The 968,798-nt window shown below is 40.7% G+C and overlaps 36 protein-coding genes and 1 long non-coding RNA gene across 80 annotated transcripts; 20 read left to right on the plus strand and 17 right to left on the minus strand.

Annotated features, from left to right (window-relative positions):
* Nucleotides 1-369: 369 nt before the first annotated feature.
* Nucleotides 370-40,795, minus strand: LOC135942014 (EEIG family member 2). 5 transcript variants are annotated; one of them, XM_065487889.1, is made up of 10 exons: nucleotides 40,653-40,795; nucleotides 39,763-40,162; nucleotides 5,489-5,609; nucleotides 5,002-5,192; nucleotides 4,821-4,948; nucleotides 4,192-4,438; nucleotides 3,572-3,847; nucleotides 3,132-3,254; nucleotides 2,476-2,702; nucleotides 370-2,408 (listed from the first exon to the last, which is right to left on the minus strand). In XM_065487889.1, the coding sequence occupies exons 2-10, from the start codon at nucleotides 39,921-39,923 to the stop codon at nucleotides 2,293-2,295; spliced, it is 1,590 nt and encodes a 529-aa protein (XP_065343961.1). In that variant the 5' UTR covers nucleotides 39,924-40,162; nucleotides 40,653-40,795; the 3' UTR covers nucleotides 370-2,292. The 5 variants fall into 5 exon arrangements, with proteins under 5 accessions (XP_065343961.1, XP_065343960.1, XP_065343963.1 ...); XM_065487888.1 differs by having other exon boundaries at nucleotides 40,649-40,795; XM_065487891.1 differs by lacking the exon at nucleotides 3,572-3,847 and having other exon boundaries at nucleotides 40,649-40,795.
* A 1,089-nt stretch (nucleotides 40,796-41,884) lies between these two features.
* On the minus strand, nucleotides 41,885-43,910 carry LOC135944573 (transmembrane protein 185A). Its single transcript, XM_065491613.1, has 6 exons — nucleotides 43,690-43,910; nucleotides 43,384-43,560; nucleotides 43,099-43,306; nucleotides 42,783-43,043; nucleotides 42,599-42,722; nucleotides 41,885-42,545 (listed from the first exon to the last, which is right to left on the minus strand). The coding sequence occupies exons 1-6, from the start codon at nucleotides 43,725-43,727 to the stop codon at nucleotides 42,352-42,354; spliced, it is 1,002 nt and encodes a 333-aa protein (XP_065347685.1). The 5' UTR covers nucleotides 43,728-43,910; the 3' UTR covers nucleotides 41,885-42,351.
* A 1,134-nt stretch (nucleotides 43,911-45,044) lies between these two features.
* On the plus strand, nucleotides 45,045-48,023 carry LOC135944571 (protein-associating with the carboxyl-terminal domain of ezrin). Of its 2 annotated transcripts, none has more exons than XM_065491611.1 (11): nucleotides 45,045-45,302; nucleotides 45,387-45,568; nucleotides 45,642-45,827; nucleotides 45,886-46,144; nucleotides 46,199-46,385; nucleotides 46,436-46,590; nucleotides 46,647-46,735; nucleotides 46,792-47,031; nucleotides 47,082-47,166; nucleotides 47,222-47,511; nucleotides 47,569-48,023. In XM_065491611.1, the coding sequence occupies exons 2-11, from the start codon at nucleotides 45,401-45,403 to the stop codon at nucleotides 47,782-47,784; spliced, it is 1,875 nt and encodes a 624-aa protein (XP_065347683.1). In that variant the 5' UTR covers nucleotides 45,045-45,302; nucleotides 45,387-45,400; the 3' UTR covers nucleotides 47,785-48,023. The 2 variants fall into 2 exon arrangements, with proteins under 2 accessions (XP_065347683.1, XP_065347682.1); XM_065491610.1 differs by having other exon boundaries at nucleotides 45,046-45,302; nucleotides 47,213-47,511.
* Nucleotides 48,024-48,133: 110 nt separating this feature from the next.
* LOC135944576 (histone H2A.V) lies at nucleotides 48,134-50,092 on the plus strand. The gene is made up of 2 exons (XM_065491615.1): nucleotides 48,134-48,556; nucleotides 49,285-50,092. The coding sequence occupies exons 1-2, from the start codon at nucleotides 48,232-48,234 to the stop codon at nucleotides 49,344-49,346; spliced, it is 387 nt and encodes a 128-aa protein (XP_065347687.1). The 5' UTR covers nucleotides 48,134-48,231; the 3' UTR covers nucleotides 49,347-50,092.
* A 36-nt stretch (nucleotides 50,093-50,128) lies between these two features.
* Nucleotides 50,129-53,005, minus strand: ND-51 (NADH dehydrogenase (ubiquinone) 51 kDa subunit). The gene is made up of 8 exons (XM_065491612.1): nucleotides 52,869-53,005; nucleotides 52,557-52,621; nucleotides 52,307-52,451; nucleotides 51,933-52,225; nucleotides 51,614-51,844; nucleotides 51,322-51,554; nucleotides 50,553-50,761; nucleotides 50,129-50,491 (listed from the first exon to the last, which is right to left on the minus strand). Exons 1-8 carry the CDS (start codon nucleotides 52,915-52,917, stop codon nucleotides 50,307-50,309), a joined length of 1,410 nt encoding a protein of 469 aa, XP_065347684.1. The 5' UTR covers nucleotides 52,918-53,005; the 3' UTR covers nucleotides 50,129-50,306.
* A 31-nt stretch (nucleotides 53,006-53,036) lies between these two features.
* Nucleotides 53,037-55,419, plus strand: LOC135944575 (mannose-P-dolichol utilization defect 1 protein homolog). The gene is made up of 5 exons (XM_065491614.1): nucleotides 53,037-53,277; nucleotides 53,405-53,470; nucleotides 53,608-53,740; nucleotides 53,801-54,041; nucleotides 54,868-55,419. Exons 1-5 carry the CDS (start codon nucleotides 53,190-53,192, stop codon nucleotides 55,111-55,113), a joined length of 774 nt encoding a protein of 257 aa, XP_065347686.1. The 5' UTR covers nucleotides 53,037-53,189; the 3' UTR covers nucleotides 55,114-55,419.
* Nucleotides 55,420-76,783: 21,364 nt separating this feature from the next.
* LOC135943588 (uncharacterized) lies at nucleotides 76,784-77,666 on the minus strand. The gene is made up of 4 exons (XM_065490217.1): nucleotides 77,623-77,666; nucleotides 77,390-77,566; nucleotides 77,048-77,335; nucleotides 76,784-76,988 (listed from the first exon to the last, which is right to left on the minus strand). Exons 1-4 carry the CDS (start codon nucleotides 77,662-77,664, stop codon nucleotides 76,833-76,835), a joined length of 663 nt encoding a protein of 220 aa, XP_065346289.1. The 5' UTR covers nucleotides 77,665-77,666; the 3' UTR covers nucleotides 76,784-76,832.
* A 302-nt stretch (nucleotides 77,667-77,968) lies between these two features.
* Nucleotides 77,969-268,092, minus strand: LOC135942103 (uncharacterized). 4 transcript variants are annotated; one of them, XR_010575049.1, is made up of 6 exons: nucleotides 267,837-268,092; nucleotides 236,030-236,096; nucleotides 117,075-117,141; nucleotides 92,983-93,229; nucleotides 81,768-81,959; nucleotides 77,969-78,293 (listed from the first exon to the last, which is right to left on the minus strand). It is a non-coding gene; the product is annotated as an uncharacterized LOC135942103 (long non-coding RNA). The 4 variants fall into 4 exon arrangements; XR_010575046.1 differs by lacking the exon at nucleotides 81,768-81,959 and having other exon boundaries at nucleotides 77,972-78,293; nucleotides 267,837-268,091; XR_010575048.1 differs by lacking the exon at nucleotides 77,969-78,293 and having other exon boundaries at nucleotides 78,301-81,959; nucleotides 267,837-268,091.
* LOC135942102 (transcription factor Sox-3-A-like) lies at nucleotides 106,365-111,087 on the minus strand. Its single transcript, XM_065488048.1, has 2 exons — nucleotides 109,347-111,087; nucleotides 106,365-108,295 (listed from the first exon to the last, which is right to left on the minus strand). The coding sequence occupies exons 1-2, from the start codon at nucleotides 110,554-110,556 to the stop codon at nucleotides 108,285-108,287; spliced, it is 1,221 nt and encodes a 406-aa protein (XP_065344120.1). The 5' UTR covers nucleotides 110,557-111,087; the 3' UTR covers nucleotides 106,365-108,284.
* LOC135942518 (CD63 antigen-like) lies at nucleotides 238,673-240,327 on the plus strand. Its single transcript, XM_065488660.1, has 5 exons — nucleotides 238,673-238,965; nucleotides 239,371-239,451; nucleotides 239,504-239,611; nucleotides 239,673-240,080; nucleotides 240,136-240,327. The coding sequence occupies exons 1-5, from the start codon at nucleotides 238,879-238,881 to the stop codon at nucleotides 240,205-240,207; spliced, it is 756 nt and encodes a 251-aa protein (XP_065344732.1). The 5' UTR covers nucleotides 238,673-238,878; the 3' UTR covers nucleotides 240,208-240,327.
* LOC135944325 (tetraspanin-6-like) lies at nucleotides 240,898-241,967 on the plus strand. The gene is made up of 5 exons (XM_065491176.1): nucleotides 240,898-240,985; nucleotides 241,057-241,140; nucleotides 241,195-241,302; nucleotides 241,374-241,778; nucleotides 241,843-241,967. Exons 1-5 carry the CDS (start codon nucleotides 240,920-240,922, stop codon nucleotides 241,933-241,935), a joined length of 756 nt encoding a protein of 251 aa, XP_065347248.1. The 5' UTR covers nucleotides 240,898-240,919; the 3' UTR covers nucleotides 241,936-241,967.
* A 3,722-nt stretch (nucleotides 268,093-271,814) lies between the features above and the next one.
* LOC135942722 (poly [ADP-ribose] polymerase tankyrase-like) lies at nucleotides 271,815-273,858 on the minus strand. Of its 2 annotated transcripts, none has more exons than XM_065489001.1 (6): nucleotides 273,720-273,858; nucleotides 273,509-273,649; nucleotides 272,852-273,030; nucleotides 272,374-272,569; nucleotides 272,051-272,316; nucleotides 271,815-271,999 (listed from the first exon to the last, which is right to left on the minus strand). In XM_065489001.1, the coding sequence occupies exons 3-6, from the start codon at nucleotides 272,987-272,989 to the stop codon at nucleotides 271,958-271,960; spliced, it is 642 nt and encodes a 213-aa protein (XP_065345073.1). In that variant the 5' UTR covers nucleotides 272,990-273,030; nucleotides 273,509-273,649; nucleotides 273,720-273,858; the 3' UTR covers nucleotides 271,815-271,957. The 2 variants fall into 2 exon arrangements, with proteins under 2 accessions (XP_065345073.1, XP_065345072.1); XM_065489000.1 differs by having other exon boundaries at nucleotides 272,852-273,011; nucleotides 273,720-273,856.
* A 2,348-nt stretch (nucleotides 273,859-276,206) lies between these two features.
* LOC135942098 (tetratricopeptide repeat protein 14 homolog) lies at nucleotides 276,207-283,305 on the minus strand. 3 transcript variants are annotated; one of them, XM_065488042.1, is made up of 19 exons: nucleotides 283,168-283,305; nucleotides 282,070-282,259; nucleotides 281,423-281,550; nucleotides 281,161-281,360; nucleotides 280,997-281,104; nucleotides 280,719-280,825; nucleotides 280,543-280,605; nucleotides 280,243-280,386; nucleotides 280,001-280,192; nucleotides 279,822-279,944; nucleotides 279,202-279,386; nucleotides 279,082-279,151; nucleotides 278,702-278,946; nucleotides 278,445-278,640; nucleotides 278,177-278,395; nucleotides 278,046-278,123; nucleotides 277,799-277,981; nucleotides 276,993-277,538; nucleotides 276,207-276,641 (listed from the first exon to the last, which is right to left on the minus strand). In XM_065488042.1, the coding sequence occupies exons 2-19, from the start codon at nucleotides 282,213-282,215 to the stop codon at nucleotides 276,434-276,436; spliced, it is 3,141 nt and encodes a 1,046-aa protein (XP_065344114.1). In that variant the 5' UTR covers nucleotides 282,216-282,259; nucleotides 283,168-283,305; the 3' UTR covers nucleotides 276,207-276,433. The 3 variants fall into 3 exon arrangements, with proteins under 3 accessions (XP_065344114.1, XP_065344115.1, XP_065344116.1); XM_065488043.1 differs by lacking the exon at nucleotides 283,168-283,305 and adding an exon at nucleotides 281,660-281,958 and having other exon boundaries at nucleotides 282,070-282,209; XM_065488044.1 differs by lacking the exons at nucleotides 280,543-280,605; nucleotides 280,719-280,825; nucleotides 280,997-281,104; nucleotides 281,161-281,360; nucleotides 281,423-281,550 and having other exon boundaries at nucleotides 283,168-283,304.
* Nucleotides 283,306-284,022: 717 nt separating this feature from the next.
* LOC135943610 (adhesion G protein-coupled receptor L1-like) lies at nucleotides 284,023-289,837 on the minus strand. Of its 4 annotated transcripts, none has more exons than XM_065490240.1 (22): nucleotides 289,634-289,837; nucleotides 289,490-289,585; nucleotides 289,129-289,302; nucleotides 288,991-289,080; nucleotides 288,525-288,851; nucleotides 288,271-288,470; nucleotides 288,067-288,177; nucleotides 287,858-288,007; nucleotides 287,635-287,791; nucleotides 287,401-287,578; nucleotides 287,105-287,341; nucleotides 286,921-287,041; nucleotides 286,773-286,867; nucleotides 286,598-286,709; nucleotides 286,284-286,516; nucleotides 286,160-286,223; nucleotides 285,353-285,438; nucleotides 285,175-285,298; nucleotides 285,004-285,111; nucleotides 284,617-284,851; nucleotides 284,435-284,558; nucleotides 284,023-284,387 (listed from the first exon to the last, which is right to left on the minus strand). In XM_065490240.1, the coding sequence occupies exons 1-22, from the start codon at nucleotides 289,680-289,682 to the stop codon at nucleotides 284,303-284,305; spliced, it is 3,156 nt and encodes a 1,051-aa protein (XP_065346312.1). In that variant the 5' UTR covers nucleotides 289,683-289,837; the 3' UTR covers nucleotides 284,023-284,302. The 4 variants fall into 4 exon arrangements, with proteins under 4 accessions (XP_065346312.1, XP_065346311.1, XP_065346310.1 ...); XM_065490239.1 differs by having other exon boundaries at nucleotides 284,435-284,555; nucleotides 288,525-288,881; XM_065490238.1 differs by having other exon boundaries at nucleotides 288,525-288,881.
* A 2,467-nt stretch (nucleotides 289,838-292,304) lies between these two features.
* Nucleotides 292,305-301,092, plus strand: LOC135941693 (transmembrane protein 164). 2 transcript variants are annotated; one of them, XM_065487351.1, is made up of 8 exons: nucleotides 292,305-292,901; nucleotides 298,446-298,539; nucleotides 299,012-299,266; nucleotides 299,474-299,590; nucleotides 299,656-299,734; nucleotides 299,901-300,001; nucleotides 300,066-300,218; nucleotides 300,277-301,092. In XM_065487351.1, the coding sequence occupies exons 2-8, from the start codon at nucleotides 298,447-298,449 to the stop codon at nucleotides 300,397-300,399; spliced, it is 921 nt and encodes a 306-aa protein (XP_065343423.1). In that variant the 5' UTR covers nucleotides 292,305-292,901; nucleotide 298,446; the 3' UTR covers nucleotides 300,400-301,092. The 2 variants fall into 2 exon arrangements, with proteins under 2 accessions (XP_065343423.1, XP_065343422.1); XM_065487350.1 differs by lacking the exon at nucleotides 292,305-292,901 and adding an exon at nucleotides 295,917-296,188.
* A 747-nt stretch (nucleotides 301,093-301,839) lies between these two features.
* On the minus strand, nucleotides 301,840-319,554 carry ACC (acetyl-CoA carboxylase). Of its 11 annotated transcripts, none has more exons than XM_065487328.1 (30): nucleotides 319,354-319,554; nucleotides 316,431-316,532; nucleotides 316,031-316,214; nucleotides 311,189-311,303; nucleotides 310,992-311,121; nucleotides 310,817-310,935; nucleotides 310,582-310,762; nucleotides 310,324-310,526; nucleotides 309,890-310,270; nucleotides 309,667-309,829; nucleotides 309,452-309,614; nucleotides 309,144-309,398; nucleotides 308,922-309,088; nucleotides 308,303-308,865; nucleotides 307,840-308,149; nucleotides 306,867-307,705; nucleotides 306,348-306,689; nucleotides 306,059-306,295; nucleotides 305,800-306,003; nucleotides 305,539-305,740; nucleotides 305,385-305,485; nucleotides 305,065-305,334; nucleotides 304,894-305,014; nucleotides 304,579-304,787; nucleotides 304,379-304,522; nucleotides 304,203-304,323; nucleotides 303,958-304,151; nucleotides 302,880-303,617; nucleotides 302,446-302,592; nucleotides 301,840-302,386 (listed from the first exon to the last, which is right to left on the minus strand). In XM_065487328.1, the coding sequence occupies exons 2-30, from the start codon at nucleotides 316,525-316,527 to the stop codon at nucleotides 302,219-302,221; spliced, it is 7,068 nt and encodes a 2,355-aa protein (XP_065343400.1). In that variant the 5' UTR covers nucleotides 316,528-316,532; nucleotides 319,354-319,554; the 3' UTR covers nucleotides 301,840-302,218. The 11 variants fall into 11 exon arrangements, with proteins under 11 accessions (XP_065343400.1, XP_065343396.1, XP_065343398.1 ...); XM_065487324.1 differs by lacking the exon at nucleotides 319,354-319,554 and adding an exon at nucleotides 317,254-317,505 and having other exon boundaries at nucleotides 316,431-316,625; XM_065487326.1 differs by lacking the exon at nucleotides 319,354-319,554 and adding an exon at nucleotides 317,254-317,504.
* Nucleotides 319,555-319,935: 381 nt separating this feature from the next.
* LOC135941688 (phospholipase DDHD1-like) lies at nucleotides 319,936-333,354 on the plus strand. The gene is made up of 17 exons (XM_065487343.1): nucleotides 319,936-320,060; nucleotides 325,914-326,301; nucleotides 326,549-326,825; nucleotides 326,896-327,054; nucleotides 327,112-327,240; nucleotides 327,306-327,456; nucleotides 327,519-327,625; nucleotides 330,211-330,317; nucleotides 330,380-330,466; nucleotides 330,523-330,612; nucleotides 330,673-330,732; nucleotides 330,790-330,947; nucleotides 330,999-331,225; nucleotides 331,293-331,373; nucleotides 331,493-331,537; nucleotides 331,758-331,935; nucleotides 332,017-333,354. Exons 2-17 carry the CDS (start codon nucleotides 326,089-326,091, stop codon nucleotides 332,051-332,053), a joined length of 2,106 nt encoding a protein of 701 aa, XP_065343415.1. The 5' UTR covers nucleotides 319,936-320,060; nucleotides 325,914-326,088; the 3' UTR covers nucleotides 332,054-333,354.
* Nucleotides 321,124-323,429, minus strand: LOC135941691 (uncharacterized). Its single transcript, XM_065487348.1, has 7 exons — nucleotides 323,282-323,429; nucleotides 322,582-322,734; nucleotides 322,398-322,525; nucleotides 322,050-322,263; nucleotides 321,802-321,986; nucleotides 321,336-321,749; nucleotides 321,124-321,280 (listed from the first exon to the last, which is right to left on the minus strand). The coding sequence occupies exons 2-7, from the start codon at nucleotides 322,678-322,680 to the stop codon at nucleotides 321,145-321,147; spliced, it is 1,176 nt and encodes a 391-aa protein (XP_065343420.1). The 5' UTR covers nucleotides 322,681-322,734; nucleotides 323,282-323,429; the 3' UTR covers nucleotides 321,124-321,144.
* Nucleotides 333,355-333,388: 34 nt separating the features above from the next.
* Asator (asator) lies at nucleotides 333,389-358,144 on the minus strand. Of its 6 annotated transcripts, none has more exons than XM_065487337.1 (19): nucleotides 357,986-358,144; nucleotides 341,469-341,803; nucleotides 341,196-341,410; nucleotides 340,971-341,141; nucleotides 340,693-340,911; nucleotides 340,483-340,634; nucleotides 340,262-340,370; nucleotides 339,952-340,204; nucleotides 339,711-339,899; nucleotides 338,963-339,184; nucleotides 338,595-338,707; nucleotides 338,342-338,536; nucleotides 337,558-337,745; nucleotides 337,350-337,503; nucleotides 337,085-337,292; nucleotides 336,432-336,801; nucleotides 335,996-336,298; nucleotides 335,179-335,373; nucleotides 333,389-334,901 (listed from the first exon to the last, which is right to left on the minus strand). In XM_065487337.1, the coding sequence occupies exons 1-19, from the start codon at nucleotides 357,991-357,993 to the stop codon at nucleotides 334,829-334,831; spliced, it is 3,672 nt and encodes a 1,223-aa protein (XP_065343409.1). In that variant the 5' UTR covers nucleotides 357,994-358,144; the 3' UTR covers nucleotides 333,389-334,828. The 6 variants fall into 6 exon arrangements, with proteins under 6 accessions (XP_065343409.1, XP_065343410.1, XP_065343408.1 ...); XM_065487338.1 differs by having other exon boundaries at nucleotides 336,116-336,298; nucleotides 338,963-339,229; XM_065487336.1 differs by having other exon boundaries at nucleotides 338,963-339,229.
* A 2,806-nt stretch (nucleotides 358,145-360,950) lies between these two features.
* LOC135944000 (oviduct-specific glycoprotein-like) lies at nucleotides 360,951-365,717 on the plus strand. 3 transcript variants are annotated; one of them, XM_065490673.1, is made up of 11 exons: nucleotides 362,719-362,819; nucleotides 363,362-363,425; nucleotides 363,487-363,588; nucleotides 363,643-363,721; nucleotides 363,784-363,914; nucleotides 364,323-364,558; nucleotides 364,611-364,758; nucleotides 364,820-364,944; nucleotides 364,995-365,186; nucleotides 365,250-365,387; nucleotides 365,452-365,717. In XM_065490673.1, the coding sequence occupies exons 3-11, from the start codon at nucleotides 363,510-363,512 to the stop codon at nucleotides 365,629-365,631; spliced, it is 1,308 nt and encodes a 435-aa protein (XP_065346745.1). In that variant the 5' UTR covers nucleotides 362,719-362,819; nucleotides 363,362-363,425; nucleotides 363,487-363,509; the 3' UTR covers nucleotides 365,632-365,717. The 3 variants fall into 3 exon arrangements, with proteins under 3 accessions (XP_065346743.1, XP_065346745.1, XP_065346742.1); XM_065490670.1 differs by lacking the exon at nucleotides 362,719-362,819 and adding an exon at nucleotides 362,874-363,294; XM_065490671.1 differs by lacking the exons at nucleotides 363,362-363,425; nucleotides 363,487-363,588 and having other exon boundaries at nucleotides 360,951-362,819.
* A 1,181-nt stretch (nucleotides 365,718-366,898) lies between these two features.
* On the plus strand, nucleotides 366,899-372,724 carry rad50 (DNA repair protein rad50). Its single transcript, XM_065488658.1, has 25 exons — nucleotides 366,899-367,135; nucleotides 367,191-367,445; nucleotides 367,533-367,648; nucleotides 367,708-367,820; nucleotides 367,880-368,092; nucleotides 368,144-368,298; nucleotides 368,406-368,574; nucleotides 368,627-368,783; nucleotides 368,835-369,074; nucleotides 369,134-369,259; nucleotides 369,312-369,405; nucleotides 369,465-369,585; nucleotides 369,650-369,738; nucleotides 369,866-370,003; nucleotides 370,059-370,210; nucleotides 370,361-370,566; nucleotides 370,731-370,900; nucleotides 370,956-371,363; nucleotides 371,420-371,593; nucleotides 371,653-371,778; nucleotides 371,835-372,021; nucleotides 372,073-372,164; nucleotides 372,226-372,359; nucleotides 372,421-372,549; nucleotides 372,611-372,724. Exons 1-25 carry the CDS (start codon nucleotides 367,007-367,009, stop codon nucleotides 372,675-372,677), a joined length of 3,960 nt encoding a protein of 1,319 aa, XP_065344730.1. The 5' UTR covers nucleotides 366,899-367,006; the 3' UTR covers nucleotides 372,678-372,724.
* Nucleotides 372,725-372,751: 27 nt separating this feature from the next.
* On the minus strand, nucleotides 372,752-375,727 carry LOC135942516 (zinc finger protein 33A-like). Its single transcript, XM_065488659.1, has 3 exons — nucleotides 375,649-375,727; nucleotides 375,350-375,469; nucleotides 372,752-374,892 (listed from the first exon to the last, which is right to left on the minus strand). Exons 1-3 carry the CDS (start codon nucleotides 375,664-375,666, stop codon nucleotides 372,775-372,777), a joined length of 2,256 nt encoding a protein of 751 aa, XP_065344731.1. The 5' UTR covers nucleotides 375,667-375,727; the 3' UTR covers nucleotides 372,752-372,774.
* A 947-nt stretch (nucleotides 375,728-376,674) lies between these two features.
* Pkn (serine/threonine-protein kinase N) lies at nucleotides 376,675-408,115 on the plus strand. Of its 3 annotated transcripts, XM_065491179.1 has the most exons (17): nucleotides 376,675-377,043; nucleotides 377,861-378,224; nucleotides 389,181-389,287; nucleotides 390,037-390,235; nucleotides 390,296-390,453; nucleotides 394,782-395,275; nucleotides 395,666-395,831; nucleotides 395,975-396,173; nucleotides 396,576-396,838; nucleotides 404,355-404,537; nucleotides 405,032-405,175; nucleotides 405,227-405,406; nucleotides 405,465-405,616; nucleotides 405,808-406,027; nucleotides 406,081-406,188; nucleotides 406,250-406,390; nucleotides 406,663-408,115. In XM_065491179.1, the coding sequence occupies exons 1-17, from the start codon at nucleotides 377,020-377,022 to the stop codon at nucleotides 406,804-406,806; spliced, it is 3,246 nt and encodes a 1,081-aa protein (XP_065347251.1). In that variant the 5' UTR covers nucleotides 376,675-377,019; the 3' UTR covers nucleotides 406,807-408,115. The 3 variants fall into 3 exon arrangements, with proteins under 3 accessions (XP_065347251.1, XP_065347252.1, XP_065347253.1); XM_065491180.1 differs by lacking the exon at nucleotides 404,355-404,537 and having other exon boundaries at nucleotides 376,676-377,043; XM_065491181.1 differs by lacking the exons at nucleotides 376,675-377,043; nucleotides 377,861-378,224 and adding an exon at nucleotides 381,064-381,106.
* LOC135944331 (uncharacterized) lies at nucleotides 390,460-394,469 on the plus strand. Its single transcript, XM_065491182.1, has 2 exons — nucleotides 390,460-392,810; nucleotides 393,064-394,469. Exons 1-2 carry the CDS (start codon nucleotides 392,127-392,129, stop codon nucleotides 394,276-394,278), a joined length of 1,899 nt encoding a protein of 632 aa, XP_065347254.1. The 5' UTR covers nucleotides 390,460-392,126; the 3' UTR covers nucleotides 394,279-394,469.
* Nucleotides 408,116-408,396: 281 nt separating the features above from the next.
* LOC135944061 (uncharacterized) lies at nucleotides 408,397-410,698 on the plus strand. Of its 2 annotated transcripts, none has more exons than XM_065490755.1 (7): nucleotides 408,397-408,554; nucleotides 408,788-408,890; nucleotides 408,952-409,059; nucleotides 409,114-409,172; nucleotides 409,238-409,340; nucleotides 409,398-409,516; nucleotides 409,885-410,698. In XM_065490755.1, the coding sequence occupies exons 1-7, from the start codon at nucleotides 408,452-408,454 to the stop codon at nucleotides 410,187-410,189; spliced, it is 900 nt and encodes a 299-aa protein (XP_065346827.1). In that variant the 5' UTR covers nucleotides 408,397-408,451; the 3' UTR covers nucleotides 410,190-410,698. The 2 variants fall into 2 exon arrangements, with proteins under 2 accessions (XP_065346827.1, XP_065346828.1); XM_065490756.1 differs by having other exon boundaries at nucleotides 409,401-409,516.
* An 824-nt stretch (nucleotides 410,699-411,522) lies between these two features.
* On the plus strand, nucleotides 411,523-413,972 carry Ref1 (RNA and export factor binding protein 1). The gene is made up of 5 exons (XM_065488894.1): nucleotides 411,523-411,858; nucleotides 412,206-412,352; nucleotides 412,765-412,912; nucleotides 413,146-413,298; nucleotides 413,518-413,972. The coding sequence occupies exons 1-5, from the start codon at nucleotides 411,628-411,630 to the stop codon at nucleotides 413,649-413,651; spliced, it is 813 nt and encodes a 270-aa protein (XP_065344966.1). The 5' UTR covers nucleotides 411,523-411,627; the 3' UTR covers nucleotides 413,652-413,972.
* A 641-nt stretch (nucleotides 413,973-414,613) lies between these two features.
* LOC135942647 (ubiquitin-conjugating enzyme E2 S) lies at nucleotides 414,614-416,225 on the minus strand. Its single transcript, XM_065488895.1, has 5 exons — nucleotides 416,010-416,225; nucleotides 415,739-415,886; nucleotides 415,484-415,674; nucleotides 415,303-415,431; nucleotides 414,614-415,249 (listed from the first exon to the last, which is right to left on the minus strand). The coding sequence occupies exons 1-5, from the start codon at nucleotides 416,025-416,027 to the stop codon at nucleotides 415,115-415,117; spliced, it is 621 nt and encodes a 206-aa protein (XP_065344967.1). The 5' UTR covers nucleotides 416,028-416,225; the 3' UTR covers nucleotides 414,614-415,114.
* Nucleotides 416,226-417,449: 1,224 nt separating this feature from the next.
* LOC135943309 (deformed epidermal autoregulatory factor 1 homolog) lies at nucleotides 417,450-420,958 on the plus strand. The gene is made up of 4 exons (XM_065489777.1): nucleotides 417,450-417,939; nucleotides 418,268-418,651; nucleotides 418,716-419,097; nucleotides 419,934-420,958. Exons 1-4 carry the CDS (start codon nucleotides 417,683-417,685, stop codon nucleotides 420,375-420,377), a joined length of 1,467 nt encoding a protein of 488 aa, XP_065345849.1. The 5' UTR covers nucleotides 417,450-417,682; the 3' UTR covers nucleotides 420,378-420,958.
* A 504-nt stretch (nucleotides 420,959-421,462) lies between these two features.
* LOC135941692 (beta-1,3-galactosyltransferase 5) lies at nucleotides 421,463-423,213 on the plus strand. The gene is made up of 5 exons (XM_065487349.1): nucleotides 421,463-421,652; nucleotides 421,840-422,146; nucleotides 422,203-422,331; nucleotides 422,382-422,656; nucleotides 422,739-423,213. The coding sequence occupies exons 2-5, from the start codon at nucleotides 421,847-421,849 to the stop codon at nucleotides 423,103-423,105; spliced, it is 1,071 nt and encodes a 356-aa protein (XP_065343421.1). The 5' UTR covers nucleotides 421,463-421,652; nucleotides 421,840-421,846; the 3' UTR covers nucleotides 423,106-423,213.
* On the minus strand, nucleotides 423,147-426,048 carry LOC135941689 (acid phosphatase type 7). Of its 2 annotated transcripts, none has more exons than XM_065487345.1 (9): nucleotides 425,736-426,048; nucleotides 425,412-425,488; nucleotides 425,130-425,301; nucleotides 424,878-425,072; nucleotides 424,613-424,821; nucleotides 424,459-424,556; nucleotides 423,894-424,380; nucleotides 423,484-423,621; nucleotides 423,147-423,423 (listed from the first exon to the last, which is right to left on the minus strand). In XM_065487345.1, the coding sequence occupies exons 3-9, from the start codon at nucleotides 425,221-425,223 to the stop codon at nucleotides 423,361-423,363; spliced, it is 1,284 nt and encodes a 427-aa protein (XP_065343417.1). In that variant the 5' UTR covers nucleotides 425,224-425,301; nucleotides 425,412-425,488; nucleotides 425,736-426,048; the 3' UTR covers nucleotides 423,147-423,360. The 2 variants fall into 2 exon arrangements, with proteins under 2 accessions (XP_065343417.1, XP_065343416.1); XM_065487344.1 differs by having other exon boundaries at nucleotides 425,381-425,488.
* Nucleotides 426,049-427,454: 1,406 nt separating this feature from the next.
* On the minus strand, nucleotides 427,455-472,651 carry igl (igloo). Its single transcript, XM_065488230.1, has 4 exons — nucleotides 472,432-472,651; nucleotides 449,908-450,150; nucleotides 429,163-429,278; nucleotides 427,455-428,632 (listed from the first exon to the last, which is right to left on the minus strand). Exons 1-4 carry the CDS (start codon nucleotides 472,634-472,636, stop codon nucleotides 428,483-428,485), a joined length of 714 nt encoding a protein of 237 aa, XP_065344302.1. The 5' UTR covers nucleotides 472,637-472,651; the 3' UTR covers nucleotides 427,455-428,482.
* A 1,824-nt stretch (nucleotides 472,652-474,475) lies between these two features.
* On the plus strand, nucleotides 474,476-479,523 carry Snx6 (sorting nexin 6). 2 transcript variants are annotated; one of them, XM_065489294.1, is made up of 12 exons: nucleotides 474,476-474,659; nucleotides 474,782-474,886; nucleotides 475,282-475,392; nucleotides 475,447-475,568; nucleotides 475,628-475,751; nucleotides 476,470-476,674; nucleotides 476,734-476,849; nucleotides 476,901-477,083; nucleotides 477,151-477,168; nucleotides 477,402-477,465; nucleotides 477,526-477,611; nucleotides 478,607-479,523. In XM_065489294.1, exons 1-12 carry the CDS (start codon nucleotides 474,606-474,608, stop codon nucleotides 478,661-478,663), a joined length of 1,245 nt encoding a protein of 414 aa, XP_065345366.1. In that variant the 5' UTR covers nucleotides 474,476-474,605; the 3' UTR covers nucleotides 478,664-479,523. The 2 variants fall into 2 exon arrangements, with proteins under 2 accessions (XP_065345366.1, XP_065345367.1); XM_065489295.1 differs by lacking the exon at nucleotides 477,151-477,168.
* Nucleotides 479,524-482,654: 3,131 nt separating this feature from the next.
* Nucleotides 482,655-558,472, plus strand: LOC135944814 (opioid-binding protein/cell adhesion molecule homolog). 5 transcript variants are annotated; one of them, XM_065492046.1, is made up of 12 exons: nucleotides 482,655-482,845; nucleotides 552,434-552,604; nucleotides 553,116-553,316; nucleotides 553,373-553,494; nucleotides 554,016-554,169; nucleotides 554,591-554,866; nucleotides 554,927-555,048; nucleotides 555,106-555,271; nucleotides 555,514-555,582; nucleotides 555,755-555,863; nucleotides 556,056-556,094; nucleotides 556,161-558,472. In XM_065492046.1, exons 1-10 carry the CDS (start codon nucleotides 482,785-482,787, stop codon nucleotides 555,850-555,852), a joined length of 1,440 nt encoding a protein of 479 aa, XP_065348118.1. In that variant the 5' UTR covers nucleotides 482,655-482,784; the 3' UTR covers nucleotides 555,853-555,863; nucleotides 556,056-556,094; nucleotides 556,161-558,472. The 5 variants fall into 5 exon arrangements, with proteins under 5 accessions (XP_065348118.1, XP_065348120.1, XP_065348119.1 ...); XM_065492048.1 differs by having other exon boundaries at nucleotides 554,019-554,169; XM_065492047.1 differs by lacking the exon at nucleotides 556,056-556,094.
* Nucleotides 558,473-559,755: 1,283 nt separating this feature from the next.
* LOC135944137 (O-acyltransferase like protein-like) lies at nucleotides 559,756-564,671 on the plus strand. The gene is made up of 11 exons (XM_065490907.1): nucleotides 559,756-559,940; nucleotides 560,200-560,465; nucleotides 561,088-561,296; nucleotides 562,121-562,191; nucleotides 562,247-562,452; nucleotides 562,537-562,697; nucleotides 562,759-562,927; nucleotides 563,015-563,199; nucleotides 563,259-563,584; nucleotides 564,268-564,410; nucleotides 564,504-564,671. Exons 1-11 carry the CDS (start codon nucleotides 559,790-559,792, stop codon nucleotides 564,615-564,617), a joined length of 2,001 nt encoding a protein of 666 aa, XP_065346979.1. The 5' UTR covers nucleotides 559,756-559,789; the 3' UTR covers nucleotides 564,618-564,671.
* A 39,755-nt stretch (nucleotides 564,672-604,426) lies between these two features.
* Nucleotides 604,427-724,946, plus strand: LOC135942433 (lachesin-like). 3 transcript variants are annotated; one of them, XM_065488550.1, is made up of 10 exons: nucleotides 604,427-604,728; nucleotides 673,084-673,218; nucleotides 698,886-699,086; nucleotides 708,853-708,974; nucleotides 709,848-709,998; nucleotides 717,212-717,309; nucleotides 719,917-720,091; nucleotides 721,842-722,198; nucleotides 723,410-723,576; nucleotides 723,908-724,946. In XM_065488550.1, exons 1-9 carry the CDS (start codon nucleotides 604,659-604,661, stop codon nucleotides 723,562-723,564), a joined length of 1,464 nt encoding a protein of 487 aa, XP_065344622.1. In that variant the 5' UTR covers nucleotides 604,427-604,658; the 3' UTR covers nucleotides 723,565-723,576; nucleotides 723,908-724,946. The 3 variants fall into 3 exon arrangements, with proteins under 3 accessions (XP_065344622.1, XP_065344624.1, XP_065344623.1); XM_065488551.1 differs by lacking the exon at nucleotides 604,427-604,728 and adding an exon at nucleotides 632,696-632,886; XM_065488552.1 differs by lacking the exon at nucleotides 721,842-722,198.
* An 8,813-nt stretch (nucleotides 724,947-733,759) lies between these two features.
* Nucleotides 733,760-735,464, plus strand: LOC135943466 (galactose mutarotase-like). The gene is made up of 8 exons (XM_065490002.1): nucleotides 733,760-733,908; nucleotides 733,968-734,170; nucleotides 734,226-734,383; nucleotides 734,434-734,643; nucleotides 734,705-734,789; nucleotides 734,842-734,992; nucleotides 735,052-735,232; nucleotides 735,297-735,464. The coding sequence occupies exons 1-8, from the start codon at nucleotides 733,778-733,780 to the stop codon at nucleotides 735,375-735,377; spliced, it is 1,200 nt and encodes a 399-aa protein (XP_065346074.1). The 5' UTR covers nucleotides 733,760-733,777; the 3' UTR covers nucleotides 735,378-735,464.
* A 33,035-nt stretch (nucleotides 735,465-768,499) lies between these two features.
* Nucleotides 768,500-884,170, minus strand: LOC135942504 (lachesin-like). Its single transcript, XM_065488637.1, has 10 exons — nucleotides 883,959-884,170; nucleotides 821,492-821,617; nucleotides 794,957-795,157; nucleotides 785,662-785,783; nucleotides 783,827-783,977; nucleotides 777,988-778,085; nucleotides 773,835-774,009; nucleotides 772,178-772,537; nucleotides 771,530-771,720; nucleotides 768,500-769,907 (listed from the first exon to the last, which is right to left on the minus strand). The coding sequence occupies exons 1-9, from the start codon at nucleotides 884,014-884,016 to the stop codon at nucleotides 771,551-771,553; spliced, it is 1,461 nt and encodes a 486-aa protein (XP_065344709.1). The 5' UTR covers nucleotides 884,017-884,170; the 3' UTR covers nucleotides 768,500-769,907; nucleotides 771,530-771,550.
* Between the last annotated feature and the right edge of the window lie 84,628 nt (nucleotides 884,171-968,798).

Genomic DNA, 968,798 nt, shown 5'->3' on the forward strand with positions numbered 1-968,798 from the left:
TTATGTAACTTGTATCTATCTTGCTATAACAGGTTACGGAATTTCTTTATGTTTTGTAGGAATTTAAAAAATCAGAAAAAATTATATATTTATCTTTGCTAACTTTTTAACTTGCTTCATTTAGCTATGTAATATTAAATTAAATTTATCGAGAATAATTCCAATTGGATAAATATTATCAACATAATATAGCGCGGTCAATGGCTGAAATTAATAATGGCCAAGCAAGGCTTTCTACCAGCTACTCATTGTTAGTGATAATATAATGCAAATTTGGATCACTATATGTATTTGAAGATATTCTTGCCTGCTTCTCATAAAATTTTGAATTAAATTCAGAGAGGGTTTTGACTAAAAATAAAATGCATATTTTGCATTTTCAATTATTTTATTGCATTCTGCTTGGCTGTTTAACCATGATGATTCGCACATTATTGTAAGGCTTTGCATTTTTTCGATTTTGGCAATAATTGTTCCATTTTAGTATTCTACAACAATTACCAAAAATAATATTTTTATATCGTCAATTTTCATTCACATTGACATTACTCTTCTCCAGCATTTTCAATGAAAGGCATTTTTTCAATTTGACCTCATCAGCAATTGAACACTGCTCTCTTTCCTGCGGTAAACTTATGATTTAAAGAGTTCGTAATTTCATGATCCACGTTAAGTCCAAATACAAAGTCTAAATTAAATTTGCTAACCCAACAAATACTTTCAGTTTATAATCACTTTAATGCCAGCATTTCTTATACAATTTGCTACATATTATCCACATTGCAAAAATGCACTATTTATCTGCTTATAAATATTACAGACGCTATAAGTTACTGTACAGCTATACAAAACAAAAATAAAATCAATTATTCACATATACATTGCATAGTGAATGGTACAGAGAAATACATCAGATTGATAGCAACTTAAGAAGTGATTTAGCGCAATGCGTGCACAAGTTTCCCAGGGCACGACATAAAAAACATCATTCTAAAATTTCAATTTGGGACCATCTTGCGTTTTTAACAGCAGTTATTATAATTTACACAATTATCACACAGGTAAAAATCAAGGAAAACACCTTTTTTATGTCAGAACAGCTAGTACTTTCTGAGTTCAAAAGTGAACATTCTGAGTAGAGATGACAAAACGGAAGACAACAAATGGTACAAATAGTATAATATGCAAGTTGTATATTTAAATTCACAATACATAAACCGCAGTGATTCAAATATTCAAACCCCTCTGTTGCATTGAAACACGAGACATGATTACAAAGAGCCAGTTATAGTGATATTATTCCTCTCTTGAAAATTTATTCAAAACATCTACACGAAACGCGAAATCCATTTACGATTTGAGATTAATACATACGAATCTATCCAAGGCCAAGAATGCTGGTTGGGTTCAAGTCTCCTTTTAGTGTCAACTCTTTTCAATTCTTGTTGAGATTTTCCAGAATGGGCAAAGATATATTATTAGTCGCGAAAATTCCTCCAAAGCTTGAAAATGAACAAATGATAAAATTTGTGCTTTCATTTATTCCAAAAGATTTCAGAAACCGAATTTCATGATCTAGAAAACATGTTCACGAGTTGAACCTGAACTCTGATGTAGTCATTCTCATTTTAAATATTAGCTTTGACTCATGATCTGTTCAATTTTAAGAGTTATTATTGTAATTTCTTTGAACTACTTGTTGCCATTTTCGTTTCAACTGGTTGATTGATTATCATTGGATGTCCGACAGAGGGACCAACAGACTTCTGACAAACCCTAGCGAGTTTGCAAACATTTCACTTTGAAAATGTCACTACAGCCCAACATTGTGAATGAAACACAACCATCACTGAGATAGTTGGTTTATTGTTCGTGGTGGCATTCCTTAATCCGCTAACTACAAATATGAGTTGAATTGGCTTCTCAGGTTTGGAAAGGAATTTCCAATACATTTTCAAAAAGCTCTTCAAAATGAAATAGCAACAGCTCCTAATTAGTTTAAAAACAAAAACTCTCGGGACTGATCAGCAACAAGAAGTGCTCTCGAGAGTTCAAGTTTTTTTCTCTGCCTTTGGTACAGTGGATGAACTGGGGGGGGGGGGGGGGGATTAAACTTTAACTGTGATAATACCGTCTAGTAAAAGCACATATCAGCCACTTTCGGGTCTGAATTCACAATTACTAGTGGTTGTTCAAGGGTAATCCTTGACATTGAAACGCGAGTCGGTGATGGCTTCTGATGAGCATTCTGGGTGGCGAGTCTCTTTGGAACAGGTGTGAGAATCACTGTAACTAGCTCTTGTCCATCACAACTTGCTGGAAGGCTCCAGACGACGCTTGCCGTTTGACATCATGGCTGCCAAAAGCTGTTGTGCCGTCTTTGGCGATAAAAAGTTGAAGACCAGAAGCTGAAAGAGAATAAGCGTTTAAAATATAATTATGTATGGCTTCATGCACCAAAATTTCTACACATACTTTCAGCGCTTTCGTCCTGCTCCAGGTTGGTAGTTTGTAAAAGTTCGGCGATGAGCTCATTTGGATTTACCCTGGTGACCTCCACCCTTGACTCCTTGCCAGTGGTGATGACTGAGCTTTGGCTGCTCTCCTCGGGCAGCCCCTTCTTTCTCCTCTCTCCTGCGAGCTTGGCACGCTCCAACGAACCGCCGCCACTCTCACTAAGTCCTGATCCAGAGCTTGGATTCCTGCAAAAGCGTCAAACTTGTAAAAACGCAGTTTGAAAACTGAAAGCAACATTCATGCTCTCGAAAATAATTAATGCGGGGCATGCTGTACTTGGTTTGAAAATAAGCAAACAAAATTATTCAGTTGGAGACAAAATGAGGTTCAGTCTATCTCCATAAATAAAATAATGTCAGAATATGCATGCATTCCTCTAAGTATGAGAATGTTGCTTGCTCAAAATCTAATCTGTAAAAAAGAGTTCAATACAATATTGTCAATCAAAACACAAACACGCAACCCTAAAGTGATCATTAGGCTAGCAGCTGAACAGATTACAACAACAACACGTGTGAATGAGGCATGGTGCAACTGGACAAACACGATAGGCAATCCACTAATGAATTGATCAATTAATCAATGGCCACATTTAGGGTAACGAATGAACTAACGGTGTGCTCCGTCTTCTTTGCAGCAGCTCTGTAGGCGAGTCGCAGTCTTCAACCAGGTCATCGTCAGAGCATTTTGCAGCTCGCAGAGCGCCCTCGTGGTGCTTTCTGTGTTGGGCTAGCAAACTGCGAGCGGGTAAAAAGGGAAACGTATGATTTTACTTGCATGTGCAAAACCAACAGTATTCAATGTTATGCTGCAGCAGCGGTGGGTTTATCAAACCCAGGGATTCAATACGAGGGAAACAAAACAATGGGAGCTTGTTACGCTCACAATAGTTGTTTAATATACTACTGCGAATTGGTTAACAATTTATAAATGTACCGACACGAAAAAAACGATGCAATATCAACACTGAAAGCAACCAAATCCCACAAATCAAGGCGAGCAACAACGTTGGAATATAAGCAGCAGCGCGGTCGCAAATCCAGGGCGCTCTTACTTCTTAATGGCATGCAGGGGACAGTGGCACTCAGCAGGCCCGTTGTTGTTAATCCTGGTGCAGTGTGTGGACAGCGAGTAGTAGCGGGTACGCGACTCCAGGTTCTTGTTGGCCCTGGGCGCGATCAGCGAAGTCACCGCCCTCGGCTCAATGCACATCAAGGGTGGGGGCAGGGGCGACCCGTAGTTGGGAGACGCCGGCCACGGCTCTTCATGCAACGGGACAAGGGACAGTTGGATAGATTTGGGTGAGTGGGGAGTGGAAATGCGGCGACTCCTACGAACACAGCATGCGCGTCAGCCAAGGGCTTGCTTTCTTGGTATAATTTGTTCATAATCGCATGTCTTAAACAACTATCAGAATCCAGCAATTTTACGCAGATTCATAAAACAAAACGCGTTTGGCCATTTACAGACATAGTTGTGTGTAGTGTCTGGCTAAACAAAAATTTTAAAAAGACACCTAGTGGATGCTCTAGTGAGTGCAGATTAAAATAAAATAATGCAAACATGCCTCTTGGAAAACCTGTCCTACTAATTACAAGAAGTCCGATATCGAAGAAAACGTGGAAAAACATTCAAATAAAAGTTTATGACAAGACAAAACCAAGTGTCTCTCACCGTGTGTGTCCAGAGTCGCCCGAGCTGCTCTGCCGGCTGTGTTGGGACTGACTTAGTGAACTGTAGCCGGACGCTTTGGACATTTGACTGGTGTTACTGTTGTTGCGGGAGTGGCCTGGCTCATGCGCCAGGCTGTCCACCGTGATGTGATTTGTTGGTATCGCTGGGGCATCAAAGTCTGGGGGCGGCATTGGGGGCGGCATCAGGTCGGCTGCCAACGATGGGTGCTCCATGGCAGGAACCAATTCTGTGAGAGATATAGATTTAACAAATCCATTATAACTAAATACATAGAGTAAAAACAATGTTGATTCACTTCGCCTGAAAATTCTTATCAAGCTGTTGGATGGTAATCCCATTAAGCTGAGTATTGAATTACATCTCGTTTAGCGCAAATTTAAGGGATTACACGCCAATGTGCCAGGACCAGTGGCTTTATTAGCCCTTGAACATTATAACAGGATTAAAGAGAAAGCTGCAAGGCCCACTGGTAGCTTACTCAAAAACAAAGCCTATCACTCTCAACTGGGTTTGCTCAAATTAGCAAGTGCTTTAAATTAGATGAATTAACGAGTGTGAATAACATTGGAGTTTCCCTTTAAATTGGTCGCAATTAGGGAAATGCTCACCAGAGCCAAACAGGGGAGGTCTTTTCTTGGGTAAGCTGCCGAAACCAGAACTGCCACTCGCAATGGATCCACCACTGAGATCAGCGTTCTCCTCCTGATTATTTGTAGCAATCACAGGAGGTGTCGGACTGCAAAAAAAGTTGTGGTCACAGTCGCAAAGAGAAACCACAAGTAAACTTACACTTTGAACAGGATATCACCAGCCAGCATGTCCATCCTGATTGTAACCTTCAGCATTGAGTTGTCCTGGCGGTGTTTCGTGTCGTAACCTTCAAGAAGGTAGCGACGTGTCATTTCGCCAGCGCCAGCAAACTCGGCCAGGTTTAGGTCTATGAAGCCTAACTTTTGGAATGTACGGCCACCTTTAACCTCCTGAAAAATTAGAAAATAGCTAAGTTAGCAATCCACCAAGCAAAAATGATTTTAAAGTCGTTTTCGGAATCCATTAGAATGAAGAATATAATAAAAATTGTTAGTCGCCAAATTCAGAAAAAAATTATAAATAGTATTTTAGCTTACATGGGCAGGTTTTACGCTTTATGCGGAGCACTCGACGCAAAAATAAATACATGCGTGAAGTACTAATGTGAGCATCAAATTCAATTGAGATTAATTTTATCACCATTGTAGATGAATAAATGAGTGCTCATTTAAGTTAAATATATTACCTTGCGGACAGATATCCTCAATAGACAGGGGTCGAGTATGCCTGTCGAGATGTTGGCCGACATTTTGCAAACGAATCTGAAATTGGCTCCCCATCGGACAGCGTGTTCCGTCACCTCCTCTCTGAAACAGCAAACCACGAAAGTTTATTTAGGGAACTATCAAAAGAGATTCATAAATCATGCATAAAAATCTGGCGAAGTTAAACGTATGTGCCAATAAAATCAGTCATTCGAAGCGAAGAGTCAATTAAGTAACATGGTCAGTTTTTTGTTACAAGATTTCACGCTCGACCAACTACTCATAAATATATGTTATATGTCATAAAATACATTGCTTAATCCCATAGTTACACGGGTAATAAGACAAGTGCCTCTCGAGCGAGTTTACTTTTTCGCAGTTACATATTCATACTACTAGGTCCACCTTCGCGCCGAATTCACTTTCACATGTGACGCTCACAAGAAGCTGCGAGAAAATAAATAGAAAGTCACCACGCTTTTTTGCATTACAATTCAATTGCAGCTGGATCGTCTTTTGCCGCTTAAAAAGAACCTTGGCCTCGGCACGTCGACCAACATCTCTATATACGAAATCCAATATCTAGATTGCAATTTAAAATCCCGACGTTTGGACGGTCGTTAATAACATTTTTCTGCGGTCAATGCAGCACTCTCTAACTCTGGGCGCACGATTTCGATGCAGCGTGTGCAAGGCCTGTCCAATTAATTGATATTACGTGGCCCGACAGAAATAAGTTCTGACTTCACGGATCTTCTTTCCCTTTACAATGACGATGCTTGCTCACGCTGCTGCAGTGGAAGCAAAGTGCGAACTCAAAAAGTGTTTTAATTTTCACAAATAGCGCCGGATATTGAGGTTAGCGCAAAGGGGAAGGACTAAACCCCTTCGTGTGCGGGCTGCTTTTATGTTGTGAACAAAAGCAAATAATTCCCACTGCTTGACAAGCACGTTTGTGAAGTCGCAAACGACGCAAGCCATATGTAATAACAATATCCTAAATGCGAATTTGCACATTACGTATTTGCGAGGTGGGAAAAGCCAATACCACTTAGGCATCTTATAAGTGACGAGTAAAATGGCTTTTTGTAGAGCACTTAAGACTTTCCATGGATTGCACTATTATTTCCTCCTCGCCGTAAGTCTATGTTTGTCACGACAACCCAAGTGTCAAAACTGAAGCACAGCTTCGCGTGCTGCGTTCGAAAATAACCGCGAACAGGAAGAAGCCGTCTCGTCGTTTTGTGTTCCGAATTCAAAAATAGACCAAGTCGGTTTGACAGGTTACACGCGCGGCTCGCGTCCTCACTTGAGTGTTAATCAAAGTTCACACAGGAGAGATTTGCGCGTCATAGTCAGTCTTCCTGCTCAACAGAATGGGCCTCTTCAGGGAAATATTTTAGGCAGGCGTCAAGGAAGCGTCACCCAGCTTTGTAATTACGTTGGTGGGCGAATGGAGAACTAAAAATAATCTCCGCGCATAAGCATGGATGACTGCTCTGCTCATTCCGCTTTATTTTTCTCTGGAGAGGAAAAATGAGGAAATGAAAGTGGACGGCGTGTGCAGTGCCAGGCTCTTCTTACCTCACAAACGCCACTCGAATCAGAAAGCGAATAAGCTCGATATCTTTTGTGCAGCTTTTGGTGAGCATCGGGTTATCCGGTAGTGATGTGCAAATTGAAATGGCAACGTCGCAGAGGGAGGGGCTTAGGCCAGCTGGGCATTGGATGTTAGATGAGGAGTTGCCACGCTCGGTACTTTACTTTAGACACGGGATCAACCGCACGGCTAGTACGAAGGTGGACCTGACAGATTCAGGCGCTCAGGATGTTTCAGGTCGTCAACATTAAGTTATTGTATTATGATAAATAAAGGAATAAAATTCAAATTGAATAAGAAACATTATTTTGCTATTTGAAACTAACAAAATATAGTACTGAATTGAAATAAATTGTTACGCCGTCAGGTACTCGGGGCACAAGGTTAAATAAAACATTTCTTTTTAAAACAAGTTCATCCGCAGGAAATGCCAAACAAATAAATTCACGCTGTTTAGTCACTAAGTAAAATTCCATTCTGACACTGGAATCTATTTAATTTGCCAATTTCCGGTACTCAGGGTCACAGTTTGAATACACGGAAAAAAGGTTGCACGATTTTTGAGTCGCGATTGTGCCATAAAATAATTAATTGGACCAACTGAAGAAAGAAAATCGATTTCCGATGCGGGAATTTAAATAATTCGCTTTTTCAGGTACTCAGGGTCGCAATTAAAAATCACGGGAACCAGTTTACACGACTTTCTCGACGGGAACGTGTCGCAGATAATTAATTGGACCAACTGAAGAAAGAAAATCGATTTCCGACGCGGGAATTTAAATAATTCGCTTTTTCAGGTACTCAGGGTCGCAATTAAAAATCACGGGAACCAGTTTACACGACTTTCTCGACGGGAACGTGTCGCAGATAATTAATTGGACCAACTGAAGAAAGCAAATCGATTTCCGACGCGGGAATTTAAATAATTCGCTTTTTCAGGTACTCAGGGTTGCAATTAAAAATCACGGGAACCAGTTTACACGGCTTTCTCGACGGGAACGTGTCGCAGATAATTAATTGGACCAACTGAAGAAAGAAAATCGATTTCCGATGCGGGAATTTAAATAATTCGCTTTTTCAGGTACTCAGGGTCGCAATTAAAAATCACGGGAACCAGTTTACACGACTTTCTCGACGGGAACGTGTCGCAGATAATTAATTGGACCAACTGAAGAAAGAAAATCGATTTCCGACGCGGGAATTTAAATAATTCGCTTTTTCAGGTACTCAGGGTCGCAATTAAAAATCACGGGAACCAGTTTACACGACTTTCTCGACGGGAACGTGTCGCAGATAATTAATTGGACCAACTGAAGAAAGAAAATCGGTTTCCGACGCGGGAATTTAAATAATTCGCTTTTTCAGGTACTCAGGGTCGCAATTAAAAATCACGGGAACCAGTTTACACGACTTTCTCGACGGGAACGTGTCGCAGATAATTAATTGGACCAACTGAAGAAAGAAAATCGATTTCCGACGCGGGAATTTAAATAATTCGCTTTTTCAGGTACTCAGGGTCGCAATTAAAAATCAAGGGAACCAGTTTACACGACTTTCTCGACGGGAACGTGTCGCAGATAATTAATTGGACCAACTGAAGAAAGAAAATCGATTTCCGACGCGGGAATTTAAATAATTCGCTTTTTCAGGTACTCAGGGTCGCAATTAAAAATCACGGGAACCAGTTTACACGACTTTCTCGACGGGAACGTGTCGCAGATAATTAATTGGACCAACTGAAGAAAGAAAATCGATTTCCGACGCGGGAATTTAAATAATTCGCGTTTTCAGGTACTCAGGGTCGCAATTAAAAATCACGGGAACCAGTTTACACGACTTTCTCGACGGGAACGTGTCGCAGATAATTAATTGGACCAACTGAAGAAAGAAAATCGATTTCCGATGCGGGAATTTAAATAATTCGCGTTTTCAGGTACTCAGGGTCGCAATTAAAAATCACGGGAACCAGTTTACACGACTTTCTCGACGGGAACGTGTCGCAGATAATTAATTGGACCAACTGAAGAAAGAAAATCGATTTCCGACGCGGGAATTTAAATAATTCGCTTTTTCAGGTACTCAGGGTCGCAATTAAAAATCAAGGGAACCAGTTTACACGACTTTCTCGACGGGAACGTGTCGCAGATAATTAATTGGACCAACTGAAGAAAGAAAATCGATTTCCGACGCGGGAATTTAAATAATTCGCTTTTTCAGGTACTCAGGGTCGCAATTAAAAATCACGGGAACCAGTTTACACGACTTTCTCGACGGGAACGTGTCGCAGATAATTAATTGGACCAACTGAAGAAAGAAAATCGATTTCCGACGCGGGAATTTAAATAATTCGCTTTTTCAGGTACTCAGGGTCGCAATTAAAAATCACGGGAACCAGTTTACACGACTTTCTCGACGGGAACGTGTCGCAGATAATTAATTGGACCAACTGAAGAAAGAAAATCGGTTTCCGACGCGGGAATTTAAATAATTCGCTTTTTCAGGTACTCAGGGTCGCAATTAAAAATCACGGGAACCAGTTTACACGACTTTCTCGACGGGAACGTGTCGCAGATAATTAATTGGACCAACTGAAGAAAGAAAATCGATTTCCGATGCGGGAATTTAAATAATTCGCGTTTTCAGGTACTCAGGGTCGCAATTAAAAATCACGGGAACCAGTTTACACGACTTTCTCGACGGGAACGTGTCGCAGATAATTAATTGGACCAACTGAAGAAAGAAAATCGATTTCCGACGCGGGAATTTAAATAATTCGCGTTTTCAGGTACTCAGGGTCGCAATTAAAAATCACGGGAACCAGTTTACACGACTTTCTCGACGGGAACGTGTCGCAGATAATTAATTGGACCAACTGAAGAAAGAAAATCGATTTCCGATGCGGGAATTTAAATAATTCGCGTTTTCAGGTACTCAGGGTCGCAATTAAAAATCACGGGAACCAGTTTGGGGTGTCACGGTCTAGTCTGTGATGGATAAAATAAAGTTTGGGCACTAAAGTTACTTTAAGTTAAACAGTGCTCGCTTGTCGTTGGAGGAAAAATAAAGAGAGTCCAATTTTATTTTCGTCAGTTGGTCCAATTAATTATCTGCGACACGTTCCCGTCGAGAAAGTCGTGTAAACTGGTTCCCGTGATTTTTAATTGCGACCCTGAGTACCTGAAAAAGCGAATTATTTAAATTCCCGCATCGGAAATCGATTTTCTTTCTTCAGTTGGTCCAATTAATTATCTGCGACACGTTCCCGTCGAGAAAGTCGTGTAAACTGGTTCCCGTGATTTTTAATTGCGACCCTGAGTACCTGAAAAAGCGAATTATTTAAATTCCCGCATCGGAAATCGATTTTCTTTCTTCAGTTGGTCCAATTAATTATCTGCGACACGTTCCCGTCGAGAAAGCCGTGTAAACTGGTTCCCGTGATTTTTAATTGCGTCCCTGAGTACCTGAAAAAGCGAATTATCAAATATCTGGCGTTCCAATTAAAACACTTTGGTGTGGGGGGACGAAAAGATTGCAACACTGGGCTCAAGATTATTTGCGGCCACTCGGGCCACTCAGGCACAATGTAATCCGCTTGGCGGTGTTATTGGGGCCTGGGACCCAGTGAGCTCATAGCTCACGGGAAGTGCTGTGCAGATGTTCTAAACAAATATGTTTATATTTCAAACTGAGAAAGATTATTATGAACCTTACATGTGTTTTATTCATCCCATGTTGATTGAAAATTGCGATTCAATTTCAGCTGTGGTCCAGGTCAACCACTTTCCCCTTGCAGTGATAATGCAGAGAAATTTGGCTTCTATCTCAAGTGCTTGCAGGGCCCTCTGCACTGTGGGAAAAAAATTTCACCCACATTGAACACGTGGTTTGCTAACTCGCGGCTGACCGTTCATCAGGTATGTTCATTTATTTTCGTTTTATTGTAATACGTGTAGCCATAAAATTTTTGTTCTTCGTGTTGGGTAAGTTTAAAATTAGAAAACATTTTTGAAAGGCATAATCATAATCAACAATATGCACCATAAACTAAAAGTTATAACTCTCGACATTATCAAATTAAAGCAGATAAAGTATGGGAACAACAATTATTTAATTTAATTTAGCATCAGACAGAAAATATTTTTGAACACATAGAAGTTAAGAAATCCGTGTTAACCAGTTTCGTTCAATTTTTATTAAAACCCTGAGATTCCTGAAATCGTTAAAAAAATCAAATTAATTAGATTGCAGCATCCCAAATCGATTTCATATTGAACGTTTGCAAAGAAAATAGTTTTGAACACATAGAAGTTAAGAAATCCGTGTTAACCGGTTTCGTTCAATTTTTATTAAAACCCTGAAATAACCTGAAATCGTTAAATAAATCAAATTAATTAGATTGCAGCATCCAAAATCGATTTCATATGGATGGTTTGCAAAGAAAATAGTTTTGAACACATAGAAGTTAAGAAATCCGTGTTAACCGGTTTCGTTCAATTTTTATTAAAACCCTGAGATTCCTGAAATCGTTAAAAAAATCAAATTAATTAGATTGCAGCATCCAAAATCGATTTCATATTGATGGTTTGCAAAGAAAATAGTTTTGAACACATAGAAGTTAAGAAATCCGTGTTAACCGGTTTCGTTCAATTTTTATTAAAACCCTGAGATTCCTGAAATCGTTAAAAAAATCAAATTAATTAGATTGCAGCATCCAAAATCGATTTCATATTGATGGTTTGCAAAGAAAATAGTTTTGAACACATAGAAGTTAAGAAATCCGTGTTAACCAGTTTCGTTCAATTTTTATTAAAACCCTGAGATTCCTGAAATCGTTAAAAAAATCAAATTAATTAGATTGCAGCACCCAAAATCGATTTCATATTGATGGTTTGCAAAGAAAATAGTTTTGAACACATAGAAGTTAAGAAATCCGTGTTAACCAGTTTCGTTCAATTTTTATTAAAACCCTGAGATTCCTGAAATCGTTAAAAAAATCAAATTAATTAGATTGCAGCATCCAAAATCGATTTCATATTGATGGTTTGCAAAGAAAATAGTTTTGAACACATAGAAGTTAAGAAATCCGTGTTAACCGGTTTCGTTCAATTTTTATTAAAACCCTGAGATTCCTGAAATCGTTAAAAAAATCAAATTAATTAGATTGCAGCATCCAAAATCGATTTCATATTGATGGTTTGCAAAGAAAATAGTTTTGAACACATAGAAGTTAAGAAATCCGTGTTAACCAGTTTCGTTCAATTTTTATTAAAACCCTGAGATTCCTGAAATCGTTAAAAAAATCAAATTAATTAGATTGCAGCATCCAAAATCGATTTCATATTGATGGTTTGCAAAGAAAATAGTTTTGAACACATAGAAGTTAAGAAATCCGTGTTAACCAGTTTCGTTCAATTTTTATTAAAACCCTGAGATTCCTGAAATCGTTAAAAAAATCAAATTAATTAGATTGCAGCATCCCAAATCGATTTCATATTGAACGTTTGCAAAGAAAATAGTTTTGAACACATAGAAGTTAAGAAATCCGTGTTAACCGGTTTCGTTCAATTTTTATTAAAACCCTGAAATAACCTGAAATCGTTAAATAAATCAAATTAATTAGATTGCAGCATCCAAAATCGATTTCATATGGATGGTTTGCAAAGAAAATAGTTTTGAACACATAGAAGTTAAGAAATCCGTGTTAACCGGTTTCGTTCAATTTTTATTAAAACCCTGAGATTCCTGAAATCGTTAAAAAAATCAAATTAATTAGATTGCAGCATCCCAAATCGATTTCATATTGAACGTTTGCAAAGAAAATAGTTTTGAACACATAGAAGTTAAGAAATCCGTGTTAACCGGTTTCGTTCAATTTTTATTAAAACCCTGAGATTCCTGAAATCGTTAAAAAAATCAAATTAATTAGATTGCAGCATCCCAAATCGATTTCATATTGAACGTTTGCAAAGAAAATAGTTTTGAACACATAGAAGTTAAGAAATCCGTGTTAACCGGTTTCGTTCAATTTTTATTAAAACCCTGAGATTCCTGAAATCGTTAAAAAATTAGAATGCAGCATCGGAGAGATATTTTTTTGTCAGTTGGTCCAATTAATTATTTAATGGCACAATCGCGACTCATAAGTCGTGCAACCTTTTTTCCGTGTATTCAAACTGTGACCCTGAGTACCGGAAATTGGCAAATTAAATAGATTCCAGTGTCAGAATGGAATTTTACTTAGTGACTAAACAGCGTGAATTTATTTGTTTGGCATTTCCTGCGGATGAACTTGTTTTAAAAAGAAATGTTTTATTTAACCTTGTGCCCCGAGTACCTGACGGCGTAACAATTTATTTCAATTCAGTACTATATTTTGTTAGTTTTAAATAGCAAAATAATGTTTCTTATTCAATTTGAATTTTATTCCTTTATTTATCATCATACAATAACTTAATGTTGACGACCTGAAACATCCTGAGCGCCTGAATCTGTCAGGTCCACCTTCGTACTAGCCGTGCGGTTGATCCCGTGTCTAAAGTAAAGTACCGAGCGTGGCAACTCCTCATCTAACATCCATTGCCCAGCTGGCCTAAGCCCCTCCCTCTGCGACGTTGCCATTTCAATTTGCACATCACTACCGGATAACCCGAAGCTCACCCAGCTTTTTGTAGCTTTCATGTGTAACTTAATCTTGGATAATCATAAAGCGGGGAGATGCTGGTTTTAAATCAGTGGGTGTCTGCGAAAAGAGAAATGACTCACTAGTAATGATATGCGAATCGAGCCCCTTTGAACATTTTTGAGATGTTGAATAAAGAAAAATAACTAAAAAATGGTTTGCCGTCAATTCACAAAAATTAACTGCAAATATGTAATTCAACATTGAAATTTTCAAGAGCTCCTTGTGTTCAATGACAAACAAGACATGTGTTTTCATTCCATATCCAGAAAAGAAAAGCACTTTCTCGTTGTCAAGCTGTTTTTCATAAATTTAGAAAATCCAAAGCCTTACTAAGCAGATGATTTGAGTCGAGAGTGAAATGCTTCTGTAAATAAACAGAACTAACCACGAACAACTATTCACAGTGGCTACAGTCGATCAAAATAAAGACACGCCCATCCAAACTTCGACCCACAGGTGCCCTCGGGAGGGAGTTTGGACTTCCGCGGGCTTTTAATAATTCACCCCTGGCACGATGCACGCGAGCTGATACAGTGTGCAGCTTTTAACCCCGCGCGCCTGGCTCCGGTCATTTTTCACTGGCACGCACGCCCTTTTGAAAATCAGCTTCCTTTGTACGGGCGCTGTAAATTGAAAATAATGACTGGTGCAGTGCTAACGGGAGAGAGAAAATTGCGCGCAGCAGATTCGCATTTGTGCTTGTTTGGTTCCCATCCAAAAGGTTAATTATTCCATTAAATCGAGTACAGGGCTGGATTGGCATCTTTTATTTACCCTGCAGCAAAAATTGTTGCTGAGGCCGAAAAAGTTGAATTGCATTGTGTTTGAACATGCTTCGGGCTAAATTGGATTTAAAATATTCAAAAGCTACAATGATTCAATGAACACAAGTTTTTGAATTTACGACTTTGAATATTTAAACTTGCACTTCATTCCTGTGACTTTTCGCAAGGGTCATTAAAGGGATTTTCTGCGCACTTTTCCATCCCCTGCAGTGATAAAACTTGCTAATAAATTGTTCTACACGTGCAAGTTTTGCAAAGCACACTTGCCGCAAAACTGATGATGATAAAAGTACGCGCCACATTTTATTAATGGGACAACCGAAAAAAGTGGACACCTTTGCAAAGCACAGATCGAGGACATTTTCACCGCTCTCGACCACCTAATTCATCCTTTTTGCTGCAAACCTTTTCCTTTGTCAGCCAGCATTCACTCCTTTTGGCAACGGTAGCTGCCGCCGGAATTCCTTTTCGAGCGCTTGAAAGAAGACGTAATTCGTTCCGCACACAATGGGATTAAATAGGAGAATTGCAAGGAAAACTAGATATTCCTCAACAGCAACGCCCGTTTTTTTAGCAGGTGGATTTCAACCACCGCCCAAAGGGTGGGCGTTCTTGTGGGTTTTCTCCCTGGGAAAATAACAGGGCGAGCGAACGATCCCACGCGAAAATCAATGAATAGAAGGCGAGTTTCTTTTTATCATTACTACTTAACAGATAATTTTAGGGCAGGACCGCATAATTGAAGTCAGACAAACAAAGGCAACATTCTTTGCAGAATTAAGACATGCAAACTTGCTAAATTTTTTAAAGATAAGCTGGATGCATACTTTGGTGTTTTTTCGGACTTGATGATCAAACACAAAAAACAAGTTATCTACGTTCTTCAGCATAACGGTTTACGATATTCTTGGAGTTGTCCTTCATTTGCGTAAATATTCGGTACAACTTCTGTCTTATCTCCTGCGTCATCCAAACGTTTGAGTTTGTTATAATTAACATTATATTGAATCCATTCTCACCGAGCTTCCACAAACGAAATCGATTTTTAGTGCACGTTGATCTAAAAAGCTTTAGGAATTTTTCTTATTCAAGAAGCGACCCTAAATTGATTAGCCAAAGATTAAGCTGCTACGTAGTTTAAACGTAAGATCTGACGTGTTAGCCGCAAGTGTTGTCATAAACAAGCCACTCTGAGTGAGGCATACATGTGAAAATTGTCTGTGAATATGCGAGTGCAATTTGCCCACCACTCATAGCGTGCACCGAAAAGGTCAAAGGCGAAGGTGGTGATGACGCCATGGAAGTCGACCGCCGATTCACCAACTGCTTGCTCAGACGGCTCAGACCAATGTGCCCTTTTCACACTTGAGCGCGACAAATGTTTCATTTCACACAGCCAGTTTGCCCACATCTTGTAATCGAATTGGAAAGTAAATCTCGGCCAAAGCAATCCTAATTTTGTTTGTCTCCCATAAATTGTTTGCTGTACAACCTTTAGCCAATAATCATGCTGCTTTCTTTATATTATATACGCTCGCAATTATCCTACGTGAATAATTTTTATTTGCATGTTTACTAACTGCATTTCCTTGAGCGTGGGATTCGATCTCGAACTCTGCAAAAAGTAAGGGAAGTCCTGCGAGTGTGTTCACCCACGATCGCCAACAACCTTCAGTAATTACTCGAGTATGGCGCAGAGGTCGATGCGAGGAATCTCGCCTTGCAGGTATATAAAAACGCTGCTCTCGCATGTGTGTGCTTTCATACTTCTTTCCAAGCAGACTGGATTGAACAAAACCACCAAAGCCTGCACATTATAGTTAGCCACTTCTTTCGTGCAAGTTATTGAATATGGTGAGCGAATTTAAAACGCCAACCTCAGTCCCAGGAAGCAAAATCCACATCGGTGAACTAACCTTGCGGACAAGTTGCTAAGGAATAGGTCGGCAGTTTCAATTTTGTTAGCTTTAGTATATAATATAAAAGAGCATAGGGTTTTATCGAATTTGCTGTTAGCAGCAAATTCACGATAAAGGAAGGTTGCGGGATCTAAATCGATCAAGTTCAATCATTCCTTTGGCTTCTATACGTCCTCTTGTACTAAAACTTTTGTCCAAGAAGTAGTTTTCCTTGCGCTAAGGCAATAACACATGAAGTCTACGAATTAAAAGTTAACAGCCTAAATGACTGACGTATTTTTTCCTTAGAGAATGATTTTAATTTGTATTTCTGCAGAACACGATCTAAAAATGGTTCGCTTCATCGCAAACTGCGTGGTTAACTTAAATTCCTTCTGTTTGCACACCATTATTTGTTCTAGCGCCGTGAAGGTTGAATGGTTCTCGTTTTCTCTTTTTTATTTATTGCAAATGAAGCAACGGCAACGTAATTACAGTGTTGGATAATGCCATCCGATCACGAAATTCTTTTTGTTTTGCTTACATACCAAGTGGACTGGACTGGACTTGTCCATTAAGGCTTTTCTTTTGAGGCTGAAAGATTTTTTCGCTACATTGCTGAGCCAAAGCATTCGTGTACAATGGAAAAAGTTCAAAAGAAGACGGAGGATTCGCCAAAGTCACGAATACGTAATGAAGGACTCTCAAAAGTCAATACCAGACGGAGAGACCTTGGAGCATATTTTCAGGAAGGAAGCTAGCGGCAAAAGCTGTTACCGATTTCAATCCAAAAGCTGAGCAATTTAATAACTTCAAATGCAATTTTTGCAACACGATCGACTAACCAGGACAGGACACTTTTTGCGACAGACAACCTCGCTCCGGTGAAGAGGTGAAGAAAGAAGACCGCTTGACCGTGCGACGCGTTATAATGAGTGTCTGCCTATATTAGCACCAGGGCCGACCCATCGTGACACAATTTTTCCAATTCTAAAAACGTCACTGGACGTGATCGCGCGGCAACGTAACACCTATCCCGCATTCATCCAGCAGCTAGCCAAATCACCCAGCGAGCAGACGGCTGGGCACTTTTCCAGCTCATTTCGCCAAGTCGACGGTTGGGTGTTAAATCAGCTGACATTCTTTCATGGAGAGGAATTTTGATTTGAATTGAAAGCCATGTTTGAGCAGGAAGTTTAGTTGTTTTCCATGTTATTTAAAATCGATTAAAAATTTAACTTTTTTAAGCGGTTTAAGCGACAGTTTTGTGCTGCATAAACTGGCATAATATAAACACGCACTGATTTGGCAGAGTTAAGAAACAATTCACTACACTGCATGTTTGTTTTGAATTATAATGTTTGTTGACAAATAAAATTAATAGTTCAACATACACTACATAAAGAGAAAATCTATAGTTTGAATTTTGCAATAATCTCGGCGACTAAAATGCAACATTGATTTTACATCAAGTGAAACCGCTCCCACACCGATCAGTGTAGCACGTTGCACACGTTTGGACCGTGGTACACGTCGAGTTGGATCAATAAAGTGGCCGTCACCCCTTTATGCAGTTGCCGGGCTGACAAATCCAGCTCGCGTATCATCCCTCCCACGCAAACAAGGCATTGGTGATAGATTCAAACAGGATCGTCTTCCTTTTCTCATATATAGCTGATGTTTATCTCTGGTGCGCATTTTTGCACTGCCTGCTGGCGATTGGTGTCTGCTGAATGGGATTGAAGCCGGCAAGTTATTTCTGTTTGACACGAGAGAAGCCAACGCCTTTCACCGACGTTTGATTTCATTCTATTACAATCATGCGATGGATATTAGATGACTCGTTTTTCAGGTCCGAATTTACCTACAAGTTACCTACAAACCTAATGTTTTAAAAATTTTGTTTGAATAAACGTTGTAATAAAATGGTCTTATTTTTTCCTTAAAACTTTCACAGTTAAAAATAAATTCTCGCGGGTTCGATTTCAGTAAAATTAATATTTTTCATTACTAGATCGAATCCGCAGGAATGTTGATGTTGCAATGGAAGTAGGTGGAGGTGGATCCCAATTGGCCAGGCACACAAGAGCTTATCTCGTCACCAGGTTGCTGGACGGACCGAGTTATTCTTTTGTTTAAAAGCGCAATAGCGTCAGCTCTCTTGCAAAAATTATTCTGCGCTGGGAAACAAACAGTGATGTTGTCGCAGCTCACAAATTGTCGGGAAAAGCCGTGAATGTGTGTATGTACCGCAAGAGCTTCCGTTTTCCAGTTTTGTGCGTAGTATACAGCTGATGTTTTTTCTCATCAATGCGCACTTTATCCTTGTCCCATGAAAAAAGCGTGCGGTTGTCCATTTTAAAGCCCTCTAGAAGGATATCCTTACCTTTCATTCACACCGTTTGCAGCAAAGGTTGCGAAAGTGTATTTCTCTTAAAAATTTCAAAGAAAAAAAGTTACGTTTAACTCAATTCTCTCTCTCTCTCTCTCTCTCTCTCTCTCTCTCTCTCTCTCTCTCTCTCTCTCTCTCTCTCTCTCTCTCTCTCTCTCTCTCTCTCTCTCTCTCTCTCTCTCTCTCTCTCTCTCTCTCATAGATATTTTTCAGTGCAGCCATTAAAATACAAATTTCCGAGCAATAGTGAAATTTAAGTAATGGTTTCTTTGGTATTATTTATAGAAATCTCATTTATGAGTGGTTGAATTTTTTCATTAAATGCTTGTGGGAGCTATACCAACCAAAATATTTGCTACACCAAACTCACGCCCTCAAGCTAACGCGTTGTCCAATTAAGTTGGCCTGACGGCCACCAGAAACGATTTTCGCGTATTCGCCATGTTCATCGTATGCGACTTTTTGTTTTGGCTTCGTTGCCAAAACAAGTGGCTCTTCGCATTATTTGATTACAGAACAAGTAGCAGCCGATTTGTGACCAGTCTGCTTCTGACGTCACGCCAAATCAGCCGACAATAATATGCGGACTCACGTGCAAGCCTGTGTGCACGTTCTATCAGCCCCCAAGCAGGGGGTGACCGCGAACGCGAACACTCATCGCCGCAAGAATTAATATTGACCCACCGGACGCTCGCGGGGCTTCACTCACCCTTTTGTTTTGCACGAGTAATTGTCCCAATTGTTCTAGCACACACTGTGCCCAGGAGAGAAATTAGAGTTACTGCGGCCGGAACTGTTGCTGCTGTAAAAACAAACAAGCAACACATAATCCACAGCTTTGCTTTCTACGTGCGTGGTGGTTAGTTAACAGTCGTTTGGATAATTTTCTTCTCTGAAATAAATAAAGTAGAACGATGTGTATCTTACAATAACTCATGCACGCCTTATTTTTTGGATTTGATAACAGTCCAGAACTTGGTATGATGAAAAAAGGAAAAATCAACCATTTGATATTTTCGGATCCTTAGATATTAATATATCGCGTGTCTTTTGCTGCGTCTGCAACTTATGACAACAGTATAGCCGCCACGCATTGGAGTAAATTCACTAGTTAATATTATCTAATACGTATTTTATTAATTATTAAATAACAGATATTGCGAAATCGATATGACTGACTTCTATTTTGTGGCAACAAACGCCCTTGAAGAATGATGAAATGCAGCAGGCGCGCTTGAATGTTTTGTTTGGCAAACTTGGCTTGCTCGAGAAAGTCCAACAACTGAATTGTTTACTATCAACCCAGATTCGCCGAACACCAACAATAAATATTTTAAATATCAGCCTCCACCACGCATAAGGTGCTAGTGTACAGTGCGTCACGTTTCAAAATTGCAAGACAAAGATAATAAAATTAAGAGTTTGGCTACCAATATCATAGCAGACATCAATCAATCTGGTGTAACACAAGTCTGACAGGAAATCAAGCTCATTAATTCTGGTGGGCTCCAAAATTAGTGGTGCAGGCGGCGAGCGCTGAAATCAGCAGCGACAGACACTGGAGGCCCAACCGACATCACCGTGATCTTTTATTCATGTATGCACGGGCAGCATTACGTCGTTCTATGGCAGATGAAAGCAAGCGGGGGACGAAAAAGCACCAAGCGAGAGCTCTCTTGGAAAACCACAATCTGTGTCTGTCTGGAAGCAAAAAACTCTTCAAACGAAATGAAATCACCTGAACACACGCCGGATTTAAAGTGAATGAGTTACCGTGGTAGTGTTCATCCTTTGCCATAGATAAATCCAATATTATCTAGAGGGAGGTTGATTTGCATTTTGAATTTTTAAAATATTTTATTACAACTTTTAAAGAAATCCACTACGTTTAGAAGCTCAATGGTATTACCAAGCTAAGACAATATTATTTTTGTTCAATTATATCGCAACAATTGTCTTGGAATTTAAGTCACGGGAACCAAAAACATAACTGACTATTATTTCTATACAATTCTGAAAATATATCAGGCCGATATAATGAAAGTAATGGACAATTTGACAACTGGACATGGAGAAAGAGGGAAATTCACTGTGCAGAAATTTAGCCTCCTTTCAAATCTCCACTCTATTGTTCTTTCAACTCGATAACTACAATTACATAAAAATCACCACGAAATTCGTAATTTGCTTCACTTTCACTGCATTCAATTTCGCCGTCCAGTGAATGCACTTTTACAGTCACTTTTGTTTTGTAAGCGGTTTCGGCGGTGAAGACGTGCATAGCGACGAAATAGTGATAGTGCGATGCACGGTGCTAAATTTGGTATTCAGCACCACGCGCGATCTAGAGCAATTGAATAAGTATGAGGCCCAGCGAGGAAATGACCAGCGTGAAGATCGCTAGATTACGCACGCAGAGAGCCGTTGCTGGAATAAAGAAAGCCACTCTGCGGCACGACAGCCGAGCGGCATATCATACTATATTTCTAGTCGTTACGTTATCTCGCGCGTCCAGCTTGTGCAAGCTAGTAGAGTTTTTAGCAATATAGATCCTCAAATTGGACTGCCATGTATTTTATAAAAATTATCTTAACGAAAAAAATTTAACGCACACGTAAAATTTTTTGTGAGAACATTTTAACCGGAAAAAACCTGTCTTTGAATATTAATTCTCCTTCTGCAAAGAAACTTCCGTAAGGATTTCAAACATCTAGCACCTAATTAAATAAGCTGATTTAGCAAATAAGTAAAATGACTCCTCTCTAGCGTAGGTTTCTTCAATTTTATAGTTAGAAACTAGAAAGAGGGGATCGTCTCGTCTGCCTCCCGCATGAATGGGCCCAATTACGTGAAATTCATTTCAAATAGCTCCCAGCGTTGTTCCCAAGAATCACTCTCAGCACTGTGCCTATTCTTTCATTTTGCGTCGCTATGGCGTAGCAAAAAGTGGCTCTACTCTACATCTACGCGCAGGGATTCTCTTTCTCATGACGACGTGCCCGTCGTCAAGAGGACAGCGGCAAACACAATCGCAGGAGCGAGGCGCGATAGAATGCTTCCCGGGCATAAATCTCGACCATCCATGCGAACCTCTCGTTCTGCAACATGTGCGAGAACAAAAACTCAGCTCCGACGTTTGTGAAACACCCGTCCACACGATGCTTGGCTTGCGTAATGAATTTATCTCCGCGTGTTCGCGGGTATCAACTCAAGCAGGCGAATTCCTTGCCATCAGCTTCCCATGTTCGGTAGATTGGTGAACAATCGGACTCAAGAGTCCTTGAAATCAATATCTCGAGTGGCGTAAGGATATTTTTAACTTTGTGTTGGCTTTGAGTGAGTATCGGCAAAATTTAGACATGTTTTGGGCGCAATTTTTGAATTTATATTTATACGCACTTAACTTCGCGATCTATGGAAAAGTGATAAGGTGTTGATTTTATGACAGTTAAAAATTAATTATAATTATGAAGCTGTGTCTTGCTAGATATTTCCGGAATTAATTTAGCTATCTCTACATTATTAAGTATTGCTGCAATTTCTGACTAGAAACGGCTCAATTACGACTGCTGCATGCTGTTTGCGCAGATTTGTGTCATAACCATTTGGCGCAGATGCTACCGGCAGTGTGCCTCTACAGTAAAGTTCCCTTTGCTGCAGCAACTCAGCGACCGGCGTCTTCCGTGGCTATTGTAGCACAGGTGCAGCGAGTGCATGCACCGTGAAGTGCCGGCTAGAAGAAATTAAATCTATAGGAAGTATAATACAATCAACAGTATACATTTATCTATATAGAGCTATCGCACTGAATTCACGAGCAACATTTTGCATGAAAGTAAATTAACATTAAGCAGGGTGTACAGTACACTAGTACAGTACAGTAAAAATAAACTAAAATAATTTTTATATGGTGTTACGAAACTCTAACATCCCGGATTTATGGGATGTGATTTCTTGCCGTTCATGTGACCATTAAAATGATGCGCCTCAGACTTCCTCCCGTTTACAAAGAAACGAAATAATCTGACACCATTGTTTAACTTTCAAGGACTGATATTTTTTAAATAGCTGAGTAGATTCCTTTCGGCGAATTTTTGATGCTCTCTGCCAAGAGTATTATCATAGACTATTTTCTAACTCTTGAATACGATCCAAACTACAAAGCAAGGTTAACAAATTTGCGATGCTGACGAGAGAGCTGGGCTCTTGATATCTGATTTTGGCTACGAAACTGGACCAACGGCGATGAAAAATTAATTCAGATCAACAATGATCCTCCAAACTGTTTCGCACCAGATGGCAAAAGTGCGAATCTGGCATAAATAGGATCAAAGAGTTCCTGGAACAAATTTGAGCGTGACCATGAGAAACTTCATGCCCGTTTAGCTCGTTACGATGAGTCGAGCACGCGAAAAATGCTTGAGAGCTTGATGTTAAATTATAAGGGCTACTGTCGCAGCAAAAAAACGCAGAGTGTAACGCATATTTGTCCGTGTGGAGTGAAAATTGCAGCCATTTCCTGAGGCCATTACATCCTAGCGAACGGAAAGAACATAATAAGTTCCGCAATGTTTGCTCGCCAGTCTGTGTTCTCCATTTTCTAGAAGAGAACGCTTTTCCGCCCCAACAAGTACCATGTCGCACAATAAGTCTAACAAGGTGGCCTGTGGATCTAATAATGCCGCCTTGCTTTCTTTCAGAAGCCCCACACGCAGCCATCGAAGCGAAAGCACGCACAAATGAGTCCATCCAGCACATCCAATCATCAGGCGTTTTTTCTCTACGCGTTTTTCCACGCCCGCCGCATACCCAAAGAGAAGAAATCCACGCGTTGGGAAAATTAACAAAGAGCTGCCTTTGCCTCGTGCTTTTGTTCCGCGCAGCCTGAGAAATTTCCAGCAAGCTATGGTTTTCTGCAGTTTGCTTTATAGACATTAAAGGAAACCGCCGAAGCCGCATTTCACGCGAAGCAGGACTAACAAGAATTTAATTAAAAGCGTTCCTACGCATTTCACGGAGCTATAAATCGGCAAAAATATTTATCGCTGCCAGCCACCATCTCCACAAAAATTACGCACCAAAGTAGACCTTGAGTGATGACACTATTTTACAATTTTTCCTGAGTAGTTTATAATCGTCTCATTTCCATAGTGTGAAATTTTGGGATTCACACTTTTTTAAACAACTTAAAATGCTTTTAATGATATTCTTCAGTTATTTTTCAAATTCACAAACGAAAATTCCAAGTAAACAATAAATTGATAGAGGAAGGAAAATTACTTTAACTTTGCAACTTAACTCTAGCGAAATAGCTGGAGGAAACAAGCGCAACCTCACATAATTTTCTTTTAGTGCTCTCGGATGGAATTTATATCCAGCACAGAAGCAGGTTCAATTTTATGCTCGGCGCTTTTCCAGCAAGCCTGGAGCAATTTATTCAGCCAACACGATGCTCTTCCAGCTGGCAGAGCGATGAGGGTTGTTATCACTTTGGTCATCATCAGCTTTATAGGTAAAAAGTGGAAAAATTTTGCCGAATTCCATAGCACTACCGTACTAATTGCTCCGGTCCTTATTTATCCCAAATAAGTTTAAGAAAGGCCGAAATTTGAAACAGAGATTATTAGGTTGTTTCCATAGGGACCAATGGAGGTTGTTACAAGCTCATTTCATTAAGAACTAACACAATATAGGTTTCCAGCGCGAAGTGAATTTGATAATATTTTATTATTTATAACTTCAATCTCTGCTCATAATAGAAGCTGCTCTCTAGAGCAAATAATTTCATCACATAATACGCATAATACATAAAAAGCAACATCCTCGTTTCCATTGAAAGCTATGTCACTTCCTTTGAGTTCGAAACGTCAATTACATGATGTTTAAAACCGTCACGAAGGCGTTGGTTAATAATTTTAATCTGTGATGGAGGGGAATTGTTAATTAGGAAATGATAAGGAAGCAGCTTTCACGAGCTTGAAGTAGACCGGCGTGAGATTAGAGCAGCCGCAGTTCACTAGCAATTTTGTCCCACGCAGAAATAATGTTGTTACTTCGCGATGGCCTAATCCCCAACAGCACTATCAAAGCCTCCTTGCTCGGCGGCTTCATTGTATGTTATTTGCAGTGGGATTTGCATTTAGGCAATTTGATAAGGCGGACAATCCGCAGATAAGACAAGGACGCTTGGCACAACAAATAAAGCGAAAAGCTAAATTGATGGTCTACAAATAAGTGTCTCTTATCACAGTCATTTCAACAACACATTTTTTATTATGTTGACATCTCGCGGGGGCTAACTAACCCAAATTTGTGGTTAGTGGGTCACTTTAACAGTTCAAATTTTTCGCTGTATCATGGATTCCATGTAAGATTTGGTGTTGTTTCTTGTGAGTTTGAAGAGCGTATTTTTTAATTTACAGGAAAATTGTTAGACTAGGGAACCATACATGAATATTATATAATAACTATGTAATAAAAAATATTAAGAGACTGAACTTTGGAGTACTTAAACGTTGATAAGAGCAATGCATCACAACTATGTTTCGCATTGAGAAAGGGATCTGAATCTGAAGTCAAAGCAATGCCGAAATTCTACGTAAAAAGAGCACACCCATACCAAGTGAATGTAATCGGTGCTAATTGAGCTTTGCTCCTCCCTGCCTACGTCAGATATCTGCAAACTGGCGCTTGCCCTGCGTTGCAATCAGACTAATGATTTTGTATCGAGCTGCCAGCTGTGTGACGTGAGTGCTCAAATTTTGCCCTTTGCTGCAGTAATAAAGTCGATTACGTTGCCTATACTCCTCTGTTTATCGCTTGCTGTCTACGCCGCTGATAACGGTCATGTTCGTTTAGTCACTTGAATTTCCCAGTAAATGTTGTCAAGCATTATTAATTTTCTATTTTAGTAACCGGCGCCGGAAAGTTTACGAAGCAGGTTGCTGCACAAGTTGCTGATAAAGTAAAAAATCTTTGAAAGCCTTCATATTTTAGCGCAATAGGTGTGAGTCAAAGGGAAGGTCCTGTCCGTCTTCACTGACAACGACACAATACATGAACCATGAAAAATACATTTTACTTAAATTATAAGATAAAGTAAAATATCAATCAAGATATAATGTAGAGCAAGGGAAAATGAATAATTTTATGTATGGAACGTGTCTGTCAAAACATAAATAATAAGAATCGACCTCCCGATTTGATCATGATAGATGCGGTCAGCTTGATTGGCCTGCTAAAGTTGCACAAGCGAAACCACGCTATATCCAAGGTGCAAAAGCCAAATGGGCTGTTTTGTTGCCGCTTGGGGTTTGATTTATAACCGCCACTTAGGTGCCTCGTTATGTAATGGTCTCTGCTGAACTCGTCAACAAGCTTATTAGAGCTCGCGCGTGAAGCACTCTGCCAAAGAAGCAGAAGTAGAGGAGCATGTTTGAGAACCGTGTGTGTGATCAATATGGAAATTTGATCAGCGAATGGCTGCTGGCAGGGCAGATTTGCTCGCTGGTGCTGCTCGATTTTTCGCTTGCGTCGCAAGCTTATCATAATTTAATGCAGACAGCAGCCGTTGACGAGAAATTGAATAAACATGAAATCAGCTTTTATTGGAAAAGCAACAGAGTGGATGCATTTGAATAAACGCTGCACTGATTTCAAAAGCAGTGGGATTGAGCCCATCGGTTGCAACCAGCACGCTCGTCAAACGTTGAGAAGATTAGCCTCGCTTCATTTGTCGCATCATTCCCTCTCTTTAATTGAATTAACAAGCTGCATGCAAATACTCAAGAGTCGTTTTAATCAGTTAAATTTGTGTCTGCTTTAGGAGGATTTAATTTTAATTAATAAGGGATTTGCAATATACGCAATAAACGCACTAGCACAACACGTCATCACTAACTTTGTGAGTTGCAGAATACAAATTGATGTACATATGCTGCACATTCTGGCACAGTTGCCAGTCGCTCTAAGAACCAGCCCCCAGCGGAGGCCAACAACCAGGAAAGTCCTCGAAACTGCTTCTTTCCTCGTGAGAATGTCTTTCTAGTGTGTTCCAACTACACTATAAGCAATATAATATCCAACAGGGAGCCCATGCGACCACCATGGCAACAGCTAGAAAATTTAATTATCTGCTCGTTCTCTTTTCTCTCGTCTGCTATATCCAGTGGCAATAGCGAGAGTGACGCAACACGGCGCTATTGATGCAACATACCCACATTTGTGCCTCTGTTTATTTTACCCGACCACTAAGATAATATTTACCGCCAAAGAATGCAATTGGGTCTCGTTCAGAACGTATCTGTGACGAAAGCGGGCGAAATTTACTGTAGGAAGCAGTTGACGGTGGGTCGATGAGAGTTGCTTCCGGCCTCGGCCGGCTTGTGTGCTGCTGCACAGCGTACCACACGATGAATGTTTAAATTTCGCATAAAGTTCAACCTTTCGCAGTTTGGTACCGCCGGCTTTTCGTGAAAGCAATTCATTATTCGCTCGGTTGAATGGAAGACGCTCTGAAGGGAATAGATGAAAATTTAATCACAGGCGCGTGGTTGTAGCGGCAGTCTTGCTCTTGCAATCACCGATTTTTGCTTAGTGAGAAAGGAAAGGAGTGAATTTGAAATAAAGACTGTTCAGAGAGCTCGACACAGCTACTAGGTGTATTTGAGGTGTGTGAAAAGAAAGGGGTTAAACGTTGAATCGGCAACAAAAGCTGTTGAACACTTACTCAACCATGAAACACACTGTTAATAATTCCAGCTCAGTAGCCACTCATGCGTAATTATTATTCTGACATAGTCGTGTGACCATTATGTCGGCGAGGGTTGTGAAGGGCAATGCGAGGATTGCCGTGAGAACGGGATGTGCACTAAAAAAACAGCTGATTCCGTGCACTTGCAGATGCTTGTTGAAATTGTAATTAGAGAAGCAATAGAAATTTATGAGAGATGGCGTAAGCCTGCGAAATCCGCGAATTTGCAACCTGCAAAAATGTAGCAACTTTTCACTGAATTTTAATTTTCACTTGTAAGTAAAATCAATTTTTAAAAGTACAAACTTTGTTTTGTGATGAGAAAAGGTAGCACTTTGCAGCGCGATCTTGTGTGCGAAATGGTATCATTTATTTGTGAAATGGGAAGCCAAGCCAGAAGCCACACGCAGGAAATGAAAGGTGAAACAGCAGCTGTGTGTTTCCAACGTTCATCCCTTCACTCATTACTGTAGATGAACCAAAATGTGGCTGATAAAGCCAAAAGTTGTTCAAGAAATGGTTTTTGAGAAACAATAACAACTACAATTTTTGTATTATTTTAACTGAAGGTCACCTTATTCTGGTCAAAAATTAGTGCATTATTAGCTTTGAGGATAAATGCTACACAAACGGATGTGTTCTACGACAATCTTTCAATCAGCAGCAGTTATATGCATAGTAATTAAGGGCTACGAAATCGAGAATAGTGGGCCAGCTACCAATTAAAAAGGAGACGCATTCTTCTTTCTGTTGTGACTTCTAAATGAATCTGTTGTTGCGCAGAATTAAAATCGTACAACGGCTTAGTGTGCGTCTATCCTGAGTGTCCGACAATTGGTGACGTCATTGGTGCGTGGAGTGAAAATTTTCAACGGTAGTTGCTTACAATAGACGCAACAGATTTTCTTGATCCAACGGTCGTTCAAAGAGGAAGTTAGATTATCGTTTTAATGAGATCCTCGTGAATTTCTGCCCATGATAGTTCGGGGAGGGCAGTTTAATTCGTAAAATGCATTTTCACAGTGCAAAATTTAGTGAATGGAGGATGGCCTGTCTGGGAGCATCAGACGAGATCCACCGAAGGGTAAGGGTCTGTCTTTGAAGTCAATACTCTGGCCTTGTTTTCCTTGCCTCTGTGAAATTCGGTCCGCTTTTTTTATAGCGTGTCTGAAAAAACAGACTTGAAGCTTCAATCAATGTGTTATCAGCAAGCTCAGCGCTCTCCGTGGAGCTAAAGGAAGTGTGCACTCTGGGAAACAGAAATTCATATACGTAAGGTTGAAAACTGCCTCAATATGTCTCGATAAGTAAAATATTACTATACCACCAACGCTATTTGAATTTGCTAGGCAAACAGAGGTCAATTTGGAATTAATGTTTGCACAGCTGTGTGCTGAGCGTGGAAAAGATAACAATTTCAGCGATAAAACATCTTCCCGCTAAGGGAAAAGCTGACAGCAAAGTTCAAGAGGGCTCGAGTGGAGTTAGCACACGTCTATTGAGCACACCGCGTGCATCTCAATGTCCCTGTCGCAGGGGGCCGGGCCAGCAGGCTGCTCTGCAGCATCTAGAGCAGCTATAGACACGTGGCCGCAAAGACAATCGGCAATAATAAACGATAATGAAAGTAAATATTGAATAACCGATTTGGCACTGAATGAGCAATGAGGGAGATAATTTAGCATGGTTGCTATTCGGTATGCCGTCACATCAATAAACGTATCTTTTATGTCATCTGCCAACAGCTAGGTGGGTGCTGCTGGGTGTGAGGTCGTACATTGGGCCAAGGTCTTTCAACGTTATTCATTTTAAATATTCAAGAAGGTAGAGTGGAAAAACGGTCTTTTGCTGGTGGCGCTCAATTGGGGACACATGTACCGATGCACCATATTGATTTTTAAATAGTCGAGTAAACTTGGCATTGGGAACCATATATATTTATATGAAAATTCAAGAAATGGTTCACATTGTTTCCATTACGCTTGTTTACAGACTACTCAAAAGATTGAAGTTTAAATATTAAATAATATCAATAAATAAATATTCCGATTCCGATAAAACATCCGTATTTGCTTTCAATTCTGAATGCATACCTACGTGGCATGATGAAAATAAGCGAATTGCGATACTGTTGGATGCTATTGAAAGACGATTCTCGTCACCTATGGGGGTGTAGAATTTCGCCGAAGAAGAGCCGAAATGGAATGGCTATGTAAGCGAAATGCTGCTTCAATTTGCCCATATAGATGGAGAATTACAGAACGACGAGCGAGTACATTTTGGTTTCCACGCACGTATGCACCACTCAACGCAATTTCGGTGGGCAAAAAATCCACTTATTGGCTGTCACTCGAGCGCTCATTTGTTTTTCAAATGCATTGCATACAAAGAAAGAGCAGTAGTTCCTTTCTCTCGTTAGCGATCAGCAAACCAAGGCACAACAATTTTGCGAAATGGCCAGTAGTCTCTCTAATCAATAGCTAATTTTGATCTGGGCCTGTTGTCGAATGTCGCCAATGTTGAGTATAAAGAGACCCTTTAGACTAAACCGGTGTCTGCCAGCGACGATTTATTCGCATGCGTTTGTGTGTCGTCCTTGATGGGCTGATGCGTGCCAGAAAGCACTAAATTAATTTAGCCGGCTGGCATCTCGTGCGACAACCCAGAATTAGCCAGGCATGAACACCAGCCCATTTTTACATTGCAAAGCTCGCGTAAATCAACTGGAACGACCTTGCTTACATCACCGAGCGAGTTCACCTGCGCGCTGATTAAATGCACCAGACACGATATTAATTAATTACCGCTGAGCTGTCGGTCAGTCGATGCGAAATCAGCTCTGCCACGAAAGGAATCCGCAATTAGGTCGTGCGATTGCTGCGCTTACAATTCGACTAGAATAATTTGCAGTTGCAGTTGTTTCAATTGTGAGACCATGTGTGATGCTGCTTATGCTTGTTCCATTAATTTATTTGGTTTATTCGCACATCGTTAAAAAGCTAACTGTCATCGCAGATTGTAGGCGATGATCATGAGGATTATTATTATTGAACAATAAATAAGGATTGAACAATAAAATTGATATCCCACTCAAAAAATATCCTTGGGGAAACTCAGATCTTGCATGGCCTTGAAATTTGAATGACGTACTTTCACCTTCAAGATAAAATTGAAATATAATTGAGTTGGAATTTTAGTGATATAAACACATTGGAATTGGACTCTTCGCGTACAAGTATGTACTCTCCGTCCAAACTAATTTCACGTACTGATCATGTTGACAAAAGTTGAAGCCAAAGTCAGAAACCGCAAATTCAACTAGCTTGGAATTTTATGTTGGACAAAAATGGATAATTTATGCATCGCAACCTAAAGCAAGACGCTCGACTCGAGACCGGCATATTCCAGTAACCTTCCTAATCACAAATTCAAATGTCACGACCAGCATGGTGCATCGCTTGGGGCAACATTGGCGTCAAGATTTTCAGCATAAATTAAAAAAGAGCACGATCTAATCTAAAATGAGCACACACATGCATTTCACACGCAGGACCGCAAATTTTATTAATATATTTGCACTGTGCGCTGACGTGCACGTAATTGCAAAATATTTAATTAGCGAAAAAGCCCACAGCAATCTATGAGAGTCACCAAGCCCAACATGGCCGCCGCCACGAATTAATGTTTGGCTACTTGCTGGAATTAATTTATTTTGAAATGTGGCGAAACGCGCGCGTCAACGATTAACGACGTGAGATTGAGCACGGACCGCGAACACTCATTTACCCAACTGGAACTCGCTATTTGCCGAGCGCTCGCGCTCACGACGCTAATGGCAACCCTTTGGATTTCTAGGAATAAATAAATTGTGCAGAGCGAACTTGGCGTTGTAATTAAGTGGGCTAATGAAGTGCTTGTTGTGGACGGATATTGATCTCGGTGCAGAGCGTCTTTTGCGTCGATACGGTGCTCAAGGAATCGGAGGGCTTTTATGTGTTAAGCGTTAAGTGTGAGCTTCACTAAGAATCGCAGGATATCAACTATCGCATATTTCCACAAAGAGCTTCTTTCACACATATATTAATGACTGCTCAAATTTTTAGTGGTCACAATTTTTACCTCAATTTTTGATTCCTCTCCTATTTGTGCAAAAGAAATGTTACTATAGGTTAGCAGCCAAAGATTATAGTCAAAAGTATAATTACAAGACTTTCTTTAACACAAAAAGTAGAATAAAACACTATTTCCTGCCATTTTTAAGTTCCGTGAAGCCTCTATGAATTCTTCCTTAACTTGTAATCAGCCTCTTCATCTTTTTGTTGAATGGCAACAACACAGGAGTTTATACAGCGAACAATAAAAGTAAGTTCCTCACGAGTGACGATAGTGAAAATTAGTGTGCTGCTGCAGTTCTGTATTTGAGCAGTGGCAGAGCAAACAGACGCGTATGTTTGGTGACAGATTCCGGCTCTTCGTCTGATGTCAAAAGCGGCCTTGGCTCTAGGAAAGGTGGCGAGCATGAAATTTTTTCAGAGCAGCCGCGCTCGTTTCAGAAGCGTTTCGTAATTAACTGACGACGAGGACACGCCCAAAACGAGGCTCAAAGGCGAATTCGCCTTTTGTACGCACCAAGCGGCTCTTTTCTCTTAGCTGTCAAAAAGGGAAATGCGAGACGTTGCTTGCACGTGGCTTGTCTAAATGAACTTCGCGACAAGATGAAACCCGAATCTTTTATTTGTCGTTCAATGCGGACGGCAAATTAAACGTCGGCACCGTTCCTATCTCCAAGGAACACTTCTTGTAATGTAATTAATGAAAATGAAACCTTTGATGTGAGGAGCGAACCAAATAATTGAATCAGATTATTAATAAAATAATAATTTTCATTTTATTATTTATGAGTTATGACCAACGTTTGTCACACCGTATTGTTTCAACGGTTTTGAAAGATATCACTTATATAACAATAAGCTTTTAATCACTGGGAAATTGTTTGGGTTCATAGATTGAATAGAGCAGAAATTATTTCTTAGATATACCAAGTAGCTCATTTCTGTGAAAACAGTCTGTTCGATGTGTACTGCAGAAAGTACTTGGTTAAATCGTTCGATTTTTGCAGTATATTATTTGTAAGGCAACTGTATACTGCTACAGAAATTAAATTTTCCCACATTAATGTTCACAAAAGAATACCAGGTTCATTAAAGCTCTTCTTAATCCGATAAAAATCGTCGACCAAATCTAACGGTAGCTGAACGTTTTTTCCCTCATTGCCAATTCGTTTGTGCTCTGCATAATAGTGTTTTACACTCACTCATTGTCAGCGGGAGGTTAAGCAAACAGAGGAAACTGGAGCAACACATTTCGAACAAAGACGGAACTCTTCCTGCGTACATATTTTTCTTATCAGCTGTTTGTGGGTGCCGGTGTTGTTGCTTGTGGTATTATTAGCCAAGAAAGCAAGCCATTCAAGAAAAGTGTCTTTAAGGCTCGTGAGTCTCTCTAATGCGTGTTGCGAATCGATCTCTTTGTGTTGGAAATTTTCGTGAACACGCACGCATAACGAGCTTGGGAAAAAGGTCAAACTTTCTTCGCGAATTTTAATGTGTCTCCAAATTGGCTTCCTGTGCCATAGTGAGTTGGTTCTTAGATTGTGCCGTTACTTTTCTGATCGAGATGACCTTGCCAAGCGCCGAAAATCTGAATCCCTCCGGCAATCGTGCGTTTCCCTGGTGAGAAAATTCACAAACAAATTCAGGGATGTCCTCGCATGCATTATTTGTACGGCTAGAGAGCCACTTTATTCAATCCAGAAAAGGAACAATAAGCTAATATATATTGTGTTGTGCCTGCGATAACTTTTCGCACTCAAGCATTGTTTTCCTTTCAATCATCATGTTTGTATTCAGTAATCATATCCGCGTGCATCATCAATGCCTGTTTCAAGTTTTTAAAAACCCTAACGTATTTTAAATGCTTCAATAGGTTTCTTCTTTTTGTAGAACGTTAGAACATCCAAATTCTACTGGATCTCCAAAATTCCTCTTTCTAATTAGATAGAAATTTTTACTAAAATGGGTATTGAGGGAAAGCACAAATGACTTGTTGTTTTCATTTTTATCGCCGCACTGCGCAAGCACCCTGAAATTGCACCGACAGTTGTTGTTTTAACTTTCAATTTTACTGCTGCTATCTACTTGAACAATTTAACGCGCTTTTCGATCTTATTAAGGCCGTCCCAAGCATTAAACAAACTCGTTAAAACCAATTTTCTGGGTTATGTAAATCGAGAGTGTATCACTGCTAACAGCCTTGCTTGGATTGCGCAATTTATAATCGGTGCAGTAGTTGCGCACAGCATCATGTATTAAACTGGTTTGCAAATATTACGCCTGCTACATCACCATGATGCTTGCTGAAGTGAAAGTTACTTTTTTCGCCGAGCTAAAACCCAGACCTAAATCGAGTAGCGTGCGCTCCACTTGTTGTAACAGGGGCGACAGGGCAGCCGACTGATATTCAAAAAACTGTTCAATGAATAGCAGAAAACGCGTCTCGCACCACTTCAGATGCGGAGCGTGAAGCTCTATTTTTACACTACTGACCATTCAAGTTGCTAGAAAATAATGTTGAAAAATTGGGCAGTCGACTTGAATCACTCGCCAACTAAGATCTTTATTAACTGTCCCGTGCTGATTTAACTTAACAAGTTAGCAATAAAGCATTCTAACATAATATTTATTATTTTTATCCAAGTGAGGTAGAATTAAATTTGCCTTGATTCTTAAAATTTTCTTAAATTATTAGAAGGCATATTTTATGTGTAAATTGCATAGTATTGATAGGCACTGTGCAAAAAATAGCAACATATCGCCAAAAACGGTGTTACTGTAATTTCAATGGACGCTTCACAAACCGAGCCATATATAGAGGAAAGCCAGCAGCCGCGGTGGTCCAATAATCTCTCATTGTCAGCGCATGCATATTGTGATATCTCGCTAGGTGACTTGAGGTCCTTGACAAGTTAACTTAAAATTTTGGATCATTATATCTTACACGTAACGCTCAAATACAGCATATTTTCATAATTTTAAGTGCATTATAGTTACAAGTGCTCAAAGATTCAAATTATTTGCCAAGGCTGTCTAACAGCAATTATTTCCTGTGTGTTTAGTCCAATTCAGGATTTAACTCCGTTAGACTGCGTCCTCTTCATCACCAATAGAAGAAAAAAGAGACCGTCTTTAACTTCATTGCCCACCCCGGCTGTTCAAGTTTGATGTGGGCCAAAAAATTGACACTACTGCGGACAACAATTCTATATATTATGTGATCATCATGTTCAGCATGAGTTTTTAGGAAAGTGCTTAAAACGAGTAACGAATACGACTTTTAAAAAAGTTCCAGCCGGCAGTTTCACAATAAAATTTTAAGACTAGTATATTAGGTGAAGAGTGCATGGAAAAAACGGGCAACGCTAAAATATTAATGTTTGTGCTCTGCGCAGGCAAAAGGCGGCTTGGTTACTGCACCATACATTACTTAGTCGCGAATTTAAGCGAGCGGCGTGCCATTACGCACAGCTGTGCAAACACGATACATACTCTGCTTTGTGTGTGCAGCAAGCACGCAACACCAGTTTTTCGCAATACGACTGAGATAATTATGTACTTTAAAATTGAAAAGAAACAACGAAAATATGAGTACCGTGATTGTGTTTAAACGGTTTAAACTGCTACACAGTGCAAATTGTACTAGTCTCATATGAACATATGTATTTCATTACTGAGAACATAAAGGAAGCAACTTTCAAACATTTTGTGTAGCTTCATGGCACTAAACTGACCTCTTGAGTTTCAACTTTCAATCATCAAATTCCCCTAAGCAAATTGGCGCATCCAGAACAAAGTTAACCACACTACACCATGTCTACTTCACACTTAAGTGAATGCCCACTTGTTTAGATAATTACAGTAATTGCTGTACGTTCCTAATATAGCAGTCTCGGAATAATTTCTCCCGCTATCGGTCACCGGCCCGATGATTTCTAGTGCAGGTAATTGACGTTTCCCATTTAATAATTGCATTATGCATCGGTGGCTAATTTCACTTAAGGTCGTCATTCTAACAGCATGCGATCAAAGCAAATCAATGACTGGATAGTGTCAGTCTTCATTAATATTCGCAAGACCAGCTTCCTGCTTCCTCTGCTCGATTGGTTCTATACATTTGAACGTCACTTTTCACCCTGCGAATGGAAAGGGAATAAAATTGTAATATCCTCATATCCTCATTGTCATCCATGAACTTTCGAGTGCTGCAAACAGACACACTCTATTTGAGTGTGAAGCAGTGTGTGCACACTGGCACGTGCATGCTTTTAGCTGCATGGTCAGCTGTCGCTGTTTCGTCTATTATTCACTCAACGGTAAAACACTAGATGACTAGATTTACGAAAAAATGCAACAAACGACCTTAGCTTATTAATATAGAATTGAATATTCGCTTCAAGGATGAAATCTTTCGCACTCATTCCATGCACTAATTTTATAATGTATAAATTTCATATAACCAACAAACTGTAATTTTTGTGTTAAAAGATTTGCAGAAAACAAAGCCATCTTCGTAAATTTAAAAAGCTTCAAAACAAAATTTCATCCAGATTTTATGAAAACATCGCCAAAAGTAAGAATTAAATCATACTAGCCCATAGCATTTTTCCCTTCGAGTGGGCAGCTTTGGGAGTTAGACCGTTTTCCAATCCAAGTGGAGCAGTTGCATGCAGCGGTATGTGTGCCTACACAAAACGACCATTATGTGCGCAGCGTTCCAAATTTAAAAGTCAAGTTACTTCAGCCAGCAGCAGGCAAATGTGTTTTAAAACTCCACTCGCAATGCGATAATGACCCTCTCGGTCGTGTTTAGACGCGTACGCTGTAATGTGTTGTATTTTTATCATTGCTTCTACTGGAGCACCAACACCGAGGACGTGCTTACTCAAAATAGCGGTAGTGGCCGAATTTTTCGTTAATCTCACAGTCGAGTGCATCCTTTGCGATGACCATCCTGCTTATAATCCTCGTAGCTGTTTAAACGGAATATTTAATTGCCTCTTTGTTAATTTTCCACGCTTTGCAGTCCATGATTATCTAATTTAAACTCCATAGAGACCACGGTAGAGACGCTAGTGGTGTAGAAATTTGTTCCCCAGTTATTGCATGAAGTGCTAATTAACAGTAGCATGAAGTGCATCACTATCAAAATCAAGGATATATAAACTATCTCTTTTTTAATTAACCCAGTTTTTTAAGCACAAGGGGTATAAGCTGTCGCGATTATGGTTGTTCGCGTCTAATCTATTGCCATTTTGGAATCAAATGTCAAATATAATACAAACGATGAAATTTTACCATTGCAGATGCCAGCAGCCGCGCCGCGCTAGCCGTTAAATTTTAGATCATGTTGTCACCCGCCAGCGGTCGTGACTTTAGCTAACGTGTGATGCCGGCTGGCTAGGATAAAAAATTGAAATTTAAAAATCGAAAGAATGACATTTTTGGACCTCTGTTATGAAAAATTTCTCTTTATTTGAGTAAGCTGTAATAGGGTGGCACAAACAACGCCTTGAAATCGATTAGAGGCGCGGGAATAAGCAGAGCGTGCGTCCAACCACCCACCCGGCAGGTCGACCCCAGTTGCGAGACGCCTCTTAACCCTCCAGCGTGTGCTCAAAGTAATGGATTTCAGACAGACACAGCCAGCGCAGCACCCACATCAAAGCGATCGGGAAGGCATAAATTCGAGAGCCGTGCGATAAGCGGCCGCAAACGGCTTTTGCAATGATATACATTTGCAGACCTTTTGTATAGCTGAGACAATGTGTTGGCTGAACACACGCACGAGGCTGCAAAACCGTTACTCATGGACCAAACACAGAGCGGAGGCCGACGGAAAAGTGGACCAAGCGCTCTGCCAGATAAATAAATGGAGAAGCGTTTGTTTACTCGTACGAATTCCGAAAATCAAATCAAACCAATAGCGATTTGAATGCGTGGAATTTTCCTTGCAAATGCGAATGAGGACTCGATTGTATAATTAATTATTTCTGCTTATCTGCTGTGAGCCTTATGGCACGGCTTTAGTTTTCCTCGCGGTGCTCAGGCAAAATAAATAACATATTATAACAGCTTGGAGACAAAGCAAGGACGGCCGTTCTTTTCAGCCCACGAGGCTGGCGACATTGAGAAAAACGGGGCAATAATTATCAGAGGCGATCGGTGAGGATGTGATACCAACGGCAAAGTGTTTATTTTGTTCTTCTTATGCGGTTATTTGCAACGCGTAAACAATGTCCAGTATGAACAACGCAGCTGAGAAGCGCGTACGTGCGTCATATATGCACGCCAATCACTGATTAATGAATACGAAAATCAATTGCCAATATTTTGAAAGGTTGCGAATATTTCCAGCGTAGGTTTAAAATGTGTAAAATGTGTAAAATGTGCACTTCTTCCGGTTTAAAAGATAAACTAAAAAATTATTTCATCGTCATGAAAATGCTTTGCATCGCATATCGATCAAGAAAAATAGTAATGAAACTTTGAAAAAACTTCACCTGGCTGCGCATCTTGCCATTATTATTATTTTGCTGATAGCAACTGCACAAGAAAAGGGCAGCAGCTCAGGCTCATTAACTCGATGGAGGAAAAACACGCTACTGTGAATGGCCTTTTATGCGCTTTTCGCCTTTTTAATCCACCTTCATGAATACTGCTGCGATTATATGGAGTCTGCGTCGCATATTTAAGGTCAACCTCTCTCTCTCTGCGAGGGGCGACAAATTAATTGCGAGCTGAGGACAAATTAAACTGACATTTCGAACGGCAATGCTGACCGGCTGCCATTCACTGACCCGACATAGAGTCGGTACACTATTACCACGGTTCTTTATCAGGGTACAAAAATAATTAAGGTAATGGAAATTTAAATTTTGCATGGCTGACCTGAGCGGCCTAGTTAAACCAACAAAAAATATTTTCGGATTGTGGGAAACCTACGCGGGTCGTTCGACACAACTTTCAGAATAACGCTCAGTTTCACTTTGATTGCCAACGACGTTGCACTCGTACAAAATGGTATACATTTGAAGCAAAAATCACACCTTACGACGCACGTGAAGAGTGAATTGCACTCCAGGGGTCACCATTTTAAAAATCAGTGAAAGCTTCGCGCAAATTTCCCACAGAAACTTTAAATGTGAGAACGCCATAGCTTTTGATAAAAAATGGATCTAAGTTTGCAATTAATTATTGCGGCTGCAGCTGTATGGCAACAGGAAAAACAATTTTCTCTGCTATGTATAAAAACCGCTTGTGGAACTTATTATGACTCTTGAGCACTGTTGGGCAGTTATGAGTTTCATTGTTATTCTAGCTGTCGACATTTCTCTGACGTATTTAAATTATTAAATATCACTAAATAAGCCCAGCATTAAATTTATTAATCGATAATATCAGCTTTTGTTTCCTCAAATGTATATTTCGGTCTACTCAATCAATATAAAATGTGGTAGCAAGCTCCTGCAAAATCAACAAATCTGAACAGCATGACTCTTCAACGGTGAAGATGATTTTATTTTACTCATCGCCTCTTCTCGCGTCGGTGGTTTATTACAACGGCTAAACAAACGCCCGAAGGAAGTGAAACTGCGGAGAAGAAATAAAAAGGAAAAGCAGGTGGCGAAAGGCTGCAACCAATGCCCACCATTTCAATGCAAATGTCAACAGGAGAAATTCGGAATAGTTAATGGCAGCAGTACATACAACTTTGCAATGTGCGAATTCTAATTGCAAGCCACAAGAGAGCGAAGTCTGTTTGCGCACTTAAAAGCTTTCTTTGGCAGATGTTATACGAGGCAAGCGCGATTCAATTTCATTAGGCCCACTTCTACCATTCATCCACTAACGTACCATAAATTTAGCTCATCCAAGTAAAAGGAAAAGTTTGATTTCACGTAAGACTACCCGAATATTTTTAACTTATTAGCAATCTATTTTACTTTGGTATCATATTTGCTAAACCTTTTTAACGCGAATGAAAAGATATTTTATAAACTATGTATTTCGTTTATTAGTTTTTAGACTCACCGGCTTGAAGTTTCCCGGAAGCTGCCGCCGTCCAGGAGCCGCACTTTAGCGAAGAGGACTGCGTTGACGAATGGCACAGCAGTCAATTCGTCTAGTCTTAGTGACACTTGGAACTTGTATTTCTTTTTCTTCATCATAAATGTCATCATTGCAATGTTCATGGGCAAATCGTCCAAAATTCGCACTCGTTTAAACAGTTCAAAGTACTTGCTGTACTAATATAAAATTATATCACATTCCTTTCTCAAAACAATCATGACGGCTGGATTACAAATTGGTGGCGCGAGTCTTTCAACAATCAATGTTGAGTGAAAAATCTTCGAAAATTTTCGTAATTCGCGTAGAGGTCGCCTTCTCTATTCCTGAGTCCATGATGTGTCTCGCAATATCATCTTCAACCCTGAAAAATTAAAATAATAAAATTTTAGAAAAATTGCAGCACCATCAAAGGAAGTTTTAAATATGATATTTATCATACAAAATATAACAAATAATTAGAGACAAAAGCAAATTAATCGCCTCGACCATTGTAAACACTGTGGTTTCTTATTTTTGCTGTGGGAAGCGAAGAAAAACGAAAAAATAAATTGGCAGAATCCCATCGCTTCCTGTCAAACACCAACGTACGCATTAATCAAAAAGTGAGTGATCCTGATCCTTGTGGCAAATTTCACCATTAAATTATCCAGTAAACGGGATATTTCATGAGCTCAACAACGCTAGTAATGTGAGTCACAAAAAAATTGCGACTGACGAGAACAAAACAAACAATTGGGGGCGTCAAAAGGGAGCAAAAAGTTTCAACTATGATAAGGTGGCGAGAATAAAAAACAAACCCTCAGGCTAAACGAACATTCGTGAATATCTATAACGCAAATTTTCACACCTACGGAGCTGTTGTGGACGGTTCACTTCAGTTTCCAAGTCATTTAAGCTTCACCACCACTGCACGAACCGAACAAAACTGAGGAAAACGATTGACTGAGGTAGTTGCACTGCTCCCTGCACATTCTTTGACGACTGTCCGACACGATCCGAATGAGGTGTGTCACGTCTGCCAACCAAAATCAATTTTTTCTCCTTTATTATCTCACTATGTATAAATTTAAAATTTCTAAATAAAGTGTAATTAGTTGTTTCAATCTTAAAATTATGCTTTTATTTCTATGTTTTGAACTGGTTCCCAACAATAGGGCTTAAATTTAATAACCAAAAGTTCAAAAAATCTCCTGGGTTGGCACTTAGACATGGAAACATTATTATTCCTGTAAGCTTTACAGTTCGCCGTTAGCTAGAGCCATCTGTTGCGGTAAACTTGTACTATGCAATTTCGTAACTAAGGACGACGGGGACGACGTCCTTATTCGTAAAGTCAGGCTGGTCTTCACTTTTGAGAACACCAAAAGTGTAAAGTTTAGAGTATATGAAGTTTTAGGAGGGAGAGAAAAGGTATTAGGGCCCACATCATTTAACAAAAAATATCCAGGAAAATTATTTTTAGTAGTTAACATGCATAATTTTAACTAAATCAAATTATAAATAATATCATAACGCGAAAGAATATTTTCAATATAAAAAATATTATGAATAATTGAATCTATTTCTTTCTTTCTTTCTTAATATCTTGGGATTTTACTTAATTTTTAATAAGCTTCTACTTTATTCAGGATTACGGAGAACTTTCAGGCAAGAGTTGGTAAAAAATTAATAAGAGTCCAATTTTTCTTCAATGCAGATTTATTTGAAGTGGGAGGAAATGAAAAGTAATTATTACAAATGAACAATTATCAATTAAACACCCATGAACAGCACAGTTCAATTGGTTTTATAAAGCTAAAAAGCATGATTTAATAAATTTTAAATTGGGAGAAATTTGAGTTTACAAAGCTAATAAGTTCATTATGTAAGTTGTACAAAATATATAAAGCAAACCAATTTTAGTCGCTCGTGTGCTTCCAGCAAAATATTTTTAGCATTATATTGTCAGCTCTGTTTGAGCTACCCTGAAGCAGAGTCGGCAAAGATAATTATCATAATAAATTCGCACTTGTGCAATACACACCCATGAGATTTAACAAGTAACCCATAGAATGCAATGAACAAATCTTAATTTTACACAACATTGAACGTTTTAATTGTTTTATTTTACAATGATCAGAATATCGATAATAAAATGTTGTGCCGGCGATTGATTCAGAAAATATAAATTTCTCCTACCCTTAATATCTGTAAAAATACTGTCCACTGGTAGAGTCGCAACACAAGTAATGCTTGTACGCACATATTTGACAAATATTTGCTCAAAGGAATTATTTACACAGCAATAGTTTGAAATATTATTTGTCAATTGCGTCTAAATGACTGAAACCTCAGTAGATACTTTTAGAGTGACCAAATTATCTGTTATAGTTCACTATAAAATAACGTTAAATCATTACAAGCTTAACAGTAATATAAAGCACTTTTTGATGAAACAGTGGCCTCTTCCAGGAAAGGCAAATAAATAATTTTCAGCAGTCTTTTCTCATTTTCAATTTCTGTAGTTAAGTTATTGATACGGAGTGTCCGGTTTACCTCAAAAATCTAAGATCAATCTGGAGTTTCAATTGAAATCACAGGCATCACGGGCTTTAATTCAGATCTTCTGGAGAGGCCTAACCTGTCTGAAGGTCCCTCCTTAATAGGCGACGATCTTGAACTGTACGCGATGTTGCCATATTCTTGGAGCACCGGGCACACACCAAGCAAAAATTGGCAGAAGTCTTTTCTAATTCCAAACCACCCTGTTAACTCAAATAGTGTTAAATTAAATTTGGATGACATGAGATAAACCTACATTTGTTAGCCCCTTTAGCACCAAATGACATCAACATGAGGGTAGAAAATGAGACAAACAAAGGTGACGCCACCGTCACATAGGGTGCATCTATTTCACCGTCTAACTTATTGGCTAAAACCACCTGTAATGGACCACAATTAAACTTGCAAATACACATCATATATTATATTGAAATGTTAACCTGGAAGACAAGCAGTGGAATGACCAAACAGGTGTACCCTAATGCCGAGTGGAAGGCTGCTTTTCGCTGTGCATGGCTTGCTTCTGGTGCACGGAGAAGGATAGCAGCAAAAATCAAGGCATACAAGACACCAACAAGGGCAATGCACAACAACACCCACTGGGGAACAAAAACAACTTCCCACCTCCACTGGACCAGGTTGTCTAATCTAAGTGCTATGAATACAAATTGAAGAATGTTCACAGCGCAGAACAATTCCAGCTGAAGAAAATACCTTTTAGAAAGAGCAGGTCAGAATTAAATCAATTTGTGTTACCTCAAAAGCCCTGTCGTGCTTTACCGCCCACACGCAAACGGCGATTGACGCAATTGAAATAAACAGCAGAGGAATAAAAACTAGAATCCAAAGGTGTCTCCCTGATTCGAGCTTGTCACAAGCTAGCAGCTCAAACATTAGCAGAATCAGGTGAAGAGCCAAACTTATCAGCATCGCTTTGTAATGGACATAAGCTTCACCCTCCATTCTGTGACAACAAAATTAAGTGGGTTAAATGCGCGACATTACAAATAATGCATAGATGAATAAATTGATTTCTCATACCTGTAATGTGGGTGTCTCCACCAAACATAGCTTCCCACAAGGGCACCGCTAATGGCCATGAATTTCCAAAACCATATCGGGCTGAAGACAGTCCAGTAGCTCCATGTGATTGTGTTGTCCAGGCGAAGGGATAGAAATATTGAAAACAGGAGCAGGCAGCCATGTACGATGAATTTGCTGCGACACAGACATGGATTTATTTTTGACTGATGAAAGTGACAAATGCGATTATCTTTGAATGGCTTATATTTGACACACGTCCACGCGTTTGCATTGACAACAAACTTTTGTTTGTGCGGTGCTCACCTAGGATTGAAATCTTGAAAAATACCCTGCAAATTCATAATTGCTACACGTTTTCAACGCGTCCTAAATAAAACCATTGAACGGATACACTGAAGCAAGAAGGTTTTCCCGAATCAACATGATTTGTAAAAATTATAGCTTGAAATGTTTGTGCCGTTTGTGCGAGACTTCAAAATCTCACAGATGTTTATCACCTGCATGCGCCATCTTGAAATATTTAAATGTCTTGCGGGAGATATACATTAGGCCAATGAGGATAGACCATTACATCAGCCAGCCAATGAGTGTTGAGGGTAGTTGATGTTAAGGTATTACACTCAACTTGGGGTTTTTTAATTTTGCCAACGCAGTCAATGGGCGCCAGGAGGAAGATTTAAAAAATCGACAGAACTTAAACAGTCCTAGTTTTTTTCCAGCGCTATATTCCTGTTAAATAATTATTATTAATTATAATTTCACAATCAGTGTAATAATAGAGCTAACTTTTGAAATACATTATTAATTTACTGTATGAACGATTGAACATAATATTCATATTTTTATGCTTTTTATGGCTGTATAAAATTTCATAATTTTGTCTAAAATAAACAATTTTTTATATTTAAGCCTCTGTCTTAATTGGCAATATTTTGGCATTGTGTATACTATTACGATCAATATTTCTAATTTATTAGCTATTATATGCAATTGAGAAAATTTTGTGTTTAAAATAATGACTTGTGTGAACGCTGACGTGAAAAACTTCTTTATATGATTTTTATAATTACTATTAAGTTGCAAAAAATCAGTGATGTAAGATGTAAGGCATTATGCTAAATACAAAAAAGAAACATGTGCATAATTTTATATTTTCGATATTTTCCATTGTGTTCACGTTCACGTTATTTGTACCTATTCCATTCACGTTATTTAATGAAAACATTTGTCTCTCTTAGTCAAATTTGTTGATCAAATAAACCATACTACATTACATAAATTTATTCTCATTTTTGTGCACAATTTTAATACAGAAGGAAAATTCTGGGAGATTTAGTTTGAAAATACGAAAAATACCTCTGATTTAATTTGAAAAATGAAATTCTACCTTATTGTTAGCAGAAGAGCTAAAAATAAAAATTTGTAGCAACGTACCCAAAATACATTTAATTGTTGTGTACGTAGACGTGGGGAACATAATTTTTCTATTATGATTCACCTTCATAATAAATGGTTCGCGCCAACTCACGTCAACTCTATCTCACTTTGTTTTTTATTTAAATCGCTCAACCTGATTGGCTACCGCTTCGTTGAGGAACCAATCACAGAGAGTCTTTTGCAGAATTACTCGATGACATGAATTGGACGATAGTGATATCAACACAACATTGAGCAGTCAAGAACACCACCTCAAAATTACGAAAACGAGTAGCGATTAAGTCATAAACTAAACACGTTATTGTAAATTTTTCATCAGCGGTTTACGTTCTATCGTTTTCATCAGTTATGCATTTTCTCACTTTCTAGAGGGCTTGCAATATTTGCCCTGAAAAGTGCATTTGAACCACAATATTCGCTGTATGTACAATAGTCAAAAGGCAAAATGAAAATCAACTAGTCCCACGTAAATAGTAAAGGTTCGTTAGACGTTAAATGCAGCTAGATGATTGGAGAGCTATCTATAATGAGAACCAGTGAAACCGATATTTCTATTTTTTCAGGTCAATTGCATGAAATGGGAAACGAAAAGAGCAATTTGGGCAACATAGATATTAAACCTGACGTTATTGAGGTGGCAAACACATGGACCTTGAAGCAGGCATTTTGCACAGCAAATTCAACCCAATATTCTGTATTCTGCAGTCCGCTAGACACTTCCTCTTCTTTGGAACTGGCTGCAAAGGTAAATCATAATACCTAGCACTTCTGAAATGTGCTGCAAAATGCCATCCTCACGAGAATTCTGCTTATTGCAGAATCTGATTTTGTATCGCCATCCTGGGATCTTAAAATACGTGCAAACCTGGAGCCAAGGTGGATATTTTAACCTGGCAACTGAACAAGTGCTGCCGTTGTCACAAGAGCTGGGAGCTCAAACTAATCTGCAAGTTTGTCTTGGATTGAGAAGCATACTGAGGGCCTTAGTTTTCCTCCATGATACTGTAACAATTCATTTATGTTCATATCTTTCAAATTGTTTATAACACGCCCCTATATCAGGCAAAAGTATGCCACACAAACATTTGCTGTGGTAGTGTGTATGTTTCGCCGGACAACACATGGAAACTGGGAAATTTTGAATTCATCACCAAGTATGCTGATTTAACATCAATGAATTTGCAAAAAACCCGCAGTCGACGTTATGAATATGCCATTCCACCTGAAGAAACCAGAGAGACCAATGTTGAACCTCAATCCCTTGATTTGTTTGGATTTGGAGTGATGGTACAAGAAATTTTGAAGAAAAGGGACCTTACTAGTAATTAGCAGAAAAATAGAATAAATCATGGTACTAAAATTCGATTATTTCCAGGTGATCCTTCTGGGAAAGAATTTTATGATGTTGCCTGTGGAAAGCTTCAGAACAAACAAACTAAGGCAAGAGGAAATTTAGCTGATCTCTTGGAGCATCCATACTTTTCTCATCCTGTGGTTGAGATTTTGGAATTTTTATCCGCCATCACTCTAAAGACTACAAGCGAGAAGGAACAATTTTTTAGGTTTGAAGAGCCTGCAATTATTGGTTTATTTTTTAACTTTAATTTTACAGGGGCTTGTGGGCTCAACTAGCTACTCTCCCTGAGACAATGGTGGCCACACAGTTGGCAGACCTTTTGCTTTCACGCTTAGTTCTCCTGGAGCCATCTGCTCAAACATATTTAGTACCATGGTTGCTGGCGATAAAGGAAGAGCAACCTCTAACAGGTAACCTATGATTATCTAGCGCAGACTTAATTAAATTTATGATTTCTTTTTCAAAGGATCATTCCAAAGTGATGAGTGCATGCCCTTGTTTAGCCGGCCAATTTTCGAAAGATTTGTGTCTCTCAAACTGGTGAAGATCTTCCAGGTTTAACTTTTGTTTTGTAAAAAAGTTAAAAATCACAAAATGGAGCATTCTTGTAGGTTCACGATAGTCAAGTGCGTTCCGTGCTGCTGAAACACTTTTCATCATACTGCCATGGGTTCACAAAGGAGCAACTACAACACAATATTTTGCCAGAGTTGCTTGTTGGGATCAAAGATAATGATGATTTTCTGGTCGCGATCACATTGAGAGCGCTTGCCGACTTGGTCCCAATTTTGGGGGCTGCGACTGTGATTGGGGGCAAGAGAGGCAAGCTTTTCACCGATGGCCGTCCAAAGGTAAGATTTTATTATATTCTGGAAAAAAATAATCAACTCCGTCGGTTCAGGTTCGACCGACCAAGAAATTGATGCCAGTTTATTTGGTGACACCTGCTAAACCAAAGCTTGCACTTGTGAAACAAACTGAAGAAGGTAACCCTGTTATTAATTGAACTGTTCCAACATACATTAAATTTAGAAATTACAGAAGAAGCTGTTGAAACTGGAATTTCTGCTGCCCTGCCAGAGCGGTTGTCTCCTGATGGTGGCGAGGCGTGGTCAGACTGGGATGATCAGCAAGATGAAGATGAAGAGAACAAAGAAGAGTTGATTGGAAATGAAGAAAGCGAGTCAGAAAAATATCAATATTCGCCAGCTCTAAAGAAGCCTTTACAACTGGCTAGCAAGGTGTCACAAATGGTTCCCAAAAAAGTGGTGGATGATTTGGATTCGCTAGACATTAAAGTGGCGAAAATAAACGTCACTACCACAGTAAAGGTATTTTTATTATTATTTAAATTTATTTGCTTCATTGTAAGCGATTTTAATTTTTAGGAGCTGGATTTTTTCCAAGACATGGAGCCAGTAATAGCTCCCTCAAAAAATCCCTTACTTCCTGATGAGGAAGAAAATGCTGAAATATCAAAAACCGCACAGAATAAATTTTCAATGGCCCAGACGGAAGACGCGTTAGAAGGTGGATGGGGCGAAGACAATGATTTTTCAGACTGGGGCGATGAAGAAGGGGCTTTAAAACAAGAGACAAATTAAATTTCATATTATCTAATTCATTAATATTAAATATATTTTAGGATTTAGTTGATTTTTAGTAATTGGGTAGCATACTGAATTACTGGATCTATAGGACAGTACTGGGCACATCATGTTAATTAATGTATAATTTTCTCCCAATGTGATAATATTTTACTGGAATAATTTTGTCAAAATTTTTTATATGTCTGATAACTCCATTGCAATAATAAACTCATCTTCATAATGTTCAATCATGATTCACAATGGTCAGTCAATTTTGACGCCAACAGATGGCGTTTACCTTGTGAGAGCTTCTGTTTCCCGCTAAAAGGCAGCACACGCGTCGACTGAAACTCCCCCTTTTGTCGGTTATTCCGTTGGCGTCGGATCCGTTTACTAGCGAGCTGCAAGCACTTAAGTGTGGTTCCCATACCCCGACTATTTCGCGTAAAATCTTGAGTTAGGATGGCAGGAGGTAAAGCAGGAAAGGACTCCGGGAAAGCAAAGGCGAAGGCAGTGTCCCGTTCGGCTAGAGCGGGCCTCCAGTTCCCCGTGGGCCGTATCCACCGGCACCTGAAGAATCATACGACCAGTCACGGCCGTGTCGGCGCCACGGCCGCCGTCTACAGTGCGGCTATCCTGGAGTACCTGACCGCTGAAGTGCTCGAGTTGGCCGGTAACGCATCCAAGGACTTGAAGGTGAAGCGCATCACTCCTCGCCATCTGCAGCTTGCCATTCGTGGTGACGAAGAATTGGACACCCTGATCAAGGCGACCATTGCTGGCGGCGGTAAATATCGATTTCCGGCCTTGATTCGGCTTAATTTTGATTTTGACGCGTGCTTGGCATTCTTGAGAATTATTTGCCGTTTCGACCGGGTCGGCGACTTATTTACTTTCGGCTAAAATCTGCGGAGAAGATCAGGTTGACATGCGCGGCGTTGCCATTTACAACTCATTACTGTGGCATTTTTCTTACTGGACACACTCAAATTGCGCATCAACTGCTTATTTTAAAGTTCAATTCTGGTTAAAAATACGATATTTGAGTCGCAATTAACAATTTCACAGTGCAATGCGCGTATTTCATTAGTGGTCATAAGCAATACGAAGTGGCAACACCGCAATAACTTGGAAGATCAAACATATTTTGGCGCGAAGGCCCTCGTTTGTAATTGTTGTCCCTATTACGTCACAAAAGGGAATTGACTGCAGGTGTCCAGGTGCCCATTTGATCGAGACATTATTAGTGTTTGTCAATGCCTAATACACACCGCAGTAATAATAGTTGGTCAAGTCCTGTTTTAAAAGGCACGCACTCACTATAAGATTTTTTCGATTTTTTGTCACATGCCAGCACAGACGCATTGCTTACATACCGCGCTACCCCCTCCCTCTGCATTCAATTCTTGCCTGGTCAAACCCTGAGTTGACCGCGTTAAATGAATTTGAAAAATACTTTTAACGATATGAATAAATACCTTCTAACATTTTACAATTGCACCTTTTCTGTTTCAGGTGTGATTCCTCACATCCACAAGTCACTTATCGGCAAGAAGGGCACGCAAAAGCCAGCTTAATGAAGCACTTCAGGAGGTGTTTTTCATAATTGAGAAGTAATTTCAACTTACTGGAATGAAGAAGATCATCATGCATCAGTTAAGGTTAAGGAACTTCCGCAGAAGACAGACAACACCCCACCTGTGCCGTACAACAAAACTTAAATTAACAACTGTTCACAAGTGAATTTATAAAACGAGAAATCGAAGTTATCAACAACTCACAAATAAAATATAAATGTAATCCAGAACAAAGCAGTGGAGGTTAGCTATGTGACGGCATTTGAATTGGGTTAAAGCATCAGCAATTATTCTCTTATAGACCCCTCTCCGAGTTATTTTAACCAAAATTTATGACTTGTTCCGGATGACAGTTGTCTTCAGGAATCATGTTGTCTATGTAGGCAGTATGTCTATGCTACATCATGATCCTGGAAATACATACCGTTTTATCGAAAGATGAATGAGGGTTTGTTTGTTTGCGTGTGCAAATGTAATTCGGATAATAGATTTGTGTTCTTTCTTTATTAATTTCATCCTATTTGAGCAAAATTTAGGTAACTTTTCCTACTGAAAGTAGCTTTAATATGACAAAAAATTGACCATTTGTTGCTAAATTTTAGATTTTAAGCCCCATAATGACATTGTCGTCATTGATTAATCAGTACACATTCATCTTTAATTTCACGTTTGTACTGTTCATTTAGCATCGCAGTGTATCAGTTTGGTGTACATATTTCGCATAATAAAAATTCAATTATTCTAACTGAGACGAAATCTTATTAGAATAAAATCACAACTAATTTTCCAGTATTAAATAAAAATTTTTATTTTCCTTAACAGGGATCAACTCCTTTCTGATCTGAAATGCTCACAAGTTAATTCAGCAGGAATTTATAACAATCAAAGAGCCGGATTTAATGGTGAACGTGCTTTATATTTACATCTCTAAGCCTGAAAACCGCGTTTCCTAAGAGTGACCTAGTTGGCTGCCTTCTTCTCAGAAAACCTTTTCATTCTAGATTCCAACTCGGGTCTGAAGTGTCGGATCAATCCCTGAACAGGCCAAGCAGCACCATCACCCAGAGCGCAAATGGTGTGACCTTCAATTTGCTTGCTCAACTCCCACAGCATGTCAATTTCTTCAGGCTGAGCATCACCAGTAACTAGAAAAACAAGACGCCAAATAAGCTGTGCGGAGTTAACTTGATGAACAAATAAGCTCACTGAATCTGTGGATGACTTGGTTCATCCAGTTAACACCCTCTCTGCATGGAGTACACTGTCCGCACGATTCGTGCTTATAAAATTCAATGAGCCGAGCAATGGCTTTCACGATGTCGGTCTGTTTGTTCATCACGATGATGGCTGCTGTGCCCAAGCCAGTCTGGGCAGCCACAAGGCCGTCAAAGTCCATTAAGACCTCCTCACACACGCTAAGAGGAAATTCAATTTTTATTACAAAAATAATCAAGCGGATTTATTTAACAGAGGTTAGGATAAGGATAGTGGAGACCAGGATATGAAAATGGGCCAAAAATCCTGATACCCTGTGCTTAGTATTATTATTTTATTGAAGATTGTCAAGACTGTCATAATTTTGTTCAATTAACATGAACTAAACAAAAATTAATATAAATTTAACCCTCAAACTTCATGTTCTGGTCCTGCCCTTTTCTTCTAAATAGAAAAAGTTTAATACTGTTAGGCCTTCATTCTTCAATAGCAGAGCAATTTATAGTGTTCAGTGAATTTGTATGTGTCATCTACGGCTCAGTGCGGCGAGAGATTACATTGTAATTAATCGTTTTTGCAATACGTTTGCTATTACTATGCCCTTTCTTGCTGTATTTTCTATTTAATCCTTAATTTTATGTATTGACAATAGCAAGAATAAACAAGAATAAGCGCTTAAAACACTGTGGCAAACTTTAAATTTAATTTTCTAAAATATAAGGGTTAAATATATTCCCTGGGCAAAATCATAAAGACTTACTTCTTTGGAATGAGGGGAGTAGACGAACCACCCGGGATGATAGCCAACAAATTGTCCCATCCACCAGTTACACCACCAGCATGTATTTCAATCAAGTCTTTCAGAGGGATGGACATTTCCTCCTCAACAGTGCAAGGGGTGTTGACATGGCCAGAGATGTTAAACAGCTTAGTGCCAGAATTACGCTGGCGACCAAAGGATGCAAACCAGGTTCCACCTCGGCGACAAATAGTCTGTAATTAAAACTGATATACCCCATGTTCCGTTAAAGCATGATGCAAGAGTTGCTCACAGGAGACACGGCAACAGTTTCAACATTGGCAACAGTTGTTGGACAGCCGAAAACACCAACATCAGCGGGGAAGGGTGGTTTCAGCCTGGGCTTGCCCTGCTTGCCTTCGAGACTCTCAATAAGGGCGGTTTCTTCACCGCAAATATAGGCTCCTGCACCACGGTGCATGAACACATCAAAATCAAAGCCGGAGCCACAAGCGTTCTTTCCGATCAGTCCAGCTTGGTAAGCCTGCATAAAAACAGATTTTAAATGATTTCTTGACCGTCCAAACACATAGCTGCTTGACAAAAATTTGTCCACCATTTTTAATTCTCACCTCGCTGATTGCGACCTGCATGTTGGACGCCTCATTATAGAACTCGCCTCTGATGTAAATGTAGGCTGCCCTAGCGCCCATGGCTCGTCCAGCAACCAGACAGCCCTCGACCAGCTTGTGAGGGTCATGCCTCATGATCTCACGGTCCTTGCATGTTCCTGGTTCCCCTTCATCAGCGTTGACTACCAAATACTTTGGCCTGCCATCAGAGGGCTTATTCATGAAACTCCATTTCATGCCTGTAGGGAATCCAGCACCTCCGCGGCCACGTAGACCTGAGGTTTTCACCTCATCTGCAAAGAAATTAAATTATGAGAGTTTAGCTTGTATACAATCACTGTGAAGAAATATGAAATTAAATGAAAACCCCTTACTTAGAATCCACTCGGGGCCTTTCAGTAAAATTTCCTTTGTCTTATACCAATCTCCTCTCTTAGAAGCACCTTTGAGGCGCCAGTCATGACGGCCGTAGAGGTTGGTGAAGATCCTGTCCTGGTCTGCCAACGGTCCATATTTGCTCTAAAAAAATTATGCATAGTATTAACATTTTGGCAGGAGATATGTGTATTATATTCAATTTGAGGAGTGGAAACTAAACAAAAACAATTTATAATTATTTCAAACCTTGCCAGCTGGAGCGGTGGTGTTTGTTCGAATTTGAGGTGCATTGTACAGGGCAGACACTAGGCCTAGAATGTAATGAAAATTTTAAACCTCGATAATTTCATTTGAATATCTTGACGTTACATAACAGATTGACAATTTATTTACCATTGCGGTAACCTATTCAAGAAAGCGAAATAAGGGGAACGTGAAAATCGTTTAAACTGAACACACAAGCTTATCATTAAAATAACTGAAGGCTAAAATCTTTTAAATTATTTTCCGATGTAGTTTAATCGAAACGAAAACAGTGAAATATGGATAAATCCTCACCGAATTGGCCTTTAGGTAGAACGCCCCATCGAGTAAGAGCACCAGCCATTTTTGCTCTTCTTCTCGTCTACCTCGTCTACTTGCTTCTCGGCCAGCTGGGAATGAGTGATCGCTGATTGGTTGATGGGCACGCCTACCTTGCTTTGCGTGGCTGACATTGACTGCAGTATCTCGAGGTTCTAGTCGGCTTACATTTCGGGGTTGCTGTATGTATGATAAACCAAAAAACCAGTCGAAGTTGAGCTACACAGAGAAAGACTGATAGACTTTTTCTAAATTGTCCATCCGTCGTCTTACATACTCCTTCAAGTTACAGACGAAATGGCTGAGCAATTCAAGCAGTTGTGCCTTCTGCTGCTAACTCCTCAGTGCTACGATGAGTTCTTCGTCAATTTTAATTTCCTTGATGGTATGTCTTTCCCGTAAAGTGTGTCTGAGCATTGCTTTGCCACATTCTGCATCATTTAAATTTGTGCTTAATTTCCTCAATGTCTTATTTTTTGATGATTTGTTTTATAATCTCTTCGTTCTCACAGTTCCCTGTCTCAAAGCTGCCCTGAGCAAAGGCCTGGGAGTAGGAATTATTGCTGGCTCAATGTTAGGTAAATATATTATTGTTAACTTATCAATATGCAGATATATTAATAAAGCCATCTATGAAAATTTATCTTAAACTTTAACGCATATTATTCAAGTTGATTGTGATTTTAATGCTAAACTTTATTAAATTTGATTGCAGTAAAAGTTCCTCAAATCACAAAAATATTTGGAGCTAAGAGTGCCGAAGGTATTAGCATTGCAAGTGTATTTCTGGAGCTCTTTGCCATAACTGCCAATGTCGCCTACAGCTATACCAACAAGTTTCCTTTCAGGTTTGAATGAAACGATATAAATATTACCTTGAAATATTGCAAAATCATTTTATTCCACAGCGCCTGGGGTGAAGGTCTATTTTTGGCTTTACAAACGTCTGCAGTTGCCGCCATGGTTCTGCTGTACGGAAACCAAGCAAGGACTGGGAAGAAGAAAGAATCTGGTGGAAGTGCTGTCCGCGCTTGTTTGTTTCTTGTGGTCTACACGGTTCTCTTCCTTGTTTTGACCACTGGATTTACCCCACTTGATGTGCTATGGTCTTTACAAGCAGCCAACGTACCCATCATATTGGCTGGAAAGGTTGTTATATACACTCTTTAGGTCAAAAATTGTTTATTACAGAGCAAACAATCTTCATGTCAAAGTCCTATGCCTTCTAATCTTATCTGGCCTGTTACTCTGCATCCTCAGTTTATTGGCAACATTTCTTTTTTGTTCTTTTGCTGACTGAGTTTAAAAATCTAAAATATAACGTCATGTGTTATGAAGAACATAACAGATTTTAAAACGAAAATGTTGGTCAAAATATAGCTGCTCAAATCTTTTGGTTCTTAGAAAAGCTAAAATATATTTTTAATGAACTAAATCTCCATTTTATCACCATGTGCGTGGTGTAAAAAATCTAGGAGTGCATAATAATTATGAGAGACTATAATTTATCAACATCTAGCATAATAATTATATTTTTGTGTTACTGGGTTAATATTATCCTTCCAAATGATCCTAAATCCGATAGTTAAAATGTTAAGATTTTATCTTACAGAGAGGTACACGAATCAAATGATGTAATATCTTAAGAGTTTTAACTTGTTTTTCAAGTATTCTACTTAAAATACAACTTCCATTATATTTACAGACAGAAATACAATTTTTAAAAATACACATGCATTCAATAAGTATCAGTATAATTATTCTTGCCTTTTTCATACAGTAAATACAGTACATTCATTTGAAGTAAATCAATAGCGTGGAGGACTATCAAACTAAAACAGTGAAAATGATGAACTGCTACAAAATAAACTTGCAGAGTTTAGCCACTTCATTGCTTTGAAGTCATGCTCACAAAATACATTACATATTTATTATCCTTATAATCAGTATGTGTAATTGAAATCCTCTTTTTCAGCTCATTCAAGCATTTGCCAACTACAAGGCGGGCTCAACAGGCCAGCTCTCTGCAGTCACTGTTTTCATGCTCTTTGGGGGATCGCTTGCTCGAATCTTCACGTCGTATCAGGAGACTGGCGACATGACAATGATCATAACCTACTGTGGCTCTTCATTTGCCAATGCCATCATTGCAACCCAGCTGATTTACTACTGGCCAAGAGGTGCTGGAAAGAAAGAGAAGATGCGCAAGAAGAAAGAGTAAATAACACTGGAACAAGCTATTTTTCTTTTGAGCGTAAATTTGGTGGATTCTATTGAAATCTTATGGGTGTCTTGACTTCTGTGTTAGGAAAAATTTTAATCTTTGGTGAAATTCGAGTTAAAGTGTCGCTAGGTTTCATTTTTAACATGTTAGTCTTGTCACATTTCTGCAGCGTAGCTTGTATTTTGAAAATTTCTTGACGATGGTCATATTATTGTTGTTACTTGCCCATTCCATGAGATGTTACATGTGTCTAAATGATATCATTTAATTATTAAATAATGTTTTTGATATTGAAGTCCAAGATTCACAGTATTTTATTAAATTGCCTGCCAGAGATATGATATGTGGGTTGGCTAAAAAAAATCTTCCAAGTCAAAATAGCAGCTTTAAACTGAGAGGCTGTGCTCATTTGCATTGATTTATGGCTGCAGCCAAACCAGAGCATGCGGGGCTTGTGGAACTGTGCATGTTTTCTCTGCCAGTCGTAAGTGCAGTGCCAATAGAATGATTTATTTCCTGGAGGATTAAATTGTGTAATGCCTGCGCACAAACTGGCTCTTAACATATCAACCATTGCTGCAAAGTGTGTGTGTGCGAGAGAGCAGCGAGCGAGCAGGCGTGGTCTGATACACATTCAGTTTGGTATCAAGGCTGGAGGGTTGGCTTGGCTGCTGCAGAAGAAGGGAAATTAATTACACACGTTTTATATACACAGCGGCAGGACGGAGCAAGACTAGACGGAGTAGTGGCTCAAGCTCGAAGACGGGCGGGCCTGTATACTCGGCAGGAGCAACACCCAAATTTTTCCAGCAGACACGTTTATGAAAGGAGTTCTCACGCGCAGCATTATAATTTCGGTTGGCGAGGAAAGCAAAGTTTGCTGCAGTGCTGCCTGCCAAGCGTTTTTGGTCTTTCCTTTATTCCAGGCAAGGGGTGCGAAGAAAGTTTGTAATTATTAACTGGGGCCGCTGATTAATTATAGTCATTAATTAAATAGTTGTGCCAAGACAGCCGGCTGCAAGAGGAGGAGCGAAGAGGAAGAAAACTCCGCCACCAAGCCCGCAGGAAATATTTGCGCGTCGGGGATTTATAATGCCGGCCATAAATATTTTTAATTTCTTATTAAAATTTGTCCCTCTCCCCCGGCGGTCGTCTTGCTTCTGAGGGAAGAATAATTATTCGGCACAGCAGAGGGGCCGCTTTTAACTGCGGGTAATGAGTAATTTTCACTGCAAATTATTCAGCATCACAGAGAGAAACGCGGAAATGAAATGAGCGGTGCTGGTTGCGTCGGAAAAGCGAGAAAGAACAAGAGTGTGCAAAGCAGCTCGCAGCTCGCGCGTCTCTTTGTATATATATCCTCCTGTACAGGCATTCTCAACATCAAATGCAAGCAGGGGACGTGTGATGCTAATAATTTGCGGCCATCAAAGAAAGTAAAAAAGGAACGGCGTCGGGCTGATATATTTGGTCGTTCGTTCAAAGTAATTTTGCAGCAGTGAGCGCAGGGCCTTAAAGAGCGAGAGAGAGAGAGAGAGAGAGAGAGAGAGAGCGCATGTAATGTGCTGACGCCGAGTGAGAGAGTGAGATGGATGGGCATGTATTTTGTGCTGCCTTGCCTGCCGAAGGAGATGCACGGTGATTATTGACGGCAATATCCTCGCGGCCTGATATTGAGAGGGTGTATGTAGTATATAACACCATCCAAGAAGCGATCACCAGGATTCGGTTGCGCAGAGGCTGGATTTGCATCTAAGTAAGCGTCTTCGGGACGATTGAAATAACTCGTCTGCACAGTGCCTCAACGGCGAAAACTGAGAATAAAGTCCATCCTAGCAATAGTCCCACGATGACTAGCAAAAGATTACAACTAGGGGTGATCTACAAGATATTCCCATCAAGTATGGCTGTGCTCGTTGCGCTCATATTTTTCCTTTGTCTCAGTGTGAAAACGTAGGCAACACGCGCGTCGTTGATGTGTAGCAGGTTGCTGCTGCTCTAACATCATGGGTTAAGTAGAATTATTTATTCCGTTTTATGAGCTCAACCAGCAACTCAATGAAAATAACAATCCCTGGACAGTTAACGCAGTAGCAAAATTTCCAATAATACAATGTGTGGATCAAATGCAAACGATATAATTGAGATTCATTTGGAGCAATATATGAGCTGCTGATCGAAAGTTAAAATGGAAATAACGCAGAAACACCAAACTGAGCAGCACTGCTAAAATATTTATTACATTGCCAGCCTCCCATCATAAATTGTGTTGCAAAGTGATAAATCCGCTATGTGTTAAAAAGCACCCTCGCACGCATTTCCCAACTTTCTGCGTGCTTGGGCGGAGATTTCGGCAGAATCCGCTCTCATTATGGTAAGAGATTTTGTTTGGCGCTGAAAGAAATTGCAGTGGAAGCAATTGGGGGCTGAAAACATAAAAAGCGACAAAGAACTGTGGAGACATAAAGAAGATTAAAGAGAAGATAGAAAATGAGAGGAGGCTGGGACGGCGAGAGAGCGAGTGGGAGCAGAGAAGAGAGAGGTTTTCGGGATGCACACCCGCTCGCTCGCTCTCGCGAACACGAGCCAAGGAGGACTTTGCAATCCGTCCTTTCTTCCTCCTCATCATCATCACTACCCGAGCTTACGGATTTTCCAATCAACACTGCGGCAGGCAGAGAGATTCATTTTATGTGTCTCACTGCGCCTCTGCTCTCTGTCCCCCACTCAATCCGCGCAAGCTATTTTTTGGCTTTTTTATTTCCTGCACACACACACAGCATCTGTCCTAACAGAGAATATATCTCATTTGGAATTATAGTAGATTAGCAATACAAATAGACTCACACACTTTTTTAACAATCCCTTGGGATTTCTCTCTTCTTTGTTCTGCTTCGAAAAATTAAGCAATATAATAATCAACAATTAAATATGTCTACATATGAGGAAATAAAATGGGCTTTTTCTATGTCTTTCCGATATCTCACCTATCCTTTAACAAATATTTTCGTATTTGAATTTATTTGTCTGGATATGACAATGTTTGGGGGAAAATAGCCCTGCAGAACCTTAATAAATATCATTTTGAAGGTAAAAAGCGAAAGAAAAATCATCGAACATGTCGTAATAATTTGAGGTTAAGGTCATTTTTAAATTATGCAGTATGTAACAAATTGTTATCATTTAGTTTGCTGGGTTATTATGAAATTTCGTTATATCAGGCCATTGTAACTTGGCACATCACGTTGACAGCTATTTCAGTGCGTTAACCGCATCAGATTATATAAAATGTCATATGATATTGAGCAAACTAGTGATTTTGCAATACAGTTATTGGGACGAGAATTCTCAGAATTCGACTCTAGCATCCTAGTCGTGCGCGCAGCAGCAGCCTTTGTGCGTTTCTGCTGCAAGCAGCGCAGCGCACCTTAATTTTCACGTTGAAGGACGACGGCATTGAACAAAACAAAATATAATCAATTGGAATGTACGACAGCCAATTAGGAGTTTTATTTTCACGCATCTCTGCACACGATGGAGCGCGAAATAAAATTTTCCGCCAATCAATCGCAGCTGCTGCTGCTGCTTCGTATGCCTGGCGCATTCACTGCCTTCACTCGGCTGCCTATTATTTTATTAACCCTTTCTGCTGGCTGCTGGGCTCGCCATCCATCTTTTTTCGCCTCTTAACTCGTTCGTTCATCTGCACTTGAAGTGTGTCTAAGTTTTCAATTAATGGCACCATTCTGCTAATTGCCATCGCCATTAGCAGCGCCAAGAGCAGCTCCTTCTTCTCTCTCGTCGCTCGTGCACTCGTCGTCGCCATCGCCGTCCCCCAAACTTCTTCTCCAACTGCAAAATGCAAGCGACGACGGCACATTCTCTTTTGTCTTAAACGCGACTCATCTCTTAAAAGTTTCCAGCCCATTGCTCATTTTAGGTTCGGTGCGCGATTATTAGCGATGCAGGCGATAAAAAGAGCCGTGTGCCGTCAAAACTTTCCCTCTCTGCAGTTCCTTAATTCCAGCACGCGCACCATACAGCTTTCTTTTGACTTTCCTATTGAACTCAAACCTTATGCTGGAAAATATCACCGAATTGATGCTGAAATTCATTCAATACTTAGTATAAATACAAATGATGGTTGGCTGCTATTGTCTGGAGAGGGCCCTCGATTTTTTTTAAGCATGGCCAATTTTCAAACACAATATTTTCTGCATGAAATAAAAAAAATAACTTCCCATCCCTTCCTTTTATTAAAATTAGATATACAGCCACAGAAAAAATTAGAGTTCCTCAATTTAGATAACAGTAATTAAATTAATAATTAATAAAAAAAAACAATGCAGGACTGTCGTGACACTCTTTGTCCTGATACTGACCTGAGGGGTGCCATGACAAGGCACCCGTAACAAAAAGTCAAGAAACGATTAATCTTTAGAATAGGTAACTTTAGAAAGCGTGAGAAACGAACAATGTTAGATTTTAACGTAGTTTTCATGTTTTCTTTCAAGCTGAAACGCGGCGGGGGTACACATAAAAAATGTAGCATGTGAGAAATTAGGCTGCACCCAGCGGCTACCGACTAGTGGGGGTGGAAATGAACATTGTGCTGGTTTCTCAGGGTCAGTTTCCATTTTTTGTTATTTCTTTTTCTAAGTCATTCTTGAGGTAGGAATAATATTTCAATGCTATGGAGCTTTGGGGATTATGAGGTTGAAACAAAACCTTGCGGGATCCTGAACAATTCTTCTCTTTTATGAGACAGTCACTTGGCGACTAAGTCTTACAGAATACAATGACCTTTAAACATAATTCATAATCGACTTTAGAATTAACAGTTTAAGAGAATTGACTTGAAGAACAATTTAAAATTAGAAAAGAATTTAACCGAATGAAACGGGTCCTTATCAATTAAACGCTCGGAACTCTTAAGATGCGACTTGTTGGCTCGTTTGTCCGGCGAAAACTAATTTAAATTCAAAATCTCTCTCTGTTGCATTAACGAATTTCTAACAAATATCGTCTAACAATCATTAATAACAATACCCTAGACCAAAAGTGAAAAAGGAGAGGGAGCTCGGCTCCGCAACCACAACATTTAGTCCGGGGGTGTAAACTGGAAGTTTTAGAGACATTTACTAAACTCAAATTGCAAATCTAACTTTTCTGCTTGACTTTGCAGTTTTCTCGACTGTATCAGTTTGACAGCATTCAACCAAATCTGCTTTGTTCGACCGGAAATTTGTCTCAGTCTGATCGGTCTGATTTTCCACCACTTTGCTTTTAACTACTTACATTGAAGAGACAGACTCAGTGGCTAAAATAAAAGCAGGTTTCAAACGGTCTACACTGACATTTTTGTGCTGGCCTTTAATTTCTATCTTGAAAAACTTGGGTCCTCTTTCTACTATCGGGAAAGGACCAGTGCATGGAGGCTGCAACGATTTTCTGACCGCATCAGTACGCACAAAACAGTGTGAGGCACTAGCCACATCAGGATGAACAAATGTTTTGAGATGATTTGAATGGTGTGAAGCAGGATTCGGACGTAATTTCTCAATGATCGCGCGCAATTTAATTAACAACTCATGTTGCGGCATTTCATTTTCGGATTCGACGAAAAATTCACCCGGCAATTTCAATTGTTCGCCGTATAGCAACTCTGCTGTATTGCACCTCAAATCCACCTTTAACACAGTTCGCAAATCTAACAAAACTGTTGACAAGGCGGCTGTCCAATGCTCTTTGTGGCACATGAGCGCAGCTGTAGCGGTATAAGAGCGCGGTCCTGCTTTTTGCTGGGAGCCAATTATTGTCGGCGCGGTTTGAATTATTGTAATTTTGCATTATTGTTTAACAGCAGACAGATGATTTTTTTAAAATAAGAATTCAGTTTTCGTCCGTCAGCAACACGGTGCTGGCGTGAATAGTTTAATTGTGCAGAACCCGATTCAAAGGGGTGAGTCCAACCGTCATTTAAACAAAAGAATTTGTAACTTATTATTGTAAACCATATCAGTTCTGGTATTATTTGATTAAGTGTCCGATCGGATTTCCAACTGTAACTAATACACCAACAAAATTCGTCAAATCTGAATTTATCGGTCTTCATCATTTCAACCCTCTTTTATCCCCCAAATTGGTGACCCCGACGTGAGAATTGAGAAGGACCCGGTTCATTCGGGTAAATTCTTTTATAATTTTAAATTGTTCTTCAAGTCAATTTTCTAAAACTGTTTATTTTAAATTCGATTATGAATTATGTTTAAAGGTCATTGTATTCTGTTAGACTTAGTCGCCAAGTGACTGTCTCATAAAAGAGAAGAATTGTTCAAGATCCCGCAAGGTTTTGTTTCCACCTCATAATCCCCAAAGCTCCATAGCATTGAAATATTATTCCTACCTCAAGAATGACTTAGAAAAAGAAATAACAAAAAATGGAAATAAAGAAATCTGTCCACTGACCCTGAGAAACCAGCAAGGTTTTGTTTCCACCTCTTAATCCCCAAAGTGGTGACCCCGACGTGACCACTACAGAGCTATTAAAATTTCCTACAGATTTTTTCATAGAGCTGATTGATTTTAAAAAAGTGTGTGTTCAGGAGTCTTTTAAGGGTAATTGTCAATTTTACCGACTTTATTTCTCCATCCTGAATTTTACATATGTTGTTAGGGGTGTTTCATAGTGTGTAACCTGAAATTTTGAGCAAAAAATTCGGGGGCTTTTGTTGGGAAATCGTGATTTTCGAAAACGGAAAATTTCAGATAGTAAATCCGAAATATCAAGGTATCTTTGGTCCAGATTGGAATTTCGATGTAGTTTTTTCACCTCCACGCGTAACTTTTTCAGTAAAACAAATTTGCCATTGGTCAAAAATTTGTAGGTCAAAGGTCAAGGTCACAAATTCACATGCCAAATGTTTGGTTAAAAATATCGCAAAATACGCCCCCTCGGATTTTTTTCATGAAAACGTAAAAAATGTAGCCCTGAATTTGTAGAATCGAATGGTGAAGAGAAATCGATGGAGACTCTGATAGATCGCGAGATATTTTGAATTTAAGGATTCGTGTCGGGCGTCCGGCACGACGACAATATCATCCGGCGATTTTACTTTCGTAATTTACGTCGGAATTTGATATGTAACCCACATGTTATGCATATGATTACCTAGAAAAATAAACGAGCTTTCTAGTGGTGTGCTTAAATTTTGTTTTGGTTTCAAACTTTTCAAGTAATAGCGGCGCGCGAAAATAAAATATAAATATTTCAAATTTTGATATTTTTGTAAATCTCAAATCTCGGGTTCTAACCATCAGAATTGCAAAAACTACCCACCGTTGGACTCGTCGCGACCTTCCCTAACCAGCTGAAAGGTTTAGGGGCGTTTACCCTCCACCCCTAACTGTAAGACGCTACATTTTTTTGTTTTTTTCTAGGGGGTTGAAGTTTAGCAATTTAGGGGTGGAGGGTAAACACCCCTAAACCTTTCAGCTGGTTAGGGAAGGTCGAGACGAGTCCAACGGTGGGTAGTTTTTGCAATTCTGATGGTTAGAACCCGAGATTTGAGATTTACAAAAATATCAAAATTTGAAATATTTATATTTTATTTTCGCGCGCCGCTATTTCTTGAGAAGTTTGAAACCAAAACAAAATTTAAGCACACCACTAGAAAGCTCGTTTATTTTTCTAGGTAATCATATGCATAACATGTGGGTTACATATCAAATTCCGACGTAAATTACGAAAGTAAAATCGCCGGATGATATTGTCGTCGTGTCGGACGCCCGACACGAATCCTTAAATTCAAAATATCTCGCGATCTATTAGAGTCTCCATCGATTTCTCTTCACTATTCGATTCTACAAATTCAGGGCTACATTTTTTACGTTTTCATGAAAAAAATCCGAGGGGGCGTATTTTGCGATATTTTTAACCAAACATTTGGCATGCGAATTTGTGACCTTGACCTTTGACCTACAAATTTTTGACCAATGGCAAATTTGTTTTACTGAAAAAGTTACGTGTGGAGGTGAAAAAACTGCATCGAAATTCCAATCTGGACCGAAGATACCTTGATATTTCGGATTTACTATCTAAAATTTTCCGTTTTCGAAAATCGCGATTTCCCAACAAAAGCCCCCGAATTTTTTGCTCAAAATTTCAGGTTACACACTATGAAACACCCCTAACAACATATGTAAAATTCAGGATGGAGAAATAAAGTCGGTAAAATTGACAATTACCCTTAAAAGACTCCTGAACACACACAAAATCAAATTTTTTTCCTGCAAAAAGGATTCTTTCCATTCGATTCTAATGAAGAAGTAAATTCTTGAAGATATTTCATATACAATTTGCGTGACGCTCTCTGCTAAGGAGAAACCAAAGGGATTCATAGTCAGATAATGAGAAATATGGGCAGAAGGCCGTATGACCCCTCTCCGCGGAGAAATAACCCTTTTCTTAGTACCTTTTTCCTCGCTCAGTTTAATGTTGGCAGCGCACGACGGCAGCTGACTTAATTTGTGTGCGTGGACGGGCAGCATGCGTTAAATTATTTAAAACCATCAGCAGGAGGACGGAACACGTCTCACCTCGCACACCGCGCATATTTTAACTCGAATTATTAATGTTTCGTGATCATGAGCGGAGAAAATTATTTAAATTAAGAAGCTGCCGCTGCCTCGCTTCTGCTGTGACGGACTTTATTAGTCTCAGAATCAGAAAATGCGCACGCAGAAGCCCTCCCGTGGATTTGTTCCAACACGGTATCCAACGAAGGAATTTTAATTTTCTCAATTAACACCACATTTAAATATTTTTAATGGCGTTTGAGAGATAGCGTTAGTTTTCCAAGGAAATGAAAATTCGAATTGTGTACAATTTTCGGAGGAAAATGTACTTCATGCTGTAACACTGTTCGTTATTCAACGAGGGCATTCGCTTCGCTTGAAATTGAATAACCAGCCCGTTGGCTCGCATTGTTAAGGCATTATCAGGAGTGTCAAAGCAATGGGAGGTATTTGAGCAGTTCGGAGATCTAATACTGGCTACCCAATGTCAGAGATGGCAAAAAGTGGTTAGTTTAGTGACTCGAAATGCTCAAATTGCTCAACGGGCTGGGAGGCGCACCGGCGCCGACTCGCTACTTGCTGGTTTGCACCTTTCCAGCATGCGTGATTTGGCTTCACGGGACGAATGTCTAGCGTTTCAATGCAGTCCTCGGTGCGGAGGCAAGTGGCCCTTGAGTGGGCTGGGTCCCTGTGCGGCCTGGTGCTATCCGTTCGCGGTGTTATTGGGACCCGGGTTTCAGCATTCGTGCTAGTGCAGTGCGCGCCCTTCCCGGTCCGAGGACAGGGATAAAAAAAGCAAAAAAAAAAAAAAAAATCGTTAAGTAAATTACGTCGGACGCAGGAATTTCTGTTTTAATGGTGTCATTTGTTCCTTTTGTGTAGTGCGTGTGTTTTAGCGAGAGGGTGAGCGAATAAAATACACACTTGGCGAGAAAGAGAGACAACATTTGTCTGATTGAAAACAAACACGCAGTTGCGTGAGTGTGATTACAGACATTAGTGAGAGGGCGGAGATCCTTTTCCCAACAAATAAAGCAAATACCTGCAGCACACATACAACTCTGCCTGGCTACAGGGACTCTGTGCTCAGGGTAGCAAGCATAATGAATAGGTGTGTGGCTCATTAATGCTGTTCTTGCATCGCCTGTGGAAATCATAAAATGACCACCTGTTCGCCAGTTTTTGTGGTTTCCCATTAAAGCACACTCGAATTGAGAGGAAAGCATGAGGAAAGACAAGCCAACTGGCAAGATGAAGAATGACCGTCTTTAATTAATTTTACGAGCACGCGCCTCGCCTGCGGTAGCTAATTAGCAATTATTTTGACTGAATGCGCAGTATGTTATGAATGTTGAGAAGACTCATTGACAACTGGTATGTATTTCTTTCCAAACATTAGCTAATCCTAAGCAAAAATTAAGATGAAATTCCTTGCAAAATTAAGATTTGATTTATTGTCATTTAAAGCTTTTTTACATATCTCTGAAATTCAATTTTAATAACAAGTTTTTTACATTAGTCAAAAATAATTGCAGGTGTTTTTGGAATACATTAAAACGAGTTATGCAAATGTATCTAAAACCAACACATGTTTTTACCTAAAAGGCAAATTTCAAATCAAATATCTAATAAGTTCCTTTTTTACTTAATTATATTTTATTGAAACTTCACACGCGTGGTAATTTGATTCATATAATCTGCCCCATCACGTGCTTTTAGTAATTCGTTGGCGCAAATTCCACCGAGAAGGATCAAGATTGTGTGCGTATAAAACAATGACTCCACACAAAAATTAAAGATTGAGTAACATCCCTGGCGCGCGTATTAAATTCCTCGCGGCTCAAACCCGCGCGCACGCGGGCGGCCACTTTTGACTCAGCTCTCCTCTCGCGGCTCAGAAAACTAAAAGCCTAATCGAATTAAGCGATTTTAATGCCCGATTTTTCTGTCATCCCACATCGCGAAATTCATCAAGATAAAAGGTTTTGACAAACGCGATAAATCTGTCGCTGCGCGGCAATGAAACACTAAATTGCGATTAAAGCGGCATAAATTTCTTGGATCGCGCGCCGCGTTTAATATATTTTTGGTACGAAATAATAAATTGCGCACATATTTCACCTTCAACTATATTACGATACAATAAATAACGTTTAACTCACTATATGGTGGCAACACAACGAGCGTGTGCAAATTTGAAATGTTGGCCTATAAATAATAATGGAATTTATTGCCGCGCGGCGTACAAGGGACTTTTGCGCCGAGCCGACAGCACTGCGCGACGAAAAATGTTTTCCGTTTTATGCTACGGGGCCGGGACATGAAAAGTTTGCTTTTACGATTCGTGGAACTATTTGTGGAAGAATATCGTTAAAATAGATGATGAGATGCGCATGGTGCTTTGTTATGACACCAAAAGTGTGAAGTGAACACAGTCGCCTGTTCAGCCCGCACACAGCACGATTGATAACACAAAGGCATAACATTAAATTAGAAATTGTACAAAAATTAGGAGTAAATTCTTCTCCTTTGGCACATCAGAAGTTAAAAAATATTATTGTGATTCTCGTGCTTTTATTTAATTGAAGAAAATTGTTGGCATTCGAATTTACCATTTGATTTATTGAATATTTTAACTCTAAATTATCATTCTGTCTCTAGTAAAAATACTCCAAATTCCTAATATTTGTAATTAATATTTATTGATCAGCAAGCATGCAGGTGGGTCTGGACCGAGCAGGAAAACCTTCTATGGCGTTGTATCAGGTGAATCCATCAGCATCAGCAGGGAAGCTGCCTTCCAATCACGAGAAGGAGCGGTGTCTCTGATCATCACATGAAACCATTGCAGGTGTTTAAGGCCACGGCAACTCACGGTCGATCAGTTGCTTCTACAGGCCGGTATTAAAGAATTAAAGGTATTGACAAAGAAAGAAAAATGCACTCAGGTTTACTAGTTTATTTTAAGGAAAACTGAATGGCCCTTCTCTGCGTGGAAAACTAACACTAGTGAAAATTCTAGAGGAAAAATATTTACCGAATGGGAAGTTGAATCAGGCATAAAATACGATTCAAATAGTGCAGCAGTTAGCAGCCGTCAGAAAAACTACAAGGGAATTTTTCCTTCATAAATTTTCATGTTAGAAAAATAAAAATGTATCTTTCTTTAAAATACTTTTTCATAACAATGGATGGTATTTTTGAGCAGGTGCACTTTTTGAGGGAAGGAGGGCGAGTGGCGGGGTTGTCAATACTTCAAAACTCCTTCAATTTTAATCCGAAATGCGTAAAGCCGGATTTTCGCTGATTTCTCCGCAGTATACTAAGAGATTATTTTGAAGGTAAATACCGCTGACGAGGTCTGCGGGGCTGATACAGCTGCAGAACAGTAGGAGAACACGTCGTGTTATTCTTTTTTTTTTTTGGAATTTTCACTATTATATAGCTAACCATCCAGAGTTAATTTTCGACACCGAGCAGAGAGCCATTCTGATTTTCTTAAATCTAGAGGTGTTGTGCTCACACACCAGCGGAAAAACCTTGGGAGAAGGGGCGGATGAAATGGAATTCCTCAGGTCCGCGCAGAGTTACCTGCAGACTGCATGGCTTCACCTCCAGCTAACTAAGCTTGCCCGCGGTCGGTCACAAAAAACCTCAAGCGTCACCAGCGAGAGCGTGCAGCTATAATATTCCTAGCCCGCCACGGGTGGAAGAGAAAAATGTGATTTTAATTGCACAGCCCGAGCCGATTCATTGGAGGATTTTCTTTCTCTCGCATTGCATCATACTCGCCTTTACTAAATCAACAGGCGATGAATGAAATTCCTTTCTCGCTGCTTCCTGGCTGAGCAGCAGCAGCACAATAAAATGTGATGAGGGTTGAACCTTACAAATTTAAATGAGGGATGAAACGGTTATTCTTTATTATTTTATATTGCCTGAAGATCACACAGGGGGCTTTGTCCTTTGCCAACGCATTCTCAGTTATTCCGAGAAAATGAAATTATCTTGGAGGAAACAAAATATGAATTTAAATTTTAGGCAAAGCTTATCATTGAATGTTTAATTTGCTAAAAAGCAGAAAAAATAATACCGTTTCTTCGCATTGTCAGACACTCATGAAATAAACAGTTTATATAGCCCCAAAAATCTGGGGCAGTTAAGAGAATTAAAATATAGATAGAATAATTATTACTGGTTATCGGACAGGGGCACATATTACAAGCTGCATTATATGATCACAGTAGCCAAGCGTGCCATAAAAATGTATGTTAAGCTAATTAATAATTTTCGAGGAAAGCATATTTAAAAATTGGATGCATTCTTGTATTACAGTAGAATTACGCTCTTCAAAATTAATTGTAAGGTTTTACCAGCCAATGAAATTTATTTCTAAAAAACAAGAATTTTTCTCTTTTTAAATAAAGTATTTGAAATGTTGTGATTTGAAATTATTCGGAAAGGAGGTCAGACCAAAAATGTTTCTAGTCAACTCATACACCATTGGGCAATGGAGTATTTCCTTAGAGGTACGTTTAGCTAAATAATCTTTTTGCCTAGTTTTTCTTTCAAATAATATTGTGATGTAACTACATTGACATAGCTGAAACCATTAGTTTTAATATCTTTATAAGCGATCATCCTAAAAATTTTTAGTATTTTTACAGCTATAAATTCTTCTCCCTGGGGAGCACGAGGCAAAATCAAACACTGAAAAACTTATTATACTCATGATATGTGGAGTTAAGAATATCATATAAGCCAAACCGCAAAATTATAATCTAATTCTTGGTTCCAGGAAAATGCCGCCATGAAGATATTTTTTTTACAAAAATCCGTTCATAAATATTTTCGTCGCAAGAGGTTACGGTCGCTAAACAAGTTATGTTTATAGATTTATTACTGTAACCAATATAGACTTACGCCAGACCCTGATTTGCAGCACCCTCGCCTTTCTTGAGGCTGAACGGGTTGTAAAGTTTATTAGTTTTTTAGGAGAAAAAGGGTAAAGGAAACTTTTAGACTGTCAGAGGATGCACGCTTATTTTCATCGAAAATTGAGAGGATAATTTTTTTGGCATAAGATAAACACATGTTTTACACTATGAACGCTTTAAAATGAAAGTGCTTCCGCAGGAAACGTTGGGAAGGACCAATCAGTTTTGCTTGAAGCATCCAATCTTACTACATAGAGCCAAAATATTTCCAGCAACATATATCCGAATTAAGTACAAGAAAATTGAGTAAATAATAATACTCTACAATCAATATAATGACCATCAATATTTAGATTCAGCAATGTGTGATGTGTTCATTTTAAAAATAAGTAATTGGTCTGCGATGCGAGGTTTAATTTTAATACATCCAATTGGCTACACAAATAAGAACAAAATTTAAATCTGTTCCATTGTCCCTGCAGGAGCCGCGGCTTGATGTAATAAATTCTCTTTCCTTTCGTACATTAGACTGGGCTGAATAGAATTAATTTTCTGCGCTCATCAGGAGCCGAGTCAACGAAAATATTCGAAAGGCGTCCACCTAGAATTCCTTCAGGGAGGAGTAAAAAAGAATCCATTGTGTCTCTGCTCGAGCATAATTCTGACATTTGTTTTACCACCGGTTTTATTGCTTGGCACCATATGAAGCTTTGTTTTTCATCGCTGAGTGGACCAAAATTCATGCATTATAAAAAAAGAAATGAGATTTGATAGGCTTATCTCATTTTTGATTGACGCTCTCTTCACAACTTTCATCAACAAAACATATTATATACATAAACCTTATTTTACTGGGGTTTCCTCTCGTTCATTGAAGGCCTTTTTTGACTATTTTCTTTTTGAAAATAGTAAAAAAAAACTGTGATTTGAAATAATTTATTGGAACAAATAAAACATTTTGTCAAGCATTTGAAATTTTGTGACAAACATACAGTATATTTGTGGTGTTATATCTTATTTTTTTTTATTAGTTTACAGGAAACATTTTAAATATTTGCAAAATGTTAGAAAGACGTAAAAAATAGGTGATAAAATAAGCAATCCAAACTACTCAGGTATTCCCTGTTCATATTGTTACTGATGTTCAGAGGAAGCAATTTTGGATTAAAATATGCGAATAATGCGCTGTTTTTCTGCCACAAATGTTTTCCGTTACATATTTTTTACACATGAACCGTCCAAATTCAGGCCAATTAAGATTAGGAGGCATCACTCACCCAGTGTGTGACAGAGATCAGTCGCACATTAAGTCAAGAGAGATATGTACAAAGCGGAGATTTCACGCGTGAGTGACGTGCGGCAAATGCCTAAAAAGCCATCAGTGTGGTGAGTAAAAAATGAGCCTGCCGACCAAACGTATTTATTTTTCGAAGGAATATTTGGTGAGGTAGGCGAGAGAGCGAGAGAGAAAGAGAAATAAGGTTGGAGATTGAGAGAGACGGCGCGGCGTCTCATTAGCATTCCAACATCTCCATCTGTTGAGATGCTGGAAAAGAGCTGCAGCGTTTTTATCACCGTCTTGTAGCCTATTAAATTATTTAGGCAACACCTGAATGTGATTTTGTCGCTCAGATAAGGAACAAGCAGATATGCGTGCGGCTTATTCAATTAACGTCGGCTTACGCCGGTTACACCATTGTTTTATCTCAAATCTCTGCCGACCAACACAAAGGACAACCGCTTCACAAAAGTGTATCTATCTGTGCACTCTCGCACTCCAGCCTGCCAGCCAGCTCGCGCCCAATAAATATTATCCTGCGCACAGATGCTGAAAGTGGGAGGTAAGGAGATGCTGTATAATCCTCTCTCTTCTCTTATTGTGGCGTGACTTGCACGCTTCTCCGAACAGATGTAAGTCTCGGCCGAATAATTGCTTTGGTCATAAAGTGCTGTCGAGATAAGTCCCGTGTTACTGAACGTGGCGAGAAATTTATCGTTTAATGAGTAATTAATTGCTCTCAAAACGTTTTCAAATTCGACGCATTTGCCGAGCTGTTATGAATACGTTGCCAATCCTTTATATACATTATAACTTATAGGCTTAAGTTGTTATCCATATCAAGATATTCAGGAAAAATACCATGATTGTTTGATCGAATGGGTGAATTGTATATTAAATATTAAAAATTATAAATGTACCTAGGATCAAGATATTTAGAAGTGACTTTTAAAATAAATTAATGAAAGAAAAACATAAAACTACTGCTGTCTCATTAATTTTTAAAATTTATGTTAAAATAAAAAACCATGGAATTTAAAAATCTTAAAATGTTATTTTTATCAAAGAAAACAAATAAACTGTTAATTTGTGTTAAATTAACAGACACTATGATTATTGAGAACCGGCGTGGCCCAGATTTTCCTGATAGACATATATTTTTACAAGATTTGCTCGTCATGGCTTTCACTATATATCGTTTAATTATGAACCTAATAACGATTTGTAGAATTAATTTCTGTCACGAGACTTGTGAAAAATATATTCGAAAGTGTAAAGCAAAAAAACTGACGTTGAGAGATGCAGAAAAAATAGTTAAAAATTGATTAATTATAGATGTATTGTTTACGAATATTGCGTTTAATAAATAATTGATTGATTGACTGAAAATTAAAATCTGATGTATGACCTCTAGTTTCGATTCTGATACTTGTAGAGATAAAATTTTCATGACAGCAATGCGAATATTAAGCATTCTTTTACTGTGGACAAATTTCAGCGCATTGTCAGTGTGGCTAATATATTTAACTGCTTTTTTTCAGTCTCTTGGCTATTCTGTACGCATTCTTTTGAATTTTATTAATTTTTAATATTAAAATTTTGCTGTGAATTATGCAATCAAAATATACCAAAAAAAATTATTAACAAACCTCGAGATCATGCATATTTTTGTGAAGTTAAAACAATTCACAGGAGAAATAAAAAGCAGCTCATGTGAGTTTTAAATAACTAACAAGCAACGCCCTTTTCGATTTGCACCATCGGATCACTTCCGTTCATGCAATTAGACGCGGATAACGAAATAACACAGCCGAGTATGCACGTGCAAGGGCATCTCGAAAGCATTGGCAGCAGCCACTTGAAAGATCTCCACGCTCACAATTCATTGGAGAATCCACTTGAGGCCTCTCATCGTCTCATTTTGAAAATAAATAATACGCGCGCTCAGCCGACCAATTGGCGGTGCTCGCTGCTGGCGGAAATTAATTAGAAAAAAAGCCACCCTTAAGTAACGAAATTCTAATTAGCGCGTACTTTGTGTTGCGCCAGCTCAACTCGTCGATATTAATTAATGTGCTGGTGCAGTTTTTGCGGCTGCGGAAATGCGATAAAAATTCACATAATGAAATGGGGGCGAAACCTGCGCGCTGCACGGTAAAATAATAAATGGAGTTCTCATGCTCGCCGCGGAAAATAAAAAAAAATACCCTTCTTTTGAATGAAAATAATTGCAAAGAGAGCCGCGCGCAGCACATCATGGATTATTCCCTCAGGTTGTGCCGCCACTGGATTTTATTTTCCTGCATGCCTCTCCGCTGGCTAAATGACGACGGTTTTTCGTTTTTAATTAGAAAATTATTTCATCTGCGCTCATTCGGTAGTGCTGCATGTATGTGCGGCAAGAGAGAGTATATACATATATGATTGCCTACGGGGTTCCACATTTTGTCGGAAATTTAATTCTTGAAACTTAGACAGAATCACAGGAGCTTTATGAATTAAAAAAAAGCTTTGGAGATTTAATATGGACTTTGCCCATTGCTGAATGACCCCAGACTTAATTCATATTTAATTTACGAGGCCAAAATTTTCAATTTTTTTCCTTTTTTTAAGTGTTTTCCTGGTCCGATTCTAAAAATTGTTATTAGAATTAATAATAAGCTGATGAAATCCAATAGCTATGGAAAAACCTTTCCAAAATTCGACAAAAACTGGGGTACATTTATTTGAAATTACAGAATTTAATCCGCAATATTGGAAACATTCAAGAGGAAAACAATTCTTTCTATGCCTTTCAGATTTTATTGAAAACCGCCTCGCATTGCGGTTGAATTTATACAATTTCTTCTCGTTCGTTGTGGCGACCAGTGCACAGGAAAGTAGGTAGTCTTTCGCTCCACACTTCGCTCCCTCTGTGTGTCTATGCTGGCTTTGCTTTGAAAACGCTCGCACCGCTTGGCAATTCGCCGCGAAATGCAATAAAAATTACTTCATCCGTGATATTGCAATGAGTGAGTCTCTCTGCCGCTTTTTGCTATTTAACTTAATTCGCAAACACACCCGTCTGCTGCTTCTCTCGTTCGTTTAATTTTCGCATGAAATAAATTGAGCACTCACATCAGTGATGAGTTTATTATACACAGCAGTATAGCATAGCGGCAGCTGCAATTGCACACTGCGCGCGCAAAAATTACATTCAAAGGAGGACAGCATTTTATGATCAAGTAATTACACGTTTTACGCCCAAAGGTAGAATCGTTTGAGCTTAATTTCCATATTGCATAACCTGAGCAAACTGGAGTGGAGCCGGATTAATTAAAAAAGTGCAGCGCAGTGAGCAGCTGTGAAACATTTCGTCTCGTCGCTGCGCTGCTAATGCTGTTGCCGTGCATAATGTTGTTTTGTTAACTTGGAACTGCTGTGCGAGAGTAAACTGTCATGCAAGGATTGGTGTTCTGACGGAAAATGATCAATTCCAATCTCAAAACTTGTGCAACCATTAATAATTTTAAAAGTTTGGAGTTACTTTTTTAATTTAATAATTGAATTGTGTAGTTTTTTTATATCTGTTTCTTTATTCATGTACATTACATAAGTCAGATTAAATTAAGTTACATGAACAATGGCAAAAAAGTGACAAGCAGGAACTGCATAACCGACCGAAACAATAAATTGTAACGACGTTGTCACGTGCCGCAATTTTTATGTTTAAATTAGAAAATTTAATTAATTGCGTAACATTAGTTTTGTAGCCCCTTAGATCACAGAAAGATCTTGACAAATTTATTATCTAAACCCGGGTATAAATAGGAAATAGGTTTGATAGAATTGTGTTTAATCACTTAGTTGCGAAACTTGACAGCAGCCTGTTGTGCACAACATTGATGATACACACAAAGATGCCCAAATTTTCGACACTTTAGACCACTTATTTTGTCATCACCAAAACTACTTGCTTAATCGCAAGCACGGAACGATATTTCTGAAATGTGTACCCCTTGCGGAATGGCCGCTCAGGGGGGAAAGGAATTAAGGCAGCAGATCAGCTTCCAGAAGAATATGGTGCTTGTTGTTTGTTTGCTTTAAAGAGATAAAATAAAACAAGTTTTGACAGAACTATTCAAATTGAGAGGAAAATTTTCTGGAAGACAATCACAATCACCCATAGAAAGTTTTTTTTTAACAAAATATGTTCGAAAGAAAAAAAAACGCAAATTATTGATGTTATTATTAGTCTTGTTTACTCTTGCTCTAGTCATATACAATACATATAGTCAATTCTTTCAATACAAGTCATACAATACATTGTGATGTTTATGAAAAGTCACGTTCAATATTTTCAAAAGACATAAATTTTGACACTTTTAAAAGAGGGATGCAACAGCAGCATGGCCTCCTTCTCTTCTCACCCTAGCAGAATGTGTTTAGTTCTTTGGCATTGATTTAGAAGTGCTTGTTAAGTGGAGCATTAGTCAAATATTGACCAATCACCCATTTGTGGAGCGGCTGAATTCAAATATTGGCAGAGACACTTGAGACGCTTCCCGTAAAACTCACTCGCCTCCGCACACGCGTACGTACATATTATTACACGCGGATTGAGCAAACAAGCGCACTGCACAGCATCTGACACGCGAAACTTTAGAAACGCCGCCCAGAGCGTTTTACACTTTGTTGGCCGTGCAAACATTCGCCCCGGCAACGCTAGCCAGGGGACGCTCTTGCAGCTTTGTTTGCCAATTAAAATGTGCTTGAAGCTTTAATATATAGCAAACAAGATGCGTCAAAATATAAAAAAATATAATACATATGCAAAATTTGATACAAATGGATTAAAATTATTTTGTATCCTCTTCATAAAAACTTTTTCTGAGGGTATAGAACTTTGCTACTGTTTGAATGGAATGAGAGCATCCAGTGTATAATTAGTTAAGCAATTGTTTTGGATTTGCTGACAAAAGACGTGGCGAACATATGGTTGGTAATTATTTAAAAATATTAAGATTTTCAGCAGGAAAAATATTTCTGTAATATTTATTCGTAACTTTCTGGATTTTTCTTACCTTGCGATTAACTGAAATTAATTTTCCCGTTCATTAGTATGATAATTTCAGCACAATTATTTTAAAACATTTTTTATGCATATCGGTGCAGAAAATATTTTAAATGCATCTGACAATATACGGTGCACCATTCAGTCATTATCTTATACCTTTGTGACATTATTCAGAAGAGTGCCGCTCTGTATTCATTCACCAGCGGGGCAATGAATTTTTATTGGTGTCCACCGATAAGCGCCCCTCGGTGGCACCTTGCCGCTCTTGGTCAATTACATCATAGAGTGGATGCGCAGGTATATTGTGCAGTTTTCCCTCACAAAAGAGTCGTGCTGGCTGCTGCTGGTCGGCTCACTGTTGCAACAAACTCTTTTCTCCCATTTGCATCTATAACTACGGAAGTTCCGGCGCCGTAACGACCTTTGTGGCTCGAGATCAACTTCCGGTTTCCGGTCAACGCATGGTGATGTCCCTATCTGCAAAGTTCACGTACAAAAAACGGGGAGCTTATTTTAATATCGCGCACCCGCGCTGTGGCTTGAATGATGCACAGCAGGGTAGGCTTTGACTTCAATTTGGAATAATTTTCAAATGCTTTTCAATCGATGTGTAAGATGTGAAAGAATTAACTATAGAAATTGAAGCGGAAGTTCAAAAAAAGAAAAGCAGCCCATTTTATTGACAGGGCAACTCTGCCCCAAATCAGCACACATCCATAAAGTAATGAGACAATTATGTAGGAACAACATTTGGAAGGAAGTAGTGATCAATGGTAGCTTGAGATTATTGCTTCTTCAATTTTCTTCACGCACTTGAAATGAGGCAAGTGGCCCTTGAGTGGGCTGGGTCCCTGTGCGACCTGGTGCACCCATGTTATCCGTTCGCGGTGTTATTGGGACCCGGGTTTCAGCATACGTGCTAGTGCAGTGCGCGCCCTTCCCAGTCCTCGGACAGGGATAAAAAGAGCAAAAAAAATCTTCGTTCATACACAAATTTGGTGAAAGGCTATTCCACTGACGATAGCACTGCACTTGGAAGCACTGTTCAGGGGCACAGTAACATTTACACGCGGAGCCAGAAGCCTCTCAATCGATGAGCTCTGGACCTGCCTATCAAGTCAACATCGCGCATGGTGGTGACATAACATTTTAAATATTCAGGGCAATTATTATACAAAATCTTATTTGTTTGTGTTACTACATGCAATTTACGTCTGTCTGTAATCTTTAAGATACGACACTTTGATTTATTTAGTTTGGTAAATCGTTTTGTAACAAATACTTTCTACTTTGGCGATATTTTTTACTTGTCTGGTTTGAGAGATTATGTTTCGTCAAAATTTAGAATCTTTTCATTTGACGCTGCATGATGCCTTACATCAATACTGTGACAAATTGTTCCCAAGGTGAGCTGACAAATAAATGAAAAATCGAAAATCCCAGGGGATGACATTTTTTTAGGTTTACAAACCGAACTAACAATGACTATGGCAACTTCAAAAGAAATAAAAGAGTCACGGGTATGAAGCACCACAATACAGAAGCATTTTTCCTTCTTTTGATCCTAAAAATAAGCTCAATACTGACTGGTCATGAAAAAAATACAGTTAGCTCAAATTTATTCTAAAAAATGTTATCTTTTTTCTCAGAATGCTGGACTGACAGACTTATAAATCAATCTGTTTCCAAATTTTATTTTTTATTTTCCAAACATGTTTTTTATTTGGGTGTGGGGATGTATGGGGTAAAATTACCGTGCTATTCACCAATAAAAACCAATAATGAATCTAAATATTTCCGAAATGAAATTGAGATGCATAAATGTATTAGATTTTATTCAACAATAGGTCACTGATTCATCAAGAGCTCATACTTGGTCGAGTACGATTTTAATGGCTTCCAAAGACTTATTTCCTCGAACCGTAAAAATCTGGTTTTCATCAGCGATAACAAACCCTTCATTGGAGAGAAAATTTGTAATGCTCTCCCAATCGGCAAGGACGTTCGCAATTTCCACAGATGGCTAGAATGAATTTGATATTTTAAAATTTTAGCAATAACAATAAGCATTTAAGATTGAACCTGTCCAATGAGGATGGCATTCAAATTATTTTCCTGCTGCTCCTTGGAAATCAACCATTGAGAATGAGTCTCGTCGTAAGTGGTGGCCACAATATTAATTTGCGTGATCAAATTAGAGTTTTGCTCTCTCAAAGAAACCCAGTCAGTAGTATCTAATGAGGTAATGATGGCTGTGGAGGTCGGCGTCACATTCTGCAGTTCGACGTCGACAATCTGAGCACCTTTGGTTATGCTTTGGAAACTTGCATTGAAGTGCCCTTCGATGGCAGCTATTTCTTCAGTATTGATCTGTGCGGAAAGGAGGCAGTCAGTGTGGGAGAGATGAAATTATGAGCGATTTACGTTTAAAGCTTGCAGCTTCCGAATGATGCTGTCAACAAAGGATGGCAAAGTCGTGTCGAATCTGCTCAGAAAGTTGCCCAGCGCGCTCGAATATACCACTGACTGCTGGCGGAAATAAACCACTTCTTCCCGGGCAAGGAATGCGTCGAGAGCAAGATCTCTCGTAGTTGGATTGCCCTTAAGTGGATTTGAGTTTCGATAATTTGAAATTTGAGAAAAGAAAATAGAATTACCTGTGCAGAGAAGCACAAAGCGGCGAGAACTGCGTACATCATTAAAGCCATTTTCATTATGCAAGAATTAATTTCAAAGTCTATTTTTTGATTTAGTGTCTTATTTGGGATAAGATAATGTCTGATGATAACATCGGATCTACATTTCAAATTTAAGCCTTATCAATTTTGCCATGAATTTCATCATTTGATTGTATTTTTAATTATTTTTCCTTAAAAAGTAAGGTTGTATGTGGATTGAATAAAATATTAAACTTCTAGAGAGATTGAAATTATTTTTATTGACCCCTCAATTGCGCGTCAAACGTTAATCGATGCTGCTCACTGGAAAGTGGGAGGGCAGAAATTTGCAAATCATCTTTTTTTAAAGAAATATATTTATTTTGAAAGCTACAGAAGTCCAGCCAATTCCGGAGAATTAACGGCTGGTGCTTATTCTGCTACACAAGGCAGCATAATTTTAGTACATTAGTGTGCAAATTACATCAATAAATTATTTTTTAATGCAGTGTCGTCATTGAGAGTCCATTCGATTTTTAATAAGCCACTTTTTGATGTTTCGCTTCACAACACATTTGTCAGTTAAATTTTTAAGTTCACTTGGTAACATGTTCCAAAGCGGTTGCTTGGCTCAATCGCACGCGTGTGACACGTCCTAGATGTCTCCGTGTCTGAAAAATAAAATAGTTCACATGCAATCATCAGGGCATGGAAATTATAACATAAATCGCATTAAAACTAAATCCAACACTTTTGCGCTGCAATGCCAATTTGCATGTGCGTTCAATGCAACAAAATATTAATTATTAAAAATTATTCATTCACTTCCTTGCACAACGAGAGAGAAATGGAGGTTTAAGGGGAAATGAAAATTCACATCCTCTATACTGTGCTGTTTGTTTCATACGTACATTGCAACATTTTAGAACAATTTAAAAAGTGTGCTTGCCTGACAGGGATAAAATAAATTATCAGGAAAAGCCTATATCTCAAAAAACATTTTGTCCTTGTCATGTCACGGTAAAATTGCGCAACGCTCAACAAACACCCAAATTTTCGTTGTAGAATTGATCGTTGTCCTTTTCCTGCAACAAGGAAATTCGCGTTTGGTTGTTGAGAATTGCACAATTTTTCCGCTACCAATTATTATAGAGATACGGAACAATTTTTTATGTTGTTCTCTGCTCAAAAAGTTGTTATGCAAATATATCTATTTCGGCCTGATTATCATTAGCGAGTCAGATATTCATCTGATGGCATCACCACCTGGATGACACATTCAAGGGAAACTGAATCGATTTGCATACAAACGAAAGGCGCCCGCGTGTGCATAATTAACCGCACAGCGAGCGCGCACCTCTCGTTTCGAAAAGCTCAAATCTCGGCCTCGTATTCAGGCTCATAAGCCACCTTTTCTCGCGATTGGGCTCGTGTCGCTGAGTGCTCCATGCTCATTAAGGGGCTCCGAACAAGGCGTCTGACGGTGACCTTTGACTCGAGGCCCCTATTTTCCGGTCGAGACTGCCGGTGAGCGAAAGAACGCGTCGCAAAAGGAAAAGAAGCCAACCGAAATTTGCTCCTTTCGTGCCGCTAATGGTGAATAAATAATTCCGAAAGGCGCCTGCTAGCACGCAGCTTGTCTCGTAGCGAATTTAACGTTTCAATAATATTTATGCAATTAACTTAACGAAGACGAATGACCTCTTACACGCTAAATGAACTTGGCAAGGTGCTGAAATCTAATTTGCCCGCGGCTGCTGTACAGCGAATTTCGTGAGCTCCCTTTGAAGCGGAGGAAGGAACACAACACAACATTTATTCGCAAAAGCGACGGAATTATAATTTGCGTCACATTTGCTTAATTACTTTTGACGTGCGGAAATAAATCCACGAGAGAAGCAACCGTGTGAGAAAAAGAGAAAAAACTGTCGGCAGCAAGAGAAAAATACTGAGGCATGTTGCGAAGAGGGAGAAATAATTATATTTATTAAGAAGGGGACACATTCTCAAACGAGAGTCTCGGCCTGCTGCTGGGAATAATTCAGAATGAGAATATGTATAATTTCGTGAAAAACAGAAATTATTTAATTCATGCAAAACAGAACTCTTTCCTCTTCACGCGCGGCAAGCACTCTTGCCGGCTAACTAACAAACTCGTAGATTTACGAGCAACAAGCTTGTGTAGAACACAATAATGGCATTATACTATGGAGAAATATTAGTTTTTAAAACTAAATTGAATTTTTGATTCCTGGTTTTCGGTTCTGTAGTAAAACCAAAGTTTCTTCTTAGATTAACAACAAACATTTTATTGTAAATCGATGATACTCTAATCTTTGCTTTGATGAGACACAAACATGCGGCTCAATTTTAGAGATTTATATCATTTTATCATATTTCAAGTCATAATATTGAAGGCTGACTAGCTATTTCCTGGAGGATAACCAAGAAGTAAAGGTGTGTTTTCTTATTCTAGTGCCATTTTACGAAAATTCTCCACTGTCACAGATCTGAAGAACAGTATGTAACACTATAAGTTGAGATTTAGCATGAGCGTGCCAAAGTTTAAATTTCCATGAGTAGACCGTAGAGCAGCAATATTTTAACGCGTGAATCAGCTTAATTGCAGAACAATTTTTCATCAAGACACAAAGCAAAAGGCTGCGCACAAACAATTATTTGGTCAACTGGGTTCATTTTAAATTTCACATCCTGGCCACCCGCGCAGCTGAAGATCAAAAGAAGCTGCGGAATTGTCCGCGCGCAAAAAGCGAGCAAAAGCCTCATTAGCATGCACGAGTGTGTGCGTATGCGTTATGTGTGTGTTTGTTGGCGAAAACTGCAGCTCAAATAATAATAATAATAATGGTCGTCGCGCGGCGCGTACACAAAAAGGTGGCCGCGGGGGTTGGTTTTGAGTGCAGCTCAATTAGATTAGGAGACAAAGGCCCGGTAGCAGCTTTTATTTATCTCGCACCGCGTTATATATGCTGAATTTTCCTCCGGCAGCCTCTCTCTCTCTCTCTCTCTCTCTCTCTCTCTCTCTCTCTCTCTCTCCATATATATATTTATACACCCTTTATTGCTCGCCAGCGAATGTCATTACGTGCGAGCCGCGCGTAATTACACTCATGTACGCACTGCGTGACCATTATTATATTTCGTGATCACTATGCGTGTGTTGATTTCGTTTGCATTGTGTTGTTTTTCTTCGAGTCCCTGCAGGTAAAACACGACCTTGCCAATTCGCATTACTTTCGGGCAAGTGCCTTCAGTGGCAGCACCGCGGAAAAAGCTGCTCTGCTCAGAGCGTGTTTTCTCTGCCGACAAATAGACCTGCACAGCTCTGATGAGGTTGTGGACAATTCGCTTATATGCATGAGATGTAAAATTGTGAACATCAAAGGGAATGAAGATCGCTAATCTCACTATCCTACCCTGAATGTAGGTGTAAGCTCCCTTGTGGCCACTCGGGTACCATGTTATCCGCTCGGCGGTGTTATTGAGACCTGGGACACAGTGAGCTCATAGCCCACGGGAAATGCTGTGCAGAGATTAAAAAAATGTCTTGGAATTGTGAGCATACGAGGATGCAATAATTTTTCAGTTGATATTAAATGCTGCTTCCCCGGTTATTTTATAAAAATAATGAAATATAAAGAGCATGCTATACAACGCATTATATTTCAACTAAAAATAATTCTTTGACAATCTTTAAAGCGATAAAAAAATCAAATTTCGGTATACTGTATGGAATAAATTATGTAATTTAACTCATTAACAGTATGAGTGATCACTCTTCTAGAGCTTTCACTCTTTCTTGATCCGTTCATTAGTTAACTAAATTTTAAATCTGGCCCATTACGGCTTTGCCCTGCTCCCGAGTCATATCTTAAGAATATTTATTATTATATAATTTTTTTCTCAAAGGACTATAATAAGTAAATTTCAGCATGCAACTAGCAATAAAAAAATCATGGCTAGTATTCCATAAGCTAACAACATTCCAAAACAGACTGCGAAATTGCCCCGACCAAGTCAGTGACTAGAATCAGAGGCTGCTGGGAAAGCGATGCTTGGCTGGACGATGGCTTATCGATGAGATTCCTCACGATCACTGATCCCTCCATATAGAATGACTATACCTGCGTAGGTATTTTAGCATGAAGCGGCGTGGCGTATGAGAGGTGATCCAGATTGGATGCTACAGCACATGCATGGTAGTAGCTCTTTGCTATGTCCACCTCACTGATCACAGGCCAGCCCGACGATCCAAGGAAGGGCACGCTCTATCCATCGACGTGTTTTTCTTCGATCCTCCTCCGCACGCATTTGAGCTGTGGGTATTGATTTTCACAAACACAATAGCAAGAAGACGAAATATTCATTTTCACTTAAACAGCTAGGTAGTAGAGCCGCGTAAAAATTAATAATAATATAAAATTACATAAAATTGAGTTTTAGAGTCATTCAATTTAAGGTTGGCAGTAAGTGAGACTGATATAAATTTCGATCTAACAAAATTTAATTTCTATTTATTGTTATCAAAGTTAAATGGATCCTGCTACTTCCAAAGTACAGCTACCATTAATTCATGTGGTTCCGATTGTTGCAACGAGTGCATTCAATAAGTAATCGCAAACTTAAATTTTTATGTTGAGAATAAATGAAACTATGCTTCATAATCGTAGTTTACAAATTCGTCGTTTTAATTCTCGACATGTTTTGACGTCATCAAGTACGTCCTAATCATGAGTAATCATTTAAAACCAATACAATAATATCACATCTATTATTACAAATGCCGACACAAAAACTCTAAACACTTCTTAACAAATGTCACCAACCTATTCATGAGGCAATAATTGTCCAAAGACCAAATAATGTAAGAATTCCAAGTCCACCACTTTGTTAGATACACGCACTTCACACGTGGTAGGGAACCCTTTTGTTAAAAAATTCCTCCTTTCAACAACAACGAGGATGAAGCCTGGTTTCATTTATTTTCAACATGAAAACAACCTCGAGTGGTCGCCTATTTCAGAATATGATTTTTTTTTTGCTCTAAATATTGGATGGTAACTAAATAAAATCTCTACCAAAAATTTCCATTTTTTTCTAGTCAGAGATCATTATTTGAAAAATATCTTGCTTTGTTTTGGATAAATAAAAAGGCATTTTTTAAGTGACTAGGACTCTAAATAGGACCAGCCAACGGACTTTGCCAGCCATTAAATTAAAGAGAAAATGTATTTCACCTTGAAGGATATTTTCAAAAATCATCCAAACCTTTCCTTATTTAATGTGCTAGGAAAACAGCAGATGTTTAAAAAGCTTAAACCGAAAACACATCACCTAAACTATTATACTCGAATCTCAAACCAGCAAATAGCAAATCATCATTGGCAAACCCACTTGTTGACTACCATTCGGCATTGGATCAGTACAAGCAACAATTTGCCATGCTCCCAGCGTGCTTAAAGTTGTTCTGAAAGGGGGTGAAATCCCGTGTCTCCCGAAATAAAATATATCGAGCTGAACATATTACTTGTGCTCGGAAACGAATTTATTGCCGTGCATTATTTCGCGCCGCCTGCAGCATTGAGTGTACCGAACATACAGCGAGCAATATAAGAGCCGCCAGGAGAGCGTTACATGGTTTAAGTAAATGCGCGCGAGCTGCATGGCCCATTGCCTTTAGTCGCACGTCATTAACTCTTCTGGAGTAAGCGTGCGATCCGCTCCTCATCTTTCTTTCTCGCCTGTATAAAATACACACGCCAGCACAAAAGCGGACAAAAAGTCGCATGTGTGTGTATCATATTGTCAAGAGCTGGTAGCATTATTATGCCAGTAAATAATACTTTCCGCCATCGTTCATTATTTGCCAGAGAGGGAAGCGACCGGTTCGTTTTGCTGCCTTTTACATATCTGGGCAGCATCAAATTTGATTTTAACATTTTTAAACTTAAATCGAGATTGGTAGCAACTAGATTAATTAAAAAAACAGAATGCTGCTTGCTGGTTTGCACCTTTCCAGCATGCGTGATTTGGCTTCACGGGACGAACGTCTAGCGTTTCAATGCAGTCCTCGGTGCGGAGGCAAGTGGCCCTTGAGTGGGCTGGGTCCCTGTGCGGCCTGGTGCGCCCATGTTATCCGTTCGCGGTGTTATTGGGACCCGGGTTTCAGCATTCGTGCTAGTGCAGTGCGCGCCCTTCCCGGTCTTATAATTCAAAACCTTACAATTCAAAGGTTTTTCATGAATTAAACGAGAAACTGGGAAGCGCATTACTCAGTAAACATAAATTTTGTGGCATGCTTATGTGAAGAAAGGTCGTTGGTCTATGGTGGAAATGGGGTCTTTGGGTTTTTTGTGAGTCTATCTGCCTTTTTAGCAGGACTGAAAGCGATTTAGTGTGGGCAGACACTAACAACAGATGGTCACATAAAATATGTTTATAGCCATCACCCCTGCCGCAGCTACACACAACCTCAACCACAGCCCGACGAGACTTGAAGCAAAAAAGGGATTCAGCAATATTAATTCAAACAATAAAATAATAAATAATTTAAATAACAAAGATAATGAAAACTTTGATGGAAATAAATGAAACGCATCTTTAACCTGAAGAAACAAAGCAGGCGCTAGTGAAAATTTGAAAGTGCTGCTCACGATTTAAGAGAGCATTTTCGCGGCTGCTGAATTTATCGTGCGTGCAGTTATTGGGATATACCTGCACTTGTTTCCAACAGGATGTGGAGCTCGGGAGACTGCTCTGAATGCTGTTTTTCCGTTCAGGTGAGCACGTGTTCATTTTCCCATGCCAATTTTATTTTCCATGAAATAGATATCAGAGACATTAACTGAAATTTCCGAACTCTCGCCGCGATACAGCAAATGATGATTTATGTTAAATGCCAGCAAATAGGGACACTAGAATATTGGAAATATTGTACCTAACCAAATACTGTATTAATTATAATAACTATAAAATTATGCATAAATTTTCCATTACATCACTGAAGTTTAAAAATTTATAAAAATCTGATTAACTTAATTTACGTCTAACACAATTGCAGAAAAAAGTATATCTTTTCATTGAAGAATGTATATAGCTTGCAAGAGAGAAATAAATAATATTCTTATCTTTATCTGCAATCACAAATTCATGGTGGCGGCGAAATAGAAGCGTTTCTGTGTTAGAGTCACAATAATATGGAAGTGTGATTTTCGTTGCGAGGGTGTGGTAGCTGCGCATGTGGTTAGCACGTCGACGTCTTTTAGCACAACCGAGTGAGATTTCCTCATCATATTAATAAAATGAAATTACCGCGTGGTCGGTAGGACGTTCAGGTCTCTTCTCTCGCTGTTTCTCGTCGCCGAGCGCGTAATATTATTATACGGCCCCGCGCGCATTTCTTCATATTTTACAATCAACATCAAGATAAGTCGAGAAAAAGAAATCTCGCAGCAGCCGAGGATGTTGTAAATCTCTTCGAATTCGCCATACGTTCAGCTGCTGGAAGGCATTAATTATTCGCAAAGCCAAATTGTGTATGCGATTCGCACAAATTGAATTATACACTGTTTCGCTGCGGCACAGAAATTGGCCAAACCCACATGGGCGGAGGAGTCGATTCTGTATCCGGATTATTTGTGTGCCAATCAGCAAGACTGTTGAGGGAAATGTTAAATTTAACAAAAAGGGAATCGTGACACTGTGAAGCAATAGCAACTAAAACCCAAAGACACATATAAGTAGTGTCATTTCTATGTTAAAATATTTGGCTTGAATATTGCATTGAACTAAGTTTAGCCTATAACCAACATTTTTTTGAGGATCCCACGAGGATCTTTTTCTGGGAAACGTCTCGGTGCATTAGTCTAATGCATGTGGACTGACAGCCTAATAAATTTAAAAAACATTTACTTTGTTTTCAGGCATGCACCTAAAGCAAGCGACACGTCCCAATTGGTCACGCACAGCGTGAAGTCATCCCTTGGCTTTGTTTTGGACACCCTAAGCAGTGCACAGCCTTCTTTGTTCGTCCCATTACTTAATGGTGTTTGAAAAGCCCCTTATTTGACAGGTCATTTTTTCAATAGCAGTCGCAAAATTGTCTTACCTCCCAAGTTGTTATATTGAAAACCATGCGTGAAAAAAATTGACAACCAACTATTCTCATAAATTACAAAGTACTCTATTAAAATGCAGCGCCTGTCAGAGTATTAAACCTACACCTAATTAACCCCCTATATGGTTTCTCAATAAGCTGTACATTTCCAGGGTGTTTTCTCAATGTATGGGGCAAAATAGCCCTGCAGAAGTACTGTATAATAAAGATCAATTTGAAACTAAACTTTGCAGCTAAAAATTTAAAGGGCAGACGTGCTTATAAGAACTCGTCTTCGCAGTTCAGTTTTACAAAATGTTTAATAATTGTCGGTTTCCATTTCTATTTTATATCACTTAAATATAATTCTTCATCTACATGGTAGTAAATAAACATACGTATTGTATTCGCTAGTGCTATTTTCAATGCAATTACAATGAATTAGACGATAATTTATGAAAATCTAAATCCAGTGGAAGGCTAGGTACCGACGAAATAAATGATTTTCCATGAATGCGACATGTTTATGCGGCGCTTTACACGAACACCGTCGCCGACGCTCGTTTGAATAAATTCCACGGTTGCAGCGCGCTTAATGGGATAAATTACGCATTAATTACAAATTCGTCGTGACAGATATTGTTTTTATTGCCGACCGATAGAGAATTCATTTAATTTTATGTGCCCCTGGGTGCCCTTTTCGGAGCTGTAAGGAAACACCGCGCGTGAAACCTGATGTGCCACGGCACGCCGCCCTGGCTGCGGAGGACGCGAGAGATGTAATAAAATGCCAGTAGCACCTCGCACACGTTTTAGAGCGCGATAAAAAAGCCCTCTCGACGCGCTGTTGGTCGGTCGGCGGCCCAGTCGGCTGAGAATGTAACTTTTTCGTTCACAGATGCACACTAAGTGAGTGCAGCAGCGATGAGAATCATGCCAGCGAGTGACATCTCTCATGTAGAGATGTGCACGCGTGCATTTCAATGCGTATCTCCAGAAATTTTGTCAAGATTTATTTGTTGACTTTGCGTCCCTGTGAGAGTCATTCTCAACCATGTTCACTCACGAATTGACAACTGTCAAACAGTTGATGGAGGATTTGTGATTCTCCTTAGTTGGTTGCACCTGCACCTGCACCTGCTGCGCTCTTACCTAATCAAGTGTAAAACATTTTTGGGAGTAGTGGTCCTATTGTGCAAAATTGATAAATTTTCATTGCTGTCGAATGAATCAGCGACTTAAAATAAAAATTTCTCTGTAATGGATGTCATTTTGACAAAAAAATATATAACTGGCACTATGAAACATTATTGTTCTGTAAATAAGTTTATTTGTTAACCAATATGAAAGACGCTTTTGCAGCATTGCGTAATTTATAAATTGCTGCTGCTCCCAAGTTAATTCCAAAGAAAAGGAAAATAAAAATAAGACTCAGATTTCACCGTCATCAGCTTGAGAAAATAAAGTGGGCATGCAGTTTGTGTAGAAGTACACATGTTCCTCCCACGCGCTAATGGAGCTGATCTGTGAGACCTGCGAGTGTGAGCGCGGCGGAAAAGAGAAGCGAGAGAGCACCTTTGGCTCTGGCAATCCATTTGTCATAAGCCTCTCGCTTTTGCCGCTGCCTGGCCGGCCGGCTGGTCGCTCCACACAGGCTTGGGTTACGATTGATTTGTAGAACCACTATCTACAAAAACACCATTAATTTTGTTCTACCCTCCTAAAAATAAAAGAGCGCGCGGTTGAGAAATATTTTCCAACCATTAATGCTGCCGTACCGTGTCTACATATACATATGTATTATGCGAGTTTTGAACTAAAAAACTATATATATTACGTTACGGCAGAAGTATAAAAAATGCGAGTGTTTGTGTGAATATGTTTTGGAAGGACTAGCTGCTGCTCTGCCCATCCCCATGTCCCAACTAGTTTTGATATATAATACATAAAAATGCTGCTGCGCGTGTGTGTGTGAGTGCGAGAAGAGATATAAAATTTTAAAACCTCTCAGATTCCATGCATATGTAAAAAGCTCTTTTTAAAGACGCCGGCTGCTCCTTCTTCATCGTCTCTCCTCGCACGTTGTTTTTTTTATCGCCGTTTGTGCCACTTGCCAGGATAAAAAATGCGGTGGCCGGGAATCGAGGTATCATTGCTATTATTCATTGGGCGCTTCCGTTTTTGGTCCCTAATTTGATTCACACTTCTGTTTTTGTAGCCTGTGCGAAAATTAGCGAAAATATATGCGAAGACCACCAAAATAGAATACTGGAAGCTTTGTTTTAATTACGTTCAACACCGTATTTTCACATTTTCTCTTCAAGAGTAAACACTGATCATGTAGGAAACGGGTCATTTTAATACATTGTAAAAAAATTGTTAAAGAGTTAAAGTAAGATAGTCAATTTTTGTATGTATATTTTAACAATGTGTGGGTGGTCTTTGCTAACTAAGTTAAAGCTTAGACAACAATAAAAAAAACTGTACAGCTTGTCAAACCATCTGCTACAATGGCAGGTGTAATATGTAGAGCCCCCGGGATCAGTGGTCGTTCATTTCTTGAACACCCTGTATCTTATTCCGATTCTAACAAATAAAGTGTATAGCCCGTGGGATGTGTTCAGAAGTTGCGCTATTGTTAGGTGTCGCATAGAGTCACTTTGTTGTTGGTTTTCTGAAGCTTTGGGGGAAAAATCTTTTGAAAATTGATTGTCAATCAAAAGTGCTCGCCGAAAGAGCTGTCTGTTGGGCTGAGGTGTATATATGATGGAATTTCAAATAAAATACCTGTGTAAACAAACATTTAGAAAAATAACAAATTGAAGCAGCACTAGCTAGCCTGTTGGCTCGAATTGTTAAGGCATTTTTAGGAGATATTTGAGATGTTCGTGGTTAGTTATTAAGTGACTCGTAATGCTCAAATAGATCAACGGGCTGAGAGACCACCGGCGCCGACTCACCAGTCTTGCTGGTTTACGCACCTTTTCAGCGGCTTTAGGGACAAATTTCTGGCGTTCCAATTAAAGGACATTAGGACATCGGTGCGAGGCGGAAAAATGATGGCCACCTTGGCCTAAGATTTTCTTCGGCCAACCGGGTCCCATTTTCCATGTTATCCGCTCGCGGCGGTGTTATTGGGGACCCAGTGAGCTCATAGCCCACGGGATGTGCTGGGCAAAGGTTCTAAAAAAAGTAAAAAAAATTAATCAAACATTATTATAATTATATTGAAAATAATAAATTAAGTACTCCACGTCTATTTGTAAAAAAAGGTATTTTTTTGTACTTGAATTCAAAAATAAATCAGCATTTTCTCGCTTTTGATCTGCGATTTCCTGACTGCACAGGTGGACAATGGCCGGTTCACTTGACCACATGTTATTGCCACAACATTTGAGTAGCTCACGGTGGCGTTGTATAGCATTCTGATCCTTCTATACGTTAGAAGTTTAGAAAAAGCAAGAGACGTTCTCCTCGCTGCCATTTTGGTGCTCCACAAACTGGCCCAGTGCCAATTTCTTTGCAAAAAGTTTGGAAGTCCTTATAAAGTTGAAAATCCGGCGAGCTGAAGAAAGATTCTGGCGGCTCTCGCCACCAGCAGCACCGCCTGCCTCTACCCGCGGCACACAGAGCAAAGTGGCTTGTGCACCGCACACAGCAGCCATACCCGACCGAGCTCCTTACATCACGAGCCATGTAACACATACACACATACAGCAGGTACATACTCGAGTAAATACATGTGCCAGCGAGTATATGTGAGCTGTACCACGGACGTGTATATTTATGCCTGCAGATATGTGTTCTGCCCGAGAGAGCGAGCGGGCGGGCGGGCGAGCGAGCGAGCGAGCGAGCGCGGCGCAAAGTAAGCAAAGCAAACTAAACATTAACTGCAGAGCACTGTAGCTTGATGAATTTTTGAATTTTTGATTTTGTGTGTAATGGAGCAAGATACTTTTGAATGGGGGCGCCTGATTAATTATGAATTATTGCTCACTCTCGCGCGCGCTGCACGTGCATGTATAAACTGCTAAATATTGGATATGCCGCCGCTCTGCACACAGATTTGAATTTTCAGCGCTCGCACACATGCACACGCATTGACAGGATACGTTGGTTGGCTGGTTAGTTGAAAAACGCATACGAAATCTGACCCGCTAGTTGCCCGCGGCGAGAGATAAAAATCCGTGTCGGGAAATGAGGGTTGAAGTGCAAATTGCGTTGAAATTGAACGTTGCCTGCCGCTGTCAGTACGGTACATTAATTGTCTTTCAACTAGACACGGTCAAAAATTAGAAGTGTTTACAGTTTTCACAGATCATTTGCATTTATGACATTTCCCCAACGGAAAGGCAGGCCATCGAATTCATAAAAAAGCTCTCTGGCCTTTAAAAGTTTAGTTCATGTATCACTCGGGTGAATGAATGAGCCGGAGAATGAAATTTGATACGCGGCAAGTATCATTTTAACTCAATTAATCTGGGGATCAAAGGGATCATCACCCAAACGGAGGACACAAAGAAAAGGAACACATTAAGTCTCGATATGCTCGCAGGTTGGGGAAAATATGAATGAGTCACAATAAATAAAATATCAGAGTTTCCCAGAGGCCAATGCTACGATACGAGACTATTATCCACTCTCAAGCGGCTGAAATAATAAAAAAAGGAGAGGAGACTGCGCGGCGTGGTGATGATCCTAAAATATGATTTCCGTCACACACCTGCGCGCAGTTCCACATTACGAAGAGAGTTGGTGTGACGCGCTCGGTCGGTGCTGGGATGAAACGGAGAATCACCCCAGAGGGAAAAAAAATCAAGCGATTTGCAGGGTGTTTCTCCTGCGAGTCATTATTCAGAAATAAAAACGCACCGCGCACAGCTTGGGGGCGAGAAGAAAGGACCCGATTGAGCTTAGCGGTGGCCGAAAGGATGTGCGTTCACGAAATGTAAAGCCTTGTGTTTGTGTGTGTGCACACACCTCTTCTGTTTGTAATTAAACGGACGACGCGCCGCGGAGGAAAGGAGTGGAGCGCTTTCCTATGAAAATTTATTTTTTCCAACGCCTTATTAGATTTTTGTTCCAAAGCCGGTCCAAACGGCTCAAAATCCTCGCTCGCCGCCACCGCCGCAGCCGCGTCGTAGATAATCGTTAGAGTTTTGTTTTTGGTGACATAAATTTATCATTCCTCGCGGTGGCCGCCACTCCGGTGGCACAAGCGGGCGGCCGACGCAGCGACTGGCCCGGCCGGGCGGCACCAAAAACACAATCACGCGCGGCACTTCTCTCGCAGGGCGTATATGCTCCGTTAATCACCTTCTAGATGAGCACACGGCATTATTTATTGCTCTTTCTCGCGCGCGGGGGACATTAAAAATTGAAATATTTTTAAGCAGGTAAAATATTGTTATTGCGACGCCGGCCGGGTGTATCTTTTTACAGCTCCTCGTCACCATGCATGCTCCGCGAGAGAATATGACGCGACAGGGATTTTGGCTAAACGTTATTTTATGGAAATGGGTTGTTTGCTTCATTCGTAGCATCATCTAAATGCAAATTTGCTTGAAACTCTAAAAAAAGCACTTAAAATCTCTCAAATTATTTTTGTTCGTTAATTGGTCACTTCCATTATTTAATATTACACAGATTTGTGCCAAAAACCAAAACTTGTGTGGCAGCTGACTGAATTATAATTAGCCACACGTCATTTCAAAGTTTGTTTCTCTGCGCTGTGCGATGGTAAATATTCATAATATTGTATGCAAATTAGTTGAAGCAGACCCAAAGGTGAGCTAATTTGAATGACAAATGGTAGAGCTGGTTGAAGATGGACGCATGCTCAACCTTTTTCTGTCCCCAGAACGGCGATAAGCAAAGCGAGTTTTCGTTTCATTGAATAATTCACTCATAACTTGCGACGCAAAAACAAAGAGGAATCGAGAGCGATCACGCCGCTGTCCGTATGCGTTAAATTATTGTGAATAAGTTTGTATGTGTGTATAAATGCTCTAAAGTGACCTTCATGCGTGGAAAACGGCAAGGAGGAAGAGAGGGCACCTGTTTGTATATTTATGTGTGTTGGCCAAGAAAAATAAGATCTCAAGCCACTTTATTATTGTGAATAAGACGATTATATGCATACTACACGGCGTGATTACCGATATGCTCCAGCAATCACCGATTTTGCTAGTTGTGCGCGAACACCGTTTTAAAATGATCGAAAAGTCGATTTGGCCTGTTTAATTAAAATTATCATAATCCTGCGAAGGGCCGAGGCTCCAGATCGGCTGCTGCGAAATTGAAAACGGCCGATATCTGTGTCGCAAAATCTGCGCTGCATGGCGCTGATAATCTCGCTCGCTCAGCTGCTTGTCACGGCTTTTGGAGGCGCGTCTGCTGCTGCGGTGTGCAATACGAGAATGCGGCCAACCTGCCGAAAGGATCGCTCTTACCCTTTAATTTGACACCTGCTCATGGCCACTGAGCAGCGTGCACGTTTTACGGGTTTAAACGCTGGCTCTAACGCGTTTAATCGCTCCATTTAGTCCCTCTCGCTTGTGGCCAGGAAATGAGTCAAATTGTCTTACAGGCTTCTTTAAGCTTAAAGTTAACCTAATAAGAATTCTAAATCCAAATTAATCGTTTAGTTTTGACTATTTATGAGGTAAAAAAGTTGGATTGTTTGTATTTAAAACAGAGCAGAGTATTCAATTCAAAATAAAGCAAATGATCTCGTTAGGATTTTTCTGAAAAACATTAAATTTTTGTTTTCGTTAGGGTTTGGGCATTGATGTACATACCCCATTTAATATTGCCCTGCCATAATAAGGGCACATACCGATATGATGAAGTCTCAGTCTAACCTTTTAACATATGAATATGTATCTTTCAAAACTGAAGAACTTGTTTGAAATTGAATTAAATAATTCTCATAAGTTAAATGTTGTTGAAAAATAGAGACTCCGCAAATTGGTCAGACAATTGTTGTAAGATAAAATTCCCATTATTTGAGTTGTGAGGTCTATTAAATATTTGAACTGAAAAAATACATATTTTCTCTACTCGATGCAAAAGTTTATTTTAATAAAAAGAAATTAGAAAGAGGTAAAAAGCAATAAATCATATTGGATTCAGAACAGGTCATTTTATATTGACACACAACTCTCGAAAAAGAAACTGAAATGAAATTAAAGCACTGTAAAATTATATCTAGTCACTATATTATTAGCATCATTCGGTCTCACCTCCCTGCGGCATTCAAATTGGACGAGCGGCTATTGTGGTGCAATAATTGCGTGATTTACGTGCGCCGCCTGCGCCTGACGAGCCGAGTGCGGCGAGTTAGTGGAGCACCTGACTCTGGCCTCGGGAGCACCGCGGCGTGGTGCGCACAGGGCTGGACACTGCCAGCAGCGGAAAAAAGCGCGCGGATGTCCGGGCCGTAATGATTTGCTGCACTGCATCACACCCCACAGTTTCCACAGGCCGCACCTAAACACACAAACAGATTGGAAATCAGCGCTGGCACACATTAATTTATGCCACTCGACTTTTCAACACGCAGCCAATCACGGCAATTATTCTGATATTAATCATCACTTAAAGGGACATAAACCGTAGTTTTCATTGAAAAGATAAATGCAGCATTATAAGAGTAATTTAATTTATGATATTTGTAGCGTTTGGAAATGTTTAGGACCATATTTATTACTAGATAGAGATGGAGATACCCACATTTGTAATTTTATTTTAACGATCACGTATTTACAATAGAGGAGTTTTTTCCCTGACACGCTTGATTTGGTTTTCAAGTCGAATTTATTTGAATCGTATCTGCACAACTCCATCAGCAATATCAGTCACACTTTTAATTTTTTACTTCTTGAAACAAAAAATTTGCAAAATGGCATTCAAGCAGTCAAGATGCTCATCTGTCTTTAGCCATTGAGCCAAAATCAATAGGAGAATGCTGGGCAAAATTGATGGGGCACACAACGACCAAGTCATCGTGGCACTGGCACGATTGTGTCTGCGTCATTCTCATTGCCAATCACGCTGTTACGTGCGCACATAAAATCAGACGTAACTATATACTTTCCAATCATGTATAATCAATGACATAACAAACTGCTGCTTTATTAACGCGCGCACCACGATCATCATCATCATCAGCCAGCCGCGCAGTGGACCAGTTTCACGGCACAATATGTATGTCCCCACTATCCACGCAGAGTGCGTCCGCCGATAATTTGATATCGGTCAGAGCGATTCATTCATCATCATCGTCACTAATGACTCAGAAAATCGAGTGGACCGGCCGCACAGCGGACTGCTGACAAATTACACCGAAACGCACTCTTTCGCTCTGGAAAGAGGAAGTTCTATAGTGTGAGCTATAGTAAGCAGTGTGTTTCCATATTTTTTCTCACTGCCCAGCGAAAAGAGAAATTTCCGACATAATTGCACGCAGCACGGATGCAATCTGATATATATCATAGCAGTTTACAAATCGATGGTGATGCTTGAGAAGAATTTCACGCAGTTTTAGCAACACGCTCAATAAGCCGAGATCGATGAACTAACTTTTGTTGAAAGAGAGCAAACCTGAACAAGCACATTTTTAAAACATAAATTAAGTACCATTCCCTTAAAACTAGTAAAAATTCTCTCCTTTTCTATTATCCATAACGTACAACAAAATTTCTCAACAAAGCAACAGTCATGCTTCCATAAAGACGTTAAAATTCAACCAGCCCATTGGCTCGCATTATTGAGGAATTGACATGACTAATAGTGTCAAGGTGATGCGAAATATTTGAACATTCCGGGCATCTACTATATTGGTTGCCTAATGTCAGAGATGGTAAAAAGGTGATTGATTTATTTACTCAATTTCAACGGGCGGGGGCGCACCGGCACCCATCACCGGGTCGCCATTCCACCTTTCCAGTGGACTTGGGAGGAGAAAAGAGATAAACTCATCCTTGGGCCCAAGTTCCTCTGTAGCCCCCGCTTGGCAGTATAATTGGGACCCAGTGAGCTAACAGCCCCCCGAAAAGTGCTGACAACTAGCAATGATTCAAGACAAATTTAAATTATTATTATGCAATCGTTCTCGTCTCGATTCCATAAATTCTCTTGAGCCTCATTTTAACATTGACGGCAACATGTGTTGTTCGGCGGGCAGCAGCAAGTGTTATTCAATTCCGTTTTTTGGCTGCATTTCATTTCTCTCGTGCGGCCTACAATTAATTAAATACTGATTATTTCCCTTCACGCTCGACATGCATGACCATCGGCAGCTCGTTCCGCGTTTGCGTTGCTGCTGCTGTCTCCCTTTTTGCGTGCGTCTTTCTCGCTTTTAACAGGTGACACGCTCAAAACTCCGCACGGCAGCCTGCTTTGAGCTTTTTGCCGTTGCTGGCTCGGCCAAATGATATCGCTCGGAAAATTGGCCCTCTTGAGCCGCCGACAAAGGGGTAATGATAATCAACCTGTCACCTGAGAATCGCATGAGGCACCTTCTGCTCTACACCTCTCATTTTCTTCGATAATAAGACAGACACCCTATGTTTAGTAGCAAACATGTTCTTACGCTAAATAAAACCAAAAGCAATAATTTTTTAAATGAAATTTTGATCAACTCAATTTGATTTTCTTATTTTTGGTCAGGTTTATTCTAAAGGTTTAAACTTTATCAAAAAAATTACAAGAATAATTTATTTATTCAACAATCTTCTTCGCCGCCTTCAGGTTTTTCATTAGGTACTCTTCACGCGGAAGGTAAAGGTTAGAAATTACTGAAGTATCATTGATGAACGGGATGAAACCAACGGCGAAAATTGTTCATGCAGGCAAACAACTTTTTTGATCATCCCATTACCGGATCATTAAAATTGGAAGGTGCGAGCCAGGTCCGTCGTGTTTGTAACACCACTCGCACTCGAAATTGAATTTCACGTGCTGCTAGGGATTATGTAGTGGATTTTTGTTGTGTCATCCTCATTAGTTGTTATTTACCACGCGCGGCCTCTCGCCAGAAACACAAGTCCGTTCTCGCCTCGCAAGCCACATTTCATTTTTCATTAATTTTTTGTTTTATGCGCCGCTTGATTAATTACTTTTTGATCACTCCTATTCTTTTTCCAGCGCAACTTGCCTTCAAATTACATCTCGCCTTCTCAGAATGCTGCTAGTTTTGCTTTCCGTGATGCGTAGAGAGGCGAGAAAGAATCAACAAAAAATTGTATTGAAAATGCAGTCGGCACCTGCTGCGGTCAAAGAATAACTAATGGTGTATTTTGTTAAGATATGCGAGGAAGTTTAAATATCATTTCTGGTAGCCATAAACTACCTTTTTTATCCTTTTCATACAGAATTGCTCAATTTGCTCAACGGGCTGGGAGGCGCACCGGCGCCGACTCGCTACTTACTGGTTTGCACCTTTCCAGCATGCGTGATTTGGCTTCACGGGACGAACGTCTAGCGTTTCAATGCAGTCCTCGGTGCGGAGGCAAGTGGCCCTTGAGTGGGCTGGGTCCCTGTGCGGCCTGGTGCTATCCGTTCGCGGTGTTATTGGGACCCGGGTTTCAGCATTCGTGCTAGTGCAGTGCGCGCCCTTCCCGGTCCGAGGACAGGGATAAAAAATACAAAAAACAAAGAATTAAATCTTTTTGTATAAATATTAATTAATCATAATTTATTTTTAGCTGCTTATTATAAACGAAGAGTCTGAAACTATACGAAAAATTAAAAAAAACATTGACAATAAACTCATTCTTAATTTAATTTCAACTAAAATAATTTTTACATTTTGATTGAGCTCAAAATTGTCAATGAAGGGTTTAAAATAGGTTAAGATGCCACTAAACGTTTCCTCAACACAGAAAATATTATTTTAATGCTGGTTCATAAACAAACGTTAAAAGTGTAGGCATTTAAAAAATAATTTATTTCTAACTGAGATGAGATAAAACGTGAGTAGGTAAACATTTCCTAGAATCCTTGAAATTGCGATCAGGTGGTGGTTTGTTTTTGCTGCTGGTAGAGCACAGGAATGACGATGGGTGGATGCGTGTGCTGTGTGGATGAAATTTCATCCGCGACATACGAGTGGAAAGAGCTAGCTAGCTAGCTATAGCTGGGCAGGCAGGCAGGCAGCCGCAGTTTTGAAAATCGTCGACTCCTCTCGCTCTGATCATGGCTGGACTGCTGCTAGCCCGCCGACCATGAACGCATAAAGAGCTTCTGGTTTTTACTCGGCTACGTCCGCGGCATAAAACACAACGTCCGTTAATTTGCCCTTTTGCGTGCATGCCTCTGTTTTGTGTATGCGGGAAGCTCTCTCTGGTCGTGTGTTGCCCGCGGGCCGGCGAGCTGAAATTAAACCAGGCGAAATCTTTTTCTCCTTTTTTCCGTTCACTTTGCCCGACAAAACCACAGCAGCAGCGAGTGTGTGTATGCTATATATTAATAATGATAACATGGCCGCGGAGCATGGATGAAGCGACCATTCCTTAATTAATTTTTCTTTTTAGAGCTCATTCATTTTAAAGCTCGGTAATTTATTGCGCTCGGATTGTAAAGCCCCGCCAGACTGCGCGCTTTTCAAAGCGCTGAAGTGAGCAGGAGACATTCATTACGCCATGAATTGTGGCGGCTGCCGGCAAAGTTTTTTGTCTCCTTTTACAACTGATACTCTCTCTATGCATTTTAAGTTTATTATTACTTTTTTGAAATGAGTATAGTGTAACGAGGGATTGTTGATTTGGAGAATAAGAAAATATCATGATTTTTTCATTATTTTTTAATTTTATTAGAAAGGTGACAGTATGCCGTACCAGATGAATCTACTATCCTAGCGAGGGATACTGAGGGAGCCCATTGGGAGGTCAGTTAATCCCTCGCCTGCCGAGTAAGCAGTATTAAAGCGGAGGACCGGATATTGTAAAATGTGTAGTGTAAGTTATGAGAAAAAATTTCACGAGAAAAACAGCCCCTCCACGAAGAAAAATCTTAAAAGCATGCCAAAGCGCGGCTTTGTCCTTTTATTATTTCTCAAGGGGTGGTCCAAATATATCTCCCGTGTTAATTTCCTGTCAATATCGGCGGTCATGTAACATTTTCGTGGAAAGCAAAATTAATTTCGGAGAAACACATCTTAAACTTAAAATACCAAAAATAGTGGGGGAATAGGTTAAGTTCAAAACAACATGCTCGCTTGATCCCTTTTGTCGCCGCCAACAGTCTACCAGTGGGGGTTATTGGGAAATATTTGTGGAAGCACAGGGTTTAGCGCATGAGTTCAAAGAAACAGAATGTGCATTTAAATTGGTGTGAATTCTTAAATTCAAAACAAAAAGAACCTACAATTCCAACTTTTATTTGCAAGAAATTGATACATTAATTCTTGACGGGTGTGGCAAAAATTTGTGTAATATTTTAGAACGAAGGATTAATGCTAGGTGGAATTATTATTGTTTATTGAATGTCCCGACTACATAGTTATAAAAGGATTAAAAAGTGTGTTAAGAGATTGTTAACAAAACTGTCCGAATTAATTCAATTATTAACCAATATTCGTTTTTTTAATGATGCACGGGTTTAAAATTTGCAATAATGAGTTTTTAGAGATAAGAAGAGAACCACCCAAATCTCCTGTTAAACATTGCGTGCACAATATTTGAATTCCTCCTTCAAAATAGTTTTAAATTATGAAGACAGTAATGCTAAAGATGCTAAAGTATAAAATTTGCCCATTAACGGTCAATTTTGAATTATAACTCAATCTTTTGTTAGCCCTATTAATTTTTTTCGATACTGAACATTAAAACTACGCACTTATTTCATGCCGCAGTAGAGAGTCACCACGAATTAAATTTAGAGGACCATGAGAAAACGTACAACCAACGAATTTGACTGCACACATACGAACCCCTGCACGCTGGTCTCTCTGTGCAGCTCTTCAGGAAAAAACCAGAAGAGAGAGTTCACACAGCCCCTCGCACGGTTTGACCAGACCAGTGTGCAGCCAGGTCGAGCAATGCAGAGCCTCTTCATTTTTTGTCGAGGGCCAAAACTTGTCGGTGTGTATGAAAAACATGGCCTCTGCGCGTTCTCAAAATTATTTCCAGAGCCTTGAAGTGTAAAAACTCCTCTTGCTCTCTAAAAATTATGGTCAGCTCAAATATATGAAGCGGTGGTGTGACTATGCACTTGAAAACACCTCGCTCCTTTTTTTTATTCAACACCCTGCTGACACAAAATTTCCCTGCGATAGAAATCATCACACCGTGAAAAAATGTAATCGACTATCTCTTTTCAAAATATGTCAAATTTTTTATATCTCAAAAATTTTATCATTTTTTGAAACAGAACTGGGTGCGAGAAAATCAATATGAAAATGTTGAGCAGCAAGGCAAAGCGATTACTTGCAATTGACGCAGAGCAGCAAACCAATATCGAATCGAGCGGCAAGCAAGAAAATTATCGAGTGAGAACATGCACGGCTGGCGAGCAGGCTAATTTGCTAAAACACACGCTCAAGCCGACGGTCATCGATTTTCCCGGCGCGGGGCGAACGAACAGCTCTCTCTCTCTCTCTCTCTCTCTCGGTGGTGGTGGCAGCAGTCAAGCCCGTTTGCAGCTACTCTTTTTCATTATTCAAACGCCATAATACATGGTGAGTGCGAATTGCACAATTAATTGCACAATTTCCAGCCGAGCGACCGACGAACGGCTGGTCGCCGAGCGCTTAGGCACGACGCATTAAAACGCACTCCCCATGTGTATGTGTGTGTGTGTGTGTGTATACATGAGAGAAAGAGAGGAAGAGAGAAACAGCAGAAAAGTGGGTTGATGGGGAGGTAGCTCACGCGAATGTCGCATTAGCCGTGAAATCATCAACCCCAGTGGGTACCCCTGCCTACTGCGCGCTCGCCCACCTTACCTTGCCTGCTTTTATTTCACGATCATCTCTCTTCTGGCCGTGGAGCAGCTCTCTCTCTCTCTCACTCCGATATAAAATATTGATTGCGCCGCAACCGGCACAGCAGCCACCTCGGCAGATGCAGTTTGTAGGGGTTGTTGTTCTGTACTTGATTGCAGCGAGCGAAATAGCAGGGAAAACGTACACAACATTTTCTGCTGGAAAAGAAAATTTCGTGGAATCCAACAGCCAATTGCATTGAGTTACTTCGAGCTAGATTGCAATATATTTGATAGATTTTCCCGATTAAGTTTATTTCAAGGTAGCAAAAATGAAGTTAATTTTCTTGAAATGATAAAATTTAAGTAATCAAATCTTCAAACAACCATATTCCTAGATATTTTTTAAATTATCAAGATTGTTTACCATTTGTCAGCCCAGCTGGCGTGTCAAACACTAAATTTTCAATAGGATCATGCGTCGTACCGTGGTAAGCCTCAAAAGAATTTGTTAATTAAATTTTATAGTGATACGGTAAGAGAAGCGTGTTTTTTGAATGTTTATTTTGATGTAATATGTTAAACCATTACAATATATTAGCAGATTAAGAAGTGCTGTTTCCAACTTTATTTCCTCTGGCTGGATATTGTTCTGTTCGCAGCAGACTCTTCAGCCGCTGCCGCGTGTGCTTTATGAGTGCTCAGCCAGCGCACAAACTATTTTAACAGTCATAAACGTCATACAAGCAGCCACACAGGGCTTGGTGGAGCACACTATTTTTCGAATTAGCCTGCGAGTCGCGAGGGCAATAAAAATACTCACGAGACAGAAAGGCTGTATTTCATTTTTATTGTACCTAGTAAAGTCACCTATTTTTTTTATTTTAAATCAGTGTGAGACTATGAAATGTGCATCAGCGTCTTATTAATGCGCGCACAGCTTTATTGCTCTAATGTGCATAAATGGGTAGAAATTTAAATTGCCCCAGTCGAGCAGAGAGTGCAATGACCTATTTACACAGTAACATCAAGGCATCTGTTTCGGCAAGAGCCAATTCTGTTTCGATATTTTCCCACGCTTGTCCTCTTTTTCAATCACATGTTGAGGAATTTTCTTCCACTTCTCAAGGGATTTGTGGGTTGTAACCAACCTACCCCATGGAAACCCTTATGAAGTAAGGTTGGAATTTCAGTGTGAAGTGCTATAAAATATTTAGATGGTGACTGACGGTTAGTTATTAAATCAACGTTAATATTCCAATTTTACTCGCTGTGGAATTTGGTCTTGATAAATTAAAAAAAACCAGTTGTTAAAAGTTGGAAAAAAATCCAAGCTGGAAGTGGAAATTTTTTTGTACGGTCAGGAAGTCAGGAAGCGAAATTTAAAAATTGTGCGAGTAGATCAATTAGAGAATCAACTGGAGCACTGGTTTGTGCTAATCCCACAATCGATGAAATAACCACCATTCGCCCCGCAAATTGACACACACAAAGTGAATAACGGAAGAATGTTTTCTTCGTAGCTCACACCCCCAACGGATTGACTCTGTTTTTGTTCTCGACCTGAGCTTGGGATTAACCGACTGATTTATCGTGATTTTTCATGATTCTTTAAGGCTGGAAGGTACAAAGGCCAATTGTTTTTCTTCAGAACTTTAAATCATTTATCTCTTTCCAACTTTTGAGCAGCGGACTGCAATGGCATTGGAAAATTGTTATTGAAACGTCAAAAAGAATATAAGAAACCTTTTCGATTTTGCAAAGTGTCAAGTGTGTAGGGGGTTAGGGACGAGGCTGACGAGAGGATGCCAGCAACAATCAGACACGCTGCTTTGCGCTGATTCAAAACAGTCGTAAAATTCAGCCTGTCAGCATTTTTTCAGAAAAGGCAAGATATTTTTTTATTTTTTTATTTTTAACAAACTGCTTTTAACATGTATGCACATGTTTTATGGTGAGAATAAACAAACATAATAATAATAATATTTGAAAAATGCGACCAATCGAGGTTGTTTTCATGTTGAATATAATTGAAACCAGGCTTCATCCTCGTTGTCAAAAAATAGAAAAAGATGAACTAACCACCATTCGCTCGGCAAATTTACACACAGAAAGTGAACAACCGAAGAATGTTTTCTTAGTGGCGAACGTGGCTAACAACCTCGAGGATTGACTCTATTTTTGTTCCTGGGCTTGGGATTAACCGAACATTATTTATTATTTTAACTTATTTTTCTTTAGAACTTTAAATTATTTATCTATTTCCAACTTTTGAGCAGCGGGTGGCTTCGCGACTGCAGTGACATTGGAAAATTGTTATTGAAATGTCAAAAAGAATAAGAAACCTTTTCCATTTTGTAAAGTGTCAACATGTCGTATCTGAGGGTGGGATTAAACCATGACTATGCTCCTCTGCAGCTGTAATTCACTACTTGCAAGGTCTCCTGCGCGTCACAATGTGCTCCTTTCTCCGCTTGTCTACGTTTATTTACTCAAACGAAGCAGCAATAATAATTGCATCCATCAGCAGCAGTAGCAGCTCTGTTTATGCAAAATCAAATTTGAGCAGCAAACACCCCTAACATGATCGAGACGAGGGATAATTAAATTTCCTCACGCTGGGGGCGATCAAGATTGTAGTGCGTGCGGCGGCGGCGGCACACTTTTTCGATCGAGAGGGTGGGGCGTGAAAATTGGGTTTAGATCTCTTTGAATTAAATTAGTGGTCTGATCATATGTACACACACGCATATTGTTGTCGAGGGTGGGTGCGCCGAGGGGGTGGTCCGTGCCCGGCCATTGGATCTGTGCCGAAACTCTTTCGCTCTTTATTACTTAGCTAAACACAAGGGATCAGTGAGTGTGTGCTCGTCCCGATGCTAATGAATGAATGAAGAGTTGCGTGGCGCATTATTGCTATTAGAGCACGATTTGAACACCCTCGGAAACGGGTTCCCAATCCTTTTAACCATTGTACGGTGTCAAGTGGCGTGCAATTATCACCCATACTTTAATTATTTATGCGCCGCAGCTGCCCTAATTGATTTGGACAGCCGAATGCTGAGAATGCGTATTAGCATGCGCGGATATTATCAGCGATGTAAACATGTGTTTGACCCTCTCCTGAATTATACGCGCTGCGGCTTTTTGTCGAGCTGCGCTGCAGCTTTTTACTTTGCTCAATGCAGCGTGCGATTTGCCTTTGTCCCGTTTCTAAAGCAAGATGCGCTTTTTTGATAGATTTGTGATACTGCTCATTCAGCCAAGCCTATTCTCCTGGAATTAAATTGTCAACGATCTTGATAATTTCATTAGAAGCATGGTTATTATGAACTTTTATTCTCCACATGAATGAATACTCTCCACACACGAGGACCAATAAAAATTAATTGTTGCGTTTTTCAAACCAGTCCAATTTTGTATGATGCTAATAGAGTAGGAAATTTCGGTTCTTGTTTTTTAAAGAAGCTATTCCATCAAGGTTTTTTTAACATCCCATGTACTTCAACTAAAGAAATTACTCAATGGCTCTAAATACTCTGTGCGAATTTGATGAACAGGATGGGCATCTTAAATAGAACAAAAGAATAGAAAAATAATCTCGCACTTTCTTGTACTAGGCAGCCACTGTTTCGGCCTCTCAGGCTTTATAAACAGCACTTTGCACGTAAAACAAAATTAACACGGCTGTATTAGCTGCAGGAAGTTGTGTACGAGAGCGTGCGAGACTTTTTTATATTCAATTGTTCAATATTAGCTGCCCATCGTGGCCTAAAATCCGCACAGAGAAGAGCCATTGAGCAAATATTCTTGGCCTAAATTCAATTTTCTGTGCGTATAATTTGTCTAATATATATTTTAATTTTTGTACTATTTCCATAATTATATTGCTGTGTCTGTTTTCCATTAGTGGAGAAAAATGATCTGTTTCTAAAAAAATGAATGAAAATGTTGTACGAAGGATGCATTGCAAGCATTCAAATCCATGGATTATGAATGCAGATTGCACTTATGCATGTTGCCAATCCGCAAAATTTAACAGCCGGCGAGCATGCGTTTCTCTGTTCAATCTGCAGAGGTGAACAAAGCGCGGAGGAAGTGACGTGTCTCGAGTCAGTCAGTTGTCCTCGTCGGTGGCGACGGACAAAAAGAGGTCGCATGCGATCTGCATACGCGGGCACATTACTATGCAGCCAGCCAGCGAACGAGGCTGTTTGCGACCTATCTGGAGTCGAAGTCAACACCGCCGAGATTGCAGCTATTGAAAAAGATTTCGAGAGCGAGCGAGCATTGCGAGCAAACGCGCGCGCAGGGGGAGGGAGGTATCGGGAGTTCTGCACTCTCTTTCTTTTCATGAATAATTCATGACGGCGGTTGACAGGGGGTGACCAGGTGGCTGCACGGAGGTACAAAGGGGAGGATGTGGAGGCCTCAAGGGTGCTGCTGTGTCGTGCGATGCAGCAGACAAACGGGCTGCTGTTTTTCCGCGTTCAGATCAGAGCATGCTGCGTCCTTGGCGATGGGGATGCTGTTTATGGTATTGCGCCGTGTCAAATCAGCGCTACAGGGAATTTTTACTGACGCTGTCGCCTGAGAGCATAGAAAACAATTAACCAAGCGGCTGGACTCCACGCTAGCGTTGTTGACCAAGTTTCGGCTTGAGGGAGGAGGGGGAGGACGCGAGTTTTTCTGTGAAAAATATACTCTTCTCTCTTGGGTGTAGGGGGTTAGGGACAAGATGATGCCAGCAACAATCAGACACGCTGCTTTGCGCTGGTTCAAAACAAGTCGTAAAACTCAGTCTGTCAGCATTTTTTCAGAAGAGGCAAGAAATTGTTTTAAATAAACAAATACATTGGCAGTTAATATATTATGAGAATCAATCAGACGGATATTATAAAAAGGAGCAAAATGAAATATTTTAATCAAATAATATTACAATAGCCAACTTAGAATTTCATAACAAAAACTGCATCTGCTCTTATTCTGGAATAGATTAAGCGACGTTGTAGTATTTTATTCTGAAAAAGTTAAGCATGGCATGGTTTCATCAATCAAAATTTTCTTCAGTAACCGGGCACAAAATTTTCAATGCTCTTGACATTTTTTTGTAATATTACAGCAGCTGGCAGGGCACATCACTCCTACAAAAGGCGCCTCTGTCACTCTCGGTGTCGAAAAAGACAAATGTTGTATAATAACCGAGAAGATAAACACATTTTATTGCTGGTCCGAAAGCAGTTTACAGAAGAAGTTGGCATCTCTGTCCAACTCATCAAACACTCGAGTTCCTAACTCGCAGAGCAAATATTTGGGATTTCTCGCCTGGGCCAGGCGCAAGTAACCAGCAGCTGGAATATTACGACTGTTTGATGAAGTGCCTCTGGATTTTTCGAATGGGAAAAATGAAGGTGCCGTGATTTTGCTAGGCGCTGGAGAGCACGCCGTTGTTGCTGACGTCACTCTCGCGCGCCGCGCTTAATTGAGAAAGTTTCACCTTCGAAACAATCGTTCGGCGCTGAAATTCGAACCTCTCTCTAATGCGACGGCATTTGCGTCAATCATTCACACATGCGGTCTCTTTCGGCGGATAAATGGTTTCAAAAGGAGCTGCGTGTAATGGTTGCGGCTGGGTGCTGCTCCAGCACGATTTACCGGGGTCTGGGGGTCATGCAAACAAAATTAAATCGAAATGCTGAACCACGTGGAAGTGAGGAGTGTTTAATTTGCGAGTGGGAGAGTTCAAATTAATATTTTATAGGTGCGAGTGTCTCTTGAAAATTGAGTAAATAGGGAAAATGTTTTCAAGGGAGGAAACCTGACGTGAATACCGCAAGTAGTGCGCTTCTGACGCTGCTGAAGAAGAATTTATTATGAAATCTACGTAAAGGGACTAACAATACGAATTTAGTTGAGCTAGGTTCTGTGTTTTGAATCCATGAGAGAGGAAAATTTAATTGTGGAAGAATTTTTGACTTTCGCTTTAACAGCGGCAAACCACCTTCATGGCTTTACCAGTAATTTAATTGACAAAATGGAGGTTGGAATTACTGTGAAACGCAGATCCCACAACAATGATTATAGGGATTATTCCATTATTGAAAACAAACCACACATAATTAATCAGACAAATGCTTAAACGGTCCTTATATCCCTTACCCATTCCATAGAAGTAACTACAGTAAGTTGTTTCGATTTCAATTAAAATAAAATCGTGGCTACTTAAAATTATTTAAGCATTTTTAATTAAGCCATTATAAACGGTGCAATTCCTTCATGTCACTTCACTTTAAAGGAAACAGCTTGATACTAATTATTATTTTGCTAGTTTTTTTTTGTTTGCAGAAAATCTGATTTACAGTTGAAAAGCAAATGAGCAGAAATGCGATGCAGACAGAGCTGTTTTTTCTATCTGGCAGCAATCAAGATATTTTTCAAGTGAGATTCTCTAACGGTTAAGTCCCTAGTCAGCACTTTTTGTCCAACCAAACTCTGGGTGCCGCAAGAGAGCGAGAAAAACCATCATCACGGTCGGACGGCGCGCACGCAGAGGAAAAACTCCTTTTCTTCAATTGCCTCCTCTTCGACGTTCTTTCAAAGTAGACGAATAAATGTGCTGCATACGATCAAACTATTTTCAAAATCTATAGAATTCCTTACAAATTAATGTCCAATGAAAAGTGCAATAAAACAAGAAAAATAATTTACAATGATTATCTATATTTCGACGGTATTTTTTTCTATACAAAACACCATGCAAACGAAACATTTCACTGTATTAACGCATGTTCATTTCGTTTCTTGATGGTGAGAGTTAACATCGATTTTTGCCTTCTTCGTGTACTTACAGGGAAATCAGTATCATTCATATTCGTGTGTCACAACTGCACATTTTTGATCATCTGGCTGAGAACTGTTGCGAGTGCCGCGGTGGGTTGCCCTCGCAATTTTTTCAAAGAAATACCCTTACTATGTCCGTGTTGCAGCAATTTTTCAAAGAAATACCCTTACAATATCTGTGTTGCAGCAAACACGTTAAACGACTTTCAGATTCAGTAAAATCATTTGAATAATCACAATTATCTCGTGTGTTTGTAGTTGGGCGACTATTTTTTTTTTTAGAAAAATAATAGTTAAGATCACGTTGCAATACCAACAGACATTTACATCGCTTGGGAACATACATTATCAATCATCGCCCACTCGTTTACGCAAAATGCAATTATTCCCTACAGCATTAAATTAAGATGTTTGAATCCAATAAAAACAGACGGTCGCTCTAGCAATGCACACTGAACAACAAAATTTGCAATTAGATTGCCGCCCATCTTTTTTCAAACTTTCAGTAGGAACCCCAGTGGTATTTAAATCAGCAAGGAAGCATCAATTTGATATCTCCTTACGTCGTCAACTTAGCCTTAATCAAGTTATGGTAATGGCGCTAGTAATCGGACAGACGCCCGTGTTCGTACACACGTGCAATGCTAGACCAAATTCAATTCGAGAAAAAAACCACGACGCAGGGCTGCACGAACATAATTTTCTTGCATATCAATCGCACGTTTCTAGAAGAAATCAAATTTCCCAAACTGAACGATAGCTAACGCCACAATCATACTCTGTGTATGTACAATAATTAAAAACTAACTCCCTCTTTATAAATAATATTAATCTCCATAGTATTATGATGCTTTAATCGTGGTGACTAAAATTAGTATGGCCTTTTACTGAATTTGAACAATGCTTAAGAAAATTTCGCTCGAATCTTGTTTCCATTCTATCATAATGTATGGCCTCTGCAGTTGTTTATATCTCAGCATTTGACAATTAACGCGCAATATTTAAAAAAACTCTCTGCTTTCCTCTGACGTAGAATTGAAAGTTGTACTCTTATGTACACAGAAAGACAACAGAGACAGAAGTCAAATGAAGAAGATACGTATTAAGTTCCAATTTGAAGTATTTTAGTTTTTAATTAAACAATATAAAATAACCAGTCAAAAATGTTGATGATGGGCACTTACTTCAAAACGATAGCATTTGATCGGGGAGGGGCTAGGGTTAATAATTGAAAGCCGACTTTTCCTTGAGCCTTTTATGTGAATTAAAAGGATGTATATTATTTTTTTTTCATCGGGCAAAATGGTTGATTTTATTTCATGGGAATCGGTGCATATATTCTTTCTGTCTTTGAATTTTTATTTACAAATCGCATGTTTTCAACACCTCTCGAGATTAATAATCTGTGATATGCACGTTAATAAATTGTAGACTCGCGTGCGCAGATAAAAATCGCTCGCTGTCCCCTAATCCCCTATAATAATGTGTGAAAACGCGCGCGCTGGTTTTTGTCGTTCGCTTGCTCGTATACAATCGGTGAAAAACATGGCAAATAATATAGTGGATGTAGTTATCGCGTATAACTGAGAGTGAAGTACCGAGAGAGTCCGCGAGAAAAGAGTCACATCAAGCCGGTGGACGAGAGCTGTTACACAGGCGAGGCGGGCGCGCTGGTCCTCGGCTAATACTGATGCTGATAGTCTGCTATCGGTTGTTCCTCCGAGCAGAGATAACCATCATCATCGTCCTCATCTTCCTCGTGGCTCGCTGATTCGGTCCATCATCTTCCGCCTGCGCAACACGCAAAAATAGACAGGAAAATTAAATTAATGCCAACAATGAAGAGTTTGCGAAAATTTTATGAAATTAATGAGAAATGAAATGAATGAGGAATGAAAGGAATGATGAATGAAAGGATACTAAAATTACTATGTGATCGGGATGGTTATTGCTGCGTAGTGCAGATTTGGCGTGCATACATGCGTTTGAGAGGCTAATATGAGAGTGGATGAAAACAAACAAATGACTTGTTCGTTTTCACATCTTAAATTCCTACATGCGACGAGAAATGGGAATGTCGTGTACGCGAAATATATCACTTCGCGCACGGTCTACGTTTGCGTGTCTCCGAGTATGGCTTGCTACCATCAGCCCTTATCTTTAGTCGGAATTAAGTCATTAGCGAGGCGGGTGGAAAGCGCGGCGGCGGTATCGAGCCGATTGTTTCGGACTGCCAAATTACGCGCGCGGCTGTGATTGCGGCCGCAATCGGCCTGGATCGCGCGCGCTTTCTGGTAGACCGAAATGGAAAAACTGATCGTGCGCGCTTGAGACAAAAGGCTAATTATCTGGCATTCAAATCTCCAAATTAGGTCCGAGTTAGATTGAGTGACGAAATGAAACGAGCAGTCTAGATTCGGATCAAATTAAAATGATTTGCATTCGAGCATTGAGCGGGCGCTAATATCACGAGTCACGCACGATTTTTGTGTTGATCCTGCGCTTATCACAGTCTGCCATCGGTGATGACGAAAAAATGACGCGAAAGGGCGCTGACACAGAGGAAAAAGCGGCAAACGTTGCACTCGATTGCTCTTGCGAAAGCAAAAAATGCCAAGCGTCCAGTTAGCAAAATTCTGCCGTCGATGAGAGCAACAAGAACAAATTAATCCGCTTTCCTCGAGAAAGATTAATAAATAAGTGTATAAGTTGAAATCAAGACTTTACCAAAGATTTTAGGATACAGTTTTGAAGGGGTATATAATAAATAATTTATAAAACATACGATACTATAAAGAGGTGAGGGAATACTGCGCTTGTTGGTATGGCTGAGAAATCATACCAGGTTGAGATGGGTTGGGCGTCGAGGGTTGCTGCAGGTGGTCAACAGGAGAGTGCTGCTGCTGTTGCTGCTGTTGTTGCTGCTGTTGGTGCTGAAGGACAGCGTGAGTGTGCTGCGAGGCGGCGTACGGGTGCGGGTGCACCACCCGCTGCTGACCGTCCGGCAAGTACATTGAGATCATGCGGTTAATGTTTCCATCTGCAGACTGATGCTGCTGCTGCTGGCCGTAAATCAGGGCAGCCGACTGCGCCGAAGGGTTGCTCGGCTCGCGCTTGATAGTGACATTATTATTGGTACCAACGTTGTTGCCGGTGCCGGGGCTGTGCGGCTCCGACTTGATGCTGCTCCCGCTGTTGGGCGAGTGAGACATCTGAGGAGCACCGATGCTCAGCGGCTGCTGCATGTACAGCGGCGACCCGCCGCTGGACGAGTTGGACGACTGGTACATGTAGCCGGTGCCGCTGATGCCGTTCATGTACTGCTGATGGCGCGCAACTTGCATGTCGTAGGCCTGTTGGTGGTAAGAGCCGCTCATGTGGTTATGGTATTGGTAGCTGGCCGCCGAGTCGCAGTGCGACGACATCATGGCCGCCGCCGCCGAAACATAGCCATTCGGCATGTAGCCGTTGGGCATCTGCGCGTAAAGGTCGCGCTGCGCGTTGGCCGCCTGCTGCTGCGGCGTCTGCTGCGAGCTCTGCCGTTCGGACGACAGGACGGTGCTGCCGGGCGCGGCAGCGGCGCCTCCGCCGGAGCCTGCCATCGGGTACTTGTCCTTCTTCAACAGGGTCTTGGTCTTGCGGCGCGGCCGGTACTTGTAGTCCGGGTGGTCCTTCATGTGCACGGCACGCAACCGCTTGGCCTCGTCGATGAACGGCCGCTTGTCCGCCTCGCTGAGCAGCTTCCATTCGGCGCCCAGCCGCTTGCTGATCTCGGAATTGTGCATTTTCGGGTTCTCTTGCGCCATCTTCCTACGCTGTCCGCGCGACCACACCATGAACGCGTTCATCGGCCGCTTGACGCGGTCGGCGTTCTGCGCCGCCTTACTCGCGGCGCTGCCGCCGCCGGGCTGCTGGCCGCCCATGGACTGGCCGCCGCCGGTCATCGCGTGGTGGCCCATCTGCTGCAGGCCACCAAGAGCGAGGCTGGGGTAGTGCTGGTGCATGAGGTGCGGCTTCATCTCGGGGCTTGTCGCCTCCATCGAGGTCAGCATGTTGTCCGACGGAGAGGTTCCCACGCCCGGGCTACCTTCGTCCTCAGAGCTCCGACGGTGCGATGAGATAGTGTCCAATGTTGGATCACAGATGATAGGGTGCAGGTGATGTTGTGCACCGGGTGTGGTGTTCAGCGGGTTGGGCCGCCCTGACCCTTCCCACCCGTATGAACAAAACACTTTGGCGGTAAATGTACTACACTTGGCACAAACTAGTCTCGCACACTCAGCGCTCGCTGTCCGGAAGAAGCGAGCTCTCTCTCGCTGCCCCCGGAGGCTAAGAAGCAGAGTCCCGTCGCGTTGCTGCACACAGAGGGCTGCGAGCAAGGTGAGAGAGCAGAGAGCGTATCGAAGCACACAACCACTCGCTTGGCACTGCTAGCACTGACTACCGTTCCAGCTCTATCCGTGCTTCTGCTTCTGCTGCAGCAGCAGTCGGGCGTGCGGAGCTGAAATACATAGGCTCCACCTACCATTATGGCCGGAGAGCCAACCGCGGAGCCGCGGACGCGCGCCAGCGCACAACGTCTTTCTTCGTCTCTCTGCCCGCGATCGCGGACCATAGGGCGCTTGGTTTAGCTCCAGAGCTTGCAGAAAATAGCAAGCAGCCCATCGTTCAGTATTAGAGTTGAATTTTAAGCTATTTCTTTTTTCTTTCCATCTGAAAAATAGATCAAAATCTCTGCATATCATCAGCCTATGAAAAAATAAATAAAAATAGCATCTTGAACTTAAACAAAATTCAGGATCCTTGTCTAACTAAAAAAAAAAATCGATGGTAGTAATATTTTTATGAATAGTTCCCCAATCTAATTTTATCGATATGCTATCTTAAGGTAAAAATTTCGTTGACAAATGCATTTTGTCAATATCATTTTTCCTTTTTAAAATTAAATAAAGCTTCCTAGGTGCACAGCATAATAGCTGATATTTTCTGTAGCCACATAAATTTTGATTTGGGCAGGAAATTAGTTTAATGATTCACGCTGAAGCAGCTGCTTTAGATTTCAACTTATTAAAATTATGTTTTTTTTTCACTCTGGTGCTAAAAAAGCTCCAGCAGCGTCTTCTCAGTTAGTCGAGGGTCTGAGCCAGACAGAGGAAAATTCAAGAGCACCCACCCAACAGAGGATTTTGAGTGCAGGGAGAGCTAGTAAGTCTTTTTATGCATCAAGTTTTGCTCGCAAAAAAGCCACATCGACAATGTGATAATACTCTCTCTATGTAAACGGAGAGCTGGAGCAAAGAGAGCAAAAAGCACCAGTCACTGCTGGTGCAGCTATTTAGACTCACTACATTGTGTGAACTTTTACAAAAGGGTGCACACACAAAAAGGCGCAGCAGTGGCAGACTGTGACGTCACAATTATGACGTGGCGTGCTGGTATTTTGACATAAAAACCTTTAAAAAGCATACAACGAGCGAGCAAGAGAGAGAGAGAGAGAGGAGGAAGCAGCAGCATTATTCAAGTTCAGGGTCGAATGGCGCGCATAATAAAATGCATATAAAAGCGTGGGGACAATTGTGTATGAAAAGCTAGTGTTGTGCTCAAAGCGGAGAGTGTGTTATCAAAATCAGCTGATTTCATTATGCTTTCGAGTAACAATGCCGCGATGACAAATAATACTCTATACGCCATGCGGAGAGAGTGTGAGTGAGTAAATGATAAAAACACACACACACACACACAACCATTCACCAACAACAAGAATACTATTCTCCGCTCTGGTTTGGCGCCGCCGAACACAACAATCACGCGGGCCATTGTAGTGCTGCAGGCAAATGCTCTCTTCATCCCTTGTGTGAACCACAATACACACCACTCAAAGTTAAAAGCTGTGCATCAGATAAAAGTCATGCAGCGGAAGCTCTTGACGGGGACGCTCTTAATTTTGACCCAATTTGAACATTTCAAGGCTAATTGAAACTTAACCTTCAAATTGTTAGATTCTTGTGCCCCAAATTCAAACTTTAACAAAAAGAGAGGCAAAAGTAAAAATTTTGCTTGGTAAAACCCAATTGATGTTTCAGATCCCCAACAAAATATCAGTTTCCACGACGGTGTGAACCATAGCAGCGATAGAATTCCACCTGCGTGCATCTCGTCAGCGGACAGCTGAGCGTTGGCGTTTTATACGTCGTTTCATCACAATTTGCGCGTTCAAATTCCCACACTTTTGACGTCCGGCAGCTACAAACGCAACAACTGCAAGCGCGCGGTCCACGGCCGCCGAAAGCAGAGCACACAATGGTCAGGAATTCTCTTCACACTTTATTTTGCGCCAGAAATCGTGAGAGCTCTCAAGCATGATGGAGTAAAGAGTTGCGGCGCGAAGAAAACGCCTTATTCCCAAGCGAGACGCTCAGACCTGCAGAATCATGCAAATATTTCCGTGACACAACAAGCGGATTAAAATCCATTCCCAAGCACGGGCAGGAAATTTCGTACACGCGCTTCATTAATCGCTGTCGAAAAAGGAGGCACAATATTTATAATTCCTGAGAAAACTGCCCTCTGCAACTTTTATAATCGGACGACGTAAGCGTTTCGGATCGCAAAAGTTTTATATTCAAAGTGAAAGAGAGCGGCAGCTTCGTTCTCCTCTGTCCAATATGAAAATGTTGTGTGTATGATGATAAAATCTGTCGGGCCTGAATTCCAGTAGCTGAGAGAACATCATGTAGATTGCACGGCGAGGTAGTTAGTTAGTAGCCCTGCTGGGCGGAATATATATACGAAAAAGGGGCCCGGGAGGGACACTCGCGCGTTCATCTGCGCGGCTCTGCATCGCGGCGGCCGTAAAATACACGCACCTCAATATTCGTAGCCGACCCGTGTTGCTGCTGCTGTGTTTGTGCGCCATCCAACACATATGCAGATGTGTGTTTGTGTCGTGCGTGCTATAAATTTAGCGTAATTGCGATCATGACGGATGATGAACCGCGCAGATAATGTGGCCGCCGCTGCACGCGGAATGTGCCGTGTGCATGCAGCTGCAGATGATTTATTGCCAATACGAAGTTATGCATGCAGATGAGGCTCTATCGAAGTTAGGACCATTAATTATGTTGTAAAAATTAGGTACTAAAATCAGAGCGGGTTGAAACAACGGATTTTGTGATACACAATAAAGCGGAATCGTTTTAACTAAAACTGTTTGTAATTCTTTTTCAAAGAGAGGATCTTGGCTGAGAATGAGACAGTGATTTTTGAAAATGGGATAAGATTTCATTCAATCAAGTTAATAACGAAGAAATGATATGCTTTTTGTGTGAAATGTATATGTATACTATTCAAAATTTTCATATTTTTCGGTATTCTCATCACGCAGCCAGAAACTAACCGAGCAATTAATAGTACTCCTACAGTAATCACGTTAGCTTCAAAAATATTTTGCGGAGTCATTGGTCTAGCTTAATTTGTGATTGTATCGAACAGATTCAAATTTTACTCTAGTATAGAGACCCGTGTCTGAACACGCTCTCTTTTTTAAAGCCGACAGATTCCTCGGAAAACGTTGCGCGGCGGCGTACGCTTTTTCGGCTCCATTCGTTTTTGAGGCGGCCCAGCAGCAGCAGCACCAAGGATGCTGCTGAGAATCGAAACGATTTTGCATCCAAGGTCTGTGTGCAGTTTATCTCTCTTTCTCTGGAGCAGTGATTGGCATGAGAAATCTCCAGCACGAAATGGATCCCCGTTGGGGCCGCGAGAGCAAAGGAGCGAACGAGCGAGTGAGTCTCTGGCTGCATCTCAAAATGTGTCACGACGACGGCGACGAGCAGCAGACAGTATGGCATCATCTTCTTTATGGATGTCTTTTGTGTGTGGTGAGCGAGTGAGCGAGGAGCCCCTGCCCCGCGCGCAGTATTGAGTTCTCTTTTGTTCTCCGCCTGTGAGACAGCCAGCAGAGTTTGCTTGATGATGCTACGGGTCCCTTTTCATTTCGCATGATAAATTCGGCCCACTAATAAATAACACACTCTGGGGAAATCAATATCCAGCCCCCGCTAATTGATATTTTGGTCATAAAATAACTCAAAATATCTTGCTCAGAGTTAAGATCATATAGAGTAGTTAATAATATTTCAGACGGTAACTTGTCTAATATTGATGGGTAAAAATGGATTATCAATACCATGTTGAAACTTTAATGAATTTTCACATAGGTATTTAATGAGAAAGGTTTGAACTGTTGAACTCGTCGTAAAAGGAGCAAATTGTGCATGAGACATTCATGGAATCTCTACCTGACAGCTAATTGTGGTGTAATTAATTGTTTCACGACAAGTTCTAGATTTTTTTCTTCTTAAAAATGTGAGAGTCTCACTTCGACCATCAACATTCTTTGAATTTTTTTTTAATATCTTTTAAAAAGCGCAAAACATTATCACTCTCGATCACTTTGAACGCTGCCCTTCATTACTAAGAAAAAATGTGTGGTGTCATCTGTCTCCATTAGCTGGGGTCGAAACTCTTTGACGCTAATTTTTGTTCCTGTGGGCATACCATCAGCTGCGGTTGAGTTAAACATAAATCAAATGCCTGTAAAAAGTTGTTTGGCTTCCCTTTGAAGCAGTTTTACTGTCTTCATTTAATAAAGCCCGCTTTAAAAATATAACGTTTATGTGAAAATACGCACGTTTTCTGGTTGAGAATCTAAAAGAATCGGTCGACCATATTAAAAGATTTCCACCATAAGTCAGCATTCTGTCTCAACACATGCTTTTTTGGCTTTTTCAACACCATAAATTTGGAGGGAATTACTAATTCACTGCTCCAGAGCAGCCATAAAAATCTTCATAAAACAGAATAATTCTGCAGCGAGGCAGGAGCAACCGCAAATTTGGAGTGGAAGTGGAAACGGAGCTGACAAATAATTCGCACCCGAGGTCACCAATTAAATTCGCATCAGGGCTGGTAATTACCGCAATTCGAGATCGTGCGCAAGGAAAGCCATAAATTAGCCCCGGGGAGGAAGCATAAAATAATTCAGCGCCACGGCTGCGGCAGTGTTGCCGTTGCCAGCCCATATAGCACACAGCAATGCAGAAGGAGCGATCGCAAGCGCGCGGGGGATGCTCGCGCTGCTCGCTCCCGCGCGCTTGGCACTGCGCGAGTTTGCTTTCCCTTTTATTAGCAGAATTAGGAAGCTATATAAAGGCAATTTTCCTGAGCAGCAGCCAAAGTGGCCATAAATATTGATTTCTTATTTGGGTAATGATTCGCGTCATTACCGCCGCTTCTGCTCGCGCCAAGCAAACGCCGCCTACCATCTCCCGCTTCTTCAGCAGCGAGCGCGCCACCACCCAACAGACTTTCTCGCCGCGACTACATGGAAGGAGTTGAAAATGCTGAATTATACATTATGTATTTTGTGCTGATGGGGAGCTGAGCAAGAGTTTTTCGACTAGAAGCACATGCAGCGCTCATCATCGGCTCCACGCGAAAGACAGCAGCGCGCGACCGTGAAGCAGGCGTGGCGCCGAGAAAAGATTTAGACACAAACAATTGAGCACGAAATTTGCTCCGCGCTCGTCTATGTACATTCTACATATATATACACACCCTGCATATACTTGTACGCGGTGATCAAAAAGCAGAGGCAACCTTGCTCTCGCTCTGCAGCTTTTATCTAATAATTTTCTGGTCCATTGAAAATTTGCCCTCCGCGCGCGAGAGGTGAAATCTGAATCTGCTTCACACGCAGAAATTGTTACGTTGGGAACTCGTTATTGAATTCGTGCCTTCAATCTGTGAGAAAACATAGATATAGCATTTCGCTCAGAAACTTGTTGTTTTTAATAATTTCAACAAACAACCCCCAGTTATTGGCAAAAGCAGATTCCAAGATTTTTAACAATTTTTCAGATGTTTAAATGGTCCAGAATTGAATTACTGTCTTATAGCGCAAAAATAGAAACCTTTCAATTTCAATAACCAAAGCAAAAGCTGGTTGGAAAAAACCTTGAAGCTCGGACTTCTCGCGGGACCATCAGCCCCAATACAAACACACTCTTAGCAAAAACTTGACTGTGCATGCAGTTTCTTTTTGGTTGTGCGAGTGTTTTTATTGGCAAAACTTTCCTTGCAAGAATAAAAAGGCAGCAGCCAGCCTCTTCGGCTGTGAGTCAGCCAGCGAGCAGAGCAGAGAAGCAAATAATGCCACACTGCACTCAGTAGTCGCTCTGCTGCCGCCACTGCTTTTCAGGCGAACTCTCGGCACTCGCTCCAATCGATATGCACAACAATAGGCTGTGTCGCGGGCGGTGAGGGGATCGCTGTACATTCAGTACATACATACGCAAACTAAAGTAGTATAACTTCATTGTACCCATTCAGAGCCAGTATTTCACCCATCAAAGGTTTAAAGCTGAGAGTCCACGATCGCGAAAACTCGGCTTTCCGATTGTCCCTTCCCTTTCCGACCACCAAAGTTATCATTATCAGTCAACATATTATATTAAGAGTTTCTTTGCATTTAAATTAAAGTTTTTAAACGAGAGACTTTTGTACTTACCAAATAAGATGGTTATTATAAATTTATGGTGTTGAAGTAATCCAAATTTGTGCACATTTGCAGAGACCTGTAACAAATTTCAAAATATGAATATTTTTCATTTGATTAATTTTTGTTTGACCGGAATAAAATTTAAAATGAAAGTATTCAGGGGGAAAATTATCGAGCAAAGAGCAGAAGTTCTCCTCGTCCAGCTCATTCCAATTCCACCCTAAAAATCTATATGCGGTGTGGCTGCCATGTTTGTTACACACCACCTAACACGTATGCAACCTGCTTGACCCATTGTTTCGATGGTGGCGGCAGTGGTGTGCGCTCTTTTATCTGCGAGTGGAATCGCGCGTTCGACCTGCCGAAACAGTACAAAACGGGAAGCAGCACCTGCGACAGCATTCATTTATACATAGGTGTGTATTTTAAGCATCGTTCTCTGAACGTTAAGGTATCATTCATGCCAGAAATATTCTTTTGGTTTAAAATAAATTGAAAAAAACAGGCGGTATGGAAATTAATTAGGACAAGAGGCTCATCAAAGAAACTTTCACTCACCCCCCCGTCGGCGCAAAAACCACAAGAGGGTTTTTATTTTCCACCGCAAATCACACGAGAATCATCATCTATACCAACCACTGAGAATTTTAATTATTTGCCGTCGAGCAGCATATCGAAAAACAACCCTCACCCCCGCCCACTCATTTTACAACCCCTGGCGTCTTGCTCTTATTTAGCACAATTAACATATATCTGCTGTACCGAAAAGAGAGAAAGAATTTCCCCCGTTAAGCCCTCTTCCACACTAATATCACCAGCAAGCAGCCATGCATTTCATTTACCCCTATATATCCACCCTTTCGGTGAGCACGCGTGTCAACCGCAATGGCAAGCTGAGTGGGTGGAGAGAAACACATCGGTTGTCACCAGCAGACGGTGCAGCTGTTTCGGCAGACACAACTTCGCACTGAGCGAATGAATATGTGCACATTGGTGCGATATGTATACGTACACACGTAATCAGCTAGCCCACCCGAAAACCAGCTGTTTTATTTAATTGACGTGTCATTGATAAGTCAAAGTCATGTGCACACTCGGGAAAAAGCTTCCTCTTTCGCCGTCATTTGCTCGTGAACAAATCTTTCTATTGTCTTTCCTGCAAGTGACCCTGTCATAGAAGAGGCGTTGTTATGGTAACACATGCAGCAGCAATAATTATTGTCTATTATTTAACTTGCTTTTTCCCTCTAACTTTATGTAGGTTACATATAAATATGAATACATAGCATCCAGTTATCCTCTTTTAAATGTGTTCGAATGTAATTTAAATTCCAATGGAAGAAATACAAAAAATGCGAAAAATAAAAGTTTTTTTTATATTTATACTTCTTAATGGGATTGGAAATTTTATTGTAATCATTGATGGGACTACTATGATTTGTTTTTTAAATATCTATACTAAAAATAAAATTATATTAATGCAATTGATGCTAATAGGGCTATAATATACATTTTAAAAATTAATTAGTTTGTTGAAAGACCAAATTATTAAGGCATATTAACACAGATTATTATCTGAAAAACTAAAAAACAGCTTAAACATGATTTTTAAGGAATATCAAAAACATAATTTTTAATCCTATGGTGGCTGCCGAAAGGTGGCGCTCTCTCCTACCCTGGCTGCCTGAGTATATCCGTGTTAACCTGATAAGGAGTTATTCTAAACTCGACGATAAACGTGTGCGGTAGCAGAAAATATTGCTCCCTCGGCCGCACATTTTAGGAGTTCGTTAACCTTGAGCACATAGCTCCCTTTGTAAGTGATTATCTCTCTGAACAATATTACTATTTGTGGTTTGTGAATTTAGTTAGTTATAATGACGTGTATGTATTACAGTACGAACCCTATAATTGACGAATAATTGAACTACCCTGTTTGTATATTGCCAATCTCTGACAACTCCCTTTTAGGGGTAAGCTTATGTTATTATATATATATTGTGTTGTGTTATATTAATTGAGTTATTATTTTATTCTTGTCATTTTTATATATTATATTTTAATAATTGACAATGGCCTTTTGCCTTTTTAATGTGTTTAGTTTTAACATTCTTTTCTATGCATTTATGGAATTTATTATATTATTTCAGACTAAATTACGGCAAATACAATAAAGGCATTGCAACAATTTGTGGGGTTTGACTTATCTCGACCATTCCCCATAATCCCGATGCAGGTGCCACACTATTTCGACTGTCTTGCAGATACTCTCTTGTGACTTTCAGACACGAACCGATTTTACTTGTTCAAAGAGCAGAATTTCAGAAAGGCCTCTGCTTAGCGGGAGCTGGGTTCAAAATAAGCCTCAGTCTTCCGAGCAGGTGATTCCATTTTGTTTGAAACGCGAGCGAAACATTGGTGAGCGTGTGTGGTTGAGTGCGTGGCACTCTCTCGCGCGCCGTGTTTTTACAGCAAAGTCTGCTCTCTTTAGATGATTACCAAAGGAGAGCTTTTGTTTGAGCGCTTGCGTGATTCTCGCAGAGCCAATAAGCGAGACTCGCTTGTATCCGATGAGATGTGAACTCTGCTCAGCCGCTCTCGGCTCACCTTCCTCCATACTGCTCGCTCTGCTCCAGCGGAATAACTAAACAGCACCATTATACTCTTTGCTGGTATTGCACTTCGTTTTTTCCTTACTGAAAGCAAATGATTGATACTAATTTCAGTTTATATTCATGGAAATTATTGCGGAGAGTATGATTGAAAAGGTCCCGTAGTAACCTTTTATTCCTGCTTCCTCCTGTACTCCTAATTTTTACTTTTTCAACTCAAAATTTCGCTCAGATTTAGTTAGTGAAGAAATTATTATGAACTAATAGTTTGACACATAAGATTAGTTAATTTGTTGTTTCTCAATCAAGTAATGTTTTTAACTCTTTTTTGGGGTCAATAAAATATACACTTTAGACACATTGCTACTGTTTTAGATCGCAATTTAATGAATACTATCATAATATATCCTGTGGAAAATTAGGAAAGGATGGGACTACTCACTTGCCAATATAAAATTATTCATTGTTTGCGTTTAGCATTAAAAAATTAGACCTTCTGAAAAGGAAGCAAACAAAAAATGTTGCAGTTGGGAAATTTTTCTAGGCATGTGTTTGTCAGCCGCAATACATTTCTACCTCGCAGTTAAGAGCCTTTCCTTATCTTTGAACCATCCATGCATAATTCATGCGCGGAAAAGACGTCGGCGTTGCGCATTAAAATACCCGCTTGACCCAACATCTCGTATGCAGACCGAGTGCGGCACGTATGCATTAAGAAAAAGACCCAAAATCCGCTCGACTGGATGGACGTGGACCTAATGGTTTGTGAATGCATAAATATCGCGCGGTTTTACATAGAACGCGAGCAGCGCACAAGCATACGCATTATGTCATGAATAAGCCTGAATGCATCGCAGTGTGTGGTCAAGCCAAATGTATTTCATCATCAGCCGCTAAAGGGAAAAAGATAGCACTCGGTGCGGCCGTGCCCGCAGCTCTACTCGGCCGACTGGAATTTTTGGCAAACTCAGCAAGCTGCCCAAGCTTGATGGTAGACCGACGGAATGTTCTGCTAGTGAGAATAAGGAGGAGGAAACAGATTATTTATATCCGCATCTTCTCTCATACATAAAATAACTGGGCCAGCCATGGGTTATGTATGTGCCAAATGTTGTCGCCTGCACGCGAATAACACGTCGTGGCATTTCAGTATTTACTAAGAGAAGTTTCATACAAGCGTGAACTTCGTTCAGGTGAAAACTTTTTAAATAAATACTGCTGGTCAAAAATTAAAAAAAATGGAAAGTGGCGGAAACAATTGACCTCCGGCATTTCAAGCCCTAATGCAGCAGTTTTTCTCTATGCAGCCGGTTCAGCCAGCCTTAAATGTAGTGGACCTTGAATTCTAACCTAAACTGAAAATTCGGACGCAACCCTGAAACCACTGATCTGCTGCCCCCCACGAAGTGATCGGCGCTGAACTGCCTTAGGCGGCGGTGACTTCAGGCGGCGGTATCATCAGACGGCGGTGACTTCAGACTGCGCTGCCCTCAGGTGGTTATGACGACTTGCGGGGTAAGACGACTGTTGCGCCCTCTTTTATTTTTATTTAAGCGAGTGACTGTGTCCTTCAGCCACTACTCGTACCTATAATTAAGGTGCGGTTAGTGCCAAACCAATAAATATTAAGTCTCGTGTTTTGAGAAGTTTCACAGAGGCAATGATATTATAAGCAAAATTATATATAACTAAAAAAGCTCTGTTGGAAGCCTCGAGTCCAGCATATCGACCACCACTATCGCATACGGGTGCCAACAAATGTATTATCAATGACGGCGGAGATGTCGTAGAGATGATGAATTGCGTGCGATGGAGATTTTCTCACCCCATTTGGTCCGACGTGAAATGTCAACGCTGATATGATAAAATGCATGATGCGGCGAGAGGAGGATTTTCATACTGATGATGTTCCGAGTCGCCGACATCAGCAGCATTCGGCACACCGAAATTATTCATATGAGACTCTGGCTGTCGGACGGGCGAGCGAGCGAGCTACCCACCCCCGGCTCGCTTGTCTGGACGATATTTATGCGTCGGGGATGTGTTCGCGTTTCCAAAGTTTTATAGGCCAATGGTCAGTCAGTAAACAACTTTTTGCCTCAACGCTCAATCTTCAACTCTCTGCAGGCCTCCCTCAGAGACAAAAAGTGACGTGCAGGGGCAAGCAATCTATTTCGGCTTGTAAACAACCCCCATGGGGTGTTTGATCTTCGCGACAAAGGCTCAACCTATTTTGTACGCATACTTACCACCAGGGGGTAAAAATTTAGAAAGTTCAAGGGCATCTAAAATATAATATATATTTTTAAGCTGCAGAAACAGCTGGCAGTCACAATCTGTCCTTGAGAATTATTGCCAAGAAGAATTTATCTGCATTTTGAAGAGGTTTCTTTTAAACTTCATTCAATATCATTTTGAAACGTTGATAAAGCTTTAATTTCAAGTAGGATAATTGATTTTTAATATCGTCACATACACCAACGTGTCACTAAAATATGACCATTAAAGCTCTTATTTGTAATTCAGAATAATATATCTTGCGTATAATATATAGCACACTATTGAGCGTTTAAGATAAATTGAGGGATCCGCGATTGGCGTGTTCTAGCAGGTAGTAAGCAACACGTTCAAATTTCATATTAGTGATGACCTCTGCTTTCCGACACAATGGGACGCGTTGCCGGCTGCTATATAGTAGCATGGCTATGCGGTTAAATAAAACTATCATTGAAAAGACCTTGCAAGCGAGATAGTGACACCTGACCATGTAAAAATATCCATTCGTCGACGGCGAGGCGGCTGCCCGTTATAGTGCTTGAATAAATGGCGCCCGGTGCACTTTTCCATAGTATCTCTAGCTAGTGTGGCGGACACCCTTCTTGGCCAGCAACAATAATACACACACACACCTTATCTGAACGTGTACATGGCAAATATGCAGAGCGAGCATTATGCCGGGCTGAACACATTTACAATATAACACCTTGCGCGCACTTGCATTACAATATGTTCGGGTGAGCGGCGCAAAGTACATAGCAGGGGCAATATTGCATAATGGGCAGCACGATTGTTGTGTAGACACTGCCTCCGTTTTTTCTTTCCGATGGACTCTGTGACGCTTCTGACGCTTCTTGGATAAAATGAATATGGCGTGCAATAAAAGTAAACTGCCGTATATAGAAGTCACCACTTGGGTAGGAGTATTTTATCTAAGAGTATAAACTGCAAAATAAGTGTGTGAGAGCAGGGATGTAAATTTTAACGTCATTGCTATTGCAGCTGATACAGATATATGTATTTTTTTTGTGGAAATTTAGTATTGCGTCCAAGTTTCGAAACCATATGTTCTATTTCGGCTTATAAAAATATTTTCTTTAAAATCTCTGGATGGAAAATATTTCTGAGATGACTCAGCTGTGCAAACATTTATAATTTTCTATGCGTTCGTCCACGAATGCAGCCTAGAAAGAGTGCCGATAATCAGCTAAAAAAACGTGAAAACCCCAATTTAGACACGCATGGCATCATTTAGCTTTACAAAATAAATTTTTTACTTGATTTCAAGATAAATTTACTGAAAACATTCATTATCCGATGTCACTGCCACTACGCACGTCAAAATGTAAGTGCTTTTGTGCTCACATTTACTCTTTGGGCTACCTTTTGTCAGATTTAAAAAAACCCATTTATCAGAAACCTACGTGTCTTTATTCTTTTCAAAATTTTTTACAATTTATGTCATTTTACGTTTGAAAAGGTTGCGAAACTAGAAAGTATGGCATACATTAAGAGATTATAGAACATTTATATTTAAGCGAATGAAAGCTAGTATATTGCTATGAATTGTGAAATATTTCATCATCAATAATTTTGTTCGTGCAATGCATAAGCTGTAGTTGCCCTGTACCAAAACACAATATTAGAGCTGAAGTTATCACATTGAAAAAGTTAGCCCCTTATTTGACTGGATAAATGACGTCGTTACTTGAATTTATCTGAAGAGATATTAATTACTTAATTTGAATTTAATTTTAGCTGGAAATTACGCTGATTTACTTAACAATAAAAATATCAAACATAGACCAAAATTATTCTATGAAAATACTATAGTTTCTGTGGGACCAAATTTTTGATCGAATAAAAATGGTATAAAGCCATTTTTCATGTTGACCGCGTATCACAGTTTCAATGTCTCTTTTAGCAAGGTAATTAATATGGCGAATAATTAAATACCTGTAAAAATTAAAAGGTACTCTGGTGTTCTTGACTAATCGAGACAAGTACCGATTAATAATTTAAGAATTAATTAAAGCAGATTTAGCAGGATCTTGCATGCATAATAAAAAAACTGACGTGTAAGTTTCAGTTAACGTGTATTAATTGATTAAGAAAACCTCAATACTTGTACATATGATTTTACAAATGATATCAACTCAAATATTCACTCAAATCTTGATTCTTGTCAAGTCTTTTCACTTGTGTGTCTTTCAGTTCGTTACTTCACTTGCTTTTGTACTCACGGCTTGATGACCTGGTCATTTATGGACCTGAATGGCATTGCTTTGCTGATCACCTGTGCTGCTGGTGACCTCTTGTTCTCGGTGCAGTTTTCTTGTGGTTGCTTATTGTTGAAAACAATGATTCTCTGCTTCACTTGAATGTACCTTTCCTGTGTGGGGCAGGAAAAGTATAGTTCTGCCCATTTGGCTTGGCTCGGACACAGGGAAACCCACATAAAACCTGTATCGCAGAACTCACTCTCACCGCAGGTGCTGATAGGGCCTGATTGCTGAGTCTTTGGCCACAGAGAGAATTTATCATTGCACAAGTATAGAGTTAATTTATTATTGGTTTTCCTTCGATTTAATTACCTATTTTATTGCACTATTTATAGCGAAATTTATTTTATACTTGCTAATATAGCATAGGTATATTACACAGTTAATCTTGATTAAATACGATTATTCAACAACTACACAGTGCTAACTTAATGTTAGTTGTTGAAAAGTTTAGTCTTTAAAAAAACAATGCAATCAAAGCTTATATTGTTGAAATTTGTGTTTGCAGCGATAGTAGAGGGAAGCTGTGCTGTGGGCCCACAACACACGCAGGCACCCCGCGCGCTGCAGGATGACAGCGACAGAGTTGGTTCGTTCGTTCGCCATATATTTATGATGGTGCAGCAATTTGGCGTTGTAAATTATTGAGCGACATGCCGGTGGTGGTACATATACTCTGGCACACACAGCAGCAGCACGGGGGCAATATTATTATACATGTACCTGGCTGGTTGGATGTGTCGTCGTCGCCCAGAGGCTTTTTGCCTCCACCGCCGCCGCCACTGCTGATGATGATGCTGTCGCTGGCTGTGTGTTGGGGTGGGATATACACACTCGCATTTCGTATGTATGTACGCAACGTAGCCATCCATCCCCACGTTGGCAATGATAATACTTCCCAGCAGCCAGCCAACTCGGCATCATCATAGGTACACACACGGCGCCGCGCACCCAGCAGCAGCTCTGCTGTGTATTTCTGCTGCTTTTGTACATGAATGTGTACACCGCGTGTTGGCTTCTGTATGTTCTACGCCGGCACGGGGAACCTGCCTGTTGTATTTAATAATGCAGGCTAACCAAACATTTCACTCGCAACCCGCACTATTTCGCCTCCAACAACCCCTCTTCGTATACTGCGGTGCTGCCCGCGCTCAAATGTAATATGCATATTTCACTGTACGCGAGCTCCATTTCGAGGCGCAGAAAGAAATCATTCAGGAGGAGGATCTTGCGTACACACCACACGGTTTTTAGGTTAAACGTGTTTTGAAATCTATATAAAGGATAGCAACATCGTTCTTACTTAATTAAAAAGAAACAAAAAAAATCATGTGTGGCAATTTAATTCTACTGATTTTACAGTGGCTACGCGCCCACAAGCCAAAAAATCGGATATGGAAAGCTAGCAAGTCGGAAAACTGTAAAATAAAATTAATATCACACACTCTCGTACCGTACAGCGGCTGTGTCGGCCCCAGATTAAAATTCACAGCCCCAGTATTAGCTGCATAGAATTTTGAATCAGCGATCGTTGAAAACGAACGCTTAACATTCCTTTCACAGTGCACACGAAAAGAGAAACGAGCAGCGAAATTGACCAACCCGACGGCCCGCTACTCGAATCTCCCTGTGATAGAAATTCTTCGAATTCTTCTTACAATAACAAATCAACCATAACAAATAAGTCCATCCTTTCTTGTGTGAGTTTAATTTTTCAAAGAGTTAAAAATTTGCTCCAAACATAACGAAAATAATTCTACTAACCGCTGCCCTATCAAGAGGAATTTTATGGCAAAAGTGTCGTGAAATTTATTTCCTCCCAGCACATCGAAAAAAAGCTTTGAACTTAAGTAAAAGGAAAAAAAATCATTCTTATACCATCTCGAACCAACCCTCTCAATGCTTTGTGAATCCTCCTATATGTTAATGAAATTTTCACTTGAGGAATAAATTTTGAGTTTAAACTTGAAGGGAAACGGACTTTTGCTCATTGCCAAAAACACTGACCAATTTTATTTTTATGAAACCTGATGGAGATAAATAAATTTCGCCGAGTTACACTTTGACCTTAAAAGATATTGTAAAAAGTCTTTCGGGAGTCGTATTGATAATTTGGAACAATGCATTCACCCAAGAAATCAATTAAAAGAAATGGAAATAAAAAATGGCACAATCTCTGCGTGATATTCCGAAGAGAAGAATAATGTCCTATGTTCTTATAGAGGCATACCTGTTTGTCTACTCAATTAATTAGAGTTTTTTTATTTTAAATTCCCAGTTATATACAATTAGATATTTACTCTCGTCAAATTCAGAATATTTGATGATTTCAGTTGCAAGTAGCTTGGCCAAATTGCAGCATTTCCTACGTGTATCAAGTGTAGTTTTTTGCGGGTGTGGTGTAGCAGCGCAAATTATTATATCTCAAGTGAACTGCTTTGCGCCGGGACAAAGCAAAACATTTTCGCGCAGCTGCCTTTTCACTGGTAAAGGTAACTGTAACGCAACACCTCGCTCCGAAAATAAGCGGCTATGTACGTTATGTGTGTGTGCTGCTTCATTTTTCGTCTTTGCGGCTCGAAAGTAATTGCAGGTTCTCAAAAAGCATCCATATCGCATTCCTCTCGTGCTATGGTCGGCCGGTGTGAGTGAGAAATATTGCGCGAGCTAGCACAAATTTCGGCAGGGCGCATTGGGGCATGACGCTGCACAAAAAGACTCGTACGTGCATCAATCGATTGTCGTGGACCATTAGCGGGGCATGAAGCGTCATGAATCTTCTCTTCACGACACGTATAAATTATTTTGTGATGCTGCTTTTTCTCGTTTTAATTGCCGCTTCGGCAGCGGGCCTCATTAAGGCATCACGCCGCGCGCACCGGCGACAAAAGCGCACAAAAAATGACAGGATTCCTCTTCTCCATGCAGATAGCACCAGGCTACAGATGCAACAGCTCGGTTTTAATTAGTCAACAGTTGGAAAGGGCATCAGCGTAATTTAATTTCATACCACAATTACTGTTAACCCCGAAACTTCAATTTTCTCAAAACTCTAGCTTTGAGACTGTTGTAAGAATTTTTGATTACCCAAAGCACAAGACGCGAGAGACTTCATTCCAACTGATTTCCTTCAGGCCCGTTTCGGAACACTCACACATGTCACTACCAGCGCTCATAATCTCTGATTCGCTCCCGTTCAGCCGCTGCTTTTTGCCCGTTTATTGTTTTTCGCTCTCCGCGCCATTAGACAAAAGAATTGGAAAAATTCCCCGGGCACTTTTTACGTGTGCTTGGAGCGAGCAAACAGAGGTGAAAAGAGAACAACACGTCACGGCTCCTGTGTGTGGGAAACAAACAGAGGCTGTATAATGTTCGTCTGATAACAAGAGAGATATCTGGCTCACGGTGCACGAGTGATCAATGCGGATAATAAATCTGATACAGGCCATAGGGCAATCTCTTGTTTTCAGGATTATAAGCATTTATGAAAGGGACCGCTCGGAGGTTGATATTTGATATATTTCTTTTCCCTCTATTATTACATCTTGAAAGAAAAATAGAGGTGCACCACATTTTATTCAAGATAATTATTCACGCCTAAACCTATACAAAAAATTACATTTTCGTTTACAAATTTAAGATGATTCAAATGCAAGATTATCAAGAAATTTCCCAAAAACTAATGAAAATTAAAAGGAGAGGGAAAAAAGTAAATTGTCTTAATAAGGACTAGTTATTAAAGGACTGCATGAGAGTCCCTTTTATTTTTTTAGAGATTTAGATATCGCTTGAAGGGTAGCAAAAATTAATGGGAGCTATGCAGTTTTTTAACTTCTTCTGACCCATCCGAGTTAATGACATGTGTAAGCCTTTTCGGCATTTTCTGAATGCTCCCGGCTCTCCCACATTGCCAACCTCCGGGTTTCGACCAGAGATATCCGGGTTTGGGTATGAAAATTTAACACGGGGGCATAGGGACCTCTGGGTTTTCGGTCCAAAATTTGGCATGGCCTTGTGGGAAATCTCCGGGATTAAGCTTTGGTAGTCCGGCCACCTAACCACACTGCTTACCCTTGCCTGCTTCCTGTTCTTTGTTCCTTAAAATATTGTGTTCAACATTTTGGTGCACCTGTATCAATCTTCAATATTCTATATCACCTGTTCAGTTTCATTGAACTATTTTGGTAGTGTCCATATCCTGTTTACTGGATTATGTTTAATCCTTCCTGCACCTGGACTATTTGGAATGTGCACGCAGTGACCACTGTTTACCTTCCCGCGTTCTAGCCGCACAGGGGTAAATGTAATAATGGAACTGGCCGCGGTCGCTCCCAAAGTCTAGAAAATAACTCTGATTTTTCGGTGGGGATGCACATCAAATTTGATACCAATAAAGAGAGCATGAATTCAGCTTTCACGGAATGTGATTAAAATTTCAGTGCGAATGCATACTTTTTTCACAATCCCGAGTTAAAAGTATGTACATATCTACATAATGCCCATAATGCATAAAATGACAGGTGCTCAGTATGTATGTGAAATTCGCGGCAGAATTTTGTATTTTGCGGAGCACACAAACGATTTTGAGGAAACCAATGTAATATTCGGAAAGCCCTTACCTTTTTACGTTGGATCATAAGCATTCCGGATCCAAATGTGTCAAAAAGTCGAAAATTCGGCCGAAACAAGTACACAATACATATTTATTGTACACAATCAGAGTCAATGCGACTGTGGCTGCTGCCGCTAAATTTAATAGCACTCAAGTCGCGATCGAGAGGGGGGAGATGCAGAGCAGTGAGTGAATAACGAGAGATGAAGGACAGTCCACATTAAATGCTATTAAGTTGTACATTTTGATGCAATTTTGGCACTCATAGTAGAGAGAAATTTTACATTTGACACGCGTTTTTATTTCTAAAATCGTTAAATCGATTTAGCCGTTTGCGCACCATAAATGTTAGGGAAAATGGGGAAGCTTCTCTTGGAGCTTATGCAAAACCGTTGGAAAAGGATGTGCTTAAATACACGGAGACAAGACAATCGCGACGCAGCGAAATATTTCAGCGTGTAATAAATTCATTATTGCGTACTCCAGTAGCCACAAATCTCGATCGGCCTGAGAGGATGCTTTCCTTTCCTCGATTATCTTCGCGTCCCATCAGTAATGATCCAAATGGGACGCATAAACACTTTTTTCATTCGAGGAAGAGAGAGAGAAGAGAGAGAGAGAAGAGAGAGAGAGAGAGAGAGAGAGAGAGAGAGAGAGCTACCTGATATCTTATTTCTTTGTGCCAGAAATAAAAGCTCTCATCAGGTAAGCAAGCAAGGAAGAGTGGCCGCGGGAGAGAAGCTTGCTACTCCTCAGCCTCCTCCTCATCGTCGGTATGGAAAAAAGCTGGGCTGAGCGCACAACCTCTCATCGACATTATTTTCCCATCGCACAATTTGCTCGCAGCGAGCGAGCGAGAGAAGGATGGTTTTTACACTCGAGAGAGGCCTGCCTGGCGCATACTTTTTTCCTAACGAAAAATCCACCCTCAAGTGGTCAGCGAAAATAATCACTCTGCGCGCTTCTCATCTCACTCGGATTCCTCCTGATATTCTGAGTCTAGAAGGGCCACTTAAAACAAGGGCTGCTGCCGCCGCGGATCCGCGCCGACCGTTAATAATACGAAGGAAAAGTGCAGTCGAGCGGAAATAAGCTGCAGCAGTACCGCCCATTATGATTTGAGTTTTTACCGCGTCAAGACAAATAGTCGCCCAAGCAGATAAATTCAATTGTGTCGGCATGCTATCTAAACAAAACAAAAAAAAATACCTGGTTTCGGTGAGAAGCAAGCTGTTGTTGTTAGTTATTCTTAAAAAAAGTTTGCGGGTGTTTGGATTCAATTAAACACCCGCAAGTCTATTAAACACTTTGTAATATACCTATGCTATTTTAGCATGTATAAAATAACTTTTGCAATAAATAGTGCAATAAAATAGGTCATTAAATCGAGGGAAACTTGTGCAACTATAAATTATCATTGGGTGAGCAGGGATATAAAACACCAGCTTTGACGGCTAAAAGAAATTCATTTACCTTGAAAGGAAAACATGACAGTGAGAAACAGTCACTCTTTGTATGATGTACTGGTGTGTTTTTTCTAAGAAAATTAATAAATTATTGTTTACGACCCGGCTAAGCCAATTCGACATGCACATGTGTGGGCTTAGAAGAATAACAAAAATGTAGATTTTAAGAAAACATTTTGGTCCAGAGCGTCCAGAAGCAATTTTAGAGATTCATAAGACTTGAGCGGTTTATATTATATGTTAGGATATTATCTAAAACAAGTCACTTTCACACATAATACATTTGCTTAGCTCTCATTTTCCTTGGTAAATTAATGTTGCTTTTCTGATTTTTAATAGATTAAATTAAAAAAATGTGACGAATGTTCAATGTTATATAAAAGTCAAACCAAAAAGTCAGCAAAATATTAGCGTGTAAAACGATGTGTAGCGGTTCCCGCTTCTTGGCGTTAACTCAGTTTGTAACCTATTAATGTCACCATTCTTTATGATAAGCTTTTCTCATTTATCCTGTATAATACACCTTCACTGACCGCTCACCTACGCACGCTGTCTCCTTACTTGAAATCCGATTTAATTTCAAAACCAAGAGTTTCCACAATAAGTGGCATACACCGTTGGACAGATCTCGACGAGAGGAATCGGAATATGCCAAGTAAATATGTTCAAGCACTGTAAATTTTGGAGAAAATTGGCAAAATTTGAATTTTTACTGTAGGAAGGTCCGTTTTTTATTATTGCAAATTGTTGAACAAATTGTTAATCAATCAATTGTTTATATAGCATCCAACAATTTAACCTTTTTTTCGTTGCACCTCTCGGTGTCGTTCGGCCATTCAAGACACTTCGGCTTTTCAGATTTGATTGGCAGACGCATGCTCGCACACGACGCTTCTGAACCATCTTAACCCTCCCGTGTATTTACTTTTAATTTGTCTGCGCGTTGTATTATAATTCCTCTGCTCTGCTAAATCGGTAAAATAAACAGTCGAAGGCGACAGAAAAAGCGGCAACGGTTCACATTTTCTAAATAATAAGTTAGATCGCACAATGCTAACAGTAAAATATCCTGAGCAAAAGGGCTTGCGCTTGTGATTTGCGTAAGCGAGAAGCGGAAAGGATAGCCTGCTGGTTTTGAACAGGCAGAGGCTGCGAGAATAACATATATAGGCCGATGTTTTCAAGCAACTGTGAGAAACTCGAGTGCACATTAGATTTTTTTGTTGGCCTCAACTGCATAAGAAGCAGGAGAGAGAGTGAGAGAGAGAGAGAGAGAGAGAGAGAGAGAGAGAGAGAGAGAGAGAGAGAGAGAGAGAGCTGGTCCAGGTGTGCTAGCGAAGGGCAGCAGATCAAACTGACAGCCGCCCCCTTCATGTGATGTACCAGAAAAACAGCGCTCATGAAAGAACGCTCGTTCGTTCTCTCGCTTGACGGGCCTCTTTCGTTTACTGCCGCACTAATCTGCCTTGTGCGAGATTGCATTTTCCCCAACAAAATAAAAAGCAGACCGCCGTCGCCGTCCTCTCAGATCTTCGCTTTCCAACATTTATTTGTTCGAAACGAAACGCGAGCTCAGCCAAGAAATTTCGCGCTTCCTGCTCAGCGCAGCGGTGGTGCTGCCGTGCTGTTTTCTTGTAGATGCCGCCTAAGCTTAATCCCCTTGGGATCAATTTTTAATACGTTCACCCACGCTCCTGTGGCGATCAGCGAACTGTGTATGGTCTAAAATTGTAAAATGCCAAAAAATTTGCTATCCCTACATTGATACTTTCATGATTACATTAATTATTAAATTATCCCCAATGCCCCTCGGTTTTTCATATTTGCCACATTTTAAAACTGAAATACTTTGATGGCTACATTTCAAGGATAAAATTTTTATGTTGTCATTTACGATTCAAAACTAAATTTATTTTATTCCTGGAAGATTTCATTTTCTGAAAAGTATTACTTACAACATAATATACATTGTGGCGCCTTCTCGCCACTACTGTCCTAATAACTACTTTGCATTTAACCTGTATCGCCAGGTGGCAGTACAAAGGTGTGCGACAATCAGTGCACCCTTACTGCACCTTCTCCCCACTGCACCTTAAGCCTCGCACGACAGCAGTCGCAGCACAATATTCTCTCTCTGGCTAGGATGAGTTTTCGTGCGAGAATGTTCTAGAAACTTTGATCTCGAATTAATAAGACCCGCACTACGGGGTAAGCTGTAATAATTAGTTGTATTTCGAAAGTGATATTTTAATTGTTTATTGTATTTGTGATTTTTGATTATTTATGTAATTTCACAGTCTCGGTCCTGATCCTGATCTTGCTCTTGATCTTGATCTTAATTACTAAACCACGAGACATGAATAAAAGACGAATTACTACTATGAAGAATACGCATTTCTGTCACGGCTTCCACGTACCCCATAACATGTTAGATCTTTCATACTTCTGATCAAAAGGTCTGCGTTGGTTAATTTCTAAAACTATCATAATTTAATCCGCTATTATCACGATTTATTCAGCTATTTTTAATGGAAGGTTTTTTTTAAAAACCGGGTAATATTAGTGATTTAGTAAATCAGCACAAATTTCCAGTGTAAAAATATTGATAAAAAAATGAGGGATCATTATTTGCTCTGAGAATTCGTCAAACGTGCGATCAACGCCAAATACCTCGAAGAATCGGCGGGCAATGACAAATCGTTTCTTGATGACTCCACGCGCAACGAAATCGACCATATGTGTAAGAAATATTTCATTGATACTCGCCGAGGAATTAGAAAAATGCCAGATATTCGGGAGGATTCATTTATTACCGGGGCCGGGCGGCTCAGCATTCTTAATATTCGAGGACCCCTGGTGTTTTTGGCGTGGCGCTACGCAGTCTGAGAGCTTTCTTGCTTTCTGATATCATTCATCCATCCCTCGCACCTTTTATTCCTCCCTCGCCGGGCCCGAACCGAGTGACTGAGAGAGGCAGGCGGAAGAACCAACGTCCTTTGATCTCGCAGCATCCACTTCCATGCATCAAGCTGGACGCGTTGTTGACCACTCGCTCTTATTTTTTTCAGTCTTCGTGGAAGCGATGTAAATTAGTGCGTTGCAAGACGGATGAGTAGAAATATTTTTTAATTTTCCACGCTGCAGGGCTTGTCACATGAACCTAAATTCCAATAGAATCGCGAGCGCGGTGGCCTCACGCAGCCCATGACTCTCAGCGGGATGGCAAAATGTCATTCACAAATACCAGGATTTTATCCCAGGTGCATTGTCAAGTTTAGTGGGGGAGGTTTGAAAAATTCTCGTAAATTCAAGCGTAACTAATTCAAGCCCAGGTAAAAGAGATAGATGGACCTTTGCCCTGTCAAAAATGTTAAAATCTGCCAGAAATCTGACCGCGACGGCAATATATGAGCATGGGGGGAAATCCTGACGCTACGCATGTTTCTCACAGAGAGTACATTGACTTTGACCCTGAGGAAGCGAAGGCCAATTTAAGATTTTATTTCATCCATTCTTATCATCACATGAATGAGTTTTTGAAGCAGAGCGCGGCATGAATCGACCGGCAATAAAAATTCGTGTACCCTTGAATCAACTCAAAAATATATATATTCCTGCTCTCGCGAGACACGCTCGCGTTTGATAGTGATTACGGAATTTATATGGCACACAGGTGACTTTTTGTCACCGACTGAATGAAATAAGTGCGGTGCCGGTTCATTGTATATGCGCGAGGCAGTGTAAAGAATGCACCGCTGTGAATATCTCTCATCGCACTTCCTTTTGTCGATTTGATTTTCCACTGGTGGCGCGCCGCGCTTTGTGCCCCTGTGATTCAATTTTCCTTGCATTATATCGATGATGACAAAAGATTTTTCACTTGTTGTGCTGTTGAGTTGCTTTGCTGACTGAGTGTGTGAGTATCATTCCGATTCATTCATAACTTTCGCTCGCTTGATGATAATAATATTGCTGCTCGATTGTGTAGGCAGGAACTGTAAAAATATTGTGTTTGACTCTATGGCACAGTGGACGCGTGTGTACCATAATTTTATGGTGGTTTGAATGCGTTTTATGGTATTGTCTAAGGAGAGTAGAGACTAGGAGGCGACATTCGGTATCAAGCTGATACCCTACTATATGCACGCCAGCTTTATTTGCACGGTGTTAGTATGTTGCTAAGCAACGCGACTGATTCCTAGTAAACAATCAGTCTAACAATGGGTCGCAATATCGAAAATCGCAGGAAAGCCCCGAAATCTCGCGTTCGGGACGGATACAGACCTTCGGACAGTCGGATGGATCGCCAATAACAGCAAAAGTGTCAGCCGCGAGTCATGTTAGTAGGTGAGCTAAACAAGCTTCGTCTAGTGTGCACCAGGTGTGCAAACACAACAGACTAACCTGAAGACTTTTGCTCTTATTGGCGATCCATCGGACTGTCCGAAGGTCTGTATCCGTCCCGAACGCGAGATTTCGGGGCTTTCCTGCGATTTTCGATATTGCGACCCATTGTTAGACTGATTGTTTACTAGGAATCAGTCGCGTTGCTTAGCAACATACTAACACCGTGCAAATAAAGCTGGCGTGCATATAGTAGGGTATCAGCTTGATACCGAATGTCGCCTCCTAGTCTCTACTCTCCTTAGTATTGTCTGATATTTTATTGCTCTGGCGGGTTTGTATAACCATTGAGTCATCACTAACAAATAATGCAATAACTTGCCACTGTTTTGAATTTCACTGTCGGAATGAATGAAAAATAAACTTTGATGATGATGATGATGATAATAATAATGAGCATTTTGAAATATGAAATATAATTAATTTCATCTTGATGTTGAAAATTAATTTTATAATTGCTCTACTTTTGACAAACGCAACAATTAAAGCACAGAGGAATTATTGCATCCAGCAACTGTTTGTGAGTGCAGTTAATCAATTTCCTCGGCTACGGTGAAGCAGAATCATTTGCAGGTTACTGCAGTGCTGATATTTTGTTTTGCAGGTAAATTACTGTTTGCTGATGAGGTCTGAGGGATGAAAACAGTTAAATTTGTGAGAGCTGATTTTCTCTTCAATTTTTTAAATTTTCAGCAACCATCCATTACTCATTAACCTGTGAAACAAACCAAATGTTTAGATTTTAATCTTCTATAATTGTTTTCCCTTTCCCTCGGATGGATTTATCTCCACCAGATAATTGAATAGTGGAGATCACGACTGAATTTAATTTATATTTCATGCATCAGCATTGATGGAGCTCGATTTGTCAGCACAGCGCGGGCATTAGCAGGTGCAAATCGTTTCCTGACTCTGTCGCTTTCCCGTTAATGTTCCATGCTCATTTCGAGATGCAGTTATTCACCATAGGCCGCTGCGGTTCCTGGCCCAAACCACATCAGCAGCCGATGGAAGAAATAAGTTAATATCGCGTCGGCAGTGCAAGAGCGCTCGCTGAACGCGGCTCTCTCGAATTCGTCACACTCCACTTTTTCAGCCGAAAATTAAAACCCGAAGAAAGGTGTTATTGAACCTTCGGCGGCGTCACCAATTAAAATGCGGTGCGAAAAGCAATTTAGCATGCATCAGCGTCAACACACGCGGCGTGAATGCGTGCCGCGCGGCCGTTAATTACCGGTCCAGAATTCGCCAGCGTGCCTTCGCTTTGTGGAAAAAATGTGCAAAATAATTTCGATAATGCAATCCAATGAAGAATTTTAATCAAGCATTGTTATTTGCATCACAACATTCGAGAAGCTTATTAGGGTATCAGACTCGAATGGATCCGGCCACAGCACCGAGTTTGGTGATGCAGCAAAGATTAAAAAGGAGGCGAGGATCTTATTTTTATTGCCGGGCGAGTGAGAGAGAGAGAGAGAGACGTGTGGAGAGAGAAAGAGCAGATATATACATACATATGAATAAAGTGCAAGTCACCACAACACATGCCAAGCTGGAGGAATGCTGTGCGGCGGTATTTTATAATGACGTGTTATTGCTGCGGCCGCCTGGTGATGCTGATCGGGCCTCCTGCGAGAAGCTGCGTGCGTGCAGACCAAACACTCGCACCTTCTCTAAGGTGACTAGGAAAGTGTTAATTGTATTGTTCTAGAGGAAGGAGATGCAGATCTTCTATTTTACATTCAAACTCAAAATCATATATTGATCTCTACTCGAAAAAATTTTCCGAACTCAATAACAGGTTCGAATACAGATATTTCTCAATGCTCTCATGCAGAGATAATACCCATTGTTATAATTTTATTTTAAATCCAACTTAATTTTTATCACATTTTAAGTATTTTAATAATTGCCAATTCTGATTTAGTGAATGTTTTGGTTTCCCTTATACAAGTGAACTGGACGAATATTAATTGCCATTAATTTACTGTTGGTGCTGTCGATATTGAGTGTGCATTCCACGATGATTAAAAGCAGAACCAACCACCGACAAATCATGATCACACCGTGAGGAAGGTAATTAAAAAGGATGATGAGACTCCTTCCACTCGACTGCCAGAGCAAGGGCTCCTCGCCAGTCGATTTATTTCGTTTGTGAGCCAAAAACATCGGTGGCACCAGCCTCGTGGTCACTGGCTGGAACAAATTTGCTTCAAATCGACGCCAAAAAAGCAAGCTGTTGCGGCAAACCGATTGATTTGTCAGTTCATCTAAAGTCCTTCGCTTTTTTTGTCAAGCATCACCTAGCAGTCCGGAGAGACACGAGGAATTTGAAATATTTAGAATTGCAGCCAGAATTTTTTGTTTCAAATATATAGTAATCTCCCGTTTTTGTGTGAGTATCTTTGCGTGAGAACACAGCTGAAACGAGATGCTACTGAGAATCGTGTGTGCGGTGTGTTATTTTACTAGTGGGGCGCATTACTCCTCTCAGCTCACCTATTCAAAGAATGCTTTGTCACCCTTTCTGAGTGTCGAAAACGGTCACCATAAAGCGGCGTTACGTTTAGCTGTAACAGCATAATTAAAATAATAGTCGGGTCAAATATAGATAATATAGAATTAACTCGGAATTGTGTGCAACTTAACTCAAATTCCAACCATATTTTTCCTTTAATCATATCGAAAAATTTTCCAACACCTTTTTTCCCACCCGTATATTTTACAAGCATCAAAGCGTACACGCATAGTTTATGATCTGTCATTCAAAAATGGGAGGCTAAAAAGTCGTTCCCTTATACGTACTTATTATTATTATTGTTTTTCATAACACCCACAACAAACACCGAAGGCCCAATCAGCAATCACCGAACATCTCTCTGCTTGAAACACTTCTAATTAATAAGAAAATCAATCGGCACAAATGAAAACCACAACAATGACTGTGTAAGATTTTAACTCGAGAGATAATTCTCGTTTCTAATCTTCAGTAGACGTACAGCACAGGAAAAATGTAAAGCACGGCGCATCAGAATACACTGCGGGGAAAAAAGGTTTCAGCTAGAGAAAGGAAAAATAATAAATAATATATTCATGACGAGCAGAATGACGGAGGAGGATGTTTGCTACGCCGCGCAGCACCTCTGAGGTGAGAAAAGCAAAGTGTTCTTTTTTAAAAGAATCGAAATAGAGAGGCTCTAAATGAGTGGCAATTATTAACTTGAAAAAAGTAAAAATTTGATGGATGGAAAAAATAATTTCCGGTAATTACATGACAAGCTAATTTGAAAAAACTTTATGGGAAACAAATTTTTATATTTAAAATATCAAATTTTACACTGTGCTCAAAGACACTAAAATATTATTTGAGTCTGATTCAATTTTTTATTCTTTTTTAATTGAAATCTAAAAATATATTTATCTATTTCACATATTTAAAAGCAACCCTCCTCTATAAATTTTGCGTCTATTCCATATTTGCTTTAAATTAACAGTGTTATTTTTTGGTACATTTAATTTGTAACCAAATTTGAATTCCCTATCCATCTTCGGAGCTCTCTTCTAAATAGAAGTTTCTCCAAATTTGATCCAGCACATACAGAGGCAAACGCAATTGTACGCAGTGTCATCAGGCAAACAAAAAAGATTATTCCGAGGCACCTCCATGCGAGAGGTTGTGGCTGCGTGGTGCTCTCAGTCCATTTCTTATTATGTCGGTGTGTGTGTATGTGTGCGCCGTGCCGTGAGCAGTGTGTGTAATAAATGTGAATAGCGTCTCATTAACGTCGTATTCAAGCAGCAAGTCAGTTAGTTGCCAACCCTAAAACAGTCAGTCAAAGCCGTGGCGCTACCACGGAGAGAATTATCTATTATTATCTGGCTTATCTCGGGTCCATCGCCGTCATCAACAATCAACACCCGACACAGCGCACAATAAAACACACACGCACGCGCTGCATAACTACATATATTGGAGAACACGGCGCTGCATGGAAGCAAATTACATTAGTTGGTTATTTCCTCCGTCCACGATTAATGGACTTCAATCAAAATTGGTCACACCTTCCGCGTGAAGAGTTTGCATATTAAACAGTTTGTTGAGAGGGAAAATTGAAAAAAATAGAAACGGTCAGTCTTGTAGGTTGTATACTACTCTTGTTATAACGGCTCATGGTAAATATGAATATTTTGAAATAAGATTCCTCACACTTGCTTGTGTATGAAAGTCTCATGCTTGGAAGGCTGAGTGCGTTCAAATTATACAACATCTTTTTATCGCATCAGCGCAGCCGAAAATGCTCACATGAGTTGTCCCATTGATTTCGGAATATTACGAAACGCTACGATACACAGTAGGATGATCAAAAGGATTATCTTCTCGGCTCATAAACAACCGGCACCCCGTGTGGCACAACTCACCTGTGCAATATTGCGTGCGCTACACTGCACACTGCGATTATCATTATAAATAAAGCGATGTAAATATCAAACGGATGCATATCCACCTCGCAGCCTTCGCAGGCGCACGCTAGAAAAGCACAAAATCATGCGAGTTGGGCAACAGTGAAAGTGGAAATTTTCTCGTAGATGACCGTTTGTTTGATTAGAAACCTTTTGCCGTTCCCCTTTTGCCAGCGATTTGCGGCGTAATTAAAGCGTGCCGAGCGCCAGGTGATTGATTTAGGCAGCAGGTCTATTTTAATATCTTGACGGCGCGTGATGGACTATTTTTCTCCTTTGTTGATAAGTGTGGAGTCCACAAAGGTGTTGTTTTAACGCCATGTGTTCCTTAACATTGAAAATGGTTGTCTGTTTTCAAGGGGGGAAACCATCTCCAGTGTTTTAACGAGATAAGCTCCTCCCACGTCTCATCCCATTACGTAAGACGCTGCTCGCTCGCTGCAAGTAACACACACGATACACACAGAAGGTATACACACAGAAAGTATAACGTCAGAATTTCATTACAAAATATAGCCCATAAAATGGTTTGCCTGCATAGCTCACCTATGTGGTGCTACATAGAAACTTTTCATCGGCTACTATTTCTAATTTAATGAAATGAAATGTTTAATGCAAAAAAATTATCTTTAGTGTTGGTTGCTGGTGTGTGAAGTTTCATTTTAAATTACATGTGATATTAATTAATCAGAATGAAGGAAGAATCATTTTAAAATTTAACAAATTTTTCTTGCTTGATGGAAAAATCATTCTAAAGAAATAAAAATTATTTTACCAAATATCCCATTGATGATTGAAAATTTTATCGATTAAGGATCAAGATCCATTTTGAATATCTCTGACCAAAGATTGCAGTAATCTTTTAGAGTAAATTTCCTAGCTGAATAAAGAGAGTTTAAGATAAAAAATAATAATACGCGAATTTCAATTTACAATTTTCCGCGTAATTTTTCTCAGCCAGAGTGCAAATAAAATTGACGAATTGCTTCATCATTCATGAAGCAGGAAATTCTCATCAGCGAGAAAATTAAATTGTGCGCCAACGGCAAAGGCAGAGCAATTATAAATAATTTTTCCGCCCGAAATCGAGTTTTCGTCTGGCGTCCCCAAAGACTTTTGATTTGACGCCTCATCAGGCAGATTGTGCGATGGGGAAATTATTATCCGGCGGCGAAGGCGGCGGTGGATGCAGTTAGAAAATGCCCTCGCCAAGCATGCTTGCTCTCGCTCTCTCCGATGTGTCTAATTCCTTATCAAGGCACCCCTCCAATCAAGCGCACCATTCAAGTCAAATATCGGTCATTACCTCGCATTGTCACCCACCCAAGCTGACGACTGCCGACCGACCTCGCCGTTTCGCCCCCCACGCATCGCTGCATGCAAAGTGCAAATCCATGGATAATTTTTGCACAGCGTCTGGTGTTTAATAAATATGTTATGGTGGCTGCCGAAATTAATTCACAAATCACAAATACTAATATTGTACACTGGGATAATCACTTACAAAAAGTAAGCTATGTGCTTAAGGTTAACGAACTCCTTAATGTGCGGCCGAGGGAGCAATATTTGCTGCTACCGCACATGTTGATCTTCGAGTTTAGAATAACTACTTATCAGGTTAACACGGATATAATCAGGTAGCCAGGGTAGAAGAGAACGCCACCTTTCGGCAGCCACCATAATGTGAACAAATGCCAATATTTATTTTATGAAAGTTAATATACTTTCCGATAATCGTTTTCATACCAAAAAATTCCATATTGTTTCACTTGACCATTCCGACTTAATAAAAAGTATTAATAGAACCAAGTCCATCTGCATTATGAAAAAGATTTTTCTTTAATATTCTTGCTTTAATGACTCTCATTAATCATATCAAAATTATACTCATTTGAAATTGACTCGTATCGTAAAGTTGGTACTAACTTAAATAAAAGTTATCATCTTTATAAAAAATTTTAGAATAAATATTTAGGATTCACTACCAATTATGGAATGATTTGTCACCAAATATATAAGAATAAACGAGAACTCGGGTGTGTTCAAACGGACAATCGAGGTTCTTATGTTCTCTCATTACTGTAAAAACCTCTCTTTTCAAATGCTTTGATTTAATTTGTAATATTATATTTGTTTTTGGTGGGGAGGTTTGGGACAAAGTTACTCTGCTGCGGCCCCAACTTATAAACAAAGTTGAACCTAAAATAATTGTAAAAGACGTTTCTAAAAAATTGAATGAATTGTATTTTTAATTAATTTTAAACTTGTAATGTCAGCGGATTCAACAAGTAATAATCAATTCCTTTTTATTATGCACTGGCTGATCTTGCAAAAGCTTTGATTTGAGCAGAAACACTAGGGAGAATGATTTGATTTAACCTCTCGTCGACCCCGCGAGAAATTAACGCGTGACCTTCTCGTCCTAATAATAACAACAACGGCGGTCAGCCACGAGTGCTTTCCAGCGAGCACTCCTTCAAAATTATGGTGTGCTGGACATCTGCGGTCGAGGCAGACATCAGACACCATTGTCCAGCAATCATGACCCGGATCACGTCATTTCCTCTCAGTGATATATTTATCTGCTCTCCTCGGATAATGTGCATTTAATGCTTGTTCCTCTGGTTCTCTCTATCTCTCTCGTTGGCTAGCTAGCCATTATTAACTTAACTTACCAACAATGAGAGCAGAAAGCCGGCACAATTACTCTGGTTGTCGCGCGCAGTGCCGAATTGCCGCATGCAAGTTTGACACCTCGCTTTTTGTCCGCCAATTGTGCACTTGCGGACGTAATTAGACATTTGTGAGTGAAGTAATCCCTGCCGCCGAGACGTCACGTGGTATAATAGGCCGATGAATATCTGGACAGAAAATTAAGCACTGCGTCTGCTAATATTTCGAACGGAAACAAAAATTTATGATGACCATACGAGTATGAAAATATATGACTCTAGAGGAGTAGCAAAAGGAATTTCTAATTCACGGGATAAGATTTTTTATCGAGAAATGATCGCAGAGGCAGAGCGAGGAAAATAAATTTATCACGCGAGAGAGCAGCGCAGTGCGCGCGGCCTCTGCCAGTAATGTTGCTATCATTATTATATATTTTTATTATTTTTCATTCGGCTGTGATCATAGCCGGCCCTACAGCAGGACCAACACCAGGGCTAAGCTGGAATCTCAAGGTAAGGCGGCATAATTAATCTTGTCTCTGACACCTCTCTTGCTCTCTCTCTCTCTCTCTCTCTCTCTCTCTCTCTCTCTCTCTCTCTCGCGCGCGCGCGCGCTTGCTGCCTCCCTTGCCTCCCTTGTATCATGATGAAGCAGATAGCTGCCTGCTGCCCGATCTCATCAGCATTAAATCAAAAACCACACCGACAATCACGAAAACGCACGGAAATGTGTCACGAATTTTTTTTTAAATAATTACAATCACGTCCAAATTAAAATTCACTGCAGGTGATATACCAATTTTCCCAAATCTGATTCGATTTCGTGATTTAATTGACATTTCAAATAATCGCTTGAGTGCCTCGTGCCATTTTTCAAAAAAATCGCGACTAAGTGATTTTTCACCTTCAGACTGCTTTTGCGTGTGTGGTCTGCATTCTTTAGTTGTGATACTCCTGCCGAGAAAATTTGTAATTCTCAACGTAAACCAATTTATTTTGGTCGGCCCACTCATCACACCTTGACGATGCATATTTCAGAGCAACAAACCAGTCAGCCGACAACGAGAGAGTAATTATAACCCAATATACACGTAGTACGTACATATACACACACACACAAGATGATTTTTTCCGGGGGGCCGACTTAATTACTGGGGCAGTGATCGCTGCTTTTAATTAATTCTCAAAGCGAACGAGTGTGAGGCGGCGGCTGCGGGAGGAAGGGGGCGGACGAGGGAAATAATTATTTCAAACCTCTCGTCACCCGTCGTCGGCACCACCTCTCCGTCAGCAAATTTAAAACCACACGCGCGCGCTCTCAAAGCAGCAGCGAAATTATATATTGCGGGGGCAGATTTGATCTTCTGGCTTATGGATTCCGGCGAGAGCGAGAGCAGGGATGCTCAGGGTGTTTTAATTGCGACTCGCTTGTGATTGACACGCAGTGTAATAAGTGCGCGAGGATTGAGAGCTAGTTTGAATCTGCTGCAGTGCTGGGCAGTGTAAAAAAAAATTATACCCAATGGCAGTGTTGCAAAGGGTCATGTTATTTTTATTTGGAAATAAAAATTGATATAGTAACAACTGTCAAATACTGCACTTAAAAACAACGTCTCTAAATTTGATTAGTGAAATAAACATTTTGATCCTAATGTACCTAATAGTGGGTAGACGACGAACAGCGGATGAATAACGACCAGAAAATTCATCGTATTGAATAATTTCCTGCATTAACAAATTTTTAAAATACTTTATTATTAAATCAAAGCTGTATTATACACTAAAAGTTTACAACAGTTGAGGTAATTATATTATGGCTATCCGATCACTGCTCATTTTTGCTTTGGCAGCTTGAGACAGAGTAAAATTGTTCTTATCACAGTCTAGGAAATATTACAAGTTAATTGGTTTATCACAGATATTGCACTCAAAGTCCTCTCGCACAGGAGTGATAGGTCACTTTTTTACACATTAGACAGTGAAACTCTTGACAAGCGTGTTACGTGAATACGTGAATGTCTCCTCAAAAAAGGGCTCTCTTACAAATTTGGTTGTCCATTGCAGGGGTGGTGAAAAACTCTAGTTCAATTTCAGTAGCCTTAAAAAGGTGGTTATTAAAATTAATTATTTCAAAACGATTAGAGTCCAAGAATGATGTATATGGAAGTTTTTTAGCTACAAAGGACGAGATTTTGAAAAAGGATTATAATATATCCTCCACTGGGAAAAGTGGAAACATAATCTACGAATATCTTAAACATTTTTTCAATGACACATTATACATATTTATGAATTTGTTTTGGAGCACAGAAATTTTTTAAATATACTTTTACGAAACTTGTGCTTTTAAATCTGGTTAAATTATTTCTTTGCTTCGTCGCTATAGGATTGGCAGTGTGGAAACCACTTGCACAGCCCACAAATTTTGAAAAACGCTCCTTTTGCGAGTACATTTCCAAGCTGTGCAACATTTACTTCAAGAATCTAACCAGAATTTGAGGTATCTCCAGAGTAAAACTTTCCTACGCTGTTTTGCTTCTTGCAAAAAAGTCAATAATTAGTTTTAAATCAAAAAGTTCTTGCAGAATGTTAGTTCAATAAAAAGTAATTCAAATTGTGAGAAATTAAAAGCAGTGATTTTTTTCTCTCCAATTTTTCGGCTTTCCAATGATACAAAATGTCAATTTCTCAAGAATTTATTGAGATTTAAATTGAAACAATTAAAACCAACAAAATAAAATTTGCAGGAAGCGTTCAGCACATCTCTCACTGCCCCGACGGCGGCGGCGATATTGCATCGTAGCCCTGCAATGATAAAAGTAGGTGTGGGCTGTGCGGTAATCCGCTTACGCGACGAGAGCGATGCGCCACAGGGTGGTAATAATAAATATAGGAGAGCGCAGGGTGCTCTCTCTCTCTCTCTCTCTCTCTCTCTCTCTATCTATCTTTCTTTTATATACCAAATAGGGCGCGCACGTATACGCACCCCTTCACGTAATATCGCAGCAGTGGCAGCAGTGCAACAGATAATAAAATCAATTTAGGATTAAACCATATAAACAATATGCACAGTTGCATAGGGACGAAAAAAGCGCTCCCAACCATCGGGACACGTAATAGCTGCGCACGACACGTAATAGCTGCTGCTTGTAATGTAAATTACTTTTCTAAAGCTGCTGGTGTGTGTGGTCCACTGTGATAAATTTGAGCGTTAATTTGATTTTTCTCCTCGCATATAATATGTTTGGGTGGATGTTGACACTGTTATCAACCTGCGTGGGAAAAGGATTTGTTACAAACCAATGCTTGGTGATTGGTTGTGACTCTGCCTTTCTATAAATTGTGTTTTGTTTTTCATCCGGATTGGATTGCTGCTCGTTTAAAAAAAGTTATATTAATGGTCATAGAATGAAGAATGTTCAAATTATCCCGTTTCAGTATCAAAGTAAACGTCCCCGTTTTGGAACGATACAGATTCACAAAAAGTAAAAAAAAATGATTTATTGTTTGTTGTCCAAAACAGCTGGGTGAGGTCACTGGCTTGGAATTGACGTGATCGTTAATATCTTTTTACAATATTTCAAGGTTGTATCATAATTCCAATTCCAAGAGTTAGGTATTTGATTTTAAATTAATATCGATAAAATTCAAACTAAGATTGTTATAACAAAGATTTTGGGTGCTCAGAACAGGAAGCAGCCATCATCGCTTAAAATAAAAATTCTAGGTCGATTTTCGCAGCGGGCATGCATTTGTGTCGCTCAAGGAACGGTTCGCTTCCCAGAAACCATTAGCGAAGCGCGTAAGGCGTAAATTTGTGTGTTTGTGTCCTGTCCCAGCAGCCTCTCGCGGCGAAAATCACGACCTGCTGTCATCCAAGTCCTCTCTCCGACTCTCTCTTGGCTAAGCAACGGTGGCAGCGCCAGGAAATGGAAACTTCAAAGTACACTGCCAACTCCATTCGTGGAAAAATTTCCAAATTTGGCGGAGGCACCGTGGCTTGATTGGTTGCTATGACAACTGCAGGGTATCAAAATGAATTGTACGAGTCATGCCACATCATCGCCCGTCCATAAGCGGCTCGGCACGAGAGAGAGAGAGAGAGAGAGAGAGAGAGAGAGAGAGAGAGAGAGAGAGAGAGAGAGAGAGAGAGAGAGCCTGTATATTAAAGCAGGCGGCATCAAGAATTTGATGCAAGTAATTAATTAACACCGGCATATCACAGAATTTATATCGCGCGTCGTGTGCGTGTTACGGGAATATTAAATGAAATTCTTCACCGAAATTCTCATCAACGCTGCACATACACAAGTTCTCTGCTCGCTCGCACCTCTATCTACACTGCTGATGATGAGGCTTTGATGCTCCCTTAATAATAAAATATCTGAATCTCTGTTCGTCCGATGGGCTCTCTCTCTCACTCTCTACCGGTTTTACGCTGCATGGGTCTAGACGCGGAATGTAATTAAGTGTGAGGCGTGGGGTGATGGTCTTTGTGTCGTGTTTTGTTCGCATCGAAATCTCCTTTATCTAATATCTACTTTGTGTTTTTCACACCTTTTAATTTATACCAGGTAGCGCGGTGGCGATTTTATTAAACAGGAGCACGCAGCAGACGCATTCCAGGCATTTTATTGCGAGTTCGTGTCGCGTTTATAGTGCGTAAAATGAGTTTAGATCCATTGATAAGCATAAAAATCATACATTTTACAACCAATTTTAATCGTTTTTTAAATAATTAAATTTAATTTGTTCTTGTTTGAAAAAATATGACTTTAAAACAACTTATAAAATACTCTTTTTACTCGTAAAATAAATAATAATTTAATTTGAACGAGAAGTTGAACGTCATCTGATGTGATATATGCATTTTTGTGTCAGCTGGAAATGCGGAGTCAATGATCAGGACAGTATTCAATTTCATGCGAGTACTTGGAAAGGCGAAACAACAAACGTTGCGTCATTTGCTCACAGAAACGGGCCGAAAATTGCCGGCAATAAAAGCAAGCACTCCTGCGGCGTTGGCCATTTTTTAGCCGGAATAGCTTCCTGAATTTGCATAAACGAAATTTACACCCGGCTCGAAACAATAATTTATTTTTATCTTTATGTTGCTCGGCTCGTTTCTAGAATTACTTTTCAGAGATGGCAGCAGAAAAACTTATTTCCACGATTCATGGCCTCATATACATATCCTATTTCACACGCGAGAGAAAGATGCGGCGCGCGCGCGAGTTTGAAAATAGTTTGCATAAATTAAGATAAGGAAGGAGCAGAGGCGGGAGTGCGATAAATCTGCCCTGCGCCCAAAACCGGAGGGAGCGGGTGGAATAACAGCTCCTATGCTGCTTTATGGCACCGAGCTGCATTCTTTTGCGGTGCGCAGAGTAAATTGAATCGTCCGCCCGTCCGGTTTGGTTTTACGTCCGAGACGCAGATTAGAATGCACTCGGCTACATGCACCGCAGGGGCACTTTCGCGCAGGCTATTACCGTTGGAGCGGGTTTACGGCGCAGTTCGCGCTGCTGCACTTTAAAGTGGCTCCGTGCGGCCTGATAAGGATTCAATCACTGCGCTCGTTTTAGCCGCGATGTATCTTGATTTGCTTTTCAATATATTATATCACATGTGTGTGTGTGCGCGCGCGGCTGCCGTCTGGACCGTCTCCTTGTTGGTCATTTTCAATGCAAAACAGCCGCCATTCAAATGCACACTTTGAATGGATTGTGATGTCGTCTGCTCTGTTTCCGGCAGCAGCTCCATATGTATAATTCAGAATTTCCCTTCTGTCACGAATATTCCTGAGGGCAGTGTGTATTTTTTTCCATCAGTCCTGTTGATGATACCTCTTTCAGCCTGTGTTTAAATCCTTTACGCTTGAAACAAGTTGTAAGACACCAATATATTAAGTTGATCATGTGTGTTAAACAAAAAGGAGATGAATGTCCATTTCGGCTCTATTGTATAGAAAATACAAGCTTGCACGTTGATCATTCTTAAGCACAATGCATAGAGGTCTCTGATTGCTCCCACCTCTCTCACTCAGTCAATTGTTCTTCCTCTTAATAAATGGTTTCGTTACTATATGGTTTGCAAGCAAATTATTCACCAACTAATTAAATAGCCAAATGAGCTCACTTTCATTTCACAAACGGAAAATGAAAAATTCAGAAAAATCCGCATTGCAGGAAATTAAAAAAGTTCACCGTAAAGGCGAAGCAACTTAAAAAAATGGCAGAGCTGCTGCGCGCACGAAGATTCCATCGTTCTTCCTCCATCTCCTGCTCGCGGAGCAGCGCCAGTTTTTCCCATTAAAAAATGAGTGGCAATTTTTTCTCACCTCCTTAAAAGATAAAATCAGCCGCGCACGTTACGGAGAGAAATATGTATTTCGTGCGTTCAAATTACCCTCTCTTCTATCTATCCATCTCTCTCGCTTCCCATTGTTTCTCTCTCGCGGGCAGAAAATCGTCTCCCGCGTGACCTTAGCGGCGGCGAGGAAAATCTTCGCGCGTCGACAGGTTTTATATCATCAACCCTAATTTCTGATTCGCCACGGGATATTGTGTTTGATTACTTTTATATTGGCATGGCTCATAAAAAACAATATAATCATTAATCCTGGTGCACAGCAGCGCGGCCCGAGCACAAGCCATTAGCTTAATTTACCGTCCGCTCCCAAATCTCGAGCAAGACTTGCCGCTACTGCAAACACTCCATTTATCAGAGCTCAAGTACACTCTTCTGTAAGAAAAATGGCTTGTGTGGGATTAAATTTAAATTTTATTTTTAATTTAGATTTCATTTGTAAAATATTTTGCTATTTGTCAGCAAACACTGAACCGGAGAAATTTTTGATTTAATTTTGATATTCAAATCTCTGCTCAGCACATCCCGCGACACATAAATATAATAATGAGAAATCCACAAAAGTTTCTGGATGAATTAAATCTGCATGGCAATCGATAAATTGTAAGGATTGTTGACGTGTTATGTGCATGCAATGATGGATTCCACTTTAAAACCATTCAATTAATATAGAATAAACGTGTTTGTTCTTGCAAAGTCAGTACATAAATGTACAAATAATTAAGATAATATTGCAATGAAAAGGGCAAAAAATTTTAAGTGTATAAATTTTTTCATGAAAAATTTGAACAAATAGATCATATAACCCCATTCTAAATTAACTGACATTTTTGCGGCTCAGTGCGGCATGATATTACTCAGTGATGGATCGTTTTAGCATTTTTTCGCTAGTGCTTTTCGCCCTTTCTTGCTTTGTATAACCTTTTAATGTAATATATTTTATTGTATTTGACTCGAGCAAGAAAAAACAAGAGTATAATGTTTGACAGTGTATAAATTACAGTGTGCAGCCTATATGTTTAAAGCCTTTATAGTTTTATTTTGTGCCTTCCGGTGGTGTTGTAGAGCTCTTTTAAATAATTTAAAAAAGCCCTATCAGCTTGACGATGTGTTCAAATTTGTACTTTTTCTGCAATAAGAGCACGCAAAGGATTCAATATAAAAAAATTATATAATTTGACATCGAGGTCAACGCATACAGGATATTATCGAACAAGACCTCCAAGATTCCTATAGAACAAACGATGCATGCGTGAGCAAGGGCAGAATATTAGCCATTGTGACCGGGAATTTAATAACAACGCGGCGCCGTAAAATATGGCCACGAGCAGAGAGTCATTTGACAACAAGACAATAAATAATAAAACACACACACAGCGTAGCGCGGCGCAAAAGCGCTGCGGTGAAATTCGCATTTGTCGCTCAGCTTGCTCCACATTCACGGTTGCGCGCGTGAGTGAGTATAAAAAAATAATATCATCCCGTCCGCCTTGGGGGTGCACTCGTAAATGTGTTGTGTGTTTTTTACTTATTGCCGCACGGAATAATGAAATATCGCAGCCAACTTGGCTCGGCGGCGGTTGCGTGAAGAGAGCGGGTGTGTCGAGGGTTCAAGTGAGTGGTTCCTCTCGCGCGCGTCATGTTGCAAATGCGAAAAGAGTAAAGTGGCATTAGGGCAATGTAAGCGCGCTGTTATCCCCGCGTTCGAGCGCAGGGGGCCCGTTTTTGATATCTCTCCGCGAGCGAGCGAGCGAGTGAACGCGCGCAGGGGATAAAAAATACACATGCACTGCGCCCCCTAACCCAGCACAGCACCCCTTACATCTTGAAACCGGAAGTCGGTCTAATGCACGTCGTCAAGACGACTGCCGCTGCATCCTTTTTCGCTCGAATGAGAGGAGAGAGTGACACATCGCTAGTTTTATATCAAAAGTGAGCGTGACGTTTCCCCTGGTTGCGCGTTGCGCGCGGATTTTGCCGCTTGCGGGGAAAGCAGCGTGCACGTGTTAAAGGGATGGAAATTTCGTGTGTGTGTGTGTGTGTGTGTGTGTGTGTGTGTGTGTGTGCAGACAAATGGAAATTTATTATTATGCGTGGCGGGCGGGGTGGCTCTGTGAACTGCGTCGAGTTTTCTACAATATTGCCAAACTTGCCATATCATCGCCGCATGAAATTGCCTCCATCGCACGACTTTTGATTGATTGTTTCGGCCAGGGCAAACAATTTCAAAACTGTAAAATCCAAATTATCTCAAATGCTTAAAAATTAAGAAAGATTTTGAAAACTAAATTAGTTGTTCCAATGCTTGAAATTCCTCGTTTGATTTGAAGTTAATTTACAAATTTAGGGGAAAGTTTTTTAACTTCTTGAATCTCGGAAAACTATTTCTAATATAAAATAATTTCCCTATTTAGATATGTCGACTTCACAATTCACATGTGCCACTCAAAATCATTGGTTTTACATATTAATCTTTAGTTGTTATATTTTAACTTTTGTGGCAAAATAAAAATGTGTCAATGGAGCATAATTATACAATTTTTAAACTAAAACAAGTTCTCGCAATTGTTTCTTGAATTGCGAATTTTACAGAGTGTTTTAAATTGAATTTCTACTATTTGTTGATGGAATTAGCTAGTAATGCCTACCAATATTATAATTCACAATCAAGTTCTGCCGAGAAATAAGTCATTTTAAAACCACTCCCTGAATGAAATTATCAAATAATAATTTTTAAAATTTTTTCATTAAGCATCATCAAAAGGCAACGTTTGTCTGTGAATGACAGTGGAAGTGGGTCAAAATTTGATCCACAATTATATCCCGGACGTGAAAAGCAACGCATAATTATGGAAGGCCGAGTTGCAGCAAGCGCGTGTTAAAAGAGAGGCAAAAATCAGGCCGTGACTGCACGAGACTGCACCAGGGAGAGAGATAATGAAAAAATAGCTGGAAAATTCGCCATCACCGCGGGGGTGCAGCCAGCGGCGGTCGGTGCGGATGATAATTGAGGATAATAATATGCGTCCTCGGCTGCCGCACTTGATGATGACGAATCTTGCGGTGACATGTGATTTTCAACTTAGGCCGCGCGCGCGGCGGTGACTCAAGAACGCTCTCAAGGACCGCAAATGCATGCTCTCTCATCACTCTGCTCTGCTCTGCCCTCTCCGCATCCAAACGCAGCCTCCTCTCTCGCTCTGCTTCCAATCCCCATTTCCACCGCGCTCTGATGATATCGTCGCCCCCCATCATGCATAATATTCCACGTCTTTTTTAATCACCCTCCACGGCCGCTATTATTTTTGATTGCACAACTGATTACTGCTGCTTGTGATGAAAGAAAGGAAAATTATGCCCGCGCGCCGCGTCGACGGGAGGAGCAGCAGCCCTCGAAGAGCGGGGCAAGCGAGCCTCCAAAATTGCGGCCATGAGTGTCTGCATGAGACCGGGGGTAGTGCGAAACGAGCGGCAGTTCGCACTGGTTCGCACGATGGTCATGCATATGTGGTACCATATCGACTAAATTACTATGGAAGATGTCATTTCGAATCGTGCACTGCTTTCGCGCTCAGCAGAGCAGAGCAAGAATGAAATTAATTTTTAAATTAAAGGATGCAGTTAATTTGGTTTCCATCACTGCATTTTTTACATTACCTCCTAAAAATTCAATTTTGTGGTTATCCTGTTCCTTCTACCACCCATGAGGTATTTTGTGACGCCTTCGTGAGGCAAACAAGCATTATTTATTTTATAAAAATGAAAAAGAGAAGGAACGTGGCCATTGATTTAGTCCAAAAATACCCACTGCTGGCGATATTATTTGTGTAAGTAAACAGTAACAACTAAGTAATCTTATACTTTTCGAACTGACGAGACTAGATCTAAACCAAACAATTAAAAAAAGATCGCAATAACTTGAAGATCAGTTTTTCATTGCAACAATCCTTATCCACCAACTGCAAGCTATTCCGATGAAGGTATTTCACAAAGTGCTCATGATACGTAACAAGCCAACGAAAACCCTTTCTTAAAAAAATTGAAAAGAGATATTACACTGTAAAGTTAAGTGAACCCAGCATGAGGGACTTCATATTATCTGTGAACTACGATGAATTCCAAGCAAAAAATTTATTGCTTTTAAGGGTGGTTGATAAGACATATTTCTAAAAAATTTGACTGCCTCTTCCAAAAGATTATAAAACATTCCTAAAAAATTCCTAATCCCGTTCGAAAGTGGTTTTAGAGAATCCGAGCTTAAAACTTTATTATCATTCATTGCCACACTCCCCCAAAGTAGGTTTGATATTTTCCATATTTTTACATTCAAAGCAAAGCACCACAAGCATTTTATCAGACGACTTTTTCATGAGAAAATTAAATTTATTATCAGCTGTTTACACCTGTTTTAAATTAATAGCACCTGTCACGGTAAAAAATGGAGGAGAAAAGCGCGAAAGGATAAGAAAAATTGGTTCCACTTGCATGCTTGCTCGATGCCGCTGGCACACAAGAAATGCCGTAGGAAAACACAAAATTTTACATGACAATGGGCCGCGCGGATAGATTAATTATTTCGGGCGAAAAAGCAGATGTGGCGGAGGGCCGCGCTGAACAGAACATTCGTCTGATAATCACGAACGACGGCGGCGACGGCAGTGCAGTTAGCCTGTCAATGTTCCGCCTGAATAAAGAATCATTACGTCATCACTTCCGGAGCGGCAAAAACGCGGAAGCAGGTTCGGAAGCGCATAAAGAATGAGGCGAAAGGCCCGGCAGACGGCAAATAATTTGGCCCACTGAAAAGACCAAAGATTTAGCATCCAAGTGGATGGATAAACAAAAAGCAGCCGCGCGCATAAATACATCGGCCGAGCAACTCTCAAAAGAAGAGAGAAAGAGTTGGGCAGCCCCATTCGCCGGGGTGATGAGAAATAATGGTTATTGCAGTCAATGGCCCTGATAATAAATATACACACACGCCAACAGGCCTTTTAAAAATGCCATATATTTCTGCCTGCCTCGTGCAAAAAGAGACAAACGCATCCTCACACACACGCGCGCAACTCGACAGCGCTGCCGAGATGCTTTTGTGCCGGAAAGAGACCATTTGTTTTGTTGCTTTTTATGCGGCGCATGCACTCGACTTTGGACGCCGCTCGATTGATTTGTGCAGCGTGAATCGCGTTCTCGTGCTTATCGGCTGGGCGACTGGTACGACCTAGTCACACACAGATATCGCATTATATTTCATTTGAATATTTACCGATCGATATTCCTCTCAATCATATTCAACATTAAAGATAAAATTACTATCATGCAATAAAAACTCATTTTTTATCCTCTACTCAGCCCGTTGGCTCGCATTGTTAAGGCATTCTCAGGAGTGTCAAAGCAATGGGAGATATACATATTTGAGCTGTTCGGGGATCTAATGCTGCCTACACCCAATGTCGGAGATGGCAAAAATTAGAGTTAGTTTAGTGACCCGAAATAGTAGTTGAAATGCTCAAATAGCTCGAACTGGGAAGTGCTCCGGCGCCGACTCGCTACTTACTGGTTTGCGCACCTTTCCAGCGGCTTTAGGGACAAATGTCTGGCGTTTCAATTAATGACCTCGGTACGGGGAGGCGAAAAGATGGTCACATTGGGCCTAAGCTCCTTTGCGGCCACTCGGGCCACTCAAGCACTGTGTTATCCGCTCGGCGGTGTTATTGGGACCTGGGACCCAGTGAGCTCATAGCCCACGGGAAGTGCTGTGCAGAGGTTCTAAAAAATATCATTAAGCCAGAGTACGCGCCAAGGTTGGTGGTTGAAGTCTGTCCTTGAAAAGAGAAAATTCTAAATGGTATAGACCCTCGGAGAGATTTTTGGGAGATCATGGAAGATGCCAAGAAAAACATAAATTGTAAGCTTTGGCTCTAAGTAAACAATACACGACCTATATTCATGATTTATTGTTTAAAATGATTTTAACAGACCTTGTATTCCTGGTAAATGGAGTAAAGCAAAATCTCTTTGTTTGGCACAATTATTTACGGCTCACAAAAACTTGACACTTACTGAAGAAACTGTACTTTATTTATGGGTGTTAGCACACCCTACTGTGATTCAAATATAACATAGTATATATTTTCACATTTTGACATTGACAGATTCTTGTAACCTATTTCATCACCGTGATTTCACTAGTGTCAAATGCAGTCTCCATAGCCATTTAACGAATACAACGTTATACAATTATCTATTGATAGCACTTTTCAGAATATATCGGTATAGATGCCAATGAAGACAAATGCTCTGAGCCTGGCATAATATTCCAGCTGAAATTAAATTCAGTTTATTTTTCCGCATACCTTCAGAAATTTCCTGCCCTAATAAAATTATTAATTATTTGGCTTGAAAAAATGCCAATTTTATTATACACGTGTTTACTATACAGTTTTCATATTGTGTTTAGCTGCGCTTTTAGTAACACCAACGTAACACAAAATAATGAATTTATCCAATCAGCTATATGAAAATGCTACTATGAAAAGGGTGAGCAACTGCATTTAATTTGCAACAAAATTTTGGTCAAAACAGAGAATTACATTAATTCTGTATCAAAAAGCGATCAGCCTTTAGAGTAATTTTGGAAGTTTATGAAGTTTTCTGAAAATAAAAATCAGAAATTATTTAACTTTTGGGGGTTAGGAGGTGAAAATGAAAACCTTGCGGGATCTTCAACAAATCTTCTCTTTATGAGACAGTCACTTGGCGACTAAGTCTAACTGATTACAAGGACCTTTAAACAGAAATGATATTCGACTTTAGAATTAACAATTTAAGAGAATTGACTTGAAGAAGAATTTGAATTAGAAAAGAATTTACCCGATTGAGCCAGGTCCTTCACAATTAAACGCTCGGAACAATTAAAAATGCGACTTGTTAGCTTGAGTGTCCGGTGAAAACTAATTTAAATTCAAAATCTCTCTCTCTGTTGCATTAACAAATTTCTAACAATCATTAATAACAATACCCAAGATTAAAAATGCAAAAGGAGTGGGAGCTCGGCTCCGCAACCACTACAAACTGATAATTTCGCTGAATAATCAAATAAAAGCTGCATTTTACTGCGTTGCACAAGAGTTCCTACGACCGTCCTTCCTGGAGATGCAGCAGGGCGGCTCGCTCCATTTAACAACATACAATTGCATTCTTAGAACAAGTGCAAAAAACCTTATGCTGTCATATTTAGTTCAGAATATTTCACTTTTCATTTCAGCCTTTGTTATTAAAGTCGTTGCAAAATCGAGATTGTGGGTATCTCGCTAATCTTCCCAATTCGTCACACAAGTTTTCAAATGCAATCGAACTGCCAGTCATTGTTCATTCCGCGGCTCCAAACGAATTAGTTAAAAGGTGCTCGCGCATCTCCACGTCCATTTTCATATATCCTGCGATTGTTAATTAAAACGCCCAGGTGCTGCGTGGGCATGGTGGGATTCGATGCAATTAACCTGCAGGTGAAGGAGGGGGAGGAGGAGACAAAATTCCGCTCATTGCCCAAAAATGCAAAACTTTCCTCGTACTTGCACAGCGGGCAAAAAACAAGAGCACCGGAATATTAAAACGCTGGTTCGTCTGCGCGGGCATCGAGAGATTGCTTTTTAATCACAAAATTGGTTCTCGCAGCGGGGGAAATTTTCTCACCTTTCTTCCGTGGCTTCACGCAGTGAAGAAGTATAATTAATGGTTTGTTTATTAGCGCTCCAAATTACGCGAGGGGGCCGGCGAGCGAGAGCTGCGGCAGTACACACACATACACACGTGTGTGTGTGTGTGTGTGTGTGTAAGTATAAATTTTATTCCAGCAGGTAGGCAGGTCGGCGCGTTGGTTTGTGCTCGCACGGTTGGTTAGCCAGGCCGGCTTGCGTGCCGCGGAAAGTTTGTAGGGAGGTGTCAGAGCGGCCAAGACAAATGAAGCAGGCGCCAAAGGAAATATGCCTTCGATTTTCCACACACCCGAAATAGCCGCTTTTTATATTAGAGAAGCAGCGCGCACGATACACACACACGTGTGGGATTGATACACACACACACACACACACACACACACACACACACACACACACACACACACACACACACACACACACACACACATGTACATTAATATATGTATACGAGCGAGTGAGAGAGAGTGTTGGATGGGAAAACACCTGCAATAATAGCATGTCCTGATGCAATACGACCCCACCCTGTCCATTACGGCCGCGCCGCCGGTGCCAGAGATAATAAATTATTATCAAGCAGCATGACCACTGCTTTTTGCCAGGTTGATTCGTCGCACCGCTGGACAACCTGCTCTATTCGGCGCTGAATTTTGACCAAGTTCGCATATTGAAACACGCAATAAAGAAGTTTTCAGGCATAATGGAAATGTCACTTTGGTGTTTGTCATTATTTGTGTGTGTGTGTATATATATATGTATATAAGTATGAACGAAAATGAATATAAATTTAATAATGCTGTGCGAAGCTTTAGAATTTTTCTTGGATATAATTGTTAATTTACTATAACTTTAAAAAAGAACCAAAGATTTTGCTATCTCTGCTTAGCACGTCCTGTCCCTTTTTTAATAGGACAGCAGTTTGTACAAAGGTAATAGTGAATTTTTTATGTCATTAAAAGCAGAATTTCATTTACTTTGAAACGAGCTTTTCAGTTCAATGGTATTTTTAAGTTGGTGATATTTTGTTTGGGAAGGCCACAGAGGGACGATATTCCGTCATTCATATATAATCCTCTATTCGATTTTACTGAGAAATTCTGGGCAAAGCCGGGGACGTTTTCGACTATCATTGATTTTCTGCAGAGGTTATACTGCGGTTCATGAATTTTGTTTTGGAGGAGAGGTACTGCTGATGAGGCCTGCGGGGCCGAAGCAGTGCTGCTGTACAATGCGAGAATGTGTCATTTTTTATATTTCCTCAATCATATAATTTTCATGCATATAGCTAGCCTTAAAGCTAAAAAGAGGATTATAAATAAATTTTATCTCAACATCATTGGGATCAATTGAAAGCAAATCACATTAGCTTGCCTCTATCACTAAACAAAAAGGTTGACAATAATTTGATACCGAGGCGCGATTGCAAACCCAGACGCAAATCGACGCTTTGATGTTTCATATTATGCACGTTTCATATCAATGAGGTTCCAAATTGATTCGAGGAGGGACAGTGTTTGATTGCGTGGCGGGGATAATTAATAACTTTTGTGCCGCCCGACTGTCCTTGACTTTGATGTGATGCCTGTGTCCTGGCAGCTTGCTTTTCCTCCGCTGGTGAATGTGTGTGTGTGTGTGTGTGTGTGTGTGTGCATGCATAAAATAATTTTTTGTCGGTCGCGGCGGCTTCTAAATGTTCATTTGTAAAGTGTCACGCGGCCGGCGTTTTCCAGCAAGCAGCTCATCTATCTATCTCGCGCACTCGCGCAGCACAAACAACGTGCACCTACGATAATTTATATTCCTCACCGAAACAGCCACAATTGGCCACCGAAGTCAGTCAAGCGAGCGAGTCAGCGTTTCGCTGTTGGCAAGTGTCACTCAAAAATGTACATTTATATGCGTGTACCAATCGGACGTGGCACCTTTGTACACTGCTCTGTTGCCCTGGAGAAATTAATGGCGCATTTCACAGTCTGCTTTGTTCACTCTTTATTCAAAATAATACACCAGTTTGAACCGTCGGGAAATAAGGAACAAAGATCCGGATGAAAATAAATATTAGCTCCCGTGATTTACCTTGATTTATGGAGAAAACAGTTTAGATTCAATATTATGTTTAATGTGGATCAGCAGAGTAAATTAATTTAATGAGTCAAATCAAAACAAGAGTTTTCCCCAAACATGGCATATGCCCTGTTGTGTAGATTTTGATGAGAGGCATTAATATCTACTGTGAAAACTCAATCTAACCGTACAATTGTGAGAAAATTGGCTAAATATGACTCACTTGGGTAAAGAGGATTTGCTTGATTTTACCGAATTTTTGCTGCCAACAAATTTAAATCAGCAAAAGGAAAAATCAGACTTTCATCATTGCGAACAATTGTTTTAGCCAGAAAACTTTTTAAGGTCCGAAAAATGGCTGTTAATTTTTTCAATAGTAAACTTCCCAATCATTAATGAGAAAAACAAATCTATACAAAATGTTATTTTACTACTATTCATATAATTCATAACAATATTTAACACAAGAAGCCCAAAGAACTTTTTAAATTTTTCCGGTTCAAATAAATATACGGGATCTTAAATCATTGTGAAATTACTCTCTCACGTGCAGCTGAACACAATAAATTCGCGAATTTTATTTAAATGCTCGCCACACAGTTAATTGTCATGTTAAACGTCAGCTATTTATGTTGAAAAGCGTCGTTTGAAAGGCTTCCAAGCGCCGTTGTTGAGGACACTCGATGACCTACCACAAGTTATTTTTATTTACCAACGAGAACGTACAAAAAGAGCTGCACGCGGCGGCAGCCAGACAATGTTAATTTCCAAATGAAAAGACTCAACTTCTCATTGTTGTAAATAATAATATCGCGCAGCAGTGCGGCCGTGTTGAGGGTGATACACACACACACACACACACACACACACACACACACACACACACACACACACACACACACACACACACACACACACACACACACACACTCACCAGTCGCTAGCCCGGCAGCATTCACACACATTTATAGGCACAACGTAAAAAACGCTGCTGCTCTTTATCAAAGCATAATCACCTTCATTGTGCGCGCAACAATGGACCCGCCGCTGTCCCAATAAAACTACGCACGAGTCAAGCAACCGGCGGATCGCCACATTTGAGGAAACGCTGCCGAAAAAACACGAACCACCACCCAAATCTCCGAGCGGCTTAACGCAGATTTATGTCTCTTATTATCTCTCGAATGCGGTCCGCCGACAATCGTAAATATAATTTACCGCCCTGCTTTGCTGCTGCCGGCGCCCTGCGATTTATGGTGGTAATTATTACGAGCGGCTTCCGCGTTTTTTGGCCAAAAGTGGAGATTTCAACTAAAAAAGTGCTGGTGTGATTGCTATCTTTTGTTAATATGGGGTTTGAGCGCGCAGTGACATGGTGGTTGACTAATTGCCATTCAAATGCCTCCAATGATGCGGGAAGCGATTTTTCTTTGCTTGTTTTTGCCTGGTAAATAATATAAGCTTGCCGTTGTGATGCTATAGCTTTTCGCAATGAATATTGTGCTGATTTTTACAGGTAAAGCGAAAACATATTAAACAATATATATATAGCAGTTAAAATTGATACATTCAGTAGAGATTAAATCCATGTATCGATGTAGCGTTACATGCATATATTTATTTCTTGTGTAATTGGTTTTCTGGACTAATTTCCCGTTTTATTTTTCAGTCACAGTGCAGAATCTGTCAACTATACTATTGCAGGAAAATAAAGGAGCTCATAATAAGTGGGAGTAATTACTGTTCATAGCTCGTTAATAATTCGTCACCATGAATTTCAATGAAACGCGACGCACAGAGACAAAAACTTTCGCTGTGTCCTCCGTTTAATTCCTGCTGCATCCAACTCATAATTAATTGCACTTGAAAAGCAATAACCATATTTGCCGAGTGTTGATTGGGTGATTGAATTACCCGGCACGGCAAAGCCTGACGTGTGTGTGTTGAACAATGCGGTGGTAATCACGCATAAATGCAGGGGCACCATGGGATTTGAAACCAGACCCTTGCTCCCCGCGTGTGAGTGCGCGCCGTGGGCTGCTTCTCTCTCGAGAGACCTCGCCGAATAAAAGGTCACAATATCCTCTGCTCAATAATCATAACAGTCTGGACCTACGAGCGTGTTGATGCGCCCCATATGCCCAGCGCGCGAATCCCCGCCGACTATTTTGATATTTGAAACTCAATTAAGTCAATAAACGGCCGGGGTCCCACAGCAATTCTTTCTCTGCGCGCTCCCTCGCGTTGCGTGCGTGATTAATAAATGCCGCGCCGCATTTGCCACACCGATTGTTTCGTGATTTAATAATGAGTGAGGAATAAATTGAAGAGCTTTTGTCGTTCAAAATTAGTTTTTTAATTGTTAATAAGTAAAAAATTTATATGTAAAATGCGTAAAATATTTGCTTTTTGTTACGGCAGAGTTTTTTATTGTATTCTTCTTCTTTGCTAATAGCTCTTGCGTAAAATCAACGAATAAAAAATAATAATTAAATCCAGTATTTGAGGTCTCAAAGAAATAATTGAAGTGAATTAAAAAATGGCTAGCAGTGTTAGCACAAATTGCAAAATAAAATAAAATTTATGCACCCTCACAAGAAAGGTCAATTTTGAGCATAATATATTTCACTGCACACTTTTATTCCCCTTGCACTTTTGCGAGGCAAATCACCCAATATGTTTAGCGGCGGAAAGCAAAGCCAAGCAATTGGAGGAATTTGCATAATATCCTGGCTGGAAATCAGCGTGTGTTAAAAATTGGGGGCCATTATCCAAATTACATGGGCCGAAAAATAATCTGATCCCCTGATCCAGGCCGAGTGGAGCAGTGCTTTGCGGCAGATAATTTTCCTTCCTTTCTACTTTCCCTGCTCGTAAAACAGTGAGAGTGCGCGCGCGGAGAAAGAGCTAAATTATTAGATAGCGTCGCCACCGCCCTGTGAAATATACCGAGAATGAGAGAGAAAGAGTCGACGACGGCAATGCAGCAGATTGGGGAGACAAAAGGGCACTTTCGGCGCGCAGCAAGATTTAGTGCAGTCTCATCTCTCTCGCTCGCTCGCTCGCTTTTCTTGTTCTTTTTGCGCCACCAGAAGCCAAGTATTAGAGGCGAGCCGCTTCCTATATGACTCGGAAGTCCAAATTGCCCCGTTACTGTCTCTCGGCCCAGCAGTCGGCGGCGAAAGAGCGACCCCTTCCCCCGAAAAAACGCGATGCATCGCCTGATTTATTTGCCCTGCATGCGCGTATACAGAGAGACGCGCAGTTGGCAATGAACGAAAGAAATTTTATACCCGCGCGGGTGTCCTTCGTCCGGCACACATATGTCATGCGGCCCTTTTAGTGCTGTGTCCACGCTCGACACAGGAAATAATAAAAAAACATTCGCAGATTTCCTCTCCATCTCTTTGTTGACTGAATAGCGCGGCAAATGTAAAAAATGCGCATATATATGAGCGAACTATCCCTGCAGAGTGGTTTTAAAGTTGAGGCTGGTAAAGAAAGTGTTGTAGGAGATTTAAAAGTCGTTCAAATCGACTAAAACAATCGGTGGAATAAAAATAAAGCCTAAGAGGGGGCCCAAGCTCCTCTGCTGCAACTCGGACCCCATGTTCTTCGCTCGGAAATGCTATTGGGACCGGTGAGCTAATAGCCCACGGGAAGTGCTAAGCGGAGGTTCAAATAAAACGTCTATAATGGTATTTTTTTTATCGGTTTTTAGGTTTGAAATATAGTCTTCATTTTTTCCATTTATATAAAAATTAATTTTCAGCTCTTCATTCAAGGGTTAAAAAGTATTAAGATTATACTCGATCAGTTTTAATCCTTTTGAATGTTTTACAATTTTTATTTATAATTACTCGTCACTTGCCCTTAAAGAAATTCTTTCTTTATTATTTTATGCAAAATTATTTACAAACTCAAGCGAAATTGTCTTCAAGAAAGAGAAGCCTCTAACAATAATGAAGAAAACCAAAGATTTTCTCACAAAAGAGCGAGTTTAAGCCTCCAGTATGTGTGAATTACACTATAAACGTTGAATTAAAACAACGTCTGAATCGACTAACAATAAGAAACCATCTAAAATCTAATATTGTTCTCCTTAAAAACAGTCGAGTGCGGTACAGCCAAGGAAGCCGTCTAAATTTACATCCCTATAAATGAGGCTAGCTTTTGATCTGTAAACAAAAGTATCGATGAATAATATTAATTCAATAAAAGGTTAATGTTTACACGTTGAACGCATCTCAAGATTTTTCACGCCACTTTTTGCGCCATAAAATTGTGTTAGAAGATATATTAAATTCTAAATATATTAAAAATTTAACAATATTATAGAGCGTTAGTGAAATTTTCATTGGTATTTTGCAAAATTCTCCTCTAAATTCCACGGTTTTTTATACAAAAATATGGATTTGAATGTGAAGTCATGCATATGGGTAGATTAACACGGGAACGGTAAAAATAGATCACAAAAACACTAATTTCGGGACTGAAACGTTGACAGTTGCCTTTCTCGGAATTACCCTCGGCATCAAAAGACTGGGAAAATCATGTGCGTTATTCACCACCAGCGTTGCGAATACAAACAGGCAGGGAGCACAGGTTGCTTATTCAGCCCTTTGGCAAAATTCTGCGGCAAACGCGAACAAGGAAGACGAGAGGGCAGCAGCAAATGTTGCACTGAGAGAGAGAGAGAGAGAGAGAGAGAGAGAGAGAGAGAGAGAGAGAGAGAGAGAGAGAGCGCACAGCAGCAGCAGCGTAATTCCGCAGAGCAGCCCGAGGCGGTGTTTATTTGTACACATGCAGAGAGTTGAATAATGCGACTCGACGAACGTACAGCAGGTGGAATGATTATTGTACCCAGCACCACGGCAGATATACACGTACATGCACTGTCTACATACATTCAAGCACGAACACGCGGATCAAAACGTTACAAAACTGCCACCGGCTGCAAGGGGCATTTTGTGCTGCACACAAAGAGCTCTGAAATAAAATTAATTTTTAATGCACTGCCGCTATTGTGGCTCACCAGTGGTTTAATTTAATTCCCCGACTTGCAGCAAATTGTTTTGTTTGACATCAGCTAGCCGCGGCCCGCAGAGCGGATTTCATTAGAAACGGGAATTGTGAATTAGTGGCGCGCGATTCGGAACAAACCAGCGGGAAAATTAGTGTCTAGGCCCTAAAGGCTTGTTTCTGCAAGTTGAAAATTAAAAATTATGGAAATTATTCACCGTATTGTCCGTATAGTCACAACCATAATTTATTTTTATTTTTGAATATTTTTGCCATAATAATTAGTGCAGACAAAAATCCAATGAATTAATAATTACTCCTCACTTATAAATGCATATTATATTACTTTTGACACTCGAGTTTTGGAAGTCTGCTTTGAAACTGCTTTTGACACAGCGTCAGAGTTTATTTTCGTCCCTCCACAGCTGCTTTGGAAATTTCAATTTCGCAGTGACGTCACAGGCAGGGGCTAATCCAAGCCCTTCTTTAATAATTTCCAGCAGCAGTAGCTCTCAGCAGCCGCCAAGTTATGAAAAAGGAAAAGCAGCAGCAGCCGCCGCCGCGCGGATTTCTTCTCTCTCTGCAGCTATTTTGCTAATTTAGCTTCAGCGGCGGCGGCAGTGTGCTTCCAGCTCACGAAATACATGGGCCCCGAATACATACCCTTTATGTACATTTTGCACACGGTGTAGAGAGAGAGAGAGAGAGAGAGAGAGAGAGAGAGAGAGAGAGAGAGAGAGAGAGAGAGAGAGAGAGAGAGAGCAGGGATTTTTTTCGCCTGGTTCGGACCGCTGCCGGCGCGGTGTATATTCCACGTTTCCATTTGGTAAATTGAAGGAGAAAAATGCTATATGTAGCCTGCTGTGTGCCCGCGCTGCCGAGCTGGTTGCATAGCCGCACGGTGCAGGCATGAAAAGCATGCCGGAAAAATGCTGTAGGGAATTTGGATTTTTTCCACCATACAAATTTTATACTTGCATGGTGAGCTCGCTCGCTCGCCTGCCGCTCTCGAACACAAAAACGAGGCTGCTGCTTTTTTGAATTACAACGGTGAAAAATAAAATTCAAATCCCCATTAAATTGGTGCTGAGGGAGTAAAAATCGTACATGAATTTCCTGCCCGCTGCCAGCACGCCGCCCATTATTTACTTTTTGTTCATTAAAATAATTAATCATAAAAAGGCAGCGGCTCAACTGGCGACCGATGGAAAATGCAATTTTCACGCACATGTGTGTGGCTTCAAAGGCAGAATACAAAACGGGTGGCACAAAAGGTCGCACCGTGTGAACCGCTCATTATAAAAATGCACCTGCACTGATCAGAAATCAATCAAAAGTTGGCAGCTGGAGTAATTTTTTATTGAATGACAACTAGCAAATAAAACAAGTATCAGAGTTTCAAGCTAATATAAACTCTTAAGGCTTGTGATCGAGTTCAAATTCTATTTATTTATTATTTTTTCTTTCATCTGTTGCAAAAGGACTTGAAATATGAAAGATTGCAGTAGCTTCAATTTTAACTAAGAGTTAAAAGTTGAAGGATATTTTCCATGTAATTGATGATCTACAATAGTGATTGGTCAATAATCTTGCAATCAACTTTTTTTAAGAGTTACTTGATTTAGAAAATATCCTTTACAAGTTATGACTGTCTAGCAAGTTATAACCTGGATACTAAAGTGTCATTTGAAAGAAAGTTTTGAGGCCGGTAGAAAAAAATGCAAGATAGCAGACATTGCTATCGCAAGGGTTCTTCGTTAGAAATTGATTACAGACACTTTTAAAAGTACGTGAGTGGGCCTGGCCAGCACTGCAGTGGCATAATGGCAAACTCTGCAATAGATCGTGCGGCCATTCTCATTACCGGTGGCTGCTGCTGCAGCGTTGGCTGGCTCTCTTGCTCGGTGTTTCAAGTGCTCTGCCATCAGAGACGACGTTCATGTGCCATTCCAGTACCAGCAACCGACAGGCCGGCTCAAGTGCATGTTCCGAGGGGGAGTGCAATGCATGTGTCTGATTTCTGGCATTGTGATCTCTCTCTCTCTCTCTCTCTCTCTCTCTCTCTCTCTCTCATTCGCAACGGCGAACATGAGAGTATCGTTACACACGCGCGCTGAGCGGAGAGCAACTCCCTACGACGCAAGCTGAATGTGTGTTTGATTAGCCCGTGTTTAATTGCGTGGGAATGAAATAATAATCAGAACACGTCGATGGCGAGATTTACGAGCGGCGAGGCGAGGCGACGCGAAAGCCCTGATGGAAATCCAACAGGCGCTGAATAGAGCGCTGCAAAAAAGAAGTCAGACGAGAGAGGCGAAAATTCATTTCCCTTCCAAATTTACAGCTCTGCGAGAGTCAATTAAATATTTTTATTAGTCTCCTCCACCATCAGCTCCCTTTTTCTTTCCGTCTTTTTCTCTTTCATTTTCTCCTTTTTAATTCTCGATATTGATTGCCTTTTTCAGACCTTCGGCAGCGCGGCGGCCGCCTCACTGCACACTCTGTATATAATTAAAACTTTTTCAAAACTTTTTTCATCAACACAGCGTCTTGAAAGTCTCCCCCGGCCTTATCTTTTTTGTAAATCAGATTTCCTGCGCGCGCCGTGAATTTAATTTGACTTGTCCATTTAATTACGCTGAATGGCGACATGGCCAGCTAGCGCTCGCGGATAAAAGAAAAGAGAGAAAGAGCGCAAAGTTGCATGCACGCTCTACACAGCTGTGTTTGTGTGTGTGTGTGTGTGTGTGTGTGCATATAACAGTTGATTCGGCTGCTATTAGCTGATGAGCTGCTCTAGCACGGCGCGCATTACACGCCCGGCCGCCGCATTTTCAGCCGCACAACACATGCATGCACTCTCCGCTAATTGCCTCTTCAAATCCTAATAAGCGCGCGCCTGCCATGTGTAACAACTGAAACCGCCTGCTGACGCCGGCAGCGGCGGCCATTGTCGGGGTCGAACGCGACAGGAGACCTGCACAAGGGTTGCACAAATTTTCTTTCTGCTCGGGCCCAAGTGAAGGCTGAGGTATGCAACACGCGGAGCACCAAAGTCGTGCCGGCTGCTAAAAACTGGATTCAAAGGGGATTTTAAAACGACATTTTTTGCACCAATAGCAATTATTTTGTAAAGGATATCCATTAAATGAATTAAAAAATTAATAATGCTCCAATAAAAGAAATCACAAATGAGTAAAAAATAACAATGATGTTAATTTTACTATTCAATAACAGAATGAAGGACTATCATTTTTAGACTACGTTTAAAATATTCTTTCAACCTTCAATCTGATTATTTTTAAATTTAGTCTGCAATGATATCATTAGGATTCTGCATCTAAAAAAGAATGATAATGTCATTGAACTTGTGTAGCCTGTCGAGATTTGAACTAAATTTGGAAGTACACATTTTTTTCATTCGTGATTTTTAGTTATGTGCGAAGCTACAAAGAAACGAGTTGTTTTTAATTGATTGAACAATTCCGTTCCTTTTTGACTTTGGTGAAATTTGGTCTCGACTTTGGTGAAATTTGGTCTCTGATGAAACAAATTGACATCATCATTTTTTATAATATTTTTACTATCATGATTGCGTGGATAGTCAGATTTTAAAGCGATTCCTGTTTTAAATCCCAGGAACATACTTTTTTGGAGCTCCATAATCCTCCAATACCGTCGCTTTGAACTCAATTCACCTGGTGAATTGAGATGGGAAAAACAAATATGAAATTAAATAATTGGTGTTCAAAATTTTCAAAGATTGAAATCAATTGATTCGGGTTTCCCAATCATGTGGCATTGCATCACCTCTCATAATAATCATCGTTTGAGCTGAGTAAAATCACTCACGTCGGACTCTTCTCACACAGCAGTCGTCAGTCTTTTCGCCCCCATCACATCGGAGTAAGTCCTACACTCACCATCAGCATTTTAATCAAGAAGTTTTATCGCCCTTTTATTTGAAGAGAACATAAAAATGCTGCAGCCGAAGAATTATATGGTAGACGCGTGCGCTCGCGATTGAATGAATTTTTTAATGAAATTGAATATTAATTGAAGAGAGTCGCAGAGTTTTTCTTTCGTCGAGTGAATAGCACAGGAAACGGCGGCGACGCGTTCGCCCGCGCCCACCCGCTTCAGTTGGCCTTGATTTGAAAAGTTCGCAACGTGCGACTTTTGCCATCAGGTTAATTACAACTGCGCGTATAATGTGCGATCCGCGCGCGCCTGGCCGGCAGTGCAAACTTTTGATTGGATGTAGATTCCGCCATTGTGTGTCTGCGGAGGCAGAAAAATCGTTCAACGCCGAAAGTGCAACTGGCAGCGGAGAAAACTTTGCAAACTTACGTTGTTATAAAATGAATGAAACACGCTGGCACTCAAGGTTGAATATATAAATTGCGGAATAAAGTTAGAGATGGCAAGTTTACGGCTTGAACTGATAATTTTATTTTAATTAAATTTGAATTTGTTTTGTTTTAAAAGCATTAAAATATTCGAAAAAAATATTTTTTACTATAAAGTAGCAAAATTTGCAAGTGATTTTTCGAGACTTCGTTACTTATATTTATATTTAATTGTGCAAATATTAAATTTGATCGATTTCAACGACCAGCAATTAAAAAATCACTGTAGCTTTTATTAAAGATTATGGTGCACCGGCTAATTGAATTAAAATGAATTTGACTTGCAGGTAACGTGCATAATGTTAATATTGAAATGAAACCTGAGGAGCTGAAAGAGTATCAAGATAACATTTCCCTTTAAAATTCACTCCCGTATTAATTACAGGAAACCATCATTGAGGTATCAATCAAAATAAAAACAAGCTAACAAAGGTCCTCCTTGATTTTCCAATGCTATTGTTCGGTCATTTGGAATAAATAAACACATTTTTAGCACCGTAAACGCTGCACAATGCTTTCGCGACGGTCCTCGCCGCGATGTTAAAATGGAATTCCCACTTGAGGGCCGCGCGTGTCGAATGGGAAATCAAATAAGCAGTGACGAAATCACGGGCAATAAAAAATAAATTACCACCCCATTTAATTCTTGGCGCGCGTGAACGGGCTCAGGGGCGGGGGATGCGACGCTCGGCTCGATCGACGCCGACATTAGTCCCAGAAGTCAAACACACATATTCAGCTGGCGCAATAATATATTATTGCTCAGCAGCAGATTACACTGCAGCGGTGGCGGCGGCAGTACGGGGACGCAGTGACTTTTTACACAACACTTTTTGTCAAATTACGCCGGGGGTGTAACACTCCCTGCTCCGAGCGGCACGGCGAAAGGGGTGCGGGGCGCGGGAGACACCCCCGGCAGCGCGCGCTTTTTTCGCCGACGTGCGTATTGACGACAAGGACTTCGGACGTAGAGCTACACAGGAGGGTCCGCCACATGGCAAACTGAATTTGTGCCTCATTCAAAAGCGATAATCTAGTTTCCCTTTTTTCTATTTTCTGAAGTAAATAAATTCTCAACTATATGCTTGTTTGTTTATTGTAAGTTTTCTAATCCTAGTATCAGCCTATCTTTTTACTTATTTTGAGGATAAAAAATGAACCATTCTCCAACACATGCTCTTAAGTACTTCAAAGATTACATAATTCTTATCAATCTTTAAACGTTTCAAACCCCGTTATAAGCCTATGGATGTACAACTTTCAAAACGGTAAAATTCTTAACCCCAGTCTTTTACAGAGTTATTTTTAACAATAAATCCGGATCCTGAAAAATCTTGAGGGTTGCAGAGACTCGCCCTCCCAAATAGACAATAACAATGTATGGAAGAGGAATAAACGATTTATTATTATAAATTCAATTTCAATCGCATGGTTTGCCAGGTGTGGGGCCGACCAGTACGGTGCAGACGCTTTTTATTTTTGCAGCACGTGGCCGAAGCTCGACGTGATTGATAACATTGAGTGTTGGCTGCATGCATGCGAAAGCTTGGGGATGCAATTGCCGGGGCGGGGCTTCGGCAACCCTTCGTTGCGTAATGAAATAATGCTCGAGTGAGTCAACTGCGGTACACCAAAGCGAAAAAGGATTAAAATGCGCGCACCCCCGAACGCCCGGCCAGGCTTATCACGATCATTTCATTTGATATCATCGTGCAAGATGTGCTCGGGCTGTGAGAGTTGGTGGATTATGCGTGTCCTGTGCTTCTCGCTGCATAGCAGAATGCATCATAAATTATCTTAATTAAAATTGCTGTGTGACAAACGAGAATTCCGCTCTGGAAAACGCATCACTCACTGTCGAAGACAGTTTAGGTCGCGTCATTTTTTACTTCCAGACGGCAGTCATTTTATTACTATGAATTCTTTCCAGCTGTAATGATGCGCCTGCATCGTCTGTTACAAATAGGACAGCCGTGTTTAAACAATCACAGCGATAAATTTGCAATACAAAGATTAAATCTGTGAATCACATGTGCAATGGAGGAGGACTAGAAAGTGACCTGATATACTTAAGAGGAGAAAATTCCTGAAAAAAAGGATTTTCCTATGTTCTGGTACCAATGGGAACAACATTTTAACCCTACGTTAGCCATAGCCGCGATCACTTTGCCTATTTTTGCTGCAATCATTCACTCGATAAAGAGCCAAACGACGTCCTCAGCACAATGCGCCACCGTTTAGGTAAAAAAGTCACTTCTCACTTCTATATATTACTCCGATATTTCCTGGCAGTGTGCATTATTTCCCAACTTGAAACAAGGCCATGGATGTAAACTTTGAATGATATGAAAGTCATTTTAAACAACATGCTCCCGGATTGCCAACCCCTGGAGCGCATGCAATTTGCACGCTGTCGGGCCAGACCCCCTGGTCGCCGTCGGGCAATGGTTTGGAGAACAACCTGGTGCACGTCAGTCGGCGTCAGACAGACCAACCGACCGACCGACCGGTGTGCAGCAGTGTTACACAAACACACACGAGGAAGCGGCCGCCGGAGAAATTTATCGATCCGAAATGAGCGAGCTCACGTGACCCGTTACGAGCCAATCCGGTCGGCGGTGAAGTTTTTCGGCGCGGTGAGGGCGGGCGGGGGCGTCATTTTCCGCGGGGAGGAAAGGGCAGGCGGGCAGGTGAGGCTGCTGCTTTCCCGGCCGGTGTTGCCACGTCGCGTTACGTCATCATTATCACCGGCAGTACCACTCGAAACACAAACAAACACCAACAACATCCACCACCGGCAGCGAGAGAGAGAGAGAGAGAGAGAGAGAGAGAGAGAGAGAGAGAGAGAGAGAGAGAGAGAGAGAGAGAGAGAGAGATGTGGCACCCAACCCAAAGGGTTGGATGAAACTTTGTTTGATGGCGAACGACGTCTCTCTCTCTCTCTCTCTCTCTCTCGTGCGTTAGGCAGGCGGACGGTGACAAAGGAGGGAGCGAGACGACCAAAGTTTATCAACCCGCCTAGATGAGAAAGTTAATATTTGATGATGTGACGACTTCTCGCAAGTTCACGTCGTCGTCGTGCTCCAATATTTACACGCTCGCGAGGGAATTCACGAGCCTTTGCCTTCACGAGAATGCTCTGCAATTCAGTGAGCTCCATTTCCGTGTTGCATAGCTGGGTGCATAACTGATTTGCATCCAATTAGGGTAGTTAAAGTTATGCAGTCATCACCATAATTTTATCAGCAACAAAGGCTTCAAATTACAGAGAACATGCATATAATAAAGAAACTTTCTCAGATGCATCAACCAAGACTTTGCACTTGAGGTGTAGATGATCTAAAAAAGAAACGACTTGCCCTCGCTTTCATATAATTTTTGCAAAAATTGAAAAATGACCTAAACTTACTGCACACATCTTATCAGTTATTAGCTCACAGTAATCGGTTTTTCTTTAGATATTCCAAACTAGTTGCAACTGGAGAAAAAGACAAATTATTTTTTACTATCAGTGCGGCAATAAAGCCAAGTTAGTTTCATTTTGCTAAATATTTTCATAGTTTATAGGTTTTTAAGAAATATACATTTTTTAAGGTCTGAGATCGACATTTAACCACCTTGAAAAATCTCATCATTTACTTAGCACTGGCCTGCATCGACCTCAGTAAAAACGCGTTTGACTTTTGTGTCGTGAAAGAGTAATATGCCAACCGCACTGAAATAATGCTCTGCGGCACAGTTTCCTCCCTTTACAAGGCGTTTGTGGAAGCAATATTTTAATACGCGATATTTTTTGTGATGTCTTTACTTAATTTGTGCTATAGTCCGGGCTCTCTACAGCTTTGTGCTCCTCTGGACAGGGTTGTTTACCAGAAACTTTGGCCCTTCGCACATGCTTTAATTTAATTTTAATTATATTTGGTAAAATTTGACATCGTGAGAATTTTAGCATTATTTATTATAAAATAATTAAAGGAGAATTAAAAAAATTAGCTCAATTTATTTATTATTATTTGCTCTTATAGAGTACATAAATTTATGGTAGGTAGGAAATGTTTACTTGGATCTCCAGCAAAATATTCTTACCGAAAGCCTTTTCACCTTAAAGAATCGGTACTACAAACTACAAATTAAAATTTTTATATCAAGGTGACAGGTGCAGCAAGAAATACCACCAAAATTTTAAAACCCCAACTTTTGCAAATAATTTCGGTTTCTCAGTTTGAGAGATTTCTCTGTGATGGGGACGGATAAATCGAAGTGGCGCCCTTGCACGATCTGCGGCCACGGAGCTGCAACGCAAAAAGACACATCGATCTAATAACGCAAGCGTACGCTATGCGGTCTATGTGTGCTAATATATAGGATGGCGCGGGCGGGCGGGCTGCTTCAGAACATGAAAGGGCCGAAGGAAATTACTCGCAAGGCTATAAGGAGGATTAGAGTTGGGATTATTGTGACAGATTACCAAGAGAATCGGAGACACTGCACGTTTCCGTCCCGCGCGCATTTATATTCGGTGGGCTGCCTCCGAGTTCGCTTTCGCTCTTTTCTCGGCTATATATCGGGGGAACGCAGCTTGTAAATCTGCTGTTGCACATATCAGCTGAATTCTCAGGAATATGTGTGTGTGCGTTGTGCACTGCGGCGCAGCAGCCGGTGTAAGGGGTTTCTTTTTCTCTTCCTCCTCCGCGCTTTGCTTCCGCAGCAGGTCTTTTTTAGCGGAATCGCTGCTGCAAATCGATCATTGTGCTCTGCACATAGCTGCTGTTTGCGTTGCATTTTATTCGCGGCCATTATCCACGTACGCCGGCTACACAGTACGTGGGAGTAAATAAAATAAAACGGCATATAAAAAGTGGCATAGTGCAAAAGCAGCACGCTCCGACGGTCGGCCTGAAAGGAGACTTTAACACAATCAATCCGCCCTATTATGTTTTCTCTGTTGTGTATTTGCCGCGAATAAGCTGGTATGCATTTTTGCCTCTTTTTCTTTCCTCCGCCGAGAAAAGCGGCTGCACGAAAGAGCCGCTGATAATGAGCCCTTACCTTGAACAGTTAATTAGGCAAATCAAAACGTGCAGACGGTAGCGCCGATGAATGTCTTTCTCTAAAATATATGCTGCTCGCCGTCGAGTCTTTCCTTACCTGAAACAAACGAGAATCAGCAGTGGCAATTAGTTTTGTATCACATTTTACTCTCTTGATTGCTAGTCATGCACGAGTGGCGCAAATTATTTTTTCCCTGAATCGCTAATGATCGGTTTATTTCTGTAATCAATGGTGTTCATGGAATGCACGGTAGTGAAGCGTGAGCGCTAAAAAATTCGATTAAAAAATAGTGACACGCGTATCAAATTGGAGCTTGAAAATCCCACTCTAAATAATGCGGATGTTTTTATTTTAATAAATTGGGGTGAGCGATTGATAATTTTGAAGAGAAATTTACACACGTCTGACAATATTATTTCTTTACCCGTTATACAAAAAACTCCTAACCAGATTTTTGCTATGGAGATTCTTGAAAATCCATTTTTCATATCACATTTTCGCCCTCATATAAATTTATCGTATTTTTATTTGCAGAGCGCGACTCGTCCGTCTAGAAAAATTCCAGCGAAAGTCATAAAAAGTCCCTCGCGGCACATCTCATCGCCACTCTCGGGCATTATGCAATGGGCAAGGGTGCCGCTGACGCCGCCGCTCACATGCACGTAATAAAAAAACGAGCCAAAATCAATATAGCGAGCCGCGGAGAAGCGATGTGGAATGGTTACATTGCGCTTCTGATAGACAGGGCGTGAAATGTTGAAATATGGATGACGATGATGCGGCACACACACACAAACCGAGCGGCGGCGGAGCAGGGCCAACTTTACATACTGCTCATGCCCATGTACGTGTACATATACGCGCACATACACCCACCCATTCACCCCGGCGGTCGCGGGAGGAATATCGTCATGATTCACACGAGGCGTGCCTAATCGAATTACGTGCGTGCATAGCGATATGAATTTTAATCCGTCATATCATTATGCTCGGCGATATGTTGTACTCTCTCTTTCTCTCTGTCTCTCGCTCTATACGTGTGTCATGCCGCATTTTCCCGAGACAGAGCACATACTTTTGTCCTGTCGTAATTTCTCAGCGGCTTTGCTAGTGGCTGCTTTGCACGTGGCTGCACGCTTGTTTCATTGTGTCTTTTGAGGTCAACTCAAGTTATAAAATGTGTTCAATGCTCAAATTTCTCAAAGCTCCACGCTAACTTTATTTAACAAAAATTGCATTATTTGGTAAAACATTGGAAAAATGGCTTGTTTGTCCTGTAATTTTAAAACTGAATGATTGCTATTTTTTGCTTTTTATCCCTGTCCGAGGACCGGGAAGGGCGCGCACTGTACTAGCACGAATTCTGAAACCCTGGTCCCGATAACATCGCGAACGGATAACATGGGCGCACCAGGCCGCACAGGTACCCAGCCCACTCAAGGGCCACTTGCCTCCGCACCGAGGACTTTTTGAAATACTAGACATTCGTCCCGTGATGCCAAATCACGCATGCTGGAAATGTCATTCTTAATCGATCCAGACATCATTCTATAAATTTCCGCGCCGTCGGGTTAAATTGGAATATAGCTTTAATTTGACATAAAATATAAACTGCAACAACTATTTCTTCGGAAATGGTAGAATGGTTCAAACATAATTTTCATACGCAATTAATATAAATTCTTTGGAAAAAATTATCCAAACCATGAGTGGTAAAAATGCAGCCCTGAAATAGGATTGCAAAATATTATTTAATTTATTTTAAATTTTAAAAATTGCTGGCTATTACAAATTTACTGCTTTTTCTACTTCAGTGTACATATTAAATTATAATATTATCCACTCGATTCAACGAGTTTTTCCAAGGATATATGCTATGAAGAATAAGCAAATCAAAGAAAAGGGGTTTCAAAATATCTTTTTCGTCCAATATTATTACATTGATGATGGTCACTTGAAAAGCGGCGGACGCTGTGCCGTTGGAAGGGGCGACAATGACGCGGTGGTGTTTCAAAGGGCGGCAGTCGACACGTCAATCCCTTGGTTAAACTCAGCAGAACAGAAAGAGCCGTGCGCCTCCTTAATGGACTTGTGACACTCGATTCATTCGCCATTGTGTGTTTACTCGCGCGTTCGGCGGGGCGGACGAAACTTGGAGTGCGATTTTAAAATTCAATTTACACCCTCGCATGCCTCTGCCCCGTCTCAATAAATGCGGTGCACCCTCGCTTTTGCTGCTGGATGTTGTTCCTTTCTTATTCAATTTGGATGAACACGCCGACGTGCAGGAGAAGGAACGCGGAGAGATGTTGATTTTTGTGTTTGGTAAGCACGAGAGAAGTATATTTATCTCACCTTTTGGAAAAATACGGCTTTAAGATATATGTCAATTAATATTATTTGCTGTCAGGAATCAATTTTTGTAACCTTGCAAGTCCAGCCAACTCAAAAGAAATATCAGTTGCTCTGACTAACTATAATGCTATAGAATCAAACTTCTTTCCTAAGCTGCGTTTAAAAATTATGTTTAGTTTTTTAATTGTTTCACAAATGGTTAGCACAATTTCATAATTGATTTTCCCTTCACCTACAGTGTTTTTCAACCCCCAAAATTCTGATCTCACTCAGGATTCTGCCTCCATCACTATCAATTAGTTCTTGAGTCAAATAATTAAAGCAAGATGAATTTATCCTTGTACAAAATCAATTTCATCAGGACGCTGATGTGAAAGCTGAAGAGGCATGTTCAAATGGATGTTCAAATGGAATTTGGGTGTAAACATGGTGGTACACTTGGGGGCCAATAAGTAAATGGATGTGCACGCCGACATCAACAAACAAATATCATAACCCTTTCATCGCGCAGATGCAAATGCATTCAGGCGGCTGCATACGATCGCGCTGGCTTGATGAGAGTGTGTGTACACGCATGCAGACATTCGAGTTGGTTGGCTGGCTCATCCATGCGGGCCGGGTGATTGACGTGTAATGGAGATTACGTCTAAATGTGCGCACGGCGCGGACAAAGATGACACTCCCGGCAGCAGCATCACGCGAGGGTAGATAAGGGATTGCAACCCTCCCGAGGCAGCCCAGACTCGCTCGCCGACGATATGTTGTAATTGAATTTTATATTATCAACCGGAGCAAATCAAAACTTCATTTTCAGCCAGCCGCAAAAGAGAGCCAGCCAGCCAGCCATGCAGCGAGGGAGCAGCCAGAAACAAAATGACTTCGTTTGCAGCGATTCTTTTTTTCCCTGACAGCATTCCGACCGACGGTCGTTTTAATTTGCAGGAAATTTAATCGGCTTTGCAGAGATTCGAAAATGTCACTCGCTTTCAATCAGTCCACGGTGAAGCCCCTTGCGAGCGCGATTGTAGGCTACCCGCTCTGCAAGCGAAACAGGAGTCCTAATACAAGCTAAAGCAATCCTAATACGCTCCATCTTTACTAAACAATTTTGTATTATTTATTTTGACATTTATATTTTTAAAAATTAGTACATTAAAGCATTATTCGATAAAATTATAGTAATTAAGATTTATTAAAAATATATATTTTAAAAATATTTAATTTTATTGTTTATTGATTTTATAATATTAAGCATTTAAACCAATTTTTAAGATATTATGCCAAATTACTAATGCAAGTTTTATTTTATTATAAATAAAACGCACAAGACATTTTAAAGGACGTAATTTATTTTTTAAAATATATTTGATGATTATAATACGATTTTGACCACTTGAAGATTAAATGGCGTCAGAAAGACATGTTAAATGTTTATTGGTATCACTATTCTGACGATTAACCGTCTGAAAAGAAACATCGATTATAAAATCACCCTAACATATCTTTACCGTGCAAAAAAATTGGATTAGTTTCCATGAAAAAAATCGGTTTAAATTGAACATGTCTAGAGTCGAATGAATAATTGAATTCAAATTTCTCTTTAATTACTTCACCAATTGGAAAATATTTCATTATTTGAAAAATACGATAACTCGAGGTTGTTTTCATGTTAACTGGTCGAGGAATAAAAACGACGAATTTCTTTTTTGACAACGAGGATGAAACCTGGTTTTAATTATATTGAACAGGGAAGTTTTTGTTTCAAATAACCTCATAACTTATCGAGCTGAAACTATAAAAATCTCTACTTTCAAGTATAACAATATTGTTGACATTTTAGATTCAAAAATTTGGTTTATTACGGATAATTTTATTGATTGCCGATTAAACAAGGAGGTAAAGCAAGTACAAAATAAATTTGCTATTGCGTTTTGAACATAATTTTGTGAAATAAACCCGTTTTCAGAGAGACGACAAATTTTATTTTATTCAATTAATAATAAATTTTTTCCTTTGTATCCCTGTCCGAGAGGGCCGGATAGGAAGTTTGCGAAGTTTGAAAATTGCATAAAGCTATTTATTGGAGCGCTCATTACTCCTTCTTGGCACCTCTAGAAAATTTCCAAGACCTCAGACAGAAAACCCGGCTATTTTGCATCATCATATCTGTCTCATTAATCAATTTGGCAGCGCAGCGAAGTTCGTGCGTAATAAAAATTGGCCCAACAGCGAAGTGTACATATATATGTGTGTGGGTATATTCATATACATAAATATTGTAACGTGTTGTGTGTGCACATGTGACGAACCTAATAATAAAATATTACATTCAAACATCATGACGTGTCTGCTGCCGCACGACGATGAATAATAAATTTCCAGCAGCAGCGCCGAGGGAAATATATAAAAATCGCGGCGGACGAAATGATGAGCGAGCTAGTTAATCACAATCAAAAGTGCGAATAATGAAAGAGCAAGAGCAGGGGAGAATGATGGCCGCTCGCTCGCGCGTGGATTAGATAGCACGCACGAGGGAGGCCATATTTTTTATTTTCCAGCCGGCAAATTAAGCGTTCGCGGCTGTAAAACTCAAATTACCGGCGAGTCGTAATTCATACCGGCGCTGACGGCGGCCATGTTTTACAGTTGTTTGATAAAATCTATAGCAGCCGCGCGCTCGCTGCCGCCGGAGACTGGCTCGTTTTAATGCGTGCGTAAAAGCAGAAGCGGAGAAAGAGGAACGGTGCGATAATGACCAATATTGAATTTTCCGCGCTGCTGCCAATTCGGCGGCGCCTGCTGCTGCGGGGGAGCGAAATACCTTATTATCATTATTATTGCTGGCTGCCTCTCTGCGCGCGCCAGCGAATGAGGAACAGGTTGTGCCATTATGTTAAATGGCCCTGCACAAAATCGAATGAAAATCGAAACAAAGCTGGCATTGGCTGCACATTTTTATACAGCCAGAAGCACCCCTTCTGCTGCTTGCACTGCCGCCATGTAGTTCGTTCCAAATGCACCCCTGCTCATAACGATGCAGTAAAAAAATAAAGCTGAGCGCTATTTATAATCAAAATTAATTTTTTTTTGAGGTGGAATTAATTTCTATTGTCTAAACAAAAAATCAGCCAGCTCTTTCTATAAGCAGCTATCAGTTTGTTTTTGTGGACTCAAAAATAGTTTCGATTGCGCATTAATCTCAAAACGCTTGCGTGTTTGAGATTAATTTTGAGATCTGCTATTATATTTATAGTAAAAACTAAAAGTGAAATATAAACAATTTTCAAATTAAATAAAAAAACCGCGTGTGGCCTGAACAAAACGCTAATGTTTTTTTATATAATATCGCTTGATATTATCATGTTTGGTTAAAATTTATTTTATGGAATCGGTTACATAGTTAAAATATGTTATAAATAAAGTTATATGTAAAATAATTAATTTGTGTTTTGTAAATTTATTTTATAGCAAAATTTACCAATGCATATTATGTCATGATAGTAAATTACTCGTCTGTTTGAATAATTCAAGTGTCAATTCACCAGTTGCATAAACCCTAAGTGTTCAAAGCCGCCAACAGATGGCGCCACCGTAGACTTTCGCTTTTAAGGCACTTCCGCTGCGATTTCAGACTCAATCTAGCTACTGTGCACTCTTCAATTAATTTGCTAATTTTTGACGTGCTGAAAACCAAAATTGGTTCAGCCAATCGCCGTAGAATCGTGAAAAACTATTTTTTGAAATAAAAAAATCTTTTCCAACGCTTCTACGGCGAATGGCTGAACCGATTTTGGTTTTCAGCACGTCAAAAATTAGCAAATTAATTTAAAAAAAGCAAAATAGCTAGATTGAGTCTGAAATCGCAGCGAAAATGCCTTAAAACCGCTTAAAACAAATTTTTTTAAGAAAGTCTGTGGTACGCCATCTGTTGGCGGCTTCAAACACTAAGGGTTTATGCAACTGGTCAATTTCGTCAGAAGCCAATCAATCCTATACAATGTTCATATAGAATTTAAATTAAATTTAAAAAAGCAAATCATAAATTTAATCTTATCTCATTTTGTTTTGAGTACAAATAGTTCAATTGTAGGTAAAAGGCAACGAAGGTAGAAGCTGCACTCAAATTTTCAACTTGAAAATTAAAAAGTTCAATTTGTACTAAAACGAGAAAATTCAGAAACGCTTATTTTACCTCTGCTCAGCACTTCCCGTGGGCAATTAGCTCACCGGGTCCCCATAACACCGCCCAGCGGATATAACATGGGGCCGCTTGGGCCCAATGTGGTCATCTTTTCGTCTCTTCGCGCCGAGGTCTTTAATTGAAACGCCAGAAATTTGTCCCTCAAACCGCTGGAAAGGCGCGCAAACCAGAAACTGGCACCGGTGCACCTCTCAGCCCATTTAACTATTTGAACATTTCTAGTCTCTAAATAAACCACCTTTGCCATCTCCTGACATTGACATACTTGAGGTTTAAATTTAAATGCTGCACTTTGATATTTATATCGTTCAACATCATTACATAAAACAAATCTGACATAAACTGTTAACTTTAACACAAATAAAATAGCTAAATATGCAGATTAAATGGCGACATCATAATTGAGGTCTAAATAGATTTATAAACCCTAAAACCTAGCATTCAAGCTTTTCATTTCGAAATAAATGTGTGTGCACAGCACATGTGTGCTGAAATTCCATGTTTACCCTCCAACTCAGTATTTCGCAAGCCAATGTACTCATATATTTATCAGTTTTGCGTCATCGCGGTGGTGGCAGAGGGTATACACCCGTTTGTCGGAAAATATTCCGCGCTGGGAAAATAATAAGCGGCTGCTGGAAATGCAGATACGAGCCCGGCGAGCGGTGCGGCGCTGAATGGGCCACCTCCACACGCGCGGTGTGTTGCTTGTTGATTGGGAGTTGCTAGGTAACGGCTAGGTCTAATTGGCACTGCTTTTTGGTGTGCACCGCAAAGCCACCCCTCGGCGGTGGCGGCGGAGGCGAGCGAGCGAACGAACGCTCGCATATATATACACATGCACACTCACACAAATCCTCCCGGCATATAAGAGTGGCGATCAAATTTATAGCGAGTTGTTGTTGTTGTTGTTGTGCTGTTGTTGAAATCAGCGGCAGCCGCATAATAGTAATCAGCATCGACCACATTTCATCATGCGTGCGCGCTCTCTCCCGCTGCTAAATAATAATTTAACAAGTTGTGCGCCGCTGATCAAAAACTTCACTACCAGCAGTTTGCGAGTTTGTGGACCCCTAGAATGAGTAATTTTCCACTCTCGGTTTTATATACTCCACCCAATCCTATTGAAGGATTTTCTAGTCAATGTTTATATCAATTTTTTTAATCAGTGAAAATAAAAAATACATATACAAGCACTAATTTTAGTTTTAAAAATGGGAAATTACACATGAATATTTTGCTCTGCGCGCACGTTAACTGAAAGAACGGGCTGCTAAGAATTAATTTGAAGTGAAAAATGATATCGCAAGTTCCCTGCCAAGAAAGCCACTGTTTCAGAATCTCAGACCTCATCAGCAGTACTTATATTTTTTAACAAAGTTGCCTTTGCCGATTGTTTGTTTTAAATGGGCTGGAAAGGAAAATCTAACAAGCAGCCCAACAACCTGTTTCTTTGAATTTTGTGTGAGATTTAGCACCCTGATAAGTAAATGAAATAAAATGAGGATAGATAAAACCAGTCTTAGTTTGCCGTGCAAAATGAAAAAATATATTTATATAAAGATCCCATTCATGATTCGGGTCTCTTCCACCTGATTGATCCGTCAATTCTCAGAGTGACCCTAGGCGGCGAGAAATCCAGCAACAGAAGCCAATGATGAACACACTTGGATCCTTTTACGCACATTCCGGCTGCGTCCAGCGTGCCCAGCTGCGCTCTCAAGCAAACAATGGATATATACTCGCGGGCGCCGGTGCGGATTGAAAGGGCGCGCACATCAAAATGCACCCGAAAGCAAAGAGGAAAACGCATCGGCAGCAACATCGAGCATTTTGGAAAGTCTATCAGTCATCCTGTCAGTCAGGGGCTACAGAGGAGGCGGCAAACATGTCTAGATTTTTATCTGCCGCCTCATCATCTAAACGCGGCCTCCTTCATGTCAGCGGGGCCGTGGTAATCATTAAAAAGAAGGACTATACCTGACGCTGCATGCACGCTTAATGATGGTGAGACGGACGATGATGTGTGGAAATTTGCATCTCATCGCACCTTTGAAGGATTCGAGTGAGAGAGAGAGAGAGAGAGAGAGAGAGAGAGAGAGAGAGAGAGAGAGAAACGAACGGCTTCGACGGCGGCACCCACACCTCCTCACAAACACATGCACACACACCTCGGTGCGGTATTGTGCAGCCCGCCATTCATGTTCCGTGGCCGGGCTTCGTGATGAGGCTTCCTTAACAGTCATTAAGCACGTCCATCATTACGGATCGTGATCTTGATGGCCATTAATTATGTCAATGGAGCTGCACCGTGGAAAAAATGTGGGGTTTAAACGCCGCTTTTATCGGCACGGCCTAAAGACCAAAGAGTATTAATTTCTTACACTGTATTATCTAAAGTGCATGGAAGATGTTTCAGTAGAAAGTTCAATTTTAATTTGGCATTGATGGACACCTTAAAAGGCTCTCCAAGTCTGATTTAACGAGAGTAGATATGACCCCTGTATTTTAAGTTCTCATTTATCGGTGAAGGATTGCAAGCTATATTGGTTTTGATTTTTCATTCATCCAAGTCTTCTAATTTTCAAAAACCTTAAATTTGGAAGGAGACAAGTTAAACCTAGTATTTAAAAAACTAAAAGATCAAACTAATTTTAATGATTTGGTTTTCTGTTTGATTGCAAAGCTAAGAAAGAGACAGAGATGTTTTCTAAAAAAAATACATTAAATGTATTTCAGTAATTAATTAGAAAATCTAAAATATTATATTCTGCCTGAGAATTAATTATTTAGTTTGCAATTATGCAAGGCTAAACAAAGTTAAATTACAAAATAATACTAACGATTGTAACGTGAAAAATACTTTCATATAGAGTCAAATAAAATACTATACTTTATTCCAGATGTGATATTTTCCTAAAGCAAATAAAGCGCAATTGCCGATTTTTTATGATTTGATTTTTTAATTGTATCCGCTTGTCCCTCACAGGTCCAACAATTACTGCATGCAAACAATAATTTATCAAAATTATTTTCCATTAAAGTTACCCAGGCACAATGGATTGGCGAATAACACACAAGACAAGTGCCTATAAGCGCCATCACAAACACTATCATTATATTATGTTTTTACAGGTGGTACCTATGCCAGGTTACGTGGTGCGCGATCGTGTGCGGTAATTTTGGCCATTATGAAGATAAATAGATAAAAGCCTGCTGGCGCTGCGCGCATAATACAATGCATCACATAACAATAAAAACATACACACTCTCGCGCCTTGCAGATAAAAGCTAGTCATTCTTTTCATACGAGCCTGGCAACCCAGACAAGCAGGCTCATTTTTCCAGACAAGTGTGCTTATCAGGTGGCAACCAACTGGCTTGAGATTGCAGCAAATTTAGTCGGCTTTGCGTGGAAATTTGCGCTCGTGACATTTCAGACGTGGGCAACTTTGGAAGAAGTGTCGTTTGTCGGCGGCACTGAGGGAATTCCAGAGAAGTATTTATAAGGAGCGCTGTACACGCGGCGCTCGGCGCTCGCTGCACGAGGATTGTGCACCGTCATCCTGGGACCCATCATTAGACGGAAACTCCTCCTCGGTTTTGTGATTATCACCGCCCAGCCAGCTTAGCCGCGTGAAAAATAATTCGGCACATGTTTGAACCGCGGCGCCCTCAATTTTCGAATCGATTCACTTTGCGCAGCACCGTAATTGCCGGTGTTTGGAAATAATTTGTTTTCATATAAACATGCGTTACTCAGGTAACTTACAAAAAACCTAACTAGTGTCAGATGGATATATAGGAATGATATATGTGCTATTTTTTTAAAATCTGTTGTAATAAAAGCATTTTTACGATTAAATTTTGCGGTTAAGTGTATTTGCATTGCTCACCCATTTTTGCCATGAATATCTTTTCGAATTTTGCTTTAATTTATAGGTTTATATTGTAATTGTCCACTTGTTGTGTTAAATAAAGATATTATTAGTTTTGGCAAGAATATAGAGTGTTCGTATTTAAATTGTTATCTCTAAAAAATGTTTCAGCTGGTACTTAACTGAATTCAAGCATTGAAATTTAATTTTTGCTTTATTTTCAATCAGATAGTGAGGTTTTCACGGTATTACAAAGAGAGCAACGTTCGCACATTTTACAAACGTGATAATTTATCACGAGCTAGGAATCGAGGTGAGTGAATGTAAAGCTGCAAACGTATTTCAGGCCCGGAATTCCAGCAGATGTCAAATCGGCGCACGTGCAGAGTTGAGAAAGAGGGCACAACATCCTGCTGCCGCTTTTAGCCAGCAGGCCAAGATAAAAAGAGCTAAAGAGAGGGCAAGAGATAAATCAGCAACAAATTAATTTGTCCGCGTTCGCTGCGCTTCGGTCAAGATGAACAAGTGGTGATTAAGTAAATACCCAGGCGAGGGGCTGACTCGTTCGCTTTTTCTCCCGTTCCGGCTGGGCTGAGTGAGTTGAGAGAGAGAGAGAGAGAGAGAGAGAGAGAGAGAGAGAGAGAGAGAGAGCCCATCCCATCAGCAGCATTACTCTGCACCAAGCACACGGCGTGTTTGCTGGAAACGCAAATTACTATTATCAACTTATCCATCTGACACGGCTTATCTCGCGCCGTGCAGCGTTTCTTTTATTCTCCGACTCAGCCTCTCTCTCACTTATTCCTTTCTCGTCCTTAAACACACGAATTATCGCGCGTTGGCTCGCTCGCAGCATCTTGCGGCAGCTTTCCGCCTGCTGCTGTCATCTCGGCTGTTATTTTAATTATTTGAACACTGTAATTTGGCTGTGTACAAAAGATTTTATCGCACTCGATTACCAGCCATCACGCCGAGAGATGTGCCCGTGATGAGACGCCTTTTGCCTTTTCAATTACGCGGCCACGTTTTTTGCCTCTTGTTTTGGCCCCGCCTGCACCTGTATACTGCATACACCGAACCATTTGTTACTGCAGCACCAGTTTTATTCCTAAATTTTATTGTATTAAGTAAGGAATCACTGTCTGCAAAAAGCAGATGGGGACGCCGGAGAATAAATTGACTAACTGAATGCATGTCAAAATATTGTAAGAACCTTTGTTTGTGCTTGATAAAATATAGTCAATTAATGGGGTTGGTAAGCTGAGACGTATCTTATCTGTGCATCCCAATAACTTTAAGGTATAGAGAGTTAGCGCAAATCCCGCGTTCTTAATTTCTTTTTAAAGTAATTTGATCAACCCAAATTCTTCGAGCTATCTGGAAACGTTCTTAATTAACTTTAAAGACTCTTCTTGAAAACTTACAACATAACATCTCAACATATTGTACCCTTGAAGATTTTTCCACCAAAAATTGATGGGCTTCTAAGCGATTTTTCTACGGCTGAAAAGAATATAAAATCTTTATGGTCCTTAAATAATAAAAAAAAATCGTTTCAAGGTCCATGACTGTTGATAAAATCAGGCGTTGTTTAGTTTTCATTGACAATAGCTGATTAAGATGAATATCATAATTTATCTCATATGCGGTTGAAATGAAGGCAAAAATTATTTTTAAATTAATCAAAATCAATCAGATCTAAATCAGATATTTTATACATAGTACATAGTATAGAAGGTTATGCTTAAATAGTGAATGGGATATATTATGCTGTGGTAATTCGTTTATGAAATCACCTGAAATTTTCTCCAAAAATCGTAAATTTAAAGCCAAAATTACGTGACAAATTTTGACGCATCTACAACTTTCATAAATATTTTGATAAGATAAAATATTTCACAGTCTAGTAAATTTTCTGCGTGGTACAAATTTTGAGCAATTTTATGTTAGAAGTATGTTGTATTATAAATCGTTCTCTGTGTTAAAACGTCACGGAGAACTATTTTAGCTCTGCAAAGAAATTATATAAACTTCAACATAATCCTAATCTTTATCTTTTCAGATATATTGGACTTTTGAGCGCAACAAACATGGACTATTGTTATCGCAGGTCCATCCATCAAACCCAAGCGAAGGCTGCACACACAAAAACCTTTGCACGCATATTTTTCCTGCGGCAGCTAATTCCGTGCACCAAGGATTACGCACAGCCTCGGTTAGAGCAATGCCACCCACCGATCTGCTCAGTGAGCCCCCGAGGGTTCGTCAGTAAAAACGAAAACACGAATATACAAGTCCACAGTACGCACAGTTCTACCCCGAGCATAAAATTTTAATGTTACGCTCACAAGCGGTGAAAATTTTTATGTATTTGAACAGTACGTTGTATGCATTTTGTGCCGTGTGTAGTAAGACTTAAGCCAAGAGCCACGCAGCCTGCTGACATAACAGCTTTGTGCCGAGCAGGCAGGAAAACCCCCCGTTTAATAGTGGCCCCATCATTCAATATTATATCCCCCGAGCTAACCAAGCAAGCAATAAGCATCCTATAAAGAGATCCATCTCGCCCGAGCCTCGCCATTATTTATTCTTTTGTGCGGCCATCAAGGTAAAAAACCCGGCGTACTGCTCCACATTTTTATGTCTGAGCGCCGTGTTATTCGGGGTGCGCGCAGGTATGCAGCCAGCAGAGCATTTGCTCGGCGCGGCGCAGGAAATAAATAAATATCCGCAAGCGTTTGTGTGCTCTCGCAGGGGACGGGTTTCAGAGACGCGCGGCTCCAATGAAGATAATAATGAAAAGGCAGCCAATAAGAGATTTTCATAAAGCAGAGCCCGGTGGAGATGGCAATTGAAGTCGAACAGAGTTGAATGGACTGCTTTGGTGTGTCGCTTGTGCTATTGTTGGGCTAAATGCGGAAATAATTGACTTTATCTATGTATGCGCGCGTTTCGTCCCGCAATTTGAGGGGGCATGTCTCACTCACCGTTATTGTGAGTGTGTTCTTTGTGTGCATTTAATGATATGGCTCTGCCGATGAATGGGTCAACACGGCGGATAATAGAGTCATTTCACGCATAAAATGCAAATAAACGTCATGCCAAAAACAAACTAGTGTCAAACCATAGCTTTCGTGTAACTGCTCTGTATTTGAGCGTTTTCTACATCCTACTCATGTCGATGAAATTCTCCAAAATTTATATTACTCTAAGTTAGTAATTGAGTCAAAATTTAACTAAATGTATATCATTATATATCATTTCCTTCAAAGAAAATTCAAGACGCTAATGGAAGGTGTAAATAATAGAACAATCAAACCATTCTAATGATTATAAAAGCTTAATTTTTTGAAAAATATTTTCCCCAAAAATTTAGTTCTTCCTATTTAGGAAGGACAATCACCTTAAGAAATTAGCTAATCGTGTACTTTGGTCTCCTTATTGGGCTTGAAAACTGCACCCTCATACGAAGCAGTGCTCTAGATTTTATATGTTGAAGTATAGGTTGGAAGTAAAAAACTCTGCGAGAAAATATATTTCACTATAAATACTCCTTTAATTTTTTGTGTACAATTTATTCAATTTGTTAAATAATTTTGGTTGTTTTAAATGCCAATTTTCTAAATTAACCATAGACATTGGATATTAAAGACGAGAAACAAGAAGCAAGAAGACGAAATACCAAGATGATATCTTGATTAACGCCAAGAAAATTATAAACTAATGTGTCATATAATAAAATGTCCTATTTTAGCAATAAAATTTTTAAAACTATCCCTTAACGGCGAAAAATACTTTGCATTTCGCCAAAAATTTTAAAATCAGATAAAGACAATGACCCCAGTAGAATGCATTGCCAATTCTACATGTTTATCTAAGCTTAAAAGTAACTTAAAAATAATAAGAATAAAAAGTGCACTGCCCAGTTGAACCAGATAACCTTTATAAATATTTTAAGTTGCAACGGCTGCAACAGATTCTTTTAAATTAAAGTTTTTTTTAAATCTCTCTCTCCCATATTCTTGACTTTCTAAGTGATGATTATCGCTGCTATAATTTTTGTCATAAAATACTTTATTTGCGTTGCAAGATTTCGCCGGAAAACATTATTCATCAATGCCAAACGCATAAAACAACCTGAATAGCACGCTTCTCTTTCTCAAACAACTGATGTGAATACTCTCAAGCACAAAATCAGCTTGCTTGCATACAAGCAGACAAAATAATCCTTTCTTGACACAGAAGCGAATGTTTTTATGCTGCGGCCCAAGTGCGCGAAGCTGCTTATTCTTCAGCTCTGCGTCATTGTTTGTGCACGCAGCAATCAGGTTTTAATCAGCTGCGACTAATGCGGAATGCAAATACACGCATCTCGCGGTGGCAGTCAGGTGAATGGCCAGCGGAATGTAAGGTGAGCCAGCCACTGCACACAATGATGCAGGATGACTTTACTGAATAAACAAACACGGCACAATGATTCACTTGACTCGCGCGCGAGCACAAATGCATTGCACTATGCTGCTCACCAGTCAGAAAAGGCACAAAAATCCCATTCACGCGGCATTTTCATTCATCCGCCCGACAATGGGCTCTCGCGCGCGCACTCTCAGCCAGCGTGCATGCACACGGCATCGACGCCGATGTGCATAAAATTAAACGCCAGCCCGCACAATTGCATAATATTGCACGCTGCTGCTTTGCTGTTCCACCTCGGGGAGGCCAAATGCAAACACGCGGCATTTGTGCATTCTTTTTCTGCTCGAGATTCAGAGCATGCAGCAAAAGCAACCCCCTTGCGCTGAAGGGGAGGCGGCGTGGCAAAGGGAAGTAGTGCCTGCTGCATTGCATTCCAGGTATGTTAGCTCAAGTTTGTATTTAAAGCGGATTCGCATCGCAAACAGGAAAATGTTTCAAAAATGTTCACGCGATTTGTTTCTAATTTTCCTATCTATCTATGTCTAATTGCGATCCCTTTTGAGAAAAAATAACTAGATATGAAACTTTATGCCTCATGCAATTTAAACAAGTCGATTTATACGAGTCGTATTGTCTTTTAATTTTAAGATCTGTTGAGAGAAAACCAAATTATTCTTAAATCTTGAAGCTCAATGTTTCTGTAAACTGCGGGAATCTAATTAATTTTCTTGCATGAGAGTTCAATGAAGGTCAACGTGAAAATCGAGTTTGAATCGAGAACGTATCCGCTCTAGTTGATCAGAGAGGACGCGCGCACTACTCACACGCTGGCAGTTTTTATTTTTATTATTCAGCCGCTATTCAGCGCATTAGGCCAGCTGGAAGCCTTCACCTATATGAGGATGCTGATTTGAGGCGGCGACCCCCCTAATGCCCCCTCGCGCATTTCTCGATTCTTTTCATCGCGCTCACCCCATAATCACAGGCGGACCTAGGTTCCCCATTCCGGCGTGCACACACCAGTTTTTATTCTTCTATTCAAAGTAACACCTGGGCTCGTTCGCTCGCTCGTTCGCTTGCTCTCCTTGGAGAGATCGTCGTCCTCCTCGCTTTATGCATGTATGGGACGACGTACGTGTAATTTGGATTGGACGGAAAACCGGTGTGTCTGCTGCCGCTGCAGCCGTGCCCCCTAAAGCACATGGTGATATAATATAAATATATAAAGTGTATAAGTTGTCCCGCGGCCTCCCCCCGCCGCGCGCGGCAACCCTCTGGCAGCTTTATATTTCAGGAAAAACTCAAGGTGTTCGTGAATGGGCCAAAAATTTCTAATGCGCGTACCTTTTCTCGGCCGTATACGGCCATTATTCTGTATTGACAGGAGGCAACAGGAAATCGATGATGCCGCTCATTGACTGCTAAAAAATATGTCCACCCCAGCCCGGCAGCAAGAATTATGACGCGTCAAGTGATATTTACTGCGCGCCAGCTACCGAACGGCAAGGTAGGTAGGTAGTTTGCGAAGGTGCCATAATTTATGTTTCCCGATACTAATGACTTTTAGCACCGTGCGCGCAGTTAAAAAATAGCAGAAGCCCTAGATAAATTGCCCCTCGGCGCGTATCATGGCCACTCGGAGTGAAATATATCCGCGCGAGCTTTTAAAGCTGTGATTCAGATGCACGAGCAGATGGCGAAGAAAATGATTTATCTGCTTTCTCGTTTCGCCTTCCTTCGAAGCATTAGCAGCTCCCTTTTTCTTACTACGCTCGTCTCCCGCAGATTAATACTGGCAATTTTTAGCTGCTTATTGAATTTCCGGAACACGACGGGATTATCAGAGCATAATTTTCATTTTCCGACTCATTTGCTGTCAGATACCGAAGCTCCTTGCAAAAAATCAATAAACACACTTATAAATTTTCCACTCGACTACGCGTGCAGTATTTTTCTCGCAGCGTGGATTTTCCAATAAAGTGAGAGCGGGATCATCCAGCTGTATTATTTTCGCTTTTTCCTCTCTAATTCCATTCCTTGGGTGTTGATGGGAATTTAAATCAATTTTCTGGGACAGTGAGAAAATATAATACCAGAGCAAGGTAAAGGAGAAAAATTAATGTTGCGGGATTTTTGAGTAATCAATAATAAAACGTGTACCTCAAATACCAGTAGAACACATGCATTTTTAATGATTTGATAAAAAAATGGGTATTAATAAAAACTTACCGTCAATGTGCATTGAATTTTTTTTTAAAAATATACCTTTTAGATAAAATTTTATTACATTCCCGAAATAAATATTCAATATTTGAAAATGGAAGTGCGACTTTTACGAATCCTAAATTGTTCCTGAGCTCGTCATCACTTAAAACCTTACGGTGATACACCTGAGCACACTACTTGTAAGGTGAATAGAGACCACACAATGCCTAAGCTAATTTGAGCAGGAAAAATTGGCAAGGTGCTACTGTGTCAGTGCTGAAAGAAGCTCGGCACAAGGGCACACATAAATTGTTGTTGCTGAATTCACTTTCCAGCATTATTTCGCATTGAATGGCCGATAAAGCAGCAGCAGGAGCAGACACTTCTTCAGAATAAAGCGCACAATCCGGCGGCGGGGTGGCTCGCATAAAGAAAAAGCAGACGTTCAAAAAAAGAAGAAAATGCCCGCCATTTAGCCGCGCACATGCTCCGGCTTTTTTACGAGCAAATAGCAGCGCAGAGAGCGAGTACCACAGAGACTGTGAGTGAATACATTTTTATTGTACTTGGCGCGAGAGAGATAAATAGACGTATTACATTCATCGCTCTCGCTCGTCCATTCATTTTCAGTTTATGTACATCAGGGACCTTTCTTTCATTTCGTACACAGGGCGCGAGCGCGCTTGCTCTATTCACAAGAAGCCCCTGAAAGATGTGTGTCCCGTTCGTATGATGTGTGTGCATATAATGAGTTTGAGAGTGCAATAACACCTTGCTAAGTGAGTGTGTGTGTGTGTGTGTGTGTGAGAGAGAGAGAGAGAGACCGTATAAAAATGCTGTCCCGCCGCTCGCACAATAAGTTAAAAAAGGCCTTTCATTGCGCCATAGTGTCTCTCTTCTGCTTTTCTATTCTGTTCACTCCTATTTGTTCCGAATAAAAAGCGCGCGCCACGCGCCCATTGCTCTTTCAATGCATTTTGATTTGGAAACTATTTGTATAGGGCTGAAAGAAGACTCTCGCAGGTTCATTCGCATTAAAATAGGCTCTAATTGAATGCACTAGTTGTTGCTGCTTTTACTGCTTAATCCACCTGTTATATACAAAATTAGTTTTGGTGGCTATAAAACAAATTTAATTGCTCTCGAACTTTTACTTATACCTGTCAAAATATTTTTCTTTTGTCATTTGTCCATCTCACAATCTAGCAAATATAAATACTACTGAAAAATAGACGGAAGTATAAAAGAACACAATTTGTGTCTTTAATTAGAGTTTTCCAAGCATTGAAAGAGGAATCATACTCAAAACTCAGAAAGAGCATTATTGCAAATGCAGATATCGATACTTGAGAATTGAGTTGAACCGAAAATTGGATTTTCTGAGTGAATATTGTGGGATATAACAACTTTTTATGACCGGAGCTAACTAAATTATGAAGAACAAAAAAATGTCTGGAAAATATACTTAATAATTTGTATATTTCACGATGCAAGGAGTGTCTTCCTGACAAGTGAGTGTTCAAGCAGGAAAAATACGAGTGCATAATTATTTCAAATAGACAGACATACAGACAGACAGACAGGCAGATATCAAATTCCAGCTCTATTGATATGCAGCCATGCTTACAGCCCCTTGAGTGCAAAAAGTTGGCTCGCGGTTACGGTGCTGAATGAGCGTGGTTTGTGCATTGTTTATTCGCACACACCTATGCCTGTAGCCATTATTGGCCATTAGCGTCAGCTTCCATGCAGCGTCCCCCTCGATGCATCCGCACGCTCAAATTAATCCCGGCGCTCTCGATCAGATACAAAATCCGCCCATCGAATCCGTTTAACAGTAACGAGAGAAGAGAGTGCACGCGGGCGTGTGCACACCGCACCACATTAATGCTAATCAGCGGTATGAATGTCGGAAAGTATCTGCTCAGGAGATGGATGAAGAAGGGATTGCATCATTTGTTAAGTGGGAGAAGTTCCAAAACTTAAGTTTTTAATTAAATTTAGCTGCCTGGAAATTCGTTTGATTAGACATTCAAAAATCGGGAAATCTCCGCAGTCACTGAATTCAGAAGACCAACACAATTTTGAAACTGAATTCATAAGTCAGAATTTAAAAATGCTATCCTTCACATAAGGCCGAAAAAATTTTGAACCGAATTTGCACAAGGCCGAATATTTTTATACAGAAAAGTCATGACTTTTTCCTGCCAGAAATTTCGCAAGACTTGAGCATGAGCGTAAAAGACTCTGGGTGCATGGAAATATAATACAAAATTTTGTTATTTACTTTTTGTTTGAAATATAGCTCGAGAAATACGATTAGTTGGGAGTGCCACTCTAAAATATGGCATACTATTCCTATGAAAGAATTCAATGGCATCGTTGGTTCTCTGGGGGTCGTCCGTAAACACAAAAATTGTTAGAATATGTTCTTTGAGAATCCATTGTTTTTCGCGTTTTTCGGTAAATATTATTGCTATTTCTACCTTATGCCGGATTTTTCGGACTTTTGTATTCGATGTACCAAATTTGCCGGTCTTGTCAAATTTCACACTTTCGGCCTTTCGAGTCTCGGAACGCGAAAATCTTATTGCAAAACAAAATCTGATGACAAGCAGAAAAGGCTTTTCAGGCACCTCGCGACAATTTCGGTGTGCTTAAAATAATTTCTCTTAACCTTTTCACCTTCTCTAATTTAATTCTTATCGAGTACACTATTGATGAGAATAAAAATATTGATTCTAATATAAATAATCTACTTATTTTATTTAAAGGTTAAAATTTGTGTTTTGAGATTGGTGTTCATGTTTTTTTTTTAATATCCCTTGGTGACCGGATATAAAAAAACAACGCTTGATCATCTAACAGAAAATCATTGATCTTGGAAATGTGAAAGACTGTGGGGAAAAGTCAAACGACAACTTCCCAATGTGCATCCCTTAAGAAAGAATATTTATTTTGGACGGTCAGATATCCATACATTAGTGCTTTAAGCCGGAAACGCTCTTTGTTTATTTTTTAATCCCTGTTCCCGGGTCCCAATAACACCGCTGAGCGGATAACATGGAGCCCAGATGGCCACAGAGGAGCCCAATATGGCCATCTTTTCGCCTCCCCACACCGAGGAAATCTAAAAACTGACCGCCAGTAAATTTCAAAGAACCGAATTTGACGCGCACATCTGGTTGTTTGTATAAACAACAATTACATGTTTTAAATTATTTGGCTTCTGAAATGAAAGCATTTTAGTTTAAAAGGCCTTTGTGACACTGCCCTTTTTTCAGTTATAGTAAGAACTCTTTTTCGCAGGCGGCATACTAATGCCCGCAATAGTACACGAATGAAGTGAGTAAGAGTGCATGCATGCATGCGGTCGGCATGAGAGCCACTAATGCGGCCGTTAAGCATCATCATCCGCACACACATACAACCCCATACATGCAAGCGAGAGCACCTCGCAAATCCTCTTTCTCCGCACGGCAAAGGGATCTTTTCTCTCTCACTCTCCCTGCACAGCCGGCGAAATATTAAAAGCAGCCGGATAAATAACAGACGAGCTCTAATTATCGGGCGGTTGCACGCTGACTCGAATCTTCGTCACTTTTGATATGCCAACCGTGAAATGTGCGTGGATTGTGCTTGTGCGTTACTGCGAAAGATCAAAACTTTGTTACTCTCTATTGCGAAATTCGTGTTTTAGTTCTGTAAAATTCCTCATTTTGTTTATACTGTGACTCGTGATATTTTACGTCATGAATTTTAGAGAAATAAAATGGAAATAATCACTCCTTAGAGGTTGCTAATAAGTCGGGACGTTGGCAAGAAAATTGCGCGATTCGTTAAAATTTGATTCTCGTCAGAAGCGACTCCTTGTAATATTTTTCATCTCGGCGCAAAAGTTTCGAGAAGCGCGAGTGAGAGAAAGAGCGAGCGAGCACCTTGGCTGATGATGAGTGATGAGGATGATGAGTAGTGACTCTAATGAGGCACAATTTACCCCCTCGGCCGTCATCAGCCGCCGCTCCACCCACCCACCCACCCACCCCTGGCGCGTATTCAAAAACGCGAGCTCGCCCTCGAGGCTCTCATCCTCTCATTTTATAATTACTCTCGCAGTAACCACCGCAAACACAGGCATGAAATTATTCCATGGTCGATTTTTCTTAACGACCAGCCAAGAGAAGAGCGCACGAGAAGACGCTGCTTGCAACAAAATAGATGCTCATTATCGTGGCGCGCGCGTGAAAAGAAAGCCCAGCAGCCGTGTGTGCTGCGCTGTGCAATACCTTTGGCTGGATGGGAAATTTTCCTCATTTCACGGCTCATCATCTCATTCATTTAGAATTTTTTCCGCGTTTTGCCTCTTCTTTTAGAGCAGCCGGTTTTAATGATCGCGCGCGCGGTAGTCTTTTCTCGAAAATTAATGGAGGCGCATTTGCATTCAAACACCGTGCCTGCCTCTCTCTCATTCGCATTGCCTTCATTGCACTGACGCTGCCGCCACGTGAATCGAAACGGAGGAAAAATTGCGTTTCGCTGAAAAGGCCCACCAACCACCCACCAGCGCTCGTCGTCATCGCTGTCGCTCTCAGTTAGTTAGCGCAATAATTATTTTTAGCTGCAGGCAACGTGTATTTCATCCGCCCTGCAGGCCAAACATTTGAATCGTTGCCGGCGAACGCTTTTTCTCGGTGTGGTATCTATTGATTGAGCGCTTCCACCTCGTTCCCAGAGTAAGCATAGCGCAAACAGGTAAACGTGGTAGACGCGGGTATGCAACCCGCTTAGATCACTCATGCTGCAGGATGCCTACCTTCGAGTTACGCTTCTTGCAAAAGGGGTGGACTGCAAACGACTAGCTTGATCTCAATATCTAATTTTATCATTTTTACCCACTCAGTTTGATGATGCCGGAGATAAGCTTTTTAGCTGAAGAGAACTATGACTGGAATGGAAATGTAGGGATAGCCCAACATTCTCCCTCAATGACACTCCCAGCATATAAAATACGACCTCCGGAAATGGATCAAGCAGAAGCTTTGGTCTCCGTCATGCATCCTCTTTTATGATATCAAAATACCAAACCTGATGAAAGATAGAGTTGCGATTTTTTTATGGGGAAACAGTTTGAATGAGGCAGAAATAAAATCTTTTTCTGTATTTTAGCTAAGTAAATATTTCCAAACTAACTTAAGTTCAATTAGAACCAAAGACCAAAAATAACTAGCAAAAAAAAAATTAAATCTTTAAAGCACGTGCTTTGGGGCACACCGGCGCTATCATCTCCAACACATCACGCAACGAACATAATTCTGTATGTGAAAGATTCAATAAATCCGTATCAATGAAAATAACTTGTGTGGAGTTCGCACTGATTACTCCAGCATGACAATCATATTAGTTTATTTACAAGTCTGCTGGAAATTTGCAAGAGCCTGTTACAACACCATCGTTGGCACTCTGGTTCTCTCTCGTGCGCTCTCTCGCTGTGTGTTATGAAAGACTCTTAAGGAGGAAAAAACTCGTGTGACAATTTTTAATTACTTTAACGCTGTGCCGTTGCCGAGAGGGTTTTGCTGCTTGCCTGCTCGCCCGCTCGTCGAGAGCTGCGCCACCGCGAACCCAGCAGCCCCGCCTCGAAAATTAATTTTTCCACCTTAATTAACGCGAACGGCAACAGCGACGAAGCTGACTCGGAAGCAGCGTGGGTAGCGAAAACTTGGGCAAATGGGGGAAGGGGGTAGAAGGCTGTGTTAAATCTAAGTTTTTTTGCCTGGGATCAAGGCAAATCTGTGCGTGGGTGGGTAGATAAAATTTCCTTACTCCACTTCGAATCTAAAATTGAACAGAGGCTGGAGGTGGAGGCAGAGGAAGCAAATATAGAGAAAATATGAGTCGACGAAAGTCGAGAAGACAAATCTCTCAAGGCGCGTCGCAGGAGCTGCTCGCTCGAAATTGCATTTCTTCCGGGCAATTTCTCCCTCCTCCGTTGTTATTTCGCTAAACAAACCCCGAAGGCGGTTGCGGCGGCAGTCGTTGGCCATATATTACATTGTTTTGGTTTGATTCTGTTAAAGACGCGCGAGAGCGAGCGTGTGTGTTTAGTTCAGTCGAGCGTGCATACAAAACGCCTCCGTAATGGCGTATTATATAGAGAATGCTTTTGGCTGTGAGAAAATCCGCACTCGTTCTTCCCTGCCGAAGCCATTTATTTCGCCGACACGCTCCTTCCAGATCGCCAAATTCACAAGTTTGCCTCTACCACTGTGGTTTTTAAACGCGCGCATCACTCTCTGGAATGCAGCCAGCCCATTAGTTGAGCACTCCCAATCAGCGGGACTTGAAATTATTACTATTTTCTTTAAAAATATGCACTTCACACAAGTTCTTAAGCTTTTTATTATTTGCCCATTTAAGTATGAAACTTTAACATTTTTTAGATCGTCTTGGCTCAGCAATTTCATCCAAGCCAGTATTTCACTTTAGTGAGAAAGTGGACTAATTAAGATTAGGTTTTTTTTAACTAAAACTATGGTGTTCCAAAAGGAATAAAGGTATTCTCAAGTCAATAATTTATTTCTTATTTTGTGCACATAATATCTCGGCTCTGTGGGCAGTTTTAAATTCTCTTGTTTACCAATAAGGAAACAAATATCTAAATTAGTCTGGGTTGATTAGACGCCAACTATTCAATAAGCGGACCAATCTGCTCCCCTTGTCTACGCGTCGAGCTCGATTGCACTCTAGCGCGAAATTCAATCCACCTAGGGAAGAATTAAATAATTACGCGGCCGGGCATAGATCAGGGATCCATTAATTCCATGGGAATGCGAGAGACTTCTTTTTTTATTTCTGCGCTTCGCGAAAAGGGTTCCCAGTCGGTTTGACGTGCACACATACACTCACATTCACATCTAACCCGCTCGCTTTTGCTTTTTTAATCCTCGTTCGCTCTTTCCAATTTGGGGCCCTCCCTTCAATGAGTGCAAGGTAATTTGATATTCGGTGCTGTCTCGGGTATCACCGGCAGTGAAAGGAATTGAGCTACTGCGTTATTTGTATGTACAGAATTCCTCTCTCTTCCTCTTTCAGATTTACATAAAATCTGAATCTTCGGAATTCTCCAAATCTCTACTCCAAATCACATTGTGATTGTGTTGTAAGGCTCACTATGCAATTACATATGATATTTACAGCAATCAACTTTCATTCTTGCAGCAACACATTTTAACACAATTTATGCGATTTTTTACTAAATTCTTTTTCTTTTCATGTGGAATGGCATTAAATGTATTCTAAAAAAAATGAAGAATTGAAACGAAACTTGTCCTCGTGTGGCCTTAACCTGGTCAAAATGTATCAAATCAAATTTTATTTAGGAATGTAAAATTTTTAAAAAAATAGTAGTTGAAATTTAGAATGGTAAAAAGATTTTAAAGTTCTGCAAAAATCTTTGATGCCAATTTAGGACGTTAAAATCGTTTAACTCCTCGACTAATTTTAGTTTAGCACTAATATGAAGGGGTAGTTATGTTAGTGTCATTCACAGCATTCGCACACATATTGACGAAACCCACCTCGGCACGCATGCACATGACAGACAAGGGAATGAGTGTATGTTTCGTTGTGCTGCAACAGCTCTCTTTGTGCTTAGCAAAGTTTGGCTCAACAAGAGAGATCTATTTATGGGTTCGCCACAAGCAATTCTTGAGCAAATACAAATAGCTAATATGTGCCGCGCTTTTCAAATCGAATGAGAGGTTATTGGTTCTACAGTGCGTGCTTGAAACAGACTTTCAGAATAAATTAGTATGTGTTCCGGCAAACAAAATCGAAGATGTTGAGTAACTAAATATCTTACCAATTTATTTTCTTAACAAAAATCACAAAAATATAATTGGGGGAAAACGAGTTAAGTTCATGAAGAGTCAATTTCACTGTTCTGTTCATTGCCTTGGCCAAGGATCAAATTTTTCAAGAAGTATTGTTCAAATTTCTTGGATGCGTAGGGATTATGAGAAGGGAATTTTCCTTATCAAGGTGCAGCTATCTGACAAGAACGGATGAGGAATATCCTCCCGTGGAAGGTGCGAAAATTCAGCAGCATCAGCAGTCAGGGGGTTGGTTTGCTCGTCTGCGTCTATCAATCTTGTTGTTTGCCTAAAAGCTGCTTCTGCTGCTGCAGCCAGCTCAGCTCGCAGAGCTAATGATTGGACCTTCTTCCTTTTCTGGGGGCACAAAGGAGCGAGCGTGTGCAGCTCTCCGCTGTCAACATTCTGCTGGCCAGCACACCTGGCCCCTCGCAGTGATCTATGGCGCTGCAGCAGCCCCCCTAAAAAGGCCTACCCCCCCGCGAGCCCCCCTAAAAAGAAGAAGAAAACAGCTTCTTGCAGCAGCACGATAAGGTCTTTTTCTTGGCGCATGCTACTTTTTGTGTGCGTGCGTGTGTGCTATGTCGCTCCTATTATTTTAATCTATAAGCCCCAGCGGTGTGTGTGCACGAATTCAAAAGACGAGCGAGACTGGCAAAAAAAAAAACTACTGCGTAGTAATATGCATATGAAACGCAGTCGGATTTTGAGCGCATTCTTCTTCCTTTTGTGACCAGGAAGTGAAAGACACGGCGTGCGTGCCAGCGTGCGTGTGTAATTATTTGATGTATGAATAAAATGTTGATTTAAATTGTGTTTGCCAGCGAGAAAAAAGCAGCCGCTCTTTCTGGGATCAGGTTTAAAGGAACAGATGCGCCGAGGACGCACAATGCGAGCGAAAAATTTTCTTAAGGGATTTGTCTTGCTACTAGGGTGACCGGCCGGCTGCAGGCCATTGTCCCTCTAATGCCGCAAAATATTTGTCTTTCTCGATGACACCCCAGCGGGCAGCCACGAGTCAAAACCGCAGTCGACTTTGTATAAATTCGATTTCAATTTGAGTAAATTATAGAAATTGAAGTGTGTTCTTTGCTAGTTAAATTAAATCTTTAATTTCATGATTATTTCGAGTAGTGACGTAAAACTATATATGAATGAGGCTGAATTCCTTTGTAGCACTAATGTGTAAATTCATTAACGTAGTAATTCATTTCGCAGCATGTGCAAAACATTGCAAGATTATCTGCGGGCTGTACATTCAACATCACATAAAATAAATAGCTCGTACAGTGCACACCTGTTTCAGAAAGCAAGCATCAACGAAATTACGTTTCCTCTCTTTAATGCGTTTAACAGAATTACAATAATAATACCAAAGTGCGGTTTATCTGTGTGGAAGTAATCCTTTTGACGCGCGGTTGCGGCCGTGCACTAGAGTTGAGCCAGAAAAAATGAAAACTTTTTGCTTGCCGGCTCCTCGACTCTCTGCGATCTTCTATAATGATGCGCGCGATAATGATAATAAAATGCTGGTCATCGCCTCCGCCGTCGGTAAGAATCAAACGAGTCTAATTTCCCCGGCACGAAGGAAGAAAAATCCTTCACGCCCGTATAAAATTGTTAGTTAGCATTTGTGGCGATGTGATTTCGATTCAGCGCCGCGGGGTGCCACTGTGGCCCCGCGCTGACTGCTGCAAGTTCGCTCGCGTAAGAAACAACCGCGACAAACGAAACGGAGAAATAAAAGGCCTGGTAATGGATGACTAAGTTTTTTGATATGCATCACTGCGGAAAAGGCTGGAAATCCGAAATCTGCCTCTGCATCCGTTTTTTATTTCGTGCCCCGAAAATGTTTAGCTGGTGCTATAAGTTGCTTTCAATTTGTAGCTAAAACCAATCTGCTTAAATTCGGAGTTAAATTTGTTCCAAGTACTATTTAATGTCCTTTTTCTTCATTTACGTGTATGAGTCGTGCAAACTCGTCAAAAAGTACCCTGGGTACTTCGAAAAAACACGTGACGTTCACGGCTATGACACGCGGGGCAAGCCAGAGCTGTACATTCCGGTCTAGACATCGGTACTTTCAAAGCAAAATCCCCTTGCTTGTGTTGCGAGCGTGTACAATACCTTGCCAGGGTCACTACGCCAAGAGCCCCGAATCATAGAATTTACTAGACGCTTTGAAATATTTCCTTTGTAAACACAAATTTTACACGCGGGGCAAGCCAGAGCTGTACATTCCGGTACAGACATCGGCACTTTCAAAGCAAAATCCCCTTGCTTGTGTTACGAGCATGTACAATGCCTTGCCAGCGTCACTGCGTCAGCCCCCGAGTCCAAGAATTTACTAGACGCTTTGAAAGATTTCTTTTGTAAACACAAATTTTACTCTTCCCAAGAGTATTTCTCTTTTGTCAAAAACTTATGATGTTGTTGTCGGGTTTTACTTTTTCTATTATGTATTGTGTTTGTAATTTGCAATTAGATGGAATATGTTGTGAGAAGATCTTCACCTGAATGTATTACCATGCTAAAAGTCAAATAAATGAATTAAATTAAATTATGGCAAATTAGGCAATATTTTTATCTCGAAATTTTTTTTGCTCTTTTTATCCCTGTCCGAGGACCGGGAAGGACGCGCACTGCACTAGCACGAATGCTGAAACCCGCATCATCAGCATTTATATTTTGTTCCATTTCTTCAGGTCAGTGGATGAAGCATGAAATTTTTTAAGCTAACTTTGTTTTCATTTCATACCATTTCCTTTGTATGCATCGTCTGTTTTTGTTCTTCAATGGTATATAGAATAAAACAGGTGATGCAGAAATAATATTCTGTTTTCAGGCACGCAACGAGCTGTAATATTGTTAAATATGAAACTAATATTTTTGGATCATTAGACTTATGACAAATAGTCATAATTATGTCACATCAAAAGAATTTTCTATTTTCGAAACAAATTGGGTTAAAAGCTATTTAGCGTGCTTCACCTTTGTTTTGACAAGACATATTAACATTGCATTCTAGAAAAAAATTTAACTTATTTGGGCATCCCTATTAAACACTTGTTCCAGGTAAGTGTGCACCTGTTGTTTAGGGAAACAACAGTTCAACCAGGTGAGAAACCTGCCAAAAAATGCGCAGCGACGAATATTTCATTTCTCATTTGTCAAAAGTCCATTTCCTCATCAGTCCGTGCCCGCACAGGCCTGGAATCCCATCTAAAACAATAATTTATCATCACGAATATCTAATCAATTTTTCGAAATTAATCAAATTCCGTGGGTCTGGGAGGCGCACGGCGGCGCGGCAGCCAACTCGGCGGGGCCCTCTGCGCGTATAATTAAGGCGGCTAGATTCGGAGCATGCAAGATCAGCCGGCGTGTTGCTTTGATAGGCGGAACACACCACCGACCAAATCGCCGCTTCACACACAATCATTAAGGGCTTCTTTCTTAATTGTTCCCGCCGCATCATTCATTATTATTTGAGAGAGCGCGGCGTGAACAATCAATCCTGCTTCGCACTCCCAATCAGAAAAAACAGTCAGTCGGCTGCACTCTCGGATTCTTCTTGCGCCAGCAGCTAGTTCGAGTGCACATAACACACACTCCTTCCGAAGTGGAGGTAATCGAGCATGTGCTCAAGCCGAGATCGATTTCCTGATTCCAGCTCAGAATTGGGTTCCGAGCTCTATTCCCTGATTGGGAAAATTTTAATGACGAAAGGTTCATTTAAAGGAGAGAAAGGTCTGCCAGATATTTAAAGACGCAGAATACTTTTAATAATGTTACTGATTAAAATAAAGATCAAAATAGCGTTTCCACTTCAGGTATTTGTTTTCCAAATAACAGTTTGCATAAAAGGTTAAATGGTTTGACAAAAACTTCATCGATTCAGGAAAGAAATGGGTTGCTCATGCAAACTAGGGTTTTGTTGACCTCTATCCTTTTTTATAAGGTTTGATAATTTATGGATGAATAAAAATTGTGTTGGTAACCACGCCAACACATTCTCATTTTGTTTTAGATCTTAGTTTGCTTATAGCTATATCACAATTTGACACTGCTTTCCAAGCACATTCATATATTGACAAGGAAAATTTCAACAATTCATCAGATTCTACGCTGGGACAAAAATAGATCTCATGTGATTTGAGTTGCATATATCGTGATGTAAAATGTAAACCAAGTTTAGTGATTGAATGTTTTTTTAAAAATGATAATAAAATATGTAATTATTAAAAAAAATTAAATAAGGATAATTTTATATGAGAATAGACCTTGTATTTTGAAGAAACAAAAAACATTGAAGAGAAGTTTTAAGGCATTTTTACGTTTGAAACTTTTGAAAGCTATTCTATATTAGGATTTAAAATATTCTGTGGTTTTTTACTAATCCCATTAAAATTGAATATGTTAAATAGTTAAAATATTAAAATCTTTGTGATGGAACAAAAATTGGCTTCAAATTTCGACTGAGGAAATGCCCATTGGGATTTTACTCTTTAGGCGCTCCAAAACTCGCTATCACCGTCGCATAACAATACTGAACTTACTGACTGATTTTCTTATTCCCTCTGTTATATATATAAAAAAAATGTTTTGTATATTTATCTGTTGTGTTCTGAATGTGGGGAGGTGTGGAGCATAGTTGCTCTGCTGATTCGCAATAAAATCACTTTGAATCTAACAATACAAAATTGTGCGAATTCAATAATATCTCCTACTAACTATAAAATGTAGTTTTCCCTGTGAGAGCAAATTCTCCGCCACTTTAGTGATAATTTACAATTGCGTCAATCAAGCAGGTCTAAAAAAGGGAATAGAAAGGATCCATTCACCAAAACAATTTACTAGCCCCAGCTCGCCATCTGCGCGGGCAGGGCGAGAGCGTGTGTTGCCGGCGGCGTGTCAATATTTTGGCACATTCGCGGCGGAGGCGCTGCTGCGTTGAATTGATTGAGCGAATTATGAGCGGTCGGGTAGTAATAAAATAATAATTGGGAGCGAGAGCAATATTTTCGCAACATATGTGCGCCTTCGTATTAGGTGGTGTATTGTTAACTGCTGTGCTCTCGCCCCCCTCAGCCACCCTTGCAGCCGCCGCCGCCGCCGAGCGCGCACACACACGAAACGCGCACATGAACACGTACATATATATTGCCTCTGATAGCCTGTAATCGGATTATAGGAAGATAGCAAGCGAGCATGCGAGAGAACGACGAGAGAGAGAGAGAGAGAGAGAGAGAGAGAGAGAGAGAGAGAGAGAGCACATCAGCGTAAGGATTATTTCCATTATGCAATAAGGCCTCGCATAGCAGCCTGGAGCGGCACGGCGGAGCGCCAGAATTAATTGAATCTGGCATTAGTGCGCTATCACCTCACCGACAGCCACCTCGCCGAAAATCCAAGTCTTTCGCAAGACCACTTGAAATGAGAGAAAAGTTGCCAAATTTGCGCGCCTCTCCCCTCAAGCGATATTTGGTATGGTGTGGGGTGTCGAGGAGCCCGGAATAGAAAAGTAAAAGTGCTTAGCAAAGGTTCAAAAAAAAGGGTAATACGTAATACTGTAAATCAGAAGTTGCAGCTTGTACTAATCCTTGCCTATTCTTTTGAAACATCTCTTGGTGATTATAGGTAAGTGAATGTAGATATTTACAGAGTGTCAAAATTAACGGAAATTAATGACAAACTATACTATATCTTAAGAGTATTTCGAAGAGCTTATTGTTAGTTTAAAGAAATTGTTAATCAATTTCTTTTTAAACCTCAAGAACAGGTACGTTTTCTCTCAATTATAGTCAGTGTAGGGTTGATTAATAGGAATTAAATTTAGTTAACAATTCAAATTAATAAAAATTGTTGCCCTTTAACAATCTATGTATTTTAAGGTAATAATCAGTCATTATTAAGATATTACTATATTGACTCGCAGTGTGCGGAAAAGTATGGTTTTAAATTTCACATATTAATCTCTGTTTGAAAGGATCCGTGAGCTATATTACTTCTATCAATTAGACAATTTGAATCCACAATTCGTGACTATTTCACGGGAATCTCAATAGTGTGTAAGATCGACAGGGCAATCAATTGGAAACTCTTTCCAACTGTTAAATCGATTTTCGTGTTCGCTAAAGTTTCACGAGGAAAGACGTCAATTCGTCTGCTGTGGTCGGCGCCCCGCAGCTAATTCGGTTAAATACGCCTTGACAAGAGGCTCGACTCCTTTTTTCAATTGGTCGAGCAAAAAGAAGCAATTATCGGTGTGCGGCGTTGTGAATCATCATCAGTCAAAACGAGCAAAAGCGACGCGCGGCATCAAAACACGCCAGCGCAGTGAGTTTATCTGCGACGGCGGCGGCGGCTGCGAGCAGGGTGGTCTCCTCGCGGCGGCCGAATTAAGCTGCTTGAAAATGTGTACACTTCTTATTCAATTCATCCGCTCTTTTTCGCCATTCAAGAGCATCAGGCAGCGCTCACTCGGCGTTATTGACGGCGATCAGTTGCGGCCGCCGAGTAGAGCGGGGACACGCAAACTCGCACAAAAAGCCCCTCGCATCACACGAACCGTGATCATAATAATAAATAATAATGCACACTTGTCACTCACGCTAATAAATAATTCGCCGGATTCCGCGTAACAAATTGAATCGGCCATTGTGTCCGGCTAACTGAGCGGGAAAAGATTTGAATTACGCGCCGCATTCAACAATTGTTGGTGTCTGCAATCACAATGAGAGATAAGCAATCTGAATAATATCCAGTTCAATTGGCCCTTCTTATTCTCTTAGCGAGAGAGGTATGTCCGGTATTCGGTGGTTCAAATGATATAATATAGGAGATGATTCTTAAATTTTAAAAATGACGAGGCAAGAAAGTTTGCACGCGTGATCAATAAAAATTATCGATTCAACAATACAAAAATAAATGCATGGTTTACAACATCTGTGATACAGAGATTAAAACTAAGAGACCGTTCACTTCAAACAATTAATTTTGTATCGTTATAAGTTAATGCTATTTTTTTAAACAAAGGGCAATTATTTTGAAGGGAAAAGTCATGTCATCAAGTGAAAGAGACATTAATTAAATTCTTTGGCCTACATGGATATTAAGTAAAAAATCACGCACTAATGGTGGATTTCAAATTAAGCTTGAAAATACTTTTGCGGCCTTAACTTGCGCGAGAGCAGAATTTTCGCCTAACACAAAAACATTCTTATCTTGCGAAAAGGTATTGCAAACTCAAGTAGCGTTAGCGAAAACAATAGTTAACAAAAGAGAGAGATCGTGTGCTCAGCCAGTTCAATTATTAATTTGAACCCTCTCAGTACCGGTTAATTCATTATTAATCAAAGGCAAACATTCGCTTTGCGCGCGGCGAGCTGTTTATTTTCCTGCCCCATTTCATTTGCAAACAGCAGCAGATTTAAAAGCAGCAGCAATTGTTGTGCCAATTAATTTAGGTCGTGACGCACTCTCTCTCTCTCTCTCTCTCTCTCTCTCTCTCTCTCTCTCTCTCTCACTCACACACACACGTCGATGCGAGCAGAGCAAGCATTGTTCCCTCTCCAGACAGATGCGTCAAGATTGTGCTTGCTGCATGTATATATCTCATCAGGCTGATGATTGCTGCGTTTTATTTATTTGCCGATGCTGAAGCCGCTGCCGCCGGTCCCCCGCTCGGCTTGCTTTTGGTCCTCCACGCTCTGTGCTGTACCTAACGAATCACGCCCCTTTATTTATGCATGAATGCTGTGCAGGCCATATGGCCATGCTTCATCACGCACTCTCCAACCCAACACACATTGGCCTCTGATGATGAAAAGTCAATTCATTTTACCAGCGAATTTTGCCGCAGAGATGTCAAACAGCGCCGCGCTACAAAAATGAAAAAAAAAACTCGGGAGGGCTGCATGATGCTTCCGTCGGGACGGGGGAGGTGGCTTAATTTGTTCCCCCGATTTTGTATGAATTTTTTATGATTTGGATTTTCTCGGTTTACTGATTGACGTGCAAATAGATGCATGGAGTCAGTTGTAAAACGGCTTTGATATTTAGACAACGAGTAAACTAGATATTTCTGCGGAGTTTTATTCTCATTCATTGATAACTAACTCACAATGACTTTTCGTATATTCATGGAAAAGAGAGGAAATTTAGGTATATTTTTTAAAAAAAATCTTAAAATTGGTAATCAAATTTATTTAGCTCTTATTGCCAGTTTTTTGTACTGGACAGAGGATTATATTGAGGAAAAGAAAAACGGCATGCGATAAAATTTGTCTTCCTGAGGGAAACGTGAGCTAAAAAGGTTATCAGATGTGCCATCACGCAGCAGAAGCAGGGGCGATTTGTTGTGTGCGCTTGTCCTCACTCGCTCGCCGGTGCGGTTTCCGAGCACTTTGAATGAATCTGTTCCTGCACACGCGACACTTGATACCTGCATATCTTTTTCCACAAATGCATCCAGCCAGAGATGCATGCGATATTATGTGCACAGTAAAAAGTGCATCTGTCAATATTAGACGAGAGGGATCCGGTTTCATGTAGGACAAATATAAGGCCGACGCGGCGTGTTTCCTTGTTCCTCAGAAGAGTAGACAGATTGAGGGCTAAATTGTCGCTTCAAATATCTATGTATGCTGGGAAATGTATACACGTGTCCAAGTAGTGTCAACAAATTTAAGTTGACTATCTTTTTGTCAATATTTTTCATTCATATTTGCAAAGATTGCATGCAATTATGATTCATATCTAAAGGATTTAAATTTAATTTTTTCAATTGAATTTGGTAATAAATGCAATTGCGTCTGGTTTGTATAGCTCAGCCTGCGTATAAAAACGCACCAAACGAGTTATCTTTATTTATTTAACTGAATAGGCATTTTTATTAGTCCCTTAGAGGACAAAGCCAGAGAGGTATATAACATAATATGCAACGTCCAGAGGCCCAGTTGAGGGTCAATTAATACTCGTACATAATTCAAAAAGGCTACGAGGATGAATATTTACTATATAAAATAAAATGATTAAAAAGGTCAAATTTTAAATTTTTATTAATTTGTTCCTTCCGCCTGCATGGAGGCGAGGTCATAAATTATGCAAAAGAGATCCCAAATTAATTCGAACTCTATAGCGTTAATAACAACAGGTAATCATTTAATGCAGAATCGATATCGCCATTTTGGTTTACTTTTTAAAACCTAGATTATGAAACACAGCACAAAAGTTTAGGGTAAAATTAGTTAGCCATAGAAAGTGTTGTACCTTTCAAGTTTCCATAGATACAAATCAATATGTAAAGAAAATCGTATCTTCTGTAATGACAGAGAAATTATAACGTTGGCCGCCTGCGTTGACAGCGTTGTTATTACACAAAACATATTTCTGTAAATTCAGCTGGCAAATTCTCGGCACGCAAGGAACATTAAAAATCCATTACCCAAATTGGCGCCAGAGTAAAAATGCCATCAAAAGCGTCGACGAGGGACGCGCGAGCTGCTGAGAAAGCCATTTTGGCGTAATCGCCATCATTAGAATAATATAGTGCGGACAAATAAATAATGGAGCTTATTTGAAATGCACGTTTAAAATGTTTGTTTTGAGAAGTACACTCAGCGAGAGAGAGAGAGAGAGAAGAGCGAGAGGGGGATGTGCTCCACCCGCGCCTGGGACGCGTCAATTATACTCTCAACGCACAATAAATTGTTGTCTTTATATTTTTCAGACTCAGTGAAAAGAAACGGCAAGTTTTTTTCGGCTTTTTATGCAGATGTGCGAGCTCCTATATATAACATCTGTACGAAAGCGACACACTTGAGTGAATATTAACTAATTTTTTGACAATTTTACACACATTTCTCTGATCGAATTTAAGCTGTTCGAGGTTTCAATCTTAAATTAAGTTGATGCAAACGTTAAATTTTGAAATGTCTCGGAGGGTCCCAAGGAGACGGCAAGCAGAGTGGATGCATTTCGCTCGCTTGGTTTTCACCGTGGATGCATTGATGTATTGAACAGCGCGCGTGCTTAATAAGTCGTTTTCATCGGCTGGAATTCAAGGCTGACGTGAGCGCGGGTGCAGCAGTTCAGAAAATTAAAAAGGTGCAATCAAGCAAATTGAAATCGAGAAACGAATTTGGGAACCCCCGCGCTCGCTCACTCGTTCGCTTGCTCGCTCGTACGTTGCAGAGAGACTTCAAATGCGCACACACTCGCTTGAACACCCAATCAGTAAATTGCGAAAAGCTCTCTCGCTCATCGCGTTTTTCCAGCAGAAGCAGAAATAAAAAAGCAAGGGCTCGGCTGGCTGCTGGCTGGCGCTTTTTTGTTTTTCCACATTTATAAAATGAAAAAGTGCCTTTATTTTAATGCCTCGTTTTATTATTAAAAATAAAAAGCGGTGGCGGCGGCAGAGAGAGAAAGAGAGGGATGAATATTCACGGCAGCCGAACATTATTTTTATTTGCGCTGTTTTTAAGGTGTGCTCTGCCTGCCTCTCTGCTGCAGCAGACGCGTGCAGGTAAAATAAACCATGCAGCACAGCAGGGCAGACCGACCGAGTGAATGAGTCGCGCAAATAAACACACGTGAGAATGAGTGGAGTTGTAGAGAGTTTTTAATTCCCGTGAGAGCGAGAGGCGCTGTAGCCCTCTAATAATGTACACACACATACATGCACACATACACACACATCGCGAATAGGCACTATATACGTGCTGCACGGCGCGTTCACACAAAGAGAACGAGCCTATGGCCGGTTTTCGGCTGAGAAAAGACTCCAGTCGGAATCCCATATAATCTGATTCAAAGAGTGATATTCGGTACAAAAATTTAGCCTTTTTCTGTGAGACGCTTATCTTGGAGAGGGTATAGCAAAAAGCACTGGAATATAATCGATAAGTAGGTCCCAACTTGTCTGAATGGACCAATTAAGTATGAGTCAGAAAGTCCCTCTCATTCAATGCGTGCATCGGTTCGACAAAAGTCTTTCTCTTGATTCGCCCTCGACGACCAACGTCCATGAGTCGCGCGATTTTCCTTTTCTTTCTCTCAGACAACTGGTCCACAGAAATATTTTTCTGCTGCTGACATTCGATTTACAAAAAAGCAAGGGATGCAGTATACCCTTCCATGTCTCAGGTATTTATTGCAAAATTAGGCTCTAATAACAAATGCATCCTAGCTCTTAACGATAAAATGGCCCTAATTTGAAATCAGCAAAATTCCGGAAATCAAAGAATGAAATCACAAATTGATCACCTTTGCGCGGATCGATTAAAAGGATGAGCGACTTAGAGATATTTTGAAGTAAAAATGCTTTAATTCCATAAATAAAAAAATAAAATGATAATTATTATATATTAAAACAAATTAATGTCGTGCTACACAATGATCTCGTTTAATTTTCAAGTTAAAATGTCATTTTTCCACTACCTTTGCTTACAACAGTTAATTTTTCAGCTTTTAAAAAATCTATAACCTCACACACTCTATGACCCAACGAGTTAAATCCGGACCCGGACCATAAACGTGCAAAATTTACAGCCTCATCTGGGCTTGATCGTGAGTGTAGACGAGCCACCCTCGCAAATGGGCGGTGGTGAGGGTGGCAGGGCGGGCGGGCGGGCGAGTGGGTGGATGGATGGATGGGTGGTTGATGCCGGCATGAAAGATGACACACGCACGCATTAGATGTCAACTGGAGCGTGAGAGAAGAGTCAGCGGAGGAGAGATATCCGTGGATGGGTGGAATATGGGCCGAAAATGTGCGGGGGTCCAGCCGCTGTCACAACTTTAAGGGGATGATGCCCAAGCACCGCGCCATTGTGGTCGCGCGTCTCGAGAGATCATCTTCGCCCCCGCAGACATGTGACACAGGGCTCTCGCCAGCTAACTGCACCACCAGCTCTCCATTCTGACGTCAACGGAAGTCTTAATTAATAAACAATTGCATTTAAATTACGTGCTGTTCCAACGGCCTTTAGTAGAAAATCCTTATATTTTAAGAATCCATGAAAGAGCTATGGAAACCCCATTTAACAGTTTGATATCAGTTCACTGACTTGAAAAGTAAAACAAATAATTGCGAGCAGCCAAGAAAACTTGAACATGCTGTTAATTAAGCAATGCTAAAATTAATTTCATGATCAGAACTAATGATTTATGACGAAGGTCAAACCATTTTTGTTATGTTTTAATGCAGCTAAATTACGTAACTGAATAGAGCATGAAATTATCCAATTTTTTTAAATGATTTAATCAATCATTTTCATTTTACTTTACGGTTGCTGTTGAGCTTTTGTACTAAAAATCTATACCCCTGATCACCAAAAACGAAATCTTTTCGGCTCGACAAAAGTCATATTTTCTCTGGGAAATAAAATGCTTCTTTATTGAGGCAGAGCCGTACGCGTCAAGTTATATAAATTTCCCGGCTTCCGCGACTGCTATCAAAGGCACATAAAAATTTTGCACCTTTTCCTCGGAAATATCTCTTAAGTCGCATTTTACACACCTTTCAGAAACATATCGCTATTTAGGCGGCAGCAGCGCAGCCGGCGCTATCGCGAGTGACACAAAATATTTACAACCGTGTGTGCCAGATACACACACACACTCGTTTCGCTCGCATAGCTTTCTCAGTCTCCCCTCGTTGGCGCAACGCGGCACAGAATGAAAAATTCAACATTTTTCATCTGGGTAGTTTATTTTTGAGGATATATCTGCGCGCTGGTACCTTTTTGTAAGGGGAAATCTCGCATCTTTTCCGACACATAAAGCATCCAGCAACCACCACCGTCGCATTATGAATACGTAACTCGCGTGCGTGCCAGCAGGAGCAGCGCAAAAAGATGGAGACGCCGCGATAGAAGGAAATTCTCGCGATTTATGGCCCGTGTTGCTCGGCTCGGCCGCCACTGTGCGTTTTATTGTCGGATAAGCAGCCGAGATTAAGTATAAATCACCCAATAAAGTGCATTCCGAATGCCGCTCTGGAATTTAACGCCCGGCACTAAAAGCTGCTGCTACCGCTCTTGCCGACCGCTGTTAAATTATTAATAATATTCGGGGGTGAATTTTATGCCCGGCATGCAAATGCGGCGAGAAGTTAAGGCCAAGTAGACCACTGCCGCCGGCATAAATATGCATGTGCAAGCGTAACAAAATGAATTTTCCACCCCTCGAAAATTTACATTGCGTAAACCTTTCCTCTTGAAACCGCCCCGCAATCCAAGGCACTTTGAAACTTGGGAGCAAAAGAGTAATTCAGTTTTTTAAATTTTTAAAGGCTTAATTTGAAAGTAATTGGTTAATTCCATTTTTAGTGTCAAAGATGGAGCTCTTTATTCCAAAAATTTCAGTTATTCGTTGAAAACTTTTCACTTCCAAAATAAAATTGTTATTCAAAATCTTACCTCATGCCTAAATATCATTTTATTTTATGTATTTGTAAGGCTTTTTAATTTTCAATAATTTTTCACCACACAAAAAAAGATTGAAATTTGCACTTACCCAAGAAAATTCTAACAAAATACCAGGATGAAGCTTACCTGAAAGAGAAAAATTGAAATGTTTAAAATTATCTTATGTATTGTTTTCAACATTAATACTATTGAAATATTATTGTGCAGTTTCTAAATCAATATCGGTGGCTTCCCAGCACGCAAGTGGACAAATTGACATAGTTTACGTGGCCTGGGGGTACAAATACAAATCTAAGACAAATGAGGCAATTTCGGGAGGTTGAGCAAACATCGCGCCTCACGCACGCATACAAACCGCGGAAAACAGAGGAAGCGAACACGTGCACGTACGCGTTGCGCAAATAATTTACAAATATAGCACACACGGGCATATTCTGCGGGGCGACTTAAGTGAGAGAAGAAGAGCGAAATAAAAGGCGGTGCGCCGTTGGCAATATTTCTCTCCCGGATGATTGTGTTTTCCATGGTCAACAGCCAAGCTAGAGGAGGTCAACGCGCGCGCCCCGCAATATTAGAATGATATTTTTCGTCTCTGGCCGCGTTTTATTTTTAGCCATATATATATAATACGACCCAGAACCCACGAGTGTATGTGGAATAATAAAATAAAATATAGCAGCCAGCAGTAGGGAGGAAGAGAGCGAGTGTGTATGTGTGTGTATTCGGCTGCAGAGCCAGGGGGAAGCCTACCGCCAGAGCTACTGCTTTCGAGCCTATTGTTGTGAAAATCATTGCTTTTGAGTAGGGCTTGGGGGAGATTTCATTAAGACCAGCACCGAGTGAAATACACAGCAACCGAGTCGAGAGAGCGAGAGAGAGAGAGAGAGAGAGAGAGAGAGAGAGAGAGAGAGAGTCACTCTCGGAGAGAATGTATTACGATTTTTTCAAAATTCACAGCATGTTTCGGGATTGAGAGGTATGCTGCGGGAGAAGAATTCATTTCAAGGGAGTTTTTCTTCTAAAATTAAGAATAAGTGGCGGTACCCTTTCTGGGTGTACGTGTTGCTGGCAACCTTATTAGGGGGCTCGCGCTTGCTCTCCTTGACGCAAACCATCTGATGCACTGCTTCTCATTACCATCATTTAATTACGCACGCACTCTCACTTCTTGCACAACTAGGGTGCGAAACCGACTGTTCACAATCGAGTTAGTTGTTTTCCGTTGATTTTCACAATCCTCGCCTAGGCGGGTGACGTGATTACGCGATTAGCGCCAGCGAGTGGAGTGCTCGAGTTAATTTACTGCTGCTGAGCTCTGCCTATAGCCCTGAGTGAGAGCGCGTATCGATTTAGGGGATGGGCCGGCAGGTCGAAACCTGCAGCACGGTCGTGTTTTACAGGTTGCATATTTCAAAATATAAATTGACATATGGATTTTTATGATCACTGCTTTGTGATGAGAAAAAACAATTATGACTGGTTTAATTTTAGAGTCAGAATTCTGTAATTATTTATGGCTGAATTATTTTATGGTCTGAATTTTACGATCGAGATGAAAATTGTAAGGGGAATTTGCACGCATGAAAAGTAAGATTCTTTATTAATTTTGACACAACAGCGTAATCAATAACTTTACTTTTACTTCGTTTGCTCTAGATTCAAAGCAATTTTATTGCGGATCAGTATAGCAACTATGCTTCAAACATCCCATATGAGAACAAAATAACAAAAAATATCATTAGGTTAACGGAGGGAATAATCGATAATTTCAGAAAATTTCTGTGCTCAACCCCTTGCAAAAAATCAAAGAAAAATCTTTGCTTTTTAGGTCCATATTATACTTAATATTAAATAAATTAATTATTCACTTGTTGAGTGCAATATCATTTTTATTTTATTGTAAAGCTGAGTAGGCGGGAAATATTACAAAAATTAAGTTTTCCCTTGCACCAACTGATAAAGGAAATATTGTTGAAACACCACGATTTATTAATTCCCTACATTAGGGAAAACACGCTTGGCTGCGCTGCTCTGGGAAGGCCTCGCAAAAGTGTAAGTTGGAGGAAAAGCTTTCCATTGGCGGATGTGGAGCACCGGAGTGGATGGAATGAAAAGCGAGGCCTGGCACGCGCTGTCGCCCGCCTGAACCCCCTAATCAGGCAACACAATCATGCGGCTTAAAATCATTGGTAATTCGGCACATAAGATGGCACACGCGGCATTTATTTTCGTCACTGCGCTCGCACACGTAATTCACTTATTCCGCTTGTGTGATGTGTATGAGCGGAATAATTTGAAATTCGCGTCATGTTGGCGGCGGCGGCGAGAGAGTGCTGCTGCTGCCGGCGCACTTTGTTGCTCCCTACGTGTTCGCCATTTACGCCGAGCAAGGTGCTGCCGTTGCAGGGCGGCTCGCTCAGGGGGTGGCTCGCCCGCCTCCGCCCGCCCGCCTCCAGCCGCATTAGCATGCACGGCCAGCTTCCCAATTGCGAGACGCCTTCAAGAGAACCCGGCAGAGAGAACAGCAAGCCAATATTAAATAATGCACGCAGCCAGAAGCCTCTCTCGATAGACTTGAGTGAGTGCTCTCGAAATGCAGCCGCGGCTGATTTTTCTTTTGCTTTCCTACGGTTGCCTCTGGCTCTGATGGAATTTACACAGCTGCAGATGAAAAGGGGCTTGGCGACTGCGTTACCATCGAACGGAAGCATGGGTTTTACAAGTATTTGGATTTGATTTAAAAAAAGAGGGAAACTACTGGGGCTGAATGTTAGTGAAACGTGACGGAAGTTTTCAGGTTATTAGGGTGGTCCCGAGGTTCCAAAGAACCCTTTCTCACGTTATATTTTTTTTTAATTTTCCATTGGTTTTATGCTTGAAAAGCGGACATCGTCCAAAGGATTTTTCAATATGAAGAGAGTGAATGTGACAGTTTACAAATAAGGATCAGAATAACCTTATGCCACTATAAATTGTAAAAAATATTTCTTATTTCTTCATAAACTGCACATTTTTGCAGTTTTTTTCTGGCAATTTTTTAATAGATTTACTTGCATGCCCATATTTACCAGTAATACACCAAATTTTACGTCAAAATAGAACTTGAACTTTTTCCCAAAGATTAAAAAAATACCGGTCAAGGTGGCTATAGGCACTATTAAAGGATTGAATCAACCATTTGTGTTATTTTGAAAAATTATTTTTAATTCGATCTCATCATCGGTACCATGCACAAGGATAAGATGAAAATCAATTTTAATTCCACACTTTGAATATTATGCAGTCTGAATATTACTCTCTGATCCCGCTTTCGATCACCTTTAACCTGCACCAAGAGCGGCATTGTCAGAAATCAATACAGCGGAGATCGATTAATCGGCGCCGGCACTATGCACACACACGCACTTTTCTCATTCGTTTCAGGCCAGGCCCCGCTCGTGCCGGCGAAGGAAAGTTTAGAAGAGAGGCCAGAGGGGTGTCAAAGGTCAACGCTTCTGAATAAACTTTCGCCAGCTGCTCGAGACGCAATTAAATTCGACATTTATTATTTGCCGGCTGAATGAGCGCCGAAAACACAATGGACGCGCGGCGCGCATCCAACTCAGGCCAGACCAAGAGCACGTGCTTTGTTATTCAAAAAACACGAGACGGCCATCGACGCACACAGCCGATTATTGAGCTTCTTCACCTACATTTCTTCAAAGGAGATGCTCTTATTCGATTCTGCGCCAGCTTCCATTCGGAAACTTTCGAGAGGCAAAGTTTCTCCTCCTCGTTGTTTGCAAAACAACAGATTGATGACGTTTATGATTGGCAATTCCAAAGGCTTATTTCTATATTTGCTTTCTACCCGGCGCAGAAAAATCAATTTTGACTTGCAGCACATTGCAAAAAATATCTACTGATCTTTATTGTTTATTATTGTGGTAAATATAGGCATGCGAGTAAAAAAAATTAAAAACTGGTAAAAAAACTGCAAAAATAAGCAGTTTAGGAAAAAATAATAACTATTTTGTTACAACTAGTGGTAAGATGTTATTCTGATCCTTATTTGTAAACTGTCACATTCACTCTCTTCATATTTATATTTGATGAATTTGATTGGGTGAGATTTTTTTTAGAATTTTCGGTCCAGGAAACGGCAAAATAAATGAATATTCGATTCCGCTTTATTTTCCCTCTTTTTGGGTAACTCCCCAGATTGTATTCAGTCAGTTTGAGAGAGCGCTGATTCTTCTCCATCAGTGGTTCATCATTTCTTCCGCCTGCCGCGCGCCCTCGCTTGCAGACGTCACTTGCTCAAAGGAGCTGCGCCGCTGATATATAACATTATTTTGTATTGTGTCGCCGCCTCCTTTTCCACTAACTTATTGTAAGCTTTCTTCTCTTTGGAGAAGAAGAAACCGTGGGTAATTTTATTACTTCTTGCCTCCATTATTGCTATTTCAGCAACGTACGGCTTTAAACGCGATTTAATTAAGATTTGCAAATCTCAACATTGCAGAATATTTTCTTTTGGCCTGCATGGAAATTTGGTTTAAATAAGTATAGTTTCACTAGAAAACAATTAAAAGATTGGCTGCGAGTGAAAATCCACTTTTACTCAGTGAAACCCTTCTTAAAATTCTTAATCCATTCAAAGTTTTGGAATTAATAAATCAAGAAGTCATTTGATCATATCAATTCTTAGTCATTTTTAAATTACTTCAAAGGTAGTATTCAGAAAGTTATTCATCCAGATAATTTGTTCGATTCATATTCCAAAATTTTCTTTTTAATCGTCTTTATTGTACTTTGCATACCGTAGCCTGGTGCTACACCTAATTATAAAATTATATAATGTGTGGCACACGGAAGACAGAGAGCGCGAGTGGCAAAGCTTTGAGTTTGCTGATTAAAATGAGGTGCTCTGATTAATCCACCGAGGTGCATTAATAATGATGCAAACACTCCCGCTTTTAATTATTATTATTTATGTATACAAACAAGAGAGAGAAAGAGAGGGAGAGAGAGAGAGAGAGAGAGAGAGAGAGAGAGAGCCTGCCAATGCAAGGGCACTGACAAGCTCTCTCTCTCTCTCTCTCTCTCTCTCTCTCTCTCGCGTCGCAGTTTGTCTAAAAGCTTAATTAGTTAATTAGCTGGTGGCGCTTGTGCTTGCCTGCTTTACCTGCTCCTCTCGTGTCTAATTAGTACATTTCGAGTGAACGGCAGGCATTATATTTGCATCAGAGAGCGGAGCGTAATTTCAATTGACATCTCGCGAGTGTGTTTGTGCTCATGCTGCAAATACCTCCGCCGCCGCCGCCACCGCCGCCGCCGCGTACAGAGCTGAGCGAGAGACGCGAATTTCTCATGCGAAGCTGATGCGAGCTCTCTCTCTCTCTCTCTCTCTCTCTCTCTCGTCGCTAAGTAGAGAGTCTTGTTTATGCTGCGAACGCAGCTGCCTCTTTATTTTTGCACTTCACGAGCGAGTAAGGTGCTGCCAGCGGGCTTATTTGCTGCTCTCGTCGCGAATTATCGCGCTCCACCGGCACCAACCCTGCGTCGCAACTGAGAATTTGTGAATTTACTCGTGAAAATTCAGCGTCACGCACCCCGACAGCCACTCAGTTTCGTTGCCGCCGCCGTGAATGCCGTCTTGTTTCTGCTTTTCTGCGGCCAGAACCAGTTTTGGCCCGACAGTTTGCCAAGCGATTTAAGAGCGCCTTTTTCTATGGAAACTCTGCAGACGGGAGAGAATTGATTCACAATATTTACAGCGAGGGCTTAATGGCTCATTCAGTCTTTTACATCAAAGTTGATATTTGTAAATTATGTTTATAATTAAACTGAGCTGTGAAAACCTTACCCGAAAAATAAAATCAAGCTTTTTGCGGCTGATTTCCTCCGTCTCTCGATGTAAACGACAGATCCTCTCTCAAACTTCTGCTGGATTAATTGAAAACAAAGCCGGGTGTCCAAAAGTAGATTGATGTTGTGCTCAGAGACCCTTCTTGTAGTGGACTTGTAAAAGAGACAGAGATAAGGACCCACCGTGATGGTGTTGAAATGAGGGGAAGATGTACGACCTCTGCTCGATTATAAAGGAACCCAAATCCAGAAAATCATTGGCCGGTCGTGGCTCGAAAATAAATGAACTCGGGGTAACGTGGAATACTATGGTGATGATTTTTATATTCTGATGATTGTGATTGACTGTAAACGTAGTGCTTAATTCATGAATCACTGTTCTGTCATTTAGTTTTATAATTGATAGCTTTCTTAGTTGCAGAAGCACCAATATTAATTTTAAAACCTTTTCTTTCATAATTGAATGACGATTGTGTGCTAACGCATGATCAATTTGACAAACGTTCTCATAACTCCTGACGATATTTTCATAAATTTTCCCACCCCACTCGTGATGATAAAGAGTCATAAAACTCAAATGAAACCATTAATTATCGCGAGTGACGAGAGCAATATATATAGCTCCCCGCGTTCCCCGCTGATAAAACAACACACAATTGCAGTCGGGCAGCGTCATGAATGCAAGGCTGCATCCGCGGGCACGTATATAAATTATTTTGTAATTCCTTGCGCGCACAGAGAGCGAGACGAAATCTTTTTGCACGCTCGCTCATTGCGTTAATAAATCGCACTAGTCGGGAAGGAAGGGTGGATTAATTACGTCGGAATTAAGTGTGGAGAGAGGAGCTGCTACTGCTACTGCTGCTGCTGCAGGCTGGCGGCGGGGTCGTTAAATTACCAGGGGAGATGCTTATTTGATAAGGCCATGTAGCACATCAACAACACACACTCTCGCACAGCAGCTAGTTGCTAAATCGACTCGCTCTCTGCTGGGCAAATGACATTAAGGCACGCACTTTTAGCGAGAGAACTTGCTTGCCGGCGCGAACATTATGCTGCTCTTGCGAGGGACGTTGAACTTGCCTCTAACTGGATGTAATTAGACGAGAATACTTCAGCTCCTACAGGGGCAAAACAATGTGGCAAGAATTTGATTGTGTCGTGATAAATTGCGTGTACGTATTTACTGGAAAAGCTGAGCGAAACTGATGAACACATTTAGTGCCTTAGATTCCTCACAGGTTTCGCTTCAGGGAGAACTAAAAATGTACGGAAATATTGTTCAGCGATGACATTATGGACTCAACGTTACTTCAAAAGTCTGGCCCCTACTTTTGTGTAGATTTTTTCTTATACGTTTCGTACTCAGAAGATAGGTAAAATTTATAAGATGCATTGAAATAATAAATCTAGAAAAAGGATAACATCACGCCATAATCTATTCGTTGCATTAATTCAAAAGATTTTAGAGTCTCATTTTAATTTAATTAAATCAAAATTCCTGTTTTTTTCACGTGCTTATTCTTTAATGAAAATTTTGCAGCTTCATTGTCATGCATTTATGCCAAGTGTTGTTGTGCGGTTTTGTCACTCCGACGCCGCATGTAGTGGTGAGATGCAAAGTCGAGTGCATGTGCTGATACGCACTCGAGCTAATAAATCTGAATTAAAATATGCGCATCAAGCCCCTACCACTTCAATGCCATGTATTAACACAGTCTGACTCAATCTTAATCCAAAGTGATTTAAATCGAATTACAAGTAGAAGGGTTACAGCATATCCTATATATTTTAGCAATTATTTTTTAGAAGCTAAATTTCAAGCTCTAAAGGTATTCTATATAGTGGACTGGGATCTGCAGCCTGCTGTGCTTTCCTGGCGACAACAAAAACGGCACATGCTAGGTTTTTTCCCTGCAACTGGATTTCTCATTCAGAGTCAAATAAGAAATGGTAGGGAAAAAAGAGATTGATCTTTTTCTCATTTTGGTGTAGATTGACAGTGTCCATTTAGCTCTCGGTTGCATCCGCGGGTGAATTAGAGTGAGTGGCCATCACACTGGCGAGGGGAAAAAGTGCTTTGATTAATGAGACAAGTGCTCGCTGCCAGTCAAACGAGCGTATTGATTCATGCAAATACCGCATCGACCGGCCGAGCGCTGGCAAGTCGCGGAAAATCGCAAATTCGCAAACACAACTTGCAATCGCCATAGGTTTGTGTTTCCTGAGGAGCGAGCGTCATTACCTAGAGTACACTAGCTGCCGGCAACGTGGCCTCGTGCATTTATTTCCTACTCCATTGCACGGGCCTAATTGGATGGCAGGACAGGCACATGCGCTCTCTTTATTGCGAGAGAGAACCGTATGTGTGTAAGCCACTGCGTAATACACCTTCATATATGTATGTACTTCTGTGCCTATGTATGTGAGTGTGTGTCGAATGGAATGGAACGGCGGCAGGCACACGAGAGGCCACCCACGAAATTTATATACGTCCTCTCGGCTCTCTCTCTCTCTCTCTCTCTCTCTCTCTCTCTCTCTCTCTCTCTCTCTCTCGTGGAGCTATGTTGCAGCCGCAGTTTCAACTACTGCCAGCTTCTCAAAGTCAATCACCGGCAGCGCGTTCACTAACTCACATGCAGACGTTCGCCGCCGCTCAGCACGCTGGCAAATTAATTAAACGTCGGTTACGTGGCACCATGCAGGCGAAGCCACCAATCACAATAAGGAAACTCTCCATAAATGCTCCCAAAGATTATTTAGCGAACGTCGCAGAGCTCAATAAATATGTATAAAAAGTTACATGAATGCAATTCACATTTGTATCAAATCCAATGCAACTTGCGAGCCCATGTTATTCATCCACGGTACCGTGTTATTCCCGCCCTAGCTGCTTGCTATGAAAAATACCCCTTCAAGAACGTCCATATCGATTTTTCCCGTCTGAACTCACAATTCATTTATGACAATAATTTTAGCGTGTGTTGGAATATTTTTTAGCATAGGAAGTGAACGGCTCGACTATTTTTTTGATTTGCTGATATTTTGTAACGCTCAATGAAAACTTAAATATTGATTTGTCGATAAGTGTAAATAACGATGTACTAGAACTAACCCAGCTATCACAATTATTATTTCAAGAGGAGTCATTTCAAATTAAATTTAACAATTTTAATCATTATTTAAAATTCAATCAATTTCATTTTGATTTTCTGCTCTGAAGAAAATTCAAGATTAAGATAAAAATTTACTTCGACCCCAGAAAAAAACATAAATGTAATTACAAGCTCAACATTTCGTGAATAAATCACAACTTTTAATTTTGTTTTTGGCCTATATTTTTAAGGTAACTAATTTAACCGAAAAACATAATTTAAACAACTTTTGGTACTCATAAGTCCTAAATACGTTTCTCAAAAGGCTCCTATGTCATGCAATAAAATATGACTGCTCCACTTCCCATCAGCCAATGAGCACGCCATTTGCTTGACGAGCATTAAAATCAGTCGACCTAAATATCTTCTAAGACTCTGGGATCTCAGAGGCCATGCTGAGGAATAAAAAACGAAGTTCATCCTCGCGTTATTACCCTAATTTACGCCTCCACGCGGTTTTAAACGACCTGGAAGGAAATAAAACAGCGGGAGTGGGCTTTTCGCTCCCTCTTTCCGCGAGGACGGCACCGCGAGTGTCGCGTGCATAATTTTTACATCTGCGACAAGTTCAAATAAAAAAAGAAAAAGAGCGTAAAAAGCCACTTCTCCATCGCGCCTCACTGGCGGCGGGTGATAAAATTTGTATTTACTGTGCCAATTACGCGCGGCGCGCGAATAAAAAGCACGGCAATAATGATTGGGGATTGACGACGGATATTTCACGTCCAAGGCTTAAGGTCTTTATCGCGACTGGCTGCTGTTAATGCATTTACAACTGCAGATGCGTCGGGGGGAGTGTTCAATTCATCTTTTCTCTCTTCTGGCGCATTAACTGGAGCACTGGGTTAAATAAAAGACCATTCACGACGTAATGAGCGTGATAAAATGTTTGTCATAAGCACTTGCCGTACAAAAGATTTCTTTGTGATGTCGACCGCATTGCACTTTATGACACAAGAGGTGCGGTTAATACCTCGCGAGAACCTGATTTGAATGGTGCCTGCCTGTTCATTGGCCTTATTGGAGTTTCTATTAAACTGTCTTTATACCAAGCACAGAGCGCGGCGTTCGTCATTAAGGAACTAGTCAAATGTTTATTAGTCTTACTAACAGCACAGCTAAAATTGCTTTCCACAGTCCACACTTCTAAGACTTCTTTTTGTTATGTAAATATGTATTATGAAGCTGGCCAATCATTGTACTTCACTAATATATATTTTTTAATATAAATGAAGGAAGTTAACAAAGAAAAATAATTAAAATCCTAATAATTAACTTGAGATTCGTTAATTACGAACAAGCCGTTATAGGATTAGATTATGCGATTTTTAATTGTAAATTTAAAAATTGTAGACAAAAAGTTGCTTTAGGGCAGTTTTATAAAATTGAGATTCGAGAGTCAGATAGCTTTGATTGATTACTGAAAAGTTGATCAGTGGATCTAAATTTTTACGCAACACTGCTTAAAAAATAATACCAAACTAAACGAGTATTTTTTCTACCATTATTGTCTCTGATCACACTTGGCACCTAATAATGCTTTTGAAAGAGATTAAAAGCAGACGTTGGGGATGAGCATTTGGTAGTTTTCGTCAAGTGGTGGCGAGAGCACGAAGCAGGGACTCGAGTGCACCGCCGCGATTGGCTGCTGGACAAAACGCTATCAAGACGAGCGAGAGAGCAAACAAGAAGTTCTTCCGCAGCTGCAGCCATCTTACAGCAACCAAATTTTAGCTCTTGGGGCCCCTCTCGGACCCTCATTTATGCATCTGGTACCTCGATTATAATTACTCGCGGGACGAGGGGAGCAGCCGAGGTTGCTGTTGCTGCAGCAGCGGCAGTAAAAGTGGAAGAACTCGTATTAGTGACCATTCGACATGCTCTATCGCCCTTTCTTGTTAATTCACTTGCACCCGAAATTACATTCTCGACGGCTGTGGGAATTTTTTCTTCTTTTGTGTGTGTAAACACTTTGCTCGCCGCTACTGCACTCTGCTGGTGTTTGCGTTTAATTAGATTCATGTGACTCTCGGCCGCACGATGTGGGGCCACAAAGGGCGTGGAAATCGGCTATTTGGACGCACAAATCACGCTAGATTTACGACCTGCATGCCAGTGAGAAAATTCTCCGAATGTGCTGATACCAAGAGTGTCAAGAGGAGCAGCAATAAATTTTCAACTTGTTAATTATGAAAGGAGCGAGGCAGTAAAATTGCCAATTGTTGACTGCCGCGAGAGTATATATATTGAAACGAGCCAATTCTTTTGTATTTTCGGCGCTAAATTGATTAACGATGCCTCTCCGAAAGGATTTCGCCGGCAACAAAGCATAGAATCGCAGGCAAATATTTGGCAAAAACTGTAAAAGAACCGCAAACACACTAGGCATGACTAGAAAAATTGACAAAAGCGTTTTACGGCCCGGACAGGTCCCATTATTCTTTTGAATGGCCCCCAGCTTGCTTCTTTTGTGCGTCGCCCCGAACAAACATTTGCTGTGTGAAAAGTTACGAGCGAATTTCAAAATGATTTTGGATTTTCACCATCGACGACGGCCTGTGGTGTGCCATTCCAAGTGGAAAACCACGCGGCTGAATGCTTTTTCTGGATAAGTTATGCCTGTTTAAGCTGGGAATGGAGTCACGATGTCAATGCTTATTTATGTTAAACACGCATTCTCTCCGTCCACTCTGTGCACACGCATTATGCTCTTTCTCTCGTCATGTTTGTTTTGTAAAACAAAACTAGGAGGCAAGTTGCTCTAGTTGCATTAAAGAGTCAAAACGCGCCGTGCACACCGAATTCTTTTTCACTCTCGCTGTCTGCTGTGCTGTGAAACAGCTCTCGCGCTGGCTTATTTTACATACATCAGTGGGTTTGTTTGTTTGTTTGTAGTCTCTGCCTGGGCAGGCATTGTGTCGACAGAGAGCAGCCCATTCAGTCAGCCAGTCGGTCGGAATAGACAGAAAGCACGCCAGACGACAATCGCGCCCGCTGAAATGGCGAGGATAAAACCAGCTAAATGTCGGACAATCTTAATTGCATTAGTCACACCGCGCCGGCCAAAAAGCTGTTGCCACTGCAATCACAAAAAGTAGTCACTTTTGTCTGCCTGCTGACCATCTTTTTTGTGCTCCGCGGCCGTCACAAAATAAGAACAACATGCATGACCGCCACGGAGCCTTTATGCCTCATTCTCGCTGCAAGTGTGCACCGCTTTTTTTCCTCCACATTCCGCGGTCGTGCTTAATGATCGCGCGCGTGATTTTATTTTAATAATAATAGCATGTATGGGAAACTATTTCAATCGTGGGACTTTTCCTCAAAAAGGATCACCGAGACCGCACGTTTTTTTCCAGGCTTAATTGAATTCGTGAAGGTGTCAGGCAAAAAGTCCGGAGCATGTGAACTTTTTGTCCGATTTCCTCTACGATACACGACTATTTTGTTTAAAGCAACTCCTGAAAATGCAAATGCCAGTTTTTCCTGTATTCATGTTTTGTAAGGAAAGTACAAGCGTCCAACCCATGGCGGAAGTAAATCCGATCCCGCAGCTGCGTGTCCAAATTACTTTCTTCTCCCCCAGAGGCACGTTCGAAGATTTAAAATATTCATCTGGAGCTTATGAATTGCAAGCACAAGCAGGAAAGCGCACCCGCCAGCTCACAAACTATGCGTGCGATTGCCTCAGGCGCAAAACATTCCTCCTGATGGTCGAGTACGGTGGAAAAAAAATTGCGTACCCGTGCGGAGGGAAAGGAAGCAGGAAAATCTCGGGTGGACAGAAATTTCGGGCTAGAATGCAGCGTGAAAAGCAGCGCTGAACGGCGAGAGAGAGAGAGAGAGAGAGAGAGAGAGAGAGAGAGAGAGAGAGAGAGCAGCAGCAGTAATATTTTCAAAGTAGTAAATAAGGGAAGCCATTTTCGCAGCAGCGCGTTTTCACGTGGCTGCGCAACAGCAGCAGAGCAGCTAGGAGATCCTTCGCTGGTGCTCGTGTGCAGTTGCCAGGGCAACGGTAGCTACAGCGAGAGAGCACATCGATCATCTCGCACTCGGGCTCTCTCTCTCTCTCTCTCTCTCTCTCTCTCTCTCTCTCTCTCTCTCCATGTAACAAGGAGCAACGCTATGTAACGAAAAAATAAAGTATTGCCGCCGCCAACGCTGCTACAGCAGCGCTGGAAAGGAACCAACCAACCCCCGGCTTGCTTCTGACGTTTGAAACAAACACAGGCACAAAATGCGCCGGCAGCCGAGCCCCGTGTGATAAATTTCACCAAAATGGGGGACTTGCTGCGATCCGTGCTCAACAGATAGGAGACGGAAATGGATTATAAATGGCGACAATCCATTTTTGAGACGTTTGTGAGAGCAAACTTTCATCTCCAGACATTTGCTACAAAAAGAATCGATGATTATGGTGGAAATAGAAAAATGGAGACAGGAAAAGTTTTTGTTTTAGTGTTGTTTAACTGGTGTCAGCTGAAGAAGCAAACGAGTTTGCTTTAATTTTTTAAGTCTCACACCAAATTTTCATGAATAATGAAGAGTTGAGATTATTGTATATATAGTGAAAATGAGCACAAATAAAATAAGACTAAGACTCAACGTTGGAGCCCTAACATACTTCAAAAAATAATATTATATATTTGTATTTATCTTGCAATTAATAATAAAGTGAGTTTTCCGGTTAAAGTAATGGATGAATTAATTTTACATATATTTCACATTTGTTTAAAACACGCAATTAAAGGTACACAGAAAATCTATAAAATTTTGCTGGTTTACGCGTCAGCAAGTAAATGAGCAACTTGGCAAAGAAATCAATAAAGAGGAAAATTTGATGGCTACAAATTCTTTTTCCTTCCATCGCACATAGCTGGAATCATTTCGCGCACACCATCCACGGAAAGTCGAGATTTATTGCACCAAAGTTTTCTCTCTCTCTCCCTCTTTTGTTTGGCCGATTGCGCTAAAACAAAGGCCGCCTCGATTGGTGAATTCAAGTAGCCAATCAAACTAGAAACAAAAGCCAATAAAAATATTTGCTCTGGGCTGCGATTCGCCGTGTGCGCGGCGCGCGCGGTTGCAGGCGCTGTTGCCCTCTACCACGGCCTCCAAGTACCGCCCTTTGTTCTCTGAAAAACGAGCTGCGGCGGGCGCGGAGCACATGCTGCCGCTGGTCGGAGGCCGCTCGAAACTTGGCGTCGGCCCTCCGGTTGTGCTGCCACCAGCCAGCAGAGCCGCGAACTCGCAGCGCCTGCAATCATGATGGCGTATGCAACCCGCGACGCGCATGTGTGCGCCCGGTTGCTAGGTACGAAACTTGGATACCAGCAGGCGCTCCTGGCTGCGCTGGTGATTTGTTCACTTCATGCACAGATCAACAATTTCTAATAAAAATACGGGACAGCATACAAATTATTTTTTGGCTGGCCATTAAAAGAAAGCAATGAATATTCAACTTACATTCAAAACTCTGAAACTGATCTCGGGCAACAAGGGTTCGTTTATTGGTCAACGAATGAAGAAAAAATCTCTATATAAGCTATGTTTTCTACTGAACCGATATCGATTTTTCTCTGTCAAAACATCGATCGTTTTAAAAATTTGGTGTCTTAATTTTTAGCCTTCCATCAAAGTAGCAGATTATTCCAGTCACACGCTCCTAGGCGAAAAGCGAAAAATTTCTAGAGGATACATTGATCCGTTTGAAAAGACAGCGGCGGGCGCTGGCGCCGATTTGAAAAGCGGCGTCGGGCACAGCATTTTCCAAAGTGTCCCACAGCTCATTCGGAACTTATATTTGCAGTGAAAGCAGCATCAGCACAGCTATTCAAATAAACGGGGCGGCCATTGAAACGCGCGCCGTTGAATTGATAAAATGTTGCGCCGCGTGCGCCAGTGAATAGAGGAGCCGAGCTGCAGAGCGAAGGAGTCTATTGATAAATGACACATCCGAATATAAGCAACTGTAGGGTACCCGATTTTCGTGGTAGCAACTGGCATAATGTTTGAAAGAAGAAGAAAAATAGAACACTCCGGCTGCGAAGTTAAATTCTTGCACTGCAAATTAAACACTGCCTTAAAAAGACCTGACATAAGCTCAGCACTATTTATTGGTTAGTTCACAAAAACCGCCAAAAATTTAATTGATATTGTTCTTTGAGTTTGATGATCGTTAGCAAAATAAAAATTCTTAAATCTTTTTACTCAATACTTTCAAAGAAATCTAGAAAAGTTAATTTTAAAAGAGCAGTAACTATAGATTTATGGAGATTTTCATACAAATTGCAAGGGGAATTGATACTCAATTTAACTGTCAGTAAAATGATAGATAGCTTGAGAAGATGTTTCCATCTAACCAATATTGATGAATCCTGTATGGAAATAGAACGTCTTTCGTGAATTATAAATAACTGAAACTGTTTTAGGTCATTGATTAATTATTAAAAAAAGTTGTGGGCATTCAACTAATTTCGATTATTACACTAGCTGAAAACTTCTTTGGCAGAGCCTGGAAAATTTTATCAATTTAAATTTTTATCAAAAATTTGCCTGAAATTTAAGTTGGTTAAAGACCAAAATTAAATTTGTTAAAAATGGCGCAACCATTTTCAAGATGTACGTTCTCTTTTATACTCTAACAATACGTCTCTATTTTTTAATTAATTATGCTATCGTTAAACTCGCTGTGATAAAATGATGACATATTTATAAGAAAAGGTCTGCATCTGTAAACAAACACCAAAACGTAAAAAATCAAAAGAATAAATTTTTTGCAGGAAATTTTAGAACATTGATAATCAATTAAATAAACAGCCCAGCTATCATTTGACAGAATACATATAATAATGAAACGAAAAGTACAAAAAGTGGTTAAATATTGGTCGATTTTGCAAAACTAATTTCAGAAAGTTGTAGCTCTCTTTTTTAAATGAACATTCGAAGTTCCACTTGAAAAATAAACAAGTTGAGATTTCCAAATTATTATAGCGCACTTTCATTAAAATTTCCCATCCTGAATTCAAACATTTTTAGCAGCTTTGCTCTTCCTTTCTAAACAAATTAACTGCGTGACAATTTAAATGACATTGCGCTCTGAAATTGCTGACTAAAACCATCAAAGTGACGATCATCGGCTATAGTGCCAGCGGGGGTAAAAGAATAGGGAGTAGCTGGTGGTGGTGGGGTGGCGACGGTGGCGGTAGTGGTGCCGCTGGAGGTGGAATTGTACCAGTTGTAGGTGGAGAATGGGGTTTTAGCAATGCTTTTGTGTGTTTTGTGCGGCGATAGAGGAGTGAATGCGAGTGAGCGGCGGCACAGAAATATGCATAGAAAGTTAGATTTGATTCTGGACAAAAGCAGCGGCAGCGACAGAGGAGGAACAAGTGAGGCTCACAACAATACGCCGGGCACAATAATATCATCTAGCTGCTGCTGCCGCCGCCGTCGTCGTCGTTGCCGCCACCGCCGACGCCGCTCTTGTGGAGCGAAGCAATGCTCTTTATGCTATCTCACAAAAGAAAACTGCGCCGGCACACACACACATTATAAAACGCCACCAAATGTATTTATAGCGAAGGCGCGAGCGAGCGAGAGAGAGAGAGAGAGAGAGAGAGAGAGAGAGAGAGAGCGCTGACAACTGCCAGGCTTAACCGTCTCCAGCCCAGCTGGCTGGTATTCATTGTTTGACTCGCGCAAAAAACGCAGCGCCGCCTCAATCCTCGCTGCCGCGCAAATGGTGATTAAACTGCCTTCCCGCCTCGATCCCCCATTCTTCCTCTTTGCTTTGCCTTGTTCCCGGCGAAGGCGAGAGAAAGAGGTACCGAGCGCGACGGTCACGTTTTGACAGCCCCCGGCGAGCTGCCGAGCAACGTTTTCCGCTTTTTAATAACTGCTGCACAACACCCTGCTAATATTGCCATAATTAGAGCTCTAAACTTTGCTTTTCCAAACACTCAGCTCGATTGTTAATGAACTGGGCTGAAGACGTTTTCAGAAGGAACTACAAGCCACACCAGGATTTCAGGGTCGTTATTATTTGATTTAAATCTTTATGTTTCTGGGGGAAATTTCGATGATTTTAGTATTGCTTTTCTTTTTAAATTTAATCGCAGGTTAGCACAGGACTCGGAATGAGGGAATCAATCAATTTTATATTTTAGCATTTCATGTTTTCATTTTAAATCACATATCAAGCAATTTTTAACGTAACTACTTATTTTAAAAGCATTAGTATTTATGTTTATGTTCTTTAAGTAATCCAATTTGAAACAACTTTTCAACCTGCAAATAATATAGCAAAATCAAAGAAGCACTTGATGGGAGATGTAGTATTTCAAGAGCGGTTTCAACGATTAGTCTGGTTTTATTGCAATCGTTGAGGGATTGTGTTCATTGCAGAAATTACAAAAGATGCCACTGTCCACATTTTTCATCGCACAATTTGCACTCTTACAAGAATCACTCGCTTTGAGGCACCGATGATGTTAGTCACTAGATTTACAAATTTGGAACAAACCGTGAATTGCAAAACGGCTTCAAAGTGCGGTTTTTTCAACAATCATGTCTCATGACAGGCGTGTTTAGGGACTTATCAATCTATCTCATCATCTTGCTCCGCCTCATAGTTTGTGCAAAATATTTATGGTTTGCCGTTTCAGGTAGATTTGCAGCCGCCAATATAGTATTGCCCCCCCCCCCCTGGTCCCACGTGAGTTTCAACTTATCATTAATTACTTTACGTAATTCTCCCTTGCACTCGCCCTTCTGGCAGTGGCGGAGTCTCGAGGACACGGCTACCCTGACGGCCCATTTGGCAATAGGGGTTTGCTAGTGCCCGGCTTCTGGCGACGCTCAGCGACCAGTAGAAGCTAGATTAGCTCGTCTCGCCGTCTCTGCGGCTCTCTACAGAATGATCACCTCTCCACCTCAGGGCGCAAGGAGGTGGCGACTAAAATAAATTGTAGTGGGGGCAATACTATATTGGCCGCTGCAGATTGTTAAAGAAATTTTCTTACCTGATAGAGCTTGCCTATGCAATGCGCTCGTCAGCGAAGCTAAGCGTGTTGCATAGCCAAGCGCTCTGGCAGCATATTTATAGAAACGGTTCTGCGAACAGCCATTGCAAATTCATAAACGCTCAAACGGAATGTCCATTCATATGCAGCACGCTGACGTTAATCCAAGAAAAAGAGTCATTATTGAAATGGGTCCAGTGTGTGTGGCGTCTGCAGAGGCACGCATCTCCGTATTTTATTCCTCTGCATTTCCACATCATCCATATCGACATTATTTTTCTCCTCCTTTGTGCCCGGCAGCCGAAGAGAGAGAAATAAATGAAGGCGGCAGCGGCGTTTTTTGTACCATACAATATTTACATGTCAGCCCAGAGTATGGATATGTAATTTCGGAGTTGGTTTTGAAGAGAGTGGGCACACCTTTCAGTGAACAACAATAGACGCAAGGGTGGCCCCATTGTTGGGGTAACGCCGCCGTGTGTATCAATGCTGCCAAGATTGATTGACTTTTTGCACATACTCGCTCGCTCTCTTAACGCTGTGCCACCTCTTGCTCTTTTTTTCTCAGCTCCGCTGAACGCTTGCAAAATACAGCTGCCGACATAAATTTTCACTCGTAGAAATGGAAAACATGTAATTGAAGCAACATGACATTTCCTTTGTGTTATCATTCTTCAGAGCTGCAGTGCTTGAAAATAGATTATATTGCGGCTTCTTTTTTGTTTAGCAATTTTGGCTTGTATTTTCACATTTTCACTCATCTAATTGCTTTTACTGCATCAACTATCAGCAAGAATAAACAAAATTATCAGTTATCATAAAAATGTATTCTAAAATATTTATTACTGGCACAATCTGATCAACAGTAGATGGATGTTTCTTATTTGATTCAAAATTATCCTTCATGTCTTGAGAGAAATACGAAATAAAATTTTAAAGGCTTTACATATTATTTTATTTTGATGAACTTCTAGATGTTGAAACAAATTCATCGGAGTGCAAAAGCTGTTAATTTTTCTGAAAACACTTATACTCCATCGAATTTACCTACCTTGATCGGCTTTGAACCACAAACCACAATAGTTAATGATATAAGGTCATAACTGAAACTAAATTTCAATTTTAACCGTAAGGGAATTTACGGAATGAACGTAAGCCAAGAGTATAATTTTTTTAGATACATGCAGTTTCGTGAGTGATTTTTTACAGATTTTGGTTCAGCATTTTTTATTTTTTTTTGCACGGATAGTAGTGAATGATTGCTTAAATAGCGAATTATTTAAATAGATATATAAAGGATTTGATCTGATCAGTGTTATCATTATCGATTTTTTCATTGCTGGCCGTGCAATGAAACAGAAGAGATTCATAATTCAATTTCTTTTTTAAAAACTTATAAGCTATTAGTAAATCTAATAATCTTGGATTCAAAATATAATGATGATCAAATCCAGCTATCTCCGTCAAACTAAAATTGAGCCTAATTTAATTTTGACAGCAACTGTTCGGATTATACGTCTCTTGGCATATTCAGTCAGAGGAATAAAAGTAACTTTGAGTTTCACAATCAGCAGTAATTTGTTTTCAAATCCAGCCTCTCAGAAAGCCTCCGCTCTTGTTTTAACTATATTTCGGTGTTAACTTGGGTCAAGGGCATGGCGCGCAGCTGGAGCACCACTCACGCCGACGAGAGGGCAAATTGCAAAAAAGCCGTGGATGGATGGCGAGCCGGCGGGTGCATTCATTTGATTTGGAGAACACGGCACGGGGTGGGGGCCGGGCTGTTTTGCATAAGGGCACTCGCGCTGGAAGTCAGCGGCGGCGGTGGAGGCGGAGGTCTGCAAATGATGATGATGAGGATGAAAAGAAGCGGGATCGATTCCTGCAGTTGTGTGCACGCCACTGACCAAGAATAGTGGCTGCTGGACCACTTAGGCTTCCATTCAGGCCGCACTCGCTTTCTATTCAGCTAAACAGCTCGACCGTCACATAAGAGCACGAGGAATAGCAAAAGCAGCCCTCACAGTCAGTCAAATATCATCCGATGTCTGCTCTGCATGCTCCTCGGCCCGTCCGCGTGCATACAGCGCGCGCGGCCAAAGCTAATTAACTGGCCTCTTATTGCTGACGAGCATGGAAGGATCTCGTTCGCTCTCCCGCTCGCTCACTCGCGCCGCGCAACTTGATGATGCCGCCTCAGTAATTCTTATCAATTAAACCGCCGCCGCGTTCATTCCATTGCGGCATGCTGCCCTCTTCACATCTTTTCACGTTTCGAGCGCGTGCTCGGCTCGCTCTTCCCGAACATATTGCCTCCGATGCGGTCTGAGCTGCGCGTGTGTGTCAGTCTCTCAACCCCCCTGCCCTGAACCAAGACGCAAAAATGCCTGCCGCGTATTTACGAATTGCAAATATTTAGTTCGAGATCAAAGTTGAGCATCTAGACCAAATTCCGATCGAGATGGATTCCTACAGAATTATTGTTTTTCCATGTTGATTTCACTAGATACTATATAATATATAACGATATTGACCCTATTGATTTTTCTGTTAGGTTTATAATTGGTCATCAAATACAATAAGTAAAAACATTCATATTGCACTTCAATTCTAAAAAACTCGTGTGAAATTATTTTTGTTCGATCAGTACTATTATTTAAAATGACGTTATAGCACCAACTTAATAATGTTTTTATCGCTTGATATGAATTTTAATTTCAATGAAACATAGTGGTGGTGACACTAAATTTGTGAGATTATTAGAATTTGATGATTTTTCACCTCTAAATGTTAACCATTCCGTTGGCTCGCATTGTTAAGGCATTCTCAGGAGTGTCAAAGCAATGGGAGATATATTTGAGCAGTTCGGGGATCTAATACTGGCTACCCAATGTCAGAGATGGCAAAAAGTGGTTAGTTTAGTGACTCGAAATAGTCGAAATGCTCAAATAGCTCAACGAGCTGGGAGGCGCACCGTCGCCGACTCGCCACTTGCTGGTTTGCGCACCTTTCCAGCGGCTTTATGGACAAATGTCTGGCGTTTCAATTAAAGACCTCTGTGCGGGGAAGCGAAAAGATGGCCACATTGGGCCCAAACTCCTTTGCAGCCACTCGGGCCACTCAGGCACCATGTTATCCGCTCGGCGATGTTATTGGGACTTGGGACCCATTGAGCTCATAGCCCAAGAGAAGTGCTGTGCAGAGGTTAAAAATGTTTTTTATAACTTTTTTGTGCCTCCATAAATGGACAGGGTTTGCAATTTTGTCCGTCCGGTTTTTTCCACGGATGTTTTTACTGGAATAAAAGGAATTAATATAAATTTTTACACTTTTTTTAAGCAAATTTACAAAATTTTGCAGGTTTTGAAGTTCACGGAACGATTTTTTTAATAAAAAATCAGGCAAAGTAAAATGTTTTCATTTTTGAACATGGACATTTTTCATGAAACCCCTGAAATATTTATTTAAAAACGTTTTGTATCAATTAAAAGCGATGGCAGTTCTCAGATTAATCAATACATTATGAAACAATTTTATTAAATTAATTCTTCGGTTGGAAACACTACAAACAACAGTATGGAAATATTTTATGTTTCAAAAGCTATTTTACCACCTATAAATAAGAAGTTACAATTCACAGCATTGCAGTAAATTGTTCACCCTTTTCTTGCTAGTTCATTGATTCAGAAATAACAACAACCCCTCTATGAATTGCAATTTTTTACTTTTTTCGCCCATAGTGGAAAAAAAGTTAAGACTCACTTTGACATAAAATTATCTAAGATTAGCACCTCGCAACCTTCAAATTTAATGAATATTTCTTATCTAGAAATTTCATGATACAAGGTGCAGCATGATCTCACTGTTTGAAATATTACTCCAAATAAAAATGGATGGAATTTTGGGTGTGTATATTTTTTGGCGTTGTTTAAAGGGAGAGTGGTGATATTTCAAAAAATTTATCTCTCTTTTGTATTGTGCTCAGTTAGCATTTGATTACAGTCGATCATTTTGAACAGCTGGCGAATCCTCAATATAGCTATTTTATTGGTAAAGTGATGCTGATGAGCCCTGAGGGGCCTAAATAGAACGGGAACGTGTTACAATATTTAAATCTAACACTGATCTAAAGCATAGTTGTTGTTGACCAATAACATTGAGAGCACTTTTTGCTTCGCATTAGCAGCTGTGAGTAAAACGCCAGAACTTTTCAAACGCTGCGCCTCAATAAAAAAATGCAGAAAGGAGTTGACGATAAATGCACTAAAAGTCAACGAACTTGCCGAGCATCAGCCTTGTTATGGCGGTCACGAGCATAGGGAAGCCGAGCGTTAATTGTTTGCACATATACATATGCGCGGCGGGTGAGAAAGGGTAGTGTTGTGCTATGGCTTCTCACTCACTCACTCAGGCAGTCAGTCAACTCGGGTGCACCAATTAAAAGGGTCCGCGCGCGCCATGGCAGGCAGAATTTTCTTTTGTGCACTAATACTGTATTGTTATGCCCGCGGAGCATAAGCGAAAGGCAGGTGCCGCTGCTGCAAGCATAAACCAACGCGGCGTAGTTGGTTAGTTGGTCGTGCCGCTGGTGCCGATGTGTTGTGAAAATCAACACACAATTAACGAACGGCTCAGTCGGCAGGCAGTGGGGCGCCGCGGCGTCGGCTTAACGCGATCTTTGTTCCCGCTTGCTCCTTCCTCTTTCTAATGAGAACTTTGTTTTCATAAACACGCGAAATCACTTGCCTGTGAAAACAAGTGACGAATTTTGACGCCTTGCTGAATTCGCGCGTTTTTCCATTTCACGGATCAATTTTTCCGTTCCGGAAGCCCGACTGTTAGGTTGCTCCGGTTCTCGCGGGATCAGTTTTCAAGCAAACATAAAACTCATTACGGCCGAATCCATTAGGAATGATGGGCGTGAGAGGAAAAGAGCGAGTTTGCATCAGCAGTCTGATTTCTGGCGATAATAATGTTTGCCGAGAGCGCGCTGTGATCGTTATTTAAAGGTGGCTCGACTTCTTATTTCCTGGCACTGGCGAAGCTTTTCTCATTTCCGCACCACCCACGGCTTTATTTAATAAAGTATCCTTGCACTCTGCATCACAGCACTCGCGACGGCTCAGGTATTCCACCATAGGCGGCAGAGGGGCGTTTGGAATATCCATTTATCTAAAATAAACACTCAAATGATCTTCAGACAACAGTTTTCAACCTGCGGAAGCGAATTTTAAATGACTGCAATGGAATTCGAACTGCTCAGCTGTTGCACCAGTTCAAACTCTAAAATTTACTTCATTTTAACTCCAGCCGTCGGACTAAACTGTAGAAAAACTAACTAATGGTTGATTCACGGTATACTCACGATTCAAACTATAGGTGTGTCTATAGTCTTGGGCATAATGGTATCTGTTTTTAGCTATATTAGGTGGATCCTATCCTAGAACACAAGTATAAAAACTTTTCTAAGACTGCTTTCTTTAAGATCGTAAATTTTTACTGTACTTAATGCTCAATCTTCTTTTGTTTGCTGTTGATATTGTCAACTTCCCGCCACTACAAGTTGCATATATTATCAAATTTTGGGATAATTCTCGTAGTAGAAATAGGTGGCAGAGTAAAGGTGAAGCGCGTCTTTGTTGCACCTTCACCCCCACTGCATCTTCAAACTCGCACGACAGCAGTCGAAACGAAAATTTACTCTCCGGCTAGGATAGAGATTTTGTGCGAGAAATTTCTAGAAACTATTTATTATCAGACTCGCACTACATACAGGGTAAGAATTTATCTAATTGTTAATGTTTGAAATTGATATTTTCATGATAAAAATTATTTGTTGTATTGGTGATTTTAATTAGTTGTACTATTTCACAGTCATGAGTCTTGATCTTAATCTTACTACTAATGCCAACGGGTCCAAAGTAAAGACGATTTCTACCAAAAGACGCATTTTGTCACGTCTCCTCGATCCCACAATATCGAAAAGAATGTTCAACATATAAATACAATTTGTCACATTTGGAGCAATTTCGTTGGTTTGAGTTCAGGATCAACGTTAGCCATGACGAAAAAAGTCTTTTAGCTTCTAAGCAATTCAGGCAGATCTCTTTAATTTACCCAACTAATTATTATTATTTTTCATCCCAACACTGCGGCGTTTCAAAGAACCATTTAATCAGATTGTCCACTCATTGTCAGTTGACTCTAAACTCTATCGATACGTGCGATATTTGATTAATTTGGCACAAACACATACTTAGAAGATGATGGCAGCACTATTAATAATCTTATCTCCCGTCGCTCTAAGCCTAAATAATTATATATGAAAAAAACTTTTAAGCTTGCAAAAAATTTACCTTGATAAAGCTCAATATCAGTCAAACATTCTGCACTCGCAAGTACGTAAGATAGATATTAAAAAATAAATAAAAACACAGTCGAGGACGAGTGGTGGTCGTAGTGCGGATTGCCATAAAAATGCAGCAGCTGCGAAACAATGGGCGCGGACAAAGAGTTGTGGACGTATCGTTTTGGCGGCCGGTCGCCAGGCTGATCTGCCGCAATCGCTCGTGCGCCGTTCAGCAGAGCTGGTCTGATTTATGACTTATAACTTTCCTATCGGTTCCATATCTAAAAATGCGGCACAACCCGTCCGCCACCATAAATTTGTTATCACAAAAAGCTCGGCGCGGCATATGGCGGCGATTCTTTGTGTTTCATCGCGGGGAAATGTTATTTTTTCGCGTGTAATAACATTTTGCTCTCTCTCTCTCTCTCTCTCTCTCTCTCTCTCTCTCTCTCTCTCTCTCTCTCTCTCTCTCTCTCTCTCTCTCTCTCCCTTTCATACTCCCCCAGCCTGCAGGGTGGCTGCCTGCGAAAACAATTTTCTTTGTTCTCGCATCATGAATTACAAACGATTCGCGCCATCTGATGGCAGCAATTTTTTATTGATTAAAAATTATCCGGTGATTCCATTGATGATAACCGCCAAAGCATATTTTTCGCGAGGATCTGGTGCATGCGGTTCGATGGTAAAAAGCTGGCTAGTGTGTCTGACAGCGTCTTTTATTCCGCGGCCCCTGACGATTTGTCATTGTCTTATTTTCCAACCCATTGTTCCAAATTTTCGACCGGGTGGAATGAAAATCCATTTCGCCTACCTTTCTATCAGTGCCAGTCGAGGAAGAATGCTCTTCACAGCCATTTGAAGATCCGTTTGTTGAGCAGCTGAAATCATGAAAATATACAGTTATTATTAACAACTAAAGAAAAATAAACCGAATTGAATTGAAATAATATTTAGATTGCAAAAATGAATACAGGAATTAATTTGAGTTGCGAATTTTCTCGAAACTCATTGTCAGAGGGTATAAAGAAAATAGTCAGATGATTCTTTGAAGGATGAAGTCATTTTATTTATTTAATACTAAAGGAATGCAACAAACCTCGAGTGAAAATTTGTTCTCAGATAATTAAGATAATTTTGACACTAAAAAGGACTATGACACAATTTTTAACTCTTTATATATCACTCTTGTTTGTATTCTTTTAACTGATTGAGAGCTGACATGATAAGCAGCTAGTTAATCGCTTTTGGCACTGTTTATAAAGATAAGTTAGCCATTCCATTTGCACATTTCAGCTGAAAATGACGAGATATTAATGCCTGTTTCGCTTAATCTAAACGCTACGCGAAGGACAGGAAAATATAATAGTAATGACAATCGATAAATCTAAAACGACGGCCGCTTCCTATTTATTAGCAGTGCATCACGATTTAATTATCCGGCGGCGGTGCTATTTTAAATGAAGCACGATTTCCTCCGCAATCGCAGGGGTTCATGCAACGGTGACTCTCGTGAGGGTGATTATTGCTATATAGCCGAGTCACAGTCACGTTATAAATCCATATTAACGACCATACTAATGCGCGAAATCATCAAAATAATCACTTGCTCAACGAATTTTCTTCTTCCTGCGCCAACGTTTGTCACAAATGGCTGCAAAAGGGTAGAATTTCATCAGCACGAGAAGCTTCGCAGTCAGATTTTAACTGCCAATAATTAAGCTTTTGTTTCAACAATAGTGCAGATTAGGAAGCCATGAATCGTTCATTCAAATAACATTTCCAGCGTAGTTACAATCTTAAAAGCTCCAAGCACGATTTTCGCAATTTTGCAATGAACTTTAAATAAATTGTCATGAGGGTGTAATAATTATTTCTTAGCAAAATGACTACCTCACGATTGATTAAGCAAACAAAATTATACTCTGTTAAAAATGGTGAAAATTGAGCAGAAAAAACTATTTTTTAAGAGTTTATGTTTCTTGATATGAATTTCACGAAGTTGCTAAAAATGTTAAGTTTTGACCCAACTTTTAATCATGACTGGTGTTCATGACTGTGAAAATAATCTATGTTACGCTCTGGTAAACTGAAAATAAGAATTTCATTATATCCATAGAATATAATGTATGAGCAACATTGATGGGCTCAACTATAAACAGCTATGAACAAATCATTTATAGTACCAGGTAAAACATATCAGCCGTTAGCCAACTTTGCAGCTGTGGGTTTCAAGACCAAAATTAATTTGAATGAAAATTATTGTTTTGCTTCCTCTAAGTAAGGTCTGGTGCCCATCCCGTGGTGACTCTCAAGATCCAGTCTCCACAATCGGAATCTCTGTCGTGAGCATGCGGAGGTTTGAACTCTTCCTTTGGGATGCGGTGCTGAACCCTTTTAGTCACAGCACAAGCATTTTGCATCGCGGAGGAAAGGGCAGATTGAGGGCACGACACGGGTGCCGCTGGTGTTGCGCAGCCAAGCACCAGGCGGCGTCGCGAATTCGATATGATCGGGAATGAAAAGGCGTAATTCCATCAGGCAATGAATGCATCTGCGACAAAAGTGATGTATGGAGCGTTCTGAAAGAGCACAGGCAGCCTGCCTGTGTGTGGAGCAAAAGCAGTGTGCATGTGCTCGCGCGCGCTCGTCTCGCCATTGAAAGGAGGCGCAGAAGAAGAATAAGAAGACGATGAAGAAGAACTTTTAACAATAGCTTTGATTCCCATCTTCTCCCCTGCTTTTCATGCTTTTTTATGACGTCATCTATTTTTTCCTCTCTAAAGACACAACGAGACTACTTGTCAGAGATGCCTCCACAATAGAAACTGCACAATGCACGCTGTTTTCCCTCCCTTCCTTTCTGGCCCTGCCATTCTTTCAACCCGCTGGCTCTCCCTCCAGGACTACACATGCCGATTTGAATAGCAGTGCCCTGCACTTGCTGCCGCCGCCGCTGTGCTGTCACGCCGCCGAGTTGCAACCCTTTCCTCTCACGCCAATTTTGCAGCATTTGAGTTCACGTGCACCTAGCTGGTAGCTGCACCCAACGCAAGAGATAAACCAACTCGTGGGCAGTGACTTAACGCATGATCTTATCAATTCATAAGATATGGAACTGAAAATTACTAAGGTTTTAAATATAAACTCTTAATTCAATTCATAGAATCTTTCTACCATGGTAAACGAGTTCCTAGAATATACGTTCCTTGATTTTTTTTCGATTTCACTAAGCATTTAGAAATTTACATAAAAAAGTAATCGTCATTTAAGAAGCTTTATATTTTTAGGTGAAAGCTATTAAATCATTATTAGTTTATTTGTCAGATATGCTCTACGAATAACAATAGTGGACGTGACTCATGGACAAGCGATTCTTGTACTCACTCTTTTTCGAGATAGTGACTCGATATTATTTGACAGACCACCGCGCCGGTTAAGTCGATAATGGAAAGGTAGCCCAAATCGCTTATCTTTTATTACGCACATATAGCTGTGATTCACCCCGCTTAGCTATGGTCACCTCCTTGTCCCCTGATTTGCTCGCAGATAAGCGGCATTTACTTTTTGATTAGCAATATAAATGCGAGCATTCAGAATTAGGGGACGTGCATTTAGGTACGTGGTCTCACCTCGTCAAGTAATCGGCCAAGGATTTCAGAAATGGGTTGCTGCCTTTTTGACTGTATAGGAGGCGTTGTCCTCACCATTTTCCGATGGGCACTCTTTGTATTCAACGTTATTTTTCTGGTAAGAGTCCTATAACCTTAGTAAATTAACACTGCTTCAAAACCATAAACCACCAAAGCGCTGAAATAATTCAAAGATTTTGAGACACCATTTTAAAATCAATGTCCAAATGAGGTCTAAATCGTTAATTTATAATAGCCTTTTAAATTTGCTGGCTAAAATTCAACTAGGGGATATAACTTTGCAAATATATAAAAAAAATTCAAAATTGTGTCTAATTTTTCTATTTTTACACATTAATGAAAACTCCAACAGTAAAAAAACTTTTAGAACTAAGCATGAAACATGAAAAATGTAGCAATATTAATTTTAATTTCCTGGTAAGTTGCAATAAATATTGATTCCCATTGATGAGTGAATTGAGCAATGTTGCTAACTAAGAAGTTTTCATCCTCGCTTTTATAGGTCGGTGGGATCTCCTTGATTGTCACAGGCTCGCTATTATTGGTAAATATTGGCGAGGTTGATGACTTCATTTCGAATGATGTAAGTAAATTATACCATCTTTTCTACTCTGTCTTTAATGGAAAGCTCATAGGCGGAGATTGGAGCCATTATTCTGATTACAACGGGATCCATCTCTTTCTTGTTGGCCTTTTTAGGCTGCTGTGGTGCAATTAAAAAGTCGCCATGGATGATGAACACGGTAATATATTATGGTTATCATGAATTATAAATTATAACTAAATATTGTCCACAATTTTTAGTATGCCGGTCTGCTGTTTGTCCTTTTCGCCACTCAACTGGCTGGAGGCATAGTTGCCTTTGTTTATCAGGATTCTTTGGAGAACGGTTTCAAGGAAAGATTGGTTTACTACGGAAATAATTATGACACAGAGGAATTTGCGAAGAACGCCTGGGACAAGCTGCAGAGTGAACAGCAATGCTGCGGCGTGGGGAACTTTACGGATTGGCAGGAGTTGTTTGTCCCTCCTAGGGAAAACCCCCCAGTCTCTTGCACGTGTGATGAAGGCTCAGATGGCTGTGGTGCACAGATTCCAAGCAATGCAGACATTTTCTACTACACTGAGGGCTGCTACACAAAAATCCAACCGTTCCTTCGGGACATGGTCTTGTCAACAGCAGGAGTTGGCATTGGGACAGCACTCCTCCAGGTACAATAAACAACATGAGCTTTGACGAGTAAATCTACATACTTTCAATTTTCAGTTGGTGGCTGGACTATTCTCACTTTGTCTGGCGAATAGATTTAAAGAAAAGAGGAGGAAGGGATCACATTAGTCAATTATTATCACAACTTTCGACAACTTGAAGCCAATTTTGAAGATAATAAGTCCGGTAAACTAGTCAGCATTTATTGTTGTTATGGTTGAAACCGAATAAAAGATATTTGTGGTAATATATCTTGGTGATTTATTTCATAGACTGCTACTTACTAAGAAAAAAGAATATCATCCAACATTCTACAAATATTTCAAGTATTTTATATACTGATTGTCCTACGCTGGAGCTATATAATATAGAAGATATAAAAATAAAGAGCTCTCTAGAAAAAACATGATTATTTTTGGTGCAAAATTTGACGTAAAAATCCGTCAAAGGCAAGAAATAATTCTTTTAAAATAAATACACTTCACCAATATATCGATCATAAAAAGCGAGGATTTATATATACTATTCTATATACTGCTTGCAATGTTTTTTTTTTTATAAATTGCAAGCTCTGCTGTGTTTGCTTAGTTTCTAAAACAATTTATGGCAATGCAAACTAATTGAAATGTATTAAGATTGTTTTTGCCTTGGCGGGTAGGCACACAGATTTTTTTGAGAGCTCTTTAACCGTAAATTGAGACAAATTATCATTTAATGCATTGGTCAAGAAGGCTCAACACAAGTTATCTTGAAGATAAAAACTTATGACTCGAGAGGATTGGGCCCGATTCCTTACATTTCTCTGCAGTGTAGCTATACAGTTAGTACGTAGAAATTCAAAATGCGGAGTGAGCGAATCCTGAAAGCACAGAAATGGAATCTTGTTGTTATCCACGTCCTGCTCTTGGTAGGCTATAATTAATATATTTTGGTTCCTATAAGATATAATCCAATCTTTTTGTTCCAACTATAACCAAGCTTGGAGCGTGTGTCTTGATTGCGTTATGTTCCAAATATTTTGATTCGCTTAGATATATTGGCGCCTTTACAGAAACCGATAAAGTAAGTTTCCTCAAAATAGCTTGTTGTTGCATAAAATTTATTTTTTCAATGCAGATTCTCATTCTAATTATAACTTTGATCTGCACGAGTGGCCTACTAGCACTTTTATCGATACTGGGCTTTTATGCTGTAATTACATTAAAGATGGCATCTGTCAACTGGGTAATAGTATTTTATCTCAAATTTGTCAAAAGATCTCATGTCGCAATATGCTTTAACATGATTTTTTCCAGTATTCAGTTTCAATGGCTCTGGTCCTCATGTTTAACCTGACCAGCGGAATTTTGATTTTCACTTACCAAGACTCGATCACTTCTGAAGTGAGAGACAACATGGTCAGTCAAGCGAAGGTTTACACCGTAGCTGGGTTAAGTAACAATGAAGCAGCAGCTACTTTAGCTTGGGACAATACCCAACTGAGATTCAAATGCTGTGGAGTCAACAACTTTAAGGACTGGAGAGCATATAGACCGCAGCTCAGGGGCTCCCCAAACTCATGTTCTTGCAAAACGGAAGAAGAATATTGCAACCAGGAGTTAAATGTGTTCGACCAAGGGTGCTATAAAAGAATGGTGGAGGATGGAAACGTGTTTTTGTTTGCGATAGCAGGAGTCACTTTTGGAATTTCGTTTCTCCAGGTATAATCTCAAATATATTCGAAGTAAGCTTTTTGCCATAATAAATACGTGAAATTCATTTTAGTTGTGTGCCGTTAGATTGCTGGAAAAATACAAGCGTGATAAGGAGGATTTGGAACTGCGGGTGGAATTTTTCTCATCAGATTATTACACGTGAGAATCATTTCAATAAAATCATTGCCTATGAAATCAGAAATTTATTCATGTTACAACTTTATTTGAACGGCTCGTGCCAAAAAAGATATTCTCGATTAAATAAGATAGATGCGTACATACATATCATAATTATTTCCAGCAAACAAACAGATATGGCTTTCCAACTCTTGTCTGAGCTGCGAGCTGTCGAAGTGTGCACACAATTTCTAAAGAGTAAGCATTGTCGAGCTGCCGCCGGTGTATTGTGTGTGTGCTGCAAGTGCATGTACCGCCAAAACACATATTTATTATTATTATGCGAGTGTGTGATGGGGTAGCATAACGGGCAGGGGCAGCAGCACTAGTCTCTCTTTTCATTGTTGCTGGCGCTGGTGCCGCTGCAGCTCGACAAAAGCATTGTTCGTGCCAGTATTGTTCTTAATCAAATGAGAATACATCTTTCTCTTGTGCTGCTCCACGTACACCATAATACACACACTCTATACATGCAAACGGCAGCGGCGGCGGCGGCAGCAGCAGCGTAGCATATCTGGCTCTTTTCGTGCTCTCGCCCGGCACCAGCACTCCATCATTCTCGCCTATATCTTTTGAATGCGCTCGCATACATGCACACAAACACCCATTGAAGCCACTCGCTGGCTGCCTGTGTTGTCTAATCTGCTCGCGCTCAGTTTGTTTGGCCAGATTATGAATTCAGTTCGTGTTTGGAGCCTCACTAAAAGGCTACTCAAAAATTTTCAAACTGACTTTGCCTGAGAAACTTGGTAGAAACTTAAGTTTGTTATTTTTTGTACCGAGGAATCGATGGAGGAACATCGGTGGCGAGATAGCGTAGAATTTACATTATGCAGAGCGATCGTGTGCCTTCAGTGGCGAAAATGAGAATGAAAAAAGGCGTCACGGCTGGGTGCAGTCATCACTAGGTGGCTACGTACATAGGAGAGAGTAGAGTGAAAGATCTTTTGTTAGGTGAATAAAGGCCGCGGCGACGATGGTGGTGGCACTGTGTTGTAGAGAGAGGGTGAGGGAGGGAGAGGAGAGAGAGAGAGAGAGAGAGAGAGAGAGAGAGAGAGAGAGAGAGAGAGAGAGAGAGAGAGAGAGAGAGAGAGAGAGAGAGAGAGAGAGAGGTGATACAAATCTGTAGCTGCAAAGAATAAAGTATTGTCATATAGAAAGAGATAAAACACAATTGTTCACAGGCACCCTGCACCCCCGCAGCCACCCTCTTTCTCTCGCTACCTCTTTTCTCTTTCGCTAGCGCTCTCTTTTCACCGACCGCACGGAAAAAGCGGAGAAGAATGCACGGCGAGAGAAGAAGAAGAAACATCGTCATACGTATTGAATAGGTCACAATACAAAAGAGATGACGAAAACTTTTTATATCAAAATGCTGCTGCGTTGGCGGAGAGGAAGGGGCGCACGGGGTGGTTCGCCAGACGCGCAAGAAAATACACGCACCCGCGCCACCGCCGCCACAAATTACGTAAAGAAAAATCGACGGCTTTGATGTCCGAGCAACCGATTTTGCTTTCTTTTCTTCCCTTGTCGCATTTAATGCGATAGAATTGAATAAACCCGCCGCCCCAGACGCCCAACCCTGATTGAATGCGTCCGCTGTTTATTTCAAATATTCCATGGCAACTTAGTAATCAGCTTAAATTTGTTCCCTTCTACTCTAAATGTTGCATGGCATATTCTTCAACACTTTGTGTCTTTGAACATGTCCAACTGAATGAAACTACAGGATAACGTCATTTGAAGTTGTGCCGCACGGCGAGGGAGACAAGCGGGTTGCATAAGTTACAAAACACAGGGGCTCTGCACAAAGTAAATATAAGCAAAATATAAAAAACTGACCGACCTAAAATTAAATTAGAAATGAATTTTTTGGGAAAAATATTTAATACATATTATATCAAAGGAAATAACAATATACTACATGTATTTTTTTTTAAATTTCACCAAATAGCTCTTAAGAAATGAAACTAAAAGAATTCACTAAAAAGCTAAAGATAAAGGAAAAAATATTACATACGGTATTTTTAGCCAACCCACTTTCAGTTTGATCGCAAAGTACACCATTGACGAACACATAGAGTGAAAAAATAATCGCGAGAGGCGTCTTCCTGAAAGACCACTTGTAGGCAAGTACAACCGCCCTTATTCTCCAACACAACCGCCGCCGCCACCGCCGACCGGCAGCCAGGCATACACACACACACACACACACACACACCACTATCTTCCATTATTAAATCAACCACACCCCTTTCACGTCTGCAGCATCGTCGGAGGTGAGCTCAAGCAGTTTACAAAGCTCTCCAACACTGACACTGCTGCACCAGCACACAAGCCGACCAAAACAAGCCCTCCACGGCGATATAAATACATAATACTTTTGAAAAATAATTTCCCGCCAATCAATAAACAAAGAAAGTCTTTCGAGTGATTTTCTTCCTTAGAGACAGGATTATGTACACGCAAAACTCTTCATTAATTGAAATTCCGCTAAAATTGATCGTGATGCAAAATTTGAGTTTAAAAAATGAAATCTATCAACATGTAGATATGCATTAAACAAATTTTTAAAAGTTGTGTTGATTTTGCTAAAGATGGGTTGCTCAGAGTAAAATTTGGAGAAAAAAATCAAGTTTTTGATTGAAATTCCTTACAAGGTCCTATTTTATGATGATGTAGCGGTTCCCGCTTATTTAGTGTTGACTAAGTTTGTAATACCAATTGCAACTTTAACGCTAAATAGGCAGGAACCGCTACAATGAATTGAATTTACCTAACATTTTCCTTACAGCGAATAACCGTCATCGTTATTGCTCTCCTATAGTTTTGGCTTTTCATGGAAGAACAGACAAAATTTCAGAACATTTAGATTTTCTCTAACTTTACGTGAAATAGGGCGTTGGGCAGAAGCTGAAACTACAAAAGAAGATCAATAACGATGACGGTTGATCGCTTTGAGGAAAATTTACCCGGCAGTTTAATTCATTATGTGAAGAAAATTTGAGGATTGTTAAGTTCATATCATGGAATTATCAGTATTTTAATTAATATCAAGCCGTTAATATATCTGTCTCTGTTAGTTATGTTAGATATTAAAATGTTGAATTCCCGGAAAATTCGCACTCAAAAATGTCGCTGCAAAAACAAATTACTAACACTCTGCAATATTGCATAGCAACATCTACCTGCTATCCTTTTTTAATATTTAAATTAAACCATTTATTGAAAACTAACTGTTCTCAACATATTTTTGCAAGATTTTGAGTAAGAGACGAGCAAAAAAATAGATTTTACTCTTGTCAGCGCGCAAATGAGCCTCTCTTAAACAAAATTTTAAGGAGATATCTCGTTATCAGTACTCTAAAGTGATCATTTTTGCGATTACAACCTGAATTAAAATATTGCACACTCCACTATTGTGGACCCCATTTAAGCTTCATTATTGTGCTCCTCTGTGCTTTCAGCAGCGCATATCGAATCTTGGGCCAATAGGAAAGGAGGCTGGCTGGCGCACAGAGCAAAAAAGAGCAGATTCGGGCCAGAAGACAAAAGCCGCAAGAATGGAATCATAATGAGAACACAAAGGCAGCGCGAAATTTGCTTTCTCTTTTATGAAGCAATGAAACAGATCAATCAATCTGCCGAGCTGAATGTAAGCAAAGGCTGCGCTGCGCTCTGCATCGCCAGCCAGTCAGGCAGCCGGCACAGCAGAATGAGCGAGAGAGAAGAGAGAGAGACGATGATGATGATGATGGGCTTTGTGTTGTGACGGCCATTGTTAAACGGCCTTTGTTACTTATTTAGTCACTCATTAAAGGAGCGGTCAAAATAGACTTCCTCTCTTATTATGAATGCATTGAAAATTAATAACTTTACATCAGACAGCAGTAGATGCGATTTTATCTGACGGGCCGCGTGAAAAATCATTCTCCCGCCGTGTGCGCGTGCGAACCGTTTGCCCACAAGGGACCGTGTGGCTTTCCATTTGCAATTCAATATTTCAAACGGGTTAATCCTTGTTTTAAATCGCTCATTTGACTGTTGAAATTTTTAATTAAAAGATGAATAATGGTTTAGCAATCACATTCATAGCTAAAAGTAATGTATAAGTCAGTGTTGCGGTAGTCTACCCTCCTGTAGGAAAACTGATTGATTAAATGCCAGATAATTCCAATATATTAATAGCGAATAAAATAGCTCTGGCCAGTTCTGTTTAAAAAAAAATAAGTATAGCACCTGCTTGATGATTCGATGTCAGATGCCGTAGAGCAATTTTAAAGTAATGAATGGCACTTTCCCATTGAAAGTTAATTAGAAAAAGTCGGTAATACTCGAGCCGGCTGTTGGAAGCGTCGGTTCACTTTATTAAAGCCACACACACACACCGCAAAAGACAATGCTGCGGACGTCATCGTGTGTATGATTTTCGCATTTTGAGCAGAATAATGAGAGGCGCGCAGGGTGGCGAACAATAGGCCAAGATGCTTATGCTGTGAACTTTGTTAATAATCCCGCAGCAACGTCTTGTAACAATGAAAACTATAAAGAGGAGGCGAGGGAAGCTCACGTAGGAGAGAGAGCGAGCGCGTTCAGAGAGAGGACACGACCGTCGAGCAGCCAGAGAGCGGCTGTTGATATTAAACCCCCCTTTTCTTAATATCGCGCGCACGCTGATTTATTGTCTTGCCTTTGCGTGCTCAACCACTTAATTCCGAATCCTCTGCTTTTGCATCTCAAGACTGTATTATTCGCGCTTGCTCCATCCTGACCTATATTAATGCACTCTATCCGACAACTTACTACTTAATTAAATCAGCAAAATCTTCAATTAAGATGGGAGACTAGAACCGATCCACGAGGGTGAATAATAACTGAGATTAACTATTGAGAAGGAGAAATTAAATGCTATGAGATCGGAAAATATATGACTCATTAAAACGGCGGCAGAAATGCCTCTCTGCTCTTATTTGGAGCCATGAGAGGCACTAAATTTTAGTTTGTGTTACAGGCAAGTCAAAATCTGAATGGGTCTTTCTGGATTTAAAAGGCAAAAAAGAGGAGTTTATCGCGAGTGCGGTGGTGGACGAGAAGAAAGGCGAGAGTATAATCCCAGCCGCCGGCAATCATCGCACCATTATCTTTGGCAACAATTTCAACAATAATTCGTCGGAGGCGGTTGTGTTAACAATGGTCGGGAACAATGGTCTAGGGGGTGGGTATTGAGGGTGGTTGGATCGGGGTGGGCAGCAGCAGTGGCGCGCTCACACACATGCACGGACGGGGCGGCGGTGGCACCAGCGGAGCACCACTGAAGAGAGAGAGAGAGAGAGAGAGAGAGAGAGAGAGAGAGAGAGAGAGAGAGAGAGAGAGAGAGAGAGAGAGAGAGAGAGAGAGAGAATGGTGGAGGAGTGATGTTCATTAAAGCAAGGGAAAACAAAAGAGGAGGCGTATATTGTACTGGCTGGCTGGTAGATATGTATAGGAACAGCAGCAGCAGCTCTTCTCTCTCATTCTCTCTATATGGTAAAAAGGAAGCCTCTATTCTTTGCATTATAATATGAAGAATAGCCCGGCCGCCTGCACCCCTTTACTGCCTCGATTGTCTATATAGCTTTTAACATGGGTCCCTCCTGCCTCCTTTATTATTATGCTCTCAATAGGTACATTATTATTTCCATCTTTTATGATCAAGATGATAATGCACACATAATTCCCGCAGCTTGGATTTTGCACGTCGCCCAGGACGGCTTTTGCTCATCGAATTCGCCTGCTGGCGCCGTCGCTTTTTGTTCGCCAGGCAAAAAAGAAGTGTATTCGCCAGCGAGCAGCAGACACACGATTCTAGCCTGCAAAAAGCTTTGGGACAAACAACTTTTCATGCTTTAACTCAAGTTAAATAAAAACTTTCAAGCCCAAAATTTGAAATTACAATTGAACTAAAATAAAATAATTGTTAACATTTTGAGTACTTAAAATCGCAAGTCATTGCGTTGTAGTTTGGTAAATTTACAATATCGTAAAAGGCTGTTTATTCATTGACAGGAATAATTATTAGTATACTAGAGGCTTCTTGGAAAAGAGAGGCGCTGTGCGTTATCAGAATCTTGGATCAGAGAGATTTCCTTTTACGCTTAAAAGCGTTCCCCCTTACTGGAGGCTGCAAGCGTAGAAATCACTTGTCATGGTTGGAAGAAGGGCCCTCCAAAATTGATTTCCCTCTTTCTTCACTCAAAGGAAGTATTAGCGAAAAAAATATATTATGATCTTTTTGGAATTCAGAACAGTGACGATGGTTAAGTTATTCCTTTAAAGCAATCTGGTTAAAATGGGGGATTTCATTTACACAGAACATTTAAGCAATTCCAATTTTCTAGATAACTATATGCATTGGATCCTTTTTACTTTTTTGGGTCAGACCAAGATTTTCGCGGCAAAAAGCCCTCAAACCGACCTTAATTAAATCTGTTGCCATCACGAGTTTTCTCAAACGCATTTCACAGCCCGACTAAGACACAATAATGACATTTTCACGGCTGTCTATCTCAAGAAACGGAGGGTGTAATAACGCAAAAGCAGCGCAAATTGCCTGCGTGCGATCATGCAGGGTGGTTAAAATGCGCCTCTCCTTTTCGACGGAGGTGGCGACAGACTGGCAGAGAGGAGGAAGATGCTCTAAGGAGACGCACGCAAGCCAGTCTCAGCACTTACGCTCTAAGCGGGCGCTGTTTTCATTAATTCGCCGGCTGAGGGTGTGAACGCAAAAAGCTTCATTTCCGTTCATTTGCTTGCGAGCGGGAAACCCATAAATTTCGCACTCCGCACGCGTCTTACTTAACGGCGGCACGTGTTTCTCGTCTCAGCATTGTCCCATTTGCGATTTATAAAAGCGAACGTCTCACCAATGTGGGTAATATCAAAACATGTTGCGACAGTATTTGAATCGAAATTTTGATTAATTAGCACGACAAATACGAAACTTAATAAATCAGAGAGTCCATTTTTAGCCCGCATTCATTTATAGATTGAATGGTTAGGTGGTTTTTTCAAACGAAGAAAAGCTATACTTTATCAAAGCTTTAAAGTTTTCAAGTATACTACGAGATATTTGATGCTATAATTTTCATTTGAAATTACAAGCATAGCTTCTTTGTTGTATATAGTGAGCTGTATATTTTTTGTGTTTTTAAAACAAATGCGGTTTTTACTCCTGGTTGCAACTCTGGTTCATGGGCTTCTTGTCCCGTCTGAGGGCAGAGGATAACCAGCTATCCTTTATATTGAATTTCTACTGATAAAGTATTTACAAGATAAATGTGTGTGATTATTTCCCATGACGTTTTTAAGCTGTGCAAAAGTGTTTCCTTTTCAAGTGCTTACTTGAATAACTTTTGTATATAGGGTTATTTTAAAAGACGGAACTGCAGGACAATACCAACAATTTAAGAGTCTTGAATTATTTGATTTCTCGCAGTAGGTGATAAAAAATAACAACGCAGCTTTTTTGAACGAAAAGAGAACAATGCAATAAAAACGTGCACAGATGTTTGTTTATAGCATTATAGGAGTGGTGAATAAGGGCTGCATTTTGATCATTTTTTGCTGCATCATGGGCAACGGGCAACAGACAGTCTTTTGTGGAGCGTTTTGGCCTCTAACTCGATACTGCTGTCGCCGTGTGTGTGTGTGTGTGTGACGTAATTTCCAACACTCGCGTGTATGTTATTCTCTCTGGCCGGTCGTTCTTTCTGTTCTCTTTCTGCGCCGCGAACAATGCGCGTGACACACAAGGAAAAAAGGGCTGCAGCGCGGCAGAACAGGTTGTTACATAAGAATGTGTGTATGTGCGCTTTGTGTGGCGTGCAAGCGAGAGAAAGAGCATTGAAAGCGGCTGCTGGGAGGACCATGCTGGCCGGCTGCAAATAATGCTGCCTTTCATTGTAAAGGATGTATGAAATTTATTTCTAGTTCTAGTCGAAAGACAAAGAGCAGCCTCAGCGCAGCCCCACGTGAGAGAGAGCATTATTTTGTGCACCGCAAACCGAGTGAACTGACGCGAAACCGTATATTTGCACAGCGTGCAGGTGCAGGTGCACCGCACGGAGCACTGATGAGACCATAAAGTAAGAAAAGCTTGTATGCTCGCGATTAAGTGCCATGCTGTCAGCTATAACACAGGAAATAGGATCGATCGATTGCCCTTCATTTAAACAACGCTTTATAAACTTGGAATCCTTCTTTTGTGCATGAACAAAACAGAATCGTAGTAAAAAAAACACTTGGCTAAGTGATATTTCTACTTCTATATATTATATTATAGTCTATCAAGTTATGCCGAAACTGTTGGACGAACGAAAGTTGAATTTAAATCAGGGCTGCAGTTAATAATATGGTTTTCACACCACATTCATATTATCTTCTTAAAAAAGGATGAAGTATATTGTAGAATAACGTTTAAAAAAGTCCATGTGCTTTTTTAATGGTCTCCGCCCTATACTGGAATCTTTTTCAGAAAACCAGCCCATTGGCTTGCATATTATTAAAAGAGGCATTCTTAATAATGCCAATAAGACAATGGGAGATATTTGAGCGTTTCTTGGATCTTTGGTTGACCAATGCCAGAGATGGAAAAAGGTGGTATTAATTTAGTGACTCGAAATGCTCAGGTAGCTCGATGGGCTGGGAGGTGCACCGGCGCTAACTCGCCTCTAGCTGGTTTTCGCACCTTTCCAGCGGCTTTCGGGACAAATGTCTGGCGTTTCAATAAAATACCTCGGAGCGGGGAGGCGAAAAGATGACCACATTGGGCCCAAGCTCCTCTGTGTCAACTCAGGCCCGCTTGGTGATGTTAATGGGACCCGGTGAGCTCATAGCCCACGGGATGTGCTGACAATGAGCAGAGAGGTTCTAAAAAAAGGTTACCCGGCAAAAAGATATATATACTTCGTTGCATAAGATCTCATCAAGAAGAAATAAAAAATACTCCCGTTAAATAAATGGTCGATCGTTGCAAATTTTCGAGAAAAAGGGCATATCCTTTTTTATTATTGCACTCGTTGGAGTCAAAAAGTTGGAAAATCAACTTATCGGGTGCTTACTGCATTAAAAGCTTCGAAAATGATTTATTTCAATTTTGACGCTTCAACATTATTTTTCCAATCAAGAAAATAACTCATTGTGGAATTAGGACAGACAAAAGTTAATTACATTATTTAGCAAACCCGTGCATATTTATTACTCTTTAGCCATTAAAATCATCGTTGTACAGACTTCGCAAATAAAATCTAAAAGAAGCAGTATTAAGGTTAAGCTCAGATGCAACTATCGACTAACTTCGTGTACAACACTGAATATAAGGAAAAACGAGATAAGTTTATAGAGCGCTCACTAGAGTAGCAGAATTCAATATTAAACTCAGCGTGGATTGAAAATCGATGATTTTGAACAATTGGCGGTGAACTAAAGCGAAAGCAAAGGCCTTTCTTCTGCAAATTTCTTTGGCTAGCGGCACTGGCGCTCGAATATTGCCGAGAGAGTGTGTGTGTGTGTGTGTGTGTGAGAGAGAGAGAGAGAGAGAGAGAGAGAGAGAGAGAGAGAGAGAGAGAGAGAGAGAGAGAGAGAGAGAGAGAGAGAGAGAGAGAGAACGGGGGTGCGAGGAACATCAGAATGGCAGTCATTGTTGGTGTGTGTGAGCGCAGGAGGTTACAATTCCCCGGCCCTGGTGGTGCTACTGCTGAACACAATATAACAATGCCAGGCGCAGAATGGAAGAAAGAACATGGAATATTGTACAAACATCTACACATACAAAGAATGTAACAAAAAAGACAATGAATAAAAAAGTCAGCCATTTTGGAACGTACTCTCTCTCTCTCTCTCTCTCTCTCTCTCTCTCTCTCTCTCCCGCGCTGCCTGCTTTTTAAGTGTCATAGAAAATGATGCGCTTTTGTTAAATATAAAAAAGAACAAAAAATGTAAAGAAAGAGAAAAAAATTATGAAAAGATATGAATGCAAAGAGTTTTGTGGAGTGAGAAAAGAGGTTCAGATGATGATATGAAAGAGCGCGCAGCGTGTTTGTTGCTTGCTGGTCGCCGAGTGTTGTGTGTGTACGTGCACCAGCCGCGCGCGCACTTTTCTTCGTTCTTTTCTTCCTCTCTTTCGTCTCCGCCCGCCGCTTTTTATATTATTTTGTATATGAAAATGTATATTATAAAAAGAATTGTGTGTATGTATGAGAGAGAGAGAGAAAGAGAGAGAGCCACGTTTGTGTTTGTTGTTTGCATTGTGTGCGCGCGCCAGCAAAGAGGTATAGGCAGGTAGGTGGGTAGCGCGAACAAAAGGGAAGGACGCACGAGAATGAGCGAGAGATGATGGAATGACAGATAAAAAGACAAGTTGGAGTAATTTTTATGTAATTTATTTTTTGAAAACAAACGACGACGCGACGGCGACGCCGCGACGAACAAAACTGCTCTCTGCCGGTTCGTTTCCTCCTTTTGTGCGATGTGCGAGCCGTGCTGCTACACTGATTATTTTATTCTTCAGCAGGTGTTTCACACAATGACAGCCGCGTGCAGCTCGCTGCTGCCACACTGATTCTGTGTAAAAGGGCGCCAAATGGCAAACACACCGACTTAATTGTCTCGTTTCGCACTCTCTCTCTCTCTCTCTCTCTCTCTCTCTCTCTCTCTCTCTCTCTCTCTCTCTCTCTCTCTCTCTCTCTCTGATCGATTTTCCTTGTGATATTTCATTTGAAAGAGGTACACACGCAAAATTTGCTATTCGAATTGTGCGGGACCATATTGAAAACTGAAAATTAGTGTAATGGGTAAAAAGTTGGTATCTGCATTGAGAGACGTTTTGCTTTTTTACAGCTCGTATTTTCCATGAAGACATTTAAGTTTGGACAGTTAAATTATTAAATTTTAAACGAAGCTGAACAATTTATTTTCTGAAAAATAAATTAAGAGATCTACACAGATAATTGGAACTGTGGGAAAATCTTTTAGTAAAATAAAGTATTTTTTCCCATTAAGATGTTTTATTCGCGAGGGGATTTGTATATCAACATTACCGTAAATTTCATTGATGTATGCTTAGCCATTTTTACAGTTTCCTAATGATTTATATTTAAGTTGTTTAAAATTAAAAAGTATAAATGTGAGGAATGAGGATCACACCAACACTATAGCCAATATTGGAGCGACCAGTGCGGCATATGCGACGTCTCTAATAGTTTACAATGAATAAAACCACCCCTCTACCGCTGCTACATCAACTAATTATAGCAGCCCCAGACACATTTTACCTGCGCCGTTAAATTTGTGTGAGCAGCACCGTCTGTTTCGCTCTCATTGTATATGCTTGCTTTTTCACGCATATGGTGTCGCAGAGCTCTCAGATGGAGTGAAATTCGTGAATTTGTTTCGGTCAAATAAAAAGCAAATCGAAAATATTGCTGTCACTTTTTGTTGTAGAAGCACATTATGTGTGTGCAGATGAGCATTCCCTCTTAATGATATATTTCAGGGTGGAGTGAAAGCGTGATATTATAGCATAAAATCAACAGCATGTGTCTGCTGACGCGTTTTTTATCCGTCTAAACATAACTGCTAGATCATTTGGAGACCTCCCGCAGGCAGCTCGAGCATTTTGGTCCACACCTGGCTCAACAATTGGCGTATGCGTAAAGGATCGCACACTCAATCTATCCGCAGTCTGACACGCCATCCAAATGGGTGTCTACATTTCGAAAACATTTCAATCGTTTTAGCCAGTAATTTCATCAAAGAATTTCCATGTATTTTATTCAAACTTAATTATCACAATTTAGAACGAATTGCAGATATTGCTTTATTACTCTCTGAGAAAGACACTCACGTATAGACTCACCCGTTGAATGTGAAGATGACGAATATTCAAAAGATCCAAATGCTATTAATGTTTTTACCCATGAGGCAATTAATCACCTTAATTTTGATTAATTTGATATCATAGTACCGCATTTATTCCAACCTATCTATTAGAAAAATCTTGAACAAGCGACATCGCTAAATTTAATTGTTAAAGTAAACTGCAAACTTGTTTCCTTCGTTTCCTGCATAATATATTGCCAAAGATATTTTTTATTCGAAAGTTAAAAATACTCATCTGGATGACGGTGACTTTAAGGTCTGGTATTTTACAAATTAAATGAAGACGATGTATCGTTTTTGTTTTCTTAGCTTAGCAAATGTACACAATATTGCGAATATTGTGGCATTTGAATTTTGCGAGAGTTGTGTCGCAGGCAAGACATGTGGTGGCCGGCGAGGACGAAGATTTGCCGTCACTTTTGGATCTCTTTTCTGTAATCAGAAGGGAGTTTTCAACGACTGGTGAGTGGGAATCCTCTGCAGTATTCTCTGCCTGTGTGTTATTTTGTTTTGCAGGTATGCACAAATATGCTAAATAAGACTGATTGAATTTAATCCTGCAATAGAACCCACGATGAACAGTAAATATTTTGCTTGAACTTCAAATTATATATTACAAAAACTGAAATGTGGAATCAACTACCTCATGAATTAAAAGAACTCTGAGATAAAAATCAAGTGAAACAGTAAGTAAAGAAACGGCTTTTCTCGTAATATAGTTTAAATATATTTCTCGTGTTACAATACTCGTTTTGTGTGGACACAAAATAGTATTTTGTAGTACAATTTTTTGATCTGGCTGCGATTAGCAGCTGACCGGGCACCAGCTGATAATTTGTCTGCATTGCCTTTACTTGTTATGTTCGTAAATAAATATTTTCTTTGAAAAAATACTGCTAATGAGGCCAGACAGTACGAAACAGTTGCTCTATACGACGATGTACGAGAACGTGCGTTAGTAATTTTCTCTTTCAAAAGTTATTTCTACACCACCCACCCTCAGTAAAATCCTCACGAAATAGGAGCCATTTTTAAATGCATACATATTATAGTTTAACTAAATTCCCCATATGTTGTTTTTGTTTTTTTATTATTTATTTCATTAGACACCAACGGTGTACAACACAGAGTACATTATATAACGATATTATTTAACTGCAATTTCTTATATTTAGCAGCTTGAAATAAGGTAGTTTGAATTATTTATTAAAATTTAAATGATTTTTCCATTTTATTGCCCAGAATTACAGACTACCTAGCTATAAGATGTTTAAAATTAAACGAAAAGAAATGCCAAGTCATGAAATTCAGAGCCGGTGGTCACGGTCGCTATAGCAGAGTTGAACTGGGAAAAACAGAATAAAATTACCTTCTGCTCTTCAATTAATTATCTCGGAGTTACTTTCCAAACTGCAGGTGTATGTTTTACCAAACATATCGATAAGAGAGTTAAAGCCTCAATATTTGCAACAGGCAAAATTAAAAATTTGTCAAAAAGTTCTATTGTCACAGCCAAAAAATTATTTGATTTAGCTATTTCTCCTGTTGCCTAATATGGTATTGAAGCTGTCTGGAAATACTTGACTTTAAAAGACTTAAATAATCTTGAATGTGCAAAGTCAAGATTTTTTAAGAAAGCCTTATGTGTCGATAAGAGAATGAAATCAAGATTTGTATATGAGCTAGTTGAGACTGATTATTTTGTAAATGACATAAAGACAAAATTCTCCCTGTCAGACACACCTGTGTATATTAAATTCTTGGATAATATGATGCATAAAAAACAAAATATTCACCCTAATTTTTACAGTACCCCTGCTATGACAAACAAGAACTGGTGGCTACCCTATTGTAAAGATCGAAATGTTTTTACGAGATACTCTTTCAATGGTTATCATTTTCTGTTATGTAAAGACAAACGTTTTCATCTAGATGTTTCTGCTAATTGTGTTTGCCAATTCTGCGATGAAATCTGCTTAGACATGTATCATTTCCTCAATTGTAAAAATAATTCAACTACCTTATTTCAAGCTGTTTTTGTTTTTTAAAATTTAATTTAATGATAGGAACACCACACGGCACGCCTCATATCGAATTCAAAAGCACATGAGAACGATTTTTCCTTAGCACACTGGCCTATGCAGATTGCAGAAATTGCCGATTCGAGAGCAGCAATTTGGAGCATTTTATTCTGGTACTTGCGCAACGCACAAAAGGCGTGCGTGTGTGCGTTGGGCGGCGGAAGAAAAGGCGACCTGCTGCACTGATGGCTGGCATAAATCTCATTCTGCCGCTCGAGGAAAGCACCCTGCCAGCCGAATGAGAGTGTCTAAGTGCTCGTCGTCGTTGTTGAGAATGAATATGTATCATCTCTGCTGCACGCATTATCCGCGACGGGCAAGCTCCATGTGCCATCAACAACTTTTATATTATTCAAATGCCGCCCATTGTATTCACATCATATTTTGCCGCTGCTGCAGCGGCAGCAACAATAACACCGGCGTCGAGCGCTCTCTCCACAAAGCGTGCACCTTCTTACCGATTTTCCATAGAAATTGCTTCTTCAGAGTGCTGTGCAGGGAGAATTTATTTATTTTATGTGTGACATAAATTTGGAAAAATTGGTCAGTGGAGAATAAATGGATGTGGAAAATCAAAAACGTCCATAATAAATAAGAGTTGAATTAGTATTTCATCATTAATTTTACATCATAAGAAAATGGAAATAGCCAGATAAATATTATTTGCGGTAGTCGGGTTATGCATGCATTAAAAACGTATCTAATTTTTCATATTTAATTATAAATTGGATTATTTAATTGTTTTTTAGCCGAATTAGAATTTAATTGGATTAGCTAGTTTCTTGTTCGAAGGAAAATGGAAACCTCATTTAGAGCATGATTTCCATAGTCAATCAAACAAAATATTACAAAATATTTTTGCAGATTTCCGCAAAAAGAAAAATTTAGCTCACCTGTTCTACTCATTTTGTGGGTTTCTAATACACTAATTAATTTTTATCAATTTAGTTAAGTGATTCAAACAAAAATTAAAAATTCACTGTATTCTTACATGCCAATTAATGTGATTTTCGCGTTTTTCCATCACTAAAAAATACCGCAAATCGCTGCAAGCCCTCTCAGTGATTTTTTAATGTCTTGTAAGCCTGATTTTCTATAAGCTTTTTTGTCAGGATTAGACTAGCAGTGGTAAATTCAGACGGTATTAACGTGCTAAACCCAAGTAATATATAATTCCAAATCTTTTTGCTCTGATAATATAGAATTGTTGTTTAATCAGTTACCTCTTCACTAACACTAGCATTAAAGCATAAAGTCTTTTTTAAAATGAGAGAGAAAAATGAATTTTCGTTATTCAGCTCTTGCTAAATGGATCATAATGAATCCCAATCCTTATGTGAAGGGTTGCTGCACCGAGCAGAGGTATATTTGTTTGTTCTCTAATGGTGCATAGAAGCAAGTAGTGGCGTGACAAAGTTATTTTGCATGACCACAAAACCTGTGTGGACTGACAATGTTAAAAATTAACTCATTGAGCTTAATCCGATTTACATAGTTACTCTCCTTGGAAGTACATTATTAACACTGAATATAATTTTGAATTTATTTAAGTGAGAATAAACACGTCTATGACGTGTAGATTCCTATAACTATTTCATAAAAATATATATCCCTGAAAAATAAAATCAACTTGTTCCATTGAGAAGCTTTCCGCGGTTGCAAGGTGGAAACTGCAATAAATAGAATAGCGTGTTTTAAGGAACTCCATGCGGTGTAGGGTGCAAATGTACTGAGAGAAACCACTGAGCAAGTGTCAACTAACTGTTCGATGCCGGTAGCAGCAAATTTCCCTTTTCGCCGTCGCCTGATGCTCACCCACCTACACGCGCGTGGTGTGTCCCTTTTGAGATCGCGAACTTCCCCGTTGACGGGGTGAAAGAAGAGTAACTGGCTGAAGTAAGGAGCAAGTGTATTGATGAAAGGCAAAAATACACGAAAAGTGTACACGCGAGAGGATGGACGGAGCGAGCAGAGATGTGACGACGGCGGCGGCAGCGGCGCCGGCGCTGGGATATAAAAGTGAAGCGGACTTGCTTATATGTATACATGAAACTGACTGGCATCACGACAAAATTAACACTATTCAGGAGCAAAGCAGCCTACTATGGGATGGAGTTTTGTAAAGACGCGACCTCCAAGCTACCCCCAGTCACCCAGCCAGCATCATTGTTGCTTCAATCTGAGCTGCATTCACCACTCTTTCATTCAATCTTTACAATTCGTCTCCGCTTCTGCTGCTACTGCTGAAATATATTTTCCTCCTCCCGCTCCACGCCAAATATATATGAAAAAACTTAGATTCCCTCCTCCTTCTACTCCTCTCTCTTTTGCTCACTCTTATTCATACACACATACACAAGACGACAAAATTTCTGAAAGAGAACTTGCATGAAAAGAGAGTGATGGTGAAAAGGTTAAATTATGAAAAGATTTTTATTTCAATAGGCAAATTGACTGCTGTGTGTGCTCTTTTTTTAAATATTTCGCTGCCGCCTTCGTTCCTCACTTTGTTCTCGTTCACTACACGAAAAAGTGCAATTTGTGCTTGCATCGCAATTCCGATCCTATTGTGAACTCTCACGTTTTGCAACTTTTTGAATCACACGCAATCATGTTTTGAGTGATTAGTTTCTTCACACTTGCTAGCTACGTGCTGAATATTAAACTAAATGGTGGCATCAATCAGCATTAATTTTGATGTTTTAATTAAGTCAGACTTTCACTTCAATTGCATTGGTGTGGTAGAGAGTTATCCAATTTTTTTTATGGAATTTAGCAACATTTTTATCTCTAATAAATGTTATGGAATGATTTTAATTAATAAATAAAATTTTATAACGGCTACTCCCAGGGGCACACAACAAGGAATTTACAGTAGGAGAGCATGTGAAATGTTATTTTTCTTTTACAATTTTGTAGCCTTAATATTCTTTGTTGTCTGCCTATTGGGATAGTAACTATTGAAAAAACAATTTTAATCATTTTTGTTGTCGTTACGTCAATGCGCAATAATAAAATTAGGATCATCAGGACGGACAAAGAAAGAGTGAAATTTCAGATTTTGCCTCATCCCCGGAAAATTAAACGGGTAATGATTTTTCTCTTGATTTTGATTCTTCTCGTTGCAATAAACAATATAGATGAACGGCATTCTCTGAGGGGACCATTTTACAAATTATTAGATGGTATGTATTGAAGGTAAAAGCGATTTTACAAAATTTGTCTGTAAAACTTCGCGTGTCACAGAGATAAATTTTTATGTTTATTAAATAAGCAGACATGAAAATGCTCTTTAATTAAGCTGTGATTCGATCAGATTGAATAAATTTTAAAATCTGATTTTCTTATTTATTATAATAACTTCTGGTATAATATGTTGCGTTTTTTGTATAGTTGTTTTGATTGTCCCTATGTTTTTGCTGTAATGTGTATCTGAATGGAGAATTAATAAATTAGGTCGATATATTTTGACGCTTTGACAAGTTTGATGTTAGATAGAGACAATGATCCCAGCCAAATTATTTTCAGGGGGGGGGGGGGGCAAAAGGAAGAAAAGGAAACTTCCTTTAGGTTTCAGGATTGTTGGCTTATATCTGGTGTCTGGTTCCTTAAAAAAAATTCATAATCTCCAATCTCATTTTAGTATGTATTATTTGTTTCGTTATAATTTTTTGTTGCATGAGTCATCAATAGCACAATGTTATGCTATTGATGTCATATTGATGTTATAGCGTATTGTTGATTTGATTGTTGTATTTGGTCTGTATTATTTCATTGTTGCCGTGTAAGAATCGCAAATTGTCATTGTTGTTTTCTAACTGTTAACGCGAATATTCAAATTGTATCATTCTTCATTTGGCAGTTCATTGTAACGGACGTTTAGTAGTTCGCGGACCCAAGAATTTGGGGTAAGTGCCATTAGTGATAAAATATTATTGTAATTGTAATTGACTGAATGTATTACAGTCCTGTTGGTGATTAAACAAGTCTGTGTTAAAAGAAGAATTATTATTTGGTCAACTCTTCCCTGCGACCAAATTTGGTGACCCCGCATTGAACTTAGTGTGAAGAGGTTCCATCACGATCATGGCCCAAGCTGGATCCACGACTGCTCCGCAGCGTCGGTACAACGCCGATTTCTTATCCGTACCATTCACGCCGCTCTCGCTCGACATGTTCTTCGCTCTGCTGGAATCAGCGTTTGACATCGAAGGCATCACCGATGAGGCCGTGAAATATCACATTCTCGCCAGAGATGTTATGCTACACGAAATCGGAGACGCGGCGCGGGACCTCATCACCAGTAAGCCGACTGAAATGCCATATACGTCATTGAAGAATGTTCTGCTGCAGACTCTCAAGCCAAAAAGCTTCACAGCAAGCGTCGAGAAAATGCAAGCCTTGCAGATGGGGACTTTGCGTCCTTCTGAATTTTTGAACCGCCTGAGAAATTGTGCGAACGATGAATTGCGCACCAATCCAATCTTCATCGAAGAGCTCACGAAATGCTGGCGCAATGCTCTGCCCGCCGGATGGCACCCTGCCCTGATTCTCGCTTCGGATTTGACGAAGGCAGCAGAGGCAGCTGACGCCCTGTACGATGCTTATGGTGCTGCAATGCCTTCTCAAGCAGCAAGTGCACCTGCAACTGTATCTGTCGCTGCAGTGCAAAAGCCCAAATCTCTCGAAGCTCGAGTAGCCTTAATCGAGGAAAATATTGCCAAGCTTCTCAACCTCATGGAGAAGGACGAGCGAGGACGCCAACCCGACCGCGGTCGAAGCAGGTCTCTGAACGCACGACTCGTGCAGACCGACCTTTGTTTCTACCACGACAGGTTTGCTAAGAAAGCACGCCGCTGCGTCAACGGCTGCCGCCACTTCCAGCAATTCATGAAGAGCCGCGCTGAAAATGACAAGTTGGAAAACGAAAAGGGCGCCCAGCAGTAGAGGCGGTGCTGAGCCCCCAAAAGTCTACCAAACGTCTCTTCATATATGACCCGCAAACAGACCGCACGTTTCTCATAGACACCGGCGCAGAAGTGAGTGTCCTTCCTGCAAAGCTGCTTCCAAAGAGATCCAAGACAACTGACCTAGTGCTCACTGCAGCAAACAGCAATAGCATTGACACATACGGATTTATAACCCTCAACCTTACATTTGGTTTCCGGAGAAGATTCGAACACGTCTTTGTAGTTGCTGACGTCGACCGCCCAATTCTAGGAGCTGATTTTTTGGCCAAGCACAAGATGGCCGTGCACTTGGACGAGGGGACTCTCGTCGATAAGATAACCAACCTTTCGGTTGAAGGTATCGCCGAGCCCTCAAATTCGCCCTGCTCTGTCAAAATGGTCGATTCGTCGAACGAATACTACAGCACGTTGAAGGACTTCCCTGAACTTTTCAAACCTCCGGATCTCAACCAACCTGTCAGACACAAAGCCATTCATCGAATTCCCACCACAGAAGGCTCTCCACACCATGAAAAATTCCGTCGCCTCGCCCCAGACAAGCTAAAAATCGCCCGTCAGCTCTTCGAGGAAATGGAGCAGCGAGGAGAAGTTCGGCGAGGGGAGAGTGACTGGGCCTCCGCGCTGCATCTCGTCCTGAAAAAGGATGGGACCTACAGACCCTGTGGAGATTATCGCCAGCTAAACGCACGCACCATTCCCAATCGTTACCCGACTCGTCACATATACGACTGCTCTTCAGCCCTTCACGGATGCCAGGTATTTTCAAAAGTGGACCTGAAAAAAGCTTATCTTCAGATTCCCGTGGCTGAAGAAGACATACACAAGACAGCAGTAACGACGCCGTTTGGCCTGTTTGTATTTCCGAAGATGCCATTCGGGCTAAGGAACGCTGGCGCCACCTTCCAAAATTTGATCGACAGCATTTTAGGCCAACTGCCCTTTGTTTTCGTCTTCGTAGATGACCTACTCATCGCCTCAAGAACAAGGGAGGAGCATCACAGCCACCTGCGCGCCGTCATGGAAAAGCTCCAAGATAATGGCTTAACACTCAACGTCGAGAAATGCAGCTTTGGCGCCGAAGAATTGGAGTTTCTCGGCTACCAGGTAAGCAAGGATGGTCTTCGTCCGCTGCCTGATCGAGTAGCCGCGATTTCCGAGTTTCCCCTGCCCAAAACGACCGACCAACTGTCCCGATACCTTGGCCTGCTCAATTATTACCATAGGTTTATTCCACGAGTAGCCCACCTTCTATCTCCACTGCATGCGCTCTTAGCGGGCCCGAGGCTCCCCAAAAAGCGCCCACTAAATTGGACAGATGAGGCACAAGAAGCATTTGAGAAGACAAAAGAAGCCCTGGCAAAGGCGACAGTGCTTGCTCATCCACTCGATGGTGCACCGCTTGCTCTTGTGACCGACGCGTCGGACTTTGCGATCGGCGCCGTCGTCCAGCAGCTCGTCGATGACCAGTGGCAACCGCTCAGCTTTTACAGCAGGAAATTGACTCCGGCTGAAAAGAACTACTCAACCTATGACCGCGAACTGCTCGCTATCTACAGTGGAGTAAAGAAATTTCGATATCTCCTTGAGGGCCGGCAGTTTAAGGTGTACACCGACCAGGAACCATTGACGTCCGCATTCAAGGTGAGAAAAGAAGATCGAACTCCACGTCAAATTCGTCACCTGCAGTATATCGCCGAATTTACAACTGACATCCAGTACGTTCCCGGACAAGCAAATGTGGTGGCGGACGCGCTGTCTCGAATTGAAGCCGTCGAAATCCTGGAATTGACGTCTGAAAACGTGGCCAAGGCGCAGCTGGATGACGAAGACATAAAAAAATACCGCTCGCCTTCCAGCTGTCTGAATCTTAAACCGTTTCCCGTGTCCGGCAGCAAGTATCAGCTATGGTGCGACACGACAACCTCAGAAGCGCGCCCTTTCCTTCCAAAGCAATTTCGCCGCCCTGCCTTTGACACCATTCACAATCTGGCTCACCCTGGCGCAAAGTCAACGTCAAAAATGGTGTCTGCAAAATACGTTTGGCCATCGATGCGAAAAGATTGTTACACTTGGGCTCGAGCATGTCTCGAGTGTCAGCGCTCGAAGGTAACCAGACACACGCAAGCTCCTCTTAAGCACTTCAAGACGCCAACTGAACGATATTCTGTGATACACATCGACCTTATTGGTCCGCTTCCGATATCAGAAGAGTTTAGGTACTGCCTAACCATGGTGGACCGCTACACTCGATGGCCTGAAGTCGTTCCCCTGAAATCCATCACCGCCGAAGATGTCATCCGCGCCTTCAAAGACAACTGGATAGCCCGCTTCGGCACTCCAAAAGTTCTCGTGTGCGATCAAGGGAGACAATTTATTTCAAACCAGTTCAAGCAATTTGCAAGCAACGCAGGTATTCAAGTTAACCATACAAATGCGTACCACCCTCAGTGCAACGGAATGGTAGAAAGATTTCATCGCACTTTGAAATCAGCTCTGATGTGCCATAAGACACCCTGGTCGAAAGCTCTGTCAACCGTGCTACTTGGCCTACGCTCCGTCCTGAAAGATGACCTTGGTTGTTCCCCAGCCGAACTAGTTTACGGCGAACCACTTCGCCTTCCAGGACAATTTTTCGTGCCGCCGCCATCGCTCTCTCTTTCACCCCCAGATTTTCTGACGAGTCTTCAAGCGCATACAGCGGAAATGTGCCCAACACCAGCTGCGCATCATAGCGGCCGAGCATTTTTCGTGCACCCCGAGCTAGCCAAGTCCAGCCATTGTTTCATCCGAACCGACGCCGTAAGACCAGCATTGACGCCGCCGTACACAGGCCCCTTCAAAGTCATCAAGCGTGGCGAAAAAACTTTCGAGTTAGAAGTTAAGGGTAAGCCAAAATCCATTTCAATTGACCGGCTGAAACCCGCCTTCATCTTGGCGCCAGAGCCACCCATTCTCATCGCCCCACCTCCGAAATTGATTCAATTTGCACCAAGTCCACATATCATTCCTCCACCTGAGCAAGAACCTGACGAACAAGAAGATCACGCACCCGAACCACCTCCCCAACCTGCACTCAGCGTCGAGCCAGCCGAGCAACCAAGAAATACAACTCGATACGGCCGCCGAGTAAAACAACCTGTTAGATATGGATGTTCCTTTCAGGCCTCCAGCCTACGGAGGGGACTACTATAGCGTATTGTTGATTTGATTGTTGTATTTGGTCTGTATTATTTCATTGTTGCCGTGTAAGAATCGCAAATTGTCATTGTTGTTTTCTAACTGTTAACGCGAATATTCAAATTGTATCATTCTTCATTTGGCAGTTCATTGTAACGGACGTTTAGTAGTTCGCGGACCCAAGAATTTGGGGTAAGTGCCATTAGTGATAAAATATTATTGTAATTGTAATTGACTGAATGTATTACAGTCCTGTTGGTGATTAAACAAGTCTGTGTTAAAAGAAGAATTATTATTTGGTCAACTCTTCCCTGCGACCAAAATGTCATAGTTTTTGTTGTAATTCAGGTAAAATCTTTCCTAGTCTCAAGGTTGGGGTAGTACACGTTTTTTTAAATACATTTTAAATCAATTACTTCCAACGTAATTTACGATGTTTATGTTACATTGAACTTATTATTTTTACGTCTCTCTCATGTGGCTAAATGAGAAGATCGCAACGATTTTAACAGTGCTCCAGAACAATATGGCGTGCATAATCCAGGGCAGGAAGCATAAAAACGCGGCGTGAGTGGAGAGATAATGCTCATGTCCCCGCGCTAAATGACGTTTGCACTCTTGAGGGACACCGCAAATCTTTCGCGGGGTGGTTCGCGGGGTGGTCCGCGGCGGCATTGTCCTCTCGATCGAGGGTGGTTGCCGTTGCCGCGGAAGCGCAGAGGGCGGATGACTGCTCCAGCCGATCTGAATACACTCGCGGGCGAGCAGGGGGTGGAGAGGGTTGCATTGATGATCGCTCTCCGCCACGCCGTCACTCCGCGACGAAAGCATGCAGCTAGCGGTATCTCGCGTGTGCACTTAATCGCCGGAGATGCAGCCTTGATCGTGCGTGGTAAAAAGGGGTGCGTTTTCAATCATTATTATCATTACAACCAGAACGGCAGAAATTTATCGGGTTTTCATTTTCAAAAAGCAATAATTTAGTGAGATGAGAAATTTGCCAGTTCTTATTAAATTATGAATTAGAGCTACAAAAAAGTGATTGAAGTCCAAATTCTCTGAACTCACAAACACAATTTCCAGGCATATAATAATTCAAACTGCTGGGGCATTTAATTGCCAAAAATACATTTTCCAATCAGTTTTTTTTATTAAGGTTGGGTTAAAAATAATGAAATAATTTTCTGCAGAACGCAGAGTAAGTTTCTCATAGAGATGTGAAAATTATGTAAAAAATGTTGCGACTCGCCATGCAGCGAGAGATTAAATCCATACCTGGTAGCTTTTGCACCATTTTGCTATTGTTTTCCGAATTATCGCCTACTTGATATAGTTATTTCTTGGTTTCATAAAGGAAAAAATTTCACCAGTATGGATACAATTTAATTAATTAAAAGCTAGTCGTTGAAAATGGACTCCGTTATTATAGCCATCAACAATATAGTACTGTTTTTGTTAATGCCATCAGCCCCCCATTTCCATTTTGTCACATGCGTCCTTCCTGAAATCGGACACCAACTTTGGAGAATCGCATTGCAAAAAGGAGCTCGTTGCGTTGTTTGTGTCATTTTGCTGAACAAAAGCATTGTGCACTGCGTGGTATTAAAGTACAAACGCAGCAAGAGACTTTTGTTACACGGCGACGTGCGCTGTAACATTTCAAACAAAAAGATGCCACACATCACTGATTTTTATGAGTTGCGAGACATTTCGGCGCGGAGAGTTGGTTGGACTGGTACCAATATTAGTAAGTGTCAGCGGCGCGCGATATTGCTTTCATGCCTCTCGCTGTGTGGGCCTCATCGGCGGTGCCGTCTTTTGTCTCGTTGACGTTGCAATTCGACCATACACCAACCTACAAAGACTTAGAGGGAGTTGACTGAAACAGTTACTTTTCAATAAATAAACATGAATTGAAAATATAAGGCTGATTTGCTTTAAAAATTAATTTTAAGCTAAATTAATGCTTTTAAAAATCCTGAACTCTTTTGACTCACAAAATTATTTTGAGAAATGTTCTCACTGCAGAACTTTAAGATTTGGGGTAAAATGTCTTCACTAAGTGCTTGAAGTACATTTCAATTTCAAAATATTTCATTGTTGGCCTTAATGAAAATTTAGCGACTGTTCTGCACATGAAAACAGCACGAATGAAGTAGCAGTGAGGTTAAACGTTAAACCAATCGTTGAAATGAATGAAAATAATTTCATCATGTATACTAATCAAGCATCAAGCATGATTTTAGTGAAATTTCACTCTAATCCAGTTTTGCATCAACACTTGAGGAAATCGGGAAATTAATTGTAATGAAACTGTTGTAAAAGTTAAAGATATATTATTGAGTCGCAGTGGTTAATTTAGAAATAAAATATTAATTTTCTCCAAAGCTATTATTTATAATTCAGGATTTTTAAGCCCAGTTTTGTTATGATTGCTGTAGACTTTTTGTTATTTTGCTGATTGAATAAAAATCCACATAGCATGCATGGTGGGCCATAATATAGAAAAGAAAGGCGTGTGCAGCACACCAGTTTCGGCGGCGATTGATTGCGCCGATTAGCGACCGAAAATGAATTCTATCTAATGAGTGGTCACACCTCCTTTTGTGCGCTTCAGAGTCGCATATACGTCATTTAAATGCGGCTGTCGAGGACAAAAAGCATCTCGCCGTCGTCGGCTGCTGCTCTCCATTGAACGGTGCTGCCGGCTGCCTTTCAATTTGCATTTCAACAAAAACTAGTGCCGCTATTCAATTTGAGGACATAAAATACATCAAATTTTGAATTGAATGCTCTCCGCTTTGCCCGACAGAGAGTCCCTCTGCCCTCGGCTGGTTTTGAGTGTATCACCACCATGCTGTTGCCCTCATCCATGTGTGCATGTGTGTGCGTTCATTCAATGTGCAAGCTGCCTGGTTATATAGTCGGCTAAAATACTCGAGCAATTATTTGCGATTCAATGAGCAAAGGGGTACGGTCAAGTGGAATTTTGCACGATTACTTTTCTATATTAAGCTGCTCATTAATCACAAAATCTGATTGCTTAGGTTGAATATCAAGTAATGATTTATTTAAATCATTTTTCGTGAGAGCATCGTTTTTATTTTAAAACCTACTACACAATTTTGATTTTTCTGTTATGGTATAATTAGGTTTTTTTCGCTACAATAGTTTTAACCCCATAATGCATTGTTCTTTCCTGCGCGAAGCAGGGAATAAATTTTTAATTTTTAACACAGCATCACGACCTGCATGAGTTCATCTATGTATCAGTTGAATGAAATTTAAATTTTAAGAAATTATCCTGAATATTCATTAACATTCAAAATGAAAATTAATTACAATTTGATCTTTGGGGTCGGAAAGTCGCAAGTTGTGGGGCAATTTTTAACTGCCATAATACACTCCCGATGACATAATCTAATGAAACAATGTGATTTCAAAAGATCAGCAAAAAGGAAAATAGGGTTATGGAAAAGCTACAGTTCTCGCCGACTTTACCGTTTACACGCATCAAATCTGTCGTCCCTATACTATAATAACATTGAAAGGCGAAAACTGTAACTCGGCGAGAACTGTAACTTTATCATAGAGCAAAAACACTTTTCACGCAACTAACTAAAACATTGAAGGGGCTGCCAGAACATCCACAACATTAGAGAGAACAAAAACGATAAGACATTCAAGATTATATCGCATTTTTCAATTTAACGGGTGAGTGAAAAGTTTTGATTATCCCCTACCTCAGCATAAAGTATGAAAGGCACGTTGTGTCACCCCAAGAGAAGTACCGCAAACGTCAGTAATGAAAACACGAGTTGGCAGGATGGGCACAGGTGGTCAGGTAATCCTGGTTGTCAACGCGCACTGATCGGTTGGTCCACTGTGACAGCCCACCGCGCGGGGTGGCACATGGTGTGCCGGGGGCCGCATGGGCGCGAGGGGCACCTTGCGGCGCGTCCGGCGGATTCGCACTGAGCCATGATTTGCCAACAAAGGCCTCGAGAGCCTCCACCTCCACGGCAGGCGGTGCGCGCGCACGCCACTTTTGTATGAAATAATGTGCTCGTCATCGGCTCTCTCTCTCTCTCTCTCTCTCCTGCTCACTCCATAATATCTTTTATCTGTACCAACTCCCCCTCATCTCGTTCTAGTCAAAAGCCAAAATACAAAGCCTACATTCTTCGCATTGAAAACATAACAATAGACTCAACATTGCATAGAAAGCATCGCGCGCACAAAAAATCGTCCGTGCCGCCACCACTGCCGTCACAGTCGATATTGAATATTGCCCGAGTTATTAAAAAAGAAGGCTGAGGGAAAATGGGCATAGTAATAATTGCGTTTCATACTATATATGAAGTATATCCCAGCGATGAGTAAAAAAAGGCTTTTGGGGGAGCGAATGGTAAGTGGGGTAGTGGAGGCACTGATTGTGAGTTAGGCCGCAAGACCGTGTCTGCTCAACTACCTGCAGACTCGCGTGGCTCCACGCACAGGTGTGAAACTCGGAGACATGAACTCTCGAGCCGAAAGGTGAAACGTTGCAAAATGATTGATTAGTGATTACTATTTCAATCCTGCTCAATTCTTTTGATGCAATTTTAATTCATATTTATTAAATTACACTCGTATTGATATATTATGTACATAGTTCCGAGAACCGTGAATATTCAAATATTTAAATGAAAAACATTTATCAGTAGGATACTATGTTTACCCCAATGGACGACTGAGTTTAACATATCCAAGCCAACTATCAGTTAAAAATGAATTAAAAAAACATAACATTTTTCTTATTGATTAACAGGGGCGAAAATAGATTTTCTATTCAACACCGATTGTAAAAGAGGATCAAATTCGGCGGTTTATTGGATTTATTTTGATAAATTGGAGGTTTGAAATGGTCTGCTAGTAGATCAAGAGATATAAACAATATACAATTTTTCGTCGGTTTCTTTAACTGATTATTTTGAAAATAATTGAAAGAAAATTTTATGAGACATAAAATATGTACAACAGATAACAAAAATTACAAATCGAGATCAATGTTCACAGTTCGTTTTGCGTTGCCAGCTTGAGACAGGGTTAAAAAATTACCAATTTGAATTTTTTTCAATTAAATTAAAATTTCATGTTGTAAGAAGCAAGCAACTCTCGATTTTACTGTAGAAATTTGTGCTTGGACTTGTCCCGCGCACGAACTTCGATTTTTGCAAGGTCCTATAGCACAATTCCTGGAATAAATCGCGTTTTCTATTCTGCGTATGCACAAAAGACGCACGCAAAGAGAGCCGTTTGAATGTGTTCGCACAAAAGTCGATCTCGAAATGCCATTATCAAAACTGCTGCTGTGCGAATCGATAAATAGGCCTGAAGAAAGGCTGCAAAAGTCAATAATGCATGCAGCAACGGCACGAAAATAAAACTGAATTGAAAATTTTACAATAAGGGACTTCAATAAGTTGGGTGTATTATTATACGAGAGCCGAGCGCGGCGGCGCCGGCAATGGTGGTGCTGCTGCTGGTGTACACAGGCAAAAAAGCGGCTCCATTGACGGAGCCAGCGAGCGAGCGCTAGAGCTCACACACAAAAATGGAGAGTTTTCAAAAGATCTATTGTTGTGAGTTGATATAAAGGCTTTTCCGTATTGATCGTCGCAATGCCACGAAATAATAATGCAAGTATTTCTCAATTTAATTTGTAGCTCATTGTTTCCTTAACAATGGGAAATGTATAGGGGAATTGTGTGTTGCTGGCTGGTTGTGCGCGCTGCCGAGCTGAGGCTGGCTGCTGCGACGACGACGGGATGAATAGTAACGCGCCGCCGTGCGCAGCCAACTCGCTCACTGGCACCCAGCAGCCCTGCCATGCCAGCCACCGCCGCGCCGACAGATTTTAATCTTCGGTTTAGCGTTCGTTGTGTGCGTGAGTGCGAGTACCCATACATTGTCCCAGCGATACACGCACCATACGTGCGCCGCTTTTTGCTTTCCTGCCTGGTGTGACGCGAGCCAGGCACTATGCTTGCTCGCTCCCTCGCCAATTTTATCTCGCGATTGTTTTTGTTGCTGATGACTTCATCTGCTCCACTGGACGCATTCAAACTATCGACGCAGCAAAATTGACCATTGTGATAGGAGACTACTTGATTTGGTTGATATCAAATTCATCCTAGCAATTAGAGGGCATTATAATAAATTATACGATGAAACCAGTCTCGTCGCCGCGTTAGTAAATATGTATATTATTTTTATTGCTTCTGTTGCATACATATTGTACATCTTTTGCAAAATTAAGGGCTTATCTCAATTTTCCATTTCTTTCATTTGAGCTCATTTTAATCTCGATTAAATATTTTGCGATACGCAAAAAGCCACAGCACTTAATTCGCATTAAAAACTTTAAAAAAATTAAAAATGTAGTTTAATGTATGAAACCGCACAAAAAATGTGAATCTTTAGATGTAATTTTTTGTGAGCTTGGCAGATTTTCGTAGTGCAGGAGGCACTGCAATAATATTTTCTCGTTTGGTGTATTTTGATAAGACCAATCGATAATTGGATCATTTTGGACATTCTGAAAAAAAAACATTGTTAGCTTTTCTAAAATCTACCATATCAAAAGAAGCTAAAATCACACAAGAATCAATAAATTTTTACATTCAATAAAATTACAAAATTTACATGCAGAAATATTTTTCTGTATCTTCTATACCCCAGGAGTCATCTGAATTTTTCTCCATTGCAAAAAAAAAATGAATTTGAAATCTAAGGAACGTTTGAGAAGGTTCAAAATGGCACAACTGATCGACCCTAAACGAATTACCATGATGCAACGAGAATTATTGTACACAGCTTAAATATTCGATTTTGAACGCATTATATTTAGTTAAATCCTCTTCCTTTGGAAATCCATAGCTCATTTCACCATCTGAATATTTTTCCATGGTGACCTTTGCTTATATCATTGGAAAATTTTGTAGTAAGTCAAGAGGCCCATTTCAAATCAATCAATTAGGTTTCCCATCTTATGGTTTGCAGAACAAAAATGCATATATGCAAAATGTTTGCTAACCAGCCAGCTTTTTAATGGTAACGTGGTTGGTACTAATTAATTTACGCCGTGTACCCTCCTCGACTCATTGCAGTAGCCAGGATGGAAGAGAATCCATTCAATTACCGCCTATGGTATAACAATTGGCATTTCTTAAGGTTAGTTTGCACCGCCGCGCTCACAATCAGAGGGAAAATTGCCTGCGCTCAAATAAACGTGCGCGAGTGAACGCTGCCGCCGCTCGTTGTCAATAGAAAATCAATTAACGCTTTTTGAATGCATAAAATAATTTGCCAACACGAACAATACTCATTCAATAATGTTTTCTTATTGTACGCGCCAACGAATATTGAGTTTGAAAGACGCGTGTGCTCTCTCAAAGAAAACAGCAGCGCTTGGTATAACTCCAGCGTCGCAGCTATAAGAAAAGCTTCTCTCCTTCCTCGATATACATGGGTGAGTGAAAAGGGAGATGTTTGAGCACAAGTTTGTTTTCCTCTTATTCTTCTTTCCTGGCGTCTCTCTTACAGCGACGCAGCTTTAATTTAAACTTTACAATACAACCAATTTCACAATCAGCTTGACATTTTGCCAGTCTCTGTCCAATTCGGTCTTATTTGTGGAATGTTAATATATTGGCAAGCTAATAAATGAGCAGCAAAAATATTGAGATAGAAACCAAGATCCAAATTGGTTTATTTCACTAAAAAACTACACAATTCAGAATGAAAGAAAGAAACATTTAAGGGTTCCCAATTTCTTCAAGGGAGAAGTATCTATGCTTCATATAGATTCAACAAATGACGCTTAAACTGTGATTTTGTACTCGATCAAGAAGCTAGGGTAGGCCTACACAAATAAATTAGTACCTTTGGAATCACTAATTTACAGATAATTTACCTGAGAGTTGTTGTAGATAACGTACTCTGGGTTGACAAGGAAATGGGGTTTTGGCTTGGCCACAATGCTGTGGTATCCTTTAGGGGCCTCCATATTTCCATTCATAGGAGCTTGGGCCTCGTACATTTTTCCCACTGCCACCTTGCAGAGGAGCATCTTCCTGATGCACTGATCACAGTGTTCGTTGCGGTGATCCTTACACGCCGCTTTGTAGCCTTCAAATGTGTATTGGTTACACTTTGAGGAGAGATTGGCAAAGTAGATCCCTGCAATTATATCATAAGTATTGTGATGCGCGTTACATTTCCAAAAAACAATTTCACCTTTGCCAAACATTCCTTGTGGATTAGATTTCTCAATGTTGAACCCATGCTCCACAATGGTGTCAGCATCAGCACTGCAGGTTCCATGAAACAGGTGCATCTCAGGCACCTTCTCGCCTTTTGGGTAATCAAGGGCAATTTGTTGACGCCTTGACGTGTACTTCATCCACAGAGTTGAGTTTTTGACTTTGTAGATCTGGATTGAAACACACACCAGTGATTCAAAGAATATAGAACTGTAACTATGTAATATTAACTTTATAATGCATGATGTTATCAAATAGAAAATAATTTTCCAATATATATCAACACTTTGGTGTCTGTTCAGTTCAATTTTGGACGTCACCCAATTCGACAGACGCCTAAATGTGCTATTATAATCAGGACACATCTCTTCAAACAAGAGATGGGAAGATAAAAATTATTTTTTATGTGTATGTATTTACTTTTAAAAACCCGTTTGAAATGGACTATTAACCTTTTGAATTTTGTATGAAACTTTGACTCCGTAGTGAGCCACTCGAGACGTATCCATTTTCTTAGAAATCCACGACAATTCTTCTTTGGAGGCTTCTTGAAGCTCAAAGCCTTCCACCCAGTCAACCTTTCGAGCCATGCCAACAACAAATGGGATCAAGCTGTAATACAAGCAAATACCTGCAGTTTATTATTAAGATAACTTACACAATACATATGTATCATACATAAACCATCTTTTGGTTCAGAGAGCATAATATTTTATGTACAACATTAAAAAAAGAGGAGTGCACGAACAGAGTACATTATTAAATGCATTATGGTAGACTCACCATTTTCGCCCAACTCACACTTCTCGCTAGGATAGGGATTAACATTGAATCTTCCCATCAGAGCGAGAAGTGTGAGTGAGCGGAAAGTGTGAGCCCCCCATAATTATTTACATTATATATGTATGTACTATATATGGGGGACTCACACTTTCCGCTCACTCACACTTCTCGTTTTTTGATGGGAAGAATCAATGTAATGCCCTGTCCTAGCGAGAAGTGTGAGTGTTGGGCGAAAAGTGTGAGTCCCCCATAGATATTTTTTTAAATTTCAAATATATACATATAATGTACATGTGTACGATAATATAAATGTATCCGTAACTTACTGAGCGTTTTAAGTTCAAGTTTGTGTTGTGAAACGCCGTTAAGCGAAGTGTTGTGGTTGCTGTTTTGTGAGGAGTTGGATGAGATCAGATGAGATAAACCAGAACGAGACAGGAGACACAGTGACAGCGTCGATGACGATTCTGTAAATACGAATTCCAATTATGTACAAACATATCACAATATAACAACTACTAAAATAGTGGTCCGTGCCTTTTTAGTGCCGTTGCAGAGTGAGCGTGAACTTGTTATTGTTAGGGCTGACGTTGTAATAAATTTGTGGTAGAGTACCAAAAACAAAATTCCAACCAAATTCATATTTCCTCTCCCTGCTTACGATTTACGCTTGCCACGCACATCGCACCTATGCCTATAAAAGTACCTATACCTATCGCGAACGCAAACTCACAATATGCAGTAGCTTTATTTTAGCTTTTCGCTGGATATACTGGCAACCCTCTTGAAACTTGATTTTATTCCTCTGGTCACAGAAAATGGCAGAAAATAAATTAATTATATTTTAAGATTTTTCTCTCGGTCCAATATATCCACTCCTCGTCCTCGTCCTTATCCTTGCCGTCGCAGAAATAGTTTGTGCCAGAATTCAAATATAATACAGCATCTCATTTTCTACTCTAAATTGCACACAACATCGCTGAAATTTCTGACTGCGACGGACACCTTATTAAATATAAAATTGAAGAGTCCAAGAAAAAAACTCAAGCAGCTTCATTACAGACAAGGAAGCAAAAGAATAAAAGGAGCATTAATTTTTATTTTTTTGCGAATGACTTTCTTATTCGCTCCTTTCTGCTCCATATTTTATGATTCAAATTTCGGCAATTTCCTGCTAACTCCGTAAAAATGATAATCCATGTAGTTATGGCTTAATTGTTTTACAAAGCTGATCCCCTTCTAGGAGAAAAGCGAAAAAAGGTCTGTATAAAAATTCTCAAATATTTGCATCAGCAAAATTGCGCATTATTGCTGTGAATATTAAATTTTATAACATTTTCTAACTTCAATTTCCATCAACTCCTCTGTTTCTTTTCATAGTTGCACGAAATTATTTGGCATATGTATGGTAGCATGAGATTTTTACGATAAACAATATATGTATTTAATCATACCAATTTTCAACTCCTCACAACCTGAGGGTAAAATTGAAAAATCCAAGTTAGCTAGAATAATGCTAAATACATATTTTGTAATATTTCATTGTTTCTTTTGTAAATCTTTTAACTTATAGATTTAAGAGGTGCAGTGATCGATGAATGATCGGTTATATTGTTGGCAAATAATAAAATGCAATACATATATATGTATTATATATGTCATGTGTATGATATAATTTATTGTCATGTACATATTTGAGTAACATACTGTATATTATTTCCTATTATCCGATTCATATGTAAAAATGCTGACCTACAAAATCACAAGCGAAAATCACTCTGGATTATGTATTATTTATACGAAAATTCTGAAAATTCATAACATTGAAATGTATGGTCTTGGGTGTGCTCCCCAGGGTCGGCGGCCGAATGCGCAAGCAAGAGCATGGTGGTGGCGCGCCCTTAATAACAATGAAAGCTAGCATAATAATAGGGAAGCAGAAGAATAAGGAGCATTTCTGGATGACTTTTCTTCTTTCTGCTCCGCGAGGCTAGCCTCATTCAAACTCAAAGCCAATTATGTCCTCCATTGTTGGGATGCTTTTCATGCGACTCTATGGCGCTCTGCAGCGAGCGAGCGACAACCCGCGATACAAAGCAACGGCCCTCCGCCCTCTCCTTTCAGTACACAAATGAATCATGCGCCCGCCAACAATGCAATATTGCTTTTTGCGCAAAGAAAGACTCTCGCAAAGTGACGTCACGCGATTTCATGCATAAATTGGAAGTTCCTGAGAGTCATCATTGAGTCTTTTTTGTGAAACCAGAGTTTTCTTTGTTTCAGTGTTCAAATTTTCACAAGGGAAAATCCTTCGGGTATGTACTGCACTGCCCTCCAGATTTATATCACGATGCAAAACGCTCTCAGCACACGCAGCAGAAGCAGACGCAGACCCTACAGCTAAAGAAAATTCATTGACTCGTGAAGCTTCGAATGATGGTAATGATTACTAATATTGGCATTGGCCGCATCAGAATGGAATATAAAAAGCAGCCAGCGGAATGGAATGAAAGAGCATCTATCTTCGTGCGCGATTTCTTTCGATAAAGTGCCGATTTCTTATAGAACGCAGCATTTGCGGCGCTTCATTGACTCTTCATGGCGGGCAAGCACACTTTTAGGGGGTCCATAATGAGTGTCGCTATTTCTACCCTCATGGCTCCCGCCTTTCAACTCAAATTTCAAACACGACCACCCACTTCTGTTAAGGGAAGGAATAACAACCAATGCAGCAATATCAGGCCACCAACAGTTAGGTTCTCCAGGCACCTTACTAAGTTCAGGACGTATATAATTATATTATGGTTCATCATTTGCATTGCAGTTACTGAACGAGAAGTTGAAATTCGTATGATCCAGTCACATTCCTCTTCCCAGTATGTTAATATATCTCAAAATGTGATGTAGCTAAACTGCTCTAATCATAAGACGAAATTAAGAAACATAATATCTGGTTTTTTTGCACCGATGGGTGAGGAGCAGCAATTTTATTACTTAAAACGTACAACAGTAAAACAGTTGAAAACCTTTGTTGAATTATTTTATTCAGCAGCTTAGCCCCATATATTATGCACTTATCATAAATGTTGTGTCAGGAATCAGGGAAATTTTAAAGTGTCATAATTAAACATTCGGAAATTAAGACATCGCCAAAACTTGGTTTGCAAGAAAAGGAAAATGTGTTAATGGGATGGCTGAAGACGTAAATCATTATTACTAAGTGTTCAATTGTTAAGAAAACCAGTTGATATTTAATTGGTATCAGGAGGGGGACCAGGAGGCAGAGGAACGTCCATTTCACGATCCTCGCGGTCACTGTAGATGCCACCTTGTCCATTCCTACGGTTGTCAATCGGGTCCCTCTCTCTGCGAGGCGCTTTCTCGATGTCAGAGCCAGAAGAATGACGGCGCTCTCTTTCACGGTCATAGCTGCGCCTTTCATCACTCCTTGAACGGGATCTAAACAAAATTCAGGTGAATTATTCACAACCCAATTCTAAAGCTAAAGTAGGAAAATATCGGGAGTGCAATTAATTTTTCATACGACACTCAAATGAGACTATTGCAACTTGATAACCCATTGAACATTCAAAAACCATTAATCTTTGGTTGAAGTACTTGCAATAATTTTCATAAGTCAAATAATCTATCACTTCAATCAATGGTAAAAATTTATTTATCAAATTGATTTTAATTTGGAAAACTTAAGCACCATATTTTATTCAATTGCTTCTGCTTTTGGCACTCATAAGAGATATTTTTAACACATAATAAATTAGTCAAGTGATTTTAACAAAAAGGAAATCATACCTGCTGAAGCGCCTCCTTTGCTGGAAGAATCGTCCTCTTCCTCGGTTATTGAATGGTCGGAAAGGTCTCCTTGTAAACCTTCCCCTGAACGGTCTTCCACCTCTGAAGTTTTGTTGGAAGGTGGGTTTGTAGAAGGTTCCTCGACGGGGCACCCAGCGCCTCCTGTTGCGATCAAAGGACCTGGACCTTGAACGGCTGTAGGAGCGAGACCGCGATCTGCGGCCATAGGACCTTGACCTCGACCTGGAACCTGAACGGGAACCTGACCGTTTACGTCTGCGGGAGTCCCTGCTCGAAAAGCTGGCGGAGCGGCTGCGGGAACGAGAAGTCGGCCTTTTCTGGTACTTTGATCCCTCCTTTTCCGGGGTCGGGGGTGCTTCCTCAGGCAGAATGTTGGTCATCTCGACCTTCTCCTCCTTCTTGTTGATGCGGAAGCCAGTGAAGCGACCAGCTGGCGGACTAGCGGCTTGCTTGTTGTACTCCTCGCTGTGGGTGTTCTCGTACTCATAGCCATGGTCAAAGCCCTTGTAGCCCCACGTTTGCTTGCTGAAGAACAAATTATTGCGGTGTTAATGAAAACTTCATATGTAATGAGCGAGTGGAAATACCATTGATTGATAGGTGGAATTAACGAGAATTGCTTTCAAGGTAAATAATTATGAAATTATTATCCAACCTAATATGCTGGAATATAAACACATGACCTTGAACCATTTTTAATTCCAGAGTAATATAAGGTTCAGATTAGAAACCAGAAACCTATTCTGCATAACTCAAGTTTGAGAAAATTGAGATAAGATCATTACCTAGAACCTTCATCGTCATATGTCCATCTGGAAGGAGGCATCTCCACGTAGGGCTGTTTAGGGACTGCACCAGCACTGCTAGCAGAAGCATAGTGACCGTGACTTTGCTCAGCATCTGGACTGTAGAGCGTTGCTTGTTTCTGCTTAGTGGTGTAACCATATTCATCGTCTTTGGGATCAGGTCTGCAAAAGCATAATGATGTTCATCAAAGTCCACTCAGTGACCACTCAGTGTTTGTTTACTAACCTCATCCTTCCCTGTTCCTCCATCTTAGCATAGTAAGCGTTCAATTTACTGCCTAATTCACCTAACTCTGGGTTAGGACTTAACAAAAATGAAACATCAGAACACATCACACAATATAAATTGAAGGTTACCTCAGGTCCATTTTTTTGCCAACTTTCTTTGTCCTGTCGTCATCCTCAGAGCTGTCCGAATCCTCTTTCCTGGCTGCCCTCCCAACATCCATGTCAATGTCATCAAGATCCCCATGACCTTTTTTCTTTCCCTTTTTATCGTCCTTTTTCTTCTTGGTTTTCTCCTTCTGCTTCTTTTCTTTTTTCTTCTTTTTCTTTTCCTCCTTTTCTTTCGGTTTCCTACATTATGAGTTAAATACAAAAATTTCAATGTGCTCTCTAAAATTACTTTAGGTTATCGATGAACTTCTTGAGCTTCTCTTCACTCCCAGGTTCCATTTGATCAGCAAAAGAAGAAATCAAAAACCTCACAGGATCCAAGCTCTCACTCTTCTCAACCTCCTTCACTGGTGGCAATGTGCTAGCTTTGAGTTGGAATGGGAGGTCCTTGTCAGCTGTGTAAAGCGGAATCTGCTGAGGTGGAGCTAGACGTAATACAACAAAAAAATGCTTAAGCTGTAAATTTGTAGAGCGATTGAAACTTACGAACAGGAGCAGGAATTCCCTCTTTCTGTAGCTTCTTAGAAAAAGGGGAAAGTGATTTCTCATGCTTATCCTTAGAATGCTTCTTCTTCTTTTTCTTACTCGGTCTCTTGGTTGAAGAGTCAGAATCTGAACCTGATGACGACTTTGAACTTGAACTTGAGGAGCTTGAGCTAGATGAAGACTCAGAAGATGAAGAGGAAGATGATGAAGATGACCTGTGACGACGCTTCTTGCTTTTCTTCTTCCTAAAACACGATTATTATTGCGTTAGATAATAGCTCCATGGAATGCGCTTGCATTAGGATTACTTGACCAGTTTCCAAGACTTTAAATTTACTTGCAATGAAAAAATATTTCTTAATTATAAACCATCCACCTACTTCCTGTCCTTCTTCTTCTTGCGGCTAGAATGTCCTTTTTCCTTAGTGTCTCTTGGCTTTCCAGCAAACCCTAATTCAAAGAGGTAAGATACAAATTTTAACGCAAAAAGATAATCTCACCTGGCTTCAGAAGCCCTGAGGTGTCCATTGCAATCGGCTTGTCAACCACTATGTTCAAACCAGCATTCTTCAGCTTTTCCTCAAGGTAACGCAGTGATGCCTGCGCCTCCTTGTGATACGGCGAAATGGTAAGAGCTCGTTTGTAAACCTGCAGGGCTTGGTCAAACTTCTTCTCATCCTCAAGCCTGATAAGAATTGAAATTGATAATAATATACATGAAGCCTTTAAAAGCTGGGTTACGAATTTTCCCCACCCAATTTTAACCAACCTGGTATTTCCCATGCCAAAAACCCACTATTTTACCCACGGCTCCAAAATTTATAGTATAAAAATCGAAAAAAAAGGAAAAACCAAAAAATGGTGTTTATAGCTGTTTTTTAACACAACAAAATAATACTGCATTTATGCGCATTGCAAAATTGGCAAGCCCAGGGGTATGGGGGATGAGTTTTTGTTTCTTAGAAAATGCAGTGAATAGCAAATCTGAAAAACCCTTAAAATCCTAAAATTACCCCCAATAAAACCCAGGTGGGATGGGCAAATTGTAAAAAACCCAGGTTTTTCAGAACCCTTTATAAAGGTTTGATGAATTTGAAGTGTTACTTTCAATGAAACTTACTCTCGTCCACAGGCCACTAGAGTTTCGGCCAAATAACCTTGGGCATTCGGATGGTTAGGATCAACCTTTAAAGCCGTTTCAAAGTCTTCAATGGCCTTTGTGAATGCTGTGCCGTTTGCATACCTTTAATGCATATTTGATAAAGATTGAACAGATTATATGATTTAATAAGTACTTACAGTGCTCCTCGTGCGACCAATCCTTCAACATTATGTGGGTCTATGCTCAAAGCAGAATTCAAACATTGGAATGCTTCGGTGGTTTGGCCAGCTTTGAAATGCACAATTCCTTCATTCACCGACTGCATGGCCCACTTTGCATTCTGAGTCTTGCGCAGCTCTCCACCATATTCTTCCATCGGGAACCGATTTCTAAAAGAAAAAATAGGTTATCTAAAATTAAAAGGTCGACATGATTTTACTTGAGAGATTTCATCAGAGTTACAGGCGAATCTGGGTTCATTCCCAGTTTTTCCTCCAACAATTTTGTGTTATGAGGATTTTTGAAACCAGATGATGACTCTAAAATTTCGGAGTAGACTTCAGATTTCTTAGATGATCCCTTCCTATTAAATAGATTCAACAAAATAGAGAATTAATGCACTGCCAGTCTTGTTTGACCTGAAATTGAGCATTAGTAGTGGCAAAGGCATAAAGATGCAGCATTCAAAGAAACAACAAGATTAACGAATTTTCAATTGGAGTTGGCATATTTGTCTTACTCAATCATCTTGTCTGGGTTTTGATTCCAGTCCGATAGCCAAGACTTCATATTGGTGAGCGGCCTATCGCACAGACACACAAGGAGTTCAATAAATAAATAGCTTCGCTTGTTTTCAATTGCTTTGTTATAAATTAAGACATCGTGTATGAAATTTGCTCGTTTCTCTTCGCTTACTTGTAAGATTCTGGCAAATCATCGGTGAATATTAAACCTAAGGCTTGGCCAGGTTGAGAATCTTCATCAAGCATGGTGACAATTAATTTTTCAGAGTCTCGGCCAACCTATATACATAAGCACACATATTATGATGTTGAAATTGTTGACGTGTTGCAATATTTTGAGTAACGCTGACAGCGCTTTTATTTTGAAAAAATGTAGGAAAATACACAAAATAATTAAAAAAATAAAATAAAAATAACAGCTAGTAAACAGTGTAAAAAAACAACACTCACCTCCACGACCTTAACTCTGACGACATCCTGTTGCATGATTTGTCGGGGCTGGTTCTTTTTGTCATAGACCACGGGCCCCTGCGGCATCCCACTTGTTGGTAGGAATGCCTAAGTGCAACATGGATCAGAATTGCCAACAACGAACAAGTCAATGGCTAACTTACTTTGACATTGAGGTCAGCAACAAATCTTTGAGTGACTCCATCTGAGCAAAGAACCTTCAAACAAACCCCTACAAGATTCTTTGAAGTGACTATGCAAATAAGCAGCTCCTCAGGCTGGACGCATCGGAAAAAGTGGACTAGCCTTTGGGACTTGTCGAGTCGAAGGAAAAGCTCGTAGGGAGGCAGGCAGGCATAGTATTCTTGCAAAATCAGCGTTTTCAAATTAACATCCGAAAGATGCAGCTCCAAGGGAAAAATCTACCTCCATCCTGCTCGCCTTCCAATTTCAAAGCTGAGCGTTTACATTTGAGCAAATCCGAGTCGAATAGTTCGTCGGCCTTCTGAGCGATAAACTGGTGCAATTTAAGGCGTTTACTTCGATCCTGTAAACTGCGGGAGCAACATGTTCATCCCAAAGGTAAAAGCGGCGCAGGATGCATTTCGTTTTATCGGAAAAGCAGGGGCTGAGGGATTCCCAGGTACACAGCAGTTGTTTTACCTGAACTTTTTGATTTTTGGATGGCATTTTGGTCTCAATTGATCATTCACGTGATCATAATATTGTTTAGAGGGCTGTGCATTGTATATCTCGAGAAAAGAAGATGTGGCTGCAGCATTAAGTATTGCTTGGCTCGACAGCATACAAGATGTGCTGTTCTTCCAGACTGCTTAGCACTCCAGCTACTTTTGTTTAATTCCATTTTCTTATGGACCGTGCTTATTAGCTTTTTAATGGCTTCACAATAATACACTTTGATTGATTGGCAATCTAAATCATTCATTTCCATTTTAAAATTTCTGAAAAATGAAATATTGGGTTACAGCATTGGCAATTCATTAATCTTGTTGAGTCTTGAAGAAATGAGTGAAAAATGGCGCTTGACAGGAGCAAAGCGAGTTTGTTATTACCTAAGTTTTCGTCCAAGATAGACTGAGTAGTCAACTTCCTCAATGCCTAGCTTCTCTAGCTCTCCGGCGCTTCTTTCAGTTTCCCAGACTTTGGATAACTGCTGACCGTGGAAATTCAGTGAATTTTTCACGCACTCCTTATCCATAACCTTCCAACAATGCAGACCGTCAGCTACTCAGGGATGTCAGACTGCAATGACAAGGTGTTTATCAGGTTTGAAAATTGTTATCAAAGTTCCGGTGACGTGTAGGAAATTAATCAACAATAAACAGAGTGAGAAACGAAAATATTATGTTTTCGTTAAAACAACTTGGCTCAATGATGAAAGATGCGTCCGTTCATTACAATAAAGGGTGCGGATCAGTAATGCAGCTTTACCCCATTTAACTAACTCCATACATACATCCGGAGCAGAAAACAAATAATTAAATTTTGCTTAAAAGGCTACGAGGCTAGAATAAATACGATCTCTGTACTTTTGACTTGGATGAGAATAGTCAACAAATAAATAATAAATTGGTACACAAAGTCCAACGAAAATCTGACAAGCTTGTGATGGACTCATACTGCAATATTGGCTGTATGTCCACAAAGTTGTTGTGAAAAGCACGTATGATATGCAACGACGTGTCATAGCAACCAAAAGCTTTATCTAATATAGCACAATGATAATTTTTTGATGTTGAAAGCAGCTAAGCAATATTACAATAATATTGATTTTATTAATGCGGTCTTCCTCTCTAGGTTCATGGCCAATATTGAGACAGCAACATTCTTGAATATTTAAGTGTGCTCATATTAAAAAGCATTGCGTCCCTGTTTTAAGGAATTGCTAATTGCACCGAGTGTACGTTCTGCCAAGGTCAAAAGCGAGGCAAACGAGATAAAAAGTTAATATGACTGTGTTCACGACTAAAATGGCTTCGCTTTTGACCAAGCTTTTGAGTGGGCGATTTTCATTACCAAATTTTCGAAACGTAACATTCTGCAAAGCCAGATAATACTATGAATCGATCGGCAAACAACGTATCTACTGAGCTGAGAGCTGCCTGATCACCTAAGTTGCAATTAGGGAGGTAAAATCGAGGTTAATTTACCATCATAGAGTCGAAAAACGAACCACACGGAAACACGGAAGAAGCCGACAGAATTGATGATTTTGTTTCGAAGCGGCAACTCGAATCAACTTCGGCTTCATTCGGCAGCAGTCGTTGGAGATTATGGGCTTCTGCTTACATATTTGGCCGCTAGAGAGTGATCCTGTCGTCAAATTGATAGAATTTTTGTTAAAGCCGCGGCAAAATTATTAAAGGAATCTATAGGCCCTATAAGCCTTTCTTTGGAAGCATTGATATTATGCCTCTACAAGACTACAATGAAATCGTTAATCGTTTGTATTTTTGTTTGAGTAAGTTTCAAGTTTCGTAAGACTCGATTATTTATTCATGCTGCTTGCAGGTTTCATCCTGATTTTTTTGATTATTTTCAGCTTTATAGAGGCTTTTTTACAATTCTTAAATCTCATTAATGGGATTCATGGACAATACTATATTACCTATATTAAATTTTTTCTTGTTTACGTTCGCACTTAAATTTTTATTTCGCATATTTATTTATTTACTCCATATTCCGGTATAAAGTCAATTAACAGTTGCACAAACAGACACTCTAAAGTGATATAAGAATGAACTTCTATAATGACCATCGCTAAAATCTCAAAATTTTTGCGTTTGCGAGACAAGACACATCATCGGCTCAGCCAAAAATTTGTTTCGCTCCTACGACTATATTTATTTTAAGTAGAAAGTTCATTTGCTTGAAGTAAAAATGAAACAATAATCAATTGTTAGGTATATTCCGACTGCTTGACGAGTGATCATCACAAAAGACTCTAATTATATTTTTTATCGGAGGTTAAAGGTTCTTTTTCAAAATTATTTTATTGATCAATGGTCACTTAATATAATATTTTTATTTGCCCGTTAAGTTTTATGTGTCAAACAAAAATTTGTTTACATTAAATGTGTACTCAATAACGCAGAGAAAAATCTTCGACTAAGTGTAACAAATAAATTGTTCATATAACTTTGCTTATACATAGCAGAGATATTCCATAAGAAAAAGTTTAAAGAAAATATTATGCATTTTATTAGACAACTATAAGTAAAATAAAATGCTCTCTTGATGTTGCTACTGTAGACACGAAATATATATTACTCAGCGCTGGTTAATTCAATACTTTTGCTTATGGCCCTCCGTGCTCTCATACGCATCATCATAATCTTCCTCTGGAATTTCAGAGAGGGTGTCGGGCTCCCTACAAAAATAAATAGTTTTCACTCTTGATATTGTCACTTTTCGTACCTCAAATTATTCCATATGTGCTGTATTTCTCCCGAATTCCAGTTCTGCAGTGTTGATTGTTCTAATTCTTCCTCTCGGCTGATTTTCCTCTTTAACCATGGTTGGATATTTTCTTGGGTGCCTGCTGACTCAATGAATTGCTTCTCAGTTTGTTGTTATTTAGCTGTAAATGCCACAAATACCTGCCAATATTGTATGAAACGCGTTTATGTTCTGGCCTGCCTGCTGAATGTCAATGGTTGGAGCGTCACTGTCGTTTGTGTAGGAATGATTAGCGCTGGACCGACGCCGCGAAGTGGTGTTGCCCCAGTAAGACGTTGAGCCGGAGGATGTCAAATCAAGCTGCGAAGAAGTAGAAGAAGTTCCAAAAAACCAAGAGGATGGTTGGAACGAAGTTCCGGAGCTGCGACCTTTCCACTAGAACAAATTTTTTAGTAAGCGAAATTTGTCTACTGTTTTTAATATTCAGAGTGAAAAGCTTAAAATTCAAATAATTTTAAATTAAAAATCACGTGGACATTAACTGTGAAACACTAGATCATAAATTTAGTATAGTATATATTACTTACAGCAAGGTTGTAGAATCTTTTCATCATTGCTCTTTGCTTGGCACCTTTCTTCATGGCAGTTTTGACTTGCTCATTAAAAACAACCCTCGTCAAAAATATAAATACACCCTGTAGTCGAGAAAATAGTAAACTTTTCACTTCAATTACTTAAACGCTAAATAATAAGTCTACCTGAAGTCCATTCAAGGTGACGAACGCATAAGCAAAATTGTGGTCCAATTGAATATAGAAGAAACCAAATATCCAGGTCACGCCAAGCAGTGAAGACAATGAAAACCATCCCTTTATCCAGACTCTAGAATGAGGAGTATCGATACCATAACTATTCTTATATTTCTCAATAACTCACTTGACCCGCGACATGAAACTTTTTTTCTGCTGAGTGCCGGCCGTCACTGCCACTCGCATGGCTAGGACTAACACCACCAAGTTGATCTATATTGATTGTAAGGTGCAAATAATGCAAATATTAATGATTTTCGCATTCATTTTATAGATTAAATAATAAGGCTATTACAAAATATTAGTCTCTTTCCCAGAATGGTTTGGTTATGCCTTTCGTGTTTTACTGTTCTTTTACATTTTAACAAAGCTGTCTAAGGGACATTCATATTTAATATTGATAAATTAATATTTTGGAAACATTTTAACGTTTTAGATCGTTTAAATGATAAAAATAAAACTCTGAGCATGATATTAATTCCTATATAGTGGAAATTTAAATAACCAAGCCGTGGACTCGCATTGTTGAGCGTATATGCTTTACAAAAGCGCTCTCAATGTGAGGATCCGAGCGAAGTTTGGGGGTCGAGAGTGGGCTAAATTGCGCCTAAATTTGATTATCTTGCATTGCAATAACGATTCAGATTCGGGAGGATTTTGTGAGAAAAAAATTCCAACTCGCTGCAGTCGACAAGCATGCGTGAATTAATTTTACGGGGCGAATGTCTAGCGTTTGAACTTAAGACGCCAGTGTGGGGTGTTTTTTTTCTTGACTGGGCTTTTCCAGTGAGGCTCGTGCGCCCATGTTATTCGTTCGCGATGCTATTGGGACGCAGAGTTTTCGCGAGTTGTTTGCTGTCAGGGGGTCGCTCATCTCAAAAGAGGTGAACCAATAAAAAAAATCGCTTAATGAACAAGAAAAACGCTTTGTTACCAAGGTGAGGAACAGAACAGGTCCCATGAATGCCCAAATATAATTTGGTGAGGACAACCAGCACCTGAAAACACGAATTTGCAAATTTTATTGGAAAAATATGAGAATTTTGTATTGCGCTTACAATTCATCATTTGCGTATCCGTGGTCTTGGAGGCAAACGGTGACAGCGACAGTTATTCCCACAATGATAACAGGAATACCGTATCCTAGGCAAAGGTAGATTTTTGATAGGTCGCGGCCCGAGTCGAAAACACGCACCACCAGTCGGTACAGATGGTGCCCTTCGACGGCCATCCACACGAAGGCGGCCAGGAAAATATAATGAAGGGATACCGCAACTCCCACACACACTTCCTGAAATGGGTCATTTCATATGAAATTAAAAATCATTGTGATGATAGCTTGTAAAAGGTTGTCTGCTAAGTTTTAGATTACCTGTGACAGCCCAAAATATGAACGGTCAAGAACAGTCAATGCCATCAGATGCCCAACCAATAAACAGACGCACAAATGTTTCCCGATCGAGTTTCGCTCCCCTTGAATTCCCCTAAGTTAAAATATTTAAGCGTTATTTCATTGTATCCACTTTTAAAAAAGAATTATTTTGTACTTGAGGAAATGGAGTACGACCAAAGTCACAGTCAAGCTGATGACACTTAGCGAACTGAAGACGATGCTGATTATTTCCATTATTTTATCTTTAGCCTGAAATCACAGTCTCAAAATCACGAAAAATAGCTTAATCAAACTCTTCCTACAATATATTGATGAACGTCCATCAGCAAAGCAAATGATGACAAGTGATTACACTCGCAAATAGTGAACCAATGGCTCGAGTTCAATATCTGACATCCTCTAACATCCCATTCACCGCAGCACCTTGGATCAAAAAAATTAAACAGCTCACTTTTTATGCGACTCAAATTGATAAAATGGCCTTACCCAGATGAAGCATTCCAAAATGCACATCGTTCTGTGCCTCGAATCGCTGTCGGTTTTTCTCCTGGATACAGTTCGTGCCATATTGTTTCATATTGTGGCCCCTTAGCTTGTAGAGAGTGTTTGAAAGTGACTAGCACTGCGTCATCAGAGTGAAATTCGTGGATTGGTTTTCCATCTGGGCCGAGCAGTGTCATGCTGATCATTCCTGAATTGATCTTTTTCTTTTCATCTCCCATTCTGAAAGAATAAAAAATAACCTTTTCCCAGAGCCATAGCAAGGTTAAATTTGGACAAACCTGTTTATTCTTGCTGGAAATAACTTTTCTGCGAAAACCATTGGAATTAACTGCCCAACAACCTCTAAATGAATGTCACTGTCAGAAAACATCTTGGGCAGTTTCAGAATCCTGATCGATGAGCTCTTTTGAGATATTTCCTGAAGTGGAAATTTAACTATGTGTTCAGAATGTGACCCTAGTTAACAACTTGGTTATATATCTTCTAAGCTGAAATATATTTTATTTAGCAACCTGATCTGTGTTTCAAAAATCGGGATTCCATTTGAATGTGTCCTTTAATGCCAGTCATGTTGTAATTATCACCAATAGATTTCGCCTTTTCTGTGACAGAGAAGCCAAAAGTCTCAGTCAGCTTATTCATTTTCCATCCCAAATCGGTTATTTCGCTCTGGTTTGTTTTAAAATAAATTATTTGATTTAGATATCTGCGCTCAATCAGTGATACTATTCTAACCTGATTCAACTGTTCCCATGGCTTAGTTAGTATCAAAAGTTTGTCAATCACTCCCAATGCCATTTCAGACAAGAACTTTCGTTGGTTTAGCTTATTGACAGGTGGATCTTCGGCCTCCTCTTGTTCTTTAAGCAGCATTTCAAGTGAAGTCTATATGGTTTCAGTTATTTTAAAAAAGATGCTCCAATGCCAGCAATACTATTTTATACCATGGTAAAATTTAAAGATGTGTAAATTTCGTGCCCAAATAGTGACGAGTCCTTGATGTATTGATCCAAGTCCATTATCAACGTGAATGGTGTCACTTTTTCCTCTTCAATCTACCAAAATCGATCGCAAATATTGAAATACATATGCAACGCGCTCTGCAGATAAGCTGGGCGGGTTGCATACATAAAGATTATTAGGCGTACCAATGTGGTGAGGTTATTGATCCAGGTGTTGGTGCATTCAGCGTAATCTGGCCATGCAGTATTGAATTGTTTGTCGTCGCCGCAGGACCAAAAAGCCCTGCCCTTCGCATCCAGGGGGCATTTATCGTCGCAAGTAACTCCGCTGCAACAACTCCATATTTTTCCATATTGGTCGTTCTTAACGCAGTCCTCACATCCACCTAGAATCAACACCTAAATTTAGGATTGCAAATTACTCCCACATTGATCTGAACTTTCTGTCGTGGTCGTCTCTGTTGTCAAATCTGTTGTAGTAGCTTCATCGGTGGTGCTCGGCTCAGGGGATGTTGAATTTTCAGCTTCGATTGTTGTAGTTGTATTATCATCTTCTCTTCCAATGGTGGTTGTTCTCATAGTTGTTGTAGTAGAAGTGGTGGCAGTTGTTGTCGTTGTATCAAAAGGAGTGTTGGTGGTTGTGTCAGGGTCGGATTCTGTAGTGAAGGGTGTTGTCGTTGTAGGGTCGGATTTTGGAGTGGTGGTGGTTGTTGTCGTAGGGTCAGATTTTGGAGTGGTGAAGGTTGTTGTCGTCGTAGGGTCAGCTTCTGGAGTGGTGGTAGTTGTATCACATAATTCTTTAAACCACACACCCCAGCAGTTAGAAAATTAAATATTCTGGATTTACAGTGGTGCTGGTGCGGCGGTTCGGTGCAAATATTCACGTTCACAAATAGCTAAATTTACCTTCGTCATCTTCAGCGCTCGCCTCGCACAAGACAATTGCAATTTCGCTGGAATCCGTTTCTTTAAGCTCCCACGAAAACAGGAAATTTTCTGCGATCATTAATTTAAAATAAGTTTACTTAATTTTAAATTTTTTACCTTCATCGTAACTGGCGCACAAGACTCGATTATAGCTTTCTGGATTTATACTGTCTAACTGGATTAAATCGCTATCAAACTTAATATTTTCCCAGTCTCTCCATATAACATCAGTTGAAGATGCTTCAACAAAACCAGATGAAGCGATGTAAACACCGTCTATGTTCAGAATTGCTAAAAATTAAAATAAAATATGTTTTTAAAATATTTTCCTTGATATTTTTATGTTAAAATGCAAAATTTTCAATCATGGCATTTTAGCTAGCAAAAGTAACGCCTCATGGAGAAATAATCTATCAATAGCAAAATGTTCTTTGTTTTGATATATGCCAACCATCCTCATGTGTATAATGTGACTTACGTAAGGATTTAAGCAATTGATACAAATTCATAAGCTCTCCTCTTTCATCAATGGCGGCTGGCCTGCCATCAGGTTGACACAAGCTTTCAGGAAATCCTTAGACCTAAATTAGTCGAAATATATTTTGAAATTCGTTGCTCTTACCTTGTTCGTACGTGGTAATGAAGTAACATTTTCCCTCAAACCTGCACATATCACTTCTTGGGCAACCCGCAGTTATGCACAGACTGTAAGATTGATCGCACGGGCTTTTGGATTCACAAAAAACAGGAAGTAGAGACTGCGACGGTATTTGCACTGTACTTCCCCAAAAACTTGACTTAGAATCAGAACCTTTCCTGCTCGCTATCATGGTCTATAAATCTCAATTAAGTGAGGGAAATTTTTCAATGACAGAATACTATACCTGTGGTCGGGAGGGCGGTTGTAGATTCACGTATTGTGCAAGCTTGGGGCCTGCATTGTAGCATGTTGGCTCGATTACTTGAGAGCACCAGCAAGTGTACTCGTCTGCAGTGACGCTTACGGGGACTGGTTGTTGGTCGCAAGCTTTTATACACGCACGAAATGCATCTTTGGTAATATCTCCATTGCAAACCAGTTCTAAGCACTCGTCGCTCTGGTTGGTGCACAGGTCGTAAGGAGAAGATTTGCACCCTACAAAATATGTTACAAGAAATTAATAGAAGTCTTTATTTTATTCTCATTTCTTCGTGATTGTAAAAGTTTTAATCCTAAATTTCTGAGGGTGAGATGTGAGATGGAGAGGTAAACCTTCAGTGAAATATTTCGTTCTTGAAATTTTTGCTGGCACAAAACTCAGGCTTAAAAAATTATTAAGTGTTAACTAAACCAAGTAAAAGTAAAAATTATTCAAATAAAAATTGATATAAAGATTTTTATGTGTCAATCAGACGTATATTAAACTTGGGGCAGTAGGCACGAAAACCAAACTCTCCATAAACTGATGAAAGCGTTTAAGGGAAACATTTTACCTAATGGATATCCTTTGTCGTCCGAAAAGGGTCCACAATACGGCCAACTATCGCTTTTTGCACTTAATGACTGTATAAAATTAAGTATTAGGAACACTACTAAAGTTGTTTTCCTGATCATCCACATTTTCGTCTGAACATACTGAGGTACCAAGTGACAATGAAAACCGCAAACGCCAGCTTATCTAAATTGCACAATATTAAGCCTTCTGTTGTGTTTGGGAGGGTTTGGGGGATTAAAAGAGTGACACCGCTAAGTGCTCAATTATCAACGTTAAAAAGGCAGCATCGCAAAATAAATAGATGATAGAGAGCAAACAAGGCTTGATGACGGCGAGGCTTGACGTATATTCCATATATTGTCTGTAAATGAAAGTATATCTAATTCCGTATTTACTTTGCTTGATTAGCGTAATCACTTTGGCACTAAACGTTGATTTCAGGCATTCAAAAAGCGTAAGTCACAAGAGTGTGTGCTATTTTCATTTATAGATGGAGGGTATATGGTTATCAAAGATAAACAAATTTCATTATTTCATGCTCTAATTTTATTGTAATTTTAAGAGATCAAGATATATGGAATCATTAAACTCAAAGCCCACTTTACATTAATCAGATAAGGATATATTTGATTAAATTTAACTTGCATTAGAAGAGACCTCGATACTATATCACAATATGCTTATTAAAAACACACACATCATTTTTATCAAAAAGCATTCATACAAAATTTGCACCCTTGTGGAGGAAAATCAATTTGCAACATTAGCAAACAATTGGCTGAAACTCATAACTAGTATATTAAGTTTGACTAGCTGCATGATAAGTTGTATTATTAATTTAAATACCACCCCGCTCCCGCAACAAACTGCAGAAAATTTTAAAGCTATTATTTTTCTAATGTTTTCATCGGTTTAGCTCTACTGACCAGACCGACCCCCTGATTTGTGAGAAATTCGCGAAAACTATTGTCCTTATAACATGACGAACAAATAAACATCACTGCAAGTCAGGGGTGAGAAAATCTCACCCTGTCGCATGTCACTGCTGCGCGGTGCGAAAAACTCACCTTTAATACCCCAGGTATCGTGACATACGGCGGGGTGACATTTTCTCACCCCTAACTTGCAGTATACATAAGCTTACAAGCCTCAGTGGGTTCAGCCCAGTTCAGAAAAGTACCTAGTTTTTGCCTCCGCACCGTAGTATTTCGTTTATAAACTTTCCATGTTATATTGTTGTTTATTCTTCCTCTACAAGTCATACAATAAGCATATATAATAAAAATCACAATTCACGTCTCTCCCGTGAATATAATTCACGTATCATGCTGAGAAGGTGCAAGCCAGCAAGTAGGTATGGGTTGGACTACTTTTCACGATCCTCCCAAATCCGATTGGGCTCGTCATGACAATGAAAGTGAGTCCAACAAACGTACAGGCTCGCTTCAGCCTGTCGGCGACCCCCCAAACATCGCTCGAATTTTCGCATAGCAATTACAAGCCGTGAATGCGTTAAACAATACGGGCCAATTGGTTACATTTGTTACACTTCAATTTTGAACGTGACAACAGGAGTGCCGATCACGGTCAATAAAAACATTTAGAAGTAAATTAAAAAAAGGTTTTATCGAATCCGAAAGGTTCACTTCAAATCTTATAATTCTTGTCGTTTTCCTTTTTAAAAAAAGATAACTCATCTATATCGTCATATCTTCGATTTTTTATCGTATTTATCGATTTTTTATTTCCTTGGTACACGTCATCTACTAGTGAGTTCCAAACGCGGTGTCTATTTCTGTTTTTACTCCCGCAGCTTATCACTCGAGGCCAGATGGTCGAAGCGGCAACAGCTGCTTTCCCCGACCATTATCTCGGTCGACGCACCGACCGCCAGAACACTGATTAGCATGACTGACGAAAATTACCAATGCGCACAAGCAATTCGGACCGCGGCTCACTTCCTTCGGCGGTCAAGATCTCGTGCGTTCCGCAATGCACACAAACTCATGCCGGGTGGTGGCGATCGCGGGCAGCGTTTTGCGCTAGGTCAGCACCCATATAGTCTGATCTGGAAAGCCCCTCCGAGTGCGTGCACCGACCATCCCCTATCGACGAGCTCTGAAACCACCCGCAATACACCACGGCTGCCAACATGGCTGGCGAAAAACAGCCCTCTTGAGGTGCTCGCGAATCGATCATTCCAAGCAGGAGGAAATTTTTTGCCCGGCGTCGAGTCGTGAGTTTCGACCGCAACTTCCTCCCTGCAGTTTGTTGGTGCGCGATGCGTCGTCCGGGGGAGGCCGCTCAAATGCACGCCCGCCACCCCTTCCGCTGCGATGCCGAGGGGTTGGCCACGGTCGTGTGTCTGCAATAGTGTCGCATACCGAGGGCTGCCCACACGACAGCACCAGCCAGGTAAGTCGTCTCCGCGTCTGCTTTTGTAATTAGGCCCGAAATTTAGCGCACTTGCGAGTGCAGTTAACGCCGTTTTTCAGCAAGAACGTGCGTTGGGCGGTGCCCCTTCGGCTGCCGGCTGTCGTGCCACAAACTTGCTTGAATAAAAAGCACGCGTTCAAAAGATATTATTGATTTCTTCGAGTCACGAGCAGCATGACGATTTTAAAAGAGGGTTCGTATCGCAAAATTATCGATCTAGGCTGGAAACGAATTTTCTCTCGCGGTTTGCGAATCGTTTTCCGGCCCAAAGCGTGGTGTGTCCGAGGGGTCGCGCGAGCCTCGTCAGTATTACACCTCTGGCTGCTGCACGAACGAGGGTGCATACGGTTCTTGTCATGCGGAGCCGGCTCATAAATGATGTTGTGTGAGAACAATGGCCAGCCGAAACAGGCGTGCTTAATAAATGACACTCTAGAGCGAGCCGGCTTTCACAAAGGGCGCCAGTCACGTAAATGCCAGTGCCGGCACTTGCTAATTTCGTATTTTTTGTTGCGCGTTGGAATCAATGTTGCGTCACTACTGCTGTGCATACAAGGGGCGTGCGTGTGACGTCCGGCTCGCGGGGTGCGACCTACCATTCGCGCAACTCGTTAAAAATTGACCAAGCGATTGTCTGTCAGCGCCCGCTTGTTTGCCGTGCAAACCACTCTCCCGTGATTTGATGACACACAATTTGTTCCCAAGTGTGCAAAACCCGTGATGTTTATTTCTGCCTCTTTTCCCTCGTAAAATGCACTATAGATCTTTTTTAGGATCGCAGTGAAATTTTATCTTTCCTGCTCCGATGCGTGTGGCACATTTGTTAAAAGCAGCACTACTGGGACAACAAAACCGATAGACTTATCAATTGATCACAGCTTTAGAAAAGCTAATAAAGTATAAAATGATGTAAAAATATACTGGCTGGTTTTGTATAAACTTATTGAAATTTCGAATAAAAGAGTAATTTCCAACCGGTCAATTTTTTCAGGGAAAACTTCCAATTATTATCTAGTGGATTCATTCGCTCATTCAATATACTATATCGTGAATTTTGCTTATAGCTCTATTAAAATTGGTAAAGTTTTGGCGAATCATCCAAGCTGCTCTAAACTTGTAAGTTTGAAATAAGCATACCACGTAAAACGCGATGCGAGCTATTGTGTACCGCTGTGTACTTTGCACCGATTTCCACAACACAAGAGTCACGTGCCCCCGTGCTTAGCATATTAAAGGAAGCTGAACGAAGCAGACAATATGAGCTGCTCTCCAGTAGAAAATGGAAAAAGTGCACATTTTCCGCACATTAGATTGTTATGCAAAATTTGGCAAGGAAGAGCACCCGCGAGGGAGTGTTGTTTTTTAATTAAGACGACGAGGCAGGTATGCCCCATTGTTGGTTCGAGGATAACCGTGTGTCTCGCTCGCGAACATGCATATATGCAAATAGGTTCGTGCCAAGAGCGGGAACAAAAGTCTCTCTCCGGGCAGTAGCACATCTAAGGCCTCATTCAAATATTCCAGCTCAAAGGGCCCAAAGTTTTCTCAGAAGCCACGACGAGCGTGTGTGAGCCGTGAGCTTCGCATACTTTGGATATTGCACTACTTTTGAGAGCCCCTCTAGCTCGACGCTGCTTTGTTTCACCAGACAACGGTTTGCGTGGCCGATAGATAATCCTCAGCAGGATTTGATCGGACGATCAGTTCATCGTTCCTTTGAGGGGTAAAAGTAATAGTCTACTTGCGATGCAAAGCTTTCATTTCAAACGTCCCTTCTCTAACTTATAAAGTCTGCATGCAGAACAAAATCCGAAAAAGCTCACTATCAGTTGTTATATATCCGGTCAGGTCTTTTCGTTCCTCATGCTGGAATGCCAAAATTATTCATGCAGTTGGGGCGATGCAAAATTAAAACGGCGGGTCAGGCAAGAGCGAATTGTTCGCGGTATTCATGAATTTTATACGACCTTAGTTGCCTGCCGTTGGAACGGAACGCGCCAATGGTTTGACTTCCTTATTCCGCACCAGAGGTGCATTTCAGAGGCTGATTGCTCCCATGGCTTCGACCTTTTGGACCTCTGAGGGACCATGTTAAATTAAATCCCTTTTGCAATCAAATTTAAATTATTGCAGTGCGAAAAGGTTTTATTATATATATTTTTTTAAATTTCATTGCTTTTACGTTGTTATTTTTGCACACCTTTAAGTTAATAAAATGTTTTTTATGTACATTACAGTAAATATTCGTGTGTGACAAAGTGCTCGTGACAGCAAACGCGCTATGAAATTGATAAGATAATTTGCTATGACAACAGGTAAATTTTGCGCTTGAGTAACTTTGTTTTGTAACGTGGACGACGATGATGACACGCCGTTGTTTGTGTTTGATAGCGCAGAAAAATATTTACTTTCTCTACACTGATTTATAATTTCATTTCACTTAAATGATAATTTAATCAATCCATACGTTTTGAAGTTTCTGTTGTAATAACTTAATTAACCAAATACCAAATACTATGCATATGCTCTCAATCTTTGAATACAAGGAATGAGGATTATTTTATTTAAAAAAATTTAAGCTTGTGGCCTTTATTTTGCATGATTAAGGTAATTACAGGCAAGCTGAACATGACAAGCAGAAACTACGTGAACGCGCGAAACATAAAATGAATCGACTTTGTCATAACGTGCCCTATTACTACTATTATGACTTCGTTTCCAATGTTCCCCAACGGAATTGCAACATAATTATAATCGTCATGGCAGAGTTATTTTCCAGCGCAGCAATTTAAGTTATCAATTATCCATTTGCCAAGTGAAGCGCAATAGTTAGTATTCACGAGAGGGCTGAACAATGCCGCACCGCGACTACTTGCGGTGCTCGCGCGTGGTTTCAAAACATCTGAGCGAGTGCAATGAGCCCGTCAGCAGAAGTGTCGGGTGAAAACTGCATTTAATGAAATAATAACTCGCGACACAATGCAGCAGCTATAAAGCAGCGCGCGCGAGTTAGAAACGACGAAAACGAAGCTGCTTGCATGCGCTGAGCAAACAATCTCGCGCTCGGCGCTCATTAACTCATTTGCGACGCGCCTTTGCACCAGTGAGCACCGGTCGCTGAGCTGCTTTTTCGGTGGCATTTCATTATTTGGTTCCGCCTCATTTGCTGGCATGCTTGGCGAGGAATGATCGTTAGCGCCGCTTTGTGGAAGGCTCTTCTTCCTTGCTTGAGAAGGCACTCTCTCCCAAGCTAATAATAGCTCCAGGTTAGTTGACGTGTCTTTCAACTCCGGTCAAAGTTCACGAATTTGGTTAGAAATAGATTCCCAGCGTTCGTGCCGCCGTTTCTTGGTGCCACTTCTAGTTATTTTCATTAATTGTTTGCAAACTTTTAAAGAAGACAGGGATACAGTGTTAATGATTGTTCTCGTTGCACAATTTTTTAATGTTTCCTCCGTACCGTACAAAAGCAAGTAATGGGAAATTTCCACTTCTATCTTGGGAATTTTTCCAAATTTAAAATATTTCATGGCTGGATATATTTTTATATATAGTTTTTACAATTTTAAAGCATTGGAAAATGTTTGTTAACCAATGAAAAAGGATAGTTACAAAGCGTAAAACAGTTTTATGACTTTAAGGACTTGATTTAGTCCGAAAATTGTGAATATTTCTTGAAATTATTTAATATTTTAATTAAAAAAATATTTAAGCTTGATAAACTTAAGGAGGAAATTTATTGATGAGTAAACAATTTTTCAATCCAAACATAATTACAACGAGAGTGAAGTTCATTTGCATATTAACGCTGCATCAAGTGAGGGGTATTTTGAGTAGATAAGTTATCTTTAGAAATCTTGACAAGTTCTCTTTTCAAGGATTTTAAAAAAGCGAAAGTCATCGCCTGCCTTTATTAAGTTTACAACATTTTAAAAGGTTACTCTTTGCCCCTCACAACTCAAAATTAAATGACATGCTTACTAGTTTAGCTATTGATTTCGTGGAACAACCTCTCAGAAACTCGAGTCAAAACGAAAAAAAGAGTTAATAAAAATCTGCATTATATAAGTAAATCGTTTTTAGGACCAAGTTTTTTAAATTAACCACGTAATCATGTAAATCCACCAAGGATTGATACTGGAAAATCGATGTTGCGATTAAAATTGCGCAACTTTCAACAAACACCCAAATTTTCACAGTCGAATTGATTGTTGCAATTTTCTTGGAAATCGGAAATTTGCGTTTAGTTGTTGAAAGTCACGCAATTTTACCGGGACCAGGACAAACTCATCCCTTAGGACTCCGTTGAAGCCAAAATTTATCTAAGTAGCAGGGTAAATTTTTGAGAAAAAAGGCTGCAAAGTTAGCATGCTTCTCAAATAGCGAGGACTGTCTCCTATTTTATTTCACAGCAAATAATTTCCCCAAAAGGTTTCAGTCACTGTTGGACAGATCTCGATGAGAAGAATCGAAACCTGCCAAAAAAATATGGTCAAGTGCTGTAAATTTTGGAGAAAAATTGAACTTTTACTGTAGCAAGTTCCCTTTTTGACTATTGCAAATTGTTTATCGATCAACTGCTAAATGCATCCAACAATTCAAATAATTTTCAATTGTCGCCCTATATCAACCCACTTTAACTGGTCGAATGATATCCTTGCCTTTTAATCAGCCTGCTGTCGGTTTTATTACATTTTACCCGAAAGGTCAGCCCATGAGACCCATAACACTGTACTTCAGGGCACCATCTCTGCGACATGCAGTGTTGAAATCAAATAGATATTGATTCGAGCCTGCGGCATAGAGTCCGTTGATAATGGGAAAAAATGGTGTTTCTGGATAATTCATGAGGGCAGCGCGGCCGTCATCTCGTCATGTGATAATGCTGCGCCATCCCGCCCGCCGCCTCCAGCTCTCGGGACAGTGATAAATTGGCAATCAATATTGCCTACCAGTCCACTTATTGTGCGTGCGGTTATGCTTTTTTATTCGTGGCGAGCGTCTCTCATTTTGCATACTCTTCGATCCATTTCTTTTTTGGGCCGCGCACGTGTGACTAGACGCCCTTGTTTTGGCATCGTCTGGCTCTTGAGTTCTTGGGATATACGACTCTGAGATTTTATCTGGCGAAGGCATTGACTTTTGACAACATGGGTCAGACAACGTATATTTTTTTATGTATTAATTGATGCATTTTTGAACCGAGATTATTTTAACGAGTTCATTCAGAAAAGATTAATGACTCACTTCTTCAAGCGAGGACTCTGTGTTTTGTGTAGGTTTAGTCTTAAATCATACTGCAAGCAAAATTAAATTCCGCTGAGCAGTTAAGAGTCCAGAGAGTATAATTTATGCCATGGCACGGCACTGGCCAACGTATTAATTGCAAAGCTAGCAGAATGACGGTCGGCACCTCTAATTCGATTTCCACTTGTCTGCGGTCCTTTTGTCTTGCTTTGCAAACGTGCCATTCAAGCAAAGGGCCAGGCAAACCATTAAGCAGTGCTTTTCGTGTGTTGGCAGGATGTGGGAGTGGGCGTACGTCGGAATCAACGCTTCAGTCCCTGGGGATGGAGGGCCCGAGTGTGCAGCTTACCTCAGCAAAAGGGTCATTTGGGTGAGTGTGTATTGTTAACTTTTGCCAACGAATGCTATTGTTGAATCACTCGTCTGCAATGGAAGCAATTTAATTCAACCCAATGGGAACAAATGGTCGTCCTAAAAATCAATTTTATCGATTTTCACCAAAACTTTCAAATTTTATGGAGTTTTAGGAATGCTAATTTCGTGCTTATCGTGTTTTCATTGCTTTTTTGTCATGACTCCGTATGGCTCTTAATTTCAAATTTCAATTTCATTTTCCTATTCATGATTTAATCAAATCCAACAATGGCTCTGGTCTAGTTTGAAATTTGGGCTTGATTATGTTTCTTGTAACTAAAAAATTAAAAACCTTGTGGAGTTTAAAAGGTTTTAAAATTACAAAGTTAAGTGAGATTACAAAACCAAAATATTATTGCATGCAAAATTATTGATATTGTTTTGTCAAATCTCACTGTGTCATCACGTCTTTGCATTTTGACTATCAGATCGAGACAGTTTACACAAGTGTCATCGCGTCGCTGCTAATCGCGTGGGGTTGGCGACGGCTCACCTTCTACCAACCGCCCGACTACAAAGTGCCCACGCCGCACCGTCCAATCTACTCGCAACAGCAGCTGCAAACCAGAACCTACCTCTTGCTGCTCTACAGCTTCATTTGGGGCGTCGAGGTGGGCTTCAAGTTTGCCTCCCAAACTGTCTTGTACCTCCTAAATCCATGTCACATCGTCACACTGATTCAGGTTTGTAACGAATTTTAATTTTTGATTCTACAATTAAAATCTTTTTTGTTTAGAGGTAGCGAGCTAATTAAACTAATTAACTGTTTAAAGAGTTTAAATTTACGTCTAATTAATATTATTAATTCAAATCGACGTTTTAGCTCTAAATGATATGTTAACTTTAATATATATTGGTCAATAAGCAATCTAATTATGTGTGTTAATTAGTTGTACCTTTTGGCTGCACCTCCCAGTAAAACTGCGAGTGGTTGGTTCCGCCTGCATCTTAACTACCTAAACGGTGCAATCCTGGCTTTTGTTTTCCCAGTCACAGACTCGAGACAGGTAAAACCCATCAGCAGCCTTTTTTTATTAGCTGACGACGGTTATTACTTCATTTCGACTTGCAGCTACCTTTTGAGACTGTCACATACTGGTTACAACACTCAATGATGCTCATTGTACCTGCATATCTCATCAAAATCAAAGGTACAGGGCAAAGTTGATTATGATCTGAAAGTGCAAATTTCGATTGAATGAAATATAGAAACGCCCTTTTTTCTATCGATCTATGCAACCTGTTTGGCGTGCGTGTCGAGCAGGTTGCGGCCCTCAGCAAATTGCCGCTGATAACTGGTGACTTTTCCCATTGCAGGTGTTTACACAGTTGAGTCTGCTCGTGATTTTAGTTGGAACGCCTTGGCTTATGGATTCATCCTTCTGTACCACTTCCTTGTACTCAGTTTTGTAGGAAGGGTAATTTTTCAACAAAAAAAATATATATTTTTAAATATTTCCACCTAAAATTTAATAATTTCAGCCGTTTGAAGTTAACTTGAACCACATGCTGTGCCCTCTTCCTGCGGACCCGTTCAACGGCCAGTGGTACAGGTCGGCCGCGGTGATTCACGAAGCTCTCCTATGTCCACTGTGCAGCAAGATGATGTGCCTTTTCCAGGGCTTCATTAACAAGGTAAGATGGACAAATTCTTTACTTGGTGCGACATTCATTAAACTCAACCAAATGTCAGGGAGATTCCTACGAAATTGCCTGTGCCAAAGACGAGAATCAAACATCGGACAAGACTTCTCTCCACGGAGGGGCGAAGGAGGAAAACGGTTCAGCGATGACCGGCCACCCTCACGCGGAGTAATTTGCAAAAGCCCCTAGCTGTGGCTCATATATGATCTCACTCTGGCAGAGAAAACGCTCACATGAACGACTTGCCACAGCTATTCACTCGAGTAATTTAAATTTGACTGCTAAATCAGTAACTTTGTAGAAGGCCTTAAGCGAAGTCTGTAATGGATCTTGTTAAAGTTTTGATCAGAGAGAGTGGGTTTTAAGGATTGCAGAGGGTTAAAATATTGCGTGTATTTTAAAAGTTGTCATTGTTAGATGATTCTATAATCGGATTACGACAAATTGAAATGAATCGACACTCATCCACGGTTGTGACAGAGCAAATAGATAGAAGTGTGTGTTTCTGGACAGATGTGTCATTTCTAAGAGAACGGCTAATTATATGAAATGTTGTGAATTATATAGAAACATTTCTTGATTTGTATCAAATCAAGATCAAAAGAGCATTGTTTAGAAAAGAGTGTGTTGTTATCAATTTATACAATTTGTGGCCTCTTAAACAGACATTTATTGTGATAGGCTTGCGATTGTGCGGGGAGTGAAATTGGCTACAAATCCATTTGAAATGTTGAGCTACTTAAAGGTTTTGTGGTGACAATGATGTGAGTATGGTCTAACGGCTTGATTTTAATATAAATGAATGCTGTGTCCAAAATACTGTATAATAATTAAATAATAAACGTTTAGGGAAATATAAACTCAATATAGCCGAGAGAATTGCCAGAAAAATATTTAAACTTGATTTTTATCAGAAATGCAATAATTTACAAGCTATACCAAGCATGTGTGGGTGAACAAAATAAAAATTTAACTGTCAATACTACTTAGTAAAGCTCCTCTCGGAAAAAGAGCTTGGAAAAAATGTTTAGAAGACTAAGGAATCTGAGTTGAAAGAGTTTCATGCTAGCCTGAAAATTCCGTCAAGATCTGGTCAAGAATGTGTTATATTTTGCAGTTGCAGATCTCCTTGGAAGCATCTCATGTTTCTGGGGTGAGAATGTGACTAAGTTGAATAAGTTTGTGATACTCAAAGAAGATAATGGCTATCCTTATTCTTAAAGCTGGATTCAGCAGCATGTGTATTGTTTTTTTTAACTTAAAATGAGGAGACAATACAAGTGGTAGATAATTTTCATGATATTTACTCCCCTCTTCACATTTAACTGTGATTAAATATAAAACAAAACTAAAACCAAATTGCGCATGAGTGATTCCAGACAATTGTATTGTTATAGGAAGAATCAGTTGAATGGCGTGTCTTTTTTTGCAGTTTTAGCATTCTGAACACTTAGAGTAAGTTACTCTTGATAGTCTTTCAAATTTATGAATCATACCTTCAACATTCTACTTACAAAATGTAAACCAATAATAAAAAAGTTATACATTTTTTAAGTCTGCAATTTTTATGACCCCCACAGAAATATTGCTGTTTGAAATTGAAAGTCAGACATTCTAGAAAAAACTTGTATTTAACCAAGATGACATATATCCTTAACAATTGATTTAAGAGCTTAAAAGTCGTAAAAAGATAACTTGTGACCAACGAAAATCAACAAATGAAGATGTCACTGTGCTACAAAAGTTTTATTCGAATAGTGTATTTGGTCCTGTCAGTATAAAATAATCATATCACATAACAAACTGGCTGAGAATTCCGAATCCACAGAAAATATACCAATACACAAGTAAAAACAAATTAAACAAAGTGTGCACAATGTGCGAATGGTCTCTATTCATCCATTAATGACTTAAGTATCCCAAATATTTGAAAATTTAGATAATTTTGTATATAAACAACTAAAAACTCCATTCTACGAGACTCGTGCATGTCATTTGTCTTCAGACTCTATAGTCGGTGTTTGCAGGGTTGAGGGAGTTGTTCCCTGAGCCAGCTCAGGGTTTAGGTGAGCCAGGGTGCGGATCGCCTCCGCTATTTGATGAGGGCTCATTCGTTGTGCAATTTGAACCATTGCGTCAAGCGCAATTTCGGGGCACTCCTGCAATATAGTTGATTTTGTGAGCAAAATGGTTAAAATCGGTTATGGTTTATAATTACGTTCAAAGCCGCAGTGACTCTGCGCACAACGGCGTCCCTGTGGACGCAACGAATGTTTTCTTGGACAATGGATGTACTGCGGAACTGCTCGTCAAGCTGCTTCAAGAGCCATTGAACTATCTCCTCGTTGTTGTCCCAAAGGTGAACCTGAAATTAAAATATTAACAACATCAATTTTTAAGATTTCTGGCTAATGTGTCAGATATTTTTGATGCTACTTTCATAACTAGTGATTGTCTCCAACGCTTGAATTAAAATTTGTAATCATGATGAAAGAAGCAAAATATTAATATTTTTCCTCTCATCTACAAATTCAAGTGAGTGTTCAAAATAAAGTAATGTTGATGTAGAACTAAAGACAACGTAAAGTAACAAGTTTTCAAGAGCATAAGGTGCTCTGGGTAAGAAATAATTTTAAAAATATAGAAACTTACCTGAGTTTGACCTCTATCTTCGACGAACCACCTCCGTAGCATGGCTTCAGTCTGGCCAGGGCCGAGTTCAGGTTGCACCGTCTCGAGCTGAGTTTTGACTTGCTCCTCCAAGAGCAACCGCCGCATCCGCCAGTAGAGAATCTTCCTCGAAGATCTCCAAGGGACAATGTCTTGGATAACTCCCTTCTCCAGCATCCTCTCGGGCAAGTCATGCAGGTCGGCAAAGTGGACCGCCACTTGGTGGTACATGGGCAGCAAGAACTTTTCCCGCTCCGAAATCTTAGTTGCAACCGAAGGGTCGCTGGTGCTGTTCTGCTGCTCGATGAGCTTGATCAGGGTCGGGTCGAGCCTGCGCATCACCTTGATCAGGTCCTTCGCCCTGAACCTGATTTCCACAATGCCCTCAGGCTCGAGCACGCCTCCTCTGCTCTCGGGGTCGGCGTACATTTCCATGTGACGCGGGTTTATGGAGGGGTCGACGACGGCCCAGGCGCCACCTCGCAGCTCCCCGTTTGGTGGAATGTAGACAATGATGGGCTGCTTGTACTGGTGAAGGCCGTCCACGATGTAGGCGCCAAATTTGACTACCTGCTCGTACATGTCTTTCATGCCGCCAGAGAAGCCACGCCAATTGGCGAAAATAAACAGGGGCAAGTCCTCGCGGCCGAAGTCTTGAATGGCCTGCGCTGTTTTGTACGCCGAGTCAGGGAACCACACTTGACCAGCTTGCGAGATGGTCTATAAAAGTGTAAATAGTGCAATCATAACCAAATTTAATATGAATTAAGGTTAATCTGCACTTTTGAACGTATGTTTGCCTAACACATATTTCAATTTATTTCATATTTATCAAATTTTATGGCAACGTTTAGAATTAATTTGAAAATATGACTATCAGAAAATGAACAGTGAAATTTGAAAAATATCCATCCTGACACTGAATCTTATCAACAATATCAGAGTTATGTTAACTTGGGTTGTATTTCACTCAAGACTTTCATGCAATTTGCGTTATAGAAAATTTGATAGAAAATTTTATAACAAAAGAAATACTTATAAGAAATACTAAATCACACACCTTGGCTTCAGAATCTAAATTAGCAGGGTCAGCAGGCAAGTTGAGCTCTACCGTCCTAGTTTCCACAGCAATTACTCCTACTGGAATGCCTCCCAGCCTGGCCCTGCCACAAACAACAGTCTGAGCCCAAGGCTGCAAGATTTCCTGGAATGAGCCAGCGTCAAAGAATCCGCTCTCCCAGGCATTTGCGTTGGCTGCAATTTGATCAGTTAGAATAGATCCATCAATAGTTTCCTTGACTTTACTTGGACTAGGTCGGCCAGCCAACATCCATCTAGGATCATAGGGTGCCTTAGTGGGCATGTAAGTCACATCTCTCTCAATGGGGTCAACAGGGGTAATAATGGGCAAGGGACCACCTTTGCGCTGTGTTAAGAAGAAAATTGTAAGCTCTGTCTATTTTTTCAGCGAGGGTTCTCACGTTTGGAATGTATGAGAGCCACTGGAGGATGGTGTACACGCCTTCCAAGTCACCCTTGGCAGTAGTGTGAGACACACCATTATTGTACATGATTTGAACTCCACCCAGCTGGTTGTTAGATGCATAGACTTCCCTTCCAAGGAGCTGTAGAATGTTAAATAAGACAAATATTGCAAACAGACGGAATTTTTAATTGTTACTTTGTTAAGAGCAGCATAGCCAGTCAGGATGATGTGGGAGTTGTCCAGCTGGATGACTCGCTGTCCAAGACGAACAAGATAGGAGCCAATACCAATAGCTCTGCAGGTTACCATGGAAATGGTGACAATATCTTGGTACGCTTGAGACGTTTCTCCAGCAATCATGCCAGCGTAACGCAGGTTCTCAACGCCAAGACCATCTTCCTTACCTAAAAAGGAATATAATTTCACAATATCAAATAACCCCATGTTTACATTGAACTATACATGTCAACTAGTTTATGAAATTTACAATGTTAAGTTGAGTTAACTCACCAATGATGTCTGTAATTTTGTATCTGGCTTCACCTTCATCATCAATCAAAATAGCGTGCACAGAGTTCATTGCGGAAACTTTTTTGAAGTCCTCTGGGGTCAAGTACAGATACTTGAAGCCCTGTAAAATCAACCAGTAAGCAAAATAATTCAGGATGATTTAAATCTTACCTTGTCAGGTTCATCTGGATCCTCCCAAGCAACTTTGAACAATGGCTTCAACTCGTCAGCAAGTCCGATTCTGGCACCGCTGTTTGCCGACAGGTAGATTCTTGGTATTTTCAGCTTTCTGGAAAGTTCCGATGCTTTCAAAAAGACCAGATCTTCATCTGGTCCAAACGAGCCCACTCTGAATGTGATGTCGTTAGCAATGACAATTATGTCACGTCCTGTGGGATATTCTGGCGTGTACAGGGTGATCCTCCAAGCGACCATTCCAGCCTGAGTGACAGTGTTGTATTTTCAAGTATTTATGTGAATAATTGACATACATTGTTCTCTCCAGGGAGACGCTTTTGTTCTACAAGAACACCATCAGACTCCAGCACCAACTCGACGCAGTCAATGACTTGAGAAGGAATCTGCAAGTCCTCTGAGGTGGCAAAATTTTAGTAAAAATTGGATAAATAATTATATGTACTATACCTCCTGGTCTGCCCTCAATAAACTCCTTCCAGAGTTTTTCTGTGTTTTGCCTGAACATGTCAGGGTAATCGTAAACGTAAGTAGTTCCTGCAACTTGTGCCTGGAATCTCTTTTGTTGGAGGTAATCCTTGGTCACATATGGTGTGGAAATAGGCAGCCCATGCAGAACTCCTTGTCGAGAGCCATAAGACTCAAACTTGATCTGAAGTTAAACATCAGTTTAATTTTCCTTAACGAGGAAAACTTGAATGAGTTACTAACCACTCCAGATTTGGGATCAGTGACTTCTTTGTAGAGGTTAATATCAAGATAATAGCCAGAGTCATTGGCCAAGCAGAGTCTGATGTTTGTTAGTTTCGCCCCAGGCGAGGTCCTGATGGCCATTCTCAGTTCTGCCTGCAACACTCTCAGCTTCCAAAGGCGTGGACCATACCGAAGCACCATGTTTGTAACGCATTCTTCAATCTGCAAGTAAAAATAAATAAAGTAAAAGCTCAACATCTGTTAAAAGCAATGAAACCTTGGCTGGATCCATGATAACAGATGGTACAAAGTTGAGGAAAATGTGGTTGCAGTCAGTTCGTCTGCTGTCCGGATGCGAAAACGCAACTTCCAGCTCATCCATGGCTTCAAGGATAACTCGTTCGCCCTCATTTTGGAGGTACTCAAAGGAAGCTTCTTTGGTAATTAAATCAGAGTGCCTGATGATTGAGCGGATGAAGAAACGGAAGTCTGTCACCTCTTGACCTTCCGCGACCTTCAAAATATAGTTTTAATCACGACCCAAATTTGAAAAACGCATAATTTACCTTTGCTTTTCCCAGATAGAGGTGCATTTTCTGATTGGCCGTAGGTAAAGCTTCCAAATTATAATTCTTCATTCTATTCAACTCCAATTGGAATGCAAGAGCTGGCTCTAAGTGCCTGTAAATTCTGTCCTCCCTGTATCCATCGCGATGCCTGAAGGTGAAGAACTTTGGGAACTTTTGGCGGTCCAGCACCAAGAACGTGACTCTCCTGATGCTCCGCTCTGCCAGATCATCAGCGTGATTTGCGCAAAATGCGGCTAATTTTTTGGCCATGGTGTTGTCATCTATATCGTTTGACGATTGCTTGACGGCGACGTTCAAGATGTAAAATGGTTCAACCCTCTGAAAGTTCCATAAAACATTGCATTATAACCTTTAAATTTAAGGGTTGCATTATTTAATTTAAACTGAAATTTATATCTTTCCTCCTGCCATAAACAAAACTCATCAAGATCAACAATTTCAGTTATTTGTGATATCAGCTATTTGGCATGTCTGAATTAAATTATTTGATCCTACCTTATTGATCTGCTCAACAGCATGCTCTCCATGAGATGTGCTGATGTTGATTGAGGTCGAGAGGCGGCCTTCGCTGCCTTCCACAGCTTCCATGTCACCAGGCGAGACACAGCGACCATTGGCCATATCGTCCAACACATCAATTAATTCTTCTGAGTACTTCTCAAATTCCTCATAGGTGGTAAACGCTGCCATTACCCCCGTGCGCTGGCAATTTTCCAGATCATAGGTGGCATCAACAACTTCATCTGGTCCACCGTTTCGATTGTGAGGAATGCGGTTGGGGTGAGAGGTGGGCAGCAGGAATTGGAAGTGGATGCAACAAATTTCGCCAGAAAGTTCCAAATGTTCCAATCGTGTCAGGTCATACGAAATGTATGCCCTCCTCAGGTACACCTCAAGAGAAGCCATGCAAACAGCTTTGTTCGTGTGGTAGAAGAAGTCGTGCAGAATATCAAAGATTGACGTCTCAGAGAGAATCAGTTTCTGTAAATTTTCCGGATGGAACTCGTGGCCATACATGTCGATTGCTGAGAGGAAAATCGACTCCATCTGGTTATGTCGAAGTTCGTAGGCAGGCTGGTGAGCTGCGATCAGCACTTGTCTGGCCCTGAGAGCCACCCTAGAGTGCTCAGAGCGGTTAAGAGAGGTCAGTTCGCTGAGAGTGGAGGCGAGTTCATCGGTGAGACCAGGCTCGTTTGCCCACAAGTGGTCGATCAACATAGTCACAAGCACGTTTTTCTTCGCAACCTGTGTGTGCGAGAAAATTGTGCTTGTCACTGCTGCCATGTCATCCTTGTGCTTTTCTCTTATGGCAGACACACATTTGTCGTAATGACCTGGAATTGAACAAATCAATTATTTACCTTGCAGATGTAGTTTAGAATTTATATTTGACTGCCACTCATTTAATAATGTAAATTATATTCTTACAGCACAGAACACTGAATTTAGAGAAGAGCATACAACTTACCAAGCTGGAACTGGCTTTCAACTTCGTAATATTGTCGCAGAAGCTCGTGAACAGCAGTCTTCATGCGACCTCTAATGCCGTTTCTATAACGCTGCACTAGCTGCACAATGCCCTGAGTTGTGAGGAAGAACACGTCGCGGTCAGCTCTTTTCTGCAGAGTGGCTGCGTGGGAGTCAATTACGCCTGCAATTTGCTGACTTGGGAATTGAGCAAGAACAGAGGTGATGTTGCTTTGGTACTGAGACATCAATTTGCGGATTTTCTTTTCCACTGACGGTGGAATGCGACCAGAGATGGATGAAATCACTTCCTGAAATTTGGTAGTTGAAGATGATTCAAGTAAATTGGTACTTCCTCTTTCATAGAGTGTATTTCCATTTTTTTAAACTTAATTGTGTTTAAGAATGGCACATTTATACACAGTATATAAATTAACCAAATCTGGTGGTAAAAACTTCATTACCTGCAGTTCAAGTAGAGGGAGGTTGGGGTCCCTGAGAGAGCTCATGAACTTCTCAATGATTTCTTTGCATCGCTGCACATGGTAAGGGTCAGGCAAGCAATATCCGGCAAGAGTATTTTCCAGCTTTTGCCTGTAGCTGTTGTGGATATAGTTGAGCTTGTCATTGTACGCCACACCAATTTGCGCATCCATCAGAGGCCCCTCGTACTTTTGAGCCCTGGTCACCAGGCTGGGGTCATCAAGCTCAAGCCGGGCAATAAGTGCGCCTGCGTCCAGCACCGCGCCAGGTCGTTTCTGTTGGAAGATGTTTCCACTCTCTGGGGCGGCGACGTTCAGCATCATTTTCATCACTTCGATTGTTGCGTACTCCTGGCCACTTTGGACATGTCCTCCGTCCTCAATGAGCCAGTTGACCAGTTTGCCAGCGGATGGTGATCGCAGAAGTGAGGGATCGTTTTCTTTCTCAAACACACAGGTCTGGTTGCCAATGACAATGCGCCAGCGGTCCACCTCTTCCTTCATATATGTCAGGTAACTGGCTCCGTCGATAGATAACAGGAGAGCTACAATTTGTTTCATCATAGAAGGTTTCCGCGTTTTGAGTTAAGTTTTAACCAACCTCCATCAGCCATTCTGTGATAGTCAACTTCCTTGAATGAGCCATTCATGATGAGAAAATAAGATTCTGGACCAGACCGAGTGACCTGCACAATGTACTTGAATTCTTCATTAATTAGCTCAACAGTCATGCTGTTTTCAAGAGTATTGGATCCCTGGATTTGTCCTCTGAAAATTGATTATAATTACTTAAGTTGATGGTGGCCAAAATAATTGATTTTACTTTTCTAGAGACGTCTTGAAATTTTGGAAAGATGACTCGATATTTTTGTCTGCAATTTGCAGCGCTCCGCAAATAACACCAAGAAGAATGTCTGGCTTTTCAGCTTTCACTCGCTCAGAAATAAGCTTGTCCAGCCACTGGGTGTTGATCACATTGGATTGGAAACTCTCGGTTTCTAGAAGAGTTATCAAGTACTCAACAGTTGTGCGGAAATCGCCTCTGATAGACAGCTCCTTGAGGGCAATGACAAGGTTTCTACAAAGAGGAATGAAATATAAAAGAGATTCTCACAAGCAAAATAAACATACTCTCTAGCCTGTTCTCTGTCTTCTCCCCACGAGAAACAATGGCCAAATTGTGAGTCAGCAAATTCGTGCAAACCGCCAGCAGCTGCCACACTGAAGTACCCCCAAACATTCTTGGATGAGCGGAAATTTAACTCTTGAACTGTTCCAGAGCTGGGCTTGAAACCTGATTAAGAATCTCAATTGCCATTGCATCGAAATTATTTGGATATTTATACCTTCATCGGGATTTTCACTGGTGATGCGAGCAGCAATGACGTGTCCGACAGGTTGTGGCTTGTGCCTTGGGTTGTCAAAATCAATCTCAGTGTCTGTCCATGGAGGCTCGCTGTACAGCATCCTGATATCTTTGATGCGGTGCAAAGGCAGGCCCATAGCAACCTGAATAGCATTAGATGAGATTTAGAATTACTTTAAATTTTTAATTTTGTGGTTTTTTACCTGCAGCTGGGCAGCCGGCAAGTTAACGTCAGCTACCATTTCAGTGCAAGGATGTTCCACTTGGAGCCTCGGATTGAGCTCAAGGAAGAAAAAGTTTCCATCCGTATCATACAGGTACTCCACAGTGCCTGCACTCACGTAGCCGACCATTTTTGCCAAACGTACAGCTGCCTTCTCCATTTGTTCAAACACTTCTTCAATGGCAATTACACAAGGAGCCTCTTCAATGATTTTTTGGTGACGTCTCTGGATAGAGCAGTCACGGCCAAAAAGGGAAATGGCATTGCCATACTGATCAGCCAAAAGTTGCACCTCCAAATGGCGCGCACACTTTGCTAGCTTCATCACAAAAATTGGAGAGCCTGGCACCTCTTGTTGCACCTATACTTTTACCGTCAGATTCTCATAAAGACGTTATTTTATTTCAATTTTACCTGTCTGAATAGGTTTGGGAACTCATCAACACTTTCAGCTTTCCTGATACCCTTGCCACCGCCTCCCTCACTGGCTTTGATCATGACAGGAAATCCAATCTTCTGAGCTGCAGTCAATCCTTCCTCAGCAGTGGTAATGCAACCCTTTTTGTACAACTCAGTGGATATCTTGATTTTCTTTCCGCTGTATTGAGCAATGAGTTCTGAAAAACGAGCCTTAATTATGTAATTAACCTTGAATTAATGAATATCATTTACCTGAACCGGACCATGGCAGTGTTGGAATTTCCGCAGTTTGAGCTACAATACTTGAAGCGATTTTGTCTCCCAATGCCCACATAGCTTTCTCTGGGGGTCCAATAAATGCAATATTGTTCTTATGAAGCAATTCCGGCAGTTTTGGGTTTTCTGAAGCATGCCCCCAACCAGCCCAAACAGCCTAAAGGAAAAGTTTTATGAAACAATCTTGCAACTTGGGCCTTTACAAATGTACCTGAACTTGCGATCGCAGTGCAATGTCAATAATCAATTCTACATTGGCGTAATTATTGTTGTTAGTCCCTCCAGGTACAGCCACATAATGATCTGCCATCTTGATGTACTCAGCATTAGCTATTAAAGCATGAAATTAAATGAGTTTCAGAAAAAACGTAAATAGCAGATTATACCTTTCAAATCCTCTGGTGTTACCATGACGACAAACCTGATGGCCCTCTCGTGCCTGAACATCTCGTACGACCATCTTCGGATGGACCGCATGCACTTGACGGCGGCGATTCCATTGTTGGCAATCAGAACCTGTGGATAAGCACGTAGGCAGCCGGGTTAGCTAACTTATAATAAAAATCCCTTGCGTTTATCAAACCTTATTGATGACTCTTGTGCCTCCGAATTTCTTGACAAATTCCTCAGGAGTTGCCACAATGAAGTCCTTTTCCAGCATTTTCGCCTTGAGCACTGTCCCTTGGGACATGCTAGGCCTGAAACCAAAAACGTCCATATTGAAAGACAACTGTCAAACTGAATAATCTGTTTGGTGGGCTTGTTATCGCGCTGATGTAAATTGACCCAAAGAGAAGATAGTTTGCTAAAATAGTGCCAGTCATCAAGAGGATGCGTTTGGCGTAAGGCGCAGGATACTTGACGTGATCAGTGACCTTGCATCTTTTATGGACGGAACTATTTCATCAAAGTAAGGATGCATTTGCCTAGCTTGAACTTGAGGTTGATCAGCGCGCGCGATAAAAGACCTCAATCGAGTGTTTTGCAGCAATTATAATGAATGCAATTTTCCTTTCGACCTGCAATGACGACCACTCAACGCGCGTTTCACAAGAATTGATCGTATTTACAATAACAGCCGTTAATAGCAAGTTAGAAATCAAGATTTTTACACCATTTAACAAAGATCTAAATATTTCAGCCAAAAAATGTGCAAAAGCTTTGAATAATGAATAAATTAATGCTTTCAAAACTGCTGAGAGCCGCAGTCGTATTTTTAATTGCGAAACCAAGTTGCTGAGGCAGTTTTGCAAGATTGAGGAGCAGGTTGAGTTAGTTAGTCGAAATCTAGAGGCTGACTAAAATTCTCATTGGAACCATGCATCATAAATGCAACCACTAGCTTGGTTGCTTTTTTATCAGTGGTAGTAGTATATGATAAGGTTATTTTGCGTGGCTGAGTGGCGTTTAGATAGAGTGCCTGTCAGAGAGATTTTAGTTGCCATTTAAGCGTAGAGCGTAATTACTTAAATGTGAAAGCTGTTTATTTACTCCGTAAAAGTAGATTGCAAGACTGATAAAAAGGTTACAATCAAATTAAGATATGAGAAATTGAGAAAAAACAATGTCAAGTATGGACCAGCATTGGTATGGCATGATGTTTTCCTCAAAATTTCATTTGAAAGATTTGTGGTGACTACGCAGGCAGTAAATTTTAGAATCAATTTTTATCTCAAAAATAATGTTTTGAATTTGTCGAGATTTGTAATAACTTTAAATTTCTGTATTTTTTCAACTGTTAACTTTTGAATCATGCTTCCTTAGAAAAAAACCCGCTTTTATATTGAAAATTATTGCGCTGTAATTTAGTGAAATAAGTTATTCTTTGTGGTCACCAATAAATTCATCGTCTATGAATCTTACGGGCGATATTTCACCTGCCAAATGAAAATAATGATTGCGCGAAAGCGGAAGTGGGGCAATCAGCGATGAAAATGAACGAAACAGGTGCACACACATCTTGGAAGTGATTAAATAGCATTGACCTGTATCTGTGCGAGTGGCAGCGGCCGGTGTGCACCATGAAAGGTCCGGATTTATTTTACCGATTTTTGTCCGCGGCCGGTGAGGAGCACGTCAGGTTGCACACTGATTGTGAGTTTCTGGCATAATTAACCAGCAGCAGCCGATGCAGCAGCCTCATTAATTAATTGGCGACCAATCGCACGGACCGAACCAAATAATGCTAATAATAATTACGAATATATCACAACATGCACGCGGCCGCGGTCAACACAAACATTTGGTGGCTATTTTTACCTACGCTAAGTTCGCACTGGCATCAGCACCCCATCGCGACGGTAAACTGCACTTGCAGCTTGTCTTTGCGCGAGATTTTAAAAATATTAACGCACTTAATAAGGAATAAATTTGGGATATAAAACTCACCATAAAAACAAGCCACAATCGAAGGCAACCTATGATGACCTTGACCAAGAATACCACATCCGAAAAGCAAAACAAGCCAATTTTAGCTTGAAGCGAAAAAATCCTATGATAATTTTCAACCGGTTCAAATTGGACTTAACTAGTTCGTTCATTCTTAGTTTAAAATGACATTCTTGAAAAATAACTATATCTTTTCAACGTGTCTGCTATTTCTCCTGCCACGTATATTAGAAATTTAAGTGCGAGCTCTTCCAAGGCCTCAAAGAACAATAAATAAATTAAACATTAAAAGGTTTAAATGCCGATATCCTCAGAAAAACGTATTCACGTATTATATCATCTCGTTTTTATTTGATTCAAAATATAACATTTTTAAAGTGGGAAAAGAAGGCTTCCAAATTTCCGACAGTTTTGAATCGGAAAAGAGGCAACAAACAGTTAAAGTAGCGAACAAAAATTAGGAAACTAACTAACGCCAGTTCCTCATTTACGATCTGAGAAATCGCATGAATGTTACGAAGTAGTTTGACAAACAAAGATATTTCCAAATATATGACAAAAAACAAATTTTCCAAATATGTTATAAAATAGAAAAATAAAAAGACAGCACTTAGAGCTGCTAATGGAGCACCTTTTGTGTTTCTCGGGTTCCATGTTCAATCTTAGGCATCAAGCACGGTCATCAAACAACAGAGCACATGTTCATTGCTCCAGCTTCCATTCATGACTGACATTAAACGCAATGCAACTGCGCGAGATCCGCTGCCTCAGCTATAGCTATTGAATAATGAAACAACCACTACTTGTCGTCTTCTGGTTGCATACTAACCTCAGTCTAAAGGCTGAATAGTCGTGCATCTCGCGCCAACAAAATCGCTACGAGCGAGTCGAGCGACTCGCGCTGCACTGGCAGCAACAAACGCACTCGTCTATTGCAACGTCAAATAGTGAAAGTGCGTGAATGAGTTGAGTTCCTCAATCGACTGAGCGCTGACCCTCCAAAGGAATTCTCGTGAAACGGAGAATCACCTGATGTTTAAATTACCTGGTGAAACGCTCGAATGGAGGAGCTCCAGTAACTATGGGAGAGGCCATGCAAACATCACGCCACCCGTTCGCGCAGCTGAGATTGTGCGTACGGCATTCGCCTCACTGGGCACGCGACTCTTTTCGAAACTAATATCCAGTTTTAGCCGGGTTCTTCCTACCTCAATAAATGGCCGCACGAAATGCTTTCGGCATGCTAAATTTGCCTGTGACGTCCGCACCTAACTCGAAGGCGAACAATTGTGCTGAATGGATTTGGCAAAGTGTCTATAGTGGTTGAAAGGGCTTGATACTCAGCTGACATGCACACGTATATTGGAAATTGAAGCTTGATAACATAAATAAATAATGGCAAATGCCTCAGCTAAATCTGACTTGATCGTTCTCCTTGCAAGTTGCTGTTTTTGAGCCAAATTTTAGACAGTTTTAAAATATATGGGCTGTACGTTGTGCTGATTACTTCCTTAAATGCAATATAGATAAAAAATGCTATAGTAAAAATCTTTGAGACAGCTTTAAAAAAAATTTAGATTAATTTCAACAAATTATATTACAATTATATCACCACGGGAATTTGTATCCTTTAATTTCCAAAATCAACCCACAAAATAAGTATACACTATTTAAATCACTTGTTTCTAGATAGAAGGCATAAAAATTACTAATAAAATGAAGAAACAACAGATGCAAGCGCTTGATTGCATGGATTTTTTACTCTGGCATTAATAAAGTGTCGAGTTCATTCAAAATAAATTAATTTTGTACTATTAATATCAAATACACTTTTCCACACTGAGAAAAGTGTAGTGTAAAACGATATAATTCACGATTTTAACTGTCCATGCAGTAATGGTTACTGCTTGTCATTTTCTGCCTTTGTTAATGGTATCTTAAATGATGAAATTCTTTGACAATAATATTAATTTTGAATCATTATTAACAATAAATATCAATATAATATTGTGACATGCACAATAAGGAAACAGCAGAATACAAAAAATAACAAATAATCAGATAATTAATCTAGAATCTAGATATTTCAGGTATAAGAAAAAGTTGCTTAATTTTCTTCTTACAGCAGACGAAATTTGAAACATCGGGAAAAAAAACAGCTGTATGTAGTTCAGTTCAAGTAAAAAAATTTACTGACGCATTTATCTCAAATTGAGATAAACCACTTGGTCATGAGCAAAACATGCACTTCATTAATGATCACTGGACGCATTAAAAAAATTGGATCTCGGGTACAAGGCCGAGACAAAAATTACGTTTTCATCGCTTTTAAGATATGCAACACGTGACAGACAATCATTTTCTTACAATTTAGTCAGTTTCCACCCACACTGTAAAGCGTTCAAAAATTAATTGGATAGTTAGGTCAATCTCATTGGAATCTCATTGCATGGCTTCTAATCTTAACTACTTTTGGCGTCGCAATATTTGATGAATCATGGGCTATCATTGACAATGAGGTGGGAAGAAAAAGAAAAACAGTCAAAGTGGAAATAACATAATGGAAATGGAGATATCAGAGCTAATTTCATATGGTTTGACCTTGGGCCTACGATAATCGCTCCCCGGCCCATGTGCTTCGACCTTTTAAGAAGTGCAAATCGCGTGATCAGCATTCTATCTTGCACACTGCTAGCACCCTTTTATCATTTGCCGCTCGGCTGACCGATTCTCAAGATGCTCGGTTTATCTGATCAAATTTACGTCTTGAAAACAACTTTCTTAGTCGATTTGAAAAATGCGTATATTCGTCCCAGAGACGTAAGTTTGTCATACTAATATTGTCAAATGCAAAGAGGCGTATTCGGTCACTCTCCTGTGCGAGCTTTTCGCTTGACCGTCACTGTACGCATTGGCAGACAATGGCCCCAGCGATGGCTCATTATCTAATATTCAACAGCTAACACAATAGAAGGGTATCCGAGGGTCAAGAGGAAGCAGCGAGCGCATATTTCTGTGCACGCGTGTCGGGCTTTACCTGAGTCTCTTCCTGCGCTCATTGGTGCCGAAGGTGTTACCGTAGGTAACTGAGTCGACAAAAGAGTCCTGTCTCTGCAACTCGGCGAGCTCCTGCATGTCCTCTTCTTCATCCTTATTCTCGTCGCCGCCGACAAAGAAGTTGGGCCGAGCCTCGCTGCTTTCTTTCCCCTCCATCTCAACTCCTGGAACATTTCGCAGGAATAAGACCACGTTTGAAAATGAAGAGGAAATGAAGGAAAAGCAAAGAAAACCCCCCAATATGGCGCAAATTTTGTATCTTTTTAATAACATTTGATGCAGAAATATTGCGCAGAATTGCGAAGATAGGCCCAAAAATCATGTCAGCATAAAGAGACCGAAGCAGAGACACGACAGCGCGGAAGGATTGACGAACCGACCTTCTGGCTCAGAAGGTGTTGAGGGCTGCTGCAATTGAGGCTCTGTGGTTTCTAGTTGTTCCTCTTTCTGGCCGAAGATGCGAGAAAAGAATGACATGAGTCCTGCAATCAGTAACAGTATTACGAGGATCAGTGCCACAGGGTCCATCGGCTGATGTCGGCCGGACGAAGTGAGACAGACTGGGGTCGCAGCCGCTATAAAGAGACAGAGAAAACAAGAAATGCAAGGACTCGCACTATAGCGCAGCGCACAAAAGGGCAAGACGAGAGCGAGAGAGAGAGCCGCAATGACCCACGAATAAATTATTTTTGCAACGCAGAATGATGATGATGGTGCATAAAGTCGGCATAAAAAACTGCAGCAGAATGACGAATGTAAAATGTGGAGATTCAAATTTCAACTATTAATTTTGTTACCGCGTATTTAAAAATTTGTATAATGTTACAAGTTGTATTTGTTCTTTATTTAGCGATTACCACGTACAAGATTTATATAAGTAGTTCTAAACGGGTTAAGATAATTTCAGATACAGTACAAATGTTGAGTAGTTGTAATATTTAAAATTTTTAAAGTGAATAAAATCTTTAATCTATTTGTAATTAGACCTTTGCTTCCTCCTGAGTGAAATTACATTTTTTTCGAGTATTGATTCAAACATAAGTACCATGAAATACAGAACATGTGTATAAAGAATGATTTGTATATAACTAAAGATTTAATATTTCTGTATAAGTTTTTGGCAAGATTTTAACGCGATAAGTCCATCACTCTAAAAATGAAACCAATGAGTTTTGAAGCGTGAAATAATTTGTGGGTACCTACAGGGATCACCCCAGTGTCAGCTGCCCTCCTTGTGCACCGCACCAAAGATGAAACTCGAAAGAGTGCGGGATAGCACGCGATTGCAGATCCGCCAGATTCGGCCCCCCTCCTATCACCAAGATTATGCTTCTTCAGCTTCTTCTTCTACCAATTGCGATTGCACGTCATGAGACCAAAACAACACTGATGTGAGAGCCGACGAATGCAACGAGCAAAATCATACCCACCACTCATGATTACGCTGCGAAAATGACTGACACTCACCGTGTCATTCAAGTTAATAGCGTAGGCAAACGGACCTTTACGCTGGAGTAGCAAAACTGGCGCTTCCCTTTGCTATGCATTTCAACAGGCACGCAATACACAGCATCTTATGCAAGAAGTGCCAAGGCCGACGACTCTCGTGTGTTCATCTGGCAGCCAGGATTTATTAGAGTTAAGTGGAAATTGGAAATTCTAGCGGTTTCCCTCGTCATTGCAGTTGCAACAAGAAATAGTTGACGCGGACAATATTCCGACTACTCTGGCTATATATTAATGATACGTATGTTTTAAATGTTTGGGTTTTAGGTAAGGATTCAAATAGTAAAAATCAAAGGGTTTATATCCCAAGAATTCAATAAGGTACTGTATCTATGTGTGCGCGCAGTAAGTGCGGAGCGTGAAATAAATTTGTCTTGTGCCATTTGAGATTCATTCCTTTCCTCCCAGAGAAGCCACCACGCAACGCGCACATTTCATGAAGGTGTGGAAAAATTTCGCTTGTTGAACTGAATGACAAATCAAATCCAATCAAATTTCAATGCCACAATCAAAGAACCCTACATCATAATTTTCTGCGGTTTTGTAAGATATAAAAACTTTCTCAGGTCGAATTTCACCTTTATGTAGTTTGCTCTCTTCTACTCCAGATTCGTTATCTATTGGCTCACTGTATTAGAGACCATGCCGTTGCATTTAGAAAGTGCATCTCCATGACAGGAGGAATCAGTCAAACCTGTTAGGCTTTTAGCTTGCGCACCAAAGAACGATGAATAATATTGGCAGAATTTCATCGACTATTTCCCCTTCATAATTCTAGCCTGACCGGATCCAATAAGGTTAGGTCAAGAAATTCTAGGAAAAACATTAATAGTAATGGGGAAATCTTTAGGGATTGACGACGAAGGAAATCTGCAAGTTGAGGCTGACTGCTCCTTAGAAATCTCCACCTTATTGTGTGTGCAATAACGCGTGAAAAAAGTGTGCCAGTTGAATGACAAAAAATCAAGGTTGTTACGGCGAGGAAAATTACTTTTTTGTCCAATGCCCGCGCGTACAAACTGAACAGTCAGCATCACGTTGAGTACGCACGCCAGGATACATAGTCAAACTTTCAGAAGTAATGTTGTAGGTGCATTGAGATGATTTGCAATAATAATAAGCGTAAACCTGGCGCAAACAAAAGTGAATAATACTGGAATTTTTTAACGCAAATTAAATACGAATCAAAAGAAAAAAACGAGAAAGAGTAAAATATTATGACTTTTAAGTTTTGGAACAACGACCTAGTGGACGGCGCGTATAGAAATTATGTTGTATAACCCTTTCATCATTTAATTAATTTCTATCGCACGGATTATAACAATGATTATAATTGATTTTGATTTGAGCGCGGTAGTAGATCTGATACTCGTATGTTGCAAAATTAAAAGAAATGATGAAACTTAATAAATTGCAAAAGCATGGTAAAAGAAGCACAAAAAATACAAAATCACCATGAATAAACAAAATATGTACCTCTATCCAAATTGAGCACGTATACAAAACACACACACACACACACACACACACAATAAGCATGCTTTGAAATATTCATGTTGGTATTTTATTTGGCATACATACATACACACATGATAATTATTAAGTATTTGGCAAATTAAGATTCGTGACGAATTGACGTTTCGTATAATTTAACAATATGTATATATAGCGATCAAGGAGATTTTTAAATGAAACCTGACGAATTTTCACGATAACATAAACGCTTATACAATTTGAAAGCGAATACACATGTGTGAAGAAAGTGACAGCATAAATAGACAGGAACATTGCACTCACCTTACTGGGACTGCTCTCCAACCAGAAAAAAATGTTTGCACTCGTGAGTTGCACAGCAGACAGTTTTAGAGGGTAAAAATTGTGAAGTACGGATACAAGTGCATATCGCCTTAGCGAAGGGGCTCGACTAGTTCAATGTCATTAGTTAAATCAGTCGCGGTCAGTGCACAAAAAACGTCAACACGAGAAGAGCTAAAATAGAATTTTTCATATTTGGCCGCGCCACACCCCCATGCACCACTGCAATCATCAGTACTCCTCACCACTTGAATACTTCAAAGAAAATTCGATATAGCATTGAAAAGTCATTTATTATCCCCTAACTTGACATATTTGGCACTAAGATTGAATCTGACCAAGAAATCAAATTTTACGCCTTATTCTCAAGTTAAAATCAATTTATTTTTAGTGTTGAGTTGATGCCTTGCGTAATCAGGCGATATCAGGCCATCCTGAAGCTTGCAGTGCTGCCAACATAACTTTGTAACTTAATAGTACTTCGACACTTCGACAGCTGCTCTTACTACGTATTACTAGAGGTAATGGCAGTTTGTTTACGAATCTTGCCATTCATTCCTGCGCAATTAAAATTTTAAAGTAATGTAATTGTTTGATCAAAGATAGATTGACAATAGTTACATTCTTTTTCACTACTTTTTCCCACACATTCAAGCTAGAGGCCGTGCATGGTTGCGTTCAATTTTTCAGTACGTATCATATCTATATCTTTTTATATACATAAATTATTGCGGCTCAACAAAATCACAGACTCTGGATCACACTCGTGTTTAGTGTTTAGTCTTGGTAGCATGGTAGCGGAAAAATTGAGCAACTTTCAACAACCAACTGCGAATTCCCTTGTTGCTTGAAAAAGGGAACAATCAATTCTACAATGCAAATTTGGGTGTTTGTTGGGCGATGCGCAATTTTACCGCGACCAGGAATTTTGTGTGTTATGTACATTATTATGAATTAATATTGATTTTTTGAAGAAAATATTGACCAATTGAGTATGAAGTGATGCAAGATTTTATTGCAACTTCTATACGAGATATAATAGTAACCAACTTCAAATATATTGATAACATGAGCAAGAGAATGTGGTAATGATTATGTTAGACTTAATGCTGTGGTAGCGCCCCTTCCCAGTAACCCTTGACATAAAAGGGTTGGATTTTTATTTTGTTATTAAGTTGAATTATAATTATTGTTTAGTGATTTTTTGCAACACTCAAATTTGTTTTTCCTTGTGAGCTTGTGAGAAGTTCCTAACTAAAAGGCTCTTCCACAGCGATAAATTCTTACATAATCATGGACACTACCACTGATAAAATCTCGTTTCTATGAGATGTTTATGTGAAAAATAAATAAAAATTGCCTGCATTGTGTAGTAGTTTACAGGGATTCTTGCTTAAACTGTTTTGTAGTGGAGGCGTTTGAAAACGTTAAACTGATCCTCCTCGATGAGAACGAGTTTGAATTCTCCGTCGCCTTCCTCCTTCTTGTACAAATTCAGCTCAAAATCTTTGAAGTCCTTCTCAGTGCTGCAGAATCTACAGCCATTTCTGCGGAAGATCCTTCTGCCCTGCTTTTCGCCATAGATCACCTCCAGAGTTAAAGATGCCTTTTTAGGCACCACAATATTCTGTTTGATCGTGATCCACTCATTAAGCCTTAAACTTATTTTGCATAAATTAATATTTTTGAAACTCACACTATTTTAAAATAATACAAATTTTAGATTCATTTTTAAGTCATTTTCCTATTGATTAATCCAGGAATATTAATGTTTTACCTCTCGCGTGGCGTTATTGAAATCTCCTTGTTGAGCATTTCGCAGCCTCTGTGCTGAACTATGGCACGGACTTTCAAATTTTCCATCTTGTTCCCTATCTCAAACGAAACCTGATGAATCTTTACCTGCAATCTAAAATAATTGTTCAATTTAAATAATTAACACTCAGCGCTTATACAAATCTTACCCATTTTCTGGTTCATCAGATGATTTGCCCACAATGTCGACCATGCTCTCGTCCAAGGGACAGAAGATCTCAAAGTCCTTGATCTCAACGCACTCATTGGCGACAAAAGAAAAAACATTCTTGAATTGTGCATTGGTAAAACTTTTGTAATCTGCTCTCGCTATAACATCTTTGGCATCCTTGAAGGGCCCCAGCATTAGACACTTTGGCTCAGACTTCCTCGGCGTTGAATTTGGATTAAGGGTCCCTTCTGGGAAGATGGCTTGTTTAGACAGGAAGCGGACATATTGGTGTTGTTTGTGAATCAAGAACTTCTTCTCATCCATGTTCAGCCAGTGGGCGATTTCTTTCAGATCCTGCGTCTTTACTGTCAGCAGACGGAGTTCCTTAAGAATATTGTTGCGGAAAAACTCCCTGGTTACCGTGAAAAGACAGTTAAATCAATCTTTTGACAAACAAAACTTACTTAGCCTGCTCCGGTTGATTCTCATCATATCTTCCCTTTGCGTATTGGAAACACGCCTTGACCAAGGATATTTCAGAGTTAATGTTCATCTCATCAAAACCCAAGAATGTTTGCAGAGCTTTAACGTCAATGCTTAAAAAGTCTTGAGTACGTGCCAGAAGGGATTCTGTATTTTTTACCAACAACTGTAATTGTCACCTGGAGGTTGAAGCAGATATCTTTTGTGATTTAGTTTTCCTAATAAATACCTTTGTGCAAGCAGAGTGAAGATATTTATTGTCAAGGTGATTGCTAAAAATCTTCCAAACATTTTGCTCAAATTGAAAGTCCTGCTTAGTGACTAGCTTATTGGCAGTCTCCTCTGCAAGTTCCTGCAAACCAAACTTTTTAGCAGCGGCAGCTAGTTCAATGCAGTCACTCAGGTTTCCAACTTCGGTAGGAATCTCGCCAGTGTGACAGTACCTAGGGCAAATTAGTTTTATTGATAATTTTAAAGTTATTAAAAATAGCTTTTTTTAACGGAGTAGCTTGCTGAGTTCTATCTACTCATTTTTGATAAGACAAAAGTTATGCAAAAAATTCAACTAAAAACTTACTCCAAAATCATACGAAAAATTGTGATATTGGTGTCCTCAATTTTGATTTCCTCTTCTTTGGAACTGGAAATCTGTTGTCCAAGGATTTTGCTTTTTTCCTGCAGGACACTTTTGTTCCCGAATAGTTTCTATTCAATTTGCTTTGGTTATAAATGGTAGAAATTTATAAGTATATATGCACTACCATTTCATTCTCAATAGAGCCGAATGTGAACACAATGTCTGTTCCTATACCGTTACGCAGGTTAGTAATCTTCTTATTTTCATTTGTTTTCTCCGGCATCTTTCCACCTTTGAAATTTCTTCCTGCTTAAAGCACCAATCAGCCTCAAAATCTCTGCCAAAAAAAAAATTAATAGATTGCTAAATAGACGGAGAATCCAAGATTCACAGAAATTTCTAGATAGAACAAAGAACAAGGCTCGTCAAGAATTCTGACAATTCAACCGAAAGTACAAAATTGCCATGCTTATTTGGAGTGTCTGAATTTTTTAAATTGCATATATTGCAATGGGTGCAATCTTGACATGTTTGCTCTAGCATGCGGCATAAAATGCGTAGAATTTTCCTTGACAAGCGCATCCCCAAGACAAGAAAATTAATTATTTTTTAAAAGCAATTGACTTTCTTTAACTAATTTGATTGCCATACAACCTTAAAACCCTAAAAACTTTGCGATCACTGCAAAAAAAAGAAAACCTATAAAAAAATTTTTTCAAGTCATTCATGTTAAATGAAAGTTTAATTAGGGTTGGATCCAAAAGTTAATATTTTATATCGAGAAATTTTTTAATGAGTCGGATCGCAATTAGGTAATCGTTATTATTTTAGAATTGGGAGATTTTCTGAAGGTGAATTCTGTCAACTAGCAATGCGTAACCAACCTGGCTCTGAAGTTGTAACCGCAGGGCCCTCCACTCTCCACTTGTCGCAATAACATAGGTTGCTTGACTTGACTGTCACTTGTATGATCGTAAGATTATTTTTAAGGAGAGAGGCTATTATACTGCGTTATTATGCACCCTGGTGGTCACACTTCTCAATGAAATTCACCAGTTGTTAAAGCCCTTAGTGTTTGAAGCCGCCAACAGATGGCACCACCATAATATATATTTTCTTAATAAATATAATTTGAAGGAACTTCCGCTGCGATTTCAGACTCAATCCAGCTGCTGCGCATTCATAATTTAATAACCAGAAATTTAAACTTACTTTTGAAACTAAAACCAAAATCAGTCCAGCCATTCACCGTATAAACGTCGAACACTATAATTAAGGGTTTATACAACTTTATTGGTGGGTTGTTGAGTTTTTCTAAACGTTGTTTTCCTTTCAAACACGTCATGCAGAACAAAAGATAATGCAATCAATATGACGGCGTGGATGATTCAGTGCATTTTGAATACTTTTTTTGGCTGTCCCAGCAATTATTTTGCCTAATTTTTCCCGTCATATCACTGCTGACTTAATTTTTATAGTGTTATATTATGGTGTTGGAAATGAATATGAGTATAATTTTCGATTCAAAACTTTGAGAGCTACCCGGATTTTAGGGTTTTATGAAAAACATTAAATTGGCTATATATACTTCGAAATCTATATTAAGATATCAAGCTGAACCAAAAATCATTTTAAGCAACTTTTTATGCTGGACAACTTTTGTGGGGATGGTGATCTATAGTAACGGTGTGAAAAACCAGAAGGATGACTTCAAACACTAAGCATAAACCCTTAGTGTTTGAAGCCGCCAACAGATGGTGCAACCAAAGACTTTCTTAAAAAATTTTGTTTTGAGCGATTTGAGGCGTTTCCGCTGCGATTTCAGACTAACTATTTAGTATTCTTAGCTATTTATTATTTATTTATTTTTTTTAGTATTCTAGCTATTTAGTATTCTTAAATTTATTTGCTTTTTTTTGACGTGCTGATAACCAAAATCGGTTAAGCCATTCGCCGTAAAAACGTTGAAAAAATTTTTATTTCAAAAAATAGTTTTTCACGATTCTACGGCGATTGGCTGAACCGATTTTTGTTTTCAGCATGTCAAAAAAAGCATATTAATTGAAGAATGCACAGCAGCTAGATTGAGTCTGAAATCGCAGCGGGAGTGCCTTAAAAGCGAAAGTCTACGGTGGCGCCATCTGTTGGCGGCTTCGAACACTTAGGGTTTATGCAACTGGTGAATTCTAAAAACGCGATAGGAGGCTGAAGAAGGAAAAGGGGAGTTAGTTACCACCCTGAAACCTTAATTGCTCGTCAGAGGGCACCAAGACGAGTTAAACGCGGTAGTCAGTTTTTTATTATCTGACCAGCAAACGCCGAGATGTCGCGTTCTTCAGTTGATAAATAAATTTTGATTTTTCGACTGGAAACCGGTTTTTTACCTTATCTTAAATATCTAAAAAAATTAAACATCACCGTCGTGAAAATTTCAGGGTAGAAAGAGAATACCATGTTTTGCTGACCTTCATATAAGTAAATCATGTGATTTTTTATATTCGATTTGAAACTCAAATTTGAAATTTGCTGACTTATTGCTAACACAAGTTTTCCACCAGAAAAATGTTGCTTCAAATAGGTGTTCAGTTAAGCTTGATATTCCGAGATATACCTGATTTTGTGTTAAAAAAACTTTAATCCGCGGCGTAAGCACTCAAAGTTTTGATTAGAAAATTTTACTCAGTATTCTTTTTGGGTCAACACCACCAAAATATTATTATGTAAAAATCAATACAGTGATGTGACGGCAAATATTTTTCATATGTGTGTATATATATATATGGGATAAAATTTTTGATTTTATCCATATATATATATATGTTTATATTTTCGTACATAAAATAATATTGAAAATGTTAATGTGCGTTGACCAACAAAAGCTAATAAAATCTTCATTTTCATTGAAATTGCTTTGGTTGTATAGTGAGTAATATAAGGTACTTAATATTCACTAATTAAAAAATTTCAATAGCTAGGTGAATTCTTTAACTTTCACGCATTTAAGCCAAAATTTCCTGACTCCTGGGGCTGTTGAGCGAGATTTGACTTGAATGTCGAATGTTTTCTTACAACAAAAACAAATTATATTATTCCATGTAAAAAAGAGATCAAAAAGCTTGTGAGAAAAGCAAACTGCTGATAAACATTTTGGAAACAAATTGACGAAGGTTGTGTTTAGGAGAACAATACCAGAGTGATTTAGCCCAGCTATATTAATTTTCAATATCGTCTTCGCGGCTCTCCTGCTGTTTCACATTGGCCTCCTCTGCTTGCCGTGTTGCATTTTATTTTAACATAATTAATGCATAATTTATGCATAATATATATTACCTATATTATTATCTTCAAAATTAAGCGATTTTTAACTTTAATTAGTGTAATCTGAATAATAATCAATAGAATGCACGTGAGGAAAATAATAGTATAGTAGTTTGTAAATATTATGCCTTTTATCATAATTTAAACAGCATGATGGTTTTTATTTCTATAAAATAATTAGTCTAAAAATGTTGGCAGCTATGTTTAAATGCTCCCATCACTATCACGCATGTGCGACGGCAAACAGCAGCTCGACCAGCAGACGGGGATAGGATAGACGGCCGCAGCACCTGATACACCAGCGCACACAAAAGCAATGAGCTGCAGCAGAGGGCAAAAACAACAGCTCGCGCTTCTCCATTAATGGTCCATCATGGATTTTCCAACGCCTGGCGACTCAGCCGACCTGGGCTATTCTCTTAATGAAGACCGTTTCAATGGTTCCTCTGTGTCTGGGGCGGAATACATACTCGGGGAGCAGGTGCACCAAATGTCGCTTGAGCCCCTTGAGCCAAACTCGGCTAGTTATGATTGCCATCAGGACCAGCAGCAGTTCGCTGCAGAGGAATATGAATACTGGAATCAAGTATGATATAACAAATATCAGACTATATATTATTTGGACTATAATTTTTTCCTTAAATTCATGCGCATGCCATTATTTTGATCTATATTTGCACCAAACTCATTCAAAAACCATATTTTGAGGATTGAGCTAAATAAATCACATTTACCTTCATATTTTGATTTATTATTAAAGAATGTGAAGGTTTACAGAGTATACACATTGTAATATCTAATATTATCTAAAAACCGCAAAACTCAATTTTCAGGATTCCGTGATTGGCGAACTAACTGCTGAGGAGATCCGCTGGTTTTACAAATCAGACACTGACAAGCGATGGACTGAGTTCAACGGATATGATTCACATCATATCGAATTTTTGTATCGACAGTACAATCAAGAGTGGCATCAGGTCTATAACGAACAGCAAAGCAATGGAGGCGAGGGAGTCGGAGTGAAAATTCCAAAACACCAAATTGTCGTCAGAGGAGGCATGTACGAGGTTGACGTCCACTCATGGAAAGGCTACTCCATATTTTGGCCAGGTTTTTATTTTTCCACGTCTGACGCAATGACGTTGAAATTCGACATGTCACAGTGGAAATATTATTGCAGGCGAGGAATTCCAAGTTACAAGAGGAACTTGGTTTTACGGTACCACCTGGCAACCCGTCGAGTACCCACCCTGTGAAACAATAGAGCACATGCATCTCCAGCTATTTTGTGGGCAGAGGCTATCTGACTATGCTGACTCTGGCTTATCTCAGAAAGAAGGCAAAATAATATAAAATTCCATATTTGAATTAACTTATATAACTCAAATGATTACAGTTTGGCACACCGAACAACTGCCTGAATTCCATGTAGACTGGCACTCTCCCAAAGATGTGTTCCTCCACAATGAAACTGCACCTTCTAAGCTAATGAGAAGCGTGACTCAGAAATTGGGATTTCAAAAACGTAAAAAACAATAAACTTTTCATAAATATAACATGCTAATTAATTTATTATCTGTGCCATCACAGCAACAGGGTGTCGCTTGATGAGAGGATATAAGACTCCAGCTTTAGCTACTGACTCAGCAGATAGAATCACAGACATCACTCATCTTGTTTTTGTTATTCATGGCATTGGCCAGAAGATGGACATCGGAAGAATAATCAAGAATAGTAACAGGTAAGAATCAACTGACGCTTGAATCGAGATTTTAAATATTTAATGAGAAAAATCTATTCCAGTTTCAGGGATTGTGTGACATGGCTTCAGAATAAATATTTCCCCAACTCCACTGATAGGCCAGAATTTTTTCCTGTGGAATGGCGAACGTCTTTGAAGCTCGATGGGGGTAAATATGACTTCCTACACTTTTCAGTTCAATTTGACTGTAGCAAATAGTAGAGAGGTCTAAATGCATAAATATTACATATCGATAACAGCAGATAGCAGGATGTGCATTGCGGTTTTCAGACATTTCTTACTTTTTACTTGTTATAGCTTGTGTGGCAAAGGTTTTTGTGATTACATACTTTGCGTATTTTTCCATCCAACTATTGTTTGTTTATCGCAATAGAGGTACTACAAAAATCTTTTTATGAAAAAAATTGCAATCTTAAAAATGTTGATAAATCATTCCATCTCGGCCAGGTTTTGGCCACTCCTGTAGGCCTTGTCCCTTGTCATGAGTAGCCAAAACCTTTTCGAGATGAAAATATTTCGACTTTTTTTAACAACACAACGCGGACAAGTCCCATTTTTCATCATAATGCATTCCTCAAGTGAAGAATTCCTTAGAAAATAATTTTGTTGCCTAAAAAAAATTATTGATTCTCTAGCACAGTTTGGTAAAAGGGTTTAATAGTAGGAACCAATGAACCAGTGAAAATCTTTGCCTTAAGGAGGAATGATAGTGGATTTCCCCGCCAAATCCTTTAACACACATACAGATTGGGTCCTAAAAATCATGTACAGTTAAAAAAATACATAGGCAGCACTGTAAATTTTCGAGAAAATCGGCCTCAAACTTAGCATTGTTTTAAATGGAGAATTTTCAACGGAATTGTGTAATCGCGATTTACTCTGAAATTCCGCATTTCCCCAAAAAAAGACTCTGGCTATCCGATAGATCTCGATGAGAGGATTCCAAATCATGTGAGAAAACATAGTGCAGCACTGTAAATTTCGGAGAAAATTGGCAAAAACAATCTGATTGGTCAGCGCCCAGCGCTGCTGGCCAACAGAGGGGGGCGTTTCATGCCGTCGCTTCTGGTTGCATTACAGAAGGTGGCCGGCGCGCAACTCAATTATCATTTTAATTACGTTTTCATTATCAGAAAAATTTGAAATTTTCGCACATGGTAGCAAATGAATCTGTCCTTGAAAATCAATAAAAAATTTATTTATATTACACGCAGTCTCTGATAGCCATAAGGGTCCGAGTTTGCCTCTGAAAATCATTTAAATTATTAAAATAAAAAAAACATTTTTTCTGAGATGATTCTTGAATAAATTAACTTAATTTTGGGTATTTTGATTTTCCCCAAAAAATTTTAAACGTTCTTTAACGGCCAGCTGAAATTTTCAGACGATTTTTTTTCAAAAATGGTGAATTTGAGAAAATTTTGCTGAGTGGGGAAAAACTGGAAATTTAATCAGCTTTCAGAATTTAGGCAGTATTTAAAGCTACTATGAACTAGTGAATTTTAATGAGGCCAAACACAGACCCCTTTTGAAAATCTGCAATTTTTGAAAAAATAAAAAATTTCTTTGAAGACTCAAAAGCACTATTTTTTATTTTCTCACTGTTAAATTTTCATAAATTTTCTCACCCCGGAAGCAATTAATTTCCTATGCTAAAAAAAGAGGGCGTAACCGGTAAAATTCGAAAAATTAGATTTTGGGGCACTTTTGGTCAGAAGTACATGGAAAAAATAGGTCAGTTAGGGTTAACTCAACATGAAATTTCATTTTTTTAAATAAAAAAATCACTATCATTCCACTTTAAAAAGCTAGAGAGGATAAAATAAACCTTTCCTATGAAACGCTGCACAGAGTTGGGAGCCCCTAGAAATTATGGTATACGTCATGATCACGTGGCAGCGAGGCCGGTTGCATACATACCCCAACCGTGCTCATGTTTCCCTTAAAGTGTTCTAGAATAATTCATTTATCAGCGTCCCATTCAGCGTCTTGATTTTAGAATATGTAGAAAACCTCCATTTATAAGTTTAATGCCAAGATCAAAACTTTAGTAGACATATAAATTAAGTAGAGTTAAAATAAAATTAGCTATTAAAGAGGACTAGCTCCCCTCTAGCAATGGCCTATACAGCCTATTGCCATGTGTAGTTCCGGGCAGATGGGGGCGCATTGCTATCCAAGGTGTCTTTGGAGGAAAGTCCCCGGATCAAGGTCAGAGAGTCTCATGGCTCAAGGTCATCGACCCGTGACATCGCTAGGCTATGGAGTGGAAGGGGTCAAACCTGGATCTGCAGCCTGGTGGTCGCGTGGTGCTTGTCAAAGCAAAGTCATGCAATGGGCCCGTGCAGGGCTTACTTAACGGGGCTTATCACCCTTCATCTGCCTTTTTGTTTCACGTTTCAACATTTAATGTAGAATAAATTTAATGACTCTTGTGTGCATGTTTAGAAAATGGATCAAAACTTCTTGGCTTTTCAGTTTGCTCATTTAAAAAAGTTAGATATTTAGCATAGATAAATTTTGGCAGAATATATTATATATTTCATAAAAATTTGTGCGATGGTCAAAGGAAATCTGTAATATTATTAAAATTTTGTCAATAATTGAAGCTCATTTGGCTGTTAAAGTTTCACTTCAAGTTTGCTTACATTTTTTACCACTTAACCAGTTCATTGACATAAATAATAATTTCGTGCAAAGTAATCTTTTTAAACCAAACTTTTATTATTTTAGACCTAGTATCGGCCATTACTCCTCTTCATTTGGAAAAGCTTCGGTCCTTACTGAATGCCAGCGCAATGGACATCATGTATTACACAAGCCCGCTGTTTGGGCAAGAGGTATCTAAATTTATAACCGCGTGTGTTTTCCGCTTTACTATACGATGGTTGTTCTTGAACAGATTCAAGCTGGCTTATGCGTCGAACTGAACCGGCTATATTCGATGTTCCTTGAACGCTATCCTAACTTCAAAGAAAATGGCGGGAAAGTAATTATAACGCTCATTACTTCTCTTGGCAAACATTATTTCATTGACAATTTTAGTGTTCTGTTGTCGCTCACTCCCTCGGCTGTGTCATCCTTTACGACATAGTGACTGGGTGGTTGCCAAATGATCCCATGGCGTGTCTTCAGGTTTAATAATTTTTTACTGCGTTGTCGATTGTGTCGTTAATATGGTAATGAAATCCGCAGAAAGCTAACAGCTCAGAGGGCAGGGAAGAGATGCTCAAGAAGTCTGGGCTATTGTTCGAGGCAAGTGCTGCAGATAAAATCATAAAAGAAACAAGCAGCAACAAGTTTGTTTTTCAGATTGAGAACATGTTTTGTCTTGGATCTCCGCTGTCAGTCTTCTTAGCATTGAGGTGGAAAGACCCGCATGAGCCGGAAAACCACGACAAAGTCCTCCCACCAAAATTGTGCAAGCGACTGTACAACGTTTTCCACCCTGCTGACCCTGTCGCGTACAGGTAAAATAATTTTCCAACTGCCAGCCTCTTAATTACTCACCTCTCGCTTAGATTGGAACCTCTTTTGGTGAAGGCGTACAAAACCATCGCTCCTCTAACTCTGCAATCATACAACGCAAGTGCCAAGATGCCCTATGACCTGATGCCACTGGAGCCGATCCAAACTGAATCAATATACTTGAGGAAGATAGCCTCTGCTGGTGATTATTCGGACAGAGATGAAGCAACCCCAGAACCTGTGAGCAGTTCGATTCCATCACCGCCTACTCCATCCAGGGGTTAGTTGGCTCAATTTGAAATAGTATTGCCATTTAACGTGTAATATAACAATTTAATTCTGCGCAGATCGGTGGAGTTTGTGGAGTTTGATGAGAGGTGGTCGTCGCTCTGTTCAGGCAGAGGGAAGCCATGAGCCTATTGTCAAAGGTAAAATTTGATAGATATCACATTTTTCAAAATAGCTAACAACTTTTAACGATTTGAAGGATAGTTTTATAGTTGTTACTAACTTGCATATTTTTCCAATTTTTAACGTACTCGATTAGAAGGCTCAGGATCCCCAACTCATCATCATGAAAATGCTTTGAGAGGTAAAGCAAGCAAAAGCATGATGTAGTACTGTTTTGATGTTTCGCTTCTTGTAGAGTTTGTTGTTCACAATCATATCAGCTTCCACTTATTTCTTTCCTTGAAGGAAGAAGAGCTAATTTTGCTGAAATTCTATATCTCGACTTTCAGCTACCCTGCTCAATTTTCTGAAGTGAATTTTGTGATAAATTAATCTTATTTTTTCCCTCTTTATTTCCCTAGGGCTAGAACACAGGCTGGACTTTGTTTTGAGAGAAAACCAATTAGCCACAAGCTACTTTGCCGCTTTGACATCACACACCGCATACTGGGAAAACTATGACGTCGCATTTTTCATCCTAACCCGTTTGTTCCCTCAACTGGAACAGGAAGCCCAATTGCCTACAAACTTTGTTGATGGGTAAGCAATTAAATCTCATATGTTTAATTCAACCTTTCGAGTCAAGCATGATAGTGATTCTGTTATTTTTCCTTTCGTCAGATCGCCTTGCATTCAGAAGAATAGTCGTCTCATCTAGAACACTAGAATCTCATCTGTTTGTTATAATTTCTCACATCAAGTTATGGGAAATTAATGCCAGTATATTTAATTCCAACTGAGATTATTTGAACGCCAGTTAAGAAAAAATACGTGGCCAAATTCATTGTCATGAAAAAATCAAAAACATAAAAATTAATTTGCGTTTGTTCATTTGGTGTACTTTTTTATTATATCTGGAAAAATTTGTATTTAGTAATTATTTATTGGAATTAAGCCTTTTTTAAACTATTTTGGAAAGTATTGATTGAGCCATGACGGGTAACATAACAAGAAATATCTAAAAAGAATCAATAAGTATAGCCATACAATTTATATGCTATTTTTTCAGACCTAATTTTACGCAGTTAAAAGAGAAAAACGTGTCCGCCTATTCCTACTAGAGCCACTGGCTTGCACTAGTCTAATTTTATGACAAGCTCAAAATGCATTTTCCTCTTTTTAATTTCACTAAGTGATAATTTTGAATGTAATCTTAGTTCCAATTTTTGCATCGGCTTTCACATTCGTTTAAGCAACAGCATGTTGATCTTCACTTTTTCAAATTGATTACTTCACCTTAGGAGAACAGCTGCCATTTTTCAGGTCAAATTAGTTTGGCTTTTAAAAAGAGTTGTGATAATTGTCTACTTTTGTTCAAAATAATCTATTTGATCACAGGTGATTATATTGCGTAGTTTTAGTAATTTGAAATGAAAAATAGCCGTATTGATTAAGGACCACTGTAAATTTCGTCTGGCTATTATGCTGTCCACTTTTGATACTATGGTGAAACAACGTGCGCCAGTAATATGTAGTTGATGTCCGGTTTTTTTGGAAACCACTACGTGCCTGTGACATTAAAATTGATTAGCAAATTCGATTGTCGCACTTTGATGTCGCCCTCGGATAGCCATTGGAAAACTCTAATCAAATGTGTGTTTCTTTGGAGGTACGAACCGGAATCACCACCGGAGTTCTGTGGCTGAATCCTCCAGGCTGAAGCGGGAAATTCTCCCTTCAGTCAGTCAAACAGCTTCCTCCCCTCGCGGGACAACATTTTGTGTTGTATTGTACACAAACAAACAATATCGCGTTTCAGGTATACTTACAACAATATTGTAATAGGTCAAAATTGTGATATCAATCAGATAGCAGTCTTGAGCAAATTGCTTGCTACTTTTGATGATGTTTGTATATGCATTACCAAAGTGAACGTTATTGATGTACTATTAAAAAATAGACTAGCTTTGTAGTTTTTGTTAGGTAGATTTGTTCAATAAAGAAAATTTCGCAAATAAATTGAGTGTTTCTTTCAGAATAAAAGAAACCTAACTTTTTTTAGATCAGTAGCATTTTTATTTTTGTTGACATTCTCATCTTTTAAAGTGAAATTGTGCCACAATACAATAGTGATATTGTGATTATAACAAAATATACAAACAAAAGTCCCATCGTTCATGTACATTATCTTGTGGTAATTAATATACACAGTTCGTATTAACTGCAATCAGTTTTCGCCATCAGCTTAGCAAACTATAGTAGTTTTCATCTTTGACAATCTCAGCGCAGTTTATCATTTTCCTCTATCGATGCAATTACCATAATGCGCGTCATAGCGTTCACAAAATAAGAACAAAAACCTTGACTAGAACTATTCTTTATATCCAAGCTGCTGAATGAGATTATTTGTATAGGTTAGGTTCGTTTTTACTTACTCAAGAGCCTTCAAACCAAAGCTGTTGATAATGGATTGAAGCATATTTAGAGAGATACCGCAAATAAACCCGCTGGCAGATAAAACTCTTCAAAATAAAAAATGAGCAATTTAGTTTTTTAGAAACAAATACAATCTCAAGTAGCGAACTTGACACAAATCTACACAGACACGCACCACACTACACAATCTTCGCTTTCAGCACAGCATATTAGCAGGTGGGAAACAAATTATGTGATCATCTAGTTGTACTGAACGCAGATAAGCCTGGATCAGACAGGAAAGAGACCAGACCATTTTGCTGTGTCAAAGTGAAGCAATAAATTTTTACGTAAAGCGCTCAATAAATAATTATGGGCATTAAAATCAACTAGGAAAGGACTATTATATTCAGCAGAGTGAGAGTGATCCAATAACATTAATTCTTCATCACAATTCTAGGAGAGACGCGCAAGAACTCAACCATTTGCACAAAATAAAAAAATCACAACCTTCATATAAAATAAACGCGACATTAAAAAAGCAGCACAAAACAAAATGTGTGTACGATGATGTGTCTCTCCTCTCACAAGACAAGGCAAAAGAAACGTCAGCCAATGTAATCGATTATCCAGTCTAATCCTTACCAACTAACAATTCAACATTCAAAAATGAGTTCCTAAATTAAAATTAGAGAGATTAAGCAGTTTAATCGATGACCGACTGCAGTCGCCGCTCATTGTCAGAGGGATATGCAGTTGAAGCAAGTATTATTTAAGACTCAAACTGTTGCCAGAATCAGAAATCATCTGCTAGTCCTCCTCCGAGCTCCTCTTTTAATTATTATTACTGACGGAGATGCTCAAAAATTCCTACACAACTACTCGTAAGTAGATGAAAATAGTTGTCAATTGATTACTCATTTAACCAATCAAGGAGAGTCAATTCATGTCAAAGCTGCATCTGGAATACACGGGATGCCGCTGCTGGTGAGTGGTTTCTTCTTTTTTTCTTCGTCGAGCCGCTGAAACTAGATGATGTTGAAGCCGGAAAGCAAAAGTCGGGGAGGCGCTCATAAATTCATGTGCTGGCTTCAGGCGGGGGAGGAGGCTGGCTTAGCTCGTCCAGGGCCATCGGGTGAAACCGGCGACACCTTAAAATCGTCAAACATTGCAGACACATACAATACGGACGATTTAGGCGAAAAATTTTTATTTGATTATGAATTTTCTCCTCCAAAAAGATTTACTTGTCAAGCAGAAGCCATTTAAATAAAAATTCCAAGATTTAATAAATTAGTTGAATTCCACATTTTTCTATCTAAAATAAAAGGCGCTGAGCATGCCATTAAATTTTATCGTTTTAGGAGAAGCAGTTATTCAGCAAATAATGAAAAGAAAATCAAGTTTGTACAAGAAAACCGTTCTCACCTTGCTCTGTTCTCCATTTTTGGGTCACCAGGAGGTGGGGGAGGGTTAGGAGATGGAGAATGCTGCTGCTGTTGTTGTTGCAGCGAGTCTGAGTCTGCCTCACTGCTCTCTTCGCCGCCAGGGTTCAGGCCCAGCAGGTATGTGGGTATACCCCGAGACTCGCGATTAGTAACGGAACCGCCTTGAGAGCGGGGCCTGCGGAACGTGGATTAGTCATTATCAGAGAGCCAACAGGACATGCTGAGGGGGTGTGCGCAGTCTGTGCTCAAGAAGTGGTGGGAAATATCGTCTGCTCGTGAGATTTTATGACAGGTTCTAGTCACTTGTTTTTACAGAATGTTACACAGGTGTGAGGGTGATGCATCAGTTTTGAGGAAAAAAATCTGTTTTCATTTGTGCAGTTCAAAATTAATGAAATTAACCTTTTTTTATTAAATTCTTATATTTCCTTTTGATCGAACTTAAAGCTCTTAGCTTAAGTAATATAACATGATGGTATATAACTAGCAATAAACAAAAAAAGCTACAATTTATATCCGATAAATTAGTTTCAACATCAAAGTTACAGCTAAAAAAAAATTGAGAATCTGGTATTAAAATGTGAATTTGTGTCATTGAAATGTTATGGTTGTGTCTACTCAAAACTTTGAAGATGCAGCAAAGTGGTGAGTTAAAATGTTGGGTTAATGAGAGAGTGCAATCATCCATTCGTCATGGCTTCGACAAGGCAAATATGAGGAGCGCCCATTGCAGAAGTATATTTACACAAGAGTATATATAAGTATATATAATTTGCGAGTCTGCTGCAGGACCTCACCTTTGCCTTATGGGCACCACAGGTCTAGAGTCACTCGTCATGATGGCCGTGGTGGCCGAATTCGGCCGTGGCCGCCGGCGGTGGAACCGCAGGTTGAGCTGACTCTCGTCGGTCACGTACTTGTCCCCCTGGCGGCGGCGCCGCAGGGCAGGCGTGCACCCTCCCAGCTCCTCGTCCAGCTGGGCAGGCACGGCTGGCGCCGTCGCACTCCTCCGCAACAGGCTGGCCAGCATTCTCTGCTCCTCGTCCGAAAAACGCACAGCGCAGTTGCCGTCAAGCACCTCCTCTCTATCACCCGAATAGCTGGAAATTTGTTTTTATTTTTTAAATAATTTTTTTATTTGTTTTCTGAATTTCAATTGTATTAAATAATACAAAATTGATCAATGAAAGACAGATAAATCTTTAAAAATAACAGAACCAGAGTTTTACTCACCATAAACTAGCCCTGGGAGGACTGCTCCTCACTGGCACTGGAATTTTGCTCCTGGAGTTACGTTTGCTGTCGCCATCTTCGCTCCGGCAAGACAAAGGCTCAGGAGTAGCCTCCGTCCTTGGGGGAGTGGAGTTAGTCTTCTTGGGAGAAATATCTTCTTCGTCCTCCTCATCTTCAGCCTCCTCCTTGATTTCTCTTTCAGTACTGATTCTCTGGCTGGGCTCCAAGGAGCCTCCCCTGACGTTTTCCTCAGCTTGAGTAACAGCATCAAAGTAAATAGAAGGGTCCTCGGCTGCGGTTAGGCCGGCGCCAGGACTGACAGGACTACGGGCTTTCACTATACCTGGGGGAGAACCCTCTTTGCTAATGGCTGTAAAATAAAAAAACGATAAATAAATAATTTAAGTGGTGGGATAATTATAGGAAATCAACATAGTAGGGCAAGCTTGATATATAGTTAATCATAGATGTGACCTTTGTTTTAATTTTCCCGATTAGTTTAGGCTTGCCAGATCACCAGGCCCTTTAATTTTTTTCTAATAGTAGACTTCAGTAACAATTTACAAAGAGTTTTAAATTTTCCCATCATTTTCCATCAAGAAATATTTTAATTTTTAGAATCATAATTTAGAGTTTGTAAAAATAAATCTTACAATTGGCAACTTCAAGTGCAGAGCCGCTACTGGACTTGAGGATTCCCTTCGGTCTTGGCTTGTCAAATCCATTTTCATGCACTACCTCAGGTACAACATCCGGCTGTTCAGGTTTGGAAACAACCCTAATCTCCAGTCGGCCAGAAACAGGCTGTGGCATGCACTCCTCTTCTGACTTATCACCCGTTGGAGAGGACAATGGAATGGCCTAACAGTAGAAAATGGTGAACTCCCTTTAGGCAAGGAAAGATGAGGGTCAACTTACAGGCACACTGAGCCTTCTTTGAGCCTCTTTGGTTTTTGTCTCTTCATCTCTCTCTTCCACGGTTCGTCTGCAGGCTACGTTCCTCATCACATCCACTTGGTAGACAATCTCATCAAATGCAGCTTGTTGCAGCAATGGAGCTTCCAGCGATGGTCTAGCAAATGACCAAAAGTTCAAAACTGACACGGCCGGTGTTATCGATGCTCACCTTATGTGGGGTCCGATGTCTGGACAGCTCCATGCGCGAGGCAAAGCTCCCTGCAGCTCAGGGAACTGTTCAATGCCTGCGATGTGCAGGCATGCGAGCCTCGGGCGCGGCGAAACGGACTTTTGCCTGACAGGCGTGGACAAGACCGCTGGGGTCACTGTGATTCTGCCCTCGACAGCATTAGCAACCTGAAACGAAAAGCACGTTTGAGATTGAGCAATTCTAAGAAGTGATTCAAGTTGGAGGTGGGCCAAGCGTCATGTGAGTGCAGGAAACAATAGGCGAAACGAAGCAATGGGTTGTTTTGCGCCGTTTTATTGCTTCTCACCTTGGCATCAGGCCCGATCAATTGGTTGCAAAAATAGCTTAAAGGTAAATGGGTCAAGGTCACCTGTGCATCCGCGAATATGTAACATGGGTCAAGGCAAGGCGCAAGTGTTTTTATGGACTCCTTGATTTGTAACAGTCTGAATAACAAGGAGTTAACGCAATATGTTTGGGGGTTTATCAGTGAAACTTTAAGTTTACACAAATATTTTTAAGACTTTATTGTTGATCAAACTTAAGATCATACAAGGGTGCGAAACAAAATAAATGCACAAGATAACTTCCAATGCCTTTGAGAGAACTTCATAGAGCATAATTTAAGCAAACTTAAAGACAGGAACAGAGAAGAAAACGTGTAGATTAAAATTCAGGCAACTACCATTATTTTTATGGTAAATAATTTAACATAAAAAATCAGTGCCAATAGCTCTCATGAATAATCCTAGCAGCACCGTACCTGATGGCTCAGGGCAGCTGGTTGTTTATCTTGTCGAGAGTCCTCACTGATTCTTGATAGTTCAGGAGGAGCTCCGTTGACTGGCTCTTCTGGCTTCTGTACCAAGGTAGGCGCTGGGACGTGTAGCGCGGCGGAAATCGGCGCTCTGAAGGACCGGTCAGTCATGAGAGCAATCGATGAATCTGCAGGTAAGCTCTGAAATCGACAAGCGTGACTTCTTCAACCGCATTGCACCGGCAAGGCAACTACACACCTCTCGGTGATGCGCTCTGTGTTCTGGACTCTGCAGATTTTCTTGCTTCCACTCGTTGTCTGTTTCTTCAGAATCATCAAACTGAGATTTCCATTGAGATGCCAAAGTGAGACCTGCAAAATGAAGCAAGAAAAGTGTCATAAATTTTATAAATTATTTTTATAGAGCAAACAAAAGATCAAGAGTTGATTTGAATCAGGATACGGCGAATATCAAAGAGTAAAAATAATTATGCACAATGCCGGTCTCTAAATTGAAGGTTTAAAAATCCGGAGTAGAAAATCAGCGATTTATATGAAAGGGGAAATATAAAAAGGAAACTTTTGATCAGCCTAAAAACATTCTATAATTCGAGCATCCTAATTTACCTCCTCCTCCCCTTGTGACTTGCTGAGACAGGTTGTCATCGTCAATTAGTGCGTATTGGGTGATAGAAGTGTCAGCGCCAACTCCACGATGCTTGCTTCGGCCGGCAGAGTGGAAACGTCTGACCCTATGCGCAACCTTCTCTTTGAGAGGTTCCCTGGGATCACTTGGAGAACCTCCTGCAGCAGCGCTGGCTGCGTTTCCACTCTCGGTCACAGGCTTGCCTGCAGCAGATGAGGCAGCAACACTAGTAGCTACAGTTGTCACGGCTGCATGCACCACAGCATCAAAGTAAAAAAGAAGAAAAGCAGAAAAGCAGAAATGAGATGAGGTCCAGGTGTTTTATATCATGATTTGACTGAGGGTAATTGTTTAGCTAAATCAGTTTTTGGAAGCATAGCAAATGGGTTTAAATGAGAGTGGCAGAAATGTTTAAATTACCATAGCTGCATTATTATTTTTATTTTAAAATATAAAGGAGTGAGCCAAATATTTTCAAGAGCATTGTACACTTGTACTTCTGAAGGGGATTGTTTCAATAGCGGCTAATTCAAAATAAAATAATTTACAAATTAAAATCTAAAACAGTTGAGATACGTTTTAAATTATCTGAATAGTGCTTGATTTACAGTGCTTTCTTAAAAGGTAAAGGTTACTCAAAGAAGTGAAGTCAAACTGCCATATAATGTAGTGAGAAGGTAAAATAGCTGATCTTCGATCATGTGGCAATTCCTGAGGCTAGAAACAAACCTGCTCTTGTGACATCATACGAGTAGACTGAGCCATCATACTCTGTAACTCCCTCTCTGACCCTAGGACTAGGCAACTCTGGCGTGGTCTCAGCTTCATCCGCCTTAGCACGTTTCTGATTGTCGTTCCCGATTCCGGAAGGAGCCGACACAGGTCGTCCAGACATGTTCACAGCCATGACCTCACCATCTGCGTAGAAATAAATTGAAACTAGATGTCAAGAATAAATTGGAAAACAAACCAATATCTCCAGTTGAGGCGCGAGCAGCTTGTTCTGGCTCCTCCCCAGCAGTTCTCCTTCCAGGCCTTCTCTTTGGCGATTTTTCCACCTCATTCTGTAACTTGTCAACGCTTACGACGCTGGCGTTGCAGTTTCTGTCTACAACAAGTTTTGCCTCCCGACCCTCAGTGCGCAGTTCGGTGGTTTGCTGGGGCTCCTGAATGTAAGCATCGCCCCTGCGCCTCCGCCGACTAGCTTCAAAGTCCATTTGAGCCTGTTGATGGAATTAATTAGGTTAATACTTGGGACTTCGTCGTTCCAAAAAGCTTACCTCAAGCTCTTTCCTGTTGTCAGGTTCAATATTTTCTTGGTTATTGTCAAGACTAGTAATCATGTTGTCCTCAACATGGTTGTCTGTAATACGACTAGCTGGCAGCATCCTGTAAAAATATAATTTTAACATCACTTTCAAACTTCCCCAATGCATTTTGTTTGATTTATTGCGAGTTAGAAATGCGATAGAAAAATTAAATAAATAACTGGGATACAAACCCTGTGGTAGGTCTACTGATAAGAGCTGGCGAAGGAGAAGTTGTTGTGCTGAGTGGCGCCAGATTTTCTGTGGTTACCTTCTCCCAGTCATATGGATCAGATTCCTTAACTCCTCTCCTTTTCATGCATCGCTCAAATAGACCAATTAACATCTGTGAATGACAAAGGGCTCAATTGCGGGTAAAATTGCTCAATATCGTAAACACTCACGGCATAATCGGGCTTTTCAGCGTATTCTAAAGACTGGATGTGTTCGAGGAACTGCCTGAGATCTGAAGGAAGATGCTTGAGCAGCAGTCTGTGGTCGTACTTTTCCTTCATCAAGCCAACCTGCTCTTTGTCTTTGATTTTCCTCCACGGTAACTGACCATTTACAAACTCCACGAGCATGTAAAACAGAGACCAGAGATCATCGTGCCTGCCCATTTCCTAGAACATATGTGAAAGTTCAACGTCTGTGTGTTTGTAATGCCATGGCTGGAGCCAACCTTGTTTTTGTGCGCATTGATTGAAGCATATCGAACCGTTCCTCTGAAACCAGCTGCCGCTCGGGGAGCCCGAACTTCGCCAGTTGCTGTCGTGTATTGTCTGGCCAGACCAAAATCCAACATGTATACTTTCCTGCAGTTTTGAGGCATTCGACCCATTGAGAAATTAGACTGAAGCGAAAATATATATTAGTGAACAGGACTTTTAAAAAGCGATGAACATACCGGTTTAATGTCTCTGTGGAGGAATCCCACCGAGTGGATGCTTTCAATAGCTTTGAGTATCTGTAGTCCCAATCTCAAAGTGGTCGCTAAAGAAAAAGCACCCCTTGGTTGCGCTCTTCGAAGTTCAGCAAGGTTTTTGCCTTGCAGTTGCATCACCACGTAGTTAAACCTATCGTTACGTCCACAGCCAATAAATCTACAAACATGATCTTTCCCTGCAACCGAAAAAAAATTAGCAAACGGCATATTGACGTTAACAATGTCCGCGCTTACCTTGCAGCTTTTTCAGCACGGCCACCTCCATTTTGAGCACTTGCTTGGGCTGTCGTGCCGACTCGACCTTGAGTGCGACCTGCTCCTTGGTGACCAGGTCGAGACCCTCGTAAATTTCGCCGAAGCCACCGCCGCCGATCTTCCGGGATACCTTCCATCGCTCTTTGACCACGTGGCCAGGCTGCAGCAGGTCTTCGCTGGTCATCTTGATGTTGTTGTTTTGGTCTCCGGCGCGCTCCTCTTCTCCAGAAGAGTGAAACTCGTCCTCGTTTTCTTCCTCCCGCTGTTGCTGCTGCTTTTGGTTTAACCGCTTAACATCTCCTTGCTGTTGCGTCCTGAGAACACACAAATCGATTTTTAATTTTGGTTTAAGGATTTTTGGAATGTTTTCAATCAGATTTAATGAAAGGAGGTGATCAGATTTTTTTAAGATTTCGTCGACAGTCGGCATGCCCGAACATTTTTTCAGCCAATGCGCCTTAGGAGATGTGGCAATTGAGTTCTAAGCCATAAACTTAACTACTAGTGACGAGTGAACAATTTTAACCCTGTTGATGGATGGGTAAATTTGCTGCTTTCGAGTGCACTAAGATATTCGGAAAACAAGACCAAAAGTGAACGCGTCGTGGTTTTATTCAAGAACCAAATTGTGCCGGTGCCTGCGGAATCGGGGAGGCTGTGTTTTGCCTTCTTTTCCCAGAGTTTATTCGAGGAGTCTTCTACTCTCTTGCGTGTTGTTTTGGCCGGCTGGCCAGCGGCCAACGGTTCAGCCAACAACCTCTGCGAGTCACAAAATAATCGTCCCAATAATACAGAGTCCGAGTTGCCAGTCCAACGTTCGGACACACGCTGCTGCTTTGCTTGTCAATTAAACGAAGACCAGCACGGGCGCTCATTTTAGGGACCCCCGTTTTTCTACTGAGGATTAATGACATCGTTGTGCAGTTTTGCGGGGGTCTTTTCAAAACTAATGATCATCTCGTCTGCCTAGAAACACTGTAGAGGGGTAGGACTAAAGTTAAATATCGAACAATAAACACAGAGCCAAGTGACGACCTTGACAAATTTACGCTAACAAATAAGCAACTAGTATTTTAAGGCAAGCCAAATTTCAGAGAAATAATTTTGTAACAATTCTAGGTAAATTCGACAAAAGCCAATAAATTTCCCGCTACACGCGATTTTGATCTGCTGTTACAATGAGAGTAATTTTGCCCATAGCAAGCCACTCATAACACTTAGTTTAGCCAGCGTTTTCGTTTCAACACGTGACTTTTCATTACCGCATGAAAACCGAAGCCATAAATCGCAAAACAAACTCCTTCCTGGGACTATAAAACATTATTTCGCAACGCACGTTTCAACCGTTGGCCGCCTTACAGCATCGTCTGCCGATGAGTTGGAAAAATAAATAGAAATTGCCGACGGCAAAATGATGAGGTGCGGACGAGATGCGCGAAGCCACCCACTCAGACAAGCTCATTATTCGCATAGCCAGACGATGCAGAGTTCATTGGCGTTTTTAAACGCAGCAGACCGAGAGTGCAATCGGAATGCTCAGCGCTCAGCACTTGGTCGCAAGCCCCGGCGCAGTGCTAATGATTTTCCCACTGCACTTGAGTGCAAGGCTCAAATCAATGCACCCACTCGTAGCAACGGTCATTTGAATAAAGAGAATCGCGTGGAGCTGCGCCAGATCGCAAAAATTGGGTTTGATTTTTTTTCTTGGGAATTACAAAGTTAATGCATACGCCAGGCCTATTTTTCAATTAAATGATTATCCTGTGTATAAATTTAATCAACACAAAAAATCGCTAAGAAAAATGTTGTGACAGCGGTCAATCGACACGAAAGTAGATCTGAAAGGCCAAAAATAGCTCTATCATCTATTTTTATCAGGGTTTCCTACGCTCTCAGACACAATTAGATTATATTTCCGGCAATAATCGTCTAAGGAATGCATTTCAGATCATTTGGAACGCAGCCAATCGCACCTTAATGCGACCTAATTTAATATGCAAAAACTCCCTGTTGCGAATAATAGATTGTCAAGCAAATTAGCGAGAATCCAGGTCATTCCAATGTCAAATGACGCCCAATTTCTCGCGTTTATTGGGGCGCGACGTGAGATTACGCGACGGCGTGTTAGCGAGAAACAAAACAATGGCACAAAAATCACCACGGAGCTTCGCTCACCGATCTTTTATTGCTTCCCATTCACTCATGCCGAAAAAAGTGATGATGTAGAGTGGGAGAGTAGCGTTTCCTCGCTTTCGCCACGAACTGAGATCAAAATCGATTTTGACAGGCGGCGGTTGCTATTTTGTACCGTCGCGAACGAGCCAAAATTATTTCGGCTAACCTCGAAAAAAACGAGAGTCGCGTGTAGCTAAACAAGCTCACACAGACTGACTTAATTAATTATTGAAGTCCCGCCATCCCGCGAGGATGATGTTTTTGCTCTGCTGCTGGGGAACAAAGGGCGGGCGAAACCGTCATCGCAGGGAATTTCACAAGAGGTAGCTGTCGAGTGTCTGGCCCCAGGGCGCTGTTTGAAAAATTAAAGCGTAATTACGGAGAGCTCGGAAATGGTAAAAAATGAACTGCAGCAGTGACATCAACAGTATGTCACCGAGGGTTTTCTAAAATGAGTTTAATCAGATTCATCATTTCTCATGGAAATTATGAATTAAATTTTTCTTCTAAAAAAGTTATGCTGCCTAATTTTAAAAATCAGGTGCTATTTATCAATAAAATTCAGAACACCGTTCAATATTTTCTTTTTTACAGTTCAAATCCACATTCAAAGAAATCAATAGAAACATATCTTCAAAATCACGAGCATTTGCAAAGAATCTGAGTTGGCCCAACCCTACGCTAAACTGTGTTGCTTACGAAATAAGAAGCCCTTCGCTTGCTTAGTTAACATACAATTTTCATGTCCTCAACAGAGCCCCGACAGACGACAGGCCGAGCCGCGTGAATTATGCAGGAGTGCCGTCCTGCACGGATACAAGCTTTGATATAAATTGCTGGTGCGACTGCAGGACGGATTCTCAGCACGTACATGCATCGCGAAGATAGAAAGGAGCGGCGGAGGCAAATATTGATTCTGCGATTGCATTAAGGTCAAGGCTGACGCAGCGCGAAAACAGCGGCCGAATTACGGCAAGGGAGCTCGCACGGGAAATCAAGCGGCCGTTGGGAGAAAAATTTTCCTCTCGCACCTGATGTTGATTGCCGAGCGGATTTGCAATGGTGTCATTTTATATTAGGCGAGAAACGGAGGAACGGATCAGCTGGCGGCCCCGGGGTCGCGGCCGTTCGATCCGAGCTTCTCGCTGCTGCTGACGGGGAGGAAAACCCACCTCCGTCGGCGCGGGGCGGGGGATGAATGGCTCGCCAGCCTCCTTGAATGAACAGCGGGTACGTATTTGAGCTGCCGCTGTGCAAACATGAAATTGGTTCAGACTGCGAGTTTTCGTTACACCCGTGTAAAGAGATGGGCCAAAAGTGTGTTTGAGTTGTAAATTGCTAGTCCTTTCAAATGGGATCGAAGAAAAAAGATTTAAAGACTCTTTTTAGCCCCACAAATGAAGGAGCTATATCTTTAAACTTCTTCACTTGAGTGGCACCGAAAATAATAAATCTCAATACCTGTCCCCATTCCCGAGATTTATTTCGTTAAATTTAAATCCAGAGGGAATGAAACTTTAAACTACCTCAAAATAGCCATGCCACGACATTTTTTTTAACAAAAACTGGTGCCCGGCTCTGACATCCATTTTTATGCATAAATTATTTCTGAGTTTAGACAGATGCTGTGGCAGTGATAAAAATGTATTATCATCATCAGACCAATCAGTTTCAGAACACCATGACAGCTATATATAGCAGTAAACAATATTATGATTTTAATCTTGCGTTCATGGTTGTTCTGCGCAAAGTAACTCGATCCTGCTTGCTTCTGCGTTTCAGGTAAAAATCGTAAAAATAGACTACTTGCCATGGATTGTTGGACAGAAAATGTTAGCGTGCTGGTTGATTCTTTCGATATTATTATTGACCTTCACTATATTTTCAGTTGACATGAGCAAAAGCTGCTGAACGACAGGGACATCAAACGCTCCACACAAGCCGCACAGATTACAAAGTAGCGGCACTGCAGGGACGATTTCTCAGACCAGCGCAAATGTTACTCTTTGATTTTGAAATCCCGTGCACTCGGCGAAAGCTGCACAAGGTGCCAACAGATAAAATGTCTGAGGTGCGCCGCACAGGTTGCGTTTTATTTTTCAGCGGTCGCCTTGGGTACACGGCGCAAAGTCAATAAACCCTGCGAAAAGACCAAAGAGCAAAATGCGACGCAGCAGTCGGGCCTGAGGGTAGTAAAATAATCTCCAGCAGCCACCCAACTCTTCCTTTCTTTGCTTCTCGAGTTTTGTTAGTGTGAGGTTCCCATCAGCGACTGCAAGCAGACATTTCCCGGCCCGACTTTGACTTGGGTCCGACCGCCTCGCGATTAACTTTTCTTTGGTGCAGAGAGGATCGATTTCAAAGAGAGCCTTGTTCACCCGTTAGCTTTAATGCATTCGCCCGTCAAAAATAAATGTATGCTTGTGCGCCGGCAACCACGCCCTTTCCGCGATTCCCGTGGAAAATCAGGCAGTCGTGTAGTCACTATTCCAAGGGCGGTCATTGTCCGCAAGGTCAACAATTTAGAGATTTAGAACTGACTGATCATTCAAGCTGAAACATCAATCTTTAGCAACAAACAAAATGGTTTTAAATAATTCAATACTTGTCATTTCATTCTTCTTTTTTCCAGGCTCCAATTACAAAATTTGGAGCAGAAACGCCCTAACTACTTTACATTTCATTGGGTTGGGAGGTACCCACCACACAAAAATTACCAATCCAAAAAATTCGTCTGATAGTTTTCCAGCATGTGAAACGAACATAACATAACTATATATTGAAAGAAATGCACACTTCTGACGCAGCATGCTCCAAGCAGAAATGATAATGCAAATAAGGGAAATTACAAAGAAAATTTTTTTCTCTCTTTGCCACCATTCCGTTTTTAATGTATTTTTCTTCCAAAGGCGCTCGCTGCATCCCTTGCGCTTTCGTCTTTTGATGTAGCATGTCAAGATCGAAGAGGGAAAACAACAAAGGGAATTTCTCTAGTGGAGTGCGCAAGTAGAAGATTTCTAATTCTCTCCCTTTTTTTCCTTTTTGGCGATATGGTGCGGTATTTTTAGAAAACAATTTAGCTTGCTATTACGAACGCCGAAGCGAGTCTTCGTCGGATAATTAGGCCATTAAGGAGAGGCGGAAAATCTGCCAGCGTCATCGAGTGTGCAGTTTTTGCCGACCGGCCAAGCACTCTAGAACGTTTTTGCTTCTTCTCCCCCTGTTGCCCTGGAAATGCTAGGGCGTCGCACGTAATTTGGGCATTCATCATTATAACCACCGCGTCTCGATCCGTGTGAACGGCTTTCGTGCTACCCGCCGATAAATTATGTCTTTTGCAATTTCTTCGCTGCAAAGTAAGTGAGTTTCCACCAATCAGGCTGCGCCGATCGAGGCCAGAATCAATCACATCAGTATTGATTAAAATTTATGGAACGTATCATCCAAATTACTTTTGTTTGATAAAAAAAATTTTTTGGCACACAAATTCATGGAACGGAAATTAACTTACCAAAGGTATATTACACGTTTGATCGATAAAGGGGTGCGTTGAGGTTGACTGACCACGAATGACGAATTCGCAACGAGGGATGTTCCGCTAGAGTGACTCACCACGCTATGATCTCAACTGTGCGTCGATATTTTTGCCACAGACAGTAAAATCTACCCGCGAGTCTACTTCTCACAAACATAGAGAAGAGAACTATGGAGTGGTATTGATCGAACGGAAGGAAAGCCCTCAACTTGGCTTTGAGAGCAGCAGTTCTGATGCAAAAAGGCTTTTCATTCACACCAGACAGAAGAGAAACGTGTAATAAAAGTCAAAGAGAGTTTGAGTTCACTCCACTGGGAAAGCGATCAATTTTTTATTTGATATTATGTGTTGCGACTAAAGTTGCAAAAAGCTAAGTTACGTGTACATTCAATTTATTTAGCAAGGCTTCGAAATAATTAGCACGTTCATTGTTGAAGTTGATTGCCATTACAACCTTGACAAACTGGTCGGGATTTCCGAATGTTCGCCAAATATGCACGTTGTCACGAGGAAGAGGGGAAATTCTCTTTCGTTAGTAAAAAAAACCAAAGAAAGCGATCTATTACGGGACTGTTTGTTTGGCTTGACTTCTTTATCAACACACGCCCGCTAGAAACACCTCGATCACTCACTTAAATCAGTCAAGTTCTATTTTGATTTGCGATTAGCCCTGACGCGAAACGTTCGCAGCAACTTGAGGAAAAACAAAAGCTATACATGGATGAATTATAAGTAACAGGGTGAAAAACTTCTTTTTAGTTATGAAAACTTAATTATGAGAGTCAATTTACAAACTTTTTATGTGTGCTCAACCGACAAAAATTTCAATGAAATGTTTTGTTGTTTGAAGTTGAAAGAAGCATTTTTATGAGCTATTAAATGTTCACATTAACCTGAGATGAATTTACTTTAGCCACGGAGCTCACTGAAACCATTCCTCCCGAGCCGAAATTAGCACATCGATTTTGACAGCCAATAGTGTTGCGAAATCAGAATCAAGACGCAGAAAACAAGACACGGTCGACACGGGAGGAATAGCTAATACTGCAGCACTGTGGGGCTAATTGTAAGTGCGACGCGACGCATGCAAGCAAGCGCACATACGCTCGTGCGTGGTAGCACAGCAGTTGGCCGGCGACCAACCGTCAGTCTAATTAACCAGCGCACGTATATTACTTTAATTCAGCGCTGCAGCAGCATAAGCGAAACAGCATTCAACCCTGGCTGCAGGCGGATTGGTGGAGGCGCAATCGCCGGCTGGCCGAAACCTCACACCTGGTTCCCTCGGCGCCGCGTGCTCCGCGAGCGCAGTTATTCTTCAGCTGCTAGCCGCCAGATGAATTAATTAATTAATCAACTACCACGTGCGGCGCGCTACACTTCCCTCTGTGCTTTGCACGAGCGCTAAGATGAAGAATAGAATGCTAAAGCATATACAATTTGCCTTGTATCTCGAGGGTTGTCAGGTGGTGTAAATGAAACGTCTTAAGAATATATATATATATATATACTGTGCTGCCCCGAGGTGTTAAAAGTAATTTAACTATTACGTAGTACCACGTGAGAAACATTTATCCATGAAATTAAATTATAATAAATTTAATTAATAGGAAATTGACTGTGATGATGAAAAATAACAAAATTTAATTTCAGTAGACATCAGGCGACTATATTGTACAAATTTTAAGTTTAAGTCGTGCTTGTCATTCATACAAAAATACGTTTTAATAACAATATAACTTCTTTGTTTAATCAAAGGGCTTTTAATACTGATTGGTATTGGTAGCTACTGACAAAGATATGTTCAACAAATAAGAGCGATTCTGTTACAGAAAATCCATTAAAAATATTGGAAGAAATCTATTGCTTTAGTGGCGCATTTTACTCAATTTTTTAAGTAAAATCCACCATTTTATAGCACCTAAGGTTGAAATATTTCTGTTAAAATATTATCTTCTTTTCTTATCCTACACCAAGTACTTTTAACAGTCGATAGAGAAAATCTACAAAAATATATTTCCCTGTGTCATAAAATATTTTTCATAAGATAAAATATCTCAAACAAGGTAAGGTCAACCAACTAAAGATTTTCAACAAATTTTATTAAGAGTTTTTGTTGGTTTATTTCTTTCTAGATGGGCGAGTCCCTGATAGTGAACAACTCTCGAATACATACTCCAAATAACATCGCGAGTTGTTGCTGGAACGGACAATGAGACACCTTTTTAAAACAATCAAAGCTTCAATTTCTTTTGCTGGGAAAAATTTATATTTTTTCTACTCCCTAAAAGCTCAATTCGTTTGTTGCAATGGCTGCCTGTAGAGGAGAAAATTCAAGGGAAGTAAAATATTGTGCAACATTAGCGCAAAATTTGCATATATAGTGATACGAAAATTGCTCAAATGTAAGTCTGGATAGTTTTCGAGAGGAAAAGTTTGAAGGGACAAATTGAAGGACACGGAGTGGAACGCAACCCCTAGAAGCCGCAAATCCAGTTTGCGACGCAACCGGCGCGTAATTCATTTAAGGCTTTATCGGCCGTTCGCTTGATGGCTCTTTCAACTCACGCGCTCATTAAATTCTACTTTGAGCCTTGCCAAAATAGGCACATCATTTCCTCTCTCAATAAAAACGCAAATCAAACCCTCGTGTATCAAAATTAATGAAATCGGCCACACGCGCGTGACAAAAATTGGCGTGCTTCAGCAAAAACTGTGAATGTCTCTTAAAACTTGCGAGGACTTTTCCAAACTATCTAACTTTTTAACTAAGAATTTCCAAATGTTTACAGGATATTATTTTGATTACTTGCTAAATTGCTCCTTATCACGCACAGCGTATTTTCGAGGCAAAAGTCAAATTTCTAGCCAATATATGAATGTCAGTGCTATTTTCCGAGCCAAGGCCACAGCCACCTGCTGTCCCTCTCTCTCACTCTTTGTGAAATGTCAATTCAGCTGCAGCATTCGCCGCCCTTCTGCTCGCCACCCCAAACGAGCCTAATTACAAATGGCGCTCCCCCTTCGAATAAATGCTTGACTTTTCAGGCCATTTACCGTTGGCGGGCACCATTTGCGGTCCTCATGAACTGAAATGTAAAAAATGTCCTTCTGATTCAAAGGGAAAATTAATTAAATGCGAAAAGGAAATCAATTTCAAATTTTTTTTACAGAGACAAAACTAAGAGGACAGGCGTGTAGCACTAGTAAACACCACTAGCTTTTTTATGGCATTAAATGTCAACGAACAGCTGCTATAATATTATAAATTAACTTACATATTTTATTTTGCTTCAAAGGCGAAATGGAGAATTTGCACAAATTTGAAGGGACCTGGATTCACGTTAACGTTGTTAAAAATGCATATTTTTAGGGCCTAAGAATGGACTGGCGCGCGGATCCAGAGCTCGCGAATCTCGATTTAGCACAGTGTTTGCTATTTTAAGCTGAATATATAGCGATTGAACTTGGCATTCGAAGAAGCCAGATTAATAGAATCAAAGCAGAACCGTTATTGCACGTCACTTTCTCGATTGGCAGTAAATAAAAACACAAATACAAAAAAAGCGCACGCAGACAGCATAATATTACAATTCACACAGCCCCTGCCATTGTTACTGCCGGCTCCACGAAAACGGAGACGCATACGATGAATTGAAAAATCGATTTTCCCTTCGCTAACCTTGCGTGAGAGTCGGGAGCTATGACCTGAAGAGGCTGTTTTCGGCGGAAAATATTGGACACAAAAGGAAACCAGAGCTTCCTGCCGTGATTTGCATAATTTGCCAATTTTATTGCGCTCGATTCCCCTGTGAGTTATGCAGCTCGGGCACAGCCGTGAACGGCTGGCTGCATAAGTCGAGAGGTAGGCGTGACCGCGGCCGCCGTAATCTGACACCGGGGCCGCCGGCGGTCCCGAAATGGGTCCCACGCGGCCCGTCGCGCTTCCGCGAGTGGCGGCGAGGCTCGGTGCGAGGCACTTACCGGGGGGCAGGTGAGCTATCGGCGTGTTAGAGAGTCCATCGGCCGAGGGGAGGCGACCAGGTGGGCCAAATTCGGCCAAAATTCGACTGAGATCGGCGCCAACAGCACTGGCACTGGGCGCCGCGAGTAAGGCCCCGCGTTTCTGCACGACGTACACGCGATTCACTGGCCTCTCGGGCGATCAGCGCCGCTGACAGGTCGATAAAAGAGCTGCTCGGCTGAGGTGAGAGCCACCGACCGCCATGTTAGTTTTGAGCTGCTGCAGCACTTTTCTCTCTCTCTCTCTCTCTCTCTCTCTCTCTCTTTCTCTCTCTTTCGTTTACGGCCGCTCGGCGAGCGAGCTCTTCGCACCACCATCTGGTATCCGGCTGCTCGAAGCTCGAGCCAGCCAACTAGATTGCCGCAACACGCACGGCGCCACTGGCCGGCGGAATGCATACTTTCTATTACATACACTCTCTCCATTTGACTCCCATAGAAGGGTTGTGATGAAAAAAATCACGACTTCTTGTAATTACGATTCCATTACATATTTTTGCTGAGTAAAAATTTAGCTGAGAAGTTTCTCAGGTAGCAGTGTGCTTTCGTCTCGTATTTCTTGGTTTTGCAATATACATAATTAATTATTACGTATCGCACTCAACAAATAAAATGAAGTTATGAAATTTGGAGCCTCTTTTTTGCATAAATAGATTTAAATTTACACAAAAGGCTGCATATAAAAATTACTAATAGCATAATTTTTCAAAATCGTGTATTTTTGGACCTGAAATATACTCGGCGTCGGCACATTTTGACGCATTTGAAACCCTGGGACTATAGTTGTTGGAAGAGTCTGACATTCTTACATTAACATTTATAAAAATTTTAATTTGGTTTTGGGTAAACCCTTTTTGGTTTTGAAGATTATTCCGTCTTTAGCGTTAAGCCCTTTTGTGGTTCCTTGATTTACCAGTGAAAATAAAAAATCGTGGAGTATAATCCAATAAATATTCATCATTTTTTTGAAATCCTAGCCACAAAAAGTAAAAGTGTCGTGGTTTATCATCAACTACTAGAAAGTTAGATCCGAGGAAGAAATATTTTACTGAGAAGTTAATTTATTCTTCTGTTTTGCTAACTGTGAGCAAATGAAAGCATGTCCAATGTCAACGCGTGTTTTGTTTACAGCTTAACATTATTTTGTACAGCAACCACATGTTTGTATGTATCTAGGTTACCGCAGTGCACTCTCGCAGTTGTTTGCTGTTTGCGGGGATTTTCGCAAAGTTTCTCACGCGACCCCCTTTCTTTTTCCTCTCGCAAACGATTTTCGCCCCCGGCATCTAATTTTAAACAACAAAACACTTTAGTTGCAAAATTCAGAATAAGGCCAATTTGCAAATTCGGTTCGACGCGAGCGTTCTCGTGTGTTTTGCGTGCGCGCCGCATGAATACACTGGCTAAAATGTGGGTTAACAACAATTAACCGCGCTGCCAAAGCCCGACAACGTGACCCCCGGCAGTAAATTTTAAAACTCGGCAGCCGACCCGACGGCTCTGACGCTAGCGCGAGATTTCACGGACCATATGCGCTTCGTTAGCAGTAGACTGAAACATACAATATTGCCTTGTGGCTACTGAAGAGGAAGCAGTCGAGACGGTAGCAGCAGCAGCGCCTTAGACAATGAAAGTATGCAGCCTGTACAGCTCGTCTTATAAACCGGCTGCATACCCATTATCGGCGAGAAATTAATATCGTAATTCGTTCTTTTTATTTGGTTCATATTTTTAAAAAAAAAAAATAAAAACACATTCACTCATTGAATTTTGTCAATTTTTTTTTAAAATTTAAATACATCATAAAAAATGAACAATTTTATCATGCTGTATTTGAGAAATGATTTTTGTGAAAATTTGTTTTCAAAATCTTCAGTTTCGATGTAATTTCAATCGAATTGGGATATTCTTCATTATAATTAAGTTCTTCCGTAAGAATACAAAAATATACGCGTAAAAATGTTCCACAAGGCGTACTTTCAAAAGATTGACATTTCCTCTTAATATTCTACTCTTCTTTTTCTTTATCAATGGTTTAATTATGTTTTTCACGCTATATATCACGTTGCATATTAAATTTCGATGAGATAGTAAACAATAAAGATTGAATTTCAAAAATTTTGAAATGTTTGGGTTTTGTTGGATCTGAATACGATTTTATCTTTATCCATGCCACACACATCTCTCGTCAGCCAGTCGATATTAGCGTGCGTATAACGACAGCAAGAGTCTCATTCCCCGTCAGTCGTTCGCGTTAAGAACACCTTTATGTCAAACAAAATATGACCGCAGCAGACGGAAATCTTCAGCTGCGGGTTAAAATAAAACCCATCAGCTCCCGCAAAATTTAAAAATAAAAGAGTTAAACTTTGTGTGAAGCAAAGTAGTGAGAAAGAGAGAGCGGGTTCTTTGTTCGCACTAAGCTTTCAACACGCCATCAAACCCAATATAGTGGCTCTAACTTATTCGAATTTAAATCTTCTCGGCTCGGACAGGGAGACAGTTGCAACATGCAGCCCAGACGAGAATTCGAGTCTCATGGTGTTTACATAAATCAAGCGTGACTTGAGGCCGGAACATATGTGTCGTAAGTGAAATCGCTTTCAGTTCAAAGTTTGTTGACTCTCGAACCCTCAAAGCCAAACTGCCAAAAATAAGATAATTTTTGTGTTGTGCTAAAGTAAAAAAATTTTTTTCGGCTTTAAAGTAAAAAAAACAAGCATGTTGTATAGATCCAAAATTAATTATTTTTTAAAACCCGATGGATTTATAGATGCACCTACACCAACGTGCTTAATAATTTATCATATTTCATCAAATGTAGTCTGAGAAAAAATATACTAATTTTAAATATAGCTTAAAATAATACATGACAAAATCTTTAAATGATGTTTATCCCGGTTAAAATGACAACATAGCTGTGCAAAAATAAACAAATTTATCACTTCTATCGCTTTCTTTTTGCAGCTATTTCCTTACATCGTCTTCCATAAATCAACTTAATTTGTCTCTTTTTTTATGTTTTGTCTAGAGAGTGTCATTCTGTGTCCAATGACCTGCACTGGTTAAAACAGAATTAACGGGGTTGATCGGCACCTGTGATTAGAGCCCAGCGTCAACAAGTTGGCACAGGAGAGTCGGCCAAAGAGATTTGGGAAGGCCCCACAGCGCGTGAGAGAGGCCCAGCTGCTGCCGCAGCGACCGACTATTTTTACCAAGCGCGGTCCTCACGAGGAAGTTAATCCGCTCGCTGAACATTAAAAAGCAAGATTTGAAATTTGGCAGGCAAAGAGGGTGGGAGACATTAAAAACGTCACATAGCCGCGCGAGAGGAGATTAATCGCAGCAGCATAATTATAACGAGCGCAGAATGAATATATTTATCACATCAAAACAGTTTCCGTCAAGGTCAGGAGGGAAGTTTCGCCGTGCTATGATTTGTTGTGATGTAGGTAGCAGAGGGGTTTTGCTCTGCGCCTCTCTCATAACGAGACAGACAACATCATTAGTTCGTTCGTGGTAATGCGTTTTCCTGCTCGCACTCGCTATAGGCGCCTTGGTTACTTGGGTTTCATCGTCGGCGTTGAAAGATCAAGGCTTTCCTATTTTGTTTTGTAACGGCGAAATCTATTATCTAGGCTCGAATTGGCTCTAAGGTTATCTAGAGGAAACTACCACTCTCGTGATAAACACTAACGTTTACAAAAGTTGGTGAACATTTAAACAAAATCATGCCAAATGCATACAATTTCAACGATGCTCTTAAAATGTTGGCCTAACCAGGAAACTCACAGAAGCAATAAAAATGCAATTAAGTGACAATTGACGCATGAAATCAAGTTTAATAGTCGGTAATTTGCGTATGCGTTCCTCATTTAGTCTATTTTGAACTCAGAACAAAGGTCTCTGCCAAAGTCTGTAAGAGTTGCGACCGATGGGTGGGTACTCCCCATTAATTTTACCCATGATTTAGCATCCTTGATAGTAAACTTGAAACGAGCTTGTCCTCGCTCGGATAGAATCAAAACTTGGCTGGGTTTTGCGGCAGCATCTGTCTGCGCTGTGCCAGGCGATTCTTCTTGTCTGCTCTTGCTGCGAAAATTTGCAAAAAAAATCCCCAGCCGTTAGAGCTGAGGAAAAAACGCGAGTGCCTTCAAAACAAAGGAGACTAATAAGTGAAAACAATAGAAGTGTGCAAGCAAACATTCGACGAGCGGCTCTTTACAATCGACACGACAGGCGATATAGCAAAATACATACGCCTCTTGGCAAATGCTCAGACGGGGCTATTTCGGAGAGGCCGGCTTTCAAAGTAGCAGGTATCATTGCTGGCGGAACTTATTTTTAAGTTTTGCTTTCGCAACCGACGACTTCATTAGAGTTACTCTGGATCGTATTTTTGTTGTTGTATTTCGTCTCACAAAAAGTTGGACGCGTGTGAAGTAATAGTCTGCATGCGCAATGGTGCTTAAGGTTGGACAGCACGTTATGCTCGAGACTCTTTGAGACTGCAGCTGGAAAGATAGCATTATTTAAATAAATTAATCTGGCTTCATTCCTCAGTTCTTTTCCTCCGCACGAATGCTGCACCAATGAGGTGTGGCTAATATTTTTGCTTCATTCCAGCATATTTCCAGTAACTCGAAATCCTTTAAACCATCACATGACATATAATTAAAAGTCAAGCCCACGCCCCTTTCTGTGTTTAGTTTAAAAGTAAAAGCAGTTTTTGTGTTTGATATTCGTTCAGAACAGTTTAGACTGAATCCATCAAAGCGTACAGAGCTTTGCACTGTTATGTCAGAGAACGCGGTACATTAACTTCAATTTATTGGGCATTTCTTGGCACGCCGATGCTCACCTTAAGCGTGTACCCGACCGATGTCACAAGCAGCAGTGGAATGCTTTTTATAGTGCGCACCGGTTTACGCGTCGATTGCTTAGGACCGATTCGTGATTTTCAGCAAAGAATAGAATGCGGTCGAAGGGGTTTGTTGCGCTAACAGGATCCCAGGGGAGGAGCGCATTGAGACGTTACTGCCGAAATTACTGTCAATTAAAGAGCCATCAATCTTCACTGTGCGCTTAGCTTTGAGCTGGAAATACTATCCTAGCTGTTTGCCCAGACAATCTCGTTAATTTTAATTGCTTTTGCAAAGGATTACTGCATGAAAATTAAATTTCTTAGATTTGATACTCTCTGCAGCAAATAAGTTTGTTTGCTATTCGAATTAAAGCCTGCGAATCATTTGTGAATAAATAGTGTGTGCCTGAATGCCTAGCTGCCGTTGATGCAGTGAAAGATCAGAGGTGCATCGGGATATATTTAGGGTGGTCCCGAGAAGTAATAGACCACCAAGGTTGCTGTCCTTGAAAAAGTACTCACTGTACTACGCATCTCTTAAGAGGGAGCAGCTGGCTGCGAAAGTTTTCAAATATTGGGTGATGGTGTCTGCGATATTTTTGCTCGCGTGTTTATATAAAACATAATGACAGACATGCGAAAAATAATTTCGCACTTGAAATAAGTTATTTCAAATTTAAAGTAACAAGAAACATTATGAAATTACATTGTAAGAACTTTGCATTTTTGATAACAAAAATTGAAACAATTAACTAAGACTTCGCATAACATTGAAAACTATCAAGTTTCAATAATAAAAAATAACGCTTAAATTGCTCTGCCATTTTAGGTTCTTTATCCATTCGATAATTATGTTACTAAATTACTATTTAATTTAGATAATTACTAAATACAAATTTCAAGCCCAATAAAGTGCGAAAATGTATAAAAACTTTACATTAATATAGAAGCTTCTTTAGGTTTATTTAAATCTCATAAACCAGTTTAGATTTTGTATGTGTAAGTAAGCATAAGCGCTAGAAATATATTTTATTGGATTTGGCTTACAGTTTAGAATTTCATAAATAAAAAATTGTTTTCTCTTCCAAGGTTCACGTTCAAGGCGTTTTATTCAGCTGGCGATCTCAATCACTTTTCTATCTTTAGGCTCCCATTTTTCAGTAGTACGTATTGAAAACTACACGGCGCGTATAGTAGACATAAATAGCACCAGGAACTATAAATTCAGCCTGCGTGGCGAGTGCACCAAGAGCAAACTCAATCTAAGCACGTCTGCCTGTCTTCGCCAAAAAGCAGAGCTTTGCGTACGTGTTGAAGCCACGCGCGAGATTAATAAATTTCCGAGCCTGTGCCAACACCCGCTAATGATAACGCAAACATCGATGCGGACCGCGAAGAGTGCTTTTAAATCATTCGTCCAGCGCGGCCGTTGATCTCTGCTAAATTCGCCACGATTTTGCGATTTCACGGAAGCCACAGATCGTTTGGGTTCAAAATAAACAGCAAAAACACGTAGCAGCAATCCTATTAGTGTCAACGCAAATGGGAAAACAGACCACTTCAAAATATTGCGAGGGACGCGCGGTGCTAAGGAAACAGACCAGCGTCAGCTTTTTCACTTTCGAATTCCACCTGATTTTAATATGTATCCGGCAATCAGATTTTGGCGTTAGAAGGTAAATAAAAATGCGATGGAGCGTATTGGTTTTGCTACTGTTGGCTGACTTGACAGATTATTAATTTTATTTAAATTTTATTTTATTTTAAAAATTTTTTGAAAATTCTTGCTAAAAATGACAAAAACTATCAGACTAAATCATTTAAATGTAACAAATGATTTCAATTTTATCAGAAATCCACTAGACAGAGAAACAATAAAAATCGCATAATTGTACTCACCACTTCATGCTCACTCCGAAATTATCTTCCTATGGTTTTATAAAATTCACTCAAGAATGCCCGCGCCCAGCGGGTGTGTGCCACCTATTTCAACCAGATACAATCCTCCGCTCCCGCTGGCACCTAAGTGGGTGAGCTTGAGAACGACACTGAGTGAGCCTCCTGTCTTTCTTCCATCCCATTTTCTCTCGCCGCCGCCACCCGTGCCCCTTCCGCCCCTATCATCCTTCCGTCCCGCCGACTCGTGTCATTCGTTCGAGTCCGCAAAAAAGCTATTAGTCAAAATTAGTTGAGGCAAATCAGTTTGCGGCCTCTCCGAAAATCACTAACTTTTTTCTTACATAATTGCAATATTAATTATTAACAACTTTTTATATCCCTCACCCACACCTTGATTGTTTAGAAGCTTTATAAATATTGATCTGTCTTATGATTGCCACGCTGCCAAGGTTTCGGTACAATTGCAGGCTGGATGTTGTATAGGGCCGTCATATTATACAGTCAGAGAAGCATTATTCAATTGCCAACCATTTTCCTGCCATTTTGTATAAAGAGAAAAATCAGACAAGTGTTAATTCATGAAATATCAGTGTTTTAGTTTGGTGATAAAGACGTTTATTATGCTCCCCAAATTTTGCACCGATACAAGTATTTCCAAAATATGTGAAATATTATTGTAGATTTTTGTGCAGTAGTACATATTATAAGTGATATAAATTATAATGATGCAATTTATAAAAAGCACTGTGAAAAATATACTTACTGCGAATTCTACTGCTCAAAACTATATTTCCAGTCCCAGCAACTTCACTGATTAACAAATAAATATTAAATTTCTAAATTTTTGTGATTTTTATTTTATTTAATTTATAATCGAGAGGACTCTGGATAAGAAAATAATTGTATGTTATTTATCTTGATGATTTCGATTTAAAATTTATGACCAATATTTTGTTAAATTTTTGCTTATAAAACGCACCTGCTGTGATTGGTTCATCAATATTCAAAATAAAATGTTAAACCGTGCACATTTTCCAACATTTAATAGAGTGAATATTGTAAGCACGCGCATTTCGTGAGCTTCTATTTTCACGCCACAACTCAATTTACTTTCTTGAGGGTAAGGTCATTCTGAAAAAATATAAATAAGTCGTAAATCCCGCCAAAACACACAAACCGCAGCGGAAGCCTCGCGGTCAGCCGTCCCTAGTGTATGTGTACAAAGGGTTAAACACGTCTTCGCCGACCAATAAAAGTCTATCTCACGAAACGAGTGATTATGACCTTCCAGTATATATAATCAAATCGCGTCGGTTTTCCCCGGCGGATGCAACAGAGAAAACTAGAAAACTTCTCTGTCTGTCTGTCTGCTCTCCTCCGCACGCGGTGACGTCTTTCCATCTGTTGAATGTATGACTTTGGCCAATGGCCTAATTCAGGTGCGGCCTATATTTCAAAAAGCAACCCTCAAGGTCGGAATACACCTTGGCACGAGCTGTGCTCATTTTTTCATGAAGCGACTTCATTCTTCGTGAAAGAGAGCGCAAAATTGGAATCTTCATAATTAAATCTGCGCACGTTGGCAGATCTACGGCACTTCCTGAACGCCCGAAAACTGGGTTAACTCGTTTAGACTACCTTGATGCCTCCAGACACTATATTTAATTTCGGAGTCAAGAGCGTTCCGTGCAATTTGGACAGTTCGTTTCGGCGTAGGTAATTTCAAAGCAAATGCAAGAGGCGTCTCTGAAACGAACGTTCGCTGTTGTTTTAATTAAACGGAAATGCCGAAACCTATTTTTACTTGACACATTTTTAATGTGGTTTCAGAGTCTCTGTTTCATTTATTGGCAAAAATTTAAATGCTTTTCATCGTATCTTTCTAAAATTTTATTAAGTTTTTTATCGTGGACAGTCACTTAGTGAACCTCAGTATTGATTTTTATTTTCTCATGAAATATAAATATTATAAGAGATAGAAAACGAGACTATGCAAGACGCGACACGCAAAAATCCCAGCTCGTCAGCTCCTCAGCCTTAATTAACGGTCTTCAAAGAGTAAAAGAAATTGGTACCTACAGCGTAGTGAAAGATTTAAAGCATTTCATCGCAAGCAGGGTGCATCATTTTGGACAGGTGAAAACCGGCAAAAATAAAGCGACGCTCCTCTTTTTCACACGTCACTATTTGCATGCATGTCAAGGTAAAGCCAAGCGACGCAGTCGTGTGCTTTGCAAAATAAGCGAAGCTTGATTTATTTTTGTTGGGCCAAACGAGCGGCGCGGTCAATGAGGCGCTTTCTTGTGGGAGGATCCTCATTAGCTTAAACTACACATCGTGGGCGTCGGTGCCTGTAGGGAAATCGCACGCACACGTAATCCCCACACGTCGTGTGTTCGAAAACAACCTGCGGCGTAGAAAACATGGGTGATAATGCTATCCTTTAAGCGATGAACCAGAAAATTCTACTCACGCCACTGAACAAACGCAACGGCCAGTAAAGTTATATTTTCTAGGAAAAATCAGCATTATTACTTATGGTATCAATAGGTTAAAAAATATTTTTTAAAGATAACTCCAAGAAAGCTTTTGTGCGTGGTCTCTCACCTTATCTAGACAACCTTTTTACACGTATGCTGAGCAGGTTGCATATATCCTCTTTAAATTAACTGCTGAAAAATTCATTTAATAAAAACGATTTTTTAGTCTCTTAAACAAATCCCAGTTATAATATTAAATGTTATAAAATTGTAGCCATCTATAGCCATCATCAACAAAGACTTCAAAGTAAGAAATTTAATTATTTTGTTTTCAAGATCCAGAGTCATACGTATAGCATGACATAAAGCAGTTTATATATCTTCTATACCTCAAGCATGTTGCAGTAAATTTTAATCTTTTCCTCTCTGAGCTGCTTTTCAAAAAGGGCCAGGGTTTCTTTAATCGAATAACTATTTTTGGTTGATTTGCAATATTTAGCAAACACGATAGTTTACTCTAAGTTCAAACTTGAGGATGAAAATAATTAATTCTGAAGTCTTGTTTTACCATAGATGAAAAGATGATAATAAAAGCCCCACGTAGGTGGGCACATCCCCTCTTTCTCTCAATTCGCTAATGATGTCTGTAGACAAATTCGTGGCTGGTCCATTCACATAAAGACAGACGACTTTAAATAATTGTTTTCTTAATTTTTTCTGCGCCGAAAAATGGTCACGGCCGAAAACTGGCTCAAAGTTAATTGGTGCGAGTGGGTCGCTTGAGAGAGACGCTCACGTTTTATCCAATTATTTAGAACAACACCTGATGATTTTTTTGCTAAAAATAACCAGCGACACACAGGAGCAGAGGGAGAGTGACGTCACTTTTTGAGTTTATGCCCCAACTTTTAACCGCAACGTTGTAAAATTCGTGGTTGGCGCTACACGCTGAGCCCCGACACTTTCTTTCTCCGTGTCCTGGATTTGCCTCATTGAAAACGAAATAAACAGCACCACCGAGCGCAGCCTATGTGTGCCTCTTGATGGAAGCCCGAGAGAGTCGATCGCTCGCACCAACTGACACCTTCAAGGTCCCGCTTCCTCACAAATAAACACGTTGATCATCTTCCGATTTATCACTGCTGATCCATAAATTTCTATCGACGGGCATGACGCATAATGCCAAAATCGACAAACACGCGTAAATACTAAGCTACAGTTATTTAGAAGTAAATATTCGATCAAAAATTGGATTGCATAACTCACTATAAATTCATAAAATTCTTCGTAATATACCTCCTGCAGTATAGTTTTAACACCGCATTTCAGCAATAATTCAGCCGTGCAGGCTGTATTTTATTTTTAATTTTCACTCTTAAATAATGGCTGAGGCTGTCATATATTATCTCATATCTTTAGTTACTTGATGTATTGGGTGGATTTAATTTTCTTTTGTTTATACATTAGTAATCTTACACAGTACCAGACTGGTCTAGGGCGTAGTGGGCATTTTGCCCGGTGCGCCCCAGATCTTTTAACTTGAACCTTATGGCATCCCCATATGGTCCAGGTGCCCCCAATATATATTGCTCAAATATAAGCGCCCGGTAGAAATTTTGTCCAAAGTCCGGCACCGATCTTAATGCATCTTTTGAAATCTCACAGCTATTTCTCTCATCAGTTGTTGGTGTCGACGACACGATAAAATAAAATAAAAAGTGCCGGTATAATCTGCTGGTGTAGAGGATCTAATTAGTCGTACTTTGATTCGTCTGCAAAAGTGCAAATAAAAATATACTTACGATGCGCTGAATATACATAATATTCAATATTGCCTTATTCGATATACTTTTCAATATTTTAGGTTTAAAACGATCTGGAATTGTGAAACAGGCATGCTTACTCGCTGTTACTGAAGCCTGCGCATGGAAAATAGTATGTTTCCGGCAGCTGTGCACGGCTCCAAATTACGCTAATATATCGAGGACAACAGTCGGTCCTTCCTGCTACTGTGTACGTGGGCACACTGTCGCTTACTTGCCATGGCATACAACTCTCATACGGAATTCTTAATCTGGCGTTCAATTTTTTGCCTTCTGGCATTATTCTCTGAATTTTCGAACATACGCATGCAACCATCGAACACTAAGCAGCCAACGAGCTTGAAAATCTTGAAACAAGACAATTTTGAAGGGACTAATTGATTTTTAATTTGTGAATGCTCTCTATCATTGTAATCATAAAATTTTCAGGATATAGCGTACTGTCAGCATCAATATCGACATGCGTATCTCAATGCTTGGGATTGGATGGAGCAGGGAAAACCTGTAAATATGATGAGAAAAGTGGCCTAGGTAATTAATTATTCCTTCTGATACAGGGAAGCTCACTCCATTATTAATTAATAACTTACGGTTACGTTTTAAACACTGTGCTTTCCTGAGTGTATGTTATCTAAAATTATTGATAGCAATTTAAACGATTTTTTTATTCTTATTATATATTATCAATAAATTAAAGTTTCCGTCCTACTTAACAATAAGTTAAAGAGGTTAACGCACAGGTGTCAAATTTATGGTACCACAGGATATTCAGTTTTGGCATTTATTTGTTTTTTTCCATTAATGAAGAGCACACGGATTCAGTCCTCGTTGGTCGGCCTCTGTAAAAATTCATGTGGTATAGGGAATGACAACGTCACTCGAGCGAAGCGAAGCCATGTTACATTTTTATTTCCTCTGGCAAACGCGCCTCATTGTTTTGAACGTTTCGGCCAACATGCTTTACCCGTGGAGACTCATCTCGCCCCAGTTTATCATTCTAATTTCGGTCTGTGACTAAATAATCCAGCTCCGATTTCTGAGAAAAACTTCTTCTTTTATTTCTTTGTATACAGTTGCACATTATCGCGTTTGCTGGAAACAACAGCTTGCGGGAGCTCAAGAAAAATAATTTTGACGGTATTAGTGGAAAAAAATTGGTTGCATGGCACCGTTTCATTTTACGCAACACTAATTCTAGCATTTGCAACGGTTAATTCATTGATGTCCACTTGCATTGGGCAATGCTTCGGTTTGTTCGAGAAAAAAGATAGTTGCGGTTTTGACAGAGCAACCGGCCAACGTAGATATCATTGCTATAATTTCGCAGCATTTAATTTGAAGCTCATAATTACAGCGATCGGCGGTTACTGCATGTCAGACTTTGTTCGGCCAACGGGGATTGATCGACGCGTAATCTGTGTATATGAGAAAAAGTGAATATAATTTAGTATAATATATATTTGCATGATTTAAATTATTAAAATGCTCTTTGCAGTGACATTGTGAGAGGATTGTCGCTCGACTTGTTGATTGAGTCAAAACTTTGTACCACTATATTAGTATTGGTCGCCATAAGGTTCGACAGCAAAGTTCCAACAAATATCCAAATGGTCATAGTTGATGAAGGTGAATTTATGAAAACTAATTAACAGAAAAAGGAATGTCCCTTTTATGGCATGGCAATCATTTATTTTAACCTATACAATAACAGAATAGTTGTGTGACCCAAGGGATTTAGTAATGGGAATATTTTTATCATTGATAAAGGCGACCACGCGGTCCAAAGCATAATGCAAGCTTTGCAAGAAATAATTAAACTTCTCATTTCTCAGGCTATTGTGCAATGTTATAGCAATAAAGCGGCATAATATGTTAAGCGAGAGTCCTCCATAGATTTGTGATGGAATCATCACAGGCATATTATATTAATTGAGGAATTTGAGTTGTTTAGGGTCATATTATATATATATATATATATCTTCCAGTATGAACCTTCAGCTATTAATATCCTCAAAATATTGTGAAATTTCCCAGATATGCACAAGGATGCTCAAAGGATATCCTCGAAACCAACAGTGAAACTGCACTATAAGCTGGGCACTGGCATGTCCATGAATGACTCCATGAACCCCGTCGATTTCTCTAGGACGTTTAGTATGACAACTAGGAGGGGCAGATGGGTTGACGCCATGGTCAGCCTTAGCCAGAAACCAGAGGGGCAGTATTACTCAGGACTCTACATCAGGTGGTTGTATCCAGGGTGTCCAAACGTAATTCAAATGGTACTTTAAATATTATGCAATTGAATTAATTTACAACCAGGATGACTGCAAAGTTGGACCTGCGTCGGATGAACACACGCTGATTATGGCTCTGAATGAACTTTCGGCGGCGTGGAAATCAAAAAGTCCAAATAAAGTTTGGGAATTAGCGATGGAAACGTCAGCTAAGGCTGATAACATTTACATGGGTAAGTGCGAAAACAATGCTCGAGGGTATTTTCCAATCATGATTGCTTGCATGGTCAATAGGACTGGGAATTGAGTTGCTCGGAAGAGTTTTGAACTACTTCTTGATTTTGACCTACGAGTGGTCTATGCCAGTAATGACCACAATCCCGCCAAAGACGTTCTTTCAAACGCCTTATGACAAAATGGTAAGATCTCTTAATGCTTTGATATAACTGTGCAACTGTTCCTTTTCAAGGATCTTGCGATGGATGGATACTTAAAAAAGGCCAAAAGAGACAACAAAAGATTCTTTTTAGGAATAAACCCTACGTTAATTCGCTATGCATTGAGTGATTCTGTCATGACCGCAAAATATGGGAAAGGAAAACTCGCTTCAGACGAATACTATGTCAATTCATCTGCAAGCAGATATATAGTGTTTTCCGATGTAATTTATCTATATGGATAGCTAATTTAATATATTTATTTCATAAAATGTTTCGATTACAAGGCGTGTGCATTGGTCTCCAACGCGAGCAACAACTATACTGTTGTGGTTCCAAAAGCAGGGGAATTAAACAAAACCACTTATGCAAAATCCGACACAACATTCATTTCGTTTGACGAAACAAATGATATAATGGATAAGGTATGTTTTTACTTTGATAATATTTTAGCAAAATAAAATATATTTAAAACTTTTTGTTATTCAGGTAAGAAGAATTTTTGATAAATACAACAATAGGATTGGAGGGATATGGATGAAAAACATAAGTCACGATGATTTCACTGGGAAAGTTTGCGGATGTGGACCTTTTCCTTCTTTAAGAGCTGGAAATGAAGGACTCTTTGGAGGTGGCTGTACGATGAAGAAATGCTTTACGAAGAAATGAATGTATTTTTATTCTCACACTTGTATTCTCTTTTACATCCCCACTTAAAATAATAAACAAAAACAGAATTTATTCTGTTAAATAAATTAATTAACTCTTCCAAATTTTATTATTTAGCTCCTTTGGAGCATTTGATTAATTGATCATAAAAATTCAAGATTTATTACCGAATATTACGATGTTGGGGATTTGGGAGTGAAAGTAGGGAAAGTTGTTTCTGAATATCGTCATACATACACACACTTATTGTTTTAAACATTTTCACAAAATATAATAATAATGAACGTGCGGTCAAAACCAGTCAAAACTTGAACGCAGAGAAACTTAAAAATCATTTTGTTTTGAATGACAAGAAAGTGAATAAAGTCAAAAAATTTGAGCACATATTTAAATAAAAAATTGTTAAATACACACATAGCAAAGGCGAGTGGAAAATGATGGGCGAGCGCATTGAAAAACAAGTATAAAATTTAGTAATTTAAAATCTTTAAAACAAGATTTTGTCTAAATGTAATCTATAATATCCAGATTTTGTCCCAACATAAATTTTTCCGAATTGGAAAGCAAGAATTTTTTCCGGAGTTCAAAACACTAACAATTTAGTGTCAACATTGTAGTAGAGAAGTTCAAGCTCTCGAAATTTAACAAATTTAAATATCATATTAATTCTTAGTTTTTATCAATCACGCATGAGCGTCGTTATCTGAAAAATCAGCATTCACTCACAAAGATAAATAAATTAATCTGTTGGTGGTGCTGGTCCTGGTCGCTTTCTTTGCCCTCTTTGGCAGTATAGTTCTTCTGATGATTGGCAAAGACCTAGCTCTCGAAGGGTTAAATGAATTTATTTAAGGTACTTTCTCAAGAAATTCTATCACAGTGATTTCTTTGTTGTCAATTTTATTAGTATAGAACACTGCCATTCAGATTCGCCAATCAGTGGCATTTTCCGCATTGTGTTGGTTCTGCAAGCATAAAACGTTCAAATTTCTGTTCTTCCCGGTTCTTTCAAACATTTTCAAATTTCCAGATCCACCGGACAAATTCGAAAACACCTTTTTCGGACAAATTCCATTCAGACCAAGTACGCATACGCCGTTCCTTGAGATTAATAGAGATTGCAAGAAAATCAGTCATACCACGCCACTCAGGCCCAAGTTTTAGCAGCCAATCACCGTTCAGCTCCCTCCGTCTCCGCCTCTTTGCGCGCTGAAAATGTCAACAAGTCTTTTGAATGGGGCCTGGTACAGGCCTGGTAAGAGCCTGGAAACATAAACATAGGCCTCTTCATAGTCGTCACTGCCAGAGGAAAATCAATTTAATTGTGAGATAAGGGACTATAAAAAGTGCAGATCTTCTAGATCTACGCTGCGAAATGGCAAGCATTCACTCGCTCAGCATTCGCGGTATTCGCAGCTTTGGAATAGACGCTGAAGATGAAGAGACCATTAAATTTATGTCGCCCATCACTTGCATCGTCGGACAGAATGGTTGCGGAAAAACGGTTCGTTGAAATGACAGCTGCAGGTCTTAAATACTGAACTCCACTTACTTTGCAGACCATCATCGAGTCCTTGCGGTATGCCACCACAGGACAAGCTCCGCCCGGCACTGACAAGGGCAAGAGCTTTGTCTACGACCCCAAGCTGAGCCGAGCTGGTGAGTCTCTTGGCCAGGTGAAACTCAGGTTCAACAGCACGAGAAATACCGTCATGCAGATCAAAAGGTCCATTCGCTGCGCTAAGAATAGAAGCGACAAATTGGAAATGAAAACACTTGAGCCAACTCTTGAGTACATAGACAAACAGGGAGAGGTACATAATTTAAAGCATAAATTAGAGAAAACGAAAGCTGCTCGAACTCGTTCAAAAATGCTCTTTAACCGGTTGTATTTATCACAGAAACATGTAGTCTCAGGAAGATGTCAAGATGTGAGCAGTCTGGTTTATGACAACCTTGGTGTGTCTCAAGCCATCCTAGACAATGTTATTTTCTGCCATCAAGATGAATCTAACTGGTAAATTTGCCTTAATGCTTTCATTTTCATTTATATCAATTAAAAAATTTATTTTCCAGGCCATTGGATGAGTCTAAAAAGCTCAAGGAAAAGTTTGATGATATTTTTGATGCCGCGAAATACAACAAAGCCTCTGAAGCATTGACCAAATTGATCAAAAAGAAAATTGAAGGTACGAGAAACAGATCCACAGATTCTTGTTTTTGTTTTTTCATCTTTTTTATGATCTAGATCTACGAGTGGCTAAAGCTCAGTTGACAGAGCACAAAATAAACTGGGAATTTGTTCAGAAGAAAAGACAGGAGTTGGATCGAGTTACCAAGAGGTATGAAAGTGGCCAAAAACAAATAGATGAAATGAAAGCTGAAGTGAAACCCATGGAAGAAGAGCTGAGGCAAATGCACCACAGAGAGGGCCACTACAATGAATTAAACACCAAAATATGTAATGACACATTCTTTTAGCCCAATTTTGATCTCATAAATTTTATTTTAGCAACGTTCGAAAGCTCTAAAAATGACTTGAATGGTCAGAGGAGCCACTTGAAAAAGCAAATTAAAAATTTGCATCGTGGTTCCAAAAGTGACCTCCAAGAAGAAATTCACAACTTTGAAGCTGGCCTTAAAGCCAAGGAAAGGGAAATAGTCAATGTAAGTCAATAGATTTATTTTAAGTCTGACAATTAATTTTGCAACTTTGCGAACTACTTCTCAAGACAACTCAATGTTTCTACTATGACTTAAAATTCTGATTACAGCTTGAGGAGGAAATTTCAAAGTTAAATGACGAAGAAAAATCTTTGAGCAACAGAATTCAGCAAGAACAGTTAGAGTTGGGAAAGCTCACTCAAGAGGAGAAGAATCATCAAGACATTCTTCGAACCCGTTTTGAAACTCTAAAGAGCTTTGCAATAGAGTTGAACAAGAGTAATTTTACCAAAATTTAATGCTAATTTTTATATCTAATTCATGAAACAAGGTGTGGACATAGAAAATCCTCAGGACAAGTTGGCTTGCGTAAATGCCTACAAAGCTATTGAAAGTGGTATCAAGGAGTTTGAGTTAAACTTCCAGAAAATCACTGAGATGCAAGAATCTGTGGAAAACTCACTGGAGAAAGACATATATGGTCTCAGGTTTGAGTTTTGGTTTAGATTTATTTATTGAAAAATTAATATTTTGTTAAGGGATGAGCTCTCAAAATCCCGTGGCTTGGTGGGCCAGCTTGAGAAGAGCATCAAAGAGAATGAGGAGCAACTTCGATCTAACTCTGCTCAAGTGAAGAAGGTCGATTCTGGTCTTGCCAAAGTTTCGATTTTAGAAAACCGCCTTAGCAGAGTGGAGGAAGAGTTGAAGGCTGAAGAAGAGCACATGAATGTGGAACAGTCCCAGAGGGAAATTGTTAGCACACAGTCTGAACGGAAAGAGTAAGTTATTAATCTTATCATTTTTTGTAGAGTAAAGATAACAAATGTAATAATTTTAGCTTGGAAGATGAAAAAGACGTGATTACCAAGGAAATCAATGCTCTCCAGCTTGCCAAAGGCCATCAGACTGAGGTTGATATTTATAAGAAAAACATTGATGAGAAGACTAAATCCATTAGCATACTGTATGTGGCAAATAGATTATTTCAATGAAGCTAATAATAACATTCATTATAGCATGATGAAACACCAAGAGAGCCTGAATATGCTTTTTCCAATTGTTCCTGAGAGCAAACTTAAATCTGCTGTGGATGAAATCGTTAAGAAAAATGTGAGTCGACATGCCATTCAGCACTTCTTACCTATTGTAATACATTGCTCCTTATTTAGGAGAAGGAGCGAGCTGCTCTTCAAACGTCTGTTCAAGAAGCAAAGAACTCCCAATACCGTGTGAACGCGGATCTTGATCACTGCAGGAAACAAGTTGCTGATTCTGAGAAGAAACTTCAATGTATGAACGAGATTTTAGTATCTTAAAACACAAAGTGCTCATTTTATTTAACTCAAATTTCTAGTTGAAGTGAATAATATCAAAGAAGAGTGTGGAGATCAAGATTTAGATTCAGTGCTTAGAGAAATTGAAGCTGAACTTCAAAAAGCCACAGTAAGAGGAATTCTCCATTAATACATAACATTATTTATATAACGGAATATTTCTTAAATCATAAATAATTCATTCAATCTGCAACTCGGTTGTTCTTTAAGCTTGAAGATTTTTGCGATATTTGTAGGACCAAAAAGGCATCCTTGATTCTTCATGTGTTATGTTTCGCCGCTACGTTGCTTTACTGAAAAAGGATGATCCTTGCTGTCCACTTTGTCACAGGGACTTTGCAGCTCAGAAGGAGTCTGAGAAATTGATTCAAGAAGTAAGTTCAAACTTTGATGGAATGAGTCCATTAATTTCTTCCCATTTTTTTGTAGCTTAATTCCAAAATGAAGGACTATCCATCAAAAATGAAAGAATGCGCTGAGAGCCAACAGAAACTGCAACAAAAACTGAGCCAACTCCAACAGTTGATTCCATCGCAGAAGAGAATTGACAATTTGCGTTCAAATGAAATTCCTCAACTCAGGTATTCATGAAGAGCAGAATTATTAATTTTTAGTCAAATCAGGACCAGTATTATTTGGAATCTTGGAATTTGGGGGTAACATTACTATGTATTGTATATTTACTTAAATTTAGGTTGAGGCGTTAGTTTTTTTATTGCGTTTAATTTCAGAGACCAGATCGAAGATTTAGAAATGTCTTTGGCTGCTGCTAACGCTGAGGAAAGATCTGCAAGTGATAAACTGAAAGTTCCTGAAAGGATTCTGAGTGTTGCTGAGACTTTGAGGTCGGAAATGGCGCTAGTTGACAAATTTCAGGAAGAGATATATTCCCTTCGTGAAAAGCTGATGAGTGTGGAGGACAAACTTGAATTATGTGGTGAGTTCTTTGCTGTACTCATTTAGTTCACGATAGAAATTCAATGGATATAAAAATAAAAGCATGAAAGTAAACTAAATTTTTTATCTTGAGACTCAAAAATGCAACTTTCAAATTTTTAATGCAAATTATATCTTACGTGCCTTTTTTACTGTTCCCATCAGGCTCCACCAGAAGTTTGGAGGAAGCTCAAGAAGACCAAAACCGCATTACTCTTGCAATTAAAAAACTGCAAAAAGCAGCAGAAGAAAAGCAGAATGCATTGAATCAACATCAGCAAAAGGTCAATGAAATGAAAGACCGTAAAAACAACCTCACCAAAGAGTTGCTGGAGGTTTGTGGGATCATTACACACTTGATTTTTTTATAATTCAATTAATCGTAAATAGATCAGATCAGGGGAGCAACAAAAGACTCAGCTCATGGACCTTGTGAAAAAACTGACTGAGAAAGACAAGCAGCTCAAAAAAGAACTAAAGAGCGCAGAAGGAGAAATAGAGCCAAAACAAAGAGCTCTAGCCTCGGCTGAGGAGGAGAAAAGTATTGTGAAAGCAGAGCACAGCTCCATCAAAGAAAAGCACCAGAAAGAACTGTTACAATTTAGAAGTAGAATGGCCAACCTCAAAGATGTGAACAAAGTGCTGGAAAAATATGAAGCCCGGAATTTGTCCCTGAAGCTGGAGAATTTGAAATCAAATGTTGCAAAGCTGACTGAAGAGAAGGAGAAGCTGGTTTTGAAAAAGGAGAGTTTGGCTAGCAAAAATGCTAGGTTGCAAAAGGACATGGCAACTCAAAATGTAATTTGAATTTTTCGGATATGTAAGGTTGTATTCAAATACCATTCTGTTACTAGATGAAGCAAAGAGATTTAAATGACAATCTCCGCTTGATTGATCTGGAGGAGCAAATTTCTGGCATCGATGCTAAGCTTTCGGAGCTGAAGGATGAACTGGGAAGTCTTAACTACGGGGAGCTTAAAGACAAAATCAAGAAGCTCTCGAGAAGCATGAATAAAATCGATACTGAGGTAATGTGATAACTAAGTAATTGAATTGAATGAAACTGAATAAATAAATAACTTTGAAGATTGCCCGCATGGAAGGATCACAGCTTGAGTTGATGATAAAAATTGAAGAAATCAAAACCGAGCTGAAGAAAGATACAATGATGAAGGCTGAAAATAGATACAAGGAAGAGCAAGTGAAAATAGTGGTAAATTTGCTAAAATCAACCTGCTTCGTTCATTGAAGATAACATGCTGGTAACAGGTGGATGAGCAAATCATCAAGGATATGAAGACTTTCTTCCTAGCACTCAGCAATGCCATCATCCATTTCCATAAGGAGCGAATGGAAGAAGTAAACCGAATCATTCGAGAGCTTTGGGTTTCAATTTACAAAGGGTCGGACATTGATCACATTGAGATCAAAACTGAATCTGAGGAGAAACAAACAAGTATGCTATTTCCGGTAAGATTTCCCAGTTATTTCATGAGTTTTTTTATAGCAAGCATAAGGAGGAGCTACAATTATCGTGTCATCATGGTGAAGAAGGGTAGTGAACTTGATATGCGTGGAAGATGCAGTGCTGGCCAAAAGGTCTTTGAACTATTTTCATCTTTTAGTTTGTTGTAAAATATATATGTAATTTTGGATGCAGATGCTGGCATCCTTAGTGATTCGCATTGCCTTAGCGGAAACATTCAGCGCCAGCTGTGGAATCCTGGCATTAGACGAGCCTACCACAAATTTAGATGCCTGCAATGTCGAATCCCTTGCTGCATCTCTGATTGAGTAAATATTTTAATGACACACATTAAAGAATGTGTATAACTAATTTGATTTTGCGTTTTAGCCTTGCACAAAGCCACAGAATGCAAAAGAATTTCCAGTTGTTAGTCATCACTCACGACGAGGAGTTCATTGAGAAGCTAACCCAGGCCCAACTGATCGACGGATTCTACCGCATCTCACGAGACGCACAGTATGATCAACCTTGTTGTATTATCAGGATTTTTTATTTACTAATCAGATCAATTTTGCAGGGGACATTCCAAAATCAAGAAATTTAGAGTAGGCTACGACGGTGTTGAAGATGAGTCTGATAAATGAAGCATTTTTTGTCAGAACGCAATTAAAAAAGCATTATTAATTATTGATATGATTATAATTTTTATTGCACAGAATTTCCTTTACAGTATGATGTCGTTTATTTGTTAGGTACATTCAGCGTAAAAATTTGGCACCCCAACCTCTTCCCTTCACTATCTGCACCCTCAGTTCCTGGAGTGTCTTTCTGAGGTGCAAAGGAAAGATCAATACTGGAGCATTCCAGAGCGTGAGCTTTGATTTTGTTGACACGCTCTTTCAAAATAGACATCTGCAAATTTGACGCCGAACATTCAACACTGAGATCTACTTTACTTTTATGGCAGTTCATAATATGCAGCTCGAGGACGCTTGGATATATTTTGCAAAAGGGGCAACCGATCCGCAGATGAAAAGACATGTGTTGCGTCAGTGATTTGATAGAATCAAACATCATGCTACACAGTCTGCAGAATGCGACGAGGTTTTTAATCTTAATCAAGTTAGTATTTTTCTTTTCCATGGAAAGGTATCTGTACAAGCCGCTCACACAGCACCGGGAGTGTTCCGTATAGCTATCCTCACTGTGGAATGTTAATTTACAATGTACGCAAGTCATTGCGCCTCTGTGTAATGCAACATGCTCACTGGCCAAAGTGCTGGAAGTGGTGTAGAATGGACAATATACGCACACTTTCTTTGCCATGTGTACCAAGATATGAATGGCGACCTTGTCCTCGCTTAAAGTGTCAAGACTGCATTCATCGCACTGGTGGAATTTTTGGTAGAGACTTTTGATCAGCTTCTTCTCATGTGGTGATCCAAACACTATGGTACAATTCTTGCATCTAAAGGATTGTCCGTCAGTTGATTTGTGCAATTTGTGACAGCTCATGTTGACAAAATAATTCTCTCGGTGCAGGAAGAGAACTGACTTGTGCACGTCGCAGTAAATACTTTGATTTATATTGCATGAAAGGCAGCAGGGGGTGAGGTGAACCCGAAAGTGAGCGTCAATTTCTTGTCTTAAGTCATTTTCAAACTTCATTGAGCAGACAAAACAAGATGTTACAGATTTGTGCTCAGCATTAACAAAAACTCTTTTCAACACGAAGTCCTTGAAAGAGTCAGTTGCCGAAGTATACATGTTTTTTACACTGTTGATCAAATCGTCGTTCTTATACTTAATAGCCTCTTTGAACGCGGTCACCGTACGAACGTCTGTTGCTTGCAAACTAAATATTTTCTTGTGAGCATTCAAGCAATGCGACATCAATGAATCTACGGGCGCAGAGCAGAGCGGGCACAAGAGCAAAGGATGATTCGATACGTGAATATTCAAGCTTTGTTTGCTCATCATTTCTACCGAGCATTGGAGACACTGTTCTTTTTTCACAAAAACGTCCAGTAATTGGTTCTCTGCAGCAAGTGACTTTTTAACTGCATTTCTAAACCTCTGCACAACGTTTTTTGTGCAGCCGCGGAGGTGTTTAATGAGCAAGTTTTCATCACTTATTTGCGCGCCACAACTCTCACACTCAAACTCAAATGAAAGCATGTGCTTTGCAATGTGTTGTTGTATGTTACTGGAGGGCAGGAGCACGGTTCGGCATGTTTCGCACACTTTTGAAGCCAAGTGGCCAAGTACATGCACAACTAACTCTTCCATACACGTGAAACTTCTTGGGCACTTATCTAGGGGACAAAAGTGGTAGAAAGTATCAATAGGAATCTCTGCACACTTCCTGAATGAAATTTCGCAAGATGAACATTTGTATATAGCACCATCAATCTCATTGAATAGAGTGAGCTTGTGCTGTGTAAAATCTTGATAGTAGTTTTCCTTGTGTTGAAAGAGTGGCACAGAGTGGCTGACGCATTTTCCCGTTGCACAGGAAGAACAGCAAGGCGTGAAATGGATCATAAAATGCTCCATCACCTCACTATCGTCCAAAATAGGGATTTGGCACATTTTACAATTTTTTTCAGTGGGATTGTAAATTAGCGTAAATTTTACTGTCCATTCCTTCATTTTCAGCAGATTCTGGTACATCTTGCTAACATCTAACGTGTTGGCGAAAGCTTTTTTCGTTTCTTTTTCAACCGTTGGTTTTTCAGCATGGAGCGCAGCCCTTTTGATTACGTCCAAGGATGGTCGATCCCTTTCGGCGACAAATGTTGAGGTTTTTCTATGATCGGAGACGTTCAAGTTTGATGTTGAAGTAACGTTCGAATTTCCCTGCACAACATAGAGTAAGAGAAACTGAATGGGGCAAAACTTTCATCCAGCGCATGAAAATGAATGCTGAATATATAGGAAATAAATCTCTCCCTCTACTTGCAAAATCAAAATCAGACCCATAAAGAATTGTTGCAAAGGTTCGTGAGGCGTAATGAGTTATTTTTGCTAGAAAGTTTAAAAGGCAGTCTGCTATTTTATGTGATGGGATTATGCTATTTTAACATCATACAAATTTTCGCATACTTAATTCCTTAATTGCAAAATCATTAAATAAACTTAAAGGATGGGTATTAGAGATCACAAAATTATTATTTAACAATTAAAAAATCGCATTTAACTCATTTGACTTAATAAAATATATTGAGAAATATGAGCCAAAGAAAAGGTATATGTTTCATAAAATGGTCACCCTTCTGACAAGATCTAAGGATTCCGCATTCTCAGATGAACTTACCTGCGCTAGTGGATGTTTTGAATTTTTCTTAAGGTTTGACGAAGGTCGTGCAGCAAAACGACAGTCAAAATCGTTAGGCCGCGTTCCAAATTCGGGGTCCTCATCTCCATCTCCCAAGAGCTATGGGACAATTTAATTTTCTTATTTTCCGCATACTTTGTATATATCGTAAAGATAAACGCTTTGTTATTATTTTAATCTTTTTTATTACAGATTTTTCTATTCACACACATTTTGTCTGTTATTTTGGTCTACTACAGCTATCTTTCACTCAGCTTTATCAATTTTTAAAAATTTACCTTATTCGTCCGATCCATTTTTTTCTTATCTTCGTTCAGGTTAGATGTCTTCTGCTTGGGAGGAGGGTCATTGAACAAAATATTTTATAGAAAATACCGAAAATACACGCAATAATTTTTAAAATTTTACTCGTTTCGTGGACAGTTCCAGAGGATTTAAAATTATTACTGAGAGTGGTTAGACCAACAACAATAAACAGCAACAGGTACCTTCCGAACATTCCATTTAATGGGAGGGAGGAAGGGATGATGCTATGCGGGGGTGCAGCATAGAAAAGTTTAGCGCCCCCTTGGTCATGTTGGTAATTTGCTTTTACGGAGCCCGGGAGAGAATATTACTGAAAATACGGGGATAAATACAAAAGATAAAATGGAGTGAAGAAATTTTTGTAATAAGTTACTGGAGAAGTAACATATATCTCGAGAAAAAATTGAGTTTGTGATCTCTCTTGAAAAAAATACCCATTTTACGCATTTAACAACTAAACAAAGCGACAACATAATTTTTTAACTCGTCAACATCAAAATAGGTACTAAAATAGACCGCAATATCTATAACATAAAATAAGTAAAATAATAACACTGGACCCTTCAATAAATCTGACTCAAAGGTATTTTTAAGGTTCTACACTACAACATTATATTAATAATATCTTCACTTTTGCTGCAGAGGAATAAAATAGTAATTTATTGAAAAGTCACACACTACAAGCTTAACTTGAGCTGCTAATAATAAACTAACGAAAACGAAATCTCATGCCCCATCTTTTCTATAGAAAGAGAGAAAGATAGATCTCTGTTCGCGCTTGTCCGCTGCTTCACCAGTTGCAGTCATGCTTTGATTAAGGAGAGTAAACCTTTACTCTCCTTAGCTTTGATGAGACATGCTGCCCTCTTAAGGTGAACGCTTGAATGTACACATGTTCAGCCATGAAACTGCAAGCTGGTAGCGCTCCCTAGCGTCGTGGCGGGGTAGTGTCGATGTGTGTGGTGTGTGCTGCAAAGTTACTGTACAGCCAAGCAAGAGCGAATCCTCTGCTTGCCCCTCCACCGCTCATTTCGGATTTTCGTTCGTCGCTCGTGTTGATGGTTAAAGTCGCAAGCAGGCAGAAATGTATGTCGCGTTTGTCGTCGTGTTGTGTGTGCGGTGAGTTGAGGATGTAACAGGTGAAAATTGCGAAGTGCATACAGCAATCGTCGTCCGAATTTGGAGGAGCATCCACGCGTTTCCCAGTGGTCGGCGCCCGAGCATCATGCAGTAAAAACTCGCTCGACTGCGAGGCGCCACACTTGATTTTTATTTTCGTGCTGGCGTTGCCGTTGTTGTTGTGTTGAGAGCCGAGCAGCTACAAGGCACTTCATAAATCCAAGATGGCAGACTCAAGTTACTACCAGGTAGGTTTTCGGCGCCGCAACCGGCCGCCAGTCCTTACTCTTAAGCTACCCTACGCCTCCAGGACGGCTGCCGAGAAACTGTCAGCGGCGACGGCTTCGACTGGCACCGTCCGAAGCAGCGTCACGCACCTCGAATCGTGCACCAAAACAAAATATTTCGCATTCAGAACCAGTCGCATGGCCTAATCTCGGGTTTTCAATTTAGATAATATGTGATGCAAGCGGCCAAATTACCAAATTCAATTCTAGTGCGAGTCATATTTTTTTTCAGGGTCTCGCGACCGGTCGTAGTCGTTTAAGTGAGTCATTTGTCAGTGGGTGGATTCCTTTCCCTTATCACCAACCGTGTAAACACGGCGAATAATTGACTCACCTCTGCTCGTCATTTCTTCCTTAACATTGTAAATTGCCTTTTTGGAAGAGCAAAATATTGTCAAATTACGCTCTCACTGTTTGGGCCCCATTCGGAGGGAATGTGGAATCTTAACTTCGCACTTGCCAGTTGTAGAATTTTTTAATTGAAAACCTCTCGTTAGCTACCTCACTTGACATGCAGGTTACTTTAAGTGAAGATGTAGGGATTTAAAGCTACGATATTGCTATTTAGTCTTTTTTTGCATACAAAATTAGGTATTTTAACATCTCTGGATTTGTTATAAATTTTTCTATTGCTACGAAGCTCTGAAAAAATTTAATTCAATTTCACCGAGGAAAATATGTGTGTAGTCAAGGAAGGAAATAAATCGGCCATCGCCATCAGCCTTGCTCTCCACAAAGGCATGTAGAAGTTGTTATAATGTAAAATTATTTGCTGCAGGGCACATTTTGGCACCCGGAACTATACCAGCTGGGTCACAAATACGGAGTGCCAGGCTCAGGAGATGCAGCTGGCGAAGAGACGACTTGCCACTCCGCGTCCAAGCAGCTGGAGGAAATCAAAGAGGCTATCCGCCGAGAAATTCGCAAGGAACTGAAGATTAAGGAAGGCGCAGAGAAGTTGCGAGAAGTGGCCAAGGATCGCAAGAGTTTGAACGAGGTGTCCTACCTTGTGAAAAATGCCAACACCAAGCTGGCTGAGTTGCAAGCAGAATTGCAGGAGCTGGAGTCACAGATCATTCTCACTCAGTGCAGGGAAAACGTTGAACCATCGTCCACGCCAACGCAGCTCAACGGCCAACATGGTGAGTTTTGTTTCTCTCCTTTGTTCTGCTTTTCATGCTGGTTTTGACAAAGGGTTTTAAATGTTGAAACCTTGAAACTGCCCGCAGTTGATAAAATCGGGAACTGTTGTGTAGTGAGAAGGCTCCATTTTGACAGTATAATATGCGTTTTAGTGGCGTGTAGTGTGTCACCGACAAAGTGTCGCTATTGCAATGCAGTTAACGTAGAAATTGAACCCGCTGTATCAAAATAGTCATCTTATCTAGGCACTCTAAGTTTCCTCTTTTACTTAATAGCAAAAGTTTGTTCATGTAACTTATCCATCCAAGTTAAAAAAATGAAGCTGTAAAGATAAGACCGATTTATCTCTTTCTTCATTTCCCTAGTGTCATTATAATGCAAGCCAACCTGGTGGTTCGCTTTTCCAACCAAGCGAGGCAAACATAAAATCATCAGCAGTTGTCAATAATCAGCAGATGCTCAAACTGGACCCGGATTTTATTGCCAGTTGGCGCCACCTGCTAAACGCCAACCAGTTTTTTGGGAAGTGCCAATAATTCTTGAAAACCGACAAATAATTATGCTCAACCGAGTGTGAGCGAGCATTGAAAGACATTTAAGCGACCTCCTTTTTCCTTTTAGAATATAAGCAGAACTACAAGATCGATTCCATTATTCAAATACAGATTGAGCTGATTTAGCATCAGTTGCGCTGTTCTTTCAAGCAGTTTCGTGAGTGCAGCTCGGCAGGCCACTCGCTCAATTGGTAACTGTGCTCGCAGGATCCAGTTTTAAAAATAGTGCGGTCGCTCTGTGTTAAAAAATTCAGTGAAGGCCCACTGTATTGAGATGCAGACAAGCGAAAGAGACAGTTTATTTAAAGGACAATCAAATAAAACAAAAATCCAAGCTTCTGTTTTGTATAGCCTTAAAATTTGAGCCACATATTCCCCGTTTCCATCCAATTAACAAAATCAAAAGAGAATACTACCGTTCATTCTGTTACGTTATTGTGTTCACTGACATTTAAAAACTATTGGTTTACTGAAATTTAAAATTTTATATTCAAAGCAGCTGTTGTTTCCTAATTAACTTTTATATAACTTTGCTGAATGTTATTCGCCCGTTTCTCTTTTCTGGCAAATCTTGACTTCCAATATATATCACTATCTAACGAAACAAATGGGAAAATGAGCCATTTTTTAAACGTTTTTGTGACAGCTTGCTTATTTGAATATTTCCTTTCTTTTTTGTGTTCAAAATAACATTGTCTATCACTTAAATCATCAAGGTGAGACATTTTCTGAGAATATTTTGATTCTTAGATCACAATTTGTCACTGTGCGGCTGCCTCAAGCTCATTAGTCTTATGAAGGTATCGTTCGTTCGCAATCAAACCCGCAGAAAGACCTTGGTCGTCGTCGCTACTGAATTCAAGAGTGTCACGCTGTATGATTGATAAGCCGCTATCAGACAACAATCCTCTTACTCCCAAATGCTTGCTGAAAGATAGTCGATCTCAAATCTAATATAACACCTTGCGCTGCTTGGATCGTGGTGCTTATTTTTGCCTAGTCTTGGTTGGCCTGAAACTGAATCCCTTTTGCGAGTATGTATTTATGACAAGCCAATATCGCAGCAGTAGAGATGCCGAGGAGAGAATTGAAGATTAAACAGATATACTAATTACATGCGTATTATGTTCTGTGGCATAACACAAGCGCTCGCTTCTTCCCTCGCTCGCTCATTCGCTCTCACGGAAAATAAAAACTCTGGAATCGTTTATGGGGATTTTTTTATTTCCATAACAAAGCTCGCTCGCGATTGTTTGCGTTGTCGACCAGAAAATGAAAATAAGCAGCAAGTTCTGCTCCGCTCACAATCAGACGACAAAAAGAGGAAGCACCGTGGGAGAAAAGTGCTTAATTGTTACGCCAAGTAGCGGTTTCGGAAGCAGGCAAATCCTACTCACTGAGTGTAGGGCGGGAAAAATGAATTGAATAATTCTGCTGCGAACACAATGTGTCATAATTTCTCATTATCAAGTGCAGTTACTCAAACTGATGTGGGGTTGTTTGCCTGGAATTCAACTTGTTCACTAATTCATAGAAATAGAGCATGTTCTACATTTTAAGCGTCTTGACTCACAAATTATTTTCACATTTACACTGGTGAGAGAAGTGTGACTATGGTGCAAAACCAATATGATGCGAGCATTTCTGTCATTCAAGCAGTTTTGCTTTCTGCATCCGCCCCATGTGGCTTCACAATAATTTCTGAGAAATGGTTAGCACGTGTATGATGGTCTGCTTTTAAACTGTCATCAAATTAACCACCTCGATTATCTCGGCAATTTATCTCCATGGCTTTAATTGATCAATAGCTGCGTTCACTGACAAATGGAGAAATGCAATTATACATTAGTTCGATTGAGATCGATCTTGTTTCACACGTCTAAATTTGGCTTAAACTTTCGTTGGACAATTCAGGAACTGTTTTTTTGTGCTAATATTTCCCCCCCCCCCCCACATTTTTTAATCTTCCTTTTCAATCGAATATGCAGCTACTGTTGAGCTGGGACCGAACTGCTCTTCTATTTGTCGTCTGTTAATTGTCGTGTCATTCGTCGCGGAACGCTCAAATTAACTTCCAGGCAGGGTGACTAAGAAAAGGCGACGTCACGAAACCGCTGTTTTGATATTTTTTACCACTGCACTTCCCACCGCGTTCTGTATATCAGCAACGGAAACTGAAACAACACTTTGCTCCCAAGCACTTGTGCGTCTCGCTCCTTGACAAAATTGGTCCGCGTTGCTGATTGAAATTTATCGAATTATTTTGGGTTAATTAATTGTGCTATTGGTCATCGCTAGCATGGACGACGACACGGATAGTGGAGAAGGTATTTTTTCCGCTTCAGTCAAATATTATCGCTTCAAGGTTATTAAAATAAAAAATGTTTAATCTGTCCTTTTTCCAACACTCCAGTGAAAATGCTGCTTTCATGCATTATCAAATTCAACAAATATAATGCTTCCGCATTTAACAATCGGGCTACATTTTGACGGTGGGTTAAACTTTATATTAAAATTACAAACTTAATATTTCTTTCGAAGTTGCTTTTGTGTCGCATTTAACAGGAGAACCTATGAAAATGTGTTGTTCATAATTTTGGCGCATGATGTTTGATTTTTGCTCGAAAGCTCGCTTCTGGTCCATGCATTAGTCACAGGACTTTAAAACGCATTACGCGTAATTTCCCTTTAAAAGATCCACAAGTACGTAAACGGTCATCTCCATGGTGTGTGGAAGGAGGAAACCGCGCTGAAGCGACGAAAGGAACGCGTTCCTCGGACGCTCTGTGGTAAAATTACCGTCGATCTAGTTTTTATTTCTTTATTGGCCGGCCGGCCATATAGGGAAGAGGAACCTTGGTCCAGCCACAGCAGCGGCCGATTCACTCTCTCGCCCGTTGGCCTCTTGCAGTCAGAGAGAATTGATTTCACATTTTGTCTCGCGTTGAGAGCCGCGACAGTTGATCTTACCGGGTTATTCTAATTCGCGCTATTAATTTACAACTTAATCCAGCGTGAATTGAATTAGCTGCACGGTATAAATCATGTCCCATCCGTCGGCTCGGATTTGATTTTTCGTCGCAGGGCGTGGTGCCGGGGCGAAAAGGGAAATGAGTTTGTTGTGCCGTTTATGTACGCCAGGCGCGGCTCTGGATGGCTTCTGTTTTCGCCGCCTTGCACCAATTTGCATTCGCTCGTTACTTTCCGATTGAATGCAGCTCTGTCGATTGCATGTTTTCGCATCAGCCTTTTCATCATTTCACGATGTGGCTGCTTTATTGCTTTGCCCGAGGACTGGTGCCAAGTTTAGTTCACTTACTACTCTGCTGGCTCATCTGATGTGCAATGTTCAAGGAAACGCGCTGACCGACTGCTGACGAAACAATTATTGTGCGCCCCGAATGTTCGCACTTCTTTTTCGCGTGTGGCGTTGCAAATTTGGCGACGGAAACGGAACTCGCTATTTTGGTTCTGATCGCCTGCCATAGGCCCGGTTATGCTCAGACTCGCAATCGCTAACAAAAAAATAGTGCTGTATAAATAAACAGTTAATATTATGATTCTGCCGGCAAGGTGTTTTTTCAGTCCATTTCACCCACGCAAAAATGAATCCCGATTTTCCATTTGTAATACTCGTTAAACGCAACAGAAAAACGTATTGATTTTAGGTTTCTAAAAATAAAAGTGCCGAAGTGCGCATCAAACAGCCTTTTCACTCGCAGCCTGTGTGTGATCGACCTGTTTGTATGGTATTTTTGTACTTTCAGTGCAATTAACTGATTCATTCACAGATTTCCTAGTGATCCATTTGTTCCCACTAATTGATACAACTATCTCCGACTTAATGAGGGGAAATTAAAAATGAGACTCGCCACGCCGCTCAGCTCGCAATCGATTTTCAGGAATAAATCTTCCACCGGACCTGTCCGCTGAGTGAAACTTCTTTTTAATGCATGAAATTTGTCTCCATCACGCGCGGCAGATCCATCTTGCTTTTTAAGGCTGCGGATAATTCGCTGGCGCGCTATTTTAGAAAGCCTGCTGTCTCTAGAATTTGCCTAATTTTCCGGCTGCGAATGCGCCAATTGAGGCTCACACACGGCACAACAAAAGCGCGCACGCTAACCCCGGTGTCAAGTTCATGATGAGCATGTTAACTCGTTCGCTTGAACGCTGTGTGTGCTGTGCGTCGCTTGCCTTTTTTGAAAAGACTGGAATCTCACCAAGGAACAAGGCCCTCGGGCGTTCGGCGGGCAAGCGTCGATATTTTATCATAACTGTTGAGACAGACTCACTTGTTAATTAAAAGTACACATCCATTTCCTAGCAACCTGTTGGCCGCGAAGAAGAAACACACAGAAAAGAGTAACCTTTCTTTCTCTCTTGCGCTCAAGAAACGTGTGCATTACAAATAAAAGCGATCGGCCAAAGAAGCCTGATTTCTTCTTTTTCTATATTTGTGTGAGCGAGCAAGCATTGACCTGATTCCGCATTTTCATCATCGTATTCTCGTATTGGCGGTGGTAGCCGACGCCGCCGCGGCGAAGGTCGTCGTGCTCAAATTTATATATTTCATTCACTGGCCAGTCGAGTGACTATAACACCAGAAAATATGTTTTTCTCCTTTGAAAGATGTGCGGCGGCGTGGTCAGCGAGTGCGGCACCAACCGACCAACGCCTTTCTCGCCATCGCTTTTCTCGAATGCCAAATGAGCGAAATAATCATTTCGGGGTCTGCGTAGAATTTTTATGAAACGGAAATCGCGTATAGGAATGCAAATTATCGGCCGCCCGCCCGCCCGCAGAACATCTCAATCCAATCAAATTTTCTGCCGGGGATATCAAAGCGAGAAAGCCAGCTGAATAGAAACGTGTTCATAATAGGGGTACAGTTTCCAAATGACAAATATTCAGTTACCTGGAATTAAAAAAACCACTCATTTTATTCTTTCAATTTTCATGCTCAGTCTGATGGCATAATCAAGCGCAGAGATGCTAACTCTCTTGGAGCGTGAAATTATTGCTGCTTGCATGCGTTTATAGAATGAAGACATTTTTATATTAATTACCCGATCACTGACTTCTGTTCTCTTCGCATGGCAATATTAAGCGATTTCTTCGCACTTCTCGTGAATGGGAAAACGGCGTGTTCTTACCTCTTATGCTAATCAACGAGCGAGGGAAAATAAAGCAGAACCGCGTCCGGTTCTCTTCTGCCTGCACAGAGCTTTTCAATTGCAGACAATTAAGCGAAACGATGCCGCGGTATGCATAATGAATAATATCTTCCACGGTATTAAGTGGATAAAAGGATGTCAAGCCGTGCTATACTGTTAATAAGTCGTTTTAATTTGGAAGGACAATAATTTTGATGCCTTTATTAGGTATTCGCTACTTGCCAAAATCTGCGTTAGTATCTGTGCTTTCATATTTTCTTGAATATGGACATTGAGGATGGGTTGAATTAAAGGTGAGGTGAGCATTAAATTTGATTGTTGACATCTTTACCTAAGCAAAAAATGAAAATTAATTTAGTAATCGCTGAAAATATGAAAATTTGAGTTGCATAAACAAATAACGCAATAAAAAAGCAGTTTAAACACCGCACATATTATTTCAAAAATTCATAATATTCATTTAAGTACGCCATGGTTGATTTTTCACAGATACACATAGAAAACGGGCCAAATCGAAAAGAGATAAACATTGCGCGCAGTCTGCTGCCTCATTTTTAAAAGCACAACGTGCAAGTTATTGCAAAATCTTGGCAGCACTTACATGGACGCATACAATATTGCCTTTAAATTTCTGGGATACTTTGTTCAGACTTTACACCGACCAATTACTCACACAGACACCTCAAACGAAGGCTGACGTTACAGCGCGGGAAACTGCATCCTGATTTGGGCAAATCTCCCTAGTCATGCTTGTTTTTGAATGAATGACCTGTCAGGTCGACCGTGTTTCCTCTACTAACGCTTTTGAACGGTTCACACTAGCGTTCGCAAGCAATGAATTGAGTTGATCGAGCGCATACCTGATAAACGTAGCTACATTTATTTTATAATTTATTAATTGGAGAAACTGAATCAAAGTTTACGTTGCCCCTTAGAAAAAGTTGCCGTTGTTTATGTCGACCTTTTCCCCAGAAAGTTGTATCAATCACGCTATCTCTGTCTGGTTGGCGAATGGGCATTTCATGTAGCTACTGCCTGCAAATTTATTTTTAAAACCTTATCACACCATTCGAGAAAAGTGACTCTCCGTAATAAATCGCTGGCTTTTCACTCTCTCAACCAGCGATAAGGTGTTGTCGGTTGGTAATTACGTCGTCTCACTAAACGGTCGATGCAAATTAAACTGGCCGTCTGTTTTCCTTTTCGCCACGGAATTAACGGGATGCTTCTTGAAGTGCTTTTTCTTTTTGCCAGAAGAACAGGTTCACGTTACAACTTTTCTGGCTCTTTGGCAAGGAAGACTGGGGAAAATGTGTTCTTCGACGATTTTTAAATGTCTTCACGACACCTAATTTAACATTGGATTTTTACCGCTTTCACTAAAAAACAAAAGCTATAATTTGGACCGACTTTCTGAGTGGGACCATCGGCCGGATAATCCCTGAAACAATGCAACCAGCATTGACAAAACGAGAGCGCGATGTCTGCCATAATTAATCCAGGTGACCCTATGGCGATGCCTGAGCAGTGCAGTTCGCCGGATGTTGTGTCCGCCCTTTGTTTACGAGCACAGCGCTTTCACATTATTTCAGCATGAGGGTGCTGCGCAGTCATGCAATATTCAGCCCGGCCGATCATCCATCTGAGCAAATCTCCGTCGAATCGCGTATATGTACTTCTCTCTTCTCTCACGCAGTACTCGCATTGAATTGTAAAATAATAAACATCGCCGCTGAGAAATGCAGACAAAACAACGCTGGTCTGAATATAAAGAAGGATCCCAGAGTGCATTTCCTTCTTCGTGCCAGCGGCGCAGATGTTTGTTTTTTATTCATCACGCCGGCTTTTCTCCTCGTTTGAGATGGAGTTCGTTTATTTCGGTGATGCCTGATTGATTTGAATATCATTATCTGCGCGCGTTCTATTTATCGGTGGCTCAACCGAACGAACGTACTCCCACGGTGCTGCTCTACGGCTCCGATTCCTGCCTAACAAAACGCTTTCCAGTGCGCTTAGCCTATTTGAATGTAATTTCGCACCTGAAGAGGCAAACAATGCGATGGATCAAAAGACGAAAAGTGGAATCTTGTCTACAATAGACCGCCCAAATACGAATCATTGTGTTTTATGAACGATCTTGTGCAGTGAATTGAATTTGGCACACTTGGTGATGAGACTGTTTGCGTTAAATCGTGTTGGATAAAAAAATAAAATAACACCCACTGCACTCGATGTATCGTAGCATGCTTTGAAATTTAATAGGAATTTTTTTAAAAACAACTATTTTAAAAAGATTTATAACTATTGAACCAATAAATAACTATTGTTTATCTGTCATCCGAATCCAGCGATTGTGTTATTAACGTTATGTTCAGAGCAAAGACATCTTGGCAGCTATCTCATTATTACTTTGTTTAACAGGCGCAATTGAAATGAAGATGTTTTCTTGAGAGCAATAAACTCTATACAGTGATGGCTGCTTGAGACGAGATGAATGGTGTGTGGTGAATGCACTGCTGTTAATTGCCTAATTAATTTTGAAATTCAATTTGCACGTTGGCATAGCGCCTCTCTCCGCGGCTTCTCTTAAAAGATGATAGTTGTTTCGTAGAGCTAGTGAAAGAAGAACAAAAGCCGAGACTTTTCGTTCTTTCTCAGAGTTTAAGTTTCCGTGTCTGAAACGCTGTGAGAACTCTCTGTTGTGAAACCGTGTGTACAAAAAATAATAATAATAATCGCTCACAATGTTGCTTCGTTAGCTGCATCGACGACACGCCAGAAGAGAAACCTGGCCGAAAGAGATGAATTGCATCAGCAGGTGCATCTTTTATGATTGCAATTGATGGATGCATTCTTTCACCTCCTACACTGCAGCGATTGATTAACGGGTTTCCTCATTTTTTCGGTTCCGCAATGCAAAAGAGCAGACGGTCTGCGAGTACGTTTTGATTGCGCCTGCTCGTCCGTCCATCCGTCCGCTTGCAATCATTTTTTTCGCCGCACCTTCACTGGAGCATGCATTCCGGCCGCAACGAATCGAAGTGCAATTTAATTTGACGCACAACTCGCCTTCACACCTGCGGTTCCGAATAACAGTTCTTAATTATCGGCATGCATGCATTCAGAGGCCAGTCGACTCGGCATTTTATTGCGCTTCGCTGGAAAAACGGGTGGTTTAATCACGCACGGAAATTTGGAAATGTTCTCGTCTGATGAACCGCGAGCTTGCCTTATTAAGTCGCTCTTCGCTGGAAGTTTGGTTGACTGACTTGAGTTGCGTGGACATTAGAATATTTTTATCAGTCGTTCGTTTAACATCTCCAATTAAAATTAGATTTTTCTACTCTCTCCAAATGCTGATTTGTCTTTTTCTAAATGGCATGTAAATTTTTCACTCCTAAAATTTTCTAGAACTTAAATAATTGCTATTTTCTATCCACTACAAGTATTATCTATGGCATTAGCAAGTCAATCTTTTATTTTACTTTTGAAAGTTCTCTCCTGTAGGATATCATGTGGGAGTGAATGAATTTCTTATTTTAGAACTGCAACGAAACATAGAATAATGGTTCGTGGTGAGCCGCGTGCATCGAAAGCAATCTTCACATTTGGAATTTGAATTTAAGTACCCACGTAAAAGTACCTATATCAAACATTAAGTGTCGACATCCTCGGATTCATTCGATTTATTACAAATCCGAATTCCGAGTAATAAAACACTGGAATATTTTGCTTGAATGCCGAAATAAATATTTGTCTGCGCACGACGCGTCAATCAAGAGGCAGTAAAGCCAACTTGGCGGCGGCATTTACAACTTCTGAAAAGAGATTTATGCATGTATGTATAAAGCGCACCGCACGCTGGCTCAAATCCCTTTTATTCCGCGCACAGCAACCATACTACTATCGTTGTTCAAACATAAAATGGCTCAGTGTGTGTTCGGCTGGCGTGATGCAATCATTTCTCCGCGTGTCTATTTAATTATAATCTTATCTCTCTTGTTGTGTATTCTCACTTGTGTCTTCTGGTCCGCTCGACTGGGCGCATATAACGCGGATAAACCATATCGGATCTGAAAAGCCGTGGTTTTTATTTTTGATTTACTCGTCCGCCGGGCGCCTTCATAAACAAATCGTCGGGTTCTGACCTGCGGTGTCGCCGCCCGAGTTCATAATGCGGCGTAAGTGCCGCTTTCAGACGCAATCGTCTGTTTAATTGTGAGGATGAAAGATCATTCAAAGCGATAAACTTCATCTTATTATCCTTTAAGTAGCCATTCAAACTTTTAATAGAGATGTGTAATACTATTATTTATTGTTAGAGATACGTCGTAAATTTGAAGTAGCAGAAATCTGGATGGAATCTTAATGTCTATCTACTATTAATGTCTTATAACTTTTAATTTAGCGGAATTTTAAATGCTATGACTTAAGTTGATCAAGGGTTTTACATGGATTCTACAGTTAGAGACTTCTATTTATTTGGTGCATAGCTTATTGTTAGGAACCTCTAAAATGGCAAGAACTTGAACTAATTGTAAGATGAAGTGTTAATTTCCGTCCTTTGATTAAAGAAGCTTTTAAAATATGTGAATGTTGAGGAAAGCGATGTCTCTCTGCCTCTGCAGGAATTAAACGAGTCTCAGGGCACTTCACTTTTATTTTTCAGTCCAGACTCGTGCTAGAGCGGGTTTAATCTGGATTTATGACGAGTATGTCACTGCGAATAAATAATTCGTCCTTGCTGTAATTCTTTGACCTGCTTGCGTATTCATATTTGACATTCATTGCTCGCCGACACACAGCTGAGTACCATAATTAGTTCTTGATTGTCTGCCTCCAACTTGGCTGAGCTTTTGAATTTATTATTTCTTTGTGAGCTGCAGGTACAGAAGAAAATTATTTCAATCGTCTGTGAACATGAATCAAATAATTACTTATGTTAGTTGGTGGAAATGACCACTCAGTAAGAGTTAAATGAATTCTTTAATAACTCATAAAATTTTAATCTATATTTACTTATCGTACAAAGTCAACTGTTTTAATCTGATAATGCGCCTATCATTATGGGAAAAAATATAAAGTCCTAAATTATTTTTTGAGAAAAGGTTGTGATCGTGATAACTGAATTATCAATCGCATCTCTCTGTAAGAAATAGTAAAGAACGAAATTAGAACGTTTAAAGTAAATTGAAAGTAACACATATATTTCATTATGTTCCAGACTCATCCATGGTTACTTCCCCCGTAGCTGGTCGCAATGCGAGTACGGATAACTCGCAGGATCTACGGCTTGGACCACTGGAGCGGCAGCTAAACATCGAACTTAAGGTATGTGGTGTGCACTGCTGGACACATGGTAACTGTATAACACGTGCTGTTGGTGCAATTGACAGCAAACGTGGTAATTGCACTGCTTTATCGCCTGCATCGCTGGCAAATTGCTGCCGGTAGCATGTGAGAAGTTTCTTTGAGTGCCACTCGCAGAAAATTCCCGAGCGCGAGTGACGTCACAATTTCTGCAAGTCTGCTAGTCGTTGCACTCGTCCTCGGCGTAATTGCAAATAATGGGGAGGCCTGTGTCGCGATGGCCGGCAACCGCGGGCTAAATGCGATGCTTTCTTCCTTGTTTCCTTCACTATTTCTGGCTGGCTGACTAATAATCTTAGTGAATAATCGAAGCGTTCGTGCTCTCAGTGTTGCGCTCAGCGCGTTCTATGCAGTGAATTCTCTTCGTGTCGCTAGATGAACAACATTGACTTAAATTTGGCCCCTCTATATCCATTCATATCTTGCGGCATTGTGATTTAAATATGAGCATGGATTACTAAAAATAGCAACTAATTCCAGAGAGTCGGGAACAAACTTTTGGCTAAGCTTATTACTGTATTAATGGAATAAACAGCTTAAATGTATTAGAAAGTCCAAGGGAATCTTTTGTATTTCAGTTAAAAGCAGTCGCTTCGTTTTCTAACACCCAAACAATGACATAAATTGTTAAACGTTTTCTTATTGTGTAGCCAGCACGCCTTTTCAACGCTTGCAAGGCGATTTATTGATTACAATTTTGTTGTTCACAGGTCAAGCATGGCGCAGAAAACATGATAGAAAGCTTCAGCAAGGGGAACTCTAAAGACAAAAAGATGCTGGCTGAGGCGCAGCAGATGTTGGCTGATTCAAAGGCGAAAATCGAATACCTGAAAATGAGAATGGCTAAGGTGAAGCAAAGCTCGAGATGCTCTGAAGGCCTGTCCAACAATGGAGAACATATAACTAAAGGTGCGATTCCTTTTCTGCTCCAATAATCCTCCACAATCACCGACTTCAATTTAATTGCAGAGCACTCCTCTAGTTTGGAGCCACCTGGACTGGAAGAGCGCGTTCAGGAGCTGCGACACAGACTGCGCATTGAAGCGGCCGTCGTGGAAGGTGCCAAAAATGTGATCAGACTCCTCCAGAGTCACTCAAAAGTACCGGACAAAAAGCAGCTTCAAGAGGTAGGATGTCATTTTATGATTTTTAAACCTTCCTCTAATGTTTTCGCAAGCTTGTTTGCATCTGCACAATGTTCAGCCAACTTGGTGTCTACTGACAACCTGTAATATTAAACCCACGCTCTAGGACGAAACAATATTTATTTATATAAAGGATTCTAATAAGGATCTTATAAAGTGATACTCCTGCGGCAAGTCGCGCCATCTGTGTGAAAGGATGCTTCTCTCAAGTTGCTAGTCTGTGGCCGAGATGGCAGCAAAATTATCTGCTAGGCCGCTTTCTGCTCTCCTAATGCCAACTTACTTCGCAGACGCATTTATGTTTGGCATCAATTAAAGTAAATGAGGCTTATTGTTTTTGCACATTTGGTGTGAGGTGTGATAGAGATCAAAAATAGACTTAAATTGTCAGTCGCGGTTCTGGCCAGTTGACGCTTAATATCACACGTGTTTATTTATACTTTATTAATATATCCCTGCCTGCAAGTTATTGCCATGACCACGTAAATTTAGCACTCGCTGCCAGTGACGGTGGTGAGGTCCTGATAATTACATAGCTTAAACGTGGGCTACGAGCATTCGCGATGTGCCGCCCACATGAATGGGTATTCTGGAAAGGCCCGCGGCACGCATCTCTGAAGCGAGAAAATACATTTCAAATTGCCTTTATAAGCTGCTGAAGTGTTTACACTCTTAATAAATAGGACCAACTCGTGGGCCTCAAAATTACACACCTGGCTGGCTATTACAACAATTATTAGCAATCGAGAGAGAAATAATTTGAACGCAACGCGATAAATCACCCACAGACAGGGTTCTTCTTTCGATTAGTTGATGTGCGCCTTGTTTTTAAGCCTGAGAACCAATAATTACAAGAGACTAATTGACAGCGATCGTTTCCCTCGATTGTGAGCGGCGTCATCAATTGGAACAAAGCTTCTTAAGTCTCGGCATTAAGTGGTTGGAACGAGAGTGAAAATCCCGATATCCAAACAACGCGCACGGCTGGCACTTCATTAGGAAGCAGGCCAGAAAATAGACTGGTGTCAACTTTTTTAAATATTTATCATGTTTCTAATGTTAAGTGGCAAAGGTGACATTGAACTTTTCTATGAAATAGAATACTTATATCAATAGTAACAATTAGCAGTGCTCTTACGTTCTTACAGATGAATTTTGCAATTCATTATGTTCAAATCGACGCAACCTTGAGTGCTCGACAAGTTTGCTCGCAAGAATTCCCACTGAATTGAACGTATTAAATTCATTGCAGGAAAACGGATTGATTTACGTGGCGATAACGTAATATGTTTTGAAATGAGAGTGTTTAAAAGAAATATGATTGTTTTTAAAACAACGTATCAAATCGCTCTCAATTTTGGTTGAGTAAGCTACAAACCATTCGAAATTCTCCAGAAACAATTTAATTGCTTATTTGTACCAATCAAGTTGGGGGAGCTACATGGTTAGCATTTGGCCAGTGTTTACTCTCAGCATAGCACGATCGTCATGAGTTTGGCGCAGGGAGTCGCGCGCGCGAACGAGTCGTTGGCCGGGTGGTGTCTGGAAATAGACTACACTCGACGGCAGCAGCAGCGGCAGTAGCAAAACCACCTCGCCGCCTCACCCGCTTCTTTGTCAGTCGCAAAATGTGAGATCAAGGAAGGACGGTTAAAATGCAGCAGCAGCCGCCGCTTGAGTGGTCGCTGCACGCGCAGCTGACCTTTTCGCACTCTGGCCTGCAGGGCAACGTGCGACCCACGGTGGCCAGTTACTCAAACGACAATGGTGGTCTCCGCATGGAGTACACTTTCCGCTCGTGCCCTCCGGAGCAAAAGCAGCAGCCGCCAGAAGCATCCGGCTACAACTTCCAGCGGGGCAACCTGCTGTTCAGCACGCGACCTCCTTCACAAAGAGGTGGTCGAAGCCACTCGTTCCACAGCGGCACCAAAACGTCGACCTTGGTAGTGGACCGTTCAGGGAGTCAGCCGCGCCAGGACTCGTCAGGGTACTCAAGCGAACACTATGGCAGCCTGCCACACCGGCAACCCTCCAAGCAGCAGGCCTACGACCGCAGGTGCATGAGTACTGCCAGCATCATCTTAGCGCCACCTGAGTTCCCTGTTGTGCCAGAGGAGACTAAGTTGTCCTTGTCGCCGGTAGATATGCGACAGAGGAAAGATTTCAGGGATGCTGAGGCGCAAACTGTGTCCCCGGTGCCCATGGAAAAGAGCGCGAAGCCCACGACTGCACCCAAAATGGGCAGTAAGGCGTACAACTCCAGAAGAAAAACCGACTCGGATATGATGCTGAAAGTCCCCAGTTTGCAGCTGCCCGAAGCTGACGATTTGAAAGCAAAGGTGATATATTTTCACACTTTACAATCACAAATATACAGTATGAATCTTGGTTCCTTTTTTTCTATAGTTTTTTCCTCCATATAATCATGAATAAGAAAACAAACATTGAATTGTACAAATTGCAGTTAAAAATTAACGTTTTACAAGAAATCATAAGATTTTTTTATAATTTTCTAAATTATTTGAAGAATTATTTTTAAAAACATTTGGTTTACTTAGCAACTGGTACTAAGTAGAGCAAATTTAATTTCAGAATGGCCGAAAACTGACTCGATCGCCAGCTCGATTGGGTGGCAAATCGCCTCTGCTCCAGAAGCGCAACCCTACGAACGACTTGTCCGACTCTTCCAAATCAAGCCGCAGCCTTAAGCTAGGAAACCTTAAATCAGATGGCCGCCGACCGCGAACTGTGCACATCGACGTTTACTGTACCGGCACGGAAGACGACGCGGACGACAGCGACTCATCATCAACGCCGACTAGTTGCTCAAGCAATACTACCACTCCACAGACGGTGTTTGATAGTGGGGATTTTCGCGTGACCCACTCGAGGCCAGGCAGGAATGTTCTGCCTGCCATGTATGCGAAACAAGCCTCGCGAAAAAGTGAGAGCTTCAAGTACACGCCAAACGAGAGTTTGAAAGATTCCTATGACGAACTTCGGGGATATCAAAGTGATGGACTAACAATAAGTTCTGCATACCCCTCACGCAGCTCTTTTGAGTCTATAGATATCCCTCTACCTAGCAGGGACACCTCTTGGTCCACTATTACCAGTAGTGTGGCACCATTCGAGGAAGAAACCAACTCATCGTGGAAGGATACGACTGAGTCCTGTGCCGACATTCGAGAAAGTAGTCTCACGCAGAGTGACAGTTTTGATTATGCTGAAAGTTTTGACAAAGTTCGTATTTCGGAAACAGACCAAGAATGGTCAGCAGCGCAGGGTAGCAAATCATGGCGATCACCTGAGGCCGAAAGAAGGCAAATGCTGCAGCAACAAAGGTTCAAAGAATTTCTGGCCAAGCATTACCACAAGACGCCTAAGTGGTCAGAAAGCAGCACCGAGGAGTCTTGTTGGGAAGTGGGTAGTAACTTGAGTCTGAAACGGGAAGACCGTGTCCGCAACTACCCACTCTCTGGCAGCGCGCCCAGTGTAACGGACACGGCCAGTCTGAGCGGCGAGTTTATCTCCTTTATATCACCGGTTGGATCTTATGTAAACACGCCGCCACCCCAGAGATCATCCTCAAAGCCCGTGAATGTGATGAAGCTGTCCGAGAAATTTGGCCAAATCGTCGGCTCATTGAAGAAGCCGGGAACACACAGTGGCCCATCTAAAAACCCCGACTGCCCATGCTATCACTGCCGCAGCTTCTTTGAAGATACTGGATTTCGGGAAAGGGCGTACTCAACTGGGGACGCACCCCTTTCAAATTGGCCTTGTAGAGGCGAAGATGATTGTTAAAACGTGTTAGGTTAATACGCAGTTTATATCTTGTTTGCATTTTGAGGAAAAGAATATAATATTAAAAACGTTATTTGTTTTGTCTTTGGGACCGTTTTAGGAAAGCTGTCTATAGCGTTTCTAGTATTTATATATGCTTCATCAAACTGTTACATTCTCAATAAATTTTCTTTTGTATAATTTTCCACAAATGTGTTTCACTTTGACCATTAATTGAAGGCAAATTAACCTGGTGCGAGAGGAATAAAATTTTCAGCTAATAAACTGTAAAGAATCTCTTGGAAAACTTTCATGAAAGTCTCTTAGTTACATGCGGTAAAAAGTATGTTTTTCTCACTGGGCTTTTGCTAAACTTATACGTTAACTTAGGTCCTGGAAAAAAATTGTCAAATGGAAAATAGTTGGCTAAACATTTGGCAGGAATTAGTAATGTTAACACATATGTCTTTCTCATGATTGTATTCTCTTTGCCCAAACTTAAAGATAAAATTATTCATTTTCAGGCACAGGCAAATTGCGAAGAGTCAAGTAAAAAGATCGATTTGCTTCGCTTGTCCCTGGACCTGAGAAGACAAGAACTTCCTCCAGACTCCAACGCCGCTATGCTTCTAAAGAGAGAATTGCAGAGCGTACAGGCTTCAAGTCCCGTGCCAGTGACCTACACCTACATACCGCCCTTCCAGGGGGCGCAGCCAGCGCGTGCCATGACAACAACACAAATGAACCGGTGCGCAGCTGTCACTGGAAAGCTTGAAGTTCGGCTAATGGGCTGCCAGGACCTTTTGGAAGAAGTCCCTGGCCGCTCTAAGCGTGACAAGGATTCGCTCTCAAGCCCCAGCGAATCGTGGTTCAAAGGGGTTACTGGCAGAGGCTCTAGCAAGTCTTACAGTGTGAAGGACGAAACTAGCAATGAGATCATGGCCATTCTTAAGCTGGACCACCAAACAGTTGCTCAGACCAGTTGGAAGCCCTGCTCTCAACAGGCGTGGGATCAAAGGTGGGTTGCCTGCTTCACAAATCCTTAACAATAAATTTTAGTTGAATAGAGAGCTTGTTTTCCTTTCGCAGAACCATAACATAATGAGTTAATTATTTCAGCTCTTTATGGTTGTGTTTGTTTGCATTTTTTTAGTCTACTATTGAGTAGACAATTTTAAAATAAAGAAAAATACTATCTTGCCGACAATGAGTAACTAGCCAGTATAAATTTATCACGTTTGTGTGTGATTTAAGTTTTTTCTAATCATTTAATCATGGTTCTTCAGGGCAACTTTTCCCGTTCATTGCCACATACAGATAAATAATAAAATAAAATAAATGTTGCAGTTCTCATACATACTTTTTTACACCAAATGACGCTAAACATATAATTTATTTCTGCATACAGATTCAGCATAGAACTGGACAAGTCTCGAGAGTTGGAAATCAGCATATTTTGGAGGGACTGGCGCTCGCTATGTGCAATCAAAACCCTGCGCTTGGAAGACTTCATCGACGACGAACGTCACGGGATGGCTCTACAGTTGGAGCCTCAAGGCTTGCTGTTTGCTGAAGTGAGCAATTTCGTTATCATTCATATGCAAAAGGCGTTGCCCTGTGATAATTATTAAAATTTGCCAACTTTCGTGGCTATTCCACCCACCCACCAACGCACTTCAGTACTGATATCGCTAACTATGCGTCTTTACACTCGTAGATCAAGTTCTTGAACCCCATGATTTCGAGGAAGCCTCGTCTGCAGCGGCAGAAAAAGATCTTCAAGGCTCAAGGCAAGAACCTGTCGCGGCACACACAGATGAACATCAACGTGGCCACCTGGGGCCGTCTACGTAAGAGGTCTTCGTCGCCCGCCATGCCGCAACCACCTCCGCAGCAGGATGACGAATTGCGTCCACGTGAGTGTCTTTCCACAGTCAGTCAGATGCACAAGTGGGAGGGGCGTCCTCTTGAAAATATGCAAATGCAATGCACAAAGGGACAGAAGATCGTAAATCTCGCGCCACTCAAAAGCAACTTTCAATTATTACTTGCTGCATTCTGGTTCCTTGCATCTGCCTACTGCCACCATTACCACCCAGCCAGATGGTCAAAATAAACACAAGTCAATGCATAGCCACTTAAAACAAGTGTCTTGATTTATGACGTGATTTAATACAGACTTATGTTTATTAAATACTCTCTTTAAAAAACACTGAGCGCGAAATGACACACCGAGTTTTATCAAGCGGTTTAAAATTAAATTTCGACTTTGCACAATCATGCATTAATGAAGCTTAACTTAATGTTATGTAATTTAGACGGAGAAAGGTTGGGACCACTTGTTTTGAATCTACCTCAGCCAGAAGATGACAAAGCTGAAGCTCCTGGAGAGCTTCCAGACCCAGCCGCCTGTGGACTAACTGGTGCAAGGCCTCTTGGCCTGGCTGAGAGTTTGGCCAGCATATCAATCATGCCAGCCCAACCGCAGCCAGAGAGTCCGCCACCCCCTCTGGTGCCAAAGAGCAAGTGGGTGCCAGCGCCAACAGTGCCGCCACCACCACCTCCAAGGCTTGATGTTGAGGTGAGTCAATTTACTTTCTTTCCAGCTGATAGCTTTGCTGTATATTGTGTAAATAATCAATTTCCGATTTCGCTCGTTTTTTTTCACTTCGCTTTGTGTCAATCTTCATTTTTGTTGGTTCAATATCTGTTTCTTAAAATTTAACTCTGGATTTTCAATCAAAGTTCTGCTATACGGAAGATTCAATTGTTTGCATCCCTTTCAATTGCTTTGATAGCTTTCAAATCGCGTACATTATCATTATGCCATGTCAGATATATTCGTAATTGCCAGTTGATTGTTTTTTGTCCTTCTGCGCCGCCAAACTCTCTTGTTATTATAATGTTCTGCTATTATTTCGCAATTACATCGCCCATGAAGGGGCGTCGATTTGAAACAAAGGATCTTAACACATGCATTCGTTTTATCCTGCTGTCCGCTGGCTCATCACCTCACCTGTTGAGCGCGTCACCTCTTGAGTAGCAACTGCAGAGTGCAACTCATTTTATTCACAATTACATCTGCTTTTCTCGCTGGAGAAAATGCAGTCGCTGTAGGCGTTCTGCACCGTATGGAAGGAACAACAATTCCTCTACGCGGCCATCGTACTCAGCGCAACCCACAGCGCCCACGCGACTTTTCGTTTCACTGAACTGCAGCGGTTAACCTTAAAGCTAACACTCGATTAATAGCAAATGATTATCATTACAAACAGAACTCGACTCCTCCGTGACCTTAACACAACTCAATGGGCCCACACAAAAAAATTTCGCGCGCTGGCGACTTTATTTAGATATACTAACGGGAAGGCCAGAGCATTTTGAAATCACTTTTGCACCCTACAGGAACTACAGAACGAGTTTCAAATCGCTCTGATTAGCACTAAAAATTGCATAGCAAGCGCGTGGGAATGCAATTATTTATTATATATGAAACCTTCAACATTCCCTTCGCAAAGCACGTGAACCTCTGACAGAAAAAGCACTTTTCCTCGTTTTATTGGTGCAATTATGACCTTTTTGCGAAATGATAAAACTTTTCTCACATAGGTGTGCTTAAGTCAAAGTTCAACTGAAACCAATTTTGTATAAAGGCACTACTTCCTATAAACACGTGCTAATCGTGTATTAGCTCCATAAAATGTGGTGTCAGAGGTGCGAATAAATAAATCGTTCCTTTGTGACGCGCTCTATGATTTATTCTGAGTCATCATTTGCCAAATATTTGTGCTTGACGCCCGACCGCTGCCGCCGGTCCAGGCGTGAACAATCGAGAGTAAAACGCAAAATGCGTTGCTGCGATGTCTAGCCGACCCGCGACGTAACAATGGTAGCAAATGTGGCCAAGCAAATGACATAATCGGCACTTCTTTCCACTATCGTCAAAGCCGTGATGCGTAGGCGGAAACGACATTAAATCCGACTGCCAAGGCTGCGTATTTTTCAATGCTTCTGCTTGGGCAAAAATGATTCGCAGTTGAGAGCATCAATAATTTATTCTAGGCCCATTATGTTTAATTGCTTGGTGTGACCACCAATGCAGGTCAAGATCTATGAAAATGTGTCACAATTTGCAAGCCAAATCATTCCTTCTGTCTTGCTAGTTTTTTCGAATTTTTGGCGGGCAGGTTATAAGTTGGTTATAAGAGTACCGCACTCTGCTTGAGATATGAGGAGCTTGGTTTAATCGGCAATTTTCTTTCCCAACTGCAATAAATCGTAGCATCAGGTATTTTCTAGTCTGCCTTATTAATCTTAAATGAAACAGCGGAAGACAATTTTTCATGCCTCTTCAATTAGCATTATGAAAAATTTACAACGGGTGTAACTATCAATGTTCAATTTATCTCTTAAACATATTTACCAATAAAATTGCTATAGCGACAGAATTTCCTAATTAAATTTATCTGCCTTAACAAGGATTATTATTTGTTCTGTTGGCAAGAAATTGTTCAAACACGCTGCATCTAAGTTTAAGTGTTAACTCGTGTAGTGTATCACTAACCCAAACCTTTAAAGCGCCATTGGACGCTTCCTCAAAATCGCGTAGCGCCTGCCAAACATGCCAAATTTTAAATTCCAGCCACCTGTTTGGCGAAAAGCAGATTCGCGCGAAATGCCGTCATGAAGCAGTCAAACAATGCGCACGAAATACGCAGAGCAGAGCAATGAAGTGAAAAACAAGAGGAGGGTGGGGAGCCTCTAGTCACGGTCTTTCTGGAGGCGCCTCCAGAGCAGTGTGCCTTCGTTGCTCTCGCAGAGCGGGCGAACTGATTCTATATCGCGTCCGATAAAGCCGCGAGTGTTAATATGTCGACGGATTTGTGTCGCGATTGTGGAGCCTGTTTGGGTCGCTCTTGCTTCCGGTTACGTACGTGACTATGAGGGAGCAACAGCTGATGGCCGCGGACAGCTGCGAGGAACCGTCCGAGCGGTTGGCCAGTCTGATGTCCCGCCGGCGCCGATCAGCCAGGGTAACCAAAAACAAACGCAAACACGTCACCTGTGTCACCCTCAACAATAATCTCATTTGCACCGAGAACGCCAACAACCAATATATGGTGGGTTTTACATTTTGGAAATTCAGTCACTTCAATATTATTTTAATTCAGGCTTCAATTTGAATTGATTTAATTTCTCAGTGCTTTACAAATTAGCGAAAATCATAACTTGTTGTTTAAAATTATAATCCTGCATTTTGACTTAAGTTAACAACACCAAAGTGTTTAAAGTCTTTTTCATTGTGACAATCACAGAAAGCTATATTTTCAACTTATTTCGCTGTTAACTACCATGTCATATTTAAACACATTAAAAACAATCAACTAATGAAGCAGCTCACATCACGTAAACTGACAATGGAACTAATCACAGTTAACTTTAAACATTATCCTGCAAATCTTGTACAATCAGCCAACCATTAATATTCCTCACGCAAATCGAGACGGATTCACTGTTGCAATCTTGCAAGTTCTGTGCGCCGATCACGAGAATGGAATAATTTATCGGTTTTGTTGCGTTTGTTCGTCGCGGCGGCAACCTTTCCCCGTTCGCCTCGCTGGCATTCCAATTGGCACCCAGATAATGAAACATGAAAACATTATGCAAAACACCAGAAATATTTATTTGCTCGCCTCCATTCACATCGTGTCGATCTCCCCACCGATTTTTGCGTCTATTGATAGTTAGAGCATTTTTTGCCGTTTGGCCCCGGAAGCGATTCTAGAAATTCATCTCCGAATATGGCCAAGCTGAAAATCTCGGTCTAATGCAATTATAATGACGATTAGCGTTTTTACAAAGAAGCCGGTAGAGGCCCGAGGCCACTTTGCATGTATTATAAACTTGATTTTATTAATTCACAGCCAGGTGCGCTAACAGAGAAAGTAAATGACACACTTACTGATAATGAACGATAACTAGCAAGGATTGTAAAGCAATGTGGGCCTAAAAATTGTTATGGAAGGTCTTGTGCGCTCAGTTACTCAAGACTTGTTTTACCATCAAATTAGTTACCCGGCTTCATGTACCTTAAAGTGGAACATAACTGGAAAATTCTGAATATTAATTTTCACCCTTACTTTCAATATGGTCTGAAAATTTTGAAAGATTTAAAATTTACCAAGATAGCCGTTTAAATATCTGAGAAAATCGGCTCCTATCTCCTATCAAGTGGTGAGCACTGTCTCCATATTGAAAACCATGATTTATTTCGCCTTAAGTAAAATTTACACCAAATTCACACACCGTTGTATAGATTGCTACGGGAAAAGTCTTAGACAAACTGTTTGATTTTTCGAGAAATTTTGCGAATTATAGAATTTAACTTTCTTGGTCCTATTTTGATTTTTGCAGATAAATATTTAAACCAGCAATAATGATCATCTGCCAATTGTACTCAAAAATTCAAAGTAATTTCATTGGTTCGCCTTGTATCAATCCACTTTAAGAAAGTTTGCCTGAGTGAATTCAAATTACTTGATTGATTTGATGATGATGCGTGTACTTCTTTACCCTCTTTCGATGAAAAGAGGACAGACAGTTTGATCAGTATTTTTCACGGCCTAATGGTCATCAAGGAAATGATGAGGTTAGCGCACCAATCAGCCAATTAATTTCATCGCCTTACTTCTCTCGCTTGTCTATCAGACCGTGTGAATTTTCAATTATAGAAAGCAGCACCTTGCAGAGGCGAAAACGTAGATATTCTTGTTTACGTGACCTTTGCAAACCTCTCCTTACATCTTCATGGCGCAATTTTCGCATGCCTCACGTGTGCGACAGGTAAACACCCAAGTGGTCGCGCAGAAAAATTCATCCTCTTTTTAATTACGCGAGTGCCTACGTGAAGGAACGCGAACACTCAGACCACTTCTCTGGAATTTTGACTCAAGTCAATTCCACCTGTTTGCAATTCAGGAGGCTTTATTTCTTTGCATCTAAGAAATTTTAGGTGAAAGCTTATATATTTGCATACAACACGCATCGCAACTATGTCTTAATTTTATGACTTTATCATTCTCTCCAAGTCGGAGAAAACTGCTGTTTCGAAGTCTTTTCGCAGCAAGACGAGGTGGATCTTGCCTTATTTGCTCAAGTCTCGTACTACAGCAATCATCTCATGCTCAGTGCATTAATTTATAATCTCGACTTGCGGTCAGTCTGATTAGCAGTTGATACTAATGTATGCAGAAAAACTAAAGCTGGTTCTTTACATTTTATTAATTTATTGAGCTCTGGAGATTGTATCAGACGGCGCCGAATTTCGAGGAAAGAGCTCGCTGGTTAAGTGTGTTTGTGCATATCGCAACTCGACTCATGCCCACAACTCGGACACCCACAAGTTTTCGCGGTATAATATCAGTCTCGCTTGAATTGAAAACGTTTCAAAAGTAAACCAGTCAACTCGGTTCAACTCAAACAGTTACTTTTGCATTCAGTCTGCGCTTTAATTTCAGAGAGCAGAAGGAAGTAAACTTTTTGTTCCTATTGCAAGTGACATAACACTCAAATCAATCTTCATTCTTTTTTGACCTGGATTGGAATGACTGACGTGTGTATTTGTGCGCTTTGCATACAGCCCTGGACTAATAATTGAAATACTTAAAATTGGACCTTGAATATGTCAATCGCGGTCTGACGAAAATATCGGGCGGAGGACAAAGGTACATTCGTAGCCAACAACTGGCAATGAAAAGGCTACCGTGTGTTCGCTTTTGAAACAAAACGCTTCACAGACGATTGTTTCTTCATATGGCTGAACAAAGAAAATGACAGGTGTCTGACAATTTTCTTGCATGAGAGAAAATTTAAAAAAATATATTGCAAATCAAGAAACACTGCACAGTATAAAATATAAAATTTGTTCTTAAAAATATTACCAGTGACTGGCTGACCAGCTTTGTTGTTCTGGTTTTTCAAGCAACCTCGCCCATCTAATTTGAAAGGGTTGCTTGCACTTTCGATCGGCGCGGGTGTTGTAGCGCACTTCACTTTTATCACCACCCATGCAAAATCAGGAGCGAGCGAGAGAGACAGAGAGATGTTAATCTCTAGGCTTCGTGTGGGTCAGTCAAGCCTTTCTCCCTCGGCGCTATTGTTGCACCTGGACCACGATTGTCGCCTTCGCCTTAATTGGCGGCGTCAATGCTTCGCCGGTGATGTGCCCGGACCAGGAGTGACCCAATTGAGATCAAAAGTGCGCGCGGCCCTCGCCCGGGTCGTCCGCCGCAGCCGATTGCTTTGATAGTGTCGCTGCATGCCTAAATAAGGAGCTGATTTGGCAGCGCAAGCCTTGGCACTCGCTAATTAGACGGCTATTAGCTACACCGGGCGCATTTCACTCTCTTGCTGATGTAAATTGTAACGAGCGCAATGGAAGGATGTCGTCGCTCTTTTCGGCATTTTGCTATACCGGCTGCCGGTTCATTTCTCAACCAGCCGTTTGCCCAATTTGGTGCTGTTTGGATTAGAATTTTTGCACTCGCTATGGCATTGACAGTAACAGGTGCTCTGAAATTTTTCGCCTCCAGCGCTGTGCTTTTTGTTTGAAAGGCCCATACGTTTAAATAGGCTGGATTTATTACTGTCAATTGGCAAAAGGTGTATTTTTTCAGAGAAGATTCCGGTAATTCACTTCGTAATCCGTGCAAATGGTAGATTATTTTATCTGTTTGGCACTCATTTCTTTATCTTTATTTTCACTTAAAACTAATAGAAAGTGAAATTTACTATTTATACTTGCAGGTGTAGCACAGTTTCATTGATGATACCCCAGTGTTTCTAACACGTCTTCAAATTCGTTTATACTTAAATATTACAAATCACGCGCGTTGAAATTACCATGTTCGGTTGTTAAGCTTTCTTTCGCTGGCCATTTAAAGCAGATGAAGATATTGTTCCAAGTGCGAGCTTAACAAAAGTATTTTACCTGGCGGCGCTACACGATGATCTCGTTTTAGAAGCGTGACACACTCTTTTAGCATCTCAGAACGGCTTTTGTTTGATTCCTGTTTCTCCACTTGCACAAGGAGCGCGAGTAAAAGCAATCAATCATTCAGTAGCGTAAATTTTCCGTTCGAGATTGCTGTTCAATAAAATGTGCCTAGCTGTAAAGCAATTTATCGGAGATTGAACGCAGAGAAAAGAAAAGTTGCTGTACTAATCGGTCAATATCATTCGGCCGAAATACACCAAAAAATTTCTAGTGGTTTCAAATTAGGTCTAAAAACACACTGAATATTTGTTTTTAAATGAAGGAAAGCCACTTAGAATGTGCAAGATCAGATTACTGGTTCAATTAATAAAATAAATTAATACGTGTTGCTGAAAGAGCTGTCCGGTTTGGTTCGGATGAAATTCCATCCCAACTAGCGATGGAAAAATAAAGCTGAATGAAAAATAATAAACGAAACCAAATCCCTGGCATCAAAGCAAAACTTGCGCACTGGTGCTGCATTCTTGTAACTGAAATTGGATAACTTCTCGTGTCCATTGTAGACTCCACCGTGAAAAATGAAAATATTGAGACACTCGCTGGTATACATAATTATCGTCATAGCTGGTTATTACGTAAGGCGGAATGCAGCTTAGTCTGGCAAATAACTTTTCGCCGCTGTGCTGGGAAGAACAAGTGTCCCAAGGCCGAAGGCTCCCACAGAGTGGGCACCGCGCCCCGTTTTATTGTCGCCTTTTTTCTCTCGATCCACAGAGTTATACGTTTGAGATGAGATCTCCACGTTTTTTTTTTGGCGTGCCTCCTTGTCACTCCTTGTCAAAACTTTGCCAATGAAACAGATACAAACATGAAGGTTGACACAACACGGTAGTTTAGTCAATTGCATCTTCGAATTTTGAAAAAAGTATCTAAAGCGATCATTAGAAATCGAGGTTTCAGCTGATAGATTTAATGCATGTGAACTGATTTGGTATTGTAAGAAGGACTCAAACTGATGAGTAGCCTTTAAACTCGCTCTAGTACGAGTATCTCAAAGTAAGAAGTGAATTGCGCTAGCTAGAAGTGTGGTGGTGTTTTGCAGAGTGCACTCAGGGAATTTGACTTCCTGCAAGACGAGCCACTCAAGGCCGAGGTCCAAGTTATCCAGGCCCCTCAGCCTGCCCCCAGGCAAAACAGAAACCCTCAACCTCCTCCGCCGCAGCCGGAGCCGAGACCTCGCCAGCAGTCGCCGCAGCCCATAGTAGAGTTCCCTGACGAGCTCGAGGTAGCCGCCCCTTTCCCGCCCCTGAGCCCAACCACCCCCGCCCGCGTGCAGACCGCTCGACTCGCTGCTTTACTAACCCAGACTGCTAATTAAACCTGCTCTTATAAATATCATGCTGTTTTACTACTTTTATGTCCAAAATGCTTATCAACCATTTTGCAAACATGGGAGGTTTTGTTTATGTTATGTGAAACATTTTCAGTCAACCCGGCTTGCATGGTTTTGCACTGTTTGAACCTTTGTTTATTCAAAGTTGCATGCCTGATTGACGCCGTGTAATTGCCAGCCTCCATCGATTTCGTGCCTTCGCCACTTAAGGAGTGATTTTTCTCTCGATTTATGTGCTGACGCGTTACTAACGAAATATGATAGCTTTCAGCGCATGATTTCATTATGTTTGTGATTGATAAGCTGGCATTGTCCATGTTTATTAACTATTTGATTGAACCGATTGGAATCTGCTCGAGTTTTGACCGTGGTTTTGTGGTTTGCAGCCTCCCCAGGTGGTCAGACGGCCTGTGGCCAGAGGCCCCGACAGAGACAGCGCCTATGAGTCTCGCAGGCACTCACAGTTTACTGGAATGTCACTCGACCACTTCAGACTCATCAGCGTCTTGGGAAGAGGACACTTTGGAAAGGTGATGCATATATCTCGATTAATGATTGATTTTTAATAATTCATGTCTCAGGTCATTCTCTCGCAATATCGAAACACCGGCGAGTATTTTGCCATCAAGGCATTGAAGAAGGGCGATATCATAGCCCGCGATGAAGTCGAATCCCTGTTGGCTGAGAAGCGAATCTTCGAAGTAGCCAACGCCCAAAGACACCCGTTCCTTGTCAACCTGTTTTCATGCTTCCAAACGGAGGTACCAAATTTCGCTTGGAAGTGAACCAGACGTTCCTAATTTCTTATCACATACGCAGAATCACGTGTGCTTCGTTATGGAGTATGCTGCCGGCGGCGATTTAATGATGCATATTCATGCAGACGTCTTTTCTGAGCCAAGGGCTGTGTTCTACGCAGCGTGTGTTGTGCTGGGCCTTCAGTATCTGCACCAAAGTAGAATCATCTACAGGTATGGATACCATACATTTTCATTCTTAACAATAAGTAATTTCTATTTTCTTTGGTGAATTTTGCTTAGAATGACTGAAAGTTTTCATATTGAAACTAGAAACAAGCTTTGATTTTTAGGATGTTTCAACTTAATTAATAATAATTTGACTAATTTGGAGAAGTAAAACTGAATTGAATTTCCGTTTTCAGAGATCTCAAACTGGACAATTTGCTCCTGGACACCGAAGGCTACGTAAAAATAGCTGATTTTGGTCTGTGCAAAGAAGGCATGGGCTTCGGGGATAGGACTGGAACCTTCTGCGGAACTCCTGAGTTCCTCGCCCCTGAAGTACTCACGGAAACTTCTTACACAAGGGCCGTCGACTGGTGGGGTCTCGGAGTGTTGATATTTGAGATGCTAGTAGGAGAAGTGAGTGCCAAAAGCGTCGTTGCTATTGATAAATCTAACAATATTTTGTTCAGTCTCCTTTCCCAGGTGATGACGAGGAAGAAGTATTTGACAGCATTGTCAATGATGAAGTTCGCTACCCTAGATTCTTGACCTTGGAGGCCATCGCTATCATGAGAAGGGTATGCTAATTAGACTGAAACCCAGTTTGTGGTGACCATTTTCTTTTTTTTTTCGTGACAGCTCTTGAGAAAGAATCCAGACAGGCGTTTGGGATCCAGTGAAAGAGATGCAGAGGATGTAAAGAAACAGGCCTTTTTCAGAAGCATTCAATGGGAAGAATTGCTTCATCGACGAGTCAAACCACCATTTGTTCCAACTGTGGTAAGCTTTATTTCTTTTTTCGCACAGACTGTGAGTTGCATTTTCTTAAGAAAACAAAATGTTTATTCACCACACCTCTCAAATGTGAACCGGGAGTTTTTTCACTCATTGAATTTTGCAAGGCTAATAAGAGCCAAGTGTATAATAGTGTGTCATTACTTGGAAGTCAAATTATTGAGATAAAAATATTGTTACGAACATATCTCCATGTTTGGCCCCCTTCATAATTTATTGGATTTGTATTTTCACTCATTTGACCCTTTGCGTTGCAGCATTCGCTAGAGGACGTGAGCAACTTTGACGAAGAATTCACACAAGAAAAGCCCCAACTGACGCCACCTAAGGAACCAAGGCCTCTCACCGAAGAAGAGCAGGCCTGTTTCCGTGATTTTACCTACATGGCAGACTGGTGCTGATACCATCAGGAAGAAACCAAGTCACTTAAAACTAACTTATCAAGAGACAGCTCTAATTTAAGTATGCAAATAGATAACCAAGAACTAGAAGCCAAGTGCGATTGTCTTGCTAGAGTGCCTTTAGAAACACTTGATCCATTGTGATGACCAACGAGAAACGCCCTAACCGTCCTGTAAAAGTGCTCTCTACTCTTCTGTTTTCTATCCTCTGTCACTTTTTTCCCAGTATTTCTGATAGCAACACAAAAAATTGGTCAAATGATATAACACACATGCTCAATGTTGAATTTGCCTGGATGTAGCTGCAGCTTTTGTTGCGAATGTTCTGTCAATGTGCAGGCACCTCTAACTTAAATTTAGCCGCAATTCTCAAGTTCTCAAGTAGGCAAGAATTCCGGCAAAATTGCTGGTGCCTCTTGGCTGAACGTTATGTGGGGTTGATGGAAAAAATATATATTTGCGTGTTATGCTCATTATACATTTAATAACCGCAGCTTAAAGTTGTTTGTTTTTAATAATAGATAGCAGCACAATGAGTTTTAACTTGTGTTGGATGCTGCTGTCACCCCGTGAATCAAGAATTTATCAAATGAGCCAAACCACATGTGGTGCTTGTGCTCACCTGTTTGCATGTTGTCCTGTTGTTTGTCTGGTGCCTTTTGATAAACTGAACCAGTGTCTTATTGAGCCCTGAATTTTGTGTAAATATCTCGGATCGCAGGCTAGGCTACGGCTTAAATTGAATAACGCTAATTTTATAGAAAGAGGAAAGAAATGAAATAAAGTTAGGGCTTTCACATTCATACAATTATTTCAGCTTTTTGTGATTATAGATTTGTAATTAAACAATTAATCAATTAACTTTTCCTTCAGTTAGAGCGCCAATTTTCTTAAAATACCTGTAAATTATGTTGTATGTTAAAATATTGAATTGATTGATTAATTTTATTCTTTAAAGTGTTTTGAATCAAAATTTAGGAGTTGATCTTATCAAACTCTACCAATCGTGTGCAAGTTGATGACACTGTTTTTTTCAGTCTAGTACTGTGCATAATACTATTATTATTGATGTAATTGGCAGCTTTTGGTTGAATTTCTCTACGCGGCCACCAATAATTAGAAGATGTTATTTGCAAGTTCTGTATTAAATGATACACTCAAACATCTGCACGCATCCCTGTGAAGAGGCAGAAATCGACGTGTGCTGTCAATTAATGCATCATGCCATTTAAAGAAGCAATCTTTTGTAAAAAAATACGTGAGGTAATTTTAACATAATAAAATGCAAAGCCATCTATAACTAGAACAATGTATTATTTAATAAAAATTTCCTGTTTTTTTAATGTTATTTTTATTTCTTAAAATCTCAAAATAAAAAATTTAACTTAATACATTCAAAGATTTTATAAAAAATATAGTCATGTTTACTGAGGGGAAAACATCCCCTTTCAAAGCACATCTCATAAAGCCGTGCATAATGCCACAAATATATTCCATACCTCTTGGAATTCAAATGCTAGACACCGCGTTGGAAGAAGCCTGCAGGGCGCAGACGCACGCTCATTGATTCTGCCTGGGCGAGTTACCCCATCCACCCCATATTTGCGATGTAGGCAACCCTCACACCGGGCAGAAACAGCAGGCTATGCTGTCCAGCAGCAAGTGGCGGTGTTTTCCGAAGGATTTCTTGGGCCTCTCCGCCGCCATGACCGTCTTAAACATGACGCAACTCTTCAGATTAGTCTCAGGTAAAAACGCATTGTTAAGGCAAGAACAATTTATCATTCTCACAGAAAATTTGGTTTTTGACAAAACTATACAGGGAAAACGTATACACCTACGCGCTTCTAAATTTAGAATATTTTTGTACCTTGAATTTGTCGAGCTCATACGGATGGGTACTTCACATTAAGGGCTCTCAAGTATTCTCAGCATGCAAAAATCTTTTTTATTTTAATTGTTTTAAATATTCATATTCCAGAAGAGACTCCTTGTCGCGAGAGTTCAGATTGCTCTACGTTGCAAGGTTATGTTTGCTCGAACAACAGATGCTGTGATGTAAATTATCTCCAAGCGTGCGCCCCAGCAGGTAGTGTCATATAACGTTAACAAAATCATTTGGTTTAAAAATGATATTGTACTTGTAGGCATTGGAAATCATGGAAGTAAATGCTATAATGATAACAGTTGCTATAACCCGTCTGATCTTAATTTGGTATGTGCCACAGTCAACAAAACCTGCAAATGCAGAAGGTCTGTATATTTGAATAAAATTCCTAGAATATCTCGCGAATATGATTGTTTCAGGGGATTTGTCTGGGAAATTGATTTAAAAAGATGCCACAAATTAGGAGATGATGACTATGGTATGGTTGCAATTCCTAATATTAATTCAACTCATGAGTTTTACTAATATATTGAGCGCCAACAGGACCAAACAAAATCGGAACAGTCAGTGACCTGATAGGCACCTTAATTTTCATCTTGGGAGTTGGAGCCATGATGTACCTTTTGCTAAAATTATTCTGCAATTGGTAAATAAACAAAACTTTTTACAATAAAAAATTGTCTCCTTTTGATTCTGATTTCAGTAGCAAACTCTGGCGCAGAGGCAACGCTGTTCCAAGAGCTGATATTCCCCGCAGCGAGGGAGACCCTCAATTCATCCCAATGAACAGCGCTCCTGGCACGTGGGTTGCATCATACAGGGGTAAATACAGCCTCCTAATAAATATTTAGGTGTTTGTTGAGCTGTTTTTACGGCACCAAGACACTATAATTATATATTATGTTCAATCAAAAATGTTGATTATATTATATTTCATTTTATTTGAATATACATTCTGCTATAGCAAATAATATTTTTAAATTTTTACTTAGGTTACAAACAAATTTGAAAAGCTTGCAAGTTCTTTAAAATAATACTCGCAGGGAATCTAGGCACCAAAAATTAATTTTTTTGTATCTTCTGTATATAGTTATATATTCTTTTTTACTTTTTATCCCTTTCCGGAGACAGAGAAGGGCATGCATTCTTAAAAATTAGAAATCCGAGAAATAAGAAAATTAATGTTTCAGTAATTGGTTCGTTGGACCACTCCCCAAGCTCGCAATTTTCTGGTCGGAACCCATCGATGCCGCAGTATCTGCTTTACCCTGGAGCCGCGCCACCCCCCTACGAAGATGCTCTCAAGCACAAGGTCATTCTCAGCAGCTACTGCCAGCCACCCCTGTCCCCCATGTCGCTGCAGCAGGCGCAGAGCAACGTGCCAATTGAAAGCGACTCCGTTTCAGTCCTTGACGAGCAAACATCAAATCTGCCGAATACAATGTTTTCTGAAGACGGCGTCCAGGAGCAGCACGGCGGCACCTCGTCCAGCTAGCAGCATGAGTGGGTGTAATTCGTCTCTTGATAAATTGCAGCGACTGTCTGAATTTAAGAGGAAGAAATGCACCCACCTATATTTATAATAACATCACCTGCTCTTTAAATTGTGAAGACTCATAATGAGACTTTCATTGATATAAATTACATAAAATATAATATGTTCGTTCAGTGTGACTTTGAGAAACTGACACACACAAAATGTCACATAACATTGAATGGATTATGTATATAGTCACGTCTATTTTTGTCAACTAATTAAATGAAAGGTACAAGAGGCGATTGAGGCATTTCAGTTGTATGAGGTAGACGCAGGACACAATTAGTGAGAAATTTAATTATATGAAAAGTGTGAGATTCTGCGTAGAGGATTGTCATCGAAAAAAAATCAATGCTGTATAGATATAGAAGAGCAAAATGAGATAATAATTATATTTGAAATTAAGCCTAATCAAGTGTATTGAAATTGTTTTAAGTTCTCAATAAACAAAACCCCGCGCAAACAAAACTTAAGCTCTCAATTTTATTACCACAATTACAAAGTTAGTCAAATAATAATGGCAAATGAAAAGTATATTATGCATAATATATAAAATAAATAAGGCTTAATAAATTTAGCTTATTTTTTTGCAATTATGTTATACAATGGAATAATTAGAGTAATTAAATTTTATAGTTGCTTGGTTAACCTTAAATCATAATTATATAAGGCTCAGCTTTGCTTAGGAAATTTCCTTGGAATTATATTTTTAGGGGAGTGCCTTTGACTATATTTTCGTCTTTTTGTTATTATTTTCCATTTTTCAATTTAGAGGAAAAATAGTGATATTTAACCGTAATGGTGTTTTAACAACACACTATTATTTTTTGAGTTGTTTAGAAAAACAAACATATTATTAAATTGTGGAGAATGACGGATATAATAATATATTATTCTGATAAGACAAATATTTTAAAACAAATTAGAAAGCATTCGGAAAATAATAAAGCGTGGGAAATATTGATATAAAAGTATGGCAGACTCACCATTTTCGCCCAACTCACACTTCTCGCTAGGATAGGGATTAACATTGAATCTTCCCATCAGGGCGAGAGTGTGAGTGAGCGGAAAGTGTGAGCCACCCATAATAAAAATAATTTTACTATTTTTGTATTTTTCCTACAATTTTATTTGGTTGGTCGTCACTGGTCGTCACGTCGTCACTTACTGTGTTGTTTTTCAATGCCGCCAGAAACATGTTTTGTTATTTGCCATGCGCAATAGCGCTGGCGCTGCAGTCGAAAGCAGCCAGCCATCGGCCATTTTTATTAGTCCGGCTTCCATCTTTACTGACATCGTCGTTCGTGCGACTCGTGCGTCTGATTCAACACTACACTTTTGAAGACCCCTGAAGGCGAAGAAAACTTCGGAAATTCACACAAATCACCCGTCTGAAATGGCTGAGAAGATGGAGCTTAGTTTGGACGACATAATCAAGCAAACCAACCAAGGTCGAGGCGGCGGCAGACGCCGCGGCGGTGGTCGCGGTGGTAGAGGAGCGGGCCGGCGACCCGTCGGCGGTGGCGGCGGCGGCGGTGGCGGTGTTAGAGGCGGAGGAGTTACGAAGAATAAACGTCGTGGAGGCCCTGGTGGCGCAGCAGCTTTCAAAAGGACTCCCTACGCTAGAGTAAGAGTCAATCCTCTCTTAAGGAGAATCCCATGGGACGTTGGAGACTTAAAATGGCTTTGCGTAGAGAGAAAACGGTACCCCCGTGAAATGAAACGCGGGGACCGGAAGTGCGACGCCGGCATCGGTGTTTAGCGTTCTGTCTCTCGAATCAGCCAATGTTTTGTCGAGAAAGTTGCATTGCTGGCGGTGTGGTGACGCCAAATATTGTAAAATCTGTATGATTTTGGTGCATTTGGCTGGGACCTTGAAGGCGTTGCAAGACACCCTCCATGCCCACGCAACGCATGCCCTCGCACGTGTCTCGGTCATATTGCTGAATGCCCACCTTATTCTTCACACCACAGGGCGATGTTGAAAGCCAGTGGACGCACGACATGTTTGACACATTCGGTGGAAAGAAGGGATTGATGCGCACTGCCGGAGGACTTCCTGGATCCGGAAAACTACTCGTCTCAAATCTTGACTACGGTGTATCTGACTCGGATATTTCTGTAAGCATCAGAACAAGATCTACGTATCTATCTTGACGAGCTGTGCAAAAGCGATTGATGTGTACAAAGTTGAAAGTGCACAAGTGGAAATACAAAGGTTTTACGGAAGCTTTCGCTGGGATAATTTGTTCCCCCACGTGATTGATAAGAATATTAATTATGTTGCTATTGTTTGTCCCTCTTGTGGTGCCACGAGTTAACAAAACCGATTTTCCTTTTTAAAAACATCAAAGAGCTATTATTATTATTATTATAGTTACATTGCCTCTGGTACCTAATGGAATTTACCTTGTTAAAATGAAATTTTAATTTACAGACAGCACTTTCTAGTAACCATCAATCGTTTGCAAGCTTTATTGTTTGACCTCTTGTTATCAAGCATTTTTTAAACCTAATATTTTGTTTGGTCTAGGAGCTTTTCGGTGAATTTGGAAAACTGAGGTCAGCCTCAGTGCATTATGATCGTTCTGGACGTTCCCTGGGATCAGCAGATGTTATTTTTGAGAGGAGGGCCGACGCCATCAAGGCCATGAAACAGTACAATGGAGTGCCACTGGATGGTAATATTCGTGCTCATACAAGATTCAGTGCCTTTAAATAATCTTAACCTTGTACTTTGCACCTGACTTGAGTAGTTCAAATATTTAATTATTGCAGTTTGAACATTAATCAAAAGTCAATTTCGTATTTTTGTTTATTTACTGAAAACACGTATCAAAAGCACAGAACACAGCTTAAATCTCTTGTAATTTTGAATAGCGATTGAATGTTCGTTTTAACATGAACATTTCAGGCCGTCCAATGAATATCCAGATGCCCACTTCAGAAATCGGCTCCACCGTGAAGATCTCTCAGAGAGTTGGAGGTGGTGCTGGAAACTTCGGACGCCGAGGAGGCGCCGCTGGAGGCGCTGCTGGAGGTGGAATGAAGCGAGGTGGAAGGACTGGTATGCTCAATATTTCATCATAAATAAATATTTACAAATAAGTTTCTCCCCTTGTTATTTACTAAAACGGTTATTATATTTCTAATTTATAAGAACAGATTTTTTTATCCATGTAAAAGATTTTTATTTATTATTGCTCGTAGTGAAAAACTGAATTGAAATATATTAAATATTTCTTTATGCTGTGGTATTTAATTAAATATTTATTTGTTCCTTTAGCTGGCGGTGCTGGAGGCAAACGAGGTGGCGGCGGCGGCGGCGGCAGGGGAGGGCGTGGCGGCGGAAAAGGCAAGAACAAGACAGCTGAAGAACTTGACGCTGAGCTTGACGCTTACCTGAATGAAGCTAAGTGAGCTAAAGGCACGCCATCTCCACAGTTAAACGACTGTCCAAAGCCTCATAAATAAAGACTTGAAAATCTTGCAAAGACTTGTGCAAGGATTGTGTAATTTTAGTTCAGCTTAGTGATTTCTGCTGGGAATGTACACATGCGAAGATTTATACTGGAGAGTGCGCCCTCATTTGATTTACTAAGTGTGATTTGTATTGTATTAAAATGGAAAATATACGGTTCGGATGCGTGCGCCTTTTACATGAAACCACCACAATCTTCGGAAAACATAGCATCTGTATATGTTAACTATGGAACAAAATTAAATTAGTTAACACCCAAACTCGCAATTCTTTTTCACACACAACCATTGCTATCAATCGCATCAAGTGCATTGGTGTTCTCATCGACGATTATGTGTAGTTAAGGCACCTAAGGAAGAGTAATTTAATTCAAAATAAAAAAGACTTGATAAAAGTGCATGGAATGTTGTTTTGTTCTTTATGGATGTTCTTTCAGGTCTGAGTGGACTGGCCTATGTTGGTCAAATAAAATGCCACCATTCGACCTTTCTTAATCTTATGCATTTTTTAATAGTAGTTTGTGAGAAAATTAAGTCAAAACGCGAAAGTAGAACCCACTCAATACTTGCCCAAAGATACTGTTTCCTTAAATTATCCAAATAGTCTTTTGAATTGTCCCTCATACAAAATTTATATGGCGAGTTTAGTGTGTCCTCAGCAAGAACTCTGGGCAAACAAGGCCAATCGTTAAGGGATATTTAGATTTATAACAATCCCTATCACCTTTTTCTGCACCGTTAGTTCTTAGGTATGGAACAATTACATTTTTTTATTTTTACCAGTCATCCACACACATTCTTTATTAAACCTGTTTGCAAACAGTTTCACAAATAAATATATCTTGACGTACCCATACTATTTAGCGAGATAATACGATATCTGAATGATAAAACGTTCAAAATTTTCCAGGAAACACAGGGGAATTTATTAATTTGGAAATTCATGCATATTGGTGTGCAAATAATGTGCTTTACAAAGGTACACAATGATGACCAGTTCAGTTAAATCAATCACTTTATATGCACATCATTTCACCGCAAATTTTAAGTTGATTTTGAAAACAGCAATTAATTGGGTTAATTTGGTTAAGATTAGTTTTGCACAGTAGACGACCGATCAGCAACTAATGAAAGTTAATCATGTCACCTGCTGTATGGAGAGAACGATTAAATGCACGCTAAATCATTAATTTTACAGTTCAAGTTGTTAATTTCATCCTTGGTGAAATGAATCCACAATCACTTCTCATAAAATACATCTCTTTCAATAAACTGAAACATGCGATTTAATGTAAAATAGAAAATGACAGATCCAACTCAGAAAGTGTGATCAACTAATCTTGATGAGTTCTAAAAGTTTGCTAAAGGTTGATGAAGATTAGGGATTGTAACTTGTTTGCTGGTCATAGTCTTTTCAAAGTTCGTTTCTTGTCTTTCAAGAGCTTCTTTTTGTCAGCTGAAAGCTTCTTGTCAGTGGCATGTCTCTTAGCTTGGGGTCCCTCTGATGAATCCGAAGAGTCCTTGAGGAGATTTGTATTCTACAGAGAATTAAATAGTATCACAGCGCAATATTCATTAGAGACTGCATTACCTGAGCATGAATATCTGTGATCATCCTAGCCCTCCTAAAATAGTCATCGTACTGCTCTAGAAGCAATTTGCCAGCTTCTTCGTTGAGGGCAGATTCGGCATTGGGTACAATGAGGAGGCATTTGACAGTCTGTAGCACAGAAACGTGTTACAAATATATTTTTCGTGCAAATTCAACATACCAATAAAATGTGTTGAATGCCAAGGTCAGGATTCCAGTCTTTCTTCAAGGTGTTAACACAGATTTCTCCACTCGACGCCACGTTTGGATGGAAAATTTTTGTTAGAAAGAATGCTTTCGGGGGGCTTGAAGGGAAGTCTTTTCCAAGAGTTAGTTTTACTTTGAATACTCCCCCAGCGTAAGGTGTCCCCGCTGAAATGAGAAAAATGTAACGAGTCAACGCAATTGAATTAATAAATAGCGATTAATCTCATGCCTGGTCCTTCAATTGTGGCGTGAATATCAGTTACATCTTCTTCGTTCATGTACACTTTGATGCCTTCAGGAGGTTCTTTCACTAAGCTAGAGAGTTCTTTCCACACACCTCGGATGGTTTGAGGGGATAAGTTTTCCACATTTGACACCTGAAATTTACAACGATATTTATTCATATACTGAACTAAAGAGTTATGACAAAAAATGCAGAGGAAATGATGAAAACAACGCAAATAGTGTTGAGAGGACAAGCGATGGAAATATAAACTTACCGACGACATGGCCGACATTCTGCCAGAAAATTATTAAACTAATGGGAAATCTTCTAAATGATATTAATTTGAGACGTAGATTTACATAAAATCTGACGCTGGTAGGCAGAAATAGTTAATAAAAGTCGTTACTACGCTGGGTTTGTTATGGCTGCCACTGGAACCATTGACATTCGAGCAGACGCAATGAACGAGATTCCGGGCTTTGTGGTTGGCCAACTGAAAGAGCGTTACTTTTAAAAGTAGCCTATAGACTGATGCAGCAGTAGCGAGGACCAATGGAAAGCGAAAATGAAATTTTGATCAATCTACTTTCCACATAAATAAATAATTTAAGAAATTTCAGACCTTCAATGTTAATCCCTTATGAAATCCACACAATTTGTTTAATTACAACATTTTTAACAATATCTAGCATGCAACAGAAGAAAATTGAAATTTGCATTTCATTAATGTACTGAAATTAATGAAAGCAATAATGGAATTATGTGTATTAATTTTAGCGCGAAACCTTGAAATTTTCCGTTTGATTTCTTACACACATTCACTACATTCAGCTCACTAAAAATTAATACAAATCAGCAATATAGATCACGATCAAGTTTTAACAATGACTTCAACTGCTAATGATTCCTTAAAATATTGAATTATAATCATAATTATGGCATAGTTGTTGTTCCATTATTGGTTATTGCTGTATATTATAGACAGCTCTCATGATTTAAAGTAGACGTATAAAATACATAGTGTACCATTGCTGTGTTTTGATTTTTGATTTTACCCAATTTTGGTTTGGTTTCTCCAATTCTTCTCCTTTTAGTGCTTTCACGTCCGTGCGCTGAGCTTGAATTTAATTTGCATAATGAATATTAACAAATAATGGAAAATAAAACAATGGCAAAATATTAATAAGCCACGACATACACAGCTTTTATTTACGTTTAGCGGTACATTTATACTATACTTGTTTTATTCTGGTTTTTTAATATTTTTCAATAACAACTACAATTTTTCAACTTGATCGCATCGCATTAATAACACATTTTTGGCTGGTAGCTTGCGTGTTTTTGGTATTTTCCGTAATGTTCATTGGCGGGAAGAAGAAAAAATACATATTAATAATATTATACATCATATTATTTGAATGCTAATAATTATATATAATTATGTATAATAATTAATAAATTTTAAGAAAATTGACGAGGGAAATAAAATACATTATAATTGGCACAAAACTAACAATAGCTCTGATGCATGTATGTAGTTCTTTGGTTCTTAATAAATACAAATATTCTAATACGCACTACGCAGCACCAGCTGTTAAATGTAAATACGGTTAAAATGTTCGCAATCAGTCTCAAACCAAAAATCTTTATTCATAATTTTCTTTCCATCATTTCCGCATTTTTAACAAAAAATCAACAGCGCCAGTATGTGATCGTGGCAGTGGCAGCAACACAAACTAAAGTCACCTCTTGTTTGTGTTTTGGGAAAGGGAAGCCATTATGGAATTTCGATCTTGAAACAAGACGCCTGGGCGACAAAAACGTGCATAGAAAGCCGACGTCAGGAGTTAGTTTGGCTTTCGGCACAGTGAGTCGACCTCTGACCAGCTTGTCGGTGGGTATCTCAAAATCTGCAACTCGCGAGAGGCGCAGTACATAGGCGGGAAAATGGAAGAAGATCGAAATCCTTCGGCCACCGTCGTATTACCGGACATTTCCGAAACCGGTGGTATCACGACGGCGAACGACGAAGAACTTGAAACCAGAGGTCAAGCTGTTCGCGTTTCGGCCGATGGAAATGTTGTGACAGTGCCCGTTCTTGGTGTCGGCAACGGGGCCACTTTCAACGTGATCGCGCAGGACCACTCGCACGCACTCCAGTTGCAGGGTTCCGAGTTCAAGCCCGTCCTTTGCGTGGACAATAGGTTCGTATTTTGCCTTCGTAGACGTTCGTGTCTTGGACCTTTCGGGTTCGTTCGTACACTGGCAAAGAGTCCAACTCCACTCTCGAGGATTTTTTCTTTGGCCTTCAGTATGTTTACACGTTGGTCGCGTACAGCATTATGATGCTATTGTGATTCTATGTATTTTTCTAAGCAGCTAATCGTCGGTTAATGTAAGCCATAATTTGCAAATGCAATTTAAAAAATATTCATGTGACAACTATTTTCTATTTAATGGAATAAATGACAATTATTATAAATTATAAATTAGGTAATGATCTTTAACCTTCGTATTTTCGTCATTTTTCAGTTTTTTGTGTGACCGAAATGACAAAGAGACTAACGACACTATCAGGAGTTGGGTGCGAACCCAAGGCATACAGTGTCTGCAAAATGGAGAGCTCAAAGGCACCCACACCATTGTCATCCAGAGCGACGGTGATGTGCACACAGCAAACGTACAGCCTGCTGCCCAGACCCCGCGAGAGGTGTGCAACAATTCGTGGAATGAGTCGGTTCACCAGCCCATTCTGCCCGTTCGGTGCAAAAATACAAGCGCTGAGCTGCACAAGGACAGATTCGGCTCTGGTGGTCGGGGAAAATGCATCAAAGTGAATGACAATTGGTACACTCCGAGCGAATTTGAGGCTCTTTGTGGAAGGGCATCAAGCAAAGACTGGAAGCGAAGCATCAGGTGAAGATCCTATTTGATTTTATTCAAGGATGGAAAGCTAAATTTTGATATTTTATCAATTTAGGTTTGGTGGCCGCAGCTTGCAAACTCTCATAGACGAAAATATTTTGACTCCCCATGCCACAAGCTGCACGTGCTCAGCTTGCTGCGACGATGAGTCTGCAGCTGGGCCAATCAGACTATTCACTCCATACAAGAGGCGGAGGAGGAAAGACACTGCAGATGGACCTTCGAGGAAAAGAGGCAAGGACACCAGCGGTGGCGAGGAAAGCGACGTTGGCGGTTCTTGCAATGATGAAGAGAGCAACGCAGAAAATGCCGTGGACTCATTGATGAATATGGGAGAAACAGACGACGCTGATTTTCTTGTCGGCACTGCTGAGCAGAAGATGATGAAGCTTGAGGACCATGCGGCTAGGATTTTAAAATTGGCACAAGGATTCAAGGTAACCTTTCCTGGTTAAGCATAATATATACTCTGGCTATTATTGCATTTTCAGCGCAGACAAAAACTGCTCTGTTATTTTTAATTTAAATATTAGAAGTTAAAAGTTAATACTGGTGTAACTTTGAAACTATATTGTTGTGTTTTTGACTAAATTTATTACTATATTGAGAATAATTTGTGGCTACAGTTGCAGACCAAATATATTTTGCTGGATCAATTATTTTATCGATTGTTCGTGTCAATAATCATAGCAGATTGGAAGAAAAAAATTGATTTATCACAATAGCAATCTCTTTCTACTTTCTGTGACCTTACTCCTGCTTTTAAGTTAATACATTTTTAACTGAATCTACATTTTTCTTAACTTAATCATACTTTTGTTAAAAAAATTAGATTCATTTCCATTTACATTGATGCGGAGACGTATTTTTTCTATTACCACAACTACTGATCACTCTTGGGATTCTCTGCTTTTGCAAGTAGTGACAGTCTCACTGGAGTCATGTAGCCCATCGCGATGTAATCAAAATTCAGTGATCAATTTGACAATTCTGGCGATTTTCTGAGCTTTTGATAAAGCAAAACTAAATATTTCAAAAGTGGTTTAAATTAACTCTATTCATCAATTCATGGGAAAATTTGGTTTGAACATCTTATTTTAATCTTTTGACTTGCATTATTAGTTTATTAAATTATTAGACTGTTAATAAAAACTTACCACTTGGTCTAAAATACCTAAAGCTGCTTCCGTCAAGCTCTGGGCTACTTTTCGCTTTATGAGCATGTATCCATAATGTACGTGAATGTACGCTAATTTAGATATTTTGTTCGCAGGCGCAGCTAGACAAAGTAAGGGAAGCCTACAAGCACGAAATTGAAGAGCTGAAAGAGCAGTTCGCGCGGGAGAAAGAGGATGCAATTTTAAACGTCAAACTAGAATCGCAAGTTGTCTGCTCGCGGGCGGTATTTGAAACTCGTACCAACGAGCCAATTCCAGTGCACGTGGTCGATTCGCTGGAGACAGCGTGCCTCCAGCCAAGCACAGAGTCGGAAGAGAACAAAAAGTGTGCAAATTGCAACCGTGAAGCGTTTGCGGAGTGTTCGCTCTGCAGGCGCACGCCGTACTGCTCGACCTTCTGTCAGCGCAAAGACTGGGCTTCTCACCAAGGAGAGTGCATTCGATCAGGAGATGGCAACAGCATCAGCCAGGCTGGATCTATCATGCTGATTGTCGACAGCTCAGATGCTCAAGTCATCTCTGGGTCTGGACACCAGTGAATGGAATCTTTGACTTGAAAGTTGAAATGCATTTACTCAAATATTATATCCAAAGAACTGACTAGGGGTGCGAGTGTGATTTGAAGTTATATTTATTATTGGAGCAAACAAATTTCTATTTGTCTCCAATTTTTTTTTTATTATTTTGTGGCTGAAGCTACACTATAAAGACTTAAAAATTTGACACATCATCTCTCCCTCTAATCTAGAGCCAAATCATGTACAATGGAATGGAAAAGTTGAAACCATCAAGAAGCATAGCTTGAAAACATGCTTCTAAATTTTTCAATAGTCAAATGTGTGCGCGTCAGATTTGGCGCTCTTTTGCGTTTATGATTCCCAGGACTTTCTTAGATTAGGTAATTTGATGCCCCTCTACTAAAGTGTTGGTTTTAAATAAATTGTTAATCTATGAAATTTTCTAACAAAATATTTGTATTAAATTACAAGATTTGGTTAAAATTGTTTAGTTTTCCTATTCCAATCATGTAATTAGTTTCATTAGGATAACATCACTTGAGAATATCCAGTCCTCTTGGAATCCTTGAAATAAAACTATTCCAACTGTAAAAATTGCACTGTTTTCTTGTTATTTACTTATAACTCGTCTGGAAATTTTGGTTAGCGTTGTGGGTCGGACGTTTAAATTATATAAATGCGTTTATCTTTAGTACAAAATAGTTCTAATATTTTAAAGCTAGAAATGGATGCAGTGACCAATGAAATGTTAATATTTTAAAACTTAACACAATTAAATATACTTGTTAAGAGTTTTCACTAGAGTGAACAGAACTCACAAAGAATTGGAGTATTTGTACTGAAAATCGCAGATAAAAAATTCCACTATGGAATTAAAAAAATAATAAATAAATCATTAAGGTAAGCAACTTGAGAGCAATCCTTAATTTTTATGTGACGGAACGGATATGATAGTGTGAGAATATTTCTCACTGCAGTCGTAAAACTAAACTACAGGTATAATTACTCCCAAATGTATGCGAGCGTGCGTGTATGCGAGAGAGTTGGATATATGAGAGTGCGCAAAACTTGTTGCTGACAGATTGCCAGGTTGGGGAAATCTACATTATACTGCAGCGACTGACTGGCGGCGACTAATACGGCAAGACAGGTTCGCCTATGTTGACTCCCACATGGCTTTCGCATACCCTTTATTTAATACTTGCGCTCCAAGCTGACCCACAATCGTAACTCAAGTCAGTGCCAATTGTGATCTCGAATGGAGAACAGTGCGCGCAATGCTCGCTCTTGATCAAGGCAAGTAACACTCGATACACATCAAATCAAACAGCATAATTTGTGGTGAAAGGATTTTACTCATATCTAAGACATTTCTGTATTTTCTTTCATTGACTAGCGCCTAGCTTCAAAAAAACAATTCAGTGATTTTATTTTCGTGATGCAAAGTGCTCTTTGTGTAATATAATATTTTAAAAATCTGCAGGTAATAAATGGCATCCAGGTTTTTAAGGCAGATCAGTTTAGTGCTCAGCCTACTGCTATTATGCAGCACTGCTACGCTGCTGCTGTGCCTTCTGATGGAGCAAATGGAAATGCCTCGTTTGAGCCTTCGAAGACCAGCAGTTGCTCTCCAGCAGATAGAGCCTCTTCTCAACTTTTCCTCCTTTCACTACTTAACTAGTCCCTATGCTTGTCACCCTGAGGAGGAAATCAAAGCACTGGTGATAGTCACTTCTCATGCTGGTGATTTAAAGGGGCGAATGGCCCACAGAAGAGGAATGCCGTCAAAGGTTAATTAAATTTTTTATATTATCGGTTTATATGATAATTAACCTGGCTCCAAAAGATTTTGAATAAGATGAGAGTCCGAAGATTGTTTTTGCTGGCGGTGTCAAGGGAAAATCAAAAAGGGTATGCTTATGTGAATCAAACAACTGTAGAGGATGAGGCCATGATGCACGGAGACCTGGTTCAAGTAATTCCACGTTAAACCGTTCGCAGAATTCGCTCAAAAAATAATTGCAGGGAAACTTCTTGGAAGATTACCACAACTTAACTTATAAACACACCATGGGTCTTCGCTGGGCTGCACAGTTTTGCCCTCAAGCTCAGCTACTGATAAAAATGGACGATGACATAGCCGCCGACTTGCCCAGACTAATTGCACTGGCCCCATCGATGGTTCACCACAACATGCTGGGATATGTTTTAGATGGACTAACTCCAGAAAGGCACAAAACAAAGTGGCGCGTGTCAACAAAAGACTGGCCTGAGAGTCATTACCCTAGGTTCCTATCTGGGTGAGTATACAGATTAAAGACACAAATTTATTTAATCGAAAAAAGTTAAGTGGGAAGAATTAAAACATTTGATATATTTTAGATGGCTTTATGTGACAACCCCCCTGGTGGCAGGGAAAGTGCTGAACGCTCTGGGACGGGACTTTTTCTGGATTGATGATATGTTCATCACGGGGGTGGGCAGTTTGAGGGCGAAAGTACCGCTCATGGATCTCAGCCCCTATTTCGCGTTAAATTCCGAGAGTGTGCATTGCTGTCTGCAAGGCAGGGGCTGCGACTTTGTTGTCGCACCCACGGGCTCTGACTGGCCTCTCCTTGAGGCGTACCTGCGACTGACAAGGACTTCAGCGGTCTACCGGAGGGGTCGAGGAAACTGTGTAGTAACAGACGACCCAAATGAAAAGCCATTTGGGCCTGGAAGAGGACAAATCAAAGCAGTTGTTCTGTGAAATGGGGTTTGTAGAATCTAGTCACCATCGTATTTATAAAATTTCCTTAAAAATTTAGTAAAATGTTTATTTTCAAACTCCTTTGAATAAATTATCATGTGTAAACTGCTAGAGTGAGGTTTCATACAATTATATGAATCAGATCAAACAGCGCTTTGTTCAGTCAAAGCCTAGTCAGTTAAAGAAACAATGAGTTTCTTACAGTGCTTACTTCCTACACTTAGCAATTTACGGCGATTGAAGCAGTAATGCTAACTAATTTTCGTAAGATCCATGTTGGTCCTTGATCATCCAAATGCTATCAATCACAGCTCCATTCTGGAAATAAAATGGTTTGATTAAATTCCTCTTCAGCCAAGTCTGAAGATGAAAACTCACTTGGTCATCTGAAACTTGTTCAAAGTACAGATGAGTTTTGTTGTGAACAGTCATCCTAGCATAACCATAATCATTGCTTCTGAACGCACTCCACTCGGGTCGGTGTTTGCTAAACTTTTCTCGGCCTTCTTGGCAACCCTTGAAAAAAAAAGTAAAAAATGGATCAAATACAAAAATTGTGCTGTGATAAAAATTATCATTCTCACTTGTTTTGTCATTTCTAATGATTTCAAACATGTATAAAAGGTTAAACGTAAAGTAGTTTGTCAATAATGTTTCAAAGTCCTGATAAAGGTTAAATCCGAAAATAGGAAAATATTGTTTCCCTTTAAAATAATCGTTTTATCTTATCTCACCATTACAATAAAAAATAAACATAGTCACGTCAAATAGGTAGCAAAAATATTTACCGCAGATCCTGTGATGATGTGGACAGGAGCTTTGTAGTTGGTGTAAGGTTCCTCCGTGCTGCCGTTGTACATCGTGTAGTTGTAGATGGGAAACAATCTCTCGTAGGAATGCTCGTGGGCCCAGATTTCAAGGTCTACGCCATTCTCATAAAAAAGATCTTCCAGGCCAAACCAATTGAGGAAAGGCAAGCCAGAGCGGATCCAAGTCTCGTGGTTGGTGCAATCGTCACGGTTCAAATTGGAGCAATACATTGGCCGGTGACCTATGGTGATGATCCAAGGGCGCTCCTCGCGGTTTTTGTTGGCCTTGATGAGGTCCTGCTCTAGCCAATCGTACTGAAACACCACCTGCTTGAAGCCGTACTCGAGGAAGTAGTAAAACTCAGTGGAGATGGCGATGATGTGAGCAGGGCCGATGTCAAAGCTGTAGACCATGCTATTCAACGAGGAAGGCATGGAGAATCGAGCTTGGTAGTTGCTGAAGTTGCTGCAGAGTTAAAAGTGAATTAATGAGGATTTATAAATTATCTGGCTACAATTAATTAAGTGCACGTTCTACACTTACTAAGCTTCTTCATGGTTGCCAGGGCACGTCATATAAGGCACGTATGCAGCGATGGACTGAATCTGTCGCATGAATTCATCGCCCACTTTAGCATTGTGCTGAAAGTTTTTGAAAAATCATAATTAGATTTTACTATTTTCATATTGTGTCATACCGAGTGCATGTCGTAAGCAAAATCTCCGACATGCAGAATTGCATCAAAGTGGCCTTTCTGAGTTTCCTCTTGAATACGGGGCAGAGACTGGGCGTTGACATTGCCCATGTCACCATAAATGGCAAATCTTGGTGACCAGTCCGTGCCATTTTTCATAGCGGTGAATGTAAAGATTTCGGACCAGCCCAGGTCACTTCCACAATGATACGCTTGAGTTTAAGAGCGTGAATATTCATTGTAAAATTCAAAGATAAAATATAGTTACTATAAGTGGCTCCTGGAGTGAGATCTGTGAGAATGACCTTGTGGATAAACTGCATTCTTGACTCTTTGCCGCCATCAATGAAAACTGTCTGATTTCCATAGGCTTTTAGAATCAGACCTCCTATACCATATTCAACAATGGAGTCTTCAGTCGGATCCATTGTGTTCCAAGTGATAGCCATTTGCGTCGGAGAGTCTTCAATTTGAATTAATTTAGATTGGATTGTAACAAAATAAAAATCAATTTAATTACCTCCATATGAAATGTGTATTTGTTCGGGTTGAAAATACACTAGACCTTTACAAATGCTGACGAAGAAGAAGATGCAGATCAACACAGCTTTCATTTTGTACTTTATGGAATTATATGGATCACCAAATGCCCTCAAAGATCAAAACATCGACAGCAAGTCACGAGATCTCGCCTGGTGTGTGTCATGCAAAGATAAAAGTAAGTATATAATTTCAAAATTTTATACATGTCATGTTGTGATGCATGCGTACTTAGATATGAAGAAATATTAGCTAATCTCACGTGTCGACAGCGCTTCGTCGTCTGCGTCAGATCTCCAGTATGTAATTGTCAATCGCTGCTATTAATCAAAGTCCGGCCTAGGTAATAAAAAATTACGTGACACAAAATATTATAACGCAACAGTCAAGTGTTTTGTGTAGAGGGCATTTAACGAGTAAAAATATATAGATACATACCGTCCTGGTCCCGGCAAAATTGCGCAACGTTCAACAAACACCCAAATTTTCATTGTCGAATTGATTGTTGACCTTTTCTTGCAACAAGGAAATTCGCGTTTGTTTGTTGAAAGTTACGCAATTTTGCCGGGACCAGGACGATACATACCTTCAAGCCTGTTACGTAATTGGTAGTTTTAGTAGTTAATTTAGAGTTATGTAATAATTGACTAATTATTATTGACTGTGGTGATTACATAATGGGAGATGTCACTAAGTTTGTGAAAAAAGTCTTCTGTCATTCTATCAATGTATTGATGACTGTGAAGAAGGAATTCAACATTAGCAAGCTTTTTGAATTAAAAACAGCATTATTAAAGTAATTTTTCAGATCAAAGCTTCATTATTTGTCCCCCTTTTCTGAATATTCGTCTTCTTAATCAGCCACAATCAACCAGGAACAAAAATTAATAATAATGTTTCTCTTCAAAATCCAAACAAATGGGCGTGGCAAACTGTTCATAGTAGGAGGTAGGAGGCAAGGGAGGGAGACAAGGCGCTAAAGTGAAAAATACATTTAAAAAATTTAAAAAAACGAATAAATCCCAAGTTGGAAGACAAGACAAGACAAGAGGAAATTTTCTATTAGCAAGCAAATTTTTAAAATATCCAAGTTTGCTGACGAGATCTGGGAGTGGGATTAGCCGAAAATTGCAATACAAACAGTGCCCAAATTAATTTTTAAATAAAATTACTCTTAATAAATGTGCAAAATTTTAAAATTTTCGCTACCCGACCGTACAAGCAAATCGAAAATTTCCACATCCCAACTTAGGAATTTTTCAATTTCAACGCCTTTTCCATTCTATAATCGCGGCCCTAGCAAAATTCCATATTATGACACTGTGTATACCCTATAGCTCCTCGTGAACGTGGCTAAAATCTGGGTATAAATTTAGAGTATTAACATCAACATTAGAATTTCTTTTCAAGCAAATACTATAGAGATTAGGATACGGCAATCCTGTTACCCCCCAATGTATGTACTTAATATGAAGGGTAGCAGGATTTTTGGCCCATTGTAGGATCCTATTATCTATATTATAATATAATATCCTTACTCAACTTTACACAGCTCAACACCCACGGCATCAGTTCAGATGATACTGATACAATAACTTCTTTTGTCTCAGCATTGAAAATAAAACTTAACTGTTAATTACAATAGTGTCTGATATGTATATCAGGTAGATAATAGAAATTTTACTTTTTTACAAAAATATTAGAGAGAAAGTTGTGAAACAAAAATTAACAGCCACATTATCCAACTCAAAGCACTTTGTGATTTATATCTTGCGACCAATTTTTATTTCAATTGTTTCATTTCATTTAAGCCTTCTATTATTAATTACCTGAATTAAAAAAAATGCTGCCGCCAAATTGTGCGCAATTCTTGGATTTCATCATTCTAAATTGTCCAGTTTGTCCTGAGAGGTATGATACATAAAAATATATTAAATCAAAATATTTTTAATTCACTCTTTGACTTTGTGAGTCAAAGCAGACTGTTAGCATTATCTAATGATGTCTATTAACTGTGCCTTTTTATGGCTTCTGTATTTAGTAACAATTTGGTAATTATAGTAATTAGGACCTCTTGAAAACCAAAACAGTTTAAGCGTGTCAAACACACATGAAGTTATAATAAATGGTTAACTCATTCAAATAAAATATTGACTATATTTCAACCTCATTAAGAGACGCTGGATTGTTTAACAAAACTATAGATTTAAAATGAGTTAATATATCATTAGCCATTTTTCAGAAATTAGCACGCGCTTCTTTATTCAGTCAGTGTGTGAGATTATAAATAATAACACAGTCAAAATTTAGACAGTATACATAATTTATTTGCAGTGACAAGTAGTGAAGTTAAACTGACAAATTTAAGTGTCTTAACACAACCATAATTTTGAAATAAGTATAAAATGATTGACTATAGTTAATGGAAAAAACATGCATCACAAGTAAATTATTTCAGGTAGTTTGAAATCACTTATACTTCATTTTGGGTAGCAATCATATTGTTGGAAATAAAAATTAATACAATAAAATCACACAATAAAAACGTGAGGTACAGAAGTATATTTAATCATAACCTAAGACAAATTCTCACTGTGACAAACTTGTTATCTTCAACTGTAATAATTTCATAATGATAACCTTATTTAGCTCTACACAAATACATAAAGTTCTTAAAATCAGTTTCCCCTCTTATCAACTGCGAGCAAATCTGGCTGCACATAATGATAACAATAACATGTTTCTGTTCAAAAGGAATGATTTTATTTTTTTCTTTCGTGTTCTCTCATCGCTAACTGCAAGTTAAATGTTGTATATATGTATAGTAGAGATTTAAAAGCTGTCTTGTATTACAAGAGGAGAAAGAGAATATTTATTTTGAATCATGTAATATATATATATTAACTGCAGAGTGCGCGACGCCTGAGATCCTGATATAAAAAACAGGCGCGTTCTGCCATCCAGAAAAATGTCAAATATCCGCACGATTAAAAGCAAGTAGGAAGTGGTTCCTGCCAAGGCTCTGCAAGATCTTTGTTTTTCCGCGTTTTTGGGCACGTCTACACTCATTATTGACAGTCACTTTCTTAAGGATTCCGCTTCTATGCAACGCGCTTAAATCACATGGCTTTAAATTTTTAGACGTGTCTGCTGACGACTGGCAAGTCAGAGGCGCGTGTAGAAATTTTTGCAACTGATCAAACGCTGGAGGGGTGGGCCGCAGCCGACCGAGCAGAGCCGTGGACAGGGGAAAAGTGAGAGGGCAGCTCAACTAACAAGGGACATAGTTGATTAAATGATTATGGCCAAAATTCTCCAAAGGGTGTTTTCTCCTCACTGGCCATCTTCTCCTTCCCCTTCCTTTTCTTGAGGCTTTGGATCCTCCTTGCGCACCTTGTGGCCCCGGAATGAGGCCTGGATTTTGGTTGCAGCCTTGTGGAGGTCAGGGTCTGTCAGGTCAATGTCCAGCTCCTCCTCTGCGTCCTGAAATACCAATCATGGTCAGAATTAAAGGATAGGCATTATTTCAAATTCTCAGTAATAAAGTCGCAAAAGAATTACCAATATTAGCACTATACAAGAACGAGCAGATTTTGCCAAAACCTCGTAAGTAAATTCCTAATACATTGAATAGATTTTATAGATGAAAAAAATCTGTTAAAACCATGGATTTTTTTCCGACAAATTTTGATGTATTGCGTCTCTGCGTAAAAGTGTTTATATCATGCAGCTTTATTCCAACTCATTATAAGCCTCTTAAGAGCTCTGATAGAATTAGCATATCACCCAGTTAGAGCGAGAATGAATATGCAAAGACTGCAGACTTGGAGAGTGTTGATTGCGAGTTGGATAGTGCTCAGGGATCTCTTTTTTTCCTCGATAGTAGACGACAAAGATAGTTTCCAATCTTCAGTGGGACGCAAGATATAATTGGACATGAATGGAATAAAGTCTGAAATACCCAGCGACTTGAAGAAGAGAACTTTTTGCAGAAAATAGTATGCATATATCACCTTTGCATCAAGCTTTTCCAGCTCCTTGCTGAGCTCGTCATCTGACTTTCCTTGCTGCTTGCGAGCCATGTGTCCTCTGAAGTTTGCCTGGATGCGAGTGGCTGCTAGGTTTAAATCTGTAACAAGAAAAACTCAAGATTAGCCTCTTCATCACATCGTCGCAAGTAGAGTTGCAATTTGTCATAGAAAGCCTCCCTTGCACTCACACCGTCTTTTGTTAGCGAATGAGTGTTCCACATATGCGTCTGCATTACTTGTTGATGGAGACCCATTCGCTATGAAGACAGAGCAAACTGTCCCAAGAAAACATCTGCTCTCAAATTTATGGCAACCATTTTTCCTGGACGAGTGTGCGGAAATTTATCACATTCACACAGGACTGTTTTTAAACTTCAACCTTCAACACTAATACAGAACGCAGTAGTATATGTATAAAGCAATATGGACTCTTTATGATACAATAGTTGTTCTAGATTTTTTTTTTAATTTGTCTTTAAATAATTGTTCTTTATATTTGATAGGTTGACTACAAAAGAAATAAAAATAACCTTAAATATTTAATTCGTCATGTTCATTTTATTATTATAATATATATTATTTACAATAAATAAAAATTTTAAACGAGCACAGCTTTTCATAGCTACAATTTTTCATGATTGAGTAGAGGATGTGGAACAACTGTAAGCACTTTATCAAGCTTTTCATTTAATTGTTGTGCAAGTTAAAATATTATGGTCACTAAATTTCAGCGACTTTCACTTAAATCAAATTCCGCGAGCGTGACGGCTTTGCACGCCTAAATGTGTGAGACATTAGGTAATAAAAATTAAACAAAAAGGATCAGATAAAGAAAAGAATTGAAATAGTAAAAAAAGCATATATGATCATTCTAACTTAGGGTGCTCTTGAAGAATAGAGAGGCGTAACATAAAATATTTCAGTCGCAAAAAGAAAGGAAGGAGGAGTCTAATTCATTCTGACTGGCATACAAAATAGACGGTTAAGCAACAGATGCCAGATGATGCGAAAATATCAAAAGTAGTCTTATTAGGAGGCCGCGTCTTGTGGGAAAAGAGTCGTCAGTGGATTTTCTTTGCCAGCAGCGCAGCTGCAATACAAACGCCGTGCACACTCTGCTGCTAGGTATACACGACCGCACAACACGTGTGCTCGGCAAATAGCATACTTGGTTTCTTGCAGGGGCTCTCACTTGGGAAATAACAAGTTCGGCTGGATCATATTGCGTTGCGCCCCCCCCCCCCCCGGCACGTAGCATAACCTGCGAAATTAAGTCCTTTTTGTTTTCGCAGAGGTGTGCGTGTCTCACCTGCGCATTTCATACTTTCCACCGATATGCACTTCTTGCGTATGCCCACACAAATTGAGCTGTTTTTTTTTGCTATGAGGAGAGCCAATTTAGGTCGTGCTGATCGATTTTTTGCCGAGAAGAAGCCATTTACTGCCAAGCTAAATGGATGGAGAAATCGTGTGTGATGATAATAGAGCGCGAGTTTCATATATATCTGTCTCGGTTTCACATCAGAGCTCAATTGCAAAATAAATAAGAGAAATCACAATATTATGGATGTATATAGCTACTTATCAAGAACTCATTCAACCTAAAGTTTTTGCCTTTCGAGAAACAACCAAGATAATGAACTTCTCTGTTTAAATACAAAAGACGACGGATTGCGGTGCTTTATAAATGCAATCACGAGGTTCTTCAAGAGAGAAAACATTCAAACTAATTCAACCGAATCAGTTCAGCAGTGAGTATTCCTTGGTAAATTTTTAATGACTTTTATCGATCTGGCTTGTTTGGCGTTTGCTTTCTAATTCCCTCTCGAGAGTAGAGATTGAGGCATAGGAATGCCCCAGGGAGGAACGGAGCAAACAAACTCGCCGCATCGCGGAACGCAACCGTACTCGTCCAAATTTATTTAAACGTACTCTGCGGTCGATATTACATTGCTTTAATTAACATCTCCTCCCTTCGCCAACTCGATATGCTTGTTTGTGAAATTCGGTGGGCCAGGACTGCCGTTTGCCCTTTTCCAACTCATCTTGCAATATCATCATTGACATAAATGACTCGCGTGATTGACAGCGGCGGGATGCTGATTTTTATCTCGGACGGCTTATTTCAGCTCAGACATAATAGCTTTTTCGCTTAGCTTATCAGCGCTGCAGCCTCCTCTTTTGGATTAACTAAGTTTTATGGTGGTTTTCGGCATAAACCGCAGCTCGCTCAGATTGACTGAATATTAAGTCGAGAAAGGAGGGTTTTTGACATCGCATATCCGCGGTGGTTTTTGCAGCTTGTATGCTAATTAGCCAACTTGCACGGCTCGTATCCGCCCCCTTTGATGGTACTTGAAGACGGCGGTCGGATCGCTCTCTGCCTCTTCTGAACTGCTTTACCCACTGAGAGTTCAAGGCCATTGCTCCTTTCCTTGATAATTGCAGGAGCCGGGCAAATTGTCCATTACACGCGACAGACTGAGCGAGGATCCCATCACTGAGTGCAGATTTGCCCTTCGGTAGTTGGCTGGGCACCAAAGGGCGGACGGGCGGGCGCGGCCGAGGAACTGCCGTTTGTGCTGTGTGTGTAAAGTCAAACAGGCGCCCATTCAGAATAGCAGCCTTCAAAGCCCGTGAGATCGCGGCGCGCAGGAGATGACCCAATTATTCTGGGCATGTAAAAGCGAGTGCTCTGCATTGGAAGCATGCGATGTGGGTGGGTCAAGTCACATGCACGCAGACGGATGGGCTCAAGGTAGTCCCCAGGGGCGTGCAAGTCTTCATCCGATCGGTTATTGTTTTAGCTAAACGAATTGGAATTAAAGATAATTGATTTGCACTCGAGAGCTTAACACTCCATTTATGAAGTGTTTTTCCAAACACAAGTAGGTGCTAAAAATAATGCACAAAAATGCAGTTCTTAAATTAAGTTTGGTTTTCATCAAATTCAAACCAGAAACTCAACAATTGGATGGTTGACTACGGTTTGAAAATGGGCCATCACAATGTAAAAAGCAAACACAGCCTGAATAAACAAACCATACAATGTTTTCATTGTGCAGAAAGCGGAAACAAAAGGTCTTAGCTCCCAGTGAGCAAACATGGCAAATAATATACCTTCCCTGCAATTTCCATTCAGTAGCCTAGCGCATCGATTTATACCTTTTCCAGTCCGCCCCTGTTCACGCTCCTGTGCGCCAGTCGTTTTATCTCGCTCATCAATTGTGAGCAGCGTTCGAAATGCCCGGTGGTATTCACGCTATCCTGCGTTGCTCTGGATATTCACCACCCACCTGACACACATCCAGCTCTGCTGCACGGCCACCCAGTCAAATTACTGTCTGTTCGAGCACCCTCTTCGATACCGCTTCCTGCCAGAATTTCAGCCGGGAAAGGCGCTATTTCATCTGACACCGCCTTTGCACGCCAGTGCTGATTTAGCTCACGGAGAGATTGGAAGTAGTGCTACCAGAAAATTATCTCAGGTGGTTCCTCGTAAAATTCAAAATATTCAATTTAAAATATTGAAGAAAAATATAAAAAGTCCAGATTTTCTCACTTGCTAGGGAAGGCATTCTCACAAGCAACACAAAAAAGATGCGAAATTATGAAATCTGGAATAACCATTAATTTTCGGAATATACCCAGCTAGCGCGGGAATAAACAAAAATTATGAGAATTAATATTTTGCCAATATTTAGTACCCTTTTTTGTATATCAGCTCTGCTTTGGTGCTGGCAATTAAAAACATCTAATAATGTTTTCATTTCTTTCTCACGCGTGCTGTATATGTTCCAAAAATGTATTTTTATCACAGATTTTGTGTTGCTTGAAAATGCATTCCCCAAGAAAGTGCGCGCATCTCAAATTTGTTTTGATAAAAATTCTAGGGAGCTATATATCGTAAGAATATTTTGAATAGCTAAGACTTTGTATAAATTAAGTTATCCATATCCTAAAAGATCACACCAGCAGACTATCGTGAAATATATCCCTCTGAACGTTGCTATTCATTTAGGTCTGACAACCACAGGAAATCTACTCGACAGTGGTGCACCGATATCCATACATCGAACTGCCAATCGGACCCTCTGATTTGCTCTGCTTGCGGCTCTTTCGACAAGATCGGGCATGAAGCGTAATTCCTGCTTCAAAGGCACATGATCTGTCGCGTGTGCATATGCTCTCGTCATTACATCAAATGCCTAGTGAGCTATTAAATGTCATCTGACTGCTCTCCGCATTGTCAGCGGATGGTAATTGCTTGTTTGCGCCGTAAAACACTCCGCCGCCGCATTCTGGGCGTTCGCCTTCCTTCTTTAATAAACCCACGCCTGCAGTCAGGTCTTTGTGTTTTATTGAGCGCTTTCAACATGCCGCCGCCAACAACAACACCGAGTGGAAAACCATTGTTGCCACCTGCTTTTCAAAATAACCATCAAGTTTGCACAAGCTCCATTTGCTACCAGCTTTATGGATTTTCGTGACAGAGCAACGGCACGCTCACTGCCGGCTAATTATGCAAGCCAATTTGTTTGCGACGCAGCCTTTGAACTGTCTGTGTTTGGACCCAGCAGCATTATTTGCTAATGTGTGCTTGACTAATGGTTGCTGCTGTCACGCTTTGGTCCACAACACACACTCACCAGCGCATTAATGCCACAAAGCTGAAGCACCGGTAATGTAATTATCTAGATTAAATTATCACTTAAACCAGGTGGAAGCAGGGAAAAAGGATCCAGTAGTTGTTGTCACTTTTGATTTTGCCATTGCATTTAAAATCCTACAGAAAAATGCGTATAGTAAAACAACTACAATCGAGGAAAGGCTATATACAGCTTGCGGAAACCAATAAATCGGATCGCAGTCATCGCAATGCACCAGAATGTAAATCACAAATAATAATTCTTCCCGCTTGAAAATTCCATTTAGATCTAAATAGTCTCATTTGAACAGTTTTGTTCGTCTTTCCTTGCTTTAAATTTCGTTATTTTGTTAGTTTTTCTTTCATAAATTTCTCTACATGTGTATTCCTAACAATTTTTGTCTGATTGATTTTTTTGAATGACCTTTTAGCAGGAATTAATAATGACACGATAATTTAATGGACTGGAATGAATCATGCGCCGCATGGTTGGAGCCAAAATTCATAAGCCTGTGATATGATGCTAACATTGCATAGAAATTTCATTAGCGTTTAAGCACGAAACCCTTGAGCATTAAGTATGAAACAATGGTGCAATCATGCACAAGTGCACCCACGGCAGCAATAATCCTCCGCCAAATGTCACGGCCGAGCGAATGGAGCCAGCCATAATAATGCACGTACACCGCGCCGAGCACCCAATTAAAACGCTCTCTGGGGACTGCGATTTCTACTGAATAGCAAAGGAAATGACTGGCGACCGGTAGCAAAATTGCTGACATCGATTTCACTTTTGTTCAACTTGAATGTTCGCTGACTGTTCATTTCAACTACTTTAACGGTGAGTAAATTTGAAAAGTTTTAATTAACTTTTGAGATGGATATCGCCCTCTTAGTTGATTAACAAAGTGCAACTGGACGACCTCGATGATTGAAATAAATGAGTTTATGATTAAAAGAGATAGAACAAATGAAAATAAGAATATCAATGCTTCCTAAAAGCAATGACTAAAATTCGATTCAAAAATTTTCGCATCTGTTTATTGTTCAATACCGCATCTATTTTAAGTGCCAATTATAGGGAGGATTTTTTCGTTCCCTAAAAAGTAGAGTTTCAAAGAGGAGAACTCTATTTATTTTTGAAGAAATGATAAAACGATCGATTCTTTTCGAAATCACATACAAAATGTTATTGGCTTTGATATGCCATAAATGAACTAATTCTATTCTATTTCGAGTTCTACATCACGTTATAAGGAATCGATTTGCCTCGCTGCTTACTAAAATTCATGAATATGATTTCCATACAATTCCTCTGATCTAGGAAAATCAATTCTGAGTGTGGAAAAGCAAAAGAAGTAGCTCCACTTATAGAACTAAATTTATTTACGACTTGATGATAGTAACTGACCTAGTTTTATAGGAACAAGTTTAAAATTCTGACAACGATGGAGATTAGTAGACATAATCAAGTGCCAGAGCCCATCTTTGCATGGATAGAACGTTGGTACCAGGAAAGATAAAGCTATACGGGGCACACTGTATATAGGACAGGCTGGTAGCCAAGGAGAAAGGGTCTTATGATTGATTCTCACGTTCAACGTCGTAAAATTTTTTAAAACGGCCTTTAAGACAGATGGAGTCAGGTTCGGGAGAAACGTAATTATTGTAATGGCCCTATCGCGTGCTCAGGCGTCAAAAGCAGATAAACGAAAAGTGCTGGTTTGTGTGTGCGAAAAGTATTGCGAGTGACATTTGCATGCAGGCGCATATGGGCGCGGCGGTAGCCGAATGTGTATAACACGCATTTCTATAATCAAGCAAAAGTTGATTGTTTGCCATGAGGTGATTTATGCCGTGCTCCATTAAGACTTCACTCCCATGCGTCATGTTTGATTTAGCAAAGACGAAAAATTGGAGTAGGAAGCACGTGTCGTATGTAAATATAACGAACAGTTGAATTCTCTTTCAGGCGCAACCTTGTTTTTTTTTGCGCAGGAAATTATGTTTACAGAATGCCTCTGCGCAATAAAAATCCATCAAAGAAAATTATGATCAACGATAACTATTAAATTTCAAATAATGAATTTCTCATAATGGTTAACCTAACAAGAGCACAAAAACTTTAACATTGCACAATTTGTGAGGCTGGGCTTCAATATGAACAGTTCAATTGCTTCAACATCGTGTGTCAAACAGAAAGTGTTTTTAAAATAGGGCACAATCGTTTTCATCGTTCATCCAGAAATCGAGAACCTAATTTTGAAATGCTACGTTAAATTGAGAAGATTCGAAATCTTTCAAGCTACAGTAGTTTTGGTACTGTTTTACTGATTTCCGATAGCAAATATCACTACGCCATTTATATTTGAGCATGCTTTCAAGCCACCTTTTGTAATTTGCGGGAAATTAAAAGAGGGGAAGAAGTAAAGGCCCCATTAGGAAATCAATGATGAGAACAAAAACGCACGAGTTATGGCAGAAAACAGATATTTTTCTGGTTCGTTGTTTTCCCCTTTATTCAACTGCGATGCGATGTATATCGATTGCGAAAATACATTCCGCACTGGCAAGCGGTTATTATAGTTCCTGATCAGGTCATTCGCGCATGCTGGTTGGATGTCTCAGCCAAAATGATGCTCTTTCCCGCACCAGCCGTAAATTGAATAGCCAATTGGGGCGTATGCGTTGTGGAGCGCCGCGGCTAGGTGCTCAACGATGAAATGATGAGCAGGCCAGAAGTAAAATAAAAGCCGGCTGACCTCATCGCACCAGGGCACACTCAGTATCGATCTCGCCCGCCTTGACAATGACATCGCTGCGCTGACAAAATAATGCTTTTTCCGAAACGACAGCCTGCACCCCGCATATGTGTCACATTACTGCAACCTTGCGGCGAGTTTTGACACACGACACGCATCAAATTTCGCTGCAAAATAATGGCCTTCTCTCGTCACTCTCTGTGCCGGAGTCGAGTGAAAATTTGCGAATTCGTCTGCTCTCTAGCAGCGCAATTTTCATTCACTTGGCATCATTAATCTCAGCAATTGCACGCAGGGAGCCAGCAACTAGAGCCTACCATTAATTGTGAGTGGGACAGCCAAAGAATCGAGTTATTCATACGCTCTAAACATACATGCGCACATTTGTGATTTAGTTCTCTAGAACGGTTTGCCGCCGATCTATGGTATGGTGAAAGCCCCTGTGCGTAATTTATCGTATTTTGTAAACAAGCGAGCTATTTTGTTGAACCATCAGCGGCAATTCATCCCTTTCCTCTCCGTGACAGCGCGAGCAGCGCTGCTGATTCCATTTTTTGATACCCTGCCAAGCATTTTTTAGCTCTCTGATGAAGGCGGTGAACGCAGCATTTTTATTTTTATTATTTTCTGTTTCCTGGAGCGATTCGGCAACGAAAAATTGTTATATTCAGCCGCTTGCCCATAAACTTTTCCCTTCCCTTTTAATAGCATCCATTTTATGCGAGGGAGAGCTCGGGGTTCGTAAATGTTTATAATTTCGAGGCAGAGCCGTGTTTGCGTACATCCACTTTGAAATTGTAAAATGATGTGGCTTTCTGGCATGGTGGTTGAAAAGGGAGAAGAAATTTGCAGTGACATCCGCAGCTTATCCTCTAATTAGCGAACTGAAATTCGCGTCAACTTTGTTGTCAGCAATTCAGAATTATATGAGATTTTTATGACACCCAGCATCAGGTGTTGCTTTGTGAACTGTGACACCAGGTTTCATGCTTCATAAAATTTAACAAGTTTGTATAAAAATGAAGCTGTCTCTGCAAAAACATTTTACCATGACATTTGTTGTTGAATCAAGCTGGCGTAGCATACATACGAATTTATTAAAAGCAAAAGGCGTGCAGCACTATAATTATGCGTGTATAATGATGTCTGTTTACTGATAAAATTTAAAACATTTTTCTGCTTTTATCGGATCAATACACGAGAAAATTAGGGATTTTACAGTTAAAAGTAAGCAAAGGAAAGAGAGTTGCACAAACATTTAAAACAAAATACGCTAAATTATTGAAAAAAAATAATTTAAATGGTTTGCTTTAAGCACAAGGGGTTTTCTACAACTATTTCGCTAATCCCAAAGTAAAAAGTCAAAGAAAAAAGCAAATGGTAAAAACTTGCAAGGTTAAAAGTAGTCTGACATCTGAAAAAAGCTTTTGGTCGGCTGCTTACGAGTAAAACGCGAGCCTATAGTATTGAGCCGTCAGTGATATGCGCTTTTAACTTGAGGCTAATTAAAGACACGGGCCAGCATGAGTTGTAAGGATCAAGCTATGCGAGCAGAAACTCGAGTTGAAACGTTAAATGAGTCGGCCAAATGTTGGCCCTCGTGGCGAACGGGCCGGCGCAGCGGTAAAAATTATATTCGCTCGGTTCAAAGGGCGCTGTGCTAAAAGAGGCCTTGCAAAATGGCATTAATTATTCGCCGCCGCCGTAGCGGCGCATAATGCCCTTAATACTGAGGCAGCGAGAACACCGCCGGCCTCACAGTGAGTCGGGTTTCATAAATGATGGAGGCGCATGAGGGCCGCTCTTCGTTCTCTCGTTATGTGGTGGCCACCATAGTGTTTCAGACCACCGCGTCGTTTGACCTGAATTACGCCGCCCCACACCAGCTTGTTTTACAGAGTGTGTACACCGTGTGTATGCACACTCAAGACAGATTGCCCGCGAAATTGTGTTCGCCATCTCGTAGCCCGAAAATGAGCAGAGTGCTTGGCGCACAGTTTAGACGGGCTGCATAAATAAAACATGTGTGCGAATGCTTGCTGGCGCTGCGGAGCGGGAAGGAACGTAAGACTCGAGACACCTGAAGGAAGTTATAAGGGAGCCACTGCTTTCTCGACTTTATTAAGGTGGCTTTCTTTGTCGAGACGGCAGTTCCAAGCGCCTGAAAAATCAATAATAACGCAGCCTGAACTGTGGTAATTTGTTTAATGGCATTTGGGTCTAGTTCGGTCAACTGCAAATCACGTCAATTGTTAGAAATCCTTCATTTTGTACTCAATTGGTTTAGACAAATCTGAACTTGAGGCGAAGGATTAATTAAAAATCCCTCTGATTATGAACAAAGAATTTAATTGACCATTTCTAGAGACAGAATGCGATCACGCAAATTCAAAGTCGTTCGTAAATAATTAAAGATATTTAAAAATCAACGATAGTCGTTTAAAATGAAATTTTAAAAGAGATCAATATTAACTATGTATCTTTTTACCAAATGAGTTTTACATAAAATATCTTTGAATATTTTCTGCTTACTTAGTAGCAAACGACTGTTCCCTTTGTTTGAAAAACGTATTAAATTTGTGTCTCTACAGCAGTTACCTAAGAACTTATTTTGAAAGATGACAAAACGAAAATGGATACTCCATAACAATGAAATCTAAATGACAGCTATTTCCTTCGAATATCATTCAAAAGTTTGAAACAAGCACGAAGAACAATAAATTGGATGAATTGCTCTGCAGATGACTTGAAATCGTTCTGCGCGCGTAGCTCCATCACGAGAGACGGATTTCTGCTTTTACAACTCGACAATATCGACCAATCATCTGCCCAATTTATTCTTATCGTGCGAAAACCACTTTGGGTAGAAAATGCAACGCATAAAATTACAACCATCAATCACAATGGCAATTTAATAATCCACTAGAGTGATAGAATGGAAGAGTGAGGCATAGTGTTTTGCGTTCTCTCACAAAATCCTTTGCGGCCGTCGCTTTCCAGATTGCGTGGCAACAAATTAATATCTTTTTGTCAGTGCCAGTCGGCGTCGGCTCTGCATTCAATTCCACCTGGTGTGTCAACGCACGGCAGAATTGTGTGTGCATATGTGTGTTCCTCGGCGGCGCTCGCAATGTTGTCAAAAGCAGCCGCACAAGGGAAAAGCGACTAATGCACTCGGAGGAGCGGAAACAGCACATCTGGCCCGAGGAAAAGTGGCTGGCTCGCTTTGCATAAATACTTTATGCATGAACTAGTATTTCTACATCTCGCGGTGCACCTGATACAACACGCGCTCGCTTCAAAAGTGTGTCTCTTCGCAGGGAGGATGAATCAATTATAAAAGCATCCCTCCTGCGGGGTTGTTATTTTCAACGCTAATTTCTTCTTGATGCAGCCTCTCTGTTCTATTTATCTTTCCTCACGCAAAGTTTTGTGTGGTTCTTTATCTTATTAAACTTGTCTCGCAAGTTTTGCCTTAAGCAGAAAATTAAGTGTGTGTTTCATTAAGATTTAATACGCAAGAAACTTTAAGGTTGTAGTAATTTTTAAAATTTCCTTAATTAAAACGCCTTTATTTATACAGTGTTTGACAGGTTGATCCATCAACTACATAAAAATATGGAAAGCAGTATTATTAATAAGAAACATTTTCCCCTTTTAATTTAAAGTCTATTTCAGAGAAATACCAGACCACACCGAAAACCCCCGTAGTTGGCATCAAAGTCTCTCCGTATCAATTTCATATTACTGCCTTTGGCACAGCTCCAAAAGTAATCCTACTGATTGAAGAAAGAATCGGCCATTCAACAGCAAAAAAACAAACAACTTCGTTCTCGCTTTACTTCATAAAAATCTGGCAGGAAAAAATTCTACAGCGCAATTCCTCTCATCCTACAAGCAAATGAGCGTAGACAGTCCAACTTTCTGCTCAGTCAGACCGCTCTTGATTAATTTGCAATTCACATCTCATCGGCGTTCAATGCATTATTCATGCATATTTCGCGGTACAGGTCCGTCAGACGTGCACCTGAACGTAAGCCTTTGCGAACTGAGCGGCTAGGTGCACAGCACACAAAGTCAGATCAATAAACACGGCGCGAAAAAGAGCGCGTTCTGCGTCGGAAACACTTTGATCATGTCTGGGGCATAATCAAGTAGTAACAATGCGCAAAGTGCTCTATTTCAGTGCACGTCGAGAGCCGGCTTTATTCCAGCGGATATTTTACGAGAGCAGGCAGCGTCAGCTATAAAATTCATCCTTCACATACACAACACACGCATATATGCAAAGCGAGCGTATCCGAACAAAGGTATAAAAGCAGGCTTTTAAAAGATACGCGAAAATTTCTGGCCATTGCAAGAGCTTTACGACTAAATATATTTAGCAAGAAGGAAATGCGATAGGGTTTCCGTTCCCTTAATTACCAGACATTTGTGAATAACTGGCTTTGATTCAACTCTAGAATTTCAATTATTTAAACACAATTCGCTGGCCAAAATTCACTCAGTTTGACGTTACTGGACGCCCTGCTCTTTAACCCTTGAAAGTTAAATTTTCATAATACTCTTTCCTCCCTACATAAAACGCGATGGACATTTATTCCCAACGCTTTTCATGCGCATTCGGTCATTGGGTGAGAAGGGATTAGAGGGCCGTTTTCGCGGTGGTGCAAATCACTTATCTGATGCCGGCGTGGAGCAGAGCCGGACCGCAAAAAGCCTAGGCAATTTTGCATGCTCTGCCGTGCGGCGAAATGGTAATGCTGACTGAGACAGAGTTCTCTCCTCTGAAGGTAGGGAAAAGAAGGGAAAATTCAATTTGCCCAAGCGCATTGTGCTCGCACACAAAGCGCGCTCGCATTCAGCCGGCTCCGGCCCTTTGTGTGGGAAATCGAGAAACGAACATATCAGTTTTGTATTTTTAATTAAATTCGGGAGTGAATAGAAGCCGACTGAATCATTCCTTAATTCGGATTTCTCATCCTTCGAAACCATGATTAAATCGATTTGTGAATTCCTCGAGTCTCTTTTTCTTTTTTACCCATGAAGACCTTTATTGATTCGTGTTCACTCTTCGACCTTTTTCAAATAAGCTCCCGAGTACACGAGTCTCGACACTAATGCAATGCACTCTGACATTCTTCAACGTGGAAATGAGAAAAAGCGACTTAATACTTGATGCAGCGCTCTGATCACTGTCTCTGTTCCCTTCTTTAAAGCCGCCTTCGCGCAAATTGATTGGCTTCTTGCGTCGCAATTTCGCTTCTAGGGGTTCAGGATTGCGTCAAAAATTTCTTTGACGGTGTTGCTCTGCGCGCGTTTGGCAACCACTTTCACAATCTGTAAGGAACATCTGCACGCGGATACATCCCCTTTTCGGAGTCTCTTTTCACTCCCAGATTTTGCCTCGCGGAAAAGGCGAAACTCAACCGGGGAAGCTGGAGTTCGGCCGGGTTCAAGCATCCCAACTGCACGACTGAAATCTGCGTGTGTAGTGAAATAAGGTTGTTTATACGAGTTGCTTTCTTACTAAGGCAAATCTCTTCCGGTCGCAGCACACCGCTGAAATGCTTCTCTCTAGGCGCTGTTGGAATGCACTAAAGATCCTTATTACCCAACGAAAAGCCTGGGGTTGAAAGAGATTAAAGGAGCACATGCATATTTTTAGCCGCAATGTTTCGGCCGGAAACCCGAGAGATGCTGCATTTGGCTCAAAATTTCAGAAATATGATGTAATTAAATTTGATCAGCAAAAATCAAACATGACAGGATTTTCCACACGATGTCATACTTTGCCCGTATAATTCATCGTGTTTTTTTACGTCGCAACAGCTGAAATGAGACGTGCAAACTGCAGCACATTTCGAAAGTCAACTGTCCGTTCGTTACTGTCACAAACGATTTTCAAATAAATTATTTATTCGCTGGCCTAGATTGAAGTTGGCTGTTGCTGTCGATGCAAATCGAGCGCATTAGTCTGCATAATTGCTGCTGATTAGCGAGTGTGCTGATGTGGCGCGATTTGCACTAGGCAGAAGCTGCGAAATGAAATCATGGAAGCGCTGAAACATTTATCAACCATCGAGAGCATGGGCTTGCATTTAATGAGCGGCGACCGGCTTATTTGGTGGCAGGAAAATCATTGCGTCGTTCGTTTTTCCCTTTTCCCCGGGCGTACTTGCGGATCACTTTATTACATCATCTCGTCTGCAGATTTCCTGCTGTGGATGACGTCTTTCCGCTCGGCTTTTTACACGAACACAAACTCGTATCATACTCCACGGTGGGTGTTTTTATTATTGCAGTTGTAAAAAAATAATAGAGTAAAAGCCGCCGGAGGAACATGGGTTCATATTTCTAAAGCACGTTGATTATAACTTTCTGGGCTTTGTTCTCCCTTGCAACCAAGGATGTTGCTCGCAAAATACGACTCCCTAAAAAAGGAAAGTCTCTGACGTGTTGGATTCAAGGAGGGCATTAGTTCATCATCATTATTCTAATTTCCATCGTAGAGGTATAATTCTCTTAAAGTTAATCAGGGCATAAAATAAAATATAATCTAGAATCGATCAACAAAAACATAAAAAATAAGTCCCCATAAAATGGAAAAAAGATATTGAAAAAGCTGCATTTTTAAAACATTGATGATATGAATTTGGCATTTTTTGCCAAAATTAAATACTTTTTGATCAAATTTGCATTCATGAATTTAAAGCGGGAGTGGTTCATTATTTTTTCTGGTCTGTGTAATCACGAGCTGGAGTGAGGGTATGGAATTGTTGAGGGATTTTATGATTAGCCTCTGCGCCGGCGGCGATATAGCCAAATCCCATTTGCCATACAAGCGTTCAAAGTTTTGTATTCGTGACGAATCCATTCCGCCGGCCGCGCTTAATTATAACTTTCTGATTGAGAGTATGCACGCGCGAGAACAGACGCCTTACTGCCGTATTATGTACATTATAATACCATAAAGTCAGCGGGCCAGTATGGCGAGTGTGTATGGCAGCATGTGCTCCCGGAATTCGGCACTTGGCAAGCCTCCTATCAAGTCGAACGCAAAACGACGGAGGCACGCGTAGCGTCGACAGCACATTTTGGAGCGCACCCGATTTTAATTTAGCGTCGGTACGCCCGGCTGCGTTGTATTAAATTTTCAGCCGACAAATTTGCAAGCATCGCTATGAAATAATAATAACGCAGCAGGTCTGGTGGAACTACTCCATTTTCCGGGTGCGATGAAATTTGGTAAATTTTTTGGCTGCTGCGTGGCCAGTAGCAAACTATTTTGTAAAATAGGGAGCCCACCAGCGGTGTCCGGTCGGATGGTTTTAGTGCTCGAATTTAATGAAGGTCTGACTTGCACAAATGGACCATCTGTTGTCTTCTGGGTTAGATGCATTGTCGGCACAGTTGTTGTGCAAAGCCGCAGTCAAAATAGTAATTCATCCTGCCAACTAAAACTATTTTGGGACAAAGCAGCAGATGTGGTTAGTCGATCATTAAAAATAAGTTCGAATATTTCAAACGGTTTAAATTTAGGAGTTGAAAAATGTTTAACCAGGGTTTGAATGCTTGTTCACAAACATTGACTAAATTTGAAAATTTCAGAGGTAGACAGACCGTGATAGTTTTGTATAGAGAGCTTTAGAATTCCTAGTTGAGGATGAGCTCAAATTTGCGCATAATGCACAAAATAAAATCAATTCGTAAATTTGTTTCCTATCTGACCAACGCACTGTGTTGAGCAAGTGAAAGAGGACTAACAAGCTTATGGGGTGATACGATCTAATTCCTCCGCGTCAGCAGCAGCTCTGCTTCCAGGGCTTTGGGCAGAATTATTGAAGCTTCCTTCGTGGTGGTAACAACAACCACACCCCCGGAAGAATTATTTCTTATATATGCGTCCGGCGGGCACTTCTTAATAACAGAGTGTTTTCAGAAGCCATCAATATTGCATAAAATATTTTCGACGCTCGGGAGCTTGCTTTACCCTTCAACTACTGAGGCACCAAACCGCAAAATAAATATTTATGCGGTGGGGCTCATTTCCAGTCGGGCAGTTGGCGCAAATCCAACACACAAAAAACTGAATTTTTAATTGCTGCCATCGATTCGGGGCCACAATTGGAATCACAAATACGAGCGTGACGTCACGACGCAGAGAGCAGGAAGACTGGCGAGCCAAGAGGAAAAAATATAAATTCGGTCGAACCGGCCGACCGCGCGCGTCCATCCATTTTTGTTTAGACGTTCTCCATATTGATTCTGGTGGTGAATCAAACAAAGCGGCTGCGACGAGTGCGGGAGAGCCGATTGTGCCGCTTTGATGGCTATTTTTTGTGCGCTGACTGTGAGTATTCCCAATTGCGCTCTCACGCGAGCCTTTTATCCCAGGGTGTGTGTTTGTGTGTTCGGGAAATAAAATTTGCACCAATCCGAGCGGCGAACCAGCTGCCGTCCAGTGACCCACCCTGCGGTCGGACGACGGTCAACAAAAAGCAAGCAGACCCATCATGTGATTACGCGTGTTTGCGCGAGTCTAATTGAATTATTAACCAACTACGGCGCGATCCATTTTTAATATTCTCATCGTTTTTGCTCCATGATTTCAACACGAGGCAAAATAATCAACAGAAACACTGCAGTGGTTATGGAGAGCGGAAAATGCAAATTTTATTCAGTTGCCTGCATCATAGTTTTTCTGCTCCCATGGGACGAGACGTTGTTGTTGTAAAAGTTTTTGCAGTTCGCTTTTGTAAAATGGTAAAACGAATAAAGCAGATTGATGATGCACAGGAAAAATGTTTTCGCATATCTTCATGCCCTTATGGCACTTTTCCAACTATGAGCAGTCACCGTAAGAGCAGCGCACTTTGGAAATTCAACTACGTATAAATGATGCTATTTGAGAGCTTCTATCCAGTAGCAGCAAGGGGGATTTTATTTCAGATTAAGTGTACGCTTCTCAGCAAACGTTTCAGCCTGTGCTTGATACAAAAAAATCTTTTAGCAGCAAATTGCTCCAAGAAAACAAAGTGTCATCCGTCTTGCTTGCACGCGAGAACGGATACCCCGTCTCGAGACAAAAAGTAATTTCCCGAGAGCTGATTGTATTTCCCCTTTTGTAGATAACCTGGCACGTGTCGCCCGAATTCCGCCGGCAGCAGACAAACAAGGCTCACCGTCTTGAGCAACAATTTATCGCAAAGTGCGAGGCTAAATTTCTAGCTCGATATTCCAGCAGCTCGCTCAGCACTCCAATTTGCTATTCCTGCAGGAATTCATAGTCGTGACACGTACTCAAATTCTCGCGTGCATGCCAAACTTTGTTAGCTGGGGAGTTTCTTCGTGAAATCGTTACCCAACAATTATTGTTGCCGCGCGAAATCAGAGAATTCTAATGCAGGGGAAAATCGGAATTTCGTGCTGCTTTTCGTATTTTCGTATAAATTTGCATATTAATGTGGTTTGGCAGAAGATCAACAGGACTAAAATTTCCCTCGAGAGCCTATTTCGTCATCATGAAGCGCGGTAAACAAAGGCAAGTTGCCTGGTACCAAGTTTTAGCGAAACTGCTCTGTTTTTGCTTGCATATTATAGCGTCACGAGAACAAAAGTTTGGACCAGAGGGGGAGTTTTACTGTTTCTCTGGTAAAGCCGATTCGTTTTATTGCATCCACCGCGGTCGGCATGAAGCGCCGAACAAATCTCGAATTACCCAATCGATCCCTTTTAAAAACGTGGCGAATCTCGTTAGGGCTGGCTGTAGATAAAAAGCTAAGTTTGCATGGGGATATTCCGCCACCAGAGACAAACTTTTGGATCGCCGGATAAGCGGGCTTGTTGTTTGCACAAAAGCACGTCAGACGCAAACGAATCCAATTCAATTACGCAAAAAACAAACCCGGCAAAGCCATTTACATTTGCGCACACTGTTTTTCCAAGGTCTATTGTGCGGGAAGTTGCGCGTGTACGGATTTCCCAACTTTGCATTCCGCGCGAGCGGACTCGGGGGCAAAAACGGTCATCGTCGAGTAGGAAACTATGGCTTTGACACGCATGCATCAACTATGCGAATTTTCGCCAGCTTAGTGGAAGGATTGCGTGCATTTCTCTCTTTCTCTCTCTCTCTCTCTCTCTCTCTCTCTCTCTCTCTCTCTCTCTCTTTTCCTCCGACCGCAATTCCCACGCAATGCATGAAATTTAATATGCGGCAGAAATTTGGCTGCTGCCAGGTTTACGGGCGGCCGCGCGCACAATTTTGCCCACTTATGCTGGGCAAAATATTGCAACGCGTGCGACCGGCGAGCCAACCATCAAGCGAGCCGTGCCGTCGTTTGTTTTAGTTATTTCAGACAGAGTAATCGCGCGAGAATATTTCAGTGGATATTCCACCACTGAATCAGCAATTATTCGTGTTTACGGCTTGCTAAATGCTGCTGGCGAGAGATAACAAAGAATAACGCAAAATTGCGAGCCAAGCGCGAAACGAGACAATTTTGATACGAAGATTAAATGAAAAGTAAACGGTGGAAAACTGGTAGAAACTGTTAAACTAAAAGCCAGAGAGTTTTTTTCATTTCAAATCACAATACAGTCTGTAAACGCAACATTTGGCAGCGTTTATTCTCTTTTATCGCTTGGTTTTAGTCAAACCCAGTGGATTCTATGTTCCATTAACAGGCACGCAACTTGGCAATTAACTCTCCCGCACTTTACTGTGTACAAAAGCGAAGCGGGCAGAACCGCCGCAGTACATCGGTAGGAACAAGAGTAGCCAAGTAGCTTATACGTTGCTATACTGGATTATGCAACCGGTGCGGCATCCGTGAATACAAAATGCATAAGTCCTTCCCGTCTGCAGCAACCGGATCTTAAGTGAGATTTACAACTTCCAGGAATCTTGCAAGCTCGTTTGAGAGCATATCTGTCTGAAGAAGTGAGCATTATTGCTCACGAGGTAGGGTCCATTCCAGCTGGCTAACGTTGATTTTTTTCGCGCACGTACAGCGATTTAATACAATAGCTTCCACATGACATAATTGTGAGTTTTTATTGGCGCAGAAACGAGCGTTCTCTTTGATCAAACGGCACTGGAAATCTCAATGCTATTCCAGATCCCCTCCTCGCAAATTACCACCGTGGAGGCTCAACAGCTCTCCCTCTAATCTGCGATTTTCCAGCAGATTTAACAAGAAAAGCGCAAGCGTACCTATTAGCGCGGACCAAGTAAGCTTTTTCTGCAGCCTCTTTTTGTGTAGCTCCGCAATTACACATGTCCGCATGCGACAAACTGAAAGCAGCTGCGTTAAAAAGGGCGGAATGAAAAATATGAAAAGTACATAGATGGCACATGCGTTGCGCTGGTTGACATCGAACGCTGAATGCTGCTTACTCGCTCGCTGGTCGGGGAGTGAGCTGAGCGCGAGTGCTTTCTTTAAAAAGGAGTCCATAAAAGTTTTCCTGGAAACTCACGTAAACCCTCTCCAAGTGTAGTGTGCGCAGTGTGCACTCGGTCGGTCGGAGCGGTGGCGGAGGATGGGACCTGAACGTTGAGTTGCCCGTGCGATTGGCAAAAAGAGGCAGCAAGAAGCAAACCACTCGAAGCTCCATCGAGCTCCAATTACTCGGCCATCCATCAAGAAAGCACTAGCCGACGGTCCTATTAATTAATTAGCCGGGCAGCGGCGGCTTTTCGCAGCGTGATGGAAAAAGTTTAAATTGAATTCGCGCGAGTGCATCAATTTTTTAACAAGTGTTCACGTGAAAGCCGCTGCAGGGAATCGGTAGCCGTGCTCGTCTTGTGATCGACAGATTAAAAAGTAATCTTCCTCCCTGCTTCGTTTGCCATCTTACCCGTGCGAGCAGAAAAAAACGATCAATGCCTCGTTAGGAAAGTCTAGTTAATTTGTTTCCGAATTTGATGCTTATCCCTTGAGAAGAAGCGATTCTGTAGCCTCACAATATTTTCACGCATGAAATACAAATTTCGAAATATATACTTACCTATTATGTAAATTAATTTAAACGAAATGCTAGAGCAAGTAGTGCTTATGAAAACAATAAAACTACAAAATACTCCTATTCTTGACACTTATCATTATTGGCGACTATATGAGATTTTATTCAAAGCCGGGAGTCAAACGCCGGGAGTAAGAGCCATTTCGTTATTTGTTAATTTTCAAAAGTTTTCCTGGAAATGTGTTTTTATTATTCTGTTTTTAATTCTATACTGTGTTTAGTCGAATATAAATGAATTATTATAGTGTTTGCTTCGTGCATGGCACAAATGCTCTTCTTCTGAATGTCTCCGATCTCTAAAATAGTTTTTAATTTACAATAAAAATTAAGCTAGCAGATGTAAATTTAAAATAGCTTATTTTTCATTTTATCGATTAAATAAAAAAATTAAAATGCCAAATTGTCTATTTTTGGGTCATTTTATTGCTTTCTTTGGGCTCTGGAGACTAGCTCAGTCAGTTGACAAGTCTGGGATTTGCAACGAAGAGCAGCAGGGGAGAGAGAGAGAGAGTGAGGTCCGGAAAAGTGTCCGCGTCAGACGTTAGAAATGTGAACGGACCCGTTCTTCCCATATCATCTCCCACTCGAGTGCATCAACAATCTGGACCACATTAATATTACAACGGAATTCGAGAACCCTCGTCGTCTTTGAGTGTGTAACCTATTTTGGCAGGAGGCTCGACCCACCTATGCAGGAAGCCACTTCTGACATCTATATATAAATGAGCACTTAACAGTCCTGGAAATACGACTTGCGTTGCGGTTTTCTAAAATACATGACGAACCACATCGGAAGTGCGTTTAGTGATTATTTTAATGGTAGGTCTGTGGTTGGTGGTGAAACGGTGTAAAATAAGGCAACGCGACAGTCATAATATATCAGGCTCTTAATATTTTACAGAAAAATTTTCATTGTAAAAATCAGCTTAAAAGTGCTCGTATGAGTAAAATTATGATTGTTTCGCTATTGAAAACAAATCCTTTGATGAGTATTTTACTAAATTAGCTCAGATGATGTTGCTTAAAATCAATATGCATTAAAAATTTTAAAAGCAATAGAAATGCCCAGCTCTAACCGTTCGATCATAAGTACAAAAAATATGGTTAATAAATATTGATATACAGTATTAATTATTTATTTTTAAGGGAATAATGTATCGTCGACAATTTGCGAAAATGTTTTCTTTACAGGCGATTGCAGGAAAATATATGTGCTTGTGGAAAAGCAATTTAAGAACCAATTTACTGCTTTTGCAACAAAAACCAAATAAAATTCGATTAGAACTCACTAACCTGGATCGTCGGGGCTGAACTCCTGTTCTAGCTCTGCGAGCTCCTGATCGGTGAGTGTGTTGTGCGTTCGACTCGGAGGCGCACTGGGCTGCGAGTGGGGAGGATGAGGATCGGCTGGCTTGCCGGCGTCACGAGCGCTGCTCTCGGCGGTCTGCTTCGTCTCCTTGCGAGTCTTGTGGCCCCTGAACGCTGCCTGGATTTTGGTGGCGGCCCCTTGAACTTCCGGGTCGTCCAAGTCGATATCTACGGCACCATTAGGCTGATTAGTGCAATGACTCTTTTCGACGCCTTTTGTTCGGGCGAACACGCGTAAACTGTCGTGGATTTTTCTTGTTTGCATAGCAAGCGCCATGCAAACCCAGTGACAGCGGTGTTTATGGATTTGGATATGACCTCGACTCGTTATATGCCAGAAAAGTGAACTTCAAGCGTGCTCATTTTATGTGAGACACTGCAAACTTTTTTATTTCTTAAAGCGGTATTCTTGTTTATTTCCAGCCATTGTGTTACTGTTTACTGATTTCATTGAATAACGACTTTGCTATTATTGGGCCTTGAAGAAGCACATAACATTTCACCCCTAGTTCCGCTGGCAAAAAGTCGCGTGACTTGTATTCTTTTGGATGTGTAATCTGATTGTATAAGAGCGTTTGTGATTCAAAGCTATTGAAAGAGTATATCGACTTAGGTTTTTATGCACTTGGGTTGAATATGCCAGCGTAGGATGTAGAGCAGCATCGCCTTTATCCTGCCTATCATTCAAGATACAGAGACTTCTTCCTCATCAAAGTAACTGGGGTTTAATAGCAGCGCCGGCAAAAATTGAAATCATCTTCAAAGGTTGTATTGATTGTCAAGATTTTGGCGCTATAGGTTACGACATGAAGATTCTTCTTTCAAGGGAAATTTTGCACAAATGAGAGCGAGCAAGTATTTCAGGAACGGTGCAAGCTTGTGAGATGGTGCTTTTTTTAAATGAATTTTAATAGAAAGAAAAACAAGATTTTTTCGTCTTGCTAACGCTAGCAGGAGCTGCTCGAGCAATAAAAGATAACCAAGTTGGTGTAACAACTCTAGGTTTCATTACTGTTCCAAAAATTTCCATTCAAATTTCTGTGAAACTGCTGATAAGAGCGCATAGTAATTGCGTGTTTGGCGTGTGTCCCCGAATAAAAAAAGCCTTATCACCGTATGGCCACGCAGAAGACTGAAATGTATGCGTTACGGGTGTTGTGATGCGCAATATCACCTCGGCAGCCCAGCAAATGTAAATATTAGCGGTGTGTAAGGCCTCCGCAAGTTGACTTATGCACTGACTGGTCTTGCACACGACGAGATAATATCCGCGCGCACCCTTGGAAGTGTCGCAGAAAACGTGAGAAGTGGCAAAATGAAATAACTAGTCACCAAGCTGTACGCAACCCTTGCAACTTTTGTTTGTTTCATCCCCACAAATTTCAGACTCGGCAGATCAGCAGGGCTCTTTTCCACTGACCGCTAGCTCGACTTGCTGGCTTTGACAACCGCACGCACGGCACACACTCTGCGAACTCCAAAGGCTTTCTTCTGCCATAAATCTGGAAACTCGGTGGTGCTGTTTTAGCTGCTCGCTGGCCGGCAAGTTGGCCTCTTTTATTTCCCTCTGTGTGGTCTCACTTTATGCTCGGTGTAATGTGTCCGAGGAGAAATAAATTATCACAGCGTGCGTTTAGAGCTTATGACGCGTCGTGCGAGAAGCAAGGCACACAGGCAGGAAGAAAGCGAAAAAACGGCGAACTTCCAAATGCTTAAGACGGGTGCTTCATTTTCCTTAAGGTAGCTTTATTTAATGACCAGACCCACGTATTTTTTACCGAACAAAATGACTTTTTTGCATTTATAGTATAGTAAGAGTTTTGACTTTATTTACTCACAATCAGCTCTGAAAAGAAGTAAAGTATTTAAGAAAGAAATTTACTGAAGATTCTGAAAGTCTAGGATAAGCTTGAACTATGCTGCTTTACTTAAGCTCCTCCGTCCATGTTCCTCAGAAACTAATCCTTCCTTCAAACTTGTAGCAAGTGCAGGGACAAGAGTGCAGCGGGGGAAACATACGACAAGACGAGAGGCGGAAGTTGGAAAATGCAAAACAAACACACAAAGCGAGTCCTGCAGCGAGAGAGGTTTCTGCGGCCGGGATCATGCAAATAATACAGTTGAAGGCAGAGAGAAGAATTCATTTGGGGCTCTGACAGTGCACTCGAGGTAGCTGCCGCGCAGGGAAAAAAGGGGTCGCGGTTTTAATGAAAGGATGGAAGGCCATACGCGCGAGATGGGAGAGCTGACAGGGGAAGGGATGAAAATTAAACGATGTTAGTGTGGTGACGGCTGCGTTAATTAACTCTTTTATCCAGGCTTTTTTAAACACTTTGAGGGGGATTACTGGAAAGCGGAACTGTAAGGGCAGAGAAAATGTCAATATTTAAAATTTTCTGTACCAGCACAAATTTTCCATGCTGGTGTGGATTTTGAGAGACCACATGTACGGAAAGAAAATGTAGGCCTAAAAGAACAGAAATATCGCACCGCAATTTGTATTCACGTTGGGCAGTAGCAGCTGAACCGCACGCCGTAGCAATTCACGGAAATGAGGGGCAGGCAGTTTAGGGGTGAGGTGATTTAAATTAGTGACGCAGTAAATTGAGACAATCAGCGGCCACGTTCCGCTTCTGGTGAACAAAACACGCGCTTATTTACAACTAGAGACGCAGCTCTATTGGTGAATAATTTATTTCCTCCGTCTTGCCAAGGCATTGTGTATTTTGTGTGATGATGAAAAATTCAGCGCAACAGACCTATCCACGCGAATACTTAAAAAAATGCACGTGTTCCGAATGTAGCGTCGAGCAAGCGAGCAAAAATGAATAGCAAAGCATGCGGTTTTTGTCGAGCCGGGGATTTCCAGTGCTTTTTGTGTGCTCCATAAAGTAGACTGCGTCTGACATTCGCTCCGCGTGCCTTGCCTGAAATATTAATCGACTGAATTCCACCGTGAAATATTTGCAAATAAAAAGGCACAGAAACTCAGTAGCAGAAAGTGAGGTGAGTTTTCCCTCTCACCTAGGCGAGACTGACTGAAATATTTTGTTTTGCGTCACGCACAAATCTGCTTCAACAAAATTCTTCAAGAATTTATCGGTCTTCATTATTTCACCATCTCTAACCCCCATATATGTAAATAGAAAATATTTAATTTTAGTCACTGAATCATGGAAAGATGGAAATCAGAAACTTTTTTCTGTATAAAATTTACTATTATGCAATCCAACTTTATAAATGTAATATTATGAAAAATGGCTGCAGTGGACAGCCGAAACTAGTCAGGATGAATGAAAATGATTTTTCCCTTCGAGTAATGGTCCGGTTTTTCAATTCCTTAAAGTAAAAGATTGAAATCATGTCATTTATATTTTGATACTGCAAGGGCGTGGAAACCGATTTACCACGTGAGCAGATTCCAAATATTTTGAGAACCCGAAACAGAAGGCAAGCAATAATGCCTCGTGACGAAGACCATAAAGCGAGTTGAGGGTTGCGATTTTATTGGCACATTCCGAGTCGTCTGTCGAAAGTAGGTGGCTTTCAAAGACGTCTCAAAATACACGTCGTTTTCTATTCAATTGCAATAGTTGAGACACATTTTGCTAGAGTACACAATCCGTTTAGGGGTAATTCATTGAGAGCTGCACCTGGAGGTTTCCATTGCTTGGCCCAGAAAAAAGATAAAATTTCCCATCTCCCCCAATCTTCAGCGTCGGCCGCAGATAAAAGGAAATTGTTGCAGCCGTCGAGAAACTGTTCGTTCTTGTGGAACCATATCTATAAAAAAGGGAAGTCAATAATAAATCCGCTGGAAAAGCCGATTTCTTTTGGCCTCGATAGAGCAATTTCCGTAAAAATTCGCACCAAAATCCACAGCTGGTGCAGGCTGCGTGAAAATTTCATTATTTTCTCTGCAAACGCACTCAAATGAGCACAACCGCGACCCGCGTCGACAAAAACGAGTTACTCGCCCAGGGCTGTCGAGTTTCCATTATTCTGGACGTTCATCAGAAGTGAACAAAGGCTGCGGCTGTTTAATTAAAAATAAATAATCTACTCTTGTTTTGCATTCGTTCGTTCCAGCTCTCACCACTTTTGTTCTCGCTTTCCCTACTTTTGCGTTGACTGAGCTGGTCTCCAGTCGGCAATCTCAGAGGACGATCGTGGGTTATTATTATCACTAAATCCAGCGGCGGCGGTGGCGGTCATTGTGTTCAGCGGCGGCGCATTTTATTGGCAAGAGATCCCCATTCAGCCGGTCACTTTTGTTTGCTTGTTTGTCTGTTTGCTCGCAAGAGATCCGACGAATGCACATTTGGCCGGGATTATCGACTAATATCGGATCTAATGGCCACTCACTGCACCGTCAGCTCGTGAGATTACAGCTCCCGCCCACCGCGAATAATTAGCTGCACTCGACCGAGCAGTGTTTTCTGTGTATTTTCCTTTTTCCGACCCCTCCACAAAGGGTAATTCCACTCCACAAGCTGAAATGTTTTTTGAGATAAAAGGCCACCTCTCCTGTAATTTGCAGCAGTTTGCTCAATGCTGATGTTATTTTATTTTTACGACCAGCGAGCGTTAAAGGCCCATGATTTCTCTCGTGATTAAACAATTTGGTGAGTTTGATTTTACTGACAATGAGGCTAAATCACAGCGTAAATTTAATTTTCTCTCCTCGAAGCAAGAAACAGCCCCTTTTCCTTCTCCATTCTGCTTTTTGCGTCTCGCAATCAGTCCTCGGGCTGCGAGAATGATTCATAACGAAGCGCTGCGGGGCAATGCCCCCTTTGTAGTTCTTGATTGCTATTTTGATCTTTTTTGTTTGTGTTCCTTTAATGAGATCAAACACAGCGAAACCCGCATAGTGCTGGCAAACGTGCGAGCTTTCGACTTTTTCGTGCTCTGCTCTGATAACCGCAATTATATCTCTTTTGTGCAACAAAGCCGATCAGCTCAGAGGCGGGAAATCTATTCGGAGGCTTTTGTTGGCGCAGGGCCCATTATGGGCGGCCAGCCGGTGATAGTGGAAAAACCGAGTGCACCGCAGATAGTCTTGATTGTGTGCCTGATTGAACCGAGATTGACTTGTACGCGAATCGATAAATTAGCAAACGTGAAATGGAAGCTTTAAATGAATGCGCTAACCGACCTGGTATATCATCGGGAATAGCGAATGAAGCCCGGGAGAGAATTTGCAGCAATTAGAGCACACTTCAAAGGAGCTATTCGCGTGCAGAGCAAAACGCAGGCGAAGAAAGCGCAAAATTGGCCCTTTGTGTGGAATAAACTCCGACGAATACACACGAGAGTTGCGCGACTGCACCGCGTTTTTCTTCTTGCTATGACCAAGGAGCAAAACCTGAAGCAACGCGGCTCAAACTCAAGCCACCGACTCTTTTTCATTTCTTTTGTCTTTTATTCCTCTCGTTGATATTGATTTTCCGCGCCAGGAAAAAATTAACGACCAACTAAAAGCACAAACTCGCGGTAACTCCTTTTTTGTGCGGCGTTTACTCATAAAATATTCACCTTTTATTGTGTGCCGGCGCTGCCGCCAACACTGCCAACACTCCTCGGCTGGAGGCATTTTTTTATCGGCATCCGCCTGAATATTTATCCGGTAATGCTTTTCGAATTGCAAAGTTTTCGCTTTGAACATGCAAAAGACTTTTTACCGAGCTCCTTCGATCCGCACGACATAGACTAATTCTCCTGTTCCACTACTACTTTTGAGGTTTAGTGCATATTTATGTATCTGTGAAATCTTTTCACAATTCCAAAGGGGAATAATTTTTCACCTCTGGAATATTCACCAATATGTAGGGTAACGAAGTAATGTGTATTTTATCAAAAGAAATTGGTACAACAGAAACGAAAACACTGTAAGTTAAGTGCTTTCGTAATAAAGTTTAATTGAGCGGCATAATTTTAAAGACTTCAATGGTGCAAAATTTTATAGCTACCCAGGAAAATTTCAGACACTCTCTGGGAGCAATTTCGGCATCACATTGTAGGCAGGGTTCACGGTGAAAAACAAGTAACGCAAAAGCTTAATTTTGCAGAAGAGCGTCTGCAAGCCAAGGCAAGGAATTATTTTGTGGAAACGTGAAAGTGTTTAAAAATGCTTGTGAGCTCACTCATGCCTAAGTCCCACCTGGGAGGCGTAAAGTTTGCTTATCAACCCCCATGCACAAACTTTTTGTTTGTGCTGCGCAAATGTGTCAAGCAGTTTTTCGTCGGGCAACTTTATTTGCATAGCGCGCTCGTTGGTGTAAATGAATCCCGAAGAGATTTCTCAAGCAGCGGCAGCAGAGAACGCTTGTCTCACTAAATCATGGTTAAGAGATGCAAACAGAGGCGCCCCTTTCGTCATCTTTTACGACGTCGACACATCATAACACAGCGAGTTTGATTTTTCTCATAATAATTCCTTGAAAATTCCTCCCCGTGGGAGGCATCCATTCTTGAGATTCATGGATTCCGTTCTTGGGGATCAAGTTAGTCGGCGGAGAGAACTTTTGCAATTAATTTCCATTTAAATGCGGGTGACTTATGGAGATTGAGACAAGATGAGACGGGCCTCTACAGAGCAGCATTCGCGGTAAATCTTTTGTAGTCTTTATAGGGAGAGCTCAAGAACAATTGAAACAGCTCATTATTTTCAAATTCAACCAATTCAAAAGAGATGCTTACCTAAATAGCGTACAATCGCAATAAGCTCTATCATCTTGATTGTGCATTTAAGTCTACGTTGAAAATTTGAGACAGCAAAGCTCTTTGAACTTTGCGGGCTCAAGCAATCAAGTCCCTTTTCAATATACCCTTTCATTCGGGATTATTTCTTCGTGCTTTTAGAAAGCGGCGTCTTGAAAAGCACTGAAATTTTAAAGCGTAGGAGAGAAACGATTTTGAGTAACCCCATAAAGCAAAAATGAGGTGAATGAATACATATATCAAACTTCTAGACATTTGTTGATTAATTACGAGTTAAAAGCTCGGAAAAAAGATTGATTCCCGAGAGGCCAGATAACCGAGTGAAGCCGTCGCACGCAAAGAATGAAATTATAACTGTTCCCGCTGGAGATGCTCGTCGCGCAATTAGGCCTGTCTCTACTCGGTCGGCCTCATTAATTCAATTTAGCAGACAGTAATTAGGCTCGGGTTTAGTCAGGACGCTAAGTCAATTACTCGAGCAGCAACTAGGAATTGCTAACTGCTTGGCTGCTTCAAAAGTTGCTCTCATAAACAATATAGAAGCTCTGCCTTCGAAAGACAAACAACAAAATCTCATTTTAACTACATCAAACGCAACTTTTTTCATTGGCTGACTTTTAGCCCCTTTCAAAAGTTAAAAGCCGTATGCATAAGATTTCTACAAGATTTTGCGGGCTCTTTAAAAATAAAGAAAGCTCAACAAAGGCGAAGTTTTACCACAATCCACACTTTTTAATATAACTTCTGAGCATGACGAACTCCCGCTTGTGTTTAATCTTAGAAGTTTGCGCCGTTGACACCGTTTAAAGATGGATTGCAATCACTCTAAAGGAATTCCATCCAGGGGCTTAAGTTGCTTTCATTGATCAACCCATTGACTTGTCCATCTAAAGAAAAAATGTTGCGGGCCACTACGAGATATGTGGAGCTGAAAGGATTGCTCTCAAAATAAAAGCATTTTTGCTAAAGAGCCGCAAGTAAAAGTATGCAAGTGTTTGCACAAAGATCTGTTTTCGCCGTGTCAAGTGGCAGTCTTACCAGGGAAAAGGCTCAAGAAAAGAGGATAACCTCGTTTCTTCCCCTTGCAGGCGGCGGAGAAGAAATCTGATTATACGCTGTTGCCAATGCAATTATTGTTATTAGATTTAGGCAACTTAAGTACTCAGCAGAGCAGGATTTAACAAAGCAAACGTTAAGGGGAGAGAACGAAGAGATCAATTTTAAAATGAAGAAGAAGACGTTTCTTGGAAAACATACAAGGAAATGCGTTGCGTTTTCAAAAGTGAAAAAATCACCAAAGAATTCTCTTTTTATTCAGTGGTCCATTACTGAGAACTGTCAAAATTTTCTATGCACTGATTTTTTTTCATTATTAAAAGCCATTACATGATCTGTTGTTACATTATTTGTTTACAAATTGTTAAAAGTTTTGGAAGCATTTGATAGTAAATTAATAGACCTGAATTTAAATTTCTTTTGCGAAGCTCAAACTTCACCAATAAATTGAAAAGTTGCAGAGCACTATATATAGAGCAGAGAGGATGAAAAGGAGGTCGTCACACAACGAGGTGTGCACGTCACGTTGTTTCAATCGCTGCAATTGTCATTTTGGTACTCACGAGAGGTGCAGCAGGTGCTTCTGGCTGGTGATTGCAGAAAGGAGGCTGCGAGGCGATTGTGTCCCGGGTTTTATCTCTCGGCGGCGCTCTCGGCCGGTCGGCCAAAGTCGGCGCCGCTCGCTGTTTCCGTGAGGGCAGAGCCCAAAAGCGAAAGCAGCGAGGCGCTCAGAGAAGCGCGGGCCTTCCTCCAGATCGATACATACATCATGTACTCTATACGCTGTGCTGGTACGTCTCTCGGCCTATGTTTTAGGCACGCCTGCACTTTTCAACACCTCGTACACACACCGCGGAATTGACTCTCCCAAAGACGCAATTTTAGCGTCACTGGCCGCGTCAGAATCATATGGTCCAGTCCATTGGACACCAACTCAGAGGCAGGGAAACTGCGACGCATAACCAGTTCATGAAAATGGAAATGAGTGTTTTGGTTTAATATTTCTATCTCTGCGAGTTCGTGTTGATGGAAAAAGTTGCAGACTTTTCATTATGGCAGCAAAAAAGGGAATGCACAAATTTAAAATGCGCAGCCTAGCAAATTTTTGTGCCAACTGCAGCGTCGGGAGTCTGGAATATAGCAGAGCGCACATGCAAACTCGCTTCTGGCTGCTGTTGCAATTTCCAACTCGGATTTTTTGCTCTTTGGGTGCATCCGTGCGATGATTTGCAATCCACTCCGGCCGAGTGCAGCAGGGTATTCAAGAACCAGGTCAACTGCGATTTCGACGAGTTTGTTAGATTCCATCAAATGGTGCTCGGTGTATAAACGGACAGCAATCTCGAGATTTCCTATGCAGAACCACTTTTGATAAAATACACTTTTCGAGTTAATTTCAGTCGCATGTTGAGGAAAACTGAGAACCTATAGATGTTATGGCCCGGGTATAAATCTGAATAAAAAACAAAATCAATGCCTAAGCACACTTTCCTTGCCAGAGTGACCTCCACCCGGCCAAACATGTCGGTTGCAGGAAACGACCAGCAATCCTGTGAAAAGAGGCAGGGAACACGCGATTTCTCTCGTCCGCTGTCAAAAAGCCGCTACACACGATTGAATATTTATTGTTCTCCTACTATTGCCAAACGCACGGCACGGGATGTACATTTCATTCGTGTTTAGCGCTCTCAAGCAAATGTGGAGGCGGCCAGAGGTGGAATATATCACTGTGGGGTGGAAGCCATTCTGAAAAACGTTTTATGTACATCAACAGCGGATATAGATAAACTAGACTAACTGAGACTGGCGTGAGTGCCGTATGCTGTGCCGAGAGTGGCGCAAACCACGGTGTCAGCCAGATGCGGTTTCTGCTGATTTCGCTTTCACGTGCTTAACGCGCCTGGGAACAATGCCGTTGTGCATGTTGGTCCTGTTTGAGATTAGACGCTCGCTTCTTAATGACGATCCTTGATAAAACCCTCACAAAGGCTTTAAATTGCGGGTTGCAACAGTATTGAGCACGAAAGATTACACGTAGCCAGACATTTAGTGCTGCATTCATTTTATCAACTTACTATGACAATTAGATTCATATTATTTCTACATACATTTAAATTTAGATTGAAGAAGTTATAATGATGCAAAATGTTGAATCAAGGATCTTATCGATACTATATTCATTTTAAACCTCGTGTATTTTGAAGAAAAATTTCCATATAACAATCGCGGTGCAAAAAATTAAATATGGCTCATGAAAGTTGATTTTCAAAATTGTAATATATCATTAATTTTCTAGCATGAAGCATGCCTGTAAAGATTTGTTTTGTTAAATTAAAACATATTGTAGTCCAAATTATAATAAAAACAGACTTACAATATTATTTAATATTGGAAAAACCAACCTCGAGAAACGACATTTTACCTAAAAATATTTTTTAGTATTTTCCATCTTGATGAGCTATAATTCACTTGCACCAACTTTTAAATATGAAATGAAATATCTATTGAAAACACTTTATGAAACAAACCACAAAGAGACTATTATTATTGATTTTGCTACAATTCCTACTAAGGGCACCAGTTATAATAAGTGCTGAATACTAATTTTTATGTGAATATTAGGCTGGTTAAAATCTTGGGCGGCAAATAATGTTCCTCTGCTCTTGCACAGTCAGTTTTACTCTTTCGAGATTGAAGCATATACCCTCTAAAAGCGAGAGCAGTTTGCGCACGTGTGTGAAATTCGAAATATCGGGAGATAGGCACGGTCTTGACCGCGACGTAGAGCTTGGAAAATCAATGCCTCCGGGAATAGAAATAAATAAAAATGTGCAACATTGTTAAAAGTCTCGGCAGCAGGAGTTTAGGTCGGGCCGAGTGTGTTGTTGAGCAGTTCTAGCGAAAAACACGGCAAATACCGGCTGAAACGCGCGGAATTCGATTCCAGCCTTGAGGGTGCGAGAGCTGGGGTGCGCCAGTTTGCCAGAGAAGCTTTCAACGCACACGGTCCCGGCGGAAACTTTATTCAATTATTCACGGACCGCTTGATAATATTTGCGATGTGGAGCGCATATTATCACGCAGCCAGTTTGGCACAATGAAAAATAAAGGCGAGCGCGCGCGAGTCGAGTCAAAGTTTTCCTCTCGCAGTAGACGCGGCTGGAATCTCAAAGCTACTATTTTCCTCTCATATTTAAAAACCCTTTCCTTGTGTGTCCCTGTCGGATAGAATTCAACTATAGAGTCTTCTAAGCGTCAGCTATTTCCACCTCGCAGTAAAAAAAAACACTCAGAAGACGTAAAATGTGACAGAAACAGTGGTGGGGCTGAGAAATGTCACTGTTTGACGCAGACTGTTTACATTACTTGCTCAAGCAAGGAAAAGAGTTTATTTTACGTTTAAACATCATTCATTCCCTTACGTCTAGAAAGTGTATTTTTCCAGTTTTGCTGCTGGGCCAAATATTTAGGGCAGAATATGCTAAAACATATACTAAATCTTTAAGCAAATTAAAAAATATGATGATGAGGACAAGTGATTCAATTTGATGACAGTAAAAAACCAGGGATTACAAAAATATAACAAGTGCATGTTTTTAGGTCAGGCCAAGACTTTGTCTTGTTACTTTGTGCCCTTTTTACAATGAGCCCAATAAAAAAGGAACCGTCAAGAGATATCAGCATCTCTTCTGAAGTTCATAAACTTCAGCGACCTGAACATGTGCCTTTCTTCACTTTTTTCTTGTATATTATTGCTGATCAGGGACAGCCCGCAAGCTTTGTTTTCGAGAAAATTCCTCATTCCTACTTCCTCAACGCAACGTCCACCTTCGACTGACAAAATGCCTCTCACGAATAATTGATTATGAATGCTTCCCTATTAGCTCTCCATGGTGAGGTGTTTGTTATCTCCAAGTTAATAAATACATTATCACCATATGTGTTTTCTCATTACCAACTAGCGAGTGCAAATTGCATCAACATGAGTGTACTCTAGAGCTGACGTGTGTCATAAACGTGCATCCAAATGAACGTAATGCATCCCTCCTTATTTTATCAGCAACACTAGCGGTAGCCGCGCCGCGCATTATTTGTTAGTTTTTATCAAATTGTGACAATGCATAGCTACACAGCAGAGCTTTAAATTGAAATGAGTCGTTGCCTAGCATGTATCGACGTTTCAGAATACATTTGATAACAGTTATCTAGTCAATGAATAATACAAACAGTAATTAATTTGAAATTGAAAAGTTTCAATTATATTTTTTTAACTAAAACTTATCTAAAGGAATGCACTCTGTTTATTTTAGGTATCTAAAATTTTAGTTAATCACAAAAAAAGATAATTCAGGAGTTGTTAAATCTATCATTTTTAATGTCAGAATTCATAAAATTAGAAAAATATGCGAGTAAACTTATTTATATTAATTATTAATATCAATTTTTGTTAGTTTTTCATTTCTATAATTTTAATTAGTGAAAATTTGTCCGTAAAACTTACTGAGCTAAATCAAATATTACGTAATAATTACTTGTATATCTTTTTCTTTTGCTAAAAATCTCGAATCATTTAGAGGAAGAGTTGTTAAGAGAATCTGATCAAGGATTAATTAAACTCCGTGTCAGAGATCGCTCGGGTGATTCTGCCTGCCTGTATTATTTCACAGCAGGGTCTGCGTGTTGGTTGTTGTGTGCCTGCATAGTCGAGGGGCTGGATCATTTGTTCGGGTTCGTGCCGGTGCTGAGGTCACAAGGGTTGAATGAACACTCGTGAGAGGGCAGAAAAGCACGCGTTTTATTCCTGGTCACGGATCGATCATTTTTCCAAGTCGTGAATACCGCGCCGCCCAATATTAATCGCGATGAAAGCTGTGATTTATAGGACTCCGCGTTTATCTGCTGTATTGGCAAACAAAGCGCATTCCCAATATAGATATTTACGTTCATTTGTTAAATCCTCGACACAAATAAATCAATACAGTTATTACAAACTGCTTCGTTTACAACAGAACCCGATTTTATATCCGTGCAAATTAATGATGTGCGATTTTTAATTAAAATTGTGCACCACATTGGATCAAACCACAGAGGGGGATCGACATATATACTTGGAAGATGAAAAATGAGCTCAGCAAATTCTCCCTATTGGTTTATCTGCCCCTGCGACCTGCTGGCGTCGGTTTTATCAGGAAATCTGGTGCAGACTCAATAACCGGGCAGAGCACTTTATATTCCGCTTGGTGCGCTTTTTAATAAGAATTATCTCCACCAGACTATCTAAATGTTAATTGCAGTCCAAGGCAAACATTTGCCTTAAACGCAAGTCTTTATCTTAAGTGAAAAGTTCGTCTTGAGGAATGCCTTAACAAAGATATTAGAAAATTAAAACCTAATTAATTTTGTCCAGTCAGATGAGACATTAAAGAGATAATTTCGGTTTTACATGCACAGAATCCAACGGAGTCAATGTTCGTATTTACTGTGACGACTAGAGTGGTTTGAATAAATGCACAAGGTTGGGGCATGCAACACCTATATAAAACAAGCAAACATTATGCCAATCATTCAAACGTTTTTTTGGGGTCACACCTAGACAGTCTTGTCCGTCTATTAACACTTTCCATAAAACATTTATGATGACGTCTGATTTTCAAATATACACTTTTGAGAACCGAAGCATGGAACTTGATTAAAATTACAACAAGATAAAAATGTAACAATAGGTACTTTAATTGGTTTTTGAGAATCAATTTTATTTCGAAGTGACCTAAACCTAAACTTTGGACGTTTTATTATTTCAAAGGTAGGTATTAAAATTCAATCGAAACAATTTATTTCCAAGCTGTTTTTCCAAGCATAAAATACTTAACTTCAAAAGGGTACTTGAGAAAAAACTCGAGGTTGGATGCATTCTCGTTATAATTTTTTTTAACTGGTTTGAATGTAGCTTTCTTTTTTAAAGCCAAGTATTACTTTATGAGTAAATCTATTTCCCTAAATTCCAGAGCTTATTAAACATCGAAAATTAAATCTGAAATACTAGAGAAATAGCTTACCAATTAAAGTGTCCATCGCGTTATTTCAAAGCAAATATTATGCATCTCGCGACTACATTCTCTGTGAAATAATTGGTTTTATGATATCGACCGCGCAGTGCAAGAAAGCACAATCGTGGCGTCATTATCATTCATAACGGAACAATTATTGCTTTGTTCTCCGACTCACACGAATGAAGAACCAGAGCAAGTCACCATTGTCATGCAAATTCTAGGCAGATGCGTGCCGCACACTCGCTTGACGCTTATGGGCCTTGTTCGTATCACTGTGATCAAAACTTTTTGGCACATGCCAAGGAGAACTTTCAGATGAATGGTTAATATGAATATTTTTGGCTAGGGGGATGATCGATGATAGTTGCGGGGTGTCAATAGATTTTTCCCGAAACTTTTCGAAATTCGCGTGCAGACCTGCACAATACTATTGTAATGTGCCGCATACAAAGAGCGCTACCGGCCAGTGCGCAGCGCAGGTGCGACGCCACCATGAACCGATAATCTTGACAAAGGTGTGTTGCTTCCCATATTTCTTCTAAATGCAAGTCGTTTACTGAGCTGCAGTAGACACGAAAGTGGTTTGACTGCCGTAAGTGCAGTCGTAAATCAACGGAGATTAAACGCTGTGCAATTAATTATGGTTTATTCGCATTCAGAACACACACAATAACATTTGTATTGAGTCTGGCAGAGCTGCCACAAGGCGATTAGGAGATTAGGGAAGGGAGCATCGTCACGTGAAATGATACGATTGTATTCGCTTCTAATGCAGCGCAAGATGTTTCCACATTTCTGCACACGACAGGGGCTGATATTCGTATCCGAAAATCGTACGGCAGAAACGCACTCAGGCGGAGTGTGAAGCGAGTTGAGCGAAATTGTTTCAAGGAAGAATCCTTCACTGGTTGGCTACAAAAGAGGAAGAAAAAGCCTACGTTTCTGCGGTTATGTATTGATTTCTCGAAGAACGGCGCCGTGATTCAATTTAAAACTTTCAGCCTGTGGAAACTTTTTCTTCGTGAGAAGCCTGAAAGACCAATAATTTGAAAAAAGTTTTTCGTAAGAAGAGAATATCCTGTGCCTAAGGTCTTTTAGGAGTTATAATTTTTCGTTGAATGTAGCTTGCGACACATTGTTTTTAGTTTAGAACAACGTAGCACAAAGTTTTACAAAATTAAAACGAGTTTTGGGCGAATAAAATTTCATCTACCGCATATATGTCTTCTATTTTAATAAAAATTTATGTTTATTGTCTACTAATTGTTAGAAGTCTCAGCCAGTCGGCTAATTTCAGGTCGCGTGGTCAGCCGCCAGCAGCCGTGAATTTATCCATGCTGTGCCAGCCGCCAACTAAAAAGTCGAAAAGTGCTGGAGAAAAGAATTGGTCTCTAAAGGGACACAAGGCACCATCAAACTTCACTTTTAAAATTTGTCTGCCACTCCAGCCGTCAGCCACCAGCAAAAATATTCAGCCACTGCCGGGCCAAAATTCGGCTGCAGTCGGTTCAGCCAGCCGCCACCGAAAATTACGGCTTCTTATAAATATTTAATTTTTGATGATGGTGGAGAAAGCAACATGATAATCCACACATACTGCTGAGCGTTTAGTTGTGTATACGGAAAGGTTAAGTAATTGAAGTGTTACGTATAAAAACTTTGTCTCCTATTTTTCAATTACGATAAACGGAGAGAAAACCGCCATAACTTCCAATCCATTATTCACAACCTTCCGCCGCTCATTGGAGCAAGCGGCGTAGACTCACACCGACTTTATCCTTAGCGCCTGCGAAGCTGTTAGGTATGCAAACATCCTGACACAGGAGACAAGGAAATTGCCTATAGCTCTCAATTTTCAGTCCGGTGATAAATAACAACAAAGAGTGCCTGCCTCTCCGCTTTCACGGTCTGATGCAAAGTGCACCTCTCCCAGCCTCCAGGCTATAAATATGATACGGACGGGCCAGTGATGGATTGGACGCTGGGCCTAATTATGCATTCACAGCGGGGAAGGTGTTGTGCTTTGGATCATTTTTCGCACGCTGGCAAGGGCACCCGGTGATTTATGGACGACGTGGATTGTGTGCGAAATGCTCAATCGCTTTTCTTGCCGATTTGCTTTTCAGGTACGCAGAAAATATACGGAGCGAAATGACGAAATATTGCCTCTTCATTCTTTTCCTCTTTTTCTTTATTGCCTGACCAACTGGAAGTGAATCAGGTCGTGAGTTAATGTTTTATTTATATATTTACTAGACTCATTGAAATGCAAATTTATGTGCATGGGTGTAAATTATCCTTCATGCAATTTTGCAATTATTATTAAGAGTTGAATAAATTGATTCGTGACGCAGTGTCTTTAGACATTACGATACCAAAATTAGTCTTTTTCGGCTATTTATTATTCATTTAAGCCTTCCTAATGTAAGCGGAACTTTTTGGAATAAACCAACGAATAAAGTCTCATTTCGAATGACGCAAATCCAACTTACTCAGTTCTCCCCTTTCTATTGACGTACGAAGCGACGGGATGAAGGTATTTTGTTCTATTGAGATAGGGGCGATAAATCTACATGGTGGCTACGTTCTTTCATAAAAAAATACTTTTCAGACCGGCTGGAGATTAGAATAAAATCGATGGCGTCGGCTTCTATTTCTGCAGCAAGTGTATCAGGCCCGCAACTAAACTAACTTGACGTGTTAGATTTGAAAGTCAAATTAGGAAGTATGGGAATAAATGGTTTGTTGGTGCTGCACAGGTGAATGGGTCGCTTTCGCGTTGCGCGCAAACTAACGAGGTCGTTACTCTTTCAACAGTTTCTGCTACCTCCAGTGAATTTTCTGAGAGCGAGCATCCGCCTGAACGAATGCTGCCCTTTTCACAGTGCAGTCCGCTGCGAAGCGATCCAATTTTCCAGCCAGCACCAGCTCTTTCAAAAGCATTTATACTCATTTTTTCAATTGGAAATCTCTCTCTCTCTCTCTCTCTCTCTCTCTCTCTCTTTCTACGTTATTTGTAAAAGATGCTTGTGATAATGGATTTCTTAACGAGCTGCTATATGGATTGGACGAACTGTGTCTCCAGACATTTCGTTTAATTTATTATCAACATATAAAAGTCTTAGCGCAATTTATAAATGGAAAATGCTGTGTAATTATTGTTTATGGCCGCGCAAGATTTACTGTGTCGAAATTAAGGAGCACACGATAAACGATCGTAGCATGCGAGAGGCTTTATTTTTAGCCCCTAGCCGTTTGTAATTTCCTCAAGGCATTAAATGAGTAGTACGAAATAATATATGCAATTAATATTTATACATACAGACGCCAACATCTTGCGTGCAACAATCCTGCAAGGCTTACAATAAGATAAGGCAAGAAATTCCGTCTTGAGTCATTTTACAGAAGCGAATGATGAGCGCTTTTGGAATAAAATGTTTGTAAGGTTAGTATCTTGATTTAAGTTAACATGGCATGAACTTGAAAATTTGGCTTGCTTCCACGCTATTCTATTCGAAAGGTCACGGCCGGAGCAGAAAAAAAGCGATGACATTCAAAAGTGCCGTATATATATTTTACAGTCATTACAAGACTTTGTTTTAAATGATTTGTGCCAATGTATTATGGGCTATTTACGAATAAATTAATAGGCAGGACTATAATTGGTTTACTGCGATCTCTAAATTTTTAATCGTAAAACTAACATTTAACTGTTATAATTTATAATATGTTTATCGGAATTTTGTCATAAAAATCCGGAAGAACCAACAACCATTTGCCATATATACTCAAACGTACCGTTTGCACAATCATAAGTCTCGCAAAGACCCTGTTAGCTGACCAATGAGATAGTTTGGGATGGCATTTTCATGCCTGCTTTGTTTGACTCAATACATAAATATTCTTGACCATGTTAGAAAAAAAGTAAAAATAGAATAGTGAAACCTGGAGAAATCATCGTTGCCGCAATCATTAAAATAACTCACGCTTGCGCGTGAATATGAGCGAGATACTGTAAAGCAGAACATTTTTGCCGTGCGGGTGACGCTCTTTCGCCGCAAAAAATCAATGCGCAACAGTAACTAAATTTAACGTATTTACGTCATTTAAAGGTGTTTATAGTAGGATTAGTGGAATCAGTAAATTTTTATTTGTGTAATTTTCAATCTGATTTATAGCTGGAGACAATCGGCTTCAGAAAGACGAATCATAAAAATAAAAGCAGGTCATATTTTCGAATTTGTTAAAATTTTTCGATTTTTAACAAATTCGAAAAATGAAAATTGCAGGTCAATTCAGCTTTAGTTACGAGTGCCTCATTCTTATGGAATTAGGTGACTTGGTTTTTATGTTGCAAGTACTGGAAGGTGATGTCCTAGTGGAGTGGGCACTGCCCCTCATTGGCAAGAAGTGGAGCAAGGTCTTGTCCTGATAAAGATGCATGCTTACTTTATGCGCATCTATTAACCCGACAATAATTCAAGTCGAGTGCAAATGACACTTTATGACGGGCATTAAATGGAACAACTCGGCCGAGTCGTCTGGACATGGAAATGTATTCCAGCGGGTAAAGTGCGCGCCATCCAGCAACAGCCTAGACCTCATTATCTATACAACAGCAGAATCAGACGAATCTCACCGCCAGTATTCATTGGTTGTGCAAACGCGTCAAATTGGTCGCAACCAACTGACAAACATTACAAGCAGGAACAGATCGATGTGGTAATTTCCTGGCGCGTGCATTATGCGCTCGCTAATCAGTCGCCGCCATGCTGGTGCGACGTGCTTTATAAATTAATTGCTCCATAGCCGCTCTCATCTCGTTAATTAATCATCTCCGGGCCCGTGTTATTCGTGCCGGGCACTGACTTGTCCTACCCCATTTTCACTTCACCGTGAGTTTGTTTACGAAATTTCATTTTGCCAGTGCTAATTTAAAACTTTTGCCGTGTGTCGTGCAATACTTGAACTAACTCGTGCTTACTCACAAAACGAGCGTGGATGCTTCTTATTGTCTTAAGCTCAAGCTCTCTTGAAATTTGATCCTCGCGTTCTTGCTTCTCTACTTTCTTACTTTTTTCATCAAAGGAGTTCTCTTTATTATTAATTTTGAACTTGCCTTTTAACTTTCTTCACATAAACATAAAAAACTTTCAGCAGGAACATTAGTCATTCCCGTCTCAGGTCTCAGGAGAGCTGAAATATAGCTCGTGGAAAATTTCTTTGCAACGTAAGACTTTGAAGTAAACAAAATCGCTTTGATACTTGAAACTTTTAAAATTTCATGCAATAATAATTTTCTGTATGCTCAGCTGACAAACATAATATCCCTTGATAAATTATTTCAACACAGAGTGTAACGCAGTAAACTATATAAGCCTCTCATGTTGGCACTTAATTACTTGTTCTCTCCTTAACTGCTTTCCCGAGCTTTATTGATTTTAGAGAGCTCGGAATCATATATGTGCTATTTCACAGCTTTGTAACCATAGATTCAGTTTTCCCACCAACTACTAATTTTCTCCCCCTCCTTCCTCATCACCTCTAACATTTTCACAATCTGGGGAGCTACTTTCACAGATCAATAAAAAAGCGGCCATAATAAATAGTTGAAAGATAATTAGTTTCAGTGTCGAGAGGAAAATTTGCACTCAGATAAGCTTTGAACGAGTAAAATCTCGACTGAAATTGTCAAAAATAGATATTAACAACCATTGTCAACAGTTTGATGAATCTGAGATGAAAATGAAAGATAAGTATGTAATGTGAGTGTGTATGAACACGTTTAAAGCAACTTTACCGTAGTTTGACACTTTTTCGTGCAATACAAAATATATACAGCCTAAATTAAGTTGAAATGCCTAAATTACAATTACAAGGCAATGTACACACGTTATCGCTGGTGGCAATCAATCGCCTACTCTGTTTTTATTGGTCACCGGGCAGAGGCAAGTCCGCCTGCTGGAAATCAGCGCACGTAAGGCAGTCTGCTCCTGACACATTGGGAAAAAAGTGTCACGCACATGGCACACAAAAGGCACGGAGTTCAACCCTGGGGACTCATTTGAATTTAAGAGAAGCCTTTATCGAGAGCACGGTGGTCTGTAATTCAGAGCCCTTTTGCATTTTGACACGCGGTCGGCGAATCAAGTGTTAAAAATAGAGCACACCACCGCCGACGCCGACCATTATGCTCGGAAAAAGCGGGTCAGTCTGTATGTAAATTAATAAGAACGCGCGCGGGCAATTTCTCTGGCAGAGGAGAAAGAGGAAAGCAGATAAAGCGTAGGCCCATGCGCCTAGGCATTAGACGCGCCATTAAAGCAAGCCATATTTTCCACGTAGGACCCTCGAATTTTATTATCATTCTTCTCCGTCACGACTCATTACTATAGTCAAGGGCCAGAAGATTGCTACATTCTGTCCGACACGTATACCGGCAGAAATATGAATAGGCCTCCTGCAGACTGATTAGACCGCCAAAATGGAATAAATTACACGTCGACGTGCACAATGCTTGTTTCTTTGGGTTCTTTTTATTACCACACACTCGTATGTATATACTTGTTTGGCTATTCTACGGGAGTGATTACCCGTCGGTTTGCAGATAAAAATCTCGATAGCACTGCCTGTAGGCGAAAGTAATTCAGACAATCGATAGGTCCTTCGCGGTTCGTTCACCCTTTTGTCGCGCAAGGTGCTCGCTTGTCTAGCTCTCGTTTTTTATTCGTTTTGTCGTCTCTCGGTTCTTTGCAATTGCGGAAATCAATATTTGGCGACTCGCAATATACCTTGCTATGCAGACCCAACACCCCGACACTTTCGCCATTCGCATCAATAATGAAAGGGTCATCAGGCTGATGGATGTCCAAATACATACCCACGCAAACACAGCTGTTTGAGTTTCGATGCATATTATTTGATTGATTATCATCAACGCTTCATTTTTGACGTTCAATCAAAAGGAAATTTCAACCTATGAAAAAGAATTTACAAAATTTAAATAATCAAAAAATTATTATTTTTTGGTGAGAGTTATTGTAATTTGACCTTTTTGATGACACGTTTTTTGGGCCAAAATTGCAATCACATTATAATTCCCTGCATCGATTTGTTGCTGCCGTGCGAGATGATATTGTAAAACCAAAGCGCACATTATGAAACTGTTAGTTCCTTTTGTGAGCGTCGAAGTGCCAGAGAATTGTTTTCAGTGCTACCGCGTGTGGAAAAATTTGCGGCCGAATATGGGCTTTAATGAGAACATCAGTGTATTTCAAGAAAAAAAAACAACTCTTCAAGATAAATTAAACACTTTGTCTCACTCTTCTTCTACTTTTCATTTGTGTTCAATCACAAAAAATTTCATTTTGAAAACTAAATCGCATTATTGTCAACTATAATGTTTTTGGATCAGTTTGAAATCTTTGGTACTCTTCAAATGTTTTACCGACAGGCAAGGTGAAATACCATAGAAACAACTTTCAAATTATTTTCAAAATGTAATATATTTGCATTAAAAGTATTAGCAACAAATTATTTTTAGTAAAAAATTATAGATTTTTTTAAATAAGATCAAAATTTTATTTTATTTTATTTGGGTTATTTAGTGTTCAATTTGTTCATTTAGATAGACATTATTTTATTATGACAATTTTGACATACTTTAGTGTCTAATTAAGAAAAACTGTTCAAAGTTGAGGAAGCGAATTTTTTATTTATTGTTTCAAACGCTTAAAATATGTGATTAATAGTCTCAACACTTATTGTTAGCATTATTTACATAGGGCAAAAATCTACGTAGTACATAGATTATAGGTATATATTAGGCTAATAATGCTATTCAAAAGTTTTCACTTAAGTAGAAATGTTAAAAACTTGAATTTATAAACAAGTTAACATTTCGAAAGAAATAACATGGAAATAGCGATTGAATGAGAAAATGGTGCACCCACGCCTGCTTTTGTGTACTTCTTTCACAGGTTAGCTCCTGTTGCGCCATAACTAAAGCATCACTTTCATTCAAGGCGTCTTTTCACGTGGCCATCAGAGAGCAGACGGTAAATACCAGCCGTTCATGTCTCCCAATGGAAATAAGTTGGAAGAATCTCATTCGCTCGTCCATTACTGGCACATTTGTCAAGATCTCCACCTTATCATTCATTTGCATAGACGTATATTGAAAGCACTCATAGGCCAACAATGGTTGCGGGAATTTAAATTGCTTAAAACTCTTGCTAAAACGTTGGCGCTTCAGATTTAAATAAAAAATGCATTTTTTTAGACCCTTAACTACGCAGTTGTCGTCTGAGACAAGTTGACAGTTAAGTTGGAGACGATAGTATGCTGTTAGCAATTTCATTTGTTACAAATTTTGTTCAATCACCCCTGATGCTTTGCAACAGCAGAGAGTTGTGAATTAGAGCGTTATAAGAATAAAAGTTATTTGCACCACAAACGCATTTAAAAGGAATTTCCAAGGTTATCAGAGAGCTGGATCAAGTTGTGTAATTACTTTTACAAAACTGTAAATTTGACACGCAAAGACTGTTTGTTTGGAATGATAAATGGGGTGTAATCGCGCAAAGCAGGCGACAAAGTGTGTGTTCATGTTCATACTCACCTACGACCTCTTCGACGGCCTGCATAGCCTCTTGCTTGGCCCGCTCGGCCATGCGGTGGGCGGCGTCGGTGCCGTTTTCGACCACGGCTTTCACTTCGCGGCCCATCGAGTCCGTGAAGCCCTCCATGGGCTTGTTCATCATGGGGTCGTTGAAGTTGCTCGGCTGCACGGGCATCACAGCATCTTTGCTCGAGTTGCAGCCCATCGTGTTCGCTGTGGCACATAAAGTCCAAAGAGTCCGCGGCGAGGCCCAGCGGCCTTCGCGAGAAGTCCCCTCGCGCGAATTGTTTTCAAAACAAAGTCAGCGGGCGCAGCGCGGGCCAAGTGGTCGTGCGAGGTGCATGCTGGTGTGCGGACGGCTTCGATCTGCCTGCACGTACACGGCGCTCGCCTGAGGCCCTTAAGAATGTAAAGTCGATATAATCGCGTGCCTGCATCGCTAAACAGTTTTATTATAAACGTGTACGTATATGAAGCGTGCGGGGCGGACTCGCGGCACTACTGGCGCCTGAGGAAATTTGCGATAAACCCCGGCAGTCCAAACTCAACGCCGCTGATTGTGGCCGCGTGCGCATAATATAAGTCTCCAAAAGCTTGGCCAGCGGACAATTTGCGACTGGACTTTGAAAGACGCAAATTTCACCAGTATATTTTTACAGCCAAAATATACAGTTTTGTTTGTTTCATGTCTTCATAATGAGAGGAAATACAAAGAAACAACCGATAAAGCAATTATTTTTTTGGTTTGATATATTTGTCACGCCGAAAAATTGAAGAAAGAGTCAATTTAGAACAAGTCAATTATTATGTCCCTGAACCACAAAATCAAATTTCTCGTCCAACTAAAATAGCACACAACAAATTTATGGATGCCATAAAATTGAGGGTTGTATACACAGCTATACTGATAGCACTTTTTAACATGTAAATCATAAATTTATCGTTATTGTTATTGAAAACGATAGCATTAAAATTAATTGCTATAATATGTTATATAAATATTGCTGCCATTAATTTTGCACACCATATTTGTATATCAATGTCTTATAGCTCCTATAACCTGATAGAGGCTTGCTTACTGTTCTTACTATATAATCACCTCTAGGTCTATTTTATGAAGGGTTTCAAACCTATAAACAGACTGTCCTAGTCTGGGTGCTGGCTTTCATGATTGATCTCAGGTATAGCCCAAAAATATTCCATTCATGGTAAGGTACTGTCCAAACTGGTGGTCCAACAACCGGACGATTAGTCAGTAATGAAGTAGAAAGTATAGTCGGCAAAATACCATCCACGCCTGGACTGTTCGTCCACTGCTCAGAGCCATGCTCAGCTTGAGCTTGAAAATATATATTTCACAGTTTGAATGACGAGGTCGATTTGGACAAAATCCATCGTAATTTGTGTTTCGTCGGTTACATTTGACATTATGTAACTATTTGAAATCACCATATATTATGCGCTCATTATCCAAATCACCAGAGAGAATAATAATAATAATAGACTTTCCCGCACTTTTATTCCATTGTAGCAAATTCTATATTAATTTATATGTAATATATGTATAGAGTAAGGAATATATATATTATCCTTACAATTTTAAATTATTTTTTACTTTTTATTTGTGTTTCAATTTTATCATTCATTTAGTAAATTTATAAGATTTATTGATATATTTTTGATTCCTTGAGTAGTTCAAATTTTTCTTATGTATTTGAAAAAGGTTAGTTCATAATGGCAAAAACTTTTTGTGTTTATATAATACGATCTATTTAATATTGTTTATTGACACAATAAATATGTGCTGAATTATTTTTTCCTTAAATATTTGATTATTTTTTACAATAAATGAAGATAAATAATAGAGGTTCTCACTTCACTGCTGACTGAATCGTTTTTTTTCGAGCTACATATAAGCGCGTGAATTAGTGTGTAAAATTCTGTGGATTTTTTACCCTTGTGCATCAGTGGTTCATAGGGTATAATCGGTATAATGTGGTTGGTAGTGAATGAACAAATAAATCGGCGTTGCGTTGGCAGCAGTGGTGGGCGTATTTGCCTCATCAAACTTGTCCTGTCTGACATCAGCCGCTGCTTATTTTTCGATAAGTTCGTCGATTCCGGTGCACTTAGGGTCTGGCTGTCGACGGAGGAAGAGAATTGGTTGGTCCGAAATGCTTCAGGATGACAGTCCAGACGCTTCAGAGCAGAGCAGCATCAACAAAAAGGTACCGGACGTTCACTGCCGTACATAGCCGTGGTTTAGAAATCTGCCCAAGTGGGCAATTATCTGACGATAAAAGAGGCTCTAGGCATCGTGGTAATTATAACAATTTTGCTCTCGTTCCAGTCAAACAAGTCGGAAACCGTGGATTTGACGGACAACTCGCTAGTGGTCGACATTTCGGATGCTCTGAGTGAGAAGGATAAAGTGAAATTCACCGTGCATACCAGGGTTTGTTTGCCATTTAAATTTACAACGACTGCATGTATTAAAAAGCTGAGCTGGCTAGGATATTTATGTAATCAGATTTATCATCGTCACGTGCTAAGAATTACATTGAATTTGTACGCACAATGGTAACTGTGCCACTCAATTTGAAGACCGTTTATTGCCGCTGTGTTTTTCCTCTCACATCCCTCTTATCATTCTCCATTTTATATACCAACATTATCTTTCATTTTTCGTTGTCAGTTTCCTGCCCCTTGCTTTAAACGCAGAGGCTGTAAAGTTCATTTATAATTCACCTTATAAAGTTTGAAAATAAACTCCTCATGTGCTAAGTTGTTTGACCTCTTCCACTGGCCATTAATTATTTTAACTAATTTGTCCTTTTAATCAAATTTCAGACAACACTTCCTGAGTTTGCCAAAACCGACTTTCTTGTAGTTCGTCAGCATGAAGAGTTTGTATGGTTACACGACCGATTTGAAGAAAATGAGGAGTATGCTGGCTACATTGTAAATATAACACAAATTTTTCCAGCTGTAAATTTTAATGCCCTTGTCTTGCAGATCCCTCCTGTTCCTCCCAGACCTGATTTTGATGCATCCCGAGAGAAACTTCACAAATTAGGTGAAGGAGAAGGGACAATGACCAAAGAGGAGTTTGCTAAAATGAAGCAGGAACTGGAAGCGTGAGTGCTTTTTTAGATAACTGTTATCACTTAGCCTGAAAGCTGGCTTTCCATTTCAGTGAGTATTTGGCAACCTTCAAAAAGACTGTTGCCATGCATGAAGTGTTTCTTATCCGCCTTGCAAATCATCCCATCTTCAGAAACGACCATTTCTTCAGAGTCTTCCTTGAATATGACCAAGATGTGAGTATCCTTATTATTCTGGCAGTTATATTTCTGTAGTGATGTTAATTACTTTGCTGTAAAATGGAGTCAGTCATTATATATCAATTTAGAGAAACACAACATACATGTACAACAGACATGGATGAAAATGTCATTATCCTTTTATTATTATTCTTGTTTTTTCTTGCTAGGGTCATTACAAAAAATGCGTTAAATATTAAAATTTAAAAGCAAGAAAGGCAGAAAGGGTGAACAGTACTAGCGAAATAAAGCCAAAAAAATAATCTATTACAAAGTAATATCACGCCACTCTGAGTTGCAAATCTATTTTTCAAGTTAAAGCATTGTTTGCCAGTTCAGCTAAATTGGATCTATTTCTTTTGCACTACCATTTATTTTGTGTACTTAGGATAAATTTTTCCTCAAAATTTGATTCAAATTAAAACATGAAAAATATTGTTTTGTTGATGCAGACTATAGGTCAGGTTCATGCTGCAAAAGTTAACAATTTTTCATATCAGAGGAAATTTGGTCGCAATGGTCCTACATTTCATTATAATTAAATAGAATTAATACAACTCTCATGTAGACATAGAGCACATATATAATAAATTGCCATCACTGGTGTGTGTTTAGAAATAATTTTTTTCTTGTGATTTCAAATTTTCCTTTTTTGGTGTGTTTTAGATACCATAGTTGAAGCAATGTTGTTTTTAAATGTTTGATATGATTTCAGCTTTGTGTTAGAAGCAAAAACAAGAAGGAGTTGTTTGAGGGTCTTGTGAAATCATTTTCAAAAACGTCAGATGAGCTCTTGCTCTCAGCAACGCAAAAAGACAACGATGACTTTTTTGAAAAGGAAAAAGATTTCTTGCTTGAATACCATTCACATTTGAGAGATGCCACTGCCAAAGCTGACAAAATGACTAGCCGACACCAAGGTTTGTGCTGTAATTTCTTTCTTCTTTGATCAAGTTAACATTGTATGCTACCTTTGTAGATGTGGCTGATTCTTACATTAAAATTTCAACGGGCCTCAATCAGCTGGCAACAAGTGACCATCCAGAGTTAGAAAAATTCTTTACTAAAGTGTCGGACACTTTTGAAAAAGCGAGAGTAAGAGCTACAGTTATAAATCGCGGTATTTAATTTCAACCTCATCCTCAGAAACTAGAAGGCAGAGTAGCGTCTGACGAAGACCTGAAGTTGTCTGACACACTGCGATATTACATGAGGGACTCTTTTGCCGCCAAACAGCTCCTGTACCGACGTCTGCGATGCCTAGCGGACTATGAGCAGGCAAATAAAAACCTGGACAAGGCCAGGACTAAGAACAAAGATATCCACGCAGTAAGTGTTGAAGTATTTTGATCTTAAAACGCTTCATATTTTCATTCGCACTGTTATTGCTATCAAGGCTCAGGAAGTTATTGATGTGAGTAATCTGTAGCACTAATCAGTAATATAGAAACAAACAATTAATTAGAAGTAGCTTCTCGTTTTGTTTGCTTCTGTTTTGTGTTTAATTTTTATGTTATAAAGGTTGAAATGATGTTTTATACTTTGTGGGTAGTTGATTTGAGAGCCTGAAATATATGTTTGTATGCCATCCCATTCCATCTCACTTAAGAAATGAGACGCAGTTCTAAATTGTGTATCTGTTTTCAGGCTGAACTGGCTCAACAACAAGCCTGTGATAAATTTGAACAGATTTCAATCAAGGCTAAGGAAGGTGAAGCCTATTGAATGATTTGATGCAATTATTTAATTAACAACTTTTCCTCATTCTCAGAATTGGTTGAGTTCAAAAAACGTAGAGTGGTAGCGTTCAGAAAGAACTTGGTCGAAGTGGCAGAACTTGAAATCAAGCACTCAAAGGTAAGTTGGTTTGAACCTTTTAGAAAAATTTGTCATGGTGAAATGCTGCCAAAAAAAATAAAAATCATATTATATTTAACGCTAGTAAATTAAAATCAGTGACTGTCTTAATAGGTTACACTTAGTCAGTTCGTACTCAAACACAATCTTCTGCTTCAGAGCTACAATGAACTTTTTCAAATCAGATGAAAATAAGAATATATTAATATAAATCTGACTGTTGGGTGAGTGATATAATTTGAAAATTCCCAGGAGATCATGATGTCATGTATAATTTAAGCATATTATAGTGTCAAGCATTTTATGTTACTAAATAAGTCATTTCTTACCCTTAATTAAGATTTTAGTTTAAAAATACTTATTATGTGCTTGATTTGTATAATAACCTAAATTTGTTGTTATGATGATAATTAGGAACCACCACTCTGACTAGTGAAGCTTAAAATTCCTGGAAACTGCAGGTCTCTAATTTATAACACAGTCCTGTAATTATTTTACTAGATGAAGTAATTTTTTTAGTCTTCAACGTCAAGTGTAATTAATACCTTACTCAGAGGATCCTTTAACAAAATAAATTAGCATATATCAAAGGTTCACTAGATTGGATTATCACCTTTTAATGGAATTAATTATTATATTTTGGTTGAAATTAATTGCAGCTTCCTCATTGAACAGAGCTGTTTATTTTCTTGTATTTGTACAGAGGATTGACAAAGGAGGGTTGAGGAGAACTCTCCTCTACTCTCAGACGGTACTGGAAGCTCATGAATTAGGGCATGCATCCAGCAGTCAAACCTAGTTGAGCAGAAATGTTTCTTCTGTAGAAATACGGAACATTACAAAAGCTTGAAATATACCAAAGAAACTGCATTTGATTTAAACCGAAAAATTATGATAGCCTTGTGGCATTCTGCTTTCTTTGGCATCTATCGACAATAAATGATTATGTTCTGATGTTATGACAAAAGTAACATATCACGGTCTTTGGCATTTAGGCTCAAGTTCAGCTGCTCAAGAACTGCTTGGAGAGCTTGAAGGAGGAGATGGAATGATTGCCACTGAATGCCGCAGCGAGGCGAACCGAGCCCATCAGCCTTTCAGTTCTCGCTGAAACTTGCACCAGCTACATTTGAGGCCTGTTAAACTAGGACTTGCTATTCTCTTCCCAGGTGTCATCAAAACCATCTTGAATCGTTTCTAAGCCAGTCGTGCTGGCTGTGGTTGAGTCTCAGAATAATTTTTAAGCCAGCATGTCCAGCCTGGAAAACCCAAGCAACTCAATCATCAGACTGCTCCTTAATTTTAGGTCCTATAAATGAAAAATTGCTTGGTTTTCCACCTTTGGCATGTTCAAACTTACGTGTGAATAATAGTAATTGCACTTTCAACTGAATTCTTACTTCAGCAAGGCAACATTATCGCTCTTTGCTGTTAACATACTGAGCAGAAAATTGCCTATGCTAATATTCTACATTCCTTTGTTATTTTCTGCGAATGATACGCCTCTTAATATTGTCATTCATTGGCTTGCATGTCCATAAAGCCAAATCAGTTCAATTGTTATCTCACGCCTTCAAACTTTTAACCAAACGTCATCTTTTTTATTGTAATCTATCATTTGTGTTTAAGGAAAGTATATTTTTGAGCAGTTTATTTAGAATGACTCGAAAAATAAAAGAGAGTGAATGAATCCAAAGGAGCATCGCAGTGTGTCTACAGTTAAACGGGGAGTGTAATGTTAAATAACTATCTTTTATTTTGTTAATTGCAGAAAAATTATGAATCTTACTTATCTCTATTGTTTGTTTGGTAATCATGAAAATGCTAATTGTTAAATCCTGTATGGCTGATGAATATCAGGTGATATTGAATTTAATAAAAATATGAAACAAATCATAATTTGAAGGAAAAACTTATTTTTATCATTGGAATAACATTCAAATAAACCATTAATAGCTTGGTGTTGTTTAAAAGCATTTTAGTGATTTTGTATAAATAGAGTCAATAATATGAAATGAGCAATAAACTACTCCATTGAAGCAAGAGAGGGACCGAAATAATCAATATTAGATATTGAGTGCCTCAATGAAAACTGATTAAAAAGCTGTGTTTAGTTTAAGAACTACGCTGAAGACAACTTCAATGGGTAATAAATGACTTGAACACTTAAAAATGCTCTGAGGGCTAGATTAGGGGAGCTTTTGCACTATCTATTTTTTGCTAGTACAATATGTACTGAGTCCCATCATTTTGGCTCGATCATAATAAATTAACGGGGGTTCTTTCCTGCAGAGGGAGTCCATACGTTTTGTAACAATGGGATTTTGATTTCGGCGCGCACAGGGGTGCTCTGTAAAGCAGCACGATATTTTGTTTGTATAGACTCTGCTGCTTGAATGATCTGATCAACTGCAAAATACAAACTGACAATGCAATGTGTGTTTTGGATCAGATAAATTCATGACTAAACAAGAAAGCTATCATTTTACAATGAGTGAAAAAATACAAAAATTTTACCTCGCAGTTCTTCCCAAGTTAGCACAAATTGGTAAAAAAAATAAATCACTTTATTATTTTGAACTATTTTACTGGGTTTTAAACACTCAACAAATCAATCCAAACCAACATCACAGATCGTCATTTTAATCCTCCTGAAAGAATAAATTCAAGTTCAAATGCTGTTCTTGGATAAAGCGCATCTGTTATAAAATTTAGTTCTTGACGAGAGTTTTATTCAGCTATCACTATAAAGCCATTTCTATTTAACCTCATTAGCATTCAGTTGGCCGTTCTTGGAGTGGCTCATACACTTGAGATGACATCATCCCCTTATTCCTATTATATGACCAAGCCCGCGCGGCGAATTGAAATTCAAACGGCGTGTACCACGTGCGCAAACCAAATACGTAGTTTCTTCAAAATGCGTAGGCTCGCGAACTAAAGGAGGCCGGTTTGCAAATTAATATGCAACGTCTAGGCATCTATAAAAAATAATTTAATAGCTTGTAATATTAAATTTTTATGTTCAGACTGTTTAGACAACTTATTAAATTGCAAAATAGTGTCACGCATCCTGACAATCCTGACATATTAATTAGGCTCCAAATTAAAGGATAATGTTATAGCGTCCTTTAAATAATGGTTTAAAATAAGTCTTAAAATAAAAAGCACTTTAATATCCAGGACATTCACTCAAGCCTTTTGCGCAAAAATGTTATCTTCATTTTAGTTGCGGGGAATAACAACGAAAATCGTGAATGTGAACAATGAGAAAGTGAAAATAAAACCTGCAAATTTAGATTCGACAGTGAAACCATCAACGAGAATGCAAATGATGGAGCTTTATTCGCATTATTCACTCTTGCAACAACCACAAAAGAGGCGGCGCGTTTGATTAACGCAATTGTGTGTGGTCGGGCGTGAATTTTTATTAGGTGTACTGCTCAATTCCATTCTGTGTGTTTGGAATAATTACTCACTTGCAGAACATACGCATACACTGCGGTTTAGAAATGCTGGTTACGCAACACGTTTTTAACGAATTGTCTTTATACTCACTGCGGTCTGTTCTATATGCAGAATTGTTGATGCATCACAAAAGAATTTTAACTTTATATACTCTGCATGATTAATTATTCAACTAAGAATAATTCTCAGTGAAAACTGAGGTTTAAAATAAGAAGCGAATATGAGATTAAAAATTGGTGTAAAAATATAAAGACTCATCCCCCTCAAAACTTATTAAGTTCAGTGAGAGTCCTGTTTATTTTGATTATCGCGAAATATTTCTGAATGATGGGCAAAAAATTTGATTTATTTTCTTTCTATTCCTTTGATAATAGTGGTAGTGTTTCTGAGTGCAGTGATTGATTGGGAACAATCCAAAGATATAATTATTGACGATGCCACCGAAACTCTATTGGTAGCCAAACCAAGCAGAACCGATACTATTTTTCAATTAAATTAAAAAATTACTCTAGATTTATAAATATTACAAACCTTTGTATCCTTAAGAGAAAACTAAATGTAAAACTTTCCGGTTTATTTTTCCACGAAAATAGCCTACATACCTCACAATTGAAATAATCTATTACCCATTACACTACGCACTCTTTAATTCCATTAATTTGCGAAATTAGCCTGTTCGACGTCCCACTATAATGCTGGCGTCTTTCTGGTGGAGTGTAATAAGCCAATATAACTTCAGATGGATTGATTTAGAGCACTGAAAATTGGCTAGGACACCAGGAAGCCACAGACTTTTCGACGTCGACCACTTTGGATTGTTTGATGATTTTTTACTTTTTTTTAGAATTTGTAAAAATACGTGAATACACCTTTGCTGGAAATTAAAGTTTAGTGAAAGACACTTTCTTGCCTTGATTCAATAATTTTATAAAAATAATTTTTCTGTCAATAATTGACTCAAAATGCTCAAATAGCTAAAAAGCTGAGAGGCGCACCGGCGCTGACTCGCCACTTGCTGGTTTTGCACCTTTCCAGCGGCTTTAGGGACAATTTTCTGGCGTTTCAATGAAAGACCTCGGTGCTGGGTGGCGAAATGATGGCCACATTGGGCCCAAGCTCCTCTGCGGCCACTCCGGCCCCATGTTATCCACTCAGCGGTGTTATTGGTACACGGTGAGTCCCTAGCCCATGTACTGAGCAGAGGTTGAAAAAAATAGTTTTTAGTAAGGATGAAATTTATTGAACGCCAAAGGCGTGCCACTCCAAAATTAACAACAAATATTAACTATTCCAAAATAAATAAGTCATCTTTTTAATGCCGAAGAAAAAAATTCGTCAGTTTTAAGTTTTTGTTAGACCGGTTGGAGCTATATCCGCCATACTAATTATTATTCAATTAATAAGGCAAAGGTACAATGATTTAATAATCACCTGAATTGTTGCGGCAGCGCAGCAAAAAGCACGCAGCGCAGAGATGGCGCGAGAGGGAAGAGCGCAGAGTTGAGAGCACGCGTGACGTCATGATCCCCCCTGCTGGCCGGCGTTGCGGCAGCTGCCGCACAGCAAGGCGGCTCCGGCGGCGCGCCTCCTCAGTGCGCATAGTGCATCGCGAGTTGCCGGTCGAGGGTCTCTTCTCCACTGCTTTTAGTGTCCATCACTTGGAAAAGGCCCTGCCAGTCCCTGAGGATTTTACCACTCGCTCAACATGAATCGCGCCCTGTGGCTTCTCCTGATCATCGGCCTGAATGCCGCGCTGCTACCTGCAGGTACGTTACGTCAGGGGTTGTGCTCTTCAAGGGTTGTAAAATATATAGCTGAAACCGACACTCAAAGAACCCGCTCGAAAGGGAGAAAAGAGGGTTGTTTTATAGCTCGCTACAAATTTAGTAGGTGTTTTTTTAAATTAATTTCAAGAGAGCTTTGAGATATTTTTTGAGAGATAATACGAGTGGTAAATTTTAAAAGAAAAATTTAATCATACTTGCAATGATCGTCTTTAATTTTTTATGATCTTAAGCAGAGCTCAAGGCCTTGTATCTAACGATTTTGCTTATCTTCTTGCAACCGTGCAAAAAATCGAGTCGATGCTGTTCGCACTTATTGTTAGCGCGCGCCTGAAGGGAATTCCCGTAATATTCATTTCACACTTGAACACCTTTGCTCACTCCGTGGTGCAAAAAGTAAAGAATTTGGCACATCTCAGCATCACTTCCTTTAGTTTAAAAGATCTAATTTAAACACAGTTCAAAAGCCTGAACATTTTCCCGCGTGAGCTACAACATTGGGAAAATCGAATTTGGCGTGGCCAGGGCCAGTTCGTTGGCTGCCGGCTGGAAAACGGAATCACACGTTAAATAGCTGAGCCGGCTCTTTTTTCTACTCGGAAGTGGCAACAAAAACGAGGATCGCGTGACCGGCCAGCATAATTTGCGCGTGGCGCTCTCTTTCGAGTGAATCAGGTGAGCCGCACGGAGAAAAGGAATAAAATGTGCCAAAAGCGAGCGGCCACCACCTCCCAATTGCGAAAATTTGCTGTCGCTGGTGAATTAAGAGAGGCGTTCAACCCTTTAGCCAGTTGCTTAGCAACACGCAGCATGTAAAAGCGTGCGAAATCGAAAAATCGAATCCACACAGAGAGCGTCAGACGGTCTGTCTAGACTATAGGAAACTTAAGGATGAGCAGCGCTTTTAGCGAGCGGAAAATACCGGCCGGCTTTAGCGGAACGGACCGTGCAGAAAACTGCATAACTAACGTGCGTGCAGTGCGCGTCTAATTCAATACAAAGGGTTTTGACCTCACTCAAGGCCCTCTCTGATTGATTCTTCTATTGCTTTTTATAATTTAGAGTAATCGAGGCGTAAGAAGATTTTAAACTAATTACTCAAATCTTTTGAATTGAACTAGAACCTCAAATATCATGAAAGATATGGTTAGTTTTTAACGCGAGAATGTCTTTTAAAATTATACACAAAAATACATTTTAAACTAAAATAATGTTCATATAAAGTCAAATATAATTTCCATAAACTTTGAATTACAACAGAAGCTTTTCGAGAAAACGGCACAATTGAGTGTAATTTGTCAACTGTATATATAGGAATTTGCAGTAAAATGCACATAAATTCAGTTGGATGCGTCATAACAAAGCGAGTTTCAAGTTGTCGGCGATGACGAGGACAAAACGAAATTTGGCGCGAGAATTGCCGTGGCGAGGGTGCGACGCAGGGCATAATTTAATTCACTTGCCCCCCACGAGGCATCATTACTCGCCCTGCTTGTACCAGTAACAGATATGGGGGTTGCCGAGAACACGTAGTTAGTCGTGTCGTCCCATTCAGCTGCAGCTGCAGTTGATCACTTTAATTAAGTATTGGATCTCTGGCGCGCGCAATTCCTGCCACGCCATGTCCGTATTACATGCCCGTGATTTATTCTGATCAGACGGCGGCGGCGGCGGCGGCTTGAAAATGCTAATTATCAGCAAGCGTGCGGCGTGCCCGCGGGAGTCGATTTCGTTTAGGATTAACGTAGCTGATGGCGAAGCAAAACAAGGGTACGGCGGATTTCTTCATGGTCTTTGATGTAAATTCGCTTCTAGCTTAGGTGAATTTTCCAAGCTCCAGGTGCAAATCTGTTGAAAATTTTAGCATGGGTGATTGCAGCTGTGATGTGCAACCGGATCCAAATGGGATTACTGCCGGTGCGGAGGTGACGATCATATCTGCCGAATGAATTCGTCTTAATTTGACACCTGAAATGTTTGATCAAAAGATTTCGCCTTCGGTATATATCGACGCACTCGGCGGGGACCCGTCTGAGCTGCACGCACGAAAGTAATGCCCGCAGCTCCCGAAAGAAAGGGTTTCCACTGCGTGAGTGAGCAAACAACACGGAGAGAGCGTTGAGGAGCGGCCCGGTTTCTTATTTTGTCGAGAACACAACAATGTCTGCTCCAGGAGCGCGTAAAAAGCAGTTGCGCATGTTGTGTGTATCTTGTGCATGATAATGGAGAAGGGGGTTGACGTGAGTCACCCCGGCGACTGATTGTGAGTGAGCAACCCCCGTCACATCGCTCTTGAGCTATGTGATGTGTGCCGCTGAAATGGATGAGCGCCTAAAGCGATCAAGCGGCACGGCCCTCAAAAACTAACCAAATTTTGCTCACCTGCTCAGCTTTAATGCATCCTGGATGAGGCCTAATGTGTGTTTGTCCCGGCTGCTCCTTTATTGTTGTGTCCAAGGGAAGGAAAAAGGAGCGAGCAAAAAGGGAAGCAGCAAAGTTCTATTGTGCCAAACTTCGCGTTGGTGTTTACTGAAAAGAGTTCAAGAATAAGCAGTTTTTATACCGACAAGTTACTGAGAAGGAAAATCCAAGTTTTTGTGTGCACCTTTCATCCACTCCACTTCACACACTGTCAGGCTGACCCTTTCAGGATTTGAGCTCAATTCAAAATTCCAACGAGATCCACACAAGCAAATAAGACCAGCTCTCTTGGTACGATCGATTATCTTTGGTTTGGCTGTTTAATTAAAGTTCGCACCGATGTTCACGCCGATATCCTTATCTGGGCAGTCATTCATCAAGACGATAGAGGCGTTATGGCAACGACGCTCGCGCTCCTTTCGTTGACACACAAGCGCGTCGCTTTTCTGCACTTGAATCGCTCATTGTGCTCGCGAATGCCGAAGTGTCAAATGCGGTTCGCAGGGTAAGACGCGTGGAAATGCGTTGCCGCCGGGTCAAAAGATGTATAGGGAAGCCTCGTCTCTCCACGCTGAAACGCTGCTCCCCGTGCAGAATGATGTCGTAAATCAGTATTTGATGCTCTCCTGCTCGGTTTACCTTTGTTATTATTGGCATTAAAGGGATGAAATTGGCCTTTCTCTGCGCCAACCCCAAAGCAAAAACTTGCTCTCCAGCTGTGTTGTCTTTGCAAAATTCCCCCCTCCTGCTGGGGCGCGGCTCAAAAATATTTCCCGCTGGCAATAAAAGTCATATTTGTCATGCCGAATTTTTCATCATCTTGCAACGAGAGCGCTCAGACGCGTAAATACATTTTTCAGGCTCAGCGCTGCTCTCATTTTATTGCTTTGTAATAATAATATATTGTCCTTGTTGCTTATCCTTTCGCTGATTTGACTTTGTAGATAAAGCTATGTACAATGCGCCTTATTCCTTTTTAGAGTGCGAGGGTGTGCCGCTCGTGGAAACAGTGGGTTCATCTGAATAAATATTGGTTATCTGGAGGACTCCCCCGCAAATTCGCGATTTTCGACCTGATTTATCACACTCACCACGCTAAATTGTAGGCTGTAAAAGTTAAAGGCGCTCGGCAGCTGTAAAATAAATCAGCCCAATTTTGATCAAACGAGATAAAAAACTGATTGCCATGATTTTTGCATTCTGGAGAAACCAACTCCTTAAAGCGTCAGAAATTTTTGCTGGTCAGAGAGTGGTAAATTCCTGGCATGGTTAAATGTGCTATATACACAGAGACCTTCTCCACGCTGGCTACGGCGTCGTTCTCAGCTCTCAGTCAGCAAAGAACTCCTAAAGGGGCGCATCCCTCCGCTGTAGGGTGCGTGTGTTGCATTTATACACCTTGCCAGCGGAGTCGTGGTGGGAAAATCATCGATATCCCGCTGGAAAATTTACGGCCAGCGCGCAACTTTGACATCCACTTCGGCACTGGAAATTTCATTTTTCATATCATCCACCACAAAGCGCAGCAGCCGGCCTGAATGAAAGATTCTTTTATTTGATAAGGTGACAACACAGAGATAAAAATAAATTAAGTTTGCGCTCCTGCTTGTCTTCAGGAGAAAAGGGCTGCCATTGTTGAAATGGAACACTTTTTTCCGCAGAGTGATATAAATGCTGCTTTTCCAATATGACCTCTCAATGTGCAAAGCAATAAATTTAGAGAGCAGCATTTAAAAAGTTACTACCCAGGGTAATGAAGTAATAAATCGCAGCCGGAATTCTTTCGCGAGCCAAGTGTGCCCCACCGAATAAATCACACATCGAGGCCGGTGTAGCTGTCTGTGAATTTCCCAGCAGCAGCACTACAAATAAGTGGCATAGAACGGCGCCTGCAAAGTGCATCAGCTCGGCGACGACGGCGGATGGCACACTCGTCGAAAAGTATCGCATTTCCCTCGGAAAACAGCAGCGCAATATTTTGGGGCCGCGCAGACAGACGCATACATGCACTCATTTTTCATTTCGACGCATTCTGAGAACTACCCACGCGCGTACCTTGTGCCCGATGCACGCATGCCAGATGAAAAAGCGACTTTGTGTTGGGCGATTTGACTGGAAAGATTTAAAGTGCAAGCTTGCTGACTGACGAGACCTTAACCCGCTCATCGCTTGACCGCCGCACTATTCATTCATGAAGCGAGCGGCGATTCATTTCGAGTTGAATGTACAATGGTTGTCTGTGTATATAGTAGTACTTGCATAAATGCAGACAGAACTGCAGTCATTAAGTCATTACCACACATCCTCGGTTTCCTTCTCAGAAATTTGCACTACAAGTGCAAAGTAATAAAGTTATTATTTAACTGCTTTAATTACGCTGTAGATATATTTATAAATCATGATTACTTAAAACCTAAAGTTTTTAAAGGAGCATAGAAATAGTTATCTAATTTTGATCGGTATATAGGTTCAATGCGTGTGCTTGAATGCAGATGGTGGTTTGAAAATAGAGAAAAATGGAGAAAATCAAATCGCCATCTGTTCCGTTTGTCTGTGCAAACACGGCAGCCGTGGCGAAATAAACAAATGAATATAACAAAGTGTTCAACGAGCACTTAACAGCTGTCAAGCGAGCGTAGCCTCGCATTTGCAGTCAAACCTGGGTGTCAGTCACGATTTTTGAAAATAAATCATGCTCTAGTTAGTACTGTGGGCCATTGGAAAAATTACGAACGCCTGCTGCTTGATGAGATTCAGAAATTAAATTATTATTTTAGCTTGTCTGATAGTGGAAGTCGTGCCGAGGAGGCGTTACTCTCCTCCGCGGCCCATCGCACCAGACAAAAACGAGCGCAGGGGCAAAGTCTTATCTGCACTTATCAAATAATAAAGAATGCGCATTGCTATCTTTTGACTGCCACGCAGGAGAGCGCGGTGCAATAAATAAACAACGCACAATAAGCATTAAATTAGACAGGCGAGCGCGGAAATGGGATCCCTCCGCTTTTTCTAAAAATTTGCCGCTTTTTCTTCTCTGACCAGCAGCGGCGCAGATGTTTTTCGAGTAAAAACCATTATTTTCAGCTAAGAGGAGGATGAGAGAAAAAAGCTGTTCTTGTCGCGAGATAGGCATAAAAATCCGCTTGACAAGTATAAAAATATCCGCGTTGGAAAGGATTAGTCATAGGTGTCAATATGAAGTGTTTTTTATTCTATCAGCAGAGAGTGGAGGGTATTTTAATGCTTTTGACGTTCCGCACGGGGGAGATAGATCCGTGTTTTTTCTTCACAAGTCAGGTCAGTCAGCTTTCTGATCGACCAGTTTTATAGAAAATCAACCGACGTTTTTACGGCTGTATGAGTTGTTAAGATATAATGGGCGTGCGGCGAAGGTTGAAAGTTTAATTAGCATACGTATGAAGCCGCAAGGCTTGATTAGCGCTTAACGCATATGTTGAAAAACAGTCTTGGAATTTAATTAAGCGTATCCGCTAATGGCATCAAAATAGCAATTTAACGTATCCATGCGTTGCGTGGGAGAAAAATCACCACAGAAAAAATGTTGGAAAGAACCCAATGGCTGGTTAAAAAAAAAAACATTTTTCTACTTTCCAGCCGTTCTGAACTTTTCCACCAGTGCGCGAGAGCCAAATTTCTAGCATTTCGCCATTGCCAAAAGTCACACGTCTCGCGGCAGACTGATGTGCGCAACATTTCAGTGGGAGAAGTTTCGCGCGATAAATCGAAACCTTCGGCTCTTCTAAAATGTCAGGTCCAATTGGAGGTGTGCAAAATAAAATATGAATAAGTCTAGAATTCGCAGCAACAACGTTGGTGGCTGGCTCAGGGAGTGGTCGGCGCTGATCTATTTGGACGATGAGTTGGCTGGCTACATGGGCGCCCCCGCGGTACACACAAAACTAAAGATATACGTGCATGCATTCCTATGGCCCTATGGCCCTGTGCCAGCAGCCCAGAGAGCCGGCGCACAGAAAAGAAATTAGAGGGAAAAGAAAGAGCGAAGCGGCAGAGTAAGCGAGTGCAGCCACACTCAGAGGACCAGTTTGTTGAATTCCCTCCGCAGCAGTCTATGGTGCACCTAGGTCAGAGAAGAAGGCTAAAATTAAATGCGAGCGTGCTTCATACTTAATAATGGGGGCGTCTGAACACAAAGTCCGCCTTGTAATTTTTGTCCTTGATAATCATATTCGAGAATTTTTTATCCTCAGCTGCATTGAGAAACAAAGCAACTATGTTGGAGAAAAAAATTAAAATTAAGTTCCAAGTTTGCAAGTCTAATGAGGTTGGGTGGCGCCAATTCCATTTTTTGCTCTAACAGCCAATCTAATGCAGACAACAAAATCGTGTAGCTCATAATAAGCAGGCGTGAACCCCTTTGATTATGAAACCTTCGTGTGCGAGGCCGAAGCAGAGGGGGAGAGAAATATGGGCTGAATTCAATAATGGTGGAATAAATCATTTTCGGATTGTATCGCCACTGTGACAGCCTGAAATCAAAAACCAAAAGTTATAGAATCCGACTCAGTTTCCAACCCTCTCTTCTCCAACACCTAACAAAGGCTGTTGGCATTATTTCCTGACTAAAACGAAAACGATACAATTCAGTACAGTATATATCAATAAAGTCTGATTGTTGAGATAATTTACCCTTAATAGCTGGTTCTAAACTCGGTTAAGTCAGAGCGTTCTGCCGCTGATATATATCGTTAGAATGCATCTCATGCAGCATGAACTGCTCCATAAAATGATTTTACTGCGTTCTGCTGATGCCTTTTTATTACGGCGAAAACGGGCGTGCTTGCTCCCCAACACAATTTTACTCTGTCCATGAAAGCCCGGGGAATTTTAATGAAGGGGTGGAAATTTCACTCTTGTTCAAGGAAACTATTTTTGGGGCTGCTCATAAGCATCGCTGCAAAGGAGCAATTCTAGCGCATCTCTATCCAATTTTTTCTGCCATGAAAATTTAATCTACGAAAATTCTCCAATTTATCTTCAACTTTTGATTTAAAATACAGTAAGTCCGAAATATTTAATTTAACCAGATAGCCCGGTCATGTTATGAATTTTATCTCGTAGTCATTTTCACGTCAAAGATAAGGAGTCATCAAGGAGGAAAGATGTCACGTTGCATGATGTATGGGCGAAACCTTCTCAATGACGTTTGTAATCAGCGCGGAGAATCTCCTCGGCGGGTTTTCACTTTAATTAATTTATAACGGCTAATTAAACGCATCCCCTTTTGTGTGCGCTCGAAATTCCGTGTGCGGTAAGCGCAGTCACGACGGGAAGATTCTCCCGAGCCCAAGGAAAGGCGCATGTTGGTTTAATGATCCTGCCTGCTTTTATTTGTATTATGTGGTGAGAAAATTATTCTACAAGCAAAGGGATGTTTCCCACCGCATTCTGACGATAAACAGCAGCGCGGCAGCGTACAGCGGGCCAACCCCCATTCGCTGGTTCGTTTTAAACTCCAACAGACTTTCGACGGCTGGCTGCCTTTTCTCCGCGCGGCGTGTGTGTGTGCGCGTCGGAGCCGCGCGCATTATTACTCGACACTGTTTGGCCAGACAAGAATGGGAGAGCCAAGAGTATTATTTTTTATTATTGTGCATGCATGCCTAATCAGACTGGGTCTGGATTATATTTGAACTCGGGGAGAGTACCGAGAAATTCTATAAAGACACGGACAGGGCGTCTCATTTGAATATCTCGCTTGGAATTCCCACAATTTGATAAGAAAAAATGACTTTTAAATAATCTGAGCTAGTAGAAGCCATAAATGTCTGTCTCTTGAAATATTCCAATTTCTTTTGTAAATATATTATTAGTGAAGATGACTAGGTAATTAACATTTTGAAAATCAGATTCCTCTCCTATCAGAAAGTGTGACGGTGAAGTGCTCACTTCAAAACTTGCACCAACAGTTCCTTTACAAACAGAAAACCCTTTTTCAAGTTGGGAAGAAGTGTTGTTAAATAAGTAATTAAAATTCCTCCTCCTGTCTGAGACCCTTTCGAGAGGGCCAATTCATGGGAAGTGTCCAACAGCGCTCCAATTTCTATTCAAATTTACGAGGTGTGAATCGAAAACCCCTCACCTGCCGTTCTCACTTTCCGAAACAATTTATATTTCATCAGGCGGCTGCTTGGGGCTTTTGAAGAGGCGATTAACCTTTCTCTTAAGAAGAGTAGTGCACCCTACACGCGTTAACCCATTTTTACTTGACTCTTCTGTACTGTACACTACACGCCAGGCGGGCGTACAAAATTTCCATCTCGCAGTTAAAATAAATGTTGTCTTAGCCGTGCTCGAGCAGACAAAAAATATCACGATGATGAAGATTACGTCAGCAATTAGAGGCGACGAGGCCTGCCGCTTTTAATTTTTTCCTCCCTCTCTCTCTCTCTCTCTCTCTCTGCATGCGCATATATACGTTGGCCCCATATAATACAAAATGAGACATGCCTGCATCTTTCCAGGCCGGCTTTTTACTGCTCATGAGTGTTATTACTGGTGTATCATGCGTGTATAGCGTTGTCGTTAACGCGCTTCTCGCGTACACTTTTTATGTGTCGTTCATTTCGAGGGGCGGCGTTGCCTGCTTGATGGAAGTGCGCGGATTTTTTCGAGCGTCCTGCCCTTTTCATTATATGCAGATTGAACGGCGTTGTTTTTTTAATTCATTCAGGCCGCGTTTGTTCAGAGAAAAGCGAGGCGAAGTTGGTTTCGGGGAATGCTAGACCGTCGAATGACATTGAAATAGAAAACGATGTGCATTAAAGATATAGCTCCGTTCTGTTTAATTAGGTCCTCGCGTGATGAATCTCCGTTGATGCAATGCTGTAACTTAAACGTATTAACTTATTGTCTATCTTATCGGGTTTGAGAAAGTGAATGAAGGAGTTGAATAGATCTTCAAACGAGCTAGGAAAATATTTAATTTAGCTGTGACAACCATGTTCTTATTTCCTTTATTATTACAGGCGATAATTCAGTCGCGGTCACGCTGGCACAAAAGTACAATTTCATCTCTGCTATCATAGGAAATTTGAAAAGCCTATGAGTCACTTTGCTCTGTTCTAATTCCAATAATATTTTTTCTCTCAATGCCATCTGGTAACAGTTTTGTAACAGAAAAAAGTTTGTGTTGTGTATAGCTCCCATTCAACTCACGCATTAGTTGATAAGGTATGCCAGAAACCAAAACATCCTCCCACACACAAATTAAAAAGCCATAAAACCATTGGCGGAAGCATTTCGTGCGAAACAAGCTACAGCACTACTACGCGATTTTTATGACCGTGCTTGTGTGCTGGCTGATCCGCACGAGGAGTGAATGCCCATTGAGGCAAAAATCGATGGCGTGGCGTCCAGCCCAGATTCGTCGCTTCGCCTAGCGGAATTTGCATGTCAAAAAAGGACCTCTCTTTCTGGTTGTGTGCGCGTGGCGTGCGGCGGAGATTTACTCCCAAAGACAATGGAGGTCACAATTTGTCAGTGAATCGTTCGCCTGCTCAGGATCCATGTTGGGAGTGAAGACAAGACTGGATTCCGATCTTGCACTCGCTCACATGGTTGGAGAAAAATGTTTTTGTGCCTCCCAAACGCGCGTGGATGGAGCGGAATAAAATTATTAAAAGCGGTCCCAACAAGCAATACAAATCAAGATGCTGTCAAAAGCGCATATAGAGTCAATACAGACCTTTTTTATGCAGATAATCCATACAACACGCCTTCGTATTTATCGAGCTGAACGCGCCCTCTCATGAAACGCGCGTTAGAGATTTATATTTCCTTGCCGGCCGCGTGTTCCGAGTTCCGAGGCCTGGAGTGCATAATATTAGCGGGCCGCCGCCATATTAAGGCAGCAGTGCGTGAACTCATTTCCTTTGCGGGTGGACACATTCGGCCCTGGGTAATTCTGTGAAACAAGCCAGCCAGCCAGCAAGCAACGGAGAGCGGTTTGATCCGTGAAATTCGTTGATTTCAACTTCTCGCTGAGCTTGGCAGCTGTGGAAATTGCTCTGGAAAAAGGGGAAGAAAGTTTAAATTGAATCAGGGAGACCAAGATCCAAAATGGAACTGCAAAAATTGGAACAAATCCAAACTTCAAAATGAAAATCGTGCGTTAGATCATCAGTGAATCAGTCAGTCTTATTCAGATCCTTATTTATTTTTCCATCCCTTAATATAGAAACTTTTCTCATAATACATTAATAGCCGAAAAAAACCAATGTCAGAAATCCCCAATCTCGACTTTATTTTCTTGACAAGACGAACCACTTTCCAATCCTGGCACTCCAAAGTGTTATCCCTCTATATACAGGCGCTCATCTATAAAATTCAAAGGCTGCGTGCGAGCAGCAGCATCGCATCTAAATTTCATTCTTATCGCTCGAGCCGCGCGTGAGATATAGAGCCCATTCTTGATAAATATACCTGTTATACTCACTCTCCTTCTTTTAATCTGAGTCAGTCATTCTTTCAAGTTATTATTTGGTGCAGCTACAGGGCAACTTTTATTCCCCACTTATTTATTCAGACAGCCTTTAATTTCCCATTCCCACTCTGGAATTAAAGAAAATACGCTAATTTGAGCTCCATTAAAGTCGCGTCTGCTTGTTTTTCAAATACACCGCCGCTAGAGAATGGTGATGAGAATTTCCAGCGTGCAAACAAACATCGGCTCTTCCCTCGGCGGCTCCACTGCTTATACTTTTTACCCCACGCCTAGTATTTTCATAAAACATACGATATGGGATGACTCTTCTTCGAGAACACATGTGTTAGTAGTGTGTGTGTGTGTTTTATACGCTGCTGTGCGAAATGTGTTCTCGGCGGGAAACTGCCTCAGGACCGCCGAAGAAGATGATCTAAATGTGTGCGTTTGCGCTCTTCCACTATGACTAACGCCGGCTCTCGCGTAATTTTATACATTATCCTACCCCAGCAGGCTTTTCTTTTCGCAGGGGTTCCCGCTCCTCTCTGTTTATTGTGTTTGGGGATAATCTTCTGGCAAGTGGTGACAAATTTGTAATGAATTCCAACGCGTTTCTTATTAACCTTCGCCAAGCTGCAAACAATAAATTTGGTGTGCACAAACAACAAGCGAAAAGGGAGAGCGGCGGTGAAACTAAAATTTACGAAGGGACCCTTTTGGGGTGCAAGGGCAGTATCCGTGCTCATGTAGGGGTAAGTTTTTCTCTCCGCTCAATATCAATTCTGCAACGTCGGTTATATCAAAGTAAAAAAATCGGAGCCATCAAGTGCACAATAAAGTGATTCGCACTTTATGGAGCTAGTTTTTCTTTTTGGAACATAAATTCCAGAGAAAAAATTTTCTGCCGACAACAGGCATTTTTTCCAAGGTCTAGCAATTAATATAGATTAAAATTCCTCCCGCCTTGGTCGTTAGCCACGATTACGTAATTATTTCGTGAGCACGTCGTGCATGTTGGAGCTCTTTTGCATGTATTGTTGTAAACGTCCTTTCTCATGAACAAATAATGCTTTCGTTTAAGTCAAACCTATTTACTCGCTCGCGGTTTCTGCATTATTCATCATCATCAATGCTGCACAAACAAGATAATTACACGTCGCGCGACCAGTAATAGTCGTGTGTGCTGATCTCATGCACTGACGAGATGGAGTGGGATGAATGAAAACGCCGCTGTTCATTTCCACTGCATTTCAATTGCGCCATCCGCCGACCGCGAGCCACACCGCATTCATGACGACGGCACTAATTCAGTCATGTTCGTAAAATCCACACACCTAGCATAATTCCGTCATCTCTTGGTAACGTGTGCTGCACCCAGAGGTACCCTTGTGAAAATGACTCGCAGATTACGCTGATTAAATAGAATCATCTTTTAATTTTGGCCTCTTGCGTGTCTCGCTATTTTTACCATTGTTTGATCATGGCAAGTGGAAGCCGAGCGTATCCTTGTGCGACTTTGGCCAAACCTATGTCAACGCATACAGTGGGTAATTTGAATTTCAAATCAGGCGGAGCTGGCAAGAATGCCAGATCGGCAGGTCTTCTTTTCGGAACAGTTATATTTCGTACTCGAGAGGAGAACTTAAAGAACTTATTATGCTCTTTCAGCGTCTTTCTCAAAGAAATCGTGGCCTTAACCTCGAGTGCAGCGTTTTGACAGGCGATGTCTTCATTCAAACTCTGCGAGTCACGTATTTTCTCATTTCGAAAACCCACACTGAAAAAGCTCGAGTGCAAGATCGGCTCTTAGCTTTCAAGGCGGTCGGTGGAACAGTCTTTGCGAGTGGTATCAGCAGAATGCTGCGTGTCTAACACAAAACAAAGCGTCGGCGTTGTGTATGTATATTATGTTAGAGAGGCAAGCTTCCTCAAAACATCAGCCAGGCCTGCGTAATGACTGATGAATCTCCAGCACAGGGAGAAATACTCCGTTCGCAGGATGATTAAAAAAGAGTAGAGCGGATAGAGAGAGTGAGGAGTTTTAGTCGGGCGTCAGCCAGCTAATTCATCTTGCTGAGCTGGGTTATATTTCATTAAGCATGTACATAATGCAGCCCCCACCGATAATAAATATCCGACGGCGCGGTTTTTGTGAGTGTAAAGATGAATCTGCGGCTGGAGAACCTCAGTTCTAATGGGTGTTAAAATGTACAAAATATGTATTCCATTGGTTAGCTAAATGGACCTTTAACACACCTGAGCATGTAATAGATCCCAGCAAGGTTGTAATTGATTAAAAAAGTGGTATTAGCTTCTTCTCTATTGTAAACCTGCTCGTGAATATATATAGATGATGCTCTTAATTTACCGTTGTCATGTGCTGCATCTAAAAAAGAGCCATTAAATCTGATACATTGGGAATTGTATCGATATAGATTGAAAATGGAATTAAATTGGTAACTCTGTTCTCTGGTTTACAACGCTCTATTTAGATCGTCGGTATAATTTAAAGGCAGCTAGAATTAAAAAAATGTTAGGCCACTGCGCAGAATTAACAAACCTCTGATTGGTGTAGCCAGTTTATAATTGCGTATACTCTTCTTTTAAAAATAAATTAGCCTTGCCGACCCTTTAGTGGGGCGAACAGGATACCAAGCGCCAACATTTAATTCATAAAACCAACATTTGTCATGGACTGATGTGCGGTTTTGGCTTAGACACGGCAGCGGCGGTTCGCATCACCTCATTACTCCGCGTTTGCCTCGCATTATTCAAACAGCTGATGAATAATACACACACGCGCGACCGACCCAAATGCACCAGTTCACGCTATTAATACATATGAATGGCTGTGAGAGCGTGCGGTTTATAAAGCGACAATGATTAATACTGCACGTCCATGCATCAAACCCTCGTCTGTGCTCGCTGTACTCCTTCCGCTCTGAAACCCCTGCTAGCGCAACTCGAAAATGTAAGATCAGCCCCGCGAGGATTTCGAGCTCTCGCGGATTCACTGTATTTTTTCTGTATCGATTCGTGCACGACTGTTTTGTGTGGGACCTGAAAAAAGCCACATCACCTGAGGGCAATTTATCAAAGTCACCGTTTGGAGCTGGATGCGAAGAGAGAGTGAATCAGAAATGAAATGGGCTAGGGGCGAAATTAATTAACCGCGCGCGGACCTTTGTTCCTCGCGACAGCTGAGCAGTGATAATGGAGATTGATAAAACACACGTGAATTTTAATGGACGCCGTGTTGAAAAGCGACTTTTCTCGGCGGATAAATAGCCTCGCCTTATGCTAAACAGCAAACATCTCTCAGCATGGGAGCTCGATGTTTTGTTTGCATTTTTATTATTGCGTCTCGCATGCGTAACCAATCAAAATAGATCCGCGTCACCGCGAAAAGGTATGCAGAGAACCCAAGTAGTTTAATTGTCGTTAAGTTTGATTTACATTGGAGGAAAATCGCGTATAGGTCACGGCAATCGCGGCCAATTAATGCTGATTAAATTAGCACTATTCTCTAAATTGGCAGCTCACCGAATAATAAGTAGCATCACACGCATCCTTTTCCTGCCGTCTTGGCACGGGCACAACCGATCTCGAATAAATCACCTGATGCTCTCGCACGTTCTATTTCTCGCCGCGACCACAAACTTGCGCCGCAGCTCTTCTTGAATGCTGGCCGGATCTCAGATATGGGCGCGGATGTGCTTTATATGAAAATGCTCTGGGATCCTGGTGCCAAAACACTTCTGGACTGTGAGGATGGAATAGCAAAAAATGGTACTGCCTGACATTGGCAGCAAGTGTCCATATACATGTTGACCTTATATAGACTGCAATTGAATTTGTTTGAATGCTAAATATTTGAAATTTTAGACTTAAATTAGTAAGACGTATAAAATGCAAAAAAAAAGTTAAATTAGACCAGACTAGTAGAATGTGCAATAATTTTTTCTTGTATTATTTCTCGAAATGGTTTCAACATTTATTGATATTTTAGATTCTGAAAAAATATTGAATTTATCTCAGCCAGATTGATTGAAGCTGAGAGTGGAATTTGCATTTTGTTCTTTATTAAATTTATTTTCTTCGTGTTCCAATTTTCTGTTGCTTTGAGCATACTGCTAGTAACATTGTACTGTATTGTATTTATTTTTTTTTGATAAAAAATATAATTTTCCGTCTTTCAACACACATTTTTTTTGTTCGAGACATAATTGTCTCCTATTCTGATAAAAATTAATGTGGATTCCAAAAAAAGCAATATAAGCTCTGTGCCAAAACCTATTCCGTACTTTTGTCGTCATTCACAATCCGCGTAAAAATGAGCATTGGTATGATTTGTGCCAAAAATGTGTTCACGTTGCAAAACCCGTTTTTATCTCCTGACCAAGACAATGGGGCTGAAAATATAATAACCAATTTTCTGGCACGGCCACCAAAGGCCGCCTGCTGCTGGAGAGAAAATACAGCGACCACGCACTAGAGCGAAAATGTGCTGCTCTATCTGACATAGGCTTGTGCACAATAAAGCGGTCGTTCACCGTCTCCCTCTGTCGCATTATTGGTGAGCGTGCAATTAATATTGAGCCCGCAATATCCCAAAAGAACACACCCCTCGCCGAAAATATCGAAGGAACACCACTGCGCAAGATGATTTGGGAGTGAGAGGAAGCGAAAGATTAAAATTCACTGGTTCCCGCGTCTGGCTTATCTGCTGAAATAATAAGATTACACCGGCTGCATTTGTAATCGTGGGTCATAAATTACTAATTTCACGATGACAATCAACGGTCCCGGCGGTTCCAGCAGCCGTAAGCACGGAAGCCAAAAATAAAAAGAGGGTCCTGCGTGTGCTGCAGCTAGCATTTCAAAATTTATATTTATACGTGCAGTAATCCTATGAATATTAATCAAGCTGCCAGAAAACGTTGTGAGAAAGGGCTCGCCTCTATTTTGACACCTCAACTGAATAAATATGAAATTGAATTTTTCATTGGTAGTCGCGCTGCCGTGGCCGGTATTGCTGCAAATGAATAATCACTCCCCACTGAGTGCGAGAATTGAAATTCCATTCAACTCGGCATTCTGCACAGGACGTGAGAGTAATGTTTCAATTTGCGCACATGACATCATCTCTCGGTAAATGTATGTGAGAGAATAGAACGGTATGCCAAACCTGATGCCTTGCCGCACTGTTCAATAAAATGCGTTCAAGGGACTGACGGAGACATTGGGAAAACCAATGAGCCGATTTTGAGAATTTGTTCTGCAGGAAAGTCATGGTGTTTATTTTTCCATCCTGTGGAGCTGAATCATCATCTTGAACGCGCCTCTGTTGATTGACTTTTTACATGCTGTAATCCTGTTTCATTCGTGCTAATCCCAAAACCTAAAAATTTGAAAAATCAAGCAAATAATCCTGCCCAAGAGCAGTACTTAGCCAAAAATTTAGTATCCACTGGATTTATACCATCCTCTCTTCAGAGAAAGAGAGACTGTCGTAAAAAATGTACCTGCAGCCATTAATAAAAAGCGGAGCACTAATGCTGGAAGATGGATCTGAAATTCCAGCAGTCGTAAACCTGTCCTTGCGGCAATATCAATCCCATTTGGGCCACACATTTCGTGTCCGCGTTGAAAATCGCCACGAAATTTGGTCTACGGCAAGGAGCAGGCTATTTTGGGCGGTGAAAAATTACTTTTTTAATTTCGTTGATGGGACTGTTCCAGCACTTTAAAAACCAAGTGTGGTGGAAAAAGTTAATCGTCAAATATTCGGCTGGCTGGACGAGACAAGCGTTAAATTTTACGTGCGTCTGTTATATCCTTTTGTTCAATCCGCCAGATGTTCATTTCGGGGAGTTGCGGAATGCACGGAATTTGCGAAGGCTCAAACTTCCTAATTGAAATAGACTTTAAGAGAGACAAAACAAAGGAAAATTGAGCAGCACCTGCGCCACACCTGCTGTCTCGCAGCTTCGCCTTGACCACTTTTCACCAAGCAAACATCACCGCGCAGTCCCTTATAAATCTTGGTTGCGAGTCTGCTTTTTGCCTGAAGCAAGATGAAGAGGAAAACATCTAATAGAAGGGAACAACAATTAAAAATTGCATTTAGGTGCCGCAGGTTGCGTTGTATAGCTCGCTATTAAATTACATATTTGCTTTTCGCATGGAAATGTGTGGTAATCAACGTGGTTGCCATTTAATTATTCTCCGTCCTCCTTCGGTCAAGCAACGGCAGGAGCTGCCTTTTATATAGCTAAAGGAAAGGGAACAGATATGAAAGTTAAGTATCGTTCCGGTGAATCTGAGAATTTTGTCATAAAACACGCGCCAGACGATGATAAAATAGCGGCGGCGGCCAGAAAAAGGACTAGGACGGGGAGGGAGTGCTGTTATCCGTCATCGCCTCAGTGACATTTTCACTTTTGGGGGGACACTCGCTAGACGAGCTGGGGGACGCAGGATATAACCCGGAATCCACCAAAATAAATGAAAGAATGCATACGTTCGCACGCGAACGAGCAGTTATAGGGTATATAGGGTTCTCCTTATAGGCCGCTCATTGTATTATGCTAGTAAGGATGTTCCAATTTTGTCGCGGGAAGAATTCCCGAGCGAAATGTGCCTGTCTTGTTGTTTGACTCTCTAACCACAGCACAAAGGATGGATTTGGGGGTCGGAGGAACGTTTTTCAAAAGGGAGCTCAAGTCGGGGATGAAATTAATCTTAATTAAAAAACATTTGTTCGGCAACGAAAGGCTTGCTTGACTTGTGTTTGATCTTATCTTCTCTGTTTCAGGTGAGTTTCCACTTAAGAGCACAGAGTGCCCGCTGAAAAGTGTTTTGTAAGTACAGATAAAGAAAATAATGGTAGTGTACTTATCCATTTTAATGCCGCGTTTCATAAGACTTAATGGGTTACCGAGCGCACTTTCAGCAACATTTAGGCAAAAACATTCTCTGCTTGATGAAAAAGACTCAACATAAATTATCTGTCTTGTACCAAATAATTATAGCCTTTAAATGCACTTATTAGCCTGTTATTATGGTTAAAAATATGCCAAGTACTTGGTGAGCGAGGAAAACACTGTAGAAAAATTGTCATGAGCGTTTTTTCCAAGGCAAAGCATTTGATGGATGAGGACAAATTCCTTTTGAGATAACCTCAGCCAGCCAGCAGTATTCCAACCTTTATCTATTCGTGCATGTGTAAATTCGCCAGCGCTAAGCGAAAGATACAACTCCAGGGCGTGCCTTCTTTCTCTCTATATGTGGAAGCAACACATTGAGCAGCTTAAATATTGACACGTATATCACCGCGTGGACAAATATTATGATTTGCCGTGCACATCATCCATCCAGAAATACACGCTCACGCGAGAAAAGGTGATCAGCTATAACTGATTCACAATACCGAGGAGGCACACGTCATTCTTATTCCATTCGGCAGTTGGCACAGGTATTAGAACTGCTGACTGGCGCACGCTGACGCTGATGTCATCTATTCAACGCTAAGAGCACGTATTTGATCCTTGCATTAAGTCCGAAAGAGCTTTTAGAAAACAAGCGTCGTGTGCACAGGCAGGACCGCGCCTACTCTTCTAGCCATTTCTACTCATTGTCAGAAAAACGACCGGCTGCCCGTCGTTTGTTGCCGTTTCGGATGGGAATTGCGCATGCTGCCTGTCATGCCAGCTTTTGTGGTATAATGAAGTCTGGCAATGTTTCAAGAGAGCTAATTGTCGAAGAGCCGCTTATGTAACTCAAATAATAAGGAAATATTATTTAGTTTAGTATAGACAGCTGAAGAACTTTCAAGATCAACATTCTGACCTTCATTGTTGTTTATATATATATATATATATATATATATATATATATATATATATATATATATATATATATATATATATATATATATATATATATGTTGGTCAAATTTTCAAACGAAACATTTTTCTGAATTGATTGATTTTTGCTATCCTCTCAAACAACTTAGTATTCTTTAAATAAGTATCAAGAGAAGAGAATCTATTCTAACGTTACAATTAAATTTAATATTGATTTAAAATTTACACTTAATACGGAGCACGATTTGGCAGCTCCTTTTTAGACCACAACGGAAGTGATCGTATTTTTAGCCCTCTCCAAAACATCAACATTGGTTCCAGAGCTCTATATCTATGAGAAGCATGCAACTTATCAATCCGACAAATACAAATGTAGCCTAGTACACAAAACGTCAATAGTAACTCCGGAAGTGTTTCTATTAGTAAAAGAAACGGTACATGCCGCTTTGCGAACGGCTTAATGAAAAGCGCAGCGCTGCATGTAAAACAAACCTTCATAGAGTTTCAGTTTGAAGACAAGTTGATTAAAAAGCAGTGACATTTGACTCGTATGCTTCCTGAAGCGAATAAAGTAACGAGTACGCTTCTCGCTCTCAGTGGAATACAGATTTTGCCATTTTTTGCTCAGCAGCAAAGAGACTATGTGCGTCCTGAGCTCGTTGCCAGCGGGAATTTTGCTCCGCGTCGCGTATCTAGAATGGAGTTGTCTGCTGGCGTTGCCGCAATGAGCGTCGCCGGCCAGTAAGACCTCACGGCTAGTGAGAAGCAAATATATACGCTCTGCTAGAAGTGGCAATTTTTTTCAGCGTTTGTTGCTGCCGAGAATATCAAACAAGCAGCCTCTCACGGGATGCTGGGTGCGGTGCTGAAAAATCTCGCGCTGAGCAGAGAGAGACTTTTTGTGAACTAAACATTCCTCCTCGGCAGTCAGCTACTCTCGTAAATTTGTATTACAAAAAACAGCAATTATCTTTGCGAACGAAAGATAAATCAATCAATTGACAGTGTGAGGAGTGCAAACGGACCGCTAATTAATTATTAATTAGCCCTTTCGAAAAGCTTGTTAGAATTTGCGAACACCGTTTTTTACTTTGCATAAAGGCTACTGTTTGTAAGTTAGACGGCGAGTTTGCTTTCTTTCAGTAGCGTCAAAATTGCGATGACAAAGAGCACAAAAGGAGCTGCAGCTGTTGTTGTGAAGGACCATTAGCGAGTGTGTGCTAACTTTTGTGCGATCGTGCGCCGCTCGTTTCCTCTGAGTGGGATGTTTCCTAAAAATGCTAACTAGCAAAATGCTGTTGTGAAATTCTCGGCGGCTATAGCTATATGGTGGGTGTCCTTTTGTGTTCATTCATCAGGATTTTGGTTTTGGTGCGAGACTATTAACTTTGTGTTTGTCCTTGAAAGCTGACATGGGCGGCGAGATATAATCCCTAAGCAGCTGGCTGGTCCAATGCGCAAAACACCAAACACGCGCTGTATACCGTGCGAAAAGTCGTAAAAAGAGTGAAATTTAAAACAATGCGAAATTAAAACTTCCGCTGAAATTTAGCCAAACAGGATGAAAAAACAATAAATACTCGACAAACACGTCGCATTGAGTTTCAATGAGTGCGTTAATAGTATTTGTTCAGGTTTGTCTTGATGAAACAATTGGAATGCAGAAAAACAAACGCAAAGCCACCATGTCTTGAAACCAAGGAAAGTTGTCATCGGAAAATAAAACGTGTATCTCATATTATTAACAAGAGCTGCTGGAAACACGCGCAATTTAATTATTGTCAGCCATTTGCAACGAGTGTAATTGTGGTTGTGTGTGCAGCAGATTAAAATTAGTAATGCATTGTGCGCAATTTAACAGATACGATCGATGTGTGTTTTGAACACACGCAGCATATCTGTACGCGTATTTAACGGATGAGTACATCTCACAAAGCGAAACGTAATATGTGCAAAGCCAAGTGTTGCCAAGGTGAGTGAACCGCGAAAACATATGTGCGTGTTTTGCATTAAAGAGGCGAGGAATGCGAGTCTGTGCCTATGAGAAAAACGGATTGCGCTGTCTGGCGGCATAATTGAGTTAGCTGAATCGGGAAAAAGTTCTAATTGGAAGCAAAAAACAATCCGAACAGTTGGGCCAGAAACAAAGACCTCCACGCGCTCGTTTGACGGGCAAGTTTTTTCCGTCAGGAAAGAAATTTTAATGAGGCTTAATGGACGTGCATACGGGCGCACTGTTTGGTGCTCCCAAACACAAAACGAGCAAGAAACTTGATATATTTCTCGGCCGAGGCGTGCATATAAGACCCGTAAGAAGAGATTTCTCTTGTATATCTGCCAGAATTTCGAAACGATTAATTTGAAGTATTGCTCTGACCGACTCTCCATCGAACATATATCATCGCTTAAAGCGTTGAATCGGAATTTGAATTAAAATGCTTTTACGTGTACGGTGGTCCGCCATCAGTGTTTTTATTAGCAATGAATGAACGCAGCTCACGCAATTGTTGTGCATTCTTCCTTTCCCATCGACTCATTGCAGGTAAATTTCTTTTGAGGGCATTCTTTCAAGCTGCTTCCCGCGGTGTCAAATTATGTAAATTGCTTTTCACACCTGCTTGTTTCTGACAAGCCAACCGTCACGTCAAAAAGGGTCGAAAGTGTATCACCCTGAAAAGGTGTAACGAGCGGCCGCATGAGCAATTGGGAGTTAATAATGGTGCTATTGCGCCTTAACTAGATTTTAAATGTATTCATGTTTGTAACGGGTTATTTTAATGAATCTGTACTGGTACGTCAGGCTGCTGGTCCCAAGTGTGCGCTATGTAAAGCCAACTCGACGTTCATCTTGATGGAATTTATGCTTAAATATACAGAGGCAAGTAGCTCTTGCTTGAGCGTTTTGATGAATGAACTTCAGTGCGCTGCAACACAGCTTAAATTGCTTTCGTGGCATTTGTCAGGTGTCAAGCTTAATATTTCTGCTCTTTGCGTCTCTTAATATGCGAGATTTTAATTTAAATTACTGAAGTGCTATAAACGTTTATCTAAAAATTTAATTTGCTTAGAGACGCAAGAAAGCTTTGTAAATAAATTGATATTAGTGCCCACAAGAGTGTTTTTGATAAGGAAAAGAAGTTCAGTAGAAAATTTTAGCTTTGGATGTAGAATGTATTATTTTTTGTAATTGTCTCAAGAAGCGAGACGCGCGGCAGTCTGAAGTGCAGTGCCCCTCCTTCTTACCGAGCACGAGCCGGTCTAACAGGCTGAACGACAACTGTGATTCCGCGAGTCGCGACACCGCGTATAAACACAAATAATGTTTTATTCAGCGTTACTCGCGCACGTCCTCGGCTTTTTGAAAATCTCGACTTCCAGCAGAGAGGTAGCCTGTTTCGTGAATCCACTCAAAGACTATGCGTGTTTGTTTGCACACAAAGCGAGCTGAACAGTAAAGAGTATCCGATTCCAATTTTAATCTTCTTACTTTTTCTTCAGCACGTGCTGCAGCATCGTGAACTGGCCGCTATCTGTACTTTCCACTAATGAACGCCCCGCCGCGGACATATGAATTAAAAGAGTGACTGGCGAGGCGCTTATCAAATCTCGCAGTGCATCGCCCTCTCTGGCTCAAGTTGCGCTGGAATTCGGAGCAGACCAGAGTCTGTTTTCGGTATAAATAATTTATATACGGGCCTTTATGGCTTTCAGACTCGCGTTCGGCTGAACAGCCTCAGCATTTGATCTTCCAATTGAATAGATTGATTATGCTAAGCTCGCTGGTCATTTTTCTCTGTGTGCGCTTCCAGCAGAGCTTTGACTGTTAACACATTGATGGCGTTAAATATGGGGGCATTCTAGACTTGACCTGTTATTGTGAAACGATTGATGCCGATGATCGAAAAGGGCATAGGGAATTTAATTCAGATATCGCACACACAAAATTCCCTCAAAACTCTCCTTCTTAGTTTTTTTTCTGGCTCTAAGCAGGAAGCAAGAATCTCAGATCTCAGTTAAATCTTCGCACTCCCTGCTACTCATTCATCTTCAAAGGCTGCGTAGAAACTCCTAGTACTTTAAATCCCTCATCAGCGTTTGAGGGAGACGCAATTTTTAATTAATTCCTCGCTAGGCAGAAAAAAGGTGTTATCGCATTCTGGTGCGTCATCGTCATGTGTATTCTGAGCGTGGTGCGCATGCTGTCATATGTGCGAAAAAAAGAGTTCACAGCACGAGAGCTGGAATAAATAAAAGCTTTTGGCGATGCTTTTGGCACCGATTTCATTCACTCTGTGCCCTTGTCAATTAAGGCATTTACTTTTTGCCCGTTTTCCGCGGAGCACGTCAGAGTGGCGGACCAGGCATATTAATTTTCAGAGCGAACACAGAGCGCCTCTTCATCCGCGCTGTATAATGGATCTGTAATATGCGATTGCATGCAGCTACTGATGCCAAAACGAAATTCCACCAGGGTTCCAATGGGAAAATTCTTGCCGAGAGACAATGGGCTGGAGCGAGATGTGAATTATCAAATGTAATGACCGTGTTGCTATTATGCAATGCATTATTCACACCTTGGAAATTCTTTGAATATTAATATGCACAGCTCATTATTTGGCTCGTGATCTACTGGGAACTGTGGGCAAACTGAAAAGTTGGAACACAAAATTTAAGATTTTCACGTCTGTTGTTGATGAATTAGGAAATTTAAAAGTGCTTTTTTCCTCCTTCTTGATTACGTCATTTAACACATACGAGAGGATTCTAGACGCTTCCTGTGCCTCCTAGGTTTTGCGACAGTATGCGAATATTTATTGTTGCTTAATGTCTTAGTCCCATCCCATAAATTATGCGGATGCTTCACAGGAAGGGAGCCGTGAATGAAATTCAATGTGTGAGGCCGAGGAAATAATAATTAATTTGATCGTCGTGGATCCGCAGGCTAGAGCCCATGTGTTTCGGATAAGTGGCATAATTTTTCAGTGAGCGCCGCGCTCTCGCTTTTTTACGCTTTTTGTCACTCTCTCAAGGACCCTCCTCTTTCGCCCTTTGATGTGCCTATATGTGTTTACACTTGACAAGCATCCATAATGATGTCATGTCTGCCTGAGAGATAATGAATAAACGCGAGCATTTTATTACACTCTCAAAATTTGGCTAGAGGACGCGGGAGTAAACAATTTAATTTTGGAGTTATTTCAACTTGTTAAGAAAACTCAACTCGCTACGCAGCGCAACCAGTTTGAGCTAAAATTTTATTTCTGTGTTTCAGGTGAGTTTCTGTCACCAGTCACAAATCAATAGCCCTCGTCATGGTCGTTAAATGTGAGTTGAACAAATCGGGAAATTAAATCAGGGAGTCAACATTTTAGTCAAGAGTCGGTAGATAATAAAAATTAATTTACAACTGTCGTGCGAGCATATCAATTCGGAAATGGATTCCATTCTAACATCATTAAACAGAAATTTAACGGACCTAAAATATATTGTAGCAGCTGAGCGAACTTCATTATTAGTTCAGCGTCCAACAATAAATTATCCAGCGCTCGTGCTAATTGAATCATTTGCACCTAGTTTGAAGAAATTTACAATCGCTTGTTTAATTAGTGTCCGTTTCGCGCGAAGGAGTTAGAAAAAATAAAATCGTTTCGTGGGGGCCGAGTTTATGACGGGTGTATTTACACTTGATGGCAAGACAATTGAGCCGCGTGCTTTTATTGCACGTCAATAAAACAGTTAAAAACAGGCACACATGTCAGTTGTAAATAAAGCAAAAGTGAATGTGTGTACGCGCAGCATTATGTAAATGAGAGGTCTCGGTGCACAGAGTTTTTATCAAAGTGAATTCATTGAGTAAACAACTTTTGCAACTATTAGTCAGCAGAGCGGTATGACAGCATTCATCAAATCACATCCGCTCTTGACAACAACTCGCGTGTACAGAAGTAATACTGAATTTACTTTAATGTATTCTAGAAAATGTGATAAAAACCGGAATGATTTCTGTTAAAATGTAAACAAGTATTGCAGATATCGAGTAATGACTCTGATTATTTAAACACATCATAAGAACACTAGTTAATATGAATTTTAAATTTAAAATGGTTTACTCTATACAACTTTTATTTCATTTATAAATATTTCCTTGAATATGTTTGTATTTGACGTGTTTCTTGAGATCAATCGGTTCAAGGTGGAGATACTTAGTATGAAAATAATTTTTCTAATACATTCATATTTTTACATTTATTACGTTTTTATACACAGAGAAGTTGTATCAATTCATTTGCATTTTAATTTATGAATTGCTGTTTTTATTTTCATGTATTTTTTGAATTGCAGTAGGCAAGTGCAAGCTCAAAATAGCACAATGCAATGATGACATTTTGCCAGCAAGTTGGTCTGCAACCGCAGGCGCCGACGAGTCTGGCACAAGTCGTGCAGTAATGCAGCTTATGCACTTCTGCAGAGTAATATTGCATATATATGGAGAACTAGAAGTTTTGTATGTTGAAAGACCTCCAAGCGTGTAATTGCCGCAGCAGTCGCATGAATATCTCTCTTTCCGCGCCGCACACATGAACTAGTATGCAAATGGATAAGAAAATTAATGCCTAGGATAAATATGAGTTCTCGCGAATACGTGCATTCTGTTTCACTAGGTCAGTGAGAAATATCGGCAATTTCAGAGCGCCATCGTGTCGCAGAAAAACATTAAATTTTATCACGCGACAATCGGTGATTGCATTCCTCATTGCATTTATGCAGAAATATTCAGTTTTGTATTAATAAAATTCAACGATGAGGTGATGAGCGAACAGAGAAATAATAAAGCACTATGCCGCGACCCAGAAATCCGCTTTCGCTCTCGAGGTGGGTGCCAAAAGCAGCGGCGGGCCATATGTGCCTTTTTCCTAGTAGAACGACTTGTAAGTACATTTTTACTTGCTAAATTGGCTCATCACCAATTCCGATTGCCACACACATGTGCCGTTCGTAAGGATTATTCTAGGTATTGCGCAATTGGCCAAGAATATGAGCATGACGAGCATGAAAGGGCCTTTTGAGGTTTGACCTGAATGACCGAGTTGGCCTGCGTACTCATCCTCTTGCACCTCGAGCCGAGTAACAAGAGCAAGTTGGTCGTAATGAGTTCGGCTGCTGGACGCATGAACAATGCCTTGCGTAAGACCCTCTAATTTGTGCGCGACTCGGCCCTTCTAGAATCCATCAGCGTGCAAAGGGCCTAATTGTGGTGTGTCATATACCATCTGCCGCCTCGTAATAACATCTACGTGTACATGCTTGGACAACGTGGCCGGTATGCCAGCCATCTAAAACAGGGGCAAATCTAGTTCATTATATAACTTTCAATAATTTAAGGTGTATTAGAACACATAAGAGTTCAAAATTTATTAAGATTTGACTATAGTTTTAAGTAGCTATTTTTGTGTCTTATTTATACATTTTTTTAGTTTAGTAATGTAATTAATATAACTGAAATGCTGAAAGATGTAGAATATTAGAAATATTGATGATTTAGTATAAATAACAATTATTCAGCCTAATCACATCCGAAAAGTATAATTTCTAATATTGTATAATATTCTGATCCAAATACAAAAGATCTGATCTCAACCGGTTATTTCCAAACTTTGCAACACTCAAATAATTATAATGTTTTAATCAAACCCTGATTAAAAATATGACGAAGTCACATTAGTCTGGGCACTTTTTTGCAGTGCAAGAGGCACCGTCCAAATTTTATTGTACAATTTCTCCTGCTAATGATAATAATGGACCTGCTGACGCCACTGCCTGCTGCATAACCCTCATTAAATATAGTGATGATGATAATCACGAATGACTATTATGGGGTGTGGAATTAGGGCTGGGGGTGCACTCTGTATTTATTACAGGCTGCTGGACATTTGGCGACGCGTGGGTCTTTGTGAGCCAGCATTGCATCCAAAACCAACGTCATGTGCCGCGTAATTGGCTTTAGAGTGTGTGCGCGCAAGTATGAATACGATTCATTGCGGGCCCATTTACATGTGGACAGATGGAAATTGAGTCAGCTTCGATCCGGATCACAGACGCCGACGCACTGTTTGTTTTCAACGCGGCAAATTGGAGCAAGCCAAGGCAATTACACTCGCAAAAGTGGCCGCTTTTATTGTGCCGTGGGTTTAGCGGCGGGCGGAGGAAATGATTGCTTTTTGGCTATTGTGTGCTTGCTCGAGATTAATGACTTGGAAAGTACCGGAATGGGAGAAAAACGCCGTTAAAAATTTGCACATGTGAAAATTGCGTGGCTCTTTGCTGAGCAAACTTTATGGAGTGAGTGTAATATCTTTTTCCAAACCAATAAAATTTACATTTAGCACTGGAAGAATAATTGAGACGTTTGTTCATGATATTATAAAACCAAAAGACGGGAAAATGAAATATTCTATATTGGTCACGCATCTTTTGACATGCTATTCGCGAGTTCTTTTTTACGATTTTTGCAGCTGTGCTGGTAAAAGCTACTCGTTGTATAAATTCCGCAAAATAATCATACCCGTTCCAAAATCAAGGCGAACCAGCCATTATTCTACACTCGGCTCACGTAATCGCGCTTCTTGGAGCTGCAAATTAGAATAAATACGCTATTCAGCGCACAAAGTAGCTATAAAATTGCACTAACGTACTCTGGCGGCGTTTAACAAACGATTCATGGAGTTTGCACATCATATTCCTCTCACTGATTCCAAATTTGGAGGGAACAGCTGGCGGTGAGCCTACCTCTTTTTTTCCTCTAACATTTATCAATCGAGACGATGCAACAGACTGAGAAACGCTTTTCGAAAGTAAAAATTAACGTCCGAAAAAACTGGTTTCACTCCTAGTGTGTGGATGTATCAATTAAAGCCCGCCGAAATGCTCTTTGATTTGTTTGACTACACTATTTTCACGCTCACCCAGAGGCGAAAATTATACACTATGATGAGGATATTATAATTTATGATTTCATTTCATGCTTCGATGATTTTAAAAATAAGGTTTGCGAATGAACAATTAGAGATTCTCTATTTATTTATTAAACCATAACAATAAACTAAAGCTTCGAGTGCAATTTATTGCTCTTGAAATTAATTTTTACTTTCCTGACAGTGAGTTATCGTAAATCCAATTATCTTTGTTCAAATTAATCTCCAATTATGCGCTATGATGATTTCACTGGTCATTGAGGTTAATTTTCGATGGAGGAGAAAGTGTCATAAGAAACTTGCCCCAGAGAATTCTCCACAGAGCCTTCCCGACCACATGGTCCGACGAAGAGCAGAAAGAGATCTTACATGCTGAATACAAGGGCCGTGGGCTCAATTTCGCACGGCGCATATTTCCAATTCCTGACCACATGGCGTCTCTCAGCGCGAGAGCGGCTAAGGTGTTTGCTCAGCATCCAATTTAATGAGAGTGCGTGCTCCTCAGAGCCGCTACCCAAAGGGTTAATTAGAGAGCCGCCGCTATTTCAAAAAGGTGGCTTAGTCGCTTCGGCTTCCCGTGTAATTAATTACGCTCGCACATTATTTTCACATAAATTGCTGCGGAGGCGTTTTTGCAGTAAAAGTGGACACCTAATTAATCCACCTCTGTGTGAAATATTCGTGAGGTGGAGTTTTATTGTCTGAGAGTATATTTCGCGTGGGCTTGTTAACTGCGCAAGTTATACAACTTTCATGAATGAATGGACGTGTCAATTCCTGAAGAAATATTCAAGCTGAAGCAGCAGCAGCTTTTGAACACCCTTTGATAAATTTTGATTGAATGATCAATGGGGAAACAGACGCCGGCTCTCGAGAGGCCCGCCGCAAAGTGACGTGATGTTACACACACACACCCATACAAAAAGGCTACATGCAAAAAGGGTCCTGTGGCCGCAACTGTAAAAGGGCAACTCCACTTCACCGGCGCGCGCTCTGCTCTTCCTCAACAGCTGTTACTCGTGGATGAAATAATATTTTGCAGCCGTGGTGTCTATGCACGCTGGCTGTTCCGCCCTCCCTCCGGCCGGCGGCTTATTGATCCTTTCCAGGGCAGTCGGGGGTTGTGGGGTGCACCCCTCACGCTGCCCCCCGCCCCCGCCGGCTGATGCCTGCTTATTTTGGGCAGCAGGCGTGTTGCGAGCGTGCCGCGCACGCCACCTCAGCCACCGGCCTTTTTGGATCGCGCCGATTGAACAGTTGCGAATCGCCGACGGCCCTTCCGAGGCGAAATTCGGAATGCGATTCTCGCAGCTTATCTGCGGTGTGAATGGCATGCACCATTCCCAGGGCTTTTGCTTTGGGGGTGAGTTGCGTTTTGTGGCGAAAAGCCTCTGACGCAAGTTTGAGAAATCCGCATAGAGTTGATGTGTCACCGCTTCCTGATTACGTGCGGGCGGAACTTTTGCACGATTGCCCACAGCGTCGCAAATATTCGGAACAAAGCAGAAAGTTTTTCACGGTTAGAAACTTTTTACCCTTCATTTGCTATAAAATCTATCCAAAAGTAAGATTCTTCATTTGTCTTCTATTTGAAGTCAGTCTTTGTGCAAAACTTTGCAGGGATATGTACTACATTTAACTTCCAATTTCAAAAATTTTCAAGCCAATAATAATTGAAAATTAAATGCAATATGTATGATGTTGTTGATGTTGCTATACACAAAAGCCATACAAAACAAATTAAATAAGTGATTTCCTCTCTTCTGTCTGATGTTGATTTTTATGGCTGATATTGCCAAGCTATGCAGGTGATTAATTAGTCGGTAGACAGCACATAAAGTTTAGGTGACAATAGAGTGAAAGTAAACTTATTACAGTTCCTATTGTGGCATTCTAGGTTATAAATTTAGATTTCCACTGCAGTGTACGATGAGTTCTTGGACAGTTTGCCAAAATCGATAAATCTTCATTTTAGACCTTAAAAGTCTATAGGCGTCGAGCTTGTATCTTTTAGCACATCTGAAAAGAAAACTCTATTTATATTCTTTAAGAGCAAAGCGTGCTGAGAGGCTTTTACACTTTGTTTTTGTCTCACAACCTGATTCAGAGATAATAGATATATGTTGAAAGGTGCTGCTGCCAAACAACATTAAATATTTTAATAGCTGCAGCCTGCATCGTTGCTGTTACGCTAATGCAATCTGGATGACCGTGCCAGAATACCAAATGATTTTCTCGCTACAAAAATATATAAATGATGAATTTGATAGCTCACAAGTTGCCAAGCGAGATTACGTCCAATAAATTCTTTAAGCGTCTTTTTTTACAATAAATAACAAGTCTAGCTAGTTTCCGCTGAAGCAGAAAGCTTTTTCAAACGAACCGCGTGCAATTGCAATTTCAGACACGCGTACAGAAAAATGCAACAGCAGTCTCACTAAAACCTATCACAAAAAAGAGCATTTTGAAAGGCAGTGCACGTGTTTTGTTGTCTCATGTCTGGTGGCAAAGGGAAACCTCAGCAATCACGTAAAGCAGCTGGTCAGCCGTGCGCAAAGGCATAGGCGTGGTTTCGTCCCTTGCAAAAACCCCGAGCTAACGAGTCGACTAGCTGGAGAACCGAAATCACGGTGTCGTCAGCGGCAACAAAGAGACTCAATGGTCCTGTAAGTGGAAAGTGTCATTTGCAGAGTGCTCATCCACCGCAGTGCTCTGACCGCTACAGAGGCCATCAATGAGGGTGCCACCCACGCAGCTTATTTGCTGATTTCGCACACAAATTCTTCTCGAGCGTGTTTGTGAGATTCGATCAATATGTGCACACGCGAATTATTATCTGCCGGCGAACACACCCGTTTGCCATTTGCGAAAATGCCGCTGGTTGCAAATCGTGACGTCAATTGGCGCATGACATTAACTCTTGACGCTGCTCGCTAACTGTGTAGACGCAATATCTGAATCTGAATTTTCACCCTTGTTGACGCAAATTTGGCACATTGTTGCTGAATAGAGCGCTTGTGAAAACAAGATGAAATTCCGTTTAATACAACAACAAATAGGAAATGGAAGCTTGATATACATTTTTCCCATTTCTTAGTGGCAATGGAGTAATTTATTTTCAGATTGTAACTGTAAATTTAATTAATTAATGAGAAATTCAATTGACACAACCCTGTCAAGCTGACATTAATTAGAGGCTATGAAAAGCCATTTTCATAGCTGAATTTTACGTCAGTACTCTCGATAAAAATTTGTATAAAATAATGCTACCCGTAATTACATTAAAGACAGCGTTGTCGGGTTATTGCTTTCTATAGACGTGCGTTATATACTCCGATACTGTTTTGTCATGTGTTTCGTGCTGAAAGAGCGTAGTCAAAATTAGGAAACCGTCCAAGCCATTTCCTCTTTCCACTCGGTGGCAAATTAATTTAGGCAGCAGCATCCACCACGCATCGATCGGCGTCCAACCCTTTATTATTTCTCGCTCCGCGCTGGAGAATAATGCAAGATTTATCGCTGCACTCTTGGCGCTACGAGAGCCGGAGAGAATTAAATCGCTGCCGCTGCTGAATTCGCGCATATTTGTGTGTACGCGTGCGAATAATATTTCACGCTTTACTCCTTAAAGGGCAGCGGTCCTTTGTTACAGCTCGCACTGCCTCGTAACTTATGCGAAATGCAAACTGGCTCAATCTCGCCAGAGTTACATATTTTATTAGGCTGGCGCGTTCGCGTGAGTTATGCCGGATGGCATTTGCATAAATTGTGCATTTTGCGTCGACGACCCACTTCTGAATGGCTTTGCCACTCTTTGCTCTGCGAATTGCTCGCGAAAGCCGCTTCATTGCTCATTTGCACGCAATGAGATAAATTTTCCAGTGCCACATGTCATGATTTATAACACCGGTGGTTTTAAGGGCCTTACATCATTTACGCATTCAAGGGTAAAAATTAGAATTAATGAATCATTTTGCTCTTTTTTGTTTGAGCAAACCGTGCGGTAAAGAAAAAAACTTGAACGATTACTCCCAATTTAATTAACGCTAAGTAGTGGTTTCCAACAGGTCAGGTGCTGCCTGAAAAAGAGCTAAAAGAGGAAAACGGCTTGCCATCCATTATTTAATTAACCTCCCTTAGACTACTCAGACGTTTTGTCTTGTGTTCATTGTACTGGCTGGCCCAATATTGCTTAGCGGCTCCAGAAAATAGAAGTAGCCAGCCATAGGGCCGCCCGGCAGACCCACGAAGACGATGCTTAATTGACCTGCTCTCGCATCTCGTTCGCCAAGGCAGGCAGCGCGGAGGAGGAAGAAATTCTCGTTTCTTTTCTGCCGAGGCTCCGGCTGGGTGATACCTCCACCGCCTCGTCTCTTTATTACAAGTTCAAAATTACACGCCGGCTCGCCGCTAGATTAATAATGGAAGCGGTCCAAAATGTAGATTCAAGGTTGTTCACGGGTCATTTGACGCGCGCTTTGCCGACACATGCACAATTCTGAATGTGTATACAGTACGCAACTACAATAGGAGTTGTGCTTTATCAATATTTTTAATTTCTCTAATTGTCTGATGTTTTTTACTGTTGGAGTGAGCAAATTTTAATTTGTTAGCTGTAACACTGCATGATAAGCACGAAGTCGATTTTAATTGTATTACAGATTGCTTTCAAAATTTACTCTTAACGCAATATTGATTGAATCCTTTAAAAACTATTATTAGAGTGCATACTTGAAATGCAAAAATTTTGATTTAATGAAAATGAAGTAAATGGTAACTACATCGTCACTAGTTGGGCTATTTAATTTTAACAACAATTTTGTTCATAGTTTATAAATTTTCGGTATTCGTTAATCATTGGTTGTGCCAATTTTTGTGAAAAGCAAATTTCAAACAGACTGTTGGCCAATTTCGCGCATCAAATGGAGTGCCTGCCGCGTCTGCATTTCTTTTTCAGCGCGAATGTTTATTCTGCAAACAGCCATGCGGCTAAGAGAGTTGGATGGCGAAAAAGCCACTGTGCTCTCATAAACCTCTGCTTGATTATTTAGCTTGGCAGGAAGCAGCCCCGCGGCTTTTATAAGCGCGCATATTTTAATAAAACAGCCGGCTCTGACTGAGTGAGTGAGTAGTATGCGTGCACTATATGAGTTGATGCAAACGCGATCCCGCCTGGCAGAAGCACAGGGAGCGGTCTTGTTCGCTCGCCACGCTGAAGACTTTCGCGTTTCATTAATGAACTTCACTTGATTAGCACGCCACTCGCAGCATTTTTCATATTTATCTCGCTGCAATATTATTCCACTCTCGCAAACACTCCCGTGCAGACCGAAATCTATAAACCCTCCCCGCATTGCTATAGTTTCGGATCAGGAAGTAAAACTCGGTTTTATTACTCTCCGTTGCGTTTTGGGAATTTATTATTGTCTCGCAGTCGCATCCAGAGAGAAAATCCAGCGTGAGAGGCCCGGCCATCTCCTCCCAGGCACAACGTTTTTGCTCCCTTTTTATTGTTTCTTTCTTTCCTAAGGGAAAGTATCCGTTTTGAATGGCTGAATTTGTGTATTTTTCTCATTCCGGTCTCCCAATTTGTTATGGCGCCAGGCAAAAAATGCCTGGTCGAGTAATTTAGACCCCTTTTTTCAGCTCCGTTTCTTTCATTGGTGTTTTATTGTTTCCCCTTTTCTGGAGTTAACACAATAAAACACTTTCATACGATTGGCTCCGCCTGGAAGGTTTTTGGAAAGACGATTTTGTGAAAGTTGGTGACAACAATAGGGTCTAAATGTAAATCCTTTTTTTACAAAATGCAGGCCCTCAAAAAAGAAATTGACTCGAAAAATTCGTCAACTGTTGATTTTTTTATTTTTTAACTTTCTTACTTTTTTGCTTTTTTGTGAATTAAGTCAAGCGTAAATTATATCTTTGTTGTATAACTGTCCTCTTTGCTGAAACTGAAATTTATGGAGCCTGAAGTTTGCCGACCCAGGATGGTGAACATGGTTTTACTGGCCTTGATTTTGTTCCGCGACTATTACTCTCTCATCTCATCGTCCGTGGCGTAAAAAATGGTCTGATTGTCTGTGGAAGGATTAGACGCAGCCAGCCGACGATTCACGATATAGTCCACCGCGTGCACGATGATATGCATATCATGGGCCCTGCAAGCCAAAAAAAGATGAGACAGTCGGCTGGGATGTGTCCTTTTTTCTGCACCCGCCTCTGTTTCTTATGTCATTTCGTGGTATGCAGAAGAGAAAATGAAACCCGACCCCCGCTAGAAGCGTCTTGCTTTTCATGTCTCTCGTTCCGAGTTGGCATTTCCAGCGTCATGCGAGCGAGCACTTTTAATTATTCATAATGTCGCGTCTTATTTCCTTCGTAATCAGCAACAACCCCGAGTTGCCGCCTGTGCATGCGGTTGTGTGCTCTCTTGAATTTCTCTGAAGAGTGTTAAAATGGTATACATGAAAAATGAAACGGCGTTCTCGAGCTGCGAAACTGCAAGGCGGAGCTGTTTTACTTGAATGCACACGCATTATTTAAAATTTACTTTGGACTTTGCGAGGATCACGTTCTGAGCAGACCCACCTTTCGAAACTGCGTGTGTTAACATGAATAAAAGTTTTGTGTGCACTCTGGCACTCAAGTTTACAAAACGAATTGCTGAATATCCAAATTGCGATGGGTGTTAAAGGTTAGGCCTTGGTATGCAATCATAAAATTCGTTGGAAGCTAATGTACATAAAGGGTCATGTATATATAAAATGCAAAAGTCATCAGAACATCTGTTCGCAGATTATCATGTAAAGCAAAATAATTGGTTTATATGGGGTCCAGATAAGTTATGCTTTCCTTATACTAATTATCGTTGTCACAATTTGAACTCTGAAAAGGTCGTCGAACTTCGTACTCGGAATCCACTGCTAAATTTATTTACATCTTGGCGTTAGAATCGTTTTCTGAAGGCCGCCACCACTATATACACGCCTTAGGAGTGTAATTTATATTGAAGGCGACACTCGCTGAGCACACCTCGACTCCGAATCCAGAGATTCATTCGTGCATTTCATGCTGTAAATCTATTTTGTGAACGCGGGTTGAAGCTACGAACGCGTGTGCGCGCGGGCGACAAATTACCATAAAGAAACAAACAGCTGAACTCTCCCTTTTCCTGCCTGCTTGTTTTTTGTTCCACGAAAGAGACAATAAAATAAAAAAGAGAGAAATTACCATCTCCTCATCGGCATTAATCCTGGTAATCTTCCATGTAAACACTGGAGCCTTGATTTTTCATTTCTAAGCAACCTAGTGGTGGTCCGGGTTCAGGTTTAAATCCTTTTTTGTGGCAAGGAAGCCGAAAAAGGTCAGGAGAATCTAAAATCCTACTCTAGGTTAATGTATGTAATCTATTTCCATAGCAGGATTTTATTATTTAGAATTTTGCGGCAGCGAAATTAAAAGAGGAACATTAGACGCGTTTCCACTTTCAAAGGCTTCTATTTTTGGCTAATTTTTATTAATTGTAATTGCGGCTTTCGCATTTTTCACCGTCCAGGCATTTTAAACACTTTGTAAGTGCCGCCGCCGAGGCCTTGAGGGAATGGACCTACTAGGGTCTCACATGACCGCATAGAAGGATATGCCCCACAAAAACTCTCGTTTTCACAGAATCGCTTGACAAATTTATGATGCCTGAAACAAAGACTAGGGCAGCAAGCGTACAATTTTTCAAGCTTGTCACACCATAAAACGATCCCTGACGGAGCAAAAACGCGACTTGTGCGCGGGCAAAGAGAAGAGAGAATTTGCTCTACCTGGCGCCGTGTGGGTCTGATAAAACCGATTTTTGTGCCCGAAAAGGGGACGGAATTTGCTGCTTCATTTTTTTTCCTGAAATCATTGTCGTGTGATTTCTCAGAAGAGATATGGTCGTAAAATAAGAGCGAGGCGACTGGATTTTTAATTTCTGACTGTCGCCTCAAACAGACAGGCAGCTGCAGACGCTCGTTCCCCAGTGGATCCGACTTCTTTTGGCTACAATTAGTCAAAACGCATATTGACCGCATCCGCCCTGTTTTCTCACCCTAGCTTGAAATTTGTGCTGCTCTTTTTGTTTCACCCCGAGAAGCGGGGGTGGAACCGCGATTGATCAGTAGGGAATTTCACGTTGTGAGCAGTCACTCTGGTTCATAAATTAATTCGTTCATTCTCACCCTGCTCTAACACTGAAGGGCGCTCGCGAGTTTGGAACAGGAAACACGCTTTAACAACAACGGGAAAAATAAATTTGTCAACAAGGAAATTTATTATTCCGCTTTGCTGAACAGTTTTAAGTGCGCGGCGCGTGTTTGTATTATGCATGGTGCAGGCGGACAAGAAGGAAAATCGATAGTGTGCAGCCAGCACTGGTAATGTGCAATTAATTTGATTAATTGGCGCTTCGTCAGCGAGCGCTGCCATGTCGTGTCCGAGAATCACATTTTAATTGCAAATATGGCTAAGGGTTGGAAGAGATTGAAGAGAAATGAAATATGGCGTTTTGTGATGAGCAAAAAAGAAATCCACATTTATTAGACACTCACACTTTTTGTAATTAAAAAGTATTTAAGCTTTATCTCATTTCAATTAGGACCCGGATTTGAGCTCAACGCATAAGCAGCCACTGCGAAATCAATCATGCTGGAAACCGCAAATTTCAGGCGCGGTCGATGTGCAATTTAATCCGTGAAATGAGGTCGGCGCGCCGGTATCACAAAAGGACGCACTGCAGCGCACGTCAATTAATTCACCGATTAATGGCACAGACGTGCGCCGATCCCTATTTTTCTTTGTCGGACACCGTATCGAAAATCAATTGGGAACAAGCCGGTGTCACATTAGACAGATTAAACGTCACAAATTTATCATACGCAGGGATGATGCATCGTCTTATTTCTCGACTCCTCGTACTCCTCGTACGGCTCAGTGTGTATTTTTCATAGGAGCAGCATATTTGTCAAGCGTGTCTCTCGATTTTTTAGCCCCAAAAAAGAAACCCAAGCGATTTTTCATAATCCATTAGCACGCCAGACACGAGCTTGAAAAGGAGTCTATGGTGTTGTGAAGCTCCTGGGATGCGAAGGTCGTGGTCGACCATTAGGAAGGGTCGATCGAGTCCTTAAGTGGCGCCATCAAGTGGCTTTTTCTCCAGGGGGTAGTCGGGGTTGCTCTGCACGCCAGCCAGCCAGTCAAAGAGCGGAAGAATTTCTATTGCTGTGGGGCTCTGTTATTTCCAAACAGACCCCACACCATGAAACACCTCACTCCGCCCTAATTATCATCTCTTAACTGTCTACACACACAAGTGGATGCTGAATTTGATATGCTGTGATGTGATGATGGGCACATTTTTCTCCAGAGGAAATGTTAAATAGTCTCATTCACTCGAAAGGAAGAAAATTAAAGTCAGTCTAAATTGATTTTAGCGTCCAATTTGCATGAAAATTGCCCTCGTGCTCAGCATATTCTGAGAATGAATAAATTACAAGGCTATTTATTTGCCATAAATATCCCTGAAGTGTTTGGGAGTGTTCTTAACGCAAGTGCTGTTCTTCTCGCGCTACCATACTATATGCCATTACCTTTACAACACAAAGCAAAGGTGCTCACACAGACTTACTCGACCTCTTCGCATCGGTGTGGGTGGTCACGACGGCATATTACGCAACAAGATAGACTGGTCCGTGTGCCTCTCCTTCGCGCTCACCTCGCCGGCATACACATGCGTTCATTTGGGCCGCCACACGCACAATATAATGCATCCGCGGCCAGCACACCTCACGCGCTCCACAGCGTGGGAACTTAATGCGTAGGAAAGAAGCTGCAAGATTAAAAAAGCAAATGTGCACGATATTTTATGCTTGGCAGAACGCAAAAAAATACGTTCGCTGGCGTGTATATGGCTGAATGGTAATGCGTGCTGGCTGAAATTTGATGAATGGGCGCGTGGGTAGCAAACAGGTGGGATAATGTGGGGTATCATGTGCGCCGCAAAAAAAGTGCAATGTTGTATGAGGGTCAACAAAAAATACATTGGATCCATCCATGAATGCCTGTGGCCATTATTGAAGCGTTAAAAATACACCACTTTTTACAAGTGAGATTTTAACAGCTCTTTCATAGCTTTTAAATAAATAAACTTTTAACTGTAGTACAATAATGTTGTATTTCATGAATTTTAGACAATTTCATTCAGTCACATTTTTCTTAAACTTAATGTTTAATTTACCCCATCCCGACAGAAGTTTTTGACCGAAACGCTTGTTAAAAAATGAAAGCGTAATGGCATAATGAGGGCCTAATGCGCCGGAAACGGGTGTTGAGGTGAAATAGCGAGCTGATTATGTATTCCGTAGAGGGTGGCCGTCATCATTCTTATATCCTCACGTTTTTTAGACACGCTCGCTGACATTTTTAGACTCGGGGAAGTCTGGCGGGTCGTCTGGGATGCTTCTTCTTCATCTTGGCCGCCCCAACTCATGCATATTATATTTTTATATTCCACCCAACGCGAGAGAAGCAACAGAGCTCTTTTTGTGAATAAGAGCAGACGTCTGAGTGAGAGAGCAGTCACCTGATCCACCTTCTTTCTGCTCTTGACTAGCATTATTTGCACCACCACACGAACGAGAAAGAAATTTGATCGGCGGAGCAATAAAGACCTCATTGGTGGAGCTGATGAGCACTCGAGTGGAGACGGCGTTTTGAGGCGACAAAAGGGTTAAAGGGGATAAATTTGGGGACCTCGGCGGTTTTAATTTTGGACCTCCCGTCTTTTCAATCATGTTTGAACATGACGATGCATGGTATTAAATTGGACAGTGAAGTTTCTAGTTATGACGTCGAGAATCTCGCTCCAGGGCGCAATTTTGCTGAATTAGCTTTGCTGCTGATAAATCACCAGCTATGATCGTGCCTTATGAGGGAATAATTATTTCTGGCTCACCAGTCGGTCATGGCACTATCAAAAGAGGAATCTAGCCTGCAGAAAAGGACCCTTATTAAGTCAGCTAATGGCCGACCAATTCCCAATATCCAACAGCATCCACGAAAAAAGCTGTTCCTAACAATATATCATTAACGGCTAATCCAGTCATAAAAGGCTTAACAATGTTACATACATACTCGTTTCCGCAGCAGATGACGGTCGTAAAAATTGATACAAACGTTTCCTTGAAGTCAAATTTTGTTTTTTCGAATTTTGATGAAGTCGTCGCGCATCGTCATAAAACACGCAACCAAACCCACTTTACTTGGAACACGTGTCCAAACAGCAATTTTGATATCCACACACTAGCAAACGCATTCAATATTATTTGTCTGTTTAATTTATGATCGACGTCTCCCTTCCTTTGTGCTGCTTTTGTTCTGCTGCGATGCTAATTTATGGTTTTCTTTTGTTACAGGTGAGTGTCGGAAAGAGTGATGTGCGAAATGGGCGTGACTCGCAAGCAAGGGAAGAGCAAAAGCGTGCAAGGTGCTCTATACGACGCGACCATAGCCTATTATTCAGCGCCGGTGAAAACACACGCGCAGTAAGTTGAGGAAAGTTCACGACAGGGACTTTAAATATATAATGCATTCGCCTCTCGGACCCTCTGCCAAATTCACTTTACGTGTGCAAATTAAGAGCAGTCAGACGAAACAAAGACCGCACAAGCGCTAGAAAAAGAGGACGAGAAACATTTCAATTTGTAGTCAGGGGCCTCACACCGGTACAAAATAGATCGGAAATGATCGGTTAAAAATACTCGATTGTATTGTCAAATTATTTGCATTAACATTATGGAAAAAAGACAAAAAGAAAGCAAACGATTTTTCAAGAAGGGTGCTTTGAAAATCACTGGTTCCGTTTAGTTTCGAGCATATGTAAACTTAAGAGAAATTCCTTAAATTTTTATCTCATTCTTTCTAAAAAAGTTAAGTTTTGATTAATGAACTCATTGTTTCGAGAAAAGATTTAAATATCTTTCATGGCGTAGAATTTATTGTTTGAGCATGGGTTGTACATTGCTCTAGGTACCGAAAGTATCAAGCGATTGACTACAAAAGATGCGCGTGTAATTTATTGAAGTGCTCATACTAGTTGAGTAAGAGATTTATTCAGTATCCTATCCAATGCGGCAATCTCTATACATGCCCGGCAGCCCATTTGAATTATTGTTCGATTGTTGGGAGTACAAAGCGTTGAATATTATTCGCGTTCAAACCAATCCGCCTAGTTCAAAGCCGTTGCTTTTCATTATCTGATGAAATAAACGGCGTGATAGGTCTCTCGTTACTTAATAACAAAATGATGCTGCTGTAGAACGCCTATTGCAATGTGCAACAGATATTATTCTATCAAGTCACATGCGACTGGTGGCAAGAAAATACGCTGCAGAGAGAGTAATAGAGAGGTCATGAACGATCAAGGTCAAAATGCACGGCAAGAAGCGGACATGATGTCATAGGTCATAAGTCACATATTTATTTTAAACTTACACACACTTTCCTCCGCGGGCGCAGCGCACCCAGCCTCTCAAAATATATTCTTCCATCTCGTCCCCAGAGGCGATTTATCAGCGGTAATCTTCATTCAGAGAGGCCGTGTTTTATGCCCAATTATTTTTTAAATCTGACGCGCTTTTGTCTTCCATCAAATATAAATATAGGAAATGTATTAGTTTTGGCGTAAATCAGTCGTGTCTATTTACCTATTCACTCAAGGATATCTCCTGATGTCACGGATTGTTAATTTTTATTGCCGGTGGCGTGAGCAAATTGCACCATCAAAAGCCAACTAAGCAATTTTTCTGGTGTCATCAGGTGAATTTATTCATAATTAAGCTTTGGTTTATTGGTATTGTCGACGAGGATTTGAATAAAATTATTCTTAGTGGCTCGTGCACTGTGCAAGAGGCTTGAAGTTTCTAGAATGAAATATTATGTTATAGCGCGAAATCAATTTTCAAATGATGTCATTCATTCTTAAAAGTACACTCACTTCGCAAAAATGTATTTCATTTGAATTTCGTAATTTCAACTCGTGAAACGCAATCGCCAGGAAATAATTTTCTACTTAACAAAAAACTAGAGCGATTAGAAGTTCCTGAATGCGAACGCTGCAAGCCAAAGGAAAAATCGACTTTTAATCCCCTCCGTCTGCGGGTTCTGGGAACTCCATGTGCGTAATTAGCTTGCACGCAAGAAAAGAGCGTACAGGAGGGTCTCATTTTTTCTGAGTGTAGCAAAAAACGAGTTGAGAAAGGCTAGGGGTGCCGCTTGTGTTTGTTTTGGGCCACCTGGTGCGACTGAATGCTCAGAGTGCTCTTGACTGAGTTCACAACCAAAATATTAAAGCGTGGTCCTCGCATACAGTATGCTGATGCAAGGTCAATGATAGTTATTTGCTTTGCTATCTCAACTGTTGATTTTAGTTTTATTCGCTCGTTATAAGGGTCAAAGCTGGATGACCAGCGACATTCGGCTTTTCACTTTCATCTCTAAGAATATTACTCACAACAGTGTTGAATACTGCTGTTTTGCCGAACAAGGTGTGAAAAACATGAAAATACAGGATATAAATAAATCCAGTTGACCTTGTCGAGGAATTTCTCTAACTTCTTTTAATCACTGTCTGCCTTCAGTAATCGTTTTACTGCGCTCTTGATAATAATTTTTATTAGGAGCGTTGCGTGTCTGGATGAAAAACATTCAAATGAGTATGTACTAAATAAAATCAGTGAAACGCCATGTATAAAATTTATTTTTGCACACTTCTTCACTGATAAGCGCCTACTTCCGGGACATGCAAAAAAGGTGTTCGCACGTATAGTAATTGTCAGGTATACACATTCAAGTACGCTTATGTCATACACGACACGCTAAATTGCCGCTGTCTACACTTTTGTGCGACATCGTTAATATAGTATAATTCGCCATTTAGCGAGCGCACCTGGGCAGGATATTTACACTGACGGTGCCTGCTTGTTTGTATAATCGCGACAGGAGCACAAAAGCGCGTTCAAACCTGCTGCTACCAAATTCAGCATGCACCTTTTCATGCCGCCATACTACATATCATTCTGGCATTAACAATGAGCATTTTTGACTGGCGCACAACCATCAGGCACTCAGCCAACCAGGTGGAAGTTTCTATTAAATATTGCCGACGGCCTAGTCGGACGGGAAATTCTAAGTTTGTCCTTTTTGGGAAACCAGCGCGTGTTGGAAAACAAACACGTTTTTGTCTAGCTGGTGCGTTGTTATATAGATGAAATCAACCGCGGGAAAGTGAATTTTACACAAAACGGAAGCTGATACTTTAGGTGCCACTCAAAAAGGTTTAACTGATATCTTTCATGTGGCAGGTGGTGTGTTTTTGTCCTCTATAAATTTTGACGTGTCGTTTATGTTTTTATAGCATTTGAAGACTACTAAATTTCGTGCCTCTTAATTTGAATATATTCTTGGGAAACTACAATTTAGCCAAAAGCGTTGAAACACCTTTATTTATTATTATGCTGCATCTCCCAAGCTGCTGACATGAGAAGAGAGAAATCGATCGCGCATATAGCGGCTCCGGCAGAAGCCTGTCTGACAGCAAAAGTCAATAGGGAACCAACTAAATTGGGACACTTTAGTCATTTTCCCTTGATGACGCAATAAAAATGCCATTGGCTGTCGAGAAGTCAAAGGCGCATCACAAAAGACAGAGCACACGACATTAAAACCGCACAATCCCTTTTGTCAGAGCAGTGGCAGCGCCGGGACGGGCGCGCGCCTGCCTTATTTTGGCGCGACAATGTTATGAGATGCCTGCATCATCAATTCGATTTATTTCAGCGAGCCCCTTATAAATCAGCAGCCACACAACCAGCCAAGCGAAAGCGAACCTAGCGGACCCCAGAGCTTTCTGCTGCGCGTCTAAAACGGAGATATTTCATCTCGCTTTGTACAACACAGCACAACGCTGCGGAGGTAGCCCTCTTTGCCTTGGCTAATATAATTCTTTTGTGACCGCTCCATGTCATGCAACCAAACACACAAAGTTGTTTGAATTTATATTTAATGTTTCTTGTGGATATACAAAATACAACTTCTTTCCGAGTAGTCCAATTCACTAAGGAATTCTGCCTGCTTAGCTCAAGCCAATTTATTCTTTGTATGAGGTCAAGGGCTCCAGTGGAAAAAAATCATTTAATAAAATCAATAAGATCGCGCTGAAAAAGGAAAGACAGTTCGTGGTCAAATAAGAAATATCACAGCAGACAATCCATCGTTTGATTTAAAAACGGAGGAGACGTTAAATTCAACTCCTCTGCGAAAGCTGTGAAGGGCTGCTCCCACGGCAAAGCGTCAGAAAAAACTTTCGATCCACCAGTGATGTTGTTGACATGTATAACATTTTAATATTCCGTGCCACGATCTGAATGCTTTATAGCAAGCAATTCAGTCATTCGTGCTTCATATTCCCATTCTTCCTGTTGCCCCTGCGCCCGCGGACAAGAATGTAATCCTGCGGACGCGATGGGAAAAGTTTATATGTAAAATTTATCTCCCTGCAAAAAAGGAAACTAGTTACGGCTCTTTTTCAATTTCTTCGTCAGCAGACGGCGAGTTCACAACATTGTAAGTGGTTTTTAGAGCTGACATTTATTTACTTAGCGGTGATTAAACTTCAATTGTCTTTATTGGAATCCGTTTTTTATTGCTCCAGGCCTTGGAAAAGAATTGAAGCCAGTAAATTTCTGTCCGTTGTTCTCACAGGGAATTGTATCTCCTCACCCTGTCTTTTTTAGTAGCGCCTGGCATTTCAGAGGATGCCGCAAATATTTGTGATACTCTGAACAAGGGCCGCGGCCAAAGGAGAGGGTGGTTTACGGCCACCGCTTTTTTCACTCCAGGTAGTTTTCAAGGTGGAAAAATAATGAAACAGACGAATTTAATTCCCCCTCTATTCGTGTCAGTGAAAAACCAATGCTCATGTCCAGGATAAAATGGACAAACACACCATTCTAATATTCTGTTAGCATTTTGGCGGCTCAAAGAAACTCAAAAAAGTTCCAGCGCCGCCAGTGGAATGCTTTTAATTAAAAAATATAAATTCATCTTGGTTGCTTTTCTCTTGTCACCCCCAGCAGATATACTGCATTTTTGCCAAGGAAATGATAAATGAAGCTGGAATCCCGTGTTTTACTTGGAGGGAGATAATCATTATTTACCGAGAGCGCTGCGACAAGGAGGAAGCAGCTCCAAGCAAAGAAAAATTTCCTAGTCAAACAACGCGTTCCAGGCGCAATGTCCCGTAGACAGCCGCTACTAATTTTTACGCTGTCACAAATTGCTAAATTAAACATAAATCCAGGGAAAGCCTTTTAGCCTGGCGGCAAGCTGGTTTGTGGATGGCCGCTTAAGGCCGGTAAAAAATCCTGCGATTAGTGGATCGCGTGCATGTTGAATTTCCCAACCCTGTAATCATCATTGCTCAGTTGGTTTCCTGTTCTAAGTCAAATTGAAAAATACCTCTCGACTTTTAGGAAGACATCAAACTGTTCTAGACATACATAATAATTTTATAGTTTTACCTGCCTGACCTAAATCATTTAACGTTGGCTTGCTTTGATTATCAACTACCAGCCCCTCCAGATGGGCTGTAATAAAAATATATGCAAATGGAGCAGACACTAATTTTCGGGTAAATGCGGCAGTTAGTGCACGCACGCATGAACTTTTAATTCCCTTGCACGCAGGCAGCAGGCGCAAGACGTCCCTTAATGATTTATGCAGCCCGCGCAGCCAGAGTGCGGCGCAAGATACCCTTGAAAAGGCTCTCCTAGGCATCCTCTCTAACAAAAGAAATTCTGATCAATTGTTAAGATGGCTCCTCTCACAAGTCCGCTCCCGCTCCCTCCCGCAGAGTAATTTCGGATGGACACCTCAGGTGAAAAAGACCGCACTGGTTTTATTTAACTACACTCTGGGTCCCGGTTGGCACCTGAAGCAGCTTCTTGTTCGAATGACGCTGACATTTTTCTCAATAAAATCTAATTATACCCTGTGCGCATTGATGTATGCACTTAATAATTTTAGATTCATATCGCTGCTCGCGTCGGCTGCATTTAAAGACTGCGACTCTCTGTCTAAACACTTCATTAAGGGGAGCGTCGGCGCCCTTATCAAGGTTGAAATAGGCCAGAATTATTCATGAGGGATTGTTTGCTGTTGCTTCAGGTGCCAAAACAATATTATTATATATTGCTGCATAATGAAGCTCGCGTTTTGCTAGTCCAGGCTGCGTTTCCAAAGACAACATGGAGGAAGATGAATTCATTCGGTCTACTCATACAATCCCTATCAACCGCGTGAATTCCTGGAAATCTAATTTTAGAAAGAGCAGAAGCCGTGTTGCGTCACTTGATTCCCATCCGCGAGACCGAAATAAACCGATACATCTGCGAAGCCGCCGAAGATTGCAATGCGGCCAAAGTGCAGCCTCCACTTGTGGCGAGAGACCGCACACGAAGTGGCGAAAAATGTAAATCGCAGTCAATCGCGACATCACAAATAAAACTGCCAACTGCCGCAGCGTGCCTACAATCTTAAAAATTTTCCGGTTCGATTCAGAGGACAAAGCTGAGCGTGGCCCCACATGCCCGCATGAGAAATCGTGAGTCAATTTCAGCGGGGACGGTGCTGCATTGTTGCTTGCGGTTTTCCTGGAGCTCACGTCCGAGCGTCAAATGAAAAGCTTTGCTCGAGATGCACTATAGGCACTCATGGAATTTTTTTGTAGCTCGCGCTCCTGAAAATCAGAGGAGCGCGAAGACGTGATATCAAGAAGAAACATGATCGCAGACTGGCAGCCGGTGCAACTAAAAGACTGGGAGCGTTCATCCTGTTTGATCAGGCACTCGAAAAATATTGGAAACGACAAGCGAAAGAGTTAGATGCATCGGTGCATTCAGACGTGCTAAGTGGTCCATTTAATGCATTTGTCATCAATAGCTGCAAGAATTTTAACTATGAATTAGACACTTGATTGAAGGTCACACTTGAGGATTCATTCATAGAAAAAATCTGACAGTAAAAAAACACACTTTTTGCTACGAGGAATGTACGAATTTTTCTTCTGTGAAATAGACATTTTAGTGATTTCTCAAAAGGATAATTATTAATATTTTTAAAAATATTCCAAAATAGTCTGTTTAATTTCGTTGGAAATTCAAACGAAAATCGGGAAAAAGGGGAGAAAATAAAACGAGAGTTAACCAAATGGATGGAGACAAAAAAATTAATAAATTTTGCAGACGAAGTATTGATTCGGTTGTACTTGCTGCTTGAAAATATCGGGATAAGCCCCAATTGTTAAAAATTTTAGAAAAGCTGACTTGTCAAATTTGAAATGTTTACAAATTAGCCAGTGACTTGTTTCCTTTTCCTGTTTGGAAATATTAGATTTTCCTAGTGGAGTGGCCTTCAGTTGATTTTTCATGGATAGTTAAAATTTATAATGAATACTTTAGTTCTCTTGCTCTGGATCACATAGTCTCCACTCTTCTTGCTGCTCATAGAATTCCTTGTTTAGTGCAAAACACGCAAAAGGTTAAAAAAGACCACTTAGGAATTTTAGAATTAAAGACAGCATTTACATCTTATTGGTCTTATTATGTTAATGATGTGAAAATGTTCTCCGATGAGAGTGACAAAAACATTCATCCTTACAACGATGAGCCTTCGTGATACGGTTTAAGGCTTTCATTAGAATTAAACTGACACTGCAGATGATTGTCTCGGCATCAAACATGATTGTCATGTGATGAACAATGAGTTGATGGAAAAAAATCAATATGTGCCGCTGAAACGACCAGTTAGACGAGTGTCTGGCTCGCGAGCACGCTCCCTTTGATTCATTATAAGAAAAGTTGCGAGACGTCGAGATGTTTGCCGTGCATTCTGGAGCGTGTGTGTCAGTCAGCGGAGTGAAAACAAAGGAGCCAATTCTGCCGCCGCCGACCATTTGCTGCCATGTGTGCGTTCCGATGAGTGTGTGATTGGAGAACGTGCGCCGCTCATTCATTATTCACTGGCCGCTTGTGATCAATTATAAACGCGAGTGCCACGCGGATCACGCCCTGCTTCCAGCGTCGGCAGCGGCCGAATTACAAGGCGGAAAATCGATCCGTGCGCCTGCTTTTTCTCTCCTTCTTGGAAAGAGAAAATAGGTATGATATTATAGTCATGCCGCGTCGCTCATGAATTCCTGTTTTTATGTGCATTTTGCCTGAGCTGGACAATTGCACGTTGAGCCTGAGATGCTTTTTCCGTGTTGATTATACGGCATTAGGCATATTAAAGTGGTTGAAGGCTACGGGGAAACGATCTTGGTAATTGAATCATTCTGCCGTAAAAGTTTTTACGTGTTTGAAAGCATTCTTGAAGCAATGGTGATTTTCTCACCAAGAGACGTAAAGCCTACAACGTACATCAAAATAAGTTGTAAAATAACCTTCTCAAAAGTAAAAAAGGTGAAACTGTGACCTCGTCAAAAATTTATTCTCTATATGCTTTTGATGGAAAATATCTCAAGAGATATTCAACACCCGATCGCATATATAGGAAAGAATCGTTTTTCGCTCTATTCAAACTTTTCCGTCTCTTTTCCCCCGCGGCACGAACAACAGCCCACCAGATTTTTGTTGAGCGCGGACGCACCATATGCACATCTTTTATTAATTCTGTGAATACACGTGCGACACACAGCAAAGAATAGTATCAGTAAAGCGGCAGCCACGCGGCGTGGTGCGAGTTTTGGAAGTGTGTGCAGGTGTTTTGCTGCATTCGCGCCTCGCAGGAGCAGCAATAAAAGAGCATTGAGCGCACGGCGGCTGCGGCAGGTGCCGCCTCAAAGGCACTTTTCTCGAACGCCGCCTAACACAGGCCAATTCACACAAGCACTGCCGGCACAAAGGAAACTTTTTGTTCTCTCTGCATTTCCTAAAACTTCCAGCGTGCAACGTGTAATTTCCCGCAGCACTAAATAAAACCCTTCTGTATGAAAATTGGAGAGAAATGCCGAATGCGAGGCAGCTTTCATAAAATATCCCCTTCCGATCCATCGAGAATCGCTTAAATCTTTTTGTTTCGCCGCTAATTAACGGTTCTCCATAAAAGTTATTGGTGACGTATCTCGCAGGTGCGCATCGAATCTCGTGTGGAATCGCGATTTATTGCTCATAAAGTGCACACACGTGCATTTCACGCGCGTCAAGCCGCCGTCGAGCATAATTACACAAATCGGGCAGAATTAATGAAGGTGGCCAAGAGCTGCAACACACCACGAGAAAAAGGTCATTAACTCTCTTTAGTGGGAGAGTCTTACAAACATATTTTTCGGATTGACGGTGCATTTTTATATGTGCATCTCACGCAGAGCAAGGCGTGGTCCACATTTCAGCCGGGCATATTTATCTCCTCTAATGTGTTGTAGGCTGCATTTCAATGGATGCGTGCGTCGCACGTTTAAACGGTGACGATTGGCTTTGTTGCGTTGCGCCAGTCAACGTGGTATTTGCATTTGGAGAGATTTTCCGGTGCCTGCAGCGGCAAACTGCATAAAAGGGGACACAAAGAGCGTGTGAAATAGGCGAGGACTTTTCAGCCATTCACAAAGTGCATCAGAGCGCACACACGCCTGCGGCCCATTGAATGAAACTCCGAAAAATATTAAAAGCTCTTTAATGATTGCAATATTTGTTTACTTTCGTTTTTGTTTGATGCCATGTCAGTTTAAATAGGGCATAATTACTCTAATTGCAAAGCCTTTTGAGCCATTTCTCAACTCATGACACTAATTTATCTTGTAATGGTTTAATTTTTCGCTCGTCAACTGTATTTTGGGCATAGTTATGCAAAATGACCATATTAAGCTGTCAAAAATACCATTTTTAAATTCTAGGAAAATTGTGTTTGCTCAGGAGCAATTTTCATGTCGTCCATGATAATTCACTCAACCAACTATTAAACTCAATTTTTACCTCACTCTCGGCGCAATAGCAAGCTCTGCTACGGCATGGAAATAAGAACGACTAAATTTATGCATCAGCCGAGTACACGGAACAACAACAATAGGAAATCCAACTCATTTTCCCGAACAAATAGTGCACCGAGCGAGTGAAAGGGCGTGTGCGACGCCGCGTCCAAAAATATTCCCAGTCTGTGTGTGTGTGAGAGAATGAACAGCGCACTGAAAAAGAATAAACTCACGTAATGTCATGATGAGTGAGTGACATTCGTCCATGACGCCCTCGGAACTGAACACCACCCTGCAAGGCTGTTTTTTTCACTTTTAATCACCGGCTGCGCTGAAATTAACGCCTCGGATTGAGCGTTCTGATTGATGAGGTGGGAAAAGGTTTCCTCTCTTCGTCGCAATGAGTCTGGTGAAATGCAAAGACCTGCCGAGGAAAAATATTCCTGAATGTTGGTGCAACATGCAGAACGTGAGCGCGTATGTTGGTCTAGCCTTGTTCTGCATACCGGCGTGCTGACTGAGAATCCATTGGGAATTTGGGTCATTTAAAAATAAAATCCAACTAGGGAAATAAACAAATGTACCTTCTAATCATTGCATCTAAAAGCAAACAAATGTGCATACAATTCAACTGCTCGTGCTTGTAAACAAAATTGTTTAAATATTGCTCTCTAAAGGCAATGCTAAATGTAAGTTATTTGAAAGCTGAGAGACTAATGCTGGATTGTGAAACAAAATATATCATTGTTGCTACATCGGTTTCAATTTGATTTTTTTCAATGACAAGTCCTTTTGAAATTTAATGGTCAACAGAAATATGTCAATACTAAATCAAGCGTAACATCAACGATTTGGTAGAAGTAAGCTATTAAGACCAGCCTTGAAATTCGCAACAACATATACATCCGAACGTGCTAACAAGGCAAAATAGAATTGTTTTGATCACCGCGAAAGATTAGCTCGTTAGTTAAAATTCTTTTCTAGGGTATCTTGCTGGATGTTTTCAAGTGTCTTTGTGTATTTTACAAAAAATTCCTCGCTGGCCAAGCGCAAGAATATAGCGATAACGCACCTAAACCCAGCCACCCAATTATGCACGCCGATTCGGTGATTGCCATCGCATGTTTTGATGTGCAGCTCCGCGTGAATTTCTCCAATTAATTCTTAGCCGCAGGAAGCTTGAGCCGCCTTTCATCGTACGCCTTTCAAAACAGCTCTTAACGCAAAGATGTGCCCGAGTGTCAATTAATTAGAGGGAATTGGCCGAGTGGCTCGCGTGATGCGCTTGCTGCCTTAATTGAAAGATTTTTCTCGTTTCCACACTTTACAAAATGCTACAACTAATGGGAACAAAAATGTACCAAAATGCAAAGTCATCCCGTGAAGGCCAAAGTGCGTCTTTCCAGGAATCATGTACAATTTTTTCGGTTTAAAAAGGAAAAAAGTCGTGTGGCCCAAAGTTCTAAAAATTTAGGTATAATTATACAGAATCCCGCAGAGGTTGGAAATTGGTGTGGGAATACGTGATCAGCTGTGATTGTCGGAACCCGTATTTATTGCTGATGAGCACCATTGTCTCTAGATATCTGTTGGACGTGTTTTATGGGGGAGATCGGTCCGTTCGTGAGAGATAAAAGTCATCTTTCAGCTCCTCGCTCTCGTGGGAGATGCCGTGGAACACAATTGCATTGACAGCTAGTTACAAATAGATTCATTGCTCCTCGCCGACCTGCGTCTACTATATATTATGAAAATTGCTCTCTGGTTTACATGCACACTAGCACACGAGTAGGTGGGGCCTCACGGGGGGTAGATTAAATTTCCCATAAGAATATTTGTCTGGGATGAAAAATGCTGTACTCTGCGAACGCAGAAGTAATTAAATAAATTTAACTCGTCACATTCACAACTTTTAGCAATATCTGGTTGTAGGAGAAGATTGCTTTGCCCTTGGTCCTTAACAGGCAGTAGTATTTTCGCTAAATTATTATTTCCCGTCGGTTTATTAAACGCGAAGGCTCAGCTTTTATGGTGGGCACATGATAGAATGGACCTAGCCACACGCATGAATATATTAAAAGATGTTATAAAATATGTGCCGTCTGAATGATATTTCTCAGAGCAGTCTACCCGTTTTTTACGCGTCTTTTGTGTCGGCGAGATCAGACCTTTGAGCACAATTTAACACAATCTAGTCCGCCTTAATTCGTGCAATGTAATAATAAAAATGAGGGCTCAAAAGTCGTTTCGTGTTTTGTTCGCTCGACGAATCCGATTCATCCGATTCGGCACTCTCGAACATCGGTCTTTTTTATTTTATATTCCTTTCATCGCGCGCTCGCCTGCTCACACCCCGCCACTCTAATACATCTATAATCGACTGATCGAGTTTGGCTCGAATTTATTCCGTCTGGCTGGAGCCGAGTGATGTTATTAATTACTGGGCCATTCAATCAGACGTGATTCACCGTAAAAATTATCACTTTCCAAAGCAGCTACAATAGAAAGGGCTTGTCGATTTTTGAATGTGCCAATATAGAGAATAGAGAACATGATGAATATTTTGAAACACCTTTTTCTTTTCAAATCTACACATATTGCAAAATATTAAGCACCTTTCTCGCATTTCATTACTGGAAACAATCACCAGTTGTGCTGATTTGTTCTCCAAAATGTTGACAAACATTTATCAAATTCATATCTCCCACTCCACAAACAATAGATTTATTTTGCCAGCAACACAAACATTATTCCAGCTAGTGTGTCTTTGCGTCGGAATCAGATATTCCAGCGCCCTTATTTGCTCGGCCAGAATTCATTAGGCTGGGCCACTTTCCATTCCGTTCGTTGTCGCTATGCTTCGCCACGCTCTTGCTCGCGCTGATAAAACGTCGACGACGTCGTTTGTAATGCGGGTTGCCTGCTGCTCGCATGCACATTATACATTTGAGGCGTTCTGCACGCGTCATTTAATGAAGCTTTTCCAAACTTCGGCCTCCAATCTCTCGCAGCCCTTATCCTGCATCGAAGGGGTGCAAACTCTCTCCACGGTGAGGGCCATTTGCTATTAATCTCGCTGATTTATGGCGTCTGAATGCACTGTGGGCATATATTGTTAACTCACAAAAGCTGCGTTACCAGTGAGATGGGACGGCGAAAAACTTTATTTCACCTTCCATAATTTAATTTGGAGGCATCTTAGATATATTTAAATAACCATCCATCACAAAATGTTCTTCTTCAAATTAGTTTATTCGACGGCTCAGAATGTTCCCTATTTTGAAATATAAGGTTGATACATATTACCACCAATTTAACTAATTTATTCATTAACGAGCCAAATCAATTAGATTTCATTCAATCAAAAGTTTGCCTGAACGCTTTCAGAGCACTCACGCGATAGCATGGCTTTCGCGAATTGATTCCCTCAGTCTCGTTCGCCAAGCGCAGTGGCAATTAACCCGCATTAATCCGAGTGACCTCACACCATCGGCACAAGGAACTACTTTGCTTTGCCAAGCCAAGAAACTTTTTAAGCGAGCGTGTGTGTGGGTATGTATATCATGGCAAAACAAAATACAATATCGTGCGGCGACATCAGCGAATAACTGTACAAACGGGGCGAGTCCGGCGCGCCCCTCTGCTGCAGCACTCGCGGGCACCGTGCCAAAACCAGCATATTATACAGCCGTCCGTGGCAGCAGACAGTAAGAAGTGTTTCCTGCACGAAGCCACTGCAGCTGTGTGCATCTCGCGAGAGCGAATCGATCCGAAATAAGCTGCACGTCGATTATCAACGGCTTGGAGGTGTAAATACGGGCTTGGCCTGTGGACAACCGCAGCATTCTCAGATTCTCAGTGCCGCAATTAATTTTTACTGAGCTACTTCAGCAGTCAAAACACGCACACGTCTCTTGCAGGAGACAACGGGGTCAAAATCGTAAAAGTGGCAAACAAAAACAGATCCGCCCGCGTCAGGCGGTGGATTCTCGACGTTTTTTTATATGAATAAAACTGCTCTACTAGATTTGTGGAGCTCAGTTTAGTTTACAGTGGCGAGATTGATTTTAAATTATATTTTTTCACCCTCTTTGTAATACTAAAAAAGTATGTTTTTAAACAATCCATTATTATAAAGAACTTTTAGGTACAAGGAAAATTTCCAGAAATATATTGATTTGAAAACGATATTAAGTAAAAAAATCCTATTTAAAATGAAAACACATTCTAGCCAATAATTGTATAAAAATATAAAACGGTATTTTGGATTTTGCTCGAAGCAACTGTTCATCAAGCTAAAGTGCTGTGAAAAACTCTGCTGAAGAGCATTATATCCAATCAATTACGGACGGGCAGCTGACCAAACCGTATTATTTTGATCGAAAAACGTGCATGATTCATTCGCTCTCGATTACATCCACCCGCTCGCCAAAAAGGAAAATATGAATTATATGCTGGCTGGCTGGCTGCGCGCGTGTTTCATCTCGACCAATTAGACGAGGGAAGCGGCCTGGAAAACGATGGGGAGCGAAAACAAACATATTCAAATTTCACTCTCTTTCTCTCTTTTCGGTCGGTAAATAAACGCGCGCGAAATGATTGATGGCGTGCGAGTGGCCAAAACAAAATGACCAGGCGCGCGACTGGCCAAGCCGGTAAAAAGTGGTGGCAGGCACAGAGGGAAAAACGAGAGATAGTCACACTTGCATGCGTTTTCAACTCGAATTTGGTGTGTGCTGAGTGTAATTTATCTCGGCCTGGCATCTCCCAGTCAATTAATAACACTCATCTAATGCTCGCTCGCGCCTGGAAACGAACGGGGGCTTTTCAAAATACAGTGACTGTCACTTTAAGGTTTTTATGAATAAGAAAAATACCGAAAAAAGTTTTCCACGTGCGTTTGCTTAAACGATATGAATTTAAGGGGTTAAACGGTTCCTTCATGTCATGATTCACGATATTTTGCCACAATGATTAAGGATGATAATTTGAACCATGTGCAACGACCACAAAATACCGAGTTTTTTTTTCATTGATTATCTGTCAAAATTCTTCTCAGGTGATTTATGTATACTTTTGAATTAGTCTTTGTTGCCTTTGGAAGAGCCCTGTTATAATCAGAAAAAAAATTTCTCTTCCCAAGTTGTAATACATAAGTTATCGGCTGCATCGTCGGGAGCCGGCGTGTGAAACTGCACTAAAAACTCCATCAGTAAACTGATAGCGGCCAAATATGGGCCGCCGCGCGGAGCCAGTATTGATTTGACCCATCGTTTAAAGCAGTGACTGTGCACATATTCACACCACCTTGCCGCTTTTACGAGTATCGCTCGCAAACACGACCACCGACCACAGACAAAACATACACGCGCTGCAGCCGCGTCTAGTTTTGCGTCATTACCGAATATTGTGTGTGAGCCGGCGGCGGCAGATTCACGCTAAATAGGGGTAACGCGGGCCAAATGCTGTGTAATTGAGGAAGTGACATAACTCAGCTGCCGCGAATCCGCCCCGTCCGTTTATTTCCATGCTCTTCGTATGCGAGCCGCGCAGCCGAATGCAATTAACCCATTGCGGTTTGCGCGATGAATTATTAATTTTTCGTACTCGTCGCAGATTGCAAACCGTGCGTGAGACTTAAAAGGGCTGACGACCTTCTGAAAGGCGGGGGAGGCTTGCGTAATATACGCGCGCGCAATTACACGGCTAATTAAATCCGGCGGGCAACACGGCACTAGCATGCGAAAAACCGCGAACGTAGCTTTTGACGGGCGGAAGCGTTTGTGAATTATCGCTGCAATTTCCATATGTGGACTTGTAATGAGTTTGAATATTCTGTTTTAGGTAACCAAATCGAGAGGCGAACAAAAGACCCACGCGTGTGCGTGCATGGTGAATGAGTGAGTCACGCAGATAAGTTTAACGAAATTCCCTTCAAAATATCTTTCAATCAAAAGACGAACGAACATTAAAGTTTGTCAAGTTCTAGTTTAAATGTCTTGTCAAATATCAACGAATCTATGAAGCGAGAGCCCCGTTTATGATTGAGTACGGACTTGAGTATACTATACTCGCTTGTGCGTCTGGCATATTTAAATTCCAGGAAGAAATTATTATTTAAAAATTTATTTTTCGCAACTGTTGAAATTAAACAGCAAAGAAAATTTTTTAACTTTCTTGGAGTGCATGTAATCAGTTTTTTGCACGTGGGACGAAAAAAATGGATGTCTTATGAGGTGCTAAAATGCGTCCTTGCGATTTTTTCGGGAGCTCGGATCAAACTATATAAAATACTAAAAAGTTTACCAAAATATTTTAATGTTACTCTTGTATAACACATACTTGCGATTGAGATATTCTTCTAGCATCACAACATCAACAACTACCGGCTGGCGTTGCTTGATGATGCTTGATTAGGCGGGCTTGCCCTTTAGTGCGATGTATTTATTGGCCGGGCCTCTAGATTTACAACCAAACTCTTTTGGTTCCGCCGCGCAATTTTAATTATGACCAAATGAACCCGCTCTCCAGAACGCCCTGAGTCGTTTGCGGTGTTTTATGATCCATCGGTGCGACTGTTTGCAATAAATTTCTCCCCCGCCTATTGTGTGCGGCAAGTTAATGGCAAAAATATAAGCGCCCAGAGTAGTCAGCAGCAGCTCCTACAAGAACGATGATAAAATAATAAAAGAGTTTACTCATAATTGCAACCCACATATTTGCTTCCATATAGGGCAAATTAATTAGCTAAGTGCAGGGAAATTGCAAACTCTCCTTGAACTCATCAGTCCGGGGGACTCATGAATAATGAATAACAAACCCGGATCATTTTAATTCGCTTATTAGCATGTATGGAAATGTATGGATCCGAAGGTGTCGACTTCGCTTGCAGTTGGACAAATATAGAACGCCTTATCTGCCTCTCGCCGTTGCAATTTTCGAAAATAACTTTTCTGCGAACCACTTTGGAGTACGAGAGGGCTTATCTGCCGTCCGCCCTTTCGGCTCGGGAGCCGTAAAAGAGCCTCGGAGGAGGGAACAATTCTGCACTGTTGCACAAGCCTTACTTGTTGAGTTGAGTGCTCGCTCGTCTGCTTTGCTGCATGCAATTGCATAACGGCGGGGCGTAAAATAAGCTCGCTCGCAGCCATGCACAGGACTTGCTGCACTGCTGTGTGTGTTCTCAACTCTTTCGACGAGCGCGCCAAACTGCAGGCTTGACCCAAATTATATAAATCTGTCTGATGGCGCCAACAAAGGGAATCGCGTTCAAAGCGAGCGGAACAGAGCTTTAGATTCTGAGCTGAATTCCAAACAAACCTTTCAAACTAATTTAAATTTGATTTCTTCATTTTATAGGAGCTATAGACCGGAAAAATTAAAACAGCTTTCACAGCCTTTAAATAAGATACTGATTACTAACATAATTATAATGTTTGAAATTCATGAAATTAATAAATTAGCGTAGCGATTTAATTTCGATTTTGGAATATAAATAATTTGCATTCTTGCAAGCTATTGGCATTGTTGACCGTTCGAATGGCTTGTAAATTTTCTAAATTTTGTAAACTTGCACTCTGGTTTGACTAAAATCAACCAGCCCGTGTGCCAAAGAACACAAATAAAGTGGTGAGCGCACGCCTTCGTTCGTCTCTCAACGCGTTCAGCAAACAGGTGAATCCGTCTCGAGTTATGCAACCGGCGTAGCGCCGACGTCGTGCGGGCTATTTTTAAAGCGGACATTTAACAATGTGAAGAACAAACAAAGAGAAAATAATGGACATCAGGGAATAATAAAAGTTGGAGTGAGCGGGAGTTCGGAATCAATTAAATTGCGCAACAAACGCGGCATTGTTTGTTTGGCTCTATCAAGGAATATAATGGACCTCGGGCTGAATGCACGTCAAAACATGTGAGCAGAACTTTGACTTTGTTTGGCCCCAAACGTGTTTTTAATTTGTCAAATTATTTCCGTGCGATATGACGTTTACATGACAAGCGTCCAAACAGGCCTTTAATCGAATCTCGGCATCTGTTTCCATTTCTCTGTTTTATTTTCTTAATCCTTCAACTTAAAACAGACAAAAGAAAACATCTTACTCATTCTGACAGTTTCTTTTTTCTCTGCTCATATAACGCGTTATTTATAGGCTCGAATTTCGAGATCTTTTAATTAAATCACAACGGCTGATTTTACAGTCTCCAATAGACGAGTTGAAAGGTAATTGATATTGGGGTACAGTAAAATGTGCTCATATTAACAATTTACCGCCATCAGATAAGCCTTGTCGGCGGTTGCTTTTTCTCAGGCGTAAGTAAGTGCAGCGACCTTCTGACCCGCGGTCTCTCATCAACTGGACCACCCACTTTGGCCCAGAAAACAAAGCTGAGTCTCACATACGAGCCAGAAAGGTGATGTAAGGAGCATCGAGCGGCGCCTTTGAACCAATTTTCTCTAATTTCCATTTCGTTCGCCTAATCTGCTCTTCGCCATTATAATACGTGGGATAAACACTTGTCAACACCCTTCTTCATTAGCTATGCATTGTTGATAGAAAATAATATGTAAATTCCAGCAGTTAAATTTAGCTAAATTACGACCGTTTTGTAATTGGAACGAAACACGAAGGACGATTTTATGGCTTGAATGTCAGCGGAATTGTTAAATAAGAAAAATTCCGATTCCAACCCGGACCCTCTGAACAATGGAGCGCACAACGGAGCTATGCACTTGCATACAAATGAATGCGAGTTCCTGCTTTTATCATTTATTTGTTTGCAGACGAGAGAGGAAAAGAAATAGGGAAAGTACACACAATACACAAATAATGATAATGCGACGAGGAGAGCGCGGCGGGATTATAGTACTTTGTTGCACAGCAATGAAATGGGCACAATTAATCACAGCGGCATAGAGGCACAGAAAAGATTTACACAAACACAAGTACATACACATCTGGCAACAATACAAGCCGCTCGATAAAGGATGCATTTGTCATTTTGAGAATGACGCTCAAAATGTGATTAGGTTAATTATTTCCCAGCCAACAGTTTTAATATTTTGAAATTTCTCTCCGCGGGAGCTTCTTTCCCAAGCAAACACTTTTCTTGGAGGTTGGATACTCAATTAAATGAAATGATGGCAGCGTAAATGTTTTCCAGGAGAAAGTGTGAAATGGGCAGAATCGTATTTTCTTCGCGCCAGCAAACATGACAAACCGTTTGTCATCCCCTTATAATCATATGTGGGAGCTATTTCTTTTCTGCACGCATCAAAGACAAATATACCCAATTTGCAACGGCTGTTTACAAAGTAGAAAGTGATTTTAAACAACAAATCGAACCCATTTCAACCCAAAGCAAAGACAGTATATCACGACTCGTGCTTTTTCTGTGCACGCCACCATTATAAATCTGAATAAACAGGTCTCAGCAGACGGAAAGAGTCGGTGCATGCGTCCCAGGCTGCGGCGGCCGCGTGCTTTTCTCAACCATTCGATTTTGGACGATTATCGACGCAGTAGACCGTTAAAAACGTATTGTGATGTGGTGCGAGATGACGTGGCTTTCATCCCTTGCGCCCCCCAGAGCCCCCTATCATCGCATGCAGCCAGCCAGCAGGCACTCACCCGAAATGATTGGGAAAACATCCCTCGATGTTACGGGGAATGTGGGCCACTCGTTCGTGTGAGAACGCAGTCACAGCAGCCGAGACGGAGCGTGACAATCGACCCCTCGCGGCCCCTCAGGGATCAGCTGTGATTTTGTTGTCATTATTGGAGGAGAGATCCGTCGGAAGATGAGCAGTCTCAATCGCAGACAGATAAATCGGGGGATAAAGTGGCCGCGTCATGCTGTATTCCCGTCATGCAGTGAACAATGAAAGTCGTGTCTCCCTTCCTTCCCAAATATTACTTCCTTTCTAATATTCAATGTATAGTCAAATCGGACGCTTCACTCCTGGTCGACCAATGAAAATGCATAACTTTGTCGGGAAAATTTACGAAAACCATAAAAAAATGTCTAGAATCTGTTCTAAAGAAAGATATTATCCAAAACAATGCAATCAATTTTAAAGCAATTTAGGGAAAAGGGATAAAAGATTACCGCCAGGCGAGGGATTTAATGGAGGACAAAAATAATCAAATTTGAGTTAGTTGTGTCATGGTAATTTCAATAAAATGGTTGATATTTTCAATCTCGATATTCAATTTCCTACAATCAAAATGTTCTGCAAGTAACATACTTCGTGCTGCACAAAGTTCCATTCTTTACTCATGTGTTAATCGTCAGTTTTATTTCTTCAATGATATCATGAATCCAAGTTTACACAACAGCATGTTAAACTGCAGAGCAAAAAATATGATTCAACCCGCCTAATGTTTGCATAAACTTCGCAAAGCAAGCCATGTGCGTCTTTACGAGCGCAAGAAGTGTTTCAAGAAATAAGCCTGTTTAATTAACAACCAGTTGGAAGGAGCGGAATTCCGCTAGTATCAAATTTAAGGCAGATGGTGCCAATTTAATTCCACATGATATCGAGTTACCTCGCCCTCGCGAAGTGACAGACCACAAGCGAGCACACAAAAAGTGGCCCTTCAGACGGCAGATTTGCGGCAGTGAGTCGACGAGTCGCGTTGACACTTGTTGTTTTGCATGCGCGCCCGGCTGAATCTGCGCTTCTCAGTCGTGCAATCTAATTTCAACGGAGTGCTCTTGTTCTCTCATTTAATCTCGAGCACAATGCAGCAGTGAATGAAAAATAAACATTAACGTGTGCGCGCTGTTGCAAAGTGACACAATGGTGCACACAGCGAGCGGATATAAATTTTTATGCTCGCTCCTCGTACTGCAAACACAGCTGAAAGAGCGAAAGAGTAGCTGGCACATTCTCCTTTCATTTGAATTACCAGCCATAATGCTGCTGCAGCTCGTCCCTTTTGTTCACCGGTCTTTTGCTGCCTGCTGCTGGATAATTCATCTGTGAAACGCTTATGCTGCAGCAAAATAACGAAACAGGTCACGCGAAACAACTTCACTGCAGTATGAAAATATTGTTTATGTTTTGACATTAAAATGGTGTATGAAATGAATATGTTCAGGCTCCCTTCGAAGTGAACACTTAAAAAACCATGGCATATATTGCTGACGCTGTGACCTGGAAAATGAAATAGAATTTTCGGAATTATCTATGGAGATTTTTCAAAACTCAGCCCCTGCAATAATATGGATCTTACCTCCAGCTAAGTAAATTGGTGAGCATTTAATGGAAAACATGAATAATTTATAGCCTTTTGTAGCTAAACTTGTTAACGAGTTAATATCAATTGCAATCTTTAACTTGCAACTCAACGAGAAAAATGCAAACAAGGAAAGCTGGTCCAGATTGGTCTCTTATCTCATTCGCAGAATTTTATCTTGTTTTCCTGTATTGATTGTCTACAGTACAAACAAGCTCGTCTGGAATCGTTTTCCTTGACTACATCATTTTTTCTATTGGTTGCAAAATACAAAATTAATGCGTTTGACCTTTATAAATTTTCAGATTAATTTTTATTAAATGAATTTTATTGAAATTCGACTAACGCTTTAATTTCATCAAAATGATGCCTTTGTCAATTCATTTATTCACAATCAGATGAAAATAATAACTTTCCACCGCTACAAACTTGACTGCGCCTTTCATTAAGCTGTGAGCATAGGAATTTTAGACGCAGTTTCTTTTGCAGAGGTCGTTTCAAGCGCGCCAGCAAAAAGCCCTTGAATTAATGTGCCATAAAGGAACTTGGTACAGAGATTCGAACAATTAGCCAGGCACAAATAGAATGCGAGAGAGCGGAGGCAGGCCGCTTTTGCCGCCGCTTAAACCAAACTGACTCACAAACACTTCTTTCACTCTCGCGCGGCTTGGCGTTTTACCGAGAACCGCCGAAAATAGTTGCAGCTTCTCAAGTGGCATACACAACCCGAGCATAATGGTTACGTACGTGCATTTCTCCACTTGGAAAGCATCGCCTTGGAAAGACGGTGTAAATGCAACCATTAAGACAAACACACTCACTACTTGGTAGTGGCTTGGGGTGCATGAACTCGCGCGCTTTTGAATCGTCTATTCTCGGATCACACACACACTGCTCACAATCGGATAATTATAGGGGGGTTGTTGCTCTGTCTCTGCGCTTTTTCCTCAGCTTCTAGAATTACGTCAGCGCCCGCACGCACTCAATCACTGTGATGTGTGAACTCGGATTTAACTGCTCGTGATGAGTGATTTTTTTGTTGAAAATTACTATTATCTCATATTAACTCGGTGTTACAATGCATTAAACACGAACGCTAAGAACTGGACTGTTATACTGTACAAATGGATGGTTATAGGTGGCAATAAACTGATTGCTGCTTATAATCAAATAAATTCTCCAAGTGCCTTGCAGTCAGGATAAAAGTTCTCCCTCGGAGTGCATGTGCCGTTCGTCGTAATCTATAAAGTGTCTTGTCCCCCAGGCTTTTTCCTGTCCATCGACGTGATCAATTAAATCCTCAGCACTCGTCCTTCCTCGATCCTTATAATTCTTTTAATTCCTCGGCGCGTTCGATTCTCAACTAGAAGCGGCGTACAGGAAGAGAGAATTTTACTAAAATTCCAGCAGTTGGAAAAATTTATGAGGGTGCTTCGAAAATAGAGCCGGGAAGCACTTAAGCCTTTCGATGCGTGGACATATATTTTGGAGCCGAATTCAAAAGAGAATAAATTCAAACCACATTTTGTCTTCTCACGCGCCAAAACAGCAGACGACGCCTGCTTGTCTGCGCTGCAAGAGCTGGCTTCTTCCATTCTCTTTTTCCCGCAGTCTGGCCTCAAGTGTCTGCAACTCGGTTATTTTGGCTGATGATGTGCGCGCACCACCGCGATGTGAAGTAATGCCGGGTCGTTTCGACACCGCCTCCGCCATCAGACAGACAGAAGCTCCCTTGCCTGGTCTTTTGAACACATGAGAGACGCCGTTTTAACGTCGCTTTACGCCGGCTTTTCACGCTATCATGAAATTAGGCTTGAATATCTGAATGTGCTAAATTAGATCAAAGTATTGCTAAGTTGAAACCTGTAGAACGGGGGATTTACGGCAGAGATGTGAATTTGGATTTTTTTAAACTTAATTGCCCTTCAAGACTTGAGATATTTCTTGTGTATTTGGTTGGATGAGACAACAGTTTAACTCAACCCAAATATTGGCCTCCAGAAAACCACAAATGAGAAATACTGATCATTAACATTAAAGAAACCGACATCGCCGCACGGATATATTTTTAATGGGCTGACTCATTACTGCCTGGAGACTAATAAAACTGCAAAACAAGTTCCGCTTTTTGGCCCGCGTGTGGGTGACGAATGCGAGTGGCAATTTGTTTCTGAACTCAATCCTGCCATAAATTTTTCTGGACGTGAGCAGTTTTGGTTTTTCCACTGGTGGAAGTAGCACGCCGCTTAATGACGCCGTTGGTATTCACATGGTGCAAAGAATGCACAATTTTATGGTGAATGTGACGTCAGCCCTTGTGCTTTTCCTCTTGATGCCGCAGAAAAGCTGAATAAAAGAGGGAGTTTTGTACGTTTCGAAGTGCGATTATTATCAAAGAGCCCTACTTGTTGAAATGGGTTAGCAGTCTGCTTTCATCTGGAGAGCGAGCGGTCGCTAATCTGGAGCACTCACAACACTTCACGTTGTGAAATTCGTTTGAAACTCTCGAAAAGTGAAACTCTTCTGTCAAAACAAACAGCACCCCGTGGGATTAATTAGGTCAGACAAGCAAGCCTACGCATTTAGTTTTATGGCCCGTTTCAGTGGAGCTGCTCAGCGTCGCTGCTGGGATAATGATACAAATTTTGCGTTTCGCCGAAACACAATCGAAGCTATCATCCTAAAAGCCACCCATATCGGCTCGGCGTTTTACGATGCAGTCGCGTGTCTCTGTTTTTGCCTCATCGATCCAGCTAACGAACGAGCTAAGCGAATGCACCCCGGCCATAAATAAAAGGCGGCACGTGCTGAATATTTATGTGCGGGATGAGGAAGCGAGTGACCAAGCGGTGGCGGCCAGATGTATGCACTCGTTGTTCCCTCTTCCATGCAAACTGCGTGCATGAAAACACACGCCATATTAAGTATTTTTCATAGGCGCGAACTGTTGGTCATGCAACTTGCTCGACACATTTTGTGCTCAAGTGCTGTGCGTGTGCTGCTCTGCGGCTGAGCATTAGCTTTTTGTCGGTCGTGTAATAAGTAATGAGAACCATTGAAACGTGTAATCAGTAATTGTTCGCATGTCAACAAGAAATTAAAAATCAAGTATTTTACTTCAAAAATCGATTTCCTCCACTCTCTCCAAAAATTAAATTAAAAACTATTAATATATTCATGATTGTATGGATTTTTCTTCAAGAATTTTCAAAATGGTTGGATGATAAGTGAATTTAAAAAAGAATTATCTCGGCTCCAATTAAGAAAGTCTCTGCTTTGGCATTACAGACATAGTCAGCAGTGCACTTACCGTTTAAAATGTTACATTTCCTCTTGAGACTTTATTCCCATTCGATAATTTATATTGATTATTAATAGTTGACAGCAGTACGCTGTTTACACGTGTAAAATGCAAATGACCCCATTGAGCGAGATAATGATCTTGAGTCGAGCACCGTGCGTTGGTGGTGCAGACAGACATTCATAAAAATCGACAGCAGCCTAAACAGCTTTGCATCGCCTGGCGTGTGGGCGTGGGGCGCGAAAATCGATGATTCCGTCAAGACGGCAGCCTTGTGTGGTCGCGGTTAATAAAGCAATTTGCTTCTTCTGCACGCAGCCGAGATTAGTAGGCCCATCTATCGATTTGATTTCTGCCACCCAAGCACTCGCCTCGCCTCTAAATTAATTTTACTAGTCCCACTGAATCTGTTGAAATTTCCATTTAGCGCCTTCCTGAAGAGAGCGAGAAAACTAATTTAGCTCCGGCTGCTGAGCGAATCAATTAGCTTTGCTAATTAACTCGTTCCCTGCACTGCTAGCATTTCACACATCTTGCCGAGGAAGCTTTTCCGAACACAGTGTTTGCATTTGCTCTAAGTCAGTTTGACGGTTGTAGCCCATGTATTTCGTTTTTTGGCAAGTGTAATAGCGGACATAAATTCTATCCGACGGGCACATAAAATTCCAAACAGTAGAGACGTCTGTGTATGAAGCGTAATTTTTTACTGCGGCACTAAATTCCAGCGATAATTGCAAGTTGCAAGAACGCAAGCAGTGCTTTCCGAGTGGGCCGCGCCGCTTGATTTAGTGTCGACCGGCGCGAGCAAGTTCAAGTGAATGCATTACTTCGTCATTAGCACTAAAACACCACTCATTGCCACGCTGTTCAGGACCGAGAGGCCTTCTTAATGTCTTCCAAGTTCGCTTTTTTCACTCATTTCCGGTGTTTGTCGCGCCTTCCGCAGAGTAAAAATGAGCTGGGTTAAAGCCAGTACAATTCAAATGCTCTACGAATTAAACACTATTCTATTTTCGCTTTTATCAGATAGATGTTGGGAAAGACCTCTGCATTCAAGCTGAAAACAACAGTGTCGTTTTAGTAAATTGCATTGGAATGAGTTGGTGCACGAGAAGTTTTCGCGCTTGGGAAATGGGAATTGAGTTATTCTTCACTGCAGTGTGAACGCTAATTTGTGAGAGTGGCTGTCTGGCGCGGAAACTGCAGCTACCCTGCCAGCCCCGCCTTCCATTCGTCCTTTTTGCCTCTTGGAATAGCGTGTGTTCTAGTGCAAGTGGCGCCAGTAGCTGTTTTTCTACCGATTTCATCAAGTGGTGAGCGAACCGCGTGCCCGTGTAATTGCTCCATCATCGATTTGGAGGCGTAAAAACCGCACACCGTCAAAATAAAAAAGGAAGTTTAATTAGCTCGCTTTGGAGTGGAAAGTGCGAGGCGTGGCGGAAATATTTACGACCAGCAGCATTAAACTCGGCAAAGGGTGACTGCATTTGGTTAAGAGTGCGACTGTACTTTCATTTGGAGGGCCTGCTGAGATTTATACCAATTTGGTAGCACCCTTCCTGCCGGCACAAAAAGGGCGCGGCCGAGCCTCACTTGCCCCTCTCGCTCTGTATAAATATATAAACGATCAAATATTTGTCTAAATGTTGGAGGAATGTCCCAAGTACACCCCAGGGGTTTGTCATTATTAGAGAGGCGACTTGAAAGCTGCAGAATTGAGTGTTTATTATTGCTGCATAGGGTGCACTGGCTGGTAAAGTGCAGCAGTGCGTTGGGGCGGATACTTCTCTTCTTCTCTTTTAGTTCGAGAAGTGGAGACTGCGTTTGATTTATGGATTTATCGGCCATAAAGAGAGGTCCCTCTCTTCGCTGCCTTTGATGGATGAGGAGCAGCCTTTCCAATCATAAAAATTCATTTTTTACTGTCCATCATCGCCTGTGTTTTTACGCATTATTACATGCATGGAAATTTGTTCAGGGTTTACGATCACCAGTGAATGTAAAAACTGAGGTCGGGAAAGGGTCTAGAGAGGAAATTGAAAACGGTAGAATGGCGTTTGCATTGATCCCTGCATTTCCAAGACTCCCAATGCTTGCAGTTTTTAGACGCAAAGTAAATACAGCTGAATTTCCGACCGTTAGGGCGTTAAATTCAGAATTTTCTTAAAAATCGATGAAACAGCAGCCGTGTTTTCTCTCCATCAAATTTCAATGGTGCTTTTATCGCCAGCACCATGAACCTACATGTGTGTACTTAAATGTATGCATGCGCCAGGCTGGCTCGCGTGCTTCTGGGCAGTTGAAAGCACGTCTGCTGATTTTCTGCTCGTGCGCCGCATTATACGTATATAGTTGTTCTTCTTCCTTTTTCTGCGTGTTCCAGACAGAACGTCTGCTAATTTAATGGGCATATCGCGCTCGCGACTCTGCGCAGACATCACTTATACGAGAGCACAAATAGAAAACTTCCTCTACCGTGCAATTTATCTCTCCCGCAGGATTCAATTATCGGAATTACATTGGAAAAGAGGCAGAGAGACGCTTGTCGCCGATTGGCCGGTCTAATGAGCACCATAAAATGCAGATAAACTGCTGCTGCACGATGTAGGTCGCGGACGGAGAGGCAATTACCCTTTGCCTGCGAAAAATTGGGCACTGGAGAAAAATGTCACTGACAGAAAGCGCCGGCCGTCGGCTGACATTTATCTCACGGCCGCGCGGAAGGGGTTGCTTGCGCTACGAGACAAGTGAATTATTTTGTAATTTCCTGCTTTCCGTCTCGTCTGTCAACCGCTACTGATATTCAAATTGAGCGTGTGCAACACCGGTAACACTTCGCTTTGTTTCGGCTGAGAAGCCGTCAAAGTCGCCACGGGATACGGTGTGTATCAGGTGACTAAATCCTGTCACCAAACGCAATGCCTGTTGACGATCTTTTGTCGGGTGTGGATTAAATTGCATTTCCTTCCTTTAAGCTGATGAAAGGTTTCGCCCTTTAGAAGCTTAAACGTGTAATTTGCGTAGCTTTATCAACTCCGTTAAATACGAAAAGGCCTTGCGGCTCGATAAAATATTAGCGGGAAACGTCGGAACCTTGAATATTAAAATTAAATCTATCGAGATCACTCCGAATATTTAATTTATTCTCTTGATGGTTATAGTTTTTCGCGTAAATCGTGATAAACCTGACACTAGTTTATGTGTAAAATTTAACGTTTTGTAGTTTACAATAAGACAGCTATGGAAAAATAAATTAAAATTTATAATATTGAGTCACTTAAGGCGTCACTGCTGGATATTAAATTTACAAATAAACAGGCATAAAATGAGATCAGTTCTAATGGGAATGAATCATGAGTGAAAACGCCTAGGAAATAGCTGAAGCATTCCAGATGGCTCGCTCGGCATGAAGCATAATTTCAGCCAGAAGAAAACAAGCAGCCGCCTCGATAAAAATATCTTTATGGTCAGCACTGGTTATAATTCATGCTTCACTTTGGATTAAATTATCGCCAAGGTGTCTATCTCGCAATCGAGACCGTGTTCCTAATATAATACCACAAAACGAGGCTCGCAGGATGTTGAAAATTTGATCCTGTGGCGAGTGGGGAATGCGCCGTGTCACCGCTGTGCTATACTATATGTAAGAGCTTATTAAAGAACTTCGAGCGGGCAGCTGAGGACCCATGCAAAATAGGCGTGACAACTGTCGCCATAAATTCCAAGCTAATACTGCATTGATTATGCGGCGCGTATAAATTTCGTCGACTGACTGTGCGGCTGTCGTGTGGATTCGTCGAGCGGAGAGACGTCTTTTGGATATCGCGCAGCCGTGTTTGTTTTTCTGCGGTGTCGGCTTTTTTTTAAAAAAGTTGCCTCTTTTATGAACTTTGCAAAAGTTTGACAATTTCGAAGTTACGGGATTTGCGGGATGATTCCAACTTTTCCTCGCGGCAACAGATGCTGTTGTGAATAACGAGGGGATTTGCCTTTCTGATATTGGCGTAACATGTTTCAAGTGTTTATCGGAAGGATGATTTTTAACAACTGTATGTGCCCCATATGGAGCAGTGGTCGATATTTTGATATTGGTGGCACAAAGTTTTTTACTAAAAGTTGCAATGCACATTCTCACTAATTGATAGGAGAAACTAACTTTTACGTCAGAAACACTACATTTATCAACTTAATGTTTGAAATCCTCAGTTCTTTATTTTCATTGGTGCAGCACCAACTGTAAAACAAAAATTTCAGATTTTGAATAACGCACCACCGAGTGTAAGCAAACACTATTTCAAGGAGTTGTTATTCATAAAACGCTCTGATTTATCCGTTTGACGCGTTTGACTTGTACTTTTCTTCGAGTGAATCATTGCAGCTTCAACACCTGCACTAAAAATAGCTGCATGAGCGTACAAACATTCCGTCGAATTGCGCAAGAGAAGTCGTGACGACTGAACCACTGAACGAACCGCACCGGTCGTTAATCCGCGCGCTAAAATACACTCTCGCTTTTTTGCGAAATTAAATCCGTCGGTGCAATTGCGTGCGATGACCAGATGGTGTTTCTCCCGCAGCAAACAAGCGTTGGCAGTTGAATTTGATGGTGCGTTGTCTGACGCCCACTGCGCGCTATTCTCAAATCAGTTTCGATTGCTTCTCCGCCGTTGAATCAGCGGCCCAATTTCGCTGAAAATTTGCCAGAAGGTGCGCAGAAATAGAATACAGCACGGTGCAGTTTCGTTTTATTTTTCTGGCCGATGGATTCACTTGGTCTTTATGCGCGCGGAACAAGTGGAGGGGCCTGGATTAGCATAAATGAATATGTGCGGCGCGCCTGTGCCTTTTATTTTTATATTCGCGAGTGCGTGAGCGGCGCCCAAAAGAGGATTTGCGGCAGTGAAAGTGAAAATGCGACTGGTAATCCAGTTTTCAGCCGACTCCAGCGTGCGAATTCATTTTTCCCCATGAATAAGTCCCGACCCGAGATTGAAACATACGACAGAAAAAAGAGCATATATTTTTTCAACAAGGCTTTCTCTCTCTCTTAAATAAAATGCGTGAAATGGTTTGCATTCAGTTTACTGGTTTCTTAAGTTTAGTAATAAATAAACGAGATGCAGGTGGCGTTGCTTTTGAATATTCAAGGGAGCAGGACAGGTTGCAGTCGCCGCTTATATGGACAAGATCTTTGTTTTAAGATCTCCATCTTTCGAATATTTCCTGTGTCTGCTGGAGGTTAATGACTTGCAAGGGGAGAACGCATTTGAATATCATCAGGCTGACTGCCTCTTTGAAAGATAGTTTTACGGCCTACTAAATTATTATGAACAGCTGGGAGTTTATTTTGAATGTTATTATCGGCTCCTTGGCGATAATTTGTAGTGCAATAATCCACGTGCCTCAATTAGGTTTTGGTAATTTCGATTTGGTAGCTTTCAACAAGTTTGCTTGTTTATGTACTAAAAACGTGTTTAATTAAACTCATGTTTATTTTAAGGGATGCATAATTGGTTCCAAAACCGGTTTCAAAGTGCAATTAGTCAATGAAAATCCTAAATCAGTGGTTGTCACCTAATTGAGGCAGAACTGCTTGGAAAACAATGCATTTCGGAGACGGTGCCCTCAGATGTTTATTTGTAAACATGAGGCGGCGAGAGCTCTGACATTCTTGAACCCTCGGACCGAATTCCCTCAACAGGCGCCGCGCTGTTTGTCTTTTTCTTTAGGCACGTCTTATTTTGTACCAGCTAGCTAGCAAAAGAGATAAGTCCCGTGGCTCGCTTTGTCTCCTCTCGCTGCAATCTCTATTGTTTCTGCCAACAAAGGAGTTTGGTGCGCCTAGATTTATGCGTTATGCAGCTAGGCTGGAAGATGCAACCAATTTGTCTGCCTGGCCATCAGAAGGCTGCGTTGATTTAAAGGCCTCAACGGATTTCTATCTGGCGAGAGGGAGTAGAAAAATTGCACGTTACATGCTTCGATGGAAGTGCAATATGTTGTGCCAGACTTATTTCTTTCCCCGGGGAAAACGCTGCTGAGGAAATATCTCGGTGATTGCATCTTTCGCTTCGTTTCACTTCCTCTGGAGTCCATAAATATTGAGCTTTGCCAGCAAGAGCAGTTTGATTGAATGTTTGGAGGGACTTTTTCCTGAACACGTGCGCTCATTCCCAGTCTACGTGCTGACATCAATTTTATTTTTGCTCTTTGCGCAGTATGATGTAATCGTTTGCTTCTGTGTTGCAGTATTTGCGGATTCCGAGCCTGATTACCTTGGTGATAAGGAAGAGTACGATGAGGAGGATGGAGATGAAGAAGATGGTGGCCTTGGAGACAACATCAGCATCATCAGCAAAGCCAGAGACCTGCAGATCAGGGAAAAAGACGATGTTGTGTTGCCCTGTGAGACCGAAGGAGGTAATAACCTGCATTTTTAAACCCTCCATGGACTGAGATCGCTATTAAAATCATATTGTGTGGCCGAAGCTATTAAATGCTAATTGCGCCTTTTTGGCTCACGTCCCTTAAATTCGCCTCAGGTACAAAAGAAAGATTGTTCTCCAGTTGTGGTCTCCAGCCCCTCGTCTCCATTAGCGGGCCCTTGCATTTGGGTGGGCTTTCTTACTCACAAGATGGGACGGGCCGTAGAGATGCACACAAACACACTCGCTCTTAGGAGTAAGCAAGTGCTGCTTCTGAGAGTGAGTGTGCTACCAGTGTGTGTGGTGTTTGATCAGTCAGGATGGTATTTATAGTAACGCCGCGCCGGCACACACATCCCAATCATAAATCAGACCTGCACCTCCATGACAGGATTAGAAAGCAATTGGATATGTTTTTTTAACAAATAAATTTCTTCTTATTTTCCGAATAATGTTGATCAAAAGTGCACTGGAAACTTTATTTGTGAATTTCAATATTATTTCAGACAACATCCAAATCATCTGGCTGAAGGACAAGACGATTTTGTTCACTGATATGATCAGATCAGGCAAAGACAAACGCTACGAGAGGCTAGATAACGGCTCTCTCAAGATCAGCAAGGTGACCGCTGAAGACACTGGCAACTACACATGCCAAATTGCAATTCAGTCGAAGCCATCAATCACCCACCAGCTCAAAGTTCTGAGTATGCATTGCAGTTTAATTTTTCACAAAGCAAAAACTAATTTTTTTACTTTTCAGTTGCCCCACGAATCGTCAACTGGAATCATGGGCTCAAAAAGACACTTAACAAGGGCGAGTCCCTCTCACTATCGTGCAGCGCCACTGGATACCCACAGCCCTCGATTTCTTGGTCTAGAAAGGTATATTTAATCCCATGCAAACGTAATAAAAACATGATCTGCATAGGTGCATATAAAAGGGGAATTTTTATTTTACGGCAAGGGTAACATGACATATTATGATGCTAAAATTTCAATTCAGTGTTTTAAATTAATAACATAAGAGCTCTTATGACAAGGAAAAATAAATTTGCGGTTTATTGATTGCTAATTCAAATGAATTATCTGTGTCAAATGCCACGAAAAAAATGTTTTATTATTTGATGTTGTCTCTCTATGAAACTCAAATACTTTGAGAGCAAAAATAGACTATTACTTAATTTGATGAACAAACTGTTCGGATCATGTTTTCTTTAAACATTTTAGCACAAGGAGATAATAATTGGCTTCCATCAGACAATCCTGAATTATCTACGATTTGTTCACGCTTCAGGGATAAAACTTAAACTTGAGATTAAATTCAGGAAGAACCCCATTTCTTATAAATTTATAATAATCATTTTCGATTATCTTTTTTCAAATTCATTAAAAAACTATTTTAGCAGGGTCGCCGCATGCCTAACGGCGAGGAAACAATTGATGGCGAGAGCGTCATCTTTGAGGATGTGAGCAGAAAGCATGGTGGCGTCTACGAGTGCCTGGCCACCAATAATGTCGGTGACCCAGCCACCAGCAGCGTAGAAGTCGAAATTAAATGTGAGCTTTGCGTACGCTACTAGTGAATCATTCATGAATTGAATGGACAGAAAGGGAGTTACCTGGATCATAATTTATCTGGTGGGGTATGAGCAGTCAGCGTGCCATAAAAATTTGCTTCAAACTAGGAGGGGCCGCACTATGTAATTATCCACTAGGATAATTGAATAACACAGTCCCTCAGTGCGATTGTTGCTCACCCCTCAAAAGTGTTCTCTGACCCAACCTACAATTATCCTTGCTGCAGAGGGCTGATTACACACTCAAAATTAATGTAATTGAATTTAATGTCAACGGGGGACCCATTATTTAATAGATTAGGTCAAAACAGTATTTTATTGGCATTCAATAGAAAGATGTAATTTGAGAAAAAACGTCGCAGTGGTAAAATATTCACACAAAATATTTTTCCTATCCATAGACGCTCCAGAAATCGAGATAGAGAAGGCGATTGTCAATTCAGGCGAGGGCTCTGACGCTGAGTTGGTGTGTGAAGTGCACGCTGACCCCCGACCAAAGGTTGGTTGGTTCAAGGACGGCGTTGCCATCGCCCACACTCCAGACAAGTTCAAAATCTCTCACGCTGGAAGTAAGCACCTGCTCACGATCATCAACACTCAAAAGTCGGACTTTGGAAACTACACCTGCCACGCTAACAACTCCATGGGCCGAGTTGACAAAGTCGTCAGGCTCTCTGGTAAACAAGATATTTGATAACTACCCAAAATTGGTGTCTAATTGTGTTTGTTATTTCCAGGTGAGCCTAGCCCTGCGAGGTATATCTCTGGCGAAGAGATGGAAAATGGGCAGAAACTGAACTGGCTTGTCGAGAGCCACTCCCCAGTTTCCAAATTCACACTCAAGTACAGGAACAGAAAGGTTTGACATAACTACAATTCATTGAAAACAAATTTTCTCATTGCAACAATTTTGTAGGGAGGAAACTGGATGGAGGTCCACCCTCCTGTAGAGAACCCAGAGGGTAACCTTTACTCAGTAGAACAGAACTTGGACCTAACTCCTGGAGAGTATGAGGCTATTCTCTTATCTGAGAACACTTACGGCTGGTCCGATCCCAGCATTCCACACTTGTTCAATTACAGTGAGTACTTTCTCTTGTCCTAATTATGCACTGGTTTGTGTTTCCTGTGAGTTTTCATAAATATCCGCGTCCTAACTAAATTGTTTGAAATCCTACCTTGAAAATTCATTAATTAACCAGCTTGCCTCCCCAATGGATACGTTTTGCATATTTGCATGAAATCAAACAAAACTCGTAATTCCCAATTGTTTGAATTAATTGCATGGAAAAATTAATTTGACTTGATTGTGTTTGGTATATAGCAATGTTGGAACCTGGTAAGAGGAAGAAGCTCAAAGCAGCTGGTGGTGGAGGTATTTTACTGTTAGAAGGTATGCAATTTGAAAGACTTAATGTTTAAGCACGTTGTTTGTTGCATTTTGATTTGCATGACTTGTAGTAGTTTAGTATATATAATCTTGTTTGAAACGCTATTTTTATATGGACACATTTCCCATTTGTAACTTTATATGCAGTATTGCTAATATGTTTTAATTCTTCCAGAACAAGCTGAGGAAACAAGTGAAAATAATGCGCCATCCGTGAAGTCGCAAATCTTTGCAGTATTGACCATTGCCAGTCTGAGCACTTTTTTCTTGTAGTCAGTTTTGAGGTGAGTCCTTCAGTACATGTTTAAATTGTTAAATGTGCTAAAATTAATACATCATCGCGATTCATTGCTTTAAACTGTAATAAACGGCTTAGATAATCTCACCCATGATATTTTTCATGGACATTCTGCGAACTATGCTCTTAAAATTAATATTTTCTATGAGAGTAATATCTCGGCCATTTCTATTTACAGCATGCACCTTGGTTATAACATGACTGTGAAATCTTCTTGGTAAGTTGTTTACAGCAATTTTGTTGATCCAGCCGTGGTATTCATGCACTCATTTTCTTTTTGCAGATTACGCGTAAAATCATATTTTTCCCAAGAATAGAGAGCTGCGATGACTTTTATTGATGGGAGTTAAACCACTTCAAACAGCATAAAGGAAAAAAAGAAGTCTGACTTGGGAGCAGTATCAAGACTGAAGAGCAACTAGCTTTTTCTACAAGCTACACACACTTCTCTATTATGTCTTCACACCTTGCTCCCTTGTCACACGTGAACGACCGAAATTGAACATCCAACCAAGAAGAGAGATCACAACTGAAAATAGTTTGAAACTTACTGGTGCCTTTGCAAAAAGAATCTACGCCCAGAGCATCCACATATTCGCTTAAGTGATTTCAATGCCAGAAATCCATCCGACGTTTCCAGTCTCTGCGGTAAAAGTGGCTTTGAGTTAAAAAAAAATCCAGTGAAGTGCTGTGGAGACTGGGAAAACACTGCTCGGAATTTGCACCTGACTTCACGACATTGGCTTTTGCCAGTTAGAATTTTTTATTTTGTGCCTGTGCACCGCGCCGACTTTTTTGAGTGGCAGATCCCGCCTGTTTTTCCAGTCTCCAAAACTAGAGCGGAGCACGTTTCGGCTACCAGAGGACAATAATTCAAAATACAAATTGACAACGCCATATTGTTGTTTTGCGAGAGAAATACTTGTAGGCAAGGTTGCGAATCTTAGTGAAAAAGCAGCGAATCTATTTAGCAGACCACGAGTTCATGTTGTAATAAGAAACTTGCGTGCTTTAAAACCAACAGAAATCTACACACACACCCACGATGTTGTACGATTATAAATTAAACATAGTTATACCCAACAAATCTCTGTCAAGTGTTGCAAAACTAGATGTTTCTGACGCATTATTCTATCTACAAAATCTTTTAATAAGTGCATCAAATTACGCAGAAAGACACACTTCTAGACGAAACCTGTTTGTTTCCTGCTAATTAACAAATTCAATAGTGTATACTTCAAAACGCAGAACACGTTTTGCAGTTAAAAATAATTCTGAAATTTTTGAAATATCAAGAAATATGGAAAATTTGAGGAAACGTGTAATACAGATTCATTATTTAATATTTAAGTTGTAAAATTGAACATTTCCTCAAATTTTCTGTGTACGGAAAACTATTTTAAACACAGAGTAGCTCTTGAAATTTGGTAGAAATATTGTACTAGACACTTCTGAAAGATTTAAATACTATAAATGCCATTTATGTGTTCTTAAATGAACTTATTGCAATTGATTGAAAAAGAATTTGGTTACCAAAAGCACAAAAAGTGTAAAGATGCTACGGGTTGATCAGACACACAATATTTGTTTTGGAAACCCAATTATATTTTTGAAAATATGCTAAATTTTACTTTTTAATTACCTCATTTTAACAAGTTGTACATATACATTGACAAAGGAAACACACAGTCTCTTGAATGCTTATTTGCAAGTAGAACGAAGATTTTAACATTACAAAATTATTGTTTTGTATAATAATACATATTATACAGCTAGGTTCGTCCGACTCGATTGATGTCTATTTTTGTTCTCCTTTCTCTTTTAATCCGGTGTGTATGCGTGTAAATTAATTGTGGCTGAGCGTTTTTATTTATGTATTTGTTGACGCAGACAATTGAGTTAGTTTTACTGTTCACAAAGTTAGATCTTAGACACTACTACAACTCAAGCGTATTCAGCTGATTAAATATACCAAAAAATATAGGCTCTGGCAGTAGTTGCAAATGTTGAGTTGCAGTTTTTGCGCGCTACAAAATCATACGTCAGCTCTAATTTATTCCTCACCGAGGTCTACGAGCAGCATTTAAATATGTATTGTGTCGTGAGGAATCGATTAGAATCTCTTGAAACCAGTAAATTTAGATGTTTCTGTGTAAAACGAGATGAACAGAGAGTGAGTTCGAGTGAACGGGTGCGAACAAAAGTCGAGTGATTTTCAATTCGATCTAATTAAATTCTAAAGTAAAACACTTTCTGACAAATGGTCTGTGCTCCGTGGTGGCTAATTAATCCATTTGTTTCATTCTCACGTCAATGTCCAGGCAATCTTTTTTGTTCCCTGAGCAGAAAATCAGTGTCAGCTTTGATTGTGCTATAACAGCAGGCCTGTCTACACTGCAATGCATGTTTGTTATTCTGCTATACAAATGTAAAGGCGGCTGAGCAGCTTGATTGTACGCAGGTGAGCACAAAATATAAAATATTAATACGCGAACAGCTTAATTGAAAATATAAAGTTGTGTCATTTGTTGATCAGCCACCAACAGCAAAATTGTATTATTTTAACAGAAATAAAAGTATATATAATGCAGAAGAAATACCTTGCCTTTTAATATATTTTCACAGCCGATGATATAGGAAGGAGGAATCTGTGCCTTACACCTTCTGAGAATACCAATTTCGAGAACTTCCTTCGCAAAATATGCTCGCCCCTTAGGGTAAACTTGCCAAATATCATACCACACGCCAGGATATAATTTTTTCCTCGGCACTCGCTGAAATATGAACAGGAGTGTGATTTTTCAGCTGTGAAGAGACGGGGTATTTTATAGCAGCGCGGCTTACGCCCCCGCAGCCCTCCCCGCCTGCGAAAAACTCTTCGCATGGCGACGACGGGTGAGAGCAATATTGAGAAGGCGCGGATTTAATAGAAGACGGCGTTTCCACATTCGCTGCATATAGTGCCTCGAGTTATCAAATTCGGCAGCTCAAAAGAAATTGAACACGCGCTCTTCTAGGCCTGGAGGTAGAAATAAAAAGTCGTGGAAGATTTTTCAGATGGATTGATCAAACGTGATTTACGTAGATTTGGAGTGGATTGATTTTTAAGGAATATTCCGACAAAATATAATGGTGACAATACTATTTAATAGCTACTGCTTTAGTGTGCAGCACCTGGAAATTTTGTAATCCGCGTATATGCAACCTGGGAATAGTTGCTGTTAGGTCGGTTGCATACTCTATGCAAGTAAAGAAAATATTATTCAAGCCAAACTTTTATAATGCTAAACTCAAGTTGCACAAATTTATTTTCAAAATCAATAAACTAAATTCATTGTAGGGCTATCAGCCAATTTACACTGATTTCTAAAATTACCTGTACATTTTGAATGTCATAAGTTCCAAAAAATCACCCTGAGAAATTTTGTTAGAGCTGTCAACACCCTGGACGTTGTTACGTGGCCCACTCGCAATTACTGTGGAATAATAACTATAATATTTATTATACTTTGCGCCAATTCAATAAAAGGTCTCATCCCAAAATCCGGTTATAATGATTGCTCATTTTTTAACACTCCGCGCTCCATCCAAGGAAATCAAACAGATTGAAGACAATAAATGTGTTCCTCAAATGTGTAAAATGTGTCAAACGATAGTAATATCCAGACTTTTTAAAGAGTACAAGGACACACAAGATCTAATAAGTCCTTCAAACTTAAATTTGTTACGTGATTTCATGGTTTATCTGTTGTATATATCTAAATAAAGAACGGTTTCTTTTGATACTCTTGAATTTATAAAAGCAATTGAAAGATAAGATTATGTAATCCTGATATCGCAGATGCGATACGAACAGCACTACATAATGAAGACTTTGATTCTCTTTGGTTCACGTATTTAAATTTAGTCAAAATGGAGCTTCTCAGCAAAATAGTGGCTCTGAAATTGCTGCTCCTATTGCAATTTACTTCTAGTTCACTCGGCGTTGAGAGTGATGCTTGTCTTAGGGATATAGCGAAATACAAGGAGGATTTTCAAGCTGGAGTTCCCTGGGCGTTGAGAAGTAAGTTCAAGTTGCTTTCCCTAAATGAATTTGCACGTTCTTGATGCCTTCGTCTAATTTATCTGACAGTTATCCCGACACGGTGCGTGTAACTAAAATTTATATGAATAATAGGTTCCTCATGAACGTTCTCAGTAAAATTTAGAAGAATTTATTGGCAAATCCACTGAAATCTAACTTCTATGGCAATAAACGCAAAACGTGCTTGGGGACTTTATAACCAAAATTTTAATAACTATGCATCATACCTTCCATCCAGTGTTCGACTCGGCGACCAAGATGCCGAGTGGCATTTTGGACGGCAACGTACTCCAAATGGGCAATTACGACGAGTGTCTGAGCGTCCAGGGACCTCCACCGGTGAGCTCAGCTGATTCGAGCTTCACCGGTCTCTTCTGTCGTGTCAAAATTACCGAGTTAACCTTACCCGAGTTGAAGGCACTTCACTCGTTGAGGGATCTCAACAGAACCCACGTGCTGCAATATATGCATTTGCCACTCCTGCACTATCTAGAAAAATCACAGGTAATATTTATTCAAACAAAATTTTGCACAACAAATCCATTAGACGCCAACTATTTATTAGAGTGTATTTTGAGATTTATGAAAGCAACGATCACCCATCATTAATGAAGATCATCTCGTAATTTATTAAATTATTCCGCTTCCTTATTCCATAGTGGAATTTTCCTGTATTTCTTTATGGTTTATTTTTTCTTGGATGAATTGTTGGACTTTTCTTGAAGCGAAAAATGTAGCACGAATTTTATTCGTTTCTAAATTAGATTAACAGTAAATGTGCGCTATTTGTATATTTTCTTTCCGTGAAATAGTTTTTTCTATTCAAAATTCATAACTATCTGAACAAAAACTAAAAATGACTCATTTTCGCTTTAAGGAAACACCCGAATCTACCATGAACACTTTGAGGTCACATGTTATTGGATGTTTATTCTCACACTTTGTCATAAATACATTAATGTATCACAGTCAATCACAATGTTTAGCTTCAATTAGCTCTGTCATTATATAATAGTATAAATTATTGGAACACAATGTCAAATGTCAACATATTAATACCTCATCATCTAATAGGCAAAGCTGTCATGATTATAATCTTCTCACGCGACTGTTCTGTCTTGCTCAGGGAGGTGACGTGCGCGATTTGTCGCTGCAGTGGGCGGCGTGTGCTCCATCGACGTGCGGCGCCGAGGGCCTGGAAACGGTGGCCGAGTACAATCTGAATTTGCTGCTGGCCGAAATCGGTGGCTCCGTGCAAGTGGAGGCCGTGCAGAAATCGTGCTTCGCGATCGGCGACGGTTCCGACGAGTTCGACCCGGCCGCCTGGGGCCTCGTGTGAGAAGCCTCAATTTATGCGCTTTAACCGCCCGCTAGCCCTGCTCATTTGCATCACAAAATGTGTGTCGCTTTTCTTCTCAGAGAGAGCGTCCCACTCTCAAGCTGCGCGTGGCGAAATCGCCAAGAAATTTGACGTTATTACCCCATTTCAGCCATTTCAACACGGATTTGCCCTTCGGCTCGAATATTTGAATAGCAAAACTTTGAAATTTCGCTATTATGGTGGTAAATGCTATTATAAATTCTCTCCACAGAATAACTTGCTAATTCATTTTTTTCTTGATAACGCTCAAATAGGGATGGTTTATAAAGTAAATTAAACGAGTTAATACTTATCTTGAAGACGTCCTCCTTGTATCATTCAAAACCTTTAATCATTGTTACCCTCTCAGGAGCAATACTGATTGCATTGTAATAATTGACTGTGATTAGTAATGCTATATTATATAAGAGTAAGAAAGAAACGTAATCGAAAAATATTTCTGATTTATTAATTTTTTATAAAACATTATGTCTAAAAAAGATCGCATGGAATTGAATCCATTTTTGACAAACGTGATAAAAAATTTTTGGGGTGAGTTAAAGCAGAGCGTAATATAGACACGGCATATTTTGCGATAATGTACAGTAGGTGCCACGACACACTTGAGACAGGTTATTTTTGTCAACCTTTAGTCGAATAACAACATTTCAAATGTTAGAAAAATGAATAAATCAGTGATTATTTAATCGATTACGTTTCTTTGTTACGCTTAGCATTACTAATCACAAACACAACTTTGAACGATAATATAAATTAAGTTTTCTGAATCCAATTTTAGGGGACTTGCGAGTTTCATTTGTTTCCTGGTTGTTCTTTCCTCGGCCTACGACTATTACACCTCCTCAAAAGGTTTCAAACCATTTTAAACGCTATGAAATATTTCTCAGCTCAATGTTTGTTTTAGGAATTAAGCCAGCCAATAGAGTGCTGTTGGCTTTTTCGGCGCAGAAAAACCTGACTGAGCTGTTTTATATTCCGGATGATCTTCCGTCGGGCATTCTTCCTTGCCTGAATGGCATTCGGGTTTTGAGTCTGTGTTGGGTGCTGCTGGGCCACAGATATCACGTACAGACAGATATGGCGAATATCAACGCTCTGCAAATTCCAAAGGTTATATTTATCGACAATCTCTGCAGCAAAACAAAATTTCCGACCACGTGACAATACTCAAAAAATTTTACATTTTTATTTTAGGTGGCAAACGTGCCGATCAATATGATTATGCTCAACGCGTACTTGTCCGTGGAGACATTTTTCTTGCTGAGTGGACTCCTAGTGGCGTACACCAACTGCATCAGGGCGAACAAGGGTCAATCCTTTAACCTGATCCAATACTACGTCAACCGCTACGTTCGGTGCTTACGAAATTGATCGAGATTTACGTAATGCTAATAAATGATTTAAATTTGCGTTTAGGCTGACGGTGCCATTGGCTCTGCTCGTTTATTTTTTGGCGACAATGTCGGACAAGGTGGTGCGGGGGCCCCTGATGGATTTGTACATCGACTATGACGCACAAGTGTGCAGGGATAATTGGTGGGCGACGCTGCTTTACGTCAACAATTACGTCAATAATTTAGCTGTGGTATGCCAAAAAATTGCTATAATCTGACCAAACGCTTTTATAAGCCACAGACATGCGATGGAAAATTATTACACCCGTCTCTTTCAGTGCGGCGGGCAAACGTGGTATTTGACCGTAGACATGCAGCTGGCGCTCCTTGCCCCGATAATAATTTTCCCTCTGATCAAATGGCCAAAGCCAACCATGTATGTGATATCATTTTTAACCCTGGCCTCGGTGGCAGCTGCTTTCGCCACAACTTACATCAACGAATTATTCTGGACGAATCCTTTGTAAGATTTACCTTCAATAATCTTGCCCTGCTTCTAACAAGGTTAATCTTTTCAATCAGCGGGCCTGGAGGTCTAAATTTTTGGCTCTACCTGTACAGCAACACCCCAATGAGAGCAGCCCCGTTCTTGGTTGGAATGGGTCTCGGCTATATTTTGAGCAACAAAAGCCTCGTGCAAAAAATGCGCTTGACCACCTGGCAGGTGTACGTAGCTTGGTTCCTTAACACGGCCCTCTGCCTTGCGGTCGTGTTCACCTTGGCCATAGCGTATCAGGATGGATACGAGTACGACAAATTGGAGGCAGCTTTCTACGGCTCCTTGCACAGACTGGGCTGGTCTTTAGGAATTGCGTGGGTTATTTTTGCATGCACAGCTGGCTATGGCGGTGAGAAATTTTGCCAATATCAACAAGGCTTGTGAGTTTTCGTTAGTTTCCGTTCCAAAAATGTAACTAGTTTTGGACATCAATATCGATCGAGGCTTAAAATTTATAGTTGGGATAAAGCTTGATTTTTTTATAAGTTTCTACTCATGAGTTAAGATCCTTGCATTGCTAGGAGCATATTAGTTTTGGAATGGATTTTTCCCAAAAATTTATGCTATTCGTTAGAGCATAGAGGGAGGAAATATATATTAAAATTTAATTTGGTAAAAATCTGTTTGAGCAAAAAGTATTGACAGTTTAAGAGGATAACCGATGTTATAAAATAATTTTACAACATATTTTGAGAGGGTTTTTGGCCAAAAATATAGGCTTTGGTCTGTTTCAAGATAAAATGAGAACTTTAAAATTTGCAAATATATAAAGTTGGCAGAAGTTTGTCAGTTGTCACTTGCAGCACTCGGAAAAATATTTAACTGGCTAAAACTCAAGAGGAAATTAATTTAACAACAAAATATACAAAATAAATTTTTTCATTTAAATGTGAATATTTTACAATTTTTTTTACCGATGTGCCTATTCTTTGAGGAGATATTTGAGAAATTACAAGGCATAAATCCTTTCCTTCTAAGCATCAAAACTTACTTGAGAGACAAAACAAGTAGTAAAACTATGAAACTATTCAGGTTGGGTGAACGAGATCCTGTCGTGGCGCTATTTCGCCCCGTTCAGCAAGCTGAGCTACTCTTACTACTTGACTCACTATGTCATCATGTTCTGGCACGGTGGAACTTGGCGAAATCCGCACTACTTTACGCATTTTGAGAGTGTAAGTAATTGTTATTAACGAGCCGCGCGCTCGCCGATGTATGGGCAAAGTTTTCGCCAGAGTAATTGATTACTTCGCGCACGGTGCTTTTAGGTGCACGCGTTTTTCGGCGACCTCTTTGTCATCTTTGTGCCATCGCTGCTTCTCTACATAGCGGTGGAGGCTCCAACCTCGGCTCTTTTGAGACAAGCTTTCAAAAGGGGCTGACAAAAGCCATTCACAGTAAGGTATGCGTAACGGAATAAAACTTTCATGCAAGAACGCTGATTCGTTTTATTGGAATATTCTTGCGATTTGAGACTGACTTTAGTAGCTAGAATAATGACGGAGCTACAATATCATGTCTGGAGGTTTGTAAAGAAACTGATTGACAAACTTCATTTTTCAAATGATACAGTCGTGTCTAATAATGTAAAGAAGTCAAGAGACGGCATGACAAATAAAAGTCGTGTATCTTTGAAACGACATGAATTTGCCCATGTTTACTTAAGATAGCGAGCAGCTTTCAGTCGTTTGCTGTTATTAGAGTAAACATGTGAAATTGAGGACTTTCTGCAGAAACTCAAAACCAGTAAAGCGTACACATGTAGCTTATCAATCGTTTGTCAAATGTGCTAACACATCAAAAAGTGTCGCGTGAGCTTAAAAGCACGTTCAGAACGTTTGTGGCAACGGAGGTAATGAGCATTGCACGCAAATCGCTCGCCATCAAAGAATCGCGCACTGCTTGAGTATTAATTAGAAACTCGCAATGTAAACATAATGTTGGCTGCCGAAATTTGGTCGCCTTATGGGAACGATTTCAAAATCAGCAAACGAGCGATTGATGTTTGCTTTTTGGTTGTGATTAAAATTTGCACAGTGCACAGTTCTCAAAGGGGAAACGGTGAGTTGATGACTCAAAATCAGACAGATATATGTGTTCAGCGAGCGTCTCCGCTGGGAAAAACGCAGGTAAACATTTGCGTTTGTATTTGGCAAGAATTTTTCCAATTTCTGTCGCGATGTGGACCGTCCTTTAATGTTTACATAGCATTTCGCGGTTTTTCGTGTATTTGCTCTGAAAAATTTTTCTATATGTAAAACTCTGGCTTTTTGCCTTTTTCGGTCAGGTTTTTTGTGCTAACATTCATTACATAGATACGCCTCAAATGGAATTAATGCAAACATGGAGCCTTTTACCGCTGAATTGTGCTGAATTGTGTGTGAACGATTTTAACGCTGGCGCGCGAGTCAGTACGACACCAAACCATCTATGCTCTATATTTTTCAGTTCGTCGCCGAGGCTGGTAACCAAATAAGCAATAATTCAGCTCGCGAAAAAATGTATATATAAAGCCAGCACTGATTGATTTCAAGTTCGATCTGCTGCTCCATTAATTCTGCGGTGAATGTGCACATGCATGATGTTTTATCAATACAAGCGGCAGTCAGCAGAGGTGCTTTGTGTGGGCGTCAATGTCAGACTTGGTTATTAAACGCAAGCTTTTTCTGATAATGCACAGCGCTGGATATGTAGCGCAAGGGTTGCTGCTGTCTGTGGAAATAATTCTGCGCGCTGTGGCTCTTGAAAAGGCGGAAACGTGTCTGACAATTTTACGTGCACCATTTCACAAAATGCAGACGAACCGCACAGCCCTAGCCACCCACCCGAGCGAATATAATTTCCTCTGGCTCTTGCATACACCGTTCCATAGTGTGCACGCGTGTAGCTGTGGGGCTGAAATAAAAAGGAAGCGATGGAGGGCACGGAAAATCGCTCACTTGATCTCAACAAAATGCATGCATTACTGCACTCACCTCACTGCACGCGAATAAACGGACAGCTGAAACAAAACATTGTTCCTTGTACTCACATGCGAGTTTAGTTGTTTTTCAATTCAACATAAACTACTACTGTCCTGAATTGAATTTAATATTAAATAGATTGTTTGGAAATGAGTTAAAATGCATTTTAATTTAACCAGCCCGTTGGCTCGCATTGTTAAGGCACTCTCAGGAGTGTCAAAGCAATTAGAGGTATTTGAGCAGTTCGGAGATCTAATACTGGCTACCCAATGTCAGAGATGGCAAAAAGTGGTTAGTTTAGTGACTCGAAATGCTCAAATTGCTCAACGGGCTGGGAGGCACACCGGCGCCGACTCGCTACTTGCTGGTTTGCACCTTTCCAGCATGCGGGGTTCACGGGACAAATGTCTAGCGTTTCAATGCAGTCCTCGGTGCGGAGGCAAGTGGCCCTTGAGTGGGCTGGGTCCCTGTGCGGCCTGGTGCGCCCATGTTATCCGTTCGCGGTGTTATTGGGACCCGGGTTTCAGCATTCGTGCTAGTGCAGTGCGCGCCCTTCCCGGTCCTCCGGTCCTCGGACAGGGATAAAAAGAGCAAAAAGAGTCATTTTAAAGCGGCTTTTGTTTTCTTTCTCCAATATTCCTGGATAAATTTCCTAACTATAACTTACTTAATTTCGCTTCAACTTTCACCTTAAATAACCGTGATCAACGATATTTTTACATTTTCAAATCATTTAAATTCGGTGACTTATATTTTTATTGTATCTTTTGATTGTATTCACGTCATATAAATTAATTGATAATTAACGAAACATCGACTGTTTTGAGTCACTCATTAATTTGACTAATAAGTAAATATCACAAGACATATTTTCGTACTCCAAAAATAGTCATTACAAGATGGAAAAAAGGGAGAATCAGTTTGCCAGGGATTTTAGGCCTGACAGGTGCTCTCGAAAATAACGCCATATTCTCCATCAATCACCGTGGCAGAGCTGGCTTTTCTGTTGCTCCTCCATAAATGCGTCACCTCCTTGTTGTATACAAACAGAAAACGACTTTGACAAACAATTTGTGTAACAGAAAAGTTTCTCCGCGGCTTTCTATTATTATGCCTCCTTCGATCTTTTTACTCTGACTGGCGAATAAATAAACCATTTCCAATATTGCCTGAATATTGATTCGGCGGCTGCGAGGGCGACTGTTTGTGTTGGGCCGCACACACGCATTCACTTTTTCCAGTTCCGCTCGTCGCGGTGGATCCGCACGTGGAAAAAGCGTTCTGCTGGGTAGTTGCCACTGCCGCTGCCGACAAAAAGGGCTTGTTCACTAACCAGCCGAATAACTCTCCACTCTCTTTGTGCTTTTTTTCCGGCGCCCTGGAACACAAATCAGAGCCATTATTTGCTGGTGGACGCTCCCGGCGGCCCGATTTTCCTCTGAGCCTGTGATTTAATAGCGATTAATTTCATCTATTACGTAAGCATCGTATTGCAGAGTTATTAAACAGACAGATTAGAGGGCCCGGAGCATAATAAAATGTCATCAAATTATATTTTTACTCATTTTATGATTATGAACATGTGCATACCGCATCATAAATGTTTTATTAATGACAATTTACAGTGCTTGATCTTTTCGCCGCCAATCCTGCCGAGTTCCGTTCGCAATCATAGTCTTTTTTCTTTTTTTATCAACCTGAATGCAGCGCATCAATATTATTTCACCTGACATATGTTTAACGCGCCCCTCCCTGCAATCGAAGAGTGAGGAGGAAGGCAGCTGAATACGAGCTTCGAAGAGAGCGAGACGTATCCTGAATAAACCCAAAAACCCTAGACGAAACCGTACATTACGAATTCATATAAAAAATTTTTAAACTTCACTTTAACCATCAATTCAAAAACACACTTTTTTACTTTCGTTCCCTTTCGTTTACTTTTCACGTTGCAAGATTAGCTTTAGCTTTTCTTTTTTGTTTGTGACAAAAATCAATTTTATCATTGGTTTAAATTATGAAATCTCGAAAAGTTCTTAATTTCTCGAACATGATAAATTAGTCAGAATCAACCCTCCTTTATAACCTCAGGTTACGGAAATTTACAAGATATTTTTAATTATTATTTGCTCTCCTCATATTTCTTGCAGACCAATTTTAAAGGAGAAACTTTGCAAGCAACAAGGTTGAAGTCTGTTTTTATTACATCATGGAAAAACCAACCCTGATTGTCGACATTCTAACTAAAACCAATTTTAAATTAGCTTTCTCCGAAATACTTTTAAGGTCTCATGCGCGATCAGCAAAAAATGTAGTTAAATTGGTTAATATGAAATTTTCAAAATTGTTCGAAAAAATTTAAGCCCGAGTACTGTGTTCCTGAAAAACAATATTTTTTTTCAGATTGGCGAGAGGATTTTAAAGTTGAACAGAAATCACAAAAAAATTAATTAAAAGGGTGCTCTACAGTATCAAATGGCAGCAAAGGACGAGTGTGTAAAAACGATCAAGCATTTCATCTTGAATAATTTAAGCTGGCGGAATGAGAAGCAACAAAAATAATTTTTCAAAGCTGAATCCCAGGAGCAGGGTGCCCTCTCGTCGCTCGACTCAAGGGTGTCTTTCTTTGATCATCGGCAGGCTCCCCTGCTGTGTTGTGCACTTTCGGCTCGCTCATCCAGATCATCAACATGCACGATCCAATTACTGTTCTTGAGAGAGAACGTGTCTATTGTGTGGCGCTTTCAAAAGTTCGCTGTTCTACAAGTCAAGACGAGTTTGTTTCGTCAGAGGCAACGGGGATCTTATCCTCTTGGCTCTATTTCGAGGAAGGAAATTAACGAATTGAGCGAGGCACATGTCGGGGTGAATGTTCTTATGCCATGAATGGATCGCGTATACTTTGTGCATGTATACAAACGAAACTTTTCTGTCAGCAGAATTTTGATTAAATCTCGTCGAGCTATTCAAGCCGATCTAGATGTGCGTTCGGTCTTTTGGGGGAGACGAATGAGTAAGAAAAGTTGGATTTTTAAAGGCCAGTGCCAGCGGTGGATTAATTATAGATGAAATACCGCGCGTACTCTACCCTTTCCTCGGAGTTAGGGGTATTGCTGCGGCTTTCGGCAATGCCGCAGGGCGGAGTGGATTCCTTATGGTGGGAAATTTGGGCCATAACGTCAAGCTGCAAAGTTATTTTCATTGCTGCTCTCTAGCTTTGGCTGCAAAGTCAGGAGGGCAAAAATATTTGGCCAATATGTTGCTTTATAAACGACGGAGGCACAAAACTGCTATGGCGAGAAGTGTTAGCTGGCCAGAAATCAATATTTCCACCAACTTTTTTAATCACCAGATGCTACCGCGCCGAATGCCGCTGCTTCGAGTATTTTTTCTCTCTCTTAAGAACCTGTCAACCAATACTGCAGCGTTTGCGTCGTTTTCCTCCTTTTTGATTAGTTAAAGCGGAGGTGCTGGGCGAAATAGCAAAGGTTGTAAAGCTTATTCACATACCCTTGCTACACAGCCTGGCAAGCGTAGCAAGTGGAGTAAAATTTTAAATCATAAAAAATAAACTTTTTATTGAGTTTATCTAGAAGTTGTTGTTCTTTTTTATTCGCCAATAAAAGAAGGAAGGAATTGGTACGAGAGTAAAACATCCGAGCATAAAGCTGCTTTTACTCCTCTCTATTATTTTAGTGCCCGCTCTGTCTCGTCTTCAAATACAAGCTTATTCACCATGCTGCTCCTCGTTTTGATAATCTTTTCTATTGCTCCATTCTCTGTTGCATGTAGTCATTTCACTAGTCCCATCTGCCGTAGAGATAAATGTCTGCATGCTTCAGGAATCAATTCAATGATCTTATTACCGTCACCAGTTGCAATGTAGTGGGATGTTTTATAAAACAAACTTCACTCTGCCGATCTAGCCAATTGTAAGCTACTAATATTTGCTGTACGTGCTCGAAAATTCATCGGTTCCATCGGTTCTAATCATTGTTTCCTACAGTGAGTGGATGCAATTAATATCTTTTTTCGAGACTAACCTATATTTTATTTTTTTAGGAAATGTAGAAATCTCCCAATTTGACATTGAGTTAGTCAACATTGTTTGCCATCATCTATTTTTCCATTTTTTTATCTATTCTGGGAAGTTCAAATTTTCCACTGCTCACTCGTCCTTTTAATTTTCATTCCTTTTTCAAGTTCTCAATAGTCGAATTATAAGCAATCGACTGAAACTATTTTAACAATGTCAAGGTATTCCTTTCCAAATAGCTTATTTTTTGCAGTCGTTCAAAATCCCAAGTCTCTCACGAGTCTATCTTGATAAAATTTGCAAACATAGTACATCGAAACTTTGCTGTTATAAAACATACATTTTCTGAAAGGTAAACGTTCTTGAGAATAAAGCCAGAGAAAACTTTCAAGTTATATATTTTCTGCCTGGTTTAACTCCATGGATCGGTACAAGAGAATAATACTTCCTCTAGTTCTTCTTTAAGAAAACGGCAGCACGTCGATAAATTTTCCACTAAAGCACCTCTACGTGTTAATTGTGGAGTTGCAGCAACGTGAGGGTCTTAAAATTTATAGCTGAAATGAGGCGGTAAACAATTTCGAGCGGAGCAGGCAAATTTGCTCGCGTGTGTTTAACAACGATTTAATGACGTCTATACGATGCCGATGGCAGTGACCCAGCCTTCCGACCTCCCAGCTGCTGCCGTTGGAGCATAACGCCTTCTTGGCGTCTGCCTGAGACATAATCAGCCGCTGATATCAGAAACAAACCCATGAACAACAACACGCTGACCGACAGGACCTTATTGAATATTATTATGTGGCGTGGACCTGCCCCTGAGATAAAGCGCCGATTTCGCCGACCACACGCAATGGGCCTGCTTTGAAATTGCCGTCGTAATGTCCACACTTGCAATTAAGTGGAGGTTGGCGCAGAACCAAGTTCTCATTCCTAGAAGACCAGCTTTATTGCTTACACAGATTAAATTTCTAAGGTAGACCTCTTAAACTGGGGAAATTCATGCTTCATTTAAGATGTTGGAAAGGTTTTTCAGTTGAAATTAAGTGCAGCTTCTTTGTTACATATCAAGTTGTTTATTTTTCCGTATTTCTGCAGAATTATCCTGCTCAACTATATTTTCAACTGCTGGTTGCAGCCCTATTTCGTGAGCAAGAACTTGAGTTGCAGTTATTTGTTACAAATTTCCTTTTACAAATTTAACACCAAAATGAATTAAAAAAACAGCCCTTGAAACGTAATCTACATTAACAATTAGGAATTTTACACGAGTCATGTTGGAGAGGCTTTGCATGCATTGTGCTGCATAACTTTTTTGTTTCAAGAGTGATTGCTTCATAAAAAATAATAAATTTTTGGAGTTTATAAAATTTAAATTAAGATTATAGAAATTGAGGCTATAGAAATTGTAGAGTTAAAAATATCAAATAGAGCGTTGCTATATTTTTCCGTTTAATTTGTTTTAGTAATTCCATAAATAAATGGTTTCAGGTTTCAGTGCCAAGTTTTAAAGCATTAAATTTTAAGTTAAACACCCGTACTACAACAACTAGATAATGATTTTTATTAATTATAGCAGCATTAGCAAATACATGGAGCTGTTTATTGAATCTGAATACATATTTTTACATATGAATTTCATACAAATGTTGCAAAACTTAATTCTCTGCCAAAACAAATTAGTTCAGCACACCACTAGGCCTAGGGCCATGGCTCGTGTTGGTCGGCCGTCACCCTGGTCTTTCCCTCCTTGGGTCTGACGAAAATAATAATCATTTTTGATGTGAATTACGACGAGGACGTGGCGACATTATCGTTTATGATGCAGCATTAAAAAAGTTAGGGCTGCGTTAGGAAAGCGACAGGCGGGCCAGTTACGCGCACCGTAGAGCCACTTATTACGGTACTTGTTGGCATGCCCGGGAATTTATGCAGGCTCGCTGCAGCGCACGCAAAATTAAATTAAAGAGCAGGACAATGGCTGCGGCGTAATGACGATAGGCGAGCGTGTCTTCGAGGCCAATGGCCCATCGTGGTTGCTTTAATTCTTCCGCCTCTTCCTTTCGGCCAATTGAGAGCAGGAAAAGGATGCGCCGAGTCGAGTGGAATGGAGAAAATGCCACACGGGTCACAAGGCAAGCCGGCGGCCGGTTGTTCTTTCTGTTCCACTGCTCCTGCCAACAGGCACAATGTCACATTTTGTTCGCATGCCATTTTTTCCAGATAATAATTCTGGATTCTCCATTTGTCAGAGCATACTGGTGTTCGTTTTGTACTGGCCAGAGGGAGCAGCCAAGAATGCTGTGCGACCTTGGAGAGAATTTTTCAGGAACCAGAGGAACAAAGAAACAGAAGTTAAGGAAGCTATAGCTGGCCGATTCATGCTGCATGCCGATCATTCTTCCAATTTTCTTAGAAAAGGTTGCAAAAAATTTGTTGTTTTCATCCCTTAAATTAAGGTAGGAATCAGTTTGTTACGAATCAAATTATATTTTGTTTTCATATCAATCAATGAATCTCAGCTATGAAGCCGATAGATCGCAAGTGTTCAGCTAATGCACGTGTGTACAAATGCAATTTGAGAATCCCTTAGATGTTTTTTTTTTTGCTCTTTTGATCCCTGTCCGGGGACCGGGAAGGGCGCGCACTGCACTAGCACGAATGCTGAAACCCGGGTCCCAATAACACCGCGAACGGATAACATGGGCGCACCAGGCCGCACAGGGACCCAGCCCACTCAAGGGCCACTTGCCTCCGCACCGAGGACTGAATTGAAACGCTAGACATTCGTCCCGTGAAGCCAAATCACGCATGCTGGAAAGGTGCAAACCAGCAAGTAGCGAGTCGGCGCCGGTGCACCTCCCAGCCCGTTGAGCAATTTGAGCAATTCGAGTCACTAAACTAACCACTTTTTGCCATCTCTGACATTGGGTAGCCAGTATTAGATCTCCCAACTGCTCAAATACCTCCCATTGCTTTGACACTCCTGAGAGTGCCTTAACAATGCGAGCCAACGGGCTGGTTTCTGGGTCGAATGAGGACATGAGGATTTAAATAAAAAGACGTTAGTGTGTAGGCAAAAGCATTTTCTGGTCTGGCCTTCTTCCATGAGGGTTGTTAGATGTGTCTATTGTCCGCGATATTTTGAGAGCACTAGTTTCCGAAAAATGATTGCTGTCAGGGGGCACTCAACTCAGAACTGATATAAAAAATTAGCTAAAAGTTCTCTTGCTAAAATGATCGTAAAGAAATTGCTGCTTCAGGACTTGAAGCGTCGTTTAAAAGGGGAATTTGAATTTACTAATCCGAGAACAGGAAAAAGAATAAATCAGGACAGGATCTAGCCATTTACCTGCACTTATAAATTAGCAAATTCAAATAATTCTTTAAACTGATTTGCAGGCCAATTGGATAAATTAAACACATTAATTCATGTAATTATTTGTCCTGGTTAATTTCGTTCGACAGAAACTCATGTCAAAGCAGTCTCAAACTAAAAGAACTCATTCTAATTTAACGCAGGCGAGCAGATGGAATACTGATAGTGCTTGCTTGAACTCTTTCTGAATAAATGAATCCATTAAACGCAATTTGTGATAGTTTAAGTAAGCATTATAAGATACTCTCTCCTAGATTCCATTCTTTTCTTTGTAGCCTGATTTTAAGGAAACGTAATTACCTAAACTACTATATACCCAATATAGATTTACTTTATGAAATCAAATGTGTACACAAAATTCTGATGCGCAAATCTTCTTGCAGCGCAATAATAGCTGTGGTTACAAAAAATTATAAACCGTAATGGGAGATACAACTCTTCCTTTTTGCAGAGCAGACTTAGCAAACAATTGACCTAGTTATCGCAGACACTGAATTTTTCCATTTTCCGCGTTTGATTCAATAATAATTCCCCATCGATGAATTCCCCGCCGTTCTGCAAATTGCTCGCAGCGCTCTCACTCGAGCCGTCATTATTAGCAGCCATGGCAAACCACTCGATATATACTATATATATCCCGTGAGAGCGTTTTTTTCCCTCACCAGCAGCCAATGCAGAGGCGTAATGCATTTATAAAATGCACAAGATGTTGCCTTGGCTGGTGCCGGTGTGGAATTACAGCAGCTAATACCGCCGGCTTTGCGAGCTGGCTCTCGTTTCATTTAGTTTTCTATCAGCGGCATGATTGATTTATTATTATAACTGCAAAATAACGAACACACAGCAGCGAGCGCGGCTGATAGAGTGTAAGTGTATATATCCAGACATGCTGCCATCGCGAAACAAAAAAAAATTATGAAACACACACCGCCCCGCTGCAGCAGCTATTGCGCGTATAAATCATTTTGCCAGTCAGCTGACTAATATGAATTGCAGGCTTCGGTCGTGCCGAGGGTGGCAGCGCGGGCTTTAGTATGCGTCCTTGATGGCACCGACACGATGACTGCCACGACGATATCTGCACGATGTGAAATGAATCATTGCATGAATTGCAAACAGGCTTTAAATTGAGGGACGCAGCGCGGGTTGCATATTAAAGACTCGGTGGGATCTGCCGCTGCAGCAAACATATTGACGCGTGCGGATGCAAGGCTCGTTTTCAATGCGATGCAAATTGTCTGACGCCGGGGAGTTATTATTTCGTAATTTATGGCAGCCAGCAAATTAAATCTCATGCTCACAGGCACGCGGAGTCCCTAAGGATTCGAAAAACTAATTTTAGGAGCGCTTGTCTACAAACATGGCATTTGGCCTTTACTTTTTCGGTGCTTTTAAAAAAGCAAGCGAGTGAAGTTTGGATTTCACCAGTGGAAATCATTATTTGTTTTTTTGCGTTCAGAGCATAGCTACTCTGGTCAGAGCAGTACTGATTTCCAATTAAATTGGATTCTTTTAAACACGGTGTATTTTTTTACTTTTGGATTTGGCCTTTACAAAATATTTTATAAAATCTAACAATATTGTGTTTTCTAGTTTCAAAGTAGAATAATTATCTTGAAAACAATATTAACCACTAATCAGAAATTTTCACATAGGTTCGGTCACCAGTGTCTTGGAACTATTTTTAATCTAATTCATAAAATTTCAAAGCCCTGAGAATTTTTCAAATTTTTAAACAGACACCAAAATTAGCAAAGTGATCTTTGACATTAATCAATTGCAATAATTTTGATGTTAGATCGTTTGGTCTGAAATTACACCATAGGGAGATGAGATGTCACGCGGCATCCAAATTTTCTTAAATCGTAAACACCGTGAAAATTAATATTTTACTGTTGAAATATTTTGAATCGCGTAATTTACAAGAAGATTTATGGTGAAAATTTCGTCGATTTTATTAAAATTATGCCACTTTTGTTCTCCAACCCCTGACATTTTGTCACCAGTTTCAGGCAAATGAGGTATGAAACCGTTATGATTTTTTTTACCATCCTCTTAACTAAATTGACATCTACTGCTCCAAAGAGAAAAATGTAAAAGGTCAGTTTTGGCATACACGATTTCAAAACGAGTAAACTCATTTCGAGAGAACATGTAAGTCACTAGGCAAACACAACTCATCAAACAAAACACATATGCATTTTCCTTTTGATAAATAATGTACTTTGTTTTGGAGCAGAGGACACGACTGAATAATTCATTCGTATACATGCTATCAACATAACGAGCTTTTCCACAAATAGCTCTCCTAATTAACAATGCACAGAAATGGTCGAATTATGAAAATGCACGGTCACAAAGCGAGCGCCCGCTTTGCATGCACAAGTGCAGTTCACACAATGTAATGCAATTGCTGAGCGGGCAAAGTGCATTATTTCGCAGATATGGAGCGACTTCAAAGAATGCGACTTGAATGAATTGCGGACTGATTGTTTGCAGGAGCTGAGTGCTGTCGTTGGTGACGCAGAGCGGCATGCAGCAGAGAGCAGAATCAGTGCTAGGCAAATTCCTCCTCTCAAGCTGCAATTCGCGAGTAAAGGCGTGCTTGTTGACGTACAATATTCGTGCTGGTATATTGGAGAAGGAATTTAATATTATCCTATTTCGTACGAGAACTCACTTCTGCGTTGCAAACTGTATCCACATCACAAGCATATTTTCGTTCATAAAAAGGATATTAACCTATATTACCAGGTTAAATATAAAAAATATTAGAAGTAATTATGATGTTTATTTTAAATTGATACATAGGCAATTATTTTTTCATACTGAATCATAGCACATTCTTCAGCTGAATGAGGCTTGATGAATTGATTATGGCTGTAAACGCAGTATCATTACAGGAAAATTCGGAAAATTAAACAGTAGCCATTTGATATCTTGATGTTACTTATTGCTTAACAGAACATCGGTGTTTCTGTGGCATTTTAGCAACCTCATGTAGGCTGATTTTGATATGAAATTTTTCACACGGATTGCCACGAATCTTACACAGAGCTTATAGTTTTGATTTGTTATTGGTTTGTCTCTTACTGCAGTAAATTAAATTAAATATGTGACTTTATGGGCACCAATTATCTGTATTTTTCCAGTTCTAGCTTAACACAGTTTTAGTCTCAATCTCATATATAAAATAACAAATAAATTAAGATTAGCATGGATGATTAACTGCGTTTTGTTTTATAATTTATAAGAACATGTCTTGAACATGTTGGATTAACTTCAATGAAACTTCAATAATGAAGAAGATTTTGAAGCGTTAAATCAGTTTAACAATGAACCGAAAAGACTTGGATTAGGTGTGAATATATCAGGCCGTGTGCAACCGTAACACGCGTCTATTGCCAGAACAATACGAGTATCGCAAAACCACGAAAAACAACGAGGGACAGAATGATGATTTTCGGCACTTCCGAGCTCTGATGTCAAAGTGACTTTTGCTTTTTGCCAGATCAAATCGCGGTTGAAAAGCGGCCAAGTGTCCGTTATTTTTGCACAAAGGATGTGTGACGAACGGACGCAAGTCGAAATGGCACCATCAACCGACCAGCGGCCATTCACAAAGCCGCTCAGCCGCACGCCATTTAATGAAGCGTGCTAAGCGTCGCAGGCGCCGCAATAAATATCGGCTCTCTCTCCCTGCGTCCTCTCTTGCCCATGGTCCGTTTGCATGCACGCGTTTTGTTTGTCGCACATACTCACTCTCAGTCGGCCTAGCGGTATCGCAAACCGCGTGACACGTTCTTATTACGTGATTGTATCTCGAGCCTAATTAATTACGCCCTCTACCCGCAAACAGAAGGGAAGTGTGAGTTAGCGCAATATGAGATTAATTTCAAACATTTTCTAACACTATCGTAATATTACAGTAAGTCAGGTCTTTAGTAAAACTGTCACCTAATGTAAATTGTAAATGAAAATAAAAATTAACTTATTTATTGGATCTATATTAATTTAAAATGCAAACTTTAATGTCAATCGAAGGGACATAATAAAATTACAATTTAGTTTGTATACTCTTTGAAATGATCAAAATCTTAGTAAATTGGAAAAAATTTCGAAATTAAAACGCAAATTTATTTACCGTTTGATAGTATTAAAATATTTTCAGTGAATTAGACGTAAATATTTGTTTCAATAAACAAATTTCCACTAGAGGTTGGTTGTCTTGAATGGTTAATAAATAATGGCTTCATCCTCATTGATTTCAGAGTTAATTAATTAAACTTGATCAGTTTCCACGAATCCATTCCGCCGTATTCATTATTTAGTTAACATCAATAAATTTTCAGCCAATTTCATTTGTGCTGACGAGGCTGACGAGAAAAATTGAGTGACATAAGTTTAAAATAAATTTCAGTGAAGCCGAGAGAAGAAATTGAAACAAGGAGTGGCATGAAACTATTTTTCACTGCCCCTCTCGGCCACTCGCTCGACCGACGCTATGGCTACGATCAGTGCAAGTGCAATGCGACATTTACATATTTACTGCCGGTCCGCAGCTAATTTTAATGGTCACACTAACTGCCGCACTGATTTATCGTGAAAATAAAATGTGAGCCAAAGAAGAGTTATTAATTTAGCTGACTGGTGGAATGGAAAAACTCGGCGCAACTTTCTTCAATTTATTCATGCGCGAGAGCGTGGGCGAAATTTCGACTGGTTCTATGAGGCGACGGACTGAGTTTCCCATCAAAGTTTTGAAAGCAAACAAGAAAATCTATTCGTGGTGCTCTATACTTCACGACCGATTAAATCACAGCGGCGGCCGCTTTCTTCCCCACGCTCTCACAGCAAAATAAATTCCACGAGGGAATTATTCCGGCGGTGTGGCACACAAAAACAGGATCATCCTTATTCGACAATCGGCCGCGGGTGCGTTCATTTGAATAGGCAGACGCACGGGAGGAAGAAGAGAACATATCACACGAGATTTCCTATCACAGAATAATGAGGCTGGTGCGTGCCTGCAATTTATGAGGCCGCTGGAAATGATCATCTCGTCGAAAACGACGTCGTTTGTGGAATCGTCTCGCTGAAAAGTTGCCTCGATCTCCAGCGCCGCTCTCGATGATGAGGCTAAAAGGTTGTCTTCCCACTCCCGAATAAATCAAACTCGCTCGCATGCTCTCTCTCTCTCTCTCTCTCTCTCTCTCTCTCTCTCTCTCTCTCTCTCTCTGCGCGACTCCCTCCGTAATGGCCCATTATTGATTTTAACAATCAAACCCATCCATGCGCCAAAATCATGTTTTGACCGCCGTCTCTGACCTTTTCGCTGCCCCGTTGCTCACTGGGAATGTGGGGAATTCGTGAGTGGTATGCTTTCCGCGTAGCCTGTCGGTCAACCGGGTTGCATACCCGTTGCCCCGCATCACATCATAATATAATATTATATTGAACAGTTTCAGCGGTTTTTGTAAATTTGTAAATTGGAATGCCACTTTTAGTAGGTAATTAACAGAGTTGAATAATTTCCACAGGATACATTACAATATATATTTTAAGGGAAAAATTTTCTAAAGAGTAAATGCAAAAAAGATAGAAATGTTTACTCGAAATGCTTCAAAATTCAAAGAAAACAGAAAAGCCTGAATCCTTGGGTCTGATTTGGACCATGACCCTCATTGCGTGAGTCCAGCGGCAAATTAAATTGGCTTATTAACAAGTTCTAGCATGTTTGCAAGTCTGAGACAAAGTGCAAAATGAAATTAGGCGCGTGAGCACCATGAGAGGGTGTCACCGTCCACAAAATTGGACTCAATTTGCCAGTGCCAATTCCAGCTAGGCTGAGATGCAATTTGCTCGTGTCGAGGCGCGCAGGCAGCTCTCTAAAAATTGAGTTAGTGTCAACACCCTTGCGGGGCATCCATCAAGGATCAATAAATTCGATATTTCGCACGTCGCCCCGTCAGCCGCCGGTCTAATTGAGGTCCGCTGATGAGAAGCAAATGAGTGCGCGCGTCCGCCTCTCAGTAACACAGTTTGCCACTCAAAAGGCCACTTGAGGCGCGCCGGCAGAATGCGTTTAATTTCTGACGCCGGACCCTCGGTGTGGCAGTGGCGTATTGCCTTCTAAATTAATCCATGCACGAGGCTTCATGACATTGATTTTCATTCCGCACACACTTTGGTTTGGGTATAGGGTTGCATCCCCTTTCAACCAAGTTGACGAGTCAGCTGTAATATTTTCGTATGATTCTTTTGTTCAAAAAAGGTTTGCTTTACAGTCAGGATATAATGGGTTTCATTGCCAGCGTCTGTTCAAAATTAATAATTTATCAAGGATAATAGCACAATGTACCACTTTTGCCTTATATATAAGTGTGTGTTCAGGAGTCTTTTAAGGGTAATTGTCAATTTTACCGACTTTATTTCTCCATCCTGAATTTTACATATGTTGTTAGGGGTGTTTCATAGTGTGTAACCTGAAATTTTGAGCAAAAAATTCGTGGGCTTTTTTGGGAAATCACGATTTTCGAAAACAGAAAATTTCAGATAGTATATCCGAAATATCAAGGTATCTTCGGTCCAGATTGGAATTTCGATGTGGTTTTTTCACCTCCACACGTAACTTTTTGAGTAGAACAAATTTTCCATTGGTCAAAAATTTGTAGGTCAAAGGTCAAGGTCACAAATTCGCGTGCAAAATGTTCAATTAAAAATATCGCAAAATACGCCCCCTCGGATTTTTTTCATGAAAACGTAAAAAATGTAGCCCTGAATTTGTAGAATCGAATGGTGAAGAGAAATCGATAGAGACTCTGATAGATCGCGAGATATTTTGAATTTAAGGATTCGTGTCGCGCGTCCGGCACGACGACAATATCATCCGGCGATTTTACTTTCGTAATTTACGTCGGAATTTGATATGTAACCCACATGTTATGCATATGATTACCTAGAAAAATAAACGAGCTTTCCAGTGGTGTGCTTACATTTTGTATTGGTTTCAAACTTCTCAAGAAATAGCGGCGCGCGAAAAGAAAATATAATTTTTTCAAATATAGACATTTTTACAAATCCCAAATCTCGGGTTCTAACCATCAGAATTGCAAAAACTACCCACCGTTGGACTCGTCTCGACCTTGTTGCTGAACTTCAACCCCCAAGAAAAAAAAACAAAAAATGTAGCATCCCTCAGTTAGGGATGGAGGGTAAACACCCCTAAACCTTTCAGCTGGTCAGGGAAGGTCGAGACGAGTCCAACGGTGGGTAGTTTTTGCAATTCTGATGGTTAGAACCCGAGATTTGGGATTTGTAAAAATGTCAATATTTGAAAAAATTATATTTTCTTTTCGCGCGCCGCTATTTCTTGAGAAGTTTGAAACCAATACAAAATGTAAGCACACCACTGGAAAGCTCGTTTATTTTTCTAGGTAATCATATGCATAACATGTGGGTTACATATCAAATTCCGACGTAAATTACGAAAGTAAAATCGCCGGATGATATTGTCGTCGTGCCGGACGCGCGACACGAATCCTTAAATTCAAAATATCTCGCGATCTATCAGAGTCTCTATCGATTTCTCTTCACCATTCGATTCTACAAATTCAGGGCTACATTTTTTACGTTTTCATGAAAAAAATCCGAGGGGGCGTATTTTGCGATATTTTTAATTGAACATTTTGCACGCGAATTTGTGACCTTGACCTTTGACCTACAAATTTTTGACCAATGGAAAATTTGTTCTACTCAAAAAGTTACGTGTGGAGGTGAAAAAACCACATCGAAATTCCAATCTGGACCGAAGATACCTTGATATTTCGGATATACTATCTGAAATTTTCTGTTTTCGAAAATCGTGATTTCCCAAAAAAGCCCACGAATTTTTTGCTCAAAATTTCAGGTTACACACTATGAAACACCCCTAACAACATATGTAAAATTCAGGATGGAGAAATAAAGTCGGTAAAATTGACAATTACCCTTAAAAGACTCCTGAACACACACATAAACTAACAATATGCCCCAGTGCTGTTACCCGGTTGTTTCAGCCCCAGAAGACTTAAAAATTCACTCACAGCCACCCATCATGAGTCAATGACGGGCAGATATCAGAGTTCTTTTTAATTAAGAGCTCATGTCAATGTTTATTTCTTTTTCGGGGGGGGGGGGTCTTTCCATTAGTTTTCATAGCGAGGAGACTTGTAAAACACAAATAAAACACGATAATTTTGTGATGAATCTGTCTGGTCGTTGGAGGAACAGCTTTTCAGCCTGACCTTGAACCATATTCAAGCTTTACCGCAGTTGAATTTTGCATTTTTGCAAACCGTAGCCCCGTAAGAAAATCAAAATCAATTTCGATTTAAATAAAATCCGATTTCTTGATTTTAACATAGATTCAATTTTAGCGTTCGAGCTGGCAGTACAGTGTTGGAAGATGAACAAATCATATTCGCAATCCATTTTCAAGATGGGCAGAATGTAATAAAAGTAATAATATGGATTCAGAAGATATTAAGGCGAACTCTCGATGAGGTAGTAGCACGCTCCAATGGTTCATAATCCACTGCTAATTCTGCGCAATCACAGGGCCTCCATTAATTACTGCAGCTGCTGGAGAACGTGCGGTAATAAAATTAAAACCCAGTCGTTGTGCTTGCGCTCGCGGTCCCGGGCGAACAAAACGCAAGGGTGGCCGCGGGCTTGATTAAGTCTGCGGTGCACACTTTGGAAAAAAGTGAGTGTGTGTGCTCATAATTCAGCTCACGCAGTCATTATTGCTGAGTCTGCGCGTGTGCATGCCTTTTCCATTAAAAAGGAAAAATGAACTCTGTGCTTCTCATTATTGAATTACATCGCATTCTAATAAAAGTTTAATTAAAATCTTTGTTATTCTTTAATTAGCTTTTCTGCAGAAAAAGTGAGCGGGTGAAGGGTGACATTTCGCTAGCTGGCTTTTCACCGTCTGGGAGACACGTCGTGCGTGCTCCTTTGCGTCGGACTTAGGCCCGTTCCATCCTTCACTCTTGCTGGAAATATCCATTAAGAAAAACGTCGTTCGCCGCGCCACTCAAAATCAGCAGCCGGCTGGCATTCTGTGAAACACAATGTTTGCCTTTCATAAACTGAATTGGAGCCTGCTCTGGGTCAAATATTGCGTGGCGAGGGGGAGCGTTTTCTCTTCTATTTTCCGTCTCCATTATCAACGCTCAGCGTGGATATCATTTCCAGCAATTTGATTAAGCACAAAAGGCCCGGAAAATTGCTATGGAGGAGATATTCGGGACGTGCTGCGCGCATCAAATTAAATGAAAACCCATTCTGAGACGTAGACAAAACATTCAAAGTAACTCTGAATTCAATCAACACATATTTGTTCGAGAAAATACGCGCAAAGTGAGTTATCCAAGACTCGGCTGACACGGGTTGAGACAAAGTGAGTTATCCGCCAGTCCCGATGGCCACCGGGTCAGTGCAAGAGCAATCGGCTTTTTCTTTCACCTTTCCAATGGCTGTGAAAGTTTGTCAAAGGACTTGGCAAATCTAATTTCAAGTTTAGACGCAAGCTGATGGCACTCAATTTGCCAGCAGGTTTGCTCTTTGACGCCCCAGTAAGCAAAGTTCGCCTCATTTAGTCTTTTCGCCTGTCTGAAAGATGAACGCCGGAGAGACGAAACTCGATTGTGGCAAACGATCATGAATACCGGACGACAGTGACTCTCTCGTGTGATAAAAAGCACGGCGCCTTTATTGGGGGCAATAAATGCAGGACAATACTTGCTGCAAGCAAAGCTTTGTCTTTTACGCGAAGGTTTTTACTCATTTTGAACGAGGTGTATCGTGTATCAAAGTTCAAATTCAAATCACCCATCGTTTTGCTGATGGAGATAGGCTTCATTTTTATTTAACCGTCGTTCAATTAGCTACATGATTTAATCATTTTTAATGGTGCTTCAATTAATATTGATCAGAAGAAGATTCCATTTTGGTGAAAGAGGTGAAACGCAGTCATGATCGCAGTACCTTTTTACATGCTACCTCATTTAAACAAGAAAGAGGTAGGAATATTACAAAATACAATTTTTGATGGGGCAGAGTGCTCACCAAATATTTTTTGTTTCTTCTGCTGAACTTTCCGTGGTGCAATAAATACTGAGATAGAAAATACACCCGAGCAAAAAAGAGTTACACGCAGCAATCGAAGCGACCAGAGACAGGAAGTTTTAATGGACACCACTGGCAGAACCAACTGTCTGTGTTTGTGTGCTTACTCTGCTTGAAATGGCACAAAACCCAACATCGCACAGGAAAAAGAGAAAAGCTGATTTCGTGCCACATGTCGCATGAAAATAATAATTGCCAATGTGAGTGTGCAACGCGCCAATAAAATTGCATGCTCGCCGACTTTTCACTTTGACAGGCAGTACAGGCGCAGAAGGAGGGTCCCATGTACAACAGAGCCAACTCGCGCTTTCTGCGCCACGTTCTGCACACAAAAAGTTGCAGAGTCCGGTCTGCGCAGAAAAGACGACGGAAGAGAGCGAATCAATTAGTGTTCAGCCTGCTAGTGCTGTTAAACTTTGATGACACCGTTAAAAGGGTTGAAAATTAACGAGAGCAGAAAGAACGCGAGCTAGATATTAAAAGCTAATGGAATGAGATGATACCTGATACAAGAGAAGGCAGTGGGGATGACTTAAAAATACAAAGGCGGCAAAGGGCGACATTGAAAGGCCTTCAAATTAATCCAATCATTACTGCTTTCAATAAAGCTTTGCATCGGAAAAGTGCGGATATCATTCTTAGAATTCCATTGATCAAAAGTCTTGAGAAAGAGAAAAGTGTGTTTTCCACTTCACTCTTGCAGGCTTCCCGTATCTGCTGGAGTTGTACGAACGGCATCATAGGTTGTATGTCGAAATTCTTTCATTTTCCTCCATTGCAGGCAATATCGCAAGGATAAATGGATGAGAAAATTGTGTACATTGTCAGTTGATATCACTTTTCAAAAGTGCATCGAGTGAACTGATCGGTTCTCTGGTACCGACGTTTTCTCTTTATTCAACGGGATAGATGTGACTCTAGGAGCTGTGCAAACAACTATTCTCACGAGATCTGGTGTATTCTAGAAAAGTTCTCGAAGCCATTACAAAATAGATAAAATGCGCAGTGAACAGGATACAAATTATCCCAATTATACTTTCTCATCCCTTTATCCACGCAACAGGAAGCGGCGTGTGCTCATTCTCTCCCGTAGTCGGGGAGCTAATTTCGTTTTCGCTGCTCGCTGCTGGGGCGAAATTAATCCTTTTGTGCAAAAATTTGTCTGCATAATGGAAGCTCAAGTGGCAGGGGGCGCGAGTGGGCGCATTATTATTTTTGCCTGAGTAGCAAGCGCCCGGCTTTATTATTGTGTGTGCGTGCTGCTTTTTTTGCAGCACTCAGCACCAACAGCACAAGCTCGTCTGCCGCTTGCTCCCTTCTGCGAGTGCGGAGACTAATTAAAATTTCAGTGACAAGATCAGAGATATGAGGCTGAATTTGGCGCGCTCTGCCTGCTGGCGCCTAATGACGAATGTTGGTACAAATGGTAATGAGCATGCTCAGTACTACAATTACATCTTTGCGCACAGAGAAGACATCAACTAACTGCAAGTGTACATATGTAGGTACGTGTTTACGCGAGTTCTTACATTTCCTTCGCTCTGTTTTTTCGCTTTCTTTCCTCATTTGGAAAAGTGCGTGGGCTCGAGGCAAGGTCGCTCTGGAGAACTGTGTCTGTTGCTGCTATATAGTTTTATTACACAGGACACATAATAATGTTTTTTTTTTTCAGCTCCAGAACCTCCACTTTGCTCGCGATAAAGCAAATTCGACTGGTTTATTGCTGCTCAAAGAGAGAAGAATTATAATTTCCGTCACCGGAAAAAATGTCTGTCATAAGGAAAAGTATACTCTTTGGAAGATTCCTTTGCGCCCTTTACTTTTCAAATATAGGTAAAGCAACCGCATTTTACTATGGCTTACTTTGGACTGCATTTTCAACATTTTTTCTATTGCTAAATTCTAATTATTATTTCAATTAATTGAAGACATTAACTGAAGTTCTAGATTCTTTCCAAAATGGTTCATTAAAATTGTTTTATCTCGAATTGAACCTCCAATTGATAACATTTAAAACTTACAAGTGAATGAAGTCATTTTCAAACAACATAACACTTTCAGAAGAAATTCGAGAAGATCAAAGAAGCAAACAGGAGTGAGCGGCAGTATATGCATTTAAAATGTTTTATGTCTTGATAAATGCAACAACGAATGGTATTTTACCCAGTTATGCAAATCACCTGTGCTGCGGAGTGGAGATAAACTGCGGTAGAGAGCAGAAAACCAATTATCCTCATCTCTAAGTCGGCGGAATATTTGGCCCGCGGCCTCGGAATTTAATTAACAGGCAGCGCGCAAGAGATCAGGCAGCGAGAGCAGCAGCGGTGGAGGCAGATTTGTTTCCCGCTGCGGTGTTATTCGCCTGCAGTAATTGATGCCTGCTCGTTAAAAGATTACGGAAAAAAGAGACCGCCGCCCTCTGATTTATCGTTGACCGCTCTTTGAAATTGCAAACCGCCGAATTAATTGATTGACAAATATCAACGCTACGTTAACACGCATGAAATCTTTTGCAATACGTTTCGGCCTACCTTTCAAATCTATTTTCGCTGGAAAACAGTTCAACAGTGCGGTACGAGTGTTTGCGCAATTTCCTATATGTGTACTTTGTCGATATAGGATTTCATGTATGCTCGGCGCAAATTTTAAATTGAAAGTTTACAATCCCGCAGAACTGCTAATGTAACATTTGTGTTAAGTGTACACAACGGATGAGTGTAGAAATAAATGATCAGCGAAATGTTAAAACTGTTTTTATGAAACGTGGTGATATTTGATTTTACGTTAAGCGGCCCTTATCAATTTTCGCGTTTTATTGTAGCTAGTTTACTTGTCATCAGCTTTAATGCAAAATTAATTATTTAAGGTATAGGACAGGATAAATCGTTTGATATTTTAGCCAGTGTTTATTCATAATCTAAAATCAATTTAGCAACTTCGCGCATTATGGAAAGCATATTTTGTGGATTTGACCATTTTTCGCCCATAGCTGTTGTGGCGCCTTCTCGCCACTACTTTCCTAATAACTACTTTGCATTTAACCTGTGTCGCCAGGTGGCAGTACAAAGGTGTGCTACAATCAGTGCACCCTTACTGCACCTTATCCCCCACTGCACTATCAGACTCGCACCAAAGCAGTCACAGCAAACGAACTCTCTCCGGCTAGGATGAGATTTGGTGCGAGAAAATTCTATAAAAAAAAACTATTTAATATCAGATCCGCACTACGGGGTAAGTTGTAATAATTGTTCGTATGTGAATGTGATATTTTATTGTTATAATTATTTATTGTAAATGTGATTTTGATTGTTCATGTAATTTCACAGTCTTGATTGCTGATACTTCAACCACGAGACTTGAATAAAAGACGAATAATTTGCACTACCAAAAGACGCATTTCTGTCACGGTTCCACGTACCCACACTGTAATTAGTCAGCATTTTTATTGCTCGTCGCACACGTTGAAAGCTCCTCTATACTTGAGTTTGGCGCTCAAAAATGAAAATTGAAGCATCTGCCGTGGTGCTGACGAGCGAGGAGTTATTATTTGACATGTGAAGTGTTTTGGTAAGCGATGAATTACACCCAGTTTGTTTGCGTCCGGGAAATTTCAATCAAGACTTTAATTTTGTTTGGAAATTCCAGTCTGCTTCGTGAAAAACACCGCAGCAGCAGCAGTGTGTTAAAAGGCGTGCACCGACTATTTCCCCCAGTTCCTGTCTTGATTCAAAATTCGGCCTATATGATTCTAGCCTTCACCACTGTTTGCGAAAGTTTATTGAAATGACGGGCGGCTGGTGAGAGGCAAAGGAGGAGCATTGTAATTTCCTGTCAGAACTTCTGTTTATGCAAGGGCATTCAATCAAACGGAGCGAAATGCACTTTGCAAGAGCAATTTCGCAAGCGTTTACCAGGCCGTGCATTGTTACCCGAAGCAGAGAATACAGTTTCGCCAACTCAGGGGTTGGAATAACGAAAGCCAAAGTAGACCGTAAAATTTTCAAGTTCTGTGTGTGTGAGGCCAGGAACTCTATTTTCAAGACTGAAAATGGCGTAAAACTGCAGAGTTCCTGATTATATATGCAAGTTTGCTCGGTGGCATTAATGATGGAGTGTGTTTTCTCGAGCTGCGACTCCGACTCCCTGCACTGACAGAACACCTGCCATTACAACCCTGACGTGGTTGGCTTAAATCACTCCCGCTGAGCCATCCAAGTACCAAGATTAGTGCTTGCACAATTCACAATAGCATTCACTTGCATAAGGGTCTCTGCAGCGATTATTCGCGCAGCAAATTTACTCCGGAGCAAAGCCCCATTAGAGACTAATCACGGCCGGTATTGCAATGTCCGGAATAAGGACGCATAAAATTCGGCACACATAAATCATGGCGGACAACCTGACGTTTTTTCATACAATATCACACGGTGGCGGCCACGCTATCCGACCGGTGTGCGCGATGCTGGGGGAAAATCGATATCGTCGTGCATGAGAGCTTGAAAAATGAGCGAATCTTTGGAAAAAGAGAAGAGAATCAAGCGCAGCCCGTGTTCGCAGCACATGTTGAGAACATCCCCCGAGGCCCTTCTTTCCATGCTGATTAGCACCGGTTTTATTGGTTCAATTATTAAATTTTATCCCCGTGTTTTCGCGTGTGCATCCCCGAGGGTGGATTTGAAACAGAGGGCGGCCTGAATGCATTATTACGTTTCCATTCACGGGCGGCGCGCCCCTCGAGAATCTCGGTTAAAGATTCATGCTGCTCCGGCCCCGACCGCTGAAATATGAATTCTGATTTCGGCCACACATGCAAACGATCGTGCGCGAGGGCGTAATTTATTTGCGCCATGGACGCACCGTGCTCGAGTCTGGTGAAAATCCCGAACAAAACGAAATCCCTCACCGTTTTGTTAGGATTTAATCCTTCAGTAATTGCCTGAAACACAGCTCGGGCAAAAACTTTGACGGCGCATATTTATAAATTCCACAGCGCCGAGCACAGTGAAAAAACATTACTGCAGTAAAATCAATAGCTGTCAACGGCTCGAGTTCACCAAAAGTTTGCACATTTTACAATTTTGCACTGCTGACAAAATTATAGCATGTGTCTGATTTGTATGCTTTGTCAAACATGCCACATGCGTTGATCAAATGATTTTATTCAGTTAATTTTAGCAAGACATTTCGAATCGGTGCTATCACAATCGGCACTCATAAACATTATACGCAGGCAATTTTTAAGCTAAGAAACGATTGTCAAAACTGTACACTGCATGTGATCGTTTTCAATAGTAGAATTAGAATCGAATATTAGATGATGTCTCCTTTGTTATTTAGTGTTAAAAAAGCTCACGTGCTCTCATTTGCAAAATCTATAGCATTCCGTGAGTTACATTTCATGAATGCTACGTATTTTTTTAACTTCGCTCGCCAATGGCTTTTACGCATGCATTAATCAACTTGCGTTGGCTTGCGCTCTTGCATTAGCGTTAATCCTAAAGGCAAAAGGGTTCTGAGAAACAATGGGTCGCGTCGCCAGCAACAATAAATATCAAAACGCCGTAAATAAGCTTTATATAATTACAGCGGTTGACAATAATTATTAGCAACTGCATACTTCCGGTGCAGGAAGATCTCAGGATAAATTCACGCTGGCGTTTATGCAGCAGAAGCAGCTTCCTGAGGGCTATTCACGGTGATATGAATATACTTATTTGCTTTATTGTGCGAGAGAGCACCACTAATGCAGGTCGCTGTGCTTCTGCTCTCGCTGCAGCAGCGCACCAGAGTTTCGTGTGTTTGTTTATATTTGTTTGTTTGCTGACTCGCCACGCAAAGTAGAGGCATGTTCTGTGCGAATGTTTGTGCTTGCTGCGCATTGTTCTGCTCAAGAACTCGCCGCTTCTGAATTATTAGAATAAACACACACACAGAGAGGGAACAGCGACGTCGGCAGCAGAACATCACGTCGAATTAGCACTGTTTCGATTTCCTTTGAACTCGTCGTCGCTGCTACGAGCACTGAATGATGAACAACAGATGCACCGGCGAACTGTCTTTTATTCAATTTACGGTTGGAGCTATGGAAATTATTTTCACTTTGATCTAGGAATCTTTTCTAGCGACACAGCACACGAATAAACAATTAATTCCCTGCATATTCTACAGGAAAATTTTGATTTGTAAACTAAAAATCGAAAATAAATTACCAGGAATATTTTATTGCAAGAAATATATTAAGATTAAATACCAATAAGACCTTACTTTGGAAAGGGGAATCGAAGTTAGAAGAACAAATAACTTTCATTGTGTTTGATCTTAAAAGAGATTTGGACCAAAACTGACCAATATATTACGATAGAAGAGGAATCAAGATGAAGGCTTCTTTGAAGGAGCAGAGAAAACATCCCCTTCCCAAAATTTCTCCCTTGCCTAATCTTTTCCGCTAACCTTGGAGAAAGGGAGTTAGAAGAAGCTCCCGCCTGGGCCGACCACATTTTCATCCCCCGGAGCACATGCAGAAAATACCAAGACTCATAAATGATGTATTGCTGGCGAGAGACTGACCGACATAAATCTTGGTGGCTTCTTTTATTCAGCTGTTGTGCACGACAAAGAGTGCGTAGGGAACTCGAGGCGAGAGGTGATACGAGCCCGATTATTGCATCTCTCGCAGAAATCGTTTGTCTTTCCGCGTATGAGAGGTGACTTTCAAGTGGCACAAAATACGCCCCCTCGTCAGATCGGCGCTTTTTCATTTTATTTCCCGTCTCCTTGGCATCCCCTTTGTGCTTTCGCCGAGAGTTTTTTGCTCCAGCGAAAAGGATCGGGAAAAATAAAAGGTGGACTGCCGCTGGCCGTGATTTATGGCTGAATTATCGATGGCGATAGCCGGAATTAAAGTTCTCGCTTGAAATATGGCTGATTTTCCAGCAGAATAGACCACTTTTTCAGAGTACAACGCGTCTATTCAAAATTGAATATAAATTTTAAATCGAACACTCCTGAAAGATTATTCTACTGCTTCCTCCATAAAAAGCGATAATCCTGAAGGCGTGCTCTGATTGGTCAGGGTAATTCATCAAACTTTTTCAATTTGTCACGCTGAGCGGACTGCAAATTTCTAAAGTGGAGCTGCCTCTCACGTCAGGGCTGCAGCACAACTGCCCGCGACGAAGAGTATAAATGCTGAGTTTGACAAACAAGGCTGGCATTCTACATGACACTTTCAATATTATTGGCCAATCCAGCAGATATTCTGTCAACGTGTCGCGCACCGAAAAGCAGGCCGGGAAAGCGGAAATCGATCCAATTTATTTCGCACACTCTGGGCACCAAGTTTTCGGCCAGGTTCAACATACCCGATCACAGCATCCTTGGAAAGCAAGAGAAAGAGAAAAAGGCGCGCCATCGTCGCACTACCGAGTTCTTTCTGCATGAGAGAAAGTGTGTGCTCTTCTCCCTTTCGTTTGCTCATCCGTTTCAGCCACATTCTCTTGTAGAGATCACACGCACCAACACGCGTCTTGTCCTAAATTCATATTTTCCTACCGCCAACTACTTCCTAGGGTCTTGGATTTTAGTTCCAGCGTCTCTGATGCTGCAAAAAATAAGTTTTCATTCCGTATGCATTAAGTTTTGAAAGAGCATGATTTATTTTAAGACAAAGAAAGAAATATAGGTTTCACCTTTTAATTTAAGAAAAACTGAATGGCTTATAAATTAGCTTTTAATTACTATGAATGGTATTTTTGAGCTTGTGAATGTTGTGAGGGGTGTTAAATCATAATAGTAGAGTGGTTGACAAGATTTCGTCACTTTTAGGTCTTTTTTATTTTACTCAGTAATGTGTTAGGTCGGACGTTTTCAGCGATCACTTATTCCGAATTCTCTGCAGCTTAATGCTGTGGTTATGAATTATGATTTGGAGGCAATGTTCTGCTGATGAGGCCCGTGGGGTCGAATCTGTTTTTCATTGCGAGTGCGAGTTATTCGATTTTACCTTACCTTATTTTCATTATTAGCTAATAACGTCCAGAAGTTATTTTCCACACAAGGTTGAGTTTTTCTTAAATTTAAGGCATGAGTTTGTTTTAAATAAAATTAAAATAATTTTACTATCAAATATTGAAAAAAAGTATATGAAGATTGTAAATTTGAACGGAAAACCTAACTTTTAACGAACGAAATAAGTCTTTCTATGTACCTGCAACTTGCTTCAATTCGCAGGTCACAAAGGGCCAGACTTTGTGAAAAGGAAATGTAGTCACAGACTAGAATAATCTTCCCTAAATCATCCCTTTTGAAGAGGAGGAAAAGAAGATCGTGCGAGAAAGAGAAGAAAGGGCCCTAATATTTTATGTATGCAGCAGGATTAGACTGAATAAATCCATCTATAGATCCATCTCCAGTGTGAAAATAATCCTTGATCTGTAATGTATGCATGGCGCATTGATATCTCTATTTTTTTGGTGTGCGCGTAGCGCCGGAATTTCCACACCCTTTTCGCTTTCTCGCTGGTCATCAAGCTTCCAAAATCGATTTTCGTCTCTCGAAATGCTTTTAGCCGAGCTAGTTTTTATTCAAATTCGACAAGCGCGAGAAGTAGCCGCCACCGACTCCCTTGCAGTAACAAATAAGAATGGGTCATGCTAGATTTCATATAAAATTTAAATTAGCCACTCTCGCTGGCTGACTGGCAAGTGGACTTCCTTCTATATTCCTTCAACACACAGCAAAGCTTTTCCATTTCTTTACGACGCTAATAATTTGTAGCCTTGGACGCTCTCATTTCTTCACTTTGCTCTGTCCAATTTCAGAGACTGTTTTATTCCAGTGCTTGGACAAATTTATTTATTCGACTACTTTTTCTTTGCTCTCCAATAAAATGCTTGTGATCGTAAAATTTGAAATGGAGCTTTTTTCCTGTATTAGTTTCTTTTCTTGGGCATGCAAAAGACGTCAAATATTCAACTGCGACAAAGAATTGAGAAGGAGGTCATGCTATTTACGATTTCATGGCAATGTGGACTGTTAAAAAAACTATGATTCTTGTAAAGAGGAAGTTCATTCGAATGAAATTCAATTATACTCTTTAGTGTACTATTTAAATCTTACATTTATACAGCAGAGGAAAGTAAATAAGTAAATGAGTGTTCTTTAATAATTTTTGATATTTCAAGACATTTCCGGAATTATAATAATAAAAATGCACCATTTTAAAGCTAAATATCTTCTGCAGTCATGCATAGTCGATTTCCATCGTATATAGTATTAGCACGGTTTCTTTTTACTATATTTAAAATATTGCGTCAGTAAGATAATTTTAAATTTATGTGAGACTTAAATCTTACTGTATTGGGGTATACACATTACTTACTGCGAGTCACCATTTCAATCAATTAGTAAGTTATCTTCATGGTAAAGCAATAACGAAAAACAGAGCGAGCGCGCAGGGCCGACATTTTATTCAAATGATGGAGCACCTTTATCGCCATAATTCATCTGTGTGCTGTGTGTCCTGGTGCCATAAATATGTGCGCAATAAATAAAACAAAATACAGAGCGTGAGGCTTTCGCTTGCACAAACGCCGTCGGAATTCACATCGCACATATTTTGCATTATCCGTTCGTCGGCGGCGCAGCAGCACATTTGCAATATGCATGGGCGGCGGCGATGAGCGAAGAGTCGCACACAAAGCGACCGGCTGCATAATTCAGCGCGTCGACATTATTGCGAATCGCAGATTACAATTGCAAATTATGTACATTTGCCGCGCGTTTTAATTCAATTAGAGCCGCTGCGGTTGAGATGAATTGGCATTAATACATATATGTGGAATCTATGTGTACACACACAGAGACATCCACAGCGTATCGTTTGAACAGTCCACCTGGGCATCAAAGTTTGCACTTGGATCCAATTAAATCCAGCCTCTGAACTGATTAGCCAGCAAGCTCTCACTTCATGAATCATGCACTTGCAACGCTCGTGTGCACTTGGATCTAGACACACGTCTGTTTGTAGCTGAGTTATCGAGGAGTAGTGCAAGTTATTAATCGGGCGCCAGCGTTCAAAAGGCGGTCGAGGCATTGCTTTTGGTCTGTGAGCGGTCTCTGCTCATTCGACTTGTGTCTAAACGGGTTAAGCGAGGCAAACTCCATGCGCGGGCAATTAGCAGGCGAGCTCTGGATTTGCATCCAATTAACAAGCTTGAATCTGCCAGCAATTTCACAACTGAGGACTGGGGCTTTGAAATAGAACGCTTTTGTCACGGAAAGGTATGCAATAAAATCATGGCTGCAGTTGCAAAATTATTATGAACATATTCACTAAAAATTTTGTCGATAATATTAGGAATTTTGTGCCTCAAAATTTGTACTAAGGCTTATAATTAGTGAAAATAGACCTCTCTTGACATGAAGGACCCAATTAAGTTTTCCTGGAACAATTAATAGCAGCTTTCCAACAGTGAAATGGGACCCTAAACACTTGATTTTTGACGCAGCAAAACATACTATCGGAATATTTAAATTTCATGCTTCAAGGGAAACTCAAATGTTTTTTTTTAATATTTGGGGGATAAGAAGAGGGTTGAAATGATGAAGACCGATAAATTCTGACTGACGAATTTGGTTGGTGTATTGGTTACAGTTGCAATCCGATCGGTTACTTAATCAAATACCAGAACTGAAATTGTTTACAATAATAAGTTACAAACTCTTTTTGTTTAACTGACAGTTGGACTCACCCCTTTGAATCGGGTTCTGCACAATTAAACTGCTCACGTGAGCACCGAGTTGCTGACGGACGAAAACTGAATTCTTATTTTAAAATTATCTTTCTGCTGTTAAACAATAATGCAAAATTAAAATATTTCAAACCGCCGACAATTGTTGGCTCCCAACAAAAAGCAGGACCGCGCTGTTTTACCGGTACAAATGCAATGAATTTTTGTTTTAAGAAAAGCCAAACGGTAATTTCACGTGTAAGTGGTATAACTCCTTTGAAGTTTTATTTATTTATTTATTCCTCTCTTACACAATATTATACATCAAAATATACATAAAAAAGAGTGAAAAGGCACTTGTAAAAACGATCAGGTCGCTAAAATTCGGCAATCAAGAACAATCATATTTTCCAAGAAATGTTCCTTGCAAGTGAAGCTCACAAAGGAACCCTGGATCCGTTCCACTCTGATATAAATTTTTCCTTAAATGGGTTAAATTTTGGGATGTTTACATGCACGAACCACAAGTCCAAAATTTTCAATCTCCAGCATTTGCTTTTGAGTTTGATAAACCGGTTAGGAAAAATTAAATCGTACACCGCATGCGTAAAAATCGTATAAAATCAGGAACTTGACAAAAATTTGAAAATTACGTATCTATCGATTCATCTCATCAAGGAAAGTCTGCATACCAAAGACCGACAGTACTAAGTAAGTCTTGGTCTGACCGAAATAAAATCATCATAATTGGATGAGAAATGCTCATTTTCGTATATTTTAAATGGGAATCCCCCATATGGATCGTAACCGATATTTGACCTTGTAACTAGGAAATGATGCTTGATTGATTTTTTTGTCATTTTCTTATAATATGAAAGTCTGACACGTTTCAGGGAAAAAAATAGTATGTTAGAGTGGAACGTAACCCAAAGTTCCCTTGTCAGTTTGCTCCTCTGCTAGTCCTTTTAATCAATAAACCTTAATCATTAGTTCCAGCATTTGCCACAAAGGCAACCTTTTTTCGGTTTTACGCAATTTATACTGTGTGTAAATTTGTTCGGAATTCTGATTTTGGTCACCCGGAAACACATTTCGGTCTTATTCAAAATGGGGTCATTTCGTCTTATTTTTCCATTATAAATTAGGCTCTCTGAGACTTCGTATTTTTTTTCTAATATGAATGAGTAGCAGCTCAGCAACGTGATTTGAATCAAAGGCGTCAACACTAGCAAGCCCCACAAACGTACAATGTTTAAATTATTCTTGGTATGAATTATGGTTGGCTTGAGAACAGGAAAACGCTCAAGGGTCCACAGCGAGCAATGAAATTTGGAAGTAGATTTCGCGTGTCACGCAGAAGCCATGAGTGTTTGCGACCGTTGGAGTGCCTTTCTGGTCTGCGTGTTCGTTTTGTTTCTCGTTTGCTTCCTCGTCGGGTCCGAGAGCACAAATTTAATGCGATATTTAGTATAATCGCATAATCCCCTAATCCTCAGTGAAAAGCGGCTTCGCTACATGCCTTCAACTCGCGCGTGGACACCGACTTGGTTGAAATCGCGGACCGGTGTGCGAGGGTTGAGCGAGAGGGTGCGTGTTTATTTTAATTAGGGTAATAAGCACGTTGGCGGCCTATCACTTTCGAGATCGCGGCTGATAATTAAAAATAGCTGGTGCGCCCGCGAACGTGCGCTCGCCGCTACAAATCCCGAACGCAGCAACAGCCACTTCGGGCGTCGTAAATTGAAAAGAGACCTTTGCCGCTTTCTTTTCAATCATAAAACATGCAAAGCCGACTTGAATTGGCCGGCATGCAACGCCCCGCACCGCAAGGTAAGAACCACCGTTCCCGCTGCCTATTTTGACTCGGCGCGCACGTGCTAAGTGCAATAAAAGGCGCGATCGTAACTATTTATTTCCTCTCGACTCGGTGTACTTTGTGGCTGATTGCTACAACGCTTGTTCTACTATTATTTACTGTACACGGAATTTCCGGAAAGAAAATTGAATTTTACTTCACGAGTGTATACATATATACCGACTGTTTGAATTAAAAAGGTCAATTGACGGAGATGGTCGATATTGTGTACGTTGTAAAAACACTTTCAAGTTCTTGGAAACAAATTTTTGATGCTTCCAGCAATCAATCAAAGTGATTTGAAGCATAAATAATTCGAACGATTTGCTAAGCACGCACAGAGATGACTTTAAGTCTTCACATTCCACTGCACTTACTTTGTCCGGAAACACTATGCTCTGTGTTGGACAAAAGTTTGTGAAATAATTAGCTCATTGATTACAAAATCCATTTTCAGCCAACGCTTGACGTGAAAGGATCATTAAACGGGGAAAGTATAACACACTCACACACACACAACACATCAGCACTCCAGCAGCTTCCAAATGATGCATAATCTCGAGCGCCCCAACGTGCTCTAATTATCCGCATGATTAATGGTTCGCGTTAATTTATGAATCGGTGCAATTAATAACCATCAAACACACAGCAGGCACTCGTCAAAGCGGGTAAATCGACTGCTGCCGGCCGCTCTTCGCACATGAATCGCCAGTTTGCAACTCCATCAAATTGGCGAGCACACGCTGCTTCATTTCTATCCATCCATACACACACGCGGCCGATTTATTTATCACTCGAGCAGAGCTCGCTCTCGCTGGCGTATATTACATAAGTAAAAGTAATTTCAATTGGAGGGCATCTCTCTCTGCGAGCGATCCGAGAGATGAACGTGGAAATAAAAACGTGAGAGGGGTTAATAATTTGACCCATCAAGCTCTCACTCACTCGCCAAAGATTGGGTCTGGCCAACTAAAAGCTGCTCTGATGAAAATTACTTCTTCTCTTCAGCGCCTCGTCCGTCTATTTTCTTTCACTTGTGCCGTCTGCGAGCCACACGGTTTTTCACCGCCAGAGAACAGTCAGTCTCCGTGCATTATATATTGGATGTGGCACCTGCTTTAGGTGGTTTGCTTAAGGATTGCTGCCCAAAGCACATTATGTTGTCCCGACATAAAATATGTGCTTCACAGGCACGGACTGCCTGCTGTGATATTGCTCTTTCTCTTAATCATGCTAAATTTCAGTCGCAAAAGTTTCCGACGGTTGATTTTCAAACTAGGCGCTATGCATTTCAAGCCACTTTGAAATTCTTCAGAGATGGCGTGATATTTTGATTTAAAAATAATGTTATTGCTACAATTTTGAAGTACTTTTAAAAACAATTCGGTTTTTAAGTGAAAAATTATTTTTTTTTGTGTACTGTTTGTCTAAAAATAATATCCAGTTTAGCTATTAACTAGGTGATATGCAAAAATGATAAAATTTCCATATATTTATTAGACTTCAAAATACAATTTTAAATTAAGAGCTTTGGTTTATTATACAAAATAATTCTAAGCTACAGCTAATTGACACTTCATTTTGCAGTTAACCAATCCGGGCCTGAGCTAGGTGAAATCAGGGCTGGAAGGCGCGACTTCGACAGAATTAATTGATGATGCATCTGCGCTGGCGAGAAGATCATTAATTAAAAACCACCGCCGCGCCGCTTTCAACCGACACACTGTATGTGCCATTAAAAAAAGGCTAAATGACTCGAGCGTGTAAGACACGCCGCGAACAGCCTTCCTCTTTTACACCCTTAAACTCGGTGTTTCGGGCTACTAATGTTTAGCCTGTGGCTTATTACGCTCGCACACGCATTTATATTTTTAAACACTATCTGCGGTCGGGTCGAAATGAATCGGGCCACATTTTTTCATCTGCCCCTCGCCGCGTTGAAAAGGAATCTTAATTGTTGCCTAGCCAAATGAAGCGGAGGCTAATTACCAACCGTTGGTCTCGTCGGATTCAAGGTGCTAAGAGCTTCAGGTTACCGTTTGTGTCATTAGTTTTCAAATAGGACGCTCGCTCGCAATTAATTCCAGTCAAATTAAGGACGCATTGACTTAAAAGAATAAGGATTGAAATTGTGTGTCTTTGTTTTCCTCTCTCTCATCGTCTGTTTGCTCCGCGAAGATTTTTAACCGTGTAATTGAATGTACACAAGAGTCGGGAAAGTTTTTGTTTTAGTTCTGAGCGAGAAGGAAAAGTGGAGAAGCTCGCTGTTAAAACCGACCTTTCCACGAAATTAGCTCGGCGCGCGAAGCGGTCGGTTTGCTCCTCGTCAGAAATAGCTCATCTGTCTCGGGCAATAATTGAATCAAAATATACAATGTACACTGGTAGATGAGATTAACTGATTAAAATTTAATTAAATGCAGAGCAGAATGAGCGCGCGCGAGAGACCCACTGGCGGTTATATTCTGCCTGCCTGCTCTCTAGCCCCGAACCGCATTATCTTCACAAGAACACATACACGCGAGCTTACTTAAAATAAATTTCGCACTCTGCTGAACCCTTTTTGTGTGAGACGCAGCTAGTTCTCTTCTCTATGCAAACTAATAATGCCATCGAGCTTGATTATTATGCCAGGTTATCGCTCACTCTCGGCTCATCTCGATCCACATGACTAAATTGATCCGACAGCAAAATCATTAAAATTTCTCACAACGTTTGAACAGAATCAAACTTTATTAAGTGCTTCTCAGTTGCTAACTCGTAATATACTAGACTATCTTCTGAGATAAAAAAATATTTAAAAGAATTTACCTCTAGAAATATATTTTACTGATAAATATCTTAAATATGAATTAGGACCAATTGTAGCATTTTTATTGTGATGTATTTGTTGTATAATAAATTACACGTGGAACTCATTTTTTTTTAATTTGTGAAATAAAGTTCTTTCACACAGACACATTACTCTCCCCCTCGTTAGTATTGAACACGTTTCGCCCTCTGCAAAATGCAAAATAAAGATCTTAAATGCAGATTACGACTTCACAACGGGCATGATCGGCACCCCGTGCATTAATGTGTTATAAATTTCGGGACTTGGCACTCGGCTTCACCGCCGAGCAAACACCCAATAATTAACATAAAACAGCCATTTAATTGTGCAGACAGATGCGCCGGCCGCTTTTTCTCTCTGTCTCTCTCGCTTTAGCGCGCAGCGTCCATTATGTGTGATTGTTGGCGCAAAAAGCGTCGCATCACCTCGTTTAATAGAGATACATTAATGCTGGGGGATCAACCCGGCTGATCTACTAGTCAGCGGCGGAAAACACATGCCTCCGAGGCGCGTAATTAAATGGCCCGAATGTGGAAAAGGAGCGCTGAAGCTAATGGATTGTCGGCACGCTGCTGCTGATTCACACTCTTCGCTTTTGTTCTCCTGCATCCGTCCACAAAGCGGATTTTTCTTCTGTTTGATTTGTTGCTTTTTATTCCATTGCCCGATTGAGAGTGCGCGTCGCGACCCCCGAATTTTACTCTACTCTAAAGCGATTGATTGAATTAAATTGGGATTGAGGGGGAAGTGCGGTGCTGTCGAAATTGCAGCTTGCAGTTTCCTGTTAAGAGCTTTGGTTAAGTGCAAGTCAATGGTGTCAATTGCAATTTTTTGTTCAAGTAGCCGTGCGAATTTCATTTCACTTTATTTAATACGGTAGAATATTTAATAATTTCATCCATTTTCAGATAATACATATTTAATTTTCAATCCCCAATATTATTATGAAAAGGAACCAATCAATGCTTTATTCAGCTGTGAGCATCATCTGCCTCCCTGTTTAGTTAGGAACGCAACCACTTCTGTTTTGATGATTAACAGGCCCCAGCTGCACCGCATTCAAAGTAAATTTTCAATTTGAGTTTCGGCTGCTGCGTTGTATAGAATCAAAACAGGAGGCGAACGTGTGCGTGCAGCGGAAAGCATGTGTACAGAATTCATTCAACTCTCATTAGGGCACTGCTAAAACAACTCCCAGGCCCGTAGTACAGGCGAATGTTTTTCTCGATTCCAGCTGGCATTTGCATACGCATATAAAAATGAATGGCCCCTTGGCAAGAAGGGGCGGCCGAATAAACAGGGGCCCGTTTAAATCAATTCGGGGCCGGCTGTTTTTCGGATGCGAGACGCGACTCGACGACCAGAGAGGGACGAGACGAGAAGTGCAGAGTGTACTTTTCCTTGCAGGGATGGTTTGTTTAAAAGTTAATGGTGCGTGGCCACTCACTACTTGTGCCTCATTGAAATTGAATAGCTTTTGCGAAAACTTCCTGCTGCCTGCGTAAAATGCACTCGTCATCGTGATTTTTCGAATCAGAAAATGCAAATTAGCCGACCAGATTGAGCATAGATTAGGCGGCCTGTGCTATTCTCTGCTTCCCTCAGCAGTTCCCTTTTATGCTCGAGATTGGAGCAATATCAATGGTGCTCCCTACGTGCTGCAGATAAAAGTAAAATGTCGTAATAAATCTGAGTAAACGCATAACAATTACAATCAAGTTAACCGCATCAAACCACTAATAACCAAATTATTGTAATGTCTTGATATTTTACGAAAACATGTATTTGAAAATTAGGGAAAGCCATGCATAGAGTGTAATAAAAATATATTATAAAATATTAATATAATATAAAAGATAAACTCGAACACCGCATGTTTTGATTATTCGTTTAAACGAACCTGTGTGAGGAATCCAATTATCAAACTTTTCCGCCATCCCACAAAAAGGATTCAATTTGATACAAAATATGAACTCTCTTTGATTCTCCGCGAATTAATTTGCTAATTTCGCTCTTAAAACATTTTCCCTCTCATTTTATTGTTGCCCATTTAATTAATTTACTATATAATGAAGCCGCCGACTAATGGCTTCCATGAAACGGTTTTAACATTTCGTTAGCGGCAAACGAGGACGGCGCGCAAATTAGTTTTCAATAAATTTGGCAGCAAATGGCACCTGTGCAGCTTAAACTGTAGAGGCTTGCGGTGGCTAAGAGGCAGAGCGAATATGAGAGAGAGACACACACACTAGAGCATTGATTTTTGGGAGCAGAGCAGATTAGCTGGAGGCTGTAATTATCAAATTGATTAGCTCAACTTGGCGAACACACCGCATTTATCTGTGGTAGGAATACATTGCACATATCAACTAGATGGAAAACGAGCGGCTGAACCTCGTTAAGTGAGACACGAGAGAGAGAGAGAGAGAGAGAGAGAGAGAGAGAGAGAGAGAGAGAGAGAGAGAGAGAGAGAGAGAGAGAGAGAGAGAGAGAGAGAGAGAGAGAGAGAGAGAGAGAGAGAGAGAGAGAGAGGAGAGAGAGAGAGAGAGAGAGAGAGAGAGAGAGAGAGAGAGAGAGAGAGGAGAGAGAGAGAGAGAGAGAGAGAGAGAGAGAACATGGCTAAAGAGATTATAAAAGGCAGCATTATTTGAAGCAGATTAAGTAAGACTTAAAAATATCACATTTATAGCCTCACGTAATCATGACCCATTAGGAAAAAAATGGGATGGTGGGCTAAAGAGAAGTTTATTAGCAAAGTTGGCGAGCCACTTAAATACTTTAAGCTGCTCTTTAAAAAGTCCGCGCCAAATTTAATATCATCTTTCTGCAACTAATTAAGTTATCGTTTCCGCGGGCAAAAGAAAATTTTATTTCATTACCTTTGAAGAATGAGAAACATTTTCAAAGCTGCTCAGAGTTCAAGCAGAGACGGGAAGACCTTTTATTGCACGTGCCGTGGCTAAAATTGTGCTGCACTTATGCAGCAATTTCAGCCGACTCGCATTTCTTTCTATGGGTCTTTCATGAATGCAGAACTCTTTTAAACGCCTCTAACACAGACATGTGCATAAAGTATTACAAAAGGTTGCATCAAATTAAAGAGAGAATCTCGCTTTTACATCTAAAAAAAACATTCCATAGAGCGTATGCAGCTCTCTGGCGTAACCTTTTTAGGTCAAAATAGAGCACACGTTAAAAGTTAATTATTTTTTTAGTACTTGCACACCGCGCTGTCTTTCAAGTTTCGCCTTTTGTGAGTGCATAAAATTTTTACAACCAAGCAGAGGAAGACCTCCAGCTAGCTGGCTTCTCTTTCTTCTGCAAACTTGTTCATAAATCTTAATTCAATAGCAGCAGTATTCACTTTCAAATGCAAATGGGCGCCCGCTCGCATTCTAATGGAAAATGGCTCAAAGAGTTTTAAAAACATGTCGATGATGTGGTCGTCTGTTTCATCAAATCGATCCTTTATATCAGTTTCAGGCGTCGGAGTAATTGCGGCAGCTGGCCCAATTTTCGCAATTTGGCACACGCACGCAATTGTATGGGCAGATGATATTTCTCGTTTTTATGACCGTGCAAATAAAAACATCGCTTCGCGTTGGGCGTGTTTGTCGAGAAGTGGCTGCGATCTTGTGAGAATGATTTTTGTCGAGGCAATAAATCGGATTGACTTTCAACAGCGACTACTATTTTCATACATGAAAAATGGCCTTCTTCTGTATAAAATCAGTATAGAATTTTATGGTCTCAAATTTATATAGAGATCGACCATAACACGTTGCTGCTCGGATATATGTATAAGTTAATTCAAATACTGAATATGACATTCTGATCAGATTCAGAGATAATGCTTGAAGATATAAAAACGAATACAAATTGTATCTCATAGAGACGTCTTGATTTTGTATACCGATACTTGTTCACTTACCATTCAATATTAATAATGTTAATTGCGACTTAGTCAGGAGTAATCTAGCTAATTAATTACTCAATAATTTTGCCTCCCGCACACTTGCCTGTGGTTAACGTGTGGAAAAATAACTCTAAGTAATTCGAGGGATATTTTGTCCAGGGTTATATAGTGACAAGCTGGTGCTCCACCCGTTGGAAAACCTGGCCGAGGGTATGTGAGTGAGCAATAGTTTCACCACACTTTACAACGAGCAAATCAAACATCCTTACAAAATGAAATACAGATAGTCGAGGATTAAGTAATTTGGTTTGGGTTTTTTGTTACCCAACAAAATTACTTGTGTAATGAAAAATATTCTTACACAACGAGTGTTAAGTAATTTCGAATGCAATCCTGTATTGGTACAATAAGAGATTCACAATAACATAGTAAGTAAAATTTTCTAAAATGAATCATGAATCCAAAATCAGTCGGATTTTTCTACAAGAATACCATCTAACAAAAATAAATAATTATGTATTCAGATAAATAGAGACCACTCAGGAGAGGTAAATATAGATATTAAAACGAATAATTATACTCTAGATTTTGAGCGGATTAATAGAGAGAAACATTTCATTCTTTAAATGAATTTCAAAAATTCACAACAAGCATCAAAATAACGTTCATCAATGTTTTTTTTAATCATTAGATTTCGTCAATTTTTATTATCTCTGCGGTAATATGCTCAACGAGTGTTTTTAACGAGCGGTGATTCAATTATCCCCTACAGCGGCGTTGAATTTTGATTTAGAGGTTATGCTGATGATGAGATTTGAAGGGCCAAAACAGTAGTCGTGCGCCATGAGAACGAATAAATTAATTTTAATCCTCAAAATTAACTCATAGCCACCAATTTTTAATTAAAGTCTCGCCCAAGAGAAGAGTATTATACTAATTTTTAAAATTATTTCAATAATCTTTGTCTAAGAGTCTTTAATGCTTTTCAAGTCACCAATAAATATTTCCTTTCCATCGAATTTACTCGTAAAAATAATTTAATTACCACTATCATGACGCTCCCTCGCACATAATATTTGCATTATTATATCGACATTTTTACTCTCTCTAGGAGTCATTTGAGAGGCCAAAGATCAGACCCTAGCAATGTGTGAGGCCAGCCAGGTTGATTCAGAGCTCAGGTGTCGACAGGTCGCACGGCGGAGTGGGATGCTGCGAGTCTCAGGGAAGAAGAAGATGCGAGAGTAGATGGCGGTTCGGCGGGTCGCGGCGCAGGGTCTCTGCGCTCGGCGGGCCAGCCTGCTCGCTCTCTCCCACGGCGAATAGCCGTCAGTCGGTCGTTCCTCGTCGAGGCAGCAACACACGCTCTGCAGGAATACTCACAAGTGCGGTGATCTCGCGTGCACTCCATATCTCCCATCCTCCAGCGGCTGACTTTGTGACTCGCGTCTGGTAACGAAGAAAGCAAGAAGGACTGAGAAAAACAAAACGTGTTTAAGTGTTGGTTGCCCGTTGACGATCGGCGATTCCTCTTCTGGACAATGAATTTGTCTGCGAAGCAAGCTGTCATCCTTCTCGTGGGCCTGCTCGCCGTGGCTGGCGCTGTGACAGGTCAGTTTTAACGTCGCTAACAGTCGCGAAAATTTAAGATTTTAAAAACTTATCTTTTAAAAATTAAAGGAATACACTTTCGTCAGACTCTCAAAATGCCACCTTAAATAATTTACATGAGAAATTGATTCAACGAGGATATTCGGAGGAAACCTAAAAAAGTTTTGGAATTATTTTTCTCTGCTGCGCAGTAAATTCACAAATTTATATCGGTGAATGTGTAACAGGCGCACACATTGGATGAAAAATGGGCTTCGAAGCCGGTGGTGTAAGCCACACACGACTCCATTATGGCTTGGCAGTCTCATAAATTTGGACTTCGCTCGAAGACCGAATTGCGAATGTGCGTTTCTCCAACTGCTACCACCTTTTCTGCATGTATAGCTCGGTAAATCCGGCCAATTTTATCGCCAATTCCGAAAAAGCGCATTAACTTTGCAAATTATTTCATATAATATATATGTTTGAACCTGTGTGGAAGGAGAGCTGGGATATTTTTCACCAGCACGGATTTAAGTTTCATCTCACTGATTGATTACACAGGGCCTAGTTGTACTTTGTATTTGTACTCATAGCTCGTGCGTGCAATTGCACTATAATTTAAACATGAATAGCACATGAGCATAATTATCATGCTCTAATGCTTTTTTTATTAACCAAGCGGTATTCTAGAATTGCGTGCACAATCAATTTTATAATTAAGTTCATTTTCACAATCAGTAAAAAATCAATATTAAAAGTTACAAAAGCATGCGATGTGGGATAGAGCGACACTTGAGGTAAGTCGACTATATGAAATATCATGGCAGGGTAGCCAAAAGTGAAAACCAGCGGCTGAATTGAAAACAAAAGTGGACTGAAATTTCACGCAAATGCACATTTGGACTGAGTTCTCGTCCACAGAGCGCTTCGTTTTCGCTCATTGTCGTTTCTACACGCTTTCATAAACGAATCCGTTCGCGGTGTTATTGGGACCCGGGTTTCATCATCCGTGCTAGTGCAGTGCGCGCCCTTCCCGGTCCTCGGACAGGCATAAAAAGAGCAAAAAAAAAGAATGATTACAATCCGACAAAATTCATTGTGCACCTCACTGACAAATTTTTGCCGTTTCTTCTTATTTTAAAACATGCCCTTTGACCAATGACAAATTCCATTTTTGATGTACTAACAAAAACGTCAATAGAAGCGCAAACACACACACACACACACACACACACACACACACACACACACACACACACACACACACACACACACACACACACACACACACACACACACACACACACACTCACACACACACACAACTTTATCGCATAGGAAACGAAGCTTCGCAGTTAATTTAGCTTTTGCTTGAAGCATAACAAAATTTAATGTCGATTGGACATTAAATTATACGATGATTTTAAAACTATCACTTCCCTGTCATTCTCATCAAAAATAAAAATTGAAAATTAAAATAAATTTGTATTTTCATTGTTTATCATACTTCGGAGCTATCCAAATTATGAAAGCAGTCGTATCAAATTCCTTAGCAATGCAATAGTATTACCAATAGATCTCATCTACGTTTTCCTGTGAAGAAAAACAAACACGCAGAATACTCCACTACGCATCCACTACGCATCCAGCACACATTCTGTTTTGTTTTTATCCGTCCTTTCAACTGAGGAATAACAACTTTTTGCGGATTACTTCACGCAACCAGATATGAATGGAAACAAGGAAGACGATATTTATGATAGCCTCTAAGATTTATACCGACATTATCTTTGTTACTCTGTGTACGCACAAACAATACAGTAGCAGAGCTGAATTAAACTCGTATACACAGCGCGCAAAGTGAGAAAGGGCCAAAAGCTAGTTTTGGCTGTGCCGCAGTTAGCAGCTTTTCTTATTCCACGTCTTTTTCGTGTGAAACTAGAGCGAATCATCCAACCAACAACAACACCACCATCATTTCAAATTAAAAACACAGAAGCCTAACTTTGCAATTACTCAAGACGAACGCCGAGCCGAAAAGTCAGCGAAATTATTTAATTTTAATTACGGCCGAGGAGTAGTTGTGGGTGGATTTTTCCTCTCACACCCTTAAGTTCGCCTCACGCGCAAAGTTTTGGCACCGAAATCAAGATAAATGTGACACGCACGCAGCAAATCACCAACCGGCCATATATCTCACAGCGTAGATCAACCACCCGGAATAACAACATACAAAGTTCCTTTATAATAACATGGCCGGGAACAAAGGGCGGAGCAGAGAAGCGATTCCATGGAACAAAGTAAAACGTTCCAGAGCAGCTGAATCCGCACACAACAGCAGCAGGCGAAAATTGGATTATTCGTCGCGTTCGCCAAGAGAGGATGCAGTGCACGTGAGAGATACAAAACAGCAAAGCACAGCATAATGGAGCCGGCCTGAAATAATTTACTGCCACTCACTCAGCCGCTCTGAAATGAGAGACGCGCGCGAGCATGGCGCACAGAAAAATCAATCACATTTTGCACACTTGGGATTGAGATTCAGAGGCCCATCGCGTTCACGAGAGAAAGTGCATATTGTTTTATTTCTCCTTGCGGAGAGCTTTTTTTGCTATCGGCGAACGGCTGCTTGTTTACCCTGAATGCAAATTGAAAATATACTTCAATTAAAAGCGATCGGGGCTGCTGCATTGGTAAGCGATTGAGGCTCTTGAAGCTTTTTTGTTTCAGACTAGTAATTTTTCTTGGACGCTTGTTCATCATTCATTTTAGAGTGTCCAATTACTTTTGATTTTTTGAACTCGGTTTCGATTAACTCACTGGTAATTATTCCGCAATCAGAAATACAACGAGCAGGAACTGTGGATAAATAAATGAAATTTTAGATAATCATCTCGTATAATTGGGCGGCCCCGCGTCGCTGACATTCTTCAAATCGCTAAACTGGGTAGTACAAACATATTTCATTATTCTCGAGGAATGTTGCAAAGTGGAAACAAAATTTCTGGTTTTCATATTTCGTTATTCCATCTGATTTAGTTTAATTTACTCCCCTAGATGAATACAATTATTGAATTGGCATTTGTTCTAATAAAAGTTACAAATAAATAAGGCAATGTTACCTAGATCATTAATTTTTTTAATATTTCCCGCTTCATTTTCATTTTAGCTTGACAAAAAAAACATTATTTGGCAATATAAAACAACTACTTCCATGTATAAGAAAAAAGACCGAGTATGTATGTGCGAAAGGTTTTCCCACGGCTTTTTTGTCACACATGTGGGGAGCCCCGCGGCTAGCAATAGCAGTCCAAATTGTTGCAATAATTATATTATGAAAAACTACGGCAGCGCTCAAAATTCCTCACTCTCCTTGATGGATATACTAGAAGAGAGTTAGATTTAACAAACTGGTTCAATAAATTTGAATATTTGACAAACGACTTGAAGGAAAACGGTTTGTGTCATGTATTGCTTCTGGACGCGCTTCAGAACACGAAAATTAAGGAGGATTATTAAAACCCAAATTCTTCAACACTTTCCAATTTGATCAAACGGCGTGATAATAAGCTGCTTGGTGGCAGCTCAGATTGTAAATGAGAATAATTCATCCGTTTAAGGAGGTGCCATGATCGACGGAAAACAATAAATTAATCCTGCGGCATCTCTGATAGAAACGAGTTTCGTCCCGCCGGGATATAAATGAATCCAACACAACAGAAAAACTGTTACGGCCTTCTCTGAGAGCTAATTTCTTTGAGAAATTATTTTCGTGCTCCTTCGTGGCCTTTATATCAGATTCCACGCTGAATTTTGGCATTATCCACGAAGAAATTAGTAATTTGTCACGCTAGATTGCTTTATAAATCAGATTTCATCGTCTCTTTGTTTGAGTTGTAATAAACTTCAGCTGAACCTCGCGTGCAAATCCTAACTTGCGCATTGAAATTCGCGACCACGAGAGACTTGGCCTCTTGGAATTAGTATTCAAAGTGGCTGGTGTTGGCTTGAGTGTCACAGTTCCAACCTCTCTATCTCGTAAAAGCCAGTGGCACGGAAATTATTTTTGAATCCTCTTGCTACACGCTCCTCGTGTTGCCGCCTGCACCTTGAAAACGCCGGCCGGCACTTCTCTCCCTGGCCAAACATGCAGCCCGACGCCCGCGTCGCCAGCCGCACATTGCTATACGCGTGTATTTAATTGTAATTATTTGCATAAACATGACTAGGCCCAAAAGGAAAGTTCGCTGCGGCCCTGCTAGTTTGTGCCTCCACTCTAGCCAACAAGAGGAGATGCGCATGCAAATGAACCCGAGGGGCCTGATTGCCTCTGGTTAATTGTTGGCACTAATGGGCCCACGGGAGTCGAGAGACTCTTTCCTTGTGTCGCCTTGATTTTTCTCATGCTTTCCCTGGAAGCAGGGAAAGGTTCAATTTTCAGTGTTTCCAAGGTCTCGCGTGCGCAGAAATTTTTTGTTTACTTTAAAGAAAGACAATCAGTCGGAAGGTAACGCTTCGCACAAAGCGTAGTGACAAATTTGCTGCATCGAATTTTCAGAAGAGACGCTTTGTTGAAGTAAAACTTTCATTTTCTGTCTGCAACACTCGAGCCAGCCAACTTTATGAATTTTAGCCTCCCCAAAGTCTACTTGAAATTCATCTCGAGCGTCCTCCATAAAGGGCCGTCACTGGCTGATTCCTCGAGATTTCGCTGCTGCCTCCCTTGGCTGGATAAATAATTAAATCGACGCCAATTAAAATTCAAGTCTTGAACCGCACCTGATAAATTCGGGAGCAGAGCGCATCCGTGCGGGTCCTTTGTGTATGTAAATAGTTGGTGAGCACAAGTTGTTGGAAAAGGTGTGGCGGTGTCTCCTGCGGTGTGTGCGCGCCGCCGATAAAAGGAGCAGCCACCAGGTCCACGGACTCTGGCTTTCGAGGGGCGCAGGGCCTTCTGTTTTGTGCGCCCGCGGTTATCGCACCCATAAGGTATCCGTTTTATGTCATAATATCCAAAGGGTGCGAGAATACATGATGTAAGATAATGCCAGTCCCGATTCAATGCCCATTCAAGCTCCCCTAGCGCGACGCACGGATTCTTTCCGAGCAACTCGTGAATGCGCCCCTCCTACCGGCGCAATTTTATCAAAAGTGCAACTTTTAGTGTGAAATCTTCTTTCAAATTCATTTTGAATGCACTGCGGGGTTCATAACAAAAGATTGCCTCACCTTTATGAGCTTCCAGATAAATGTTTTATGCAAAAAACTCCGCGATAAAATATTTATATTGGAGGGTGGCAATATTTTTCTCTTTTATATTATGAAAATTCAACTTTTAAGGTAATTCCATGCGGCAAAGTTTTTTTAAAAGGCAGAAAACTTTCATTCACCTGCCTCCGTCCAAGTATACTGTATTCTGAGAGACATAGTGCGGCGGAAATTAATTTTCAAATTCAGTCGAGCAGAGATCAGGCCCTGCTCGCATAAAACATTGCACCAAATTGTGCTGCAGAACAATGCACGCTCCATCGGCCGCGCTGGAAGCTGATATTCCCGTATTTACGACTCCCTGAAGCACGATGAAAGTTTGACTAACGCAGCTCCACGCGGGTGTACGACGGCCCGAGACGATGTTTCTTGGCCGTGAAATTTGGCAATTTGCATGCTAGAGTGGCAATTTTTATTGCTACCGCAAACTCCGCCGCTGCCGGAGGAGGAGGCCGATTTAATTTTTGGGCAAAAAGCAGAGTAATTAAAACGACGCTCAGCGGCGAAAACGGCTGCGCGAGCAGTGGATTTCGCCGGTTTACTGGGTTTCTCTATATCCTTCGCCTGTGTAATTCGTTAAATTGTAAATTGTCGACGCCGGCAAGTACTTTTCACTTAATTACGTAGCTCTTCCTGTTTCGGGGTGCTTGTGTGCGTCTCTTTTATCGCGCGTGTACAATCAGATGAACGCTGTTGAATTGCTTGCCAGCAGTGTGAGAACAAACGAGTTTGGCTGTGCTGGTATAAGCAAGTACTTTTTTATTTGCAGCGAGATGAATTCATTCGAAGCGTAAAAGCTGCCTTATTAAAGGAAAATTGTCTCCAATTTTGCCGTCACGCGAGCGCGGATAAAATTCCAACATAATCACCTTCTAGAAAGGCTCTGGATTACATTATTTTATGGAAAAGTTGATAATTTGGAAGCAACGACCTTTGCTTTGCCTAAACTAAGAGCTCTGTTTACGGCCAGGGATAAAAAAACAGAGTAAAACGGATTTTCCAAGCGACATCGAAGGAATACATTATATAAGATAACGCAAGTTGAAGTTTAATTATATCGTTCTCTGACAACATGGTAAAATCAGCATCTACCTGTATTTTCAAAGCATTTACTCAAATGCGAAGAAAATGATTCACTTTGCGCACAATCGTCCAACTTCTCCGCAAGAACTTCTCGCCAGCATAATTTTCAATTTGCATTGCAATTAGGCTGCCTTCACGAGCAGTCGGCGTGCACAATTGCTTGGTCGGCGAACAGAGTACTTGAACCCAAAGGACTGGCTGTCTGGCTGAGCCGCCACCTCCACTCTAATTCCCATTCTCTACCTGTCTCGCTCATTTTTATGTCCACGAATGTGTATAGCTCTCTACAGCAGCAGCCTAATTGAGTCACGAGCGAAACTTGTTATGCCTGCGTGGAAGTGCCGAAATGCAGATGGACCAGTTTAATGGAGTATTGCGGGATTCCGGTGCGCGCGTTTGTCATTTCCAGGACAACTAAATGTTGCGAAATGAGCTTAAACGCGGACCAAAACGCTCGCGCGTGCGGCTCAGGTCACGTGCACTGCGGTTTTTATTAATTTTACGAGTGGATATGTGCGGGTGTGCGCGCCCGACAAACATTTTAATATTCCGGCGCAAATGCTTCGCCTTTTTTATTAGTTCCTTTCATGAAACAGGCTGCACAACTAATTTCATAATCTCTCCAACAGGCTTTTATGCATAGAGAGGGCAGTTAATTAGAAGCTTTCATTCGAGAGTCGCTCGGCCCGCGGCCACAATTAACCCCTGCGAGTCCTTTTGAGGGCGAAAGGCACGCTCCACGAGCCGAAAAGCATGCACTTTCGCACATCGGCCGCACGCTCGCATAAAAAAGTTGGTTTTGCGCGCCACGCTCGCTCACCGGCGCAAAGTTTTCACCTTAGCTCGTCGTGCGCCGTAAAACGGCGTCTGATGAGAATTTCGCCCAAATGACAGCGTTCGTACACAGCAGCAGCCGCTCATTTACGGTGGCTGCGCCGTACATATAAACGCGGGCTCGCGCACGAAACTACCGCACACTCCACTTGGGCGGCGTGCTTAATTTTTGCAGAAATATTGCTCTATTATGACTCTCGGCGGTACCCAAGTCATTTCCAGCTTTCGGGCTATAAATTTCAGCCGGGCGTTCACAATAATTTGGGTCATACATGCGGTGTATGACGCTGCATTTTATGTCCTCCGTGTTCTTCACCGCTACTGCTTTTGGAAAATAAGCAGCCGTTGTTTCGGTGTCGCCATCGCCACGAACACGGAGAGAGTGGGTGTGTTATACATGGAACGAGAGATTAATTGTCCTCGGCTTGAGCCAGAAAAATAGCAATTTCGTGTGTGCCTGCTCCACAACAGGAAATTTTTCTGCACGTGCCACTTCCTCCAAATTTCAGATTAACCTTCTTGTTGGTGCAAACATAAAAGCCCTGAGAGATTGGATGCATATATGCTCAAAACGGACAGTCGTGTGTATCTTCGCGCTGTGAAAACTAAATCTGGAGGGATGATATCCTGCTATGTATGAAAAATGAAAAAGGACACGGCATATTTTGCAGCAAGATTCGAATACTGGAAAATAAAAATCATTTGCTTGGTTTGAAGAAATTTCATGACTCATCCTGTTCGTTGATGAATCAGTTCAAATTAACATTCTGAGCGTTGTATTGATTCTCAAGTTGGTGGTAATACTCGTTCCCCGTCGATTAGAGCACGATGCTTTATATGAGCAATCAAGAAAAGTTGCGAATACGCACATTCCTGCTATCGCAAGTCTGGCAAATTCTCCGGGGAAATTATTGTAATGATCATTCTGATGCCAACTGATGCGAAGCAATAACAAACGTTTAGTGCTCTTATATGCGTCATAAATACGTCAGCACATCACTTACAAGTCTGCGCGACTTTCAGTGCCGATACAAATAAAAAAAATTGGGCTCGCCTAGCTAATAAATTTATTTGCGTCCATTGTCAATACTCGTAAACGTGGAGTCTGCTGTGTAAACAAGTTGTGGCATAAAATCCGATTTGCTGCTTCTCAAGAAGGCTAATAATTTAAGAGGCGGGCGAGTTGAGCACACACACACACACAACAGAGTGAAATAATATATTGATGTCCCCGCCGACGAAGCTAAAATATTTACTTTGGGCGGCTCACAGCATTTTCCTCGCTCTCACGCAGGGCAGGAGAAAAGTCAGAGGAGAAAGAGAAAACAGATAGAGAGAAAGGCATAGTGATATTTTGTACGTTGCTCAAAGGAAAACGAACGACAGAATTATGATATCATCGAGCGAGAGCTTGCAAGCTGCTCACCCGCCTGGCTACAACAATGCAATGAAAAATCAATTTGACATATTATGAATCGAAGAAGCAGCGCGAAGCTATATTGCACTGACTTCTCATCAATAATAGCCGACGCGAGAGCAACATCAAAAGACAAGCTGGTGTTCTTTTTGTTTACACGTTCTCTATCTTTATATTTTGACTATGTGTGCTGGAAAGAGAAAAATGATGAATTCAATCCGATACATCACTCTTGTGCCTGAAAGATGTGCTGCGCGTCTCCTCCGCTGCGATAGACCTCTCCGCCTCTTGCCAATGTCTTTCTTATTTCTCTCACGGCGCATCACTCCCGCCTGCTTTTGGCTCTTGGTGTGTGTGTACGATGAGCTCGTTGCTTGATAAAGTCAAAATGCGGGTGGATTCATCACGGCTCCAAATGGTTGATGTGCACACGGCTTTATCTCGAATTTCAAATCCTACTTGGCCTCGCCGCGCGTCTTGTGAACAAATATGATGGGTTCGAGTGATAAAGTCAAAGAGTTTGTCTTGCCTTGGAACGCATGCTAAGGAGCAAATTGAAAAATGAGTCTGCAAAAAGCACTTCTCAGTCTTCAGCCTCAAAGGTCGCGTTACCCAAGGAAACTCTTTGTCTTGTGCGAACAAGAGCTCAACAGCACTGTAATTGATTCCATTTAAACTATATTAATTAAAATTACTATTTACTGCTAGCAAATAATTGATCCAACCAAATGCATTAATTATAATAATTTGAAATGATGGTTTTAGCGGTGTATCCTCAAATAAAAGGCAAAATTAATATTTCATTATGGTTATACAGGTAAAGGGAGATAGGTTATATTGAAAAAGTTTCAATCACGGAGAGCTGGGCAAAGTAATTGAAAAATTCAATAAACCCCCTTCTCGCGCTAAATGGGGCCAATCTTGTCGGTGCGAGAGTGCAATGAAGCTGGGCAGAAGCACCACAGCTAGGCTCTTAAATCAAAGAGAGCCGACGGAAATAAAGGACGATCGCAAGAAAGAGAGCTCACCAGTGGGGAAAAAGTGTTCCAACTTTTCTCTCTCTCTCTCTCTCTCTCTCTCTCTCTCTCTCTCTCTCTCTCTCTCTCTCTCTCTCTCTCTCTCTCGCTCGCTCTCTCGCTCGCTCTTTGCGCGAGCTGCCTGCCACAATGGTGCGGATTGGTCGCAAACACCAGCCCATAAATCAGTCGAGCGAAAAAAGCACAGACACACACACACACACTCTTGCTGGATGTGGCGACTCCGCCAGGCCAAATGTCATTATTCAAATGTCCCGGCCTAATTGATTGGTCCTGTCATCGCCTTGTGGCTTCGCGAAAGCAGCTTTATTCTTTCACTTGCCTCAAGTGTGCATGAGAAGGAAAAATGGCAAAGCTTGGATTAATTTTGCTTTTACTTTTTGCTCGTATAGGGTCGTATCGTGAACTCGAGGATACAACAGCGTTTTTATATGGCTCGTGTGTAAAAAAAATTCGTCAAAGCAAAGAAGGAGCAAATGTTGGCCGACGAAATATAGCATTTCAGCCCTTAGGATCAGTTACAGTGATACATAAATCTACCACCAACTCTCTGAAACGGCTTCATTCACTCATTGTTAGAAGAAAAATTGCATTTAGCTTAGTGCAATTGTTTCATATCTGGCAACACATTATCATTCGACAGTGTTGCACACAAATAAAAGTGGGAATATAGTTGAAGAAAACATGCTAGTGCGGGAATATATTTTCAAAAGTTAGGCCCATTTGTCTCCTTCTCTTTTGAATTGTGTCTCCACAAAGTCAATAAAAGTGCATTTAAGATGAAAGAAAGGAAGAAAGTCTAACCAGGTCGGACAAAAAGTTGGCGGCTCGATCGCCAAACCGGGAGAAAGAGAGGAATGCATTAGCACAAATTGCGCGGAACCAAAGGAGGAAGGAGACAAAAGTCGAAGCAGCAGTAACAGAGTGGGGCAGTCAAAAGACGACGTACGAGGAAGAAAGTGTATGCAACCCCTTTTGACTTCTGCTGAGTGAATTTAATGCGAGGCAGTAAAAGCGGCCATGAAAAGAAACAATCGGTTCAAAGTTCTGCTGACGCCCAATTAGGGGGGCGTTTGTCTTTTCCCCAACTTTTTGCGATTTTCCGCTTAATTTTTTGTGCTCAATCCACCAGCGTGCGGCATGATTTTTTTGTCCTGAGGAAGGATTTATTGGCCAAGTATTGACCCGGTGAGTTTATGGAGCAAATCTTTCGAGACGTTTTCACACAGCAGTAAATTCTGCCATCTTTTATTGAGAAAGCGCGCACGGCCGAGCACAAGCGGTGGATCGACGGGGAAAAAGAACAGTCACAATGGCCGCGCCTCCTCCATCAATGTCCATTTTATTAATGCGCCTTCCTGCTGTTTGTACTTGAATATTTCATCGGACGTCGCTGGCGTGAGTCTCGGGGCAATTTGCTTGTCACACAATCAAAACGCTGCTTAACTCTGTTCTGCGGGCGAGATTAATCAAAACAAAGTGGCTCTCTGTTGTGCGTTCCGCCCGCCGACCGTCGACGACAATACCAATTCTTGCAGTGGGTAATTGCAGAGAAAACAAACTTACCTCAACAGCAGCAGCAGAAACGAAGCCCCTGAGCGAATATCGCCGGCCCACCGTGTGTTTCCATTATGCTAATACGCCGACCGCCTCCTCCCCGACCGATCAATAAGTTCATGTTTGGCACCGGCAATTTCAATCAGGCGCTGAAAGCTGAAAGTGTCTAAACGTGTATATATACTGGGCATTGTGTTTTCTCTCCTGCCGATAGAGTAAATTATGCTGGTCCTTCATCGCGTACGAACCGCTTAAACGCGTGGGAGTTCTATAATATGTTTTTGTTGCTCCCGACTGCACACCATAATATCTTCTTAAACCATTGTTGCAACTTTCGAGTGCATGATTAATGAGACGCATTATGCGGTGCAGTGGTTAAGCGGGCTTATCAACCGACGGTACTTATGAAACTTGAATGAAGACCAACAGAGCTAATGAGTAATTAATTTGCCATCTATTTAATCATAATTCATTTTGGCTTACGACACATAATTCAAAATGCAGCAAATAGCTTCTTCCAGCAAAGTAAATATTTAATCTGACTGTCTGCGAGAAACTTTTCTTAGAAATTGCTCTTGGTGTTATAATTCATAAATTAGCGCAGAAAAAAGCCAATAAAATTATTAGGGTTTAATAAAGTGGCAATGAACCGGGATATCCATTTATCTACCGTGCGAATTTTGAGGAGTAAATTGGATTGATAATTTTTTAGTAGCCGAAAGCTGGCGTTATGGTTCAATTAAATTAGAGCTCACAATCAGCAGCATTGCTCGCTGTTGTTGTGCAAACGCCATAAAAACCCAGAAAAATGTTGAATTCAATCAAATAGAATTTCATTGGTTATCATCATTGAATTTTTCGCTTTGTTTTCAATCTGTTGGTGGACAATTGAGACATTTTTTTTCAAAATGTAAACCCAACAAAACAACTATGTGATTATGCTACTTTAGGGGACGTGAAATGCATGCGATGGAAGAGCCTCATCAACTGTGACAATTAAATTTTCATCAGGCAACTACGGGTGCAAAACGTGAATGCATATAAATTCTAGTTCAGTACATGTTTTGTATTCCCATCAGGGGGTATTGATGAAAAGCACAGGCAATTTTTTTTATTAGAGTTTCGGTCCGAGTGCTTTGTAAATATTTTCCATCAGTATTAATATGTATCCGTTCGTGTGCGCTGCGCTGACGCTGACTAAAAAAGTAGCGCATTCCAGTCAGAAAATTTGATCCGATTAAACTGTTAGCTGGCGCACTCACACTAAACTCTCATTTTATTCGGACGTGCGAGCGCTAATTTTATCATGCACCAGGCCCAGTTTTAGTAATGCATTAAACAACAATGCCAGCAGGTATTAATATTGTTTATTCGCGCAGGTATATGGAAATATGCGATGTGTGTGTGCAAATTGTGGCCGGCCATAATATTATCCGTGGAGCAGAGCGGCTATTCAAACACGATTCGCCTGGCCGGGGTTTGATAATGCTAGCAGACCTGATTTACACTGCACTACTCCCGCGCGCGCTCTGCTCTGTGTGCGGGCCAATATTTATTTTACAGCCCGTGCTGCCGAGCCACTATCATTGCTCCACCAACTTTGGCCAATAAAGCGATTCATCAATTAATGTGTGCATCGACCGAGGTCACGAACAGCAGCGAGAAGTGCATTTCGAGGAAGAAGTGCTTTACGGCCTCGCTGCTTGTGTCAAACTGGACCGCACATGATGACTTGATAGTCTTCACAAACAGTTTAAATGCCCATTTTGACATTAATGTGGGATGTTGCTGCACTGCTCCGACCACGGAAGGCGCCCCCACTCAATTAAATAGACACTTGGGAGCAATTTCTGGTTTACGAACCTCGTTACTGTTTGTAATTTCTGCAATTGAAATTATGACCAGTTCCGTCAGTAGGAGATGATAATAAAGGATGATCCCCTATGTATTCACATAATTATAGACCTTCAGCAAATTGCTGTTGATTTTTTACAGCAATAGAGTTTCTGTTAATATATGCTTAGCCATCAGGGTAGGGACCTCTAATTGAAACTCACATTTTAATCATTCCTGCATATGAATTTTATTCTCAGTGACATTTAAGTACTTCCCATAATACACACATATAGAATGTAAATTTTAAAGAATGATATCTAGAGCATGTTGGAGAATTTTTCCTCTTTCTAAAGCTCACATGCATTCCCGCAGACAATTAATTGAAGAGGTCGATTTATGATATCTGTTTTCTAACTGCCGGGACACGTATTCCCTTTTATTCCAATTTATCGAGCCCACATCTCCAATAATTTCGCAATGTTTGATCTGTTTCAGGTACGGTGAATCTGCGCACACAAATCTCCTTTTTCACATTCCCGACGCGAAGGCATTTGGCACGACGCTCGCAGATAAGTAGGGGAAAGGCCGGCTCGCGTATATTTCTCAAGTGGAAACCCCATCGAGCCCACATTTTTCAACGGAAAACGCCGTCATCGAAAATCGATTATTCGCAAAGCGCCTGGTGCGAACGAGATGCCGCTTGATAAATAGTTGATTCCACACGTTCGAGAGAGTAACAGATTTATCCGGCAAAACATGTGCGCGGCCCATATCAGGAAAAGAACACATATTGCCGCCGCCGTCGAGAAAGTGCGGAAAATTGAATAAAGCGCCGGCAGATCGCTGGGGACGAGATAAATTTAACGCACACACACGACTTGTTCAACTCGCTTTACGAGCGCCAGTACGTGTTTGCCAAATAAAAATTCCGCTCACACTTCTTGAGGGCGCCGCTACTTTTTAGGTGACAGTTCCAGTTGATTATATTTTAAAAGTGCACCGCAACCATAAAAGCAACGGTCAAAAAGCACCGAGAGCTGCGCTGGTGTTTGTGCATGCTTTCGGCCAGCGTCAGGAGCAGCAGAATTTTGATGTTTGCAAGGAAAGCCACGCACGTTCCAGAGCATAATCGTGCGCCGCCCCTGCTTTGTCTTTCATTTCGCTCTGCTGCGTGTTTTTCTTGCCACAAGAGCGAGGTGGCCGCGCGTCCTGTGCGAACACGAGCGACGCGTTTGTACATACGTGCCGCCCTTATTTCATTTTGACACGTCATATTTCAACGGAAACACGAGAATTCCTAGAACGTCGATCCGCTGTCTCTTATTCTGTCTCGCAATTTTGGTGCAGCTTTTGTCTCGACATCTGGTACAAAACATGGGGCCAAAAACGTGTTAATTGACAATGCTTTCCGACACCTGTTTTGTTGAACGTCTCCAGGTTCTATAGGCAGAACGCGGCAGTGCTGCACAGGATCGATATACAGTTTATAAGATAATCTGCAATTAATTTGGATTGATGGAGAACATTTAAAAATGTAAAATAATAGAAAGGACCTTAATTGACACAATTAAAATTCAAATTTTGCCAATTTTCTGCAAAAAGACATATTTGCTTAGCAGATAAGTAGATTTTTTCTTTTCGGCTTGACAAAGAAAGCTTTTTTAAAATAAAATTTTGTCCCTTTAAACCACATTTCACATTTTTTGAACTTGATGAACGTTCTTCTTGAATTTCCCTTTTTATGTTCTGCACGGGACGCTATCTGAATCTAAAAAACACGTCCCCTTGCCAAATCGAAACCTCCAACGTGAAAGAGTCCTACTTCTGCAGAAGCAAATAAAATTTTTTCATAAATCTTGCTGCAGCACCCTTTCAGTGTTTCTCATATTCCCTCTTCGCTGCGTTTATTACCCACTTTTGTTGTTCTCATCTTGGTCGATGAAACTCACTCTCTTGTGCGCACAGCGCCGCGTCCGCCCGCAGCAGCGAGTTTTATTGCTCTGGACCAGTGTAGTTCACTTGTTCAGGTGCGCATAAATAACCAGCGAATGCATACGCGCGTGGTGGTGCGTTATTGTTATCACATTTTTATGCAAATTGCACGCGCTGGCAACTTTTGCGAAGCTCGTATACATACCTTTTCGCGTTTCTTTGCGTCGGACCCTTTTTTATCACAGGGAATCGAGGTAGCGCTGTGGCTGCGGCAAAAAATAATAATAAACTTTTGGACCGAAATAATGTTTAGTGAACATTAATAATTCAAAACTTTTTTGCGCCACGCGCCTCTCCAATTGCTTTCCGTGCCACCGTGGCGGTCATATAATGTGATACTGTTGGTCGGTTGGGCGCTTTTGGTGCTGCCGGTTGCCTACACGGTCAGTTCTCTGCTCTGTGTGTGTGTGTATTAGATTATTTCTTGCGCCCCTGATGCGTGGCCAGCATTTTGTTTGCTTGTTTGTGGCTTGTCTCCTGCACAAACAGAAAATATGGACCGAGTTGCGGTTCGATAGCAATTCAGTGTATCGTTTAGCTGCGCTGAGTTACCGCTCTTTTTCCCTTGGCTTCCTCTGTCACAGCTGATAAACAAGGCTAAATTCGCCCCATTTATTCAGACCACGGAACATAAACATGGAACTGTAAATCCCCCAACCCTTATTTCATCATTTGTCTATATTTTATTCGAAATCAATAACACTCCCTTAGGATAATTTTTGATATCCCATTCTATCAATAATTATTGTTTGTGTCATACCCTTTGTTTCCGCCTGGCATTTGACTTCAAAAAGGACTTTTTCCTGCTTCCTTTCCCGGAATTGGCGCAGCTCTTTCGATTGATTCGACAGCACTCGCCCCTTGCATGGAAAAGCGTTGGTATTTGAATGTTGAAGTATACATTAACCACTGTACAGGAATCGCAAAATCAATTTCCCTTTTCTTAATAGGCTCCTCAAGCCGCAAGTCTTTTGCATCGATTTGACATAAAAAACGAGCGGGAGCGTGGTGAGACTCATTTTACTGGTCAATAAAAGTGCCAGCAAAGCGTCTATTAGAGGCAAGAAAGGGGTCGACTGGAGATGTTGTGCTGATTGGGCAGGCCCGGCCGCCTGACGAGCTCGGCAGCCCCAAAGCAAACAGCAACACGGTCAACCAGCAGCAAGCACCCCTCGCAGCTTGCTGGCCTCTCGTCACCAAGTGGGCGCATCTCGCCCGCAGAAGCAGTGATTGGCACGGACGCCGGTCTGTTTATTTGTACCGAGCGGGGCTTGCGCGTTTTAATCTGTCTAATTGCGTGTGCACCGGCATCCATCGGTAAACTTTTGATCGCCAGCCGAGCGAGCCGGCCCTCATCAATGTACCCGGCCGTGAGTATTATTGTTGACACGGAGCGTTGATTGCGAGCGACTCCCTCGCCTTGATTGCTCCGGTTAACTACACCACACATGAGCGCAGTTTAGAGCTGCTGTGAGCGGCATATCAATACACGTGACTTGATCTCGCCATCTGCTCTCGCTGCTGGCCCACCGACCGACTGATCTCTCCAGGTCACCGCCAATTAGACATCCTGGCCACCGGGTCGTCTGAAACACACACCGCAAAATTATTGCCACCCGACTCGAGTTTGACAATCGAAAAGTGAGATCCGACGGCGGATGTCGCGACTGGAGAAATACGATGAGTTATATATACAGCTGGGATATTGTTTGGTTTTCGGGGAAATTGAATTCCACGCTCGCGAATGGGAAACAATTTTCCGCGTGCTATAGCATCTCATGTGGCTTGGCTGTCAGCGCGAACTGATATGGTTTGAAAAGCCGCTAACGTTTCCCAGAGGCAGAATAATGTTTTTCGGATTTGTTTTACACTGTTGCTCTAAACAACAAAGTAACAGTTTATACATAGTTTGAGAAAAAGATATTTTAGAAAACATGTATGTATTCTTAACACGTAAAAATATGCTTTTTTGATGTAAACCAAACAGCAATAATCAATTAAAAATTTTATTCCTCACAATTCAATGCCCCTCAAGGATACGATGAGCGTGCCGAATTTGACGTTGCGCACCCTATTACGTTGTTCAAATTGCATCATTCAAGATTCTACTGGTATAATTTTTACAAGGGGAGCATACAATTAATAACAGAACATTGACAGGCCCTTCAGAGGCAACAAAATTGCTGAAACTTCTTTTTTTCTGTATACAAGGCAGGCAAAGTTTCCAGACAAAACCGTCTCCGCTGTGAGAAAGTAATTCAACTCTATATAGAAGTCGCCTTTCCCTGAACAACACACACAATTTAGTCCCAGAGAATGACTTTCAAAATTCTCCCCTTAATGGGAAAATAGTTATCAACGTATGCGAGAGCGTCCTCGTTGTCGTCGCGAGCAAGCGGGATAATTTAGTAGAAGCTCCACTCCTTCAATATTCATTCTCCGCACTGAGGATCGCCGTGAGATTTATTACTGTATCATCATCATTTAGCCCGCGAAATGGGAAGAAAATGAAATTTTTTCCTTCTCAACACACTCCGCTTCCTTCGCCTCGGCGAGAAAACGTCTCTGAAAGCGGTTAGGAATTTTCCCCGGTAGAAAGGTAACAAATCGCGCCCTGTGGGAGAGTAAATGTGCTGCGTATATACTGTATGTACGCGAAATCGCAAGCGAAGAGCAAAATGGATTACGACGAGTGAGAAAGAAAAAGTCGGCTCGCCCGCTATAGTCGCAAGGGTCTCATTTATATTGCATAAACAGCAAGCGGGTGGGCGGGTGGCGTGTGGCGCGGCAAATTTCCAATTTTATCGATTTCGGATATGAATTCTCCGCGAAGGCATTGTTGCTCAAGGCGGCAATAAAGGGTTGGAATAATACTCGGAGGACTGATAAGGCCACGTGCGTTTTCCTCCGGTCAATTATTCTCAGAGGATATGACCAAATTGCACTGAATGTGTTATTTAAGCACAAATATCGCGGGGCGGGCGCGAATTTGAAACGAGGGAGGGTTTGAAAGCATCATAAAAACTAACACTGCTCGTTTATATGTTATTTGTAAGCAAGCCTGGTGCAGAATGTTCCAGATCTATGGCGGCGATCAAGGCCAGAGATTAATTTAACGTGAATGTTTTTGTCGGACCCAACACACAAAAAACTAATTGTGTCGGCGTTGGCTGGTGACATTTATGTACACACACAAATTAACACTACGCTGTTGGTGATGCCAGATTAGCTTGTTTTTATTTCACGGCAGTGTCGATTTCTGTGTATTTTTCTTGAAAAACACCTACGTACAGTAAATCACAATTTTTGCGGCAGATAGAGCACGCTTTCTAACTTGGGGACAGAGGCGGCAGAAAAAAATAAGCAAACGCAGAAATTGTAATTTGTGCGGTGCAAGCGGACCAACAACAAAAAACCTGAATTTCAAAAGCGAGAGACGCAAACACACTCGGTGGCACGGCGTTTTTTGCCAAATATAAACGGCGGCAAAAAGAGATTCCGCGCATATGGAATTATTCATAACCGCGCGCGCGCGCCAGCCCTAGGTTGATAATCCCTGAGTAAGTATGCCTCGTGTGCATGTGTTACGCTCAAGACCCGAATATGTGTCTTAAATGTTCCAGACTCGACATTTTTAATATTCCTTATTTCTCAGACCCGTCATTGCGCGGTGAAACGTATATATAATCTTCGACAGTGCTAACACTCTGCTATTATTTTAACAAAAGTATTAACACGTGCAGTGGATTTGAGCATCAACTCTTCTATACTTCCTGTTATACAACAAGTGTGTCGTCTCATAGGATATGAACATGGATTAAATGTCCCATTGATTTGTGGGCAAAATTTTATTTTTCATTAATGGAAATCTAATGCGTTCATGGTTCATGGTGACACCTTCGATATGGCAAAAGCATTTTTAGATCCAAAAAACTTCCTATTGAATTAAAAATTAAATTCACTGCTTGATGGAATAATAATAGAGCGCTCAATTTCAAAGCTTGGCAACACATCAGGTCTTGTAAGTTTTACAGCGCAAGACCAGGTCTGGGGCGTACAAGAAGCAAAGAAGAAAAGAAATTGAAAAATATCATGTCTTAAAAATTCAAGACCCGGCGGTCTTGTACGTTTTCGTGTCTTGAGCGTAACACGTGCATATCAACCAAAAGAAGGCAGAACTTTCTTTCGACTGAGACGAGAGGAAGGAGTGGAAGATTTTTCAAGGGAAGCTTTTTACACACGCCAGAATTTAATATTCCCCCGCGAGCCTGCGGCTGATAATGATTGCACGCCAGAGCATTTAAAAGCGGGGCGGCATTCGCGCTGAGAGTGCGAGGATCAAGCTACTCTCGCCTGGATACGCTCAATGAGGCGCAGCCCGGGGCATTTCGAGTTTGCCCAGCGGCCGTTAAGCCCGGTGAAAAGAGACCGATCTCGGCCTGTTTAGAACTTTGCGTACGCACACATCTGCCCCGGCATATTACTCTCAGCAGCCGCCGAGGAAAAGTGTGCACCCCCTCTTGGCCACCAGAGTCAAAGACCTCGGTGCCGCATGTGAGTGGAAGTTGGTTCTTCTGCCATGTTCCTCGCGGTCGTGTTTCTATGTCTGGGAACAGTGGATCACTTTTCAATATTATTCTCAGCGCTGCATAAACAAACAGAGATTCCAGCAGGCGTGTCGTTTCACCAAACACAAGAATTTGACACCTAGCTCCGCCAAGGCGATAATGAGAGACATTAATAGCTTTGAATAGGGGCTGCCTGTTTGAGTTTGCTACCTTCGAGAGCTGTTAGCTAACGCACTCTGCTCCCAAAACCAAACACGGACCCACGCGTTTGTTCAATATTTGGCATTGAATATGCGTATGAGCAGGAAATCAGTAAATTGAGGCTTTGACCTCTACGCATACACATACATCTCGGAAACACATTTCCGATCAGGAAATAATTGAAAGCTCATTTTAATTATTTGTAAACCATGACATATACTTTTTTTGTATCATCGAAAATAATCACGAGATCCGCAGTATAAATATTTATTTTTATGCAGCTGTTTCACTATAATAACCAAAATGTTTTGACGGAGTTTGATTTGTTTGCGAATTTCATGCGGCCTTTTATGTATTACAAATATGTCAATAGAATTTCACCCACAAAAAGCTTTTGGTAAATTGTTATTTTGATTTTATTCAAAGCAAGAATAATGAAAGTCATTTATCGAAAGTTGCAAGCAGCATCAGACTTTTTTTACTTCATAATCCGAAAATCTCGCTGAGAGCTGATTGGCGGGATGTGCATGGAGATCGAAAGTGGTCAGCGGCCGAAAGCTGGATTTGAGCCAACTAGCAAGAGCACACAAACAAACGGCAAACACCAGACGCGCGGCCACTCTCGTTCAACAATCGCAACTACCAAGAGAGAGTATACGAACAGCGCGCGCCGAACGAACGGATGGAGCAACGAAGGGAGGAGATTTATAAGTATATAGTACAGCAGCAGCCAGGCCGCGCATTCATATGCATGCGGATCGCACGCTCTCGGCACTTTGGTGTGTAATGTTTTAATATTCGCACCAGAGTGGTTGCTAACAAAAGTGGTGTGCGCGTTGAGCGCGCGGCGGCGGCAAAAAAGCAGGCTGCACCGGCATATAGGCAACACGCGCAACACAACTGGAATATCCAAACACACGAACTAACTAACTAGCAAAAGGGAATTGCAGGAGTCGTGTTAATGCCCGTGTTTTGTGCAAATGGACGGGTGGGTGTGCTCGACAGAAAATTATCTCTCCTAGCAGTTTTAACTCACAGCAGTCAGGCCGACTGGTCTGTTTGCATGGTTGGCAGGAGGCGCGCGCTTATGCGATGCTCACTCTCTGCATAAATTTGTAATCACTTTGGTGGTGCTCCGGGTGAACAAGAAGAGTGACTCGCTACACCTTTGTTCTCTGCACTAGCTCTCGCCTTTGTTTCCAAACATTGTTCCCGTTAATTTAATTTCAGTCTTGGAAACTTAGTTTCTAAAATCAAGGTTTTTACTCTTCCAAAAAGTAAAAAATATAATTCAAAGCGAAGTGAATAAAATACAGATTTTAAACTCGTTCATTCTGTAGCATTAGAACAAAATTGCTCTGCTCGTACTTCTTCGTAATACTATTGCCTTTGCAGCGAAAAGCTCCTGTTTTCCACTGCTTATATAACGCAGTCCCACCATACTGTTTCGTGTTTTTTGTGTCGCAGAAGGCCATAATCTCCTTTGCAGCGAAAGAAGGGATAAAACCGCTAACTTTAAAGCGTTTTGTCGCTTGAAATGTTTTAAAACTACTTCCTAACTAGTGCTGTACGAGGAGTTTATCCATAGATTTGTGAAGACGTGTGCTCATTTTCTTTTCGTTTGAAATAATATTTATAATATTAAGCGAAAATGTTTCCCAGATTTAATATTAATTTCACCATTCATCAGCCAAAGAGGCTATAGCCTACCTTATAAGGTGCTCCGTTTGAAAACAAATGAATGTGTAGACTTTAAAAAATTGTAATATTGATGCTCGTTTATTTTGGTGTACCATATATCACATGCTGGAGAGCAAGCTGTCGATATGAACAGTTACCGTAATAAAATTCCGTAATCTATTTTGTGTACAATATACCGCATTGGAAATTCATTACGAGATAAAACATATTTGTCGAAACATTCTAGTTCTACCTCAATGAAGAATAAACAAATATTAATTAGCTTGTTAATTAAACGATACATTACCCTCTGTCTGCTATACTGATGTTAATAATTTATTAAATTTCAATGTAATACTCGTCAAAACTTTACCGCACGCTATTCGAAGAGCTGGGTGTACAACGTAATACACGAAAAGCACGCCGGTCAACTGGCAGCCGCAAACAATTGACCGTCGGAGTGCAATTTGAGGCCGGGAGCACACCTGCCAAATAATTAAAATCGCTCCCGTGCACTGGCAGCTGCTGTTTCGTTCGCCAGCCTAATTAACAGCAAAGCTTTTTTGTCCCACTGACCGAAAGTGGGCAACACAATAAATGGACCGGGCCCGCGAAACTCGGGGATTTCGGTGCGCTTTGCTTCTCGCCCGGACGTGCTGAGAGCATTTTAATTAATCTGCCCGCGCTTGCTGCACTGCTAGCAGTCGGCAATTTAATCTGCACGGGGAGCGAATTTTGCTGCGACGAGCAAGCAGATTAAAATCTATAGTGTGCATGCAACAGTGGCGCGAATGCAGAAAAAAGTGAGAGCCAGCGCCGATTTATTTCCGCCCGTTGAGTGGCCTTTTGCAAATTATTTTCTGCACTAATGGGCTGTGGGCTTCGCACAAATAAATTACCGTCCCATTTGCATTCCGCTGCCGGATTTTCTCGCTGCCGAGGAGGTACTTTCCTTGTGCTAATGAGGATGCTGGAAAAACGGCTTTTGGGAGCACCAGTTGCAATTAAAATCTTTAAACGTATTATGAATTCACTGCTCAACGCCACTGCGGTTTTCCTCAAAAAGTTGTTTCCGACTCCAAAAAGACCAAGTTTGTGGGATAATTGCATTTGAGTCACAAATACTGCAATTTTTTACATTTGTAAAAGAGAAACTAAATTTAGGAAAGAGGCTTAGTAAAGCTCAAGTTCACGTAAAGTCCTTAACTCACCGCTATAGAAAACAACAAACCTCTTCATCAAGTTCTGACAGTTTAATGTGGTGCGTATAATTTCCGTCCGTTCAGATACTGTCCATTTATCAAGCAGTGCGAGCCATGTCATCGCCTGAAGAAACACAATAGGCGAAAAACAATTTAAATTTTCTCCAAAACCATAAAACCCATTCTCATTATCGGCTTCGTCAGAAGTAAGCCATAAATCACCGCGCAACGCAACCAGTTGGTCAAGCGGTTCTAAATTATCGAGATTCGTTTTTTGACAACGTGCATAAATAAATCGAAATTTATTGCTGTGGCTCGTGGACTCGCGTCTACAGGAGAAACCGGAAAACAATTTCACCTCGGTTTGTGCCCGATTCGCCTCCTCGTCGAGTTTTGTGGCTGACCATTTTGGGTGATCATTCAGAAAATGAGCCTGGTGAGAGTGTGCACCAAAGCAGCGGCGGTAGCGACTCGTTTCGCTTTCGTGTGTGCTCCACACCTTCCTTCTTGTGGCCGAACATTTTGTTTTACTGCACTTGTTGCCGCCGCAGCACTCAACAAACGGACGAACAGCCTGAAAGACTCTTCAGAAGATGGGGCAAAATGGCTCATTCGTGAGAAAAGTTTCAGTTATCTTAACACGCCAATACTTATCAACGCCTTTTGGGTTAGGAACGTATGTTCCTCGTAGCATTTAATTCTTTCAACGCACGAAATTCATATATCTATTAAAAATATTAATATGATTATTGCGTTGTGTTTAAAATGTTTACAAACCTACAAGAATAGTTTATCATTTATCTAGATCTCTTGATTTGGTTAAAGTGAGTTAGGCAATGACTTGATAACATTTCATTCGTTCAGAAGTTTTCTATTGCACTGTTACCAACTATAGGGAATTTGCAACAGCATGATTGTTAAATTTGAAGGTCCAAGTGACGTGTGAGTTTAGGTCAAGCAACACATGCCCCACAAATAAAATTATCACTCAAGTGTGCACATGCCAATTTGCATATACATTCATAATTTCCCTTTCAACACGTTCCACTGCCAATTTGTAAAATTGCAATCGATGTTCTATTGATCCAAGTAAATTGTGAAATAATGCATTAAAAAAGATGTGACCTTCAAAAGACGCCTCTTCAAAAGCGAGATGATTGCTTTGAAAAATGGGAAAAATATAAATCCCTCCCCCCTTCAGTAATTGAAAACACTTATGCCAGATTTAATAGGCTTGATTACAGGTTTGGTGGTTGCTTTTCTTTTTCTGGACGCTGCCGAGCGATTCGTATGGCGTTTTAGTGGCACGCAAATCGGCGGCTCCTCTGCGTGCTTTACCGCTGACCACGAGAACGCCATTAAAATAATAATCGCCGTCACTTGGGTCGAATTCTTGATGACAAATTGAATTTTTTTGTTTGAAACGACACCGGGGGTGCCGCAGATTAAATTGGTAATAACTGGATCACGTGCGGAGCTGCTTATTTTGCCGAGGCACGATTCGTTGCGAGTCGATTTCCATCTCCCTCCATGCACATACACTCGCAACTAGCTGCACTCTAATTACGATAATCCTGCCGTCCTGCCGAATTGTTTTACAATAAGTGTTTTCTGATTATCATACACGCCCCCAAAAGCGGAACCCGGCAATTTGCGATGAGATAAGGGCCATGTTCCGTTCGAAACGCACATAGCTATCGAAGGCGGAGTGATCGCACTGAAATTTATGTTTTCGATAAGTGACTTTTGTACCTTATAATTTGTATTTCGGTATCTCCCCTTGGCATTTCCTTTAAATCCTTTTTATTTTCAAGATTTGCAGGATAATCGAAAAGGCTACAATTTGCTGCATTGTTGTATATTGGATCAAAAAGACACATTTGACATTTGTAAAATTCTTAGCTGATGCCTATTGATTTGAATAATAGCAGAATAACACCCATTTACAAGTGCACTCATAAATTAAGTCATGAAGTTTTTTGCTTATTTTAAGAGCTACTGATTAGTTCACAAAAGAAAGCTATAAAAAGTAATGTTCCAGAGTCGACCGGAAAACTTTTGGGCGCACAAGGTGTGTAATCAGAAGTACGAAGGCGAAAGATTTATGGCCACCGAGGATGGCTAATGATCTCTAATTCATTTTTCCCATAAATAGAGAGCATTTTTGGCAAAGCGCGCCGCGCACGCACATATTAAGGGCCATTAAAGGCGAAAAGCCGGAGCTTGCCGCTTTCAACCTCGACGGCTCATTAATGGGCCTATACAAGTCATTAATTACACGATTTTTCTCACATTTATACGCTCACGCGTATGGGGTATGCGAGAGGCGATTGTGTTGTTAGGTGTCTGCGCACTAATTGACCAGTATTAAAGTACGATTTGTTAATCGCGCACCGATTTTCGGGGCCGACGCTCCATGTGAAAAACGAACATAATGGGGGCGGGCAAGGCCTTTGTGAGAAATTTGACTTATTGCCCTTGCATATTAATCATTTGGCTGACTTTTCGTCCGTCTTTCGATTGATGGTGATGCAAATTGCGAAAAATTAACTCGGCCTTAAATTTAAACATTCCGACCTTCGCTCTCTCTCCAATGAGGAGAAATGCACTCTTCGGCTTTTACAGAGGGCAAAAATATTTTCAATTTTTACTAATTAGGTGCCGTTGCTTGTAAATAACGCTTCTGGCAGCACGATGTGGACGGGCAAATGTGCACACGCAGGCTGTAATCTGCTCAAATCACCTCTGATTGACTCGCTCGCGCCGAAAATGTCCGATCCATCCATGTGCTGGGCAGCCTGGGCAGCGTAAATTATTACGATCACTTTGCCGCGCACGCAGGATTACGTAGCATTTACATTAGTGCTCGGCCTGAAAATGACAGTCAATCGCGCGTCGAATTTTTAATCCTGGGTGCGCCAAACCGAAAATATCAGACGCGTCAAAATAGTGAATTTCGCTCACTCCTTGCTCATTATCACTCGTCATTTCTATTTGATCGGAGTGGAGTTTGCTACAGATGAATTTATTCCTATATGTTACTCTGAGTAATTAATCGCGGATATTGTGATAATTCTAGGAATCAATCAACGACTGAAAATGTTTATTCAGCAATTAAAATTAGTCCAAAAATTGTACAGTTTCAGGGAAGGGATTTTCAACTTTCATAAAATTATTTGGGTTGGCAATAAATAATTCAAATTAATTGATCTGTTTGCCATCCTAAATGCGCACTCAAAACCGAATTCTGAGAACTGTAAAATTTAACTGAACTTTGTTTGTTTTGATTCATAAACTGATTTCTTTCAAAAGCAACTAAAAACAATGCTTACTAAATGGAATATGAAAATAAAACTAGAAAAAGACAATTCGAAAAATTTGAATTTCTTCCTTGAAATCATTAAACTTCCTGCAATTAAACTAGCACAATGAACAATTTTGTTTCAAATACTGAATATGTGTCAAGCTTTATATGTATGTGTAAACACGGAATATTTAGCATTATATGGAAATAACGTTTAAATCGAAGAATCAACCAACCGGCTGTCAGCAGAGTGTGTTTGCCAGTTCAACGCGTCCATGACGCGGAGGTAAAAAATTATTTCCCGTGCGGCCGTCGGCGGTGAATGTTTCGTTTTACCATATGAAGTGTTTACGGTATACACACCTACAGCACAAAAAGCATGCTTCCTCGCGCGCCGTGTTTACATGGCTAATAATCAATCTATTTCACAGCGAAAGCCGCTCGCGAGTTTTTATTTAACATTTTTCCCTCTCGCATTGGAGCGTACGGGTACATTTATTTGTAAACATGAGCCGTGAAGCAACATGGCTTTGTATTGTATGAACACACATTCATTCGCCACAAGACTTGAAACTCACGGATAAAGTATCGTGGAAATTCATCACGTGTAAGAGAATATGCGATAGATTTGTGTTCAGAAGGGGATTTTTTTATTCTTCGTCCGCTTTTAAGTCTGAGCGGACCTGCCTCCAGAAGTGTGCATACGTACGTACACATGCTTTTGAGTGCGAGAAAGGGGCGAAATGTATGCGAGTGCCTTGGGCAGGAGCGGGCGAAAGAAGAAAGAATGAAAGGAAAAGAAAGAGAGCGCCGAGACAAACATAAATCTAAACGGCGCTGGGGCCTTTTTCTGCGCACTTCTCCTTTTTCGCAGAGATTGAACGCTTTTTGCGTACTCTGTCGAGCGTGGTGTTGTTTTGGAGGTGTGCCCAGCACATGCCACAAACCATGTCGCTCGATGGGCGACCCATCACGATATTATCCTTAACTCTGAGAAATCTTTGATAGTTCAAAAAGAGCTGAGAGAAAACTTGTCCAAATTCTTACATTTTAGGTAATGAGCCTCAGCAAAATGTTTTCACTAAACGGTGTTCATAAAATAAATTTATATATGGTAAATGCGTTATCTCAATATTGTAAATTTTGTTAAACTATATCGTAAAAGTACAGTAATGTAGGGCCTGCTCAAAGGTGGCACTTTTCAGCGTCTTATGGACGAAATATTTATCGCTACCAAAGTATGTTTATCACGTCATAATTTTGTAAAAGCCGTAATTTTCAAACAAGATGGATTTTTTAAATATTCAATATTCTTGAAGGGGGGCTAAAATTGGCAATTAATAGATTATTTTTGGTCACTATCAAGAGCATTTTTGATACGGATTTTATTCAGTTTTTTTCTATGAGAAGAAAGCTGTGCGGCGATCGCCCAAAAAATATGGACTGGATTTTTTGTTTTTAAAAATTGATCAATTTTCATAGTTAAATATATATCTTTTAACTATAATGACCCATATGGTTAGGAAACTAAATTTTCATGTTCAGGTTGTTTGATGAAATAATTAATTTCTATCTGAAGAGATTTTGTTTACAAAAAATGAACCAATTAAAAAGCAGTGAGCACCGTGCAATCATTGTGTGGCAGGTGTTCGAATCTGCGCGATTCTCTTCGACTGTATGTGTAGTCAAAATTATGAGCCTGATTCCTGGAACCGACAGCGTAACCACTCTCGCGCCGGCACTCAGCAAAAAGCACCGCGCGATAATTAACCTGAGCGTCAAACGAAAGCTTCCGACGCGGAATAATGCATGTGCGGAATTAACATGGCAGGGCGATAACGAAACACGTTGGGTGCAATTAAGTTCACTCTACACACGGCACGAGCGGGTGCATCGAGGGCTGTTACCAGCAGGTGGCGCGTATTAATGCATCGGATTCGATTATTTGTTGGCTTGGAGAGCGTGTTTCTGGCATACAATAAAATGCACCCGCGGAATGCATTTATGAAGTTGGCCTGCATTTGTGGAGGATAGTGGGCGTGCAAAGTGCTTTCTGCGCTTCAACAGCCCAAGTCAACATCAATTGTTGTCGGTCGACGAGGGTTGTTTGTTGGACAAATTCATCTGGCGAAACGCGTATAGTTTGCCTTCCGCGCTTGCCCGCTGGACGACCGTCATTGCAATCAAATCACTGACGGTAGGATTGGAAGTTTGATTAATTATTTCTTGCTTGCGTGCGCTGGTTGGCTGGACGGCTCGGCGCAATTTTGTTTGATTAGGAATTCTGTTTGCCCGTTGGTACGTGAGTTCACGTTTTATCGGTCGAACAGGTATGCACCCGTTGCAAAATGTCAAAGGGACTCCTTTTTCTCTTTCTCTCCACGCTCACATTGAATTTCAATGTGACGAGACTTTAAGTGTTCGACGAGCGATCATTAAAATTATAAAATTCACACTTTCCTTTTACAAAATGCTTTCAACACTGGTTTCCGGAAGTTATGGTTCCATTCAAATATTTCGTTGCTACAGCTCTTTTCATGAAACGAATAATGCCGTGTTCTCTTAAGATCTTTCAAGGAATATTTCTACGTATTTTATTTTTCTCAAGTGGGTCTGTGGAAATTCTAAAAGTTGAATAAAGAAAGCAAGGGCAAGAAAGCACCGTAGAAGAGCGAGGGGTTGCTGTAGGATGTGCCCATAGATGGGTTGCAATTAATTGAGTGATACTCGCTCATAACATATCACGCTTCCTTTTAATGAAATATAAATCCAATTTCATCCCTTAACAACCCAATTTTACATTTCAGTGCAGGTGAAGCGCGGTTGCCTGGAGAAAAATAAGCTGCTCAAGCCGAAAACCTGCTCGAATGAAGGCACCTTACTCGCTTTTTAATGATATTTCCAGCGTGACTTATTTAATAATGAAACCGAGGGCTCGTTTTTCTATCATGTAAAAACACCTTTTCTCATCAGGCCGGCAACATTTTCGATCTCATTGTACATTGGCTATGCCGTGGTCATCTCCGCAGGCAAGCTAAGCTAAATTAAGTGTGTAAATTTTAATGTGGCAGCATGATATTTGAAAACCTATTGGCCACGTATTGAATGATGATCTACCTTGAAAACGGCATGAAATATATGATCTCTCTTTAATGCTAGAACAAAATTTTGCTTTTCTATGAATACTGGGAAAATGGATGAACTTCTAAGCTCTAGCAAAAGGAAACTTAACTATACATCAGTAAAATTATAAGTAAATCTTATCAGAAACTTCTACTACGTCTTTTCAAAAATTAATAATAAACTTTATGCACTGTAAATATAAGTTCAAAATCATCTATACACGCCCTCAGAGCTGACAGTGCGCTGCTCAAAATAGAAACAAAACCAAGAGGGAGAACACGCTGCAGGATTCAATATCTAAGGCTGAATGATGAATTTTGCTATACTAACAATACACCAATTTTGTCAAGTGCTTCGAACATCAATAACGCTTATGACACGGCCAAATCGTTCATGAACTAAATATACTTGAAGTACGCAGTGTGCCATCAAAATATCCGTTCTTTATAACACAGGCTTCGCTTCTCTACCATAAAAAATCGGAGAGGATATCTCCAAAATTGACCTGGATCATCGAGATTAACAACAAGATGAAGATATGACAACGATAATTAATTGATGAATAAATTTTTCGAATAAAGATTGATTTAACCCTAAAAAAATATTTATGGGTAGTGCCTTCAGTACTAACAATAAAGGCAAAGGCCGACAAAACAAAGTCTTTGTTTGACCCAAAAATGCTAATTTTATATATTTACATTGTATATCTTCAATATGTTTAGGAATTCACTTAAAAAATCCCATAATCTTGTTTGATTTCCCCGGTGCTCTGACGCTGCGGAATGAAATTCAATTCCTCAATTTAAAACGGATGGGAACATCACTCCATAAATCTATAATTTCAAACAGGGGAGGCTTGCCATGTAATACAAATTGCATCAGGCAGATAATTTTTCACCCCGCACACGCCTGGCTCAATGTATTCCCACAATATTTCCCGAAATTGCTCCTAGAGCCAAAAATGATAGTGCACGCTCGCTGGTAACATCGAAAAGCTCGAATTTCGCACCCCTGGCTGATCGAAAGTGCAGCTCTTACTCAGATTACGCCATGCAGGGGTGGTTTTTAAGGGGGTGGCACGCGGTCGGAGCGGCCCGCCGTCAGGAGAGAGAAAAAACGGCGGTGCGCGATAATAAATGTGGCAGGAGCAATCTTTTATTTGCAGTAAATTGCATTGTTGACACAACAATAGTGTCTTTTTGGCGAGTCATCTTGGCGGCAACAATATTCCGCCGAGACACATGCATGCACGTAGCAAGCACACATGCCACCCCCGCCGAAAAGCACACGCAAGAGGAGGGAAAATATATTGGATGGCGGTGGCAAAGCAGAAAAAAAAATAAACGAGCGAGGGGCATTTTGCTGCATCAGTGAAGCAATTTTGTTAAAATACGCGCACAAAAGTGCAAGTAGTGCTGCTTTGCTTGGCGCGATGCTCTCTGCCATTTTTATTTTCCTCCAATTTCCTCCTTTCATACACTCCATTTGATCCGTCGGTATCATTGGCCGGCTTTTTGTTTTGCAGCTTTTGCTCGACTGCAAGAGGTGCGTGTGCGGGGACCTGCCAACATTTTTCACACAGTGGGGGAGTGAAAAGGATAGTTTCTAAGATTTTCTGTAATCTAAAGTTTATTTAAGTAATTACACTGCCATGACAGGATGCTAGATTAAAACTAAAATGTCTATCACGCGTCTTTCATGAAATACATTTTTCTTTTATACAGTTATTAGGTACAATTTAGGTTAGGAATTTTTATTTTCCACTTCCCTTGTGCAATCTCAGTGAGCGCAATGAGGTCTAAAAAGCGCCGGCCAAAACAAAAGGGCTTGAAAAATGGCCCTTCGGACGGGAACAAAGACGCGCGCTCAGGATGAGATGCGTTTGGCGATGATGAAACACGCACACACTCCCCAAAAAGCTTATCACCACTCATTTTCATCTCCACATTTATCAGAGTCTGTGAAACTATAAATTTCATTCTTGCCGGGGCGGGTTAGCTAGCGCAGTCAGTTTTCGGCTAGAAGATCGGGAGTGATACAAAAGTCGCGCGGGATATCATCAGAGTTAATTGGTCGGAATGGGATGTGTGCATATAAGAGGAATTGATGCCACGCTGCCGGCGCGCCATTCACACACAAATGGGTTTTTTAAAAAGCAAAAAGGGATCAGAGAAGATAATAGCGCTCATAGAGAACGGGAACAAAAGTACACGCCAGATTTGTATTAATGCCGGTTAGCTGCTCCTGCCAGCGTCTTCCTTTTCACTGAAATGGGTGCGAGGGCAAATGTATTTATTTTTTCCGTCTTTCCGTTTCGTTCCGTTCAGAAAAAAGAGTGAATTTTACTACTGCTCCGCCCTATCTTACGCCAGCAGGCCATTATTATTGCTGCCATGGGGAGGAGCGGTTTTATTTTACAGCTCCTAATATTTTGACACCGTGTGATGTAACCCAGGAGCAGCCAGAAAGAGCACTCTACTCTGCTGGCCACGAACAAAAAGTAGAAATGTAGTTGAGAGGAGATTTGTATCGCGCGCGGCTTCTTGTCTTCTTTCTTCTCTAATTTATTCACCGAGTGCATTTCTTCCTTGATTTTTTTTAGCGCTCCAATGAGTCCGTTCCTATTAATGGAGAACCCTTTTTAAAGGCCAACCTTTCAGCAGTAAGAAAAAGTGTGAAAACGTTAAAATAAACTTTATTGCATAGTGTTTCTCTTAATTTAATAGATCTGATGTCCACAAAGTGCTCTAGAATGAGCGACGTGGGTTATGAAATTACTGCATTCTCCGCAATGCTGCATGGTTGGTTATATTTCTTTGAATTTATAACCGCAAGGTTAATAACACAACAAAACCACAATGTAAATATTCCCATACTTCCAGGCTTGATCTTCGCAAAAATTAAGCTCTCCTAACTAAAATGAAAATTTTTATCGTTGTAAATTTCACCCAAATTCTGCTCTCAGCTTCATTACTTTTGTTTTTTTCCCGGGTAAAATACAAAAACCCCGCCTTTTAATACACGTCGTGGCCTCATTTCACTCCGTAGCAAATTTTACGACGCTCATTGTTGGCGCAAAGTGATGCACATAATTCCAAATTAAAAAATCGCATCTGCCGCGGACGTGATATCCTAACGGGCCGAGCAGTTTTTTGCCTCAGTTTTTAACACCTATGAAAACGTACACAGCAGTGGTTGTCGGCGTGGTACCATTAGGCCAGCGGTATTAATAATAATGAAGAAGAAAAAAACACATTTCTCGCGACCCAAAATGAGTGCGTAAATTAAATTTGATGAGATGAGCCTGTTCGCGGGGAGTTTTTGTGCGTTGCCAACAAACAAACTGCCGGGAAATGCTTATTGTGAACAACTCTTATTGATAGCGCTAGAAATATGATTATTATTTTCTTTCTAAACTCGCGCGGAGAGAGAAGAGAGAATTCCGAAGGCACAAAGCGCGGCTGGTGAAGAATAGCTGCGACCAGCAGTAGCTGCTGCAGCACACAAGGCGTAATCATTTTACACACACAAACAATCCCGCTCCATTTATTCTTCTTTTATGAAAACACAATGGAAAATAATTCTTTTTCATTGTATAATACATGGTATAACGCTAAATTTAATTCAGTATGTGCTCTGCTGCCTTGACAACGCCGCTGCCGTTATGGTTGCATATTGCATATGTATATACATACAAACACCTCGCTCTCGCGGCGACTGGAAAACAGCCAGTGTTTACGCGAGGAGAAAGAACGCCGGATGATGCACACAACAGCGTGTTTGAGCCGGGCACATCATGGTTCGATTTATTTCCACCGCCATATGTGTTTCAGCCATTAAAGTAACCGTTCCTGGGCAGGTTTGCCGATAAAGTATGCTCTCTGTTGTTTAGGGCGAAAAGATGGCCAATTTATGTCAACAACTGTAAAGGTGGCTGTAAACATAGGACGCTGTTGTTACTGATTGTGAGGGAATACTGGAGTTCACAGAATAGGCTGATCAAATCATGACGTTTTCTCATAATTTTGGGTACTCGCGCATAACCCCCAATTGTGAATCGTGTCTGCGAATTCACATTAGGTATAATAGCAAACAAGCAATTTAACAACGAGCTTATAATATATTATGCGATTTTTTGCAAGTTTAAAATTAAATTTTCGCCATTAATTGTTGAATTAATAGGTGAAAGAATTTATTTGAGTACCATGAATAATAAATTGCTAAATTACCATTCGGAGTAACCAAGGATAGACGAACAGCTTTTGCAGCTAAAAGAAATCGTTGACCTGCATAAATCAATTTGAGTAAATTATGTCTTACAAACATAAGTTACTTATTAATGATTTTTCCAGAATAATATTTGAAAAAATTAAACTATTAGTTCTGGCGTTGCCGTTGGCTGCGGCTGATTTTTTGCTGAGTTGTATTCCCTTTGTTTATTTACACTCAATTTGAATCAAAAGAGAGTAATTTTAGTAGAGAGCTACCTCACACTAACTACCTCTCTTAATAACCGTGGTGCGCACAGAAGCTCTCATTCATTTTTTATTTACATTTTCCCAGTTTCCAATCATGCAGAAATCGCCTCTTTGCTGGAGTAGCCCGCTTTTCAGTGGTTTTGCTGTTAATTACCAGGTGCAAAGGTTCAAAGAAACGCCAGCAATAGTCATTTTCCATAGCACTGAGTATTCAATGCAGTGCCTTCCTTAATGAATATTAAACACCGGCTGCTTCGCCATGCCAACTAACGAACAACCCCATACCACCATTTCAGCTTAGTTGCAAATTACAAGAGTGCAGCATAGCGCAATTTGCACCGATATTACGTGCGCAGCTGACAGAATTAAATAATACTGTGCGCCGTGACAACACAACCCAGCGTGTATGTTGATTAATCTTTCAGCAAGTGAGTGTGTGTTAATGCTGGGCCGCATAAAAGGAAGAAAACAGCAATTTGTTCGCGAGGAATTCAGCGTCTTTCCGCAGACAATTGATTTCGAGCTTGTATTATCATTGCTCCGCCCTAGATTATTCATGGAAATATGTATGAATGGGCCGCAAGAATACAATTGAAATAATGTCTATTATGGCTGCTGGTCGAAGGGGGAATAAATGGCTCTGCGGGTGATTCCGAAAAAACACGCTAAACTCGTATTAGACCTGCGCTTTTCTTGGCTTTCCATAACAAGAAACAAATAACAAACACTATTCAAGTGCATATATGGTTCCTTTCACACACGCATGCTCTCCCGTTCATTTCAATACTAAGCCGAGGGAAAACTTTTGCTTCTCGCTTGGCCGACGTTTTGTTGTGCGTCGATCTCTGATGAAAAAACGCGAAGCGATGTCTATAAGTGAGCAATTTGGTTGCTGCTTGGGAAAAACGACAACATTCACCAGCAGAAGCATTCAGATATTGATGGGTCGCGCGCCGGATGGGAAATAAAAAGCACATATATATCGGGGGACGCAACAAACTCACCAACAGCAACCGCGCAGGAACGAACCGTTTCGCCGGAAAAACGCTGCACGATGTGTATCTTATCGATTTTAACATCAAACTGCTTGACACTTTTTATATTTAAAAGGCGTGAGCGAACGTGGTGTGAGAGTGCACACCCTCTTATGCAGTGTCAGGTCGACGCGAGAGAGACGTTTCTCTCGCCACTTGTCCTTTTCCTGACGGCACAAAACAGAAAAATTGTTTCACTCTTGTCATTGTGCAGTGTGAAAACGTGTCATCCCCAGTAAAATTTGCATATCATAACTTGCAGTTTATCTCATATTAGATGCACTATTATGATCATTGCAACGTGCCTGAAAAGGTTTTTGTGATCAATCGCAGAAACTGATGCTACTTTAATTATGTGTATAATCGAAATTTGGCACCCTCCAAACTTGAGAGAAATAAATTTATCTGAAACAATTCCGGTTCATCTTGAACAAGGATCAGGTGCAAGCTGAGGATGGGGCTGTAAATTTCGTTCGTCAAAAGATGGACTGCAGAATGAATTTTTTGTTGTTTAAAAATGTTAGTCTTGATGTATTTGCCCAAACTTTTGGATGGAAACATTGAGAAAAATGAGTTTTGCAGAATTTGCAGTATCACATAAAAAGTTCGACTTCATTCAAACATGCCAAGTTGACAGCTAGCGAAGGTTATTCACTCGAAAGAGGTGGCTGCCACTTTTAAGACAAACTTTTAAGCAGAGAAGCCTCGCGCAAAAAATTCGGAGCATTTTCGCCATGAATGAGTTCCATGTGCGAATAAATTCAGCATGCTAGACTTCTTTTTCCCTATTGAAGGCGGAGAGTTGGAAAATGACGGATCAGAAAAAAGAGATCGCAGCCAATCGGGGTGAAATTTGCTCCTCTTCTGCTGATGGAAAGCGTGTACGTGTCCATAGTGCATTTCTTTTGATTGATGCTGAATTTTCGCATCGAGCCATTCGCTTTTTATTGTATCTACCCAGCAGGTCACTGTTTGCTTTTAATGCAGCTATTTTATAGCTAGAGGAAAGTTGGCAGCGTCGAAATAAGCGACAAAGTTGGTTTCAATTTATCAAACTGGCGCATGGCTGCACTCATTCGTCGCCGACACGGAGAATAAACACACGCGAAATAAAAATGCCATCTCCATGATTGAAAAGATAAATCTGTCATCGCTCCGGTGCATGCAAATAAATTCAAACAAACAAAACAGGACGAGCGAGTTGGCTGACTGGTGCAGTTTAGAAAAACTATTTCATGCAGCTTAGCTTTAGTAGGACGCGCTTTGCAGTCGGACGGCCGAGCGAGCCGCTCCCAAAGGTGATTTGCACGGTTCTGAAACAAAGCACGGCTTGCCTCTTTATCTCCTGTTTCATTAACGCGCCGTAGGAAATGAGAAAAATTATTTTCCATTAGCCTTGTTTGCCTATTTGTTTCGCCCGACGCGTCCATTAACATATAAATTAAAATTCAATTTTTCACACCCAGCCGGCCTGAAGGGTTAACGCGAGAGCATTATTTGGTCCCTCCTCAACGAGCAGCAGGCTCGAGTGGTCAATCTAATTACAAATTCATACCCGAAATGGAAAGAAAATGAGGTTGGCAGGCAGATTGGGCGTAGAACGGCCATTGGGAGAGCACTGCATAATTCAATCATGCTTGCAGGAATTCGGTACACGCAATCAATATTTGACTCCCATACGTCGGCTCGTCAGGGGCGCTGCTTGCTCTCGACTCGTCGTGCTCGTCGTGCGGCGGTGGCTCCAAATTCCCTTTAAGTGTATCTGATCATGCATGGGGTGAGTGGTGATCAGTCACTCTTGAGTAGGCATTAGAGCCCTGCAGCTACGAAGATCGGCCGCCCGACTAGGCTGCTGCTGCGGTATGACGACCCAACAAGTTTAGCCGCTATATGCGTACACTAAAACTTTTTTGGTGAGCGGTTTTAATTAAACTGCTAATACAATTAACACTTATAAAATGAGCAGTGGATGTTTTTAGTTACTAAAATTTGACAAGCAATAATTTAAATGTATTTTGAAATTGATTTATTGAATTGGTTTTTACCTTCACATACAAAAACTATTATAATTTGTATTTATAATTCTGACATTTCTCAGACTTCTGTGTTGATTGAATTATATTATTATATTATTTTTCTCTCTTGCTGCATGCCAGCATCAAGATTACTGAGAAAATTGGAACCAAACAGTCAAATAGCCAGAAAAAATACCAAAGTTCAGTTCAAAATATTACAAGGTTTCATGATTCAGTCAGAGATCGGAAGGATACTATGGTTTTGCAGGCCTCTAATCGAACTCCGCGTTTTGAATGAGTCCTGTCACTTACTTTCCACAATGTGGATGAGAAGACGAACCGTGGGTATGAAATACATATATATGTATATATTCGCGGCATGCATTCGCAATATTATGCGCTTGAAAAGTTGCTCTCCCGTGGCGACAAAATCACACAAAAAGCGACGTCAATCATCGGCATGCGTCCCAATCGTTCCGCACGAAAGCGGCGGCGGTAAAGGGGTGCCCACCCGCTGTCACTTGGCTCCCAATGCGGCGTTTACATTTCCATAAAATGTACGGGCGTGCTTCATTTTTCTCCTTGGCATCCGCGGGGTACGTTCGTACGCGTGCACACGCAACAGAACGCGCTGCACATATATCACATTTCGCGATTCTGTTTGCCGTCGCGCTGCCTCTGTTGTAATTCGGTTTGAGCGGCATTATTTCCTGAGGGATTATTCACTTAAAACCAGAGAGTGACAGAGAGCTGAATGGAAAACCAGGCCGGGATTCGCTCATTTGCATCCGACGGACGGGATCAAAATCGCAGTGTCAAAAAGGGGTTGCCCGTACGAACGCCCTGATTTCCATCAGCATGCCTGAAATTTTAATGAGTGCTTTTAGTTTTATTATGTGCGTTTGTGCGGGCTCCGATGTCATGATCTAATGCGAGAGAGCTGATCCGTTTTGCTGTTTTGCCGCTGCGACTGTTGTGTGCTGTGTTCTCGCAGCAGCAATCAGTGCATGCATGTCGCGGCCTGTAAATCACAGGAGCGCATGATTGATGTTCGGTTTCGCTCGCGCGGATCAAAATCGGTCGCGTATATTCAAATGGGTCCAGGGCAGCCTCCGACCCGGCGGGCACATTTTAATGAAGGGTGTGCGTTCAATGCCACATGCAGGGGACTGGACGTTGGTCAGTCGTGAAAACCTTTTTGATACACGTGATATGTGGTTTTTGTGTCTGAGCGAGGTTGAATTTTAATTTGATTGAGCTTGCCTCTTCACATTCCTCGTGCCAAAAGCTCGCCCACTAAAAGAGTAACCTCAAGATCAAATAAACAAATTGTTAAATTAATAATGTGCGTTTTCTTTTGTTCCAGGTAAATGAATTTTTATCCTCTCGTCAAATAATGTGGAAACTGGATTTGACTTGGTGAGTTCAGAGTGACGCAAAATTGTTATTGTGAACCTCAATGATTCTCTTAACATTTCATCTTTTTCAAAACATCGCTGACAGTTGGCAACTTATGAAATAAGGCTGCACGGAGTCAGTCTCAAGTTCTATTTTCTTCCTCCTCTCGTGTTTGTTTTGACTGTCATTCTTGTCTGCGATATCAATTCAAGAAGGAAAATACATTCGAGGCGATACTTAAACTTCTCTGCGGACATTAACGAAGATGACTCAAGACTCAACCATACTGATATCAACAACGACAATAATTTAAAAAGAACTTTCAGTCATTAAAATGGAAGAAGCGCACAACTTGCTTCTGATTACAACTCAGACACTTTATTACTCGACTCGAACACTCTCGTCCTTCTGCCTCTTGAGAAAGGATAAGTTGAGTGCAACGTGGAAGCACACCATCGGAAAAGTAATTGCAAAGTAAATACACTCCCACATACTTTGTAAAAACATGTAATACATCTATTTTCACACAGCGCTCGAAAGAGAATGCGCAAAATATTCATCGTTCGCGTCATTGCTGATAACAATGAGAGCGGAGAAAATGAGCTCTTTCTTGGCTGCTCTCTCGCGAGAAAACAGAAAATTCAGCAGAAATTATTGCAGCAGCGAGATGGATGCAGCCATATAAAAGTAAACGGGTAGTTGCGGTAGTCACAGCTCACTAAGGAAAGTGCTGCCCGCACACTGGCTTGATGATGATGATGACGATGCTGCTGCTGAGAATTCTTTTTCCGTCATTTTTCTGCCTCAGAGGGCGTCTTTTTTTGCATAATATTCGAGATGATTTTTTACTCCCTGTCAAAGTGAATGCATTTTTCCTTGCGCTACACGATGTTTGTCTCAATGAACGTAGATGCAGGGGTTTCACAACGACTCTTGCTCTACTTTTTGCCTTTTTTATAATTGTGATGTAAAAAACATCATTAAAACGGTTGCCAAGAAACTTGCAATTCTTGATATTTAAATTACATCACACAAACTACTTTGCTTGCAATTAAGCTTGAAAATTTATTCATTTTATTAATGATATTTTGCTTCTTTTGTAATAGGAGATAGAAGAAGAAAATTAAATTATTTTTGCAATCAACTTTTTTATTTGAAGTTTCACAACATCGAAGCTATTTAATACAATGATTGTAGGGCAGCTTCTGCAAAAGTATTCGCCTAGTAAGAGATCTTAGTTTTGATTTCATAATGTTAAGAAGAGGTCTCAGTCTCTGCGTTAGGAAAAGGCAGTCGGTATGCAAATTTTCGGATCTCGATCGGCACAGTTGAAGACATAAAACGTCGTCGATGACATTAACAGTCCACTCTCCCAATGACAGAGCTTTGCACTGTGTTTCGGTTCCGGAGAAGCTAATCCATCTAATGGCAGGACATTCATATTAATTATAAATGGGGCCGCTTGATATTTAAATGCTTGCGCAGTGCATTGTGGGTGAATACAAAATTTACGGCCGCAGCACAGTAGATGATCCCCCGCTGGCCAGCCCTTTCCGAAAGAATACATTTTCAGTAGCATTTAGTGTGTATATGGATAAAAGTGGCACTTAAAATCCGCCCCTTTCCGCCATGGAAGTAATAATATTGAGGCTGCCTTATCTGTAATGAGATTCAGCAGCGGCGCTGCTTTTTACCGCGCGCGCAACTGTATAATTTAATAGGGAAAGGTGTAAAAATATCGGCCATGCTAATTCCATTCATGTCGGCACTAAATTCAAAGTGAACCTGCTGGAAATAAATTACTCCTGTCCGCCGCACATTTTCGGCCTTGTTTTTAATCCGAGACTGCGCCGAGCGTCGTGTGTATATTAATTCGCAGTAAAACGAGAGCGGGAATTCGGCGCGCAAAATATCAAATTACGGCGAATTTCTTGAGTGCCCTCCTCGCACACGTAATTAGATTTCGCTGCATAAATTATGAGAGATAAGGAACTTGTCTGAATTTATTATTGAACTCGACGATTTTATCGTGCAGTATTAAAGCTGTCAGAGCGTTGGGCGAATAAAGGACGGCCCGAGAGGCGTATTCTCAAATTTCTTCGCCTGAAAAAGCAAGACGATGTGCTCGCCTCTCCACTTGGAGTTTCGATATCCTTACAGATAAAAAGGCAACTCGAGCTGCAGCCGTTGTTTTTATTATCATTTAATCCCTTATGCTGCCCTTTCTAGCGCTGGTTTCGCTCTGACCCGAAGCGAAAACAAACAATATGCGGCCCAAGCTCAACATTCATATTAAAGCCGACCGGAGCTTTCTCACCTCCGCCAAACTCCGCCTCCGCGATCTTTGCCTTTTTGGAACGCCACAGATTTGACATAGCACTTCAGCACCTGTAGCGAGCTCTCTGCGTCGCATAAATAAAATAGGTTGAAATGCCTATTAATTGGCCAGAATTATTACCTTGCATCTTGTTCACACGATTGCGTTCTAAGGTTTCTTAAACTCCGGTTTTTGAGGAGGTGCAACATATTTTGTCTTACAAAATTGGTTATTTTTTGTAAGATGATAAAATGTGTGCTAACCGCTGGGTCGCATAATGAATAGTAAAGATTCAAAAATTCAATTCCAATTTTTTAGTTCTCCGATATATGGAGGTATTCCATTCTCTTTCTTGTGAAACATGTAAAATAACTTCTAACTATGATGTCCCTTTAGATTCAAAGTAATTATCGTAATTATTGCGGATCAACAGAGCAACAATGCCCCATACACCCCCACATTTAAAACGACGAGAAAAAACAAAAATGTCTTGGAGAAAAGAATTTGTCAATCAGTTAATTACTCTGCATAGATATGGGGGAAGGGGGATATTTTTGTTTGAATGCACTTGAGTTATCTTTAATATAGATTAATAAGTTGTGTCATTTAAGATTTATTTTTTAATAATTTGATGAAATGACGAACCAGCAGAGTCCCTTGAATAAATGATGCGGTTGGCCTACCAGGTATGTTGTTGCTGTTATGGGGTCTTTATTTTGTTCAATTTGTAATTTGAGCAGTCTTTCGCACATAATTTGAAACTCTCCTATTAATATTCCTTATTGCATACTGCATTTCCATTTGTAATTAACATAATCAACGAAACAATGCAATCAATTTTGAATGCTGGATAGTACGGCTCGTGGGACTTTTCCAGGCAGGATCCGTACGATTTCAGCGGGCGGAATACAAAAGTACACAAGACAATAGTTAGCCACGCACCCGCCTATAATACACCTAGGCTGCTTTATATTCCAATTAAAATTCTTCTCTCATGTTAACAGAAATATTTTCGTCCGTGCTGCGGCGTTCCAATTAAAGTCGGCGCGTAACGCATTTCCTCGATTCTATTATTTTAAAGGCTGCAGAGTTCTGTGGAAAGGGCCGGGGCGTGGGTTTGCTCTGTTTAGAGTCTACCAGAAAGGATTCGGTCGACGGTTAGCGGTAGCCAAAATATGAGTGAACACAATCCACTTATTTCGTACTTGATCCATTCAAGTGCTGTGTTTGTACATCTTTTCGTTTGTAAATAAAATGGCATTTTATCAAGCACCATCGTCAGGACGTGAGAGTAAAAGAGAAGAGTTGAGAAGATGCCTCGGGCCATTATGATTTAATCACTCACATCCCCAACCCGCTTATGAATGGGTGCGCATCCTGGAGGTTTCTAATTAAAGATGGTTGGTTGAGTCAAGAGAGAATGTGCGCGTTAACTCGTGAGTGGGGAAATATGATTGATATTTTCAATTATCCTTTCAATCGCTGTGCGGTGCATTTTTACCTCTCGCGTTAAAAATCAACCTTACCGACCGGCACACTGCAAGGAAAGGTAAGAGAAAAATTAAAGAAGTGAAAACTCGGCAATTTTAATTGCTTATTTAAACTCATTACTAAAAGAAATGTTACCCTGCGATATATTTCATACTCTCATCGAAACAAAATTTCAGAGCGCAATTGTCACGAAGTCACGTAATTTCAACTTTAAAACAACTCAAGCCCATCCGTCTTTTTCAATCTTACCTTAGATTTTGAAGAATTGAGACCAACAATAATTTTTTATTATATTGAATTAACTCAGACCATTGGATCCGTATCTATACAACTTGGCACTAAAAGCGTCAGTTTTCTTACTAGCAAAACGTCAAAACAAACTTCGCAACTTTTCACTGTTTATTATAGAATGCATTAAGGAAAATGTCGGACTTTTGAAGGCTCTTCAAAGTTATTAATAATGCAAAATCATTTTGGCAAACACCCACAACACAGCAGCATCTAACCGCGCAACTCGACAGCAGATGGTAATCTTTCTTCCTTAAATTCGCCGCTGCAAAAAGAACCGCGTCTGTCAAACGGTGAAAATCTGGGATGCGCACGAGAAAATTAATTAGCATCCCCAGCAGCGAAATACGCCATTAGCGCTCAACCCTTTCATGCTGCCCACCCTCGCGCGCACACAAACATATATTCGCTGTTCGTCTCTCGCCGATGAGAGATGATGATGATCACGATCCCATGCCGCAACACACGCATGCATCTGGCAGATTCATTTTTCGCGGCAGCCGAAAAAAGCGGATTGCTGCACGTGTGGCTGAAAATCAATTAGCCAGCCTGAGGACGGCGGCAACGGAAGGGTGCGTTTTAATTCAATTTTCCGAAGTTTTACCTCCGGCAGTCAGCAGCAGAAGCTTTCGCCAAGCTATTTGCATAAGGAAAGCTTGATTTTGTTCCGAGGGCAAATATGAACCATCCCGCAATTTCGTGCTTCTTGCAGCAAAAACCGTTCTCGTTGTTTTGCAAATGACCAGGAATGCTGGAGTTGATGATGGTCGCCACCGCAGAACAAAGCTAGCCCATAGTACACACTCATTAGGCAGACGAGGGCAAGTTGCCTTTAACTCTTGTCGTGAGCAATAATTTGCCCTCAATTCGCTCGCAAATTATTCAAAAAGCACGCTCATGCGAGTTAATATTAATGGGACTATGGGCTAATTGAGTTGGATGGCTGCGATTAGTTCAAATTGGAGCCATTCCACAGGAGATAATTGATCAGAATGAGCGGCTCTTCTGTTTTCCTGTTAGACTAGGTTCCTGCGATTCGACAAGCCGTTTATAGCTTTATGATAAACGGAATATTAATTTATTTATTTTAACAAAATACCATTATTGGACATAAAGCGCAAAATCGAGTTAAATTTTTGTTTTTGTCACACTGAATCGCAAATTTAGGCTCTGCTCCGAGCCTTGGTTAGACGATTCTAAGAATGTTCTCAACGAACCTTTGACAACAAAGTGCGCTCATCTCCGCAAATCAACAGTGTTGATTATTGCAAATACTGTTCAAAGATGCATGAGTATCTCCTTAGGTGGTTGTTCATAACTTTTAGCTCTACTGTCACACATCTACTTTATTCACTCTCACTTTCAAAGTCCCGAAGCAGGGAAACTTCAATGACAAAATAAACAATAAGTACGCGTGGGATTCTCTCGAGCTTTTGTCTGCTCAAAATTACAAGTTCGCAGAGATAAGACTAATTTAATGCCTCTCTCTCTTTCTCTCTCAGTGCTGGCACCTTTCTCGCTACTCAAAGAATATTGTGAAAATCTAACTGTTGTCATTACACCTGACTGAGAACTCAATATCCGACCATCGAGATAGAGATACGCGCGATATTGCACAGCTTCTTCTTTGGCTTCTTTGACTCGCCGGCGTAAATTTCTTCTGCAAAAGAGGCTTTCTCGTCCCGACTGGCATTACTAGCTGCCTTGAGGAGTTAATAAATGGCAGGCGTTCGTTTTGACGCGTCTCTCACGTATGGTGTGTGTTCCTTTTCGTCTCTGCACAGACTGCTATGAAAAACGAAACCGGTAGCAGCGTGCATTTTATTCGCAGCAGTGGAAAATCTCGACGAGCTCGCCTCTTCGTAGAGCGCCTAAGCTGAATCTAACCAGATCAAATGGGAAGATGGAGTTCGTGGAATATTTACTCACTCGTCAAGCTCCTTGCAAAAAATCTCCCTCGACAAATTGCTCCGGAAAATTGTAGTTTGCGCAGAGAGCTTCATATTTTCGCTGTCTCAAATGCCATTAAAGGCAGAAATTTATCGGACGGAGTGTAGAAGAAATAAAATTTCCTAGAGCCATGTTCTAAAATTATCACTCCATTGTTTACCAGACGGAAATTAATAGCGTGTTAGCTGCAATGTGCGATCAAAACAAGATATAAAAAGCGGCGTGCTGACATTCCGGCGACAAAAACGAAAGGTAGAAACAAACATCTACACGGGACAGAAAGGAATGGGATTCCAAGGCGGCCGTCTCCAATAAAATTCCCTCGAAGCTTCCTCTTTAACGACGTAAATATTTAATGAGCTGTGCACAAAGTTTGGACAAACGACTCGTCGGGAGGGTCATAGTTCATGGATGTGTCACCCAATGTGTATTTTACGCCCGGTCAGCCGAAACAATGGAACGGGCCTTATCTCTTCCACAAAATCTCAAAGCCGTGAAAAATGGGCCGCGTTATAAATCGCCCGGTGATTATGTTTAATTGTTTCGCGTATGATGACAATTACAGTGACGTGTGCAATTATTGCGGGCGTTTTAGAGCTGCTGCAATTAGGGCTGCACACGTATCCCTGCGTTTGGAATGATTATCGCGCCCGATTTCCCATGCAGAAATGCTGCTGACGAATAATTGGAGTAGATGAGCAGCCTGATTGGCGCTTTTATGGAAATGAAACGCTGATTGGCGCCTACATGACGCAACACGCCGCGCTGACAACGATTTTTTTTAAACGCTGAGCGTTGATGCTGACGTATGGTATTGCTCAAATTACCAGCAACCGTTCCACCAGCCATCCAGCCATACATAGGAAAGGGCAGCCACTTTCTGTACTTTGCTGGGAAACACGCGTGTAAACAGGTGCGAGGGCTACGTGTATTTTTGAGTGAGTGTGCGAGCGCGTGTTTGTTATTTTGCTGGAAACAAAAACTGGCTCGCACGATGTTGTGAAAATTTGCGTGGCATATTCAACGTTTTTCCATGAACAAAGATTGTGCAGCATATATAGTTTAAAAGTTATTTATTTATTCTTGTTTACTGTCTTGCTCTAGTCAAGTACAATAAATTATAAGGTCTACTACATAGCAAGAAGCTACTAAACGGGCCAATTTTCAAATTTGAGATATCGCAGCTAGATGCAACAAAGTATCAATATTGCAATATTGCAAACATGTTTATAGTTATAAATTATCAGCTAGTTTGTGATATTTTAGCCGAAAATGTCAACCGAAAAATTATTATTACCACTTGTGCTTCTGCCTTTACTGGAATCTTTTAACGATGTCGACTTTCATTAAATTACGTTACATGAAACCAAACCGCATGAATCGTACCATAAAAAACACCACACGTTTTGTAATATTTTTTTGAAATAAATTAATTAAAAATGAATATCAAACGAAGTCAAACACTCCACTAAGTGAAACCGGGCGCTTTTTTTGCTACCACAAAAACGGCAAACAGCATTTTTACACAAACTCAATTAGCTCGCATCAGTCTCGAAAGAACACACACGCAACAGTGTGGAGCCGAACGCAGCCAACACAAAATAAATCTTTCACAAAAGGCCCAATCAATTCGGTGCGTCTGCCGAGCATAAAATGAGCGGGGAGAATGAAAGGGCGAGGGTGTGCGTTACGCCGACCGCGTCAATTTTTAATGGACAAACGATTCTCTTTGAAGCTGGCCATCCATAATAAATGGGCGGCTTTTCAGCGTGTGCAGCTAACACTGCTTCCACTATTTTTTAATCAGCCGACTGTAAGAAAGCGGGCTGCGCGCACTCACTCAGAAAAACAACTCGGCGCCGGCGGATGCGCTTTTGATGCAAACACAAAGTGACACACACACGGTGGGCTAGCGCGCTGGAAGGATTACAGAGGCCGCGTGAATGCGCAAACACACGCTCGCTACCTGCTCTTCCACCTAGCCAGGCAACATGTGTAGCTGCGGTGGATGATGAGCAAAATTAATTAGCATGCTGTGCTGTTTGTTGATGATGTGCGAGCTCTGACTTGAGCGCTGTTTTGCTCAGACCGCGTAATTACCATCAAACAAGCCGTCAGAGAGTTCGGAATGCGATCCGTGCAGCTGGCAGGCGCCATATATGCGAAATTTCCTTGCGCGTGCTGTCCTGCCGCGGAAACTTGGTGAGAGCGTGAAATCCGCCTTTGATTAGTGCGCTGTCGGATTTTTCGACATGCGAATGCGAGCACCTCCAGCATTTACTCAGCCATCCATCCGCCTCTCCAATTGAACAACGGCGGGAATAGCGGTAAGGCGTATATATAGTTTGCCGCTGCCAGATTTGCGTTTGCGGCGTTTCCAGCCGTGTATGTGGGAGCTCCTCAAAATGGATTTAATTGGCACGGGCTGTAGTGTTCGCGTATTCAAGCGAACTGATAAATTTAGCGAGTTCATATGGGTGCTCAGACAAGAGCACCTATACCTGTCTCGTACCGAGGTACGAGACAAGAGCACTAGAGACAAACATATGTGTATGTATTTTTAAGTGAGAGTAAACAAACATGAGTTGGTTTCCGAATATCGAAAATTATTAATTAGCCCTTTTCCAACTTACTGCTACATGTCGATGCAAAATCTCAAGTAGTGCGTGCTTCAGGTGAAATTTTCATATAAATAATGCCTTTAACCATACTTTTGGCACTTAAATTTCATGAAATATAGCTATATTGAAGCAATAACCATTTCAAATAAAAATAACATCCGTGTGCATCTAATTCTTGATATGAGCGTAAACATGCGAAAGTAGTGAATATATAAAACTATGTTTCTCTTTTGAGATTTATTCACCCACGATATGTTATGTATTTGAATTGCTGCTATCGTTTTGGCTCAATGCACCCAAAATTCCTGCTAAACTATTTATAGCTAAAGTTCAAATTTCCTCCGAGGGACGAGAATTTCGTCCGCACGGTTGACCTCCGTCCTAATTCTGCTTGTATGTCTACCCGTGACGCGACCGTGTGCAACGTAATTATCGCGGTCGGGAGACCAGTAATGGCATTAATTTGCCCAGCGCCGCCAATTGATAACAATTAATTTTGTCTCATTGAACCGAGCGGCGCAGCAATAAAAGCAACCGTTGCTCTGACGACAAAACAATAATTGGCTTTGGTCGGTTCGCTTCTCTCTGTTTCGAGTCTTTGGCCCACCAATATTGATGGCGCTGCAAAATAGCGTGCGTCGGCACTGGTCCGGAAAATGATCCTTCGAAGCCGCAATTATTGCATGCACACTCGCCGTTCCTACATATATATATCACACACGCGCGGTGGGTATAGAGCAGAGCAAAACACAGAGGGGTCGGTTGGTTGGCTTGGTGCTTGCTCAAGTGACACATTCATTTCGCCGCTTTGACCTGGCCAGGTAACCGCGTTAACGCCAGCCAGCTAGAAAAATGAAACCTGTCCCGGCGAGCAGCGAGACTTTTTGAGCCAGGCAAAAACACACACGGCTTGGCTGGCGAAAGTCACATGAAAGAGGATTAATTAGATTTTGCAGAGAAGAGTGGTTACGATGGGTCTATAAGCGAGAGCAGAAGGCCGCGTGGCTTTTTCAACGCATGACCCCTGGCAGTGCAATCAAAATTCTCGTTGAAACACTCGTATTTTTGTTTTGATTCTACACCTCCTGGTTCAGGACTGAGATTTGTTTGATTTATTCGGCATAGATTTGGTCACGTGCTATTGGCAATACTTCTCTACGTTTGAAAGAAGATTTTACGCACAATGAACTCAGCTTCCAATAATTTGCTCACGCAACTTGCTTTTTTGACACTTGAAAGCTCCTTGAAATATACGTTGAATATCTGTTGTCAGCTTCTCAGCGTGATGCTAATAAATAAGTAAGTGTCTGGTCTTAGATTCTATATAGTTATACGCACCCATGTAATCCGCTCAGGGTTTTCCTTTGGGACTGGTAAGGATGCGTCAATGGATTTGGATCCTATAGATACTCGATTGTTGGTTCATTGTAGAATTTTCTTTTGTTGTCTGTGTTAATCATGCCAAACAGTAAAATGAACAATAATCCGATCCAACAATCGAGCTAAGGGAATGTCGGTTCCTGTGTCTACCTTTCGTACTGTCTTCAATATTTGGCAGTCTTTTTGTTTGACAATTATTTCCGGCTTAAATGAATCTGCGAAAAAATTAATTATATTATTTGTAGTTGCACTTGAAAATACCATTTCAAAAGGAAAGGTCATAAAAACGTGCAGTAACTTGGGAATTGCTAAGTTTTAATATCGTTAAAAAAAGAAAGGAAGTCGTCCTTAATATTTCATAGCCCTTTTAATGAAATGTTCAACTCCCCTTAAGTACATGCGCAGTGGTGACATTATTATTTCTTCCGGTCCTTAATAAAATCTCTCAATACATATTTATGAAACGCACAGTTGCACTATTTTGGAAGGAACTATTAAAAATTATGTGCATTCCATTGGGATCAACTTCTACATAAGTTTCTATGTTTAAAAAAATAACCTTGTGAGTTTGGAGTGCGCGGAGTGAGGCAATGAGAGGTTATTAGTGGGCGTTTAGTCGCACATGAATGACTCGTAGCAGTGCACTCGGTTCGCAAGGCCGTTTGCGGATGCAGCGACGCCACGATGATTGATAATAAAAGGCTCCGCTCTGGGCCTGGGTTGCTCGGAAAATGTGCAAGCGATGCGGCAAGAAATTGCAGCGCGGAGCGAGAGCGAGCGACAAGTAGTAGCTCTCCTCCGCCACACACCGCATGACATAATGCACACAAGACAAAGATGCATGCGCGCAGAATTAATGCTGCAGCCCGTTGCCTAGCTGCACCCGATATCAGTCGGATGTGCAAATTCTCACGAGGTATCATTAATTCTGATCTCTCCAACAATAGCAGTCGGAAAAAGCAGCACTATATATGCAAACACGTATAAGTTAGTGCTCCGGCGTTTTCTCGGCGCTGCATCTGCTCGGCATGCACGCCGTGCAATCTTCTTTCTTGTACTTTACGTGTCTTACGCTGGAGCCGTATTTTCTGCTCGTGCAGCCAGCCATGGGGCCACGGGCAATATAATCAGAACACGGACTGCTCCGCCATGGCATCGCCCTGCAATATCGCATGTTCCACCTCTCTGGCGAGCAAACTTTAATAAATGATTCTCTATGAATCACAGTTAAGGTGTCACCCGACGGAAGAAACACGACTTTTTGACGACTTCATGCTGGAATAATAAAGAAGGAAAACAGAGAGCGCGAAAATGTACACTGCTCAAACTTTGCATTCGCAGCAGACACACAGAGCTGAATTTCTCTTTCGTTCGCGAGCTGAATTAAACGTGTCTTTTTTTTCTTGTGTGCCTGCCTCTTGGCAAATATTTGAACTTTTCCGCTGGAATGGATTTCTGCTTGGTTAATTAATTATCCAGGGGTGGAGTTGTCTTGTCTGCGTATAAATATTCCAAGATTTGCACTGAAAACAAATTAATCACATTTTTGTCTCGCATAAATCTGCGTTTTTGCCAAGAGCAAAATTCGCGAAGCGCAAACCGAGATCTGTATTTTCGCTCTCAAACTCGTGATTTGTTTTCGCGCGGATCAATAAAATATCGTCGAGTCTCGGTGGCGGGTGCGTTCGTTGCTGCGAAAAAGTTATCACAGAGTAATGAATGTTTGTTTCTTCTTCTCCTCCTCTTTCTCCGCCACAATTCCAACTCTTTATATAACTCTCGGCTTTTTTGACGCTCGCCACCGTGTCGGCGGAACAGAGATAGTGAACAATATCAACGGAGAGGGAAAGGAACCAACCATGGCAGACAAGACGAACTTATCAAAAAGTTGATGAAAATGAATGTATTTTTAATTTACTCCGAGTGGGCTCCATGCACCCGGCCGGAGAGGAAGTTTTATGCCCATCGTAAAAAAAGCTCCAGCCAATTGGAAACAGCGAGGAAAAATGGAACTCAGATATACACACACATATACAACATGACTACGCCGACAGACAACACGGGCAAATTGAAAGTTGTAAACTCCTCTGCAAAACATAAATCAACAGTTTGTATAACAGAAAGCGGAGTAGCACACGCAAGGGAAAGTGCTGTGTATGACACTCTCTGCAAAAACTGATCAGTTATCTTACATGCACTAAATCTTCCTGCAAATAATTTAAATTGCGCTGTTTAAACTTGCGTATCTCTCAAATAATACAATGTAGTTTCAAAAAAAGCTGCTAATTTCTGTGGGTTTTATTGTTATTTGTTTTAGTTTGACCCCAGTAAGGGGCGTGAATAATTTAAAATAACTTCTGAATAATCCAAAACAAATATGCGGCTTTTTCTTTCTAAATTAATTGATTTTATACGGTGCTTAAAGCGTGAATATTTTAGGGAAATAAATTAAAAACAATGAATGAAAACAAACTAAAAAATCTTGAATAAATTTCCGGGACAAGCAGACTGCGGGTCTGTTTTCTTTCAATTAACATCCGTTGTAAAGGGGTTTGATCAACATCCGACTGTCGCAGAGGCGCACACGCAGGCCTCTGGACTTGTAGCATTTGAATCTGGTTTTCCAGAGATAGGATGATTTTAATGATGTTTCGCCAAAGGGTAGATGTTGTGGTCCATACTTAGCTATTTATGGGTTGAGCCAGCAGCGAGGCGGATAAGTTGGCTTGGTCCATCGCGGAGAAGATCATCATCAGGCAGAGCTGCCTTCAAAGCACGCTTGAGCTGCTCGCACGCACACTCACGGATATATTATGTATGGCACCGCGTGCACTCCATACAATAATTCATCTTTCTGGCCAGCCAGCCTCCACCTTTATTAAAGCTAACAACATTCTCTAGCGGCTGCATTGGTGGCCAATTATTTGGCTAACGAGCCTGTCGTTTTCAGATATTTCCTCGCAGCGACGAGTGGAGCTTTTTCTCCCACTCGAGTGTTGTTCGCTCGCTTTGTTTGCTTCTTCGTCTTTTTCGCCAACTGATGACGATAATAATGCTGCTTAAGCACTACTTTTATTGTTTATTTACGGCTGTGCGTTTCCAGCTTTTATTGGGCCTGCTTTGCATGCGTTCTCGTCATTGCGGAAATTTGATCGACTTGCCCTCGACGAGAGAAGGAGATACGCAGATGGCTTTTATTTTCGCTAAGTCGCATCATTATCTTTTATTCTTGCCGTTATTGTTTTGTTGCGCATGAAGTTTTCCTAATAAGCGCAGCAGTTCAAGGCAATTTGCGATATTTTCCCACATTTGAATATTCACGAGAGATCGTCAGCGGGTAAAAAATCGGGTCTGATGATAAGGTTTTTTGACAGAGTGCTGCCCCAGGCGCATATATTTAGGCAACCTACAGTGAAAGAAAATTAGGCGAGGAGGACCCCCCGTTGAAAAATAAACATGCAGATATGGATAAAAGATTAGAATTACTGGTTCCTTTGAGCAATCTTGCGAATGTTGTTAGTCTTGAACTGTAATTAATAAAAACGTTTTCTTTTCAAGGAAAGTCTTTTTTACAGATTTTATAATTAATTTTTTATTGGTATTAATATGTGTATTGGTTCAAGTATACACATATACACTCTAATTACACATACGGCGAACAAGAAAATGCCACATTTTCAGTCCTTTTGGGATACATATCGTATATATAGTATCAAACCTTTACTCATTATATATGTCTGAGAGATATTTGTGCCAGCGAAAATTCTTAAGTCGACAAAAGCAGCATTCTCGCCACTCGCGGCAGTCTGCATTCAATTAGAAGAAAATGAAGGTGAAGGAGGAAGCAACTGCTAGTTCTGCCTTGGCCGCGCACTCTAAGAACACCCGAGAGCAAAAGATCTCTGTGCGCTATTGATTTTGGCCGCGCGCAGCAAAATTTATAGCCGACTCACAACTGACAGAAATAGTTTTTTTGCAAATTAGCCTGGGGATTTATGCCTTTTACACGAGGCCCCCATTGTCTTCCGCGGGATTCAATCTTTTTCTCTCTCCAACTTTTACATTATATACGTGCGGTGTCGGTGGATACGTGCTCGGCCCGCAGAATAGAAAACTTGGCCGGTGTGTTACCCGATCCTTCTCGCGCGCACGGCAATTATAATAAACGCCGTTGAAAAGAGGAGAATGATAAACCAGCCAACTTTATTATTACATACGCTTTGCAGCGAGATGATTCGTAATGATAGGGCGCTCACAACACGGCCAGCAACACTCTCCCTTTCTTTTGATATAACGTAGGTACACATACAGAGCACAGTCGGCTGCTCGCCGGTATCAATAAAACATGCCTATAAAGTACGCAGGCATGTCTTGTAAATCACTTAAGCCTTCCACTCGGAGAGCCTGCTTGGCTTGCTATAGTGTTGGACCACCATCGAGTTTTAACACCCCAGATCGATTTCTTCTTCGCAGTGCTTTCTTTAACCAGCAAACAGACGCGCAGCGGGTGTGTAGCTCAAGAAGCAGTCCGAAACACTCGCTCGAGAGGCCTTAGAGTGTAAAAATGTATTATGTTTCTCAGCTCACGAGGGCCATCTCCAAACGCGATATATCGCACACTCTCGAATTTACGAGCCCTTGAAAGATTCCCAACACAGCGTGACTGAAATATTTATTCGCACCACTGGTATTTCAGCTAGTTGTTTAATTTCGCTCTCACTTGGCTTTTATTTCGTGAAAATGGGCCAGGACGAATATGCTCTGCCGTGTAGGCAAGCGAAGAGGAAGTTTGAATTGCTCTTCTTCTTTTCCCACATGCCGGATAGTTCTCTTAACTTCTGACTCTATCCTGCTGGCTCGACTCAACCGACGGCTACAGTGATAAATACCTTGAATTTTGTAATAGGAAAACTTTCATGTCGGAGGCAAGATGTAAATCCAGCGTAAAAGTGACACTCCAGACAAATTATCGAGAAGGGAAAAAATCGATGGGATTTCCGGATTAATTATCCAAAGCTTATACACAGCAAAAATCTTTTTTGAGAGTATGAAAAACATCAAAAAGGCCAAGAGTGACGGTGTTGGAAAACAAGCTTGCCTGTTCGCTCTAATCCCCGAAATGACCTTTTTCATCAATAATTCCGACATTAATTTGCCTTTATCCTTTTCGGAGAGGTTCTCATTCGAAATTTGTCCGACACGACTCTTTGTGGGAGGCGGACGCTCGTTCGAAAATCCAAACTCATCGTAGCACACTGACACGCATGGCGCAGTAAATATGAAAAGGCCTACATATACAGTAGAGTGAGGATGTCACAGAAAGTGACGCGAGCGAGTGGGGCGGCAGACGCGCAGCTTTAATCCCTTAGATTAATCCGTTAAGAGCATGCCATCGGAAATTCAATACAAATGCGCGCGCGGGCATTGAATAAAAATCCCTACCTACCCGACAGACGGACGGACTAACAGTCAGGTGGGTCCCCCGCAGCCAGAAATATTAAGCCCTTCTTAAGTTACAAATGACAAAATCCTTGACTTTGCCTTCATTACATGGTATGCCGGCCGAGCAGTGCATGCGATGAGTAATGGAAGGGACGAAAAGCGGCCTATTATCGAGCACAGTGCTCTTCTATTATTTATAATAAATGAACCGAGCTTGCTCTGTTTTATAATTCAGCGTGCGTCCAAAGGCCATTTGCGCACAGGAAATGACAAAAAACCAGGCTAATATGTTCTGCAACTTTAGCTTCAAGAGTTCTGCTTCTTTGTTTTCTTTTATTTCCAAACAACTTTCGACCTCTGCTTGGCAGAGGCAGTGTAAAATCAATTTATATGACAGTTAACTCTGCATATTAAAGGAAATTGTATGTTTGAAGGTTTAAATCCATAGTAAAATGGGTTTAAATTTTAGCAAACAATATTTTCTTCTAAATGAGATGTTCTGTGAAAAAAAACACCAATAATTAAAAAAATATTTTGACTATTGAAATCTTCACTGTGACTAACGTTTAATAATAATAATCACACCCTTGGATACTAGAATAATATGTAGTAAAATGTCATTCAAAAGTGTATCTTTTCGCGTGTTTTTATGAGATTTTTTGGCCTGCATATTCTCTAACCAATTTTATGCTGTAACGTCCCGTTCCAGTATATCGTCTCAATCTGGAAATCCTTTACTAGCCAACACGGGTTTTAAAGGAATTTCCCTGAAAAAATCCGATATTATATTGCCCGCTGGGAAGCTGACTGAGAGTCGGAGGAAAGGCGGAAAAGTAATCTCGAAAGAGGGCCGTACTCTATCACATAATATACATACGCAAGGGAGCTTGATCTTATCGAGGAAAAACTGGCCAAGGCAGAAAAGTGTGTGCCTGTTGAAGTATAATGCGGACGAGAGAGACGCTCTAGGCAACACGCAGAATTTTTAACATAGCTCCTCAGCGCGCGATATCATCTCCAGATATGTAACGAAAACATGTGCTATGGAGCGCGCTGACTATGCTGCGCCTCTTTTATTGTTTTGCCAAGTGCGAGAGGAAACAACGCGAAAAAATAACACTGGTCGTGCAAATTTCAATTTGAACGCAAATGAACAGCGAGAGGGTCCGCTCTCCGTGTGTTTTTTAACAACTCAGCCGCCCGCGCCGCACCCTCGTGCACTTACGTATGTATATAACCGCACTGATAAAAAGTGTGCTCCTGCGAATTGAGTGCCGGCTGAATGAACAACGTAACTCGAGGCTCAAAAAGCACGTCGTTACATTCTATATGGCAGGTTTGCAAATTCGAAGCCAATTTTGTTATTCAGCTCGCGAAATCGGCTGCGAAAAAAAAGAATGTCCGTCACCACTTTTGTATTACCACCGCACAAAAAATTACGTGTATATGCAAAATCAGCTTTGCAAATATAACGTTGATTTTGTGTAATATTTTTCCACGGCAAAAGCTCCGCGTTTTTTCTCTTTAAATCTCTATGCCGTCGGCGCAGGCAGAGCGCTTTAATGTGGCTCCAGCACCATAAATAGATTATCGGACTTGGTATCCACAAAAATAAGCCTGCTTCCGAATTCTATAGCCCAGCATTGATTAGCAGCCTAAACGTAAGTTTGAGCAGCAAAAAATTCATTTATTTTCAACAAAGGCGGTGTACTAAATTCGGGCCGGAGCTGATGGAAAACTGAGCATGCACAAATAGTCGTTATGGAACTGTCATTCCGGTGAGCATCATCAATCTTGTACCAGACCAACGAACGGATAGCCCTGCCGACCAATGTGTATATTATGAAAAGCCAGACGTGAGATTTGAATACATAAATTGTGTGCACCAGCAGTTTTAATGATTTTTTATGCTCGCCAGAGTATAAAATAGGAAAATGCTTCAATACATGCCAATGAGATTTCATTCCGCGCAGAGCACCGTTCCTTTTTTTATGTTATTATTCATCTCACCGTCCGCGCGCCGTGGCTCCTCAGCGTGCCGATATTTTCGTCTAATCATCAATTTCGTGACTGATTATTAATAACTTTTACGCCTGCACAATGACTGTAATAATCATAATAGCGCACACCGCATCGCTCGGTGATTATTACTACCAGGCGATCGGCAGATGGAAAAGCCAGTCATCTTTGCTACTTTTTCGAATAATGGCGGGCTGCCAATGCTGCACGACGTGTGCGTTTTACTCCTTTTTCTCATCTAAAAATACAGTTAACATCGTGGTAGAAAAAATGCGAGCACTCTACATCGATGTAATAATAGAGCGCGGCTGAAATTACTCTATATATGCCGTGTGCTCTTTTGCGTTGGGAACGAATGAATTTTTCGACGTTACTCGTTCACGATATTGCTTCAATATTGCTAACGAGAAGGCTGCCAGGTAAAAAGTGACTTTTAATCAAACGGGTTGTGAATTTTCCTTTAAAATCAACCGATGCAAGCATTCAAGCAAAATTTAATTCTCGATTTACTTTAATGCTTTCATTGCTCTAATGAAATAAAATAACGTTATGAATGTGCAAAATCATCCATTCCATGCCCTCAAAACCTTTTAGGAAATTTTTCAAATAACATTTTCAATCTAACAGTAATGGCAGACGAAGGCAGTGCCGCTAAGGCATATAGGCAACGTCTGCAGTCAATTCAAGAGCAAAAATAGGACCTTATATTTAATGGCTTCGTATTGCTCGTCAAACGCAATTCTTACAGTATATTCAGCAGTCTGCATCAGCAATATTGTGTTTTTGCTACATCCCTTTTTTATCTTTATCAAAAGTTATTCTCATCGTGCTCAGTATATACCGTGAAATTCAATCTAAATTCTTGCTCAAATTAAATCATCGAGTAGCCGGTGGGAACGATATTGAGCTTACTCATCAGAGCTGGCAGTTCACGATCGAAAGTGCTTCGCCGAGTTTAATGCCGCTGGAATTACACAATGACCATTGTTGTGGCATGCATAAAGCAAGCATTGTTAGCATTGGAAGGACTTATCGACATCGAAAACGAAGCATCCAGGGACGAGGATTGTAGTACATCGACGAGAGCAGAGAGATGGACAGCACAATGGACCCGGTCCTGAACAGAGAGCAGCTTGCGTAATAAATTTGGTCCCTCCTGACACATCCCTGCCTGGAATCAGCGGTGAAAAATATCAAATGCCCTTAGGCGGTATTCTACCACTGCATTCACCCACGCTGTGCCTAATTAAATTCATTTTTTTCCATTTCCCTTTTGTTGTGACAGGAAAAATTTTCGTCACTTAAGATTATTCAAAAAATATCTTCCGTTCTGCTCAGTTCAAATTGCAACGCAAAAAGGTTTTGAGTGCAATGACTTAATTTACGTCAGATTTTTCATTCATTACAATCATTTCCACTTTTACATCTGTGTTTTCCAATTTGTGAAAATTGTACTGCCTCTTTAACGTCAAAAATCGTTATTCACAAGAAAGAAGTTGTCATTAACTTAACATTACAGACAAAATCGAAATAATTTGGTGTACATAACAATTTAGTATTCTGCCTGCAAACAACAATGAACGCTCTGAATTCACATACGAAATTTACTGTCTCCCGGACCCATTCGAATTAGTCAAATCGGCTACCCAATCTGCAATTCTAGGAAATTCAAATGAGCTCCCCCGTTCCCAGCCAGCCCTGCTCGCACAATGCGGACGCCTAGGCCCGCAACTAGGAATCAAAGTTTACTCTCTTGGCGAAACGGAAAGCGAAATCCTATTTCACAGAGCGAGCAAGCGAAACACGTCCTATAGAGATCCGCCTCAGCAATTTCCCTCTCATTCTCATTTTAATTAAATTGTATTATCCACATAAATTAAATCTGTTTACCAGTTCAAGGCCGAGGCATAAATAAGCTAATTAAGGCGGTCGCTCGATCTGGAGCCGCTTTTATATATTCACTCGCATTGTGTACTTCATGCATTATTATGCTGCTGGACGAAATTTATTATCAGCAGCTCTCGTCGACTTTTCGGGGCTTATGCAGCGAGCGAGCCCTTGAATTTCAATAGATATCTTTGCTGCTGATGTTGGCCTATTATTCCCGAGGTGCTGCTGCGTCGCATTAGTATTCCACTTCGATTAAAATCCAATAAGCCGCGGTAATTGGATCGCCACTCCGGTCTGCACTTACCGTATGATCCTCGATCTTATCCAGCAGTTTTCCAGCCAGTTTCTCGCTCCGCCTCGCCGGCAGATTAATAAACGCGCGAGTGGTGCTCACACACCTGTGTACAGCAGGATAAATCGCCTCGCCAGACCTGCTCTCCGATTTGATAAATTTTCCACACTTGCCCCCAGGTTAATTTGTTTTCGACTACAAACAAACACATTCAGCTCCGGCACTGCTTCGGCGTTATTCGAATAACCGAAAACAATAAAAGCATATTAATCAATTCACACATTCGAACGCCAAAATAACAAGGAGGAATCAATAATCGACAGTTGTTGTCAGCTTTGGCATTATAGAAAGCAACCTCTTGCATAAACGCGCTTCTGATTTATTTGCGAATGCCCAATTTTGGGTCTATCAAACGAGCATGCAAATGACATGGGTTTTATTAAACTAGGCTGTATTACTCCATGTTATGCTTTATTCTAAATCGACGCTAGGGGCAATCTGAGAGGTGATTATGAAAATAATATAATATAGATGATGATCAAATTAATTATTGTTGTTCTTGATCTCTTAATATTTTAAATACTTTCACAACTATGCTACAGAAATTTTCCAATTCTATCTGTAATTTTATTATCACTATATTCTATTTAACATCATACAAATTATTCCATGCCGGAAGGAAATTTCCTTTTATGTATATAGTTGGGTAAAATTGAAATTCTGTTTTTTTAATTTTACCGTTAATTTTTGAAAGAAGAATAGTTATTGCGTGAGTTGCGGAACAACCGGTCTGCTGTTAAATGTAAAAGAAAACATGAAAGCTCAAATATCAGTGACAAAAAATAAACTAGAACTTGTTCTATGGAGATGCCACAATCGACTGGTGAGACTATTTTTTATGTGGCTCCTTCTTAAAAAAATGTAAACGAAAGCCCATTATTATTTTTGTATTGCATGCGTACCCGCTATACAACCGAAAATTCCATCTGTTTCGTGACCAGACAATATGGTTCGGAAACATTATTCAAGTGCAGCTGCATTTAATTTACTCGATATAATTAACTTTCAGTCTCCCTGTATAGCTGCAGGTCATGATCGTCTGGCCCATTAAAACCCGTGGAGCGGGGTGAACAAGGAAAATAACTAGGAATGCACCATAAACGCACGACCCATATTGTCCCTTCAAATCGGCATATGATCCGTCTAGTTTGGGCGGCTCAGGGCTCACAAAAACAACAGCGGTTAGTTATTCGAACATAAATAAAAAAGTTAATAGTCTTAATTTGAAAAATTAACCCGGGGCGCTCATTATTATGATGATTTTTATTTGGAGTCTATTTCTCGCAGCAGTGTGAAAGAGCACACAAATAACTCCCCATTGCCGAAGGCGCGGTCTTCTTCTTTTCCTTTTCCTATAACACACACATATATATTTTTTCTCGGGGCCGTCAAACACCAGAGCGGCGTGCACTCGATCCCCGTGGCCGATAATTTTAATTGGACTCTCCGCGTCTCGTATCGTGTGCGCCAAGGAAAGCAGCAGAGAGACCCACGCACAATTTGGAACGGCAATATCAGATTGTGTGCCCGGTCGACTACACACACCGTAGGCCGAAACGCGCGCGCCGAGACCTTTGTATTTTGCTTCTGATAAAAGCAGCAGGCTGCTTTTGTATTCGCTAGGATACGCAGGTCGATTTTCGGAACCTCACCATCGTCGATTCAAAATTACTACCTTGATAATTAATTCTGGGAATTGAACGGCGCGAGCGTTAAAGGACCTTTTATTTTGGTAAATTACACGCTTTTATCGGCAAATTGGGCCACAGCGAATTTCTCATGGCAAATTGTCAGTTTTCCTTACTCTCTCGATTGCATAATATGAAACAGGGTGTCTAGTGGGGTTGAATTCTTTGAATTTTTAGGGCTTTATCAAATAAAACGTATCGTTTTTTAGCTGTTTGTGCTAAAATTGCCGAGCAAAGTTGAATCGAAGGAAACTCTAATAACCTTCGTAGGGAGAAACAGGCATCCAATTAACTTGAGACAGGCGTATCGATTTCAATCCTTTCAATTAATACCTGCTTTGCCTAACAAATTGTTCACATGACAGATCTAATTTTTCAGTGGGACGCCTCAATTTTTCGGGCTTCTCGTTAATTTAGGTGTTGGCTCTGTGTTGATAAATTGCCTCATTTGACCAAAAGTTGGCATCAAATTAGTGCAGCTGGTTCCGAAAAAAGGTGTCTTTAAAAACGTCAGGAGGGAGCAAAAGGGAATAAAAAATAGCATCCGCTGGAGTGAGGCGGTCCCTCTAATTGAAGAACTCATTAGTTCGTTCTCTCTCGCGCGCGCTGCAGAGGTGCGCGCGAGCGAAGGAAATATAAAGCGCGCGAGCGTTTTTATTATCACTCAGACCCAATCATTGGAAGGTGAATTTTACTCGTTTCTAATTGAGTTTTCTGCAGAGAGTGCTTTGCCTATATACGTTTTTCATCTCGGCCACAGACGTATACAGAGGTGAAATGAATGGATTGGATTCTTAATTGGGGCGCTGGTCAATTTTTATTTCTTCATTTGCCAATTAAACGAGCCTGTTTTAGAAGTCAAGTGTTTTTCAGCCACTCCCTTCCAATAGATCGGCATTTTAATGAGACAAATTACTTTGGCGTAGCGCTGAAACAGTTACGGTTTCGCGCAAATGTGCGATATTCCGTTCCGAAAAGGCAACAACATCCCATTCAATTAATTGGATCTCTAATGGAATTCCACTCGTTAACTTTTATGACTCACTCCATCCCAATCATGTGTGCATGTGTTGTGCCCTTATTAAAAATTAAAATCAACTCGTAATTCTCGAAAAGCCAACAGCATCTGAATAGCTCGGAATAACAAAGGTTGTTCACGCGCGTTGAAAAATATTAAACAAGCAAACACAATCTAGCTGCTCATCACTCATGCCTCCCAATCAAAAATTACGTCGCGGACAGCTCGAGATAAACATATTTTCGAGGTACTCTCCGTTTTGTTTGAGAGGCGTTGCTTAGCAAGTCCGACGGTCTCCCGAAATGAAGATTCGGAATCTCTTGACTGCGTTTCGGCAATAAATTGAATAGGCGTTGTGTATTCAGATATGGAGGGAGAGCATCATCTGTTGTGTACAAGAAAAATAACAGTATCATCTCATCAGCAGAATGGGAAACGCAGCCGAGCTGGTTGTGAGAGGTACGTTCTCAGATAAGAATCATCATAGCGCCCGCTCGTATTGTACCGAGGATGGTGTGTTTGGATACGGAAAAATGTATTCAAATATAAAACATCACCAGATTTACTAACGAGCACACCAACCAAGCGGCACTGGTAGCAAAACTCCACATTATTCGTATTGCAGTCTGTGCCGATGCTTTTCAAATACCGAGAGCGCGCATTTGAAAGGATCTCTCACCATCAGCAGCCGAGCCTTTTGTTTTGGTGAAAAATATATATGCAATGAATGAGAGATTTTTTCTCGCCAGCCAAATGAGTATCACTCACACACACTCACACTGTGGCAGTTCAGAATTCTATATTTTCCAACAGAATTATTATGCCAGCTGGTGCAGCAGAATACAAAGAGTGCCGGTGATACACGCTCGGAAAGATTTTATTTCTTGTTAATTGAGCTGAAATTATATATGCACACCTACCTGACTGCTCATCTGCCTTCACTGACACGGTTTTTCTTTTGTATTCCAGCAAAGTCGCGAGCGGCAGCTCGGGTTTGATTTTAATTAACGTTCCCCGTCGCTAGCGACTTCTAATTAATCTGGAATGTTACGTTGTCTCATTACTGGCGCGGAAAGTTGAAAAGTGAAATCAGAGGATCGACGAATCTTTCCTTTGTTTTTTTAGTATTCTGATTGTAGAATTTTTTTGTCACGTATTGATTTGTTGTAATTTTACCCTGGACGTGGATAGTTTTTTATTGATCACCTACTCCTTACTCCGATTATAAGATTATTTCATTGCTTGACTTTCATCCACACAGTGAATTTTTTATATTGTTGATCAGCCATACATGTAAATGACAATTGGTTGCATGATTTAAATTATTTAGCAATTATGCAAACCGAGAGATTGAAAAAATAAATTTTGGTAGGTAGACATGCTCCAGACAAACCGGATATTTTTCTTCTTATCATCGGCGTTAATCTCCCCTGCAGCAAGCAGCTTTCGTTTCCCTCATTTCCACACTTTCATTTTTACCCGAGTAAAAGACCTAAGAGATAAAAGCAAAATTAACATCGTCCAGCACATTGCAACCACAAATCTAGCTCAGTCGCTCTCACACTCCCACTTTTCAGGAAAGAAAGACACGTTAAGGTTGATAAATTAGAGGAAAAAGGGTAGGTTCCCATGTGTCAGTGGCAAATAAAACGCTCTGGGGTCTGTGCATCGCTTGAGCTCTAGATGCATGTTAGAAGTTCTCCATTGCGTGACGCCAAGTGCGATATTGTTTTTCTTGTGTCCGCGGGCAATGGATTTCAGAGATGCTATCTTCATGCGAGACATACACAAAATCGAGCGTGGTTGTAAATTGCCGTTCTAGCTCTCTTGAATATCTCAATGCGTGGTTTTCGTTGGTGTGCTTCTTCAACAAAAAATCTAACACCATGAAATCAAATTAACCTAATACAGACCGCCTTAAAATGTTGTTTGTAGAGCGAAAACTTTAATAGCATATTTTGTGTATTCATAATATTAAAGGCAAGCCTCGCTGAAACTTGTTAATTACAACTTAGTTCTCTTTTTTCTCTTCTATGAAATTCTTTGCGTAGTTTCATTAAAAGAGTAATTATAGTGAGGAATATACTGAAAACGTTTAATATAATTTTCCGGAGTGTAAGAATAGCAAAAAAGCTCCCTTTTGAATCCTGGTATAGGGTGCGATGCAATGAATGGCGTAACTTAGACATTAAAATCTCACAAAGACGTTTACCCACATCATTGTCTCGCAATCCATTCAAAACTCCACTTGAAAACTTTTGCTGAAGAAAGTAACACACAGCAGCAGCAGCAGCACAGAAATTAATTTTCCGGCCAGAAGCGGACGTTCTTTGAAGAGGGAGTGACTTATTTAGAAGTTAATGACCGTCACCCTCAGTACACGAGACAAAACTGCCCCTTTTCCTGGCATAATTCCGTGCTTTGCCGTCAGTCTGCTACACACGCTGAGTCTTGCGAAAGAGAGCGCTTTGCGTCTCTTCCCTCTGCCTGCTAGCCTGAAACTCAAAGGCGGCAGCCGTTTAAATTTTTAGCGTCTTCACACACGACTGATTAAAACTAACGAGGCCAAGCCCTGAATTGTGTGTGTCCTGGCAGCAGCCACGGTAGGGCTGAAAGCCCGGGAAATAATGGATTCGGCCTCTTGGAATTAGCGTTAATAAAGTCGTAATAAAATTTTAATTAATTCAGGCCGAAGCGCGAGATACTCTAGAGAGGCCTCTTCCGCAGCCGAGAGCTTTATTAACGTGAGCCCAATTCGATAACTCACCCCCTGAAAAGGGGTGGGTCCTAAGCAGTAGATAGCGTGTCTTGTCGCCGTTTGTTGCCCGCACCCCGACACCTCCGGCTGTTTTCACCAACGCCGCTTTTGCCCATACACTTCCTTTTTTTATCGCGCTTTGTTATCGGAGCCGCTCTCTTTAGCTTTGTTTCACTTAATCGCGCCTCCAGGAACACCTAGGGCACATTGAAATTATTAGCTCAAGGTGCTGCCGCTTTGTTTTGACGCTCGTGTGAAGGCGGTTTGCTTGCTCGCTGGAGGAGAACTTCAAAAGAACACGGAGATAATTTGCTTTTTGTTTTACGTTCCACTCGCTAAAGGCGCTCAGCAGCCTACTCTGAGGCTTACTTTGAGGTTAAAAAAAGAATTTACATAATTTAGGCTGCTCTAAATATCATAATCACCACACTTCAGACAGATTTTGATGATATTTTTTCGAAACAAAGGACGTGTTTGATATTTACAAATCGCAATTACATTTCCTTTTAATTCCAATGACTGATGGGTAAAAAGGCCTGTTTTTTATATCCCTGCATGCGATCACGAAACAATTTCATTCAATGTATTCATTTATTTGGAAGCAATGATTATAGATATTTAGCCATCATGACCATGTTTGGGGGAAGGAATAAAACTTGATGTCCCCAATCACAATAATGGATATATTGAGAAACTATGCATGATATTCGTGCAAGTAGCGCCGACATATTGAATATGTACTCTCTGGGCCGACCTTTCATATCATCGCCACGTATACGAAGTCTGTATGATGAAATGACACACGACATTTATGTCTGTCACGCAATTTGATCGCTGCCATAAAACCATGCAGTGTTTCCACGATAGGGCGTGCGCGCCTTCTCTTGGGCCCGGCCAAGAAGAAAAGTGAGTGAGTATAAGCCCGCCGGCCATCAGCACTTTTGCGGGGCAATTGATGTATGCCGCCGTTTATTTTATTAAACACGGCATGCACTTTACGGCCGTGCGCACTCCGCGTGAATTTGTTCTCTGCGCTGGGTAATGAGATGATGACATTTTATTCCGGCAATTAAAATTTAATGGATCACTGCCGCGAGTAGCTAGCATAGGAAGAGCGGAGGGGGATAACGCTAATCATAATCACACACAGCTCTCTTGCGCGAGCACCATTTTATTGGGCACTTTCCAGGTGAAGATTAACAAAATTAGCCCGGATATTACTCCAGCAAGACGTAAAACAGACTGAATTTAAACGGAGTAAACTGCTGAATGTTGACGTTAAAAAGCTCTTTGAGCGAAACTCACCGCTTTCAGTGAATGGCGGAAGGATTGTCAAAATTCAATTAAGTCGCAATTATACTGCTGGATTACGGTGTTTGAAACTGAAATTAATATTTCATCTGCGGTGTTGGCGGCGAGGGGAGCGCGAATTGAAGAAGCGTGTTTTGATTCCGCTGGGAAATAAAAATTAGCATGCAAGATGTTATGGTAATGTGCGGACTCGCACCGCGCGTCTTCTCGTCTCCCTATGCCCTTCGAAAGCCTTTCTCTGCTCTTTCGTTCCCTTTTAAAATAGGGAGAATTAATATCTGCCGAGAAATTAGTTTGCTCTTAAAAGTTTGCCGAAAGGAGTGGAAAAATCTTTCAAACTCGCGTCACTCACGGTGCAAAATTGTAGCGACGAGATTAGCTTTTGAAATTTTTATTCCTCTGCGAATTTCAAAACTGCCGCGCCTTGAATTAATAAGTAACTTATTAAAACTTTTCATAACTTGTGCAAATTCAGCACGGAATGCGACAATCTTCACAGGCGAAGCATCAAAAAAGCATTTCCCCCGTAGAATCGCATAGTTTTATTTTACTCGCTGGAGGAATGCCATGCCCAAGGATTCGCTATTTCACGGCACATGCACCTGGAAAATTGAAATATGAGGCTGTTCTGCCGGGTAATTCTACTTTAAAAGGAACACGTTTATTTCGCCCTTTGTGTCTCCGCGGAGCAATTGTCTTGGCAAAGCAAGAAGGGCGCTATTAATGCGAGCTCTGTCACATTTTTATTTAAAAGTGTGCGACAAGTCTCACTTTTTCCCGCGGTAAATTTTTTTCCCTCCGGAGATATCAGAAACAATATTCAATGCATTAACACCAGGAAGAAAATTGAAAAAGTAAATGAACCTGGATCAAAATAAATACCCGTCCTGGTGTAAAAATCAAATTTAAAAACTGATACAAAGAAAGAGAGTACAATAAAAACTTTACTCTTTCTTAAGGAACCAACCACCTTACCGATTTGATCGTGATTCAAAATATTGGGACATAATACAACTAACAATAAAATATTTGAGGAATTGATTAAGTTAAATTTGTGAGTGGATAACCGCACGCGATTGCAGTTAACTTTTAATTTAAGAGGAAAATATTTCCATAATAGCTAATTAAATTGTCGGAAGGTAGGACGCAACTCAATTTACCCGATTTGACAGTTTCGCTCACCTGAAAATTTATCGCTCTTCCGTTTGGCGTGCTAGCCACCCAATTTTTTCAACGCGGAGTGGAGGAGTCAGTGGAGTGGCCCTGATGAGATAAAATGCACGGCGGAAATTAATTTCAGGGACCCTCCTCCCTCTGATGCAAGGCGTAATGCTTTTAGAAGCCCATAAATTAAATTACCATGTAAAACACAACAACAACCGGTGCTGAATACCTGCCACTTCCATATATATTATCTGCCCGCTCTGCCCGCTGAAGAGCCTCTCTCTCATACTCCCTCCCACTCCTCCCACACCGTGCGTTGGCGTTGTCAATGTTTTAATTAATTTGTTATTGTTCGCCGCAAACAGCAGTCAGTCAGTCAGCCGGGCAAGGCGGCTTCTGGAACAGGTGCCCTCTCCTCGATTCTGCTGAGACAGCAGAGAATTTCTGTCGAGCCGGCCTCGCATTCAGCCTGGGGATAATTTGTATCTGCTTAGCGTAATAATTCATCCCCAGTGGAAATAGTTGGTAATATATCGGGTACTATAGCGAAGCCAAAAGTGAAATTCTGAGTGGAGTGGTTGCTGCGAATTTATACTTTGCCTCTGATTTAAAGTGGAACAAGTTTATCAAGCATAATAATTTTGAAGATATCAAAAATTGTATTACAGGATAGAGAGAAGATAAAAAAATGTTCTCATTTTCATCATTTTCCAACTCTAACAGTCCGTTACTGCACGAAAAATATAATAATGAGTCTTGCAGGGGAAACCGTAAAGTGAAAATCCATCCACATGTTTGCATTCTGAAATTCTGGCTGATGAAAACCTTTTCAATTTTCAAATGCGATACACGTTTTATTTTTCTTAATGCGCCATGTTCACCCCGGGTTGAATGCATATCACTGGAAAGAAAATTGCGCAACGCGTGTGCTTTGCTGTTCATACAAGCGGACGGATTTACAGAAGAATCGTTCGACTTGACGGAGTTTTCCATTTGCAAAATTGAAAAGTGTGTATATCTTGGATGGAAGCTGTATTAATGCAAAAGGACTAAAAATGCGACACGCGTATCGCATCTCGCGAAATGGAAAAAGTGAGCGGACTCTGCCCACCAAAGCAAATAAACCTTGGGCACGCTTTTAACGGTAAAATCGATTTGGTCACTTTCGGCGGAAAATATGAAAAGCCTGGTTTCTTTGGCAAAGTTGACACGAAAACTTGATTAGAGTTGATCTTTCAGGTCAAGAACAATGTCAAAAAGGGTATGAAAAATAATTTTTTTTAATGAATAATTTTCATTGAAATTTCAATAAATGTTTGGAATATAATGTTTGGATAAATATAAATATAATGTGTTTTTCTTTCCGTTTTTTTGCTCTGCTGCGCATTTTTCATAATCTGCTCTAACAGCAAAAAACTCGCAAGCAACTCAAGCAAAAATTCATTAAGACAAAGACAAATCTTTTCGATCTTTTTAGCATATTTTTGTCGGCTGTTTTGTAATCCGTCAAGACAAAAGCTGCGAATTTTTCTCTCGCAGCGCCCACTGATCCATTAGAGAGAGCCGCATTGCAAAGAGTTTGCGGAGCCGAAAGCTCTCTCCATCTCTCACGGACCGACGAGGTGACGTGGAGCATGTTTGTGATATATGTCTTTTTGAATACAATTCATTATCTTGCACAGAGTTGAAATACTTGTCGGCTGCGGAGGAAAATCTTGCCAAACGCATAGTTGGCTGCGTGCAAGGGAATAAGCCACTCTCATAAATTACCCGAAAGGTGTGCGCATTATGCTTGTTTTATAAATGAAGATACATAGACTGTGCGCGGGAACACATTACTTTAGCACTCGAGAGGCCGCAAAAGCGAGCTCAGCGAGTATTAAGCGGGAAGACTTTTTTAATAAATAGAGCTAAAGGCAGTCGAAACAAAGAGGATTAATTAAGTTGTGGCCGTCACTCTCGGACCACATTCCCTGCTAATTTTCACTGTGTTTTTCCTGTGTTTTTTTCGACTTTAGCTAGCCCCGAGTATTTTGTGTGGACGGTGTGGACTCAAAATTGTTACAATATTTTCTCATGTTTGCTGGCAATTATAATTAAGGCATTTACTCGGGTGGAAATGGCCTCACAAAAAATGGGTTTTTGGGGCTATACAAAAAATAAATAATTAAATCTAACTTTTTATTTAGCTTGTGGGAGTGGTAGAGCTCAACCTCAGTAAACAACACATCTGTCGGACTATCTATAAAAATAAAATTGCTAAGAACGCAAAAATTTTCAAACTTACGTTGCTTTATCTAAAAAAATATTAGCTGGTTTGATTTAATTAATTTAACCACTGCAGATTTAAAACAATCACTATACCATTAATAACTTTCAAATATTATTTTCAACTGGTTGAAAGTTAGCTTAGTTTTAAATAGCATATATTATTTCACAAATGTTAGCGGTTCAAAATCTTGGCTGAAATAAGGAAACGTGAGTCAAGCCGGGATAATGGAGCCGTCTGGGCGGGCTAATCTTTGTGTCACTGCGTTTTCGGTTGATCGATAGTGTTAAATGGTGTGGTTTGGCGGGTGACATTGTGCTGCGGTGGCAGCAAAAGTAGCAGCTAGGCATTCCAGCAGCCACTAAAAGGCGTGTGACGCGTGTTGCAGGTTCACCCCAGCCCCAGCGCCGAGAGCTCCAGCCCTCTTCATCTCGGGAGCAGCCGAGGTTCCTCTCCAGAGGTCAAACCTTCCGAGAGGTGATCGGCGAAACTCTAGTCCTACCATGTGACGTGCAAGACTTGGGTAAGTGGAAAATCTTGCACTCGACAGAATCGCGCGCAGTGTAGAGTGCACTTGTCCCATACCCGTCCCACCAAAGAGTGCCATACAACATCACGCCGCGTTTTTGCTCAAGCTCCTCATGCATGCAAAATCAGGAAATTGCGTTTTCAATTGCCTTTCCAGCTAAACCTATGGCAAATAACCATTTTGGTTTTCAGTTGCGATTTATTAACAATTCTGATGCTTCAAATATATGGCCTTTTGAATCCTAAATTTGTCATGTAATACTTTTGTTAAGTCAGAAGAATAATTATTATAATGCATTATAAATAAATTTGCATCTTTCTGGAAGTAAAGAACTCTCAGGATTTTAACTTCTGAGAGTTATTGTGTGTGTTCAGGAGACTTTTAAGGGTAATTGTCAATTTTACCGACTTTATTTCTCCATCCTGAATTTTACATATGTTGTTAGGGGTGTTTCATAGTGTGTAACCTGAAATTTTGAGCAAAAAATTCGGGCCTTTTTTTGGGAAATCACGATTTTTGAAAACGGAAAATTTCAGATATTAAATCCGAAATATCAAGGTATCTTCGGTTCAGATTGGAATTTCGATGTGGTTTTTTCACCTCCACACGTAACTTTTTGAGTAGAACAAATTTTCCATTGGTCAAAAATTTGTAGGTCAAAGGTCAAGGTCACAAATTCGCGTGCAAAATGTTCAATTAAAAATATCGCAAAATACGCCCCCTCGGATTTTTTTCATGAAAACGTAAAAAATGTAGCCCTGAATTTTTAGAATCGAATGGCGAAGAGAAATCGATGGAGACTCTGATAGATCGCGAGATATTTTGAATTTAAGGATTCGTGTCACGCGTCCGGCAATATCATCCGGTGATTTTACTTTCGTAATTTACGTCGAAATTTGATATGTAACCCACATGTTATGCATATGATTACCTAGAAAAATAAACGAGCTTTCCAGTGGTGTGCTTACATTTTGTTTTGGTTTCAAACTTCTCAAGAAATAGCGGCGCGCGAAAAGAAAATATAAATTTTTCAAATATTGACATTTTTACAAATCTCAAATCTCGGGTTCTAACCATCAGAATTGCAAAAACTACCCACCATTGGACTCGTCTCGACCTTCCCTGACCAGCTGAAAGGTTTAGGGGTGTTTACCCTCCACCCCTAAGTTGCTGAACTTCAACCCCCAAGAAAAAAACAAAAAATGTAGCATCTTACAGTTAGGGGTGGAGGGTAAACACCCCTAAACCTTTCAGCTGGTCAGGGAAGGTCGAGACGAGTCCAACGGTGGGTAGTTTTTGCAATTCTGATGGTTAGAACCCGAGATTTGAGATTTTTTGCCGAGTTTTTTCCAGCAGTAAAAATATCAATAAAAGGAAAGTTTCTATTACAGCTGCACATAACTCGATCAGTTTTAATTGATTGACAGGTATTAATAATTTCCAGCACCTCAAGCTAGCTCCTGACATTTTAAGTGCTGAAGAAATTATTTGATTTACTTTTTCAAATAACCTGAATATTTTTTAATAAATTTAATAAATATTATACCTTTATAATATTGTGATTATTTACCAACGCCTGAAAAGGCGAGGTTGACTTAGTGTATCTAAATTAAAAGAGTTGACTCGTTCCATTGTTGCTTTTATTTGTTCTACAGGGAAGAAAGGCATTCTCTCTTTTCATTTCATTTTTATATTGCCTGCAGGAATTTATATTAAAAATATAGATCCACGGCACGACTAAAATATAAAAAAAGTGCTGGGGAAATCTGAGAAGGGCTAATTAGCAGAGGTCGCACTGGAGCATTCTGAGACGGATATAAATTTTTGATTTCTTCATACTGAAAGCCTCAAGGCAAAACTAATTAGTCTTCAGTATTGCCATCAAGGATATATTTAAAGTTGCTTTCCAAAAATATACATTAATTAAAACGGATTTATTTGCGTTCACCAGTTTCGTACACAAAACGTTAGCAAAAAGTAGAGAATAACCTGTTTATGTTCCTCATTATTTTTTAATCCCACCTGATAAATTTGAGCAGAGAGCCCTTCCACACGGTGCAATCCATCAGAAATGCACGAAATGTGTACACACACCTTGTGTACACAGAGGTCTGGTGATTCAACCCCTGCGTTGCTATGCTTCCCGCCCGACGCCACGCGTAATATAAAGAGATAACACGCTCGACGACCATCCGCCCGCTCATTTATTTCCATCGCTCAGCTGCGGCTTAAAACCTGCTGCCGCTCTTTGGATTAAATTTTATCGCGAGAATGTGCACGCACTTAGGTTTTACACTGTGCTGTCGGTGAGATGGGGACCAACTTTACTTTCGCTACTTAACTCGGAAACGCACCAAATGCGCCTGGGCATGTCACTTTTGCCTGCTGCTTTCGGGAAACCAGAGGGTGATTATTATTTTATTCGCAGCTGTGAAACGTTCTTCGGATTTTATACGCAGCCAAGCACCTTCTATTTGCATAATTGAAGCTTTGTGCTTTTGGGCGTTTATTGAGTACGCACAACTTTCAAGTTGGCTGTCAACTTTTTATCGATATGGAAGGATCTAAATCAAGTGACACCCCCCTTGGCAAGTGGTCTTCAGATTTTGATAAAATTCGGTGGAGATGTTGCCCTAGGGGACCTAAGTTGAACCCTAAAATATTAGGTGAAAATTCCAAAAATTGCCCATTTTACAGGGGTTCAAAATTTGAGATTTTTGAAAAAGCTGATGTTTTCGGCGATTTGTAACTTTGACTCTGTTTGTGGTAAACACAAAAATTTGGTATCCAAAATAATCTACGTTTAATGCCAAACAACTTCCCCACGACGACCAACTTCGTAAGTCAAAGGTCAAGGTCACTAAATTCGGGTCAAATTTTTCAAAAAAATCCCACATACCCTAGTACATAAAATTTTGAAAATTCAAAATAGCCAAAATGTGCCTCATACTCATGGTAACAACATATAAAAAATTGGCGAGACTTATTTTTTTCTTTTTCGAGATATTTTGAATTGAGTGTTAAAAACCGGTGTTTTCCGGGTCTTCTGATCGCAAATAAAAACACGTTTTCCGCTTAATCTCAGCTTCTATGGGTCCGATTTAGAAAAACCGCACACCATTTGATACGTAATGACCTCCCCTAGGTAATGCAAGGGATCATAAGGGTGCCCATCCCCTTCGAACCCTTAACCACCCCCTGGAAATCCGAAAAATTTTTTTTAAATATTTACTCTTTAACTCGATTAATTAAGCAAAATACTAATCAAACATGTTTTAAAATAATTAAAATATAAAATATTTTCATTTACTTTGTATAAAAATAACTTTAAAAAAGTAAAATTGCTCATAAAAAATTATTTAAGTTTACTTTAAATATATAATAATTTTCGGTTTTTGTTTATTCAAAATAGCTGATTTTTTTTATTTTTTTTAAATAATTTTAAAATATATTTTATATTTTACAGTGTTTATTTATAAATATAAAGAAATGCAACCAATACCAATAATTTGTTAATCACACAATTTTCACCAAATGCTTATGGTTTAACAAATATTAATGGTTGCATTTATTTATAATAATAAAAGAACACTCTAGAATATAAAATATATTTTAAGATTCTTTAAAAAATTCAAAAATCAGCTATTTTGAATAAACAAAAACCCAAAATAATTATATATTTAAAATAAACATGAATTATTCTATTATTAGCAATTTTACTTTTTTTAAGTTATTTTTCTACAAAGTAAATGAAAATATTTTATATTTTAATTATTTTGAAACATGTTTGATTAGTATTTTGCTTAATTAATCGAGTTAGAGAGTAAATATTTGAAAAAAAATATTTTTTCGGATTTCCAGGGGGTGGTTAAGGGTTTGAAGGGGATGGGCACCCTTATGAACCCTTGCATTACCTAGGGGAGGTCATTACGTATCAAATGGTGTGTGGTTTTTCTAAATCGGACCCATAGAAGCTGAGATTAAGCGGAAAACGTGTTTTTATTTGCGATCAGAAGACCCGGAAAACATCGATTTTTAACACTGAATTCAAAATATCTCGAAAAAGAAAAAAATAAGTCTCGCCAATTTTTTATATGTTGTTACCATGAATATGAGGCACATTTTGGCTATTTTGAATTTTCAAAATTTTATGTACTAGGGTATGTGGGATTTTTTTGAACAATTTGACCCGAATTTAGTGACCTTGACCTTTGACCTACGAAGTTGGTCGTCGTGGGGAAGTTGTTTGGCATTAAACGTAGATTATTTTGGATACCAAATTTTTGTGTTTACCACAAACAGAGTCAAAGTTACAAATCGCCGAAAACATCAGCTTTTTCAAAAATCTCAAATTTTGAACCCCTGTAAAATGGGCAATTTTTGGAATTTTCACCTAATATTTTAGGGTTCAACTTAGGTCCCCTAGGGCAACATCTCCACCGAATTTTATCAAAATCTGAAGACCACTTGCCAAGGGGGGTGTCACTTGATTTAGATCCTTCCATATAAATACTAAAAATATTTTTATTGTATGAAAAATTAATTGAAAATTTTATTTTAAACATTTTAATGGAGATAATGTGCTGCATACAAACAAAATAAAAGTATGCTTTGAGCAGAACAAAGAAAGCTCTCTTCTCGTTTTCGAGAGCAAATTTTCGCGAGCAGTGTTTCGCATGCGAATTCCACTGCGGCACACGGGGACCAGAAATATCGCTTGTTATAGTTTTGCTCCTGACACCCTGTATCCATAATGTGTTTGCTCGTGTGCTCACGAGAGCAGGTAAACAAAGCGCCTGCGAATATCGCGATATAGGCAACCTGCATGAGTTGCTGCTCGAGCGCGCGTCTTGCAAAACTCTCAAACAGTGCCTACGGTTGGATGTTATCCCTTTCCCGGTTCCAAGCAGATCCTTCGGACGTGAAACGGCGGAGAGCGAACCGTTGGAAGGGGTGAAGTTTCTTGCTCCAGACCCAGCCCATATCAAATATTCAGCCAAGAGGCCGCGTGAGTGGTTGCCAGAGTTCAAACTACGTGCGTATACGTTCGTTTGTGTGTCACGACCTCGGAAATTATTGTGGTCTTCGCGTCTTCTGCGAAACCTACAAAACAGAGAACTATTTCCATTTCTCCTTTGACCTATGACAGCAATTGAGTGAACTAGTGAAACACCTTTTCCTATGCAATAAACGCAATCGATTGTGTAGTACGCTGAAAAGCAGCTTTGGGAGACTGTTTGCTTCACACTCACTCATTAGAAAATGCTTTTTGCGCAATTTTAGACGGTCCTGGTGAGATTTGTAGGCCTCTGAGGAAAAGACCTGTCGAGTTAGAGTTGCTGCAAGACTTGCGAAATACATAGTTTATACGCACGCGTGTAATACGTGTCCATAATATAGAATGCAGCGCCGTTTCCGAGCTGTTTTCAGCTTCTGGCGAAGTTGATTTGTAAATATTTAACAACATAGGTACTGACTTCTACTCTTGCCCCGAATTTCTCTCAACAGTGAAGAACAAGTAGAAACTACATTCAAACTTGAAAAGTGGCTTTAACAGCACACATTGATTTAAAATTCGAGCTAGAATATTTTTATGAATTTGTTCATTGATTTTTCACTGTGCAGTTTTTCCTGATGAAAGTATTGATAATAGAAAAAGTGAATTTCCTCAAAAATACTTACAAACACAAAAATTCGTCAAGATTAGGGAAAATTAACCAGGAAGTGTGGCACAATTCGATATCCTGCTTATGAGCTGCTTCTATTTGTGCAATGAGGCGCGTGCTAAACACAGAGGAGAGGCGAACAGTGCTCCGAAATTGATATTCAGCATCTTCATTCGGGGAAATGAGCGGCAGCATAACAACTTACGTACCTATCTATAACCATCAGAGATGCTTGCTCGCGGAATGATGTGTGCTTGGGGCCAAAAGGAGGAAATTGGGGTTGAGTGATGAGGGTTGGCGTCGCCCATAAATCGTGTGATTTTATGGATGGGGTGCAATCATGAATAAAATATTGTTTGTTATGCGCGTGTGGCCCCGCCGATGATGATGAGCGGCAGCCGTACGCAAAAAAGCACCAGCGGCGTTTTCCAATACGATTTCCCAGTCAGCTGCCGACTTTGTGCGCTATTGGGCTGACGAGGAGAAAATTTTAAATATAATTGCTTTTTCGGTCTGTTTCTCTGGCCGCAGTGCCTCGGGCCTAGCTAACTTTTTATGTATTCAGCTCCAACTTTTCTACCAAACTCGCCCAACAGGATTGAAAGCAGAGGAACTGAGACGGATGTTTTTCCCCAAAAGGTCTTTGGAAAGCTCAAATATTTTTTCTTTGAACCATCCTATTTTCACCTGGAAGGTAGACTTCGCAACAAGCTGATTTGCCATAAATTGACATGTCTCTCTACCAAAAGCACAATAGATGTGTAATAACTTTTGTAATGCTGGAAAATTACAATTTAAATTACACAGATTTTTCATAAACTTCAGAAAAATATTAAATATGTACGTACATAATTTTAAACACCATTATTTATTTCTTTAAAGTGCAAAAGATATCATAGAATTTGTCCCGAATCTGCGTTCCGTTCAAATCCAATTCAGACAAAATATATGCTTACTCATTTTTTCTTCGTTGATAGCACAGCTACATATGTATTTTGTGAGAGGGATCTTCGAACTAGTTGCTATGTTCATCTTTGGCATTCCCTGTATATTTCAAAGTTGAACTTTGGGTTAAAGAAGATGCACACAAATTGAAGAATAGAGTTCCAATCAAAATTCAAAACACCCATAGCAGCTGAGACAAAAATTATTGACTGTATCAAGTTTTACTATTTTATCAAATTTTTTCCTTTATTTAGCCTTCTTCACCTGCTAAAAATCTTCAGTGTTGCGTGCCAGCACATTTAAAAATAATTGGTATAAACCGCGGTGCACAATGGATTCGTTCTTTTTTCCATTCTACGCAATTGACGAGGAGCCACTTGAAAGCGGCCGTCCGGAAACAACATCCACCGTATTTTTATTGTGACAAATTAATTGAAATTCTGAAACACAAAAGACGCAACTGCCAAAGGCTCTCCCTGGTCGCCTCTCGACATTCAACGCTCGCAGCAGGGTGCGCGCGCTCGGGGAGAAATAAAACGCAATCAGGCATTGTGAGCGCGCCAGCTGACCTGGCCCCTTGACCTCGCAGCTTCAACTACTCCTCTCTGGCTGGCCGGCCGGCCGGCCGGTCGGAGGTTGGAAGGAAAATAATAACGCATATGGGCCGGAGGCATCGCAATCACTTTTGAAGGGTTTTTATTGTCACGTAAAGCGGCAGGCGCACTCGCGTCTCTGCAGTATATACGCGCACGATCAATGTGATGAGATGGGACTCGTAAGGACCAAAACTCTTTCGTTTCGGCAGCCTGGAGGCTTCGAGAATGAATTTCATCAGCTTTCATTGCCTAAAAGCGGCTTACGGAAACGGAGAATTACGTCCGTGGAACAGAGGAAAGTTTTGCCGGCTGCAAAGTGCTCTGTAAATGTTTATCTCGGCCATTCAGCGAGTTGCTCCGCTTTAATTGGAATTAAACACTCATGTTGAATGACATTTGCAGATTCTATTTAGAAGTTGTTGTAAAAACGAAATTAAATAGAATCATTCGGCAAATTTGTTAAGCAAAAGTGTTAACTGTTGGAGATATTCTTAAATGAAAATATTTTGTTTTTTATTCAATTCGCAAAACTACTTCAGCGAGGAAGTGAATTAAAAGCATCGCGTCCTTCATATAAAACAAAAAATTCGCATTTCGCGAAACTTTGCTTGGTGTGTTAAAAATCAGTCTGAGAAACTCGCCAAAAAGAAGCGTTGGTGGCATATTAAAAAAGAACGCATGGATAGCCGCTAAGTGTGTATTCGTTTGTATATAATTTCTGTTCCCCACTTTATCTCTGCAACAGCAGCATGATTTAGACTTGACTCAACGCCAAAATGGGGAAAAAAGCAGCGCGACGAGGAAGGCGCTTTCTTTACAAATGAAAAGGCTACGGCTATTTATCTTGCTCTTATTCCTCCTCCTCCTCCGCACCATTCCCTCTTTTCCAAGCCCGCACTTTGTTTTGGTGCGCGAATTCATCCGCTGTTTCTTTTTTGCCTCTCTCTTGGTGACTAAATAAGGCAAATATTGAATTAGGAATGTAGTTTACGTGGTGATGAATTTTTTATCAGTTCAAACCCGTTTTTTAGCTATAGAAAAAGAATCAATGTAATTTAAATTTTGAAACAGATCCTCACGACCAAGTCAACATAAATGTTAAACGCTATTTATACAGCAGAGGATATAGGCATGCAAATACAGTTTATAACGAAGATAATATTAACTTTCGTAGATGTATCAAAATTTTGTTCACCCGGAGGTAAAGTTAGTTCAAAAAGGGAATGGGGAATTTTCATAATTGCCCAGGCGAGCGTGAACATTTGAACGGATTCAAAATTCCAAGAGTGAACTCGCATAACCATCCGCCTTGATAAAAGGCTTTTCAATTTATCTGCAAAAGGTGTGTTCGCCAGTGAGCGAAGCAAATCAAAGACAAACTGGTGAAAAAGGAAGAAATATATACCTCTTTCTGTGCGTCGGAAAGGTTTAATTTCACTTTTCCCTGCAGTCAAACGCGATGACTTCTTTTATGAATTTCAGAGCAAGCTTAATCGCTCGCACAAAACTCGTGGAACGCACTCGCACGTATACACGTCAGCACACATATTTTTGTGATGGAATCGCGCGCGCAAAACGAAGAGAGGAAGCGGGAAATAAATCTGGGATGAGGAGCAAACTGCTGCTACTCTCATCTGCTTGTGATGTTTTCCCTGTGTTATTGCCTCGCACAAAATTCACCCAGTACCAACCAACTTTCCCCGTGAGCCAATCTCAACCGCACCGCACACCGAAATAAAAGCAGAGAAATTTCAGACGTGGATAAATTGGGTTTATTTTGCGCGTGGGCGAGATTTTTCTCTTATATTTAATCTGCCTCCGTCAAGTGTAATAGTTCTGTGGAGAAATATTGCATTTCCGACACGCGGGGGCGTTTCCTTGTGATTGAATTAATTAAGATTTTTGGCTGGAAGGGTCGGCCGTTTCGTAATGACGTTAAATGGGTATTTTGATTGCACTCGGCGGCTCCCATGCCCTCTTCATCTCTCTCTCTCTCCCGTTGCGCAGCTTTTCGCAATGCATTATTGAGGAATCCATTATTCGGCTGAGAGTAATTACATTAAAGACAGTCGTCGCATTTCTTGCCCTTTTGTTGCCCTCGAGGCCTGCACTACCCCACCTAGCATATGGAGGAGGGAAAGTTTATAATTCATAAAACGCAGTAGTAATGGATCCTCATCTCAGTTCTGCCGCTGAAGAAACGCACCAAATATTCTAGATTTTTCACATGAGATTTTCTGGGACAGGCTGGCAGACAGACTAATAAAATTTTTACGATACTGCAGTTGAATTAACAGTAAAGTCGCGGGGGAAAAGTCGTGGGAAATGGCAATAACTTTTAATGTGTCCCTCCCCTGGCACAAAAATACATTTATATATTTTTTTGGTACTATATCCAAATCGAGTTTTCAATCTGTGCGATATCAGCTCTTTATTTCATTATCTCGTTAACTCTCGTTTTACTTCCAGCACTCCTGAAATGGTAGAGAATACGGCTGATGAATCTACTTTCCCCACATCATATTTGAAGTAATATAAGAAGCGTTTCATATGAGTTTCTGAGGGTTATTCAAACACACAAAAAACGGACCTTTGCTGGTATTTGGAATATTTATTGTGGTGAAAACGGTTCTGAGATTATTTTTTTTTATTATTTTACGAAGAAGAGTTGGATAGTTAATCTACAGCTTTAACAGTAATACCCGCGGTACTCAGTTCTTTGTATTCTCATCAAGAGGCACTGAAAGCTCAAGTTGCATCTGTACTCCTTTCTTGCAAGTATAATCCAGCGTTGACCAACTGCAAATCTGCAGATAATTGGAGCAACCACCGGCTTGCTCACGAAACGAGCGGGAGTCTCGTTTCCGCTGCAAACGAACACTTTTTAGACAAATGAGCTTAAAGTGCGCACGTAAGCCTAATGAAGACGTGTCGTGCGCGCACGTTTCTCAGCCGACTTAAGCTCCCCATTAGTTCGTCGCTGCAGTCCTCTAAATTCGGCACCCCGCCGCACGCACCTCGCCCCTTCTGAATACGGGAGTGATAACTTTATTGCAGCGGCAATCAGCATGCACTTAAAGCCGCTCTCACCAAGTACAATTTCGGCGAATATAACAGCACAGTCTGCTGGCGCTCCCTCCGTTTCTCGCCCGCTCGCTCGCCTCATCAGCACGCAGAGAGCGAGACAGATAGCGCGCCATCATTCACTAGCAAAGTGAATAATACACGCGGCGTCTTATGGGTCCGTACGATTGTGTTGCCGCGTACGTAGCATATTCCACGATTCCCACGCATATCCGCCGAACGAAGAGCGAGCGAGTATGCTCGCCCAGAGATATCACTGGGAATATATTGTGCGGTATTCACGATGCTATCATTGCATGGTCGGAGTGCATCCACGCGAGTCGAACACGAAATTATATATAAAGCCATAGACTTGTGAGCGCCCTTGTTTTCTTGTTCCCGTCGGTGCTGTTAACTCTTTCATCGCATGAAGGTAACTGTGCTGTCCGCGAGGATAATTTAGTCGGCGCGTGATACGGATAAATGATCACGGTTTGGATTGCTCGGATCAAAGTAAATGGGACTTTTCATGAGCTGCTTTGACTGATCGACCGCTTTATCGGAATCTAAATTTAGCCAATCAAGTCGTTCTTGCTTTTTAAATAATAGCAAAGCTCATCTCTTCTATTGAGTAAATACTAGACTTTTTATCATTTTTTACATGGGTGTAATTTCCTTGAGGGATCGCAAAATCACATATTTCAGAAATACAACACTAACGCCAAAACTGTATTTTTAATTGAGGTGAGGTTTCCCTAAATTTTTTTTGTATTTATCCAAAGCATTGTACACTATCATTAATTTTGGTAATTTTGTGTTGGACAAGTCCTTGAGTGAATTTTATAATATAAATTTTGATGCCTCTGATTACGCATACATATAGTATTGAATATGTTTTGAATTCTATACGGATGCTAATAAACTTTGCACCAAATTTTAGGCCATATTAAGCTATTACTCTACCCATACTCAGAAAATTGTGATCACTCAAAATCAAGACTTTTCCAGGTTTTTTTAGCAAAATTCAGGAGCGCATCAAGAGAAGAAAAAAATATAACATAATGGCCTGCACACTGTTGATTGACATGAAAGGAAATACACCTTGACATATATATTTCTAGAAATTATTTCCTGTCATGTTTACCTCAAAGATGAAATATTATTCTCATTCTTCCTTTCATCAACTAGATGCGAGGGTTTCTTTACACAGTGCCACTGCTATATATTCTTTTGAAATTCATTATGAAGAAGTGCATAAAGAAGGATGAGTTTAATATGAAACGGAAAAATTGTGCACACCGTTTTTAATAACAACGTACATCCCTTTTGTGGAAATTTAAATGCAACCAGAAACTAATTTTGAAAATCCCCGCTGCCTGTGCATGCAAATCTGCCCAAAACAAAGTTTGCACGCCGCGAGGGGAGCTTACAACCCATATACTACTCGCAACATTTTGAATAAACGTCCGACGGATGCAGCGTGGCGAAATTGAAAAGCGGCCCTAGTCGAGAGCACGCGCATTTTTCAGCGAGGAATTTTCAAGTATTAAAATCCGGTGCATATAGAAAACGGCTGCCGGCGCTATCTGCTCACTTATTGAATCGAAATCCATATGGACGTCCGTCCAAGCGAGTGGATAGAGAGAACAAACGAACGCAACGCGGAGCGAGCAACATGCACGAGAGGAGCAGCGCTCTTCATAGCCGCAAGGCACAAAATGCATCATCATATAATAATATGAACTCGAGGACCCTTCAGAAAAACACGGCCGCTCTTCGAGAGGGAGTTAAAAATTATTATTAGATACCAGGGGGAGTGCGGGGGATGCGAGAGGAGAATGCAGCTGTAAACTTTCAAGATGCATTATCTTATCTGGAGGACCACGTGGAACAGACAGCTAGCCGACAAACGTCTAGATTTACACTTTTATCGCGCGCGCGTGTGTAACTCGGCAGAAAGACGGAAAAGAGAGATAGAGAGAGCAGCAATGTTGGAGTGAACCCGCCCTTGAGTGAACACGCCGAGAGGGTGCACACACACTTTCTCAAAAGTTGAGTCTTACACGCCCCCTCGGCAGATTGGGAAGTGAAAAAAAGGAGCTGGAAATGTCAATAATGAGAGAGTGTTAAGGACTTGTCTTTCTGTATACTTTTAGCTCCCTTAAGAATCGTCCAAACTGCATATAAAGGTTTATTTTAGAACATGGTGCAACATATATGACGTATATTTAATTTCTTGGCTTTATAATTTAATTGTGTTCCATAAGCCCTTTGTTTGTAATCTACCATCGAATTATAATATCTTTCATACATTTAATATAGTAAATTTAATTCCAGCAGTCAAACATATCTGATCCATTGATGCTTTTTAGAATGTATATTTGATTAGCGTTAATTTGACACATTACAACTACTCTTGTCAAGCGTTAATCAAAAGCTTTATGATTGCATGACTGTTCTGTGTACTGCTGATCAATATTTAACTCACTAGCGCGAGTGCGCAGCTAGTATCGAAATTTGGCAAATTACGGGTCCTATTTCTACAGTAATTAAATCCAACCCTTGTTCAGCCTCGAGCCAATCTGATTTCCCTTCGATAAGGCAACTTAATTGCGTTATTACAATATTAGCGTGGCCAAATTTAATTGGTTTCTTGCCCAGCGGGCAAACTGGTCGGCGTGCGCGTTTGATCTGCTTCTCGACCGACAATCTTGTTCACTGGCTACTTTTGCCCCTGTACACGGGCAGAAACACACGCGTGCACGTCGAACTGCTTACGAAAATAATTCAAAGTGATAGCAATCAGCCAAGGGTGCTGTTTCCAAGGGGTAGAGGTGGCTTGAAGAATTTTGAGCAATGGTGTTGGCTGAAGGAAGGGAACGGGTTTAATTATCTCGGACGCGCGAGCAAATGTTGGTTCGCCTCCTGCGCCTCCTGCCTTGATCTGTGTAATTATATTTGTAAATATTTAGTTTGCGCCGTCTTAATTAACTGCTTGAAACGAAAGGGAGCTGATTTTAGGGGAATTCATAATATTTGTTGAGGATACAGAGCGAGAGTATCTAACAAAACGAAATATTTAAAGAACAGTCTGTTGAGGATATTTTCGCTTCATTTAATGCGTGGAGAACATTAAAATTACCATTCTCTGCTAACGTTTTTATTTAATTTTAATCAAGTTTTGAGTTTAAATGTATTTTTACAGTATCTCCAAAAATGCAGTCTGTTATGTGCAATTATATAAAGAAAAATCTTCATCAAAATAGCAATTGATTTCTGGGTCGCATGGATAGCTCTTAACTCTTCTCTAACAATATATATGAGTATTGGAAGAAACACAAAAGTAAAAAGTTTCTGAACGGAAGGGCCCACGCTGGGCGTGCTTAACAAAGCGCAATCGTTATTTATTTCTCACCGTCGTCGCCGCAACGTTGATTCGCCATCAGCGTCCCGCGAAAAGTTGCCGCATTAGCCAGCGAACGAGGTGAAATTAACGTCGGCAGCCGGATTTGGCGCAAAAAGCCGCCGCTGGCTGACAGACGAGAGCGACGGAATATCCATCGGCTGCGTGCAATATGCTCCCCTGCGGCTCTCGCCAGCTTACCCGCCGTGTTGCAGACAGAAAGAGAGCAGCCGTGCAAAAACCAGTTGATGATCTCGCGGGAATTTCTCATCCCAGTCCATCACGTCGAATATTTGCGATGCTACAAATCGGCAAACCTGTATTGACACTCGACCTCTCATACCCATATCGCTGATTTGTTTCAATTCAGTCCAATCTCAAACTTTAACGTGAAAATTATTAATGGTGAACTTTATTTTACGCCAAACGCGTGCCACTCTACAATTAAATTAAAATTAAGTTTTCCATCTGAATGTTGCTGCTCCCCTATATTGCTCATTTTCTTTGTATTGCATTTTTTCATATGATACTTTTCACATATATCCTGTCACATATTTGCAAACTCTTTCATCACTTGGCTTTAAAGGAAATGAGCTTTTCAAACAGTACACATAATTATAATTGTCGTGTGAAACCCAAACTATGTTTTGAATGCATCAAGGGATCAAGAATTGGTGTGTTTTACGTGCCATCAAGTAGTGCGTTTTTCTAATGCATACTAGCGAAAATTCAATTGATTGAATTGAGAAAAATCTTATTACCTAATACTTGAATAAAAATGTTCAGTAAAAATAAATTTACTTTCACTTGGGACCTATTTTGTGAACCATATAAACATTAAATATTCTTGGGCTCTATTTCAAAATGCAATAGAAAATAAGCTATGCACATCAAATATGGTCTTGATAAATTTATGGTTGTTTGAATTACACATTCAAGCACTCAAAGAACGAGAAACACGCCCAAAAAGAGGTTGAATTCATTTCCATGAGGCAATCTTGGTAATGGGCGAATTTAGCAGCACATTATTATACGCAACCAGTGTAGACGCAAGCTCTTGCAGCGTGGAATATTCGGGACAGCAAAGCATTTTGTGCATTCGCCGCCGCCGATTCAATTTACATAAAGTAAAAAGTTTTCTCGCGGGACTGGTGCATCTCAAAGTTAATAGAGTGCTGCTTGGCAGCAGCTTTTACGGCCGAGAGGGAAAAATAGAGGGGGGTCGGAAAAGCAGGCGGACTGCAAAAGCAGCAGAGAAAGTGAGTGAGCGAGCAAGCGAACGCTTCACAGAGGATTTCACGGAATGATTAATAGGAATTGAAAGAGAATTCGGGCCTGCGTCTGCCGTGGGACGGGGGTGCTAAAGTCCCTTGATGTTCCCAGAGTGGTTTCTTTAATTTCTTTCCGAATCGCAGGACGCGGCTTCCTTAAATTATTCACTCTCTATACCACGCTTAAATAAGCATTCATGGGAACAGAACAAGGCGACGCAACGCACAAGCCAGACCTATTTTCTTAAAAACCATTCCCCAGCTCCACATTTGGGTTGCAATCCTGCAAAAGGAATTTTATTACATTTCAATGTGAGACGGGAAGAAAATCTATGGTGTTTACTCCACAGAGATTCATTTTATTCTTTTTTATTGAAAATTTTCCACAAAGCCAGCTGCTGCCATTTTGAAATATTGATTTAAACCACTCTCTTTGTAATTTTGTAAAGAGTATATCTACCCTGCGGCACGAATGATGGAGAAACCTTCCGCCTTCACCAAATATGTATTCTCTTCTCAATGCAGCTTGTATTTTCCATCTCGCTCGATTAAACAGCCGATTGAAAGGGAGGTAAAAATAGTCGGCCTCAAATTTTTGAAAGTAAACAACAATGCTTCAGCCGGTCGCTCACCAGCAAAAAAAATACCAAACGTCCAATCATGAAATCATAAGCACACACACCGTAATAAGCCGACCGTCAGAGATCTATATTCTGTTGGCGCAACCACTCGAAAAAATTGCATTAACCGCGGCTGCCACTGTTCACAGAAGCGCGCTTTTAAAAAAGCATTTTTCTCGTTCATCCTCTCTGTGTGCGTCTGCTGTCTAAATGCATTATTTGTTTGTTGTGGCTTCTACTGGGTGGTGCAGCCGCTCACCCTCACCCCCCTTTCGGATTGAGTTAGGGGCGCTTATTTGACCAACCTGTCTATCTGATGGATGGGCCCCAAGGAAATGCGGAAAAGGATTTTTAATTGAATTTCCACGTTGTTTGTCAAGCGCAGTTTATTGGCATTGATTTATTGAAATTTCGCTACACTGCGTTGACTCTCGATTGTCAAATTCCTTTTATAATTTTTTGCTACACGTTTAATCCAATCGGGTCAAAATATTTATTGGTGAGTATAATTGAATTGGAAATATAGATTTTAATATAAATATACAATAAATTCTGTTCATTTTTATATGCCTGATGTTTAAAATAATCAAGAGCTTACGTTGAATTTAAAGCTTTCTCGTGGGGCTCTTGATGAAATCTCTGGCTTGAAAAATCAGTTCCCGTAAAATTCCCGCTCGCTGTATGACGTCCAACTGGCGCAAGCCTAAGAATTATATTGAGAAATAAAGAGGGCACGAGAGAGCGAGAAAAAGTTTTGTGCTGCGGAATAAAGAATGGCAGTGCGCGGCGGCGATGAGCTGTTGAGGGTTACGAAAGTGCACCCGCCGTGAAATAACCTGAGAAAGAAATCACCCGCTGCTCGACTGCCACTCTTGCATCTAAAAAGGTCTTCTGGGTATACGTGGAAGACTTTTACACCGCCGTGCGAAAACCAACCATGTAGACGCACGTTTTTCCTCTCTTTCTCTCTTGGCCGATGCAAAAATCGATATGCTGGTTCCGAGCGCGGGAATTTCACTCGTTGCGGGCGGATTTCGTCACGGAAAATACATATTTAGCCGACTCTTTGCCCTTGCTGCACGTGTTGTCCTCAGGGAAAATGAGTGGGCGCCGCCGGGAAATTTTTATCCAAACAAGTGGAAACGGGAGGCTGTGGACTAAAATTCGTGTCAACGTGAAAAAGCAGCGCCTTTTTAACACACCGATGGTCGGAATAAATGCTCCCTGAAAAGCGCATTTATTTATTTTTCCCCTGGTGCCTTACGAGACGCGTTTACAGCGGCAGTTGGTTTACATTCATTTCGCATATTGTCCTCCCCAGAACATTTTCGGACTTTTTCAGCTAGAAATAAGTACGTTCTTTATTTCTTGGAATAAATATGAGCAAAAGCTTTCACGCAAAATGGTGCATTTTCCCTGGAGAGTTGGATGCAAATTACAAAAAAAAAATTAAAATTGGCGTTATATTAAAGATTTGCGCCACTGAAATGCCAATTATTGTGCCCTCTTTTTGTCCGCTCGAAGCGGGTTATTAAAAAGCAATAAGTTCCGAGGCATAAACCCTTTCGTGATTTCCCTTTGTTCGCATCTCCGCCTTTGATGATTCTGCGAACAAAATAAAAAAATTCCTCTGCACAAGCTGCTTTTTCCCAACAAGTAATATTCTTTAATATCCTCTCTCTCTCTCTCTGTTGATAGGTTCTGTTGCTACAGCCTTTTCCTCTTTCCCTTTTTGCCAATGCAGCTCGTTCAGCCAAAGACGAATTTCCTCGCTCTTCCACTCATATCTATAAAAAGCATAAAAAGTACCAAGGAATCGCATTGTGCATTTGCCGCCACATTTTTTTTGCTTTCTATTCGCAAAGTGGTGTTCAGTTGTTCTAAAGAGCTTCGATATATTTTGACTGACAGAATCGCTCCATCCTATTGACATAAGCCTATTTTGAATCGCGGCCAGCGCACAGGGCTGGGAGAAATCTTTCGCTGCCCACCACTGGGATCTCTTTGTGGAAAATGCGTATCGAGCATCTTTTTCTCGTTTCTGTTCCTCTCCAGATATTTCCTGCATGTACAATTCATATCTTTTCCGTTTGACCCAAGTGGCTTCACTGATTTGGCCCTATATAGTGGAAAAGATGTTTCGAGATATCAGAGATATGAAATAAGTTCAGCCCTGAGATTTTATCATATCGCTTATGACTGACAAGAATGATTTTTTAAATGTATAAAAAAACCGTTTAAATTATTTAAGCTACAGCTAAAATATCGATTTTATTTAAAAGACCAAATTTGGTGTTTGTTCATATTTCGCTGGTTTACTTTTAATTCAACATTGAAATATTACAATTTATATATGGCTGATATGGCTCAATTAATTCATAAATCTATAGTGTCCTTATTCACTCAAAGATTTCAAAGATGTTTTCGGTTGAACAGCCGTACTCTGAGACAAAATATATTTACATAAACATTTCTTTATCAAAATTTGGAATATTCGGAGGACCAGAAAGTCCCAAAATATTCTTCAGGGTTCAGATTAGACCAATCTTTTGTCCAATGGAAAGCAGATTTGGAGGCTCAGGAAAATTCAGCAGTGCAGCACTTGCACGACACAAAATCTCTGATGGACTGGCTCGATTCATCTTGTGTTCGCAAAGAATGACCCAGCCAACCTTTTTTCGACAGAGATTTTTCAATAGCTGGCACCCTCGTTTTTTTGCACAGCCCGTACTTGATCAATATAAAACCTGTCTGATTGTGGCCGGCTAAAAGCGCAAGTCGAGATAGAATTTATTGTTACCTCCAAGACGCACACATACGTTAAACGAGCTGCTCAAAAGAACGCGCGACGGAACGGAGATTACTACTAGGTGTGCACATTTAAGGCTTTTTGCAAATACTCTCTCGACAGTGCCCGTATTGAATCCATGTATGTGATCATTACTCTCAGTACGATAGCTGTTACATAATGCCACGAGTGCGTAAATCATAGTTTAGTGAGTCCGTTTTTCAGAAACTCATTGTAAGGAAATCCATGTCAGCTTTTCCAGGAAAAATACTGTTTTGGGCGTCGGCCGGAGAAAGGAGATTCCCATAAAAATCGATCCATCCACAGAGTTAAATTTTACCCAACCAGGGTTCTTCGGTTTTAATTACGCAACCCCTCCCCCCTAAAAGTAATTGTGCACTCGACAACAGCGCGCGTAAGTCTCCGCGGAGCTTTTTGTTGCTTTTTTATGCTTTTTTGCGCGAACGCAAGCACCTTTTTATAGAAAAATAAATTTATTACCTCATTACATGGGCATGCGGCGGCAGTAAGGGTTCATACCGAATTTACAACACCGACCGGCAGCGGTAACGCGGTCTTCTGATTTTACAATGAAACCTCCACCGTTCGTCCCTCTGACTTTCATCCTCTTTTATTTCCGGGGAGAAAAATTCCCTCCTCTACACTCACTCGTTTGCACCTTTGTTAAGAACGCCGAAAAAGTGTATGCACGACGGACTTTAATAAGATCTTTCTCTCGCAAACGAAAACAAGAAGTGCGCTCGTCGGCCGGCGAACGTTGTGATCAAGAGGCGAAAGTTGTGGCGGCAACTTTCGGGCGCTGAAAACGAGCTCCGTCTCGTCCCTTCTCGCTTTGAACCAGTGTTTGCCCTTTGTTCATCTCGCCTTTGAATGATGCGTCTCCGTTTGAATAAAAGTGTGCAACAACCAAAAGCGGAATTTCAATTGGAGGCGAAATGCGCCTCATCCGCGCGTTATAGCGTTTCGTTGTGTGTATGTACATTCATGTTTTACGTCTTTATTCTCTCTAGGTGATGATCACAGGAACCATAACTGGCACGGGCTTCTAAATGAGAGGAGAGCTAGTGCTGACGGCGGGCGATCGTATAACGTCCGAATTTCATAGCTGTCAAATCGACATGCGCTCATCCATAAAATGATCTGATAAAGAGGGGTTAACTGTATTATTATACGACACGACGCTCGCTTTTACGGTCAACCGGCTATTATTTAATAACAATAAATTCGCTTTTACGACCCTTATTAGTTAAAAATAGTGGGCGACCCGGGCGATGATGGCGTCGGGAATAAAATAATGTAATATAAATTGGAGCTGCAGCCTTGTTTTCTGTATTAAATTTATGGTTTTGATTTTATTAGACACATAAAAAGTGCAATTTGCGCCTGGCTAGGCCCAAAAAAAGCAAAAAAGTTGGAACATAAAATTTCATTGGCCCTCTCTGCAACACTTCTTTGTTCGGCCGAGTAGCAAGTTTTTGAAGGCAAGAGGCACGCACTTTTTGCTCTATTCCGGCAGCACGTATGACACCCGCATGCATTATGTACGCCATCAGTCGGTCGCCCCTGGCAGCATGCAACCCTCATTACACGGGGTAGTAATTCACCTGCCTCTTTTTCGCTGGCAAAATGCAATTTTTCTTACTTGAGAACGCCTTTTTTGCGCACGCAAAGTGCGCATCAGATGACAAACGTGCGGACCTTGTTGCATAAATTTATTTTTCAAAGTTCTAAAGGCATTCCACAAAGTACACAGGTCGACTTGTTGCTTTGCTATGTTACCCTGCCATGGTGTAAACTTCTTGCTGTTCGAATTCGGGTGATTCTACTTTAACAATATTAAATTCCATAAAATCTTTTAAGAACGACACATTATATGTATGTCTAGAACTAACGATTACTGTAAATTATGCAGGGCATCAATGGAGAAAACCGACGGTGCAAAGTTCTGGACCAAGCCTCAACAGAGTTGGCCTAGAATAAAAATGCCTGCAAAACAAGTGCAATTTAGCAAAGAAAGTTTGTCGTCTGCCAGCAGCTGGGTGCATTTTCCGCTCTCATTAAAGCGCAATCTAAATAATTTAAATGCAAGAGTGGCGCCTGCTTTAAAAGTCAGATATATAGACAAACTGCTGTTTCGCCGGCTACGTTCCTCAAGGGATGATCCTCTTGCTTTTATGAAGGCTTTTGTGTCGGTTAGCCATCTTAGTCGCCTATCTCCCAGGGGCAGGCAGCTTACTGTGTGTTTCTCTCTGAGCAGCCACACTCGCCTGCTATCTGACGGCCATCGCTTGGGGATCTGCCTCACTCCAGCTCTCGCTCTTTTGCTGCTGCTGCTGCTGCTGCTGCTTTATATGCCGGCGTACTGCCTAAAAATGCGCCGCTCTTGTCAGGAGAAACAAAGTCGATCGAGATTGAGCCAATTTATCCTGGTGCGGAGTCAGCAGGCGAAAAAAAGAACAAACGCCGCAACCTTCCGACCTTTTTATTACCTTGATTTCAGCTCGAGGCCTGCCGCGCGCGTGTGAGGTCTGCTGCTGCAAACACGCGTTGGTTGCTTATGCAGCCCGCCCATCACCTAAGATGAGCCGGTTGTATACGCGCCACTCGACCGTTCTCCGCGCACGATCCGATCGCCGAGGGAGTTTATTTTTCGAAATTGAGCCAGTTTTTATGACAGCTTCAAAACTTTGGGATGGAGGTCTGCTGCGAATGATACGCATGCACTTTAAAAGTCTACAATTTCGTATCACGGTCTTCCACTTTTACTCGCGAAAAGAAATGAGAGACGACATCACGTGCTCAATATATCCATACGAGTTTCAATTGCAACATCGCATTTAAATTTGAAGTTTTATTTTAACGCATGGAAAATCGTAGCAATTACGCTTATTGGTCGTCATGAGTCCCCATCATCATAGCTTCATTTAAAAAAATGACTCCTGAACATCTACTTGAAAATCATCACGTTCATTCAAACCTCATTGCAAATGCAGCTTGAGCTCATCGGAACTGCAATTAAAAAGTGCTTTATTTGCAATTGAAAAGAAAGGTAGAATTCAGTCTAATTGCACTGCAGGTTTAATTAAGACTCGATATAGCCGGTGCACGTTTTTCTTCTCTGAATGAAAAATCGGCCCTGCGTTGTGGATAAAGAGCGATAATTAAAGGAGTAATTTGCAATTTCAAATCAGTGCGGTGTAGGAGAGCGCTGCCGCTGGGTTTGTAGCAGCGGTTTAATCAAGGATGATTCTGTTCACGGGAGCATGGGAATTGACCTCATTCCGGCCTCTGGAAATTGCTGTGCCAACTCACGTATGCCGGAGTAAAAGCCACCGTCTCGCAGCTGAGACGGCTAAAAACAATATGTGATATCTGCCGGCTCGGTGACTGTCTTGGAAAGGAGAGCGTACACCAAGTGCCTCTCGTACTTGTTGAAAATTCCGTCTTTTACGTCCGATATATAAATAAAACACCTACGTGGACTGCATGCCACTCTTATCAAGTATTTTATTACATGCAAGAAAAATTGGACGTGTGCATATTAATTCCAGACTCCTAAAGAAAACAAATTGAAAAATTCAACCCTTCCGCTTTAATGGAAAACCACATTTAGGCAGCTTGTGCATATGTTATGTAGGTCAAATAGACTCCCGGTTGCTGTTGCAGGATAAGCACCTCACCACTATTTGACGCACCAGCGCTCATTTTTTCCGGGGAAATGCTTTATAGCTACGGCTGCTTCCACTCGGATTTCCTCTGTAATGCTTGCAAAACATTTAGAGCTTTTGTCCGGACTGCTGCATACGTAGCAGTTACTTGTTTTTACATGATAAAATAAACGGAGAGTTATGTTAGCTTCAATGTTTGTTCGGAATGTTATACATATATAACTTTTGTATAAGATTCTTTGGCAAAATTGAACCAATGAGTTTGATATTTTTAATGTTTACATTGGATACTTCAAATCAGTTACTGTGGGTGCAAATGATAGCTTGTTTTTAAAACATTCAGAGCATTCAACAATATCACAAAAAATATATAATATAATATCAATTTTGGGACTGATGAATCGGTTCAAACATTTTGTTCATTTGACAGCAAAAGTCCGACTCGAATTCAAAAAACAAAAGGATAAAATAGAAATACTGGGAAAACGAGGCGCATATTAAATTCCATACTCCAAATCATTTCCATTAACCAATCCTCTATTGCGAGTGTGTGTTTTGGAAAGCTTTTTGCAGCTCAAGCCGGGATAAAACAAAAATCCTTGCTGGCTGGTTGTGCGTGAGGCCTTAATCCCAAAGGGAAGTGCGCTCACTTGGATAATCCACCTGCGAAAAAGCATCTCTCGTTGGAAACAATCAACTCGAATCTGTTCGTTTCTAATTGCACGTTTCCCAGTCATTGAACAGGCAAATTCTGCTGGCGGCTGAGGTTCGATAAGCAGCATGACCTGGCGATAACTGCTCCAGCTCCACTGGGCCTGAGACGTATTGTGAAGGCTCTTTAAAACCTAATCTGTCGTAACAACTTCGCATGCCACGTACACGTGTTCGGAAAAGAGAGCCTCCCCTAGACCAAGAGTGTACGTGTGCAAGAAGCGAGAGCACACAAACACACTACATCTGTCCGAGGTCTGCGGTAAGGCCGGATTAAAATCCCATGAGGCCTGGAGAAACAAGACAATGTGTGTACACAATGTGCACTTTCCTTCCAGTTCTCCACTCTCTCGACTTAATACCGGTATTCTGAAGAGAAGTTTCGACTTTGCAAGAATCTGAGCTCCGCAAAGCAAGTTCTTTAGGCTAAAGCAGCGGAGAAACTAATTTCAAACTGTTGATCTTTGGCAATTATTTGAAAAGCTGAAATAAATTTGATCGCTATAACGCGGGGATAATGATTCGTTTTTTGTATAGAGATCAACTTTCAAACAAATTTAAAATAGAATCAACTTTTGATCGATTGTATTTCCGTTCCATTTAGCAAACATGCGGCAAGGGAAAACATCAGAGTGGTGCACACCAACTTAATTGTTGCGCAATAACTCTCTGCCCACGCAGAATCCTTCACCATCTAGCTGACGTTGGGTCGGCGTGTGCTCTTGAATTATTTAACGGTTAAACGTTCTGCCGTGGATGAACGCAACAGCTGTGAAATGAAAACTGAAATAAATTCTCCATTATGCTCTTTTGTGCAAGTATTTCGCACAAAAATCGGCGTTTGCATGTAGAGCAAAGCCGCACTGCCACCACGGCCAGCGTGAAATTAGGTACATGAAGGCCGCAGCAACACATTGCCAGAGTCCTGTGCTCCTTTTCCTCGCTCGTTATTAGTGTTTCGTACGCTACTTTTTATGCCAGTTCGTTTGTATGCGCGTGTATTTGCTCGACAGTGGTTGGCTTTTGCACGGACCATTATATATTCACATTGGCCGTCTCGACCTGATGAATTAAATAACATATGAACCAGCATGGCTTTTGAGCACACGTTTGGCCATGCAAACTCGAGCAGAAAAAGGGGGAAATAGCGCCGTGTTTGTTGAGTAGATGCTTTCGATTTTCTCTAGGCCTACAGGTAGCTGTAAATAATGTATGTTGTTGGAACGCGTTACATGTATTCATTGTGGTTGAAAAAGATAAAATTTAACATAAACATGTCAAACCCAATGCCATGCAATAATGCACTGGAAAAATAAAATATCTACAGCCAACTACTCATGGAAAAGCAGACCATATAATATGGTAATCCTTATTTTCACAGCACAAACGACTATTTTAATTGTGCCACAAGTCAAGACTGAAAATATATTGCAATCACTTGGCTCTTGTCTGCATGGCATCGTTAAGAAAAAATTACTGGCGCGCGAATGAGGCCAAGGCTTGTAATCTTCAACAGTGTCATTAAATTCTCGTCGGTGCATTTGCACACGCCTGACAAGTGGAAGCGTTAAAACATAAAATTCCTCCAAGGCTGCTCACCAAAGCAACTCACGCGAGACACTTTTCCGCGCACCTCGCAATTATGACGAGGGTGCATGGAATTAAGGGTTGCATCGCGCGTTTAATCCATGAATCTCAGGCAAGCCGGCGCACACGTGATAAACGTTCAAGTTGTCTGCCGGCCTCTCGCGTTCTGCAGCGGAACGTGTGATGTTCCGAGTTATAAATCGCGACGACGAAGCCATTAGCGGAGCATTTAGTGCCTCGCCATATATTTCCTCCTCGGCGGCAGCACAGCGGTGGCACAACCAGCTGATTTGTATAACGCGTGCGGACGCCTTTCCGCGCCTCTCTTATAAATTTCTATTTATGCCCGGCTTTTGCAGCTCAGCCCCAGCCGCGAAAGCAACCAAATTTATTATCGCCCGCAGCTAATGCTAATTAATCGTGGGCTAATTTGCAAATGAGAATTCCGCCCTCGTCTGTTTCTGTTTTTGTTAATTGTGCGCACGGCCATTCTAAGCGCATGGCTCTGGTATCCTGGAAACCTTAGGTGGGGTTGTTGAAATTAAACAGCATGATCTCAAATTAAAAAAAGATACTTAGCTAATTATTTTATCTACATCCTTCACTCATTTTGCGATAAAATGTGTGAAATAAACTCACATTCAAATAAATTACTACTTGGTAACGAAACGAACTATAAGAGCCCATCATAAATCGTGAAACGACCGCATGAAAATATGTCCCTTCTCCTTTCGAATAAAATACACCTGCCAAAGATTTATGCGCGTTCTCGTTTTTAATTTTGCAACTCTCTCCGCGCAAACGTGTTTGCTCATTACGCAGGGCAGATTCGTCATGCTAGCTATTTATCACCGCTCGCGAAAAGCGTCCAAGGGTGAAGAGGCAACTAAACATTGTAGAGAAGCCTCTCATCGCCTCATTTCTCTTTTTTTTGCGCTCCGAATAATATCCGGCCAGCTTGTTTTTGCCAGACAATGACTGATTAAAACACATTCTGTGTACATTTTAAATTGCGGCTGGTGAAATATTAACAATCGCCTGGATGAATTGCGGTGCACAAGTCGTCTGCGTGCCACTTGTTAATAACTTGAATGAATGGGGCTGCTCTCAGTGACAGTAATCATTTCCTCTGGGAGAAGCTTCATCCATTCTTGGAAGAATAGAAACAAGCAGTCAAACCCAGTGAACGGTAGCATCCATTTTCCTCAATTAGCTGATTGATGCTGCCTTTTCATAGAAATACGAAACCCTCTTGATACCATGGCATATTGCAGATTGGCAACCACAGATTAACCAATGCTACCATTTTGTTGTGATTACAGGATCATATGTAATTCTGTGGCGACGGGGAACGGTGGTGCTGACCGCTGGTAACCTGATGATCACCCGTGACGAGAGGTTCCGCCTGATCGACGGCTTCAATTTGGAAATCCGCAATGTGCGACCACAGGACGCTGGCGACTACGTCTGCTCCATCGGTTCCGCCGAGAACAAGGAACAAACACATACCCTGGAAATACTCGGTGAGTGACGACAATTTGTTGTTTCTAAATACTAGAAATCAGTAACTTCTTTGCTTTACACATTGATTTCTAGAGTAAGATCAGTATCTGTTTGATGAAATTATAACAAACTAAGGCATAAATTTGGTGGCGTCGTTGGCGTATTGCACGAAGGTGCACTTTTTCACGGCGCCGAACAAGTTAGCTATACGAACACGTTGAACAGCAAAGGGCCTAATACGCTACCCTGACTTAGTTTAGCTCCGAGCACAAATTGCATTCGGCCAATCAGAAAATTTTCGAGCCAACGCATTAGTTAAATTCCATATTAAGAGAGAAACGGAAAAACCGACCTGAGCCACATTCCGTCAAAGCAACAAATTTCTGTCCGGGGGTCGATGGATTTTGATGAATTTTTTTTGCGGTAATTTGGCCCTAATTGTACTACAATACAATTGAGAAAACTCCGACTTTCCAATTTTTGCGGGTTTTGCGGGCGTTAAAGGGTCAAAATCTGGGAATTTTGAGTACTTAACAACTTTGCTCAGGGTGGTCCTAGAACAAAAATTAAAAAACCCGTAAACTCGTCTTACAAAGGCAAACAACTTTTACATTGACCTCAAAGTGGTAGGTCAAAGGTCATTGTCATAAAAATTGATTTTTTGATTTTAAACTCAAATTTGAAAATGAATATATCGAAATTTTTTATTTTTTTCATGCCCATTTTGTAGAGCATAAAAAATTAAGCTAAAAACGTTAAAATTTGGAATGGCGTTTTGCCTCATTTTTTTAATAAAAAATGAAAATTTCGAAAAACCTTGTTTTTCGAAGCTGGTAAAAAACGATGACCGACCAAATCTCGACTTCTAGTCATCCGAATTTAAAAAACCGCATACCGTTAGACTCCTCTCGACGTCCCTAAGTGCACTAAAGGGGTATAAGACCCACCAACCCCCAACCCCCTTTTAACCCCCTCAATAACGTGAAATTTAGAATTTTTCGTCTGTTTCAACACCATTGCACGACGTTCACGAGTAATTGTCTTCTTCAAACCAATTCAGTTACTTAGTTCACTTCAAATCGAGTCAAACGGTACTTAATTTTTGATAATAGGACCACCAAAACCCGAGATTCGGGTGCACAAAGATTTTTATTCTAAACGCGATGCAATAAAATTCTGGATGATCGACCAAATCTCGACTTCTAATCATCTGATTTTGAAAAACCGCGTACCGTTAGACTCCTCTCGACGTCCCTAAGTGCACTAAAGGGGTATGAGACCCACCAACCCCCTACCCCCTTTTAACCCCCTCAAGAACATGAAATTTAGCATTTTTTTCGTCCGTTTCAACACCTTAGCACGACGTTGACGAGTAATTGTCTTCTTCAAACCAATTCAGTTACTTAGTTCACGCAAAGACGAGTCAAACGGAACTTATTTTTTGTAAATAGGACCATCAAAAACTGAGATTCGGGTGCACAAAGTTTTTTTTATCGTGATGGATGCAATAAAATGCTTGATGAGCACCAAATCTCGAATTCTGCACTAAATGGGTTGATGGTTCTGGGAAGCTAGAAGCCAAATATGGGTATTTGGGGTCTCCATTTCTGTTTTCAGTGTCTCAGAAGTGGTTAAATTACACTTTTCCGCACAAAAATGAATACAAAAATAAACGCTCGGGATGGGGTGTGTATTAGGGGTGTAATGGGATTGCACCCTTTAATCCCGAAAGGGATGTCAGGGCAAGTTGAGTGGCGTGCTGTTTATTTTATAATTGCGACGAGATTTTTAGCGCCGAATTCGAGATTTGGTGCTCATCAAGCATTTTATTGCATCCGTCTCGATAAAAAAACTTTGTGCACCCGAATCTCAGTTTTTGATGGTCCTATTTACAAAAAATAAGTTCCGTTTGACTCGTCTTTGCGTGAACTAAGTAACTGAATTGGTTTGAAGAAGACAATTACTCGTCAACGTCGTGCTAAGGTGTTGAAACGGACGAAAAAAAATGCTAAATTTCATGTTCTTGAGGGGGTTAAAAGGGGGTAGGGGGTTGGTGGGTCTCATACCCCTTTAGTGCACTTAGGGACGTCGAGAGGAGTCTAACGGTACGCGGTTTTTCAAAATCAGATGATTAGAAGTCGAGATTTGGTCGATCATCCAGAATTTTATTGCATCGCGTTTAGAATAAAAATCTTTGTGCACCCGAATCTCGGGTTTTGGTGGTCCTATTATCAAAAATTAAGTACCGTTTGACTCGATTTGAAGTGAACTAAGTAACTGAATTGGTTTGAAGAAGACAATTACTCGTGAACGTCGTGCAATGGTGTTGAAACAGACGAAAAATTCTAAATTTCACGTTATTGAGGGGGTTAAAAGGGGGTTGGGGGTTGGTGGGTCTTATACCCCTTTAGTGCACTTAGGGACGTCGAGAGGAGTCTAACGGTATGCGGTTTTTTAAATTCGGATGACTAGAAGTCGAGATTTGGTCGGTCATCGTTTTTTACCAGCTTCGAAAAACAAGGTTTTTCGAAATTTTCATTTTTTATTAAAAAAATGAGGCAAAACGCCATTCCAAATTTTAACGTTTTTAGCTTAATTTTTTATGCTCTACAAAATGGGCATGAAAAAAATAAAAAATTTCGATATATTCATTTTCAAATTTGAGTTTAAAATCAAAAAATCAATTTTTATGACAATGACCTTTGACCTACCACTTTGAGGTCAATGTAAAAGTTGTTTGCCTTTGTAAGACGAGTTTACGGGTTTTTTAATTTTTGTTCTAGGACCACCCTGAGCAAAGTTGTTAAGTACTCAAAATTCCCAGATTTTGACCCTTTAACGCCCGCAAAACCCGCAAAAATTGGAAAGTCGGAGTTTTCTCAATTGTATTGTAGTACAATTAGGGCCAAATTACCGCAAAAAAATTCATCAAAATCCATCGACCCCCGGACAGAAATTTGTTGCTTTGACGGAATGTGGCTCACCTCGAGTGTTGACTTAAGATTAGATAAATTACTCGTATAGAAACAGCCTAATCATTGCATACGAATCTAGCAAGTGATTGATAATGTAATTTAAAAAAATTAAACATTTTCAAAAAATACGAAAAGTGGTTTCAAATGACAAGGTTTTACATTTTATCTCTTCAAAGAGAGAGTAAAATTTAATTCTGAGAGAAAAAACATTGCTTCTGACTCGATCTGTTTATGTGAAAATTAAAAGGCAGTAACAAAGCATGCAATACTCTGTCGATTAATTTACATGCATCGCTGACACACATATTCTGTTATTTTTGCACGGGCCGTTAAATGTTGCCTTGCCAATTTATTGGATACAAAATTTGCAGCGTTTCCCTTCGCGTACAACTATTTGACGTTTCCAGCTCGGCGGCTGGAATTCTAGTGAAAATTTTCCAGGTCATTAATCGCGACACAAAACGTCAATAAAATTCAGATGGTTAGCTGCATACAGCTAGTAAAATGGACTCGCGGCCAGCCCGCTCCACTATAGACAGACTGCCTCGCGCACTTTTAATTCGAGCTGCGGAATTACGACGGGAATAATTATTTTACTGCTGCTGCGCGCTATAATTTGTGCTTTAATTTGCCCGCCGGTGCAGCAGTGAAAAATAAATTGTCGGCAGAGACGGGCACGATGCTTGGCGCGGCGCCGAATTAGAAAATTCTGAGCCTGCTTTATTTCAATATCAATGCGCGTTGCGGGATTCATTAAGGTAATTACACACGTCGCGCTTAAGCCATGCACTTGCAGTGCTGGCAGTAAACATTTTATTGACTGTGAATAAGGCTTGGTGTCGGTGCACAGGCTGATAATTCAATCAATTCAGTTGTACTAATTCATGGTTGACTTGAACAAGTGCTGCATATTGATGGGAATTGCATTCGTTTAAAAAAATTGTGTTTCGGGTCAAGGTATTCTGAATTATTTATCTATTTTAACATAACTAAACGAAAATTTTGCTAAAATAATCCCCCCCTAATTTGTCCTGCTTTTGTACGTTTAGTAATAAATGGCAAATCTAATTTTACGAAAATTCACCCATCATTAAAACTGTAGCACTAGTTTGAGACATTTTTAATACGTTCAAGCTTGTAACAATTTGGATAAATTAATATTTTCATTTTTATAACTAAAGATTGGAAAACGAATTTCTTGAATAAGAATGAAATAAGTAAAATAAAAATTTCAATGAAGCTTTGGAAGAATGATGCGGCTAAACCTGAGGTTCACTAACACATCAGTGTCAGAAATTAATTACTCCTTTTGTGTAGGGAGATTCATTGTTCTGCAGGCGCATATATTACATGTGATTGTCAAGACTGATCAGCAGAATCCTAATCTCACCATTAGCCAGCACCGATTTCCCATTGTCGGTGTGCATGCGGTGACAGCTGGTGAGAACCAAGCTCCGTCCATCACTTTAATCTGGGGCAATTGGAAAAGCGTATTTGAAAACAAACGGACGGCTGCATGGAAGCAAGCTGGCTGAAATAAAAAGGCATCAGCACCACCCGCGGCCAATTAATTTCATTTTGTCTGCCATCATCATCACAATCATTATATTGGTCCACATTAAAAATGATTAATGCACACTATTCGAGTCGAGATTGGACATTTACATACGATTGTGCTGACTAACTCTGGAATGAAACACGATGAATCATTCTTTTTCTCCTCTCCTTTTCCTCTCCGCGGCTCATCTACTGGCGAGATGAATTGGCCCGCCGAAACGAGTCTGTGTGCTGAAAGGAACGCCTCCGTGCTGGCCGGCCGGCGATGTTTTAATTCCTATTGCGAGATATTAATTAAGATAGTGCACGCATAAACCTGTGTTTTTACTGCCTCGCCGTTTTTATTGCGCTCCCGAGTGTGCGAGAGAGAATTCGCGCGCACACAATGCTGCGGTGTGTGTGGTGCGCATTTTCCGAGTCGCGAGTTTTGCAAAAGCCATTCGCGCATCTCGCGCAGTCAGTATTTGCAGAATTACTCAACTTTTAATTATGCCACTTATGTAAAAAGTCCGAGTGAATGGGCAAATTGATGCGGCACTTGACGAGTGCGCATTTTATTTGCATAGAGAGACGAGTTCCCGGTCGACAACGAACTGGATCATACTTTCACACCAGAGTGCTGAAGTCGTTGCCTAATCAACTCTTTTTCTATCTTCAAAGTTATTCTACAAAACCATTTGATAATAATAAATAAAAGGATCATTTCAAATAAAAAATCCATAGCTACTCGTAAGGACCAATAATCAATAAGTTTACAAAGGGCAAAAATCTTAATGAAACGCTTTAAATTTCATTCAGAATTTCAATTTAAGTCAGAAAGTTAAGAACAGTTATGAAAAAAACCATAGTAAAATATGGAAGATGTTAATTAATAAAGCTCGAAGTTCACATAGAACTGAAAATAAATATTTGCAAGTTTTCCAGGCGATATTCCAATCAATATATTCATGTTAAATATTTGCAATTGGCCAAATATTGTTGTCTATAGTTCCATCAAGCAAGTACACGTGAGCTTAACTTCATAACATCTGAGCAGATTTCATAAACATTTTAAATGAGATTTAACCTATGCTTGAAATTGCAATCAATGACTTTGCAACAATTGCAAATAGGATTGATGATTATTTACTTCAATAAATTTGTAGTCATCATTAGCAACTTCCCACGGTAAACAATTCGTCAAATTGGTTCAAATTTTGAATTTAATGCGTTTCCATTCATCGTGAATTTTCATCTGATAGCAATGTGTATCAACTGGAATGGTTACTAATAATTGCTTTGCCAGTAGGGGCAAAAAGCAATTTCAAATAATCCAATCAGCAGCAGTGGTGGTGGCATCGAAATGAATTACAATCGCAGCTGCAAACAGCGTGCATATTCGCGCTCTCGCGGATGAAAAACGACGAGCTATACTTTAATTCCGCTGCACTTGCAAACAGGCTGATTAGCACAATTCAAATGGAACGTAAATTGCAACGCCGGGTGTAGTTTGTGTGTATTTGCATGCCATGTCGATCGCGTCATTCCACTTCCATATTCATTGGTCGGGGTAAAAACACCCTCCTCCTAGCTGAAGCAGTCTACGCACTGATTTTCCTGCTGATTTTGCAGAAAACGGGTCGAAATAAATCTCGAAAAGCGGAGGGAGTTATTAAATCTGTGAAAGGAAATGCTGCGCATAAATTTCGGCTCGCTGCCTATATGTGCACGCGTATTTATGGCTGTGGTGCGTCGCGCGCGTGCGAGTAAACAGCCAAATTTTCAAAGTCGATTTTATTGGGCAGATATAAAATATTATTTATTGCGACAGGCCGCTGTCCGCATCTTGAAATTTGTGCCCGGCGAGGTCTGGCAACGAGCGCTCGCGCGTGCGGCCTGCGCTTTGCCGCCGATAAACATGCATTATGAACGGGCATCAGGTATAAAATGGAGTTACATATTCTCAGAGGCAATCCCGAATAACGTCCCCCTCGCGCTCTCGCTCGGCTACTTTATAGCGCGGCACCCAAAATGACCAGCGAATGTGCGAGCACCATTGTGGAGAGATATAAAATATTCTGCAGGGGCGAGCGCGCGGCTGTTTGCTCTTGTAAAAGTAGAGGCCGACGTGAGCACACTTTTGCCTAAGCAAATACAATCGATTATTCGCACTTGAAAAGCAAAATCGAGTGAGTTTGCAACGCTTTCGCGTGTTTGGAAAGATTTCTGTTCCGTGTATTTGTCCAAAGTTTTCAAAAAATCTGAACCGTGGTGATTTCTCCTCGGAATTGAATCAAACAGAATTTGCAAAGGGTGTGTATTTCCAATCACTAATTCACCCACAAACAAACACCACGAAGTTTGGATTTGCAGAAGCTTGAATTTGACTTATCAGATGCGTTCGTTGCTGGGAGCTTGCTCATGAAATATTTCTGTTTGATTGGCGGTGGAGAGAAAGCTAAATCCAAAGTATTTCCGCCAAGGCGTCGGCCGCTGATCAAATTAGACCGGTGCAAATCAAATAAGACAGCAGCGCGGCAGCTAGAACACACACGAGCGCGCCGCGCAGAGAGCAAAACAGTTCGGGCTGCGTGCGTTCTCTAGGGACGTCGTCGTCGGAGACGCCACCGCTGCTGCTTGGCAGGGTTTAACGCCTCAGAAGAGGCACTAAAATCGGGCAGCTGGCTCAGTTGTTGATTACATTTGTTGAAGCAGCCATCAATCTCGGATGGGATTTGGAGCAGCTCAAATGTAAAACGCCCATAAGTCCGTGCTGTTTTCTTTTTTGTAATCAGCGAGATGATCCCCGGCCATTATTGCACCATACCGGCGTGCCGAAACATATAAAAACATGGAAAATGTAATTTGCTGCTTTTTGTCGCCCCCATCGCGATGACTGCCCCTGACGGGGCCCGTCTAGCTCGCCCCACTGACTGATTGGGCCGTAAATTATCTTGTTTGCCGTCTGAGAACGGCATTTCACGCTTTTAGTATCATAATAAATTCCACTTGACGAATCAATGAGCTCGTCGTAAAAGAAAATCTGTTTTTTGCACACATTTTGTTACCCTACAAGTCAATTTTATAGCCTTTGCTATGTACATGTATACCTTATTTCCGACCACGTTGCTCATTTGAAGCCTCAACAGATAAATCCAAACAATTATGAAAACAAGTAAACGGCGCGATTTAAATGGCCTCTCAAGCGAGATTACGCCTTTCTTACTTCCCACTGCCTTTTCTCGATCCTTAGAGTATCTCGCAACTCAGCTCAGCACCGTCAAGCAGATTAAGTCGAAGAGATTTCCAATTATAAGATTATGGCTGCAGCAAACTTAAAGAGCTTCGATTGAGAGGCGCTGGGGCACCCACAATGTTCAAAGTTGTCGGAGAAAGAGAGACTCACTATACAACAACAAGGACGGCTTATGTGTTTGTAAACTCGGTCTTTGTTGGTAATTGCATAGGTACACCATGCAGGCGAGCTCTACTTTCAAAGGATTAATAGATGGCCTCACCAATGAAAACAAAGACCTACAAAAATAGAGCTGGGCAAGGGGATTGCGTTGCTCGCCGCAATCGCACGCACCTCCTTAGGGAAATAACCACTCTTGGGGACATTGTGACAAATTGCTGGCGGATTAGCCGGGTATTTATTTGGAATTCGCTTTTGATGTTCAAAGAAACCGTGCTTGAAAGCCAACAAAAATGTTGAGAATTCTTTGAGGTGGTACGATGCTGTGGCAACAACGCGCCGGTCGGTGGAATAAACTTCTTCCTGACGAATAAAAGCAAATTTACTGCCTGGAACGAATATTTAGTACACCTCCCTTTTACGCAAATTCATTCAGCGGAGGAGAAAGCCGCCATTATTAAATTTTGTGCGCTCAAACAGCGAAGCAGCGGAGAGTTAGGGAACGTGACAAGCGAAGCATCCCTCCTGATTCGATTTCCAGATGCTCACATTAATAATTTCAGCGCCTAAGAGAAGACAGGCGGATGCGAGTTATGCTCGATTTTATTGCTGAGCGATTTTAGAATCTGGCAAGACGCACTTGCTTGTGCTGGTGTGTGTGTGTGTCTATCGGTTCACCCCTGCATTATTAACAGCAGGCATAGCGTGTAGTATAAATAATTGATGCGCCGCTGATGAGCGGCATTCTTGTCAGGGTGAGGCTCCAGCCAATTGCCAAGGGAATTCAAGCAAGCTCGCTATGCAGATTTCCTCGAAATTATAAATTCACCCCGGAGCGGGAAATGAGCAGAGACGCTGCTAATTACGATCGATTCTGGTCGCCCGTCCACGTAATTAAACCGAGTAATTCCAATTTTGTCCTGTTTGTTATCATCGTGCTCCGAGTTCGGTTTTGAGTCAGCGCCTCGTAAATTTGATTTATTGCATGCGCGTTCTGTGTGTAAGCGGGCAAACAATTACGCCTCCACTGCAGGAGCAATTCTTCACTAATTAAAGCGTAATAAAGACCTCCGACCGAGTGTTATTGTTCCATCATTAAACACTACACGCGCGCACTGCGCAGAGCCCTGGTGTGTGTGTGAGTGTGTTTCGGAGGGTCGAGGTCGGCAGCGTTTCGCCTTTTGTGCGGCGACATGCGGGGGCATCCCTTTTTAAACACCTTTGCCAAAAAGGGAGCCCTCCTTTGCGTTTGCAAGCAGCGCGTGGTAGCCTATTCATTTTGATTGTGCGAGCGTGCTCACAAAGAGTGAGATAATCCAAGCGGGGATTATCCGCAGAAATCTTCTTCAGCGTTTCAAAAAGCACGAATTTTTGTTCGTCTTCAAAGAGGAGTTTCAAGACTTTTAAGCAAATGAAAAGCCACCGCTGAGAACAGAGGAAGTTTTGCCAAGTTGAGCCGGAATAGCACAGTATCTACGCTTCAGATCTGAAGGCAGTGGTGGCAAAAAAACAGTTTAATTTCATAGCAATTTCAAGCTCAGAATCCTGGCTGACGTTAGATCAGTTACGACGGCGGTCGGGACAAATGTATGCAATCTGCTTAGCCATCTTGTCTGCCCGGTTGCATACCAGCGTCGATTTGGGCTTTCGGCTCGCAGCACAAAGCACAATAATTAATACATTAGCAACAGTTCCTCACTTGCTCGACGTGACGGCACCCGCCAAGAAATAATTAATGTGTCGCACTCACCCCCGATTTAATTGCGCGCTACATAATGATTGAGAGCCATTGTTTTGACCATTAATAGAAACTTTGGAGTGGCTTATAGACTAATTGAGTTCTCTCATGTGTGTTTACAGTGCCACCCGTGATTCGAGGGCAGCCAGCCGGAGGGTCAGTGACCGCAAGGAAGGGAGGATCCGTCACTCTGGAATGCAAGGCGTCTGGCAACCCCGTCCCAACCATCACCTGGAACAAAAAGGTATGCAGAATGTTGGGGTACAAGGAGATCTCTCTCATTATTCTTTGTTTGAATGGGATATATGTGGGGAGCGTCGGCAAAATTCTTCCTTGCTCGATATTCTGACGTTCAATTGAAATCATTGTTCATCGTAAATGAAACGATATTCATATAAAGAGCTATCGGATTACATCCAAGCCTGTACCTGTACAACGTATTTATGAAAATGTTAAAAAATTATGTTGTGCTGTGAAATCTAAATTAATAATTTTTAGCTTTATTTTAAATCAAAGTGAACCATTCTTAAAATCGTGTAAATTATAGTCTGCTATAGCCACCTTAATCCACCATAACATTGCACATATTTTGACCTTTTTTGTCTTTTGCGAATGGGTAACTCTTAGTTGAAATTTATCTTCTTAAATGATTTGTTTATTTGTTTATTCTCACACTTGGTCAAAAATACATTCATGTTATTGAAAAGTCGTCAGATTTACATAAAACATGTGAGAAAAGGCAGAATACCTGGCAAACATCTTGTTAAAACTTTACCCAGGAGGGCAAAGCCGGTATTGGCCTAGACAGATTTGAAGTATTTTTTGAAAAATGCTTTTTTAAGAATAAAATATGTACGACTTTGTATTTGGCATCAAATCAAAACCCCATCCAATCGGCAACGAACCGTTTCAAGTTTCAACCCAGATATTTTGTACCAAATAAATGTAAAAGATTTCAAATATTGACCGTAAAAATTTCACCCTGTATTTATTGTAACCTCAAGTTAATTTTGTTAAATCTCAGTTAAAATATTGAAGCATTAATTTGATAATTTCAAGGTTTTTAAAAATATAAAGAAATTCAGTACTTTAAAATTTGTTCCTTCATTCTTCACAGGGTGCATCAGTGACTAGTCGAGAGAACATCGTGGAAGGTTTCTCGTTGACCCTGGAACAGGTGGATCGCCGCCAGGCTGGCGCCTACCAGTGCTCAGCCAACAACGGCGTCGGCCCGCCAGCCACCTTCGACATCACTTTGAACGTCCTCTGTAAGTTCCCGAAAGAAAGTTTTATTTCTCAGCATAAATCACCAATACGACGGAATATTTAGGTGTCTGCAAATTGTGAGTTATGCTCGTTTGTGCAGCGAATTCGCAAAGCCAACCGAGTAGTAATGAAGGTTTATGGTGCCGCTCGGAGTCGGCCCAAGTAATAATTCAGACGCGGCTTTCGCGACGAGTGAGCAATATCCGGACAATAATGTGATCATTCGTGTGCACTAATTCCCGCAACAAAGCACTGATAGCCTATAATAAAGCTGCAGGTCGCGCAACGAATTCGCGGGATTATTTAATTAAATCTGTTGCTGCCCGGTTTAATTAATCCCCAGGCGGCATTATCACGAAGCCGTGGTGGGCTTTGCAAAACTGCATGGCCACCAAATTAAATACAGTGGAAGGAATCGCATTTGCACACGCGCGTGTGCCCGATACTACATATTTACTACGAACAGATTTGATGAGGCTTATACTGTGTGAATTAAATTAATCATTGAAAATAGTAACAGTTGCGGAAAATTGGCTCATTTGATTTGAAGTCTGCTGCAGCATGTTGGACCGAAAATATTATATAAGAATTTTTCTGCTTAAGCAGCAAGTTTAAAATACAATGAATTAGCCAAGTTTAGCAATTATTTGAGATTTAAATAGAGATGAGTAACAATAAAAGGAGTAAATTGTTTCTAGAATATGAGATTAAATGTGATCGATTCAAGGAAATGAGTATTGCGTTAATTGAATTTTCTAATTTGGGTCCAGAACGAGCATATTTTGAAATAAATTTACCATCAATTCAAATGTGGTAAATCAAATCACTCACGAAGAAAAAAGTAATCACTAAAATTTTAACAAAAATGATGAATTTTCCATCAAAATGATTTTTTTTTCTAAACGTTTAATTAAAAAAACATCAAACCAAATGAAATTTACAAACGCCTATGTATATCTGTCAACTCGATTTTAAACAAGCAGCGTTGACAGTAATTTTGATTGATTAATCCATCATTAAAACAGGAAAGGTTAACACAAACTCATGGTATGTGGATTTGCTATAGCGATAAATTAAATAACGCAGGATGATAACGATGGCGTTCCTAACATTATTTCTCGTCAAAAATAATGAAACCATAGACCGTGAAAATTAATTAAACTGTTTGTGGGGAGTCGGATCTTGAGGTGCTTATGTGTTTGTGCGTAAATACCAATGAAAATTCCGTGAGCGGAGCGTGTTTGGCGCTAATGCCCGCGATTAATCTGTCGGCCCACGCCGCGCGTGAAATAATCCAATATGCACACGCACACTCGCGCAGCCACAGATAACGAACCAACAATTATTATTCATTTAAACCGCATTACACGCACGCGGTGGGGCAAGAACGCGGCTGTGCAATTGGTGACGCACTAAAATTTATGCCTGGGCAATCTGCACGATGGCGTATGTGTGTTCATAACTTCCTGTTAGACGAGTTGCCAAGAGTGCGACGCGCACGCCAGCCAAGCCAGCGTCTGTTCTCTCGCTCGTTCTGTGGTGTTACACACATTGTGGCAGCATTTAATGTTGCTATTTGTCACTCTCCACTATACTAGCATAATATTATTCATAATGGATGAGACACTTTCAAGTGGGTAAAAAACCACCGGCGAGACGCTCCAGGCTATCCGCAGAAATATGCCAAACCGTTAAGCTGGCACTCTGTGTTGACAGTTCCACAGATTGATGTTTCTCCATTGCATCTGCCGCCGACAGTATAGAATAGGGTGGGGGGGGGGGGGGAATTCTCGGAAAATTTTACTAGCTTGATCCAAAATAATTTTGCTGCAAATAAATCAGCTTGCTCTGGATGCAATCACTGTCAACAATCATCTGAAAAACAATATGTCAAACTAATGTGGTATGTGATTACTTCATTCCAGTGATTTGAATACCACATATTTTTTTAATTTCGGGATTTGCTTGGAAGATGTGGAAGTTAATTTTAAAATACAAATCTAATACCCCTGACAATACCCCGCACGCATATATGCGTTTAATAATAAATTCATTCATTCAATACCCCTGACAAAGTTATACAAGGATTGCTGTTCCATGAAATAACAAAAAACATATAATTATTTTCCTAGTTGCAAAGCAAGTTAAGTTATTTTTCCAACTAGTTTTGCCTTACAACTTATGTTCTAGTCCATGAAAGCTTCACGTGCAACCTGGAACTAACAGAGAAATTAACTTGACTTTCTTCACAACGAGGAAAAATGTTCGTTGAACCTAATTGTTGAAACATCAACAATTACAAAAAAAAACTTTATTTCTACGAATCTACAAGATTCTCTCCTTGCAAGGGATTTTCTTAAATGACATATATTTCATAATTCAAATTTTCTGTTGATGATGGTGTAGATAGGAAGACAGTAAAATTGAACTGGCAACGTTGATGAGAAACTACTTGGGGAAATGGCATGGAATGTGTCATAAGCTGCTCCCCCGCAGATCTGTCGCTCCTTGCCTAATATATTTTCTGCTTTATGTGCTATGTATGGGAATAGAGTAGGGACGAAGGTGAATGGCCCCCATAAAAGATGCTATTGGTTATTGGTTTTCAATTATCTGCGACTGCTTGGCTGACATTTTTGCCCTTCGCTGCGTGGCACACTCTCTTTCTTTATTGATACGTTTTGCGGCAGTTGCGAGTATTTGTCAGACAAACTTTCTTTCCACTTTTATGCCAGTGAAGCACTAAACTTGCTGTACAAACCGAGTTTATGAACAGTATAAGTCACCTTGATTGAATCTACAACCACGCAGCGAGAGCAAAAAACCCCGAAAGCTGCGTGTAGAGTAGACGCAGATCGCGGATATGAATTTCTTTTGGCATGCTTTTTCGGCAAAGTTTGTTACATGATTTGATCACTGCCTGAAGCCCTCCCTGATATATCATGTTCATCCGAATAAAATGGCAAAAACGTAAGCAAAGTCGGCCATTTTTAACTCAAGAACGGCTCTTTCAGCCACAAATATGCACCATATTGAATTTCACGGCTATTCGACCGAACATGCATACCCTCACACTGTGAAATTCCAGTTCTTCTCTTGCAGCAGGGGGAACTCTAGCCAGGAAAAGTTTTCACTTGGCTAAAATGTTATCCCTTCCAGCTATTTTTCACAAATAGTGGGAAAAAGGTGCTTTTAACAGTTGTTAAATTCAATTTAACACGCAAGAACTTTAGGCAGACAAAGTGCATTTTGGTCCTTCAGCCCCCGAGCCAGACCAGTCGCATAAGGCAGAGGGCGAATTCCTTTGCAGGAGAGGAAGGGATAAAATGCGTGCGGCCCTAGCACTTGTTGGCTGCGCGTGGGTAACGTGTATATTAAGGAGTTTACGCAGGACCCGAGCTCGAGTGCTCGTCAAACAGTTGTTGATGTAGCGCTTCACCCCAGTAGTAAATAACCTGCCTGTCCGGAGACGAATCTTCTTTGGACCATGTCTTTGGTAAAAAGGGCAAAAATGAAAATTCCGTTTGCTCAGTTTGGTACGCGTGCGTGTTTGCAGCATATATTCGCCTCGTCTTTGAAGTCTGACAAATTACTCGACTAGAGTACAGTGGGCCTCCCCAGTGCAAGTTTGTTTGTCGACAGTTCTGGAAGCGGGAGCACAAGCATTTGATTTGACTTATAAGCGTAAAGGCATCTCCAACCATTCTCGGAAATGCTTTTTGAAGTTAGCCATCCAATTTTTATTAGGTCCTATTGCTAAAAATTCCAAAATGAATACAATATTTGGTTTGTGCTTTCTTCCATTGGAGCAGAAATTCGGGATATGAATGAAGTTTACGTCACTGTAGAGACATATGATAAATAAACAAACAAACATGCACGTGTCTAAAGAGAGTGTTCAAAAATTAGCATTTTGTTGGTGGCCAAAAGTGCTCTCTCGCACCCCAGCCACACGCGAAAAATTTATATTTTAGCCAGCAAAAAAAAAAAATCGTCCGTCTAGCACACACATTTTTTTCGTTTGCCAGCATTTTATCTGCGAGAGCAACGGGAGAGGACGAGAGATATATTTGGCGCCCCACAAAAACACGTGTCCTCCCCTGAGGACCAGCATGCCAATAAACATTCGTCGCGCGCGCTCCTCTCGCTGCTCGTCATAACGTTTCCATATTGTCACTTGATATCCGACCTCCAACGCACCGCAAAACTCGTCAGACGTGCCATATGGAAAAGAATACAATAAATGCAAATCTACAAAATTACACTCGCGCTAATTCCAAATAGGGCAGTTTGGCTATCGCTCCCACAACCAGAGAACAAACAAATTTTCATTTAGCTGATTTAGAGATAAATATTTTGCTTCACACACTGGATGAAGCTCTGCTATAGCATCTCTCTAGTTGCCAGGTAACCAATGCTGATTAGGTGTTGTAAACGCGGCACAGATCGAAATTATAATTTTGCTGGAAAATCCGAACGCGGTTTAATTTGTATAGACATACACCTACGACAGGCGCAGTAAAAGCCCTCTTTCCCCATTTATCACGAGGCCGATGCGGAGCAAAAAGGCTCAGCACCCACCGTTCCCCGTTTTCGCATCCCTACTTCGTCCGCTACTTTCGCTGCAAATCGGGCGACGCGTACCCGATTTGTGATTACTTTTTTGTGTCGCCAAGCGGAATGCTTTAATGGCTATTTAAGGTCAATCGCAGCGACGGAGATAGAGAGCAGAGGAATTACTTTGGCGGTGTAACTTGACTGCGCGTGCAGCAAATCGGGAACAGAGAAAAAGGGCCCCTCGCTTCCTGCACCGGAGCCGACACGAATGAGTCAAAATTTAATTGCCTCTGTTAAGGACGGTGGAGGATTTCCTCTCGTCGTCTCGTTCTCTCTTTAGTCTGCTTCCTCAACGCGGGAGTCGAGGGCGGTGTTACTTGTGAAAAACATCGCGTAGCAAAAAGGGAAAGCAAGCACGGAACCCATCCAGGAGGCAAAATTATAGAGACGCGAGGAAGATGGTTTAATTAGGGCTTGAATTTTCGTGCGAGATTTGCATTTAAGTTTAAAAGGTGTCAAATATATAATCATCAAATCTAAAACAAGGACCGGAAATATCGATCCCATTGCAAAAACCATCGGCATAAATTACTTACCTGCTCATGTCCAGGAGGTAAAAAGATTTAATTTGCGCTAATCGTAGAGCTTTAATTAGGAGCATTGCCTGCGCTAGGAACAAATTAGGTGGCCTCTGCACAAAAGCGCGTTTGCACACATAAAAGCCAGGCTCGCTTCTGGAGACGTAATCCAAGGCGTGTCGTCGTGCGGTGCGGAAACGTATAGGCGAGGAGTCGAGAGAGCGAGAGAGGAATTCATTTCATGCGTCGGCATTGTGCGGCTGACATAAATTTCGCACCCGCCGCACCGACTCCCTTGGTTAACAATTAGCTGGTCTGGTGGATTTCGCGCGACAGGCGAGAGGGACACGATTTCATACGTGCAACTTTAATATTACGCAAAAATTATTCAGCTCGCTGCCGCGCAGCATCAAAAAGTTTTATGCGCTGGCAACCTGTCCCGAGATAAATTTATTTAGATGAGGTTATATGAAGCAATAAATCAGGCACGGCATGTATAAAACTCCGTGTGAGTGGATAAAGCGTAACAGACACAACCACGCCGGGCAAATTGCGACTTTTTGCAAGGTGCATAATGCATTACTCTGTATAAAATTCATCATCCACACTTTGAAAGTACAATGAATCAAAATTTCATGTTCGCAAACTGACACAGTTTTCCTCTGCAATTTAAAAAATGCATATATGTGCTTTGGTAAAGGAAATAAAAATTTCAAAACCAATTTACGTTGCTAATCTTACTCTCTTGGTACCGTGAAATTTCCCTGGGAAGGGATTTATGCTGCTTGTAACAGCAGCTGCAGAACTAACATTGAGTGACACACCAATTTCCGACAGATAAACAGAAATCAAACTCCACTAGATGTCTGCACGCTGCTGGCATGCTTGGATTCTGTGCGTGAAACCAAAAGCAATTACGTCTCGTGGTGCAGATCTTGTTACTAGAGCAAACATACAATACCGCACCTGGCCAGTTGAAACACAATGCCAAACAAAACAATGAGCACGGACAACGTAGGTGGTTCTGGGCCGGCATACATAGAGCCCAAGTCCGTCCAAACGGCCGTCGGCCCGGTCAAAATAATCAAATTAATTTGCAGCGCGTTAATACACATTGCGAAGAAAATGGCGAGAAGCGGCAGACCGGCTTGCCGCCGCCGGTGGTGTATAGCTGCCACCGCGGCGTGTGTGTGTGTGTGTGTGTTTTGAGAAGGGCTCATTAATTACCGCCTGAAAGCTGATGCCAGCCCGGTTGCCTACCCTGACTGCACACACGGTGAACCATCTTCTCGCTCCGTGTGTGTGAGCCCGCTCTTCTCTCTGGCATATTATTACTCTTACACACACGTCATAAAGCCGCTGCCACACGGCTCCTGCAATGCACCATTCTCGCGCGCAACATTTTGCAATATGTGCCCCTGTCTACTGAGCTTTATTATCTGGGAATTAGTCTCGGCCACATTAGCACACTTATGAATGTACAGTAAACAGGCTGGCCGGCTGGCGGGCGGCCGGGCAGGCTTTTTATGCCGCCCACTAATGATTTATACCATTAGCGGACGCCCCAAGCCCGATTTTCCGCCCGGTATTAAGTCTTCTGCTTCGCCGTTGAAAGCGGCGAAAGAGTTATTGCCACCGCCTCTCTTTCTTTTCAGCTCTTTTTCACCTTAAGTAGATGGGCGGGCTTCGAAATTAGGCTATCAAGTGCTGTAAAATATGTGTGACTTAAAAGCTAGCTCAGAGAAACCGTACATTTCCTTGCCTTTAAGTGTTAGATCCGGGGTAGAAAAAGAATTTTTCTGGACCTATCCAGAGAGGATAAAACCTAATTTTCTTGAGACCTCAGATAGTCTGGCTCGTATAGTTGAATATATTAACGATAACGTGCCTGTGAATAAACTTGAAATGAAAGCAATGTTTCCTTTAAATTTTAATGAATTAAAATACAATTCAGAAGAAATACAGAAATGCTACTTATTTTACAGAGAGTTGAGCCAATTGTTTTTGCCCATTGAAAATATATATTTTGTTGCTTGTTCTACGATTGACTTGAAATTTAATTTTCAAATACTTGTTTCAGATCCGCCTGAGATTGAAGTGGAGCGTAGCTGGGTGCATTCTGGTGAGGGATACGAAGCCCAGTTGGTGTGCATCGTTCACGCAGAGCCGCCAGCAACGGTAAGCCGGATCATATTATCTGTTTCACATTTTTTATTTCCCAATCCACCCACCAAGCGATCTGGCGCGGCGTGATTCTGGAGAACAGGTCACGCCGTAGGAGCTAGATGCCTTCTCTTTTCTTTTAAGCCGAGCAGCCGTGAAATCGATAATTAATGAGGAGCACCCGAGCGATTATCTTCTGGACCTGATGGCTCCGCAGAGTGCGTCCTTAATTAGATTGTGCCAAGATAAAAAAGCAATTTTCTCTAACTTGTTACTGCGAGACAAGTGTTGATATCTCTGGTTAACAATCAGGATGCACCGGGTACTTAATTGAATTTACGTGATTATGTTGCGTTTTGATAAAGTTCATTTACATACAGCTTGCACCAGAGATTTAAATGAATTTCAATAATTTTGCAATCAGTTTGAAAGCTGCTACTAGCTGGCGCCGTATCAGCAAGATTTATCTGCAAACTTTGATTCGCTGATGTGCTAGTCGCTCCGATTTTTGTTCAACGACGAGAAATTTGTGCGCGTGGTAACTTTAAGAGGCAATTCTGTTGATGCAAGAAAGATTGAGTTTGAATTAAGACGTGGAGCTAGTCCGAGTTTATCTACTTATGCAAGAAAGCTGCAAGCGTAATACTTGCATTAATCAGTTTTATGGCCCGATAGCGTAGGGAATAAAGCATTTGCAAAGTATTAAATGGCAATACAAACTTCCCATCACGTCACGCTGTTAGCAGGCCGAGTTTCCAACTTTATATTATCTCAGCCGCTAACGACGTTTGACCCTTATACGACGAGACACTTTGTACCCTAATTAACCTCCTTGCCAGGCCAGGGCGCAGTCAATAAGAGTCGACCGATCTCACCCTACCATACCAGCTGAAAACACTTTGCGGCTAATGCATATTAAAATTCCTCGGTCGGCGCAATTGATTTCCCATTTTGACTGTGGAGAGCGGCTCTTTTCTATCATTGCTCGATTAACATCAACCCCTGAAGCTCCTGGGCCAATTTCGCTGATTAAACTTAGATTTTGGCTCAAGACGGATTTCAAAAATTCGGAATGCGCAGGCTTAGTTTCGACAGTCTCTGACTCATTTAAATTTCGATTTAGTTTGCATTTAAATCACTTAATCTGCATATCTGACAGGTACCCCTGCCTCCTAATAGTTTTGAGAGCGCGAAACGAGGGGTGGAAAGTACTTTGTCACAAATAATACCAGCGCCGCGCATTTCTTTGAAAGGTTCCGCTCGTTTTGCGGGATTAAGTTTACTGATTAATGGAATCCAGAGGGAGGAGCGGCGGCTCAGGAATATATTTTATAGCGGTATAAATATACTCTTCGCCCGGCAACAGGGATGCGGGAAAAATGCTTGGGTTGGCGTGTAGAGCAAGAGTGGAATTTTTCTACTCTCCCAACCGGCAAGCAAGAATATGGGATGGGTTTTTCTTGTAGGTTCTGAGTGGCGGACAATGACTGCGAAGTGGAGGTGAAAGGGTGTCGGATTTTTATTTAAAGTGTCGCGAAGCCTTTCCATTGAAGTCTCATTAAATAAATTGAAGATAAAGCCCATTACCATTGATTATTCTTGCTTGGCAAGAAGGCTCCAAGAGTGCCTTTGTCTCCCCTTTCAGCTTTATTAAAATTGAATTTCATCATCTCATTCCTTCATATCTCAATAGTTTTAAATTCTTTTTTCACTCATAATATTTTTCACAACCTAAAATTTGTTTTTAATCAATTTTCAGGATTAAAAGCACCAAACCATGACTCTCGCCCCTTTCATGAAAGTGTTTTGGGGTCACGCTGCGCTTGTAGAGTAGTCTCACGCGACGGCCATCACTCTGCTGTAGAAATTCCTCGTTTTTTGCGCTATTACGGCCACGGTGGCGGCATTTTTTTCCCTGAAGGTGTTTTGCCGCAAATGGCACTACATAATACATTGTGACTGCTGGTGCCGCCACCAGCTTGTGGGGCTCTCGTGTGAGTGGGAAATTGCAGTGCAGAGTGCAAACACCTTGAATTAAATATGCGGCGCACGTTGAGACTGAAACACTCCACGTCTATTGAATATCGCCGCCACAATGTCAACCTAAGCAGCCAGTCTCGTCCTCAAAAGCGGCTCCGTTTTCACGGATGCGGCACAAATCTCGTATTCCCTTTATGAGCTTATTCTGTCAGGGGTGAATTGTTTTAATAAAATATACAATGAGCCGCACGGGTGCATTCAGCCCAAGTGGCTTCAAAGAATGAATTGGGAGTTTCCTCTGATAGATCTCAAAAGCCGCGCTACAAGGTGCTTCAAACATGATCTTCCAGACTTTGATCTCCCAAGTTGAAAATCTTGAGGTTATAGAGTCAAGTTTTGAAACATTTTCTCTCCTCATTGTCAGAGCTAGGAGAAACCAATTAACGCGCCCAATTTCCTCCAAACTTTGCTTCCTTGTTTCTCCTCATTTTTGCAACGGAAATTTTCCTCGACATTTTTGTTTTATTTTAAATCTGGAAATTTCCTTGTTTTGTTTGTTTCATGCCTGAAAATTAAGCTCTCAATTTCGTTGATGTTTTAGCAAATGATTAACCCGCGGATATTTTCTCTTGTGCTGAACAGGTGCAGTGGTACCACGAAAGCATACTGCTCGACCCGACCGAGAGACGCAGCATAGATACGCGCGGCGCCAAGCACATCCTCTCGATCCGCGGAGTTCGCAGCGAAAACTTTGGAAACTACAGCTGCGTGGCTGACAACTCATTAGGCCGGGCCAAGAAATACATGGAACTTTCAGGTAAGTTTACGCGCACAACATCTTAAGGGCCTTTAAAAATTTAATGCATGCTGCCGCTCCAGCTGGAAATAGGATTTCTCGCTCTTTAATTACCTTCTACTGCTGTACAGGAACTTTGCAAAAATAATATCTGGCTATATGCGCTTCGCTCCCCCCAAGCCGTGCGGTCTGTGCTGTGCTTTTGGGGCTAATCAAAAAGAGGCAGCTTCTCTCTCTCTCTCTCTCTCTCTCAGATTCTTTTTCTACCCTGATTTCACACGCGTAAGGCCGACTTTTGACATGAAAATTTCTCTGCTGGCCAAACACAAAAAAGCGAAGTTTCTCGGTCTTGTCGGCGCGGTGGCGGAGACTGTAACTCGTTTCTGCTCTTTATTCTTCCCTCGCGTAAAGTGTGTACATAAGGGGAAAATGATATGAATAAAACTACCACGCTCACGGAGGTTTGCTAAAAAGAGGAGGTTCTTTCAGACATTTTCCTACAAAGTATTCGCATGCATGTGTGTATTCATAACATGGGTCGGTGAGCAAGAATGTGCGAGAACGTGTGCGTGTGTGCGAGTGGTGTGGTTCAAGCTGGGTTAACTTGCTGCTGCAGAGCTTTTCCTCCCTTTTTCACGGCGCGAAAAGTGTCGGCCGCATCAGATAGACGCAAAAAATAAACCGGGTGTCTGGACTAACTCTTTCCTTTCCCATTCACTGGCGCGACTTTGCATGCAACTCTGCCGGATGAATTTCATACTCCCATCCACTTTCATCTCTCGCTCACTGCTACCCACCCCGCCGAGCAGCCCAATGAGATAAAATGAAGCAAAGTCACTCATCATCAAAGTCGCTCTTTCATGATGCTGAAAACCCACCCACCAACCGCTCCTTGATAAATAACAATTTTCTTTTCACTGCATGAACACGCACCCCTTGCAACCCTCATCATGTCGGTGCTTTCAGTTTCCACCTTTTCAGTAACCCTGGATCTAACGAACATATTTTGTCATGGAAATTCAAAATTTAAATTGGTCTCTCTGTTAATGTACAGGTGCTCTTGACCACACAGCCTATCGCATTTGAAAAATCTCAATTTTGCTCTTGAGCTGTGATGAATGTTCCACCTTGCTGAACTTGGCCTGTAATTCTAATTAAACTTTTGAGCTGAGAATGTCTCATTTTAGACAGTCCCGCTCTCGTCCTTTGTCTCTTTAGTATCGATTTTAAAAGTTCGGCTGCCGCAATAAAGACAATGTTGGCAAGTTCCTTTCTAGTTTTCCAATCTTGACGCAAAGGCACTTTCTTTTCAGCTCCGCCGATTTTGTCTGCATTTCAACTCTCCCAAGGTTGTGTTCCCTAGCCTTATGATCCTTTTCACTTGGGCCTTTTGAAATCTAAATAAAAGAGAGCAAGCGCGCTAGAAGGCAAGTTTTCCGATATCAAAGAGCGCCTAGCTCGCTGGCTGTCAACACGCGCACTGAGCCAATATAAAACCAAACGGATTGACTCCTTCAAACTCCTATTCGCAAACATTCTTCTCATGAACTGCTGCACGTAGTGTTTCTAGAAACGTATTGACAGAAAAGCGGTGATGGTGCTGAGAGTTTCAAAACCAAACCAAATCTCTTCCTTGATAAACCTGGTGAAGACGTATTTTAATTAGAATTGTTCTGCTTTATTTTGCTTCCCCTTATCAAAGCATTTATTCGCATTTTGTGGCACAATTCCTTCCTGTTTTTAATTCGATCATTTTGCATGTGTGATGCAGGGCGACCGAGCCCAGCGACGTTTTTGTCGGAACCGTTCAGCAGGGGCCGCGACTTCTACAACCTGAGCTGGGAGGTGACCAGCTGGCCGCCGCTGGAAGAGGCCCGACTGCTGTGGAGGCGGGTGCAGATGAACGACTCGCTCTCCATCCCCGGCAAGTGGCATGACGTGATTCTGGCGCCCAACCCCATGACCGCCACCGTCGGATATTTGGGCAAGGCCGGCCGTCATAAGGCCTCCTACGTGATAAGGCCGCTGCAGCCCGGTGGTGCGTATGAGGCCGTCGTGCAGGCCAGAAACCGGTTCGGCTGGGGCGAGGTGTCCGACCTCTACAAGTTCTACACTAGAAGTGCCAGCGGTTAGTATTTTCTCTCTTCTTAGGATGCTATTTTTCTTGTAATGCCCCGTCCTGACCTGTAAACACGAATGGCCTTTCTGTTTGTCCTTTTTTGTCTTTGATTTTGCAAGAAGTGTGAGTGGATCGGATTTACGAAGATTGATAGATGTAGGTCGCATGCTTTTTGCAAGCGGCAATCCGCTCTGCTTGTGTGTCGAACAGGTTGCATAGCTTGTAATTTGCAGTTAAGGAGAACTGGCGTGCGAATGTGGGTTAAAAGGAAGTCGGCTGGCTGGCTGCGACGAGAGAGTCGTTTAGCTTGCTTGCCGAAGGTGGAATTACAAGTTTGAAACAAAGTGTGTCGCGAGAGGACGTCAACTTTTACGATCATATCAATTTCGCATTTTGGCAAAATTGTTTTTCTTGGCAGATGCAGCGCAGAGGGAGAAAAGTTTGAACACATGCGTCACTGATGGCGAAAGTCCGACGCATTTTGTTCGCTACCGATAAAATCCATTGTGGCACTTATTCCAAAACATTTTTGTATCTCGCTGGTTCAATGCTTTAATCCATCGCCCATCGCAGCAGAAATTACCCCAGCCTAGTACAGCACAGAGCTTCAAAAGTAGATAGAGAATCCACACACTCACACACTCTGCATAGCATTTTTCATCAATCCTACACTTCCAGAAACTGTCATAATCGGCCCATGCGCGCACTCAAAGCCGTCCCAGCTCGCCCTTAAATATTTTACAGCCGCGGGACGTGCGAGAGTGCGAGAGAAAAGAGCGTTATTTTCCGAAATCGTTCTCCAGGGGTGGCAACCCCAATTTCGGTGTCCCGCTGCAATTTATATGCAAAAGATGCAGCGAGTACAAGGTGTTCTCCATCTCACCTGTTCATTTCCCTCCAGGGGGCACGGCCGCCGCATAGCGCTGCTGGAAAGAGCAACCTCCTCTTTGAACTGGCAAACGTCAAATCACGCCCCAATTGCAGCCCGGCTTTATTATTTGTCCTCGCGCGCTTTTATCTGGCCAAGTAGTGGAGCGAGAGCGATTTTATTATGTGAGACATAACAGTTAAGCGGGCGCACACGGTCGCACCTCGCCATAAATAGCGCGTATGGTCGTGACTGGAAATCGCAAAACGGCCGCTTTTTCTGCCCAACTTTCAGACCCACACGATAATGACTTGTGCTTATCGCGCGCAACTCGGCGCTTTTGACTTTGCAGAGTCGTTACTCGAAGAGGTCAACGACGTGATGGGCGACGCAGGACCGCACGCTAGCACCAAGGGAATGTCCACCGCCACCCACAACCTGCCACACAGGACCGCCATCCTGGCTGTGCTGCTGCCGCTTCTCATAGTCAGCTGCAACTTTGCTTAGATTTGAATTTTTGTAAGTAACATTTTGACATATTTAATAAAAGGTTTTTCCTCTGATTTTTATTGACTTTTCAAATTTAAAGCCATGATTGATATTACTGTCCATTATATATTTTTTACTTAATTTTATTGTTACATCAATTGAATTAAATATTAAAAACGTGTAATCTTATGAGTCCAATGTCCTTGGGATGTTGATTTCTAAAATTAAAACTTAAGTTTTGACAGGCGTTTTAAGTGTAATGATGTGATATACAATCAATTTTAGAGGAAAATTTTAGATTCTAATGTTAAGGCATTTTAAACAGCTGGAAAATTCACGTTTGTGTGTATTTTTGTTGCAGGGCTGCCACTTTTCTCGTCAGCTGCGAATTTCTACATGGCGAAATCTAGCAATTTTTCTTTGTATACCGTCTAATTACCTAGCGTGATGTGGGTTGTGTGCGAGAACTAGTGCACGCGCGAGAGGGCGAGAGAATGAGTGTGAGAGAGTTTTTTCGCTTAATGCAAGCAGGGAGCACTCATATGTACCATCAATTACCATCAAGACGACACTTTCTGATGCGTCATCCTGTTTTCGGACAAAAGGGAGCGGCGCTGGATAAAAATCGCATCGCATACCTGCTTGCTGGAATAACATTTTTGTGTGGTACGTGTCGTAAACAAGTGAGAAAAGCGAGAGAGACTTCGTGAGTTGGGCAACAATCGATTTTTATGACATAAGCTTAAGGGTGAGTCTAGCGAGTGCGCGAGCGAGCGAGTGCATTTTTTCATCACCTTGTAAATGGACACTTATTTTTGATAAACTGTGCGGCGAAGTTAAATTCCTTGCAGATGATCACGTTATTTGTAGGGAAGCAGGCTCGAACTGTTTAAAAAGTGTGATGGACACAATTTTTCAAAGAGAGGTGCATGTTGGTGAGACCCGATGATTGGTTAGTGACTAATTAATTGAATTAAATAATGTTAAATACTAATTGATAAGTGTAGGCGCCAACTGTAAGACGTTATTTATGTTTCATGTGTGTATCTAATCATTCATTTCCCCGCTCTCGCTCACTCCGAGTTGCGAGCTGTGCTGTTTTTTAACCGGACATCAATCTCGTTCGAAGCAACTTCGCAATGGAAATAAAGATTCCGTCTGCATTTAAGGGTTTCATACTTATATACCATTATTCAACTTATTGCCAATGTTCACTCACACCGAGAGAGATTTTCCCATGTCATTACAGTGAAATGCATTTTAAAACACTCAACACCCTCACATACAAACACGATTATAATACACATTATAAATATTATTAAAAGATTCAAACTGTTGCTGTTTAGTTGTAAAAATTCTGGAATCAATAAATGTCAACAGATGTACAGCTACTTGGATAATGCACAGTGATTTTATTCCATTGTTTACCCAGTAGATGCTATTCTAATAAAGAAAATTAGACAACAAATATTTAAATTTCTAAAGATTAGAATGGTTGCAATCTAGTAGAGAAGCAAGCAATCTAATTTAAGTTCACTGCGGGCAGAAAAAACGGCAACCTTAATGTTAAAGTTTGCAAGCACTTTGCTGTGCGTACATAAGCAAGCAGAATGTAGCAGACAGGGAAAGTTGGTTTACAGAAGCAACAGCATCGCAACCAGCAGCGATGGAAGATCCACCGAGACAGGAGTTGTATTTTTTTCTGGAGAAAACCACTTAATTACGTGCCCCGAAAAAGCAGCCATTATTTTTGGCTGGCTTTTAAACCATTACACCACGAAAGCGAGCACCGAGCGAACGAACGGGTGGCGTAGTTAAAAGAAAAAATAAACTGTTTTTATCTTTATTGCTGGCCGTGCTAGCAAGCGTGGTAAAGAACGCGCGTAATTATTTATTATGATGACTCGCGAGCTGGCGAGAGAGCGTGCGGGCTGCCTACCTATTTTGCATTTATGCAAACTGCCACTGAACGAACCGAATTTCAGGCGTGATAAAGAAAAGAGCTATTGCAATTTGATCTCGCACCGTCGAGTAAGAGAAAACGAGGGACGGGAAATAAGTGAACAAAACGACTGCTTTGCTCTCTGGTCTTTTACTATCGCGCTAACATTAAATTTATAATTGCTCTGTAGCAAGCGGTGGAGAATTCTCTCTTGACTGTTCTGATTGTACTGTGTGCTGGTGGTGGCGTTTGAGTGTGTAACAAAAATTTTACGCACACGAAACTGAATAAAGCAGGCGCTTTGTGTGAGCGGAAACCGCTTGATTTGACTGACGTCCGGCAAAAGCCGCTCTCTGCTCCAATTCTCTTCTAACTTTGTGCAAATGAAGTGGTCGTATTTGCAAAGCCAGACCCCGTCAGGTTTGACTCTGTTGCGCGACCCAGCTGGATGAACGGCCACGTGGTAATTGTGTATAATAGGCACTCCAAATTGGATCGTGTTTGATGGCTAATTAACGAAATGTCTAGCTACAATTCGAGTGAAATTCAATTTCACGTTGACGTGCCATTTTTCTTTTTCTTGTAAAAACACTGATTAGTAGACAGTTGTAGTCACAACCTTTAGACCAAACATCCACGGATATTTATTATGATATTTATTATATGATATTATATATATTATATTATATTCTTGTTTATTCTTGCAGTAGTCAATACAATAAATACATTGAATAGAAATATTAAAAGCAAGAAATGGCAAACAGTACTAGCAAAATAAAGCTAAAACGATCCTTTACAGAGTAATATCACGCCGCACTATTATACACCCTGATAATGCGGATTTCTGACAGTTGAAAAATATCGGCGTCAACATTTCTCCTAAATGATTGGATACAATATAATTTAAAGGCAGAGCTCCGTTGGAATATTTGGAATCGGCCAACAGGTTCGTGGACAAGCGCAGGATTATGAAGCATCCAGAACAGCATGACGGCATCAATGCTAAAGAGGAATGATACTGCAAAATTAGGGTGAATGCTTGGTCTCAGTGCACAATCAACTATTTGGGGTAAATTAATATACAAATCTAATTACAAATATCTTAACCATCCATCTGCTACCCTGATCGCTAATGTTGCCACCATTTACTGTGTCATATCCAGCGAAGAGTCTATCCCAAAATATTTTCTTACTTTTTAACGTAACAAATTATATTATATTTCAACCTCATTGGAAAATTGGTTCGGTATATTTTGATCTATGACAGTCTGAAAATTCTTTATTTTTCTTCTAAAGAACTAAATTTCTTTCCATCTGACATATATTGACAGGACTTTAGTTCTTTTTCTCATTAAGACTCAAAATCAGTGTCATTTTTAACAGTGATTCATTTGTGATCAAAACAGCAAATTGCATAACAAAAAATATTTAAGGCACTGCTACAGCTCAATCAAATTTAAATCTGCTAGGGATTTCATACATGATGCCGCAGCACATCTCAAATATTTGTGTTTGTTTAGAATCTGTATCGCTCCATTTCATGCGTGCACACATTTGTGTTGCGGTCAAGTATAATTAAGCTGATTGTTCATTATTTGCCACATTCCTCGTCATCCGCCCAACATGTTTGCTCAGTTCGCGAATGATCATGGCAGAATTATGTGGCACACATGCATAGCTTGTTGTAAAACCGGGCGTAAATTAATTCAGCTCGATTACAGGGCGTGCGGCAACCACTTTTGTTGTTTCGCGGTTTGCATTGGATTTACATTCATCTGCTCTCTCCAGTTGAGCATTAAGAGAATACGACGAGCGTCAAGATGCTGGCGAGGACCAGAATTATCAATTTGGTTCGCGCATTTGCATTAACAAACTAGTATAGAGCTAACTCACAGGCTGCAGCTCAGCCGGTTGAAATGTAGCGGCGCTTCTTTGCGAATTCTTTGCTGTGGCGTGGCATGCGTACACCCTGCTTTGTTCCAGCCTGGCTTATTTACAAGTCAAAACAAAGCCGGGAGCATTTTATTTACCCTCCGCTGCTTCTTATCTTCGCAGTGGTTGAGCGGATGCCGCATTTGGTGCGGGAGCTACCAACTTTGAGACAGCAAGGGTCCCTGAAATTTGGAGTTGAGAGATTTACACTGCGAAGATGCAAAGAAGGAGATGACAATGGATTTGCTAGATGACCTCGCACGCTATATCATCTTATCTTTCTTCCTGTTTTACCTACTTTATATGTATAAATGACCATAATTTACATTTAACCATCATAATGAATTAACTCTCATGTTTGGATGTTATTAATTAGGATTCTCACTGAATATATCAACACACTTTTTGAGCAGATTGATACTTAAAATAAAAAAAAACCTTCTTGATATTGCAATCTTTGAGGGTCGACTGGAGGCCAAAATATAAGTTTACTTTAGAAATGCGGCTGCTAAGGTTTTGCGCTTTCCAAATGGCAAGCACTTTTTCTACCTAGAAATTAAACATAATTCATTACGAAGTAAAAATGTTAATACCATTGGTTAAATTATTGAAAAAAAGGAAATTAAAGTTGCCTCGTGAAAAAAATATTCGATTGGATAAAATTTAAAAAAAAAATCGGATCTAATTCCAGCTCTGTCCTACTGGACAGGGTTTTCGTAAGTTTGCCAGAATTTTACAATTTCTCATATGCGTTTATAATTTTTAATGGCATGCTATTTGAAAAAATGTGAGAATAAACAACAATAATAATCTAGAATTTAACTGATGCTTATTTATTTTTTGTCTATTGTATGTTGTGGAATCTAGAATAATTTAATAATATAAAATCAACTTATCACTTGCTTGCTGATATTTATTCCATTTTGAGAGAGAGAAAAAAATATCACAACTTGATTTTAGATCGCTTGCAACTTGAATCATTAAGAAATAATTAAGGAAATTTCATGAATATATCGAATACCACTTCAACGGGCTCTCAATTAATAGTGAAATTCTCCATAGATCATCTAATTATAGTGAAAGAAAAGAGAGGCAGATAGTATGCAAGAGTCGCCCACACGCTCATTTCTCGTAACCCAGGCAGAGGTGTAAGTATGCGGTGGCTAGTTGGGGCTCACAATCAGAAGAGCTAAAGTGGGAGCTGCAAAATGGACTTGTCGGAGTGTCGGCTCAAGGTTATATATTTCCGCTCCAATTAAGATGGAATAACTCGATACAGGCATTAATTACAGCAACACGCGAGATAAGTGGCGAGTGCAGCAAATGATGGCACGAATATCTGCTCTACATGTGTGCAGGATATTCCTTCCTCTCACGCTGAATATTTATACCTTTCCGTCTGCCGGGCGCATTCTTCGGAAATTATTTATGACGTTCTAATTCAGAATATGTCTTATATTTATGGCAAGATCACGTGGCCGCGCCACATTAGTTGTAGTATTTATGGGCGTTGCGTGCGGCTCCTTTTGCCATTCGCACCGGCGTATCTTCATCATTGTTGCATCCTTTTGTGTGAAATGCCAACGAGGTCTAGCAGATAATTACTTAGTTAAGCGCTGAAGAGGGCGGTAAAACGAATTTTCGGGCAGCATCCTGTCAGGAGGATATAAATAACAAGATTGAAATATAAAGCGCCTGCGAGATTTGATTTATGCAACTTGCTGCGTGGCACAATGCTGCAGGTTGCATACAGATATGGTTGGATGTGGAAACTATACAGAATTTCATATTTATAAGACCAGTGACTACATGCATAAATAATAACACAACATTATTCATTTATTGAACAATAAAATCATATCCTTAAACAAAAATTAACAAAACCTTTCTCTCCTTTTAGCTTGGCAACCCATCTTCAAATATTTATATTTGTCATGACTCATGACGAACAATAAATTTGAATTCAATTCTTGTATTCTTCAGTGTTAAAAAATGTAAATGGTTTTTGCTCGGGAGCGAAAGTGTCAACCAAAAAGATTCAAATAAAATTTTTTGATCCTTCATATATCATCAGAGATATACTTTTTGTGTTAATTTTTATTTTACATATTACGTACAGCCTGATGGAACGAAACAGCTGGCTAAAAAGTACGAGAGGAGATTGCGAGATATCTTTCTTCTCAAAATAGCCTTCCATACTTTCACAAACGTCGGTTGAACGTGATATTTTTAAAAAGCGGTGCTTATTACATTTTGATATTGCAACTATGACATACTTTTGCACGTTGATAAAAACCATCAAAACATAAAAATTCCCACTAATTATACCAGATGTTTTTTATTATTTGTGCGATACGTTAAGGTAGAGTAATGAAAAATATTTTAAAATCATAAATATTTCAAAGAATGAGCGTTTGAGCAAAGATACAAAGTTGTGGATTCATATATTCCAAAGGCTGAACTTGACTGCTGGAAATTCTGTTGATGAGTAAGTCTCACATCCAAATTTTAATATTTTGCGTGATACCTCCGAGTTGAAAATTTCCAATTTCAGTATGATCTGTCGCTAAAATGCCAATTGGCCACGTTCCCATCATAATGTTGGCAGCTCGCGAGCTCGCTCTCTCAGCGAGCCTTTTCAGCATGGAATAAATAAGGGCTGCACCCACCCTAGTTTCTCTCTCTGACTGAATGCAGCAAATAAATACACACTTTTCATACGCTGGCCATATTGCATGCCGCATAAATCACCGGGGCTCTTCTGCTGCAATTCTCTCCCATCCTCTCGTTACCGACATTTGACATGACTCACATCTCTTTCAACCAATATTTCGCTCTCTCTTTTTGCTTTTTCCGACAAATTATGCTGATAAAAGCAGAAAGCGCAGCAATTGCAGCACATCACCAGCTTCCGTAGTGAAGTGGACGCGAACAAAAACGTGCTGCAAACCAACTTCCCGGCTGCTGATGTTGCATTCAATAATTGATTGGCTCTTGCGTCAGCGAGTGCACACAAGTACATGAAAATTTTTCACTGTCCTTGTTAAAAATTTCAGCTGGAAAAAAAGAGCTAATAGAAGAGGCAACAACTGGCCGGAGGGAAGCGCTGCGCTACAGAGCAAGTGCAAAATTACAAGTTCAAAAAGGGTGAAACGCGAAAAGCGGGCGCGCAAATTATGTGTAGCGGCCCGGCTGGCGCTCGTCACTGAATAAAGAAAAGAAACTTTCTGCTCGAGTGCGAGGGCAAAAAGGAAAAGTGCGGAAATGCAGAACGCCGAGGCAGCAGAACGACGAGACAAAAGGGCGCTCGCTCTCACTGCTCGTGCGTGTTCAGGCGAGAGGGACGGCGCCGTAATTAGCGTCACCCCGCACTTAAGTTATTGCAGGCGCCCTTACGCACTCACGTACGCCTGTTGGCCGTACACTCCGCCCCTTATGCAACTCTCTCTTTTCACATCTTACAAGTAAGTACCACTCTGCCTTCGCAAACATGATTTCTTTCGATTAATTCAATTAAAAACTTCACTCCTCGTTATAACTTGCAAATAAGTTTGTTGAAAGGTTGGGTATAAGTGATTTTTGATCTGATTATGAGTCTTATTAAGAATGCAAGAAAAATTAGTTTCAAAATTAAGTATTAATTATTCATTTGATACTAGGTTAGTTCAACTTACTGATAGATTAATCTTCGTATCTTTCTTAAAATTTTAAAGTTAGATCTTGACGATGCTCTCCACGTGATTAAAACTTACAGTAAAAGAAATACTGGCCATCTTTGATTGATAATACTTCTTCGTTTAGTAGTTTCGCAATTAAACGATTGATCTGATCGTGGGTGGACGCATAAAAGAGTAATTTGCCTCAGAACCTGATTACGGTTTAAAAGCTTTTCGTCATGAAAATTATCAGAGCTTTAAAAGCCTCGAAAACACAATTACGCTGCTAGACATAAAAAATAATTACGGCCACAAAATACCTGTTTGTGCAACGGCGGCAGCCTAAATGAGATGAAAACATAATTAAAATCGTAATTTCACATTAGGCAGTATGCACATAGGGAGAGTCGGAGCGTTAGAAAGGAGCGCGGTTTTTTCGCAGAGGAAACAAATTAAAAATGCACACACAGCGGCAGCTCTTTTGGTTGCTTCTATTCAATTTATCCTTCAGTGAAACAAGCTGCTCGTGACATTTGTTTTGTAGGTTGTTCCTCGTGTGTAGATGTTTTTATTCCAAGTGGCGCCGGCAGCTCTTTTCTCCCTTTTGTGCCGGTGCCATTGCAAAGTAGGCTGTGAGCACCGGGCTGTTCATAATGCGGCCGCGCGCTTACACGAGCCAGGTGGAAAATTTCAGGCATTCTGCTCTGAACACAAATATTGGCAACTACTGTGTCCGAATATTAAACGCGTGCGGCAGTGCAAGGCTTTGAGAGCTTTGATTTCGTGGTTTTGTTCATTTCCGATGAAGCAAAAGCTGCTTACGCCTCGTGTGAGGACGCTTATTGAAATATTAATTGGCCGGGAAATAACGTGTGTGTTTGACGCAAACACACACGCACCAGATTTTTGCGTTTTTCGCCCACACCCCTGCTTTTTAATGCAAACCAGAAAGAGGATTTTATTCTGGTAATGACCATGAATAAATTCTCGTCCTACTATCAGCCGAGAAAACATATTACCACAAATGATTGCCTGTGCTCCACCCTTGAAGCATCATTTGTCGAGTTTCGCTCCTCCTGGTTACTTGGGAAAGCTGACATCTGCGTAAACAGCCGCTCTGAATGGCTTCAAGACCAACGCACTTTACATTTTTCCCTCGCGTGCTCTACTTTCCAAAAGCTTGCTTCTAAATATTACCTCACTGAGCTTTCAAAATAAGCCGAAGCCTATATATTTTCATTTTTACACATGATCATATTCATAGAAACGTAATCCCTCGACGACGAAGTTTCAATATTTAAATTATATAATTCAAATAACCAGTTTTGGTAACAAATGCCAGATTTGAGTATGTGTGCTGATATATATCTGATAAAATATTCTTTTGCTAAATTAGTTGGCAAGTTCTTTCAAGCAGGCCGAGCAGGAAAATTTTACTTAGAATTTGTTTCAAAATGTTCTTTATTATGGATCTGCAGGGATATTTTAATGGAAGCTGACGAAAATTACACCCCTTAACAATATTTTAAAGAAGTTAATATTTGCTAAAACGTTTTTAGAGATAACAGTTTAATGTGGTGGAAATTTGTTGTGGTCTTATTTAAACTGATAATTTTGTAATTTTCAAATTAGTATTTTTTTCTTATTTAGCGGAAGCCTATGTTACAAAAATGAATCACTGGGGGGAATCAATGACACTGGAGAGATAAAAGAACAATCATTTTATGACATCTAATGTTATGAAAGATTCTAACAAAAATCACTAAATTTTGCTTGATGTTGGATAGATCGCAACAAGAGGAAACAAAGAGAGAAAGATCATAAATAAAAGCCAGTTGATTTTTAGAAATTGGGAAACAATCTGACATTCATATGTATATTTTATACTTGATTTGAATTATATTGCAGAGATGAATTATTGTTGCTAGATTCCACAATGGATGGATTCAACGGACTTCTGCTTGCTAGAGCTAACAATGAAAAAACATTACCTTGTAAAATCCACTTAAAATTTGTATGTATCACGTCTGTAAGTGGATAAAATTGAAATAATTTTAAATGTTTTAAATTTATACTTTGTATTTTGATCTCTAAAATTGTATACAGGAAGATTATTAAAAATCGATGATGATATGTATATACTGTAATATTATTTTAGACCAATATAATAAGAAGAAATTGAACCCCGAATACATCGAAATAAGCTATTGAAAAAGGTGTCAGTTAATGAAAAATATTAAATTACTTAATTAATAATCCAGTAGCATGCTACTAAGAGCTCTAATTTGATAATTTGAATCCGACACTGTTAACAATAAGAAAGTAATAATAGATACCAATTAAAAACATGTATACATAAAATTAATTATTCTGACTCGAAAATCAAAAATATTTTTTATTCTATAATATTTTAAGTCAACTTGCTTTGCAGCACCGTGGCAGCAATCAACAATAATTATGAGTCTCGTGTTGTGTATGTCTTTCACGGCATTCAAATGATCTGCTCTCATTTTCATATCAGTTGATATCAATTAGTCATAATTATAAATCAATAGCTATTCTGAAAAATCATTGAATGTGTACCTAATTTACAAACATATATGAAGAGGCTTATTTGCTCAACTCATCGAGCGCGCGTTTTTGCTTCGAAGTTTGTGTCGCGCAGTCCGTGGGGCGTCTCCTTTAAATTATCTCTCATTAAATGTCCTTGAAAATAATGGTATATATTATCAAGTCGCTTCAGTCTGGCCCCGCAGCTGTTAGCTTATCAGTCACTTTAGAGTGTTCCTCCGCTCGAGGCAGACCCTCTTGTTGTGAACAAGCGCACGCAAAGTAAGAAACTTGATTTTTTTTCTTGCATTCTAGAGTATTGAATATTGAATTTTATAAAGAATGGCCGTTGAAGAGGATATTTTTGGAACCTTTTTCGACGAGGAAACGAAGACCGACGTTCTTGTGAAAAGGTTCACCCTGAAAAACTCCAACAACGTCAGTGTGCAAATCATCACCTATGGGGCTACTATCACGACGATTAATATTCCTGACAAGAACGGGACTCTCGCTGACGTCAATCTCGGTTTTGATGACATGAATGGTAAAAACGCCGTTTCATCTGTTTATTTATTCATTCTTACCGATTCCGCCGCCAGGCTATTTGTTAAGTACAAATCCATACTTTGGAGCGGTTGTTGGCCGAGTGGCTAACAGGATTAAAGGGGCGCGGTTTTCCATCAAAGGCCAGCAGTATAACGTCGCCGCAAACCGCGGAGAAAATCACCTGCACGGTGGCATTAAAGGATTCGACAAAGTAACAAAAAAACATGCTGTGCCCGCAAAAAAACCTTCGTTGATTTACAGAAAATTTGGGCTGCCAATGTGGAAGGATCGAAAGTGACGTTCTCCTATTTGAGCAAGGATGGCGAAGAGGGGTACCCTGGCGATTTGCTCGTGAACGTGACCTATTCGCTGAGTGAGGACAACGAACTCGTGCTCGAAATGAAGGCAACTTGCACCAAGCCCACTCCAGTCAACCTGACAAACCACGCTTACTTTAATTTGGCTGGCCACGTAAGGAGTTTATTGCGTTTGCGGTTAAGCTAAACAATTTTGCTCATTAAGTAATCCGCAGAATGAAGGAGCCAAAGAGATCTACGAGCACGAGCTAATGTTGAACGCAGATTCTTACACACCAGCAGTTGATGCTATTCCTACTGGTAAATTTCATAGCAGCTCCAATTTAAATTAAATGTATTTTTGGTTTGTCAGGCGAAATTGTGCCTGTGAAAGGTACTCCGTTTGATCTGCAGACGCCGAAATTGCTGAAAAAAGCCATCCCTGAAACGCCAGAAAATGGCTATGATAATAATTTCTGCGTCATCCAAAAAAATACTGAGAATGGACTCAACCTCGTTGGAAGGTAAACATTTGTAATTTATGCTCATGTCCTTAAATGATAAAGATATCACTGCTGTGTAGAGCTTTGCACCCAAAAAGTGGAAGGGTCATGGAAGTATTTACTAATCAGCCAGGCGTTCAGCTGTATACAGCAAATTTCGTGCCGGAAGACGATTCACTGCCTGGAAAAGGAGGCTGCTTCTACAAAAAACACGGCGCATTTTGCTTGGAAACACAAAACTACCCAAACGCTGTGAACCAAGTGAGTGAACAAAATTTGCAATACGCGACGAGAGTCAATAATCTCCACCAATCTCATTTCGCAGGCAAACTTTCCCAACTCCGTTCTTCTGCCCGGACAAGCGTACATACACACTGCGCTCTACAAGTTTTCGGTTCAAAAGTAGCGATGTTTTGAATTTAGTAGAAAACTTGTTACTGACAAATAAAAAGTAAAGCTTGCGTCTTTTGTTGCTACGTTTGAATATTTATAACGATTTGTTTACTACTTATGCAGAAGCACCATATTTTTCTGACTATTCGACTTTGATATTATCAATCCATTAACTTATTTTAGAATTTATGTTTCCAATTACTCAAGTAAGTTATTAGTGATGAGATTTTCTTGCATCACATCATAGCCTTGAAGAAGTTTTTGTTAGCTAGGAGCGGGGTCAATCGATCGGTATCGCATTATCAGGTGAAATCCGATGAATATTAAATTGAATTCTGCATTATTTCGTCCTGCTTCCATCAGCAGCGCGACACTTAAGGTTCCTTTCCCAGAAAAAAGTCAGCCTTATGCGCTGTGAAAGCAGGGCAGCACTGATGTGCTTTTCCGATTTTCCTGTCTTGCGGGACGAGGGGCTGAAAGAAAGGAGTGCCGCGCCGAGTCTGCTTAATATTTATGCGAAATTTTATTGAATTTTTTGTGTCTCTCTCCGGCAATATTGGATCACCATAAATTGATATTTATGATGGTCCGTCCAGGCTATATTTCAGACCGTCCGAAAAAGTATAATGCTCGACGAGCACATTCAAAGAGGCGAAGGACTCTCTGGAATCATTATTGCCGGAAAGGGACCCACAGCAAATTTATTATCAGAACATGAAGTGCAGTTATGACCAATCATATAAGTAGTCTACGTTATGAAAGCCTCTGCCTTTTGCAGATGGATGAGTGCGGGTGTGTGAGAGAGAAAGTGAATGGCTTTCCGCCCCGGCCGGCGGCTCCAGTGCAATTTTATTTTTGTGTCTGGCATGTATAGGGGCCGGTGGAAAAGCCAGACTTGCGTGCCAATTGCCCCTCGAATTTTCCGTGCTTGCCCTTCTGCTTCTCAGGAGACGCACGCCGAGCAGGTACATTGCGTGCAATTGGCCGTTTCATACATTATTAAGCTCTGGAGGCGTACGTGAAGCGTGCTTTTTTATTTAGTTTTGACTGGGCCCAAGCCAATTCCTCTTTAACCGTTCATTCCTTTAAGTTCCAACAAATTGAATACTGCTGAATGTTGGAAAAAAGAAAATATTTTCGACGAAACATGAGCTTTGATGGCATCGCAGTAATTAAAGATGTTGTTCTCTCTTTCGGAGAGGGAATTCTTGCTCAGCGCTATGCCACGAAGACCAAAGGCACATGCAAATTTCTTCTTAATGAAGGGGCCCCCTTTGTCATTTTTTAGTCTGAAATTACTGTCATTAAACTCCCCCTGCAGAACTATTAGAGTGAGATCGGATGCGTTTTTTGAATTAAAACTTAATTATTTAGAGCGTTTCACGGCGCAGTGCAACCCCATTTTTCATTAATCCTTCTCAAAAATTAAAAATTGACGCCCACGCCTGCTTGTGTTGGGAATTTTACGAGAGCAACTAGCATCTTCACCGCCGACGCGACTCCCAGGAGCGGAAAACGCCGGTGTGTCTATGAATATAAATTATGCACAAGCAGCCGCGGCGTGTTTTCATTACAATTTTGACACTGCCAGGCGCCAAAATAAAGAAAGAGACGCGATGGTGGCTTTCGCCTATTCTCGCCCGGATAAACTTGTGTATAGTGTGCAGTGTGCTTGTGTTGGGAGGCGCGCGTGTAATCAGATTTTTCTCTTCTCATAGATTAGATGGCGCGGCGGAAGAGGAAAGTAGCATAAGCCGCTCTTTTGTATGCTCTCGGCATGAACAATTCGCTCTCAGCTTTCTGGAAAGCATATATATGTACTATTCGTGGAAGGTCTACATCTGGAAACGGATTTGCTCTTGGAGAGGCAGAAAGTTTTGCAAGACCCTTGGAACATGTTTTGCACAAAAACTACACAGGAAACCATTAATGCGTTTGGAGTTTTCAGTTTGACCACATGCTTTAGAGAATCTCTAACACCCCTTTTCCTCTTGATTGAATTTTCATGCTAACGCAAAATTTTACAAGATTGGAGAGTGATTTTTACGCCCGGCGGATCATTGATTTTAAATCTTGTGATATTTGTTTTAATTCGCAGACTAAAAACAAATATTTGGATTTATATAGTTGAAAAACGGGATTTACAGAAGTGAGAGATAAACAAACTCTGTTTCAAGCCCCGAAGAAGTGAACGTCGATCGCAATATTTAATATTTTTTTCAATAATTATTCATTTAATAAATCAAGCGATTGTAAAATAAAATATACATTGTCTGGAATTCTCTAAAGTCTTAGTGTTTCTTAAGTTTTATTTTCAATTTACATTATTTTTATTAAATTTATGCTTGTTGATTTTAAAATAATTAGTATTTTAAACCTCAGAAAATTTTGTAGTTTCAATCGCTCGAGTAATTGCGACAAGGCCGAAGTTTTAGCGGGACCGAATGCCAAGAAATTGATTGTGCGATTTGGCGTGTATTTGGGGGAGAGAGAGCTTAGCCACCGGCTGGCGTAAAAAAAAACAGCAGTCGGCTCCAAATTGCACTTTTTCCTCTGTCATCTCAGCAAAGTCTCGCCGCAGACGAAGGAATCGTGCTGTTTGGCTCGCATTACGCCGGTCGTTGGCAGTTTTTGCCTGCGCCGGCCGTTTAAAATCTGATTGTGAGCACCTGAGATGGTTATCAAGCGGCAGTCTGCTCTGAACAACACCTCAGGGTGAAGTTTAAATATTTTCCAGCCCATGTGGTCTCTGTCTCGTACACACGCACTCTTCTTGTGTGTATTATTGCTCGCTGCTGGGAAAAAGGCGAACACTTCTCTGAATGGGTGACCAGGGAGACGTCAGCACAGATGAAATTGCCTCTTGCTCTGGGGACCTCCACAAACTTGAACAAAGGATTTTGAATTCCACTTCGATCTGGTAGCAAACGTTGTTTTCTTTTATATTAATATCCTTGTTCGTTCGATACCTTCTTTAAAAAAATCATTGCGCTCAGGAGTGTGCGTAGCCGAGTATTTTTCAAATATAAGATCAAAAAAATATCATATCTATTTGTTGAAATTTTCCAGATTAAGTCTTTTCCCCTTTTAAAACATTTTTATGAAACCCATACCGATCGAACATCTGAAAGTAAAGATCAGTTTTCCTATAGCTTTTTTTCAAGCAGCACCAAATATTTTGTTGGCCAAGATCTTAAACTTTGATTAAAATAATATGCATACGATGCATGCAAGGCTATCATAAAAATTTAATTCCTCGAAACCCAGCAGCTGATATCGATCAAAGCAAGCATTCCAGAACGTTATTGTTCGCGTGCTCATTGTTGGGATAATTATTTCTCGACAATTACGTTTCCTTTAGCGCATTTATTCAGTCTCTGTACTGCAAATACTGAATTGCAGTGTTTCATAATAGGCGCAGCTGCTATATCACGCTTGTCTAATCATTTCCTTGTTGAGTTGCGCCTAGCTCTCTCGAGTTGCGCAACACGCTTCAGAATTCCCGTCACACGCGAATTACGTGCATCGTAAATGCACTGGTCATCGCTACTTTCAAATCACAACACGTCATCATTCCGTAAGGAAACCATAATTTATTTACTAACTACCTCTCCATATACATTTGATTAGATCGTAGAATGTATCTCGATACAGTGCAGCAAAAAAGCAGCGAAATCAGATTTGCACGCGCTGCAGCCTTCTGCATAGCTCGACTTTTGTCATGCTTTGGTGGTCGCTGGCTTCAATTCAGCGAAGTGAAAGATAAAATTAAATATGTTGTTTTGTAACCTTGTGCAGCCGTCACAATTAAAGTAACAAATACATCACGGAATGAGCACAGATTTAAGGTATTAAAATGCATTTAGGTGATTTTGGAGCACGATTGCGTGGAGAAACACTCTTTTATTCCTCTGGCGGTGGGGCAGGAGCTTGGGCCTTGGCGTTATTAGTCAGCAAACGCTGCACGGCTTGCAACACCGAAATTGGGATCTATAAAATCATGAATGAAACGAATTATGAAACATAAGCCAAAATAACGACTGAAGTTAACTTAATAAAACGCAGTTTCATTGAAAAAAGACAAACTGGAGGGTAAAGAATGCTAAATATATAAATATGTCAGTTTGTTAAAAAAACAAGAGATTCGAAGTTAATATGCTTACATTAAAGATGTCTTCAAAAAGAGTCGACTTTCCGCCTGCGCCGGCGCCGCCACCCTCTTCCTAAAACAAATTAGCAAAAAATTGAGTTTCGCCGAGGGGTTCGTTGCCGCGCTGCAGCAAGATAAACACGACGAGAAACAATTAAAATTACCTCGTCCTGGGGCCTGGCGAGCGCCAAGGCGCACAAAACTGCCACCATCAGCACAAGCAGAGACACTTTGCTCAGAGCCATTTTCCTTCTGCAACATATTTGGAAAAGAGGCCAAGTCAGAAAATTTATCGACTACGAGCTGCAAGCCGCGTTTCATTTCTCAGCAATTTGCAGTAAATATCACCACCGACGATATTTGCTCATGGTTCCGCTTTGGCACGCCAAGAGATGGCTTCGGGGAAGTGTCGAAAGACAGCAAAGAACTGTGCGTATTAGTGCTTGAATTTGTGTCGCAAGAATTTTACGCCTTTTAGCGAAAAATTTGAAATTTGAAATACCCGGTGCGTGACTGCTATGGTAATTTACAATTCTTCGTTCCATTTATTCTCGGTATTTGCTCGACCTTGGCACTGAAATATGTAGCAAGGGCGGAAAAAAATATACAAGTTTGAAAACAACTTTTCCAGCTCTGCATCACTGCCCTCTCAGCAATGATAAGTCTCCACCTTGCATCTCGTGGAGTAACGAGAAAAACGTAGTGTGATTATTTTTCCAGCCATTGTGTACACATCCAGTACATAAAACATGAAAAGGAATAATAACGTTGCGCAAGTACTGAAAAAGAATAATTAATGGGCGTGTATATCTGCGGATGCTTCCTGATGTTATACACACTCGCGCGTCACAGCCTCTCTTTAACTGCAAGGAGGTTTTCCATTACATGGCCACAGCCGACGGTAAATGTGCTTTAGAGTGCACTCGCTCTTACGCTTTGCATGACTAGGAAACTGCTGTTATTTTCCTTGCAGGCGTATGCAGTTGGCATCGTAATTGAATAAATTTACATTTCCGAGAGTTTTAAGCGACCATTTTCATTTAAATACAGTGCTCGATAATGCGCATTAATTTGATGATGCACTTCACCTTGTAAATCTGCAATTATTTTTATTGCTATATAGCACCATATTCAATTATCAAGTGAATATATGGCCGACAGTTAAAATTATAACATTTGCATGAGACATTTTTGGTAAATTTGATGGACTTCGCACTCTCTTCTCACATACTTCTCTTCTAAACGGTCATACTCAATTATGAGTCGATCCATATTTAATCTTCACAGAATTAAAATTTAAATTTCTCGTCGCACTGCAATTTCCGAAAAATGTCGTACAACCCGAACGAACTCCTTCTGCCCGGCTTGAGCGTTCGCTCCTGCCGGCTCACAAAATTAAACGAGTGATTACAATTACTCGTTACAAATTAATTTCACTTGATGGAAGGCCAAAAATCCAATGATGCAATAGTAAATTTACCGAAATTTTAATAAAGGGATGATTGATTTTGATACATTGTTCATTTCAGCAATAAATTATATGTAGCAAAAAAAACGAGGTAATGCAAGACTAATGTGACTTAACCAAACAATTAAAATATACTACATAATATGAAGAGAAACAAAGCAGACTTGTCCTCATTGTTGAATTCACATCTCAGTTACCTCTCCTTCTCTATAGAGTCTATTAAATTTTCCCTGGCAGATTACCCTTATGTTTCGATAGCTTAATATTTTTATCCAAATTTAAATTACAAGGAAAATATGTGTCGAAAATCAGATACACGATTAACCAATATCATTATAGAAGAACTTATGATTATTTTGTTATAATTTCAATGTTCAATCTGTGCAAAATGAAAAATTTACAACAAAGACAAAACCAACGAAAAATAAGTAAAAGGCTGAAAACTCGGATTGTTGAGCTTACCTGTTCGATGTGGTGTGCGTCGATTGACTGTTTGAAGTGGAATAACCGAGTGCGTAGCCTGTCTCAGGTGAAAATACCTCTTCACTCGCCGGCTACAGCAGGTTGGTGGGGATTCCAGGAGCTTGACTTGATCAAGGTCGCCGCCGCTACACGCTAATTTCTCGAGGAAAACGCTCAGGTGCAAATGCTATAACGTGTCGCAAAAAGCCAAAACGTAAGAAACGCATGCAATTAAATGAATCAGTCCACGCGTTCCCAGCAAAATCCACACTTTAGACAATGAGAGCTAGCGTGAAGGTCCCCGCCTTAATTACATTGTGATTAAGACAGGCATTGTCCTCGATGCTCATCAAAATTTTGGCTCGTCGCGGAATGCCATCAAGTGCCTCATCTCTTTATTTCCGACGCAATTAAGTCGGCGAGAAAAACCACAGATGATGTCAATTTCTCTCCGCAATGACTGGAGTGTTTGTGACGCATAATTACTAGATGTATATGATTCCACTCATTTTGTATTTTTCCTATGACGACAACAATTACAACTTAAGAGGAAAAATGTCATTACGATTACTGCGTCGCAAATAAACTATTGTAATAGATTTATAAATCTGAACTTTATTTTTATTGATCTAATTTGTACATAGCCCTAATGATGCTAAAGGGATATTTATTAGATTGTACATCAGCACTATTGTGTAATTAAGACGCTTTTCTTATTTTGCAAACTTTTCAATCTTGCGCTGTTTTTTCCATGTAAATAGTTTGGGAGTTATTTTTCAGAACTCGCTGGACAACTTGCAAAGCCGAAAGTGGGATCTAAAACACCAAGCAGAATTATTTGTGTGCAAACTAATAAATTTTTAGAGAGTTAAAATCCATTATATTTTGTTTGTTATATAGTTTGCAATAAAAAGTATTAAATTGGTAAAAAAACCTACGTTTTCCAACGGGGCCCAGACTTCTTGATTGCCGTATACCGACTCTTCCTGAAACAAGATTTTAAAAAAATTGGTTTCCTGCTTGAAGCAAATAAGTATTCATTATATATAAAAAATATTAAATTTTATACCTCATCTTGTGGCCTGGCGAACACCGATGTGACCAAAACTGCAATCATTATTATTGCCAGCGAAGCTACTTTGATCATTATGACGTTCAACCTAAAGCATAAATAAAAGAGGTGAATTTAACAATTGACATCAATATCATCATGTTAACGTTCAGAAAATAAAAAAGGACTTAAATTTTCGAATTTGGTTATCAATAAATATTCTTTTTTCAGAGGAATTTTTTAATTAATTTAACCAGCCAGTTGGCTCGCATTGTTAAGGCATTATCAGGAGTGTCAAAGCAGTGGGAGATAATTGAGGAGTTCTGGGATCTATTACTGGCTGCCCAATGTCAGAGATGGCAAAAGGATAGGTTAATTTGGTGACTCGAAATGCTCAAGTAGCTCAACGGGCTGCGAGGCGCACCGGCGCTGTTTTGCTGGTTTTCGCACCTTTCCAGGCTTAAAAGGGACAAATGTCTGGCGTTTCAATCAAAGACCTCGGTGCGAGAAGGCAAAAGGATGGCCAAAATGGGCCCTAGATCTTTTGCAGCCACTTGGGCCCCATGTTATCCGCCCAGCGGTGTTATTGGGACCCGGTGAGCTCAAAGTCCACTGGATGTGCTGAGCAGAGGTTGAAAAAAAATTAAAAATATTAAACACTAGAAAATAAAAAAAGGATACGTTTCTCATTGCGGAATGTCTTACCCAAATCTCTCTAAAAAAAATATAGGGATTTGTTCAACGAATATGAAAACTATTTACGTCTGAAATGGAGAGCAATACGTTCTATATAGATTGGCAAACATGTCCACCTTGATTCGATTAAATTTAATTTTTTCTATACCACTTCCTGTCAATGAAATTAATGAGACCGTGAAGTGGAAATAAGAAACAAATTTTTAAAAATTTATATTTAGAAATGCATACATGTTATTCCTGTTAATCTGAATGCGAAATTTAGCTTAGCTTGGTGTTTGCTTCAAATTTAAAGTAAAAATATTTAGATTCTTCTCACCTGTTAGATGACTTGTGCTCCGCTGGACTTTTCGAAGTGGAATAACTGAATGCGCAGTTTTTAGCAAGTGAAAGGTTCTTCCACTTCTCGCCAACAGGTTATAAAGAATTCATCTCGATAAAGTTTCACGTTTTTTGTCTCGAGTCGTATCTTAAAGGAGATCGCTATAATGTGCGCTTTATTCTGGGAAAAATCACATAGAGGCAAAACTGATTTTAATTGCATTCCACTTGAAATTGGCAGAGGCTCATTTAAACCTGGCATCCAAAGCTCTTTGTCTTTGCCCATCGCACTATTCAAGTATATTAATGCGGTTTGATGCATATTCAACGGTCATCAAAAGGCAGCAGGAAACAAAACAAAATACGGCGAACGTTCTTTGGCTTCCAGAGACGCGCGGCAGCATAAATCACAAGAGGAGAGAGAGAGATTTGCACACGTTTTTCTTCTAAGGGTTGGTGGTTTGTTGTTGTGTGTGACGAGCGAGTGTGCGTACCAAATGAGATTTGCCTGCGGAAGGGCGCCGCGTACAGCCGAGGGACGCGTATTCCGCTGATAAAGAGCTCTCCAGCCAGCCACGTAAAGTGAAACCAAAACGCGCTCCTTGCTGGCTCTCTTACGCGTCGCATTAAAGCGCCGAGCAGCAGCTAATTCCGATTTATATGCGCGAATGTCGCAAGACATTAAGAGCCCCGACTCGAGCCCAACTAACTAACTCGGTATTCCTCTAAGTCGGACTGTGAAGTACTGTAGAGCATTGCGAATTTCATTAGGCTTTGGAATTTGCAAGCGTGTTAAGAACGAAAAATGGCTTCTCTGAAATTTGGAGTGGTTCTTAAATAACAAACCATGATATTTTTTTAAATAAAGAAAATTAACTGCTAAATGGCTTTATTAATATACTTATGTACGGATTAACTAAGGATTAGTGGATAGAAACGAAATATGAAGAGGAAACTGATCTCACACGTACTCGTACTGTTTTAGTCCCTTTGACCATGTAAAACACCACATTTAGTTGCAGGAAATTTGTAAACGACTGATAGACTGAGAAAAACCAAGAGGAGAAAGTGAAAAATATTTCATTAAACCTCTCAAAACCATCCTATGCTAGCAAACACTTCCTTTTAAAAGAAAACCAAAATCCTATATTTAATTGCCTAATTTTTGCTTTGATGCTATTCAAAATAATCTTCTATCCTGCTTGCATTTTCTTAATTTAATTAAACTGAATGTTTTAATTCTTGTACCATGGAGAAGAGGGTTCGATCTTTAAGTGGATCAAACTGATAGGGTGTTGTATTATTAACTGGTTATCTTCCGATTGTAGTTGATGTTTTAATGACAATATTACTATCTAAGCCATAAATTTGCGATTCCCTATAAATGTTTTAACGATTCTTGTCTCGATTGGGTTAGAGGCTCTTCTTCTTTGGAGAGCATTCAACGATTAACTGCGACTAATATCCTCAAATTTACATCCCCTCAGTCTGACAAAAAGCAATAAATGTTCAAAACACTGGTATCTCAGCAAGAAACACTATAACATTAATTCAAGAGAAATTGAGATCGTTTCGCAAAACAAACTCATGCCTAATTAATTGAAAACGGCACCACTAAAAACTTCTGGCGTATCATTAGGAGCGGCTGCGTGGAAATAAAAGGCTGCTCATAAAAGCGTTGCGAATAAAAGGCAATAGAGCGAGAAATGAAGAAATGTAGAAGCGAGAGCAAACAATTCACGATCCGGAGTGCATCGCAGCTGGGAGCGAGACTTTCCCTCCTTAAAGGGCCTTCCTTCGGGGACGTCACGTCAACGTGTTAGCCAATTTTAGGGCCATCGAGCCGCACGTGAGTCTTAAATCAATTATTCGGCTGCTCGTCCACACGCGACAAGGGGTCGTTGCAGGTAGGAAGGTCGTCGCGTTGAAGGCGGTTCCCCTGAGAAAAACGTTTTTGATACTCGATACAACCTATTTTCTTCTCCAGGCCAGCACTCTCTTAGTATGTGCAGACCGAGAATAATAAAATTGCGAGCGGCTCCTTTTTATTGTTGACAGTAAAATTTTCAATATAGCAAAGTGAGTCTGTTGAATATTTGAGTGCGCGACGAGAAATAAGTTTGCGCTCGAGAGTGAAAGTCAAGACGAGACAGGACTCTTTTGACTGTCTTCCTAATCAGATAAAGCGGAGCAGACAAGTCTGACGGGAACTTTGTGACGCATTATCCACCCAGAAAATTTATTCATAGTATTTTGAGTAATCGTTCCCAATAGTGATAGCTACATCTTGCATTTTAAAACTATGTCCCTTTTCCTTGTTCAAATTTGTCCTAAAACTGCATTAAAATGTACTTACAGCATTCATTGACTTGGTGAAATTTTTCTAGTAAAATTTCGATTTTGCTCTAACGTGGAAAGTATTATTTGCGTGATTTGAAATCTAAAACATTTTAAAAAAAAGTTTCCTCCATATATAGTTACATTGAATGCATATCCTTTTTCAAATAAATTAACTAGACGATTTTTAAAATTCAGAACGCTGTATTAATTAAAATTATTTTTTCATGCATTAAATTAATTTTTAATTGTTGGCCACGCTATATCAGCTCTCTTCAACACAACATATTATCGGGTTAAAAGTGTTTGCTGGAGCTTACGAAACCGTCCACCGCATGAAAAAACCGATTCCAGCGTTTATCATCCAGAGACTTTGAGCTGACTCAAATAGATCCAACGCAAACTGTGGCTGCTTTTATAGGGAGGCGTGCGGCAGGCAATGAATTTGTGTGCAAAGCGGCTCGAATCAAATTTATTCTTGTGTGTACTTAGCACACGCTTCTCTCGCTCACTCGCGCGCACACATTCACATGCTGGGGCTGGTTAAGAGGTGCGTGCAGTTTAATTAAATTTGCGAATCTGCGTGGATCCACTAACAATGTGAGACGCAGACAACGTTTCTTGCTCACTCTAATAAGCGCACACGCAAACCCTGAGCCAGAATCGTGTGTAAACACCCGGCAAAGAGGGTTGCCTTCTGTCAGGGTTTTACCTGACGATATTACGATCGCATTAATAATTGTTCAGCACCGATATGCATTTACGTTAACTTTCGGGCACCCACAAGGGAGAGCGGAGGGAGAAACTCAGGTATCAATAAAGGCAACGCCAGAGCCTCCCCCTCACGAGCACACGACCCGCTCGCACCAACGCATTCTCTCTCCTGACGGCACACGAGCAAGAGGGTAACTCTCACGCTCCCCCGCTCGTCCCTCTGGGTAGCCACGCTGTGTACTGTCGCCGCTATAACTACAATAAACTGGTATGGTATAGTAACTGGGCATTTTCCCTTCTTGTCCACCCGGCACCCTGTAAAGTATACCCTGGCTACAGAAGAACAAACTCTGACCTCGTGATAGGGAGAAGGCGCGCCGGCAGGGCCGACTGCGCCCATTCGGCGGCCCTGCCCCGCGTCGCTGACATGTGGAGGCACACCGGCGAGATGACCCGTAAGTTGATATGTCAGCCCTCATGAGCGAAGAGTTTTTTTTTCTGTTGCCAAAGTGCCCTCCCAAACCCAGCCCTCCAAATTTTTTTTGACCCGAAACCCCCCCAACAAGCGCGTAATTTCCTCCTAAAGGACATGTAAAATCGAACTTACGTACGCGTCATGCAAATTTTGTAAATATTGTATAATTTAAAATATGTCAGGTGCATATTAGGCGATCTAATTTTTTTCTTTGCACGCTGAGACATACGTAAATTTAAAATGGACGGTAAATCTTTGAAAATCGGACGCCGGTTGCTCGATGAATTTTTCGGTGAAAGTACAGAGGACGTTGAATTATTCCTACAGGACTTACACGTAATTAGGAAACTCTCTGGAATGACAGAAGATGAAACGTTTAATGTTCTTGAAAGCAAATTACAAGGACACGCGAAAAACTGGCTTTTGCAGTGGGAATGTGACCCATTAAATGTAAATAAGGGACTTGATGAACTTTTGAACGATTTGAAAAATTGGCACAATGATTTCGCACACTCGTACTACGTTAAATCCCCGAGAAAACATAGCGAACCGCGAGATTCTTCCTCTTTCTCAGATAGCGATCAATCTACCGATAATTTTGAGACAGATTACACCTTTAGAGTCAGCCGAGACCGTAAGAAAAAATCAAAAACACAAAAGGAGGAAAAAGATGAACTAATTTTACTCCTCCTCAAACAGTTGCAACAAAAAGAAGAGCAATTGCGCACTCTTCAAGTGGCACCTTGCACCGCACAAAACACATACGCGTTAACTTCACCTCATACTAATTATGTACTCATGAAAACCCCGCTACCTATACAACAACAGTTCGTGGAAATTCTTCCTCAGCCGCAACCACAGCATGTTTTCCCAATTTACCAATACCCAGCCGAGTACCCGTCGTACCAAATGCACCCACCACCAGATTTCGCACCTGCCTACCAAACGGCACCCCAGTCAGAACAACAGCAATTTTTCTCATACCGAGTCCCCAAAATTTGTTTCAAATGCAACCGCAGTGGACACATTAGAAAACAATGCAGATCACGCGTAGGAGATGCGCATCGCGGAAATAGGAGACAAAATTACTCTTCGCGCACGCACGGCCATATAACATCTCAGCTGGCAACGACATGCGGCAATCCACCAAACGCTATTTTTCCCCAGAACGCGCAATCGGCTCAAACGCGAAAGGTACTCCGTAACGTGCCGGTTTATGCACCCAAATCAGCAGCAAACCTAGAAAAGAAGAATCAAAAAGGGGTATCGTCAATCACACAAAATCAAAGCCTCGCCAGGGAACGAACTCATGTAAATATTGTAAATTCCATTTCCTCCAAAGAAGCCGAGTCTTCAGTTCCCTCGGAAAAGGGTAATTCGCAACAACAAAAGCACGCGATTAACCAAATACCGTTCTCATCAGTGCCAAAATCAAGTTCAAGCGAGTATTTCGATTTGTCATATTTTCAAGACGAAAACCAAAAGCCAGTAGTGAATTTGCACGAACAAAAGAGAGAAGTTTCGCACACAACCGGATTTGTAGCTCAAAGTGAATTAATATCCGAAAAAAGAGCTCCAGAACATGCATGTACATTGGCGGAAACCAAAAATGCCGGAATAACTGGACAAGTAGAGTCATTCCAATCAGGTCAGGTGAAAAATGAGATTGGAAGATCTAACGTTAAGAAAAAGAAAACTCCAAAGAAGATCAATTCACAAGGGAAAATTGTACGTACAAAATTAGAAAATGCGCAAAAGGCTGAAATTCAAATTGCAAAAGACACTGCTATAGAAAATGGCGTAGTTGTAAATAAGTTCGAATCGCAGAAAAAAGCGTTAATCAGTACAGCAGAAAATAGCATCACATTACCAGGAAAATGTGTAATAGCTACTGTAGCAGCAGTTAAGCAAGAAACTAATAACTTGAATGAGCGCGAAAATCACGTTGAAAACTGTGATAAGACTATTCCCAGTGACAGGATTAAGGAAAAACCTGAAATTCCTTTGAAACTAAAACCCATCATCAAGAACACAGTAGATTTTTTACGAAATCTTGGTAACTTTAGTAGCAAGTGGCGCAATAAGCGAAAGCACGAAGACAACACGAAAACCTTCGAAATGGTTAAAATACCGAAAAGCGAGGTATTGCCGAACAAGCCAGAGAACGGTTGAGAGTTGAAGTTGCATATGTAAAATGATTTGTAAAGTAATCGTAGCATTTCGATTTGTGAAATTTACATTCAGTAATTTGAACGTCAAACGCTTTTCTTCGAAAAATGTGCATGATTTTCCAAATAAATAAATTAGGTACGATTTCCCTTCAACAAAGGACATGAAACAAATTTGAGAAGACGGAATACTAATATTCTTAAAAGCAGTATTGATAAATTTTCCTCTATGCGCAATAAAAATATAAAGAAAAACGGAATGATCAGTTTATGATATCCAGATTGTCGCAAAGTTATTGAATTTTTAAGGTCCCGATCGCAGTTTTTTTTAATAGTAAATTAACGTCCACAAAAGAAAAAATCATAAAAAACGACGCTATATATTATTTTTCTTCTTCCTTCATACTGATTTCTTAAGGTCAGGTCTCTAGATCTCTCTACATGAATGTGTATTATATTAATCCAGGTCAATGAACCAAGTCAATGCCAAGTAACCCCCCGTCCCTTAACTTTTCACTCGCCAGCACAAAGCGTAATACAAAGCTTCAAACGTTAGCAAACAATAGCACACAGCATGAAAACCTTTACTTCACAAATTCTCATTACAGGCGGCGCAATTTTTATTCAAAAAATATTCTAAATAAAATCCTACTCCCCTAAAGGTCACCAAAAACCACCAATGTCAATCAATTTTCCTCAAATCCATTTCCCACGAACTCTCTGTATATCATTCAAGTTACATCATTAACAACAAAGAGGTTTAGAACCTATATCACCAGGAGTTCCAACTTTCTTCCTCATACAAAAATAACTTTTCTTTAAAAAATATCCCCAACCTAGAGTTCATAAATAAATAAACCTTTGTCATCTTTCAAATTCAAAAGCCTCTAAAAAGTTCTCACAAAGTGGCAAGACATTAAATCTTGAAGTTCATACAGGTCAAGGAACCCTATTTTAAGAGGATCAAAGCAGCACAAGAGACATTGTATCGCAGTAATCTTTTGTCGTAAAAAAAGGACAAATTTTTCCCCCCCTTTAAAGAATTAGACCGACCGCCCACTAAAGAAAATCTCACGCTCGCCCTCTTACAAACGAAACACATCTGTTTTAGAAGGTCAAGCGAGCAATTAATCATGAGATACCTTTGTGCTTAGTTCTATACAAAAAAAGGTTATTGTCAAGTTCTTAAAAAGCTTAAAAAATTCCTATCTTTTTATGAAACACTGACACATTCTATTCTTTCATCTATTATTACGATTTCTTTATGTATTAATTTATGTCACATTCTTATTTCTCTATTTCAATATAAAACACAATACTCAATACCCATAATAAGTTTAAGGTAATGAATCAACATAGCAGGAACACGCAATTAGGTTTAATAATAAAGTGCAGAAAGCTTTCCCGTGATAGAGAACCAAGAAGGAGATAAATCCAATTGTTAGTTTTTACTCCTATTAGTGCAACACAAATATTAGTCGCGGTTTTATTTAATTTTTCATTACGCGACACACACTTGGTCAAGATTTGAGGTTAACAATACCTCAATCTTCCAACGTGGGCAGAAAATTCCGGCCAATCGGGCAGTTGACTCAAATTCGATTTTTTTATCTTAATTTTAAGAGCGCGCAAATTTTTTTATATTAGTTTTAAAGAGGTCAACTGTTTCATTTCTTTAATAATTAGTGGTTGCAATTGACGGTTACAGGACAGAAGCGAGATAGTATGTCACAAAATTGAATTTTTTTATATCTTGGTTACATTTCGGAAACACACGGTTTTTGGATAATGATTGAAGAGAAATGACAAGTAAAGAATGAGTTATCACTGCGTTAAACCCTGCATAGGAAATTAAGAGTTATGGAAATTTCACAGAATTTCGTGAAAATAAAAAGAAAATAATGAGTATGTATGTTGCGATAAAAGCAGCGGCTTATTTGCACCATCAAGGTGAACATAATATGTGTTTCGAAACTCTAATTTTTTGGTATACTTTTCCAATATACCTCAACGGTACGTGTGAGCATGGTAGACACAAAACGAGACGAACTTCTAGATATTCACGATATTAAAGGAAAAAAGGTTCAAAACAAAGTGGCGATAATTTATAAAAGTTATGCATATGATACTCAACGAGTAAAGATATTTCTCGAGTCTAGTTTTCTCAAAGCGATCAAAGGGACACTTTTGTAGAATGTAAAGTCAAAGTATTAAGCGCGACAAGGAGGAAAAAGAGAAATTGAGCGTAAAATATCCACCTCGAACCACCAGGACACTCACTAAAATAACAAGGCGCATACATACGTGACTAAACCTTAAGGTCTGAAGCAAAGAGCTGCTTATTATGTTGAATAAAAAGAATACATGAAGCCGACACAAAAGACAAGGCAATTCTAAAAGTATTTATCCCTCTGATAAATGGCGAATCCCATTAAATCGCTTCTCTGATGAGTTCTATTGATTTAGCATTAAAGACAAGGTACTTCAATTAAACATGGAATGTGTATATATATATATTTTAGTTATTAATAGAGTATTGACATGACACCCTTCTCACTGCTCAAATCAAGAAATTATAATGAATATGCAATCAGATATTCATTTAATAGCAAAAAGAGAGTTAAACAAAAAACTAACCCCCCCCCCATTCCCGCGCGCCAGCCAGCCATAAGAAAATTTAATTTATTTTATTGAAATTCTCAACGAAACCCCAATGCTAACGTAACTTTTAATTCAAATCAATTCCGTGATTGGAAGCCTTTTAGCATAATTTAATAGAATCACTTCGATTTCAATAAACCATATCACTCAAATCAATTTTAAAATTCGAACAACTCACGATCCTTTATCTTTTTTTTCATTTAATAAATTAAAAGACATTAAATTTTCATAAAAAAAAAAAATATTAATTATTCAATCATTTTGCAATTTTCATAGTTTGATAAATTTTGGGAGACTGGACTTTATTAACGTTTGGAAGTCACTTGGCAAATCTAGTCCTGTGTTTTTGCATGGCCAGCAAAACACAGATCTTAGCCTGAGGATTTCTGACTGCTAATATAGGCAGAAGGCAAATAAATATTACTAACATCTCATAAGTATTTCAACTTACTGCAACGCGTGAGCAGCCAAGTTAGTAATAATTATGACTGATTGTTGGTCTTATTCTTTAGCCGAGTTGAATAATAGTCCAGTGAACCGCAGTTAAAGAAAAATTAATTTCATTGGAAACATAATTAGAGAAAAAGATAGTTATTAGCAAAGCAGATTTTGTAATCTTGAGAGATTTTTGAGCATAGCATGACATAAGTGACAGAGACAGAGAAATAGAAACAGACACGCGGCGGCGGCGGCGGTAGCGTTGGTTTAACATAATAGAAAATTACTCCCGGTTAGGCATGCAACAGCAATAATGTACGCAGAGGCAGAGTGTAGCAAACATAAAACATTTTTGTGACATTATACAAAAAATTCACCACACATTTCTAATACAATTTACGGTTACAATTTTTTTTTCAAAAAAAATAAAGGGTATCAACATTGTCAATGTCAATACTTGTAAATATAAACAATTAGTCTCGACGATTACTACAAGAAAAGTCGTGCATCTCCCCTAACTCCCTGTTCTGTTCTAATTAAATTTTATTTTCAGTTTAATTTCGTATTCTTTTCAGATTCTTTGAAATGCTCATGTTAAAGCAATAATCAGGTAGAGAATTAATTTTGAGTAGCCTTGAGTTTAAAGAGTTTTGAGAGTTGAATTGATTTAAGAAATAAATTAAAAAGCTAGATTATTGTAAATAAGATAACAAGTTGAATTAATAATTTCGAAATACTGAGCATTTCCAACGATAATTTAAATTTTACCTAAGAGTATAACAATGGCACAGATATTAAAGTTATTTATCTTTTGAAAAAAAAATAGATGTTTAATATTTAAAATATAATATCAAATTGATTAATTTCCATTAATGAGTTATTTTTATTAATTACAAAATAGAAGATTTGATTAAATTTTGAGTAAATACCAGCAATGAAATTGAACAAAACTAATATACTTTGTAAAATTTACAGCAGCCCAACGATGTTTCCAGTAATTGTATATTGACTACATTAGACTTGTTTCCCATCAAGAAAAAAATCAGATCACGGTTAACGGCAGCTTATAATTCGAGTTTAACAAATTTGTGTCTCTCAAACAGAAAAAACAGATATCTACCTTTTTTTGCTCTTTTCTACGAATGCTGTGGCACAGTATAGCAGTATAGCCAAAAACAATTTAATTCAACAATTAGATTAGCGTAAAACAAAACCAATTCAGACTGTAAAAAATGGATTTTAATTTTTTTTTGCATAATTGAATATATTATCCCATATCATACTGATCATACACAATCAAATTAAGTTGGCAACATTAAGTTTAATTGGAATGATTTCGTTTGCATTTTCATTATACCACATTTTAAGAATAACATCATTTTTCACATTGTGCAATAAACCTATTGAATTCAGCCATTATAGCAATCCCGCCGGTACGACAAATAATAGACTCAACATAATAGAAACACTCAAAAAGAAGACATTTCCACAAACATAATACACCACAGTTGTGCCTGAAACGTAAATACAACACACTGACACAAAAAAAACCAACACGTGAGAAAACCGACATATTAATATGAAATTAAATTCACACACACTTGAGCAATAATACAAAAAATCACCACTAAAATCACAAATAAATTTCGTTCTTTTTTTTAATTCACGGAGGTCAAAGAATTAATACACCTTCATAATTAAATAAATTGCGTATCAACAAATTCTCACTTAATATCTTTCAACAAAACCAAATATTACGGTATTTTTAATAACAAAATAAATTCATGAGCCCACCACTTATATGTTACACTGTTCAATTGGACGGAATGATCATTTCAAAACAGTACACACACACTTTCATTGCTTAACATCTATGCCACATTTTTTCTCCGAATTCAGCAACTCTACTCGAGAACACATTAGAACACCCTCGTCAACACAAAAATACTAATCTAGCCAAAAAGCAGCAAAACAAGAAATAAGAGAGAAAAATGGAATTAATGGATTTAGCAGTAAATTAATGTATTTTTCAACATTTTCAAGAATATTCATATATGCTATATATAGCTGCTCAAATTAAGTTACAAAGTTTATGGATATAAAGAATATAAACGCTTAGAAAAAGAGTATATCGTTGAGCTTTATAAAATAATAATTCATATTCAAGACAAATTATTTAGTTTGGATACAACAGTAAAATTTGATAGACATTGATTTTGCACTATAATCATTTTATGCAAGCATTTAATTTTTTTTCCTTTTGTTTTATTTTCCGATTTGTTTATAATATAATTTTTCATCTTATTCTCACGATGGAATTGAAATTTTGAATTTTAAGGCACCAGCAGTAAGAAGTTTTTTTTTAAGTTCACAGACAAACAAAGTAACGTACATTTAGTGCCATTTCCTGTAAATACTTTCCACTGTACCTATATATTCCACTTATGGGCACATAACCCGAAGAAGCAGTCACAGAGAGTAACTCCTAAACGAAACTCTGGAATTGACCATAAGGATGTGGCACACGAAAAAGCAGACCCCTGGAAAATCAAAGAAGCCACAACTTTAACAAGCGCGCCCGGTCCGTTTTGAAGTGGTACCTGAAACAGATGACCCCTGGAAAATCAAGGAACCTTCCAGCCAAAGACTATTGTGACTCTGCCATTCCACAACAATGCGACCCTATCTATCACCTGCAGCAAACATTCGAGTGTACCTAGTAGCACCGTACGTTCGGTCAGCAAGTGCAGATATATCCATAACGAAACGAACATTTGCAACAAATGGACCCAGACAGTACGACATTTTCGAAAAGATGACAAACAAGTGTTGTGCAGTGCTATAACCAAAACAATGACATTTACTCATAGTGCAACGGACGCGAGTGTTATATTATTATGTTCGGTATATTTCTTTAATTTAACGACGAAGAATTGTATTCATTTTCATTCTATCTCAGCAAACGGTTGTCCAAATTAGATATAAGCAATTTTTTTTCACTTTCCAAGGTAACAAAACGGACAGCCTTTCAAACGTGTTCAAGAAGTTTTCTTTGTTTTGTTCAGATTAGGCAATCAAGGGACACAACGCGAATATCGTTTCCTTATTAATTTTACTTAAATTTAAGATAGATATTCATTTGCCAGATCTTAGCATACTTTAATTTATTAAGTTACATTATATCACATTAAGCGTTAAATTTATTCCACATTAACATTTTGCTATCGGAGTATTTTCTTTTCTTCTTTATTTCAAATCGCGATTCATTAACAAAAAAAAAAAAAAAGAAACCATCCAACCAATTCATTACTTTAAACATTTATAGTGGTAATTTGATTTGTGAAGAATTGCTCTCTATTTGACTCAGAACGAGGAAGTTTGATAAATCCTGGAAAAAACTTCGTCAACTGATTACAGCAGCGTGTGTGATTACACACATGGAACATCACACCAATCATCATTCAGTCCTCAGGGCTTGGAAGATCCGGCCGCCGTTATAATATATCACTCACGACCACAGAATCATCTAGCATCGCCCCAAGATTTGCTTGCAACCAACAACTATGCTCCTACATGCAGCTGTCTTAAACGTTCAAGACCGATAATTCCCACTTACCTCACTTGGTTGAGAGCAAATAATTTACCTGTCACTTTTCCTCTAGAATTTTTTCATCTTTTCATGCGCTCCACATTTTATTTAAATTGTTTTGTAAATTTCGAACTCTAATTTGCCAATTTTTTTCTTTGCTGGTTGGAGGTGTAGAAGGTGTTCTACCATTTAATTACAATTAACGTTTAATATAAATCTCCGAAAGTGAAAGTTAGACACCTAAGACACACACATACACACATCTACACATTGATACATACTTAGTTAAGATTTGAAAGAAAAATTAGATTAAACTGAAGTAATGAGGGCACACAAACAACACAAACACATGAATACACAATTATGTCCGAAATAAAAATGTAAACACGGGAAATAAATCAAATGTTAGAATTAAGAAAAAAAAGAAAACAAAAAACCAAACCCCAATGAGATGTCAGGGTTTTACCTGACGATATTACGATCGCATTAATAATTGTTCAGCACCGATATGCATTTACGTTAACTTTCGGGCACCCACAAGGGAGAGCGGAGGGAGAAACTCAGGTATCAATAAAGGCAACGCCAGAGCCTCCCCCTCACGAGCACACGACCCGCTCGCACCAACGCATTCTCTCTCCTGACGGCACACGAGCAAGAGGGTAACTCTCACGCTCCCCCGCTCGTCCCTCTGGGTAGCCACGCTGTGTACTGTCGCCGCTATAACTACAATAAACTGGTATGGTATAGTAACTGGGCATTTTCCCTTCTTGTCCACCCGGCACCCTGTAAAGTCTACTTTGGCCACAGAAGAACAAACTCTGACCTCGTGATAGGGAGAAGGCGCGCCGGCAGGGCCGACTGCGCCCATTCGGCGGCCCTGCCCCGCGTCGCTGACACCTTCCTTCTTTCCGCGCTTAATGGTCAATTATCGAATTTGCCTCTGTCTTTTCTTTACAAAAAGTGCTTTTTCGTTTTAAGAAACCCAAGAAACTACACACCATGCAATTTAAATGGAAACGGAAGAACTCTCGCCAAAATTGGTTGCTTAGAAAAAGAGAGACATAAGTTATGTGACCCGCGCTGATCAGATGTCGTGCCGGTTGCACGTCGAAAGGCTTGTCTAATTTAATATTCTGCCTTCTACAATTTCTGGCAAACAAAAATAAAAATAAATATGCTCCCTAATTTATCGCACGTGTGCCTTACTCAAAATATGTGTCATAGAGCCTGAAACTATTTCTTAAAATATTATTTCAACGAACATTTCAGGAAATCTTTGAAAAAATTACAATTTTTCGGCAATTGTTTGCACTTCATTACAGAGACATAATAAAAATCAAATAGCTCTCTTGGTGGGTTTACTCGGCTTCTGTGTTATCTTTACTTTGCCAAAAAAAATTATTTAAAAAAATGTCGACCGTAGAAAAATTGTTTCAAGAGGAAGGCTATTCTGAAAAGTATTTTGTTGAGCTGTAAGGTCACAAAGCTGTCAAAATGGTGCATTTATTATGATATATAATGAGCCAAATGTGAAAAGACGATGATTTGCCGAATGAAAGTTCACGCGAGGGTCGGGGGCCCGCAACAAGTTTCGTTGGAAAAACGGTACCAGTCAGTCGTGTTCGCTGGGAGAATGAGGAGCGACGTAAACAAATGAGGCACAAAGTCTAGTCGGGGGAGGATTTATTCAAATGATTGACATGTTTTCCAAACTGAATAAAGCGGTAGCTTTGGCGTCGCCATTTATTATAATTATGACACGCTTAACTTATTTTGATTCGTCCTTCAGCAGCCATCGACGCACTCCACGCCACGAGTAAACACAAAATAATGTTTCTCTTCACCTCCAAAAATCATTAATATAAGGCTTTTAGATTTTAGTCCAACTTCGATGAAGTATCGAAGAAAAATTCGCTTCCATTGTTTCCTGTGCTACCTAACTAATTAAAAAATTTAATATTTTTTCGTCTTAGAGATTTTTAAGCACACTTTCATCTGTTATGCGCCCACTGAAAAAATGAAGAGCCCATTCATTACTGTCATGCGCCTTTAGTAAAAGGCACTCATAAATTTTTTATAGTGTGCAACAACCTTTTGAAGTTTTTAGTGTTTATCACCTTAAAAATGTATACATCAAAACACCAAATACCGCAGATTAAATTCCTCAAACCCAGTCATCAACATAATATATAGAGCAGTGCCGCATTCATATTATACATATTGGCCGCATAATCAATATTGATTCGTTGGCCGCGAAAATGAAAGTCAACACGTGTGCGTGTTTGTGAAAATACAACAGAGCGAGTGGGCCCCCACCGCGTCGACCAAAACCATCAGAGTGAGTGAGTGAATAACAGCATGGCAAACATCGCCGTCGCGCTCTACAGTACTGTGTTTGTATGTTATGTGGTGCTAGCAGGCCAGCCAGTATAAATATTCATGCTTTTGAGCTTCCCGATCCGCGCTCCTCGAAAAGGCTGCCCGCTAGGGCGCACGGATCAGCCGCGTGTTTAATTATCTCTGTCATTCCGCGTTTGATTCTGCCCGCGTGTTTGAGAAGCTATTGATCGAATACGCGCGACGAGTCAATTTGCTGACTATAACGGGTCTGACGTTGACACCGTTAATCGATTCCATTTGATACTGTTTAATCAGTTATTTCTTTATGTGTGCCAGTAACTGGACAAAAACTGTAAGTGACGCAAACTGAAAAAAATAAATAAGCATAGCAAAGAACCGAACAGAAAGGATCACTGTTTACTGCATATAAATTGTCTAGACACATATTTTGATTATTATTATTATTATACTAATATAAAATGGAGTCTGAACACCGTTGGCTCGCATTGTTAAAGCACTCTCAGAAGTGTCAAAGCAATGGGAGGTATTTGAGCAATTCGGAGTTCTAATACTGGCTACCTATAATGTCAGAGATGGCAAAAAGTGGTTAGTTTAGTGACTCGAAATGCTCAAATTGCTCAACGGGCTGGGAGGCGCACCGGCGCCGACTCGCTACTTGCTGGTTTGCACCTTTCCAGCATGCGTGATTTGGCTTCACGGGACGAATGTCTAGCGTTTAAAAAAAGTCCTCGGTGCGGAGGCAAGTGGCCCTTGAGTGGGCTGGGTCCCTGTGCGGCCTGGCGCGCCCATGTTATCCGTTCACGGTGTTATTGGGACCCGGGTTTCAACATTCGTGCTAGTGCAGTGCGCGCCCTTCCCGGTCCTCCGGTCCTCGGACAGGGATAAAAAGAGCAAAAAAAAACACCTTTACCATTCAAATGTGTCTTATTAAAATTAACCATGATACAAAAAGTAATTTGTATTTGAACTTTGAACGATTTAAAGATTGAAAGATAAAAAACGAAATTTGCAAAAATTAAAAATATACAATGTATTTTTCGAGATTCAAAGTAGAATTTCAAAAAAATGAAGCCGAATGCCTACCTTTAAATTTTCACACAAGTTCACACGAACCCTGAGACCCACCCCTTTTGGAAAAACATCCCGAAATTTTCGGAAATGACGTTTGGTGACTTCTACCTTGACCGATGACCTCAAATTTGGTGTTCATTCAGTCGGGCTTGACGGGAGGAGTCAACGTCTACCTTAACTTTTTAATTTCACCAACTATAAATGAGTTGTTACTGCTATCTCAAAATTCACTAAAAATATCCAGCAAAACCAGCAAAAATTGTGACGAAATATTTATTGCTTACTCTTTGAGATATGACTTATTGATGGTGTGAATTTCGTCAGATTATCCTGACACCGCCAAAAATGGTCCTGCGACTGTGACCCGTGATTTTCGCTCAGTTTAAACTTAATATAAATTAAGCTCCGCGCGCGCAGTTTAATTTATAGAAAAAATACAAATTTTCATCTTTTCACTATTTGAGCTGCAAAAAAATCATAAAAGTCTAAATTGACGAAAAATACGTACAATTTTTAGAAAAGATTTGATACTGTCGAAAGTTTTCAATCTTTGACACCAGCGTGTCATGCTCTGCCCCATGCAACTTTCAGCACATCATCATTTTGCACGAGTTTGACAGGAAACGATGCTACAAATTTGCCAACGCGATAGGTCGGGGGTTGGAGGCCCTCTCTTCATGGTCGGAGTTCAAGAACACGTGTTTGCAGATAGCCGTGCAGCACCTGTGCTTCCTGTTTCACATTCACACAAACTTTGCTGCTCATCCCGCCTGCTGATGATATAATCATGCACATGAGTGTGTTCACTTGACTGTTTGTTCAGATAACTGGCGAACAAACACAAACACGCCTCGCACATATGCAACTATCAAGACGAGAGCGCGCTTTTGCATTACCTTCGGGGGACAACTAGCTCCCATTTGAAGTGAGAATTGTTTTAACAATAATTATGCTCTTCTCGCAGCTCGGCGGACTCACTCGCACCACTCACTTCCTCCCTCCAAGTTTCAGCTTCTACCACAGACGTTTTCAAGCTGCCGAGCAGGAGCACTGGAGAATTAATTCTCGCTGATGAAATTTTTGAGCGCTCTCCAGTGACAACCGACTTTGCTCATTTAATTATAATTATTTCTGGGCCACGAAAGCCACTGCTGACGCACCAGAGAAGAGAATATGGCACTCACAAAATTAAAGGAAAATTAATTTTATCCTATAAAACTCTGTGAGCAGTGGGAGTGAAGTTGTCAATTATGCGAAGTTCTAATTTGCCAGAAATTTTGAAGGTTTTAATCAATTTTAGGAAAATTTTTAGTATCGTCCTGATTCAATTAAAAAAAATTCTTAAACAGGGACTGATCGGTACATGGTTGATTTACTGCAATAAATTTTTAGCTAAATGTAAATTAAGAAAACATTCTATCATGTTAAATTGAAATGCCGGACGTTTTATTGCGCTTAACTATAGTTTCGGCTTCTACAAAAGCTCTATTTCATGGACATAAAAAATCAGAACATTTATAGTTATAATAATAATATTGTTTATTTAGTCCATGAATGTGCGCTCTTAAGATTATTCTTTATAAAGTTGATTTTTTCATGATAAAATTAATATCCCTGGTAAAATTCCAAGCTTTAGCTCTGGTAATTTTAAATTAACTCGACAGGTTTGAGTAAGTAAGCTCTTTCGATTAGGAAATCAATTGCTGTTTAATCCATACTCGCAGTTTGAAAACTATACTCAGGCGCATATGGTGTTGAAAGGGTTTGCGTGTGTGCAGGGGGTTAGAATTCGCACACTTGAAACGGTGCCGAGTAAAAGCACACGGCCGGCGCATAAGCTGGCGCAAAAGTGTTCAAATCGAGAGAGTGTGTCGGTCGGGCGTCAGAAACTCGCCCTGAAGAAGATTAAAGTGTGATCAGCGTGTTTTCAACAGCAATAGCCAAGTGCATACAACGTCTCTGGCAGTAACTTTTAATACCCTCTGCCTCGTTCTCATCACAGCCAGCAGACTTTGCGACTGGTTCAAGGCGCCATGCAGCCAGAGAGCAAGGCGAAACGATCAAATATATATCCCAAGTTTCTCGCATTCGCCGGCGCAGATTGGATAAATTATGCACGAGATCAAAAACACGAGCGCCATTAGTAATTTAGCGCTGATCAAAGCCGTTGTGTGAGGGAAACAAAAGTTGTGTGGTGTGCTCCAAATTGCACCTCGCGTTGGTGTTAAATTACCAATGTGCGTGCACTTGAAGCATTTAAAAGGATAATTAATTCCCTCGCACCCCGCGGCGTCAAAAAGGAAATGCAATGCTTGCAGGTGTTGCTGCCGCGCTTTTTCCATTCCCGTTCTGCTGTTTGTGTTTGTGCGGGCTTTAATGTGTGTATTTTTGGTGCTTTTCCCGCTGGCCAGCTGGCTATTCCCTGCGAGGGAGCCATTAAATTGGAGCAGTGTAGGAAAACATTGTATCAGTGAGTGTGAAATAATGAAATATTGCATGTTTTAGGAGGCAAAGCGAGAGTGGTCGTGTGTGATTTATGCCCACCAGAACTAATATTTTTTTGTTTAATGTAAAAGTTGCTAATAAACTTAATTTGTTTTGTGTGTCTATTTTAGATGAGTTTAGAGACTGGTTTTTAAAAAATCTGCTGTCAGACACTGATTTCACTTGGTGCGTATGCAACCGTATCGACAGTCTTGTTGCAAAGGTTGCATATCATCGAGTCTGATAATACCATCATCTAAATTTTGTAAAAAATAGCAATATTTCAAATTTAACTTTCAAAGAGAACTGTGCATCATAAAAATTAGGGCCAAATATACAAGAGTGGTTCTGACAAGGTTTTTTTCATGTTGAATTTAAATAAAAAAAGGAAAAAAAGCATGCAGTTCCATAACGCATGCTTAACTTAAAAAATAAATGGCACCTAGCTTGGTAGAAATGTGTTCAATGATCTATTTGATGTATTAAACAAGTCTGATTTCATATCATGTTAAAACAATTATCTCTCTCCATACACTCTGAAAAATTATTTCTGGTGGTCGGTTATCGCTCTGCAAACTTAAAGCTATAGAAATGAGTAACGATGACCGAGTACCTTTCACTGTAAGCCCAAATTTTCTGTTATCAGCGCATGTGTGCGTAACATTTTTGCAAACGTGCGCATCGCACAAGTAGCTATTCATCATTCCTGTCTGCAACGGTTGGTGGCGGCAGCAGACGATACGGTGTGCCTGCATATACTCACGGTATAGCTCCTGCGCAAAAACTGCGTGCACCACGCACCAGTCGCGAATGTTGAAAGCAAGTCTGTGTAGCGCAGAAACTAACATACTAATAAGTTTTTGATGTGATATATATTTTATCTACCTGGAGAGTTGGGAAAAATAATTAATCTAATGTTGATGCCCTATCAATTAATAGCAAACAATTTATGGCATTTAACAACATTACGGAAATAATTATTATATGTCACTATAGCTCCGTTTTTATCAGTTTTGTACAAAAAGAGCTTGCCATATTATATTTAAGGACGAAAGTTGAACCAATTGAAGCTGCTGATTTTGAAACTGGGAATTAAAACCCCTCCCTGAAGTAATCAGTTGACATCATTTCAATTCAAAATTAAGTGTTAATTTTAACTGTTTAAAAGTCTTTCTGTTTTTCAATTGAGTATATAATTGCGGTACTCTTTAAATTATTAGCTCCCTAAGTGCACTTCTTAAAAGAGAAGTATAGCTAGCATTGAAGCCTGGTGGAAATTGCAACCCATTCAGGTATTTAAATTCACGTTCAGCGGAATTTCGTATCTCAATTTATTAAGAATAAACTTATTTTGCACTACAAACTTTAATCATACGTAATTTGAATCATGAAATATTTAAGGATTCCAAAATTACATTTAATTTTGGGATGGGAAATTTGAAATCCGATTCATTCCGTTCCATTTAGGTATCAAAAACACATTCTGCAAAAGCATCACATCATGTGTATCTGGGATAGGTCTTTGGGCGTTCTACATTTCAAGCGGCAGCAAGCGCAGTGGCAACCCTTTTCTCGGCAAAGTGAGATATCGCTTGCTGGATGGGTACGTCAGCGTAAAGCTATCGTGGGGCTATCCACCGAGGTTGGGCTTACGTGCTCTTTGTTTTCTCGCAAACTACTCGGCAGTAGACACTTCATTTGCTCCTGCTGAGAATTTATTTCTAAGAAAAGGGCGTGAGATTTACGTACTTTTGCGCGAACGCAAAGACCGATGCGCTAAAAGCAAGTAAATGCTTGATACCAAAATGCCCTGACCGAAAAAGTCTAATTTCATTGCTGTTCGACAAATTAGAGGCGGGAAACCAATATTCAAGAGTCATCTTTGAGGAATTGTAGTCCGACTGAAAAGATTTTTCGACAAAGCCTGTACAGGGAAAAATCAACTAATCTCCCTTTTGAAGCTACGAGTGAAATTAAAATCCTAGCTATTAATTAGGCGCTCTCTCGGTTTATTTAGTTCCAATAAAGTCGCACAATGGGCTTCGAGAAAAGAAAAGACGGACACTTCCCTTGCTTCGCACCCATCAATTAAAATATCCTCTTGCCACCTTGCAGCAACGGCAGCAGAATGCACGACGCGGCTGAACATCGCATTCACATTATATACCTACCTGATACTTTGTATTATTTATCTTTGGGAATGCTCCTAGCCCAGCGCAGCAATTTAATAGCATGACACAGACACTTTCGCGCAGCGGAGAGATACTCATGTTCCACTGAAGCCTCTTATCAAGTGGGCATTTCTGTGAAAATCGCCTTGTATCACTTTTATTTAAGCTGCAAGCTGCCACTGACTCGCTGAAATCTCGGCGCGGAAGGCCAAAAGATATAGACACTTTCTTGGGAAGGAAGAAAGAAGGCAAATCTACTATGGTGGCATATAGTCGCGCGTAAATTGTGCACGAATCCTTAATTCAAACGAAGAACTCGTGCCTTATGCCTTATAACATCTTTTAAACAAATCGCTATATTAATTAATTGCGGTTTCTATGAAATTTCATTTATTTTTTTTTCTAAAAAAATGTTTAGCGTCATGAACGACGTTGTTTCACGTTTCATCTCTAAAAAAATACAATAGTTTAGCACGCGTGTTTCATTTAAAAAAAATAACTAATTCACCTAATCGCAAGTTAGTAAAATAATATATTTTATGACTTATATGAATACCTCAGTTTAAGTGGAAAGCGATCAGTTCACTTTTTTATCATTATATTTGTTTTGTATATCTGTTGTGTTCGTATAATTATTAACTTTTGACATCAATTTCATAACCTACTGAACATATTCCTGGTTTAATGAATGAATAAATTATATTGAAATTGAATACACCCTTTAACAAGTTTAAATCGATTTTTTACTCCACTGCATATTTTGTAATAAAAGTGCGAATCGTATTGATTAAATGTGGTCAACAGCAGGTGTTCTATTTGGATGCAAATTTTATATAAAAGGCTTTGTTCTCTGACAACAATATCTCGCTTTGCTCACGTTGGGTTAAAATTAATTCTACCAGATTTATCTGGCACATACATCAAGTGGAAGCGGTGGTCGGAATAAATCTCGAATCAAACCCGACCAGGCTGACGTCGGAGGTGGTGTGTTTGCGTGCGTTCACCGCATTTGCTCTGTGTGCAGAGGATTTGAATGAATGGATTTGTGTGGATATTTCCCTTCCATCAACGAGCAGCACGTGCGGATTGGAAACAGTAGGAAAGGTGAACAGACTGAGTAACAATAGCATTTCCGAGATCAGCAGTGCATGCCTGATACTATTTGCTTTCCGCACCATTAGAGCCCAAGATTGTTTATTTAAAAGGCGTTTTGCATTTCCACTTAGAAAATTTTATTGCACATCTGAAATATTTATCCCTTATACGCTTCTTTCAATATCCAAAAAAATGATTATGTTATGTCCATTTAAATTGCGATTGTTCTCATCATAAATTGATGCAACTAAAATCATTTGAATCTCCATAAAATTTAAAAAATAAAGTAAAAAATGCTCGTTTTTTTATATACCATTCGAATTAGATCAAAGAAAACTAACCAATATTTTTATTCTGTGATGTAGATATCAATCAATCAATCCAGTAGCTGTGTTAGCTTCACCATATCTTTAGAAATTATTTGCCGACTGTAATATTTGATACATCCCAGGAAAATCCGGTCGGCATGCCTTTGATAATGAAATCGAAACAGCACTCGCCGAGAAAACGATTAAGAACAATAGAGGTGTAAAATCAAAGGCGAACGCACGGAGAAATCTCCAGCAGAGGCAACGCAATTACTTGCAATGCTCGTTCTCCAGATTAATGATATTAATTAGTTAATTAAAAGTCCCCCGTGATTCTGGGGCGAGGAAAAGTGCGTGGCGCCCCGCTGGGCAGCTGCCAAGGCTAGGCGCCCCGTCGCGAGGGTTATGATTGGAACAATCACACATAAACAACACACAGCACCAAATAACTCTTCTCAGCTCCGCGGCGAGCAGCCACTCGAATTTCGATTTCTGCCTCTGCTCTGCCGTCAAGACGGCTTCTCACTGCGATCATTTGCATAATTATCTCATTCATCGTCATTATGCTAATTTTTGCCATTTCATTGTATCAGTCCTCGGTTACCAAAATCCCGTCTGCATTAGTGTGATTTATTAAATCAAATAATTAGTCATCTAATTAAATTCTATTGTTCCAATGTATTGCAATTTTTGGTTTCTCATACTTCCTAAAAAAAGGCAATAATTTTTGTGTAGACTAACAGGGAACTTCGAGTTACGTTAATTTTATTATTACAATTTTGTTAAAACTTTAGATGCATATATTTATTGTAAACAAAAGGGATGCCTTCTTATTTGACTATGCAATTAGTCAGCTAATTATATTTATGTGTATCAGAATTTTCCTTCTTGTAGAACAAAGCATTAAACTCAAAACGCGTATCCATATCAATGTGAAAGCCGGTGGAAATTTTTGAGCTCCTCACATACAAGCGTGATTCTCCCTTTTTTGGAGTAACTTTCCAGGTGGTATGAAAGCCTGTTTCTCCAATTTTGATCGAAAACAAACGGCATTCAGCGTCTCTGCTGAGAACACAATAAACGCTCCATCCGAGCGAATCGAATCAAATTCTCGAATGGTTATTTCATACAGAGCAGCTAGTCTTGGGCCTCCATGAAACGAAGCGAGCCCAGAAGAATGAGAGAAGAGCCGTCGGCGTGCGGCCCGTGCTTGTGCGAGCCATCACGCTGCGACCATTAGCTATTGAGAGAGAAGATCAAAAATATTCGGTCCTAAAAGGAATGACATCCACTCACTCAGCTGTGAAAGGTCGATTTTTTCTCCGGCATCACTCCATTCTTGCTGCCGAGTTTAATTAAGCCGAGAACAAAGGGGCGCATCTTTGGCACTGGCGGAGCTAGCGTGGCACACACAGGAGAGAATGAGAGAAATCATAAAGAAAAACTTGGGTTGCTCCTTCACCTTTCTTCGGCACGATGGTGGATTATATATTTTATACATCAAGTGAAATGAAAAGCCCTGCTGGAGTTCCAGGAGAAAAGATTGCCAAAAAAGTTTCGTCGCACGCGGCAGATAAGGAAGGAAAATTTGTTCTTCGCACTGCTCGTGTCGGGACAAAAAGACGACGACGAAAGACAACTCAGCCTATTAAATTTCTTGCTCCATATAAAGTGAATTATCATCTTTATGACTTTAGCAAACTCGAGTAAATTTGCAAATTACTTTCTGGTCGTATCACGCTGCACTAGATTTCGGGTCGTTTTTGTCTGTCGACACCTTGGAAATTACCGCCTTTTTTCTCACAAAAGCTGCTGGTGACAGAGCGAATACTTTAATAAGTTCCAAGCTCACAGAGGATCAAATGTGTGCGTAAAAAGTTATTTTATCCTGTATTGGCACCTGTGCCGTAGTGATATTTACAACAAATTGCAGAATTAATTCATACAAGTTAAACTTCATGGCTTCATGGGTATACAATTGCAAATTATGGAATATTATCTAGACATAAATATGCGTTTTTTATTCCAGTTAAAAAGAAAAAGCTCCTCATACCATAATCTTAACATAAAATGTTTCAATTCAACAAGATTAAATGTTCCTCTTGTGATCATCTATAAAGATCTGTATGTTTTTTACCAGTATTATAATTCGGCATATTTTGGCTTCAGTTGCCTGGGCCAAGTTACTTTTTTCTTGACCAGTTGCTCACCAAAAAAAAACGCTCTACTTCTCTTAGCATCAAATCAACCATAAAAATCTAATTTATTCAACCACTTCAGTAATCCCACTTAAAATATGATTTGCAATTTTTTACACCACCTCAATCTTTAACTTCATTTGATCTACTACAGTTTCTAAAAAAGGTGGATGAAATTCCATATCGCTTTTCATTCTGGGAAATATAAATCACGAACTCTCACCTCTGGGGCTCAACCAGCAAAAGCCTCTCTCAAATAATGTCGTGAGAGTAAAAGACACTTTTACCCTACTACAGCTGAAGGTGTAAGGCAAGAATCAATTCGTGACAGAGCAAAAGAGAGGCACAACAAAAGACTAGGAATACGTTTGTGAGCCGCACAAGAGGCAAAAGTAATTAGGAGTGTTTGGATTGAAATGCATAGCGTCCAGCCAGCAAGCAAGCGTGGCTGAAAGGAAAAAAATAATTTAACACACGCTAGAGGCTTGAAAGTCACTGCATTGCGAGCGCCATAGGTGGAAGGAGCGAGGAGGTTGTTATTTTATTGTGCTGTCAATCACAGAGCAGCGAATGAAAGGAAAAGATGCCTTCGCCTGGCTGGGGCTCTTGAGTCCGATTCACAAGTGGTGCCATTATTACTCCAGCTCACTTCTTTGGATCGCGAGAGAGGAGAAAAAACACAGCAGTGATATTATTTTCCGCCTGCCTTTTTGTATATTATTTTTCATATTCGTTGGCCTGATAGCGGCGTATTTGAGGTGATGTGTGTTAGGAAATTGTCGGCGATGACTCAGCGGGATCGCTTGTGACCATTACCATCATTATTGGGCCGATTCTCCCAATCTGCTTGGCTTTATTGGTCTACAGATTGCTAGACGCAAAAAGATTTTTTGTTTCTGAAAGAAAACAAGCTGAGCTTACAAGTCAAGGTTCGTTATTAAATTTATTTAGCTTTCGAAACATATTGATCATCGACACTTAGCCCCTTTAAGAATGAATGTGTGAGTGTTTAATGACAAAATGACATTCAATCGAATGGCACATGGATCGATACAATTACGCGAGTTCAAAATTTTCGGGGCTGTGCCGGGGTGATTTCTCAAATTTCTTTATAGCTCTAGCCATAAGAGTAATGACTAATATTACAATTTTGTTATTTTCATCAAGAGTCGCTGCTTCTTCAGATGGTAAATAATCTCATAATGGTAGTTGTGTTGTTTGTGTGTGACAATATATTTACATGTAGTACACAAAATAAATTATTAGTATTTGAATTTTCAAAAATAAGCACACTTACATGCGGTTTTTAATGCAATGCAGAGAGGGAAAACAACTTTTGAGGGAAACGCAGAAAATCGTAGAGTGAATAGAACACCAATTTCGACAAAACACTGAACATAACTCTACTGTGTTAGTTGATATCAATCGCGCATTGCTTCTCACATCAAATTATTATTTACATTCATGACATGGACAAATACAACAGCTGTTGAAGATTTTGAAATGTTGCAAAACACTTTTGTAGAGATAAAAGGAAACATCAGCTTAAAAATGCAGGTGCGAAGATTCAACAGCTTATTTGCCACATATCTCATTTAAACGTTAAATTCACAGACAAGAATGGTACACAATTCATATCTTATGCATTAAATTAATTAGTTACTTTGTCACCGAGTCCAATTCTCAGTCAGCACAAATTGCGTAGCCTGGTACGTGGCGGCAGTTGTTGGTGAAAACAAAAAAAAGCGGGACTAAAACCAAAAGTCTAAAATCCTGTCGAGGACTAAATTGCAAACAAAAGCAACTGTTATGGTTCGATTTGGTCTGAAACCGCCGCCTAAAAAGTTTTCCGCGAAACCAAAAAACACGAACGTCGTCCACTGGATGAAGTAAGACAGGTGCATTCAAATTCGCCTCTCACGCAACGTGCGCGGCACACTCACTCTCTTCTCTTGTGAATCCATTCGGTAATTACACTTGTCGGTTTGTGGCGGGGCAAATGATGAGGATCGCGCTGCGGGAAGTATAAGACCGGAATATACTGTATATGTTCGGATGATGATTGCAGCTTGGTTGGCCAGCGTCATGCAGCGTGATGATTTGATGAGGAGAGATAATGATGTCTTTTTGCTTGGGTTAAAATTCTTTCCTTCCATTGACTGGTTGTGCGGTGATTATGCGCCGCCAAAGTGTGTCTGTCTGTGTGGGTGAACGGGAGGGGAGTGCAGCCGAGAGATATAGAGAGAAAGAGTGATCGGGTGGTTGCATAATATACGCCAAGGTGTGCCAAGGATGATGCGGAAACGCCTGTGAACCATCTGCACCCTGAAAATACAGAAAATTAGTTTCATGAGTATAGTTGATTCTCAATATTGCTAATGTAGATTGTTTCTCTGGAGATTTGATAATCGTTTTCACATTCATGATCCATGAAGCAATATAAGTTAATATCATGCTTGGTATTTGAAGTGAAATTGATTCCAGGAATGGAAAAAGATATATATGTATTAGGATCTACATATCTCAATATACAAAAGCATTGCAGTGATGTTTATAAGTTCTCGGGGTTTAAAGTAAAATGAAAGAATCCAAGCTGTTTAGTTTAACCAAGCCGTTGGCGCGCACTTTTCAGGGCATGCTTCGCGTGCACTAGCAATGTGAGAATTCAAGCGATGTTTGGGGGGTTAAGTGCGGGCTGATTTGTGCCCACATTTGATTCTATTGCATTGCAATGACGAGTCCATTCAGATTCGGGAGGATTGCAAAAGATTTCCTTGCTACTTGCTAGTTTGCACCTTTCCAGCATGCGTGAATTAATTTCACGGGACAAATGTCAAGTGTTTCAATAAAAAGGCCCTGGTGCGTGGACAGTAAAAAGAGCTAGTCCTATTTTGGTCTGAGCGTCCTCCAAATAGGCCCGTGCGCCGATGTTATTGGGACGCAGATATTTTGCAAGTGGTTTGCGATCATCTTAAAAAAGGTGAACCTATCAATGAATAAATAAAAAAAGTCAAAGAAAGTTGCTTTAGCTTGTCGGACGCATTCACAAGTATCATATAGCTCCTGGGAAATTAAATGGATCATTGTCATTCGATTTGCAATCCGGCGTGAAAAGTAATAATAATAGCATAACCGCAGTGGCTCTATACCTTGTTGCTGCCGGCATGTCATTATCAGCATCATTAAATGAATTTGCGCATTCAGCTATTCGCTCTCTCTGTGTTACAAGCGTTGGGTTTCCGAGTTTTTTGCTTAATGATTGTGTATATCAGTCGACGTATTTTCTTCAGGCATTCAAAAGCGAGAAAAGCTCTTTATTTTCTCGCACGACTGTTGCGCGTCTTGTGCAAAAATGGCACATAATATTTCCAGAAAAAAGATTCATTTGAACGGCTCGAGGCGTGACCAGGATTAAACAGCTGGTGCAAGACGTATGTCGAGACACAAAGCGTGAAATTTACTAGAAAAAATAAAGACCGACTGAGAGCATTTCTTCTCGGAAGATCTGTTCTCAAGGCTGGTAAAAAAGCTGAGTCGTGTATTGCGTTGCCAAGTTGACAATGTTATTGTTCCAGCGGGAGTAGCGAAACTATTTCGTTCTCGAGTCAGATGATCATTCTTAATATGCAGCCGAAAAAAAGAAATAAATTTCGAATCTGATCAGCATAATACAACATGGATAGCGGCTAAGCGCGGCCATTAATCATGCAAAAGACGTCTTCATATGTGCGCGACCGCGGCATGTATTGGCTTACATCATTAAAAAAGGGCGTTGTGCGTTTTTTCCATCTTCTCTCTCTGAATATCGTTTTCACCGCGCGTAAAATAATATCTCTCGGATGAGAGTCAAAATTTGTATATATGCTTTATGCGCACACGAGAATGTGGAAATATTAATAATAGAGACATCTCGACTGCGTGAACATTATTTACGATCAAAATCGCACCTTCGTGGTGTGGAGGTCAGTCTAAACAAAGTTGCAGGCGGCGATGAGAATCACCAGGATGGGCAGCACCAGCGCCGGGGTCACAGTCCTGTGGGGGCGGGACGGGGTGGAGGCCGAAGCCATGCCCTTGGTGCTCGCGTGTGGACCCGCGTCGCCCATGATATCGTTGGCTGCTTCTTCCAGCAAGCTCTCTGTGGAATTCAAATTTAATGAGTATACCTATTCGGGGTTAATTGAATTTTTTCACAATTATTGAGAGGCACATATATTACACAAATCATAATGCTTTCGCTGTCCTATACATTTTTACGAAAAATCTGAAATTCTGCAAATTAATTAGTCTGCTTGAGACAGAAATTGCATGCGCACATGTAAATGAAGACACAAGAGAGCAAGGAACGCAGCGGTATTGACCAATTTTTAATTTGATTTAATTTTTGTCAGATGCGACCCTCCTCTCACAAAACACGCACTTTCTCAGCTAATGATTTGACATGACTTATCTCATGATGCGAGTACTATAGACTGACAAACGACACGATACGGACGGATCAACAAGCAGGGGGTGGGTACGTTTGCGGTGTGTTTGTATAAATGACAATAAAAGAAAGAGCATAAATGTAGCAGAGTGTGTGATAAAATACTGACCACTGGAACCCCTGGTGTAGAACTTGTGAAGGTCTGAAACCTCGCCCCAGCCAAAGCGATTCCGGGCCTGCACGACGGCCTCGTAAACACTGCCTGGCTGTAGCGGCCGGATCACGTAGGACGCTTTGTGCTTGTTGCCGTCGCCCGTGACCTGGCCGACAACCGCCGTCCGGGGGTTGGGCGCCAGCACCACATCGTGCCACTTCCCTGGCATAGGGTGCGTCTCGTTGAGCTGCACCCGCCGCCAGAGGAGACGCGCCTCCTCCAGTGGCGGCCAGCTGGTCACCTCCCAGCTCAGGTTGTAGAAGTCGCGGCCTCTGCTGTAGGGCTCAGACTTGAACTCGACGACGCTCGGTCGCCCTGGTGGACACCACAGGGGGTGCGTTAATCTTGGGGTGTCATTTGTCAAGAAAGAGAGAAAGAGAAAGAGAAAGGGGAGAAAGCACAGAGAGAACTTTTTGCGTCAAGCCAGCGTCAACAATAACACCAAAAGTTTGCAAGCAGATTTTGGCTGGTGTGTAGTGTAGGAAAGAGTGGAAATGTGAGTTATCCTCGTGGTTTTCTGTATTGTTTTCTTGGATCTCAAAAGTTTTGCTTGTTTATGGAGGGTATACAAAAGCAAAATGTTGGATTAAACTTAGCGAAACGAAATAATTGTTAAATTTTGTCGACATCGCCAACCATTAATGAATTAAACCAACATTTGCGTTTTATTTTCAGAAGAGAGCAAGAAGTGTTACATATTGTAGTCGTAAACCAATATAATAATGACCACACCACCACCGCTTTTAAAACCGTCGAACATGCTTTGTGAGAAACTCGCTTTCAATATTCTTTTCTCATCCATATCGACTAACAATAAAGTGTACAAAATTCAGAAAACACGGCGCACGAGTGTAGCAATAAAAAGAACAGAACAACACCGCATCAGGAAACAGCGTGCATATCTCGTGCTAGGTTTAGTAAGTATGTAGAGAAGGGAGAGAGAGAGAGAGAGAGAGTGTTGTTTGCTTTATCGCATCGGTCATTTTGTAGCGCCCGCGCCCATAAAATCTGCGCCGAAAAATAAGTGAATAATGCATGAAGCAAAAAGCTTAAACCAACATACACACACACTCACGCCAGAGTTGAAGGTCGCATCGTTAATAAGTAAGAGAATCGCGGCTTAAACTATTAAATTATCCACCAAACACCTGCGTGAAGCCATTGTTGGTCAGTCCCACGACTCATCAATAAGCAAGAGAGAAAGAGATAACCAAAACCAGGGGGGCTAAAAAAGCGTCATCAAATTTGCATGCATCCACCTATCTCGTCCCCAGCCAATTAGCCTAGCCTCACACATATTGTAGGAGCTACCTCAGGGTTTCTGACTTTCCCATTGGGCAATTTTGACTTTAAACGCAGAGCAATCTTTAATGACAGTGAAACTTTAATATATTAATCGCACACTGTTATTTTCAGACACGATAAATAAACAGTTTGTCTACTGAGTATTAATCGGTCTACATTTAAGTACACTCTTGCAAAAATTATTTATAGAAAGTTTAAGACCTTCAACCGTTTGTTCTCATTACTTTTTGCCCAATAAAATCATCAAATTCCTCGTAGCAGCTCTCAAAGTTTCATTCTAAATTAAAATTAACATTTTTGTCTTTACCTGACAGCTCCATGTACTTCTTTGCTCTGCCGAGGCTGTTGTCGGCGACGCAGCTGTAGTTTCCGAAGTCACCGCTCTGCACATTGCTGATGGAAAGAGTGTGCTTTGTGCCCTTGGTCTCCATTTTGCGGCGGTCGTTGGGCTCGAGGGCGAAGCTGTCGTGATGCCATTGCACCTGCAACACAACACACGGTTTATTACGTGCTTAATTACTACTGCTGGACGCATCTCCCCCGATAAAAAGAACATCTAATGGTCTTGTTTGCGCACGCCGGACGAGCTTTGCAAGATGCCGTGCGTTGTCTTAATTTCCTTGTGTGCTGTGCAGGAGGGAAAGATCAGAGGGCGGCTTTATTGTCAGCCGGCTCTGCTTCGGCACGCCACGCGCATTTTCCGCGCTTTCCCTCCTCCCCGTCGACACGGCACATTCAATTTCATTGTTTCGCTGGCTTTATTGCGAAAATTAGGCTAATAAATTACGAACGCTTTGTTGCCGGCGAGGATCATCGTGATAAGAGAACAACATAAATGAGCCTTGTTTCGGCGGTTTCGCTGCCCTTTGTGCTCTTAAATGATGTTGTTTCAGGGCAATTGTGATTGCGTATGTATCTGTTTCGCGTGAAACGTGAAGAGTAATTTTCTTTATTTTAACGCCTTTCTTTCTATTCATGCTTGGCTCACAAAAGGTAATGTTATACATCAGTTGAATTCACGCGAAATTGCCCAGTGGAATGAATTATAGTTAAGGTGATTACAACTTTTGTCTAGCTCGCGGTGCTCATAATATTCGTGCTAATAAATGTGCCGCATCTCCTGGCTCACTTTTCACGATCTCACCGCAGTTGAGCGAGCACAACGGCAGCTGCAATGAGCAAACACTATAAGTTTTAATTCCGAAATGTCCATTATACAACTCAGCTTCTCCTCAAGCATTCTCTTGGCAGACAGAGAATTTAACCAGCTTTATGTACTTTGTTTCGTTGTTTCAACTGCGCCCGTTCATTACTGAGCTAGGATTTATTCTTCATGGTTCGCCACCCGCAATTACTGTTTGCAAAGTCTTTTGAAAATTTCATGTGTATATTAAGATAGAATTCGTTAAACATTTTAATTTATGATTCAAATACTGCTACTCCCAAATTTTCAAATAAAACTTGTTAGATTTATGAATGGTGTAAATGTTAATTTGTGATATTAATAACACAATTGGTAAAGGATCAGTGATGTTTTGCTTCACTGATCCAACAACAACTTAACTACTCTTCTTATTTTATGAGCATACCCAGAAATCGATATATCTTTTTTAATGAAATGTAATAATAAAATTTCACCCATTATTATGAGCGTAAATTAGGAATTAAGCGAATTAAGCTAAAGCGGCTCATATCCGTTGAATGGTATTTTAAGTGTAGGCTAAAGCCTGATAGATGGAACCGTTAGTGCTATTGGTACACATGGTATTGAACGGGGTGTGAGTTATTGCGCTGCACACTACCGTAGGCCATAAATCGCTCAGGTGAGCGAGCCAGATTTACAATCGGTATGCCTTTGCCAATAAAAATGCGAGGACCCCGCGGCACTTCCGCCCAAATACCAGAACACACGATGAGCGCAGTGTGTAATCACATCTGCCTGCCTATACTAGAGGTTGTTTCTCTATTACAACGTGTCGCTTGCTTGCTTATGTGCATGTTCAATGATGATGAGAGCGAGAGAGCACGGCGCACCTCCCTCAGGGCACTGTGCATCACTTGATGCTCGAGCGCTGAATTGCCGCCCGGGTGGTGTACCGTTGATGATGTTTGCGCCCCATTTCCAGTTTAGCAACCAATAATGGCACAAGGTTGTTTGGCGGATCCCTGTGATGCTTGCCGATTGAAACCTCAGTGCTTCGTTACGCATATTAATTTGTCAAATTGGCGTTCTCAAAGGACAAGATCAGACTGATCATCTCATATTAGGTGTCCGTCGTGGAACTCATGTAAGCGGATATATTTTGCTACCAAGGAGTTTTGTTTAAAGTATCAAGTATTGGAATTTTATCAAGTACTGGAATTTCATCAAACTGTGCCAAAGTTCCCATTAACGCCGCACCCTTAATTACTAACCCTCTCTAAATTGCCGGAAATAAGTTGAATCTTAATTACACAAAACGAGAAGAGGGTGAACTTTGGTGGGACAGTTCTTAATTAATTCTTGGTTGCGATGGAAATCTCCACCCCTGGCCGTGCTCTCTTTAATTTCCCAAATATGTTAGCTACTGGGCGAAGAATAACAAATCTCAAATCCTGATTTGCAACAGGAGGGAAACATCTGCGGCCCTCGACTACTTTTCTCGCTGCAAATGGCCTCCTTGCGTGAGACCCCCCTTTGTCGTCGTGCTGCACTTTACTACGCTACTATTTCCTCAGAATTATGGCACCAGCTCAACAAATACCGCCCTTTCTTTTCAGCCCTCTTTTTCCGGCAACTTTTCTGTTAGTTTTCTTCTTGTTAGGGCATTCAAATTACATGAATATGCAAGCCGCTGCACGTGCGACCTAACACTCATCGCACTGTTACTGCATTTTCAATGAATCGTAAATTTCTCGGAAACTTTTCTTCCAAGCAGGAATATCATTTTGCATTTCTCAGCGAACTTTTCTGGCTTGCTTCCACAACTGTTATCAATTTTCCTTTCGAAAACGGAGCCAATTTAATCTAAATTAAACTCACTCTTTGGAAGAGAAAGGGATTATTTTGGAAAACCCACTTGGCAGATTTATCAGAGTGGAGGCAATTGATGCACCCGTTCTTTTCCCTCGCAAGTCCCAGGACGAAAAACATCCATTAAAAGTAATTACACGTAATTCACGGACAATGCGCCATAAATTTCCCTTTCGGTAGCAGCCCCCCGCTTGCTGGCGTGAGAGCTGCGAATTCGTACGAGGCGCGGCCGCCACCCCGGGTCAAATGCCTCCCTCTTTTCCCGGCAGGGGCAGAAGTGTGCAGACGCGTCGGGTCTGCACCACACGACCGGCGCCTGCACAGCAGCGACATTGGAAAATTGCGCTCCGTGCGGCGAAACGGCGCGCGTGGCAAGTGAAAATAGAAAAAAGAGGAAAGAAAGAAAGAAAGAAGAGCGTTCCAGACATTTTTATGGCGCGGCCGGGAGAGAAATGCGAAGGCGGTGGGTTGCATACACATACTCTCCGCAACCGCCGACGTAGGTGGTTGTCTAATTAATCGCTCAGGAGGCAAGAAAAACGCAGCGAGGGCGCAAAAAGGCGAACGCAAAATGTACGGTCCCCGTTCTCCTCTTGGGCCCGCAAAGTACATCTCTGGAGATTCATAATAATAAAAAAGCAGACAGTAAAAAGTGTGCCAGCATGAACGGCGGCAAATCCTTTCGCGGTTGCACTTTTTGATGTTGCTCGCGTAATACGCAGACTAATGGCACCCGATAAATCAGCGCGAGGATTAACGTGCGATTATTGTTTCATCCACCCACACTGATGGCAGGCAGGTTTTTAGGGCTTTCTCGACAGCTTAATGCGCGTAAAAGGTTGCACGGTAAAGTATATGCAGCCGTGAAAGCACTTCTGCTCAGCACGTTGCATACCTACCTTAAGTGAAATTTGCTTCAAACTGGCTCAACTATTTTTCAACCTTTTTTTAGTTCTTTCAAATAATGAATCATCATAAGGGTAACGGTGTTGTAAAAATCTCTTGAAAGTTTTTTAACTGGAGATAGAGAGACCCTTTGCTTTCAAAGAAAGCGTAGAACCCTTATCACACAAGACAGTGGATTTATAACTGAACCAAGAGAATTTAGACGGATCATGATCGGGCTCCAACAATCAGAAATGCTAAAACTGAGCTCCTCTTTGAAAACCTCCGTAATTATGGCTCAATAACAGTTGACACAGTGACAGTCCTTTTCCCGTTAATCAGAGGAAGACTTGCAAATTTTTCATTAGTAGTCCCAAAGACAAAAAGGATGGCACATGCAAAAAAATGTTCGCTTTCGCCACCGATAATCCACCGCACATTTTTACTGAAAATCTATTCAGCCAGCGAATATTGATTTTTGTAATGCGCAGCATCAATTTTTCCCTACGTCAAAATTTGCAATTCAAGCGAAACCCCTCCTAATTGGATAAAAAGAGCTTACTATTGCAGGTGGGTCAGCGTGGACGATGCACACCAACTGAGCTTCGTAGCCTTCCCCAGAGTGAACCCAGCTGCGTTCTACCTGGATTTCTGGTGGATCTGAAACATGAATATGACCATTTCGATCAGTTTGCGTAAAATAGAGAGGCACGTTACGTGCGTAAGCATCCGCAGCCACGGTGACACGCACTCCCCCAAAATAGCGCGGCCACAAAGTATATGAACGGTGTTCCCCTCGGGTTAGCTTTTTGGAAGAAATTGTGCTCGCGCCCTTTTATACAAACGCGCACGGCGGCAGCGAATGAATGGAAAAAAGACGCCTGCCAGTGCGCATCGGCGGAAACAGGTCTGTTTGCTTTGTAAATGGATGCTCGCCGGTCTTATTTTGTGCCATCGTATTTGCATGCAACCCTTTTCATGCCCTAATATGCAAAAAGTCTGCCGGCACCCACTTTTGATAAGCAGAGTAGCGGGCATATCTGCCGGGAGAGATTTTTCTCGCATTGTTTGCTCTGTGTCAAAGAAAAATTTTTGCTTTTTGACTCTTTGAGTGAGAAAAACGCGACTAATGTGGCATGACTTTGATATGAGAATTTCTAACGTATCTGTATTGGTTTACAACTCGACAGCAATGTTTAATTTCTGTAACAAGGAAGAGAAGCGTGAAATGCAAGTTTTATAAAGGAAGGAAAATGATGTTTTCCTGCAGTCTGAATTAAATAATTCAAAACAAAACCAGCAAAAACTCGACAAATTGCCACGCCAAGCTTAGAGATCCTCGCGTGCAATTGAATTTTTTCGAGAGAGTAGTTTAATACATCCCCATGTGGCTAGCAGTGAAAATTAGCACGATAAATTCGCACAAAACTCCGACAAGCGCGCCGCGAAATTGGCTCCGGTGTAACAATTAAGTTTCATGCCAAGTCATATTTTAGTGCAAAGGTGCGCGCGCGGCGCGCACAATAATAGGATGTTCGTATGTGTGCGCGCTACCTTGGTCGTTTCGTATAATGATACAGCTGAATTATTTTTCGTTGAGTGCGGTTTGTGCCTCACATGCCTTATTTTCACTGCAGCAGCTGGCGAAAAATACGTCCTTGTCTATGTATTGGGCATATCGCTGACAAAATCTATGGACAGGGAAGTGAAACAAGGAACAAAAATGTATAAAAAGTCATAAGTGGCAGTGTCATAAACAAGAGTCTTTTCTTTGAGGCAATATCAACCAACCTTGCAATAGGTCTTATTGTTAGTCATAGATATCTTGAGGAATAAATTTATAAATTTATTATTTGGACATTTAATATCTTTGACTTTTTAGATAAACCTTCTTTCGTTAACATTTGATCATCAAAAATACTACTTAGCATATAATAATACAAAACCTATCCGTTTCCTTTTCTTTTTAAATATTATTTGATTGTTTTCACTATGCAATATTAATAAGTATTCAGATGGAGCTGATATGGTCCCCGTATAAAATTTTGCCGTTTCTCTTTCCCCCGGCCAAAGCACAAATATGCGCTAGTGTCTGTGAGCATAGGGCACAAAAGGGAGACGAATATGCAGGGATAAAGGACGATAATTACGCAGCACACACGTAGTAATAACCTTTTACTATTATTGCTTGAATGCCAAGTCATCTAATATTATATCAGGCGTGTTAGTCCAATTAAAATTTTATGTCTCAGGTGTGAGTGCTGCTTGTGCAGCTACCTCGTAATTCGAGGCTGGAGGGGCTCGGGAGCTGCTGGGGGATCTCCTTAAAAAGCAAATAACACACACTCGAGAGAATTCGTCTCGCCTTGGCGATGATTTTGATTTTTCCTTTCACAGATCAATAGGGGTGGATTGAGAACGGCTGATTGACGCCCCTTGAGGCGATTTTTCGAGTGCTCCGCTGCCCAAAGTCTTTTCAAAATCACTTCTTTCAAGCCGACAGAGGAGATGGTGCGCACCGGCCTACCGAAGCGTTCGTGCGTGTGCGTTTGTAAAGAAGAGGCCTCTACCTGCACGGTTTGCTCTTTGATTCGCCACGCTCCACCATTTTTTCTCCATTGACTTTGGCGACTGGAGACAATCAGGTGTTAATTATTGAAAAATAAAAGGCACCGGCTAGTAATTTGTTTCTGTGATTTGGCCTTGGTACACGATTGGTGAATAGGACTTAATATTGATTACTAGATCATCTCATGATGAGAAAGAAGCGACGCTTAGAAACACAGCCAGTTGAAAGACACGTGTCATTTTTTCATTTCATTTTGCAGCGTGCATCTCGTGTATCGCTGAACGATGCAATTTCGAAGACAAATTGCGCATTTTGCAAGCTCTTTTCTAAAAATTGCACTTTGTGCAGAGAGCAGCGGGTGGATGTGTATGCAACTTAATTTGCATACATTGACCTGAATAACCGATGAGAAAATAAAGCACACGGTGAACGGCACTGGGAAATTTTGCAAAGTGGATGAAGAGACCCGCCCTTTTGCATTTTTGCCGCCTCCGCCTTTTTACTACCTTAATTCGCCTTATGCATGTTTCACCTCGGCATGCTTTCCATCATGCTAGTCAATTATGTATGCAGCCATTTCATCCACTTTTGCCCGTCATAAATTTTTAACGTCAACCCGCTCTGCTCCACAAATGCAAAAAACAAACAGATGGGCTGTAGCTCATGTGTAACTCATAAGAGGTTTGCTGGCAATGTTGATGAACGCTGCAAAATAGCTTTGTGGGTTGGAGTTACGTTTAATTTTACATTTTATACAACCACGAATATTTAATGATCTGACTCAAAACTTCATTCAAATTGCTTATTTAATTTTAAGTTGTCATATTAAGAGTGCTTTTTTGACAATTGCATGAAAATATATTGATAAGCCACACACAAACCTCACTTTAACAGCACTGACAATGAGTATATCGGATTAGCACCATCTTATGAGCTGACATGCGCCTACGCAATTAGCCGACGCAAATTTAATAGCCAAGGGGCTCGAGGGTGGCCTCAGACTGCCTGCAGTGTCGGAATTTGGCAACAAAACAGGGCCCAGACCCGGGTCAGCTCAACAATAGACGTGATGGGAGATGCGAAGGGCGGTTGCATACATACACGGGGACAGCCACTGGTAAGCTGTATTGTTACGCGCGTGCTTGTATGTGAAATGTTGGGTTCGTTTGTTTGTTTGTTTTGTCCGAAGTAGAGGGACTCTGGGGCCCAGCATATTTAATAATGAACGCACGCGAGAGAGTTCATTCGGCTCCTTTTGTCTAATGGCGACGGAACAATGCAGCATTAGCGCCACTATTATCATTATTATTGTTGCCAAGAGCACGACGCGGTGGTAACTTATACCCCGCCGTAGCCGGCAGGCAAAGGTAGAGAGAGGTGTTTATTTGCACAATTGCCGAGCGACCGAAGCTGGCTGGCGATTTAAATTATCGCATTAACTGTCAAGGAAATTCGCTAATCTAATTGGCCGGGCGGAGTTGCAGCGCCCGAGATGCCATCTGAATAAAGCAGTTTGCCCGGCCGCCCGCCAGACGGCACAATACCGCTGCATTCGCGTTCTCTCTATAATCTGGGCTTAATCCGATTTTCGACTTAGAGCGAAGGACACTGCCCCGCGTGTTTGCCAGCGCTGCTCGTTTATTTTTGCAAGTGCAGACACAGCATGGAGCTCACCCGGTCCCTTCTCTAATTATCATGGCGAAAAATCTCCAATTAGCGCAGAATTACTGCAGTTTATGTCACGCTTTGCCTGCGGCTGGATTTTTTTTATTTTTTCAGCTGCAGGGGTGAACTTAACAGCTCACAGCTTTCGCAAACGGATTAAAAATGAAAAAATAGCATAGGCTTCGCAATGTTCAATCTCGTTAGCAGAGTGACTGCTAAGTTCTGTTCTCCGTTGTCATTGTTACAGATCTTTTGCTGCAACAAATTCAGAAAAATCTATGCACTCACTTCAAACAATTGATTGGTATTCTGAAATCCTAAACCAAATTTTTAAGAAAAAAATCAGATTCTTAGTAAAATTTTGGATATTATGGCCACCTCGAGTGCATATAACTGCCTTCATTAGCATTTACCAGCAGGAAAAATTAATTGTTAGTTTTTGTTCTAGGCTTTGAGAGCGAAAATCACAAATAAAAGCTTTTGGATGTAAGCAATAACTTTGCGACACTTAGGAAATAGTTGAAGTCCACGAGACAAAATTTTACATGGACAAAAACTATCGAAAGTTGATTTTGGGCGAGAGCGTTCCTTCTTTTCTAACCGCCAAACGCCTAGTGCGAGTGCCAGGGCAGACAGGGTGCTCGCATTTTGCACTGAATTTTTTACTGTAACAGAGTGCCCTTTGGCATCGGCGTCGGTGGTGATGGCATTCTGAGTGTCAGCCCATAAAAGTTGCGGCCGCATTGGGGTCGCCACTGTGCTTGCTTGTTTTGCATGTCAAACAAATGACTGTGTTAATTACGCCAACTAAACCAAGCCAAATGGAGCAATAATAAATAAAAGCGGCGAGTGGGTAGATGGGCCGCCCGGCACGCGTGAAACGGTGCTCCAACTGATGACCCTGTTAATCTATTCGTTCGGTCTCCCGATGCCCTATTGGCTGGAAAGAACAAAAATAAAACATCAACGCTAAAATTAATCAAAATTTTTCTTGAAAATTGATTTGAGCACAGAAATGTTCAATGTTTACTTTTTCACAATTATATGTGTCACATCTTGTACAGGGAAAATACTTGATTTTTCAAACCACACATTTTACCAAATAAAGGGCCGAAAAAAGAAATTATTTACCATCGTATTAATTAAAAGATCTCTCACCACGCTAAGGTATATTTTCATTCCTGAACTATTATGTCATGGAGTGGTGTATGAATTGCAAAAATTAGGTCAAATTTAACAACTGTGCGGCTTACGTAAACCACACTCATTACGACCGTTCTCCTTTGAGTTCTTTTTGCGTTGGCTGATTTTTTGCGCGCTTACCGGCTCACATCATTCTCAAGGTGCGCTCAAGGAAGCCGCCGCACCGTACTGCCGAGTGAGAATATGTGTGTGCTGTGTGCTCGTTGGCTAAGAAACAGCTCCGCATTTGTCACCACCGGCTCCACACTGCGCGCCACTTTTGCGATTAGACTCTCTGCTTAATTGCAATGCACCTGAGGTGCTGAGTAATTATGAAAAGTGCTGCTGCTGCGATGACACAAATGCGCTCTTTTCTTCTCACACTTGAGCGGCAGCTTGTTTCAGCATTTAGTCAGCCGAGCGCACAAACCGTCAGGTGATTAAATTCACTAGAGAGAAAATGAGTAAAATGAATTCAGTTTGTTAGCTAGCCGAGGTGACGCAGTAACGAGTAAAAAGTGTAATTACGCTGCTGCAATTACTTTGTGCTTAACGATCCAGATTCTTAGTAGGGGTCGAGATTTGTTCTACTGAAGATACGAACTTGAGAAACCTTAAGATATAAGTTTTAAAAAAGTTGTATATTAAAAATATTAACGCAATTATTTATAGCTAGTAAATTGATTCGTTCAAGTTGATCTCCAAGGATTTTTTATGTTGTGGTAGTCTGTGGGATTGATTTTCAAAATGTTAACTATTAATTAAAAGGAAACGGGAAATCAGTTTCAGATCCAACTGACCACTGTCAGTTTTGTTCTGCAAATATGGCTTTTGGAAATGTAATTAATCGCATTACTGATACTAATCTAACGTAAATTGATTTTAGTGAAAAATATGACACTGTTGGATTTAAAGGGTGCTACAGTTTTAGTCGATGACGCAACTCGCTTTGCTTGTATTGGATCAAAGCGGAATTTGTACTCACAGAGGATGGTGAGATTGATGTCAATGGTAGCCGGTGGTCCAACGCCATTGTTTGCTGAACACTGGTACACTCCAGCCTGGTGTCTGTCCACTTGGTCGAGAGTCAAGGAGAATCCTTCAACCGTCTTTTCGCCGCCAAACAAAGTGCCACCCTGAAAGCAAACACCAGCAACAATTAGCTGAAGAAGCCGCTTCCACATCTGTATTTTTTACATCATACCCGGTTCATTATACAAAGGGTATGAATTTCAAATGAGTTGCGCAGCGTCTAGCTCGAGTGCCGACAAGCATTATTCGCGCAATTGTTTATTCGACTAATCTCGCTCGTTGCCTCAAGAGATAAGAACTGCATCTCGCCCACATGGTGCGCTGAGTGGGCGAGAATTGCAACCAGTGCTGCGGCCAGAACTTAGCAGCGAAGCTGCTGCGAGCATATTATAAAGCCTCTTCTGACTGACTTAGCGTTTGCAAAATGATCTCTTTGACCAGCTGTTGAGATCATGAGTGGAATAGGGCAACTAGTGCGGATCTGCAAACAAAACTTGACAATGTAGGATTCAGTTGAATAGTTCTGCGCCATCTCTTCATAGATGTTGAAATTCAAACCTTTTTAGTCGTAATTGTGTTTCTGACAAAGCAATTTTGATAAAATCAGGTAATTCTAAATTTAAAACGATATCTCTTAGATGATTATGTATCGAAGTCTATTTTGAAAAAAATGATTACGCAATTTTATTTCTCTTTAATCGAAACTATTTTTGTGCAATTTTTTGACTGAACAAGATGAACACAGTCACAAAATTTATAAGGAAATTATTTGTTACAAACTCATAGTTTAATTCTATAAACACAAAATGGTTATTCCTTGTGAACGTTTGATGCATTTTAAATACAATTCTAGCAGGGAAAATTAAAAAATTATCATTTGCACGGAACCATTCCTCTCAGATTCCATTCAGCTGGATTTATGCAACGTGAGAGTGCATCGCATCAGAAAATGACCCAGGCTGTTGTGTGCTGTATTTTCTGATGAACGAACTCAACACTCGTGTGTGTGTATGTGTGAATGAATGCAGCGCAGGGGATTGCTGCGAGCCGGGTGCATTAGGAGCGACGTAATGAAGACCATGGCTAATGCTAGCGTGCACGGCATTTGTTTCATTTGCTTCTGCGGCTTTTATTTTGTCTGTTGCAGACAGCGAAGCAGTGGCCGAGTTCCAGCGCGTGGCCGGAACGCAAACACACTGATGGTATCAAGGCATCCGACAAATATTGCACTCTGCTGCTGTGAAAGGAATGAAAGAGAGTATAAAGCTCGGCGCCGAGATGTGATCCATTTCCTGAGCGCCAATTCTGCTGTGCACATTCGCTCAGCGAATGAAAGTTGCTCGCAAACGAGCCAATTATTTTTCTAGCAAAGCAGTATTCTCTTTTTACCCCAAAAAGGCACCGAAAGCGTCGCTCGCTCTCCAAATTTCCTGCCCTTGTATTAATTCACCCGTGACGACAGCAATAACGAGCATTTATTACTTCTCTCAAGCAACTTGCAACGTTTGCTGTTGTTGTGTGTGTGTGTATATATGTATTTTTCTTTCGCATGGCAGGAAAACATAAACGTGCTCACAGTCAAAAGAGCGACATTTGCATAGCGGGAAATTTCAATAATAAAGACGTTTAATGGAATTGTTTTAGTTAAAATGCAAATCAGCCCTTTTTACAGTTCAGTCGCATCCATCTCGGCGTGCGTGCGGTTTGTTTGGAAGTGGTTGTGCCAGCATTCCTATATTTTGCTGCTGACAGGTGACGCGCGCAGTCGACAAGTGTGTATTTTCCTACCTTTTTCGTCCACGTTATTGTCGGCACAGGGTTGCCTGATGCCTTGCACTCCAGTGTCACCGAGCCTCCCTTGCGGACTGTCATGGATCCAGTTGAAGGTTGACCTCGAATCGTTGGGGGAACTGAAACCATTTGATTGGAGATGTTAGCATAGTAAAGACATATATAATATGTATGATTAGATTCTGGTGATTGCAATTCTATTCTAAAAGTAAATAGACCTACATTATTCATTATACAAATTTCAATGAGATCCCTGCTGAGTGTAGGAAATGGAACCATTTGACGTTAGTGCTATTTGAATGGCATTTCGCGACCCACTAACCCACAGACTAGAAAATTTTGCTTAACATTCTAAAACAAGTCTGATAGCATATAATGTGTTGCATCGTACTTTTATTTTAATCCTTTTTTGAGAAGCTGAGTACTTAGGTGGTAAGTAGTGCCAGTTGCACTCATGTTAAAAGAATTTTCTAGCGTCAACGGTGCAAATTGTTATCAAAGGATGTCTTCTTATGTTAAACTTTTTAATTGTATTTATCTTTTACTCTGAGTAGCTAAAGCTCCCCATGCATCCTTTTTACAGTTTGTTGCGAAATCCTCGCCTTTGAAACAGACGAACACAAAAGTTCGAGGTCGTTGTTGTGAGTGCAAGCAATTAAAGAAGCTCGGGAGAACAGGCGGCTGAAATAATGGCGGGCTTGATATAATTTGCATTGCAGGCAACACATACCCTTGTATTACGTGTTTTACTCTGCAGAAGTGTTTTCAACTGGAAGAGTGAATAATTGCAATTTTCATTTAAACTTGCGCATTTCAAAGAAGTATTTGGAAGACAAAAGAAAATAATTTAAAAAAATGAAACTCAATAGAATAACAGTTGAAAGCACAAACTTAATTGGTATTCATTAAATTGAGAGATTTTAGCTCGATTTTGGAGGCACATTTGATTTGGGCTATTTTCGTAACCAAATCAATGGAGTATTATGCAAATTTAAAAACAAGTTCAGAAAATGTGGAGCCTGCTGGCACAGCGCTAAAAAATAAAAGTGAATAGGGGCTGGGAGACCAGACAAAACTCGTAAAATAAATGCGGGCAGTGGGCGGCTAAAATTTAATTACCAGCCTCCGTGCCGCTGTTAAAATGTGCGTCAAGCGGGCTGATCAATTGGTTTTTGCCTCATTACCCAGGGATTATTATTAATCCGAATATCTCGCCGCGGCGCTAATTTAAATAATTACTCAGCCCGCGGCTTGAGCATGCCAGCTGAAATATTAACAAATGTGATTAGCCGTCACGTATTATTGCTTCATTATTAATGGGGTGGAGGGTTGAGCGGGCTGGAGCGCGCCAAAACTCAAGATCTCGCCCTCGCGGGGAGCCTCCTCCTCGTGTTTAATGAGATTTTAACTCGGCTAGACCGAGCGCGCGAGCAAGCGACTTAAATATTCAGCCTGATAAACAAAGTCTCGCGCGTCTGCATTAAAGGAGGCCCACGTGCATCGCCAAAAGCCTACTTGCTAGCTTTCTTGTTCATCTTAGACGTTAATGTACGTTTGCATATTCCAGGGATGCTAAGGATCGAGCGCCTTCCTGCTCTACTTAGGCGTTATATGAGGCCGGAGGGTGAGCCATTCAAATGAACATCACCCGGAGGAGTCCTTTTGTTTTCCCGCATGATAAGATGTGATGAGTGGTGTCTGGAACGAGTGACGCTCATTTAAAATTGAACTGAAACGCGTTTCAATTCTCAGCACTGCTTCATTACTTATGCCAAACTTCCTACCATTTCACCATTTGATGCAACGAATAATTGAAATCTCCAGGCTTATTAAGAATCTCAGAATCGGGAACTTCCTTTTAGGTGGTGATCATAGTGTTCAGTCAAGGATTTAAAGGATGTACAAATTAATTGTTACCCGGGAGATTGTAAACTTCTCATAGTTAACAAAAAGACTAGTTGAAACACATTTTTATTTCAAAAAATATTATTGTGTTCGTTTCATGATGGACCAAAAGAGCTATAATAAAATGTATTTAAACGTCATAAATTATTTTATTGGCAATTTTGGATCGGAGTTGGCCAAGTTTAATTAAAATTATTGAATTGCAATTTTCAATGCGTTCAGATTTATCGTAAATATTTTAATAATCATCATCGAGCGAACATAAATCGGTAGTTGAAATTAAATACTGCCAGCGTGCCAATTTGTCACTGTCATCTCTTAGATGAAGCAGTTGAAGTCATTTGTACTTTTTTTGTAATTCTTCATCATCAAATTGAGCTTTCAACTCTCACTTCATGCCTCTATGCTCTTGATTGATATTTGCATTTCACCGACAGCCTGCGAGCTGCTCGTAACGCCGTGCTCTCTTGTGCGTGCCTCAAAATGGAGTTAAATCTCGCGAGCACGCTGCAGAAACAAACACAGAAGCCGGCAAACAAAAGCAAACTTTGTTCGTCGCACTGCATGCAAGACAAAATGTTCCCTCTCGCATGGTACAAGCAAAGCTAATGACAGAGAAGACAGTGCGAATCCCAGGACAAGGCCGCGCCTTGTTGGTAATAATCTTGGAAATTTTATAAGCTGGAACTAGAGCTGCGCAGGCAGAGATTACGTATGCATGCGAAAGTCTGCGTGCCAAGCCCCGGAGGACCAGACACCGCTTTTTTGCGTCCACCAAACATAACCGGCGCCTCTCGCTTTTCCCGGCTGCTTCGGTCTTGTGCGGTCGCCTAATTGGAGAGAAAGAGAGACGAAATTCTAAACCCGCGGAACGCTTGACAATTTTCGAGCCATTGTTTCAAAAGTGTGATTTATATTTTATGAAAATCAGTCTGAAAGTGGATGATATTATCCGCTGTTTTCCATTAGATCGTAAAAGTATGAAATTTCTCGATAAGCAGTACGCTTCAAGAAGGGTCTTGAAATTCACCCCCTGCCGGAAGGCTCGTGTTTTTTAACATAGTGACTCTCATGTGTAATAAAATATATAATAATAGCACAAGATATAATCGAAACGCCGCCTCCTTTTTAGTTTTATTCTATTACGCGAATGAGCTGGATTTCCTTCACGGTATACCTTTCGTCTGAACGGTCATATAACACGCACCTGCAAAGCTCTGTAAGCGGAGAGAACCTGCTAACTGCAGTGCACGGCATTATGAAGGTGAGCGGAGTCATGTCCAAGTGTTCAGCACGACGACGGCTCTTTAAGTCTTACTAACCCAGCATCCAGTATATATTAGCAGAGAAGAAAACCATCCGCAGCATGTGTTATTTCTAACGAAAGCATCCAGGCTGTATTCATGGAGGACAAAGTCCGCCGAAATTTGTATTCTGCGTCACTTTTAGTATCAAAATAATAAAGCATAAAGTGAGAGCGGGCCAATCTCAGCGTCGATCAATTAGAAGCCGCCGGGAAATTCATTAACGGTGTGTGCGCGCATTTATTTCGAGGCACACGCCACGCAGCTGCCTCGGCACGCGCCTGCAACTTTACTCACTTAAAATACTCCGCGGGGGAATTAATTATAACAGGGAGCCAGAGATTATTTGTGAGGCACGCAATTTTAAACGAAGTCCACGTTTCTGGCACACGCAGACCCTGCTTTTTTCCTCAATTGAAAGTCCAGTGAATACTAGCATGATGCCAAATAAAAGTCTTAATACAACTTAAAAGGAACTTTTTACCACCTATGTACATTGTAATTTTATTATAACAATATGTGTTTCCCGCAGCATTATGTTTTGACAATGTATACATCGATTTTTATTAAATATTATAATCAATTATTTTATGGCTAAAAAATAGATATTTGCCAATTAAAATATTTTTTTATAATCAGTTTTTTAACCAAGAATCACATGAGAACAAGCAAAAATCATTTCAGGTGAAAGGAAAATTTAAATTTGAATCTGGTTGCGAGCGCTGGCATATGCAAATGTGAAAATTAGGATTCAAATTGGAATGCAGGTTCCAATTCAACTCGGCCTTTGCATCTGTGTCCTGCGTTGAACAAACATTTCTAGAGATACATATATACTGAAGTGTAAAATTAAGCCTTCGACTAATGAGAATTTATCGCGGAATAAATCCTCATTTGCAATTCCTTGTTTGTGAGTGAGTTTGCGCGCGCCAGTCTGCGTTCAAAACTGCGTGCCGTTCTTTTAAATAAAAGTTTTGGTAGCACGAGGCGGAAACGCTCGCAAAGTGAGTCGGCTGCTCTTTCAAGCGCACAATGTCAGGGTAGGAGCGAAAAATTTAAGTGTGTGCGTCAAGGGTTATGGCACGTTTTAGAAAATAAACACTGGCAAACCTGCCTCGTTTGTCTCAATTTATGTAAATGTGAGGCGGCAAAATTTGCAATGCAATTAAAACTGGAGTTCGAGCTTGTTGGGTGCAATGTTCAACGTTTGACAAACAAAAAGAGGTTTTTATAATGATAAAATAAACATGTATTGTCTATGTACTCTTGAAATTTTGCCAACATTTCTACCACGCAAAAAATGTGGAATTTTTGGTTTTTTATTTAACAAGCTAAACAAGGAAAAATGAATATAAAAAATACGGAAAAATTTTAATTAATGTAAAGCAAATAGTTGTAATATTTGTTTTAATGATTTGGTATCAAAGAGCCAAAACATAAATTTTTTTTCTCCACACGCTCGCTGCTTTCCAGGGAGGATTAATTAAAATCCACAACGCATGAACAACAAATTAAATAGATTTGTTTCCGTAACTCTTGCGTTGAAAAGATTTCGATCCAGCTCTGGTTGTTTTCCCAGCGCATAATGAAGAGGCGCGTCACATGTAAAATAGATCGATCGATTGCTGAATAATTGACAATCCCGAATTTTGATTGATGATCGTCGTGGGAGGGGTGCAGGGTCGTGGCTTGTGTTGGATGCGTGCGGTTGGTTGCTGCCGCGGGTGTGATTTTTTCACTTCGATCAGGAGAGGCGCACAAAGGGCATTAGCGCCAAATCTCTTAAGATATCGGCGGCGCACCAGCAGCAGTGCACTTACTTAAATTATGCAAAGTGCCGTGCAATTCCCAGCGTTAGAGAGGTATTACAAAATAATAAATTCAACTGCTTGCTTCTCTCCCCCCGCCTGCGGGGCTGAGGCAGCAACTCGTGATAAATATGCATTAGATGGCTGGTGTGCTGCGAAAATAAGATATCTCGGACCTCACTTTTTACGTTTCTCCCCCGCCAGGCGCCGTATGTTTGCAGAGAGTAAGGTGCACGGGTGCAGATAAATTTGATTTCGCTTCCGAGGGCCGCGTGCTTCACTTGTTTCGTGAGAGCGTGTGTGTCGTCCTTTCACATTTTAATGAAAAGTTGGTTTCATAATGTGAAATTTGAATTTCTAATTTGCCCACGACCTGATTAATTATCTTTCTCTGGATGAAAGAGAGCGTTTTCAAAAGAGGTTTTCTTGGTGATCATATTGTGAGATACGAGAGTTCAAAGAAATTTTGTTTAGATAAATTTTTTACATAACATATGTTGGGATTTTAACGTATTGTATTTAGTTCAAATGATTAGCTTGAATTAATATTACATGTTTATAGCTCAAAGCGTCGTAAAATACAAAGTCATATTTCGGTGTTGACCATAAATAGGATTCCAAATTTATACGGTATTTATGGACATTACACACAAGTAAATCAAATCACAGCCCTTTTCCTACATCGAAAAAGACAGTCCAGATTTATTTAATTCCACGTAGCAAATAAAGACACGCGGCTCAAGCGCGCACAAAATGATTTATGGCCGAGAAATATATCGCGCTGCAAAAATAGACGGAACAGCCATTAATTATGAAATGCAGAACTGGCGTAACGAAATTTCCAGCGCACCATCCACAGCAGCTAGGGCGATTTTAACGAGTCAGATCGTTTGAAAAGTTCCCAAATAAACTTTTAGTGTCGCAGCGCGTATATCGCGGCACTGCGTGAGGAGCAAATTTATTTATATTCGCCCGCAGCGGAGAGGAGCACACCACACCGCCAGCGCAGGAGAGATAGAAAATCTCATGTGTGCCTGTCGTGTGATTGATGATGTGTAACGACGGTTGACATTCAGTAAACTCAGCTACTTCACTTATGCAGTATACGCGTGTATCGACCCACGCGGCAAGAACGACAGCGAGACAAAACAAACGGACGGACGCCCGTTTTCCATATCGGAATTGCCACCGCTCGCTGACTGATCATTCATAGTCAGCTAGTCATTTTCTCATTTTGGTAAAACGCGTTCGCTTTAAGTGATTAGAATTTTTCACCAGCGCTATGAGCAAACAATGCGAGCGTCATTTCAACGGCCGGTAATTAATTGCTAATTAAGTCAATTTGTTTGAATAAAATACGATTCATGATTGTAAAAAACGACGCATTGCGACTCTGCTGCTGAAATCAATTATTTTATTAATTAGGTAGATGTGTTCCGTGCAGGTACATATAGCAGAGTTTTTTGAAACCAGCAGAGCATAATTTGAAAATCACATTAAGAGGTAAAAAAAATTTGGTGGTAAGTTTAATACTCACGAATTTTTTATTGCGATTATTTATATGAAAATTATACATTTTATCCTTGATAAATTCAACAAATTGATCCCTCTGCACCAGGTATTTTAGCAAGCCTCATTGGAATAGTGGGGAAATGATAGATTTCCACTCTTATTAGTATAGATCCAAGCAGTATTAACGTGAAATGATGAGTGCTGTGACTGTGAAAGACTCATTTTTCATATTATTTATTAGCATCGCTTTATCCCCTGTGTTTCGCTGATGCTGTTTCGCCAAAGCCGCAAGCAAATCTGGCTAAGCCGAGTAAGAAGCATGGCCAGCGCGTGAGTGAATGTACGTGGCGGCGCGGCTTGTCCGTCAAAAAGGCAGAGCCGGTGCGTATTATTCATTAAACCTCTTACATTACGCGTTGGGCATTAAATATTTCCCCTTGTCTGACTCTATAAAGGCAATCTGCTCGAAGAGCTTAGCCAGCGAGCGGAGCTGAAGCTTCTTTTTAGCCGGCACATATCCGAAGGCCCTGTGGGCTTTGCCAAAAGCGGTGGCGAGACAGCCATATTGCCTTCGAAGCAGATTGTTTCTCGAACCGCAACCGAAATGGCAGTTAATCCTAATTGCTGCTCGCAAAATCTGCTAGTCGTAATGACAATATGGACGCGAGCATTGCGAATGTGTAGGTGTACGCAACCGCTTTGCAATTATATATGTTTGAAATTTAGCTCGCCGCAATAAGGGCTACTCAACCATTATTTTGCAGTGCGACGGTTTCGAATAGAAACTCAAAAGGATCATACGATATTCCATGCAGAGAAATTACTGCGGTGGATCTTGGTGATTGCAAATCAACAGGATGGAACATTAGGCAAATTAATATTGGATTTATTTGACCTACACTGGCATTCACAGGCATCACGAGGGCAAATAATAATTATTAAGGCATTGCTAAAAAACGGTGATGTACGCATAAAAATTTAATGCATGGAATTCGTTATGAAGATTAAATTAAATATAATTTACGGCGTTGGGAAACATCAGGAAGTATTTGAACTTTCTTGGGTTTAGTTCAGCTTTAGCGCTTGCCAACAAGTGCGTTAAATTGTTCTGTGAATTGCAGTACCTTTTCCATGCACACAATAAGTAAACTAGAGTTGTTTGTTATCCTCCCGGTTGTTTCCCTGCTGCAACACGGAAGAGAAAATTTTCCACAGCAACACCGAGTTTGCAACATTTTTCCTCCAATCTGGCTGACGACGCGTGAATTTAAAAGCTGGTATAACGGCAAACAAGCCTCATTCTTTAAACGAGAGCTGCAACCACGCGTGCATAATTTTGCCACACTACCCAGTGGTACATAGCAGTTTGCGAAAAGTTGCATAAATAATTTTCCCTCGGCGGGCGCGATTCCGCAGCGGAACACGCCAAGCTACTCTGGCTCGTGCATACATATTTTCATTTGGAAAGTTTTAATGCACACGCGTGTATGTATGCGTCGTGGAAAAGCCCACTTTAAGATAACTCCCCCATGAATAAAATGACGCGTCGTCCGCTTAAAATGCATTCTGGCCTTGTGCGTTGCGAGCGCGTAACATACACGCCATACATACCTATATGCCCATGTAATCTCAACGCAAGAGCAATAAATAACCGGCGCAATCAGATGACACACGCGCTGCTTAGGCACTTGTGAAATGTGAGAAGCGCGCGTTCTGGACCGGGCATAAATTTTATTTTCCCAGCAGCTAGCAAAGCCGCGCGGCCGAAAAGTTTGAGGAAGCACAGAGGAAAGTGGAATATGAACAAGAATTTTAAACACGAATAGTTTGAGTTTGAAACTGTCAGAAAATATTTCTTTTTAAAAATGTATTTAGTAGGTTTAAATAAAAATTGAATGAACATAAATTTTATAACTGATTTAATATTTGTTGATTTTTTTCTAAGAATTGGAAAATACCTAGATTCTTTTTAAAAACTATAATAATCATAAATTTACAAACCCGAAATTTGAGTTATTTAGATCCCATAAAGTGTGAGATTTTAACTGCCTCCTCCTCACTCTTCGAGTGCAGGGAGGGGCGCATTAAACAAATTTAGGGGAAGTGACACAAGGTGCGCTGCAATGTTTCAATTTTTCAATCCACTTTAGATTGTCAAGAAAAGAAATTAAATTTTTTTGTAGGGTCAGACTAATACTTAGTCTTGTCGATTTGCTCCCTTTTGCAGTTCTAATCGGCCAAAGGGGATAAAACACAGCGGGTAGAATACGAATACAGCTCATTTCAGCAACCCCAAATGGAGCAGGGCATCAGCGTTTACGTAAGCGATCACTTGATGGATTTCGAGTTGTGCATCCGAATCACGATAGCCATTTGTATGATATGGGCACATGGGATTTACGGAGGCGGTAACCCTCATGCGGCGTTCTACCTAAATTTATCGATGACTGCCGACAGCAACGGTGAAAATCCGATTTTGTATCTCCAATATTGCTTTGAGGAGGAAAATACGTATGCTAGTCAATTTAGTTAGTCTGAATATTTATTCTTCGTCTTTTCCGTCGAGTGGTATATGAATGGTTTATTTATGTTTAAATAGTGAGTTTCACAAAATTATTTTCATCCGAGGAATACATTAAACCCTCGCAGAATTTACTGTCCCAGATTGTTTGTTTGTAGCAATTAATTTGACTGCATGTAACTTTCAAGATTTTTTTCTCACTCAGAGGTAAATTCATTTTATTTTTAATCAAGTGCACTCACCTAGAATTTCGACGGTGTGTACGAGGTCCTTGTTGTCTTTGGCGGAAATCTGGCACACATAGTCGCCAGCGTCTTGCGGCATGACGTTCCTGATCTCCAGGTTGTATCCTTCGACGAGACGGAATCTCTGGTCTCGGGTCACCATGATCTCACGTGCAGTTAGGACGTCACCTCCTCTCCGCCACAATACCACATAATTGCCTGCAACAAAGAAAAAAACGTGCGTTAATTGAGGCACTCATACGCAAAATAGGCCCAGCTGGGCAAATGGGTCGTGAAATCGCATCCTAATTTCAAGGGTCATCAGAGATGGCATTATTATCTTTTGTCACTCTGCGGAGGCTCGTTTTGTCAGCCGCGATCTCCCGTTAGATGTGTTTCACGCAGGCATTTGTTTTGCAGACAGAATTCGTCCTTTTGGTACATTCACCTACATTCAAATATCACTATAAATTTATTTTCCATTTATGTGATTTCTGCCCAATATCCTTTAAAGGTTTGATTCGAAATAGAACTTCATTAGCGAATTGACATTAATCCTTTGGCAGAACAAAGCCCACGCTAACCAATCCTGCCCCTCAGCAGTTTACATTTGTGCGCAAAATTAGCACGGAAAACACAAACGAAACTTTTTCAAAGCTGATACCGAGTGTTTTCATCCAGCATGCATGATATTCAGCGTCAGCTTACGCACACCGCAGCAAAACAGCAAACCAAAAAGCGCTCTGCTCGTCGTGCGTGTGTGTTAGCAACTCTGCGTGTTGGCTCAAAATCTGGATTATAGACGCGATCGGGATGATGATGATGCTCATTATGATTTTGCGAGCGCGCGGCGCGTGTGCCGAGTGAATCGAAACAACAATCGGGCATCCGCGCGCGAGCAGCAAACATTCTCCCTTCGTGTGAAAGGGGCTATTGTGCTGCCAGAGGTTGCTGCTGGTTTCATTTATGTTTTGAGCCTACATCCCCTTTCGATTTAACACAGAGAACGCACGTATGCCCTCGTACATATGTATGCAAATGCGACGCATGTATCGCGCATAAAGGGTTATTGTTTCAGGTGAGGCCCAGACTGCAGGCAATATCCAATTTCCTGATGTAATAATTATATCGCTCATGGGGCAAAAATACTCGCATCTGGCTTTTCATGCCACGCTATTATTTTATCTCTGGCGTGCAGGTATTCCCCTTTCCGAGTTATCAAACCAACGACGACGATTTTGACGGAAAACGATGTCGTTTTAATGCCCCGGAAAGTTAATATCGGATGCGCAACGCGAGTCTGATTTCACACAACTATAAAATGAACTTGCGAGGGTGGATTTGTTTATTGAAACTTCCGTGGGCAAACAACAGATGATGAAGGGGTGCATTTCATTTGCGGAGAGAAAGAGTTTAGAGAGAACTGCAACGATCCAATTTCGCCCTGGGGAAATTAGTCATTTCTTATAAGCACGAGTGCAACTCGTTCAGACGTACTTTAATTTCACTCGGCTGACTGCTGCAGTGTTTTAGCTGAGTCTCCTTTGGTAAACATTGGTTACAAGGCAGATTTATTGGTATAGCTCTGCAGTAGGATTTGAATTTAAAACGTAGATTTATCGTACGCCGTATTTCCATGCATCGACATTCTAAAAAAAAAATAAAAAAAAAATGGAGCGGATTTTACCCACCTCTGCGAGCATTTTATACATCAAAGAAACACACTTTCTTTTATCGCTCAAATCGTATTGTCACTTAGCGCAGCGCTCAGGAGAAAAGAAGATTTCGCACCAAAACCATTTAAGCAGAATTACATTCCTCGTCGCAAAGCACTCATGGGACAAGGCACACTTTCGCGAGACGCCCGGGAAGAATTCGGGCAATATATATTCCAGCAAATGATTTTCTGCACGGCAGCTCATTGGCTGGAGTTTATTTTCCCGGGAAACGCACGCCTCATTAGATTTATTAATGGCCCCGAATTTACTTTCTGCTCCGCTTTGCGTGAAAGGAGAGAAAAGAGGGCCAATAGAAAGAGAAGATTTTGTAGCATACCTTAGAGGAAAGGCATTTAAAAAAAAAACACCAAACCTCACTGAAAATGATTTCGGTCCAGCAAACCTCCAATGAGCAAAATAAATCATCACCAGTGCCAGCAATAATATTCATTTGTGCAATCAATATCGTATCGGGAAACGGTTATGTCGGGCTGATATCCATTAATCAATTTCATTGTACCCACTCGAAAAGCCATTCGTCAAAGCCATGTGCTGGAATTTCTGGTCTCTCTGCCCACAATCTAGTTTTGATTGACACGGTGCAATTTATTTATTCATGAGGGCAGAAGGAAAAATGCACCGCCAATAAAAACTGCCGGAAACAAGTGACACTGCTACAAACGAACGCAATCTTTCCCTAGAACGGCGGCAGCGGCAACTCATCGTTGGTAATTGCTGAGCGTGGCGGCGGGTGATACGGACACAAAAAAACCACCTGCGGCTGCCCGACAGACAAATAAATAATTAAAAAAATGAGTGCGCGTCGCGCAGGCTGCCTACGGTTCAGGTAAAAATACAACGTCGAGAGCCGGCAAGTTATATGGGAGAGCGAGACAGCGTTGGTGTGTTGGTGAACACAAAGGAGGCGGACCATTCATAGAATAAGGCTGCGGCTGGTGCGCTGGTAGCAGCCGCGTTAAGTAAACGAGAATTTATGATGAGTCGGTTGAGCTTTTGTTATATTAATAAATGTATGTATGCGCCGGACTGTTGGTTCGTGTGTATTATGGATCATAATGGACTCGGTTCTGGCTGCCTCCGCTGCCGTGTATTTTATTGCGTGAATCATGAGCAGAGTCGTTTAAAAAACGCTTATTCTCCGGATAAATGTGCTTTATATTATGTGAATATATGCTGCTGCACGGACGCGGGGACCGCACCATATTTTCCGTCGTCAATTTAACACCCACGGGATATTATTCCGAGAATTTACTCCCTTCGTGGTCCACGTTTTTCGTAAAATGAAATTTCGGGAAACTTGCTTATATTAAATACATACTTCTTCAATTTGCAGCAGCGCAAAATTTTCTTGTGTCGTGTGGCTTTTCATCGGGACAGAAAAGAAACATACTGCCGACGTGAGTGCGGATTTCAGCTGCTTTGTGTCGTCGTACAAAGCCTTTTGCCGGCGTCTATATTATACACGCCCCCGAAATGAAACAAAAGGCGCGTTGAGAGCACATCGCTTGAATATTTTATAGCCTGCAGCTCATTGAATGAGCGAACGTGCGACAAATTAATTTGATATTCTGCGCCTCCACTCGTTTTTGTAGAGAAAACTGGAGAGATTGTTCGCGTATCAGCAAGCTTTTCAGCGAAGAGCGGTGTTTTATTAAAAAGAGCATCACTCGAGGACTGCAGATGCTCTCGAGGTGCGAGAGGTACAGAGAGGTCAGAACCTACAATAAATTTATACCAGTCTTCGTTTATGCCTCTTCTCCCCGAATGCACATCTACGTGAATTAAAAAGCAATTTAATATTTGCGCGTGCACCACACTCTGAGGCACCCATAAATTCGCATTAACAAGAGGAAAACACGGAATTTTTAATATAAAATTACACGCGTCGCGGTAAATTACCAAGCTGGCGTCCGCCAAGGGGTTGATTTATTGCGAGCGCATCACCTGCTGAATAAAAATCCTCCTGAGAGAGCGAACAGTGGACCTGGTGTGTAAAGTAAAGAAAGATTTAGCATCTGAGTGTGAATGGGCGGAACCCTATATTAGTTGTTTATTGTTACAAGACTCGTATTTTACATTGCCGGTGCGCACCGCTGCGTGTTTACTGTAAAGGCGTGGCGAACGCTTGGGAAAATAACTGACTGAACTGACTGAGTGCTGCAGCGTGCGGAGGAGCTTTTATCTTGCGGGAGCCAACTTTCGGCCGCAAGATCATCTAACATCTGAACTGACTATACTGTCTTAAGGAGCTGGATCGAAATGAGAGTGAGACAAGCTTGCATAAAACTCTAGCGTTGAAGTAGATTTTTCTTCACACATTGACAACATCTCTTTTATTTTTAAGTTTCGTCAGTCAAAAAAGATTCGCAATTTTCAGGTCAAATTCAACATGTCTTAGCTTGAAAAGAAATGTTACTTAAAAATTGTTTGTTTAACTATACCTGCCTAAGGGGTTTTATGGCAAAAGTTTTAAATGTATTGAACTAACAAACGCCAGAGAGGATAAAAGAGAGGAGTTCCAATTTCTCGTAATAAATATGCTCCATTTTTCAATTTCTTTGTGCTGTTTGTTGCAGGCAAACAATTTTTTTTTGCTTCTTACTTTAGCCCGATCTTGTTTGCGAACGGAAAGAACAATATCAATTTGCTGAAAAGGAAAACAGCCGGTGTATAAATTGAATAATAAACAAGACGACCGGAATCAATAGAGAGAGGCAGCGCGCAAAAAGAAAGCGAAATAGCATCTGGAGAAACGGACCGGAGCGCGTTATTTCTGCAACAGGAAGAGATGCTGATAAAGGGATTCAATAACGCTTGTGCCACCATCGAGTACGGTGCTCAGGCCCAACCTCTTTATCTCATTTCGCCTTCTCCTTTCCTCGGGGTTGGCACGAAAAATTGCCGCTCCTTAGACAAAACAAACGTCCGTCCATCGAAAGTGGCCCCGCGCGCGATGTGATCTGCGAGCAACGACGCAATCAGCCAGAGGATTTATCGGCTGCACACACTCAGCCGCGTTGCTGCGCTTAAGAGCGGCAACTAGGTGACGGCAAAAAGGAAGAAAAGTTCTGCTGCTGGGAACTATATATATAGGCTAGGGTTAACAAGCAGCTTGGCTGCCGCGAGCTACCTCGGTCGCAGCAAAGCGGAAAGAAAAGTCTCCGAGTAAACAGAACGAATGTAATGCGGCCGGATCGGCGAGTATTGGCCGCAATCAGCACCAAGCTCCGCGAATTCGCCAGCCGCCCCCTTCACCCCTCCACGTGGGTCCACAGCAAAAAGCAATCCGCCTAGCGCCGTAGTTTATTTCGATGGCGAGTTCCTAAATCTTCGGTCCAATTTACTGAGGAGGAATTGTGGACGGTGCTCGCACCGAAAAGGAAGATTTATTTTCCGCGTTGCTGCTGCAAAAATTAAGACGGTGGCCACGGCTATTGATTAGTTTGACCAAGACTCTTTCCTTGACGTCACAGGTATTTTTATCTAAAGAATTCAGGCTTTCTGAAGCATTTTACAATTATTTGATGAAAACCGATAAAAACTTTTGTAACATTTTTTCATCAGCTGTGATTTAATTTTTTGTTACTATACCAAAAATAATTGAAAAAAAACTCTAATCTCATTTTCAAAAAGAGCGAAGGTTTTATTTATAATTGTACTTGATATTCCAGTGCAGCTGCTCAAATACATATTAATTTATATTATGCAACGCTCATCTGTAAATCCATATTGATTTGACTTGTGCTATCTGAAATCTGAGCCACACACATTGCTCTGCCGGCGATCACCAATTTTCATCTTGCACGATTTTAAAATTACAAGCTCCGGTGCGCAAATAGAAATAAGACGCCCCAAAGCATGTGATTTATCATTCGCTTGACCAAACTTAATTAAATATTTGCAAATATACATCCCAAGATTGCGTGCAGAGTACAACAATTCATCTTCAACAGAGCGATTCGATGGCAAATGATTAAGCACCCTCCGTTTTTCGCTGACATAAGCGGCCATCTGTAAAATTAGGTGCCTCTCGTGCTGATCTGTTGAATTTTGCTAGCGATTCGCTATCACATTGTTGTTGTTATTAATGCGCTCATAAATAGATGTGCAGTAATCCTCCCAATTACGGGACGATTTGAGCATGTTCGCATCCGCGGCTGTCAGAAGTGAAAAATTGATGAGTGATTGGGAATCATCAATCAAAAAAGCGGCACAGCATCACAAAACCAGCGAGCATTACGAGCGCCCCGCTCGATCGTCGCCCTCTCGCTGCGATAAGCTCCAGTTTGATCAGCTTTTGCTACACATCTAACGCATTTATATTGCGCGCCTGACAAACAGGTATGAATGGCAGTTAGTCCGAGGACAAATGATCGTCCTACTAAAGCGTTGGGTGTGCGTGTTTGAGTGAGTCGAGAGTGAAAAATTGCAAGTTGCTTTTTTCTAAGTCTGTTATTTCACATGGAAATTAAGCCTAAAAGTGATCCACTGAGATAATAATTTCCTTTTAAACATCAGAGCGAGCTCGACTGCAATGATTAATATAAGATAATGCGTTGGACCATTCCAGCAGACAGCGACGAGCTCTCTTTCGTTCAGTCTCGATATGGTCGACCGGCCTAGCAGGCTCCAAAATCAATTAGTTTTTTTGTGTCGGAGGCTGAGCCGCTGAGAGTGTTTGTTGTTATTTGTTTATCGCGGACATTAATAATGAGTGAGAGAAAGAGAGGACGGTGAAGCAGTCTTCGAGATAAATCGCGCGCACAACCATGATAGATTGGATGCGGACAACGCACTAAATATGGCTTGATGGGGTAGTCGATATTTTTTAGGTGGTTTTTTAATCAACCTGACCGGCTCTCTCATCGGTAATTAATTTCCAGCGTGCCTTTTGTATTCAGTTGGCCAACAGGTAATTTGTCTGAGTTTTAACGAGATCGAGACAACGGACGTGATCCACGCCGATCATTAGCACGAAAAATCGCCATTATGGTGCAGTTTTCCCCTTGTTAATATATACCGCACGCAGGCTGTTCTAGGAAATATGGGGAAGAGGTAAATGCGTTGGTTTTCAATCATTTATGCACCATTAGCCTTTTTAAAAAGACGTTGATTGATTTGGGCCCTTTGATTGGATGATCCCGTGTAATCAGGCTTGTCAGGAAGTTATGACAGAGACGTGGGTTGTTCATAATGCTCTCCATTTTTTGTCGGGAAATTTGTTTTCCCCAACAGCCTGTTCAGGAGCCGGAAAACATTTAGTTGTAAAAACATTCCCACTTGTTTGCCTAATTTGATTTTAGCTCGCTTTAAGGCTGGTTTAATGCGAAGCTATTTGGAATACAAAACTCCAAGTTCGTCATTGCAGGGAGCCGGGCAGCAATAGATTCAATTAAACATGTCGCTTGGTGTGCTCGAAATTAAGCGTCGCGCGGCAGGTGATGCAAATTGCCAAGGATAAAGTGTGCGGCGGAATTGCCCGTCTAATTTTCCTCGCACCGAGCAGACAGCATAAAAATGCAAATGAGCCGTGTAGTCGGAGCCGCTCCACCGCGCTTTGGACGTATTAATCAAAAGACGCCTCGTTTGAATTTCGCATCAGGCGCAGCGGGACGACGCGGGCGGCACCACGCCATAAAGTCGGGACGCCGAAATTGATAACGGTCGACTGAAATTTCGACTCGGCAATTTTTCTGGTGTGAAAAATACTCGCGCTCGCTGTGTCTGCTCTACGTATGCATATACTTTTTCCAGCAGCTGCCATCCATCTACCTCATATTGCGATATTATATTTCGGCGAGCGACGAATACACGTTATTCCACCTCCCATCGCGAGAGGCTCGCGGGAGAAAAAGTGCCCTTATGTAGAGGAATGTTACAATTTTGCTGCTACCCGGGATGCAGAGTAAGGGAGCCAGCGCGACAACTTGTTATTAAAAGGAGCGCGATTGTCTCTCCAGCAGCACACCGCAACAAGATTTATGCGACACACTGTTTGTCCTCGGCGTGTGTATGTACACACTCTCCCTTTCGTTTCGCCTCTCGCCTTTTGCTTCACATTCTTCTTCTTATTCCGCCTCCATCAGGCACCCTTCTGCTCGTCGGCGACGTCGTCGTCTTGGTGCTCACTGTGAATAATGCCGCCGTGTCGCCGAAAATGACTGTTTTTGATGTCGGCGGCCCGGCGCCTGGTTAAGAAGACGCGCCGAGGAGCAGCAGCCATCAAATTTCCATGAAGTCCCCTCCTGACAAAGATGAGAGGAGCCAGGATTGAGAGTTGAGATGCGGAGTCACGAGGCGAGACAAAACTCGCAAATATATTTTTCTTTTGTTCTAAAATTCTCTCTAGGGATTTTTGCTTTAAATCTTTCGGAACAATTTCGTTTACAGCAAAACAGTCTTTTTGCACGATTCCTCGAAAATTTTATTGTTAAATCATCTGAAAGTGACGTGCAAACAGCAGCAGAGCTTGATATTTCCAAATATCAACACGAATCCATTTTAAAGAATGTACATGTTGATTTAAGACGTGCGAAAACTCTTAAGGTATTATTAAGTATTTTGTAAATTTAGTTTCACTTGATGGAACATTGCTGAGAGAAAATTATTTTCCTCTGTTTATTTTAAGAGGGAATTTACATTTGCGGAGAAATGACTTCGTTTCCTTTTCCAAGAATTTTAGTTTAAAAGAGAAACGTCGAGCGTAGAGATTGTTGAACAAGAACAACCTCTCTTCCGACGCTCCCTTTCCATCAGGGATTCCTCTAGCACTGATTCGTTTTCAAATCCGCTTGTTCTCATTCAAACCGTACAAATAGAGTGCCAACATAGAACGCAGCCAGCAAATTATGCTACTGCAGAATTTTCTGTTTTTGCGGCTGGCCACTGTATCTCTCAATGTGAATTTATCTGGAGCAAAAGAGCCGCATTTGCGAATTCACTCTTCCCTCTCGCTCGCACATTCACATGTATTAGAGGAGCAGCTAGTGAGCTCTTTCCTATTCCATCTGGCGCGGGCCGACCGCAAACGCTAAATTGGAATAGATTACGGGCGTTGGGAAGCGAAAGAAAATGACTTTGGCACGCTGGCGTTTAGTGTTCGCTCTCGCGCTGCTGCAGCGAAATTGCGCTAGAGACGCGCGCAGACGAGGCAGTCAGCAGATCTCATAATTCGCAATAATGAAGAGAGATTGCGGGCCGGATAATTAGGCTCGAGTGCGCGACTATGTGTGCGAGCGAGCGCGATTTTAATTTGCACCCACCGCCTGTGTTTTATGGTGTCATTGAGCGATGTGCAGTGTTTGACTAAGCACGCCCCAGAGCTCCATTCCGCAGACTGCGTGCTCTCTCTAATTCCAGTCAAGCAGTCGTCTGGCGGGTGGGCAGGAATTAAAATTCTGCAGCTCACCCGCGTGTGCCCTTCGCGAGACGATCACTCTCGAAGGATTCGTGCGAGATTTAGAAATGCGTACGCGCGGGGCCAAAAAATGCTCTGCAGACAGACGAGCTGGCGGATTGTGCGAGCAAACGTGCTCTTTTGCACCCCGCCTCTCGCTTAATTCTAATTTAATTTTCAACTGGCTCTCACGCGAATTTCACTATGCGAAACGTGCCGGATAAGACGCCTGCGCCGATATTGGATTCCGAGAAATCCGGGACAAACAAACAAATCCGCCAGAGATTTTCTTTTCAATGAAGCGGCAAGAAGCAGCGCAACCATTAATCTCGCCGTGCTCATCCTTTCAATTATTTACAAACAAAAACACGCGCTGTCGCACTCAAGTAGCACCGAAACCTCTTAAAAATACACACACTTTACTTTTAAATCTCACGCTTCGAATCAAAGCGGCTAATGGCTCGAGGCGCGTCTTTTCTTCCCTCCGCGATTCGGGAAAAACTACATTTGCTGAATCACCGCGAATCTAATTTCATGCTCGTGATCAAGTATAATGTGTCGTCGGCACTAAGAGCGGGGAAAAGAAGCTCCTGTCCGTGATTGCTGCCTGCCTGATCATTTTAGAGCCCAGCAGAAGAAGAAGAATAAGAAGAAAGAGGCAGAGAAAAAGCTTTTGGTAAGCTGCTCAGAGATGCCCCTCACGTATTAACTTCTATTAGGGGCGCGGACATAATGTTTTATACACTCACTCTGTATGTGAGCTGTACTGTACATATACGTGCATATATACAAACACACGGTTCTTTCCAGGGCTGAGTGGGTATATCTCTGCGCCGCTCTTTGCACTGAAGTAGAAAGAAGGACTCTGAGTGGGACGCTGACTGCAGCTAATAGGGAAAAGCGGCGCGAGTCGATGAAATCTAAAGGTTATTACCAAATCAAAGCTGACGTTCCCGACTACTTTTCCTTTTATTTTTCCTTTCGGCTGGCAACTTGTTGTTTGCAAGAAAAGGTACGATGCAAACACGCGTTTGAACTTGGTGTTCGTTTGATCAGTTCGGAGAAAGAGAAAACCCCCAGTTCAGTCAGTAGTTTTATGTATAATTCATGCGTGGCCTTTTGGCATTAAGGAAAAAAGAAAAAATAATGGTGTTTATCTTTTCTCGTATTTGCTCGGCGCTCCACTCCATCAAAAATTTATCCTGCTGCCGTTCCGACCAACTTTCCGAGTGGAGGGTGAAAAAAATCGAAAAAAAAACATTTTTGTATCAGCAAGCGGCAGTTTTAACGGCCTCTACAAAACTATTTTCCGTCGGCGAACGTTCGAAACGTCGGTTTTATGTGGAGAAAATTTGGTGGCGTGCGAACCTCTTTAATCTGCTCGTGTGAAAGAACATGAAGTGTGAGTTACTTCATGTACATAGCTCGCGTAAAGACTGACTGCTTGGTTTTGCGCCACGAAAACTTCCGCTTATTTTTACGCGCGAGCTCAGAACTAAGACGCGGAGAATCCTCCTCCTCAGGCAGTGTTAAGTTCTAATCAAACTTTAACATAAAGAAGAGATCTCATCAATCAAAAAGTTGAGAGCGTGTGGCAAAATAACTTCTCCTGCCATCATCTGCACGGTGAGCGTGTAAAATACTCTTCACTTGAAGGATGTGAAGAAAGACGCAAGAGAAACACGCTTGAATTGCAATTCACTAGGGTTGCACTGCATTTCTAGATGTTGTGATGTTTTTTCCGCGAGAAATATGCGATTTATGCCTGTAGAGAATGCGAGCAGTTTCTGTGGTACAATTTTTGAAGTTTTAGAGTTATGTAACTAACTTATAAACTTTATCTTCAGCACATGACAAAGCCGACTATTATTTTTGCACGGGTCTTTAGAGTTCCTGCTTGTCATATTTTGAAATTGAAAATGGCAATTAATTGATAATGTTGTTAGAGACTATAATTTTGAATATTTTATCGAATTAATCATTATTAACTTCAAAAATGCATTGCACCTCGAATTTTGCATACCGTTTTCATAAGAAATAACTTCTGTATTACGAAATAAAAGGAGGGAAGAACGATGAAGGTAAATATAAGGCATTGCAACGATCCCTAGTTCTCTCTATCAGCTATCAACGGCTCTATTTATCAGTCTAGCAGGAAGATTTAGTCAACGAGTGTGTACTGAACAAGTTGTTTAAGTTAGTTAAATAGAGCATTCCAACCCCGAACATAACATTTTCAGCTGCAGAACAGAAATGTAACGGTAAAAAGAGTCAAAAATGATTTTAATTGCGTAAAAAATCAACCCCAGCTATTGACTTTGAATTTGAGCATTTGAAATGAAAATTAAGTTATACAGTAAAGACCGTAAGAAAAAGTATAGAATAGAGATTAAATGGACAGCGTTGTCTCAGCTTTGCAGCAGCAGCAGAAACTAGCTCGCCACGTCATCTAGGCAAAGAGAAGTCCCAGGACTCATCAACCACACTAAACCTCCTACAGTATCTCCCAGAGTATTCCTTGACTAATATTTTGAATCATAGACAATAAACCTTAATGAAAAAGTTAGCTCTAGATGATATACTAATTTTCAGTATTTTAATCGCTAGTTAATACTTTTATATTTTTCTATATACAGTAAGAGAGCATATTAAAGGTGCCTAGATGAAAAAAGGTCGAAGAAATTTAAATTTCAACTTGGTATACAATTCTGTCGCTGCCTTTGCCTTGCTTCACTGCTTGCCCCTCGAGCGGAAGCCTCTTTGTTAAAATCTGCATAGTGATTCAATATATTGATAAGCAGAGAATATTGGAAAGGGTTTATTGACCTGATAAGAGTTTTCAAAAGCAGCGTGCCTGTTAGGCCAGGACCCTCGATGCAACCATCTGAACAAAACTCGGTCAAAGGATATCAAAAGCAAACGAGTGACAAGCTCTCGCAAATCGCTGCTGGGCCGCCGCCCAGTTTCCAGCCAGTCGAGCCGGAATATTTTAGTCCACTATTTTGGATAATAAGCGAAATTTCATGCGCGGCTTGCCAGGAAAAAAATTCGAGCCTCCATATTGGAGTCACTTCGTTTGACCGGCGTGTCCCAAATTACGTGTTTCCACTCAAACAAGTCGGATACACTTTAAGCACGTTTGATTATGCGTGGATAAAAATTGCCAATTTTCCCGCGTCCGTTTGTCAAAGCGGGATTATTGAAGGGGGCACCTCACTCTTTTCTCTCGAGTGTGCCACGCAGCGAGATGGAAGAAACTCACTCTGGTGCGCCACTTGACGAGTTTTGTGGCCGTACCCAAGTCTTTTCCTCCCTTGTGCCAGCAGCGTGTTTTGCTCACGTCCGGCCGGCGTTTGGGGTCAATTTTGAATAAAATTGAATAAAAGTTGCCAAGGCTGTGGACGAGTGTGGTCTGCTAGGCTTGAACTCACTCGCTCACTCGTCGAGAAGGAAGTTGTAAGTCGACGGCGGAAGAGGAACTGCGCCAAGAAATTCCGCGCACCGCATTCGGACGGATAATTTCCTTTTTTACGAGCCAAAACTTTGGTAATTCGCTTCCCTTTTGCTTCATAGAAATTTAATTCTGCCCGCAAGTCTCGGAATGCGGTGGAAATATGATGAAAGTGCCACACACTTAGGTGCTGAATTTAATTTCTATAGGAAAGTAATTGCTCGCGAGAGGGATGCGGCAGTAAAGGTGGCTTCCATCTGCACGCCCGTGCTGCGCCAGTTGCATAAATCAAATCTTGCGACACTTCTGTGCGTCGGAATTTCATGTACGGCAGTCGGCTCTTTGACGACAAATGCTGAAATTTATTGATGAGACTAATTATTTTCGACAAACAAAATTAATTTTGTTTAATTGAGCTGATCAATTTTATCGTGTTTGATTGGAAAATTTCATCAAAAATCAACTCGATTATCTCCCATATTTGGCATGAAAATGCCACATAGCAAGTGGCGAAATTAAATTTCGCAGCTGGAGGGAACGTAGAGATTTTTACTTTATTAATCAACCGGAACATTTTTCAATTAACTCTGCGTGGCGTAACAAAAACGAATTCGAGCTAAACAAGCGTGCGACTAAATTTTAATCACTCCGCTGAGCCGTTTAGATTGTAAAGCTGCGGTGAATTAATTATGATTTTATTGACGCAATGCACTAGTGTGTGCGCGCCGATAGTGTTTGGTTCGCCTGCATAATTCAGCAGCTAAGCACGCGCATATTGATTTAGCCATGACTGTTTTTGCCAAGGGAATCAATGAGCTGTTACCACACAGGGCCTCGCTTCTCGCTTTGCATGCGGACACCTATCTCTTTTTTGCCTTAAATGCCAAGAGGAGACGCGCGTTATCAGTAAAAAGGGCGGCCGGGAGAAGAGAAAAGACGCGCACTGGGGCTATTATGATATTGCATTTGAGCCAAGGAGGCGGCGGCGGTAGCAGCTTTCCCGCACGGGGATAACCATTCAAGCAAATTGCATGTACCTAATACTTCTATGGGAAATTTCTTTGGCAGGATATTGTTGACATGAGACAAACATTTAGATAATCAACTCACTTCCCTCTCATGGGGAAACAGCAACTACGCCACCGTTGCAGTGAAATTTGTTTGTCTTTGTTTTAGGTTCGCAGGGCAAATTGAGAAAAAAAACAAGCAGCATGCCTCTCATTTCTATGAGGTTTAAATTATTTATTCTTAATCCAACCTATGGGCAATGAAGTACTATTATTCTTTGGATAATGGAGTAGGTAGAATCAAGGCCTATGCAATTTATTTATGGATGGCAACAGACACAAATGTTTGAGTGATTAAATTGCAAAATGTGCTTCATTTTTTTTTGTATTTCGTCAGTGAAACTAAAAATTCGTGCACATATTGAAGCATTTTTTAATTAATGGCTTACAGTTACAATCCTACTATTTTGAGACAAATAAAAAAAGAGCGTACTTCTTCACAAATATCAATTTTGGAAGATTCTAGAATTTGAATTTTTAAATTTGCCGTGTAAAAATGGTTTAAAGCTTAAAATGTATCTCGCAGTGAAAAGAAATCAGTTTGAGGTTGCCGCGTATGCTTTTAAGAAGCCGATCAGATGGCGATTTATAATTTAAAGAGGCGTTAATGCCGTGGGCAAAAAGGCCCGCAAAATGTAGATGAGCAAATGAGACGGAAAGTTCGTGTGTTGCTCCAGCGCGAATAGATCGGAGAAGCCGGTTTTGTTTCAGCGCGGGCCGCGCATTAGTGTGCTGCTGAATCGATAATGTGAGGCAGATAAAGTGATTGAAAAATTGCATCATTATACTGCTGAAGCAGAAGCAAAGGGGAGAAGCCAGTGGCGTATCTTGCAACCTATTTATCATAAAAATAATTTTATTGCTGTAATTACATCGATTTTAATTAAAGAGTAATTCTATGTTTGCATGAAAAAATGTTTTTAATTTGTTTTTATTCGATTCGCCACTGAATTGTTTAACCCTACAAATATTTAAATTTAACATGGTCGTTGGACTTAGTTAAAAAAATAAATCATCTAAATAGGAATATTAAAAGCATCGTTGAGCCAAATCAGCAAAATGAAGCGCAGCAGTTAAACTTTGGCAGATGCGCCCTTTCAGCGGAGAAAAGCTTCGTCACCGTTCATTGAATCGCGATTGGTAGGCTTAATTCTCATCCCTAGGCTTATCGGGTTGCAATTTAAGCGCGCGTGGATAATTCCAGGCGAAAGATGAGAAAGAGAGTGCATGTTAATGGCCCCAGCGTCGGATAAATTTTCCTCCTGGAAATTTGCAAATTTCGCGTTGGTGGAGGCACGGTGGTCGGTGATTGGGGACGTCGATAACGACTTCATTACACAAATGCACACCTAGGTGAGCGTGCAGGCAGGCAGAATTGCCACCGGTTTGCATCCAGTCACGTAAATGCATGCACGGCCAAATGAGCACACTGCTTTTTTCCCGCCACGGCACCCATTTCTCACGTGAAATATGTATATATTATGGAGAGAACGATCGCTGTCTGCTGAATGCATAAACGAGACGTGGGAAGGGAATTTTCCAGATGGATTGGACGTTGAAAATTGCACGATTTCCATAACGTTTCATCAACTCATCAGATATACAGCTAAAGAGTCGCAATTAAAAAACATACAGATTTTTGTAATTATTAGCGATTATTTCGTGCGCTTATTGAGTGAAGTTCGATTTTCCTGCATGCATGAGTTGCATAAAATCCAGTTCGAAATGGGTAAATTGTTCTACGGCACCGGGAGAGATAAAGTTAGAGAGGTAACAAACTGTTTGATGCATCTCCAACTCCCCTTCACGATTATTGACTATGCATTCTAGCTCACCGGGCAAATTTATAGGTTCAATATTGGCTTCAGGGCGAATTTATGCAGCAATATGCCTGATGGAAGATTATTGCCAAGTGGGGAGCAGAAAAGTGGAGTGGGAAATTGGAAAAGAATTCCCATCAAGATTGGGAAAAAAGTGATGCGTTTTTTTACCTTTCCGAACTTTCCTCCGTTCCTTCCTCAAGACAGCAACTCGTCAAAAGTAGGCAAAAAGCACGAATTTTGAAGGAACAAAACAAATAATTTTCCCAAAGAACTGAAGGTGCAGTAAGCTCCAATTGAGTAGCACCCTTATTCGTTTCAATTTGATTCCAACGTCAAAAGAAATTGCGAGAGAGACATTCCTTGTTGATATTTATGCCTTGTTGCCGATGCCGGTTGGCAAATTGGAATTGATTTTGTCGCCGTTTTAATTTATTCTCGCGCCTTGGGGCCTCTGTCGCAACCCTGCAAAGCTGCTTTCTGCCTGGGCTCAGCAAATATTGCCAGCATTGCGAATCCTGTACCTAGCAGCGTGAGAGGGAGGGGGAGGGATCGAAGCCAGGAAGCAGCAAAAGGCGATTGAACAGCCACCGCATTCGTAATAATGACGCTCCCGCAAATTCAAAGGGTGTATAATTATTAGACTTAATTACATCCCATGACAGCGAGTGAAACCTAATAAGGTCGTCGCGTGTCTGATGCAAACAGAGAAGAAACTATTATAGATGAGAGGGATCATTATTACTTGCAATGACTGTGACTGACGCTTTAGAAATTATTTGAATGTTCAATATTCCTAGATATGAGGGTTTCCGCCTGTCATTATATTCTCAAAGTAATTCATCATGTGTACATATTATTAAAATAGATTCACGATATCATTAATTGCATTTGAAAAGCGATTGAAAAAATCGTCACTAGTTTCTCATTTTTAGTGCTGGAAATAAAACAAGAGCCAATCGGCAGGATATAAATTGGCTGAAGCAGTCTCGTCTGTTCCCTAAGCGCCTGCACCATCCGAAAATAATTTAAGTCTCACCATCCCGCGAGACTGGATTCAATTCCGCGCAGTTTACTGCTGCCGAACCCGTGATGGGAAATCAATATGGCGAGAATTGTGTCTTCATTATTCTGCTCAGCAAGCTCGATTTGATCTATTCCCACCTGTTCCATTTACTCGACCGCGCGCGTAAAAGTAGGAAAGTGACTGCTGCAGGTACATAAAATGCAAGTAAAACAGAAACGAAAACACTCGCGCTTCCACACCCACCGCTCTGACACATCGGTAAGAAGGAAAAAACAAAACAACACATATGGTTTTATGAGACAATGATCTAGTTTGGACTCATCGCTCCCAAACTTTAAACCAGTATTAGATACGAAATCGAAGGTCAAATTGATGTCTCCGTGAAAAGATGTCAAATAGACTTTCCTGCTCCAACAAGCTGTAGTAATAACAAAGCAAAGACCTTAAATTCTAACTTACAATTTTTCATGTACTGTGAAAATAAACAAAAATATGTAAGTGAATAAGTCAATTAAAAACAAAAAAGAATAAGCCGCTGTACACAGTATGAGAACGTGGTATTTGATCTTTCCTTTTAATAATTAATCCTCGGAGAGCTGAACCTTTACGTTAACTTTTTTTCGGGATTTTATTGTTTTGGTATATTATTATATTAATTGAATTTATTGACTCGAAATGCTCAAATAGCTCAATGGGTTGGGGGGCGCACCGGCGCCGACTCACCACTTGCTGGTTTACGCACCTTTCCAGCGGCTTTAGAGACAAATATCTGGCGTTTCAGTACAAGTGCGGAGGAGGCGAAAAGATGGCCACGTTGGGTCCAAGCTCCTCTGCGGCCACTCGGGCCCCATGTTATCCGCTCAGCGGTAATTGGGACCTGGGACCCAGTGAGCTCATAGCCCACGGGAAGTACTGAGCGGAGGTAAACATAAAATATTAAGCAATTATTGTCTCGATTTTTTTATTATTAACCAGCAAAAATCACAATTTTTACTTTTATCCTTATTGATAACAAGATTTATTTTAAACTTACAATTCGATTTGTCGTTCAAGTAGTGTTTTCTTACAATTTTATTAATCAAACATATTATACTGCAAGCTATTTCCATCGAATCACTTATTACCAATTCAATTATTTTTATCTAGTCCAAAAAATCTTTGACTTTTAGCGCCCCTATTGAAAATGTTCTAAATAGAAAACAGAATCCTTAGCCACATCGTTTCGATTGAAGGAATTAATCATTCAAGGAGTCTTTTTTGTAGAGCGCCAAAGAGGTCACATTGGCATGCTCAAAGAGACTTTTCTTAGTGAATGGCTGAATTTTAGCGCCGTCTTTCCTTGACGCGGCACTCCACTGTTGTATTTGCAAATGTGTTGGTTCGACACTGCACGCGGAGAATGGCACTGACCGCCGGGTCAAGAGGTTGGGTCAACTCATCAGGCTGGACATACACACTCGAAATGATTGCCCCTCGGCCAGGACGATCTGAAAAGGGTGCCGGCCTCGGGTTGACACGCGCGCGGAGTGAAAAATGTCGCTCCTGACGTCTCAATGGGCGGAAAGTGCGCGCGTGAAAAATAATGCTACTGCTGCGGCGCAGCCGGAATTCGCCCGGGATAAATTTATGGTGTTCGTGAATTCGGAGATCCTTTGAAAAGGAAAATCGTTCCGGCACGCTTTTCACGCACTCGTCCGTTTCTTTTCCACCGCCTTTTCTTTTCCCCTGCGTTTGACAGTGCGGCCAGATAAAAAAGAATCAATTTGGAGCAATTTGAATCGGAAGGGAAATTGTTTCCAATTTTCTGCATCTGACTTATTCGTGCAATCCGATTTTGCTCTGCCGCGCTGAAGCAAGTTGAAAAAGTTCGCATAAAAAGAGCTATTAAAACAATTTGATACGACTACCGTTGTGCAAAAAATTTATTCGCTAAAATATCCCCGTTTGTCTACAGCAGCGCGTTTATTCACTCTAAAAACGCTGTTAGCTCCCAAGCAAAACTAATTATAATGTCTGCGCCTGTTTCACAATGTAATGTGTCTACAAAAAAGTTCTCGCTTAATGGACGCATACGGCATGTAGCCGCGGCCTGTGTGTGCCTCGCTCGTTACGAGAGAATTTCTGCTGTAAATTACAGCACATTAGGCTGCACCTTGTTATGCGATATGTTTTGCATGCCTCCCTGCCACATAGGGCATGGTATCAACCATATCAATCTCATGCATATCTTTCAGAAAAATTGAATATGAGTCCGCTTCATTTTGCTATGACATTTCAAATGGAGCTCATTTTGGCTTTGTCCTCTTTTGAACAAGGTCTTAGCTAACTTTTTTGCCCGAGGTGTCGCCGTTTCTCACATGCTGTTGATTTTGACTGTGATATAGCAATGTATTTATGACTGATTGTGAAAATAAACAAACTTATATTTGAGTTTAAAAATGAGGTAAAATAAGCATTTTATTAATAAATTGTATTTTTAAAAATGTTGAGGGTTTGAAAATCAAATATGTTGATTTTTAAAGACATATTATGGAGTTGTTAATACTTTTTAAAATGTCTTACAATAAGAATAAATAATGTTAAACATAGTGATATTGCAATAAAAGAAAAGTAAGAACAAATTTACATATGAGGCAATCCACAGATGCTTCCTCAATAGATTTCCAACAAACGATATGATTTTGGACGTTGGGACAGTGTGAAGTCAAAAACAATTTCAAAAGAGCTAATATTCGGTTTACACATGATAGGCCACTTGGATGAACTATCTGGACCACGACGAAGCACCTCTGCCATAATTGGACGAGGAAGAATTTCCACTATTTGAAGAAGAGCTGCTACTCTTTCCGCCACCAGAGGGTCCTTTCCCAGGTTGGTTCCATGGCCGTGTACTGTCATTGGTTTTTACTTGCTTTCCTCCGGCCTTTTTGTCCATTTTTTACCCGACCAACTGTACAAATTAATTCAATGAAAAACCTTGGAATATTTTTGAAAAAAATTAACTTACGATTAAGGGACGCTTTTGAGTAGGAGATATAAGTGTTCACGCGGCGCCTAATCTTCCAAAGTGATAGAGCCTGAGAGGGTGCCCTAGCTTAAAAGTATTAAGAGTCTCACAGCTCCGTCTAAGACGTGGTTCATTCGCGGTTTAAGGCGAATACAAGCATTTCCTCAAAATCGGTCTTAGGTAAAAAATATTGTAAATAAAAAAATATTTTAAAAAATGACTCAGCACTCTTTTTTGGTTCACCCCTTTCGAGAGGGGCTACTCCATCATAGCAAAAAAACTCCGCGTTCCAATATCATCGCGAACAAATAACATGGGTACACGGGCCTCATTTGAAGCCCAGAAAAGGACCATCTCATGTTACTGCCCACGCACCGGATTCTTTTATTAAAACGCTAAACATTCGTCCTGTGAAATTCATTCACGGGTATTCAGGAAAGGTGCAAACCAGCCGAAGCAATCAAATCCAAGTTATGAAAAAAAAATTGAAATGAAAATTTTGACAATCCTTTTGCGTGTGGAATATAGCTCGGAAAACAAAAACGAGGCGAACGAGCGAGTACTAACTTAACGATTAAATCATCCAATCAAAAAAAAAAAAAAACGGGAATAACCAGTTTAGATATTTAGTTTATATAGACTAACTATATTTAAGACTAAAAAAATTTATCAGGATAGGTGTTGTGTCTAATCTCCTCGCGGAAGTTTATTTTCCTATATGTAGCTTAGACGATTCAATAAGAAAAAGACTTAGAAAACGACTTAGACGCGATTTAAGTGTTAGACTCTTGGTCTGTTATCCTCTATATATTCAGCGTTCATTTGGCCATTTGGCTACCAACGTTTTTGCAGAGGATCTGACAAGCCTTTTAACCGTAAGAAAGTTTCTATATACAAACTACTTCTCCCTTACCAGTTTGTAATAATTACTTTTTCTAATATATTTAAACCAATAGAAAACCATTTAATTTGTACAGTTTGTCGGTTAAACGTAACATCATGAACGGAGGCAAACAAGTGAAAACCAATGGCAGTTCTCGGCCATGGAGCCAGCAAGGATCCTCCAGTGGCTCCTACATCATGAACGGAGGCAAACAAGTGAATATCAATGGCAGAGCTCGGCCATGGAACCAGCAAGGATCCTCCGGTGGCTCCTCGTATGGTGGAAATTCATCCTCTTCTAATTCCAACGGAAGTTCGTCCAGGCCAAGATAGATAATTCATCTAAGCTTCTCATTATGCGAAAATATAGTTTATTTGCGAATTATATACTCGTAATGTTATCCTAGTTACCATATATAATTACGATTAATTCATAAAATCATCTTTAATTTATATTTAGTTTCAAAGTGATATTATTGCGGATCAGCAGAGCAACTATATTTACTGTCGGACATTTTGAGAACAATAAATGATTGAGTCCAAAAATCTATATAAATTTTATTTTGAAAGCACTTAAACTTCTATTTCAAATCTTGTTGATGTTCCCAAAATTTAAAAAGTGGCTATTCTTTTTTGGAAAATCCTCATTCGACATAAAAGGTCTTATTACACGATGAGGAAGAAATGAGTATGGTGCAATGGCAATTAAGTGGGCACGAGATTGAAGTGCAAATTTTATATTTTTAACAATAGAAATCAAACAGAGTCACAAGTATTCCATTCCGTAGGTAAGGGGAAGTGACAAAAAGTGCACTGCATCTCATTGTCAAAATCTGACACATAGTTGATAGCCAAAATATATTGGCTATGTATGAATAATGCGCTTTGGACTTTGGACTCTAAATGTGTACAATATGCAGAGCAAAATTAAATCTATTTCGTTTGTCGACTCAACAATGGAATTACTTGTATCAAATATTATTATGCTAATATAATATAATTTACTATTTTTTCTGATTATCCTTGCCTCTCCTTGATTTTTTACAGTTTTGAGCATAATGTATTTTTACTGTATGACTTTTCAACAATAAATATGAAATGCATGTGTATTTATTAAAAAATTATGGCGTATTTTTAATCCCCAAATTTTCACTCCCCAAATACTAATACGCGTCGGTGGAATGAGTTACAAGATGCATTTTTCAGGAAAGGATGCCCACCCAATGGTGAGTCCAAGCCTAGGTTTTGGCCGATGGGCCCCGCGACCCAGCCGCGTCCCTATCTTAAGTGTAAAAAAATCAACAAAAACTCGAGATGCCAAGCCCAGTCCATCGAAGCCTTTCGGTGCCAAATGAAGCGTTATGAAGTCAAAACTATCCTCCGACCCATAGATAAATTAAAAAAAAAATCGAAAGAATATAGTTTTTGGGTGGTTTCTTTCACCCATTCGGCTTCCGCCAGCAATATATCCGGTCTAGGACAAATATTAAAAAATCGGCGACACAATCCCTCTGAAAATTTAACTGTAAGCTTTTGACATCAAATTCGTCCATTCATCTCGAAAATTGTGGAAAAAATTGGGTTTTGCGCTAGACCAAAATAATTGATATATGTTAGTTTATAGATGGTTTATAGATTTGGTTTCAAAATATAATTCATATAGATTTTTGAACTCAATACACAGTGGTTTATTCGTTAATTGCTCACTAAAATTTCCTACAGAAAATATAAATTAAAGATCAAAATAGTAACAAATCTGAAGAAACAGAAAGAAAATCAGAAGGAAAATCAACATGACTATAAATTAACATTAGGTCAAAAATACGAATTCTCCAAACAGGAAATTTTCCAGAACATGATTTAGTTTTGAACAGCGTACAGAATAAAGATGATTTAATAAATTAACAGTCATTATTTGATAACTAGGTTAAAATTAAAAAATAAATAATCTACAGATACTACAGTTTCGCATGATAAGACGTTTAGATGAACAATCTATCTTGGCCTGGACGAACTTCCGCTGGAATTGGAAGAGGATGAATTTCCACCATTTGAGGAGCCACTGGAGGATCCTTGCTGGCTCCATGGCCGAGAACTGCCATTGGTTTTCACTTGTTTGCCACCGTCCATGATGTATTATGTTGCGTTTAACCGACAAACTGTACAAATAAAAATTTTCAATAGGTTTACGAAATATTTTAGAAAAAGTAATTATTACAAACAGCTAAGGGAAAAGTAGATTGTATATAAAGAAATTTTCTTACATTTAAAAGGCTTGTCGATCCTCTGCGAAAGTGTTGGTAACCGAATGAGCCGTAGCCGCAGAATATATAAGATGATAACAGGCCAAGAGTCTAACACGTCCATCGCGTCTAAGTCGTTTTCTTGAATCGTCTAAGCCGCACTGGCCCCGAATAGGAAAATAAACTTCCGCGTGGAGATTAGGCACAACACCTATTCTGATAATTTTTTTTACAAAATCTTTAAAATATTTAGTCTATCACCTAAACTTCCATCTAAACTGGTTAATCCCGATTTTTTATTGGATGTCCTGTATAATCATTATGTTGGTACTAGCTCGTTCACCTCGTTTTTATTTTCCAAGCTATATGCGCCACACGACACAGGATTGTCAAAATTTTCAATCTTTATTTTAATATTCTAAAGAAGTGAAAGCTTAACTGAACAGTTTTATATGCGCGCCACTTATGTATGTTATTTTCCGATCAAAATATAGATAAAATATAAGAGAGAGATATTTCATTAATATTGGAGGACGTATGACAAAAGAATAATTATTATTGAGGTTTTGTCTCATAGTTGTGTCGGGATACTTACATTCTGTCAAACAATGACCATTTTGCAACACACAAATCACACATCAGAAAAATCACATTGAAAAGAGAAGAAGAATTCCTGCAACCACCGAGACGACCGGACCAGCCCAGAGGGACAGCATCTCTAAGAGACGCACCGGACTGAAGCCATCGCAGAGAGACAACTCACTGTCCACAATGTTGCTGCTGACGGAGCAGCCCGTTTATATTGGCTCATCAAACAATAAAATTTTTCTGTTGTGTGATTTGTGTGTTGCAAAATGGTCAATGTTTGACAGAAAGTAGGTATCCCTACAGGTGTACATATGACTAAAATGCGACTTCAACTTCGCTGTAGAGGAAATTACAAACACAATCAAGACAGGGAAATATAATAAATAATAATAAATGAAGTACATGTTTTTTGTGCATTCAATGTATTTACAAGCTGGTCTTTTACTATCAAGTTTCAACAAAAGTGTCCGGGTCGAGAGAAAGAGGACACAGTTAGCAGTTAAATCGGCTTTAGATTTACACATTAATTTATATTAGTAAAAATTTAATATTTTATTCCTTTTTATAGGTAACCTATATCTTTTCAGATAGGTTACCGCAATAATATTCAGTGTATACCTAAATAACAGAAAGGTCCATATCAGGATATGTCATCGTTATCAGCATAAAAAATGAGTCATATCTAACCACGACGAACACTTCCTTTCTATATAATATATTATAATTGACATGTAAGAAAACAAATATGGTTCCCCAAACGAGCACTAAGTAGAAGGTGCTTTAATGACATCAATTACACAAAAAAGATTAGTGAACATATAATTGATTAAATTTCATAAGCACGTAATCTTTTTGCGAGAGGATCTTTTTTAAATCAGAGATAAGGATTAAGTCGTGCAGTCGTGGTGGGAAGACGGACTTGATGTTAAAGTCTACTATAAAGTCTACGGTATAGAGAAAGTTAAGTCGCCGCTCTGTTGGTATCTTAGACCATATCAATTTGATTATTTTTGTTTGAGGTTTGAGTGAATCATCTTTGGCTACGATAAAATTTGAACCATATAGCAAACAGAGCAAATAGAATATAAGTGAGCGTACTTATTATATTATGTTTGTAAATCACTGGTTATATATGCTCACAATATAGTGATTTGATGAATGCATGTCTCAATTGGTGTGAAACCACTGATTAAGAATAATCAGATGTAGATAGTGCTAAAACGATACTCCAAAAATGATTGTATTCTTTCAATGATATAATTGATTTTGACGAGTTTTGATATTTTTTCTTATTTTTGTCAGAGTTTAAAATTTTAATTTTGATTGTAAATGGCATGTGGCAAATTAGATAATAATTATTGTGATTTGAAATGTTCACGCAACGAAATAATGCATAAACTGCTTAATACACCTGAGGTATTTACCTGGTTTGCGCATAACGTAGGACCACACAAATCATAATGGTGTTCATTTTTCTGGCTGGCTTCAAACATTTTAAATTTAATAATGACAATTATTATCTAATTTACCACATATTGTTATAAAGGAAACAATATATGTGTGCACTTTACACTCTGTAAGAATTGACGACCATTTCCTCTTCCTTATAGTCATTTTTTGCTTGAATGCTAACGAAAACTTGAGTAGGGTAAGCGCCAATCCAACCTGCCAAACGTCAGGGGTTAGTTCCGATTGCATGTTAGATCTCAATACAGCACAATTGCATTCAAAGCCGCATTGATTGCGAAACTGTGTAATTCATACGAAATACGCCAATTAAGCTGCCGGGCGATGCGTATGTTTGTAGGAGTCGGCGCGTAATGGGCTAATCACCAGGACAATTATTCACCCCGAGCGATCCCATTCACTGCGTCAGGGATAATTAACGACGTGCGACAAATTCAGGCAGAAGCCGGTGCTGCAGCCCCTATTTTCCGAACCCCTCACCTCGGCAACCCCTTAATGCCGCTGCTTATCCTGCGGCTGCGAAATTTATCATATGGGATGAGCCGCGGGTGTGTAAGCCTGCAGGAAGCATCACTCACTACACATTCCTTCCTGACCACAGATCTGTGTGTGCACTGCAGCAGCATCACACTGACATCTTCCAGGCCGGCGACAAAAATGCGATGAACCTGCACGCATTCGATTATTTATGGCTGCTCGTCCATCATTTTCCTCTCTGGAGTAGTATAAGAACCCGACAATACAGACCAAGCTGGACCAAGCTGATAGATTTATGGAGGTCGAAATTAATTTTCCTGTGTTAGCGCAGATGTGCAACAAAAAGTTCCAATATGGTTGATTACGTGGGCTCGTGTTCTTAGGTCAGCGTGGAAAAATCACATGCTACTGAGATGACAGCTGCTCCCGCATTGGGGAGGCAACTTCCGTGGAACAAATAAGCGTGTAACCCTGGTCAACATGACGGAAAATGACTTTTTGGCGATAGCCGATGCGATACTTTCCAAACCACTGGAGTTTGTAACATGATTTTTCCTCTAAAATGGATTTCTAGCGATACAAGTGCATTATTAATTACCTGCATTTTAATTTCAGAGAAGAAAACCACAAAGCTTGAATTTCCCATCAAAAAAGTTGTATAAATATAAAGCTGTTTTGCTTACTCTGAAACTCACAAAAAACTGGTTTCTAATTAGACTTTAATTTGCGTTTTATAAGTCTGAGCTAATTTCCCATTTAAAATGTCCTGGAAGCAATTTAAAAGACAGCCTCTTCCGAGAAAAAACCAACTTTCAACTTTGCTGTGTGTCCCTTGCTGCATATAATGGGAGGCACGTCCCTGTAGAGAGTGACTTGTCCTTTTTTGTATGAAGCTGCGTTCGCGTATAAGGGTCCAGCAACAAACAGTAGTCAGGTTTCACTCTCGAAATAAATGCATTTAAAAAAAAAGAACAGCAGCCGACAGATAAGTCAATTTCAGCAGTGAAAGTCAAAAAACGTCACTGGGGATGTTCACTGCTCCCTTGTTCTCTCGTTTGCAGCAGGCGAAAAGAAAAAGCGCGTTTTATCCCAACAGCAGCAGGTATGCAGACCAAATCATTCACCAAACCGAATTTCGTCTCGTTTTAAACGCCAGAAACGGAATTACGCGATGCGAACAGGGCACGAGGGGTCGACATAATTAAATGTGTCCCGATGCGAAATCCCTGGAGCCGCCGCCGCCGCCGACGAAACTCCTTCTTGGATAAAACTGCGGCTGATTGGATTGTCTCCTTATTTCCCGACATGAATAATGCATGTCGGGCGAATTGTGCATGGAAGGTACTTGTCTTGCCTTGCACGCGAATGAAAAATGGAAATTTTACTCACCAACATTCTGGATTTCACACGGCAGGACGAGCGTGTCGCCCAAAACCGCCCTGTACGTCTGACCTCGAGAAGTGAATCTCGGTGCCGGCGACAGGTCATCCATGTCCAGATAGCCCTGCGGGTGACCTGAAAGCAGACAAAAGAATTTATTAGAGTCTAATCCGGGAAATAGTCAAGCCTTTATTGGAAAGATGGAATGCAGTTATTCAATATTACTTTATCGCATAACGCGCAGTACCCGATACACGGGAGCGGAGAATTTATGTTGATCAAGATTATAGGCTGCGTCGATAATAATTGCAGGGTAGCGGCAAATTAAAAGTTTTGGAAGCTGCCGCCGAATGGCTGGATTAAAGGAACGGTTTAATTTTCCTGCGAGAGGCGCCCAAGATTGCGTTGCGTCACATAAACAAAAGAGCCAGCAGAGAGGTGCCTACCAAATTTATGTGAAATACCAACGCCGCCCGGAGGCGAATGTTAAATGAAATAATGTGCTGGAGTATCCAGATGGCCACCTCATAATGGTTCGATTGCCGCTTTCGGATGGACCTAATGACAATGTGTGAGCCCCGACTCGAAATGCATGGCCAAACAAGGACTTGTTTCGTGAGGCTCGTCACGTTTGTTAATTAGGAAATAAACACTGATTTAAAAGGTGAAAGGAGACATCTCTAACAGCGTGATTAAAACTTATATTCCAAGTAATTTATTGGCTATTTACATCAAATTTGATGTCTCATTCGTTTCACCGCTGGTGCCTCCTCTTCGGAATTAATTAAAACGTTCAACCTAAGACTGGCGACGCAATCGATTATGTGTTTAACTTTCGAGGCATTCTCAACCAAAACTCCAGCCATTCGCGCCCAATTTACAATGGCAGCAGTTTTCCAGTAAATTTAACGACTTATCAAACACGCGCGCGGCTTTCCTGAAATCCTCGGCATGCATATTTATTTATTTGTTTGTAAGACGACGGATATTAAAATGCCTCTCGCGGTTTATCTTTCCTTCCAATCTGGTGGCGGTGGCATCAACAACTTTTGTTTCCAAATCCTGCGGCTTTCGGAATGTATCTTGCCTCGCGCAGGGACAGCAAAATTATAAAATATGCCACACTGAAACGAAGACGAGCTCATAGAAAAAGAGAGAGAGAGAGAGGGAAACTAATTTTCTCAGCAGGCGAAATATAAATGTACCTGCTGCTTGTGAAGTCTTCTCCGCTCGCGCGTTTTGCTCCCTCGCTTTTTTAATTTACCTTTTTCAGCGATCACCCGCCCTGACCCACCCCTTGTTATCTTGCCTTCCGCTACCTGCCGTTTCTGCAAGAATTCCCCTTCAACCTTCATGAAATGAGAAATAGAAGCCTAGTCCTCCCATACGTTGATTTGATTACCATAAATTAATAGCCTGTAAGCAAAAGGGAAACTGGTTGTGCAATGATTAGAAAATAAATTAAAAATGCGCGCCCAGTCGGCGTGGAAATAATTGTAAGAATGAATTTTTATAAATCATGTTGAAGGAAGGGGAAGGAAAGATAATTAAAAAATTAATGCCTATGAGAACGGCGGTGGAAGGAAAAATAATTAAAAATATAAAAGCTCGCGCGCGTATTCAAAACCCTTTTTCTCTTTTACTCTCTCTCCTTGGTTTTAGTTTTAGTACTGCAGCAACAGCAGAGAGCAGTAGAATGAAGTGCGGTCCCTGCATATAATAGAGATAAAAATCAAGTCCGACCTCATAAAATAAAAAAGAAGAAGAAGGCACACATAATACACATTCAGTGCTCTGGAAATCGTAAAATTTTACTGCACTATTCCGATAGGCACACAATAGAAATTCGGTTTAATGTGAAATTAGGGACTTGCCAGCTTAAGAGTCTCTGTCTGAATGAAAGGGAGCTCCAAATAATAGGCAAGGATTAACTTGAACATTTCCCATGTGATTCGGGGAAGCTTAGAGATTCTATATTTTTGGCAAGTTTAGAGTCATTATATTTTACCGACGCCATGGCGAATGAATTCCTAGCGATAATATAAATGAATATTTTTTTCCAAGGAAAACGTTCTATAAAACTTCCAGATTTATTTGATAGAGGTCTGAACGCAGTTTTCCCTCGAAAACAACTTTTCCTTTCGATTCTTTGATACGTTTGATAAAAGTAGAGCTGCCAATTAAGAGCGAACACATGTTTCTCCATTTTCCTGCGTCCAGGCCGTGAGGGAATGTTGATGACCACTCCGATACACCACAGCAAACACCGGCAGGGTCGACTCTCTCATCAGGCAGCAGTTGTTGATCGCACCGCGCGCTGACTGAGCTCAGCAGTTGTGTAGCGACCACAAGAGAGTGACCAATTAAACGTCTAAAACATAATCTAGCTGTAACAACGCAGTGGCATTCGAGGCATTTTAACAAAGCCAGCAGTGCGGGTCATTTATTACTAAAAAGCAACCGCGCTCGCGCATTTCCTATTCAAGAATTTTATCGCCCACTTATTTATTAGTCGAATTCATTCGCCAAAGTCTGCTGCCTTTTTATTTTTTTACCAGAGTGCGGTGCGCATTGTGATGACACACAATAGTTAATTTACAACCGCAGCAGTGGAGTGTTTCAGTCAAGCAACGCACCAGGCTTGGCCTTTTTCCTTTATTTGCCGGAGAAATACACGGAAAAACCAATTAGCCATTTTAATAATGGACCCGGACGCACTCTGATGAAAGAGTCTGGCAGAATTTTTGGCTTGAATGCCAAGTGGGGGTGAAATTGTGCGCTGCCCACGGCTTATTTATCATTCATTGGTCGCACAACTTTCATTGTGCATTCCGAGTGCTTCGGCGGGAGATTTCTTTGCGCGCAGCGTGTTTTCCTGTCATTCACCACCGATTGACATATTCTATAGACCGCCCCAAAATAAATAATGCACGCGCCGTAAATTGGATATCCTCTCGCAATGAGTGCGCATGGGACCTTCCGGGAGAATAATCACAAGTATTTTCGAACGATTGGGAGGTCTTTGATAGAGGATTGACTATTCACTGGAAGGTGCTCGTTCTCTAAAAAGGAGAAGTGGGTCCCGGCAATTGCCTTAATATTTCACTTGGAAAATCGTTTCTCCTGCGAAAAGGTGAAAAGTCAGCTGAAAAGATTTCTGCATACAAAAGCGGCACTCAGCAGATTGGGCTTTTTCATTTCCCTGCGCATCGACTACCATTCACGAGATCAAAAGACGTCAGATTAACTACTTAAAAAATATGCAAATGATGACAGGCTGAAAACAACGAAGAAAATACGCATTTTTTCTATCTCCTGATTAACTAAACTGGGAATAGCCAATTTTTTGCAAATTTAAATCATAGCTATCCTTACGTATTATCTTTTATTGATCCGATAAATTCCTTTGACTTTATTGGCCATTAAGAAGCCGATTTTGCGTTCCGTTTTATTACTTTCGTGCGAGTGTGAGAGATTTAGCGCGTATGCTGAGGTCCCCCTAAATTTGTGGGCGTCCAAATGAGTCATTCTATTGCTCCAGCTGGTCCAGAACGCACCGCCGCTTACAAAACCCAGGCATTTCCATTCACGGGCGACAGAATGCTCTTTGCGTCGAGTGCGACCGCAGCTGACAAAACTTTAGCTGTACGCAGATCAAAAGGAGATGATTTCCTTGAGGGAGAGATAGGAAGCGATGCGAAAGCTATCATCGCACAGTTTCCCTGACTTCCTCCTAGCCTGCAACGGGCTGTTGGCGAAAAATCTCGGAGGTGGAGTTCCTAAGAAGTTTTGAAATTGAGTTGCCAGCAAGGGTTGAAATAATAAAACCGAGTGTGCGGCCGTATAGCAGCCGGATTAACATTTCTCGCTTTCATATTTCTGTTCCGAGCGAGAGCATATTGTGACCCCGGCGTCGCTGGCTTCTTCTTTTATTTCTTTTTTATGAACTCGTAAAGGGTGCGAAGGATCCTAATTTGTAGTGTCGCGCCTCTTCTCTAACTCCCCGAAATCCTCCTTTAAGCCAGAGTAAAGTGGCAGACGGCGAGGAACTTTTCAAACGCGGATGTGAAAAGGCAGATGAACTTGTCATTTCGCGTCATCTCTTCCGCGTGCAGGAAAATTTATTGGAGCTTTGGGCCAACAACTGCCACCGCTTTTTGTGTGCTGAAGGAATTTACGATATGATGGTTAGAAAATAAAAATTCCTTGCTCATCTGATGAGAGCACATCACTTAATCTTTTATTATATAATCCTTTCACTTCTTTTCAATCATTATATGCAAAAAACTAGCTTGAAATTATTCAAGCATGAGAAAAATACTACTCTTATTTATTTCACAATCCGAGACCTTCACGAACAAAAATATTCCAAACGGGACACATAACATATCTGTGAAATATAACAGCCTCTTAGCACTATAATCTCTGTCAAAAAGCCCCCAAGAGTATACAAATGTTTGTAAACTTAAGTTGGCCATGCGATTAATATTCCGTAAATCTGCCATGGAAATTTTTCCCCAGAGCTGATCCTCTGACGTATTTATTTATTTAACAAGCTAGTGCCGTCAGGATTAACTAGCCAAAGATTGATATTCCACGCAGCCATCCACCAGCCAGCCAGTTAGCCCCGCTTAAAAAAGTACCAGCAAAAGAACAATTTATATTTTGTTGCGCGCCATTACTGTGATTAATTATTCCAGGCAGAAACAATTCAATCAGATAAATTCGGATTCCCCTATATCGATTCCAAGAGTGGAATCAACGTAAACTGGCTCTCGTCCGCTCTCAACTTTTTGTGCCCAGCATGCGCGCACCCGGCGGGTCACGAAATTTATTTTTTCATTAAACACACCCGTGCTGGATTAAGCTCGCTTGTTGGCTCCATATAAAGTCAGACTGGTTGCCTGATTTTCCCAACAATATTTTTCGACCGTCGCCGCTTCCAATTGCAATAATTCTGCTTCCTACATTGAAGGGCCGGTCGAGATAATGAAATAAAAACCTTCCCGCCACCGTTTTGGCTCGTGTGCTTCTAGCACAGAGAGCTGCTGCTGGAATCCAATTAAAATGATTTGCTAACCGTGAGTAATTCTGCACTCCCTCTTCACGCATCCTTTATTCCATTTCACACAGGAGAGTAAAATACACGAGCGGCCGCAATCAGGACGCTCCCTTCAGCGTATAGTGCGATGTCAAAAGCGTCGTGCTTTTTGCACCATTATTTAACAAATTAATTTTGCTGGATCTACCATAATAATGACTAAAAATCTTGTTAACAATAAGATGATTTTATATGTATAATAATAAAAGAAATAATATATTTCTGCTTATCTTCTCTCTCTTATTTATGCCAAACAATTTTTTGCCGTTCTCCATTTCTTCAATAGGTCCACTTTTTCATTCCACAAAATTAATATTCAAATAGAGAATCATTTTAATCTAAAAAGTCATCTAAAGCTTATTCCCATTGTTAAGGAAAAGATTGAACATTTTTTGTTGTGAAAGGAAAAACACTGAAAATCTGAATGTGTAATATATTTGTTAGCACTTTCTGGCATCGGCCGTTGCGATCACTATATTTAGGTCGCAGAACAAAGCAAGAATCGGGATTAAACGAGGAACAGTGTGTAGCTGATGGCAAACAAATAGTACATCAGCGGCAGAGCTTGAGCTCCCCAGCTTCCTTGCTCCATTAGTAAAATGAAAATCCAGCGGCATGATCATTTTGCACGTCTTCCTCCTCTCTGGACTGCAAATCAGGCTCTCTCACTAAGTCAGCGCGCGCACACTATGCCCATCACTCTCGGCGCGCGAAGATGCAAAACCCGCGCACGATTTCTCCACTTGGCAGCCCATTTCGTTATTATTTTCGTTTCTAAATGGTCATTCGTTTCATTTGTCGGCGGCACGCACGCTTTGTGTTTCACCGACGAACGTTTGCAGCTCTCGCGCGCCCTGCGCGTTTTCATTTGTGTTGAAATTGTTTTCCACGGTGTATATAATTTACAGTCACTCACTCGAGCGTACCTTCCGTCGGATTTTTTTTCGTTTCTTTTATGCGCAAAAGTGACTAACGAGAATAACGCCCGCTGGCGAGAGCAGCAGACGCAGTAACGAAAATTGAAATTGCGCTCGTGACGAAGAATTATGCGCATTGTGCGTGACTGTCGAAGTGAGGCCCAAAACAACAAAAGTCGCCTCACGGTGCTTGACTGGTGACCACCGTAATTGAAAGACATTTTTGTGCCCGAGCGCGATTAGTCGGCAGCTTTTGTCCTTTCATTCTCATACACGCTTATTGTTGCTCTCAAATATGGTGATGGAGTGTAATTCTCGCTCAGTGTGTTTGCCGCTTGACGCTTTTTGATTGTCTTTTCGCGTGAACGATTCAATCTGCGAGTGTGAGAATGGCCATTTTAGCACGCACTCGAGGACAAAATAGATTTTGGATTGCGTGTGCGACCTCTGGGCCGTGTAATTTATGACAGTGAGCAGCGCGATTGAAATTTGATAGGCTCTCGTGGCTGACCTTACGATTCGCCAGACGAATTTGAATTGAGGCAATCAGCCGTGCAGATAAATGTATGTGTGCGTAAAAAGAAAATGCAAATTCGTCGCCGGCTCGTATTTCAGCATCATGAGGCGGCCGGATATATTTCAATTCGATTTTCTCTCGAACACGTTCCATCGCTGGAGGAAATCCATAAAAAAGGCGCAATTTTTATGATTGGCACTCCACCAAAAACATAAAGTGGCACCATGCCGACGAGACCGGGAGATATATTATACAATAATAATAATTCCGCCGGCAAAAGAGGATAAATGAACATCGTCATCAGTTTTACGAGCGCTGCTCGCTGACCAGGAATAAAAGCGAGCTTCACATACCATGGCTAAATGTTAAATGAAATCGATCCTTTTCCTAAAACATTTTTATATAAGCATAAGTGAATGTTTTTGAATGTATTAATTCAAGAATTTTACGAGCATCAAGAGAACAGCGGATTTTAAGGTAGACGCCAAGTCAGATTTCCGTAGCTCCAGTTTCAATTTCTTCAAAAACAGCTCCGGCAGTCGACTTGCGTCGTTGGTTTATAGATCTGGCATTAGAATGTCACTATATCCCGGCCGGAGAGCGCGCAGGACTGGCCAATTAAAATAATCTCGCGTCCGATCGAAACAAGCAACATTTGGTGCGTTTGCTGCTCCTCTGCATAGCGGTGGCGGCAGCGAGGGCGGCTCATAACTGCCGTGCGTTTCATTTGTTTAAAAGCAAAAGGTAAACGTTATTTATTTCGGCTCGACTGCTTGTTAACGAGTACGAAATCCAAGCATTCCACTCGACCGACCCAGGAATGTTTTTATGTATTTTGCGTGCTCTGCTCCGCAAGCGCTTGCTTTTTGTGTTGCTCGGCATTTAATATCCCACAGGCGGCACCAGCCATTATTTCGGCCACCTTAAATAATGCGCCGGCAATTCTGCGAATTAGCAGCCCTTTAAGTGGATCTTTGCCCCGCTGCTCTATCTGCGCGTTTCACGCGAAACGTTGCGTTTGCAGCCAAAATAATGGCAGCAACGAGTCCCGCACGACGGCTCTTATGAATTGTATCGATTCGTTTGACAAATCGGGTGCCACGTTCGAAAAGCTGCGCGTCCACTCTTGATGGCGCCAAATTGCTTCCTAAATTGGAATGTGTTGGATCGTTTAATTTTCTGCTTGATGAGCTCGCGCCCGATATTGAAACGTCGGTGCTGAGAACCGTTCACTCTAAAGGGAATAAATCACTCAATGGTACAGCTGAAGTTTTTTCCCTATTCAATTTTTCAAACATTATATAAAGGATATATATTATATATCTCTCGATTAAGCTGCTAACCAAGCGAAAATTGGATCGCACGGTTGCATTGGAAAGTTTTTCTGACGTCAAAACTTTTATATAAGATCGAGTTGACAATTCAGCGGGAATGAAGTTACGATTGAATGGCTCTCTTTTAATTAATCTGTTTTTTTCTCTTGCGTCTACAGTCAGCCCCTCTGGTGACTACCCCTGAGCGCATTTTCAACCCTCTCGTGCTCGTGCAATATGTCTAATGAAGTCCAGCCCCCTGAAAAAACAACATTATTTGCAGGGCGGGAGATTCGCTCGCTCGAGTGGCCCTCAAATTCATAATACGTGGCAAACGCATTTACAGTGGTTGGCTGTGTGCGTGTAAAATTTCATAAAGCAAAAATGATTGTCGGCTGATTCACCGCAGAAGCACCACTCGAGAGTGCACACTTTTTTCATTAACATTTCAATGAGAATGTAAATACAAATTGAGAGTGTATACTGCCGCGAGGTCCGTATTTGCCCACTCTTCTAGAACGTTAAATATCAGAGAGCGGTTCCCCTCGGATATGTTCCGCTTTATTTGCATTGAATTTCTTACTTAAAACACACAGCAAAGTCGTATTTGACCAGCCGTCGGCGGTTGCGACTGTCGAAGGGCCGCTTTGGGCCTCTTTTTGACGTTTATTAGATGTCACCGACTGCACGTGTACTTGAAAAATAATGAAATCCTGCTGCAACATGCCCTGAAGTGTGTTTTGTGTTTGTGTAGGCGGCGTGCACAGATATATTCGCGCACACGGACGTCGGCAATTCATGCGGGAAACGCGCGGCTTTCATGTGATGTTTGCCTGTTTGCGTTTGCATATAACTCCCAAGAGAAGCATACATAGAGTATGTTTAATGCGAATCTGGCATAATTCTCAGTATGGTGACGGTGACGCCTAATATGTATAGACTCAGGGAGCTGTACGTCTATGATATTTACAATAGGGCGTGTGCTGAAATTTTCATCAAAGCACCCCTTATAAGTTTTTGTAACCCATAATTTGTGAATTGACATTCATTAGATGGGAAAAATTGTCTCTCTGCATGGTTTTCATATGAATTAAATGCAGATGTTTATGGAGGTTTCTTGATAAATGTTTTTTAAACAAGAATATTGCCGGTTGACTTGTAAAGATTATTAAAATTTATTAAATTTTATACATATTACATAATATTGACAAAGCTTTACCAATTAGTTAAAATTAATCAAACAGTTTGTTGCAAAAATTTCTTTTAGTATGTCCTGCGCAGAATAACTAGAAAATAATAAAAAATGCAATTGAAACAGATATCTCCTTATTTTCCTTTCCTTCGAGAGCAGTTTCATCTACTTTTCTTTCACTCGTCAATATCAATTTTACAGTATATTGCTTCGTCCTGGCTGCATTTCCAGTGGTAAGCCGAGAGCGATTTTGACTGTCTGCTTTGAGTTGATTAAATTATTATCGGCAAACTTTCCCAATTATATCTGCTTTTGATTTGTTTGGGTAAAACAATATTAGCATTCACTCTCAAAATAAAACACTAATCAACACCAGTGGTACATTACAACTTAAATCAGCTAAACCACAGTGATAAATTTGGATAATGTCAATTAAATTCATCACAGAGAGAACAAACTATGTGAATGCAGAGTTATTAATATTGAAAGGGTGAGCGGTCGATTTGATTGGAGTGCACGTGTGGGTGGCAGTGGTTTAATTGTATAGAGAACTTGCGAAATGCCAATTAGCCCTTCATCGGCTCGGCCACATGGGCACGGAATGAAAGCAGATTTTTCGATCTAGATTTCAAAGGGCAGCACTAAAATTTCTCCTCTTTGTTGAGGTGAATTTAATACCTGGTGCACGCACAATTAAATACGACCACACACGGCAAGGGTATTATGCTAATCGCTGGCGGATAATTTAATTAAAAACCCGCTCTTGGTTGCAATTCGCCTATTAGCTACTGCTTGCTTTCGTGCGCGCACGTACTCAGTTATTGGGTGAGGAGCACTTTAACGGCGCCAGATTTTATATGGTAAAATATGCAGCTGAGCGGATAATTTCGCACACGTGCTTGCGGTTGCAGCTGTTTATGCTAATTAACGGGAAAGTGGGGAAATTTCCATACCTGGATAACGAGATGCGTTTTCATTTTCAATTAACGGCCCCATATCGAATATAAATTTCGGGGAAAAGGGGTTTCCGTGTGTGTATTCACTGCGGATTAATATTAACAATTTTGTGAAATTTGCAGATAAATTCCCCAGCCGATGTGGCAGCTCCTAACGATTTTGCCGCTTCGTTTGCTGAATTAAAACTGCACGGCGCGTAATTGGATTTTATTTGCCAGTGTGTCGGTCGCAGTGGAGGAAAAAGTGCGGTGTATATGTGCAATTCCACACGCTTCGATGGCCCCGTTGATACTGACTGGACAAATTGGATTAGAGGCCGTTCGCGATAAAATTCATGGCGCGAATTTATAAGTTATCGACGTGTGCCACGGTTTGTGTGGATGCATGCATCCCGGATTGTTTGCACTTCGGTGCTTTTTACGCGGCGAGATATCCAGCGAGAAGCAAAATCGATGTATGCGGAGAGGCATGCACTCTGTGGTGAACTTTGTTGAGAGTGAAGCACTTCAGTTTTATTTTCACGAGTGACTTCAGTGTTGCTGTTGGCGTGATTTGAGCTATAAACATTGAGTCTGCTCTCAATCTGCATGCTTTCAAAACTCTTTTTCAATTTATTCCGCTCGTTGGAATGCATGCAACAATGAATTTGCACTTTGGATGCTATAGAAAGTTTAAATTGTGGATCTAATTGAATTCGTTAAAGCAAAAAGCGTTTGGTAAAAGTCGTAAAAGTGTAAACTAAGCAGGGACCATACTGAAGTATACAATATAATTTCTTGTTGTGAGTCGATCATGAAGCCAAACTAAATATAGGCTTGGTTTACTGGAAGTTTGGAAAGCCAAGAAAAATTTAACTGGACCGACTTTGAATCGCCGTAATTAATCCAGCACATTGGTGTTGCACTGCGCGGTGTCGATCGAGCTTTGCGCTCCAGACCAACCGCAATCATCAACTACCAAAAATCTAATATTTTGTCATACTGTACACTCTGTTGCACGGGAATTGTCGAACGCATTGTTCAGACAAGGGCAAATGAAAAGGAGCGTGAACTCCTATTCCACTTTAAGAAATGCAACAGCGAGGACAACGCGTTTGAAATTATTTTGGTCTGAAATTTAAACGAGTTTGTTTATCAGCAGAAAGATGATTTTAAAATAAGAATTCAGTTTTCGTCCGTCAGCCACACGGTGCTGACGTGATTCGTTTAATAGTGCAGAACCCGATTCAAAGGGGTGAGTCCAACCGTCAGTTAAACCAAAGAATTTGTAACTTATTATTGTAAACCATTTCAGTTCTTGTATTTGATTATGCATCCGATCGGATTTGCAACTGTAACATAATACACCAACCAAATTCTTCATCTGAATCATCGGTCTTCATCATTTCAACCCTCTTCATTCTCCCAAATTGGTGACCCACGACGAAAATTGACACGAACACGCGCAGCCAGAGTGATATGATGTCGTTTGAGGTGACTGATTTTGGATTCCCTGGCGGGGCCAACGAAAATCTGAACAATCAAGAAGACGGTGAAGTGCAGAGATTAAAAAACGACAATGCAGCTTTGCAGCAAAGAATCGCCATGATGGAACAGCAGTTGCTGAATTTGAATTCGCAACAACGTGGTTCGCAACAGTCGACAGAAATTTCATTGAATGAGTCGATGCAACCATTGTTGATTGATATTGGAAATAATGCTGCTCAGTCAACTATGATTCAGCCTTCTCATTGTTTCAAAATGAACTACAAGCCACCAACATTCATTCCGAGCAATCCTGAGATCTTCTTCGCTCTTTTGGAAAACCAATTTAAAGAGTATGGTAACCTCTCGGATTTGACAAAATTCAATATGTTGGTGAGCGCGCTGGAGCCGCACGTTCTTCAAGGCCTGGAGAGTATTCTTATGAATCCACCGCTTCAAGATGCGTGCAGGACCGCGTTGTTGTACCGCTACAGTTTCAAAAAATCATGAACAGGGTATGTGGTTAATAAAATTGAATTTGCTGCAACATATTTAGGGAGGAATTGGGTTAATGACACCTCATGAGAATGTAAGTAGCAGTTTTAACTTTTGTATTAATCTGAAATGCGCAAACGTAATTTAAGCAAATATTGAAAACTCGGCACGAGGTTTAGCGCTGCTCAATAGAAAATCATTTAGAGCGTACCACGTTTGCTAAGGCGAGTGCAGAGATGCTAAATCCTTGCCGTTAAGCTATATACTCTCTCATGCTGATATCGTCCTGGTCCCGTAAAAAGTGCATATATATTCATTTTACAATTTATTGATTTACTTAAGACGGAACAAATCATGGTTTTTATTCCCTGTCGATGTATGGGAGAAATCAGATTTTCGCACTGTGTCAGGATTGAGGTATCAAAAATCAATTCCGCTTGCGTGTGCTGATGGCCTATATTATGCACACCCTCTTCCCGTCGAAGCAGTAGCTCCGCTGTGAACGCTATTAAAAGGCGGCGTGTGTGCACAAAAAGAAAGGGGGCGCTCAAGACTATTTTCTCAACCCCATCCATCATTTGGTCCGCGTTGACAAACTGTTTGCGCACAATCGGCCGCCGAGATTTCCTGCCCTGACACTGATCTTTTCAGCAAAAGCAGCGCGCGGCGGTTACTCCATCCCTCACTGCAATAATGAGGCTGTCACATAATAGGAAGGAGAGACCGTTCCATTATTCCACCAGCCGCGCAAGCAACCCACAATAATAGCTTTGTTGCACTTGTGATTGTGCAGCCGCAGCGAAACCCAAGCAACTCACCTGGCCAATAACTACATGCCAAAGTATGCGCGGCAGCAAGAAACCTGAGACGATAAATACAAGTAGGAGAGATATTTTCTTTATATGTCACATGGCTGTACAAATAGGAGGATGTTTATCTGGCATTGTGCGTCAGTATTAATTTTTTTCTCGTTTGCTGCATGGCCCGCTGCGTTCTCGAGGAGGATTATTAGACGGTTTCACATTTCACTGCGTCCACGGTCTCACTCGCTCTTCCTGCGCTCACTTGATTTTTTCCAGACTGCAGTTTCCGCGTTTAATTGAACTACAGGATCACCAACAACGTCTCAGAAGATTGTTTACTAATGGCCAAGTTGGGAGGACGTTCGTCAAAGACAACTTCGCCCGTCTTTGGGATTATTCCTTTGTGTCGCGTGTGCACTCGGCGCCATAGTCTCCTTTCGATGAAAACTTGATGAGGTCCATAATTGTGAGAAGACAACGCAAGGAGCACTCGCTTTGCTCTCCGCCGAGATACGTACATATATGTCATCTCGGCGAGAGCGCCTGATTTTGCACTCAATTTGTCACAATTCAGGCGCGCACGAACGTTGCGCCACGCTCAATGGTCGCTCTTTGACTTGGCACCTGCCAAGGAAATTAATTAGTAAACTTCACAGGATGGCTGCTTTGGGTGCTGTACATACGCCATTTCTGCGGTGCACACCAATTTCGTCACTCACCAGCAGAGAACGAATTGATTAGGCTCAGTAGGAAGTGTCTTGGGATTGAGTATTAAAATCTTAAAAGAGGAATCTCCAAACTCGCAATAGAGTTGACACTGCAACCTTTTGAGAAAAAAAATACGCAACTCTTAATCCTGGAATGAAAATTCTGAAGGGTCTAAAACCAACCTCTAATTATGCGGTGCGACTGAGACCTAAAAATCAATTAATACGTTCCAGTAAATATACGATCAATATTTTATTCATGCTCTTGACAGCAGGCAGCCATTAATTTGTCTCGATAAATTTTGTCAGCCAGCTGAGCTGGCGCTAGCGCTTGTGAATCAAATTTTCCAGTTCATTTACAGCCCAAGTTCTTTTGGCAGGCCAAGTGTGTGTATTTTTCCTGCTCCCCTCTGCAGGATATTCTTTCACCCTCGGTCCAAACGAAAAGTTTCTCGGCCCTGTATAAGCATAAAGCATCGCTAAGCAGGGAGCGAGGTTGTTATTTGCCGACGAACGGAGCCTATATGAAAGTGCCAAACGCCCAAGGACTTTGAAAAATTACGCTGCGGAAAAGTCGTCCTGATGGAACATCGGTAGCTTTCAAAGGACACTTTTGCGTATGCAGGCTTAAAAGAGTCCACCAACGGCCGGCCCGGCTATATCTACCCTCCCCGTGCAGTCTTTGTTTTGCGTCCCAATTCCGGCTCCCGCTTGGATTCTCGTATAGCCGTATCTGTCACTCGGGCTAAATCCCAAAAGTCCGGCCGCGGCAGCAGGCGAGGAGCAGAGCTCGGGCGCAATTGGCGCGCACGGTCTTTCAAAGAGAAAAACGCACGCCTGATGCTTATCGATCCGCTCCACTTGTATGACAACGATCTAAACAACTTAAGCCGTGGCGGTTGCTTATTCAGCCGGCATTAAGCGTCACGTTAAACGGCCGCCTCATTTGGGCGACAGCAAATCGACCAGAATATCACCGACTGCAGAAACAAAGGAGCCAGAAGTGAAAGCTTGGTATGAATTGATATACATATATAGCTGAACAGTTATTTGTGAAAAATCGCTGGTTATGTCAACGCGAAATTTGCTATTACTAAGCAAGAGCTATATAATACATATTTATATAAAAGCCTTTGCCTCCTATAAATAACTCTTATTTAACAATTATAATTGCTGTACGTAAGAATATTTCCCTGGCAACTTGCTGCAATTAAAACAAACTTTTAGTCAAACTTTAACAGCCAGTCGTGAACAATGAGTCCGAAAAAGTGTCAGGACTGCGCACAATAAACTGCCCTTTAGACATTTCTCCCAATTATGAGACGGGTTCTCTATTTTCCTTATTTCTGGCCATGCTTTCCGGAAGAAAGTTTGTGCTTCTGCGGATTGATGGTGGGCGCAAAATTTATACGCAGAGAGGCACCTCTCGCTCGCCTCAAGTATACAACAGCCGCGCCAGGTAAAAGCTTTTTATCTCCCCCCGCTCTCGAAAACCGCGCGCCGCTTTTCTGCCGGGCGCTTCTGTTTATTATTCATGCCGCGTGTCTTATTAAAAAAGAGCTACACATCTAAATTTTTATCCTAATAGGCTGCTGCGCGCTGCAGTGAAGGATAAGGCCGAAAGATTGAGTTCCCGCGGCATTTTGTGTATTATAACTGGCTTGGGCCAAGCTCTAATTGAATTACAACACGCCGTAAACACAAAAATAGACAGCGGCAAAGAGATAAATTCTCAGCAAGCAGCGGCCTTTCTTTTTCGCCGACCGACTCAAGAAAAATTAATGAGAACGCGCCGCTTGCAATTGTGCCGGCGAAAATCCGCAGCAAATTGGATTTACTGTTTCACTACATAGTTCCCTTCGAATAAAAAGCTAATTTTCAAAACCAACGACAAAATCTGCATGTAAACGACTGTTGTAAGTATAAACGTTTAAAATATTATAATGCTCTATCAGACGGGCCTTTTTACGATTTTATAATTTCGGGGATCTTCAATTAGGCGTATTTTTTAGTTTTTTATAAGAAATATGCGGTACATTTATTTGCGTTTTAGCAAAATACAATATAATTTTTCTATCGCTCTTTGCTATGTTGTTAAACATGAAATGTATGCTTCCCGGAAAAATTAGCTGTTTCACAAGGGATTTTTGCTTCCCACTATACTAATTAAACGTGGAAAAGCAATACAATTGAACACAATTAAGTGAACAAGTTTCTTGAATTTCTTGCTATTTACGAAGAGAAAATTCAGCATTTCTTAAGTGTTTGGAAATGTGAGCTTTAGAATTATACGAAGTCGTTTCATATTAAGAAGGAAAAGGGGGTACTGTGTAAACACCCGCCTTAATTCTGGTGCGTCTGGTGCGGTCACATTTGGGCGAGACACAAGTTATTAGCTAGATCACACAAGAAAACTGAAAGACAAAGCAGTAATGAAATATTCATGGAGAAGGAAACAGTTTCACGTGTTGCGTGTACGCCTCTCCAGCTCCAAGAAATCGTGTTGTAGCTGCCACGGATAAATGATTCAGAAATCAATCAGAAAGGATGGTGATTGAAAAGCTGAGTTGTGCCCCTTGGGCTGCTGCGGTGCTAGCGAGAGTGTATAATCGGCTCCATTACAGTCTCTTATCCAGTGGTGGGAAATCAATCATAACACGCGCCGTGTCTGGGCTGCTGCCGCTCTCGCAGCGAAAAGTACACACACATATTTTGACACCCGCAGCGCACGCAAAGTGAGAGTGTGATTGAGCATTGATGGGTGCTGATATTTGAATTTGGAAAGGGTGTCGGGAACATCGGGGTTGTCTATCACTCCCGAGGGCTGAGGGTTTGATATCCGTCTCACCAGATGTTGCGTCCTTTCCAAAGTATGTGGCTGCGGTTGGTATGAAAATTGGTGTTGATCCCCCGTGTTCTCGCGCAGCGGGGTTTGAGATGTGGGTGGGTGGTAAATTCAAATGGGTGAGACGCGACGCCGCACTACCTCTATTTCCATCCGCAGCTTTGTTTTCTTTCACGCTGACTCGGCTTGGTTTCCGAGGGCTCGCGCTGCTGCGGAGATCGTAAAATTTTGTGGTTGGGAAATTGCGCTTGGAGGATTTGAATTGGGACGCCTTTTATTTCGGCCTTTATTGCGTTTGAATTATCTAAATTACGGCTCGCACAGTTGGAAGCGCGCGGTATTTAGCGTTTATATTTAGAAAAAATCTGTATTGTGCCAAGAGGATGCTGCATGGGAATTCGGTATCTCTAGCTGTAATTGTAATTTAAACGAGGAGAGGAATCTTGCTCCCGGACGATGCCCCCTTTGTTTGCCACTTTTATTGCATACGAAATTTTTTAAGTATACGAATTCACCATCCGTTTAAAAGTAATTACCGAAAATCGCGTGTAATTTGTCCTGTTTGCAGACAGTTTCATAATAAAAATATTTCACCGTGGTTTCTATCTTCTCTCTCCGTTTAGTGAAATTTGATCGCCTTGAATGTGAGCTGAATATTGTATCATTCCTAGAATCCAGAGTGCGGAATAGAACCGTAGTAAAAATTCATTCTCCCTTCACGAAATGTAACAACCAGATGAAATCATAACAAATGGCGAATGTGCCGCGCCGAAATATAATACGGTTAGGAGAGGTAATATAGAAAAGACAAGAGGGCCATTATATCCAAATCCTGTGCTCCAAGAAAACTGAGCTATACGATGAGAGAACATACAGAACAATTTTTACTCTAGTAGGAATTTCTCATTTTGACTGCACACATGTAGAAACATGATAGGTCATAAAGTTGCTGTTGATCCTTATTATTTTCCTTTTTATTGCGTATCTCTTTTTTGGCGCGCATTTCCACGCACCGACTGTCACTATCACACACACGAGCGGAGTGGGCTGCGGGGATGCATGAACGTGGACCATATTTCCATCTCAGGGGATTATATTGTAGAAGGCAAGCAGGCAGGCAGGCAGGCAGAGTTTGAGGCTCACACACCTCAACAAGAGGATCAGTGTGCCAGAGCAAAAGAGGAAAGGGGCTCACGGCGCATTGCGTTCTCTGCCACTTTTCCGAGTGCCGCCCAATCTTTGGTTCTTTTTCGCGCGTAGACTTGCTATAGGATAATCCACCTTTGCTAGGCTCGTTTCCCCCTTTTGAAATGGAGAAGAAGGTGTACGTGTGTGTTCAAATAAAGCGAGAATTCCCAAATTTGATCCTCAAACCCATTCTCGTTCAAATGGATTTTTCGGTCGACTGCGGTTGACTTTATCGCTGTCAACATTTTCTCAGTTCGCACGTATCTTCTTACGAAACTCCTAATTCTATTGTTTAGATTAGTATCATTGCAAAGATCGCACCTAATTGAAGTCAGCAGGAGGCCAGTTTGAGAGCCATTGAGTACAATTTTTACAATGCAATCTCCCACTGGAAAAATTAGACTAAGTCATTGCGAAAATGAAAATTTTAGCCCTGGGCAAGCGGTACCGAGCGAATTTTCACCTTGGTTGCACTTTCGTGAGGGAATTTTAATTGGAATGGGAGTGACTGAATGAAACAGCACAAATTCACACATCAGCACGTTAAGCCTCCCGCGCCGAGAGTTTGAGTCTGGTCAGCTTCAAGCACAGCGTGAGTCCTCATCAAAAATTTGCATCATGCCTTTGTTTTTACGCAGTCAGCCCTTGAAGCGAGTCAATTTCACTCTCAAAAGCGGGCCATTTTCAAGAGAGAGCACGTGCGTTCTTTCAAAGAGGCCACTTTGCATAAGAGCACACACAATCACTGCTTCTCCGCCCAAATTCTCCACTCAATTCCTGTCCCGTTTAATTGCCCCTGCCCGTGGTGTGGTCTTGTCAGTTGTTCACTCGTTTTGAAACGCCCGCGCCACACACACGTGCATTTACAATAGTTGTAAAAATGCGAGCGAGAGCCAATTCGAACGTTTTAAAACGCCTAATTAAGCGGCTGGTGAATAAGAAGCGCGCTTCTGTCACGTCACAATTTATTGCCGGGTGCGACAAAAGGTCTAATTTATTAACCAACTCCTAGTTCAGCTGTTTTTGGTGCTCTTTCCGCTTGTTTGTGAGTTTGTCGACGGCTAAATTCCTTGACGGCGCAGCCAGAGGCCCGTTGTTGTTGCGTGTGTGTTTTCACAATGTAAGAGACGCACTTAATTGAAGTGAGCTCGCATAAATGACAATGCGCGCTGCCGCCTGGTTTCCAGGGCAGCTCGGGTGTTTTGGGAAAGAAGGACGCAGCCCGCAGCATAAATGGCTCTTCAAGTTGCGCGCGTGGTCGCTGGAAAACACAAGTGGCGGTCTTTTAGTGCTCAAGAAATGCGCGCAGAGTTATGGTGCTGGCTCATGTCGGTCAAATTTGCGTCCCTTTCGCAAAATTATATGAACAAGCCAAAATCATCCCCTGCGATGTAATATAAAATTTGTTCTCCTTCTGCAAGGGGAGCTGTTATTGTGGTACTTTTTGTTTTGAAGAGCAGCCGAAGTGGAAAAGCAGAGTTCTCAAAAATGAGGCTAAAAATAAACCACGGAACATTTAAATTATTCAGATTCTTTTATCCAAAATCATAATAATTTTCTTCTTATTTTTAGATCCAGAGTGGAAATGTCAACAGCACCATTCACTTTGTCTAATTGGAAGTTTCTTGAATTTTAGAGAAATAAATCTTGGACAAAGCACTACTCCAAAAAAGAGCACCAGCTGCCTCTGCTCATCAGAATATATATGTTTTTTACCAATGGGCCACACACCATTAATTTCCCTCCAAAAAGAAATCCCCGGCTGCGGCCTCACAGATCGAGTGATATCCCAAAAGCCCAAAGCTTAGCGGCACTAGACCGGTTCCCAGCGCCCCATAATTCAATCAGCCGGCGTTCAAAATTCAAAAACACACCAGCCGATGCTATCTCATTAAGGATGTTTTCATTCAAAAGAGATCACTCAACGAGAGAAAAGCAGCGTGTCTTTAAATAAATATCCAACCAACGCTCTTTTGACAGGAAACTAGCGCATGCTGCAGCTTGAGAGGAGAGTTGCGAAGCAAAAAAGACGACGGGGGCGTTGGAAATAGTTTAACGGCTAATTTTTTCAACGCTTAACTCAAATTCTCAAAGTCGCGTGTCACTGCTGGGCGCAGCTTGCAAAGAGAGGCTTAACTGCACACACATGTGCGTGCCACATTTCACTGCTCCCTGTCTGAACCGAGCGTGAAAATGAATCCGGCACCACACCCCCTCGGGGGTGAGAGCGAGTGCCACGAAGTTAGTTGGCGCACCAGGGCTAATTCTGCAGTGTGCGAGTAATCTTGTCAGGAATAATGACGACGAATGCGATCATTGCGCAGCTGTTTCTTCCGTCTTGAACGCTCGCCTCTCTCACTCCGCAAGAGTAGTTTCCTAGTTTCAGTGCGTGTGCATCGATGTTTACATCCTCGCTGACAAGTGTTGATGGTGCAGCCTACACGCTTTTCACCCCTGTAGGTCGTTAATTATAATGTAGCCGACTCCCAACGGCTAATTTGGTTATTCCACCGGTGCTCGCGCGAACGAGAGTGGCTCAAAAGCACACACACTCGGCGCATAGTTGATTAAAAATAATTTTGGCTCGTGTTTCACGACGTGCGTAGAATTGGGGAGCACGCTTGTGTTCTTGATTTATGGGATCAGTGTGCAAGTTTTAACATAAAGTCAGAAAAAATTTATCACTTTTCAATCAATATAATATTTAAAAAAAAACACTAAAACTCTCCCAACATTATATTATCTAAATATCTATTGAATGACAGGTTCACGATAGAGAAAATTTGAGACACTTTCGAAGAAGCAGAAATATTTCCGTGGAAATTTCGCCGCGTCGAGCATCTGCAATGTTTACATTTATTCCGCAAGTGGAATCTCACGTGCTGTGCGATGTTTACGAGATACAAAAGCGAAAGAGTTGGTTGTGCATGCCGCCGCTCATCTGCTGTGTGTTACTGCGCTCCTTCTGTTGGATGAAGGAGGCATGTACTTGGAATAAAAACTGCTTAAGAGTTATCTTATGAGAGAGACACGCCAGAATGAGCTTTTCTACGTTATAGCCGCGCGCAAAAGTTTTCCTAAAAGAAGCGGACAACCACCGCATTTTTCTCAAATGGGAGCATTATCATATTCTGCTCGCGGAAAATTATCATCGTCCAACACAGATGCTGCCACTCTGTAATGTGTCGATAGTAAATTTTCTGCGCGCCATCTGCGGGTCGACGAGAGTTTAATTCCTTGATGATTTATTCACATTCCGCGACGGGAAATAGGGCCGAAAGGGTAATGAAATTAACACCTAATGGCATAAGCTCCGTCTGGAGAGCGCAAAAGTTTTTCCCGAGCCTCACGGCTGCAATGAATTAAATAAGATTTAAGCGCCATCCAGACTGTTTATGTGCGCTTTCTGTGTGAAAATACCCCGCGACGTCTTTTCTTCGCGACTCAGTGTGTGTGTGTGTGTGCAAATAATGGAGCATTGCGAGAGATAAAAACTTTTGCTCGCGCGCGCCAGCAGTGAGCGCAGATATAAAACACTGCATGCGAGATAAATTTTCCGCGCCTTTATATGAGTCGGCCGACTGCTGAGGGAGAAATTCCGGGTTCTTTATAAATTTTGCACACAGAGCTCTCTCCCGGCCGAAATTGTCGCCGTAATTGATGACGAGGAAAACTAATTGCCTGGCTCTTTCTGCGCCTGCTGACTGACTCAATACACACACGCTATGCAAGAGAGCGAAAACAATGCCCCGTGGAGAAGAATGGGAAGAGAGAGAGAGAGAGAGAGAGAGAGAGAAGGCCGCGCACTTTGGTTTATCTTACTTTGGGATGGCACATAAAACTTTATAGAATGGAGAGTGAGTGGTTTAAGTGAGATAAATTATTAAGTGCCTTTCTGCAGTGCACATCGAGAATATTCTTTATGGCATGTATGCTTTTCTCGTGGACTTAAACTGCTGCTGTTTCGCCGCCCGAACAAATCTTTTCAGATGGATTGTGGCTGAGTAGAAACTTTCTCAAGAATGTTCTTTTGGTAGGGCTTGGGAGTTTTAGATCCTTCCGGTGGTTTAAAGTTTCTTTAGCTGGTGAAAAGGGAACGCGAAACACTACTTAAATTTATTGGGAGAGATTCATTTCGGGTGGCTAGATCTGACCAAAAGTTTTGCTCTGACGTATAAGTTCGTCGACTCATCTATTAAAGTATATAGAAGGAACATTGGTTACAATTGTAATCATTTACATCGCTCTGTAAGTTCTAGAAATTGTCATTTTTATTCTTTTGTTCCCAGTATTGAATAATATTTACAGAGTCTGCTGTTTTTGACTATTTTCAATAAGCCATATGATTTTCTTCACTACTTTCTTTTGGGCTTTTCTGTTGGTAAGTATAACAAAATGTTATAACTTCACTAACTATATTTTGCCAGCTTTTCATATAAAGTGTGTTTTAAGTTGCGTCACGTTTTATCTGAAAAACACAAAACTTAAACAATCCAACCAGCAAATTCCTTTTCCGTTGAAAGCACAATTTTCATGCATTATGCTCTCCATTCGCATATTTGCATACGTAAAGAGGCAAGGGACGGCAAGTGTGTTGCAAGAGAAACAAAAAATTTCCTTTGCTCTGTCGGCCGAGCAATTTGCATCAAAAAATGTAGACCCAGCGCTTAATTTGTACGCACACCGCGGCGGATTCTTGCGTCACGCAAAATTAATTCTCGCACCATTTGTTCCAATTAGGGGAACAACATCAAAGTGAGAGAGTGTGCGAGCGTGCAAAATAAACACGCACTCGTCGGTGGGTAAACTCGAGACGTAAATTCGCATAATTGCTGAGCCACCAACGCATAAATGTAAACACGGTATGCTCTAAAAAGGCGTGCGCAAATGGCAAATAATAATAATAATAATAATAATTTCCTACCCACATTCGTATCAAGCGAACAAACTGCGTGTAAGTGAATTGATTGAAATAATTGGGCATGTTTCATAGTAAATGGCCTACTCGTACCAAATCTGTTGGAAATAATATATCCCGGTGCCTAATTGTGCGATACAATTGCTAGTATTTTTCCTGAATTAACAAATACCCAAATGATGTAATTATACTACACAAAAATAATTGGACTTACAAGGAAAGTGCTGATTACAAAAGACTTCTTGCTAACTGCCAAAGAGTGAGAAACTAAAAAAGATTGTTAATTCTCTGGGCATTTCTTTCAAATACAATTTACTTAACTTGTAATGAACAAAATAAAGAGTAGTAGTTTATAAATTTATTGAAATGCCCTATATCAATTTTTTAATCAACGCAGTGAAAATGTGTATTTGGCTAACTCATAATACTATACTTGAAATCTCGATTTTCATTTTGATGAGCACGAGATGAAGTTACAATAATTTTCATTTTCGCTGTGAACATTATCAAAATGTATCTCTCCTCTGTTTTAACTCTCAAGCACTATATATGGTGTCCTAGAATGGCAATTAATTAAACCTTGCTGGACGAACGCTCTCTCTCGCGCACTGGAGTTTTGTTTCTGGACCGACTGTTTTCGTTTCCATCTTATTTTGCTTGCTGTGAAGCATATAGTGCTGGCCCACTCTTCATAAAACTCATTAAAATCGGACAATGCGTGCCGCTTGTGTTTCGTTGCAGCTTTGTAATTCCCATCTTGCTCTGCTGTCGAACCGGTGGAGAGGCGCCGGGCACGTCTAATTTATTTTGCGCGCGGATGAATGCCGAGTTTTGCATAACACACGCGCGCTGTACAACACGCGTCTGCATCTCTCGTTTGTGGACAAAAGAACCCGGCTCGTACGATGAAAAAGCTGGAAAAACGCGTGCGTATATTTTTGGCCGCGAATATCCATGTATTCATATCTCGCTCCGACTCCTTCTTCGCAATTTTTCCTCTCTCCCATAACGAACATTGTAATGAGCTTCGCTCTCATTTGCACAGAACAATGGTGCACGTTGTAGACAAAACGAATGTGCACCATGTTTTGAAATTATCTTTTTTGATTTATACCGTGTACAGAAGGTTTATTCAAAACTTCTGTGCTGTATCCAATTCCATTCTATGCTTTATGAAGCCCTGTAATTATATGTGTAATGCTAGTAGGAAATTTCAGCTTTATTGCCTCACACTTAGGATGTAAGTTTTGTTGGTTAAATATTAGCCTAAATAACGAACTTAACATAGTTGCCATGCTGTTGACGAAAGCCGCGCTCTTTGTGCCCTTTACGTGTGAATTCAAATATAGACGTCAACTACGCAGTAGTCTTACCTGTGAACAGACGCAAACAGAAATTCAATTATCAAATCAGTTGCGTAAACACAGACATGCAAATTATAATCAGAGCTATAGCGCAAGTTTCTTCCTTTCTGGCCAAATCCAGCTAGAAGTTTTGTGTGTGCGTTTGCTCACGGGTTAGCTTCAAATACGATTAAGAACTCGCTCTTCCTTCAACAGATCAATACTATGTTAAGTGAATAAATGGTCACGGTGAATTAACTTGATACTATGCTGGCGTTTTCCACGAAACGCACTCGAGAGTTAACACCCACCACTCTCTATACGCTATTTGTAATTGGTATCAGGTGCTTTGCAGATAATTTCTTACTGCTCTTTGCTTGCTCGTTCGAATAATATAATCCTCTTACCAACGCACAATGCACTTTGCAGCTATATTATTCAGAGAAGTTGATCGACGCGCCCAGCAGGAAGGAAGAAAGGACACGAAAAACAAACAAGGGAGAGGCACCTTTCCTGATCTAAAATCAAACTTGCTGATGCCGCTTTCGTTTCTACATGCTGCTGCGTTGGAACACGAGGATCACAGCAGGCTGGGCGAAATTTCTTCTCGTTCGTGTATATTTATTTATGAGCCCAGCAGCTCTATTCTAATTACTTATTCATGCGTTTTCACTGCACAATATGTTTCTCATAAACGGCTTACTCGAGCGAGCGTCGCAACATGTTGGGAACATGCATTGGATGTGTGCAACTTTGTTAGTGGAAAGATGCATAAGCAGCCCGAGATGTGAGAATGACTTTCATCGTCACGCACTGGGTTTGGCTTTCAAGTTATTGAAGTTTCTGAAAGGAGCAGTTATTTGCGAGATTGGAGGTCGATTGGACGCGATTTTTCAGCGTGGAAATTTTTAGGTGGCAGTCATATTTGCTTAAAGTACTTGTTAATAGATGGTGAAATTCCAAATTTGAAGCTCGGGAATGGGGGCATTCCCTATTTTTTCGGTATCTAAAAAATACCCAAAAAACGAATTATGTTAATGAATTCTAAACTGCAACTCTTGACTGCGTTAAGTTATCACCTTAAAATTTTCACCGCCTAACCTAGTTTTTAATCCTGAACAACTTTTGCATTTACAAAAAATTCGCAGGTCGAAGGTCAAGGTCACCTTTCGCGACCTTTTTTTGAAAATTCAAAATTAAGGGATGATAGCCCCCTACGATTTTTTTGGGGTTCAGGGCTGAAATGTAGCCCGTGAAATTCTGCACAAGCACACCAAGTTTCATAGGTGCAATCGCGATACTTTTGCTGCAATTCGAATTTGAAGTTTGAAAACCTGCTCGAGGCCGCTTTACCGCGCATGCACTTTGAGCGGCGAGTTCGCCTCTTGTTCGTCAAGTTGATTTTTTTCGCATTTCACTTGCTTAGAAACACCAAGAGGGCCTAGGGTAGACCAAGGAAGGTCGAAATCGACCTTCAGGGTCTGTCCCTGACGTGACCCTGAGATACAAAATTTCTAAAATTTCCAATTTCATCGAACTTGGTGTCTTTTTATAGGTTTTCACCACTGTACAGCTCAAATATACAGCCAAAACTGCCGAATAAAAATCCTGAAACCGGTTCTTGAAGTAATTGTGGTAGACATTCATCCAGACGTGATGTGCAAAATGGTCAAAATTTTAAAATCTTAAACTTATGAAAAGTTGCTTCTATTTTGCACACATGAAGTTCATAATATGTGTTGATAATAAAGGATCTTATGCTTAATACTATGAAAAAATGTTATTAAATGCACTGGCAAATAAGCTACTTTTAAAAACCAAAAATTTTTGTTTCCTTTCTTTTTCAAATAAAAAATTTTAAACATGTAATTTTTTTGTTATTTGCTCAAAATAAATATTTTCACTTTTTTTTAAAAAAAAAACAATCGTTAATTTTTAACACTCAATATGAACTTTGTGTGTACAAAACAGAAGAATCATATCATAAATTAAAGATTTCAAAATTTGACCATTTTTAACGTCTGGATTTTTGGCTAGTACCCCAATTATTTCAAGAACCGGTTTCAGGATTTTTATTCGGCAGTTTTGGCTGTATATTTGAGCTGTACAGTGGTGAAAACCTATAAAAAGACACCAAGTTCGATGAAATTGGAAATTTTAGAAATTTTGTATCTCAGGGTCACGTCAGAGACAGACCCTGAAGGTCGATTTCGACCTTCCTTGGTCTACCCTAGGCCCTCTTGGTGTTTCTAAGCAAGTGAAATGCGAAAAAAATCAACTTGACGAACAAGAGGCGAACTCGCCGCTCAAAGTGCATGCGCGGTAAAGCGGCCTCGAGCAGGTTTTCAAACTTCAAATTCGAATTGCAGCAAAAGTATCGCGATTGCACCTATGAAACTTGGTGTGCTTGTGCAGAATTTCACGGGCTACATTTCAGCCCTGAACCCCAAAAAAATCGTAGGGGGCTATCATCCCTTAATTTTGAATTTTCAAAAAAAGGTCGCGAAAGGTGACCTTGACCTTCGACCTGCGAATTTTTTGTAAATGTAAAAGTTGTTCAGGATCAAAAACTAGGTTGGGCAGTGAAAATTTTAAGGTGATACCTCAATGCAGTCAAGAGTTGCAGTTTAGAATTCATTAACACAATTCGTTTTTCGGGTATTTTTGAGATACCGAAAAAATAGGGAACGCCCCCATTCCCGAGCTTCAAATTTGGAATTTCACCATCTATTAACAAGTACTTTAAGCAAATATGACTGCCACCTAAAAATTTCCACGCTGAAAAATCGCGTCCAATCGACCTCCAATCTCGCAAATAACTGCTCGAAAGTAATTTTTTTTTTAAGAATTTGCAGTATTTTTCTTTTCAACTAAAATTCTCTCAACTAGTTCACAAGCTGTTTAAATATCAATATTCGCAGTCATTAGTTCTTTCAAGAAAAAGAGTTAATTTTAATCCCCAATCTACAATACACAACCCATTATCTTGGACTTGCATCAAGGGTGTTTTCGAGACAAGAGAGCATTTCATCCTCATAAAAAGCATGAAAACAATAACGGGTTCAAATCATTTATATTTCAAAGGCAGTGCCCGTTCAACATCGCAGCTTTTAGGAAGTGCTTATAACATTTAAGCAGCTTACTTGTAGGAGATACACACAAGTGTATATGTTTTGGTTCTATATATAAATAAATACAAAAGCCTGCTGTTCCTGCGACAAATGAAATATCGGTGTGCGCGCTCGCATCGCATGCCACCCCAGTCGCGAAATGCGGCCCACATTTTTACAAGCGGAGCACATACACACACATGCGATTTATGTTGCGAATAAATCTATTGCGCCACGCGCGCTGATAAATTATGGCAAAATATTTTTTGCCAAAGTCAAACAGCAGAAATGCTCGATTTCCGCGTGTGCGGCATGCGTCGGAAAAAATAGTACCCGCGGAAGAGCGCGGCGCGCCTAGTTCATTTTAAATGAAGTTTGAAAATGTGTTTGCATAAACATTTATGGAAATTCGTGCTCGGTGCTGCTCACGCGCGTATACAAACTCATGCAAATTCAAACATGTGCACACATATTCTTATGGGAGTTGGGGCGCATTTTTCGTCGGCCGGCTGGCGTTTAGGGACGCTGAGATAAGAGATAAAGTGCGTCGGCGGGCGTATGGGCGTGTTGAGCACTTGGGACGGCCGCACTAGGCTCGGCGTGTGTATGCGAGTGTCCATGTTTATTGACCTGCTGCCGCGCTGCAGGATCATTTATTCATTTAATTTATTTGGACGGCCGCTCGCACGCCTTGCTCGGCTCAGCAGCAGTCACTCGCTGGAATAATTAATCGGACGTGCAGCAACGCTCGCCGTTTGGTTTTCCCGAAAGTTGAAAAGTTCTGTGTTTGTCTTCAGGCACTAACTTTCGCTTGCTGAGCTTAAACAGTGCTCTGCGCGCGCGGGTGCACTAATAGACTTAGTTAGGTACGCGTAATTAATTTATTTTCCGCCCATCTCTGCTATCTTGCTCCTTACCCTGATTATTTAACAGAGTTGAATGGAGCTTTCGAAAATTTATTTCATTGAGTGTGACGAGTATGAACGATTTTAGCTCTTTTGCGGTTACTTTTGTTTACAACTAAATTGCATGAAAGTTTCTAGCAAACAAGGAAAATTGACAAAGAAAACTTCTTTTAATTTAGGGTGGTTTAGTTCATTAAATTTGCCGTAGCGTGCATCGATATACTCTTGGGAAATAAGGGATGTGAAGAGATTGAGCCAAAAGATGTGACTTAGAAATTTACAGTAGAATTACAGTGAAAAAAGTTAGTATAGTTAATTTTATTGGAATTTATTCAGGAAAATAAACACAACAAACATTTCTTATAAGTTCCATAGCATAATAATGGCCAGAAAAGGCATTACTGGCATTATCAATTTGTAATATCGTTTAGCGAATATTAACACACACAACATGGCACACCTCTGACATCACAGGTCGCATTTCCGTGCACACCTTTCAAATTAGCACAAGGTCAATCTCCCTCAATTATCCGCTCAAACTGGCGCCAAATTAATGAAATTGCCTTGTAATTCTCATCAGCCCCAATTGCTCTATTACGCAGAGTCGCTCTTCCGTCCGAATAGTTTGGATAAAGCCAGCTGGCCGAAAACGGGTCGTGTGTACGCGAAATTAATTAATTAAATTCGCATCGGGCATGACAAACACCGCAGGACCCGCGTGGCGTGCCGTGTGCTCCAGCATATTCAGTAATCGAAAACGGACCGAATTTCGGTTATGCCTATACTCGCGGTGACGCCCTTCTCATCATAATAATTTCCCCGCGTCTGCTGCGCTCAGGTCAGGTGTGTTTATCGTTAATTAGCTGCTGGTGCGTTCTTCTGAAGGGGCCGAGACACGCCTTCTGCTTCTCTGTAGGGTGTAATAAAAGTTGATTGCCACAAAAAGCACACACATAGTGATTGCCTCGGTTCCTTGATTGATATAAAATTAGATTTTTATCTCTCAATACACATTTCGTTCGCATAAGCTCCGGCCGTAGTTCTCCATTCGAAGTAAGACGGGAAAAATTTTAATCCCGACCCGCTCCCTCCGAAAAAGTTAATTAGAATCGCTCCGCAAAGACGGCGCGTTAAGGTGCAGGTTGTTTGGAGAGTCTTCTACCGAAACGGCACTGCTTGCATTCTTTTTGTGTGTATACGTGCATATATATGTGCCCATCCAATGGTTTTTTCTTCTTATATAGTTATATAGCTCCTCTGTCTGTGTGCTATATTAACTACGTGCTTGTGTTCAATTGGGAAAAAGAAAATAAAAGAGAGCAGGGCATTTTAATTCTGCGCCTGAGGCAGAAAACGACTGCAACACCAATTGGCCTAGAAGATTAGAATTCACCACCGCCGGGATGAGAAATAGCTGGCACATTTTTAATTAATCTGTTGCTTCGCGGAAACCGATGCCAATAAAAGTAAAAGGTCGGAGCTAATTAAACATCAGCAGAGAGAGGGAGGGTAAATCTGAATACATATCATTTTGTTTCACTGCAGCAGAATGCGCGGGAAGAATGTGTTTGTTGCTGACGATGACTGTGCCCTTTTTGTTCCATATTAAATATCGAATCAATATTGACTCGGCCCGTGCGCTTCTTTCCCGCAAAGAGGTTATTGGGGATCACACAGAGGGAATAACAGATTGGGCGTGGGTGCTTCCACCGGCGGCAGCTTTGTGCATTTAAATAATGGAGTGGCGATATTGGAATTTTCCATACATATGTGTGTATATGTGGTGTGCCCAGAGAGCACGCCGGTATCAAAAATGAGGCCATACGAAAATATAGAGTAATGTCTCTCCGAAAAGCATTCGTCGTCGGAACCAGCTACGATGTATGTGGAAGCGTCACGATGTTCTATCGGATTTCCCAAAGCCCCTTTGCAGACTCAGCGAGAGTGAATAAGTATCCGATCAGAAAAGGGAGAGGGAAAACAAGTTGGAACTAAATTGCCAAAAGATGAAAAGTATCGGTGCAAAACATTTTTTCTGGATATAAAGCAACGGACTGAAAATACTTTCGCAGAGTAAAACTTTTGTAGGTTCAGTAAATAGCATGTCCCCTAATGGTTGCTTACCGCGAATGAACTAAAAGTAGAGCGTTTGGCGTGTGAAAATAATTTTAGCACATTTTCGATGCACCTCATTACAAGGCGGATTTTCATAATTTAAAGGGCGTTCACTGCATCTCCAAACTCCAAGGTTCCGTCACCTTCACGCGCATTTTCTGCCGCGCAGCACCAAATTAAGATATTAAAAGTCAGCATAATAGCGTGGTACTTTTTGCTCAGCAGCTCTAGCGTTCAAGAAGGCGATTTCGTTGAATAGGTGCAAATTAAGATGATCATGCGATTCAGCGCTGCTGCAGAGTCGCGCTGGGCTGCGGCTGCTTTTTGCGCCTAGCCGCGAGTCACGACAACAATGCCAGTGTCGAGTACACTTTTATGTAACACCTAATTCACACACACGTTCACTCTCTTCGTCGGGCAACAGAAGCGGGATGAAAGGCGTGCAAGCGCAGCAGCGGCTTTTAGGACGCTCATGTGTGGCTAATTTCTGTTGGTCTTTTTTAGTTCGCCTGTCTGCTGCCGACTGAGAGCCGCTAGCTGGCTGCGGCTTCGGCCAGCGTGCTTTATTCATTTTGCCACGCCGCGGTCGGTTGAAAGAAAGCCTATGTGCACATTTTGCAAATACAAGCAATCGCTTTTCATTCGTTGAGCGTGTCTGCACTCGCTTTCCAGATCGTCCAACCGAGCCAGGAATATTTAAAATTTCTGTGAACTCGTCCGTGTAAATGTTTTATAAGGAATTATCCATAGTATGTTTATATAAAGCAATTTATCAAATTTTAGTGTTTTTTCTGTTTCCGAAAGCAAATATTTAACTATGATTTTTTTGTGGTGTTAATGAAATGCATAATAATAAAGCCATATTTGTCTTGTTAAGTATCATTTTCTACACCTGACAAATAAGGCGTTCTGGAACAAAAAATAACAGTGGTTATCTTTGTTACACACACAAAAATACAGTTTTCTCTCGGGTTTTTATTCAATACAAATACTTTTTTGTTTGATGCTGAAAATGTTTCGATCAACTGTCAAAAAACAGTTCATTTTTGCTTTTCGCCATTATAGCAGCAACGAATGTCAATTTATATTCTGTAAATTTTATTACATGCCGCGTTTTTTCCTATTTTGTAATTCCGTTCTGTCACTTTGAAAGATATGAAATCCATTTTATTGCAATCATGCTTTCACGTGTTCCATAAATATCCTGTCATCTTTGTGGAAAAGCTAAAAAAATATGATCGATACATTTTGGCCACACATTCAATTGTGTTTAGCTTGTTGCTGTGTGCAGAACGCAAAAAGGCGAAAAGGAAACACGCAGACAGATTTATTGCTGAATGGAAAACGGCAGGCGAGTGTGGTGTGTGTGTATGCGGCGAATAAAAATTGTATTTACATTCCTGGCACGCGTATAAATTTGCTCGTCGAATTTTGGCCGCACCATTGATGGCTTTTGCCGCCGGTGACCTCTCGTGCGCAGAGTCTCAATTCTGCGTGTTGAAATATTTTGCAAAGCACCACCCGGAAAAAGCAGGGCAAATTCCACGTCCATGCTGCACTCGGAAAGAGCGCGAGAGAGCATGAAGTACGCACACATACATTACACAAACACGTTGGCGCTTTTTTAGCTGGGGCCTTCTCGCCACCATATACCACGTGCATTATTTCGCTGCTCTCTGCGAGTCATGGTTTTGCATTGTTTTACTCGCGTATAATTCAGTGCGTGCGTGTAGCGCGAGAAATGTGTTTGTGTGCGGAAAATGGAATGTTGCGGATTATGATCCACAACTAAAGTTACACAATACACACACAACAGTGCTGGCAGCCAAGAGCCGCAGCCGTCGGTTATTGTTTTACTGCGTGAAAACACTGTTTGTTGTGCTGCCATGTGGGCCGGCGCCAGCGTCGAGTGTGGAATCAAATTGACACCACATTGCACTTCACGCCGTTTTTCCAACGAATAAAGGACGTGAAGCAATATTATCGGTTTTGTGGAAAGGTCAAATATTCACAATCAACTCGCTCTGTGTGGAGCGGATCAAAATATTAGTGAGAAAATAACGCATTTCCATTACTAACGCAAATCCGCGGAGAGTGCCGAGAATGAAAGGTCGCACACAGCTATTGCATGCGTGCGCGTGGTTCTCGCAAGAGCGACCAGAAATTAATTTGAAAGCGAGCAAAACATCACGTTGCTGATTAATTCGGACCACAGGCCGCGAGCGATAATTAAACACACCCCATCGTTTCGCCTCAATGGCTTTTCAATTATGATTTTTCCACCGATCAACAGCCGACATCAGCAGATCTGGTCAGTCGAGATGAGGTGTTTGCACTTTGTTGTTAGCTTTGTTTGAGCTCTCGTTATCTCCGTGCTCTTGTTGCGCCAGTCGGTTGAGCATAAATTAAAACAGCGTCTGCCGGTGTTATGCTGCTGCTGCCGCTACTACTCACCGGGCGTAATCACATTTCACTCGCCCAACCCCTTTTCAATCAGCAAACTGTCAACTGCCTTTCTAATTAGTCAGATGCTTCGTTTGCGGTGGCTGGATGGTACGCAACCCGCCTGTCCGGCCATTTCAACTACTGCTGCTGCTGATAGCCGGCTAACATGTGCGTACGGGCACGGATCAACGCCGCACGGCTCGGCCAACGAGCTTAATCGAGTTTGAGTCTGTGTACGTGGCCCAGTTAGGGAATCGGGGATCAAATTGGTAACAATATGTACTTTTGAATTAACAGCTCGGATTTCGACAGATTTTGCTTGGGGTGGAATCCGATGCATCAGGGTCGCCCTCTGTTGGCATGGTTTTAGAAAGTTGCGCTCTGAATACAAGAAATTCATTATATTTATATCATACATTTTGAGTTTCAAGGAATTATTCACAAAATTTATAACTTTATTGAAGAATAAAAATTGCGCAGACATTTCGCGATTCATTAGTTTTCATGAAATGATTTTTTTTTAAATAATACTCCAATGTAAATTTAAATTAAGAATAGCTAAATAAAATTTTAACTAAAGCATTGAACGGCAAAAATTTTTTAGTGAAATTTTCCCATGGTGGGTACGAGTAGGACGTCAACAGTAATTTGTTCGTGAACTTCGAACTTTTGTGTTTCTTTGTTTGCAAACAAACAAAAAATTCTGAACGGTGACGTGCTTTTTTACAATTTCAACTGCATTGATGTCACCAGCAAATCGTGCGAAATTCATTAGCACTCTAATAAATGGCAGGCGCACGCACGTGAATCAATAGCGTTCTTTTGGACAAATAATTTTCACCCGTCAATTTTTCCAGGCGTTGTTGCTTTCGCTGATGATGTGAGTTCGACAACAAAGCTTTGGGTGTTTATCAAGTACCGCGTTGAAAAATTGCTGTTCCGCAGCCGCAAGTTCCCTTTCATGCGCTCGCGTTCTTAATACATCATCCGACAACAACTATTTATTTCTCAAATCGCATGCAGCGCGCCAATGAGAAAACAGGCATGAAAGGAAAATCAAAGGGTAGCTTCAAAAAAGCCGGAGACGGCGGCTGCGTATGCAGCGTGTGTGTGTACCCTAAGTATATGTACATCCACATTGAATATGTGAAAAGCAAAGGGGACGCAGCGCCGACACACGCAGAGCAGGAGCGGGAAGAGCGAAAGGGAATGTTTTTTCACTTTGCTCCGCTTTATACCTTCTTGAAATCATTTTCTTTATGTGCTGCACCTGCTGTTCACTGTTTGATTTTCTCACCGTGCCCCTTTGAGAAGCGCCTCTTCACCGCAATTTTTAAAGATATGCATGCGTTTGTGCAGACGCCGACAGAGCGTTTTTATGGTGAACGTTCGCATTTTGCCATTTCATGCGACTTGAAAGGAGCGTCGGGATGGTTGATTCTGGACGCGAAATCACTGATGACACCGTAAGCCATATTTCATTTCAATATGGGCTCAAAATCACATCTATGAAAGAAGGGAAAATTGATTTTTTTTTCGTTGACTGAGAAATATGTATTCAAATTATATATCTTTTCTTCTTTCCTTCTTTCTTTCCTTCAACGAGCAGCAAGAAGAACATTACTTTCGGCGCCGCGTCCAAAAGACCTGTGATGATGCTTTTTGTTCACGTGTAAGAGTCCATAACTTGAGCGGTCGAGATGGATTTCCAAGAAAAGTTAGATTCATGGGCCGCTCTTCCTCCTTGTAGCCCATGCATTTTCCATCATTCGACTCGCGCGAATGTCACTCGAAAGCTCTGGAGAGAATTTTGCTGCTCTCTCAGGCCGCTGTAGCTACAAAAACATCTCGGCGCGTGGCAGCTTTAAATTTCGGCCCTGTTGTCGAGATGCCGATTATTAATGTAAGCACGCAGCAGGACTGCACACAACGGCAGATTTCGCGCGCGCACGCTGACGCCGCCATTGTTGACTTGTGATGCGGATTTGAAATGCGGGCTTTTGGGGCGTTGCTCCTCCGTGGAAAATCTGCTGCCACCACTCGCAGAGGGCTCCTCTTAAGAATGCTGCGCCGTAAAACTTGTTCCGCGACGAGGCAATCTTCAGATGATGCAAAAATGTGCTAGCTGCAATATGAAAACCCGGAGGAAATTGAAATAGAGGGTAGGAGCGCTTGAGTGCAACGCCGCGTTGAGCTTAAGATAGGGAATTTTCGATACTTTCGTGCTTGACGTGTGCACTACAAACAGAAGACACAATTAAGTAAAAAAAACGTGGCATGCGTGGCATGATACATTACATGCAAATCCCAATATCAATAACTAATTTAGCGTTAGCGAAATACTCTAACGTGACTAATAAAAACTGAACAATGTGAAAATGATCTCTCTTGTTGTATTTTATAATTTTTTGATCAGTTTCTTTTTTTCCTTTGTAAAAGCAATAAAAGGAAAGAGGTTTAATCTGTAATGCTGGCAAAAAGACCGTACACTTTCGATTATTGCTGCAGCCGCCGCGCGAATCTCAAGAGAGCATATTGAAAAACTGCTGTAGCGCGGCGACAGCGTGCAGCTCGGCGCATGCTTTGATATGATAAGTGCAGAGCAACACAGAATTTGCTTGTGCACACAAACAACCAACCGGCAAAGCGCTGATGATGCAGCAATTTTGTATTAATCTACTTGCTCTCCCCTCGCGGCGCAAACTTTTATTTACAGAATGAAGGCAAACATCAAACACCCGCTCGCGCGCGCTCTCTGCAATAAATTTATTTATATTTACCGGCTCCCTTTGTGCTAGCTTTTTCCTATTCAAAGCCGGCAACTCCCTGCTTTTTGCTACAATTACAGCAGGTTACTTGCAACGCGCTGCTTTCAGAATAAGTGAATGAATAGCAATTCAATCGAACCATTTATTATCAGCGCATTGTATATTTTCACAGCAGCGTGACGAGAGCGAAATTTTCTTCGGAAATGAAGCGTTCGCGATCCATTTTCGAAGTCCATTATGCAGTGTTTTAATGAGATAAATAATTTTGAGGAAAAGCTCACTCACCTCCCTTTGTGAAAGAATTTAATAATTAAAATATTTCCTCATCACTTCAGACGGAAATTGTTGTAAAAAAGTGCTTACTAATTAATTTAAATATTCTCAAGATTAACGTTAATCCCGAGAAAAAAACGTGAAATTCTTCCTCTATTTCTTACACGTCGCTGATATTTTTATATAGTAGGTCGAGTGGTCGCCGTCTTCTTTGCTTTACGGAAGTTATAATGCACGCGAGTAATGAGCAAATGGTTGCATAACACCCTTATATTTCATATTCTCATAGAGAAGTATTCCACGGTGGCAGTGAGCCATTTGCATCCATGCGAAGTTTTTCCCTGACTGCATGTATTAAATGCAAAGGAATTAATCGCACAGTAACTCGCCTTTGCTGCTTGCAGCAAAATACTTTCTTGAGCTTTTCTGCTCGAGTTGCCTGGTGAATAATTCGCTTTGCCCTCTACTTGTTACACACACTATTAAGCCACGGCTTCTGAAAAATAAAGCGGCACAAATGCTGTGTGGAATTGTGCAGCGCGAGTTCAAGAGAGCGAGCAGCTCGCTGACGAGACTTGGGCGTGTGCAGGCATCTTGCTTGCGCTCGTCTTCTGCATGCTCCATACATCTTTTTATGCTCCGTATCAAATATAAATACAGTAAAACTCACAAAGTAGGTTCATCCCTTTGATACGCTCACTCTTGCTGCCGCTTTTTGCTTTGGCAGAAGCACAAAATAGCGCTGCTCTCCTCCTTTTTTTACTCTCGTCGCGCCTTTATTTTTATACACTTTGCATGAAAGAGGAGCGCTCAGAATTTGCCATACACAAAGATAATTAGAAACGTTTTGAAAAACTTGTCCTTTAACTCGGTCTGCGCGCGCGCCCAAGAGTATAAGCCCATCCGTCCAACAACATCGCGCGTTTTTGATCTTTCAGCCTTCCGCCCTGTATGCTCCATTTTTTACTCCTTTCGAGGGCAATCTTTGTAATCCGCAGTCTGAAATTGCATAGAGCCTGCTCCCTTTGAAGGCAGAAGAATGAGGAACCGCGGCGAAAATCTCTTCCCGCGCGCGCGTGCTTGTGTTTTGTGTAGAGGCCAAATTAGCAGCAGCGTGATAAGGTATCTTCTCGGCTCTTGTTAAGGCAAATAATTTATTGCTCTCCATAAATTAATATCTCAAACGAAGACAAAGGCTTCGTGTTTCGCTCCAATATATACATCCAGTATATACAGCCGGCGTCGAAACAAAGGCGCTCGCGCATCTCTATAACGCGAGCTTGTTTTCACATTTTCGAGCTGCGTGCCTTGCAGGTATTTTACCTACTCTTCCCGACTAAATCATATCGTGCGCGCTTGACTTCAACAAGATGACCTCTCAGATGAAGATGAGGCAATCTTATTCTGAAACAATTCCACTGTTGATGCCCTAACAGGATGAAAATTTTCTATCAATTTTATGCCACAAAACCACCAAGATTTTATTTTTTAAGATAGAAAACGTACCAAATTGAACAAGATAGCAAATAACATGGTGATGCTAGTTTTTTCGTGCAATAATTTGTTTAGAGTATTAATATTTATGAATTTCATGAGAAATACATAAATTAAAAATCAGATTATTCGCTAACTCATCAACATCGACTCTTCTGTGAGACATTTAAATCTCACAATGAGTTAATTTTTTAATCATTTGAGATTTAAGCATGAACACAGCATTCTGTCGGCTGAACTGAACGCCGTTTACCATGATCCCGCCATTGAAATCGCGTTCATGTTGCATGCATAGCCTGAGCGGAATCGAGGGGGCATCAAATGTACAAATCGGACCATATTAGCCCAAATGATCAACCTTGATGGCCGGCCGCAGTCGAGGTAATCGGCTCTCTCGCACGTCCATACGAACAGATACACACACATAGCATGCGACTGTTGCCCAACCGACAATAATGACGATAATCTACGACCGTTTATCTGGCCATTATCGGGCCTGAATTCGCCGATCGCAGGCTGGCTGGCTGGCGAGGTGTCTGTCCGTCCGTACGTCTGTGAATAAAAAAGGTGGCGGCGATCACGCTCCAGAGGTGCCATCAAGTGGGCGTAGCACGACGTGCCGAGCCCCTAGGCACGATTATCATTGTGATGGGTCGTGAACAAGCAAGCTTCGTTCGTTTCTTGTCCAGCCGACCGATTCCTCCGGCCAGATACGTACACATTGTGTGCGCCAAGTATAGATTGGAAATTTACATGCTCCTCTCGCGTGCTCTTATCGGTCGGGCGCAGGTGCGCGCAGATTTGAGAGCGATTTGCGTCGCTTTCAGAACTTTGCGCTTGTTATGCTCGGTGGGTTTGCGGCTGGCTTGTGGACACTTTTTGCTGCCTCCAACTTGTGCTGTCCGCACCGGCGAACGTAAGCCACCTTTGACACGCATTGTATTCAAATTTGCACGGCACCCCCCAGCAAGTTGCGGGGACCATTGTCACGCTCGGAGAGTTTTGCATCCGACATTATTTGTGCCTCGGCATTTCGTCGCAGAGCAATTTAATGCGGCAGGCAGTGGCTGCTTTTCATATATTCAATTTCAGAGTGAGAAACTTGTCTGTTCATATGCCATGTTTCATTATTTATTATTATTTTCATTGGGTCATTTTCAATTATAAGCAAACAGTAGTAACAAGTTCTTGTTATCAAAATCTAATTTCAACAGTTGCTGTTTCAACTACATAAAACTTTTTTCTAGATTTAAGCGAATATAACAGTTGGGGAAAAAGAAAAAGCCACACTATTAGAGAGATTATAACTCGTGGCAGAGCCTACAAACTGGAGCGGGAGAAGCGATCCGAGAGAGCACTAAAACGCACACCGCAAGCCAAAAACACAATTTCCTTCCGAGATTGCGCTCATTTTTCGCGAGTTTTTTGCCCGCCAAAACCATTTGCCAGCTTGGAACACGAGACGCGTGAAACGTTGCTTGTTAGATGATTTTTCATTCTTCTTCACTCGCGCCTACGCGTACCTACATTATTTATACGTGGCGCAGGCAGAGTGAGAGAGTCTCAGTGGCGGGTGTTTTTCAATTATTTACAAGCACAGAAAGCGCTGCCTTTCATTCGCGTGTGAATTTGTTTGCCCGGCAGACAGATACAAAATCAGAGAGGTAGGCTGGGATTTGAAAGGGAGGATACGGTGCGCCATTTTGCAAATACAGCTGCAGCGGATTATGCTTACGAATGATGTTGCGCGTTTATACGCGAGCAGAAGACCACAGAGCGGATTTCAGCCGCAGGGAAACGGGATTAAAAAACCTTCAGATGTGGTTTATTAGATAGGACACGCATTATTTCGGCCTGGAAAACGGCCGAACCACGATGCTTCTTGCTACATCGAGCGTGAATTGGCCAATAAAAAATAAGAGCTGCACTTGACGGGGCGCTTTGCCGGCTGGAATGCACGTCGTTTTCCGCAAAATCTGACCTGGATTAAAGTTTGAGGGCTAGGTAAATAGTAAATGGAATTGCACCCTCCGCCAGATGCTTTGACGGGCTTTATGTGTTTACATATATGTGGACCAATGAGTGAGCGGGACAGCAACGAAACGGGGACAATGGCATTCGTTTCTTTTGCGACAGGACCTTTGTGACATAAGGCGCAACTTGAGTGCTACCGAGCACGAAAAGGTAAAACATGCAAATGGGAAATTGAATGAAATTTGTTGAGTGCTGATGGGCGAGCTGAGTTTCATATTTTGCTTATGCCTTATCTCGAAAACAACTCCATTAAAAATCTCACTGAAAATACGTATTGCGATCATACCCAACCAACTGGAAAAAATCTCCTTTCATAGAGACTAGAAGCTGTTGTCTTTACCTGCAAACAGAACAAAAGCAAGGGTTAGATCAATATTGTCATGAATAGAAACTACATAATTTCGCAGACATGTGGAAAGGAATAGCACAAAGAAAAGCCATTTTCTCCGTGAAATTATTTCGCATAATGTGTTCTGCCGGAGTGAAAAAATTGGCGAGTAACGAGATGTTTTCTTATATTTGCACTTTCATGGCACCATTCTCGTCTGGGGCGGCGAATAGGAGCCGGGAAAATAAACTCGGTGGAACAGGGGCGCATATTCGCGGAATGGACCGGCAGAGCAAGACCTTTTATGATAATAAGGTCAGGATTTATGACGTCTGCCGTGCACTTGTGTGTATTGTACTTGATGTGCCAGCCAGCCAGCCAGAGAGCGAATAAATGTGCACAAAAGCATATGCTCGCGGCGCACAAAGGAAACACACACACACACACACACACACACACACACACACACACACACACACACACACACACACACACACACACACACACACACACATACAAGCAGTCGATACATGTCCCTTTAAAAAGCTGCGCGCAAATCCTCGGGGGCAGTGACGAACGCACCCGCGTAATGGTCTGAGCTCTTTATTTGACTCACATAAATTGTGAATTGACGGAAGTTTGCGACACAACAAAAAGCAGAGACGGGCCAAAATAATGCGAGAGTCGCCGGTTGTTGGACATAAAATTACAAGGATACGCGTTTTTACAAGAGCAGCAGTCCGGGCTGGGGCGTGTCGGACGCGTCGAAGATGCACTCATTGTGCGTGAACAGATTGTATTGTGCATGGCCAGTGAATGGACCCAGCAGCAGCAGCTTTATTTAATATATATCAGGGCAGAAAGCATCCGTTTGAGTGGCTCCGCGCGCTCTCGGCAGCCCGCAACAACTTCGCCGCACATCGCGTTTGATAGCAGGGTGCGAGAACAAGCCGAAAGCAAGAGTGATCGAATCGCCACTGCTTTTCCAACTTTCACTTCGCAGTGGACGCAGAGAGGAAAAGTTTTAAGTGGAAGCCAAACTGGCGAGTAAGAGAAAAAAATCACACCTCCACGCCGTCTATACCCTTGTGACAATTTATATCAGTTGATTGAAGTGCGATTGCAGTCTAAATTAAAATCGATACATTGTGTTAAGTCATCTAAGTTTAGAAAGTCGCAAATTGTATATAATTTTTCATTTATTTGCTTATCACTTAATCTTTAGAGGAAAGAAAAAGTCGTTAATGTTTCTTTCTCTCAACGTCCACATTATATAAACGTCAAGTGAAGTCACTTTCAAATGTTTAAGATGTGGGCATGAAGTCGAAAGTCAAACTCTTCGATTTCCCACGAGTCTTTTCTTCAAAAGCCGAGGCACTGCTTCTCATCCCAATCTCGAAAATTGCGCGGAACCACACTAACCCAACAAGGCCGGCCCCACATCCACACGCGTTTTCTTTGCATTCAATGTCGGCGAGCACAACGGTCTTTTTTGCACGTCGCTTTCGGCCTGCCAAAGACGACGGAGATTCAGCTCGTGATAGAGGCTTTGCGCGATCTATATAGAAAAATTATTTGCACGAGGGCAGCGAGCAAGAGCGGCGAGTACACAATGCAGCACGACCGTGTAAGTGGATGGATGGCCAGGCTTTCAAGATTATTGCGCGACGATGCAATCATGACTCACGATCAGCCTTTATTTATTCCAATCCCATCACTTCCAAGCCAAATTTATTGACCGGCGGCAGCAGTGGAAAAAATATAATCTAGAGCCGCATCTCTCTCTCTCTCTCTCTCTCTCTCTCTCTCTCTCTCTCTCTCTCTCTCTCTCTTTCTCTTTCTCTCTCCTGCTATAGCGGTGCCGAATTTTATTATTATTCGCTATGCCGCTGCAGAACGGAGAGCGGGGGTGAAACTAATTCTTAACCAAATATCTATTATCCATGGATGAATTAGCAATCCTCTCCCGAAATCTATCTCTTGCACGGGGCATTGAGCTTCACTCTGAAAAGGATTGCGGATATGAGAGAAAAGCATCATGCTCTGCTGCAAGAGATGAGTCTCAAATCCTCCCTCTGGGTACAATGGGCGGGTATAGGTTTTTATACTTTTTATCAGCGAACGGTGGATTTTCATCGGTGCTAAATCTAATTTTTGGATGTTGGCCACTGGTTCATGTTTTTTTTGCGGTGCGAATGTTTTGAAACCTTGTTTATTTTTCACAGCAAAAACTGTGAAAGAATTTTACTATTTTTTTAGAATAGGAATAAGCCTTGTAGCGATGGACGAAATAGTTTGGTAATTTATTCAAATTCTGGACTGAACCGTTCAATTTACATTTCATGGACACATGGAATACATCTCTCTTTCGATTCATAAATATTCCCTTCAATTGAGAAAGGTATATCATTTGAATCAAAACTAGGTGATCATTTCAATACCGAAAAAGAATATCAATCGCCGCCACGCGGCTTTGATCTAATCATAACTCATTCCGGGTCAAAAACACACAGAATAAAGAACGAGGCATAAAGCCCCGTGTAGGGGTAGCTCCATAAAGGGTAATTTTATTGAATTAAATGCCCTCCCAGATTTTGATATCTATCTTTAAACACAAACTTTCGAGAACCCTTGTCGCATAATAAGCGAAAAGCACGTCTGAAAAAAACTCTCCCCGCTGGTTCGAGCAGCAACAAAATCAAACTTCCGCCACCACGCCCCCCTAAAAATTAAAATTGAGCGGCGGGTGAACGCAGGCAGAAAATTATCGACAGTGCTCATCAGCGAAATGTGTGGGCTGGATGCGGAAGATAAGTAGCAGTGCACGCGCCCACCCGCCGGCCATTAAAATGCGCTGCGTCGCTTTATCGGTGGAAAAATGTGCTAATAATTTATGCGTGCCGCGGTCGCGACTGGCTGGCCGCCGGTGCATGAAAAATGCATGTGCGGGAGAGAAATCATTAGCGGGCCGACGCGACATTTTTCGTGGTTATATTCATTCCGTGTTTACCTGTCATAAATCTACGGCGCCACTCGGGTACAAAGGAACTGTCAAAGAAAACGCCGAGCTCGGGGCCACCCTGCGCGTGGATATCAAAATAATGTAATGATGATGTGATTGTCGCGCCCTCCAAATGTACACACAGGCCACCGTGCATACGATGAAAAATTCACGAGGATAAAGCGAATAAATCAAGGAATTTATCGAGTAGACCTCTTTGAAAAATTTGACATCGGCACGGAAATCCAATCAGCCGCAGCCCAGGGTGAAAAGTAAATTGGATTTTGACACAATTCATCAGCGCTTGTTGCTTTCCACGGCTTTCGGCTAATTGGATTTCTACGAATCGGACATCGTCCGATCTGAGCCGCAAGTTTTGATATTAATCTCCGATATTGAAATAGAGTGAGAGAACAACGGACCGTTCTGTTCGGCTCGAGGAAGGGCAACCTGAATATCATCCGAGGTGCGTCCGTCGTTAGAGATTTTACTTATTAAAGGTTTCCGATAGAGGGATAGAAGAGTGAAGCACCCGCACTGTGGAAGCGGAACCCATAGCACCTCCGCAGTCTACATATATATACGAGTTTAAATTGCGTGCGTGCGCGGCGATGTGCTGCCCTCAAGTTATTCCAGACATCCGAACGTATAATCATACCCTCTCTAAGCTTTTTCAATTACCAGAGGATGCTACGTGTATGCGTTGTAGCCAAACACGCCTAGATAATTTCCCGACCGCACCACGTCATCACTCTCGAACGCAGGCTCATCAAGCATGTGTGTGTCTCTGCTGTTATAGCTCGCAGACGGAGCGTGTCCAAATGTAAGAATTCGATTTCGGAAATAGGGGCGAAGCTCACAGCGGCGATTATTTGGCCACTTTTGTTGTGACTCACAACAGTCTGAAGTGTCTGCATTGGCGTCGAGGGAATCGCAGGAAGTTTGCGTTGGGAAATTAATCTCCTCCCTTCATCCCTCTCACGTGATGATTGCAATGAATAAATTTCTATATGTGTTCATTCCATGATTCGCTTTTCTGAAAACAAACTTCTCAGATGGTTGCAGAGTGTATCAGAACTGGTTATCACCGTTTATTTTAACTCGTATGATTTCTGGCGTGACTTTGAAATTCCGTTCCCAAAATAAATCGTGGTATTCTTAAGCCGATGGTGGTTCCCAGATCAACTTTCATTCAGAAAGAAGACTGGTGGAATTATTAAAAAGCGGTGCCACGCCAGCAGGGGAAGTTTGCGTGCGGACAAATAGAGCCAATTCCACATTTGCAAAGAATTCGTACATAGCGCGAGCTGCTGGGGTGTTCCGAGAGTTTTTCCCAGAGCAAAAACTTTTGTCTGACAGCATTTTTAGTTTCCGACTTTTCCGGCTGTGCACGCCTGTTGGGACTTCGTCTTGCTCTCTCAGCGCACTGAGAGCCCATCCCGGTTGGCTGCTCCGCTTTAAACTTGCTCAACCAGGCCAGACCGCCAGCTGAGGGAAATCGGGGTAAATTTCAATTCGGCCGGCTAATTTGCGGCGTGATGAATGGGCTGTGGCCTGATTATACGACGCAACTTTATTCCCAAGTTCTGACTGCAAAATTTATGCGAATAAACAGCATAATTAAGTAGAGGAGCCGCAACCACCAGGGAGGCGTTTCCCGGGAACTACACAATGAAGATTTACGCTCGTGTCTATCAAAAAAGCGTACAGAGCGTATATACGCTGCTCTCTCTCTCTCTCTCTCTCTCTCTCTCTCTCTCTCTCTCTCTCTCTCTCTCTCTCTCTCTCTCTCTCTCTCTCTCTCTCTCTCTCTCTCTCTCTCTCTCTCTCTCTCTCTCTCTCTCTCTCTCTCTCTCTCTCTCTCTCTCTCTTACACACACACTCTCTCACATACACTCTCGTTTAGTATTAAAACCAGAGCCTAATTAAACGCATTTCTTGGTGGCAGTGGAACGCTGCTGCTGCTAACAAGCCCTTTTAACCCCGAGTCGCGCCAACAACCCTTCACCTGTACGCTTGGCTCGCCAGGATTTTTCAGCAGCTTCTCGCTCTGCTGGGATTAATTGCGAGTTAACCCTTAATTGTTTTGGGAGCGCCCGTTACGGGAGCCTATTCGCTCCGTCACCTATTACGTGTCCTAAATTTCTGCATGCCTTTCTGGCGCTCAGCGTGTTTTAGCTGGAAATTAAGCGTGTGATTTAATATGCGCCCTGTTACAAAGGCTGCGTGTGGATGAGGGCGTTTTCCACCTGGCCGCTTTTTAATTTTTAATATTACGCGCTCGAAAAAAGGTAAATCGATGGATGGTCCAGCCAGCAGCAGGAAAACTCTTTGAAGCTACAAGGTTTGTGGTTGAACGATAATTTATTTTATACGTTCGAATTTGGCGCAATGCCCAAATTAATCCCCAGTGGCACTTCTACTTTTTTTGCGGTATATGTGTGCCTGAAAAACCGCTGTACCGAAATTTTCCAATGATTAGGCGCGGGTGGTTGGAAATTTCCCTTTTGAATTTTTTGGTTATTTGGTTCTAATCAAGTGAAACCAGCCGGTAATCAACAAGCCGGTAATCAACACAGCTTTTCTCCGCTTTTTGCGCTCGTAATGAACGCATGATCGCCGCGTAAATTAGGCATGACAGCAGGTACACAGCAGGGACATAGAAAAGACCGTCATCGTGAATGGCACTTCGACTTTACAGCCCACATCTATGGTGTGTGGTCAAATATAGAAAAGCCACTGCACCAGAACCGCTGACAGAGAAGAGAAAAACGCCGACCTTTTTAGATATTTCTTTTCCTCTTTTTTCTCACACTTTGTGAGGATACCCTTTCGCATGGTAAATAGGAAACCCGTCGGTGTTTATTTTCCTGTCTCATCGCAATGAGTATTTCACACTTGTTAATAAAACCTACACCCCACGAGAGAGAAAAAAACGTTAAAACACACGCCGGGCCATCAAAATGTGTGCAATAAAACAACTCGGGCCATTTTTTGTGAGTGGATATAAACACAACAGGCTGGAATCATCGTTTTACGTGGTGCACAAGAGGCGTGAAATGCAGTCCACGGCGCGTTTTTATTCCTCCACCGCACACACACACACACACACTTTTTATGCCACCGCTCACTTCTGACCGCGTTGACTGAATGGTGCTAACTAATTCAGCTATGCATCGCCGCAGGCCTTATTTAATGCTCCAGCGCTGAGTGTACGTCCGCACGCTGTTTAGGCTAATTTCCTCCTTTTGCTCTCTGGCAGCTTCGAATAAAAAAGTCAAGAGGCTGAGTTCGTGGCGCGGGGTCAAATCTCATTAACCCCATTCGCGGCACATTGTAAAATTTCGTGGATGCGCCAAAGGTGCGAATTAGAGATGAATTTAGGAAGGAATGCCTGCATTTATGTGTCGGCGTTAATTAGGAGAAATCAAAAATCGGCGCGGCAAATCATAGTTTTCACTGCCTTTTAGATGTGTGGTTGCGATTGTTTCTGCGCATCATAGGTTCATTTTTTGGTTTTCTCAATTTATATTTCAACAAGACTTTTAAATTATATTTTACCTTTTTCATTAATATGATCTTTAAGATCAAACAGCTAAATGAATCCAGCTAAATATATGTACTGAAATAAACATTAATAGTTATGTGAGAAATTCGAATGTATCAATATCTCTGTTTCGCAATATTTTTTCATTATTATTTCCAATTGAGGAAAAATTAGAATGATAATATCGATAATATAAATTGACTCTATTACATGCAATGAATATCTAGGACGTTGAAGAGTTTTCTTTGTGTCTTCAATATTTTCTCCCGCAGTGTGAAAAACTATATGCATAATATAACACATGGAAAGGCCATTATAGATCAAATAAAATAGAGACCAAAACCTAATAACATTTATCGGCACACACTACTCACGAGAGACAATCATAGAAATTCATGTCGTGACCAAGTCACATTTGATTTCGGCGCGCCTTGTGTGTGATCAATTACCATCGGGTACAAAATGCGTCGCGCAGCACAGAAGTTACCTCAAAAAGACGTTAGTGGTCAGTATAGCCAGCCGAAAAACGGGAAAATATCTATAAAACATGAACAACAAGCCGGCCAATTATCTAGTTAATAACCGTAATAAAGGCGAACCATATGCCGTGTAGAACAGCGGTGCCACCGCGTGTAATTGTATTATTACATACTGAAGCCGGCCGCACCAAAGGGCACATTATACATTTTTGTAATTCCCTTGACTCTATCGAACACATCTAGTGGAGAGGAAATTGAGAACAAGCAGGAGCAGCTGGGCGTGCATTTAGAAAAACAATAAGCTGAAGCTGCTTCATGTAATATTTATTTAATTGACAAGCTCACGTGAATTTCATTAATCGCTCCCCTAAAGTGGACAATTACCCTTTCATATTACGCATTGTCTGCTCGCATACTCTAATTCAAGATCTGGCGGTTGCCGCGAGTTATTGCCATTTTGTGCGTTATTGGCCGCGAGACTGCAATTATAATCAAGTTTAGCCAGCATTAAAAAACGCATTACCAAGCGGCGGAGGTATAATGGGCCGGCCCATCAATTTGCCGCCGCCACGCACTTCCCCGAGTCCTGGCTACTCGCTTCTCATTTGTGACTATATATATACGGGCTGAACGAGGCCCCAATTACTGCGCTCGGCGGTGAATATTTCTTTATTATTCGCAGGCCGCAAATTGCGCACCCAAATGGCAGACTGGAATTTTAAGTGGACTGGCCATAAGCAAACACGGATTTTACAACTAATTTCAGCTCGAAACAATGGCTGTACACGTGCATGTGTTCTGTTTTCCGGATGGACTCCAACTAGGAGCGTAAGAGGATTTTCTTGTTGTCACGCACTTAATGACGCAGGACGCGTTTATTATTAGGTTTGCTGATTTAGCCCTGCAAAATGCGTGCTGCCTTTTTCAAAGTTCGCGTAAAAAGAAAGTTCGCGCCTGCAAATTGCCTCTCCGAGCTGGTTAACTTTTTAATAGAGTCTGCGAGGCTTCTCTCTGCGCACATTTCATCTTTTTTCCAACGCGTGCAATATGCTTCTTCGCGAAGGCGGCGATTTATTTCAATTCCACCCTAATTTTCGGAGTGGATCTCCCGACGAGAAGTGATAAAAGCAGCAACGCCCACACTTCGGGTGTTCATAATTCTCCTTTCGCTTGAGATTTGTAGGTCCTACTTCCGCTTTTCTATCTCTCTCTAGCTCTGCTCGTCAATTTGACCCCTCCGAGCGTCACCCACTGCAATCTCACCGGATCTCGCGAGGAGATTTTTGTCTCTGCTGCACATCCTCCGCGTATTTCCAACCCCTCGGAAGTAACAACATGTGACGTGTAATCTCCGCGTCGACTGCGTGCTCTTCTGCTTTCCTGAATCCATGCAGCGCACTAGCGTGTACAAATAAGAAAGACCCGGATTTTTGTTCTTTCGGAATTAGTAGCTATCATTAATATCGTCTGAAGTACTGAACTATTATGCTTAATTCATATATATCATAATTGCAAGAAGATGTTTGATTTTTTTCAAATGTTGGGGTTTATAAAAATAGGGTAGTATTTTTTATCAGGAATGACTCTATGTTAGATCCAATATGATTGTAAAGTTTTAATAAAGGAGATGATTCTCTTTTTCTTGTAATCATTTTTCACCGATTGAGTGATAAATTCTAACATGATATTTACGCGAGTTGTACATATAACACATGAAAATTAGAGTAAAAAATACTAATTATAATAAGGTTACAATATATAATATGTATTATAGCTTTTAAAGGAAAATCGTAAATTTAAATTTGTGTCTTCATCAACGCCAGAGGTATTTGTCAGAGGGTAATCCCGCAATATCTAATTTTATCTCAAACCTGTGCACTTGTAGAATAGAACTCGTCACGTATGGTCGTAAACACGCGCGCAAGCTTTGCTCTCGATAATTGAATTTCCAGTGTAATATTTTTATCGAGCGACCGCTAGCTTTTGGCGTTGCTGCCGTGTTGGGCAAATTAAATTTGAGCCGAGGAGCAAGAGTGACTCGCTGGCTCTTCAGAGATTGTGTCTGCTTTGCTCTCTCTCTCTCTCTCTCTCTGAGTGCGGCCAACTTTTGCAGATTTGCCGCCTCCGCGTGCATATGAAAATTATTTAGCCGTCGTGGAGCAGGAAACTTTTCGTCGTCGTGTTAACTCTGCCTTCTGGCTTATTTTTTCCCGCTTTCTCTGCGGAAAAACATACATACGCTAGAACAGCAGTGGCAAAGTGTGCGATATTCTCATGGCAGAGGGAATAACATTAGCATAAGATAAAAAGCGGCTGGAGGAAAAGGAAGCAGCCGTCGAGTGAAAAAATCAACTTGCTTGCTCGGCGTGAAAAGTCTTCAACGAGCTAGCGCCACGGTTCTCTATTTCTGGGCACTTTTGCCTTCGCGACTTAAAAAATATACAGCCATATATAATATAGGCTCTCTCCTCGTCTTCCACTCGCACAAAAGGAGACAAATAATGTGGATGTGTGCACAGGTTGGTGATAAAATATTCATCACTTCCTGGAAATGTTTTCGACCTTTCTGAATTGTATTGAATTTAACTTTCCGAATGCGAGAGCAGACATTTCTAAAAGTACATAAAGGCAGCTCCTCGGAATTTTCCTTAAGAAGCAGTGTGCGTTATTCATAAATAAAAGCTTAATTTTACAGACATTCAGTTCCAAAAGAAGAACTCAATGTGAAAAAATTAAACTTCTTTTCAGCCTTCTCTTTTCGAAAATAAACAAGAAATATTATTTTTAAATAACATATAATTCTTGAAATTTTTAAAACGAGCATATTTATTCAGAGAACTCATCACTCTTGCCTTGTCCTTTGTTTGAAATTCATGTGTATATATTGTTGCTAATCTGATTATCATTAATACAACAATGACAAGTTCCACAAAGATGACATGCGTGTGTATGTGTGTGCCAACTTTCAATTGCGGCAGGCTTTTGGCCTTGAAATCGTCCCACTGTTGCTGCTCTAATTGCGATTCAACAGTCTTGGCGCATAGAGCAATAAAGCTCCGGCGAAATTTTTATCGATCAGATCCATTCGTGGATAAGTTGGGATGCGAAAAGTCGTGCCCCACGTCCGCAAAGAACAAAAAGCATCAAGGTGGAATTTACATCACACTGGCGTGCCCCAGCGTTTATTTTTCCCTGAATTAATTCTCACGGAGTAAACCACAGGCGAGGCTATCGCACATAATCCCTATGCCGGCGTTAATTCCCTGCGCCGAGCACATGCATTATATTAAAACTCAGCCCGTGTATCTGCAGGAGGACTTGGGGGCATTAAACGTGTGCTATTGCACCGTGCACTGCACCAGCAAACAGCCTGCAAACTTCGTTAGTCAGCCTCAGTCTGCTTTCTGTGTGTGTGCGAGAGAGAATATTACGAAGTGTGTACTGCTGGCGAGAGAAAAAGTGCTTTAAATTCTCGCTAATCCCCTTTTTGCCGTGGATGGTATTATTACTGGTATATAAGACCTATATATTATACTCGTCCTCGTCACGAAGGTATCAAAAGCAGCGCCGCGCGGCCCTTTCTGCTGCTTTTGTGATAAAATGTTTTACATATACAAAATCAGAACTGTATCGATTCGTCCACTGTGTTTGGCCTTTGTTTTCCGACGGGGACTTGAGAATAAACGATGCGTACGCAAAACAATGCGAGCACTCGATACACAATATAAAAAAGACACTAAAAATTTCGGATGAAAGGATTTTGGAGCTCTCTTCGCTGGGCCGAAATAAAGCACACAATGCAGCGTGCAATATAATCCTTGATATTGAAAAGGATTTATTTAGAGAAACGCTCCCTCCCTCTCCGCCCCCGGGGTCCATCCCCTCACCACGCACGCTGATAAACTATATGTTGTTATTATTCCTCCCGCACGTGGGGAGTGAGGCGCAGACGTATGAAATCATTCTGACGAATCAATTGCCGCATTTGCCCTGTCCGTTCTTTTTATAATGCAAATGCGTATCGTGCGATAATATATTACAGTATGTGTGTATGTGTGTTAATCAATACTCAACACCAAGTGTATTGGCTGCCGTGTGTTAATAATGCAGCACGCTCTGCTGGAAATGATCCGAATATCCCGGACCAATCGGGCGTGGAAATTGCTAAATGAATACATCGCCCGAAACATATTTCGCCAACACCCCTCAAACGCAACAATAATATCCTTTTTAATGAGGGGACATGTGTTCCTCGCGGCAAGATATTCCCAACGTGTATTTCAGTTAATAATTGAAGCGAAAAGCGTGATTAAAAGAGTGTCATTAATATTAAAAAAAGCGCGTAATACCATTGGGAGTATATTTTTTCCGTGTGAGTACGTCTGCGGCTCATACAAAGGTTTCGTTTCAATAGCACTGATGTGTGTGGCTTGACTGATTTACTTTTATCTGAAATAAGGACGAAAAAACTGTGACGAAGTGCGACTTATTAATATTGCACTGGAAATGCATCGCATAAAGCAGGATTTATGACGGAATGAAAGAATCTGATATATAAAAAGCGCCGATATTTTTCATCTCTGGCGACCATTACTTCACATTTTTATCTGCTCGACGAGCATATTCACATAAAAAGAAATAAAGGAGGGGGTTGTGAGTGTGTGTATGTGTATGTGTCTTGCATTTCACATGGCGTGCCATTTTTCCTGCTCTCCAACAGAAAAGCCTTTTAGTGACCTGGAAGAACGCGGCCAGAGACGTGAATGCGCCAGTAATTCCAAATGAAAATCATATCTTCTCGCGTACACAATATTGACTGCGAAAGCCTCCAGTGTACCAAACGCAAAAAGTGAATATAAAATATCACAACAGATCTCTATGTTGATGAAGAAAAATCTGTGCAGTGCGCGCACACTGCCAGCCGTTATAATATCGACGAGAGAAGAGCAGGAGGCATTTATTTGAAATGCAAAACGATGTTTGCCAAAGCAGCAAGCAGCATCCGCGAGTAAATAATAAAAATGTAGTGCCGGTATCACAAGAAAGCATCTGCTTTCTTTTCTCTCTCCGGGCAGAAAGAAAAAAAGAGCGGCACGGGGCAATGTAAATGTTGGCGAAATATCTATCTCTCGCTCGGCGTGCTCAATGATAATGTTGTGCTGTGTGTAGCATTTTTTCCGACTATTGCATTCTGGCGTATCTGCACTGCCTGCTCCAATATTCTTGCTTCTGGCGCCGGCCCAACAGCCAAATAAGGTACTATAGCCTATATATGAAGTTCTCTCTCATCCCTCTTTATCGAGAAGCAGCCAAACTGCCGCTGGAAACGCTGCGCCCCAAATTTATGAAGACTCGTCCCTCCTCGAGAACGCGACTCGGCATGTTTTTTCATTCAATTTGAGCCGCCGTCTTATGCTCAGTGTCTTTCCTTTTTATTATTATTAATTTGGAGCAGCTTTTGGGCAGCGTGCGTGATCGATGGAACTGCCCGACTGCGCGCATTTCAATAAATAATAACTTATCGTTCCGCGCGTCAGGCAGCCCTCGCAAAGTAGTAATGAACTTATTTTTTGCGGTCATTTCTCGAGTGTGTTTGTGACCCGTTTCGATTTTCCCCGCACTGGAATGTGTGTCGCCCGCTTTTTTGCCCACAGCTGTCGACTGGAAATAATTTATCAGCCATTAGGGGGTTGCCATTTGCTGCACTTTGACTGTATTTTCGGGCCAATTTTGAACGTTTTTCCTCTGCCGCGCTTCAGTGAAGAAAACGTTTTTCTGTTCAAAGTGCATAGCATAGTGAAAGCAGCGGGTTGCTGTTATTTCCACTGGGCGCGCTAATTTATTAATTTCCTTAAAGGGCGCGGAATGCCTTTGAAGTCGAATGCGCAGTGTTGACAAAAACTGAGAGTGAAACGCGCGTAGTTGTAAAGTTGAGAAGAACTCGGGGTTTCTTTCATTGGGCTGAATTTGGTCAAAATTGAATTATTTATCATTATGAGTCAATCAAGCGTTTCCAGCAAATTATTAATAAAGGCGAAATTTTAGGCAGCAAAAAATTGAGATTTCATTTAGGTGGTAAAAATAGAGTGAACCTTTTTGGCCATTTTGAACAATATTATTTTATTTCAGGACACAACCAAGATCTCACTTGTTAAAGCATAAAAAACTTTTACTTTGACGAGACTTTTCCTTTGAGAGAAAATTTCAAAGTTCAAACTTACATTAAATGTCACTTTCAGCGTCTTCATTAACAATTAATTAAACGAAAGCAATAAATCGAGCGTTTCTAGGAAATACAAAAATTGTGCAAAGTATCATAAGAAGCCCCATAGAAATCAAAACTTTATTTCCTTGTTTGCAACACAATTTTACCTTTCATGGATAGTTCTTCGGTGCTCAGAAATGGCATCTGTGGCAGCAAGCCATCTAGCTATTCGCGTTTTTCACGTTTTCACAAGGCTTTGCAGGAGGAATGACAAAAAGTGCTCTAATTAAAAAGAGAGTGTAATTCAATTAAGGAGTGACGTGTGTTAACGAACGTTGCGCTCTTTTATTATCCAGCATGGAGGCGAACACGACGCTCTCGTATTTCCCAGGCCAGTTGGCCTAGCTCAGGCTCCGAGAAGAAACGAGGGAGGGAAACAAGAGCATCATCCACCCAACTAAGAGTTATAATGTATGCTCCGCGAGGCCAAAAGTTATAAATCGCGCGCGCGGCCAGCTAGCTACAGTGGTCCGGCCGGCTAGCTTGCAGCCACGGGACGAGTTGATGTGAATTTACTATACGACAGAGCCTACTTCTCCGCTTCTAATCTTTCTAGTGAAACACACTACAATGCAGCATGGCAATAAACATTGCAAAAGTAGCTGCCGTTTGCGGAGGAAATTGCAGCTTTTGTTTCTAGTCGCCGGACCAGCTGGACCTGAAGCTGCAAAGAAACTGTTGGACCGTTTACAGTCGGGAATTTCTCAGCAATCGTTTTTGTGCGTGTCTTGCTGCTGCCCTTCCATGCGCGCGTGTACGACGACAACCAACGACAAAGGATATATACACACTCGCCGGCCAAACCACCCCTTTAAGTCTACAGGAATATTGTTTGTCGTCTGCTACGCTGCCGCAAAAAGTTCCGAAGCCACACGCTCTTATTATTATTTCGTGTCCTCGGCTCACGGTTTGCAATTTGTGCGAAATGTTTAGTTCTCTTGTGTGCAGTTGGCTGCCACAAACTTTCCAACTATACCTATGCAACGCCTTGTCCTAATGGATAATTTGCCCTGCTCTAGCTTGCAAATTGGCTGTTGTATATGTATAGCAGAAAGCAAAGCTAGATTTGGCCTGGGTTTATTAAATTCTGTGAATATCGTTGCAAGAATTGAATTAAAATGTATATCATCAACTATTATGTTAAATGCATACAATCTTCACGTACGATCACAGACAAACTCGAGAGTTTCAGACTCATTCTATGTTACAATTGACAAACATTTCGCATGAGCTGGGCAAAGTTTGATAATTCCATTGATTCCTTTGTCTCCAAATTTTGCCCCGCGGCTCAAATACAGTTAGGGCTTCTTTGATGCGATTATTAACCCAGCGTCTCGAAACTTGTTCGCAATCTGCTGGGAAATTAACAAAAGTCGTGCATTGGAAATCAGCTCCAAGTTCTCTCCGTGTGCAATGTCTGCTTAAGTGCGGGAAATTATTATTTCAGCAGAGGGAAAGTTAGAACTGCTTTCACCCCATCCTATGGCAGCAAACGCAGGCTAATTAATGCCGAAAACAATACGCACGCCGGCATTGAAACTCTGCGGCCAAGACCAATTAGGTGGTTTTATTTGCCCAAGAAGCGCTATCGACGCGGTGGCGTCATTAGGTGGCGGCCGATGTGATGACAGCCCGCACCGGCCGGGCGGATTTCAAATATTTGCCCGTGCGGCGGAGCGCAGCATGCATTAGCCGCAGAGATTACACGGGCGGCCACAACTTGGGGGTGCACCTTTCGCCGGCTAATCTGGTCATTGAAACTCTCTACCGCTCCGTGCGGGACTTAATTAGCAAGTTTGACCGTTGTATTAAAGATGAGAGCCAGCCTGCCGGGGTCAGTCTGGGCTTTGGAGCGCAACTGGCTTCCTTCCACCTTGAGCAACTTTTGCGCGCGAGGTGCTGCTGCTGCTGCTGCCGGTGTTTGCGAACCTGCACCCTTAGATTCACGGTTCGGGGTGTAATGAGGGCGTTATCATAATATTCGGGACCATTAAGAGAGATAGCGAGCGAGCGAGCACCCGGTACGGAATATTCATGCGGTGTTCACAAAAGAATGAAGCCATTCTGTTTCACGGAAGTTTGCTTTTGGGTCAAATTTACAGCTTGTATATGCAAATGGTGGCGAAGAAAAATATTTGCGAGATGCTACTGCAACAGCTTTGCCATTAAAACTTGGTGCACAGAAACAAGTCGGTGAAACTTTAGGTCTTCTAGTTAGCATATAAAGAGGTGCCTTTGGCTGCAAAATTTGGACTATCAATAAGAAAAGATCAAATAGATTTTTTCTAATTATGAGAGAATAAATATTGGAGCAATTACAATACTTCGGTTTTTGTCCCAACTGTGTGGCGGCTCTTTTGTAAAAAGTTCTTCTGCATTTTTTTTATATTTACAGGGATTTGCCACCTGTAACTCCTCACTCGCTAAGCGCGCATACTCAAAATGCTAACAGACAAAGACGTGTTTGAGATTGGCTACAAACCAGCCCGTTGGCTCGCATTGTTAAGGCACTCTCAGGAGTGTCAAAGCAATGTGAGGTATTTGAGCAGTTCGGAGATCTAATACTGGCTACCCAATGTCAGAGATGGCAAAAAGTGGTTAGTTTAGTGACTCGAATTGCTCAAATTGCTCGACGGGCTGGGAGGCGCACCGGCGCCGACTCGCTACTTGCTGGTTTGCACCTTTCCAGCATGCGTGATTTGGCTTCACGGGACAAATGTCTAGCGTTTCAATGCAGTCCTCGGTGCAGAGGCAAGTGGCCCTTCAGTGGGCTGGGTCCCTGTGCGGCCTGGTGCGCCCATGTTATCCGTTCGCGGTGTTATTGGGACCCGGGTTTCAGCATTCGTGCTAGTGCAGTGCGCGCCCTTCCCGGTCCTCGGACGGACAAGGATAAAAAGAGCAAAAAAAAAAAAAAAAAAAAAAACAAAATCACGCATCCATGTGTGTTTCAATCGCTTGCAGGTTTTGATTTATTGCAAAGGTTGCTTTTTTATTGTTAGTTGGTGAGAGGTAATATGCTCTCAGTATGGAGTTCTGGTGCTGGTGAAACACGGACAATGTGCTCGGTTTTATGGTAATATGAGAATGCCGTATAGCTTCTGAACTAACCCAATTTGGTCACATATGCGTCACCTATAAATTTCAGCCCTTTTTCATATCTTTTGCTCGCAAATGAGCTGCGCTGGATTATAAATATCACCTGGAATCACCATGCCCGCTCTAGGCTGTCGGGCACACACGAGCACTTTCCAACTTCTTCCTGCTTAAATAGTTTCATTTTGTGCATGAGCGCCGACCGTGTGTGAGCCAGTAACCCGTTCGGCACAGCACACGCATATAATAAATTCCTGGGCTGCGCGCGGCGTGCTTTATCAAATGCATTACGTCTCTCTATATCAGGAAGCACACATGCGAGGGTGCCAGCAAAACCCGTGTGTTATGATTTAATTTCCCAACTTGCGTCGTCCGAAAATATAGGCCCGTCACTTTTTATTCAAATGCTTCGCAAACTGCTGCTTTTATCAAAAAAACGACCGTCAAGCCTCCCAGCACTCTTTTTTTATTTATACACAAACAGCCGGTGCTTATTTATTTCCATTAAAACCCTCTGGAAAGTAAATGTTTGGCTTTATTTGCCTCTCTGACTGTGAGTGGAGTAAGAAAGAGCAAGAAAAGAGTCGGCGCTGCAGAAGCAGGAGAAAAAGCAAACTTTGCCTCCGTCCAATGTTCGGTGCACTCCAGAATTCTGAGCAATCAAAAGTGTCAAAAGTTAGCCTGCGTGGAACTACAGGCGACACATTCTCCACGGGTCAGTCGCTCGCGCGGTGTAAAAATTTTTCACGTTTTCCGTCCGAAATTTTCTCTCTTGTGCCCTTCTGCCACGTACGCGGCCCGCAATAAAAGTCGCGCTCTCCGTGAATATACGAAGAAGAAAGAGAGGAAAAAGGGCCATTGAGAAAGTTGCTCTCGACTTGGCATTCAAATGCTCCATTTCCAATCAGAAAATGCACACTGGGGTCGAAATTGAGAGGCGCGGCACAAATGCAGCGCCATTCTAAAGTTACAGACAAAAGTCTCGTCTTGCTACATTAAAACTTTCGGACATTATATTGGAAGGCGATCTTTTAATATTGGCGCGCGCAGATAGGGCCATTACGTTTTACGTTACAATACTCATTCGAAGGGTTGCGACGCACAAAAGATGGGAGGAAAAAGCGCTTCCAGCGGCAGTATCAACTGACGAGAGATTCCATAACAATGGACTCTACTTGTTCCTGATGAAAGTTAATGCTCTTATAAATCGGATTTGGATGTATAATGCGATTAGAGTCTATCACTAAAATAAGAAAACGAGTTCTTCTCCGGACATGGACCGCTCGCCGTCGCACTTACACCCATTGGCAGCGAGGAAAGTATAGCAGACGAAGATTCCCTCTCGAATGCAGAGTTAATAAATTCGAAATATGTACCCAGCGCGGCGGACCGAGTCATTTCCATAAATTAGCAGCGTCGGTGCTGCCATGCGGAGCGAAAGATCCATTTCGCGAGAGAAGCTAGCATAGTGTCGCCACTTTTCAGCCGCCCTAATCCAATAACTCTCGGCGGATTTGGCTCCTTGAGTACTTTTTCACATTTGCGTGGAAATTCAGCACCTCTTTCACGACCTGCAGCATGCGGGAGAGTGCCTTCAAAATATCGTGGCCCCTTTTTTCTAAAGGAATACGAGCAGTAAAATAGAGAACGATTTTGTGTCAAAGTTCATCACCAAGGAAAATGCAAGCAATGTTTTGATGAGAAATACCGTTTTATGGAGAGGAAAAATACAGAAAGCAGTATTGAGCTAATTATGCTGGCATTTTTCTGATATGAATTGGTATATGAAAGGATAAATTAATTCATAGAAGAACTAACTGACACAATTTTTTCTGAAAAATGCATCAGCGAGAGCATTAATTAAAATTAAAAATTTAATTACTGCACTCCATTTTCCAGCGAGGCAGGATGAAACTTTCGTCGAACTGAAAGCACAGTAGTGCAGGAAAACTAATCTATGCCCTGTTGAACCCTTAATTAAAAGAGAGCCATAGGTGTAGCTGCAAATGAGAGGGTGCCAGCCTGCAAGGGCAGCATTCCGCACTGACTTGTGTAATTGAATGAGGCGCTGGTTGCAGCTGAATATAATTAAATTCAATTTGTTACTGGCAAAGCGCTGGCTGCTTTGAAAGGCGATAAAATAGTACACACCCATCGCACCGATTTTACGCGCACAGGCTTTGGCGCGCGCGTATTTTTTTTAATAAAAAGCCATAAATCTGGTATAGAGGTGACGTCGAGCAGAGGCAGCCTTCCTGCAGACGAAATTAATCTGCGGGGGTAAAACGGCGACGCGCATTTTTCTTTTGTGCCAAAGCCTGCCGAGAGGGTCGGACCAACAGCAGCATTTTTTCATTCTTCATACGTCCCCATCAGTCTCAGCTGTGCCCCGTGATAGTCAATTTGCGTTTTATTATTACAACATTATTAACCAAGGAATGCACTATGCGTTAAAAAAGGCTGCAGCCGCCGCATGCGTTTTTCTTCGTCTGATGACATTAGCGTGTACTTCACTGTTGGGGTGCTGTGAGAATTTGAATTGAATCGATGCAATCTGAAATTGAAAAAGTGAACACAGCCGCGCATTATGTGATGTTTTGATCGATGCGGGGGGAATATTTCGATTAAAGAAATTCTGCCATAATGAATTCCGCGGGTGAGTTTCTACGTCATTTTGATTGAAGAATGAGGGAACAACGCGCAGAGCAGGCCTGAAAATTTAATAAAGTGAGCAAAGAGAAATTTTGAGAAGCAAACAACGGCCACGCCCTCGCCCTTTGGAAAACAAGAGCCACAGATTTTCCTGTTCCTAATTTTAAAACTTTCATCAGTCTTCACAAAAAGTTTGCAGAAACCTCAGCAAAATTGCTTTTTGATGCCAAGCTAAATCGAAAATTGAAACGCAATCCAGTCCGGCAAATTGAAAAGATAAGCAGCCTGGCACAATAAGAATTCCATTAGGAAAGAAAATATTTATTTGCATTGCACATGCCTCATTTCCACACCCTAGTTGCCGATTTATAGTGCGTGTGTATATACGCAGTGGGAATGCATAATAAAAAAGAGGCGGCATCAACAAAAGTGATATTTAGCTTCCCTCTCGCGGTGATTTATCGAGAGCTTTGTCTGCCGGCGCGCGGCCCCTTTTCCTCGACTCCTCGCATGAACGTACACAGACACTGATGCTGCATGTCCGTAATGACACTTGCATGTGTTTGGTACTCTTATCAATCGAATCCGAGTGTAAAAAGAGAGAAATAACACTACACACGAACGAGAATGTACACCAGAGAGAATCGCAGTCATTTTTCACTCACTGCGGCGCGGGAGATAACAAAACGCAGGCGTCCTTGTGTTTTTAAGCCCCGCTTTGTGTATCTATAATATCGGCAATAATATCTTTCTGAGTGGGTAGACAGAGAAGGAATCGAATGAAGCGTCATCCCCATCAGTGTAAGGAGGCGTGAATTATATTATTGTTGTTCCCGCACCGTGCTGCTCGGATCAGTATCTCCACTTTGAATAAAAACCCTCCGATGATCATTCTCTCTGGTGAGAAGCGGACGAGTTTCTCTGTTAGAGGATGATTCAATTATTCATTTGTTGAAGGTGGTGTGGAGATGGAAGTAAATCTCTCACGTTCTCGATTTCCATATTTATCGCGCGTCGCTAGGAATGATGTCATTATGCACAGAGCCTGCGGTGATGAGTATGCGGGTTCCGATCTGCATTATTCATCTTTTGTTCGGATCAAATTACGCAATTAAACTTTTCTGGGGGATGATTCCAAACAATAAAGTGTATAGATTTATGAGTGTGTCACATTGTGTCTTCTCCACAAGCACGTGGTACACTTGATGTGACAAAAGAAATTCAATTTAACATTTCCCGTCTTGTGTCCGAAGCAAGTCTACATACAAAAGACAAAGCGGTATATTTCAACCTACTTGCCTCGATTAAATAACTCTCAATTTAACTTGACTCAACGAAAAGGACTGCATGTATTATGTATATAGAACGATGCATACACACATCCGAATTCTCCCGAGTTTTAATGGAAATCCACCTTCATACACCACACACAGACGAGCGCGTGTACGAAATGTAAGCTATACCCACCCATACCGTTCACCAAGCTTTGATACTCTATGGTATAGCTATAAATGCGCTCTGCCTGCCGGTCGACTTCTCCATTAACAATGTAAAGAGCTGGCCGACCGCGTCGAGGGCCCTTAATTGAAAATAATGAATATGGACACAAAGACAAAAGCATATTTCTCCAGCTGCCGCCTGCACTCGCAATATTAGTCGGGCTTTGTGCAAGCGCTCTGCTCGATAAATGGCACACATTCGCTGGGACTACCAATCGCGGCAGCCAAAACACAGTCCCTCAATGCAGCATTATATAAGATGCTTTTGTGCCGAGCCCAAGTTTCGACTGTTTTCTCAGCAAACATTTGTTAGTTAAATTGTAATTACAAGTCTTTTCCAAACAAACAGACGGAAGTTTGCTCTTCTCATCTGGATTTGCATAATTTTTAACTTTTTATGCAGAAATCAGGCCTCGGGCGGGGATGCAAAATTGAACAAAATTAAATAAAACTTTCCGTCCCTTTGATGAGATTTCTCACTAAAAATTTCCGCCACCACGGTAAACGAGCTTTCAAACGATGATCAGAAACGTGTGTAAAAGCCGCGAGATAAGGCATTCCAATTTCCCTCTGCCTGTAAACGTTTGAATATTCCCTTTCAAACTTACGCGCAGTTAACACGGGAGCAAAAGCACCCCGTCGTTTCATACTTCATTTTCCGTTTTAATTTCATTTTCAGACGGCGAAGTTTATTTTACCCCTATACACACACCGTTGCGCGTATCAGATATTTGAGAGTGAGAGTGAGTGCAGGCACGGTTCGAGTTCGTGGCTCAAAAGTTTGAAAATATTTATGGAAACAGTCTTTTTCATACGCACACTGCTCTCCCGCTCGTTCGTATTCTCATTCCAGTGTAATGAGAATGAATGTGATTTACATCAGTAATAAGAGAGAAAGAGAAAACTCTGCTGCTTTATCCCTCTCGCCGGATACAAAATTGCGTGAAAAGAAGGAAAAATAACGCATATTGAATCAAAGGGACACGCGCTTTTGTCGAGCGAACCAGGAGTCAAACCTGCCGCTTTAATATTGAAAGAAGTGTCCTGACTTTTAGGGGAAAGCCGACGCAATTTTGAGCGAATGCATAAATTTGGCACTGAAATTGTGCACACAATTCTGGCTGGCATTTTACTGTTCATTTCCCTATATTTCCATTTCAAAGAGGAACAGGGAGAAGGGAAACATTTAAGTCCAGGATATATACATATGTACACATTCGTTTTCTTTTGTGATATATTAAATTTTAAAATATATATTGTATCTGTGTGCAAAGAAAATTTCTCATAGGTCTGCTTTTATTAATTGACAATAAAACACGCTTCTTTTGTTTACATTTCTTTCAAAGCTTTAACATGTTCAAGAATATATGGGTCGTAGCTCAGTAAAAACAATTACTGCCACGAAATCTCCCTCTATAATGTAACTAGCAGAATAAAGACATTAGCATTAAGAGAGCATAAAATTTTCGGAAATTAATGACTGCGTAAGTTTTGGAAAAAAACAGTAGCAACAAACAAATTTTATCTCGTGGGAGAAAGCGAATTGTGTTGCTTTTTTAAGTAAAATTTAGGGTAATATCTTTCGGCGCGGCGGCGGAAGTTAGGAAATATTCGTCAAAAGGCGCGCACACAAGGCTCATTAAAAATCACTTAGATATTCCCCGTTCGTGGAAGCAAGCGGCCGCCTAATACGAAACTGCGCGTCGACGAGCAAACGCATCTGCATTGAGAATGACCCCTCAACTTTACGCGCGCTCTGTTATATTTCAATGTGTCCGGGCATAAAACAAATCCCAATTGGAGCAACCTGCGGTTAGCCTGGCAGGGCAAAAATTAATTTCGCCTGCTGGAGCCGTTTTGTGTTCATTCTGAATGGCAGTTTAAAATCCGCCCCTGGGAAAATGCGTTCATTATTTTGCTGGCGTATATTTTTTTGCCGACTGGGTCCTTTCCAGAGAGATCCGAGAACATTCCCCAATTATAACATTATTCGGCGCCAAAATTTCCGTAATTACAGGAGCAAAGGTAAAACCTCTATTTAGTCTCGTTAAAAGGGCAAAATGTGTAAGAATGAGATGTTGTGTGAAGTTGAAAATTCCAAATTACCAAAAACATATATAATAGTTAACTACTATAGTATATAATAATATATATAATAATAAGAGATAGGATAACATTTTCAATGCTCGTAAGAGCGAGTTTGACTGTGTTATCGATTGACGTTGATGCGTAAATTTAAATATTAAATCTTTAAAAAAATCAAAAATTTAATATTAAAATTAAATTTAAAAAAAGGATTTTTAGTTTGATGGAAGCCCCTCTATTTTCGACAATCCTAAACTGATTTAGAAAAATAAAAAATTTCAAAATTCAGTTTAAATATTTTTTTGTAGAAATTTATTGTTCACTGTAATTTGGTCAATATCCGACCCACTTACCATTTAAATTGATAAGTTTCTTCGACAATATATATCGTGCTTTTAATCCAACTGCCCAAAGCGGTGGGATCAATTCCATCTATTACAGAAATAAATTCAGCTCACTTTCCATTGCTATTGATTGTCGTAATAATTTTTGATAAAGACATTTTGACCCTAAAAATATTTGCTTCCATTCGAGCGTAAAGAGTCCACGATAAAGCGTGAAGAAGCCCGATTAAATTGGAAAAGCCGGTGAATACATAATGAGGTGCTAATTATTGCTGCCTACCTTGAGTGAAAATCGGACAGAGCACGAGCAGGCTCAGCACAAGTCGGCGGCCCAGCATGGCGAATTCTGTGCAGTTCCTCGGTTTTCGGCGGAGAACAAACGTGAAACACTAACGAAAAGCAAGTCCGACACTGTTTAGCGATCGCTGCTGCTTCCAAAGGCCGATCGGCGAGGTGCGTGCCTCAGAGGCGAAGGAGCGACTGCCGCTGGAGCACGCCAGCGCGGCCGAGCAGCGATAGGAACGCGCGCAGGCGACCCCTCCTGAGAGACGAACCGAACCAGCGAACTCCCTGCTGTAAAGTGCGATGGGATGCTGCATGGACCAGGTGAGCCGGTGATAAATGGCCGGAGAATTCGTGAAAGGCGATGCTGGGTATTTATAATTTGGCTGGATTAATCTTTTTTGCTCACTTTGTCTTGCTCGCCCGGCTGGAGACTTCATTTTTCTTTGCGCCCAGCTTCGCCGGCCAGCGGACAGATTTTTATTGGAATTATGGCTTAGGCGTGGATAGGAGGAGCGTGTATTTGTCCACGATGATGAATTTGCGGTATTTTTCATTGTTCGCGTAGTGTTGAGAGCCGGATTAAGAGACAATGAACGAGTATGGTGTGGCATTCAGTGTGATTGATATGGATATCTCAGCTCCATGACAATTTTACAATTCTTGCTGTTTTCATGTCTTTTTATATGATTAGAAGATTAATTCTAGCTTTACATATTAAAATCAAGTTATTTTCAATTTTCCTGAGGCCATTGAAATTTTGTAGAGTGATAAGTCAGAGATCAATCAATACTATATGCCAAAAGGGATCGGAATTAAGGATAACCGATAATACTATTTTGAATTTTAATATATTTGCGATTTTATTTTTAAGTTTTGTTCCCGAATAATTTGGTTTGGATTCGTTGTTTAAAATTTAGCATATACCTTTCTAGCAGAATCCTTTTCTTAAGTTGCAATTAATTGTCGGCATATTTTTAACACATTGTGCTTCTCATAAAAACCCATTTCGCGCACACAAGAACCGCACTTTGCCTCAATAATAAAAATTAATTTACCAATAATTAATACTGTAGCACTCCATAATTATTCCACTCTGTAAGTATTCTTCAAGAACGCAACTTAGCTTCCTTATAAACTCTTTTGAATTCCAATTAACAAGCAATTATTTGACCCAATTTCTCAACAGTTACTTCTGTTTATAGACAAGAGAGCAACAAAATGTGTTCAGAAAATAAACTGCTGCACTTCCTCCTCCCATAGGAGGCTTTTTGTAATCTAACATCATTTAATTTTCCTACAGTCGACGAGCGCGTCCGTCCGACCCCTGTTTAGCATGTAGATTGAAATTATATAAAAAAGCGAGTGCAGGCAAACGAGCGCTGCGGATTTTATTCCAGTCGAAGGTATAGAGAGGGTCAGTCCAGCTGGTAATTGGATTGGAAATTAGAAAACGACCATCAAAACCCTTCCCCTGAGGGACTGTGAGAGATGCACATGCATTATGCACGTTTAAGACCCCTCCTCAGGTGGAATTTCTCACCTGAAAAGGTCGCGCGCATCGCGTCTGAGCATTATGCGGTCACTTTTCGTGATTTATCCTCGGATCGAGTGGTAATTTTCTGCTCTGACCGCTCGTCCGTGTGATTTATCGTTGGGGTGACCGGTGATTTTATGATAATTGCCAACCGAGAGTGATGTGTGTGTGCGCGGCATTATTTTCGACTGCGGTCTGCACCATTTATTGGCCTCCTCGGGCCGCAACCATAATAATTGTCCGCGTGGCTTTGTTTCGCCTGTCCGGTGGCCATTAAGGCGCCCCTGGCAAGCGTTTGTCCATAAGCTTTTACATATGAAAAATTTTAGGCATTCTAGATGATTTCAAACCGCTTGCTGCAGCAGAATGATTTGATTTATTTTTGACAAGGAGGAAACTAGTGTTAATTAAATTTAAGAGGAAAGTCAGAGGGAATTTCGTATTAAATTTTGAGATAACCTAATGCTAGAGTGATTTGATATGCGTGTATCTCCGTGACTCACGAGCGTTTAAATTATGACATGACAGCGTCGAGGTGCTTTTACGTGAGGTTTAATATAGAGAATTTTCCTCCTTCCAATATTAACAATCAAAATCTCCGTAAACTGATGGCTGCGAAATTTAATGTTCTGGTTTCCCTGAGAGAATAATTTAATGGGACAATGTAATGTGTTATTAATTGTTACGGGTAATGAGTTATTCAGTTAGATTAATGGTAATGTGTAGTTAAATCAGACTGATCAATTCTTATGCACTGGAATTTTGTAGAATAATCCCTTGAAAAAATCAATCTCAATACTTCAACAACAAAAAATGTCAATTTCAAAAGTACTATTTACACTACAACAGCAGTAATCAGGTGTTGGTCAGGCTTAAATATGCAAAGATAAAAACACAAGATTAAAACCATTGGTGATTGAACAATTAGTAATAAAATTCCCCTCACCATCTGACAAAAATTTGATTGATGAAACCTATTATGAGCAATATTCGCGTTTAACTGCTTCGCGTGCAGAGCAATTCTGGCCCTTTGAAGTAGCTGGCTGGCTTTTGTGAGAGTGTGTTCGTCCGCTCCGAGCAGGAGAAAAATTGCTGGGACGACGGAGTGGCATCCATTTATTCGCACAGCGTGGCGAGAGTGGCGGCAGTCGATGGCCGAAATTAGTTATTGTCGTGCCGGACAGAAAGGGTTGAGATTGATAGGCGGTGTCGCCATTGAGCGCGCGGCCCACCTGAGGCTTTTTGCGAGCGCCATTCAATTACAAATGTTTGCAGAACAGATCGTCCTCCATCATCGCCAAATGCGCCACTAAACCGGCCTGTTACTCACCCCTTAAAACTCTCAGCACACACGCCCATCTGAATATTCGCACTTTTTGTCAGTTCGCCGCAGGAGAGAAACAGCGATGGACGGAGGTGTATAGTGGAAAATAGTCCAACGAAATAGAAAAACGGGAGCTATTTTATATTCAGAGTTTCAAAATGTTCTCTTCGATATAGGGCCAAGAAATTTTCCTTCTAATCGATTTATAGATAAACCGATTGTGCTGATGAGTTTGGAGTGCAATACCACTTCGTGAATTTGCTAGGTTCAATTTCCACGACCCCGGTGTGTCACAGCATGCAACACCAAAAACACATTAGCGCTTTTTTCCTAAGGGCTGACATCAAAAGTGTTTGTCACCCCCGGTTTGTCCGCGTACGCGATCGTGCGAAAAGACAAGTTTCAATTGGAAATTCAATTGCAGGCTGGCACGGCAAAACGCAATTAAGCCTCAAAACATCAAAAGTGTCGCCTGCAGCCCCAGCTCAAGAATACTGCCATGGAAATTACATATTCTGCACGCAGTTATGAAATTTGCAGGCTATGCATAAACAATTGCATTGCTTCAGCACTGATTGCCTGGAAAAATCTTTTAAATGCGTGTCAGCTCATATTGATTTATTTGCCCAAGTCTTCAACTAGTATGTATTAGATATTTTTTTAAATACCAATTTATTATTTGCTTAAGAATAAATTCGATTTGAAGAGATATTATAATTGCCTAAAACGTTGCAATTTCAATCTTGAGATAAAGTTGATCATATCATCATATCCTTGTGATTTGGTCCCAGGCAACTCATTCCACTCCTCGACTTGAAAGTGCAAACTACGCACTGACCAGAAAAGCAAGAAGTCGCTCTTCCTTGCTTTGAACGCCACAATTTCCGCCCTCAAGCAATTTGTCGGTTGGACCGTGCGCCTCATGGTAGCCACCAAGCAAGAATAAATCCCAGGGCCAAGTAAGTCATTCTGATTTTCTGGCCCGATGGTCATCTGGGCGTAAGTTGATTAAGGGCGGATTACCTTGGTCAATTTCAGCCCTGAGTAATCAAAGAGCGGCCACATCTCCACAGCCACCGCGTCCAGCCTCAAAAGGCATATTAAACACACACGTTTTGCAGCCGTGTGCTTTAGCTCTGCCGCCTGCTTTAATGCGAAAAACTTAATTTGATGTTATCATTAATTTCGGCCGGCTAAAATCCAACCTCTTGCCGCTTTTCTCTCTCTTTTCTCCTTGCTATGGTCTTTCTCATTGAGTTTTGTAAATGAACCCATTTCTCTGCAGCTTTTGCGGCAAGAAGGGGGAAACGAGGCGCTCGCTCTCGCGCTGCCTTGCAAATTGGAAATTATATCAACAACCTATCTCGCTGCTTTTTCTGCTGCTGGCAGTCGACGCGTAGGAGACGAACGATCTTTCCATTTGGAAACATTTTTGGCACAAAAAAGCTTGAGCAACTCGGATACATGGAATAAAGGCCCAGACTGCTCTGAGTTGTTTGCTAAATTAGGAAAAGATTATCTGCAGTGATTAGGAGTATAAATTTCGCCGTTTCATTGCGCCGTTGACCCAAAAAAGAAAATGGCGTATCATTTTTCAAAACGCAGAGTCACATATTAATGCATTCAACCCTTTTTTCCTGAAAGGCTGTGTGGCACTAAAATTTCCCAGCTGCTCTTTCATCACTCATAAATATTCTGGCTCTGCACTCGAAGGTGCGTGTGTGTTTTTTGGTTTATCTTCGATCTTTCTTTCGCTCGCACACTTCAAGATCGACAGAGGACCGACACCAGAATTTCCCTTTTCACGCAGAGGCGCTAGCTCGAGTGCAAGCGGCGGCAGCACCATAAGAGTTAAAAATATACCGATTTCATTATGTCAACAAAATATATTATCTGCATCCGTATCTTTTTCCATTCCGAACTGTTTGAGCATAATTAATGCAGCGTTGAAGTCAGCTCACGTTTCAATTTTCTCAAAACAGCAGCAACTATATATCGAGAGAGCGGGCAGAATGAAAAAAAGCTGTTAAAACGAGGAGCGCGTTCTTAACAAGCAGCCGAGTGACAAATAAATAGTGACAGCTGCGTTCGGGATTAAACGTGGAAAAAAATATATTCATAACTTCCTAGACATTTGATGTATGAGCCGCAAAAAATGGTGTTCCTTAATCTCGATCAGTTGACCTCGCTGCCGTTGTCACCGCCAGTCGTGTTTGAGATTGATGACGCTTTAATTTATTTAACTTGAATTATGCATTTCACACCAAATCTATTCTTGGAAATGGATTTGTAAAATTTCTCCATAAAATATTGAGTTATGTGTATGAGGGAATTAACTCAAAAGCAAAGGTTTTTATTTTAAAATCTATCGACAAGTATTTGAAAAGTGCGACCACTCGAGGTTGTTTTCATGTTGAATATAATTAAAACCAGGCTTCATCCTCGTTGTCAATTAAAGAGAAATTCGTCTTCTTTATTTCTCGACCAGTTTCGACGTCATCAAGTACGTCCTAATCAAGAGTTACAATTACAATCAAATACAAACAATGCAATAATGTCACATCTAAAATCATATAAATTCCATACAATTCTTAAAAAACACCCACCTATTCATGAGGCACTTGAGGCAAGCTCCAAAGACCAAAATGTAACAAATTCTAAGCCACCCCTTTGTTAAATAACAAGTGTTAAAAAATTAAACCTAACGAAAAATATTATATTTATCTTAAAATATTATTTTTTGTACTTCATTCAACCTGATGAAAACAGAACAAGAGAAATCACTACAGCAGTAATATTCTACCTTCTAAACTTGTCACTGTATATGATAATAAATCACGCGAGTCCAAATTTCGTTTGCATGGATGTCAATCGGAAAGCGTGAAATCTAATCCACGTTGGGATCAAATTAATTTTGGTGTGTATATTTTCATTCGCATATACGGCATATACGTAACAGGATTCCTTTTAATCTTAACGAGGAGCAGTGGGAGGGGTGTGTCAAAAAGAAGAGATGTGCGAGACGCAACCGGAGTTGCCCCTTGAAAGAGCACTGAAAGTCCCCTCGGCGCGCGCTTAAAAACTCTGCCCGCTCTTTCTCGCGCGCAATTCAGATTACCTTAATTTAGAATATCGCTCGCGGCGACCGGGTGCCAAGAAAGGGTTGCTGGGAATTATTAGTGCTGCTGCGAGCGTGCAAGGAGGGCGACTTTTCTCCGCTTTCGCTCTTCAATAGCAAGAGGGGGTTGCAGCCGATGGGGTGAGAGGGAAAGAGCAATGGAGCGCGGACCGCTCGAGTGAAAGCGTTTCGTTGTTTATGTGCAATGAGTAAGGTGTTTTGCCTCTTGAGTTATACGCAATCGGCTCTCGTGCCGTTCCCCGCTTGCTTATTTTCGCGCCGTTTTACACGGGAACGCCACTCAAACGCAGCCCCATGCCCGACACCACAAAAGCCGATTAGGTCGCGCTGGCGATTGCAAATTATGTTTTCCGAATTGCTGAATCGCATTTTCTGCCGCGCATTGCGCGTTGATTCAACAAATTAATTCCCCTCTTGCTGACGCGGCTCCTTAGCTGTAGGTGTTGCTCTCAAAACAAATATATTGCAGTCGTTTTTTGCTTGCTTCGTATATAAAATTGCTTTTTATGACTTTTCAAAGCCATAATTTTCTGCGTTGCGTTGGGTTTTATCCGAAATTGCTGTTTAGTTATCAAACAAAAGTTTGAATTTGTGTTTGCATTGAATTGTAACTCGTAGAAAACAAACTCTTTCAATTTTATATGTATTATATAATATTGTTGATAGCCTGTGGCATTGAACTGTTGTGTTGACACTGTTGACTCGCATTTGAATTTAAACTGTCCACATTTCCACTCATGATCGTTTTAAACCAATCGAATTAGATTCTATCGGGAGAAAATATATTTTTAACATGAAAATAATTCAAAGCATATCTTACACAATTATTTTTTGTCAAATTAGCTCATCGTTGTGAAACTCACTTTTTGGATGGACATAGGCTTTTTTAATTGTTTAAAATATCACGACAAAAAATTTTTTTTTACATTCCTCAATCACATCAGTGTGTGGAACAATAAACGTTTTTAGAAAATACTGACAAACACTCTTTAGCTCGGAAAATCCAATTCCAATATTTTGTTTCGCGCCCTTAACGCAGCCAAACATGACGCTGACACTAAATTAAGTATCTACCGCCGAAATGATCCCACTGCGACGTTTCCCCCAACCCGAAACAGCGGCGCTATCCCATTAGCCTAGCGATTTATGGAGACCTAAACATCAAAATTCGAACAAAGCGCAACTAATGGTGAGTTCGGCGCGGGTATTTTCATTTATTCGAGTAAAATATCCTTCCCGCCACCGTGACTGGAAAATTCTTTGTGTGGTTGTGCACGCTCGTGGCATTTGCATGCTAGCGGACAGATTAATATCAAACGGAAAATTCCAGCTGGCCACAATGCACTGAGCTCAACTTTTCCCCCCGGCGCACATCCCTTTGACAAAATGTCTTGGTCGCACCCATTTTTCAGACACGTCTTCTGACACACATGTTCAGCGAGAACACAAATAAAACCATCTTTGTCATGCAAATCACACAGCGTGACCGCTAGTGCAAAGGATGGGAAAATGTTGCTGCGCTACTCTATACCGCACTCTACCGTTGCACCGCCCGATAAAATACTGTAGAAGGCAGAAAAATAAAATAAATTATTAAAAATAGAAGTTCCGCAGTGCAGAAAAAGTTCCAGAGAAAGAATTAATTTAATTAAATGAATTGAAAAAATAAAAACTGAACTCTACTCGTTCATCACAAAAAAATAATAGTATTAAAACCAAACTGGCATTGAAAAAAAATCCTTTCCTGGAAACCAGTAACGACGCAAATCCAGCTTGTTCGATTTGTGCACCTCCGATGAAATTGGAGAGAGAGAGAGAGAGAGAGAGAGAGAGAGAGAGAGAGAGAGAGAGAGAGAGAGAGAAGCAGTAATTAAAATTTATCCATCGCATCTCCCCGTGTTTGTCTCCAATGTTTGTCAAAGCGGGGAGAAATTAATTGGAAAAAAGTGAGCATATAGTTACTAGTCTGCAGCTCCAGGAGCCGCTTCGGATTTCGTCGAAGGGATATTACATTTTGCAACCGAAAAACGCGTACGGTCCTCGCAGTATACGCCGCCACTGCTTCTGCTATAAATAATTTCTCATTTGAAGCACGACGAGAATGTAATTTCCTTTAAAAAATGGAAGCGACGAGACGGCAGCGAGTTAGCTCTGAGCACACATACACATCTCGCAGGATATGGAACGAGCGCGCACAGCACAGCACACACAGACAGACGACATACACACGAGCGCAGAAAATCCAGGATGTAAACAGCGAATGAAATGCCAATTCTCGGCTGGCCGCGCGAGCAGAGACAGCCAGCTAATCCCACCCCTGCAGCCACCCTATCGCCCTTTGATGATGCAAGATGCAATAATTGGATGATCCCGACCCGACTCTCGCTGTTGCTGTTTTAGCCGGGGCCCCACGTCTCTAGCCCCGTCCGTGCCACCGTCCGTCTGATATATTTTCATTGTGTCTGCTGGTGCTTTTCCCCTGTGTGAGAGCTATTTTCCTTCTTCTAATACGTCTGTCTCTCGTTCGCCCGACTTTAATCATTCCGTGGAAATGTACGCTCTGGCTGCGAGACGATGTTCTGAAAGATTTTCTTTCCTTTCAACTCTCGCGCCGTGATGCTGCAGAGTGTACCTACAAACAGCGCTTTTTGCCTCTCGAACAAGGCAAAAGCGCGTGGGTCGTCTCTTTTTTCATTTGTTGACATATGGATTTTGACGGGGGCTTCTTTTAAAAAAAAATCGAAGCTGAATTTCGATAGCCTGCTTGCTTCAAATTCACCAAGGGGGCAGTATATCTGCACGAAAACTAGGATTCAGCATTCCATAGTTGCTGCTCATCTATAGTAAGCATAACTTGGAACATGCCAGGTTGTCGGTAATATTGAAATTCCACGAAGCACACGATATGTTGTACTTTAATACCTATCAGATATTTCAGCAAACACTTGCATCCCGCCTGGCAATTTCGCAACTTTTCCAATTTAACGGCGGACTTTGTGAGGGCCGTTAATCCCCTTGGCGGATATCTTTTGAATTAGCCCTTAATGCAGCCCCTCGCGTTCTCGAGGGAACAAGAGGCGGAGGAAGAGAGAGAGGTCCCTGCTCAAGAGAGCGGCCGCTGACTGACTGACTAACTAAGCAGCAGACCATAATTAATTGCGCGCGCTCTCACCCACCACTTGACTTTTTACACGGCCAAGCAGGTCGCCGGAGCCGCTGAGCAGAAAACCACCCAACTCGCTGCTGCTTTCGTGTCCAAAGGCCGCAGCCAGCGAGCCGAATTCCGTTTTAATCCCGGTGCGCAGGCGGAACTTTTAATTTCCTTTTCTTTCCTTTGGTCTGGTGCAAAATCAACAAGCGACAAATTTCTCGCCGTGCTTTTCGCACCCCATAAAAACCCCGACGGCTCCGTTGTGCCGCCATTCACCCTCGGCAAGGGTGGGCGATCGAATGACGTGTTTCAAGCCAGCTCAACACACATACACAGAACAATGGGTGCAACGGCTGAAATGCAATTTGCATTCCTTGGGGGTGCCTGAGCGGGGCGTGTTTATTTTTTATGCCTGCACCTTATTATGCCGTATCTAAGGAACAAAGAGTGTGAGCTTTTCGGATCATTGCATAAATTGTATTATGCAAATGGACCACTTGCCGTGGATTTAATTTGCTCTGAAATTAAAAATTCGCTCTGCGTGCCAGCATTTGAAATTAACCCCCCGGGCAAATTAAAAAGGAGCAGCATTTAGAGATCAAACAGATTTTGAAACTGCTGTATCAATGTTCTTAAACAGCATTATTGTCTCTCTTCTTTGTCCTTAAAGTGACTCTTTCAAATAATACTGAAGAATGTTGTTCCATTTTTTAAACTATTTGTACGCAAGAAGGTTGCTCTTATAGAGTTGCTATTTTCTCACCTTCTATGGTATAGCCTAACTGTAATTTTTCCTTTAACAATAAAATAAAATCAATAAATTTAAAGTAGAGCTTAGCAGGCCAACAATGGAGAAAATTTTTTGTTCGCCAAGTTAATTGTTTGTGATATTTAGCAACAGTTTACCTCTGCAATGTAAATTAATGAAATCTCGACCAAAGATCAGTTAACGTTCAGATTTTGACAAATTTATCGAAAAATTAAACGGTTTGTAAATTATTTTTCCCTTAAATTTCGATCCCTCTTGTCGCGATCTATCCAATGGTGTGCGAAACATGAGCTAAATTTCCCTATGGTCGAATAAATCATGATATCCAATAAGGAGACACTGCTCGCCGCACTTGATAGTATTTCAAGTACAAAAATGATGTAAAAGGGATATTTCATGAATTTTCTGTAACGCTTTACTCTAACAACAAGACAGTTTTTCATTTCTCCTTAACGATTTTCTTGAAAGGAATTGCTGATTATTTAATGCTATTTGTATTTAGATCATTTATAACTATCTATCATTCACTCTGCATTTTTAGGAATATTCATTGAAAAATTTCATGCAGTTGCTATTTGTGCCCAGCCATGACTTTAACTTCAAAAATCTATGGCATGCAAAGTGAATAATTAATCACATTTCTCACAAATGAACGATTCTCTCATGCTAGTTTTCCCAAAGCATGCCAAAAGCGACATAAACGGAACCCTTACTATTTTTCATTTCCTTCGGCCCGAAGCTGAACTCAAAGAAATAATGAACAACAAACGCGAACGTCAAACGCATGGCATCCAACCGCAAAAGACAAGGAATTGCAATCGGCTGCATTAATTAATATTTTATTCCACTCAATTTGCTTCCGGGCCGCTTTCAATTATGGTTCAGCACCGAGGGTGCAGACGCAGCAGTTCAGCCGCAGAGTAATCCGTGGCCGTCATAATCACTGCTAGCCACAAAAGAACGGAAGAAAAATCGAGCGCAGAATATTATTTGCTGCGCGGCTTTTGAAGCTCGCACGAGTCACAAAAGACGCGTAACGAGGTGCATCTCGCTCGTCACATGGCAAGCGAGAAATTTCTCATTTCCACCCCGACCCACCCCGGCCGACCCGGCGTCCACACCCCATTCCTCATCGGCACCACGGGGGTTGAATAATATCACTGCTGCCGCGCTCGTCGGGTCGCATACGGGCGGCATTAGTGCCCATAGACAGCAAGCAGAAATCACATTCTCTCTGTGTCTTGTCTGTGCCAATGTGGAACGCGCTCACCGACAAACATCAGCTCACAGAAACAATTTTCTACGCCATTACTCTCCTAATATCTGCGCGTGTGAGGGACATCCACAAAAGAAGAGTTCCTATCAAACATAGCTATTCGAATTCTTTAAATTAATTACCTATTTTGGAAACCCGTGGCAAATAAAAATGCGAAAATATTGTAAAATACAGAATTTCAAATTTACAACCTTCCCTTTGCACTGAATTTCAATTTGTGAATCTTCGTCCTCGCGAGGTTTTAAATTTGAACCGAGATATCAGCATTATGTTTAAATCAAGCTACTAACATAAAAAGGCCAAAAATATAACTTATATCTAACAAATTATTCATTAAAATCAAAAGTCAAAAGCATAATCTTGAATGTTTGTCAATTAGATTTTGAAGAGCCCCCGAAAGCGTGCGGTAAGTCGCATCTGTGTTACTATGTGGCACACGCAGCAAAGGGGAAGAGGCTGACTACATTTAAGTACTCGATGTAGATGAAAGGCCGCCTGCGAAATCAAGTTACAGGCGTCGACGATTTTATGACGCGGTGTGCAGCAAATTTTAATTGAAAATCTGTCGCGGCCCTTGTGACTTTGATGCTCTCTCTTCGCCATAAAAGGGTTGTACAATTTCCGAAACGACGATTCCGCGATATTTAATTTATTCCTTTAAATCACTAGATAGTTTTGATTATGGCATGTGTAATGCAAACTGAGCAAGGGAAAGGGTTGTAATTTTAATTTGATCCAGAGTTGCTGATAAACGAGTAGTCAAGCTTGTTGCCGCGATTATTTTGAATTCCATTTTACGTCGAGAGTGTGCTCAATCCTTTCCGCATTTTGGATTGAACTCATTCTAGGCTATCAAATGCCCGGAGATCAAATAGGATTGATTAATAAAAAATTAATGAGGTAGGTCCAAATGAGAGCGTGCACCTGCGATTTCATTTCCAGAAACAATTGGATAGAAATTTTCGGTTTTCAACTCGGCTTAAATGTACAAAACGAACGCAGAAAAGATCACACAGATAGATAAATCGTCAGGTAAGCGTTTTGATGTCGATTGGTCATGTTTTTGGTGTGCAACAACGGATACCATTTTTTACGCGTTCCTGACAGAGCACTCGGAGGTAATTCAAACCTGATAAAGAGCGCGCGGGGTGTATGAAACTCGTGCTAGCACCGCACGGTACACCGAAAATGAATTATGATCGGACCAAAATAAATAGAGAAATAACACATGCCACGCACGCAATGCCATATGCGTATAATACCCGCAGGAAATAAAAAGTTTAGGCGTGCTTTCCCGCGCGTCGGCGGCGGCAATGGCGGTGGAACAACAGTATGCACAAGTTTGTTTTCTCTTATTCCCTGAGAATACGTCTCGTCGCTATTTAAATTCATCCATCATGGCCAGGTTTTTCCCCTGCCTCTCCGGCTCTGGTGTGTGATTTCTTCCGTTTCACTTATGGCGCACAAAGGGGCTGCAGAAAATGAAAAAACAAAAACGCTAAATGGAGCTGCGTGCGCCCAGCCACTTTTGATTCACAGATAGCGGTGATTGATTTAGTCTGTGTCACCGAGAGAAGTGTATTCTTAAATTTTTGCATTGACCTTTTCCATGTTATCTTGTACCAAATTTATTTGCAGGATAAATTTGAGCATATGTGGTCAGCACATTTAAATAAATTATGTTCGTTTTATTCATACGCAATGACATTTGTATTAATTTTGCAAACAAGCAAAACAAACATTATGTATTTCTGTCTAGCTTACAAAACGTAATGAATAACTTCATCAAATTAATCTCAGCATAGCGTTGCCAAATAAATCAGTTGACACACATATCCCGGCGTTTATGGATAGAGAATAAACCAAGTTTCATATGCCTCCACTATCTCTATCTGAGTGAGCTAGTTAATCGTCTCGTTTCACGAATTTTACTCGGCAGCAACAACTTGTGTTTAGTGCCGCGACTTGCAGGAGAAACGCACCGTGTACGGGAGGAACATGGTCAAGCCACGCTATCATTTTTATTTTCGTCGGAGGCGTTTTTCTGGAAAATAGTGCCGTAATATATCGAGTAATGGGCCATTCCCAGCTCTATTAAAGCGCGTAGTGCACACGAGAAGATCGCAGATATTGCCCTCTTTAATAACTTCAGCCGAGATAATTTCCACAGAGTTGGTTGGTTGCTCTCTCTCTCTCTCTCTCTCTCTCTCTCTCTCTCTCTCTCTCTCTCTCTCTCTCTCTCTCTCTCTCTCTCTCTCTCTCTCTCTCTTTCTCTCTCTGGAAAAGTAGCCACGTCTCACCGACAGGTCACGCCACGCAATATGAATCCCTCTCGCGAGTTATGCTCGTTTCATGTGATATCGTTATTTGGCGGCGTGCTCACAACGATCCCGCTCGCTCTTGTTGATGCCAATTATCGCCGTGTCCAATTTTCCACTCTCCGCCTGGCGCACAGCTCCGTTGCATTTTGGCAGGATATGCAATAAAAATGCAATAATTTCCGTGCTGCTGAGCAAAAAGCTCGCTCAAACTTTCATTTGACATAAACAAGTCAGGCTACTCTATTAAAATGAGAAACTAGAGTTGGCTTTGTTTCAAACGATGCGCTCAAGGCAGCGAAACCGTTTCTCCACTGTTCTTTGAAAGCGATTTAACTCGGAATCTATCAATAAAACCGCCGTATGCTTAGCGCCACTCTCGAGCGTCGCACATTAATAGATTAGGACGAAACTAGAGCATCGTGCCCAGGAAAATAAGCACTCAATTACACAATTATTCAATTACAGAGTCTGCTAGTGACGCAAAAGAGGATAAGTAGATTTAGCATGTGAATTATTCATGAGGCAGATTAGAGCGTGGAAGCAGCAGCCCAGATTTGAGGACTGCTGACACAAACGCCAAACGGATATTTACGAAAATAAAAGAAAAGAGAGGCACTCCATCTTGACAGGCCTGGAAAGGTTTATTTATCTGAAGCCTTATGCGGCCTCTCTGTTATTGTCACACAGCTTGGTGAAGTGGAGCGCTGAGTCCTTGAGTGCAACGTGATCGGGAATCATAAAATCATATCGTATAAACGAAATTTGGGATGCTTTGTATTGAATTTTCTTCTATGCCTAACAAAACTTTTCTTCGGAAGCCATAAAAAATAGTTCCTTAACGAATCCACATTCTTTTGCTAATTTGCAAAAAGTGGCGCCAAGGATAAGTGGCGATTTAAGTCTCCCCCATTCCACAGCAGCTCCGACCACAATAAAAGAGCTCTTTATTACATGCTAAAAGGTAGAGCGCGCCCGCCCACATGATCCATTCTGGCAATGTGTATTAGGCTGTAGTGCAGACGCAGTTTGCAGCATTGAACGGAGCAAAATTCACTGCACACGGCGGCAGCAGTCACTCCATAAAAGACAAGACGTGATGTTTCGGCTAATGCACAAACACTTTTCTCTCTCTCTAGGAGAGTGTGTGCGTGTGTATCTGAAATCCATTCGTTTCAGCCAAAACTGCCATCTGCAATTGCACTTAACCGAATGTAGTAGTAACGCTCGCTTTGCGACTTTCCAACCAGCCACCAAGCAACAAAGGTTCTGACGACGAAATTGCTAAATCAATAAGTGACAACTCTAAGGGCTCTTATATTGCTTCGTCCACTCCAAATTTCTTCGAGGACACTGCTATTAGATGGATTGCTTTTGCGAAATTTGATCATTCAAATTGCGCTTACATCATACTGAAAGTAGGAGATTAAGCAATTATTCATTCTATCTGTCCTTATATATTTGTGTTAGCTGTGAAGAAAAGATTTAATAAAATAAATTAAATTTCATCAAATGTCATGACCTGTTCAAGAGAGCGTCTTGCAAACCAGCCTCTCCAATGTTTCATTGGTAATTTCTAAATCTAAATCTAAATTTTTTTATCTGTGATTGAAAACTTCAAAATAAAAATAAAAATGCTCGAAAACTCTACTGTACGAAAATTTGAATACAATTGCTTGTTTCTTTTTTCTGATCATGCTCACCAATAAGAAATGTCAATCGTTTTGAAAGACTATGGAAAAATTTCCTGCAGTTAATTACTGTGAAGTTTTTTAGTTTAAGTCCCGGAAACCGTATTTTTTCTTTCGCATCGTGAAAGTATGGAAAGGTATGCCACCCGCACTGAAAAACTGTTTGGCGGCACAGTTTCCCTCTCTCTGCCAGGCGTATGTGACAGCAAGTTTTAAAGTGCATTTTTAGCCATGAGTTTTTTACTGGTCTGGACTTACTTTGGCTTATGGTTTTAAGTAGCTTACATATTATAATCAACACGGTCTACATTCTCGTTGCTTTATCTGAAGTGTCACTTTCTCTCACATGATTCGTATTTTTCCATTGATACATACAGTAGAGTCATCTATAAATTTTATCGGCTCAATTATAAATTTTCTAATTAATTTTACTCAACAATAAAAAAACTTTCCTCATCATATAGCCCAGACCTTTGAACACAAGTTCAAGGTTCTCAGATGTGCCCGATATTCGTGATAGTTGGTTTCTAGGCATCGTGTGACGAGAAAGGACTTAATGAGCTCAACTTCGCACGGGCGAAGAAGATAAATCGCAAAAAGTCGTCGAGTGGCGACACTTACCGCAAAAATGCACAGGAAATTGCGAACGCTCGGGTTTACTTGCCCCTCCAACAGCCGACACTGGCTCTCATTAGCAATGTAATTAAAGTTCATCGGAGCAAAAGCCAATAGACACAAACACCCTTATCAACGGGCCAAAGACGCTTTTTGGCAATGCTCACGCACGCACAGAAATTCGTCGTCGACCTTTCGCCGCTCGGGTGGGCGAGATGCGTATGTATATGTGAGCAAGTGTAATGGCGGCTATTTTGCAGCTGGGTGCTGTAATCTCGTTTCCTGCGCGCATTATCATTATTTTCATTGCTGAGCGCACGGACGACGAGCCTCACGACTTTTTATATCTGCACTAAAATGAAATAACTACCGCTGAGATTAGGCTGGGCCTAGTTTTGCTACTCCTTGAGCCAGCCACCAACCGAAGTGTCGCACTACGAAAATGGCACATTCTGCCAGAATGTACTTGACATGCTTTTGCGTTGAAACAGGAGTGCGTTCTGCTTTCAATTGCTTTAGAGAAGTTCATGGTCAATTTCAAAAGCTCTTAAGATCTTTTAAAGGAAAATTATTTCATAAAAATTCATAAAAATCTGTTTTATAAAAAACTGACTCTTTAGTCAATATGAATCGACTAATTTCACAAGTATTTTGCAAAACACCACCTAAATCACAAAAAGGGATAAAAAAATGAAAATTATCATTTGTTTCAAATTCTTGATTTTTCTACTCAAACTGTAAATATACTAATGTTTCAAGCAAAATTTTGTTATTTTAAAATAAAATATTTTCTTTCCTTCTTCAATAATTGTTTTGGCCTCCAAAGAGCTCGCTACAAACTCAGATTTTTATTGAATGGTTTAAAATACATTTAATAACTGTCTGAGAATATTAAATTCTCCCTAAAATCATAAAACTTTTTTTGCTCTTTTTATCCCTGTCCTCTCGGACCGGGAAGGGCGCGCAGCCACGCACTGCACTAGCACGGATGCTGAAACCCGGGTCCCAATAACACCGCGAACGGATAACATGGGTGCACCAGGCCGCACAGGGACCCAGCCCACTCAAGGGCCACTTGCCTCCACACCGAGGACTGCATTGAAACGCTAGACATTCGTCCCGTGAAGCCAAATCACGCATGCTGGAAAGGTGCAAACCAGCAAGTAGCGAGTCGGCGCCGGTGCGCCTCCCAGCCCGTTGAGCAATTTGAGCATTTCGAGTCACTAAACTAACCACTTTTTGCCATCTCTGACATTGGGTATCCAGTATTAGATCTCTGAACTGCTCAAATACCTCCCATTGCTTTGACACTCCTGCGAATGCCAATGGGCTGGTTAAATTGTCATCTTTGAAAATGAATATTTTAGCCAGAAAATCTAACAAAAACATTTACGGACAAGTTTATAAACGTTTTGCCAATGAATCGACCGGGATTCCTATGCTTGATCAAATGTCATTAAATTTCCTTATGGCTTCATTATGAATTTTGATGAGCAAATTCTATTCCTGGAATATCAAGAAACTCATGATTGCATTCACATTCCGTACAATCTGGGCAAGTATCATTCAGTTTCCACAGCAAGGAAGTGGCAATGGAGAGATTTTTGGAATCAGGCGTGTGAATTATACATCTCCCTTTAATAATGAGAGGAAATGATATCTAGTCCGCAATACTCCACTTTATCAAACGACTGCAAGCAAGCACTATAGCATAGCGTACATCGGAGCACGCCGGCGAGCCACTCGTAATTTTCTATTTGTGCAATCCTGAGTGGAAATCTTCAGGCTGGCTGCGCAGTCACAGCAGATATGCAGTCCGCACGTTCTGCGTGCACGGCGGGGCTGCCTATCTCGCAGGCTCAATTGTGTGACGCTCACTAGGGCAAAAAGTAAATGAGATTCTGCTCAACGGCACCAGAGCCGCGTGCAAGCAAGCTGGCAAGATTGCATTTTTAAGCCGTTAAGCACACACGTGCTCCACGAGATTTGATTGGTCGGTCGGCGGGGGCACGCGCCGTTGATAATTTTCCTTTAATGGGACTAGACTGAATGTGAACAAAAAAGTAAATAGTTGGAGGAATGTTGAGCGCGCGGATCGACGAGATTTATTGCCTTCTTGGCAGATTGCGCAGATGGAAAATGAATTTGCATGCACGCGGCGAGCTCTGCTGGTGCATCCTAACTCGGAATTATGGTGCACAGATTTCATTATGGACGCTAGCTGGCTGGCTGCTTACTTACTTGCTGGGGAGTAAGCAAACTTTTATCCTTGGGCAAAGTTGGTATGTTTGGCCGAGTTAGACTCGCAGCAGCGTTAAAAATAACTAACACTCGGGCAAAGTAATCCTTGTCGACTAATATGTAGTTTGTCTTGTGATACATTGTTCCTGGGAATTTAATATGATGAGAAAAAACGAGTTCCAGTGCAGCCACATACTGTACAGCAGCACACACACACACTGCGAGCTGGGCCGCACTTTCGAAGGAGATTTTAAGCTGCGGATAATTCTCTGCAATAATAAAAGTTTTGCTTTGTGCCGCAATCCGCGTTGCAACACGAGAAGCGTCTTAGCAAATTCGTCATGAAGAAAAAGTTGCGAAACTTTTCACAATGCTTTAATTCATTGTCCCGCGGGTGCAACAGCCTGGGATGAAGAAAGCAATGTCAGAAGGCAATTAGTGCTTAAAATTATTTCAAAGAGGCCCCCCCTAAAGTGTTATCTTTCACACAGTTCTTTCATTCCAAGTTCTATGTGTTGCTAAACAAGCGCTTTTTTGTAATTATTATGTTGCATTTTTGCCATTCATTACTAAACAAAAACATTTGGTGCAAATGCTATAGTTTCTAAACTATGCACGCTTTGATTGTTGCAAAACATTGAATATATATGTATCATATACATATAGTATGTACAATGTAGTCATGATATTAAAAAGCTCAATTTCGCATCGAACGTTGTGTCGCTTAAAAAATCAACTGCAAGACGATGCGGAGTAAATGACTTCGACCCCTTTTGCATGGCACATTTGAAAACAAATTATTCATGCTCTCAATCTATAAAAAATTCACTTGTATTTGGCAGTCAACAAACACGATAATAAAATGAAGAACAAAAACTCATTGCAATAACGAGCAACAAAGTCAGTAATCCGGTTTGAAAAAAGCTCTAGCATGACAAATTTATTCAACGCTGCAAATACTGCGATAAATAAAAATCGCCATTTAATAGCAGTGCTGTCAGTTCCTCGACGGAATAAGTTGCACATTTCGCCGGTCTTATTCTAGCCAGTGAATTGCAAAATTTCATCTGCCAGCCAGCAGCACGAGCTCTTTCTTCCTCTGCAGCTCAGGCGCTTGCTGCTGCTTTAGTTCGCTGCTTGTTGTGTTGCTTTTCGGATTAAATAAATGGCGTTTGCATTATCCAAAGCGCCAACAAGTTCTTATCTTGCCGTCTGCACATACACAAATCCACTTCTTTTTCACTGCAGCTGCCGGGTGGGAAAAAGGAGGTTTACTTTGCTCGGCGAAAGGCTGGAATTGCACGCGAGCAAGCCTCATTCAAAGCATGAAGAGAGTCTACTGCTTGCTCGGCATGCAGCTCAAACTGGCAGCTATTTTCGTGACACTGGACACAGAGGTGCAATTGGGATGGCACAAAGAAATAAACAAGCGAACAAGGACATTATTATTGATCGATATGCAGTAAATTGAATTCAGTTTTCTTTCCACGGTCACAAGTACACTGCAGGAGGAAACAATGAGAATCTATTAGGTTTGAAACTAGAGCAAAGTTAAATGATAGAAAAACGCAGCAAGGATGAGGACACAAACAACATGAAACATTAAATTACATTTTAATATAACGTTCAATTCGCTTGCGCACCAATTTAAAGTTTTATTGAAAATGTATAGAGTGCATAATCAGATATTAACATGGTGAGAATAGACTACTGCATGAATCCCAGCTTCATCATTCCACAATATATGAATGTTGCTTTTGCAGTAGACCAATAAATGAAATTCGTTATTTACTGCATTTTAAGCAGTGGCTTGACTTTTTAATCCTTCATTAGTAAAAACAAAAATTGTCTGTTTTAAATTAATTAGAAGAATTTTTTAATATTGTAGGGAAATCAACTTTAAATTAAATAAATAACGTTGAGAGAACATCATTAATTTAGTGAATGATGAAAAGAAGAACAAGTCCCGAATGAAAGCAAGACATCTAATATTTATTAGCTTGATTGCAGAATGGTATAAAATATGAAAAATGAAATATTGACTTTAAATGTTGTGTACGATGGTGTTGGTCCATATCACTAATAACATGTTCCTACGCGAAAGCTTTTGAACCACGCGACTATAAGCAGGACTTGGCAGTATAGTAACTTTTATCCCATCTATTAATACAACAGAGACGAGTGACAAGTGTGCTGGTGCGAGAATGCAATATAGCCCAGAAGTGCACATAGAGAAAGAGAAAAGTCATCTCAGCGGCGCAGCTTTTCCTTTCCCACTGTCAGCGTGGATCCATTTCTTGGACTGCAGCTCGAAGAAGCAACAGTGGAGGCGAAGCGAGAATTAATACAAGAAACTTTTGTCATATCTCTTGGTTTGCGCCTGCAAGGCGCTGTGCGGTGGCTGGAAGACGGAATTATCACCGCGCGAGAAGTGTATCATATTAAATGCACGGCCGTGGGCATATATCATTTGGTTAGCCAGTGACACTATAATTCGCCGCCCCACACGCCGGCGAAAAAAGGCAGTTAGTATTAGTGACGTGACTGGAATACGAGAAGCCGGCTCTCCCGAGCCCTTACGCGTGCGGCAAGGTGGGAAGCAAGATGCGCTCTCCGCGTCCTAATGTTCTTGCTGTGTGGCTCATCCGGCGAGACGAAAGATCTGGGAAATGAGCAGGGACGAACCGTAAAACTACGTAAAGAGTCTCCAGAGATGCCCGCAGCAAAGAGTGAAAACGCTTTTGCAAGCTCTTAGCAAATTTGCCAAGAAGTTACGTTTGCTTTTAATTAGTGTGCCTTAAATAGAATCAGTAAAAGGCAAATACAGCTGGAAATTTTGCTTTCTAAAGGTTATCACAAAAATTTGATTTAATTGAAATAAATCAGCTCCTTTTGGTGGTGATTCTTGAAATTGAACCGTTCTTGCTATTATTCATTATTCTCAGCAAGTCATTCATTTTGGAGAGAATGTCTCTTTATCAGTCGGATAAACCAATCCAGGCGTGAGGCCTGGGGTGGACGTGTTTATTTTTACAATATATCCTTCTCGAGTCATATCTAGACTCGCCCTGAGCAGCAAAGTAATAAAATTACGCCGCGTCCCCTCGGCAAAATGACACTCGCCAAAACACAACCCTACAATTGCACACACCCTAGACGGAGGAGCAATACCGTACTGAGTCTAATAATGCGACTTGTTCGACCTACATTATACTGCTCGATGTTTATACGGTCGACAAATCAAACGGGATTACGTGGTGCCACTGCCACGGCTTTAATAACAATGCGTGGAAGTATTGTGTATAATAACTTTGCAATGGAAAATGTTATTTTTTGTTGATTTTGTAAATATTTTCTTTAATGCGAGTTACTTCAGTGGGTAAACTTTATTTTCTATAAATATCGATACTTATGCTTTTGGGAGTTAGTTTATAAACTATCCAATTTAGTGAAAGTTTGACGTTGTAACTGTTTGGGAAATATCAAATGATTTTTACAATTTTCAGCCACTACAACCTCAAACTGTGAATGTAATATTTATAAACTATCTATCAATAGTTTTATCATTTTCACGTAATGAGTTACGCTACCTTTCCCTTGCACAAAGCTGATAGGAATAATACAACAAATGCGAATGAAGCTCAACAATGCTCTGGCCTGTGGCATTGTCTGCGTAGGGCGCGTTGCATGATAATTTAGCCCACTCTAATGTCTCCATTGTCAATCCGAATGGCGTAATTGAAATCGCTGCAGCTTAATCCGACAGTGCAAGCGGCCACCACATTGCAGCTAGACCACTCGCCGGGAATAAATAATGCGCTTTGGCCGCACACTGAGCCTGCAATTGCATACAAATAATAGCCCGCAGTGCAAAAAGTGAGCCGCTTATGAAACATGCATGCACTGGATCTCCCATTTGTTTGTCTTGCTCTGGTCTGTTTACGTAATAATACATATATGTGAATATATTTGAGCTCTGCCCGTCTATTTTGTTCCAGACATAACACTGTATAAATGAACACATTATATATAATATGTCCGTGGATGTTTGGTTATTATTAATCATGTGTGCGCAATCCATGTGATGTGGTGCGCTGTAGCGGTGGACTTAAATATTAGATTCAGCTCTCCACACACATGCTATGAATATCAAGCTGGAAGCCGGAATATTCATGATGTCTGATGTCTAAGAAATCATAATATTGATTTTCTACTATTTATATTGCAACACCGATTTGTTTCGAAAGAAACAAGCAGTGCGAGGAAAGATTAAATCTCTTTAGATCAAATTAAGTATAAATATTCAAAATTTGATGTACGAAAACAGAGCAAATCTATTCTAGGCCGCTTGTTTAAATGGGAAATGGAGAGGTTGCGAGCAAATATAATCGCTGCTAAATATTCAATCTGGGCGTATTTTAACGGTCATTGTCCCCCAAAGCGCAGGAGGGATAGGCTCGTCACCGCACAAAATTTGACACACGTACTGGCAGCTGTAGGGTACCCTTTCCATTTACGAATGAAGCTGATGTACGTGTACTGAACATGATGTCGGCTACATACTGCCTGGACTGGGTCTAGATTTCCATTTAGCACGCGCAAAACTAACCCGACGGCGCGGGCGGCCAACACAATCACATCCAGGTCTGTCACTACCGCTCAACGGGCCTACTGCCTGAAACAGATTTCCTGTTTGACCGCAATCCTAACCACAAACTCTACTCCAAAAAGGGATAAGTTGAGTAATTCGAACGCTCTGCAATATGTATGCATGTGTAAATAATGCATAACAGTATTGTAGCGCAGATCCTCAAGATACGCTGCATGATTTATTCCCCTTGCGTAAATGTCACGATAATGAGTGTGATCTAAAAATTAAAAAATTAAGCTAGTAAGTCAAACGTCAATTACCAAGAGCAATAGAACATTTCAACATTTTTAATGTAGATTCCATTTTGATGAGGTCAGATTAAATACCATGGGAAAATATGCGCTCCCCGATAGTACAATTCTAAACTAGGAGATATAGAAATAAAAAATATTTAACCATATACCCAATGTTTTTTTTCGCGAAAATGAAAGAAATCATAATAGGCGCTTTACGCTTTTTCTTGCAGTAATTTCATTTCTCAGTCAACGCTCCAGACGCAGTGAGACGGGCAAGGCAGTGAGATGAATATTTTTAAAAATAAAAAGGTTTAGAATAAAACTTGATATTAACGAAACAAAATTGGAATGCCCGAAAGAGCCAACGTGAAATGCATGAACAGAAAATATGGAATGCCCAAAAAATAAGTACATACAAAATTTGGAATACCAGAAAAACAGGCGTGGAATGCCCGAAATGATTTTGCCCAAAAAATTTGCAAGAATAAGAAATGAAAAAGTTTATTTGAACATTTTGTTGGTTTATACATCAGATTTATATTGCTTTAGAAGAGCTGTTTCCTTTGTAGCTTGTATTTAAGCTCTGTTGACAATCTAGCCTTTTCATGTAGAAGTTTTTCTCTGGGCTTTCCATTGTGGCTACGCTTGAGCTGGAAATCTCCATCACCTTTGACTATTCCTGTCGATCTGCATCAGTTTTTTATGCACACGCAAAAAACAGTGCAATTGTACTTTTTGCTTTTGTGAAATTCATAACCTTTATGTAAAATGACTGGAGAGCAAACTTAATGCCTGGAGTGCCATCAACTCCTTTTACACTTGGACTGAAGAAGATGCGTAAAAATTTTTAGCATTCCACGCTTGCCGCTTTTTCAGGCAAAAGATTTTTAAGAAAACAACTTTCCAGGTATTCCACTTTTTCGATCTTTCCAAAATCGAGTAAAACACGGAACCCCACAGCCAGATCTTGTCTCACATCTTGAGTTGTCGCGTCAACAAGCTCAATTATATTAAACTTTCGTTACTCCTGATGAAAATGTTATGTATTTTGAAAAGCTGTATTCTCTCTACTCTAAAGCACTTTGTAAATGTATGATTAATCATTATTGAATTCCATTGGCTCACAATGGAAGCTATTTTCAAGTTGAAAAAAGGTTTCAAAGCTGGACTGACGAATGATTTGGTGAGTGAGCCCTTTAGAGCAATAATTGCTCCACGTTTTTCGCTTCATGTAATTTCGGTCAATTTTTGTTGTAATTAAATTTAAATTATAAAAGCCCCCGGTGGAATTTGCATTACTCAGCACCGACGAGAACGTGCAAATCGCGCTGACTAGTGGCCAAAATTCGGTCCTGGTACGTGGTTGTCAATCACGAAATTTGATCCCGCTTGGAATGAGGGCCAGCGCATATGCTGGCACTAATTAAATTATCTGAAGCCGCGTGCGGAATCAATTCGTTGCGAAATAATGATTGCGGCGCAGCGCAGTGCCAGCAGAAGCTGAATTGAAAATGGTGTTTGGCGGACAAATGAAAGGCCGCCGATCACGACCTGTCTAATCTGTCCGTCGATTGCGTGATGGGCGCAATTTATCGAGCTGATGCGTCGCTTTTTCAATGAGCCAAGTGCTGATGGATAATTCGGATCGCTTTCATGACGTGCGCACCCGCGTGCTTTTATCGACTTGTCAGTTGGAATACTATTGTTTTACGGAATTAGGTTATTTTACAGGAACCCTTGGCACAGTGATGTACAGCAATATAATTTTTAAAATATGCACCAATACAATATAGTAATTTAGGTGTGGCGACTTTCCCTGTGCCTGCCAACATAAAAAAAATATTAAAAACACACAAAAGGGTTAGTTTTCAGTAATTTTTTATCGTTTTATTATGTGGGATGGTGAAAAAATGAATACACAAATAAATCCGGTGCAATCTCGAAAAAGTGCGAGTTTTTAAGTCAACTTACTTTAAATTAAGGACGCAACTATAATATTTATCCATTGATGACTCCTCCTGCCTTTTAAAATTTTGGAGTTATCTCTAGTGTTTAAGGATATTTCTGCTGGATTTCACGATATGTCATGTTATTCTTTTCAAAGATATTTCAAAAAAGCATTCATGGGAACTTATAATAATAATAATTTATTCATTTTATACATCATGCTGAAAAATTCATAATGCACATTCCCAGACTTGATAATAGATTTTCACGTCAGAGCACAAAAGTGATTCGTGCATTTTTGAACTTTGGCTTCTAAAGGACTCCAGCCTGGCGTAAAATTTCGAGGCATACTCGTTTAGCAGAGAGCGCAGCTCGAGCACATGAAATTTGAATATTCGCTTCAGTCAGAGTGGATTCAACGCATACATTTCAGCAGCGCCTTTGAGACTCTTCATATATCTCAAAGCATAATTTATTCCCAAGAAACAACGGGCGCAGAGAAAAGAGTGCGGCTGCCGAGGAAATTTCACGTGTATATCATAATACACACGCCACAGCACGAGAGAGAAATATATTATGAATTCATGATGATGGGGTGCTCCGGCTGCTGCTCAAAGGAAAGCACGGCACACTTTCTTGCTTGCAAGGCGCATTACGTGAGATGCCAGAAGTCTGAATGGGTTGAATGGGCCGAAAATCGACGAGAAGCAGTGTGGTGATAATAGCTCGTCTCCCTCGGCGAAATATGGAAGACATCACGCTTGCACTAAAAGCAGTCCTTGGAAGGCAGCTTGTTGCTTGTGGTTTCGTGTCAGGAATTAATTAATTTAATATTCTAATTTGTGAGGCCTGCATTCAGCGTATTCCAGCGATATTTTGCACAATCCGCTTTTGACTGTTTAATGTTTTAACCCTCATTTCATTAATAGTTCGTAATAATGAACATCTGTAATTTTTTTGTACACATATTGACTTTTCCTTAACAGAAAAACAATGACATTGTCTCTGGTAAAAGAACAACTAGCACTTCAAATAAATCTGTCCAATGGTGATATTTCGAGTTGCTGGAATGTCAAACTGTAAATAGTTTGCTTTGGTTGCGACGAAAGAGGGAGGAGGTTACTCAATTGTCAGAAATTAAGAAAGTTGGGTCCTTGTTGAAAGTTTGAGGATAATTTGAAATCCTGGAGAAGCAAGCACGTTTGAACTGCGGCAGACGCAAAGGGACGGACACGTCGGGTTGAGCTCTATTTGTGGGGGACAAACTAGTGCGGCAAAATCATTTCCGAAGTAAACTTTTGTGCGGACACTTTTGCCCTTCCCAGATAATTGAGTTGCCTAAAGTGCATGTGATATACATTAGGGCGAAGAGAGATCTAAGCGGCGGAGACCTACGTACCTGATTCACTCGAAGGATCTGATTTAATTGAGCACGATTTGCAGCGAAACAATTTGTTGTGCGTGCGTACGCCCTTCCAGTACGAACTGGTACTCTAACAATTATTTAATCAGCGTGCTATACACACTTTGAGAGAGAGAGAGAGAGAGAGAGAGAGAGAGAGAGAGAGAGAGAGAGAGAGAGAGAGAGAGAGAGAGAGAGAGAGAGAGAGAGAGAGAGAGAGAGAGAGAGAGAGAGAGAGAGAGGGAGAGAGAGAGGGAGAGAGAGAGAGAGGCCGTTAGAGGCTTATGCAAATTGCTGTGCGCGCCTGATGAACGGGTTTGCCTACCTTTGTCGCTTTCCGTTCTCCATTGCTGGAATATTTCAAACGAGTGCTCTCTACTATTTGTGACGATCGAAGCGTCACCTTTTTAATTGGCAATTTAAAAAAATGCATTTAATTAAAACGTGTACTTACGTTCATGGAAGCTTTTTTGTTTCGTTCGTTGGCACTCCCTTTTCAAGCTTCCCGATGAAAGAGGTGCTTTGTACATCACACTTTTCTCATCTGTTCATTGTACAACTCTTTGCTCCAAGCTAATTTTTAATTGCTTTTTTCTCTTTAATCCACATCTGGTAACACAGATGAAATATTACGCTCTTAATTAAAGTTTCTAGTTGTGGAAGGAAAATATACGTAACCTATTAGCTCAACTGAAGGGGAAGACGCTACATTTATTGCAGCAGTGATACACTTCATTTTGTTTAAAGTGGATTCATACTGATATATTCTGAAAAATAATTTTTAACATTACCCACCGTTACCCTAAATATTTTCTGATAATTGGGAAAGAGCTCAAATTTGCCCAGGTTGCTGTTTGAATTTCTGAGAAAATCGTTACCAGAGTTTGCTTGCTAATCATGTGGCGAGCACATTATTAAAAATAAATCATTAATTAGTGGAAATTTACCCAACAATTCCCACCGTTGAATAAATCGCGATGAGAGGAATTTAGAAAAAAAAGACATTGACAACCCGTTTAATTTTTTGATAAATTTGGCATAATCTGAAATTTAACTATTACTTGGTACTAATTAGATTCTTGCACATTGTTGAGATAATTATCAAAACTAACTTACACATGATCACGACCGAAAATTCACGGCGTTACATATTATTATTGATACAACAATTATTATTGACCGTAATATCGTCAGATAAATCCCTGACATAAATAATTACGGTTTAAAAATTATTTTATAGCGATGATTATGCTCCATTTGCAAAGCGATCAATGCATTGGTTAAGCGGGGCTTGCATAACGAACACTGTGCGATTTAAATAGAGCAGACCGACAAATAAAAAGACATCGCAGTTGATTAGAAGCAACTTTGGATTTTCCGCGCGAAGGGCGGCATTGGCAATCTAGTTGACTCAGCGGCTGATGAAATGCTTGTCGCGTGCTCTCTCATTGCAAAACAAATGCATTGAGCTGCACCTGGCTGACGATTGAGTGGCAGACTCGTGCTTCGCTGCACCTGAGCACACATACTATAATGATTGCCAGCTGCTAGGGCAGCACAGCGTTTGCTTTAGTGAAGTTTTCGCAGGATTCAATTTGATGACTCTGTGATTCAGATACACATTAGCAGAGCACGCGCTTTGCAACAACAAAACACCACTCGCTGCACAGCCAAACACTCTGGGGTTGCAATATTGCGTTGGTGCTGTCCAGCCCGCTGGAAGTTCAACAGCAGTTGACTTGATTGCTTAAGAGTCCGCTTTCAACTACAATCTGCGTTTGCTACCTCCCACGTAACAGACATGTTATCCAGGAAAGTTTTTTAATAAGAAATTATTTTCCTTGCAAGCGAGACGAGAGGAGATCTAATTTGTCCATCGAGACGTTTATCGTGTTTTTTCTACGATGAAATTTGTATGCGTGTTTTTATTCAAATTTACTCATCAGTTCTTGAAATCAGATATCAATAAAATATTATTAATACAAAGATAGCGGTGGAAAAATATCTCAATTAAGATGGTGTTAATAATAATGATTGATTTTGCGAATTTTGTGACAAACAAATCGTGTTTTACCGTTTTCGAACTGCAGTAAAAACTGTCTTAATATGTCTCACAATCAGGCCGTGTGTGTAATCTTGTACCCCCCCCCCCCCCCCGTCTGTTGTACACGTTTTGTGAATGAATAATAATTAAATTTACTGTTCGCCAAAGGTGTGGCACATTAATACTAACTGACAATCAACAATGGCATCGCAAGTAAATATTAAAATAATAGATATATTAACCAAGACTCACGTAATTACGCCTCTTCTTTCATTTCATCAGACAAAAGCTCCAAGAGATATATTAAATCTTAAGTTTGCGAAAAGTCTTGAATTATATTTTAACACAAAAATAATTAGTTGTGAGCGCAAACGATTCCTGACAAAGCTATTATCTTTACCTCATTGCAGCAATGCCTGGCACACTGTAAATCTAAATTTGCGTGCCGTCAAATGAAATCTAGGCTGACAATGAGGACGCAATCTGTTTACCGCAGATGTAAGCTGAGATAAATGGAGGACTTGGGAAATTCTGTGTCGGTCGGAACAGCATGCAATATGCAACAAGGACATTAGCGCTCCGTCTTGTGCTCAACGAGCTGCTTCACGTGCAGAAACAGTCGGTCGGAGAAGAACTATTAATTAATGTAGCTCTGCAACTGTAGATTACGAGAGTACGTCTCGCTGCACTGCCTCTTGACACCTCCGCTGTCATGGCTGCAAATGCAAAATCCCGGTGGAATCCGTTGAGAGAGTTGAAATAATATAAGACTCGGCTCGCCAGCGATGAGGCCTGACAGCCGGGAGACAGCGCGAGTGCTGCAGCAGCAAGGAATATCAGGGAGGAAAAATGCCAATGAGAGCAAGGCAGGGATGAAAAGTCGAAACGCGGCCTGGCAGGCAGGCGCACGCCAGGTGCAATTGAGCAAAGTGGCAAAACTGTCACATGCCATTTAGAACAGATTCACGCGTCCCAATTGCATATCCATCACACGGAAAGAGACACTGTTCCTCCCAAAACGCGGGTGCCTCCTGTGCGACGGAATTTTCTCTGAAAAATATCTCGCGGCGATATATCAACGTGCCACAACTCAACGACTTTCATCAGCTACAAATAAGCATTTTCGTAACATGCGTCTTCCCAGCAAATTATTAGGGGAAAATACATTTTGTTAAAATATTTATTAGGAAAACCTACGGTGAGAAAGTATATCATTTAAGATTTCCTTTAACGCCATTACATTTGGCTACATCGATTGACATTTCTCTGGATTACGAAACGCTCATATTCGACTCACTGCACGGGCGAATTATTAGAAATTCAAAAGTTGAGCAATCTAGGCAAACGGGTGCAACAAACAGAAGAGGTCGTATGAAGACGTGATTCCGAGTTAGGCGGAGAAATTCGTTTGGTCTGGCAGAGAGGGTGAAACTGGTGGCATACACATACACAGCAGACGGCAAGCGTCTGGTGCTGGAAATATTTTGCAGGCACAGTCACGTACTCAAAGATAGCGAAAGCAGGGTCGTGAAAATTGTGCCGGGCGTCGGTAGGATGTTGTGTTTTGGCCGAGAGTCAAGCGGGAAAGGAAGGAAGGAGTTGTGCATTCGCCCTCTCTGTCGGGCCAAACGAGCGAAAGTGACCGCTCGCCCGTCTGTCCGCTCTTTCTCTCCCTCGGTGGGATTCCTGCGCTTCAATAAGCACGCCACTCGATGCGGTCGCCACAATCAGCGATATTGCCTTTTTGCCGCCCCCACGCAAACCGAATTTAATGCCAAAATGCGGAAATATTTCCCTCAGTGCCCCTCGCTTTTTTACTCGTTCATCTGAGCGTAAATAATTAAAAAAGTGCACCTTGTTCCACTCGTCTGTTACATATCAAGATCGCTGCTTCAGCAAAATTCCTAACACAAAAATTGAAATATCGTAAATTATCGACACAACTTTTCAATCTGTTTTAAAATTTAATTCTACCCGTAAATTTCCGGGTGGCTCCTCAACTCTAAATTGTCGCTATACCAAGCGGGAAGAGATTAATTTCAAAACATAAGTTGGATGTCAGATTGTCATCTCAGGTGGCTCGTTTTCTTTTCGTTTCACATTTGCTGACTCTGCAGTGAAGCGAGGGAGAAAAATTATTTGTGTGTGTCAACCATAGCAAAACCTGCTCGTCGGCGAAATCATAATGAATCCGTAGCATCTCTCTGCCACCACTTTTTGCAGCAGAGGTTCCTCCTCTTCTTTTTTTGTCGCTGCGACAACTCGTCAGAGAAATAATTTAATCTTGAGTGGTCTGCACAAATGCCAAGTTATAAAAAGAAGGCGGAACTGGAAATAATTTTGCTAACAAAGAAATATAAATAAATGTTTGTTATATAAATTTGTGAATATCTCAAATTTGATTGGACTAATACAAACTTTATAGATAGCTCTTTATTAAAAATATTCCTTACATAGCTATCATTTCCTCCTCTTTTCCAATAAATTTTTTCATCTTGGAGTTTCGGGTAATAATAGTAAATGTATTTATTGTGATTCTTCGTTCACTCGCATGTATCATAACCAGCTCGTTGGCTCGTATTATTAAAGCATTCTCAGGAGTGTCAAGACAGTGGGAGGTATTTGAACATTACTGCTCAATGTCAGAGATGGCAAAGCCGGCAAAGGTGGTTAATTTAGTGACTCGAAATGCTCAAATTAGGCTGGGTGGCGCACCTGCGCTGACTTTCCAGCGGCTTCCGAGACTAATGTCTGGCGTTTCAATGAAAGATTTCGGTGAGGGGAGGCGAACAGATGGCCACATTGAGCCCAAGTTCTGTGGCCACTCGGGCCCTATGTTATCCGCTCGGCGGTGTTACTGGGACCCGGTAAGCTCATAGCCCACAGGATGTGCTGTGAAAAAAGTTTTCGACTGAATAAAAATCTTTAGCATTATCCCAAGCTGCCTCTTATAATAAACAATATGTAACTAAGTCGCACGCCAATGAAGTGCTATAAAATCAATAATAATTTTCTTATAAATTACTTAAATATGAATGCTTTAAATTTCAGAGAAAAAATAAATATGCCAATAAGAACTACTAAATTTCTGGCAAATGCTAGAAAATTATCAATACCGTTGTAGCAATCTATTGGGCATCTAGGAAAAGTTTTTATTTACGAATGGTTGCTCCATATAATGAAAATAAATTTAAGCTGCTGAAGAGATTTTCCTTGGGGTGGATCATCATATTATGGAATAATCGGCTTTGGCACCGAGGGTGATGTTGGCGTGTTATTTGGCAGCTGTCCTTGTTGTCAAATGTGTACTTTAGTGAGCACCGGCAGCAATGGCACTGCAGTATCGATATGGGAGAGACAAGAGTAAGCAACACACTGCGCCGAGATTATGATTGGGAGGTGATCTAGCACTGGAGCCGTGTTGCTCATCTAGCTGCGAGAGAATTAATTAGCCCACCGCAATCCAAACAGCAAGACAATCGGACAGCGAGACAATTGCTGATATGGTCAAAACTGCATTTATCAGTTGATATGAATATGCCATGTGTCATGTGGGAAACTCACACTACTTTGGCGATTAGTTGCATTTCTCGCTTGATTTAGCACTTTTTTACCTTATTGTTGGCATATTTTAATAATGGAAGAAGCATTCGAGAGGAGGTCATGATGTTGAATTGAAATTAAAAGCATCTTCCATTTAATACATGGAGGTGTAAAATTTATTAATGGAAAATTATTAGCAAACTTTAAACTCATATTTGTTCTAAGCTAACCATAGCAGAACTATTTAAACAGAACATTTCTGTGATACAGAAAAATAAACAGCTCGCTTTTAATTTGAATGTCATACGTCATACATGTATCCCTCATATTAGATTTAAACCATTTGTAAAGCCATCCTTTCACATTTCATCATAGAGTGTAACTAACAATCAAGATGGAATTAAAAGTTTGTTATAAAGAGATTAAATTTTTATTGTTCTTCCTGCAAGTCGTAGATGGTTTAAAATAAAATAAAACAACTAAGTGTCTTTAAATCACGACCTTAACAAAAATGATGTAGGGAAGAATGGGCTGCAGACACTATCGTTGCTGCAAAAAACGATTGCTGCGCTAAGCCTTATACAGATCCCTACATAAGTTCTCGAATTATCTCTAAGGTTGCACCGGCACATGTATCAGCCTGTTAAAACGAAGTCGTTTGTCCAGCGCAAAAACTGCAATTGCAATCCATGTGGTTATTTGTTTAAAAAAATACTTCATTGCTGATTGGTGTATTTGCCCCAAATTTCACCATGCCCAGAACGGAAATTAAATAAAGGAAATTGGAGAAAAAATCAAAATATAGAGAGAGATTTTTCTTTTTAGATTCAAATTTGTTTTTGTTTCGGATCAGCAGGGTAACATTGTAAGGTATTTTATATTTGCGTTGCATGTATCAAGAAAAAATGATTAACAAGCTGTTTTCTGAATCAAACGAAGATGCATATTTATTGCGAAAAATCATGCAATATTTGATGGGATTCGCGGGAAACCAAGTAACAAAGTGCTGTAATTACGCATTGTAATAACTTACTCACGAAAGCAAGCTCGGATTGCAAGAGATTGTCTTTGGGAAACACGCGGCGCCAAAACCACCCTCGGCAGGCATAAATAATTGTTCGCGGCACCAGAATGTCACTTGCAAATTGGATTGCCTGCGTGCTGTGTATGTGCGAGTATGATTACACAAAAGCAGTTTCTTGTGTGCTCAACCGCTCACGGTATTCGTCGTGTCTGCGGCTTTCGCGCAGTTATTATTACTATTATCGCCTCGGCAGTCGTCGGAGACGTCAAGTTTCCTCAGAATCACGCCTTAATTAATAATATCTCGCCGACTTTTGTGCGAAGTAATCTGGCCTCGCGCGCCTTTTTCGCAGCGCTAGCGGATTTTAATCTCTCGCGCCGACAGCGGCGAATAAAAGCACCACGATGGATCCAACGACAGTCACAGCGGCAGGAAAGCGAATTGATTAATTTAATTAATTGATACTGCCGCTCCGCTTGTGCCTGTCGTTCCTATTGCGATTGTTGACCTTATTAGTTGCAGACTTGCACTTTACTTGGATGATGTCATCAAGAGACTCTCTCGGCGGCTCTACCAGGTTATCTTGTATCGCATTAGGAACGGAGCGATTATTGGTATTTAATTGCAAATCACCGGGAAGGCGATGCGGAGACTAGTCTTACAGGAATAATTGTCACTTGTTGAAGAAAACTTTTGCTCGGAAATCCTTAATTGCAAAAGTAATCTAATTAAACTATGCCTCTCAACTTTAAGTTGCAAAGTAAAGAAGTAATGTGATTCTGATCAGGGTGAAAATAAAAGAAATTATCAAGTTCTCGTCATCATTCATTACACATTTTATCCAAGCGTCAAACGGAATGTCTATTTTCTATCCGTTTCAACACTTTTTGTCTCGATGAGTAAATGTATATTAACTAATAAATAGAAAAATAATATACATTCATTAATTTTTTATGAGCAAGTGGTGCAAATTAATTTACTGGATTGAATTTAACTAACCGTGCAGGAATATGAAAAAATTACACTCATTTTAATTCCAGATTCAGAGATTGCTGTAAATTTTACATTTAAATAATATTTCACTGTAAATTCAAATTTAGCATCAGGCAGTGTTGCATAATGAGCCGGATCGTTCACAAAAACGTATAGTACGGTCCTGACGCTCTTTATGGGTGCTTAAAAGAGCGTAAAATTGAGTAATAATCCTGGTACTCTCACCTGCACACATCCCCCTTTGGTCAATCTTTTTTCCGGAGAGAGAGAGGCTTTTGCAGTTGAGAGAGAAAAGGCGGCTGAGAGGATAATGCGCAAGCATGATACATTCATATTTTCCATTGTGTGCGCCAAAGGATTAGCATTGAAATGGCTTCCACGCGATTCATTCATAACGCACGCTGCGCTGAATAAGCTGAAAAGAGCGAGATGAACGCCGCGTCATAACTCACTCGTCTCTCAGGACGCGCAGTCAGTGAGGCGCGTTCTCGTCGTGACAAAACAATTTGGACACCAACAGCTGCATCGATTTGGATGTGCACGACCTGGCCGACTGATTTTCATATGTAACAAACTGCCGCATCAGCAAAAGTGCCTACCATGCAGATGTCCGGACCTCTACTATTTTTTGTGCACGGTAATCCGCTCATGAAATATGATGAACTCATTAAAGGGGCTGACAGCCTGAGAGTGAAATGCAGCTTCACTTCTCACTTCATGCTAACGTCGTTTGTCTGTTTTCTCCATTTCTTGTTAGCGAGTTGTATTCAGTACAAACTTTTAATTTCGTAATAGACTTTCGATTTGGGTTTAGGTGTAGTTTGTCCTCGGAAGATATTGGTGCGAACGAGTCATTTATAACTTTAAGCTGTTTAATTTTTCTCATTTATTCTTAAAAATTTGGACCCTAAAAGATTATTTACAAAAACTCATAATAATACTAACTGAGCATTTACATTTTGGAAGGATGCAATTTATAATGCAATTTTGGAAGGATTTTTAAAGGTTAATATCATTTTTCTTGTCAAAAGAGGATTCGGTTACCCTTTAACTTAACGAAGTTTCCCATCATTAGCTCTGCTAACCTCAACGACTACGGGACTGCCGTTTTTTGCGCGATAATTTTCCAGTTTGATTAATTATGTTGATGACCGACTGGCTGTTTGAAGAGAGCTGTGGAGGGAAGCACGAGCGCTTGATTAATTTCTGCTCGCCGGTGATCAAACAGCGGAGAGACAGATTGCCGGGCCGAGGTAGAGAGAGGCTGCGCCGCTGCTTCCAAGACAAAGTGTTATTTGAGCAGTTCTTGCTTTTGATTATTGTCGGGCAGCCACAGCGCCTGGAAATAAGAGAAAGCCGCCGCGTGACAGCCGCAAACCAAGCCGGCCCCAGCTCTTCCGACCTTTCCCCTGTCGGCCGCCTCTTTTTGCCAGTTTGACGCTTGACCAACCTTCTCCGTTATTATTTTGTTCCAACTCCCTCTGCTACCGCCTCTGCTGTCTTTGTTGTGGAGTGACCGTTGAGCGTGCGTTTTATTTTGTCACCGCATCTCACGTGCCCGTAATTGATTCTGTACAAACTATAGCAGGTCAACTCTGTAATTTTTTTCTTTCTTAACCGCAGATACCCAAGATTCTGACTTTTTACCCCTTCATTGCCTATCGAGATATTTCACAGTCTCAGTTCACATGCTCTACTCCAACAAATTAATGAATCATATTATATTTAAAATAGAAAGGTTTTGCTTAAAACGAACTATTGCATTTATTCTACGCAGGTCTATTCAATATCAATTCGTTCGATCAGGTTTGGTAAGCACAGATGAGCCGAAAACTTTTCTTTCAATGCTCCACGTAAGCTTTACAGTTAAAAATTACAATGGTAAATTAATTTTTTAATTGGAGTCATTTATGGAAGAGTTATAACGAGATATCAGACTCATTATTAAAAAAACGCTCTTGTTTGAATATAATTTGTTTCTTCTAATGTACTATTTTACTCTTGACACAGTTCAAAGCAGTTCTTGAGTAATTAATAAACATTTAATTTTTAATCCCGCTCCACCTCCTGTTTTCCTTCTGCAAGGATGGTTGTTCTAAAATTAATGGACATGAAAACTGATATATATGATGGAAACTTTCTTTATTTGTCTGAAGAATCATTTCCTAAAATACTATTTTTTGTTCTCTTGCCGATCAGACAAGCCATTTCGAGCGATTTCATTTTGAGATAGGCGCTAGCTAGCAGCAGGCATATTTTTGCATGGAAACCACGCCATCGTTCTCGAGATTATTGAGCTGCCGGGAGCCAGCCACGTATACGCCAATATCTGAGCAGCACATCTCGCAAGCAACGAATTCATGTATGCTTGATCTGGCGCTCGGCAGGAAGCACAGATTTTTTCTTCTCTGGCGTTTTAATATGCAACTTTTATCCAGCAAGTGGATCATCGCTTGCGGCGCACTTATAATATAAAACCACTTGATTTTGGCCACAAATCTGTCAACTTAGCTACGAGAATGTGTCTGCAGGTTGAGATTTTCCGATTTGACGCATATGGCTGCAGGGGGTGTGAGCGCTGCCAGTGACATTAAATTTTGCGCAAATACGATTTTTACCTCAAAATAACGATAAAAATTATTCTTGTTTATTCTGCCTTATGTCTATAAATTTGATTTGTGTCCCAAATTTTGATACATTTAAAATTATTTGTTAGTTAAAGTTTTTTTCTTGATTTGAAACGGCAGAGGGTTACAAAGTTTTTTTTAATGAATGCTCCACTTTGACTTTGATAAGCAAATTTTGAGCTGGAAATCTCGCAGCTCAATTTGCACTGTTAGTTTGATTCAAAGCTCTCTAGTTTTCGAGTGGAAATTTGGGTGTTTCGACAACAATGCGCTCCACTCTCTGCGGCTCATGCACATTATTAATTTATCCGTGCTAGCGTTTCGTAGCAACAGTTGATGAATCAGACATGTTTGAAGAGAGTGCTTGACAAAGTTTGGCTGCAGGCAGAGGGAGTGGAGCAAGGGTGATTGAATGTGCTCGATAAATTTCGCTGGCTCGAGACTCTTGTTCGCTCCCGTCGACGGTCTCTGTCTTAATTTAGCTTCCAGCGAGCAGCACAAAGATCGTCGAGAGGTGCTTGATTTCTTTGCCAGCGGATGATTATTTCTAATTACATTTTCGAATTTCGTGCCGGTAATAATCCAACTTCAAAGATTTCCAGCCTTCTCTGTCTCATTAGCAATGCCCCGTCGAACCACTTGTTATACCCCCTTGATTGATTGGATCGCAACTCTTGTGCTCAGAGAGGACATCGCAATTCAGCATTAACGGATTAGGACTAGAATTGCATTTTTCCAATTAATTTCACCTCTCCGCGCTGAACAAATTGGGAAAAGCCAAGTGGGTATCTTATTAAAATCCTCCTTTGTGATGCGAAATCATACCCACGACACGCTAATGGGATCCTATCAAAGGTTCTGCAGTATCCTTTAAGCTGGCAAATTACGAACTCTATAATAGTTGTAACAATACCATTTCAAAGGGAGCTTCTGATCCCATTTAGTTCATGAAAGCGGCTTGCGCATGCATTGTAATTATCCTGTAACTATGGAATCACTTCTCAGTGGTTTTTGCCAGAGGGTTTCATTATAGTGGTGAAATAAGTAATTATAATGAGACGCCATTAACGCCAACGTTGAGTTGAAAATGAAGTGAAATATAAAATTCAGCCGAGAATAGTATGCTTGTTTAGTTATAATAACTGTTTATAAATGACGCACATCCTATTCTGCGCTAGTTTATTTTTAATTCAGCCTGTCATGTCAGCTGGGAAAAGTGTATGCATATGATGCATGTTCAATGTAATCCAACTCAGCGCGGATGTAGGCTCTGGCATGGACAATGTGAGGAGTAAAAATGATCGCGCGTTGAAACAATTAATAAACGTCAAAAGCAGGCGTATATTAGCGGCTGCAATTCTTCCCGTATGTTTTGTTACATATGTGTTAACGCACGTAGGCGAAATATCGGCCATTAACTTGCTGTTTCACCCTTCCAGGGAAAACTAAAGATGGGCCTGGAGAAAAGGTTTGCAACAAAATTCCATATGAAACATATACAATTTAGAGACTCGTGAAATGAATTTAGTCTACCCATTCCTTTAAAATAAATTGCAGCAATGCATATAAAATATGGTTTTTAGATTATAATATTTATTAAATGCCAACGGCGTACAACTATTTCCAGCATTTATATGAGGCTGCTGTGGTTAAAGTCAAAGTTTTTAGAGGACAGTCAAGAATATGGTACATACTATACAGATCAGCATTACAATAACTACATTTACATTTGTCAGTAACATCCAGGTGAAAACAAGAATTTATGCAAATAAGAAAATAAAATGTGGTTTTTGGTATTCATTTTGAAAAGCCTGTGTGAAATTAGAATTTCCGTGAGGTTAAATAGTTTTAAAAGTAGAAAATATCAAACACTAAAATCTTATTATTTTGCCAAAATAACAATCTAGAAATATTTTTTATCGGCATATAGCATCGATTGAATCCAACAAATGAAAAAAATAAATAATAGCAGTGGAGAAAAATTCAGCCTACTTTTGTGTGTGGTCTTGCGTTAAGCGCAGCCCAGACAATGAGTTTTAATAGAAATCCAAAATATCTCTTCAGGCCGCACCTGACGATGGTTCGCGGCAAAGTGTTACACACAAAATGAAAGGGGTTGTCCGCTGATAGTATCAACACAAACCGGCTCTCTGGTAATTGAATAGCTGATGCGTAAATGGAGCATCATTATTTGCAAACCTGCTGCGAATCTAATCACTAGTCGGTGGACACAACGCGTTCTCATACAAACACGCTTGATCAAAGGCAAATCCGATTAGCACGCACGCTGATGATATCATAACAAATTGGTGCTCGCTACACAAACAAGTCGTTGCCCAATTTTAAACGGAATGCGTAACTAATTGTCGCAACACGCCGTAGTGTGTGTTGTCACACTTGTTCCGTGTTTTCTGCGTTTAGAAAATAAATTTCGCAAACCAGCCATTTGCTTTCACCATGGTCGCTTGTTTAGCCGATAAAGTGCACGATTTCATGGCTTTTAAGGTTGGGACGCGGTTGTAAGTTTGCTCGGCCACGCTTAATCCTGATCTGCTGCTCGAGCTCTTGCTTGTTTGCTCTTATTAAAGGAATAGTTACTGCGTGGTGGCTGAGCCGCAGAGGAAAAAATGCATGCAACTTAAGGACCCAAATACTCGTGTTAAGCTAGGTATTTAATGAGAGAGGATTACATTTACAATGCTGAGCGCTGCAAAAAAGTATCAACGCGCTTCACCATTAAAAAGGCAAAAAATGTTTACCATAAAATAGTAGGCTTAGGAGGATTCCAGGATTTTACCCTCTGTTTTAATGATTTTTATTAAAATACAAATAAATACTTTTTTATTGAAAATATTGTTAGAATTGAAAGAGGTTCAAGCTTTGCTAAACTAGTTGGCTGTTTTTTCTCAACAATATGCATAAAATTAGATTATTGTAAGTTCTATTTTAATGCGAATTTAATATCACCAAACTTTGGTCGTCAATAATTTTGTACTAGTAGAAGAAATTGCTGTTGATTATGGCTAAAATATTGTATTTTATTATCCTCATGATCATTCAAAGTGGTAAAAGCTCGCTCTGTACTAGGCCACATCCATCAGAAATGGAGCAACGCGGAATCCAAAGACTCCCTTATTATTGTCAGAAACAAGATCCTGCTCAACAAAGATCACACTGTTACAATTGTATACGTAATGGAGTGTATATATCTGCATAGCGATGGGAGGGCGCGGGCGGACGGGAGTACAGCAGGCATTATTCAAATGCGCATTACGGCGAGAATGAGTTACTGTCACTCGAGATGACTGCCTACTTTTTGCGCTCACAAACACACTCTCACATTTACCGAAGGCGTTATTCAATATTCAGCAGGCACGCAGCCGAGTGACACCGAGCTGCTATCTCTCCAGCTAAACAACTCAAACGCACACGCATCTTGACGAATTCAATACACTCAAGTGGGAAGCGAAATTGCGCGGAAAATTGCAGGTAAACGCCCGAACAGCTCTATTTGCACTAGATAATCAGAGTTAGCGACGCTCAGGTTTGATTAATTTCAGGTAAGTTGCTTTGATTCCGGCTTGAGGCCTGCCCCTAGGTGACAAACAAGAACGGCAAACTCACTTACTGTTCAACCAATCGTCACACAGGTTGCGGTCCAAAACAAATACCACGCTGTGCACATTAATTTATCATCAACGTGAGGGGAGGAAACGTAATTAGTGCATCGGTGTGTTTGATTAATACGTATTATTTTAAACAATAACCTATCCTACAGGTAAAAAAAATTGATTATCATGTGCTTCTCCAAATAGCTGAATCTGGTTTGGCTACTCACTTTCAAACCACATAAAATTACTACATATCCGTTAAATTTTCTTTCGATTGCAAAGTACGTTGAAACATAATTCAATACTTGTTCTTCTCGTGGTTGAAACATAGCTAAACAACAATGCATCTGAGTGAGCGACTGGAACAATTATATTGCACTTTTACGTCAAGAGGTGAGATAACAATGTGCGATGTTAACTTGTTTGGCAGGACAAGAGCGCATCGAATGAAACTGCTGGCCCCGTTTGTAAGTGTTGAAGTGCCTGAAAACTGTTTTCAAGTTCAAAGCTACCGCCTGTGGAGTGTGGAATGATCTCTCACCGAATCTGTGTCTCAACGAATGCTGAAGTGTATTTAAAGAACTCTTAAAAGAACAGTTTTTCAAGAAATGTTGAACTAATGTCTCACTTCTTTTTTATAATTATGTTCATACATTGAATTTATTTGTCTGGATATGGCAATTTATGGGGCAATATAGCCCTACAGAACCATAATAAAGAACAGTTTTTGAAACTAATGTATTTCACGATGATTTGATGTACCCTTTGCTATGGCTGCCGCAGGATCAAGTAGTTCTCAAAGAAAGGAAATCATCCAATTGTGATTTCAAAATTTAGAAATATTTAGAAACTTTTTGCGTTAGAACTGATTACGACTAAAATAATATTTTGCTTGATATGCTTATAAAGGCAGGTATACACTCAAGGAGAGGACATCGGTGTGCAGCAAACTTTATATTTCTGGATAACACAGAAATTTCCTGAGGTATCTGCGTTTTGTTTTACCTGAAATCATTAAGTATCTAATTCAAAATTACAAGACAAAATTTATCAAACATGCAGGAAGCTGGAAATCACACATTGTACATCATGAGTGACTGCAGCAACCTGAAAATATCCCATCGCTTGCAAAGAAACCATGCCCGCTTCTCCATGGCGTCAGATATCCGTTGCGAGGCTCATTTTTGCTGCTTTTTGAAAGCTTACGCGGTTTGTGTAGTATTAAATATTACTTGTGTAAACACGAGCGTGTTTTTTGCTTCCAGCTCGCCGCCGGGTGCGTGAGTAGGTGTTTTAAAGGGAGGATTAAACGAACGAGCTCGCTGCGCGAAAGGTGTTAATACATATATCAAACTGCGTGTACCTCTGTTTTCAGTCTTTTCATCATTCCAGCTGAAAACAAACACGCTGCGCGCGGGGAGCATGTTTGTAGTTTTCAGAAAACCAGCCGCGCTTTGATGGCTTTTTGCACTTGGCATAACGAGCGACCTGAACACCATTGTTGGTGAGAAACGCAAATGAGCGAGCTTGCAAATGAGAGGATGACGAATACCAAAAAGAATTTCCAAATTATGAGACCAGGTGAGTGAACCAGTAAGCCCACCCGGGACCTAATCCATCTATTTCGGTACATTTTTTATATTACCTGACGCCCTCATTGGTTCTTAGAGTTGAAACGGTATTGCCTAAATTTTGGGAACAGTCACTGCATTATTGTATCAGTTCGTAGGAAAATGTCATAGAGTTTATTCGTTTGCTTCTTGAGAACAGCCGTGACCGCACACAACGGCTGTTTAACTTTATATTCTCCCTGCACGGAACAAAGAGACTGTGTAAAATCTGAAAAGGCCGAATAATCAAATCAGCGCCCACTTAGGCAGTAAAACACGAGGTTCGGATATTTCGTTTTAATTGCCATAAACGTGCCATAAAGTTACAGCACCGTTTTCTCGGTTCATGCAGCGGTAAAGGGCCCAGAGCTGGTTGCGTGCGGCAAGCAGAAAAATTTAATTGCGCCTGCATTTCGGGCAAAAAGCGTGTTAGCCGCTGTTCTTCTAATAAAATAAAATATTCGCTATCGCGCAAGAACAACAACTGGCACTTTATTATTATTATTGAACCCAACGCAGCATGTGGCGCGCTTGAGGAAAATTTCATATTGCATTTCTGCGCCTGTGAGCTGGAAAGTGCTCCTATGTGTGTGATATGTTTGTCGTGGCTGGCGAGCGTCAGCTTTCTGTGGCTTTTCGACACGGCGCGCGTGTTGTGTTTGTGACCAATGCGGCTGATATTTCTTCTGGCAGAACGTGTGCCGGTCACGCCAACTTCGATTCGCTCTCGTCATTTGCATGCGTTGACTATTTACATGTCTGGTGGAAAATGGACCAAGTCAACTTATCCCTTTTTCAATAAAATAAATTCAGCCTCCTTAGTTAAAGAGGATAAATTCATATTTAACAAATTTACAGATATCACCTGAAAAAATGCTTAATAGACGTTCTGTTAGTTACAATTGTTTAAGAGCTACAACTAAATCCATACAAAAACTGTCGTATAATTTTTTTAATTCGACTTGACAGGTCACAAAGATATTTTTCGCGGATGTGGTATGGATTGGTTGTCAATAAAATTCGAAAACAACGGCGCGTCTGTACGATATTGACACTGCTGATCGAAAAGCCCAAGCGAGAAAGGAGCCGCACGCAGACACAAAAATATCCTACCGCTTTATGGCGCACCTAAATTTTAGAGTCCTAATAAAATTGAGTTGTTTACTGCCTGCAAGGGTGGCTGCTCTACGTGCCAGCGAGCTGAGCTTAGCTTTAGGGGGGGATGCTAGCTTCGCGCTTGGCCTGATCGGCGGTGCATTCGCAATTCCAGCCACCGCACCCAATTCAATTCAATTTGCTCTAGCGCGTGTACCTCTGACCGAACAGGAATTACCGGCTGAATTTGAATGAATGTGCCTGCCACCCACACCCTCGACCACCCCGGCGAGTTATGCTTTATGCTCTGCACCTCGCCCACTACATAACTCATGTGTGGTGAGTTGGTTCATAGATTGGATTTGAACGTATGCTTTCAAAGGAAAAGCGCATTTTGCTAATATTATCCTAGCTTATTTTGAAAACGAAATATAATCGCGTGTTTAAGTTTGTTGAGGTAAAGCATTAACTTGAAAGGTGATTTATATTTGCGATTTTTAATACCTCGGTTCCATTGAAGGCTAATTAATTTTTATGAAATACACACAAAAGCAAACTCAACATTTTTTAATACAGTGTTCTATTGTACATTTAATTTTGGTGAAAAAGTTTATTTTTTATGCGTAATATTAGAGACGTGGCATTTTACTGTTGTATCGTGATAAAGTCGAAAAATAATTATTTTGTCGCTGCGTTATTACTAAATGAATAATTGTTCTGTTAGATGATAAAAAGCTGACCATAGACGAGCGAATGGTTCTGGTAATGGATATTTACACGTCTGGCCTGGATGCATGCCATTGGATAGTAAATCAAGCCGACGACGCCACTTTATCGCGTCGTTTGTATCAGAAAACAAAACAACATTACGCTAACAATTATACGGGACACGCGTCGATATTAAAATGATTCCTGAACGAACTCAACATTTTTATTGCCACCTGCGATAGACCGTACATTAAACGTGGCGTCGATTTTGTCATTTCCAGCCGGGCTTTCAAGAGAGATAACGCGCAAATGTGACGAGCTTACTGAGAGATTGCACGCAAGCGTATGTATATGAACAAATGCACATCGAACGCCTGCTTTTTTCCGATATTCAGGGGAACTGAGTATTAAATAAAGCCAGAGAAATTGCGAATATTCGCTGCTTCAAAGGGACGAAATAATATCTTCTGAGGTTTTACTTCAAACGAGACGTGCGCGGCTTGAATTTTTTATATCTGCACGCCGAGCACAATTTTGCATTTAAAAGGCAGGCACTGAGGCAGAGATGAGAAAATTTCCTCTGCTCAGAAAAAGAGAAGCGGAGCAAGAAAAGTGCATCCACGGAGCTGATTAAATTTTTAATATAATGTATTTTTACTATTTGGTACTTCTGCAGAGTCAGAGGTTCTTGAATATTCCACTGAGGTTACCGTGAGTCGGTTGCTTGATTCGTTTTTTATACTAATACACAGGCGACCGCAAAAATATGAGTCGCTCTCGCGTGGGGAGAAAATTGCTTCTTTATCAGATCTCATTGGGTCTAAGGATATATTTTTTCCTTATCTAGTGCTAACATGCAAACATGGATAATATTACACTTGTAGCAGCTAGTGTGTGAAATTAATTAACTTCTCGCTTTGTAATGAAACACAAAATTGATTAAATTCACCGAATACACACGCCATAAGTTCTTGGAGCAAGAAAAGGAACTGCTCGCCTAAACGTGGGATAGAGGCGACCCCCTACATTTCTTATTCCTCTTTAATCACGTCCCATCACAAATTACTTTTTAATATCTTCAAGTGCATCGTGCACCTCGAATGACATCTCCCACCGCACGCGTTTTTTGATCAATAACGCTTCGGCCGCTCCCCCATTTTTTCGCTTGAGCAATATCATTTTTTATGTTCCTTTTTCTACATCCTCTGGGTTCAGCTGGGCCAGCGGGTTGCATAAGCGGACAAAGTGATCATTGAGGGGTGGTGGGGTGGTGTAGGTTGGAGAGGGCGCATCAATGTCTCTATTGGTTTTATTCCTGCATGTCGAAGTGCGTATATAGAATTTTGCTCATGCCCATTTATGTGTTTTGTGAGTCAATGCAAACTGAGTTACTTGTTTAGTGCCCCTGAAGGCATTTTCGCTCTCCAGTGCAGCTCTATCTTTCTCTCTGCAAATATATATTTGTAAGAGCCCGGCATCTCCTGCCTGAGACAGCTCATGATGAAATAAAAAGTTTGCTTTAATGGAAGCCTGTGGACATCGTTGGATTTCAACGCTATTTATGGCGCTATTCCTCATCCAAATTGTCCGTTAAAATTGGATGAATTTAAATTATTGTACAGACAAAAACTAAATTCCAATATTTCCTTGTTTGTATTAATTGATATCCCGGGGTCATTATTTTAAAATACATTTATCTCAATGAGCTAGCTATAAAATTAATATGCAAACTGGTTCATCCAAAGCGGATATTGCCATGTAAAATAAATATTTAAGTATCTTCATGTAAAAACTTTTGAACCAACTTCAGGCAAAATTGCCTAAAGCTGTCTTTTGATGGCAGCGTAGCACTTTTTCAACACAGACACTTTTTTGCAACATGTCCTCGAAAAATATCAAACAACAGAGGCTTCAAATTGACAGATTTTTTGGGACATGATGGCATGGAGAGTAAAGGGTAATTTATCAGTGACGCAGCTTTTTACTCCACAAAAAAACAAAAAGCATATGGGGTACACAGAGACTCGCATTAGGTGCTACGTGGGATTTCAGAGATGGGCACATCAAAAAAGTTTCCCCCTTTTTGTGCGTAACATCATTTTTCCTGGAGCAGTGAGAGGAGAGCATCTCATCTGATGCCAATCCATGACCCGCGTGTTATCCACTCTCCTTTATGTCTGCGCGACACACACACGCACGAAGATGCTAGGCCCATTACCTTAGGGAACCACGCGCCGGATCAAGCTGCATGATTAGCTCTCTCTCGGTAAGGGGCCACACACGCACGTGAACGAGTGCAACGAGCAAATGATATTGCATCCACATAGAGGCAGCCACACACACGGCAGGATGACAGTCGCATATTCTGAGTGTGTATTCACTCCGGAAACTGCAGCGCCCGCCCAAGGAGCAGAGCCGGTTTTATATCCCTTTGAGATGGGATTGGAGCCGGAAGTACTGCATCTGACAACATGCGTTTTCCAAGCCTGAACTTTTGACGGAATGCGTGGTATGCCTTCTGTGGGATTCATTGCGAAGTTCAATGCAAATGCTTTATGTAATTGCCTGGATTTTGTTAATTTTACAAATAAGTATTACTCTTGCCGATGAAGGTTGTAGTAGGTGACATAGATATGGAGTTTTTTAGTTGAGATATTTTTTCGTAATCTATCTATGATTATGCTCCGTTATAAAATAAATTAGTATGTTATTAACTGAATATATAGTTGCAATAAATAAAATGTTGCTGCTTGTTACAAGCTTGGCACCGTAAAGGAAACTCAAATATTTGAAAAGGAAGATTAAAGAATTTGTCCTTTTTTGTATTTGAGCCTTTAAAATCAAGTGAACGTGCTGAAAGAGCCAGGAAGGATAAAAAAATCAAACAAATTTTTTGTGATTGTGCTTAGTCAGCTATCCTGTCCATTTGCAAATTGAGGAAAATCGCTCGTCCCTGTTCTGCAATACCTTCGAGAAATGCGTGACGAGTGATTTCCAGATGCTTATCGCAACTGCCTATCGACATAAAATAATTCATCGTTACAAGGAAAAACGAATTGATGATCCTGGCAATGAGGAAATGCAATATCCGTAAAATCGATAAAATAAATTTTGTTTATTTTCTGCTTCCTTTTGTTTTTGACTTAATGAAAGTTTTACACTTGTAGTTTTTTAATGCTCTTATTCCAATTTTGCCTTGACTATTCCAGGAAACCAGACCATATTGAAAATTTTTTAAAAAAATCATGCTTCGTGGTGTTCATCAAGTTCTATGAAATCCAAACCTCGTGCAAGTCTGTCTCGGATGTCTAATAATGTACAATGATAAAATGTCAACTATGAACACTGGATAGGGATCACGCACCAGCGGTTGTTGTTGCCCTACAGCAGCAGGATAATTAATTGTGGCTTGCAATTAAATTCCAAATAAGCAGCAAGGAGGAAATCGAAGATAATTGCTGAAGCAGCAGAGTGTGTGTCAATTAGTACGGCCGGATTGGTGAATTGCGGTTTTGGAATTAAAATTGCGAGCGGGCATCGTTCGTGAGTAGCTACCGCCATCCTGTGCGCACGTCCATTGTTTCAGGCGCCTTTGTTCGTCGTCCGATTTCCAATTACTGCGCACTAAGCTTGCTAATAACCGGTGGTCTGATTGTGGCAATGTGACGAGAGCCCTCAACTATTTGCAACAAGCGGCCGAGCGAGCCAGTGAGTGGACCGAGCAAGCAAGCAGCCGCGTGCCTCTCTCTCGTGTGTGTTTACCCAGCCAAATGTGAGCGCAATGTGCTCTCGCGACTGGTCGAACAATCCATCCTGGACCACTCAATCTGCAAAGTGAGCTGCCCTGGCAATTCTGCAAAATAAAAGCATTCCCAATTGTTGGAAAAATTAGGATAGTTACTGTTATTTTTTTCTCTCGGTCTTCGATTGAAACTGTATGAAGCAGATTCCCAGGTCATTTTTGTTAATTATATTTGTTTCAATTCCATAAGGGATCTGCGTTGAGCCGCTTCACTGAATAATTAATCATGCTGTGAGCCTCTTCAGAACAGCCAATCCGGTGTTATTTGCCTTTAATTTAACCCAGGTGTGGATTTCTGCGAGAACGTGCAAGATGGAATCAACTCTACTCTATCCCACTGGGGATTAACAACTCACGGATATCCAATTTGGCTGTACCACTCGGGAGTTTCGTGCAAAAAGTGGCTAATGTATTGCACGGTCAGCGGTGCGTGGCAATTAATTTGATGAGAGGTCGTTTTTGATAGGCTTTTTTTGCCAGCAACTGTCACGTCCTCGAGGGCACAGAAAATCGAACCCGAACAACACACGTCCAAAACAGGGCTTTCAGTAATTAAACAGCCAGCTCTAGTTAAAATAAAATGTCAGTCAAACCAAAAAAAGGAGCATAACCTCCCAGGAATCATTGCGTAACAGGCGGCATGATTACAGGGCCGAAAAAATCATTGAAAAATTGGGTGATTCATCGTCACGGCAAAGCTGCAAAATTGTATAACCTGCTCACACCCCTGTAAAACAACCCCCTGTCCTTGTTCCCTCGATCGAGGCACAAATCGAATCAGTGTGTGTGAATATGCGACGGTGTTCTCCCGTGCGATGAAATTTGAATTGACTCTCACGAGTCATCTGCTTTTTGTCATGCAGAGACTGCGCTCTAATTCAATTTCATTTCCACTTGAAGAGTCCAAAATTGGAGTTGACACGCACGCGTTCACTTGTTAACTTGCACACAGAACTTCAAGAGATGAGAGTGACTCATACTGCTAAGACTGTACACCCACCCTATGTCTGCTGAACAGCTCCTGTATCAATGGGGATGCATTGTAAAAATTTTAAAACAAAAAACAAGGGATACTGTAGCATCCAAATTTAATCATAAATATATTTAATACTACATGTTCTAGTGTTTTAATTTATTTAAGGATTTGACTCGTGTCAATGTTTACACAAGTTTTAATGGTTTCCTCAATTAGTGAATCGCACGAAAAAAAATATTTTTTGCCTATGTAATCTCGTGTTGGCCACTAATGAAAATTTGTTGATTGACGCATGGTTCTCTGAAACGAAAATTAGGTTGCTTTTCAACGGAGCGTTAAAATTTCATATTGCGCGCCTGTTTCACTTTTGCTTTTAGTGCTGGATAAATTAATTATTATGCGGCGATGCAACGGCGTACATATTATATACGGCATACACGTGTTGCAGCAAACGGTGGAAGCGATAATACGCGCCTCGTTTTATTGTATAGAAGCCAGATATTCGCGTTGATATTCGCACCGCCCAGCCTAGCTACATATTTATCGGTTGGCGTGCCAAGTAAATTACGAGCGTGTGTGGCGCAGTGCACAAGTCAATGAATGTGTGTGTGTGTGTGTGTGTGTGTGTGTGTGTGTGTGTGTGTGTGTGTGTGTGTGTGTGTGTGTGTGTGTGTGTGTGTGTGTGTGTGTGTGTGTGTGTGTGTGTGTGTGTGTGTGTGTGTGTGTGTGTGTGTGTGTGTGTGTGTGTGTGTGTGTGTGTGTGTGTGTGTGTGTGTGTGTGTGTGTGTGTGTGTGTGTGTGTGTGTGTGTGTGTGTGTGTGTGTGTGTGTGTGTGTGTGTGTGTGTGTGTGTGTGTGTGTTTCTCCAGTTATTTATCATTTCGCATGACCATACGTAGGAAAGTAGTGCATTTGTTACATGGATACGTTTATTACTATGTATGCCGCGTGTACTGAGCTGTGTTCACAAACGTGTGGTATGATTTGTACTGGCCTCGTTGTGTACGACAGGCGCCGATATATCCGATCTTGTTTGGGCCTCATTGTTTGTGAATATACGAGCATACACATGCAAGCGCCTGAATGAATATTTGAGCCTTAATGAGCAATTCATGAACAATTTTCCATACATAATTAAAAGCAAATGTGGTAAAACTAAATCGCTTGTTCAAAATCAAATTAAAATCAACGGCATTCACAGTCAGTATTGAACACGTGTAAATGGCTTGTAAGGGCAATAAAATATACGTGAATACTCATTTTCCACTCGTCTGTGAACGACGTCCAGTTGGAATTGCAATTCGTCAACGGATAATTGGTATTGCTTTGGTTATACTGCCAGTAATTTACTGTAGGACTATTTATAATTCACTTCGAAATCCGGCATTCAATCAAAATAAATTTTAAAATTTAGTTTTAAATTAATCTTTGTACGGTTGAACTCTGCCCCATACACATGTTTACTCCACGAGTTAAATATTTATTTATTGCTATTTTTTTAAATCAGAAGAATTAATTGAATGGACCCCAGAATTACGTAAGTAAAAAGTACACGAAATGGAGGCGGAAGTATTTTCGTGGCTTCCACAACACTAGGTTCATTAAACAGGTGATATGGCTTGTAATATTTTGCATCATCTCTGAGCAAAATGTGCATAGTTAAGTCTTCTTCCAAACCGTTAGACTTCGTATTATACTTTCTCTTTTGAAGGCTCATCGCGCATCAACTATTTTTTTCAGTTAGGACTAATCGTTACATCCAGCTTAATTGAAGCTGTACTCAATTACATTTCACTATACATATAATTTAATGTTTAACACCGTGATTAAACACTTTTTCAAATTGTTTCTAGCTTTGAAGTTCCAAAGTATTGTAACTTTTTAAATGTCAAAGAGCACCTGCTGACGCACTGGTTAGATTACGTGCTCGTTTTCCGTGTCGTGCGCGTTGCCTATGCTCGCTTGGAAATTTTAATAGCAAAGTCGCAAATCTTAGGTAAGAGCCTCATCTTTTTTACACAAACAAGAGCGCGACCGTGTGTGTTGAGAGCGGCAAAAAAGAAGCAGCGGAGGGACATATTAATATGCTAAGCAAAAACACAAACAAGTAGAGAGGGCGAGCGCCGCGCGCACAATTCTTGGGCTCCCCTAGAGATTTGTCCAACACATATGAGAGTGTTTACCAAAAGCATAAAAAGTGCCGGTCGGAATTAGAGCCATGCGCATCGGATAATACTTTTATTCCTGGAGGCAAAATATTTCGAGCTTAAATTTCAATATCATAACCCCAACGTGCAGCGAGCACTGCGGAAATATTGTTATAGGAAAGGAGAAGTCTCCCCCAAGCCTCGAAACGTATAATAATGTATTCAATAAATGGATTGGCATTACACGAGTGTTTTTTCTCCTCAAGGCTTGCTGGCAGACGTGCGGGGAAACACCCCTCGACGGATTATGCCTTTTTGGCGTTTTCCTCCGTTTTCTTTTTCTCTGAGCAGACTGATTCGCCGCCCCTTTGACGCGCCCTGCAACAACTTGTGGCGGCAATTGGAATATTTCCTCAAACGTGCAAGCATTTTTTCCATGGCGTCTGTACGTGGTATTTTGGCGTTGCTTATTCGTATTCACATGCTACTGCTAGATTCAATATATTTTTATATCCTTGTCAGTCGAATATAAGTTCACAAAGCCACCAAGGCAGCGGAAAATTGGCTGGTTACCTAAGCCTTATTTGAAGCGTACACATCCAGTAAACGTTGTGAATTTTGAGGAAAAGCGGTGGTTACTTTGCCAGCTCCACAAAAAGTAGTTTTGTAATTACGATCATCTTCTTGTGTCATTTTTTGCCTGCGGTTAGCAAGCGTGTTCAAATGTCACATTTTCTCGAATGTTACAGGAGGTGCAAAATTAAATGTTAAAATACCACAGTCGGCAGAAAAATTTAAAAATTTCCTTCGCGACGTATGATGATTTATGTTCCCGGACGTAAAAAGCCCTTTTCTTTTTCTCTGCGTTATTTTAACAGTAACTTACGATTTTGGCTCACGACATACCTCTGGCCATACATTCCGTGTAAGACGGCAACACGTTTGCGTCCAGTCAAGTGAATAATTTTTATGCGTGAAGGGCGCCTTTGCAGGTTATTGAAATGTTTCTAGCCGATGATTATCGGCAGCGTGTTTGCACAGCGGCTCACACAAGACGGTGGAATAATTATCTTGGCGCGTGGAATGAAAAAGCTGCCGATAAAAGCGGGTAATCAATCGTCGCCCGCGGAATTCGGAAGTGAGAAAAGCAAGCGCGCGCTCGGTTGGGAATTTCACAAGCTCACTCGCTGGTATCGCATTCGTGCATCTGGGTGTCAACACTGGGTCTCTATGGGAACATGTGCACTTGAATGAGCCCCGCTTGATTAACCGCCTGATATGCACTTGATTGAGCAAATATTCGCCAGACTGCTGTTGGGTTATTTGGCCTCAAAACTGCTGGCTGTGCGCCCCGCCGACGGAGCAGCCAGGCTCCAAGCTGTGTTTGAAATGCGGTTTCCTCGCAATCAACTCGACCCGGGAACAAGTGGATTTCCCCCAATTGAATTGCTTGTTCAATGGCACTCACAGGCAGTGATCTAGAAATTAATTCTCCATTAACTGCACTGCGAAAGTTTGTGTTAGTTTAATTCGGTGAGTGAGCACTGTGCGGTGTTTTATATCGCACCACTAATGGATTTCCAACGCTGTTTGCGGTCAAAGTGCAAGAAATGTACTGCCAACTAAATATATGTATTTCAAGAGATTACCAAACAATGAATTGATGTGTAGTGGTTGCGGAGCCGAGCTCCCACTCCTTTTTCACTTTTGGTCTAGGGTATTGTTATTAATGATTGTTAGTCGATATTTGTTAGAAATTCGTTAATGCAACAGAGAGAGATTTTGAATTTAAATTAGTTTTCGCCGGACACACAAGCCAACAAGTCGCATCTTATTTGTTCCGAGCGTTTAATTGAGAAGGATCCGGCTCATTTGGGTCCTTGTATTCTGTTAGACTTCTGTTAGACATAGTCGACAAGTGACTGTCTCATTAAAGAGAAGAAGTCTTCAAGATTCCGCAAGGTTTATTTTCACCTCCTAACCCCCAAAGATGCATATAAAAATGCAGATGTTAATTTTTTGTAGCTCTAACGTTTTAAAGCTTCAAAACGTAATTTAATCCTTTTATTCATTTAAAATTTCAGACGGTTCAAAACATATTTATTTATTTTTCAAAAACATACTTATTTGAAGAGATGTTGGAATTGTTCAAATCAGCCACCACGTACGTGATCAAGAGAGTAGCCAGTTTTTTCCGTCATCACTGCTCAAATACATACATGTGTCAATGTTCTCACAGTTACAGTAATTTTTGGGCTACTTGTTGAATTTTCCTTTGTTTTAAATAGAAGAGACCAGGATGTGAACAATATTCAAATCCTAAAAGCCTGCCGTAAAAATTGCATTAGGGGGTATCAGCGTTTTATGATTCGGTTCGGTTGGTTCCTTCCTTGCTTACTTTCCTGGTGGCTTCTTTTGTTCATTGCCGCCGAGTCCAGACTTTCGAGCTGCGCTCTAATTTACAGATATATTTTATTTTTACCCGCAACCATGTCCTTTACGATTAATTAGTTGAATCATGAATTCATCACGAACCTTGTGTATATTTGATCTTGTTATTTCTCCAGACACAAATAAAAGCACTCACTACTGTTGTTTCTTTTCTCTCTTGATTCTTTTTAATAAAAACGGTTAGCAAGTCACAATATATCATCTTCATCGCAAGAGTAAAATGCAAAAAGTCGGTCTCGACAGTCGGCAGCAAAACATGCAAGCCAATTATGAAACGCCGTCGGCAACCACCTTGTTTGCTCGGAATGACAAAGAGGCTGCGGCAGCCACGCCTCTCATTTTTTACATTTCCAGAATGAAGACACTGTGGGCAATATTGTTGTTGATGCCGCTCTCGGAGCAGATTTTGTTTGCTTCGACATCAATTCCGTCATAATTTGTGAATTTGTGACTGCTGCCGCTCAGCAAACAGCCCCAGCAAAAAAGGGTCATTTTATTTATGCACGCCGAGCGAGGCCAAGCAGCCACTTTTCTTTTTCCTGTCTGGTGGGCGACGCCGGCGTCAGAAATGCTTTCCGATGGTCTGGCTCTGTGAGTGATGTGTTACACACGACACCAGACCCAATTTACATGGCACACGATACGTGCATTTTGGAGCAATAAATGTGGAGCGCGCACAAAGTTATGGCTCTTGGGCGCACGGGCGTGTGTGTGCGTATAAATAATGCGCCTCTCCCACCATTATGGTGGTCATTTCCAGCCGAAAAAGGCAAAAATAAGCTGCAGTGTCTGCAAAAACAGTAGGCGAAACGTCCTTTATTGAGGCACATATTTTTATCTTTACGAGGGAAAATTGAAATGTGCAGGCGCCAGGAATGAAGAATGTCTCGCTACATTGCAATTCACATGTTGGGAGGAAAGGTCCGAATAACTTATCGCTCAGTGTAGGCTGAAGATAAAAATTTATTAATTATAAAAGTTGTCATAGAAGCAAATGGTATATAAATTTTGTCTGTAACAACTGCACATCACATAATATTTGGCTTATCATGAGACCTACTTATATTTTTCATCAGCAAACTTAAAGTTTCTATAGTTCCACACCAGCAAGTAGTTAGCAGCTTTTTCAATTTCAAAAAAAGATTTAGATAACAGGTGTCATGAGCTGAGCAATTATTATTAATGCACAACGTTTTTATCGCGTTGATTCTGAACCTTTCCGTTGATCGCGAGTTAACCACATTTACGGGCATTTGCACGACTTTTGTGTATTAATACCCGCGCGTGCCCTTAATGCTCATTAATGTCCCCGCTCACAGCTTTCAGAGCTGATGTACAAGCGCGGCGTTTTTCCCGGCAGCCTGGCATTCGTGTTTGTTTGCGCACATTAGAGGAAAATATTATTGTATTATATACAGACACAACACGTACATATACGCGCGTTCACAGTTGAATTGCATGCCGCGCGTAATTGCTTCAAAAAGCCACACGCCGTGTTGGGTGTACGTCATAAAAGTGTAGCATGTATATGCGCTGCCTGCACACGCATGTGTTTCTCTGCGGCTTTGGGATTAACTAATTTTATTACCGCCTTTAATTAAGCCGTGAATTTAATTAAGTAATTAATACACCGGCCTAGAGATAAAGAGAACAGGGTCGTGTGTAAACTATTCCTTGTGAGCGCGCTGAATTTATCTTGCCAGTGATTTTGGGGTTTTTGCCAGTTAGATCATGCCTTTAAAAGCTTTTGGAATCGAGTAAAATAAAGCCATTGTGGTTCTCGTTAATTCATTCTGAGTCAAGTTTATAGTTGAGTTAAGCTAAAATATTTATAAATTGCTACATTTGTAACGTTGTATTGATTAATTGGCACTTGATGAATTAATAATTTTTGATAAGCACCAACGGTTCACAGTTACCAAAAGACATAAATTTAACGTTTAATTTTTTCAAGTGTAAAGTTGTATAAAATCATGCTATAAAGCCGAGTGGTCAGAGAGAATTTTAGGCAATGAAATCAGACTGTTAATGATGAATATTTGATCCTAATCACTAATTAGCTCTTGTCTATTTAGCCAACATAATATGAAAGTAATACATATTGTAATATTTGTAACGAAATCAATACACTCCATCATAAAATACATTAATAGAAAGAAAAGATTAAAACCAGGACAAAAATTGTTTGTTTTCTTTTTGATGCTAAAAAAAGGATAAAAAGTGTAGCATTTCATGATTTTTTACTATTACTCTCAGGAAGATTGTTTCTTTTAAAAGGTCTAACTGTTGCACATCTAATTATTTCATTACACTGCTACTATGCAAAAGCGTTCGTTGCATGAGTCATAGGATGAAATTCAATACTAATAACTGCTCAAACTGCACTCACTTCTTCTTTCAACCCTTAAAACGCACTTTATATTCTAAGCTGTATTAGTTTTCCACGTAATTTCAATCCAAAGCAGAGTTGTTGTCATACTTAAAAGCGTCTTAATATACAGTGAGCGCGTCTCCTTTGAAGTTTGGTGCAGCGATTTGCGCGATGATTGGGAGGGATGGTTGTTGCAGTTTCGTGTTTCCTTCCCCCAAGCTAGCAGAAGAACAAAATCCACGCGTGCTAATTGCCAGCACGGGTTTGCTCTCTGAAATGAAATAAAATAATACCTGCTGCGCGCATTGCCGAAAAATAATGACGACGCGAGGGGAACGAAATGCGTGCGGGGGTTAAATTTTTCACTGCTCATCTAATAAATGCAAAAATGTTGCCAACGACTGCCTGCAGTAAAGCCGACGCGCTCGCTGCCGGCCATGGGGGGTGGCAGGCGAGAGCGGATGGGAAATGAAGGCGAAAAGAAAAATATTTTCTATCTGCTCGCCCATTCATTGCAAGCGCGGCGCTATCTGCGCGCGCGACCTTCTGTGATGTTTTAGCCACCTTTTAGGTCCCCTAATGAGACGGGTGGAAAAGGAAATGAAAGCACTCACTCGCTCTCTCAGCTCCACCCGCTCTCGTAATAAAGGGAATCATTTTTACATTCAGCATTGCATCTTTCTCGCTCGACCGGCACAGACACTCTCTCTCTCTCTCTCTCTCTCTCTCTGCCGATTATTAAGCCATCTTTTTTATTTGGGCGCCATCGTCACCCTCGCTCACCCCTAATTACGTTAGCGAGCGGAGAAATTGCTGCCGAGAGTGTGTACAGTCGCGCACGCGTTTGATGGCTCGACGGTCTCATCATCGTTCTGCTCGATGCTTGTTGCCGCGCGGTACTTAAAACAGATCGCTATTTGCGTGCTCTCGTTGGCCGGTCACACTTTTCCGCTGCGACAGATGTAATTGCGGCGAAACGGCCCGGAGGCATAGGGTGCTTCAAAAGTATGGAGTGCCGAAACAGTTGCTGATGATGCTGTCATGCGATCTGTCTGAATGTGTGCAATTAGCATAGCAGCACGACTGTAGTGGTCGTATTTAATATATCGCTTTGATGATTGCAGTATCGGATTCAATTTATAAACAAGTGCAACGCGATTCAATCGTTGTTCAACACTACAGTTGCCGACTCATTAATTTTATATTAAAGTGCGAAAAAAGGGAATGGAATGGTTACTTCATGGTGTTTATTTTTTTATTCCAAAATATTAAAAAGAGTAACAAGTTTCGAAGTAAAAACAAACGCAGTAAATTGTAAAGATAACGAAGATATTATTTTCAGTTTGCATTCTGAGATCTGAAACTCGCTTTAAAGAATTGCGCTATAGAAAATTGTCAACTAATTACTACTGTGTTGATATTGGATAATTGGATTACATTGCATCACGAAAAAAAATCTCTCATCATCATCATCATCATCATTATCTCATCATTGATCAATTGGAACAGTGATATAAAAGGGCATACTTTTAATAAAAGACCAGTTGCAACTAGGACATGCAATAATACCCAAACACACTTGACCGTTCCATTATATGAGTAAACACAACTTACTATCAATCACTGCTGTGTTTATTTTAACGAAACATAAACACCATTCGCGTCCACAACAGTCTGTACATTTAACTCGAAACAAACACAGCAGCTGACCTGTGTTGTGTGATTTGCAACAAATTCCCAATCAGCAAATTCAGTCTAATTGTACACGGCAGGTATTCCCAAAGTTGCACAACAATAATCATTATCCCCCGAATACGCAATCAGCAGCATCAAGCGAGCCATTCAACGCAGGCCAAGGCTCCGGGCGCTGGCAATTATAATCAAATTGTTCATACACAGCATGTAAAATTCGGTAGAAGGCATGAGGAGTTCTATTTTATCGCTTTGAATAAGCCAAATTTGTGTTTCTGGCCGGATCTTACCCCTGCTGTGTGTGGGTCGGCGGGGACAGCAAGCGGTGGCCTCAATTAAAGTGGGATTGATATCTTATGTTCCAGATGAAATTGCTCGTCACCTCGTTGAGCCCCTGTTGCGTCGAGACTGGCCGAACGACGAAAGCGGAAAGGACTATCTCGACCGGTCATAAATGAGCACGTAGCACTGTGCGTATGTGTTTGTAAAGCGTGGGCAGGCGAGCACGAGGATTTGCAAGTTGCATAAACAGCCGGCGGCCCACAGGATTTTCGATTCGTTTGGGGAAATCTATTGCCTCACATGGCTATAGCAAACTTCCGAATCGAACCGCCCTCTTACTTCATGCACAGGGCTATTCGCAAATAACTTATTTGAATTTGCAGATTTTCTCTAAAAATGCTATTAAACCGCATGCAAAAATTTTATTACTTCAGTACCTGAATTTACAGTAAACTTAAAATATTATTTTACAACAAATTTAATACGCAAAAACTATTTTCGATATGGTCCAGGGGTCAAGTAAATAAAAAGTTGGATGTCTACTTGAAATAGGAAAAATTGTGTATTGTAAGCCTAAATTTGACAGTAATTTTAAGTATGCAGTTTTGGAAGTTTACGAATGTGCTTGGTCAACATTCAAGATTTAATGTCAATTTCTAGAATCAAGCGTCGCTGTGTGCATCTGTCTTTTGTCGAGAGCCCTTTTAGAAACGCCAACCCCATACATTCATTGCTTATTTGTGGACCAAGAATAGGCTTTGCAAAACAAATTGAATGCGCTCTGACCGTAAGTTAGCGGGAGAGACGGTATTATGTTACAATGCTAAGTTGATAATTCTCGCCTACGTGATTAGAATTGCTTTATGTGCAGCGGTAAAGAGTTATACCCTGGCACCTTATGCGACCGCTTATAGTGTATGGGCCCAAGTTGTGCATTGGATGTGTATGTGTTGTTGTTGTTGTTGTGTGGCGAATAATGGGTCTGTGGGTGAGGGTGGAGAGCGGCAAAAGCGAGCGCCTCAAATTTCATTTGGCCCGCTCGCTTAGTTTGCATAGAGAAGAGCCCGCTTAAGTTGTCGTTGGCTGCGAAATTTATTGCCCGTGATGTTTTATAAACAGGCTGCTGAATTCAATTCAGCCAAAGTGGCGATGAAAGTGTGTTTAATGCGGGGTCGGTCGACAAGGCTTTTTTCCTCTCGCCATCCCCGCCGCCCGCGACAGCCTGACGTGCTCTTCAGATTAAGTGTCTGTCTTCAGACGAGTTTAATTGAAACGGCCACCACAGCGCAGCCTTTCTCGTCTTTGTTGAAGTTGCTCTTAAATCGTAAAAAAACAATTCAAGATATACTGTTTCCATTGTTTTGACATTGACTTTTGTTTCTTCCTTAATATTATACACTTATCTCAATTTAAAGACGACTGCTTAATATTTTCTGGGTTCAAAAAACAGGCGAGAGCTTGGAAACTTTAGACCCTCGCGGCGTTTTTAATCAAAAAGTGCAGACTCAGGCGCTTCACTGAAACTTAATCTCTTACAACGACCTCCCCCTCTGCACGCCCCTTTCAAAGGAGCCAATTTGAGATGAGCAAAATCTGTCACTTTTACAAGTCTTCATCGCCCCCAATTAGCTGCAAGTGTAATTCCGATTTTCGTCCCGACGAGTAATATCTCGCGAGCACCTCTCTATCAGATGCAAGCAGACATTGACTTTGTACGCTGCTGGAAAAAGTTCATCTTTGAAGCTTCCCGTGGGTGGCTTCGTGTTTTATCCGACTCGAACCACGAGAGAGTCTGACTGAGAGGGAGATATGACATCAGTAATATACACAGGCGGAAAGCACAGACGGACGAGATGAAGCTAGCACCGCCAACTGCACGCTCTGATTTTCTGTTATGCATTCGTTAGATAATTGCGCCTTTTCCCTCTCTCATCCCTTTCCAAGCTATCAGCGCGGCGTCAGAGACCTCAGAACCCGTCAGTACTGACAAATTTAAAGTGTGAATAAAATGCACACTAAGAAATTCATGAGATTTAATTTGCTAATCGATTATCTAATGCCCACTTCAATAGCTTATTTATTGAAATTGAACTAATTAAATTATGACATGAGCAAAGTTTTAAAATTTAGAAGTCTTGGTAAAAATTTCAAGCTCAAAATTAAGAAATTATTGTATTGGGGTAACTTTCCAATCTTTTCTGGGATCACGTTTTCCTTTGTTTCCTAGTTTTACAATAAGCAAGGATCAACAACCAGAAAAACAGAAGTGGTGTATGAACTTTAACTCCTATGGCGTCACAATGCACTGGCCATTCTCTTTGTCAAATGCTTGTCTGCTAACTAGACAAAATCCTTAAACGTCCTGATATTAAAATTTTTGGATTGCAATATTAATTTTTTCCGACGCCCATGTGTCCTTCAACGTTGTCAATCAAGAATTTAAAATATATTAAAATGTCAACTATTAATATGATTGAGGAAGCTGAATTTTAAGTATTTGTGTCAACTTTAGCAAAATGCGATTATTCACTGACCCTAGAAGCCCAAAATTCATCTCGTTAGGGATGTCAGACGAAAGTTTATTTCGCAGCCGCTACGCAAGCAGCGTCTTGAGCACGGGCCTGATCCCAAATGTATGCACATAAAATTCATTTCGCAGGCGCTAGGCAGTGCGGCGAAAGTGAATTCGTGTGCGACTGCGGCAATCTTTAATTTGCATACGCCCCATTTGCCGAAGCGAGATCAATGAGAGTGGCAACGGTGACGACTCGCTTGCTTTTCATGCAGCGACCGTTGCAGTAATTGACTTCGTTATACCCGCCGGCGCCGCCGATCCGCTCTCTTTGTACATCCTATTACGAAGCCATGCCATCCGTCTGCCTGCCTGCTTTCGTGTCATATTCCGTCTGATAGACGCGGTGCACGTGTTGCAAATTTGCGCCGCGTGCTGCAGTTTGAAGGTGCCGAGAGCTGCTTTTTATCTGTTCGCGTGCTCTTCAGCTCACAGTCAGCTCGATCGTTTCAAACAGCTGCAGCGCGCTCTCGTCCTTATTTGCAATCTAATCCACTTATTGCCTGGAAAACTGCTGTTTCCGCGCTGGCTGATTATTTCCCAATTTACCAAGCGACTGAAAGGCCAAACAATTTAATTAGAGAGTGGAGATAATCAGATTTGATCCGTGCGGATCAAGTCCACGAGAGCTGTGTTTGTGCTGGAGCTACCAATTCGTCAAGACTGTTATGTTACCAATCGAGCAGCATGGAGGACGGGAGAGGGAGAGCAATTAAAATACTTTCATCTCATTTGGCATGCACTCGTCGAGTGAATGACTTTAATCCGCTCCCTCTGAAACACTCGAATGCGTGTACCAAGCTTTTTATAATACATGAACCCGGTCACTGCTCTCCCGCAACTCTCAATTAATTCCACAAACGCTGGGTGAGGGAGGCGAAAAGATTTCCAGTTGATAATTAACGTCAGCTCCATCCAATTAATATTTCTTTTACTTTCTCGCACGTTCATTAAGATCATTATTTATTTTAATCCAACAAATTGAAACTGTAGCGGAACAACAGCGTGGTCCTGCTTTCTGTTGGGAGCCAACAATTGTCGGCGGTTTGAATTATTGTAATTTTGCATTATTGTTTAACAGCGGAAAGATGATTTTAAAATAAGAATTCAGTTTTCGTCCGTCAGCCACACGGTGCTGACGTGAATCGTTTAATAGAGCAGAACCCGATTCAAAGGGGTGAGTCCAACCATCAGTTAGCAAAAAGAATTTGTGACTTATTATTGTAAACAATTTCAGTTCTGGTATTTGATTAAGTATCCGATCGGATTTGCAACTGTAAACCTAATACATACATCAGCCTAATTCGTCAAATCTGAATTTATCGGTCTTCATCATTTCAATCCTCTTTCATCCCCCAAAAAACCTTTTGCAAATTTGGAGCATAATTTAAGAAATTGTGAGCAGATTAAGTTCTGCAACTGTAGTTTAGCGCCACACAAAAATAAATTTCGTTTGAAAAATCACAATTTCGAAAAGGACAATATTACAATATTTTTTGTTTATTATAGCTCTTTGTTCAAACGTCAATTTTTTCCCACATCTGCTCAGCAATATCTTTTGTGACCCATTATCTAGAATTAACAACCTATATACTGAACAAAAATGAAGACAAATCCATATATTTTTTTTAATTACAGCCAGCCACGGAAGCCGCCGGCAAAAAGTGGACCGGTATTTATCGCCTTAAATTGAATGTTTTGACAGCTCCAGCCGCTGATAAACAAGCACCTGCCGCTACCATTTAATTAAATTTATTGCAGAATCAACAAAGCGTTAGAATCACTTTGTAATGTGTGAAACTTCAAAGTATTTTAATATTACATTTAAATACTTGGTTTATACATTTTCTCAAGCAAAAAACTTTACTTTGGACGCAAGCATAAAAAATTCATTCATATGGAAATAAAAAACTGCTTGTAATGCGATATGTGCTATAAATTATTCCCTCTGCTTTGTTTTCCATATCATTCTATCAGTACATGTACAGTGTGTTTGTTTAATGTAATTCAAACATGGCCTGAAACTAGGAGCTGGTCATTAATTACAACGCCGAGGAAACGAACGAATCGCGACCTGTGGTGATCAATCAAAGGGAGAATTATGAACACAACGCACTTTTGCAGCCACCCCCGGGACCAAATCCCATTAATTTTGCATTAATTGATGAGATCTCTGAGGCATTCGCCTGAACATATTGAATGATGGCCGCCGCTAATTACTAAACAACTTTTCCATTTATCTTTTTGAATATTTCCGAATCTTTAATGTTAGCATATTTTCACCATCTTTGCAAGAAATACACCAGAGCGTATTAGAAAACCCACTAATCCTGTAATTTCTAATTACTTTACATAGTATGTTTTTCCTTCTATCAGTGTTGCAGCCAAGGGGACTCAAAGGTGTTTGTGTTCTTTAAAAACACATTCCTCGCGAGAGTTACCTGTCTCAGCTATTTGCGGTGTGTGTGTGTGTGCGCGGATCAAATAAAATTCTCTCAAAGGCAGCAGCAGCCCGAGTGCCATAAAGTGGGGAAAAAAGGAGACACCGTGACGAGGGTCGCATCCCCCGCGACCAGAAATGAAATTCCCCGCTGAATGCAGCGGACGAGAGACCACCACCACCGCCGTCGACCACTGGCTTTTACTTGCTCGCTCCGATGGATTGCCACTTAAAATATTGCGCCGCTATGTCATGCCGACAGAAATAAGCATTAGTGCATTCACCTCTAATCGCCGTTTACCACTGCAACTGCTGCAGTTCTCTCCATGATGGCGGTTTTGATCCGTGGCGCGGAAAAACTTTCATAACGGACGTCGATGGTAAAACCGACAGACCTCGCGAGGGGTGATCACTTTGAACCATTAGACCGTGCAATGCACTGCGTGCAATAACTTTCGCTCCAACTGCTACCGTTGGCTCTGTGGAATGCCGAGAATTTTATCGTTGTCAATTTTTTTTTAATTTTCATGTGCAGGAATGCAAGAGACTTGGCAAAGAGCTGAAAATTTCGATTTATTAAAACCAAAAGCTGCTCAGAATGAGCTATAGGTTGTACCTTTTATACGTGTACTGCTTCCATGTTATGTTCTGCAGGTTGAAAATCTCGGCTTGACTACGGATATAATTGTGTTATATTCGTAAAATATAAAATAGTAAGCACAAACTTAAGTTCAAAAGCGAGAAAATAAACTTTTCTTCTTTTAAGCTTGCTTGAAAAAATAATAATTGTATGAATTAAGATTTCTGTTGTACATTTTTGGCGTATTAAAGCAGGATATCTTGAGCCTTAATATTTTAAATTTACAAACAATAAATAAAATCTTCGAAAGGAAACATTTAAAAAAATGATTTTCTAGATGGTGCAAAAATTAATTATTTTAATATTACGCTCTCATTTTTGTTGTGGAACTGGAATGTGCGATATTAACGAAATATCCTCATGCGCGAATTGCAATTAAAATCCACCCCTTTGCGATTGTGTGCAGCAAAGGGTGAATGCACGCGATGTATTCCAGAGCAAAAAATTCATTTCGCTCATACCATATTCACATTCACATTGGAATTTGCTTTATTAAGGGATACCTACCATTACGTACAACTGCGTAAAACTTAAATATTTAAATTAGTACTCCACAATTTCGGGTGAATTTCGATGAAAAACTGCTTCACTTCTTTTACACACTACGAATTCAAGGCATTTATCTTTAAATATTGCGTGTCATGACTTTTTTTTAATAAAGAGTCTCCTGGGCAGACAAACATGCTCGTGCTGTTCACCCATGACGTACTTTGCAGCAAAAAAGTGGCATGAAAAGGCAGAAACGTAACCTGACTCCTTTCACTGGCTCATCAAAGATAAAATCGCAGTGAGATTATTCATGCAGGGAAAACAACCAGAGTGGTTCATTAATTTGGCTCGGCTTGAAACGGTGCGGACGTGTGTCTGGTCAAAAACTGACGTGAAAAATTATTGGCTGCTAGCGCGCGCGGGGGGTTGCTGGGGGGTGGGCGGCCACGCCATAATAATGAGCGAGCGAGTGAGCAGAGAGCAGGCGTTTCGGGAGGCTCAGGTGCAGACTGTTGTTAATGGCGGCGCCTCGGTGAAGAAAGGGCTGAGCGAGAAAAGGAGGAAACGAGCGGCGAAGCACGCGCGCACGACATTTCACCAGAGTGCTTTTCTCTCTAATTAGACGTCAACAAGTAAGAGTCTGTAAGTAGTTGCTCTCGCTCTCTCCTCGCGCCACCGCCGCTTTTCACCTGCAGCTGCATGGAAAAAACAGACACACACACTTTATGAGCGGCGGCCAAATTGCCCAGATAAAAAGAAAGAGGGCCAATAAATAAATGCCCGGGTAAAAAGTTCAAAGATTATATCGCAGCGAAACCCTCCAAGCCCTCCCTCTGTTTTTTTAGGAAGGGGTAGAGAATGCAGCTCTCGTTCGCTTTCTACTTAAATATTAATCCCAGCAGTGCAGCCGATTTTTAATGAAGGAAACAACTGTTGTAATTCACTTTGTTGTTTTTTTCCAGAGTTCTTGTGAATTTTTGGGAACAACTGCAGTCTCGTGAAAGTTTAACGACCGCTGCAACCTGCCGAGCAAAAGAGCCGCGCGTGCTGCATAACCGTTTGCTTTGCAGGCGCGCGTGCTTGTGGAGAATGAAATACGCAAGTTTGTGAGTTGATCACAAAATGGGAACTTAAGGAGAAGATGATATTCTCAATCTAGACCAAACTGTCCTTAGGAAATATATATTTTCATTTTTAATATTTAAAAACTTGAATGAAAACAACACAACTTTCTGATTTGGGATACTTGGATACCTCCTTGGGCAGAAATAAATAATAGCATCTTGCTAAAAGCATAAATTATTGCCTCCCAATTTCTACGTTAGGAATTTATAAAAATTTTAGTTTGGTAATTTAACAGGGTATTGATACAATTTTTATATAGAGTAATCATTAAAATTGTTTTAGATGGTGTTTAACACTGTATAAAATTCCACAACTAGGTCTGGTGGCTAAAATACATAGTTATATATCAGGCCGTTTTTAACATAACCTATTAGCCCTCCATCAATTTGCTCAACTGATCTAAAGCAATTTTCCTGGAAACTGCATTAAGAATTATTCGAGCTTCAGAGGACGACAGTTCACTTACTTCCACTCCAGATACACTGCAAATGCTACGGGGAAACAGCTTTCCAGTGAGAATGCACGCAGGAGGTGCTTCGCAAATAAACTTATCTTGTAGTCGGCATCGGATAAATGCATTTTTCCGCTACAGCAGACGATTCGATGTCTTTGCAACCAAACGATAAATTCCAGCTGCATCTCTGGGCATACCACCACTCGGACCGCGAGAAATGCATTTCCTGAGAGGTAATAGCAGATGATTGGCACACTTCCGTGACTTTGAATTGCAATATGATCTAGTATAAAAATGGCATATTAAATAAATATCATCCAGTTAAAATCGATTTTACTTCTGCGAAATAGGAGATGCTTTGTAAGCTGATGGCGCTGCTATTTCAAGTTGTTGGAGAAATGTGATTAGATCTACTCAGACTAAACGTTTGCAATTTGTCTCACTGTCAGTATAGTCTGGAATTTAGGAGGTTACGAAAACAAACGGACTCCCTATTATTTGTTGGTTTTTGCTTTTACAGCACTTGATTTAGCTTCACGGGCTTCACGGGATAAATTTCCAACGTCATGACCCTCGTTGTGGAAGGCGATAATGCTTCAGTGAAATGGGTTTCCCTGAGCATGCTGTTATTTTCTCGGTAGTGCTATTGTGACACTTGATGATTTTGCAACTTGCATGCATAGAGTTACCCTTCTCGAAAGGAGAGGAGAGCAACCCATAATTTATTATTTCAACTAAGCAAATAAAGGACAGAGTTAGATAATTACATTCCGTGCAAAACAGTTATTTTTAAAGTTAATTCGTATCACCTGAAAAAGTTGCTGAGAAAGAAAAACACTTTAGCGCGTACTTGTACCCGGAGGTACGAGGAGACGCCTGTGCTCAGCGTGAGGTTCAACGGAATGACGTCCTTTTGAGCCTGGTGGCAATCAATTTTACGGTGCGACCGACATTTTTTGTACCCGTCGTGCGCCACACGAAAGAATTACCCCTGACTAAATTGCAAATTGCGCTCTCAGTAGTTTTCATTCTCCGTTAATTGCGCCTAGTGCTCACGGCTGGGTGGTTGCCGCGGGTCGACATTTTTAATTGAACCATCCCGTTGGCTAATTGATAAATTCAATTACTACTTTGCTCATTAAGTTGATTACCCTCGCGCAGCTTGCAGTCTTGAGACAATGCAGTGAAAATTAATTCCCTAGAATTCATCAGAATCGATCGAATCAGCATATCCTCGCTACTCAATAAATGATGATGAACCTGGAATGTATTTACTATTGATCAAATCTCCTGCAGAACAACGAAATTGTATTATTGCAATCTCTTTTTTATCAACTTTTGTGATTCTTCTAAAGCAGAAAAAGACTAAATAATATATTTCGTCCAAAGAACTGGTGGTGGAACAGAGTTGTTTGTAGGGAAAAAATTTATCATTCAAATTATCTAGATTAATGCCATGTTAACAAGCACATCATTAAGAGTTGCCAAAAATATTTCGGTTATTTTATAGAACATGACTCATAAAGGTCAAAGCGAAACACCCAACTTTGAAGCATAAAAGTTTCCGAGCGGAGCTAAAAAAGCGGAGTATGAAATTTGTATCTTCTGCCAGCGTGTGCAGTGCCTCTCGAGTTTCGAGATCTGATGAAAAATCACAGGTTCAGTTGGTGGTCAGGGATTGCATCATAGATTACACTGACGAGCCAGCACATTTGCCTCAACCAGCGTGTTTTTCGCGTTGTGACCGCGCATAAAAATTTGGACCAGATTCAAAAGACTATGGGCTAGAGGCGTCGGCCGATTGAAAAAGCGGTTTTAATGACGCTTGTGAAAATGTTAACTGCCTGCGAGCACTTAATTCAGGCGTTGGTCGGTCAAGTAGAGGCTGCAAAACGCGGTTGGCCTGCATTCTGGCCGCTCCGCCAGCTGATTTATGGCGGAACGTTTGCAGCCGCGATTCGGCCCCGGCTGGCCACTGAAAAAAGGGATTATTCTTTGCTGGCTTTTTTCCAGCGAGTAGAGGGAATACCAGCAGAGCGAGAGAAAAAATTATTGTTACGAGCAGCTAATAATTATCATACTTATGTCACCCTTGGCTGCAAAACGCGCCCCAAATGGCTGTGCACGCGACCCGAGATGGTTTGTAGTTCTTGCCAGCGTAACAGAGTGCTGGTATTTGGTTTTTTTATGAGGGTAGATTTTTGCATTTTACTCTTCTTGTCCCCATTTGGAATTAATAGTATGTGAAAGATAAACTTTTGGCAGGAGACGTAAAAAGATGATAAATATAGTCAAACTTTTGAAAAGCTTCACCTAAAATAATCACTGAAGGTATAAATTCGTGTTCAATGGCTGGTGATTCAGAGTTTAGAAACCTCTTCAGTTCATGTATTTTGTTTTGCGAATACATGAATTAAATCTGAGGGAAAGAAACTGCTGCTGTCCAGTGCGAGAGTATGTGATGATTATTTTTCTTACAAATTTTCACTTTTGCTGTTCTTTTAATAGCACACCGTATTTTATTGTGTGTAATTGCTTTAATACAAATTTAAATTCTTGAATTTGTAAATTGTCAATGAAGTCACAACCACATCAGTATATCTCTGAGCACAAGTGATACAAAACGCAGGATTTTATCAAAGAAAATGATGGCGTGACTTTGGCTGCTGCTGCAATCCCTCCACTTCGTTTCCCACTGTGACTCATCCATTCCGAAGAACGTGGGAAATGTATAGAAAAAGATTCAGGTCACATTACATGGCTGATGACAGTTCAATATCCAGAGCTAAAGGGTGATTGCATCCATACAACCGTCACTCAACAGAACAGTTCTGACTTTGATTCTGTCAAAAGAGATTATTACTCGCCGATTGATCTAAAATCTAGGTATTGCGAGAATGAATATTCAATTAAACCATCGTTTAAACGAAATACTTAAAAACAGTTGAATAATATTGCAAGTGACGTTTCATCATTATTAAGATGAGTGGGAAATTTAAAAAAAATGAGGCAAACAGTATTTCGTATTTTGAAAAAGGCGACCACTCGAGGTTGTGTTCATATTGGAAATAAATGAAAACAGGATGAATCAACGAGGATGAAGCCTGTTTTAATTTATTTTCAATAATATTTCGTATGTTATAAATAAATACTTCTTTATTCTTTCATGTCAATACATGAAATTAAATAATTAAAAGAAAATACAGCTAGAAAAGGCATACAATATGAGTAAAATATTGCAAAATCGATTAATTACAAGGTAATTCCTCGCTGTAATGAGCCGCAATGACAACATAAAATCACTGATCACTATAAATTTGACACAGGATGCTTTTTGCACAGGGGGGTAGTGCAAATCTTAAGCTCTGGTAGCAGGTCGTTCTGAAGGAGAATGCTCGTTGGCCGAATACGCTTCGCACAGGCGGTGGCTGCAGCCTGTGGGTGCTGACTATTGTTGCAAGGAAGAGTTGTACCGCAATGACGGAGAATAGCAATATTAACAGTATTTATCAACCGTTCTCTCGAATATTTGTGCTCAACTGCTGAGTGCAATAACTTGTTTCTCCACTATTTTACTTTTGCATCCCAATCTGATAAAAAAACCAATTAATTATAAACGCTGTTTTCTAATCAAATTATATTTTCATCCTTGCCAAAACCAAATTTAGTTTTGCTCTATCATCATCAGGTTACAAAAATCACTCTATTTTACATTCATGTTTGCAAGCGTAACACGCGTTGCAAAACTCGGAAGGGCAAAATGAAATAAAATTCATGGAGAGGTGAAAATGATGAGTTATACCATTTTGAGCCAAAAATAACGAGAGAGGCTCTCTGGCTGACATTCCTTTTTCATCCCTTTTATCGTGTGTTGGGATTTTGTGGCTGTTGAGCATACTTTACCATAAGGCAGTCGGTTGAAAGCAGGGGCAGGCAGGCGCGCGTGATTTTGCACAAAATGCATCCATCAGCAGTCAAAAAAGCGGTTTTGTTGATTTTCCAGGACACCGTCAGCACTTTCCGCTTTACAAGCATCACATTTCATTTTTAGAGTGAGTTTTGTGGGCGTCGTTGCAATACACAATTATTGTTATGAATAAAATGATCTTAATTATGGAAATTTAATAAATATTATGAGATTGGAAATTGGTTTTGGTTAATTTAACTTTTTACTTTGAAAACAAACGCATACATTAATAATCTCTCTTAGTTACTGATATCGCAGTACCATTCTCAAAGACCCTCTACTCCACGTTTAGAAATAAAAAAAAAACATAATATGTAGAGTATGGTGAGGTCAGTAGAGAGCAAATTTTCGTCAGGTATTAACACTTAAATTGATTTTACTCAATATTAAATCTTGTTAACATCTTCCACTTTTCAAGAGATGTGTGATAGTGAAAAAAAATAATCTCAGTTAAAAGAGATTAAATAGCAAAGACTCATTTGGATATATTATACCGATGTGACATGAATCTTTGTAATTAACGAAATTGAGAGTGTAGAAAAAGCCACTTCTAAAATCCGAAGAGGGAGTGTTGAAGTTCTGAATTACACAGTGAGCGTTAATGCCATCGCCACAAGATCCGCCCACACGGTCAGGCCGTTTGATGCGGCCGAGAGGAACTGCTTCACGATGAGCTGCTGCTTTAATTATCGCGCAAAGGAGCTACCAGTCATTAATTACATAAAATTATGCGGCAGGCTTCTTGATTAACGCACCCGGCGAAATAGAAGCGTCGAAGAAACGAGGAAGACAGAGAGGAAGGAAACAGCATTAGTCAAGATAAAGTCGTCGTCGCTACCAGGTTAATGTGTCTGCGGAGAGCAAACAGAACACATTAGCAACGCGATGATAAAAGTACGAATAGACGCGAGAGTTATGATATAGGTGTACACCGCGTGCCATTTATGTACCGTGAGTTTCATTTGCCGGTGCAGCGACACGGAACATTAAATACAGCAAATCTAGGTCGTACGACGTCAAGTGAGCCTACTAACGATATCAGCGTCGATACCAAACGCCACTTTTGCGCTTCCTGTCATCTTAAGTGCACCTTGACTAACTTTTATTGGCCCATTAATCAAGCTCTCATAGTAGCGGATGCGCTTTTTCCATTCAAATTGAATTTGTTCTCTCGTTGCCATTAAAACAAAATTGTTTCCTTCATCTCTGTTATCTGTTGTGTCTGTTAAAAACTAAATTTTCGATTTAGTTTTATGAACACAGTGCAGAAATAATTATTGAAATTAAATTGCTCCTAAGATTTGACATAACTAACACCTTGTCCAGAATCATATTAATATGATTGGATTTTCTCTCCTGATAGATTTGTAAATTCCATTCATTTTTACTTTTATTGAAAAGCAACTGTTTGATTATACACCATTCCAATTTTTTAGTCAATTGTTATTCATAAAAAATTTCAAACTCGTCGGCCTACTTGAGGCAAGTACTCGGCTGTTTTGATTTTAATCAACAGCCGAATTACTTGCATAACAATCATTTTTTCAATTAGCCTTTCGGCTGGGCTGAAATAATTAATTAGACGTTATATTTGGGAGTCGGACACGTGCGTTTTAATTAACACGCTAAAGTGTGTGCCTGACAGAGCAGAATTCGCCCGGTCGCCTGCTCCCATTTGCACTTTTGCTGGCGCTAGGAGCGCGCGCGCCTCGCCTCTAGAAACATGATTTACCGACCTTAATATAAACTGGCGGCCACTTTTATTATTGCGCTGGTCGAAATTTATTACTTTTGCATGTAAGCCGCGGAATATTTCACAGGTTATTGCCTGATAATTAATCTGCGTGGCAAGCGTCGGTGGTTTCGCGCTTGCTGCCTCTCACGTCTACAACCGTTCATTCATTTTAAGATTTTCAAGTACACACGCTGCCCTTACTTTTTTGATACTGCAATAAAACTAGCAACCCTCGTACATACCGTACATACGCAGAGATTAAGCCGCGTTGTTGGCTAATCCACGAGCTGTTTATGGCTTGGAATTAAATTATAATGAGCATTAATTACGCCCTTTATGACTGCACATTAACCTGAATGCGCAGTACCAGCCAAAAAAGCTAGATGCGTCGCAGTCCTAAATCACCGGCGCAGAGTCAAATTGTCCGAGGATGACCCCAGAATGATTTACCTAATTTATTATAGCCATGGGCTGTTTGAAATGGGAGCGCATCTGAAGAGAATTTGTCCGAAATGGGTGATTCGGAAAAATTTTTGTTGCTTCTTAGGTGACACTACTTGATGATTAGAGTGGTACTTTCGTCAGTTAATATTATCCTTGCTTCGAAACACCACTGTGTTTAAATAATACAAGTTTAATAGCTCCATGAGACAAAAATTAACAGAAATTTCAGCAGGTTTTGTATTTTTTATATCCAGATTTCAAATGATTTCTTTATTTTCAAGCGATACAATTCACACAATTACTGAAAGAAATCTTCAAATCAGACAAAATTATCTACTTTGGTGCTAGACGGAATAATTTCTTCACAGTGAGACATTATATTTATGCCATATATGTATTCAAGGCCGAGAAAAGGAAGCAGTTTTGTGGATTCGGTTTCAGGGTTCATTAAGTTCTATTTACTGAGCTCTCAGTTTCCTCCTCACAATCTCACAGCAGGAAAATGTGGTTGAATCCGAAAAGAAAAACGAGAGCTTGACAAAGTGCACCCCCGGTGCAATTGAAGCTTCCTGCTGTTTGCCTCGTCGAGAGAACGTTGCGAAAACGGGGCTTATTGTTTGCTTGAAACGGCCCTAATGAAGCAGAGGCCGCCGACGTTCTGGGTAGTGTACATGTTCAAGTTGAGACACGGGTGTTTAGTAAGAGCAACCGCGCGCGCCGTCGGCTTGAGCAACACACACACACGCTGTGTCAGATTGCGGACGCTTATTTGATGCACCACGTTTTGTTTCTATAAGAGCAAAGGATCCGATGGATGGTCTTTCGGCGAATGTTTGCCAGCTCTGTCACTCGATGTTTGATCTTCAGTCTCTTGAACACGTGCTTGGAATCCAGATTCGCCAACGCTCAACACAAACTTCGCGATGCGGTAGAGAGGCGCGAATACGATCTAACTACGACTAGTGGTGTCCATTGCCGAAAATGCTGATGCTATATGTTGAATTTAATGTCAGGTTCTAAATGATAAGGCAAGTGGGGTCATGAATGAGAGTCGGCACTGCTCCATCAAAGACCCAGAACCTACATTATTTTCATTGAGCACCTTACTCTATAGAATGTTCAGTGAAAAATAACGCAAACTATTTACAGGTGCAAAATAAAATGCAAAAAAAATCAACTGAAATATATGTAGTCATTTCGATTTCCTAAAATGGTTAACCAGTTACATTAAAATCATTTTCGTAGAATTATAACAAAAGTGAAAAATAAAATGAAATTTCTAATTTTTTTATCAAAAAATTTAATCTTTTGAGATCTGAACAATCCAGAATTTTTTAAATATTGTTTCAAAACACAATATTTTCTAAATATTGTTTGTTTTGCAGTCAACCCTAATTATTACATAAAAAGACTCGCAACAAAGTCTGCCAAAGGGTAACATTAAGCTAGCGCAGTAATCAAAAAGTAAAAACTTTGCGCCTCTCTGTTTTCCCTTTTTCCTGCGAATGTGTGGCTGTCAGGGAGCGAGGGAAACAAAACAGAACGGGAGAAAGAGGCCGCACATCAGCAAAATGCTCTCGGGATGACGGCGGGCGTGCTGGAGGCGGCAGGCTGGTCTGACTGCTTTTTACACGCTGCGGCGTATACATGTATAAGTGAGCATGCATGCTCTTTGAAGACGGGCGGAACTGAAAGCGGGTTCAGGTGTAGAGTACTTTGCCGTCTGCCCCTCGGCTTTCTCCAGCCTCTCTATTCCGCGTGCACTTTTTGTTCCGAGCAACGCCAGATTTCTGACGTAAATTACGACAGTTGCGAGGTGCAATTCTCGCGTTTGACGCCCTTGCTTCATGCGCGCCAACGACCCCCGGCTCCCTTCTGAGACAGGTGCACGCTCGTAAAACACCTTGGTTTATTCTTATTTTCGCGCCGGCGGACATGGGATTTGAAAATAGCAAATAAATGCTACCGCACGAGGTGATGAAAATTTCATACGGAGAATTTTATTATCACATATGGGACCCACCCGCTGTATTTCCAACGGCTTTTGTTAATGTGTTGGTTTCGTGTGAGGGCGTCTGCATAGCAAAACAGATTTTACTTTGCTCTCCAATTATTTGGAAAACTTTCAACACTCTCATGTCCCTAACTCCTGAATGAAAAATATGTAGCTATCCTTTTATTCTCATTGGCAAGCTGTGAACTGTTATTGATTGGTGAAGTTATGATTGGCATGCATGACTGTAACATTTCAGAATATTACTGATTCAATGGAAAGCACTGCAATTACGGGCATATACCGATGAGTTTTGGTCAGACCCAAAAAGTTAGTAGTAGTTCGCATTCAAAACTCGAATCTAACATTAATTATTGTAAAAGCTAACGCGAAATACACTTTTGCCTTAATTTTTCCACCGACTAAAACACTAATGTTAGAGTATTAAATTTGAACAAAAAACTGCATAGTTTACACTAAGTAAGACTGCAATCATACTTAATTGGATAATGATTTCGCTCGTATACATAGTCTAGACGCCTAGTTAGTTCAATTTGCATTTCTTGAAACTATGCCTCCAGGAAGAGCATGCAATACATTTTTATTAATAATTCAAACTTTCCCCACAAAGGGGAGAAGTTAAACTGAAAAAGCTACCGGCTGCACATTCTCTTCACAAGGCAGCCGTGCATAATTATAAAATTGTACAGTGCAAGCAGGTTATTTTCGCGGAGCAGCAGGCAGTGTAATCAAAAACTTGACGTGCACCCTCGTTCCGTCAGTCTCTTGGGCGCGGCAGCTGCTAGAAATATGCACCGTGCCTGGAAAGCCCGTGTTAATAAGTCTGCGCGTGTTACTTGAAGAGCAGAAATTAATTTTTCATCGCGACACACGCACCCCACTGAATTGCGAATCGTTGAAACGAGCAAACTTGAGCTAGCTTGCTGAAGGTGCCACCGCAGGGGTTGATTATGCAACCGGCTGATCACGCTAAACAAGCACATTGCCTAGCATTCAGATGGATGCTTTTTTATTTTTGAGAATTCGAAATGAAAGGAAATTTTGTTCTTTCTTTTAACGCGGAAATTTTCCAGGCACACTCCAAAAATAAAAATATGTTTAAATTCTCTATTTGATTTTTGATTGTTATTTAAAAGTTGGCATTTCCTCTACTTTATCCAACGCGAATTTATTAAATTTAATGTTTCATAATTACTCCTTGTTTCAAGTCTTTTTAATTGCCAAACGAATTTTTCCTGCTCCTTCCCACGGCAAACAAAGCGAGGCACAATTCTGCCGTTCTTATGTGTGCACTCCACAGTTATAGCGACAGAGTCAACTTTGAGAGGTGAACCAGAGCTAAAGTTTCGCTCTTACCCCGGTGACGGCCTGAGGGTTGCAAACAGACCTACAATCAATTATCCTCGAACTGAGATACAGCTTCCACCACCTTAGTGTGTGCCAAATAATGCAGAAAGGAAGGAAACGGAAATCGGAAATCTTTTCATACCAACTTCCGCTCATCCCAAGAGGGATCGGCTTTTGTGTACACGTATACATACGACGAAAAAGCAGCCCTCGCAAATTGGCCGTTTCTGAAAGGAGACTCACGCCTAAGTGCACGCAAGAGTTTTAAAATTCTACGCCTCTTTCGCGTTCATTGGTATGCGAGGCGCGCGATGCTTTATCCATTTCACTGCCGCCGCCACCGTCTGCGCCACGACCGGAATTCGCCCTTTTTACTTTATTTTATTGCATTATACACGCGCGAATGAGAAGTTTGCTAAGACAACTTGTGTTGGTGCACCGTTTAAGGGCCCACGCGAGTAATTTACTTTAGCGCTTTTTGCTCTTTGACTGAGGGGAAAGTTCTCAACAACCTGCCCCGTGCTGAACGGTCCAATGACACAGGTGCAGTGCGAACAAATGATTCCATTTTTTTCGTATAGTTTTAAAAAATTGCTATTAGGACTCAGGCTGGTCTAAAAGGTTTTTTACGGGGTTTCTCCATTCAGGGTTGTTGAACGTGTAAGTAATGTGTGAGGATATATTTTTGTTTGAGACATTTTCAAGAGTACCGATTTGCAAGCAGTAAAATTTAATCGTTTGTACATACCTCTAGTTAAAAAAGCTCAGTCATATTTGCAGACATTTTTTCAAATTTGAACTAATAGCGAAATAAATATAATAATCACTTCATACAGTTCTCGGTCTCATGAAACAATTTCATTCAACCTTGAAAAAAGCAACATAACGTTTTGACCTTCTACAAGTAGTGAAGAGCATCCTTACGTTCGGCCTCATGAATTTAGCTTGCTAAAAATATCGCCGTTCTCTAAAAACTATAATTAGCCTTCTGGATTTCGAGACTCTCTGAAATTCCTATGGTAAACAGGACAGTAAATTATATTTTGCTCTCTTTAACCTAGGATTTTAATTCTTATCTAAGTTTTTCCAACGTTAAGCGTAGAGAGAGTCATGAATTCTGCAGCATAATCTATGTTTTCCCCTTATAATGACGCTCTTTGGCACACTCGGCGCGAGGCTACCTGCTGAATTTTTGATGCGCACCACGGATTATGAAGTCTGGTGAGATTCTCGCCGCCACCACCAGAGAGTTGGGAAATGTGTGTTTGTCCGTGCTCGAATAACAACGTGTTGCTGAGCAGCCGTCTCTTTCGCATGGGTAATGTCGTTATCAAAAAACAATTTCCCTTTGCTTGAAAAAGTGCTCACGGAAAGCGAGCAAATCACGCGCCAGCTTTCGCCTGTGGCCGGATATCAGAGAACACGCGTATTGCACCGTGGCATTTTTGACATGTTTATGACGACGCCGGAATCCTTTATCTGCCGAATGCTGGCGTCATCCTTTTTATTTCAAGGGCTTGTCACCAGCACGGGGCACGCACGTTTCTCAGTCGAGTGAAAGAATTGAGCGTTTTAGTTCGTTGAACAGGAGATACCTTGCGGAAAAAATTCGATTTACCTATCCAGTCATGGTGAAAATTTTTTGTTTTCCGAATGAGAAGAAAACAAATATCGTTGATATAGACAAGATATATAAAGGAAGATGGCACTTCAGCATTCTGCATTATTTCAAATCTACCTTTACCTGCATAATATGTTATAGTTACAAAATTCAGTTTGACATTAACTAAAAGCGAAACGCTCCCAAATTCGGTGCTTGGTTACCTTGAAAACGAAGTGCACGCGCTGAAAGTCGAGGTCCACGTTATTCCCCGCATCTGAGACAACAATTTCCTTTTCATGCATATTTAAAGTGCAAAACACGCGGCGCCAAAAGGCGAAAGAATGCCCTCCTGAGTAATTTACTCGCTCCGACTTTTCTCAGTGCTTCTCTAGCCCCCAAACAAGAGAAATCTGATTTTTTGCCCACTCGTCGCACTTCTCCTAAAAAAAGGGAGAGCAAGTTTTGGTCAGATCTGGAGGTGTAAGCATTCCGAGCCGCAATTCTTCCTCCTGTTTTCTCCTACATTTCTATGCAATAATGCCACAGAAACCGAGAACATAAATCTTGCACGTCGCAAGGATTTATCGATATTGGCTCTTGATCCTCCCTCTTTTTTATATCAAACTTTGTGCGAGTTTGTAACATTTATCACAATAACTCCAGTTCTGAGATATTACGATTATTTTTTAATGCGTAAACAATATCTCCTCAACAGGATATCACACAAGTTAACCGGGGAGTTGGTGTCTGTGTACTAATATTTTTCCGAGTCAAAATCTTTAAAAATTTTGGCAAGTGTCAAAAGTATTTTATTGCTGATACAAAAATGTGATAAATAGGCTTATATAAACGAACAAAAGGAAGTGTAATGCAAAGAGGGAATTTTTCCGGATTTGCCAAAACCAACGAACCTAAACTGTTTTCAACTTGCTTGCTGTTGACAATCAGTCTTGCGATAGTCAAATTTTGTCTGCATAAATGTGAATTCTTTTACGATCTTAACATCTTCCTTCCTTTAAACGACATTATTCAAGCTGGGGACGTGTTGTAAAAGTGTGCTTCATTTTTATTTAGCAATTTTGAAAGCTGATCACCTATGCTGCAGCTTGAGAGCGCAATTTGTTCACTTTTACGGTGGCAGCGCCCAACTTGTTGGGAGCGCCTCTCTCTAGCTCTGAGATGTATAAAATTGACTCAAGTAAAATCGAGTTGAACATCTGCCGAATTCTCTTCGCATTCGGCGGGACACCCTTGAGATTTTATTTTTAAACTTAATACCGCTGCATATCTAACTTGGATCCTTTCATTTCGTCGTGCCAAATTGGCGCACCCATTGTGCCACGGGAAACTTGTCGGCAAACTTTTGGCAAGGGATATCAGACGCAAGAGTGTCTTTTAATGTTACGTTTTAAAAAGATGATGTCTCCTTTACTTTTTGTGCATTAAAAATGAGCCGCCACCGTGGTGTCTGCCCGTCCCTAATGCATAAACTACACCCTGCTTGGCTCGTTCAAACAAAATTTGCGTCTCAGAGAAAGTGAGCCCGCTTGTCTCTCTCACAGATGGCTGGGGGAGATTGCCGTAATAAATTCCAGAATTTTAATATGGCCGCAAATTGAGCGTAACAGGAGGGTGAAATAATCGATTGCGGCTCATCAGTTGACTGTCAATTACCCCTGAAACCTTATCCCCATGCACACAGGTCGATTTTCCCGTTTCTCCCGTCGGGATTTGCGCGGTGATATACATTATTTCTTTGCGTCTTTGTTTGGAGTGGCATTCTAATTAGATTTCGACCTGCTTTTCTCCTTTGATTGGTACCACGTAAAATATAAATAGGAATATCTGAATATTTCTACTGCAGTGCAGAATATACACTGCTATTGAAAATTTAAACCTACTTCAAAGTGCCAAATTCATTTAATATAGTGGAAAGTAAAAAAAGAAATTATTAATATCCTTTTTACACCTTAAAGATCCCACATTCATTTTCTACGTTTTGTTGTAACCGCTTTAACCTTTCTCCTCTCCTGGAGAGAACGCACATCCGCAATGCAGTCCTTTGCCAACTATCTGGCGAATTCCACAATTTTTAGATTGCATCAGCGCATAATCAACCAGTAAACCGCGCCCTTCAGAGCAATAAGAGAGATTCCGGCAGTTCTAATGAGGCGCGCACCTTGTAAACAAAAAGGGTTGCGGGAAACAAGGAGGAACAAACTCTGGCGTTGCTTAATTCGACCCGGCGGCAGAGCCACAGAATTAGAGCTCAGCTCTGTGTTAATCTGCGAAAAATATTCACCGCTGGCCAGACACGCCGAGTTTCTCATTCAGAGTCACCTGTCTGATGGTCGAGGTGGGTACATAAAAATTGTAGTACATGCGTGCGTGCGTGTGCGGACGGCTGGCCATGTAGTTCCATAGATAATGCCAGCTTCGAACGAACTGTTTTGCGGCTTGGTAATGGCACTCCCGAGGGCTGTCCACTCTCTCGCACGCCGAGCACTTATATTCTCTTTCGCCTCCTTGCCTTCTGCCTAATGCCCGCGAGTCCCATAACGGGCGGCCTATGCCGATGTCTGGCTAGACTTCAAATTAAACAAAACCCCAGTGACTTATTAACGATATTAAAAGCGTATTGGCCAATGGTGCCAAATTGTAATGCTAACGAGTTTTAGTTTCAATAAAGCTTCACTTTTCATTAGAAGAAACTATTTGATTGAATCTTTAAAAGCATTAATGGATGTCGGCTTCGATTTGACCGATGCGATTTTTATTTTGATGTGAAATCATTTTATATCTAAGCAAAATATTGTTATTTTAAGACAGGGTTGACCTTCGGGAAGGCTTCGCCTTGCACCAGACCCTGACAAAGGTAAAAGTCCTCAGCTTACAGCTAACAATGATGCAATTTACAAATATCCGCCTTGCACAGTCCTCAACGCTGTCGCCACCTTTTTTAGGTCTCAGGTCCTAATAAGGTACACTTGGAAGAGGTGAAAACAGGATCCAGACTATGTTATAGGCACTTCTTTGCCAAGAGTCTCCGATTTTGGTGGAATTTAGTGAAGGTATTGCTTAACGTCTCACCTTAACATTAAAGGACAAAATTTTAAAATGCGCTCTATTTCAATATTATTTTTTCCATTCCCTCTTTACAAAAATTTTGGACTTCATATAATATTCATATTAAAGATAACTACGCTCCAATATCGATCAACCTTTTGCTTTGCTGATAAAGGGGTTTCTTTAAGAGTTGTGACACCTTTTTACGTCAAGGTAAATCTCCAGATAGCAAAGCAAGTCTCAAGACTTTGCCGTTATAAAGAACCAACCCCCTTCGGCTTAAGGCATTGTGTTCGGCAGGTATATTGATCGCATCAATATAGCAACTGCTAAAAGTGCTATACGTGTTTCCAGACCTCAATGACCATCAACTTGCCATGCGGGAAAAATTGCTTCAAAAAACGGTTGATACACATTTGCTAGAAAATTTGTTCAACTTAATATTCTTTGATCCTTGAATACACCTGGAAAAAATAAATAATATGGGATTTTCGTAACTTTAAGATTGTTATTTATTTATTTCAATAAGAGTGTTCAATGACTTGATTGAAGGTTGAAATTCATGGGAAAAAATTCGGAAATTCCTACAAATAGAGCGAGTTTGGGCCATGAAATAGGGCTGTAGTTGACAGCCGGAACTAATAGGAATAAAAAAACGACGACTTTTTCCATTAGGAATGTCAGAATTTTTCTATCAAGAATGTTTTAATTCAAGAGCCAGCCATTGATTGAAGATTTTACCGCAAATTATCTTACCCCTTAATTATTTTTATAACTTTCCTTTGACATTTTTGCGTTATGTAGGAAGTTTTCTAAAATTTGCAAGTTTATATTAAAAAAAAGTACTGAAAAAAGGTTGGATAAAAAAATATCAACCCAGAAATAAGGAATAGGATTAGGATTGATAGAATTGTGTGTATTCACTTCGTTGTTGCAACACATCGCGTGCAGCCTTAAGTAGATAAATGTAGACAAATGAATTTTGAATCTTTCTTTCAAACTGTTTCTTCTTAAAACTTGTCCGATTAAATTAGATTTTACTCTTTATAGACTTGATTTTGAGCCGATTTGGCAGAACAATAGCTCATACCGTTGCTATGAGAACTGCGAGCAATAGAAACATCGATATTTTAAAAAGAAAAATGTGTGTAGCTTTTAACTCTGTCAGCTCATTTTTACCCGCGTTTTAACTTGAGGTTTTCATTCTGGGTCGAGCTTTGCTTTCAGTTGGCACGCCAGCATCGCGCCTCGGGATCGGTGCAAATGTGATGGCGCAGCTCATTTTGCAGGTCTAATAACCATTGAAATCGCACGGCGGATCCGTGATTGAATGTTTCCAATAAAAACGTCCAGAGGTGCCAGAGAAAAAAAACCGCCTGTGTGTTTGAAAGCGGTAGCGGCGGAGATTGTGGCAGAAAAAGCAAACGGTGTGCGCGCAAAAAATCAGAGGGTGAGCGTGCGAGCTCCAATTTCCTCTCACGCCTGGCAATGAAAATAAAATTTTTATCTCTTGTTTCTTGGGTGGCAATTTGCAACCTGCTGAGTTGGCTGCCAAAAGGAACACCGCGCGAACGGAAGGGCTGCTGCGAGGAAACTACCGGGGAGACCGCCACTTGGCATAATTTAAATGTAAATTCATTGGTGGGCACATACACACGCGTTTGAAACCAGCGTTTCATATGCAAACGCGTTCGCATTTCTCTAGCGAGCGGTGCAGTCCTGCCTTTGAGATGGATGGAAAAAATAATGTGGCTGCAGCGATTTCCCTTCGGAAATTTAGTGCTTGCTGTCGGTTTTATTGTCGGCCAGGGCTATGAAAGGCTTTCCAGGTGATTAGTGAGGAAACCCGAGCAGAATATATCGCACTCGTGCGAGTTTAAATGCGAGATATTCTTCATTCACTGCTCTTCTATTCAATATATTCATTAAAAAAATGTATGTTGTAAGAAGTGCTGATGAAACTTCATGACCCTCCAAGAATGAAATACGAATGTGGATCATTTTAAATATTCCCAATTCCCACTGTCTACTCACAGCCAGTAATTTTGAAGTTCCCATGGATGAATCATTTGGCAACGAAAATCAATAGAGTGGGTTTGTGGGAACGCGTCAGTATCACTGTTTCCTCCCTGATTTTATTTTAAGAGGGGAGTGAGTGTCAAGCGCACGACTCGCAGCTACAGCAACAGTCGCCTCAGATCATTCATTAGCTATCCTTGGACCACGTTCGCGGTGAGACCTCGTTAAATTAACTCTCGTGCCTTAATTGACCTCAGCACTCTGACGAATACTCAAATAATTATTACCAAAGAGCGCTCCAGGCGGCGGGGCACTCGCTCTCTCGTTCATCCGCGACCTGACATTAGCGTCGCTGGGGTGCACGTATATATCAATCGTATCTATGGGAAACAAAGCTGGCTGCATTATTTGTGCTCAGAGGATTGGCGTCGAGTAGACAATGGAACAAACATGGAGCAAGCTGTTGTTGGCTAATAATTAGTACTTGTGTGCAGGCACATTTGGTGGTGCACTTGACAGCCAGATTCTGAAGGGCCGAGCCGCCTCAACATTCTATTATACCAAAATAAAATTCAATCATTTTTTTACTCTAACAGTCTAAAGCAGCAAATTAATGAAGAGTTATTTTTAGATCATTTGTGCTTGGAACATTTTGGATCTAGTTTCAACTGGTGTTCTTTTCTTTTCTGTAAAAGTCAATCAGACGTGAGGACGACTCCTTCAGAAAGCAGTTAATTGCCAGAGCACTGGAACGCACATGTACACTCTGGCCAAACAGCCACCTAACTTTCAATTAATATGGTGGCACGCCAGCTTCCTTGCTGCACGTATACGTTCAGAACGTATAGCTTGATTTTTGCGGCAACGCTCCTTCCTGACCGTGCCGTAATCAAAGTTGAGTGAAACAAAAAATACCCGGTCGGTCAGGGCTCATCGAGAGGAAACCTAACGAGTAAGTGGGCAAACTTTCATAAATCAATTACTTGGCCCTGACGTTCAGTCGGCCGGGACCGGTCGGTCGGTTGATGTGGCTCGACTTGAACTCATCACACTCTGTGACCGGTAATTTAATTTGTGTTCGAAAGTATGTGCGTACGACATTCCACCTCCTCATTTTCCACCCCACCAACTCTGATCAATGCTTTTGCTAAACTTTCAAATGGTTTGCAAGGAATAACATTATTCTGCTGTTCGCTCAAAGCGATACTTGAATTGGATCTCTACATCGCTTTGGAAAAATGCGACTGAGCTTTTTTCTTTTCATTTACAGAACCTTGTCATTTGATGGACTATAATCGTTTTTTCTCACTAACAGGAAAGAAAACTTTGTTCCTGTCGCAATCGATATTGAAGGGCAAAAACAAAGTGAAAAATGCTCCATTCGCTCTTTGGCCTTAATCTTAGAAGGATATTATGTTAGCCTGCAAAAGCAGAGTTCGAGATCTGCATTGTGATTAATACCGAATTAATGCGACGTGTAGCTGGAACACTAATTGCACTAAAGCAAATAAATCATGGCTCAGCTGTAATTACTCAACGTGAGAGTGTGCCCTGCTGCTCCCCCCAATCTGGAATTCAATCGTGATTTTATCGTTGGCGAATGCTGCAGTGGCAACAAACAGGTCCAGTGCGAGAGGAACGATGCCTCTCTCGCCTTGTGGAGAAGAGCGCATAATCGAGAAATAAAGAGCAAACTTCCCGTGCTGCAACTACCAAAAGGAGAACTAAGCGTAGGCGCGCAGTCCAAGAAACTTATGCTGGAAAACTTAGTCGAAGGAGCAAATTACTGCTTTGTAAGCAGATGGATACTCTGCTGTCTGCACTCGCTTCTACGCTAATTACACTAAAGACCTGTAATCGATTCCAAACAAAAGTAATTATGTTATTGGAATACTGATATGGATCTTCGTCACAATTAATTTGGTACTCTAGATATTAGATTATAAATAAAGCGACAAATACTGCTTGAATGATTTGTCCTGAAATTGTTGTACAAATATTCGTATTTTTAGTTTGCCTTCAACATAAGAGGACAATGATTAATTGTCTACTCGTATATTTATATTTAGCAAAAAAAATAATAGCTGTTGATTAGAACAATATTATGTTATTTCACCGTTATTTTGTTTGTTAGCCGTTGCACCAAACGCTTCCATTTCTGCTTTCTATTCTTCAACAGTTGTTGCAACTTTTAATCTTTTTGAAATTGTCCTTCCGCACAAAATAAATAAATATATCGAGGTTTTCCCCAGCAGACAGCGTTTCCACCAATCTTAAGTGACAATGCTTGTCTGAGCTGAAAAAGTTTGCGAGTTGCTTGTTAGCGCGGCTTGCCATGCAGCGGAGCACTCTTGTACGCCCAGCAGTGTGGTGTTTTTTGCCCCCGCTGGCTGGCTGGCTATCGCAAAATTAAGTAAGCCGCTCAAGGAGAGTCTGTGCTCGCTCGTGTACACCAAGTTGGTCTGCTGTGTGTGTTTACTGCGCCAGTTGCGATCCTGCCGCGGATTCCCACATTATACCTCCCTGCAGGAAACACACCTCGAGCAGCAGCTCATTTGGAGCGCGCAGGATCGCCGCAGCGAGAGCGCACCGCGCGTCTTCTCACACGCGCCCAGAGAGCGAATTGTGGCGTGTAATTTTGCACTCTCATCCTCACGCTGCCGGCGCTGCCGGCAGCCAGAGTTAATAACTCTGTTCCAATGAGCAAATTTAAGGTCGGGGGTAATCCACCAGAGCGGCCGCGTGGTGTGTGTGCAATTGAATTTAACGACCAACTCTGCGAGTGCATGCACGCCCGTACTGCTCCGCTCGCCCAAGAAGTGATCAAGCTGCTTCTTGCTCCACTTGCAAAGGTTAAGACCTTTTACACTCAAGTTTTGATTAAAGGTATGGGAAATCAACTGGTTGCGCTTCGCCCCTCTCTTATGAGAGGGAAGGTTTCCCAAACGCTGAACTCACTCTGTAATCTAGGAAAATTAATAGCGAAGAATAGATGATACGAAAACCATGAAATTCATAATAATATTTAAAATTAATATAGTAAAAATCAGATGGTTTCAGACAACAAGACATGCAAATAAAATAATATCATAGGAAAATTTGTTAGCTGCTCTGCTCCTTTGTGTGATGTTTAATAACATTGAAATTAATTTACACTTTTGAGTCAAATTTTTAAACTACTCATTTTAACATAAATTTTATTAACCTTATTATTTTTCAGATTCAGTTTCATTTCAGCTGATTTTCGGAAACCTCATAATGATTTATTGAAGTGTGATTGAGCTCTCAAAAGAGGAGCCATCCTTCGAAACTTGTGGAAATGGCGCACTACTCCCAGACGTGTGTTTCTATTAGCAACTTTATTTAAGTGGATCCCAAACCCAGCAGGTCCTTAATACTTTTCTCTTTTCCCACACACTTCTGCTTCGCCCGCCTCCACTTTTCACTCTCTAGGTCTCTTTTCCACGCAGAAGCTGAAAAGAATATATGCTAATTTTGGGTTTGCATGCTTGAGGAGGTCCTCACGGAGTGGTGCGCGTTGCTGGCAGCTAGGCTGTTTCGCCTGCGTGTCTCCACTTGTGGCCCCGCAAACTTTATCCGTTTGCCTGATGACATTGTTAGTGAAAGCATCGGTGTGTGGTAAAAAGGTAA

This window comes from Cloeon dipterum, chromosome 4 (genome assembly GCF_949628265.1).
Source record: "Cloeon dipterum chromosome 4, ieCloDipt1.1, whole genome shotgun sequence".
Lineage (NCBI taxonomy): Eukaryota > Metazoa > Arthropoda > Insecta > Ephemeroptera > Baetidae > Cloeon > Cloeon dipterum.

Bases quoted from the DNA above. Each gene is read 5' to 3' on its own strand.
- LOC135942014 (XM_065487889.1), bottom strand. From the start codon at position 39,923: ATGAACATTGCAATGATGACATTTATGATGAAGAAAAAGAAATACAAG. The intron at 3,255-3,571 runs GTAAGAGCGCCC...ACCCGCTCGCAG, and splicing joins CCCCTGCATGCCATTAAGAA to TTTGCTAGCCCAACACAGAA. The intron at 2,409-2,475 runs GTATGTGTAGAA...ATTCTCTTTCAG, and splicing joins GCAGGACGAAAGCGCTGAAA to CTTCTGGTCTTCAACTTTTT.
- LOC135944573 (XM_065491613.1), bottom strand. From the start codon at position 43,727: ATGAATTTGCAGGGTATTTTTCAAGATTTCAATCCTAG. The intron at 43,561-43,689 runs GTGAGCACCGCA...TCTGTGTCGCAG, and splicing joins TTTCAAGATTTCAATCCTAG to CAAATTCATCGTACATGGCT. The intron at 42,546-42,598 runs GTAGGTTTATCT...TTGAGTTAACAG, and splicing joins TGCTAAAGGGGCTAACAAAT to GGTGGTTTGGAATTAGAAAA.
- LOC135944571 (XM_065491610.1), top strand. From the start codon at position 45,401: ATGGGAAACGAAAAGAGCAATTTGGGCAACATAGATATTAAACCTGAC. The intron at 46,386-46,435 runs GTTTGAAGAGCC...TTAATTTTACAG, and splicing joins GAGAAGGAACAATTTTTTAG to GGGCTTGTGGGCTCAACTAG. The intron at 47,512-47,568 runs GTATTTTTATTA...TTTAATTTTTAG, and splicing joins ACGTCACTACCACAGTAAAG to GAGCTGGATTTTTTCCAAGA.
- LOC135944576 (XM_065491615.1), top strand. From the start codon at position 48,232: ATGGCAGGAGGTAAAGCAGGAAAGGACTCCGGGAAAGCAAAGGCGAAG. The intron at 48,557-49,284 runs GTAAATATCGAT...TTTCTGTTTCAG, and splicing joins GGCGACCATTGCTGGCGGCG to GTGTGATTCCTCACATCCAC.
- ND-51 (XM_065491612.1), bottom strand. From the start codon at position 52,917: ATGGCTGGTGCTCTTACTCGATGGGGCGTTCTACCTAAAGGCCAATTC. The intron at 52,622-52,868 runs GTGAGGATTTAT...ATTACATTCTAG, and splicing joins TCTACCTAAAGGCCAATTCG to GCCTAGTGTCTGCCCTGTAC. The intron at 51,845-51,932 runs GTGAGAATTAAA...GTTTTTATGCAG, and splicing joins TGCAGGTCGCAATCAGCGAG to GCTTACCAAGCTGGACTGAT.
- LOC135944575 (XM_065491614.1), top strand. From the start codon at position 53,190: ATGGCTGAGCAATTCAAGCAGTTGTGCCTTCTGCTGCTAACTCCTCAG. The intron at 53,278-53,404 runs GTATGTCTTTCC...TCGTTCTCACAG, and splicing joins CAATTTTAATTTCCTTGATG to TTCCCTGTCTCAAAGCTGCC. The intron at 53,741-53,800 runs GTTTGAATGAAA...TTTATTCCACAG, and splicing joins ACCAACAAGTTTCCTTTCAG to CGCCTGGGGTGAAGGTCTAT.
- LOC135943588 (XM_065490217.1), bottom strand. From the start codon at position 77,664: ATGATGTACGCAGTTCTCGCCGCTTTGTGCTTCTCTGCACAG. The intron at 77,567-77,622 runs GTAATTCTATTT...AATCCACTTAAG, and splicing joins CTTTGTGCTTCTCTGCACAG to GGCAATCCAACTACGAGAGA. The intron at 76,989-77,047 runs GTTCAATCTTAA...AATTCATTCTAG, and splicing joins ATGCCATCCTCATTGGACAG to CCATCTGTGGAAATTGCGAA.
- LOC135942102 (XM_065488048.1), bottom strand. From the start codon at position 110,556: ATGCTGACCTCGATGGAGGCGACAAGCCCCGAGATGAAGCCGCACCTC.
- LOC135942518 (XM_065488660.1), top strand. From the start codon at position 238,879: ATGGGTTGCTGCCTTTTTGACTGTATAGGAGGCGTTGTCCTCACCATT. The intron at 239,452-239,503 runs GTAAGTAAATTA...GAAAGCTCATAG, and splicing joins ATGACTTCATTTCGAATGAT to GCGGAGATTGGAGCCATTAT. The intron at 240,081-240,135 runs GTACAATAAACA...TTCAATTTTCAG, and splicing joins TTGGGACAGCACTCCTCCAG to TTGGTGGCTGGACTATTCTC.
- LOC135944325 (XM_065491176.1), top strand. From the start codon at position 240,920: ATGCGGAGTGAGCGAATCCTGAAAGCACAGAAATGGAATCTTGTTGTT. The intron at 240,986-241,056 runs GTAGGCTATAAT...ACTATAACCAAG, and splicing joins TTATCCACGTCCTGCTCTTG to CTTGGAGCGTGTGTCTTGAT. The intron at 241,779-241,842 runs GTATAATCTCAA...AATTCATTTTAG, and splicing joins TTGGAATTTCGTTTCTCCAG to TTGTGTGCCGTTAGATTGCT.
- LOC135942722 (XM_065489001.1), bottom strand. From the start codon at position 272,989: ATGGCTCGAAAGGTTGACTGGGTGGAAGGCTTTGAGCTTCAAGAAGCC. The intron at 272,570-272,851 runs GTTAATAGTCCA...GTTTCAATCCAG, and splicing joins TTTCATACAAAATTCAAAAG to ATCTACAAAGTCAAAAACTC. The intron at 272,317-272,373 runs GTGAAATTGTTT...ATATAATTGCAG, and splicing joins ACAAGGAATGTTTGGCAAAG to GGATCTACTTTGCCAATCTC.
- LOC135942098 (XM_065488042.1), bottom strand. From the start codon at position 282,215: ATGGATAAGGAGTGCGTGAAAAATTCACTGAATTTCCACGGTCAGCAG. The intron at 279,387-279,821 runs GTAAGTTTCATT...AATTCTTATCAG, and splicing joins CTAGTGGCCTGTGGACGAGA to GCTTGAGGATGAGAAGAAGT. The intron at 279,152-279,201 runs GTGAGATTATCT...TCTTTGAATTAG, and splicing joins CTCAGGGCTTCTGAAGCCAG to GGTTTGCTGGAAAGCCAAGA.
- LOC135943610 (XM_065490238.1), bottom strand. From the start codon at position 289,682: ATGTGCAGGTTTGAGGGAAAATGTTACTTCATTACCACGTACGAACAA. The intron at 288,471-288,524 runs GTTCAGATCAAT...TGTTGATTCTAG, and splicing joins AGAGACGACCACGACAGAAA to GTGGATGTGAGGACTGCGTT. The intron at 285,299-285,352 runs GTGAGTTATTGA...TCCTCATTCTAG, and splicing joins AGTTTCATGTCGCGGGTCAA to AGTCTGGATAAAGGGATGGT.
- LOC135941693 (XM_065487351.1), top strand. From the start codon at position 298,447: ATGTGGGAGTGGGCGTACGTCGGAATCAACGCTTCAGTCCCTGGGGAT. The intron at 298,540-299,011 runs GTGAGTGTGTAT...TTTGACTATCAG, and splicing joins TCAGCAAAAGGGTCATTTGG to ATCGAGACAGTTTACACAAG. The intron at 299,267-299,473 runs GTTTGTAACGAA...TGTGTTAATTAG, and splicing joins ACATCGTCACACTGATTCAG to TTGTACCTTTTGGCTGCACC.
- ACC (XM_065487324.1), bottom strand. From the start codon at position 316,578: ATGGACCCTGTGGCACTGATCCTCGTAATACTGTTACTGATTGCAGGA. The intron at 316,215-316,430 runs GTCGGTTCGTCA...GAAATGTTCCAG, and splicing joins AACACCTTCTGAGCCAGAAG to GAGTTGAGATGGAGGGGAAA. The intron at 310,527-310,581 runs GTAAATGATATT...CTCGTTTTTCAG, and splicing joins ACTGCCATGGTCCGGTTCAG to AACTCATTGCTCAATACAGC.
- LOC135941691 (XM_065487348.1), bottom strand. From the start codon at position 322,680: ATGCCGGAGAAAACAAATGAAAATAAGAAGATTACTAACCTGCGTAAC. The intron at 321,987-322,049 runs GTATTTATTAGG...TGACAATTACAG, and splicing joins TTCACTCTGCTTGCACAAAG to TTGTTGGTAAAAAATACAGA. The intron at 321,750-321,801 runs GTAAGTTTTGTT...CACGGTAACCAG, and splicing joins AATCAACCGGAGCAGGCTAA to GGAGTTTTTCCGCAACAATA.
- LOC135941688 (XM_065487343.1), top strand. From the start codon at position 326,089: ATGGATTTTCCAACGCCTGGCGACTCAGCCGACCTGGGCTATTCTCTT. The intron at 327,241-327,305 runs GTAAAAAACAAT...GTGCCATCACAG, and splicing joins GAAATTGGGATTTCAAAAAC to CAACAGGGTGTCGCTTGATG. The intron at 330,318-330,379 runs GTATCTAAATTT...GTTCTTGAACAG, and splicing joins GCCCGCTGTTTGGGCAAGAG to ATTCAAGCTGGCTTATGCGT.
- Asator (XM_065487336.1), bottom strand. The intron at 337,746-338,341 runs GTACGGTGCTGC...TTTTCGTTTCAG, and splicing joins CAGCTGCCCTGAGCCATCAG to GTTGCTAATGCTGTCGAGGG. The intron at 335,374-335,995 runs GTGAGGTCCTGC...CACGTTCCGCAG, and splicing joins GTGGTGCCCATAAGGCAAAG to GCCCCGCTCTCAAGGCGGTT.
- LOC135944000 (XM_065490670.1), top strand. From the start codon at position 363,154: ATGACAACGTCACTCGAGCGAAGCGAAGCCATGTTACATTTTTATTTC. The intron at 363,295-363,361 runs GTCTGTGACTAA...CTTTGTATACAG, and splicing joins AGTTTATCATTCTAATTTCG to TTGCACATTATCGCGTTTGC. The intron at 363,915-364,322 runs GTGAATTTATGA...GAAATTTCCCAG, and splicing joins AATGGTCATAGTTGATGAAG to ATATGCACAAGGATGCTCAA.
- rad50 (XM_065488658.1), top strand. From the start codon at position 367,007: ATGGCAAGCATTCACTCGCTCAGCATTCGCGGTATTCGCAGCTTTGGA. The intron at 367,649-367,707 runs GTAAATTTGCCT...TTTATTTTCCAG, and splicing joins CATCAAGATGAATCTAACTG to GCCATTGGATGAGTCTAAAA. The intron at 368,575-368,626 runs GTAATTTTACCA...TCATGAAACAAG, and splicing joins TGCAATAGAGTTGAACAAGA to GTGTGGACATAGAAAATCCT.
- LOC135942516 (XM_065488659.1), bottom strand. The intron at 374,893-375,349 runs GTAAGTTCATCT...TATGTTGTGCAG, and splicing joins CAAAACATCCACTAGCGCAG to GGAAATTCGAACGTTACTTC.
- Pkn (XM_065491179.1), top strand. From the start codon at position 377,020: ATGGCAGACTCAAGTTACTACCAG. The intron at 390,236-390,295 runs GTGCGATTCCTT...ATTTAATTGCAG, and splicing joins TGGAGAACATATAACTAAAG to AGCACTCCTCTAGTTTGGAG. The intron at 405,407-405,464 runs GTACCAAATTTC...TCACATACGCAG, and splicing joins TTTCATGCTTCCAAACGGAG to AATCACGTGTGCTTCGTTAT.
- LOC135944331 (XM_065491182.1), top strand. From the start codon at position 392,127: ATGCAGCAGCAGCCGCCGCTTGAGTGGTCGCTGCACGCGCAGCTGACC. The intron at 392,811-393,063 runs GTGATATATTTT...ATTTAATTTCAG, and splicing joins CTGACGATTTGAAAGCAAAG to AATGGCCGAAAACTGACTCG.
- LOC135944061 (XM_065490755.1), top strand. From the start codon at position 408,452: ATGCTGTCCAGCAGCAAGTGGCGGTGTTTTCCGAAGGATTTCTTGGGC. The intron at 408,891-408,951 runs AGCAGGTAGTGT...TATTGTACTTGT, and splicing joins TATCTCCAAGCGTGCGCCCC to AGGCATTGGAAATCATGGAA. The intron at 409,341-409,397 runs GTAAATAAACAA...TTCTGATTTCAG, and splicing joins CTAAAATTATTCTGCAATTG to TAGCAAACTCTGGCGCAGAG.
- Ref1 (XM_065488894.1), top strand. From the start codon at position 411,628: ATGGCTGAGAAGATGGAGCTTAGTTTGGACGACATAATCAAGCAAACC. The intron at 411,859-412,205 runs GTAAGAGTCAAT...TTCACACCACAG, and splicing joins AAAGGACTCCCTACGCTAGA to GGCGATGTTGAAAGCCAGTG. The intron at 412,353-412,764 runs GTAAGCATCAGA...TGTTTGGTCTAG, and splicing joins TATCTGACTCGGATATTTCT to GAGCTTTTCGGTGAATTTGG.
- LOC135942647 (XM_065488895.1), bottom strand. The intron at 415,432-415,483 runs GTATGTTGAATT...TCTGTGCTACAG, and splicing joins GCATTCAACACATTTTATTG to ACTGTCAAATGCCTCCTCAT. The intron at 415,250-415,302 runs GTAATGCAGTCT...AATTCTCTGTAG, and splicing joins TCACAGATATTCATGCTCAG to AATACAAATCTCCTCAAGGA.
- LOC135943309 (XM_065489777.1), top strand. From the start codon at position 417,683: ATGGAAGAAGATCGAAATCCTTCGGCCACCGTCGTATTACCGGACATT. The intron at 417,940-418,267 runs GTTCGTATTTTG...GTCATTTTTCAG, and splicing joins GTCCTTTGCGTGGACAATAG to TTTTTTGTGTGACCGAAATG. The intron at 419,098-419,933 runs GTAACCTTTCCT...TTTTGTTCGCAG, and splicing joins AATTGGCACAAGGATTCAAG to GCGCAGCTAGACAAAGTAAG.
- LOC135941692 (XM_065487349.1), top strand. From the start codon at position 421,847: ATGGCATCCAGGTTTTTAAGGCAGATCAGTTTAGTGCTCAGCCTACTG. The intron at 422,147-422,202 runs GTTAATTAAATT...TGGCTCCAAAAG, and splicing joins GAAGAGGAATGCCGTCAAAG to ATTTTGAATAAGATGAGAGT. The intron at 422,657-422,738 runs GTGAGTATACAG...GATATATTTTAG, and splicing joins TACCCTAGGTTCCTATCTGG to ATGGCTTTATGTGACAACCC.
- LOC135941689 (XM_065487345.1), bottom strand. From the start codon at position 425,223: ATGAAAGCTGTGTTGATCTGCATCTTCTTCTTCGTCAGCATTTGTAAA. The intron at 424,381-424,458 runs GTAAGTGTAGAA...TTAACTCTGCAG, and splicing joins GGCAACCATGAAGAAGCTTA to CAACTTCAGCAACTACCAAG. The intron at 423,424-423,483 runs GTGAGTTTTCAT...TTTTATTTCCAG, and splicing joins AACAAGTTTCAGATGACCAA to AATGGAGCTGTGATTGATAG.
- igl (XM_065488230.1), bottom strand. From the start codon at position 472,636: ATGGGCTGCAACTCGAGCAAAGATGCTGTGATGCCCGTGCAGCCGAGC. The intron at 450,151-472,431 runs GTGAGTATGAAC...ATGGTGCCGTAG, and splicing joins GGCCGTCGAAGAGGTCGTAG to ATATCGACTTGGACGACCCG. The intron at 428,633-429,162 runs GTGATATATGCA...TTGGTATTTCAG, and splicing joins TGGAAAAGCTTGATGCAAAG to GACGCAGAGGAGGAGCTGGA.
- Snx6 (XM_065489294.1), top strand. From the start codon at position 474,606: ATGCTTCAGGATGACAGTCCAGACGCTTCAGAGCAGAGCAGCATCAAC. The intron at 477,466-477,525 runs GTGAAGCCTATT...CCTCATTCTCAG, and splicing joins TTCAATCAAGGCTAAGGAAG to AATTGGTTGAGTTCAAAAAA. The intron at 477,612-478,606 runs GTAAGTTGGTTT...TTTGGCATTTAG, and splicing joins TTGAAATCAAGCACTCAAAG to GCTCAAGTTCAGCTGCTCAA.
- LOC135944814 (XM_065492046.1), top strand. From the start codon at position 482,785: ATGAATCGCGCCCTGTGGCTTCTCCTGATCATCGGCCTGAATGCCGCG. The intron at 553,495-554,015 runs GTATATTTAATC...AAACTATTTTAG, and splicing joins CGATTTCTTGGTCTAGAAAG to CAGGGTCGCCGCATGCCTAA. The intron at 555,049-555,105 runs GTTTGACATAAC...ACAATTTTGTAG, and splicing joins TCAAGTACAGGAACAGAAAG to GGAGGAAACTGGATGGAGGT.
- LOC135944137 (XM_065490907.1), top strand. From the start codon at position 559,790: ATGGAGCTTCTCAGCAAAATAGTGGCTCTGAAATTGCTGCTCCTATTG. The intron at 563,585-564,267 runs GTGAGAAATTTT...GAAACTATTCAG, and splicing joins ATGCACAGCTGGCTATGGCG to GTTGGGTGAACGAGATCCTG. The intron at 564,411-564,503 runs GTAAGTAATTGT...CGGTGCTTTTAG, and splicing joins ACTTTACGCATTTTGAGAGT to GTGCACGCGTTTTTCGGCGA.
- LOC135942433 (XM_065488550.1), top strand. From the start codon at position 604,659: ATGAATTTGTCTGCGAAGCAAGCTGTCATCCTTCTCGTGGGCCTGCTC. The intron at 673,219-698,885 runs GTAAGTGGAAAA...TTGTGATTACAG, and splicing joins ATGTGACGTGCAAGACTTGG to GATCATATGTAATTCTGTGG. The intron at 720,092-721,841 runs GTAAGTTTACGC...TGTGTGATGCAG, and splicing joins GAAATACATGGAACTTTCAG to GGCGACCGAGCCCAGCGACG.
- LOC135943466 (XM_065490002.1), top strand. From the start codon at position 733,778: ATGTCCTTGAAAATAATGGTATATATTATCAAGTCGCTTCAGTCTGGC. The intron at 734,384-734,433 runs GTAACAAAAAAA...GTTGATTTACAG, and splicing joins GCATTAAAGGATTCGACAAA to AAAATTTGGGCTGCCAATGT. The intron at 734,790-734,841 runs GTAAATTTCATA...TTGGTTTGTCAG, and splicing joins AGTTGATGCTATTCCTACTG to GCGAAATTGTGCCTGTGAAA.
- LOC135942504 (XM_065488637.1), bottom strand. From the start codon at position 884,016: ATGCTGGGCCGCCGACTTGTGCTGAGCCTGCTCGTGCTCTGTCCGATT. The intron at 821,618-883,958 runs GTAGGCAGCAAT...GTCTGCTTTCAG, and splicing joins CTGTCCGATTTTCACTCAAG to GTCACCCGCAGGGCTATCTG. The intron at 774,010-777,987 runs GTAAGCTCTTTT...GTTGTGTTGCAG, and splicing joins ACGCTGACCCACCTGCAATA to GTGCAATGGCATCACGACAG.